This window comes from Nomascus leucogenys, chromosome 7b (genome assembly GCF_006542625.1).
Source record: "Nomascus leucogenys isolate Asia chromosome 7b, Asia_NLE_v1, whole genome shotgun sequence".
NCBI classification, from domain to species: Eukaryota; Metazoa; Chordata; class Mammalia; order Primates; family Hylobatidae; genus Nomascus; species Nomascus leucogenys.
The window spans coordinates 32,729,971-33,755,634 of NC_044387.1; the positions used below are offsets into that span (position 1 = coordinate 32,729,971).

A 1,025,664-nucleotide genomic window follows, 5' to 3' on the forward strand; every position below is an offset into this window, starting at 1 on the left:
TTTTTCTTTTAGCGGTAGCATTTACTTTAAGAGCATTAGTTTTAGCAGTGGGAATACTACCGGTGTTTTGAAATGCAACCAGAATCTTAGCTGGAAAGCAAGTTCAAAGAAATAAATGTTCAGTTCCTTGCGAAAGTCAACATTTCTCACCTTATCTTTCCTAAAATGTCTACGGAAGGAAACGGTACTCACCTAATGCAAAGATTGCAAATTGCTTTTCAGGCACATTTAACAGCGACTGTAGCTGTTCCTTATCCAGGGCAGGGAACTCTGCTGATATCACTCTGCAAAGCACTGCGTGCTTTACAGAGCGATCTCACTCCGGCTCCGCAGAATTTCAGCTCCTTGCCTCCACCTCCACCTCCACTCCAGGACACGCCTCCGGTGATATCATGTGTCAATCACTCGGGCTGCCTGAAAACCTGGAACAGGATTTCCTTAACTATCGTTTCCTCTTGCGTTTATGTGTACCGACTTGGAAATGTTGCCCTACAGACTCGTGTAATAAACATCCTCTTAAAACTTCGGGAGTGCCTCTAAAAATTCTGCAAATGCAGTTTGTCATAGAGGAATACATTCGGATTTAGTTAGCAATCTTTAGTTGTCGATCTTAATTAAAAGGATTGGTGGACTCTACTCTTAAGTTTCATTAGAAAAGAATTGTGAAGAATAAAAGAAAATGAAAAAAGTTGCATGCCAAGCCATCACTTCTGATCAACTAGAGGGAAAACGTATATTGACACAAAAAGATGATTATATAACATTACAGTTCCTATTTACAACAAAGTTCAAAATATGTGAAACCTAAAGTTCAAAAGGTGGCACTCTTTACTGCAAATGTAATGTAAGGATATGTAATAAAGGTGAAATTTTCTGCTATGGGTTTTTTAAATAATTGCTTTACCTTGGCTTGTTATATGATTTCCCAAAAAGCAAGCACATGGAGAAAAAACAAATTCTTTCAATTTTGTAATATAGTTGTATAATTTTGCAAAAAATACCAACCCGTATATTTTTTAATTAGCTAAAAGTCAATTAATTAGAATAGAAAAAATTTATCAAGAAGTTTTATAATTGTTAGTAATAGCTGATATGACTGGGAAAAAACACTTTAAGTAGGAAACTTGCTTGCTACTTTCTTACAAACTATGCGATTTTAGACATTTATTATCAAAATTGTGCCTTTTCATGCTGCAGTGAGGATAACTTTTTGTGGAATTGAAGGTTCCGTAGAAACCTTTAAAAGCCACCTAAAAACCAAAAACTTAGTGGAAAGGAAATATTTTTCCAGGTACTATATATATCAGGAGTAGCTTAAAGTCTGGTAAAACAAAGCAAACAATAACAAAACTCTAGAATCTAAATCATATATACATATAAGTATGGAAATTTTTAGTTCAAAGTACATTTTTAGTCTCCTTATTTACAATAGCAAGTGGTTCTGTTAAAACTTTATAAATATATACATACATAATACACACACGCACACACACACAAGACTTTCAAATGTCTGAGCACTTTCAAAAATTAAAGTTGTGTTTGGAATTGCCTCTAAAGAACACAGAGCATTGTTAAGAACATGAATAACAATAAGAAAGCATCACTAAAAAATAGCATAGAATAAGAATCAAGCGAAAAAGCTACATATTCACTCTTAATATTATGAATTGTATTAAAATAGGCTATTTAAAAGAATAAAATTGATTTCACTGTATTTTTTTCATAGATCTCATTAGATTTTTGGGAAGTAATGAAATTTTACTAGTGATGGATAGGTTTCTTGTGAATGTATTTGGAATAGACAAATCAAAAATAGAATATCATGTCAGAGTATCTTATTTGGTTCTTCAAAACTGACTATTACCACAACTGTGAGCTGAGCGGTCAGTTCACCAATATGATAAAACCTGGAGAGGGAGCACTGAACATTCTACCTTCATAAATTCTACAAAATATATTTGAAAGATTTCTATTGCAAATACACTCTATTTCAACCAGAAATGTATTAAAATAATTTTCATGAGATCAAGTATTTTTAAATCATAATAATAAAATCCATGAGATTTTTATGTAAAACACTATCACCATGGGTCATATTGTATTAAGAAATTAAATATGCTATACAGAGTTGATCAATAACCCTCCACGTCATTTAGCACTAAAATGCATTAATATGTTTTTCTCTAAATATTACATTACAAATAAATGTAAGTATAGCCCTATCACCTTGGATCTAAAAGACATTGAATGAAACCTGCGTCTCCTTCTGATTCCCCACAACTATAAGACTTTGTAGAAATTCTAAATTTTTAGCTTAAAATATACATTGTTTTTTACTTGGTAAGTTTAATTACATTGTAACTTGACTAAAAATGGATAACTGGAGTATGAGATTTTTCCAAAAATGAAAAACAATGCAAATATCAATGGGAAAAATCTTATAATAATTTTTAGTTTATTAAGATACGCCTAAATAAAGTGGAATGGAAAGTGAGCCCTGACTCGTCCTTAATTTTCATGTGAAAACAAGATTAGCCATTGCTTGTGTTAATTTGAGTTTTGAAAAAGAATAAAGTGAAATTAAAAAAATTCGGTAACTCCTCACAACTTCTAGTGATTAAAAAAAAAAATGGCCAGGCATGGTGGCTCACACCTGTAATCCCAACACTTTGGGAGGCTGAGGCGGGCTGATCGCCAGAGGTCAGGAGACGAGCCTGGCCAACACGGCGAAACCTGGTCTCCACTAAAAATACAAAAAATTAGCTGGGCATGGTGGTGTGTGTCTCTAATCCCAGCTACTCAGAAGGCTAAGTCAGGAGAATCGCTTGAACCCGGGAGGCAGAGGTTGCAGTGAGCTGAGATGGCGCCACTGCACTCCAGCCTGGGCAACATAGATGGACTCTGCCTCAAAAAGAAAAAAAAAAATAATAATACAGTTATAGGAAGCTTAACTTATTCATGTATCTACTTTATTTGCCAAAATAAAAATAACAATCATGTGTTCCAAGCTCTTGAAAAATAATACGTTATTAATTCTCCTAATGTTTCTGTGAAGTCATGATAAATAAATGTATTACAGTCTTTTATCTTGTTGAGAAACAAACACACAAACTAAATAATCACAGACATTGATGAGTTAGCCTATAAGCATGTAATAAATCAATGAAGACCGGTAATGGAAACTAAGTTCTCTTTACTTTCCTTTTAGGGCAATAGTCACTATATTACTATACTTCCCAAGAAAAGCTGGCAAGGATAGGCCATTTTATTTTCAGTTTCCTTTTGTAAACAATCTTTGTAGTTGACAGAAATAGACCAACCTATTCTGTAAATTTTCCATAAACATTCTCTTCATTTTCATAAGCGTAATTCTCATCCTTCTGCTTTATTTGAAATACGAATGTTCCGTATTGGTTTCAAATTCTGGAAGTGGGCAAATCAAGCAATACATTGAGTAAATTACACTGAATGATTTGTAGTTTGTGTCAGCTCTATAATTCAACTAATCATTTGTGTACTTTGTCACAGGCGATTCTATTTTTCTGCAAGTTGTCAGAAAAGAAAGAAATGTACCTGGAAGTGTCCTAAATTGGTGCGCTTTATTTCTTAAGTGCCATATTCCTTTGGAGAGAATAAAAGTGACAAGAGTTCAGATAAACTGCATCCGTACTATATATTAAAGATTTTACTAATTAAACCCACATGGTAAGATTGTATAAGGAAACATCTTTGCCCTAGTACAAAACAGTCCTCATTCTTATCTAGCTAATTGCAAAATAAATCCTGTCTTCTTTCCTCTTCCAGTGATGTCAGATGTTCCCCTCTAAGCCTTCACTTGTTCTTTATTTTCATGAGAAAAAAAGATTAGCCATCTCTTCGCCGATTTGTATTTTGAAACAAGAAGTGGAATGGCCCTTATAATGATCATCTGGTATCATCTTTGATTCTGGTCAACAAAATTTATCAACCTCTCATTCCCACAACTACCTACTGCTATCTTAATCTTCAGAGACAAGCACGTAAGAACCTACGTTAATTTAAACTTGTAACTGTCCCCCAAAGATAGCACAGTAAGAAAATAAAAGTGTGTTCTCATTAAAACAAAAACAAAACAAAAAAAGCATCTCTTAGGGCTTCCTCACTATAATCTTTATTTCCTATTGAAATAACCTACGTCAAAGGCTACAGTTTATCCTTTATTTGAAGAGAAAAAAAGTAGAATATTTATTTGATAAAACAACTATAGCCATACCCTTTAAGAATAGAGAATGACTAATATTGAAAAAAGAAGGCCGGACACGGTAGCTCACGCCTGTAATCCCAGCACTTGAGAGGCCGGGGGGGGCGGATCACCGAGGTCAGGAGCTGGAGACCAGCCGTCCCAACGTGGCAAAATCCTGTCTCTACTAAAAATACAAAAATGAGCCGGGCATGGTGGTGGGTGCCTGTAATCCCAGCTACTCTGGAGGCTGAGGCAGGAGAATTGTTTGAACCCTTGAGGCAGAGGTTGCAGTGAGCAGAGATCGCACCACTGCACTCCAGCCTAGGTGACAGAACAAGACTCCATCCATCTCAAAAAAAAAAAGAAAAAGAAAAGAAAAAAAAGAAAAAAGAAAACATACAAAACTTCCCAAAAGAGGTTTTTTAAAAATATGTTTGCTGAGCGCGGTGGCTCACGCCTGTAATCCCAGCACTTTGGGTGGCTGAGGCGGGCGGGTCACGAGGTCAGGAGATGGAGACCATCCTGGCTAACACGGTGAAACCCCGTCTCTACTAAAAAATACAAAAAAAATTAGCCGGGCGTGGTGGCGGGCGCTTGTAGTCCCAGCTACTCGGGAGGCTGAGGCAGGAGAATGGCGTGAACCCGGGAGGCGGAGCTTGCAGTGAGCCGAGATCGCGCCACTGCACTCCAGCCTGGGTGACAGAGCGAGACTCTGCCTCAAAAAAATAAAAAATAAAAAATAAAAAAAAATGTTTATACTTAGAGTTTCCCTTGATTTGTAATTTTCTTGGCACATTTCTAATAACTCCACTTATATAAACATTTCAAGTGGTCTATAATAATTGATAGGATACATGTATTGAAGACCTGAGTTCTGACGATATTATCCACAATTGCATATCACGGTCTGTAACTTTAGCTTATGTGTCATATTTAATCATAATGCCCCATGTCCAGTATTATAACTAGGAAAATAGCATGGTATTATGAAAAAGAGTACCAGATATAGGATCAGATGATATGAAGTCCCAACTTGGCCAGCTTCTAGCTAGGTAACCTTCACTTAATTTCTTTTTTTTGAGACGGAGTCTCGCTCTGTCGCCCAGGCTGGAGTGCAGTGGCGCAATCTCGGCTCACTGCAAGCTCCGCCTCCCGGGTTCACGCCATTCTCCTGCTTCAGCCTTCCGAGTAGCTGGGACTACAGGCGCCCGCCACCACGCCCGGCTAATTTTTTGTATTTTTAGTAGAGACGGGGTTTAACCTGGTCTTGATCTCCTGACCTCGTGATCCACCCACCTCGGCCTCCCAAAGTGCTGGGATTACAAGCGTGAGCCACCGCGCCCGGCCTACTTAATTTCTCTGAACCTGCTTTCTCATCAATAACCTGAAGTTAATAAAAATGCTTGATCTTCCCAAATCCTAGTGCTACTGAATGATTCATTATATATGCAAGGACTTTGTAAGCTTTAAAGTTCTGTACAAATTATTAGTTATCATTGCCTCAATCACATTGTATGATGAGGAAATGTTTAAGGCCCCCTTTTTCTAGGTCCTTCACCCCAAATAATGATTTTTATAACTGCTTTGAGGCAATTCCATTTTACTTTTGTTTTTCTGAGCCTGAGAACTCTGATTTTAATAATAGTATTGCTGTATGTGTGCATGTGTGTGCATGAGGGGGTGGGATTTTGGAGCAGCTATCTGCTAATAATTTGAGATTACACACCTGCTGAGCCCTGCTCACCTTATCATTTATCTGGAATTTTCAATCATTAATATTGTACTTCTAGTTAAGATAGAGATCATTATAAATAGTAAAAATCCCTTCTATAAAATTTGTAAACTCTTTGTGGTCATTGAGTTAAAAAAAGCAAATGTATATTTTAAAAAGTGATTGAATAACATTTATAAAAGTTGAAAATAAATAGAAAAGTAAAAAAACAGAATCCTACATATTTTCAAAAGGTATATTTGCTGCTGCCTTTTTTTATAATCTTTTAGAATGTTAGTTCTGATGCTGCATAAATACGGTAAGTTTAATAGCAATAGTTTCCATTACTTACCAATGTATTATACGAATCAATGTTCTTGTATTAACTTAAAAAATTGATAGCACAGATATATTTCATATAGCCAGTGCATTGGAACTAACACACAAAAAAACCTGTGAAGCGCCATCTATTGTTAAAAATAAGTCATTTCAAATTTCAAACAAAAAATGTACTTGAGTCTAGGAACTGGGTTTTCACAGTGATCACCCCTTTACATTATTTTCTTTTTTCTTTTGCAATACTGCCATATGGTTTAGAATGTTAGCTTTTAATAAAACTGCAAAAAAATTCATTACATACATTGGCTACTTTTTGAGGAATCTAAAGACATGAAAAGACTATCTGTCTATAGGAAGTTACAGTATTGATGGAGAAGATAAAGTAGTGGGGACATTGAGTTTTAGCTAATATATAAGAATTAATATATCGATAAAGGTGTTTGCCCACTTGAAGTAGTTACTTAGAAAAGGTACTTATTCCAATAATACTACAATTGTGCAAATCTTTATATTCATATTGTATAATTGCATGTATATTGTGTAATTGTAAATATATATTTACAATATAAGTCCTTGTAAATATTCCTTGTATTGTTAATATTATCTGGGCTTACATCACATTCTCTTGAAATATCTCAATATTGTATATCAATATTGTATATGGGATATTGTATATATGGTAAATAACCTCAATATTGGAAAATGTCTCCCTTTTCAAGATGGATTTGGATTTTTCTAACACATAAATCAATAGAAGTCATGTGTATGGAGTAAGATGAGTGTTCAGGCTGAGTTAAAGTCTGGGAAGAAAAACAAAGTATCAATTTACATTTTTACATATATTAAATAAGACAACCAGCCTCCTAGAGGAAGATATAAAAGAAAGAGGACAGTGAGTAACGGGAAATTTTAAGCAAATGAGAATAACAGGAATGTCTTCTACTTTGGCTTGTTTCCTTCACTGGCCATGTTACTTTCACAAATCTCTTTCCCTCCCGAATCCCAAATGGTCACCTGTGAAGTGGATACACTACACAGAATTAGGTTTGGAGATCAAACCTAATTCAGTTTTTTTATTCATACTCTCAATAATTTATGCATTTGTTTAATAAATATTTACTAAGCACCTACATCATGCCAAGGAGGATGAATGCATTATGAACAAGACAGACAAAGCCCCTGTCCTCGTTCCTTATGAGAGTTCACATGTAGGAGGAAGAGACAGGCAATAAACAAATTAATATTTTGTGACAGTAATGGTAAGTACTGCCATGAGAAAATGAAGCTTGGCTGGAGTGATAGGGGTTGAGAGGTGATGACTGCTTTAGCGAGGGTGGCCAAGAAGGGTCTCTCTGAGGAAGTGAGATTTGGGCAGAGCCATGATGAGGTGAGGGAGTGAGCCACTACTGGGGAAGCAGGAATCCAGCAGGAGAAATGGCCAGTGCAAAGGCCCTAGGAAATATCACGTGGAACTAGGGAGAGGAAACATGGTAAAGAGGAGGTCAGAAACAAAGGCTACAGCTATATCATTTAGAGCCTTGTAGCCCATAATAAAGACTCTGGATTTTTTTTGAAAGTCATAAGAGGTTTTGCAGCTGATGGTTATCTTCAAAATGTTTAAAGATCTGCTATTGGCCGGGCACGATGGCTCACACCTGTAATCCCAGCACTTTGGGAGGCTGAAGTGGGTGGATCACCTGAGGTCAGGAGTTCAAGACCAGCCTGACCAACATGGCAAAACCCCATCTGTAGTAAAATACAAAAATTAGCCGGGCGTGGTGGTGGGCACCTGTAATCCCAACTACTCAACTACTCGGGAGGCTGAGGAAGGAGAATCACTTGAACCCGGGAGGTGGAGGTTGCAGTGAGCCGAGATCCCACCACTGCACTCCAGCCTGGGTCACAGAGCGAGACTCCATCTCAAAAAAAAAAAAAAAAAAAAAAAAGATCTGCTATGAAAGATCTGCTATTTTTTTTTTTTTTTTTTTTTTTTGAGACGGAGTCTGGCTCTGTCGCCCAGGCTGGAGTGCAGTGGCACGATCTCGGCTCACTGCAAGCTCCACCTTCCAGGTTCACGCCATTCTCCTGCCTCAGCCTCTCCGAGTAGCTGGGACTACAGGCGCCGCCACCGCGCCCGGCTAATTTTTTGTATTTTTAGTAGAGACGGGGTTTCACCGTGGTCTCGATCTCCTGACCTCGTGATTCGCCCGCCTCGGCCTCCCAAAGTGCTGGGATTACAAGCCTGAGCCACCGCGCCCGGCCAAGATCTGCTATGTTAAATGTTAAAAGGGTGCTGTAGGGAGAATTAAGAGCAAAGAGAAATATTTATGTTAACACATAGCATAAATTATATATTGCTATAAAATATAAAGTATTAATCATTATAGGAAGAAGAACTTGAACCTTATCCTAAAATAGGATTCATAGAAGAGGAAAAGAAAAAGACAGCTTACCCTTAGCGCATGGCACAAGGAAATACTGGAAGGTGCAAATAGGTGATAGGCACATCATGACTGTGGTCAATTTACAAGACTTACATGAGTGGAAGGGAAGATTTCTTGTCAAAATTGGGTAAGTAAGCTAAGGACGAATTACAGAGGGATCTTAATGCCAATATGACGATCTGGGCTTGATCCCAAAGACAATAAAATTGATGAATCTATATTCATCAGAACAGTTAGAGGCATTGCTATCTCTTCATTCACTTCTGTTCAATTTTGAAAGAAGTAAGAGGAGAAAAAAAGCATTTTCAGAGAGAAAAGTGTGCGTAAGAGATCACTAATATTTTATAGCTATGTCTGGCCAACTCAAGGAATGGAATATTGATTATATTTTGCTGCTGTAGCCCAGAGATATCAAGCAGTATTTATGTTCCATTAAAAAGTTAATCAATTAGACCATCAAAATGATTGCTGAAAAATTCCCCAGTGAAGATAATGTATAGATACTAGGAAACCTTAATCCACGAAAAAATCTCAAATACTACACTTATAGAAAATTGAGATCAAATATTTGTAATAGCAAGTAAGGTACGGATGCTATTGTGATTTGAAAAAAACAATTAAAACTTTTCAATTCATTGTCCAGCTCTATGTGGTAAGTGAGTCATGGACTTCACTTGCTTCCAAGATCATTTGGATTCATACCCCCATCAATCTAACAACTATGTATTGGTACTAGGTGTGGTACTGTGCTAAGTATTAGGGATACAAAGATGAAAACAAATTCATGGGCTAGCTCTAGGCCGTGCCTCCACAGTTGATGGGAATAGGGATGGGCTCAGGCTCAAGATCTAAAGACAGCCAATCCATAGCCTGGGCCATAGCCTAAAGATGTCTTGGTTTCTCTCTCTCTCTCTCTCTCTCTTTTTTTGTAATTAAAAAAAAAAAAAGACTGTTAGAAAAAAAGAATGAGCTGCTCCAGTCTGGAAATTATGGAGAGAATAAGGCAGTTACTTTTTTTTTTTTTTTTGAGACGGAGTCTCGATGTCGCCCAGGCTGGAATGCAGCGGCGCGATCTCGGCTCACTGCAAGCTCCGCCCCCAGGGTTCACGCCATTCTCCTGCCTCAGCCTCCCGCGTAGCTGGGACTGCAGGAGCCCGCCACCTCACCCGGCTAATTTTTTGTATTTTTAGTAGAGACGGGGTTTCACCGTGTTAGCCAGGATGGTCTCGATCTCCTGACCTCGTGATCCGCCCACCTCGGCCTCCCAAGTGCTGGGATTACAGGCGTGAGCCACCGCCCCCGGCCAAGGCAGTTACTTTATGAAATAGAATCTTCAAAGTCATGAAGAGAAGGGCAATGCGGGACCATGAGTTAGTAAAAGTGATGACTAAACAAAAATCTTTAGGTAATAATAACCAAAATATCACATTTCTTCCTTGTTTCTTTTTTTTTTCTTTTGAGACAGTCTTGCTCTGTCACCCAAGCTGGCGTGTGGTGGCACGATCTTGGCTCACTGCAACCTCTGCCTCCCAGGTTCAAGTGATTCTCCTGCCTCAGCCTCCTGAGTAGCTGGGATTACAGGTGTGTGCCACCACCTCTGGCTAATTTTTGCATTTTTAGTAGAGACAGGGTTTCACCATGTTGGTTAGGCTGCTTTTGAACTCCTGATCTCGTGATCTGCCTGCCTTGGCCTCTAAAGTGCTGGTATTGCAGGCAGGAGCCACTGTGCCTGGCCAAATATCACATTTCATCAAATCTAAGATGTCAATTATATGATGCATTTTTCTTTTATGGACTACAATGAAAATTTTTTAAATGCTGCTAATTCACTCTTGACACAATGCTTCCTTATCACTTATAGTTTTATATTAAATACTTATTAATAGGGCTTTTTAATGCTGATTTATGCACAGATTTTATCACACATCATTCTTGTGCACACCTGAAAAGAAAAACGTAAGCAAAATAAATTTATTAGGGTCCCTAAAACTACTTCACATTCAGAGTCTGATTTTTCTGAATTACTTTTTGACTCAGTCATTAATGCTTATGTTTTTCTTTTTTCTTTTTTTTCCTTTTTGACACGGAGTCTCGCTCTGTCGCCCGGGCTGGAGTGCTGTTGCACAATCTCTGCTCACTGCAACCTCCATCTCCTGGGTTCAAGCAATTGTCCTACCTCAGTCTCGTAAGTAGCTGGGGTTACAGGCGCCTGCCACGATGCCCAGCTAATTTTTGTATTTTTAGTGGAGATGGGGTTTCACCATGTTGGCCAGGCTGATCTCGAACTCTTAACGTCAGGTGATCCGCCTGCCTCGGCCTCCCAGAGTGCTGGGATTACAGGCGTGAGCCACTGCGCCCGGCAATGCTTGTGTTTTTCTATAGAAGATAATCTTGTGGCCATCAAGAGCATTGGGCAGCATTTCTTAAAAGATGTAGCAGTTCTTAAAAGAGTGCTGCATCATTGTTTTCTGGATTTTTTCCAAAACCTATTCTGTGTTTTGATACTGGAATGTTCTTGATCTTATCAAAAAGTGTCAATAAAAGGTTTTCAGACAGCAGCCAGGACTCATAGTCCTGCCTCAAATGGTCCTTAAATAGTTTCCTGAGTCAAACATGGAGAGGCTGCAGTTGTTCAGTCATGCAGCCAGGAATAACAAGCACGTTTGCACATGGGCAGGCAATAACAACTACCTCACAACTTGACTCCTGTCTGCCAGACTGCAATTGTAAAATCCAACCCGACTTCAGAGGTATTAAAACGTGGATGAAAATGTGCATTTGGGAATTGATGGACTACAATAGCTAACATATTCTCCTTCAATAATCTTATGCTTTTCCTATCTCACCTTTGTACAGATGACACACAAAGTGATTTATTTAGTAGTTTGCCAAAGATTATATAGCCGGCATGTGGGAGAACAAGAATTTGAAATCAGGTATACAGAGTAGACGGTGAGGAAGTTATTTGGTAGAAAGAAGAGAAGTAGACAGAAAAGGATAGCTGAACTGCTCTGACAATAACAGGACATTCCATTGGAGATCTGCCCCCAACCTATTGCTTGAGGTCTCTAAAGCTCTTTGGCACTTCAGGTGGCACAGTCTTATGATAGTTTATTTTTGTTGATTCTCATGAAATTCCTATCTCTCTTTTATCATATTTGATGGCTTGACTCAGTTTCTGCTCCTTAATAAGCAATAAGCCTGATAAATATAAGCATCAAAGTCTGTCTGGGAGAATTGGGAATATTGCACAGAGAAGGGCACACTGAGCTTAGCTTTGGTGGATGGCAGACAACATTGGTGGTGGGTGGAGCTAGAAGGAGGACATTCTAAAAGCTAACTGAGTGTGCAAAGGTATAGAGGGCAGAATGGTCATGGCACATGACATGGTTTGGCTGTGTCTCCACCCAAATCTCATCTTGAATTGTAGTTCCTATAATCCCCACGTGTTGTGGGAGGGACCTGGTGGGAGGTAGTTGAATCATGGGAGCAGTTAGCCCCATGCTGTTCTCGTGATAGTCAGTGAATTCTCACGAGATCTGATTTTCTTTTCTTTTTTTTTTTTTTTGAGATGGAATCTTAATCTGTCTCCCAGACTGGAGCACAGTGGCACGATCTCAGCTCACTGCAACCTCTGCCTCCCGAGTTCAAGCAATTCTCCTGCCTCAGCCTCCTGACTAGCTGGGATTACAGGCGCCTGCCATCATGCCTAGTTAATTTTTGTATTTTTAGTAGAGATGGGGTTTCACCATGTTGGCCAGGCTGATCTTGAACTCCTGACCTTGTGATCTGCTCACCTGGGCCTCCTAAAGTGCTAGGATTACAGGCGTGAGCCACTGCGCCTGGCCCGATCTGATAGTTTTTCCCCCTTTGCTCGGCACTTCTCTTTCCAGCCACCATGTGAAGAAAGACATCTTTGCTTCCCCTTCCGCCATGATTTTAAGTTTCCTGAGGCCTATTCCCTAGCCACACTGAACTGTGAGTCAATTAAACCTCTTTCCTTTATAAATTACCCAGTCTCGGGTATGTCTTTTTTAGTAGCATGAGAACAGACTAATACAGCATATATGGAGTTCAGAGGGTAAGAAGGTAGAAGTGAAAAAGGGAAGGCTAGGTAGGAAAGCAGAGATCAGATCACATTCCATGTAAAGAAGTTGCACAGTATTCTGTAGAAGAGTGGTTTTCAAGCTTGTTTAGCAGTGACCTATTTCCCCCTGCCCTCAAAAAGTGCTATTTGAAAACCTAGACTATAAAAGAGATAAGATGGAACTGCACTGAAGGAAGCAAGGATGGGTCAGTGGGGCAACTGCACACAACACAACTTTAAATCCATCTCTAGAGCTAAAATGCATGCCTAGCTGGGCACGGTGGCTCACGCCTGTAATCCCAGCACTTTGGGAGGCTTAGGGGGGCGGATCACTTAAGGTCAGGAGTTTCAGACCAGCCTGGCCAACCTGGTGAAACCCCGTCTCTACCAATAATACAAAAATTAGCCAGGCATGGCGGCGCACGCCTGTAATCCCATCTGCTTGGGAGGCTGAGGCAGGAGAATTGCTTGAATCCAGGAGGCAGAGGTTGCAGTGAGCTGAGATCGCACCATTGCACTCCAGCCTGGGAGACAAGAGCAAGACTCTGTCTCAAAATTAATAGGTAAATAAAAGTAAAAATTAAAAGTGCATGCCCTAGGAGTAATAGGAGAAAGATCACCTTGGCAGTAGGAAAGAGGATGAAGGGGCAGAGGCGGTCATTTCTCTCAGTTGCTAGGAAGCCACAGCAGTCATCTGGGCGAGAAAACTGAGAAATAAGAAATGCCATGTGTTCGTCATGGTTAGATTGCAAGGTAAGTTTAGGTGAAAAGGGATTCCTTTTTTTTTTTTTTTTTTTTTGAGACAGAGTCTTGCTCTGTTGCCCAGGCTGGAGTGCAATGGCGCGATCACGGCTCAGTGCAAGCTCCACCTCCCGGGTTCAAGCTATTTTGCTGCCTCTGCCTCCCAAGTAGCTGGGGCTACAGACATGTGCCACCATCTCCAGCTAATTTTTGAAATTTTAGTAGAGACAGAGTTTCGCCATGTTGGCCAGGCTGGTCTCAAACTCCTAGCCTCAAGTGATCCGCCCACCTCAGCCTCCCAAAGTGCTGAGATTACAGGCATGAGTCCCGGTGCTCGTCCTGGGATTCTTATAAATATACAGTAGACAACCACACAAATATCTAAGGCTAGAAAACGAAGTACAACTAGTTATACACAAAGTGGAACTGGGAAGAAACAAAATGGCGGTAGATGTCTTTTTTCCTGTGCATGTTTTCCGATGTGTTTATATAATGAGATGACAATGGATATTTAAAACATTATTGAAATAAATGCTCAATATTCCACTGTAAGAATATATCACATTTACTTATTCTAGTCCCAAATTTTAAGAAGAAAAAGCACTCATTTCTATAGTACTGGGTCTCACCTCTGATATCAAGCCTCCCTTTCACTGTCTTGCCAGGGCCCTCCCCACGTCCTGCTTGCTAAGCCACATGTAGTAGAAACAACAATGTCTTTGGGAATGGCAAATCTCTCACATCGAAGACCACGAACCTGGAGCTTTGGTTCTTCTGATTTTTCGTGTACACCTGCTTCTTCTGCCTTGTGCATCACAGGGAACCTTCAGAGACTTTCACATGCAATCTTCTTGTGAGGCAGATCCCAAGTACCACCCACATTTCTGAAGATATCTTATTCCTATTCAGGGCTCATAACACACGTGTGTGTTAGTGGTTGAAATATTGTACTTAAGTCCCCAAATTTATCTTTGAATTGGACACTATTTTTGTGGGTCCTAATACAGAAAACAATAAGAGAGTTTTAATCAGGAAATATGAAGGTAAAAATAAAGGAGTTATTCCCCTTATTAATTAAATCTCTTCACTAGGCTGGGCGCTGTGGCTCACACCTGTAATCCCAGCACTTTGGGAGGCCGATGCAGGCGCATCACTTGAGCCCAAGAGTTCGAGACCAGCCTGGGCAGCACAGCAAGACTCTGTTTCTGCAAAAATTAGCTGCGGATGTGCGTCTACAGTCCGAACTACTCAGGAGACTAGGTGGCAGGATCGCCTGAGCCTGGGAAGGTCAAGGCTGCAGTGAGCGGTGATTACACCACTGCACTCTAGCCTGGGCAAGAGTGAGACCCTGTCTCCCATTCCATACACACAAAGCTCAAGTGTAAATATAGGTCAGTGTTGATAATCAGATGCAGAAAATTATGAGCTGCCTTAAAGCTTTTTTCTGCATGGCAATTAAATGCATAAGAAACCTGTTTTTATTTTCTGACTAAAAGGTGCACTGTATAAAGCTCCTTTTTTTTTTGCCATACTGCTTACTAGTGGTGTCTTTATGAAGATATGTCCAAAGAAATGAAATATTCAGCATCCCCTGTAATATAGAACTTTCCTTCCCCCATCTTCAATTTTCCATATTGTCACCAGGAACAAAATCTTCAAGCATTTAGAGCCATTGCATTGGCCTTGAAATGTCTTATATGATTTGTCAAGCAAGAAACATTTTCAGCCTCCAAGGGATTTATGTGATTAATAAAATTTTTCAAAGTAAAATGTTTATTAAAAATAAAGAAAAAGCAAATAACAGGGAATTTTTTTCTTTTTTTTTTTTTTTTTGAGACGGAGTCTGGCTCTGTCGCCCAGGCTGGAGTGCAGTGGCGCAATCTCAGCTCACTGCAAGCTCCACCTTTGGGGTTCACGCCATTGTCCTGCCTCAGCCTCCCGAGTAGCTGGGACTACAGACGCCTGCAACCACGCCCAGCTAATTTTTTGTATTTTTAATCAAGGTGGGGTTTCACCATGTTAGCCAGGATGGTCTCGATCTCCTGACTTTGTGATCCGCCCGCCTCGGCCTCCCAAAGTGCTGGGATTACAGGCGTGAGCCACCACGCCCAGCCCAGGGAATGTTTTTAAATGGACATGTAGCTTTACTTTTTAACATGCATTTGTACCTTATTCAAGCTTTACCTCTATTTTTATACAGAAAACCTCATTAATACAGTGTAGATTTGCCTCCTTGCTACCTTAATTTTCTTTGCCTGTGGATGTAGGTGTGTGTCTGTGCCTGTGTGCACTTGGGGATTTGAGGTTTGTGGGTGAAGGTATTTTGGTCACAATCACTTAACCAGTCTCTAAGAGATTCCAAACGTTCCCTCAGCTTCCTGTCTTCTTCTGAGCCCACTAAACTCTTCCAACCTCTGCCTATTACCCAGTTCCAAAGCTGCTTCCACATTTTCAGTATCTTTATAGCAATGCCCCACTTCTCAGTACCAATTTTCTGCTAGGCCATTCTTGCATTGCTATGAAGATATACCTGAAACTGGGTTATTTATGAATATAAAGAAAATAAGTTCGATTGGCTTATAGTTCTGCAGGCTTTACAGGCAGCAAGGTGCTGGCATCTGTTCAGCTTCTAGGGAGGCCTCAGGAAGCTTACAGTCATGACAGAAGGTGAAGGGAGAGCAGGCACATCATATGGCAAAAGCAGGAGCGAGTGGGAGAGTGGGAGGAGGGAAGTACAAGTGCCACACACTTTTAAACAACCAGATCTCATGTGAACTCAGAGCAAGAGCTCACTTATCACCAAGCACGCATGAGGGGTCTGCCCCCATGATCAAAACATTCCCACCAGACCCCAACTCCAGCACTAGGGATTATATTTCAACATGAGATTTTGGTGGGGACACATATTCAAACTCTATCAAGGGGCACAATTAATGATTGTGCTGGGGCAATGGATGTTGACTAAGACTATCCCAGGCACACTGGGATCTATGGTCATACTGTTCTGTCATCTTCTGTCACACCACACTGTCTTTCTAAGTGATCTCAGCACTCCCATGGCTTCTTTATCATAATCATAACCAAATATCTCCAGCCTGGATTTCACTTTTCAGCATCAGACCCTTATAAATAAGTGCTTATTCTGTGTAGATATTTTACAGTCACCTGTAACTCAGTAACTCCAAAAGAGAACACATGATGTCCTCTCCTCACATACACACTAAAATCTCTTCTAGTATATCCTGTCTCTGTATAAGACACTACTGTCTACTCACTTGCTCAAATCAAAAACCTTCTCCTTACTCCTTATACCCCATCAGTTACCAAGAAGACAGTTCTACTTTCTATGTCTCTCACAAGCTCTCCAGTAACACCACTGCCACAAGTCATATCAGTGCTTACCCAAACTAGTTTATATGCTGTTGTTAGTGTGATATTCCTGAAACACAAATCTGATCACTTTTTTTTTTTTACATAAAAATTCTTCAGTTGCTTCCCATTGTCTGCAGGATCCAATCCCAACTTGGTAACACGGCCTCAGATCACTGTGATCTGGCCCCTGACTCTCTCTCCAGCCACACCTCAGTTCTTTATGCTGCAGCTGCATTGGAGCTTTTTCAGTTTCCAGAGTGTGCCAAGGTTTTTCTAACCTCAGAAGCTTTGCATGATATGTCTCCCTCAATGACATGATTCTTAGATACTTTGTACTTCTTTGTAAAATTTTTCACAGTTGCAATTAATTATTTATTTAGAATAATTTGTTTAAAATCTGTCTTTCCTTCTAGACTATAAGGCTCCAGGGTGCATCTGTTATGTTCACCATTATACCACAGTCCCCAGCACAGTGCCCGAGGCTCAATCCATGTATGTTGTGTAATTAAATAAAGGATCTCTCTAATTCCTGGACTGAGTGGGGAAATTCAAATTACTTCTGTTTTCTATAATGATCAAGTCAACAAAGTAGTAACAAAAATTGTTAGTATATTTCTCTATTCAAATACATTTTTATGTCTTTTTTGGATGGGCTCACTGTCCCATCAGCAAAATAAGAGGAAGAATATCTAATACCTTCCCATTACATGTTATTTCCTCACTTGAATAAAGTTAAAAACATAAAGGTAGAAAGTGAGACAAGTCACAATCTAATTTCCAGATACTGAATTTTCACAAGCTGGAAGAATAAGATGTAACACGGTGATTTAGTAAGTCAGCTGTTTCCTTCCAGATTAGAGACAAATCACAAGAGTAAATGCTTAAGAAAATTTTCCAATCAAACATTGCTAATCCTGTTGATTTCTAACATTCAAGAAACCCAGAAAAAAAATCTAACAGTGGAGTTCTTTGTGTTTCTTCTTTAATGAGTATTTGGCAAAAAACAATGAGGTTGGGGAAAACATTTTTGAAGGCACAGAATCCAGTGTCCGTTGCTTACAAAGCAACCGTTAGGACCTGAAGTGATTGAGCACCTGTTTTCAATCTTGGGTCAAAATTTCTTTTAATCCAGGATGCAATTAAATCTCTAGTATGTGCAGAGACATCTATTTCACATATATAATTCCCTAGATGTTTAATTATAAAGTAGTTGCAATTATTTGCACAAATCAGTTCATATTATGTTATTTGACATCAGTTTACGTGTTTGGGAAGGAGGTAGATGTATGGGGCTCTGAGGTGGTGCTGGGCTGGGGGAGGACTTGTCTAATACCTAGGAGTTTGTCTCATTTCCTTCTTTTTCATCTCCCAACAAGGCTGGCTCTCTATCTTGCTTTTTCTTCTGGTACTAAGATAGGAAGTGGTAATTTTGTCAAATGTATGCATACTGTATTTGTAGTCACCCTAGCTAGGTCTGAGTTCTAAGGGAATTTCTTAAATTCTTTGTTAAAATATGAGAATTATTTTCCTTAAGCTATTAGTTATGCAGAAACAAACATTTACTTTAAAAATGAAAACTCCTTAACCCTGAGTAAGACAGGAGGAAACAGTATATTATATTCTCCATGTTACAACATCTATTTCATGTAATTTCCTCCTGTGAACTATTGTCAAGTATCTCGGGTTATTTTCAGAAGAAGAAAAACCTGAGACTGTTCTTCCTAATTTCATTTTCTCTAAACCCAAAGTGACATAAAGATATATATCCTCTATTACCACCTACATATTCAATAGTTATATCTTGGTATTCTACACTGTGGAGGCGAAGGCCCTTGGCCCCCTAACAGTTCACTAAAAATCACTGCCACAGGTTAGATTGACTAAAAAGAGAAAAGGTGTACAAATTTGTTTAACATGCATGAGAGCCTTCAGAATGAAGACCAAACTCCTCAATGCAGTACAGAAGCTTATATACCCTCCTGAGGTTACAGAAAGAATGCTGGCTCAGAGCATGGCCAAAAACAGTTGTTAGTGTTAAGACAGGTTATGGGAGGAAGAAAAGAAGAGGCTTGGTTAGTGAAGATGGCCTTGTTACGTAGATGAAGCCTCATAGGTAGCAGCCTTCAGAAAGTGTAGATGGTAAATGTTTCTTTTCAGACCTTTAAAGGTGTCAGACTCTTAGTTAATCTCTCCTACATCCAGGAAAGGCCTAGAAAAGGAAATTCTGGCTGCATTAATGGAGATTCTCTACTGATGTAAATTTCTCCCGCAAAAGATAGCTTTGCAGCACTCTTCAGCCTGCTGGCCACGTGGCAGCCATTTCAAAAGATGTCAAAGAAATGTATTTTAAGGTAAAATATTTTGATTTCACTCAACACAAAGGTATAGAATCAAACAATATAACTGTGATTGTAGTAAAACTAACAAATAATAAAACTAAGAACCGGATATATTTCTGCTTGTATTTGAAGCAGTAGCAAGAAAAAATGGAAATAGCAGCAAAAAATTCTTTTGCAAAGACAGTATCATCTGAAAGTCTCATTATACATTCTGTACACAATTATTTTATCTTAGTGAGGGATCTAAAATATCAAATGAGCAGAGTTTTTATGAATACACTTTTCTAATTCCTGGTGAAGTCCTGAAACTCCGGAAGAAATAAAACAGAATAAAACAAAAAAATTTGTGAGAGGGCAATTCATGAGCCTTGGCAACAGATTGGACATGTGATTCGAAAAAGAGAAAGGCAACATGAAAGTTTTGAGCTAATAGAAGGTAGAGACAGTGTTAACCTGAATTTTAAACAGGGCTTATTTGGCAGGAAAATTTTAAAAATTATATTTTGCACACAGTGAGTCTGAAATTATATGGCGAATCCCATGAGAATGAGGTCTTTCCAGCAAACACCAAAAATTTGGGAAAGTGGTAACGTGTGGTATTTGAGTCCTATGCATAGAGCAAATAGTTGGATAAATTAGCAGAATCCATGAAGCAGAAAACAAAAGAAGTTGAATGCAAATCTTTAGGATTAAGGGGCTGTTCATATATTCAGCAAAATACTGAGTGCCAAGTTTGCTCCAGAAATTGTGCTAGGCACTGAGGATATAAAGTAAATAAAAACTCAATCCGTACTTTCATGTACCTTACTGGTCTAATGGAGATGTTGTACAATAAACCGGAGATTATAGCACAGTGTGGAAACATTGTTAGCAGTGTGCAAAGGGTCGTAACGGAGACACCAGCATCTGCAATAAGAATCACAGAGCTAGGGGTTTGGAGGGAGGAAACGGAGCAGGCTTTCCTGATTAAGCAGAAGGGGCCAGAGAGTGACAATCTAGGAAAAACAAACATGTTCCAAGTCATGCAATTTTGAAAAAACCTTGATGGATTTCAAGAACTCTAAGTAGCCCAGTACTGCTTGTGAAAGGGATTGTGTGAGATTTACTGCCAAGAATAAAAAAACTCTTGAAGTGAAGACAAGTGCTTATTTTCAGCAGAGAAAACTAAGCTAAGGTTAGCATCTTGCACAGTGCCTGGCACCTTGTTAATGCTCGATACATATTAAAAGAGTGCATTAAAATTTGCAAAACCCTCTTACATACATCGTGTGGTATACAGAATAATGCTCCACCCCCAAAGAGGTCCATGTCCTAATCCCCAGAACCTGTGAATATGTTATGCTATATGGCAAGGGAGAATTAGAGTTGCAGATAGAATTAATGTTGCTAATCAGTTGACCATAAAATAGGGAGACCATAATATGGTCAATAGCAGGTGACCATAAAACTAGGTTTTGTAGTCGGGAGGGAGGGTGTAGTGTATTCAGAAACATCCTGGCTGGGTGCAGTGGCTCACACCTGTAATCCCAGCACTTTGGGAGGCCGAGGCAGGCGGATCATGAGGTCAGGAGTTCGAGACCAGCCTGACCAACACGGTAAAACCCCGTCTCTACTAAAAATACGTAAGTTAGACAGGCATGGTAGTACACGCCTGTAATCCCAGCTACTCAGGAGGCTGAGGCAGTAGAATCACTTGAATCCAGGAGGCGGAGGTTGCAGTGAGCTGAGATTGCATCACTGCACTCCAGCCTGGGTGACAGAGCGAGACTCCGTCTAAAAAAAAAAAAAAATCTTTAAAAATGGAATAGGGGCACAGCAAAAGAGGTCAGGATAATGCAACGTGAGAAAGATTCAACCAGCCTCTGCTGGCTTTGAAGGTAGAAGTGGCCATGAGTAAAGGAATGAGGGAAGCCTCTAGAAGCTAGAGAAAGCAAGAAAACTGATTCCCCTCTAGAACTCTCAGGAAGCAATACAGGACCCCGACACCTTGATTTTAGCCCCGTAAGATCCATTTTGGACTTCTAACCTCCATAACTGTAAAATATTAAAAGTATTAAGCCACTAAATTTGTGTTAATTTGTTACAGCAGCAATTGGAAAGTAATACAATAATCTTGTTCCATAGATAAGAAAATTAACATGAGGCCGGGCGCGGTGGCTCACGCTTGTAATCCCAGCACTTTGGGAGGCTGAGGTGAGCGGATCACGAGGTCAGGAGATCGAGACCACGGTGAAACCCTGTCTCTACTAAAAATACAAAAAAATTAGCCGGGCGTGGTGGCCGGCCCCTGTAGTCCCAGCTACTCGGAGAGGCTGAGGCAGGAGAATGGTGTGAACCCGGGAGGCGGAGCTTGCAGTGAGCCGAGATTGCGCCACTGCACTCCAGCCTCGGCGACAGAGCCAGACTCTGAGTCAAAAAAAAAAAAAAGAAAATTAACATGAAAAGAAGCATCCAAATATGAAGATCAAAAAAAAAACACACAAACCATAAATATTGTAAATAAAACAAGAGACAAGTGGGATTTATTCCAGGTTTGCAAGACTGATTTAGCATTTAAAAATCAATCAATATAATCTAGGCTAAAGAAGAAAAATCACATGATCTATCAATCGATGCAGAAAAAGCATTTGACAAAATCCAATACCCATTTATGATAAAAAGAAAAAACAAAAACAGAAGACAAAAACACTCTCATCAAGTTAGGGATGAGAAAGTTAGTAAAGAGCATCTATAACAAACCTGCAGTTTACATTGTAATTAATGGTGAAAACTGAATGCTTTCTCTCTAAGATTAGAGACAAAGCAAGAATGTCCACTCTCACTACTTTTGTTCACACAGTTCTGAAAGTTCTAACCACTACAATAAGGTAAGAAAACATAAATGAAAGCCATGTAGATTAGAAAGGAAGAACTAAACCTGTCCTTATTTGAGGTGACATGATTCCCATCTGTGATTCTTAAGGAATCTACAAATAAACTCATAGAACTAATAAGTAAGTTCATCGGAGCTGCAGGATAGGACACAAAATTAACACACAAAAATCAATTGCATTAATATATACTAACAGTAATGTGCAAAGCAAAATTTAAAACACAATACCACTTAAGATTACTCCAAAGAAAAATTAAAGGCTTGGGTATAAACTTAACAAATCATGTATAGGATCTGTATGTTGAAATTACAAAATGCTCATGAAAGACATTGAGTAAGACCTAAATAATGGAGAGACATGCCATGTTTTTGGACCTAAGGACACGACATAGTAAAGATGAAAATTCTCCCCAAATTGACCTATGGGTTTAATGTTATGCCTATCAAATTTCCAACAAGGTGTTTTGTAGATATAAGCAAACTTATTCCAAAATATATGTGAAAAGGTACAGGTCCTAGAATAGATTAAATCTTTAAAAAGAATTATAAACTAGGAGGAATCACTCTAGTTGATATAAACATCTACTATATAGCAATTATAATTAAGACAGTAAGGCATTGGCAGAGGTGTAGACACATAGACCAATGGGAAAGAATAGAGATCCCAGAAATAAACCCACATAAATATACCAAACTTGATAAAGGTGTAGAAGCAATTCAGTGGAGGAAGAGTAAGCTTTTACACAAATGATGCTGAAATGATTGGACATTCATAGGCAAAAAATTAAAAGTTAAAAACAAAAAACCTAAACTCACACCTTATCCAAAAATTAGCTGAACATGGGTCATGGACTTAAATGTAAAACATAAGACTTTTAGAAAAAAAAATGAGAAAATCTTTAGAATCTACAGCTAGGTAAAGAGTTGTTAGACTTAACACCAAAAGTATGATTCAAAAGAGGATTTATTGGTAAATTGGACCTTATCAAAATTAAAAACTTGTACTTTGTAAAAGTCCATGATAAGAGCATAAATAGGCAAGTTATAGAATAGGAGAAAGTATTTGCAAACCACATATCTAACAAAAAAAAATGAGTATCTAGAATATATAAAGAACTCTCAAATCTCAACAGTAAAATACCAAACAATCCAATTAGAAAGTGGACAAAAGACATGAACAGACATTTTACTAAGGAGGGAACACAGATGGCAAATTAGCACATGAGAAAATGTTCAGCATCATTAGCCACTAGGGAAAGGCAAATTAAAACCACAATGAGATCACTACTACGCACTTGAAGGAATAGCTAAAGTAACAAATAGTGACAACCCTAAATGCCAGCAAAGATACAAAGAAACTGGGTTATTCATATATTGCTGGTGAGAATGCCAAGTGGTACAGCCACCAGAAAACAGTTCAGCAGTTTTTCATAAAACCTAACCATGCAACTACTACATGACCCAACAATTGTATTCTTGGCCATCTATCCCAGAGAAATGAAGACTGATGTTCACACAAAAGTCTGTACAAGTGTTCAGAGAATCTTTATTTATAATAATCCAAAGCTGGAGCCAATCCAGAGGTCCTTCAACAGGCAAATGATTAAACAAACTGTGGCACATACTTAGCATGGAATACTACATGGCAATGAAAAGCAATGAACTATTGATAACACAACTACTTCAGAAAGAAAGTAGGCCAAGAGAAAAAAGGAAGGTCTTTATCAGGATAAAGAGACGTTATAGTTCATCAGTCTCATGGTTTTTACAGATAAGGACACATAATCCCTGAAAGGCTACATGAGATAGCTTTACGGATATACAGACTAGAGCCAGATTTGAAACACAGTTCTGGCATCTACTGCCTGAGTGATCTTGGCAAGTGACTCATCTCTCTGAGTCTTTGTTTATAAAATGGTGGCTTTGTTTATAAAATGAAAAGATTAATTATGCCATTCTTTTCTTCTCAGAATTAAATTAGGTATATGTGTAAATTGCCTGAAATACATATTATGTGTTCAATAAATTCTTGTTTCCCTCCTAAGCAAAAATAAAACTTTCTTACAGTTATTCAACCAGTAAGTATCAAAACTGGGATGAGATTCAGTTTCTGAATCTCAGTACAATGGTCTTTCTAGTCTTTTAAACCAGAATTTCTAAATTTTAGGTATAAAAACAAAAAGAACAGAAATTATAATACATAGAAAATGTTCAAGTGTACTACCTTGCTGATCCATGAGAGACAATCACACAGTAACTATCCCATATTCACTATGTTTATAATTTTAGGCATTATTTATCAGAATTAGAAGACTAAATTGACATATGTATTAGTGTATTGTCACACTGCTATAAAGACATACCTGAGACTGGGTAATTTATAAAGACAAGATGTTTAATTGGCTCATGGTTCTGCAGGCTGTACAGCTTCTGCTTCTGGGGAGGCCTCAGGAAACTTCCAATCGTGGCAGATGGTGAAGGGAAAGCAGGCCCAGCTTCACATGGCTGGCAGGAGAGAGAGAGCGAAGGGGAAGGTGCTACACACTTTCAAATAACCAGATCTCCTAAGAACTCACTCACTGTCACAAGAACATCAAGGGGAAGTCTGCTCCTATGATCCATTCACCTCCCACCAGGCCCCTCCTCCACCATTGAGAATTACAATTCAACATGAGATTTGGGTGGGGACACAGACCCAAAACTTATCAACATACAGGCTTTTCCTTTCCTTTCCTTTCCTTTCCTTTTCCTTTTCCTTCCCTTCCCTTCCCTTCCCTTCCCTTCCCTTCCCTTCCCTTCTCTTTCGTCTTACTCTGTTGCCCAGGCTGGAGTGCAGTGGCACAATCTTGGCTCACTGCAACCTCTGCCTCCTGGGTTCAAGCAATTCTCCTGCCTCAGCCTCTCCAGTAACTGGGACTACAGGCGTCTGTCACTATGCCCTGCTAATTTTTTGTATTTTTAGTAGATACAGGGTTTCACCGTGTTAGCCAGGATGGTCTCGATCTCCTGACCTCGTGACCTGCCCACCTCGGCCTCCCAAAGTGCTGGGATTACAGGCATGAGCCACCACGCCTGGCCTTTTTCTTTAAACTTAAACAGAAAGCCTGCCTGCCTGTCTGCCTGCCTGCCTGCCTGCCTGCCTGCCTTCCTGCTCCTTCCTTCCTTCCTTCCTTCCTTCCTTCCTTCCTTCCTTCCCTCCCTCCCTCCTTTCTTTCTCTCCTCTTCTTTCTTTCCTCTTTCTTTCTTTCTTTCTTTCTTTCTTTCTTTCTTTCTTTCTTTCTTTCTTTCTTCTTTCTTTCTTTCTTTCTTTCTTTCTCTTTTCTTTTCTTTCTCTTTCTTTTTCTTTCTTTTTCTTCTTCTTTCTTTCCTTCTCTTCTCTTTTCTTTTTCTTTTTCTTTCTTGAGACAGGGTCTCACTGTTGCCCAGGCGGGAGGGCAGTGGCATGAACATGGCTCACTGCAGCCTTGACCTCCTGGGCTCAAGCAGTCCCCCTGCCTTAGCTTCCTGAGTAGCTGAGATTACAGGCATGAGCCACTACACCTGGTCTTTTAACTTCTTAAATGTAGAGTGGGACTCTTGTGTAAGCAATAAAGTGACAGATGAAATAAACCTTTGCCCGTTGGAATGAAATAGTGTATTCTATCCATGGATAGCAAAAAGGAGATTTGTTAATGGTTTCTAATTCCTTTAGCTCATTTGATTAAAAACCAATGGGTGAATTCATATTCTTATTTCCTAACCTTAATAAACTATCTTTCACAGATCTTCATTTTGCAGTCATTTTAATACATTATTTAGTAGTGTCACATTTACAAACACCTGTTATTTCCCTTTTGCTAGAAGTTAAACATTCATTTCACTTTTGCCAAAATTTAGAACAATAAAAATATATACTTAACTAAACTTAAACTAAATTACCTAAGGCTTCATGCACAGTTTTGTTTCCATTGCTCAATAATGTGAAAGCACCTCAATTTGTCTGGCAATTACTTACTTTAATTTTTAATTTAATTTAATTTAATTAATTTATTTACTTTGAGATGGAGTCTTGCTCTGTCACCCAGGCTGGAGTGCAGTGGCATGATCTTGGCTCACTGCAACTTCCGCCTCCCAGGTTCAAGCGATTCTCCTGCCTCAGCCTCCCAAGTAGCTGAGACTACAGGTGCACATCACCATGCCTGGCTTTTTAAAAATATTTTTGGTAGAAACAGAGTTTCACCATGTTGGCCAGTCTGGTCTCAAACTCCTGAGCTCAGGTGATCCACCTGCCTTGGCCTCCCAAATTGCTAGGATTGTAGGCATAAACCACCATGCCCAACCTATTACCTCCTTTTAAATGTAGGTTTTAGTACTGGAGAAATGTGCTCATTTATCTAAATCTCCTCCAGGAAAATCACATGAAATCCATGCTTATGACAATACCCAGCATAAACTGTGTTCTCAGCAAATTTTAGCTGAGAGTCACTATTATTATTCCTAAGAAGATTTGTTAGTATTAAATTCATTTTCTCCAACATCCATAGGGCAGAGATAAGAATGTTTAAGATTCACAGACCCCACTCCCAGAGATTATGATGATGGTGGAGGCACAAGAATCTGCATTTCTATAAGCACATCCAGAATTTGGATGCAGGTAGTGCACAGTCAACTTCCTGAGACAGAGCGGCAACTCTCTTCCAGAGCTGGCGTCCACCTTCCTATGCCGTGGGGCCTGGTGTGCTCAACTGGGCATTGTCTTAATCCATTTGTGTTGCTATAAAGGAATACCTAAGACTGGGTAATTTATAAAGAAAAGAAATTTGGCTCACAGTTCTATAGGCTGTTCAGGAAGAATGGTGCCAGCATCTGCTGCTGGTGAGGCCTCAGGAAGCTTATGATCATGGTGGAAGGCAAAAGTGGAAGTCAGTGCATCACATGCCAAGAGAGAGAGTGAGAGAGGAGGAGGAGGTGCCAGGCTCTTAAAACTAGCTCTTGTTTGAACTAATAGAGTGAGAATTCACCCATCACCAAGGGGATAGCACTACCACATTCAAGGGCATCCATCCCTATGATCCAACACTGCCCACTAGGCCCCACCTCCAACCCTTGGGATCACATTTCAACATAAGATTTGGAGGGGAAAAACACCCAAACTATATCAGGCATCTTTACTACAGGACTGTCTTATTCTTAAGTTTCTAGCTGCAAAGACTCAAAATACAGCTCATTTGACGGTGCCCAGACTCCACCCGTATTTAATTTGAGTCTCATCTTACTGATTGACTACTATAGACCCTGGTGCTGATCATCTGTTTTGTATACATATGTATTTGTATTAGTCTGCTGGGGCTGCCATAACAAAATTCCACAGAATGGGTGACTTAAACAACATAAATTTTTTTTCTCACAGTTTTGGAGGCTGCAATGTCCAACATCCAGGTTCTGGCAGGGTTCAGTTTGTGGCAAGGACTCTATTCCCAACCACCTACTTGGTGCGTCCTCACATGACCTTTCCTCTCTATGTGTACATGGGCAGGGGAAGAGAGACAGAAAGAGAGCTCTTTTCCTCCTGTTATAAAGTCATTGATCCTATCAGATAATGGACCCTTCCCCATATGACTTTATTTAGCTTTAATTATCTCCTAAAGGCCCTGTCTCCAAATACAGTCATATTGGGGGTTAGGGCTTCAACATATGATTGATTCTGGGGGGATACATTTCAGTCCATGGCAGTATTTATGAACAAACCATGGGGGTGTATATCAACTTATTAAAAAGTAGACGAATATGGATATGTAAAATAGATTTCACATAATGTATACTAATATTCACAATTATTTTAAGATAATGTTTAATCTTCATATTCCATCGAGAGATCCATACCTTACAGTTAAACTTCCAGTTATAATTATTACTAAGAAATACTATATCTGGGCCATAGACTCTTATCATAGAAGAAATAAATTGCAAAACGGTATGCTATGAAGAAGATTGCCTTTTCTGGAAAAAATATTGTTAATCTGTGCTTCAATCTAGCATCACATAGCAAATTTCAAAACTTTATGTTTTTTTAGAAATTATTTTTTACATTTTTTGACTAGGTAATATTCTTATGTGTCAAAATTAAAAAGTATTAAAATATACAAAAATTCTTCATCTACCTAGTTCCTAATCCTCTCAAGAAGTAAAAAGCAACCACAGCTATTAGGTTCCTGAGTGACCTTTCAAAATTTTTAATGTTCAGACAAGAAGTTATTAATATATGCACTTTTCAATTTATTCCACCATTTTAATATAAATGGTAACATATTCTGCTTTTTTACCTTGTCTTTTTGACATAATATTATATCTTGGACATATTTTCATATCAGCAGATAAATATCTTCACTCCTGTTTACAGCTGCACAGTATACTGTATGTAGATCATAATTTATTTAACAGTCTCCTACTTATGGGCATTTAGGTTTTTTCTAATCTTTTTCTATAACAAGCAATGCTTCAATGAGTAAACTTCCTCATTGTTATATGAATGTATCTTCAGGATAAAATCCTTGAAATGGATTGGTCAGGCTTATGTTGTCATTTTGCTATCTCTATTTCCAAATGCCCATCTTTAGGCATCGTACAGTTTTTCACAGCCATTAGAACAGTTAAAGGCAGTTTATTTCCCGAAAGCCTGACCTACACAGTGTGACATCAAGTGTTTGAATGTGTGTCAATCAGATAAGTAAAAAAATGGTACTTCTGTGTGGTTTTAATTTACATTTGTCTTGTAGTAGTACAAGAACATATTTTGAGATTATATTAATGATTATGCATATGTCCTTATCTGTAAACAAATTGTTCAGCTATCAATTTGTCTATTTTATTCCATTTATCGAAACTTCATTTTGAATGTATTTATATTTGCTGTTGTTTGCTGTTTTCCAATTTATTATTTTCTACTTTTATTTTTATATCCCTTCCTTTTGCATTTCTCAGTATCTCTTCTTGTTCTTACGACAATTTATATTCACTCTTTTTTTGCTTAATGATATAAGCGTTTAAGGATAGGATGTTTCTTTTTTTTTTTTTTTTTTTTTTTTTGAGACGGAGTCTCGCTCTGTCGCCCAGGCTGGAGTGCAGTGGTGCAATCTCGGCTCACTGCAAGCTCCGCCTCCCGGGTTCACGCCATTCTCCTGCCTCAGCCTCTCCGAGTAGCTGGGACTACAGGCGCCCACCACCACGCCCGGCTAATTTTTTTGTATTTTTAGTAGAGACGGGGTTTCACCGTGGTCTCGATTTCCTGACCTCGTGATCCGCCTGCCTCGTCCTCCCAAAGTGCTGGGATTACAAGTGTGAGCCACCGCGCCCGGCCAGGATAGGATGTTTCACTCTAAAAATTGTTTTAGCAGCCGGGTGCGGTTGCTCATGCCTGTAATCCCAGCACTTTGGGAGGCTGAGGCGGGCAGATCACAAGGTCAGGAGATCGAGACTATCCTGGCTAACATGGTGAAACCCCGTCTCTACTAAAAATACAAAGAAATTAGCCGGGTGTGGTGGTGGGCGCCTATAGTCCCAGCTACTTGGGAGGCTGAGGCAGGAGAATGGTGTGAACCCAGGAGGCGGAGCTTGCAGTGAGCTGAGATGGCACCACTGCACTCCAGCCTGGGTGACAGAACAAGACACCATCTCAAAAAAAAAATTGTTTTAGCTGTATCACCTATGTTCTGATACGTAGTCTTTCTAATCTTTGTATTTTCTATATATTTTCTAATTTTCAGTTTGTATTTTCTCTTTGAGCCAAGAAGTGCACATTTTATTGCTTTGTGCTTTTAATTTCCATGTGGTAGAGGTTTTTATTGTTGTTAATAAATGAATTGTTTTCATCAAAATCAGGCAATTTTATCCATATTCTTTTTTTTAATTATTATTTTGAGATGGAGTCTCGCTCTGTTGCCCAGGCTGCAGTGCAATGGTGTGATCTTGGCTCACTGCAACCTCTGCCTCCCAGGTTCAAGCGATTCTCCTGCCTCAGCCTCCCAAGTAGCTGGGACTACAGGCACATGCCACCACCCCTGGCTAATTTTTGTATTTTTAGTACAGACGGGGTTTCACCATATCGGCCAGGCTGGTCTCAAACTCCTGACCTCATAATCCACCCGCCTCAGCCTCCCAAAGTGCTGGGATTACAGGTGTGAGCCACCACACCCAGCCATATATTCTTTAAACTTTTAGGAATTTACTGAGGTTTCCTTTGTGGGTTAGTATAAGGTTTCAGTTCAGAGCACTTAAAAAGAAAATATGCTGCTCTCTATTCTATTTTTTTTTTTTTTTTTTTTTTTTGAGATGGAGTCTCGCTTTGTTACCCAGACTGGAGTGCAGTGGCACGATCTCAGCACACTGCAAGCTCCGCCTCCCGGGTTCACGCCATTCTCCCGCCTCAGCCTCCCAAGTAGCTGGGACTACAGGCGCCTGCCACCATGCCGGGCTAATTTTTTTGTATTTTTAGTAGAGACGGGGTTTTACCGTGTTAGCCAGGATGGTCTCGATCTCCTGACCTTGTGACCCGCCCGCCTTGGCCTCCCAAAGTGCTGGGATGACAGGTGTGAGCCACCGTGCCCAGCCCAATATGTTCTCTATTCCTAGGAGGGAAAGCTTTATATATTACAGATCTATCTACTTATTCATTATATTATTTAGGTCTTCTGTACCTTTTCTCTTTGGAATTCTTGATCTCTTATGAACTGAAAGCCAACAAATCTGCTAGTAGCATACTTCCATCAACTATTTTGAATATTTTATCATTTCTGCTTTATGAAAGTTGCAGCAATGTTATTTGGTATAGTGAAGCCATGACTCTGACGGCTTTATTTTGAATTGTACTCTGTAGTATTCCTCTTTGCCTCAAATAATGGTTTTGTCTTGAATTCCTTCCCCTCTGATGATTGCACCTGTGCTTACCTTGCATTTTCCTAACATGCCTTTCCTCATCCTTTATTTTCAGCATTTTAAAATCATTTCCTTTCAGATATATCTCTTGCACATAGCATGAAATGGAATTTTGCTTTGTGGTTGTATTTTTTGTTGTTGCGTAACAAGGTAGAACTTAGAACCATATATATTTATTATCTGATGGCTTATGTAGGCCAGAAGTCAGCTGTGCCTAGGTGGGTACTGTGCTTAGCATCTCATGGGGCTGCCCTCAAGGTTGTTGGAGCTGGAGGCTTGATTGAGGAAGAACAGTCTCCAAGCTCACTTAGATTATTGGCAGAATTTGTATACTTGTGCTTATAGTACTGAAGGTTCCAGCTTTTTGTTGGCTGGAGCTGGAACCCACTCCCACTCCTAGAAGATAACGGTTCCTAGGGGTTGCCGAGTGCAGAGATCACATGGGCTTTCCTGACATGGCTGCTTAATTCATCAAACCAGTAAGAAATGTCTCTAGAGAGAGCTGGCTAGCAGGATGGAGTCTTATGTAACTTATGATTAAGAGAGTTACATCACATTATCTTTGCCATATTCTACTGGTTAGAAGCAAATCATATTCCCCTTTCCCCCAAAGTGGCAGGCACTATACAAAGGCATGTATTCAGGAGGCAAAGGTCACAGAGGGCCACCTTAGAGTTCACCAACATAGTGATCAAATCAGAATCTCTTTTTCTTTCATTTGTAAGTTTAGCCTATTTTTGTTTGGGCATTGTTCCGAAATATTCCTTTGTGTTTTTTGTTTTCATTGTGTTTTTAGACGCGTCTCTCTCTCTCTCTCTCTCTCTGTGTGTGTGTGTGTGTGTGTGTGTGTGTGATGTGTGTGTGTGTGATTTTTTTTTTTAGAGACAGGGTATCGCTATGTTGCCCAGGCTGGCCTTGAAACCTGGCTCAAGTGATCCTGCCAACTCAGTTTATAGTGTTGTTGGAAGTCTTCCATTATGTGAATTCTTTGTTTTGTGTTTTTTTTGCATGTTGTTCTTCTAGCATTTAGAAAGGTTCTTATTGTTGTTGTAGTCTTTTGATTTTTGTTATTGTTACCTCATTTACTAACCTTAGTCTTTTATTCTTTAGACAACATCTACTGGTGCCCTACTATAGGCAATGGTGAAACAAGTATATTTCCCCTTAGTTTTGCAGGCTAGTTGCTGCCTCTCAGCTGCTGCTACTCTAGAGATAGATAGGCTTCTTCTTGCACACGTGGCTTTTTGCCTATAACTATCTTTTCTGCTCTTCTGAACCAACCCAGATCCAAGGGGTCTCCTACTACAAACCCAGCTCATCATAATCACTGTACCTCCTATTGAAAACATTTGTATCAGTTTGCATAGGCTAGGTTAGATTGTGCCAACAAATGTCCCCCAAATCTTAGTGACTTATAAAAAGGTTTATTTCTCACTCATTTCACTGCCATTGAAGGTGACCTGAGGGTTGACTGTGCTGTACAATGCAGCATCTTTATTCAAATACCCCTCTCTGGGACACTGCTGGTCTTTGGCAGAGAAGAAAGAGAGGGGGTAGAATCATATGCTGGCTCTTTAAAGTTTCTGCTCAAAAGTGGTACCTGTCACTTCACTCACTTTTCACTAGACAAAGCAAGTTTCATGGTCATGCCTGAGGCGATTGGGGTGGGAAAGATCAATCTTTAGCAAGGGTATTTCTGTCCATGGAGGGGCAGAAGGGCCAGGATGACAGGTAAGAGACTAGTGGGGTGGATCAGTCAATATGTTGAGCAAATAATACAATCTATTACACAGGGGGAAAGCTTTCACCCCTCAGGATGTGCCTCTCACCTTCAGTAAGTGTATTTTTGCTGGCACTAACTTAGATCTTCCACCCTGGGCCCTCTTACCCAATAAAGTTTCTCTCTACATTTTCCCTTCTTCTTCCTACTAACAGCTGCATTTGGTGGCCTTTTACGTATTTTAGAGTCTGGAGAATATACCTGCCTCCTAGTTTCACCGAAAATGGAGCATGCTTTCTTTTTTTCCTTTTTTCTTTTTTTTTTTTTCATTCTTTTTGTTGCCTTTGGATGATTTCCAAGAGGCAATGGGGGAATGCTGATGAGTGTAGCTACATTCACACAGAAATCTCCATCTCTTCTTGAGCTGCATTTCTTTGGCATGGCAGGTTATAGTGGAATATGAAAGCCCACAAACTGTAACTTGACCAGTGGATTAAATATATGAAAACATTTAAAAATAACTAATGAGTGCTAGGCTTAATACCTGGGTGACGAAATAATCTGTACAACAAACTCCCATGACACAAGTTTACCTACATAACAAACCTGCACATGTACCCCTGAACTTAAATTTTTAAAAAAAGAAGAAAAAAAGAAAATTGTATAGTTTTATATTTGTAGAATAAAGTCAGGCCTTTCTTTTTAGGTGAGTAGGAACTGGTAACTTCGTTCCCTTACATTTTCTTGTTTGTACAGTTGAAATGTTTGCGATAGATCAATACCACGATTGTTCTGTGATTATAGCAAGACTACAAAATATCCAGGAAAAATGATTACCAGCATAAAGTCAATTACTTGTCCCTCTTTTTTTCCATTTTTTGTCTGTCCTGCTAGTCCTCCCCTCCAGTTTTGGTGAGTAACTGATGCCACTGGGTTTGCATAGTTCACCTGGGCCATCCTAACACCTGTGTGCCTTTCATAACACCATCATCTCCACTCAGCCTTGACTGCCAATCGCTCTGGGCTATGAGTCAATCTTCTGGATGTTACCTCATGTTCACTCATTCATTCAATTAACAAATATTTACCCTATGCCTAATTTCTTCTGCAACTACCTTTCTCCCACTACAACCACATATAGACAGGCATTCAAATAAAAAAATTGTAACATTGGATGGAAAGAAAAATGGCGTATTTTTATCTTCAGCTTATTTTCAAATAAAAGCTTTAGAGCCTGGTATAGACATAGATGGATTCAGATTTCTTTCTCAGTTGTAATCGCTTTGGAACTATAAACTCAAGCAATAAAAACAATCCTTAAGACATGAAAACACCCAATATTGTAATGAGTAAATAATAAATATGAATATTGTGCCACAGATCATGGCAAACAAGATGATTCTGTGCATCCGTCCTTCTTCCTGCTCCCACACCCCAGCCTGAGGACGCTTTACTTTTGCCAAATCACTTCTCACTGAGTGAAGCTGCAGGTGCCAGACTTTTTAACATATTTCAAATATCCATCCTACTCTAAAATCTCAAATTTACTAATTTGAAAAAATTATCTGTCTCAGGCAGGATTTTTGTTATGTAGGGACTGCAGAATTAATTGGTTGGTAAGCAAAATACTTTTTATAATAATTAAACAATTCTTCTGGGGTAGAGGAGGCAGGTATGATGACAAGAAACTAGAGATATCTAGTACTAACAATAAAACAAAGTGTTGCGGCTGGGCGCGGTGGCTCATGCCTGTAATCCCAGCAATTTGGGAGGCTGAGGCAGGCAGATCACCTGAGGTCAGGAGTTTGAGACAAGCCCAACCAACATGGAAAAACCCCATCTCCACTAAAAATACAAAATTAGCTGGGCATGGTGGCGTATACCTGTAATCATACTGAGGGAGGCTGAGGCAGGAGAATCACTTGAACCCGGGAGGCGGAGGTTGCAGTGAGCTGAGATCATGCCATTGCACTCCAGACTGGGCAACAAGAGCAAAACTCTGTCTCAAAACAACAACAAAAACAAACAAACAAACAAACAAAAACAAAGTGTCGCATGGGGAAAATGTCATGAGGACATCTTAGGCTGCAGGGACCAGGCAGGCAGGTGGCGAACACAGGTGAAGGGTCCCAGGTATAAGAAATACACAGCCCTCTCAGTCTACTTTCACTTCTTCTCTTTTTTCAGAGATATGGGTACTGAGATGGTTTTCTATTCTAACAAAAACAACATGAGCATTCTGATAAGTGACAGTTCTGCAGCCTCAAGGTAAGTTACCTAATCTGGAGTGATGGGGCCTATGGTGAATATGAATATGCCTTAGTCTGCCGTCTAAAGGAGGCAGCTGCCACCAGCTCCTGCTGAACACCATCTTGTGGGAATATGGGCCCAGTGTGGGCAGGAAAAAAATGTAAATTAAGGTTACTACTAAGAATATTGCACAAAAAAGCTTCTGTGGGCCCAGGCCCCTTTACAAGGATGGGGCAATTTATTGGCTCTGGCCCTTGGTGAGCAACCTGTGAAATTATCTTCCTAAAGATCACAGTAAGTACCTGGCTCTAATTCCCCACTTGCAAGCATAATGTTTACAATGGGGCAAAGGGTGGTTTTATTTGAAAGAGAAGAAAACTCGCCATCTTGGATTTTGGGGTCTCAGACAATGGCAGTCAAAAGTTGCGCTGTGCTCCAAGTGCCCCTCATGGGCCAGGGGATACTCTCTGTTTAAACAGGAGCTTCCCTAAACTTTCAGTCCTGGGCTAGAGGAACTGCTCCATCAGAGTGGATTGGGTGGTCTCCCAGGGACGAGGGGTGTCCATCATGCTCTGCCCCAGTCTCCTGCCAGCTTTCTCTGCAGCCTCCGCGTTTACTTACTTCTTAGCACCTTTTGCTCCATTCTCTCTGCTTTCAGATGTCTTTCTTGGTTTTGGCATTTTACAGGAAGTCTTGGGGGCTCCTCCTGAACAATGCCACTGGGGGAATTACATGCAAAGGTTGATCCTATTTCTTTCCCTGAGGCTTACCGAAGACTGTTTTCTTTACATGATGCTGATAAAATAGGCCATCCTTTTGAATCTATCCTCTCTGCTGTTTGCAGCCCTCTCCTTTCATGCCTTCTGGTTTCCACCACCCTGGGGAATTACATTCTTTAGCATTTCCGAGCAAAAAAAGCTGTCCTTTTGTTAGATTCTGCCTGTCACTAACCCCACACTCAGAATGCATACAAATCCATCCCAGCCCTGCTGTCCTTCTACTATGGCCTTCAATGGCCTATATGCAAAGCACGCCCTTTATTTTTCCAGAAACTCTCAGAGTACCCTAGTTCTCCTCCAAGTTAATTTCGCGTTATGTTACAAAGTGGGCAATGCCAAGTTATCAGAGACTTTGTGGCCCACAGCTCTATGGAAGCTGTACCTTATATAAAGGAATTACCTGCCTGTACCAAACTAGCTCTCTACAGCCTCAGGAAACATGGAATTTACATGTTATATTAGTGAGAGATCTCCAGAGAAACAGTACCATAGGATATTTATGTATTTATGTATTTATTTATTATGAGAGATTGGCTCCCATGATCATGGAGGCTAAGAAGTCCCATGATCTGCGATCTGTCTGCAAGATGGAGGCCCAGAAAAGCCAGTGATGTAGTTCCAGTTCAAGGGCAGAAGAAGACAGATGTCCCAGCTCAAAGAGAGAGTTGAATTTGCTCTTCCCCAACCCTTTTGTTCCATTCAGGGCTTCTTTTCTAAGTCTACTGATTCAAATGCTAATGTCTTCTGGAAATACCCTTCAAAAAATGCCCAGAAGTAATGTTTTACCAGCTATCTGGGCATCTCTTAGTCCAATCAAGTTAACACATAAAATTGACCACTGCATGCATAATACCCATTTATTTAACTAGATTAAAAACTCCACTGAGGAAAGGATGATAACATACACAGATTTTTTTATACTAGATCATTTAGCAGAATGCATGCATGATTCACAGCACTCAGTAGATTTTAGTTATACTGCTTATTGTAAAAGCAAGGGTTATCATTCTGATCATTCAAAACAGGACATGGTTGCAAAAAGTTAATGGAGTCTTTCCTAAATGAACACTTTGATTAACTAAAACCTAACAGAGTGAGATTGATATAGGTTGCAGGATGCCTAAATGTTCTTATTTCTATGTTCTGACTGATTCTGATTGTGGCTGTTTGGAGCTATACAAATTAGTAATTTGTAAAAAACAAAACCTTCAAATTTGTCTTCTGGATATCCTTCATTTGTCCTTTCTGGATAATTCTTTTTTGGATTCATACAATTTCCTTATTTTGTACAGGATGATTAAGATAACATGTGTTTGGCATTTGTTTACCATGAGTCATGTACCATGATCTTCCTGTCCAATTCAGTTTATTTTTTTTAAGTAGAAAATGTTCAGACAGCTGGAACTTTTAAGTTCTATTTTTTTCTTTCAGTCCAAGGAAACTCGCACATTGAGGCAGTTTTTTAAAGCTTCTACAAATGATGCCACAGTAAGGAAAAAGCTGATAGCTCATGCTACTTGGCCAGTGACCAGATTTGGGCTGCTCTGGGAAATTAAATATCTACATGAAGAATGGTCAACTTCATGGCAAAGATGTCTTGTGGGGTCACCTTGTTGTAAGAACTGTTGCTACCATGTCCCTTTATCAAGCCCAGGAGGTAGTGTGTGAACTCTGGATGTCTTAACAGTCAAACTAGCAGCCTACTCCACACTGTCCTGGAGGCTGTTCTTTTTTTTTTTTTTTAATTTTTTTTTTGAGACAGAGTTTCACTCTTGTTGCCCAGGCTAGAGTACAGTGGCACAATCTCGGCTCACCACAACCTCCACCTCCTGGGTTCAAGCAATTCTGCCTCAGCCTCCTGAGTAGCTAGGATTATAGGCACGTCCACCACACCTGGCTAATTTTTTGTATTTTTAGTAGAGATGGGGTTTCTCCATGTTGGTCAGGCTGGTCTCAAATTCCTGACCTCAGGTGATCCGCCCACCTCGGCCTCCCCAAATGCTGGGATTACAGGCGCGAGCCACTGCGCCCAGCCTCTGGAGGCTATTCTTAAAGAGTGGCCAGCCCTGACAGAGGTAGGTAAGGAAGTAGCTCTAAAGTCTCAATAGAAAAATAAGAATTCAGGAAGCCCCAAACCATTATAGAAATTCAAAAAGCATTGATGCATTAGAGACTCACCCCCAAAAGCCAAGTGTCTGAGAAACTGAGCATAGACACAGACAGATATAAATCATGGCCACCACTGGTGGTATTTAGAAAGGGGAAATGCTGGCAAGAGTGTGGTCAACAATATTACCCAAATGGATGGCTCACCTGCCACTGAGTAGGGAAAACAAGGAGAGTCATAACACTCATGTTTAGCCAGACACGGTGGCTCTTGCCTGTATTCCTAGCTACTTGGGAGGATGAGGAGAGAGGACTACTTGAGCCTAGGAGTTCAAGTCCAGCCTGGGCAACATAGTGAGACTCCATTTCTTAAAAAAATTATGAAAATAAAAACACTCATATTTATATATTGAGGGTTTTTTTTTATCCTATGAGTTCAAGTATTCACCAATATGGTTTCAGTCACCTTCACAATATTAAAGCTAACATCCCCTTTAGTCAACTTAAGCCATCTCTCATAGCTTGTTCTTTTTTTTTTTTTGAGACAGAGTCTCTCTGTCACCCAGGCTGGAGTGCAGTGGCGCGATCTCGGCTCACTGCAGGCTCCGCCTCCCGGGGTTCACGCCATTCTTCTGCCTCAGCCTCCCGAGTAGCTGGGACTACAGGCGCCCGCCACCTCGCCTGGCTAATTTTTTGTATTTTTAGTAGAGACGGGGTTTCACTGTGTTAGCCAGGACGGTCTCGATCTCCTGACCTTGTGATCCGCCTGCCTCGGCCTCCCAAAGTGCTGGGATTACAGGCGTGAGCCACCGCGCCCGGCCGCTTGTTCTTAATAGAATTTCATTTTCATAATGTCAGAGCTGCAGGCCTTCCACGTTTTAGCCACCTAAGGGGGGAAGGAAACTGACACTATGGGAGCATCTTACAATTCAGGCCCCCATACTAGGTACAGTTACTGTTCTGGCAGCTTAGGAGGCCGCCTAGATTTATGCAACCATGGTTTTCTGCTCATGACCAAGAGGGCCCAGCAGCAGCTGCATTCTTGGAGATTGTAGATGAAACATTTTGTTTGTGGTAGGAAGGAGGCTTGTTGCTGCCGTCTGGCAGGATCATGCTGTTGCAGTGTTCCACCTGCTTAGCAGGCTGGTCCGGCTGCAGCAGCTATTTGCAATTCCTCATGTCACTCATGACCTGCCACTACCTCAATTCACACTGCATGGACCTCCCCTTTCCTGCTCTGGGACTTCTGGTTGCCACTGAGCTGTGAGATTCTGTGATATCTCTTGGTGCCCATGCTCATCTGGCCAGCTCATCATGCTGCAGACCGCAGAGAAGCAGGTAGGGAATGCCGATGACTTCTTGTGGCTCACATTGTGGAGCCTCCTGGGTCAGCCTCTAGAAAGATTAGGTCATGAGCCCTGAAGTGTAGAGAGCAGACACCCTGTGGGCAAACTTTAACCAATGAGAGTGGTAAATAATGTGTCCTCCCTTCCACCACCCAGACAAACTGCACTGAGAGTAGGAGAGCTGCAGATGGTTGGGAAGCAGAACCGTGAGAACAAGTAGGCTTGGTTGTACCTGAGAGCGAGCTGTGGCTCTCCTGATGATGCATTCTGGCGTGTCTGTCCCCTTCCTTCCCGACCTCTCTGCCCTTTAACCCCCACACATGATTTCCTGGATTGCACTCCCCCATAAAAATGTGAGTACATAAGCCTTTGCCTTAAGCCCTGCTTCCAGTTACATACGTTATCTCAAAAAAAAATCCTCAAACAGTTCTAGGAAATAAATGGTTATTATCTTCACTTATGTGGATGATAAAAATGGAAGTAAGGTGGTAGATAACTTGGCCAAGCTATTAAAAAGCTGAATCAGAATTCACCCCGATCTGACATGACTACAGAGTTTAGAAAGCTGCAACAAGCCCCTACTAAACCCAGAGGTGATGCTTGCTTTCTTTGAGTCCAAATTCTTCCACCTGGAAAATGGAACCATAAGAAGTATACTCTGTACTCTACTTAAAAGTAGCCTTTTGCATCTATTTTTTCCCTCCATCACTACTGACATTGCTATTATCTTATGTTGCTCATATAAATTATGCTGGGCCACATAATCAAGTATCAGATGCACTGTTTCATGCAATCATTATGAAAATATGGGGAAAATATACTGTGTTGAATTACCTACAGCTTAGAATATGAAATAAGTCTATATTCAACCAAATGCATGTATTGGCCTGAAAATTAAAAAATATAAAGTACAAGACAAAGGCTTTCCATGTTACATGTGACAGAAACCTAACTCAAACCAACTTAAGCAAAAAGGAGAACTTTTTGGAAGGGTAGCTTATGGAATGAAAGGACAAGCTAGAGGAACCTGAAAAGTTAAGTCTTGGGAAAGGCCTCGAACTTTCCTTGGATGGGTCAAATACTCATTCTTGGCCATTCTCTGTGGCCAGGGTATTGAGGTTCTGTAATTGACCCAAGCTGGGCCTTGTGTTCACCTCTGTGGTCTGGGGGAAATGTTAGGTGGGATGATGTGACAGGTATATTTCTAGAACAAGTGGGGAAGGAAGTTTGTTGGACATCCACACACAAACACAACAATCCTACAACACAGAGAAACCAAACGAAACACATGAAACAATTAAGGCCTGATTAAGAGCTAAATAGATCAAAATGTATAGGCATTTGCAGGGAAAAAAAGGTAGTGTGAGGGAGAACTTTCTAGACCAAATGAAATTTCACTTATTTATTCAAATATTTATTGAATGTTGTTCAATATCAAATATGTTAAATTTGAATATTGTTCAATAATATTTATTGAATATTATTCTAGGCCCTGAAACTATAGCAGTGAACAAAATAGTAAAAACCAAAAAAACAAAAAAACAAACAAAAAAAAAAACAAAAGAAGTCCCTGCTATCGTGGAGCTTCCATTCTATGGAGAGAGACAGACAATAAACAGGATGAATAAATGAAGTACAGCATGAGGTGCAGTGGCTCATGCCTGTCATCACTATGCTTTTGGGGCCAAGGAGGATTTCTTGAGACCAGGAGTACAAGACAAGCCTGGGCAGCAAAGTAAGATCCCATCTCTACAAAAAAATGTTAAAAAGTAGCTAAGCATGATGGTGAACACCTGTAGTCCCAGCTACTCGGGAGGCTGAGGTAGGAGGATTGCTTGAGCCCAGGAGTTTGAGGCTGCAGTGAGCTACGATTGCATTACTGCACTCCAGCCTGGGAGACAGAGTGAGAACTCGTCTCTTAAAAAAATAAATAAATGTCCTGTAATCCTAGCACTTTGGGAGGCTGAGGCGGGCGGATCACCGGAGGTCGGGAGTTCGAGACCAACCTGACCAACATGGAGAAACCCTGTCTCTAGTAAAAGACAAAATTAGCCCGGCGTGGTGGCGCATGCCTGTAATCCCATCTACTCGGGAGCCTGAGGCAGGAGAATCACTTGAACCCTGGAGTGGAGGTTGTGGTGAGCCGAGATAGCACCATTGCACTCCAGCCTGGGCAATAAGAGCAAAACTCTGTCTCAAAAAAATAAAAAAATAAAAAAAAAATTGAATAAGTGAAGTACAGTATATCATATAGATAACGAGAAGTGATGAGAAGAAGAAAATGAAATTTAAGACAGTCTTTGGAGTTCTTTTTTAAGTAATGAGAAAGGAAGAAGGAAAAGCAGGAGGGGAGAGGAGAGTCTAACCTAATGTTTTTAAAAAGCAAGGACCGGCGGGAAGTATTTCATAGTAGGGGACAGGAGAGATGCAGGCCTCGGCGCTGGGAGGAGTGGGGAATAGGCTGGGGCTGGGTTTCAGGAGGATTTGAAAAGTAGACAGAGGAGTTTCGATTTGATTTGGAAAGGAACACATAGGCTTTAGAGATGCCCAAACAAGGGAGGGGCCGGTTGAAAGTGAGGTTGTAGGAAGATCATCCTAACAGCAGCAGGCAGAATGGGTTGGAGGGGATGCTAAGGGCCACAAAGAGGCGGCAGGTGGGGGAGCCAGCTGGGGCGAGGGCGGCGGGACTAGAGAAAGTGGGACCGAGCCTGACCACAGAAGGACTGGCAACGTTTGGTGGTTATGAGAGATAAAGGAGGGACATGCCAGAAAGAGCTGGAACCAGCCACGGTGTGCTGCCTCTAACCCTAATAAGCTTTGTGTCATGCAACCTCTTGAGAACTCCAGTGCATTTCAACCATAAAGTAAACAGATGCGTAGGTTCTAAGATACATTTAAAAAGAATAATTTATCTGGCAGAGGCCAGGTGTGGTGGCCCACGCCTGTAATCCAACACTTTGGGAGGCTGAGGCAGTAAGGTCAGGAGTTCGAGACCAGTCTGGCTAACGTGGTAAAACCTGTCTCTACTAAAAATGCAAAAATTAGCTGGGGATGGTGGCAGGCACCTATAATCCCAGCTACTCGGGAGGCTGAGGCAGGAGAATCGCTTGAACCTGGGAGGTGGAGGTTACAGTGAGCCAAGATTGTACCTCTGGACTCCAGCCTGGGAGACAGAGTGAGACCCCATCTCAAAATAATAATAATAATGATAGTAATAATTATTATTATTTATCTGGCAGGAATAGGAGAGTTGAGCAAGGTAACCAGTTTAGAAGATAGACAATGAGTTCACAAAATCATTATTCCTGAGCCTTGTTTTTTAAATGAGTTTATAATTTTGTAAGTGTATTTGTCACAGTATCCACTGGAATAGAATTAATCTACACTTTTAAAGATATTGAAGACATAATCTTTTTGAGTAGGAGATTGTCTTCAAAGTTTACATTTGTTAATTTTTAGAATGTTTTTCATCTTTATTATCTATTGCTGCATAAGATATTACCATGATATTAGTAACTTGAAACAACATGCAGTTTCTCACAGACTCACAGAGCTGGGTGTCAGTGTCACCAGGACTGGGGGCTCATCGGAAGATGAGGGAATCAGGGAAGGATCCACCTTCAGGATCATGTGATTGTTGGTAAGGCTCAATTTCTTGTGAGCTGTTGGCTGCCTTCAATTACTTGCCATGTGGTCCCCCCTCACATGGCTACTTGCTTCATCAAAGCCAAAAAGACAGTCTACTGGGAAGGCAAAAGGCACAGCCTTACATAGTCTAATGACAGAAGTGATATCCCAGTTCCTTTTCTGTATTCTATTCACAGAAGCAAGCCAGTTGGGCAGCCCACCCTCAAGGGAAGGGGACTAGATGAAGGTGTGAACACCTGCAGGTGCGGGTGGTTGGGGGCCACGTCAGGGGTTGCCTGGCAAGCCTTACTTGGAAACTGTCCCGCTGTGCTCCTTGTTCTCACCTATCTGCCACAGGCTCGTCTCGGGCCTTGTTATGTCTATGCCAAGGGTGCCCTCCGTCTTGATTAACCTATCTTTAGTTACCCAGGTTACGTAGGTAAGTGTGTCTTATCAAAACTGGTGGATTACCCTGGCACAGTGGCTCACAACTGTTATTCCAGCACTTTGGGAGGCTGAGGAGGGAGGATCGCTTGAGCCCAGGAGGTCGATGCTGCAGTGAGCTATAATGGCATCACTACCTTCCAGCCTGGGTGACAGCAGAGTGAGACCCTGTCTCAAAAAGCAAAAAGAAACAACAACAAACAAAAACACCTAATAGGTTTGAGATTATATTATTGAAGGTGAATATAACGCATAGGTTAGTGCTTGGGGCAGGCCAGCGTCAGGGACTCAAAGTCAAGCATGTGTCCAAGAAGAGTAAAAGGGAATAATAGAAGGGGCCATGGAACCTTTTACTGGACTCAGGGCATAGATTTCAAATCATATGTCAGTGTAAATTCTAAATTATGACTCAAAAAAAAAAAAAAGAATGAATTGAGTTGAAAGAACTCAGCTGGACCATTAGTACACACAAATATTTTTAAAATACAACTATTTCTTTAAGAAAAAACACAAGCATATCTGGACAGTCCTTACAAGTCTACAAAATATTTTTACATATATTATCTCATATTAATTCTGACAACATCTTGTGAGATTTATTGAGTACTATTTCTATGTCCATTTCAGAGATAAGGAAACTGGGTAATGTGGTGGCTAACAGCATGCCCAAAGACATGTAAGTAGCAAATAGCCAAGACTGACCTGGAGACATAGATGAGTTCTACAGTATCATACTTCTTTACTAATAAGACACAACAAACATACCTTTCTTTTTTTTTCTTGGGGTCATAGCAGATCATTTAGGAAATAAGGAGTGCAAGGGAAGATGGGAACAAGAAGGCTGATGCACGAAGCCCTACCTTGGTAATCTTAGTAGCATCAATACCTCCCTTCCACCCTAGAGAGCCAGGCCCCATGCCACAGGCGATCCTGCACTTTGGAGTGGCTTCCTGGAAATTTTCTGTCTCCTCGTGGTTCCTAAGACCTGCCAGAGTCTGCAGGGCCATTCAGAAATGGAAACCCAAACTCGGATCAGGAGGCATATGAGTCCCTTTCTTCCCTTTGGGCATTCTCTGATCCTCTACTTTGCTCTTGGGGTGGGCCAGATGGTATGAGGAGTTTGGGGACTCACATGTATGGCATCAAACTGGAGCCCTGTGGTGGGCAGGGTATTCTATTATGAAATCATCCCTGACTGATGAAGCAGAATGGTATTGACACACTGATTTGGAGCGACTCTCACTCATGTCAGACGCAGGAAGAGTTCAGGACTCTGGGCTACTGAGTATGCTTGGGCTTGGGCCATATGTGCGGACCTGAGCATTGGCTCTTGCTCATCCGTATTTCCCCTGTGGAACTGCCTTTGACCCTAAAGGCAATGGAGATGGCAGCAGGCATCCTTAACCCTATGCACTGCTGGTACCTAGGGCAATCCCCACACCCTCCCACATGTTGGGCAGCCCTCCAGGGGTGACAGCACCTATCTCATTCAAGAGCTTTCATTGCCCTTGCAAAGTAAAGCCAACAGGCCTTGCTGATAGATGTTTTCTTTTGCCTCCAATTGATGTGGTAACATTGTGCTCTTCTGGGTTGGTATTAAGCTGTGCGAGAAGAGGGACAGACATTACCTTGAGAACGGGACCTTACTCTCTGCTCATGGCACTTGACTATCCTCCCTGCTGGTGGGCATGGGTAGAAGGCAGGGGTGTAGTCAGCATTGAAAGATATCTCATTTTATAAATGCAGTGATTATGGTCTTAGAGTTCAAGAAAATCAGGGTTGGAAGATGCATCGTTCTATGTGACTGCTGTAAAATTCCTAACGGTAAATGTAACATGACCAGAAAACAAGTCATCATTTACAACTTCCCACATTTGTGGATACCATCAACAAGGCACAGTAACTTGGAGGGTGTCATTGTAAGCCGGTATGCACAGATGTCATGGTGGATGACGCAGCATCACAAGTAATAACCTCACTGGAATTAAATAAATGACATTGGAAACAAGCAAGAAGAGTTCTATTGTTTCATGATTCAGTCTGGCAGAGTCCTAGCATATTGTGAAAAATAGCAGCATTACTACCTTTTCTTGTGGGGGAAATGCGAAATTTGCCAGAAATGGGACTCTTGACCATAAAGAACAGGAAGAGATATTTCCTGGACCCGAAGAGGAAGAGACAGTGCCCAGACACTAGTAAGAATTGCCAGGTGTACTGGCTAGGAAACAAACTAGCCCTTCAGTACTTCTCTAACCATTCTTATAAATCTTTATGATTAATCACTCTATCTCATATGGCACCATGAATTTTGCAGTACATTTAAAAAAGTCAAATTATCTATATAGACAGGGACCTGGCAAAAAATGTATACCCAACTCCTGCATGTCCGAGGGGTGGCTCTGACCCCCACCCAGATTTCAGCATCTGACTCAGTAATGTGACCAACACATGCTCCTCAACTTTCTGATCTCTGTTTTAAAAACATGGTTAAAGTAGAGCCCTTCTAGATCATTATGGAAAAACAATCAGAACTTCGGTTTAGAATCAGAAAAGTCAATGAAAACTCTTCCATAGAGGTGTTAGTGGTCACCTTTGGGGAACGGGGCAGTTGTAGTACCTGGGCAAGGCTGTGAGAGCTTCTGGTCATGTTCACTTCCTGACCTGGAAGTGGTTACGTGGGTATATTCTCTTTGCGGTAACTTTTCAAGTTGTATACTTATGATCTGTGCACTTCTCTAAGTGCATGTTAGACTTCAATAAAAAGTTTACTACATAAAAATTGAAAAAATCGCCCATAGACATAATTAGACTCTGGAGCAAAGTTATTTACCAATACAAAGCCCAGTGGTCGGGAGGACCTGGGCTTACCTACGGACTAATGTGGTAGATTTCAGGATAAGATAGGCTCTTCCCTTTAGCTCCCCCATAACAAGTCACCTTGCAATTGGACTCAGCTCTGTCTCTGGGCATTTCCCCACCCTGCTTTATAAAATAGAAATTCTTGTAGAGGTTGTGTCCAGACAAGCACAATGGAGACTGACACACAGGGCTTGGAGAACTTCCCAGAGGTGGTTTAAGAGTGATTATATAACATGTTAAGTCTGTGTTCCTTTTTGAGGCATAACTGAACATTTGCCAAAATAACTAATTGCCAGCCCTTTCCCACTGACCCAAATAAAAACATGGTAAATAAATTACAGTTCTGAAGCATACTCTAAAAAACAAACAAACAAAAAACTCCCACAAACCTGGTACTCTGAGGACATCCCAGCTTTCTGTGTGGGACGCCACACGCTCACTGAAGGGCATGATACTGAATTATGTCTTTTTAAGTCATACCACCTGTTGTGGGAGCTGCGGGAAGAAAAGAAATGAATGTAGTGAAATAAAAGAAACCAAAACGGCAACAAAAGAACGACTTCCTTTTTCCCCACCGATTTTGGCCAGAGGAAGAAAACAAGTAATCGCAATAAGCTGACGTGTTTCGGGGAAGCCATGAAAGTAGGCACGTGTCCATGTGCCCAAAGGCCTAATGAGAAGCAGGCAGTAGACCTACAAGAAATTTAGTCCCCTCTTCGTTTCCTTCCCTTCCCACTTCCCTGATTTCTGTTTTTATTTTTATTTTTTTTTTAACTCTGGATTTATAGGGAAGCTCAGGGTTGGCATGGGGCAGACGCATGGGTTCTGCCAGGTGCTGTTTCTCAGGGAACACGGGAGGCTGTTGTCTGTGGGGACGGGTGGGGCTGGAGCAGGCTCTGTGATAGTCAGAGGCTCTCCCCAACCCCGGCCAGCGACCTCCCTTGGGTACCTTGAAATCAGCCACTGCGGGAGTATTTACGCCGCGGAGATGGCAGCATGACACAGCCCTGCTTTGCTGGTGGGAGTGAAGAGAGCCGCTCACTAAACATTAACTAGCACCCCACGGAGCTGGAGTCCAGGCAAAATCCAAAGCGACTGGAAGGGCAGTTTGTTAACTCATTCAGCTGCCTCCTCGCCCCACAGCTAACGAATTCTTGGGCGTCAGCCTGGACAGAAAGGGGAGGAGACAATCCTGCTGTGATGATACTTTAAGGATGATACAGGAAAATGAAAGGATACACACCATGTCATAGGAAGAATACTTGGAAGACCTGGGCTCATTTTACTGAGGCATCCGGCCACAAATGCCTATGGAGCATTCAGGCTTTCCAGAAATATTCATGGAATACTTTCTGTGTATAAAGTGGGCATTCGATGGTGAGTAAGGTGGCACAGGGTCTACCTCCTGAGTTTACATTCAGGGGAGGAGAATGTTAAAAACAATAAGCAGATATTTGTGTTTTTTTTGTTTATTTATTTATTCATTTATTTTTGAGATGGAGTTTAGCTCTTGTCGCCAGGCTGGAGTGCATGGCGCAATCTCAGTTCACTGCAACCTCCACCTCCCGGGTTCAAGCGATTCTCCTGCCTCAGCCTCTCGCGTACCTGGGACTACAGGCACGTAGCACTACACGCGGCTAATTTTTTGTGTTTTTAGTAGAGAGGGGTTTCGCCATGTTGGGCAGGCTGGTCTCGACCTCCTAACCTCAGGTGATCCGCCCACCTCGACCTCCCAAAGTGCTGGGATTACAGGAGTGAGCCACCGCGCCTGGCCAGCATATATGCTTTTAAAACAAGAGCTTAAAAATTTGGGGATGGAAATAAGAGAATGAGATAGAAAAGGCCGGAAGAGATAGGAAATGCTGTAGGAACACTTAAGGATTGTGGCCAAAAAGGCTGTGATATGAAGTCAGGGCGTCAGTTCACTTGCGGGAGGAACTTTTTGTGTGTAACTCCCCAGACCTGCCACTTGCTGCCATGTGCCTACCATGATGGGTTGTGTGGATGAACTCAGGTAGCACATGGCATTGGAGACACCCAGCCACACAGATCTAGGAGCTGCCATTCACGTCACCATCGCTGCAAATGCAGTGTGCACCCTGTGCAGGACACCTTGTGGCCCAGGATGACACAGTGGATGCTAGATAAACATTAGCTGCAATCAGTGACACTGTATGAAACTCCCCATCATGGTGGAAACTTGTACTAAGAAAAGATGGCCACTTCTCAGGGTCATTGTAGCAGACAGCAAAGGTAGAGGCTTGAATATGATGTCCTTGAAGTGGCTATCCCATGATAATTTATAATTCTTTTATTTTATCACCGTTATTACCCCTTCTACCATATTCCCTATTTCTAACTCATTCTCCCTCCTTTCTTTCCTGTTGAAACCTTTCTGCCCTTGAGCAAAGCAAAGGCAAATTCTCACGTGTTTTCCCACTTAGTTCTATGTCAACCAAGACCTGTTTGTTTCTGCCAGTAAGTTACTTCCTAGGGCCTGTGAGATAACATGGACTTTGAGTGTGGCTTTTTTGACAGAGCAATAGCACCACCTGCTACCACCTACTAGAAATGTCGTCTTGTAGAACAAAGAAATATGCACGCCCTGCTCTTCTGCAATCAGGCTCTGACAGAAGCTTTCAGGTGTGGTGCTTACAAGATCAGATTCACTCACTCACTCACTTCTCCCTCCTCAGTCACTACACTCCCAGTGAGTATTTCTTGAGCTCCCACTGGGTCCTAAGGCTGCTCTAGGTACTAAGGACACAGTAGCACCATCGTGACCAAGACATGGAGCTGAAATTTTCTAGATGGAGAAGACAGAGACTAAACAATAAAATGGCAAAATGATTTCAGGTAAGGACCAATGTTTCAACAAACAAAATAAGATGAAGAGTTTGGGTCACTGCTTTAGATAGGGTGGGTATAGAAGTTCAAGTCTGAAGAAACAGCTAGGTCTAGTGCTAGGAGAGAAACAGAATAAGACTGTGATAGTAAAGGTACCAGAGAAATGGGATGAAGCAAATGGGGGAAGCAGTTTCAATTCCATGGTGCAAATAAAATTGGTGCACACTCAGAGATGTTTTGAGAACTATTTGGTAAGCTCAGTAAATGGGCATGGTATAGAGCATCCTTGACATAAGTAACTCCATCTTAAAAAAAAAAAAAAACGGTATCTTATACTTCATATGACACTTTTTGCCAACAGGGACAAGATATTTTGCTTAACAAATAATGACTGCATCCAATCAGATAAGGACACAAACAAGCACATTCTTCCACTATCAGTCTGCACCAGAGGACTCTGTGGCCATAAAAAGAGTAAGGCTTCAGCAGCTCAATACAACTGACGCAGTCCTGCTACCAGTTGCGATAAGCACCTGGCATCTGCCTACAAAGGCTCTGCCCACATCAAAGACTCTTCCTTGCAAGACTGAGGGACTGCCCAGGCCAAGCCAGGAGATTCTTTTTGTCTTCGTTGTTCTCCCTGCAATGGTTCATTAACTCTTTTTTCTCTCCCTTTTTTCTTGATGTGAAATGTTACTTTGTGAGCTGTGGAATGTTTAACATGTATATATTGACCATGTATTCTATTACGTATGGTTTGCAGTATTGACTGACTTGTGGAGTGGCTTGAGCCTGAGTGCCCGCTATTCTGACTACCGAGTGAATGGGAAGTTCTGAGGAGAACCTCTTTCTTGGGAACTCCATTGAGCTCATGGTTTTTGTGATTGAAACAGTATCAATAAAAGTCTGACCTTGTGGCAAGATACAAATGTATGTGGACCTTGCACGGCTCATGAGAGGCATAATTCTGAAACATGGGTCAAAATTCCTGTCTTTCTGTTTCGAATTGCTCAACAGTACTAAGCATATTGTTTTAGACATAATAGGAGCTTAGCAAATGAGTATTTGTGTATTTGCTGGCTTCAATTGCCTTGAATTAGCCCAAGAAGCAGACCAGACTGGGGAAGAAAGTTATTTGTATAGAGAAGTTCTTAAATGGCAAATCTGTAAGGTGTATTATCCTTACATTCTCCCTTCTCTCTGCATGCCTCTAACCAAAGACAGACCAGTCCGGACAGCCAAGCAGGATCATAGAATAGTCAAGACGCATGGAGGGAAATAGGGTTGCCCAAATATATGGACATACTCTCTGAGAGCAATAGGGTATTTGCGATTAGCCATCTGCAGAAAGCACCCTCTTGGAGACTGGAAGCATCAAGTCTAGATGATCCAGATAATAACCAAGTGTAACCCTGACAAGTAGAGCATGAAATCAGGCCTGGAACCTGGTTTGGAACCCTTCTTTCTTCCTTCCCAATAGGAGCAGTCTTCAAAATATAGTGAAAGTGGGTCTCACTTAGGAAGACTATACAGTGCATCTTTAGGAGACAAGTATGTGTGGACCCGCCAGGGTAGTTATTATTCTATTTGGCAAGTCTATGGCTCTAGTGAACACCACTATCCAACGAAATTCCCTTGCTCAGATTTCTTGCTCATAAAACAGCCTTATGATGATGATTTCTGGCTTCCTATGCAGCTTTCCCATGAAGAGAGTGTACTGACTAGCCACTATGACCGTATGGCTGCCCATGACATGTCTATTCTTACCAGAGAGCAATCATCACATTCTAGTTTATACATCAACCTTGTGTGACATTTCCTAATGGAAATCAGTTGTTTGAATCTGATCACCTCTGAAGGCACTAATCAAATCAAGTTTTTTTTCCTATCTTTTTTTTTTTTTGAGACAAGGTTTCACTCTGTCACCCAGACAGGAATGCAGTGGCATGGTTATTGCTCACTGCAGCCTCGAATTCCTGGACTCAAGTTGATCCTCTCATCTTAGCTTCTTGAGTAGCTGGGACTATAGGTACACACCACCACGCCAGGCTAAATTTTTATTTCATTTTTATAGAGACGAGGTCTCACTATGTTGCCCAGGCTGGTCTCAGACTCCTGGACTCAAGTGACCTGCCTCCCAAAATGCTGGGATTACAGGTGTAAGCCACCGCACCCAGCCCTCAAGTTTCTTTACATGAGTGCAATTGAGGGCCACATCTCAGTATTGTTTCTTTAAAAGACCATTCTGGGATCAGCTGGCCTTATTCTACAACATTTCCAGTTTGGCTCTTTCTAATTTCACCACCTAGATTTGATTCATTATAGTAACTGTCTTTTCTCAAGTACAACAGCCAGATGGTCTCTGCATAATGGGGCTTGAGGATAATAATCCAACCTGAGTTGTAGGTGTCATCTATTTCAGAATGACAGCGTAAAAGTTTAAACATAATAGAGATTACTTACATCTCCAAGGAACTTGATTAAACAGTTCTGTTAAATTACTATGACTTCCTTGAGCCTTGAAGGTAGCTAGGATGCTTAGGACAGCAATTCCCAAAGCCTGTTCCAGGCACTACCAGTGTTATGCAACAAATGAATACAAATTATCTGGAAGTTCTTGGTGAGATGAAGTTAAACCTAGTTTAGTGTTTGCTGTTGTTGTGGTTGGTTGGTTATTTTTTAAGCACAGGGCTCCTCCCAAGCTTATTTTAACCCTGATTACTGAAATCAGTTGACTACCCAAAAATGAGATGTTACGAAGCTTGTCTTAGTCTGTGTGTGTTGCTACAAAGGAATACCTGAGGCTGGGTGATTATAATGATAAAGAAAAGAGGTTTCTTTGGTTTTCAGTTCTGCAGGCTGTACGAGAAGCAGGATGCCACCATCTGCATCTGGGGATGGGCCCAGGAAGCCTCCACTCATGGCAGAAGGGAAAGGGGAGCGCATGTGTGCAAAGACGACATGGTGAGACAGCAGAAGCGAGAGAGAGAGCAGGGAGGTGTCTGGCTCTTGTGGCAACTAATAAAGCAAGAACCCAGTCACTACCAGAGAAGACCAAGCCATTCTTGAGGGACCTGCCCCCATGACCCAAACACCTCTCATGAGACCCCATCTCTAAATTGGGGATCAGATTTCAACATAAGCTTTGGAGTGACAATATCCAAACCACAGCAAAGCTTTTTCCCCAAATAATTTGACCAGAAATCCTTTTCATTGAGAAGCATTTCTCAGAACTTAGTTCCCAAGGTAGACACTTTGTCAGACATGACTCTTTCATACTTTTCTCAAGCCTCATGACATTCGAGTCTCATCTAAGGAGAGATGCAGTCCAGCTGGGGTTCAGTGAAGACTGCCAGTCTGTCATGAAAGGGGAAACTTCACCCGAGGGAAGGAAAGAAGAGTCGTGTGGGGCTTCGTAAGTCATAAGGGAGTAGGATCAGAAATAAATCTCATGGTAGGGAGAGAAAGGCAATTGCCCCTGTTCACCGTTAGGCTCCTTGCAGAGCTGCACAGCACAGAGACACCACGCATACGGAACCCACTGGGAACTGTGCCCTGGAGCTGTGTAGCACCAGTCACCCCGCAGAATGGGCAAGAAGAGAGCTGAGAGAAACATTTGAGAAGGAAGGTTAATTTAAATTTCTAGTGAAAAACACATAAAAGACCTCTTTATCTTTTATTAATTACCAAATCAAATAATCCCTAACAGAGAGAGGGGGTACCCCCACGTCCCCCAACCCCTCTCCACCCCCCCAGGAGTTACTCTCATTGTGCCATCTGTCTGAGCTGCTTCTGTGCCTAACATGAGCTGAATGAAACAAAAAGCAGAACATTCTGTTTAAAAAGTTATTGTCCAAAATGTCATATCTCCCTTTTATTAGGAGAGTAGAGCTCATCGTGAAGTGTGTTTCAATTTCTATAAATACACAAAGAAAAACAGGACACATTTCCCACAATAAGCAACTCCAGCATTTGGCCACATCAATCAAAAGAGCAACTAAAGAGGAAAATGTAAAGGAAAACAAAGAAAACCCCTGTAACCCCAAAAGGAAGCTTCCATGTGTACAATATAAGCTGAACAACTTTTGACCTTTTTTGAAATCCGATTAGTGAAACTTTGTAGAATACTTAAAAACCAGCATATGTGCTACCGAAGTCTGTCCCACACAAATGTTTTTGTCACTTTTTTAATAAAAAAAGATAATCCCGGAGGAAAGTGCTGCTCATCAATCTGCTCCTCCTAATTTTGAAACCATTAAAGTGCAAGCCAAGTTGTTCCCAGAGCCCGGACACCCCTTTGCTTGTTTATAGATCAATAATTTAGAAACTTTCTCAGTTTCAGAGAAAAAGAATGATCTCAAGCTGAAGTTCTGCAGACCAACTTTCAGTCTAGTTAATTTTTATTTATTTGTTTGCTTGCTAGCTAGAAAGTTATAAAAGTCTTGACATGAAAACTGATGCAGCCAAAAGACACCAGCCCTGAGCTCTTGTTTCAGGTAATTCCTGCCTGGAATCGGCCTGTACCTGGTCCAGACAGCTGTACTCCTTTTACCAGGCCTGATTCCTGAATGCATGAACTGTCTTACAAAGTCCCAGGGGACATTTGCATCAGGGTGTCCTAATTACTAGCAGGGTGTGAAAATGTGCACACATGCTCACTCACTCCAAAACCAAGGAGAAAAAAATCCTACAAGAATAAAACTTAGGAGAACATAATCCGGTTCTGTCCTCCTCCTCTTAGAGGGAAATCCTCAGAGCCAGAGGTCAGTACAGTTGCCCAGACAAATAAATTTTCCCTTTACCTCTGGCTACACCAATCTTGTTTGCTTTTAATGTCGTGCATGTCCTGGTACAGCTAGGACGGGGAAAGCTCCGTGGAGACAGGTGCAGTTTCTGGTCACTCTTGCTCTAGGAAGTGCTCAGCCCACCCTGCAGGGAGGCGCAAAGACCCTCTAGGAAAATATACTCGGCCCTGCCCCATCCCGGCCCCATACTGCACTTGGAGGGAAAAAGCATCTTTTACCCAACGCAACCCAGGACAGCTGAATTTGCTTATGACAAACACGTATGTGCTCCACAGCTATTTATTGAGTACTTGGAGTGTGTGAGACTCAGTACTAAGAGTTGAGAGAACTCAGGAAAATTCAAACTATGGCTCTTATCCTAGTAAACGAGCTAGACAAATAAAACAAATACATGTAGAAATACTACATTTCCTTGATTCAGAGATGGCATTTATAGAAAGACATACTATCAGTAATAACTTTTTGGGAAAAGCTAACCGTCATCAAGTGTATGCATTGATTATGAGATGGAACCTCAGCAATTATGAGATAAAAAGTGATTTCTGAAATACTGGCACGTGAAGAGCAGGTGCAGCGGGGGAGTGGGGCCATGCGGCGATGGTGGTGATGCTCTTCTGGCAGTTGCCTGGTGCCGCTGCTCTTCACTAGGAATAGTGCTACCTGCTTCCTAAACGTGATGGCATTTAATTTGCATAACAATCCTGGTGGCGTTGATACTGTGATTCTCATTTTTACAAATGAGGAAACTGAGAGACAGGGAGCACTTTCCCAAGGTCAGAAAGCCCCCAAGTTAGGGAGCTGGCAAGCGAGCTCACGCGTGAGAAGCAAGAGCAGACAGCAGGTAGAAGACAGGCTCTGGAGTCAGAACCCTGGCCTTCCTACCTGCAAGCCATGTGGTTTTAGGCAAAGTACATAATCTCTTTGTGCTTCAGTTTTTATATCTGTAAAATAGGAACTAAGAGTAGCCCTTACCTAGTAGGGCTGTTTTAAAGTTTAAAAATGACAATGTCCTCCAAAAGCTTAACTGGGTACCCTGTACATTGAAAATGCACAGTAAATATAAGCTAGTGCTGTTTTTCTATTCTGATGCAGGAAAATGCTTAATCGGTTTTAAATACTTAATAGGCCACGTAGGTGGTAATGGTGATCAGGTTCAGAGGTTCAGATTTTACTAGGTGTCTTGTTACGCTCAAAATAAACCATGTAATAAATCCTTGCCTGTCTTCATGATACTCTCGTCACTAAGAAGGCAGAGGAAACAACAAGGGAACTGCTATTCTTGACTTTGTTCTGATGAAAAAGAACCTGATGGCTATTGTGTAACTTCCAGGAACCTAGAGAAAAACACGACTGTGTCATTCTGCATTAAACTGAGGAAAGGAACCACCAGGCTGAGGTGATCTGAATCTGGACTTTGGAAAATAGGCTTCAGAAAGTTCAGAAATACGATAAATACGCCCCCCTTGGCCAAGGATATGATTCACACGAAAGGGAAATTCTGAAAGAACAAAAGAATGTTAGATTGTACACTTAGAAATAATTCCTGTGGAAAAGAACAGATGACAGCAGCCACAGAAAAACCTTTCAGGTTGTTCAGATTTCAACAGGACACATGTAAAAGGCAGAGAATGTGCACTCAGGGAGGCCATGCCATCTGTGTTCTTGGAAGGAGGTGGGAAGGGTAGGCCAATGAGCCCTCGTTAAAGACAAGCCCTGCGTCACACTTTATAGACATCATTTCAGTTTATCCTTCACAACCTGAAAAGGTAGATGTTACGAGCTTTGTGTTTCAGAGTAAGAATTTGTACTGAGAGGCCGGGTGATTTGCTGGGAATCACACAAATCGTCGACGGTAGAGCTGGGATTGGAATCCAGAACGGTGCGGATGCGAAGTCCAAGCTCTTCTCCCTGGCTCTGTCGTCTTCCTCCTCAGAATGACCTTCATCCTAAACGTCTGGAGTAGGGGCCAGGAGTACTTTGGTGCCACATAGAGATTTCTATTCCTCTTACTTGGGTAGGTGTCCTCTTCACAGCCTATCAACTAGCTAGGATGGGTTGAGCAGACCGGGAAGGCCAAAAGTCAAGGTCTCTATGCCTGGGGGTAGAGGGCACCCCTGTCCCAGTGCTGCAGGCTCAAAGCCAGGGCCCGGCCTTGGCTCCCTCCTGGTGTGCTTGTTCTCACCACCATGGTCCCTGCCCTGACTCTAGATATGTTCACCCAGTGATTTCAGGCTATCCTGTGTCCTTTTGTTAAGAGAATGTCCTATCTAATCCTGAGCCTATACGAGGTGGCATTTTGAAGATTGTCATGGAATGACTGTATGTGACACCGAGTAAACAAGTCAATGTATCCCTCTTGATCAACGTCAGCAGACAGTGTCACACTCTAACTCTGGGAGTGACTACTCATCTTTGTGTGAAGGCCAAGAGTACCTCATACAGCAAAATAAATTCTACGTTACCAAGCCTTGCCCATCTGATAACTGTCTCTGTATTTATTTATTTTTAGAGACAGGGTTTCACTCTGTCGCTGAGGCTGGAGTGCAGTGCTGCAATCATAGCTCACTGCAGCTTTGAACTTCTGGGCTCAAACAATCCTTGCGCCTCAACCTCTTGAGTATCTAGGACTACAGACACATGCCACCATGCTGGGCATATTTTTAAACTTATTTTGTAGAGATGAGGTCTCACTATGTTGTTCAGGCTGGTCTCCAACTCCTGGCTTCAAGCGATCCTCTCACCTCGCCTCCCAAAGTGATAGGATTATAGGCGTGAGCCCCCATGCCTGGCCTGTCTCATCCTTTATTGAGAAGATATCTGTTATCTGTCTTCCTTTAAGCCTCCCTAGCAATCTCTTTTGTAATCTTTGAAAACTTCTGGTTGTTCTATTTCCTCCAGTCTAATTAAAGCAATGGTCTGGTTTCTGGCTACGACTGCTCAGAGAAGATCAGGAATTATAAAGGCCAAACTATGTACTGTTGGGATGGTTTTCTGGGCATACTCACAGAGAAAGGCAAGGTTAAACGCTGGGTATGCGAGTAAAGACAGAAACGTGTTACTTGAGATTTCCATAATTCTCTGCCGTAAATCTCAAATTAGGTATGAAACCAGAAGATAAATCTGTATAAGGAAGGGATAGATGGAGAATAATACCATTAACTCAGGTTTAAACTTAGTCCATTGGGAGGCCAAGGCAGGCGGATCACGAGGTCAGGAGTTCCAGGCGAACCTGGCCGACATGGTGAAACCCCATCTCTACTAAAAATACAAAAATTAGCCGGGCATGGTGGTGGGCACCTGTAGTCCCAGCTACTCGGGAGGCTGAGGCAGGAGAATAGCTTGAACCTGGGAGGCAGAGGTTGCGGTGAGCCGAGATCGTGCCACTGCACTCCAGCCTGGGCGACAGAGTGAGACTCTGTCTCAAAAAAAAAAAAAAAAAAAAATTCAACTTAGTCCAAAAATTCAAAAGTGAACCTCTAAAAAGAAGTCAAGGGTAGCTGCTGTAGAAGTCCAGCCAGGCAGATGGTGGCACAAGGAATTTGGAGCAGCTGGCATGGGGCCTCAGCCATGGAGACAGTTCAGTTCAAGGACGGGAAAGCCAGTTGTTGGGGAACTGGGAAAGAAGCAGGAATGAACGTCCCTTGGAAAAGAGGAAGAGACTCGGTTGTAGGAGAGAGCTAGGATACCAAGGTCAACGTGATGAAATTGATTTTAGCCACTAACCCATGTCCCATCTGTTCCTTCTACTCAAACACTGAGGCATGACTGAACTTAGAGGTGAGAGCCTCAGTTAGATGAGCCATAAAGCTTCATCAGAGCATCGCAGGTCATTACATCACAAACCGACCCCAGGTCAGGCCAACGTTTACTGTATATCATGCTCCGGGGGCAATGTTTGTGCTTTTTATTTTACCTTCATGTAAGCTATCTATTATTTTGTTTATGGTCAGTTTGTGTTTTAAATATATCAGCCTGGTTGATGGTACTTTGTCACAGCAGCCCTAGTAAACTAATAAAAACGTCAGTTTTGTTTTCAATTTGGTGGTATTAATTGGCTTAATTATGATCCTTAAATTGTCATCATTGGGTTGTGGATGTCCAGCTTATATTCAGTTATTTATTTATTTTTAGTAATATAATAAACAGCTGCGAGCCCATCTCCTAAACAAAAGTCAGTCCGGAAAATAAGTCAGAGCTAATGACATGTTCCCCCAGCAACCTCACCCCATCCTCCCCAGAAGCATCCTGGTTTTCCTTGCTTTACTGTCGATGTAGATTATTGTAGTCCTAAACTGCATGTATTTTAAAACATTTTAGCTACTTTAAACTATATGAAAGGTATCATGTGGTATATGTTTTGCGACTTTCGTTTCTATCACATTGCTAAGATTCACACATCTGCATGTGGCTGCAGTTCATTCATTATACTACTTTGCTGTTTCGAAATAAAATTGTCATGACTGCTTTTTAGAAATATACTCACCTTCTCATTCTTATCCCATTGTTTCTGCTATTTTAGTATAAAGGCCTGGCGAAGACCCTGTTTCGGGAAGGAGGAGCCTCTCTGGCCCATGTGCCGCAGGGACATTTTGGGCTCACAGCTGCAGGGGTGTTCCGGCCTCATTGTGACTCTCAGAGCTTCACCCGCAACAGCCACGAGGACTTACTTCTTAAAATGAAGCATTTCCCTTTGGTAACCAACCAAGAGGATAGAACAGTAAGGTGACTCATGTTGCTCTGATTTCAAAGGGTGAATAAAGGGAAACGTTAATATGAGTCAGAATTTACCCAATGGCTTTGAGTAAATAACCCCAAAATAGTCTTTTTCTCCTGGGGTTGCTGAATGAGAGCAGCGTGGCCATACTTTCCTAAAGGAAGCAGTGTGGCTTGGGAGGTGCAGGACAGCCCTGGCGGGCTGACAACCTGGTAGATGCAAGCCATCCACCTCCTACTTTGTGACCTTGGGCCAGTCACTAAATGCAATGGTGCAGAGAGATACCCAGTTCTAATTCTAGGGTCAGAGACTACACTGCCTGCCTTCTGTGTTCACACAGAGCCATTTCTAGCTCTTAAAGTGTCTAAGCAGGGCCTGTGTTTTTCCTCATTACAGTAAACATTTTGTGAAACAGGTATTGGTGGCTGTATAGTACCCGGGTTTGGCCATGATGTTGGATCCTCAAACCCAGGGCTGTGTGGCCAGACCCAGGCCAAAGCTCCCTCCACGGCCACCTCGCAGGCTCCGGAGAGGGACTTGCTGGGCCCAGTGGAAGGCAGCTTAGGCTCCACATCATCTCCATCTTCTGGCTTCTCTGTGAAGCACAGGTTATTGTTTGTACCCTTTGGTGCTTTTCTAAAGGCTATGTTAGGAGCATTTTCAAACGTAGAAAATGGAGAGAGCTGGAGATGCTGTGGGAGGGAAGACTGGAGAAAGAAAGTCTAACCAGTGCAAACATTAAAATCAAATGACCCTTGTGCCATAAATTAGGGGGTTGGGGAAATGGCTTATTATGCAGCTGAGGTGTTTGAAATGTAGAATTTGCTGGGTTGGCAGATTAATCCCATTTATGCTGGGGAAAGTATTCCATGACATTAAAGGATTTATCTATTTGCTAATCTGCTTCAGACTCCACAGACCTTGTTTTAATAAGGGGGTTGGGGAGAGGAAAGGGTTAGAAAGAAGGGGGTTAGGAAAAGGAAGACAGGGATTTCGCTCCCATTTCTGCTATAAGTTTTGTTAACTAAATGCCTAATAGGGACTTCAAAAACACGGTTGAATCCACTCCTTAAATGTAACATACATTACTTATACTATGGACAAAGTAGAGTTTTTTATTTCTTTTTTGTTTTTGTTTTTTGTTTAACAATGTTAATGTGATCATTCTCTGTAAATACATAAGCAAGAATATATTTCTTCTGCTTTAAACCTAGGATATAAAGAACTTTTTAGAGAGAAAAGCAAATGAAAAATGTGTGTAGGATTCTAACAAGCTTTAATCTTCATTACTAGATTTATTGGGAGCAATCACCAACAATTATTTTAATTTGGAGCGGTTCCCTTTTTTTCCCATTTTTAAAACCCCTTCCCCCAAAATGCAAACAAACATTCGCCTTTACTGTTGCCTTTTTCCTCCTGGATGGACTACACAGTGCAATAGCCAAACATCCTCTTAATCTCTTTTTCAAAGACTCTAACCTTCTTTTGCGTAAAGCAGTCATTTTGTTTTGTTCCACAGCACCTTGACAATGCCGAGAAAACATAATCCTTTACTTACAATAGAATCTCAGATTTGCTGTTCCATTACCGGGTAGCCTAAGCATTTGTATTAAAAGACGGTTCAGCCTTTTTTCAAGGAGGCATTTCCTTCCTTACCTTCCTCACAGAAAGTTCTGCTTTATTTTTAGTAATATCCTGGCTTCTGGTATTGTATTTGTGCACATAATCCCTTCACAATAATGCTTAGCACTCTGGTGGCACCTTCCCTCCACGGAACTCAAAGCCCTTTACAAACATTAATTAATTCTCACAGCACCCCCATGAGATGGGTGAGTATTCCCTTCCAATTGGTATATTATTATCCCCATTTTGTGATTTTGCCAAAATTCCTTTGCCTTCTTCCCCAGTGTTCTTTTTAATAGAATTCATCTTTAGTCCACTGGGGCTGGCCAGTTAAGACCATGGTAAAGAAACGAACTAGCAATAAAAAGGAAACAAAAAAGAAGAATGTGAACTGTGATATAGGCAACCTTGGAGATATTGTGGGTTCAGTTCTGGATCAGAGCAATAAAGCGAGCATCATCGTGATAGAGTCACATGAAGTTTTTTGGTTTGCCAGTGCACATATAAGTTACATTTATGTTATACTGTAGTCTATTAAAGCGTGCAATAGCATATGCCTAAAAAAAGTATGTCTTTTTTTTTTTTTTTTGAGACGCAGTCTTGCTCTGTTGATCAGGCTGGAGTGCAATGGCGCCATCTTGGCTCATTGCAAGCTCTGCCTCCCTGGTTCAATTCTCCTGCTTCAGCCTCCCGAGTAGCTGGGATTACAGGCATGCACCACCATGTGCAGCTAATTTTTGTATTTTCAGTAGAGATGGGGTTTTGCCATGTTGGCCAGGCTGGTCTTGAACTCGTGACCTCAGGTGATCCACCCACCTCAGCCTCCCAAAGTGCTGGGATTACAGGTGTGAGCCACCACGCCTGGCCAAAAAGTATTATGTCTTAATTAAAAAATATTTTATTGCTAAAAATTGCTAATGACCATCTGAGCCTTCAGCGAGTTGTGACCTTTTTGCTGGTGGAGGGTCTTGCCTCCATGTTCATGATGGCTGACTGATCAGAATAGTGGTTGCTGGAGGTGGGGGTGGCTGTGGCTATTTCTTAAAATAAGACAAAAATGATGTTTGCCATATAGATTGACTCTTCCTTTTGCGAAAGATTTCTCTGTAGGATGAGATACTATTGGATAACATTTTACCCACAGTAGAACTTCTTTCAAAATTGGAGACAATCCTCTCAAAACCTGCTCCTGCTTTATCAACTAAGTTTACAGAATATTCTAAATCTTCTGTTGTCATTGCAACAGTGTTTGCAGCATCTTCACCAGGAGTAGCTTCCATCTCAAGGAACTGCTTTCTTTGCCCATCCATAAGAAGCAACTCCTCATGTGTTAGAGTTTTATCCTGAGATTGTAGCAATTCAGTTCCATCTTCAGGCTCTACTTCTTATTCTAGTTGTCTCCTACTTCCACCTGATTTGCAGTTACTTCTTCCATTGAAGCCCTGAACCCCTCAAAGTCATCTAGGAGGGCTCAAATTACTTCTTCCAAACTCCTGTTAATGTTGCTATTTTGACCTTCTCCCCTGAATCATGGATGTTCTTAGTGGCATCAAAAATCACGAATCTTTTCTAGAAGGTGTTTTCAATTTACTTTGCCCAGATCCATCAGGGGAATTACTGTCTGTGGCAGCCTTACAAAATATAGTTTATAAATCATAAAACTCAAAAGTCTAAATTACTCTTTGATCCATGGTCTGCAGAATGGGTGTTTTATTAGCAGGCATAAAAACAACATTGGAGGATCTGGCAAGATGGTCGAATAGGAAGAGCTCCAATCGGCAGCTCCCAGCGAGACCAATGCAGAAGGCAGGTGATTTCTGCATTTCCAACTGAGGTACCTGGTTCATCTAATTGGGATGGGTTAGACAGTGGGTGCAGCCCATGGAGGATGAGCAGAAGCAGGGTGGGGTGTCGCCTCACCCAAGAAGTGCAAGGTGTCAGGGAACTCCCTTCCCTAGCCAAGGGAAGCCGTGAGGGATTGTGCTTTGAGGGACGCTGCTATCTGGCCCAGATACTATGCTTTTCCTATGGTTTTTGCAACCCTCAGACGAGAAGATTCCCTCAGGTGCCTATACCACCAGGGCCCTGGGTTTCAAGCACAAAACTGGGTGACCATTTGGGCAGACACTGAGCTAGCTGCAGGAGTTTTTTTTTTGTACCCCAGTGGCACCTGGAACCCCAGCGAGACAGAACCTTTCACTCTCCTGTAAAGGGGGCAGAAGCCAGGGAGCCAAGCAGTCTTGCTCAGTGGGTCCCACCTCCACGGAGCCCAGCAAGCCAAGATCCACTGGTTTGAAATTCTCGCTGCCAGCACAGCAGTCTGAAGTCAACCTGGGATGCTCGAGCTTTGTGGAGGGAGGGACGTCCACCATTACTGAGGCTTGAGTAGGCTGTTTTCCCCTCATAGTGTAAACAAAGCTGCTGGGAAGCTTGGACTAGGCAGAACCCACCGCAGCTTGGCAAAGCTGCTGTAGCCGGACTGCCTCTCTAGATTACTCTTGTCTGGGCAGGGCATCTCTGAAATAAAGGCAGCAGCCCCAGTCAGGGGTTTATAGGTAAAACTCCCATCTCCCTGGGACAGAGCACCTCGGGGAAGGGGTGGCTGTGGGTACAGCTTTAGCAGACTTAAACATTCCTGCCTGCTGGCTCTGAGGAGAGCAGTGGATCTCCCAGCACAGCACTTGAGCTCTGCTAAGGGACAGACTGCCTCCTCAAGTGGGTCGCTGATCCCCGTGCCTCCTGACTGGGAGACATCTCCCAGCAGGGGTTGACAGACACCTCATACATGAGAGCTCTGGCTGGCATCTGGTGGGTTCCCCTCTGGGACAAAGCTTCCAGAGGAAGGAACAGGCAGCAATCTTTGCTGTTCTGCAGCATCCGCTGGTGATACCCAGGCAAACGGGGTCGGGAGTGGACTTCCAGCAAATTCCAGCAGACCCGCAGAAGAGTTAGAAGACCAGCAGACTGTTAGAAGAAAAACTAACAAACAGAAAGCAATAACATCAACATTAACAAAAAGGATGCCCATGCAAAAACCCCATCCAAAGGTCATCAGCATCAAAGATCAAAGGTAGATAAATCCACAAAGATGAAAAACCAGCACAAAAATGCTGACAATTCCAAAATGCTTCTTTTCTTCCAAAGGATCACAACTCTTTGCCAGCAAGGGAGCAAACTGGAAGAATGAGTTTGACAAATTCACAGAAGGAGGCTTCAAAAGGTGGGTAATAACAAACTCCTCTGAGCTAAAGGATCATGTTCTAACTCAATGCAAGGAAACTAAGAACCTTGATAAAAGGTAAAGGAATTTCTAACTAGCATAACCAGTTTAGAGAAGAACATAAATGATCTGATGGAGCTGGAAAACACAGCACAAGAACTTCATGAAGCGTACACAAGTATCAATAGCCAAATCAATCAAACAAAAGAAAGAATATCAGAGATAGAAGATCAACTTAATGAAATAAAGTGAGAGGACAAGATTAAAGAAAAAAGAATGAAAGGGAATGAACAAAGCTTCCAAGAAATATGGGACTATGTGAAAAGACCAAACCTATGATTGGTTGTTGTACCTGAAAGTGATGGGGAGAATGGAACCAAGTTGGAAAACACTGCAGGTTATTATCCAGGAGAACTTCCCCAACCTAGCAAGACAGGCCAACATTCACATTCAGGAAATACAGAGAACACCACAAAGATACTCCTCAAGAAGAGCAACCCCAAGTCACATAATTGTCAGATTCACAAAGGTTGAAACAAAGGAAAAATGTTAAGGGCAGCCAGAGAGAAAGGCCAGGTTACCCACAAAGGGAAGCCCATCAGGCTAACAGCGAATCTCTCTGCAGAAATCTTACAAGCCAGAAGAGATTGAGGGCCCATATTCAACATTTTTAAAGAAAAGAATTTTCAACTCAGAATTTCATATCCAGCCAAACTAAGCTTCATAAGTGAAGGAGAAATAAAATCCTTTATGGACAAGCAAATGCTGAGGGATTTTGTCACCACCAGGCCTGCCTTACAAGAGCTCCTGAAGGAAGCACTAAATATGGAAAGGAAAAACCAGTGCCAGCCACTGCAAAAACATACCAAAATATAAAGACCAATGACACTATGAAGAAAATGCATCAAGTAATGTGCAAAATAACTAGCTAGCATCATGATGACAGGATCAAGTTCAAACATAACAATACTAACCTTAAATGTAAATGGGCTAAATGACTCAATTAAAAGAACAGACTGGCAAACTGGATAAAGAGTCAAGACCCATCGGTGTGTTGTATTCAGGAGACTCATCTCATGTGCAAAGACACACATAGGCTCAAAATAAAGGGACGGAGGAATATTTACCAAGCAAATGGAAATAAAAAAAAAAAAGCAGGAGTTGCAATCCTAGTCTCTGATAAAACAGACTTTAAATCAACAAAGATCAAAAAAGACAAAGAAGGGCATTACATAATGGTAAAGGGATCAATGCAACAAGAAGAGCTAACTATCCTAAATATATATGCACCCAATACGGGAGCACCCAGATTCATAAAGCAAGTTCTTAGAGACTTACAAAGAGACTTTGACTCCCACACAATAATAGTGGGAGACATTAACACCCCACTATCAATATTAGACAGATCAACAAGACAGAAAATCAACAAGGATATTCAGGACTTGAACTCAGCTTTGGACCAAGTGGACCTAATAGACATCTATAAAACTCTCCACCCCAAATCAACAGAATATACATTCTTCTCAGCACCACATCACACTTATTGTAAAACTGACCACATAATTGGAAGTAAAACACTCCTGAACAAATGCAAAAGAATGGAAATCATGACAAGTAGTCTCTCAGACCACAGTGCAATCAAAGTAGAACTCAGGATTAAGAAACTCACTCAAAACCACACAACTACATGGAAACTGAACAATCTGCTCCTGAATGACTACTGGGTAAATAAGAAAATTAAAGCAGAAATAAATATGTTTTTGAAACCAATGAGAACAAAGACACAATGTACCAGAATCTCTGGGACACAGCTAAAGCACTGTTTAGAGGGAAATTTATAGCACTAAATGCCCACATGAGAAAGCGGGAAACATCTAAAATCAACACCCTAACATCACAATTAAAAGAACTAGAGAAGCAAGAGCAAACAAATTCAAAAGCTAGCAGAAGACAAGAAATAATTAAGATTGGAGCAGAACTGAACAAGATAGAGAAACGAAAAACCCTTCAAAAAATCAATAAATCCAGGAGCTGGTGTTTTGAAAAGATTAACAAAATAGATAGACCGCTAGCCAGACTAATAAAGAAGGGAAGAAAGAAGAATCAAATGGATACAATAAAAAATGATATAGGGGATATCACCACTGATCCCACAGAAATACAAACTACCATCAGAAAATACTATAAACACCTCTACACAAATAAACTAGAAAATTTAGAATAAATGGATAAATTCTTGGACACATACATCCTCCAAAGACTAAACCAGGAAGAAGTCAAGTCCCTGAATAGACCAATAATGAGGTCTGAAATTGAGGCAGTAATTAATAGCCTACTAACCAAAAAAAGCCCAGGACCAGATGGATTCACAGCCGAATTATACTACAGGTACAAAAAGGAGCTGCTACCATTCCTTCCGAAACTATTCCAAACAATACAAAAAGGGGGACTCTGCTCTAACTCATTTTATGTGGCTAACATCATCCTGATGCCAAAACTGGGCAGAGACACAGCAACAACAAAAAATTCAGGCCAATATTCCTGATGAACATCGATGCAAAAATCCTCAATAAAATACTGGCAAACCAAATCCAGCAGCACATCAGAAAGCTTATTCACCACGATCAAGTTGGCTTCATTCCTGGGATGCAAGGCTAGTTCAACATACGCAAATCAATAAACATAATCCAGCATATAAACAGAACCAAAGACAAAAACCACATCATTATCTCAATCAATACAGAAAAGGCCCTTGATAAAACTCAACACCTCTTTATGCTAAAAACTCTCAATAAACTAGGTATTGATGGGACATATCTCAAAATAATAAGAGCTATTTATGACAAACCCACAGCCAATATCATACTGAATGGGCAAAAGCCAGAAGCATTCCCTTTGAAAACTGGCACAAGACAAGGATGCCCTCTCTCACCACTCCTATTTAACATAGTATTAGAAGTTCTGGACAGGGCAATCAGGCAAGAGAAAGAAATAAAGGGTATTCAAATAGGAAGAGAGAAAGTCAAATTGTCTCTGTTTGCAGATGACATGATTGTATATTTAGAAAACCCCATCGTCTCAGCCCCAAAACTCCTTAAGCTGATAAACAACTTCAGCAAAGTCTCAGGGTTCAAAATCAACGTGCAAAAATCACAAGCATTACTATACATCAATAATAGCCAAACAGAGAGCCAAATCATGAGTGAACTCCCATTCACAATTGCTACAAAGAGAATAAACTACCTAGGAATACAACTTACAAGGGCAACTTGAAGGACCTCTTCAAGGACAACTACAGACCACTGCTCAAGGAAAAAAGAGAGGACACAAACAAATGGAAAAACATTCCATGCTCATGGGTAGGAAGAATCAATATCGTGAGATTGGTCATACTGCCCAAAATAATTTACAGATTCAATGCTATTGCCATCAAGCTACCGTTGACTTTCTTCACAGAATTAGAAGAAAGTACTTCAAATTTCATATGGAGCCAAAAAAGAGCCTGTATAGCCATGACAATCTTAAGCAAAAAGAACAAAGCTGGAGGCATCACACTACCTGACTTCAGACTATACTACAGGACTATAGCAATGAAAAAAGCTGGTAATGGTAGCAAAATAGATATATAGACCAATGGAACAGAACAGAGGCCTCAGAAATAACACTACACAAGTACAACCATCTGATTGTTGAGAAACCTGACAAAAACAAGCAATGGGGAAAGGACTCCCTATTTAATAAGTGGTGTTGGGAAAACTGGCTAGCCATATGCAGAAAACTGAAACTGGACCCCTTTCTTATACCATATACAAAAATTAACTCAAGATGGATTAAAGACTTAAACATAAGACCTAAAACCATAAAAACCCTAGAAGAAAACCTAGGCAATACCATTCAGGACATAGGCATGGCTGAAGACTTCATGACTAAAACACCAAAAGCAATTGCAACAAAAGCCAAAATTGACAAATGGGATCTAATTAAATTAAAGAGCTTCTTCACAGCAAAAGAAACTATCATCAGAGTGAACAGGCAGCCTACAGATTGGGAGAAAATTTTTGCAGTCTATACATCTGACAAAGGGCTAATATCTGAATCTACAAAGAACTTAAACAAATTTACAAGTAAAAAACAAACAACCCCATCAAAAAGTGGGCGAAGGACATGAACAGACACTTCTCAAAAGAAGATATTTATGTAGCCAACAAACATATGAAAAAAAGTTCATCATCACTGGTCATTAGAGAAATGCAAATCAAAACCACCATCTCACACCATCTCACACCAGTTAGAATGGTGATCATTAAAAACTGAGGAAACAACAGATGCTGGAGAGAATGTGGAGAATCAGGAATGCTTTTACACTGTTGGTGGGAGTGTAAATTAGTTCAACCATTGTGGAAGACAGTGTGGCAATTCCTCAATGATCTAGAACCGGAAATACCATTTGACCCAGCAATCCCATTACTGGGTATATACCCAAAGGATTATAAATCATTATACTATAAAAACACATGCACATGCATGTTTATTGCAGCACTATTCACAATAGCAAAGACTTGGAACCAACCCAAATGCCCATTAATGATAGACTGGATAAAGAAAATGTAGCACATATACACCATGGAATACTATGCAGCCATAAAAAAGAATGAGTTCATGTCCTTTGCAGGGACATGGATGAATCTGGAAGCCATCATTCTCAACAAACTAACACAGGAACAGAAAACCAAACACTGCCTGTTCTCACTCATAAGTGGGAGTTGAACAATGAGAACACATGGACACAGGGTGGGGAATATCACACACCAGGGCCTATTTGGGGCTAGGAGTAAGGACAGGGATAACATTAGGAGAAATACCTAATGTAGATGATGGGTTGATGGATACGGCAAACCACCATGGCACATGTGTACCCATGTAACAAATCTGCACGTTCTGCAGAACTTAAAGTATAATAATAAGGCCAGGCATGGTGGCTCACACCTGTAATCCCAGCACTTTGAGAGGCCGAGGTGGGCAGATCACGAGGTCAGGAGATCGAGACCATCCTGGCCAACATGGTGAAACCCCATCTCTACGAAAAATACAAAAATTAGTAGGGTGTGGTGGCGAGTGCCTGTAATCCCAGCTACTCGGGAGGCTGAGGCAGGAGAATCACTTGTACCCAGGAGGCGGAGGTTGCAGTGAGCTGAGATCACACCACTGCACTCCAGCCTGGGCAACAGAGTGAGACTCTGTCTCGAAAAAGAAAAAAAAAGAAAAAAAGTACAATAATAATAATAATAAAACAACATTAACAACATTAATGCCCTTGTACATCTCCATCAGTGCTTTGGGTGATCAGGTACATTGTTAATGAACAGTAATATTTTAAAAGGAATCTTTTTTGCTGAGCAGTACATCTCAACAGTATACTTGAAATATTCAATAAATCATGCTGTAAATAGATGGGCTGTCATCAAGGTTTTGCTGTCCCATTTATAGAGCACTAGCAGGATAGATTTAGCATAAATCTTAAGAGCCTTAGGAGTTCTGGAATGGTAAATGAGCATTGGCTTCAACCTAAAGTAACTAGCTGCCTTAGCCCTTAACAAGAGAGTCAGCCATTCTTTGAAGCTTTGAAGCCAGGAATTGACTTCTCCTTTCTGGCTGTGTAGTTTAGTAAGGCCACTTTTATTAATTATCTTAGTTAGATCTTCTGGATAACTTGCTGTAGCTTTGACCTCACCACTTGCTGCTTCACCTTACACTTTTATGTTATGGAGATGGCTTCTTTTCCTAAACCTCAAGAACCAAGCTCTGCTAGCTTCCAATTTTTCTTCTGCAGCTTCCTCACATCGCTCTACCTTAAGAGAATTGAAGAGAGTTAGGGCCTTGCTCTGGATTAGGCTTTGGCTTAAGGGAATGTTGTGGCTGGTTTGATCTTCTATCCTGACTACTCAACTTTCTCCAAATCAGCAATACGGCTGTTTCGCTTTCTTAGCATTCATGTGTTCACTGGAGAGCAACTTTTAATTTCCTTCAAGAATGTTTCCTTTGCATTCACAAAGTGGTTAATTGTTTGGTGCCAGAGATATGAGATATAACTTTTGGCCTATGTTGGCTTTCAACGTGCCTTCCTCATGAAGCTTAATCATTTCTAATTTTTTATTTAAAGTGAGAGATGTGTGACTCTTTCTATCACTTGAACACTTGAACATTGTAGAGTTATTCATTGGCCTACTTCCAATGTTGTATGTTAGGGAACAGGGAGGCCCAATTAGAGGCAAAGAGGAGCTGGTTGGTGGAGCAGTCAGAGCACATACATTTACTGATTAAGTTCACCATATCTTACAGATGTGGTTCATGGGGCCGCAATAAAATTACAATAATAACATCAAACAGCACTGATCACAGAACAACATAACAGATATAATAAAAATGAAAAAATTTGGAATATTACTAGAATCACCAAAATGTAATACAGACACAAAGTGAGCAGATGCTATTGAAAAACAGTGCCAATAGACTTGTTCAATGCAGGGTTGCCATAACCTTCAATTTGTAAAAATTTAGTGTCTATGAAACACAGTAAGGCTAAGTGCAATAAAACAAGGTGTGCGTGTATACAGAAAGCTTGACAGCTAAGCTGGTGGTGGAGATGGGAAAGGCCCTTGTTCTCCACCTCCACTGAATCACCAGTGAAGGGGAGAAAAGAATAGGAGCGTGTGGACCTTCCCATTCACTAAAACCAGAGAAGAAACTGACAGACAATGATGGACAACTTCTGCCCAGAGAATTGGACAAATGTCCTTGATCCTACTGGACTGTTTCCAGGGCTAGTGGACTCTGCAATGATGAACTCGAACCCACCCCAAGAGGGTGAAAAGTACAAAGTACACCCAAAGCCACTGGAAAAATCCTTATGATTCTTTGGGTTAGTACAGCCCGGCTCTGTGTTAAAACATCACTGTAATATATTTTCAGGTACATCAACATTTTGTGACAAAAACCTACCCAAATCTCAAAATTTTACAGAAGTTGGGACCTTGTGATTTATGAAATGTTTAAAAATGTGTGCTAATGTTTTAACATCTGTTTGAATGATTCCTCCAACTCTTAGCTTTTACTTGCTATTTTATTGCTAAAATGAGAGCAATGTGGTGGGATAAAGTGGTGACTTGTTCAAGGTGAACCTGGGAGCCACAGGACTTGATTTCTCTCTAGACTGAACCTCAGAAGTCTTAGTTGGAGCAGCTGGAATGGCAAACCTTCCTTCTTTGACTCTCAGCCAATGGGTTGTTTTCCATTCACCCATTCAGTCTCATCAACTTTTCTGAAGAACTCCTACTGGGAAGCTAAATGGAGGAGGTGAAGCAGAGAAGGCCACAGAAATATTTTTCTGGAAATATGCAAAGAAAAAAGAATGTCATGTTTTAAGATTTGGCATAGAGGCTAAATAACTTTCCTTCACTTATAATGGAAATTGGGGATGAAATTTGGGACTGGTTTCAGGAAAACTATAAAAAATGACATGAATTTGAGATGAAATGTAAGAATTTGATCAATGACGGGAAATTCTTTGTGCCCTAATTTCCTGACCACTGACCTCGAGCAGGCTCTTAGTGCTGCCTGGCCACCTTCCTACACATTTATGGGCCATTCACTCTCTCTTCTCAAACCTCCAAAGTCTCCTCTTTCATCCCTATACTCAGCTGAGAGCTCTGCTTCCTATTTCATTGAGAAAAACAGTCCTATGTTTCTGCCAAATGCTCTCCATCTGCCCCATTACCATCTACCTTGCCTTTCCTGCTGTAACCACGGGAAATTTCTTTGTGCTCCTATCCGGGGTCAAGCCCACCTGAGGCCCTGGACCCTGTAATCTTTCCTGTCTCTGCCACTTACTAGGTCTGGATCTAGGGCTAGCATCCTTTGTCTTCATTATGCCAGGAAAGTTCTGGGGTCTCAGTCTCATTAAACATAGGCCATTGTTGAGCCCAAGTTTCAGGCAATCAACCAAGTGAACTCATGATCTTTCATGCGAATACCAAACTGACAACTGGCATCCTGGAGAGAGGAAAGAAATACTATCAGCCGAAAGAATGCCGTGAGATTAGAAATAGGAGAAGCGCCATAGATGGTAGAACTCAGTACCTTAACACTGGCTTTCTGTTTTAAACTGGATAAGTCTAAAGGTTCAACGTGTTTGGCAATGTAGGAGGCACTGTTTGAGGCTGGTGGGAAATAAAGATGTATACTTATGGTGGAATCAGCTTATATAACTTACTTCCAAGTCTGAATATTGACGAGTATATTTTTGTTTCTAATTTGTTTATGTCATGGGAGCTTTCAGAAAAGCTTTTGACCATGTACGTTTTAAAGGCAATATTTGAACAACTGATGAGTGCAGGAAACAAATTACTTTCTTTTTTATTCCATTTACTTTAAGTTCTGGGATACATGTGCAGAACGTGCAGGTTTGTTACATAAGTATACATGTGCCATGGTGGTTTGCTGCACCCATCAACCCGTCATCTAGGTTTTAAGTCCGACATACATCAAAGTACTTCCTAAAATAAAAGGGCACATATATATTAAGATCATCACCAGCAATAATTATTACAGCCATATAGTTAATGTGGCATGAAATTATTTGGCAGGCCTTTTCAGAAATCTAGAAAAGACCAAGTAAATATTTCCCCTAATTTTACTTTCAGCATAGTGTTCTTTTACTTATTTCTTTAACAAATATTTATTATGTACTGTATATCAGGTGTGATTCTGATGCCGAAATATAGCAGCAAATAAAACAGATAAAAATCCCTGGTCACATGCAGCAGTGGGGCAAAATAAGCAACAAACAAGTAAATAAGTAAATTAAAAAGTAACCTAATAGAGCCACTTGCAGCTATCCAAACTAAAACATTTAATCCAGAATCTCTGATGAATGCACCTATATCAATAAATTCAGCTGATTCCAGTGTTGCATTAAATCCACCTTGGTCTAATACCTTTAGAATCCACACCCACAAACATTCTCTCTCCCAGTGTTGGCATGTGTGGGGGAAGGGAAAGCACAGTAAGGCTGGATTTGCAAAAGTTGGATTCAGTCGTTGCTGTGGGAAGGGACTGCTACTGTCAGGGTAAAAAAGGGGAAAAAAATACCCTGGTCAGGGGATGCTTAGGAAACAAGCAGGAAAGACTCGTGCGGTCTGCAGGAAACAAAGAGGAACAAGTTCCTCCTTCCTACTCCATCCCTGAATTCTGCCTCTCCTGTTGGCACAGCCTATTAAGGCATCAGCCAGCAATGCAGAAATGGCTTGTCTAGTGTCTGCCTTAGCACCCCAAAGCAAAGTTTAGAAGCTTGGATTTGGAGATAGAAGAGAACTTAATAACTCACACACTTACTATATTAACAATTTTTGAAAAAACAAATTATGTAACTCATAGTGCAACCCCTATTTACCCTTTATTCATTATCCCATTGATATTGCTTCCTTAAAGGTCACTAATGAACCACTAGGAACTACATCCAAGGGTCTTTACTGGATTGGTTCATCCTCATGATCCTCTGTTACTGCTTCTTGAAAATGCCTTGTTTCTCAACTGACGAGGCGTCCTTTTGATGTGTCTACATTCTCTTCCTTTCCCTGTCCACTTTATGGAGACACTAGCTAAGAATCCAGCTTACTGAACTCCAGGGCTTACAAAGGGAATATGCTCCTTTAAGACTGAAATACAAAATACAAAATTTCTGGAACCATGATAATCTAAAAGCAGTTTTAAAACTTCCTGACGTTGTTTACTGTTGTTCTCAAGATAGAGAAAAAATTTATCTTGGAGGCAAAGATTCTTGGTTAAAAAAGTCAATGTAAATTTTAGTTATTAAAAAATAAAAACAAAGATCTCTTTCTACAATGAAAATGCTTGAGACAATTGAATGAAATGACTCAGCACCATAACATTATGATGTTCAGGTGGGCAGATCTGGAGGAGCTTGTTAGCAGGCAGCACCCAGGGGCCCGGGGATGTGGAGTGGCTTATCGGGTTGGGAAAGAATGTGGAATGGGGGTGAAGTTGGCAGTGGAGAGCAGGTGTTAAGCTCCTGCCAACATATACTTAACAAACTTAAAGTACTAATCAGGGAGTGAGTCCCGGAAAGTACTTGAGGAAATGAAATTGGTGGAAGGGGCTTGTGGTTGGTGGTGGGAGAAAGACTCAAAGACATAAATTGAGTATGAAAGGAAATATGACCTTATTTTGTTATAACGGTTAGGTATGGGGACATATTTACATAATCCCTCAGTTAATTATTTTGGAGTTCTGACTCTATTCCCTGGTTTGACTTCATTGACTGGTGCTCAAAGAATAACGATGAACGAAAGTGGTAGTAATGGACCTTTGTTCTAGCTTCTGATATTTATGTTATTAGCTATTGGTTTAGGAGTATTATTTTTAACATGCTAATGTTATCCTTACTTTTTTTTAAAAATGAGAAATGGATGTTAAATTCTAAGACTGACTTATTGTTTTCTACTTTGATTTATTCATATGTTAAATGATCATTTGAGTAATAACTTTTTAGGTCCTTCTTTTAGAGATTTTGATACATAGCTACTGAAAGGGGGCTTAGTACCATTTTAGTCATAACAAGAACTAAAAAACTTGCTTTTTCTTTATGCTCATCAACAATTAAAATAGCGTAACAATGACTGGGTTGAAAATCTGAATAAATTTTTGCATATGAAGTCATCTGTGCTGAAGGACGTTTTGAGAAGTAGCTGTATAAAAATCAATTTCAGGCCGAGCGTGGTGGCCCAAGCTTGTAATCCCAGCACTCTGGGAGGCCGAGACAGGTGGATCACCTGAGGTCAGGAGTTTGAGATCAGCCTGGCCAACATGGAGAAACCCTGCCTCTACTAAAAACACAAACATTAGCTGGGTGTGGTGGTGGGCGCCTGTAGTCCCAGCTACTCGAGAGGCTGAGGCAGGAGAATCACTTGAACCTGGGAGGTGGAGGTTGCAGTGAGCTGAGATCGCCCCACTGCACTCCAGCCTGGGTGACAGAGCAAGACTCTGTCTCAAAAAAAAAAAAAAAAGGCCGGGCGCAGAGGCTCACGCTTGTAATCCCAGCACTTTGGGAGGCCGAGGTGGGCGGATCATGAGGTCAGGAGATCGAGACCACGGTGAAACCCCATCTCTACTAAAAATACAAAAAATTAGCCGGGCGTGGTGGCGGGCGCCTGTAGTCCCAGCTACTTGGAGAGGCTGAGGCAGGAGAATGGCGTGAACCCGGGAGGCGGAGCTTGCAGTGAGCCGAGATTGCACCATTGCGCTCCAGCCTGGGCGACAGAGCAAGACTCCGTCTCAAAAAAAAACACCAGGGTTTTTATTAGCATAGGTAACCAAACTTTTTATTTCCTTCATAAATGTGGTTCCTTCCTAATAATTTTATTTGTGGTTTTGTTGTCTTTATTTTTGTATAAATTTAGGGACTGTAAGCGCAGTTTTGCTACATGGATTTGCCCCTGGTGTTGAAGTCTGGGCTTTTAGTACAAACATCACCCAAATAGTGTACATTGTACCAATTATGTAATTTCCCATCCCCCACCCCCTCTCACCCTCCTACACTTCCAAGTTTCCAATGTGTGTGCTTTATTTAGCTCCCACTTAGAAATGAGAACATGTAGTATTTGACTTTCTGAGTTTTCACTTAAGATAACAGCTTCCGGTTCCATCCATGTTGCTGCAAAAGATGTTTCAATCTTTTTGATAGCTGAATAGTATACCATGGTAAAATATATGCCACAATTTATTTATCCACTCATCTGTTGATGGGCACTTAGGTTGATTCCATACCTTTCCTATTGTGAATACTGCTGCTATGAACATAATGAGTGCAGGCATCTTTTTGATATAACGATTTATTTTCCTTTGAGTATATACCAGTAGTGGGAGCAGGATCAAATGGTAGTTCTTTCAGAAATCTCCATACTGTTTTCCATAGACATACTAATTTATATTCCCAGCAACAGTGTATAAGCACTCCATTTTCTCTGCAGCCTCACCAATGTCTTTTTTTTTTTTTTGTCTTTTTAATAACAGCCATTCTGACTGGGGTGAGATGATATCTCATTGTGGTTTTAATTTGGAGTTCTCTGATGATTAGTGGTGTTGAGCATTTTTTCATATGGTTGTTGATCATTTCTGTGTCTTTTTTTTTCGAAAAATGTCTATTCATGTTCTTTGCTCACTTTTTATTTATTTTTAAAAATTTTTATTTCCATAGGCTTTTGGGGAACAGGCAGTATTCGGTTACATGAGTAAGTTCTTTAGTGATTTGTGAGATTTTGGTGCACCCATTTCCTGAGCAGTATACACTGAACCCAATTTGTAGTCTTTTATCTCTCACCCGCTTCCCATCCTTTTCTCCTGAGTTCTCAAAGTCCACTGTGTGATTCTTATGTTTTTGCATCCTCATAGCTTAGCTTCCACTTATGAGTGAGAACATACAATGTTTGGTTTTCCATTCCTGAGTTACTTCACTTAGAATAATAGTCTCCAATCCCATCCAGATTGCTGTGAATGCCATTAATTCAATCCTTTTTATGGCTGAGCAGCATTCCATTGTATATATATGTGTATATATATATATATTATAATATATATACACACACACACATTCACACACACACACACACACACACCACAGTTTCTTTATCCACTTGTTGATTGATGGGCATTTTGGTTGATTCCACATTTTTGCAATTGCAAATTGTGCTGCTACATGCATGAGCAAGTATCTTTTTTGTATAATGAGTTTTCCTCTGGGTAGATACCCAGTAGAGAGATTGCTGGATCAAATGGTAATTCTACCTTTAGTTCCTTAAGAAATCTCCACACTGTTTTCCATAGTGGTTGTACTAGTTTATATTCCCATGAGTTTGCCCACTTTTAAATGGGGTTATTTTGTTGCTGTTGTTATTCTTGTAAATTCTGGATATCAGTTCCCTGTTGGATACATAGTTGGCAAATATTTTCTCCCTTTCTTCAGAATGTTTGTTCACTCTGTCCTTTTGTTCTGCAGAAGCCTTTTAGTTTACTTAAGTCCCATGTCTATCTTTGTTTTTGTTGCTTGTGCTTTTGAGGTCTTAGTCATGAATTATTTGACTAGACCAATGACCAGCAATTTTCCCTAGGTTTTCTTCTGGAATTTTTAGTTTCAGATCTTATATTTAAGTTCGTGATTCATCTTGAGCTGGTTTTCGTATATGGTGAGAGATAGGGGTCCAATTTCATTCTTCCGCATATGGCAATCCAATTTTCCTAGCAACATTTATTGAAAAGGTGGTCCTTTCTCCAGTGTATGTTTTTGTCAGCTTTGTCAAAGATTGTTGGCTTTGTCAAAGATACATGGCTTTATTTCTGAGTTCTCTGTTCTGTTCCATTGATCTGTTTTTATACCAATACTATGCTGTTTTGGTTACTATATCTTTGTAGTATAGTTTGAGGTCAGGTAATGTGATGCCTGCAGGTTTGTTCTTTTTTCTTAGAATTGCTTTGGCTATTTGGGCTCCTTTGTGGTTACATATGAATTTTAAGATGTTATAATTCTGTGAAAAATGATGTTGGTATTTTGATAGGGATTGCATTGTGTATGTAGATTGCTTTGGGCAGTATGGTCATTTTCACAATATTAATTCTTCCAATCTATGAATATGGCATTTTTCCCATCTGTTTGTATCATCTATGATTTCTTTCATCAGTGTTTTGTAGTTTTCCTTGTGGAGAATTTTCACTTTCTTGGTTAAGTATCTTCCTAGGTATTTTACTTTTTTTTTGTAGCTATTGTGAATGGGATTGTGTTCTCGATTTTCTCAGCTTGATTGTCATCGATATATCAAAATACCATAGATGGTTTTGTTATGTTTTAAAAAGCAATCTAGAAAGTGTAGTAATTTTCAATTTCTGCTGTAACATATCACAAATTAGTGGATTAAAACACAAATGTATTATCTCACAGTTCTGGAGGTCAGAAGTCTGAAATGAATCTATAAAATGGGGCTGAAATCAAGATGTTGGTAGAGCTGTTTTAGAAGCATTAGGGAAGAATCCCTTTCCTTGCCTTTTCCAGCTTCCAGAGGCCACCTGCTTTCTTTGGCTTGTGGGCCCTTTCTCTATCCTCAAATCCAGCTGTGGAGCATCTTCTCTGACCTTTGCTTAATTGACCGATTCTCTTGCCTCCATCTTTCCCTCATAACAATCCTTGTGACTACATTGGGTCTACTAGAAAAATTCAGGCTAATCTCCTATCAAGATCCTTAATGTAATCACATCTGCAAAGTTCCTTTTGCTATCTGAAGGCTACATAACAAACACATGCATAGGTTCTGAGGATTAGGACATGGACATACTTGGATAATCATTCTGTAGAACACAAAAAAGATTAATTTGTTTTGTTTTAGAGTTTGTTCTTCAAACAATGAGCTGTTGGACTGACCACTTCTACTGTTTTTTAATTTATTGATTTCAGCTTTTACATTTTTTTGAAGTTAATTTTGTATTTTTAAAATATAAGTTTTTAGTAGAATGCTTAATTCAGTTAATCTTATTCTATTAAGGAAAGTGTTCAGGTGTACAAATTATCCTCTGTGTAGAATGTTAATTGTGTCCCATAGATTGTATATAGTACTTTCATTATTATTTTCTAGATATTCTCCAATTTTGTTTTCAATTTTTTCCTTGTTCAAGGAATCACTTAAAAATTAATTTTGAGCTTTTAATTGGTTGATTTTTGTTGTAATTGTTGTTTCTACATTACTTTAGTTTTATGTCATGGTAGTTATAGAGTACATTCTGCACCATACCTACCTTAGCAAATACATTGTTATATATGTGTGCATGTACCTATAATTATATGTATCATGGGTATAAAATGATGTGCATTCTCTATTTGCAGAATTTAAACATATGTGTTATTAGTTATTATTCAGATCCACTGCATCTTGGAGATAATGTCTACACCAGGTCATAACTTTTTCTTTTTTATAGCAGCATAATGTTCCATTATATGGATGTACCATACTTTATTTAAATAGCCCTTATGGATAGATAATTGAATTGTGTCTAATATTTTAACAAAGCTGTAATGAAAAAATTTTATACATACCATTTTGTAACTGTGAAAGTATATCTGAATAATAAATGGTTTAATGTGGAATTTCTGAATCTAAGGCTACATGAGAGTATTATTTTTCTTCTTAGTCCCTTTCCTTTGCTCTGTTAATTCTCTTTAAGTCTGACTCAATTATTTTATCTTCTGAATCACATCATCCATGTTTTCTTAACTTTTTTTTGAGACTTCAAAGCCATTGTATTCTAAACTTTTTTCCTCTTTCCTCAGAAAATGTTTCTTCTTCCAAATGTACCCCAGCTTTCTTTTGGTGTTTTCTCTCAACCTTCCGCTTCACCCCAACCTTCCGCTTCACCCCACATTTTTGGCATAGTTCTCCTGCTATTTTCATTTGGGATATTTCACTTTGTGATTATTCATGGCCCCAAAATAATCTGCACTCAGTATCTTTAATTCTCCTATTTGCTTGTCGCAATTTTCATTATTGCCTATAATTATGTTGGGTGCAAGTAATATTTTAATGGCTGAGGGTGTATGATAAAATATTTGGATGTATTATTACATGTTAATTTCCTTTGCATTTAGCTATACTTCATCGATTTTTATTATATATGTTCACATTTTAATGCTTCTGGAATCAGAATGTAATACTATTAACATGCAAATCAATATTATAGTACTTTATCTTTTTTCTAGAAAAAGATGTTTTTAAATAGTGAGGCTTACAATTGATGGTGTATTGAAACCAAGTAAACAAGGTATTTCCTGTCACATTGAATGTGTTGGCAAGCACAGTACATGTAAAACTTCCTAGATTCTTTTTAAGTTGGTCCAAAATTGAAATCTGTAAGATGTGTTATATTTGTTCCCTATTTGAAGCATAGATGAATTCTATTTTTCTATTTTTTTTTTCTTTTCATATCCTTGGGTTTTGCTGTGTGTGGGTGTGACACTTAACCATCTTTCCAGAAATGTTTATCACTAACTCTTGAAAGAGGAACCATCCTTCCAGAAATGTTTATCACTAAATCTGAAAGAAGAGTCTACAAATTTCCGTATGATTTTGTAGGGCTCTCAAAACCCTGTAACATCTCTTTCTGCAAAAATTTGTTGGAGTAAGGGGTATATTTGATAAAGACATTAGGTAAAAGACCTATGTATGCACACAACTGTTATAATGAAAATCCAAGGAAGAAAGGCAAATTTGTAACATTAGAATTTCTATGTAGACCACATTTGGAAACCAGTGTTAATTTAATCCATACATAATATCAAAGGATGCTTTGGTGTGTGCTCATCTTCAAAGGAAGCATTCAGGAAAACATGACACAATAAGCCAAGACTCTAATAACCTCACATTCTGGAACTTAGTAAAAACAGACCAGTACAATACTTTTATTCTATCTTTACAGCAACTTTTTCTGTAACCTTCTGATTAGACTAAATTAAACATATGTTCAAGTTTGGTTCTATAAATTAAATCTTTTTTTTACAAATGCAAAATCTATATATTATTTTTAAAACCTGTTTTACACATTAGAAATAAGACAGAACTAAATATTTATTGAGATAAGTCAGGGTAGTTTCTTGGCCATGAAGAAATAAGTTAGAAGCCATTCTAAGTTTTGTTGTAAGAAGAAAAAATCGTACTATTCAAACTAAAATTTCCTGGAACACTGAAAAGACATGTCAATGTGAATATCCCTGACATCCGAAAGAATCTGGATCAAAGGCAAACTTTCAACCAAACAGATGCCAAAAAGTAAATTGTCTTCCTAAGACAGGAAGCTGGCCATTTTCTTTCCTTGCTGAACTTAAATTTTCCATGAACTATATACCATGTACTCAATCACACACAAACCCAAATAATAGGATCATACACTGTTTTACTTTTTTTTTTTTTAAGAGATAGGATCTTGCTACATTGACCAGGCTGGATTCAAACTCCTGAGCTCAAGCGATCCTCTCACCTCAACCCCACACCGAGTGTGCCACCATGCCCAGCTTTCATACACTCTTGTAAATACATAAACATGAGACTCTGGGATTAGAAGTAAAACCTGCATGGAGATGAAGCTGAGGTAAACTGTTATTAGTGACACCTGACCTGCTCTTTTGTGTGACTCAGATTTTTACTAGTACTTTTGTAAAAAGGGAACAAGCTTCAAATAGAAGAATTGCGTGCCTTTTCAATGGTAATATTGGGCTATGTGGAGATATAAATAATTGGCTTATGGGAGACTAAAGATATAATGTTCTAAAATCTTTAAAAATTCATAACTTCCAACTCCTTTGCAGGACTACAGTGCTATGGAAATAGATGTCTTATTCCCAGACATAATGTCTCCCATCCTGTCAGGTAATGAGAGTGTCATCAACACACTACTTTCAGCAACAAATTTCTCTTTATTTGTTTCCTAGGTCCTAAAAGCCTGATCTCTTATTTGCCTTCTTGCATTTTATTCCATTGTACCCAATACTCCTGATTTTCCAGAAACATGGGGTTGTGGACACTGTGAATTGCATTGTAAATTCATGGAATTGAGTTAAATGATATGATTGTATTGGTTTAAGGCCCATCTTTTAAAAATTATCACGAAATATTCAGGTATACAAAAAGTACAGACTATATTAAATCAGCACCTATATTCCCATCACCCACCCTAAGATATGAAACATTACTGACACAATTGAAGCAGCTCGACTTTTCTCTCCTGAGGAAATTCCTCACCAGTATTTGGTGCTTTTCTATTCATTTATTCTTCCACTATATATGCCCCCATAAACGTATATTTTGCATGCTTCAAATTTTAAATATCATATTCTTCTAAAACATTCTTTGTTCATCTGTGTTCCATCCCTATTTCATATGTAGCTCTAATTATTTTTTATTGTCACAGTATTCTGTTGTATGACTATCACATAAATCTATTATTGATGGATATTTAGATTGTTTCCAGGTTCTTACTACTTAAAAATAATGGTGCTATGAACTTTCCTATTCACTATCTCACTACATCAATGTGAGACTTGCTCTGGGATATGCACCTAGGAGAACCGTTAGATTGTAGGGTCTTCAACATTGCTAGATAGCCAGTTGCCTTCCAACGTGGTTGTACCAATTTATGCTCCCATCAGCAGATCTGAGGCCCCACTGCTTCACATCCTGTGAGATTACAAACCCTTGGTAAGCAGGGCATTAGCTTTTGGAATCCTCTGAGATGAGGATACATTCCTCTAACTAGTGCAAGTGCTAGTTAGCCCCAGGGCATTTTTAGCTTGGCTCCATGTTTTTAGGTTAATTTGTAGGTTTTGAGGTTTCATGAATTTGAAGGTAGTGTGAATTCTAATCCGAAAGCCATGGGCAGGTAAGCTCATAGTCAGAATTCTCAGAGAGGTCTCTTTTTTTTTTTTTTTTTTTTGAGACAGAGTCTTGCTCTGTCACCCAGGCTGGAGTGCAGTGGCGCAATCTCGGCTCACTGCAAGCTCTGCCTCCCAGGTTCATGCCATCCTCCGGCCTCAGCCTCCCGAGTAGCTGGGACTACAGGTGCCCACCACCATGCCCAGCTAATTTTTTGAATTTTTAGTAGAGACAGGGTTTCACCGTGTTAGCCAGGATGGTCTCGATCTCCTGACCTCGTGATCCGCCCACCTTGGCCTCCCAAAGTGCTGGGATTACAGGCATGAGCCACTGCGCCCGGCCCAGAGAGGCGTCTTTTAAAAAATGTTTCAAAAATCAAAAGCACAGGCCAAGTCAGAAAGGCTCCTTGTGGTCTTCCTGGCCAGCAGGAGATTTTTCTTTTCTTGTCTACCCTTGTGCTGAGAGTGTTGGTTATTAAAGAGCTTGAGCATTATGTGCAGAGCTCAGTTGTAACTTCATGTTATATGGGCTGAAGGCTTTGAGTGGCCATTAATGTCTAAACTTGTTGACTGAGACTGCTACCCTCCTCCCCACCACCCAGCCTCCTGCCCCAGAGTCATTTTGAGCTTCTGGTTTTTATTTTATTGGGAATGAGACTTCTTTCATTTTCTTGTTTAGGCCCTGAGGGATAAGTTTTCCTCTTATTTTCTTGTGCCCTTAGCCATATATTTAATAGGGAAGAAGGTAAGTTCCTCCCTCCTTTCATAATTTTCTACGTAAATAACAACTAAAGGGAACACAGAGCATAAAAGTTTTGAGGTTGTATTTATTTCAATATGGAAGTCTTGTTTTCCAGATCTGCAGCATCCAAGAGAACGTTCTGAACGATGGGAATGTTTTCTACTCTGTCCAGTGTGGCAGGCCCTTGCCACATGTAGCTATTGAGCATTTGGAATGTGGCTGATATGTCTGATAAGCTAATTCTTAAATATTATTTAATTTTAATTAATTAAAATGGTCAGATACAATTAGTGGTTATTGTATTTGACAACACAGTTTTAAATGGTAATATTCTTTGTCCCCTGGGTGGGTTTATGTACTGGTAAACCAGTGTTGTCTTGAAAATCTGATATTTTTGAGGATGTAAATATATTTGAGGATGAAATATTTGAGATGTGACTTCAGAATATATGTCACCACAGGGTGGGCATGGTGGCTCACACCTGTAATCTCAGCACTTTGGGAAGCTGAGGCAGGAGGGTCACCTGAGGCCAGGAGTTGGAGACCAGCCTGGGCAACACAGCAAGACCGTCTCTCTGTTTAAAAAAAAAAATTAGCCCGACATGGCGGTGTGCACCTGTTGTCCTAGCTACTCAGGAGGCTGAGTCAGGAGGATCACCTGAGCTCCAGGAGTTTGAAGGTGCAGTGAGCTATGACTGTGCCACTGCATTACAGCCTGGGTGACACAAGACCCTATCTCTAAACAAACAAACAAACAAACAAACAAACAAGGAATGTATGCCACCACAAAACTGTATAGCCCATTATTTTGATAATCAGGTATTTCTTGTCTGATTTGTCTTTCCAGGAATTTTCAAAGATCTACAGTGATCAAGTTTAAGTGCACATTCTTCCCATTGCCAGTTTCTGATCTGAAGTCAGAGAATCACTTTTTGAAAGCTTTTTCAAGAGTATTTATGAAGTAATGAAGTGTGGATAAATCCTGAGGATAAATAACAAGAAGCATAAATATACATATTTAGAATGCAACATAATATGCTTAAGATTACAATTTGGCGGCCGGGTGCGGTAGCTCACGCCTGTAATCCCAGCACTTTGGGAGGCTGAGGCGGGCGGATCACAAGGTCAGGAGATCGAGATCATCCTGGCTAACAGGGTGAAACCCCGTCTCTAATAAAAGTACAAAAAAAAAAAAAAAAATTAGCCGGGCATGGTGGTGGGCACCTGTAGTCCCAGCTACTCAGGAGGCTGAGGCAGGAGAATGGTGTAAGTAAACCCAGGAGGCAGAGCTTGCAGTGAGCCTAGATCATGCCACTGCACTCCAGCCTGGTCGACAGAGCAGCGAGACTCTGTCTCATAAAAAAAAAAAGTACAATTTGGCCTATCTTTGAACTAAAAAGTTTACTGGTACCCTGAAAATATGTATAAGTAAAAATATGTATGCTTCATATGATTTATTAATAGCATTTTATGAAAACAAAACAAAAACAAAAAACACAAAACCCCTCCAGGTATGGTGGCTCACGCCTGTAATCCCAGCACTTTGGGAGGCTCAGGTGGGTGGATCACCTGAGGCCAGCAGTTGGAGACCAGCCTGGCCAACATGGTGAAACCTTGTCTCTACTAAAAATATAAAAATTAGCTGCGTGTGGTGGTGCACACCTGTAGTCCCAGCTACTCAGGAGGTTGAGGCAGGAGAACTGCTTGAACTCAGGAGGCGGAGGTTGCAGTGAGCTGAGATCGTGCCACTGCACTCCAGCTTAGGCGACAGAGTGAGACTCTGTCTCAAAAAAAAAAAAAAAAAAAGACAAAACAACAACAACAAAAAAACCCAAGCCTACTGCTCTAGGCTTAGAGTGGGCTTACACTTTCAAAGGGCATTGTATTATACAAAATATCTCTCAAAAAATTTTTTTTGGCCATAGGTAGAGATTAAAAAGGCTAAAGCAAAAATGCATATATGAATTTTAATGATAAGATATATATGCATATTTGAAAACAAGGCCACATAAGCCTGGCTGGCACATTGGGCCATTTTACTGGCCGGCCTTCAAAAATAAAGATTACAAAAAATTTATCCACATACATTTTTTTATATCCCTGTATAAAATTGATGCCAACACGTCTGGCATTTTAGAAAGACACTCAGATTCTGGAAAAAGAAATCACTTCATGGGATGAACAGACTAGGTCGCAAATGAAAAAGCTAAACATTTGTTTTTTAAACTGCACCACAAATTTCCAGGTAAAACTGATTGAAACTTATGCTCAGAGATATTTTCACTGTACTTACATGACTTGAAAATCTGTAAGAACCAAAGCCCCTAAATTCTACTGAACATACTTCAAACATTTTGCCTAGTAAAATTTTTTTTAACACTCTCAAAAAATTTTAAAAAGAAACAAATTTTCTCTGGAAAGGATTTTCAGCATCTTGAATATATATATTTTCTCAGAGTGTATGCAGCCCACTACTCTCTTGATAATTTTCATAAAAACGTCTCAATGACTCAGGAATTCTAGGTGTCACAGTGCTTAAGGCCTGAGTGAAATGTCTTTTCATGATGAGATTGGCTTGAATGTCTTCTTCCAGAGCCAGAAGAGCTGCCTCTCTGCAGATGGCTACAATCTGAAATTTTAAAAAATAAGTAAATAAAAGGAGGTAGAAAACAATCAGTACTCTTTTAGAAACATAATATTCCAAATATTCATCTGTGGTACCTTCTATAACTAAATGCCCATTGCTAAAATTTATCTGCAAGAATTAGTCCACTCAAGTTTTCAAAAGGATAAAAGGTAATCATATACAGAGCATTCTGTTCTTTCCTTCATCCCAAAGCAACATATTAAGTACTCAGAACCAGGAGTGCCAAAAGATATCTAAGAAGTGGCATTTGCTTTTAAGGGCATTTGCCCTTAACTGTAAGCATAGGTAGCTGTGCACGCACATACTTTTAACAAGGGATGGCAAAGGATGCATGTGTCTATGTGGTGGGGGGAGGCGGGAGCCAACGGTCAAGGGAGGGCAGAGGGGGGAGATATTCTGATACAGAGTGAGGCCCTGCTCATCAACACACCGTGTCATAGCACAGAGTTTCCACATTCCTTTCAACCTTTGATGTATTACCAACATGTAAAAGCATTTCTTTATGTGTATCTCTTTAATGAGTTCTTAAATCTCAGGAATATCAGATAGGGTTGTCAACATTTACTTTGGAGAGCTGCATTAGAACAGAGAAGTGAATGCTGTTTACTCAGCCAGGAAAGCTGGAAGAATTGAAAAGAATCTGGGGAGGGGGCGGAATGGATGCAGAGGGAGGAGGGAGGAGGCAGTAGGAAAACGGAAGGGGAGGAAGGTTCAAGAATCCCGAAATGTGTTTTTAAGCTCTCTGGACTTCAGACAGCGGAAGCAGGCTGATGCCAGTGTCATTCTAAAGACACATTATGGTAGTGAAAAGAGCTTGTGGGATGAAAAGAGATATTGTGATTTTCAGGGCAACAGGGAAAACAGTGATTGATATTGACTGCACCCTTATATCGGTAAATGAAAGGGCCAGCTGAAACACATTTGTCCAGCCATTCAGCGTATTTTCTCTGTTTGTTCACTCACTGAAAAGAGTTCCTCTGCTTATGCTGGGCTAATGGCTGCCAAAGCAGTTTAGTAGCTTTTTAGGGGATTTAGCAGCATGTTTAGGGAGCTTTCAAAAACATGCATAGATTTAGATGGCTTTGTCAAATTACGACAATGTAACTATTAGTTCTGGGCTTCATTAATGAGCGCTGAAGTTAACTATAGTGGTTATGCATGTTAATGTTTTTCTGAAAAAAGAGGGTGGCTATCATCTTGTTGAAGGAAAAAACAAAACTTCAAGGGATTAGTAAAACCACTTTATCACATGTTCTGGTGCAAAAAGAGCTCTTTTGAAAACAAGAATGTGATAATTAATAAGCACAGTAAAAGCCTGTGAAATGCCTAGCATGGTAAACTGGCTATCTGATGGTTCCACTGTGTTCTAAGGGGACCTTGGAGATCTCTACAAAAGGAGGTGAAGGGACCAGGTGGGAAGAGTCCCCACCCACAACCCTCTGAGCAGCACTTCTTTCATCTGGACAAGAATTTGAAGCAATGGTTACAAGGCTAAAAAGTCTGAAGAATCACTGGAAGAGGCAAAGAGCACTACATTTCCTGCCAGGTGGCGGAGCTCTCTTTCTCTCTCCTGCATACCTCCCCCACCCCTCATAGCTGAGACTCCCTCAGAGAATATAGAGCCTGGCACATAATGGTTGGAAACATTTATTGAGCACCTACTATGTGAGTGGACAAATATTAATTACTGTACTATTTCATTTGCTATATGACTGATATCTCCCTGTTTTTGCACAGTGCAGTGATCTTGCTAATAGGGGTATATGTAAAGTCTGATGGAAACACATCCAATAGAGTGGCCAGATGAGCATGTGTACCATGGTGGCCAGGGTGGGGGTTGGAAAAAGAGCAGGGTTGAAAAAAGAGAGGTAACCAAAAGGCTGCCTGGAACCTCTCAAAGTTTCTGGGTTTTGATTCACATGACCAGATGGGTGGTTTGCCCCGCTGGCACATCCGAGGAAGGGAACCAATTGTCAGATAGGCTTTCACTCTCAACACACAGTCATCGAACTGGCAGAAGAAGAAATGGTTGTACTCCTGTAATCACTGGAACCTCAGGGAGCCTAACACAGCACGGTAAATAAATATAGGTAGTGGGAAATGTTATATCATTAGGGCCTAGAAGGCTGTCCTTAGGGTCAGTTCCCCTGGGCATTCCTCTTTGCAGATCCACTTTCTTTCCTTCACATTTGCTTCTATAGATTTTCTCTCTCTCTCTCTCTCTTTTTTTTTTTTTGAGACAGAGTCTCATTCTGTCACCAGGCTGGAGTGCAGTGGCGCAATCTTGGCTCACTGCAACCTCCGCCTCCCGGGTTCAAGCGATTATTCTGCCTCAGCCTCCTGAGTAGCTGGGACTACAGGTGCGTGCCACCACGCCCAGCTAGTTTTTTGTATTTTTAGTAGAGATGGGGTTTCACCATATTAGCCAGGGTGGTCTCGATCTCCTGACCTCATGATCCGCCCGCCTTGGCCTCTCAAAGTGCTGGGATTACAGGTGTGAGCCCCGGAGCCCGGCCTGCTTCTATAGATTTTTCTATGAACTATAAATTGTTGTTTTGTGGTAGCTTACATGGTAATGACAAAGCGGGTATCAGTGATCAGTTATGGTCAGAGAAGTAGTGACCACCTGAAATGTGGATGTTTGTAACTTGGGGCCTCTAGTATATATGTCAACATTTGGGAAAAATTTCCCTACTATATTTAGTACTCCCCTGACTCTTAATAAACAATTCCATCTAGCTTGGAGAACTACGAAACTGTGAGATACAGAAAACTTGGACAGAGTTTTGACTAGATCACTAATGGCTAGATTAGATAGTGATGACCTAGAGAACTTCTGAGAGTTAATGAAAAGAGAAACATGGGTACTCAAGGACCTCAATATGAACGTGTCTTCTGTGTAGAGGAAGGAGTGCAGCTGTCTGTATGTCCTAGGGCGGGAGAAACACTGCCTGAATTCAACATTTGCTTCAATAAACATTACTCTGTTTCTTTCTATTTATAAAGGATGCTCTGAAGAACTAGTCAATAAAGTTGTCTTCTTCTGCCACTCTTACTTTCCTATCACATTTACTTAGCAATATTCCGCCAGTAACTGAGGGAAATGTAACCAGGACACTACAGATAATTAGCCAGTCATTCTTTCATCAATCAACATCCACTGAATAGCTACTCTGTGCGATAACGATATTAAGCCAGGTGGAAGATCCAGGCATGTCTAAGATACAGCACCTGTCTTCCCCTGCTCACAAACCAGTACTGGATGCATGTAAGTTAAATGCCGTGTGTGCCATGGTATTAGAAGTACTTTCAGGGAGGCAAATGGAAAGGGCTTTAGTGTGGAGAGAAGGAATAAGTTACAGCTTTGGAAACCAAAGTGTGAAGAACAAAACTGAGACATGCATACAGGTAAGGAAAAGGAATAAAATGAGTAGAGAAGCAGCAAGGTGGGAAGAAAGAAAACACGCATTATATTGAACTAGCCTCAGTAGACAGAATGGAGAATTTTTTTTAAAAGAATAATTCTACCATCAAATATAACTAAAATTAACAATGACAGTGTTTTCAAAGTCATGTGGGCCACAATGACAGTGAAAGCTAGTCAATGCCAGTCCTCTCTAAAGCTCTAAACCAAATCCACAAGCAGCTGATGCAGAAGCAGCTGACAGAGCGCCACTCCTAAAAGTTCCTTGTATTTTTTCCTCATGAAAAGGCTTCTCAGTAGAAATTCCAAAAGCAAAAGCATTGACTGGATTATTGGTTCTTTTCTCCTACCCCGAATAAAAAGGTAGATTTGGAAACAGATGTATTCTTAGGATGTCCATGATGGCTGGTTTCTATTTGCTCTGGGAGCCACTTACTGTGGTATGAGTTCCAAGATATGATATAATACCTCCCAAGAAAAGTGCAGCTCTCCTGCTCTTCTCATGATCTATGCCAGCATTTCCCTTAAGAAATCAGTGTCTGTTCAGGAGAAGTGTTCCATGGTCAAATAAGTTTTGGGCAACACTATACAGGTTGAGTATTCCTTATCTGAAATGCTTGGGACCAGACATGTTACAGATTTTGGAATATCTGCATTCTACTTATTGGTTGAACATTTGTAATCTGAAAATTTGAAATCCAAAATGCTCCAGTGAGCATTTCCTTTGTGTGTTATGTTGGTACTCAAAAGTTTTGAATTTTGGAGCACTGTGGATTTCAGATTAGTGATACTCAACCTGTATATATTCTGTTCCCCATGGTGCACAATAGAATTTTAAAGGTTTTACAAAGGCTTCTAATGATGGTCAGTTTGATTTTCTTTAACCCAATGCAATGGTCTGAATGTTTTTCTCCAAAATTTATATGTTGAAACAATCTCCAATGCTACTAGTATTAAGAAGTGAGGTCTTTGGGAGGTGATTAGGTTGTGAGGGTTCTGTATTCACTGACAGAATTAGTACCCTTATAAAAGAAGATTGATGGAGCTGGTTGGCCCCTTCCACCATGTGAGGACACAGCTAGAAGGTATGTCTATGAGGAATAGGCCCTCATCAGACACCAAATCTGTTTGTGCCTTGATCTTGGACTTCCCAGTTTTCAGAAGTGTGAGCAATAAATCGGTATTATTTAAAAATTGCCCAGTCTAAGTTATTTTGTTATAGCAGCCAGAATGGACTATGACACTCATTGTTTCCCATAGAACTCTTCCCCTCCTATTTCCGGCAGAATATCTATAAATGGTTTAATGGTGATCTTTGGCACACAATTTGGGAGATGCCAAACAACTCAATCAGGACACATTATGGCTCTTGCTTATTAGCATAGCTTTTTACTTTTGCTCTCCCCTATTCCAAAATAGAAACAGGAAGGGGGTGGAGGACAGAAACACAAGGAATAGACAGACATATAGACATATTCCTTGTGTTTCTGAGAAGATGGGGAGAGGACCTGAGAGACAGAAGGAAGGCCAGTGTGTTTAATGGGTCAAAGGACAGCAATAGTGGTAGCAGCCAAAGCACTTACTTGTGCTCTGGTTATATAAATAGTCAAGGTATGTTTGCTGAACTGAATAGTTACTTAACTACAACTACATTTTCAAAAAGATGCACGCTATGTGCATCTTTCCCAGATTTGGCCAATCTACAGTATTTTTAGTTACTTATGTTTCATATGATCTAGATAAGCAGTCCCCAACCTTTTTAGCACCAGGGACTGGTTTTGTGGAAGACAATTTTTCCACGGACAGCGGGTAGAGGAGTGTGGGTGGTTTCAGGATGAATCCGTTCCACCTCAGATCATCAGGCATTAGACTCTCATAAGAAGTGCACAACCTGGATCCCTCACACGCACAGTTCACAATAGGGTTCCCACGCCTATGAGAACCGAATGCTGCCGCTGATCTGACAGGAGGTGGAGCTCAGGTGGTCATGCTCACTTGCCCACTGCTCACCTCCTACTGTGCGGCCTGGTTCCTGACATGCCACGGATCAGTACTGGTGCATGGCCTGGGGGTGGGAACCCCTGATCTAGATGTTGTCAGGTCTTCTTAAGTTCTTAGAATGAAGAGAAAGTAAATAACTAAAATTGTTTAATACTGTGATATATGTTCATCTCAAGCTATGTTTTCAGTTTGGAGCACTACTCTGCATTTAGTTCTTTCTGTAGAACTAATTTCTAACATAAATTAGAAATTCTAGCAAGAATACAACCATGCTTTTGTTATTTCTGAGAGATGCTTTCTTAGGTATCAAAATGTATCCCGCAGGAACAGGAGCTTCTTTGTTGTATTGTCATAGAAAAAACAACTGCACTGGAATTGAGCACGACTTCAGAAAATTTACAAACAGTGCAGTAACATATAGTCATGTGTTGCTCAACAACAGGGATACGTTCTGAGAAGTGCATTGTTAGGTGCTTTCACTGTTGTGTAGATAGACTGTCCTTACACAAATCTAGATGGTAATAGCCCATTCCATACTAGGCTATAGGGTCTATCCTATTGCTCCTACACTACACACCTGTACCACAGCGTAAGTATTTGTGTATCTAAACATAGAAAAGATACAGCAAAAATATAATAATCTTATGGGACCACCATTATGTATCTGGTCCATTGTTGACTGAAATGTCATTGTGTGGTGCATGACTGTATATTGTTTTGGAGGATTAGAATGGAATCTTTGCTAAAAAAAGAATATTATGCAAATGGCAATTTATTGTCTCACTTGATGAAACTAACCTAAGACTATGGGATTTTCCTTTCTTGTGTTAAGCTTTGGAAAAATGAGGTCTTTTCAGATAAATCTGTCAACATATCTCTCTATTTAGGAATGAATACTACAGAAACTGAGGGAAAAAAACCCTTCAATTTAAACTAGGACCTTTCTCATTACTAGCTATAAAGTTTATGGGAAAACCTAATGACATAAGTATGTGTGTGTTTGTGTGTGTGTGTGTATCTACACTGAACCCAGGGACCACCACAAAGCTCATCACTCTGCTGGCATCACATTCAAAACGCAGATGGAGCTGGGTGTAGTGGTGTGGGCCTGTAGTCATGCTACTTAGGAGGCTGAGATGGGAGGATCATCTGAACCCAGGAGTTCAAGGCCACGCTGGGCAACACTGCAAGACTCTGTCTCTAAAAAACAAAAAGCAAAAGTAGATGAAGTCTGGAACAGTTTCAGTGATGGGGGAATTCAGCTGAATTTTTCCTATGAGGCCATAAAGAACTCTGCTGAGTACATGTATAGGTGAATAGACGAGTTTGAATCACAGACTGTCTGGAATGTTAAACTAACCCGTTTAGAGAGAAAACCTGGGTCGCTCAAGCTCCTTAACTTCTTTGGCAAAAAGGATTTTGGAAGCTTTCTCCTAATCCCTTCACCATCTTGTCCTCTTCCCCCATAGGCTGCAGACTACATCATAGAAATGAATTATTAGCCAACTACCAGCAAGATTGCTTTTGCTATTAGGCTGTAAAAACAAAAACGTTTTGGCTGGCTCTATAAATCTGAGTATTTCATCTTATTCAGTTTTGACTAAAAAATTGATACCCGACCAGCCTGGTCAACATGGCGAAACCCCGTTTCTACTACAAATACAAAAAATTAGCCAGGCGTGGTGGTGCATGCCTGTAATCCCAGCTACTTGGGAGGCTGAGGCAGGAGAATCACTTGAACCTGGGAGGCAGAGGTTGTAGTCAGCCAAGATCGTGCCATTGCACTCTGGCTTGGGCAACAAGAGTGAAGCCCCATCTCAGAAAAAAAAAAAAGAAAAAAAAATTGATATCCAAGCTTTAGAATATATATGCACCTTTTTGCAAAGGTAAAAACATTATCTGTTTGTGAAAATGAGAAAATGAGACAAAAAACTAGCAGAGTGGGCCCAAGATCTCACTGTCAGAGCTAGACGAAGACATGCCTTTGTTTCAGTGGCTATGACACTAATTTATTTGGTGCCAACATGTCACAAATTTTGTTTCCATTTGTTCAGTAGTAATAATAGATCTGACGATTGAATATCTGACAAAACCATAAAACAACAAAGGCAGGATCTCACAATGTGAAGGATTTAGGCATATTTGAAATGAATTCCTAAGACGTAGGAAAAGATCTTTAACGAAAATGTTTAGAAATCCTCATAGACACCGAATAAAATAGTAATTAGTTTCAAATGTGGAGGAAAAAGTTAGCAATGAAAGCAAAGGGACATGTAAGCATAAAGTTTCATGCTATGCTAGCTCTCTGAAAAAGCAGTTCCTTTATAACAACAATATAGCAATAACTGGATTACGCAAGACAGCTCCACTTGTGAGCAGTGTAGGGAAGCAACTCTGCGGGATGAGAAGGCTCTTGACCATTGAACCTTGGGAAATCTAATTACCTCACTTTTAAATGCAAAAGGGCAAAAGAGGCAATTGTGCAGAATTCTGAATGCCATGAAGAATAAGAACAATGTCTTACTTCACTGTGGAAAAAAATGAAACCTCTTATACATTGCCTACGGTTCTTTCTCCCAATTCATGAGACAAGAAGAGTTTAAACAGGTGGCTCAGCTTAGCAAAACAGAAACAGGCGTATTGTGAAAATTAAAACCAACATGGTTTCTAAGCAAGCAGTAATAATTTTAAAAAATGACGTGATAAAGAGTAACAGTCAAGGCAAAGACTGTTTACCAAAAACTAACCAACAGGAAGGAAAAGCTGAAAACGTTGGGCCCTATTCTGGGTATTCATTCCCGCTGTGCTTTAACTCTTCCCATGTTCTTTTCAGTTTCACAGTAGTACTAGGGGCTTTTCTGGTGCGCTGACAGATTAGAAACCCAATTGTAAATTTAAGCAGTTGCTTCCATTTCCAGATAAGACCTGGGTAGTGTCAGCATGTCTTTGCTATTGGCTGTAAACAGGTTACAATAATGACAACAGGCAAACATACCCATGAGAGTGGCACGCAGGCGTGGGAAGAAGGGATGCTGCTGTAAGTGCACCTGGGGAGTAGGGGAACTAAGAACCGCTCCCTTCCAATAGGGATGCCGAAATTCTAACTTGACCTTCCCCACTACATTCTTAACTGCCTCTCAGAGATTATCGATATCCTCAAAGAAAGGTGGAAGGGTAACAAAGGTCCGAATGTGACTTAAACAACTACCTAAATTCTGCTTGGATCCTGTCATCCCCTCCCCACACTTCCGGCAGGCACAGGGAACACTTGGATCTGTGGAGAAAATGAAGCCAGCACTTTAAAATGTGTCAGAAGATGAAAAGTAACTCCTGATAGCTGAATTTATGCACCTAGTTTAACCAGCATGTGGCAGGGCTGCTTAAAAGTTCATAGGAAAACTACAAGTGCATCCTAAAGATTGTAATTTAAGAGTACACACAAGGTCATGGCTATGCAGCAATTTCTTGTGTGAGTGAGTGAACTGCACAGTTCAGGCTACGGTATCAGACGGGACCAAGCTGGGGGAGGAAGACACCCTCACGTTCTTTTTCTGCAGCTGCACACTGAATCCACGCATTGGCAGAGATGTTGTCTCTGGGCTCGGTCACGGCAGCCTGGCTGCTGCCCCTGCTGTTTTGCATGAAGCAAGCGCGCCTTCCACTGAGGCCGAAATGTGCTTCTCAGCTTTTTTGTATTTCAAGGGTACTAAATAGCTTTAAAGAATCTACCAAAAGAAATGGGCTGCAGTGCTTTAAAAAGTCTTAGGTATTTTCAAGAAAGTGGTTTTGTTAAAAGCATCTTCTGTCTGGAACACCTGTGACCTGTTGAGCTTAATTGGGCTGCAGCTGGCGATGATTGTGGTGCAGCCGCTGGAGGGCCCAGGCGCTGACATTGTGTTCCCTCTGCTCACCCGCCCCCTCGCTTTTCTTTTCACTTTCACAGCCTTGCGACCTCCTTCCTCTGTGTGTCTGAGGGATTAGGAACCCAGTAGAGAGTGATGTCCTGCTGTTTGCGAACACATGCACTGGAGGTGCTTCAACGAGGAGGCTACCTGGGAGATTATGTGCTCATGTGGATGCAGGGGGAGGGCCCTTTACCCAGGCCCATTGAGACCTGATGAAAGGTGCTTGAATGGCCAGGCATGAAAGATGTGACTGAAGGGAGCACAGCAGGCTCCTGGCTACAGAGCGGCAGATGGAAGTCAGACTATCACAGGCACAAACAGCAAGGGGTGCCCCAAACTGCCAAGAAAGCAGCTCAGAGAGTAAAATGGCATTGGAGAAGGGAATTCAGAGGTAAAGCAAGCAGCACTTATTTTTAAAATGCCACTTCACTGAAAACCATTTAAGCGGTGAGTAGAGGAGTATTTCGAGGACAGATTTCAGATTTAAGGAATTACCTAACTTTTGCTCTTGGACTAAATTCTCTTGAATCGTCTGCAAAATAGGCTTCATGATAATTAATCCATCTGGGATTATGTTAAAGTCATACAATCTAGGATGCCATACATAAGAAAATAAAAATTTCTGTAAAGACACACTCAAAGCTTAATGACATTAGAGAAGGAGAACACACTTGGTTGCTTAATTTTGCTGATTCAAAGCTGGTTTTGTTTGTTTGTTTTTGTTAAAGACAGGGTTGCTCTCTGTCACCTAGGCTGGAATGCAGTAGTTTGAACATGGGTCACTGCAGTCTTGACCTCCTGGGCTCAAGTGATCCTCCAGCCTCAGCCTCCCAAGTAGCTGAGACTACAGGTGTGTGCCACCACGCTTGGCTTTTTTATGTTTTATAGAGATGAAGTCTTACCATGTTGTCCAGGCTGGTCTCTCACTCCTGGCCTCAAGTGGTCCTCCCCAGCTGGCCTCCCAAGTGTTGGGACTATAGGCGTGAGCCACCATGCCCGGTCTTAACGTTATCTTCAGGTCTTCGAAATATATAGCTAAAGTATATATTCAGTGTATAACCTTTCATTATAAACTTGCATGGTGAAGCCTAGTTTTTCCTTTTTAAAATTGTATTTAGTTATTTGTTTTAGGAGACAGGGTCTTGCAATGTTGCCCAGGCTGGTCATGAACTCCTGGGCTGGAGCAATCCTCTTGCTTCAGCCTTCCAAATAGTTTCTGTTTTTTAAAAATTTATAAAATGGATTATTCCACAGAGCTTTGGGGCAGAAAAGATCTTGAGCTTTTATTTCATTGTTCTAGTATTTGCATCTGTAGGGATTTTAAATGTTTCTAACTTTAATTGAATAATAATAAGATAAAACAGAGTATTTTTAGTTTTAAAAATAACATACCAATTGGTATGGGAATGGAGAGAACAGGAACCACTGTGGTAGGGAAGGAGAGGGATAAGAGAGCAAACAGATGTTGGGAGCCCCTTATTCTTTCATTTATTCAAGAAATCTTTATTGATCACCTGCAAGGAAGCAGGCACTGGGGAATACAACAGTAAAAAAACAGTCTTGCTTTCATGGAACAAGGTGTGCAAAAGCACTGGCTCATCTACCTACTCTTCAAGGTTCAGTGCAAATGTTTCCATTGAGGAGGCATTCCTAGAGGTGACCTCACTGCCTCCTCATGCTTGCTTGTTTTAGGATCAGTATAGTCCCATAGGTGCCTGTACTTTCTGGCCATATTGCAATTGTCAAGATACACAGATATTTGTGTTAAATGTCTATCTCCCTTCCTAGCACAGAAATTCCATAAAGGCCCTGCAGCCTTGGTCCTGCTCTGCTTCCCAGACATACCATGTTAGCACATGGCTTGACCTACTGATCAACTCCAAAAAAAAAGGTCTCCTGCTAAGGTCATCTTTGAACAAAGATATAAACTAGTTTTTGCCTTAGAAAAAAAATACGCACACATATACACACACACAGAGGCAGCTCCTGTTGGGACAATTATAGTCAAGATAATTGTCTACTACGGACTAAAAAGGCAAAAACCTATCAGGCACAGTAAGTCATCCTATGTTGAGGTTTGTATTTGTGGGCCCTTGTGGGGCTGATGTCCAAGCTATAGCCAGAAAGCTGACAGCTCTGGAAGAGGCACCACACTTTGGGTAAAAGCACTCATGTGATGGGAGAGCTTGAGGTTGGCCCTAGGCAAAGAGGAGAGGAGGACAGGGGATGTCCTTGGGAGAAGAAAGCAAGCAAAGTTCCTGAAAAACTTCAGGACTCCTCCCCAAGTCTAGAGTGTCTCAACCTCCTTGCTGGTGCTCTGTGAGCTTGGGAGAAGGCGGCTCGGGGGAAGGTGTGGGCAAGTGTGTTAAACTGGTTTTAATATTCCCCATGTTTCCTCATCTGTCAGACTTCTTTACTGCCAGCCCTCACATCTTGCCCCACTGACACACACATAAAGCTGCCTCCTGTGAAACTCTGTAGTTTCACCTGGGTAGTCTAGTTTGGGACTCTGGTCTCTCTGAGCACTTGTGTGGCACATTTGGTGGGGGTGGGTTGTTAGAGACTTCTCTTATACCCAGACTTAATCTGTAATGCGTGTCTTTCACTACTTTCCCATTCTCCTATCTGGTGTAAGCTGGCCTGAGCTAATCAGCAGATTTGCTTGGCATCCCTAAATGATTTTACATTTAAAGAAGATGGCATGGTGTTAATGGCTATCTGTGTTAAACAGGGGGAAAAAATGACTTGACAATCTGTAGCTAGCTAAGGGGCAGGTGAAGATAGGTCCTCGTGAATAACCAATAAGTATACCATTAGCACATAACACAGAGTGAGAAGAAAATACAATTATTTATATTACACTTATTTTATGCGTGTCATACTCACTGACAGTGGTATGCTTTTTGGAAGAAAGTTCTTTTTTTTCCCATCTAGCATATAAATAAATATGGATGTAAATGAGGTGAAATCACATCATCCCAATTACATAAGATATTCTGAAAATACCCAGTATACACTCACGTATCTTCTTTATTTTTATATTTTTAAGGTGGTCTCTGCTTCCTCTGACTTGTAATACTTATGTTGTTTATAAGCCATTTATTTAGAAGCTCATATTACATTATTTTGTTTTAATTTCAAATAATAAAGCAATCTTTGTTACATGAACTAGATACTATTTCAATTGGTATTTCACTAATTTTGTGTGTTTGTTGGCCATATAGTAAAGATTCTTAACTGACAGTCTATGGATATCTAGATGGATCTAAGAATACATTGAAACTTATGAAAACATATACCCATGTATACATATTATATATTTTTCTATAGAGAAGGTTCAAAACTTTCATTATAGTCTAAAAAGGATCCAAAACCAAAAAGGGGTTAGGAATCACTGCTCTATAGTAACTATATTTCAAATCTTCTTAAATCCTCTGAATGCTTCATAATAATACCTGCTTTCCCCTTTCCAGATGACTTAGGCCAGAATACAGTTTGGCTGGAATTATCACAGTTGGGGAGTACAGAAAATACAAAATGGAGGTAATCATGCTAGAGGTGAGTGGGTTTTATTTTGTTAGATCCTCCTCTTGTACCCTAGAAAATTTCAACAGCTGCTCCTAAGTATAACTAAATGCTTGTTTAGATCTTTATCGACATGAAGAGAAACCTAAAGACCTGTGTCTTATTTTCATCTACTAAAAAAAAAAGATAGGATAATACAACTGAAAATTTAAGCATACTAGTTAAGGAATGCAAAATCCAAGTTCCCAAGATAAGATTAGACTTTACAAGTGGCATGTATTAACTACGTGTAATTTCATTTAACCTGTGAGTGAATTTAAATGCATACAGGTTTTGATGTTTGATAACAATGCTATATACTGGTTATTTAGAAACTGAAGTTGTTTCCTTATCTGCAAAATTATATGGGCTGTTGTCTTATAAGGAGTGAGGTACACTCTGAACTCTATTTCCTGCAGGTCCACTAAAAAGGAAACAAAGAAAGGGCAACTTCTGATTTTACTGATCTGAAAGCCAATACCGAGATCCAGCTGTTGCATTTTAACAACAACAAAAAATTATATATGTGATGTAACAGAAGGAAATAACACATACGTGTAAAAGCCACATAGGCCAAATTTTCATTATAGTTATTCTTTGTTCAGGCCAAGGTGGAGAATAAAGATGATTCAGGTTTTGAAAACCTTAACTAAAATACCCACGCATTTTTTTTCCTCTTCTGATCATTGTCTATTATTTAGTGTATATCAAACTTAAACATTCTTTCTTAACTATTATTACCTAAACTCCTTTGCGAGAATGCTAATAAGAGAATAAGGTTTGTGTCGAGTTCAGCAATGAGAAAAGCCGGAAAGTCTCCTAAGGAAAGATTTAAAACTATATGCTTGTTAAGCCTACACTAAAAATTATGAGAAAGGCTGTAATAAATAGCAGGCCACAGATATGCAAAGAGTTGTAGAAAAAGAAGGGCAGATGAAACTACTGTTGATCTAAGTATGATGAAACTAATGTTGTTGATCATGAATAAATCATGTTTTAAAATTTCATGTAAAAGGTGTAATTAAATTATCACTTGATAAGGTTTTTTGGTACTGGAAATGCAGCAGTTGGTATACTTGAAGAACTAATGGTGAATTTTTAAAGGATAGATTATTCATCTAGTTTTTAAAATCTGAAGACCGAAAGTTGAGTAAATTTGAGTATGTACATTTAGTAAATTTTAGGACTGTACTCATATACTTTACATCACCATTTTAACTAAGTGAACTTTCTTCAGATTTCCAACCATCAAATAAACAAAGTATCATTGGAAAGAGACCAGCAGACATTTGTAACTGAGCAGAAATTTTTCAGAGATGTGAGTCAACTGGACACAAGGGGATTATGATACAATGGAAACTATTTTGCAATCTTAGTCAATGTACTCTCTATTATGAATGGTAATACATACACATGAAAGCACCCTATAATGTTGTAAAGAGGAGATAATTGAAACAAGTGCCAAGCATTTCCTCTTTAGGCTGTACTTTTTCATTTGGAGATCTAATCACTAAACTTTAGACAAGCTACACCTTGGTAGCAAGCATTTCCATTTTAGCATGCTGGCATCTAACTGGAAATAAAACCAGACCAGTTTTGACACAGTGTATTCAACATATCTTTTGTACACATTTTAAGTTACACTGAAGAATGTGAGAGCCAGTAGATATTCTTAATTACTTCACAAGTCTGTCCTACTTCCCAACTCTCTTCTCTTTGAAATAAATATATGTGTATCTATATGCATGTGTGCACAGACACACACACACACACACACACACACACATTTGCAGATGCATATAAATTCACAAGATGTGGTGTAAGTTTAAGCATTATACTAAAATGTGATGTACATGTTGCCATCAGTAGTTCCAAGGCCTACCACTTGTGAATCTTTTAAAATTAACTGGGCTGTTATGATCCTACCACTCTGGCAGCAACCTGGCATAGCTGTGCCTTTAACAAAAGAATTCTGTAATAAAACGAGATTTTACATGCTGAAACAAAATATTTTAAAACATCTTTCTGCTGATTGGTCATTTTAATAATATTTGTGGAATCTAAAACCCCCACACACATCAACAAATGTTCCAATGGAAGATTACATTAAGTTTTGGGTTAACTTCAGAATTATTAATTTTTTATATCAATCTTTTAATGAACACTCTTGATTTGTTTTCTTTAAGAAAAATCCCAAGTCCTGAAAAGACTTTAAGGCTATGTACCTTTACGTGCTGTAATAAACATGACTGGGGTAACTTTAAGCAAAGGGGACTCATGAGTAGTTTTCACACTATCTGTGAATGTCTCTGAGCAAGGTAGACTAAATTCTGTCTCAGCTACTCCTGTTTCTCCAAATATGTGCAATCAGTTGTGACATCTGCTGTATATTAGGGCTGAACTGCTAGGGATGGAAAGCTAATTTGAATCCAAAAGGAGTAATTTATTGTAATGATATTATTGGGTCAAACTGAACTTAAAGAAAGCAGTGTGGCTGGCCTCAGCAGACCAGCTGGAAGCAGGGCCTGGGATGCCATCGGGATTCTGTCTCCATAGTTTTATGCCATCGGGATTCTGTCTCCATAGTTTTTGTCTCTGCTTCTCTCTGTACTTTGGCTTCACATGACCAGGCACAGTTGCTGTGTTTTACATCTCACAGCTTCACCCACCAGAAAGCCCTCATTTTCTCAATTCCAGTAATCAAAACCCTACAGAAAGTCTCTGATTGGCTCAGTCTAGTTGTCACTATGATGAGGACAAATTGAATTAGGTCACTTCCTATGCACCAAATCAAGTGTGTGTGTTTGTGTGTGTGTGTGTGTTTTCACACTGACAATACAGCAACTCTGTAGTTTTCTAGGGGGAGGAAGTGAAGATCCTTAGGAGGGCTGGATAGGTAATCTGAGTCAGGCCTATTGTTGGTTGGTGGAGGAAATCAGAGAGAGGATGTAAAAACTGCCCTCTATCCTTTTCTATGTATATGTAAATTTGTGGTGCTTATACACTGCTTCCTCTCTTTCTGTCTTGGCAACACAATGCCTCAAAATCTACTATTGTAAAGGTGCCATTTTGGAATTCCTGCTCAGTGGTGCATGCTTCCAAAAAAAGGTGTTCAGCATGCTACAATGGGGCTGCTGTTTCTAGTTGCCATTTTCTCTTTTTTTTTTTTTTTTGAGATGGAGTCTCACTCTGTCCCCCAGGCTGGAGTGCAGTGGCACAATCTCGGCTCACTGCAAGCTCCGCCTCTGGAGTTCGCACCATTCTCCTGCCTCAGCCTCCCGAGTAGCTGGGACTACAGGCGCCCACCACCACACCCGGCTAATTTTTTGTATTTTTAGTAGAGACAGGGTTTCACCGTTAGCCAGGATGGTCTCAATCTCCTGACCTCGTGATCTGCCGGCCTCGGCCTCCCAAAGTGCTGGGATTACAGGCGTGACCCACCACGCCAAGCCTCTAGTTGCCATTTTCTTAGACCATGCTGTTCATTAGTAGTCTAGGTAACATTTTGGGCTATATGACTGATTTCCAGGCCACAGATATCATCCAAAATAGGATAAAATTGAAAAGCCTCAAGGGCCACCAATCAACTTCTTTGAAAATGATTATGAAATTTGTAGGAACAATTAAGCCATTATTTTTGAATGATGATTCCAGTATGGATTATGGTCAAAGTTAGAAAATGCTATCTTTGTGTTAAATCTATTGGCAAAGAAAGAAGTCTAAATGAAAACCAGAAGAGAAAGCAAACAAAAACAACTTTTTTTGTGGGTGGGGGAGGGGTCATGAATGGCTAATAGATTACAAAACTCCAATCTGGAGCGGTTCAGTTTGGAAGTTTATGGAAATGTTATTTGAAGATAGTCCCTACAGTCAATCAAAATTGTACGTATAACTGGAAATGTGTGTTGACAGGGCTTAAGGAGGGGAAGAATGAGGTATACAGCATTTCAAGCCTAGAGAACTTTGACTTCATGCTATAATTCTGAGTAGCTAAAAAATGATTTGAAGTATCTTTCACAACAGCTCCACCCCACTTCGTAAACTTGCTCAATTCTTTCTCCTTAGAAAATAGGAGAAAGGGGAGACAGAGGAGATTGTGAACACTTAGGGAAAAGATAATGCTATTTGTTTTCTTCTTAATATTTTTTAACGATAGAAAATTCAAACACATACAATAGTACGGAGAACAGTATACAGTGAAATCACTCGCCTGCTACCCAGCTTTAACAATGACCAACTCATGGCCAATCTTGTTTCATCTACACTGTAATCCTGTCTCCAACACTGCACTGATTTTTTTGAGGCAAATCTCAGAATCACAATATTTAACCCATAAATATTTCAGTGTATTTCTAAAGATACACTGTAACACTTTTATGCCACATTAAAATTAGCTACGTTTCCTTAATATTATCAGTATTTAGTGTTCACATTTACCAGTCAGTATATTTCACAGATGGTTGGTTTGAATTAGGATCAGAATAGGTGTGACACATTACATTTAGTTACTATATCTCATATCTAAGGGATTTCTCTTTCTCTTTTCCCTTAAAATTTATGTTCAAGAAACAGAATTATATATCCTATCCAGTCTCCCATATTCCTTATTTTGCTTCCTGCATCCCTCTGGTGTTATTTAACATCTCCTGCCCCCTGTATTTCTTATTAACTTGTATTAAGATCTAGAGGCTTGAGGAGTTTCAGGTTTGATTTTTTTTTTTTGAACAAATACTTCATAGGTATTGCTGAGATGCACACATAATGTATGGCTGCTCTTCTTTTCATGTGTTAGTAGCCACTTATGATCGTCCAGGTCTTTTGATTCATGAAGGGCTGCAAAATGATGCTATCCTATTTCTGTTATTCCTTCTTCATTCATTAGCTGGGATATATTGATAAAGGGACACTTTCCCACCTCTCCTGCCACCTTCCCGAAAAATGTTAGCATAGTATTCATGCTTTTCTCTGCTTTATCTTTTTTTGTTTTGTTTTGCTTTTGAGACAAGATTGTGCTCAGCTGGTGAGGTGGTGTGATCCTGGCTCACTGCAGCCTTGATCTCTTGGGCTCAAGCCATCCTCCCACTTCAGCCTCCCGAATAGCTGGGACTACAGGCACGCATCACCATGCCTGGCTAATTTTGTATATTTGGTAGAGACAGGGTTTCGCCATGCTGGCAGGTTTTCACCCTGTTTGGTAGAGTGCAGGCTCTGAGTCCTAGAACTTTCTGTTTCTCAACTTTCTCAGACTCCTGGTTTCAAATGATCTGCCCACCTTGGCCTCAAAAAGTTGAGATTACAGGCGTGAGCCACGGCGTCTGGCTCTGCTTTGTCTTTTTCACTTAACAATTTATCCTAGAAACAACTTCGCAGCTATATAGAGAGCTATTTCTCATTCCTTTTATAGGAGCATAGTTTATTTAACCCAGTTTCAGGTGAAAGATATCTGAGCTGTTTTCAGTCTTTTGTTCCCTTTTTGTCTTAAGATTTATTTATGTCAGTCAAAGTCTCAAGACAGGCAAGTAGGACAAAATTCAAATTCCAGTAAAGAGGAAAGAACCTGGTAAAATTTTGCCTTTTCTGGCTTCTTTACCTGCTTCTGTTCTTCCCATTTTCCACCTTGCCCCAACCAGCCTTCCAAGGCTTATGCCTCTGCCAGCTCTAGTCACAGCTCTACCTTTCCACATCTCCAAGCGGCTTCATGCTATCGAACTGACCTGCCTTTTCTCCTAAGCTTGGCTAACGGAGCTGACTCACACTCAGTCTTCTGGTGATCACCACTGCTGCCAATACTCTGTTGTAATGGTAAAGGCGGTAGCAGTGCTAATGGGGCTGGTCATGGGACTAAGATCAGCTCAGACACAGCTTCTAAACTGTCAGAAGCAGCAATCATGGGCTTAAGGAAGTGATAATAGGAAAATTAGGATGATTGTATTTATATAGGTGCTGCAAACCAGTATGGTTCTCTTACATCAACTTTTCATGTACATGATAATGTGCTAGGACTAGCTTCTAATTCTCCTAAGATCATATACTTACATGCCATAGACATATGATGTATTATCCTTGGCCCCCGGTTTTTAGTCTTTACCTATAATCTCTCAAAGAATGAATTTACTCTCATGTCTTTTAAGTATCACTCCTATGCAAATAACTGTGAAATATTCTTCTTTAGCTCAGGTTGGGTACTTACAATCCACAGTGTTCAACGTTAGATGTGTCATCTTGATTTGAAAACTGCCTGCCCTACTAACTCAGTGTTTCAGAGTGTAGTGTTTCAGTGATACACTATACTCCCAGGCATGTTGGCTTCAACACACTGGAAATATGCCCCTTTTTCTTTGCCTCATACCATTTAATCTGACTAAGTCTCCTGGTTTTGATGTTGATTTACCTGGGATCATGTGAATACTTAGAAATTACAATCCTGTCTAGATGGGGTTAACTAATGGGTAAAGATAGGTTTAGAAGGGATTCTTTGATGGTTGTACTTTGTCCTTGGCCTCATCCTAAGTATAAACACATTAGATAAAAACTTAATGGTGAGCCTGTTCATGTGCCCAGCACATTACTTCTATAGCTGGCATCTGAGAACCATATTCAGTGAGTTCTCACTCACTGAGCCACACTAGGGCTATTTAAAACCAAAGAAATCTTACAGAGTCTATGTTGCTCCCCTGCCACCCTCCTCAGAGCTGGTGCTTGCACTTGCTTTTGGGAGACCAGAGGAAGTTCAGTTCAGCTCCACGCAACATCACTCCCCTCTGAAGCTAAGAGCAGAGCCCAAGCCACTGCACATCCTGCAGACCTGTCCACAGCCTGTGGCATCAGAGAACTTCTCCAGCTTGCTGATAAGAGACACGGGTGACCAATTCTCCTCAGAAGGAAGAACCAAAGCTATGGGTGAATAATCATAGCCCAAATGGAGTGTTAAGGGGAGAGTGCTAGAGCCTATCACAGAGTTCACTGGAAGAATCTATGATACACACACAAAATAAAGTGTGCTTTATTTTACAAGAAGCTGGCAGAGGGCAAACCCTGGGAGGCTTAGTAATCTTTGGAAAGGGTAGGTGGGAGTGCTCTCAGCATCTCTAGGGCTTGTGGCAGACTGCTGGCATTTGAACTCAGGCAGAGTGTCTCTGCACTTGTGAGCACAAGTACAGGAGTGGATTGTGATTTGGGGACTTCTTGAGGGCACTGCCTTGTTTGCACAATGTCCCTTCCCTCTTGCCCTAGGCCTGAGCTGTAGTAGCAGCTGCCATATTTGTGCACATAGGTTGTGGGACTTTGTTCTGCTCAGGATCCTTCAACCCTTGTATCGTCACATCACTGAATCCCTTGTAGACATTCCCCAGCACCAGCCTGGATTGTGGCAGCCCCCACAGGGTGGCTATACCTAGAGAAGCAGCAGTATTTACAGCAGTCTTACCCTAAGGGACTGTCACTCCTGGGGGAAGGGAAAGGGTACCATATCAAGGGAGCGCCCTGTGGGACAAAATTAATTAGAGTGCAGCCTTTGAGTCCTAGAACTTTCTGCTTATGGGAATTTTCTTTCAGCAGAGGCACAGATGCAGTGCTGGGCTAAGTGGTGGAAAGACTGTTGTTCTACCCCAGCAGTTGGGCAGCCCCAGTGCTCGTGAAGGGACCTGGAGAAGGGGACTTCTACCCTTTGCCTATCACTGCAGACGTGGCTGGGACTCCTCCACAGGAGCTTGGCTTGGGTGCACCTATGGATGGCCTTTCTGGAGCACTTTGGGGTAGGGTCACAATCCCTCTCTACATGAATGTCAGCATTTCTGCAGATCCACAGAAGTGCGTTGTCTGATCTGAATATCCAGAACATTGCGACAGGAGTGTGACAGGGAGGTAGACTGCTTTCGTGCTGGTCTGGAAGAGGAGCTGAGGTGGCTCCCTCCCTTTCTCCTGCAAAGACCTCAGTGCCTTTCAAGGAGAGCTCCCCCAGTTGCTTCTGTCAAGGCTGGGACTTCTGTCCACCACTGGGGTATTGCACATATCCATCTGCTTAAGCTGCAGCTGGTTTTTACCTGTGGGTACCTCCTACTGGCCTGAAAGCTGAACTGTTCAACTCAGTGAAAAATATTATGGGAAAAAAATTGAAAAGTACACACCACCAGAGAATGAGGTAAGCTTCATGGGACCTCTGCCATTCCAGCCCCACGAGACAGTGAACCTGTTCACACACCCAGCACACTGGTACTACAACCAGCATATGAGAAAGCCACTGCACAAAGATGTTTTATAACCAAGGAACTTGGAAAGTCTTTGCCACTGCAAGCACTCAGAGCCTAAGCTAGGTGACGATACTGCACACATTAAAGTCACATTCTCAAGGGGAATTTTTTTTAACCCAGCAGAATAAAAAATAAATTCAAAAATGGTAAGAAAAAGTAGTCTACCCAAATGATAAGGAACCAGAAAAATAATTCTGCAATATAAAAAGCACAGTTCTACAACACCCTCCAAAGATCTCACTAACCTCCCAGCAATAGATCCAAACCAAAACAAAATCTTTGAAATGCCAGATAAAAAAATTCAAAATGCTGACTATTAAGTTGCTCAATGAGATCCAAGAGAAAATTGAAAACCAACATAAAGAAATCACAATAACAATTTAGAATATGAATGGAAAGTTTTCTAAAAAGACATATTTTAAAGAAAAAACAGAACTTCTAAAAATGAAAGACATATTTTGGGAATTACAAAATACAATGCAAAGTTTTAAAAATAGACTAGATCAAGTAGAAGAAAGGATGTCAGAGCTTGAAGAGAACACTTTTGAATCAACCAAATCAGAAAAAGATAATGAAACAAGAATTAAAAGAAATGAACAAAGTCTCCAAGAAATATGAGATTATATAAAACATCCAAACCTAAGAATCATAAGTGTTCCTGAGAGAGAAGAAAAGCAAATCATTCAGAAAACCTATCTGAGGGAATAATTGAGGGAAACTTCCCTGGTCTTGTTAGAGACTTAGACATCCAAATACAAGAAGCTCGAAGAACTCCTAGGAGATTCATTGCGAAAAGGACATCAGCAAGGCATATATTCATCAGGCTATCTAATGTCAGTGTGAATGAAGGAATTCTAAGAGCAGTGAGACAAAAGCATCAGATAACTTGAAAGGAAAGATAACGGAAAACCTATCAGACTAACAGGAGATTTCTCAGCAGAAACCTTATAAGCCAGAAAAGATTGGTGTCCTATCTTTAATCTCCTCAAAAACAGAATAACTGTCAGCCCATCACTGTAGACACAGCTGGGGCTTCTCCCATGGGGAGCCAAGAATTTTCTATCCTGCAAAACTAATTTTCATAAATGAGAGAGAAACTTTCCCAGACAAGCAAATGCTGAGGGAATTTGTCACCACTTGACCAGCCCTACAAGAGATGCTAAAAGGAGTTCTAAATTTCAAAATGAAAGGTCAATATGCGCCAGTATAAAAACATTTGATAGCATAAAACTCAGAGCTTATAAAACAGTAACATAATGAAGAAAACAAAACAACTAGGTAACAATCAAAATGATCATTAGAACTGTACCTCACATATCAATATTAAGTTGAATATGGGCCTAAATAGTGGATCTAAATGCCCCACTTAAAAGATACTGACTGGTGGAATGGATAAAGAAACACAAGCCAAATATCTCCTGTCTTCAAGGGACCCACCTAACTCGTAAAGATTCTTATAGACTCAAGGTAAGGGGATGAAAAAAATATTCCATGCAAATGAAACCAAAAGCAAGCAGTAATAGCCATTCTTATATCAGATTAAACAGTTTAAATCAATAATAGTAAAAATGAAACAAAAACAAAAAAACCCAAAGAGGGTCATTATATAATGATAAAGGGATCAGTTCCACAGGAAGATATAACAATCCTAAATAAATATGCACCTAACTCCAGGGCTCCCAGATTCATAAAACAAATGCTCTTAGACCTAAGAAAAGACAGAGAGCAATATAATAATAGTGGGAGACTTCAACACTCCACCGACAGCAGTAGACAGATCATTGAGGCAGAAAGTCCATAAAACACACCTGACTTAAAACTGGACTCTAAAACAAATGGATCTAATAGATATTTATAGAATATTCTACCCCAAAAACTGAAGAATGTACAGTTCTTCTCATCAGCATGTGGAACATTTCCAAACAGACCATATAATAGGCCACAAATAAGTCTCAATACATTTTTGAAAACTGAAATCATATCAAGTATCTTCTCAGACCACAGAGGAATAAAACTAGAAACCTAGTCTAAGAAGAACTCTCAAAACTGTATAGATGTAGACATGGGAATTAAACAACCTGCTCCTGAATTATCTTCAGGTCGACAATGAAGTCAAGATAAAAAAATTTTTAAAATTTTGAAATGAATGTGATAGTGATACATTATCAAAATCTCTGGGATACAGCAAAAGCAATGCTAAGAGGAATTAAATGACTACATTAAAAAGACACGAAGATCACAAATTGACAAGCTAACATCACACCTCAAGGAACTACAGAAACAAGAACAAACCAAACTCAAACCTAGCAGAAGAAAAGAAATAGCAAAGATGAGAGCAGAACTAAATAAAATTGATAGAAATAGACAAAACAATAAAAGGAATCAATGAAATGAAACATTGGTTCTTTGAAAATATAAACGAAATTGATAGATCACTAGCTAGATTAACCAAGAAGAGGGGAGATGCAAATAAGCTCAGTCAGAAATAAAAATGGAGTCATTACAACTGATACTACAGAAATACAAAAGATCACTCGAGACTACTATGAACACCCCTATACACACAAACAAGAAAATCTAGAGGAAATGGATAAATTCCTGGAAACATACAATCTGCCAAACTTGAATCAAGAAGAAATAGAAATCTCAAACAGACCAGTAACAAGCAGTGAGACTGAATAAGTAATTTAAAAGTCTCCCAACAACAACAAAAAAGCCCAGGACCAATTCATGTCTGATAGCCAAATTCTATCAGACGTTCAAAGGATAACTGGTGCCAATTCTAGTGAAACTATTCCAAAAGATCGAGAAAGAGGAAATCCTCCCTAACTCATTCTATAATACAAAGCTAGTATTACTTTGATACCACAGCCAGGAAAGGAAACAACAACAACAACAACAACAACTACTACTACTATAAAACAATATTCCTGATAAAATTAGATGCAAAAATCCTCAATAAAATACTAGCAAAGGAAATCCAACAGCACATCAAAACATAATTCACCATAATCAAGTGGGTTTCATCCCAGGGATACAAGAATGGTTCAATATAGGCAAGTCAATGAATGTGATTCACCACATAAACAATTAAAAACAAAAACCGTATCATCCCAATAGACACAGAAAACCCATTCAATAAAACCCAGCATCCTTTTTGATAAAAAACCTTAACAAACTAGGCATAGAAGGAACATACCTGAAAATAATAAATGTCATACATGGCAAACCTACAGCCAACATCACACTGAATGGATTTACTAAATGGACTGAAAGCATTCCCCCTAAGAACTGGAACAAGATAAGGATACCCACTTTCACCATTTTTATTCAACACAGTACTGGAAGTCCTAGTAAGAGCAATCAGTTAAGAGAAGGAAATAAAGGACATCCAAATTGGAGAAGAGGAAGTCAAACTGTCTCTGTTTGCCAATGATATGATCTGATACCTAGAAAATCCTAAAGACTCCTCCAGAAGACTCCTATATTTGATAAATAAATTCAGTAAAGTCTCAGGTTACAAAATCAATGTACACAAAGTAGTAACACTCCTATATACCAATAACCGCCAAGCTGAGAATTAAATTGAGAATATAATCCCATTTACAGTAGCTGCAAACCTGCCCCCCCAACACACACACAACACCTAGTAATATACTTAACCAAAGATGTGAAAGATCTCTACAAGAACTATACCACACTGATAAAAGAAATCGTAACGACACAAACAAATGGAAAAACAATCACATAGTCATGGATTGGAAAAATCATTATTGTGAAAATGACCATACTTCCCAAGCAATCTACAGATTCAGTGCAATCCCTGTCAAAATACCACCATCATTTTTCACAGAATTAGAAAGAACAATCCTAAAATTCTGATGGAACTAAAAAGGAGCCCAAATAGTCAAAGCAATCCTAAGCAAGAAGAACAAACCTGGAGGCATCACATTATCTGATCTCAAACTATACTGTAAGGATATATTAACCAAAACAGCATGGTGTTAGTATAAAAACAGACAGATCAATGAAACAGAATAGGGAGCTCAAAAATAAAGCCACAAATCTTGATATAGTTTGGCTGTGTCCCTACTCAAATCTCATCTTGATTTTTAACTCCCACAGTTCCCTTGTGTTGTAGGAGGAACCTGGTGGGAGGTGACTGAATTATGGGGGCGGGTCTTTCCTGCACTGTTCTTGTGATAGTGAATGAGTCTCATGAGATGTGATGGTTTTAAAAACAGGAGTTTCCCTGCACAAGCTCTCTTTTTGCCTGCTGCCATCCATTTAAGATGTGACTTGCTCCTCCTTGCCTTCCACCATGATTGTGAGGCCTCCCCAGCCACGTGGAACTGTGAGTCCAATTAAACCTCTTTCTTTTGTAAATTGCCCAGTCTTGGGTATGTCTTTATCAGCAGTGTGAAAATGGACTAATACATATCTATAGCCAACAATCTTTTATGACAAAAACATACACTGGAGAAGGGACACCTTTTTCAATAAATGTTGCTGGGAAAATTGGATTGCCATACACAGGAGAATGAAATTGGACCCTCATCTCTCACTGTATACAAAAAAGAACTCAAGATGGATCAAATACTTAAATGTAAGAACTAAAACTGTAAAAATACTAAAGAAAAGCTAAGGAAGATTGCTGGACATTGGTCTAGGCAAAGAATTCATGACTAAGACCTCAAAAGCACAAGCAACAAAAGCAAAAATAGACAAATGGAACTTAATTGAACTAAAACACTTCTGCACAGCAAAAGAAATTATCAAGAGAGTGAACAGACATCCTGAAGAATGAGAGAAAATATTGTCAAACTATGCCTCTGATAGGGGACTGATATCCAGAATTTACAAAGAATTCAAACAACTCAACAGCAGCAACAAAATAACCCCATTAAAAAGTAGGCCTATTGGAGGGCAGGGAGAGAGATCATCGGATAAATAGTGAATGCATACTGGGTTTAATACTTAGGTGATGGGTTGATAGGTGTGGCAAACCACCATGGCACATGTTTACCTATGTAACCTGCACAACATGTACATGTACCCTGGAATTTAAAAAAAAAAGTGAGCAAAGGACAAAGATAGACATTTTTTCACAAAAAGACATACAAATGGCCAACAACTGTTAAAAAAAATGCTTAGCAGCACTATTCATCAGAGAACTCCAAATTAAAACCACAATGAGATATCATCTTACCCCAGTCAGAATAGCTGTTACTAAAAAGACAAAAAACAAAAACAGAAAAACAACAGATGTTGATGAGGATGCACAGAAAAGGGAATGCTTATACACTAGTGGTGAGAAGGTAAATTAGTACAACCTCTATGGAAAACAATATGGAGATATCTCAAAGAACTAAAGGTAGAATTACCATTTGATCCTTCAATGCTACTACTGGGTATCTACTTAAAGGAAAAGAAATCATTATATAAAAGAGACATCTGCATGTATATGTTTACTACAGTACAGTTCACCATCACAAGGGTATGGAATCAACCTAAGTGCCCATCAACCAATAAGTGGATGGAGAAAATGTGGTATATATACCATGGAATACTACCCAGCCAGAAAAAATAACAAAGTAATGTCTTTGACAGCAACTTGGATGGAACTGGAGGTCATTCTCCTAAGCGATGTAACTCAGGAATGGAAAACCAAATACTGCATTTCTCACATGTTTAAGTGGGAGCTAAGCTATGGGTACACAAAGGTATATGGGATGGTATAATGGACACTGGAGATTCAGAACTGGGTAGGGTGGGAGTGGGGATAAAGAATGAAAAATTACCTATTGGATACAATGTATACTATTTGGGTGATGGGTATACTAAAAGCCCAGACTTCACCACTATACAATTTATCCATTTAACCAAAAACCACTTGTACCCCTAAAGCTACAGAAATAAATACATAAATCTTAATGGCATGCTGGTTCAATGTTAGTATTTGTGAGAAACACTAAATACGTAGAAAAAAGCCTGGGAGAAAAACAGATACCAAAGGCCGGGACCAATAAGGCCTGATTAGCAAATGAAACTGATTAAATACCCTGGGCCCTGTTAGATGAGAGTGTCTGAATGTGACAGGGGTTGAAATCATACATGCCAGCAGAAACACTGAAGGGCTAGGTGTGAGAACCAGCAGGAATGAGGTCGGCCTTGAGAAACCACATCAGCCCTACAGTCCTTGAAAGGCTCTTCTATAGAAAAATTAGAACTCTCCATCTTGGGAGGCTATGGGAAGCAGAACTAGGATCAATGTTCTAGAAGAAAGGTTTTTGCTCAATAAGAGGAAGAGATATATTAACAATTAATAAGCTGGCCAACCATAAGATAGCTGTAGAGATAATATGCAAATGACCATATGAGAAGGGTACTGCAGATGTTGTTTAAGCACTGGAAAGAAAGTTTGTTCATGTGGCAAAGAACTTTCAACATGCTATCACCATTGAGTCTACCCCTTTCCTTCTACTTGTACGTACATACTCAACTTTCTTTCCTGTTTCAATAGATGAAGTATCTGTGCTGCCAAGATCAATCCTTCTATTTATGCATGGGGTTCCATTTCCTTTTACCTGAGTCAAGCTTTACCACCACCATAAAAACACGTTGTAATTTCTCACCTTACAGAGGTAATCTAGTCCCTTCCTTGTCTCCACATCTGCTTTCATTCCCATTAGCAACTCTCCTTGGAAGAGCTCTCTTCATTTTCCATTTTCTATTTCCTCTCTTCCCATTCTCATTTAAACCCATTCAAATGACACTTCTGAACACTCCCCCACTGAATTGCTCTGTCAAGGTCACTAATCCAATGGTCAATCCTCAGTTCTCAATCTATTTAATCTATTAGCAGCATGTGACACCAATCACCCACTCCCACTTTTTTTCAACTGGGCTCTAGAACCCCCTCACACTCTTCACTCCAGTGACATTGGCTTCCTGGCTGTTCTTGAATGTGAAAGAACAGTCGTGTTCGGAGCATGTGGACTTCTTGTTCCCTCTCCCTGAAATGTGCTTCCTTTGGATAATTGCAGTTCATTCACCTCAAGTCTTTACACAAATGCCACCTTCTCAGCAAGGTTTTCCGTGGCCACCCTATTAAAACCTGCAGCCCTCCCTGTAATCCCATTCTCCTTCCCTGCTTTATTTTGCTCCTCTCTTATTGCCACATATTATATTTTATTTTGTTGATGGTCTGTTGCCTCTCACAAAATAGACTTCTTTATTTTTGTTGCTAATATTAGATGCTAGTGCCTAGAACCTTATCTGGCACATAGTACGTGGTCAACAAATATAGGAAAGAATGAAAAAGAACAATGAAGGAAAGAAGGAAAATATATGAAGAGCATAAAATAAGACACTTGACTTAATGTTAACTAATTTAGGACTTTAGTCTTAACAAGTTGGTTTTTAACCAAATGTGGAGTTTATATGCCTTATAGCAGGTGTCATATTTAACTTTACATTGTATACTGCTTAGGCAGATGAAGATTTATCAAGAACTAAAAAAATACCCCCACAAACTTCAAAACCACACAATTTGTGTGCTCATGTGTTCACGTAGGTTCAGTAGAGCTGGCTTTGACTACTATTGAATTGAAGTGTGCTCTTGGCCAGCCTTCCACAAAAATGGGGCTACACTAAATAGCTAGTAGCCAAATAAAAACAGTAGAGATTAGGTAAAGATTACAACTAAGTGGAATGTTAAATAAAGCTCTCAGCTGTGATACTAGTTTATATTCCTGAGTGGTTGCAAGTAGCTCCTGAAAGTATTCAAAGTATGGACTCAATCTGCTCCTTGGCCACACCCTCCCTTTTCTGACCCCATCAGTACCCTGAGCCACTGTCCAGGGGCCTGCCGGTAGAGATGTCCTTAACTCAGGTGAAGCATGTCTGGTTCAAAGCTGTGAGAACACCACCAAATACTGAGCCCTGCAAAACTGGTGATCCATAAAGGCTTTCTGAGTGACGAATGCTTGATTTGGGGAGTCATTTTAGTGACTTTGGGGTGCTAGTACTTATTCAGAAGGACTCCATGTGAACGTATACTTTTTTTTTTTAAGGCCTTTCAACTCCTCACTGCTTTGCTACTCTCCTATTACAGAAGTTCAGATCGGAATAGCACAACCACTCCTACCCCACTTCAGCCTTCACATAGCAGAACCTAATCTACAACTCTGGCCCTCAGTACAACAAACAAAGCAGTTACAGGTTTTTATAACCAGGTCGATGTGTGATTTGTGAAAAAGTGATGTTTCCCAGAAGCAGAAAATCTGTTTTCCAGAAATAGGTTGAGAGATAGAGGATAAAGGTTTTGTAAGTAAAAACATGTAAAAAGAAAAACTTCTGGTTATTTAAGCTAAAAAACTTTGCAGTTGGCATTGATTTTACAAAATCAAAAATAAGATGGGACACAAAATCAAATGTATAAAATCAAAAGCAAATTAATGTTTGTATATTAATTTATCTTCTCTAAATATTTTACTACTGATATAATTTATGCATCAAATACAAAAGTAGTTCTTTTAAAAATAATTACTTCAGACTACCTATATCTAAATACATAAGTCATTAACTCTTGGAGAAATTAAAATTTAAAGGCTACTTAATTTCAAGTTTTAGAGTGACAAAATGTAACAACAATGATTTTTTTAGTGTGATAATGTTTGATTAAAATATGAAGAGACAGCTACAAACTTCCCAGCTCTGACTTTTAAGAACACTGTGGAGTCAGTATTTTCCTTTAGGGGAGAAGAGCTATTCTATGCAACTCAACTCACTTAGGAAAACCTATGCTTAAGTCCTTGTTCTATGCTCTTGGGGAACAGGGGAATATAAATAAAACCTCGAGGAGTCTGAAATTCTGAAATGAGAAGAAGACAATAAGTACAGTGACGTAACTGACATATGAGAAACTAAATGCTGCTGTGGAAATAATTATACTGACGATGGTGATAATAGCACTATTAGCACTACCACCTCCACCACCACTGATTTCCAAGTGTTCTCTGCCTTCACATAAGTTACCGAATCTATCCAACAATCAAATGTGGTAGGTAAAATCCTTCCCCCTACCCCCAATTTATAAATGAAGAAACTGATTTTAAAGCCTTTAGGTAAATTTGTTCAACATCACACACAGGTGAGTGGTGGATCCATATTTAAATCCATATCTGTCTCACTCTAGTACCTTTTCTCTACCCTCCATAGCTCAGATGAGGGAGGGAAAGCATCTACTGGGAGCCTGGTAACATAGAACAGTAGATGCTTTAGGAATAAGCTTTAAAAGAATGTGAAGAGATGTAGCTGGTGGTGTTGGTGGCAAGGCACTCCATGGGAGGGCACACTCCCACACTAAGGTACACACTCATGTGAAGGCACAGAGGTGGCATAGGGTGGGCTGTATTAAGGACTCAAAAGTAGTCTGACAGGACCAGGGTGGTTTTCAAACTGTGCTCTTTGCAGCCCTCTGAGTTCTCCTGAAGTGTCTCAGGTAATGAGAAAAAATGAGAAGGGAAAAAGCCTAAGAATGTAGGGAGAAAAATGGTCCAAGAAACAGAACCTGGGGGACACTTAAGCCCAGCTCCATACTAGGGAGATGGGTCTATAAAAGAGAGGAAGAAGTAGAGGAAATTGGGACAGTCCCACATAAAAACTGAAAGAGGGCTTTAGGAAGAGGGTATGAATTCTGGCAGATGGAGCAAAAAGGTCAGGAAAGCTGAGGACTTAGAGCTGGTTATTAAATTGGAGAGAAGGAAATAGTGAGGTCAGCTTAGCAGTGTGCAGAGGGAGGGAGAGCCCAGACTGCCAGGGTTTGAGAAGCGAATTAGGAGTGAGGAAGTAGAGGCAGTAGGTGTGCTAGACTTTTAAGAACTTTGGTTGTAAAAAGGAGACAGGTTGTAACCCAAGAGTAACAATGATCTAAGGAAGGTTTAAAAAGAAACACACTATCCAAAAGTGGTTGTAAAACATGAAATAGTATTTCCAGAGTTAATTTTTAATTTCCTGAGTTCACTGCTGTTAAAATCCAAACTATTTTGGCATTCACATCCTGGCATTCGTACGAACTTAATTGTGAAGACAAATGCAGTAGCAGCTCACAGAGAATCCAAAAATCCTCTGTAAAATTACTGGAAGGGTTACATTACATTTTCCTCAAACTTCTAACCCCCAACAATTGCAACTATAACATAATAGACATCTTTCCTTCAATGGGTAAAGTGGAGACAGGTGCCCCAAAATGTAGTACCCCCAAAACATAATAACACATACAATAATGATTATTAAAAACTTCAGAACTTCTCCATTGTCAAATAATTTTCCTTTGTATTCACATTTTATTTGTTTTACCTTAAGTCACCCCCTAATCATGCTGACATCTACCACTGATGATTATATTAGACCTACAAGTATTCTAAAACAAATGAAAAATACTGACTTCCATTCCTGAAAGTCCTGCTTCCAATTTTCAGGAGGAAATTAAATAATGTATAAATCAAATACTGGGCCTAAGCCCAGACAGCTGAACATCGTTTTGTCCTTTCAAGGCAAAGAGGAAGTGTCTGCTGTGGTAGGGACATGCCAAAAGAAATAAAGCTTAACCTCAGCCCCATGTGAAAGTGATTTTAGATAATCGGGGGTGTCTGCAAATAGGTTAAAAATGGGACCACATACTAACACAAAACTTTCCATGGGAGTCAAAAAATGTACCAAGATCTAACCCCCACCTTAAAAACAAAATGTTTTGGGAGAAGGGCACAGCCCTCAGACATTCTACATAAAGGCAGTAGAGGAAAGGGAAATCAGACAGGGAGGAGAGAGATGACAAAGGAAAATTAAAATGTATTTCCGCTTACGTTTACTGTAGGTAATCATAATCACCAAATTCAAAATGAGGTATGTGTGTGTGAAGAGGAAGAGAAGAAGGGAAGGAAGGAGAAAGAGATGATAGGAAGAATATGTGTGTCGGTGCAGAGGTGGGAAGATGGTGAAACAATTATTTACATCAGGGGTGCGCAAACTTATGCTGTAAAGGGCCAGACAGCAAGTGTTTTGGTCTTGTGGAGAACACAGTTCCTCCTGGAACTACTCAAATCTGCCCTTGTAGTGTGGAAGCAGCCATGGGCAATACGTAAATGAATGAGTGTGGCTGTGTTCCAATGAAACTCTACGGACATTGGAATTAGAATTTCATACATTTTTCATGTGTCATGAGGTATTATTCTTCTTTTGATTTTTCTTCAATCCCTTAAAAAGGTAAAACATTCTTAGCTTGTGGGCTTCACAAAAACAGTTTGTGGGCCATATTTGATCCTCAAACTGTAGTTTAATGATCCCTGATTTAGACAGTTAACTCTCCATTACATAGCAGGACATTCCTGTGAAATAGGCCTTGACTCAAATTTGGGATTCTGGGTAAGAAAAACTGCTGTTCTTTTTTTGCATTAGCTTAACAAGATGGTAATGGTAGAAAACATTTACTTGGAACATACAGCAGATTCTCCCTAACCCTATAAGAAAGACAAACATCTCTCTCTCTTTTTTTTTCCTACCGGGACACTTATACTAGTATGAAATCAAAGTTTATGTTGTGAAAGACTTTGAAGTCAAATGATATCTAACCATTAACATGCAGCATTATTCAGGAATTAAGAATGACTTAAAAATATTATTGCCTTTATCACAATTTAATATTTTATAAACATCATTTGCAGCACAATGCTAGTCTGAAATTATACATAAGTTTCCATCATCACCTCAATGGAAACCAGAGAGATGGTGAATATAGAAAGACTTCTTGGTGGAACATATGCTCTAGAGATCACATCCAAAACCTTTATGGAGCATCTGACCTACACTTCCAGGGACAAAATATAAAAGTGCAAGACATTTATGTTCATAGTTTTTGTGAAGCAAAATCATTTTCATACATTAAGTGTTCTGATACAGAAGAAACACTGACTTTCCCCTTCTGTGTCAAAGAAAATCTTGTAAAACATCCTGGTAGGTGTCTTCATGGGCTTGATACAAGAAACATGGTATTTTCCCCTCATCTTTCCTTTCTTTTCCCTTCCTTCTTTTCTCCCCCCACCCCCTTTCTTTCCCTTGTACTTTTTTTTTTTTTTAATTTTAAATAACAGGACTTCTTAGTTCTTTGAACAAGTGAACTACTTCTTTGGGGAACTGCCCCTCAGCTATGCCAACTCTTTGATAAGCCAGTCACAGAGCCCTGTCTCTCTGGGCACAGAGGTGGCTGTGTGACCTTGCTGATCCAGACAGGGTGTATTCTTAAGGGTAACAGTGGTCTAAGGAAGGTTTAGAAAGAAATACACTATCCAAAAATAGTTGTAAAACACGAATTGATACTCCCAGAGTTGGATTTTTATGGACCAATCACTCATGTTATACTGGATCCCAGTTAATGTATTGAGTATATTATTTGGATCATACAGCAGATTCTCCCTAACCCAGTAAGAAAGACAAACATGCTTGTTTTAGTGAACTTAGAGCATACTTTATCCACTAGAGTGAAAAAGCTGTCCTAACTATCCATGTGAAAGTGACTAAGGTTGGAGGAGAGGAAAAACTACAGGCAGTGAAAAGGCCAAGTGTGTGAAACAGGCAGTGGAGATGAGGAAAGGCTCAGTGAGTAGCCTTTTTATTTTCTCCCCTTCCATTTCCTCCCACCCTGTTTAATTTTTAAAATAGACTTAATTTTTAGGGTAGTTTGAGGTTCACAGTATAACTGGGTATAAAGTACAGAGTTCCCAGATACTCCTTGCCCTCACATACACACAGCCTGCCCACTATACTCAGTAACTCACATCAGAGTGGTACATTTGTTATGAATGATGAACCTACATTGTTACATTGTCAAGTATATAGTGAGATGTATCCACCACTGTAGTGAATACAGTAGTTGCACTGCTCTAAAAATCCTCTGTGCTCTGCCTATTCATCCCTCCCTTCCCCTAATCCCTGACAACCACTGATCTTTTTTACTGTCTCCATAGTTTTGTTTTTCCCAGAATATCATATATTTGGCATTACAGAGTATGTAGCCTTTTCGGATTGGCTACTTCCATTTAGTCATATATATTTAAGGTTCTTCCACGCATTGTCATGGCCTTATAGCTCATTTTCTTTTTAGCACTGGATAATATTCCATTGTCTGCATTTACCAAAGTTTATTCATCCATTCACCTGTTGAAGGACATCTTGGTGGTTTCTGTTTTGTTTTTAGGGTCATTCATTTGTTTAAATTTCTTTCTTCTACTTTAACATCAAAGGTAGATGGGGTCTTAATTAGTAACCCACATAATCCACAAAATAGGTATGAGAAAACTGAGGCCCAGAAGTGAAGTGACTAGCCAGTGGCACTGTTCTCTTCCCAGTGCATTTGTCTATGCCTAAACTCCAACATTTGACAACACCTCACTGGCAGCCTGTAGGTCTAAAGATCAGCTACTCTCTGGATTAGGATGTTCGTCTCAGGTTTAATACCCCAAATGTCACTTTTTTCCCCTTTATCCAGTGTTATAAAAGAACATGATTCACATTATCTTTAAGAATTTTTGCGAGCCATTTGCTTTCTAATATTAGGGACACATATTCAGGTTCCTTTTATCTTAGAAGGGAGACATATTTTCCTGTTAGCTTTGTAATTACTCCTAAAAACTGATGAAAAAACATCCGATTCCTACCCTTTTTCCCTTTATCCACAAAATAGTTCAAAAATTTGCCCACATATATTCTTGCAGTTGTATATTTAGAGCTTCAACTATATCAATTTAAATAAAAAACACAATACAGCTATAGTGGCCAAAAATGTGAATTTCCAAAATGACAGTACTTTTAACCAAGATACTAAAATAGCATTAAAAAAAGAACAAAAATGAAAACAAAAAAATGCTAATATCTGAAAATTTATGGTACCAGCTGATCTTTATTTACCAGTTTCTCATGATTATTAAGGCAAATACAATACTATGCAACAAATGCTTTTTTTGATTATTGTGGTAGACAGAATAATGCCCCACCCCCAAGATGTCCACCTTCTAATCCCTGGAACCGTGAATATGTTATGTTACATGTCAAGGGGGAATTGGGGTTACACATGGAATTAAGATTGCTAATCACCTGACCCTAAAATAGGGAGATTATCCTGGATTATCTGGATAGGTCAAATGTAATTAGAAGCGTCCTTTAAATGTGGAACAGGGAGGCATAGGTCAGAAACAGAAGGATACTTGAAGATGCTAGGCTGCTAGCTTTGAAGATGGAGGAAAAGGCCATGAACCAAGGAATGCAGGGGGCCTCAGAAAGCTGAAAAAGGCAAAGAAATGGATTGTTCTCAAGAGGCTCCATAAAGGAGTACAGCCCTGCTGACATCTTAATCTTAGTTCAATAAGACCTTTGTCAGATTTCTGGCTTCCAGAACTGTAAGATAATAAATTTGTTGTTTTAAGCTACTATGTGTATGGCAATTTGTTACAGCAGGGATAGAAAACTAATGTTTATTTATAAAGGAACCTAACTTTATTAATTAAAATGGTGGTAGTACACAGTCTATTAATTAAAAAAAAGTAGTGGTAAAATAACAACAATAGCTATTATTTACTAAGTACCCTATATATTATTTCCAATCTTCATAATGCCTATGAAAGTTAAGTATTACTATTGCCATTTTACAGAGTCTCAGACAGGTTCGCTACTCAATGTAATACAGCTGATAAATGGCAGAGCTAGGATTGGAACCCAGGTCTACTGAATGCCACTGCTTGTGCTTCTTCTACCTGAAGAACCTGCACACTAAACCTCATAAGAAAATATTTCTTAGCATTGCACATGGTATTGTCCTCTGCAATATGTATGGCTCTATCATAAATGCGAACTAACCTAATTAAAAGAAATTGGAGTTAAACACTTGTTCTTACGTAAATGTATACACATTTATTCCCAATCCCTTAGTTGTATTACTTTTATATTGTAATAAACCTTTAAAAAATATTGCTTTCTAGTAACTCATGTATTGATTGCTCAATTTGAGCTAACTGATCAGTTCTACTTATTGATGATCTACTGGTAACAGCAATGATAATTACAACTCTCATTTCTTGAACCCTTCAGTATGTGCTGACATCTACATTGGACAGTCACTTCCATTTTTCTTCAGTGAACTGAAAAATTGGATTAGTTATAATCTTTGGTTCATGATATGTACAAGCACTTTCTATGGGTGATATAATTTAATCTTCACAATGACCCTAGGAAGAAAGTACTGTTATTATAACTACTATACCTATTAGAAAACTTTCCAGAGTCACAGAGTTAGTAAATGGCAGAGATGGGATTCAAATTTAGCTTTTCCTAATTTCAGAAACTGAGTTATTTAATCTCTTTGCTATACTTCCAACTTGTATGTATATTTTATATACATTAGTTCTATAAAAGCTTTTTTTTGTTTTTTGAGATGGAGTCTCACTCTGTCATCCAGGCTGAAGTGCAGTGGCGTGATCCTGGCTCACTGCAACCTCTGCCTCCCGAGTTCAAGCGATTTTCTTGTCCCAGCCTCAGCTGGGATTACAGGTACCTGCCACCACGCCCGGCTTATTTTTGTATTTTTAGTAGAGATGGGGTTTCACCATGTTGGCCAGGCTGGTCTTGAACTCCTGACCTAAGGTGATCCACCCGCCTTGGCCTCCCAAAGTGCTGGGATTACAGGCATGAGCCACTGCACCTGGCCTAAAAGAAACCCTTCATTTTTCAAGTAGAGATAAAGCAAACTCACAGTAGGAGAAAAATTAAAACATTTCAGATTTCTTTGACATGGTCCTAAATTCTGGGGTCTATTACTGTGTCCCAGAGATATATGGTGCCATTTACATTAGAAATATACAGATTAAGGTTTAAAATTTCCCCTTAAAGGCTCAGCACATGACTCACCCTAATGTGTAAACATAACTAATTTCTGGAATGTACATACCAAAGAAAAAGCATCAGTATTGTACTTCATGCATTTATCACATGCATTATATTTATATTTTTTACATTTTCATAAATGAAAATTAAGGCAAAATACAATAAAATAGAAACCAATATAAAGAAAATTGCTAAAACCATACAATTAGATGGAAATTAAACAACCTGCTCCCAAGTGACTTTTGGGTAAATGATGAAATTAGGGCAGAAATCAAGAAATTCTTAGAAACTAATGAGAACAAAGATACAACATACCTGAATCTCTTGGACACAACTAAGGCAGTGTTGAGAGGGAAGTTGATAGCATTAAAAGCTCACATCAAAAAGTTAGCAAGATCTCAAATTAACAACCTCCTATCACAACTAGAAGAACTAGAGTATCAAGAGCAAACAAATCCCAAAGGTTGCAGAAGACAAGAAATCACCAAAACGGAAGCTGAACTGAAGGAAACTGAGATACGAAAAACCATACAAAAGGTCAATGAATCTAGAAGTAGCTTCTTTGAAAAAATTAATAAGACAGACCACTAGCTAGACTAATAAAAAGAAAGAAGATCCAAATAAACACAATTAGAAATGACAAAGAGGACATTACCACTGACCCCACAGAAATACAAAAAGCTCTCAGAGAGTACTATGAAGACCGCTATGCATACAAACTAGAAGATCTAGAATAAACTGATAAATTCCTGGACAAATACAACCTCCCAAGACTGAACCTAAGAAATTGAATCCCTGAACAGACGAATAACAAGTTCCAAAACTGAAGCAGTAATAAAAAAGCCTACCAACCAAGAAAAGCCCAGGACCAGACAGAATTCTACCAGATGTATAAAGAAGAGCTGGGAGGGGGTGGAGCCAAGACGGCCGAATAGGAACAGCTCCAGTCTACAGCTCCCAGCCTGAGCGACACAGAAGACGGGTGATTTCTGCATTTCTGCTTGAGGTACCGGTTTCATCTCACTAGGGAGTGCCAAACAGTGGGTGCAGGACAGTCCGTGAAGCGCACTGTGCGCGAGCCAAAGCAGGGCGAGGCATTGCCTCACTCGGGAAGCGCAAGGGATCAGGGAGTTCCCTTTCCTAGTCAAAGAAAGGGGTAACAGACGGCACCTGGAAAATGGGGTCAGTCCCACCCTAACACTGCGCTTTTCCAATAGGCCTGGAAAACGGCACACTAGGAGATTGTGTCCCGCACCTGGCTCAGAGGGTCCTATGCCCACGGAGTCTCGCTGATTGCTAGTACAGCAGTCTGAGATCAAACTGCAAGGCGGCAGCGAGGCTGGGGGAGGGGCGCCCACCATTGCCCAGGCTTGCTTAGGTAAACAAAGCTGCCAGGAAGCTTGAACTGGGTGGAGCCCACCACAGCTCAAGGAGGCCTGCCTGCCTCTGTAGGCTCGACCTCCAGGGGCAGGGCACAGACAAACAAAAATTCAGCAGGAACCTCTGCAGACTTAAATGTCCCTGTCTGACTGACAACTTTGAAGAGAGTAGTGGTTCTCCCAGCACGCAGCTGCAGATCTGAGAACGGACAGACTGCCTCCTAAAGTGGGTCCCTCACCCCCGAGCAGCCTAACTGGGAGGCACCCCCCAGTAGGGACAGACTGACACCTCACTCGGCCGGGTACTCCTCTGAGACAAAACTTCCAGAGGAACTATCAGACAGCTGAATTTGTGGTTTCAGGAAAATCTGCTGTTCTGCAGCCACCGCTGCTGACACCCAGCCAAACAGGGTCTGGAGTGGACCTCTAGTAAACTCCAACAGACCTACAGCTGAGGGTCCTGTCTGGTAGAAGGAAAACTAACAAACAGAAAGGACATCCACACCAAAAACCCATCTGTACGTCACCATCATCAAAGACCAAAAGTAGATAAAACCACAAAGATGGGGAAAAAACAGAGCAGAAAAACTGGAAACTCTAAAAAGCAGAGCACCTCTCCTCCTCCAAAGGAACGCAGTTCCTCACCAGCAACGGAACAAAGCTGGATGGAGGATGACTTTGACGAGTTGAGAGAAGAAGGCTTCAGACGATCAAACTACTCTGAGCTACGGGAGGAAATTCAAAACAATAGCAAAGAAGTTAAAAACTTTGAAAAAAAATTAGAAGAATGGATAACTAGAATAATCAATGGAGAGAAGGGCTTAAAGGAGCTGATGGACCTGAAAGCCAAGTTTTGAGAACTATGTGAAGACTGCAGAAGCCTCAGTAGCAGATGCGATCAACTGGAAGAAAGGGTATCGCTGATGGAAGATTAAATGAATGAAATGAAGCGAGAAGGGAAGTTTAGAGAAAAAAGAATAAAAAGAAATGAACAAAGCCTCCAAGAAATTTGGGACTACGTGAAAAGACCAAACCTATGTCTGATTGGTGTACCTGAAAATGACGGGGAGAATGGAACCAAGTTGGAAAACACTCTGCAAGATATTATCCAGGAGAACTTCCCCAATCTAGCAAGGCAGGCCAACATTCAGATTCAGGAAATACAGAGAATGCCACAAAGATACTCCTCGAGAAGAGCAACTCCAAGACACATAATTGTCAGATTCACCAAAGTTGAAATGAAGGAAAAAATGTTAAGGGCGGCCAGAGAGAAAGGTCGGGTTACCCACAAAGGGAAGCCCATCAGACTAACAGCTGATCTCTCGGCAGAAACTCTACAAGCCAGAAGAGAATGGGGGCCGATATTCAACATTCTTAAAGAAAAGAATTTTCAAGCCAGAATTTCATATCCAGCCAAACTAAGCTTCATAAGTGAAGGAGAAATAAAATACTTTACAGACAAGTAAACGCTGAGTGATTCTGTCACCACCAGGCCTGCCCTCAAAGAGGTCCTGAAGGAAGCACTAAACATGGAAAGGAACAACCAGTACCAGCCCCTGCAAAAACATGCCAAATTGTAAAGACCATCGAGGCTAGGAAGAAACTGCATCAACTAATGAGCAAAATAACCAACTAACATCATAATGACAGGATCAGATTCACACATAACAATATTAACCTTAAATGTAAATGGGCTAAATGCTCCAATTAAAAGACACAGACTGGCAAACTGGATAAGGAGTCAGGACCCATCAGTGTGCTGTATTCAGGAAACCCATCTCATGTGCAGAGACACACATAGACTCAAAATAAAGGGATGGAGGAAGATCTATCAAGCAAATGGAAAACAAAAAAAGGCAAGGGTTGCAATCCTAGTCTCTGATAAAATAGACTTTAAACCAACAAAGATCAAAAGAGACAAAGAAGGCCATTACATAATGGTAAACGGATCAATTCAACAAGAAGAGCTAACTATCCTAAATATATATGCACCCAACACAGGAGCACCCAGGTTCATAAAGCAAGTCCTTAGAGACCTACAAAGAGACTTAAGACTCCCACACAATAATAATGGGAGACTTTAACACCCCACTGTAAACATTAGACAGATCAAAGAGACAGAAAGTTAACAAGGATATCCAGGAATTGAACTCAGCTCTGCACCAAGCAGACCTAATAGACATCTACAGAACTCTCCACCCCAAATCAACAGAATATACATTCTTTTCAGCACCACACCACACCTATTCCAAAATTGAACACATTGTTGGAAGTAAAGCTCTCCTCAGCAAACGTAAAAGAACAGAAATTATAACAAACTGTCTCTCAGACCACAGTGCAATCAAACTAGAGCTCAGGATTAAGAAACTCACTCAAAACCGCTCAACTACATGGAAACTGAACAACCTGCTCCTGAATGACTACTGGGTACATAATGAAATGAAGGCAGAAATAAAGATGTTCTTTGAAACCAATGAGAACAAAGACACAACATACCAGAATCTCTGGGACACATTCAAAGCAGTGTGTAGAGGGAAATTTATAGCACTAAATGCCCACAAGAGAAAGCAGGAAAGATCCAAAATTGACACCCTAACATCACAATTAAAAGAACTAGAAAACCAAGAGCAAACACATTCAAAAGCTAGCAGAAGGCTAGAAATAACTAAAATCAGAGCAGAACTGAAGGAAATAGAGACACAAAAAACCCTTCAAAAAATTAATGAATCCAGGAGCTGGTTTTTTTGAAAAGATCAACAAAATTGATAGACTGCTAGCAAGACTAATAAAGAAGAAAAGAGAGAAGAATGAGATAGATGCAATAAAAAAATGAAAAAGGGGATATCACCACCGATCCCACAGAAATACAATCTACCATCAGAGAATACTACAAATACCTCTATGCAAATAAACTAGAAAATCTAGAAGAAATGGATAAACTACTCGACAAATACACCCTCCCAAGACTAAACCAGGAAGAATTTGAATCTCTGAATAGACCAATAACAAGTTCTGAAATTGTGGCAATAATCAATAGCTTACCAACCAAAAAGAGTCCAGGACCTAATGGATTCACAGCCGAATTCTACCAGAGGTACAAGGAGGAACTGGTACCATTCCTTCTGAAACTATTCCAATCGATAGAAAAAGAGGGAATCCTCCCTAACACATTTTATGAAGCCAGCATTGTCCTGATACCAAAGCCTGGCAGAGACATAACCAAAAAAGAGAATTTCAGACCAATATCCTTGATGAACATTGATGCAAAAATCCTCAATAAAATACTGGCAAACCGAATCCAGCAGCACATCAAAAAGCTTATACACCATGATCAAGTGGGCTTCATCCCTGGGATACAAGGCTGGTTCAACATACGCAAATCAATTAATGTAATCCAGCATATAAACAGAACCAAAGACAAAAACCACATGATTATCTCAATAGATGCAGAAAAGGCCTTTGACAAAATTCAACAACCTTCATGCTAAAAACTCTCCATAAATTAGGTATTGATAGGACGTATCTCAAAATAATAAGAGCTATCTATGACAAACCCACAGCCAATATCATACTGAATGAGCAAAAACTGGAAGCATTCCCTTTGAAAACTGGCACAAGACAGGGATGCCCTCTCTCACCACTCCTATTCAACATAGTGCTGGAAGTTCTGGCCAGAGCAATCAGGCAGGAGAAGGAAATAAAAGGTATTCAATTAGGAAAAGAGGAAGTCAAATTGTCCCTGTTTGCAGATGACATGATTGTATATCTAGAAAACCCCATTGTCTCAGCCCAAAATCTCCTTAAGCTGATTAGCAACTTCAGCAAAGTCTCAGGATACAAAATCAATGTACAAAAATCACAAGCATTCTTGTACACCAATCACAAACAGAGAGCCAAATCATGAGTGAACTCCCATTCACAATTGCTTCAAAGAGAATAAAACACCTAGGAATCCAACTTACAAGGGATGTGAAGGACCTCTTCAAGGAGAACTACAAACCACTGCTCAATGAAATAAAAGAGGATACAAACAAATGGAAGAACATTCCATGCTCATGGGTTGGAAGAATCAATATCGTGAAAATGGCCATACTGCCCAAGGTGATTTATAGATTCAATGCCATCCCAATCAAGCTACCAATGACTTTCTTCACAGAATTGGAAAAAACTACTTTAAAGTTCATATGGAACCAAAAAAGAGCCTGCATTGCCCAGTCAATCCTAAGCCAAAAGAACAAAGCTGGAGGCATCACGCTACCTGACTTCAAACTATACTACAAGGCTACAGTAACCAAAACAGCATGGTACTGGTACCACAACAGAGACATAGATCAATGGAACAGAACAGAGCCCTCAGAAATGATGCCGCATATCTACAACTATCTGATCTTTGACAAACCTGACAAAAACAAGAAATGGCGAAAGGATTCCCTATTTAATAAATGGTGCTGGGAAAACTGGCTAGCCATATGTAGAAAGCTGAAACTGGATCCCTTCCTTACACCTTATACAAAAATTAATTCAAGATGGATTAAAGACTTACATGTTAGACCTAAAACCATTAAAATCCTACAAGAAAACCTAGGCAATACCATTCAGGACATAAGCATGGGCAAGGACTTCATGTCTAAAACACCAAAAGCAATGGCAACAAAAGCCAAAATTGACAAATGGGATCTAATTAAACTAAAGAGCTTCTGCACAGCAAAAGAAACTACCATCAGAGTGAACAGGCAACCTACAGAATGGGAGAAAATTTTTGCAACCTACTCATCTGAAAGGGCTAATATCCAGAATCTACAATGAACTCAAACAAATTTACAAGAAAAAAACAAACAACCCCATCAAAAAGTGGGCAAAGGACATGAACAGACACTTCTCAAAAGAAGACATTTATGCAGCCAAAAAACACATGAAAAAGTGCTCATCATCACTGGCCATCAGAGAAATGCAAATCAAAACCACAGTGAGATACCATCTCACACCAGTTAGAATGGCCATCATTAAAAAGTCAGGAAACAACAGGTGCTGGAGAAGATGTGGAGAAATAGGAACACTTTGACACTGTTGGTGGGACTGTAAACTAGTTCAACCATTGTGGAAGTCAGTGTGGCGATTCCTCAGGGATCTAGAAATAGAAATACCATTTGACCCAGCCATCCCATTACTGGGTATATACCCAAAGGATTATAAATCATGCTGCTATAAAGACACATGCACACGTATGTTTATTGCGGCACTATTCACAATAGCAAAGACTTGGAACCAACCCAAATGTCCAACAACGATAGACTGGATTAAGAAAATGTGGCACATATACACCATGGAATACTATGCAGCCATAAAAAATTATGAGTTCATGTCCTTTGTAGGGACATGGATGAAACTGGAAAACAACATTCTCAGTAAACTATCGCAAGGACAAAAAACCAAACACCGCATGTTCTCACTCATAGGTGGGAATTGAACAATGAGAACTCATGGACATAGGAAGGGGAACATCACACTCCGGGAACTGTTGTGGGGTGGGGGGAGGGGGAAGGACAGCATTAGGAGATATACCTAATGCTAAATGACGCGTTAATGGGTGCAGCAAAACAACATGGCACATGGATACATATGTAACAAACCTGCACATTGTGCACATGTACCCTAAAACCTAAAGTATAATAATAATAATAATAATAATAATAATAATAATAAAACTGTCAATGTCACGAAAGGGGGATGCACAAGGGGGAGGCCGAGAAACTACTCTAATTAAAGGAGACTCAAGAAATAGGAAAAGTAAAAAAAAAAAAAAAAAAAAAAAAAAGAAGAGCTGGTACCATTCCTACTGAAACTATTCCCAAAAATTAGGGAGGAGGGATCCCTCTCCAACTCATTCTATGAGGCCAGCATCATTGTGATACCCAAACCTGGCAGAAACACAACAAAAAAAGAAAACTTAAGGCCAATATACTTAATGGATAGGGATACAAAAATCCTCAACAAAATACTAGCAAACCGAATCCAGTAGCACATGAAAAAGCAAATCCACCATGATCAAGTAGGCTTTATCCCTGGGATGCAAGTTTGGTTCAGCATATACAAATCAATAAATGTGATTAATCCTATAAACAGAGCTAAAAACAAAAACGTGATTATGTCAATAGATTCAGAAAACGTTTTTGATAAAATTCAACAATGCTTCATTTAAAAAACCCTCAATAAACCAGGCATAGAAGGAACAAACTTCAAAATAATAAGAGCCATCTATGACAAACCCACAACCAACATCATACTGAATAGGCAAAAGATGGAAGCATTCTCCTTGAAAAACAGCACAAGACCAGAATGCCCTCTCTCACTACTCCCACTCAGCATAGTACTGGAAGTCCTGGCCAGAGAAATCAGGCAGGAGGAAGAAATAAGATATCCAAATAGGAAGAGATGAAGTCAAACTATCCCTTTTTGCAGACAACATGATTCTATATCTAGAAAACCCCCATAGTCTCAGCCCAAAAGCTCCTGGATCTGATAACTTCAGTAAAAGTTTCAGGATACAAAATCAATGTACAAAAATCAGTAGCATTCGTGTACACCAAAAACATCCAAGCCGACAGCCAAATCAGGAATGCAATCCCACTCACAATAGCCACAAAAATAATAAAATATGCCTAAGAATACGGCTAACCAAGGAGGTGAAAGATGTCTACAAGGAGAATTATGACACTGCTGAAAGAAATCAAAGATGACACAAAAATAGAAAAACATTCCATGCTCACAGATAGGAAGAAATAAATATCGTTAAAGTGGCCATACTGCCCAAAGCAATTACAGATTCACGCTATTCCTATCAAATTACGAATGACATTCTTCACAGAATTAGAAAAAACTATTTTAAAATTCATACAAAACCAAAAAAGAGCCCAAATAGCCAACATAATCCTAAGCAAAATGAACAAAGTTGGAGGCATCATGTTGCTCAACTTCAAACTATACTACAAGACCACAGTAACCAAAACAACATGGTACTGGTATAAAAACAGAAACATAGACCAATGAACAGAATAGAGAACCCAGAAATAAGACCATATGCTTACAGCTATCTGAGTTTTGACAGTCAACAAAAACAATAGTGCAAGGACTCCCTATTCAGTAAGTGGTGCTGGGATAATTGGCTAGTCATGTACAGAAGATTGAAACTAGAACCCTTCGTTACATCATATACAAAAATCAACTCAAGATGGATTAAAGATGTAAATGTAAAACCTAAACCTATAAAATCCCTGGAAGATAACATAGGAGATACCATTCTAGACATGGGGCCTGGCAAAGATCTCATGATCAAGATGCCAAAGGCAACTGCGATGAAAACAAAAATTGACAAATGGGACTTAATTAAACTAAAGAGCTTTTGCATATCAAAGGAAACTACTGACAGAGTAAACAGATTATCTACAGAATGGGAGAAAATGCAGCTATGCATCCCACAAAGATATAATATCCAGAATCTATAAGGAACTTACATTTACAAGCAAAAAAACCTCAACGCCATTAAAAAGTGTGCAAAGAATATGAACAGACACTTTCAAAAGAAGACATACATGTGGCAACAAGCATATGGAAAAATGCTCAACATCACTAATCATTAGAGAAACGCAAGTCAAAACCACAATGAGATACCATTTCACACCAGTCAGAGTGGCCACTATTAAAAAGCAAAAAAAAACAGATTCTGATGAGGTGTCAGGAAAAAGGGAATGATTATACACTACTGATGGGAGTTTAAATGAGCTTAGCCATTGTGGAAAGTAGTATGGCAATTCCTCAAAGAATTCAAAACAGAATTATCATTTAAGCCAGCAGTCCCATTACTGGGTAGATACTCAAAGGAATATAAATCATTCTACTATAAAGACACATGTATATGTATGTTCACTGTAGCACTATTCATAATAGCAAAGACATGGAGTCAATCTAGATGCTCATTAATAGTAGACTGGGTAAAGAAAATATGGTATATATATACCATGGAATACTATGCAGCCATAAAAAACAAGATCATGTCTTTTGCAGCAGCATAGATGAAGCTGGAGGCCATTATACTAAGCAAACTAATGCAGCAGCAGAAAACCAAATACCACATGTTCTCACTTATAAGAAGGTAAACAACAAGAACACATGGACACAGAGAGGGGAACAACAGACACTGGGGCCTACTTGAGGCTGGGGGGTTGGAGGAAGGAGAGGATCAGAAAAAATACCTATCAGATACTGTGCTTATTACCTGGGTGATGAAATGATCTGTATATGAAACCCCCATGACATGCAGTTTACCTATGTAACGAACCTGCACATGTACCCCTTGAACCTAAAATAAAAGTTAAAAAAAAAAAAAGGAACACCAAGGCATACGTCAGTTAAGTCAATTACATAAGAATATAAGCTGAACTGCCATAGGACTGTCCCTCCAGGTCATTTTCCTTGCTCCAAAGAGACCAAAGTCATAATAAGACAGTGTTTAAAAGAACAAACCAAACAAGAGCAGAAGAGGCCAGGAGAACTTTATGCAAACATTGCTTGCAAACTCCTCTTCACCACCTACAGGGGTCTCATCAGTTGGTTTCTGCAGGCCCCCAAAATCATTTACCAGAAAAGTGAATGCATTGACTCAAGGAAAGAAATGGTATGTTTTACAGAGAGTAGCTGTTTGCAGTTGTTCATATTTAACTTGAACACATAAAATGAGAATGGTGGAAATTGGAGGAGGTAAAAAAGACAATCACTCGAGGGTCTGCCTGAGGGAAAAGCATTGCAGAGGAAATTAAGGTGAACATAATTCAATCAGAACACAAACTTTTCCCAGCACACTTGCATGTGAAGGTGAATATATGGGTACAACTCAAAAAACAACACCAAAGTAGCTGAATCATGTAGTGTATAAGTCATATTTTTATTCCAACTATCAAATAACTTCCTCTGGGATTCTTTTTACTGAAAATTATGACCCTCAATAAATCTGACTTTGGCCAAAACATTTTCAGATCACAGTGTTGTCAGAACTCTGGTAAGACAGACTAATGGTTCTTCATTCTGGATTCTTGCCACATGTTCCTTCATATAGGAATGACATCCTCTCATTCCCAGACAGCCTCTCAAAACATATGGGCTAATCTAGTGGGAAGTCCAATTATCATTTCAAGATTAAATCAGTGCCTAAAGCTCTTGTACCAGAGAATTGGGTAACAGGACATGATAGGTTTTTTTTTAATTATGTGCTCTTTTATATAATTAATCTGAACCTTGCCCAAACCAGCAACGATCCAAATTTGTTATCATCAAATATCAAAACTCATACCCAAGGTAAAAGTAACTAGGTCTCTTTATCTCTAGCTTGGGACTCATAAAAATTATTTGTTATTATGGTTAAGAGTCAGTGTTTTCAGACAGTCCAAAAAGAACATGTACTATTTCTTAAAAAAAAAAAAATCAGAGTTTTTAGGATGGTAGACTTTCACAAAAATGAAATTGTATGCATTCGGTCTTTCATTCATCAAACATCTATTAAGTGCAAACTGGGGGCCAGGCACAATTAGTTTTCTTTTATTAACCAATTCACTCTGAAGATTTCAAAGCTTTAACATTGAACTACAAAGCCATTATGTATAGAAAATGAAAATGGTTCTCAGATTATTGCAGGTCAAATATTAAAATAATTGAGGAAACCCTTTAAGAATACACTGAGTTATAACTAATACACTATATAGACTAATTCACTGTGAGAATGCATATAAGAATAGATTATCAAGCAGGTCAGAAAATAAGAAAAAGCTACAGTAGAAGTTTAACTTGGGCAAAAATGTGGCATGGACAAGACTTCTAACATAGACAGGTCCTAAGCTAACCATTAATTATATAAAGCCACAAGACTAAGAGATTACCTGTCACCTCAGTACAGGTTAAGTAACCCTATTCCAAAATGCTTGAAACCAGAAGTATTTGAATTTTGGATTCTGGAATATTTGCATATACATAAGTTATCTTGGGGATGGGATCCAAGTCTAAACATGAACTTCATTTGTGTTTCATCTACATCTTATACAGATAGCCTGAAAGAAATTTTATACAATAAATAATCGTGTGCATGAAACAATGTTTTACTGCAGCCCATCACATGAAGTCAGGTGTGGAATTTTCCACTTGGGGCATCATGCCCGTGCTCAAAAAGTTTTGGATTTTGGAGCATTTCGGATTTTGGATTTTCAGATTAGGGATGTTCAACTTGTATACTTAATCCTACTGACTTGTCTAGGAAACAATATTAATTTACAATTTAAAAAATCTTCCATTAGTATGTGATCATCTATATGTATACAGCTTCTCCTTTGTCTTTATGTAATATATCTATATTAATTACAATTTTATATAGTGAATCATATTTTCAATGAAATAGGGAGAAATTTAAAAATGAAAACTAATCTGTATGACATCTCCATTAAGATGATCCATAGACACCTCAAACTCAGTATGTTTACATTGATAAAGTTTGGATTTCTACATACTATTTAAAAAGAGGGATCAGACTTTCTATATATTATACTATGCATAATGTACAGTAAAACCCAGTGTTAACGTAGCTCATTATATATGCATTCAGTAATACAAAATAAAGATTAGTGGAACAGACTTTTAAGTTGAGGCTCAGCGATGACTGAGTCTAACCACCCTTTTCACCTTTCTAGCCCTCTACCTAAGAAATTGTCTATATTCACAATCATTCTTACTTCTTTCTGAATAAGAGATAAAGTCTCCTATCCTTCAGCTGAAGGCAAAACCTTTCTTTGTGTCCATGACCGCAGTCCTCTGTGATCTTCCTTCATTAGTTATCCCCTTTCTCATTTTTCTCTTGGATATTTTCACTCTCTTCTCTCTGCTGACTCTCCCTCTTCAACCTATAAACATATTCAAGTCTCTCCCATTCTATGAATATACCCTGCCCCCACCAGTATCTCTCTAGTTACCAATCTAATCTCCTCTTTTTCATTCAAAATTCTTGAAAAGGGATATCCACAATAAGTCTCAACTACTATTTTGACTTCAGTTCTCTACGATCTAGTTTTTGCCCTTACTGCTCCTTCAACGAAACTGCTCTCAGTGCTCAATGAAGTCACTAATGACCAGCATCTGCAAGTAGATGTCAATCTGAGTAGGCTACGATGCTCGTATCTCATGTGCTTTTATAAGCTTCTGCAGGTAGATATGTCCCTCCTTTGGTTGTAACTTGTCTCTAATTCCTAAAGGTCTACCTCTGCTGAAGCATTTTCCCTGAGAATCATAGAAACTGCTAAGTGGGGTTCTGAAGTGAGATGACTGTAAGCAAAGCAATCCCAAACCAATTTGTACAGCCATATAGCATCTAATGCTGGAGTCTCAAGGGGAATCATATTGGTAAACAGCAAATGAGCATGAAGGGGGAAGTTTATATATTCATGATATTGTACATAACCAAGTTTTGCAAATAACAAAAACCTGAAAATGGACTTTTGTGTATATTTAGTAAGGAGGGGTTTACTGAGCTCACGGTGGCTATTTTCATTACATACATACATACATACATACACGAAGAGAATGGATCATCTGTCAACAACTATCTTTGAAAAATGGAAAGCAAAACATTTTCTAGCAGTCAGAAGCTCAACAGGGTCACCCTGACTACTGTGGTATTATCTGAGCATCAGGACTGAGTGATGAAATTTTGCACTACTTTTGCTGATTGGTGGAAGCATTTATAAGTAGATAGGAAAGATCATTGGTGTCAATTCCTCAAAGAATCTCACTGTGTATTACAGTGTCTTATTGTTAATGTTTCGATTCTTAGCAAGTGAAATACTGATTATTCTAAACCTTTCAAAACCAGCATAAGTAAATATTACTCATGTGCTAGTGAGAAAATGAGAATTATAAACATCATTTTGGGGCATGAAAAAAAGAACATATTAGGAATAATACTCAGGGGAAAATTTTAACTGTAGGACCAGGATGGCTTTCCAGTGTAAGTTACAAATGGCAAATAAAAAACTTAAATGTATTCAAATGTATGTGCATCACAGTTCCATCACATGAACAATGGGTCTCAAGCACCCAGGTAATTTTCTGCTCTCACAAGTAAGTCAGCTAGAAACCAAAGGAGAACAAGAGGAAAACTTAACCCAGAGGAATAAGCATCCTACAAGCCACGAACCATGCATGATAAACTATATAAAATGGGGCTGGCAGGCAGAATCACTGAACAAGCCACAGCAATGGGGCTTTCCCTTAGTCTAGGGACAATATCCACATGGAACCCCTACTGCCTCACACCAAAGCTGTGCACTGCTAGCAGCTATCACCCTGCTGGCAGGAATTCACAGAAGCCTTCAATTCTTGATAATAAAATGATCCTCATTTAATTAAAACAAAATGAAAAAAATAACAACAGATTGATACTGTTTTCACAAGTGAAAAGAACCAGAAGATGGCAAAAAAGCATAGAAGAACATCCTCAAGCCATTCCAACTATTATTTTCTTACAAAGTTGGGAAGTCACAATTTATCTTTGGTAAACAGCAAATAAGCATGAAGGGGGAAGTTTACATGTTCATGATATTGTACATAACCAAGTTTTCCCTGAGAATATCTAAGTAATTCTTTGGCCTTGAACTTGGCACCTAAGTGAGAGGCTTTTCTGGAGTGCTATATTCACTCTCCAGCATTGTTCTGCCATTGTCTACAATGGCACCATCAGTAGTGAAAAGTTGGGTATCTATGATATACCTTCATGGCTTTGCTTCTTCACAGGTGTCACAAAAAATACCCTTAGAGAATGACTGAGGGATAAAAATGATGGATTGTTGTTGATTTCTAAATGTAGCTGGCCTTTCATCGTCTTTAAGATGAAAACAAATCCTTTGAGTTTGAAATGCTAACCTGTATGTACACTGGCTTTTTAGGTTGAACCTAAGAAGATAATAACATTTCCAGCTATGATTCTGAGTTTTCTTCTAATTGTACTTTGATCAAACTTTATGTCAAATAATTTGCCTGCCAAGATAGGCACTTGCTCAAGGTTTTAATTCTTAAAAGTAAGGATATAAAAGGTGAGGTTTTTAAGATGTTATATTCCTCTTTCTTTTTAAAATCTTTATTATTTTTTTTTTCTGCTTAAGTATTCCTCTTTAATTTCATGAGCTATGTTTTTTGCATTATTTCGTTGAAGAACCTGAAAGGAATAAGTAAATGGGAAAGCAACATGCACCTAAATTCCTTGATGCACAAAGCACACAAGGTTTATAGGTATTTCTTCATTATATTTCTAAGCCTTGCAAATCAATATTAAACATTAACCAATTCACAAAATGTTTGGTAAGGGAGTACCCTTCCCCACAGAGGGTATACATGTAGTAAAGGCCATAGAGTTGGCATTTTTTAAATATCCACCAATGATAAATCATTTTTCAGACTAAATAGTTATTGTCATGCTCTACTATTTTATCTTTTACATTTTCATCGTACACAGGAAGATTCAATTCTGATGTGACAGACATCCCATAATGACCACACTACATAAAAACTCAAATTCCCGTAGTATTAAGTTAGTCTGCTTTTGTCCTTTAGCCCTATCTCTTAGTTTTATTTACCAGAAAAGATTATATCCGGGAAGTTATTTAAAACTATAAATCTGGCTGGGCGTGGTGGCTCATGCCTGCAATCCCAGCACTTTGGGAGGCTGAGGTGGACAGATCACAAGGTCAGCAGATCGAGACCATCCTGGCCAACATGGTGAAACCCCATCTCTACTAAAATACAAATAATTAGCCGGGCGTGGTGGCGGGCGTCTGTAGTCCCAGCCACTCCGGAGGCTGAGGCAGAAGAATTGCTTGAACCCGGGAGGCGGAGGTTGCAGTGAGCCGAGATGGTGCCACTGCACTCCAGCCTGGTGACAGAGTGAGACTCCATCTCAACAGAATAAAACAAACTATACATCTTTCAACAGCTTCTTTTACAAAGGTGACATCAGAAAAAGAAAAGACTGCATTAAGGGGGACGAAGGATGTATTACGAGGAGCAGTTGAAATGCAGGTTCCCCCACCCAAAGTACAGTGCTATTTTGGTGCTTCATGTTTGTTTCAGCTCATACTTACAAGGGAAAAGAAACATGAGTTACTAATTTCAAACTTTAAAATGTCAGGAATGTAAAAACTAGAGGTTCCAATTTTTATTTGAAACCAAGGCAATGACTTTTCATTTAAAAGGAAACTAATATATTCAGATAGGTGCAAACTTGTCAAGATGGACTTCTAGTGTTCATTTCACAGATACACAGGTATACAACCCACTATGCAAGCCATGTCACAAGAATGTTTTGTTTCTGTGAGTTCATGAAACTAATGGGTACTCATGTTATGTTTCTGAGAAATATGAATGAAGCCATGTGTTCAGCAGTGTTTTTGCTACAGTAATAGTTTTTAAACTGCTCTGTGGAATCTCCAAGGTGCCTCACAGGATGCAGCATGCCCGGGCCGGAGGAAAAGGCATGCAGGACAGGGACCCCACCGAAGCGGGCATGCAGGACAGGGACCGCACCAGGAGATCCATTATATTGGATCTCCAATATAATGGGCTTCCCACATATGGTTTTATTTGATGGAGGGGAAAGATTCTGCTATTAAAGTGTTTCAGGAACTACACATTTGAAGTTTTAAAAATTATAGAAAACAGTAACACTGAATTCTAAAATAAAGCTTTCATGGAGAAACAGTTCTGGATTGGAATAAAGAGGTGAAAAGAATATATAATGGTTTCTTCAGGCAATATTTTGCTTTTATAATTCCCAGTGTAGGTGATTCAATTTTCACCTACTAGTCTTTCTTATTATTTATTCTCAATTGAAAAGTAGAGTCAAACAGTGACAACTTGATAAGAATGAATTTCCTTGCCAGATTTATAGAAAAGCTTAAAAATGTCTTTTCCAGGATTTCTCTTTATTGCTCTGGGAATTCTCTTCACTATTCTCATGTGCTGTCCTGGATGCCATGTTTTTTCCTTGTTTTTTGGTGGAACACATTTACTAGTAACTTCCTAAAAAGACATGAATGAAGATAAACATGTTTTAAGTCTTGCATGTCCAAAATGAATTTATTCCATCTTCACATATGATTTCATTGTTTGGCTAGATATAGAACTCTAGGTTGGAAATAATTTCCCCTCAGAAATTTCAAGAATAGCTCTCCTGTCTTATAGCTTCTGCTGTTGATAAATTTGTGGCACTCCAAATTTTTAGTCCTTTGAATGTGATGGTTTGAGGCCAGACACTTGGTAGAGGTTTTCAATCTAGAAATTTAATGTTCAAATCTTGGAAAGAAGTTTTGATAGTTTTCTCTCTTCTGATTTCTTTGTTCCTTCTGAGACCTCTATTAGTCAGATGCTACCATGTCTACAATTCTCATCTCTTTGTCTTTTTGTCTGACTTTCTGGGAGACTTTTTCAACTCGATCATCCAATTCTTCCATTTATTTTTTATTTCTACCTGAATGTTTTACATTTTCAATTAAGGAACAATTGAACCTTCTGTTTTAGAGCTTCTGGTGCTTGTTTTGTGGCCATATTATTCTTGTCTCTCTTTTCATCTGCTCCCTAATTATCTCTATTCTCCCTGTGCTTGTTTTAGACTGTCTTTTATATTTTTAGCTTTTTTCAAATATTAGTGGTCCTTAGTTTTCAATTCATATTTAGGAAAGAGGCATCGAAATACCAATTGGAAACTGTGTGTGTCTATGAATGTAAACATAAATTATATATTGACTGTCTAACATACTGGCTATTAAGAAAGAAAACATACACTCTTCATGAGTGATTAGCTTATAAGCCATGATCAGTTTAAATATAGGGATATATTTAAACATAGCTTTACAGACATATTCAGTTCAGACAGTGAGTCAACTGATTCTTCAAATACCTGTGTAAACTTATGTTTAGGCTCCTTGGAGTTCCTCAAGATGTATCACTACTGTAGTAGCAGAAATAAAGTTCAAAATTATACAGAACTTAGTTATATACTATTTTATGTCATAAAATATAGACAAGTTATTATAATGAAATCTTTTGATACTAATTTGTTTTTACCTAAGAGTGTTTGACTTACGTTCTTTTACATATTCAGGCAAGAAATTTACCCTAGGCAAAGTAAATACAATTCTTGCTTTCAAACATAAAACCACTCCTTAAGGATTCTTTCAAAGTGAATAAAAATATGCCAAAAGGCTAATTTTGCTGTCACTGAAAGATTGTCCTGTCCAAGTGCCAAAAGTAGTGTGACTTAATTTTGAAGGAAAAGGGAAAATATCTAATTTATGATGTGGAACTTCTACAATGGTAAAGTAGCAGGTTTACTATACCTAAAGTTCTTTTGCTCCTAAACAGGGAAACTTTGCTACAAATATAAAAGCAAAACCCATTTTCCAGAATTTAATAGTAAATAGGGAGTGAGCTATTATTAAAGAACATCAGAAATAATCTTTGGAAATCTGAAACACAAATAAAATAAAAAGAGAAAACCCTATGAAGCTAAATTCTTTCTACTTTTCTTTCTAGTCAGTCTCAGGCATGGTTAAATTCTGTTTTTCAGTTTCCAAAACCTAGTGGAGGGTTTCTTTAAGAACAATGTAACCACTGCATTGCAGCTCTGAATAACCATTTTATGAAGTTTAATAACATTCTAATAGAATGACTTCTTTCAGAACTCAGAATTATGGTCATTTGGGGATGAAGAATAACATGTCAATTGTGTCTTTCATACACTGAATAACAGATATGTGGTGCTACTGTCCTCAGCATTAGACTTCTCAGCCTTATTACCTAAACACTGGGGTCCAATCCTAACTTCAAAGAAAGAGCAAAATAATGAGGTATGCTTATTTCCTAAACAATTATTCTAGTGGAAACAGAAACCCTCAACTTTCTAAAGTTGAGTTACTATTTTTCTCTTTTTAATTAACAAGACATGTAAAAAAAGTTAGGAATAAGCTATAGGTAAGAAACTAGCAATTAACTAAAGAATATGCCGAAATAGGGATATTATACAGGCAGTTTATAAGAAAACATTAGCTTTACACATTTGAAAGTGTAAAACATTAGCTTTACACATTTGAAAAGTAAAAAATAGTATACATCTTTAACAAGCAAAAAATAAAAATAGGATTACAGATGTTTATAAATATAAATCAGGTGAAATAAATGCTGCATGTAAACTATGAAATATAGTTTAAAGAACACATCATTAAAACTAAAAACAAGACATATACATGAAACATTTATTATGAGTATTCATAAAATCTATGGCAACACAATGTGAAAAAATTAGGCAAGTTGTAGATTTTTTATACTAGATATCAAATTAAATTTGCTGATTATAACAAAATTTATTTACTGAGCACTTGTTATGTGCTTACCAGGATAAGCACCTTATATAAATTATGTCATCTAATCTGGACAACTATGAAGTTAAGGACCTCTCTTATCCTTATTTACATATGAATAAAAAGGTCACATAGCTAGGAAATGGAAGACTTGGCATTTGGATTCACAGCTTTCTCATTCCATAACCCAGGGTACTTAAACATAATTCAATTTCATATAGTAAAAAAAGTTCTTAAAAGGAGAAACAGTTTTTACATGTGTATCTTTTCATATATAGATCAATTAGGTTATTATTAGAAATCAGCCTTCCATCACTTCAAATAACCAAACAAAAATAACTGTCACTACCAGAATTTATGCTACAGAGTTAATAGCATGCTTTGCACATCTCTTTTTCAACATCATAAGCTCCTCTCAGGTTAACAGAACCTAACCCCCACCTCCATTTTATCACTTTTCTGAAGATGAGGAAGCACAGATTAAATGGTTTATATAAAATATTGGAGAAACAGAATGAGGAAATAGAGAGACTGAGAATTTGGAAGAGGAGAAATAAGGTGGAATGTTAAAATGCTCAAATCGGCATTATCATTGGCTTGAGTAATTCTCCACAGATACAGATTTACTCTGGATATCAGCCTTGGGGACTAGATTATCTGGTAGGTCCTGACTAATTTGTTCACTGGATATACTTCTTCCCTATAAAAAGGCTTCCATGTTTGGGTGTAAAAAGTTATATTAAGTTTGTTGCTAACCAGCCTCTCATTCAATATCCATTTCCTTTCTGACTAATACTTCTTGTAAACTCACAGCAGTTTTAAATACCTGGCATAGAGTCAGCAATACAGGTATGGCAGCACAAAGTGTTCTGGAGTATGATTAGCTTTGGTGTAAACATCCTATCTAAAATAGCCTTCAGGTAAGCTGAATGTACTTTTGTTGCCAATTTAAGCAGAAGGTGAAGTTTGGAAATACAGAGAATCTCCATACACTGTAAGTACATTGTATCTCCATATACTGAAGTTTTAAAAATTGTTAAATTAAAATGAACAATATTATAATTTTGCAAACTTCATTACTTTCCCAACAAAGAGTTTAAGGAAAAAGTTGGCTGCTGTATATTTCCATTCTATAACCCTTTTTATCCAAGTATCCCCAAAATCATAGATAGTGAACTTGACTAGCTGTTCTTAAGGAATTTGAAAAGCATAACAACCAAAGATCTCAGGGCAAAAAATCACCAGGCCTTCAACTCTCTGAGCATGTAAAATTTTCTTTTCTACTTACTGGAAAACTGTTAAAGTTTGCTAAGGAGAATTTTATTAAAATCCAAGTTCTATGCACTGTCAGAGTCATTTAAAGTCCCCATTCTTCTGGTACCATAATTAATATCTTTTGGCCACAGAAGAAAATATATAGAGGCATTGACTAAGATCCCAAGATCCCAGCTTTCTGGACAGACTGTAAGAGAAGCATAACCATACTACATATCCCTGGAGGTCCAATCCCTAAGGGATTCCTTATACAATTAATTTAATTTATGACAGGTATATAACCACACAGATTTTTAACACTTGAAAGGATTATAAAAAGACCATCTTCCTATCCCCTTATTAAAAGATGAAAGTGAGTTCTAGAAATGATAAATGATTTGGCTAAACTCATATTGTTCTAGGTTGCCATGATGGGTCTTGGCTTTTACCAAATTTCTTCAATTAGCATGTAGATCATAAAATGCTGAGGAAGGGAAAAGGGAAGTGGTACAGGACTAGCTGAAAAGTTACAGTCCTAAATATCTACTTTTAGCACATGCTGATTTTTGCTCTGAAAGATCCCTTCATAATTCACTTACAACAGAGAAGCCATATTTTAGCCACTAAACAGGTGCAGAGATTATGCCTTTGTCCTTACAGTTTATATTCAAAGTTACATAATATGGCTCAGAGGATATAATCCACCTTACTTTTAATATTCTAGCAATTTATAGCAAGTGTTGTACCTCATGGCAGGTTTAAGTCTGCACAAAAGACCTTTTATTATTATTTTCATTTTTTATTTCAATAGGTTTTTGGGGAACACATGGTGTTTGGTTACATAGCTAAGTTCTTTAGTGGTGATTTCTGAGATTTTGGTGCACTCATCACCCAAGCAGTGTACACTGTACCCATTGTGTAGTCTTTTATCCCTCACTCCCCTCACACCCTTTCCCCCGAGTCCCCAGAGTCCACTGTATCACTTACACCTTTGCATACTCATAGCTTTGCTCCCACTTATGAGTGAGAACATAAGATGTTTGGGTTTCCATTTCTGAGTTACTTCACTTAGAATAATGGTTGCCAATTCCATCCAGGTTGCTGCGAATGCCATTATTTCGTTCCTTTTTATGGCTAAGTAGTATTCCATGGTGTATATATATGCCACAATTTCTTTATCCACTTGTTGATTGATGGGCATTTGGGCTGGTTCCATATTTTTGCAATTGCGAATTGTGCTGCTATAAACATGCATGTGTAAGTACCTTTCTCATATAATGACTTATTTCCTCTGGGTAGATACCAGTGGTGGGATTGCTGGATCAAATGGTAGTTCTACTTTTAGTTCTTTAAGGAATCACTACACTGTTTTCCATAGTGATTGTACTAGTTTACATTCCCACCAGTAGTGTAACAATGTTCCCTTTTTACCACATCCACACCAACATCTATTATTTTTTGATTTTTTGATTATGGCTATTCTTACAGGAGTGAAGTGGTATTGCACTGTGGTTTTGATTTGCATTTTCCTGATCATTAGTGATGCTATTTTTTCATATGTTTGTTGGCCATTTCTGTATCTTCTACAAAAGACATCTTTAATAGTCCCAATTTATTTTTATCCAAGGGCTCATGAGGTAAATGTTAAAGTTACAGAAATTAGTTTATATATTTGAGATGTAAAATCTCCATTTGTTTATTTAGTGACAATAACTCTATATAAGGTGCTATGCTAGGCATTGTGAGGGAGATAAAGGTGGATAAGACAAAAATAAGACACCTTGTACAGATGTAAAGCTTGTATCTACAAAAGGGTGCCCAGCCAAGGGGGTCAAATAGGGGCTGAAATGTTGCTCATGCTCTGACAAGCTTTTTGCTCTAACAAAAAGCTGTCACCAAGTGGGGTGAAGGAACACCTTTTTCTAATTCGTGTAATGGTGCTTGGTAGGCTAGCTAGTGGTGGCTTTGGACACAAATGCCACAAATCTTTCAATAACACAAATCTGACCACAATAGTCATCATATTTTTCAATAGTTTTCCATTGCTGAAAGGAGAAAAGCAAGTTCAGATGATATTCAAGTTCCTTCATATTTAAGTCTGACCTGCTTTTTCTGCTTCATCCCCTACTACTTCCACATGAAGACTCTTTCTGCCAATCATATTCAACCTTTAACTGATTTTAGACCACACCATGTTCCTTCACTCATCTCTGCCTTTCCATCTGCCAACCAAAACTCAGAAAAAAATTCTTCTGGGTATCATCTATCTCATTTAATCCCAGGTAGTGTGAGTTACTCCTCCTCCTTTCTCCTATAGCATTCTGCACATCACTAGATCATGCCACGTAAATACATTATATAGAACTTCGTTGTTTATACCTTTCATTCTAAACTGCAAACATTATTCACAATACCTAGGAAATAAAATAAATTAATGGATAAAAACAAGGTTCCTAACTTTAGGTAGCTTATATTTTTTTGGAGAAGATGAAAACAAGGTAGGTAAAGACAATTACTGTAAGAGAAAAAGGTATAAAAATGGTACAGATGTTTCATATCTGCTGTTTAGTTTGCTAAGTCACTATTCACAGGAATTGACAAACTTTTATCAAATATTCAGAGATGTCAAAGGGAACTATGAAAGTTTCAAAGAACGTTGTGTTGACACAGAGGCATTAGGAGATCGTGGAGTCCTTCAAGTGGAACTGAGAGACCTGGTTTCTGGTCCCAGGTTTGTCACTTATTTGCTGTGGGATCTCAGACAAGCCAATTGCTTTTGCTTGACTTTAGTTCTTTTGCTATAGCACTGCTCTCATAAGAGTTAGGGTACTCAAATAGATAATGTATATGAAAATATGATTAAAACTAGAAAGTGCCACTTCAGCAAATGTTAAAACTGACATTTTTGGTTGGTAAAATGACTTAGAATTAACACATAAATCTACCACCCATCTAATATTAATGCCCACCGAGTGTGTGTGAGACAGCTGCTTTGCCAGACTTTAAGAAGTGCAAGAACTGATCTCTGCCCTAGAGAATTTGTGTTTGGGGAGATGAGGCAGCTGCTCATATTAAAATAACTACAGAGGCCAGACACAGTGGCTCAGGCCTGTAATCCCAACACTTTAGGAGGCTGAGATAGGAGGATTGCTTGAGGCCAGCAGTTTGAGACCAGGCTGGGCAACATGGTGAGACCCCCAATGTCTACGAATTTTTTTTTTTAAATTAGCTGGGCACAGTGGCATGCCCCTCTATTCTTAGCTACTCAGGAGGCTCAGGCCAGAGGACCACTTGAGCCCAGGAGTTCAAGGTTGCAGTAAGGTATGATCATGACACTGCACTCCAGCCTGGGCAACAGAATGAGGCCCTGTCTCTAAAAAAAATAAAATAACTACAGGAAAAAATATGGTAACAGCCAAACAAGTAAAACAAAAATAAGTGTAAAAGAGTACAAAAGAATAGGCTATTTATTGGTGGGGTGGTCATTATGGTTTAATGACAAAGTAGTTATTTCAGTAGGTCGTGTAAGGAAAGAATATAGTTGTCCCTTGGTATCCAAGGGCAACTTGTTCCAGGAGCCCCTTAGATACCAAAATCCAAGGATGCTGAAGTCCCTTATATAAAATGGCATAGTATTTGCATATAACCTGTGCACATCCTCTTGTATATGTCATCTCTAGATTACTTATGACAACTGATATAATGTAAATGCTATATAGTTGTCATGCTATATTTTCAAATTTGTACTTTTTGTTGTTGTATTGTTATTTTTTGTTTCTTTTTTCTGAATATTTTCTATTCCCAGTTGGTTGAATTTGCAGATGGCACCTGCAGATACAGGGCACTGAGTATTTTGAAATTCTGGGGCATAGATACAGAATTTTAGTATAAAGACACAAGGAAGAATAGAGAGATAGCAAAGAAGATCTCAAATAAAAATAGTAGACTACTTGGTGATAGCAGCATGTTTTCATAGGGCAGTTTCTGATTAGGCAGGAAAAGTAGGTTGCAGACAGTCCATAGCAGTAGTCCCCAACCTTTTTGGGACCAGGGACTGGTTTTGTGGAAGGCAATTTTTCCACAAATGGGGTGGGGGGATGGTTTTGGAATGAAACTGTTCTCAGGCACTAGATTCTCACAGGGAGAACACAACCTAGATCCCTTGCATGCATAGTTCACAATAGGGTTCATGCTCCTATAAGAGTCTAATGCCACTGCTGATCTAACAGGAGGCAGAGCTCAGGCAGTAATGCTCACTTGCCTGCCACTCACTCATGCTATGCGGTACTGGTACTGGTCCGTGGCCAGGAGGTTGGGAACCCCTGGTCTATAGGAGAGTGCTAAGTACTGTGGTGCTCTGCTTCACTTTGGAGACAAGTACACTGCTGCTAGCTGCCTTCTAACAATAACAAGTAGAGCACTTAAGACCAGGTCAAATGGTGCTTCCTTAGAATCCTTATTCCTATCTCACATGTGTTGTTTGACTGGTCAGATGAACAATCTATGCCAGATTCTAATACAATGACTCTGATATTTTAGTTTGGGGAATACTATCACGAGAGATTTCACGTAGGAAGAGTACAGACATTTTAAGTCGCTATAACTGCTCCTTCTGTTTTCACTGTGTGGGAGAAAAAGAGATGTCAGAAAAAACGTTAATCAGTGAAACAGAAAAGTAATTTAAGGCTCTCCTTTTAATAGCTATAATAGCTCAAGCATAGTGAATAGGACCCTTCTTGAATTAATGAGGCAAACTAGAAGGTGATTTTTTTTAATGTCAAGCTGGCATGAAGATCTTGTGCTATTATTAGACCCAGGAAGGCATAGACTACAAAACAGAATTCAGGGCATGACAGATCATTTAAAAATAAAACAAATAGACTAAGTTTACATGAAGTTAAAGCTTTTTGAAAACTCAGTGTGAAATGTATTTAACTCTAATGAATTGCTTTAAAAAGATTTTCTAGAGCCACATTCATAAGATTACAATAAAAAAACCACTATAGTAAGCAAATTTTTACATTTTAAAGAAAAGGAGGTGTTTTTTTGCTCCTGACTGCCACATCATGAGTTGTATGCCTGCTCCCAGGAAGGGCCTGTCCCAATCGGCTCTTCCCTGTCACCGCAGTGTCCCCACTTGGCTGAAGCTGGCCTCTGAAGATGTAAGGGAGGAGATTTACAAACTGGCCAAGAAGGGCCTGACTCCCTCACAAATTGGTGATACCAAGGGATTCACTGAAAGGAGGATAATATCCAAATGCAAATAAAAATTCAACCCCAATTTTACAGATATCAGTCTTTGGCCTATGTCAGCAAATTCTGATACACAGAAGAAATTACGTATCTTACTCATCACCTGTGTTCCCAAGCATAGGGCACATGGGGTAATGAGCCCAGTTATTGCTTTTTTTTGTAAATATATTTGTGACAGTTGATTTCCTGTTAGAGATAAAACTCTTCCAAAAGTAACCAGGATAATTTGATAAAAGACAAGTGAATAAATGAGGTGGAATTGCTACAAATAACTTAAAAAACAAAAATCAAAGCAAAAGAAAACAATAGTGATAACCAAAAAGACTTACTTCCTCCTGAGAGAAATTCCCATCTGCTTTTAAATGGCACATGTTTTTTCATTAACTGACAGCTACAGCCAAGAAGCCAGGACAATGAGGGCCATAGCCACAGGGACAATGAGTGGCAGGTGGCAGAGATGGCTAAAAGATGCAACCTGCTTCAGTCTCCCCTCAGAGGCTGCTCCCTAATGGCTGTATTCCCCTTCCAGCTGGTGACAGACTTCCTCTTGAGAGCCTCCTGAGGCTTACAAAAGTGCTTCAATTCTCTGTATACCCTCTCCACGGAGGAAAAATGGAGTAACTTTGAGCAGAAGGAGCTATTTCAAACACTGAGGTGGTCTAAGCCTTTATAGAACAATGCTGATTGGGCAAAATAAATAACCAAGTGAAAAGAAAATAATTTTTTAAAGTAACCTCTTCTCACCCCTGCCATTAAAAGTACCAGTGGTGGGCACAGAGGCTCACGCCTGTAATCCCAGCACTTTGGGAGGCCGAGGCGGGTGGATCACCTGAGGTCAGGAGTTCAAGACCAGCCTGGCCAATGTGGTGACACCCTGTCTCTACTAAAAATACAAAAATTAGCTGGGCGTGGTGGTGGGTGCCTGTAATCCCAGCTACTTGGGAGGCTGAGGCAGGAGAATGCTTGAACCCGGGAGGCGAGGTTTCAGTGAGCCAGGATCGTGCCACTGCACTCTAGCCTGGGAGACAAGGGTGAAACTCTGTCTCAAAAAAAAAAAAAAAAAAAAGTACCAGTATCATCTCCATCTTAATCATCCTCTACAACTTTTTCATTAAAAATAGAAAATGCTCACCACACTTCAACATTTTGTTTCTAAAAAACAATTAGAGTGCCAGGAATTTCCTCGTCTCTGGCTTTCCTGCCCAAATTCTTGTTCATATAGCTAATAGTATACAGTTAAATAAAATTAATTTTATATAATCTTGAATATAATATACTATTCTCTTGTGAGGACAATTAATTGACAGTAGTTTCATTTTTATACCCAAAGTGGCCAAAGAGACACTCCAACTCTGAGAAAATGGCTGTGTCTACAGCAGGGAGTTAGAGGGCTCCTCTTGTAACAAATGAGAACTGAAGTCTATTTTTCCTAAATCTAATTTAAAAATCTTTTTTCCCCACAGTTCGTCAAGTGCTTGTTAAACACACACCATGTAGAAGGTTCTGTGTGAAGACAGAGAAACAGAGAGAAAGGTGAAACCTTTTATCTTAAGCATTACTTAACCTGTCCTAAATCTCCCGTTTATTAACTTTAAGACTTTTAAAGAAATAATAATTTTCCTAAAACAACTGTGTGAAGTGCCTAACTATTCAGACCAAAACAAAACAAAACAAAAACCCTCAACAGGGAACAAACCTACCTTATCTAACTTAGAAACCACAGAACTACTAAGATGTAGCTGTTAGCAAAATTTCTATGAAGTTGTAATAATATACTAATTATAAATAGGACAACGGGATCCCCTCTCCAACCCAATTATGAAACACAAAAATATAATTTGAGGAAAGACAGAATTTTCTGCTACTTTTCCTGTGACGATTTTCAGAAGATCTCATATAAAAATTAATCATAAATGTGCTTACATGTTAGATCAAATAAGAAGTGCACCACATAAGAATTAGCAAGCCAGTACAATAATTGCTGGCACCAAATGAGGTTTTTTTCCTTTCAGCCAGATAGAATCTCACTGGGTTTTATTTTTGTTTTGCACTTCGATGTTACTACCATGAATTACTTCAAAGTGAGAAAGGCACATTTATATCTTGCTAACTGCTCTTCCAGTTCACCCAACTCAAGTGAGAGATTTATGGTTTCTTCCTCTTGCTGTTTCCTGCAAATTGCCATATCATTATACATGATGCCAGCCCTTGTCTCAAATCAAAAACTAAATTCTAGAAATGTTGGAGCAGTCAGTTAACCATAACTCTACGTTCATTTTAACTTTATGGATGGTCATAAAGATCATTGTTTCAGGAGTTGAAGGTGTGCGCACTTCAACTGCTTCTCAAGCTACTTTCCACATGGCTTTTTATTCCAGTGGACTTGAAAAATATAAAGGAGGAAAACCAAATACAAATGCTCCTCAACTTAGGATGGGGCTATGTCCTGGTAAACCCATCATCAGTTGAATATGTCTAAGTCGAAAATGCATATATGTTTTTGACTTATGATATCTTCGACTTGTTATTTTCAACTTAAGATGGATTTATCCAGATGTAGCTGTATTGTAAGTTGAGAAGTGTACTGAGTGTGTACCACTTTTGCACCATTGTAAAGCCCCAAAATCTTAAGTCAAACTGTCATAAGTTGGGGACTGTCTATATCTATATCTATGGTTCTTGGGGCAAAACAATGAATAGATCTGGGATTTATTTTGGCTGTTGTTATTAGCTATGACTGCATGATACACTAAGTTCAGTTCCAAATAGACTCTCGGAGTACCACTAATGATCTGTCATATGGTAATCTCTTCGGTGTTTACATAAGATGAATGAAAACAATAGCACGCAAAATAGAATGTGGAGTCCTAGCCTAATGAGTAATTCAGAATAAAAATAATCTGTAACCTCGTACTTAAAAAAATATTAATCTCCCATTACAAGTCCACATCATTGGTGTGACAGATGCTATTTCTGTGTCGAGGTACATAGTTGGTCCTTTCCCTAAGAAATGCAGCTAGAAAAGTTGCAGAATTATTTCATGGAATTTCATTTGGTAAATAAAAATAGCTTAAGTAAAGAGTTGGTAAGGAGAGAAAAAATGTTTATCTGCCATACGTAAAAGTCATTTTGATATTTTCACAGAGGTCTTGCTGTTCTTGTCAAGAGCTTATCTTCAGAGGTAAGGGCAGATGGTCCCTTTTACTGTGAGAGAATCTTTAATACAAAATTAGACTGGGATAACTTGCCAAAATGATAAAAAGATGATAATGATACAATCTGTTTGCTTTGCCCTTTATACTCATGATATCCTAATTTCATTTCTATGCTCTCCATGAGGAAACAGGAGGGAAGGTAGTAGTATCATTTCCATTTGATGGGTAAAGAAAGCAAAGTTAGAGAAGTGTGTGATTGGTTAGAAACTGCTGTATTAAGAAGCCCAATGGAAGAATCTACTTCTAGTCTAGTGTTCTTCTCACTATATTATGCTATTCCTCTGAAGACTACATTTTGAGAAATAATAGGAGCAAGTAAAAAACAATTGTGATATAATAGAAGCCACGTAAAGTGCAATTTAACTTAGTGACTATGTCATATACTGCACTTCCTGTTTCAAGATTTCTTAGTATATGGTCATTTAAAATACCTCACAGCAAGCAATTTATTTTGCTTAATGACCCCAAGTCACCGCTTTCCTCCCACTAAGGTATTTTGAAGGGAACTATCTTACCTCTGCCCCTGAGTATGCATCGGTTTGAAGGATGAGTTCATCCAGGTCAACTTCATTACTGACAGGCATGGAGTGAAACTGCAGCTTAAATATTTCCCTTCTTGTTGCTGCATCCGGTAAAGGCACATAGATGATTCTATCAATTCTTCCAGGCCGCATCAAAGCCTATAAGGAAAATGAGGCAACATGAATTAACTGGGCTCAGAACTAACATTCCACCTCAAAGATACCTAGGGAAAGATGTCTGGAATTTCATGAACAATCCACTATTATTCGTAATTGGTAAATCAAACAAGTACCAGAGATTCCATAGTCTATGTCACAGATACAAACAATGTCAAGAGTACTTTTGAAAATAGAAGGCTGGGCGCGGTGGCTCACGTCTGTAATCCCAGCACTTTGGGATGCTGAGGTGGGTGGATCAGGAGGTCACGAGTTCAAGACCAGCCTGGCCAACATGATGAAACCCTGTCTCTACTAAAAATACAAAAAAAAAATCAGCCAGGCGTGGTGATGGGTGCCTGTAATCCCAGCTACTCTGGAGGCTGAGGCAGAGAATTGCTTGAACCTGCGCGGTGGAGGTTGCAGTGAACCAAGATTGCCCCACTGCACTCCAGCCTTGGGGACAGAGCCAGACTCTGTCTCCAAAAAAAGAAAAAAAAAAAAAAAGAAAAAGAAAAAAGAAAAGCAGTACTTATGGGAGGTTTGCCCTTCTCAGCAATTATCAGGTGAATAAAAGATGACTGTTCTCTTTTCAAAAATGTGCAAATAACTTGCACTCATTATATCAAAAGGAATTTTTTTGTAACTTCCTTAAATAACTACTAAAATATGGTTTAAGGACAGGCATGGTGGCTCACGCCTATAATCCCAGCACTTTGTGTTTTTTTTTTCTTTTTGAGACAGAGTCTCACTCTGCCACCCAGGCTGGAGTGCAGTGGCACAGTCTCAGCTCACTGCAAGATTCTCCTGCCTCAGCCTCCCTAGTAGCTGGGAGTACAGGCACATGCCACCACGCCTGGCTAATTTTTGTATTTTTAGTAGAGATGGGGTTTCACCATGTTGGCCAGGTTCGTCTCGAACTCCTGACCTCAGGCATTCGATCTGCCTGCCTTGGTCTCCCAGAGCGCTGGGATTACCAGCATGAGCCACGGTGCCCAGCCAATCCCAGCACTTTGGAAGGGCAAGGAGAGCAGATTGCTTGAGTCCAGGAGTTTGAGACCAGCCTGGGCAACATGACAAAATGCCAACTCTACAAAAAAATACAAAAATTAGCTGGGCATGGTGGTGCATGCCTGTAGTCCCAGCCACTCAGGAGGCTAAGGTGAGAGGATCACTTGAGCCCAGGAGGCAGAGGTCGCAGTAAGCCAAGATAGCACTACTGCACTCCAGTCTGGGTGACAGAGTGAGACTCCATTAAAAAAAAAAAAAAAAATCTGTAGCTACATATATATATATATATCTGTATCTATATCTGGGTTAAGCTGTTAGCTGTTTCAGAGATCCCTCAAAATAGCAGAGTTCTAATAAAAGAATACTTCTAGAGCTGAATGCAGTCAAATAAGCCTTCTTAATATTTTACTAGAGGCTAATGCCTACATTATTTTACAACTAATGAATTCACTTATTCAGAAAAATTTGGTGAGCATGTATTACATACCAGACATTGCTCTTGGTAATAGGAGGAAGCACGAATAAGATGTGTACAATTGACTATGGTGATGGTTATACATATCTGTGAATATACTAAAAATCAATGAATTAAATATTTCAAATAGTGAATTTTATGGTATGTGAATTATCTCAAAGTGGTTAAAAAGAGGTATGTGTCTAAAATCTCTCTGTGTATATCTACAGAGGGAATGTGGCAACTTTTAGCAACTTCTAAAAAGAACAAAGTGGAAAAACTTACACTACTTGACTTCAAAACTTATAACGCTAAAGAAACAAGATAGTGTGATAGTATCTAGAGGATAAAGATACAGATAAATAAAATAGAAAAAGGAAGTCCATATTGATTTTAAGGCACTCAACAAGGAAATTATCTTAAGAAATGGTACTGTGAATACTAGAAATCCATATTAAAAAAATGAACATTGACCCTTACCTCACACCATACTGAAAAATAAACTTGAAATGTATGAGCTAAAACTACAAAACTTCTAGAAGTATAAAAGAAAAACATGGATAAACTGGTCTTTACAAAAATCAAAACAAAATTTCTCTTCGAAAGGTACCTTTAAGAAAACGAAAAGACAGGTCACAGACTGGGATAAAATATTCACAATATGCATTATTTGCAAAGGGCGTGTATCCAAAATATATAAAGAATCCTCATGATTCAATAATAAGAAAATAACCCAAAGTAACTGGACTAAAAATTTGAACATACTTGCTAACCATACAGCTTCCTTTGTGAGGTACGTATGTGAAAAGATACTTAACATCATTAGTTATCAGATCAATGCAAATTTAAACCACAACGAGATACCATTACATTATAAGAATGATAAAAATTAAAGACACTAACAATACCAAAGACTGATCAAGGACATGGAGCAACTAGAACTTACATACACTGTTAATGGGAATATAAAATAGAACAACCACTTTGGAAAGCTATTTGTCAGCTTCTTAAGAAGTTAAACATACCACATCATAACAACCCAGTTATTTCACTCCTAGGTAGTTAGCTAGGAAGAAAAAACCCATATCTACACAAAGACTTGTATATTGAAGCTCACAGATTTTATTTTTTTGAGACAGAGTCTCACTCTGTCACCCAGGCTAGAGTGCAGTGATGTGATCTTGGCTCACTGCAACCTCCACCTCCTGCGCTCAAGCGATACTCTCTTCTCAGCCTCCCAGGTAGCTGGGACCACAGGTATGCACCACCATGCCCAGCTATTTTTTTTTTTTTTTTTGAGGTGGAGTTTCACTCTTGTTGCCCAGGCTGGAAGTGCAGTGGTGCAGTCTCTGCTCACTGCAACCTCTGCCTCCTGGGTTGAAGCGATTCTCCTGCCTCAGCCTCCCAAGTAGCTGGGACTACAGGCGCCCACCACCATGCCTGGCAAATGTTTTGTATTTTTAGTAGAGATGGGGCTTTGCCATATTGGCCAGGCTGGTCTTGAACTCCAGACCTCAGGTGATCCGCCTGCCATGGCCTCCCAAAGTGCTGGGATTACAGGCTGGAGCCACCGCGCCCGGCCCCAGCTATTTCTTTTGTATTTTCAGTAAAGATGGGGTCTTGCCATGTTGCCCAGGCTGGTCTCAAATGCCCATGTCCAAGTGATCCACCCACCTTGGCCTCCCAAAGTGCTGAGATTACAGGTGTGAGCCACTGTGCCCAGCCCACAGTAGCTTTATTCACAATAGCTAAAATTGTAAACAACCCAAATGTCTACCAACTTATGAGTGAATAGTCAACATATATAATGGAATACTACTTAACAATAGAAAGGAAATGCTGAACACTCAACAAACAATGTGCATGAGTCTCATCATGCTGAGTCAAATAGAACAGACATAAGAGAGTACATACTGCATTTATATAAAATATTTACAAAGTCCAATCTAATCTCTAGTAGCAAAAAGCAGACTAGTGGTTGACTGCAACCTGAGGAAGAGGGAAAGATGGACTGCAAAGGGGCAAAAGCAATCTTTTGAAGGTGATGGGGAGGTTCTGCACCTTAATTGCAGAGGTGGTTTCACAGGTGTACACATGTCTAAATGAATTGACTTGTACATATAAGTTGATACAATTATTGTATGTAAACTGAAACTAAATAAAAAGGATTAATAAAGAGTAATAACTTGCAATTGTTAGACTCCCAGTATTTATAAATCAGTAAATTTAAAGAGGAATAAAGATATTTAAAAATTTTCTCTATCTGGAAAGATTATCTTCTTTGACTAAGCAGTTTGGAAAAAATCACATAAGAAGTCATGTAAGAGAAAGAATACTTATTTAACAAGCTGTGACAGATCAATTTCTATGATTTAGCCACGAATTTGGTGACATATATTGCAACCATTTCACAATCTCATAGTTAATTTGTTTTGTTTTTGTTTGTTTGTTTTGTTTTAATGTACTTCACCATGTTCATACTTAGAGTTCCAAACAGACTGTTCAAATCCATGGGGTCATATCATCATATCTCATACCAGTGCTTTATAAAATACTTGAGTGAATGTTAACAAATGTAATGGAAAAAAGGGTTTTCTTGTTAAATAAATTTGGAGAACACTGTGTAGAAACAAAATAAAAGGTTTGTATAGGTTTCTATATAAAGGAATTTTTGGAAATTATATTAACGGGTAATAAAAATATCCAGGAGAAACCTATGGTAGTATGTAAAAATTCTATTTTAAATTCCCAAACTCTAATCATGGAACATCTCAAAAACTAATATTTCTTTTCCACTTTGGAAAATGCTGTTGTATACTTTTTGTATATGTTATAATACCTAGAAGAGGGTGATTGTCTATCAAATATATATCAATCAATTCTTAACTTATGTACAAATTAGCTGGCAAAAATTCAATTAGGAAAAACCATAAAATAAATATATTTCCCTTGCTTAAAAATGGGTGTTTTAATTCTTTGCAGACAATTCTGTACACCTTAAAATGTATTTTATCAAAGAATTCAAAACTCCAATTCAATCACGGAAATCACTTCTTTCTACCCAAAACAAATACAGGACTTAGGAAATAAAGATGATTTCAGTAAATACATATTTAAAAAATTGAAAATGTTATCTAAGATAAATAACATTAATATTTATATAGCACTTAAGGATCTATGAAGCATCTTCCACACACTGTAGCTCATTTAATATTCCCCCAAATTTTGGGAATTAGATATTATTATATCCTTATTAAGACAAAGAAAATGAGGCCCAAGGTCATACAATAACTTACAGAAACTGCTGAAATCTGGGGTTTCTAAATGTTGAATCGGTCCTTTTTGATTTTACTATTTTGACACTACATGATAATCATTATCGATGAACAAACAAAATTCTCTTTCTGAAATATAACTAACAAAGTTCAACAATTCTCTCATCAAAAAAATTTTTAAGCAACTACTATATGCCAGATTGATTTACTTGCTGGGGATACAGCCGTGGAGAGCTTGGTTATTTTTTTAAAGTTGAAGTTGTCCTTTTCACCCTACTGGAATAACAAATTCTAGGCTATTTTAAAATTTCCTTTCTAATAGTTGAAAGAACACAGCAAAGGATATAGAGCATACATGTCAGCTAAGTCATTGGAACACTCAGCATACATCTGTGTGTGCTTATTTTTTTTTTTTTTAGCTGTAGCTATCCTCAGGCAGTGCAGGTTGAGTATACTTCAATGATTATAACATTGTCTGGGCCAACAGCCAGCTAGGCTTTTTCTGGCCTGATCTTGTCAGTGAAAGTTATGCTTAAAAAATAGTAGGAAAGAGCCTTCCTTCCTGTAGAACTCTGAATGAGTTAACACCCTTCCTAGAATTTCTTTAAAAATACTGTTTTGGGATATTAGGGTGGAAGAATGTATTCTGAATGATAGCATGTTCTATTATTATTAAAATCACCATATGACAACTCAATGAAAAAAGAAGCCAAGGCTTTCTAATACTCTGAACCCTATGGCTCCAAGGCCATGTTGGACACTGTGGTCTCTCCATTAAACCTTTATTAAAAAAAAAAATCATAGAACAAACTCCCTTTCTGAGAACTTATTCAAGACCTTGGGCAAGTCTCTACATCTGTAACAGCCTCAGTTTCCTCATGTGTGAAAATGAAGGTGGCTCTTTAATTACAGGTGCCTTATGTGCGTTTGACAAAAATTCACCTCAAACTATACATATGCAAAAATACCCCCAATTTTGCAAATAATTCCAGGGAGTTCACCTGAAATCTGCTTGTGTGCTCCAGACTAAAAGTTATCATATTGGATGACCTTTTAAATGGGCCTTCCAGCCCCCAGTTCTAGGATCCCCTGCCATTCTTATACAACAAAATATCCACAGCTTACACTGCATAGTCATTACTGTAAACATGTTAGTTTATTATGAAACCAATATCCTTCTTTTCTTCTGACCTTCATATCAAGGACTCAAAACATCTGGTATTTCACATGAAGGAGCCTTAACTATCAAACCTTATACCACAATTATAAGGCTGCCTTTTCTTTTTTATAAATTCTGAAATTCAACACTTATAGTTTCATGTTCTATCAAATGCTCAAATCTAATTTCATTAACATAGAAATACTTGTTCAGACAAAAGTATTAAAACAGAAATCTTGAAAAATCAGGTCCCATTGGCTCCCATTCATTTAAAATAATCAACAAGGGTGTGTATGTGTATATAGGGAGTATCTTCCTCTAGGAAAGGAAAGCAGCACTGAGCCTTTATGCTTTAATAAAAACATATCAATGAATCATGATTCATGGAGAGAATAGTTCCAGAAACCAGGGAGGGAGGTGGATCTTTGGTAACAGCTCTGAATTATCTCAAAGAAACCCTGGATTTATTCTAGGTATCTCTTTCTTCCTCTAAATCCAACTAATGCATAGACCTGGCTAACACTACTTAAATCTCTCTTAAAACTGTCACTTCTACTCATTCTTCTTTATTGTGTATTTTGTGTGTTTGTTTACTGTCTGTCTTTCCCAACAGATTGTAGACTGTACGTAATGGCAGGAATCATATTCATTTTATTCCACACTGTAAGCTCAGCTATGGCACATACAAGGCACCCAATAAATGTTTACTCAGTGAAATCAAGCCAACATAATCATTTGTCTAGAATATCATAACTGCTGTGCTAGTTGTTTTTCTGCCTGCAGTCTTATTCTTTCCTTCTTTTTCCTTGCTTTATCTACATCATAGCTAACGTGATCATTCTAACTGCAAATACCTTAACTTCCTATTTTCTAATCATTTAATTGTACATCAAAGAAAAAAGTCCAAGTTCAAGTACAGCATTTCTCACCCTGTGAGAAAAGAAAAGGAGCTGTAGATAAGATAAGAGTTACACTAAAATCATAGAACTTGAAATGCTATACTTGAACTTGGACTTGCTTAGGAGCACCTGAACACCCAGTTAGTAAAACTCACCACGCTGCTTTCTGCCTCCCTGTTTTCACACATATTTCTCCCTCTGCTCAGAGTGACATTTTATCTCTTTGTCTATCAGGGAAGCTCCACTTCTTGTTCAAGTCTCAGCTTAAAAGTCTTCTCTTTTATTGAAACTTCTATGACTCTTCCAAGTACATAAATGAATTTTAAACTTGTAATTTGACATACAAGGTTAAAAGTGAGGGCAAAAGAATCAGCTTAGCTGGAGGAAAATTCTAGCTCAATAACTTATTAGCTGTGTGTTTGGACAAATCAGCAGGTGTTTTTATATCTATATTGATATAATGTGCTTAGCTCAGTGTTTGGCATATGGCATGTATGCTTCAGTAAGTATTAAATGCTATTATAGTGATTACTGTTCTTGTATAATTATCCTCAGTACTTGATTATAGATCCTTGAATATAGGCAATGTTAGTAATCTCTGAATTCTTAATATATGGCAGATGTTAATGTTCTTTGAATAAATGGAACAATGAGCTAGGAGGTTAGAATAATAGATTGAAAAGTCAAGTCAAAATACAGATTCTTGATTTTTATTTCTAAATCTCAATATTTAAAAAGAATTGATATTTAGCAATTCTCTACTTGCCCCCTTCTCTCCCTGCTTCTTACCATAGCCTCTGAAATGCTCGATTCATAACCCTTTCCTAATAGCTAGAAGAAACATGCTTGTTGTCTGCAACAGAAACCTGATAGAGGGATCAGCTCTTACAGAGGCCCAGAACATTCCTGTATATATTAAATCTTTCCATGTGTGGGTTCACATTACTCAGCCAAGAGATGTACAAAGCTAACTTTTGAAAATGTTGCTGTGTCTTTCACTTTAGCTGCTGTCTTTTAAAGCTTGAAATTCTCAATGTTCCAGGAAGACAATTTCATAATATCTCTTATGCAATTTAGTAATTTTTAAAAGTGTAATTACACTGGGAGAAGAATGACTTTAGAGACTAATGAAATAAGCAGTAGTGTGTAAAATCCATGAGAGCCTATGCAGGGAGCACTCTGTATTATATTATTTGCTAATTAAGCTTTTGGGACATTGAAAAAGAATGTAAACTACTTCAGTCTGGGTAAGTATCTGCTGAACAGGCATCAGAGAACAAAAACAGATTTTATATCAAATTTGAATAAAAAAGTCTTAACTACCCACAAGATATTTTAAAAGTAACTAAAAAGACACCTACTAGACAAATTTTTTTTGTGCGAAGCACTGTGAGGAAAACACAGAAGCATATGACTTGGTCCTTACCTTTAAGAACATTAAAAAGTAGAGAAAGATCAACACGCAAACAACTAACTGCAGCAAGCTTTGATCAACAGGCTAAGACACTAGTAGAAAATGATAAAATACACAATAATTACCAAATTAAGTAAGAATTTAAGGATGAGGTGAGTCAAATTATACTTGATTCATGCTGATACTAAAAGCCAATCATTCAATGAGATAAAACCAGAAACATTTACCTAACCCATACATAAAACTTTTTTGGAAAAGCAGAAATAGTTATGAGAGGAATGTGTTAGAGATCAAAATCAGTCAGGCTAGGCACAGTGGCACACACACAACTGTAATCCCAGCACTTTGGGAGGCCAAGGCGGGCAGATCGCTTGAGCTCAGGCATTTGAGACCAGCCTAGGCAACATGGCGCAACCCCATCTCTACAAAACAACAACAACAACAAAAAAAACATAAAAATTAGCCGGGTGTGGTGGTACACACACCTGTAGTCCCAGCTGAGGTGGGAGGATCACTTGAGCCCAGGAGGTTGAGGCCCAGGGAGCCATCCACCACTGCACTCCAGCCTGAGTGACAGGGTGAGACCCTGTCTCAAAACAAACAAAAGATCAATTACACTTAAAATAAGCAATAGGCTCTGTTAAACAAAGGAAACCAATTTTCATAATTTTTCTCTTAGAATTTTGAGCTTAGTAAACCTTTTCACAAGAAGTATTTTGAGATCTTTTAACTTTAGAGAATAGCTAAGTGGGTAGTAATGATATATATGTTAGTAATAGTAGTGATAGACACACACACACACACACGCATGCAAGTAAGCACACACACCCTTTACATAAGTAACCCATTTGAGATGTGTATTTATGAAACCATGGGCAATATAATTTACGGGGGAAAGAAACTGTTTCCAAAAAGCCAAGGAAGGGAGATTTTTATTTGTATTTTTAAAAACAAAATCATTATCGGTACAGTAGGTGTAACCTTAAAATTAAGTTATTACAAATGGGTCAGAAAATGGAAAGAGAATTTCTAAGAGTCAAAATTAATTGATTTAAGATAAGACTTTAATTGGAAACAAAGAGCTTCACATATTCTTAAAAAAATTCCAGAAACATTTCCCTAATCCAAATGAGCTGGGCTTTAAATGGCAAGGAGGGGAAATTTACCAGATTGAGAATCTGCGAAAAGGCAGAATGAATATTATAAGCAAAGAAGAAAAGCAGTGCACAAACCATTCCTGGGAGGTGAAAAGGTTTACTGTGGTCACATGTAGGGCAGACTTTCCCAGTGGTTGTACTGGGAATGGATTAGAGGGTATGCTTAAGATATTGTTTTCTTCAGATCTCAGAAGGGCCAGAAAGCTCAGAGAAGCCAGAGACTTCAGGCAGTCAGATAGTGGTATCATCTGGTTATTATTCCATGTGTGACATGTCATGAAAAATTTTGGGAAGCACTGGTAAAGGATGCTTAGAAATATGGGGACATGAAGGTAGATTAAGAAAAAAAATCCACAGGTATAATTACATTACATATGGTATGTAATGCCAAGGACTTTGGTTCTCATCTCACAGTCCGTAGCAAATTGCAGAAGGTTTTTAATGAGGAAAAGAGCAGGCTTGATTTTCTGTTGAAGAAAGTAAATGATTCTGGCAGCAGCGTGGAAGAAGCACAGGAACGAAGTGCAACTTCCAGTTAGGCAACTAATACAATTTCGAGGCCCTAAATTAGAACATGAATAATAGCAGAGGCAGTGAACCTGAATAGGACAATTTAAGAGATATCTTTGAAGTATAACTGCACAATGTTTTCAATTTATTATTAGACACTTTCCCCTTTTGACAATGCCACTCCATTGTGCAAAGGGAGATAAAGATAAAAAAGAATTTATTTTAAATAGATTTGTAATTATTCTGCAAAGAGAACAATATCTATTAAATTAAAACCTGGATCTTAACAATGTGTCATGACTTGACTTTTCAACTGGTGGAGATGCTTTTTAAACAATAATTCAATTTGTATTATAACTATTTAAGATAATCACTTGCCCATAAAGCTGAAAAAGTTGTGGGAGTCTTTAGTGTTTAGCTAGGCTTCACAGAGCAGTTCAATCCCACAGACATTTGCTGAGTATCTATTATGTGTCAGGCATAGGATTAGGTACTAGGGTTATAAAGTTCTTTGTTCTTTAAAAAATAATTCATTTGAAACAGATTTCTGTATGTCAACATGTGAGCGTATATTTGTATTAAAACAAATAAATCAATCAGTCTTTAGGCTATCTGTCTAATGTTGGGCTTGCTCAGTTCTGTAAAAACCTGTAGCACTGTGCAAGAAAAGACTTGATGCATTTGACAGCAGGTGTTCAGGAAAAATGCATCACAGTAAATAGCAGCAATTGATGAGCACAAAATGAAGAGAACAGAAGAAAAAAAATTTAGCATGCACACACATACACATACTTAAGTTATTTTATTAGCATATTCTCTTTGTCCATTTCTATTAAAGAGTCATTTTACAAGTCAAAACAGTATGTATCCAGCACTAATCCAAATTCTTCCTCTTGTAAAAAGTGAGTCTGCTTTTTAAAAAACTATAGGGGCAAAGTGAAAACAATGCAAGCTAACATTTCCTATGTCTCTATAAAATTCACTCTTTAAAAAGGGTCTCCATAAGGTAGAATAGGAGTGAAGAGCTTACTTAGATATTTACATATTTTAAGATATTTAAAAATATATAAACCCATAGGTTCTTAATGGGGGTAAGGGGGTAGTGGCAGTGGGGAGAAATGGCCTGTCCTCTGCTCTTTTCCCAGCATCATCTCCTGTTATTTGACCCCTCCAGGCCCTTTACTTTCTACCAATACCGAACTCCTTGTACTTCCCCTAAAATTGCTATAAGCATATTCTTCACACCTCTGTAATTTATAAATAGTGATCTCTTTATCTGAACAGTCCTGTCTACTCCCAGGCCATGTACTCCAGGAAAATCCTAGTTATTCCTTCAAATCATTTCTCTACAAAGAAACTGTCTCATTTTCTTCTCTATATTACTCCTAAACATTGTTCATATTTCTTTTGCACATATCACACAACAGTTGTTTATATTTTCTAATGCCCCTGCTGAACCATAAGATATTCAAAGGACATATATTTTTTCCCAATTTAAAAGAAATCACAATGTAAGGTGATCTGCCTACAGACACCTACTAGGTATACAGAAGCATGCAGACGAGAAATATATAAGATAGCAGGTGGTACCAAAAACATGTTGCTCAGAATATGTGTTTCTGGATAACTAAGGTTTTTAACTCATTACATATAAATGATTTTTAAAAACCTAAAATGAAAGTCTTCTGATATATACTACAAAGAATGGATGATAAGGTAAATGTAAACAAACAAAGGTTTTCTTGTTGACTCAAAGTCTTCTTTTCCCTCTCATCATTCTTAAACAATATTCTGTGCTAAAGTTATTAGATGGTGAGCATACAGATGCGGTAGGACAGATTTACACAATGTGACTTGAACGGGCACCACAGGACTGATGGGTTGCACAGTGGTGACGCCGAGTGGTGATGCAGAGCTGTGGATACTGCCTGCCTGCACTTGCGGAGGTCATCACTGTTTCCACATCCTCTGAGAGGAACAGGGTGTTTCTGTCTCTCACCCCAAAGAGACGTTGTTTCTGTTTTCTATTCCTGCCACCCCTCAATTTTTTTTAAGGTACAAAATACCAAGATACAGAAGCTATTTCTTATCAATACCACCAGAGTGCAGCAGGGCTGTTTTATCCTTTTCTTCGCCTTTCGTTTTCTTTCTCTCAGGCTGGTCCCAGCCCATTTCTGAGTTCCGTCAGTCCTGCTTTGGGTGTTCAGTGCACCTTTCTTTTTCCTTGTCTCTGATACCTTGTCTGATAATATAAGACATTACAAAATAATGTCTTTTTTAAAAAAATCTTACCTATTTCATAGTTCAAAATTCTGGCTCTATTACTTATGAGTTTTGTTTATTTATTTGAGACAGGGTCTTGCTCTGTTGCCCAGGCTGGACTGCAGTAGTGCGATCATGGCTCACTACAGCCTTGACCTCCAGGGTCCAAGCGATCGTCCCACCTCAGCCTCCCGAGTAGATGGGAACACAGATGTGCGCTACCACATCTGGCTACTATTTTAATTTTATTTTTTTGGACAGAGGGGTCTCCCTATGTTGCCCAGGCTGGTCTAAACTCCAGGACTCAAGTGATTCTCCTGCTCAGATTACAGGTGTGAACCACCACACCTGGTTGTAACTGAATTTTTCTTTTTAATTATAGGGTACATGTGCACAATGTGCAGGTTTATTACATAGGTATACATGAGCCATGTTGGTTTGCTTCCCCCATTAACTCATCATTTACATTAGGTATGTCTCCTAATGCTATCCCTCCCCCAGCCCCCCACCACCTGACAGGCCCCAGTGTGTGATGTTCCCTGCCCTGCATCCAAGTGTCCTCATTGTCCAATTCCCACCTACGAGTAAGAACATGCGGTGTTTGGTTTTCTGTCCTTCTGATAGTTTGCTGAGAATGATGGTTCCCAGCTTCATCCATGCCCCAACAAAGGACAAGAACTCATCCTTTTTTATGGCTGCATAGTATTCCGTGGTGTATATGTGCCACATTTTCTTAATGTAGTCTATCATTGATGGATATTTGGGTTGGTTCCAAGTCTCCGCTATTGTGAATAGTGCCGCAATAAACATACATGTGCATGTGTCTTTATAGCAGCATGACTTATAATCCTTTGGGTATATACCCAGTAATGGGATGGCTGGGTCAACTGTTATTTCTAGTTCTAGATCCTTGAGGAATCACCACACTGTCTTCCACAATGGTTGAACTAATTTACACTCCCACCAACAGTGTAAAAGCATTCCTACTTCTCCACATCCTCTCCAGCATCTGTTGTTTCCCGACATTTTAATGATCGCCATTCTAACTGGTGTGAGTTAGTATCTCACTGTGGTTTTGATTTGCATTTCTCTGATGGCCACTGATGATGAGCATTTTTTCATGTGTCTGTTGGCTGCATAAATGTCTTCTTTTCAGAAGTGTCTATTCATACCTTTTGCCCACTTTTTGATGGGTTTTTTTTTTTTTCTTGTAAATTCGTTTAAGTTCTTTGTAGATTCTGGATATTAGCCCTTTGTCAGATGGGTAGATTGCAAAAATTTTCTCCCATTTTGTAGGTTGCCTGTTCACTCTGATGGTAGTTTCTTTCACTATGCAGAAGCTCTTTCGATTAGTTAGATCCCATTTGTCAAGTTTGGCTTTTGTTGCCATTTCTTTTGGTGTTTTAGTCATGAAGTCCTTGACCAGGCCTATGTCCTGAATGGTACTGCCTAGGTTTTCTTCTAGGGTTTTTATGGTTTTAGGTCTTACATTTAAGTCTTTAATACATCTTGAATTAATTTTTGTATAAGGTGTAAGGAAGGGATCCAGTTTCAGCTTTCTGCATATGGCTAGCCAGTTTTCCCAGCACCATTTATTAAATAGGGAATCCTTTCCCCACTTCTTGTTTTTGTCAGGTTTGTCAAAGATCAGATGGTTGTAGATGTGTGGTGTTATTTCTGAGGCCTCTGTTCTCTACATATCTGTTTTGGTACCAGTACCATACTGTTTTGGTTACTGCAGCCTGGTAGTATGAAGTCAGGTAGTAGGATGCCTCCAGCTTTGTTGTTTTTGCTTAGAATTGTCTTGGCTATGCAGACTCCTTTTTGGTTCCATATGAACTTTAGTTTTTTCCAATTCTGTGAAGAAAGTCATTGGTAGCTTGATGGAGATAGCATTGAATCTATACATTACCTTGGGTAGTATGGATATTTTCACAATACTGATTCTTCCCATCTTCCATTTGTTTGTGTCCTGTTTTATTTTGTTGAGCAGCGGTTTGTAGTTATCCTTGAAGAGGTCCTTCACATCCCTTGTAAGTTGGATTCCTAGGTATTTTATTCTCTTTGTAGCAATTGTGAATGAGAGTTCACTCATGATTTGGCTGTTTGTCTGTTACTGGTGTATAGGAATGCTTGTGATTTTTGCACACTGATTTTGTATCCTGAGACTTTGCTGAAGTTGCTTATCAGCATAAGGAGATTTTGGGCTGAGACGATGGGGTTTTCTAGATATACAATCATGTCATCTGCAGACAGGGACAATTTGACTTACTCTTTTCTTAATTGAATAACCTTTGTTTCTTTCTCTTGCCTGACTGACCAGGCTAGAACTTCTAACACTATATTGAGTAGGAGTGGTGAGAGAGGGCATCCTTGTCTTTTGCCGGTTTTCAAAGGGAATGCTTCCAGTTTTTGCCCATTCAGTATGATATTGGCTGTGGGTTTGTCATAAATAGCTCTTATTATTTTGAGATATGTTCCATCAATACCTAGTTTATTGAAAGTTTTTAGCATAAACAGCTGTTGAATTTTGTCAAAGGCCTTTTCTGCATCTATTGAGATAATCATGTGGTTTTAGTCTTTGGTTCTGTTTATGTGATGGATTACGTTTATTGATTTGCATATGTTGAAACAGCCTTGCATCCCAGGGATGAAGCTGACTTGATCGTAGTGGATAAGCTTTTGGATGTGCTGCTGGATTCAGTTTGCCAGCATTTTATTGAGGATTTTCGCATCGATGTTCATTAGGGATATTGGTCTAAAATTCTCTTTTTTTGTTGTGTCTCTGCCAGGCTTTGGTATTAGGATGATGCTGTCCTCATAAAATGAGTTAGGGAGGATTCCTTCTTGTTCTATTGATTGGAATAGTTTCAGAAGGAATGGTAACAGCTCTGCTTTGTACCTGTGGTAGAATCTGGCTGTGAATCTGTCTGGTCCTGGACTTTTTTGGTTGGTAGGCTATTAATTATTGCCTCAATTTCAGAGCCTGTTATTGGTCTATTCAGAGACTCAACTTCTTCCTGGTTTAGTCTTGGGAGGGTGTATATGCCCAGGAATTTATCCATTTCTTCTAGATTTTCTAGTTTATTTGCATAGAGGTGTTTATAGTATTCTCTGATGGTAGTTTGTATTTCTGTGGGATTGGTGGTGATTGATATCCCCTTTATCATTTTTTATTGCATCTATTTCATTCTTCTTCCTTTTCTTCTTTATTAGTCTTGCTAGCAGTCTATCAATTTTGTTGATCTTTTCAGAAAACCAGCTCCTGGATTCATTGATGTTTTGAAGGGTTTTTTTTGGTGTCTCTATCTCCTTCATTTCTGCTCTGATCTTAGTTATTTCTTGCCTTCTGCTAGCTTTTGAATTTGTTTCCTCTTGCTTCTCTAGTTCTTTTAATTGTGATGTTAGGGTGTCAATTTTAGATCTTTCCTGCTTTCTCTTGCTATAAATTTCCCTCTACATACTGCTTTAAATGTGTCCCAGAGATTCTGGTACGTTGTGTCTTTGTTCTCATTGGTTTCAAACAACATCCTTATTTTGTTATTTACTCAGTAGTCATTCAGGGGTAGGCTGTTCTGTTCAGTTTCCATCTAGTTGTGTGGTTTTGAGTGAGTTTCTTAATCCTGAGTTCTAATTTGATTGCACTGTGGTCAGAGAGACAGTTTGTTGTGATTCCTGTTTTTACATTTGCTGAAGAGTGCTTTACTTCCAATTATGTGGTCAATTTTAGAATACGTGCGATGTGGTGCCGAGAAGAATGTATATTCTGTTGATTTGGGGTGGAGAGTTCTGTAGATGTCTGTAGAGGTCTGCTGGGTGCAGAGCTGAGTTCAAGTCCTGGATATCCTTGTTAACCTTCTGTCTCGTTGATCTAATATTGACAGTGGTGTGTTAAAGTCTCCCATTATTATTGTGTGGGAGTCTAAGTCTCTTTGTAGGTCTCTAAGGTCTTGCTTTATGAATCTGGGTGTTCCTGTATAGGGTGCATATATATTTAGGATAGTTAGCTCTTCTTGTTGAATTGATCCCTTTACTATTATGTAATGGCCTTCTTTGTCTCTTTTGATCTTTGTTGGTTTAAAGTCTGTTTTATCAGAGACTAGGATTGCAACCTATGATTTTTCTTGCTTTCCATTTGCTTGGGAGATCTTCCTCCATTCCTTTATTTTGAGCCGTATGTGTCTCTGTACATGAGATGGGTCTCCTGAATACAGCACACTGATGGGTCTTGACTCTACCCAATTTGCCAGTCTGTGTCTTTTAATTGGATCATTTAGCCCATTTACATTTAAGGTTAGTATTGTTATGTGTGAATTTAATCTTGTCATTATGATGTTAGCTGGTTATTTTGCCTATTAGTTGATGCAGTTTCTTCCTAGCCTGGATGGTCTTTACAATTTGGCATGTTTTTGCAGTGGCTGGTACTGGTTGTTCCTTTCCATGTTTAGTGCTTCCTTCAGGAGCTCTTGTAAGGCAGGCCTGGTGGTGACAAAATCTCTCAGCATTTGCTTGTCTGTAAAGGATTTTATTTCTCCTTCACTTGTGAAGCTTAGTTTGGCTGGATATGAAATTCTGGGTTGAAAATTCTTTTAAGAATGTTGAATCTTGGCCCCCACTCTCTTCTGGCTTGTATGATTTCTGCCCGAGAGATCCACTCTTGGTCTGATGGGCTTCCATTAGTGGGTAACCTGGCCCTTCTCTCAGGCTACCCTTAACATTTTTTCCTTCATTTCAGCCTTGGTGAATCTGAGAATTATGTGTCTTGGGGTTGCTCTTCTTGAGGAGTATCTTTGTGGTGTTCTCTGTATTTCCTGAATTTGAATGTTGGCCTGCCTTGCTAGGTTGGGGAAGTTCTCCTGGATAATATCCTGAAGAGTGTTTTCTAACTTGGTTCCATTCTCCCCATTACTTTCAGGTACACCAATCAAATGTAGATTTGGTCTTTTCACATAGTCCCATATTTCTTGGAGGCTTTGTTCTTTTTACTCTTTTTGCTCTAAACTTCTCTTCTTGCTTCATTTCATTCATTTGATCTTCAGTCACTGATATCCTTTCTTCCACTTGATTGAATTGGCTACTGAAGTTTGTGCATGTGTCACGAAGTTCTCGTACCACAGTTTTCAGCTCCATCAGGTCATGTAAGTTCTTCTCTACACTGTTTATTCTAGTTAGCCATTTGTCTCACCTTTTTTCAAGGTTTTTAGCTTTCTCGCGATGGGTTAGAACATGCTTCTTTAGCTTGGAGAAGTTTGTTATTATTGACTTTCTGAATCCTACTTCTGTCAACTAGTCAAAGTCATTCTCCATCCAGCTTTGTTTGTTGCTGGCAAGCAGCTGCAATCCTTTGGAGGAGAAGAAGTGCTCTGGTTTTTAGAATTTTCAGCTTTTCTGCTCTGGTTTCTCCCCATCTTTGTGGTTTTATCTACTTTTGGTCTTTGATGTTGGTGACCTACAGATGGGGTTTTTGTGTGGACGTCCTTTTTGTTGATGTTGATGCTATTACTTTTGGTTTGTTAGTTTTTCTAACAGTCAGGTCCCTAAGCAGCAGGTCTGTTGGAGTTTGCTGGAGGTCCACTCCAGACCCAGTTTGCCTGAGTATCACCAGCGGAGGCTGCAGAGCAGCAAATATCACTGCCTGATCCTTCCTCTGAAAGCTTCGTTGCAGAGGGAAACCTGCCTGTATGAGGTGTCTGTTGGACCCAGTTCGGCTACATGGGGGTCAGGGACCCACTTGAGGAGGCAGTCTGTCCGTTCTCAGAGCTCAAATGCCGTGCTGGGAGAACCACTGCTGTCTTCAGAGCTGTCACACAGGGACGTTTAAGTCTGCAGAAGTTACTGCTGCCTTTTGTTCAGCTATGCCCTGCCTACAGAGGTACAGTTCATGGAGGCAGTAGGCCTTGCTGAGCTGCGGTGGGATCCACCCAGTTCGAGCTTCCTGGCTGCTTTGTTTACCTACTTAAGCTTCAGCAATGGCGGATGCCCCTCCCCCTGCCAGGCTGCAGCCTCGCAGGTCAATCTGAGACTGCTGCGCTAGCAGCAAGCAAGGCTCTGTGGGTGTTGGATCTGCCGAGCCAGGCACGGGAGAGAATCTCCTTGTGTGCTAGTTGCTAAGACCATGGGAAAAGCGCAGTATTTGGGCAGGAGTGTACCGATATTCCAGGTACCGTCTCTCATGGGTTCCCTTGGCTAGGAGAGGGAAATCCCACAACCCCTTCCACTTCCTGGGTGAAGCAATGCCCCACCCTACTTCGGTTCACTCTCTGTGGGCTGCACCCACTGTCCAACCAGTCCCAATGAGATGAACTAGGCACCTCAGTTGGAAACACAGAAATCACCCGTCTTCTGCGTCGATCATGCTGGGAGCTGCAGACCAGAGCTGTTCTTATTTGGCCATCTTGGAACAGAACTCCTTTTTTTTTTTTTTTTTGAGACAAGGTTTCACTCTGTCGCCCAGGCTGGAGTGCAGTGGCATGATCTTAGCTCACTGCAACCTCCACCTCCTAGGTTCAAGCGATTCTCATGCCTCAACCTCCCAAGTAGTTGTGATTACAGGCATGCGCCACCATATCTGGCTAATTCTTGTACTTTTAGTAGAGACACAGTTTCACCATGTTGGCCAGGCTGGTCTTGAACTCCTGGCCTCAAGTGGCGTCACTTTGATCTCCTCCCAAAGTGCTGGGATTACAGCCATTATGCCCGGCCCACAATTGAATTTTAATATGGTAGTTTTCCACCTTTACTTCAAACAACTAGAATCATCTCAGGTTTAGAACACAGTCTAACAGCACCTTTGAGGCACATGGCAGGGGCTCCACCCCCGCTCTGTAGGGTTTGGCAAACTACGATCTGTCCCACCAGCTGTTTTTATAAATGAAGTGTTAGAACATGGCCTTGTTCAGCCATTTGCATATTATCTATGGCTATTTCCATTCTAAGTCAGCAAAGTTGAGTAGCTACAAGGAATAACAGATGTGGCCTATAAAGTCTAAAATATTTACCATCTGGCCTTTTACAGAAAAACTTTCTAAATACTTTAGAGTAGTAGGTTAAATACTTTAACCTTCATTGTGCATCACAATCACTTGGTGAACTTTAAGAACCTAGGTTACCTCCAGCTCCTTGCTCCAGTGACAATCAATCAGTCTAGATCCAGGCAAATTATTTTCTTTGATTCTAACGTGCAGTTAAAGTTAAACCAATTTTCAGGGTTTCTCAAACCTCAATGTGCACAGGAATCATCTGGCTTATCTGCTCATCTAGGAGAATCTTGTTCCCCATTTACATCCCATTTGGAGGGAGAGGTCAGACCCTGGATGTTTAATAAGCTTGCTAGCTGACTCTGACAGAGAAAGTTCGTAGACTAGACTTTGAGAGATATGGCTTGTAGAAGTTAGTTTAAAAAAGCCTCATAGGTGAACGTGGACAGTCCCTTACCCTATAAATGAATCAAATCACTCTAAGTGCTCTTAAGCCTTAGCTTTCTCATCTGTAAAGTGGAACTCTATGTCTTTGCTATGAGATGCACTATTTTTGTCATTTTAATTCTGTGGCAGAATGTTAAGACAATATATCTTTGAAAAGATTCAGGTTATAACTTACATGGTGGTCTCATAAAAATTTAAATAATTAAAACATAATAAGCAAATATCACATAGCAAAGAGATAATGCAGATGCCATCATTTTAACACTATTTCAAGTGTTAAAAAACAAGACATAACTATGTAATTAAGAATTGCATCAATGACTTTTGAAGCCAAACCTAGAAAATGAAGGGTTTACAGAAAGCTTATCATAAACTACAGTGATGACACAGTGGCTCATGGGTTGGAATGTATATGTAGCTACATCCCCTTCACATCCAGAAGATCTCAGTTACCTAAAGGTTCTTGAATGGGTTTAGGAAAAACAGTATCTATGAAGCCTTGAAACTGTAGGCTAAATTTTACGTACAAAAATTTTCTATTTGTATTTTCAGGAGAGTGTATCTATCAGATTCCCCCCAAAAATACATTACCCAAAGGAGGCGGGGGCATTTACTCCTAGGTATCTATGTACTAACACATGGGTCATATCAACCCATTATGAGAACTTCTTAGAGAGAAAGAAGTTCATTTTGAGTTATTTTGAAATACTGGTAACTCTGCTTTAAAATGTATCCACTTAAGAAAGAAACTTATTGATTTTCCTTTATTTGTGGTATTTTCTAAGCAGAATAGTTAAAAAATATAATTTCCTCACTTCCATGGAGGTAACAATATTTATAACAAAAAGTTTAAAATCTATTAGAAAAGCCCAGTTGTACTGCTGTTAAACATAAGCAGAAAAGGAATTTGGTTATCCTGTGGGAATGTGGTTTTGTAGTCCCTGGGCACTGAGAACAGCAGTATTTTCTTCCATGGTGAAGTCCAAATATGAGTACTGAAAAGGAATGATTTATTTGACATCTCTCAGGCATTTGATTATTCAGTCACACCAAGTAGTTGACATAGTCAGAATAACTTGGATTCCATACTACACTTATTCTATCTTTAGCAAAGGACTACTCGTTGTGGTCTTTCCAGACTCTCTGGAGTCATGAACGTTTGATTTGCTTCTTCAATACATGTTCATCTCCATCTAGTACAGGGCAGACAACTAAGACTGATGGTGAGGTCAAGTTAACACCACCTTTGGAAGACACTGTCTCCTAGGACAGCTGTCTCCAAAGTTTTTTGATCATTCATTCATATTAGTAAAAACTATGTGAGCACTTTTCCCCCATTTTTAAATGTTTATTCAGAAAGCATACACATGCCTTCTTGTATTAATATATTTATACAACACAAAAGTGTACATTAAAAAAGAATGCTACATAAAATAGTCATGAGTATGTTTCTAATATTTTCTTCCCTCACTCTATTGGTATGTGCATGCATCTTTAGAGATCTGTCATTAGTAAGATACTTATCAAAGCCTGTGGTGCTAGAACTGCATTTCAGATAGTCAAACTCTTATTCATCTATTATAGTACTCCCATGCTATGGTTAAAGAGACAATTGATGTTATTCTACACCATGACAATGATGACAACAATAATATGTGCATGTGAAATGTACAATATGCTTGATATTGTTCAAACTCTTTTACATAAAATTCATGAATGAGTTTACATAAAACTCCTTTAATCTGCACAACAGCCCTGTAGGCGAGGTACTATTATTAGACTCACTTTATAGATAATAAAACTGAGTTAGACAGAGGTTAAGTAATTTGCCTAAAGTTACATAGCTGGTAAGTGGTGGGGAGCCAGAATTGAAATATTGCCAGTCTCGCTCTAGAGACCATAGTCAACACCAAAAGAAGTCTTAATGAATACTCAGTCAAAAGTAAAGCAGAAATTACATTGTAGACAGAAGCCAAGTTCCTTGCTTTGTCAGTTATGGGGAGAAGAATAATTTGTATCTAAAATGAAAATACTTTTTCTTCATTTGATATGAAGATAATTAGAGAATCACAGGACATTAGTCTCACAAAAAATTCTTCCATTTCTAAACTCTTGTATTTACGGAGAAGACTGAGGCCCATGGAGGTAATATTGATATTGAGTCATACATGATTGAGTGGCAGAGCTTAGAATAAGCAAACTAATAATGTTTAAAATGGTAATGTTATTGAGTTCCTACTATATTTTCAGAACTGTGATAAGTGCTTTACTATGGTAATTAGTGCAATCCTCACAGTAACACTCAAAAGGAGATATGTATTCTTATAGTTAATTTACAAAAAGGGAAATAAAAGCTTGAAAAGGTTAAGTAATTGTAAAAGGTCAGAGCGGTAGTAAGCATTAAGAATAGAATGTGAACTAAGGTTTAATTCTATACTGTCAGATTGTATAACCAAAGTATATTCCATTATTCCATACTGCTATCCCAAGACTAATTTCTAAGCAAGTTAAAATATTATTAAAGTTTTTGTAAAAATGGGAGAAAACTGTCTGAAGCCAAGACAAATACGCCTTTATCAGTGGATTATGTTAAAGTTTTCCTCTTTCTTTTGTAAGAAGTGCTAAACATCAGGAATGTAAGACATGTGCTTATTTTCCCCTCTTTTATGGTGGGAGCTTAATAAAGGAACACCTTTAGAAAAGAAAACAATTATATGTAACAAAATATAGAACCAGATTCTCCTGGCAATTAATCACCTAATGCAGACCTATAAGCTGTTTCTGACAGATCCAAAGGTTTTGCTTGAATTGTTGAGTAAGATGTGCCTGGGCTGGCTTATGAGAAGAGATTCTATGTTTAAAGCCTTGGAAAGTATTTTCACATATATTTACATATACTGAGGTATGTATGTATACATAAACACTGCAAATGGATTTCTGCATTATACACACACACACACACACACACACACACACACCCATGTATGAAAACGCAGAACTCATTTATTATTGCTCAAAAATGTAGAAAGAAATAAAAGAAGCCTTCCTTTCCAGCAACAGGGAGCTATTTATCACTTAGCAGAGATACTTCCTGTTTTTAAGCAGTTGGAAAGGCATGATTTCCAACCTAAATACTTAACTTGGCAAGTCAGTGCTATGATGATAGATGCTTTTATAACCACTTTTCTTCCACCTTAAATTTCAATATAAAAAGAGGTGATTTGTTTTTACTGTCAACTTTTTTTCTTTTAAAGGCTGGGGAGAATGGGAGAAAAAGAGAGGAAAGGGAAGGAAAATATAACCAGAACAGATGGATGACATAGCACAGCTCTGACAGATGTGGCTGTATAATCTCAAACTTTCTCTGAGGGTGGGGGATAGGAGTGACTTTGTGTGTGTGTGTGTGTGTGTGTGTGTGGGTATGTACATAATTTTTTTAAAGAAAAAAAATGGAACTCTAGCCAAATATTACAAATCTTTAAAAAAAGAGTTTGAAAACTTTAACAACAAGTCTATTACATTTTCTAACAAAGCAATTTTTAAAATCTTTTCATGTGGGTCACGCGATTAATACTGCTTTAGGCATTAAAATTAACAGGACTGTGCAAATAAAAGTTCTTAAATAGGCAGTTCTACTTTAATGATTTGAAGTCAAGGAATGGATTTTATTTTTGAATATTCAATATTACTCCTTGCTGTCGGTCAGTTTGGTGTCTTCTTTTGCTTTGTTATTGTTGTTGTAACAAGGAAGATCCCCTGTAGGAACTGCGAAGCACCTGCGGGGTTTTCATGATTTCATTGTGATGCTAAGAATTGACATTTAGCTTTAATAGTATGTTTTAAAATATTTTGCCTAACTTTACATCAGACCAGCAATTCTTCTTATCTAAGAGCAATCCCTCCCAATCCCACCTCATTCTGCCATGACATAACATTGCACTGCAATCATCCCCCATTGCAGTATCTTCAAGTTCTCTATTTGCTCTTTTCCATCAGATATCTCCTGCCTACTAAAAACCCTTGTTCAACACATCATCCTGTCTTAGCTATTGCCCAATATCTTTCTTCCACACTCATAGCTAAAGAATTGTTTAAGCTCTGTCTCTGGTTCCTCATTTGTCACACTTTTCTCAGCTGACTCAAACCTGTCCCTCTCACTTCACCAAAATGATTCTTGTTAAAATCACAAATGAATTCCAGGTTGTTAAAATTTTAAGAAATGCCTTTTCTGTCTGTATCTTGCCCTAATTTTCAGCAGGATTGGAAAAGATGAACTGCACCTTTGTTCTTAACGCACTTCACTTTTGGCTTCTGACACTCCACACTATACCTCTTATTTCTCTAGATATTTCTATTCATGCATTGTTACTTGCTGGCTCCTCTCCCTCTGGCTAAATTTAAAAGTTGAAGCGCCTCAGAGCTTATACTTAACCTTCTTCTTTTTCTTCGTCTTCACTCTTCCACACATTCTTTGACTTTAGATATCATCTATAAATACAAGCACACCTCATTTTATTGTACTATGCTTTATTGGGCTCTGCAGATATCGTATTTTTTATAATACAATGTATTATATTGTAAATTGTGGCAACCCTGCATTGAGCAAGTCTACTGCAGCCATTTTTCCAACAGCATGTGCTCACTTCTTGTCTTTGTGTCACATTTTGGTAATTTTGCAACATTTCAAACTTTTCATTATTATAATATTTGTTATGGTGACCTGTGATCACTGATCTTTGATGTTTTTACTGTAATTATTTTGCGTCACCACAAACCATGCCCATATAAGATAGTAAACTTAACTGATAAATGTTGTGTGTATTCTGATTGTTCCACCAACTGGTTGTTCCCTGCTTTTCTCCCTCTCCTTGGGCCTTCCTATGCCCTGAGATACAATAATAACGAATTAGGCCAATGAATAACCCTACAATGGCCTTTAAGTATTTAAGTGAAAGGAAGAGTCCCACATCTCTCACTTTACATAAAAAGCTAGAAGTGATGAAGCTTTGTGAGGCAGGTGCATTGAAAACTGAGAAAGGCCAAAAGCTAGGCCTCCTCTGCCAATCAGTAAGCAAATTGTGAATGCTAAGGAAAAGCTCTTGAAGGAAATTGTGCTACTCTAGTGAACACATGAATACTAAGAGAGCAAAACAGTCTTACTGATGATATGGAGAAAGTTCGAGTGATCTGGATAAAAGATCAAACCAACCACAACATTCCCTGAGCCAAAGCCTAATCCAAAGCAAGGCCCTAACTCTCTTCAATTCTGTGAAGGCTGAGAGAGGTGAAGAAGCTGCAGAAGAAAGTTTGAAGCTAGCAGAGGTTGGTTGATGAAATTCAAGAAAAGAAGCAGTCTTTATAACATAAAAGTGCATGGTCAGGCAGCAAGTGATGATACAGAAATTGCAGCAAGTTATTTAAAATATGTTGCTAAGGTAATTGAGGAAGGTGGCCACACTAAACAACAGATACTCAGTATAGCTGAAACAGCCTTATATTGGAAGAAGATGTCATCTAGGACTTTCACAGCTAGAGAGAAATCAATGTCTGGCTTCAAAACTTCAAAAGATATGCTGACTCTCTTGTTGGGGGCTAATGCAGTTGGTAAATATAAGTTGAAGCCAGTGCTCATTTACCCTTCTGAAAATCCTAGGGCCCTTACGAATGATGCTAAGTCTACTTTGCCTGTCTCTATAAATGGAACAACCAAGCCTGCAAGACAACACATTTGTTTATAGCATGATTACTGAATATTTTAAGCCCACTGTTGAAACTTACTACTCAGATAAAATGATTCCTTTCAAAATATTACTGATCATTTTCAGTGTACCTAGTCAGCCAACAACTCTGATGGAGATGCAGAAGGAGATTAGTGTTGTTTTCAAGCCTTGTTAACAGAACATCTATTCTGCAACCCATGAATTAAAGAATAATTTAGACTTCCAAGTCTTATTAAGAAATACATCTTGTAGGGCTACAGCAGTCATAGATAGTGATTCCTCTAATGAATATGGGCAAAGTAAATGGAAAACTTTCTGGAAAGGATTCACTATTCTAGACGCCATTAAGAACATTCATGATTCGGGGGAGAAGGTCAATTCATGATTCAGGGGAGAAGGTCAAAATATCAACATTAACAGGGGTGTAGAAGAAGTTGATTCCAACCCTCACAAATAACTTTGAGGGGTTTAAGACTTCAGTGGAGGGAAGTAACTGCAAATGGGGTGAAAATAGGAAGATAACTAGGATTAGAAGTGGAGCCTGAAATTATGACTGAATTGCAGCAATCTCATGAAAAAACTTGAATGAAGAATTGTTTCTTATGGATGAGCCAAGAAAGTGGTTTCTTGTGATGAAATCTACTCCTGGTGAAGCCACTGTGAACCTTACTGAAATGTCAACAAATAATTCAGGATATTACATAAACTTAGTTGATAAAGCAGTGGCAGAGAGAATTGACTCCAGTTTTAAAAGTTATATTGTGGGTAAAATGTTACCAAGCAGCATCACATGCTATGGAGAAATCTTTCCTGAAAGCAAGAGTCAATCCATGTGGCAAACTTCATTGTTATCTTATTTTAAGAAACTGCCATAGCCACTTCAACCTTCAGCAACCACCACCCTGATCAGTCAGCAGTCATCTTTATGGAGGCAAGACCCACCAGCAAAGACTATTTGTTGAAGGCTCAGATGATTGCTAGCATTTTTTTTTAGCAATAAAGTATTCTGAAATTAAGGTGCATATATTTTTTTTAGACATAATTCTTTTGCACATTTCATAGATTGAGATACTCACTTTATTGTGCTGATCTGGAACCGAACATACGATATCTCTAAAGTATGCATATAAATGATTCCCAAAATCTAGATACTGGGTCCAAATTTCTCCTCAGAGCACCAGTGTCAAATTGCCTACTTGGTATCTCTCTAACTGACACAGCATACAGGTATATCCAAATAAACATACCTAATAATTTTCTCTCAAAACTTGCAATATTTCCATTCTCAGGAAACGGCATTTCCATCATCCCAGAAACCTAAGAACTGTGCATCTTCTTTCTCCTTTCCTGCATCCAAAATTGCCAAATTTTGTATATTCCATGTAAGCAGCTTTGTACATTTCGTTCTGTTCCCACTGTTTGAACCACTTCCTCATATTTATTCTTGTGTCTTCTCTTGACACATTCCTCAAAGACTGTTCTTAGAGGTTGCTGGAATGATTAAATGATTTTTTAATGCTAACATGATTATTGCCAGCAACCCTCCACCCACATCCTTAAAAACCTTCATTTGTTTCCCACTGTCTTTAGAATAAGGGCATACTATGCTCTCTTCAACCTCTGCAATGTCTTATCAAATGTGCAGCCCTTCGAATATAATGATCTTCTGTGTCCAATCTCTTTGCTCTGGCTAACAGATTATTCACTAACAGATTATTCAGATTCTGCTTAAAAATCAATAACTCAGGGAAGCCTTTCCTAATCTCCCAGACTATGTTAGCTATTTCCCTCCAATGTCCTTCCACAGCACTTGGTACTTATTCAGAACACTTTGACTACTTATATTTTTAAAATACTTATTTTATTATATAATAATATATATATAAATATTATTAAATATATAAATGTTATATGCCCGAAATTTTGCTGGTTCTTTTAATATATCATTTAATCCTTACAACCACCCTCAGAAGTACCCAGAATTACCACATTTCTTTTCCTTAGACTATAAATAAGTTCCATAAGGATAAAGAACCATACTTGTATTGTTCATGATTCCATTCCAGTTCCAGCCTGGAATATCTAATGTACTTGAGAAATACTTGGCTGACAGCAATTTTCAAACATTCATACCACAACAAATAGCCTCCAATCAGCTTACCTATCAAATTTATCTATATGTTCTACCAGTTATGGTTTATAGTAAGAGGAGACATGGCTTATGTCAATCATATCTGGTTTCAAATCCTGAATTTTCCATTTGCAAAGTGTGTAACATTTATTAGCCAAGTCACTTGGCTTTTCTGAGCCTCATTTTCTTCACCTCTAAAATGTGTTAATTTTAGCTGCCTCTCTGGGTTGCTGTAAGGATTAAATGAGATAATGCATATTAAAATAATCAGCATAATTTCTGGTTTACAATATGTACTAAATAAATGAAAGCTATTATTATTCAGAATAACCTGACTGTGATTCATCTACTTAGCACTTGAAATATGTCATTTCCTTGTGTTCTGCTTTGCATGGTTTCTATAGGGAATAAGAATCATTACCTTATTAATCTGTATCTTATCTTTTTTTTCTCCAGCTGCTTTTAAGATTTTCCTCTTTAATAAATGGTGCTGGGACTAAACATGGAAAGGAACAACCGGTACCAGCCACTGCAAAAACATGCCAAATTGTAAAGAACATCAAGGCTAGGAAGAAACTGCATCAACTAACGAGCAAAATAACCAGCTAACATCATAATGACAGCATCAAATTCACACATAACAATATTAACCTTAAATGTAAATGGGCTAAATGCTCCAATTAAAAGACACAGACTGGCAAATTGGATAAAGAGTCAAGACCCATCAGTGTGCTGTATTCAGGAAACCCATCTCACGTGCAGAGACACACATAGGCTCAAAATAAAGGGATGGAGGAAGATCTACCAAGCAAATGGAAAACAAAAAAAGGCAGGCATTACAACCTAGTCTCTGATAAAACAGACTTTAAACCAACAAAGATCAAAAGAGACAAAGAAGGCCATTACATAATGGTAAAGGGATCAATTCAACAAGAAGAACTAACTATCCTAAATATATATGCACCCAATACAGGAGCACCCAATACAGGAGCACCCAGGTTCATAAAGCAAGTCCTTAGAGACCTACAAAGAGACTTAAGACTCCCACACAATAATAATGGGGGACTTTAACACCCCACTGTAAACATTAGACAGATCAAAGAGACAGAAAGTTAACAAGGATATCCAGGAATTGAACTCAGCTCTGCACCAAGCAGACCTAATAGACATCTACAGAACTCTCCACCCCAAATCAACAGAATATACATTCTTTTCAGCACCACACCATACCTATTCCAAAATTTACCACATAGTTGGAAGTAAAGCACTCCTCAGCAAATGTAAAAGAACAGAAATTATAACAAACTGTCTCTCAGACCACAGTGCAATCAAACTAGAACTCAGGATTAAGAAACTCACTCAAAACCGCTCAACTACATGGAAACTGAACAACCTGTTCCTGAAAGACTACTGGGTACATAATGAAATGAAGGCAGAAATAAAGATGTTCTTTGAAACCAATGAGAACAAAGACACAACATACCAGAATCTCTGGGACACATTCAAAGCAGTGTGTAGAGGGAAATTTATAGCACTAAATACCCACAAGAGAAGGCAGGGAAGATCTAAAGTTGACACCCTAACATCGCAATTAAAAGAACTAGAGAAGCAAGAGCAAACACATTAAAAAGTTAGCAGAAGGCAAGAAAGAACTAAGATCAGAGCAGAACTGAAGGAGATAGAGACACAAAAAAATCCTTCAAAAAATCAATGAATCCAGGAGCTGGTTTTCTGAAAAGATCAACAAAATTGATAGACCACTAGCAAGACTAATAAAGAAGAAAAGAGAAAAGAATCAAATAGACGCAATAAAAAATGATAAAGGGGATATCACCACCGATCCCACAGAAATACAAACTACCATCAGAGAATACTACAAACACCTCTATGCAAATAAACTAGAAAATCTAGAAGAAATGGATAAATTCCTCGACACATACACCCTCCCAAGACTAAACCAGGAAGAAGTTGAATCTCTGAATAGACCAATAACAGGCTCTGAAATTGATGCAATAATTAATAGCTTACCAATGAAAAAAAGTCCAGGACCAGATAGATTCACAGCCAAATTCTACCAGAGGTACAAGGAGGAGCTGGTACCATTCCTTCTGAAACTATTCCAATTAACAGAAAAAGAGGGAATCCTTCCTAACTCATTTTATGAGGCCAGCATCATCCTGATACCAAAGCCTGGCAGAGACACAACAAAAAAAGAGAATTTTAGACCAATATCCCTGATGAACATCGATGCAAAAATCCTCAATAAAATACTGGCAAACCGAATCCAGCAGCACATCAAAAAGCTTATCCACCATGATCAAGTGGGCTTCATCCCTGGGATGCAAGGCTGGTTCAACGTATGCAAATCAATAAATGTAATCCAGCATATAAACAGAACCAAAGACAAAAACCACATGATTATCTCAATAGATGCAGAAAAGGCCTTTGACAAAACTCAACAACCCTTCATGCTAAAAACTCTCCATAGATTAGGTATTGATGGGACATATCTCAAAATAATAAGAGCTATCTATGACAAACCCACAGCCAATATCGTACGGAATGGGCAAAAACTGGAAGCATTCCCTTTGAAAACTGGCACAAGACAGGGATGCCCTCTCTCACCACTCATATTCAACATAGTGTTGGAAGTTCTGGCCAGAGCAATTAGGCAGGAGAAGGAAATAAAGGGTATTCAATTAGGAAAAGAGGAAGTCAAATTGTCCCTGTTTGTAGATGACATGATTGTATATCTAGAAAACCCCATCATCTCAGCCCAAAATCTCCTTAAGCTGATAAGCAACTTCAGCAAAGTCTCAGGATACAAAATCAATGTACAAAAATCACAAGCATTCTTATACACCAATAAGACAAACAGAGAGCCAAATCATGAGTGAACTCCCATTCACAATTGCTTCAAAGAGAATAAAATGCCTAGAAATCCAACTTACAAGGGATGTGAAGGACCTCTTCAAGGAGAACTACAAACCACTGCTCAGTGAAATAAAAGAGGATACAAACAAATGGAAGAACATTCCATGTTCATGGGTAGGAAGAATCAATATCGTGAAAATGGCCATATTGCCCAAGGTAATTTATACATTCAGTGCCATCCCCATGAAGCTACCAATGACTTTCTTCACAGAATTGGAAAAAAAACTACTTTAAAGTTCATATGGAACCAAAAAAGAGCCCGCATCGCCAAGTCAATCCTAAGCCAAAAGAACAAAGCTGGAGGCATCAGGCTACCTGACTTCAAACTATACTACAAGGCTACAGTAACCAAAACAGCATGGTACCAGTACCAAAACAGAGATACAGACCAATGGAACAGAACAGAGCCCTCAGAAATAATGCCACATATCTACAACTATGTCATCTTTGACAAACCTGACAAAAACAAGAAATGGGGAAAGGATTCCCTATTTAATAAATAGTGCTGGGAAAACTGGCTAGCCATATGTAGAAAGCTGAAACTGGATCCCTTCCTTACACCTTGTATAAAAACTAATTCAAGATGGATTAAAGACTTAAATGTTAGACCTAAAACCATAAAAACCCTAGAAGAAAATCTAGGCGATACCATTCAGGACACAGGCATGGGCAAGGACTTCATGTCTAAAACACCAAAAGCAATGGCAACAAAAGCCAAAATTGACAAATAGGATCTAATAAACTAAAGAGCTTCTGTGCAGCAAAAGAAACTACCATCAGAGTGAACAGACAACCTACAAAATGGGAGAAAATTTTTGCAATCTACTCATCTGACAAAGGGCTAATATCCAGAATCTACAATGAAGTCAAATTTACAAGAAAAAAACAAACAACCCCATTAAAAACTGGGCCAAGGATATGAACAGACACTTCTCAAAAGAAGACATTTATGCAGCCAAAAAACACATGAAAAAATGCTCATCATCACTGGCCATCAGAGAAATGCAAATCAAAACCACAATGAGATACCATCTCACACCAGTTAGAATGGCCATCATTAAAAAGTCAGGAAACAACAGGTGCTGGAGAGGATGTGGAGAAATAGGAACACTTTGACACTGTTGGTGGGACTGTAAACTAGTTCAACCATTGTGGAAGTCAGTGTGGCGATTCCTCAAGGATCTAGAACTAGAAATACCATTTGACCCAGCCATCCCATTACTGGGTATATACCCAAAGGATTATAAATCATGCTGCTACAAAGACACATGCACACGTATGTTTATTGCAGCAGCATTCACAATAGCAAAGACTTGGAACCAACCCAAATGTTCAACAACGATAGACTGGATTAAGAAAATGTGGCACATATACACCATGGAATACTATGCAGCCATAAAAAATGATGAGTTCATGTCCTTTGTAGGGACATGGATGAAGCTGGAAACCGTCATTCTCAGCAAACTATCACAAGGACAAAAAACCAAACACCACATGTTCTCACTCATAGGTGGGAATTGAACAATGAGAACACTTGGACACAGGAAGGGGAACATCACACTCCGGGGCCTGTTGTGGGGTGGGGGGAGGGGGGAGGGATAGCATTAGGAGATATACCTAATGTAAATGATGAGTTAATGGGTACAGCACACCAACATGGCACATGTATACATATGTAACAAACCTGCACGTTGTGCACATGTACCCTAAAACTTAAAGTATAATTAAAAAAAGAAAAAAAGAAAAAGGAGAGATGACTCAAAAAAACAAATAAATAAATAAATGGTGCTGGGAAAACTGGACACCCACAAACAAAACCATGAAATTGGACCCTTATCTTACATCACATACAAAAATCAACTCAAAAAGGATTAAAGATTTAAAGATATGACTTAAAGCGGGAGCCAAGATGGCCGAATAGGAACAGCTCCGGTCTCCAGCTCCCAGCCCCAGCGACACAGAAGACGGGTGATTTCTGCATTTCTGCTTGAGGTACCGGTTTCATCTCACTAGGGAGTGCCTAACAGTGGGTGCAGGACAGTCGGTGAAGCGCACTGTGCGTGAGCCGAAGGAGGGCGAGGCATTGCCTCACTCGGGAAGCGCAAGGGGTCAGGGAGTTCCCTTTCCTAGTCAAAGAAAGGGGAAGCAGACGGCACCTGGAATATCGGGTCAGTCCCATCTTAATACTGCGCTTTTCCAACGGGCCTGGAAAACGGCACACTAGAAGATTGTGTCCCACACCTGGCTCGGAGGGTCCTATGCCCACGGAGTCTCGCTAATTGCTAGCACAGCAGTCTGAGATCAAGCTGCGAGGCGGCAGTGAGGCTGGGGGAGGGGCGCCCGCCATTGCCCAGGCTTGCTTAGGTAAACAAAGCAGCCAGGAAGCTCGAACTGGGTGGAGCCCACCACAGCTCAAGGAGGCCTGCCTGCCTCTGTAGGCTCCACCTCTGGGGGCAGGGCACAGACAAACAAAAACTCTGCAAGAACTTCCACAGACTTAAATGTCCCTGTCTGACTGACAGCTTTGAAGAGAGTAGTGGTTCTCCCAGCATGCAGCTGGAGATCTGAGAACGGTCAGACTGCCTCCTGAAGTGGGTCCCTCACCCCTGAGCAGCCTAACTGGGAGGCATCCCCCCAGTAGGGACAGACTGACACCTCATTCAACCCGGTACTTCTCTGAGACAAAACTTTCAGAGGAACTATCAGACAGCTGAATTTGTGGTCTCACGAAAATCCGCTGTTCTGCAGCCACCGCTGCTGACACCCAGCCAAACAGGGTCTGGAGTGCACCTCTAGTAAACTCCAACAGACCTGCAGCTGAGGGTCCTGTCTGGTAGAAGGAAAACTAACAAACAGAAAGGACATCCACACCAAAAACCCATCTGTACATCACCACCATCAAAGACAAAAAGTAGATAAAACCACAAAGATGGGGAAAAAACAGACCAAAAAAACTGGAAACTCTAAAAAACAGAGCACCTCTCCTCCTCCAAAGGAACGCAGTTCCTCACCAGCAACGGAACAAAGCTGGATGGAGGATGACTTTGATGAGTTGAGAGAAGAAGGCTTCAGACGATCAAACTACTCTGAGCTGCGAGAGGAAATTCAAAACAACAGGAAAGAAGTTAAAAACTTTGAAAAAAAATTAGAAGAATGGATAACTAGAATAACCAATGGAGAGAAGGGCTTCAAGGAGCTGATGGAGCTGAAAGCCAAGTTTCGAGAACTACGCGAAGATTGCAGAAGCCTCAGTAGCAGATGCGATCAACTGGAAGAAAGGGTATCGCTGATGGAAGATGAAATGAATGAAATGAAGAGAGAAGGGAAGTTTAGAGAAAAAAGGATAAAAAGAAATGAACAAAGCCTCCAAGAAATTTGGGACTATGTGAAAAGACCAAACCTACGTCTGATTGGTGTACCTGAAAATGATGCGGAGAATGGAACCAAGTTGGAAAACACTCTGCAAGATATTATCCAGGAGAACTTCCCCAATCTAGCAAGGCAGGCCAGCATTCAGATTCAGGAAATACAGAGAACGCCACAAAGATACTCCTCGAGAAGGGCAACTCCAAGACACATTATTGTCAGATTCACCAAAGTTGAAATGAAAGAAAAAATGTTAAGGGCAGCCAGAGAGAAAGGTCGGGTTACCCACAAAGGGAAGCCCATCAGACTAACAGCTGATCTCTCAGCAGAAACTCTACAAGCCAGAAGAGAGTGGGGGCCGATATTCAACATTCTTAAAGAAAAGAATTTTCAACCCAGAATCTACTATCCCGCCAAACTAAGTTTCATAAGTGAAGGAGAAATAAAACACTTTACAGACAAGCAAACGCTGAGCGATTTTGTCACCACCAGGCCTGCCCTAAAAGAGCTCCTGAAGGAAGCACTAAACATGGAAAAGAACAACCGGTACCAGCCACTGCAAAAACATGCCAAATTGTAAAGACCATCGAGACTAGGAAGAAACTATAGCAACTAACGAGCAAAATAACCAACTAACATCATAATGACAGGATCAGATTCACACATAACAATATTAACGTTAAATGTAAATGGGCTAAATGCTCCAATCAAAAGACACAGACTGGCAAACTGGATAAGGAGTCAGGACCCATCAGTGTGCTGTATTCAGGAAACCCATCTCACGTGCAGAGACACACATAGACTCAAAATAAAGGGATGGAGGAAGATCTATCAAGCAACTGGAAAACAAAAAAAGGCAGGGGTTGCAATCCTAGTCTCTGATAAAATAGACTTTAAACCAACAAAGATCAAAAGAGACAAAGAAGGCCATTACATAATGGTAAAGGGATCAATTCAACAAGAAGAGCTAACTATCCTAAATATATATGCACCCAACACAGGAGCACCCAGATTCATAAAGCAAGTCCTGAGTGACCTACAAAGGGACTTAAACTCCCACACAATAATAATGGGAGATTTTAACACCCCACTGTCAGCATTAGACAGATCAACGAGACAGAAAGTTAACAAGGATATCCAGGAATTGAACTCAGCTCTGCATAAAGTGGACCTAATAGACATCTACAGAACTCTCCACCCCAAGTCAACAGAATATACATTTTTTTCAGCACCACACCACACCTATTCCAAAATTGACCACATAGTTGGAAGTAAAGCTCTCTTCAGCAAATGTAAAAGAACAGAAATTATAACAAACTGTCTCTCAGACCACAGTGCAATCAAACTAGAACTCAGGATTAAGAAACTCACTCAAAACCGCTCAACTACATGGAAACTGAACAACCTGCTCCTGAATGACTATTGGGTACATAATGAAATGAAGGCAGAAATAAAGACGTTCTTTGAAACCAATGAGAACAAAGACACAACATACCAGAATCTCTGGGACACATTCAAAGCAGTGTGTAGAGGGAAATTTATAGCACTAAATGCCCACAAGAGAAAGCAGGAAAGATCCAAAATTGACTCCCTAACATCACAATTAAAAGAACTAGAAAAGCAAGAGCAAGCACATTCAAAAGCTAGCAGAAGGCTAGAAATAACTAAAATCAGAGCAGAACTGAAGGAAATAGAGACACAAAAAACCCTTCAAAAAATTAATGAATCCAGGAGCTGGTTTTTTGAAAAGATCAACAAAATTGATGGACCGCTAGCAAGACTAATAAAGAAGAAAAGAGAGAAGAATCAAATAGATGCAATAAAAAACGAAAAAGGGGATATCACCACCGATCCCACAGAAATACAATCTACCATCACAGAATACTACAAACACCTCTATGCAAATAAACTAGAAAATCTAGAAGAAATGGATACATTCCTCGACAAATACACCCTCCCAAGACTAAACCAGGAAGAAGTTGAATCTCTGAATAGACCAATAACAGGTTCTGAAATTGTGGCAATAATCAATAGCTTACCAACCAAAAAGAGTCCAGGACCTGATGGATTCACAGCTGAATTCTACCAGAGGTACAAGGAGGAACTGGTACCATTCCTTCTGAAACTATTCCAATCCATAGAAAAAGAGGGAATCCTCCCTAACACATTTTATGAAGCCAGCATCGTCCTGATACCAAAACCTGGCAGAGACATAACCAAAAAAGAGAATTTCAGACCAATATCCTTGATGAACATTGATGCAAAAATCCTCAATAAAATACTGGCAAACCGAATCCAGCAGCACATCAAAAAGCTTATCCACCATGATCAAGTGGGCTTCATCCCTGGGATGCAAGGCTGGTTCAACATACGCAAATCAATAAATGTAATCCAGCATATAAACAGAACCAAAGACAAAAACCACATGATTATCTCAATAGATGCAGAAAAGGCCTTTGACAAAATTCAACAACCCTTCATGCTAAAAACTCTCAATAAATTAGGTATTGATGGGACGTATCTCAAAATAATAAGAGCTATCTACGACAAACCCACAGCCAATATCATACTGAATGGGCAAAAACTGGAAGCATTCCCTCTGAAAACTGGCACAAGACAGGGATGCCCTCTCTCACCGCTCCTATTCAACATAGTGCTTGAAGTTCTGGCCAGAGCAATCAGGCAGGAGAAGGAAATAAAAGGTATTCAATTAGGAAAAGAGGAAGTCAAATTGTCCCTGTTTGCAGATGACATGATTGTATATCTAGAAAACCCCATTGTCTCAGCCCAAAATCTCCTTAAGCTGATTAGCAACTTCAGCGAAGTCTCAGGATACAAAATTAATGTACAAAAATCACAAGCATTCTTGTACACCAATAACAGACAAACAGAGAGCCAAATCATGAGTGAGCTCCCATTCACAATTGCTTCAAAGAGAATAAAATACCTAGGAATCCAACTTACAAGGGATGTGAAGGACCTCTTCAAGGAGAACTACAAACCACTGCTCAATGAAATAAAAGAGGATACAAACAAATGGAAGAACATTCCATGCTCATGGGTTGGAAGAATCAATATCGTGAAAATGGCCATACTGCCCAAGGTAATTTATAGATTCAATGCCATCCCCATCAAGCTACCAATGACTTTCTTCACAGAATTGGAAAAAACTACTTTAAAGTTCATATGGAACCAAAAAAGAGCCCGCATCGCCAAGTCAATCCTAAGCCAAAAGAACAAAGCTGGAGGCATCACGCTACCTGACTTTAAACTATACTACAAGGCTACAGTAACCAAAACAGCATGGTACTGGTACCACAACAGAGACATAGATCAATGGAACAGAACAGAGCCCTCAGAAATGATGCCGCATAGCTACAACTATCTGATCTTTGACAAACCTGACAAAAACAAGAAATGGGGAAAGGATTCCCTATTTAATAAATGGTGCTGGGAAAACTGGCTAGCCATATGTAGAAAGCTGCAACTGGATCCCTTCCTTACACCTTATACAAAAATTAATTCAAGATGGATTAAAGACTTATATGTTAGACCTAAAACCATTAAAATCCTACAAGAAAACCTAGGCAATACCATTCAGGACATAGGCGTGGGCAAGGACTTCATGTCTAAAACACCAAAAGCAATGGCAACAAAAGCCAAAATCGACAAATGGGATCTCATTAAACTAAAGAGCTTCTGCACAGCAAAAGAAACTATCATCGGAATAAACAGGCAACCTACAGAATGGGAGAAAATTTTTGCAACCTACTCATCTGACAAAGGGCTAATATCCAGAATCTACAATGAACTCAAACAAATTTACAAGAAAAAAACAAACAACCCCATCAAAAAGTGGGCAGAGGACATGAACAGACACTTCTCAAAAGAAGACATTTATGCAGCCAGAAAACACATGAAGAAATGCTCATCATCACTGGCCATCAGAGAAATGCAAATCAAAACCACAGTGAGATACCATCTCACACCAGTTAGAATGGCCATCATTAAAAAATCAGGAAACAACAGGTGCTGGAGAGGATGTGGAGAAATAGGAACACTTTTACACTGTTGGTGGGAATGTAAACTAGTTCAACCATTGTGGAAGTCAGTGTGGCGATTCCTCAGGGATCTCGAACTAGAAATACCATTTGACCCAGCCATCCCATTACTGGGTATATACCCAAAGGACTATAAATCATGCTGCTATAAAGACACATGCACACGTATGTTTATTGCGGCACTATTCACAATAGCAAAGAGTTGGAACCAACCCAAATGTCCAACAACGATAGACTGGATTAAGAAAATGTGGCACATATACACCATGGAATACTATGCAGCCATAAAAAATGATGAGTTTGTGTCCTTTGTAGGGACATGGATGAAACTGGAAAACATCATTCTCAGTAAACTATCGCAAGGACAAAAAACCAAACACCGCATGTTCTCTCTCATAGGTGGGAATTGAACAATGAGAACTCATGGACACAGGAAGGGGAACATCACACTCCGGGGACTGTTGTGGGGTGGGGGGAGGGACAGCATTAGGAGATACACCTAATGCTAAATGACGAGTTAATGGGTGCAGGAAATAAACATGGCACATGGATACATATGTAACAAACCTGCACATTGTGCACATGTACCCTAAAACCCTAAAGTATAATAAAAAATAAAAAAAATAAAAAAAAATAAAATAAAATAAAATAAAAATAAAAATAAAAAAAATTAAAGATATGACTTAAAGCTGTAAAACCCCTACAGAAAACATAGGGAAAAGCTTAATTACATTGGTCCTGGTGATAATTTCATGAATATCACAGTAAAAGCACAGAATGCAAAAATAGAAATAAACTAGTGGGGCTATATCAAACTAAAAAGTTTCTGCAAGGCAAAGGAAACAATCGACAGAGTGAAAAGGCAACCTACTGAATTGGAGAAAATATTTGCAAGCCATGTATCTAGTATCAGGGGGTTAGTCTCCAAAATATATAAGGAACCCCTACAACTCAATTTAAAAAAAAACCTAGTAACCCATGATATGGTTTGGGTCCCCACCCAAATCTCATGTTAAATCATAATCCCCAGTGTTGGAGGTGGGGCCTGGTGGGAGGTGATTGGACCATGGGGGATAATGTTCCCCTTGGTGCTGCTCTTGTGATAGTTGTGAGATTTGGTTGCTCAAAAGTATGTGGCACCTTCTGCCTCTCTCTTCCTCTTGCTCTGGCCATATGAAGATGTGCCTGCTTCCCCTTTGCCTTCTGCCATGATTGGAAGTTTCCTGAGGCCTCCCCAGCCATGCTTCCTGTATAGCTTGTGGAACCATTAACAAATTAAACCTCTTTTCTTTATAAATTACCCCATCTCAGGTATTTTTTTTATATCAGTGTGAGAGTGGACCCATACACCCCAAATTAAAAATGGGCTAAGGAGCTGAGAAGCCATTTTTCCAAAGAAAATATGCAAATGGGCAACAGGTATATGAAAAATTACTCAATGTCAGTACTCACTGAGGGAATGTAAATCAAACTTACAATGAGCCTTCACCTCAGACCTGTCAGCATGGCTATAATCAAAGAAATAAAAGGCAATAAAAGTTGGTGAGGATGTGGAAAAACTGGAATCCTTGCACACTGCTGATGAGACTGCAAAATGAAGCACCTGCTATGGAAAAGAGTAAGAACGTTCCTCAAAAAAATTAAAAATAGAATTACCATATAATCCAGTAATCCCACTTTTGGGTGTTTGTCAAGAAGAATGAAAACCAGGATCTCAAAGAGATATTAGCACCCCCATGTTCATGCAGCACTATTCACAAGAGCCAAGATGTGGAAACAACTTAAATGTCCACCTACAGATGAATGGATTAAAGAAAATGTGGTATATATATATATGATGGTATATTATTCAGTCTTTAAAAAGAAGGAAATTCTGCCATATGGGATAACATGGATGAACTTCGAAGGCATTATGCTAAGTGAAATAAACCAGTCACACAAAGACAAATACTGCATGATTCTACTTACTTGAGGTATCTAAAATAGATAAATTCACAGAATCTAAGAGCAGAAAGATGGTTACCAGGTACTGGGGAGAAGGGGAAATGAGGAGTTACTAATCAACAGGCATAATGCTTCAGTGAAGCAATGCTTCAGGTAAGTTCTACAGATCTACTGCATGACATTACACCTACAGTTGGTAATACTGTATTGTACACTGAAAAAAAATTTTTAAAGGCAGAACTCATGTTAAATGTTCTTACCATAACATAACTAAAAAGATTTTCCTCTTTATCCTTGGTTTTATACAATTTTATCATGCTACGCCTTGTGTGATTTTATGTGTATCCAACTTAGGATTTGTTGAGAAGTACATTTTTCATTAGCAGCTACATACCAGAATATTAGTGTTTAAGAACTTTTGGTGACTGAAAATGACACCTTTTAGGTCAAGAAGAAACATGTGATATATCTATCCCAGAGTTTTAAAGGAGAATTTTGATACTTAAAATAACAGACACATAAGAAAATGTTATGAGTGAGAAAGAATCATTCTTGACATAGTGTTCTAAATTATTTTACTAGCTCTCGAGAATTGAAGATAAATCATGTTCCTCTATTAGCTCAGGACAAACTGTATTTCCAACAAAAATTTATTTTTGGGTACAATTGAGGCCAGAAACACAAATAAATAAAAGCCAGAGGCCACTTCTGACCCCAGAACCTTTTAGTTCTAAAACCCATGAGATCTCTAGTCTAATTACATCATAATCCATTTAAACAGACAATGAAAAACGTAGCACTTTAGATCAGTACTGTTCAAAAGAAATACAGTGTGAGCTACAAATATAATTTTACATTTTTTTTTTTGAGATGGAGTTTTTGTTCTTGTTGCCCAGGCTGGAATGCAGTGGCACAATTTTGGCTCACTGCAACCTCCGCCTCCCGGGTTCAAGAGATTCTCCTGCCTCAGCCTCCTGAGTAGCCGGGATTACAAGCACGTGCCAGTGTGCCGGTCTAATTTTTTTGTATTTTTAGTAGAGACAGGGTTTCACCATGTTGGCCAGGCTGGTCTCGAACTCCTGACTTCAGGTGACCCGCCCACCTCGGTCTCCCACAGTGCTAGGATTACAAGTGTGAACCACTATGCCTGGTCATTTTTACATTTTTTTTAAGAAACTATATTTTAAAGGTTTTTTGAAAAGTAAAACAAATGTAATATATTCAATCCAATATTCCAGAATATCATCATTTAAAAATCAATGTTAATTGTTTAAAAATATTTTACATTATTTTTGAATAGTCTTCAAAATCTGGTGTATAAAAGACACCCCAGGCCAGGTGCAGTGGCTCACACCTGTAGTTCTAGCACTTTGGGAGGCTGAGGGAGGAAGACTGCTTGAGCCTACGAGTTTGAGACCAGCTTGGGCAACACAATGAGACCACATCTCTACAAAAATATAAAAATTAAAAAATTTCCCGAGTGTGGTGACGCATGCCTGTAGTTCCAGCTACTCAAGAGGCTGAGGTGGGAGGATTGCTTGAGCCCAGGAGGTCTAGGCTGCAGTGAGCCATGATTGTGCCACCGCACCCCAGCCTGGGTGACAGAGTGAGACCCTGTCTCAAAACAAACAAAACAACAACAAAAAACCCGCATCTCAATTTGGAAAAGCCCCACTTCAGGTGCTGGAAAAGCCACATTTCAGGTGCTCAATAGCCACATGTGGCCAGTGGCTACCAACTGGACAGGCAGCTGCAGTGCTACGGAGACATTCACTAAAGAAATTTCCCGGAGATACACACTACATAGGATACTACATAGTTGATGTGAGACACCATGTAGGTTTTTTAAAATATCCTATGTAGTTCATGTAACAAATTTATGAAGTTAGGACACCACATAAATTAACCTCATAAAAACATGTGCCAGTTTTACACAATATTATGACTACCTGAGCCTCCAAAATGATTGATTTTGTTTAATTACAAAATTGGTAAATTCATTTAAAAACCGATTAACCATTATAAGCTGAAGAAGTTTTTAGCTCATTAATAACACAAAAATCACTGCTAAAAATCACTAGCAACTAGAATATGTGACAACAGAGGTATGCTACAAGCAAAATTTTAAGTTGTTGTTAAGTTATATGCTAAATTTAATTTTAATTCCAGTTTTTTTTGAGTTGGAGTCTTGCTCTGCTGCCCAGGCTGGAGTGCAGTGGTGCAATCTCAGCTCACTGCAACCCCCGCCTCCCAGGTTCTAGCAATTCCTTTGTCTCAGCCTCCCAAGCAGCTGGGATTACAGGTGTGCACCACCACGCCCTGCTAATTTTTTTTTTCTATTTTTAGTAGAGGCAGGGTTTCACCATATTGGCCAGGCTGGTCTGGAACTCCTGATCTTGTGATCCGTCCACTTCAGCCTCCCAAAGTGCTGGGATAACAGGCATGAGCCACCCCGCCAGGCCCAGATTTTTATTAGAAGCATTACTTGTTAGAGAAAGCAAATAAATCTATAAATTACATAGACTTTTAAAATGTTACTTGTTAAGATGAATATGTAATAGAATTATATTGCTTTTGGGTCCCAAATTCTTGTCAGACTCTGTAGTATAGATTTAAGATTTTCTGCTGGGTGCGGTGGCTCACGCCTGTAATCCCAGCACTTTGGGAGGCCGAGGCAGGTGTATCACAAGGTCAAGAGATCGAGACCATCCCGGCCAACATGGTGAAACCCCGCCTCTAGTAAAAATACAAAAAATTAGCTGGGCATGGCGGCATGTGCCTGTAGTCTCAGCTACTCAGGAGGCTCAGGCAGGAGAATCGCTTGAAACAGGAAGGCGGAGGTTGCAGTGAGCCAAGATCTCACCACTGCACTCCAGCCTGGGCAACAAAAGCGAAACTCTGTCTCAAAAAAAAAAAAAAAAAAAGGATTTTCAACCCATTAGAGTTAAATAGTTCAGAGATTGAACAAATGTCTATTTACTAGAGCTTATATTCATTTGAAGAAACAGGGCCAAGGTTTTCTTTTTACAGAGGTACTACTTTGAGAAATATTTTATACACACGCACAAGTAAAATTATATTTTAACTGCCTGAAATAGATTAAATATATTTCCTTAAACTCGAGAATATAAAAATCACAAGTGTTTGTTTTTCTATGTTTATGTTTATAAATACTTAAGAGCACACATATTATTCACAGGAATTAAAATATTAAAAAAAATTATGTAAATTAATTGTTCCACATTTTGCATTGACTTAGCACACTAAGAACTAACATGGGGAATGGTGGTTATGATGGTTAGTTAATATTAGGTGTGACTGAACCGAGGGATGCCTAGATGGCTGGTAAAGAATTGTTACTGGGTGTGTCTGTGAGGGTGTTGTCAGAGGAGACTGACATTTGAGTTGGTGGACTGAGAGCAATATCCTTCAATGCAGGTGCCATCCAATGGCCGCCAGCAGCTACAACAAAACAGACAGGAGAAGGGGGATAAGCAGTTTGCTGAGTCTTCTGGCTTTCTCTTTCTACCTGTGTCAGATACTTGCTTCCTCTCCTACTACTCCTGAACATCATACTCCAGGTTATCCAGCCTTTGGACTGTGGAATTCTACTAGCAGCCTCCCGGAGCCTCTCAGGCTTTCAGCCACAGACTGATAGCTGCCCTGTCAGATTCCCTGGTTTTAAGGCTTTATGACTTGGACTGGGGCCCCTATCAGCTTCTGTCTTCCCCCAGCTTGCAGAGAGCCTATCATGGGACTTCACAATGTTATCACATGAGCCAGTGCTCCCTAATAAACTCATATATAGATCTAGATAATAAATAGCTCCTATTGGATCTGTCTCTCTAGAGAACCTTAATACAGTGGTTAATTCACTTTTGTAATAGATTTAGATATGCTAGGGTATAGGTCTGGCCAGTTAACCATTTCCTATTCTCCAGCATACACACATTTTAAAAATAGCCCCAATATTATTGCTCCTTCCAATTCCCATTCAACTTAGAGTGATTTAATCCTTTAATGCAAAAACTTTGTAAATAGCTATAGCAAAAATATTCCCAAGCTTAAGTTGAAAGCAGCAGAAAATAGAAGGTAGGCCCACTGTATGTATGTATGTATGTATGTATATGTGTTTATGTAAAACTATTTTTAAGCAAAATTATCTGCATTAACAGGCAAAATTAATTAATTTGCTAATTAACCAACCAAATAAACATTTATGAGTCTGGGACTGGACTTATCAAACATAAGCAACACCATCTCTACCATGAAGGAGTTTATAGTCAACAGAGAGGACAGATAAGTAAACAAAATAATTGCCACTCAATACGAAACCTCTTAGAGAGATTTAAAATTTTGTTCTTAAAGGCAAAATCTGTATAACTTTTCCAAACAAAACAGTCTAACAAAAACCTCTCAATACTTCAAACGATAAAAGGAGGTGAAATTTACTTCACCTTAATAAAGCAAAAGTCTCTATTTTCTTCCATCCATTGCCTACTTTTATTTTGCCTGCACATAAGCCAGTACAAATAGCAAATAATTTCTTCATTTCTCCAGTTGCATAATTTTTGTAAGATTCACTAGCGTACTTGACAACCACATTGTTAAAGAGAGCTAAAATTTCTTAGGAGAAGAAATTGTAAAGGAATCTTAAGTTAAAATTCCTAATACGCCATCCTGCTCCTGTATTCCTGCTTCTCTAATTCCTGCTTTTTGGAAAGGAAATACTTTGAACAAACTTTCTCGAATACTTACACTGCAGGCCCCTGACACACAGACTTCAAATTTTACTATCCTGGGAAGAGGCAGTCTGATATCAGCTCAGATGTAATTCTGAGTCTCAGGGAATTGATGACCTATGCAGCCACAGTGGTGAATATTATGTCATTTCCTTCTCAGTGAATAAATTAAAATGGGTTTATGGCCTAGTGTTTACTAAATGGAAAAGTAAAGAGAGGGAAAAAAAAAAACAAACCTGTAAATGCTGAGCAGTCATATGCTGCACTCCAGGATACCGTGTCTCACTCATTTTTAAACCCCTCAGAGTTCATTATATAAAAATGTGATTGCTTCTAAGAGTAGCCAGGGAAAAGCACCCATGTCTCAAGGGAAAGGATCTGGTATGGGTGGAAGGGGTACGACACAAGTCACTAACTACAGTCTCCCCACAGATACTTCAGAGTACCATTCACTTCAGCTGTGTAAGTTTTCCTTTTTTATTTTTAACCAAGAGAATTCTCCTCTGTATATACCTAAAAATAAAACTGTTGAATCAAAATGAATCAACAGAGACATTCCCTCTTTCCTGAAACTCGTTAAGTTAATGACAATAAAACTAAAGACAGTCTTAAAATAGCCACATAATTCTGGACTTTGCAAATACTCCTTTAGATCATCATGCTAACTTCTCTTCTAGGCTCTGTTAACATCTTGGTTTCCCTCCACCTTTTCTATTTAACAACACTGCTTTTGCTAAGGAAGTTGCTGATGAGAAATCTGACCCTCACACCTGTCAAAAGGCATTTACTCCAGCTGTTAATGGAGCCAACAGGGGCTCAGGATTCATAAATGAGGAGGAAGATGGGATGGGAATATGACTGACATTTACACCCCTTTACAAATGAGGAAGTGTGTAACAAGTTAAAAGTCATATTGCTAGTAAATACCAAGGCTATGTACATTTGGTTTGTTTTTAAAACAAAAATAATTTCATTGCTTTCTCTGACTATAAAAGTGGTTCATATTTATTATATACAATATTGCTATAATGTTGATTAACATTAATTAAAAAGTCAAAATTGTCTGGACATGGTGGCTCATACCTGTATCCCAGCATTTTGGGAAGCCAAGGTGGAAGGATCACTTGAAGCCAGGAGACATGAGACCGGTCTGGGCAACAAAGTGAGCCCCTCCACTTCCCCACCTCTACAAAAAACATTTGAAAAAACTGGCAAGGCAAAATGGTGTGCACCTGCAGTCCCAGCTACTCAGGAGGCTGAGGCAAAAGCCTAGTAGTCTGAAGCCACATTGAACTATACTGCACCACTGTGCTCTGGCCTGGGTGACAGAGTGAGGCTTTGTTTCTTTAAAAAAAAAAAAAAAAGTAAAAATAATAAACGTGATGGCTCTGTTGGCATTTTGGGGAACAATTTTCCAGACCATTGTAACATACATAGTTTTACGTAAATGTGTTATTTATGACTGTTTTGTAATCTACTTTTCCAGTTAATAAATGCATGAACTTTTAATGTTAATACATACAGATATATGTATCACTATTTTAATAGTTTCTCATTCTGTTATGTAGATATAGTGTATATGCAATAATCCTTAAAGCAACTCTCTAAGGCAGATTCAATCTTGGATTATTTGTCCTATTATCTAGGACAAAGTTTTAAAAATAGAATTTATAGGACAAAAGGTGAGTCCTTGAAGTTTTTGTATTATATATTAACCACCTTCCAGGAAGACTGTGCAAATTTATGTTCCACATTCACTTTTATCTACATACGTTTTAAAAAGCATAATATGGTGATGTCTGATATTGAAAAAAAGCCAGTGGAATACCTCCTAGAAACATTCAAGAAAAACCTGTCATAAGTCAAATCTCATGACATTGTGCTGCCTATATTCTTTTTTTGTCTTGAGATATAAAATTCTGGGACCTAAATGTCTATAATACTTAATTACCAATTTTAGGTTCAGTAGGTAAGGCAGGCATAAAAGGACAAGACTTTAAACATTTGTATACCCTGTCCTTTTATACTTGTCCCACTAGGAGATCATATAGTTAAAACAAAACCAAAAATCACCTAAGTTTTTAGAGAACCCATGTAGTTCACGAGTGGAGTAAAAAACAAGAGAGAAGAAGAAAGACTGTAACTAGGGCAGATTCATAGACAGAATACCTTTCGTATTAGTAAAGCCCTAAAGAGTTCCTCTGACATTAGAATGTCCTTCTCATCTTGTTACACTTTTGAAAATGCTACTGAAGAGATTCATTCAGGCAATAAATATCCCTAGAGGCTAAGAGGAAATAGGCACTAGGAATTTTTCTTTAGTTGGTGTGGAGGGAAGGTAGGAAAAATAGTAATTAACAGAAGGAGCACTTTGGGAAGAAGAGTGAACTGATAGGAAATTAAAAGTTGAGGCATTGTGGTATAAGGGGGAAAAAAGGATGGGCTATTGAAATAAATGAGTTCACTTTTGCAGGTCTGTTCTCATATACTGATGATAATGGCAAAGATATTAATTTCTGGAGCTTCAGTTTTCTTATCTGTAAAAGGAGAGGGACTGGACCATGACATCTAGGATCTCCTTTAGCTCAAACTTTCTTATTAAACTTTATTCTACAAATAAAGTCTAGAAATAATTAAAATTTCCACCATTTATCCAATAATTTCTAGCCTTTAAAAAATACAATTATTGATCCATATTACCCCAAGTCATACAATTAGCATTAGCAGGTAACTTGAGGGCCTGATTAGGGATAAAAATACTTAATGGAAAAGTGGGCAAATCTGTTACATCAATTTTGTCTTAATTGGTTCAGCTCTAGACTGGGTTTAATGCATAAAATCATTACATGTATTTGTGATAGTCAAGGTAAATGGAAGAATTAAAATTTTTTCAATTTTAATTACAAATCGAAATGGAATGTTTCTATATCAACATGATATTATTTTGAGTCTTCAAAATATATCTTAAAAAATAAGCAGTTATCATGCAGGCAAAATGAATTACAGTTGATGCACAAAAAGCATGGGGGCTAGAGATGCCAAACCCTATACACATCAAAAATTCTCCTTTAACCTGAGACTCTCCAAAAAATTTAACTACTAATAGCCTATTATTGACTGGAAGCCTTACCAATAACATAGCCTGACACATATTTTGTATTTTATATGTATTATATACTGTATTCTTATACTAAAGTAAGCTAGAGAAAAAAAGGTTAATAAAATCATAAAGAAGACAAAATATATTTACTATTCATTAAGTGGAAGCAGATCATAAAGGTCTTCATGTCTTCATCCTTATCGTCTTAAGACTGAGTAGTGTTTGTGTGTGTAGGTTTTGATAATTTTAACTTTTTATAATAGATTTGTGTATATTTCATGTTAGTAAATGATAAAAATAGACTAGTATATACATATTTTATACATTAATGACATTTCTTTTTCTTTTTTTGATATTTCTAGGCCACATGGTTTTTCCTCATTATCAAAAATCTCCAAAAATTTTTCCAATATATTTATTGAAAAAATTCCACATATAAGTGAACCTGTGCAATTCAAACCTGTGGTGTTCAAAGGGTCAACTGTATTTTAATAAGATCAATGTTAATGCCCTATTGCTAGGTTTACTCTGATATAATTATGAGATCTGTCATCTGTTTTATTTACTAAACTTTCTACTAACAGTAAAGCAACTGAGGACATTAAAAGGAGTATTTATGTTACTATTGTCCCACATGTTTCCCTGACTGCTTAATCTTACTTCTTTGAATCCCAGTGACCTTTGTTGGTATTAAAAATAAATGTATTTGATATTATAAATCATTGGTCTAGCATCAAAATGCCCAAGAATACTTATATCTATGTAATCTAAGACAACAGTAAGCCCAGTGGAATTACTCACTATTTCTACTATTTAAAGAATTTATTACATGTAAGCTATTGTATGCTAATTACCAAATTATATAAAATCTAAATAGATACAGCTTATTCCACATAGCTTCTATAAATAATTTGCCAAAATAACTGATACATTACTTTCTTATCCCAAACTAAATATGACTAAACTGAGTTAGACTGGGATACTAAAGATTTCTATGTTATTAAAATTATTTTTAAGAGAAAGAGATAGACTTACTTAAGTTTAATGTCAATTAAGCAGTAAGTACTTCTGCAAAAATAGTCTAGCCATAAAAACGGTAGTAGTATTATATGGACTTGCTGGCAAGGAAGCCTCATTTCCTATCTGGAAGGTTGGCTGTCAAGTGTTCCATGCTAGGCATCACTGAAATGGTTTAACTTTAGACAGTACCAACCCTCAACAATGGAGCAAATGCCTCCACAAGAGAAAGCCACCCCAGCTACAACTGTCTCCTAAATAGTTCTTTTTGAAATTAGAGTACAAAATGTTTTTTCCCATTATTTGTCATTCCTAGCCTTGTTAAGTCCCACACTTAATATTCACTGACTTCACCAATGGTTCATTTTTAGTAGCAGCTAATTGTACCCACCTGAACTCAGAAAGGATGTGTGCTATGCTCAGAGGTGCAGGGAATATTAGTTTTGTTGGAGTGTCCTCTTTTACTTAAATTAAAAATATATTTGTAGTTTTGGGACTAACCATATGATTTTAATCAAAAGAAGTCTAAACTTATAAGATTTTTGTTGTTAGGGCACAGAGAGGTGTGCTTGTGTGTGTTTCCATAAGCATGTATGTATAAAATTCTGGAAAAGGAAAATGAAATTCAGGAAATATTTTATTCTATACAGGATATGTACCCATTAAATATTGTTATCATGGTTTAGCTTTAGCTTGTACATGAGGATCAATCTGCATATAAGAAATGGTATCAAAACTTTGAATATTGGTAACATATTTGATAAACACCGCTACTATAGCATTCAGCTTTTTGAAAATAAAACTACCTATTTGGAAGATATATGAAGTCAAAAAGACTGATGCTGGTGACATAGCTTCAAATACTGGAAGGTCCAAGTAAAAACTCTTTTGTGGAGGTAAGGAAAGAATCTCTTGCAACTTTATAACGTGATATTTTATGATTATGCTGTTAATGGCTAAAAGTAACCATATAACAGGCTCTGTTATTTTATATGCATTGTTTCATTTAATCATGTAACAAACTAGTGAGGTATTTTAAATATCCTGATTTTTATGCAAGATAACATTAAAGTTAAAAGAAGCAAGTAACTTGACTGAGGTTAAGCACAGTGAAAGTGGAGTATGATTTGAAGCAAGCAGTCAGATCCAGAGGGCTACCTCTAACCATGCTGTAGTTCCATGCAAACGGCTCTCCAGGTCAAAGTAATTTTGCCTGAATGCAGATGATCTCTTGGAACTATCTATCTATACTTACTTTAGTTTGGGACTAAAACTGCAAGCTGTGGCTCTTTTTGAATATGACTGACAATTCATATTTAAAAAAATCAACCAGTATCGAATTTTGATCATTTTCTAGCTAAGACTGGAAGCCAACATTCCCTAGTTAGCTTTCAGTGGAATTTTGGTATGTTCTTATGGTGTTTCTTTTGCCTATTATTATCTTTTGAGGGTAGCTTAAACAAATAAACTAAAAATGCTTTAGTTCTTTGTAAACAATAAATCCTCAAAGGCATAGAACAAAAATCACGGAACAACTGAAACAGTTAAGACAAGAAAATGATGCGTGATCTGTGTAGAGGGGTGAATAGGTAGAAGGTTTCACATTCGATAGGAGGGTCTGAGTTGTATGCAGGTGATGAGAAAATAAATTGGGAGGCTATTAATCAGGACAAGAAAAAGGAAAAACTATGGACAGACCCCACAGATTGTTAAAAACAAGTAACTGGAAAATACTGTAAGGAAATGGAAACTAAGGAACCAAGGATGAGGCAAAAATAATCTATATAGCAAGAAAAAGTGTCCTTCCTGATTTCACCTATTTTTGTTATTTTATTGAGTAATACAAACTCTTGGTAAAACAACAGCAACAACAAACAGTGAGGAGCGCCTCTGCCCGGCCACCGCCCAACTGTCTGGGAAGTGAGGAGCGCCTCTGCCCGGCCACCGCCCCATCTGGGAAGTGAGGAGCGCCTCTGCCCGGCCACCGCCCCGTCTGGGAAGTGAGGAGCGCCTCTGCCCGGCCACCGCCCCGTCTGGGAAGTGAGGAGCGCCTCTGGGCAGCTGAGGAGCGCTCTGCCGGCCCCGTCTGGGAAGTGAGGAGCGCTCTGCCGGCCACCGTGTCTGGGAAGTGAGGAGCGCCTCTGCCTGGCCACCGCCCAATTGTCTGGGAAGTGAGGAGCGTCTCTGCCCGGCCGCCCAACTGTCTGGGAAGTGAGGAGCGCTCTGCCCGGCCACCGCAGTGTCTGGGAAGTGAGGAGCGTCTCTGCGTCTCTGCCCGGCCACCGCCGTGTCTGGGGAGTGAGGAGCGTCTCTGCCCGGCCACCGCCCTGTCTGGGGAGTGAGGAGCGTCTCTGCCCGGCCGCCCTGTCTGGGAAGTGAGGAGCGTCTCTGCCCGGCCTCCGCCCTGTCTGGGAAGTGAGGAGCGTCTCTGCCCGGCCGCCCTGTCTGGGAGGAGCGCTATGCCGCCCTGTCTGGGAAGCGAGGAGCGCCTCTGCCCGGCCGCTGTGCCACCTTCCAAGTGTGAAGTGACAGCCTTGTGTGTGATCTTTTCTGTCTTCCCCAAGTTTGCACTTTTGACATTAAAGTTTACTTTTTAGTTTAAAAAAAAAAAAAAAGAAAGAAAAGAAATGTGTATGTAAAAACCAAAATCTTGTTCCCACCTTCAATACATTAATTTCCCTCTGTAGAAACCATTTTCTTCCAGACGTTTTCTATGATTAGAAAGATATATCCAATCCTGTCCATTAAAAATATAGCAGAATGGGATTACACTTTCTTGCTTGTTTGTAATCTGCTGGTCACAAATATATGTCTTTGCCTGCAGTATCTTAAAGCTACCACCTAGAACCGGACAACCACAGGTTTACTCTTCTAGGTCCAGGGAGCAGGTGGACAAAGTGCTTCTAGTGATGTAAGGTAACGGGATTTTCAAGATTAATCTCCATTTCACTACTCGTTAGGACTCTAGAAGCAAAATTATGAGTTTAGGTGAAAAAATTTAAATGACTAAAGATATCTAGACATTTACCCCAAATTGTAAACAATGTAACTAAAAGTTTTAAAAGATTTCAATCATTTACTCTTAGCTGTGGCCAATTCACATATAATAGGGTGCTTTCCAGCTTGTGTGTTGTGACAGCACTATAAAATATAGGTATTTCTGATCTGCTTCACCGGGTGATATATATCCAAGGATTGAGGATCTCTATGCTCTCCAACACTGATTTCTTCCTACAGTTCTTTTCCTGTCTTACCAGCACTTTCTAAGGCCTTTTCTACCTCACCAATAAAACTGGCACTTGTCACAGAACATTCTTCTCCCCTGACCAAACATGTCATGGAAATTTTTAAAAACAGTTAACACAGGTATTCTCACCCTAGGTTTCCAGATGAGTATCAAGGGATTGGTGAACAGGTTGAAAATGCAAACAAACTTTTACATATATAAGCACTTTTATGAGAAGATGGTCTTCGGAGACTAGGAAATGAAGATAATAATAAACTATAAAAATTAAGCTCAGTTGTTGGTAAAATACATTATCTTCTGAGTACAATTATAAATAACGTATATAACATTTCAAACTTTTTGGAGACACTTTGAGAAAAATGCAATAACACTAATATGAAAGGTCCTCTTTTTTTTTTTTTTTTGAGTCAGAGTCTTACTCTGTCACTCAGGCTGGAGTGCAATGGCACAATCTCCGGCTCAATGCAACCTCTGCCTCCCGGGTTCAAGCAATTCTCCTGCCTCAGCCTCCCGAGTAGCTGGGATTACAGGCGCCCGCAACCACACCCGGCTATTTTTGTATTTTTAGTAGAGACAGGGTTTCACCATATTGGCCAGGCTGGTCTCAAACTCCTGATCTCAAGATCCTCCCACCTCGGCCTCCCAAAGTGCTGGGATTACAGGCTTGAGCCACCGCGCCCGGCCGGTCCTCTTAATCTACCTCTATTTATCTGACTCCCCAGATTTAATTTCTGTTCTACATTTCCTATATAAAACATTCTGGCTTCTACTACAGTGATATTATTCACAGAATGTCTTATATGATTTGACAGGCCAAAGTTGTATTAACCAATAGGAAAAAAAAATTAAGTTGGAAGATCAAAAAATTAGGGTTGGCAAGGATGTAGAAAAAAGGGATCCCTTTTTCTACATGGGAATGTCAACTAGTCAACTTCTATAAGCAATTACAGAAAACAGTACAGAGGGTCCTCAAAAAATAAAAATTATAACTATTATATAATCTAGCAAACCCACTGCTGGGTATATATCTAAAAGAAAAGAAAAGAAATCAGTATATCAAAGAGCTATCTGTACTCCCATGTTTATTGTAGCACTGTTCCCAATAGCCAAGATATGAAATCAACCTAAGTGTCCATCAACAAATGAACGGATAAAGAAAATGTGCAACAAAATAGAATACTATTCAGCCTAAAAAAAGAAGGAAAGTCTGTTATGTTTTGACAACATGGATGACCCTGGAGGACATCACATAAAGTGAAATAAACCAGGCACAGAAATTCAAATATCCCATGATCTCACTTATGTGTGGAGTGTAAAAAAGTTGAACTCAGAGAGAGTAAATGGTGGTTAACAGAGAGATTAGGTAGTGTTGGTCAAAGGGCACAAAATTTCAGTTAGACAGGAGCAATAAGTTCAAGAAACCTATTGTATGTCATGATGACTACAGTTAACAATATATCATGTATTTGAAAATTGCTAAGAGAGTAGATTTTAAATGTTCTCATCTTCCAAAATAAGTATGTGAGGTAAAACATATATTAAGTAGCTTGATTTAGCCATTCTAAATGTGTATATATATCAAAACATCATATACACCATAAATATATACAATTTTTACTTGTAAAAATAAAATAGAAAATTAGTCAGGGTCCTGTTAGAGACTTTGAAGACAAATCAACTTAGGGAATATTTCCCAAAGTGCTGGAAAGGTTAAGGGATGCTGAAGGAACCAAAGTCTAGGGACTGCAGGAAGCTATTACTGCTTAGCACCCAGAAGGAGTAAGCGGGAGGAGACAGTATTATCAAAACCCAAAGCTGAAGCTGTTGAAGAAGTGGCGTGGAGGCTCAAAGGACAAGAGATACAGTTATAAAGGGATACAGCCAATACTAGAATTGAGGTTCTAGGGCAGGGAGGGAGCGGGAATACATATCCTGACCTCTTTCTCCTTCCACCTTCTAAGTTCCTGTTGATAGCCAGGTGCAGGGGCACATGCTGGTAGTTCCAGCTGCTCAGGAAGCTGAGCTGGAAGATCGCATACGCCCATGAATTTAAGTCTGCAGTGAGCTATGATTGCACCACAGCACTCCAGCCTGGGTGACAGTGAAACCTGTCTCAAAAAAAAAAAAAAAAAATTATTGATGCATCCCGTTGGCTGAACTCAATGGAATGGAATCCAGGGCTACACAGTTCATAGGGCCACCTCAATCTCCTTTTCTATCCTTATACAGACTTTTTCACACACAACACTGATAAAGGCAAGAGCAGCTATGGGGAGTGGGAGGATATGAGTTGAAAAAAAATTTTTTTCCCTCTGCTCTCATACCACAGCAATCAATACAAAAGACTTTATAACCCTAAATATATGGGGGATTTCTCCCTACTACCAAGTAATCATTCATTTCTGCAGCATACACCTGATAGGTGTCCTCCAATTCAGTTCTGAAACTGTCTACCTAGAGACAGTGTCAGGACCCACAGGTTGAGAGCTCGGCTCCAGGAGACTGACACCTGACAGCAACAACCACAAGCCCCAGGTTGTTTTACCTATGTTTCTGACTGATGAGCTATAAATCAGGGTTCCCATGACCCCTGCTTGGGTTCAATTAATTTCTAGAGTGGCTCACATAACTCAGCAAAAACACTTACTTAATTTACCAGGTTATTATTAAAGATATTACAAAGGATACAGATGACTAAATCATTGGTCATCAGTGATCAACTCAATCTTTAGCCCCTCTCCCCTCCCTGGAGTTTGTGGGATGGACTTAAAGTCCCAATCCTATAATCATGCCTTGTTCTCTCCTGTGACCCCACCCTGAAGCCACTAGTCAACTCATGAGCATAGAAAAAGATATTACTTTGGAAATTCTAAGGATTTTAGGAGTTGCATGCCAGGAAAACAGAGCTGGAAGACAAAATATATATATTTTACAATATTACAGAGGAGGATAACATGCACAATGAACTACAGAAGAATGGCTATTTCTTAATGTTGTTGGATAAGAACCAATTTAGTATCCATCTGGAGACTATTCCTAACACCCTCTATTGTCTAAATATGTTACACTAAAGATTTTGGTACCTTCTATCCATAACAACATTGACAGTTAGCTTTGGAAAGTTTGACAAAACTTCTTAGATGCAGACTACAGGTTAGTTACTGTATATAGGTTAATTGCCAACAAATAAAAATTTGGTCTCATATTACTATCCAAACCAGTGGCTATACAGTCTGCTTACATGGGTCTAATTTGATTTTTATAATAGTTTTGACATAGTGGTCTGGGTTTATGGTTTATAAGCCAAGAGGTTCCATTAAATGTGTTCCTTCTTTGTGTTTTTGGTGTCATATCTAAGAACCCATGGCCAAATCCAAAGTCTTCAAGATCCCTACCCCATGATTTCCTCTAAGAATTTTATGGCAACTGTTATATTTAGGCCACTGATCCATTTGGAGTTAACTTTTATATATGGTATAAGGTAGGGGTCCAACTTCAATTTTTGTATGTGAAAATCTAGTTGTCCCAGCAGCATTAATTGAAGAATATATTATTTCCCCAATGAATGGTCTTAGTATCCTTGTGGATATTCGATTAATTCATAAATCCATGTATTCATGGATTTAGTTCCAGACTCTTAATTCTAATTCCATTGGTCTACATATAGTCTATCCTTATGCCAGTATCACACTATTTTGAATATGGTAAACTTTGTAGTAAGTTTTGAAATTGCGAAGTGAAAGTCCTTCAGCTTTGTTCTTTTTCAATATTGTTTTGGCTATTGGGGCCCCTTGCATTCCATATGGGTTTGAGAATTGGCCTTCTCATTTCTGCAAAAAATGGCACTGAAATTTGGATAGGAACTGCACTGAACCCATAGATCACTTTGGTTAGTGCCTACATCTCAACAATATTAAGTTTTTCAATCCATGAACACAGGATGTCTTTCCATTTATTTAGATTTTCTTAATTTCTTTCTGAAATGTTTTGTAGTTTTCAGTATACAAGTATCTCACCTTGGGTAAATTTACTGCTATGTATTCTATTCTTCTGGATGATAGTGTAAATGCAACAGTTTTCTTAATTTCATTTTCAGATTGTTCACTTCTGATGTACAGAAACACAACTGGGCTAGGCGTGGTGGCTCACACCTGTAATTTCAGCACTTTGGGAGGCCAGGATCACTTGAATCCAGGAGTTCAAGATCAGCCTGGGTAACATGGCAAAACCCATTTCTACCAAAACAAAACAAACTAAACCAAAAATTAGCTGCGTGTGGTGGCGTGTGCCTGTAGTCCTAGCTACCCAGAAGGCTGAAGTGGGAGGATGGCTTGCATCCAGGTGGCAGAGGTGGCAATGAGCCGTGTGATTGCGCCACTACACTCCACCCCAGGTGACAGAGCTAGACCCTGTCTCACAAAAAAAAAAAAAAAAAAAAAAAAAAAAGGAAACACAACTAACCTGAAAGTAATTTGAGTGCAACCTATGAAAAAGGATGGCCAGAATGTGACGTAACATTTGAGGAGATACCCTATCACTTTTACGTAGAACAACTGATGCAGAAGTGACCTAGTAGCTAATTTTAATTATAATTCTCTAGAATGCCTAACCCTCTACTTATGATTTTCTTCCTCATTAATTCGTTTTCCTCTCTAACATAAATTAAAAGATTCATTGCTTCCATGAGGCTGTCAGGATATGCTTGGTTCAACTACTTTACTGAAGTAGACATTCTTGTGAGTACAGTTACTCACTGAATGAAATAAAATAAGAAAGCTCAATTTTCCACTTGATTCCATGAGAGAAGCAAGAGCAGAAAGCTCTAGCAAACTTCTTGATACTTTTCATTCATTCTTTTGCAGCAAATCCTGACATCAGAAATATTTTAAAAAGGATGGGTGAGAAACAGTGAAAGGTAACTGTCAGATGAGAAAAAAAGAATTTGTAAATTATATCTCATATAATAGCATCTGGAGAAAGAGAAGAAAACTTCCTATAGGGGAAGAGGGGATAGACAGGACATTCACTAGAAAAGAAGACACTGGATCGGAAGGAAAACACACTTCAGTAGGCTTTCCTTGATGCTTTTCCAGTTTTCTAATAGCTGTTCCTGGACAGCTATTAGCTACTGTAGTAGAATTGAATTTCAACTCAGAAATGAAGGAGTTGTACAGCTTTGCAAAATTAATTTAAGGTCTTTTAACTTCCAAAGTTGTATGAGAATTAAATAAGAACATAGAGTCTGCAGCACTAATCAGGTGTTTTCTTGTTAGTTATATCCACTTCATCCAGTAAATAAACCAGGACATAAAAGTCGGGCACACTTACAGAGTCTCCATGGTTAACATTTTCTGACAGAATTCCTCTTGGTTTTAACACCCATAACTCAGGCAATATATGTCTCTAAATTCAACATTTTCCTGCTGATGTTTATATGGGAAAAATTTATACTTACATTCCTCAAATTTAACATAACATTTTAAACAAAAGAATGCACAGAGGGAAGTCTCATGTTACATTCCAAACACAACTGGTAGAAAGACCCGATAGTGTGTAGACATTTCGAAAGTCCTCTGAGTGTATCAACCTAGCAATGGTTCCTTAACAGCTAGATTTCTTAGGTCATCAGGAAACCGCTGTTTAAGCATTTTACATCCCCAAATTATAATTTATTACTTTAAAGATATTTCACTGCATTTAGTTAGCTTTTAGGAAATTGGTTGGGGATTTGGGGGAATGGGTTCCTGGTTAGCATTTTCAAGTAGGGCATCTGATTTCCTAGGATATTAAGTGTTAAGCAGGGGATGCCTGAATACTAAAAAGGTATTTTAATCAGTTGTGATTATGAAAGGCTTGCCCTGTTGAGATTATAATGGTGATAGTTGTAATGATATAACAGTTAACACTTATTGAGACATTATCTGTTAAATGCTTTATGAGTATCATCTTATACAAGCTTTACAAAGTATATACAGTTGTCTTGGTATCTGCAGAGGACTGGTTCCAATCCCCTCCCCAACCCCCACCAGGATACCGAAATCTACAGATGTTCAAGTCCTTTTTATATAAAACGGTGTAGTTATTTGCATATAACCTCTGCATAGCCTCCTTATACTTAAAATCATCTCTAGATTGCTTATAATAGCTAACACAATGTAAATGCCATGTAAATAGTTACTATACTGTATTTTCAACATTTGTGTTAACATTTAAATTTTTGATTGTTGCATTATTTTTTACTTTTTTTTTTTCTTAAAATTTTTTTTGACCCTTGATTGGTTGAATCTACGGATTTGAAACCTGTAAATTTGGGGGGCTGACTGTATTATGTATAATAACTCATAATTTTACATATAAGACAATATTGCCAGGTTCATACAGCTACTAAATTGAGGTGGGATGTAAGCTAAGTCTATCTGATTCTGAAATGTATGGTCTAATCTACACCATTAAACTATACTACTTATATACCACTGTACTCCCTGACATTCTGAAAAATTATAATTAGAACAAGACAAAATTGAGGAAACACAAATAAAAATAAAATAGCAAAAAATACAAAGCAAATATTATAAGCTAGTGAAGAGAATGCCCTGACGTATTTATTTATGATATATCTCAATGGGCACTGACTTAAAGGAAAAAAATACTCAATTTCTTGACAAATTCTTTGCCTGTCTCACTGGTAGAGAGTTGGTAAATATTTAAATACCCACTCTCCAGTGAGGAGGGGAGCACTGATTTATAGTGATTGCCAATTTCTATTGTATACATACTCCCAACATGGCTACTGACTGTTTAAAAACTAACTTGCAACATTCTTGGACTTCCAAACGTGCCTCTTACAAACTGGGAAGAGCCAGTTCAAGCACATCACTGGGTCCAACTCTAACTACATCCAAATCAGCACAAAATCTTACTTCAAACACAGCTTTAAGTAATGACTACTGTCTCACATGAATGTTTTCTTTAAAACCCCATGATATATTCATGATTGTAGCATGTGGCATCACTTATATAAGGCAAGAACTGAAATTTTATAAGGTTTCCCATAAGCAAAAGTCCCTGTTAAGAGAATTAAAAACAAGCTACAGAATGAGAGAAAATATTTGCAAACCACATATCCAGAGGACTTGTATAAACCAAATAACCAAAGGAAAATGTGCAAAAGTCATGAGCGGACATTTCACCAAAGAAGAAATATGTACGGCAAAGACGCACATAAAAAAAGTTCAACATCATTAACCATTAGAGAAATGCAAATTAAAATCACAGTGAGGTATCACTACATACCTACTAGAATATGAAATGCTGGCAGGGATGTAGAGAGACTGGATTTCTCATACATTACTGGTGGGAATATAAAGTCATATGCCACTCTGGAAGATAGTTTGGTAGTTTCTAAAATAGAACTAAACATGAACTTATCATATGCAGTAGGCAGAACAACATTACTAACCCCTAGATGTTCATATTCTAACCCCTGGAACCTGAAAATATGTTACTTTACATAGCAAGGAAAAATTAAGGTTGTAGATGAAATTCAGGTCATTGATCAGTTGACCTTAAAACAGAATTACATTATGTAACATTACACAAGAATTAAAAGTGGAAGAGGGAGGCAGAAGAAAGTTAGCAGATGAAGATGTGACTTCGAAGGAAAGGCACAGAGAGATGCAACATTGCTCCTTTGAAGATGAAGGAAGAGACTATGAGCCAAGAATAACAGGAGAAACTAGAAAAGGAAAGAATAAATTCTTCCCTAAAGCCTCCAGAAAGGAATGCAACCTTGCCAACACCTTGATTTTAGCCTGATGAGACTTATATTGGATTGTTAAGCTATACAACTATGATACATTTGTGTTGTTTGAGCTTCCAGCCTGTGGTAATTTGTTATAGCAGCAATAGGAAACTAATATATCATATGATTCAACAATTTTACTCTTTATTCTAAAGAAATGAAAACTTATGTTCACATAAAAGTTTGTACACGGATGGTCACAGCAGCTTTATTCATAATAGCCCAAAACTGGAAACAACCTAAATGTCCTTAGACAGGTAAATGGGTAAACTGTGGTACATCCACAGAGCAGTGTAACTACTCAGGAATAAAAAAGGTACAACTGGCCGGGCGCAGTGGCTCACACCTATAATCCCAGCACTTTAGGAGGCCAAGGCAGGTGCATCACCTGAGGTCAGGAGTTCGAGACCAGCCTGGCCAACACGGTGGTGTGTGCCTGTAATCCCAGCTACTCAGGAGGCTGAGGCAGGAGAATCACTTGAACCCAGGAGGCAGAGGATGCAGTGAGCCAAGACTGCGCCATTGCACTCTAGCCTGGGTGACAGAGCGAGACTCCGTCTCAAATAAATAAATAAATAAATAAATAAATAAATACAAAAATTAGCTGAGCATGGCGGAGAGCACCTATGTAATCCCAGCTACTCAGGAGGCTGGGGCAGGAGAATCACTTGAACCTGGGAGGCGGAGGTTGCAGTGAGCTGAGATCATGCCACTGCACTCCAGCCTGGGCGACAAGAGCAAGATTCTTTCTAAAAAAAAAGTACAACTATTGATACATACAGCTTTGCTAGATCTAAAGACAACATGCTTAGTGATAACAGCCAGTCTTGGAAGGTTAATACTTATTGCACGATTGTATTTATGTGACATTTTATGTATTTACTTAGAGATGGGGTCTCGCTTTGTCATCCAGGTTGGAGCGCAGCAGCACAATCACGACTCACTGGAGCCTCAAACTCCTAGGCTCAAGGGATCCTCCCACCTCAGCTTCCTGAGTAGCTAGGACTACAGATGCAAGCCATCGTGCCCAGCTGTGACATTTTTAGAATGACAAAACTGTGGAGATGGACGCAGACTAGTGGTTGCCAGAGGACACAGAAAAGAAGATGGGAGTATCCAACTATAAAGGAGTATACAAGAGAGTTTCCTTGTGGTGATCAAATATATAATGCTCTATCTCGATTGTAGTAGTGATTATATGAATCTGTAATAGGGATCAAATTGCACTGCACACACAGAAAAACATGAGAGTGCAGGTAAAAACTGATAAGAACTGAATAAGCTATGTAGTCTGATTAATAATATTGTACTAATGGCAACTTCCTGGTTTTGATATTGTTCTACAGATATAAGATATCACCATTGGGGGTGCTGGGCTATGGCTTATGGGGTTCTATGTACTATTTTTTTCAAGTTTATGAGTGTGTATCATATGTCAAAATAAAAAGTTACAAAATAGGAGGAAAGAAAAAAGTCATCTGCTGGCCATAAAATTATTAGAATAGATTTTTAAGACATAAAATCACATCTTTTTAAATTCCTGTTTTATATGTTTATATACGTTGCATAAAACCTGCATATAATAAAATAAGTAAATATGCACATATTAGTAGAATATGCTAAAAAGTACTCTTAGGTATATGCAATCAAAAAGTTCACAGATCACTGTTCTGAAGTATTATTTACTTATCTTTCTTAAACAGTGAAAAACAAAATGTGTGATATAGAATTCTGATGTAATATTATCTCCAGAATATTAACCCCAGCATAAACCATTAAGACAAGATATACTAAAAATAAATTTTAAAAGATGCTATGTAGAAATGGAGTAAAGCATTAAATTACTAGTTTATATTGCTTCTTTCCATAAAAGGCATTAGCAGTCCTATTACATTTTTCAATCAGCCACAAAAGACTTTGAACTTTCATCTAATGTACTGTTTTTGTTATTATTATTGTTTTGTATATTCTTATTCACTTTTTTTTTTTTTTTTTTTGAGACAGGGTCTCACTCTGGTTGCCCAGGCTGGAGTGCAGTGGCATCATCTTGGCCCACTGCAGCCTCGACCTCACCAGCTCAGGTGGTTCTCCCACCTCAGTCTCTCGAGTAGCTCGGATTACAGGCATATGCCACCATGCCCAGCTAAATTTTTTTGTATTTTTAGTAGAGACAAAGTTTCACTATGTTGCCCAGGCTGGTATTGAACTCCTGGATTCAAGCAATCTGCCCGCCTTGGCCTCCCAGAGTGCTGTGATTATAGGCATGAGCCACCGTGCCTGGCCTCTTCTTCATTTCTTTAAGAAACTTGTTACCCAAGATTAACTCAGCCACTAGTTTTGAAGGTTAAAAGAACACCTGAAACTAAAACTCAAACACCCAATGTTTGGTCAGGAAAGTATGTCACTCTACAAAACACATTTGAGCACTGGGAATTACTTGATAAAGATTAGCAAATTCAAGCTTAATATATTTGTAGAACGGTTTGTTTTCAATCAAATATCTCTATTCATCTAGTGATTGGTATTTTTGTTGATTTTCTGAAACAGTACAAACTTATGGGTTTGGAGTGAAACTTGGGAAACGTAGATTGTTGTTAAATATCAGCCAGTTAACACAGTTAAACCATAAAGACTCTTATGTCCATATTTTCCAACTTGTCAGGTAGTGTTCTATAGAATGAATTTAGAATAATTCATGGAAATTTATAAGTCTAAGGTGAACTTATATATAGCAAACGTTTAATTGTCTTACAAAGTATTTGAAACATTTAAATTCACTCTCTTAAATACAAGGATGTTCACACTACAGCTACACTAGTATTTCCTGATTTGGTAAAGAACATAGGCAAGGAAGGTTAAATTTCAAACATATCTTTAATGTTTTTGTTTTTTAGCTTATTTTATTAAAGGTAATTCATTGTTCTTTCCTTGTGAGTTAATAATCTTCCTCTCAGGGAACCTGGCTCTCTAAACTGTATTTTTAAAACGCTTTACTTTGAAGGTAGAGCATTTGTCACAAAAAAATATGATTCAAAATTGTGGAATGAGAAACTCATGTGAGGACATTGGATCTTTATTATTATGCTGAAACTCAAAGGCTGTGATTTATTTACTTTTTGAAGGTAACTGACACCTTGTCACAGCTACATTGCCTTGGAGAGGTTAAAAAGTTGTCCACGTTCCAGCCAGCAAAAGAGCAGCCTCTCAACTGCCAACATGCAACAAGCTTGGACAAGCACTTTATTTTTTACAGTAAAGTAACAAGCTTGCCTTCTCAGTGCAACCAAACTCAAACAATGAAAAGAGCTATTCCAAACTGAAGGTCAAGCTTGTGGTATGCATAGGAGCACTCTCCACTGAGCAACCATGGTCAAGCACAAGCTTTCTCTTCAAAGAAATGTTTTAACAGATTGCATATGCCATCAGTCCCTCAGCTACTCTCAGCTATGTCAACTTATTATCCCTAAAGATTGTTAAAAAACATGTATTAATAAGTAGCACAAATTGCTCTTTTGAACATAAAATTCACTTGGGCTCCGAAGATAACATATAAGAAGAGTAGAGAAAATAAATGCAACTTCTCTCATGATTCTGAGTACCATATGAAATAATTGCAGTAGAAAATGTATTAACATAGAAAATGAGGACTTTCCTTTTGGAATACAGTAATCAGTGCTGGTGTTTTACATATTCAGTTTATTCAGGGCTGATGTTTATTAAAGCCCTGTGAATTTAAGTTCATCTCTAAAACAATCATAATATGTGAATTGCCCTACCTCTTACCTCAAAATTTGGAACAGAGAAAAAAAGAAGGCCTTGTTCCACATTATGAATTAAGAAAAACAAAAAATATGTAAGGGCACAGAATTAAACAAAAGTAGTTCTACGTTCTGCAAAGGCATCCAAAGATATCTTTTACTTCCTTAGAACATGTTTTATAATTAAGTAAATACATATATACATATATTTGAAAAATTCAGTAAAGATGAAAACTAAATCCTGGTTTAGGTAAATATTCCACATAAAATAAAAACTACATGAAAGTAGATATTTTTATACATTCTGCCATGGGATTAACTAATCTGTATATAGCTCTGGATTTATATGAAAAGATAACAGATAAAACATGAGAACTCTTGAGTATATCGGCCAGGTGTGGTGGCTCATGCCTGTAATCCCAGCACTTTGGGAGGCTAAGGTGGGCAGACCACGAGGTCAGGAGTTAGAGACCAGCCTGGCCAACATGGCGAAACCCCGTCTCTACTAAAAATACAAAAATTAGCCAGGTGTGGTGGCACGTGCCTGTAGTCCCAGCTACTCAGGAGGCTGAGGTGGGAGAAAAGCTTGAACCTGGGAGGCAGAGGTTGCAGTTAGCCGAGACCGTGCCATTACACTCCAGCCTGGGCGACAGAGCAAGGCTCCATCTCACAAAAAAAAAAAAAAAACCTCTGAGTATATCATTGAAAAGATTCCATAATTTAGTTTCTTTCATTACTGCTAAATGTTCCTTTAATAAATCCAAAACAATGATGTTATTAATGATTCTGAAAATCAGTTTCTGTGGGTCATTAAATTTTCCAAATTTATACTGCATAAAAATCATTTTGCATAATGTAATTAACATTATTTTATAATTAAAAACAGGATTTGGATCTATTTCATACTCCTAACCAGGTTCTATGTCTATGCCTACGACTATCTATATCATCTATTTACTCACCCAGAATATCAGGAACTCACAGAGGTCAAGAAGTAGCTCTGATGTGGAGGAGTCTGCCCTTTTCCAAAGAGGTTAAGTATGAATTCTGTACACTTGGACTTAGATCCACTTCCCCAGACCACCAGGCTTCATCAATGGGCTCAAGAGACCACTCCTTCTCTACCACTCACTCACAGCATCACCAGTACTATTGTGCCTCAAGTCTGCCAGTATTAATTTTACGTTGCCCTTTAACTATGTTAAATCAGACTACCACAAGAAGCTCCAGAATTCAAGTTCATGCCTCATCTAGCTTCTAAACCTTGCAAATGTCAACACATTCCTGAGTCTGTTTCTTCCCACCACACTCTTAGTCCATTATATAACAAGTAACAGAAAATATATTTAAAAATACATTGCAGGTCAATTTTAGCAAAGGTTAATTTCAGGTCAAGGAAAGGCTATGGCAGGAAGATATTTTGGATTTTAATGGTCCTAATCATTGGGAATTTTTAGAGTTAAGTCCTAGCTTCAATTAAAGGACCCAATCCTAAGGCAGGAAGATGTTTTGGCTTTTAATGGTCCTAATTAACGGTAATTTTTAGGACTGTGTTAAGTCCTAGCTTCAATTAAGAATGCCTGTCTGAGAAGAAACAGAATTGGAGAAGCAATTCTAGGAAGAGGCTGGCAAGATCCCTTCAAACAGAGTAGTGGTCTCAGCAGGGTTCAACCAGGCAGTTAAAGAATGTAGGGGAGACAAAAACACTTTAGTAAGACAAATGCATACGAATTTGTGTGTCAGTGTGTGCACATACACATATACACACCCCTCACAATATGGAACAAGCTACACACACGATGTAGGGAGGAGGCTCTGGGCAGCTGCATGCTGGGTGACTCCAGGTGGTTTCTCTTTTTTTTTTGAGACGGAGTCTAGCTCTGTCACTCAGGCTGGAGTGCAGTGGCACAATCTTGGCTCACTGTAACCTGCGCCTCCCAGCTTCAAGTGATTCTCCTGCCTCAGCCTCTTGAGTAGCTAGGAGTACAGGCGCCCACCACCACACCCAGCTAATTTTTGTAATTTTAGTAGAGATGGGGTTTCACTGTGTTAGCCAGGCTACTCTTGAACTCCTGACCTCATGATCCGCCCACCTCAGCCTCCCAAAGTGCTGGGATTACAAGCGTGAGCCACTATGCCCGGCTGGTTTCTCTTATGCTTTTAATGCACCATCATGTTAGAGGCTTCAAAATCTGTTTCTATTAACGTTATTTAAATAGAATGTGTTGCTCAGCATTCAAAAACTCTTAATTTCTAAAGTTAACACTTTGTATTTTTTATAAGTCCTTAACATCTGCCTTCCCCTTAAAACATCCATGAAGGTAAAATATGTATGCTTATTTATTTATTTATTCATTTGTTGAGACGGAGTCTCACTCTGTCGCCCAGGCTGATGTGCAATGGCGTGATCTGAGCTCACTGCAACCTCCACCTCCCGGGTTCAAGCCATTCTCCTGCCTCAGCCTCCCGAGAAGCTGGGATTACAGGCGCCGCCACCATGCCCGGCTAATTTTTTGTATTTTTAGTAGAGATGGGGTTTCACTATGTTGGCCAGGCTGGTCTGGAACTCCTGACCTCGTTATTCGCCCGCCTTGGCCTCCCAAAGTGCTTGGATTACAGGCGTGAGCCACTGCACCTGGCCTAAGTATGTATGCTTATAAAGAGGAACTAGAGTGACACTAGAGAGCATGGTCAGTGATCCTAACAGGAAATTTGATGTTTCTCTTTTTGTAAAAAATCTTATTTGTCTTTGTAATACTTGCTACTTACAAATGCCTATGTTCTCTTAACCTGGGGATGATTTAAGAAGTAACGGAAATTCTTATTAGAGATGAATAAGGAAAAAATATAAAATTATAATAAACATTGGTAGTTATTTACATTATTTAAACAAACGTTTTCTATAATAAGAAGACTAATGTCCCCCATAAACTGTTGTATGCCTGGATTCATGGGTTGTAATATTTACGTTAAATGAATTTGGCTCCTTACCATAAACTTAGGTAGGGCAAATGTAAAGTATGTAAATCCAGTGGTTTTAGAAAACCCTTTCAAAAAGATTTATTATTGCAATGAAAACTTTGTTTGTAGTCTTGCTTAGAGTTCTAATGAAAAACAGGAGTAGGATATTTATTCTTTTAAAGCAAGTGCCACTGTTAATACTGGTAACATCTTCTTTGAACTAAAGGACATCATTCTGTATAAGATTATTAATAATCTTTTCAACTCATTTTATACAGTGTTTTAAGTTTAACAGAGAGCTTTGGATTGCCATAAAAATGGCTCCTACTAATCTATAAATAGTAAAAAGACTCATGGCAAGAATCTTATTAACACTATACATAGGCCTGAAAATGGAAATTACAGTGACATTGTTTCTAATACTATCAAAGGGTAACAAACTTGGGAAGCCTGAAAAGTTTTCTGTAATTTTACTTTACTCTTCCCTCATCCAATCTCTATACCTAGTTGTATCTGATCAACAAATGCAAATAAGCCAAGATCCTATTACAGCAGGCACCATAGGAAATTCCTCAAACATGCACCATATAAAATTGCTTAAAATTCAGAAGTAATGGTCTCATGTGGAAAAAAAAATGTTTTGTGTGTGAAATGCTCAGAAAAACTATGTTAAATCACTTAGTATTTAAATAATCCAATGAGCTTAACATGTGAAAGAGGCACTCTGAATTTATTTTTGTTTTTTGACTAACTGGCGTGATGTCTTAGTGATAAGAGAAATATGTCAAGTATTAATGCTTTTGTTTTATTAACTTGTTTAACTCCTCAAGTCACCATTTGATGTTTAAGAAACAAGGATATGGCTGGGTGCGATGGCTCACACCTATAATCCCAGCACTTTGGGAGGCCAAGGTGGGAGGATCATGAGGTCAGGAGATCAAGACCATCCTGGCTAACACGGTGAAACCCCATCTCTACTGAAAAAAAAAAAAAAAAAAAAAAAGAAAAAATTAGCTGGGCATGGTGGCGGGCGACTGTAGTCCCAGCTACTAGGGAGGCTGAGGCAGGAGAATGGCGTGAACCTGGGAGGTGGAGCTTGCAGTGAGCCGAGATTGCACCACTGCACTCCAGCCTGGGTGACAGAATGAGACTCCGTCTCAAAAAAAACAAAAACAAAAAGCAAAAAACAAGGATGGTAACGAATGAAAGAACGAGGAAATGAATGGAAGGATGAGGAAGATTTGACTTGTATTTGGCTTAATTGTATTTGGCTGCATTTTATATCAACAAAGTGTGCTGGTAGGATGGGGAATAATACAGGGAAGCTGGGGATGGTGAAATGAATTACCAGCATTTCCAGGTTGGGAAGGGGTATTGGTTTCTTTTCAGGTCAGACTGGCTGTCACCACCAATACTGACTGGAAGAGTTATTGAAGTGATGCTCTACCTGTAATCACTGAGGGACAGACAGACAGCAGAACAAGAGGGAAATCATATCCCTAATACCTCGTAGATCACTACCAAAAGAAACCTGTTATCAAGGCTTCGTTTTATTTTTTTTTTCATAGTGGATTAAGATTCTTATCTTAATAAGATATGTTGTTAAACTCGAATTTTGTATCAGTTTTATAATCTAGATTTTAAAAACATAACTGTATCACATAAATAAACTCATAATCCCTTTTTTCTACACCATTGTATTCTGAAATATCTTCTGCTGAAATTTTCCCACCTAAGACATACTACCTTTTACCTGAATGTGGCATTTTTAAATAAAAGTTTTAAATAATTTAATGTTAGAAAAAAACCCCAAATTTGAAATTAATAATACTGACCCCACGAAGTTATATGTTTGTAATACATTTTGGTATATATTTTATCAATAAATTCGCTTCAACATAATTCTGATTGCATTCTATTTATCCAGGTAAACTTGGATAGCGTGGATAGTATGGACAACAGCAAATAACTTCGAGAAAAGGGAACATTTGGGATCAAGTCTTCTCCACATAATACCAAGTGGTTTGATACATTTATTTTTGTTTTTTACTTGACTAACTGGCATGCTCTCTTAGTGATGAGAGAAATATGTCAAGTATTCATGCTTTTGTTTTATTTTATCAACTTGTTTAACGCCTCAAGTCACCATTTGATGTTTAAGAAACAAGGAGGGTAATGAATGAATGAATGAGGAAATGAATGGAAGGATGAGGAAGATATAAAGTGACTTGACTTGCATTTGGCTTATTTTCTTTATTTGCTATTTAGGAATAATAATATTATGGGGATATCCTGAAAGAAAATTGGTGAATAGGTGTAAGAAGTGTTGTTCTGATAATAAATCATTATTTTTATTACTACTTCTACACCTGCTAGTGTGTGTCTCACCCAAGTACCTAGAAACTGTTTTTGCCATTGCTATGAAACTAGGAAATTTTATTAAGGTCATGGGCAGATCATCAATTCTGAACTAAGTATTCAAAAAAACTTTATTCAGAAATCTAAATAAATAAATCTGTTAACTGAAATGTAACCAAAATTCTGATGTATTTCCTTTAAATCTTTTTGAAATTTTCAAATCCCTTAGATTTCATATAACTTCATATAATTTCATGTAACTCATTAAGACAGACTTGCTTTTCCTTACAGGGAAAATATGTTTTTTAAAAATGGCTCAACCTTAATTTAATAAGTATCCCACAGAAAAGATACTATAAAAAATATGGAGGCCTCAGTGAGTTTTTTTCTCTAGTCCAAGGTCATCCTGTGGCTCAGGATGGCTTTGAATTGGGCCCAACATGGCTTTAAACCTGGACCCAAAACAAATTAGCAAGCTTTCTTAAAACACTGAGATTTTTGCAATTTTTTTAAAAGCTCATCAGCTATCGTCAGAGTTATTTTGTTATTTATGTGTGGCCCAAGACCATTCTTCTTCCAGCATGGCCCAGGGAAACCAAAAGATTGGACCTGAAGTCTAGTCCTTATGTCCAAACTTGCTTTCTCCCTGCCAATACTACTGCTTCCTATGGCAGGTAAGTAGGGATTGAAGTCATTTCAAGTTGTTGCTTCATAAACACTTATAATTCAATAAGTACAGAGAATTAATTACTTTCTCACCCTAGGACGCAGTGGAAAGTAAACCGAGACTGATGGAAGAATTGGAAGAACACGTTCCTTATTACACAATACCTTTCCTTTCAATCAATACTCAGGGGATGTTAGTTCTAATATGTCATTAAGTCTCATTTTCTCCCCTTTTACATTTTAAAGCCCTCTTGTCTTAAAAATGTAAGGCTGTGTGTGGTCTGTTTTCAAGAATGATTTAGATGGGCTATACATGTGTTATTTTTGTCTTATATAAGTGATGACATTCTTAAACTTCTAATTTTTGAGGCATATTTTATAGATGTTAAACCCTGGTTTAAGTTGTAATGAAAATAAAATTCTGTATTTTATGTTCTTTTTCACATTTTGATTAAGAAACAAAAAGCACATTGCATATTAGATGTTAAAATACATCATCTTCGCTTTTACTCTGACCTAGTGAACTTCTCCAGTAATTGTACACCAGAGAACAGCTTTGCTGTGGGTTTCAGTCTGATTAAATACTTTAAAATGTTAAATCATTTATTTAATGGTGCTAAATAAAAATTACACTTTTGTCTATAGTGCTTTAAAAGTAAAGCTTGTTATTGTTAACATTCGGCAACTAAAAGTTTATTAGGAATAACCTGTAATAATAGTTTATCTGCAATCTTATATTCTGTGTATTACATTGAAGGTCAACGTGTCATTTGGATAAATATATAAAATCTTGTACACTAGGGAATGTTTAAAAAACAGAGGAACTTTAAGATACTGTTTTCAATATCCTAGAAACTTTTTGAGTGTACTGAAATCTGGAGCATTTTTTAAAGTTGGTAGCACTATGGATGCTAATGTGTACATGCATAAACAACAGCCTTACTGAAATCACTCAGGCAATTTAGCTTTAATTCTTAAAGTTGGGTTGTTCTCACTGGGTTAATGTGCAATGTTTATAATTCTCCTGACAAATCATGTTTCAGCAAAGTTGTACTAGAAGCTTCAGGTTTCTAAGAACTCTCAGATACACGAGGAGTTTACTAATATTCTCAGAAGAATTAAAGCCACTTGATGATTGAGCAAGCAAAACATATACAAATAAATAAACAAGAGATAACGAGTTAATGCCTAGACTTACTTCTCATTTATTCACATGAGTACCTTAGATACATGTAACAAACTTTCTTTTATAATTTGTTTAAAGTTAATGCTGAGTATGACATATTTTTAAATAAGTCAGTTTATTTACTTGATAGACCAAATCAAAGGTAGAATAAAAGCTAGATTTGGATCTGGGAAGAAAAATATACTGCCCGTGGGCAAAAATTCCTTGAAGAAGCTATTGAGGAATAGGAAGGCAGCTGACCTTTCAATACACTTATGGGCCATAGTGGGAGAGAAGCTAGATTCAAAGCCCACTAAGAGGAGAGTCCTGATAAAGGTCCTAGGGGACCACAAAAGACTGCTTACTTCAGTGAAGGAGATGTTCTTTATCTGCATTATTCAATAGAATAGTCATTCACTACAGTGGCTATGGAGCACTTAAAATATGGCTAGTGTGAAACTGAGGAACTGAATTTTAAATTCTATTTAATTATAATCAGTTGAAAATTAAACAGTTAAATGTAGCTAGTAGCCTCCATCTTTAGACAGTGCATATCTGCATGAGGAGATGTATGAGTGCGTTCACTGTACACTGAATGTCAGGTCGAAAACTCCAGATAAGGACCTAAATATAAAAGGTAAGACTTTAAAGTACTTAAAAGAAAATACGATTTTGGCAGCGTGTGGTAGCTCACACCTGTAATCCCAGCACTTTGGGAGGTCGAGGCAGGCAGATTGCTTAAGCTCAGGAGTTAGCCACCAACCTGGCCAACATGGTGAAACCCTGTCTCTACCAAAAACACAAAAATTAGCTGGGTGTGGTGGCGGGTACCTGTAGTCCCAGCTACTCAGGAAGCTGAGGCACAAGAATCGCTTGAGTCCAGGAGGTGAGCTAAGATCACACCACTGCACTCCAGCTTGGGCAACAGACCGAGACTCTGACTCAAGAAAAAAAAAAAGAAGAAAAGACTATATGATTTTGTGTGTACTGAAGGATTTCTTTAGGAAGACATAAAACCCACAAATCATAAGGAAACAGACTGATAAATCTGATGATATTAAACACTCCTACAATAAAAGGTCACATGGAACATAAACAAAGTATAAAGATAAGAAATAGGACTGGGAGAGGATATTTGTGAACATATAACTGACAAAGGATTAGTAGTCAGATTATATAAAGAACTACAAATTAGTAGGAAAATGACAACCACTCATGGAAAACAAAAAATGGAGAAGGGTATCGTTAAAGTTTTAGGGAGGCCACAAAATAACCCTATTTTCCTTATCTAAATACAATAGGTGATGGGTAGAAGAGACAGAGAAAGATGAAGACAGGGAAAGAGAATATGGATAGATGAGAGGATGAGAATACAGAAGAGAAAGAAATACGAAGATAAAAATATCAAAATACAAATTTTATTACTGGAGAATGTACCTTGTATGTACAGTCACAGGAGTTTCCTAATATTTAACCTTTTATTAGATGTGGCTAACTACTCACTCACATGAGCTAATTACAGGTTCCTTTTCTGGAGCAAAGCCCTCCCTAAGCTTATAGCATGGTAGAGTAGGCACTATGGAACCTGTGCGTCTAGGTAGTTGCCAAAAAAAAAAGAGTCCAGAGTGGGTTTAGCTGCATATGCTCAATCTCTTTACCTAAACCAGTTATGACATTCCTTCTCATAGGAATATGAGAAGCAATAGGAATATCCTTATATTTCAGAATTGGTAATATTTGACAGTAATATCTAAACACAGATTTATATTTCTTCTACATAGTATCACTTATATGAATCAAAGTATAATTTCACTTTTTAATTAACCAAATGAATTCAAACAATGTTCCTCCCCAGCTTTACATATGAGAATTACCCTGCCCAACTGCTTGTAATTGATACAGCTCTAACAGAAGTTAGCAGTCCATGAAAAGTGCTTCCTAGACAGCAAGATGAGGGCATTTCTTAGAGCAATGGGTAATGAGTGACATCACTGCAAATTTTGCTTGGAAGTAGTTTTTAAAATCTCTACACTGTTTCAGGCAATTTTCAGGTAACAAATAGATGGAGCCCCTCTGTAACACTGCAGTGAAAGAGTTGAATCCTAACTGTAAGCGCCAATTTTGATGAAACCTGAGGCAGTGTTTACCTACAAACTGGCTTAATAACATTCTTCACAATACTCACAAAACCAAATAGAGTGTTTTGTAAAAAATATGAATAAAGAAATGCCTCAATATACAGTACACTATGGAAGTCATAATTCTGATAAACCTACCCCATAGTAGCACCTGATCTCCTTCTGTCTTAGTCAATTCTTCTTTCATTCCTGTGAATACCTTTATTATTAACCTCTATCCATTAATCTATTAGAGGAAGTCCTTTCACTGGAGTAGGAAGAGAAGAAGATAGAGGTACCCTTCAGGCCTTTCTCATTCTTCTGGCTCTATTAAATATGCACAGGAAAGATGAAAATCTAACTAGAAAAGTGATATTTCAAAGTCCTCTATTCATCTCTGTGCAATCTCGCCATGACCATGAAATCAGATGAGGTTAGATACAAAAAGCACATTGCTTTATTTTTTGCCTTGATCATTAATGCTGAGATGGAAAGCTGATGAAACAAAATGTGACACATATGTTTCCGGAATTAATTCAAATGCTGGTATGAGGCCAAAAGTGTTATTACCTAACCAGAGATACAGTCACCACATCAACTGCTACCATGGTGCATACAATGTCATCAGGAACTTCTCTTTCCCATCTCTTAAACATTTAAGCCAATGCACATTTTTGAAAAGAGAATAGTCACAGTATTGTTGTAATGTTCCCAGGACCATTACTTAGGAACAGTGTATTTCCAATATTCAAATGAAGCCAGGCGTGGCGTCTCATGCCTGTAATCCCAGCACTTTGGGAGGCTGCAGTGAGAGGATCAATTGATTCCAGAAGTTCAAGACCAGCCTGGGCAACACAGGGAGACCCCGCCTCTTAAAAAAAATTAATTAGCCAGGTGTGGTGCACGCCTGTGGTTCCAGCTACTTGGGAAGCTGAGGTGGGAGGATCACCTGAACCCGGGCTGCAGTGACCCATGATCTTGCCACTGCACTCCAGCCTGGGTGACAGAGCGAGACCCTGTCTCCAAAAAAAAAAAAAAAAAAAAAAAAAGCAAATGACCTTAGCAAATGGATTAAATTTAAATTAACTCATACTAAACTAGTACAATTAATCTATGCAAAAGTGGGTGTAGGCAAATGGAAGGCATCTTTTCAGAGATTAGAAATGAAGGCTAAGGCAATATTCAAAGAGAACAGTCAAAGTTAGGGAATTGGAGTGAAACAAACAGCAGTAAACCTGTTGTTCCAGGTACAGCCACTCTGGATGGCCCATTCTTAAGATTCATGAGCAAGTGAAACATTTTACCTTGTGGTTAAAAACTTGATCTGATTAAGACCAGTGTACACTGAGGGTTAAAGGAGATTTCTGTGTTTAAACTAAGTTGGAAAAGTCAAATAAAAAAAAAAAAAGAAAAAAGGCATCCGAAGGGCTCTAGCTGAAAAAGGAGGTTTCTCTAGGAAACAATTTATGAGAAAATGAGTTATGGGGTGACTCCGGTCCCTGGGTGTACATCCCAGGTTTCCACTTGTGGTAAACTTACAACTCTGAGCAGATGATAAAGAATGAACAAAACATAAATGGAAAATCATAGGTGAAAAAGAGTTCCTATAAAAGGCAGGGAAATATCAAAGACAGAATTCCGCAGAGCAGGGTTTCTTAATCCCAGCAGCATTAACATTTTGGGCCAGTTCTTTCCTGTTTCACACATATTCCCTCATATACTTATAATGAACCTACAAGATAGATAGACAGCACTCGCACTAAGAAATTAAGGCTTTTAGGATACCAGTTTTAGATAAGAGCCAGTTAAGTAGTAGCATCAAATGTCAAGCCCGGATCCTCTAATGTCCAAATACTATATTTTTGTCCCAACACCCAGTTGCTTTTCAAAGAAATTCACTTGATAAACTTGTAAGTTTAATGACTTTGACAACTGCCTCAACATTACCCTACAATGACTAGCATATTTATAGAATTCTCAGGCCCAATAAACCAATACTATTAAGACGTCTACCTACAAAATGATGCCTTCATGATTCTATCCTTTTATGATTAACCCCATTTATAATAGATAAACCATTAAAACAATAATCATTTTTTATGATCAGCATTTTAAAACAGAAGTGATGTCAATCAAGACCTTTGGAAAAGATCAGTACATCTCAAGGAAAGAAAAAGGCTACGGGGGAAATATTGCTAACTTGGAAATAAATTTGAAACAATAATGTAGTTCCACATTAGCAAAAAACAAGTGTAGTCTAATCACTAAACTTATGTGATTGCTCTATGATTGACGAACAGTTTGTGAAGAAAAATGAGAATGAGCCTCCTTCTAGTCAAAGATTCTGGTTGTTCTTTAGGGTACACTGCAGAAATGTTATTAATATTTCAAGTTACTGTTAATATTTTATGGAAGATACACTATGTTTAAGAATACAGATATTTACAAGCAAATAATGTTTTATGACATTTAGATGTCAAAAGTAGAAAAATGGCTTATGGTTTTAATATTATAATGAAAATCACTGGGAAAAAATCACTACAATAAATAAGTTCTTTTTTTTCTGCTTTTAATATATAAAAATGATTTTTATTACGCATTCTGATTTAAGAGTTAGCCTGATTGATTATAAAATCCTGCATTAAAAGTTTTTTGTAGTACTTTGAATATACTGTTTTTTTTTTATTATTATACTTTAGGTTTTAGGGTACATGTGCACAATGTGCAGGTTTGTTACATATGTATCCATGTGCCATGTTGATTTCCTGCACCCATTAACTCGTCATTTAGCATTAGGTGTATCTCCTAATGCTGTCCCTCCCCCCTCCCCCCACCCCACAACAGTCCCCGGAGTGTGATGTTCCCCTTCCTGTGTCCATGAGTTCTCATTGTTCAATTACCACCTATGAGAGAGAACATGCGGTGTTTGGTTTTTTGTCCTTGTGATAGTTTACTGAGAATGATGGTTTCCAGTTTCATCCATGTCCCTGCAAAGGACATGAACTCATCATTTTTTATGGCTGCATAGTATTCCATGGTGTATATTTGCCACATTTTCTTAATCCAGTCTATCGTTGTTGAACATTTGGGTTGGTTCCAAGTCTTTGCTATTGTGAATAGTGCCACAATAAACATACGTGTGTGTGTGTGTGTCTTTATAGCAGCATGATTTATAGTCCTTTGGGTATATACCCAGTAATGGGATGGCTGGGTCAAATGGTATTTCTAGTTCTAGATCCCTGAGGAATTGCCACACTGACTTCCACAATGGTTGAACTAGTTTACAGTCCCACCAACAGTGTAAAAGAGGATGTGGAGAAATAGGAAGTTCTTACAGAACAAACTTTGTAGAAATGCATCTATTAAGGAGGCAATACTAAAATATGTAAATCTTTAACAAAACATAGAATTATAAAAATATATATGGACTACCTAAGATTGTGTTCCATATGTTTAATGATAAGAATAAAAATGAAAGATTAAGAATGAAAGAGCACCCTTCATTATCTTTCTTTCATTTTTACTTAAATCCAGAAATATAACATTTAAAGACAAGTTCAGTCTTTTTTTTTTTTGAGACAGGGTCTCACTCTGTCACCTAGGCTGAAGTACAATGGTGTGATCATGGCTCACTGCAGCCTCAACGTCCCCAGTGCTCAAGTGATCCTCCTGCCTCAGCCTGCAGAGTAGCTGGGACTACAAGCATGTGCCACTATACCCAGCTAATTTTTGTATTTTTTGGACAGATGGGGTTTTGCCATGTTGCCCAGGCTGGTCTCGAACTCCTTGGTTCAAGAGATCCTCCCACCTCAGCCTCCCAAAGTGCAGGGATTACAGGTGTGAGCCACAGTGCCTGTTTTCTTTTTTTTTTTTTTTTTTTTTTTTTCAAAATTTTTGGCATTATATCCTTACACAAAAACCCAGAGTATAAAGGATTAGAGAGGATCACTTTAGCTTAGATATAAAAATAACCAAATGATACAATTATTATGTCTAATCAGTAATAAATATAATTTTGATGTCAGAATTTCCAAGTTTCAAACAGAATGCCAATATTCTTAATAACTAAAGACTATATTGTCTCCATATATATTTTAATTACAAAAAAAATGATGTGCTTTTGAACAAAAACCAAAGTATATTCCTGGTTAAAAGTAGAATTCAGCAATAACAACTAATACGTTGGGTAACTCAGTGCCTTTAATACTTTCTTCTTTATAAGTGGTTTCAGCCATTCCAGAATGAACTTAGGGAACAACTACAGATTAAAGTTGATGCAAACAACTTCAATTCCATTAGATGTGACAAAGAGCTTATACATAAAGTAGCTGTGAAGAGCTATTTCAGAGAGTACCGTATAGTACACAAATGCACACCATAAAGAACAGCAGCAGAAAACAAGCTAAAGTGAGCATTGACTTCTCCCTTTAGTGGTTATTTATAATTTTGAATGACTGGATTTGCTACCTATTTTATTTACAAAACAATGGTAACAAAAGAGGCACTACAAAAATCATGGATGTAGTTTCTTTTTCCCAAGCCTTTCCCTTTGTATCTAGGCTCATCCTCTTTCCTCTTTTCTTTCCACACAAAGCAGTGTCTAGGAGCCACTGCAATGACAAACTAGTCTTTTGGGTAGCTCAGTGAGTTCTCAAGCTCCACCATGTAGTGGCATTCATTAGACCTTTGCAGGTACAAAGCTGTCCCCCTCTCCACCCCACATATCTATATTCCCACTTTGAATGGCCAATGAATAGGGTATTCTCTTTTAAATTAAAGTAACTTCTTAGAAACAACCCTCCCCGCCCCCTAGCTTTACACTGCACACCATCAGCCTCATATATATTCAGTTCTTTTATCACAAAACTGTATATACAGTTTTTATTTTTTCCTTTTATGACCCTAAAAGTCATATTTTTCAAAAATGAAACCTTAGAAAACCAGAAGTCATCATTGAAGACATTCAATAAGACATTCCAACTACATTTCAAATTTAAAATGATGTACCTTTTATAAGATTATTAGACTGTAGAAAACTAAAACTTACAAATGAGAAGAGCATTTCCTACCTTTTAAGAAAAGAAGGCATTCAGCTTCAACATGTCACCAACTTCTATTTGAACAACTTCTATACTAAACTCTAAAAGCTGTCTTAGGCAAAAACAGTGATGTCAAATTGCCTCATTCTGAAAAGGCACTGTCTTAAGAAGTAAAACTTTTACACTTAATAATTTTTATTCGAACTTTCCATTGCTGGGATTCTAATTATTCTGTAGTCATAATATTCATATTAGATGAATCAATATTACTACACTATTTTCAGTTGTAAATGAAAACAGAAACACATAAATGATCTATTTCCAAAATAATTATTATGCCAGAATTCCTAGACTAAGATATTATTATTAAAACCTATAGAATTTTTGGCATTATATCCTTATCATGAATGTGTGACTAAGCTGTTTAATCAGATTAACTACTTATGATCCAAAGCTTAGCACTTTGAATGATATACTGTTGTAATTTTGTTTAGCTTCAAAGAAAACAAATAATTACCTATGTGACACCATGATACAGTCCATAAATATTTATGTTCCGACTTGACCTAACAAAAGTCCCCTTGAAACTTAGTGGGAGATTTCTAATAATTAGAAACGTCAATCCAATGCATATTTGCTAAGTAATTTTTTAAAGCCTCCATATATTGTGGTACTTAACTGATTTTCTACATTTTGGTAACAATGGAACAGGAACATATTTTTAGTTTAGAAAATCAGAGTGTGAGAATCATAAGAACTCCTTCATGTATAAGAAAAAAAGGTATCTATCATGCCTACCCCATTTCCTAGGTAACACTAGTCTTATTTTATTAAGAGGTAAAATTATATATGTGAAGTAAGATAAAGTAGCAGGAAAGAAATGAAATTTGAAATCAGACCTGAGTTAAAACTTCACTTATTTCGGCTATTAGCTGTGTGAGTTTGGGCAAAATTACTTCAACCTACTTAGTGTAAGGTGGTACATATTTAAAATGTAGATATTCATACTTAGACTCTCACAGAGTTGCATGACAAATAAAATGATATGTAAAACAGAGTAAAGGGTAGTGTCAAAGATAAGGATCTACAGTAGCTATTGTAACAGTTATGACTTTTTTGATGTTATGAACCTTTAAATACTAGATAGATAATAAAAAAAACAGTAAAATGGGCATAACAACATCTACCTCATATGAGATAGAATAAAAATTAAATGAGATAAACAGGTACAGCACCAACTCAGTGGCTAAATAAAGGTTAACTATTACTAATATTCCTCCAATTTTTCAGATACCTGAACTTAATACTTTCAAAAGAGCCATCAACCGACTTCATTTCTGGGAAGGGGTGAGCGAGCACCAAATTGGCTTTGCTTAGGTTTCACCTACAAAACACAGGGATAGCCTTGGTGGGCAGTTAGGAGACCTGAGTTTTAAGATTGACTCTGCTACAAATGAAGCTATAATTTGCCCAAATTCATCTTATCAACATAATGCTATAATTTATGTGACTGCCCCTGGGAAATTTGATTTATCACGCTAACCAAAGAATCAACATTATTGGCAACTTACTAATGGCTTTTCACTGTTTATTTTCACTTTAGAAATGATCATGATGGACCTTACTAAAAGGAATACACTTTATATACATAACTGGCAGAAATATCATAGAACAATTCCAAAACATTGGGCAAAAGAGTTTTCTTCTTAAGTCGGACAGCACTTTAGAAAAGTATGAGGAGTGGAACATGAACCACAATCAGACATATTTTCTCAAAATATGTATAAACATAATAGTCTAAAAAATATTTTTAAAAGATCTCAGAATATGTAGAATGCCAAAATCATAATAGTGTGTATAGATACTTTTTTTTTTTTTTGTATTTTCTTTTAGTAGAAACGGGGTTTCACTGTGTTAGCCAAGATGGTCTCGATCTCCTGACCTCGTGATCCGTCTGCCTCGGCCTCCCAAAGTGCTGGGATTACAGGCGTGAGCCACCGCACCTGGCCTAGATACTTATTTTAACACAAAACAGACCAGTATCATTTGTTTTAGGTAGAGTTATTTGATATCAGATTTTCAGAGAAACCTAAATGTTTGCTAAAATCAACACGCATATCTCATATTTTTACATACACCAGCTTCCCTTTACTTAGTTATGGCTTTAGTTTAAAAAAAAAAAATCAGGTTGGGGCCAGGTATGGTGGCTCATGCCTATAATCCCAACACTTTGGGAGGCCAAGTTGAGAGGATCACTTGAGCCCAGGAGTTCAAGACCAGTCTGGGCAACATGGCAAGACCCCATCTCTACCATAAATGAATGAATGAATGAATGAATGAATGAATGAATGAATGAATAAATAAGCAAGCCGCGCATGGTGGTGAATGTAGTCCCAGCTATTCAGGAGGCTGGGGTGGGAGGATGGCTTGAGTCTGGGAGGTGGAGGCTGCAGTGAGCTGAGATCATGCTGCCACATCCCAGCCTGTGTGACAGAGCCAGACCCTATCTTAAAAAAACAAAACAAACAAACAAAAAAAACCAGGTTGGGCCTCATGTAAATCAAGCAGCCAACATAAAATAATTTTACACTCTTTCTTTTCCATTTTTCTTTTATTGTGTTAGATTAGAAATCTAAATAGTTTTTGCCAAATGAATGTGACTATCATCTTAGCCTATGTGCAACATGTACATACTACTCTAAAAAGTGTCAAGTCTTGTAAGAAAACCAGAGTGAATACTCTATACCTGCATATTTCTATTAATAAAATGCTAATAATGCAAATGTAGCATAACTAATTTGAGACTGTCATAAAATAAACTTTTATTCACGTTCTATTTTGAAGAATTCTATTTAAAATTTAAATTTAGTCTAACTTTTTTCCTAAGGAAATACCATCTGTCAGAAAATAATAATATAATCATGTACAACAATAAACAATGATTTACTGAGTGACTGTTATGTACCAAGCATTTACATGTTACATTATTTCATTTAATCTCAAAATACCTCAATGAAATGAAGCTTTACTACCTGTATTACCTTTACTTTTTTGAAGGGTGGTTAAATAAATTGCTCAAATTCATACAGGTAGTAAGTAACAGAACCAGATTTCAAACTCACATCTGTCTTACTCTAAAAACCATGGTACTGACTGGTTCTCAAACCTGGCTGAATCTTCTGAAATTATAGATTGATAGCTCTGACCCCCCTCCAAGATTCTGATTTAATAAGTCTGGTTCAAGGCCAGGAAATCCTTGGTTTTTCAAAGCTTATCTGGTGATTCTAATGTACAGCTAGATTTGGAAAGTACTGTACTAAGTTATTTCTGTTTTCTCCCCCCCTTAAACTGTGTATAATGCAAAACCAAATAAAACTGAAAAATCCATCTTAGATTTCTAGGGAGCTTCCTTCTTTGCTTCCTTCTCCCCAACAGATGAGCTACCACTAGCCAAGGCACACCTTTTATTATATGAAATTTGGTTTCAAGTGGCTTTTGTTGGAAATAACTAATTGAGGGAAGAAGGGTCAAGAAAAAAGTAAACTGGGAATTAACTATCTTTCAATTGGACAGAACCTATCCAGTCCCCAAAGAATATTTTACTTTTTATTCTTCTGTCACTGACAAAGGAGATAAAGAGAACTACTGAGGGAATGGAGCAAAGGCAAACTAAGAAGGAAAGGCAACAGTTTTATACTTTAAGAAAACAAAAAATGTAGTATTTACAGCTGAGAGGGAAATGGGAACATCTAATACTAGGCAGATAGAAGTCCTAGAATTAGTCAGCAAATTTCTGAGTGCCTACTATGTGGGAGGCACTATGTTAAGAGCTTCATTATCTATATTCCAGAGAGCATTTGATACCATTGGGTTAGTTAGAAAGGAACAATATAATTAAAACCTAGGTATAAGTTCTGGTTGGAAAAGCTACTGACTTATCTTAGATAACTAGCCACTGAGTGTCTATTTGCCAGATGCTACACTATGAAGAATTATTGGCCTTACTGGTTAGTGGTTTTTAAATTAAAATTTTTTCCCCATAATAAAATTTATAAAGGCAAATTCAGTTATGAAAACATGTAGTTTAAAAGAATGACTCCTAATGATGATTTTATGTTTTGTGCTTTATAACGGTATCTTAGTTTCACATTTCAATTAAAAAATAATTAAAGAATTTTAAGAGGTAGGCAGAGTTAGTGTCATTTCATCAATTTGATGAACAGGAAGTAGAAACTCAGAGTTTCAGAGCTTACCTATGACCAGAGTCTAGTAAGTAGCAAATCAAGGACCCAAATTCAGACTTTCTGACATTGAATTCACATGGCATATAGCTTGACCTCAGATGATACTAATCTTAGCATTAATCAAACTTAATACGACTAAATTATTTTCTGTAGTAAAGTGTGTATCTAAAATTAGAAAACAAAAGCAAATATATAGGTATTTCATAAATTCTTCACATATGAAGTGACTATTAGATTATCTTCATAAAATAGCCAGAGAAGATAAAACCAATTATACAAACCACCCCAAAGCACACAATTCATTTGTGGCAGAACTTGGTCTAGAATTAGGCCCCAAAACAGCCAGTGGGCCAAACCTATTTTCATAGAGCTTGGAATCATTGCTACATTTTTATTAATTTATTATTATTTATTATTACTATTTTCTTTGTTACAGGGTCTGACTCTGTCACCCAGGATGGAGTGCAGTGGCACAATCTCAGCCTTGATCCCATGGGTTCAGGCAATCCACCCACCTCAGCCTCCTGAGTAGCTGGGACTACAGGTGCATGTGACCATGTCCAACTAATTTTTGAATTTTTTTGTAGAAACAGGGTTTTGCCATGTTGCACAGGCTGGTCTTGAGCTCCTGGGATCAAGCAATCCGCCCACCTTGCCTCCCAAAGTACTGGGACTATCGTGTGTGAATCACCGTGCTTGACCAGCTTCTACATTTTTAAAGGGCTGTAAAAAAAATAGAGGAGGAGTGCCACGCACAGTGGCTCACGCCTGTAATCCCAGCACTTTGGGAGGCCGAGGCAGGCGGATCACGAGGTCAGGAGATCGAGACCATCCTGGCTAACACGGTGAAATTCCATCTCTACTAAAAATACAAAAGATTAGCCAGGTGCAGTGGCAGGTGCCTATAGTCCCAGCTACTTGGGAGGCTGAGGCAGGAGAATGGCATGAACCCAGGAGGTGGAGTTTGCAGTGAGCCGAGATTGTGCCACTGCACTCCCGCCTGGGCGACAGAGCGAGACTCCGTCTCAAAAAAAAAGAGGAGGAGGAGGAAGAAGAGAGTGTAGAGGGTGGTGAGAGAGGAGATTCCACAGAGATTATACGTGGCCTGCATAGCCTAAAATATTTACTACCCAGCCCTTTACAGAGAAAGTTTGCTGACCCTTGTTTTATCAAAAAAACAGATACTGAGTGAGACCTAAAAACAAAAAGAATATTACCCACACAATCTTGGTACACCAGATAATAAAAAATAATTTTAAAGTTTAGTTAAAACTTCTTTTAGTACGTGAGACTCTGTCACGTACTTACAGACATATGTAAGTAAGTAAGTAAGTAAATAAATAAATAAATAGTATGTGTGAGCTGACAATTTTAAGAACTGCAGAAAACCACACTCAGTTATCCAGGTGGGGAGGCAACCTGTCTGCTCCCATCCTACTCCTCCTTCTAGATTGCTGGCATCTGAAAGAAAAACTGCCTATGGTCCTCATCCAATTAGGTACACTAGCTTGAAAATAGTTCTTCAAAAGGTATTCATTCTTTTCAGCTTCTTACTATGCTCTATAACCCTGGACCCAAGAGTGTAGGTGATGTAGAAAACGTAAATGATATATCTAGGAATGGAAAATGGGCTGCATGTGCATGCACAATTGTGACAGTGTCCATTAGCTCTATTTCTTAAGCTCAAAAACAGATCAAGTATCTTTCAATAACCTTTTTAGTGTAAATGAGCTTTAGAATCAGGAGTGGAGAAGCCTGTGTGCATGGACTGATGGAAGCACAGAAGCATGTGGAATTAAATACCATTTGCAGCAGTATTGTTTTTCCAATATTCTTTATTGCAAAGATAATATGTCAGCATATTATGGATTTAAAAGAGGTTGCAAGCTAACATTCTTAATACATTTTTTAGGAAAATGTAAATTTGGACAATTTATAAAAAACAACCCAATTTCTAGAACACAGTTCCGTCTTAATCCTATCTACATAAAACAAACATGGAATTTCTACATATTCAGAGAGAAAACACCTAGAAATTTTCAAGAGTTCAAACCTACAAGTCTGAAAGAATAAGTTTCTGAAGAAACAATGGGAGTGATTTCTCTCAGGGAAGCAAAGGTCTTATACAATATTCAGATTTCATAACTTGTTTTCATCAGCAAAATTTCTGAGTAATTCGTTAATTAGAGGTGTTGTTCAAGAATATGAATGGAGATAAGTTTGTTTCTTAAAAAAAATTTTTAAAATAGCTCCTAATAGACAAGGAAAAAACCTGGGGATCTGTTATGGATTTACAGAAGTAGTATATAAAGAGTAACTATCCTTAAAAATTAATGTCAGCTACAGAGTGGAATAACAGACATGGGAGACTTGGAAAGATGGGAGGGATGGAGACGGGTAAGGGATGAGAAATTACCTAATGGGTTCAAGGTACAGTATTCCAGTGATGGTTACACTAAAAGCCCAGACTTTACCACTAGAGTATAGCCATGTAACAAGTGCATTTGTACCTTCTAAATCTATTTCAAAAAAACTCAGCATTTTCAAAGCTTATGGAAAGAGTCCTGTATTTCCTCCTGTATTATTAATGAAGATTCATATAAATTATAGAGATGATTAAACAATTTGATGACATAAAACTAATGTAGTGTACTTTCTCCTGGCTGACTATAAAATGACATAAATTACGCAAAATAATGTTTTAAAATATAACACCAAGACACCATTCCAGAACACAGCCAATTAAGAAAGAGAACAGTAAGACACAAGGAGGCAGTGCTTCACAAATGCATGAGCTGGTCTTCATAGTCCCCTATGCAGCCATGTGGCTCAGTGTGGTTGAAACACTGGAAAGGGTACTGGAAAGGGCAAAGCAAAGCATAATGAGGACCCCAGGAGACAGAGACCTACATACTCAAGTTGGAAGAGCTGAGCAGAAAGTTAGAAAAATCAAAATTAAGTTTTCTTCTTTCCCAAATTAAAGAATCTATGCTGTTAATATCGAAAATACTGCCTCTAAATACTTATTAAGGAAGATGAAGTGAAGACACAAGGACATTTACTATTTAAAAAGAAATCACTGATAAGAGGACTAGAGTGGAGGTAGGAAGTCTCTTTACTCCTAAAAAAATCAAGGTCTGGCCAGCACGGTGGCTCACGCCTGTAATCCCAGCACTTTGGGAGGCCAAGGTCTCCTAAATCAGAGCACGTTGGGTGGATCACAAGGTCAAGAGATTGAGATCATCCCAGCCAACACGGTGAAACCCCATCTCTACTAAAAATATAAAAATTAGCTGTGCATGGTGGTGCACACCTGTAGTCCCAGCTACTCGGGAGGCTGAGGCAGGAGAATTGCTTGAACCCGGGAGGCGGAGGCTACAGTGAGCCAAGATCGTGCCACTGCACTCCAGGCTGGTGACAGAGAAAGACTCCGTCTCAAAAAAAAAAAAAAAAAAAAAAAATCAAGCTCTTTTCTACAGTTAAAAAGTAAATGACAAAATAACATGATTACACAGACACTAAATTTAAGGTTCATGAATAAATCTTTTCCTTAAGATACATTAAACTTGGTTTCTCTGGAGTTAATATGAGGGCTTTTGTACTTCGAAAGCTTTTGGGTACATTTAAAGCTAAATCAAGTTCCCACATGAAATATTAATGCTATCATTTTACACTGGTGGGCATGTTTTATTTTAACAAGCATCAACATGCTATCATTACTACAGCTTATTCCTGTTGGGGGAAATGTAAGACATTTAGGAAAAGCTTAAAGAAGGTATTCCTCCTCCTCCCCCTCTTCCCCCTCCTCCCACAAGGCAAGAGTAGTAAATGTAGATAAGATGCTGGGCTACAGGTCCTCTCCCACTCTTTCCCTTACCACTTTTCTGCAGAAGCGTAGACTTGTTTTAAGACTTCAACTGCTGAAAATGAATTATCATAATTTTCAATCTACATAGCACACTATCACATTGCTCCATACAAGGCTCTTCTCTTATTTAATATTTCCTTTCACCCCCAGTATTTGCTATTGGCCCCTTCCCTCCGACCACACTAGAGATGAAAACCCTTGTATTTGGTACAGGGCCTTGTATACATATATTCGTCCTTGAGTAATACATACTACTGTTTTATTTATTATGTCTGTACTTAAATAATATTATGTTATAGGTCTTGCTGTAAGCCCTTTTTAAATAATCGCTACTACATTTTTAAGATCTTGTGTGTTGTTATAGTACTGAAAAAGAGAAGAGCATATTTGAGAGCTGCTCTGGTATTATATTACTAGCATGGCCTTTCTGTTATCATGAGCTGGTCTGAGACTCACTTGGTATTCTGTTGAACATGAACAATTTCACAGAACAGCAACATTAGACGAGGCCACTCTGTGACAGTAACAGATCAAGACAAAAACAAGACCGCTGCATACTCAGGTATGGACAAAATATGAACACTCTCCAAGCCACAAAATAAACATATATTCCCAGTTCCAGCTAGTAAGAGTGACTGCTTCTTTACCAATTACACCATTAGCTTTACTCTATTCTTCCCTCCTTACAGATGATTTAATTAAGATAATCAATCATGGCATTGTCTCTGCCTCCTGAAAGTAAGCAATCCAGTACAATGCCCACTTTCTTAAGCTCTCCCCCATATCATCTCATACAAGCTCAGCTCTTATAATTCCCTCCTAACATCCTCTTGCTAAGACACCCCCAGTTCTGCAAGGTGTGCATTACCCCTCCATACCAGGAGGAATAAACCCAACTTGTTCCACTCCAGGTGTGTGTTCCCAGGGATCTCTGGCTGGAGGGCATTGCCTGAACTTTTATTTTATTGCTCTGTTACAGAGTGTTCCACAGGACGCATCCGTTGCATTTTACTTGACCATTTTCATAGTGATGGACACTTAAGTTGTCCTCAACCCCACACTACCAGAAACACTTCCACAGTAAACATCCTGGGATACACCACATTATCAAGCTGAAATGTGTTTCAATAGAACATGTACACGAAATGGGACTCCTGGGTGACAAGTTATAAACATATTTACTTTAACAAAGGACTGTGACATTGCTCTTCAGACCATCTGTGTCAGCCTGCATTTCAACCAGCAGTGTGTGAATGTCCTCATTACCCCAAATCCTTACCTATATTTTGATTTACCAACTGATTTTTCAAAAACTTCTTCCCAAATAGATGGGAAATGGTATGTTGTTTCAAATAGCATTTCTTTAATTCCTCATAAGGTTGAACATCTCTCTTTATACACTCAGACATTAAGGAGTCTCTTCCATGAATTGTCTAGCAATAACTTTTGCTTTTGTATATATTGGTTTCTTCTTGATTTGAAAGTATTTTTCATACAGTCTACATATTTATCTCTTGTCTGCTTATGACACTGCAGATATCTTCTTCCAATCTGTCACTATTTTGTTAATTTTTTTATTCTTTAATCATTGAACAAAAATCTTTAGTTTTGACAATGTAAAGCAAAAAAAAATGTATCCCTGATAGTTTGTGCTTTTGCAATAGGGTTTAAGAAGTTCTTCCTCATATCAAGATTAGAAAATAGGCTGGGCATGATGGCTTGCCTGACCCCAGGAGTTCAAGACCAGCCTGGGCAAAATGGTGAAACCCCATCTCTTCAAAAATCAGACGAGCATGGTGGTGTGCAGCTGTTGTCCCAGCTACCTGAGGGGGGTGAGGTGGGAGGATTGCTTGGGCCCAGGAGGTTGAGGGTGCAGTGAGCTGTGATCGTGCCACTGCACTCCAGCCTGGATGACAAAGCAAGACTGTGTCTCGAAACAATATATATATATATTTTTTTAAAAAAAAGATCAGAAAAATATTCTCTTACATTTTCTTCTATTAGCTCTGTGGTTATACCTGTCACTTTTAAGTCCTTGTTCTCTGTGGAGTTCACATGGTATGTGATGTGAAGCAGGGGCCCAACTTTATTTTTAAAATTTTGTAAACCAGTCTTCAAGAACCTACTAAGCAACATTCCTTTTCCCCACCATGGTTCTGTTTTTGACCTGTCTCTTCTGTTTCATTAGTGTAATCATCTGGTTCTATGCCAGTTCCATACTACTTTAACAAATATGGATTAAAATGTGATTGAAAAAATCATCCCTCTTCCTGATACATTTCAAAATTGACTTAGCTATCTAAGAAACTTTTTCTACATCAGAGTCAGTTAACTGAGGCTCCCGAAAAGTCCTATTATAATTTTAACTGGAATTGGATTTGGGGAGAATTGATATCTTTATGTTGTTATGTGCCCCACCAATAAACATGTTATAGCTCTTCATTTAACCAAGTTTTCATTTACGTCCTTTAGTAAAGTTTTGTAATTTGTTCCATAAAGCTATTATAATTTTTTGTTAGGTTAATGTTTAAATGCATTATACTTTTTGTAATTGCTGTGAATTTTGAAATGTAGTCACTGCTAAATCTGGAAAAACAAAACTACTGAAAGTATATAGCTTGCTTGAAAGTATATAGCTTGAAACTATTGAAAGTATATAGCTTGCTTCTTCTAGTTCCAATAGTTTGGCCATATAGACAATGTATAACTTCCAAGCAAGGACTATTTTGTCTATTTTAGTTTCTCTTTTCAGCTCCACCATTTCTCTGTCCACCTTTATTTCACTTTTTTTTCTTATTGGACTAGTCAGATCTATGTCAAGAATATATGTTTGTCTTGCTTTGTATAAAGTTTGATTAAAGCTTTGGTATTGATATTTGTTATAGGCTTTTGTATATAACTAGTTTGTAAAGTTTCCTTCTATTCCTAATTTTCTAAACTTTTAATTATAAAGTTTATCAAATGCTTTTCAAAGCATACTTTTAGACAATTATATAATTTTTTTGCCTATTACATATTTTCACCATTAATATAGTGAATTTCTTTAATTTTTTAAATGTTAAACCATCCTTAACTTCCTTAGATAAAATACTATATTAAAAAATTACCAGCTGGGTGCAGTGGCTCAGGCCTATAATCCCAGCACTTTGGGAGGCCGAGACAGGCAGATCATGAGGTCAGGAGTTTGAGACCAGCCTGGCCAACATGGTGAAACCCTGTCTCTACTAAAAATACAAAAATTAGCTGGGCGTGGTGGTGGGCACCTGTAAGCCCAGCTACTCAGGAGGCTGAGTTCTGCAGAAGTATCATTTGAACCTGGGAGGCAAAGGTTGCAGTGAGCTAAGATTGTGCCATATTGCACTCCAGCCTGGGTGACAGGGTGAGACTCCGACTCAAAAACAAACAAACAAACAAACAAACAAAAAAACCATTGGACTCATTCATTAAATTTGATTTAGAATTCCCACACTTGTAATGATAAGTGTGGTGGACCTATGCTTTTCTCTTCTTGTGCTATTTTTTTGGAATTAAGGCTGTACAATCCTTGCAAAATTAGCCAGATAGCATCCTGGCTTTTTTTTATTTTTAAAGCATCCATATGAGACAGGAGTTACATCCCCTGAAACTCTGGTAACAATGTCCTATAAAATCTATTTGGCTTAGGAAAGTGTGTCTGTTTATTCAAGTGTTTGTGTTTAGTTTTGGGGGAGGGCTTTGATTACCATTTCAATATCTTTGACAAATATTAACCTATTTAAGTTTTCTACTTTTTTACATATTTACTTTCCATTTTCAGCCTTGTGATTGAAGGTGAGAAAATTAATTAAAGAGGTTTTGAACAACCAGTTCTTAATACAAATGAGATTCTTCAGAATCTGTACCTAGACTTCATAATGAGTCCCAAATTTTAAGCTTAGAGTGTCTCTAAGAAATGAGCTGTCTAGCAGAAAGTTCTGTTCCTTGTCTCTAGAAAAAATGATCTGTTCCTATATAGTAGCCCCAGTATTATAAACCAACAAAGCAACATCTTAATGGGAAAATCTTTAAAGCATTTATACTTCTAAAATAGGAAGTAGTGGTCTTCTGAAATAATAGACTTAAGTAACAGTGAACTAAATGAAAGAAAATTTCCTGAAGGCCCCATAAAATGGGTGAGAAATGTTTTGCCTCTGAACCTAGTTCCTGAATCATCTCATTTTGATGGTCTAAGCTAATGCTCTTTTTTGCCTATAGATTATAGGAAGATAGTGAAATTGGTTTAGGTACAGATTAAAGAGGCAACATTTCACTAAAGATGTAAAACGTTATTAGGGAAACACTTTGATGGCTAAGTTAATGCTTTCTGGATAATTAAGACTAATGAAGCCTTCAAAGCTAGGAAGCTAATTTATCATGCAAAGACTATTAAATAGACAGACAAAACTCCTTCTCATGGTCTCAACTACTACATTATTTAACTTATCTTGTGTATGCTGCCCCATAGGGCTATAACAATTTTTATAAAGTGTTAGGATGAATGCTGACACACATCTTACTTTGTTTATCATTGAAGCCAGGCCAAAAGGCACTAATTAGGGTAGTTCTGCTACACAGTGTTTATGTACTAATTACCCCACTTCCTAAACCAAATATTCCAAGAAGTATTAAGAATGTATGGCAAAAAGTCGCTGGTTGCAGCATCAAGTATGCTGCTTTACAAACAAAAAAGAACAATACACTCTGAAAGGAAAAAAATAATAGAAAAGTTCACGCATGATATATAAAGTATGGTGAACAACTATGTTTTCCTAAAGGTGTAACAAGCATTATTATATTCAATAGTATAAGTACTTAATTTTAATAAGAATGGAGACTTCTAAATTAAAAAGAAAATAAAAATTTTAGAAAAAGGAAAATTTTAAACTACATCACACACAGTCAAGGAATTCTATATATATATAAAATATCAAGGCATATTTGTGGAAAATTTATGGAAAATATTAGAAAAGCATTTATGGAAAAATACAAATTAGTATTGCAAAATCCTATTTTTAAATTCAATTTAAATATTGAGCGCTTTCTACGTGCTAGACAGTAGGGTTCCAAAGATGAACAAGACAGACATGTTTCTCACCCTCAAGAGCTTGCAGGGGAAGATGGATAATTAACTGAGCAAACAAAATACAACGTGAAAATCCTATGATGTAGGAAATAGCCCACCCATCACTTACTGTAGTCTAGAATTTCATTTTGTGTGTGTGTATAAACAAATTTTAGAAATAGGAAGAACTTTCTGATCTGTCCTTTCTCCCTGGATGTGTATGTATGTTTTTTAATACTTATCCTTCTGCCTATTCCTGTTCGCCTTCTTTCTGTTTCCTCATTTCTTGTGCTTTTACCTTATCTGCTTTTATTTCCTTAGTTGGCCATTATATAGAACAAATGTATATTTATAGTACTTTTATGCATTGCTTTAAAAAAACCCATCCTGACAAAAACAGTCATAATGTTGAAAATAATTATAACAACAGACTTACTATGTGCCAGGGTGTTCTGAGAACTTTTATAAGCATTAACTGCTTTAATTGTTACAAAAATCTACAAGGTAGGCATCAGTATTACTTCCATGTTCCAGACATGGAAACTGAAATACAAAGAGGCTAAGTAACATTCTTAGGGTCACACAGCTAGCAAAGGGCAGAGCTGGGCACACCTGCCAGTGTGGTTGAAATTCTACTGGTTTTCTTTAAAACAATAGCTAATACTTACTCACTAACTACGAGTACTGTTCTAACTGTTTGAATCATTCCACAGATATGATCTCATTTAATCCTAACAACCACCCTGTTAAATAGGTGGGTTAATAACCCCATTTTAGGGATAAGAAAATTGAGGCCGAGTAGGTTGCCCAAGTCACAAAACTAATGGTTTTTTAAAAAAATGAGAAGAAGTCCAACAAAAAGTTAAGAAAGAAACTGAATTTTGAAAAAAGAAGAAAAACCATAAGCTAAATTATCTTTATTTTTATATAAGTCCACATTCTCTAAGTCAACACTCTGGGGAAAAAAGTTGTTTGCCTCATGCTAATAAATCAGACTAAATATTAATACAATGTCATCAATCAAAAAAGAATTTCCTGGTTCTTTAATGAAAAAGGAACAAATAGCCTTTGCCTTGTCATTTTTCAGATGTGCTCAGTAATCCAGTGAATCATTTTCCTTTCATGTAACATAAACCCTACGTTAACTTTTTTTCTTTCTACCTTTAGTGTTACCACAAGAAACTCAGGTAATAGCACATTTAAAAGATATAGGATCATACTATCAGTTACAGACAGACTCTGACAACCAGGAGACAAAATGAATGCTTTTCATAGTCTCCACATTTTCTATCAAAAAGCACACATATCCCATGAGTAAACTGTTATACTTATCTCCTTCTTATATGCAGGCAATGATGATAGGGGTATAGAAAAATAAAGACACCGATAATTTATTTGTGCTACTGCATAAAAACTCCTCTAAAAAACTTTAGTTCAAAAATCTAGTTTTCTGAATGCTGAAGTAAATGTCTCCCCAGTGATGGGGTAAGTCTTCTTAGAATGCTAGAAGACTTACTAGTTCAAAAGCACATCAAAATTCAGATTAGGAAAAGGAGGTAATTAGCGCCTCCAGCTTTGTTTAGGGTTATTAGTGCCAAGAACTGTAGTCAAGGAGTACATGCAATCAGTCTTTGCACATTATAATTAGATGATGGGAATGACAGAGCTCTACTTGCAACTACTAAAAATATTACAATTGTTAGAACCTCCAAAACGAACCCTAACTCTGTTTCTACCCAGAGTTCACAGTCCACCTCAAGTTGTAACCTTATATAGCTTTTCTTGATCATTCCAGTCCAGAGTAATCTCTCCTTTCTTTGTTCCAATCATTTAGCACTAACCAGAAACTATACCAACCATACTGTCTGTTACCTTCATCTATTTTACAATTAGGCTACATATATTACAGATGTCTGCTTGTTTAAGAGGAAAAGGTTTAGGTTTTAAAATAATATAGAACAGGCCGGGCGTGGTGGCTCACACCTGTAATCCCAGCACTTTGGGAGGCAGAGGCGGACGGATCATTTGAGGTCAGCAGTTCAAGACCAGCCTGACCAATATGGTGAAACCCTGTCTCTATTAAAAATACAAAAAAATTAGCTGGGCGTGGTGGCATGCACCTGTAATCCCAGCTACTCAGGAGGCTGAGACAAGAGAATTGCTTGAACCCAGGAAGCAGAGGTTGCAGTGAGCTGAGATCATGCCACTGCACTCTAGCCTGGGCGACAGAGTGAAACTCCGTCTCAAAAAAAAAAAAAAAAGAAAACGAAAACAAATCAGACAGAACAATGCTCATAGCCAGGCTCTATCTCTTTGGGACTGTAATACCTCAGACTAATCCTTCCTAGGCTTATGGGTTACTGGATGATTAATAGTTTAAAATATAGGCATGCCATAGGTTGGTATTAATATAAATTCCCTTCCCCACTTGATACTCATTGATTAAAATCTTATAGCATGTGAACATAATTTACTAAGAATTTACTAAGCCCATATTTCTAAGTTCACGTTATTTTCATTACATATGCAATAATTGAAAGCAAAAAATGGAAAACTATTACCTTTAAAGGATCATTCAAGGAACTAAGAGATCTTCACTTGAGCCCTCACTTACTGTAATCCCAACAAGAAGCTATTACTTTGTTCTTCCCTCCAACTGCATTGAAAGTACAACCCTCTGAGAATGTTATAAGCTGACACAACAGTTTGTATCACATCACTGGCATCTAAGTAGACATTTACCAATGGAGGACAGACACTGGTTAACCAGGCTGACATCTAAGGAATGTACTTAACTGCAAGCAGGTTATTTCTCTAAAACAAATCATGTCATAAGATTCTAAACATGATAACCAGAGACTAAATTAAATCTCAATAACCTACAATTAGCTTCTAACTACTCATATAAAGAATGGATCCTGCTTATGGTAATACTGAGTTTCCCTTTTCCATAGGGAACTATAGGACATAAATTAATAATATTTATAGCTTTTAGTATATAATAAAAGAATCTTGGGCTTTCCTCTTAACAAACTTTAGACAAAAGAACTTACAAAAGGATAAAATGCTTGTATCTTAAATGACTTCTATACTAATATATCTGAAATATTCTATGCATAACTAATACCCATTTGAAGTGGCATCCAATTAATAATTTTTTATCATCATTTCCTTTTTATAAAGAAAAAAGGGGGAAATGAGGACTACTCTGTCCAGGAGAAAAGGCAAAGTAGTCCTCACTTCCCCCATTTTTACTAGGAGAAATGGCACGCTTCTTGGTTTGCAAACATAAAAAATTATATAAAAATGTATGTACTTTCATTTCTTCTTATTGAACTCAGAGTGTTGGAAATTTCACTTTAAGAGATTCTAACAAGTCTTGAGGTATTTCAGGGACTTAGATTTGCTTTACTAAAACATAAATAGGCTGGGAAAAGTAACATGTCAAGCATCTCAGTGAGGAGCTTTTGGGGTTGGGGTAAGGGCATTGACAAAGGGCACAGACAGGAGGAAGGATGACAGAATGTAGTAGGGTAACAGAAGGAAGACAGAAGCCTCAACAACTTTTAGCATTCTACCTAGAGCTGGCCCCAAACTGGCATTATCCTGGCTTATTCTTGATCTGATAAAAATCAGCTTCAGTTGCTACCACCACTGGCAGCAGGCCTGGTATTACTCTTAAGCAATTTCAACTGATCAAAACAAATAGTGATACTGGAGTTTTGAATATAAAACAATCAGTTTGGTGTGCATAGGTGTGTTATTTTTACTTTTGAAGCAACAGTTCTCAACTAGGGTCTGCTGGAATAGTCTCAAGACATTTCATATGCTTAAAATTTGTGTTTTTGTTTTGATGATGACCTAAAAAAATTAAAATGCTCAATCAGCTGAAGATCTTACAATAAAGTGCTGGTTACCTGATTTCAGCATCAAAAATTGCATTAGAGTTTCTGATGGTGTTGGAACCAAGCCACCATGGAAGGTGGCAGCATTTAATTAATGTAGTTCTTCAACTGGAATTTGTAGGTATATTCATAGAAGCTTGAGGTATTTTCTTTACAATATATTTATGCATTACTTAAGTTTAAGAAACACAGCTGTGGCCAGGCGCAGTGGCTCACGCCTGTAATCCCAGCACTTTGGGAGGCCGAGGCGGGCGGATCACGAGGTCAGGAGAGCGAGACCATCCTGGCTAACACGGTGAAACCCCATCTCTACTAAAAATACAAAAAATTAGCTGGGCATGGTGGTGGGCGCCTGTAGTCCCAGCTACTCAGGAGGCTGAGGAAGGAGAATGGCATGAAACCAGGAGGCAGAGGTTGCAGTGAGCCGAAATCACGCCACTGCACTCCAGCCTGGGAGACAGTGCGAGACTCCATCTCAAAAAAAAAAAGAAACACAGCTCTACAATTAAACCTATGGAGAAAGAAAGGCTAAGTAGGATCCAAAAAAAGCTATATATATAGATATCTACATATAAGTATATTATTATATATAGATATCTATATGTAAGTATATATCAAATATATATAATATATAAATATATAACAATATACTTATATATAATGCCCTGAAACCAATTGGTTTGAGTTATATTAATTATTAATCTTATTATGAGTTCCTATTATATTCAGTGGACTATTTCAAGCATGTATTAATTCATTTAATCCTCAGCAGTTTATGAAGCATTTCATTCTCCCCATATTGAAGGGATAATAACCTGTCCAAGGACACAGTGTAAATGAGTGGCAGAACCAATACCCAAACCCAGGGAGTTTAAATCCAGAGTGTGTGCTTTTACTAATGTAGTATATACACCTTTCTATAACAAGTTCAGGGAGCCAGGCAGATAGGATCCACACATTATAATCCAAGATTAATGATAGCTGCACTATGAGAAAGTGGAGCTAGACATAGTTAATTAAGAAGAGTAACATCCATAGCATTACATTTGACATAGTTACAGTTGATAGATTTATAGAATTCTAGAGTGCAAGGAACCGAAAATTAATCTTTTCTCCCCAACTAGGTGAGGAAAGTCTGCTGGTTCATCATGACTATTCCTTGGCAATTAAGAGCTGAGTATATAACCAACTAAATCCATAGATCCAAACAAGTTCCCTAACCATTTAGCATCCCATATCAAAAGTATAATTTAATAAGTTGCACTGGATGATTTCTAAATTTTCTTGTAGCTTCAAATTTTGATTGATACTTCAAATTTTGATTGATACTAGAGGGGCAGAACTAATAGGATAGATATATATATAAAAGGGAGTTTATTAAGTAATACTAACTCACATAATCTGAGGAGCAAAAGGAAGCCAGTTCGAGTTCCAAAGCTGAAGAACTTCCAGTCCAGTGTTTGAGGGCAGGAAGCATCCAGCACGAGAGAAAGATGTAGGCTGGGAGGCTAAGCCAGTCAAACCTTTTCACGTTTTTCTGTCTGCTTTATACCCTGGCTGTGTCTGAAGCTGATTAGATTGTGCCCACCCAGATTAAGGGTGGGTCTGCCTTTTCCAGCCCGCTGACTCAAATGTTAATCTCCTTTGTCAACACCTTAACAGACACACTCAGGGTCAATACTTTGCATCATTCAATGCCATCATGTTGACACTCAGTATTAACCATCACAGATACTATGTATTTATGAAGTAAAAAAATCAGCATCAATGCTCCATTGGACATAAGAATACAAATCCAGAAACAGAAATTAAAAATATGAAGCCAAAAATATCAGGCATAGGGGAAATTCTTATGCTATGTGAATGGAATAGTGAGCAGATATTAACAAATATTTAAGCCAGTAGTTCAAGTTTCCATTGCCAAAGTTCACAGCTTACTAAATTTGATTTTCCCCCCAATGTGAACAACTCTCAAATTTAATCTTAGAAATACATGAAAAATTTAAGACTTCCTTTGAAAAAATTCACTTTATAGTCAACTAGGGTAGAATACTTGACTTAAAAAGGCAAGTAATTGATTATATTATTTTCAGAGCGGAATATCATAAATATCAATGAGAAGTCATCTGAATTTATATGGATATAAAAAGGTCAGAAAAATAAGAAGACCATTCCAGTAACTTTTACATATGAGTAGCCATATTTTTAAAAATTCTACTTAGTTCAATATAAATTTATTAATAAATAAATCACATACAAGACCTACAGATAGCCATACAACTAAGGAGTAGCAATAGTTTTTCTAATGAAATAATTTCAATCAACATATTTACTTTCATAAATGGATACTAAGCACAATTTATTATGTTTATTATGAAATAAAATTTAACCCTGTAATTTCATAAATTATTTTTAATAACTTTATTAAGAAATAATTTACATACCACAAAATTCATGAATTATTTAAGCATAGAATTCACTAATTTTTAGGAAATTTACAAAATTGTGCAACCTCCACCATAATGTAGTATTAGAACATTTTCACTAACCCAAAAGTTGCCTCATGTCCATTTATACTTAATCCCCAAGGCATCTTCTAACTCTAGCCCAAGGCAACTACTGATCTACCTTTTTTCTCTATAATTTTCCTTAGCTGGACATTTCATATAAAGGGAATAATAATATTTTCAGTCATTTTTACACTAAAAGGAATTTTTGTAAAGCCAAAGTATTTTTTTTTTTTTTTTGCAGGTCACTCCAAATAAAATTAACCTTAAGGTGAAAATGAAAGTCTCAGCGGTCTGTTAGAGATTACAACCATCTATAACTTGAATGAAAACACTAATTTTAAGTCTTTTTAGAGACTGTAAAAAGGCCTTCGAACTTCAACAAATTCTTATTGCCATGAAATATATATTCAGAATAGCGGAATCACTAAATAAGTAGAAGTGTCATTTGTTGTTTGCTTTAGTACCATCATATCTAAATGAAAGAAAACTGGCTAGGAACCAGAATACTGGGTCTGTTTTTTTACATGAAATCATTTCCTGTCATAATCGCTCAAGTATTAAAGTAAATTAAAAATGCTGGCCGGGCGCGGTGGCTCACGCTTGTAATCCCAGCACTTTGGGAGGCCGAGGCGGGCGGATCACGAGGTCAGGAGATCGAGACCACGGTGAAACCCCGTCTCTACTAAAAATACAAAAAAATTAGCCGGGCGTGGTGGCGGGCGCCTGTAGTCCAGCTACTCGGAGAGGCTGAGGCAGGAGAGGCGTGAACCCGGGAGGTGGAGCTTGCAGTGAGCCGAGATCGCGCCACTGCACTCCAGCCTGGTGAAAGAGCAAGACTCCGTCTCAAAAAAAAAAAAAAAAAAAAAAATGCTAAGAAAATTCTCAAAGGCAAATGAACCAAAAAAAGTAATAAAGTATTGGCATAGAGACTTTAACTAGAATCTAAAAACTTAAAGCATTAAAATAAATTTAATTAGATAATTATACAATTACATTTTTTGCTAGGCATAGTGGGGGATATAAAAGCCTGGCCAACATGGTGAAACCCCATCTCTACTAAAAATACAAAAATAAAAAATTAGCCGGGTGTGGTGGCAGGAGCCTGTAATCCCAGCTACTCAGGAGGCTGAGGCAGGAGAATCACTTGAACCCGAGAGGCGGAGGTTGCAGTGAGCCGAGATTGTATTGCTGCACTCCAGCCTGGGTGACAGGGCAAGACTTTGTCTCAAAAACAAAAAATAAAATAAAATATATCCAATAATACAGTTTCCTCTCTTCAAAGACTTAAATTTCTATTGGGAAAGTAAGTTACACACGAAATAATTAGAAAATAACTCAAAGTACAAAGTAAGTGATAAAATATGGAAGAACTGGGGCTGTGAAAGCTCAAGGTAGGGAAAAATCACTATGGGTTGGAAGGATCACTAGAGGTCACAAAGAAGGCAGATCTTGGGGTGACTTGAAGTATAGCTCAGAATTTATATAAGAGCCCAAAAGGGGTGGTTTTCTCAGTAAAAAGAACACCATGGTTAAATGTGCAGAGAAAGAGTAAAGTTAAGTTACCTCAATAATAAGGAAACAAGCCTGATCAGAACACTCAATACAGACTGTGGTATTTTGATGAGAAGTTAAAAACCAGGTCTAAGTGGTAGACTTTAAACCTTACCTCTGATCACTACATCCTCTTGAAAGATGTAGGGCTTTAGAAGTATTACATAAGGTTTAGAGAGGAGTAATTACAGTAAGTGTGCCTGGACGTTAGTCACTTAAACTCTTTACTTCTGCATAAAACAAGAGATGGGTCTCTGTCCTCTCTTCATTTATTAAAACTCAGAATTTTCCTTTCAAGGGTTGCCTAATAGAGAGCAGTTAGGTGAATCAGTCCCTGGGGTTTGGATGTTCAAAAAAGGGAAGCTCTCCCTTCCCTCAGGGACTGTGGAGCCCAGCCAGGACTTCCAGTCCACATAAGTCTGTAAAATACATGTTAAGAGGTCATAAGTGGGGTACAGCCTGTTCATATATTTGGGGAAATAAAATGAAATTAACACTGAGGTTTTACCACATACCAGACTATCCTAAAAACAAAAATAATAAGCATGACCTAATTTACTACTCTGAACTTATGGAGTAGACAGGCAGTGTTGGGTTTTTTTTGTTTGTTTGTTTGTTTTTTGAGATGGAGTCTCGCTCTGTAGCCCAGGCTGGAATGCAGCCGCGCAATCTCAGCTCACTGCAACCTCTGCCTCCTGGGTCCCGGTTCAAGCAATTCTCCTGCCTCAGCCTCCTGAGTAGTTGGGATTACAGGCACGCGTCACCATGCCCAGCTAATTTTTTTGTATTTTTAGTAGAGACAGGGTTTCACCATGTTGGCCAGGCTAGTCTTGAACTCCTGACCTTGTGATCCACCCACCTTGGCCTCCCAAAGTATTGGAATTAAAGGCGTGAGCCACTGCACCCGGCCCAGGCAGTGTTTTTATTTTACAGATAATCTGAGTTCAGCTTGGTTAATCAGGTTGCTATGGATGCACAGCTAGTGAGTGACAATACTAGGCTTCAAAGCTAGGTCAGTCTGACTCCAAAGTCCACATTCTTTCCACTTTACCATCTGCATCTATGTAGCATGCTTGTTAAAACCTTTTCAGATAATAACATTAATAATTGTCATTTTAAATATCAAATATGTATGAGGTTCTTTTTATATACTACATAAACATTATTATTAATCTGTATAATAACCCTGGAGAGAGGAATTATATCCTTGTTTTATAGATGATTAAACCATGACCCAGAGGGGCCAAATAACATGCTAAAGTTAAAATAGCTAGTAAGTAGCAGAGCTGGTTTCAAATTTAGGTATGCCTGATGTCAACCCACAGCTCTTCATACTATGCCATGATGACTCCTTATAAAATAAAATTTGGTATTGGTATTCATTTTAAGAAAGAGATTTAATTATTTATACATAGGTAACCTAAACTTCCTGATATGTCTCTCTATATTTTGTATTTATCTGAGACTATGAATTCTGAAATATTAATGCAATAATATGAGTAAATTTTATAGACATAAGTTCTAAGCCATCAGTGGGCCCATTGATTCTCCTTTCTTTTCCATCTGATATTAGAGATACTAATAAAATAAATGTAGTGGACACTATTAATTTTCCCTTTTAAAAACATTTGTCACTGTCAACATTTCCTTCCAACATACTCATGTACTCTATAATATTTGACAGATGGCCCATTATAATTGGTAAAGAGAAAAGTTGCTTATCTATAAATTAGATGGTTCTGTTATATGGAGTTAACTGAATGTTTAAAAGTCCCATTTTTCCTTGCACGTATTTGAAGGTGGTATTCAAGTTCCTTAAAATTCTCCTTTATCATAAAAAATACTTTTATTCTTCTTGTGTGACACAGTTTCCAAATCATTCCATATCTTGGTCACACTCTTTTGGACACAGCCCACTTTTACAGTGTCTCTTCTTGCCCCTCTGAAGTAACAGAATAAGGACGTTGTCTCTTCTAGAGGACAGTCCTTTGAATAACTGAAGCTGCCTATCACATTCCTCCTTCCTGGTCTTTTTTCCCCAGCTGATTAATCAGGAACTCTACACTTGCAGACCCTCATCCCTCCCTCCCCCTCAAATCCTGATTATTCTCCTTTGGACTTGCCTTGGCTTGTTCATGTTTCTCTTAAAATATGATCAAATGTAAACGGACCAGCTTGCAAGTCTAATGAGACACTTTTCTTTATACGTTGCAGTTTCACTCATATACATCCTTGTCTTGTTTTTATTTAGTTTAACTTCTTGTCTTATATTTCTTTCCTAAAGAACCCTGCACCCCTGGCCTACAGTTTCTGCTTCTTCTAATCCAGTCAGAGCAGGGATTAATCTTTGTAAAATCTCATGACAGTATTTTTTTCTATTCAGAAATTACGTCTCTCTACTGCCTACTAAATTCTAAACTTTTCCATAATGTGATTTCAACTTCCTTGCCTAGCTCTATCAGCCACTGACCTCTTATTTAGAATTTTGAGCTATGCAGTTAGAAGATACCATCCTTCAAATACATTCCTTGCTTTCATGTCTGTATACCTTGCCTAGAGTATTATTTCCATATGGAATAACTACCTATTCCTCTCCTCCACCTCCTGAAATAGCATCCTTTCTTCCCCAAGACTTAGCATAATTATTATCACTTAGTCACCCCTGCTGGATGCAGTATATCCTTCCTAAATGTTCTTGAGTTTCTTTTTAGAGCACTTATTTCATGCTTCCTTGTCATCAAATTAGTTTTATGTCTTAAGCTTCCTATTAGGTTCTAATTTTGAGGCCAAAGAATATCTTATTAAGCCAATATTATATATGATAAACATAAACTTTATAGCTAGACATACATAAATCTCCATCATCTAATCAATCAAAAAACATTCAGTGACCACTGATTATGTACCAGGCACTCTGCTAAGTTTTTGGGATAAGATTCCGAAGAAACATGGCTTTTACCCTTAAGGAGTGTACAATACAATGCAAGAATTGAGATAGGAAGTCCTCCTAACCTCAGTTTCTCTTTCCACAGTTTCAGCTGCCCAAGGTCAACCTCAGTCTGAAAATCGGTGAGTATAGTACAATAAGAAATTTTGAGAGAGACAGAGAACACATTTACATAACTTTTATTATAGCATATTGTTATAATTGTTCTACTTTATTATTATTGCTGTTAATCTCTAACTGTGCCTAATTTATAAATTAAATGTCACCATAGGTATGTATGTATAAGAAAAAAACGTATATATAGCGGTTAGTATAGCCCATGGTTTCAGACATCCACTGGGGGTCTTAGAATGTATCCGCTATAGATAAGGGGATACTACTTGTATTTAAAAGAAAAAAAAGAAAAAGAAAGAGGTAACTGCCCTATGCATAGAAGCCCAAACTCCTGCTGGAGGTGGTCGGAAGGTCTGATTCTTAAAAGATGAGTAGGAATTTAGCAAGGGACAAATAGGAAGGCATTTTCTTGTTCACAGTGATAGGACAGAGGTGATAAAACACAGGCAGAGATGAGAGAATCTTGTAAGAGGGAGACATGTCAAGGATTCTACAGAATAACAGGTTATCACAGAATACCACAAAAGGAAGCCTGGTCTTTGGAAGGGGCAGTGTTTACATTGTAGTATTAGGTGATTAGCAGTTAGGGGTGAGCTGATGTAAAAATTATAATGCAAGAAGCTGGCCACAGTAATTTGTGTTGTCTGTGTTTTCAGGAAGAGGTGTGTCTTTATTTTGCCTGCAGTAAAACTGATGGCTATGGGCAGGTCTGTACTCCACCCAAAGTGAATCATTTTTTTTTTTTTTTTAAGGATGTAACCTAATTTAGCATGCTGTGTTGTGGCATTGAGTCCAAGGTTAGGGTGGGTAAAAATCTCATATAAATAACCACTGGCTTCTTTACTATTAAGTGTAAAACTTGGATTTTTCTTAGAGAAGTAGCACAACTTGGTAAAATAGAAAGAAAAAAGGCTAGTCATCACACCAATATTGTTACTCTAGGAGTCCTCAGAACAACAACAACAACAACAACAAAAAGACAAGATTTTTGGCAGACCGTAATTATTCACACCCATGTTAGATTCATATTCTAAAAACTTATTTATTTCATTGCTTTTCAGAGGCCCACTGTTGCCTAAAAAATAAAGCTGAAATGCTTTCGGCTGGCATTTAATCACTTCATTTCTCTTCTAAATTCTAGGAGAGTCTCAAGCTTTTGAATGCTGCTCTCCCACTTAAATTGTTAAGATTGACTCTGATACATTATCCTGTTCACTAACTAAATAGAACCAGGAGACTCAGGACAGTTGGCTTAGGTCTGGACACTGTCCTCACTTCCTGCACCTCTCAGTCCTAGGTCCTGCAGCCTTCCAGTTAATATCCCACTGCTTCCCAGAGGAGCCTGTAACCCAGGCTCTACCCGCTATGCACTCTCACCTCTACTCTGCTTCTTCCCCTTTAGAAAGGTCCTTACCTTTCCTAACCAACTACTTACTGTATTTCAATGACTATAGGAAACATATTTCTTCACTTTTTAACTGCAAAAATCAGAGTCAATGCATATCACAGTTTAATTGGCTGCATTTTCTTTTTTAGCAGTCTACAAAGTAATGATGCACCTTATAATCAAACGCCTCTTGACTGAAATACTTCTATGACTTCTATCTGACTTGGCTCCTATGTGTCCTAAATACTCCCCCAACTAACATTACCCAGGCTGCTTTATTAAAACTGTAATTAAGTGAGAAATATGACTTTAAGAGCAACATGTTAGCTTCCAAAAGCATCATAATATCAGATTAAAAACTTGTCAAAACTTTTACAAAAGAAAACTAAATAATAAATTATCTATAAATCCTTCAGAATTAGTTTTTCAGAACCATTTAACAGCTATAAAAGACATACTTTTAATCAGGCCTGATTTACCTGGCACTTGGAAGTAATTTGTTAGAATTATAATTCTTCATTAACAAAATGTAATGGACAGAACACTGGAATAGGAGTCAAATAAACACTCTAATCCATGTTAACCTCATCTGAAAATAAGAAGGTTAGACATAATTTCTGCAGTCTCTTTTAGCACGTATCCTCTGTGGTTTTCACTATTAATATTTTAGATTAAGATCACCTTTACTGGTGGAAAAATTGATTCTAAAATGGAGGAGATCATTGTAATTTTAGCAGCTGAATTTGAACTTTGAGTTTTAGGAATCTGCTCTTACTCTTGAACTGCAAATGATGGGACCCTTTGGTATTTGCAACCTGGCATTCTTTCCCTTTCTTGCTGACTTCCTTCCTCTGACTGCTGCAGACAGGTTGCAGCAAGTAATACTCTCTTTAGGGGAGATTTATTGTGCTCAAATGTTCTTTCTGTATTTTTTTTTCCACAGACAAGATGCAACAATAAGTATGTTTATATACTGCCTATGTACTCTGTATTTCTTGACCCGAAGTTCTTTAGGGAGCCCCTACATAATAGCTATTACCACACCTGAACTTCACTTGTCAAGATGAAGAGAGATGAAATACTGAAGTGATGTTTTATTCATCTCTACTATTGTTATACCTACATAAATTAATACATAGCTTAGTAAACTTAGATTTTCTAATGAGAGTTTATATCAAATTGCATTGATACTAAAACGATAAGTATCCTTTCCCCCATACATACAAACAAAACCTTTGCTCTGAAATTCCTGAGACTGACCTTTCAATGCAAATACATTTCACAGGCTAATTCCAAGAGGATCCCCACACTTTTAAATGTACAAAAGAAATAGAGCACAACTTGATCTGAGATTCAGGTTATTTTCTCTGCCAAAAGTAATTTGGAACAAGTCATTTTATCTTCTCAAAGCTGTAATGGTCGTATGTGTCAAATGAGGATTGGTATTGTCAGTGATTTCAATCTATTTTTTGGCTCAGCACACCAAAGACACTACTCAGTTTCATCATTCATAGAGGCTCACTACCCTAGTATGCCACAGTGAGAGGTTGGGGTGTAAAGGTGTCTGTGTGTGTGTGTGTGTGTGTGTTTATTTGAAAAAGCTGTCTGTTGTATCTGGCAAAATAGAGTGGCATATGTGTGTATGGGGAACAAGGAAGATGTCATTCCTAGCCACTCTTTACACCCACTCCCAATGCTATCGACTTAGTTCAAAGTTCCTTTTCAGTATCCAGTTTCTGTGACTCTAGGAATGAAAAGGATTCTTTTAACAATAACGTATTTCATTATTTAAGTTGAATAGGTTTTGTTCTTTTATAGAGGGGGGAAGTATTTACTTTCATTGATGATGACATAGAAAGCTATGTTTTTAGGAAATACCACATATTTTGTGATATTGAAAGTTGGAGTGAATGTGGCTAGAGATTTGTTTTACGTGAACTAATTAAGATGCTATTACTTGTCTACTGCCGTACCACCCTGAACACGCTCAATCTCGTCTGATCTTGGAAGATGCTATTAATTAATACTTTGCTATGTAAATCAAGAGTTACAATCTTTTTTTGAGACTACTTATTTTGAAAGAGATCTTTTATATAAAACAATAACCTCATCCCAAGGGAGCTAGCAGTATTTGGGAGATAAAACATGAATGCAATAATCAAATAATTCACATAGAAACCAATGTAAACCATACAAAGTGGGGGGTAGAGGTGGCCTAGTCCAGAAAAGGCTTTTAAAGCTTTATGCTTCTTATGGTATGCAACAATAAATGGGTATGGTTATAATGAATAAAAGCTTGTAGAGGCTGGGCACGGTGGCTCACACCTGTAATCCCAGCACTTCAGGAGGCCAAGGTGGGTGGATCACCTGAGGTTGGGAATTCAAGACCAGCTTGGCCAACATGGTGAAACCCTGTCTCTACTTAAAAAAAAAATACAAAAATTAGCTGGGCGTGGTGGCAGGCACCTGTAATCCCAGCTACTCGGGAGGCTGAGACAGGAGAATTGCTTGAACCTGATAGGTGGAGGTTGCAGTGAGCCAAGATTGCACCACTGCACTCCAACCTGGGCAACAGAGCAAGACTCTGTCTCAAAAAAAAAAAAAAGCTTGTAGACAGATCATTCAGTGTTGTTGCCAAATTTGCGTCTCACCCCATGGGTTAATTTTTATTTTGAGGAAGAAAGAAACCCTACCTGCAGGTTAGGATTTCTGGTAATAAGTTCACCTTCCATATGAGTCCCTCCTTTCATATGTATTTGGCATCTCTATGAACAGCAGCCTACACTTTATCCAAAAAAAAACTATCAGCATGGGATCATTAAGAACAGGAGTTGTTGTTGTTGTAATCTTCTTAACTATCTTAGAGAACATAAAGCCTTTGGAGGGCAGAAGTTTTACAAAGAGGTTGGTTTGTATCCTTTTAAAAACTGGAGATACTGGCAATTAGAAACTTAAAAATAATACTCAGACATATGTTGTAAACAATACCAGCTGTCTTGGTGATAAAAAACATGACCAAGTTGAGAGTTTCCAATCTGAGTAGGTACTGAGGCAGTTCCCAATTGCTAAAGGGATTATTTTCTAAGTTTTTATTCGTAATTTCATGTTCTGGAACCTTTTGGCACATTTTCCTGACAAGCTAATGTTTAAAAATGGTGACTAGGTATCTAGGAATTTTGTACTAAGAATTCTATTATTGACATTACTTGAAAAGCTACAGCATAGAGAATAGGCCCTTGAAAGGTTATGCACGTAATGTGAAGCCTAGACCCCATCTTTTAACGTATTTGTTTCAGTATTCTATCCCTGGTTCAAACTTTTATGTTACAACTTCAAGATTTTGCTCCATTTTTTTTTTTTTCTGTTCAAAACAGAAATGACAAGCATACTTGAAGGAACTATGATGAAGAGATAAACTTGCAAACTAAACACAGCCATGTAGCTGAGAGTCCTAACTTAAGGTCTAGCCATATCCCGGGTGTTAGTCCCTTTAAATTACATATACGAGTTTAACATTTATAATATCTGTTCCCACTCTGACTTCTACCATAAGTAAAAGCTCCCTGAGGCCTTCTCAGAGGTAGAAGCTGCCATGCTTCTCCTGTACAGCCTGCAGAACCATGAGCCATTTCAATCTCTTTTCTTATAAATTACCCAATTTTAGGCATTTCTTTACAGCAGTGCAAGAATGGACTAATACAGGTACCAAGATGAACTTCCGTTTAAAACAAAATCAAACTATGCTTTAAAACTAACAGAAAAACAACATTTTAGTTGCTCAAAAAATAAAATACAATTGTCTGGTATTCATGAGGGATTGGTTCCAGGACCTCCTGCAGATACCAAAATCTGACGATATTCAAGTCTCTTATATAAAATGGTATCTACTTGATTATGACCTACGCACATCGTCTTGTATACTTTAAATCATTTCTAGATTACTTATAATACCTAATACAATGTAAATGCTACAGATAGTTATACTATTTTTTTTAACAATTTAAGTTTTTGAAACTGCTGTATTGTTAATTTTTGTTCCCCCAACCCCAAATATTTTCAATTCACAGTTGGTTGAAACTGTAGATGCAAAAGCAAAAGATACACAGGGCCAATTGCATATACTAAAAAATGTAACTCTGTTCACTATTTTGACTAGCAAAAAGGAATGTGGAGGAAAAGAAGATAGGGAAAAAAAGACAATGAGAAGAAAGGAGAAAAAAAATTACGTAATAGGGATAGGACTGGGTGCAGTGGCTCATGCTTGTAACCCTAGCACTGGTCAAGGTGGGAGGAAGGCTTGAGCTCAAGCGTTCAAGACCAGCCTTGACAACATGGCAAAACCTTGTCTCTATAAAAATATAAAACTTAGCCAGGTCTGGTGGCGTGCGCCTGTAGTCCATGCTACTCAGGAGGCTGAAGTGAGAGAACTGCTTGAACCCAGGAGTTCGAGGCTGCACTGAGCCATGATCACACCACTGTACTCCAGCCTGGGCAAGAGTGAGACTCTGTCTAAATAAATAAACAAGCAAATAAACAGAAATAGGGATACTCAACAGGAAAGAAACATGTATTCATAGATCAAGAGAACAATAAGGAGGAGGGGCAGAGAGGGAGGGAAGAAAAGAGGGAAAGAGGGAAGCAGGCAAGGGCAGAAGTGGACAGAAAAAACGTTGGCAAGAGATTCAGATTTTCTAATGTTTGTCAAAATCATCTGTTGTATTGCTTCCTCACCTTTACTGAGGTCTCCGAAGTAACTGGCTTTGACCTTTTAAATTTCTTTAACAATACGTGTTACATTTGTTAAATATCTTATATATATGTCAGCACCAGGCACTATGCTTTTCTCTTAATATATTTTTTTCTCTAATCCATCTCATAACCTTTCTTATAAAGTTGACATCAATGATCTCATTTTGGAAATTAAGGTCCAAAGAAATTTAAGTGCTGTGGTTACACAGCTAGTAACTGACAAAGATAGGATTGGTTGAATATTCACTGTTTCAAAAATTCAACTGTTTCTATTTTTTTAGTTTTTAATCCTTAAATTCAGAGGGTTTTTACTCTTAAAATCTCACTATGGACACTTATCATACACTTTTGGTAGCCTGTATAGGGCAGTATCACCTTAGATGTGAAGTCAATTGTCTTGGGAGCAAGATGCTGTACTCTGCTATTTTAAACTGTTGACCTGTCTACAAATATTATTTTATCACTTTAAGAGCTTATATGTTTCCATTTTCCTTTCTCTTGTCATCTGTGGCAAAATCATCATGTATATACTTTGATGAATATTATAGAACTCTATAATATCGGTTTTAACATTAAACAGTATCTTTAAATAAACTGGAAAATGAGAAAAAAAAAGCTCCCTTATTTTTATTCAAATCTTCACATTGTCTAACCCTCTCCTCCATTTCTTTCAAGCTTCCATCTAGTGAATGGATTCAGGTTCCCATCTGCTTCATTTTCCTCCAGCCTCAAGAACTTGGTATCATTTCTCATGGTGTTGTTCAAGTTGGCTAACAAGAAATTCTCACAAGTTTAATTTGTCTGAGAATTTTGTCTTTCAAAAGTCTTTGAAAGACAGATGGTTTTACTACACTTTCATATGTTAAGGATACTTTTGCTCAAAAGGGAATTCTATATTAACAGTTTTTTCTTTCAGAACTTTAAAGACAGCATTCCAATGCCTCCTGGTTTGCACTGTTTCTGCCAAGAAGTTAATGACAATTTTTACTTTTTTTCCTTTGTATTTAATGTGTGGGTTTGTTTTTTCTTTTTCCATTTGACTGCTTTTAAAGTTTTCTTTTTATCACTGGTTTTCAACAGTTTCATTAGGATATGCCCTGCTGTGGTTTTATTGTGCTTATTTTGCTTGATTTTCTTTGTGCTTACTTATTTTTGGAGCTACCTTTACCTGTTGCATTGGTATTTTTTATGTTCATGTTATTACAAGTAAAAAAGGCAGTTAACCCTTATAAATATAATTTTACAGTAATAATAACAACACAGGAAACTATCATAGTATCTGTAGTGGGTTAAAGACGGGTGCAAACATGTTTACCTATGTAACAAATCTGCACATCCTGCACATGTACCCTGGAACTTAAAATAAATGTCGAAGAAAAAAAATAGGTACAAAAATTTTTCTTCTCTACCCATCAAGAGGTTGAATCTACACGAAATTTGGGCTAGCCCTGTGAGATGCTCTATCAAAACACAGGACAAGAGAATTGGCAAAGTGACATAGTATAAATTCAGAGTGGAGCCGTCAGAGATCTGCAGCTTTTCCTTTCCAGGGTTTGAAATGTTCTGTCTTGGAACTTGGCTGCCATGCTGTGAGAAGCCCGTGCTGTAGAAAGGCCATGTGAAAGAGTTCAAAGGTGCTACAGGAGAAAGTCCCAGATAAGCCAGACATATAGGTGAGCCACTGTGGACATTCTAGGCCTGTCAAGTTTCCACCTAAAAGAGGAAGCTAGGACATGACTCAATTGCCCACTGAGATAATGGGAGAATTAATAAATATCTGAGTGACAAAAGTAATCAAGAGGAAAATTCTTTGATAATCAGATACATGTGGTTGTTATTGGGAAGATATATAATTTAACATAGGCATTCAAGACACTGCATGCCACTTAAGTATTCAATAAATGTTAGCTATTATAACCGCTGTTAAAGAAATCTCAGTCTCCCAAGTTTCTCTTCTATTTATTATTTTATCCATCAGATGTCAGCTATCCCTTGCTTCCAACTTTTGGCAATTATGAATAAAGCTCCTATAAACATTGTATGCAGGTTTTTGTGTGGACATGTTTTCAACTCCTTTTGGTAAGTACCAAGGAGCACAACTGTTGGATCATGTGGTAAGGGTGTTTAGTTTTTTAAACTATCCAACTGTCTTCCAAAGTGGCTATACCATTTTATAGTCCCACCAGCAGTGAATGAAAGTTCTTGATGCTCCACATTCTTGCCAGAATTTGGTGTTGTCGGTGTTCTGGAATTTGACCATTCTAACAAGTGTGTAGTGATGTCTCGTTTTAATTTGCATTTCCCTTATGATGTATAATGTAGATTATCTTTTCATATGCTTATTTGATATGTGGATATTTTCTTTGGTGAGGTGTCTGTTAAGGTCTTTCACCCATTTTTAAATCCAGTTGTCAGATTTCTTATTGTTGAATTTCAAAAGTTCTTTCTTTGTGTATTTTGGGTAACAGTCCTTTATCAGATGTGTCTTTTGCAAATATTCTCCCCCAGCCTGTAGCTTGTCTTCTAATTATCTTATTATTGTACTTTAAGTTCTGGGATACACGTGCAGAATGTGCAGGTTTGTTACATATGTATAAATGTGCCATGGTGGTTTGCTGCACCCATCAGCCCATCATTTACATTAGGTATTTCTCCTGATGTTATCCCTAACCTTTCCCCCCCGACCCTCAGACAGGCCCCAGTGTGTTATGTTCCCCTCCCTGTGTCCATGTGTTCTCATTGTTCAACTCCCACTTATGAGTGAGAACGTGAGGTGTTTGGTTTTCTGTTCTTGTGTTAGTTTGCTGGGAATGATGGTTTCCAGTTTCAACCATGTCCCTGCAAAGGACATGAACTCATTCTTTTTTATGGCTGCATAGTATTTCATGGTATATATGTGCCACATTTTCTTTATTTCAGTCTGTCATTGATGGGCATATGGGTTGGTTCCAAGTTTTTGCTATTGTGAATAGTGCCGCAATAAACATACGTGTGCATGTGTCTTTATAGAATGATTCGTAATCGTCTGGGTATATACCCCGTAATGGAATTGCTAGGTCAAATGGTCTTTCTGGTTCTAGATCCTTGAGGAATCACCACACTGTCTTCCACAATGGTTGAACTAACTTATACTCCCACCAACAGTGTAAAAGTGTTCCTATTTCTCCACATCCTCTCCAGCATCTGTTGTTTCCAGACTTTTTAATGATCACCATTCTAACTGGTGAGAGATGGTATCTCATTGTGGTTTTGATTTGCATTTCTCTAATGACCAGTGATGATGAGCTTTTTTTCTTATGTTTGTTGGTTGCATAAATGTCTTCCTTTGAGAAGTGTCTGTTGATACCCTTCGCCCACTTTTTTGCCCACTTTTTTGATGGGAATGTTTGTTTTTTTCTTGTAAATTTAAGTTCTTTGTAGATTCTGGATATTAGACCTTTGTAAGATGGATAGACTGTAAAAATTTTCTCCCACTCTGTAGGTTGCCTGTTCACTCTGATGATGGTTCTTCTGCTGTGCAGAAGCTCTTTAGTTCAATTAGATCCCATTTGTCAATTTTGGCTTTTGGTGCCATTGCTTTTGGTGTTTTAGTCATGAAGTCTTTTCCCATGCCTATTTCCTGAATGGTAATGCCTAGGTTTTCTTCTAGGGTTTTTATGGTTTTAGGTCTTACCTTTAAGTCTTTAATCCATCTTGAGTTAATTTTTGTATAAGGTGTAAGGAAGGAGTCCAGTTTCATGTTTTCTGCATATAGCAAGCCAGTTTTTCCAACACCATTTACTAAATAGGGAATCCTTTCCTCATTGCTTGTTTTTGTCAGGTTTGTCAAAGATCAGGTGATTGCAGATGTGTGGCGTTATTTCTGAGGCCTCTGTTCTGTTCCATTGGTCTATATATCTGTTTTGGTACCAGTACCATGTTGTTTTAGTTACTGTATCCTTGCAGTATAGTTTGAAGTCAGGTAGTGTGACATCTCCAGCTTTGTTCTTTTTGCTTAGGATTCTCTTGGCTATATGGGCTCTTTTTTGGTTCCCTATGAAACTTAAAGTAGTTTCTTCTAATTCTGTGAAGAAAGTCAATGGTAGCTTGATGGGAATAGCATTGAATCTATAAATTACTTTGGGCAGTATGGCCATTTTCATGATATTGATTCTTCATATCCATGAGCACATGGGATATTTTTCCATTTGTTTGTGTCCCGTCTTATTTCCTTCAGCAGTGGTTTGTAGTTCTCCTTGAAGAGGTCCTTCACATCTCTCGTAAGTTGTATTCCTAGGTATTCTCTTTTTAGCAATTGTGAATGGGAGTTCACTGATGATTTGGCTCTCTGTTTGTTTATTATTGGTGTATAGGAATCCTTGTGATTTTTGCACATTGATTTTGTATCCTGGGACTTTGCTGAAGTTGCTTATCAGCTTAAGGAGTTTTTGGGCTGAGATGATGGGGTTTTCTAAATATACAATCATGTCATCTGCAAACAGAGACAATTTGACTTCCTCTCTTCCTATTTAAATACGCTTTATTTCTTTCTCTTGCCTGATTGCCCTGGCCAGAACTTCCAATACTATGTTGAATAGGAGTGGTGAGAGAGGGCATCCTTGTCTTGTGCCAGTTTTCACAAGGAATGCTTCCAGCTTTTGCCCATTCAGTATGATACTGGCTGTGGGTTTGTCATGAATAGCTCTTATTATTTTGAGATATGTTCCATCAATACCTAGTTTATTGAGTATTTTTAGCATAAAGGGGTGTTGAGCTTTATCGGAGGCCTTTTCTGTATCTACTGAGATAATCATGTGGTTTTTGTCATTGGCTCTGTTTATGTGATGTATTATGTTTACTGATTTGCATATGTTGAACTATAGGCGTGTGCCTGTAGTCCCAGCTACTTGGGAGGCTGACGCAGGAGAATTGCTTGAGCCTAGGAGATGGAGGTTGCAGATTATGTCATTGCACTCCAAACTGGGCAACAGAGTGAGACTCTGACTCAAAAAAAAAAAAAAAAAAAAAGCTATTTCCTAAAATAATGCTTAGGAAATTCAAAAGTTTTAAATGTTTGCTACATGATGAAAATCGCATTAGGCTTCAACACAATTGAAATGAACAGCACAGTTCCATCTAAAAAATCCAGTGGTTTTTGTGTGTGCCTATGTGAGGTGGGATTGGGTAAGCATTTTTTAAGATCATTAAGTTGTATCAGAATCTTATGAAGAAGAGAGAACATTTGCATATTCTGATGTACATGCATAATTCTCAGATGCACACCTTAGAGACCTTTTGATAATCACTGATTTAGACAAACATATTATGAAATTGAAAAGTACAAATTGAAGCAGAGAAAAAGCTTTGGTCTTCATTTTCTATTTATTATAGACAGCTAAACCCCATTTCTCATTTTATTGCCATCCCCAGACATTAATTTTTTCCTCACCATTTTTCTGTAATTTCACTTTCACAGTATCTTTCCTGTATTTCTTTTTTTCATTCCATTGGCGTATTGTAAATTTTATGAATTAGATGGTTTTATCCTGTCTCCCAGAATTTTGTCAAGTGTGCAGCAAAGACTCATCTTATCTAGTTTTATCTCCATCTCACTTTAATCACCTGATTCTTGATTTCTCCATTTCTAAGCCTGTAACTTATCTAATTTATTTACTAAGTGTAAGTGCCATCTCTGTCATAACTTGGGCAAACTGTAAAGTAACAGTGGTATAAAAAGAGTGTGTGTGTGCCAGGCGCCGTGGCTCACGCCTGTAATCCCAGCACTTTGGGAGGCCGAGGCAGGTGGATTACCTGAGGTCAGGAGTTCGAGACCAGCCTGGCCAACATGGTGAAACCCCGTCTCTACTAAAAACACAAAAATTAGCCAGGCATGGTGGCACATGCCTGTAATCCCAGCTACTCGGGAGGCTGAGGCAGGAGAATTGCTTGAGCCCAGGAGACGGAGGTTGCAGTGAGCCAAGATCATGCCACTGCACTGTAGCCTGGTTGACAGAGTGAGACTCTGTCTCAAAAAAAAAAAAAGGAAAGAAAGTGTGTGTGTGTTCTGTACTGACTTCAATTCTATCATGTTGCAAATTTTGCCAAGGTATGTACCTCCTATTCGTGATCAAAGAAACATTGTTGGCCTCCTATCCCACGTTAGAAATCTATAATAAATTAGAAAAGGCTCTGGTGGTGGTATCAGTGGGCCAGCTAACTAAATCTAGTTACAACAGTAAGCCATACTGGCAGAAAGCAGAAGCAATCAAGAGACACACCTAATGGCACATATTAAAATATAGTAAGGCAGTTGCTATAGGCTAGCTACAGACCAACTCCATTATCCACCGCTATATTTGCTTTCTGATCCTTTCACTTTTCCAGCTGATCTGCTTCCAAGTCATTTTATAACCACCCACTCTTCACCACTCCCCGGAAAAGTTTCATTGTTTAATTTTAAAAGCATTTCTCTCTCTCTCCCTCACTCCCCACTTTTCAAAAAAATGTGGAGTTCTGGTCTCAATCATTATGCACATGTAGCTCTTAGTGCTAAAAAGGAACTGTATGTATACTTAAAAAAGAAAATTGAGATTTTTGCCTTCTCACATGTATCCATGTTTAAATAGTCGTAAAGGATGTAATTTCCAGAGTATTGTAAATATTGATATTTTAAAATAAGACCTTTACATCAACTCTTTCAACATATTCAACAGATTTAAACCTACAGTGATTTAACACTACCATCTATTTAAAAGCTATCTTTGAGAAATTTTACGCTGCTCTTTTTTCTCCTTGAATTTGTACTTCTACTTTACTATCCCAATAGAATTTCCTTCTTTCTCTGATCTTGTAATAATTCTTAGAAAAATATGCACATATTTTGAAATTTTAAAAAATGTTCACTCATATGAACATAAGGTTCTAAGTACTACATTTCTTCTGAATTGAATGAGCATTACAATGATTCATGTACAATTACATAAATATATTAACGATTTTTGGAAAATATAATTAAACATAAAGATTATAGAAAGTTCGTTTCTTAATGAGACAGCTGGAATCCTCTTATTAGTCTCCCTCCCCAGTGAATTTTTATAGACATCGTAAACTATTACTTATTGCTACAATTCAATTTTTTAGATTCTATTTCAATTTCTAAAAAAAAATTTGTGGAATAAAGTACAGAGAAACCTTGTTCACACAAATAAGCGAGAAGTAATTGTTCTAATCATATTCCTCAAGTATTTGAAATCTGTCTATGTTATATATCAGGAATGATGACAGATAACTGAAAATCTTTTTAAATTGTAACTACGGAGAAAATAAGAATGAAAAAGGCAAATGGTAATTATTATGATCTTTAGACCACACTCAGTAAACTGGTGTTTCAGTGCCATCTATTCTCTCAAACATAATACCTGTATTTCCCACTGCCCACTTGTTTGATGCTTCAGAGGTAAAGAGGAGTTTGGGGAAGAGAAACTTCCACCCCCATCACAAGTGAATTCTCAAGTAGATGAGTTTTAGGCACTAAAGATCTAGAAATGGGTTTCCTTAAACTATCATTCCTATATATACCATGCACAACCAAGACATGACATCTCCTGGTTTAAAGAGATTCGTTAAATTTAAGAAATTAGTTAACTATGATCATACAGCATTTAAGTGTTAGAGTAAGATAACAGAAGAGTGAAATGGGAACACAAATACATAATATAAAATAAGATCAAGTTTATCATAAAATGTTATAGATCTTGGAGTTTCCAGTATAAAGGAAGGAAAAATTGTTTAGGATAGAAAATAACCTGGAAGTGAAAGGAGTATGGGGCATTTGTTGGGACAGATCTTTGCTCACAAAAGACTTATGAACAATGTGACATGACAACATAGGTTGCCCTAGTAGTCAGTCCCTCAGTATATGTCCCTGGCAACTGCAACCAACTCAAACCCTGTGCGCTTTGCCTTGTAATGTAATCATGAGGAAAAAAATGAGAGGTTTGGCATCCACCCCTTGTGATCTTAAAGAATAAAAATATCAGAGGCTTGGTTAAAGTGACACAATGGTTCCAATGGTGCTGCAACATGATCAGATAAAAAAGCACCTGGAAATCTGTGTTCTTTGTTTTGTTTAGTACTGAAGCTCTTTTCTCAATTTACCAGGATCTGTTCATGTTATCTCTGATGTCTATTATTAAACAGAGAGCTTAATTTTGAGTTTCATAACTAGGCATATTTTTCACTGTTAGTGTCTAAAGTTCATAAATACCTTCCCTGATGAATACAAGAACCTCAACATTTTCACCTACCCTGGTCTCTAACTAACTTCCTTACCCATCTTGTCCCCATAACTGCTGAAAGAAAATATTACCTGTAGTTTTAATTCTATGCCAACAAATTACTTGGCTATTATTTCTTTTCTTCCCCTTCTTTTCCGTTTTCCTCCCCATTGTGTAGCTATAAAACTATACCCTTTCTTGGGTTCTTTATTTCCTTTTACTAACTATATCTCACTAGTTCCTCCTGGACACACTTTTCTTGCGTGGTGCTTTTCAGAGATAGTGTTGGTACAGTAAGTTTTCTGAGATCTCGTATATGAGCAAATATCCTTACTTCTCTCTCACATTTAAATAAGTTAGTTGGATAAAATCTTAGGTTCAAAGTTAGTTTCCTATTTAGTGGACTCTTAACATCTAGTGCTGTTGAGAAATCTGTCAGTCTGATTCATGACAGCAAATCAGTCTCTTTCTGTTGGCATTTAACATGTGTTAACAGGATTCTAACCATACGGTTAATAGGAAAATTTTAGGTGGATAATGTAGAGTATTCCCATTTCACGGGTAAGGTTTGAGTCTGATAAAAATTCTAGTTCTTTGATATACATATATTTTATACATATACATGCATATGTGTTTCTAAATTTGAATTTATTCAACTCTGGTATCCTAAGAAAAAATGTAAATCTTATTTTTGTTATTATTATTCACTAATAATATAAAGTATGGTTCCCAGTCTGTGGGTTGTAGGCTCCTGGGCTTGAAGACCTATAAATACCAAGTATTATCTTAAAAAAATGAAAAAATATGTTTTGAAAACATTTTTTTTCAAATGTTAAGTGTATGCTGTTATGATTACAAAAAATAGAAAATTAAAGTGTTACACAATTCGCAGTAGTATTTTCCCATAAGGTATTTTTAAAATTACACTGAAAAAAATTTAACTGCAATTATGTGGGAATCACAAATTGTTTTGATGCCAAAACTAGTTCAACAATATAAAAAATGTTTAAAATTTCTGGAATAAATTTAAGAACTATCTTAAGAAGTACCAAATATGTCTTAAAAATGAGAAAATAGTAAGCTTTTATGACAATGAAATTAGAACACTCAAAGAATGTGTAAATTTAGAAGTCACACAAATTTAAAAGTGTAAGAGATTTGTCATAAACATAACTATTATCTTAAGTAAAATACAGGCAGTAGCATTGTGGTCAAATGTGCAGACCCCAAAACCAGACTCAGAGTACAAATTGCAGCTCTGCCACTTAGCTGTGTTACCTGGGGCAATGAAACCTCTTTGCAAGTCAGTTTTCTTATCTATATCAACAATCTCATATTGAATTTAGGAAATATCCCAAGAAAGGAGGCATGGACATAACGTTATTTTCCATATAATTGCACACTATAGGCTGAAAGTAATATAGAACAAAACAAATAATTAATGGATGCATAACACGTAGTACAGAAAAGATTAAGAGAAGTGTGGGCTAAAAGGCAACTTAATGTAGTCCTTTGTGGCAGACACCTAGCTGTCATCAAATATCCATTTTCCCTATCTTCTTGACCTAGATCATTGTAAGGGTTCTATACTAATGTACAGAAACTTCAAATGATAAAATATTAACTCAAAGTAGACTGTGAAAACTTAGATGTGAATATTGTAACTGCTAGAGCAACACACAAAACAAATAAAACAAAGAAATTTTAAAATGCCAGTAAATGAATTAAATAAAAAACATTCTAATAATTCAAAAGAAGGCAGAAAAAGGAAAACTGAAGAATGAAAAACAGAAGCAAACAATAAAGCCACAGACATAAACCCAGACATATGGAAATTTATACTAAATGGTATAAACATAACTTTAAGAAACCTGATTAAGATTGTACAGCAAACAAGATACAAATTGAATGCTATCTATATGAAAGTCAACTGTAATAAAATAATACATATATGTTAAAAGAATGTAAAATGAGACCACGTGATCACTAGCAAAAGAAAAGGATTGATTGTGTTAAAATCTGAGGAAGTTGGATGTCAGAATACAAAAATTACCAAGAAATGTAGAGGTTGCAACACATGATAAATGCTTATGCATCTAATAATAGAGCTTCAACATAGATGAAGCAAAGCTGAAGAAAATGAAAGGAGAAATAGAGAAATCCACAATTACACTTGGAGACTTCATCATTTCTCTCTCGGGAATCAAAAGAATAGACCAAATAGAAATTCTTCAAGAATATCAAATACATGAATAGCATAATCAACCAAAGTGACCTAAATCAGGGGTCATCAACCCCCGGGCTGTGGATCAGTACCAGATTGCAGCCTATTAAGAACTGGTCTGCACAGCAGGTGAGCAGCAGACAAGCAAGCAAGCACTACTGCCTGATCAGCCGCACTGTTAGAGTCTCATAGAAGCGTGAACCCTACTGTGATTGTGCATGCAAGGTATCTAGGTTGTGTACTCCTTATGAGAATCTAATGCCTGATCTGAGGTGAAATAGTTTCATCCCAAAACCAATCCCCGCCCCACATCTGTGGAAAAGTTGTCTTTCACAAAACTGGTCCCTGGTGCCAAAAAGGTTGGGGACCACTGACTAAATGACCTCTATAAAACACTGCACCCAACAACAGACTATGTTCTTTTTTTCTTTTTTTGAGACGGAGTTTCACTTTTGTTGCCCAGGCTGGAGTGTAGTGGCATGATCTCGGCTCACTGTAACCTCTGCCTCCTGGGTTCAAGTGATTCTTCTGCCTCAGTCTTCCAAGTAGCTAGGATTACAGGAATGTGCCACCACACCCAGCTAATTTTTTTTTTTTTTTTTTTTGAGATGCAATTTTGCTTTCGTTGCCCAGGCTGCAGTGCAGTGGTGCGATTTCGGCTCACTGCAAGCTCCGCCTCTTGGGTTCACGCCATTCTCCTGCCTCAGCCTCCCAAGTAGCTGGGACTACAGGCGCCTGACACCACCCTGGCTAATTTTTTTGTATCTTTTTTAGTAGAGACGGGGTTTTACCATGTTAGCCAGGATGGTCTCGATCTCCTGACCTCGTGATCCGCCCGCCTCGGCCTCCCAAAGTGCTGGGATTATAGGCGTGAGCCACTGCACCTGGCCTAATTTTGTATTTTTAGTAGAGACCAGGTTTCTCCATGTTGGTCCGGCTGGTCTCGAACTCCCGACCTCAGGTGATCTGCCTGCCTCAGCCTCCCAAAGTGCTGGGATTACAGGTGTGAGCCACCGCACCCGGCCAACAGACTACATTCTTTAAAAGAGCACACAGAACAGTCAAGAAGTTAGGACAATGTCGTGGGTGATCATAAAACAGAACCTAATAAATGTAAAGATTAAAATCATACAAAGCATGTTTTCTTACTAGAATGATTAAATTATTAGTTAAAGACACTGAGTTACTGAAAAATTTCCAAATATTTGGAAATTACAAATTTTTTACTTCCTTGATTGTTTACTTCTAATTGTTTTACTTATTTTTTCATACTATTGTAAATGAGATTGTTTTCTTAATTTTTTTCAGACAGTTTGTTGTTAGTGTAAAAAAAAATGCTACTGGTTTGTGTAGGTTGATTTTGTATCCTGCAACTTTATTGGGTTTATGAATTCTAGCAGTTTTGGGTGGAGTCCTGAGGATTTTCTATACGTAGGTGTCCCTCAGTATCTATAAGGGACTAGTTCCAGGCAACCTTGAGGATACTAAACTCCATGGATGCTGAAGTCCTTTATATAAAATGGCATAGTATTTGCATATAACCTATGCCTATCCCATATACTTTAAATGATCAGTAGATTACTTAAAATACCTAATACATGTAAATGCTATGTAAACGTTGTTATACTATATTGTTTGATGAAGAGTGACAAGAAAAAAGTCTGTAAATATTCAGCAGGCATAACTATCCATTTTTTTCTGAATATTTTCAATCCGTGGTTGGTTGAATTCAAAGATGCAGAACCCACAGATACAGAGGTGTAACTGTATAAGATCATGTAGTCAGCAAACAAAGATAATTTCACTTCATCCTTTCCTATTAGTATGCCTTTTATTTCTTTCTCTTGTCTAATTGCTCTGGCTAGAACTTTCAGAACTATGTTCAAAAGAAATGGTGAGAGTAGGTAAGCATCTTGTATTGTTCACGATATTAGAAAAAAAGCCTTTAACTCTTCAGTATTGAGTATGCTGTTAGCTGTAGACTTGCCATATATGGCCTCTACTGTGGAGGAACATTCTTTCTGTACCTAATTTGTTAAAGAGATTTTTAATCATGACAGGATGCTGAATTTTGTTAAAGGCTTTTTCTGCATCTATTGAGATGATCATGTAGTTTTTGTCCTTCACTCTGTTAATATGGTAAGTCACATTTATTGATTTGCATATGTTGAAGCAATCTACATTCCAGGAATAAATCCCACTTGATCTACTGGTAAATGATCCTTATAATGTACTACTGACTATGGTTTGCTAGTATTTTGTTGAGAATTTTTACATCAATGATCATCAGGAATACTGGCCTGTAGTTTTGTTTTGTAATGTCTTTGTCTGGCTTTGGTAAAAGGGTGATTCTGGCCTCATAAAATGAGTCTGGAGGTATTCCCTCCTCTTCAATTTTTCAGAAGAGTTTGAGAAGGATTAGTATTAGCCCTTCTTTAAATGTGTGCTAGAATTCAGCCATAAAGTCATGTGGTTCTGGGCTTTCCACTGATCACAGACTTCTACTTACTGAGTCAATCTCCTTACTTATTGTTGGTCTGTTCAGATTTCCAATCTCTTGATTCAGTTTTGTTATGTTAAATGTTTCTATCCATTTTTCCAGGTTATATGATTTGTTGACATATAATTGTTCATAGTAGTTTCTTATGATCCTTTGCAAAAAAAAAAAAATCCTAAAATTCATATGGAATCACAAAGCCCTAGAATAGTCAAAGCAATCTTGACTAAAAAGAACAAAGCTGGAAGCATCACACAAACAGATTATAAAATATATTGCAAAGCCATACCTAGCATCAAAACAGACACATCAACAAATGGAACAGGACAGAGAGACCAGAAATAAATCCACATGTCTACAGTCAATTGATTTTTGATGAAGGTGCCAAGAACATACAACGGAGAAAGGACAGTCTCTACAATCAGTGATGATGAGCAAACTGAATATCCACATACAGAATAAAAATGGACCCTTTTCTCACCCCTTACACATGAATCAAGTCAAAATGAATTGAAGACTTAAGCAGAAGACCTGAAAATAAAACTACTAGAAGAAAACCTATGAGAAAAAGCTCCACAGACAGAGATTTCTTGGATATAACCCCAAAAGCACAGGCAATGAAAGCAAAAATAAACCAATGGAACTGCATTAAACTAAAAAGCTTCTGCACAGCAAAGAAACAATAGAGTGAAGAGAAAAACCCCAGACTGGGAGAAACATATGCAAATCATACATCTAATAAAGAGCTAATATCTAAAATATACAAGGAACTCAAACTACTCAATATCAAGAAAACACATAACCCTATTAAAAACTGGAAAGAACTTCAATACACATTTCTAAAAAGACACACAAAAGTCCAACAAATACATGAAGAAGTGCTCAATATCTCTAATAATGAGAAATGCAAATTAAAACCACAATGAGATGTCACCTCACATCTGTCAGACTGGCCATCAGAAAGATGAAAGACAGCAAGTGTTGGCAAGGATGTGAAAACTAGGGAATCCTTATCCACTGTAACACTGTAAATTAGTATAGCCATTTAAGAAAACAATATAAAGTGATATTGTAAATTAGTATAGCCATTTAAGAAAACAATATCTAGGTTACTCAAAAAAGTAAAAATAGAATCACCATATGATTCAGCAATCCCACTATTGGGTATTTTAAAAGGTATCAGAATCAAAATGAAGTCACCTGTGTCAAACTCGAACAAAAAATATATATAAATAAAGCTAGGAGTTTACGAAGGGAGGTCACACACACATACATACACACATACACACACACACACGCCTATGATAGGAACTATAACAGAGACTGCATGAAGGACTCTTAGGCACATATGCCTGTAACCACAACTTTCTAAACTGCAGATTGTTACAGGAGTCACAAGGACAGCTAGCCAGATGCACAAGAACACTTGCCTGACACAGTTTCCACTAAAGAACTGGTGTCAGCTCCTGTGATCCTGTGATAAGCCCCTGTAACCAATGTTGTCATTGTTTCAAAATAAACTACTACTTTTCTCCTTTACCTTTAAAAGTATCCCCTTGCCTGAACCTCTTTGGATATGCCTGTGGTCCCCATAGGCTGCATATCCAGAACTGCAAATCCTCTACGCAGTCTCGAACAAACCCATTATCTTTGGAGAACCTCTCTGCCTGCTATTTAGGTTGGCAATGTATACACAAAGGATTGAAATCGGCTGGGTGCAGTGGCTCACGCCTGTAATCCCAGCACTTTGGTAGGCCGAGGCGGGCGGATCATGAGGTCAGGAGATCGAGACCATCCTGGCTAACACGGTGAAACCCCGTCTCTACTAAAAATACAAAAAATTAGCCAGGTATGGTAGCGGGCGCCTGTAGTCCCAGCCACTCGGGAGGCTGAGGCAGGAGAATGGCGTGAACCGGGGAGGCAGAGCTTGCAGTGAGCCGAGATCACACCGCTGCATTCCAGCCTGGGCAACAGAACGAGACTCTGTCTCAAAAAAAAAAAAAAAAAAAAAAGGATGGAAATCATTACGCGGAAGAGATGCCTTCACTTCCACGTTCACTGAAGCATTATTCACAATAGCCAAGCTATGGAAACAACCTGTGTCCATTGACAGAGAATGAATAAAGAAAATGTGATGTGTGTGTGTACACATGCAAATATATATGCACATATATACATGTGTGTACACACATCATGTTTTCTTTGTCCATTCTTCTATCAATTAACACTGGTTGTTTCCATATCTTGGCTATTGTGAATGTACATATATGTGTATACACACACACACACACACACACACACACAAATATAATTCAGCCATAAAAAAGAAGGAAATCTTGCCATTTGCGACAACATGGATGAACCCTGAAAACATCATGCTAAGTGAAATAAGCCAAACACAGAAAGACAAATACTACATGACCTCACTTATATGTGGAATCTAAAAAACAGTTGAACTCCTATTAACAGAGAATAGAATGGTTGGGACCTAAGGGATGGGAAAAGTGGGATATTAGTCAAAGGATACAAACCCTTAGCTGCAAGATGAATAAGTATTAGAGACCTAATGTAGAGCATGGTGGTGACTACAGTTAATAACAATGTATATGTGTCTGTGTATATAAACATCATGTTGTACACTCTAAAGATATGCAATTTTTGTTTGTCAATCGTACTTCAATAAAGCTGGGGGGGGGGGAAGGCCAAGAAGCACATGAAAATATAGTGAAAATCACTAATCATTAGGGAAGTACAGATCACAATCACAATGCATGTCACCTCATACCCATTAGGATACATACTATCAAAAAAGAAAAAAGAAAAGAATGAGAAATTTAAAACCTTGTTCCCACTATTGGTATGAATATAAAATGGTGCAGCTGCTGTGGAAAATAGTATGGCAGTTCCTCAAAACATTAAAAATAGAAATACTACATGATCTAGCAATTTCACTTCTGAGTATATATCCAAAAAATTGAAAGCAGATCTCAAATAGATATTCACACACCATGTTCATAATAGCACTATTCATAATAGCCAAGAGGTGGATGCAACCTAACTGTCCATCTACAGAAGAATGGATAACAAGATGTGGCATATACATACAATAAAATATTCAGCCTTAAAAAAGAAATTCTGATACATTATATAACACGAAATAATCTTGAGGACGTTATGCTAAATTAAAATAAGCCAGTTACAAAAGACACATACTGCATGATTCCACTTACATGAGGTATCCAGAACGGTCAAATTCATAGAAACAAAGTAGAAAGGGATTGAGGGGAGGAGGTAATGCAGAGTTGTTTAATAGGTACAGATTTTCTGTTTTCCATGATGAAAAAGTTTTGGAGGCTGTGCAACAATGTGAATATACTTAATACTACTAAACTGTAAACTTAGAAACTGCTAAGATAGAAAAGAAAAAGAAACAGTTAAGATGGTATCTTTTATGTTATGTGCTTTTTTACCGCAATAAAAAAAAATTTTAAAAATCCCCATAGGAGACATTATACATAAGTAAAGAGTTGATTTTAAAAAAGGAAATTGTACTTCTTCAAAGTTAAAATTTTTTGCTCTGTGAACTGCAGTGTTAATAAAAAGAAAAGACAAGCTACAGATTAAGAGAAGGTTTGTAATATGCTCGACAAAGGATTTTGATCCAGAATATGTAAAGAAAACAACCCATTGAAAGGGTAAAAACTGATCAAAAGAAAACATTTCACCAAACAAAATGTTCAAATTACAAATAAGCACATGAAGAGATGCCTGATATTTATGGTAATAAGAGCAATGCAGATTAAAACCACAATAAGGTAATACCATGTAACTAACAGAATGATTAAAACTAAAGAAAAAAAAACACTGACAATAACAAGCACTAGCAAGTATGCAGGGCACCTGGAATGCTCATATATTGTTGATGGGAATATAGTTTAGGCAATCTGGAAAGTAATAGGGCAGTTTATATAAAATTAAGCATACAGTTAATTACCCTATGATTCAGTAAACCCACTCCTAGAATCATATTAAAATAAGAATTTTTGTTCACACAAAAACCAGTCTGTGAATGTGTACTGCAACATTCTTCATAGCAAAAACTGCAAACAATCTAAAATGTCCTTTGTTGTTTATTATGTATAAACAAACTGTAGTGCATCTATATAGCGGAATAATACCCAATAATAAAAAAGGAACAAACTACTGATACAGTAACACAGATGAATCTCGAAAACATGTGAAATAAAAGAGGTTATACTCAAAGATGACATGTGCATGATTACATTTATATGACATTTGGGAAACAGGCAAAACTATAGGACAGATCAGTAGTTGCCGGGGTCAGTGGTGGAAAGAAGACATCCCACCAGTGGTGGCTACAAGAATAAATTTTTGGAGTAAATAAATTGTTTTGCATTGTGATTGTGTTGGTGGTTACCCAATTCTATGCATTTATCAAAACTGACAGAACTGAACCTGGCATCGTGTCTCATGCCTGTCATCTCAGTATTTTGGGAGGCTGAGGTGAAAGGACTGCTTGAGGCCAGGAGTTTGGGACCAGCCTCAGCAACACAGCAAGACCTCATATCTACATAAATTAAAAAATATATATATATTAGCTGGGCATTGTGGCCTGCACCTATAGTCCCTGCTATTTGGGAGACTGAGGTGGGAGGATGGTTTGAGCCAAGGAGTTTGAGGTTGCAATGAGCTATGATCGCACCACTGCTCTTCAGTCTGGGCAACAGAGTAAGACCCTATCTCAAAAATAAAACAACAACAAAAAACCTCACGTAACAGTTACCAGCTACACTGGTCAAGTTTCTTAACCATCTGTGTTTCAGTTTCTCACGTGTATGATCAAGGATGGTAATAGAATTTACTTCATAAGATTATATAATTATATATATAATTTAGAACAAAATTTAAAAACATATTGAACTGCAAATGCCTTTGAGACATGTAAGTAGATGGTTGAATCGGTCAGAGCAAAGATCTGAGCTGAATTAGGCGCTGAATCACAGCTGACAACTGAAGCCATGGATATGGATGAGAGAAGAGGGGTCCTATGCCCAGCCTTGACAAACTGCAACATTTTGTGGCTAGGCAGACCAGAATAAATATGTAAAGGAGTCAAGGAGGACGAAGAAATAGAAGAAAAATTAGGTATTACTGTGTCATGTAAAACAAAGAGGAATGTTTCAAAGAGGAAGGAGTGGACAATGACAGCTGATGGTGCTAACAGATAATCGCGGAGACTGTTAGTTTTTCTCTTTAGTAATGAAACCCCCGAGTTAAGGCCAAATTTAAATCCCAGCCCCTCAAATTAGAGAATATATTTATTTTACAGCCTCTCTTGCAGCTGAATATTACCTTGTAGCTAAGATTAGCCAATGGGATGTAAATGATAGCTGCAATTTATGGGTTATGCTCTTAAACGGCAGGAATGAGCTATTACCTTATCTCCTAATTCTTGTTGACCTGAATGAGAACCCAACTAATGTGATAGTGAGATACTTTTTACCATGTGGCCTAAGGGATGGCACAGAAGTAATCTGAGTTTCTGATACCATGAAACTACCATATTAGTTAATACTTATTTGAATTACTTAGCTCTTTTGTCTTAAAGTATTCCCTTTAAGATTTTTAATTGAAAATGCAGTAGCCTCCATATTTCAGAATTCATCAGAGTAGATTTATGAAAACGGGTCTATATGAAGGATAATGTCCCACATATTTTTAAGCAAATACTTTAACAAAGGATACAACATATGACATGCATTAACAATGTAAGAACTACAATATCAAAAAAAGCATATAATACTTTTCTAAAGTTTGAAAATTACTAACAAGCATTTTAAACCCTGTATTTGGAGACTCTTACAGATAATTCTCAATTTTGCTGGGTTTTAGAGTGAGAGCTGAAGTAGAAAATCACTGTAAGTAATAATGATGGGAGTACTAAAGGAGAAGAAGAAGAAGAACCACTTACCCAGAAATCACACACAGGTCTAGTCTGTGATGTCTGTTTTGTCAATTATTTAAGGGTTTAACCATAACCATTTATTTTTCAGTCACTGAACAGAAACATCAGTATAATTTTAAGTGAACTCTTAGCTATCATAATTAAGTATATAAAAATCCATTCGCTAGAATATTCAATGTTAACACTACACAACAGCTTTTCATATGTCTTAATGACTCACATTAAATAATAAAATTTAAAAACTCCAACTCTAACTTTAAAAAAAAATTGTGTTCTAACAATCTCCCCAAATTACTTCTTGGGTAGACGTTTCGGATGGTTGTTGGAGACGCTGCATTTTTTTAAGCCTGTAGAGAATTATCAAAAGTCTGACTCGAGTATCAGAAAAAGTTTAAACTAAGAAAACAAAAAGCAATAATTATTAAATCTGTTTTTATGTTTACCCTGAGATACTTCTACCAATAATTTCCCACAAACTACCAGGGAGATACTTCCTTCTCAGACACAATGGTTTTTTTCCCAACTAAATATATTTCTGAACTTAAATGCATGAAAAGTTAATAAACGGAAGGAATAGCAAATTCAGAGCTGTCATTTTAAAATTATATTCTTAAAGGGTTTAGGGGTATCATTTGTGGAACACAGAGATTTCCTTCTCAACAACATTCCAGGACATCACTCTTTCCTGCCTACCAGCAGACAAGATTATACTTGTCTGGTATGTCAGTATTTACACAAAGGCAGTTTTTCAGAATCTTCTCATTGTGAACACAAAACAGGAAATACAGTAATACCATCAGTATATGTTAAACACTGTTTAGTATAAACTGTATTTTTTCCTTAATGAGTACTAGCTTAACCTCCAGGAGGAGGAGGTGAAAATAAGCACATCTAAAAACACATTATCACTAGTTGTTTGCAGCCAGCCAAAATAAAGGTTAAGGAAGAAAAACTCAATAAAACTTGCCAAACTACATTTTAGTTAGTGTTATACTATAGCCTCTAATAAAAACTCATTTTTCTCAAGTTCATAGGGTAAAATAAAGGTATTCCATAAAAGTTAATATTTTTGAATAAAAATAGCCTAATTAATAACAGGCAATTTAATAGAAATACTGCTTCTGAGGCAGAAAAAATAAATTTCTATGTAAAGTGGCCATCCATCAAAAACACCAAATAATAAAGCATTTCATGATCTAAAAAAATTAATTCCTTTTATTTAAATTTATTAAAAAAAAACTGTTTACCTTCCATGGCTAAACAGTAATACAATTCTATAAGCCTACTGACTGAAGAGCTTTGAAATGTATTTACAAACTGATTATATAAAGTACAGCTTATGTCCTAAGCAGAAAAACACAGAGAAAATTTTAATTTCCCATAAGATAGGTGAATGAACTATGGTTTTACTGCCCTCTGCTGATACGAAATTTTTACAACTATAAAAACTGATATGATAAAACTGTGATATTATGATTTTAAAATAACTGTTTCTACTCAGATCCCGGTTTCATTATTGACTCCCTGTGAAAACTAAAGAGATTTAAATATTTAGCTTCTGTGACTTTTATTTATTTTTAGAGACAGAGTCTCACCCTGTCACCCAGGCTATAGAGCAGTGACAAGATCACAGATCACCATAGGCCTCAACCTCTGGGATCTAACTAGCAATCCTCCTGCCTCAACCTCCTGAGAAGCTAGGGCTACAGCTAACTTTTCAATTTTTGTAGAGACAAGGTCTCCCAAAGTTTCCCAGGCTGGTTTCAAACTCCTAGTGTTAAGTGATCCTCCTGCCCCAGGCTCCCAAAATGTTGGGATTACAGATGTGGGCCACTGCACTTGGCCATGTAGTCTTATTTTTAATTAATGGGCAAAATTCATGAAATAACTATTATCTAAGGGCTATCAAAAATATAATTTGATCTCTGTATTAGTTCCTTCTCACACTGCTAATAAAGACATACCCAAGGCTACTGGGTAGTTTATAAAGGAAAAAAGTTTAATTGACTCATAGTTTGGCATGGCTGTGGAGGCCTCAGGAAACTTACAATCATTGTGGAAAAGTAAGCAAACACATCCTTCTTCACATGGCGGCAGGAAGGAGAAGAATGAGAGCAAAAGGGGAATAGCCCCTTATAAAACCTTCATATCTCATGAGAACTCACTGACTATCATGAGAACAGCATGGAGGTAACCACCCCCATGATTCAATTACCTCCCACCAGGTCCCTCCCATGGCACGTGGGGATCATGGGAACTACAATTTGAGATGAGATTTTGGTGGGGACACAGCCAAACTGTATCAATCTCTCTGACCTCAAGATACTTACATGTTATTAGAAAGATAGGAAAAACCTGGAACAGGTGAACTATTAGAGAACATCAAGAACTAAGCTAGGTGGTACAGAAGACAAGTAAGCTACAGAAAAAATATTTGTAGAGCCAATTTAGTAAAAACTAAACAAAACCTCAAAAATAAAAACTTCATGGAAAAGGCTGTTAAGACAGGCAGTCAAGGAAAAGTAATGAGCATGGTTTTAGATGAAAGAGGAGGAGACAAAATAAGCAAAAGCCCGGAGAAAATAATGAATGTATAATAGTACGTGCATATCACATGACTACCAGAAGACATAATTGCCAAGATAAATGTTCAGTAAAACAGAAAATACTATAATGGTAAGATGCTGCATGGGGTAGGGGCAACTTTTGCAAACTGAAAAAGCCAGAATGAAGAGCTGGACTTGATGAGGCAAACAAGGAGGCCCTGTATGTTCCTTAACAGTATATCATTCCTTTAGGAAGAAACTATAAAACAGAATGAATATGAAATGGTGGAGGAAGAGACTGAAGGCAGAGAAACGAGTCAAGAGGCAATGGCAGTAATAAAGGAAATAATTCAACCAGAAGAGTAATGGTAATAGAGTAGAAAAAAGAAACTGAGATAAAATAATTGAGATTTCAAATTTTGAATTATAAAACAAAACCGGAGGCTGGACTGGATTCAGATTTTTGTTTAAATATTTGCCATATTAAGGTGATTATTAAATTTCACTGAAATAAAAGAGTACCAGACTCAGAGTCAGCAGAAGGGAAAACTGTCATGTCATCAAAGCTAACAGGGTACAGGGTTTCAAGATACAGGTACTCAGCAGGATAAAATTTATGGAATTGAAGACAGTAAGAAAGGAAACCACTAAATTTTGTTCAGTAGTCACTGGTGACTTTCAGAAGTTCACTTTTAATGTATTTGGTCTGTGAGGAGAAACTAGGGAGCTAAAATTTTTAAAATTGAGATGAGCTACAGAAACTAGATGGAACAATTAACTTCAGGCAAAAACTGTCCTTCTCTGACAGTGTAGGAAAGGAGCAGCAGATAATAATAGAGCCAAGCTATGTTTTGTTAATGATGGGGATACATAAGGAAGTTCAGGGCAAATGGTCTTAATTATCTCTGTAAATCAGTTTCCAAGCTCATCTGGAAGCCCTGAAAGAAGAATGATAAATTAATATTTGAGAACAATTTGATACTGTCTTTCTAGCTAGAAGTCAAATTTCTACTGGAGATGTCCAGTCCCAAGAGATGGCCCATCTAGCCACGACTTCTCATTTTTCTATACGTGTCTAGAAAAATCTATGTACATTTCATTAAAAATTTCAAAGCTGACCCATTGTTTCCTGTACATACAAGTATAGACTTTCCATACTTTATGTGAACACATCTGGAATAAAGCATCCAACTCAAGAGTGGGCCATTTTCATATACCCAAGGTAAAAGTGTTGGTAAGAACTCATGGAAAAGTAATACGTTTCCTGGTGATTGTTTTAGAATCACCAAAGAAAACCAGAGAAATAATAATTTCTTAATTTTATGTTACATTTTCTTTGTAAAATAATTTCTGTCAAAAGAAGTATAATACTCGAAGTTAGATTTCAATTCATTCATTCACTTATAGAGCAAATCATTTGGAATGCCTCTGACCCAAGTTAACTATTTTGTGACACTGTAATTTCAGTTTTAAAAAACTTCATAATAAAGAAATTTCCTCTTAAAATTCATATTCACCAAATAATGAAATACATGTCAGGTATGCAGTGGTCCAATAAGAACATGGTTTTTTGTTTGTTTGTTTTTTTAATACTTTAAGTTCCAGGGTACATGTGCACAATGTGCAGGTTTGTTACATATGTATCCATGTGCCATGTTGGTGTGCTGTACCCATTAACTCGTCATTTACATTAGGTATATCTCCTAATGCTATCCCTCCCCCCTCCCCCCACCCCACAACAGGCCCCAGTGTGTGATGTTCCCCTTCCTGTGTCCAAGTGTTCTCATTGTTCAATTCCCACCTTGAGTGAGAACATGTGGTGTTTGGTTTTTTGTCCTTCTGATAGTTTGCTGAGAATGATGGTTTCCGGCTTCATCCATGTCCCTACAAAGGACATGAACTCATCCTTTATTATGGCTGCATAGTATTAGATGGTGTATATGTGCCTCATTTTCTTAATCCAGTCTATCATTGATGGACATTTGGGTTGGTTCCAAGTCTTTGCTATTGTGAATAGTGCCGCAATAAACATACATGTGCATGTGTCTTCATAGCAGCATGATTTATAATCCTTTGGGTATATACCCAGTAATGGGATGGCTAGGTCAAATGGTATTTCTAGTTCTAGATCCCTGAGGAATCGCCACACTGACTTCCACAATGGTTGAACCAGTTTACAGTCCCAACAACAGTGTAAAAGTGTTCCTATTTCTCCACATCCTCTCCAGCACCTGTTGTTTCCTGACTTTTTAATGATCGCCATTCTAACTGGTGTGAGATGGTATCTCATTGTGGTTTTGACTTGCATTTCTCTGATGGTCAGTGATGATACTTTTATTGCAGAGTATACCAGGTATCTTGAGGTAAGGCCTCTTCTTCTTCATGACTACATATTCTGAATGTTACAAAAAAATTGATATGAGATGTTAACACTAATATTTCCTAGAAAAACATAAAAATCATCAAGAACTCGTATTTGTAAAATAATTAAAGTGGTAAAGTTAAAAGATTAAAGTGCTACACTGACTACATGTCTAACTTAATAAATCAAACGAACTTCTCTCTAAAGTTAAATAGGCAGGAACTTGATAACATCTTTTTCCTTTTCAAATGAAAAACATTATATGATATTATTAAATAAAATTGCAGAAAAAAAGCAGCAAGACTTATCAAGAATTTAATCCCTATTTGACTACCAGTGTTGGTTGCCTGTGGACCTCCAACCATTGTTTTATGCTCTGAATATTATCCTCTAGTCTCTTATATGAACACATTTTTATAGTAGTAGTTATATTTTATGATTTTTAAACAGCTTGTGCAATTAAATGTCAGTTTTCTACTTTCATACTAAAGTAAAATAGATTTTCTTGAGGCAACTGCCTTTTGAAAAACAATAATAAAAGTTCCTCTGACAAAAGCTTTCCCTGCAAAAATAAAAAGTTAAAAGGTCAATTTTCAGAAAAGAAAATTGATAAAATAATGGAAAACACAATTTTAATCTAAAATACAAAGCACATTTTTATCTACACTGCAAGTAGGACAAACACATGTGGATAAAGAGCAGATGTGGATTTCCAAATACTATCCACAACCTAATATGCTGTCAAAAAAAAAAAACAAAAAACAGATGACATGGCCAAAAAAAAAGTAGTTTTCTATTCCATTTATTAAAGGAGATTAGTATAAAGGCAAAAAGATAGCCCTATGAATAGAAAGAACAGTTTATCAATACACTGTCGATTTCTGGTATTTTCCTTCATTAGTTACCACTGCATCAGACATCAAAAGTAACGAACAGTCCCTGACTTACAATGATTTGACTTTGGAGCTTTCAGCTTTATGATAGTGTGAAAGTGATACACGTTCAGAAGAAACCTTACTTTGAGTACCCATACAACCATTCTGTTTTTCACTTTCAGTACAGTGCTCCATTAATTACATAATATATTCAATACTTTATTATAAAACAGGTTTTATGTTAGGCGATTTTGCCCGACTGTAGGCTAATGTAAGTGTTGAGCACATATAAGGTAAGCTATGCTAAACTATGATGTTTGGTAGGTTAGGTGTTTTAAATCCTTTTTTGACTTATGATATTTTTAACTTAAGATACCTTTAACAGGAAGGAACTCCATTGTAAGTTGAGGAGTATCTGTATATCTTGGGGGAGAACAGTTAAAACAAATATAAGTATCTCAGAACAAATCTATCTCTTTCTCATCAACATAACCTGAGCAAATACCTGATTATCTAAATATTATCCTAGATAGCAAAACGAGTAAGTTTTGAATTTACATATTGAAACTACAGGGTGATATGTGGAAATAGGTGAGGCAGCAAAACAACAAATAATCAAACAAAATCCAGCAGGGAAATGGGGAGAGTGCAATGAGGGCTGGGTCAGGGTTTCAAGACATAAGGTGATAATATCCTTGTGACAAAGCTAATTTAAAATAAAAAGTCAAATCTGCCCAGACAAAGTTTCTGAACAATCAGTCTTGAATACACTCATCTTTTTATAAGTTAAAAGGAAAAGGTTCATTATACTTCAAGAGGAAACAAAAAGGTCTATGGAATTTGACTCAAAATAGTACATTTGGCCAAGAAAGTTACAGAACAAAATACAGTCATGTGTCACTTAACAATGGGGATATGTTCTGAGAAATGCATCCTTAAGTGATTTTGTCATTGTGCAAACATCACAGAGTGTGCCTACACAAACCTAGATGGTATAGCCTACCCAGGCCATATGATACAGCCTGTTGCTTTTAGGCTACAAACCTGTACAGCATGTTACTGTATTCAACACTGTAGGCAACTGTAACACAATGGTATTTGTGTGTCTAAACATATCTAAACAAAGAGCAGGTACAGTAAAAATAATGTGTAAGAGATTAAAAAACGGTATGCCTGTATAGGGTACTTACCAGGAATGGTACTTGCAGGACTGGAAGTTGCTCTGGGTGAGTCACTGAGTAAACTCTCTTTGCTCTGGGTGAGCAAAGAGTGAATGCGAAGGCCCAGGACATTACTGTACACTACTATAGATTTTATAATAAACATGGTACAATAAGACTATACTAAACTTATTTTAAAACTTTTCTTCAAGAATTAATCTGTAACTTACTTTATAAATTTTTTAATTTTTTTTTTAACTTTTTGACTCTTGTAATAACACCTAGGTTAAAACAACATGCTATACAGCTGCACAAAAATATTTTCTTCTTTATATCCTTATCCTATAGACTTTTTCTTATTTTTAAATTTTATTTATTATTTTACTTTTTAAACGTTTTTGCTAAAAACGAAGACACAAACACATATATTAGCCTAGGTCCATAGGTCAGGATCATCAATATCACTGTCTTCCACCTCTACATCTTATTTCCCTGAAAGGTATTCAAGGGCAATAATATGCATGAAGCTGTCATCTCCTACGTTTATAAGGCCTTCTTTATGGAATATCCCCTGGAGGACCTGCCTGAGGCTGTTTTACAGTTAATTTTTTTTTATAAGCAGAGTACATGCTACAATGATAAAAGTGTATAGTATAGGTAATACATAAGCCTGTAACACAGTTGTTTATTATCAAGTATGATGTACTATACAAATGAATGTGCTATACTTTTATATGACTAATAGCACAGTAGGTTTGTTTACACCAGCATCGCCACAAGAGTAATGCACTATGCTACCACATCATAATGGTTATGACATTATGATGGCTACAGTGTCACTAAGCCATAGGAATTTTTCAGCTCCATTATAATCTTATGGGACACATTTGTACATGCAGTCTGATGTTGACCAAAACATGGTTATGCAGCACATGACTGTGTCTAGAATGTGACTGCAGTAACAACCCTCACTCACCAAAACTCAGTCTTCCCAGAAGGGCACATAGATGATGCAGCACACATAATGATATTATATTAACTAACTTTAATTAGGTAACTAATATTAACTAATTTTTAATGGTTAATTATAATGGATAAAATGATGTCACAAGTGCACTGAAGCTCTTTCTTTAGCCCTTAATTATTACTGCTTTTTCTAAGAGTTTCTCTGAGAAGTTATGTGGAAAGAAGGCAGACAATGTCAAAAAATATAATGGCAGAAATTTAAATATGAAAACTATGTTAATGATTCACCAGAGAAACTCAAACGTTATAAATTATTTCCTCAACATAGATGATTAATTTCCAATTTCCAAACACGTTCTCTTGACCAGTCCTTGCAATAATTAAGATAAAACTGAAATGGCTGGTCAGTGTTGATGATAAATTCTGTTTGGAAGATGATATGGTTTGGTTGTGTCCACACCCAAATCTCATCTTGAATTGTAATCTCCATAATTCCCACGTCACGGAAGTAATTGCATCATGGGGGCAGCTTCACCCCATGCTGTTCTCATGATAGTCAGTGAGTTCTCATTAGATCTGATGGTTTTATAAGTTTATGGTATTACCCCTGCTTGCACTCATTCTCTCTCTTCAGCCCTGTGAAGAGGTGCTTTCCGCCATGATTGTTAAGTTTCCTGAGGCCTGCTCAGCCATGCTAAACCGTAAGTCAATTAAACCTCTTTCCTTTATAAATTACCCAGCCTCGGGTATGTCTTTATTAGCAATGTGAGAACGGACTAATACAGAAGACATAAAAATTATTGGTCACTACAAGGAAATATCCCATAATTATGGCCTCAAAGCACATTACTATCTAAACTGAACCTTTATCATTATAACTGGTCTAAAGCTCTGAAAGTTGCAGCACATCTAGCCAATCAATTTTGGCAAGACATGTTATAATTTTCCAGAATAAACAAGTTTGAAAATGACAGCAAGATGAGGGAAAAAGATGGACCCACCCTGTCTCTATTTGATGTAAATTTTGTATGTCTAAGAAGAGAAAGTTAGGAGACTGGAAAGCAAAATATGTCACTTCCTAGACTCTTCAGCCATGGGAGGTTAAATATCCTGGCTGATAAGAAGGCCCTCTGCTATGCGCCCCCTCCTCCTGCTCTCGTAACCTTTGCTTTCTTGTTTTGGGTGCATAATTAGAATCAGTTCAATCTATTTCCATACTACCTCTTTTCCTTCTATTCCATTCAATGAAAATTTACTAAACCCTTAATATGTTGAGACACTGTAATAAGCAAGGTGACTCACCAGTAAACAAAACATGAGTAAAAAATACTGATTCCAAAATTCTAGTTTAACAATTACTTGACATTGAAATTATGTGATTCAAATAAATATATTATTTTTTAGAAAAAAAACCTAAATAGGAAAGATTAAATAAAGATGAGTAACTCTCAACTGTTAATTTGGTTTGGCAGAACAGCTGTAGATGAATGGGGATACTCAAGGTGCCTCAGAGTATCTTAAGTTATCACTCTACTTGATAGATGCCAAACACTAAATTAATACAATGTGGTTTAGAAAAGAGGTATTACAGAGCTCCAATGAGCAGACTATTCTTAAAAAAATTATTTGCCCTAAGACAAATGAAGTCAATGTATATTTATGTTTTATGTTAAAATAAAATCATTAAACATAAATATAAAACATTTAATGATTATTTACTTATCCTTTTAAATTAACTACTAACTACTGATACCAACCTGGAAACCCCGACACATTCAAAATTACTGGTGAAAGTAAAAAATGGTAGAATCACCATAAAAGGAAATACGATAATATCTAACAAAATTACAAATGTATTTACCCATAACACAACAATCCCACTTTTACAACAAACCAACACAAGTACAAAATGACACCTGCACAAGATTACTCTTTGTAGTACTGTTAGTAGTGGCAAAAGACTGACAATAGCCTAAGAGTCCATAAAATAAGGCATGGGTTGAATAACTATGATAGCTCTTCATCCACGCATCCTTCAAAAGGATGAGGAAAATGCCCATTTACTGATCTGCAAGAAACAGAGCTAAATCAAAAAAGCAAAGTACTGAAGGGCATACATAGTTTCCTGCATTGTATATATCTGGGAGAAATGGGTATTGAAAACATATATATATATAAAAACATATATTTATATTTGCATATATATATATTTGCATATTTTTTGTTTGTGTTAAAAAATTGGAAAAAGAAACAAGAGACTAATAAAACTAAGGTGGAAAGGTTGGGGTACAGTGGTAGAAGGAATAAGGTATTAGCATGTATATCTTTCTATACAGTTTTGATCTCTGAATTATATACATATGTTACCAATTCAAAATACCATCTTAACAAAGTATCTTTTAAAAAATGAAAGTGATTAAAATTGTATATAGAATAACATGTTTATTGCTTTGCTTCTATTTGTAAGTGAAACAATTTATTTTATACACTGCAATCTCTAAAAGATGATCTAACTTTGCAGTTTCCACCTCCATCTGAGATCCAATTTCTTGTCTGAATTTTTCTCTACATGAGTTGCGTAGCCCTGGCTGGTCCCTTAATTAAAAAAAAAAAAAAATTAAAAAAATAACCCTACGGACTTTTGGTGGTGAGAGAATACAGATCTCGTCTGTCTCCACCAAAGAGACAACTTCTTAAACATGGAAACAAAGGTAAAGTGACTTGCTATGATTTGTGACTCCAACCTGCATTTTTTTTTCTCCCTCTGCTCCTTTACAGAAAGCAGAACTTTTTCGACAACGTGCATTCAGTTAGTTAATGGACTGTGGGTAGTATGGCAGACAACATAATCATTTAAAAAATAAAATCAACTGCAAATTTTTAAGAGTGGGAATAAGATCATTTACATTTACTCTCCAATGTCTGTTTCTGTTGTAGCACAATGGATGAGTATCATTAAATATGTTTATAGGTTATATGCTTTATCTCGTATGCTAAATCCACATGATTATGGTTCCATAATGGGTACTATCAGTATGCCAGGTTCCAAAAACCTCAACCTCAATCTCTGGAAAGCAATGTAAACACATTTTGTAAATCCTTAACTTCTCTACCATCAAGTCACTAGGTGTGTTTGTGTTTACACATGTGTGGTTACATATACATCCTTCCACTGCAAATTATTGTGACTGAGCAGACAATGCTTGAAAACAGAGGTTCAAGAGCTCCTTTATGAAATGAACAAAAAAACACCTACTCCTTACACTGAAGTTCAGCAATCAAAGACTGAACAGTTCTTTTAACATTTGAGAACAGTTTAGTGTCAATACAAATTATCAAATACAAATTAACTAATGCCCATCTGACAAGTTTATAAAAACTACCTTACTTTTCAGATGTGTTAACTGAGGCTTGAACATTAAATATATTAACTATAGTCACAAATGGGAAATGAATCCAGAGCTTCAGGCTCTTGAATATTCTACCAAGATAATTGATTTTTGGATATTGTGATTACTTTATTAAATGATTTAATTCACAAATACAGATACCTACACCAACAAAGTAGAAGTTTCATTTCATGTTCATGAAAGAGTAAAAAATAATACAAATTTCTCATGTTCTTCTATAATTAAATGTTTTCCATTTCCCTGTATCACAAGATCACCATATTGTCTCCATGAACATTTTTCGAAGACTGTTTGTGTTTATGTGTTTATTGCACCTATAAATTCCAAAATCTGTGTCTAAAGCCTCTTTTATCTCTTATTAGTAATTCAAACAAACAGAACCAAACCTCCCTTTATTTATAAAGCATTGTAAACATCAATGTAGCTACTTGGAAAAACTCCCATCAAGATAAAAATCCACACTTTACAGCAGGGTTTCTCAATCTCAGCATTACCTGCGCTAACAATGTTTCGTTGTGGGTCAGAGGGGGTTTTCCTGTGCATTATAGGATGTCTGGTAACATCCCTGACCTCTACCCACTGGATGCCAGTATCATTCCTCCAGCTGTAACAACCAAAACTGACCTGGAGGGAGGTTGAGAAGAATAAAGTGTAAAATCCTCATTATTAGAAATCATTAATAAAAGAAAAATCAACTTTCTGTGTAGCTCATTCACTGCTTGAGGTAAAAGCTGGTTCCAATAATTTTTGTTTGGTTTAAAAAAATTTTTGAGGCTTTCTGTTGTTTTTGTTTATATGATTCCATCATTCCAAACTTTCATGCAGGGTCAAAATACTTATAACTTTTCTGGAAAGAGAAACATCTTCAAAATAGCCTGGCTGTGGTGGCACTTTGGAAGGTCAAGCCAGGAGAACTATGAGAGACCGGAAGTTGGAGACCAGCTTGCACAACAAAGCAAGACCCTGTCTCTACAAAAAATTTAAATATTAGCTGGGAGTGGTGGCACCCGCCTATAGTCCCAGCTACTTGGGTGGCTAAGGCAGGAGGATCGCTTGAGCCCATGAGGTCAAGGCTGCAGTGAGCCACGATTGCCCCACTGAACTCCAGCCTGGGAGATGGAACAAGACTCTGTCTTGAAAAATTTTTAAAAAAAATGTCCTCAAAATGACCCTTAGGCTGCTAGTGCATCCATTACTGTATATCTATACATCCATGTTTTTCTTCTCAACTAACAAGCACGGCAAAATATAAACCATTCAAATTGATGGCAGCAGTGGGCCATCCAAAGTAGTCACTGCTACTTTGGCAGCTGGGGCCAGCTGTGGTGGGGCACAGGTGTGGGTGCAGGTGGGGGTGCAGGCTGTGGATCCTCAGGTGGACTCCAAGGCAAACGGTACCTGGGGCCTGCTGCCCTGGAAGCCCAACCCTGGGATCCACTGAGGTGGGGCCAGGCCGAGCTACCTGCAGGTGGGGAAAGAGCACGGTCTGGCATGGAGGGGTCCCAAGGCAGAGTTGGACCCAGGGGTGCTGCAGTTGCACACAGAGTGAAGGGAGGTGGGCCTGAATGCACACTGGGGCCGTACTTCAGGGGTATGGGGTGGAAAGCGGGAGTGGCACCCGCTTCCCAGACCTGGCAAGCGACTCTGTCGCCGCACCCACCCTGCTGGCGGCTCCAAGTTCCTGCACTTCAGCTGGAGACTCGGCCCGGGCCACTGAGGCTGTATCCCCAGAATCCACCCCATGTCGGAGTGACTGTCCAGCCTGGTGCTCCCAACAACTGGGTTTGGGGCCCACAATCCGCTCCCAGAGGTGCCCCCTGGCAGGGTCTCAAGCTGCGCAAAGAGGAGCCCCAGGCTGCCAGCGAGAGCCGGGTCCACAGGGGGAACTTGTGGCAATGTCATCCTTGCCTTGGACGTCAGCCCAGCCCAGTGATGGCCTGGAGCCCTGCTCCAGGCTGCAAGGAGGCAGACAGGATAGCAGAAGCAGCTGTGAGAGCAGCAATGGCAACAGTCTCCTGTGCCCCATGTCCCCAAAGTGGACTGTGCCAGCTCCACCCTCGCACAGGTAGCGGGACCTGCTACCAGGTTCGGAACCTCCACTGCAGCCTCGACCTTGCGCTCCACCATGTCCTGAAAGCCCACAAGCACCTGGCCAAAGGTACTGCCACTGGGACTCACAGGACTAGCCCTGGGAGCGTCGGGTTTGTTTGTGCTGGGTTGGCCAGGGCCACTATGCCACCTGCACCTCACTTGCCAGCACTGTGGGAGATGCAGAGAAGGGGGCACAGTCAATGCAGCACACTATGCAGAGCCAGGGACTGGTGGGAGCTCTGCCCCTTACGAGTTGGCAGGGTGAGAGCTCCCCAGGCACAGCTGCAGCTGCCTGGGTCGTGGCTGTGGGCCTGGGTCTCCCAGTGCTCTCGAGTACCCAGGTGGGTCCCCCGTCATCAGCAGACTCAGGGGTATCTGCTCCCACTGCCTGGCCTCTTCCTGGTCCCAGCATTGTTGCGGCCCGGCTGGGTGTGTGCTGCTCCAGGCAGCACTGACATGCCAGCCTCCTGCCACCTTGGCCCTTCTGGCCTATGGATGCCAAGTGAGAGAGGGAGGCCAAGATGGGGCTGAGTGAGGCTCTGGGCTGGCCTGTGGGTGCTCCTTGGCATGGGTGCAAGCAGCCTGGGTGTGATGGGCAGCAGAGGGATGCAGACAGGTTCCTGGGTGGGAAGGGGCAGGTCCCTGGTGAGGCCCCACCTTCAGGCCAGGGCAGGCCTGAAGGCTGGGGGCCAGGCTGCCAGCCCTGCAGACCAGAGTGGGGACTTGTGGTGTCTTTACCGCAGGCCCATGGACCAATCAGCATGCACTTCCTCCCCTCTGAGGCTCATAAAATCCCTGGACTCAGCCAGAGCAGAGCAGAGAGTCAATGGAAGGACCAGCTGCAGAGAGGAGCTACCCTCGAGATGACCTGCCTACAGAAAGGAGCTACTCACTGCAGGCCTCTTTTGAGCTGTTCTAACTCAATAAAGCTCCTCTTCGTCTTGCCCACCCTCCACTTGTCTATGTACCTCATTCTTCCTAGATGCAGGACAAGAACTCAGGCAAAGGCGCCACTGGCTACAGAGGTTGCTGATCAGAAAAGCAACACCCCAAAGATCCCGTAACAAAATCAGGCCCAATCTTGGGGAAGGGCTGCAAGGATTTACATATGAAAACTGAAAATAAAATCGAAGTGATCTGTATCCCTTTAATTATTGACAATCTTATTTGATTAATCAGCACAATCACTCTTGCTAAAGGTTGATTTGGTGAGGATTTTGCAACTATTTACAGCCAGATTTTTTTTTTAATATTAACTGGATATGATGCTGCAGCATACTGAAAGTTATCACAAATGCAGGAGGAAGCTTTAATCTCTGTAGTGATTGTCTGGGTAAGTGAGCAAAGGCTCTAACTGACAGTACAGATAATACAATTCAGTTCCAGGCCAAAAAGCTGTATTTGTTTTTGTTGTTTTTCTCCTATCCTATTAGCAGCCTGTCTCCATGGATTTGTCTGGGAAAATAAACAGTAAAGCAAGCAACCCTCTCCATCCATTTAAATCATCCTCCTAGCACAGATCCCAAGTAAAGCTTTTGGAAAGATCATCTTTTTGAATGCACATGTGTATATTAAGTCAAACTCAAAACCAATGAAAATAAACACAAGAAAATGCGCACAGAAAAATAAGTATTTATACAGACCCTTAATTCCTTGAATCCAAACACATTGGAGAAAAAAAGCCAATGAAACTCATCAAATATTTATAAACATATGAAACAGGAAATATAAATATATGAATGACTCCAAACTAACCTCTATTAACTAAACTACACTAGATTAGTTATAAACCAGATTTAACTACTAATGGCCATCTTAAGTATAAGCCTTTAAAATCTAATGTTCAAATTGCCCTCCAAATCCAAGAAATAAAAGTCTTCAGATTTTATATAGATATTTACTTCATCAAAAGTAAACAGCAAACTCATTTTGGAAAAAAATCAAAATATCGAGAAAAGAAAGCACATAAGAAAAATCTAAACAGAGCTTCTGTGCCTGCGGATACTTTTGGAAGAAGGTTTTATGGTCTGGAAACAGAAAAAAAAAATGTTAATGCTAATGGGAATCAGATATAAAAAAAATTCATTATCCTGTATTTAAGTTTCTACCTTCTACACTTTGTACTTTTAGCCAACCATTCAGACAAAATGATTCCATATCACTATTCTCTCTGATGGAAGAGAAACTGATATGTGAAAGAAGGAAGCAGTTAAGTTTTACAAGACTCAAATGTGATATGTGAAAAAATACTGACTATAAAAGAAATCACATCCTTAAATCAAGAACCATTTTGGTAGCATTACTGCTTGAGATAGAGAATGCTAATGTCACAGACTCTAACATGTAACTCAAAAGAAGACTGCATCCCTCCTTGAATTTTAATCCCAAGAATCTGAGGATCACATAAAACAAACAAAAATTAACAATTTAACTCAACTATTTTTGTTTTTCTTTATCTTCTTATTTGTCTTTAGGAGGACACTATAACTTCTTTTTGACAATTATAGAAAGTAACAATACCAATATTAAGCTATCTTTTAATTTAACATTTCCAAAATCAAGGAAGAGTAGTTTCCACTCAACGGGAGACTCTAAAAGATTTTGGATTCCAGAGTTCTGAATGTATGCATTCATTCAGTCAGCCAGCCATTCATTCACTCAATAGATAATAATTTAAGGCAATTTTTAGTATTAATAGTGTTCATAAAGTTCTTCTAAGATAGTAAGTATAGCCAGGTGTGGTGGCTCACGCTTGTAATCCCAGTACTTTGGGAGGCCGAGGCAGGTGGATCACCTGAGGTCAGGAGTTCAAGACCAGCCTGGCCAACATGGTGAAACCCTGTCTTTACAAAAATACAAAAATTGGCACACACCTGTAATCCCAGCTACTCGGAAGGCTGAGGCGGAAGAATGACTTGAACCCAGAAGGCAGAGGTTGCAATGTGCAGAGATCACGCCATTGCACCCCATCCTGGGCGACAGAGCGAGTCTCTGTCTCAAAATAATAATAATAATAATAATAATAATTATTATTATTATTATTATTATACAAAACTAATACTTGTATAATATTAAAGTATGAATGAAACATCTTAACTATATTACCATAACTGATCTTTTACTCTTTCCTGGCTATCTATATTTGATCTACTATTCAAGGGAAAAAATAAATTCATGATAAGACATAGAAAGGGAGGCATCTGATGAAGTGACAAAACTTAAGTATAATACAAAACTTGAATCTCTCAATTTTTCCAAACAAGCTCTTTTTCATAGGCTACCATAAGACTTTAATATATAAACCTTATCAGAAATGCCAATACCTTCATTGCTCTGTGGTTTCTGTCTTTCATCAAAGAAAGGCTTAATGAATCATGTTCATCATTCTATTAAATGTAAAATACGAGTGGTGTCCAAAAATATATGGGTCTATGCTACTCAGAAAATATAAAACTCTATGCTAAGTCAGAATACAAGTGTTCATAGGTCTCATATGCTCAAACCAATTTGTACAATCAATTTTCACAGCTATATAAGGCCAAATACATGTTATGAAAGTGAGAAAGATAAAATGAAAAAAAATACATGTTGGCTTAAAATTAGAAGCAATGACTTTAACTTCAAAATGAAAACAGGTAGGCATTTATTACTCCATGGAATCAGCAAGCCATTTCCTTTTGTATAACATTCTTCTCAGGTTATTCAGAAGCATATTATGTTATGAAAATTTAAATTTTAAATGTCTAGAGTGTAAGTTTTCTAACACACAAAATTTTTAAATAAAGTATGGATAAAAAGTATAGTCGATGACACATCATGACAATACTGGAGAAAAATGACATGCTACAGGATAAAGAGTAAGGTATCTGGTGAGACAGAAAGTCCTGCCTTACAATACTGCCTTCATTACTTACTAGTTCCTGAATCATGGCAAGCTATTTAATCTCTTTGAGCGGTAATTTTCTCATCTTCAAAATGTAAACAGAGGTACTACTTTGCAGGGTTGTCAGGAGAGTTAAAGATTATGTACATAAAGCACAGTGTGCTGTACCTAGTATAGTGCATGTGCTCAAATAAAAGTGGTAATAATTGTTATTATCTTAGAGTAATATTTCTGGGTTTTTCTGATTTCCCTTTATGTATTCAATTTTGTATTTTATTTTTTACTTCAAATATAATACCTAACAAAATAAACTTGTAATAAAATGCATAAAAGCAAATATTAATTTTCTGTAGGTATACCTATAAAATTCAGTATATACATGATAGTTTTGCTTGGATTACATTTTTACTTCTTTGTTTTCCATGAAGAAAATCCTTGCTGCTTACGAGAACATTTGGCTTTTCTCACTGTCTGCCAGAATACAGGTTTAGGTCACGAATGTGAATGTGAAATATCAACTCATGGAAACTTGGCTGCAGAATACTGTTCTCCTTACCAATTTTGCAACTATGTAAGCAGGGCAATCAACTATCACCAAAACACAGTCATGAATATAACTGGAAGGAAGAGAACTTTTATGAGAAATTATTCTTAATTACTTAATAGTGATTAAACTCTCAGCATTACTTCCTCAAGGCCATCAGAGTAGTTAACATGAGCTTTAATCTTAGTGTTCGTTTTGCTATTCAGTAAATATATTACTGAACTACCTTCTACTAAACACATATCACCCCCAAGAAAAAACTACATGTAGCTAAAGTGAGGAGTTAAAAATAGAAAATATTAACTTTCTCAATGAAGAACAGAGAAAACGAATTAAAAGATATACAATTTAGCTCAGCAAATTATTTGCATTTTGAATTAGCAAAATATAGCCAGCAAGTGAAAAGCTGATGCTTTCTAAATTGATTAATACAGTTAATAAGAAGGCAGGTTTATTTCATACTAACTGCTACTATGTGTTCCAGGTACCTGAATATACCAGTAAATACGACAAAAATCCTTGCTCAAAATAGACAAAAATGCTTCCCTTGCATTAGAGCAATGGGAGACAGACAATAATAAATACTGTGTATAAGTAAACCATGTGGTAATAATATTCACTACGCTACACTAATAAGCACTACAGAAAAAAACAGCTGAGTAGCATAAAAGGAGGTAAGGAGAATCAGAGTGAGAAAATGGGTTGGAGCACCTACAGTGTCAGATGATTGATATAATCTTTTCCTACGAGGCTCAGTATTATTATTGCTTCAGGTAAGAGAGTTTTATCATATGAGTATTTCTTAGTTCTAATAATTACTAATAGCTTTCTATAAGCCATATTATAATTAGTAATAAAGGGCCAGATGGTATATATTTTCAGCTTGTCAGCCATACAGTCTATATAGCACTATTCAACTCTCCCACTGCAGTGCAAAAGCACTCACAACAGAAAAAAAATGAATGTGGCTGTGTTCCAATAAAACTTTATTTCTAAACACAGGCATAGAGCACAGTAGTTTTCCAATCTTGGCTTAGTTTAGCTAAATGCCTTAATTCTAATGTTAAACTTTCCTAGGAGTATAGAGATAAACTTATCATCTATTTCCTAGTGTTTAACTTCAATTCTAATTGTCTAACAAGACAAAACATAAATACAACAACCCACACACATATACCACTTCAACCTCCCTCTACCCTCCTTCATCTTCCCTCATTCTCTTTTTCCCCTCTGTCTTTACCCAAATCACTTAGTAATATAATGCAATCATCAAAGACTAAATTCCGGTTTATAAATGCAATAGCAAAAGGACATCAAAATATTAAATACACAATTCAAAGACATTAAGTCTGATACAGAATTTAAGAATAAACCTCATAAAGTTGTTAAACTCAAAATGTCAGGCCCCTACTAGCCTCTAAAAACACACACATATTTTTTAAAAAAATGCGTTAAGCCCCAAAATATAGAATTAAAGAGGCTGAACTCTTAGAAATTCCCAAAATATCCTAAACATTCATAAAAATATAATTTTGATCACCTTCTCCAAACATTAGCATTCTATTTTCTTCGACTTTCTACTTAGATAGAATATACTATACTTTTTTTAAAATCCTATGACAAATATTCTGTTTTGTACTCTAATACAAAAAAAAAAAAGTTCTGGAATCAAGATTTCCAAAAGGCACTCGTTTTACAACTGGTTTATCATTGTCTTTTCCATAACAAAACATACCTCTGACTAAGTCTGTCATCAAATATCTTGATGTAAACAGAAACAATATGTAACTTTTAGGCCATAAATTTTACTGGCATAACAAAAAGGTAAACATTATTACTTGGTATGAAACATAATTATTGATACAAGGCACTGGTCTGGTTTACCTGCACTGTCCCTTCTAGGAGACAGGGGTATAATCTAGCTTTTTTAAAGTACATTTTCATAATTTTAGTTATATTTAATTATGAAAATTAGATTAGAAACTGTCAATATACACATAACTGATTTTTGTTGCTGAATAAATTCTCTAGAAGATTTACATGTAAAATATCTAGTTAGCCAAATTTTTATTAAGAAATCAAATTCTTTAAAATCTTTCCAGCACTAAAATTCTACTTATTTCTGCCCCGAAACTTAGGAGTAATGATGGCAGCAGCGGCCCGTCTGGAGCGGCGGCTGTGAGGATGCCCACCGCACTGGGTAGGCGTGGCTAGAGCTACAAGCTCCGCCAAGCCGTCAAGGCTGCGAACAGGCTGGAGCCCTGGCCCCTACTGAGTTGGGAGGGCGGGGCTAACAGCAGCTGTCCAGCCGTGACTCTGGACCCAGGCATCCTTGTGTTCTTGGGGGCCTAGGAAGCCCTCCTGCCCCTGCAGGCTCAGAAGTGACTGCTCCTGCTCCTTGGCCACTCCCTGATTGTGGCACAGGCTTTGGGTGGAGCAAAGTTGTGGCCAAGCCTGGGTGCTGTCACAACTCAACTGGGTGTGCTTGTGCTCAGGGAGACACTGAGATGCCAGCCCCCAGCCACCTTGAACCCCTCTGGACTTTGGGCACTGGTGAGTACGGGAGGGAGGCTGAGGAGGGCTGAGGGTGGTTTGCCATAGGGCTTCAGGCACCCCTTGGCACAAACAGCCTGGGGGACATGGATGGCACATTCCTGGCGACAGGAGGCAGACAGGCTCCTGGGTGCAAAGCGGCGGGTCCCTGGTGAAACCCCACCTTCAAGACACGGACAGCCTGAAGTCTGGGGGCGGGGCTGCCAGTTCCATGTGGAGACCTCGGCCCAGAGTGAGAACTTAGGGTGCTTTCACTGGGCCTGCCCATGGCCACCCCGGACCAATCAGCATGCACTTTGCCCCTTCTGAGCCCATAAAATCCCCTGGAATCAGCCAGACTTGGAGAGACTTCAGGACTACCAGCTGCAGAAAGGAGCTACCTATGTTAGGTCTCCTGAGAGCTGTTCTGTTGTTCAATTAAGCTCCTTTCCACCTTGCTCACCCTCCAGTTGTTCACATACCTCACTGGTCCCGCACGCGGGACAAGAACTCAGGACCCACCAAATGGAGGGACTGAAAGAGCAGTAACACAAACAGGGCTGAAAAACACCCCCCACCCTGACTTGCCACATTGAGGGTGATAAGAAGGAGAAAAGAGTTGCAGCCCTTTGGGGAGCCCAGACCTAGGGGCTCCCTGAGGCAGGGCTGTGACACCCTCTTTGGGGCTCTGGTTCCTGGCTTCTCCAAGCTTCTGGGCACCACTGCGTTCCCCTCATCCAGTCACGGGTGCACACAGTGGAAGCTGTGTGCGGTATATCTGGTCCAGCCACAGCCTTGCATGGAGCCAGCACCTGTTATCAGTGCCTGGAGCTGCCCACCTCGTGCAGCAGCTTGTGTGCCTGGCTGTGCATAGTGGCCGGAACATGGGCTCACTTGCCCATACAACCCTCACCGCTCCATGCCTGGCTCGCCCTTGGCAGATGTGGGATTCAGGCCAGTAGCACCAGCAGAGTACAGCCTGCTGGGCCAAGTGGGCAGAACGAGCTCAGTGGGTGCGAGCAGTACTCAGGCAGAAGGCGCCACTGGCCATGGAGGTTTCCAGCTGGTGAAGCAACACTCCAAGTCCCCTTCTTTGCTGAGGTAGTTCTGAGCCCACTGAGGCAATAACAATGCAGGTCTGTGTAAATGGGTTGTAAAAGATAGTCAAAGATTGGTAAAAGAGCTGAGAAGCAGGAGGCCTTACCTCCAAGTGAAAAGAAACTGTTGCTGAAGTATAAAGCTGACATTTTCTTTTGTGTTCCGAATTAAACAATTTTTTTTAGTGTGGTTTGGGTATACCCTACATATTGTAAAATTCAATCTCTTTACTTTTACAGCTAGAAGGGTTCTGACAAACACAGGCATACCTGCAAGATACTGCAGGTTCAGTTCCAGACCACTACAATAAAGCTAATATTACAATAAAGCTAATATCACAATAAAGCAAGTGACAAGAATTTCTAATTTACCAATACATATATAAGCTATGTTTACAGTATATGATAGTCTACTAAGTATGCGATACCAATATGTATGGGGGAAAAATGTATATACCTTAATTTAAAAATTCTTTATTGCTAAAAATGCAAATGATTATCTAAGCCTTCAGCAAGTTATAATCTTTTTGCTGGTAGGTCTTGCCTTGATGTTGATGACAGCTAACTGATCAGGGTGGTAGTTGCTTCAGGCTGGGGTGGCTGTGGCAATTTCTAAAAAAAAAAGACAACAATAAAGTATGCCACATCGACTGACTCTTCCTTTCATGAAAGATATCTTTGTAGCATGTAATGCTATTTGATAGGGTAAACCACAGTAGAACTTCTTTTAAAGCTGGAGTCAATCCTCTCAAACCCTGCTGTTTTATCAACTAAACTTATATGATATACTAAATCCTTAGTTCCCATTTCAACAATATTCACAGCATCTTCACAGGAGTAGATTCCATCTCAAGAAATCACTTTATTTGCTCAGCCATAAGAAGTAACTCCTCATCCATTCTAATTTGATCATGAGATTGCAGCCATTCAGTCCCAACTTCACACTCCACTTCTAATTCTAGCTCTTTTGCTATATCTACCTTATCTGTAGTTACTTCCTCCACTGATGTCTTGAAGCCCTCAAAGTTATCCCTGAGGGCTGGAATCAACTTCTTCTAAACTCCTGTTAAAGTTGACATATTTTCACCTCCTCCCATAAATCATGAATGATCTTCATGGCATCTAGAATGGTGACTCCTTTCAAAGAGGTTTACTTTGCCCATATCCACTATTACAGCAGCAATAGCCTTAAGAAATGTATTTCTTATATCATAAGACTTGAAAGTCAATATTACTCCTTCATCCATAGGCTGCAGAATACATACTGTTTTAGCAGACACAAAAACATTAATTCTCCTTGTGCATTTCCATTAGAGCCTTGAGTAACCATGTGCATTGTCAATGAACAGTAACATTTCAAAACGAATCTTTTTTTTTTTCCTCAGCAGTAGGTCTCAACAGTGAGCTTCAAATATTGAGAAAACTGTGCCATAAACAGTTGTGCTGTCAACCAGGCTTTGTTGTTCCATTGGTAGAGCACAGGCAGAGTAGACTTAACATAACTGTTCAGAACCCTAGGATTTTCAGAATGGTAAATGAGCACTGGCTTCCACGTAAAGTCACCAGCTGCATTAGCCCCTAACAAGAGAGTCACCCTATCCTTTGAAGCGTGAAGCCAGGCATTAATTTCTCTTCTCTAGCTATGAAGGTCCTAGATTACCATCTTCTTCTAATATAAGGCTGTTTTTGCTACATTAAAAATCTGTTGTTTAGTTAACCGCCTTCATTAATTATCTTAGCTAGATCTTCTGTATAACTGGCTACAGTTTCTACATCAGCACTTGCTGCTTCACTTTACATTTTTATGTTATGGAGATAGCTTCTTTCCTTAAACTTCATGACCCAAGTTCTGCTAGCTGCCAACTTTTCTTCTGCAGCTTCCTGACCTTTCTCGGCCTTCACAAAATTGAAGAGCATTAGGGCTTTGCTCTGGATTAGGCTTTGGCTTAAGAGAATGCTGTAGTTGGTTTGATCTTCTATCCAGATCACTAAAACTTTCTCCATATCAGTAATAAGGCTGTTTTGTTTTCTTATCATTCATGTGTTCACTGAAGTAGCACTTTTAATTTCCTTCGAGAACTTTTCGTTAGCATTTACAACTTGGCTAAACATTTGGTGCAAGAGGCCTAGCTTTTGGCCTCTCTCAGCTTTTGACATGCCATTCTCATGAAACGTAATCATTTCTAGCATTTGATTAATGTGACAGATGTGAGACTCTACCTTTAATCTGAACATTTGGAAATCATTGTAGGGTTATTCTTTGGCCTAATTTCAATACTGTTGTATCTCAGGGAGTAGGGAGGCCCAAAGAGAGGAAGAGAGAGAGAAAAATGGCTGGCTGTTGGAGCAGTCAGAACACAAAACATTTATTTATTAGGTTTGCTGTCTTACATGGGTGTGGTTTATGGTGTACTAAAACAATTACAATAATAATGTTAAATATCACTGATCCTAGATCAAGATAACATAATAATAATGAGGAAGTTTGAAATATTACAAAAATCACCAAAATGTGAAGTGAGCATATGCTGTTGAAAAAATGGCACCAATGGACTTGCAGGGTTACCACAAATACTCAATTTATAAAAAATACACTACTTGCAAAGTGCAATAAAGCACAATATAACGAGGTATCCCTGTATATGTAGTCCCATAATCACCACTACAGCCAAGATATAGAATATCTACATCATTCCAAAAAGTTTCCCATTGCTGCTCTGTGGTGAATTTCCTCCCTCAGATCCCCGAACTGATTTCTGTCCCTGCAGTCCTCACAATGTCAGTATATTGTATAGTCCTTTATATCTGACTATTTTTACTTAGCATAATGCTTTTGAGATTTATCCATCTTTGCATATATCAATAATTTGTTCCTTTTCATGACTGAGTAGTATTTCACTGTATGGACATGTTGCAACTTATTTATTCATTCATGTAGGTAGACATTTGGGTTGTTTAGGTGTTATAAATAAAGTTGCTATAAACATTACAAACAGGTCTTTGCTGGACAATTTATTCATTTTTCTTGGGTAAATATCTAGGACTGAGATTGCTGGATACTATGTTAAATACATATTTAACTATATATAAGAAACTTGTGTATTTTAAAAAATGAAACAGATAGTATCACTTAAATTATGAATAAAGCTACTACACTGGCTGATGATACGTCATAATTTTTTTAAGAAAGAACAAACACACACCACACTTCCAAACTTGCACAATTAAACAAGGAATGCACTAGTATTCTGTAAAATACATGTCAAGTGCTCATATTTGACTAAAATTAACTAGATATCATATGTAAAACACATAGCATAGACTTAATGCATACTGCATACCTAATGACTGCTAATTCTCCACTGTTCAACTTTCCTTTTTCCCAGTGCTCTCAGCTCCCCAATCCTCAACTCACACAAACCCACACTTAAATTTGAATCATTATTTGTTAAATCAGTTATAAAAGAGGATACACTCTCTTGCTCTCTTCAACTATTATCTCTTAAAGCAAAGCCAGTTTCATTCATTTCTTTAAGCAGCTCTTTGGATAAATAAGGGGGAGCCTCTAAACGCAGTAGAGCCTGTACTCAGGAAACATTTCAGGTGAACATCACCATCTTGTGTCAAAAAAGAGTAACTGCAATATCAAAGTTACCAAATAGAAAACAGAGAAGTCAAAATGTATGAAGGTTCATTTTTTTCCAAATTTATTCTGATGCATGTATCAATCAAGTGCTACAAAGCTTAAACTCTTCATGTTTTATTAACTTAATGCATTAAAATTTCAAGCTAGATTGTGTATATCACAAAGGAACTAGGTTTTCTATTATAGGCCCCTTCAGATACTTTTTTGACACCACACACACACACACACACACACACACACACACAGAATGCCAGGAACAAAATGACACTTCATTATTGTTAATACTCTCTATGTACTTTAAAATTAGGCACCAAATTTCCCTTCTACTAATGACTTTAAAACATTCAATATATAGCTCCAGATTTAGGTTTTGGCTACACTGAACATTAGTTCCCAAATACAAGATTCTAGGAGCATTAACAATAGAAAACAAGAAGCTTTTTCAAATTTAAAAGTGATTCAACTTTGATCATACAGTTAGATATTTCTATTCTAACTCAACATTATTTTTACATTCATATTCATTAAAAAATAGTTAAAGGTATATTAAATAGAACCAAAATATTGCAGGCTAATCAGACATCTGTGAAAGAAGAAAATATGCTGCTCAACAAGTTCTCCTTTTTCAAAGAGTAATAAATTTTAAATGAAAAAGTTAAGGTGTTCTTCAACTGTCAAGTAAGGTTTTTATTATACAACAACAGCCTTAAAGGCTGATTGATTGCTTTTTCTTCTTTTTTTCTGAAAATCACATGGTTAATCACTTTTGCACACCTGGATAATATCTGCTTGCTTTATGATCTGTTTGAAGAAATAAATGTTACAATAACAAGAAAGTCTGGGAAGGTGGTACCTAAAAAGAAACAAAACAAAACAGAAAACAAAAAACAAAAACCTCAGAAACTTGTTTGGTAAATAACATCCTTTTATATAACATTGAGAATCTCTATTCTTGTCTGTGTCTCTGTGTCACAAAAGAAGATAATTGTAGAGCTTGAATGATACATCAAAGATTATCTAGTACATTTTTCACAGATACAGAAACAGATGCTCAATGTGGATAAATTATTTCAAATAATACACAGTCTGTTAACAACACAGCTAGCATCAGAAACTAAGATCTCTGCAACCATCTGTCTGCCTTAACTCTTCCATTGCTTGTTTCTGTTAGTTTTGAGCTTTTCTATCACACTCTGTATAAGCCACTCTGGCCCCTATCATATTTATCCTCTGTTACAGGTGTCAAATCTCATTTTCCTCCAGACCCATTTCCTCAGCTACACTGCTGGGATTATGAAAAAGCTCCTTTCCAATGCTGTGCACTCTCGAAAAATTCATCCAGAAATACTAAGGTTTGGGAAGGTCTGTACCCAAAGCACTATAAGCAAAAAGTTCAAAGAAGAAAAATACAAAACTCCTCATACAATAAGTCTAATATCACAAATTCATGAAACAGCAGCTATACCACACACTGGGGACTGTTGTGGGGTGGGGGGGTCGGGGAGGGATAGCATTAGGAGATATACCTAATGCTAAATGACGAGTTAATGGGCGCAGCACACCAACATGGTACATGTATACATATGTAACAAACCTGCACGTTGTGCACATGTACCCTAAAACTTAAAAGTATAATAATAATAAAATTTAAAAAAATTATGAAATGAATCTGTTGCTAGTCTGAGCACCAGACTAAACCAGAATGAAACCTGTCAAGCTCTGTCTCACTAGGGCTATGCCAGCCATGGTGAGATCAAAGGTAGCCATGGCTTTCACAGAGCACTTCCTAAGGTCCTTTTGGCATCTTTGACTCAGACTAACATCACCAGTTCTGATCTCTTCTGCTTTCTGGAAGCACAGGGTAGATGGTTCCTTACTTCCCTTTTGTTGCATGTTTTATCTTGCATTGATACTTTTTTCTCCACTTGGCCCCTGTCCAACCCGTAACTTGTTTTACAGATTTTATATATATATATGTATATATATATCTCCAAATGGAGATGTTCAAAGTACCTTTGCAGGAAAATAAAAAATATATATTGAAATAATTTATAAAAAAGAGCAAAGTATTCAGAAAATTAAGTACATATTTCAGCATTGTCTTAAAGCTAAAAGAAATTAAAATAGCTGGTTTTAAATATATATGGAGTTCAAACTAGATTAGTGTTGAACTCTTCACCTTAACGGTATATATATAATAAAACTTTGGTTATGAATTTATCTGAATTTCAATGAATGAATATAAGTCTGTTCACTCTTATCTATTTCCATCAAAGAAAGCAGAAAGCATTTCTTTACCCAGATAGTATTCTTAACAGCAGAATTTTACTTTCATCTGTTCTTCCTCCATAAATAATCTCAACCATCTAGTTTCTCTTTAGGAGTTCTCTTTGGTAACTCTTCAGAATATCCCCTAATTATCTCCATGTCAATTAAATGTTCCATGAAGTTCACCTAGATTGGGAATCTTGAACTAGATACTTTAAACAATTTTTCAAAAAGAAAGCTATATAAATTCTTCTTGGTATTTAAGATATATAGTGCCTTTGCTATCAATGAATAAAGAAATACATAGAGAACGACAGAAACAAGATCCCACAGTTGACAAGTTGGGAAGATTAATCAAATCTAATAAGATGAATTTAGTAAGAATAAATTCCTCTATTCCTATGGCCTAAAGCCTTTGTAGCCACAGCCATAGAAATAATTGGGAAATCACTTGGACTTGAAGAAAAGAATATCTGGGAATCATGTGAAAAGTAGGAGAAACTTAGAGGAGCTAATTTTGGAGGATAACTTCTATATCTGGTATATATTGTGCCTCAGTTGCTGAAACTTAATTAACTGCACAAGCCCAAGGCGTGAAAACTATTATTTAGCACACTTTGAAGAAAGACCTGGGCTTTCTACCTTTGTTGTTGTTCTTGATGACTTTATTCAATAGCAATCTCAATGTGCAGCTGACAAATAAGCTAACAAAATCCTGGAATGCATTAGTAGAAGCAAGGTATTCAGAGTAGAGGCAGTAGGAGTCTCACTAAGTTCTGTACTGATAGAACACAACCAATCATTATATATTTGTTGGTGGATGTGAAGACTTCAGAGTGAAAAGGACAAATAGAAAAGGATGAGAATGCTTTAGACGGAAAAAGAACGGCATATGAAATAATCCAAAATCTCAAGCCTGAAAAACAAAAGACTGGTTAGTGAGATAAAGTGTAAAGACAAGATACCTAACAGTTTTTAAAAAATAAAGGAACACCATATAGAAGAAGGATTAAAAACTGTTCTTTACAGATTTTGGAATAAAATCAGGTAGATGTATAGAAGGTTTAGGGAGACGAACAGCTGCTGGTTCATCAGATTAAAGAACTTCCGAATAGTCTGACACAAAAATGAAATGGTCTATTTTGTGAGTTAATAGTTCCCCATCAGTGTGGGTGAATAAGCAAAGGATGAAGAAATGATGGGTTGGGATTTTACAACAGGTGTCAATGTATCAGATGGGTCATCTAGACCATGGAGCCTTCTATGTCCTCTCCAATCTTGAAAAAAACAATTTCTTTTAGACCTTGGGTATTGACAGCAACATGTATTTTATTATGGCATTACTTTCTCTAATATTAAACATACTTCAATTCACGTTGACAACATCAAATATTATTTACTAAACAAATATATCTAAACACAGAATCTTTCAAAATTTAGAAATCTAAGCCTGAAAATCCCAATGATGCTAAATACTAAAAAGGGCATACAACTCACAACTACAAAAAGCTAATAACCAATGGAACTTTAAGATTCAGGTGCCATGAATAAATATTTACATTACTCACGTAATAAAAATTGTAGATTTATGAGTTTTAGGGAGTCAGTCAGTTGGAAAAAATAAGTATTTAGTGGAAGAAAATGTATTTAAAAAAATTAAAGATTAAGAGAGCTTTCAAGAGGGGATGGTGTACACTTGAAATAAGTTAATTCAGCCTCCCTACTATTATTTAAGTTCAGTATTACATTTTTTACTCATATATGACTTACAGTGTATCTTCAGAAAACTTATGTGTTAAACATGTTTAAACAATCTTTAAAAAAAACTCTGTGACTCATTCAACTCAAAATGAATTAAAGATGAATAAAGAGCTAAAACTGAAAAACTATTGAAAGAAGTTATAGGGAAAATGTTCCATGACACTGGCCTGGACAATAATTTTTTGAACACGACCTCAAAAGCACAGACAACAAAAGAAAAAAATAGACTAATGGGATTACATGAAGCTAAAAAGCCTCTGCACAGCAAAGGAAACATTCAACATAGTGAAGAGACAACCTATAAAATGAGAGAATATGTTTGTAAACCAAACCTGATAAGGTGTTAAAATCTAAAATACCAAAATTTATAAGGAACTCAACAGCAACAAATGACCTGATTAAAAAATGGGCAAAAGACCTGAATAGACATTTCTCAGAAGACATACAAATAGCCAACAGGTATATTTTTTAAGTGCTCAACATCACTAATCATCAGAGAAATGCCAATGAAAATCACAATGAGATACCATTTCATACCTGTTAGAATAGCTATTGTCAAAAACATGAAAGACAAGTGTTGGTGAGGATGTGGAGAAAAGAGACCCCTTGTACACTGTTGGTAGGAACGTAAATTACTTCAGATATTACAGAAAATAGTGTGGAAGTTCCTAAAAATGTTAAAATAAAACTATCTTATGATCCAGCAATTCCACTACTGAGTATATATGCAAAGGAAATGAAATCAGTATGTCCAAGAGACATCTGCACTCCATGTTCACTGCAGCATTATTCACAATATCCAAGTCATGGAATCAACGTAAGTATTCATTGAAGAATAAACGGATAAAGAAAATGTGGTATGTATACAGAAGGTAATCCTATTCACCCTTTATTAAAAGGAAATCCTGTCATTTGTGACAACATGGATCAACCTAGAGGACATTATGCTAAGTGAAATAAGCCAGACAAAGAAAGGCAAATAGTGCATGATCTCGCTTATATGTGGAGTCTTAAAAAGTCGAACTCATAAAAGCAGAAAGTAGAATGGTGGTTATCAAGGCCTGGAGGTCTAAGGGAGTTGGGGAGATATTGGTCAAAGGATACAAACCTTCAGTTAAATAGGAGGAATAAGTTCAAGAGGTCTATTGTATTGCATGGTGACTATCGTTAATAACAATACATTGTATACTTAAAAATTACTAAGAGAGTTGGTTTTAAGTGTCCTCATCACAAAAAAAAAGAAGTATGTGAAGTAATGCACATGTTAAATAGCTTGATTTAGCCATTCCACAGTGTATACACAATTATCAAAACAACATGTTGTACTCTACAGATACAATTTTTATGTCAATTAAAATAAATAATCTTTTTTAAAAAGAAAAGAAAACGTGAGGCTCATATATGAACAACAGACATTAAAGGCTACTAATCTTCTAAAAACTTACAAGGACAAATCAAGAGTCAGGAACTTTTTCTGCAAAGGTCCAGAGTATATGATTTAGGCTTTATAGGCCATAAGTCTGTACTGTAACTACTCTACTACAGTAGTGCAAAAGCAGTAACAGACAAAATATAATCAAATTAGTGTGGATGTGTTCTAATAAAGCTTTATTTATGGGGACTGAAAGTTGAATTTCATATAATTTTCATATGTCACAAAAAAACACTTTTAAAGTATTTTCCTAATCATTTAAATATGTAAACACTATTCTTAGATAATGGGATGTGCAAAACCAGTTGGTGGGTCACGTTTGGCTTAAAGGCCATAGTCTGCCAACTCTTGAGATAAAGCGTCTTTATCTTACGAACATCAAAATGAAGTAAGACCCATATATGCATACAACCTCTCACCAGTCTCTCTTCTCTGATCTCTCCCAATTCTCTATCCCCAAAGCCAAAACTTGGAAGGGGCTGCCATAGAAGATAAAGAAGAAGAACTGTCATAGATGTTAAAACACCTGGAGCTTTAAAAAACAAACAAAAGAAGAATCCAGCAACAATAACAAAAACACTTATGAGAGTCTTGTGTAAAGATGATAAAGCTGAAATTGGAAAACAACTATACAGGACGCTTTCCAGCTCTAATCTTATTATGGCTCACCAAAGACTATTCACATCATTTTGATAAACAATGTAAAAGATTAATAGGCATCCATTCCTTAAATACTTTTGGGAAAGTAAAGAATTATGATTCATTTGAACTATTAATGTCAATTAGTCCTTGCAGCTTTTTTTTTTTTTTAGTTCTGACTTAGCTAAGAAGAGTAATATTAGAAAAGCAATAGTTATAACTAGGAAAAATGAAGAATGAACAAATATTTTTGGCCTTTCTTCTGAGGGTATTTTTGGAATACTAGTCATTTGAATATTGGAAGATATGTATATTTAGCTTTTTATTTGTGGACATTTCTAAATATTGCTAATTAACTTTTCCCCATGTCATAAAACTTTCTAGAAAACTAAATTTTAAGCTGGATGCTGTGATGCACACCTATAATCTCAGCTACTTGGGAGGCTGAGGGAGGAGATTGCTGGAGTCCAAAGCTGCACTACTTTACGATCTGTGAATAGACACTGCACTTCGGCCTGGGCAACACAGCCAGACCTGCATCTCAAAACAAACAAACAACAAAACCCAACTTCAATTTGCAACAATGTAAGAAAACAAAATGTTACGTCTTATTGAGCTCATTAAGCACATTTCCTCTTCCAGAAAAACTGTAAGGACAATTAATGCCAATTTACTACCTCCGTGAGTCTAACACAACAATAGAAAATAATCCTGAAACCAAAATTATTCAAGACTTCTACATAACTTCCACAATTTTTCTCAATTGGGCAATCTTTTCCATAGATGGCTTAAAGTAAAATTTTTGAAGTCCTTTAAATTTCCTACTACAAGAAAAGTGTATAGGTTTATACTCTAGGGATGCTTATAATTTAATAGTTCTTATTAGGAGCTTGTTATATAGTAGGTATCAGTACTAAAAGTACCCAAATAAACTGAATTCAAAGATATTCACAGAATTAAAACTATTTTGAGGCATGTTTATCACCTGAGAAAGAAGACATGATCATGTTTTCCTTAACATTCAACACAAATGTATAAAATGTCATGGACTGGACACTTCTAAAGGGGCCACACAGCAGTTGTTAACAGTGAACAACAAACTCCAAAACTTTGGGCATTTAACTATTATTTGGGCATCATTAATAAATTAGTTGTTTGTTTCTAAACTCTCCTGATGCTACGGAAATCCAGACCATCAGCAATCAATCTAAAGACAATGAGCCTACTTGACATCACACAATCTCATTAATCTTCATCTGTCCTACCACATCCTGTCACTCTTACGCAAAATGAACACTAGAGGATGCAACTTCAACTTCTCTTCACTATCTAAGCAGGAGGTAGAAAAAAGCCTAGGGGACTTAGGGACATCACAAGCAATTATTTCACTCAGCCTAGTGTGCTACATCACAGCAAATGAGTCTGACACGTAAATGTGACATAGCAAGGAGTAAAATAATGCAGTTCTTGAGCTATGTGTCTCACTGTCTTTGCTGAAACACCAGAATCCCCAAGAAACTTCGGCTTTAGTCTCCCCAGAAGACATGAAACTGAAATATTGTCAAAAAGAGACACTAAATATGCACAACGCATGGGTAACATAATGATATCAATTTCACTCCTGTGACAGTCCAGGAATTCTCCTTGTTTTAACATACTAACCTAAAATCATAACATAGAGGTTGTGGGGTAAGAGGCAACAAGATTGTAAAATACGCTAGCTAATTTAAAAGGCCAAATGCCTGGATTTAATGTAGCCAAAATTACACTATATATATATTTCTTTGACCCTACAATGGTCTTTTTTTAAAATCAGTTTTAGCCTAAAAACATAAAATGTACTTTAACTCTTTGTCACCTATTTTATTCCTACTACAGTTTCTTCCAGACAATAAAGATGGTAAAAACTGTGTCTTTATTTCATAACAGGATGTTGTTGTTTTAATTGTCCTTAAAATTGTTCTGTTTCTACCAGCACATTCATGGCACGGTTTGAACATTATGTGCTAATCATACAAGTGTGGAAACAACTTTACAGTACTATTAAACAATATAAGTAATGTTCCACAGTAGTTCTTCAGAGAAAAAGTATCTGGAAAGGAAACAGACTTAAAATTTTACTGCATATTCTCTTGTATTTCACAAACTTCAGAGAACTTGACAAGGACATACACTTTTGATATAGTATATATCATCTGAGTAGTAACAAAAGTATAGTTAAAAAAAATTCACGTTCCACATGGAGTTCTACCTGAAATAGAAATGAATTAAATATTAAACTTGTTTACAATTATCACTAAATACTGAAAGCACTTTCCCCACCATAACTACTGAATATATACAGCACATTTAGGCCATGGTTCAAAATAAGAAGGAATCAGTGAATAAAAAGAGGGATATGATGAAAGTGTGGATAGAAGATATATATATATATATATATATATACACACACACATATATATATACACACACACATATATATGTATATATATTTTTGTGTGTGTGGGGGGAAGGATATAAAGAAAGTGATTTTGTATGAGGGACCTTGCATGGTGGATTCTTGTTCTAGAGTGAAGTAACTGGTTGTTTGAGAGGGAGATGGTATGGGACAGGTCACAAGGTCCAGACATGTCACAGATGGTCTATGTGGGTGATGGTGGGGTTTGTGAAAGGGAATTTGTGAGGGGAGTTTTGTGTGTGATTAAGCTGGCTGTGACTGAAGGAAAACTGTTTGTGGTAGACTTTCTTGAAAATGGTCTAGGTGTTAAGAGCCAGGTTTTCTTAAGGTATAATTTGCTAACTTACCAGAATTTTTGCTTTTTCAATTCTGTGATTTATTTCTTTTGAAAGCTTCTCAGATTTGTGTAACTCTCCTTTAGCTTTTTTGTCAGCTCCTGTGACTTGTTTCTCCTCTGGTTCTGACTGCTGTTACGGCCTGATACTAGAGTGTTTTGCCTTAGAGGTCTACAGGAACACTGTTTTCCCCCATTATAGCTTGATTCGATGCTCTTGGTTTTTCTTGATATATAACCTTATTTTTGTCTTTTAATATTTGACTCTTATATTGCTTAAAATGTTTTAAGCCACCTCCATTCCTCTCTGGCCTAAAATGTTTAATTGGCTATATGTCTTTTGACTTATAAGTTCCCTGGCCAAAGGAAATCCTACAGAAACCTAAAAAACTAATTCAGGCCATGATGGGAAATAGGGGGTTGGACACACTTCACTATGCCACCCCTGCTCTTGGAATTTAGGCCAGGTTCAAAAGGCCTTTCAAAATTACGAAAATAAAGTGTTGCCGTTTCCCACAAAGAAAAAAATAGTTCCTCTGTTTAACCAGACTTAGTCTTACTAAGAACTTAAAAAGAAAGATCCCCTGATGATCAATTACAACCCAAAATGGAAGGACCCCTATCAGATATTGTTAAGGACCTCCACTGCTGTCAAACATTAGAGAATCACTAGCTGGATACAGCTGTCCAGGATTAAACCTGTTTCTTATAAGTCCCTGCAGGTATAAGAGGAAGACACCATAACTTACAAACCTCTAGAAGACTTAAAGCTATTATTTCACAAACACACAGATAAATAATGTGATGCTGTGGGTGGGCATAGGAGCATTAAGTTTTCTCTTCCTTATAATTGTAATTTTCTTGTTTAACCTCCTAGTAAAGCTTGTATCTTCTAAAGTCAACACAAAGATGATGCTGGCACAAGGCTTCCAACTCATCTTATCTTCTGACCCAGAAAATGAAAATATCCTGCTGTTGGGCTCCTTAGATCAGGTATCCAGAGATTTTTACTCCTCCCATGCTAGGCAGAGCCTATGTTTATAAAATCAGCAGAAAGCACTTACAGAAGATAGACCTGTGCCCATCTGCAGCCCTTTTAAGATTAAGGAGGAGTTTCTAATCTGTGAGGGGGGAATGAGATAGGAGACCAACAGGACTTGTTTTCTGGTGAAAACTCTGCTGAACAAAACAGGATCTAGTCCAGAAGGGGAAAAGTGAAGAAACTGGCCAAAGCCAGCAGATGGCAACAAAAGCGATCTCTGGCTGCGCTCAATGCTCACTGGCATAAGACACTGCCACCAGAACCATGGCAGTTGACAAATGTCATGGCAACGACTCAAAAGTTACCACCCCTTTCCATGGCAGTGACCCAGAAGTTGCCCTTTCATAGAATCAATTTGTGTTAACTCACCCTTTAATTTGCATGTAAATGAAAGTGAGCGTAAGTGAATATAAATACAATTGCCAAAAGCCCATACCTTGCCAACTCTGGGTGCACTGTTTATGAGTTAGCCCTGCACCACAAGGGGCAGTACCAATCAATAAAAGATTGCTGTCTAACACCACCAGCAAGCTCTTGAATTCTTTCCTGGGGGTAGCGAAGAACCCTCCTAGGCTATGCCCCAATTCTGGGGCTGGCCTGTCTTGTATCACCCTGATAGAAACATATCTTCTCCCACTTATTCAACCAAATGCTAATCTAGGTGCTACCGTGAAGGGCTTTTGCAGGATCCTGAATCAACTGACTTCAAGGTCCAGAGATTTTTCCTCAATAAGGCTAACCTCATCAGATGAGCCCTCCAAAGGGACAGGGCTTTTCCTGGCAAAGGAAATTTGAAGTGTGACAGGGATAAAACATAATGGAGTTTTCCATTGCTGTTTCCGATGGAGGAGGGGGCTGTGTGGCAAGGAATGTGGGTAGTCTTTAGGAGCTGAGAGTGGCTCCTAGCTGACATCAAGTAAGGAAATTCAGTCTTTAGTCCTCAGCCCCAGTCACAAGTGAGCTGTGCCACAATCATGTGAGCTTAGAAACATGAGCTCCTAATGAGAATGCAGTCCAGCCAACACTGTGTTTTCAGTCTTCAGTTTAAATCTTGAGCAGACAAACTAGTCATGCTGTGCCCACGTTCTAACCTAAGAAATGTGAACTAACAAATGGGTGCGAAGCTGCTAAATTTGTGGTAATTTGTTACACAGAAAGAAAACAACAATACAAGCACTAAACAGGCCAAGTCAGACAGCTTGATTTAGAAAAATGCAGTTAGGTTTACTGTAAGCCTTACATCCTACTTCAAGAAATATATCTACTATCGAGGACACCCAACATTAAGAAGCCAAAGAAGGCTACTATCAGATTAGGCCGTAGTGACAAAAATCCTAAGACACTTTAGGGCTTATTAACCACAGGGAAACCAGGAAATAAATATTATAAAAATACAATGAATTCTTACCAGGAGAAAGATATTTCTGGATTCAGCACCCTTTATTTGTGAAACCAGAGGCAGAATTAGGTAAACTTTCAGGGCTCTTTCAGCAGTTTCTACAGTCCTTGTTAAGATACAGTCTTATACTTTGTATAGACTTCAGAGATGCCTTAACACCAACCCAGATTCTATAAATACTCAGAACTCACCTATCTTCTAATAAAATACTGCAACAGGAAGGGAATGATTTTTTAAGGTCCAAAGCTTTCCTGCATTTTACCAAAGGATCTTTATCACATAGCAAAATACCTAACCAAAGCAAGGCTTTCTTGCCACATAATAGTTACATTCAAAGGGGTCTTTTTTAAAAATCACATTTTTTAAAACTGAAAGAATGTGTATATGGACACAGGAATAAAGTAGCTCATAAAGTCATACACAAGGCAATAATGCTAACAACAACAAAAAAGAGAAACTGGTTCATGCTCTGAGAGCAAATGTTTACTCAACTTAAATCCTTATAAAATATTACATATTATAGATGAGGAACTTAAATTACTGAACTCCTTTATTAAATTGTGACCTAGGGAAAAAGTGGTAGTAATAGTTTAAAAGGACCGGTTTTGCACCTATACTACTTAATTTAATGTGACAGCCTGAGTAACTTCTTAAAAAAATAGAAGAATCCATTATTTTTATTCTAATTACTTTAAAAACAACAATTAGGACAGTACTTCTTCAAAGTTATTGTGTTGATGGTAACTGGAGTCTAACTAGTACTTGCTAAATACCTACAATGTACCTTCGTATAGATAAAAATGTTGAAAACTCTGGAAGAATAAATTAGATGAAACAAAGAATTTCAAAACTTCAATTCTCTAGAGAAATATGCCAAAAGTAAGATACAAGATGGGGTAGTAGATATTGAAGAGTTATGAAATAGTTTCATTAATACTGAATCATAAGCAATAAAAATGTAAATAAAAGCTTTCCTTTGTTCTCTTCATTTCCTTTAGTTTAAGATCCTTTGTAGGACAGCTCTCTAGGTGGTCTTGGAATGACCCAGTTCTCTCTTTCCCCTCATAGCCCTCAAGAATAACTATAGCATGTGTGGGAAATGCAACATCCTGAGACAGGGAGGGACCGGCTGGAACAGCCCAGGCTCTACTCCAGTCCTCCCCTAGAAACAGGATGTCCTCCAACACTTTAGCCCAGTGAGTCTCACATCCTCAGTGTATAAAACCCAGAACAGGGTGCTTTCCAGAGGCCCTCAGCTGCAGTGCAAGTGGGGCATATGCAGTCAAGATTCCATTCACCCAGGGCAGCTTTCCTGAATCTTGAGAGACTGGCTTGCAATGAATCCTAGGCTTCTGCTGTATCTTGCTGCCTATCTGGAAGTGGCAAACTTGCTTCGTATAACTTGTATGCAAGAATGTTCTGTCTTACCAGACTCAGACAAGATGGTAACCAGTCCACAGTGAACCTGCTTCACATTCTTCAATATCCTCTAAATGAAATACTGATTAGAAAGTAATTTGACAAAAACAAAAACCTGATAAAATCAAACGAGCCAGTTCTTGATTTTATAATATCCACAATGCCTTCTCTCTTACCTTGTCTATCCTATCTGGGCGGTTAGTAGCTGCCAAAATGGTCACATCCTTTAGCTGTTCAATCCCATCCATTTCTGTTAAGAGCTGAGCCAAAACACGATCGGCTACATTCCCAGCACCTAAAGAACTGATTTTGAAAATATAGTTTAAAAAATATCTTTACCTATCTTCAAATACTATATCTATTAATTTTTAAAGGTTCTATAGTCTATAACAAGAAAAATCATGTCTATTTTCGAATATGAAGTATGCCTTTGAGACTTTATTTACTGCATTATCATATCTCAAAACAAAATGTATTCGAATCATTTATTTTCCTCTATCATCAACCATGTTCATTTTCATTCTAAAACAAAAATATTTAAATAAATGTCAGAAATAAAAGCACTGGAAAACAAGATATAAGATTATTTAAAATAGCTCATCAAATACATACAGAATTGTTCAATGAATGTTTATATTCTACATGGTAAATATGTTGACAGAAATTAGAATAAAAAACTGAGTAAGATGCAAACCCATTCCTCACATGAAACGTAAAGTCTATGTGAAATAAAAAACTCATTACGCATCCATAACAACTGGGATATTTCTGATGTTTCTTCATAAATATTAAGAATATTTTTAAGGCCGGGCGCAGTGGCTCATGCTTGTAATCCCAGCACTTTGGGAGGCCGAGGCGGGCAGATCACGAGGTCAGGAGATCGAGACCACGGTGAAACCCCGTCTCTACTAAAAATGCAAAAAAAAAAATTAGCCGGGCGTGGTGGCGGGCGCCTGTAGTCCCAGCTACTCGGAGAGGCTGAGGCAGGAGAATGGCGTGAACCTGAGAGGCGGAGCTTGCAGTGAGCCAAGATTGCGCCACTGCACTCCAGCCTGGGTGACAGAGCGAGACTCCGTCTCCAAAAAAAAAAAAAAAAAAAAAAGAATCTTTTTAAAACACATCAGAAGGTAGGTAATCACCACAATCCCCATTTCTTAAGGCAAATAGGCAAAGAAAGCATGCCAGTTTTTTCCTTTGGTTTATGTACCAAGTCAATTACAAAGCCAGTTCTAAACAAACTATCCTTTATTTTAACTTCATGTCCTTTGACCACAAAAAAATGACTAAATATAAGTTTTTAAGAAATAAACTCGTGCCAGGCGCAGTGGCTCACACCTGTAAACCTTTGGGAGGCCGAGGCAGGTGGGTCACTTGAGGCCAGGAGTTCAAGACCAGCCGGGCCAACATGGCCAAACCCCGTCTCTACTAAAAAAAATAAAAAAATTAGTCAGGTGTGGTAGCATGCACATGTAATCCCAGCTACTCAGGAGGCCACAGCATGAGAATACCTTGAACCTGGGAGGTGGAGGTTGCAGTGGGCGGAGATCATGCCACTGCACTCCAGCCTGGGCAACGGAGTGAGATTTTGTCCCAAAAAAAAGAAAAAAAAAAAGAAGTAAACTCAACAGATCCTACTAATGAACAAAACCCTGTATCACACAATCAAAATGTGCAAAACAATTCTCATTAGCAATAGCTTGGATTTCCTCCAAGACCTATTTGGAATTGATAAATATGTAATAAACAACTGAGTGGACAATTATAGAGTAACACAGCATTGTAAGTGTATTAAACATGTAAATTCAATTAGATGCACTTGGGTGGAAGAGGACGTAAAGTAGAAGGAGACACACACCCAATAACTTTGTTAGCACCTGTGACGAAGCACATCTCAGTATAATCATCATGTAATATATTTAATAATAAGGTAATCAGCATCTCTAAATGACAGTATTGAGACCTTAACATGCATTATAAGTTAAACAATTTGACTTAGAGTATCCACAGGAGAATAGCCTCTAACTGACACTAATCAAATGCACATGAGGTTGTCATACAAATCACAATGCTAATTTATTAATTTACATGGTTTTCTCCAGTATTTAAAATATATGGGACCAAAGAGTACTTGCAAAGTCAATGAGAACTGTTTTGGGCACTAATTCTTGCAGGTAGCTACTCTGCCGGTACACAAATTTGCTTATTTGACTCTACGTAAGAATAACCATTGAACACTATAAACAAATGGATTCTATATCTGTATTAGACCGTTCTCACACTGTTATAAAGAACTACCTGAGACTGGGTAATTTATGAAGAGAACAGGTTTAAATGATTCACAGTTCCACTTAACAGCAAGCATGACCGGGAGACCTCAGGAAACTAACAATTATGGCTGAAGGAGAAGAGGAAGCAAGGACTTTCTTCACATGGCAGGAGGACAGAGAGAGAGAGCACGAAGGGGGAAGTGCCACACACGTTTAAATCATCAGATCTCATGAGAACTCACTCACTATCATGAGAACTGCAAGAAGGAAATCTGCCCCCATGATCCAATCATCTTTCACCAGGAGTCTCCTCCAACATACGGGGATTACAATTTGACATGAGAGTTGGGTGGGGACACAGAGCCATATACTATCAACACCCTTCAAAAGATTCTCTATAACTTTTCCACGTGGGAGTTTAACTGTCAAGTAGAAACACAGTTGGCAAAAGCTTTAGGAGGTCTTTCATAATTACTGCAAGCATAGTAAATATTTCAGGCTGCCAATAAATTACATTGGAGGCCTTTAATTGTATCTACTCTGCTAATCACTTGTGATTCTATACCAGAAAAAACTCAGGAAGGTAATATGGACAGGTCTCAGGAGAGTCAAGGTGGGCTGTCATAAGAAAGATGGTTTCTAAGGTAAAACCTAAAAACTTAGTGGGTTATCAGGCAAGCAAAGGGTGAAAGGAGGGAAAGAGAGAGAACACAGAATACTAAAAACTGGATAAAGCACACAATGGCTCAGCATAACAGTAAAGTGAAAACATAAAAGATAGTACAGAAAAATAAACCAAGGATGAAAACAAAGACCTTGTTATCCAAATCATGGAGTTTGGATTTTATGCTACAGTTAATGGGATGTTTCAACTAGAGACATGACCTAATCAGATTTGTGTTTTTGAGAAATACCATGGCTGCCTGCAGTGTAGAGAAGAGACAATAAAAGGACAGCATTGGTCCAATTTCTGGTCCAGAATGTTAAGAGCTTGGAAGTCTTCGCTGTGTCCTAACAGCAAGTAAAAAGCTGAACAAACTGAAAAACCAACTCTTCTTAGATCCATCATATTAGTAAGGTCACAGGGCAAATCACTGCCCCCAAAATTGGAGAGACAGCCCAGGTACAGAAAATCACAACTTTCTGGAGCGGAAACCCACAAAGAGAAACCTCCATGAGAGCCAGTGCCAGGGTAGGACAACCGGAAATGTAATTAACAACTGCTGGGGGTTCAGTGTTTGACAAGTCTGAGAGTCATACAGCAGGGTCCCTCACACATTTGTGAGTTTTATCTTCAGCAATTACACCAGCTTCTCACAGTGAAGATCTGAGAAAAATCCCCCTGTGCTTCTGGCAGGAGGAAGGAAAAATATCCATTGTGAAATACACTAGAGCATTCTCTTCTTAAAAAGGCCTGCTCCTCAAGAGAAAATATTTTTTCCCAGAGCTTATGTTATTGAGGTTTTATTAGACACCAACTGACCCAGAGGAAGAGAAATACCCAACTTCAGCCCTTTCTAGCCTTTCCCATGGGAGAATGAAAATAAAAAACTCCAGTTCCATCTAGCCATCCTGTTCCACCTAACGGGAGAAAATTGTGAAGTTCACAGTCCAAGGGTATAGACTCACTAAAAGACTGAGACCTAATCATAGGACCATGGAACACTCCTTCCCATACTCCCCCCAACACCTTACCATTATATCACTAAAGCCTCATTTACTGCAATTCATTTTATCCCATATATCATGTCTGGCTATCAAAACTATGATTAATATGTTAAGGATTCTAATGGACAAAGTAGACAACAAGTAAGAAAAGATGAGTAATGTAAGCAGAGCGATGGAAATTCTAAGCAAGAATCAAAAAGAAATGCTAGAGATCAAAAACACTGTAACAGAAATAGATATTACATCTGATGGGCTCATTAGTCAACTGGAAACAGCTGAGAAAGATCTCTGCACTTACGGATGTGTATATACAAACTTCCAAAACTGAAAAGCAAGGATAAGGAAAACTTTATAAAACAAAATACTGGACTACATCTAAAAAAAAATAATAAAACCACACAGAACAAAATATCTAAGAACTATGGTGCAAATACAAAAGGTGTAGCATGTGTAATAGCAACACCAAAAGAAGAAAGAACAGAACCAATATTTGAAGAAACATTCACTGAGAATTTCCCCAAATTAATGCCAGATACACATCCAGGAAGCCCAGTGAACACCAAGCAGAATAAATGTAAAAACAAACAAACAAAAAAACAAAAAGCTACACATAGGCAGAAAATCAAAGATTTTTCAAAAACCTTTAATAAGTCACACGTCAAGGGGTGGGGACCACCTTACTTACAGAAGAGCAAGAATTACGTTAACTTCTCCTCAGAAACCATGTGAGCAAAAAGAAAGTGAAGTGAAATATTTAAACTACTGAGAGAAAAAAACCCACAACTGTATAATTTTATATCCTGCAAAAACATCCTTCAAAAATGAAGGAGAAAATTTTTCTGAAATAAAAATAAGGAATTTGTTGCCAGTAGACCTGCCTTGCAAGAAATGTTTAAAGTTCTTCAGAATGAAGAAAACTAATATAGGTCAGAAAATTTGATCTATATAAAGAAACAGAAAGAAGAAACAAAGAAGATAAAAACTTTAATTTTTCCTACTTTTAACTGATCTAACAAAAGCTTGTTCAAAATAACAACAATGTATTTGATACCTTGTATTTGAATGACAAAAATGATACAAGGGACATAGGAAGGATAACTTAGGAATTTTTTTTATTATAAGGTACTTGCACTACCTGTGAAGTGAATAGGGCTATTTGAAAGTAGAAATGTTTTGCAAAACTTAGGATAACAACTGAAAAACAAACAAACAAAAAAACCCAAAAAACTGAACAGTCTAAGAAAAGAGATAAAATAAAATAACATAAAATGCTCAATTAAAGCCATGAAAAAGAAGAAGAAATGGGAATGAAGAACAAGGGCGACTAATAGAAAACAGAAACAAATATGGTAGATATTAATCCAACTGTATCAATAATCACTTTACACATCAACGGCCTAAATGCACCAATTAGAGAACAGAGATTGAATAAATAAAATAATAAGACCTAACTATATATTGTCTACAAGAAACCCACTTTACCAACAAAAACAAATATAGCTTAAAAATAAAAGAATGAAGAGAGACGTAGTACAATGCTAACACTAAGCCAAAGAAAGCTGGAGTAGCTATATTGATTCCAGACACAGCAGACTTCGAGCATGCAAAATTCTCAGAGACCAAAAAGGGTATTATATAATGATAAAGGGGTAAACTGTCTAAGAAGACAGAACAATCCTTAACGTGTATGCATCTAACAACAAATCAGCAAAACGTGAGGCAAAAACTAATAGAACTGTAAGGAGAAACAGATGAATACACTATTATAGCTGAAAACTTCAACATCCCTTTATTAGAAATAGACAGATCCAACAGGCAAAAAAATCAGTAAGAACATAGTTGAACTAAATCGCAATTCAACTGGATGTAACCTATATCTATATACTAATTCATACAGCAACAGCCAACACATTCTTCATAAACTCAGAATATTCACCAAGATAGACCACATTCTTGTCCATAAAACACACATGAACAAATTTAAAAGAAATCATAGAATGTCTGCTTTCAGAACAAAATAGAATTAAACTAAAAGTCAACAGCAAACAGGTAAAGAAAAAAAAAATCCAAAATACTTAAAAGACTGAAAAACACACTTGTAATACATAGGAAAAAAAAGAAACTTCAAGAAAAATTTTAAAACATTTTTAGGCCAGGTGCAGTAGCTCACGCCTGTAATCCCAGAACTTTGGGAGGCCGAGGTGGGAGGATTTCTTGAAGCCAGGAGTGCGAGACCAGCCTTGGCAACAGAGTGAAGCCCCCATCTTCATAAAAAATAAAATAAATGTAGTCGAGCATGGTGATGCATGTCTGTAGTTGTAGCTAATTGGGAGGCTGAGACAGGAGGATCACTGGAGCCAGGGAGGTTGAGGCCTTAGTGAGCTGTGATTGCACCACTGCACTGTGGTGTGGACCTCTGTCTCTCTCTCTCTCTCTCTCTCTCTATATATATATATATATATATATATATATATACTATTTATATATAGATATACTATTTATATATATATACACTATTTAGTTTTATATATATATCTATAAATATATAAAGAAATAGAACTTATCAAAGTTCTATTGTCTATAAATATACAGACAAAGAAATAGAACTTATCAAAGTTCTATTGTCTATAAATATACAGACAAAGAAAATAGAACTTATCAAAATTTGTCGATGCAGAGAAAGCAGTACTTAAAGCAAAACTTATAGTATTGAAAGTATATATTAGAGAAGAAGATCTAAAATCAATACTAAGCTTTCACCTTAAGCAACTAGAAGAGCAAACTAAAGTAAGCAGAACAAAAGAAATAATAAAAATTTGAGCAGAAATCAATGAAATCTAAAATAGGAAGTCAAAAGACAAAAAAACAATGAAACTAAAAGCTGGTCCTCTCAGAGAATCAATAAAATCAATAAGCCTGTAGCCAGGCTATCTAAGAAAAAAAGAGAAAAGACATAAATTCCTAATATCAGATATGACAGAGGACATATCACTACAGATCTTACATATATAAAAAGGATAATTTAAAAAAACTAAGACATCCTATGGCCCCAAATTTGATAACCTAGATGAAATGAATAAATTCCTTAAAAACTTCAATCTGCCAAAACCCACACAAGAATAGACGAATTGAATAGGCATGTGTCGGTTAAAGAAATTAAATAAATAATTAATAACCTTTCAAAACAGAAAGCACAAAACCCAGATCATTTCCTGGTGAATTCAACCAAACATTTAAGGAAAAAATTACACCAGTTCGCTAATCTCTTTTGAAAAATAGAAGCAGAGTGAATACTTCCTAACTCATTCTTTGAAGCCACAATTAGATGAATACCAAAACCAAATGAAGATGTCACAAAAAAAGAAAACTACAGACAAATATTGCCCATAAACACAGACGCAACAATCCTCAACAAAATCTTACCAAATCAAATCTAACAACATGTAAAAATAATTATGAGGTGGGAGGATTACATTAGCCCAGAGTTCAAGAATGCAGTAAGCTATGATTGTGCCATTACACTCCAGCTTGTGCAACAGAGTGAGACTCTGTCTCTTAAAAAAAAAAAAAAAAAAGAAAAAGGAAAAAAAAGAATAATTATGTACCATTACCAAGTGGGATTTATTCCAGGTACCCAAGGCTAGTTTAACACTTGAAAACATTACATTACAATTGATGTTACAACTGATGCAACATTACATCAATTAATTTAATCTATCTCATCAACAGACTGAAGAAAAAAAATCTCATAATCATATAAATAGATAAAGAAAATATTTGACAAAATCCAATACCCATTATTGGTAAAAACAAACAAACAAAAAAACACATCTCAGCAAACTAGGAATGGAGCGGAACTTCTCAACTTGATAAGGAACAGCTACAAAAAACCTACAGCTAACATCACACTTAATGGTGAGAAATTAGAAGCTTTCCTGCTATGATTAAGAACAAGGCAAGGATGACCCTTCTGCCCATTCCTTTTCAACATCACACTACATAAGAAAGGGAAATAAAAGGTACAGATAGGGGAGGAAGAAATAAGTGTCTTTGCAGATGATGTGATCATCTATGTAAAAAGTGTGAAATTATCAACAAAAACACTCCTGAATCTAATAAGCAATTATAGCAAGGTTGCAGGATACAAGGTTAACCTACAAAGTAACTGCATTCTTATATATCAGCAATTAAAAAGTGTTTCAAATTAAAAACACATTATCATTTATATTAGCACCACAAAAATATGAGTTATAACTCTAACAAAAGGTGTACAAACTCTATATGAGAAAAAATACAAACACTAATGAAAGAAAATTGAAGAAAATCTAAATAAATGGAGAGATATTCCACACTCATGGAAAGGAAGACTCAACACTGTTGTCAATTCTTTTCAACTTGATCCATAGATTCAATGCAATCCCAACCAAAACCCCAACAAGTTATTCCGTGAATACTGACAAACCCATTATAAAGTTTATACTGAGAGGCAAAAGATCCAAAATAGCTAATTCAATATTGAAGGAAAAGAACAAAGTTGCAGGACTGACACTATCCAAATTCAAGACTTCCTATAAAGCGACAGTAATCAGTGTGGTACTGGCAGGTAAAAAAAAAAGACAGAGAGAGACAGACACACACACAAAAACTGACCAACAGAACAGAACAGAGAGCCTAGAAATAGACCCACATAAATACGGCTGGCTAATCTTTGGCATAGTAGCAAAGGCAATACAAGGGAGCAAAGATGGTCCTTTTTAACAAATGATGCTGGAACAAGTGTACATCCACATGCAAAAAAAAAATGAATCTAGACACATCCCTTACACTTCTTCCAATAACTGACTCGGAGTGGATTACAGACCTACATGTAAAACACAAATTATAAAACACCTAGAAGACAGCATAAGAGAAAACCAAGATGACCTTGGGTATGGAAATGACTATTTAGGTACAATGGCAATGACATCATCCACAAATAAAACAACTGATAAGCTGGTCAATATTAAAACAAAAACCTTCTGCTCTGTAAAAGACAACATCAAGAAAATGAGAAGGCAAGCCACAGACTGGGAGAAAGTGTCTATGAAAGACACATCTGATAAAGACTGTTATCTAAAACATACAAAGAACTCTTAAAACTCAACAAGAAAACAAGCAGATTAAAAAATAGGCCAAAAACTGAACAAACACTTCAAAGAAAATACACAAACAACAGGCATATGAAAAGATGGTCAACATCATATATTATTAGGGAACTGCAAATGAAAACAGTAAGACACCATTACACACCCATTAGAATGGCCAAAATCAGGAAAGTTGCCAACACCAAAGCCTGATGAAGCTGTGGAGCAACAGAAACTTTCATTCAGTGGATGGGGATAAAAAATGGTACAACCACTCTTGAAGACAGTTTGGAAGTTCCAAAAATAAACTCTCAGAAAACTAAAAATACTCTTACCACAGGTTCCAGCTATTGCATTCCTGGATATTTATCAAAAGGAATAGAAAACTTATATCCATAAAAAACTTGCACACAGATGTTCCTAGAAGCTTTATTCACAGTTTTCATAACTTGGAAGCAACCAAGATGTCCTTCAGTAGGTGAATGGGTAAACTGTGGTAGGTCCAGACAATGGAATATTATTCTGTGCTAAAAAGAAATAAGCTATCAAGTTATGAGAAGGCATGGAGGAATATTAAATGCATACTACTACATGAAAGAAGCCAATCTGGAAAAGCTACATATTGCGTTACTCCAACTACAGGAACACTGCACAGGAATGTATAGGATATTCCAAAAGAGGCAAAACTACGTAGACAGTAAAAGGATCAGTTGCCAGGTGTTAGGGAGGAGGCAGAGATGAACAGGGATGGCACAAAGGATTTTTAATGCAGTGGAACTATTCTGTACGACAGTACAATGGTGGATATACGTTATTACACATTCATCCAAACCCACAGAATGTACAACACCAAGAGTTAACCCTAATGTTAATTATGGACTTTGGGTGATAATAATGTGTCATCGTAGGTTTATAGATTGTAACAAATTTATCACTCTCCCACAGGATGTTAACAGTTGGGGAGGTTGTGTGTTTCTGGAGACAGAGTATATATGAGAACTCTGTACTTTCCACTCAATGTTGGTGTGAAACTAAAACTACTCTAAAAAAAAAAAAAAAAGTCTATTTAGAAAAAATAAATTAATTTAAGAGTATTATTGATGTCAGTCAATTAGAAAAATGTTGGAGCGATCCAGGACAGACAGTTAGCTGTCTGAATTAAAATCATGGCAAAAGAGACAGAAGTGGATATATGTGAGAAATATTAAGGAAATACAATCAATAGGGCTGATAAACTAATGTCTCCATGGAGTCACTGGATGGAAAAAAATCTTAACTGTAAACTTGGTAGGTTGTCCTGTGGGACAACTGGAGATTTAGATATCTAGAGATAGAAAGAAGTATAAAATGGAAATACAAATTTTACCAGTCCTTGTCATAAAGATGGTACCTGGAGAATGGAAATAGATCACCTAGAAAAAATATATAGTGAGAAGAAAGGTAAATGCATAATGAAGAGAATGCTAAACCAGTATTTTAGGTACAGGAAGTGATAGGGGAATTTGCAAAGGAGAAGGGGTGTGCGGTAGTCAGCTGGGGCTGCCAGAACAAAATAACATAAATTGAGTGGTTTAAACAACAGAAATTATTTTCTCACATTCTGGTGGATGGAAGCCCAAGGTCAGCATGCCAGAATGGGCAAGTTCTAGCAAGAGCTCTCTTATTGGCTTGCAGGTGGCTGCCTTCTCGCTGTGTCCTGAGATGGCAGAGAGAGTGTGAGTGAGAGCACAAACTCAAGAGAGAGCGCTAGCTCTCTGCTATCTCCTGTTATAAAGGCACTAATCCCATCATGTGGGAACTACACTTATGACTTCATCTAAACCTAATTATCTCCCAAAGGCTTCATCTCTAAATACCATCACATTCGGGGTTAGGGCTTCAATATATGAATTTTACGGGTACCAGAGAAGAAGAAAGGAAAACAAGGAATATAGGGGATAGTGTACCAAGAAGGTTGGAGTTGGCCAGGTGCAGTGGCTCACGCATGTAGTCTCAGCACTTTGGGAGGCCGAGGCAGGTGGATCACAAAGTCAGGAGATCGAGATCATCCTGGCTAACACGGTGAAACCCCATCTCTACTAAAAATACAAAAAATTAGCTGGGTGTGGTGGTGGATGCCTGTAGTCCCAGCTACTCGGGAGGCTGAGGCAGGAGAATCACCTGAACCTGGGAAGCAGAGGTTGCAGTGAGCTGAGACCTTGCCACTGCATTCCAGCCTAGGCAACAAGCGTAAAACTCCATCTCAAAAAAAAAAAAAAAAAAAAAAAAAAAAAAGCTGGAGTTAACTGTATCAAATGTTTTTGAGTCAAGTAAAAAAAAAATAAAAACTGGATTTATCAATGGGAAGGTATACTCCTAGCATTAGCGAGGGTTACACATCAATAAAAAAATGTTAACCTGACTACACTACTAGATAATACAAAATTCTTCTAATTTTTGTGCCCTACCTAGAGGAGTTCATGTAACATAACTAAATAGCTCCAAAGGAATGGCGACTTTCATCAAAAGACAAAATCCTGGGCTATGCCACATCTAATTTATGCATGCTATTGCTTGCTTTGCCTTCTAACAGGAGCTACATCCAAATAATGTCAGATCCTATCCTTAGTTATATATATCCTCGCTTTTTCTCCCAATGAATTAGTAAGATGGCCAAGTGTCTTACTGGAAAGTGTGAATGTATTACTTGAGCTTACCAAGAAGTAAAAAAATAGCTAAGTAAGTTTTATCTCATGTTAGGCAAAAATCATTGTGGCATGGCAGGAGGAAGACTGGAAGAAAAATGAGGGGAATAATTTCATTAGAATGTATAACAATTCATTCAATTCAATTTATTCATTCAATAAACACTAGCTGGCAGGCACTACTTTAGGAAACAGAAATGAGAAGATTAAAGAAGACTGTCCCTATTCCCTCAAGGAGTGTTGTAGAAAGTGAACTCCTCATTCCTAACACCATTTCCCTCATAAAAACAGTAATAACAACATAACTTCTCGAATAATGCAAAACAGAAGAAAATCAGAGCACAAAGGAGGGCACTGGACACTTCAAAAAGTTCCTAGGTGAAGGTAATTCTTATGCTAAATAAAGAACTGGTCTGAGGTAGCTGTTAGAGGACTGGGGGCTTTAATGTCTCATCTCTATGTTTTTAGGCTATCCTGAAATAAAGGTTCAGAAATCTAACTGTGCTTTAGAAGCACCCATGAATCCAGGGTAATAATCAAACCCACTGAGTCAATCTCTGTGGATCCTAGGAATCCAAAGATACTTTTTGGTAGCCATCTCCATTCTAGATTGAAGTTGGGGACTGCTGAACATTACCTGACATGGCCTTGCAAGTTACAGACACTTATAAATATTTATTGATAACCTGAGTTCGGTCTTATGATGTGACCATTTATTTTAAAATTACTTCTTCTACTAAGCCTATGTAAATCCATGCTCTTTACCTCTATACAATTCTAGACAAAAGTCTCAGTTCCAAACATTGACTAGCTATTATTAATGCACAAAAATAATGTTTTTATGTGCACATTCAAAAGCAGCAAAATCAGTGTTTTGTACTACTGGGTATATGATTTCACAAACACACTAATACTACACACCTCATATGCACAGTCTTTTATTCCTTGATGTTCATTAAGGTTGAACTATGACTTCAGCAGAACAGGCTAATCTTGTGCTGTCTCTGCCTTCCAACAGTCAAAACAGATTTCTCTTGTTTGAAACTTTTTGGTGGTTTAACAAACAAATGTTCAATGTCAGATATGTTAAAGATAATGTGCTAGATTTAAAAAAGCATAAAATCAGGTGCACATAGAGAAAAAAACAGGAACAATCTAGCGGAAAAGACATGACAATTATCACTCAATGCCCATCCAAGTGCCTTAACTAGAATGTTCCCTGCTTTTAACTGAATCGTCCAACACACTTCTGTGACCCTCTCCCATGCTACTTTGCCATTAATATAATCTGTGTAAGATGTGATTTTCTCTTACAAATAATGTGTGTTTTGGGAGACAATTCTCCATGGGTCTTTCACATTTCTTCCGTCTTACGAGCAAGGCACTAACTAGGGTGATGGAAATGTTCTGGAATTAGTGGTGATGGCTGCATAATATTGTAAACATACTGAAGTACCACTGAATTGTACACTTAAAATGGTGAAGAACAAAAACAAGAAATAATGTCTCCCTCCAGAGCAAAGAGCAGGTTTGGTTAGAGCTTCAGAAGCTACACAATTCATCTACCTCCCTCAGGGGCAAAGGGTAGGCAAGCTTACTGCCCAATATAAAAGATCTGAGTTAACCAAGAGTGGGATTCCTCTACTGTAATGCAACCTACCAGATGTGCGGATAGCCATATGACCCATATGCATCACCTCTTTTGGATGCAGTGTAAAGGAGGAGCTGATACAAACATACAGATATTCTTGCTGGTTGCTGTGCTATGAATAATGAAGTCATTTGTTTCTGACCCATGAGCCTCATGGTTTCTGCCAGTATCCATGAAACTGTGGAAGGCTACTTGTTAGCCTGCAAGTAGAACAAAATCCCAGATCTTTCACAGTTCTTGACTTAGACATCATGCAGGTAACAGAGCCAGTAAGTGGTTTTAAGACAGGAAAAAAAGGGGCCAGGCACGGTGGCTCACGCCTGTAATCCCAGCACTTTGGGAGGCCGAGGCAGCGGGATCACGAGGTCAGGAGATCGAGACCATCCTGGCCAACATGGTGAAACCCCGTCTCTACTAAAAATACAAAAAATTAGCCAGGCGTGGTGGCGTATGCCTGTAGTCCCAGCTACTCAGGAGGCTGATGCAAGAGAATGGTGTGAACCCAGGAGGCGGAGCTTGCAGTGAGCTGAGATCATGCCACTGCACTCTACCCTCAGCAACAAAGCAAGTGTCTGCCTAAAAAAAAAACCAAAAAACAGAAAAAATATTTCACTTGCACACACCACACCCCCCCCCCGCCCCCCCCCCCCACCCCACACACACATAGCACAAGGCTTGAGTTTCCCCAAAATGATCTTGGGTAGAATAACAATTGCACCAAAGAGAAAACAAGTATAAATCTGTGGTACTTCTGAAACATCTAGATGGAAGTATTCTGAAGACAGATAGACCTGAGTTCAGTAGATAATAGATAGTACTCAGTTCAAAATAAGGCTAAATACAGTGTTGCAGTTATCTTTATTTCTACATTGATTTCTTTTGGGGGTCAAAAGCAAAAATTCTCCTTTAAGAGGGGAAAAAAATCCCTAACCCAAGATATAAAATGTCACTGAATATATACTGACCGGTAATCTCTTCTATGTTTACTTGTTTATCACCCCCCACCACCCAAAAAAAGGCTAAGAGACTGACTCACCCCACCTCTAAAAAAAAAATAAAAATAAAAATAAAGGCAATCTAAACGTATATAAATTTTCATCATATAATTAAAAAATAATTTTATATATTAAACCCTAGGATGAATGTTGTAAACATAAATAACTGTACACATTAACAGATAACTAAGTTAAAAGAATATCATATCTAAGCTTTATTATAAGCAGTTTTTACATGAGAACTCATCAGAAAATAAGGAAAAACTAAAACTGTATAACTGTTTTTCATTTTGAATTTGTTTTAAATCACAGGTAAGAAAAAAAAAAACTTTTCATGCAGCCTTTTTAATCCGAGACAGGGTCTCACTGTCGCCCAGACTGGAGTGCAGTGGTGCCATCATGGCTCACTGCAGCCTCAAACACTTGGGCTCAAGTGATCTTGCCTCAGCCTCCCAAGTAGCTAGAACTATAGGTTTGCGCCATCATGCCTGGCTAATTTTTTAAAATTTTTTATAGAGATGGGAGTCTCATGTTGCTCAGGCTGGTCTGGAACTCCTGGGCTCATGCAATCCTCCCACCTTGACCTCCCAAGTGCTGAGATTATAGGCATGAACCACTGTACCCAGTTCAGGGAGCTTTCTTTTTTTGTGTGTTTTTTGTTGTTGTTGTTGTTTTTAGAGATGGAGTTTCACCCTTGTTGCCGAGGCTGGAGTGCAATGGCATGATCTCGGCTCACTGCAACCTCTGCCTCCCGGGTTCAAGTGATTCTCCTGCCTCAGCCTCCCCAATAGCTTGGATTACAGGCATGTGCCACCATGCCCAGCTAATTTTGTATTTTTAGTAGAGATGGGATTTCTCCATGTTGGTCAGGCTGGTCTCGAACTCCCGACCTCAGGTGATCCACCTGCCTCAGCCTCCCTAAGTGGTAGGATTACCATGCCCAGCCAGTTCAGGGAGCTTTCTAATGCCATTTTTTAAGTGCTCACAGCTCACTGACACACTATCCCATTCTATTAATATGTACTCACCTAAAGTTAATTTAAGAATGGGTAAATCAGCACTCTGCGAGGCTGAAGCAGGTGGATCACCTGAGGTCAGGAGTTTGAGACCAGGTTCGCCAACATGATGAAACCCTGCCTCTACTAAAAAATACAAAAATTAGCCGGATATGGTGGCAGGCGCCTGTAATCCCAGCTACTCGAGAGGCTGAGGCAGGAGAATCGCTTGAACCTGGGAGGCGAAGGTTGCAGTGAGCCAAGATTGCGTAAATCATTTCACAAACAGAAACATTACCAATATCCTAATTGCTTTAGACGCTCAACTCAACACAAGGCATTAAGCTACAGTAAAAATAATGATTATAAAGTGATAAAACAGGCCGGGCGTGGTGGCTCATGCCTGTAATCCCAGCACTTTGGGAGGCCGAGGTGGGCAGATCACAAAGTCAGGAGATCGAGACCAGCCTGGCCAACATGGTGAAACCCCATCTCTACTAAAAAAATACAAAAATTAGCCGGGCATGGTGGCATGTGCCTGTAATCCCAGCTACTCAGGAGGCTGAGGCAGGAGAATTGCTTGAACCTGGGAGGCACAGGTTGCAGTGAACTGAGATGTCACCACTGCACTCCAGCCTGGGCGACAGAGCAAGACACCATCCCCACTGCCCCCAAAAAAGAGATAGAACAATTAAGAAAAGCCCAAAATACCATGCTATCAACAAAAGCATAGACATCTCTATTCATCCCATTCCTCAAAACCCTACATTCTATAAATGAAAGAAGAAATTTTTTGAAAAAGGCTTTCTAGAGTATCATTCGGCTTTAATCCCATCTCCCTTTTAATTTTCTCTTAAGAAGAGGAGATCCTAGTGACGTACAACCTGTGAAACAAGTTAAAATACAATCTGGCAAGAGATAGGGCTAATATAGTAAAAACAAAAATCCACATGAACTACAGCAAAATTTTTAAAAAGTTGAATTTCACCAGGGACTTGGAATCCATTAGAAAACTATCAAAGGGAAATCCTAAACCTAAAAACTATAATAAAAATTAAGAACTCAAAAGATAGGCTTAATGGGAGATTAGTGAAAACAGAACAGAGGATTCTTAAAATGGAAGACTGGTTACTAGAAAGCATCCAAATGAATACACAAAGTGAAAAAAAAAAAGAAAAAAAGAATGGAAACAGAATAGAGTGCAAAAGACATATGGAATCCAGTGGAAAGGCCTAAAAAATATATATATAATTGGAGTCCCCTTATGAGAAAAGGGAATAAAAGCCATATCTTAAAAAATACTACCTGAGGCTGGGCGTGGTGGCTCACACCTATAATCCGAGCACTTTGGAAGGCCAAGATGAGGTCAAGAGTTCAAGACCAGCCTGGCCAACAGCCGAAACTCCGTCTCTATTAAAAAATATGAAAATTAGCCAGGCATGGTGGCGTGTGCCTGTACCTGTAATCCCAGCTACTCAGGAGGCAGAGACAGGGTGAATTCCTTGAACCTGGGAGGTGGAGACTGCAGTGAGCCAAGTTCGCGCCACTGCACTCCAGCCTAGGCAACAGAGTGAGACTCTGCCTCAAAAAAAAAAAAAAAAAAAAACTATCTAAGAATGTCCCAAAACTATTGAAAGAAATCAAAGGGATCAAGAATGGACTCAAAACTCTGAAACGTTGAAGGCAACAAAATTACTTCTAACTAAAGATAACAGTCTGTGACCACCATTTACATTTAAGATTTATTCCAAAAGTCATCTATGCAAAATAACTTCTGCAATCAATGACTAATATTAAAACAGGTACAAACAGGGCATTTCTGAGTCCTAAATATGAATTATCCTAGAAACAGAAACTGTAGATGTTATGGTACTACTTGTTTGCATAGACACCTGTAAATGCTCACTCATTAAAAATGTCAACAATACATCTAAATGTTTTAGATTCTGTTTTGCTTTTCCTTTTCTTTAGTTGACCTGACAAATCCAACGTGAACCTCTTTCAAAATAAATTACTAAGATTAAGAAACCTATATACTTAAGAAAGAGTCAGTTTTCATTGACAAAGAAGTAGTAATAAGTAGAACCGCCTGAGAGAAAATGAGTTTGGACAGGAACAAACATATAAAAAGAGATTCTTTCTAAAAATATTCCCCCTTTCCATAGCAAAGTTTGGGAGGAGTATGAATGACATTTTCACCGCATAAATACCTTGAAGATGATAACATTATTCTAGTTCCTTGATAGTTTGTAAAAATAAAAAAAAGAGAGACAAAATTTATATTTTTAAGAATTCTAAGCATGTATACAAATACTTAAGTTATAATTCATGAAGAATAAAATTATTTTAAAAACATTTTTATCAATACTGTTTCAAAAAGTAAAAATCTATAATAAAGATACAGCTTATAAGTTATGAAAAAACTAAAATGTTTTAACATCATTTCCTTAAGCAAAAGAAGAAAGAAAAGGAGATAGACAGGAGAAGGTAACCATATTTTTTTTCAGTTAAAAAAAAAGAATAGGAATTCATGTTTTAAACATCTTAAAGAAAGCTTGACATACAGCATGGTTACGATAATTAATAATAATGTATTACATATTTGAAAATGCTAAGACAGTAGATTTTAAATGTCCTCATCACACAAAAAGTGTCAAATATGTGAGGTGACAGATATGTCAGTTAGCTTTATGTTATCATTTTATGTGTATACATATAGCAAAACATCACATTGTACACACAATTTTTGTCAATTAAAAAATGTGAACACAAACATTACATATAACTCCAAATAAAACAGGTTAATATTATGGTAATAAATTTATCTATAGAATACAATCTCTATCCCTAGGAAAGAAGTTGGTTCTTCCATAAACAAATGCATTTTGAATAAATCATTTCCAATATCATGAAACTCTTGAACTAAAGAAATCTACGTTAGACTGGACTTCTTGAAAAACAACTCTAGAGAAAAGCAAAATTATATTGTGTTGCACATACTGCATTTTTCCATAATGTTTAAAATTATGGGAAATTATGGATGTTTAAAATTCCAGCTATGTTATACAGCTGGCAATTACATTTTGACAAATATTTAAAGAGTCTAACAACATCAAGGATTTCTTAAGGTTTCTTGCTCGCTTTTTTGGGCTGTTTTAAAAATAATCTCCTCAAAAGATCTCTGATTCCCATAAACAAAATTAAACCCCCTTGTTTCTGAAAAACCATTTGTTTACAGCATTACTAAAGCTCAGTATATAATTATGTTTACACCAGGAAGTTTACCTGTGCCTCACTTCTAGCCTTGAAAATGGAGAATTCTGACTTCCCACACAGTGCTGTGAGGGGAAATTAAGTAATTATGAAGATTATCTATGTTCATTGAATACCTACTTCCCAGACACTGTATTAATAAGAGTTGACACACGTGTAAGTTGCTCTGTGTCATGCATTACAGGTATTAGTTAAGTAATCCTAATACTAGTGCTGTGAGGTAAATACTGCTGTGAGGGCCATTAAAAAACTGAGACAGAAAGGTTGAATGGCTTAAGATTCCACAACTCGCAAATAAAAGAGTTGGGATTTAAAAGCACATGTACTTGATTCCAGAGCCTATACTCATTCCATCACAAATAATTTTTAAAAATTTTGTAAGCCAAATACACCAATGTGCCAGAGTAAAGCTGAAATATCTACTACAGCCATCTTTTAATCAGTACTCTAGAAGAAAAATAAAAGTTATTTATTACAGTTGAAAGGAAGCTGTACTGAAGAAATATTTAACAATGAAGAAATAATCAACAAAACTTGAAAAATATGAAAGCAAAAACCATTTGATAAATGTCCAAAATCAATAATGGCTTGAGTAATCTAGCTTATCACCTACATGATAAACTAGATTTCAGATTATGATCAACATTCAGCAGGAACCTATTTTAGATTAATAAGATATCCTATAAATGCAGAAAGACACACAAGTTACCTTTGTCAGCTATTACAGAGATGTATAAGCTGCATGTGCTCTATGTAACTGCAGATTTGTATAAACTGTTAACATAGGGAGTGATGTAAAAGCATATATTTTTCCATTTTGCCATGATTTCCCAGTAAAAATTCCACACTAACACAGACAATATTCACTACGTTTGTATAGTTTTGATTCAAATACAGAATAAGAGAAAAAAGTGATTCTTTTTTTTCTGGAGGGGGACGGAGTTTCGCTCTTGTTGTCCAGGCTGGAGTGCAATGGCGCAATCTCAGCTCACCGCAACCTCTGCCTCCTGGGTTCAAGTGATTCTCCTGCCTCAGCCTCCCGAGTAGCTGGGATTACAGGCATGTGCCACCACGCCCGGCTAATTTTGTATTTTTAGTAGAGACGGGGTTTCTCCATGTTGGTCAGGTTGGTCTCCAACTCCCGACCTTAGGTGATCCACCCGCCTTTGGCCTCGCAAAGTGCTGGGATTACGGGCGTGAGCCACCACACCCAGCCCGAGAAACAAGTGATTCTTAAACTCACAGTTCAATTTACCACCTGACAAAAGCACTTTTTTGAAAAGAATTGTTTCCCAATCCTGAACCTGCATGCACTGATATCATGGACATAATCCAACACAAGAAATAATAAGGAAAATTAATATATGTCAATTCAAACTTATTTTCTGACAGCAAACTACCTAGAAATTTAAGCAGATTAAATGCTTTTAAACATGTGCCATTTTCCTAATATCATAGAACTAGAAATAGTAAAATAAAAAATAAAACCTATAGTAATCGTAAGAAACAACAACCCAAAGAAAACAAATAAACCTTCATTGACTAGTACTCATTGGGAAGGTTGCTTTGAATTTGGGAAAGGGCTTTGATATTTAATATGCTTGGGTTCAAACGGCAACTTTTGACCTTGTTTGTTGTCTGTGAGCCTCAGTTTTCTCAATCAAAACATGTGAAGGATCATACTTGCCTGGTGACTGAATATTTGTCTCTTCCCAAAATGCATATGTTGAAATCTAACCCCCAAAGTGATGGTATCTGAAGGTGGATCTCTAGGAGGTAATTAGGTCATGAAGGTGGAGCCCTCATTTATGGAATTAGTATCCTTGTAAGAAAGCCCCCAGACTGCTCCTTTGCCCCTTTCACTATGTAAGGACGCAGTGAAAAGATGGCATTCTATAAAGAAGGAAGCAGCCCTCACCAGATATCAAATATGACAGCACCTCGATCGTGGAGTTCACAGCTTCCAGAACTGTAACAAACTTTTGTTTCTAACCCACTCAGACTAAATTATGCTGTTATAACAGCCCAAGGGGACTAAGACACTTCCTCAAAATTAAGTAAAACATATAAAGGATCTAGCATAGCACTTAGCACAAAGAAAATGTCAATGGATAGCAGTTTGGGGCATTATAATAATAATTATAAAAATTAATTAAATATTAATTTTTAGTCATTGTAAGTGTCAGCACTATAATTGGCATAATGAAGATATCTTTTAAATCTTTTAAAGTTATAAATTAAACTAACGGGTGTATGACACACAAATATTTGCGGAAAAGAGCAAGAATGTGATATCTGGTAGAAGATTTTCAGAAGCTTCAAACAGCACAGGTCAACAGATGCATCCAGATTAACAGTCAGTTCCTTACTTAGCCTTACTTACAATATGGTTCAAAGTATCAAATTTCCTTCAATTTTGCCATGAAAACAACCAAGCGAATACTAAGATCAGAACTGCTCCTCTGAAATCCTTCATAACTATGAGCCATGCCCAGAACAGTCAGCCTTTAATACACTCCTAATAGAGATTTTGTATTACTAGGAGATTGTTAAGACATTGGTAATTAGAGTACTTTACATTTTAGTCTTCACTGTTTTAGTTGTTCAAATGTAGTAATTGCTTAGCTTCTCAAATTCCTCAAGTAGTTGTTTATTTTACATAGCTAAAATTTACAGATAAGAATATGCTTATACTTTTCGGATATTTTTATAATTAAAAAAAATTTTTTAAGTAAATCCTCCTAAAATAGACAAAATATTTTTAACAACATACTGTAAGATTCTGTGCTCAGATGCAGAAATGCTTGGCTCAGGAAATAGGCCAACAAAAAGAAAATCCGTATTTCTTTGGTTTCTTGAATCTATACCAAAAGTTCTCTTCAGCTGTTTTTTTCTACCTACCCTCTTTCCTTGTGTATTCCCAGTCAACTCAGCTTTTGTTTGGGAAGAGGGTGCCACAGGATTCTATACAGCATTTGTCCTTGATAATACAGGATCATCATTTATATTCTCTAAGTATGGTTGTAGAAACACAGGATTTGGAACCTACTGACAGGTGCTTGCTTATGCAAAAAAAGACCGTTAAATCACCCTACAATAAAATAAGTGTGACTGAATGGCCTTTTGTGCAGAGAGTAACATGGAGACCTTTCTACAAATTAATTAATATATCATGGATTGCAGCAGTCTTTTTCAAAATGTGTTCTCACTGGCCTAAAATGTATGATGCTCATCACTGCTGCTATCCTTTGTTAGCCTTTAATTACTGCTGCTAACAGCTATATTAAAAAGAATATCTATCATTTCTGCATACTTGGCACACTGACAAAGTTTTGTGAGTCAAAAACCATTAAATGTTTTTAGCACGGCTTTGCACTTCATTAATTCTTTTTGGAGTTCTTTGAGAGGTGAATTATTCCAAAGCTTACCAATGATTCTTCACCATGAAGATGATGATGCTTCTATGAACATTAATGCAGGAGATAAAATTATGTAAGAGTCTCAGTTTAAATTTTACAAGTCTCAAATTTTAAAAGAAAATTTGTTCACATATGGCACTAAGTCAAACTCTGAATAACCAGTGGAGTGATCATAATCTCTAGTTTCTCTGAGTTTCTATTCCCTTATTCAAAAAACTATCTGTGTGCATCTTTGCTAGGTGCTGTGGTGGACATCTGAGATAAGAGGATGAAGACATTTTCATTTCCTTGAAGATTTCATTCTTGTTGGCAGGTATGAATGAGGGAGCAAATTTAGATAACATATACGTAAGTCCTTTTGAATTTGAATAAAATTGTGATTCTATGCTGTTATTATGTAGCATCTATGTGGAGCTACTTAATTCATTACTCTCAATAAAATATTCATATTTAGAAATGTATTATTGACACCTCCAATCAGGTACTTCTAAATAAAAGGCAGTGAAACTCAAACTTTTCCAATTTGCTATTTGTTGTAGGATGAAACAGTGGCTGTAATTAATGCTGAAGATTAGGTGACAATAATCCTTTGCATTCCTATTACCCATACGGCCTTTGCTCTTTATTTCCACAGATCATTGAAAGCTAGCTGGAGAAAAGCATAATGAAAATGTTTTATGAACTGAGAAATATTCTTGGCTGACTTTCAAAGCTTCAGTAGGAAACAAAAACCATAAAACTGACATCCTAGGAATCAAAAACAACTCTATGAAAAAGTTTAAATACAAATGCTTAATCACTAACATAATGAAATGATTTCATAAAACTTTATTATCTGCTAGACATAGGCAACACAACAGGGGAAAATGTTCAGCTAATATATAAGCCAGACATTCCCAAAGCATTAACTCTCTTTTCCCTTCAAAAGTCAAGCCCCCTTTCCAAATTATTCCTATTCAAAAGACATATGGGACCACAGATCAAAGGGATATTATGGTATCTTAAAACTGGGGTAGGCAAACTATAGGCAGAGACCAAATCTGACCAACCAAATTGTTTTCTCATTTGATTATATATTTTCCATGCTGCTTTTGTACTATAGCAACAGAGATGAATAGCAGTAACAGAGACTACATTTATTAACTGGCCTGTTTCAGAAAAAAAATGTGCTTACCCCTATCTTTAAGAAACTTCACTCCCATTATGGTAATTATTATACTGATTCCATTTTTTAGTACTAAAAATTTTCACAGAATACGTGAATTTCCTAACTACTCCAATAAAATAAAATGCCCTACCCAAATTATATACCAGCATCTTATATATTCATTTTTAATTTTAAAATATTTTTTCCTAGTATACATTTTAAATATCATAACAAGTCCGAAATGGTAGGCATGTAAATTTGTTCATTTTCTTTTCTTTTCTTTTCTTTTTTTTTTTTTGAGATGGACTCTCGCCCTGTCACCCGGGCTGGAGTACAGTGGTGCAATCTCGGCTCACTGCAACCTACACCTCCTGGGTTCAAGTGATTCCCCTGCCTCAGCCTCTCGAGTAGCTGGGACTACAGGCACGCACCACCATGCCAAGCTAATTTTTTGTATTTTAGTAGAGACGGGGTTTCGCCATGCTGGCCAGGATGGTCTGGATCTCCTGACCTCGTGATCTGCCTGCCTCAGCCTCCCAAAGTGCTGGGATTACAGGTGTGAGTCACTGTGCCCAGCCTCATTTTCTTAAAATCTCACACACCCACAGTCAAAACTGGCTTGTAAGAAACCCCAAAAAAGAAGGCGAGCCAACATATACTGCTCTGAGTTAAAGCATTACTTATGATAATTTTCATGGTACATGTAAAATGTAAGCAAACTTTGATTTTAAAGGTGAGATAGCTACAGTAAAAAACCTATGTGTCCTACACATAACAAAGAATTCCCAGTTCCTAGTAAAATGCTGCAACAGGCCATCTCTCTAAGGAAACTCATCTCATGCCTTTGAAAAAGTATGCTATAGTACTTAGTTACAACTTATAGACAAAACACAAATAAAAAAACTCATAGAACTCTCATACCCTGCCATTTCTTCTCTTGCTTTGTTTTCCTCAGCATTTCTGTTTACTGTTTACTATTTAAAATTTACCAATGTGAAACTATGTTATATGTGAGGCAATTAAGTATAAATTGGGAAAAACTGTTTACCAGAAAAATGCCATTGATTTGAGTAACTTTCAAAATGGACATAAAAATAATAGTGGCTAAAAGCATCTAAGTTGTGACTACTAGAGTTTCTTAAAACATAAAAAAAAACTTCATAAATATTTAGATACATGAGAATTTTTACCCTGAAATAAATGTACTTTTTCTATCCTAAATCCTGATAATATATGAAATAGCAGTAGTATAGTTCAAAGAGCATTAAATCAGAAGACATGAGTTCTAGTCTTGTCTAGGCCACAAAAGAATTACGTGTCTCTTCTCTTAAATTCTAGGAGTTTCTGTTTCTTCTGAAAAATAAAAGGTTGTACTAGATGACTTCTAAGAACTTTTCCATTTATAAAGTTTTATGATTTTATGAAATTTTAAAAACCACCATAAAAATCACATTAAAAAATTTATAACCCTTCTTGAAAAGTGTCATTTAGAGAAATTACGCCTACAAAAATTTCCTTTACAGTACATAACATCATGAATTTATTGAATTTACCTCAAATCTGGAAATGCTGCTGCTGCTTAAAAGAGGGTACCTCATTTCCTGATTATTATTTTAAAACGCAGACCTCTTTTCAGAATGCTGCTTAGCCTGAGATCTTCATTTTCAATGAAAGCTGGCTTAGAACTTTTTTATTTTTTTCCCTAACCACTCTAAGTGGAAACCAATTCTGGACTATAAATGCAGAAACAGCTATAGGAGAAAGCAGTTATTAATATAGATTCTCTAGTGCCACACAGAAGATACCAGTCAGCTTTTAACTGAGCACTTAACCTTTTTCTTTTTTTAAATATATTTAATCATGTTTTTATGTTCTAGTCATAAAACAATATCCCAATACATTATATAAAGCTTTAGTGCTACAAAACAGAATAAATCATTTCCCTATCTCCTAAACAACAAAATTTTCTCCTATATCTAGGATAATTTTTTTTATATTTTAAATTTGTGAGGTCAGAATGTCTCCTGTAGCTGGTGATTTCTCAGCACCATTTTCTCAGCATATTTCTTCAGTAAGTTACATAAAATAATGATGTATCTTTTAACTGATGGCATCTTAGAGTGACAAAATGCCATACTGTGTGTCAACTGTAGAATATTTTTTCTAATTCCCAAATGTTTTATTTAATCAGTTTTCTTTCACTAGTATATAAACTCTGTCAGGGTAGATTCATTTCAATCTCAATTACTATATTTCAACCTATGTGGAAATCATTATTGTTATAAGAATATCTTGCAAAAATTACTGTAAGAAGAAACATTGAACTTTTCTAGTAGTTATTAAATGCCACGTATTATGTTAAGCACTATACATGTATTTACTTCCAAAAACCTAGAGTTTACTAGTATTAACTCCACTTTACAGATGAAGAAACTAAGGCTTAGAGAGGTTAAGGAACCTGCCCTAGGTTCTGTTCACTGTTTTATCCCCAACGCAAAGCCTATTGGAGAATGTTCAATAAATGCTTACGGAATGAATGAATGCTTTCAAAGGAGACTTACAACAGCTCAGTTAGATGAACAGAATCATTATAATGTAAGTCACAGAGAAAATGCAAGATAAACATTATAATGTAAGTCACAGAGAAAATGCAAGATAAACAAGCTTGAAAGGTTAGTTAACTACCTAGACCACGAATCCTGGGCTATGTGGTACGGTAGTTGAACAAAAAAGTGGCTCATGGTATCTGCTCTATAATCAATATATCTAAATTCAAATACCAGCTCTGTTATTAGTATTTGCATGCCCTTGAGTAGGTACTTAGGTGTCTACAGCCCTGTTTTCTCACCTGTAAAAGGAAGATGAGAATAGCACCTAAACACAATGATTAGGAGTTAATACACTAAGTGGGGTCCAAACAAAAGGAGTCACATTACTTGGAAGTTAAGTAAAAAAGATGAGCCTCTCTAGCTAATGGCCCTAAGTTTCAGGAATATATTCCTAGTTCCAAATCTGTTCTAGTCCTGCTTGAAGTTTGGCACTACCAAGCAATCACTGTCAGCTAGGAAGTATGATTCAGGATCTGAAGATCCTATGAAATGTCCTGGACAATGGAAGCTGTTATGGGAAGTCTACAGGTTAGTCAGTACTCATTTCCTCAGTCAGAGGAGACTGGGCCGACCCTACATGTCTGCACTTTTGATGACAGGATTGCTGCCTAAGACAAGGTTGACTAATAATTTAATAATTTACTGCCCAGTTTGCTCTACTCACCACATCATAACCTTGAAAAAGGTAAAAATGTAAGCTAGTCAGAAGGTAAGACAAAGTACTAGAGTCAACTGCCAATTGTATAATATCCTACTTTGCATTAATGCAGGGACCTTTCTGTGAGTTTTTCTTTACTATAAAGCAAGTAGTTTCCAGTATGTAATAAGCACTAAAGGAATGTTATATCTAATATTATTAGCCCAGTATAATTCAACTCCCCTTCCTCCCTCAATGTCTCACTCCCTATCATATTATCCATTTTCCAAAGAGCTATGTTACCCTTAACAGCATTTTTAATTTTCCCAAATGTGGTAAAACACTTTGAAAAAAGAATCATGCAGCATTTCCTCTAACTTACAATATAAAATATGACAAAAATTCTTATTCAAAGGTGCCGTAATTTAAATGAACATACAGAAGAAGAGAAGTAAATATCAGGCTTATTTATTCTTCAAGTCCCAAAGAATCTATTAAACAGGGCAAAGAAGAGATAAAATATTGGTTATAATTAGATACTTTCATAAGCATGAAATATATGATTTCTTTTGAAACACAAAGACTTCAATGGCTAATAAGCAAATAGTATATCTACGCTCTACTTACAATGTGCTGCCTGCAATCGTCTGTTTCATGGCTAATTACCATGTTTTTTCTTCTCAGTAATTTTAAGTAGTCAAAATAATTTGATTTAGCATGAGCAAGACAGTAAAGACTAGCAAATATCATAATTCTTTGCTCAATTGCTAAACATCCTGAATTTGGAAACTAAATTCTTGAAACCTTCTTCTTCTTCTTTTTTTTTTGACAGAGTCTCGCTCTGTCACCCAGGCTGGAGTGCAGTGGCGCGATCTCAGCTCACTGCAAGCTCCGCCTCCTGAGTTCAGGCCATTCTCCTGCCTTAGCCTCCCAAGTAGCTGGGACTACAGGCACCTGCCACCATGCCCGGCTAATTTTTTGTACTTTTAGTAGAGACAGGGTTTCACCATCTTAGCCAGGATGATCTTGATCTCCTGACCTCATGATCCGCCCATCTCGGCCTTCCAAAGTGCTGGGATTACAGGTGTGAGCCACCGTGCCCAGCCCAGAAACATTCTTCTTTATGCATTGTTACTTTGGGACTAATTATATGATTTGATCTGAATGTTCTCATAGAAAACAGATGATAGCTTTGGACAAATTAAATCGGTGACTGTTTACTGCCTAATGTTACATAGAAATGCCTCCTAGTTTATGAAATTTTTCTGTTTTCCTATTCCATGAGTAGTTTAACAATGCATAAAATTAGTTTAGTATCTTAGGAATTTTATACTTCTTGTATATCTATCAGTAGTTGTTTTTCAGTTTCCATTGTGTTCAATTCAAATAGCCAAAGAACAAAAAAATGAACAAAATACCTTTTGTTTTAGGTTTCAAGTAATAGCAAACTAATTAGATAAAACAATCACTTATAGGCAATACCGATCCATCATATAATCAGGAAAAAAAGACGAAGACCTGAAAACAGAAGGTCACTTTATGAGAGTTTTATGGTTACAAAAAACAAACCACATAAGATCCAGTGCAAATAGAGTACAACCAAAACTCTTTAATTGGGACCTATCAGCACTCTATTTCCTTGAATGGAACTTCATCTTTGCTTTCCGAAATGCCAACTAACTTGATAAATTATGACCAGAAATGTTTCTGTACAAAAGAAATTGCATAGAATTTATTTCTACAGTCATGTGCCACATAATGAAGTTTGGGTCAAAGGCAATCACATATATGAAGATGGTACCATAAGATCATTGGTACTGTATTTTTACTCTAACTTTTGTATGTTTATATATACAAATCTAACCATTTTGTTACCACTGCCTACAATGGTATTCGGTACAATAACATGCTGTATAAGTTGGTAGCCTAGGACCAGGCTACCTGGTATAGGTAATATAGCCTATTGCTATACCATATGGCCTATTGCTATATCTATAGCTTACATAGTAAGAGCTCAATAATTGATAGGTATGATTAAGTAATAGTAACAACATCGACTATTTTAACAGATATACTGGCCATTATTATCAGAAAAAAATGATAGTTTTTAAAAAAACCTTTATTTCATAAAAATAAAGGCTGGTAATATGATGTTTGAAAACAAAATCAAAGTACTGCAGATGATTGTTATACTACCTAGCAATAGGCCATATGGCATATAGTGTAGAAGGCTACACCATCCAGGTTTATAAGTAAGTATACTCTATGATGTTTGCACAACAATGAAATTGACTAATGACTGAATTTCTCAGTATGTAAACTACCTCCCATCATTAAGTAACACATGACGAGCCATTGAGAGAGGGAGGTACACACTAAACACATGTGTTCTCTGAAAAGTTCAATTTGATGTAGATTACCAGAGGAAATGGTATCTAGAAGCTGTAAATCATTAGCATCTCTTATGTATCTGGTAATTCCTACTGAGCTAAACACCTATGAAAGCAAGATATTTCTACAAAGTGCCTTGTCTGGTTTCTCACATCACTTTATTTCAGAGACATTTTATGAGAACTTTGCTACATATTCTACCTCCCATCTGGTTCATATTTAACAGGATATCCCTCCCACCTGTTCCTTTTTAGGGTCCAAAACCAGATGTCTCTGATGTCACATAACTGTGGAAGGTCACACTACTTCGGCAAAATTCTCTGGCTTTTCTTCTCTTGTAGTTAGGTAAACTTGAGTTTTGTAACACTCTGTGCCATCTTAAAACGTAAGTAATAAAAGGGCTTGAGTGCTTCACTTCATAAAGCAAAAAGACTGGTAAGTATGGAATACCAAATGTGAGGGGGGTGGAAAGCATGGCAGCTGGTATGGTTTGACTGTGTCTCCACCCAAGTCTCACCTTGAATTGTACTACCATGTGTCAAAGGCAGGGCCAGGTGGAGGTAATCGAATCATGGAGGTGGTTTCCCCCACACTGTTCTTGTGGTAGTGAATAAGCATCACAAGATCTAATGGTTTTATAAAGGGGAGTTGCCCTGCACAAGCTCTCTTGCCTGCCACCACATAAGACACGCCTTTGTTCCTCCTTCACCTTCCTCCATGATTGTGAGGCCTACCCAGCGATGTGGAACTATGAGTTCATTAAACCTCTTTTTCTTTATAAATTATCCAGCCTTGAGTATTTCATTTCTTCACAGTAGTATAAAAATGGACTAATCCAGTAAACTGGTAATGGTAGAGTGGGGTGCTGCTGTAAAGATACCCGAAAATGTGGAAGCAACTTTAGAACTAACATGTGAAGGTTGGTACAGTTTGGAGGGCTCAGAAGAAACAGGAAAATGTGGGAAAGTTTGGAACTTCCTAGAGACTTGGAGGGCTCAGAAGACAGGAAGATGTGGGAAAATTTGGAACTTCCTAGAGACATGTTAAGTGGCTTTGACCAAAATGCTGACAGCAATATGGAACAATAAAATCCAGGCTGAGGTGGTCTCAGATGAAAATGAGGAACCTGCTGGGAAATGGAGTAAACGTTACTCTTGCTATACAAAGAGACTGGTGGCATTTTGTCCCTGCCCTAGAGATCTGTGGAACTTTGAACATGAGAGAGATTATTTGGGATATCTGACGGAAGAAATTTCTAAGCAGCAAAGCAGTCAAGATATGACAGGGCATAAAAGTTTGGAGTTTTGCAGCCTGAAGATACAGTAGAAAAGAAAAACTCATTTCCTGGGGAGAAATTCAAGCCAGCTGCAGAAATTTGCCTAAGTAACAAGGAACCAAATGCTAATGCCAAGACAATGGGGAAAATGTCTCCAGGGAAGATCAGAGACCTTCCCTGCCGCCCCTCCCATCACAGGCCTGCAAACCTAGGAGGGAAAAATGGTTTTCTGGGCCAGGTCCAGGGCCCCCCGCTGCCACTGCTGAGTGCATCCTCAGGACTTGGTGCCCTGCATCCCAGCCACTCCAGGCATGGCTAAAAGGGGCCAAGGTACAGCTTGGGCCGTGGCTTCAGAGGGTGCAAGCCCCAAGCTTTGGCAGCTTCCACGTGGAGTTGAGCCTGCGGTTGTGCAGAAGTCAAGAATTGAGGTTTGGGAACTTCCGCCTACATTTCAGAAGACGTTGGAAATCCCTGGATGTTCAGGCAGAGGTGTGCTGCAGGGGCAGGGCCCTCATGAGAACCTCTGCTAGGGCAGTGTGGAAGGGAAATGTGGGGTTGGAGCTCCCACACAGAGTCCCCACTGGGGCACTACCTAGTGGAGCTGTGAGATGAGGGCCACCATCCTCCACACCCTAGAATGGTAGGTCTACTGACAGCTTGCACCATGTGCCTGTGGCACCGTGTTGCTGCAGATACTCAACACCAGCCCGTGAAAGCAGCCGGAGGGAGGCTGTACCCTGCAAAGCTACAGAGGCAGAGCTGCCCAAGACCATGGGAACCCCTCTCTTGCATCAGTGTGACCTGGATGTGAGACATGGATCAAAGGAGATCATTTTGAAGCTTTAAGATTTGACTGCCCTGCTGGATTTTGGACTTGCATGGGGCCTTTTGCCCTTTCATTTTGACCAATTTCTCCCATTTGGAACCGGTGTATTTATCCAATGCCTGTACCCCCATAATATCTAGGACATAACAAATTTGCTTTTGATTTTATAGGCTCATAGGTGGAAGGGACTTGACTTGTCTCAGATGAGACTTTGGTCTGTGGACTTGAGTTAATGCTGAAATGAGTTAAGACTTTGAGGGACTGCTGAGAAGGCATGAATGATTTTGAAATGTGAAGACATGAGATTTTGAGGGGCCAGGGGAAGAATGATATAGTTTGGCTGTGTCTCCAAATCTCATCTTGAATTGTAGCTCCCATAATTCCCACATGTTGTGGGAGGGACCCAGTGGGAGATAACTGAATCATGGGGGCAGTTTCCCCCATACTGTTTTCGTGGTAGTGAATCAGTCTCACGAGACCTGATTTTTTGTTTCATTTTGTTTTTTGAGATGGAGTTTTGCTCTTGTTGCCCAGGGTGGGGTGCGATGGTGCAGTCTCAGCTCACCACAACCTCCACCTCAAGCAATTCTCCTGCCTCAGCCTCCCAAGTAGCTGGAATTACAGGCACCCACCACCACGCCCAGCTAATTTCTATATTTTTAGTAGAGACAGGGTTTCACCATGTGGGCCGGGCTAGTCTCAAACTCCTGACCTCAAATGATTCGCCCACCTCGGCCTACCAAAGTGCTGGGATTACAGGCGTGAGCCACGGTGCCTGGCCCGATCTGATGGTTTTATAAGGGGTTTCTCCTTTCACTTGGCTCTCATTCTGTCTTGCCTGTCACCACCTAAGAGACGTCTTTCACCTTCCACCATGATTGTGAGGTCTCCTAGCCACATGGAACTGTGAGTCCATTAAACCTCTTTTTCTTTATAAATTACCCAGTCTCGAGTATGTCTTTATCAGCAGCATGAAAATGGACTAATATAGCAGTCTACCTCCTAATGATAGGTTCCTAATGACAATTTATACTCTCATCATATGAGGCAGCTCTAATTAAGAAGGATGATAACAGCAATGTTTCATATCACACTTACTACTGACACTTGTAAATTGTCTTCACCCTTCACTGTAATTACCACCAACAAAAATTTTATAATCAATATACACATCAAGAAGCTATGCACAAAGTACATGAATTTACAACACCCAACATGAACCACTTGTAGTACATATTAAAGGACCGCTATACATTTGTAGAGGAAAAAAACATACTTATGAACAGTTCTGATGTGTGTGTGTCTGTGTGTGTGTGTATGTGTGTGTGGGTGTGTATATATTTGTTTGAAATGACATCATAGATAATCCTCTTTACTGCCTGAGATTTTAGAGCAAAACTATTAATACTAATTTATATTCTATTTATTTTAGGAAACATTTATTTCAGAGAATTTTAAAATCTGTATAACGTATTTTATAATTTTGTTCTACTACAAGAATTATGATTAATCCAGTTTTGTTTACAGTTTTAATTATATGTTTACAATAACCCTAATTTCGATAGACAATACTAAGAAGTATGTGTTGATATAAACTATAAAAATTAACTCAAATGCCCAGATATCAGTGGTTTTTATCCAATATAGATAAAAGTACTATACAGTGATTACATGAAATAATTTAATGGGTATAAGAGGAAAAAATTACATAAACTGAAAACTATTTTAGGCCAAATGTATTAATAGATAAAAGTTGTATATGAAATGCTATTTATACCATAATTGCTATTATTATGTAACATCATATTATTATGTAATAGCAGTGCTATTAAATACTTCTTACCTGCCCCTTTCAACTGCTAAGGCATCCAGTTCATCAAAGAAAATAATGGAAGGCGCCACTGCTCTTGCTTTTCGGAAGGTCTGGTGGAAAGAGTGCCACATTAGCTAAAGATGAGCAAACACTAGAAAATTCTGTAGTTGGTTTGTTTTAAAACTATATTTAGAACCAAATCTATTAGGTACAAGTCAACAAGCCCAGTCACTTTGTATAGACCTTATAATAGATGTTCAGAACTTTATAATGGATGTAAAAGTATCCCCTTCAATAGTGCTTAAAGAGACAAGACTACCAATACATATTCATTTAGGTGTGAAGGAGGCAATTCAGTCAAGCAATCAGAAAATTTCAGTTAAAATCCCAGAAGCACTACTAGTAACTGTGTGACTTTCAGCAGTTAACTTCACTTTTGTAAGCCTCGATTTCTACATCTATAAAATGGAGATAATAAATGCCTACCTCAGAAAGTTATTTTAATAATTGAATTTGAAAAAGAACAAAGCATTTGGCACAATGCCTGAAACAGTAAGAGCTCAATAAATGATAGGTATTATTAACTATTAGTAACAGCATTAACTATTTTAACAGAAATGCTGGCTATTATTATCAGAAAAAATGATGGTTTTAAAAGGGCTGGTAATACGATCTTTAAAAACAAAACTGAAGTATTGCAGATGATCAAAACTGCATTTTTAAATAATAAAATAATATTCACCTGAAGAAAAAAAAAAATACCACTAAGATCTGACTTCGGAAATGCCAAAGTCTGTTACCTAAAACAAAAGGGAAGCCACAGAGGACAAAAGTGTGATTCTCCTTTGCTGAGTGCCACTAAAGGCACAATTTCTTACCTCTCTAACTGCTCTTTCAGATTCACCAACATATTTATTCATTAATTCAGGCCCCTGCATGAGAAGAAAACAACTGCTCAGTGTCTTTATAAATGCAATCATGTATATTTCTTCCAATGAAGTAGAAAAAATATACACAAAAGAGAAAATAAATAAACAAAATCTGCTTATTAATCCCTTTAGCATGCTTATTTTCTCTGTGTGTTATTTATGCCTTAAAAGTTACAGCCATTCTATATTCCAAAAACCACACATCAATACAAAGGAAAGGCTGTGACTACTCATAATATTTTAACAACTTATTCATCATCTGTCTGTAACTCTATCCACATTTTTACACTATATCAGATGTGGTGCTAGGCACAGAAGATGGAACAGCCATTTCCCAGGCCTAACCACTGGCTAGTTTTAAGCAGGTCTACTTACCAGATCTGAAGATGCACATTTTTTGACATTAATATTTCTAAACTTTAATATTTTTCTTATTTCTCAAGTACCTAGAATATCAACTATTGTAAGAAACACAGCAGACTTTCTTTTTTACCACATACATATCTACTCTCTTAAGATAAACAGTCACCACAAGAAGTTATGAATTAAATTGTCCAATAATGATAGATGACCTCAGCTGTGGGGATATTTCTCCGAGCATCTGGCTATTCTGACACAGTTCCTCATACATCCCAAAGAACAAGAGACATGTGTGTGTGTGTCTCTCTCTCCCTCTCTGTGTGTGCACGAGCATGCATGCACACACAAACACATACACACACCCCTTACTTTGAAGAAGATTCATATTCTATTCCATGCAGATCACGGATCCAGCCAATTCCAAGGATGTAACAAGACACTGACATAAGTATTTCCTAAACAATTTATATTAATTTTTAAAAATCTGACTGACTGAAACACATAGGCAAGCCCTAGCAGAATGTTAACTAATCCCAAACTGGTATGAGCAGTATTTGGCTTCATATAAAACACCATATTACAAGGAAAATTAGCATACAGTATGACAAGTACTATGATAGACCAATGCACAGGTACCATCAAAACACACAGAAGAAACTCCTTAGCGTCAAGAAATGTTCCTAGAGAAAGTAACATTTCAGGTGAGTCCTCAGTTGATTCATTCCACACCCTCAAAAATATGAAATACATCAAGACCCAGGAAGAAATGAAAAAGGTCTCTGATGAGCCAAAATAGATGTTACTATATGAACTTTGTTGTAGAAGAGCTCTTAAGGTCTTTACGCTGAGTTCATTGACTTTTAAATTACATACAATGAATACACTTGAACAGAACTGATATAAGAATTTACTACACGTGAAGCATAGGGTGCAGGGAGACTGTGGCAATCAATAAAGCTACTTAAAGTGGGAGACAGGGGTTCAGATTTTATCCTGTAAGCAATAGGAAGGGTTTTATGAAAGTTAAGTGGTAACAGAGATATTAATGAAAGATGATTCTGGCCACAGTATAAAAGATGGTTAGGAGGAACATTAAGAGTCCAGAAGTCGAGAGAACAGTTATAAAATGCTTAGAATAGTAAAGGGGAAAAATAATGAGGAACAAGTTTAAGGCAAAGGAGTGCAATGGAAATGAGAAGATAGCCACAAAAACAATTAAAAATATAAAATTAATGTGTTGTGGACAGCAAAATGTGAAAATGAGAGAGTGGGGTGTAAGATAAATCAAATTTGACTTAACATTACTAATTTTTTTTGAGATGGAGTCTTGCACTATCACCCAGGCTGGACTGCAGTGGTGCTCTCTTGGCTCACTGCAAGCTCCGCCTCCTAGGTTCACATCATTCTCCTGCCTCAGCCTCCCAAGTAGCTGGGACTACAGGTGCCCACCACCACGCCCGGCTAATTTTTTGTACTTTTAGTAGAGACAGCATTTCACTGTGTTAGTCAGGATGGTCTCGATCTCCTGACTTCGTCATCCGCCCACCTCGGCCACCCAAAGTAACATTACTATTTTTGATGTTCAAGATAATGACTTCATTAATTAAAAAAAGGATGCTCAATATATTCTGTGTAGCAATTTCTCTTATGTAGTTCATAGAGTGACACCACCAAGATGGCGAAATAGAAGGTAACCTGCTCATATATGCCCACAATAAAAAGAATTATCCATCCATCCACAACTGTGAAACCCTAAGACATAGGAGGGTCACTTTGAGAGGGTATACTAACACCCAAGTGGCTGATCTGCTCCACTGAGCTTGCTTTTGCATTCAAGCCCAGAAGTAGCCCTGTCCCTCAAGGGGCTTGACTATAGCCCCATTTGACCTTGAGCCTGCAACCAAAATCATCTGCCAAAGGGTTCAGAGAAAGCATGCACGCAAATGGCCTGGCAGAAAAGCTCATCAGCCCACTGATAACTGGTCTCAGTAGTGAACCTAGAAGTTGAACTGTGGAACTGCTCCAGGTCTCCCTAGCTGAGATCCCAGCTTATAGTTGCTTACACAAGAACCCAGGGGGAGATTCACACAAATCTCATGGCCCGGGACTCTGATCCTCCCTGACATGCTCACCAGCCTCTATCCCACAACATATCCTGAGGAGACCCAGTCTAAGCCCCACCCAGTGCAGTAAAGGAACTATCCTATCTGTGCTGAGACCTGCTGGGAGATGCATTCCACTCTGAGCCAACAAGACAAGCTTTCCAAATCCGTCCCTGTAGCGGAGTCCAAGGGGGGCCAGTCTTAGCTCCAGCCCCTCCTGCTGCAGTCTGGGAGCTATCCCATCTATGTACGGACCTGCTGGGAGACACATGCCCATCTGAGCCAATGTGACAAGAACACCAACCTCCATCCCACAGCAGATTCCAAGGGAGCCCAGTCTCAGTACCAGACCCCCCTGTTACAGTCAAGCACTTTTGCAGCGACCAGCTGAGTGATGCATGCTGATCTGAGCAAATAAGTCAGGGCCAGCCTCCTTCACACAGCAGATGCCAAAGCAGCCCAGTCTCAACTCTAGGCCCTCTTACTGCAGTTACCAGCCCATCCTGCCTGTGCAGAAATATGCTGAAAGGCACACTCATCTGGGCGACTGGGACAGTCTTCTGGACTCAGATCCCTGGCCAGCATTTCCACACAGCCAGAGTATCTGCCTTGGGTCTACCCCAGGTCCATCTGGGCCAGAAAGCCATATCAACCAAAGAGACCCTGTGAGATTTATGGCAAGCCTGGGCTCACAGAGTCTCTGTGATGGTAAATATTAATTGTCAACTTGATTGGACTGAAGGATGCAAAATATTGTTTCTGGTTGTGTCTGTGAGGATGTTGCTGCAAGAGATTAACACTCGGGTCAGTGGACTGGGAGACAAAGCCCCACCCTCAATGTGGGTGGGTACCATCCAATCTGCTGCCAGTGTTGCTAGAAAAAGCAGGCGGAAGAAGATGAAATAAGCTGGCTTGCTGAGTCTTCTGGCTTTCATCTGTGCTGGATGCTTCCTGCCCTTGAATATCAAACTCCAGATTCTTCACCCTTTGGACTCTTGGACCTACACCAGCGGTTTGCCATTGGCTCTCAGGCCTTCAGCCACAGACTGAAGGCTACACTGTCAGCTTCCCTACCTTAGAGGCTTTGGGACTTGAACTGAGCCACTACTGGTTTCATTGCTCCTCAGCTTATAGATGGCCAACTGTGGGACTTTAACTTGTGATCATGTGAGTCAATTCTCCTTAATAAACTCCTTTTCATATACACATAATCCTATTAGTTCCGTCCCTCTGGAGAACCCTAATACAGTCTCCTAGTGTTTAGATAGCTGAAGTGGTCACAGGCTCAGGAAACACAATACTCAGTTGGCTTAGAATCCTTGGAAGGTCTCTAAAGAAGGACAGGCACAAACAAAGGAAGACTGTGAAGACTAAAATAAATACATAATCCCTCAATGCACAGACAGCCTGCAATTTCACAAGCATCATGAAGATTCTGGGTAATATGATCTCAACAAATGGACACGAGGCGCCAGAGGCCAACCCTAAAGTGATAGAGATATGTGATCTTTCAGACTAGGAATTCAAAATACCTGTTTTATGAGAGCTCAATGAACTTCAAGAAAATAGAATCAATTCAGAAATGAATTAGGGAAATTTAACAGAGATACTGAAATCATAAACAAAATCAAACAAAAATTCTGGAGCTGGAAAATACAATGAGCAAAATGAAAAATGGAATAGAGAATATCAACAGCAGGATTGATCAAAAGGAAGAATCAGTGAGCCTGAAGCCCAACTATTTGAAAATACACAGTCAGAGGAGAAAAAAGCAAAAGGAATGAAAAGAAATGAACAGTTTATGGGAGCTATGAGACAACATCAAAAGAACAAATATTCAGGTTACTGAAATGAAAGAAAAAACTGAGAAAGAAAAAGGGGTAGAAAGCTTATTCAAAGAAAAACAAAAAACTTTCCAAAGCTTGAAAAGATATAAATATCCAGGTACATGAAGGTTAAAGGTCACCAACCAGGCTCAACCTCCCCTCTCCAAAATAAGAAACAACCCAAGACTTATAATTAAACTCACACAGATCAAAGATAAAGGATCCTGAAAGCAGCAAAAGAAAAGAAATAAATAACATATAAGGGAGATCCAATACACTTGGCAGCAGAATTTTCAGTGGGAACCTTAGGGTTGGAGGGAGTGAAATTATTCAGAGTGCTGAAAGAAAATAAAAAACTGAACAAAGAATAGTGTACCCAGCAAAACTATCTTTCAGAAATAAAGGCAAGATAAAGATTTCCCCAGGCCAAAAAAAAAAAAAAAAAAAAAAAAAGCTGAGGAAATTTATCACTACTAGACCTGTCCTATAAAAAAGGCTAATCGGAGTTCTTCAAACCAAATGAAAAGAACATTAATGTGATTGTTATACTAATATGATAGTCATGGTTCTTAAATCACTTATAGCTTTAGTAAAAAGAAAATACAAAACAATTAAAAATAATTACAAGTACAATTTGTTAAGAGGCAATATAAAAACGGCAAGTTGTAAAATAAAAAATTCAAAATGTCAGAGGAGAGGAAGTTAAGGTGTACAAATTTTTGTTTTCATTTGTTTCTTATTTATCTTGCAATCAAAGTTAAGTTGGTATCAGTTTGAAATAATTAATATAATATTTTTATAAGACTCAAGGTAATTACAAAGCTAAAAACTATAATATATACACTAAAAATAAAAAAGAACGAATTAAAACATGCTACCAGAGAAAAATCACTCAGCCGCAAAAGAAGACAGTAAGAAAGAAGGAAACGAAGAGTTACATAATACCAAAAAAAAAAAAATATCAAAATGGTCAAAGTAAGGCCTTGCCTATCAATATTAAAATTGAATGTAAATAGACTAAATTCTCTAGTTAAAAGACCAAGAGTGGCTGAATGGATTAAAAAACAAGACCCTCACACCTGTAATCCCAGCACTTTGGGAGGCTGGGACGGATCACTAGGTCAGGAGTTTGAGACCAACCTGACCAACTTGGTGAAACCCCATCTCTACTAAAAAAAAATTAGCTGGGCGTGGTGGCAGGTGCCTGTAATCCTAGTTACTCAGAAAGGTGAGGCAGGAGAATCGCTTAAAGCCAGGACGCAGAGGTTACAGTGAGCTGAGAGCGTGCCACTGCACTCCAGTCTGGGCGAAAGAGCGAGACTCCATCTCAAAAAAAAAAAAAGACACAACTATATGCTGCCTAGAAGAAACTCTCTTCACCTATAAGACCACATATAGACTAACAGTGAAGGAATGGAAAAATGATATTCCATGCAAATGGAAACCAAAAAAAAGCAAGAGTAGCTATATTTATATCAGATAAAACAGACTTTAAGTCACAACTTGTGAAAAGAGACAAAGAAAGTCATTATATAATGATTTAGGAAAGTCAAATCAGCAAGAAGACATAACAAAACTAAAAACATGCACCCAACAGTGGAGCACCCAAATACATAAAGCAAATATTAATAGCTCTCAAGAGAGAGACAGACTGCAATGACTGCAATAAAATAATTGCATGGGACCGCAATGCCCCACTTTCAGCAACAAACAGTTCAGGCAAAAAATCAACAAACATTGGAGTTAAACTATACACCAAGGGGACCTAACAGACATTTATGGAACATTTCATCTAACTGCTGCAGAATATACACATTCTTGTTATCGGCACATGGCACATTATCCAGGATAGACCATACGTTAACCACAAAATAAATCTCAACAAATTCAAAACAGTCAAAATCCTATCAAGCATCTTTTTTGACCACAACCACCACCACAACAAAAACTAGAAATCAGTAACAACTTTGGAAACTGTATAGTTTCTGTACAGTTCATATTTCTGAATGCCCAATGAGTCCACCAAAAACAAAGAAAATTTTAAAATTTCTCAAAACCAGTGAAATAAATCACAAAATACTAGAATCTACAGATACCCAAAAGCAGTACTAAGAGGGAAGTTTAAAGCCTTAAACACCTACATCAAAGAAATATGAAGACTTCAAAGAAACTAATAATGCACTTCAAAGAACTAGAAAAGCAAGAACAAACCAAACCCAAAATTAGTACAAGAAAACAAATAATAAAGAGCAAAAAAAATGAAATTCAGACTAAAAAAAATAAAAGATCAACGAATGAAAAGCTGATTTCTGAAACCATAAAATCAACAAACCTTTGGCTAGACTACCTAAAAAATAGAACACCTAAATAAATAAAATCAGAGAACAGAAAGAAAAAATTACAACTGATACTACAGAAATACAAAAGATCATTAGAGACTATTATGAACAACTATACTCCAACAAATGGGAAAATCTAAAAGAATTGAATAAATTCCTGGACACATACAACTTACCAAGACTTAACCATGAAAAAACAGAAAAGCAATAACAAGAAGATTGAAGCAATAAAAAGTCTCCCATCAAAGAAAAGCACAGGATTTGATGTCTTCTCTGCTGAATTCTACCAAACATTTAAAGAATTAACACAAACTCTGCTAATTATTAATATTTAAAAAAAAAATGAAGGGAGAATATGTTCAAATTTATTCAATGAAGGCAGCATTACCATGACAGCAAAACCAAAGACAAACAAAAAAACTATCAATATCCCCGATAAACACAGATTTTAAAACCTTCAAAAAATACTAGCAAACCAAACTCAATAATACATTAAAAAGATCATTCACCACAATCAAGTGGGATTCATCCCAGGGATGCAAAGATGAGTCAACATATGCGAATCAATAAACATTAAACACTGCATTGACAGAATCAAGGACAAAAACCATAGGATCATTTCAACAGATGCTGAAAAAACTGGGTAAAATTCAACATCCCTTCATGATAAAAACCTTCAATAAACAGGGTATTGAAGGAACATACTTCAATCTGATAAAGGCCATATATGACAAGCCCATAGCTACTATCATATGGAACAGGGAAAAATGAAAAGCCTTTACACCAAGATCTGAAACAAAGCAAGGATGCCCACTTTTACCACTTCTATTCAACATAATACTGCAAGTCTTGGCCAAAATTAGGAAAGAGAAAGAAATAAAGCGCATTTGAATTGAAAAGGAAGAAGTCAAATTATGCTTGTTTGCAGATGACATAATCTCATTTGTAGAAAAACCTAAAGACTCCACCAAAAAACTCTCAGAACTAATGAACTCACTTAGTAAATTCCCAGATACACAATCAACATACAAAAATCAGTAGCACTTCTATACACCAATAGCAATTAATCTGAAAAAGAACTCAAGAAAGCAATTCCACTTACAATAACTTCAAAACAAACAAACAAAAACCTAGGAATAACTTTTCTTTGACCGAAGAAGTCAAAGATCTCTACAAGGAAAACTATATAAAACACTGATGAAAACAACTAAAGAGGACACACATAAAAAATGAAAAGATATCCCATGCTCATGAATTAGAGTAAGTAATGTTAAAATGTCTACACTACCCAAAGCAATCTACAGATTTAACTCAATCCCTATCAAAATACCAAGGGCATTCTTTGGTAGAAATAGAAAAAGCAATCCTAAATTTCATATGGATCCACACAAGACCCTGAGTAGATAAAGCAATCCTGAGCTAAAAGAATGAAGCTGGAGGCATAAAACAAAGTGATTTTAAATTATACTACAAAGCTACAGTAATAAAACAGCATGGTACTGGCATAAAAACAGGCACACAGACCAATGAAACAAAAGAGAGAACCCAGAAATAAATCCACATTCATTATGGTCAACTCATTTTCGACAAGGGCATCAAGAACATACACTAGGGAAAGAACAGTCTCTAACAAATGATACTGGAAAAAGTAACTATCCATATGCAGAAGGATGAAACTAAATCCACATTTTTCACCACAAACAAAAATCAATTCAAAATGTATTAAAGGCTCAAATGTGGCTGGGCACATGACTCATTCCTGTAATCCCAGCAACTCAGGAAGCAGAGGTGGGAGGATCACTTGAGGCCAGAAGTTTGAGCCTGCGCAACATAGCAAGACCTCACCTCTACAATAACAATAATTTTAAAAAATAGGTGTAGTGGTGCACACCTGTATTCCTAGCTGCTCAGGAGGCTAAGAAAAGGAAGATTGCTTGAACCCTGGAGTTCAAGGCTGAAGTAAGCTAAGGTCACACCACTGCACTCCAGCCCGGGTGACAGAGTGAGACCTTGTCTCTAAAGGAAAAAAAAAAAAAAGCCACTTAAACATAAGACCTGAATCTATGAAATTACTAGAAGAAAACTTGGAGAAATCACTGAGGAAATGCTATAAAACAGTGGTCTGGGTAAGACCTCAAAAGCACAGGTAACAAAGCCAAAAAAAAGACAAATTACCTCAACAGCTTCTGCACAGCAAAGGAAACAATTAAGAAAGTGTAGAGACAATCTACATAATGAGAGAAAATATTAGCAAATTACCTATCCAGCAAAGAAATAATAACCAGAATAACAAAAGGAATTCAAACAACTCCATAGCAAATATAAATAATCCAATTTAAAAAATGGGCAAAAGAAAGATGGCCAATAAGTATATGAAAAAATGTTCAACATCACTAATCATCATGGAAATGCAAATCAAGACCACAATGATCTCTTATCTTACCCAAGTTAGAATGGTTATTATCAAAAAGACAAAAATAAGAAATGCTGGAGAAGATGCAGAGAAAGGAAATCATGTGTACACTGTAGATGTGAATGTAAATTAGTATAGCCATTTATGGAAAGCAGTATGGAGGTTCCTCAAAAAACTAAAAACAGAACTACCATATGATCTAGCAATTCCACTACTGGGTATACTACCAAAAGAAAGGAAAGCAGTCTATCAAAGAGATATCTGCACTCCTATGTCTATTGTAGCACTATTTACAACAGCCAGGGTATGGAGTCAACCTAAGTGTTCATCAATTATTATTTAGCCATTAAAAAAAATGAGATCTCGTCATCTGCAGCAACATAGATAAAATGAGAGGTCATTATGTTAAGTGCAATAAGCTAGGCACAGGAAAGACAAATACTTTATGTTCTCACTCATATGTGCTTTTTAATCAGTGTGTCTCCCTCCCTCCCTCCTCCCTCCCTCCCTCTCTCTCTCTCCTTTCCACTATGTGAGGCTATGACAAGATGGCCACCTGAAAGCCAGGCAGCAAACTCATCTGCCAGCACTTTGATCTTCGACTTCCCAGCCTCCAGAATTGTGACAAATACATTTCTGTTGTTTAAACCACCCACTCGATGCTATTTTGTTAGAGCAGCCTGAAGTAAGACAATTACCTTCACAATGCTGCTTCAAAAATATTGAAATATGATAATATGGTCACAGATGAGTAGGTTAGAAGATATGAGAATCAGGGTAGAAAAGTTAACAGCAAAAATAAGAAAGTGATAGGAAGAACATCTCAAAGTTCAGACTGACAGAATCCAGCTTCACCAAGGACACTGCCATCCATCATATTTGATTAAGATGAGGGAGATATCTAATAGCATAAACACAGGAATCCTTAAGTAATGACAGATGTAGTTTTATCTTTCTGCCTGATTTTTTTCTATTAACCCAAGATGATTAATCTTTTTGAAAAACTGTTTCAGGCCAGGTACAGTGGCTCATGCCTGTAATCCCAGCACTTTGGGAGGCTGAGGTGGGCAGATCACCTAAGGTCAGGAGTTCAAGGCCAGCCTGACCAATGTGGAGAAACCACGTCTCTACTAAAAATACAAAATTAGCTGGGAGTGGTAGCACATGCCTGTAATCCAATCTTCGGAGACTCAGGCAGGAGAATCGCTTGAACCTGGGAGGCAGAGGTTGCTGTGAGCCGAGATCATTGCACTCCAGCCTGGACAACAAGAGCGAAACTCTGTCTCAAAAAAAAAAAACAAAAACAAACAAAAAAACCCAAAAATCCTGTTTCAGAGTAATAGATTATACACAGTCTAAAAATCAATATTTGAGGCTAATTAGGAGACAGATATATGAAAAGAGTAATCATAGGCTGGGCGTGGTGGCTCACGCCTGTAATCCCAGCACTTTGGGAGGCCGAGGTGGGTGGATCATGAGGTCAGAAGATCGAGACCATGCTGGCTAATACGGTGAAACCCCGTCTTTACCAAAAATACAAAAAATAAATTAGCTGGGCATGGTGGCGAGCACCTGTAATCCCAGCTACTTGGGAAGCTGAGGCAGGAGAATGGTGTGAACCCAGGAGGTGGAGTTTGCAGTGAGCCAAGATTGTGCCACTGCACTCCAGCCTGGGTGACAAAGCAAGACTCCGTCTCAAAAAAATAATAATAAATTAAAAAAACATAAAAAAGAAGAGTAATAATAATTAAAAATATTATCTATCATTTAAGACAGATAATATTGTTACATCACTGACTGAAATCTACAAACTACAGAATACACAAATAAAGTGATTATGTATCCATAAGTAAACAAAGATTTGCTTGGTACAGTGTTTTAGATGAGTAATTATTTACAATTAGTATATCAATTATTTGTACATTGGTACTTAAACTGTAAGCAATCATGTTTCCACAATAAAATTATTGTTAAGCTTAAGATATTACAGACTTCATGATTACAATTTAATCACCAATACTTCCATTATCTCAATTTTTTAAAGAATGCAACTGCTAAACAGATTTAACTTAAAAAAAAGACAAACAATGAAACATTAATTATGCTGTGGCAAAATGTTCTTATAGTTTTAAGGATTTTGAAGAAAAAGAAACAACTTAATACCAAATCAATTTTACAAGCTTATTTTTAGATACAGGTTAGACCATGTAACAGCGACACAATGTTTACACCCACAGCCGTCACTGAGGTAAATAAACTTGAAGGCAGTTTTCCACGTATTGTGGGATCTAAAAAGACGAAATATAAAGAGCCAGAGAGTAAATATTTTGGGCTGTGTATGCCACATAAAGTCTTTATCACATATTCTTCTTGTTAATATCCCTTTAAAAATTAGAAATTCATTCTTAGCTAGGGAGCTGGACCAAAATAAACTGCAGGCCAGATTATGTCTAAAGACTGTGACCTCTGATGTAGATTAATCTCATATAATTTGAAAGAGTTTCACTTTTGTCTATAAGATCAAAAGTCATCAAAAATGTCAATGACATAATTGCTAAGGAGTGAACAATCTTCAAAATATTTTAAAAATTGATAAAAATTAAGCAAAAAAAATTAATGACACACAAAAAAAGCAATTTCAAACTATCTAGTAATGTTGAAGGCATATGTCCAATAACAATAACAACTTCTTTTAGGTACATATACCCTAGAGAAACTCTTACCAATATACAAAAGAAAATGAATGAGAATATTACTGAGCACTGTTTATAACAACAATAAAAATAAAAGCTGGAAGTGTCTTAAAAATTAATTAATATAAAAATGAGTAAATAAATTGTTGTGTGCTCATAAAATGGAGTACTAGGCTGTCAGTGTGTGAATGAAGGGCTAGTCAAAGAAATAAGTTAAGAGGTAGGGAAACCAGCAAGGGATCTGTTATACAGCCAAAATGCACTGCCTCAAACATTTATAACCAAGAATGAACGTTCTTAACGTTTTGACAAAATGTTTAAAAGTTACATTAACACTTGTAATTTTTCCTACTGATTAAGATCATTCTGCATAATTTCGCCTTGCACCATCATTTTTACAGCCCTATACTACAGCCCTATACTACAGCCCTATACTACAGCCCTATACTTGCTTTGTCCTAGAGGGCAAAGCAAGAAATGCCTGTAGCATAGGGCTGTAAAAACGATTGTAGTACAAAGCAAGAAATGCCTATTCATAACATAATATAAAGTCAAATAAACAAAACTAGTACTTTTCATTTACATGTGGTAAATTAAGTTTTACACAAAGGGGACTGTGGACAAGGAATTAAGAAAGTGAACACTAAAACAAGGATCAGGGCCCACCCAATAAAACAAGCTTTAGATAAACAGCAGAGTGTGTTTTTGTTTAGGGGTTAGGGGTGGTAAGAAATTTTTATGCAGATTTTACTCAGTTTAGAGCAACTACCTAGGCAAACTGTGGCCTGACAATAATCAGAAAGGAAATTGCTGGGGTCACTGTTTTTATTGCAATTACCATCATGCCAACTCTACATTATTGCTGTTGTTCTTACGGCAATTGTCTGCAAAAGTCAAGGATATGGCATAAAATAATAATCCAGAGAAGAGATTTCTTTATTCAGGCAATATAACTCAATGTATATATACTGCTTTTTAATTATCTGGCTTAACTGAAGGAAAGACGTTAGAGAACCTGGAAAAATGGTCATTGTTCTCTGTAGATGATGAAGCTAACCTAGGCATCAATGTTAGAAAGTACAAGATTATGGTCATTTCATGATTTTTTTCTCTGCTGAGTACAATGTCAATATCTCGGTATCAATAAAAAGATTAATATGGTTTACTAATAAATATCCAACATACAGGTAAACATTCTTGATATTTTGTTTGAAAATGTGAAAATATAGTATAAAGCCTCAACCAACTGAAGGGTCACTCAACTGCCACAGAAAGGTGGACTACAGGACCTGTGGATAAGAATGAAACAATGCTTTTTCCTCCAAAACAAAACAAAACAGAAAGAAAAAAAATTAAGACATTTGAAACTCTAACTTGAAAATCTGGCACTGTGAAGAAAATATGCATGGGAATCATTCAAGTTAAGTGTTACTAATAAGGCATAATGAAAAGACTGCAGAGTCCCTAGAAAATATGACTTTGTACAGAACTATGTGTTGATGAATCTTACCTAGATGCCCTGCAAAATGCAACCCAAGTAGCTGAACTCGTATGTTGCGCTGGTCTTGAGTTTTATGAGAAGTCAGAGCAATTTCATTACCAAGGGAGGTTATTTTAAGCTTGAAGTTTAAGTTGCCAAAAATCACTGTATTTTGGTAGAAAGAGTTTAAAAGTCTATATTCATTTTCAAAGATAAATATTACACTTTACTACTAACAGGAAACTTACGGAATCATAGGCTGCGATGCCATACTTTTTGCTGCATTTGAGGTCAAACATAGATCAATTTCTTAAAAATGGAAGACAGCAGCAATCAGCATGTATTAATTTTGTGGAATCTTTCTATATGCTTACTATGTCTTATCCCTTTTACTGCTTGCAACAGTCTTCTGAGTTGTATAGTTACTACAATTTTACAGAAAAAAATATTAAGTGCAAAGAGGTGAAGTAATTTGTCCAAAGCCACACATCTTAGCAAATGGCAGAACTGGGATACAAGTCTTTTAACTGTTACACTTGACAGTTAGAGAAACTGCCCCAAATATTTGGCCACCATTGGCACAAAAGATATGCAACAGATTAAAGTACAAGTACTGTGACCTACTCATAGAATGTTATTAGCAGAAGGGCTTTAGGAGTCACTTAGTTTAACCTACTCACCTAAAACTGAGGCAAAGTACAAAGAGGCTGAGTAATATGCCAAAAGTCCTAGAGCTAGTTAAATGGCAGAAATGATAAGAATGCAGAATAGTGGTTTCCAAACCAGTACTCTTTCTAAAAATTATGACGTCCTGTTCTCTCTAAGTCCTTAAAAGAGAAATGAAGTGTCCCGTTAAGATTTTAGATGAAAGTTAATTTGGGGCTAGACAAAGCTGGCTGCTAAAAATAATTTTTTAAATTTAAAACACAAGATTTTACACAGTACCAGCAATCCAAATTCAAATGTATTTCTGGTGAGCAGATCGAGTGGCAAAGGTGAGGTCTAATTCTTTCTTAATAAATGGTAGCATAGGCTAATTTGAAAATAAGAATTTTATTAGTACCCGTTATAAACAAGAGACCATTTATATCTAACTACAATGTTTAGGTATATATAGTATAGTCTGAGTCCCATATTTGCTCACAAGTTATGTTACTTTTAAAAATGTATGTTAGTCTTGCCACATATTTTACCTCCTAGATAACATGTGCTTTACTGATAAGAATGATCAAGAAAAACTGCCATTAATAAGTACCATTAATTGTTATTTTTAATAGCGTTATTTTTAACATTCTATGGCCAATATTTCAAGTATCCAAGTTTACAAAATAACAAAAATATCATAAACACATGTGAAAATATTTGTCCAGCTGTTCTATTAATCTAGTGAGAAGTAAACCTGACTTATCTTTTTACTGTGCTTCATTATTTTACACTATATCAGTCACAAACTCGAGCATAATATTTACACCTCATGTCCTTACAATTTTGCCCCTTTAATCACTACTGGGTTTTTTTCAGTCCTCCCAAGGGCTTTTTAAATGTGTCTGACACCTGCCTGGTGCTTTTAGCTATTACAATTCAAATTAAGTTTTTATAAGTTCTAAAGTGTCTGGGGAAGGCAAGTTAACCTAAGTGTTAACTATGGTTAAATGTTATGGAATATGCTCATAAAAACCCAAACTCACATGAGATAGAATTACATATATGTAATGTGAGTAAAGGAACTTGAAAATTAATAAAAAGTACAGTATCAGCACATACAGAAGGCCATTTTGGGAAAGCACTTCAAAGAGTTGGAAAATAGGTTTTAATTACTAGGCAAGAATGCTGTGGGCAAGTAAAAACCCTGAAATGCAAGAGGGGCTGGCAGGGAAGGGAACAGAATTCGAGCTGTTCCTCTCAAAAAGTATAATACAATCCTTCGCCAAATTTATTCATTCTATTCAGGAAAAAGAAAAATGACACATTTCTTCAGAACTTACATTGCAGGGACCACGCTGGCTACAATTAAGCAAGTTGTAAAATGTGCATTTACACATATATACATGCCCATGAAATCCCCTTCTGTTATTAATGACTACTTTTGTCACTCTCAGTCTCCTTTACTGACTTCTCTGCAAAATCTCAAACACTGGTTTCCAATTTCCACATTTTCATCTCCATTTCCATATTTTCATCTCTCGAAATAATCATCCTCTTGAGCTACAAATCCATATATACAACTGCCTTTAGGACATATTCAACGTTTTGTCCCAAAGGCATTTCAAACTCAACACTGGTATTTTCTCTCTCACCTCCAACCCGTTTCTCCTCTTCTCCCTGGAGTTAGGATATTTCCATCTGCCAGTCATTGACAGTAAAAATTTTTATCACCTTTGACTTCTTTTCTTTCTCATTTCTCACATACAATCAACAACCAAGAGCTGCAGATTCTATGTTACCTGTTTCTTCATATTAGTTGTTAAGTCAAATATCTCTCCCACTAAATAATGAGTTGATACATAATGAGGAGTCCATCTAATATATTTGTTTACTATGCACAGTGCCTGACACACAGAAGGTGTTATTTTTGCTATTCCAATTGTAAAACTTTTATAAATATTTTTAAAAGTATTACAGACATGACATTGTAATATTTATTTCATCTCTAAATTTCATTCAAAAAGGAATTGAGATGGAAAAAAAAAACTAGTCTCTCTACATCAGCTAATTTATCCATGAATAAAAATTAAACCCAACAATAAAATGTGCTTGTTTTTAAACTTCTTATCAGTCTAAAATTATTCTTCTTTTTCTAAATCTCTCTAGGTCTTCTTAGATTCCAAATGCTAAAGGTTTTGTTATAGTTCTTATTGTCATTTTCTGCTTTCAGATAAATGTTATTGATGGAATATTTTCACATCAAGACATCTTTTTTTATATATCAGCTTTATCAACTGATAAAAGCCCAACTCAAAAAAATTAACATATATATAGTCTTAACATATGATGCCACAACTTTAAGAGTATACTGTACAAATAATGACAAATTTAAGTAAATCTGATCTAACTTCTTCACAACCTTGTAAAACTGACAATGGCACAATAACTATTCCACTTGTCCCAAGAATAACAGATTCCTATTAGTTATTCCCTAACAGTCATTCAAACAGGGATAAAACTAAGTATATGTCTTTGTTTAATATTGACGTTAATAACTGCCGATTTAAGCAAATAAGGCACACAATACAACACTATTTGCTGAAGTCAACGGAATTTTTAAAGTTAAAACAAAACAGAACTCTAAAGGAAATTAAATAGAAACTTAAAAGATTTCAGACTCTAGATAAGCCCGAACAGTAATAAACCTATAGAAGGAGAATACAGAGTTAGGATCCACAAAAGGCATGAAATGACATAGTTCCTGGTGAGACTAAACTGGAAGCTGCACTCAAGGTGAAAGAAAAAATAACCAAAACACTAAGAGAAAGAGTTCTTTATAGTGTTGGGGTCTGCGTTTGGGGCCAGAACTAACACACACCTTTATAGGCTTCAACTGAGAAATGCAGTGAAACAGGCAAGTTCAGGGCAGCCCCAAACCAGGTTCCCCAGCCAAGTTCCTCTCAGGGCTTTTCCCAGTAACTTTCCACTATCATTATGGGCAGGGGGACTATGAATAGGAGAGGTCATCAAAGCCCTCACCCATGAAATCCACAATCTTCTTCATGATTCTTCTTTGCCTTACTCCATGCATCCTGTTCACTGCAGTATAGAACTCAGAGATAGCCTTTTACACTTCCATTACTTCATCTACAATATGCCCAGATCTATTATACTGACCTCAGAATTTATTTAAATATATTTTATTTTTTAGCAAAGTTTAAGATTTACAGAAGAATCGAGCAGAGAGTACAAACAGCTCCCATATGCCCACCCGTCCATGTACACTGTTTCCCTTATTATTACTATCTCATATTAGCATGGTAGATTTGTTACAATCAGTGAACCCAGACTGAGATATTATTAAACTAAAGACCATAGTTAGTTATTCAGATTTCCTTAGTTTTTCCCTAATGTCTTTTTTTTTTTTCATTCCAGCATCCTACCCAGGATATTGTAACATTACATTTAGCTATCATGTTTCCTTGGGTACTGTCTTGGTGGTGACAGTTTCTCAAACTTTCCTTGTTTTCGATAACCTTCACAGTTTTGAGGAGTACTAGAGTCAGTGATTTTGCAGAATGTCTTTTAACCTGGGTTTGCCTAAAGTTTTTCTCATGGTTGGAGAGGGGTTATGAGCACTCAGGAGGAAGACAACAGAAGTAAAGTACTAGTCTCACCACATCATCCAAGGGTATATATAGTCATTCCTCAGTATCCACAGGAACTGGTTCCAGGACCACTGTGGATACCAAAATGCACACATACTCAAGTCCCGCAGTCAGCCTGTGGAATCTGAGGACATATAGTTAGCCCTTCTTATTTGGGAGTTTCCATATACCACAAATATTGTATTCTCAATCTGTGTTTGGTTACGGAACCCACCAATAATGAAGGGCAACTGTATTGAAAAAAAAGTATTGAAAAAAATTATGTTGTTCAAAGCATCAACTGTACTGTCAACATGACTTAATCACTGAAGATGTTAACCTTGATCATCTGGCTGTGGCACGGCTTGTTAGGTTTCATCATTGTATAGTAGCTCTTCTCCCCTCTTTCCATATTAAATTCTTTGGAAAGAAGCCCACACTCAAGGAGTGGGGAGTTACGCCCCCCAAAAACTTTTTCATTTGCCTTTTTAAACATAATGCTCCCCAAAGCTTATAATGTACAAATGTTATACTTTTCTGGATGAAAAAAATGAGACTTACAGAACTTGCTTAAGGCTGCAAAACTAAAAAGTGCTAAGGTTGGGAAGTAAATCCAAGCAATGTAAATCCCAGCTTAGTGTTCTTTTCATCGTGACATACTCAATATCAAGGGCACAAATTATATACTAACAGGTAAATCTTAAGCTCCACATTGCCCCACCATCAGTCTTTTTCCAGGCACTACTATTTCATTCAACAGTTTCCTGTATCTTTGGCCGTGATTGCCCTTTCCTATTAACTTTTACTCCTAAACCAAAGCCATGTTATTTTTCTGTTTTCTTTGTCCTAGAGAAACAAAATTACTTTTCAAACCAGTTCCCAGAAACATCTTTCCACTTCTCTGAACCTACCCTACAGAAACTACTCAAACTACCTTCCCAGGTAACTTTGTGTAATTAATGAAAAAAGCCATCGGACGCTAGATTTAAAAAAAAAAAAAAAACAGAAAGGAAAATGGAAGAGCATGTAATACAGTGGTTAAGAGCTCAGACTCTCGAGTCAGAAAGTTCTGAGACTAAATTTCAGTGCCATCACCACCACTTAGACCCTGGAAACGTCACTTAACCTTCTTAAAATCATTATCCTTATTTGTAATCTTAAAACATTCTGCAATTAAAAGAGCTGTGCAGTTTTCCATGCAAAAATTTAAAAACAGAAACCTAAAGATGAATTTGGAATTTTTAAATTTCAGATTATCTTGTACGTTTGATAAGAGAATATTAATATATCTAGTTAAATGACGAATAGTAATTACAGATGCTCCTTGATTTACAATGGGGTTATGTCCTGATAAACTCATCAAAAATTGAAAATATCCTAAGTCGTAAAGCACTGAATATACCTAACCTACTGAACATCATATTTTAGATTAGCCCACCTTAAACATGCTTAGAATGCTTACACTGGCCTACAGTTGGACAAAATGATGTGGCAACACAGTACGTTCTAGAATGTTGGCTGTGTACACTCATTATCACATGGCTGACCGGGAGCTGTGGCTCACTGTTACTGTCCAGCATCATGAGGGAGTACTGTACTGCATATCACTAGCTCAGTAAAAGATTAAAATTTGGGCCGGGCGCGGTGGCTCACGCCTGTAATCCCAGCACTTTGGGGGGCCAAGGTGGGTGGATCACAAGGTTGGGAGTCCAAGACCAGCCTGGCCTACATGGTGAAACCCTGTTTCTACTAAAAATACAAAAATTAGCCGGGCGTAGTGGTGGATGCCTGTAACCCCAGATACTTGGGAGGCAGAGGCAGAGAATTGCTTGAACCCGGGAGGCAGATGTTGCAGTGAGCCAAGATCGCGCCACTGCATTCCAGCCTGGGTGACAGAGTGAGACTTCGTCTCAAAAAAAAAAGATTAAACTTCGAAGTATAATTTCCACAGAGTGCATATCACTTTCACACCATTGTAAAGTAGAAAACTTTAGTAAATTCAACCTAAATTGGGGAGCACCTGTACTCTGAATTGTGCACTACTTTGAATAAACCACAGGTTTTTCTGGAAATGAAATCTATTTTATACAATTCTTCTCTGAGACAAGTATAGAGAAAATTTCCCAAAAAGTCAAGGATATACTAAGCTCATTACATTCCTGTACTCACTAGAATGATTATTTGCTGAAAATCCCTGTCAGAGACCTAACCACATTTCTTGCAGAATTAGTGACAGTTCTTCACATAGTAAAGCAATGCAGCTATCCCAGGGCAATTATTCTACTGTAGCACAAAAGCAAGAGAGAAGCAGAGAGGAAATTTCAACTGGAAAGTATTTTACATAATTGGCCCAGATAACAAACTAAACTTACACAATATATCAAATGTCACAATCTACACAAAAACACATACATATGCTAGAGGGCATTAAGAGCCCACACAAGCCAAGGTGAAGTCTCCACCCTGAGTACAGTACATATCTTTTAATCCCTGTTCAGAAAAGATGCACAGAGGAAGCTAAAAGTTTCTTTCATAAACTTAGAGGAAGAAGTGTAAATCTATCAAAATATCTTGAAGATTAAAAGTAACTACCATTGTGAAAAGTGATAGGGAGTTTTTCCTTTCAATCTGTTTAAAATACTTGTGTTTCCTAACTAGCTAGAGAATTGTAGTGTATGTCTACTTTTTCTGATCACTTTCAAAATGTGTAATATTTGTTATTTCAAAATTTCAAACTAACTTGTAACACTTAAATCTTGTAAAAAACAAATATATAGGCTGAAACCAAACATGTAGGTTGAACAAAAGTTGCCAAGTTTTTTAAACAGGAAGTTAAAATTAAAGAGAACAGGGCCAGGTGCAGTGACTCATGCCTGTAATCCTAGCACTTTAGGAGGGTGAGGCAGGCAAATTGCCTGAGCTCAGGAGTTCAAGACCAGCCTGGGCAACATGGTGAAACCCCGTCTCTACTAAAAATACAAAAAATTAGCCGGGCGTGGTGGTGCACGCCTGTAATCCCAGCTACTCGGGAGGCTGAGGCACAAGAATCTCTTGAACCCGGGAGGTGGGGACTACGGTGAGCTGAGATCGTGCCACTGCACTCCAGCCTGGGCAATAGAACAAGATTCTGTCTCAAAAAAAAAGAGAACAGAATATGAATTCTCAACTTCTTTGGCTCCATTTTCTTAAGCTGTATGGTATTGCTACTTTAAAATTTTCCTCACAAACATTGAATAGATGAAAATACAAGGACCAATGAAAATGCTAGTAGAAGGCAAATTATTTTCATATTCCCAACTTTGTATTTAAAAAAATTTTAAACCTATAGGAGAGTTGAACAAATAGTACATGTTGAATATCCCTAAATCTAAAAATCCAAAATGCTCCAAAATTCAAAACGTTTTGAGCTCCAACACGACACTCAAAGAAGATGCCCATTTTAGCATTTTAGATTTCAAATTTTCAGATTAGGGATGCTCAACTGGGAAGTATAATGCAAATATTTCAAAATGCAAAAAAATTCAAAATCTAAACACTTCGGGTCCAAAGCATTTTGATAAGGGATATTCAATTTGAAAAATAAAAACCCATCATTCATTAAGTATATCCTCCATACAGATTCAAAAACTGAATGATATTGTCGAACTACACTAAATTCTAAACTGAATAAAAATCCACACTAAAAATAAATTAGTAACTAGGACATGTAATAATCTCTGAGTTATGAACTCAATTGATTAAGATAATTTGTTAACATCATGTGGCTTTTCTGTCTGTGACCTAAAAATCTAATGAAAAAGCTCAAATAAATGAATGTGTGCCTGGTTATTTTACACAGCAGTGTACAAAGTTAAACCTTTCAAAGAATCATTTACAATTTCCTCATAGTGAAAAAAAGACTAAAAGTGAAATTGTCTAAGGTTATGAAATGTTTATGTTCAAAAAAGATAATAAATATATTTCTAAGTAATTCTAGGATAGTCCAGAAAGCAGTCTTAGTAGTATCTAAAATTATTACCCTAGATCACAAAAAAAGTAAGATACTAGTTTGTAAGAAAGTAAGTGTGCTCTTAAGAGTTAAGTCTAAAACAACAGGTGCTGGGGAGGATGTGGAGAAATAGGAACACCTTTACACTGTTGGTGGGACTATAAACTAGTTCAACCATTGTGGAAGTCAGTGTGGTGATTCCTCAGGGATCTAGAACTAGAAATACCATTTGGCCCAGCCGTCCCATTACTGGGTATATACCCAAAGGATTATAAATCATGCTTCTATAAAGACACTTGCACACGTATGTTTAGTGCGGCACTATTCACAATAGCAAAGATCTGGAACCAACCCAAATGTCCAACAATGATAGACTGGATTAAGAAAATGTGGCACATATACACCATGGAATACTATGCAGCCATAAAAAATGATGAGTTCATGTCTTTTGTAGGGACATGGATGAAGCTGGAAATCATCATTCTCAGCAAACTATCGCAAGGACAAAAAACCAAACACCGCGTGTTCTCACTCATAGGTGGGAATTGAACAATGAGAACACACGGACACAGGAAGGGGAACATCACACACCGGGGACTGTTGTGGGGTGGGGGGAGGAGGGAGGGATAGCATTAGGAGATATACCTAATGCTAAATGACGAGTTAATGGGTGCAGCACACCAACATGGCACATGTATACATATGTAACAAACCTGCACGTTGTGCACATGTACCCTAAAACTTAAAGTATAATAATAAAAAAAAAAAAAGAGTTAACTCTAAAACTTATTTGATGAGGACTTGGCTCACAGGTTCTCAAATAAGTTTTAGATTTCCAGTAGACAAGAAAAATTCTAATACTATGAATATACAATCGTAGAATATACAAGGTAAGAACAGAAAAATGGAGATGAGAGTAAAAAGACTAGAAAATGCCAGTAAACACAGCCATCCCCATTACCACATGATAAAAGGACAAGGACCACGGAGAAATCAAGATGTCCTGGGAAATTTCAAAATCACTCAATACTTCAACTCTTAAAACCGCAACCTTTGCAGTGTGCAGCAGCTCACTCCTATAATCCCAGCACTTTGGGAGGGTAAGGCGGGAGGGCTGCTTGAGGCCAGGAGTTTGAGACCAGCCTGAGCAACACAGTGAGACCCTGTCTCTACAAAAATGTTAAAAAGTTAGCTGGTGTGAAGGCTCACACCTGTAGTCCTAGCTGCTCAGGAGGCTGAGGCAGAAGGATAGCTTGAGCCCAGGAATTTGAGGTTACAGTGAGCTATAATCACACGACTATACTTCAGCCTGGGCCATAGAGTGAGACCGTGTCTCAAAAAAACAACAAATAAAACTGAAACCTTTAAAACTGTAGTTGTGATTCCCCATAGGTGATCATGCTGTAAATGGTCTCCTCCCCCATCTTTACTCTCCAATATCTTCCAGAAAATAAAAAATATGTTGAAGATATTGACTCTTAAAGAACAAACAGCTTAATCACACCTAAGTATCATTCTATATAAATCTTAAGTAAAGCCAAAAGTTGACAAACTGCTCTGAAGTTTTATACTTTCAAATTGCCAATGATTTCAATGTTCTAAGATAGAAAATGCATTCTGGGCCGGATGCAGTGGCTCACGCCTGTAATCCCAGCACTTTGGGAGGCCGAGGCAGGCGGATCACGAGGTCAGGAGATCGAGACCACAGTGAAACCCGTCTCTACTAAAAATACAAAAAATTAACCGGGCGCCTGTAGTCGCAGCTACTTGGGAGGCTGAAGCAGGAGAATGGCGTGAACCCGGGAGGCGGAGCTTGCAGTGAGCCAAGATCACGCTACTGCACTCCAGCCTGGGCGACAGAGTGAGACTCCATCTTAAAAAAAAAAAAAAAAAAGAAAGAAAAAAGAAAATGCATTCTGTTATGCAAAAAATTCCCTGGTAATATCAAAACAGATGATCATGTGCCTTTTCTGAAATGAATTGATAGTTAATCTATTTAGGTATATATTTTTGTGATACAGTCCACAGAAATGGATTTACGGTTTTATATGTGTGGATTAAGTACCTGGATATATCATAATGTTACATAAAATTAATATCTGGTCCTAAAGTAAGTGTACAACTACTCATCATGAAAGATTATCTATCCCAGTTAATGGGGGCAAAGCAATGAACAAATAAAACCTGTGTGTGGTTCAGAATAAAAACGATGCACATATACTTCCTGACTGGAAAAGTATTTTTAAAGAATTTAGTGTACTATAATAAGTGTCTTGTTCATTTGAAAATTCTAGGTATGTAAATATTGAATTCACTGTCATGTTTATCTTTAAGTCCTGGTTAAGCAAAAGTCTATAATTAAAAATGTAGAAACAAACAAAAAAAAAGATTAGTTTCTGTTACACGTGGATATAAGAAATATCAGAATCAAGAAACTAAATAAAGCAGTCTTCTCAATGTCTACCATGATTTGCTGATTACATGCACGAATTTATTTCTTATCACTCATCTCCCTATATTATATTGCCATCCACATCAAACAAAAAAAAAGAATCACCGCTCCTTAAGATGCCTTTATTCATTCTCCTAAAGGTAGGAGTCAGAGGATGGGCATCAGGGGAGGCCGAGAGAGAGTAGCGATTAGAAAATTTAACATCCTACCTTTATAGCTAGAAAATTCAGTCCACTCTCATTGGCCAAAGCCTTTGCTATCATTGTTTTAGAGCACCCAGGTGGCCCATACAGAAGAACTCCTTTAGGTGGCTGAATACCCATTCGAATGAAAGACTCTGGATGTTTTAAGGGCCATTCCACAGCCTGTTTCAACTTCAGTTTGACATTTTCCAGTCCTCCTATATCTGACCAGGATACCTGAAAAATAGAACATTTTCCAAATGTAAGTTTTGCCAGGACAAACAGAACTAAAAAAAAAAAAAAAAAAACATATCATTAACAGAAGAAGTGCAAAAAAGAATAGAATCATTTAAGAATCAGGAAAATCCTTTAAAAAATTCCAAGAATATCAAGAAGTAAATTAGGAGTACATAAAATGTGAACTGCATATTGTAAAAATACTAAAAAAATAAAAAAATTCTGCTTGTAAGTCTCATATAAATAACTGTTTAAATGATTGAACATATCATAAAATCTAACCTTCTAGAAAGATTCAGAAGTTCGGTTTCATCTGTCTGAAAGTGGTTTGAGTCAAGTCATCCAAGGTCTCATCTATATATCTAATTTCTTATACCTCTTTTTTAGCAAAACTACTTCCAAGCATATTTTTGTACATCTTTATAGGACACACAATCATTTTTATCTGTGGCATATAAAGTATCCCCAAGGTTTTATTTTTCTCAACTAAGAAATACCCCCAGAACAAGACAGCTTTTTATATGTCTTAAGAATATACGTGTACCAGAAAACGTACACAAGAAATAGAATAATGAGACAGGAATCCATGTGTTAAAGAACCAACTTTAACAACCAGTAACCATGAACAACCACAGTTCAACAGAAAGGATACTAAGTACAATAACAAACAGAAAAGGCCTTTGGGAGTTCCCAGGAAAAAAAGATTACTTCTAGCTGGAAGACAAACCTAAAACCCAACTCTTGAAGGATAGATGAGATTTGGAAATGCGAGAACAGGGAAATGGCTAGGTACAGGCCAAAAAATGACAGAAAGCTCAGAAGGAAAGAAGTATAAAAAGGATAAGAGAAAAAATATTTGAGGGAGGGAAATAAAGAAAAGTTGAAATCATAGCATAGGGCCCTGAAGACCAGATGAAGGAATTCAAGAGAACTCTTTGTACATACTTGGAAGTCTTTGAAGGTTTTTTAATCTAGAAAGCAATATGGTCTGAAATGTCCTTCTGGAAGATTTCTCTGACAATATTCATTAGAGAAATCAATTAATCACATAAATATCAGAAAAAAAAACACACCTTGAGCTAGAGGAAACACATGCAGATACTGAAAACTCACTGGAAAGATACTTCAGAGCTATAATTGTGGGTTCTGGGAGTAGAAAAAGAAACAGGAAAAACTTAAAAGCTACACTTGGAGAGGGGTGGTGAAACAAAATGGAATCAAGGGTAATATTCAGGATTCAGACTCGGACAAATGAGTAATTAAAAGTTACATGAAAAGACATAAGGGAACATGTTTGGGAACTAAGGAATATGATGCATAAGGTGTCAACTGGGACTTGAATATAGTAGAAAAATATGGACTATGTGATGACTAATCAATCCATATGAATGGAAAGATTGGGGCCCGAGTGATGCATTCTCTATCCTTAATTTCTTTACAACTATGTATAGACCCCATGTTGTAACGAATACTCCACCATAAATATAAATCCTTAACAAAAGTATTTCTTAGAGCACGTAAGGTCTCACACATAAAGCATATTACTCATATTGCTTTATAACGTAAGTACAGTACAAATTTAAAAAACCACTTTCACACTCTTCAAAATACCATAGAAATCAACTCAATTCTATTGTACAAGTAATCCATAAAACTTAAGCTAAACCAAGCTTGGCCAACCTGCAGCCCAACACGAACTGGTAGTTTGTTAAAATATTATGAGATTTTTTTGCAATTTTTTTTAGCTCATCACCTATTGTTTATGCTAGTATTTTTTTTTCGTTCAATACGATTTTATTTAAAAGTGTGTACAATTGAAGAAGGGATCTGATCTTTTGTTAAAAGAAACCAATTTTCACAGTATATATTTGGCCACTTAAGCTTTGTAGCAAACAATAACAGAAAAGGAAGTTTCTGCTCAAATCCTCACTCCAGCACACTCAGCCAGGTGCTTGGCAAGATGACACATTTCCTGGTTTGAAGCTCACAGCCAACCCTCTCACCCAAATAGAACACCAATTCTCCTCCAGACAGACAGACAGACACACACACACACACACACACACACGAAGTCTTATTTTTACTGCTCTACACAGGGCCCTGAGAATCCTTAATTTTAAAGTTGGGAAAACGTGAAAGGATTCCTTAACTCATTGTCTGTGACAAATCCAACTACCTTGTAACTCTTAACAATTGCAAGTATAAAATACTTGAAATTTACGAGATGCTCCATTTAATGGGACAACTCAAATGCTACAAAATTAGGTCAAGTAACATGCTTTAATATTTTTAAATGTTACTTAAAACTTACTGAGACAAGACATGCAGCACATTCTTGGTATTATAAACTCCTACTGACAACTGCTGCTTGATGGTCAAAAACTTTTAAAAGCGAGAAGAAACCATACATATTGGTATACAACAATGTCTGCAGGGAATGTCATGTTTTACATTTTGTTAACTGAAATTGAACCTGACAAAAAAACCAAAGGTCTACAAAACCAACACCCATGTCATTTTAAATGATGAGGTAGATTGTTTCCTATGCAGTAAAGTGAAGATAACAAAAAAACCCATATAACTTTCAAATCCTCTTAACAAAATTTCAAGTTATAGTCACTTTCACAAACAAGACATTCATAAACTATAAGATGGAGCGGTCATATTCAGACAGGTTTTGTACTTGATGTGTTACTCGGAGATTCAATAATCAGTCTTGGATCAATCAACTCTCCCCAAAATACGGTGATCTTTCTCTCCTCCATCACAGCGAACTCCACTACGTTGGTTCCATTTTCATTGTGATAAACCAAATCAAATTTCCCAGGTTCTCTCAAGGCAGGTAAGGATGAAAGAATTTCTGGATCTACTTGCTCTATCTCTGGATTGTAGCTTAATATTTTTCCTTGCAATCAGAGACATCAGGAGAGTGTAACTGGATGTTGGTTCCAAAGATTAAATGCAATCTTTTCTCCAACTTGAGGGGTAACTGCTAACAGCGGTAACAGACTATACAGTCCTTCTACTGTTATCTCTACCAGATTCTAGAAAACAGCAGATGAATTTGTTACCACTTCATTTAATTGCTGTTGTCTCTGGTTGTCAGTGCTTCTATTTAGAACACAGGAAACAGGATGCCCTCGTCCTTGACCTCTCCCCCACATGCCCCGTCCCCTAGCTCCCTTCCAAGAAAAAAGGTTCTCTCCTCTACCCCATCCTCTTCCTAAACTGGGGAAAGACACACTGAGAGAAGGACCAGGAGCCTGTCTGCCACCATTTAAGCCAGAAGGCTTCCATCCAGCAGTACTTGCAGTCTGCGACGACAGCCCAGGGCCTGGACAACCTCTTCCTGCAAAAGGGCCTACCGTCTTTTAGAAACCCACAGCACACTCTAGGGTGCTCGATGACATCAAGCATTCGTCATCTGACTCTGAACCAGAATCTGAACTAGAAGATGACATTCCAGAGGTCTTGCCCTTGCTGGGGGTTAAGGCTAAAGCCAGGTTTTGTAGCCAGTTTGTCTGCAGTTGTACTTTTGGTAGAGGGTCTTTCCTTTGATTACTTAGTTGGTAATTTCTCTGAGGAATTTCTGGCCTCCAAAGTGACTTTGCTGGGACCATCACTGATTGATTCATGACAAGACTCAGACTCAGAGGAGGAACTGGGACTCTCGTTTGAGCAAACGCTTACACCACCTTTCCTTTTGGTTTTAACAAGGCTGTTTCTAGCAGAACCTTTTGGAGAACTACATCTCTAATTGGCCCAGTCTTTTACTGCCTGTATTTTAGGGGACTTGGGATTCCTGGCCTTTTTTTCATATTCACATTTCTCCTTTTTCTTTGGTGATTTTTTTTTTTTTTTTTGGTCTCTTCGTTATCATCACCCATTGTGCCACAGGTTGCTTTATTTTTTCTTTTTTTTTTTTGCTTACAGTCTGATCTGCGAGCGCTTTTCGTTCTAGATCCAAGACCTTCTCATTATTGTTATTGTCCTCTCGCCTCTTCCAATGCTTCTTTGAATATTTGTAATCTGGTTTAGTTTCTTCATCCTCCTCTAACTTAAATGCCCGCTTCTTTGCTTTTCTAAGTGATAAATGAGTACTGTCACCATTACTGATGACTACAGAATTCTCAGCAACTCCTCTCTCTTCTAATTTAACTCTGAGGCAGTCATTGTCTCTCATCAGGTGTGCGCTCTCGGTGGGGGTCAGGAACCCCTGCTCCAGGTAGAGGCCTCGGAGGGCCCCCAGGACCGAAGCCGAAGCACTGGCAGATGAAACTAATGAGATCTGTGACAACTCGGCATCTGTTCAAGTCAACCAGAAGCCAGGAAGGCCGTACAGTGCAGGGTAGCTGGTGGCGGGTAATCATATTGAAGCTGTAGCCTAACCGGCTCGGAGGCTGCCATCTTGCTTGGAGCCAATGTTAGTATATTTTATGTGTGGCCCGAGACGGTAATTCTTCCAATGTGGACAAGAGAAGCCAAAAGATTGGACAACTCTGAGCAAGACTGAATTTATATGACTATCAAGGCCTGTGTGGAAAAGGTAAATAATTTATTAAAATAAGCAACTCTCAAGATGTTTTTGCATGCCAACTCTCCTAATGACAATGGTGAAGAAAGAGTTAGAACTAAATACTATAGGTATAGGATACTCAGTTTCACTTCTGCATTTCATTACTAACTGGTGGAGGAAGTTCCTTCTCTCAATTTAGGAATCTCCAATCATAATAAATAAATATTCTACAGGCATTTCATTATTATAGAAGTCCCCTCTCCTGGGCTGTTTAGGACTGCTGACTATATTGAGACTTTGTGCTACTGGCATTTAACAGAAAAGATTAAAATAAATTAAACGATCTGACTTATTTTGAAGACAGGAAGAAATATAAGAAAATGCTCAAAGAGGAACATTTCTTTGTGGGATAATCTCGCTGTGAGACACACTGAGAGAGCTTTTACTTATTATGGAAGTTCTCTAAAATGTAAATGAAACACATCAATCAAGTGATTCTTATAGTCTATTAAGATCTGTGTGTTGGTAGAAGGGCTATCGTTAAAGAAGGAGTAGTGGGGTTTAAGAAGAGCAAGGAAGTAGACTTAATGGAAAGCAAAACAGAGTAACTGAAGTTCTATTTATATCTCAGATGGCAATAGTGAGCTATAAATTTAAGATTCTGGCTTCTTGGTGAAGACTGTTTGTCACGTAATTAGATATACCTTGTTGTCTTCCTAATAGGTAAGAATAAAAATCTTAAAAAGAGAAAAGGTAAAAAAAGAAAAAAAAGTAGCTCAAAGAGAAGAGTCCATTTCAAAAATCATTAAAATTATTTTTTTAAAAAAAGCTCAAATAACTAGCTTGAGAAAGGTACTGTTACAAGTATGGAATATGAGAGGAAATGGATGATACAAAAAAGAAATGCAAAATCAAACTGTGGGGGTAAAAAGCTCAACTCTCTACTAATCAAAGGCAAAACATCCAAATTAAAATAGTGAAAAGCTGTTTTCAGCTGATAAAATTAGCAAAGAGTAAAATATGGACTTCTCAAGGCCAGTGACAGACAATGAGTCAACACTGTCACACACTGGTGGAAGAAAAAAATCATAATGTTTATTAAATGTACTTGGCAATGTATTTTAGAAGTTCATACACTTTTACCTAGTAATATTACTTCCGAGACTATCCCCCCAAAACAGTTCAGGAAATACAAAAAGATTTCTTCTTCAAAGATTCATGGCACAAAACTCTGTATGACAGAAAATAACCTAGAAACAACCTCAATGTTAAACATAAAACAACTATTAAATGAATTATAGAATACCTAAAGAATGGACAATCATATAGAAATTAAATAAATTTTAGAAGATATTTTATATTTTCTGAAAACTTATGTAATAAAAAGGCAGAATATAAAGATTAAGAAAATGTGGCAGATATACACCATGGAATACTATGCAGCCATAAAAAATGATGAGTTCATGTCCTTTGTAGGGACATGGATGAAACTGGAAAACATCATTCTCAGTAAACTATCACAAGGACAAAAAACCAAACACTGCATGTTCTCACTCATAGGTGGGAATTGAACAATGAGAACTCATGGACACAGGAAGGGGAACATCACACTCCGGGGACTGTTGTGGGGTTGGGGGAGGGGGGAGGGACAGCATTAGGAGATATACCTAATGCTAAATGACGAGTTAATGGGTGCAGGAAATCAACATGGCACATGGATACATATGTAACAAACCTGCACATTGTGCACATGTACCCTAAAACCTAAAGTATAATAAAAAAAAAGATTTTAATACATTATAATCCCAATTAAAACACATACACACAGGTCAGGAGTTCAAGACCAGCCTGGCCAACGTGGTGAAACCCCATCTCTACTAAAAATACAAAAATTAGCCAGGCATAGTGGCAGGCACCTGGAAACTCAGCTACTCGGGAGGCTGAGGCAGGGGAATCACTTGAACCAGGAGGCGGAGGTTACAGTGAGCGGAGATCGCGCCATTGAACTCCAGCCTGAATGCCAAGAGTGAAAGTCTGGCTAAAAAAAAAAAAAAAAAATACATATATATGCATTTTCAAAAATTGTTATTTTTAAAGCAGTAGGAATACAGGCAATTTCTATATTATCCATAATAATTTTTGGTATTATGAAAATTTTCTACAGTGAAACTGCATTACTTTTATCATTTGACATACATACTCTTGTGTGTGTCTGTGTGCATGTGTGTGTGTGTGTGTATATGTATATATAAAAGCATGAGGACAAGGAAGCAGACTAAGATCCTAGGAGCTGTGGTCAAGAAAAAAAGAAAAGCATGATGCAGATGGGGAGTTAAGAGGTTCAGCCAAAAACAAAAACAAAACAGAACAAAAAAAGCCTTGATGGGTGCCCAACGTTGTCAGGGAACTACCCATTCATCTAGTAGAACTAGGTGACAAAGTTAGAGAAATCACTTATTCACAAATCTAGGAAATTTTCTTAACCTAAGTTTCCTTTATTATTACAACTGTAATTCGTTTATTCTTTCCAACTATTGTACTGTGGTTAAAATTTACAAATGAAATAAATTCATTCGATTTTAAGAAATGTCTTCTATGTGCAGGATTTGTCCTAGAGACTGTAGGGGCACAAAGATGAGTGTGATAATGTCCAAAAAATCTGAAACCTAGAAAGAGAAATAAGAAAAGTATCCTAAAAGAGATAGTCTCTAAATATATAAAATATCTGTCTTTACACAAATTAATACAAAAACTACTGAAAAACAGCTTTACAATTCTCAAATAAGAGAGTGAAGACAACTGCATACATGTAAGATGTCTAGTTTTTAGAACATAAAAATAGCAGCAATTCCCACCTTGTTGATTATGAGAATAGCAGATATAAGAAGTATAGCCTACAAGAAATTATAAAGAAGGATGTAAGAATTATCTGTATCCCAATACCTAAAAGTAGCCATTGTTAATATTTTGGGGTAGGACCTTCTAGCCTCTCCAAATGCAAACACGTGTGTGCATCAGTATGGTTTAACATATTCACAATTTTACATTCTGATTCTTTTTAACTTCATACTTTTTTGATATAGTAAATATCTTCTAAAATTTAGAACTTGGTAAAAAAAATGGTCTTGGGTTCAAATCTCAGACCCACTACTTACTATGTGACTTTGGGTAATTTACTTCAACTCTCTAAACTTTTTCCTCTTCTATAATATGGGGATAATAAACCCTAAGGTCTCAGGATCATTGCGAGAATTAAACAGGAGAGTATACATTAAATTAATTGTACTTTGCCTGGCATGTGGTAAATATTTAATAAATACTAGATACTTTATTTAAATGTCTGAGAGATGATTATAAAGTTTATATTCTGGAGGACTACTGAAAAAGATAAGCCATTACATTTTTAATTTCATAAGCCATATTTAATTATCTTCACTTTTTTTTTGTTCTGATCACTTTAAACTAAAGGCAAACCAATTTTGCATTTTGATTTTAGTACCTCAAAGCCAAATAAATGATTATTCTTTCTATGGCTATGATAATAATTCACAAATAAATATGAATCAGCTTAAAAAGCCTGGCCAACATGGCGAAATCCCGTCTCTACTAAAAATACAAAAAAAAAAAAAAACATTAGCTGGGCGTGGTGGTGCATGCCAGTAATCCCAGCTACTCAAGAGGCTGAGGCAGGAGAATCGCTTGAACCTGGGAGGCGGAGGTTGCAGTGAGCCAAGAGCATGCCACTACACTCCAGTCTGGGTGACACAGTGAGACTGTCTCAAAAAATAAAGCTTATTATTACACAGAAGAGTTCTAAAGCATAAGAAGTCATGGGAAAAGTTAGTCTGTAGAGAAGGATAAACACTACCATGAAATCATAAAATCCTAGAACTAGAAGAGGAATTCAAAAGCTAGCTGTTGAACTATCCTACCTTCAGAAAGTATATCATCTTTCAACACCTCTCATCTTTCAACAAATACTACTTTACGCTTAAAATTGTTAATTCTAGAACCTTCTTTTCAATAACTTACAATATATCATAACTACCGTAAAATTATTCCTACAATCTAGTCTAAATTATTTTTACAATATAACTTAAATCATTCCTGATATTTGCATCCGATCTTATTTTGCCCTAATAAAAACAGTGAACAGCTGCTCACATATGGCTTTATAACTTTTTGAATTAAAGTTAGAAGCGCAAGAACAGCTGTCAAACAAGCACAGAGCAGTGAGATAAATTTCCCAAGGAACATGTCCCTGACAAACATCCTATAGTTAGTTCTTCCTAGCCAAACACTCCAAAACAAAATAAAACAACAACAACAACAAAAATTCAAACTGTACACCCATAGAAGCCAAGGAACTTGACGATCAGGTTAAAAACAAATAGAAAAAAAAAACTTTTATGGACAAATTCCAAGGGAGCAAAATAAAAATTAATGAACTGAGCTACAGACATTAGAAGAATTACTATGAGAGAGGAATTCCGTAGCTCCAGGGGGACTGACAATGTTTTTATACATCTATGAGTCAAGATCCTCTTGCTTGCTGGGTGCCAAGTTTTTTACCACCAGGGACAAAAATTCTTTTCAAAGTATTATTTTAGAGAAAATGCCATGACATTCTGTTTTTTCGTGCTAACAACTCCCAATGTAAGGACAAGAAGTCAGGCAGTGGCAATTGGGCTGGCACCTGTTCCAAATTCTTTGTGGGGTCATACACTAACTTTTCAACAATGTTCAAAAGACACATATTTTGTTTAGAAATCATAAATGTACCAAATTACTAAAGATACTACATATTGCAGGAAAAAAAAAGCTGAGAAAACCAACCTCCAAGGTCAAGAAGAATTATAAATTTCCAAACGCTTCTTTAATAGAGATAAAGCAAGATTAGGAAGCAGTAACTGTTAAAATGTGTTCTTAGATCTAAATGAAAATAAGTAAAAGCCATTAGCTTTATATAGTGAAAAGCGAAAAAAAAAATTTTTCCCATGCTGTAAAGACACATTCTATGAAGATTGTGTTTTTTTTTTTTTTTTTAAAAAGAAGTCAAAGTTCCAGTTTCACTATGGTGCCATAAGGCAACTACAGACTCTCCCGTTGATTAAAAAGAAGAATGTCAGACAAAATACAAAAATCACTCGAGGACTCTGAAAAGCAATGCAAAGCAGACAGATTGTGCTGACAAGTAAAAATGTGAAGAAGTGCTATGCACAGGGTGAGTGGGAGGGGCTGAGTATTCAAAGAGGTCTTTGCTTCTCTTTCCTCCCAGCCTTTCCCCTCTTTCTGTTTTATTTCCATTTTCCATAAGCAAGCTTAGGTTGAAAACATCTAACAATTTCACGGGTGGCAGTACAGAAAGCTAAAAAACTAGATTAGAAAGAACATAAGAAACTATACACCAAAACTGGGCCACTAACTGCTCTTGATTTGTTGGGATTTGTTGCTCTTTAGTAAATGACATTGAGAACCTCACTAAACATATAATAGCTAAGAGGGCCAGATGTTCATAGACGTCATATTTAATAAGTAAAGACATTAAGATGGGAATTATTCAAGTTTAAAAAATATAGGTATCTGAAAAAAACATGAAAAATATTATCAACTTAAAGGTAATTTTTTCAAACTGTACAGATTTCAATAATCAGTTTAATGGTTATATTAAAATCTTAGCTCAATTTCTAAAATATCATTACATTACAATCACACTTAGCACTGTCCTCAGATCTGGCTATGCATGAAGTCAAACCTTATAAATATAATAAATTATCCAAGTAACTTCCCTTAGATTACAAAAATGTATGTCTCAATTAGCCTTAAAAATGGTTAACCAGTTACAGAATGAGCTTTTTAAAAACTACCTACTTTTGTCAGATGAACAAGTATAAGAAAAAAAACCTCATAAAAAATGGAAACTTAAAAAAGTAACAAAAATTAAGACTCAGATATGACAACAGCATAAAACTCGCCTACAAAATTCTTCATACCTCATTAAAATATTTTGCTTTTTCTAATTTACCAAATTCCTTGAATAACTTCCCTATAACCACCAGCAAATGCTTTGAATATTTAAGAAAACTGCTTAGTAACTCCTGCGATTCTTACCATGGCATAGCAGAACTGGGAAAGATAAAGGAATATGGATAATATAGAAACTAAAAACAAGGAAACTAAAAACAGAGGGAAGACAGAGGGGATTCTACTGATTGACCCCCAAGCCCAGGAGCTAAGTATATGTTTAACAAGTTTCTTAAGTGAATTTTAAGTCAATCATATGGAATACTACATAACCAAATGCTCCAAAACTAGAAGAAATCATTTTTAATAGTAAAAATGTTTAAATGAGTTTCGATTACTTTTCTTGATAATTTGAGGCATGACTAATTAATAACCAAACGAACTATTTTTCGTATATGTGTGTATGACTAGGACCTTCTTAACATAGTACCTTCTATATTACATATGTTTGGTGCTTGGTAAAGAAATAAATTAATAGGCAGACACGTATTTCTCTTGTATTATCTTACAAGTAAAACAAAAGAAGGGGTAAAAGTGGCAGAGGGACAAGCTGGTAGGAGGTTAAGATAGGCAATATAGAAAAAAGTTGGAGATTTGCTGCACCTACCAACCCATCATCTAGGTTTTAAGCCCTACATGCATTAGGTATTTGTCCTAATGCTCTCCCTTCCCTTGCCCCCCAACCCCTGACAGGCCCCGGTGTGTGATGTTCCCCTCCCTGTGTCCATGTGTTCTCATTGTTTAACTCCCACTTATGAGTGAGAACATGCAGTGTTTGGTTTTCTGTTCCTGTGTTAGTTTGCTGAGAACCTGCACATTCTGCACACATATTCTGGAACTTTAAGTAAAATAAAAATAAAAATAAAGAAAAAAGTTGGAGAGTTAGTATTAAACCCACAGATGTGGTCAGGTGAAAAGGGTTACCAACTGTCAGGCCTCTGAGCCCAAGCTAAGCCATCATATCCCCTGTGACCTACAGGTATACATCCCGATGGCCTGAAGTAACTGAAGAATCACAAAAGAAGTGAAAATGGCCTGTTCCTGCCTTAACTGATGACATTACCTTGTGAAATTCCTTCTCCTGGCTCATCCTGGCTCAAAAGCTGCCCCACTGAGCACCTTGTGATCCCCACCCCTGCCAGCCAGAGAACAACCCCCTTTGACTGTAATTTTCCTTTACCTACCCAAATCCTATAAAACGGCCCCACCCCTATCTCCCTTCGCTGACTCTCTTTTCGGATTCAGCCCGCCTGCACCCAGGTGAAATAAACAGCCTTGTTGCTCACACAAAGCCTGTTTGGTGGTCTCTTCACATGGACGTGAGTAAAATTTGGTGCCGTGACTCAGATTGGGGGACCTCCCTTGGGAATCAATCCCCTATTCTCCTGCTCTTTGCTCATGAGAAAGATCCACCTACGACCTCTGGTTCTCAGACTAACCAGCCCAAGGAACATCTCACCAATTTTAAATCCGGTAAGCTGCCTCTTTACTCTCTTCTGCAACCTCTCTCACTAACCCTCAATCTCTTTCTCCTTTCAATCTTGGTGCCACACTTCAGTCTCTCCCTTCTCTTAATTTCAGTTCCTTTCCTTTTCTGGTAAAGACAGAGGAGACGTGTTTTATCCATGGACCCAAAACTCGGGTGCTGGTCATGGACTCGGGAAGGCAGTCTTCCCTTGGTGTTCAATCACTGCAGGGACGCCTGCCTGATTATTCACCCACATTTCATTGGTGTCTGATCACCGTGGGGACACCTGCCTTCGTCATTCACCCACATTCCCTTAGTGGCAAGTTAACTGCAGGGACACCTGCTTTGGCTGCTCACCCACCCCTTCTCTCCGTGTCTCTCCCCACCCCTTCTCCACTTTCCTGGGGGGCAAGCACCCCCCACCCCTTCTCTCCATGTCTCTACCCCTTTTCCACTTTCCTGGGGGGCAAGCACTTCCCACCCTTTCTCCACTTTCCTGGGGGACAAGCACCCCTCACCCCTTCTCTCCCTGTCTCTACCCACCCCTTTTCCATTTTCCTGGGGGAAAGCACCCCCCACCCCTTCTCTCCGTGTCTCTACCCTTTCTTTTCTCTCCACTACCCAGGGGGGCAAGCACTCCCCACCCCTTCACTCTGTCTCTACCCTCTCTTTTCTCTGGACTTGCCTCCTTCACTATAGGCAACCTTCCATCCTCCATTCCTCCTTCTTCTCCCTTAGCCTGTGTTCTCAAGACCTTAAAACCTCTTCAACTCACACCTGACCTAAAATCTAAGCATCTTATTTTCTTCTGCAACACCGCTTGACCCCTATACAAACTCGACAGTGGTTCCAAATAGCCAGAATACGGAACTTTCAATTTTTTCCATCCTACAAGATCTAGATAATTCTTGTCGTAAAACGGGCAAATGGTCTGAGGTGCCTGACGTCCAGGCATTCTTTTACACATCGGTCCCCCCCAGTCTCTGTTTGGTGGTCCCTTCACAGGGACATGAGTGAAACCAATATGTAAAAGTGTACAAAGTCTATACATACATGCCTTGCATTACATTTCCTAGCCCTCATCTGTCCAAATAGTTGGGTCATAAGTTCAAACCATTTTCTCTGATCTCCTTTGATGGTTAGCTGATAATAGTTTTTATATACATGGAAATAAAAAGCCTCCTCTGCCAAGACTGGCTGAAGGGATGCTCCAAATGTTTATTAAATGGGAGGCAAAGAGAGAAGATATCTCTGGATCAGAAAGCTCAGCAAACTCATATAAGCAAACTTTAAAAGCAGTTCAGATTCTGTGTCCTGAGGTATAGACTAGAAAGTAAGCTCCCCCATGGGGAATAATAATCAATGCTGGCCAGAGAACAAAGATGCTGGGGAAAGAGGACTGTTACTGATGTTTTGGTTTGAAGGCAAAAGGTAGGAGGACAAACCTCTGATAAAGAGCAAAGAAGGTATTAGAAAACAATCCTTAAAACACAGTCTTAATGGGCAATATTTAGAAAAGAAAAAAAAATTTAAAACTTACATCAAAGTTTGTCCCTGAATGTTGAATGTGCTACATGTAATAGCTGGGGGTATGAGTTTACTGGTACAGAACCAACTAGGGAATTCGGCCCAAAGTATGTCACAAGAAAATTCTGGAAGAAGAACTTGCCTTGAGAAATTGGACATGTATCTCAGGCAAAGAGCGAGTTCAATGAGATAGGTCAAGCAAGTCTCAGAAGTAGGCAAGCCTATGTGGTTAGATCGCTGAGCAAAAACTGACTGTCTTAGGGTAGAAATTACCTAATTGTGCCATTTTTGTAACTTAGGGTAAGTGTGGGGCCCATGTGTTACAAGTGTGTATTTATGGTTAACAAGAGTCAGGCTGCTATAAGTAGAGCTGGTAAAGGTTTTAATATCTAATGTCCATTTTCTCAATTATTTATGTATTCACTCATTGACTCAGATATATTCGTATTACTGCATGGCTGTTTTGAATGCTTGGCCTGGCTCTAAGAATACAAAAATGAACAAAACTGACATGGTCTCTACATTGTGGAGCTTACAGGCTGGAAAAAAAATACATTAAACAATACACTAATACTTAAATTAAGGACTAGACAAAAAATTATACGGAATACTACAAGAGCCCATGACAGGCCTTGAGGGTCCTCTAAGTCAAGTATAGCTTCCTAAAAGATATGACATTTAAGCAACAATATGAAGAATGAGTAGGAGTTAGGTAATTAAAGAGAATGAATGAGTTTGTACCATTTGGAGTCCCTAATACTAAATTTTAATTTGGCTTGTAGAAGGAAGAGAGGCATATGAGAATAATGGAAAAGTTATGCTGAAGGACCAGATTGGCGTTTTACTCCAGATTCTCATCTAGTAAAAGAGACCAATTTTAGCTTCCCTAATCTGCAACTTGACCAATTATTGTTCTCCCTTCTGGCTTCCTTTTCCTGTTGTCTCCAGGAAGATATGAAGTTGTGCACAGCGATCTTGACACCACTGTAAAGAAGGCTGCATATTAATTAAAAGTTATCAGATAAGAAAAGCCATTGAGAACAAATTCAGCATATAAGCACCATATTGGCCTAAAATCTGATTAAGTATTTCTGAAGGGCTAGGAGATTTTTAAATTAGATAATTAAAGGTTCAAAATATATATTATGCCTTAGTTAGACTGTGATGAAAATTGGAACTTCATGTCTGGTTTTCCTCCCAAAACCGGCAATCCCAGTCAAACCATAAGAAAACATCAACCAAACTCAAATTGAGAAGCATTCTACAAAAGACCTGACCAGTATACCTTAAAATCATCAAGGCCATTAAAAATAAGAAAAGAAATTGTCACAGCCCAGAGAAACCTAGAAACATGATGACCACATGTAATGTTAAAATCTACAAGGGATCCTCAAACAAAGGACATGACAGGAAAAACTAATTCAATCCAAATAAAGTATGGAGTTAGTAAACTAGAGATGTATGTACTGGCGCATATAAAAACAAGTATCAGGCATAATATCCCAGTATGTATATACCTTGGGCCATGCTGTACCAATCTGACCAGATAAGTTTATACTGACAGTGTGATTTATGGTGAATGCTTGTTTTTGCCCTGGGAAGTACTGGAATCTGGATAGCTGAGGTCAGTCACGCCAGCACTGTAGTATACCAACGTGACTAACCTCCAGTAAAATTCTGGACACTAAGGTTCAAGTGAACTTCTCTGTTTGTTAGTGACTTCATACCTGTTGTCACACATAGTTGCTGGAAGAATTAAGTGTGTTCCCATGTGACTCCACTGGAAAAGGACATCTAGAAGCGTGTATCTGGTTTCTTCTGGACGTTACCCATGCACCTTTTCCCTTTGCCTATTTTTATCTGTATCCTTTCACTGTTAACTATCGTAACCATGAGTGTAACAGCTTCTGAGTCCAGTGAGTCCTTCTAGTGAATCATCAAGCCTGAGAGTGGTCTTGGGGATCCCAATGAAGACAGATGCACAGACAGATAGGTAATAAAATTACAAACAAATTAATAGTTCTCCAGAACTCACACCTCCCCCCACTCTCCATCTACATTCAACCCAGGACATTAAAGAAAACTTTATTCCAAACCTTTAAACTTATCCTTAAATTTATTTCAGGCCTATGATGGAGTTCTCAAACATCTGCTGCTAGTTTTCAGATTAAGTTTAATCAATCTATCCTACTTTTCCCATTTTAGCATCATATCCCATTTTACTTTAGAGCATTCTTCTTTCTATAGGATCAAAACGAGAAGAAATTTCATTCTTAATAAGCTTTTTTTATTTCTAAAAATGTATACTTAAAACTGCAAAGCAGTTCTCTAAAGAGTACAAGAAATTCAGATAGCAATTTTAACACGGGACATGTGAATATGTCTTATGCTGTGGCATGGCTGTAAATCATTAAATATGGGACTTTCAAAAATGGACAAATAGGGACCTTTGTTTCTGATCATACAGTAAAACAGATAACATTTACCTTTCTGTCTTGCTATAGTTTGGATATGGTTTGTTTGGTCCTGCCAAATCTCACTGAAATTTGATCCCCAATGTTGGAGGGTAGGGCCTAGGTGAGAGCTGTCTGGATTGTGGGAGCAGATCCCTCATGAATGGCTTGGTGCCATTCTCCAGAAGTGAGTAAGTTTTCACTCTTAGTTCCCATAAGAACTGGTGACTGAAAAGAGCCTGGCATCTCTCTCTTGCTGCTCATCTTGCCATGTGATCTCTACATGCAAGCTCCCCTTCACCTTCTACACAAGTGTGTAATTTGAGTGTCCAGTGAGAGAGAAAAGAGCAAACACTAAATATTTGAAGAAATTTTTTTTTTCAAATTTGATTAACACTGTAAGCTCAAATATACAAGAAGATGAATAACTGAAAGCACAAGAAACATGAAGAAAACTACCAAGGCACATGATAACCAAATTGCTTAAAACCAATGATAAACTGTTAAAAGCAATGAGGTGTGGGGGGACATATTATACAGACAAGACAAAGAAAATGAAGAAAGCACATTTCTTTTCAAAAAAAGTACAAGACAGAAGACAGTGGAGCAAAACCATTAAAGAACACAAGGAGGGAGGAATGTCAACCCAGAATTCTTTATTCAGTTAAAATATCTTTCTAAAACAAAAACAAAATACTTTTGCAGATATATAAAAAAAAAAAAACTGAAGAAGTTCATGACCAGGACACTTGCACTATAGGAAATGTTAAAGTAAGCGCTTCAAGAGGAAGGAACATGATATGAGATAGAAACTTGAATCTACACAAAAGACTAAAGAGAATTGGAAATGGTGACTACATTGAGTACATATAAAGATCACTTTTCCTTAATATTTAAACTCTTCAAAAGAAAATACTCTGTTTAGTGCAAAACTGATGACAATATGCTTTGAAGTTTACAATATATGTAAAAGAAAATGTATGACAACAATAGCACAAAGGCCAGGAGGGAAACAATATAAATATATTGTTCTAAGGTTCTTATACTGTACACATGGTATAATAACACTTAAAGGTAGACTGTGATAATTTAAAGATGTCCCAAGGGAAATTCTAAAATATACTGAACTAAATGGAAATGAAAATACACTATACCAAATACGTGTGATACAGCTAAAGCAGTGCTTAATGAATGTTTAAGGCTTTGAATGCCTATATTAGAAAAGAAGATCTAAAATCAGTAACCACACATCCCACCTTAAGAAACTAGAGGAAGAAGAAGAAATATAGCATAAAGCAAACAGAAGGAAAGAAATAACAAAGATTAGAGTAGAAACAAATAAAATAGAAAACAGAAAACCAATAAAACAAGGCTGGACGCAGTGGCTCACACCTGTAATTCCAGCACTTTGGAAGGCTGAGGTGGGCAGATCACTTGAGGCCAGGAATTCGAGACCAGACTAGCCAACATGGCGAAAACCCTTCTCTACTAAAAACACAAAAATTAGCCAGGCGTGATGGTGCACGCCTGTAATCCCAGCTACTCAAGCAGCTGAGGCATGAAAATGGCCTGAACCCAGGAGGCAGAGGTCGCAGTGAGCGTGATCATGCCATTGCACTCCAGCCTGGGCAACAGAGTGAGACTCTGTCTCAAAAAATAAAAAAAGAAGAAGGAGGGGGTGGAGCCAAGATGGCCGAATAGGAACAGCTCTGGTCTACAGCTCCCAGCGTGAGTGACGCAGAAGTCGGGTGATTTCTGCATTTCCATCTGATGTACTCGGTTCATCTCACTAGGGAGTGCCAGACAGTAGGCGCAGGACAGTGGGTGCAGCGCACTGTGCACAAGCCTAATAGCAGATCTCTCAGCAGAAACTCTACAAGCCAGAAGAGAGTGGGGGCCGATATTCAACATTCTTAGAGAAAAGAATTTTCAACCCAGAATTTCATATCCAGGCAAACTAAGCTTCAAAAGTGAAGGAGAAATAAAATACTTTACAGACAAGCAAATGCTGAGAGATTTTGTCACCACCAGGCCTGCCCTCAAAGAGCTCCTGAAGGAAGCACTAAACATGGAAAGGAACAACCAGTACCAGCCCCTGCAAAAACATGCCAAATTGTAAAGACCATCGAGGCTAGGAAGAAACTGCATCAACTAACGAGCAAAATAACCAACTAACATCATAATGACGGGATCAGATTCACACATAACAGTATTAACTTTAAATGTAAATGGACTAAATGCTCCAATTAAAAGACACAGACTGGCAAATTGGATAAAGAGTCAAGACCCATCAGTGTGCTGTATTCAGGAAACCCATCTCACGTGCAGAGACACACATAGGCTGAAAATAAAAGGAAGGAGGAAGATCTACCAAGCAAATGGAAAACAAAAAAAGGCAGAGGTTGCAATCCTAGTCTCTGATAAAATAGACTTTAAACCAACAAAGATCAAAAGAGACAAAGAAGGCCATTACATAATGGTAAAGGGATCAATTCAACAAGAAGAGCTAACTATCCTAAATATATATGCACCCAATCCAGGAGCACCCAGATTCATAAAGCAAGTCCTGAGTGACCTACAAAGAGACTTAGACTCCCACACAATAATAATGGGAGACTTTAACACCCCACTGTCAACAATAGACAGATCAACGAGACAGAAAGTTAACAACGATACCCAGGAATTGAACTCAGCTCTGCACCAAGCGGACGTAATAGACATCTACAGAACTCTCCACCCCAAATCAACAGAATATACATTTTTTTCAGCACCACACCACACCTATTCCAAAATTCACCACATAGTTGGAAGCTCTCCTCAACAAATGTAAAAGAACAGAAATTATAACAAACAGTCTCTCAGACAACAGTGCAATCAAACTAGAACTCAGGATTAAGAAACTCACTCAAAACCGCTCAACTACATGGAAACTGAACAACCTGCTCCTGAGTGACTACTGGGTACATAATGAAATGAAGGCAGAAATAAAGGTGTTCTTTGAAACCAACGAGAACAAAGATACAACATACCAGAATCTCTGGGACACATTCAAAGCAGTGTGTAGAGGGAAATTTATAGCACTAAATGCCCACAAGAGAAAGCAGGAAAGATCCAAAATTGACACCCTAACATCACAATTAAAAGAACTAGAAAAGCAAGAGCAAACACATTCAAAAGCTAGCAGAAGGCAAGAAATAACTAAAATCAGAGCAGAACTGAAGGAAACAGAGACACAAAAAACCCTTCAAAAAATTGATGAATCCAGAAGCTGGTTTTTTAAAAAGATCAACAAAATTGATAGACCGCTAGCAAGACTAATAAAGAAGAAAAGAGAGAAGAATCAAATAGATGTAATAAAAAATGATAAACGGGATATCACCACCGATCCCACAGAAATACAAACTACCATCAGAGAATACTACAAACACCTCTACGCAAATAAACTAGAAAATCTACAAGAAATGGATAAATTCCTCGACAAATATACCCTCCCAAGACTAAATCAGGAAGAAGCTGAATTTCTGAATAGACCAATAACAGGCTCTGAAATTGTGGCAATAATCAATAGCTTACCAACCAAAAAGAGTCCAGGACCTGATGGATTCACATCCGAATTCTACCAGAGGTACAAGGAGGAACTGGTACCATTCCTTCTGAAACTATTCCAATCAATAGAAAAAGAGGAAATCCTCCCTAACTCATTTTATGAGGCCAGCATCATCCTGATACCAAAGCTGGGCAGAGACACAACCAAAAAAGAGAATTTTAGGCCAATATCCTTGATGAACATTGATGCAAAAATCCTCAATAAAATACTGGCAAACCGAATCCAGCAGCACATCAAAAAGCTTATCCACTATGATCAAGTGGGCTTCATCCCTGGGATGCAAGGCTGGTTCAACATACGAAAATCAATCAATGTAATCCAGCATATAAACAGAACCAAAGACAAAAACCACATGATTATCTCAATGGATGCAGAAAAGGCCTCTGACAAAATTCAACAACCCTTCATGCTAAAAACTTTCAATAAATTAGGTATTGATGGGACATATCTCAAAATAATAAGAGCTATCTATGACAAACCTACAGCCAATATCATACTGAACGGGCAAAAACTGGAAGCATTCCCTTTGAAAACTGGCACAAGACAGGGATGCCCTCTCTCACCACTCCTATTCAACATAGTGTTGGAAGTTCTGGCCAGGGCAATTAGGCAGGAGAAGGAAATAAAGGGTATTCAATTAGGAAAAGAGGAAGTCAAATTGTCCCTGTTTGCAGATGACATGATTGTCTATCTAGAAAACCCCACTGTCTGAGCCCAAAATCTCCTTAAGCTGATAAGCAACTTCAGCAAAGTCTCAGGATACAAAATCAATGTACAAAAATCACAAGCATTCTTATACACCAATAACAGACAAACAGAGAGCCAAATCATGAGTGAACTCCCATTCACAATTGCTTCAAAGAGAATAAAATACCTAGGAATCCAACCTACAAGGAACATGAAGGACCTCTTCAAGAAGAACCACAAACCACTGCTCAATGAAATAAAAGAGGATACAAACAAATGGAAGAACATTCCATGCTCATGGGTAGGAAGAATCAATATCGTGAAAATGGCCATACTGCCCAAGGTAATTTATAGATTCAATGCCATCGCCATCAAGCTACCAATGACTTTCTTCACAGAATTGGAAAAAACTACTTTAAAGTTCATACAGAACCAAAAAAGAGTCCGCATCGCCAAGTCAAGCCTAAGCCAAAAGAACAAAGCTGGAGGCATCATGCTACCTGACTTCAAACTATACTACAAGGCTACAGTAACCAAAACAGCATGGTACTGGTACCAAAACAGAGATATAGATCAATGGAACAGAACAGAGCCCTCAGAAATAACGCTGCATATCTACAACTATCTGATCTTTGACAAACCTGACAAAAACAAGAAATGGGGAAAGGATTCCCTATTTAATAAATGGTGCTGGGAAAACTGGCTAGCCATATGTAGAAAGCTGAAACTGGATCCCTTCCTTACACCTTGTATAAAAATTAATTCAAGATGGATTAAAGACTTACATGTTAGACCTAAAACCATAAAAACCCTAGCACAAAACCTAGGCATTACCATTCAGGACATAGGCATGGGCAAGGACTTCATGTCTAAAACACCAAAAGCAATGGCAACAAAAGCCAAAATTGACGAATGGGATCTAATTAAACTAAAGAGCTTCTGCACAGCAAAAGAAACCACCATCAGAGTGAACAGGCAACCTACAAAATGGGAGAAAATTTTCGCAACCTACTCTTCTGACAAAGGGCTAATATCCAGAATCTACAAAGAACTCAAACAAATTTACAAGAAAAAAACAAACAACCCCATCAAAAAGTGGGCGAAGGACATGAACAGACACTTCTCAAAAGAAGACATTTATGCAGCCAAAAAACACATGAAAAAATGCTCATCATCACTGGCCATCAGAGAAATGCAAATCAAAACCACAATGAGATACCATCTCACACCAGTTAGAATGGCCATCATTAAAAAGTCAGGAAACAACAGGTGCTGGAGAGGATGTGGAGAAATAGGAACACTTTTACACTGTTGGTGGGACTGTAAACTAGTTCAACCATTGTGGAAGTCAGTGTGGCAATTCCTCAGGGATCTAGAACTAGAAATACCATTTGACCCAGCCATCCCATTACTGGGTATATACCCAAAAGACTATAAATCATGCTGCTATAAAGACACATGCACATGTATGTTTATTGTGGCACTATTCACAATAGCAAAGATTTGGAACCAACCCAAATGTCCAACAACGATAGACTGGATTAAGAAAATGTGGCACATATGCACCATGGAATACTATGCAGCCATAAAAAATGATGAGTTCATGTCCTTTGTAGGGACATGGATGAAACTGGAAATCATCATTCTCAGTAAACTATCGCAAGGACAAAAAACCAAACACCACATGTCCTCACTCATAGGTGGGAATTGAACAATGAGAACACATGGACACAGGAAGGGGAACATCACACTCCGGGGACTGTTGTCGGGTGGGGGGAGGTGGGAGGGATAGCATTAGGAGATACACCTAATGCTAAATGACGAGTTAATGGGTGCAGCACACCAACATGGCACATGGATACATATGTAACAAACCTGCACATTGTGCACATGTACCCTAAAACTTAGAGTACAATAATAAAAAAAAAAAGAAGAAGAAGGAAAAGAAAGAAAACCAATTTGAAAAGATCAATACAATTGATAGACCTCTAGCCAGGGAAAAGAGAAAGTAAACACGCATTACCAATATCAAAAATGAAAGACTGGACATAGCACTGATCCAGCAGACATTAAAAATATAAAGAAATACTATGAACGACTCTTTGGCCATAAATTTAACAACTTAGGTGAAACAGAATTCCTGAAAAAATACAAACTACCAAAACTCACTTGAGAAAAAAAAACAGACAATCTGAGTAGTCCTAGATTTAGTAAAAATATTAAAATTTACATAAGCCTTCCAAATAATGAAAACTCCAGACCCAGATGATTTCAGTGGAGAACATATAAGGGAAAAATAATACTAATTCTGCACCATCTCTTCCAACAAATAAAAACTAAAGAGAATACTTCCCAACTCATTTCACCGTGCCAACATTATCCTGATATCAAAAGCAGACAAAAACATTCTAAGAAAACTACAGAATATTCATCATGAACATATATGCAAAAATCCTCAACAAAATATTAGCAGACAGTATTCAGGAATGTGTAAAAGGAATACTATATTCAAGTGGAGTTCATTCCAGGACTACAAGACTGATTCAAACATTCAAAATCAATTAACATAGTTCATATTGACAGACTAAGAAACACTAGATTATCTCAACAGATAACATAGAAAACATTCAAAATACTTTAAGATCCATTCATAATTATAAAAAAAAAAGAAAAAAAAACACCTCTCAGCAAGTTAGAAATATAATGGAACTTTCTTAACCCAATAAAGGACATTTTAATTAAAAGCTAACATCATACTTAATGATGAATGGGGATCAGGAGTTACTGTTTAATGAGTATGGAGTTCCAGTTTGAAAAGAAGAAAAAGTTCGGGAGATGGATCCAGTGATGGTTGCAAAACAACATGAATGTACTTAAAGATGCCACGCTGTACACTTAAAAATGGCACATTTTATGTTACGTATATTTTACCACAGTAAAAGTAAACAAACTTTCCCCATATACAGTTCTCAAAACTTCAAGTTATAGCTAAAGTTTCTAGAAGACTATGGTTACACACAGAAATAGGGTTAACCCTGTCTAGGGGGATAAAAATGAATCAAAGATCTAAATGTAAGAGTTAAAATTATAAAACTCTTAGAAGAAAAAACAGAGTAAACCTTAAAGCCCTTGGATTTGACAACAGTTTTTCAAATGTGACACCAAAGGTACATTCAACAACAATAAAAAGATACTGGACTTAATCGAAATTTTTTTTTAAACTTTTGTGCTTCAAAGGACCCTATCAAGAAAGTGAAAGAGACAACTAACTGAATGGAAAAATATATGTGCAAATAACATATCTGATAAAGGAATCATATCTAGAATACATAAAGAACTCTCACAACTCAATAATACAAAGACAAATCACCCAATTAAAAATGGGAAAGGATCTGACTAGACATTTCCCTAAAGCAGATACAATACAAATGGTCAAAAAGCAAATGAAAAGATGCTGAACATCATTAGTCATTTAGAAAATGAAAGTCAAAACCACAATGAGATAATACTTTACACCCACTAGGATAGCTATAATCAAAAAGATAGATAATAACAAGTGTTAGCAAAGAAGTGGAAAAAATGGGAACTCTCTATATACTACTGGTAAGAATGTAAAATGGTGCAGGCGCTTTGGAAAATATCTAGAAGCTCCTCAAAAGGTTAAACATAAAGTTACCATTGACTCAGCAATTCCACTTCCAGATATGTACCTTAAAGAATTAAAAGCAAGTATTCAAACAAAAACTTGTACATGAATGTTCACAGCAGGATTATCATAATAGCCAAAAAGTAGAAACAACCCAATTGTCCATCAACTGATGAACTGATAAATCAAATGGGCTATATCAACACAATGGAATATGATCTGGCAGTTAAAAAAAAATTAAATACTGATACATGCTGCAACATGTATGAACCTGGAAAACCTATGCTAAGTAAAATAGTCCAGTCACAAAGAGCCACATATTTTATGATTCCATTTATATAAAATGAACAGAAAAGGCAAATCAAAGTGATTATCTAAGTGAGATGGGCAGGTTGGGAGGTGATAAGTACAGGGCACAGGGTTTCTTTTTAGGATGGTGAAAATCTTTAAAAATTGACTGTGGAGATGGTTACTTGATTCCATGGATATACTAAAGACCATGGAATTGTACCCTTTAAATGAGTAAATTGTTTGGTATGTGAATTACATCTAAATAAAGCTGCTATCCAACAAAAACATATGGTGTGATGGCTAATTTTAGGTGTCAACTTGATTGAATAAAGGGGTATCTAATAGCTAGTAAAGCATTATTTCTGGGTGTATCTGTGAGGATGATTCCAAAGGAGAATGGTGTGAGTCAATGGACTCATTAGGGAAGATCAGCCCTCAATGTGGGCAGGCACCATCCAATCAGCTAAGAGTCCAGACAGAATAAAAAGGCAGTAAAAAGGCAAAATTTGCTCTTTTTCCTGGAACTAGAATACCCTTCTTTACCTGCTCTTGGATAGTGGGACTCTACGTTCTCTAGCTTTTGGACTCTGGGACTTACACCAGCAGCCCCCTGGGTTCTCAGGCCTTCAGTCTCACTGAGAATTACACCACTGGCTTCCTTGATTATGAGACCCTGGGACTTGGACTGAGTCGCACTACCTTCTACAGGCTTCCCTACGTCTCCAGCTTGCAGGCAGCCTATGAGGGACTTCTCAGCCTCCATAATTGTGTAAGCCAATTCCCCTAATAAATCTCCTTTCCTATCTATCTATCTATCTATCTATCTATCTATCCATCCATCCATCTACCTACCTATCTACCTAGCTACCTCTTTACCTACCTACCCATCCATCCTTCCACCCATCTATCCATCCATCCATCCCATTGGTTGTTTCTCTTGAGAATCTTGACTAATACATATGGAAAGGCAAAAGAACTATTTCTGAAAAAATAGCAACTACCATAAACTGCTTCACAAAATATCCACTCAGCCATTCAACTAAAATTAAGTTAGTTGTTATTATTTGCCAAGCACTAGGGATACAAATGTACACAAGACACAATTATGTCCTCAAAGCATATATGTGTATTTGGAGTCCATGTGTATGGAAGGCATGAGGTATACACATTACAGCATCTTTGGTAACTGAGAGGTCATAAAATAACTTTTCAGGCAGATGGGAGGACAGCATGTGCAAAAATATGAAGTGGTTCAACAAGACTAGAGCATAAAGTGAGATGCAAGTGGAAAAGGAGGCTAAAGAGCACAGATTTCATCCTAGAGATGATCAATAGGCAGTTAGGCTGATAGATTTTAAGCTATATTAGTAATTTCTTTTGGAAAGATCACACTATGAAGTAATGGGACCAATGAACTAAACAGCGAGATAAATGAGTATACAATTACTTCATATCTGTATACAGTAAAGTGATGAAGTGTGGTACCACAAAAGAACCACATTAACCCTACTAGTGGGTACTAGTCTTTATGTGAATTATTATCTCCTTTACTCTGTCTGAAAATATGTAACTGTAGCAAACACTCATGAAGTATTTACAGAGCACTGATCAAATGTACAAAGAAGCATAGCATATGCCTCTATCACAACTTCAACATTATTTCTAAATACAGAACAAGATAACCCTCAGAAATTTCAAATTAAATTTTCCATTTAGAGTCTGAGAGGAAGGCTATTTGATTTCACCAAAAGTTAATCAGGATCAGAGCTAAGGATAGAAATTGATGATCCTTCCAGTAACTTTTGCTATCTCTCCCATTTTTCCTCCTTTATAAAAGCCCAAGAAAAGTAAGGTATAAAAAGAAAAGTGAAATGAAAGAGTTAACCTTCTGAAATATGTAAGGAGATTAAAACTACAATCTTGATTTTGGCACTATTTCCTGGTAAAAAGTAATCTACTTTCCCAAATGTGCTTTCCTGTTCAATTGCTATTACTTAAAACTATAAAAATGCACAAGAGAAGTTGGCAAGAAAGACTGGGATCTTGGGAGTGATAGAAGACACTTTTCTGTCTAGACAACAAGAAGCAAATCAAAAGAAACCAAATTTAAAAGCCCTGCCAAGAACCAATATGGAATTAATAGCATTTCCACAGGTTATACTATTTATTCCAAAAAAAGCAATCTTTTATTTAATAAAGCATCATAGAAACTCTCAATCTTTGAGCCTGTAAAAAAATAAAATATAAAATGCAGTACAGTATTTAAAGAATAAAAACTAAAATGAATTTCTTCTAATTATCCTAAGGGGATATGAAGAATGAAATATAATTATAGTCAATTAAACTACTTCACTCAAACCTTTGCACCAGAAATGTACTGCTAATGAGCTCATCCTATGAAACTCAACTGACTGTCACATTCTGATGTTCTAGGCTCATCTGAAAAGGTGCCAGGTGAAAATATAGTAGTAAATTTTAAATATGTAATTAGTGAAAGAGACAGTTTTTTGATTATTCATATAATTAAGAAAACTGCTACATTTTAAAATGGGAGTAAATAAGAAATGTTTATTTAACTAATGATATGTGGTATACACTCAATTTGATAGCCAACGACCTCTAAGTTTAACCTGGATCAGAGCTTACTAAGGAGTTTGGGGTTATACACTTAGTCCTGAGGCTCTGGCTGCAGTTCACTTTACAAAACTGGGTTCACAAGAAAATGGAGTACTACCTCTCTAATGGTTTATACATTAGCGCGTTGTGAACCAAATGTCCAAATTCTGAAAACTAGAATCCAAAGGCAAGATCAAAAAGTATAAAGATGAATTACTTCCAAATAATAAGGAACGACCTAAAACGCTACATAAAATGAAACAGAGAAAGCATGGAGGTGAGGGGAGGCAGGTTTAGATGCACAAAAGAATTAAACTTGATGATACTCAATTTGTATATATTTGGTTAAGAATGCCATTTATCACTGAAAATTGTTATGGTATACATGGAGAAACTTATCACAATGATAATATATGAATACAAATACTAAAAGCACTATTTTTTTGTTTACCTTACTAAAATAAGAATTTTTAATAGTAGATAAAAGCAGCAAAATGTTTCTGCAGAAAACATAAAGGACTTCTTTATATCTTTCCAGAGTAGATGACACAGTACTATTATCGGCATTTTTATTCTAAAAATGTTAAATTCACTGAACATGGATTAAAAATCACAAAAGAAATCGGCTGCTTTATAAAATATGAAAAATCTAAAGGTGCTTCATGAGGGTAATAATAGACTTTATTGTACTTTGGTAAAGAAGAAAGATGAGAAATTCATTTTCACATATATCTGAAATTTATCATTTAATATGGGGTTTATTCATGAAAATTACAGTTATTCATTCATTCACTCAACAAATATTGACTGGGTATCTACTATGTGCTATTCATATGCTAAGTACTAAGGATATAAATAAAAGGTAAGAACGTGCTGCCATGTACTGTAAAATCCATTAAAAGTAATGGCCCAGCTATACCCTTTTATCTAAAAATTTAACACTTTTATAGGAAGGAGAAGATATATAATTAATAATTATTTTTCATTTTCTTTTTAAAATTTGTATTTATCTAAAGATTATTCAATATCAATTTCTGATAATAAAGATCTTTCCAAAAGTTAAAAAAATAAACTCTAGTGAAAAGTAAAAAGAAAATAACCAAAGTGAAAATTGAGTTCCTGCTTAAGGTTTTTATAATTTAAAATTTTTATCATATATCATAAATTAGAATAACCTTTCTGAAAACAAAAACTTGATATTTGTCACAAGCTTTAAAAATCATACATTTTAGTCTTATAATTTTATTTCTAAAAATCATAAATGCAAAGATTTACATACAAATAACTTTATAACAATGGTATGGAAAAATAGACAAAAGCCTAAATATTTGAGAGTGAAGAAGGATCAACCAATTACAGTTTATCCATATAAAAGTCTTTTGTGTAGTCATTTAAAAAGTTCTGCCAACAAATTTTAAAGTAAAATGTTTACTACATAATTTTAAGTGAAAAAAGCAGAATATAAAACTACATATATCTTAAGATTAACTACATTAAAATATACAAAGAAGGCTAGGCACTGTGGCTCACACCTGTAATCCCAGTACTCCGGGAGACTGAGGAGAGTAGATCACCTGAGGTCAGGAGTTTGAGACCAGCCTGGCCAACATGGTACAACCTCATCTCTACTAAAAAAAAAAAATTCAAAAATCAGCCGGGCACAGTGGCACGTGCCTGTACTCTAACCTACTTGGGAGGCTGAGGCAGGAGAATCACTTGAACCTGGTAGGTGAAGGCTGCAGTGAGCTGAGATCATGCTGCTGCACTCCAGCATAGGCGAAAGAGTGAGACTCCATCTCTAATATACATATACATACACACACACACACACACACACACACACAAATCTTATAGGAACTATAACAAAATGTTAACAGCTGTTATCTCTGGATAAGAAAATTGGAATTTCACAATGAATATTAGCATATTCCTAGATTGTAAGGATTCATGCCGTAAAGAAAACACATTTGACCTTAATGTCACTGTAATCACCATTCAGAAGCCCAAAAGAAGGAAACATTACATTTAAGTAAGTGGCTAACACTTGTGGTCTCCTAAAATTAGTAATGTATTAACATTTATATTTTCACTGGCAATATTTCCATCCTAGCACCTCTCTTGCAAACTTAAATATAACTAGGCAAGTGTGATTTGGAAATTTTAACTTTATGCACTAAAATCTTTTCTGAAAACATGCTAAATGCCCATTATACTATTTTTTAAATGTTGATAATTAACTAGCCATTTAAAACAGGTTTTCTATACCAAAGTAAGTATTAACCATCTGCAGAAATAATCTGGAGAAATTTTTGTAGATGTAATTGCCAGAAATCAGGAAACTGAATTTTTAGGAATCCAATTACAGAAATGTTGACTTCTCAGGAAAATTTTTATTATCTGAAGCAAGCATAAAATGCAGTATAAGAAAGTACTTTCACCAGTGTTAATCACTCCAGAGCTCATGAGTAACGTCACAGTACACCATGGCCTTAGGCCAAATAATAAAGTGCCAAATGGAAAATGGCACAAGTCCATGGATTGTAAATACCGTATTAAAGGAAAATAAAGGAAAAAAAATCTTTCATTAGAGCAATTAAATATGCAGTTGTAGTACCAGTTCCTATGATGAATAAATCAGTTTAGCAATTCCAAGAGTGGATGCTGTTTAAACACATTCTCCATTGGCAGTAATATTAAGTTTAAAATGTTACTGTATGTTCTTTAGTTCCAAATTGTTTTAAACTAGAAAGTGTTTTTGATTCATGTAGTTTGGAACTATCACCTGAAATTCTGACATGTGGCATTTGATGACTGGGCATCTACCTGACCCATGATTTTATGCAACAGTATGCAATAAAATACAGATAAATATTGCAGATAAAAAAAAAACTCATAATAATCAACCAAGGTTTTATAACATCGATTCTAGAGAAAGTTTCTACTAACCCAACATCAATCATCCATTATTACATAATTCCATTTGTCAAATTACTTACATTAAATGAGCATGTTCTGCTATAGAAATTTTTGGAAATTAAGTTAAAATTCAATAGTAAATTTGAAAATGTCTCAAAAAGAATTCAAAACCACACTAAGCAACCTAAACTAGCAATAAGTCCTTAGAGAATGTTCCTACCCATAGAGCACTGTTTCTCAGCCTAAATTTATAAAACAACTGTATTATATAAAAAGTTAACAGGTATATGCATCCTTTAGCTTTTGATAATTAATTACCCCAAAAATTAGCGACTTAAAACAACAGACATATATTATTTCTGACAGTTCTGAGAGTTAACTGGGTGATTCTTCTGGTGTGGACAAACTTCAATTGGGATAGGATGGTCCAGCACGATGTCACATGTCTGGTAATTGGCAGGACAGCTGGGTAGAAGGATTTTCAGCTAAGAGGGCTCATTCTGTTCCACAGGGTCTCTCATCCTCCAGGAAGCTAGTAAATATTTCTTAATATAGATAAGGCAGGATTTAAAAGAGCAGCAAGGGAAGGCAAGCCTCAAGCACTTTCAAGCCTGTGTGCATCATGATTGCTGATATCACACTGGCCAAAGAAAGTAACAGAGCCAGGCACAGACTTAAAGCCAGCAAAAACTGATTCCATTTCTTTTGTCATAGGAGTACAAAACTGCAACACAAAAGGGCAAACACACAGTGACGGAAAGAACTTGTGGTCATTTATTGCAATCACATTGCAAAATACAAAACGTCGCTGCTCCCCAAGCCATGGCAACTAAGTTTCCATAAGAAATTGTTTTGATCACTTCATAACGATAAATATTAGCATATTAAAAGACTCTGAGGAGTCCAGCAGAAAAGAAACTATTGGTTTTATTTATACCAACGATCCCAAAACTTATATGACCACAAAACCCATTGTTCGAGGAATACAGTCACTTTTAAAAGGGAAAACAGGTCCAGCATGGTGGCTTGCACCAGCAATTTTAGCACTTTAGGAGGCTGATGCGGGAGGATCACTTGAAGCCACGAGTTCCAGACCAGTCTGGGCAACAAAGCAAGACCTCATCTCTACAAAAAATAAAAAATTTAGTAAGGTGCAATGGCATGTGCCTGCTATTCCAACTGCTCAGAAGGCTGAGTCAGGAGGATCGTTTGTGCAGAGAAATTTGATGCTACAGTGAAGTGAGCTAGGACTGCATCATTGCACTCCAGCCTGGGTGACAGAGAGAGCTCCCCTCTCTTTAAAAAAAAAAAAAAAAGCTGAAAACAAATCCTTATCATTCCACATAGTCTACTTCATTTATCTAATATCATTTTAGTTTCCTTTGTTTTGTTTTTTGTTTTATTTTTAGCGAACAATTTAAAAATATTAGTTAATGACCAAGAGAACTATGGATACTGAAATGCCCATACACAATGAGGTAAAGGATACAACTAGGCCAGACTCTCTAACAAGGCTCTAAATTTTCAAATAATTGTAATGGTAGAGCTTTTGCAAGAAAGAGTACAACTGTGATGAAACTGATGATGGAAAGATGGCAGAACAGGAGTTTCTACTGCTCTTTCCTCACAGAAATATCAGCTTGAACAACTGCCCACACTTGAAAATACCTTCACAACAGCTAAAGAATCCAAGTGAGAGATTAGAGTACCTGGGTGGAGAACAAAAATAAGGAAACAGGCCAGGCACAGTAGCTCACATCTGTAATCCCAGCAGTTTGGGATGCCCTGGTGAGAAGACTGCTTGAGCCTAGGAATTCAAGACTACCCTGGGCAACATAGGGAAACCCCATGTCTACAAAATATAAAGTAAAACAAAAAATTAGCTGGGTGTGGTGGCATACACCTGTAGTCCTAGCTATTCAGGTGACTGAGGTGGGAGGATCAACTAAACTCAGGAGACTGAAGCTGCAGTGAGCCGTGATCGCACCACTGCACTCTAGCCTGGGCAACAAAGACAGATTTCATCTCAAAAAAATAATAAATAAATAAGAAAACATGCATTGAAGAAACTGGGAAGTAAAGTTTCTCATTAAATGCTTCATCCCACCCCCAACCTCTGGCAGCACAATGTGGAGAGAAATACTGTTCACATGGAAGAAGGATGACATAAGCATCCAACTCTCCCACAGATTCCAGTACTTGCCCTATCCCAGACCAAGGTCAGCCCCCACAGCCCAGGATGGATCCCTGCAGACTTAGGTTCTAGGCCTACTCAAGAGCCAGGCTTGGACCTGCAGCCCCAAACTCCAAACTAGCCACTGTAGACCCAGGCTGGTCTCAGGCTCTAGACCCACCACTATGGTCCTGAATTCAAGGCCCACCTCAGTGCCAGGTGGCATCCATTAATTCAGCCTTCAGGATCACCCCCATAGACACAGGCTCCAGGTCAGCCCCAGTGGACAGAGGCTCCAGAGCTATCCCTGTGGCCTCAAGCTCCAGCCCCATCCCAGCACTAAGACTGCCCTCCTTGGACCTAGACACCAAGATCATCTACCTGCTGACCCAGACAACAAACCAAGATACCCAAGGACTCCAGCAACAAGACAACCTACCCAGAACTACTAGACAAGCTGACTAGTGAAGGGCTTTCCCTACAGAAACCAATCTGTAAACACAAGAAATATTGTTTACTTTTTCACATGCACAGACAATAACACAAGCCCACAAAAATCACTAATAATTAGAGAAACAGGATGCCAAAGGAACAAAATTAAGCACCAGTAGCAGACACTAAACGACTGATGATACATAAACTGCCAGATAAGTATAAAAATAATCATCTTAGCTTCAAGAGAACTCAAATAACATGAATCCAGGAAAACAATGCATGAACAAAATGAAGAATTCAATGAGTGAATTAAATATTCAATAGAAAACTTCAACAGCAGACAATACAACAGAAGAATCAGCAAACTCAAACACAGATCTTCTGAAATTATCTTGCCACAAAAACAAAAAGAAAAGAGAATGAAGAGTGAAAAAAGCCTAAGAGGGACTTAGAATGCAACATTAAGCGAACCAGCGTACACATTACAACAGACCCAGAAGAAGCAGAGAAAGAGGCAGAAAATTTACTTAAAGAAATAATGGGCTGGGCACGGTGGCTCAGGCCTGTAACCCCAGCACTTTGGGAGGCCAAGGCGGGTGGATCACGAGGTCAGAAAATCAAGACCATCCTGGCCACATATGAAACTCAGTCTCTACTAAAAATACAGAAATTAGCTGGGCGTGGTGGCGTGTGCCTGTAATCCCAGCTACTTGGGAGGCTGAGGCAGGAGAATCCCTTGAACCAGGGAGTCAGAGGTTGCAGTGAGCCAAGATCACACTACTACACTCCAGCCTGGCGACAGAGTGAGATTCCGTCTCAAAAAAAAGAAAAAGAATGACAGAAAATTTCCCAAATCTGGAGAGCGAAATGAACATAATTTCTTTTAGTGTATTTGGAGTTCTTTAGGCTTTATGGATTCAAATCTCAATAAATTTAAGAAAATTGAAATTATATCAAGCACTCTCTCAGACCACCATGGGACAAAATTGGAAATCAACTCCAAAAGGAACCTTCAGAACCATGCAAATACATGAAAATTAAATAACCTGCTCCTGAATGAGCATTGGGTCAAAAACAAAATCAAGATGAAAATTAAAAAATTCTTCGAACTGAATGACAATAATGATACAGCCTATCAAAACCTCTGGGATACAGCAAAGGCAGTGCTAAAAGGAAACTTCATAGCCCAAAGCACCTACATCAAAAGGTCTGAAAGAGCACAAACTGACATTCTAAGGTCACACCTCAAGGAATTAGAGAAACAAGAACAAACCGAACCCCAAACCAAGCAGAAGAAAGGAAATTACCAAGATCAGAGCAGAACTAAATAAAATTGAAAAAAAAAATACAAAAGATAAAGGAAACAAAAAGCTGGTTCTTTGAAAAGATAAAATAGACAATTAGTAAGATTAACCAAGAAGAGAGAAAATCTAAATAACCTCACTAAGAAACAAAACAGGAGATATTACAACTGACACCACTGAAATACAAAAGATCATTCAAGGCTACTATGAACACCTGTATGCACATAAATTAGAAAACCTAGAAGAGATGAATAAATTCCTGGAAAAATACAACTCTCCTAGCTTAAATCAGGAAGAATTAGATACCCTGAACAGACCAATAACAAGCAGCAAGATTGAAATGGTAATTTAAAAATTACCAGCCAAGCATGGTGGCTCACACCTGTAATCCCAGCACATTCAGAGGCCGAGGCGGGTGGATCACTTGAGGTCAGGAGTTAGAGACCAGCCTGACCAACATGGAGAAACCCCGTCTCTACTAAAAGTACAAAATTAGCCAGGCATGATGGCACATGCTTGTAATCCCACCCAGCTACTTGGGAGGCTGAGGGTGGAGAATCGCTTGAATCCGGGAGGCAGAGGTTGCGATAAGCCGAGATTGCACCATTGCACTCCAGTCTGGGCAACAAGAGCAAAACGACTCTGTCTCAAAAAAAAAAAAAAAAAAATTACCAACAAAAAAAAAGTCCAAAACTAGACGGATTCACAGCGGAATTCTACCAGACATTCAAAGAAGAACTGGTACCAATCCTTCAATCCTTTTGACACTATTGCACAAGACAGAAAGAAGGAACCCTCCCTAATTCATTTTATGAAGCCAGGATCACCCTACTACCAAAACCAGAAAAGGACATAACCAAAAAAGAAAACTACAGACCAATATCCTTGATGAACACTGATGCTAAAATCCTTACTTAACAAAATGCTAGCTAACTGAATCCAACAACATACTAAAAAGATAATCCACCATGATCAAGTGTGTTTCATACCAGGGATGCAGGGATGGTTTAACATATGCAAGTCAATAAATGTGATATACCACATAAACAGAATTAAAAACACAATCACACGATCATCTCAACAGATGCAGAAAAAGTACTCAACAAAATCCAGCATCCCTTTATGATTAAAACTGTCAGCAAAATTGGTATACATGGGACATACCTTAATGTAATAAAAGCCATCTATGACAAACCCACAGCCAATGTAATACTGAATGGGGGAAAAGTTGAAAGCATTCCTCTGAGAACTGGAACAAGACAAGGATGCTCACTCTCACCACTCCTCTTCATTACAGTATTGGAAGTCCTAGCCAGAGCAATCAGACAATAGAAAGAAATGAAAGGCATCAAAATCAGTAAAGAGGAAGTAAAACTGTCACTGCTGACAATATGATCGTTTACCTTGAAAACCCTAAGGACTCCTCCTTAGGAGTAAAGCTCCTAGAACTATTGAAAGAATTCAGCAAAGTTTCCAGATACAAGATTAATGTATACAAATCAGTAGCTTTCTGTACACCAACAGCGACCAAGAAGAGTATCAAATCAATAACGCAACGCTTTTACAATAGCTGCAAAAGAAATAAAATACTTAGGAATACACCTAACCAAGGAGTCGAAAGACCTCTACAAGGAAAACTACAAAACACCACTGAAAGAAATAGACGACCCAAATGGAAACACATCCCTAGTGTGATTTTTGAGGGGTGTTGAAGAGCCTTGTTTTGGCATATTACCAGGGTTGGTTTTCTGGTTCTTTCTCATTGGGTAGGCTCTGTCAGAAGAAGGTCTAGGGCTGAAGGCTGTTGTTCGAATCCTCTTGTCCCACGGGATATTCCGTTGACGTAGTACTCTCCCCACTTTTCCTATGGATGTATCTTACTGTGAGCCTAACTGCAGTGATTGTTGTCTGTCTTGTAGGTCTAGCCACAAGACAGTCTACAGCGAGTCTACCCAGCTCTGGATTGGTACTGGGGGTTGTCTGTACAGAGTCCTGTGATGTGAACCATCTATGGGGCTCTCAAATACACATTCTTTTCAAGTGCACATGACACATTCTGAAGGATAGATCATATCTTAGACCACAAAACAAGTCTAAAAACTTTAAGACTAAAATCATATCACGTATCTTTTCTGTCCACAATCATACAAACCAGAAATGAATAACAGGAAAAAAAAATTGGAAAATCCACAAATATCTGGAAATTAAACAACATACTCCTGAACAACCAATGGGTCAAAGAAGAAATCAAAAGAAAAATAAAAAAAGTCTTAAGACAAATGAAAATAGAAACACAACATACCAAAACTTTGATACAGCAAAAGTAGTTCTATGAGGAAAGTTTATAGCAATAAATACCTATATTAAGAAAAAAGAAATATCTCAAATGAACAACCTAATTTTACACAACAAAGAAATAGAAAAAGAACAAATTAAGTCCAGAGTTAGCAGAAGGAAGGAAATACTAAAGATCAGAGCAGAAATAAATGAAATGGAGACTAGAAATTAATTTAAAAGATCAATATAAGAAATAATATTAAAAGATCAGTTGTTTTTTCAAAAGATAAGCAAAATTGACAAACCTTTCACTAGACTACTATGAAAAAAAGAAAGAAGATTAAAGTAAATAAAATCAGAAATGAAACAGGAGACACTACAATTGATACCACAAAAATACAATCATAAGAGACTAATATGAACAATTACATGGCAAAAATTTGGCCAACCAAGAAGAAATAAATAAATTCCTAGAAACATACAACCTACCAAAAATGAATCATAAAGAAAATCTGAACAGGCCAATAATGAGTGAGGGGAATAAACCAAAAATAAAAAAGCTCCCTAACAAAGAAAACTCCAAGACCCGAGAAGTTACGCTTCTCAAGCATTAGCATCACTTCTTTAAATTCTTAGTAGAATTCACCAAACTTCCAATAAACTGAAGAGGAAGGAACACTTCCAAACTCACTTTATGAGGCCAGCATTAATGTGATACAAGAATGCTGTAAGAATAGAAAATTACAGGCCAATATCCTTGGTGAACATAGATGGAAATATTCTCAACAAAATATTTGCAAACCAAATTCAATAGCACATATAAAAGGATCATACACCATGATCCAATGAGATTCATCCCTAGGACGCAAGGTTGCTGGTTCGACATATGCAAATCAATAAACATGATATGCCACCTTAAAAGGACGAAGAATAAAAATCACATAATCATATCAATAGATGCAGAAAAAGCATTTGATAAAATTCAACATCGTTTCATGATAAAAACTCTCAATACATTAGAAAGAATGCACCTCAACATCATAATGCTATATATATGACAAGCTCACAGCTAACTTCATACCCAACAATGAAAAGCTAAAAACTTTTCCTCTAAGATGAAGAGTAAGACAAAATGCTCACTCTTGCCACTTCTATTTAATATAGTACTGAAAGTCATAGCCAGGGAAATTAGGCAAGAAAAAGAAATAAAAGGCATCTGAATTGAAAAAGAAGAAAAAAATTGTCTGTTTGCAGATGACATAATCTTATATAAAGGAAACCCTAAATATTCCACCAAAAAAAAAAAAGATTAAAACCAATCAATGAATTCAGTAAATTGGCAGGATACAAAATTGACAACAACAAAAGTCAGTAGCATTTCTATACTCTAACAACTATCCAAAAAATTAAAAAAAGAAAATCCCATATACAATAGTATTTTTTAAATATACAGAAAAAACCAAGACAGTGAAAGACCTGTATACTGAAAACTATAAAATACTGATGAAATAAATAGAAGACACAAATACATAGAATAATGTCTAATGTTCATGAATTTAAAAAATTAACACTATTAAAATATTCATACTACCCAAAATTGTCTACAGATTTAATGTAACCACTACCAAAATTCCAATGGCATTTTTCTCTAAAATATGAAAAACAACCCTAAAATTCATAAGGAAACATAAAAGTCACCACATAGTCAAAGTAATCTCAAGCAAAAAAAAAAAAAAAAAAGCTGTTAGGCATCACACTATCTGATTTCAAAATACACCACAAAGCTACGATAATCAAGACAGCAATATACTGGCATAAAAACAGACATATAAGTAAATGAAACAGAATAGAGAGCCCAGAAATAAATCCACGCATGTACAGTCAATTGATCTACAAAGGTACCGAAGAACACGCAATGATGAAAGCACAATCTATTTAAAAAATGGTGTCAGGAAAACTGTATATCCACATGATATCCACATGATATCCACATGATAAACTGTATGTCCACATATGAAACTGGCCAGTCTTCTCACACCACATACAAAAAATCAGTTCAAAATGGACTAAATATTTAAACATAATACCTAGAACTGTAAAACTACTAGAAGAAAACATAAGGAAAAGCCTTATGGCACGGGTCAGGGCAATGAATTTTTGGATACACTCCAAAAGCAGAGGCAAGAAAAGCAAAAATTGACAAACAGGACTGCATCAAACTAGAAAGTTCTGCACAGCAAAGGCAACAGAGTAAACAGACAACCTATGGAATGGGATAAAATATGTGTGAACCATATATGAGGTAAGGGGTTACTATCCAAAATACTAACAGGAAGGGGAACATCACACTCCGGGGACTGTTGTGGGGTGGGGGAGGGGGGAGGGACAGCATTAGGAGATACACCTAATGCTAAATGACGAGTTAATGGGTGCAGGAAATCAACATGGCACATGGATACATATGTAACAAACCTGCACATTGTGCACATGTACCCTAAAACCCTAAAGTATAATTAAAAAAAAAAAAAAAAAAAAAAAAGAAAAGTGAAGTAATTTGCCCAAGACAGCACAGCTAATAAGCAGTGAAGCAGAGGTTTTAATTCAGCCAACTCTGTCTGACTCCAGTACTTATACTACAATAAATACTTTATTTATGTTGAAAAAAATAAAATAAGGAAGCAGCTTCCCTCTCTACCTATCCAGAGGTAGATCTGGAGTTATCTCTTTTTAGCTGGGTACCTTGAGGAACCTGCCTTTTCTAAGGCTTAGTTTTTTCATTCATAGAATGAAGGCAATTCATTTATCCAATAAAGATGTCCTAAGCCCCAAAAAAAAAAAAAAAAAAAAAAAAAAAAGAAACTCAAACACTCAAAAGCAAAAAAACAAAAAAAACAACCTGATTAAAAATGGGCAAAGGATTTGAGTAACATTTGTTAAAAGAAGACATACAAATGGCTAACTGGTATATGAAAATATGTTCAACACCACTAATCATTAGGGTAATGCTTATCAAAACTATAATGAGATATCACCTCACAACTGTTAGGAAGGCCATTACCAAAAAGATGAAAGATAAGTGTTGCCAAGGATATGGAGAAAAAGAAACGCTTGTACACTGTTGGTGGGAATGTAAAGTGGTACAGACATTATGGAAAACGGTATGGTGGTTCCTCAAAATATTAAGTTACCAAAATATTCAGCAATCCTGCTACTGGGTAATTATCGAAAGGAAATGAAGTATCTCAAAGCGATATCTGCACTCTCATGTTCACTACAGCATTATTCACAACATCCAAGATAGGGAATCAATCTAAGTGTCCCTCAACAGATGAACAGAGAAAGAAAATGTGGTATAATGGTATAAAGAAATGTGGCATAATGGAATATTATTTGGCCTTATAAAAAGAAGAAAATACTGTCACTTATAATAACATGGATGAATCTGGGGAACATTATGCCTACTGAAATAAGTTAAGGTACACAGAAAGACAAATGATCTTACTCATATGTGAAAAAAGCTAATTCCAAAAGGTTGTATACAGTATGATTCCATTTATATAAAGGTTCTGAAATAAAAATTCAGAAATGAGGGGAGGAATGAGGTGGGTGTGATTATAAAAGACAACATGAGGGATCTTTGTGGTGATGGAACTACTCAGTATCTGTGATGAATACACAAACCTTTTCATGAGATAAAATTGTATAAAACTAAATAAACACATACACACAAGTAAAACTGAAAAAATCTGAGTAAGATCAATGGATTGTATCAATAGGGGTATCCTGGTTGTAGTATTGTAATATAGTTTTTTGGGTGTTTCGTTTTTTTGTTTTTGAGACAGGGTCTCACTCTGTCACCCAGGCTGAAGTGCAGTGGCACAACCATGGCTCAGTGCAGCCTCAACATTCCCCAGGGCTCAGATGATCCTCCCACCTCAGCTGTAGCTGGGACTACAGGTGTGCACCACCACACTCAACTAATTTTCGTACTTTTTGTAGAGATGGGGTTTTACCATGTTGCCCAGGCTGGTCTCAAACTCCTGGGCCCAAGTGATCCGCCCACCTCGGCCTCCCAAAGTGCTGGGATTACAGCCATGAGCCACTGTACCCAGCCTGTACTACAGTTTTGCAAGATGTTGCCATTGGAGGAAACTGGGTATAGGATACACAGAATCTCCCTATATTACTTCGTATAACTGCACTGAATTTACAGCTATCTCAATAAAACTTTCAATTAAGAAAAATTTTTTTTAAACTTTAGCCTAGGAAGTCAGTCTCCCTGGACTCTAAATTTTTTTCAGAGTTTAATTCAAACAGTGTAGCTAGTGTGGGACATAAATGACTTACATTTGGGACATCAATTGCTATTTCCCTCATGGCACTGGGTCTGATGTCATTCATTGCCTGCAAGAAATCATTCAGAGTAATCTTCACCAGTCCAGCCACCTTGACATCGGGGAGATTAGGCTGTTTTTTCAGGATTCTCCGCAAGGCACAGAGACCTACAAAGAGAGGAAAGTAACACAAGATTTGTCTTTTCCTTCATAAATACAGACTGAATTGATGGCTCCGGTGGCCCATCTGGAGTGGCCACCGTGAAGACACTGGCTGCAGTGGGGGAGGCATGGCCAGGGCTGCGTACTCCATGAAGCCAGTGGGAGCTGGGAACAGGTAGGAGCCCTGCTCTTTTCCAAGTTGGTGGGGCATGAGCCCCACTCACCCAGGCACAGCTGCAGCCGCCCAGCCATGGCTGTGGACCCAGGTATCCCTCCACTCTTGAGAACCCAGGAAGCACCCCCTGCCCCAACAGGCTCCAAAGTGCCTGCTTCTACTGCCTGGCCTCTCCCCAGTCCCAGAAAAACTTTTTGCCTGCTCTGATTTCAGACCAAAGTTAAGGCTGAGCCAAGCCACTCTCATGACCCACCTAGGTGTTCATGTGCTCAAGGTGGCACTGACACGCCAGCTCCCTTCCACCTTGGTCCCCTCCAGACTTTGGGTGCCAGTGAGTATGGGAGGGAGGCTGAGGGTGGTTCGGCGCAGTCCTGCAAGCGCCCCTCAGCATGAACAGCCCGGGCACCATGGACAACATGATTGATGGCAGCAGGAGGCAGAGAGGCTCCTGGGCAGAAAGGAGTGAGTCCCTGGTGAAGCCCCACCTTTAAGCCAGGGACAGCCTGAAGCATGGAGGGCAGGCTGTCAGAGCTGTGTAGAGTCTGCAGCCGAGAGCAACAACTTATGGTGCTTTTTCTGGGCCTACCCATGGCCGCCCATGGACCAATCAGCATGCACTTCCTCCCTTCTGAAGCCCATAAAAACCCGACTCAGCCAGACTCACTGGGACGTCAGGACTACCAGCTGTGAGAAGGAGCTACCCACTCTGGGTCTCCTCGCCACTAAGAGCAGGACATTTGCTGGGACACCCTGCCTATGGAAAGGAGCCACCCACTCCGGGTCTCCTTTCCGCTGAGAACTAGACACTCGTTGGGGCAACCTGCTTGCAGAAAGGAGCCACCCACTCCAGGTCTCCTCTCTGCTGAGAGCTGGACACTCATCAGGCTGACCAGCTTGAGGATAGGAGCTACTCACTCTGGGTCTCCTCTCCGCTGAGAACTGGACACTTGCTGGGATGCCACGTAGGAGCTACCCATTCCAGTCTCCTCTTCACTGAGAGCTGGACATGCATTGGGACAACCTGCCTACAGAAAGAAGCTACCCACTCTGGGTCTCCTCTCCACTGAGAGCAGGACACTCGTTCGGATGACCCACCTGCAGAAAGGAGCCACCCACTCCAGGTGTCCTCTCTGCCGAAAGCTAGACATTTGTGAGGACGGCCTGCCTGTGGACAGGAGCTACCCCCTCCAGGTATCCTCTCTGCTGAGAGCTGGACACTCGTCAGGACGACCTGATGGCAGAAGGACCTACCCACTTCAGGTCTCCTGAGAGCTGTTCTGTTGCTCAATGAAGCTCCTCTCTGCCTTGCTCACCCTCCAGCTGTCCACATACCACATTCTTCCTAAAGGCTGGACAAGAACTCAACACCTACCAAATGGCAGGACTGAAAGAGCTGTAACACAAACAGGACTGAAACATGCCCACTGGTCACCACATTTTGGGCAACAAGAAGAGGAGCTGTGGCTCTTTGGGGAGCCCAGACGCAAGGGCTGTGATCAGAGCTGTGATACCAGAGCTGTGACATTCCTTTGGGGCTCTGCTGTTTCCAACATCTCCAAGCTTCCAGGTACCACCACGTTACCTGGTGCCCACAGTGGAAAACACTTGTGGTATGCCTGGTCCAGCCACATCCTCACACAGAGCCGGCACCTGTGCCTGCACCTGGAGCTGTCCACTCCACTGCAGCCAGCATGCCTGGCTGTGTGCAGTGGCCAGACCTTGGGCTCACTCACACCCGCTTCACTGCTCTGCGCCTGGCTCACCCTTGGCAGGTGTAGGATCCAGGTCGATAGCACAAGCCAAGTACAGCCTGCTGGACCAAGTGGGCAGAACAAGCCCAGTGGGCCCGAGGATAACTCAGGCAGAGGTGCCACCGGCCACAGAGGCTTCTGGCTGGAAAAGTGACATCCTAAGGATCCTGTGACAGAATTATCACCAATAAAAATAATAGAAAACCCAAACCCCATGCAAGATTACAGCATTTAAAACATTTTGTCCTTGTAGGGGAGGGGATGAGAGGTGGGAAGGGAGGTGGAAGAATGTGAAGGATAAATGTAAAAATCTAAGCACTTAGTTTTGGCAATGAAAATATGACAAATATTTAATATGAGAAAGCATTATTTACAAATACAAAATAGAATTTACAAAACAACATCCATAAAAAAAGCCATAATGATTTATCGAAATAATTTGTTTGGGGAACTTCTTTTAAAAGAGCAAAATATTAAAATTAAAACATGCTTTTGCCCCTGCCCTTTTGGTAAATACATTCAAACTAGAATTACAAAGTTTTAAGGTATTGGGGAAACACATGCAGGGAAACATTCAGGTGGCAGTTGGAAATGTGATTTTGGAATACAAGAGCAAAGCAAACTTCAGAGTGATGTGCATACACGTAAGATTTGATATTATAGCAATGCAGAGATCTATAGGGGAGGCTAGTGAGGGGGTCAGGGATGGAGGAATAAGTGTAGAAGGCTCAATCTTAGGAAAGCCCATCAATTGAATAGCATAGAAAGAAACGATGTTTTAAAAAGGAGAGAAAAAATAGGATGACGTAGAATAAAAGGTACTAAAGCAGCCAGGAAGATAGTCAACAAAGTCAAATTTAGAGAGATCCAAAATAAATTCAAAGATATCATGCTGACTTGAGAAGTTAGATACTAAGTTCTTTGTCTTTGCTATTTGCTTGAAATTTAAACATTGACAAGAGTGAATGTCCTCTCCATCAGGCTGTGCAATTTACAGCCCTTTGATCTGTGATAACCTTTAGTCTAGAAGACAGTAAGTCACTATATGCTCTTTGTGTTAAGAGTGTTTAATAAAATTCCACTTTGAAGGAGTTTAATCTCAGAGATCTCTCAGAAATCCAGTCTGAATATCTAAAGTTATCCTGGAACACCAGCTAGCTCCCATGATTTTTTAACCTTTCTTGTTCAAAACACTATACCTCAATACATTTTTACTAAATTAAAATGATACCACTCCATCATTTTGTTTTCACTTATTTGAACTTTTATATATAAACAGAAGCATTAATAAAAAGAAAGAAGACACAAAACTCCACAAAACAGAGGGTTGGGTATCTTTCTCTACCAAGAAAAAGCAGTGAATAGTACAAACATACTCCAAAAATAGATCCCCTGCTTCCTGAAGACAGCAAGTCACTTATTTAGGACATCTTACAAATACCCACTTGCTTTTTCTGCCTTCCAAAATGCTGAAAGATGGTTCTTCACATCTCTTGCACTTCTGCTTGACAGTAAAATCACTGACTGCCTCTGTTCAAGACTATCTTTTAAAGGATGTTGGTATGCAGGAAAAGAAAGTGTCTCTCTCCAAAGCAAAGGATAGACATGTTTACTGTCCATTATAAAAGATTCAGGTTCTACAATTCAAGGCTCCCCTACTGTGATGCAAGCCTATACAGGCTCAGGTGTCAGGCTCTGTATCACTCAGTGAAAACTGAGGCTCGGGAACTGGTGCGAATGCTGCTACTCTAGCTAATTATATTGCTGCCACATTCTGTCCTTTGACTCTTCTGCAGCCACTCACAAAATTTGTTAGAATAGAGTAAAAGTAGAGTAAAATCTCAGACCCTTTACAATTCTTGACATGTTTATGTTTGCTATGCTTTGAATGTTTTTGTCTCCTCCAAAACTTATGTTAAAACTTAATCCCTAATGACACACTGATGGGAGGTGAGGCCTAATGAGAGGTGTCTCCACCCTCATGAATGGATTAATACAGCTATAAAAAGGGCTTGCCCTTTTTCTTACCCTTCTGCTATGTGAGGACACAACATTCCTCTCCTTTAGAGAATAGGGCATTCAAGGCACCGTCCTGGATGCAAAGAGACTGAGCCCAAACCTGCCAGCACCTTGATCTTGGACTTTCCAGCCTCCAGAACTGTGAGAAATGAATTTCTGTTCTTTGTAAATTACCAAGTGTGTGGTATTTTGTTATAGCAGCACAAACTGGACTAAGACGATAAATTGGGTTGGTTTACTACTTGACATCCTCATTAGTTAAATGGAGCAGAAGCATTAAAAAATATTCAGTGATAAAGACAGTCCCTGACTTAGGATTCAACTTAAGACTTTTCAACTTTATGGCCAGGTGTGGTGGCTCATGCCTGTAATCCCACCACTTTGGGAGGCCGAGGCAGGCAGATCACCTGAGGTCGAGAGTTCGAGACCAGCCTGACCAACATGGAGAAACCATGTCTCTACTAAAAATACAAAATTAGCTGGGTGTGGTGGTGCATGCCTGTAATCCTAGCTACTTGGGAGGCTGAGGCAGGAGAATCGCTTGAACCCAGGAGGCAGAGGTTGCGGTGAGCCAAGATCGCACCATTGCACTCCAGCCTGGGCAACAAGGGGAAAACTCCGTCTCAAAAAAAAAAAAGAGTTTCCCCTTTACAATGGTACAAAAGCAATATGAATTCAGTAATTTTCTTGCAACGCTGGGCAGCTGCAGCAAGCTACAGTTCCAAGTCAGCCACACACATACTTTGACTCACAAGTTTTTTCAGGACATATCCCCGTCATAAGTTGAGGAGTATCTATGCAGTGCTATGTTGTATCAAACAGTACCTTGTAGCCTGGGACAATTTAAGCTGTTCCTAAAATATCTAACATAAATGGATGTAATCAAAATACTTCAATGCCAGATAGTATCTGGCAATACTTGCCAATATTTCTAATTTGGACCAGATACATCACCCTACTGAGACAGAAAAACTGAAACAGGAAAAATGGTCTAGTAATTTTCCTGCCACATTTTTTTATATCATGCAAACATAAAATCTGACAATAAATGATACATTATTTTCATTTAAGGAAGGGGTCTAGAAAACGCAGGCAATATGTGGTTTTTAAAAGTATATTTAATATTATAATATAAACATGTTTATAAAATAACAAAATATCTATTATGTCTAATACAAACTACAGAATTTAAGCTGGATAAAATCTCCACTCCTCTGAACATAGAAAGAAAATAGTAATTCACAGGAGGAAAACAAAGGCAAGAGAAACATGGAATTTTTCAAAAGTTAAAAAATAGTGAAGTACAAGCTGGGCACGGTGGCTCACACCTGTAATCCCAACACTTTGGGAGGCTGAGACGGGTGGATAGCTTGCATCCAGGAGTCCAAGACTAGCCTAGGCAACATTGTGTGACCTCATCTCTAAAAAAAATTAAAAAATTAGCCAGGCTTCGTGGCTTGTGCCTGTAGTCCTAGCTACATGCAATGACTGTTTGAGCCCAGGAAGTCAAGACTGCAGTGAGCCATCATCATGCTACTGCACTCAGCCACTAAACTTGGGTGACAGGTGAGACCCTGTCTCCAAAAAAGTAAAGTACAAAGACTGATCCTGTAATAAACATAGTACAACTTAATGTACCCAAATAATAAGTAAACATATGTTGCAATGTTTGCAATGCATACTAGCCCCTAATAAGCCAAGGAGACAAACATAGGATACTCACTAAAGGCCAAGTCAAAATGTTTAAAAAGACAATGGGAAGAGGATGAAATAATAAAAATACTTGCTTATTCCAAAAGAATGAAAAAAAAAAAAAAAAAGCAGAAAAAAAAAAAAACAAGCAGAAAAAAAATACTAGTGGGGCAAATAAGGAAGTAGATTAAACCTAAGTATTTTAAAATATTACCCTAAATACAAATGTATTAAGTACTTGAATTTAAACAATGACAACAGCAGATGGATTAAAAAAATAAAACCCCAATTTACCCTGCATACAAGTGATGTATCCAAAATATAAGAATACAGAAAGGTTGAAAGTAAAAGAATAAAAGGAATACTATGCAAATATACACAGAATGAAATATACATGGAAGGATAACAGCACACCTATGTCTACTATCAAATAGGCATTAAGTAAGAGGCATCACCAGACACTCAGGGTAATAAAAGGATCAATTCACCAAAAATATACAAAATTCTACATTAATACATGCCTGATAACAAAATTCAAAATATAGAAAACAAAAGTAAACAGAACTAAATGGAGAAACAGACCTTGCTTGCAGATTTTAATATACTTCCCTTATTAGACAAAATTTTTTAAAAGAATATATGGAACATATCAGAAGATATGAAAAACAAAATTAACTCACTTATCCTAATTGGTATATATTAAAAAACGACACCAAAATAATAAAATAACTCTGTTTTCCAGCATACCAAAACTGACCCTATGCTAGGACACAAAGCAACTCTCCATGTAACTCAAGGACTGAAATCATAAAGTGTAGTTCTCTGACCTCAGGAGAATGAGTAACAAAATCAGTAACAAAAAAATGCTAAGAAATACACAAATATTTGAAAATCAGTTAATTCATTTCTAAATAACTCATGGTTCAAAGAAAATCACAATGAAAACTGAATTTTTTCAACTGAATAATAATATAAAAATCACATGAAAATCTGTAGGATGCTGCTACTGCAGTACTGAAGCGGACACTGGTAGGCTTAATGTAGATAGAAAAAAAAAAAAGACTTGACAGTCAGTGAGGCATTCATCTTAAGAAATTAGAAAAAGAAGAAGAAATTTAACCAAAAAGAAAAAAGAAGGAGGGAAATAATGAAGAAAACAAATGCACAATTAAAAAAAGTAATCAGTAAAGCCAAAGGTTGGTTGTCTGAAAATGTGAGAGAAGAGACACATTTCCAATACTAGGAATGAAAAAGCAGACATCATTACAAAACCTACAGTCATTAAAAAGATAAGAGGATAGTAGGAATAACTTTATGCCAAATAATTTGAAATGTAGATAAAATGAACAAGTTTCTAGAGGAAAAAAATTTACCAAAACTAATATACAAACAAAAAAACTATACAATTTGAATATTTCAATAGGTATTAAAGAAATTAAATCTATAATTAAAACCTTTCCCACAGAGAAAATTCTAAGCACAGATGGCTTCACTGATAAATGTCACCAAATACTTAAGGACGAATATGACATTAATTTTTAAAAAATTGTTCCAGAGAAAAAATAATTCCCAACTTGATTCACAAGGGTGGCATAATCTTGCTCCTCAAATCTTAAAGGGACATTACAAGAAAAAAAAATTACAGGTCAATCTCTCTCATGAACATAGGTGCAAATATCCAAGAAAAAAAAATTACAGGTCAATCTCTCTCATGAACATAAGTGCAACAAATATCTTTTTTTTTTTTTTTTTTTTTGAGACAGAGTCTCGCTCTGTCGCCCAGGCTGGAGTGCAGTGGCGCAATCTCGACTCACTGCAAGCTCCGCCTCCTGGGTTCCCGCCATTCTCCTGCCTCAGCTCTCTGAGTAGCTGGGACTACAGGTGCCCGCCACCACGCCCGGCTAATTTTTTGTATTTTTAGTAGAGACGGTGTTTCATCGTGGTCTCGATCTCCTGACCTCGTGATCCGCCCGCCTCGGCCTCCCAGAGTGCTGGGATTACAAGCGTGAGCCACCGCACCCGGCCAGGTGCAAATATCTTAAACAAAACATCAGCCAAAAGATCAATACATTAAAAAGAATTACAAAATTGTGACAAGTTGGCTCTATTACAGGAATGTCAGATTCATGTAACATTTAAAAATCAATCAACATCATTCTTCCCATTAATAGAATAAAGAGATCATATGACTATCTCAATAAATGTAGAAATGTGATAAAATATCATTAATTATATTTTTTAAAAAGCTAGGAATAGATACAAACCTCCTTATCACGCATACAGCAAAAAAAATTCTTAATATTAAGTAAAAGTTGGTAACCTTTCTACTAAATCAAGAATGAGATAAGGATTACTATTGTTACCACTTCTGTTAAATACTGACAGAGGTCCTATGTAGTACAGTAAGTCAAGGAAAAGAAAGAATAGGTGTAGAGTTGAACAAAATAAAATTTAAAACTCATTATTTGAAATGTATACATAGAAAACTATAACACAACTGATAGATAAAAAAACTCAAAAGAAGTTACATACACACTACTAAAATTTTGTTTTTTGTGGTTTTTTTGAGACAGGGTCTCACTCTGTCACCCAGTCTGGAGTGTAGTGGTGCAATCTCAGCTCATTATAGCCTCAACCTCCCACACTCAAGCAATCCTCCCACCTCAGCCTCACAAGTAGCTGGGACTACAGGTGCATACCACCACGTTCAGCTGTTCTGTAAATTTTCTGTAGAGATGGTGTCCCACTATCTTGCCCAGGCTGGTCTCAAACTCCTGGGTTTAAGGGATCCTCCCAGCCTGGGCCTCCCAATGTGCTGGAGTTATAGGTGTAAGCCACTGCGCCTGGCCCACACTATTAAAACTAATAAGTGCATTTGGCAAGGTAGGTAGACACAGTCAATACAAAAAAATTTACTTTTTCTATTGGGAGGCCAAAGCGAGTGGATCACTTGAGGTCAGGAGTTCATGACCAGCCTTGCCAACATAGTGAAACCCTGTCTCTACTAAGCTACTCGGGAGGCTGAGGCACAAGAATTGCTTGAACCCGGGAGACAGAGGTTGCAGTGAGCTGAGATAGTGCCACTGCACTCCAGCCTGGGTGACAAAGCAAGACTCTGTCTCGAAAAAAAAAATTTTTTTACTTTTTCTAGATACAGCCATGCACTGCTTAATGACAGGGATACGTTCTGAGAGATGTGTCTTTATGCGATTTTGTCGTTGTGCAAACATTATAGAGTATACTTATACAAATCTAGATGGTATGGCCTACTATACATCTAGGCTATATGGTATAGCCTATTGCTCCTAGGCTACAAACCTGTAGAGCAAGTTACTATACTCAATACTGTAGGTAACCGTAACACAATGGTAAGTATTTGTATATCTAAACATAGAAAAAGAAAAGGTACAGTAAAAACACAGAATAAAAGATTTAAAAAGATCATGCCACTGCACTTCAGCCTGGGTGACAAAGCAAGATTCCGTCTCAAAAAAAAAAAAAAAAAAATTTTTTTTACTTTTTCTAGATACAGCCATGCGTTGCTTAATGACAGGGATATGTTCTGAGAGATGTGTCTTTATGTGATTTTATCATTGTGCAAACATCAAAGAGTATACTTATGAAAATCTAGATGGTATGGCCTACTATACAGCAAGGCTACAAACCTGTAAGGCATGTTACTATACTCAATACCATAGGTAATGTAACACAATGGTATTTGTGTATATAAACATAGAAAAAGAAAAGGTACAGTAAAAATACAGTATAAAAGATTAAAAAATGTTATACCTGTGTAGGGCACTTACCATGAATGAGGCTTATAGGACTGGAAGTTGCTCTGGGTAAGTCAGTGAGTATGTGCTGAGCAAATGTGAAGGCCCAAGACATTACTATACTCTACTGTAAACACTATCCACTTAAGCTACACCAAATTTAAAAATAATAATACTAATTACACTACTACTTTACAATGGTTATGATGTCACTGGATGATAGGAATTTTTCAACTCCATTATAATCTTACAGGGCCACTGTAGTATATACCATCCATCCTTGACTAAAACATTGTTAGGCAGTCCGTGACTATACTAACATAAAATAATTACAAGTGAAATTTTACAAAATGCCATTCATAAGTGCATTCAAAAAACCAAAGTACCTAAGAATAAATCTAATGAACAGTATGCAAGACTTTTCTTTTTTTTTTTTTTTTTTTTGAGACGGAGTCTCCCTCTGTCGCCCAGGCTGGAGTGCAGTGGCGCAATCTCGGCTCACTGCAAGCTCCGCCTCCCGGGTTCCCGCCATTCTCCTGCCTCAGCCTCTCCCAGTAGCTGGGACTACAGGCGCCCACCACCACGCCCGGCTAATTTTTTTGTATTTTTAGTAGAGACGGGGTTTCACCATGGTCTCGATCTCCTGACCTCGTGATCCGCCCGCCTCGACCTCCCAAAGTGCTGGGATTACAAGCGTGAGCCACCGCGCCCGGCCTAGACTTTTCACATAAAACTACAAACTACCTGGAGGGAAATTAAAGAAAATCTAAAATAAAATGAAGGAATCTAAGAAGTTCATGGATTACAAGGTATTAACTTCCCAAATCTCTCCAAATTGATTGAAAGACTTAATAATTCCAATCAAAATGCAAGCCAGTTTACTGGGTGGGGAGAAGGAAGAACCTGACACACCGATTTTAAAACTTCTATGGGAATGCAAAGGGCCAACAATAGTCAAGAAAATTTTGATGACCATTTTCTAAAAAAAAATATCACTTACCCTCCAGAAATTATGACTTTTTATAAGGCTGAAGGTATTAAAGAATTTCAGTATTGTGGACAAGGATAAAAGACCATTGAGGCAGAGCAGAGAATCCAAAATGAACACAAACCCTTGATTTATGTACAACAAAGGTAACACAGAAGCAAGGTAGAAATGGATGGTCATTTCAATAACTGGTATAACAGATCTATATGAAAAAAAGTGAAGCAATTAAAGATAGCAACATGAAAGGAAAAACAATAAAAGCATCAAGAAGATAAGAGAAAATATACCTAACAGTAGATTTGACCAAGATTTCTTAAGCTAGCTACAAAAATCACCAGCCACGAAGGAAAAGACTGATGAACTGCATCCTTTATATCAATATATATTATAACAAATATATAATTACAAACTTTCTGTTCCTCAAAAGATACTACAGAGAATAAAAATGCAAGCCACAGAGTAGAAGATATTTAAAATACATATATCTAACAAAGGTCTCACAACTAAGCTATATTAATAACTTCCACAAATCAATATATTTTTAAAAAGTAACCCTACATAAAAACTGAATAGATACTTGACAGGAACATCACAAAGAAAGACATCTAAATGGTCAATTCAAATATAAAAAGGTACTCAGTCTCAGTCATCAGGGAACTAAAACCACAATGAAATACTGCTATAAACTCCATGTCAGCACCCATGAGAAGAAATTGTAATTTTCACACACAACAGGTAGAAAGGTAAATTGGTAAAATCGCTACAAAAAAGTTTTGGCAGTATTTAGTAACAAGAATCCTATAACCCAGTAATTCCACTCTTAGACAAATAATAGAAATGCATACATTTGTGCACTAAAAGGCATGTGCAAGAATGTTCATGGCATTACTCATAATACTTAAACAATCGAATTTAGCAATGAAAATGAACTCCTGCTATACAGAATAAAATGATGAAGCTCCCAAACCATAAAACAAGTGAAAGAAGAGAGGACAAAACAGGCACAACTGATCTATGGCATTCGAAGCCAGGAGAGTGGTTGCCTTTTGGGTTGAGGTGAGCATGTAGTGGCTGGGAAAGGGTCTGAGAGAGGTACCAGGAAGCTAGCAATGCTCTGCATCTTGATCTGAGTGGTGGTTACACAAGTGTGTTCACTTTGGAAAATGCATGGATCTTTTAGCTTATGCTCTCTTATGTATACATGTAATACATCGAGAATGAAGTTTATTTTTAAAAAGTATGTAAAAAGTGTGGTGAAAGTAAAAAAAACTATAAATAAAGCAACAACACAGAAGCTGGTTTAAATAACATTGAGGGATGGTAGTTTTAGAAATTATAAACTGCAGTTTAAAATGAAATATCATTGTATCAGTATTAGCTCATCAATTATAACAAAGGTACCACACTAACACAAGACAGTAATAATGGGAGAAGCTAGAAAAAAGGGAAGTTATATGGAAATTGTCTGTACTTTCTGCTTTATTCTTCTGTAAACCTAAAACTGCTCTAAAAAAAGTCTATTAATTTAAAAAAATTTTAATAAAATGAAAAAACTCAGTTCTAAGTATCCATATATATATACAATGAAGTTTATTCCTTAATATTTTATTACTAAAACAGGAAAATATTTTTATTTAGAGTACTTTCTAATCAGAATAATTAAAACCATGATGATCTAGGAAAATAAATCCATAAAAAAGGTTCTGGGGCTGAATGCAGTGACTCACACCTATAATCCCAGCACTTCAGGAGGCCAAGGTGGGAGGATCACTTGAGGCCAGGAGTTTAAGACCAGTCTCGGCAATACTGCAAGACCCTATCTCTTTAAAAAAATAATAAAAAGTTTTGGGAATTTTCTATACAGAAATCCTGATCAGGCTCAGAATCATTGCAGGACATATTTATAAGCTGACTAGTGTGCAAAATATACTAGAATACAAAATATAGATTATATGATTTACAGTATTCACAGAGAGTTTTGATTTGCCAGAATATTTTATACAAATGAATATGTTTGGTATGAAAGGCAGGGTGACTAAAGAAGAAAAACAAAACTTGAGGAGAGATAACAGCATTTTTTACATGCCATTACTTTTTTTTTTAAGAGACAAGGTCTTGCTCTATTACCCAGGCTGGAGTGCAGTGGCACAATCATAGCTGACTGTAGCCTCAACTCCTAGACTCAAGCAATCCTCCCACTTCAGCCTCCCAAGTAACTAGGACTACAGACACACACCACCACTGGCTCATTTTATTTCTCTTAGAGACAGAGCCTTGCTACATTGCCCAGGCTGGTCTCAAACTCCTGGCCTCAAGTTATTCTCCTGGCCTCGTCTCCCAAAGTGCTAGGATTACAGGTGTGAGCTTAGTGCACCAAACTGGTTTTGAAAATATTTTTTCAAAATAGTTCTCAGTAACGGAACCACTGTTCTTGTATTTCTTGCCAATTCAGTTACAATTCATGTTAAAGGAAAGCAATTATTAAAGTACTATTATATCATAAAGCCACTGAGAAGATATATTCACTGACAACAGGAGTTACTCTTCCATGGGCACTCTTTTCAATATTAACTCATCTATTCACTCAAAATATTCAACAAGAACCTCCTAGACATAATTACTTCATAAAACAAATGTACTGAGCTCTTACATATGAGGGTACACAAGAAGGCAAATCAATCTCTCACAGCTAACAGTCTAATAGGGGAGACACATCATAATGCGTAGTTATTATAAACTATGCCAAGTACTGTGACATGGAAAGAACAAAGTGGCACAAAAACACATGTCAGGAACATCGAACTCAGTTTCAGGAAGGATTAGTTTACCTAACGACTCTCACAGAAATCATTTAGTACATTCCTTTATTTCACAAATGAAAAACTGAAACATATATCTAAGTTCAAGTAGTTAGCCCTGAAAAGTGAATTGATGTTAAATGAGATAAAATGGGAATTGGGGCCAAAGAGGCAGCCGACTACTCCAAGCAGGGGGAACAGCATATAAATAGAGACAAGAATGAGCATAGCACGTTAGAGATTAGGAGGCCCTATAGAATAATAAAAGATAAAATCCCAAGTCTCCAGAGTTCAGTCTTTATGGAAGAACATGTTTAAATAAACCTAAATCCAACTCTATTAATTCGTTTGTAGGTATGTCAGGATATAAAGTATGGTGGATTGTTAGAAAGGAGGAAAGACCAATAGGTAAGTTTACTGATTCGCAAAAGCTATAAAAACATAAGAGATCCTAGAGACCCCTGCCACAGGCCTTCAGATTCTTTCCCATTCTGAAGTATTGATTCTGGACTCTATATAAACGTATCATATTTTACACAACAAATGCTATTCTTGAAAATAACATGTAAGTTGAAAAACAGAATTTGTATGAATTAAATGTTAAATATATTATCAAGAGCTTACAGAAATTAAAGATCCTCAGAGCTGTAATACTAATGCAACCAATTCTCCATGGCTCTAGGTCTACCACTAGCTCAGGCACAACTTTAAATAAGACTTAGCGCTTTTGGCCATCAGTTACCTCATTTACTAAATGAAAAGATTAAAATACATTTTGTCTAATTATTCAAATTTAAATAACTTAAAATTCTATGATGCTAAGTTTAAATTATTGGCCATCACCATTTCTAATAAGGCCATACTGGAATCTATAGTGAAAGATTAAATTTTTAAAAATACATATATTTTTAGAAACCTGAAGACAATTAACTGGAAGAACAAATGGACACACGTACATCAAGGAATATGGTTGAAAGTAAGCCATCAACATTTCCTCTTCTCACTAACTTTGGAGTTAATTTTTTTTAAATGTAAGCAAATACAGAAGCAATACTGCTGTTAAGAAACACAATTTTGAAATAAAAAAGAAGTGTGGCTAATTCAACAAAAAAAGTATCATTTTCTTTTCATTATTTTATTTTCCAATGCTCTTAACATTTTTAAGACTGGAAAACAAGATACCTTGAAGGGAAGAAAAGGCAAAATGCTTTAGGGAGCCAAATGTCAACACACTGTTTCCAATGTATGACTTGTATATGACTTGCTCCACCTCAAGCTCTACATCAGTATTTCAATATAACCAATTCTGGACAAGAGCAATTATTCTAAACCCATGCTCTTCAAAACCATCTGCTCCAGATGCAATCAACAAACATGAACTTGTCCCATGTTTATAAAATCCTACAATTTTATACTCAGTGCTTGCTAAGTTATACGTTATTTTTGAGATCACAGTTAAGCTCCTTCATTAGAAACTAACAATAAAATTAAACTGATCAGAGAAGTTAACAATCCCTTTTAGAATTACTACCTGCCTACAGAAACTTAATTACATGAAAAGGTAACATAAAACTTGGACATCTGGATCTCATATTTAAATTCTAAAAGTTGAACATAAAATTTGCTAATAATATACTCACATATATGAAAACAAAGCAAGTATAACAAAAATCTAAGTCTCCTTTTTTTTAATGTACTTTCCTCAAAATATCAGAACTCTAGAAAATTTATTTGGAGTCTTTATTCTCCCTCAACTCTGTATTAAGTATAGACAAGGTGCTAAGTATCACCTGCTGTACCACTAGGAAAGTTTCATTTCTCACTGACCATTAGTAAATAAATTTTTAAAAAATCAAATAGAATATCCTTAAAGGTTATTGTAGTTCTCACCTTTTTTATATTACAAGTGACTGCTGTAACTTAAACTGACCAAACGAGCCAGGTCTATTCCAAACCCTCTATCACTTTCAAAAGTTACTTTTAAAAGTAATGGCACTGTGGAAGGCACATTTGTCTCCAGATCTGAATCTTGAGCCAAGGCTTATTTCTCACTAACTGCTTGAGTTTAGATGTATCACATAGTCTCTCCTCATCTGTGAAATAAGGGAATGTACTAAATTATCTCTGAAAGAGTAGTCTATTATTCTATTCTATTCTAGCTGCAGTTTTTACAATTACTTTTTTTTTTTTTTTGAGACTAAGTCTTGCCCTGTTGCCCAGGCTGAAGTGCAGTGCCATGATCTTGGCTGACTGCAACCTCCTCCTCCTGGGTTCAAGCAATTCTTGTGCCTCAGCCTCCCAAGCAGCTGGGACTACAGGCATGCGCCACCACACCCGGCTAATTTTTGCATTTTTAGTAGAGACAGGGTTTCACCATGTTGGCCACACTGGTCTCGAACTCCTGACCTCAAGTGGTCCACCCACCTTGGCCTCCCAAAGTGCTGGGATTACAGGTGTGAGCCACCATGCCCAGCCGCAATTACTTTTGCACCAACCTATAGTTCTAAAACATCAAGATTAATTCACTTCACCAGTCCTAGGTTTCAAACTGCCCTAAATACAGCTTCCATTTTCAAATTTTTCATATTTCATTATTTACCTACCTGGCTTAACAATCTTACTAAAATACTGAGTTGTTTTTTGTTTTTTGTTTTTTTTTTTTAAAGGTGATTAGAGTACAATTTGTATGCCAAGAGAGGCTGAAGATTCACAGCTGGGTGGACTAAGTCAGGGCCCAGGTAAGAGGAGAGTAACCAGGAAAATAATAAAGAAATATAGTTAGATTTGGTTTTTACTGGAGACAGGGAGGGATGACAAGGAGGGAGGACTAACTATATTTATCCCTCTTTTATGGAAAGCATAAAAACTCTAAATATTAATAATAATACACCAACAAAACTAAAAAAGAAATTGACAATCACTATATCTGCTTCTTCAACTCTCAATCAATCACCCTTCAATTTATTGCAATCCAGAAGCTAGGCACAAGACACCACTACAACTTCTCCCTTCCAGGCTCCCATGACCTCCCAAGTAGGGAACTAAGCACTTTATGTAACTGTAGTCTCTACTGTGATCAACACTGTTGATCGTAGTCCCACTATTTATTACCTGTGTGATCTTGGGAAAGTTCCTTAATCTGACATAAGTTTCCTCAACTACAAAATAAAGAGAACCTCAGAGATTTGCTGTGTGGAAGAAATGTGTTAGTACATACAAGGTGCTTCAAACAGTGGTTGACATAATCCAAGTAGTCAATGAGTGTGAACCAATACCACATTATTTCCTCACTGAATGCCTACCTCATTTCATCTGAGTCACCACTTCTTTGGGTTCTCTTCCCATCTCTCTAGCCACTCCTCAGTTGCCTATACCAAATATTTTTTAACAACCCAACCTTTGAAGGATGGTATTTCCCAAGACCTTTCTACTGTATTAGCATTCTGAAAGCGCCCTGATCATTCACATAACACCCAACACACTGTATTGTACTTATCTTATATACTGTTCCATTTCCCTGTGAGTCTTGAGTTTCATAAGGAGAGAGCCCAAGTCTATCTTATTCACTGAGGTAGCCCCACCATCTAGTGCAGTACCTGGCTCAATGAATGAAGGTACTCTATTCACCTTCTGTTGGTGATTTCATTCTTTCCACAGCTTCACCATGTTAACTACTAACAACTCCCAAGTCCATATCTCTAACCTAGACCTGTCCTCATCTTCAAAACCTGCAATTCAAAGTCTTCCAAGTTAGACAATGTAAAAAATAAAGATAGATGAGAGGTGAAAAAGAAAGAGTAGGCAGGAAGAAGGTATTTCAATAGTCCAGACAAGAGGTGATGATGGTGTGAACTGTGGTATAGCAGTGAAAGTAATTAATTTTTTTAAGAGGTCAAATTCTGAATAAGTATGAAAACAGAGCTGACAGGATGAGATAAAAAAAGAGTAAGAGAAAAAAGAATCAAGAATAACTCTTAGAAATAACTTTTATTTAGATAGCCTGGTTTTATTTTTGTGGTTGTTTTAATTAGAAAGAAAACATTTCCTCAAGTTTTATATTTTTATAGCCTTGGCAAAACAACCCAGAAAATTTTCTACTAGCAAAGTAAATAGTATATGTCATTTAGAGCTTAAACAGAATCAAAACTACCGCCTCTTTTTCTGAAACAAACCATTCAGTTCCAGTCATCTCAAATGAGTAGCAAAAGTAATACTAAAATACCCACTTCACTGATAAAAATAATTCCATCTCTATATGATACCCATAATATTTACGCAGTAGGGCAAATCCCAATATCACAAATATAATATTCTATAACTACATTTCTGAATTATAAAACAGAGGAGAAAATTCATTGCCTTATGAAATATGCTGCAAAATTACTGCTTATTTATCTAGCTACAATAATACGTCCCTTATAAAATATGCATTAATTAGAGCAGGGGTCCCCAACCAACGGGCCATGGGCCAGTACCAGCCTATTAGGAACTGGGCTTCACAGCAGGAGGTGGGCAGCAGGCAAGCAAGCATTACTGCCTGAGCTCTGCCTCTTGTCAGATCAGCGGTAGCATTAATTCTCCTAGGAGTGTGAACCCCACTGTGAATTGTACATGTGAGGGAACTAGGTTGCCTGCTCCTTATGTGAATCTAATGCCTGATGATCTGAGGTGGAACAGTTTCATCCGGATACCATCCCCACCCTCTCACCCCAGGTCCATGGAAAAACTGTCTTCCACAAAACCGGTCCCTGGTGCCAAAAAGGTTGGGGACCACTGAACTGGACTGATTATCATGACATATACATCAATTTAACTTGTATTCCTGCTACTGTTGCTCTATTACACACCTACAGTGAACTCACATCTGGGATGACCCAAAGTTCAGCAAGAAAATCTGTCAGCCAGGTGCAGTGGTTCATGCTTGTAATCCCAGCACTTTGGGAGGCTGAGGGGGGCAGATCACTTGAGGTCAGGAATTCAGGACCAGCCTGGCCAACATGGTGGAACCCCGTCTCTATTAAAAATACAAAAATTAGCCAGGCGTTGTAGTGCGTGCCTGTAATCCCAGCTACTCGGGAGTCTGAGGAAGGAGAATCATTTGAACACAGGAGGCGGACGTTGCAGTGAGCCGAGACTGCGCCACTGCACTCCAGCCTGGGCAAAAAGAGTAAGACTCCGTCTCAAAAAGAAAGAAAATCTGTCAAGGAGGCTACCCGAAAACAAGCCATATCTCTAGTCTGCGTATTCTTATTGACGGGCAAGATTTTTACTGATTCAGATTCAGTGAAAATCAATACTTTAGCAAAGCAAAGGATTCTGCCAGATTTCCCTGTCTCTTATACTAGGATAACCAAGAACACTTCATATCAGAAAAATTGCCAAAATCCAAATAAGCTTCTACCAGAGAAATGCATAAATAAACATAAAATACAATTTTTAGAAAATGTTTAAATATCAGTTTTCCAGAGGCTAAAGAAGAAAAGGAGAAATGAAGGGACACTTATCAAGGGCCCATATAAACCATCACCACTGCTGCCAGGCTATATTACTAAACCTCATAAGAACTCTTAAGACCATATAGTGTTATCCCTACTTAGCTGGTGAGGATATAAAACCCAAGAGGTTGAATAGCTTGCTCAATGTTTATCAGCTGATAAAGTATAATGATAGCATTTGAATGTAGAGCTCACCATAAGCTTTGCAATAAATCCCATTATTTCCTTGGACTTTATTTTAAAATATTAAATTTCTACAGTATCAATATTTTAATTCTAACTTAGAAAACAACATTGACAGAATTGAAAAAATAGTAAAAAATATTAGAAACAGAACCTTTCATAAGAGTTGGACTATTATATACATAGCAGATGCTCCATAAATCCCTGTTAAAGTAAGCTAGTTGGGGGTGGAGGGACAAATGAGCTAAAAATATCTCAGAACACTGGACAAGAGATAACATTTTCCATCTCAGAAAAAGTTACAATTATTAGATTCATTATTGCTACTAGACAGATTTAAGTGCTATAATAACAAAATATTTAAATATGAGTTTTAATTCTTCCTCTTCTGTTATGCTACCTTATCAAGGCCTGAGAATTTGGTAAGAACATGTTGAAATGATGTGTGATTAACAAGGATGCTAAAGACAATTCTTAGAGACACAAAGCAAATACTTCCTTTCACCATAAACAAAATGACTAAGTCCACTTCTTGAAGAAATCAAGATCTATTTATATTCACTCTCCTGAAATGGCACAGGCAGCCTTAGAAGGATAAGTTTATAATAAATCCCTATATTTGGAAAACACTGTTATAAGCATCTTCTAACATTCAACAGAGTTTATAAAAACTTATGTCACTGCTACATAATTAACATTTCATGTTTTCCCAAAAAATGCAGTATGCTTATCTATGTTGTTAATTTAAAACATTATAAATTTTGAGGGAATTAATAAAAGGCTATGCAACTAATTAATTAGAAAGGCAGCCTAATCCCAGCAGGAATACAAACACAGACATTAAATGTCAGGATGTGTTAGAGTCTAGCTTGTAAACAACTTGTCCATTTGAGATAAAACATTTCAAAATGCAGCTGCTCTTTGCTTTAAAAAGGTGAACTACAAAACATTAGATCTTTGGACAAGTCACGACATATCAAACCACACTCTAGCTCAAAAATTAATTATAAAGAAAATATAACTTTTGAAAATTAGCTTCACACCCAATCACAAACATCAAACGTTATATCTGCTCAGATAATGAGAGATCTAAGGGTTGAAAGCAACAGTACCTACTGTAGTGCTTCCAATTCTCATATTCATTATGGGAACAAAGTTAAAAGATACGGAAAATACTTAGTAACCTGGAATAAAAGATTAGAGATGTTGAGAGTAAGCACACTGCAAAAGATGCATTATCACTCTCACAAGGTATGGATTATAAACTTTCTATCCTCTGAAAAGGCATGTACAATCTACATAAATACTACAGAGGTTTTGTATTCTTATCCTACAAACAATAACCTTTAGATTACAGAAACAATCAGGAAGCATAGCTCACTATGTTCTAAGAAATTCTGAATCACTTGAATTCATGCCATTACTAGACATACGTGCACAACTTTTGTTAAAAAGTACAGAGCTTCCTTCACTATGTGGCAGTCCAGAAGAGGGAAAATCATCAGAGAGACAACATATAAAAAGCACAAACACGCAGGTCCACAATCTTAACTAGGAAATACACATGTCTGTACTCTTACTTGTATTCTGAATTGTTAATTAACTGTTTTACTTGTGACTTTTTTTTCAGAATTATTTGCCACTTTTAAAGTTTTATTCAGAACCATTACATATAACTGAAAAACAAACTTAGACATTCATTTTCTCTTCAGTGGCAAAGTTAAATGATAGTTTGGAAGAGCACATTACTATCACAAAAAACTTCTGGGAGGAAACTCAACACTATTAGAGATGGTCAAAGAATTTCATTCCCTAAATTTAATCCAGTTATTTAAATCAGTTACAGAGAATCTCCAAAAACTGGGTAGTTGGTTGCCCTAGATCAGTGATTCTCAAAGTACAGTTCTTGGACCAGCAGCAATGACATACCTGCAAGCTTGTTAAAAATGCAAATTTGGGGCCCCACTTGGGCCTTCTGGACCTACAGGAATCATCAGGATAGACCCCAGAACTGTGTTTTCACGAGCTGTACAAATGATTCTTACATAGGTTGGAGAACCACTTGCCTAAATCAGCGAACCAAATGTCCAATCACAGGCAAGGGCAAGACTGGCTGCTTCAAAATCACTTGGAAAACATTATAGATCCTGCCTCCAGCTTCCTAACTCCCTTAAACACTTACTTATGAGTGGGAATGTGAGTGTGAGTGTGAGTGTGAGCATGAGTGAGTGAATGTGTAGTTTCCCAGGTGAGCCTGATGCATAATGAGGTTTAGGAACTAATGCCCTATAGGTCAATAGCTCTCAAAGTGCGGCCCCCAGATCAGCCGCATTAGCACCAGCATTAGCATCACCTGGGAACTTGTTAGCATTCTCAGGTACCAGCTCAGACCTACTGAATCAGAAACTCTTGGCGGGGGGAGGAGGGATTCAGTAACCTGCTTTAGTACATTCTACAGGTGATTCTCATAATGTTTAAGACTCGTTGCTCTAAGTGATTGGTCCTGAATTAAAAACACGTGAAACAAACCTGAATTCCGTGGGGAAGAATAAATAATAGAAAGAGACAGATTTAACCTATATACCCAGAAATACATCTCCTGGAGATGGAGTCTCTTAGTGTCAAACTCACGAATCTGGTCAAGATGCCTTAACTACCGATATATGCCAGTGGCCATTTACAAGCACTCCATTTAAACATAGCACAACTGGTGAACAATGAAAACACCTCCTGAAAAGCACTTGTTTTAAACAAATGTAGTTAAAGGCCGTATCAGAGCCAAAGCTCGGAAATCTGTCAGTGGGAAGGCAAAAATGGAATAAAACCAGTTATTTAAAGCAGCCTCACTGTCCTACATTTTTGAAGATTACACAGAACGTATAACTTGCTCATTGCTACTTATAAAGGCAGCAATAACCACTTAAGAGTTCTTTCCTCAGCACAAAGCAGAGATTTCTGAAGGCAACAAAGGGTGGAAAAAAAGAGATAATTCCCAAGGTGTTTAGAAACACAACTAAGCTCAACTCCAGAATTAATAAACACTATTCATCTTTATCAAGGGTGTATAGGGTAATAATTATGTCTCCTAGATTTCTTACATATTTCTCAAATTATTCTTCAACTAATCAAATACTTATTGAGCACCTATAATATACCAGAAGTCATTAATATTGCCTCCAAATATTAAGCTATTACCATGACTCTTTAAAAAAACAATTATTCTAACTTTCTGGGTAATTCTAAGATCAGTGTAATGATTGTGACTGCTTGCACCTGCCAAGCACCTGCCCAAGAAAACTTACCATGTTTAACAACAACAACAACAAAAAAAAAAACAGATGTGAGTTCAAACTTGTGTAGGCAGTTATTTCAAAGGACTGAGGGCAACTCAAATTATTCCCTAATAACTGCTGTAACCTGAGGTGGAATGCAACACCAAACGTCCAATTCTTTTTATTTAAAGCTGAGAGTAGTTCAAATCTACCACGCAGAATGAATGTTTTTCCCTATGCTCAATGCACACATCATAGTATATAGGAATGCTGCTGTTATGTTCGATAAGTGGGATACACTTATGCCTATTCTACAGCACTTGGAATACAGTCCTACCACTTCAAATGCTTATAGTTTCCCAATTGTTTCAGCTTTCTAAGTCACACTACTAATCAAACTGGTAATTTACTCTGTCTTTAGTCAGAAATTATAAAACTGTTCCAATGAGAAAATGCAGTGCACTTCACAACCAACATTAGTCTGCTTTATAGCAGAATCTAAGAACACCATGGGAAAACCCTAACTACCTAAGTGTAAGTCATTCATACAGACACAAAAGAGAAGACCACTGAAAAAGCTGATGAGGCCTGAAGAGGCTTAGGGCTTTTTCTTTGCTTGCTTTCTCCCTTTCCTTTTACTAATTCTTCCTATCTTCTTTTTCTTCCATTTTCTTCTTGTTCTCCCTTATGTCCAGGGAATGTCATAATGCATTATGACACTAAAATATCATCTATTCCAATCTCTTCAATTTACAAATGGAGAAAACTGAGGCTCAGATAAGGCATAGAACCTAAGATCACAAGCCTGATTTTAAAAGCAAGTCTGTCCAACTCTCAAAACCTATTCTACGCTATACCACCCTGCCTCATTAGAAAATTTTCTTGCAAAAATTCCAGCATACTGTTTTCAAATTTTATTCTGCTATATAAAGTTAAGAAAATGACACTACATAATACAACATACACTAGTATTTGGGACAGTATACACAAAACCAAATGTTTTTTCCCTACTGGATTCTGTAATTACAACACTAATCTTTTTAAAAACTACTCCTCATAGGCAGAGCTTGCAGTGAGCCAAGATCACGCCACTGCACTCCAGCCTGGGTGACAGAGCAAGACTCCGTCTCAAAATAAATAAATAAATAAAAATAAAATAAAAAACTACTCCTCATAATCTGATTCATTGCTAGATTAGGGGAAAATAGATCAGTGCAATACCTGCATATTTTCGACTTTATCAACTGATCCTCTCCTTAGTATCACAGGCTAAAATTAAATTATAAAGTCTTATACCCCTCTAAACAAAATCCACCTTTTGTTAGTTTTAATTAAAAGCATGGAGTTGAAGTAAGATGACCTTGGCTTTAAATCCCAGCTCTGCTGAATACTCGCTCTGAGGCCTTTCTTGAGTCTGTCTGATACTTCTATCACAGGGTTGGTAGGAGGATTCATATGTTTTCCTTTTCTCACTTTCTCACTGCAGAACTCCTACTTTAAGCTTCTTAGATGTCATTTTTTCTACTTAACCTCAGTATTTCCTTTCCTCACAGAAGTCACTACATTTTTACATTTTTTATGAGTAGTTTATCATTATATTTGTAGTTGTTTACAAATCTCTTTCCTTCATCAGACAGTGTGTTTCTGGACAGCAAGAATTCCAGAGCCTTCTAGAGTGCATAAAATGTATTAGAAAGTCAAAAAGTCTCTAGTAAGGCATGCTGAACATGGCAAGTCCTACAGAGCAACACCTACACAGCAATCCAGACTCTTCATTACCACCTTATGCAATGAAAGAAGCAAAGCTATCTACTGATATTTCTGCTTTTTATCCCTAGGTAATCCATTTCTACGACCAGGCCCACTAATCCCTGTGAAGCTAGAAGCAGGTTCACAGAAACTAGACAGAGTGGGACCCAGTCCTAGAGCATAATGTACCAAAAGAATGTTTGTATTTGCCTTGATAGTCTACATAACCTGCAGTCTCTCCCAACTGTGATTCCTATAACCTAGAAATTGTGGTAATGATCAAATAAAATGAAAGAAACATGATTTTCTCCACCAAGAATAAGATATTCAAAGATTCCTAAATATCTCTTCCAAGTTTTCTTTTCCTAACTGTTTTTCCTTCTTGAGCCTCTTTCCCTACATATATCAGTCCAGATAAAAGGTCAAAAATACTAAAGGCAGGGTCTTCAACGCCTACTAAATTAGACAACTATGAGTCAATGATTTGGAGGTAAAAGTTACTGCATTTGTATTTCTGAACTAAAGCTCTAAAATAACTGCTATGGTTTGAATGTCCCTTCCAAAACTCGTGTTGAAATTTAATTGACATTGTTATGGTATTAAGAGGTAGGACCACTCGGAGGCGATTAGGCCATGAGACCATAACGACATTAATCCTCAGGAATGGATTAATGCCATTATGGTGGGAGTGGGTGTATGGCAAATGCACCTGAGAGCAATAACTTAAGAAAGGAGGGTTGCCACGTGGAGGCTGCTGCGGGGAGGGTGCCAAATAAAAGTGCTATATAAGCTGCATGCTTTTTGCAAGCAGTTGAGGTTCTCCTGTCTAGTCCACCACCACTGGACTGTCCCTGTATGTTAGTTCTCCCTAATAAAACCCTATGTCTCGTTTGCTAGCTCCAGGTCTCTTTTGCCTCTTGAACCTGGTGCCATCCTTACAGAAGTTAACAGGGACCCAGTACCACCACTGGTGAACCCAGCAGGAAGGTGGAGAAAAATCTCATGAGCACCGAGACCATAAGATCAGGAAAGGGGAAATCCAAGGGGGGAATCCCGGGCTGACCATCACATTTATGTGGGGCCCAAAAGCCACTATCCTTGATGGATGGGGCCCAATGTATGAGTACGGAATACCCCAAAAACACCAAAGGGTCTGGAAGAGCTGTTGCAGGGGGTAGATCTAACTAAGCAAAAGTTAGATGCCTGAGCTGTGGCAGCCACAACTGGCTGGCCATTCTTGACTGTGCTCCCAGCAGCCACTGAGGCTGAGCTCCCAGCACAGGCCAGGGGTTGTCTGTTATAGGAAGAACTATGAGTAGAAAGAGATGCCAGACTAGCTCAACCTAAAACATCAGAGACCCTCCTGTCCTACCTGCAGAAACAGGATGACAAAATGGAAATCCTAGCTTGTCAGGTAGCCTGTTTGAAGGGTCGCCAGCTCCCATGCCAAGTTAGGACTATATGACTAAATCTTCCTAAGTCTGGGGACCCAGTGGAGAGCTCTAGTGAGGAGCAGAGTGAGGACTGGAATAAGCCCATAGAGGTCCTGTCCTCTCTACCAAGATAAAGTCAGACCAATGGTGCCTGCAGGGAGTAGACCCACAAAACTTGTCTCTGCCTGAAAGACGGCAGCACACCACAATGCAGCACTACACCACTGTGGAACTAGTGGAGCTGGGCAGAAGCTGGGTTCAGGAAGAAAGAAAGACAGTTGATTGAGAGGTGGCTTCTCTGTCTATGGGACATGAGGATGGAGGGTGCTATACTCTCCAGACTCAAGATGAGTGGAATGGCATCCATCGCATGCCACCCAGCCCTGAGGCAGCACCTCTATGGTGCCAACAATGAGGATCAGGCCATGCCCCTCCTTAGCTGGGTGGTTATGGGCTGCAACGAAGCATGGCCAGATGAGGGCAGTATCCCCACATCTCCTTTGTGATGGCAGACTATGGAGGAATTGCAGGACATCATCTGGGAATTAAGGATGAAACATGCTATCTATGCTGAACATCACCAAGGTCCAACAAAGAGCTTTTCACTGCCAACATGAAAGACACCATCTTAGTCTGCACTCAACCAATGGTATGGTGTGCTAGTGTCTATCCAGAGCCCCCTAGTAGGACAGCCAGTGTCTCAGGCGGCCCAAGTAGCCACCAACTTAGGAGAAATGGAGAAACTGCGTAGGCAAAGGGTACGTGCTGCTGGGATGAAAGACAAGGGCGCCAAAGGAAAGGAGACGGCCAAGGGGCCCATCAGGGTGACTGACCAACAAACGTGGCACAATCTGGTAGTGGCAGGAACAGCTACTATGAAAATAGATAAACAGCCTACTACTATTCTGGTCAGACTGTGGCAGAAGCTCACACCAGAAGAGTGCTTCACTAAGGAGCCTCAGGTTCAGCCCGCCACCCTTCCTGCACAGGGATGGCAAGTGTCAACCCCGTTAGACTGGATGAAAGCCAAGGCCCCGGAACCCTGATAAGAGTAATGGTGGCCGGGGTACCTGGGGACCAGAGGCCACATGTAGAACTCACTATATATTGGTCGCCTAAGAATAAACACATGCCCTAGTGGATACTAGAGCCAAATGCACTTTCATATATGGTGACATTCGTTGGTTCCAAGGGGCTAAAATAGCAATAGATGGTTATGGAGGGGGATCAGACAGGTTGAACTGTCTGAGTATTACAAGTTGGGAGACTGCCACCAAAACCCTATTTAGTATGTATAGCTCCCATCTTGGAATACATCTTGGGAATGGATATCTTATCAGACTTGACCCTCCAAACAACTGCTGGGGAGATCTGACTGAGAGTGGTGAGGACATGTGATCAAGGGGAATGCGAAATGGACACCAGTACAGTTGCCAACCCCACACAGCAAGTAGTAGCACTGAAGCAATACTGCCTGCTGGGGGGCCACAATGAAACCACAGGGATTGTTAAGGAGTTAGCCCAAGGAGGCATTATAAGGCCAGCGCACAGCCCACACAACAGCCATGTATGGCCCATGTGGAAGCCCGATGGGACATGGACAATGGCAGTAGATTACTGGGAATTAAATAAGGCAGTCCCCCCAGTGTATGCACCTGTTCCCAATATCACCTCTCTTCTAAAGAGGGCGGGAGAGGCACTGGACACATACCAATACCACTCTGTTATTGATTTAACTAATGCCTTCTTCAGCATCCCCACTGCCCCAGAGAGTCAAGACCAATTTGCATTCACCTGGGAAGAACAACAGACCTTTACCATCTTGCCCCAGGGATATTTACATAGCCATGGAGGTCCTGGAAGGGGTACACGTTTTCCATTACACTGATATCGTGCTAACTTCTGAGTCCTTTTCCAGCTTTCAAAGTGTGCCCTCACACCTTGCTGTCTCATCTGGCAAACAGAGGATGAGCTATAAACACAGACAAAAATCCAGAGTCCAGGCTTATCAGCCAAATACTTGAGTCTGCCATTGTGGATAGGGTGCGGGCCTACTCGCATCGTGTGACACCAAAGCAGCTATAAATCTTCTTAGGATTTCTAGGGTATGGGCATCATTTTATTCCCCATTTGGCCCAACTCCTTAGACCCCTATACTGTTTAGTCAAGAAGGGGGCCCACTGAGACTAATCCACAAAGGAGGATGAGGTCTTTGAACCAGCTGAAGTCACAGTGAAATAAATACAAGCCTTGGGATTTCAGGTGCAGAGACAGCCTTGTGAACTAGATGTAGCCAGTTACCCTGAGGGGTTTGGGTGAGGCCTGTGGCAAAGGCAGAGACATACATATGCGCCTTTAGGATTCTGGTCCCAGCTATAGAAAAAGGGTGCAGTTAGATATAGTGTGATGGAACAACAACTCTGTGCTATACATTATGCCTTACAACAAGTAGAGGACATTACAAAGGGGGTGCTGATGCTAGTACGCAGCCAGTACCCCAAAGCAGGTTGGCTAAAGGGTATCTTCCAGAAACTGAAGTCTGGGAATGCCCAGACACAGACTGTGGCCAAATGGCATGCACACCTGCAACAAAGGAGCACATTAATAGCTCCCTTGAGCTCAGAGCTCCATTCAGTGCTTGGCCCTATCATCTATGTAACAACTGTCACATAGTCTTTAAGGGAGGCTGCTGAGCCTCCGTAGATGCTCTCCTTCATACAGGATAGACAGGGCCCAATGTCTGACCGCCCAACGTCTGACCAGGCATGGTACACAAACAGCTTGTCACAAGGCAATCCTTGCACTTGAACAGGCATGGCCATCCAGCCATCCACCGACAGGATCTGGATTGATGATACAGGCCAAGGACATAGCAGCCAATGAGCTGAGCTGCAAGCTGCCAGGATGGTCCTCCTCTATAAGCCAGATCCAGCAGTCCTGTGTACCCACAGGTGGGCTGTCTGAAGTTAACAGGCATCCGGCATGACATTCCTTAAGGAAAATTGTGATTCTCCAGCACACACTTCTCCCTGATTTCCACAGCACAATATATCAATAAATATTGTCTTCATCAGTACTGCCACCAATGCATTTGATTACATGTGTGCGTGTGTACATGTGTGTGTACTTTGGAAAAGTCTGATAGGATACAGTCATCCCTTAATATCTATGGGGTATTGGTTCCAGGACCCCTAAGATACCAAAATCTAAGGACAGCTCAAGCCTCTTATATAAAATGGCATAGTACTTGCATATAGCCTATGTACATCCTCCCATATAATTTAAATAATCTCTAGATTACTTTTACCTAATCCAATGTAAAGGGACTCACCATGTGGCTACTACAATGGGAAGCACAGGACTAGACAGTAGCAGGTCACCTCCTTTGGTGTACTGACATGTAGAAGGACATTCCCCATTGCATCCAGGAGATGCATAAAATGATCTACCATGTGGATCCCCACACTGCATCTACACCAACCTGGAAATCAACAGGCAGACAAATTAACCCGCATTCGTCTCCTCAAGGGAGTCCCCACAGACAATGTGGTCAACTGGTTACAAAAGAAGACAGGACATAGGGGACAACTTACCCTTTGGGCCATGGCAAAGAATTGGAGCCTGCCACTATGATACAAAGACACTGTACACATCTGTCAGCAATGTCTTACCTGTGCACAGGAACACCCCAGGCCCTTGCCACCTGATACCAGAAAGATCACCCAGGGCCAGAGTCCAGCACAATGGTGGCAAGTAGACTACGTAGGATCTTTGCCCCTATTGGATGGCTGCCACTATGCCTTAACTTGTGCAGAAACCTGCACAGGGCTACTGTGAGCATAACCCAGCAAGCATGCCACCATAAAAGGACCAGAACAGATGTGTGCAGCCTACAGCATCTCCATCAATATTAACAATGGGCCGGACACAGTAGCTCACGCCTGTAATCCCACCACTTTGGGAGGCCGAGGCAGGTGGATCACCTGAGGTCAGGAGTTTGAGACCAGTCTGCTCAACATGGTGAAACCCGTCTCTACTAAAAATACAAAAAATTAGCCAGGTGTGGTGGTACACACCTGTAATCCCAGCTACTTAGGAGGCTGAGGCAGGAGAATTGCTTGAACTCAGGAGGCGGAGGTTGCAGTGAGCTGAGATCGCGCCATTGCGCTCCAGTCTGGGCAACAAGAGCGAAACTCCATCTCAAAAAGAAAAAAAAAATTAACAATGACTAGGGCTCGTACTTTACTAGATATAAAGTACAGGAATAGGCAGAGGCCCTGTATATCCACTGGCATTTCCACCTGCCGTACAACCCTACAGCAGTGGGGCTGACTGAGCAAATGAATGGACTGTTGAAACAACTCCTATAGGAGTTGGCTCTTTGGACACGCTGCTTACCAGCAGCTGTGCACAACCTGAATGAACATGCACATTCTCAACATTCCATCATGTATACTCTTCTAATACAAGGATGTGATACCACCATCAGGATCCAGGTAGCCAGGGTAAGGGACACCACACCTTTGCCCCCAACCTGGGACACAAAGTAATCTGCTATGGCCCACAGGACCAACCTACTGGGGAGCACATCATTACGTGGTTCTGGGAAATGGCAAACCAGCCGGATGGTTCAGTTTTTCTGCTCCATGGGGGAGGGGCCTAGAACAGGATATATATGACACACCTATTTTATACCATACTCTCCATTGTAATTCTAAAATAATGAATCCTAGTCCTCCCTTGTGCAAGGGGATGAACATCCTCTCATGAAACATTATACCTCCACTGTCTTCCTCTGGCCTCCTGCAACACATTACAGAGGGGAGCCAGTCCATTTGGCATTGTAAACCAGGCATCAGGCTGCTGCCAGGGGTGGTGCTCTCTCAGAATGACACAACTCCCCGTGTCTTGTTAAATGGCCAGGACTTGTCCTTTCTTGTACCCACTAAACAACTCACCTTTTGCCCATAGATGGTGTGCTGCAAACCTCTTCACTGACTGGGTGCAGATGGTTATCTCTCTCCAGAAGAAAACAGACTGCTGGGTCTGCGGAGAGCTCCCCCTCTCCTCCACTGTGGGCCTGCCATGCCACACCAAGGCAGCTAACATGAGTACCTGGGGCCACTTCGATACTTGGTATAGTGACCTTCACCTATTCCCCTTCAGCGACAACAGCACCTCATGCAGCAAGTTTCCCACCACCAACGACATGAGATGGCATATTTTCTGCCTGGTAAAGGAGCAAGTTAATGTCACTCCCCACTGTAGGTAGGCTGTACAGGATGATGGGCTAGAGTGGATGACAGCAGTGCAGATAGAGATAGTGTGTCATGCACCCTTCTTTGTAAAATCGCATGGCCCTGGACATCTTAACTGCCCCCACAAGGGCGGAACCTATGGATTAATTAAAACCTGTTGTGTATGTATTCCTGATGACTCTCACGATGTAACCCAGGCCATGCAGGCCTTAAATACCCATATTTCCACTACAGAATCTAAGTCTTAAAACCCTATAACCACGTGTTTTAATCAACTCCCAAGCCCTTGAAAAACTTTCTATACAGTATGATTGTTATTATATTTGTTATTCTTTTTTGTTATTGTAGTTTATATTGCTACTGCAGCATCTGGCTGCAATGCTCCTCCACATACCTGGTCCCAGGGATATCATGACAGAAAGGCATAAGAATGTGAGGGCCACACAAGGGTATGCTGGTGCGGAGTATATCGCAGATGCACCTGAGAGCAATAACTTAAGAAAGGAGGTTGCCATGTGGAAGTTGCTCGGGGGGCGGGGGGGATGCTAAGTGAAAATGCTATACAAGCTGCATGCTTTTTGCAAGTGATTGCAGTTCTCCTGTCCAGCCCACCACCACTGGACCACCCTGTAAGTAAGTTCCGCCAAATAAGCCCTAAGTTTCATTTATTGGCTCTGGGTCCCTTCTTTGGCCTCTCAAACTTGGTACCATCCCTACTGAAGTTAATAGGGGTCCAGCATGACACTCAATTTTAAGGAAAATTGTGATTCTCCAGTTTACGCTTCTCCCTGATTTCCACAGCACAGCACAATATATCAATAAATATTGTCATCATCAATACTGCCACCAATGGATCTGATTACATGTCCATGCGTGTGTGCGTGTGTGCGTGTGTGTGTGTGTGTGTGTATACTTTGGAGAAGTCTAGGAGGATACAGTCATCCCTTAGTATCTATGGAGTATTGGTTCCAGGACCCCTAAGATACCAAAATCTAAGGACTGCTCAAGCCCGTTAATGGCATAGTATTTGCATATAGACTACACACATCCTCCCATATAATTTAAATAATCTCTAGATTACTTTTACCTGATCCCATGTAAATGCTATGTAAATATAGTTGACCCCTGAACAACTTGGGGGTTGGGGACACCAATCCCTGTGCAGTCAAAAAACTATGCATAACTTCTGATTCCCCCAAAAACTAACTACTAATAGCCTATTGTTGACCTGAAGCCTTGCCAATAACATAAACAGCTGATTAACCATATTTTTTATATGTATTATATGCTGTATTCTTACAATAAAGTAAACTAAAGAAAAAGAGAGCTGGCCGGGCACGGTGGCTCACGCTTGTAATCCCAGCACTTTGGGAGGTCGAGGCGGGCGGATCACGAGGTCAGGAGATCGAGACCACGATGAAACCCCGTCTCTACTAAAAATACAAAAAAAAAAAAAAAAAATTAGCCGGGCGTGGTGGCTGGCGCCTGTAGTCGCAGCTACTCGGAGAGGCTGAGGCAGGAGAATGGCGTGACCCCAGGAGGCAGAGCTTGCAGTGAGCCGAGATTGCGCCACTGCACTCCAGCCTGGGCGACAGAGCGAGACTCCGTCTCAAAAAAAAAAGAAAAAGCAAGCTTTTTCAAATTGTTGCAAATCTCCAAAAAATTTTCCAATATATTTATCGAAAAATATTCATATATAAGTGGACCCATGCAGTTCAAGCTCTCATAGTTCAAAGGTCAACCATACTTGTGATACTATATTTTTTTAATTTTTATTATTTTTTACCGTTTTAACTTTTTTTTCCTGAATATTTTCAGACCACAGTTGGTTGACTCCTCATATCCTTGATACTGAACCCAAGGATATGGAGGGCTGACTATATACACTATAATGGTGGTTATCTTTAGAGGTAGGATTGAGTGATTTTATTTCTTTTTTATAGTCTTCTGAATCATCTAGGTTTTTCCAATAAAAATTTTTTCAAATAAAAATTACACATTTTCTAATTAGAAACAAAGCTACTTCCATTAAGAAATCAGTAAAATATAAATAATTTGTATGTAAGTAAACTGGAGATAAGTGCATGAATAGAGACTCACCATAGCAAACTACACTCACCTGCTTCATTACACAAGACTTTCAAGTCTGCTCCAACGTATCCATGAGCATTACTTGCCAGCTGCAGCAGCTCAGCCTCAGTGAGCAAATGGGGTACCCTTCGAAGCAGTTTCTGGAGAATATCTAGCCGGTCCTGAGCATTGGGAACTCCAATCTCAATCTCTTTATCAAATCGCCCAGGTCTTCGGAGAGCAGCATCCAAGGCATGAGGGCGATTTGTGGCCCCAAGAACCAATACTTGTCCTTCACTTACTTCCTAACAAAATAAAATGAAAATAAATTTATTTTTCTGAAAGTTAGAAAAAAAAAAGTGGGAGGTGCACACTGGCTGTACAGACAAGGATGAATCATCTAACTGTCCAGGCTACTAAGTCCTATTTCTTACGCTTTCATTACCTATCAATTACTTTTATTAATAGATTTTTATTACACGTTTATTACTTTTATTATACATTTTTCAATGTTCAGCCTAAATGCTTCCTCCTGTAGAAAGTTTTCCAATACTTACCTCTCCATCTACTATGACATCTCTTACTTCTCACATCTTAACTGTATCATTCTCATAAAAAAAAACATATATAATACGTACCATATAATTGTTTTAATTGTGTTAAACAGTCCTTTTCCCCTACTTGAAAGTCAGGATTATGACACATATAATACTCAAATAGAACAAGATTCTATTAGACAGTTATCTAAAAAGTCTTCACTTATAGACCAGTTTTTTTATATGGATACATTTTTAAATTCCTGAAAATACAGACAACAATATAACCAATATCCAAGTATCAGCCACCTTTGAATATATAGGTATTTTTACTCTCTGAAAATGAAATTATGAAAACCAAATAATAAAGAACTATGATCATGATCAGCCACCTGTAGAAATTATCCAATATTCTATTCAGATGACCCAGAGACAAGCATAACTGGAATGCAATTTATGTTAGAAAAAAAAATTTAAAAAAAGCTCAAACCTAATCAATTATACTGAATGTGCCAACAGACAATGCATGGACTACAGCGAATCTATGAATTATAAGTTTAAAAGTACAAAAACAGACCCTTAAATATATTCAGACTAAAACATCAGTATCACATGTTTTCATTCCTTGCCCAAAGGCAAGAATACTAATCCACAACAGGCTTATCCCAGTGGCAGAGAGAGACAGCAAATTGAAATAATTAAGATTCTCCAACACTAAGCCTTTCATCTGATTTCCTACTTACCAAGAACCCTTGTAATTTTAAGACAGCTCTCTATATTTGCCATCAAGGTGAAAATATGGTCATCCATAAATACAAACATTTGGTCTGCTTAACAGTCACATCTCTTACTGTAAATGGACAAACTAGCATACTATTTTATACATCATTCTCTTGTAAGTGTTATTATCATGGGACAGTCTGTCCTCACAACTCTATCATCTCCAGCCTACGAATAACACTGAATTCTTCAACTTTATAGCCTGAGAATCAACCTGGGACATGAAAATGACTCCTAGGTACTGTTCCAGGACTAAGAACCAGTTAGGAAGCCTCCGCCAGGTGACAACCTTTCTCTTACAGACTCTTAAAATTATTAACAAGTTAGTATATAAGTGACTTAACGCCAAACCTTTATATTATTTTCACATATTTACTTTCTGCCACTAGACAGTAAAAAACAAAAAGTTCTAAATGAGCAGTTTTTTAATGTGCAAAAGACTTGATACTACATAATTTCTAAAATTTATTGTGGTTCTAACATATTATGATTCTAAAAACTTTACTTATTCATAATCCTGCATAAAAAGTGTATTTTTCTAATTAATGGATGTCAGGAGTCTTAGAAAATTTTTGTTCATGCCTATTCTCTTATTAGTCCTATGAATGTTCCTTCCATAATTAGCATATAGTTTTTATTAATAAAAGAACATATCCCGGCCGGGCGCGGTGGCTCACGCCTGTAATCCCAGCACTTTGGGAGGCCAAGGCGGGTGGATCACCTGAGGTCAGGAGCTCAAGACCAGCCTCAACATGGAGAAATCCCGTCTCTACTAAAAATACAAAATTAGCCGGGCGTGGTGGTACATGCCTGTAATCCCAGCTACTCCAGAGGCTGAGGCAGGAGAATTGCTTGAACCTGGGAGGCAGAGGTTGAGGTGAGCCGAGATTGCACCACTGCACTTTAGCCTGGGCAACAAGAGTGAAACTCCATCCCCCCCAAAAAAAAAAAAAAAGAGAACATATCCCCTATCAGAGAATCTGGTAATATGAATAAGTTCTTTTTTTTTTTTTTTTTTTTTTTGAGACGGAGTCTCGCTCTGTCGCCCAGGCTGGAGTGCAGTGGCGCAATCTCGGCTCACTGCAAGCTCCGCCTCCCGGGTTCACGCCATTCTCCTGCCTCAGCCTCTCCGAGTAGCTGGGACTACAGGCGCCCGCCACCACGCCCGGCTAATTTTTTTGTATTTTTAGTAGAGACGGGGTTTCACCGTGGTCTCGATCTCCTGACCTCGTGATCCGCCCGCCTCGGCCTCCCAAAGTGCTGGGATTACAAGCGTGAGCCACCGCGCCTGGCCGAATAAGTTCTTTTTAAATGTTGTACAAAACATTTTCCATTATTCTCACTTTCTTTCATTTCCCTAGTACAAAGCCTGAGAGTCCATTTTTACACGGGTAGTAAGACTTATTCATGACATTTCTTAATAAAAACCCCTAAGGCCAGACGGAGCAGCTCACGCCTGTAATCCCAGCACTTTGGAAGGCCAAGGCGGGTAGATGACAAGGTCAGGAGTTCGAGACCAGCCTGGCCAACATGGTGAAACCCCGTCTCTACTAAAAAGATTAAAAAAAAAATTAGCCGGGTGTGATGGTGCATGCCTGTAGTCCCAGCTACTCAGGAGGCTGAGGCAGGAGAATCGCTTGAACCCGGAAGGCGGAGGTTGCAGTTAGCTGAGACTGCGCCACTGCACTCCAGCCTGGATGACAGGGCAAGACTCCATCTCAAAAACAATAATAATAAATAATAATAAAATAAAATCCCCTAAAATTTAACTGCTAAATCTTCCTTACTGATCTTTGCTTCAAGTTTTAAAGCTAATAGCATTTATCACAAAATAAATCCATCATGGTATAGTATTTTATATGCTAGAAAAAACCTTCCAGGTTATGATGTTGTCCTAACAGTTACTAAGTAATCTACTAAAGCAAATTATTTTACAGATCTTTTCCCTAGTTGCTATGGCTAATATTTTTCCTTTATCCTAAAATATCCAAAGACTCTGACTCTGACACATTCAATAGTTTTTACCACTACACATAAGTATTAAGAATTAACCCTACGCAGAATCAATATTAGTGCTATACTTACTGAACCAATGCCATCCATCAGTGTTAAGAGTGAAGCCACAACTCTTTTTTCCACTTCATTCTGGGCCCCCTCTCTTTTTGGACAAAGTGCATCCACCTCATCAATAAAAATAATTGATGGGTGTCTAAAAACAAACAAGTAAAATGAAATCTCTCATCAATATTTGATTTTAAGTTTCACTTAGTTTTAATTTTTTTAATTGAAATGCAACATATCAAATTTAGAATTTACTTAATATTATAAAGATATTATAATGTTAAGCTAAAAAACCTTAGATTCATTCTAGCCCAAAATACTAATTCACTAACTTCATATTCTATTCTATCTGCCCTCCATTAAAAGGCTGGGTAATTGAGTAGAGTATGCTGCTTAAGAGATAAGAGTCTCTTAAGAACTCTCCCCATTAATGCCCATTAAGTTGTTATGACTGGATCAATTCAGAAGCTGAGGCCAGAGATACTATCCCTTGGAACAGGTTTGAAACCAAAGGACATAAACTAGAAATGCCTTGTTATTTTTAAACCATTAAAATAAAAACTTGCAAGATGATCAATTCTCCCATAAACAGATGTGAATTCTCTCACAGAAGGAAATCTCAACTGCCATGAACACAACAACAAAAGCATACTAAACAATAAGGTGTACCATTAGTTTTCAAATTTTCAGTACAATACTAGGACTACAAACTGCTTATTTCATCTACTATCATTGGGGGAAAAAAAACTTCAGAAATGGCGGGTTTTCTGATTCAAGAGCAGTAGTTATGATATTAAACACCAAGACAGCCAGCATTTTGGGAGGCTGAGGCAGGAGAATGGCTTGAGCCTGGGAGTTCAAGACCAGCCTGGCCAACATAGCAAGACCCTGTTGCTAGAAAAAAAATACAAAAATTAGCTGGGCATGGTGGTGCTCACCTATATTTCCAGCTACTTGGGAGGCTACAGGGGGAGGATCACTTGAGCTCAGGAATTTAGGTTTCAATGTTACACTGTAATAAGTATTAGGATATTGGTCTATAACTTGGTCAAACGTAACATCACTCATAATATGGCTATGTCTCTACCACTGTTTTGATTTTGCTTGTTTGTTTTTGAGACGGGGTGTGTGTTGCCCAGGCTGGAGTGCAGCGGTGAAATTATGGCTCACTACAGCTTGATCTCCCAGCTCAGTGATCCTCCTGCCTCAGTTTCCTTAGTAGGTAGGACTACAGGCATGTGCTACCATGCCCAGCTAATTATTTTTATTTTTATTTTTCAAGACAAAGTCTCGCTCTTGTCCCCCATGCTGTAGTACGATGGCACGATCTCGGCTGACTGCAACCTCCACCTCCTGGGTTCAAGAAATTCTCTTGCCTCAGCCTCCCGAGTAGCTGGGATTACAAGCACTTGCCATCATACCCGGCTAATTTTTGTATTTTTAGTAGAGACGGGGTTTCACCATGTTGGCCAGGCTGGTCTCAAACTCCTGACCTCAGGTGATCTGCCTGCCTCGGTCTCCCAAAGTGTTGGGATTACAGGCGTAAGCCACCACACTCAGCCAATTATTTTTATTTTTAAACAGACAGGGTCCCACTATGTTGCCCAGGGTGGTCTCAAACTCCTGGGCTCAAGCAATCCTCCTGCCTTGGCCTCCCAAAGTGATGGTATTACAGGCATGAGCCACCACATCCAGCCAGAGTCATTATTTAATGGGCAAAAGATTTATCCTTTGAAGCAAAGTATAACATAACATAAAGTTCTAGTATAAAGAGCTACAATAATACAGTCTACTAGAAAAACTAAACATATTAGAAACACCTAAGCACCTAAAGAAAGTCACGGATTTCTACGCTCATACAAGGTCACATGACTTATCAAACGCTATGTCTTAATTCTTCTACTTTATGTAATTTAATAACATTTATCAAACTTTTAAAGATTAGATAGAATTTCATTAGATCTATAATCTACTTCTACTACTATCACTATTATTTTTGTACTACTGTTTATGCTTTGTATAAGGTGCTAGTGTCTCACTTTGACTAATACAGCCTTGATTATTAATTCCAAAACATTTAAAAATAAAGAGTACCGTAGAGTGGCTTCAGCAAATATCTGACGTAACTTTGCTTCAGTCTCACCATAGAATCTGTAACAAATAAAATACATTTAAAGACCATTTCTTATTGTTTTTAAAGCTTTGTCTATAAAAGCTAATCTAAATTTTCAGTATTTCTATAATACTTAAAATTACTTTCAAAAATAATTTTCCAAACAATTTTTATTAAGAAGCAAAATATTTCAATGTACAAAATATCAGACAGAATACTACACAATCATTTTTAAAAACCACAGTTAGAAATATATTTAATAGTAAGTTTACTCTATTAAATCATGTACTTACTTGCTTATAATGTCAGGACCATTAATTACAGAAACATAGGCTCCAACTTCATTAGCAACAGCCCTGGCGATCATTGTTTTTCCAGTACCTGGAGGACCATAAAGTAACACTCCTCTAGGGGCAGGAATTCCTGGAAGAAAAAGTAGAAAACACTAGATTCACCATTACTAGGTTTCTTATAAATGTCGTCATACAAGTTCAAACATGAGTTATAAAATTTAACTTTACCTTGCATCACAAAAAGAGTCAAGAGTTTTTTCTCCCCCTCCAGAAAGATGTACTAACTAGCCCAAACACTGATCCCCAGCAATGACTTTCTCTCTCTGTAGACCACAGAACAGAGGAAGCATGTTGGTTAAAAAAAAAAAAAAAAACTGGACACCCACATTGTTGCAACGCCCCATCCCACACAACACAGATCAATGATCAAAAAACGAAGTGCAGACAACACAGGTAGACAAGCCACCAATCCCAGTTTTTTTCCAACTAACCATCTTGAAGAGTACATATGTTTGCTAGTATAAAAGGTACTAAGTATTAGCAAAATGCCAATCTAAGGGTTCATTTTACACATACATATATATACATACATGTATGTATATGTAAGATTTATGAGAAAGGAAAAAGCAGAGAGATCAGACACACCAAATATATGCAAAGGATCTTGGCAACAATAATGCAGCGGAAGCCCTGAGTTTCCTGAGTCAAGCCAGTCCCTTAATTACCTGCTTCAGTGCAAAGAGATGGGTACACAGTTACATTTCCTAAGAAGTTTTATCTAATGTATTTGAATGGTTTATTCCTTCAGTCATTACAGATGACCCAGCATGACAAGATACTTATTCTAGATCCAATACAGGTAATTGTGGAAATATGCTATTAGAAGAGACAAGGCTGTCACTAATTCACATTACAACCTAAAAATACCAAAGCATAGAAAATGGCCCATTTAACTGGCATCTCCCAAAGCAACTGAAATCTTCTACCATACTTACTACTCAGAAAATAAAAACAGGAAAAGAGGATGAGCAATCATTAGATAAGTGTCAACTGTCTTTTAATTTGAATTTAACATTTTTGGGTGCAATAAACTGAAGATATCATACCATAACTCTTGAAAAGCTCAGGCTGTTTGAGGGGCAATTCAATTATTTCTCTAATTGCTTTCAGCTGGCTACTTAAGCCTCCTATCATGTCATAAGTTACTTTGAACTGGTTGTCTTGCTCTTTTGAATTTTTATCAATCTCTGTAAAATTGACTCTTGTTGTTGAAGAAATAAAATAAAAAGTATCAGTATTGCACTTTGCTCCTATGCTGAACTTTAGCAGTCTCTCTTCTTCAGTAAGTTGCTCATTTCCTTCTCTGGCAGATTCAAAATTACATTTAAGACCTGTGACTTCCTCTAGCATAAGTCCACTGCCATCTCCAGGGCTCTGTGTAACATCCAACAAAACATCACTGGCTTTATTTGTAATTCTGTCATCAATTGGTTTACAAGGAGTACTTCTTGATGTTGGGATCTGGGTCTCCTCCAGATCTAACTGGCTTAGCTGTAAGGATAACTCCAGGCTACTGGTTTCCATGCTGGACTGTTCAAAGGCCATTCTTTGGGCATCAGTGTCAGAGTCACTCTGAGGCCCTCCCAATATCATGCCATCTGCCCCTTTCACTCGCAATACTTGTAGCTTATATGGTCGTCCATAGAATGTACAATACAGAAGGTTGCCTGGTAAAACAATCTTGCCATCTAGAAAACAGTTTATTAAATATACATGTTAGCATAATTTCTTTTTACCAGTTTAGTGTTTAAATAGCAATATATTTCATCTACTAACTACCTAAAAAGACTAAATCAAAGACAGAGTATTAATAAAATAATTGTCATAAAAAATTGAGGACCTAATATTCCCCTATAATATAGCACCATCTGGAGACAGAAGGAAAAGATGATTGTCTGAAATCCTCCACACTCAGTAGATCTCAGATTCTATCAATCACATCAACAAATAGCCAGGCATTCCATATTCAATAATAAACTAAATGAAAATGGCCCACCCAAACCAACACTCCAAGATAGCATCTGTCACTGGAAAGGGCAAGAATGCAAGGGTTAAAAGTCTCAATTCTACCACTGACTCTTTCCACAGACAAGTCACATATTCTTTCCACTGCTCAACTGCCAATTAACCACGAAAAGTAGCACATCCCTATCTTAAAAGTATATTCATTCATTGAGGGGAATATTCTCAAAGCTATTTTGAAGAAGACTACTATGCATATATAAGCCCTCAAAGACACTTTATTTGCTGATGCCTTGCAGCTTAAAACTTAAGAAAACAATTTAAAATATTTGCCTCACCTAGTTTTCTCAGGATACAACCAGTCAGTTCTTCTTCATTAATTTCCATATCTTTGTCACTGTAAAAGGATGAGAAGGGGACAGAAATCAGCTTTAGGTACACCAGAAACTAAACTGTGGTGTAAAATTACATGTATATAGTTATAATATAGACTTAATCAAAAGAATAATCCACCTGCAACCTTAAAATAAATAATGTATACAATTTTGAAATGATGGACATTTTTCAGAAACATATAGCCATGAAAATATCATTTGGAATCTGGTGCCTTAGTGGCCTAAATCAATGTTCTTCAAAACACAAGGGTAATGAAATCATTTCAGTCAGCCTCATTCAGCACTTTGTTAATAGAATCAGAAATGCAGGGTACACTGAATATAGAAAGGGTAAATACTGCTTTGTAAAACATTAACTTCTAACACATATGTACACATACGCACGCATATAAGCACTATATCTATGGATGTGTATATACAAAGAATCTGATGAAAAATCCATTTTTTATTGTCATAGTCAAAAACTTTTTTTAAAATGCTGACCTAAACTAATAATTCCCTTTATAAAGTTGCCTAGCTTGGAGAAAGACTCTAATTAATAACTTACTTCATTCTCTCAGTATAACTTACAAATTATTTCTTCAAGAAAATTAAGTCCTATATAGCATGTTACTTGAAGAGGCAGAAGTAGGAAAAAGAGGAGTAATGGTTACAATGAAGGTTTTTTTCTGGAGAAAAGGCATGACCAAGGAAAAATGAGATCCCCTCCTTCCTAATGATAACTGTCTCCCCAGAGAGTTGCTTAAGTGCAGGAAGTGAACACACCTAAAAATCATACATTTATACAGAAATCTGCTCTTGGAGAGTTCTTAGAACATGAGCATTTTTCCTCCTCCTCTATGCATAAGCAGCCCATATCAGGAGGGGAGACAAACAGCTGTCTAGTTCTGTCAGTGACCAGTGGAGGGGGACAGTTTAGCTCAAGGGGAAGTGTAAGTGATTGGAAGCTGAGCACGGTGGCTCATGCCTGTAATCTCAGCACTTTGGGAGGCTGAGTTGGGTGGACCACTTGAGCTCAGGAGTTCAACACCAGCCTGGGCAACAAGGCAAAAATTCATCTCTACAAAAAATACAAAAGAAAATTAGCCGGATGTGGTGGCATGTGCCTGTGTGCCCATCTGGTCAAAAAAACCTTGTTCTCCACTTTTTTTTTTTTTTTTTTAGATAAGGTCTCGCTCTGTCACCCAGCTGGAGTGCGGTGGTGTGATCGCAGCTCACTGCAACCTCTACCTCACAGGCTCAAGTGATCCTCCCACCTCAGCCTCCGGAGTAGCTGGGAACACAGGCGCTCACCACCACGCCCAGCTAATTTTTATACATACATATTTTTTATAGAGACGGTGTTTCACTGTGTTTCCCAGGCTGGTCTCGAACTCCTAAGTTCAGACAATCCACCCACCTCAGCCTCCCAAAGTGCTGGGATTACAGGAGTGAGACACGGCATCTGGCTTCCAATCACTTTTATCAGTAATAATATAGTCAACCCTCAATACCTGTGGACGCTGTATTTGCAAATTTACCAACTCCCAAAAATTTATGTGTACCCCAAAATCAATACTCACAGAGCATTTGTGGTCATTAGTGACATGGAAGAGCAGCAAAAATTTGGGTCACCCAACACCCATGTTACCATATAGGATAAGGTGACACTCTGCCTTGTTTCAGCTCTCATTCAGAGATGACCAGAGAATGGAAGTGATAGGGGACACAGCAGTATAGTGAAGAAGCTCCAGGCCTGGGGTCAGTTGGAGGGAGTGTGAATCCCAACACTAGCATCTATAGCGGGGCAGCCTCAGGCAAGTCCCTTAACACTTCTAACACTTCTAAATCTCCTCTTCTCTTTTGTAAAATAAAGAAAATAAAATCTACCAGAAAGAATTACTTTGGAGTTTTAAGATTATAATCTATGTAAAATGTGTGTATGTATATATATTATATACATATATATATACACTACACATATTGTGTGTGTGTGTTGCATGTATGTATATACACACACATTTGTATTTTCCTCTAGGAGAAATGGTTCAGTATTTGCTAATGGTGTTCAAGGCAACTTTAATACAACACAGCTAACCACAAATAATGAGAATCAACTATATATTCATATAAAAGAGAGAGCAAGAAAGAAACAGAATGAGGGGGTAATTTCATGAATCAAATATATGTATAAACTAATGAGAAAATTGCACGTATCTCCTTAAATGCTTACATTTACTTTTGTTTATGGAACTCTAAACCAAGTTATACTTAAATTGCTTTCGTTAAACTCAGAATAGAAGGTATTTAAGAAAAGTAAAAATATCAAACCAATTGTGCTTTTAAAAAAATAATAGTTGCACATAAAATAATTTCCACTAGAAGGAGCTCTAACATTACTATTAATAATAAAATCTTTCAGTTGCAACGGAAGGATTTAAGCAGACTAAAATGACTGATTTTCCCAACTGGAAGTTAACTTTCTTGTCTATACTCTGCTGCCACATTTAAAACATAAGATATTTTAAAACCTGAGCTTTCATTTAAAACATATCCAGTCCTCTATAATAAGCAATCATTACTTACCTAAGACTGCTGTGTGCTCAAGAGGTCTGACTAGTTTGTAAGTCATCATAAATGCTAATTCCAGTCAATGAATTACTGCTACCTGTAGCACTGTTTTAAGACATAGTCTGAGGAATAATCCAGTTTAATCTCAACAGTACTATTAACTACCTCATAAAATATTAGGCAAGTTCTCCTCATTGAGCTATTTCATCTGTTTAAAAAGGAAAGGGTAAATGTGTGTGTGTGTATACATACATGCAATATATACAAAGCTTCTGTATACAGCTGGTACTCAACATATTGTCTCCTGTCCCTTCTGCTTTTTATTGTTCATTAAACTGTTACTATAAGCTCTGAAAACATTTTCCTGTTATAAAGGAAAAAATATGCCAAAACTCAAGTCTAAAATCTACAATAGTAGCAAAAGAGAAGAAAACATATTAAGATCAAGCTGATGACTAGAAAATGGTTTGTAGTTCTTACATATACTGTAAACACATCCCCCAAACTATTACTAAGGTGACATTAAAGTATAAAAAGATGCTTTTTGTAAGTGACTTTTGATAAGACTCGTATATGCAAACCGAGTCGAAATCCTATTAGATATAGAATATCCAGGGGGATGGATGATATACCTTAACTATCTTGATAGGTAGATTCAAACAATTAGCCTGTGGTGAGGGATTATTTTAAAATCTGATAGTAATGACCATTTGTTTTACTAAATTGAATAATCAACAAGTTAAAATATACAATCAGGTTCTTTGCTTGCATAGTCTTAATTAAAACTTGTTTCTGTTTGACTCACAGTAATCTACTCTTTTCTTTAAAACTGTAAGATAAGAAGCCCTGATTACACTGCAAGTCAAGGTGAAAAACACTGCTAAATATTCATCAATGAAAATTACTCTCACCTAAAATGTCAGGGCACACTCTAATCATGGAAATAAAAGTCCTTAGTCTATAAATTATATAGCACTCATTTAGCTTGGGTTGTCTAATATAACACAAGTGGCCATGGCCACTAGCTACGCAGCACATGTAGCTATCAAATGCTTAAAATGGGGCTAGTCCAAACTGTGATGCTCTATAAGTATAACATACACATTGATTTTGAAGACTTAGCTTGAAAAAAAGGATGTAAAATATTGGTAACTTTTTTTTTTTTTTTGAGACACAGTCTCACTCTGTCACCCAGGCTGGAGTGCAGTGGCGTGATCCCAGCTCACTGCAACCTCCGCCTCCCAGGCTCAAGCAATCCTCCTGTCTCAGCCTCTCAAATAGCTGGACTACAGGTACACACCACTATGCCCAGAAATTTTATTTTTTGTATTTTTTGTAGAGACAGGGTTTCGCCATGTTGCTCAGGTTCATCTTGAACTCCTGAGCTCAAGTAATCCACTCACCTCGGCCTCCCAAAGTGCTGGGATTAAGTGCTGAGATTACAGGCATAAGCCACCACACCCAGCCCTTATTGCTAATTTTTTATAATTACATGTTAAAATACATTTTTATATATAGGTTAAATAAAACATACTATTGTAATTCATTGTACCTGTTTCTCTCTACTTTTTAAAATGTTACAAGGAAAAGCAAAATTACATATGTGGTTTACATTTGTGACTCTCATATTTCTACTGGGCAGCTTTGATCCAGATAGTTACCAAAGAAAAGAGCCAAACCTCAGTGCCACATCCATTTCCTCAGCCTGTAGCACAGCACCCACAAGAGGCTGGGCCTGGATGGCATCACCAGGCCTCACACCCACATTTTTCTGTGCCATTTCACTCAAGCCAACCTTGCCTCCAGGAAATCCTGCCATAGGCCAGGCTGTATAGACCTGCCAGACAGAAGAAATAAAAATGTTAGAAAATAAATATTCATAGAATACCATCAATTTATAAGGTAGAATGCTAAGCACAGTCAAGCACTTAGATATGCAAAATAGTCTTTACCCAAAAAGAGTTACAATCTCATACCAATTGCAATAAGATAAATTGCATTTTTTAAAAAATGTAAATACTACATGGGCTCATGAAAAATAAGCTTTTTAATAAATATTACATCTTTTTCTAAAGATCAAGAATGATCCCACAGTGAAGACGGTAGAAGATATGAAAGATACATGAAAAAAGATAAAGGCATTAACAGGTGATAATGAGAAAATGACAAAAATATTAAGGCAAGATAACTTGTAAAGTAATCCAGGCTGGAAATTAAACTACATCCAGGAAATAGTGAGAGACACAGAACAAGAGCTTTGTCAGAACCTGGGTCTTACCAGATTTAAACGTTAAGAGGGAGGAGCGAAAATTTCTAGCTTGAGCTCACACATTTATAGTCCTCTCTTCTACAAGACACAGTAAAGGAACTTTAAAGTATAAGCCAGAAAAATGAAAAGAATAGGAGGGGTGCCATCAGCAGACAAAAAATTTCGAAGTATTTCCAGAGGATCCCCAGCAGATCAGAGAAGCATCAGAGGAAGCCACGAAAGATAAGGGGCTGGTAGGAGAGAAGAAAGCCAAGCTGCCAAAAATGATCCAGGAAAGATTCTAGGCTTAGAATCTCAGGTATGAAAAATGACAACAAGGAGAAACAGCTGAAACCAGGGAGAACAGTAAAATATTTATATACAGAACAGGTGAACTTCTTACCCCAAAATAATATTTTTATAAAGAAATATAACTGACAGGGAGAAATACTGTCACTACCGCCAGAGGAAACACTTCTCTCTACATAACATTTTAGGGGCTACTATGCCCAGCAGAGTCATAGACAGCAAAGGAACAGAGAGTAATATACATGTTAATGTCTTTTAAAATACAGTTTTTCATTTATTCCTGCTTGTGTTGAAAATTAAAATCAGAAACATCTCAAACACAGGTTGAGTATCCCTTATCCAAAATGCTTGGGACCAGGAGTGTTTTGAATTTTCGATTTTGGAATATTTGCCTTATATTTACTGGCTAAGCATCCCAAATCTGAAATCCAAAATGTTCCAATGAGCATTTCCTTTGACCACCATGGCACTCAAAAGCATTTCAGAGTTTAGATTTTTGGATTTGCAATGTTCAGTCTGTATTTCTAAACTAAGGAATTGAAAAAGACTCTTACCTCTTGCTTTCCGTTCAAACTAGTAAGCAACACTGGTCGACCTATACATATATTTGCAGACTTCATAGTGTTGAGTCCAAGATGAATAAGGGAATTCTGGAATGTTTTAGGAATTTTGTCATCTACTATGAAGGAAAAGAAAATTATTTTGTACTACTTCGTAACAGAAGTTAAAACATTGCTTTCTTTTGCAATAAATAAAAATACTCTAACCATATAACCACATGAATGTACTTACCATACCCTGGAGAAACTAGTGTTCCAACTTTTGTTATAACAAACAGATTTAAAACCAAATGCTTTTGAGGGTCTACTGGCAACATATTATTAACTAAAAAGATGATGTTTTATGGGGTATTGGTTTCTTTTTCTCTGAGTCTCTAGTTTCATTAAGAACTGAACATAATTGCAAAAGAGAGTCTCTGAGCTTTAAGTTCAAAGTTGAGTCAGCTACTAGTATTCAAAGGATTGAATTGGGAACTGGCACATCTATCTGGCTCTAGAGGATTAAGTTATGCTTCTACTTCTGCCCCACGTTATGGTCACCAGATCTTTTTCTTCTGTATTACCAAGAATACGTAAAGATAGTAACACAAGTCATCTTCCTTATACAAACACACTGACTGAAATCACCACTAGTGATTTCAACTTTTGGCTGAAAAGGGCGACCCAGAATTCAGTCCAGTTAACACCACCTCTGAAAATGATGTGCTGACATCTCCACTCCTTCCCATCCACCCCACCCCCACCAAGCTCCATATTTAGTTAGGTGTCCCTCCTCTAATTCCCCCAGCCAGTTAATAGCATTTATCATAGTAAATTAATAGCATTTATCAACTGTGTGCTGCCAGTTAATAGCATTTATCATAATATTCATTTGTTTTAGTCTTTCTCCTTATTGTATACTGCTTTGAAGCAGGAATTGGGTCCTATTTCTCTCTGTATCTCCAATGCTTACAGTGCGTTAAATACAGCAGTTGCACAATAAATGGCCATAAAATGAATAAATGTAGTAAATAAGTATACAATGATTTTCTTTTCATCAGAAACACTTAGGGAATTTAAAAATGTCACAACTTCATTATAAAATTTATTGTAAACATATATACCATAATCACAGAGCTCTACCTAAGTTTTCCTTAATAATCAGAAAACAGATATTTTGTAATAAAAAAGAAATTAAATCAAGGAAAGCAAAACCATAAGGTACAAATATGATTTACATTATTCTGTCACTACAAAATAACTCCCCAACACATTTCTTTTCCTTCTTATATAAGGTGCAAATCTAGAAAAACAAAGCATCTCACAGAGCTAAGATGAACAGCACTGAGTATAAAACGAAATTAACACATACTGCATAAAACGAGAAGCTGGACAGAAATTCAACCTTCCAATGAGCATTAGTTCTCTTACATTGTTTGCTGGTCATTAACAGTAAAGCATACTGCTGTTAGATGATCTCATAATACTCAGTTCCTGCCTCTTTCTTCCTAAACCTCAATGAACCACCTTTCCCTCTTGACAATTACCACGCAAGTGTTCTCAGTCCTTCCCAAGACTTTAGTTTTCTTCTTCTCCTTCCACCCTATCCAGCACATTCTCCATGCCCCAGGATTTATTCTCCACCTTGTCTTTCAATGGTAATCATGTTCAAATTCCCAGGCACCGGTCTCAGTTTCCAAAACGTCACCACTGTGTTCTCTGCTTACACTACATAGGTCTACTCAAGTTGTCCACACAGTTCTCTTCTCACCTCACTCCTCCAATACTTTAAAAATATGTCAACATCTAATTTCCCCATTAACTACTTTCACATTTATTGAGCACCTTAAGTATCAGATTAACTAACAAAATAGTAAAGATAATTTCAAACAACCATCCACCCTTCATTTATTCATTCAGCAAATATGTACTACATGCCTACTATATGGAAGATACTATGCTAGGCACTTTTGTTCACAAGTCCCTAGTCTCACAGAGTTTATAGCCTTGTAGGATGAAGTGAGTTATTAAACAATCAGTGAATAGCTGTAAAATTATAAACTAAGATTAATACAATGAAAAAATGACTTAGAGTGCCAGGAGAGCCTATAATGTGGGATCTGACCTAATTTCGAATAAGAGAATGTTTCTCAAAGGAAGTGATGTTAATATCATGTCTGAAAGAAGAGTAGGAACTAAGTAAATGAGGAGAAGAAAAAGATAATTCTCAGCAAAAAGGACAGCACGTACAAAGTTCCTGGGCAGAAGGGGGTATGGCGCATCCTCAGGAGAGTATAGGCAGAGTGGTGGAGACATAGAAAAGCCATGTAAAGAAGGTCAAGACCACCCAGGACAATAGTGCAATAGGCTGCATCAAGATGCTGGTCATTACTGACAGCAATGGGAGCCCAGAAAGGGATGAAAAGCAATGTCATGACAAGATCTTCATCTTACAAGATCATTCTGGCTGCAGAATGGAAAAGGAATAAGGGGCAAAATTGGAAGCTGGAAAATCAGTTACAAAGCTGTTGAAGCAGTCCAGGTGAGAGATGATGGTGTCTGAAATTAAGGTAGAAACAGTAGGAATGGCATGCAGAAGAGGAATATGTAGAATATTTAGGTAATAAACATGATTTAGTGGTGGACTAGGTATGTGAGATATTGGCGGGAGAGTCATGGATGACTCTTAGGTTTCTGAATTTTGCAATGGGAAAAACTGAACAGAGTTGAAGTTTATTTTGTTGGAGTAAATAACGGGCTCATGAAGTTAGTCCTGAAGTATCTTTGAGATACTCATGAGAAGAGTTACTGTACAGCGCTATTCAAAATATGACCCACAACGATTTGTTACTGCTTCATGACAAGTACAAAACAGGAGAATAAGTGTTTAGAAGCTTTTATTGAAATTTACAGAGTAATTTCACATCTGTTTAATAAAAATTTTTCCTTATTTTTCTAGAAAATCATTTTTACTGTATTTTACAAAAGTGCCGATCTGTGACCTATTGTAAATTTTAAAGTCTTCACCACAGACAGCTTGAGAAGTACTTGGCTAAAAGACAAATATATCAAGGCGCAAAAACAAAAGATTTACAAATATAAATCTGACACCGAAGAGACTATAGATGGGAAACTCTGGGCACTGGATGAAATTGCCAAGGAGAGAGGATTTATTGAGAGGAAAAAAAAGGTTTTGGACTAAGAATTGACGAACTTCAACATTTAATGGTCAAGGGAAGAGGACGAGCCTGCAAAGGAAAATGATGAAACATCAACAAAGATGAAGAAAACCAGGCAAGTTTGACAACACATAAGAAGTTCAGTGTTTCAAGAAGGAGGAAATGGTCAACAATACCAAAAGTTGCTGTGGTCAAGTAAGGTTTATCAACACGGAGATGCTCGGAGACCACACCAGGAACAGTTTCCATGGAATGATGGGGTGGAAGTTAAAGAGGAATAGGCTCGGGAGAGTATGTAAGTGGTGAGGCGGCAGAGACCACTCCATTTAAGAAGTTTGGCAATGGACAGAGAGATGGTTGCAGGAAGAAAATGTGGAGCTTTTGTTCTGATTTAAGATGGAAGAGAAATGAGCATGTTTAGATGTCAATGGGAAGGATCTAGATCAAAAACAAGTTGAACCTTCAGGACAGAACAAGTTGTCCTCCGATAGGTAAGGAAGAGTGAAAATACCATGTGAACTCTAAATCGTCTTTAAGGTCTGATTAGACATAAAAATTTTTGCCACTAGTTTAGTCTGGTCCATTGTTCAAAGCTATTACACATCAAATATAAATTTTCAACTTATAATTCAATTTATAATACTTTTAAGTATAAATCCGTTCTCCCAAATCAAGGGAGCTGTCATCTAGGACAATGGCTTTTAAGTCAAACACATCTGGACTCAAATATCGGCTCTGCCACTTAGTACCTCTGTAGCCTGAATGGAATCACGTTAACTTTCCTCCCTCTATAAAACGGTCATTACTATACCCATCGGTCACGGCTTCTGTAGAAATTAGATGAGCTATATATACTGCTAACACTAGTGTGCAGTTACTAGCAGTTATTAAATATCATAACCAGTGTAGTACTGGAAGAAAATGCTATCATCACTCCTAAAGGCAGAGTGATCCACATTTTTACTGGTTATTTAGTTTTTTAGGATAAGTATCCCATCTTCGCTAGTTATGAACAATTTTGCCATTAAATGTGTCGTTAATGTTAAATGAGACAAAGCATTTCAAGTGCAACTTAAAAATTCAAAATAATTTACAAAACAGAAACCTTGGACAAGGATAAACCATTTCAGCCTAACTTTTCCAGTGCAGGCGCAGCTACGTTTACATGCTTCTTACACACACAAGTCTTACACGCTTCTGTGCCGCTCTCAGACCCGTGCCACGCCCAACTTTCAAAAGTCTCTGCACTCCAAGTCAGTATCACTGAGTCGCCCTCCCCTCAGGTTGCGCCCCCTCGGCCTCTAGTCTCCCTCCTGGAATTCTTTACCTTTTTCTAATAAGTTGGTCACCGTCAGAGTCCCGGCGGCTGCCGCGAAGTCTGATCCAGCAGAAGGAGCCCGTGCCCCCACACAAGAGGAAGCAGCAGAGGGCAAGGGCGAACCATTTTCCGCGCTTTGGTTCAACCGCTTTCTGTTCTTCTTGGAAGACATGATCACAAGGTAACCTATCCGAAGCGGTAGAAAAGCGGACTCAATGTGAGCGCTCCAACTGAGAGAAAAACTTCCGGGGCAGAAGTCAGCGAGGTCCCGCCCCTGCGCCGTAATCCCCTGAGTGGAGCGCAGCAGCGGACAGCGTGGTGGGAGGGACTGAGCGTTTTCAAAACCAGCAGTCTTTGGAACAGCTGTAACAGCGTCTGCGAAAGAAGATAGGTTCCGGGAACGGAACTGCCACTTAGATTGTAAATTCCTGAAAAACAGGACGTTTTTGCATCTCCTCCCGTCTTCCCCATCCCTAAACAACGTCTGTTGAATTAAACTATCAAATAAAATAAGTAGGTGGCGGTGGAGGAGGAGGTTTTCCCCGCTTAACTGGAGCGGGGCAAATTGCTGAGAAGGGCTGATGGACCACTTTGCGGTCTCCTTGGCATAGCTGTGCGGAGTGGTAACCCCAGCTCAACTCTGAGGGAATTGATGGCACTCTTCTAAAATGTACGGCCGCGATCTCCGCTCTGGAGCGCGGAGGGGTCATTTGGGCAACGGGCCAATTAGGCGGCGTGAAGATGCGGCTGCTACGGAGCTGGGGCCGCTGGCGCGCGGTGCTTGCCCGGACCTACGGCCCCGGGCCTTCGGCGGGTTACCGCGGGGCCTCGGGCGCACAGGGTTACGTGCGGAATCCCCCCGTTGGAGCGTGCGATCTGCAGGGCGAACTGGACAGATTCGGGGGCATCTCGGTGCGCCTGGCGCGGCTCGACGCGCTAGACCGCCTGGACGCTGCCGCCTTCCAGAAGGGCTTGCAGGGCAAGTGCGCCTGGAACCAAGGGCTCTCGGGGCTCCAGAGCTTTTCTAATGAAATAACCGCAGCCCCCACTCCCGAGTCGCTCTGTGCACCAGTATCGAGCCCAGAGGGAAAGGGAGAAGGCACGCGTGACCTGTATCTGTTTTCTGGAGCATTCGTGCTTAGACCCTTTGCTGGGAGGTCTCCAAGGCGGTTGGGTGAAATGGTGAAGATCCCGGACTTTGGGATCTGCAACCCTGGTTGCCGGTCCACTTTCTAGTGTGCGACATTCGGAAATTGCCGTAAACCACCATTTCCTCTTCCATAGACCCCGGTAATAGGAACTCCTGGAATTACTGAGAATTAATTTGGATAATGCATATAAAGTGCACAGCACAGTGACTGCCACGTATTTAAAGCTCAGCAGATGTTTGTTAATATTGTTACATGTTTACTATCCTTTACCGAGCCTTGGTTCTGTCGGACAGTTTTCCCAAGGAAAAAAACTCTTACATTCTAATACGGGTGGTGGACTGAGTGGACCAAAGAGGCTTTTTTTTTTTTTTTTAATTTTTGTGGTCCATAGTAGGTGTGTATGTTTATGGGGTATATGAGCTATTTTGATAGAGCTATATAATGTGTAATAATTACATCAGGGTAAATGAGATATTTATCACCACAAGCATTCAACCACAATCCAGTTACTCTTTTAGCTATTTTTAAATGTACAAGTTTTTTTTGTTTTTGTTTTTGTTTTTGTTGAGACAGGGTATCATTCTGTCTCCCAGGCTAGAGTGCAGTGGTGGGATCACGGTTCACTGCAGCCTCCAACCCCTGAGCTCAAGCCATCCTCCCACCTCAGCCTCCTGGGTAGCTAGGACTATGGGCGTGCATCTGGCTTTTTTCTATTTTTTCTAGAAACGGTGTCTCACTGTGTTGCCTAGGCTGGTCTCAGTCTCCTGGGCTCAACTCATTCTCCCGCCTTGGCCCCTTAAAGTGCAGGGATTACAGGCAGGAGCCACTGCACCAGCCTGAATCTTTATTGAATATAGTCACCCTGTTGGGCTATCAAATACTAAACCAGAGAGGTTCAGAGTGTCACATTTGTATACAAATTGGGTCAACAGCTGTCCCAGCAAGAACTGGAGTTTTTTGGAATAACTCTTCTTTTATGATTAACCAGGGAGGGTGGTGAGTGGTTTCAGTCTTCAATAAGAAAACTTTCTACTGGCTTTGAACCTTGAGCCTAGTGATAAGAAAGCTTGGATGGAGGAGCCTTCACTTTGGAAGAAGTCAAGAAGTCCTTGATTTAGTGGTGCAGCAGTTTTTCAAACAGCCTCCGAGGGTTTTATAATCTAATTGAAGGCATAGCATGCAAATTCAACTATGGAAAGATCTCTCACACCGGAAACTCAAAATAATCTTTATCCTATTGTGCAGTATGGCAAGAAGTATATCTGTAAATATAATTGAGCTAGTTATTTCAATGTTTACTCATCCTCATTCCCAGACTGCTTACCTCTTCACATTATTTTCTCTCCTACTTGGTAGTAATTGCTGACAAGCCCACTTAGACTGCAACAATGTCACTAATAGGAGAATCAATCGTTTTATCTTCCAGTGTGTGGGTAGACACAGGTGTTGCACACGCTGATACTTATCAATGACCAAACAGGTGATCAAAGCACTACCCCAATCAGCATGGCAAAGCAGAAAGCTGTTCGATTTGGAGGTGCACATTCTGGGTTTAAGTACCAGGTTCTGCCATGTGCTTAGCCAGGCATTAGGCAAATTGCCACTGAAAATATTTGCTTCTTAGCTTGCTTTTTGTGAATAACGCCAGCTCTACTGGATAGATGCGTTGATCAAAGATGAAACTAATTTGTAAACTTAAGTACCAAATACTTGTTACATTTTTTCAATAAAACAAATTTTGTTGCACTTAATGGTAGATGTTTTAGGATCTTTACAAATAGTAATTCATCCTCCTAACAACCCTTTGAGGTAGATAGCATTATTATTCCCATTTTAAAGATGACAGTAGTGAGGCACAGAGAGAAAAAGTTACTTGCCCTGGCTCTACACCTGTCTTGCTGCACTATGCTACCTTGAAGAACTCCTGCTGGTTCTGTTGTTATAATTGAACAAAACTAACTGAATGGTAGTGCCTATAAAGAGAGACTATTTACACATGAAGTCTGCTATTCTTAGTCTTTATGGACTAAGAAGTCCATATTCTTAGTGGAATAAGAAGTCAACTATTCATATTCTTTTCGAACATGAACTATTGATGTTTTGTTACCAACAACTAAAGTTAGCAGGATAAACAGGCAATATGTTGTTAGCTTCACACATAATATATCTGCATCAGTAATGAAATAGCACTGGTTCTGGTCCCTGCTATGCCACTCACCAGCTATGTGACTTTAGGCAAGTCAGTCATTTCGTTAGTACAAATTGAGCCCCAGTGCATAGTGTAGGGTTACCCTGGAGGATTGCAAATGCATAGAATATTAAATAGGATTGGAAAAAATAGCTAATGGAAGAGATATCATTAGGTCATATGTAATAAGTTCTAATAAATTGTACAGACATAGTAGTCTTTAAATTCATATAATGGTGAGCTCATGAGCAGTGGTTAGGAAAGACTGGTCAAAGACATGGAATATGAGCTGGACTTTGAAGGATAGATATTAGCAATAGGAATGGGAGATGGGGGAAGAAAAAGCAATAAAGCTTATTAGGAAAAAGAAGAAAGCAATTTAAAAATGATTCTAAGGTTTCAAGCATTGATGCCAGAAATAAATAAGCTTATAAATGAAGCTAGTTTGGGGTGTAAGATTCAGTTTTGGCCAGGCACAGTGGCTCACGCCTGTAATCCCAGCACTTTGTGAGGCCAAGAGGGGCGGATCACGAGGTCAAGAGATCAAGACCATCTTGGCCAATATGGTGAAACCCCGTCTCTACTAAAAATAAAAAATTAGCTGGGCGTGGGGGTACGCACCTGTAATTCCAGCTACTTGGGAGGCTGAGACAGGAGAATCACTTGAACCCAGGAAACAGAGGTTGCAGTGAGCCGAGATTGCACCATTGCACACCAGCCTGGCGACAGAGCAAGACTCCGTCTCAAAAAAAAAAAAGATTCAGTTTTGAATACACTGAAGTTTGTGAAGTTTGAAGTGGTAACCTTCAGGACAGGAAATGTCTGGGAGCAACTGGAGAACAGAAAGTTTAGTGTTCAGTGAAGTCAGGACTGGGCAGCCATCCTCATGTAGGTGTCAGCTGAAGCAGTGAGAGTGGATTCTCCAAGACAAAGAGTGTAGATATAAAACAGCAAGCAAATAGCATTGCTTTTAGAAAGTAGCCTTTTAATTTGATTGGAAGGATTGCCTGGGAAGGAGCACATGTGAAATTTATGGAGTGATAGAAATGTTCTATAATGTTAAAGTGTTATGGGTATATGCGTGTGTCAAATTGCATGAGATGTACACTTAAGATTTGTACATTTCACTTTATGTACTTTACCTCAATTTTTAAAAGATGTCATCAGACAAAGAGAGCAAGGTGAGAAGGACCTGATCCCATAACTCCACTGCATGCTAATTCAAATCAGGAAGTCTTTATTAAAGGCCCCATGTGCCTGTCACTGTGCTAGGCACACCAACTTTCAAAGAGGTAGAGAACATTGTCCTTAAAAGAGAGGAGCTTACTGCAGAGCTAGGGAAAAGAGAAGGGAAAGTTAATTAACTATTAGATATATAATCAACCCCCAAAGACAGACACACACACACACTCATGCGTGCATGCATGCACACACATACGTGCACACACACACGCTTTGTAGGGTTATTATTAAGATTGAGATGATGGATGAAGAAAGTGATCCGAAAAGCTTTTCTAAAAACTCTAAAACTGAAGTATTTATTTCTTCACCCATAAACTTAAGGTAGTAATACCTTTCATGGTTGTGCACTTAATGAGATAATATATATAAAGTGCTTGGAACTTAGTAAGTTTCAAATAGATATTAGCATCTTTTTCCCCGGCTCAATCTTAAGTAATAAAGTAAGAGAATTTCAAGGAGGCAAAGATAGAAAACTTATAATTATGTTCACCATGATATTATCTATAATAAAGAAAAATTAGAATTTTATTCCTATATGCTAGTAAAATGTGAAGTTTGATTTCTTGATATTTTTTATTTTCAAAATTTCTAGAACGAGCATACATTATTTAAAAACAAAGTTTAACTACCTTGAAATTTATACATTAAAAACATTATAACAGAACTCCTAAAGGAAGAAAAAAATGGAAGTCCATAATTGTCATTAAGATTAAACCTAAGGATGTTAAAAGGAACAGCATTAAAATAGTATTTGATTTGGTTTAAATCCTTTTATTTGTCCACTCTAAAACTACAGAACATCTGTTATGTGCCAAGCATTGTCTTTGGTGGTATGGATATAAAGGTCAGCAGTGTAATGACTTTATTCTGAAGGAATTCAGTCTGATGGAAAAATCATATAAACAAGGTGGTTATTATAAAACATGGTACTTCCAGTGCCAGCGATGTGAACAAGACATTTGGGGACCTCTCTTGCTTAAATATGGCTTCCTGGAGGAGGTGAAACCCTGAGGTGAGTTTTAATTTATTCCACTCGTCTCTTTGGAAATTATTTAGACTTTTTTCTTCTGCATTTAGCTGCAGTACAGCAATGGCGATCAGAAGGTAGAACAGCTGTATGGCTGCACATTCCCATCCTCCAAAGCCGATTTATTGCCCCTGCTGCTTCCCTGGGCTTCTGCTTTCACCATGCAGAATCGGATTCATCAACGTTGACTCTGTGGCTGGGAGAAGGGCCCAGCAGATTACCAGGATATGCTTCACATCAAGTAGGAGTTGCAGGTCAGTTTCAGACTCATGACAAGCAGAATTAACTTTTTAGACGTTCACCCAATTTCTTGCTTGTTATAGCTAAGCAAATAGTTTATTCATGTGGAATAAGTTATTTGATTAAATGATTACAGTTGTTCCACCTTATCTGCACAGGATATGTCCCAAGACCCCCAGTGGGCACCTGTAACCGCAGAGAGTACCAAACCCTATATATATATATATATATATATATATATAAACACACCATGTTTTTTCCTATCACACATATTTATGATAAAGTTTAATTTATAAGTTAGGCACAGTAAGAGATTAACAATAACTAATAATCAGAACAGTTATAAAAGTATACTGTAATAAAAGTTATGTGAATGTGGTCTCTCAAAATATTGTTTTGTATTCACCCTTCTTGGGATGATATGAAATGATAAAATGCCTGCACAATGAGGTGAAGTGAGGTGAATGACAGGCATTATGACCTAAATGGAAAATTCCAGAAAAAACTCTTAAGTTTTAAATTGCATGCTGTTCTGAGTAGTGTGATGAAATCTCTCACCATCCTGCTCACGGACCCACCCAGGCCGTGAATCATCCCCATGTCCAGTGTATCCACGATCCATAGGCTACCTATCCATTAGTTACGTAGTAGCCTTCCCTGTTATCAGATCAGCTGTCCCAGTATCACAGTACTTGGATTCAAATAACCCTTATTTTCCTTATTAATGGCCCCAAACCACAAGAGTAGTGATGTAACACTTTGAGACCATGGTTGACCTTGTATAACTGAAACCACAGAAAGCAAAACTGGATAAGAGGGACTACAGTATCTATTACATAGTGCTTTTAAGTAGGACTATTACATAGTGCTTTTAAATAGATGAAGTTTGCCCCAGTCAGCAAACAGAAGCACAGAGAACAAGTTTAGTGTTTAGTTTACCAAAGGATATGCTTGAATATATTTTACACATATAATTAAACTTCATTACTCAAATAGTAGCACTGAATTGGGATCAGGGAATAAATTTATTGTGGAGTAAAACATGTTAGCACTAATTATGTAAATTTGTAAAGTAAATGATAACTTTTATGTTGAATTTCAGGTAAAGCAAACCAATTTTTCAATGATTTGAACATTACTTCTTAATAATATTTACATTATTGTGCCAAGCAGTTGTTTAAAATAGTGTAGTTTAAGTGTCGAGTAGAATTTTGAAGTGGCTGATTAGCTTCAGAGATGTAGGAAAGTTGAGAGAAGACTCCCCTCAGAGTAAGACACAGATTCTCAAATTATAGATTGCATCAAAATCACCTGGAATCTTAAAACAGATTGCTGGGCCCTATCCCCAGAGTTTCTGATTCAGTAGGTCTGGGGTGGGACCTGAAACTTCAGATGATTTTCCTGGCTGTTTCTGTTTTTGCTGCTGCTGCTGCTGCTGCTGCTGCGGCTGCTGGTCTCAGTACTACCCTTTAAGGACCAGAGTTAAGAAAATTCTTAGATTCCCAGAAAAACTATAATGGTAAGGAATCCTTATGATCTTAATAAATGAAAGCAATGAAACATATTAGTTATTTAATTAATAATTTTGTCTTTGTATAATTTACAAGAGTTTTTAAGGTAGTTTGCTTTTCAAGGCTTTTCTAAAGGCTTTTCAAGGAGTTGTTCAAGAATGCCTAATGATGTCTTCTCTGTCCCTGTCTTACTTCCCTGTAGCAAGTAAGAAACTCAGAAACTCTCCGTTCAGCTCTGTTTCAAAAGATTCTACTCAATAGTTTAGTGACAGCCTCACACTTCAATGGAAAGTTATACAAATAATTATCATTCACAGGCACAGACTCTTAAGAGCTCCCAGTTATTACTACAGAATTGGTAATATATGCAAAACGAGTATCCTATGAAGGACATTTTGATAACTAAGTACTATATTGTATTTTGTGCATTATAGTTTAGAGTGTCAGAGCAGTTCACAGAGTAAGAGATACAGAACTTGTCTAATCTTCAACACTAACTAGGATTTGAAGCCGCTGTTGGAGGTGTGGACAAGGTAATGTAAGAAGTTGTTCTAGAAAGGTGCGGAGTTGTTTTTTGTTTTGCTTTTTTTTTTTTTTTTTTTTGAGGCAGTCTCACTTTGTCACCCAGGCTGGAATGCAGTGTCATGATCTGGGCTCATTCTGACCTCCACCTCTTTAGCTCAAGTGATCCTCCTGCCTTAGCCTCCCAAGTAGCTGGGACTACAGGCATGTGCCACCATGCCAGGCTAATTGTTGTATTTTTTGTAGAGATAGGGTTTCGCCATGTTACCCAGGCTGGGGTGCAGAGTTTTTAGGTGGAAAGAAAAATAATTGGTATTTGTTATAAACTACCGAAGGCAGATGTGGCTGGAATAGCATGAGCCATTGCTTTCTTTTGCTTTTCAAACTTAGCAAGCTTGTGTCTGACTCAGAGCCTTGACATGTACTGGCTCCTCTTCCTGCAGCATGCTTCTCCAGAACTTCCTTTATCTAGTTCTTTATAGCCAAAGTTTCTGCTCAGGTGTCTCCTTCTCAGAAAAGCTCCTGACCTTCCTGTCTAGAAGTGACTTCTCCCTGCACACTAGTGCCATCACTCCTTGTCCCTTTATCCAGCTCTATTTTTCTTTAGAGCATTTATCACAGTCTGAAATTCTATTATATCATGTATATGTAGTTAATTATATTGTATCACTTAATCTCCCCCACAGTAATATAAACCCATAAAGGCAGATATTTTATCTATCTTGGTCACCACGATATCCTCAAGCTAAAGACAGCGACTGGCATAAAGTAGATACTCAATATTTTGTTAATGAATGGGATGGAAATGTGAGTCTTCTAAGAGAGCAGTTTCAGTATTGCGGAGGGGCAGCATTGCACAGTGAGAAGAGTGTGCCTGCCTAGAATCCAGACAGACTGGCTATCAGTCCCAGTTGTACCATTCATATGAAGCCAGACACTCATATGACTCACAGGATTATTGTGACTTATACCTGAGCTATTGTACATTGAAGCACAGTGCCTAATCATAATAATAATTTTATGCTGTGACCAGCAGGGGTCGCTCAAATTGTGCTTTAGTGGTGCTGGTTTTGTCTGTGATACTGTGCTCATGTTTACAGCGAATTCATTAGGGAGAAGTTCAATTTGAGTAACCACAAATTATTAAAATTTAAGAGTAAGTTTCCTTGGCATTTCTTTGGCATTCTACCTCTTGTAAAGTCCGTTAAATTATAGCTTACATTTTCTAATAGAAGCCAACGTTAATGTTAATTATATCTCACTTGGTGATTTTCCTTCCTGTTTTAAAATACTCAAGTGTGGTGTTTTCATTTCAATTGCATTTCAATTACTTTTCCCCATATTACACATATTTATTCCTTCTCTATATTCTGTCTCTATATAGCATTTATCACCTTCTAATATTCTATATAATTTATTTTTTGTTTGTTTTGGCACCTCCCCACACACATACCAGAATGTGAGCCCTGTAAGGATAGGGAGTTTCATTTGTGTTGTTCACCACTATATCTGTAGCACCTAGAAAAGTGCCTGGCACATAGTAGGAGCTTAATTAATATGCATAGGATCTATATCCATTATATATAGGAACTCAGTTAATATTGAAAGCATGGACAAATATGTAGAAAGTATCTTTTAAAAAATGTCATCCCACATTATTTAATCATAGCATCTAAAGGATCATAATAAAAATCACTAACATGTCATTTGTATTTTTGACCCAAGATTGCCCGAAGGGAAATATTTTTAAAAAGAAAGAGAGAATATGCAATGTGTATGATGAATGAATAATAAAAAAAAAAATGAACTAGAACTTAAAACATACATAAAACAAAGAACTCTTCCAAAGCAGTATATTAGTAGATTATAAAGTTGTATATATACATAATAAGAAAATTTAATTGGCTTCAGAAAGGTCTTGAAATGAATATTGAGATATTTGAGATTTGGCTCATCAGGGGGCACAGCCTGTGTTGTATGCATAGTGATTCAAGGAATAAAAATGAGAAGTCAATTCATTTATTCAATAAATATTGTAAGCACATCTGTTGTCTGAATGTTTGTTCCCCCTAAAATTCATATGTTGAAACCTAATCCCTAGTGTGATGGTATTAAGAGGTGGGACCTTTGGGAGGTGACTAGATCATGAGGGCAGAGCTCCCATGAATGGGATTAGTGTCCCTTATGAAAAAGGCCCACAGGAGCTTATTTGCCCCTTTCACTATTTGAGGACAGGGCTAGAAGGCACTGTCTGTAAAGAATGAGCCCTTATCAGACACTGAATCTGCCAGCACCTTGATCTTGGACTTCCTAGCTTCTAGAACTGTGAGAAATAGTTTCTTGTTTATAAACTACCCAGTCTATGGTTATTTTGTTATGGCAGCCCAACTGGACTAAGACAAACACTTAGTGTCTTCATGGATGAGGTGGTACAGGTTGACCATCCCCAATCTACAAATCAAAGATCCAAAATGCTGCAAAATCCAAAAGTGTTTGAGCACTGGCATGATGCCACTAGTGGAAAATTCCATATCTGACCTCATGTGACAAGTCACAGTCAAAATGCAGTCAAAACTTTGTTTTTATGCACAATATTGTTTAAAATATTGTATAAAATTGCCTTTAGGCTATGAGTATAAGGTATATATGAAACATAAATGAATTTTATGTTTAAACTTGGGCACTATCCCCAAGATACCTCATTATGTATATGAAAATATTCCAAAATCCAGAAAGATCTAACACTTCTGCTCTCAAACATTTTAGATAAGGAATACTCAACCTGTATTTGAACCAGGGCTTCAAGTGTGGGTAGAATTTTGATCACCACAGATAGAGAGTGTGGGAGGAGATTAAGGTGAATGAAATTAATATTTCTCAATTATCTTTTCTTTTTCCCCCAATAGGAGCTGTATTTGATGAAAATACTAGAAAAATACTGGTTGTACAAGATCGAAATAAAGTAAGCTGCTTCTGTTTTATAAATTGCTTCCTAAATGTTTATTTATTTCTAGAGAAGAATAAAATATAGAAATTTTAATATGCCTAAGGGGTTATAGAAAGATATTTTAAAAATCATTTCTAAGCAGTTATGGATCACCTTAGATATTTATTTAAACCAAAGTACTTATACAGACCTTGAAAATTTCCAGGTAACACTCAGTGTTACTATCTATTACTTTATGGCTAAAGGAAAATTATAAATGACTGTATTTAACTGGGAAGACAAGTCTGTTTTAATATATTATCAAGATACTCTTCCATTCATTCAGCATTCAATGAGTTTCTACACTGTGCCAGGTGCTGAGAATATAAAAAGCAGTAAGACAATATACCGTATGCCCTACAGCTTACTATTTATTTGGAAAGACAGTCATACAATAGATGATAGCAATTAACTTTGCCTGAAGAAGTCCCCAAAGACTTCTCAAAGGAGGTGAAATTTAAACTAGGTCTTGAAGAATGAGTAGGAGCTTTCCAGGTGCAGAAGAAAAAAGATAAAAAAAAAACTGGTAAAATTAGAATTGCTTGTACAAAGGCACAGAGCTCAGAAAGGGACTGACGTAGTTTAGAAATAATGGTAAAAAGTTCATTGTGGCCCAGAGTATGGAGAGTGGTAAGATATTTGACTTGAGAGCTAGATTGGAAACAATGTGAAGAGGATTGGGTACCAAGATAAAGAGTCTAGGTGACTAGAAGCAACAAATATTTCCCAGAGAAGTACCGTGATTAGGGATCAGATGTTTTCATGCTCAGGAGTCAGAAGTAAAAGTGAAAGAGAATAATGATTTTGATACTTTCTGAGACTTCAGCAAATATTAGTGGACAGAGTCAAACACTTTTCCCCACCACATATGTTCTTAAAGTTTAAATTGATGTTTGTAATGATAGCTGAAAGCAGTATCACACATTTCTTGGAAATGCTATCTAAAACTATTCTCATGGCTCCAAGTAACTTTGAAGTTTTCATTAAGGCAGGATCTCTGATTCAAATTAAGCTTTTTGTCCTCAAAAGAAATTTATAGAACACCTAAAGTAGTATTGTACCTAGCCCTCAATAAGTTTTATATTTGAGTTGGGACATATATATGTAATGGTTATGACTGGAGAGTAGGAGGCATGATTGAGTGGTAAAAGTAGGGCCTAGTTATGAGAACCAGGCAGATGAGTTTAGACTTGACGTGGAAACAGTAACTATTAAAAGATTTTGATTGTGATGACAAAATGATGAAGATGATATATGGACAAGATTAATAACAATATGCAAATTAGCCTGACCACAGTATGCCCAATGAGAGGGAGCTAATATAAACAAAATGGACTTGGGAGCCAGATTGACCAGAGTTCCAATCCCTTTGCCACTTCTACTTTGTTAAGTTGGCTTCAACCCAAAGTGGATATTATAACTCTCTCCAATATAGCAGACAGAAGATATGCCCAAATATTATTAACAAATACTGTATGTACAAGTAACAAATTGATTAATTTCTTTTGTTATGTTTAAAAAACTATACCTTGGTATGTAGCAGTTACTTCTAAAGAGATACCATAAAAGGGTTTTACTGTCTTCTAAGTATATCCCTTTAATTATCTCTCTTTTCATTTAAAGAAGAAGTGGATCACCAGAATTTATTTAATCTTTCCTGGGCTCATGTGAATGATGTTAATGAGACAAAACTGGATCAGCAGACCCGGGTCCCTAGGATTTGGCCATGCCATTAACTGTCTTTCTGACTCTGGGGACCTAAGTTTCCCCATTTATAAAATTTAGGAGTTAGACTCAATGGTCAAACAAAATATTATAATACTGTAATCCTACGTATCTTCCATGTACATAGCATAAATACTTATACAATATATAGATAAAATGTGGCCTAAGCCACTTTGGTATTGTGGAAAGAAAAGGGTAAACCATGAAGGTTTTTTAAATAGCACACTGGGTTTCAGAAGTGATTTTGTCAAATAAAATTTCATCATGGACTTTAACAGAGGGTGAAAGACAGTCAGATAACATGATTGTTCCACTCCAAGCAGTCCTTCAGAGTTGGTTAATCTACCAAATAAGAATCTATCCGTGTTATTATTCATGTAATAAAACAAACTCGGGTCTGATAATATAAAAACTGCGTTGCAATCTGGAAAAAAAGGAGCTTTCCTGGCAGATATAGCTGAATTGTCTTACTCCAAACCTAGACAGCTTTATGTTTTTTGAGTAGGTTTTTTGTTTCCTTATAAAACTTGCAAAGACAAGTGACTTAACAGGTTCAGCTTACAGAAATCAAACTCCCAGAGCAATCTGTACTTGAAATATGTAATTGAAAAGGAAAGAATCGAGTTGGGCTATATTTTTAAAACAGGGTAATAGTGAAAACTATGTTTAATAAATTTGCCTGAATTCCAGGTAAACCACTAAAACTTTTATGGTTCTCTGTTAATCATGGTTGTACTTAATGCTTCTCTAGTTTTATTCATCTTAGTTTCAAATAAGTGAAAGTGTTTTCTGAAATGTTTCTTAGTGTTTTTCAAAATAGTCAGAAAATAAAGGGAGATCCAGACCTAATGACAAAACAAATAAATAAGTGTCATCCCATTGTAGGGGAAAACTCAATCCACAGTGGCACTGTTTTCGTCATTCTTTGGAATAACTCAGTTCATCCTGTAATGTTTACTTATAAAGATTCAAGTGAAGAGTTTTCCCTTTTTCCACTCTGAGTTTCTTTTGTATGGCCTTTACAGTCATTTGAAGGTCATACCTTTAGGCTTGGTGACTTTTGAGTAATTAACCCTAGATAGCTTCATGAATGGTTTATTTGGTGGCTCTTAAAACCTGTAGTCATATCTAAAGAGAATTGAAAACCTTAATAAAATGGTAGTACCAGCCTGTAGTGCACAGAAGTCTCTGTTCTGGCCTTTAGCCTCCTAAAAAGTCATAGCCAAACATTTGCTAATACTTATTCCTCTGTTATAGCACACATTCCTGATCCTAGTTTATGAGGTTTTTGGAGTAAAAAAAAATTTTAATTCTATCATGTTTTGCTCTGTCAGTAGAAAGAAAACCAGATAATCAAATAATTTGTGATGACATAAAATACTTGCATGAAATAATTTCCATGAAATGTTTCTCATTTAATAATCATACTTATTATTATCTCCATTATTTTAGGACCGAGATTTAGAGAGGTTACAATAACTTATTCAACATTACGCAACTAGTAATAGGCAGAATCAGAAGCCTATAGGGTAATCTTTTCACGAAACCTAAACTAAAAAAACAACATAGGCACGAATGGTGGTGCGCACCTGTAGTCCCAGCTACTTGGAAAGCTGTGGTGGAAGGATTATTTGAGCCTGGAAGGTCAAGGCTGCAATGAGCCATGATCAAGCCACTGCACCCCAGCCTGGGTGACAGAGTAAGACCCTGTCTCAAGAAAAAAAAAAAAAAGCTGGGATGGCGGGGAGATGATTAATTTAAGGAGATATAGAGTAATTATCAGTTCTTCTCAAAACCTAGGATGATGATCTATTTTTACAGTTTTTAGAAGACCCAAATAAAGACTGTAGACTATAAGTAAGAAAGAAGAAGTTTTTATTAAAAATCCTTTTGTTTTTTGCTCACTGAGATGGCTGAACTTTTCAGAGAACACGTGATTCAGCAGTTGGTCCTTTAAAAGTTAACAAACTTTAATTGTTTTTCTTTACTCAGAGTTGTTTGGATTTTGCGTAAGATTAATTCAGGGTAATAAGAGATTAATTTATAAATCAGAATGCCATTTTATTAATTCTGTTAATGGAAAAGTCAGACTCTGTAAAACATTTTTAAAAGGTTTATTTTGAACCAATGAATGACGTTGGTCTGGGAAATGCATCTCAAGAGGTCCTGCGAACGTGTGCCAGTGGGCAATTTAATTACAGTTTTGTTTAATAAGTTTGAGGGAGGTAGGAGTTACAAGCAGAGACATAAATCAATACATGGATGGTATACATTGATTTCGCCTGAAAAGGCAGGATGTTTTGAAGAGGCAGGATGTTTAAAGAGGGGGCTTACAGGCTATAGGTAGATTCACAGATTCTCTAATTTACAATTGATTAAGAAAGTGAAACTTTGTCTAAAAATTTAGAGTCAGCAGAAAGAATGTTTTAAGTTAAAATAAAGAAGTCTGTTAGCCAATATTACACTGGGTCAGAGTGACCTGCAGGGTTGTGTGACTTAACCCCTGTCTGTCATGGCTTTAGATCCTGTTTATAATTTGGTATCTTACTGTTACAAAGAGTCCATTTTGTTATCTTATGTTAACATAATAATGGTCAGTTGTGACTAAACTCCAAAATGGAAGGGGTATAATGAGGTGTGTCCAACCTCCCTACCCATCATGGCTGGGGATTTAGTTTACAAGGTTTTTTTGGGGTCCCCTTGGTCAAGAGGGGGTCCATTCAGTTGGTAGGGGTTTAGGATTTTATTTTTAGTTTACAATTCACAGTAGGAGGAAAGGATCCAGGCTTTTTGTTAGTAGAAATAAATTGGAGAGATATTCCCAAATATGATATATGCTGCTTCCAAAATGTAAAAAAGTATTGCTCCAAGTGCTGTGAGTGGGGATAGTTGCAAGGTGCACCGAATCACTCATACCTTAGAGATCTACAGACTACTGTTACCAGAAGGGGGTCCTGATCCAGACCCCAAGAGAGGGTTCTTGGATCTCACACAAGAAAGAATTCGGGTGAATCCATAAAGTGAAAGCAAGTTTATTAAGAAAGTAAAGGGGCTGGGCACAGTGGCTCACGCCTGTAATCCCTGCACTTTGGGAGGCCAAGGAGGGCAGATCACGAGGTCAGGAGATCGAGACCATCCTGGCTAACCCGTGAAACCCCATCTCTACTAAATATACAAAAAATTATCCGGGCGTGGTGGCGGGCGCCTATAGTTCCCGCCACTCGGGAAGCTGAGGTAGGAGAATGGCGTGAACCCGGGAGGTGGAGGTTGCAGTGAGCCGAGATCACGCCACTGCACTCCAGCCTGGGTGACTGAGCGAGACTCCATCTCAAAAAAAAAAAAAAAAAAAAGTCAAAGAATAGGCCAGGTGCGGTGGCTGGCGCCTGTAATCTCAGCACTTTGGGAGGCTGAGGTGGGTGGGTCACTTGAGGCCAGGAGTTTGAGACCAGCCTGGCTAACATGGTGAAAACCCATCTCTACTTTAAAAAAAACACAAAAATTAGCAGGGCATGGTGGCACATGCCTGTAATCCCAGCTACTCGGGAGGCTGAGGCAGGAGAATCGCTAGAACCCAGGAGGCGGAGTTTGCCGAAACCTGAGATCATGTCACTGCCCTCCAGCCAGAGCCACAGAGTGAGACTCGTCTCAAAAAAAAAAAAAAAAAAAAGAAAAGAAAAAGAAAGTAAAGGAATAAACAATGGCTACTCCATATGCAGAGCAGTGGCTTGGGCTTCTCCACTAAGGATACTTAGAGTTGTTTCTTGATTATATGCTAAACAAGCGTTGGCTTATTCATGAGTTTTCCAGGAAAGGGGCAGGCAATTCCCGGAACTGAGGGTTCCTCCCCTTTTTAGACCAAATAGGGTAACTTCCTGATATTACCATGGCATTTGTCAACTGTCATGGTGGGAGTGTCTTTTAGCATGCTAATGCACTGTAATTAGCATGTAATGAGCAGTAAGGATGACCAGAGGTCACTTTCATCCCCATCTTGGTTTTGGTGGGTTTTGGCTGGCTTCTTTACTGCAACCTGTTTTATCAGCAAGGTCGTTATGACCTGTATCTTGTGCGACCTCCTATCTCATCCTGTGACTTAGAATGCCTAACCTCCTGGTAATGCAGCCCAGCAGGTCTCAGCCTTATTTTACCCAGCCTCTTTACAAGATGAGGTCACTCTGATTTAAACACCTCTGACAACTATACTTCTAAACACTTAATAGGGGCATCTCCTATCCTCTAGCACCCAGATGTCTTACTAGGACATCTAGAATACGTGACACTTCCTACTTTCCAGGTCCAGTCAGCATGCTGGCATCAATAGAGTTGGGCAGTGATAAGCCCTGGCATATAGTAACATAGCAGCTACTAAGATTCTTATATATGGAAAGGAATGAGGTACAGATGGAAACAGAAGTATTGAGTTGTTTGGTAGCCATGGCACTTTAACAGTACAGGGGATAATAATAATTATATAGGTTTGGAGATGGCTAGCTTTTGTTAACTAGTTTAGATACCTTGGCAAAATAAAAATGACAAGTTCAAGTCAGCCTGTCAATTCAAGGCACAATATGAAAACCCCAAGACCTCCATGGCACCATTTAAAGGGACCCCTATATTCTCCAGCCACAAAGGCAATATTGAAAATCAGGGCCGGGCACGGTGGCTCACGCTTGTAATCCCAGCACTTTGGGGGGCCGAGGCGGGCGGATCACGAGGTCAGGAGATCGAGACCACGGTGAAACCCTGTCTCTACTAAAAATACCAAAAATTAGCCGGGCGTGGTGGTGGGCGCCTGTAGTCCCAGCTACTCGGAGAGGCTGAGGCAGGAGAATGGCGTGAACCCGGGAGGCGGAGCTTGCAGTGAGCCGAGATCGCGCCACTGCACTCCAGCCTGGGCGGCAGAGCGAGACTCCCTCTCAAAAAAAAAGGAAAATCAGGCCTTGGCCGGGCGCGGTGGCTCACGCCTGTAATCCCAGCACTTTGGGAGGCCTAGGCGGGCGGATCACGAGGTCAGGAGATCGAGACCATCCTGGCTAACACGGTGGAACCCCGTCTCTACTAAAAATACAAAAAAATTAGCTGGGCGTGATGGCGGGCGCCTGTAGTCCCAGCTATGCGGGAGGTTGAGGCAGGAGAATGGCGTGAACCCGGGAGGCGGAGCTTGCAGTGAGCCGAGATCGCGCCACTGCACTCCCGCCTGGGCAACAGAGCGAGACTCTGTCTCAAAAAAAAAAAAAAAAAGAAAGAAAATCAGGCCTAGATCCAACTGTAAGAGAATATCAGAGCTGCAAAGGAGACTGAATAGAGTTTGACAAGTGTCCTATGTCAAAGCCAATCCCCTAACAGGAAAAGAGTGGGGATCCTGCGACCCTGAGTGAATGGACATAAGAATTTTGAATTTCAAATTCTCTTGAACCCTCTGAGCCAGTAGAAGCAGCACCCTTCTTCTGGCTACAGAAAACACCCTCCCCTTGCCTGAGGGCTCTGCAAAAGATAAAGTATTTAATAATATGAGGACTTAAAATCAGAAATAGTCTGAAATATTCAGGATGGCAACCAGAACTGATGACCTCTTAGGAGTCATCAGTGCACAAGGAATCAGATGCAGAAGAAATCCTTGTGCATCTTTACTGACTAGCCTGCAGTCTTAGCCTCCAAATATTTGTTAAAGGATTTGGAGAAACTGTGGAAGCCAGGAAACCATTTGTCATAGGTGTGTTAGGCACTGAGTGACTTATCAGAGAATACCTGAATTAGAGATGACCTCTTGAAGTCCTAGTTCTGTCTGTGACTCATGGGTGGAAATATGTGAATAGCACTCCTAAAATTTCCTATGTAGAAAAGACCACTTTTATGTTGGCAGAGGTAAACTATAATAGCACATAGAGGGGTAAACAAATAATGGGACTGTCTCTGTGTAACATGTATACACACAGGCATACATATGAATGATCATCCTCATTTGCATTCAAATAACAAAAGATCCAAATGTAAAAAGAACCTACTGAGTAAAATATGCTATGATCTAAAAGCCTGGAAGATGCAACTTTAATGTTATAGTGTGACAAAACTACTGAGAAAATCAACTTAATGTAAGAAATTAAGAGACTTGATTTTATTAATAATACCATTTAGCATGTAGTGAATGTTTAACCTGTGCTTCACACTATCATATTAAGAGGTGAAGCCCCTGGACTTCTCAGGTCGAGTGAAGACTTGGAGAACTTTTCTGTCTAGCTGGAAGATTGTAAACGCACCAATCAGCACTCTGTAAAATGGACCAAATCACTGCTCTGCAAAATGGACCAATCAGCAGGACGTGGGCGGGGACAAATAAGGGAATAAAAGCTGGCCCCTTCAGCCAGTAGCGGCAACCCACTGGGATCTCCTTCCAGGCTGTGGAAGCTTTGTTATTTTGCTCTTCATAATAAATCTTGCTGCTGCACACTCATTGGGTCTGTGCCACCTTTAAGAGCTATTAACACTCACCGCGAAGGTCCGCAGCTTCATTCGTGAAGTTAGTGAAACCAAGAGCCCACTGAAAGGAACCAACTCCAGACACACTATGTGCTGTATATTAATTACCTACTTTAATCATCATAGCAACCTGTCCTAATTTCACAGACTGGGAAAGTCAACCAAAAAGGTTAAGTCATAAAGTAGTTGAGGAAGAGGCGAGGCACGGTGGCTCACGCCTGTAATCCCAGCACTTTGGGAGGCCGAGGCAGGCAGATCATGAGGTCAAGAGTTCAAGACCAGGCTGCCCAACATGGTAAAACCATGTCTCTACAAAAATACAAAAATTAGCCGGGTATAGTGGTATGCGCCTGTAATCCAAGCTACTTGGAAGGCTGAGGCAGGAGAATCGCTTGTACCTGGGAGAGAGAGGTTGCAATGAGCCAAGATCACGCCATTGCACTCCAGCCTAGCCGACAGAGCAAGACTCTGTCTAAAAAAAAAAAAAAGTAGGTGGGGAAGAAAACTTTTCCTCTACCAACTTAGAACTGGGTGGAGGGGATGGTGCTACAAATTAATTGACAACAAATAGATCAACAGAAGAAAAGTTTAAGAGTACTCTGTAAGGAATGGCTTGGCTAGGGGTAAGGGTTTATATACTGTATATTATATCATCTGAATAAAAGAGGATAGAGGGGTATAGGGCTTCTAGTGAAAACATGCAGGCATAGTAGCTTCTGACAAAGTTTTGTTATGTAATTTCTCATCTAGGTGCTAATGGTCAGTCTCCTTCCTGGCTGAAAGCTTCCCCAACCCCCTCAATCCCCCACTCCTACTAAGGGGATTAATGGCAGCTTCATTCTCAGAAAGCTTTGCCTTTAGTCAGATAAAGGAAGCTCAGAAATGCTTTCTTTCTGCATCTGCTGTATCTTAAATATCTTCAGTTTAGAGTCATCATTATGCCATTCTGGTGGGTTGTGGGTCCCTTCATGTGGGACCATGAACAGTTAAAACGCAAACCTCGTGCTGTTCAGCTGGTGCTGGTTTATCTGGACCCATATCTCTGAGAATGAGGCATCAGCTTGCTGGTGTCTCTTGGGAAAGGGATGCAAAATGAAGCTTCTCTTACAAGTATTAGGAAAACTTCAAACTGGATTCTGCTGATACTATGGGAAGGAACTGCTGCTGCTAGAGTGAAGCAGCCTTGAAGCTGTGATACTCACAGGAACCACGAGCACACAGAAAGCCCACAGTAAGGAGCTAGTCCCTTCCTCCTCCAGCCTTGCAGTCTAATGGTGGAGCATAAAAGGAAGTCAGCTGGCAAAGCAGAAACTGGTTAGCAGAATCCCAGCTCCAGCATCACTAAGCAGGTACAGAAGCGTAGATTTGGAGCTGAGAGACAATAACAGCATCAACTTATTAAAAATGCAAATTCTCAGGCCCCACCCCAGATCTGTGGAATCTGAAGCTCTAGAGGATAAAGCCCAGCAATTGTGTTTACAAGCCCTCCAGGTGATTCTGATGTAAAGTTTGAGAACCACTGAACTAGCACATTGAGCTTCCTGGCTCTGCTGATTTTCAAACCTGCTATAATTGGTCCTTTAAGACCAAGAAAGTGATGCTTTTCAGAATCTAGTCACGTTCCCCCTACACTTTTAGGCAGTTGGTACTGGTAGAAACTGAAGAAGTTCAAATTATATAAGACAGTTTATTTGTGGATTAAGTAGGAATGATACTCCTAAGTAGGGTTTTGATTTTTTTAAGTTATAAACAGAGCTACATCTAAGAGAGCAACAACATATGAAAATTAAGAATTAACATATAGTTCAATGTTGTAATAAAAATAAAAGGAGTAATTTAATTTCTGTAAATATTTGGTATTAGGTGATATTTCAATATAACTGATAGCTATTAACGATATGTAATTTATATTTAATGTTTAATAAATTATATGTAGATTATATATACTTATTTACTTATTATAAATAACTAATGGGCATTCTTTTCAGATATCCAAGCCAGTTTCTCTCCTTTCTTTATGTACCCCACTCTCCCCAGGCATTAATATCAAGTGTTTTTTGCAGAGGAAAATTTAACCCTCAACATGAGCATATGCACAAATTCAAACACATATCTAAGTTGACACTTACATGTCCTTTCTCTTTCCCTACACACATATTCCAGCCCTTCATCCCTACCCCAATATTTTAAGTAATAAAAGACCTAACAGTGACTTGACCCTATAAACTGGGTGTTCAAGAGTTAAGGGTAGTGACCCTTTAATTCATTCACTGAATATTACTGAGTTCTTATACATACTCTGCTGTATACACTGTTTTAAGCACTAGGCACACATCAGTGAACAAAGTAAAGTTTCTACATAGGGAGCTTACATTAAAATGCATAAGATACAAATAATAAAATGAATGAATATTATATAAGGTGGAGATGTGTTATTAAGAAAAATACATGGTGCACTAAGCACTAGGTATCCATAAGTGAACAGATGTATAGTTTCCACATATGGAGTTAAGAAAAACAAAGTTTCTACATATGGAGCTTACATTCAAATGTGTAAGATACAAATAATAAAATGAATAAATGTTATGTAAGGTGGAGATAAGCGTTATTAAGAAAAACATATGGTGCCAAGATAAAAAGAATGACTGGGTTTGCCATGTACATTAACTTCGGTATGCCCAACACCTAACAAGCAATAAATTTCTATTGAATCAATGAACAAACTTATGAGACACTCTGTGGTAACTTCTATCTCATTGGTAACAGTGATAATATTGTATCTAGTGAGATTTATCTAAATACAGTAGGTCTGAATTATAAAAGGCGATAGGATTATTAAAGACTAGAACAATGAAAAATAAAAGATAACCAAATTTCTGGCATCTGACCAAGTTGGAGTAAAGACAGAACAAGAGAGTCACATATATATGAGAACCAAAGCAAAAAGGCTAGCAGGTCTGTGCCCTTGCTCTGGGTTCTTGAGATATGGCTGAAAGAAATTAGTAGTCTTTTAAGGGTTGTGTTTATACAAACTTCTGGTTAGGATTTCAGTAGCCATGCCTAGGGAAGGTCTTAAAATGAACCCTCTGCTTAGGAAAGCAGATGTCTGTGGAACGGGGAAAATAGAAAAAGAATCAGAAAATGAATCATTCCTTTCACCCATTCTAGAAACCCTAAAATAAACTTGAGTTTGTCTTCAGTATAAGTTTTCAAAGAAATAGTGGTTTTAAACTTGAACATGCTTTAACAGAGAAAGTATCTTACATTCTGTTAATATCTCTAAAAAATGCATCAGAAAATTTACCCTTTCTTAGTAGCCAAATGATTATTTCTTGGGCTAGCAATTTCTAACAGTGGGGAAGGAAGGATTGCAGAGTGATAAATGAGACCACCCTTACATCATCCACACTGTCTTCTGTTTTCCATTTACTGCTACACACACACAAAGAACATCAGACTTGCAATTGCCAAATGTATAGGAAAATTGTCATACCATTCACCATTCCAAAATATGATGGAACTACTCTAAATATGGTCTAAAATCACATATTTTTATAAGTTAAAAGGATACTATACCTTTTGTAGTATGTGAAAATCAGATATGCTTAAAGGAACTAGACCTCACCAACTCAAAGCAGGGAGGGGTCATATATGTGAATGTTGAGTAGCACCCAACAAAGCAGTTAAGCACAAGAGCATTTTCGAATATTTCTTTCACAAGAGAGTGGAAAGTTCCTTTTTTAAGGTTAGGAAAAAAAAGGATCATGGAATTTTACACTTGAGGCATAGAGATATCATCTTCTTTTATAGGAAGGGAGAACAAAGATGAAAAACATAATCTCATAGTCTACATTTTCAAAACTGATCCTCAGTAAATTTTTTGCCATAAAACAATATACTGGAAAGAAAGAATAATAAAAGATCACTAGCTAAGAAATAAATTCCATGCCAATCAGAACATTCTAGATGGGGAACTCACAAGCAACAGATACAAAGACATTTGGCACTGAACTGTAGACCAAATTTGTGAGCCCTGGAAAAGTGTAAGTCTAAGACACAGAATCTAATTGGATTTACATAGAATATTCCAATTAGGTCCAAGGAAGAGATTAAAAGGTATATGAAAAAGCAGTGGACAGTCACTAAGAATTAGTGAGAAAATATCAAATCGACTTTTACAATTTCTTAAAAGATGGTTAGAACCAGCCTGCCTGGATTGTAACACTGAGTTTATCACATACTAGGTGTGTGACCCCAGTCAAGTGTTTTTATGCCCTCAGTTTCATCACCTCTAAAATGGGAACAAATTATAGCCTCTCATGGGAGTATTGTGAAGTTTAAATGTGCATAATTCTTATACAAATATTTAGCATAGCATAGCATAGGAGATTGTTCAGGGTGGTGGGAAAAATTGTAGAAAGATGCAGACCTTCTTGGAAGGCTGGAAGGTTTACAAAAGCTTTGGAAAAGGATTTCTGAAGGAAAAAAAGGAAGTTTAAATGTGCATAATTCTTATACAAATATTTAGCATAGTGTAGGAGATTGGTCAGGGTGGTGGGAAAAATTATAGAAAGATGCAAACCTTCTTGGAAGGCTGGAAGGTTTACAAAAGCTTCGGAAAAGGATTTGGCTGAAGGCAGCCAGATTCTCTTATCTGGTGCCTGAAAGCTTAGTTTAGGTAACATGGGGATGTAAAGAAACTGATCTAGGTAAATTAACCGTTGGCACACAGGACTACTCTCTCTGGGGTAATGGTGGCGAGGGCGGGGCCGGGGGGGGGGGCATGACCATGTTAATTACCCACAACTGTGTTGACTCAAGGCCTTTCTCATTCAATCTGTACTGAATAAATGCCCGCAGCACTGGCTTGTCAGGGCCGTGGCTACTGCAACTCTTTCTATGAGTGGCCCAGTCCCCAGCCCGCTCTTTCATTGGATATCTGTGATCTGTGCCTGAGTGCATTTTCTCATCCATCATTCAGTCAGAGTCTGTGGGTCAGACCTGGCATAGCATCTGGGGTCTCACTCTGTTGCCCAGGCTGGAGTGTGGTGGCACAATAACTCACTGCAGCCTTGAACTCCGAGGCTCAAGTGATCTTCCTGTCTCAGTCTCCCAAAGTGCTGGGATTACAGATGTGAGGCACTGTGCCCAGCATTAGTATTTTAATGTTGTTGTTATATTGCTAAACACAGCTAATGGGAATTGTTTGATATAAAGAAAAAAAGTGGGAAGACATGCTTATCTCACTACTGATCATATCTAGGACATTAACTAGATTTTTCACAAACCACATAGCTTAGGCCTGTCTACTACTCAGGCTCAAGCTTTTTTAGGTGAGAAGTAAGCATTTTAAAAACCTAAGTCGCACCATAAAATGTCACAAAATACTTACCAGCATAAACATATACCTAATATTTCCATATAAAAGGTTTAATTTATGAAATAGTCAAAATCAAATTTGTGTGAGCTGTTTTCAATCCTTATGTCTAGCGTTTTCCCCCTTCTAATAAGTTCATCTCCAGATTTAATTAACAATCAATCTCTAATCATTTGTGGTCAAAGATTTTTAAAGTTGACTTTTATTGTTTTTAGGAAACATTTGTCTGCTCCATTATAACTTTTCTTTTGTTAGAAACAGAACTTACAGGCTGGTTATGGTAGCTCATGCCTGTAACCCCAGCACTTTGGGAAGCCCAGGTGGGAGGATTGCCTGACCCTCAGGAGTTCAAGACCAGCCTGGGCAACAGGGTGAAACCTCATCTCTAAAAAAAAAAAAAAAAATTAGGTGTGGTAGTGTACACCTGTAGTCCCAACTACTCAGGAGGCTGAGGTGGGAGGATCACCTGAGCCCAGGCAGGTCAAGACTGCAGTGAGCTCTGATGGTGCCACTGCACTCCAGGCTGGCCAGCAGAATGAGACCCTGTCTCAAAAAGTAAATGGAATTTACGGTGGTAAAGTTCAACATCTTGTCAGACAAAGACTGCATAGTTTCTGGAGAAATAAACCTTCTGGGAATATTTCCAAATGGAATCTAGAAGACAGTGCATTGATATAGAGGTATATTTACAGATATATTTCTACATTAATAAAGCATAATATCCTTTATAAATTAATGTCAAGCCTAGTCCAGACACTGAAAGCCTGAATTCTGTACCCACATAATCAACAGTCTATGGAAACTCTGGGAACCATGCCACTGGTCTCCAACCTAGCATAGTTGAGAAATGACACATTCTTTTAAGAAGCATTCATCCAGGAAATGAGTGGGTCACAAAGCAAACCAGTAAAAGGTCCATAACTTACTTTATGAATGAAGAGTATAGGGTACTAGCCAAAGGTACAGCTCCCTTATGAGTATGTTATAATTTCTCATTCTTTAGCTTTTATCATGTGATGGATAGATATAACAGAACTCTAACAGGAAAAAAAGTAATCATGTCAGCCATAAGAATATTGTCCATGTCATCTCATAATTGTTTTTAATCCATTTTTCTATATTTATCCTTATTCCAAGATCAGATCTTTCCACCTGCCCCTCCCCAACAAAAAAAAAGAAAAAAGAATTCATAGACAAGAAGACACAAAGAAATGGGAGACAAGAAAACACAAACTAATCAATTTTATTCATACTACTCATGAAAAGCAATTACACTTTTACATAAAATCATTAACACATACAATAGAAATAAGAGTAATACATCTGATTAGAAATACAATATAGGAAATAGATTTTAAAATAGCATATTTTAGTGATGAAATTTATACTGTATTTTCTACTTATTTATAGCAGCATCTGTAAGATTCTTCTATCTGTTCATAGTTAACTAGCAGCAAAATATTTTAAATTACAGAAATTCAGTAGATGTTTCCCTCCAATGTTTCATTCGTACAGAATGTATCATGTTAACCAAACAAAACCACTTATATTTCCTGAAGAGAAAAGGTGGGAAAAGATTTCATCAGTTACTAGCTCCCCCAAAAAAAGGAGAAACGAGGGAGAAAGGATGGAAGCTAGAAAAATTTTGCATGCAATTACTAAAAAATATATTCTCAACCACTTTGACCAATTATAGGTGGATTTTGTGAAATCTACATATGTGTGTGTTAGTGAAAGTTATGTTAACTTTATTTTCTGACTTTATACTGCAGTTGAAAAATATGTGGAAGTTTCCTGGAGGCCTGTCAGAGCCTGAAGAAGATATTGGTGTGTATCTCCCATATTTTTAATTGGCTTGAAAATGTTGAGGAAATTAATGTGTTTACTTTCTTGCTTTATAGCTAAGAATAAAAATTTAAATTTTCCAATTTGTTCAGACTGAGTCTGAACATTTCAGAAATTACCTCAGAGCTGATATAATTAGCAGCATAATTTCTAATATTACAGTTTATTCCATTAGTAGAAATAATATCATTAGGAACATACCACCTATTCTGTTTATGACTGCTTCTGGATTAATCTGTCTGAAAAGGAGAAGCTTTGGATATACATCAGTAAAGTTTAGCATTAAAGGTTATTTTGGATACGACTAATATTGTTGTTGGAATTAAACTATGAGAAAACAAATTCCTGACCATTCCATCACAGAGGATGAATAGTAGCCCTTAAATGAACTTTGAAATAAATATAATAAAGTCAGTTATAAAGCAGTGATGATATAATTCTTTGCTTTATGAAAACTGTATCTACTATTTATTTTTAATCGTCAGGAAGTCAAAACATAGTAAAATGTCATATAAGAAAGTCTCAACTGAGAAATAATCCCCTAACACAACTTACTGAGCTCAGTATTTAAGACAAGGAAATACAAAATAAGCTAAGAATTATTTATATCACTGATTTACAGGAAATCGAAGAATAGAAACCAAATTTTCCTACCTATTCCTTAAACTATTAGATCAAATTCAATGTGTATCATAACAAATCAATGTATTTGTTTGATACCAATATTATTTCTCCACGACCTTTTTCTTAATATGCATGTCCCCTATTCTATTTAGCCAACAATGATACTAAGGCAATTTTCTAAATTGTCTTTAAATATTTTATTTAAAAATGTCTATGTACTTAAAGCTTGATTTTTTAAAACTTTTACACAAATCAAAATACCGTACATACATTATATAGCCAACTCCTAACAATCCATCAGAAAATGGATTGCATTAAGATATATCTCTAGCCAATCTTGGTTTCAGGTACTTATTGACCTTTTACTTAGTTTATGCTTACTCTTCTGTCGATATAAAAGTTGATTTTGTAGTGGTGCGAATGCTGAAAGAGAAGGCCATTTGTTCTATAGCCTAATTCTCTCACACTATCCACTGGTGCCACGTGAGAGCAGAGCATGTGAGCTAATTAAGCTTATGTTTTGCATCTTTACCCAATCTATATTGGGCAAAAAGCAGTCTGCAGGTTTGCAAGGCTTCCTCTCCCCTGCATCTTGCCTTTTCAAATGGATTTATTTTTTTCATGTGAACTCTTATGGGTCCTCTGAATTTCAGCTGTACTTATCTGTAGATGTAATTGAGGAAACACATATTTCCAAGCCAAATACGTATAATTTCAGGCCTAAGTATACTCCAGAATCCTTCTTAAAGTCCAGATAATTAAAACTTCACTACCTTTTTTTCTTAAAAAAAAAAAAAGTTTGTGGTTGTCACAACAACTCACCTATCCAGAGATCATATATGCCTCAGTCATGTGGAATTAAGAAGAAAAAACTGCAGTTGGCATTAGCCATACTTCCTAAGCTTAGTATAAATTAAAGCTTTGCCTTAAAATTAATAAAACCCTGAAAGCAGCTAGAAATGAAAACTGACAGTAGAGGTCTGAAAGACTATGTCTATATGAAGGCATTTCTAACTCAACATAAAACAAAAGATATTCTTAATGATGAAGCTGAATCATCTAAGAATTACTGAAATTATTTAAACTCTGTATTTAGAAAAACATGCAATGTACTTTAGGAATACTGCCATCACAAACAGTTAAACATTTATATTGGCTCAAACAGTAAACTCTAGTTAACTGGGAAACACATTTGTTTGAACTCCTTCATTCTTTCATAATACTAGGTAAATGAAGAATTGTTATCCATAGTGTTTTTTAAAAATCAAGAGGGTCATATAGAAAATAGAATGCAATCCTCAAGGCTTTTGTATAAAATAATACCGTAAGAGTATAAAGGTATCCACAAGATTAAAATTGACAAACTGCCTTCCTAAAAAATCTTATTACCACTGGCAGGAAGAGTATCTCCTACATTAGCCAGAGAACTATAAAGCAGCTGAGCCTTATCAGAGATCATCAGTGCACTAGAGTCAGAGGGAAACACCGGGAAAACCCACATTCTGCAGATTATTTCCCATTATATTTTATTTCAATCTAATTCTATTATTAAATATAACAAAATAGAAATAACAAATATAAACTCCATTTCATTATTGTCCTGTAACTAAACAAAACAATACAACATATTTAAACATATCTCTTCATCAGCAAAAATAAAAACAAAACCTCTTAGTTTTTCCTATGTTCTTCAAACCTATAAAACAGCAAATGCTATCTCAGTTTAGCTTACAGTATATTAAAATAATAAAAAATACAACAGAATAAAGCACACTATCTTGATTAAAAATTTCAATTCATCTTGAAATCCTTGGGGAAGAAATATCCATCTTGAGGAGGAAGGTTCTCCCACATACTCTGGAGACAAAAGCACTTATTTGCCCATTCAATTTTCAGTCAGTTAGTGATTCAAGTTAAACTGATCAAAACTACTCAGGCAGTGCTGATTTTCAGTCAGCTGCTATGGTGACTGCTGAGCAGGGCAGATTTGCTCACTACCCCATCCGGTGCTTCCATGAAATAGAAACAGCATAGATCATGAGCTACATGCTGAACTTTTGATTAGTGGTACTAAGAGCTAAATAGGATCCCCATAATTTATTTTCAAACATAAAGAATAAAAATGGACATTTAAACAAGTTAGGAGATGTTATATCAAAGTTAAGACTAGTGCTACTATCTTTAATAATAAATTTAATAACAAACATGTATTTCCCCATAATTATTTTTCAAAGCATAATGAATAAAAATAGACATTTAAACATGTTAGGGGATCTTTTATACAATTTAAGACTAGTGCTACCATCTTGAATAATAAATTTAATAACAAATGTATTGCATGTCAGAGTAAAAATTACTTTTCTTATTAAGGAAAATTTCTCTCTTTTTTTGAGACAAAGTCTCACTCTGTTGCCTAGGCTGGAGTGCAGTGGCACGATTATGGCTCACTGCAACCTCGACCTCTCAGCTTCAAGTGATCAACCCTCCCACCTCAGCCTCCCAAGTACCTGAGACCACATGTGCACGCCACCATGCCTGGCTAATTTTTGTGTTTTTTTGTAGAGACGGGGTTTCACCAGGTTGGTCTTAAACTCCTGGGCTCAAGCGATCCTCCTGCTTTGGCCTCCCAAAGTGCAGGGAATATAGGCATGAGCCACTGCACCCGGCCTAGATTTTTCTTTTATGCTTTCAGTTATTTCTAACCATGTTTAACCTATGGGCAAATCTCAATTGTAAGGGAAGTCAGCATGTAATTGAAAAATGGCAGATACATGCCTTATGTTTTAAAACATTATACTCTTTCTATGCATCTTTCCATAGCTATTAGAGGGAAAAAACGAGCATATCCAGGGGATTGGTAAGACAGTCTATGGTAAGACAGTCTACAGTCAGAGCACATGGGAATTGAGACATGTTTCTGTGACTTCCTCTTCTTTGCATATTTTTCACCAGTAGGATTACTGCAAGGGCAAATATCATTTACTATTTGACAAACAAGAAAAATGGAGGCAAAACAAGTATTGGAACAAAAATCCTTATCTGTGACAATTGTGAAGCTTTCCAGCAAAGTGGTAGAGGAAGGCAGCTTTTTAAAGGGCTTCTCCTAAATACCTTGGGAGACAATGACAGGGCATCACAAAATTAGAGAAAGCCCAGTTAGAGGGACCATCTGGATGTGTAGAAAAAGCGGCCACAAAAATATGTTAATGGTAATAAAAATCCTGCCACACAAATTTGCATTTAATTGAAAAAGCAACCTTATAAAATGTGAAAACCTTTGTTGAATTATAAAATTATTTATATTCCAAGTTTCTTGAAAACTGATTAAACACCTCCAGCATTTCGGTGTTGAAGAAATGAATCTTAAGTTCTTTGGAATCTTATCTCAAGAAACAAAGGAACTGCAGCCATGCAAAATGTTTTAACTTTTCAATCTATATTTTTACCTTTTGGGAAACAGAGCAGCAAGAAGTTAAAAAGAGCTGACCCCAAAAATGTACAGGTAAATAAGCCTCCAAGTAGCAGCCAAAGAAATATTCAGCATTTCAAAAGCTGCTTGAATTTACAGTGGTAAGAAAATATTTTGGGATTTCTTAATATCCACAAGACAAATAATTTGTATTGAAAACTTTACTTTGTTAGGGTAATGTTTTGAGCCTTTACATAATGCTACTTTAACTGAAAATCTTTGATGATACAGTTTCTAAAAGTGTAATTATTATTGATTTGTACATCTCTTTTTTTATGTAGGAGACACAGCGGTTCGAGAAGTTTTTGAAGAGACTGGTATAAAATCAGAATTCAGGTCCCTCCTGAGTATTCGGCAACAGCACACAAATCCTGGAGCTTTTGGGAAGTCAGATATGTATATCATCTGCCGTCTAAAGCCATATTCATTCACCATAAATTTTTGCCAGCATGAATGCTTAAGATGTGAGTGGATGGATCTCAATGACCTGGCGAAGACTGAAAATACAACTCCCATCACCAGCAGAGTTGCTAGGCTGTTGCTGTATGGGTACAGAGAAGGGTTTGACAAAATTGACCTGACTGTGGAAGAACTTCCAGCAGTTCACACAGGCCTGTTTTATAAACTCTATCACAAGGAACTGCCAGAGAATTATAAAACTATGAAAGGAATTGATTAAGTTCACATTTATATGTTTAGAAACCTGTAGACTAATGAATGACATAAGAAATAGTGGATATTTTGGATTGATTAAATATCTGACTGTAATTTTCTAATGTATATGATTTCCATGAAGAAATTTTGTTTCTAAACGTGCACATTTTAAAAGCCTCTTTTCGAATAAAGCAAATGCGTGAAAAAGATCATTGCTCTAGGTAAGCTTCACTGGGTAACAGCAGATGCAATATAAAAGGGGGAATATACATTTTTCAACAACTTTTGTTAGTTTACTGGGACAATGGTTACATATTTTACTACTGGATAAAAAGTTGTTTGACCAATTATCCAAACTGAGCTATACACATTTATTTTCTTTTACTCTCATTAACAAATTTCTAAAATATACTTCTTCTTTCATGTGAAATGAGATTAGATGTGGCCATTAAAATCAGCTCTTAGCAGACATTGGAAGAAAAAGTATAGCTTTCTGCCCAGGTCCTGTTTTGGATCCAAGTTTATACTGCCCAGTTCGTTTCAGTGCCACATACCAACTGGTGTATTTCCTTGACCGGTAAGTATTGTAGTTATTAGATTCCAATCGTTCAAAAAAGAAACACTCATCCGTAACACATTTCTGAAAAATAAAGGAAGAATTACTTGTTGTTATTATTATTACACTTTTCATATTAAATATTTATGATAGTATAATGCCTATTCTGCTCAACCAGCAGCAGTGGTGTTGGGTTCAGCAGGGCAATCAAACTAACAAGATTCAATGGGCCAAAATGTGACACAGACTAGTTCTGAAGAAGGATGCAGGCCAGGAACACAGCATGTCAGCAGGACAGCATCAAGTATGTCTCTTCAGTAGGAGGTCAGAGACAATTCTCCAGCTCCAAAACTGACAGGTCAGGTGTTAAACACAAGGAGGGACATACCCAGTAAGAAGAAATATGCTACGGGAAGCCCAAAGCTATAGCTTCCAGCAGTATTTATGATCCATCCACACTCCTCCCAGTCCCAAGGCAGGTTACCAATCAGGGATCATTTTTACTTTTATCAGAAGCAGTAGTAGAAGGCCAACCCATTGTAATCTTTTCATACAGAAGAAGGTTTATTAATACTTTACTCACAAGAAGAATTAATTCCCCAAATTTTAACAAAAAGTTTTAAGTGGCTAATGTTGTTTTAAGGCATAATAATGAATAGTTTATTGTACAGAAAATACCTATTGGTATGTAATGCCAAAAATAATATTGGAACATTATATTACATATGATTAACAATCTCCAAACACTGTTAGACAATGAGGAATAAGTAAGTATCATACTGATTTCTGGCAGTCTCTTTCAGGAGGGAGGGACTTTGTCTTTTAATTTCAATTCAACTATTTATCAGAAAAAAAAAGGAAAGCTGGCTTTCAAAAAGACCTGGAAATAATACTCCAAGTAACGGAATTTAATAGCTACCACATTATTTAAGATAAATGTTCAAAAAGCAACTTCACAGGGTAGCACTGAAGATACTTACTGACCTCAAAGGTGAAAAATCAATTTATTCACTTCAAAAGAAAAAAAGGAAAAATCATTTTTATATTATAAATATGTGTATATATATCAATCGAATGATAAACATATAGAAAACACACATGTAAATTTTATCTAAACACAAATATAAGATGCATACAGAGGTATATAAATATATGGTTTTGTATTAATACCACATTCCAGTTTATTTCTTTATACTCATATCTAGGAAACTTCAGGTTTGGAAAAACCCACATTAAAAAGACTTGAACCTTTCCCCAGATTCCTTGGTTCTAAGATAAGGCAAACAATGGCACAAACTGTGACAAAAACATAAATTAATTGCCAAAACAAGGAAAAGAGCTGGCATAATAACAGAAATGTAAAGTAAAGCCTGGGAAAGAACTAAAAGTGACTAATGTGTCTCAGCCATCTAAAGTAAGGGTGTGGTATTGGATCCTGTAATCTTCTAGAGATAAGAATTTTACTGGATATTTACTTGATTTTAATATTTTGACCACTGTTAAATGGATTTTTAAAAACTGAAATACAAACTTAACTAATTTGCTTATTATGTAATACATTACTCATAAAGAAACTCAATTCTTCATGATGCAAATAAATCACAGCCTTACAGAGAAGCACACATTGACAGGACCCACCTATATGAAACACAGGACTGTCTTGTGCTGTTCATAAAGATTCAAATGTGATAAGAGTGAAACACCTAAACCTAGAGTAATATAGACCAATATATTCCAAATCCAATACTTTTACTCTACCTCTAGTGAAATTTAGTACCCCTCTCGTGTGAACTGAAGTTAACCTGTTACTTTATTCTGTCATCTTCATTGCCACTGATAAAAAAAAAATCTTCCCTTTTCCCTATTCCAGGTTTATGATCAAGAATAGAAGCAGAAGGGAAATAAAGAGTGAAAGGAAAATTCATAGTAATCATAAAGACAACATGAAAAGTCACCATGGAACTTCATAGACTAATTCCCCAGAGGTAAACTTAAACAACAGCATTTAGTCATATGTTCATTTGTTGGTGTTCTATCAGCTTCCCGGATGCCCCACCTTGCTAGCTGGCACTCCCTACAATGCTTGGCATACTGGAATACTAACTATGCCAATAACATTTGCCTTTTCAGCCAGTTCCTAATATTTCAGAGAAAAGAAACAGTACCAGGGACTAAGTGGATACATGATAGAACCCATAGCTTATTAATTAATTAATTTATTTATTTATTACAGAAGTTATTTCTACTTTCGAAAAAAACAGTGAAGGGAAGGAAACTTACATCTGTGCTGAATGTTCAGCAATGTAAATTTACTAAACAACTGTTTTACTCTTGAAAACAAACTGCATTTTTTTAAAAAAATGAGTAGTAGGGCCAAAATTTAGTGGTCAAGAAAAGTAGAGGTTTAACAGAGCAACGTATATACAATTTTCAATTGTCTCTATTCTAAGTTTCCAAGTCATCTTCAGTGACTGTGATCTCAGTGTGCCTATTAAAAACTGATGCAATATAATTTTATTAATCTTTATAAACATATTTAAAGAACTGTTTTCCTATTATCAGTGTTTGCTCACCATTTCAAACTTCGGATAAAAAGGGGTCTTCAGAGGAATGCCACCACAAAGAAAGTGGCTTCTAAGGGCTTATGACAACTTGTACCTTGTTTCCAAGGCCTTATTTTATATAGGCCTAAGAGCTGAGAAATCCCTTAATGCATGATTATTGACTGCTTTTATGCATATACTTTAAAAGTCACAACAATATTTTAACATTATTATACTCATTAACAAATGAGGAATTTAAAACTCAGTGCTTTTGGTAACATTTCAGATTCTGGATACCTTTTGCCCTTACATCTACTTGATACCTTTATATCAAATTAAGTTTTCCTTTATGTGTTGCTTTTTTAAAATTGAAGAATAATTTAGAGGTACAGGAAGCATAGAGTTCAAATAATACACTTATTCATTCAATCTATATATTTTTTTCTTCTAGGCATCTAAGACACATCAATGAACAAAACTGAATAAGATCCCTGCCTTTATGCCACTCAAATTCTAGCTGGGAGAGACACACAATAAGCAATAAGCATAAGTGAATAAATTATATTCTATGTTAGAATATAAGAAAACTGAGAAAAAAGTAAAGCTGAACAGGGTAAGAGGGACTAGGAATGGTGAGGGTTAGAAGCTAGGTGCAATATTAAATAGCATGGTCACAGTAGGCTCCATTGAGAAAGTGACATTTCAGCAAATACTTGAAGGAGATGAAGGCATTAACCATCCAGATATCAGAGAAGAGCATTCCCATCAGAGGAAAAGCCAGTGCAAAAGCCCTACAACAGGGTCATATCCAGAGTGTTTGAGGGGTAGCAAGTAGGCCAATGTGGGAAGAGTAGCAGGAAATGAGATCAGAGAGGTAATGGGATGGGAGAGGGGGCAGATCTCATAGTTTTGTAGGCTACTGTAAATATTTGGCTCTTATTCTAAGAAAATGGAGAGCCACTGGAGTCTTTTCAGCAGAAAAATAACATGATCTGACATCTTTTTCTAGGATTATTCTGGCTGCCAAGACTATAGAGGGCCAAAAGCAGACTGAGAGAGACCAGTTAAAGGGTTATTCAGTAATACAGGCAGAGAGAATGAAGATTCAGATCACGGAGGCAGCAGTAGAAATGGTAAGGAGGTGTCTGCTTTTGTACATATTTTGAAGGTAGACTTAATAGGGTTTCCTGATGGATTGGTTGCATGGTATGAGAAAAACAGGGGAATTAAGAATGGCACTGAAGTTTCTGTTTTGGAGTGATAAACTTGCCATCAACTGTGGTGGGGAGGGCTATGAGTATGAACAGATTTATAGGAAAAGGTTAATAATTCAGTTTTGTACGTGTTGAGTTTGGGAGGAATATCAGACATCCAAATGGAGACAGTGAGTATTTACTGAGCACCTACTATGCAACAGACACATCATTTAACTTTTTTCCTTCTTTTTGCTAATGCTAATAACCACAGAACTAGAAATTAAAAAGTACTAATTTATTTGGAATACCAGAAAGTGTGTTATATACAATAATGCCAGTAAACAAGTATTCTCAGGTCTAAAAGGTATAAACCTAAAAAAGAAATGTAGATGTATACACATGATAGTGACATAAATTTGTCATGGTTAGTGATGGGGCAACACCTCAAGGTTCCCCTGGAGGCTGTCCACATAAACCAGCTTAGTTTATGGTTCTATAAGAGGGGCCCAATAACCATTTATTGATATTGATAATGATGCTAATGATGTTAAAGATAGTGCTGGCAGTTTGACCCCTTGTAGGGAGTATTCGAATAGAGCAGACTCTAATGTAGCATGAAAAAGCATAGTCAACACTTTTAAAAGTTTGGTTTTTGTCTGGATAGTTAATTTACTTTGGAATTTCAAAAAGAAAATAAGGTTATGTGAGATATTTCTACATAATGAAAAAACTGATCCCAGGAGATTGTGGGAGCCATGTTTCTCACTGTTGGGGGTGGCAGGTTACACACAAGCAAGTGGAGGGGACTGCTAAAATATTCATGTGTTATTTATGGATTAAGGTTGGAGATATCAGTATGAATGAACTCATATTTAGGTGTTTTTGTTTTGTTTTGTTTTGAGACAGTCTCCCGCTGTCACCCAGGCTGGAGTGCAGTGGTGCGATCTCGGCTCACTGCAACCTCTGCCTCCCAGGTTGAAGCGATTCTCCTGCCTCAGCCTCCTGAGTAGCTGGGATTGCAGGTGTGCACCACCATGCCTGGCTAATTTTTGTATTTTTAGTAGAGACGGGGTTTCACCATGTTGGTCAGGCTGGTCTCGAACTCCTGACATCATGGTCCACCCGCCTCAGCCTCCCAAAGTGCTGGGATTACAGATGTGAGCCACCATGCTCTGCCTCATATTAAGATTGATACAGATGGCCAAATATAGAAATATTTATAAATACATGTTTATACCCAGGCTAGTATGTACCACCATTTCTTGCTCTGTCAGCTGAGAGGGCTTAGAAGCAAAGATACTTCTGTAGCAATAAGCACACCCAGCATTGCAGTTTGTGGTTTCTAATACCATTCTCTAATAAAAGAAACCAATGCTCTTTGGAGAAATGGCTCATTCTAGGGTGGAGCAGGGAATATACAAAATGAGCCTGGAGCATCTTGTAGGCCAAAAAGTAATGAAGTACTTAAAATAAATGCATTGATGGGAGTATGTCAAAGAGGAGAGCACAGGAGCCAACTGAAAGAGCTCCCAATGGCCAAAGCTGGAACTATTTTAGCAACAAAATAAATAATGTAGTATTGGATTGTAACTCAAAGTATAAAATAAATATCTGTGAATACATATTGATATAAATGATTGAATAAATAAATAAATGGAGGAAAATGAACAAATTTCCCATGCAAAAGAATGACAATTTATGTAAATACTACCCCTCAAGGAGGTGGAGCATAACCATCATCTCCATCTCTTAAGTGTGGACTATGCATGGTGACTTCCTTCCAAACAGTATAGTATGGAAAGGAAGTGAAAGAGTAACTTTACAGTGGACACAAATACTATCTCAGCCAGGTGAGCAAGGATTATATCATGAGTTATCAATCATGAAGATAACATATACCATTATATGCCACAAAAATGGTACTTTACTTCTATAGTCTTCCTCTCAAACACTGAAATCCCTATCTAGCCATGAAAAAAACATCAGGCCAGGTGCAATGGCTCACACTTGTCATCCCAGCACTTTGGGAGGCCAAGGCAGGAGGATTCTTGAGCCCAGGAGTTCGAGACCAATTTGGGCAATATAGCAAGACCTCATCTCTACTAAAAATAAAAATAAATTAGTAGAGTATGGTGGCATGCACCTGTAGTCCCAGCTACTTGGGAGGCCAAGGTGGGAGGATCGCTTGAGCCCAAGAATTCAAGGTCGTGGTGATATATGATCACACCACTGCCCTCCAGCCTGGGAGACAGAGCAAGACCCTGTCTCAAAAAAAAAAAAAAAAAAAGAAAAAGAAAAAAAAATCAAGCAAGTTGAAGGAGATTCTAAAAAATACCTCAACAGTACTCCTCAAACTATCAAAGTAATCAAAAATAAGGAAAGTCTAGGAAACTGTCACAGTCTGGAGGAAACTAAGGAGACATGATAACTAAATATGGTATTCTGGAACAGAAAAAGAATATTAGGAAAATCTAAGGAAACATGAATAAAGTATGGACTTTAGCTAATAATAACATATCAGTATGGGTTCATTAGTTGTGACAGGTGCACCAAACTAATGTAGGATGTTAATAAAAGTGAAACTCAGTGTGGAGTATATAGACACTCTCTGTGTCATCTTTATAACTTTTCTGTAAGTCTAAAACCATTGTAAAACTAAAATATATTTTTTAAAAAACTGACTCTAGGGCTACAAGTACCATCACAAAAAAGAATTTCTCAAGTCACTAGATACAGCAACTCTAGCTATAATGTGAAAAATAAAAGCACCTCATGCATTCCTGTGCTCTACTATGCCCAAATACAGATGATTCATATATACATATCACTTTATTTCACCAGACTATCAACAGCATGTTTGTTGATTGAAGATTTTCATCTATTCTGTCTACTGCGGTATCAGTGCTTGGCACATAGTAAGTCATCAATAAACATTTGCTAAATTAATGAACAAATGGAACTTTTTCAGATAGCTTACAATAAAAATATAATTCAATGACATTACAAAATCCAAATAAGAACTAGAGAACTAGGACTGGGGAAAATCCAGACTAGGAACTAAAATACAGAATATGGTTTAACTTTATGAACTATTTACTCCCTAAGGAAAATAGACCAGATGACCCTTTCCAAGAGTTGACTATCCAAACTTGACATCTGTGAGGATCTCTCAAGGGCCAAGAAACCTAGCTTCCAATATCGCCTTGATCCCTAACTAACTTGTATTTTCAATCCAGTCCTTTAACTTCTCTGGGCATCACTTTCCTCCTCTGTAAAATAAGAAGATTGGATTAGATGGTCTTTAGAATCTCTCCTAATCTCTAATAGCCTTAGTACACAATAAGGAAAGAAAGAAGCACATGAGCAAGTTCTCCTCACATCCCCCCAGCACCTCCTCTCACCCCTACTCTCCCTTCCTTATGCATTGGACTCACAGTTCTAGTCTACTCCTAATTTTAGATTTGAACCTTATGACCATTTCCCCATGCTCTGTTTACTGGGTTGTTTATTCTTTTACAGTACATTGATTTTTCAGTTTTGGCTTTTGAGGGAGCTTGCTCAATAGGAATCCAAAAGTGCTTTTGCTTATACCACTTCTGAGAATTAAAAACAGACATGATGTAAGTATCAATGTTGAGTATTTCAGAAAAAAAAAGAAACATCCAAATAGTGAAAAGTTAAAATTAAATTTGATCTTTTTATTTTTTATTTTTTTGAGATGGAGTCTCACTGTGTCGCCTAGGCTGGAGTGCAGTGGGGTGATCTTGATTCACTGCAATGTCCACCTCCCGGGTCCACACGATTCTCCTGCCTCAGCCTCCCAAGTTGCTGTGATTACAAATGTGCATCACCATGCCCCGCTAATTTTTGTACTTTTAGTAGAGATGGGGTTTCGCCATGTTGGCCAGGCTGGTCTCAAACTCCTGACCTCAAGTGATCCACCTGCCTCGGCCTCCCAAAGTGCTGGGATTATAGGCATGAGCCATTGTGCCAGGCCTAAATTTGATCTTAAACCTGTAATATCTATAGGTTGCATAACAGTTTTAAGATTGAGTTATAAAAGAACAGTAATTCTCATTATGCAATAACCTTTGTATTTTGTCTAGTATTTTATCTCTTAAAAAGGATATATATTCCTCTTCAATTACTGTATTTTTCTCACAAATTTCATCAGTATAGATTGTCAGTCTGGATAATTGGGCTCTCAAATATCTATTTTCCCTACTTTATTATAGATTTCATGTCATTGTGAAGGCCCCTCAATTAAGAGTTATTCTATAGGTAAAATGTATTTTACTTTTACAGAAATTACATGTATATCCTCAGAGAATATACATTTTTTCATATTTCACTATTGTGGATCAATGCAAATGACATTCTAATACTTCTGAGATATTAATATTTTGTTCAGGGTATATCATGATCTATAGCATTATATACAAAACAGTGTGCAACTTTCTGGCAGATGAAGATCAGTCAAGTTTTTTCATACCAATGCTAACATTGAGGTTGTTTGGTGATTTAAACTTAAAACTACAATTAACTTCACTTTATGCAATTTTCTTAAAAATCTGTAATTTTGTGAACACTTAAATCATCATTTCTAATATTTGTTCTGGACTTCTGTTGCTCATAGCAACAAAATTTATCCTGCTATGGAATGGAGTAAGAAGTCTGTTGTGCATTAAAGAACTATTTAACTTCAGCTTCCAAATACAGGCTTTGGCAATTAAATATAGTTACTTTTTGAATTTTCCTATTTCCTAGCTTCAAAAGGAAAGGAAAGACCCTTAAGAAATGTTTTCAAACGACACAAAATTGGTAACCTGAAAACACGCATACCATTAATATGTGAGGTGTTGGGGAAAAAAACGGTATACAAATTAGTCTTTTTTCATACTCTAATTGGTAATCAACCTAACATAACTCTTAAAAACCAAAATGTTTTATGTATCCACAGTACTCTTCTTTCTGGGAGGAAACTAGAATGCTTTAGAAATCATTGCAGGAATCACAGAGTAAAATGGAGACGAACCCAGGGATGTGTCATAACACAGTAGTCTGAAAAAGGGCCAGGTAGTAGAGTGGGAAGGACTATGTCTCTGGCAAGTGCAAGTTCATAAATCCCAGTTTCTTCAAGTTACGAGGCACATCTGCATCCCCAGATGATGGCTACTGGTCAGAACCCTGAACTCATACCAAAAGCTGCTATTGTTGACAGTTTAATGTCTATGGATCTGACTCAGAGAGAAATGTGCCACTTACTGAATCACCAAGACCATATCTTTGGTTTTGAGGTGGGGCATGCGTACTTTTTCATTTGAAGATTGACACAGCCCACCAAGAACAATTTGAAAGAGACAGGATTGCTGCTGAAAAGGCATGACACCAAGCCACACAAATTGGATGGTAAGACTAGAGATTAACTTGTGAACTTGGCAGGAACAGGTCGTATGACGAGAGCTGAAACATACAACTGGATCTTGGCCATGCCATTCCTCAAAGGAGACTAAGAAATCCTGAATTTTTAATGTATGCTTAATAGCCATGGCTTTGTCTCTACAGAGTGTTTGTGATACATTTCTAAGCATTGCTAAATTAATTCTTACTGCACCAACTTGGTGGAAATCTGTTCCATCAGAAAGAGTTAATACATCCAAAGAGATAGAAACACATTTAAGACTAACTTTCACAAGTTCCTGCTTAGCTAAGAATGAAACTAGAAAACTTTATTTTGAGTATTTTACATTTCTGATGGTACAGAATCAACCGTTTAGGAAGCTTAATACCTATTTGCCAAGAGAAAAAGTCAGAATTCTCTTTTCAGGTCTACTTTCTTTTAACTTGTCTCATCTTTTTATGTACCCTAGTAGTTTCAGAGATACACTTGAAGACATAGCAGTTTCTGTTTTCATCACTTTTAACAACAATGGGTCTTTTTATCATTGTGAATGAATCAATATTCAGCCAGTGCTCCTGAGGAGATGAAAAACTCCACCAGCAATTATCTTACAGAGTTACCATGATTACTAGGTTATATGGTTTGGCTGTGCCCCCACCCAAATCTCATCTTGAATTCCCATGTGTTGTGGGAGGGACCCAGTGGGAGGTAACTGAACCATGGAGACAAGTCTTTCTTGTGCTGTTCTTATGATAGTGAATAAGTCTCATGAGATCTTATGGTTTTATAAAGAAGAGTCCCCCTGCACAAGCTCTCTCTTTTTGCCTGCTGCCATCTATTTAAGATGTGACTTGCTCTTCCTTGCCTTCCGCCATGATTGTGAGGCTTCCCCAGCCATGTGGAACTATAAGTCCGATTAAACCTCTTCTTTTGTAAATTGCCCAGTCTTGGGTATGTCTTTTATCAGCAGCATGAAAATGGACTAATACAGTAAATTGGTACTAGGAATGGGGTGCTGCTGAAAGATACCCAAAAACGTGGAAGCAACTTTGGAACTGGTTAACAGGCAAAGGTTGGAATAGGTTGGAGAGCTCAGAAGATGACAGGAAAATGTGGGAAAGTTTGGAACTCCCTAGAGATTTGTTGAATGCCTTTGACCAAAATGCTGATGATATGGATAATGAAATCCAGGCAGAGGTGGTCTCAGATGGAGATGAGGAACTTGTTGGGAACTGAGCAAAGGTGACTCTTGTTATGTTTTAGCAAAGAGACTGGTGGCATTTTGCCCCTGCCCTAGAGATTTGTGGAACTTTGAACTTGAGAGATATGATTTAGGGTATCTGGCGGAAGAAATGTTTAAGTAGCAAAGCATTCAAAATGTGATTTGGGTGCTGTTAAAGGCATTCAATTTTATAAGGGAAGGAAGGCATAAAAGTTTGGAAAATTTGCAGCCTGACCATGCGATAGAAAAGAAAATCCCATTATCTGAGGAAAAATTCAAGTGGGCTGCAGAAATTTGTGTAAGTAACGGGGAGCCGATATTAATCACCAAGACAATGAGGAAAATGTCTCTGGGGAATGTCAGAGACCTTTGCGGCAATCCTTCCCATCACAGGCCCAGAGGTTTACGAGGAAAAAATGGTTTCATGAGCTGGGCCCAGGGTCCCTCTGCTATGTACAGTCTAGGGACTTGGTGCCTTGCTTCCCAGCTGCTCCAGCTGTGACTAAAAGGGGCCAAGGTACAGCTCAGGCTGTTGCTTCAGAGGGTGCAAGCACCAAGCCTTGGCAGCTTCCACATGGTGTTGAGCCTGAGGGTGCACAGAAGTCAAGAATTGAGGTTTAGGAACCTCCGCTAGATTTCAGATGTATGGAAATGCCTGGATGCCCGGGCAGAAGTTTGCGCAGGGGTGGGACCCTCATGGAGAACCTCTGCTAGGGCAGTGCAGAAAGGAAATGTGGGGTCAGAGCCCCCACACAGAGTCCCTATTACAGCACCACCTAGTGGAGGTGTGAGAAAAGGGCCACCATCCTCCAGACCCCAGAATGGTAGATCTACTGAGAGCTTGCACCATGCACCTAGAAAAGCCACAGACACTCAATGCCAGCCTGTGAAGGCAGCTGAGAGGGAGGCTGTACCCTGCAAAGCCACAGAGGCAGAGCTGCTCAATATGATGGGAACCCAGCTCTTGCATCAGCATGACCTGGATGAGAGACATGGAGTCAAAGGAGATCATTTTGGAGCTTTAAGATTTGACTGCTGGGCCAGGTGCGGTGGCTTATGCCTGTAATCCCAGCACTTTGGGAGGCCGAGGCGGGCAGATCACGAGGTTGGGAGATCAAGACCATCCTGGCTAATACGGTGAAACCCCGCCTCTACTAAAAAAATGCAAAAAATTAGCCGGGCGTGGTGACAGGTGCCTATAGTCCCAGCTACTCGGCAGGCTGAGGCAGGAGAATGGTGTGAACCCAGGAGGCAGAGCTTGCAGTGAGCCGAGATCGCGCCACTGCACTCCAGCCTGGGCGACAGAGCGAGACTCCGTCTCAAAAAAAAAAGAAAAAGATTTGACTGCCTCACTGGATTTCAGACTTGCATAGGGCCTGTAGCCCCTTCATTTGGGCCAATTTCTCCCATTTGCGATGGCTGTATTAACCCAGTGCCTGCACCCACATTGTATCTGGGAAGTAACTAACTTGCTTTTGATTTTACAGGCTCATAGGCAGAAGGGACTTGCCTTGTCTCAGATGAGATGTTGGACTGTGGACTTTTGAGTTAATGCTGAAATGAGTTATGACTTTGGGAGACTGTTGGGAAGGCATGATTGGTTTTGAAATGTGAGGACATGAGATTTTGGAGGGGTCAGGGGTGGAATGATATGGTTTGGCTGTGTCCCCACCTAAATTTCATCTTGAATTTCCATGTGTTATGGGAAGGACCCAGTGGGAGGTAATTGAATCATGGGGACAAGTCTTTCCCATGCTGTTCTTGTGATAGTTAAGTCTCACAAGATCTGATCGTTTTATAAACAGGACTTCCCCTGCACAAGCTTTCTCTGCCTACTGCCATCCATTTAAGATGTGACTTGCTCTTCCTTGCCTTCCGCCATGATTGTGAGGCTTCCCCAGTCATGTGGAACTGTAAGTCCAATTAAACCTCTTTCTTTTGTAAATTGCCCAGTCTCTGGTATGTCTTTATCAGCGGCATGAAAATGGACTAATGCACTAGGTTACTGCATCTTCTAATCTCAACAACGCCACAGGGTAACAACTAATCTCAAGGCATTCACTGACCCAGATTATGACAGACATATAAAAGGCTGGAGCTTTAAAACCATTTTATTAGTGCTGTCCATGGTTAGTTATAACAGGACAAATGTTGTATGCAACTCTTTTTTTTTCCTCTACCACCCTCACTGTCTGACAGTAGCCAAACCAACTCTACTGCAGAAGCATAGTGATTTGTCACATCCTAAAGTGAAAGGGGTAGGAGGGTTGGAAACTCATCTTCCTCTCACTAATAAAATGTCAGTCATCCAAAATTACTTATTGGTTCACTGTCATGGGAGATATTTAAAATGCTACTTTGGTAGATTCCCAAACTATTACATCACCTCTTGAGTTGACAATAGATTGGCAGAATAAAAGGCAAGTACAGAGTAGAAGAAGTGAAAGTCCCAAGTAGTTAATGTTTTGAGCTGTATTCTTTACCTAGGAAACCGCATACATTCCCCCTGATTTAACTACCACCTATATGCTGATCATACCCAAATCTATCTAACAATCGATGTAGACCGTTCCTCTAAGCTCCAGATTTATAATTTCAACTACTCACTGAACATCTTTACCTGAATTTCCCTTAGGCAGCTTAAACTAAAGAGGTCTAAATTTGAACTTACTACCTTTTCCCAAACCTTGCTCTTTTCTTCCTTCCCCTTTCTCATCTACCTTCTCACCGAAACCAGCAACCTAAAAGCTACCTTTGACTTTTCTTTCATCTTCAATCCTAAATCTAATCAATCACAAGTGCTAGCATTTTCCTCACTCCTCTCTGACCTACTGTTATTGCCAGGATCAGAACATCACTTGCTTGGACTATTACAATGGCCTTTTTTTTTTTTTTTTTTTTTTTGAGACGGAGTCTTGCTCTGTCACCCAGGCTGGAGTGCAGTGGCACGATCTCAGCTCACTGCAAGCTCCGCCTCCCGGGTTCACGCCATTCTCCTGCCTCAGCCTCTCCGAGTAGCTGGGACTACAGGCGCCCGCCACCACGCCCAGTTAATTTTTTGTATTTTTAGTAGAGACGGGGTTTCACCATGGTCTCAATCTCCTGACCTCGTGATCCGCCCACCTCGGCCTCCCAAAGTGCTGGGATTACAAGCGTGAGCCACCGCGCCCGGCTACGGTGGCCTTCTAACTGATCTCTCTCCACCAGTCTTGGCCCCCTCAAGTCCATTCTCTACACTTCTGCCAGGATGATCTTTCTCAAATTTAAATCTAATTAGATCTCTTCTTAAAACTCTCCATGGCTCTCCATTGCTTATAGTCAGCATGGTGTATAAAGCCCTTCAGCAGATTCAGCAGACAGTCTATCTACCTCCCCAGCCTTCTCTCTCTTCCCTTCCACCTCGTTACTCCATTGCACTATACATTCCAGCATTAGTTAATTACTTGTAATTCTTCAGATACATCAAGTAGATTTATGCATCCACAGCTTTTCATGTCCTATGTCCTAGAGTTATCTATACCTTCATCTCAATTTCTTCTGCCCCATAACTGCCTGCTGAACTCCTTCCTTTACAACGTCTAAAATTCTACTTATAGGTCATCTCCCCCAATTCTAGAAAAATGTAATCACCTCATTTTCTATATTGCTTCCTATATCATAATACTTCTTATCCTTTCCTATATTACTATGCATGTATGCAAAATATACAAGTAGCATATCAAAACCCTTATACATTATTATAAATACTTATTTACACTTCTGCCTCCCCTGGATTGTCACTCATTAAGGGCAGAGACAATTTGATATTCAATTTTATAAGCCCGATGCCTACCATAGCATCTGGTGCACTTACACTTAATAAGTATTGGCTATTCTTAAAGAGAATTCTAAAATTTATTCAACTACCTCCCCCCAAAATTGAGAGCCACTACACTCAAACTTGTGATTTATCCTGCAAAAATCACATAAACTGGTAATATCAACATAAGTATATCTTTGTCATATAGTCAGTCTGAAATTGGGATAGTTTAGATACCTTTTTCTCTGTAAGCCTTGTTTTGGTGCTTTTAGAAATCCAAAGGTCTTCATTCAGAAGAAATTTCAAAAACTATTTGTACAGTTCAAAATACCACAATTTCTTAGTACTATTAGATCCTTTCTGTGGGGAGGTTATATAGAGATGTCATAACTGGCCAGTGGCATTGGTATAAGAGCTGTGAAACACACACACACACAAACATTTACATACATGTCCTATCTACTCCCTCAAGGAGACAGGAATGAGATCTATGTCTTTTATATTTATTTTCCTGCACCATTCTTTATACATCATATGTTCAACAGATATGCAATCCCGTTTCTAATAATAATGGTGAAGTTGACAGGGAGCCTGTACTAGTGGAAAGAATACTAGCCAGGAACTAGGACCCCTGATGAGCTGTGATAAAATGTAAAAAAGAAAAGTTCCTCTCCACAGCTGGGCACGGTGGCTCACGCCTATAATCCCAGCACTTTGGGAAGCCAAGGCAGCGGATCACCTGAGGTCAGGAGTTCAGGACCAGCCCGGCCAACATGGCGAAACCCTGTCTCCACTAAAAAATACAAAAAAATTAGCCAGGCATGGTGGTGCCTTCCTGTAATCCCAGCTACTCGGGAGGCTGAGGCAGGAGAATTGCTTGAACCCAGAAGGCAGAGGGTACAGTGACCCGAGATTGCGCCACTGCACTCCAGTCTGCGCAGTGGAGTGAGACTCCATCTCAAAAAAAAAAAGAAAAAAGAAAAGTCCCTCTCCTGACAGATATATAAATGAGAAGTAATATGAGGAAGAAGTAACAATTTTCAGGATCTATTACGTGTCAGATGCTGATTTGGGCACTTGATGTGTAGTATCTAATTAAATTCTCATAAAATCCCAATGAGATAGGATCATTGTTTCTATTTTACAGGTAAAGGAACTAGCTCAGAATCATTTGTCCAAGAACACAGAGCTCATAAGTGGCAGAGTCGGCATCTGTACCAGGCAGAAAGCTTACATTCTCAACTAGTGTTCTACACTGCATGTGTTTTGTATGTCACATTCTAAAGAAGAAACTTAAAAACCAATAATCAAAATTGTATACATCTATTCCCAATGATCTTCAAACAACTGCATAATAGAAGGAAAATTTTTTAAAATTATAGTTTAATAGTTTTGCAGAGTAAAAGCAGTGATTTAGAGGTCAGGAATGCCTCCAGCCCAATCCAGTCTCTACTTTATATGAGCTGTGTTTTCTTACTTTACTTACTCCCTCAGCACGTCAGTTTTTGCAACTGTGAAATAAAGAAAATACTCCCTATTTTACAGGGTGACTATGGTGATCATACATGTAAAACCCTTTATAAAGATTTGATAAACAACAATGCTGGTAAATTAACAGCAATAAAAGCCAACAAAAAACATGTGAAAACAAAGTATGCTTACAGAAGCCAGTAATCTTCCATCTTCCTTCATAGCAAGGTAACGGTTAGCACACACTCCTTTGATAGACACAACTCCTCTCTCTTCTGCTTGAAGTTGTAGTTTGACTATAACGGGAAAAAAAATTATCTTTGTAGCACCACAGAGGAAAGAGCCTTCTTCACAATATTTATGCAATATAAAGACAAAACACACCTAAGCAACAACTAATCCACTTTGGAGGATTGGTGAGTTTGGGGGTATGGGTGAGTGACAGGGAGCAGATGTCAACTAAACTGTATGAGAGAGGATGAGATGCAGAACTACTAGGGCACCAGTGCCTTGTGAGTCCCTTGTCGCTCCTGTGTCACAGGGTGAGCAGAGAAGGTGTCACAGGGTGAGCAGAGAAGGGGGACACATGGAGAATTGTTTCCTTTGTTGGGCAGTTAGCTTTCAATTGCCTCTGTTAACTATTTACATTTTTTAAAGTGAACATATTTTAAGGGTACATAAAAGTGTAGAATTCCCATGCTACTGCCAATGTTGAAACTATTTAAAAGTTATTTGCCAATTCTTCACAAGTAAAACACAATCTAGTTATTCACTGTTATAATTTGAGCTGTATTTCCTTGACTTTTTTCTTTTTTCTTTTTTTTTTCTTTTTTTTTTTTTTTGCGACAGAGTCTCGCTCTGTCACCCAGGCTGGAGTGCAGTGGCACGATCACGGCTCACTGCAACCTCTGCCTCCCAGGTTCACGCCATTCTCCTGCTTCAGCCTCCCGAGTAGCTGGGACTACAGACGCCCACCACCATGCCCAGCTAATTTTTTGTATTTTTAGTAGAGATGGGGTTTCACCATGTTAGCCAGATGGTCTCAATCTCCTGACCTCGTGATCCGCCCGCCTTGGCCTCCCAAAGTGCTGGGATTACAGGCATGAGCCACCGCGCCCGGCCCTATTTCCTTGACTTCTACATATCTTATTTCTAGCTTCCTCTTCAATGAACTATAGATGCATTTAGCTTTCTATATGGGATTTTGATGTCTATTTTTTTGTGTGCAAATATCTATCTAGTGGAAACATAGAATGCTTATACTTAATTTGCTTCTACAGCAAATGATTTTCATAAAATAAGTGTGATGAAAGATTTTTATAAAATAAGATCCTGAGAAAGATGACTTGTCACACCACATTATCAATATTAAGCAGATTACAGAAAAACAAAAAATAATTACTTATGATGATAATGCAATATGGACAAATAATTACCTAATTAATTGAAATAAAAATGAAGTAAAGATTATTTTGTTATTCAGAGGCAGCATTCTCCTGCCTAGAACAATATTTCCCCAAATGTATTTTGGCTAACAGATATTACATAAAAAAAGGTTCTGGCATCAAATAATTTAGGAAAATCTTAGTTAAACCAAGTTAACTCTTTATTACCAAACTTCTCAGAACTCTGCTTATCATAAGATAAGGAAGATAAATGTTTGTCCAACCTATTTTCATAGGTCATCCTACATCCCATGGATATGTTTAGGATATTCTTGAGAGCAACGGAAAAAAATGCAATTTTAGAAATCAGCATATTATCATTTGAATAACATTAGAAATATAAAATAAATATAATTTCCAGGTGTTTATAGATAGCTAGGGAAACGGCATCAAAAAGCAACTTTTGAAAGTTTCTGAAATAATTAACTTTGTTAGATATCATTATGGCATAGTAATTTATGTTTTAAAAATTTTCCTATCAAGACAGCAACAGACATGCAAAATGAAACATAATATCTGGGATTAGCTTTAAAATAAGCTAATATATTATTTTAAATAATAGATAACTAAATTTTTAATAAAGTGGATAGGATAAATAAGATTGACTTGTGTTAACAGTCATTAGAAGCACAGGATTTCATTATTCTAATCTCACTACTTTTATGAATGTTTAAGAATTTACAATTTAAAAAAAGACAATCTTAGAATTTTGTTGAACACTTCATGTCTGACTGTGTGTCAGTCACCCCTGGATTCCAGAAAGCATTGCATCATTTAAGCCTGCAGTTACCCAAGTGAAATTCTTCCACAAAATCTTAAAAGATAATACGAAGTAAAAGGAATGTAATGAAGACATGAAACCCAAACAAAGAAGGGTATGAAGTATTTTTTACAATATTATTGGAAAATGCAGAAAATAAGCTTTGTTTTTAATCAACATAATCAAACTTAATGAGTATGAGCAAATTATTGTATACAGCTCTAAAATGATTCAGATAAGCCATTTTAATGAAGAATGCATTTGCATCTCACTTTAACTCATAAGGGTGTACAAATGCCCATGAGGCAAGGCTGCATAATCAATCGCTATACTTTCTTTCTGTCCCTTATCAATAAACTCTAGCCCAGCTCTAGTCCACCATCTTATAAATGTGTATTACTAGTCATAAGGGTGATTAGGGATATTGGTGTATGGCCAGATCAGTAGCAGTAACTCAATACCCAAAGTAAACATAATTCATTTACTCATTAACCTTTCGTAGACCGCAACTATTCCCACACTCAGGGACTGTTGTCATTCATTAAACCACTAAGCAATAAGCATTAAATGTAAGATCCTTGAAAAGTGTTTCCATTGGCATATAATTTTTAAATTACAAGTTTTAAAAATAACCAGAGTCTACAACAAGAAGTTGAAGAAGTCACAAAATCATAGATTTTCTATAAAAACTATCTGAGCTGAGATGCATAAAAAACCTAAATAAACTAAATTCAATATACAGATGATCTCTTCCCAAAAAAGAGATGCATAGCTGCTTCATCTCCTAAATATATTCGATATACAGATGATCTCTTCCCAAAAAAGAGATGCATAGCTTCTTCATCTCTGATAGAAGGAGGAATAAACTTGCCAAAAATGGGACCATGAAGAAACCAGCTGAATTTTTAAGAAACTTTTATTAGCTGCTGATGTGAGGAATTAGAATTCTGAAGAGCCCTGATCAAAGAGCAACTCCATATCCACCTGCCAGTTCTTTCCCATAGAGCTTCCACCCAGTGCACAAGTACCACACACCAAAGGCTAGGAACAGAGCAGAAGGGCTAAGAGATCCTCTTCAAGTACCCCGGGCCTTTGCAGAGTGTAAGGCAGCAGTCCACTGAAGGCTGGGAGCAGGTCAAAGGGCTGAAAGTGATCCTTCTGAGAAGCACTGAGCCTTCACCAAATGCAAAGTCAATGACCAGCAGGATAAAGAGAGATCTTCCAAGAAGTGGAAAGCCAGGAGTAGAGTTCAAGAGCAAGGTTAACTCCCCACCAACCCAAACATTTGGCAGCTGAGTTATAAAGGCAAAATGAAATATTTTAAAGCTACTCAATTAAACCAAGAAGGCAGAAAGGGAAAGACAGAAGGTAAAGGACAGATGGGATAATTAGAAAAATAGCAAAATGTGTGGATTTGATTCTGTCGTCATGCTGCTATTTGGTTATTTTGCACACTAGCTGATGCAGTTTCTTCATAGTGTCATTGTTCTTTATATTTTGGTGTGTTTTTTGCAGTGACTGGTACCGGTTTTTCCTTTCCACACTGAATGCTCCTTTCAGGAGCTCTTGTAAGGCAGGCCTGGTGGTGACAAAATCCCTCAGCATCTGCTTGTCTGGAAAGGATTTTATTTCTCCTTCGCTTTTGAAAGTTAGTGTGGCTGGATATGAAATTCTGGGTTGAAAATTTTTTTCTGTAACAATGTTGAATATTGACCCCCAATCTCTTCTGGCTTATAGAGTTTCTGCTGAGAGGTCTGCTGTTAGTCTGATGGGCTTCCCTTTGTAGGTGACCTGGCCTTTCTCTCTGGCTGCCCTTAACAATTTTTCCTTCATTTCAACCTTGGAGAATCTGATGATTATGTGTCTTGAGGTTGATCTTCTTGTGGAGTATCTTGGTGGTGTTCTCTGTATTTCCTGAATTTGCATGTTGGCCTGCCTGTCTTGCTAGGTTGGGCAAGTTCTCCTGGATAATATCCTGAAGTGTGTTTTCCAGCTTGCTTCTGTTCTCCCTGTCTCCTTCTGGTACTCCAATCAATAGTAGGTTCGGTCTTTTTATGAAGTCCCATATTTCTTGGAGGCTTTTTTCATTCCTTCACATTCTTTCTTCTCCAGTCTTGTCTGCATGCCTCATTTCAGCAAGGTGGTCTTCAAATTCTGATATCCTTTCTTCTATTTGGTTGATTTGGGTGTTGATACTTCTGTATGCTTCACGAAGTTCTCATGCTGTGTTTTTCAGCTCCATCAGATCATTTATGTTCCTCTCTAAACTTGTTATTCTAGTTAGCAATTCCTCTAACCTTTCATAAAGGTTCTTAGCATCTTTGCATTGGTTTAGAACATGCTCCTTTTAGCTCAGTGTAGTTTTTTGTTACCCATCTTCTGAAGCCTGCTTCCATCAATTCGTCCATCTGATCCTCCGTACAGTTCTGCACCCTTGATGGACAGACGTTGCGATCATTTGGAGGAGAAGAGGCACTTTAGCCTTTTGGGTTTTCATTATTTTTTCGTTGATTCTTTCTCATCTTTGTGAGTTTGTCTATTTTCAGTCTTTGAGGCTGCTGACCTTTGAATGGGGTTTTTGTTGGGGCTTTTTTGTTGTGGTTGATGCTGTTGCTGTTGCTTTCTGTTAGTTTTTTTTTTTTTTTCTTTCAATGGTCAGGTCCCTCTTCTGAGGGCTTCTGCAGTTTGCTGGGGGTTTGCTTCAGGCCCTGTTCTATCTGATTTGCTCCTGCACCTGGAGATGTCACTCAAGAAGGATGGAGAACAGCAAAGATGGGTGCCTGCTTCTTCTGTGGCCTCTGACCTCGAGGAGCACCAACCTGATGCGAGTAGGATCGCTCCTGTATAGGGTGTCTGACAACCCCTGTTGGAGGGTCTCACCCAGTTGGGTGGCACGGGTAATAGGACCAGTTTAATGAAGCACTTTCTCTCTTGGTGGAGGGGCTGTGCCTCTTAGAGACCTACAAAGAGACTTAGACTCCTATGAAATACTAGTGGGAGCCTTTAACACCCCACTGTCGGTATTAGATCAATGAGACAGAAAATTAACAAGGATATTCAGGACTTGAACTCAGCTCTGGATCAAGTGGACCTAGTAGATGTCTATAGAACTCTCTACCCCAAATCATTAGAATATACATTCTTCTCAGTACCACATGGCACTTATTCTAAAACCGACCACATATTTGGAAGTAAAACACTCCTCAGCAAATGCAAAAGAACTGAAATCATAACAAACAGTCTCTCAAAACACAGTGCAATCAAATTAGAACTCAGGATTATGAAACTCACTCAAAACCGCACAATTACATGGAAATTGAACAACCTGCTCCTGAATGACTCCTAGGTAAATAATGAAATTACGGCAGAAATGAAGAAGTTATTTGAAAACAACAAGAACAAAGAGACAATGTACCAGAATCTCTGAGATACAGCTAAAGCAGTATTAAGAGGGAAATTTATAGCACTAAATGCTCACATCAGAAAGCTTGAAAGATCTCAAATCAACACCCTAACGTCACAATTAAAAGAGCTAAAGAGGGAAGAACAAACTAATCCAAAAGCTAGCAGAAAACAAGAAATAACTAAGATCATAGAAGAACTGAAGGAGATAGAGACACGAAAAACCCTACAAAATATCAATGAAACCAGGAGCTGGTTTTTTTGAAAAGATTAACAAATTAGACCACTAGGTAGACTAATAAAGAAGAAAAGAGGGAGAATCAAGTAGACACAATACAAAATGATAAAGGGGAGATCACCACTGACCCCACAGAAATAGAAACTATCATCAGAGAATACAATAAACACTTCTGCACAAATAAACTAGAAAATCTGGAAGAAACTGATAAATTCCTGGACACATACACCCTCCCAAGGCTAAACCAGGAAGAAGAATCCCTAAATAGACCAATAACAAGCTCTGAAATTGAGGCAGTAATTAATAGCCTACCAACCAAAAAAAGCCCAGGACCAGACAGATTCACAGCTGAATTCTACCAGAAATACAAAGAAGAGCTGGTATCATTCCTTCTGAAACTATTCCAAACAATTGAAAAGGAGGGACTCCTCCCTAATTCATTTTATGAGGCCAGCATCATCCTGATACCAAACCAAGAAGAGACAGAACAAAGAAAACTTCAGGCCAACATCCCTGATGAACACTGATGTGAAAATCCTCAATAAAATACTGGCAAACAGAATTCAGCAACACATGAAAAAACTTATCTGCCACGATCAAGTTTACTTCATCCCTGGGATGCAAGGCTGTTTCAACATACACAAATCAATAAATGTAATCCATCACATAAACAGAACCAAAGACAAAAACCACATGATTATCTCAATAGATGCAGAAAAGGCCTTTGATAAAATCCAACACCCCTTCATGCTAAAAACTCTCAATAAACTAGGTGTTGATGGAACATATCTCAAAATAATAAGAGCTGTTTGTGACAAACCCACAGCCAATATATTGAATGGGCAAAAGCTGGAAGCATTCCCTTTGAAAACCGGCATGAGGCAAGGATGCCCTCTCTCACCACTCCTACTCAACATAGTATTGGAAATTCTGGCCAAGGAAATCAGGCAAGAGAAAGAAATAAAGAGTATTCAAATAGGAAGAGAGGAAGTCAAATTGTCTCTGTTTGCAGATGACATGATTGTATATTTAGAAAACCCCATCTTCTCTGCCCAAAAACTCCTTAAACTGACAAGCAACTTCAGCAAAGTCTCGGGATACAAAATCAATGTGGAAAAATCACAAGCATTCCTTTACACCAACAATAGACAAGCAGACAGCCAAATCATGAATGAACTCCCATTCACAATCGTTACAAAGAGAATAAAATACCTAGGAATACAGCTAGTAAGGGACGTGAAGGACCTCTTCAAGGAGAACTACAAATCACTGCTCAAGGAAGTAAGAGAGAATGCAAACAAATGGAAAAATATTCCATCCTCAAGGATAGGAAGAATCACTATCGTGAAAATGGACATACTGCCCAAAGTAATTTATAGATTCAATGCTATTCCCATCAAACTACCATTGACATTCTTTACAGAATTAGAAAAAACTATTTTAAATTGCATATGGAATGAAAGAAGACCCCGTATAGCCAAGACAATCCTAAGCAAAAAGAAGAAAGCTGGAGACATCATGCTACCTGACTTCAAACTATACTACAAGCCTGCAGTAACCAAAACAACATGGTACTGGTACCAAAACAGATATATAGACCAATGGAGCAGAGCAGAGACCTCAACAAAAGCAATTGCAACAAAAGCCAAAATTGACAAATGGGATCTAATTAAACTAAAGAGCTTCTGCACAGCAAAAGAAACTATCAGCAGAGTGAATAGGCAATCTACAGAATGGGAGAAAATTTCTGCAATCTACCCATCTAACAAAGGTCTAATATCTGGAATTTATAAGGAACTTAAACAAATTTACAAGAAAAAAACAACCTCATCAAAAAGCAGGCAAAGGATATGAACAGACACTTCTCAAAAGACAACATTTACATGGCCAACAAACATAAGAAAAAAAGCTCAACATCACTGATCATCAGAGAAATGCAAATCAAAACCACAATGAGATACCATCTCACACCAGTCAGAATGACGGTTATTAAAAAGTCAGGAAACAACAGATGCTGGCAAGGCTGTGGAGAAATAGAAACACTTTTACACCGTTGGTGGGAATGTAAATCAGTTCAACCATTGTTGAAGACAGTGTGGCAATTCAAGGATCTAGAACCAGAAATACCATTTGGCCCAGCAATCCCATTACTGGGTATATACCCAAAGGAATATAAATCATTCTACTATAAAGACACATGCACATGTGTGTTTATTGCAGCACCATTCACAATAGCAAAGACATGGAACCAACCCAAATGCCCATCAATGATAGACTGGATCAAGAAAATGTGGTACACATACACCATGGAATATTATGCAGCCATAAAAAGGAATGAGATCATATCCTTTGCAGGGACATGGATGAAGCTGGAAGCCATCATCCTCAGCAAACTAACACAGGAACAGAAAACCAAACACCGCATGTTCTCACTCATAAGTGGGAGTTGAACAATAAGAACACATGGACAGAGTGGGGAACAACACACACCAGGGCCTGTTGTGGGGTGGGGAGTGAAAGGAGGGAACTTAGAGGATGGGTCAGTGAGTGCAGCAAACCAGCATAGCACACGTATACCTATGTAACAAACGTGCACGTTCTGCACATGTATCCCATTTTTTAGAAGAAATTTAAAAAAAAGAAAAACAGCAAAATGGCAGATTTAAACTAACCATATCAATAATAACACTGAATATAAATGTCCAACACACCACTAAAAGGAAACAATTGTCAACAAGATGAAAAAACAAAACCTAACTATGTTGTTTACAAGAAAAGCACCTTAACTTACTAGGCAAGTTAACAGTGAAACTGTGGAAAAAATGGGTAAAATGTAGACCTTCAGTATAAGAAAGCTGATCTGGCTACATTAATATCTGACAATATAGCTTTGAAGGCAAGTAGTATAACCAGAGATAAACAGGGTCACCATAATCATCTTAAATTTTAGCAGCTAATAATAGAACTCTAAAATATCTGAAGCAAAAACTGACAAGAGAATAAATCATTACGAATATGGAAGGTGTCAACAGCATTACCAATTGTGATTTAAATGATACTGTTTTTTAGGTCAGGTAAGTTTCATTTACCTAAGACTTCATCCTCCTAATATAGTCATTTGAAAACTGTTCCAAAAAATTAACTGTGGCTGAGCACAGTGGCTCACACCTGTAATTCCAGCACTTTGGGAGGCCTTGGCAGGCAGATCACTTGAGCCCAGGGTTTGAGACCAGCATGGGCAACAAAGTGAAATCCTGTCTCTAAAAAATTAAAAATATATATATTTTTAACAGAAAAAAATTAACTGCCAGCTTAGGAAGCCATCTATGGCAATTTGCCTACTGGTCTTGAATTGTTCAAATCAATTAACTCCATCTGAGAAATTCCTTTTCCAAAGACACCATAATAGTAAGTAATATCGAAGGCACTTATTCTGAACTGTTGGTACCCGTGGTTCCTTTGTTTGTTTTACCTATTATAGCCTTATTGAGGTATAATTCACATGACATGCAATTCACCCATTTAAAACATGCATACAATTCAATGTGCTTTACTATAATCACAGCATTCTGCAACCATCACAATCAATTATAGAACATTTTAGTCACTCTACATTCTTTAGCAGTCACTTTCCATGTCCCTAGTACCACTCATTCCAACCCTGGGCAACCTGTCTCTATAGATTTGTCTATTCTGGAAATTTCATATAAACAAAATGTGACTGCCTCTTTCACTCAGAATAATGTTTTCAAGGTTTATGCATGTTGTAGCATGCATCAGTACTTCATTACTTTTTATTGCCAAATAATAGTCCATTGTATAGATAGACTTTGATTCATCCATTGAGCAGCTGATGGGTATTTGGACTGTTTTTACTTTTTGGCTACATAAATAACGTTGCTATGAACATTCATATACAAGATTTTGTGTAGACATATGTTTTCTTTTTTGGGGAGTATATACCTAGGAGTCAAATTACTGGGTCATATGGTAACTCTATGTTTAATCATTTGTGGAACTGTCAGACTGTTTTCCAATGCAACTTTACATTCTCATCACAATATATGAGAGTTCCAATTATTCCACATCCAGGCCAACACTTGTTATGGTCTGTTTTTGTTTCTGAATTATAGGCATCCTAGTTGAGTGTGAAGTAATATCTCACTGTGATTTTGATTTGCATTTCTTGGATGGGTTATGATGTTGAGCATCTTTTCATGTGCTTATTGGCTATTTGGTTACCTTCTTTGAAGAAATGTCTACTTAGATCTTTGATTCATTTTTAGATTGTCTTTTTATTATTGAGTTGAAAGAGTTCATTATATGTTCTAGATACAAATCCCTTTCAGACATATGATGTGAGAATATTTTCTCCCATCCTGTGGGGTATCTTTTCACTTTCTTTTTTTTTTGAGACGGAGTCTCGCTCTTTCGCCCAGTCTGGAGTGCAGCAGCACTATCTTGACTCACTGCAAGCTCCAACTCCCGGGTTCACGCCATTCTCCTGCCTCAGCCTCCTGAGTAGCTGGGACTACAGGTGCCCACCACCACGCCTGGCTAATTTTTTGTATTTTTAGTAGAGACGGGGTTTCACCGTGTTGGCCAGGATGGTCTTGATCTCCTGACCTTGTGATCCGCCTGCCTCGGCCTCCCAAAGTGCTGGGATTACAGGCGTGAGCCACCGCGCCTGGCCTCTTTTCACTTTCTTGATGTTGTCCTTTGAAGCATAAACACTTTAAATTTTCATGAAGTCCAATTTATCAATGTTCTTCTTTTGTTGCTTGTACTTTTGGTGTCATATCTAAAAAATCACTGCCTAATCTAGGGTCATGAAGATTTACACCTATGCTTTCCTCTAAGTTTTAGTTTTACCCCTTCTATTTAGGTTTTAATACATTTTGAGTTAATTTTTGTATGTGGCATGTTGGCACAACTTCATTCTTTAACATGCAGATATGCCCAAAATGACACTTAAAGATCACTACACCTAACAGCTGCAGAATCTACATTCTTTTCAAGGGCACATAGAACATTCCCAAGAATAAATTATATGCTTGACCATAAAACAAGCCTAAATACATTTGAAATGACTGAAATCATATGACGTATTAAAGTAGAAATCTGTTAGCAATATGATATCTGGAAAATCCCCAAATATTTGGAAATTAAGCAGTGCATTTCCAAATAAAACACAGAGAAGGCCGGGCGTGGTGGTTCATGCCTGTCATCTCAGTACTTTGGGAGATGGGTGGATTGCTTGAGGTCAGGAGTTCGAGGCCAGCCTGGCCAACATGGCAAAACCCCACTCTACAAAAAATACAAAAAAAATTAGCCAGACATGGTGGCATGCACCTGTAATCCCAGCTACCTAGAAGGCTGAGTCACAAGAATTGCTTGGGCCTGGGAGGCGGAGGTTGCAGTCAGCCGAGATAGCATGAATTCACCCCAGCCTGGACAACAGAGCAAGACCCTGTCTCAACAACAATAAAACAAACAAACAAACAAAAACAGAGAAAATAAATCACAAAGAAATTTAGAAAATATTTCTAGTTGTATGATAATGAAAATTCAGCATGTTTAAAGGGAAAGTTACAGCTTTAAATATTTGTATTAGAAAAACATAAAAATCTAAGCTTCTACATTATGATCTAGAAAAATAAGAGCAAATTAAACCCAAAGTAATAGCACAGGGAATATTTAGCATGTAAAAATTGTACATTTGAATATGTACAGATTAGTAGAAAACAATCCCGAAGAGTTACCAATTATTTGGGGATAATGAGATAAAAATGATATTTTACTTCCACATGCATTTTGATATTTAAATGTTTTTCTCAATTGTGCATGTGACTTTTATAATAAGCACGTAACAATGTTTGCATTGTTAAAACTTTAAAACAATCTAGAATAAAATACCAACTGTGTGTCATATTAAACACGACTGAAAATAAGCACATTCATGAGTTCGAGGAGGGAGACAGAATTTCTCAATTAAAAAGGGAGTTAACATTGTTACATCCAATGTGTAACAATGTTAGCATTGTTAAAACTTTAAAACAATCTAGAATAAAATACCAACTGTGCATTATATTAAACATGACTGAAAATACGCACATTCATGAGTTCAAGGCGAAAGAGAGAATTTCTCAATTATAAAGGGAGTTTGGAGACATATCACCCAAAAGGGATACGTGAACCTTGTTCAACTTCTGATGGAGAATAAACCAACTGTAAAGAAAATATGAGACCATCAGGAAAATTTTAACACTAACTGGATATTTTATGCCTTCAGGCATAAAATGTATACAAAGCACCTACTAATATGAGAGGGAGCTCTTATATTTTTGCTTCCTCCACTCACAGCAATTTTATACCATACCTGTCTGTCCCCCACCAACTGATGGTGAGCTTTTTGAGGGTAGGGAACTATACCTTATCCATTTCTGTATCCCTAGCAGTGGCACACCGCCCGACACACAACAGAATCGAGTGAATGTTTGTTGGATCAAAGTACCTCAGGGAAAAGAATGACAGGTAAGATGGTGAATGAGATATTGTGAAAAAATGTCCCAGTATTAAGTCCCTCACAATGCTAAAGCATGAAAAAAATGGAAGGTTTACAGAGGCCAAAATTAGAAAAAAGAAAAGCAGAGATTCAGAAAGAAAATAAAAAGATGTAGTGTAATTTTTTTTTAATGTATCAATTGGCTAGGCTGCGGTCCCCAGTAATTCAGTGAAACACTAATCTATGTGTTGCTGTGAAGGTACTTTGTAAATGTGATTAAAGTCCATAATCAATTGACTTCGAGTAAAGAAGATTATTCTTGAAAATGTTGCAGGCCTGTTTCAACAATTGACTTCGAGTAAAGAAGATTATTCTTGAAAATGTTGCAGGCCTGTTTCAATCAGTTGAAAGGCTTTATGAGCAGAGCTGAAGCTTCCCAGCAGAAATTCTGCCTGTGAACAGCCACTTCAGCCTATGCCAGAGAATTCTAGCCTGCCAGTTCTGCCAGCCTGCCTATGGATCTCGGACTTGCCTCACCAGCCTCCACTATGGTGTAAGCCAACTCCTTCCAACACATCTCTAAACATATATATTTTTAGAAAAAGAAAGAATTGTAGCCATGTGATTGGTGTCATACTGGAGTTTTATACAGGTGCTAGGAGACTACAGAATAGGACATATCTATTATTAAATGAAAAGGCTGGGAATATTTCTAGGAGGGGTGAGTTTTGAGCTAAGTTTTGGAGTATAGATAGAAGATAACCACATGAACAAGGTATTGGCAAGGGAGAGACAACAGAGAATGATATTCTGGGTAGAATGTCTTTCCAGGACTGAGGCATGAAACAGCCATGCCTGTTCTAAACACTTAAGTCCTACACACCTAGAGCAATCAAGAAAACCCAGGCTGAGAAACTCTATAGATCAAACAATCCAATTTCTTTAGCAAGTAATTGCAAGGGACAAAAAAGGATGGAAGGAAGACATGACATGAAAACAGCTAAAAATTCATATATTTTCAAAGGCCAAACTGAAGTAGACTATGTTAGAATACCTATTTCTATGATAAAAGCTATTAAGAAAAATAAAGAAGTGACTGAAATAAGTCTACACTTTCATTGGGGAAGACAGGCTGTGATAGAGACAGGGCATAGAAGGCTTCTGAGGTGGCTGGCAAAGTTCTGTTTTTTGACCTGAGCAACAGTTATAAGAATGTTCACATAGGAATAATTCCCTAAAGTACAAACTTTTAAATGTGACTTTCTGTTTGTATTTTACATTTTTATAATTTTTTTAAAAGGCTGTGCTAAAAGACCTTTCTAAATTGGACTTTAGATACTGACTTAACCCAGCTCATTTTACCAAGCTGGAGATGACTTCATAGAGTCAGTTGTTGGATGCATGGAAGTCAACAATTTTAATAAACATAGACTTCTGGTAGCTTTCTAATGTTGATATTAAATCCACTAAGACCTAAACTTAGACAAATAAATAGTATGTTATCCAAGCTTTAAATTCAATTTTTTAAAATGTTGCAACGTCAAAGCAAAAGCTCTAAACTACAAAATTGAAGCATCTCATCAAAAAGCAAAATCTTAGTGGTCACTTAGCCTTATCATTATACAATTACAACTTAAATCACATCTACAATATCCATGACAAACAACTGTCCAACTTTGACTTGAAAATCTTCAGCAAAGGAGAATTGACACAATCTTTCTAAAATGATTTAGATATGTCAGCAACGGAATAGAAACTCTGATCACCATAAGTAAATCACTCAAATGTTCAAAGTGTTCAGATCATTGGCACTCAACACATTAGTTAAACAGTAGGACCAAAGAGCCAAATTATTATTTCAACATTATCACCATTGCTTAAAATATTTTGGAACTCCTATTTTGGAATATCTTCCACAATCCACATCATTTTCTTTTGTATATGCCCCAGGATGATAAATCTTAGAATCATACAATACCAATTTATGAGCAGTGTAAAGGATCATCCAGTACACCTTCCCTATTTAGAAATAAGGAAGCTGATATTTAGAGAGATTTGTCCCTGGTCAAAGAATATGGTTTTTGGAAACAGACAAGTCAGTGTTTCCACAAATGGTGAATACATTAACTCATTAACTCAATTAACGTTTATGGGTAACAGCTATGTGCCAGGTACTGTGCTAAGCAATAGGAAGCCCAAAGGAAAATATAACATTGGTCTTTAGCCTTAAAGAACATACAGCATAGTTGAGGGGATGAGGACTGGTACACGGATAATTAAAGCTCAATACTGTAAGTGCCATGAGAAAAATATACACAGACTACTTTGAGAGCACTCAGAGAGTACATCTAACCCAGCCTGAATACAGAGGTTTCCTGGAAGCAGTGACAAATGATTGGAGACTGAAAGAATTAGCAAGAGTTAGTTAGGAAAAGAAAGAATGGGAACAAAAAGAAAGCATCTTATATAACTTCCAAAGGAGAAAGGGAGAGAAAGCCTAGCACATCCAAGGAACTTCCAGCAGTTAGGTAGCACGGAGTGTATGGGTATGCATGTGTGTGTTGTGGAAAGGGGTATGGGGGACTAAATGAGGCTGGAGAGACCAGAGGCTCTGAATACTATGTTAAGGAGTTTGGTAGTGTGTAATAGCATGAAAGAATGAGAGCTTTTAATGAAACAATGGGGACAAAGGACAGAATCCAAGGAAGCACCAACTGTGGGAGTGGACAGAAGGTAATAAATATGGGAGACATGAAGCAAGCAGGATTTACAGGGGCTATGAGGAGAAGGAAGGGAGGGAGGTAAAAAGAGGGCAAAAAGGAAGGAGAGAAGAAGAAGGGAGGAAAGAATAAAGCAAAGAGTTCAGAAATAGGTCCCAGGTTTTTCTGTCTTGGATAACTTGGAGGTTGTTGGAGCAGCAGAAAGGGAAAGTTGGCAAGAGAAGACAATGATATATGTTCCCTTCAGACATGGTGAAATTGCAATGCCTGTGGAAAATTCAGACAGAGATGTCCAGAAAGCAGTCAGCTATATGAATCCAGAGTTCAAAAAAGGAATCTATTAGAAATAAAGAGGTAATAATCAGAGCTAACAGTGGCTGCCTTGGGAGTGCAGGCTGTGCCTAATCCCTATGGGGAGATGTAAAGTGGCTGGGATCTTCTCAAAAGTGTGTAGCCAGCGCAGATTAAAGGGCAAAGGGCATAATCCAAGGAAGCACCAACATTTATGGGAAAAGTATAGGATGTAGAGCAAGAAGAGCCTGGATGGATTGGTCAGTACGAGCTAGTGCAGGAAGATACGTATATGCACACCTAATACCTACACACACACACACACAATACTTGGAAACTGAGGTGTCTAACAGTTATTATTTGCAGATAGTACCATTTTCTCCATTAAAAATCAAGGGACTAAGTGCACCATGATATTCTGGATTGGATCTCGGAACAGAAAAAGGACATTAGTGGAAAAAGCAGCGAAATCCAAATAAATCTATACTTTAGAACCAGCATTGTAACCAGTATCAATTTCTTAGTTTTGACAAAGGTGCCACAGTTATGTAAGAAGTAAGGCCGGGTGCGATGGCTCACCCCTGTAGTCCTAGCACTCTGGGAGGCCAAGGTGGGTGGATTGCTTGAAGCCAAGAATTTGAGACCAGCCTGGCCAACATGGCAAGACCCTGTCTCTACAAAAAGTACAAAAAAATAGCCAGGCTTGGTGGCACATGCCTGTAATCCCAGCTACTTGGGAGGCTGAGGCATGAGAATCACTGGAGCTTGGGAAGTGGAGGTTGCAGTGAACCACGATTGGGCCACTGCTCTTCAGCCTAGGCAACAGAGCAAGATCTTGTCTCAAAAAAAAAAAAAAAAAAAAAGGTTAACTTTAGGGAAACCTAGGTGAAGGGTATAGAGGAACTTTGTAAAGTCTTTGTAAATCTCCTGTAGATCTAAAATTATTCCAAAATAAAAAGTTTTTTTAAAGTTAGGAGAACATACAGATGAACTATTGAAAATAATTCAGCAACTTGCTTGATACAAGAATATATAAAAATTCGGTTTCTTTACACCTACAACAAATTATTAGAACTGTTAGTTAATTATGTAACAAACCTGCACATTGTGCACATGTACCCTAAAACCTAAAGTATAATAATAAAAATAAAAAAAGAACTGTTAGTTATTAAAAAAAAAATTTACGATGATAACAAATAGTATCTAGGGCTTTTATGGAGAAAATTGTAAAACTTTATTGAAAATCATTTTTCAATAAAGGGGACTATCCAAGACTTAAAAGGGGAGCTACGCATGTTTACAGATGGGAAAACTCGATATAGGTAAGATGTCATTTCCACCCCAACCAAATAGTTTACAAATTTAATGAAACCCCACAAGAGTGGTCAGAAGTAGGAAACCAGGAGTTAGAAACCAAATGCAGATAGGATCTCAAGTGGGACCTTCAAGAAGACCTTCAGTATCAAATGGTATGAAAAATGACAGGTAATATAAAACTGGAAAGTATTCACTAGATTAACCTCCGTAAGAATTTGGGAACACTAAATGCGAACAACTCCTTCAAGAAGTCTGTGAAGTAAATCACAGATGTTAAACTGTAGTACTCAGAATAAATAACATGGTGTCAAATGCATGAATTTTGGAGTCAGACCTGGATTCAAAATCAGCCTTCATCTCCAAGTAACTGAGGTTACCTTCTCACCTGTACGATGGGAAATAGTTGCTATAGATCTTTTGTGTGTGTGTGTGTGTGTGTGTGTGTGTATACATATGTACACACCCATATATAAACTTTTAGTATATAGCACTCAAATATGTTGGCTTCACACTCTACCTGCTTTGTTTTGAGATTCAGGAAATTATATGTTTTTAGGAATCCTCGTATTTTATCAAAGATGAGAATATCTAGAAGAGGGCAAATATGAATGTGGCTGAGGCATCTTTTTAAAGTATATTATTTATGCTTATATAATGTCTTACCATAGTGAGCCCAGTTCTTTACCTACAGAATAAATAAATTTTTAGTTTTATTTCCCAAGAGAAATACTGCAAAAAAGACTTAAGACTTTATATAATTTCTCAATCTATTATCCTATTCATTCATTCAATGATTGATATTGGTGTCCCTTATGTGTCAGGAAACTATTCTAGGATCTAGAAATACAACAGTGACAAAGACCTACAAAGTCTCTACCCTCATGGGGCTTAGTGGCAATTGCATAATTTTTCATCAGTTGGGCCAGCATTAATATTATTTCTCATTTAAGTAATTTGAAACCCAAGCAAACTGAAACTCTCAATTTAGCGTACTAAGGTAATCAGAAAGCAGTTGTCTAATACTACACTTCAAAGCTCACTATATTCATCTATAGAGAACAAGTACTCACATAACCTGACACCTTCAGTTCAGAACATAATGCTCACATTTTAACTTCTGGCTGATTCAAAAAACCTTTTTTATTTAAAATTGGTTGATAGAGTGTGTTCGCTTTCCAATAGAATTATGTTTTGGTGTCCAAAAACTGAGCCAGGTTTAGTAGTCTCCTTGGATCTAAAATTCACCAGTAATTGAAAACTAAATTCCAAGGTATAACCACTGCTTTTTTTTCTTCCATCAGCCATCATCCAATCCAATGCTGAAGACCAGGCACTGAAAACCCTTTAATGCATAGATAACTGACAAAGGAGGCTAGGTAACAAAAGGAACTAATTTGGCCAGGCACGGTGGCTCACGCCTGTAACCCTAGTACTTTGGGAGGCCAAGGCAGGCGGATTGCCTGAGCTCAGGAGTTCAAGACCAGCCTGGGCAACACGATGAAACCCCATCTCTATTAAAATACAAAAAATTAGCCAGGCATGGTGGCATGCACCTGTAGTCCCAGCTACTCAGGAGGCTGAGGCAGGAGAATCACCTGAACCCAGGAGGCGGAAGTTGCAGTGAGCCGAGACCAGACCACTGCATTCCAGCCTGGGCAACAGATCAAGACTCTGTCTCCAAAAATAAAACAAAGCAAAAGAAAAAAAAAGGAACTCATTTGCTGAAAATGAAAAACTTTACATCTTCATACATGTATATTGGAGTACCCATGGTAATAATCAGATAAATTACAAAGATCATATACAAATATGACTAACACATTTCACACTGCCCTCTCAGTAAACTTTCTTTTTTTACTATTTTATTTTGCATATCATCCCAGAAGCCCAAAACCACACATTCCGTTCTCTTCACAATTCAACTGGCTAATTAAAGCTTATAAATAAGAACATTAGACACCCAGATAGTTCATTAACATTCTTAGCAACTCCTCAGCTAGCAAACAAGGTTAAAATTGGGCATAACATGAAAGAAAGAAAAATGAAAGAAAGAAAGGAAGGGAGCTAGCTTAGAAATCTGTGCATTCCTTCATTACTACCCAATCAGGACATGGCTTTATGAGTCCATTAAATCTTTCTGTGTATCAACTCTTATAGCCATAAAGTAAAAATGGTTTTTATTATGAAACTTAAGATTGTAGATGAATACAAAATAATTAAAACAATTTAATTAAAAATAAGTGCAACATACAATGTCTGAAATACTAAATCTCTTGCCAAAATTTTACTTCTAAGCCATACCATTTAACTTATGCAATTTAAAAAATTTAAAAATGTACAGCTGATTTATGCCAAAGGCAGGCTGTTACAAACAATTTCAATCCATACAAACTTACAATTTCCTCCAATATCTTATGTACTGGCTTTATTACCTCATGTTCTAAAAGAGATATGTTTGGGCTGGCTGAGCTACCAATACAAGCAACTGTAACACAATGCCCAAATAGCTGTAAATATCAGGTGACTCCTGATTCTTTCTAACAGCACAGCTGCTTGTTTAAGAATGCCAATGGCTTTTATTTCTATAGTGACACCATCAGATAATTAAGTCAGATTGATGGTAAGAAAAGGAAAAGGTAAGAACTATTTAGCATCTTGTGGCATTCCAGAAGCTCCAGGTGCAATACAGGGGCAAAGAACCGCACAGCAGCAAAGATAAGCTTCAGAGATAGAGAGAAAAGGGGAGTTCAAAGTCCCAGTACTCATCAGTAAATAGTCACAAGCTGACAGGTAGAGAGGACACCTTCCCTCATCTGTTCCATAGATATTAGGGATTACAGACATTATCTGACTATCTGAGCATCACAGAAATGCTAGAAATGCTCTGCCACCGAGGACACTTCTTGGTCTGGTTTGTGGAGGTATTGTAATTCAGGTGGGAAAATTCCATCCACTTTTGGCTGGGGCATTTTCTGGTAAGAATAGTTACAGTACTAACACCTCAGTAATCTGGATTTCAGGACCCCACACTGACTCCTGGCACAGCAACACCAGGCAACACTGACGACATGCATCTATAAATACCTGTCTTCCACCTACAAAACGCATCAACCCTATATGTGTTAAATGGTCTTTTCTTCCCAGGGGCCAGCTGTTGGAGAAATGTTTCTAAAAATAAGTTGCCCACAAAATTATAGAAATGGAGAACAGATGGGTAGTTTCCCAAGGTGGGGTTGAGGGAGTGAGTGCACCTATAAAAGGGCAACCTGAATCACCGTGACGATGGAAATGCTCTGTATCTTGAATGAATCAATGTCAATATCTGGGTTATGATACTGTACTACTGTTTCACAAGATGTTACAATGGGGGAAAATTGGGTAAAGAGTACAAGGAATCTGCCTGTATTATCTTTTTACAACTGCATGTGGGCCAGGCGCGGTGGCTCACGCTTGTAATCCCAGCACTTTGGGAGGCCGAGGCGGGTGGATCACGAGGTCAGGAGATCGAGACCACAGTGAAACCCCGTCTCTACTAAAAATACAAAAAATTAGCCGGGCGTGGTGGCGGGCGCCTGTAGTCCCAGCTACTCGGAGAGGCTGAGGCAGGAGAATGGCGTGAACCCGGGAGGCGGAGCCTGCAGTGAGCCGAGATCGTGCCACTGCACTCCAGCCTGGACGACAGAGCGAGACTCCGTCTCAAAAAAAAAAAAAAAAAAAAAAACAACTGCATGTGAATGAATCTATAATTTCTCAAAATTTTAAAATTTAAAATTTAATTTAGAAAATACCAGCCAACTAGTTCAAAGTCTCTACTTCTAGCTTAATGATTAATATTTTAAATCTGTGCTTTAAGATCTAGAAATTACTTGAGAGAAAGAAGCTAAGCAATATAAATAAGATTCCCTTAAATATTACTTTTAGTGTAACTTCCATTTCCATGTTAGAACAGAAAATGGAAGAAATTGAGAACCCAAGGGCAGAAGAGCCCGCAGACCAAATAGCCTCCACTATATTTAGATTTTTTCATTTTACAATTCATTGTTGACTGAGTACCTGAACTAGGTCCCATTCAGGTACAAGGGATAAAGCACTGAAAGGAACCAGACACTGTCTCTGCTCTTGTGGATTTTACATTCTAGTGCAGTCTCTTAAAGCCAAATGAATATTGTGTCTTGAACACAATATAACACAATATAAAAATCTGATGAGAGGTTTCAATTAATACTAAATTTCAATGATTTTATTCTAATAATTATATTAGAGAAAATATGTAAAATATTTTGAAGAGGAATCACTATTTGAAAATTATTTTTTCTGATGGCTTATTCTACTTATCAAATTATCCATTATTCAGAGACACATATGGTCTGTGGGCTATTCTGCCACCATGAGCTCTCAATTTCTTCCAATCCCTATTCTTCATAGTCTCTGAGTAATTTCACTAGAAGGTGAGGGTACAGGGACAGAAGAAAAGAAGGCTGAAGCTCAAATATCACTTTTGCTACCTGTTGGTTGCAATTTTAGTAATTAGAAGGGGGGAGAGGATTATTTAAAGACAAAAATTGTGCCTCAGATAGCTGAAAATCTACAGATTTTTCTAATTTCCATTAGTAAGGGAATGTTAAGAACTTCTCTGGTGACCCCAGAACATTTGGTCACCTGACATTTCTTTGTATTTCCTGCAATGCTTACTGAATAAACAGGAAGCTCATCAGCTCCTAGGGCACCATCTGCACTACTTATGAGAAAATGTCTTCTAGCAGAGGCCTTCCAAAGCTGGAGGTGGAAGTGCCATGGTTTAGACAACCTGCTCTGTTGTCTGAGGAGGCAGCAGCAGACAGGCCTTTGAGGAAGTCAGTATCTTCATATGGAACAAGTTGTTGAAAGTCAGACCTTCAGTCAGGGTTGGCAATACTTTCACAAAACAACTGAGAAATACTTTAACAAAACTGCTGATATTTTGAAATGTTAGTTCTTCAATATAAATCAATTCTTGAAAATTCCTCTCAGTACGCTGAAATCATAAGCAGCTTAGAAAGAGATTAAACAAAAATATAAGCTGCCTCAAGCAAGTATTTCTGCAACTAATCCAACATACTCAAGAGATGGAACACCTCTTGACTATAGCCTTTTCTTGGCAAATTCTTCCTTTTCGAAATGCTTCTTGGACGATTTGAGAGAGCTTGAGGTTTCTCCTCAAAGTTAAGTAAGTGCCCCATGGAGATAATGCAACCAGCTTGTTGGCCATGTTACCTCCCCTAGGGGTGAATGCCAATTAGCCGGGCTGTTTGTGTTCCTGGCACCTCTTTCTGGATTGAAGAGTTCACATTCATCCACAAAAATCACACAATTCAGGCAGCTCCAGAACAGAAAACAGAGCAGCATGTGTGTGCCCGGAGAAGGAGGAGCTTTGGGGGAAAGGCAAGTAGGGGCACAGGGTGGGGAAGGGAAGCTGCCCAGAGTGTTCCAGTTATTTAATACACTCTCCCACACAGTCATTCTATTTGACTGTAAAATCATTAGGAAAACACCTTTCAAAGCAGGCTTAAGACAAGAGAGTTTTATTTGACTCCCATGAAAATAGCCCCGGCAGCACGTCTCTCAATCAATGACGAGCATTACTGCAGCCTCCACTTTGGAAAACCACGCTTCCAGCCAAGAGCTCAAGGCCCATCTCCAAAACTTCTGAGGAGGCCCCTGCAAGGAAAATTCTTCCCCGCATCCCCTGCATGACATATGCTGGGTGGACTTAATAGGAAGTTGGAAATGGCTCCTTTGCCTGAAAGTCTTCAGTAAGGAAACAGGACTTCTTCTTCGGCTGTGCTGAGTATTTAAAGGAATAAAACAGGATCACAGTAAAAGAAGATCATGGCTCCACCCTCAAGAATGCAGCTGCCTCTAAGTAGAAGTTAATAATTAGGCAGACTCCAGAGCTGAATTCTTTAACATATGCTATTTGAAATTGTTGTTAAAAGCCTGTGAGGTGCGGGAGACTCTTCTCCAAAAATGTTTACCATTTCCTTACACAATCTTGATTGCCAGGGTCGAATACTATCACTGGTTTCACAAAAACACTGTGTTTTTGGAAAGGAAATGCACAGCCATCAAAAGAGTATCAGTGAATAACTGAATATGCTCATTAGAATTCTGTAGGCGAATGCCTTTCTATGTTTACTACTTTAAAATATTGTATGCTTATGTGAAAAAGCAGCTTTTTTTTAATGTCCTTTTAAAAAATCTTCTCACATCCAAAAGGCTTGCAGATCTAAAAAAGAAAATATATAATGGCTTTTCCCCATGTTCCTAGTGTATCTTCTATGTTCTATCTACGGAAGAAACAGGTACTCTCATTGTGCAGTATAACCAGCTAAGCCTTCATCCATCCCAGCTCCTCTCTAGATGTAGCAAATACAGCACATGTACTGATGCTTTACAAATGTCTATTTTTAATAGTGAAGATAATTAACAAAACTGCATTCTGCATCTCTCTCCATTAATATACAAGAACGTTCATTCTTTCATTTAACTCCTATCAATATTGTCCATTTTAGTTTATAAAAGATAAGGAATTAGGTAAGTTTTGCTTATATTCTTCATCCAACAAGCATTTATGAAGCACTCATTGTGTATCAAGCACAGCATTAGTATATACACCCTCACACCATTCCAGTAACAACTACAAAAACAGACCACGTGGGTATGGATGCGTAACCCAAGTGCGGCAGGAGTAGTGTGGTGAACAAAAGACAGTTCAAGATGTTTAAATATTGAGGAATTCCGTGAAGGGGATCTAATTTCTAACTCCCTGAAATATTTCCTGATTCCCCTTTTCCCTCCTTCCTAATTCTCAAAAGTACAAATAGCAACAACAAAACCCCTTCCTCCTTACATCTTGTCTCAGGGTTTTTACTCTACCTCAACATTGTCTCCTCTGTTCCCCTCTGTGTGCTAAGATATTTATAATATACATGAACTTAAAACTCTCTTATTAAATAACTTCCCTCATCACACTGATTCTGGAGGGTGGATGGCATACAATAGTAAAAAATAGTTTTTATTTTTATTTCACTTTATTTTATTTTATTTTTGAGACAGGATCTCACTCTGTCATGCAGGCTGGAGTGCAGTAGCATGATCACGGCTCACTGCAGCCTCGACTTCCCTGGCTCCAGCAATCCTCCTACCTCAGCCTCCCAAGTAGCTGGGACCACAGGCACGCACCACCACACCTGGCTAATTTTTGTATTTTTGGTAGAGATGGCATTTTGCCATGTTGCCCAGGCTGGTCTCCAACACCTGAGCTCAAGCAATCCACCTACTTCTGCCTCCCAAAGTACTGGGATTACATGAATGAGCCACTGTGCTCAGCCGGAAAATAGTTACATAAATGGTGCAGAGCAAGATAAATGAGGGCCTCAGAAAAGGGCCCTATAACAGAAAGGTTAGGTTTAATGCAATCTGGACTATAAACATACTGTAGGTTATTGAAAAGAAATGCATCAGGCTAAAAGTGGTGTTTAAAGAATTAATAACTGGAAAGGTTATTACAGCTGTTCACATGTAAGATAATAAAGATGTGGACTTTGATGGTGGCCATGAGGATGGAAGGCAAAGGATGAAATGCCAGGGTTGCATGAAGTTTGAACTTTGGTAAAAAATGAGCAGTGGAAAAAAATGTTGTGTTTAGGGGGTTTCAACTTGGAAATATGAAAAACTGACACAGAAAATAATTAAGGGAAAGTCGATAAAATGAGGATAGTCAGTTTATGATCTAGCACCAGTTCCATGCTCATAAAAGCGAGGAATTAATTGTTTATTTGATGGCAAATGAAGTTAGATAGGTTCAGGCTAAGAATGACATTCAAATGAATGTTTCTGGATAACAGGAATTCTGAAACTGAATATGACAGACTTATTTTGGTGGCGCCAAGGTACCACACCACCTGATATTTATATCTTCTGTAGCTCTTCCCAAACTAAATCTAGTCCTAGACATGTTGACTGATGTGACATTGGCAATTTTGATTTAGCAAACAGGATGCAAACAGCGGCTTACACAATGGAGCTGCTCTCTTGGAACCCTTTCCTCTTAAGTTCCAGCCACTGAAAAAGCCCAAGCTAACCTCAGAGAGACAGCACCTGGAGAAAGATATCCTTAGGATTCCAGTTATCCCTGCTAAGGTGTTGGACATGTAAGTAAAGCCATTTCAGATATTCTTGTCCCCATGACCACTTGACTGCAGCTGCATGACACATTCTAAACTATACCAGGGGAACTATGCAGTTGCACCCAGGCCAACTGACAGAATCATAAAAAATAAAATCACTATTTTAGACCATATGGTTTTGAGATTTCAGCAATAGACAACTGAAGCAGTGGAGGACAGATGAGATATAAGATTTGAGAGATTTCGGAATAATAAATAACATTAAAATAGTTACTTATTATTTGACAGTACTATCCTAAACACACTGCCTGTATTATCATGTTAATAATCACAACAATACCAACATAGTAGCTATTATCAGCTAGTATCTCTATATAATAGATGAGGAAACCAGTATTTAAATAAATTAAGTAACTTACCCAAGATCATAGAATTAGTAAGACACAGCTGAGACATAAACCCAAGTCTACCCATTACCTGCACATATGTGAAAGATGAAACTGTGAGAATGAGCTCACCAGAGAAATGAGGAGAAAGAAAGAAAGGGCTGAGGCTAGGGCTAGGGCCAGGAAGAAAAGCCACATGATTGCACTTTTGCATTTTCTCTACTTTTTTTTTTTTTTTTTTTTTTTTTGAGACGGAGTCTTGCTCTGTCACCCAGGCTGGAGTGCAGTGGCGCAATCTCGGCTCACTGCAAGCTCCGCCTCCCGGGTTCACGCCATTCTCCTGCCTCAGTCTCTCCGAGTAGCTGGGACTACAGGCGCCCGCCACCACGCCCAGCTAATTTTTTATATTTTTTTGTAGAGACGGGGTTTCACCGTGGTCTCGATCTCCTGACCTCGTGATTCGCCCGCCTCGGCCTCCCAAAGTGCTGGGATTACAAGCGTGAGCCACCGCGCCCGGCCTGGCCATACCTATTTCTAATGATATTATCAGCCTTTCCCAAAAACTGAACCTCCAGCAGAATTTGAGTCAAAAATCCTTAAAATTTGGCCCTGAGAAATCATCTAGTCTGGACTTCTCTGCTAAAGGTAAGAAATCTGGGTCACAGGTTGGTAAATTGTTTTGCCTTAAAGTTACCCAGCAATCTAGGGTCAAGATCAGCAGTCCTAATCCTCTTCTTTTGCTGAATGCTGAACCACACTGCCCCTTTGAAGCATGCCACTCTGTTATCTCTTCATTTGCCATCCATCAAGACATAGCTGGTTGAAATAATACTAAAATTGTGCTTTGATCCAAGCAATTGGTTGGATGCAAGGATGGGGGAGCGGGGGAAGTAGGGGAATGGATGAAAATACCAAGAAGTCTTCTCTCCCCAAGGAAAGTCTTCTTATACTATGTCTTCTTATTTCTTACACTAAAAAGACATAGTTAATTGCTATAGTGTATACATTTCTTAAGCGTCATAAAAGCAAGTACACAGGTAGTAAAGGAAATAGTTTCTGGCTCCAGTACTTACACTTCCATCCCAAAAAAGAAGCCTAAAATCACAACTATTGAATGTGTTTCCTTCCCCTGTGCCACAAAAAACTGGTCATGTTGGTTTTTTTGCTCCCTTCTTCTTGTGAGATTTGGAACCACTCTCTGAAGAGAGTGCCAAGAGTCCCATACAACTAGCTACTTGGGAGTTTTGAATATGAATGTCTGTTTCAACCTAAATCTTCTCTTGCTTGTTCTCACTTTATTTTGTTTTTGTTTTTTTCCCTTTCTTCCTTTCCCTCTTCTACTTTCTACTTCCCTTATCCTGTCTGCTCCCATGACTTAATTTTTTTCTTTCTGCTTCCTACAAAACACATATGAGGCTATGTAAGAGAAGAAAAAAATCAGGCATCTGTAAAGTCATCCACCATCGCTCAGTGTTATTTCTGGAAGAATAAGGAAAAGTTTAAGGCACAGAAATTCATTCTGTTTAAGATGCTCTGAATCAAAATCTCTTATCTCAGGCAGAGAAAGGAGTCTGGCCCTCCCAAGTACATTGTTCCAAGACCAGAAACAAATATATAACATTTTGCTCAACTCACAACTTTTACTGTATCTTTTTTTTTCTTTTTTTTGAGACAGAGTCTTACTTTGTTGCCCAGGATGGAGTGCAGTGGTGCAATCTTGGCTCACTTCAACCTCCACCTCCCAGGTTCAAGCAATTTTTGTGCCTCAGTCTCCCAAGTAGCTGAGATTACAGGCATGTGCCACTGCATCCAGCTAATTTTTGTATTTTTAGTAGAGATGAGGTTTTGCCATGTTGCCCAGGCAACTCCTAAGCTCAAGCAATCCACCCGCCTTGGCCTCCCAAATTGCTGGGATTACAGGCATGAGCCACCGCACCCAGCTGGCTTCTCCATTCTTGAACATACATTGTCGAACATACACAATGTTCAACATACACAATGTTCTGGAAATGATACATTCATCCAAACTGGTGTTATTAGCAATATGAGGTCTCCAGCCTCAAGTGGGCCCTCAGCAAGTGTTAGCCACTTGGGCATATCCCTGGTTAATTTCCTTTCCTATTCTCTACACCATGCTCTAAGGCTACCCAGCCAGCAGTCACACCTCTCTCAGAGACAGCATTCCCTCCTACTTCAAAGAAATTACTGAATATCACAGACATGAAGTCCCTCAATGTTCCTATACCTTAAAATGTATCTACCCACACTGTGCTAGCCAAGCTAAGCTCACCATTTAGTAGAACATTTGTTTGTTTGTTTTTTTATTATTATACTTTAAGTTCTTGGATACATGTGCAGAATGTGCAGGTTTGTTTCATAGGCATACAAGTGCCATGGTGGTTTGCTGCACCCATCAACCCATCATCTACATTAGGTATTTCTCCTAATGCTATCCCTCCCCTAGCCCCCCATCCCCTGACAGGCCATGGTGTGTGATGTTCCCTTCCCTGTGTCCATGTGTTCTCATTGTTCAACTCCCGCTCATGGATGAGAACATGCGGTGTTTGCTTTTCTGTTCTTGTGTTAGTTTGCTGAGAATGATGGTTTCCAGCTTCATCCATGTCCCTGCAAAGGACATGAACTCATCCTTTTTGTGGCTGCATAGTATTCCATGGTGTGTATATGCCACATTTTCTTTATCCAGTCTATCATTGATGGGCACTTTTGTTGGGAACATTTGTCTTTTTCTATAGCAACTAAGCCACCAAAGACATTTTATTGTTTTGCTACAAAATTTTGTGCCATTTTGCCATAAAACTGGCATGTTAAAATGTCTGTGTATTTGGTAGGATTCTGACATGGTGTTTTAGCTTCAAAGTGGAGAAGCACCTTGCCCCTAAGGACACAAGGATAGACCAAGAGACCCAGTCCGGAAGAGCCAGTTGTCCAGGAAGCAAGTAAGGGAGATCCACAGTACAAAGAACACTCTCTGCTCCTGATCCAGCACCTAATCCCACTCTCACAAATCCCAGCTCTGTCCTGGCAGTGCCAGTGATGTATTCTAAAAAGTAGCCAAGGCATCTGGTATCCACCTTCCTTTCCTTCAGTGTCATCTTGGACCTCTCATGAGGCTCGAAGAACCTAAAGCACAAGTGCCTCTACTGACAGTGATACTCCTGCTTCTAATCAATGGCAATTTTCCTCCACATGAAAAGGGAATAATGCTCTGACAGAAGCAGCAGACATTTGCAACCACAGATCAGAACATGACTTTAAAAGAAACTACCACCAGTGCTACCTAATCAGCCTGCAGCCTCAACTCCCCTCTGTGGCCCATATCCTCAGAAACAGGCTCTGAGGCCCAGGTCAACTCAAGGGACAAGGGAAGAGTAGGGGGTGCTTTGGAGCAGATGGCAGATGACAGACAACAGGCCCAGCAGCAATTGTTTACTGCTGTGACCACAAGTCTCCAGAATACAGGCAACAGCAACCCACAACATCTCCACATGTCACAATCACTGTGACCTAGTTGGGAATGCTCCCTTTTTGTTTAATATAATCATGGCCTTTCCTCTGGAATAAGATTATTATTCCTATTTTCAGAAATCCTGAAGAAGAAAAACTAACCCACACACCTCAAGGGAAAGACAAGAGAAACCAGAAGAAAGAACCTGGACTCCATGTGCCCCTGGAAGGCACTAGCCATGGAAGAAGGAGACTCCTTAGGGCCTCAGTGTTCAGCTGAGGATCAAAGCAAAACTGAACCTCTCAGTGTCAACAGGAAGCCAGTCTAGTACCTCTGTTAGGAAGTCTCTGACCCGTGTCCTTGGGGCATCATAGTGAGTAAACTGGTCTTATCCAAGCCAGGGCTTATTCACCACCCTCTTTGGACACTCAGGCCAGCCTAGGGTTTATGTCAACAAATGCCTTGTGATGGTTAATTTTATATGTCAGCTTGGCTGGGCCATAGTGCCCAGCTAATTGGTCAAACATTATTCTGGATGATTCTGTAAGGGTGTTTTAGAATGAAATTTACATTTGAATCAGTGGACTTTGAGTAGAGTAGATTACCCTCCATATTGTGGGTGGCCCACATCAAATCAGTTGAAGGCCTGAATAGAACAAAAGTCTGCTTTCCTCCAGCAAGAAGGAATTCAGCCAGCAGACAGCCTTTGGTCTTGAACCACAACATTAGCTTTGCCCTGGGTCTCCAGACTGCTGGCCTGGACTTGGACTTGCCAGCCTCTGTAATCACATGAGCCAATTCCTTAAAATAAATCCCTCTAGGTAGGTAGGTAGGTAGATAGATAGATAGAGAGAGAGAGAGATAGAGTGATCTCCTATTCATTCAGTTTCTCTGGAGAACCCAGACTGAAACAAGCCTCCTAAAAATCGAGTTGCTAGGTCATCAGGTCATCAGTCGCAGCCCCTGGCAGCCTACTCCACATAGCAAGGTCATCCTCTGTGATGAGACTCCAAAGCCAGGTTGACTTGCAGTGAATACTGCTGCTCATAGACCAAACCCAGTCCACGGGGTCAGTCTAAGATACACCTCTAGCACTCCCACCCCACAGACTCCTCGCTTCCATTAAGCTTAATCTAGTCCTCTGTGTTCTGATCCAGGCCTTTCCTGTCTCTCCCAAGTCATTGTTCCGTGAGTATAAGAGGACATTCCCAAAGAATACGGTTATAATTCTCTCACCTTAGAAAAGTAAATACATTATGGAGAATATATTTGATTTTAGATTTTTGGTGTGCTTTGCCTTAGAATAGACAGTGAATTCTAGATAATGTGCTGCTTTCAAATACTAATTAAGTATCATTTCCCACAGGAAAGTAAAGCAGTTGTGCTGATAATGATCGAGGCCTTGCTTCTCTGTGTGGGACTTGAAAAGAAATAAGCCAAGGGGCAGATGAATGAGTGAGGAGTGCGCTCCTCGTAATGGGCGGGCACAGACAGGCCTAACCATGCCCGCCTCCCAGAAGTGCTCCACAGCCCACTCATGCATCCATCATGTGAGTGACGGCAAAAGACCCCAGTCCACAAGTGTCTCCTGAAACAGGAACTTCTTCTGGCTGCTATCCTATCTCTTTCTTTCCCTTCACATTCATGCACCTCAGAGAAAAGTATTCATCTGCATCCACTTCCTCACTTCCCATTCATTCTTCTCAAAAAATTTTGCATAAGTAATACATAGATACATTCTTTTAAAAAATTCACAAATACATAGGTAAAGAAGTGACCATTCCCCTTGATCTCGTCTCTTCTAATCCCACTCCTTTCTCTAAAGCTATAAGCACTTGTTAGCAGTTAGGTATATATCCTTTTCAGATCTCAGTCTTCCTATTTACTACACAAGTATACATCTTGTGTTGGTGTGTGTGCATTTTCATAAATGGACTAATATTTTCAGCATTATTCAATAGTTTCCTTGTTTCACTTAATAAAATGGAGACCCTTCCATTATAGTGCATATACAGGCATACCTTGTTTTACTGTGATTTGCATTATTGCTCTTCACAGATACTATGATTTTTAAAAATTAAAGTTTCATGGAAATCCTGCATTGAGCAAGTCTATCAGTGACCTTTTTCAAATAGCATGTGTTCATTTCACGTCTGTCTCACATTTGGGTAATTGTCACAATATTTCAAACTTTTTCATTATTATTACATGTATTATGGTGATCTGTGATCAGTAATCTTTGATGTTACCACTGTAATTGTTTTGAGGGACCACAAACTACACCCATAAAAGACAGCAAACTTAATAAACGTGTGTGTTCTGACTGCTCCACTGACCAATGTTCCCCTGTCTCTGCCACTCTTAGGGCCTCCCATTCCCTAAGATACAACAATATTAAAGTTAGGCCAATTAATTAGTAAACCTACAATGGCCTCCCAGTGTTCAAGTGAAAGGAAGAGTCTCATTGTCTTTCACTTTAAATCAAAAACTAGAGCCGGGCGCGGTGGCTCACGCCTGTAATCCCAGCACTTTGGGAGGCCAAGGCGGGTGGATCACAAGGTCAGGAGATCGAGACCATCCTGGCTAACACGGTGAAATCCCGTCTCTACTAAAAATACAAAAAATTAGCCGGGCGAGGTGGCGGGCGCCTGTAGTCCCAGCTACGCGGAGGCTGAGGCAGGAGAATGGCGTGAACCCCGGGGGGCGGAGCCTGCAGTGAGCCGAGATCGCGCCACTGCGCCACTGCACTCCAGCCTGGGTGAAAGAGCGACACTCCTTCTCAAAAAAAAAAAAAAAAAAAAAATCTAGAAATGATTAAGCCTAGTGGAGAAGGCATGTTGAAAGCCAAGATAGGTCAAAAGCTACGCCTCTTGCCACAAACAGCCAAGCTGTGAATGCAAAAGAAGAATTCTTGAAGAAAATGAAAAGTTCTACTCCGGTGAACACAAGAATGATAAGAAAACAAAACAGCCTTATTGCTGATACGGAGAAAGTTTGAGTGGTCTGGATAGAAGATCCAAACAGGCACAACATTCCCTTATGCCAAAGCCAAATACAGGAAAAGGCCCTAACTCTCTTCAGTTCTATGAAGGCTGAGAGAGGTAAGGAAGCTGCAGAAGAAAAGTTGGAGGCTAGCAGAGCTTGGTTCATGAGGTTTAACAAAACAAGCCATGTCCATAACATAAACATGCAAGGTAAAGCAGCAAGTGCTGATGTAGAAGCTACAGCAAGTTATCTAGAAGATCTAGCTAAGATCACTGATGAAGGTAGCTACACTAACAAATTTTCAATGTGGACAAAACAGCCTTTTCTTGGAAGAAGATGCCATCTAGGATTTTCACTGCTAGAGAGGAGAAGTCAATGCATGTCTTCAAAGCTTCAAAGGACAGGCTGACTCTCTTGTTAGAGGCTAATGCAGCTGGTGACTTTAAGTGGAAGCCAATGCTCATTTACCATTCTGAAAATCCTAGGGCCTTAACAATTATGCTAAATCTACTCTGCCTGTGCTCTATCAGTGGAATAACAAAGCCTGGATGACAGCACATCTGTTTACATCACGGTTTACTGAATATTTTAAACTCACTTTTGAGACTACTGCTCAAAAAAACCATCCCTTTCAAAAGAATACTGTTCGCTAGCAACATAGCTAGTCACTCCAGAACTTTGATGGAGATGTACAAGGTTAACATTTTCATGCCTGCTAATGCAACATCCATTCTGAACCCCATGGCTCAAGAAGTAATTTCTACTTCAAGTCTTAAGATTTAAGAAATATATTTTGTAAGGGTATAGCTGCCATAGATAGTAATTCCTCCAATGGATCTGGGTAAAGTAAACTGAAAACCTTCTGGAGGCTGGGCATGGTAACTTATGCCTGTAATTCCAAAATGTTGGGATGCCAAGGCAGAAGGATGGCTTGAGCCCAGGAGTTCAAGGCCAGACTGGGTAACATAGTGAGACCCTGTCTCTACAAAAATTTTTTTAAATAGCTGGGTGTGGTGGTGCATACCTGTAGTCTCAGCTATTCAGGAGGCTGAGGTGGGAGGAACACTTGATTCCAGGAGATCAAGGCTGCAGGGAGCCATGACTGGACCACCGTACACCAGCCTGGGTGACAGAGTAGGTCCCAGTCAAAAAAAAAAAAAAGGAAGGAAGGAAGGAAAGAAAGAGAAAGAAGAAAGAAAGAAAGAAAAAAAAGAAAGAAAGAAAGAAGGAAGAAAGAAAGAAAAAGAAAGAAAGAAAGAAAGAGAAGAAAGAAAGAAAGAAAGAAAAAGAAAGAAAGAAAGAAAGAAAGAAAGAAAGAAAGAAAGAAAGAAAGAAAGAAAGAAAGAAAGAAGAGGGAAAACCTTCTGGAAATAACTGACAATTCTAGATGCCATCAAGAGTATTTGTGATTCATGGGAGGAAGTCAAAGCATTAACACTACTAAGAGTTTGGAAGAAGTTGATTCCAACCCTCATGATGACTTTGAGGGGGTTCAAAACTTCAGTGGAAGAAGTAACTGCAGATGGTACAAAAATAGAAAGAGAACTAGAATTAGAAGTGAAGCCTGAAGATAAGACTGACTAGCTACAATCTGATGATAAAACAAAGAGATGAGGAGTTGCTTCTTAGGGAAGAACAAAGAAAGTGATTTCTTGAGATAGAATCTACTGCTGGTGAAGATGCTATATGTATTGTTGAAATGGCCACAAAGGATTTAGAATATTACATAAACTTAGTTAATAAAGCAGCAGGAGGGTGTGAAGAGTTTGCCTCTAATTTTAAAAAATGTTCTACTGTAGGTAAAATGCTATCAAATAGCATCTCATGCTATAGAGAAATCTTTTGTGATAGGATAAGTCAACTGATGCTGCAAATTTCACTGTTGTCGTATTTTAAGAAATTGCTGCAACAACCCTAACCTTCAACAACCACCACTCTCATCAGTCAGCAGCCATCCACTGAGGCAAGATCCTACACTAGCAAAACAATTATGACTCACTAAAGGCTCAGATGATCGTTAGCATTTTTTAAAAATACAGTATTTTTTCACTAAGTTTTTACATTGGTTTTTTAATATTTATAATGCTACTGTACACTTAACCGATTACAGTACAGTATAAACATAGCTTTCATATGCGTTAGGAAACCAAAAAGTTTATGTGGCTCACTTTATTGTGATATTCACTTTATTGCAGTGGTCTAGAACCAAACCCACAATATCTTCTTTGAAGATATGCCCATACATCACTTACTATGTTCAGGAAAATGGTCTGAGAGAGATTTACATTTCTCAGTTGGATAACTGAAATCATTTCCTAACTGTACTCCCTGCCGCCAGCTTCACACCCTCCAATCTATTACACACACCCGCCAGAGTGATCTCATCAGAGCCCAAATTTAATCCTCTTATTCTCTGATTAAAACCCTCCATTGACTCCCCACCACTTCTAGGATAAAGACCAATTGTTCAGTATGGCTTGCAAGGCCCATCATAATCCAGTCCCTGCCTAGCTAGCAGGCCTTACTTCTTGCCATTCCAAACTTCTTTTGGTTCCCAAAACATGCCAAACCTGGCCCTGCCTACTTGGCCTTCCTGCCCTTCCCCGCCCTGTCTGCCTGGCAAACACCTACTTGATTCCAAACATTCTGTTCAGTGTCACTCCTGTTTGAAGCCTTTTATGACTTCCCCATTAGAACTTACTGCTATCCTTGCTATGATCTCACTGTCCCATGGGAAACACCACAAGCAAAGCAGGCATAACATTTTATTGCCCTTATTGATTTATATCTCTTTCTTGTCGTGCCAAACAAAACACATTTTAAGGGACAAGGGCCTTGACTTTTTAATCTCCAGCACCCAATGCTCTGTATAATATAGTGGTGCTTTGTGGTTAAAAATAACAAATTAATCAATATATTATTTTTATTGAGGTATAATGTGTTTGATCCCAAGTAATATTTAAGGTGAGTTACAAAGATATTGACAATATACCAAAACAAAAAACTTTAAAAATGGCTTTTTAATAAGGCAAATACAAATGAAGGGTTTAAAACTGGTGAAGCCAGGAGTGAGATTATTATACTTGCTAGAAGCAGGCCATATATTTGGCTTTCTAGTAGCCAGCAGCAATAAGAAATTTCCCAGAGACCGTAAGATAAAAATAAACTGGCTGCTAAGGAAAAGCATAACTAGACCCGACATAGTTACCAAAGAGAAATTTCTCCTAAGGACCTCAGAATGGACACTATGTAATGAGATCAACAGCAGCCCTCAACATTTCTTTAATGTTTCTGTTAATTATACACAGAGACGAGCTTCATAGAGATGTTTCTCATAAAATCACTCACCATAAACTAAAGGTTCACCCCAACACACAATTCAGTAAATGCATTTTCACTGTCATGTGGTTCAAATTGGTTCTCTCCCAGATGTCAGATTAACTAAAAGACATATTTTAGTGTTTCTAGTGATACTGTCCTTAACATTTTGGACCACAGATAACCTTTGAGAATCTGACAAAATGCTATGTACCCTCTCCTCAGAAAAACAACCTGATACCTAGCATTTTGCATCTATTTTTAAGGGAAACCTAAAGCAAATCCATGAACCTCCACGTTAAAACTCTCAATCTGGAGGAAAGATGCACTCCATATATCATTGAGGCAGGCTTCCATAAATAGTATTTCCCCCAGCAGGTCTTTAGAAAGGTTCTGCTGTCTGTCCTACCTAGAGAGCAGAACTGTGTGCTTTAACTGTCAACCATCATGGGCATTAGGCTTCTTCTAGGAAAAGAGATGAATCCAACAGGAACATTCATCCACTTCTGGAATGATACCCATGGGCAGGGCCAATATTCTCCAGAATTCTTTAACATAAAAGCTCTATAGTTCTACATCATTAAGCATAGCCAAAAATAATTTAAGTGAGGAAAATAGGTATAACCGAATATCCAAACTGTTAATTTTTTAAAATTTCATTAAAACAGAGAATATCTAACTTTGAATAATGTAACTTCCTGCAGTATCTTCCAAGAAAAATTAGTTGAGTTGCAAAATATATATGGAAATAACTAAGTGAATTTTCCTGCTATGCGGGAATCAGTTACTTTGCTGTTAAAAGTTGGGTGAAGGGTCTAGCAAAAAACATAACTTTGGTTTAGAATAATCATCTAAAGCATGACATTTTACTAGTAATTGGAAAACAGGATCAGCTGTCTATTAAAATAATTTTAGATTATGATAATACATCTATATCACCTTTTTTTTTCTTTTAGAGGAAAAGCATAATTCCAGTTTATTAAAAGTGATATTAAATCATTAATAAATACATTTTTAAATAAGAGATCAGCCTGGAAATAACAATTCCTGTCCAAAGGCTGGAGGAATATCCGTAAAAACCATAGACAATAGTGTACAGTTTCTGACATCAAGTGTCAGGAAATTAGTATTAAATGTAATAGTGTGGAATAGCAGAAATACCATGACTGAGGAGTGTCCACATGTCCACTCCTCATGAAAAATATGGCCTAAGCCAGGGGTCAGCACATTTTCTGTGGTAAAAGGCCAGAGAGTAAATATTTTACACCTTGAGGGGTATCTGCCATTGTAGTGTGAAAGTGGCCACAGACAATGTTTAAACAAATGAGGGTGGCCGTGTGTCAATAAAACTTATTTATAAATAACAAGCTGTTGGACCCTGGCCTAAGAATCCTAAATATGAAAAACTCTAGACTCTCTTGAAGAAAATGCACATCTTTTACAGAAGGTTGCTATGAGAAATTCAGTCAAATAGTCCATGGAAATTAACACACAAAGGCTATGTATATATTACTACTCTCCCATTGTAGCACCCTAGTTACTATTTACTCTGTTATCTTCTTTTTCAGTATTCTCAAGCCTCTTGGAATTTTTTTCAGAGATCTGTATCAAGCTTACTACTTACCTAGAGTTTCCAAAAACACCCTGTATCCCACTTTTTTATATCCATGACAACCACACATCTGCTGGTAACTTTCCTATGTTTTCTGATTTTTACAGACTTGCAACATCTGTAAGCTCTGGGGGCAATGTGCGTACCAGGGGATTGAACTCTATCAAGTCCACGATGTTTTTCTCTTTTTTTAAATACAATTTTCATTTTTTTTTTTCCAGAGGATAGTTTTTCTTCAGACCTTAAGGACTCAGCTCCTTACCTGGGCTTTAGTGGAGGTCGTGGGGCAGCACCCACAGGTCTAAATCAGGATCGGGGTATTTGGTTCATGCAGGCTTCACAAGATCGATTCCTGACTACCTTGCTGTGAATGGCACAACTGACACAGTAATGTAGCTTCACATACAACTTGAGAAGCACGGAGGTGTCAAAGACACTCGCTTTGGAAACGTACCTGATAGCTGCAGCCTCTACTATGTTTCGAATGACAAACTTCTTAATAGCCTTGTACTTGGCCATGCTTCGGGCACAGTTCCTGCCACAAATAGGCTGCCCATGGCTATGGCCTTTTTTGGCATGACCATTATTCCTTCTTTTCTTTTGTGTTTTGGAAGCAAGGGCCCAGGAGAGCCTAAAATGTTTTTCTGAGGAGTAACATGATCAGAGTTCCTCTTCAGGAAAAAACAATGTCCAACTGCTGAACAACTAGACAGAGTAATTAACTCACTCTGGCAAAGAATAACATCCTTTATTATGCACTACTATGGGCTGAATTGTGTTCCCCGAACTCATGTTGAAACTCTAATCTCAGTATCTCTGCATGTGGTCGTGTTTGCAGATGGGCCTCTAAAGATGTGATTATGTTAAAATGAAACCGTTAGGGTGAGCCCCCATCCAATCTGACTGAGGTCTTTATAAGAAGAGGAAACCTGGACATACAAAGAGACAACAGAGACGCAAGCACAGTGGAAAGATCTTGTGAAGAGGCAGCTAGAGAGTGGCCATCGACAAGCCAAGGAGAGGGGCCTCGGAAGAAACTAAACCTGCCAACACCTGATCTTGGACTTCCGGTCTCCAGAACTATAAGAAGATAAATTTCTATTGTTCAAGCCACCCAGACTGTGGTATGTTTGTTATGGCAGCCTTAGCAAACTAACACAGATGAGATCAGTTAGACAGCAGTTGCAGTAGTCAGGGTTAGAACCAGACGAGCTGCAGCAAGATTGTAGAGACCAGCACAGGTGTGAATGTGCTGCAGAACTGAAATGGACAGGGCCTGAGAAGAGAAGTGAGGAGTGGGGAAAACGACATAGTAGAAATTCACTCCAACACCTGGGCCTGGTTGGCAAGGAAGATGGTGATACCATTTGAAAATACAGGAGAGTCAAAAAAGGTAAGAGGAGTTTAATTTTTAGACACTTTTCTGGACGTGTCTTGCTACATGCTTTCTTGATATCTCTTTATCTATCTTGGTCTTTATTCCCTCACATAGTAGACATTAATCAGAAAATTGTTGATTAATGGACAATCTCACTGAATGAAGAAAATTAAACCCAAGCCCATCTGCTTTTGTTGTTGTTGTTGTTGTTTTAAAATCTTACACCACATGTCCTTAAATACTGAAAAGATACCCTCAATTTTTTTTGAAAGAGCCTAACTATACTTTGAAAACATCCTTTTAGTTATCTTTATGACAGTGGTCCCATAAGACTATAATGTCATATTTTTACTGTACCTTTTCAATGTTTAGATATGCTTAAATACACAAATACCACTGTGTTACATGATCATGTGTCACTTAACTATGGGGATACATTCTGAGAAATGCATCCTTAGGTAATTTCATCATTGTGTGAACATCATAGAGTGTACTTACACAATCCTAGATGATGGTATAGCTTATTGCTCCCAGGCTGCAAACCTGTACAGCACATTACTATACTGAATACTGTAGGCAACTGTAACATGGTGCTAAGTATTTGTGTTACCTAAACATAGAAAAGGTACAGTTGGCCGGGCGCGGTGGCTCACGCTTGTAATCCCAGCACTTTGGGAGGCCGAAGCGGGCGGATCACGAGGTCAGGAGATCGAGACCACGGTGAAACCCCGTCTCTACTAAAAAAATACAAAAAATTAGCCGGGCGTGGTGGCGGGCGCCTGTAGTCCCAGCTACTCGGAGAGGCTGAGGCAGGAGAATGGCGTGAACCTGGGAGGCGAAGCTTGCAGTGAGCCAAGATTGCGCCACTGCACTCCAGCCTGGGCGACAGAGCGAGACTCCATCTCAAAAAAAAAAAAAAAAAAAAAAGAAAAGGTACAGTTAAAATACAGTACTATAATTGTATGGGACCACCATCATACATGAGGTCTGCAATTAACCGAAGCATCATGATGCAGTGCATGGCTGTATGGTATTCATTCTTAATTACATCCTACTCTATTTTTGTATATGCCACTCAAAAATCTTAAGAAGCCCTTAAATACTAAAGAAGAATTATCTCATACCAAATCATGACAGAAGTCTTTCCTAAACAAAGGAGAGTGGAATAGACAAAGGGGCAGAGGAATAGATGGCATAGACTTCAACTTTGCTGGACATGGCAAAGCCTCTGAAAGAGTTTAAATTATTTGCTTAAGTCATTATTTCTGTTCAAATTTCTGCTAGTTTGTCCACGTGGAATTCTGGCCATGAACTTGTATTCTAAACACTAAGAAGTCTAGAATGCACAATCACCAGTTGTTATGGACAAAGAGATCATGTTTTGAAAAGCCAATAGGAAAAAAACTATTTTCTTACTTGTAAAATGAAGATAATAATATCTGCTTCATAAGTTTGTATTTAAGATTAAACAGATATTACTTGTAAAGCTGGCATAGAGCATGTTCTCAAAAATTTCATTCACTCATTCATTCAATAAGTACTTGGTAAATACCAAGGTCCTAGGAACATAGTACAGTGGTAAAGGCCAAACACCTGACACTTCCTCTACCACAGAGCAGAGGGACTCTGCCTAGTCACCATGGCAGTCTCCCTCGTTGTCTGGACAGAGCTGGACAAATCCCATGAATACTTCAGGGCTTTCATACCACCCTCCAAAAAATAATCTATGCTTTACTTTTCTCACCCTTTAACAGCTGAGGGTGTCTCTGTCATTCGTTATTTTTCAATCCAACACCTTCTGTCTATGTCTTCTTTATACATTAGTACCCTCCACTAAAACGGTTAACAAAATTATCTTCCCAATCTCACTTGAATTATACTTCCATTATTGAGTTTAGAGTAATGTAGATACATATAAATATGTAAGGAAAACTAACACTTAGAAACACATTCAAAATAGAATATTTCTCTTTTCACTTAGCTTTTTTTAAATAAATGCTTTACCCCAAAGAAGATAAGGAAATAATGTTAATAAGTCTTACATTTAAAGGTAAAATATGACTTGGAGAAAAGCTTAGATGAAAAGTTAACAGAAGAGGACCCACAATGCAAAATGCAAGACGATACCAACCCAGAATCAGAATTTCCAAAATCAAAGGGACCTTTTTCTCTTGAGTCCCCATCCAATTCAAGTAGTCATCCAGCCAGTGAGTAAATGACACCTCTCCCCAACACACAAACACACACACCCCATCTCCAAATGAGCCAACACTAGAAATAGCTATAAGAAGAAAGGTCAAATGACATTTGGTAGAATAAAAAAAAAAATCTAGGCAAGAAAAGTAACATAATTAATAGAAAAAGTAAGAATACATAAAGAAGACATGCAGCAAGTATTGGATTAAAAGATATATAGCAGGCAGTAGAAGATTATTTGCATTTCGAATTCAAAAGCAAAGTGTTTATCAAGTGATGTGTTTCCAAAAGTAATTTTTTAAATGGAAGCATTATTTGACCGTTTTAATCTCTTCCATTTCCTATTTATGTAAGGCCACTTAAAAACTTATGAATTGTTTTCTATTTACAAAATGATTCAGCTTAGAAAGGAGTAGAATGAGACTGGTCATTCAGTAATTTCTCCCACCCACCCTTGTAGACATCACATCACAAAGACTGTGACTCACTTTGTCATACAATTTCTATCCTCTTAAGAGTTTTTCAGATTGTTGTGATGAATACTGGCTCATAAATCTGAATAAATTTTCAGATGAAACTATCCAGGCCATTTCATCACAGCCCAAAATATTAACAATAGTACCAGACGGTCCCCAATCCTAACTTTTACAATGATTCACTGGCTTTAGACCTGAGTAAGAGAGAGACACACTGACGTAAGGACTGAAGTGTCTGAATCAGGTATGAATTCCCAGGTCTGCATTCCTTAATTAGAGAACTATAACCAGTTCTGGAACTGAGCATTAATGTTGGCTAGAAATATTAATATGTTACTTAACAGTTGAAAAGAAAAGTTTCCAAAATAAAATGTGATCCAACAAATGACTATGCTTTACCTTTATTGCTTCCCTTGAATAGTGTTAAAAGTGTTTGCAGAAAAGAACTACAGTGCTGCTGTATTCAACTTACCATTTTATATGCCTCATACTATAGTATTTATACTTATTTGAAGTTGTTGCCCATTCAACAAATATAGAGTGAACCTTTTCATGGGACTCAGGTTGGTCACTCATTCAGCAATGAAGCCAAAAGGACCCTGGGATGAGTAAATTCAGCCTCAGACCCTCAGAATAGAAAAGAGTAAAGAACCACTGGGTAATGTGGTCTGGATTTTTTAAAAATAAAAATTTCTTGCCTGCTAGGAATTTCCAGTAAAACTGGGAGACATGAAATTAAAATACAACAAGCTATTAGAGAGAATTTTTAGATAGTACACAGAAAAGGAAAGATGGATACAGGATGATGTGAAAGAAATAAGGCCCAAGGCATGACTGGAACTGGGATAAGGTACGAGGACAGACAGGACATTACAGCTTAAGGAAAACTGCCTGGTTAAAGGCTAAGATGACAATGAAGACAGGAGACGTGAAGGGAAGGTCAGAAAGGAAGTTAAGAGACTTGGCTAATTTATTGAGTACATCTTCAACTTAACGAACATTCTTTGAGTGGTCACTGTGTGTGAGGATAGATGCAGCAAATGGGATCCAGTGCTTGCCTACAAAGAGTTCACAGTCCCAGTGCAGAAGCCAGATGCATAAACCACTAACTATTACAGAAAGCATGAAGTTCTGTGTTCAGACTATGTACCAAGTATATGGGAAAACAGTAAAAACCATTAATTCTCCCTGGGAAGGTAGAGGAAAGTTTCACAAAGAAGTCTGTTGGGCTGGATCTTAAAGGATTTTTCCAGAGAAAGGTGAGGATGGGAGGAGTTGTGAGAGAGAAATTGATAAGAAAAAGAAGGATTTTTCAAAAACAAGAGTCACATGAAGAAAGGCCAATCATTGTGACAGTAATCGTTATGACACATTACAGAGACTATAATTAAAGCACAGAGCACTGCAGCATCAGGAGGGTATGGATGGTAAACAGTAAGAAATAAGGTAGGTCATGTTTAAGAAGGAAAGCCAGGTAGGTCTGGTTAGTGCTTAAAATTGTAGGAGAGTAGAGGTCATTAAATCAAGAGGCAGGGCAAGGAAATCACTATGGCTGGGAAACATTTTAGAGAGATATAAGAGATTTTAGAGAGATGAAAGAAGTAGAGAAAGGCATCAGAGACAATTCCATGGTGTCTAGCTTTGGAGACAAGAATAATAATTCACTACAAGCAGAAATTCAGGAGGAAAGGGTGCTAGTTTGAGAAAATTGTGTTAAGTTCTGTTTTATGTATGTTAAGTTGAAGCTATGGCAATGTGTCTGTCCTCCAAGCAGTGGGAAATTGAGATGGGGAATCAAGACAGAGACAGAGACAATACATGATCTGCTGAAAGAATACAAGTACACAGAAAGAAGAGTGGAAGGCTAAAAACAGAACCTTGGGGAATACAAATGCAAAAAAACAGAAGAAAGTGGAAAAAAAGACAGTTGGATTGGCGAAAGTATAACCGCCTGAGGAGTTCTTCCAGCCCGCTGCACAAGGAAAGACTACAGCATTGCAGTAAAGAAAGAGTTTAACAAACATAAGGCCGGCAAAGCCACATGGGAGATGGAGTTAGTACTCAAACCAGTCTCATCCACAGCTCATGGGATAGGAGTTTTTCAACAGCAGTTTGGGGGAAAGGGTGAGGATTGCTATGCAATGGGTGCTTACTGATAATTCGTTGGGCTGAAGATGAAATCATAGGGGGTCAAAGTTGTCCTCTTTAGCGGAACCATTCCTAGGTGGGGCCACAGGAGTGGTTCAGCAGGTCCAGCTGGAGCCATGGGTGTCAGACATGCAAAAAATCTGAAAAGATATCTCAAAAGGCCAATCTACAATAGTGGTGTTATCTGCAGGAATGGCTGGCAATCTATTAATATGTCTACACCTTAGCACAACTCAGATTCCTGTCCTCCCCCCAAGCCTGAGGGCCTTTCATCAGCTTTATAAAGGCGGTTGAGTTTTGGGGAAGTCCTATTATCCTTTAAACTATCTCCCAAAGTTATCTGGGCCTAAGCCCAGAAATGATTAAGGCAGCCTGAAAGCTAAAGGCAAGAGGAGGGGAGTGGGCTAGATCATATCTCTGGCAGTGTCATAATTTTCTCAGATATAACTTTTGCAAAGGCAGTTTCAAAAGGAGAACCAGGTTGACGTGATGTAATAGAAGCCAAGGAATTATCAAGAGGTCAGAGGCAGACAATACTGCCACATGTCAGAGTGGCATGAAAAACTGGAAAAGGCCACATGATTAAACTGCAAGACTACTGGTGCTCTCATAAGAATGATTTAAGTGGAATACCAAGGGCAGAATCTAGAATTTAAAAGAGTTCAAAAAAAGAAAAGGAGATGATGTAGAAGAAAGTACTGATTCCAAGATATTATTCACAAAAGAAAATAAGAATGAAAAACAATGCACAGCATACCTGACAAAGTTTTATATCGCATAGTGAGACACGACAGCCAAGTATAAAGGGGTCCCTGGAGAACCTCCAACTGGCCTGCACACTGGGAGAATGGGGTGGAGCCACGGAAGTTCATGCCCTTTGCAGGGAGGAGACTGGCCTCTCCCGTTTGGGGTGGTAACCTGGGAATCAATCTGTGAGATGGGGGCCTGTTAATACGAACCCCTATTGCTTTGCTGTGTTGTTTTTCCTTTTTCCTTTCTGACCAATAAATTCCATAACCCCTTACCCTCCAAAGTGTCTGCGAGCCTAATCTTTCCTGGGCGTGTGACAAGAACCAGGATTATCTTACAAAAATAGTACATGATAAAAACCTTAAATACTTTTAAGGAAATCAGAATTCCCAATAAAAGTTCTAAACAATTTTTCCTGAAAAATGATTCATCTTTCTCTAGATTATTCTAAGAAAAACTAATAGCCAGTCTCCAAAATTCCCAAATGTTTCCCAAATATAACTTTGCTATATATAATTATCTTCATTTGAAGATTGACCAAGTATCTAAAGATACATGTCAAGACACCAAGAAAACTGTAAACTTTGACCAAGCTTTATACAGCATATGGCTCATGAGTAGTTATTTCACAGCAAGTTCCACAGAGAATGTTTTCCTCATCAGCTGACATTTAGTGAGCACTGAGTAAAAGGTACTGAGTTTTTTATGATGTTTATTTATATAAAGAAGTCATGGTTCCTACCTTAAGGTGCCAGCATCTTAAGGTGCCTAAATTATGAACAGAGAATAATCTGTTCCCAGAATGCAGCCAGATCATTACTACTGTGTACAAATTTCTTTTAAAAAAATACTTTTTTCTTGGCTAATTTGAGTTATCATTTAATTACAAGTTTTCATTATAAATTAATGTATAACTTAATTATAAATTAAACCAGGATCATTCCTTTCAATTGTTCAATTATATCTGGAACATATACTTAATATTCACATAGCTTCTCTTCAATTTTTAAATCTCCAAAATACCTTGAAAATCTGTGAACTTTTCATTTCAGAATTTTATTGGATAATTGATCTTAGAGGTTAAAGTGTGGAAGTCAATAGCTCTTTAAAAATACAAATACACACATACACACACACACACACACACACATCCATTACAGATTTCTTTAAATGAATAAGTATTAAAGATACACTGGTCAAGTCAAAAGTCACCTTGTGCAGGAAGAGTGACAGAAGACAGCTGGATGAGACATAAATTAAACACTGAATATTGGCTGTCTGTTGCCTCCAGGCCTTTCCAATTTCTTCAAACTAAAAATATTCTGAAGGGGTTTAGAATGAGACTGGTCTGGCTTCTAAGAACCACAGTCTATGGCTCAAAGGGCGAGTTCCCCTGGAAGTTACCACTTTTCTTTTCCTCCTCTCCTAAATTCCTGTGTTTATACATAACTTAGCTTTAAAAGGCCTCGTTGGCTGTCATTATAATAATAAGGGAGAAAAGAGAAAGCAAGAGCTAACCGAACAGTGGATACAACAAGCAAACACTTAAAATCACAGTGCCACAAGTGCATTTTCTAATGATCCAGCTAAAACTCTACACTGATAATCATTATTCCAAATTATTATGCAAACAATCAAGCATTAACTATTTATTGAGCACTGACAATATACAAATTAAGTAGTAGACCAGATCCTAATTTCAGAGCACAGAAAAGGACAAACTCAAAAATGAAACAGAACAAAATACATTTGTTTGGACAGAATATCCTGATGAAGTTAAGATTTGTGCCCCAGGCTGGGCCCGGTGGCTCACGCCTGTAATCACAGCACTTTGGGAGGCCGAGGCAGGCAGATCACCTGAGGTCAGGAGTTCGAGACCAGCCTGGAAAACATGGTGAAACCCCATCTCTACTAAAAATGCAAAAATTAGCTGGGTGCGGTGGCAGGTGCCTGTAATCCTAGCTGAAGCAGAAGAATTGCTTGAACCCAGGAAGCAGAGGCTGCAGTGAGCTGAGATCATGCCACTGTTCTCCAGCCTAGGTGACAGAGTAAGACTCTGTCTCAAAAAGAAAAAAAGAAAAAGAAAAAGATTTGTGCCCCAAAGATACAGATTTGCCTTCCTCCATTTCATAGACTTTTATCCCATGCCAGCCTTTTTACAGACGTGTGCTACGGGACAAAGGGGCCCAAGCAGGGTATTTGGAAAATCAACAAACACTAGAATTGGAAAAACAAGCAACGACTACAGCACATGTGTAATTACCAGCTTGTACAGGCATCTCGTGGTTTTAAAATTGTAGTACCAATAATGTGAGACCTTATATTGTCTTTTCAACATCACTGATGATGAGTTCTCAGAATCAGTGTGTAGACGAAGAAAGTCAATTTTATGCTTATGATATTTAAAGAAGGGTTCTTGTTTTGTTCATTACATCTGTAACATTTTATTTTCTAATTAAACTTTAAAATCATGTCCTTCCACATAAAATGGCATCATAAATCAAAATGAGAATACTTAGAACCCAATTGTTACACCATTGTCAAAGTCTAATTACATAACGGTCATTTTATAAACAAATGAAACCCCTCAGGGCATGTCATGAGGGGATATTGCCTTTTCTAGGCTGAAGTCACTTGGCATCAAACTCATCTTAAAAGGCTCCTAAGGTGTGGTAATATCTATGACTCATGAATTGTCCTTTCATTGCTGTACTGATTACATGATTTCCAAGATTAAATGAGCTATTAGATTCTGACTTCATTTGTTTACTGCACCCAATATTTATTACAGTAAATATCAAGTTCATTAAGTAAAATTATTGCTATCCACTTGCCAGATATTACCAAAGAGAGGTGGGGGGAGAGAATCTAGTACATGTATTATTAAATCAATGGTTCCATTTACCCCAAAGGCAGTAGTGAAGAGAAGGAAAGGTGGTTTTATCCAAAACCCCAGGAAATCAACCTGAGGCACCTGTAAACTAGTAAGAACTCCTCAAAGGGGCTAGCAGCTCACTACCCTGAAATGGAGGAAACCTAACCAAAGTGGGGTCCAGCAGGGCACACTCTATGGTGGAATGGAAGAGCACACTGAGGCTGAGGGATGGCAGGAAGAGAAGGCAAGGGGCCAGGTGGTAAGAAGCTCATTCAGGATAACAAAAGAGGAAACCCACAAGTGAACTTGAGTAATTGGTGACTTTTCTGAGCTTCAGTATCCTCTTCTGTAAAAAGAGATGGGTAAACCAGAAGGTCTGAAGCCTCCCTTTGATTTCACAAGTCCATGTTTTTATGCTTGGGGTTGCATGGAACACATGCAGTAGCAAAGAGCCCAGGGGTCAGGCCCACCTACAAGCCACCCCTGCTCCACACTGGAGTGGGCAGGTCCCTCTGCCTTTCCAAGTCTCAGCGTCCTCTGGAGCCTGGAAGCAAAGAAGTGTGGCAGACAGGCAGTCACCTCCTGGGAGAAACCCAAGAGTAGATCCAGTACTTCTAACTACCCTCATTTTTTTTTTTTTTTTCTAAATAAGAGCACCTGGAATAAATTGAATACTAAGTGTACATAAGCAGCATACATTTCACTTACTATACTCTACCACATGTTGTACGTGCTGCTTGGGATAAAGTGTTCTCTCTTCTGAATGTTTTTACACAGCTTGCTACTTTAGAGTATATACTTAATATTATCCATTCCCACCGCATTGAAAGAGGCCTGCCAAAAGTTAAAGGATGCCAAAAGGAAGGCAGGAGTGCAGCGCACATGCTGGAGAAGGAGAAACTCTCCAACCACTTTTAACATCTTGTGTTTATCAAGACTCTCATGTCAAATGAAGATTATTCCAGGACTATGAGAAAAACTCCAGAAAATGGGCCCTTTTGAGTGCAAATTCAGGAGAATGCCCAGGTGTGAAGCACAGTTGACCTTCAGCAACACTGAAAAATTGGAAGCATTTGTGTTGTGTCATCTTCTCCTTACCTCTTCTTTTAGAAAATTTTCCTCTCTTTCCTACCTCACAGCTCCCCACTCTGTCTCCTCTTCCCCTGCACCTCTCCAGGACCCCATCATTTATATCACAGTCTTCAAAGCATCCCTCCCCAAACTCCAGTCCTTCTGGCCAGCTTTTGGGGAAGAAATTGCACTCACAATTTAATCCATACTAAATGTTAAAATCTGATAATAGTTGAACTTGGCCTTTCAAAAGTTACCTGCAGTTTAGAAAACATGTAGGCACAAAGTGTCATGCCAAAGGAAAAAAAATTCCAGTGAAAGATGTTCAGACTGTTTTGGACAAAACAGTCTGAGGAATGAGACCACGGATTTTTCAACTTTTCAAACAGGTCTAGAAATCTGAGCCATAATGTAGTAGGAAACTGTGGCTACTATTAACTCTTCTCCATGTTTCCTGGTCAGTTTTATTTGTTTTGGGGGATCTCCTTGTGGTTTGCTCAACTATCAGTAAACATTCAATATGTGAGAAAATAATATACTGTACTTAACTTTATGTCCAGGTTGGGCTACATAGAAATAGATGAAATTTGTGATTTTTAGATTTGTATTCTTGTCAGTCTATTGCCTGGTACAGGTATCCTTAAAACAAAAAAAAGAGTAGTCTTTTTGGGGACTTGGGAAGAAAGAGTGGGAAGTTGGGGAGGGACAGGACTACAAATTGGATTCAGTGTATACTGCTTGGGTGATGGGTGCACCAAAATTTCACAAATCACCACTAAAGAACTTACTCATGTAACCAACTACCACCTCGTCCCTAAAACCCTATAGAAATAAAAAATTTAAAAAAAATTCGTAGTCTCCACAAGTCTGGATGAGTTATTCTATATTTCTCTTTTAATATCTTGTCCTTAGCTAGTTATAAAGTTAGCAGAGTTCTCAACCTGAGCACTAGTGACATTTGGGGTCAAAAATGTTTTTGTTGAGGGTATTATAATGTGCATTGCAGGATGTTTAGCAGCATCCCTGGCCTCTACCTGCCAGATGCCAGTAGCACCCTTCCAGGTTACGGCAAACAAAAATGTCTCCAGGCATTGTCAAATGTCCCCTGGGAGGCAAAATTATTCCCATTTGAGAACCACAGAGTTAAAGTAAGATTACAAAAATGAAAACCCAACTCATAGTTAGGAAGAAAAAGTTAACAGTTGTTTTTACAACGGTGGTAATGTGGTATGCAATTCAAAATTATGTCCACCCACTAACCTCTATATAGTTTGATTCTAAGGCGAATCGGGTATCAAAATCTTCAAAGAAAAAATGATTCAGCAACTAATAGAGTCTGAAAAAAAAGAGTATTAGGGGAAATCCCAAATATTAACTTAATTTAAAGGGAAATTTTTCTGTTTTCTGGTCATAATACATGCTTTTTAATAAACAGTTTGTGATACTAGAAAAGAACAAAACCAATTGGGACACACAGCACTTTGCCCTTGTCAGCTGAGGTGGCGTAGCAGACAACCGCAGAACAAATGTCAATCACAAAGATAATTTTTTGAAATAGATACTCAAGCTACCAGAATAGAGAAATAGTACTAACCCATGTAATAGGTTACAAGCATCTTTTCAGTTTTACGGGATTAAGTGATTGATAAAATTTTTAAATTATGGCAAGCCTGAAAAAAATTAAAGACTTGCCTCTCTTGCAGGTTGCTATTTTGGAAGCAATAAAGACTCAGCTCATATAAAAGTGTATTTCCCATTCTTCTGCCAATTCATGTTTGGTTGTAGAATTTTCTTCTCTTCCACCTCCCCTCCACCTCCCCTCATGACATCCCATTAGCATCCCAAGACAAAGGCAGAACTACAGGGGAGTGGCGCTGGGACCCCTGTGGGTCTTTTCTCAGGCAATGACACAATCAGATTCTCCACCTGGAATCCATAAAGGAAGGAACGCCGTAACACACAGGTTTTAAAACGCATGTTTACGTACACTCACAGGAGGACAGGTTACAATATATTCTAGTCCTGTTTCACTTCAAATTCCATCAGTGTTGTAAATCGGCTCATCTTATGCCCCTTTCTTTCTCTTTCCTCTAGACCAGTGGCTCTCAAAGTATGATGTGATCAGCATCCCCGGGGGAACATGTTAGAAATGCAAATCTTCAGCCCCCACCCCAGACTTAGGGAATCTCCTAAAGTCCAAGCACTCCTTATTTAGGCCAGTGTTCTTTCTAGAACCACAAACACTGTTTCTTACAGAAAGCAAAACTGCAATTTTCATTTCATCCTCAAACCTGTTGCAAGGTAGTAATGTATTAGCCCCACGTGAGGGATGAGGAAACCGGCTCTGGGGTTAAGCGTCGGCTCAAGGTCTCAAAGCTAGTCACTGCAGGTGGAAGATTAAAGTGTTTGCACTTCTTTTCACTAGTGAAACAAAGCTATGGCACTTTATTAACAACATCTGGATTTTTTGCTGGTTGGCTGGTTGGTTTTTGTTTTTGCTCTTTCAGCTTTCGTCAATTCGGAAAAATATAAAACAGAGTGGGTGACAGTAGTGTGCCATATGCCTCGGGTCGTCCCGAGTCGGAATTTAAGGGCAGGACTCTGGAAAGGTGTTTTTCCAGTAAAGACCGTTTCGTTCTGCTGCGGTCCGTCCTGTCTTTGTCCCCGGGACAGCACGCAGCAGACAGAAGCGGCCAGAGCTGCATGGTGGGGCCGCGGGCATCTCCAACGCGACAGGTTGTCTGCGGGAAGAGAGACCGTTCGCGAGGCCCCGGCGCGCCGCGGCTCCGGGCCGGGGGTACTGGTTTATAGGGCAAATTGGCACACCCCAAAGCCAGGGGGACGCCCGGGCCTACGCCGCAGCCCGGGAAGGAGGTGGTGAGTGGTGAACCCGAAACCGCCGAGGGCCGCGCGGCCAGAAACCACACGGACCGCTAGGGTCGCAGTGAAGATCCGGGAGGAGGGTGCAGGCTGGAGGGGAGAGAGCGGGCGAGAACCCAGGAAATGGAAATGGGGCGGGGACAGCGGGCCGGCACTCACTGTGAGGGTCGCTCTTCTCCCGGACCCCGTCAACTCGACCGTCGGGGTGGATGCGCAGGAAGAAACCCCCGTTTTTGCAGTACAGCCGCTTGGGGTCCTTGAAGTGGCCGGGCGGGAAGGCGCCGCTGCCGCCATCCTCCGGCAAGGCGGGCAGCGTGGTGATGCTCCCGGCTGCCATGGTCCCTGCGGGGCCCGGCCGGGGACCCCGAGCAGCTGGGGCCGCGCGGGGAGCCGCCGTCCCCCGGCCCCGGCCCCGGCCTCCAACCCGCTCCGGGGCACGGCCCCGGCCCCGGCCCCCCAGCCTCCCGCCCGGCAGCGCGCGGCCGCGCTCGCGGTCCCCCAGCCTCGAGCCGCTCGGCAGCTCTTCTGTCCGCCGGCCCCTGGTGCGCGGCTAGCCGGCGGCTCGGGAGCTGGGGTTCAGGGATGGTTGTCTCCGCGGACGCCGCCTGGGGAGAGCCGCCTCCCAAGCTGCAGCGCCCGGGATCCCGTTGCAACCGCGGGCACCGCGTCCGCTAATCTGGCACCCGCCGGGCCGCGGCGTCACATCTTCTACATCTCCACCCCCGACACCCACCAGCCTCCCGCGCCCCCAGCTCTCCTCCCTCCTGCGCGCCGCCCCCTACTCGCTCGGGTTTTCTGGGGCCGGCCTCTGAGTCCGGCAGTTCGGCCACAACACGCAAGCGCGCGACATCAGTCCGGGGGGAGCCCGGCCTCAGTCGGGGGCGGGGGAGAGGCGAGTGGCGGGGGGCGCGCGTCGGAGGCCGCGGCAGGGCTTTGGCAGTCCCGGGACTCCACCGCCCCTTATCCCCCAGAAGTCACCCCCGCCCAACCCCCACACCACCCAAACCATGTTTAGGCTTTCTCCACACTGCGGGGCTTTTGCTGCGCAACCAGCCATGACTCAACTTTTAAAAGTTTAAACTCAACTTTCTCCCCCATTTTTTTCCCCGCTAGCGTTTCAAAACGCAGAAGCCGTTTCCACCCCAAAGTAGAGAAGTTGGAATCCAAGGAAGAGTCTGTGTCAGAGCAGGCTTTGAAAATCTCGAAATCACCAAAAGACGAGGGGTACACATGGGGCATAAACTTTAAAATTAAAGGACAGAGGCTGAAGTCGTCTACCAAGAAAACAAGTGAAGGAGGCCAGAGAAGGGGAGCAGATTGGGTTGCTAAAAGGAAAAGGTTTCCTTTACTGACCTAACTTGAATTAGACGACGCAGAAAGATGAGGATGGGGATAAGGATAAATGCTTATCGCGATTGAAGCGCATTAATGTCTTCACTCGGAGCTGGCATTTGCCCTAGCTAAATTGTTATTCATTTCTTGGAGAGAGAGTTATTTTCTGTAAATCCCAAATGTAAAATTGAAGTTAATTGCATTTTGGTAATTTTCAGTAGGATATAGCAGGTGTCACAGATGATTAGCAAAATATCTATTCAGAAAACTTGCATGTATTGAGTACCTACTGTGAGCAACACATAATGTTGAGTGTGTGGGAGATGCCAAATCTGACGGAAGGGTCTCACACACTGAGGGAGATAAGATGGGTAGTATGAGTAACACAAATACCAGTAGAAAGTAGGCCATAGAAGAGTAAGACTAAGTGCTGTGACATTTCAGACATGGGGTAACTCAGCGTGAGGAGGCAGGAGATTTGGGGAAGCTTCTAGAAGGAGTTGCAAGTATGGACGTGCCTCCTTGTAGAAACACTAGGTTTCAACAGGCCATGCATAAGTGCATTTGTTCTTAAGTCTCCAAGAGGGCTTTAACTCCAGATGCATTTCTAGAATGTTACATACAGGAGAGTGAGTAAATTCTTTGAAGCTTTAAAACCAGGCATACTGGTTTTTTTTTATTTTTATGTTTTATTTTTATTTTTAGACAGAGTTTCGCTCGTGTTCCCCGGACTGGAGATCAATGGCGCAATCTGGGCTCACTGCAACCTCCACCTCCCGCGTTCAAGTGAGTCTCCTACTTTAGCCTCTCGAATAGCTGGGATTACAGGCATGCGCCAACACCATGCAGGGCTAATTTTTTGTATTTTTAGTAGAGACGGGGTTCCTCCATGTTGGTCGGGCTGGTCTCAAACTCACAACCTCAGGTGATCTGCCCCCCTCAGCCTCCCAAAGTGCTGGGATTACACGCATGAGCCACCGCGCCGGGCCCAAAACCAGGCATATTCTTCTTTCTTCTTGCAGTTGGTATATGTTCTATAGAGGAGCAAAAAAATATTTTCCCCATTCATTACTAGATTTATGGCTGAAGCCCATGTAACAAAAGACACATTAACAAGAGGAAAACATACTAACTTATTTATGTAAGTTTTACACAAAACAGGAGCCTTCAGAAGTTAAGACCCAAAGTTAACAGGGAAACCTGTGTATTTTTAAGGCTAGGATTGATAAAGAAGTGGAAGTCATGGAGAAGTATGATTGGACAAATCTGTGATCTAGTGGTAATAAACTGAGGGGACTTACTTAGCAAGGCCTGTTTGCTCAGATTATTCTACCTGTCCCTGTGTCTTCAGAGATAAGGATGTCCGTTTCCTCCAGGTATAGGGAAGGCACCTCTGGAGTGAAGGTCTCATGGCCTGCCTCAGAAGAGAAGATCTGGGGAAAGTGAAAGTAACCCTCTTGCTTCTGCTCTTTTCTCAAGTGCCAAGATACCATTATTTTTGGGTAGCATGTCCTGAACCCCATCAGTTCTCTAACATCTCTCTCCAAAATGGATTCGTTTCATCTTCATTGAAAATCCATCTGTTGAGACAAAATCGCTCCCTCCAGATGATCTCTGTAGGTGCTACCGTGGTTGCCGAGTAGTCCCTAGAATGATTGAACTCTCACTTGAACTCTGTGTCACAGAAACCTGAGGATTCCAGGAGCACGGGGATAAAATCTAAGTCATGATATTTTTTAACAATGGCATCCAGAAACTTGGGGAGCAGCTACACGCAGTAAAATAATTTGCATTCCCTACAATTCAAACAAATAATCTAATTTTCAAATAGGAAAAGATTTGAACAGACACTTCTCCAAAGAAAATATACAAATAGCCAATAAGCACATGACAAGGGGCTCAACATCATTAGACATTAGAGAAATACAAATCAAAACAACAATGAGATACTACTTTACACCCACTAGGATAGCTATAATTAAGAAATAACAAGGCCGGGCGCGGTGGCTCACGCTTGTAATCCCAGCACTTTGGGAGGCCGAGGCGGGCGGATCACGAGGTCAGGAGATCGAGACCACGGTGAAACCCCGTCTCTACTAAAAATACAAAAAATTAGCCAGGCATGGTGGCGGGCGCCTGTAGTCCCAGCTACTCGGAGAGGCTGAGGCAGAAGAATGGCGTGAACCCGGGAGGCGGAGGTTGCAGTGAGCCGAGATCGTGCCACTGCACTCCAGCCTGGGGGACAGAGCAAGACTCCGTCTCAAAAAAAAAAAAAAAGAAATAACAACAAAAAATAACAAGCGTTGAAGATATGGTAAAAGTGGAACCCTCAAACATTGCTGGTGCAAAGGTAAAATGATGTAGTCAATATAAAAGCAGTCTGACAGTTAACTCTAAAATTAAACAGAGTCACCAGACAACCCAGCAATTCTACTCCTAGGTATGTAGCCAAGAGAATTGGAAACGTATATTCACATGAAAACATGTACGTAACTGTTCATAGCAGCTTTATTCATAATAACCAAAATGTGGAAACAAGCCAAATGTCCATCAAATGATGAATGGATAAATCAAATGTGGTATATCCATAAAATGAAATGTTATTTGGCAATAAACAGAAATGAATTACTGATACGTGCTACAACGTGGATGAAGCTTGAAAACATTATGCTCAGTGGAAAAAGACAGAAAAGGCCACGTGTTATATGATTCCATTTATATGAGATGCCTAGGATAGGCAAATCCATAGAAATAGAAAGCAGCTTAGTGGTTGCCAGGGCTGAAGGAGAGGGAAATGGGCAGTGACTGCTAATGAGTATGGGATTTCCTTTGGGACCTATAAAAGAGTTCCGGAATTAGATAGTGGTGATGGTTATTACACAACTTTGGGAATATACTGAAAACCATTGAATTGTACACTTTAAAATGGTGAATTTCATGATGCATGAATTGTATCTTCAAAAAAAGAGAAAGAAAAATAATAGATGTCAAAATGAAAATGAGTTTTTTTCTCCCATAAAGTCGGGAGGAAAAAGATATTATCCAGTGCTATTAAGGATGAGGTGAACCAAAGACCTTATGGACAGTCAGAGGGAGGCTAAATTATACAGCATTTTGGGAAAACTATTTAAAAGAGTACATCACATTTTTAATTTTTGATTTTTTTTTTTCTTTTTTGAGACAGGATCTCGCTCTGTCAACCCAAGCTGGAGTGCATTGGCAGAATCGTGGGTCACTGTAACCTCGACCTCCTGGGCTCAGATGGTCCTCTTACCTCAGCCTCCCAGGTTTGCTGGGACTACAGGCGCATGCCACCATGCCTGGCTAGTCTTTTGTATATTTTATAGAGACAGGTTTCACCATGTTGCCCAGGTTGGTCTCAAACTCCTGGGGTCATGCGATCTGCCAGTCTCAGCATGCCAAAGTGCTGGGATTACAGGCATGTGTCACCATGACTGGCCCAATTTTTGAAATTTAAATACCATTTGAGCCAACAGTTTTGGTGCAAGAAATTTATTCTCAAGAAACGATTATAGATGTACACAAGATTTATTAACCTGGATGTTCATTATATCCTTGATTATAATGAGGAAAAATAAGGGATAATCTAGGTGATTAATGTGAATAAATTATATTATATTCATTCAAAGTAGTACGTTCCATGTAGCCAAATAAACAGTTTTGTGGGAGAATGTATAATAACATGAAAAAAGTGCTTGCAATATTGTATATTGTTAATTGAAAGAAGTAGGTTACAAAACTGTATAATAGTATCTCATTTATTTAATATGCTTTCATACACATAATAGAATGAGAAACACTAAAGTATTTGTAGTGATATTTTGGAAGGTAGAATTTTTTATGCAAACAACTAATTACTCTCATATAAACTTATCATCTAAAATTGTATCTTGTTTATTTGTTTTTGTATTTATTATCAGTTTCCTTCCCCTAATATAATACAAGAAAACTTAGAGCAGAGATCTTTCTGACCTGTACATTGCTGTATCCCAAGGACCTAATGGCACTAAGTGGGGCCTCAATAAGTTGATTTGCTTGTTTGTTTCTTTTTTGACAAATGAAGGAATGCATTATTTTCATCACAAAAAGCTGTTTTTGAAAGCTAAGTTCATCATCTACATTATGGAGGGGCAGGTATCAGTGTAGTCAATGTCTGTGGAAGTCTTTCTTTTAACCATTTCATAATGAAAATCACATTAAACCCATTTCCTTATGAAAATCTCACAAAAAATGCACAAATTACTGTTTTCTAAAACCTAGTACATCAAAAATAATCTTATTAGTTCTCCAGATCATCATCATACTATCAGGTATGAAATAATAGAGTAAACCACTGTATTTTATCTTCACAAGAGGTAGTAAAGATTACTGTCTACCTTTTGTGCTCAGATGACAGATTCTAATGTCACCTAATTGTCTGTGCTTTAGCACAGAAAATTACTTAGGTGACTTGTGTCCTTGACTTTTAAAAACAAATAAACAATAACAAACATACAAAACTTCCAGAAATATCCAATGGTTTTTGTTGCATTTGGCTATTTTATTTTTAAATATTGTATTGTCACTCTAATAGATCACCAAGCTTCAATTATTCATTGTTCTCAGAAGGTGAGTGGCCTCCTGCTCTGTGTATTACCACTGGAGCTCCATCTCCTGTCAGATCAGCAGTGGTATTAAATACTCACAGGAGGCTGGGCACAGTGGCTCACACTTGTAATCCCAGCACTTTGGAAGGCCAAGGGGGGGCGAATCACCTGAGGTCAGGAGTTCGAGACCAGCCTGGCCAACATGGTGAAACCCTGTCTCTACTAAAAATACAAAAATTAGCCAGGCATGGTGGCACACTCCTGTAATCCCAGCTACTCTGGAAGTTAAGACAGGAGAATCTCTTGAACTCGGGAGGTAGAATGGCCCGAGACCGTGCCACTGCATTCTAGCCTGGGCAACAGAGTAAGACTCCATCTCAAAAAAAAAAATACTCATTAGGAGCATTAACCCTATTGTCAACTGCACATGTGAGGGATATAGCTTACGCACTCCCTATGGGAATCTAATGCCTGATGATCTGAAGTGGAGCTGAGGCAGAGATACTGGTGCTGGGGAGTGGCTGCAAATACAGATTAACATTGGCAGAGAGATTTGGCTGCACAGAGATCATAATAAATCAATTGCATGCAGACTCATACCAAAACCCTATCAGTGAGTGGCAAGGGACAAGCTGCATCTGGTGGCAGGCTTTAGGTCAGACTCTGAAACTTATTTTAGTCCACGCATGGCCTTCCCATTATTTTATTTACCACTTTCGTCCTCGCCTCTTTCCTGCACTGCATACTTGTCTCAGGCACAGTTTTGGTAAACCCACAGGCTAACCCTAGCCAAAATGAGTAAAAAACAAACGTCACTGGAAAGCTTCTTTGAAAAGGGGGAAAGACCGAGTGATGTGACAGCAGAAGGCTCTAAGACTGCCAACAGAAAGAAAGCTGCATTTAAAAGAAAATACCGAGTCTTACTTAAATTGCAAGCTCATTGCAACAGGGTATTCACATTCTCTGAGCCCACTTTGTATAATATGTGGTGACTGGCTATCCAACGAAGCCACGTAACCTTAAAAACTGCTTCATGACAAGGAGACCAAGCACTAAAAGGCAAGTCTTTGGAGTTTTTTTTTTTTTAAAAGAAAACAATGTGAAGGCTGAGGCGGGTGGATCACCTGAGGTCAGGCGTTCAAGACCAGCCTGGCCAACATGGAGAAACCCCGTCTCTACTAAAAATACAAAAATTAGTTGGGCATTGTGACAGGCACCTGTAATCTCAGCTACTTAGGAGGCTGAGGCAGGAGAATTTCTTGAACCCAGGAGGCAGAGGTTCCAGTGAGCTCAGATGACGCCACTGCACTCCAGCCTGGGCAACAGAGCAAGACTCCATCAAAAAAAAAAAAAAAGGAAAAAACAAGAAAACAATATGAACATGAACAGAAGCAATTTTCGAAGGCCACCACTTCATCAAATGTGTCTCCACTGAGAGCATCATTAGTGGCTAACTGCATTGCTAAAGCTAAGAAGCCCTTTCCTATTGGTAAAGAGTTGACCCTGCCTGCTCTAAGGACATTTGCTGCGAACTTTTAGGAGAGGCTGCAGTTCAAAAGGCGGCACATGTTCTCCTTTTGGCTGCACCATAACTAGACAAAATGATAAAATAGCAGACAATATTGCGTCACAATTTTAGAGAGGATTAATGAGTCACTGTGGTACACAATCCAGGTTGATGAATCCAGAGATGTTGACAACAGGCAACAATGCCATGTTTCTCAGGAGGATGTGCACGAAGATATGTTGTATGCACTTTTGTTGCCAACCAACACCATGGCTGCAGAACTATTCAAGTCTTTGAATGATTACACATCGGGAAAACTGCATTGGTCATTTTGTGCCAGCATATGTATGGACGGAGTGGCTGCCATGACTGAACAGCTTTCCGATTTCACTACTTGGGTCAAAGGTGTCACTCTGAATGTGAGTGTGTCACATTCAGAAGACACTGTGTCATCCATACAGAAATGCTGGCTAGTCAAAAACTGTCACCTGAACTTAACATTTTGCAGGATGTGATTAAAATTATCAACCACATTAAAGTACATACCCTTAACTCACATCTGTTCACACAGCTCTGTGAGGAGATGGACACAGAGCACACAAGTCTTCTCTTATACACAGAAGTGAGATGGCTTTCTAAAAGTAGATCACTGGCCAGAGTTTTTGAGTTACAAGAGCCACTCCAGGCATTTAGAAAAAAGTCACCTGTGGCAGCACATTTTAGTGCCACAGAATGGGTCACAAAACTTGATTACTTTTGTGACATATTCAGCCTGCTTAATCAATCTGTCACTCCAAGGCAGAACAACAACTGTTCAAGTTGTAAGATAAAGTGGCTGCATTCAAAGCCAAACTAGGGCTGGGCACAGTGGCTCACGCCTGTGATCCCAGCACTTTGGGAGACTGAGGCTGGAAGATGTCTTGAGGTCGGGAGTTGGAGACCAGCCTGAGCAACATGGTGAAAACCCGTCTATACTAAAAATAAAAAATTAGCCGGGCATGGTGGTATGCACCTGTAGTCCCATCTATTCGGGAGGCTGAGGCAAGAGAATTGCTTGAACTCAGGAGGGTGAGATTGCAGTGAGCCGAGATTAAGCCACTGCACTCCAGCCTGGGTGACAGAGTGAAACTACGTCTCAAAAAAAAAAAAAAAAGCCAAACTGGAATTATGTGGGCAACGAGTGAACATTGGGACTTCTGACATGTTTCAGACATTAGCAGAGATTTGGAAAGAGACTGAGCCAGGGCCTTCTTTCTCCCAGCTGGTGCATGATCACCTATCTCAGATTTCAAAAGACTTTGAGCATTACTTCCCAATCACAAAAGACCCCCGGACTGGGAAGGAAAGGATCCGCCACCCATTTGTGGATAAGCCAAGGGAATCGACTTTGTCCATGCTGGAAGAGAATCAGCTGCTGGAGATGGCAAATGACTGTGGCCTTAAAAGTATGTTTGATCTGACTTCAAATCTCCATACGTTCTGGACTAAAGTCACCGCAAAATATCCTGAGGTTGTCACAAAAGCAACGAAAAGCCTGCTTCCATTTCCAGCATGTGAAATAGAGTTTTCTGCAGTGACAGCAATCAAAATGAGATTACAGAGTAGACTGGACATAAACAATACATTTCAGTTGTCACTCTCTCCCATCATCCCTAAATGGGACCATCTAGTTGCATGAAAACAAGACCAGGGTTCCCACTGGTTCTATGTTATGGTGAGTTGTATAATTATTTTATTATATATTACAATGCAATAATAATAGAAATAAACTGCACAATAAATGTAATGCACTTGAATCATCCTGAAAATATCCCCCACCCCACCCCCTGCCCCCTGCCATCCATGGAAAAATTGTCTTCCACAAAACCAGTCCCCTGTGTCAAAAAGGTTGGGGACTGCTATGCTGGGCGCGGTGGCTCACGCTTGTAATCCCAGCACTTTGGGAGGCCGAGGCAGGCGGATCACGAGGTCAGGAGATCGAGACCACGATGAAACCCCATCTCTACTAAAAAATACAAAAAATTAGCCGGGCGTGGTGGCGGGCGCCTGTAGTCCCAGCTACTCGGAGAGGCTGAGGCAGGAGAATGGCGTGAACCCGGGAGGCAGAGCTTGCAGTGAGCCGAGATTGCGCCACTGCACTCCAGCCTGGGTGACAGAGCGAGACTCCGTCTCAAAAAAAAAAAAAAAAAAAAAAAGGTTGGGGACTGCTGATCTATGTGACTATAATAATCAAGTGACTGGTCTCAGCTCATAGACTGATTTTGCCTTCCCAAGATCAAACTCTAAGTTCAGAAAAGTGAGAAAAATGAAAACTTCTTGATGTCTTTTACTCTTAAATCATCTTTGCAGCTTCCTAGAGGGCCATTAGGTAACCACAAACACTTGGGTTTTGTAACTTTCTTTTTTTTTTTGAGATGGAGTCTCACTCTGTTGTCCAGGCTGGAATACAGTGGCATGATCTCAGCTCACTGCAACCTCTGCCTCCCAGGTTCAAATGATCCTTCTGCCTCAGCCCCCCAGTAGCTGGCATTACAGGCATGTGCCACCATGCCTGACTAATTTTTGTATTTTTAGTAGAGACAGTGTTTCTCCATGTTGGCCAGGCTGGTCTTGAGCTCCTGACCTCAGGTGATCCACCCACCTCAGCCTCCCAAAGTGCTGGGATTACAGGCGTGAGCCACCGTGCCGGGCCCAGGTTTTTTAACCTTTTAATGAGAAGGATGCTAGAAGTAATTATGCTTATTCTTATGTTCTATTTTTTTTTTTAATTAGCCCAACAGTTTTCTAAGAGCTGCATTGGAGGAGCTATTGAATCAAAGGAGCTCAGTGTTTCCTACATTAATTTCATTCAAATAAATTTTTATTTATAATAAACATGTTACAAAGATGGCCCTTTCCAGGAAGGCCCTGTTATTCTTTATCTTCTGTGTAATGTACTCAGATTACAGAGATTCTGATCTCATTGTTCATTTGTTCTTATTTAGATATTAATTAAAAGGGGCATCCTGACTCTGAATTCAAGGCTTTTTTTTTTTAATATGCCAATACTAGGAGGAAAAAACTTACCATTTTAAAGCAACCTTGCAAGAAGCAAGAATTTGAATTTACCTTTGGGGCAGACTGCTCCTTGGTTGTGGAAAGCAAGTCCTCACCATCAGTGTTGCCCTGCTCTAAACAAAGTAAAACACAAAGGACAAACTGGGAATATACACAGTGTCTTTGACATCAAAGCTAATCTAAATACAAAAAGAGACCTTAACTGTCAATGAGAAAAGATCCATGGTCGAAGGTATATAAACAGGTAGTTTGTAGAAAAAGAAATGTAAGTGGATTTTTAAAATGTGAGTAAAATAAGTACAAATTAAACCTAGAATGAGATCTATTCTTCTTCTACTCAGATGGGCCCAGTTAAAAAGTTTAATAATTATAGCAGTAGTATAAAGTAACAGTTACTCTCACTGTTGGTGGGAGGTCTAATCGGCAATAATTTTCAATATTTGAGATAAGTATACCTTTAGATCCAGGATTTTCCTTTCTGGAAATTTATTCTACAGACATAGTCATACATGTGCCCAAAGATGTATGTACATATGTGCTTCAACTTTGCTGTGGTTGCAAAAGACTGAAAATAAGCAATATAAATGGTTATCAATAGGGGCTAGTAAAAAGAAATGATAGTAGAGACATTCATTTAATAAATTATTGAAAGCCTATCATTGCCAGATATAACTCTATAATGAACTTTGTTGTTTTTTAATAAATAAAGTAGACCTATATGTTATGGCTATGAAATGATCTCTAAGATATGTTGAAAAAGTAGAAAACAAGCAAAAAAAGTAAGATATACTGCAGCGTCCATAATATACTTCTATGTTTTGAAGGAAGACATACATACATACAGTATATATGCTTGCACAGACATAGATAGTATTTCAGGAATGTCTGCCTCTAGGGAGAACTGGGGACTGGAGTCTACAGTCAAAGGAAGACTTCTCATTGTACTGTTTTTTGTTTCTTTTTGTTTTTTTTGTGTGTGTTTTGGAGACAGAGTCTTGCTCTGTCACCCAGGCTGGAGTGCAGTGGCAAGATCTCGGCTCACTGCAACCTCCGCCCCCCCAAGTTCAAGTGATTCTCTTGCCTCAGCCTCCTGAGCAGCTGGAATTACAGGCACACACCACCACACCCGGCTAATTTTTGTATTTTTAGTAGAGATGGGTTTCACCATGTTGACTAGGCTGGTCTTGAACTCCTGACCTCAAGTGATCCACCCACCTCAGCTTCCCAAACTGCTAGGATTATAGGCGTGAGCCACCGTGCCCAGTCTCATTGTACTGTTTTGTACTCCTTGATTTTTTTCACCATATGCATGCATTTTTTTCTCTACTTAAATAGGTTATTTTAAAATATACATAGTGAGAAAAATACAATAATTTGATATGAAATTTGTCAAGAAAAAAGAGAAAATGCTTTTTTTTTTTTTTTCTCTTCAGGGGATGGTGTCTAGAGATACTCAGAATGGTCCAGCTTTTGACCTAACATTGTGGGCTTCCCCACAATACAGCCTCTAACACAACTATGCAGTCCCAAAACCCTGGTAATATAATTGTCTACTTTTACACCAACAAGGTTGAAAAAGCACCAAAATCTGTATGTGGTGTGTGCCTAGGCTGACTTCATTGAGTTGGTGCTGTGAGACATAAAGTTCTTATGAGATTGTCTAAAACGAAAACACATCAGCAGGGCCTACTGTTGTTGCACATGTGCTAAGTGTGTCTGTGACTGGATCAAGCCTTTTTTCCTCCGAGGAGCAGAAGAGTGAAAGTGTTGAAGGCATGAGCACAGATTCAGAGGGTTACATTTAAACATGAAGCTTTTTTGAGTACTAAATAATATTTTTTAAAAAAGAAAAGAAAAAAATAAGTAAATGCAGAAGGTCCAGAAAGTAAAGATGCCATGTATCATCTCTGGCCATGTCCTGTAGGAGTCCAGGGGACATCTCTGTGGTGACATCTGCACTCCTATCTTATCCTTCCCACTGGAAAAATGGCTACACTCGTATATTAAGAGAAGACCTTGGGAAGAATCCCTTCATCTACTTTTTGCCTTGCTCCTCCAAGTTGGGCTATCAGGTATTTTAGATTTCAGTTCCACTATTAGAGGTGAAACCGAAATACATATGGTACTAGAGCCTACTGAACATGAAAACTTGAGGGCCTAGAAGTTGGCCTCTTCATGGTATATAGGAGATAGCATAGGTTGATTTAATGCAATTCCCCAAATATTCACAAGTGCACATTGAGAACTCTCCAGTGAGAAGATGTCCCTGGACTTTCTTATGCGGTTAGTCCTAAAATTGGTTTCTTCTTCTTCTTCTTTTTTTTTTTTTGCTTGAGACGGAGTCTTGCTCTGTTGCCCAGGCTGGAGTGCAGTGGCGCAATCTCGGCTCACTGCAAGCTCCGCCTCCCGGGTTCACGCCATTCTCCTGCTTCAGCCTCTCCGAGTAGCTGGGACTACAGGCGCCCACCATTACGCCCGGCTAATTTTTTTTTGTATTTTTAGTAGAGACGGGGTTTCACCGTGGTCTCGATCTCCTGACCTCGTGATCCGCCCGCCTTGGCCTCCCAAAATGCTGGGATTACAAGCGGAGCCACCGTGCCCGGCTGGTTTCTTCTTTTAAATGGATTATTTCTTTTCTTTTTTTCTTCTTTTTTTTTTTTTTTTTTTTTTTTGAGACAGTGTCTCACTCACGTCGCCCAGACTGGAGTGTAGTGACACCATCTTGGCTCCTGCAACCTCTACTACTCACCTCAGGGCTTAGGTGATCCTCCCACCTCAGCCTTCTGAGTAGCTAGGACTGCAGGTGTGGGCCACCATGCCCAGCAAATTTTTAAAATTTTTTTGTAGAGATGGTTTTCACCATGTTGCCCAAGTTGATCTCAAACTCCTTGGCTCAAGCCATCAGCCCATCTGGGCCTCTCAAACTTGCTGGGGTTACAGGTGTGAGCCACCATGCTGGCTGTATTTTTTTTAAGATATAGAAATAGTTTTTAATATGAGCTTAAGGCTATTTTTCTTTTGAACACTTTTGTTGACAACTTGAATTAGATCCGTTTTTAATCTTTTTTGTTATTAGCTTTTAATTAGTTAAGAAATATATGAATTCAATATCTTTGTAAAACAAAAAAGTATTACAGATAATAGTGAGAGTATCCTTTAGACTCCACCCCCAACCACTGTCACTTCTCCTCAGATGCAACCACTTTTCTCAGTTTGGTGTGTATCATTTCAGACTTTCTTTGTGCATTTACATACATATATGCACCCACAGAGAAGAAACTATTGTTTTGTGTGGGTGTCCATGCTTGTATATATAAATGGTATAATAGCGTTCTTATCTTTCAGCAGCTTGCATTTTCGCTCAATATATGTAAGTTTTTCCGTGTTAGTTAAGTCTGGATCTACCTTGCTCATTTTAACTGCAGCAGAGTATTCCAGAGTATTGTATATCTGTGCTACATAATGCAGCATGGATGTACATGCAGGTTGCATACAAGTCATTGCTATTATAAACAGTGATGCAGTGGCTATCTTTGCACTTGCCCCTGTGTGCATATATTTGAGTTATTCTCCAGAGGCACTACTCACTAATGAATTCACTGGGTCCTTGCATGTTCCATTTTAAGAGACACTGTCAAATTCACCTCCAAAATAGCTGTACTGAGTTACAGTTCCACCAACAGTGCTCACATCTTTGTAGAGGTGTCATTCTTGCCAAAATCTTAATGTCATAAATCTGAGAATGCTAATTAGTAGAATAAATGACAAAATTAAAATGTAAGAGCTTTTCTACAAGTTAAAAGGTTAAGACAAAATTTGTGATGTAGATATAAATAAAGTTCTACATCTAAGTTAAAAAAAATCAGTTTGTGCAATCCCAGCACTTTGGGAGGCCGAGGCGGGCGGATCACGAGGTCAGGAGATCGAGACCACGGTGAAACCCCGTCTCTACTAAAAATACAAAAAAATTAGCCGGGCGTAGTGGCGGGCGCCTGTAGTCCCAGCTACGCGGAGAAGCTGAGGCAGGAGAATGGCGTGAACCTGGGAGGCGGAGCTTGCAGTGAGCCGAGATCGCGCCACTGCACTCCAGCCTGGGCTACAGAGCGAGACTCCGTCTCAAAAAAAAAAAAAAAATCAGTTTGGCAAGTATGGTATGGCAGAAACTGGCTTGGTAAAAAGTCATATATGGTCGGGAGCGGTGGCTCACGTCTGTAATCCCAGCACTTTGGGAGTCCGAGGCCGGCGGATCAAGAGGTCAGGAGATCGAGCGAGACCATCCCAGCTAACACGGTGAAACCCCGTCTCTACTAAAAAATACAAAAAATTAGCCGGGCGCGGTGGAGGGCGCCTGTAGTCCCAGCTACTCGGGAGGCTGAGGCAGGAGAATGGCGTGAACCTGGGAGGCGGAGCTTGCAGTGAGCCGAGATCGCGCCACTGCACTCCAGCCTGGGCGACAAAGCGAGACTCCGTCTCAAAAAAAAAAAAAAAAAAAAAAGTCATATAAAAGTGATCACATGGTTAATAGAGGCCAAAAGGGTAAAGCTACTACCTAAAAAGCTAACGTAACTGGGTTTCCTTAATAGACGTTTAGTGACCAGATGATATGACGCTGTAATTCCTCCAAACAGATCACATTTGGAACATCTACATCTTAAGGGCACATTGAAAAGATAGGTGGTTTTCAAAAGAGGGCAACATTGGCTACCATATTCATGTTTTGTGATAATTGTGCAGATTCCCATGTATCATCAAGTGCTTTTTTTTCAAAGACTGAATAAGAAGAGTACATTACAGCACAGCCAGGTGCAGTGGCTCACGCCTGTAATCCCAGCACTTTGGGAGGCTGAGGTGGGCAGATCATTAGAGGTTAGGAGTTCGAGACCAGCCTGGCTAACATGGTGAAACCCCGTCTCTACTAAAATACAAAAATTTTCCGGGCGTGGTGGCAGATGCACGTAATCTCAGCTACACGGGAGGCTGAGGCAGGAAAATCGCTTGAACCCAGGAGGCGATGGTTGCAATAAGCCGAGATTGCGCCACTGCATTCCAGCCTGGGAAACAGAGCGAGACTCCCTCTCAAAAATAAAAATAAAAATAAAAAAGTGCATTACAGCAAAAAGTCATAGAAATGTTTCAGAGCTCCAGATACAGAATCTACTTATTATGGACCCTTCCTTTATTAACCTTTCTAGATACAGGAGAATTGGTCACCACAGGGTTCTTCCATCTCTGCAGCACTGAGTACCAGATTCAGAATATCATTAAATTCAACCCACCAGAAGTGGCTGATTATAGTCAATGTTGGTTTGTGTTCAAAAGAGAGGACTAATTTTCTTTTCTTTCATCACTGAGGAAGCATTAGCTTTGTCTGCAGTCCAAGTTTACTATACCCTTAGCCAAAACTATGACTTTGTTTGTGACTCTCCAGCCAATGACCTCAAGCCTGACCTACAGCAATCACTCCCAGGAAGGAAAAGGTCATTTGAACACCTCAGCCCCTAGTCATTAGGGGAATATGAAATTTCATCTCAACTTAGTGTTCTTAAGGTTAAGGTCTTCTCATGAAAGTAACACAGAAGGAATGAGTAGTGATTTTTTAAAAAGCGGGAATGGGATTTGGCTAGACTTGAAAATATCAAACGTTTTCACAATATCCATTCTATGATAACAAAATACATTTCATTAACTCTCTAAAACAATAAGCTGTCTGAAAAGCTAATGTTTTGACCAGTAGTTTACTAATAAAGTAATGAAGTTACAATAAAGATTACATTTAGAACACGTTGGAATTCAAATAGGCTGAGCTAAAGTTAATGTTTTCACTATCTATGTAAAAAACAAAACAAATGAGAAAAAACACTTCAATTACTACAAAGACAACCTTTTTTTTTTTTTTTTTTGAGATGGAGTCTCGCTCTGTCACCCAGGCTGGAGTGCAATGGCGTGATCTCGGCTCACTGCAACCTCCGCCTCCCGGGTTCAAGCAATTCTCCTGCCTCAGCCTCCTGAGTAGCTGGAATTACAGGCATGCGCCACCACGCCTGGCTAATTTTTGTATTTTTAGTAGAAACGGGATTTTGCCATGTGGGTCAGGTCGGTCTTGAATTCCTGACCTGGTGATCCGCCTTCCAAAGTGCTGGGATTACAGGCATGAGCCACTGTGCCCAGACCAACTATGTTTAAACTCTTATACATATACATGATCAGCAAAGAATTCTAATTTCTAGTTTTTATTTATTTATTTATTTTAGAACATATGGAAATCTCTCTACTTCGCATGTCTATTTTTTAAAAATTTGGGATGACTTGCCTATTAAAAGACATAAGAAAGAGAGTTTTAAAATTAAAATGAGCAGCATAAAGCACTTATAGGACAAAATTAATTGTACCAGGAGCCAGATCTTTACCTTAATTGGTCACTAAAGTTAGCTCTAATATTCCTGGCAGACAAGGAAATAAGGAAAATAAGACATGTTCTAAAATTTGTACTGTTTGATAAAAACTCACTGGAAAATAAACTCTTTCCTAGCATCAATTCTCTTATAAACTTGTTGAATGGCTCCTCACAAAAGAAGTAGTAACATAAGGGCATATGTCTTGGACTGTAAATTTGCAAAAGATTAAGAAAATATTATTCACGTCATCTTAATAAAAGCCAAAGATTCAACATTCAATCATAACTTTTTAACAGCATTTCTTCAGGGGATTAAAGTAATGAATTTCGAGAACATTGCATTCTGTTGATCTAATTAAGACAAGGACAGATTATAGGTAATGTAGAAGAGTAGTTGATTATATGTCCCTTAGATTATCTCTCTCAAACATTAGTCACCTTGTGTCCAATTATATACTTGTTATTTTTATGCCTATAAGAATGTTCATGAAGATAAACACAAAGAAGAAAATATTGCTATATTAATCCCCAGCCAAAAATTATCATTAGAACATTTTGCTGACATATTCTTCATAGATAGATGAATAGATAGATATAGATAGCTTTTTATGAAACTCTATCATATTGAATACACTATTTTATCACCTTATTTTCTATTTATCAATATATTATGAACATTTCTATTGTTTTTCTATAGCTTTATTCTTAATGCCATCATATTATTTCATTACATGGATATACCATAGCTTGTTTCATACACTGTCTGTGGACATGTAAGTAATTCTAAATTTTTTTCATTCTATCTTACTGCATAATTTTGATTCCTTTCTTAGGATTAATTCCTTGCTTTTGTTTTTTTTTTTTTTGAGACAGAGTCTCACTCTGTCACCCAGGCTGGAGTGCAGTGGCACGATCTCAGCTCACTGCAACCTCTGCCTCCCAGGTTCAAGCAATTCTCTCACCTCAGCCTCCCAAGTACCTGGGATTACAAGCACCCACCATCATGCCTGGCTAATTTTGGTATTCTTGTGGAGATGGGGTTTCACCATGTTGGCCAGGCTGATCTTGAACTCCTGACCTCAGGTGATCCTCCCACCTCGGCCTCCCAAAGTGCTGCATGAGCCACCACACCCGATCTAATTCCTTGTCTCTATGTCCCTTTGATTTTCCTTTCACAGGCCTCATTGTACTTGTAATTATTTATGTAATGTCTAGTCATTTGATAGAATGTAATCCCCAGTCTTTGACATAGATGTTCTATAAATACTTTTGATTAAACAAATGAATGTTTTTAAACTTTGGGGTACATTTTATCAAGCAGTCTGAAGAAGGTGTGTTGACTTAAACCTTCCCCAAAATCATCATGAGAGTCTCTTTCTCCACATTCTCTTCACCATTAGGCATTATCTTAAAACAATCTTCAGACAACTTGATGTGCAAAAAGTGGTAATTCATTATTGGCTTAATTTGAATTTTAAAATTACTATAGAATTCAAAAATTACTTAGAGCTTTTTTTCCTTGGACATTTATATTTCTTGTTTTGTGAATTGTTAGGTTTAAGTCTGCCAAATGCTAGGAAATAGTCATTTCAATGTTATCCGAAAAGTGCCTAAAACACCAATGTTCAAAGCAATACTCCCTGGTTTAAGTTTCCATAGAGACAGGAAACAACTTTAGCCTATAAAATTTAAAATTTTGACTTGCAGTCTTAAAGGGAAAGATTGTCATTTTGCACAGAGATGGACCACTGTGGTTTCCATGAGCTGGATTGCTGGAGAATAGATAAGAAATCTCAGTCAGGTACTCTTACCTTCTAATCATTCTTTTCTGCTCATCACATTCGTCATGTAACATGTATCTTTTTTTTTTTTTTTTTTTTTTTGAGATGGAGCCTCGCTCTGTTGCCCAGGCTGGAGAGCAGTGGTGCGATCTCGGCTCACTGTAACCTCCGCCTCCCGGGTTCAAGCAATTCCCCTGCCTCAGTCTCCCAAGTAGCTGGGACTACAGGCGCCCGCCACCATGCCTGGCTAATTTTTGTATTTTTAGTAGAGACAGGGTTTCACCATTTTGGTCAGGCTGGTCTCAAACTGCTGACCTCGTGATCCGCATGCCTTGGCCTCCCAAAGTGCTGGGATTACAGGTGTGAGCCACCGCGCCCGGCCTTGTCGTGTAACATGTATCTTTAAAGGAACAAAGGAGAACATATATATTGACCATTTTCTTGTGAATTATTTAAAGCGCTTATTTTAATTTCTTTTGTTTTAATGTGTTTTTTTCCTTCAGAGTTTTCTGTTTTCCCCCATTTCCTGATCCACTTAGAATAAATCCTAATGTGCCCTCATTATCCACCTCACTGATACTAAATAGTACTCACGACATCAGTGTGTAGGCTGCAAATGGCTGCAAAAAGTACCTAACTCTTGAGGAGTTAGTCATGCAATTTGTGTGGTCCTGTCTTCACTTAAAATCACCAAATGAAAAAAAAAAAAAAACCACAAAAAAACAGACTACACTCATACAGAGCAAAGTCGTATAGATTTCTTTATTTTGTGCAGTTGCTGAGGAGTATCATTTCCCTTGAAAATCTACAATCTAATTCACACCTATAAATCATAGATTATGGCTTCTGATGGGTGGGGCCTCAGTGTCTAAGATCAGTTCATTCTGCTGTTTCCGGAAGTTGTTCTTACATAATGATAAAACACTCCAAGAGTAAATGCAAACTGACACTCCAAGATGGCTTCCTAGAGGTGTACTTTCAATCTCACTGTTCACATAAAATGAAAAAGGTAGATAATAGCAATTGCCCAACTCCTTTTACAAACTAGGAACAGTTCATGATGCTGAAACAAAACTCTTTTTTTAAGAGTCAGGGAAAGAAGGACGGCTGTGTGTTCAAGGAATTGACACTACATAGTTAAGACACATTCACAGGATATGACAATAAGATCTGTTACTGCCCCTTGGTTCTCTCAGGAAATTCTACCATATTGTCTTAGTCCATTAACTCTTTCATATCATCTCTAATTTCCTTAAACTTCCAATAACCTCCACTCTTAGTTCACCTCGCTTTACTTCTTATTTCTTTTCTTTTCTTTCTTTTTTTTTTTTTTTTTTTTTGAGACAGAGCCTCACTCTGTCCCCCTGGGCTGAAGTGCAGTGGTGCCATCTCAGCTCACTGCAACCTCTGCCTCCCAAGTTCAAGCGATTCTCCTGCCTCAGCCTCACAAGTAGCTGGGATTACAGGTGTCTGTCACTACGCCCAGCTAATTTTTGTATTTTTAGTAGAGATGGGTCTTCACCATGTTGGCCCGGTTGATCTCGAACTTCTGACCTCATAATTCACCCGCCTCAGCCTCCCAAAGTGCTGGGATTACAGGCGTGAACCACTGCACCCGGTCCCCTGCTTCTTATTTCACTGACATAATGGAATCAATCAAAAGAGAATTTCCTCAACTTTCCACCATCAAATAGCTAACCCACTGCATCTGTTTCTATACATTCGCCCTGGCCCTGGACCTGCCCTCTGTTACTGCAGATTGAGACCTCCTGTCCCTACCAAGGCCTAAATCCACTTAAGCGTTGGGTACACATTTTCTCTCCTTTACTGAAGGACTTTGCTGAGCAACTCTGCTTTCTTTATCATCAGTTCTTTCCTTCTAATAGCTCATTCTCATCAGCATCAAAATACATACCTATTTTTCCCATTTTCAACAAAGCTCCTCCCTCCCCTGACCTCACACCCCTCCTCCAGATACTACCCCATTTTCTGCATCTCTGTACAGCAAAATTCCCCAAGAGTTGTCTAATAGCTGCCTATTCTTCTTCCACCCATTTGTTTAGCTTTTTTAGGCCTTTGGTTTCATTTACTGCATAAGCAATTTTATAACAACAGAAGTAATGAACACAAAAAAGACATCACCCACATTCCACTAGCCTAAGACATCAGTTATTCTTGTTTTGTTTTTTTTTTTGTTTGTTTTGTTTTTTGAGACGGAGTCTCGCTCTGTCACCCAGGCTGGAGTGCAGTGGCGCAATCTCGGCTCACTGCAAGCTCCGCCTCCCGGGTTCACGCCATTCTCCTGCCTCAGCCTCTCCGAGTAGCTGGGACTACAGGCGCCCGCCACCACGCCCGGCTAATTTTTTGTATTTTTTAGTAGAGACGGGGTTTCACTGTGTTAGCCAGGATGGCCTCGATCTCCTGACCTCGTGATCCGCCCGCCTCGGGCTCCCAAAGTGCTGGGATTACAAGCGTGAGCCATCGCGCCCGGCCAGCTTCTAATTGTCATAATTAAATTCATGTATTTCTATGGATACATCACAAATTAAATAACAACTTTGACTTCTTACCATGCTAGATTACTAGTTCTATGTTTCTCCACTCCTTCCACTGAAAAAACCTTTAGAACATTTAGCTAGTCATGTCTCCCTATTGCCCAAATCTCAAGTTTGGATAAGATAATGATAGGATTTCAATCCCTGACTATTAGCAAGTTTTCCCTCACAAAATGTCTCTGCTCTTTCAAAATTCTTAACATAGTATGATTTCCAGTTAACTATCATCCATTTAGTTTTTTTTTTTTTTTGGAGACAGAGTCTTGCTTTGTCACCCAGCCTGAAGTGCAGTGGTGCAATCTTGGCTCACTGCAAACTCCGCCTCCTGGTTCAAGTGATTCTCCCACCTCAGCCTCCTAAGTGGCTGGGATTACAGGTGTGCACCACCATGCCCTGCTAGTTTTTGTATTTTTAGCAGAGATGGGTTTCACCATTTCACTATGTTGGCCAGACTGGTCTTGAACGTCCAACCTCAGATGATCTGCCCACCTTGGCCTCCCAAAGTGCTGGGATTACAGGCGTGAGCCACCATGCCCGGCACATTTAGATTTAATTGTAAATATTATGAGTCATTATTCAGCAATGTTTCTTGAATTTCTTATCTTTCCTATCATAAAATTTAATTTTCACTTGGTTAGAGAACTTTCTCACAGAGATATATGGGTAGAATATTTTTAGAGCCCTTGTAATATGCAAAAACTTTTTTAGTTTGATCTCACATGTGATAACTTTCGTGATATAGGGATATTGCCAATATACCATGTATTATAAATGTAAATGCAAATTATCTGGTTCAACCAAGGTTGTAGATAACAAGTCTGTTACTAGTCCAGTTATTTTTCCTTTGTAAATTACCATTAAAAGTTGTCTGTTCTTTGCATAGAAGCATATATGATTTTCCACTATGATGCCAATTGCTTTTTTTTTAGTTCCATCATTCCTTCCCTGTTTATTAGTTGGCATATTACACTGTAAGGAAAAGCTTTCTTTCTCCTTTAGTTATTAATAGTATAAATTCATAGTATGGATTCATGGATTAATAGATGATTATTTTATTCAAGAGGCAATATCTGTTTCTGTCATTCTTTTTTAAATTAAAAAAATTTTTTTTTTGTTTCTGTTTCTTTTTTAGAATTTTTAAATTTTTAAAATTTTTTTGAGACAGAGTCTCACTCTGTCACCCAGGCTGGAGTGCTGTGGCATGATCTCGGCTCACTGCAACCTCTACTTTGCGGGTCCAAGCAATTCTCATGCCTCAGACTCCCAAGTAGCTGGGTGTTTCTGTCATTCTGTATCGATGGTCAAATTGTCCCAGATTTGGCTAGTAGAGACTCATTCAGGATGGCTTTTATGTTCTTTTGACATATTCCCATCATCCTTTGAATACTCCTTTACTTTCTAACACACACACAGATGTTCTACACTTATCTTGTACTTTTCTTACCCATCTGTGAAATCAGGTATTTCTTCAAAGAGCTCTGGTGTTTTGTTTGTTTCTTTTCTTTTCTTTTCTTTTTTTTTTTTTTTTTTTTTTTTGAGACGGTGTCTCCGTCTCCCTCTGTCGCCAGGCTGGAGTGCAGTGGCACAATATCGGCTCACTGCAACCTCCGCCTCCCAGGCTCAAGCGATTCTCCTGTCTCAGTCTCTGAAGTAGCTGGGACTATAGGTGTGAACCTCCAAGGTTCAAGCGATTCTCCTGCCTCAGCCTCCCAAGTAGCTGGGATTATAGGTGCCCACCATCACGCCCAGCTTACTTTTGTATTTTAGTAGAGACGGCGTTTCACCATGTTGGCCAGGATGGTCTCGATCTCTTGACCTTGTGATTCGCTTACCTTGGCCTCCCAAAGTGCTGGGATTACAAGCGTGAGCCACCACACACAGCTGCCTTTTTTTTTTTTTTTTAATTGCAGAGAATGTTGTTTAAAAACTGAGATCTGGGCCAGGTGTGGTGGCTCACACCTGTAATCCCAGCACTTTGGAAGGCCAAGGAGGGTGGATCATGAGGTCATGAGTTTGAAACCAGCCTGGCCAACATGGTGAAACCCCATCTCTACTAAAATACAAAAGTAAGTTGGGCATGGTGGCGGGAACCTATAATCCCAGCTACTTGGGAGGCTGAGGCAGGAGAATTGCTTGAGCCTGGGAGGCAGAGGTTGCAGTGAGCCGAGATTGCGCCACTGCACTCCAGCCTGGGCAACAGGGCAAGACTCCGTCTCAAAAAAAAACAAAAAACAAAAAAAAAACCCTGAGATCTGGACACTAGGTATGCTCAATGTTATTGCAATGGCATTGCTGTCAGGCCTGCCCAATGGAGAGAGCTAGAAAATACATAATATATGTCTACATATATGTATGTATACACACATATTATAGAAAAAACAAAACCACTGATTAAAATATTCCTATTTTAGTCTTACACGCCACTGAGTTTATTCCACTTTTCTCCTTTTCCGTATTTGTAACTCCTTTTTCTAAAAATGAGAAACTTTGTTCCCATTACTTAAAAATATTTGTTTATTGGATCAATCCCCAATGTGACCAATCTCCTCTCACCACCACCGCTCTCCTCATTTGGCCTCCAGCATCGCATCATAGGTGGCTGCCCCCTGCCTGGATGCTTTCCTTATCTTGCGTGGGTGCACATGCCATCACAGTACTGCCTGCCCTACCCAATGCAGATGCCGTTCTCATTCCTCCTGGGCTCCACCATCTGGTGCTGGGCCACTAACCTACTCCCCAGGACCAAATTATTTAGGCAAGAAATAAAGAGGGTAGGCAATGAGGAAAAAAATTATCTATCTCTTTATATCCATATGTATATGTTTATGTATAGCTATATTTATACGTATATATTCCAAAACTCTCATCACATTTGATGCCCTTTCTTAGTTTATCATTTTTCTTATTACCAAAGTAAGACGTACAAGCAATGCAATACTGACAAGCAAAAAGAAGAACATAAACAGTACTACTAATCAGGGCCAGCTTCACAAGTGTGTGACTTGTACAGCTGCACAAGGACCTATGCTCAGAAGGTTTATGCTCTGCTGTCATCCTGAAATTCTTCATAATTTTTGAACAAGGATCCCTGCATTTTCAATTTGCTTCTATGTTCCTTTCTAGGAAAGTATACATATGTTTATGATTTTATCTTATTTTATTTTTATAGAGACACAGTCTTGCTCTGTCACCCAGCCTTGAGTGCAGTGGCGGGATCATGGCTCACTGCAACCTCGAACTCTTGGGCTCAAGTGATCCACTCACCTCAACCTCTTGAGTAGCTAGGATTACAGGTGTGTGCCACCATGCCCAGCTAATTTTTTAATTTTTTGTAGAGATGGACGGGGTCTTGTTATGTTGCTGGGGCTTGTCTTGAACTCCTGGGCTCAAGGGATCCTTCTGCCTTGGCCTCTCAAAGTGTTGTGATTACAGGTGTGAGCCACTGTGACTGTCCTGTTTGTGTATTTTAAAATAAAATCATATGGTGCATATTTTGTTACCTGCTTTGTTCAGCTGAAAGTTTTGTTTCATATATCAATATGGTATATCTTCAGCATCATTATACAAATGTATCTTTAATTAATTTAACTAAATTACTTCTTATTGGATATGTAATTTCTAGCTTTTTGACATTACATGAGTGAGGGATTTGGGTATCAGGTAGATTTGGTTTAAATTTCTTCCTTCATCACTTACTAATTATATCATCTTAAAATAAATTCAACTCTCTGAGTCTCAACTTCCTCATCTATAAAATGGAGAAAATAATAGAGCCTCATAGCTATTTTTTAAAAGCATTAAATGAAATACTGCATACAGAGCACTTAGTTCTTTGTACATAGTAAGTGTTTAGTTAAATTTTCTTCAGTTTCCTCAGTTGTAAAATGGGAATACTCATAATATCTATCTCAGGGGTTCTTGTGAGAATTAAATGAGTTACTATATGTGAAGTACATATAATAAGCACTCAGCAAATGTTAATACGATTACAACTATAAACCAATTCAGAGCTTATTGACTGATAATGAACTATCAGTTAAAAGGCCAAAAAGTTTTTAAAAAAGCAAACTCTAAACATTTATTTATAAACGGCCAAAAGTGCTACCAAAAAAAATTTTTTTTTGGAAACGTTTCTTTGACCCAAAAATCTGGAATCAAGCGAGATCATGTGGCCAAGCCTCAGTTCACTCTGGTGAGTTTCCGGAACACACTGGATAGTTGTACCTCTTATTTAAATTACTAAGCCCTTTTCAGTCATGCCACTAATTCTTTTTTTTTTTTAACCAGAATAATATTCCCTCTTCATCTGTGTTTCCTAGAATGAAGAAAAATAGTATTTTCCTTTTACCAGTTCCCTATTACTCCTTTTATTTAGTTGTCCGATATATTTGGAAATAAATTCTTATGTTTTTAAAATTCTTCTCTAGCAGTAGGCATTTAGGATATTTGTTGGTGTATCTGAACCTAGACCAACATTTTCATTGCTGCATATTTTGAATATCTTGAATAAATTTTAAATGGTTTCTTTCCATCCTATTCTCTTCTCCGGGAGCCAGATCCTACAAGTCCTGACATGCCCTCTGCAGGGAGGCCGTGGATGGGGGAAGTGATCTAGGGATTACCCTAACAAGACTGAAACTGAAACCTCTAAAAACTCATCTTGATTTCTTTCCACATTTATTTTCCATTTGCCTTTCTGGCACCCTTCCTTCTCTTTACTGAACTTCTCATCCTCCAAGTGTCCCCAAGATAGGGCCTACACTTTGCCACGCCCTCTTGACTGTGACAGGGGTGTGTATTCTCTTCTGAAAACCTCCTTGTTCCAGAAGCTCCAGTCAGAGGCATCCGTTGCCTCAGGGAGGATTAGAATTATTAAATCAGGAATGCAAAAAGAAAGAAATAATTATTGTTCAGCCTTTGTGTTTTAAGAATAGACTTTTGAAACCCACAGCTGAGACAACAGTTTGTGAAGGAAAAACAAAAATCAAGGCTGTTGAGAAAGAAAAGGTTTTTTTAGTTTCAAGTAGGAAAATCACCAGGCATGAAGTTTAACCTGAACAATACACTGTAAAGAAGGTAGATGAAGAAGCATTGCCCAAGCAGAGGGAGGAAAGCAGCTCAGGGGAAGTGGCTGGCGTGGGAATCTGAGGGCACATAAGGGGCACATTCGTTTCCTTATGGGGTTGAAACTCTGGAAGGTACCAGAAGAGAATCTCCCAATAAGTTTTCAGAATTCCAAAATTGAGGGAGCCTCATGTCCCAAGATGTAGTTCAGGAATGGTTGTAAGTCTCAAAAGAAGACCCACACACGGCCTAATGTAACCTCATACACCCTGTTCACCCAGCAAGTGATAGGAGATTAGTCAATGCTTTCCAGGCTCCAAGAGAGGAGAAAGAGAGAGTGACAGAGACAGAGAAAGAGAGGCATAGAGAACCTATGGGGATCTCAAGGCTGGGATGTGGAGGTGCTACCGCGTTGGCTACATTTGTGGATCAGATGAATTGTCAGGTATGTCTCAGTTGATGATGGCCAGCTGAGGACTAAATGGGTCAGCACATCTGTGCAGCATTTATCCCTTTATCTGCTGATAAATGGATACTGTTGAATGACATAGTAGTGACACAGCGATGGAAGACCAAATATTCAGAACACTGGCCCAATGCCTGGACATCTTGAAAGCTCCTTCTAGTAGACACTATTTGTCTCACCCATTTCCTTTATTTGACCAGCACACCCATCCCCAGCTGTTGTAAGTGTTGGCTGATAATAGCTGACAGGGCTACTCTTCTGCAGAAAATTGCCCTCAGCTGGGAGCTGCCCAAAACTAGCTGGGAGGTTACATCACTCCAACCTTTGCTGGGAGTCAATGACTAGGACTGATCTGGAGCACAAAAACCTGGCCACCTGACACAGGCAGGCTCAACTTTGCGGTTCCATTCACATTCCTGGGTTCCTTTGCAAGCTGAGGCTAGATTTCAGTTGAAATTTCATGCGCTTAACTTCTTCCCCTGAGGAATCCCACTGCCTCCATTTGTTAACAGCTTTGTTCTGAGAGCACTCCTTCAATCAGTCACTTGCATAAGAATCTCTGCCTCAGGCTTGGCTTCTAGAGAATCTCACCTAACACATTCCCTCCAACACCAGGTACTATTTTGGGAGAATGAGGAGTTGGGGAAAGTTCTTGAATGACTGGCCATGTTTAAATCTGAAATAAGTAAGATACACACTGAAATGATTGTATGTATGTAGAACCAACTTGATTATGTTTTGAGACATCAGGTGAAAGATAAAGACTAAGTTTAGCAGATGCAGTGGTTCATGCCTGTTAAGTCCAGCTACTTGGGAGGCTGAGGAGGCTGAGACAAAGTAGGAGGATTGCTTGAGCCCAGCCAGGGGTTTGAGGCTGTAGTGAGTTCTGATCACACCACTGCCTTCTAGCCTGCGGGGCACAGAGTAAGACTCCATTTCTAAAAAAAAAAAGACAAAAAAATTTTAAATGCTGCATTTCTTCATCAGAAATTATTGCCTATAAAGGATTGGATCCACTCTACATAGAAAGCCCTTTTTCTCCAGATCAACTGCAACTTCTTCACAACATTCATTTTGTTGGCATTGTTTCTAGGGTCAAATCAAAATACAGGGACGAGGAGAGCTGGCCAAAAAAACCCACAAGACAAAACAGTATATTCCTGACCAAAAGAGGAAGAACTATGTGTTAAAAGAAAAACTTTAGAAAAATTAAATTTAACCGAGTTTAATTGAGCAAAAAACAATTCTCAAACCAGGCAGTCCCCAGAAACCATAATGGTTTCAGAGAGACACTGACATTGCTGTATGGTCAGAGAGAATTTATGAACAGAAAAACAAAAGTGATGTACACAAAATGGAAGTGAGATACAGAAACAGCTGTATTTGTTACAGCTCAACATTTACCTTATGAACATGCTTTGAACATGGCTTAAACAGTTGGCCACCTTTGATTAGCTACACTTGGTGATTGGTACAAGAGTAGGTTGCAGTCTATTTACACATCCAGTTAGATTACCATTCACTACATGCTGAGAAAACTGTTAGGCTGAATTTGAAATATATTCAGGAGACAGCTTTAAGCTAAACTTAATTTAATAATTCCCTCCTTTTGGTCAACCACTCAATAGGTTGTGGTGTCCTCATGATCATCCATTTCTTTGAGGTTTTGTTATTCCAGTTGAAGAGATAGCATTTGACATTCTGCAGATGGCTGCATGAAAACATTTGAAACTTTTGAGAGAATACAACGCACCAGAGAAACTACTGTTATGATTATCAGGAGGATAATACCAAGAGTTTGGAGTACGCTCCTTAGCCAGGGTCCTCATGAGCCAAACCAAGTAAAACCAAATATATCAAAGAAAGAGCCAGATACAAAGTCTACTTGTTTCAACCAAGCAGCCTGTTTATTAATCCCCTACAACTGAATGTCTATAATACCCAATGTAGTTATGCATTTACAAGTAGTGTCAGCAATTGCGCAGATTCTTCCCTCTCTGCTTAGCCCATCAGTAATCTAGAGCAGTTTTATTATCTACCGCAACATTATCAAGAGAATTTAAAGCCTGTTGTGCAACTATAGCCTTTGCAGTAGAATCTATTATAGCCTATTACGAGGGCTAAATTTCTAATTATTGTTTCATTTACTCTGAACCAAGGAAAAAAGAGACCTAACAACTGATGCCTATCCAGAAGAGATAGGCCTCCAGCAATGTTCTCTTTAACTTAAGATGTAGACTAAGAGGAGTGGACCAATGTTCTGACTGATTATAGAACAACAAAGGTACCATTAAAAATTCTCACTCACATTGGTGCTTCATCTTCCATCCATCAAGGCATAAGGGTGCCCATATATAAGGCTGGTTGCAAAATCCTCTACAAATAAAATATACCCTGTGAGTGCACACAAGACCCCTTTTCCAGCTCCATTATTCACAGAGGCATAAGCAGAAAAAAAATTAGGAGGCCGGGCGCGGTGGCTCACGCTTGTAATCCCAGCACTTTCGGAGGCCGAGGCGGGCAGATCACGAGGTCAGGAGATCGAGACCACGATGAAACCCCATCTCTACTAAAAAAATACAAAAAAATTAGCCGGGCGTGGTGGCGGGCGCCTGTAGTCCCAGCTACTCGGAGAGGCTGAGGCAGGAGAATGGCGTGAACCCGGGAGGCGGAGCTTGCAGTGAGCCGAGATCGCGCCACTGCACTCCAGCCTGGGTGACAGAGCGAGACTCTGTCTCAAAAAAAAAAAAAAAAAAGAATTAGGAGAGGTAAGTGTCTCATGATAGCAGAGAAGTCTGATTTGAGATCCTGGGAAAGCAGTCCACATCTAGGATGCCATCTGCTTCTGGGGAGAAACTTGCCTGGTTAGCTTTTCCTTAAGGTTTCCAATGGGGGTATAGTTCCATGAGTCTGGAGGTGCCCTTCTGAGTTGTGAGATTAAGGACCGAAGGTTTGAGCTCTCAAAGTTTTGCTGCAGTGTGAGTGGCAAGGGCAGTCTTTCTCTGGTGTTGTTTCCACAAGATCCAATCTATGGGTTCTAGATTGTGAAAGGTTTGATTGTCCTCAGTCAGTGGATCATAGAAAGCTTCCTTTACCTAGAGGAAATACACTTTGTCATAATGCATTAAATCCTTGTAGTATTTAGTCAGATCAGAGTTTAGGGGCAGAAGATACACAAGGTTCTATTGTTAGGAGCATAGGCCCTCCAGTCACTATTTCATAAGGGGCCAACATATGTTTTTTCACGGAAGTGGATCTGATCATCATCAATCTGCAATTCCTTTGACCAAGGCAATCAAGTTGATTTAGTTTAGCTTTTCCTAATATTATTGTATCTGTAATATCTTATTTAGCTGTTTTGCAACTTGTCCAGTGAAACAAGTACCTTTGTCACTGGAGATTTCTCCAGGATTGCCCTACAAGGGAAACACATTTCCTAATGGTATATCATGAGCATCAGCCTTCTTGCATGGGAAAGCTTCTACACAACCAGAAAACGTGCACTGAAAATAACAATTGAATGAAATACCTCTATAAATGTTCAAATGGTCTATCAGGCAGCAGGAATGTACCTGAAGTTTTGATTGTCTTCCCAGGATTATAGGTTCAACAAACCAAACATTGGTCATAAACCATTTTAGCAATTTAGAGCAGTCACCACACCAATATATGTTTTCATATAATTTGATAATTTTTTCTCTGCTGTGATGAGTCACAGGGTGTAGAGCTTTTAATAAGAGAAGCCTTCAGAACTGGAGAAAGACTAGGTGGCTCTCTGGGCTTTTCTTGAGTCCATGCTTAACACTGGATTTATATCCTCTTAAATATCAATTTTGTTTTTCCAAATCCTGTGTGTAGCACTGTTTATTAGATGGGTTATTACAGGTAATTTGACTTGGACAATGGAGTTCATTCAACTTGCATATCTAAAGAATTTTAGTACTGGCTGATTTAGCATGAAAATCTGACAGAGTATTTCCTTTGTATTCAATTAATTCTTGTCTCGCTTGGGTTAGCAGTTTTATAAATTAGTCCAGCTCTTCATTAGGGTTCTGGGAATTCTTGTCTCATTCATATTATATTATCTAAAAATTATCAGAAGCCTATATTCAAGGATGCTTGTCAGTGTTTTTTCCATCCTTTCCATGAACCTCCTTGAAGATACAACACTGTAGGAATGTATTTGTTTGTTAAGAGCTTTCAGAAATTGCATCAGAATTGAGCAATTAACTGCAGAAATGACTTTAAACGGTTATAAAGACACAATTGAAAAGGAAGTTTGGTTATTTCCATGGCCTAGAATAGCAACATAATCATAACTATGAATGATAACATACCAAGACATATCAGAGTTTTAGGAATCTCATATAATTTGGAACATATATTAAGAACATATACATAAAAATATAACTCGAAGAAGGTTAAACACCATTACTTATTTTACAATGCTTTCCATGCAATTTAACATATCAAATAAGCCAATTTATTATCTTTTTTCTAAATGTTGCAGGGGACTTCTAATATCCCAGAGTTAGTTTGAGGCCAAACAGATTCAACTTTGAATTTGTGATTTGATTTTGGGAAGACTGCCAAATATGTCAAAGGTTTACAATACCTAATCAAAATAAGACCACAAGTGAGTTTAAAATAACAGTCATTCATCTAGCCGAAGTGGTAATTAAAAGGTTTTGAAATGCAAAAACATTTATTTTTTGATAGAGAGGAGATAGTTTTCCAAATAATCAAAATACCTAATAAAGTCAGCATGAGATAAAATCTGTCTCTCCTCTTTCCTCTTTTTTTGTAGTTTACTCAAAAGGTGAAAAAAAGTATTTTAATGTCTCTTATTAATGGTATACAAAATTCTTGTTCCAATGAGAAAACCAAATTTTACTTTTGTATATGCGTATTAGCAATACTAAAGCTAATTTTAATAAAACTTTATAAATAAGTCTATCCAATCTCAGTCAGCTTTTGACTTCACAAGATTTCCATAAGCCTTTTATATCTTAAACAATTTTTTTCTATTGTATTTCTCTTCCGAACTTTATCTACTAGTTTTATCTTTATCTTTTTTTTTACTCACTCAATTTGAAACAACTTTTAAGTAACTTCTAAATTAGGCAAAATTACTTTTTTTCAATAAATGCACATTTTTAACCCTTTACAACTTTCCTCATCAAAGACATATCTTGCTTTTCTTTATACACCCTGTATACAGAATTATTTCTTACGTCCATTAGTTTTTTTTTTTTTTTTTTTTTTTTTTTTTTTTTTTTTTTTTTTGGCAGAGTTTCACTCTTGTTACCCAAGCTGGAGTGCAATGGCACAATCTTGGCTCACTGCAACCCCTGCCTCCCAGGTTCAAGTGATTCTCCTGCCTCAATCTCCTCAGTAGCTGGGATTACAGGTGCGTGTCACCATGCCCAGCTAATTTTTGTATTTTTGCTAGAGACGGGGTTTCACCATATTGGCCAGGCTGGTCTCAAACTCCTGACTTCAGGTGATCCACCCACCTTGGCCTCCCAAAGTGTGGGGATTACAGGAGTGAGCCACTGTGCCTGGCTGTCCAGTAGTTTTAATTACATATATTAACTACAGTTTCACCTCTTACTATCCCTAATTTCTAGTGAAAATCCTAATTTTGAACTGTTTCATATCAGTATTTGTAGACGAAAAACATTTTGTAATTTTTTAGAAATATACTTTCGCCGGGCGCGGTGGCTCACGCTTATAATCCCAGCACTTTGGGAGGCCGAGGCGGGTGGATCACGAGGTCAGGAGATCGAGGCCACGGTGAAACCCCGTCTCTACTAAAAATACAAAAAATTAGCTGGGCGTGGTGGCGGGCGCCTGCAGTCCCAGCTACTCGGAGAGGCTGAGGCAGGAGAAGGGCGTGAACCCGGGAGGCAGAGCTTGCAGTGAGCCGAGATTGCGCCACTGCACTCCAGCCTGGGCTACAGAGCGAGACTCCGTCTCAAAAAAAAAAAAAAGAAATATACTTTCTTTTTTGTTTATTAATAGATCTAAACACATTTAACTTTTCTATATCATACTAAAATAATATGCCAAACTATGTAAATTAAACTTATTTTTAATAATTAATGTTTCAGCATTTTAACTTACTCATAAATGACTGAGGCATTTTATAATTATATGTTACTAAATTTAATATAACATGACTTTAAGATTTTAAACTACTGAAAATAATTTTGAAACTATGATACAGCTGTATTCCCTAGTCATCCTAGATCTCAAGTAGCCATGTGTCACCCAGGATGGCTATGAGGGGCAGGCTCTGTCTGGATTTACATACCAGGTATAGAGCTCAGGACAGAGGACAGTGCTATAAAGATGATGCCTGGAGGATCCAACTCCTCCAAGAATGGATAGGAGGAAAAGCTGACCCAGGGAGGAAGGGGCCATATTGGGTTTGACTGTGCCTTGCAGCTGGTGGTGTAGGTGCTGAAGACGTGTTCCCAGGCCTTACCATAGCCATCTATCCAGACTCTAGACTCCACAGCCTCATGACCAAAATATGAGTTCACAGAAAAATCAAGCAAGTATCAAGAATATTAAAGCAGCAACAGTTTCATGATCTTAAAACGTGCATTACAGGCTGGGCACAGTGGCTCACACTTGTAATCCCAGCACTTTGGGAGGCCGAGGTGGGAGGATCACCTGAGGTCGGGAGTTTGAGACCAGCCTGACTAACATGGAGAAACCCCATCTCTACTAAAAATACAAAAAATTAGCCCAGCATGGTGGCGCGTGCCTGTAATCCCAGCTACTTGGGAGGCTGAGGCAGATGAATTGCTTGAACCTGGGAGGCAGAGGTTGCAGTAAGTTAAGACTGTGCCATTGCACTACAGCCTGGGCAACAAGAGTGAAACTCCATCTCAAAAAAAAAAAAAAGAAAAATGCATTACAGATAGCATAAACCTGTGCGATCTGTACACCCAGGCAAACATTTCTGAGTTATAGTTAGCTGACAATTTTGAAGCCATTCCTATTTTGTTTTACTAACAATTTAAAAACTAGCTTTATTTACCAAATATTATTCCATATGCATATATGCATAACACATATAGACATATAGACATACATAGAGGCAGATTTTTTTTTTGAGACGGAACTCCTGACCTCAGGTGATCCACCTGCCTTGGCCTCTCAAATTGCTGGGATTACAGACATGAGCCACCACACAAAGCCAGAGGCAGATCTTATAGCTTTCATAAAGAATTTTCATTTGCTGGCTTTTAAATTATTTTCCCCAAATTTACACTATCAACCTTCCAATTACCTGTATCTTTGCCCTAAGCCACTGTTAGCTAAGCAACTCTAAATTTACCCTTCCAAAAGGATTATTCTTTGGTGAAGCAAAGTAGAAATTTCTATCTCCAAAGCACAGAGCTGAGACTTCAGGCCTAAATATTGTACCATCATTTGCCAAAACAAGAAAGAAAGATGTAAAGGCCCAGTTAAGACAAGCCTACTAGGAAAAGCACCTTAAACAAAGGTAAGACTTGTTATGGAAATTTACATCATTGGTAAGAGTTTCTAGTGACACAGTTCTTTCTTTTTTCTGAGCGCACAGAAGCAGACAACCTTACAAATGTAAATTTCCTTTATAGATGATTCGCTCTGAAAAAGAACCCTACTTTACCTGAGGGCTTACCTTGATAAACTCTACCCAGTATAGCTTTCTTTTAGCCTTTAGGGCAGGATAGTAACTAAGCCAAAAGGTTAGCAGATTTAATCAACTAGTCACTTAAGCTTTTTATATGCCTCTTATAAAGTCTTTTTAAAAAGCAACAAAAATTGAGAACTTTTGCCGGGCGCGGTGGCTCACGCTGGTAATCCCAGCACTTTGGGAGGCCGAGGCGGGCGGATCACGAGGTCAGGAGATCGAGACCACTGTGAAACCTCGTCTCTACTAAAAATACAAAAAATTAGCCGGGCGTGGTGGCGGGCGCCTGTAGTCCCAGCTACTCGGAGAGGCTGAGGCAGGAGAATGGCGTGAACCCGGGAGACGGAGCTTGCAGTGAGCTGAGATTGCGCCACTGCGCTCCAGCCTGGGTGACAGAGCAAGACTCCGTCTCAAAAAAAAAAAAAAAAAAAAAAAAATTGAGACCTTTTTACAGGCTTTTACATACCATCACTGGTTGAAACTAATTCAGAGCCTTTTTTTTTTTTTTTTTTTTTTTTTAGATGGAGTCTTGCTCTATCTCCACACTGGAGTGCAGTGGCATGATCTCGGCTCACTGCAACCTCCACTCGCGGGTTCAAGCGATTCCCCTGCCTCAACCTCCCGAGTAGCTGGGACTACAGGCACGCACCACCTTGCCCAGCTAATTTTTTGTATTTTAGTAAAGATGGGGTTTCCCCACGTTGGCTAGGATGATCTGGATCTCCTGACATCATGATCTGCCTGCCTTGTCCTCTCAAAGTGCTGGGATTATAGGCATGCGTCACCATGCTCAGCCTTAAAGGCACTTCTTAAAGTGCAGTGTTGTCATTTGGAATGTTCCACTATAATTTTAAATTACCTTTAGTAAGATTTTGCTATTGCTATAAGTGTTACTGCTTCCATGGTCTAACATTTATACATGTACAGGTAAATGTAGCCAGAGGGTGGAGTAGTCAGTTATTCAGAAATTAAAGACCCTAATTTTACATTGAATCTTGGCTGTGGCTCTTAGAGTCCATTGATCAACTAAGCCAATAATTTTTCTTTACCTAAGTGCAAAAGAAAAAGAAACAAAGAATATGAAAATTCCTGCAGATTTCCAAAAGTCAAAGTCTGCATCCCTGCAGTATTGCCACTTACTGCCAGTTTCTGTCTGACCCAGCTGGATAGCAAAGGCTTCTAACTGAATCCAGTCCAGTTAATTATCAGGTCAGATCCAATCCTGGACCTAGTCCACAGTTTCTGTTGCAACTTCCAAACCCAGTTCAGATTTAAAAAAAAAAAATTGCTCAGACAAACACAGATAGCTGAAAACACAAATCCATGAAACTTCAGAATCTGAGTGAGAACTTAACCCATGATCCCTAGTTACTCTGAGAGAGCAATGGTCACGATAAGCCTGGGTACCTTGCTTTGGTCACTCAGTGCTCCTGGGGGCTGCTGGAAGCTCTACTTCATGTTCCACTGTTTTTTTTAGGGTGGTTCTATGGATCTATTTATTCATTTATTTTTATTTCAATAGGTTTTTCGGGAACAGGTAACGTTTGGTTACATGGCTTACTTCTTTAACGGTTATTTCTGAGATTTTGGTGCACCTGTCACCCAAGCGGTGTACACTCTACATAATGTGTAGTCTTTTATCCCTTACCCCCTCCCATCCTTTTTCCCTGAGGCAGGAAAACAGGGTCTGGAGGTAGGGAACATAAGGCCAATTTGCACTTCAGCTATGACAGGAAATATCTTCTCCATAGGCCGTAGGCCAAGTAAATAACTTCGTAACTTTACTTCATCCTCTTTATTTACATAGGGCATACCCCATGTAACCAGTGGAATCCTCTATAGGGTATTTAAACTCTCCAAATTTCTGTAATGGGGCCTTTGAGCCACTATGCTTGAGCCTGCTCCCACACTGAGGAGTGTACTTTCATTTTCAATAAATCCTTCATTCCTTCCTTGCTTTGCTTGTGCATTTTGTCCAGTACTTTGTTCAAGACACCAAGAACCTGAGACACCCTCCACAGCATCCCAGCTACTCGGAGAGGCTGAGGCAGGAGAATGGCGTGAACCTGGGAGATGGGGCTTGCAGTGAGCCGAGATTGCGCCACTGCGCTCCAGCCTGGGTGACAGAGCGAGACTCCGTCTCAAAAAAAAAAAGAAGTTTAGAACTCGTATCTAACACGCCAACCTCCTTTTTTTTTTTTAAATTTCATTTTTACTGTGGCGTTTCTTGCAGGAGTAAGGTGATATTGCATTGTGATTTTGATTTGCATTTCCCTGATCATTAGTGATGTTGAGCATATTTTTATATGTTTGTTGGCCATTTGCATACCTTCTTTTGAGAATTGTCTATTCATGTCCTTAGCCCATGTTTTGATGGGATTAATTTTTTTTCCTTGCTGATTTGTTTGAGTTTCTTGTAGGTTCTGCATATTAGTCCTTTGTTGATGCATAGTTTGTGGAGATTTTTCTCTCACTCTGTGGGTTGTCTGTTTACTCTGATCATTATTTCTTTTGCTGTGCAGGAGCTTTTTAGTTTAATTAAGCCCTATCTGTTTATCTTTATTATTGTTGCATTTGCTTTTGGGTTCTTGGTCATGAAGTCTTTGCCTAAGCCAATGTCTAGAAGAGTTTTTCCGATGTTTTCTTCTAGAATTTTTATGGTTTCAGGTCTTAAGCCTTTGATCCACCTTGAGTTGATTTTTGTATAAGGTGAGAGATGAGGATCCAGTTTCATTCTTCTACCTGTGGTTTGCCAATTATTCCAACACCATTTGTTGAATAGGGTGTACTTTCCCCACTTTATGTTTCTGTTTGCTTTGTTGAAGATCCGTTGGCTTAAATACTTGGCTTTATTTCTGGGTTCTCTATTCTGTTCCATTGGTCTATGTGCCTATTTATAAACTAGGACCATGCTGTTTTGGTGACTATAGCCTTATAGCATAGCTTGAAATTGGGGAATGTGATGCCTTCAGATTTGTTCTTTTTGCTTAGTCTTGCTGTGGCTATGCGGACACTTCTTTGGTTCCATGTGTATTTTAAGATTGCTTTTTCTTGTTCTGTGAAGAATGATGGTGGTATTTTGATGGAGATTGCAATTTGTAGATTGCTTTGGGCAGTATGGTCATTGTCACAATATTGATTCTACTTACCCATGAGCATGGGATGTGTTTCCATTTGTTTGTGTGGTCTATGAGTTCTTTCAGTAGTGTTTTGTAGTTTTCCTTGTATAGGTCTTTCACCTCCTTGGTTAGGTATATTCTTAAGTGGTTTTTTTTTTTTTTCTTATCTATTGTAAAAAGTTGAGTTCTTTTTTTAGTTTTTTTTTTTTGTTTTTTTTGTTGTTTTAAGATGAGTTTCACTCTTGTTGCTTAGGCTGGAGTGCAATGGCGCAATCTCGGCTCACTGCAACCTCCGCCTCCTGGGTTTCAGTGATTCTCCTGACTCAGCCTCCTGAGTAGCTGGGATTATATAATGTTGCCCACTACAATGTCCAGCTAATTTTTTGTATTTTTCGTAAAGATGGGGTTTCACCATGTTGGCCAGGCTGGTCTCAAACTCCTGACCTCAAGTGATCCACCTGCCTTGGCCTCCCAAAGTGCTGGGATTACAGGCATGAGCCACTGCACCTGGCAGAGGTTGAGTTCTTGATTTCTCAGCTTGACTGCTATTGGTGTATAGCAATGCTACTGATTTGTATACATTGATTTTTTATCCATTGATTTTGTATCCTGAAACTTCAATAAATTCATTTATCAGTTCTAGGAGGGGTCCCAGTTTTGATGCCATCTGTTAAAAGAAAAAACTAAACAAAAAGAAAAATATTTTAGACAAATTAAATTTAACAGAGTTTAATTCAACAAAGAACAATTTGTGAATTTGGCAGCCCCCCACATCAGAATATGTTCAGAGAGACTCCAGTGTTGCCATGTGATTGGAGAGGATTTACAGACAGAAAAAATGTGACCTACAGAAAAACAACTGGATTGGTTACAGCTTGGCATTTGCCTTATTTGAAATCGGTTTGAACAGTTGGCTGCCTTTGATTTGCAGAAACTTGGTAATGGTACAAGAATAGGTTGCAGTATCTTTACACATCCAGTTAGGTTATAGTTCATTACTTGCAGAGAAACCTTTAGGGTGAATATAAAATATGAAAGGAGGCACCTTTAGGCTAAACTTAATTTAACATGGCACTTAAGAAATTACTTCAGCTGATCTCTAGGAGCAGGAATTTAAAGGACTGGGTGTAGAGGAGGAAGGAGGAAATTCACCAAGTGAAGCCAGATTCTGAGTTCATATCTCTGGTTGGCTCTAAAAAGGAGATTTTAAACTCTTCTTTTTAGCTGATCATCACACTGGCTTCAGTTGCTGAAGGGAGGTCCCATTCAGAGAGTTCCCAAAGCTCTCGTGGTTCTCAGAGAGGTCCAGGATGAAGTGCATAGGGCTTTTTAGCATGCTCAGGCTTGCATGGTGGCCAGATTGGTTTGGTAACATGTTTACTTTAATTGTAGGTAGTAGCGCTCATGTTTATCTTCTCCAGACTGAAGCTTGTGAAGATCAGCTCCAACGTCTCACACAATTTTAAATGCCCCCAACAAAGCTTAGTACAAGAGTCTATTCACAGTGAACTGCATAATTGCTGTTTCTTTTTTGCATGAGACAGATTCAATTAACAGCACTGTCACATAGCTCCAGAAGGTTGCTGTGAAGTTGGGCCTCTTAGCTAGGATAGAGGAAGGCTCATTTTACTTTTCTCGTTAGCTTATTAACTCCAAAGAAATTATCAGAATTTTACATGGCCTAAACCACAGAGGCTGGCCTGAGGAGGAAGTTTCAATGGGGTGAAAAGGAGATGATAGCAGCAAAACCTGGCAGGCACACAGCAAGGCGAGGGCCCTGGGTACTGAGAGGAAAGCACAGGCAGCACTAGCTGCCTCTGTGTCACTAGCTTGGCATCCTTGGCTCTGGATCCCTGGTGGAGCTAGAGTCATTAGGATGACAATAGCTCCTATTAGTATGGACAGGAATTTTAGGAATTTTGGCAACGGCAGCAGTGGGGAATGCGCATTTGACTTTTTATGAAATCTCTGTACTGAAGAACTGACCAATACAGAGTGTAAACTGGCCAGCAAGCTCTAGGACAGCGCTTTGATAAACATTTTAGTCCTTTGAGTTACAAATTTTTCTAAGGTGTGTTACATATTTTCTGCCCTTTTCTTTTCTCCTTTCCTTTTCCTTTCCCTTTCCTTTTTTTTTTTGAGACGGAGTCTCGCTCTTTCACCCAGGCTGGAGTACAGTGGCGTGATCTCGGCTCCGGGTTCACGCCATTCTCCTGGCTCAGCCTCTCCGAGTAGCTGGGACTACAGGCGCCCGCCACCACGCCTGGCTAATTTTTTTGTATTTTTAGTAGAGACGAGGTTTCACCGTGGTCTCGATCTCCTGACCTCGTGATCCGCCCGCCTCGGCCTCCCAAAGTGCTGGGATTACAAGCGTGAGCCACCGCGCCCGGCCTTCCCTTTCCTTTTTGAAACGGAGTCTCACCCTGTTGCCCAGGCTGAAGTGCAATGGCGTGATCTTGGCTCACTGCAACCTCCGCTTCCCGGGTTCAAATGGTTCTCCTGCCTCAGCTTCCTGAGTAGCTGGGATTACAGGCACCCGCCACCATGCCTGGCTAATTTTTGTATTTTTGTGTGTATGTATGTATGCATGTATGTATGTATGTATGTATGGGTGTATTTTGAGAGAGTTTCGCTCTTGTTGGCCAGGCTGGAGTGCAATGGCACGATCTCTGCTCACTGCAACCTCTGCCTCCTGGGTTCAAGCGATTCTCCTGCGTCAGCCTCCCAAGTAGCTGGGATTACAGACATGTGCCACCACTCCTGGCTAATTTTTGTATTTTTAGTAGAGACGGGGTTTCTCCATGTTGGTCAGGCTGGTCTCAAACTCCCAACCTCAGGTGATCTGCCTGTCTTGGCCTCCCAAAGTGCTGGGATTACAGGTGTGAGCCACCACGCCTGGCCCAGACTTTAGCTTTTCATTTTACATGTTTAATACACAAACTGTGTGCTTGCTGTAGTACCTCTTCTAAGCAGAACCCCCTAGGAATGAGACACAAACCACAGACCATACTCCCTGTGTCTGTAACCATCTGACAATTTGTTCTTGTTTTCTTTACCTTCTTTTACACATACCCTGTTTCTCAAAAGAGGTTTTTGTTTGCAAACACTAAGAAAATAAATAATTTATCATGGCCACTGATTTCTTTCCGGTAAAATGGTATTTGCAACACATCAAATTGCCCTAAAGTATAAATTGAGATTTCTACGGAATGCATGCCATTTTATGGAATTTTACTTCCATGGCAGTTTTAATGACCGCAACAAGAACAACAAAAGAAACTCATAATCATTAAAACTGAGGAGAAAAACTACTTTTTAGAAAATGGCATCTTTAGATTCTGTTTTCTGATCTTTTTTAGCACATCAGCCTCGATTGAGGGTAAAAATTTGCAATGTTGAGTACTTTTGTTAGTTTTACTGAAAGCCAAAATCAAAAATGTTCATTTTCAACCTAACAACTTCAACATAGCAGTTTATAATACTGACATAGTTTTGGTTATTAAGAAAATAGTAAAGGAATAAAAGAGAAAAATGAAAACAAAAGGAAAAAATCCACATATTACAATGTGGCCTTGGTAATACTGTTTGTCATATATTTGTATGATTCTTTGTATGTTTATTTTATTTTATTTTTTTGAGACGTAGTCTCGCTCTGTCGCCCAGGCTAGGGTGCAGTGGCGCAATCTTGGCTCACTGCAAGCTCCGCCTCCCGGGTTCACGCCATTCTCCTGCCTCAGCCTCTCCGAGTAGCTGGGACTACAGGCGCCCGCCACCACGCCCGGCTAATTTTTTGTATTTTTAGTAGAGACGGGGTTTCACCGTGGTCTCGATCTCCTGACCTCGTGATCCACCCGCCTCGGCCTCCCAAAGTGCTGGGATTACAAGCGTGAGCCACTGCGCCCGGCCCGATTCTTTGCATGTTTAAAAGTGCTTTCATATACAGTGTCTTTTTGATCTTTACAACAATCCTATCTACTGGAGAGCTTCAAACATGGAACCCAGAAGAAATAACTTGTTTAATTTTGTAACAGGGCAAGAAAAAAATCTAGCTGGGAAGGGATAGCTAATGAAATGTTCATTTAGTGACAGTATTTGTTGTTGTTTTGTTTTGTTTTGTTGACTTGGGAAAGGATATACTACAAACCTTAAGCTGGACTAGATCAGCTTGGCTAGGAACTTGTAATGGAAGGCTCATGATTTGCTCTAAAAGCGGGAACTGACATTGGTAAATGGTGCAATGATAGTCTCGTGGAAATGCTGTTTGCTTTCCAACACTTAAAATTGCTTTTAAATCCCATGTTCCCCTAAACTGTTTATATTACAACTTCATCGAAGTCAAGAATCTTCTGAGCTTGGACAGTGTCCTTCTTTTTCTCTTTTTTAACTTCACTTTTCTTTTTCTTCTAAATGTGTTAGGAACCTTCTTGCCATATTTGCTATAGATGAGAAGGAAAATGTATTTTTCTCCTTTTTTTTTTCCTGATAATGGATATGAGTACTAGTTTTCTTTTTGTTCTTTCTGTGTAGATATTATTGTGTCATAACAAAATACTATTACATAGTAATTATTAGGGAAGGTACAAAATATTAATTTGTGGTTTTGAGAAAAAAAGACCAAAACACAGAAGTTTCAGGATTGTCACTACTATTTTAAATCAGAAAACCCTTCTGGCTCCGCACATCAGAAACACTGTGAAGAGGGAGCAGCCAGCACCTGTTTGAAATTAGAAGGATGGAAAATGATGACAGTTTATTCTTTATTATTTTCTTACATGTTTATTTTCAAAAAATCCCAGAAAAACAGAACAGAGAATTGAAGTTATAAGGAAAGAGAAGCTGAATACAGGCATACCTAGTTTTATTGTGCTCTGCATTATTGTAATTTACAAGTATTGTGTTTTTTACAAGTTGAAGATCTGTGGCAACCCTGCAGTGAGGAAGTCTACTGGTGCCATTTGCCCAACAGCATGAGCTCACTTCATGTCTCTGTGTCACATTTTGGTAATTCTCATATTTCAAAGTTTTTCATTATTATTATTTCTGTTATGGTGATCTGTGATCAATGATCTTTGTTGTTATTATCGTAACTGTTTTGAGGACACCATGAACCATGTCCATATAAGATGGAGAACTTAATTGATAGATGTGTGTGTTCCGATGGCTCTACCAACCAATCATTCCCCCATATCTTTCCTTTCCTTGGGCCTTTCTATTCCTTGAGACACAACAATATTGAAGTTAGGCCAATTAGTAACCCTCCAATGGCCTCTCAGTGCTTAAGTGAAAGGAAGAGTTTCATGTCTCTCATTTTAAATAAAAAGCTAGATATAATTCAGCCTAAAGAGAAAGGCATGTCAAAAGCCAAGATAGCCCAAAAGCTATGCCTCTTGTGATAAGCAGTTAGCCAAGCTGTGAATGCAAAAAAAGAATTCTTGAAGGAAATGAAAAGTGCTACTCCAGTGAACACAAGAATGATAAGAAAGCAAAACAGCCTTGTTGCTGATACAGAGAAAGTTTGAGTAGCCTGGAGAGATCAAACATTCCCTTAGGCCAAGCCTAACTGAGAGCAACACCTTAACTCTCTTCAGTGCTATGAAGGCTGAGTGAGGTGAGGAAGCTGCAGAAAAATAATTGGAAGCTAGCAGAGCTTGGCTCATGAGGTTTAACAAAACAAGCCACCTGTATACAATAAACGTGCAAGGTGAGGCAGCAAGTGCTGATACAGAAGCTGCAGCAAGTTATCCAGATCTAGCTAAGATAATTGATGAAGGTAGCTACACTAAGAAAAGATTTTTAATGTAGATAAAACAGCCTTCTCTTGGAAGAAGATGCCAACCAGGATTTTCATAGCTAAACAGGAGAAGTCAATACCTGACTTTGAAGCTTCAAAGGACAGGCTGACTCTCTTGTTAGGGATTAATGCAGCTGGTGAATTTAAGTGAAAGCCAAAGCTCATTTACTATTCTGAAAATCCTAGGGCCCTAAGAATTATGCTAAATTTACTCTGCTTGTGCTCTATCATTGGAGCAATAAAGCTTGGATGAAGCACATCTGTTTACAGCATAGTTTACTGGATATTTTAAGTCCACTTTTGAGACCACTGCTCAGAAAATAAGATTCATTTTAAAAATTGCTGCTTAACTTAACAATGCACCTGGTCACCCAAAAGCTCTGATGAATATATAGAAGATTTATGCATTCATGTCTGTTAACACAACATCCATTCTGCAGGCCCATGGATCAATAATTAATTTCAACTTTCAATTCTTATGATTTAAGAAGTACATTTCATAAGGCTATAGCTGCCATAGATAGTGATTCCTCAGATGGAGGTGGGCAAAGTAAATTGGAAACTTTCTGGAAATAATTCATGATTTTAGATACCATCAAGAATATCTGTTATTTGGCTGGGCGCCGTGGCTCACGCCTGTAATCCCAGCACTTTGGGAGGCCAAGGTGTGCGGATCACGAGGTCAGCAGTTTGAGACCAGCCTGACCAAAATGGTGAAACCCTGTCTCTACCAAAAATACAAAAATAAGCCAGGCGTGGTGGCGGGCGCCTGTAGTCCCAGCTACTTGGGAGACTGAGGCAGGGGAATTGCTTGAACCCAGGAGGCGGAGGTTGCAGTGAGCCGAGATTGCTCCACTGCACTCCGGCCTGGGTGACAGAGCCAGACTCCATCTCAAAAAAAAAAAAAAGAATATCTGTCGTTCATGGGAGGAAGACAAAATATCAGCATTACTAAGAGTTTGGAAGAAGTTGATTCCATCCCTCATGATGACTTTGAGGGGTTCAAGACTTCAGAGGAGGAAGTAACTGCAAATGTGATGCAAATAAAAAGAGAACTAGAATTAGAAGTGGGGTCTGAATATGTGACTGAATTGCTGCAATCCCATGATAAAACTTGAACAGGTGAGGAGCTGCTTCTTATAAATGAGCAAAGAAAGTGTTTTTTTGAGATAGAATCTACTGGTGAAGATGCTGTGAACATTGATGAAATGACCACAAAGGATTTAAAATATATTACATAAACTTAGCTAGTAAAGTAGCAGGACAGTTTGAGAAGATCGCCTTCAATTTTAAAAGAAGTTTTTCTGTAGGTAAAACGCTGTTAAACAGAGAAATCTTTTGTGAAGAGTCAACTGATGCTGCAAGTTCACGATTGTCTTATTTTCAGAAATTGCAACAGCCACCCCAGCCTTCAGCAATCATTCACGCTGATCAGTCAACAGCTATCAACATCAAGGCAAGACTCTCTACTAGCAAAACAGTTATGACTTGCTGAAGTCTCAAATTAGCATTTTTAGCAGTATTTTTAAAGTATGTACATTTCTTTAAACATAATGGTATTGCACATTTAATAGGCTACAGTATAGTGTAAACATAACTTTTTTATGAACTAGGAAACCAAAAAGTTCATGTAACTCACTTCATTGCAATATTCATTTTATTACAGAGATCTGGGACTGAATCGGCAATATCTCCAAGGCATTCCTGTTGTGTTTTTGGGAAATTTGATGGTGTAACATGTCATTTAAAAATTTCGGCATCCTAGTACTATATTTTGAATGAAATCATCTTAATGAACTATTAAAACTGCCACTTCTTTCCCAATAGATATCAACAATTGCATCCATTTGTCATCAGTTTGGATTCCTTTTGTGTGCGTGTATGTCTGTGAATGCATTAGAATGTTTTCCTTTGAGTAAGACATTGGAGCAAGCTATCTAACTCATTTGTGCGGAAACTTTTAATGAATGCATTGTTTAGATATATTGTGTCCCATTAATCATTTAATCAGGCTTCTATTGTATTTTGCAAATCTCCAAACAGAAAATCCTGTGTGTGATGCCTTTCTTTGGTCTGTGTCTCCTTGCAGTATTATACTTCAAAAGTACTTCCTAGTAGTTAGATGGCTAAATCAGAACCAAGTTCCGGAATTAAAAGAATACATTAAGGCCGGGCGCGGTGGCTCACGCTTGTAATCCCAGCACTTTGGGAGGCCGAGGCGGGCGGATCACGAGGTCAGGAGATCGAGACCACGGTGAAACCCCGTCTCTACTAAAAAATACAAAAAATTAGCCGGGCGTGGTGGCGGGCGCCTGTAGTCCCAGCTACTCGGAGAGGCTGAGGCAGGAGAATGGCGTGAACCCGGGAGGCAGAGCTTGCAGTGAGCCGAGGTTGCGCCACTGCACTCCAGCCTGGACGACAGAGCGAGACTCCGTTTCAAAAAAAAAAAAAAAAAAAAGAATACATTAAAAGCCAGTAATCCTAGCACTTTGGGAGTCCAAGTTAGGCAGATCATCTGAGGACAGGAGTTAGAGACTAGCCCGGCCAACATGGCGAAACCCCGTCTCTACTAAAAATAAAAAAATCAGCCCGGTGTGGTGGTGCACACCTCTAATCCCAGTTACTCGGGAAGCTGAGGCAGAAGAATTGCTTGAACTTGGGAGGCAGAGACTGCAGTGAGCCGAGATCACACCACTGCACTCCAGCCTGAGTAACAGAGCAAGACTCTGTCTCAGAAAATAAAATATAAAATAAAATAAAATGAAATAAAATGATGGAATACAGGATTAAATCATTAAGCTAAAATACTAAGGAAACTAGGCCAACCAGGGACTAATTTTTCTGTCCCAGGGCCTATATGAATTTCTAAACTTTTGATAACACAAAGAGACCAACCTGGAAATAAAGGATCTACTGGAGAAAGTAGAAGAAAAACCTTTCACTTTTATACCTATGTTATGTAGAAGACTCACACCATTAACTATACTAAATTATAAGCTGTAGAATACTGCATTGTTTCAACATGTCTGGGCATGTTTGGGAGACTGGATTTGTGCCAGGACAAGCTCCTGATAATCCAATGGCAGGGGAGGGAGGAATTGTCAATAAAACTATAGAACTTTAAGTTCAGGCTGGAATCTCTGCTACACACACATACGTAGAAGCTGCTATCATACCAACATTTATTACATCTTGTCATATTCTGACTGTATGCACACAGGTAGATGTTATTATATCTAAGTAAATGTGACCAGAACTAGTAACAGGGGGAGTTTGTTGATTCTACTATCATCTTAATTGTTAATGTGATGTAGGCTCTTGACAGAGATTCAGGTTCTTGAGAGGGAAAGATACCCTGAAGATTTTTAAATGTGCTTGTTTGTACTGCTGTTAAATGTTGTTGTTAAATGTTGTATTTAAGCTTTATTGTCTTACTAAATGATACCCCATTCTCATAAAAGAGTAAATGCCACTGGCATTATAAGTCCTAAGATACAAGAAACACAGCCATTCAAACAATGCCCTGGTGAAAAGCTTAAATTTAAAACAGACCTCATTTATCAGTGTCTCTCATCATTATCAGGGTAAATATCCAATGTGTGTATGTGTAGTGAATTCTTATAATTTCACGTTGCCTCAGAATCCATTTTGAATAGACATTGAACTTTCTCATATCAGAAGCGGGGCTCAGTCTCCCTTGACACAATTTCCAGTTCCCTACCTCCTCCCAGTTCCTCAGAGTGGTGGCTGATCCAGGCATCTGCTTTATACAACTGCCTCCTGGTGACCACCTCCCTATGGGAGGTAGATACAGTGCAATCTACTTGGCTGCCCCCACAGACTCCCACACTCTGCATGGCCTGCGCAGATATGCTGCAGCAACCACCTCTTCCACCTCTCAGTCACAGTGTGACTCCATGAACTTGTACCTACTTGCTCTAAACCCACCTGTTAGAATTCTTGACAAGTCCCTTGCTCTCGTGATCTCTCTCTCTCTTTCTCTCTTTCTCCCTCCCTCCCTCTCTGGCTCCCCACCTGCTGGTTGAGCATGCGTGTCCCAGATGCCCCACCTCCTTCCTAAGGGCCCTCTTCTCTCTGGGATCTGTAAGTGATACACTGCTTTTGTCATGTCATGTATCTTGTTGGCACTGCTTCCCCTGTGTCTCATCTGACCAACACATCCTGAACTTGGCCCACCCCCTGGTCAGGGCTCTTCCAGAGAGTGGCTATCTTGGTAGGAATGAATGACACGGGTCAGACAAGAGCCACTGGGTCATCTGTCAATGTGAGAGGGACACCTGGTCATGGTTGGACACTTAGACATTAGTCTGTCCACCAGGTAGACATACTCTGTGAAAGGCACACTGTAAACACCCACAACCACCTTCCCTGAGGCCCCATCAGGAAACAGGAAAGGCTCAAGGTTATAACCACTCTCCAGCGAGAAATCTCAAGACCAAATTAGAGGAAAAAAACAACTGTGTGTGTGTATGTGTGTGTAATAGTACATTCTATTATATATGTATTTTTATATAATAGTATAGCATACTAGTATATGAATTACATGATAATATTGTAAGAATTGTATCATAGTATAGGAATTATGAGTAGAAAAAGGTTATTTAAAACTTTGCTTTCAATCTAGAACATCTCTGAAATTTGAGGGTATTGAAGTGTAATTGCTATCACAAGGCCCACCTCCATAAATTTGCTATGTTGCTGGTATTATTTAACTGGAATGAGAATGTTATAAAACAATCGATGGAGATCAGGACACACTACCCCAAAATATGGCACCTTGGCATTTGAGAGAACAGCAGAGGCAGGAAACTTACTCTAGTCTTTCCCACACTCCTGCTCCCATAAAGCAGGCCATAACACTAGGTTGACTTTCCCCTATAATAGGTCACAAGACCTTCCTGTGAAAGGTACGAACTCTATAATTGGAGGAAAGAAACGTCCTTATCTCTGAAGATGCAGGCAAACAGGTCTTGCTGTTTCCCCCAGTTTATTACTGTTAGGTCATATTCCCCTTTGTCCAATCATCCTGTGCAACTCTGCAGTTTTCATCAAACCTAAACATAAAAAATACACGGCTTCCCTATTTCTTTGGGTTTTCATTTCCTTACAAAGGCTCCCGTGTCATGTGAAACATATTAAATAAATTAGTATGCTTATTTCTTATTAATCTTTCTTTTGTTACAGGGGTCTCAGGCATGAACCTGAGATGAGAGAGAAAAGATATCTTTTCTCCCTACACAGTAACCCTAGCAGAGAGGACCATATTGTCCAGGTTAGAGCTTTGATGCTGACATGGTAGAAGAGTTGCCGCAGTGTAAATATATATTTTTCTGTATGGGTACCTTTATCTTCACAAAAATGGAATCATAGTATATGTATTTTGGTGATACCAATTAGTGGTAGGTTGAATCTATGTTATGTGTCCTCCATACCTCTTAGGACAGATTGTATTATTATTACATAATGATCTACCACATTCTTGTTAGTGGCCTCATATGACAGTATATGAATTGTCCTAATTTATTCCAGTGGTTTCTAGTTAATGGACATCTATGTTACTTTCCATCTTTATCATAAACGATGTTACAATGAGTAATCACATACATCATTTCACACACGAATGGCCTATAAGACAAAATCTTCCTACTGGCATTTATCATTTTTACAGATATTGCCAAATTCTTTCCCATAAAAATGTCATGGTATTATTTTTGTCTTTTGTAAAAAAATCTACATTTTTCGATAATTTAATGTGTAATTAAATTATCTACATTTTAGTATCTAATTTTAATTATCTACATGTAGTTTAACTATCTTTTTTCCTCTAATCTCTTGATTCAGATATAAAATATTTGCTGATTCCTATGAATATGCACATAATTCATTTTTTTTTTTTTTTTTTTTTGAGACGGAGTCTCACTCTGTCACCCACCTGGAGTGCAGTGGCGCGATCTCGGCTCACTGCAAGCTCTGCCTCCCGGGTTCACGCCATTCTCCTGCCTCAGCCTCTCTGAGTAGCTGGGACTACAGGCGCCCCCCACCACGCCCGGCTAATTTTTTTGTATTTTTAGTAGAGACGGGGTTTCACAGTGGTCTCGATCTCCTGACCTCGTGATCTGCCCGCCTCGGCCTCCCAAAGTGCTGGGATTACAAGCGTGAGCCACCGCGCCCGGCCGAATATGCACATAATTCAAAGGTATATTCTGTTAAGTAACTAATAGGCAGACACCCTGTATTATTGTTTGAGGATAGAACCATAAGCTTTAACAGTCAGCCAAGGGATTTGTGTTTTATTAGGAAAGCATAAGAAGCCTAAACCAGGGTATGTGCCTCTTTGTGCAAGCAGGTCTAGGGAGTGTCTGCAGACAGTTTGGCCAATATTCTTTAAACACCCTGGTGGTAGAATGCATTATTGGCTGAAATTCTTCATCTCTTTTTGTAACTTAGAGCTTGCCCTGTGATTTGCTAGGTAGTTCCTCTCACTAAAGGTGAAGTTGGCCATTCTATTGTCTTGAGTGGAAGTGACAGTGTGCCAGTTCTGAACCTCGACCTTAAGAGAAGCTGCATACTTTTGCATCCTTTCACCACTAGAAGAGCTATTGAGGGTACTTGCTGCCCCTTTAATCTGAGCCTCAGAATAAATACACATTGAATAGAGCTGTTCCAACCTATCTATAGACTTGCAGAATGAAGCAGAGTCAACCAGGTGCCACAGATCAAGGCTGAACTGCCCTACCCATGAGCAAAAAATTCTTTTGTTAATTAGCACTGAGCTTTTGGTGATTATTTGTTATATAGCAATAGCTGACTGTTGTAAGTGTGCAAGATCAGTTTTCATCATATGGATAAATAGAAAATGGACATTCCCAAGTTTTACCCTATACACTATGGCAATGATAATTTTAGCTTGTAAAGTTTTAAAAGCAAGTCTATCAAGCACCCATTTTGATCATAAAAATATATTAAGTACTTAATAGAATGTCTATTGTTGAACAATGAAATTCTTGGTGAAGGCTTGAATAAAACAATAGTAGCAACTATTGGCAAAGGTAAGCCAGGCATTACAGCAGGCACATTACATTCATGTTCTCATTTAACTCTCACCAGTTATGCAAGGTAGATGGTAATAAAAATGCCAACTTCTGTCAGTGAATGTTGGCCAACTGAGAGAGTTAATTTGCAAATTCCCTTTTCAGTTACGAAATCTTTACCTGGTCTTCTCCATTCTATTATTAACCAAAGAGGCTTGGAATGAAATTGGCATAACTCTTTGAGGTTTGGAAAGCACACTTGTCAGGTCACATTGTCTAGGGAAATAAGACTTAGTGCCTCCACTTCCTCTTGCAAAAACTTTCTGGGCTTATGACAACTTTTGTAGTTTCCTTTTTTTTTTTTTGAGACGGAGTCTTGCTCTGTCACCCAGGCTGGAGTGCAGTGGCACGATCTCGGCTTACTGCAAGCTCCGCCTCCCGGGGTTCATGCCATTCTCCTGCCTCAGCCTCTCCCAGTAGCTGGGACTACAGGCATCCGCCACCACCCGGCTAATTTTTTTGTATTTTTAGTAGAGACGGGGTTTCACCGTGGTCTCGATCTCCTGACCTCGTGATCTGCCCACCTCGGCCTCCCAAAGTGCTGGGATTACAAGCGTGAGCCACCATGCCCGGCCAGTTTCCTTTATTTTTTAATTCTTGTGACCTCTTAGTGTTACAGTGATTTAGAACTGAACAGTGATTTAGACTAGAACTGAAGATATTCAGTCTATTGGCATTCTTTTTTTTTTTTTTTTTTTTTCTTTTTTTTTTTTTCTGAGAAGGAGTCTCGCTCTTTCACCCAGGCTGGAGTGCAGTGGCACGATCTCGGCTCACTGCAGGCTCCGCCCCCCGGGGTTCATGCCATTCTCCTGCCTCAGCCTCCCGCGTAGCTGGGACTACAGGCACCCGCCACCTCGCCCGGCTGATTTTTTTTTTTTTTTTGTATTTTTAGTAGAGACAGGGTTTCACCGTGTTAGCCAGGATGGTCTCGATCTCCTGACCTTGTGATCCGCCCGCCTCGGCCTCCCAAAGTACTGGGATTACAGGCGTGAGCCACCGCGCCCGGCTATTGGCATTCTTACTTACCTGAATGAAGAGCTTCAATGAACCTATTCATTTCAAGTAGTCAATTTTTCCTCTTTTGCATTTTTGAAAAACATGGAAAAACACTCTTCTGTAAATCATTCTATCAAGAGAGGGAGTTTATTTCTCATACTTTGATTCTGGGCTTTGTCATATGCATTAACTAAAAGAAAATGTGGTAGAAGTAAAGTTGTGTGACTTCCAAACTAGACCTTAAAAGGTCTTAGGGTTTCTGCCTTTGTTCTCTGGGAATGCTGCCCTGAGACTGACATTGTAAGGCAGCCAGTTTACCTTTCTGAAGATAAGAGGCTACGTGGAGGAGAACCAACATGCCCCAACTGATAGTCATCACCAACGGTCAAATGTGTGCCGGAGGCCATCTTGGACCTCCAAGCAGTATGCCAAGGCAAAAACAGGAGAGGAGCACCCAGACAACTCACAGAATCGTGGGAAATAGGAAATGGTTGTTGTTTTAAGCCACTACGTTTTGGGGTGATTGATTACACAACAGTATATTACTCATACTTTTTCTTATTTCTCATAGCATAGTAAAAGGCATTACGTAATTTGGGAAAATGTAGTTAACTAAAGAGAGCAGGCAGGGAGTTCTATGCAGATGGATCATACGGCTTTACTTTACAAACAGGAAAGGCGAAAAGTGAAGAAAGTCTTATTGCAGATAGGAAGATGTGAGGGATTCTGCAGGTCAGGTAGGTGGCCAATGAGTTGTAGGGGGACAGCTCTGCCATAGTGCCCTAGTGGCTTTGCACCTTAGAAAGATCCACATAGCCATGTGGGAAAGGTCTGAATTACAGTCTGACCTACGCCTTGGGGAATCTTCCCTATGGCCTTACTGGAGCATGAGAGCATGGAGGCTTGCAATGAGCTGCTACAAGGACATTTCTCATTCACTTCCCTGGCTACCAGGGAAACTGACATTGAGAGTTTCTTGTTGCCTCCCAAGTTCAGATGAGGTGTGAGGCTTTCTGCCTCACCCCTTTTTGACAGAGTTGCTGGCTATAGAACTGCTTAGTTACAATCTAGAATTTCCTCCTTGGCAACAGAGTGTACCACAACTCATTTTGCTACCATCCTGCCCTTTTGTTTCAGTGTCATTCCTGCTGGTGTGTGGAACAAGGACCAAGGACCAAGGAAAACTGGTGCCTTTGCTACTTTTTCTTTGCTGTCCATGGAAGCAATAAACAGTCTAAAACTAAAATGGGCTTACAGTGTCTTTACTGGCCAAATGTCTGAGGACTTGGACTTGGCCTTAGCCTTGCCTGCTGTGTGGTTGACACAAGTTAGTAATGAAATAAAAAAAACCTTGTCATTAAGAATTTTAAAAAGAAAAACCATAATTCTATAGTTAAGATGGGAAGAAGATTCAAGTATTTTCTAACATCGGAATAAGTAGATTACATTTTCCCTTCTTTTTTTTTTTTTTTTTTTGAGACGGAGTCTCGCTCTGTCGCCCAGGCTGGAGTGCAGTGGCGCAATCTCGGCTCACTGCAAGCTCCGCCTCCCAGGTTCACGCCATTCTCCTGCCTCAGCCTCTCCGAGTAGCTGGGACTACAGGCGCCCGCCACCACGCCTGGCTAATTTTTTTGTATTTTTAGTAGAGACGGAGTTTCACCGTGGTCTCGATCTCCTGACCTCGTGATCCGCCCGCCTCGGCCTTCCAAAGTGCTGGGATTACAAGCGTGAGCCACCGCGCCCGGCTTTCCCTTCTTTAATCTTCTTTAAACTATAGAGAATATTACATGATAGCTATAGCAGAGAAAATAGAAATAATAACTGCAAAATTAAATAGAAATTATTGTATATGTTTTATCAATTTAGGTTTTTTTTTTTTTTTTTTAAAACGGAATTTCGCTCTGTCGCCCAGCCTGCAGTGCAGTGGTGTGATCTTGGCTCATTGGAACCTCCACCTCCCGGGTTCAAGTGACTCTCCTGCCTCAGCCTCACGAGTAGCTGGGACTACAGGTGCCCGCCACCATGTCCAGCTAATTTTTGTATTTTTAGTAGAGATGGGGTTTCATCATATTGGCCAGGCTGGTCTTGAATTCCTGACCTTGTGATCCACCCACCTTGGCCTCCCACAGTGCTGGGATTACAGGCGTGAGCCACCACGCCTGGCTTATCAATTTAGTTTTAAGTGACTTTCTTATTGATTTGTATAAGTTCTTTATACAGTAAAGACACTTTCTTGTCATATTTGTTGAAAATGTATTTTTCCGGTTTGTTTAATTTGGGGGCTTTCAGATATTCACATTTCCACAGTTTTATATAGCCAAATACATGAATCTTTTCATTCAACATTTTCTTCATCTTTATAATTTTAGAAAGCTCTCACTACTCCAGGGTCTTAATAAATCCTTTTTTATCTTATGACTTAAAAAATATTTAGTTCTTTAATTCTCCTGGAATTCATTTTGGTAGATAGTGCAAGTTCAACCTATTACCTTTTTTTTTTTCTCTAATGAGCTAATGAACTTTCCTAACACCATCTGTCTCTTAAAACTTAACTTTTCTGTTGAACTTTTAAAAGTTCTTAAAATTTCTTTTCAGATTTACATGTAGTATAATTTACCTTTTCGTTGTGTAGTTCTATAAGAAATATGTTTTCTCTATAAAAAACCTGATTCTCAGAAGTACACAAATGTACCTTGATATTAATATCTTTAGGGAAGTGCATGGAATTTACAGAAACTTCTAGTGAAAATTCCTATTCCAAGAAGGTTTATAAATCTTAATCAATTTTCTTTTTTTCATTCTCTCCATCACCCATGAATGAGACAGAATACTTAAAAGGTGAAAAATTGGACATCAGAGGGAATAAGAAGAAAAGCAAGGGATCTGAATTATAAATAAGTTAAATAGAGGCTGGTAATCAAAAAGTACTTATGAACACATCCTTTGTTCAAAACCAGAATTTCGTCCACTCTGGTCAGATAGAGCACTACTTTTGCTCCAAGTAAAAAGCAAACTAAATGAGCCCATTTTTATTAAGAGAATATTTGAGCGAGTAGAATGTGAACAGTGAAAGTCTGGCCTAACTGGTATCTACCTTATGCAGAAATCATTTGCTGGTTTTTTTGTGTTTTTTTTTTGACAATTAAAGATTTTTAGATTTGTGGAGGCCAATATGGGAATGGGATCGTCAACCATGAATACAAACATAACAATTCAACTGACATTCAGAGTGACCATGAGCCAGGCGCTATGACATGCCCAAGTGTCTCCCTGACTCCAGAGAATACCTTTGAAGAATTACTCTCACCTTCACTGTCATAGGCATTTCCACTGTCTCAGCTCACAGTATTGTAATATGTATCTTTTTTTTTTTTTTTTTTGAGATGGAGTCTCACTCTGTCACCCAGGCTGGAGTGCAGTGGCACGATCTTGGCTCACTGCAACCTCCACCTCCTGGGTTCAAGTGATTCTCCTGCCTCAGCGTCCTGAGTAGCTGGGACTACAGGTGTGTGTCACCACGCCCAGCTAATTTTTTGTATTTTTAGTAGAGATGGGGTTTCACCGTGTTAGCCAGGATGGTCTCAATTTCCTGACCTCATGATCTGCCTGCCTTGGCCTCCCAAGGTGCTGGGATTACAGGCGTGAGCCACCACACCCGGCTCCAACATGTATCTTAATGTTCATTATTTATCCAATATGCTTTTTTTGGCTGTTATTCTGTGTTAAGTGCTAGAATCACAAAGATGAGGGAGGGAGGGAGCATGTACACAGATAAACAAGTGTTGGCATAGTCATATGCAGATTATGCTGTGGAACAGGTTAAAGAAGCAACATTTCTCCCTTGGAGAAAGGGTAGGAAGCCAGGCCAGGTGACGCCTGTCTTTGATTCCAGCTACTCCAGAAGCTGAGATGGGAGGATCGCTTGAGCCCAGGAGTTTCAAACCAGCCTGGGCGACATAGTGAGAACCTATCTTAAAAAAAAAAATGTGTTTAATTAAAAGAAAAAACACAGAAAGAAGGTCCAGCATATGCAAAGGCATGGAAGTCAGGGTCCATTAGGGCCACTGCAAGTCTGTGTGGTGCTGGGCATCCAAGATAGAAAGGAAGACCGAGGGAAGCAGCCCTGAGAGGCTGGCAAGGGCCAGACTGCCTTCCCCAGGTGCAGGGGTTTGAATTTCATTCTAGAAGCACTGGGAAGCCTCAGGTTTTAAGCAGAGAATTGGATTAAAGTAGAGAAAACTGGATTTCTTTAGATCTTCTAACGCTAAATCCAATATTCTTTCTGTGATAATTGGGGTTCCCTCTTTACCCCGTCCTCCTTACTCATTTCTTTTTTTTTTTTTTTTTTTTGAGATGGAGTCTCGCTCTGTCACCCAGGCTGGAGTGCAGTGGCGCGATCTCAGCTCACTGCAAGCTCCGCCTCCCGGGTTCACGCCATTCTCCTGCCTCAGCCTCTCCAAGCAACTGGGACTACAGGCGCCCACCACTTCGCCCGGCTAATTTTTTGTATTTTTAGTAGAGACGGGGTTTCACTGTGGTCTCGATCTCCTGACCTCGTGATCCACCCGCCTCTGCCTCCCAGTTACTCATCTCTTGAAGCCATTTCTAGACTTCTATTTAATTCATAGCACAAATGTTTAATTCCTTTCAAAAAAAGTTCCGTGGAATCTTTATGGTTCCAGAAGCTTTAGCCTCATTTCTCCCAGTATAATTTTTAAAGAGTCATTTCAAGCATTTTTTGTCCAAGCCCAGAATCAGGGAAAAATTAGAGCACTGAATTCTTAGATAACTCATGAAAACTAAGGTTTACTTAGCCCTCTGGCTTTAATCTCTCATAGCCTGATATGAGGCCATGTGTATCTTGTCACCTTTATTCATAAGTTCGCATCTTCTTTTACTGTCACAAAGAAGAACCAGTCTCTGGACTTTCATGAACCATGCATGAGAGCTTGCAACCATAGCCATCGAGGTAATTGGCTTTTGAAAAATTATGCCTCTATGCCATTTTTTTTTCATGCATTGAAGATGAGAACAATACACTCAAGGAGAATAAAATAGGAAAAGGGCTTACATTTTGAAAGCAAGTGAAAGTTGACCATTATTTATTGTTGCCATAAATGGCCTTATATTTATACTATCATTGTAAAATGGGTTGCTATGGTCTGAATATATCCTTCCAAAATTTTAAGTTGAAACTTAATCGCCAATGTGATAGTATTAAGAGCTCGGGCCTTTAAGGGCTAATTAAGTCAGGAGGACAGAGCCCTCATGAATGGGATTAGCAGCCTTATAAAAGAGCTGGAAGATATTAGCTAGGCCCCTTTCCCCCTCTCCCCTGCTTTTTCCCTTCTGGTATGTGAGGACACAGCAACAAGGTGCCATCTTGGAGGTAAAAATCTGTCACCAGATACCAAATCTGTTGGTACCTTGATCTTGGACTTCCTAGCCTCCAGAACTCTGAGAAAATAAATTTCTGTTGTTTATAATTACTCGGTCTAAGATATTATAACATTTAGTCCACTTGAGCCAGTGTGGTGGCTCATGCCTGTAATCCCAGCACTTTGGGAGGCCGAGGCAGGTGGATCATTTGAGGTCAAGAGTTCAAGACTAGCCTGGCCAACATGGTGAAACCCCAAATCTACTAAAAATACAAAAAAATTAGCGGGGCGTGGTGGTGCATGCCTGTAGTTCCAGCTACTCAGGAGGCTGAAGCAGGGGAATCGCTTGAGCCCGGGAGATGGAGGTTGCAGTGAGCTAAGATCTTGCCATGGCACTCCAGCCTAGGCGACAGAGCGAGACTCCGTCTCAAGAAAAACCCAACAAAACAAAAGAACAACAAAAACATTTACTCCATTTGCAACACAAATGGACTAAGACATAGATCATTAAAGAAATTTACATCTTCCTAGAAATTTAAGAAGAAAATAGGTAATCATTTGCTAATATGGCCTAGACTAATGGGCCCAACATTTCTGTTCATAGCTACCAAAACAGAGTGTGAAAGAACCCAGGTCCATAAACACTTCTGACCCCAATTGCAAGTTCAGGTGGTCCCCAAGACCACTTTCAAGTTCAATAATTCACTAGGACTCACAGAACTCATTCAAAGCTGTTGTTATACTCACAGTTATGGTTTATTACAATGAAAGGCTACAGATTAAAATCAGCCAAAGGAAGGAGTGCATAGGGCAGGGTTTCCAACTGTCCTCTCCCTGTGGAGTCATGGACAGCATTAACTACTGCTGGGAATGATGTGTGACAATACACACGAGTATTGCTAAACAGGGAAGCTTACTCAAGCCTTGATGTCCAGTTTCTAGTGGGGCCTGGTCATGCCTTTATTCTCCAGTCCCACCAAATGTCACGCTGATATTGCATGGCCCCAAGCTCCTACCATACCATACATCACATTGTTAGACTATCCAGTGTGGCCCAATGTCCCCAGGTAAACAAAGATACTCTTATCAGGCAGGACACTCCAAGGGCTCAGAGATCACCTCCTGGGAGCTGAGGGCAAAGACCAGGCCTCTCTTTGGATGAGGTTAAATCTTGCTTTTACAAATTTATAAATTATACACAAGTACTATATACAAGTATAGAATGCACATTAAGCAACACGTAAAGTTGAATTTATTAATGGGACATATACAATGTTAAATAAAAATGCAGTTTTGATATTTCTCCCTGTGCTCCCATGCATCTTTTTGTGCCCTCTGTGGAGTGGGTGCACACCACTTCAGATGCTACTAGTCATTACTATGTTTGAGCCTAAAGCTAGAGAAAATGAGTTTAATACCTTTTCCACATTTATAGCCTTGGTAATTTTACAAAAATAAACTTTTTATGATTTACAATGGTGTTTATTCAAAAATGAAGTTTGTCAGCAATATTGAATCATATTAACCAAATTGCTGCAAAAAAAGTAGAAAGTGTATTAGATCTACAACAAGAAAGCCTAGGCTTCCTCCCACCGTGTCATGAAGAGCACTTCTGTGCCTCAGTTATCTCATCAGTAAAATGGGAGCAATAAACATAATGCTTAATATAGGTCAGCTGTTGTTATCATCCAATGTGTATCTTTAAAAAGAAATCAAGCTTGATAATGTGGAAAAATTGATCTTTTCTTGGAGTAGACTTGGAAAATTCAGTAAAGGGGGGGTAAAAGAAATTAATATATTAAACACTACCCCCAACAAAGAAAGGTGAACCACCTTGAGAAAGTTCTTAAATTTGTGCTAATATAATAATGTATTGAACGGTGCAGAAATAGTTAACTTGAACAGCTAGTACTAAAAAGGAGGTAATGATTTACCAAACAGTTTTAAAGAAAATAAACATGAGGAAAGCTAAACTGGCTCACTGTGCCCATGTTAAAAATATTGTTAACATTTTAAAAAATATTGCTTAGAGGCCAGGCGCGGTGGCTCATACCTGTAATCCCAGCACTTTGGGAGGCCAAGGCAGGTGGATCACTTGAGGCCAGGAGTTTGAGACTGGCCTGACCAACATGGGTCAAACCCCATCTCTGCCAAAAATACAAAAATTAGCCAGGCGTAGTCATGGTGGGGCACACTTATAATCTCAACTACTCCAGACGGAGGCTGAGGCACAAAAATGGCTTGAACTCAGGAGGCGGAGGTTGCAGTGAGCAGAGATCACGCCACTGCACTCCAGCCTGGGCAACAGAGCAAGAAAGAGCTTATCTTTTCAAAAAAGACAAAAAAAGTATGTATATATATATACGTACATGTATATATATATATATACGTACGTATATATGTATATATACGTACGTATATATGTATACGTATATATACATATATATGTACGTATATATGTATATATACATATATGTATATATATGCACACACACATATACACATACACACACAGATATATACATACACACATATCTCAGAAAAAAGATGTAAGTTAAGCACAATAAAGTGACAAAGAATTGTGAAATAAAAATCACTTTATTAGTAGTTAACTATGTGAATTTCTCTGGGTCTCAGTTTCCTCATCTGTAAAATGAGATGATTCAAGGAGAAAATCTATAAAATTCATTCTAGCGAGAAAAATTATCTGTGCTATTACAGGGATTTGATCCTCAATAAGGGGATACATATATACTCGGTAGCTGGTAAATAAGATGCACTTTTTCTGTAATTTTACTTTCCTTAAGTGAAAACAAATAGCATCATTAATAAAAAGCTGACATAAGATTTGTCAATCAATGAAGAAACAATTGGAAAAATCGAGAACTAGAAAAAAAATTAGTCATTTTCTCTGAATCTGGCTAATATTATGAGTACTTATAATATGGTGATAGCCTTGGAGAAATTAGAACAATTAAGAACAAAGCAAATTTAAAACTGCTGTTTGGTTTCTTTATAAAAGAAATAAAACCTTAGATGTAAGAATACAAAGGCATAGTCTTGGAATGGGATAAGTAATGGAATAAGAAGGAGCTCTGGAAATTCACAAAAAGATTTCAAAGGAAATGGATTGCATGCAAAAGAGAGATTATGAAATCAGTGGCAATGCTAAATGACTCAATCCTAAAGATGTAATCCTGGAACCAGAGGAGTCAATGTTGAACAATGTTGAACCATACTGTCTTAGCTTACAAACATATGGCAAATGAAGTGGACATTTTCTAGAGCCTCACAATATCATAGTCATTTCTGGAAATGAAAAGTCTTAGAAACCTGAGTGAAACTAGTGAAATATAAAAAGAGGCAATGAAGTGATAAAACCCCAGAGCATATAAAGAAAGTGAGAAAGAACTAAATTCATAGAGCCTGGAAAAGCAGTAAGTAAAGAAAGAGGGAAAGAAGAGTCTAGGGCTGTCAGCATATTGACAGCAATTAAGAAAAACGTGTTGGCAATAAGAGAAAGACAGAAAAAATTAAATTGAGTTTAGGGAAATTCAGCTTGACGAATGGCATACTAGATTACAATAGTTTGCTGTAACTAAAAATATATGCATTACCTAAGTCTTCTTGGCAAGTATCTTCCTGGTAGGAGGAATCAAGGATCTCCGAGTTTTTGTTTTGTCTTATTTTTTATTTCCAGAATAAGAAGTAGATATAATTTAAATGTAGACTGGATTAGATCTCAAATAGTATCTGACCAATTACCACAAGATACTGTCCCAAAACAGAACTGATTTTATAGCAAGGCTATTTTTCAGAGAACTCTGAAGACAGAGATTCCATAGCCTTCTTTGGTAAACTGTTCCAATATTAAATGACCTCTACTGTCAAAAATTATCTTCATGTCTTAGGAGACTTGCTTTGATTATAGGTTAAGATAGAAATCTAAGTCAGTTTTTCCTGCATTCTCAGGAATGCGGGAAAATCGAGGAGCTTGAATATTTTTTAACCTTCTCTCGATGACTCAGAGTCTTCCCAAAGCACAAATCATAAATATACAGCTCAAAAATGAATGCTCGGAAAGCAAGTTTGCCCGTGTAACTAACACCCAGGATAAGGAATAGGAACGCTGTCAGCATCCCAGAGCCTTCCTTGTTCTCCTGGCCGTTCACGACTTCTTCCCTCTTCCCCAAAGATAACCACTAAACTGAATTCTAACACTTTGGTTATGACATGCTTGTTTTTGAAATTTGCAAACATGGTCATACAGCGTGCTTACTATTTTTAATAACATTTTAAAATTAAGATTACATATACTTTATATAACATAAAATTCACTACTTTAAAATGTATGTTTCGGCCAGGCACAGTGGCTCACGCCTGTAATCCCAGCACTTTGGGAGGCTGAGGTGGATGAATCACTTGAGGTCAGGAGTTCGAGACCAGCCTGGCCAACATGGTGAAACCCTGTCTCTACTAAAAATACAAAAATTAGCTGGGCATGATGGTGCACACCTGTAATCCCAGCTACTTGGGAGGTTGAGGCAGGAGAATTGCTTGAACCTGGGAGGCGGTGTACAAGTCTTAAGACTGCTGTTTGTTTTCTTTATCTCGGTGATCAGTGGCCGAGATCGTGCCACTGTACTCCAGCCTGGGCGACAGGGCGAGACTCAGTGTCAAAACAAAAAACAAAAAACAACAGCAAAAAAAAACTAAAGTACATGTCAGTGGATTTTAGTAAATTTACTATGTTGTGCAAACATCACCACTATCTAATTCCAGATATTTATAGGGTTTCTCTGATCCCCAAATGAAACCCTGAATCTATTACCAGTTAGTATGTTCTCTTTTGTGTCTCACTTCTTTTGCTCAACCTTATGCTCGTGAGATCCATATGGTGTGTTCAGTAGCCAATGTGTTTTAAATAAAGCCTCAGGAGCGAAGTACAGATTTTTCTGATTAATTTTGGTTCCAAACAGAAGACTAGTGGTTTTTTACCCTGGCTACACCCTAGTACCAATCAGAGAGAGTTAAAACACACTGGTGTGTAGGCCCCATTCAGTAAAAGAAATGAAAATCTGGGGTATGAAAGGGGTAGGCTGGACATTAGTAGATCTCCAGGTGATTCTATTGTGTAGCTGGGGTTAAGAATTACTACAAAAAACTTAACTGATGGGAAGGCTCTAATTAAAAAGACCACTTTTAGGTCTGGAAATCTGCATTTTGACAAGTGGTCCATGTAATTCTTACAAGGCAGTTTTAGAAATACTACAGGAAGCCAATGATTATTTGTAGGAAAATAAATGACTTCAACAGAAGTTTCTATTGCTTTCAAACAAGAAAACACTAATGTTAGTTTAAAACATTTTGAATCCGTTAACAAGAAACTATTTTAATACATGATTTAATTAAGTGGTGAGGGACAAATGTATTACATCTGTTTCACTTTTAATTTGATGTTTAGCCCAAAGTGGAAACCTATCGGGAAGTGGCCTTTTCCACCTCCTGCACAGAGGTTAACACAGGAAACAGGTCTACTTTTTTTAGACATCAAACCAGGGCTCAACATTGTCAACAGGCTGGGAACTTCCCAATTTGCTTTCATTCGTAGTAGACAGTGTACAAAGACTCTTCTTCACTTCACCAGATAAACATATTGGGAAATTTTAAAAATACAACTGCCAGGAAAAATGGCAAAATAAATGGAAAAGGAAAAAAATTCAGAAAAGGAAAAGAAACCTCAAAATAGTCTGAAATAGATTTCATTAAATATTATAGTATAAAAGTAACAATTTGACCTAATGATAGGTAAGAAGGTTTTGTTAGAGGCTAGAATTGGCAGTCTGCTCTTGGGATGTATTCCCATCATTTGTTCCTTTTGGAAATAACATATATATGCCTGGGGTGAGGATGGTTCTTTCCTGTATAGAGTACTTTCTATATTCTCAGCTCTTTTGCTTTACTGAAGGATATCTTCTGTTACTGACGTGTTCTTTTTTTTTTTTTTTTGAGACGGAGTCTCACTCTGTCGCCCAGGCTGGAGTGCAGTGGCGCGATCTCGGCTCACTGCAAGCTCCGCCTCCCGGGTTCACGCCATTCTCCTGCCTCAGCCTCTCCGAGTAGCTGGGACTACAGGTGCCCGCCACCACGCCCGGCTAATTTTTTTTTTTTTTGTATTTTTAGTAGAGACGGGGTTTCACCGTGGTCTCGATCTCCTGACCTTGTGATCCACCCGCCTCGGCCTCCCAAAGTGCTGGGATTACAAGCGTGAGCCACCACACCCGGCCCACTGACGTGTTCTTTTGAACCATTACATGATTATAGGTATGACCCAGTAATTTTTTGCCTTATTAGCTTACTACTCACAGAAAACTAGGTTCAATTATTTAGTACATTAATTTCAATACATTAGGTACTGTTAGTCTGAACACACTAATGTGTTTTTAAAATAAATTTATAATTTTATTAGAATAGCTTTAGACTTCTGGAAAAATTGTGAAAATAGTCCAGAGAATTCCAATATACCCATGTACTTGGTTGCTTTGTGCAGCTCTAACAGAATACCAAACACTAAGTAATTTATAAAGAACAGAAATTTATTCTTCCACAGCTATGGAGGCTGAGAAGTCCAAGATCAAGGTGTTGGCATCTGATGAGGGCTTTCTTGCTGTGTCCTCACATGAAGGAAGGCAGAAGGGCCAAAAAAGGGACAAACTCTTTGTCCTCATACGGCAGAAGAGAAGAGAGAACCCACTCCTGAAAGCCCTTTTTATAGCAGTATTAATCCATTCATGAGGGCTTTGCCCACATGACCCAAACACTTCCCATTAGAACCTACCTCCCAACCCCATTGCATTGGAGAATACAGTTCCAATACATGAATTTTAGGGGGCACATTTAGACCATAGCACCCCACATCTATTTTCCCTTATTAACATCTTACATTAGTATAGTATACTTGTCACAATTAATGAACTAATATTGATACATAATTATTAACTGAAGTCTATACTTTATTCTGATTTTCTTAGTTATCACTTAATATTCCTTTTCTGTTCCACAATCCCATCCAGGGCACCATATATATTACCTTTAGTCCTTCTATCTCCTTGTGCTTCTCTTGGCTGTGACCATTTCTCAGAATTTCCTTGTTTTTGATGGCACTGACTATTTTAAGCAGTATTGGCCAGGTATTTTTGAGAATGCCGTACACGAATAAACTTTTAAAGATATCTAATATAGTCCTATATTCATTCAATTAGTGCACAGGAAAAATGTGACTTAAATCTAGTATGGGCCAGGCACGGTGGCTCACACCTGTAATCCCAGCAGTTTGGGAGGCTGAGGCGGGTGGATCACCTAAGGTCAGGAGTTTGAGACCAGCCTGGACAACATGGTGAAACCCCCATCTCTACTAAAAATACAAAAAGTAGCCAGCTGTGGCGGCAGGCACCTGTAATCCCAGCTACTTGGGAGGCTGAGGCAGGAGAATCGCTTGAACCCGGGAGGGGGAGGTTGCAGTGAGCCTAGATCATGCCATTGCACTCTAGCTTGGGGGACAAGAGCGAGACTTTGTCTCAAAATAACTAACTAATTAACTAACTATCTAAATAAATAAATAAATTCTAGTATGTAGGAAACTTTGGTTAAGTTAATTCTAGAAGGAGAAAAATCTTTTGGAAATGGTTTAGACTATTAAAATCAAGTCAAATAGGCTGAACAATTGGTCTTAGTTTTCATAGAGATATAATACTAGATAGAATAATTATGACTAGTAGTTGGAATTGTCATTTCAAAAACTTGAAACAACTTTCCAAATTGAACAGAAATTGAAAGTATTTATATTCTTATGAGTTGTAATCTTTGTTGTTTTTAAATAGTAATAAAGTTAATATTATCTTGGGTTCTGTTTTAATTTATCACTGTTTATAAACATTTTTATGTGTTGAAGTAAAATACATATTTGACATTAAAAATACTATACAGTACTCATTTCATCATATTAATATATCTTATTTGTCTAAATGTCCCCCATTGTGGATTATTTGGGTTGCTTTCATTTTTTAATAATATGCCTATAAACATTTTTGTGTAAGAATTATTTTTTTATTTTATTTTTTTTTTTGAGACGGAGTCTCGCTCTGTCGCCCAGGCTGGAGTGCAGTGGCGCGATCTCGGCTCACTGCAAGCTCCGCCTCCCGGGTTCACGCCATTCTCCTGCCTCAGCCTCTTTGAGTAGCTGGGACTACAGGCGCCCGCCACCACGCCAGGGTAATTTTTTTTTTTTTTGTATTTTTTAATAGAGACGGGGTTTCACCGTGGTCTCGATCTCCTGACCTCGTGATCCAACCGCCTCGGCCTCCCAAATTGCTGGGATTGCAAGCGTGAGCCACCACGCCCGGCCTGTATAAGAATTATAAACATTTTTGTATAAGAACAATTTAAAATTGAACCAATTTTAATTTTTTCCAGCAAGGTATATAAATGCATGCTTTTCTACATGCCCACTAACACTGAGTTTTATCTTTTGTATATTTTCTACTGTAACTAGGATGTAATGCTGCTGTAAAGTGCTTTGCCTATACTGCTCCTATAGAGCAAAGTTGTGCATTTTCCCACAATTTCTTGTGTAAATTGTTTTTCTTTATTTGTTATTAAATGGAATTTAAATGCCAACCTTATAGATAAAATTAGACACCTAGTATGCCTGTTAATTAGGAAGGCTGTGCTTTTTTGGAAAATGGCAGTTTGTGGTGGAGGGTGAGTATAAGAACAGCCCCTCCTGAGACTAGGGATTATTTTAATTAAGGAAAAGGAAAGGAGAAGAGAAGAAAAGAAGGTATAAAAGCAAAAAAGGAGGGTGTAATGAGGAAACAGTAAAAGGTCACCACTCCACATTTCGAAAGTTGTCACCTCTATAACTTACTAACATTTTAAATAATGTAAAAGCCCAAGAAGTGCTTGATACAAAAGGTGGATTGGTTATAGTCACTAAGATTAGGGAAATAAAGGGTGATGAAGGCAAAAAAAAGTGGCAATAAAACACTGACGACAAAGAGAAGTAAAAAGGTGTGGGGTGTGTGTGAGAGAGAGAGAGAGAGAGAGAATGAGGCACAATAAAATTTTGAGGAGGGTAGTTACTGGATATAAGGTTTGGGTCAGGTATAACCTGGGATCAGGGAGATCCCAGCTGAAACATATTTATATATAAAATAGTGACCTTTTTATGGTGTGTCACATTTAGTTCTTCCTGTCATTTGATGGTGTTTTTATTCTTGTAATATGGAAATATGTATTTTGCATTTAATAAACTATTTTTTAAATAGCCACTCATTTATCTCCCCATCCACAAAAGGGATCAATATGTTATTCTGGTTTCTTTGAGTATTACATTGTATAGTCTGGTTTCTGGTAGATTCATATTTTACATTCTACTTTTGAACCCACTGTAATTTACTGATACGGCTCTAGTGACAAGAGATCTAAGTTAATTTGTTTCCATATAATTGAAAAAGTTATTTCATTCTCTATTGTACTACTTCTAGTTTGTAATAAAATAAGTCATTATAATGGCTTGAATCAATAACTGACCAATTTTTGAAACCCCCATTTTTTTTTTTTTGAGATAGTCTTCTTCTGTTGCCCAGACTGGAATGCAGTGGCACAAACACAGCTCACTGCAGCCTCGCCTTCCTGGGCTTAAGCGACCCGCTTGCCTCAGTCTCCTGAGTAGTTGGGACTACAAGCGTGCATTACCACACCTGGCTAATTTTTAAATTTTTGTAAGATGGAGTCTGTCTACATTGCCCAGGCTGGTCTCAAACTCTTGGGCTCAAGTGATACTCCCACCTTGGCCTCCCAAAGAGCCGTGATTACTGGTGGCAGCCACTGTGCCCCACCCCATGTTATAAACATGGTATAATAAATTTTTGGCAATAAATTTTATTTACTTAAAATTACATAAATTTTATGTTATGTGTATTTTACCACATAATTACATAAATTTTATGTTGTTACATAAATTTATTATAACATGTATGATATTAAACACTTTTAAGTGTGTAGTTCAGTAGCATTACATACATCCACGCTGTTGGGCCCATAATAAAATTATAAAGCCTGGCCTTACCATTATAATCTTTTAAGGAGCAATTATTTGTCATATTTCTCCCTTTCAAATGGGTTTCACTATCACTCAAAATCTGTCAGGGATATAATTTAGCAATAGGAATCATAGAATTTAGAGTAAAAAAGTATAACAGGCGTGACCTTGTTCAACTTTGTCATTTACATGTGACATAACAGGCCAAGAGAAAATGAATCACTTTCCCAAGTCACCTTTAGTTAATAGCAGAGCCGGGACTCTGACCCTGGCCTTTGCCGACTAGCTCCAAACATACAGTAATAAAAAAGAAACTGCCCAAAGAGTTCCTGTTACTTTTAATCCCTTACTTACAGATTTATGCTACTCTACACTACAATAATCTTTTATTTTGTGGATTTTAAAGCGGCAGGTCACAATTTTCAAAGGGCGTAGGAGTAGAAGTTTGCCACCTACAGGTCAAAAGAAAGAAGACATCTTTAGATTTTCAGAGCTTCAGAGCAGTTTTAAAGAAGTGAGGTGAAAGTGTGTTTTAAAACACTTTTGAAAGTAGCTGTCAATATAACACAAGAAGACTTTTATAAAAAGAGATAGTGGCGTAATTCTCAGCACTTGTAGTGCAACAAGTTTCTACTATATTATTTTTTTCAGTAATATATGGCACTATGGTGGCAGAAAAAAATTATAGAATGTGGAACAGTATGAATCCATAATTAGAAAGAAATGAAAATGTTTCTCAGCAACTGAGAACTAATTTCTCTTTTTCTGCTGGCATTTCTTCCTCCCTGCTAAGAAAAATCTGGATGGGCAATGAAAACTCTGTAATGATGCTGGGACAAGTGTATAACCATTTAGAAAAAGTTCATTTAGAGTCTTAACTCATAACCTCTGCCTACTAAAACGAATTCCAGTTAGATGAAATATTTCAATGTGAAAGGTAAGACAACAAAAGTACTAAAAAGTCTATACAGAAGATTGTAACAAAATCTTGGAATTGGGAAGACTTTCTAAATATAACACCAAAGGAAGAAAATAGACATTTTACATGTCTTTTTTTTTTTGAGACGGAGTCTCGCTCTTTCACCAGGCTGGAGTGCAGTGGCATGATCTCGGCTCACTGCAACCTCCAGGTCCCTGGGTTCAAGCGATTCTCCTGCCTCAGCCTTCTGAGTAGCTGGGACTACAGGTGCGGGCCACCACGCCCAGCTAATTTTTGTATTTTTAGTAGAGACGGGGTTTCACCATGTTGGCCAGGATGGTCTCCATCTCTTGACTTTGTGATCTGCCTGCCTCGGCCTCCCACAGTGCTGGGATTACAGGCGTGAGCCACTACGTCTGGCCCAAATCTTTTTTTTTAGATAAAGAAAAGTCACTGTTTTGTCTCCCTTACTAATAATAAAAAAAAAGTTTAATTAAAATTAAATAGCATTTTTACTCAAATTGGTCCAAAAAAATCTTAATGATAATATTCAGTGTTGACAAGGGTTGGGGAAAAGACACTTTCATTTGCAGAGCCTTCTGGAGAACAATTTGGCAAAAATATATCGGAAAGGGCACAGTTCACCTAACTGTAAATGGTGGTGCTGGCTTCTAGCCTAGACTTTTTCCTTCACGTTTTGGGACTCTTTACACAAATCTACTGTTTGCCCAGTTTTGTTCCCAGGGGTCTCAGGGAGCATCTAACTTGGAAATAAGAATAATGAATTATACATGAATCTCAGGAAAATGTTTTTTTCCCCCATGGGTGAACATTGAAAACTCAAAGAAGATTATCAAATAATTCTTTCATAAACAAGGTAATTTGTGGTTTTTAAAATTGAAATCTGTGAGAAGCTGGAATTTTCATCATTTCCTTAATGGACATACTATTTAAATATTAATTCATGTGGGAGGATTGCTTGAGGCTGAAAGTTCAAGTCTGCAGTGAGGTGACTATGCCACTGTACTCTAGCCTGGGGCAACAGAGTAAGACTGTGTCTCTACAATAACACAAATAAAAATAAAATATTAATTCACGCCTCTCAAAAAATACATATATATCAGAAAAGCTTCAAAATGCCTAGCTACCTATTGACCCGTTATCCATTTCTAAGAATTTATCCAGAAGAAATAATCACAAATAATAGGAAAGATTCCATTAGAATCTATTTATGATACCCTTGTCCGTAATAGCTCCCAAGCTGGAATTGACCTAAATGTCTGATAGGATATTGGTTGAATAAATTATAGCAGGTTATTGTGCTGGAATAATACGATACCATTGAAATTATTTTACTAAACTCGAATAATATTAGGGGAATTTCTTGATATATTAATTGACAGAAGTAGATTACATGGCCACATGTTTAGTATGACCCCACTTTGGATTGTAAAAAACACATCTACATCTACACACATAGAAGCAGCCTTAGAAAGCCATACCCCCAAATATTAATAATGGTGACTTTGATGTGTGGGGAAAATAACAGAATAAGAAGTTCCTCTAAAAATGTTCTTGAAAATAATGGAAAGAATTAAAGGATGAATGTATTCCAAAATCCCAGAATGGCAGTGTGAATACGTGAAGAGGAAAAAGCAATCCATAGTTAAAGACAAAAAAAAAAAAAAAAAAATGAGACCTGACTCAGTATGTAAAGTCACAGGTGCGCTTCCTCAACCTTGGCAAAATAAACTTTCTAAATTAACTGAGACCTGTCTCAGATTTTCAGGGTTCACAGTTTGCAGCCTCCATAGGGCAAGTCTGAAATATGATTGATTAAAAAAGCAGTGTGTATTTAATTATCTTAATTTCTGAATAAAGAATATACGACAGACATAGTGGGCGAACATCTCCTGAAGAGCATGTCCAACTAGTAGCTCTGTCAGAGGAGTCACTTGGCTTCAATTTCAGCCTCGAAAAACAATATTCCTAGCTTCCCAGAGAGACTTTCTTACATGGGAGAACATTCTTGGCTCAGTTCATATGAGTATTCTGATCTTTTGGGTAGTTACGTCATAAATATAAATATGAAATTAGCATCTTCTCTGAGTCTGGTTAACATGAGTTAGTTCTCATGATGATTATCTTCTGCTATTCAGATAAAGCTATGATCACAGGAAGCTTGCCAGGGGACGCCAGTGTCTAAGCACTGCCAGCCTGTGGGACCCTTGACTTCTTTGACCCACCATTCCCTTTCCCTCACTAAATTGAGCCTTTTGGAGTAGAACAATGGCATGAACTCGTGAGCCAAGAACTGCACCTAAGCTTCATGGCTTTGAAATCCAGAGGGTGCTCTAATATTTGAATGGTCCATCTTTTACATAGGAAAGTACTTCTTTGAAAGGTTGGACATTTAAGTAATCATTTTAAACAATAAATGGTATAATGCAGATCTCTGTTATGGAATTTTAGGAGAGTTTGTGACAGAGGAAATTCCTCTACTGTGTTCCTGGGATTGAAATTTACCTCCATTACTGTATTTTATGTGGAGTCTATTTATTCCTATATTTCTTGTAATTTAGTCCGAAGTGTTTCTTGGCAACATTCCCCCACAATTCTTTTCTGAGTTGTGTGAGTTCCCATTTTATAACCTGTTATTTGCCATCTAATTTCTGATATCTTCTAATATCTTCTGACATCTTCTAATATCTGATATTTCTAATGTGCTATTCTTTCAAAAACTTCAATCTAGATGATTTAACTCATTTACAAATATTAATTGTCATCAGCTGTGTGGCTGCATTTTTTTTCTGATGAGTTTCTGTTGCGTTTTCATTGTCTGTTAGAATATTATTTGGTCTGTGCGCCATGGTTTGAATGTTTTTGTCCTCTCCTAAAACTCGTGTGTTGAAATTTTAATCCACAGTGCAACAGTGTTGGGAGGTGTTAATTAATGCTGTCATAAAACAACCTTGCTGGAGTGGGTTTGCTATCTCTTGCTCTTCCACCATGTGAAGAAGATGAAGTAAGAAGGCCTGTAGAAGATGCTGACGCCTTGATCTTGGACTTCCCTGCTGATGGAAATGTGAGATAATAAATTTCTGTTCTTTATAATTACCCAGTCTGTGGTATTCTGTTATTGCAGCACAAAAGGACCAAGATAGTCTGTTTTAATCTTTTTTCTTTTTCTTTCTTTTTAACTTTTGTGGGTACATAGTAGGTATATATATTTGTGGGGTACATGAAATGTTTTGATGCAGGCATGTAATGTGAAATAATCACATCATGGAGAATGGGGTATCTATTCCCTCAAGCATTTATCCTCTGTGTTACAAACAATCCAATTACACTTTTAGTTATTTTAATATGTACAATTATTACTGAATAGTCACCCTGTTGTGTAACCAAATAATATGTCTTATTCATTCTTTCTATTTTTTTGTATCCATTAACCACTGCCACCTCCCTACTACCCTTACCAGCCTCTGGTAACAATTCGACTCTCTATGTCCATGAGTTCAATTTTTTTTTATTTTTAGATCTCACAAATAAGTGACAACATGTGATGTTTATCCTTCTGTGCCTGGCTTATTTCAGTGAATGTAATGATCTTCGGTTCCATCTATGTTGTTGCAAGTGACAGGGTCTCATTATTTTTTACGGCCAAATCCATTTTGATTTGATTTTTGCATACAGCAAGAGATAGGGGTCTAGTTTCATTCTTCCGCATATGGGTATCCAGTTTTCCTAGCACCATTTATTAAAGAGACTGTCTTTTTTCCAGAGTATGTTCTTGGCAACTTTCTTGAAAATGAGTTCACTGTGTGTGGATTTGTTTCTGGGTTCCCTATTCTGTTCCCTTGGTCTATGTGTCTGTTTTTATGCCAATACCAGTCAGGTAAATGTGATTCGTCCAGTTTTTTTTTTTTTTTTTTTTTGCTTAGGACAGCTTTGCCTATTTTGGGTCTTTTGTGGTGCCATATAAATGTTAGGATTTTTTTTTCTATTTCTGTGAGGAATTTCATTGGTATTTTCATAGGGATTACATTGAATCTGTATATTGCTTTGGATAGTATGGAGTATGAACATTTTAACAGTATTGATTCTTTCAATCCATGAACATGGAATATTTTTCCATTTTTTGGTGTCCTCTTCAATTTCATTAATCAGTTTTACAGTTTTAATTATAGAGATATTTCACTTTGGTTGATTCCTAGATATTTAATTTTATTTGTGGCTTTATAAATGAGATTGCTTTTCAATTTCTTTTTCAGATTGCCCACTGTTGGCATATAGATATGCTACTGGTTTTTGTGTGCTGATTTTGTATCCTGCAACTTTACCGAATTTGTTTATCAGTTCTAATCGTTTTTTGGTGGAGTCTTTAGATTTTTCCAAATATAAGATCATCTCATCTGCAAACAAGGATAATTTGACTTCTTTCATTCCAATTTAGATGCCCTTTATATCTTTCTCTTTTCTTATTGCTCTAGCTAGGACTTCCAGTATGTTCCTGTATGTTGAATAACAATGATAAAAGTGGGCATCCTTGTGTTAATCTTTTTTCTTATACCAAGTTCATTTGACATTAAATGGTTTTTCTTTTTTTCCCCATGTTCAAATTACAAGGATTTTTGTATATTCCATCGAAAAGAAGACTCCTGTGAAGGAGGTGGAGATGGACCACGGTCAATTTCTCAGCTTCATGGCTCCAGGGCTCTCGCCTATTGTTAATAAAGGACTGAAAATACAGCCTTTCTATGTAGCCTATCTCCGCTTGTCAAAGTCAAGTCTGGTTGGCAAGATTTTCTAGCTCTAGTTCTGTATTTTCTAGAGGTCAGTGAACTTTGTCTTCAAGATTACATTTATTTTCAGTGATTTTACTACCCTGGATTATTCCACTGGGTCTACCACCAACCCCAGTCTAATACAAAATGACGTTTTACCATTCCCAATCTAAATCATCCTTCTCCCTATTATAAATGATCCTGCTCCGCTCTATTTTACTACTTTCCAGCACTCTTCCCCTCAAGCGTGTGGATCAGTCCTCCTGGAAGGACACATGTGCTGAATATTTCTGGTATTCTTCAGGGTTTAAATCACCACAGGACATTCAATTCTCCTGCATCCACACATGCAGATGCAGATGGGCTTTTGGTTGTTTTTGGTGGTGGTTGTTTTGCATTCATCCAGAATGTGTGGCCCATGAGTTAGTTCTCAAAACTGCTTACCCATATTTCCATTCAGGTAGAGTCCTCTCTTTTTGGAAGCACTTGTTAGTAATTTCGGAAACTGTAGCTCATAATAGCCTGTTGGTAACCCCTTCACTCTTGCTGCTTCCCACCCTCCTTTCTGATGATTCTGTATCTCTAGAATATCTCTAGAATTGTAGGAATTCTACTATTTAAATTTCTTAAAGATTATTTTTGAAGAGCTAGTTAATACCTGGTCCAAGAGGACTTATTTATCTTTGAGAAGACAGGCTTCTCTTGGGTGAAAAAATGTAGATGTAGAATACCAGCAAGCATTTTTGTAGTCATATTATAAAGGCAGTTCAGTCTCACAAAGAGGTCAACACTGCTCTGGTCTTGTGGGAAATGTGTAACTGCTTATAGATAAGGTTTCCTCGAAAACCCACTTACTTATATGAACCAAATTTAGTCCAGGGACTGCCCTCAGTTTGCAAGGACAGAATAGTTCCTGGAATAATTAAAACTTGAAGGTATTTCTTGTTTTTATAAGAATTTTTAAAATGGCTAATAAACTCCATGATAGTATAAAGTTTTTTAGGATGTAGAAAGAAAACAAATTAATAAAATCTCTATTAGGGTGAGACTTCTAATTTCAAAGGAAAATATTAATGCATGAACTTAATAAATATTTAGCACTACTAATACCTGCAAGTACCAACTTCATAAAAATTCCATTATATAAACTGAATTGAACATCTATGTCAATTAATATTAGTAACACTCATAATATGTATAATATTTTAACAAAAATAAGTTTTAATGTTATACAGAGGGAAGATAAAAGTATCAGTATCTACCTAGGTAAAATCATATATTTTGTTGTTAAAAATAGTTTAACACTCAACATTGCTATTATTCCAACTTAGAACAAAGCCTATATATATAACTGAGATGATTGCCTGTGCAAGGTTTTCATGTGGTCACATTTAAGACAACAACCAAAGCAAAAAAATTCATTATTTAGCACAATACAAAATGAGATTATTTTACCATTCCCAAGCATGAAGATAATCAAGGTACATTTCTAACACATTTAAATTAGCCCTATAAATAAACCAGGCATTCTCTTTTCTTCTTGTTTTGTTGTTACCTTACAGAAAAAAAGTTTCATATCATAGTTAATGCTTAGGGACACAGACTTCAGAGCCAAAAAAATTTTGGTTCAAATTCCAGTGCTACCTCCTACTAGCTGTGAGATATTGAGCTAGTTTCTTAACTATACTAAGCCAATTTCCTCATCTATAACATGGAGAAAATGGATGTTGCAAAGATCAAGATAATATATGTATTATGGGTGTAATTGTGTCCCCGTAAATTAATATATTGAAGCCCTAACTCATAGTATCTCAGAATGTGACTGTATTTGGAGATAGGGCCCTTAAAGAGGTAATTAAAATGAGGCCATTGGTGTGGGCCCTAATCCAGTCTGACTGGGGTCCTTATAAGAGGAAATTTGGACACAAAAATAGACGCCAGGGAGGTGCACACACAGAGGGAAGACTGTGAGGACACAAGAAGGTGGCCATCTACAAGCCAAGGAGTGAGGCCTCAGAAGAAACAAATCCTGTCCACACCGTAATTTCAGTCTTCTATTCATCATAACTTTGAGAAAATAAATTTCTGCACCCAGTGTGTGGTACTTTGTTAAAGCAGTCCTAGCTAATTAATACAGCATGTAAAGGATTTAAAACAGTTTCTGGAAAATGGTAGATAATCAGTAACTGTTACTACTATTTTAATTACTTTCCCAGGGCTCTTCTAATATTCAATTCCAAAAATTACACATGAAACTTAATCTTTAAATATTCAATTTATGGCTAAGTAGCAAAAGACAAAGAATTTGTTGGGAGAGGCAGTCCACTATGGGCTCTGAGCATCCCTGCACATTCTTGCTGGGTATTGCCCTTTCTTTTTCTAGGCCATTTGTAAGGGTTGTGTTTGCAGGGAGAAATCTTAAGGAATGATGTAATATCTTCCTCCTGATGAAAAATAGGCTTGCTTGTGCTTACTGTAACAGTGGTGACTCATCCAAGCTTGGTGTTCCTCTCCTGTAACACAACCCACTGTGTGTGCAGACATTCATTCTGGGCTCTTTGTGTCATACAATAATATTTGGGAAACACATGGGACTGACACAAATCAACATGAAGCTCTGGATACTATAAAGTCCTATGTCTCTGACCCATGAGTCTCATGTCTTCTGCCAGCATCCCATGAAATTTTAACAGGCTAATTTGTTAGCATGTGTCTTAGTTCATTTTGTGCAGCTATAATAGAAAACTACAGACTGGGTATTTTATAGAAAACAGAAATTTATCTCCCACAGTTCTGGAGCCTGGGAAGTCCAAGATCAAGGGTTTTGATGAGGGTCCAGTCTTTGCTTCCAAGATGGTGCCTTGGACGCTGCATCTTCCAGAGAGGGAGAACACTGTATCTTCACATGGCAGAAGGTAGAAAGACAAAAACGGACAAACACTGAATCCCCACATGGCAGAAGAGCGTGAACCCACTCCTGGAAGCTCTTTTAATAACGGCATTAATCTATTCATAAGGGTGGAGCCTTCATGACCCAAACACCTCCCATTAAGCCCCACCTCTCAATCCTGTTGTATTGGGGATTAAAAAATTCCCCACACATAAATTTTGGGGGGACACATTCAGACCAAAACATCTTGTAAATAGGGTAAAATCTCAGACATTGCACAGTTCTTGACAATGTTGGCTAACAGAGCCATGGCTTTCTGATGTTAAAATAATTAATTGGGAGGCCAATAGACTGAGGTAGCTCTAGTACCCTGAGTTGCTACATAAACAAACTGAACCCCAAATCAGGGTGAAAGGCCCTAGCCTAGGAAAATGAAACTCAAGCATAACCTATCAGAAACTGCCAACTAAGCTCTAACTAGGGACTTTAGAAATTGCCAGTAAACCTCTCACTAGGGAATTACTATTCATTAAATGGAAGTGGTTCATCATAAAGGTCATCATCCTCATCATCTTCATATTGAGTAGGCTGAAGAGAAGAAGGAAGACGGGCTGGTCTTGTTGTCTCAGGCATGGCAGAAGCAGAAAAAAATTAATGTATAAGTGAACCCATGCAGCTCAAACCTATGTTGTATAATGAAATTTTGGTCAACTATGGACCACATATGGTGATCCCATCGACTGTAATACCATATTTTTACTGTACCTCTTCGGTGTTTAGATATGTTTTGACACACAAATACTTACCACTGTGTTACCGTTGCCTATGTTATTCTGTACAGTAACATGCTGTGCAGGTTTGTAGCCTAGGATCAATGGGCTCATATAGCCTAGTTATGTAGTAGGCTGTACCATCTTGGTTTGTGTAAGTACACTTTCTGATGTTTACACAACAGTTAAATCGCCTCATGATGCATTTCTCAGAATGTATCCCCTCCGTTAAGCAACACAGGCCTGTACTTTCAGTTTTGATTGACTGCCCAACTCAGCAACAAACTTGTATTTTTAATCTAGTCAAAGTTTTATTTTCTTATTGCTGATACCATTTGTTTCAGCTTTGTGGACTCCTTGACTCATCAGCCACAGCCAAATTTCCTGTTTTCTAGGGCTCTGGAGAATGCTGCTTCATTGTCATGTCAATGTCTTCTGCCTCCCACCCTGAAGTGAAGACACCATTTGGGTGTCTTGTTTTAATCCTGCCTCACACTGTTTAGCCTCTGAACATTCATTAACAGATAAGAGGGAAGCCTACTCCCCTCTTCTTTTCCCACTACTTGGATGAAAGCATTCACTACTGAATTCCAGAGTCTTCTCATATCTCCTAATCTAGCCATTGAGGCCTTCCTGTTTTCCAGTATTAAAACTTCGGTACATTAACATTTTAGAGTTTATTTGAGCAGGCAGTGATTTGTGAATGGAACAACTGCAGACTGCAGGCAGTTTGGGGCTGCAATGAAGGGATGCAAGGGTAAAACTTTTATAATGTGTTCATGGAGGCAAGACAAAGAAAATATTTGATTGGTTAAGGTGGAGCAGTAGCTTTAAATTCCCTAGTGAGAGGTTTACTGGCAATTTCTAAGTGTATTTTCTCTTCCTTGTGATTTTGATAACATTTTCTTTTTTTCTAGCTTACTTTATTGTAAGAATACAGAATGTAATACATGCACAAAATATGTGTTATTGGTAAGGCTTATGGTCAACAGTTAAGCTATTAGTAAAGTTTTGGGGGAGTCAAAAGTTCTATGCAGGCTGGGCATGGTGGCACACACCTGTAATCTCAGCACTTTGGGAAGCCAAGGCAGGCAGATTGCCTGAGCTCAGTTTGAGACTACCCTGGGCAACATGGTGAAACCCTGTCTCTACTAAAATTCAAAAAATTAGCCGGGTGTGGCAGCAGGTGCCTGTAGTCCCAGCTACTTGGGAGGCTGAGGCAGGAGAATTGCTTGAACCCAGAAGGTGAGATTGCAGTAAGCCAAGATCACGCCACTGCCCTCCAGCCTGGGCAACAGAGGGACTCTGTCTCCAAAAAAACCAAAAATGTTATATGCAGAATTTTGATTGCGCAGGGGGTTGTCATCCCTGTCCCCTGTTGTTCAAAGGTCAACTGTAGATGATGTTCCAGTGGTTGAAATCAGAAGCCACTTCCAACAGCTTTGACTGTGGTGTTTTCATACCTCTACCAGTAGGAATGGCTGGTAAACCCAGACAAAATTTAGGGCGCTGTTTGACCAGTCGTTTTTTGAGACTGGAGAGATTTATAGCACTCAATTGCTTTAGCAATGAAACAAATAAATGCTGTCTCTTTGGCCTCACCAGCAAAAAGGAGGCTCAACACCTTACTAAGACTCTACCAGTGTAGGAGGCAGTACATGATGCCATCACTGGTGGCTCCCAGATGTGAACATGTAGAAACACAGGGACCAGCACAATCTTGTTTAATTCTGACTGAACTTACACTTCTCTAAATTTGTCAGAGTGGCCTTGGATTATACCATGTACAGCAACTGAGGCTGCAACTACTCAGTGACACTACTTATATGACTGAAATCCATATATGATGATTTAAATCAGATTTGACAATAATTCTGAACTAGAGTAACCTGGACCCTTTGGGGTTATGTACTTGCATGTGGGGAAAATAAGCCATAGAAGGGCTCTCCATAGGGAACAGGGTTTGTTTTTTGGCCCAGCTATTGCACCCATAATTATTGGCAATAACACCACATTATCAGCACGTCAGTCAAAGCTCCCTTTATTGGGTCATAAAGTTTAATAAATTGTCCTTCACTGCATTCTGGCTGCCTAATAAAAAGCCCTATTGGTCCTCCCTTGGAACTTACAGTTGACTGAGTCAAGACCTTGGGGGACAGGACTGAGGTTAATACTGCAGGTTGGCTTCATCCTGCTGCTGTGTCTGATAATAGCTTTCATTAATTGCTATATGAGACCAAATGAACAAATTTGGTACTGATTAAACAACCCGACTGTCAGGTTAATCAGAGTAGCTGATGGAGTGGCATACTCAGGTGAAAATTCAAGTTTGGCCAAGAACATGCGGCTGAGGAGCAGACTGTTGGAAGAGACCATCCACTATGGGCTCTCAGTGTCCCTGCATACTTACTGGGTATGCCAAGAATGCAAGGACTTTGTCTTTACCTAGTCCATGTCCTAGGCTTGTGTTTACACTAAGCTATCTTGAAGTATGGGGTAATAACTCCCTTTGGACAAAGACCAGGATGTTTTTTGCTTACTATAAAAGCAGTTAATAACCCAAGCTTACAACATAACCCACCGTGTGCAGGCTTTCGTCATGGGCCCTTTGTGTTCCTCCTGTGGGAACCAGAAAAATGAGGAACTGAATAAAACCAACATGAAGCTCTGGCTACAGCGTTTGCTGTGAATGATAAAAGTCCTTTGTTTCTGACCCAGGTGTCTTGTGCATTCTGTAGCATCCCATGAAACAGTAACAGGCTAACTTGTTAGCTTATAAGTAGGGTAAAATCTCAGACCATGCACAATTATTGACAGACATCAACTATTTTCTTCTTGGCAATAGCTGGCATTTTAGGCACCATGACTTGGCTATCAATACATTTATTATTAGCATGACATATTATGAAAAATTATTTTCCAAAGACTTAGCCAGTAACACTACAAAAATAGAAAGCCCGTTAATTCCTGTGAATTTATCTGTGTGTGTCCATGTCCAGTAATTATTTCACTGTCTGTCTGAAGTACTAACAGTACTAAATCCAGTGCTCGGCGCCACGCCTCAATCTTTGGTGTAACAACATCATAAACTCTTGGAATCTGCTCCAGTTTATTTGAAATGTCTGAATTAAAAATTCTACTATTTAGTTTACTATATTCATTTAAGATGTAAGATGAAGGAGAGGCAGAGTCTGTGGCATTTTGCAGATGATGTTGAATGTATGTGCTGGCTTCAAATTCTGATGAGTAATTGGCAGTGTTATATAGGAGAGTTGAAAGGTATTTCTGCCATCCATTTGCCAGGAATTTAAGCACAGTTGGTCTGTATATTGCCAGAGATGAAGCCAGCCAAGAGGAAGTATTATGCAGCCACCCTGAGCAGGCATGGTTTTCTTTTTTCAGAGATTGCTCTGCAAGAATTTGAAGACAGCTAAGACACAAAAATTCAACTGCACCACCTCCAAGGAAGACCTTTTCCTCTTTTAGAGCATAATACAAACGATAGGCACATGTCCAGAACCTATCTTCTTTGGTTTGCATCTGTGCAGTAACCGGGTTAGTGAGCACGGCTGTAACCAAATTAATTCCTTCTGTTTTTAATAAGATTGCAATTCTGTTGTTCCTATCTACAACATCCAAAGGACTGCTTCTCCAGAAGGTCACACAGACCCCATTGCCCACACAATCTTCATTCACTTGTGTAATGTAGGCCACCTGTAAGGCTCCTGCAGCCTCTGCAAAAGCCTGCATCACACTGCCATTCACTGAGCCAATTACCAACCGCTTACTGTTTATACATTTTTCAATTAAGCGTTCGGACACATTTCCTTGTACCAGGACAAGGTTCACCTTGAACTGGATTAATACCTGTAATACGTGATTTGCCCACAGTTCTTCTGAGCTGTCTTCTTGAAGCTCCATGCTATCTAATACTGTTTTAATATTTGCAGACTTATTAAATCCCAGGTGGCGATAATTCTCTGTGAGGTCACCCTCAATGAGAACTATTCGGACAGGCTGATTCTGCAATTCCTTGATCACAGGATTATTAGATACTGACACAACAGTGATATATCCTGGACAAACACAAGAAGAAGTTTCAGGTAAGCCTGGTAGACAGCAAGTGAAAATTCTTGAAATGTCAAACATAAATGGTTTTGTACAGTTGTCTTGTTGCACACAAGCATTCTGATACTGCAGCTGTACTGCTTCTTCTACTAACTTCATGCTGCTGTGATCTCCATGACTCAAGCCTACTGCCAACTCTACCAAATCATTACATCTGTAAGTTTTGAGAGTAGCTGTAACATGTTCTTGAAATCCATCTGGTTTGCTTATCCCTGCAGTATTATCTGTCTTATTAAAATGCCTACTGTGGATTAGTATTGACTGTCTGCAGCAGGTATCTGCAAGCAGGCTGTTTTTCAGAGTTCGTGATGTGTTCTTATCTGCTTCAACCTTAGTCTGAGGTTTAAATAATTCAGATGATTTAAGAGGTCTCCCAGAAAGATTGGAAATGGTCAGTGTTTGAGAGGCAACATCTTTGAGACCATGCTCTTCCTCTATCAAATCACTATCTGAAGGGACCTGTAGAAAAGGACACAAACATACACTAAATGTTTCAAGTTGAGAAAATGTTTTTGTGCTGTCCATACAGTCAAATATATTGTGAACAGGTACTTGAAGAGAAACTACCTCTTTACTACAAAAGTTTAAGCCTTCTGACATTACTGACACTATTATGGAAATGGGGACACCAAGATGAAGACATTCTTGAACTGCACTGCTCCAAGCACCAACAAGAAACAAAAGAGTACTGGTTCCAGTTCTATATGTGTTATTTTGTGCTTGAACTGCTTCATTGAGAAGTTGTCCCACTGCACTGGTTAAATCCAAACTTTCAAGAAGCCTTACTGTTGAACTGATTAATACACTTTCATGACATTCTTCATCTATAATAAATTTGGATGATTTTAGCGGGCCCAGGAAAGTTCTTCCTGTTTCCGCGAATGATGAAAGTTGTTGAAGTCCCATGTGTCTTCTTTTGTTTACGACTCTGCAAGCCATCACCATGTATCATGATCTGCAAACAAAATAAAAACTTGGAACTTTATTCAGTATAATTCACAGTTATAATTTCTATATAGAAATAAAAACAAGATATGCTCCCTGCTTTTGAGGTACATATAATTTCCATTAAAAGTGGTCAGTGCAATGATACAGTATTATTATTCTATTAATGATAAAGGTATGGGGGAATGGAAGAGAAGCACTCCATCCAACAGAGGAAATGAAGCATGAGGGCCATAGGCAATGTTTCCAGAAGAAAGCAATTCTTGGAATGAGTCTTGAAAAATAACTGGAAAGAGTTACAAATTGAAGGAGGTAGTAGTAAATGTACACATATGTGAAAAAAACATAGTGTATTAAGGGAAATAGAAGTAGCCTGGTTTTATGAGAATATAAAAAATATAGTGGAGCGGCTGGGCACAGTGGCTCATGCCTACAATCCCAGCACTTTGGGAGGCCGAGGCGGGTGGATCACGAGGTCAGGGGTTTGAGACCAGCCTGGCCAATATGGCGAAACCTCGTCTCTACTAAAAATACAAAAATTGGCCGGGTGTGGTGGCATGCACCTGTAGTCCCAGCAACTTTGGGGGCTGAGGCAGAAGAATCACCTGAACCCAGGAGGCAGAGGTTGCAGTGAGCCAAGATGGCGCCACTGCACTCCAGCCTGGGCAACAGAGCAAGACTCAGTCTCAGAAAAAAAAAAAACAACAAAAAACAAAACCAAAAAAACAAAACCATGTAGTGGAGAACAGTAGCAGATGAAGCTCTAGAAGAGGAAATGAGCTGGTTTACGAAGGGCATTATGTACCATAGCAAGTAACTTAAACTTGATCCTGTAATGGGAACCACTAAAATGTTTTTAATAAAAAAGATCAAGAAACAACTTGATGTAGTGTTTGAAAACATGTACTCTAAACCTAGAAGTCTGGGTGTGAACTTAATCCTACTGCTTCACTAGCTATATAGCTTTCAGCAAGTTATGTACTTTATCCCTTAATTTCCACATCTAAAAAACAGGGATAATAATAGAAGCTATTTCATAGAGTCATTATAAGGAGTGAATATAGTACTTAGAACAATGTCTGTCACCATGTTTTATGAGTTCTTATTTTAATAACAATAATAATTGTAATGTTTTGGATATATTACCACTCTGATAACACTGTAGAGGACTGACTAGACAAGTACTAGACTGGAGGTAGAGAGGCCAATTAAGAATCTTCCGTAGTTATCTAGGTGAGAAATGTGGAAGAGGGCTGGAGGGAAGGGGATGGATTTGGTTACTGAATAGATTATAAAGAAAAAAAATGCTATTTAAAGGGAGGTTCAAGAGCAATTGCACTTCGTCTGCATATTTCAGAATTCACATACAAAGTGAACAGAAAGTTACAAGAAAGACTTTAGCCCAATAAAAAGAACTCTCAACAAGGTACTCCTTAATTGAAAAGCTGCCTATTAATAAAATTACTTGCCTTGTGAGGTGTGAGCTCCCTGTTACTTAAAAGTGCTGGAGCTAAGGAGCTAAGATTATAGATGATAATCTATAGTAAAATTTTCTTTTCTAACTCTAAAACTTGATGATTCTTGGGGTAATATATTTCTTTTAAATGTCAAATATTAAAGAGCAAACAACTCTTAGATTTTTGCTTTTCCTCTAGTACTGGCCACATCACTGGTAATTTTGTTTCTGTAATACCTAAATTCATCCTTGAAGCTGAAGAGTAGCATAGTTCAAGATCTATCTTAACAGCAGGCCATAGCACGACACAGGTTGAGCAACACAAATCTGAAATCCCAAATCCAAAATGCTCCAAAATCTGAAACTTTTTGAGCACTGACATGACACTCAAAGGAAATGTTCACTGGGGCATTTCAGATTTCAGATTTTTGGATTTGGAATACTCAACTGGTGTGATGGTTAATATTGTCAACTTGATTGGACTGAAGGATGCAAAGTATTGTTTCTGGGTGTGTCTGTGAGGGTGTTGCCAGAGGAGATTAACATTGAGTCAGTGGACTGGGAGAGGAAGACCCACCCTCAATATGGGTGGGCACCATCCAATCTGCTGCCAGCGTGGCTAGAAAATGCGGGTGGAAAAAGATGGAATACGCTGGCTTGCTGAGTCTTCCAGTCTTCATCTTTCTCCCGTGCTAGATGCTTCCTGCCTTTGAACATCAGACTCCAGGCTACACCAGGTTACTCCTGGACTTACACCAGTGGTTTGCCAGAAGGCCTTTGGCCACATATTGAAGGCTGCACTGTCAGCTTCCCTACTTTTGAGGCTTTGGGACTCAGATTGAGCCACTACTGGCTTTCTTGCTCCTCAGGTTGCAGACAGCCTATCATGGGACTTCACGTTGTAATTATGTGAGTTAATTATCCTTAATAAACTCCCTTTAATATACACATATATCCTGTTAGTTCTGTCCCTCTGGAGAACCCTGACTAATATAACTGGTAAATAAATAATGCAAATATTCCAAAATCCGAAAAAATTAAAAATCTGAAACACTTCTGGTCCCACTCATTTCAGATAAGGGATATTCAACCTGTATTCCTCAAGAGTAGCTTCCAACAGGCTTTTAAGGACTAAGGAAGAAAACTAGTACTGCCTAGGACAACGAATAACGAATTGTGTGAACTAAGTTTCAAATCCTCTTTTGTGAAATTTTCAATTCTGTAGAATAAAAATTCATAATATACTCAGGCATATCCCTACACAGCATCAAAATGGAGCATCAGGCCAGGCACAGTGGCTCACACCTGTAATCCCAGCACATTGGGAGGCCAAGGCAGGCAGATCACTTGAGGTCAGGAGTTCAAGACCAGCCTGGCCAACATGGCGAAACCCCATCTCTACTAAAAATACAAAAATTAGCTGGGTGTGGTGGTGCATGCCTGTAATCCCAGCTACTCAGGAGGCTGAGACATGAGAATTGCTTGAACCTGGGAGGCGGAGGTTGCAGTGAGCTGAGTGAGGTTGCCCACTGCACTCCAGTCTAGGAGACAGAGCAAGACTCCATCTCCAAAACAAAACAAAAAACAAAATGCAGCATCAAAATATACTTTAGGACTCTAACTTCAACAATCCTGAGACCCATTATGTCTTCCAGCTAACTGATCTTATCATGTTTGGTTGCCCTTCCTTCACCTCCAACCCTCATATTATCAATTCCCTATTTACCTGGTTTAAATTCCATTTGTTAATTATTACAATCACTCCATTGCACATATAACAAGCCCTCAAATTCCTTGCCCCTCTTTCTTTTCATCTTACTCACCTTGCAAAGCTACTAATCTTGATGAAATTCAACCTTGTCTACTCCATGCTTGCCCTGGTGCAGGTGAAAATAAACAGAAAAACACAACCATGCTCATTAGCAGCATTTTAAGTTCATGGACCTCAAATCTCAAGTGCCCCTTAATAGTGCCTAGCAACCTATTTCCCTAGTCCATGTATCTTAAAAATTTTTTTATAAGGTTGCTTTCTGTGTTCTATTTAAGAAAGTTTTACCTACTCCTAAGCAGAACATTTATTCTTCTATATTTCTTCTAAAAGCTTTATGGTTGTAGTCTTTAACTGAAAGGTAACCATATTTAAACTGTACAATTCAGTGGCATCTAGTACACTCACAATGTTATACAACTACTACCTCTATTTACCTCCAAAACATTTTGATCTCCTTTCTGTCTCTATGGATTTACCTGTCCTGGATATTTATAGAAATGGAATCATATAATATGTGACATTTGTGTCTTTCATTCAGCATGTTTTTGAGGTTCATCCACATTGTATTAGTACTTCCTTCATTTTTATGGCTGTATTTATGTATCACATTTTGCTTATCTGTTCACCCACTGATGGACATTTGAATTGTTTCCACTTTTCAGCTATTGTGAAGAGTGCTTCTATGAACATCTGTATATAAATATGTGCTTGAGTGCCCGTTTCCAATTCTTTTGGTTATATACCTAGGAGTGGAATTGCTGGGTCATGTGGTAATTCTTTAACTTTTTTTTTTTAAGAAATATTTCATTATATTTTACTCTTTCAGCCATGAGTATTCCAAGGAAATGCAAGCTCGTGAAAATTAGAAATAATACCAAATGTGGATAAGACCAGCTTTAGAGGTTGCATGGAATCAGCTGAACATGATTGTCTGGAGTCATTTTTGGCTTTCTCAGTTTGCCAAGACAGATGTACCATTTGATCATGTAACAATTTCTGTGGTAACTTTCCAGGCTGAAGACAGTTGTCATAGAACGGTGATGCCCAAACAACTGAAAGGTTTATAGTACGCAAAGCAAAACACTCAACATTACTGGATGATACAGACTATTTATTATGAAACTAATTAGTAAACCAGAGTATATCCCATTATATATTATAGCACTACAAACATTCCTAGTCATTCCTTCATTTCATTCATTCATTCATTCATTCATGCATTCAATGAATATTTCTTAAGCACCTACAGTGTACCAGGAGGCATTGTGTTAATTGCCAGGATTACAAAGACAAAGATTATACATACTGGGCCCTCAAGGAACTCCCAATCTAATTGTGCAGAGAGATATGAAAATGAAGCATAAAAATCCATCGTGAAGAGTGCTGGGAACAAAAGTCTGTTCAAAGCAAGACACAACCATGGATTTATTCCACCACAGGTTCAATGGGAAAGGTATGTGGCATTTCTCCTTCTCTTCAAATAATGAATGCTTGACATAGCTTTCGTCACTGTCTTTCAGTTCCAGTGTTACAAGGGAGATTCCCAGTATTAAAAGTCACAGCGAACTCAGAAATGATGAGCATTCTTTTTATTTTTATTTTTTAGACAGGGTCTCGCTCTGTCACCTAGACTGGAGTGCAGTGGCATGGCTCACTGCAGCCTCGACCTCCTGGGCTTAGGTGATTCTCCCACCTCAGCCTCCCAAGTAACTGGGACTACAAGCACATGCCACCGCACCCGGCTAATTTTTGTATTTTTTTTTTTTGTAGAGATGGGATTTCGCCATGCTGCCCAGTCTGGTCTTGAAGTCCCAGGCTCAAGCGATCCTCCTGCCTAGGCCTCCCAAAGTGCTGGGATTACAGGTGTGAGCCACCACACCCAGCCAGCATTCTTAATGTCTGCTTACAAAGACATTTCTCTGTCAAAGTCTTCATTCACTTAAAGAAAACCACTTATGATGCATCTTAAAAAAAGCATGCTCACATTTGCCTTTTATTGCCAGATTTCTCTACTTGGCCTTAAAGGGAGCAGGGGCATGGGACGTGTTCTAATAATATATGCTAAACACGTAGGGGAGAGACAGCTTGTCATTGCAGAGGTGCCTGACTGCCACTGAGCTTCACCCTTATACTCACCCAACAAATAGTTAATGAGGAGCTACCCCTAACTCCCCACATCCCCATGCCCTCTGAAGCTGTCTACATGGGCTGCTCTGTCCTTGGCATGTGCCCTTGAGGGCTGATCCCACTTGGCCACACAAAGGTTTATGCTCTAGGGTCTTTGAAAGAAAGAATTCCTGCTCTTCAACTTTCAAGCCCAAGCCTTAACATTTCAAGGGCTGCTTCTTCCTCCGAAATAAGTTGCTTTTCACTGGTCATTCAAGATTTGGGTGAAAAGGTGGAGTCTATAGTTCTTTGTTGCTTAATGCAAAAGGCCTGACTCACATTTCCTATAGTGTTGTGGGACATCCAGCCACAGGCATGAAAAGGAGGAGCAAATATCTTTAACTTTTGAATGAACTGTCTGTTTTCCATAACAGCTGAACATTCCCACCAACAATGTATGAGGGTTTTGATTTCTCCACATCCTCACTGCATCAGCTTCCTAGGGCTGCCATACCAAATTACCACAAACAACTGAGTAGCTTAAAACAATACTTATTTATTCTTTCACAGTTCTGGAGTCTAGAAGCCCAAAATCAAAATGCTAGCAGGGCCATGCTCCTTCTGAAGGTCAAGGGAAGAATCCTTCCTTGCTTCCTCCAGCTTCCACCTCCTGGTGGTCCTTGGCTTCTAACTGCGTAACTCTAACCTCTGCCTCTGTTTCATATGGCCTTCTTATAACCCAGTGATACCAGTCATTGGATTTAGGGCCCACCTTAATCCAGTATGACCTCACTTTAGCTAATTACATGTACAAAGAACCTATTTTCAAATAAGATCACATTTTGAGATGCTAGAAGGACATGAATTGGGGGGAATATTCAGTCCAGTATACTCAACAATACTTTCCATTTTTGCTTTTGTAATATTTTGTAATATTATCGATATCCTAGTGAATGTGAAGTGGTATTTCATTGTTTTTGACTTGCATTTTCTTCATATTGAGCACCTTTTCATGTGCATTGGCCATTTGTGTATCTTTTTTGGAGAAATGTCTATTCAAGTCTTTTGACCATTTAAAAATAGAGCACTTAGTCTTTTTTTGGTAAGCTGTAAGAGTTACTTATACATTCTGGACACTAGATCCTAGATCCTTATCAAACTATGAAAACTATGATTTGCAAACATTTTCTCTCATTCTGTAAGTTAGTTTCCACTTTTTGGGTTATGTATTTTGATGACCAAATGTTTTTTGGTTGGAAATTAGAAATCTAGGCCAGGCGCAGTGGCTCACGCCTGTAATCCCAGCACTTTGGGAGGCCGAGGCGGACAGATCATGAGGTCAGGAGATCGAGACCATTCCTGGCTAACACGGTGAAACTCCGTCTCTGCTAAAAATACAAAAAAATTAGCCAGGCATGGTGACAGGCGCCTGTAGTCCCAGCTACTCAGGAGGCCGAGGCAGGAGAATGGCGTGAACCCGGGAGGTGGAGCTTGCAGTGAGCCGAGATCACGCACTCCAGCCTGGGCGACAGAGCGAGACTCTGTCTCAAAAAAAAAAAAAAGAAAAAGAAATAGAAATTAGAAATCTAATTTACCTATTTTTTTGTTGTTGTTTGATGAAATCTAATTTACCTATTTTTTTGTTTGCTCATATTCTTTGTGTCATATCTAAAAATCCATTGCTAAATCCAAGGTTATGAAGATTTATCCTAATGTTTTATTCAAAGAGTTTTATAATTTCATCTCTTATATTTAGTTTGTTGACCCATTTTGAGTTAGTTTACATATAAAGTGTAAGGTAGGAGTCCAATTTTATTCTTTTGCATGTGGATATCCAATTGCTGCAGTACCATTTGCTGAAGAGACAATTCTTTTCCCCATGGAGTGGCCTTAGCATCTTTGTGAAAAATCAATTAGCTGTAGATGTCTATGGATTTCTGGACTCTCAATTCAATTCCACTGATCTATACATTCATCCTTATGCCAGTACCACAAGTTTTAAGTACTATAGCTTTGTAGTAAGTTTTGAAATCAGGAAGTATGAGATGCTAAATTTGTTCTTCCCTTTGTTTTAGCTTTTATATTTATGTTCATAAGTCATCTGAAACTAACTTTTGTAAATGGTGTGAGGTAGGGGTTCTTCTTTCCTCATGGATATCCAGTTGCTCCAGAATAATTTGTTGAAAGGACAAGCTTAAAAAGATTGACTTTTGGGTTTTGTTTTTCATTTCAAACATGTTATGAAAGCTTACTAAGTATGAGGCATTTTACAAGTATTATGTAATGCAGTATTCACAACAACATGAGGGAGGTACTATAATCTATTTTAGTGATGTGGAAAATGAAGCAGAATAGTTACATAACATATACAAAATTTCACAGCTAATTTGTAAAAGGCTATGGACTAAAGCCCAGGTTTGTCTAATGTCAAAGCCTATGCTATTAACTACTATATAATTCTGCCTTTTAGGTGCCCCTTTCCCAGCATGATAGTAATTCACCCTCTCTTCTTTAGAATCTTTTACTGCGTTTCCCTCTTCCAAACCTTTCTGCCTTCCTCTAAACCTTATTCATACTCTTAACTTGTACATGTATCAGAGTCTCTGCTTATGATCTCCTTTCCATACTATGCTTAAATCACAAGATATTACTATGAGTAGAAAAGTCAGAGAGAACTTAGAGCAAATGGAAACAGTCATGGGCTATTTCAAATTTAATCTGTATTTAATTTATGTGAAAAAGTTTCCTAGATACAAAAGACATGAAATTATTTAAACAAAACTAATGTATAAGCAAAAAGTCACATGAAACTGATATCAAAATCAATATTCAAGATAAATCTGCTTTGGCATTTGAAAAAGCTATTCCAAGTTTTAGTAATTTTTAAAAAAAGTCTTAGCATTCCCAACTCTAGAAGAGCTCCTAAATTATTATTTTGAACAGGTTACAGTTGGCTATAATTAACATAAAATAAAAACTCAAAACAAAAATGCCCTACCGTCTAAGAGATTGGGTATAAAAAGGCAAAACAGCAAAGGGGATAACAAAGTGGATAATTTCAAAGATGATAAGTACTTCTGGCAACTCTTCTTGGCATTACACAGACACAATCTGATTCTTGTCCTGCTATGCATGTCCTGTTATGCACCAATGTTTTCCACAAACAGTTCTCTGTTTTCACTACTTGCCAGCTTAATGTTTCTTTCACTTTCTAAGTGTGTAATGGAAGAGGAGAGTCAGACAACTTAACTGGAATTTTGACATCAGAAGTTTTTTTTTCCAAAGATTATGTCCATTTTGGTCTAAGGTACTCAGTTTAGAATAATAAGACATGCAATGCTTTCAGGAGCTGCATTTTGAAAAATAACAATATTTTCTTGATGGGCATGATTAGCCTTTCATCATCTAAATCAACTGTTTGCTCATCTCCAGTCTATTCCCAATACAGAAGTCTAATCATGTCACTCTACTGTTTAAAAACCTCTAACTCAGAAAATAAAGCTTTATGCCTTTGACACAGGAGTCCCTTTTAAAAATGAACTCATATCCTTTCACTCCTAGGCTCAAAATCTTGCAAGGCCTACCCATTTCACTTGGAGTCAAGGTCAAAGTCCTTACAATGCCCTAACTATCTGCAGTCCTTTCTTTACCCTTCTGACTTTATCACTTACTATTTTATCCCTTGGCCACTTTGTTCTGGCCTCCTTTTTGTAATGCTTTGCATGTTCCCTATCTTAATGTTTCTGTTGTAGTTGTTCCCTCTTTCTGGAATGCTCTCCCCTACGAAATCTATTGCTGAATCACCTTCAAATATTTTCTCAAATTTTCTGCTTTTTCATGAGGCCTACCCTGAGCACTCTATAGAATACCACAAATCCTCTTTTCCCTCTGTACTCTGGATTTCTTCCATCTGTTATACTTTCTTTTTTCCATAACACTTATTCCCTTATAAAATAGGATATAGTTTATTTATTTTTTTATAGACTATATCTCTCTCTTAGAATGTAATTTCCAGGAAGGCAATTTTAGTCAATGAGGTATATATCCCAAGTACCTACAATATTGCCTGACACACAGCAAGTACTCTATAAATATTTGGTAAGTGAATTTTTTTCACCATATTTGTTTCCCCAAATTTAAGTACAAAATTGAAGCAAGAGAAAACAGATGGCACTTTTAGTATTTCTCCAACATGAATACAAGTTTTAACCATCCTTGGAGTTGACTTGATTCCTATTTGGCACCGCCTTAGTTGAGGCCCTTTAATTGCTTCTAATGAGAGTTCCTCCTTCATATGGTGGTCAGAATTAGCACTGAAAAAGCACAAACCTAAACAGATTACTCCACTGTCAAAAAACATCTATTTATCTTAAAAAAGAAAGTCTTTACTCCTTGGCTTGATATATGTGCCTTATAATCTAACCTCAACCTAATTTATGGCTCTTCTCCCACCTTTCCTTATAAACCTCATGATCTTGTCACACTGGAACATATCATTTATTTTCACTAAGCTATACTGATTTGAATATTCTATATTTTCTTCATCTCCATGGATGCTATAGATCTTTCATGACCCAACGCAAATGGCTCATTTCCTATCAGGCCTTCTCTAATGCCCTGGGGTAGAGTTGTCCCTCCTTTCTATGCTCCCAAGGCACTTTCTATACCCCTGTACCAAAGCAGATGAAAAATACCCTGTATTAAAACATTGTATTATGTTTGTGTCTCACTTCCCCACTAATCTGTAGATTCCTTAGTTATTCATCTTTTATATTCTACTATTATTTCTTTCGAACGCACCCAGTAGTTGGCATAGTGCATGACATATAGAAAACATTAAATACACTTGGGAGATTTAAGATTGCCTATGTGTTTAATGTTTTCCTGGATAATGATGATGATTAATGTTCTAAAGTGCAGTTAGATTCGTTAATACCTAGTTTTCAAAACTAATTACATCCTATTCAAGATCTGGGAATTGGAATCCGAGCCTACAATTAAAAAAACATTTTAACTAGCAGTAAATATTCCAAATATAAAAGCCTAAATCATAGGGATATAAAAATAGGTTAATATACTACTCAGCCATTTAATTGTTATTAGATCAAACATGATCCAAGAGATCCTCGAAATTAGGATTGGGTTGAGTATATACTTGGTCACTATTCATTTCTGGGTCTAAGAAATCCCTTTAATATTAGTATCAAAAATGAAGTATATGGCCGGGTGCAGTGGCTCACGCCTGTAATCCCAGCACTTTGAGAGGCTGAGGCGAGCGGATCATGGGGTCAGGAGATGGAGACCATCCTGGCTAATACGGTGAAACTCCACCTCTACTAAAAACACAAAAAAATTAGCCGGGCGCGGTGGCGGGCGCCTGTAGTCCCAGCTATTCGGGAGGCTGAGGCAGGAGAATGGCGAGAACCCGGGAGGTGGAGCTTGCAGTGAACCGGAATCGCGCCACTGCACTCCAGCCTGGGCGACAGAGCGGGACTCCGTCTCAAAAAAAAAAAAAAAGTATGTGACCTTGAAACTGATCAAGAGCAACTTTCCAAGTGAAATAAATGACATGAAAAATCATATAGTAAAGTGATAACATTTTACTTAACTCAAAAATTATCTTGAATTTGTGCCATTTTAATTTTCACTGGGTAACTTTACACGGAAAAATCACCTGCAATATGAGGATAAACTTACCTATTTTCCAGAAACCTAATGAGATTTTTATCAATGATTACAATACTTGCGTGTCTGTCTGGGATATAATATGAACAAGACAGGCTGATGGTTTTGGAAAATGTGCCATGTTTCTACTTAACAAAGCATGAAAAGTGATTTGACAGAGTGCTTCAAGAATGCACTTTGCACTTGTTTTCCTCTCCTGCCTTCAGGAAGATAAGTGAGACAAAAAAAAAGACTAGTTAGTATTCTTCCTGAATCCATTTTTGAAGAATCCAGTATAATTTTTAGAAAATATTTCCTCTAGAGAAGACATTGTAGGAGGCATAAAAGGGGTCCGCATGTGTGAGCAATTAAAGGTTAGAAGTTTTAAGATTCTCTCATTTCTTCATTCCTACCAGGAAGTCAGTGGTCCACCCTACCTCAGTCTTTCTCCCCTGTTCTTTAAGCTGATTCCTGGTCAAATTCAGAACGGGCAGAAGCAGTAAGTCTGGCCCTCTGGACAAGAGATTGAGTTGGTTTACAAAAGTTTCACGAGTATCCAAGTCTAGGCCATCACTGAATCAACTGGATAATCAGACTACCTGTGTCTGACTCTGAAGTGCAGATCCAGTTGATATCGTTGACAATTGGCCAAATCTTAGGACTGGGCCAAGGAAATGGCTGTGTGTGTGTGTCTATGTGTGTGTGTGTGTGTGTGTATATGTGTGTTGGGGTTGGGGGGCGGGGTCCGATAGTAATTATGGGTGGGGCCAAAGTCCTACCTCGTAAACAAATGCTACACGAAACACATGTAAAAACGTTTATCTATGTATGCAGTGAAGCTTTAAATACATCCCAAGACCCATGCTTATCCCCATACCCACGTCCCTCCAACGACACTGTTGCCCCATGCCACTGCTATACAGAATTCTGGTGTCTACCATGCCAGCATTCCTGCCTAAAACAGGAGGAGGTAAATGGCTGAAGGCCCAGCTGCAGGCACTGTAGAAAATGAGGAAAGTCTAGCGGCAAAAAGAAAGGGCAGTCCCCTCTTCCTCTAGTACTCCTAGCCACATGCTGGACCAATTCACCCCAGGCCCTCCAGGCCCTAGATTCTCATTCTTTCCCTGGCCCGAAGAGGACAGAAAAATCAAACATACGGGCTCCCACGTCTTCAGGAAAGACTTAGCTTAGCAGTCAGCGGAAGCACCTCACTACTAACCTCGCTCCTTTCTCCTCTCCTACGGGGGGCTGGAGTTCCCGGCTTCCCACCGGCCAGACGCGATTCTGGCTGAGACGGCAACACCAAAAACGCCAGGGATAGGGCGCCCGATTCCCCGTCCGCAGTTTGCGCATGTGCGAAGAGGGGCTTCTGGAGTAGCCGGGGGCTTAGTTGCTAAGAAATACAGCGGGGGAGACAGAAGTTCCGCTTAACGCCCGGCTGCGAAAGGCGGGGACGTCACGCTATTGGTAGAGAGTAGAGAGAAAGGGCTGGTTTAAAGGCCTTTTTTTCTGTCCATTGGATGAACTGGATGTCAATCATTCAGGCTGGGTGGGCGGGGCTGACAGAGGTCGGTGAGAGCGGCCTTAGCAACCGCCTGTGAGCTGCGAAGACTTGGGTTGGGCGGGGCTGCGGGAGGTGACGCGGGAGGTCCCGGCTGAGAGCGCCGGCTGCCGGCTGGGGACATTGTGAGTGTGAAGCTGTAACCTTCTGCTGGGGCCGGGGCTGAAGTATTTTCGCCAGAGCAAGGAAGGCTGCCCCTGGCAGCAACTGCACTCCTTCCTTACTCCTGTTGAGGTTCATTTTATGGTAGGAAATAGGTACTTTAATATAGTTTATCATCAATTATTCTGGTTCTGCTAACTATTCCAGTTATATAATTTATCTTTCACCCGTATGTGTGTGTATTACAGGCATCTAACTACCATACAAGTTCAGACCAATGGAAGAAAAGAGCAGCAAAAATTGAACTGAATGAATCCCAAAAGCAAGAAATTAAAGACGCCTTTAATTTATTTGATATTGATGGGTCTGGAACCACTGATGTAAAAGAAGTTTCTGAAATTATTTCTAATTCTAAATCATTTTAAAAACCATATTATTTGTGGCAATCTTTAAGGCTTTCTTTAAAAGTAGTCTTCTGAAAGCTTGATATAAAGTCTCTTCAGTGCATATGCCTGCCCTGCATTAACAAAACGATATCTTGTTAAGCATTTTAATTGTGCTTTATAAATGAGTAGGCAAAAGCCCAGGGTGTAACAGTGATGTACATGATGGCACAGCAGGACTGAAACACAGGCCTGCTGACCTAATTTTCTATGTTTATGCTCAGTCCATAATAGAGAAGAGAGAAGCTCTTAATAGGGAGTTAAAAAGCTTAGAAAGAAATCATGGCATATTATAATTCCTTTTCTTCCTATTTCAGATTGCAATGTGGGCCTTAAGATTTGAACCAAAGAAAGAAGAAATTTAAAAAATGGTAGCTGAAGTTGATAAAGAAGGAATTGGCACCATTAGTTTTGAAGATTTTTTTTGCCATTATGAGTATAAAATGATATAGTTGTGATTTTATTTTTCAAAGAAATACTAGCAATAACCTGCTATATTTTAGGGCTGGAGCAATCAGAAGTTTTATAGAGAAGTAATTAGAACGAGGTTTTTAAGGATGGGAGATAGGAAGAGCAAGATTAAATATGTTTTCAGGGTAGTAATGAGAAGACTATGATATGGAGAAGACGTTTTTGTCAGGAAATAATGAGGCTATATTGCAGGATAGAGAGAATGGGGCCAGAATTTGGAAGCCTTTAATTCAGGCAACATATATTGAATGCCTATTTTTGCCAGGCACTATTCTAAGGAGCATTGAAAGAGACAACCTTCCTGTTTGAAGCTTACGTTTTTGGTAATGGATCTGAATTACGAGGTTTAATAACAGATGCATTTTGGACTACCCTGTGCCTCCTCCACCTCAGCAAGCTCTACATTTAAGCACCTTGAGGGCAGATGTGAGTACATAATTGTTAAAAGACCAATAAATAAAATCAGAACTCAGCTACTTGGCACATTGCTGCTTTAGACCCCAAAGATCTAATAAGTCCAGCTTGATAAGATAAATAAATGAAAGACTAGATAGTTGCTTCTTTTTTAAAACAGTAAAAAAGATGAAAAAGAAGAAATATTGAAGGCTTTCAAATTATTTGATGATGATGATACTGGAAGTATAACACTAACCAGTATCAAGAGGTTTGCTAAGAAACTAGGGGAAAATTTAACATGATGAACTTCAGGTAGATTTTGCTTATTTTTATAATTATAATTTATATGTAATTATAACTTATGTGATAATTTAGGATTATAATTCTAACTTTAGTTGTATTTATGCATTTAAAATAAAATTTGGTTTTGATCTCATTTTAAATGTATTTCATATATTTACATTTTATCGTTTTAAATGTATTTCATATACATTTTAAATGTATTTCATATATTTACATTTTGTTTTACAGGAAATGCTTGATGAAGCTGATCATGATGGAGATGGAGAAATAAATGAGGAAGATTTTTTGAGAGTGATGAAAAAGATTACTCTTTATTAATAGCATTGTTTTGGTCCTTGTGGAAAATTAACAAATTTGTATTTATACAGTTTTATAATTTAATATCTGAATGTATTCATTTTCAGTTTTTAGTTTATATGTACACATTGGCTTCTTGATGTCTAATCCATGTAAGAAGTTACACATTTCTACCAATATGATGTTAAATCTACAACATCAAGAAACAAAACATAATGACTTCTTTGAACCATTAATCCAAGAACAGTATTCTAGCTATTTTGAGAACCCTAGGTCACAAAGACTTAGAATTTTTAAGTTTGATGAAGTTGGCTTCACATCCAAATGAATTTGGCAAACAAACCTTATATTTTCCTTTTGTGCAACCCAAAAAAACCTGATGAACATTTGCTTTTTAGTCAGTTACTCAAATACATAAAGTATTAAATAGAACTGTCTGAAAACATTATTTGCTAATTTTCTTCTTTTAGTTATAAAGAAAATTCAAAATAGCACTTACATCACCCATATTTCCCTGTAAGTTTGACCCTATAGTGAGCACTTAATACCTCTGTGCTAGGACAGGTGGTGTAGAGTTTTATTTTTTTTTTAATTTTATTTATATATGTTTTGAGACAAAGTCTCCCTCTGTCACCCAGGCTGGAGTGCAGTGGTGCGATCTCGGCTCAATGCAACCTCCGCCTCCTGGGCTCAAGAGATTCTTCTGCCTCAGCCTCCTGAGTAGCTGGGACTACAGGCACCCGCCACCATGCCTGGCTAATTTCTTGCATTTTTAGTAGAGACGGGGTTTCACTGTGTTAGCCATGATGGTCTCGATTTCCTGACCTCGTGATCTGCCTACCTCGGCCTCCCAAACTGCTGGGATTACAGGGGTGAGACAGCGCACCTGGCTGAGATTTTATGTGTTGTCTCAGTAAACATATTACAAGTTGGAAGCTGATTGTATTAGCTCCATTTTACATACAAGAAAACTAAAGTTCAGAGAAGTTTTAAAAATTCCCCAATTGCCCATTGATAATAAATAAAACATGGATTCCAAATCTTAAGTTCTTATTCTTCATTATGCTGCTTCCCTATGGGTAAAACTTTCAAGATAACTGTGGATTTTCTAACCCATTTTCAATTCTGTGACTCTTGTGATTTCTTCCTTGTGAAAGAGCCAAACTATTGGGAAATGGAATCTCATACATACAGTCTTTTAACTCCTACTCAGTTGTTTGAGAGTGGACCTTGGGCCTGGAACACTTCTTTTGAAGAGACTAGGAGTCCACAGAGCCTGTGCTGAACTTACCACCCCGTATAGTAATATCTTCCTTTGTTTCAGAGTCAATATGTAGTCCTTTGCCCTGCTTAAGCGTGTGTATCATATGGCATCTGACCAATCCCACTGCTCTGTCTCCTGTGCGGGAGGGGATGGGGGCCCTTCAGCACAAGAGGAGTGTTTGCAGGCCACCTGCCCTGTGTCAGCTGCCAAGAGGGACCCTCTGGTCATGGGAGACTGAAGTCCGCTAGGGAAGCTGATCTTGCTCTGTCTCTTCTGTATGTGAGTAATGTGTGTTCCACCCAGTGTTTGACTGCATTGTTTTCCTTGGCGACTTTGAAACAAGATGCAGTGGACAGAAGTGCTCAGACTTCTGCTCCCGACAAATAGGCAACAGATGTCACTTGCTCCACACAAACACTTTCTGATAACCAAGTTGTCTTTGGAGCAAGAAAGGTTCATAGAAAATGTAACTGTAGTGACACTACCTGGTTCATTTTTAGCACAACTGAAATGAAAACTGAAGGTTTTAATTTTGTCTTGTCAACACAAGAGGCTTTATTTGATTGAAACTAGAATTGTATGTGCTCATGAGCATTCTCAAGTGTTTTCACAGTGTCTTTGATTTCTAATTATGTAACATTTCTTCTAGACCAGGGAGAAACTTGCCTATTAAATGTGCTTCATATGTGAAAATGTTAGCCTTCAGGGAGGGACAGCATTAGGAGATATACCTAATGCTAAATGACAAGTTAACGGGTGCAGCAAAACAACATGGCACATGGATACATATGTAACAAACCTGCACATTGTGCACATGTACCCTAAAACCTAAAGTATAATAATTAAAAAAAAGAAAACCATATGGCAACAACAACAACAAAAAAACAAAAAAAAGAAAATGTTAGCCTTCAAATGGTTAAAAGTATACAAGAACAAGTTCAAAAAGTTCTGAATAAAAGTCTCCTTCCTATCCAAGCCCCAGTTCTTCCTAAAGACAAGGATTTTTGCCACTTTTTCATGAATCATTACAGAGAATGCATATTCATGTGCACATGTATACAGAATAGTTTTTAAATGATAGCATATTATACACATTGTGTATATATTTGAGAAATAGTTACATAACTTGAGAAATGGTTACATAACAATACAAATAAAATAGCTGTATAATATTCCATTCTAATGGAATGGAATGGCCATATAATTCATTATATCAATTATTATATTTGACAGTCTTCTAATGGTAGACATTTTAGTTTCCAACGTTTTGCTCAAATTAATATCCTTATACCTATGTTTAATGTGGGAATACCTGTAGAATTAATTGTTACAAATGAAGCGATTGGGTTAAAATCAATATGCATTTTTATTTAAATGTTTTTATTTTTAATAGATATTGCCTTCTAAAAAGATTTTTGCCAAATTACATTTCCAAAAATACTATATGGAAATGCCCAAAGTATTATCAAACTTTTTTGATTTCTGTCAGTCTGGCAAGTTGCAAATCATACATTTTTCATGCTCATTTCTCTTATGAGAGGCATTGAGTGTTTTTTCACATGTTTAGACTCTTATTTGTCTATTCCTTTTTGTGTATTGTCTAACAATGTCCTTTGCCTATTTTTCCATTGGATTTTAAAATTTATTGGTTTGTGGCTGGGCACAGTGGCTCACACCTGTAATCGCAGCACTTTGGGAGGCTGAGGCAGGCAGATCAGAGTTCAAGACCAGCCTGGCCAACATGGTGAAACCCCGTCTCTACTAAAAATCCAAAAAATAGCTGGGCGTGGTAGCAGGCACCTGTAATCCCAGCTACTCGGGAGGCTGAAGCAGGAGAATCTTTGAACCCCGGAGGCGGAGGTGACAGTGAGCAGAGATCGCACCATTGCACTCCAGCCTGGGCAACAGAGAGAGACTCTGTCTCAAAAAAAAAAAAAAAAAAAATTGGCCAGGGGCGGTGGCTCACGCCTGTAATCCGAGCACTTTGGGAGCTGAGGCAGGCGGATTACGAGGTCAGGAGATCGAGACCATCCTGGCTAACACGGTGAAACCCTGTCTCTACTAAAAATAAAAAAAATTAGCCAGACATGGTGGTGGGCGCCTGTAGTCCCAGCTACTCAGGAGGCTGAGGCAGGAGAATGGTGTGAACCCAGGAGGCGGAGCTTGCAGTGAGCCGAGATCGCGCCACTGCACTCCAGCCTGGGCAACAGAGCGAGACTCCATCTCAAAAAAATAATAATAATAAATAAATAAATTACTGGTTTGTAAGAGCATTTTATATACAAAAGAGATTAATCTTTGTCTGTCATATATGTTGCATACATTGTACCATTTGTTATTTGCCGTTTGATTTGCATTGTGTTTCAGCCTTTACATTTTTTTCTTTAAAAAAAATTTTTTTTTATTTCCATAGGTTTTGGGGGAACAGGTGGTATTTGGTTACATGAGTAAGTTCTTTAGTGAGATTTTGGGGCACCCATCACCTGAGCAGTATCACTGAACCCAATTTGTAGTTTTTTGTTTCTCACCCCCTCCCACACTTTTCCCTGAGTCCCCAAAGTCCATTGTATCATTCTTATTCCTTTGCATCCTCATAGCTTAGCTCTCACTTATGAGTGAGAACATGTGATGTTTGGTTTTCTATTCCTGAGTTGCTTCACTTAGAATAATAGTCTCCAGTTCCATCCAGGTTGCTGCAAATGCCATTAACTCATTCCTTTTTATGGCTAAGTAGTATTCCATATTATATATATATGTCAATTTCCTTATCTACTTGTTGATTGATGGGCATTTGGGCTGGTTCCATGTTTTTGCAATGGCAAATTGTGCTGCTATAAACATGGATGTGCAAGTATCTTTTGCTATAAACATGGATGTGCAAGTATCTTTTTTGTATGATGACTTCTTTTCCTCTGGGAAAAGTAGTGGGATTGCTGGATCAAATGGTATTTCTACTTTTAGTTCTTTAAGGAATCTCCACAGTTTTTTCCACAGTGGCTGTGTTAGTTTACCTTCCCACCAGCAGTGTAGAAGTGGTCCCTCTTCACCGCATCCACACCAACATCTATTATTTTTTGGTTTTTTGATTATGGTCATTGTTGCAGGAGTAAAGTGGTATCGCATTGTGGTTTTTTATTTGCATTTCCCTGATCATTAGCGATGTTGAGCATTTTTCATATGTTTGTTGGCCATTTGTATATCTTCTTTTGAAAATTGTCTATTCATGTCCTTAGCCCACTTTTTGATGGCATCGTTTTTTTTCTTGCTAATTTGTTTGAATTCCTTGTAGGTTCTGGATATTGGTCCTTTGTTGGATGCATAGATTGTGAAGATTTTCTCCCACTCTGTCGGTTGTCTGTTTACTCTGCTGACTGTTCCTTTTGCTGTGCAGAAGCTCTTTAGTTTAATTAAGTCCCACCTATTTACCTTTTGTTTTTGTTGCATTTGCTTTTGGGTTCTTGGGCATGAAGTCTTTGCCTAAGCCATTGTCTAGAAGGGTATTTCTGATGTCGTCTTTTAGAATTTTTATTTTTATTTTTATTTATTTTTTATTTTTATTTATTTATTTATTTTTTTGAGACGGAGTCTCACTCTGTCACCCAGGCTGGAGTGCAGTGGCGCAATCTTGGCTCACTGCAAACTCCGCCTCCCGGGTTCACGCCATTCTCCCGCCTCAGCCTCTCCGAGTAGCTGGGACTACAGGTGCCCGCCACCACGCCTGGCTAATTTTTTTGTATTTTTAGTGGAGACGGGGTTTCACCGTGGTCTCGATCTCCTGACCTTGTGATCCGCCCGCCTCAGCCTCCCAAAGTGCTGGGATTACAAGCATGAGCCACTGCGCCCGGCCTAGAATTTTTATACTTGCAGGTTTTAGATTTGTGTCCTTGGCCTATCTTTATTTTATTTTATTCATTTTTTTTTTTTTTGCTCTGTCACCCAGGCTGGAGTGCAGTGGCTTGATCCCGGCTTACTGCAACCTCTGCCTCCCAGGTTTAAGCAATCCTCCTACCTCAGCCTCCTGCGTAGCTGGGACTACAGGAGCATGCCACCACACCCAGCTAATTTTTTGTATTTTTAGTAGAGACGGGGTTTCACCATATTAGCCAGGATTGTCTCAATCTCTTGACCTCATGATCCTCTCACCTTGGCCTCCCAAAGTGCTGAGATTACAGGAATGAGCCAGATGGCCTTGAGTTGATTTTTATATAAGGTGAGAGATGAGGACCTAGTTTCATTCTCTTACATGTGGCTTGCCAATTATCCCAGCACCATTTGTTGATTAGGGTGTCCTTTCCCCACTTCATGTTTTTGTTTGATTCGTCGAAGATCAGTTGGCTGTAAGTATTTGGGTTTATTTCTGGGTTCTCTATTATGTTCCATTGGTCTATGTGCCTATTTTTATACCAGTACCATGCTGTTGTGGTGACTATGGGCTTATAGTATAGTTTGAAATCCGGTAATGTGATGCCTCCAGATTTGTTCTTTTTTGCTTAGTCTTGCTTTGGTTATGCGGGCTCTTTTTTGGTTCCATATGAATATTAGGATTGTTTTTTCTAGTTGTGTGAAGAATGATGGTGGTATTTTGATGGCAATTACATTGAATATGTAGATTGCTTTTGGCAGTATGATCATTTTCACAATATTGATTCTACCCAAGCCTCTACATTTTAAGTTTACTTCATGAGATGATTTCTACAGATGTTTGTGCTATGTAACAGTAAAATGGCAATGCTTTGTCTTTTAACAGTATTTAGTCTCATAATGGCCATATGACTCTTACCAGACTGTGGCCTAATTCTAAGAGTAAAAAAAGAAAGGAGACTTTTTAAAAAAAAAAAAATCATGGCATTGAATTTTCCATTTGAAACATAATCATCTTCACTTTTTAGTTGAGATGATCTGGATTTAAGCCCATACTGGAGTAAGGGAAAGTTTTGTAAGTTTTAGATCTATTTGTTTAAATGGATCCCTCTGTGTTTTAGGGATAACTTCTTGTATACCCAATTAAAATGCCTCAAATCCTAAGAATGGCCCTGGGAATATTACTAGAACACAAAAATCAAAGACCAGGGCAGAACTCTTGAGCTATTCTGGAACATATTCAGGCCTTTGTGATTGCATTGCAGAAACTGACCCTTTTATGGTAGATAAGTTGAAATTTGACAGAGTGCTTACATCTCAAAATGCTTCCCTACTCAAAATACTGTTGAAATTTATAAACTTTATTTTTTAAAAAAGGGAAAATTATAACTATTTTGTGGTTTCACAGTCAGGTAAAGGCAGATAAGGTAAGAGTCTGAGACTGTATCTTATATGTCAGATAAGAAGGGTTGGAGAATTTTAGCCAAAGATCACAGAATTTACTTGCTTTAATTCCAAAACAAATTCAAGCATGTCTAGTTCTCTATGTTTCTCCTCCTCTTTTCAGAGCAAGATCAAATTCATCAATATATGGACAATTTAAGAGGCTTTCACTCCAACAATTCCTGAGGAACCAAATTCTGCCAACAACAATGTGAACGAGCTTTGAAACTGATCTTTTTCCAGTTGACCTTTGAGATAGTACAACTCTAGTTGACACTTTGATTACAACAGGTGAGAGACCCTGAAGCAGAGGAACAAGTGAAGCCACCCCTGGATTTCTGATTTACAGAAACTGTGCAATAACAATTATTTTAAGCTACTGAGTTATGGGACAGTTATGCAGCAATAGATTACTGATATAGTCCTCCATGTTGAGACTTGTGTGTTAACTTCTCCCCTATTGAATGGCTAGATATACAAGGAACCAACTAAGAGTTCTATCAAATATTAAATAAATATGAGATTAAATAGACTTATTACATGATGGCATATTTAAAATAGCAATATCATTTATTAGGGTGATGCTCTTTTATAACTATTTGCTTGTCACACATGCATCTGAAACTCAGTGAGTTTGCTGCCTCTTTCTGTAGCTTAGATATCATGGGGACTGTAGTTCACCAATGAGAGGACTATTAAGAACTTTTTTAAAAGTCCCATTTTGCAGTTCCTGCCACCCTGAACCTGCCACTCAAATAGTTTCTTCCTCTAAGCTGTTGTTTAGTATAGATGTCCTGGAGTCTGATTTATATTTTAGTTGCAATAAGCAGATTGTTGGCAATGAAATTAACCACGTGCCAGGTTTCAGGTAGTATCAGAAGTGGGGAAAATTTATGGTTTGTGCTGACGGAACTTTTGCAACTGCAAAAGACAGACTGATAACGAACACATCAAAGCGGCCACAACACCCAATTTCAGTTCTTGCTTTCGTTCCAGAATGGATGAAAATTCATATTGGATGGATCACAGTCAAGTCTGAGAATAAGCAGAAAACTGGGGATATAAGGAAATGGAGCAAAAGCTAAATGATTCTTTAATTATTTAAGAAATTGAATCTGAAAATAAACACTTTTCCACAAAGAAAACTCTAGCCCCAAATAATTTCATTGGTGTCTATTACTATTTAAGGAAAAGCATTTTTAATTCTTCCAGAGAATAGAAAAAGAGATAACGCTTCCAAACTTGGTTTGTGAGGTAGGCAACAACTTGTTACCAGAACCTACAAGGATAGTTCATTATTTCTACAAGGATAGAACCTACAAGGATAGTTCAAACCTAATTTGGTTTGTTCCAGGAAAACCAAATTGTTTAGCATTTGAAATCTGATTAATGGAATATATCATATTTTCCGAATTAAAAAATCATGTAATAATTTTAATAGGAGAGAAAACCCACACTTGATAAAATTTGACCTCCATTTATGATTAAAACTCAGGGCAAACAAAAAACAAGAGAGAATTTCTGTGAACAGCATAAGGGTGTCTTGAAAACCTATAAACATCAATTAAACTGTAAAACATGGAAAACTTTCTAAGATGAGGAATAAGAACAGAAGGTCCTTTATTCAACATTGTACTGAAGTTCTAGCCAGTACAATAAGGTAAGAAAAGGAAAAATATACACAAAAACTGGAAAAGAAGATATAAAATTTTATTTGCAGGTGACATGATGATACATACAATAGAAAATCCAAAGGAATTTATATAGATTGCTGAAGGTAAGGTTGTGATGCAAATACAAACATAGACACAATTGTATTTTTATGTATCAGGTACAAATAATAAAGAGACCATAACATTGTTAAAAATATAAAAGTTTTAGAACTAAATCTAATGAAGATACACAGGTCTTCTACATAAAAAATCTATTAAAAAGTATTGAGAGAAACTAAAGAAGACATAAATAAATGGAGAGCTATTATTATGTTCATGGGTTGGAAGTCTCAATGTTATAAAGACATTAGTTGTCTGCTTATTGATCTACAGATATTGTGCAATCAAAATCCTAGCTTGTGTTTTTGTGTAGAACTTGACAAGTTGATTCTAAATTTTACATGGAAATCCAAGGGGACAATGCACAACCAAAGGACAGGTAAGAGGACTAGCTTGCCTGAATAACAAGACTAAATATAGATCCACAGTTAGCAAAATAGTGTGGTGTGGACTAGTGGACCAGTGGAATAGGATAGACTAGTGGACCAGTGGAATAGAATAGAAAGTCCTGAAACACACTCATACTTATATGACTTGATTTAAGACAAACATGGCTCTCTAGAGAAGAGGGACATTTTCATAATAATGGTTCCAAGTCAATAGTATATCCATAAAGTATAAAAGAAAATTTGACCCCCAGTCTCACACCATACATAAAAATCAATTCTAGAGGATTGTGGATTTAGATATGAAAGGTTAAAAATATAAAGCTTCCAGGAGAAAATGTAGGAAAATACAATCATTTTTATAATGATTTGTAACTGAATTGCATTGTTGTCAGAGAATTTGATCTAAAAACAATTCTTCGAAATTTGTTGAAACTGTTTTTAAAGCATGTCCACAGGTTATTTGACATTCCTCTCATCAACAGGTAGAGTCTTAATTTCCCTCCCCTTGAATATGGATGTCTTCAGTGACTTGCATTTAACCAATAAAATGTGGTAAAGGTAACACTATATGAATTCTGAGGATAGGTTAGAAAAGGAGATATAGCTTCTGCCTGGCTCTCTAGCCTGGCACCCAACCTTGGAACCTAGCCACCATCCCAAGTCAGGGAGCTATATAGAAAGACCACATTTTGGTGTTCTGGACGTAGTGCCATGGAGGTTCTAGCCAAGAGCTAGCATGAACTACCAAACAGACAAGTTAGCAAGCCTTTGAGCCATCCTAGCTAATGCTGAGTCGGACATAATAGACTATCTGCCCCCACTAAACCCTGCCTAAATTGTAGATTCATGAACGAAATAAATGCTGTGATTGTTTTAGACCAGTAAGTTTTGTGGTGGCTATTTAAACAATAGACTATTACATGCATCTTAGAGTTATTACGGTTTACCTTTAGTTACTACTTTTAACAATTCCCTAAAAATGGAATAATTTTACAACAGATTAGCTCTGTTTATCTCCCTCATCTACTGTGCTATTGTCATGTATTTTACTTCTAAATATATTCAAATCCCTACAAGGTATAATTATTATTTTTTGTCTTTTATAAACTGGTGCTCTTCATTCTTTTATGCTGGCTTGTGGTTCCATCTGGGATAATTTTCATCAGCCTAAATAACTCTTTGGTATTGTGGTGAAGATCTGCTGGTGATAAATTCTCTCAGCTTTTGTCTGAAAAGGTCTTACTTTTTGCCTCCTTTTTTGAGTAATAGTTTTGCTGTGTATAGACTTCTAAGTGGCAAGGTAAGAAGTTCTTGTTTCTTTTAGCATTTTAATTCCGTTTCATTATATTCCAATTTCCATTATGTCTGTTGAAAAGTAAGCTAATATTAGGTTGGTGCAAAAATAATGGCAAAAATTACTTTTGCACCAACCTAATAACTTTATTGTTGCTTCTTTGAAAATAACATGTGGCTTTTTTAAAAATTCTGAGTGATTTTAAGACTTGTCTTATTTCTCTTATTAGCAACTTAACTATGATGTAACCAGGTGTGGTTTTCTTCATAATTTTATTCTACATGAGATTCACAGAGTGTCTTGATTCTGTGCTTTCATGTCTTTTAGCAACTTTGGAACATTTTTAGAGGCAGTATTTCTTCAAATGTTGTTTCCAAATCATCATATCCTCTCTATTTCTAGCATTCCAATTATAAGTGTTAGACTTGTATAACTGTTTTTCATGTATCTCTCATACTCTTTTCTGTATTTTCCATCCTTTTGCCTTTCTGTGCTTCAAGCTAAGTAAGTTTACTGACTTGCTTTCCAGTTTACTGGAAGTTCTCTGTTCTGCTGCATCTAATAGATTCCAGGTCTTTGTTGAAATTATCAATATTTTCCTCTGGTTTTTGTTTGTTTGTTTGTTTTCTTTTCTTTTGAGACAGAGTCTCGCTCTGTTGCCCAGGCTGGAGTGCAGTGGTGTGATCTTGGCTCACTGAAACCTCTGCCACCTGGGTTCAAGCCATTTTTGTGCCTCAGCATCCTGAGCAGCTGGGATTACGGATGTGCACCAGCATGCCTGGCTAATTTTTGTATTTTTAGTAGAGATGGGGTTTTGCCATGTTGGCCAGGCTGGTCTCGAACTCCTGGCCTCAAGTGATCTGCCCGCCTCAGCCTCCCAAAGTGCTGGGATTTCAGGCATCCTCTGTTTTATTGAACACATTAATGATCTTTATTTTCAACCCCATGTCTGATTACTTCAATGTTTTCATTATCTTTAGGTCTATTATTATTGTACTTTTAAAAGTGTAGCTTTTAGTTATTTGGTCTTGTGTTTTAGCCAGATATGAGTGAAAAATTGTAGAGCCTATAAATACTGTTACTTTTCTCCAAAGAAGATTAAGTTTTCTTCCAGCAGGTGGGTAAGATATAAGAGGATCATTTTGATTCTTTGGAGGAATGAGGAATGGTTTTAGTCATTATTAAGGCTTTCCTCTTTCAGATTTGTCCTTACTCATAGGGTATAATACTTCTGCATCTCAATTGAAAGCCCAGGATATCTTTACTGACATACCCTTCCCCAAGACCCCTTCATCTTACCTGGGCTCAAACTCAAATTTCGATCTTTGCAGCATTGCACAGCTGTCTGATTAAACTTTTGCTCAGCTCTGTGTTCTCTCAGATCCTGTTTTCTGCTAGGTTTTTCCATAGTCTTGTGTCCGGAATTGGTTCCTTCCAGTGGGTTCGTGGTCTTGCTGACTTCAGGAGTGACGCCGCAGACCTTCTCAGTGAGTGTTACAGCTCTTAAAGGTGGTGCGTCCGGAGTTGTTTGTTCCTCCTGGTGGGTTCGTGGTCTCGCTGACTTCAGGAATGAAGCCACAGACCCTCACGGTGAGTGTTACAACTCAAAGGTACTGTGGACCCAAAGACTGAGCAGCAGCAAGATTTATTGTGAAAAGCGAAAGAACAAAGCTTCTACACTGTTGAAGGGGACCCGAGTGGGTTGCAGCTGCTGGCTCAGGTGGCCAGCTTTTATTCCCTTATTTGGCCCCACCCACGTCCTGCTGATTGGTCCATTTTACAGAGTGCTGATTAGTCCATTTTACAAAGTGCTGATTGGTCCATTTTACAGAGTGCTGATTGGTGTATTTACAATCCTTTAGCTATACAAAGAGTGCTGATTGGTGTGTTTTTACAGAGTGCTGATTGGTGCATTTACAAACCTTTAGCTAGACACAGAGAGCTGATTGGTGTGTTTACAATTTTTTAGCTAGACAGAAAAGTTCTCCAAGTCCCCACCTGACCCAGAAGCCCAGCCAGCTTCACCTCTCAGTCTTGGGCATATGAAACTAAAGAGAGGCCAGGCGCAGTGGCTCACGCCTGTAATCCCAGCACTTTGGGAGGCCGAGGTGGGTGGATCACAAGGTCAGGAGATTGAGACCATCCTGGCTAACATGGTGAAACCCTGTCTCTACGAAAAATATAAAAAATTAGCCAGGCATGGTGGCGGGCACCTGTAGTCCCAGCTACTTGGGAGGCTGAGGCAGGAGAATGGCATGAACCCAGGAGGCGGAGCTTGCAGTGAGCCGAGATCACGCCACTGCACTCCAGCCTGGGTGACAGAGCAAGACTCCCTCTCAAAACAAACAAACAAACAAGAAACCAAAGAGAGAGTCAGGAACCTAAAAGAGCAGTGGGGTGGGGTTTGGGTGACCTTTTTCATTTAATTTCATTTAATTTAATTTCGTTTCATTTCATTTCACATCGAATCCCTGTTCTCTATAATTTTTTCCTCTGAAGTCTTAGCCCAGTTTGGCAGCCCCAGATTCCAATCTGTTTCTCTTCAATCCGTTAAAATTTCAGCTTGGATCTATTCCCCTATTTTATGAATTTGGAAATGCCGTCAGGGAAAAAGTCCTGTTGAGAGTAGAGTTCACTGCCTGTGCTTCTCCTCTCATGTATTGTAGCCTGCCCTTTCCAACCCTGCAGGAATTGGGTGATTTCCAGTTTCTTCACACAGTTGTTTTATATATTAGTTTTTATACTTGTTTGCAGCAGGAAGTTAGTTCATCATATCCTGAACTAGAAATGTTAATATTATTTTTAGGAAAATAAATCTGACTGATGACAATAGATGAATTGGGAGAGACTGCTGGCTACAAGGCTAGTTAGGAGGTGATTGCAATCATTTAAACAAGGAATGGGGGGGTTTGGCTAATGAACAGTTTGCCTTTGGTTTTGAAAAGAAAGGTTGGATTAAAATCTTTCATTCCTGGTGTCTTATTTTTATTTACTCTGATGAAGTAGTAATATCAAGTAACAGTTATTGAGTGCTTACTATGTTTTATGCACTGTTCTACCTCCTCTACGTGGATTTTCTTACTTAAGCCAAATGCCTGTTGGATGCTATTATCATCATTCTGATTTTACGGTGAGAAAACTGAGATGCATAGGATTTAAACGACTAGCTCAACATCACATGGGCAGTAAATGGCTCTTCTGGACTTTGAAAGCAGGCCTGCTGGCTCCACACTCTATGCTTTTAACCACGATCCTCTACTACCTCTCCTTATGCCCTGGAATAGGAGTTATCTTTTAAATGGGAGAGGCTGATAGCTCACATTCTCGGGGAGAAAAGCAGAAAAATGGCTCAGTGTGATGGCTCATGCCTGTAATCCCAGCGCTTTGGGAGTCCAAGGTGGGAGGATTGCTTGAAGCCAGGAGTTCAAGACCAGTCTGAGCAACATAGTGAGACCCCCATCTCTGCAAAAATTAAGAAACTAGCTGGGCATGGTGGTGCACAGCTGTGGTCCCAGCTACTCAGGGGGCTGAGGTGGGAGGATTGCCTGAGCCCAGGTGGTCGCGGTTACAGTGAGCCATGATCACGCCACTGCACTCCAGCCTGGGCAACAAAGTGAGACTTTGTCTCCAAGGAAAAAGAAAGGAAAGCAGAAAAGTGAATTAAATGGTTATTTTTTGTGGTTGTTTGGGAAAGTGAGTGAAGTAATTCTTAAGGAAAAGTGATAAATCCAGAGAAGTGAAATTAAAGATAAACATAAGCTAAGCACTTAAAAAAAATGAAAGAATAGATTTAAATCCCTGTAAATTCAGTAGTAAAGAGTTGCGATGTGGCCAAGAGTAAGAAGTCAAGACAAACAGATACTTGGAAGATCAGAGACTGATTTTCTATAGTGATAAAGTTATTATTTGGTGTCTTATATGTGGATATTTCCCCTCATAGTTTTTTCTTGTTTTCTTGGTGATGGCTCAACTTAACTTAATTTCTTTTAAAGCAAGTTTAACTATTTGTTAAATGAATGAAAGAGGGAGTACCATTCTAACCTTGACGAGTTATAATCTCATCCTCATTAAGAGCTCATTCACTTTGGCTTACCCACTGGAATAGGGGTTGGTCCCATACAACGGAGCATGGAGGCCACTCCACTAGAGGGCGTTGAGGTCTTGTCTGTTCGGTGAGTGAGGGTGTGGTTTGATTTATGCTTGTTTTGATAGTTTGACATAAATTAGTGAAGGGTTTAAAGAAAGATTAAAGATTTAATTTATCTAGCATAATTTAGGGGAAAATGTAAAGAAATTATATATTCTTCAACTTATTTTCTTGGTAACCACTTATGTTAATGAAAAGTCAGGAGTTTCACCTAAAACCAAATCTGACACTATTTGAAATGTAGCCATTGAATTATCAGGGAAATATATATATATATAATTTGAAGATATCTTTTAAAACTATTTTTTTCTAATCCAATTTTGAAGATGTCTGTTGTTTTCCTCAGACGATATGAAATAGTAACTTGATTGTTTTGTATAAAAGTGACTTAAAAAGAGACTCACTAAACTCTAGTAAATGGTTACTTCTGAGGGAAGAGAATGTGATTCTGGGGAAGGTGAAAATGTTTGCTTTTTATTCACTATACTTCTGTGTGATATGAATTTTTATGAATGTAGATTTCATAATTTAAATATAAAAGAAGTACAAAATTCAATTGTATTTAAAAATGAGGTTAGGAAGCTAATTATAAAAATGGATTTGAAGAATAAATCCAAGGGATTTGAACTATAATCTGCCTAAATATGAAAAAATACAGAATCTGTGACATCAATGAGCATTCTATAATACAACATAGAAAAGGAAGTGAGGGTGTTGTTACACTGTATACTTCAGCATCTCTTGGGGTTTCTAACGTATAGCCACATACAGCCTCTGAGAAAGTCTTCAAAAGTGAAACTTACGGAATTTGGTCTAACCCCAATTATACCAGTTTATTTGACATTGAAACACTTTTTTTCTTCACACTTAACAAAAGAGTTAATAACAGTTGTATAAAAGTCAGTTTGGGAAAAACTGACATAAACAAAAGAACAAACTGTATATAAAAAATTTGACCCAAGTCAAAGTAAATTATGTCCTGGGATAAGATTCTTTATATTAATTTTAAGCTGATGGAAAAAATAGGTGCACTGTATTATATTTTTTCTTTCTGTGTTTTTATTGGAAATATGTAGGTTTCTTTTACTTCTCTTGGAAGTATATCATGGATAAATAAAAAATGAAACAATATAAAATGATGTGAAAATCTATAAATGCAAGTAGTGATTCCAGGATATCACTTACCAAGCACCCTTGAACTGCTGTGCCCCGAGGAGTGTTTCGCGGTGGAAGATAAGAAATCACACACGTTCGTGTTTTCACTGCTAGCTCAAATGAAAAGGCACTCTTCCTGCCAAAGACCAGAGTTAAAACACTCCTTCAACCTACCTGGTAGGGGAATATCAAACAGGCACCTGGTCAGAGAACCACAAAGCATGCTGAAAGTAAAGAACATCCTTAGAAATACTACTTGTCAAAGCAGGATTTTAAGTGAATTTTGGACAATCAGATAAGCAGGAGGCTGAGCTTTTTTTTTTTTTTTTCAAATAGAGATAAGGACTCTGATGGTGAAAATGATGGATGAGAGTAGTTTAGGACATACTAGAGAATCCATAAAGCCTGGATAATGAAAAAAGACAGCAATCTAATTTGAGCAAGTGTAAAGACCATTTTCTTATCTATGCTGGCTAAGCATGTAGTTTGTGTGTGTGTGTGTGTAAATATTATCTAGTATCATGCCTCCAACTGTGTAGTATGAAATTATGCACACATAAATTGTGTATTTAGCCATTATTCCTCAGAATAATTTGTCATTCTCCTTCAAGTCTTTATTTATTTTTCACGAACTATAGGTTAAAGAATCTCATTGGGTATCTGGTGGTGGGTGGCCCTAACTAATTAAAATAGCCAAAATTCTGTTTCCTCAACTATGTAAAACGTGATAGACATGTATTGTCATGATAAGCATGCATTAAATAATGCTTATTTTTGTTTATACAAGTATGTTTCCAAAAAAATTATAAACTATTGTTTTATGTTTTAAATTTTACATGATAGCATGTATAAGCATTCTTTTACAGCTTGATTTATTTCTTGACACTATATTTTTGAGATTTATTTATATGAATACCTGTTATTGGAGTTCATTCATTTCAACTGTTGTATGGAATTCTGTTATATAAATGGTTTCTTTACAGGAAGTTAGATTGTTTATACATACATATGTGTGTGTGTGTGTGTATATACATTTATATATATATATATATATTTTTGGTAGAGACGGGGTTTCACCATGTTGGCCAGGCTAGTCTTGAACTCCTGACCTCAAGTGATCCGCCCGTCTCGGCCTCCCAAAGTGCTGGTATTATAGGCACGAGCCACAGCACCTGGCCAGTTTCTGTAATTTTATTATTAGGAACAATGGTATGATGAATACGTATTTTGTATTTTGTCTTCTTGGACACACATAAAAGCTTTTCTAGGATAGCCACTGTCTTGGCCTGCTCAGGCTGCAAAATACCATGCAAATACAAATACAAAATACCGTAGACTGAGTAGATTAAACAAGCAAAACTTATTTTCTCACAGTTCTGGAGGACGGAAGTCTGAGATCAAGGTACCGAGAATAACAGCGTTCTGGTGAGGCTCCTTTTGCTGCCTTGTAGGTGGCCACCCGCTGTGTCTTCATGTGGCAGAAAGAGAGATAATGAGATCTCTTTCTTTTTCTCTTCTTAGAAAGACATAGTGCTATTGAATTAGGGCCTCATCCTTATTACTACATTTAACCTTAGATATCTCCTAAAGACCCTGTGTAACATATATTGACGGTTAAGGCTTTAACATGTGAATTTGAGAGGACACAATTCAGTCCATAGCAGCTACTTGGAAGTGAAATTGTTGGGTTGTGTGGAAAGTGCATCTTCAACTTTTCTAGGTATTTCCAAATTACTCCCCAAAGTAGTTGTAAAATTTACATACCCACCAGCAATTGTATACAATTGTATACAATTGTATACATAAGATATTTTTACCTGGAAGAACTTAAAAATCCCAAATGAAAAAGGGTATAATCTTTTTAAATTGCAATTTCTCCTTCCCATTGCACTAATATCTGGCAGGTCTTCCAAGCAGTTGTCTAAATATTGGCTTCTGCCAATCAAATCTCATCTTTTACAGCCATGACACCACAAGGAGTGATCTGTTCTCTAATCCCAGTATGAAAAACACTGATCTTACTCAATCCAATAGACTCTCACTAGAGGTCAATAACATAGGATAGAGTTGAGTTGGGGCATAATCCCAAAAGATACAATCCCTATTGCCTTAATTCCAAATGTTGAAATCTTGAAAGATCAAAATACCAAATATATAATTTTGAAGAAAAACTTATTTATTTAGAGATAGAGTCTTGCTTGTTGTCCAGGCTGGAGTGCAATGGCTATTCATAGGCACGATCATAGCATATTGCAGCCTTGAACTCCTGGGCTCAAGTAATATCCTGCTTCAGCATCCCAAGTAGCTGGGTGGGACTACAGGCATGTGCCACCAAACCCAGGTAGAAAAAATAATTTAAAAAAATTTAAAAATACATTTATTTACATTTTAAAGGGAATTTATTTGAAAAACATATAAAAACATGACAGAACACATCATAGGCCACTTTACACCATAAAATAGGCAATAATAACACACACATTTTTGCAAGCATAAGAAGTCAAGTATTCTAATGATAGCCACATATATATAGCAGTTATGAGCAGACAAACCATATTCATTAATAAATAAGTCAAAAAGTGAAATGTATAAGCACATATCACTATGGTTGGTAACTGCGTGCACCCAGCTTTATAAATGCAGTCATCTGAAATACTATGATGGACAACCTGCATGTTTCAATGAGACCCATCAAAAACCACAGTGAGTCACCACCACAAATGCAGTTGCCCAAGTAGCTGACATCTTGGGATATTTTATCTTTCATAAATTCAGATGTACAGAAAGGACATCTCTTCTTTATTAAGGAAGTTTTGATATTTTCATACACACACACAATGCTTACACACAAAGTCAACGTTCCGATAACACACTTTCATAGAGTCAAATTTGCAAAAAATGCATAAAACAAATTAGAACTCTACAGAAGTCTTTACACAACTTATACCTCCAGTATTGGAAATGAAGCAAAGATGAAATACGTAGCATAGGATATTGGCACTATATGTGAAAGGGCAGAAGTCTTATATGATTGAATAATTTGGCAGGGGAGATTTCTGTATTTTTCATTTGCATTTTCACTTCTTCTATGATTTTTGAAACACCCACTGCACTTGTACTTGAAGAGTGACTGGGGTCTACAAATTTTGTAAGTATGTGCAGTCCATTTGAAAGTCTGGTTATTGCTCAGCCATTGCAATTAAGTGATTTTCTGCTTTCAAAATGCCAATAGTAATTAGCTTTTAAAGTTTTATCTTTCACTGTTAAGAGGCCTCATACACTTAGATCATCATAGCCTTTTGCGAGGGAACAATTTCACAGATCTCTCCCGTTATGCTGCAAGTAATACAGTAAGGAAGAGTGACATTTGGCTTCCTTAATACCAAATCCATTTTAGTCAAGGTTCTCCAGAGAGATAGAACCAATAGGATATGTGTATAGATAGAGGAAGGAGCTTTATCAGTAGGATGGGCTCACACAATTATGGAGGCTGAGAAGTTCCACAACAGGCCATCTGCAAGCTGGAGACTTGGCTCAGTCCAAGTCTGAAGTTCACAGAACCAGGAAAGCTGACGTTGTAACCCAGTTCATGGCTGGAAGCCTAGGAGACTGCTGGTGAAAGTCCTGAGTCCAAAGACTGGTGAACCTGGAGTTCTGGTGTCCAAGGCAGCAGAAGGTCTACCCCAGCTCTCAGAGAAAGACCAATTTGCCTTATGTGTTTCTTCTCTCTCCTGGCCTCCAGCTGATTGGATGGTGTCCTTCAACATTGACAGCAGATCCCCCACACCTAGTTAATCCACTTAGACTCACACAATAATCTCCTCTGAAAAAACCCTTACAGACACATCCAAAATAATGCTTTACCAGGTTTGTAGGCAGTACACAAGTCCACCCTTTGTCACCCATATGCATCTCCTTAAACCACATTTAATTTCCAAATAAAGAGAGCAAGGTAATAGTTTTGACTAACCTGATACAACTAACATGATGCAACTATCCAGCATGCAATGAAAACACACTAATCCTGTCCCAGAATTCAGCATTCAGGATTTTAATCTTTCGTAGTTGTGATTTTGGGGATTTTGGATGTTAGGGATTTTGATTTTTTGGGATTTCAACATTCAGAATTAGGATATTTGGGACTGCATCTTTCAAGATTATAATTGGCACTGGATAGAACTACTCAGTGGATTCAAACTGGCAGCTGGAATTCTTTCCCAGAAAAGCCAGGTCCCATTTGCTGGGACCAAATGACACAAATAAAGTTTCAAGTCTATTGCAGTGGAGCCCATCAAGCTCCAAATTGTCTGTGATTCCAGTTGTGGAAAACTTGTGTGTTCTTTGACATCCACAGTGACTTCCTTTTTTTTTTTTTTTTCCAATCAGGATGTTTAGTTTTCCTTAAAAATGGTTTAAACGGCATCAGATGCCCTCTCTTTCACTCACTCTGCCACCCTCTCTCCTCTAGGTTAGCATTTTGTGTTCTCATTTCTACAGCACTTTCTCATTTCTACAGCACCTTATTTTCCTTCTGCTAATGTGATTCCTCCTCATGCCTACACAGAGAAGCTTTATTTGCCCCCGAGGTGCTTGTATGTGAATTGAGAAGAATCTGTTTAGAGAAAGAGATGGTTTCGTATGTTTCAATCATGTAGACAGTCTATGAATCAAAAGGGATTTTTCAGACTGAGTTAAACAATCTATTTTTCTTCCTGTATGTGTCACCATTTTTCTGGAAACTCTTACTTATCAGGTACAACTTTCCTTCAGGAGGTTGTCTGACAGCTCAATCATGTTCTATGCTGGATCCCACAGTGAAGCCAGAAAGCTGAAAGTGTTTACAGCTCTCATTTCTGTGGCAACTGTCTGAAGGACCAAATACGAGATATTGATTCACTGTAGGACCTAGCAGAAGAAGGAACTGAGTGGTGAGGAAAACCCCTTTTAGTCAGAAATTTTTCATTAGGAGGTCAAGACCTTTAAAAAATTAATGGAAAAGTACTGAACAATACCTTTACGTATTAAAAAAAAAAACGCACAAATGCTGTACTGTTCTTGACTAGGGAATTTTACATTTGTGTGTCATAACGAATCCATTTCCCCTTCACTGTCCCCTGCTCCGTCTTCTTTCCATAACTGTCAGTCTATCCATGCCTTTTTCTTTCCACTGTAACACGATACCTCTCTAACCCAGCAGAACTGGAAAAATACTTAACAGCTAAAATGTGCAACTGGATATGAATAATTCCTTACAGTTATGGGGCTTTCTGAGCAATGGACCAGTAAATACTGCCCAAGTTGTGCTATGCAGATTCCCTGCATTATCTTGGGAAAAGAAAGTTTCCTGAATAGGAGTCAACACGGGAAGTTGAATGGCTTTCCAGTTTCTCCTGTCTTACATCTTTATTATTAATTTCAAAGACTGAATTTTTAGAGCATTTCTTTCATAGTCAAATACAATTGTAAAACACATTGGAAGGTCAAATAAGATTTTTTTGGATAATCTACCATCACCTTTGGCATGAAAAATCAAGAAGTCACTAAAATGTCCCCTACTCTCGGGGTAGAGGTAAGATGCGTCTATGCTGCAGTTAGGCAATATACATAATATCCATGAAAAGACTTAGGTTTAAGGTTGTTGCAGCCTTCGGAGGAAAACTGGTAAAAACTTGAGCACTTTTATATATCAAGCTGTTTGGCTTTTTTCAGCCACATCTCAATTTCTATTTCCTAGCAGCTGTGCTATGTAAAAAGGATCTGAGAGTTTGGAAAAGAATGTATTGCCAGGCACAGTACCTCATGCCTGCAATCCCAGCACTTTGGGAGGCTGAGAGGGGCAGATCAATTGAGGTTAGGAGTTCGAGACCAGCCTGGCCAATGTGGTGAAATCCCGTCTCTACTAAAAATACAAAAAATTAGCCAGGTGTGGTGGCACACGCTTGTAATACCGGCTACTCGGGAGGCTGAGGCAGGAGAATAGCTTGAACCCAGGAAGTGGAGGTTGCAGTGAGCCAAGGTCACGCCACTGCAACACAGCCTAGGCAACAGAGCAAGACTCTGTCTCAAAAAAAAAAAAAGAATATATATATATATATATGCACAAATATAATTGCAAAAATCCATTATTTTTATAGCTAGCAATTAAATTGAGACACTATTTTTATTATGATCATTATTAAGACATTTCTTTCAAAGTCACTGAGTAACCTATTAGAATCCATGTCATCATCAACTTCTTTATTAGGGGATCAGAGTGAGACACAGAATTAAGGTAGTTATCCAGCAAGAGTGAAACCCCTAATTTGCATTATTGCAACATAGTTGTCCTGCAGCCTATGTTTTTAGCTCCCATTTATCTTTTCTTAGTGTTCATTTATCAAGTTTCTTTATTTCTCACAACTTCCCATAATTTTTTAGAAACACTGAGTAAACTCTGCCATTATAAGTCCTGAAGGGAATTTCCTACATAAATGGACGAAAAGCACAAAACCCTGTAAGTAGTTAGGCAAAATTCTTCCTCAAAATTATGTCAATCAAGATGTTAACATAAAGATCTACCTTTCTTTAGCACTCAAACACTAAAAAGGAATTGTATGTTTGTAATATCATCCCTGTGTTACATTTTTGTAATTATATAAGTATATTAGTATATATATATATACACACACACATATGTCTACACAGACACTCATAAAACAAATCATTTGTATCTTCAGTTTCTTGGTGTTGTTTTGCTTTCTTAGGCACATGCTTTTTTCATCCTTGTAACCTCAAAGGACGAAGTATTTTACATGCTTTATCATTGTTCATTAATACTGTTGATAGTTATAACAATGAGCCTTAGTTCAATATTAAAATATTTATTAATTGACAGCTTTTTGAGTTGCTGTATGATTTTAAAAAATTATTATTAATATCATTTTTAATGGACAAATTATAATTTTATACATGTATGGGGCACAATGTGATGTTTTGTTATACAGTTTGTATAGAATGTGGCAATGATTAAATCAAGCTAATTAACATATCCATCACCTTGATTACCTATCAGTTTTTATGATGAGGCATTTGAAATTTACTGTTAGTGACAGTTTTTTTATATTTATAATACTACATCCCAAATTTTATAAGACATTTAAAAAAATTTACTATGATTTATAAATTACTACTATTGTTATGACTTTTGCTATGATTTCTAAAAGAAATATACCACATATGTCAGGTGAAAGTTGAGCAGTGCTAGGGCCAGGGTGTTATCCCCATCTCCTCCAAAGCTTAAGAGGCTGGGCATCTCGAAAGTGTGTATGCTGGTGTCCAGGGACTCTAGGTAATTTTGGCCTGTACCTGGAACCCTCCTTCCTGGCCTCCTAACAGCTAGTGGCTCTCTCATAGGAGAACTCATGAAGTGGCCAAAAGTGATGATCAGGCTCAGACACATCCCCATTTCTGTAATTCAAAGAAAGGGGTGTCTTGCTGAGGCAGGTGGATCACTTGAGCCCAGGAGTTCCAGACAGCTTGGGCAACATGGTGAAGTGCTGTCTCTACTAAAAATAGAAAAATTAACCAGGTATGGTGGCCTGTGCCTGTGGTCCCAGCTACTCGGGAGGCTGATGTGGGAGGATCACTTGAGCCAGAGAGGTCAAGCTTCAGTAAGCCTTGATTGCCCTGCTGTACTCCAGCCTGGGCAAAAGAGCAGGACCTTGTAAACAAAAAAAAAAGGAAAGAAAAAAAGAGAGAAAGAGAGAAAGAAAGAAAGAGAGAAAGAAAGAAAGAAGAAAGGAAGGAAGGAGGGAAGGAAGAAAGAAAGAAAGAGAAAAAGAAAGGGAAGGAAGGAAGGAAGGGAGGGAAAGGAGTGTCTTGATGTGTTTTAAAGAGAATGTAACTGTGGCAGGGGCAGGGATGTATCTGGCCTTTGGGTACGTGGAGCTAGGATCAAATTCTGCCAGTGTTTTCCCCTTTCCTCTCTTGCCCCTGATGCTCTTAGAACATTTATGCTCTCCCACAGCAGAGCAGGGGAGCTTCTTCCACACAGGAGAAGTTGGCCTTCTACTGCACCAGAGCCTCCCATCTCTACCTACCTCAAAGAAAAGCCAGCACCTGTGCAACTGGCCTGGCTAGGGGTGGAGGCTTCCATTGGCCCAGAGTGAGTGGCGGTTAGCCCTGAGCCACTCAACAACGTGTAAGAGCATGCATTTCTGAGAGAATATTAAAAGTGGTTTTGGTAGTAGATATGCAAATTGATTCACGTGGTGGTCTCAATTTGTAAGCCCATGGTTCAAGCCACTATTATCTGAAGGTAAAGCCTTAAGAAGTATTTGAACTATATGTAAGATGTGATATATAGATCTATATTCATTTTTAAGTACCAGTTATATTAAAGGAAGGCTGGAAAATCTCAAAGTTTTAAAAATTTTATTAAATTTTTATAGTTAAAATACATGGTTATCAATAATGTCTTTTGCTGGCTATAAAATTTGTGGGGAAACCAGTTAAATGATAATTTACATGATCTCTTTTAGGATGTGAGACATAGACTGTGGAGGGAAATTGCTTTCAGAATTAATTGAAAAAGAAAATTCTAGTGATAAACAGGGAGACTATATGTCTATATTGAATAGTTTGGTTTTTAAAACTATGAGACAAGCCACATGAGGATTGCTTGAGCCCATGAGTTCGAGGACAGCTTGGACAACACAGCAAGGCCCCATCTCTCTCTCTCTACAAAAAAAAAAAAAAAAAAGAGAGAGATAAAATGAATACAGTTATAAAGTTTTAACTGAGGAAAAAAGTTACTTAAAATTGATGTTACTGAACAACCTCAGAATTATCTTAGAAAGGTAATGTTGAGAGTTTATATCAGAATAAATTTATATCCCAAGATTAGAGAAAAGTTTAATCTCTGAGCTCTGAACTGAATAAGTTAATACGCGTTTATGGAATTTTCAAAGAAATGGAACATGCACATGGTTTCTACTGCCTCTCTTAGTTTCTTCAAAATCAACTTTTCTTCTAACAAAACATAAGTCATTGCAAAATGAGAGTCTTACCTTGAAGACATGAAGGGAGGTTGCATTCAAAGTGTATCCAGTCTTCCACAGTTGGAACATAGGAAAAGTTTTTCCCAAAGAAATGATGAACAGAAGAGGAATGAGTCTTAGGAATTTTTTTTTCTTTTCTGAGATGGAGTCCTGCCACGTTACTCAGGCTGGTCTTGCACTCCCGGGCTCAAGGAGTCCTCTTGCCTCAGCCTCCCAAGAAGAGTCTTAGGAATTCTAAATGCTGGTTACCCCGATCCCTCTAGCATTCAGACTGATGTTGCATCCAGCAAAAGATCACCAGCCAAATGAGAGACATTAAGCATTGATTTATTAAAAATCTGCACAACTCCCTGAATAAAGGATTTTCAGTATTTTGGGATGGAGAATTTGTCTTAGGCCTGAGACTACAGTGGAATTTTCTTTACAAATATAAATCATGGGAACCATAGGCTCAGGTATGTCTGGGAAGGAAGGAGAGGGAGGGAGGGTGGAAGAGCGAGAGAAAGAGACAGAGAGAGACAGAGAGAGAGAGAGATTGCAGAGCAGACTCCAAGTCCATGAAGACAAACGTTGTGTGGGAGGACACAGACCTGAAAGATAGTGGCAGGTCCTCATAGCCTTTCAATACAGCGATTCTGCCCACTTAGGAAAGGAGGCCCAATAAAATTTGATCAACTAGCCCTCCTCTTCCTCTGAAAAGAGCAAACAAGGAAGAGAGAGCATAAAGGGAGAAGGAAATCCAAGCAATGAGGAAGAAGTCATCTCCCAACTGACTACTGATATCAGTCAGTTATATTTTGGGGTTAAATGGGTTTTTGTTATTTGCCTGGAAACATTATAATATTATTTCTATGGGAAAGAGTGTTCTGAGTTCTAAATAAATGACTCATAAATGAAGTTTTGGACTGCAACATATCAAGACAATTGAGCTTATTTTTCACATTAACTGTACATGCACCTCATGTACTATGATGATATGTAGGACAGGGCTTTGTCAGCAATGACTGGATGGTCCTCTCAGAGTTCTACAGAATGAGAGTGTAGATACATTTTCTTCTTAGGCTATGCCAGGAAACACATTTCAGCAAATAATACAAACTAGGATTAATTTAATCTCTTGCTAATTTAGCAAATGCAGTCCAAGGGGAAATTATTTTAGAAATAATAGCATTTTTTTCTGGTTTAACTTCTCCCACTTATTCACTGAACTAGATAAATGATTTTATCAGTTAGCTTTAAAAATTTTTTGTTTTGTTTTTGGTAGAGGTAGGGTTTTGCTGTGTTGTCAAGGCTGGTCTGAAACTCCCAGGCTCAAATAATCCTCCCACCTTGGCGTCCCAAAGTGCTAGGATTATACGCATGAGCCACCACACCTGGCCTCAATTAGCTTTTGGTATCTTATAAGCCCTACCCCAAAATTCAATGGCTTAAAATAAAAGCTATTTATATGACTCATGTGTCTGAGGACTGACTGATTGAGGCTGAGCTATCTGGGCAGCACCCTTTCAAGTTATGTATCCAGGTAGTCTTGGCTGCTCACAATGATTTGGGCTCAGGTTGGCTTCCAATGTGCTCATTCTTGTGCCTAGGTAGAGGGGACAGAATGTTCGGGGAAGTTCTTCTTATGGTAACAGCAGATGTTCAAGAGGGCATGAAGCAAATTCAAGGCATCTTAAGGCCTAAGCTCATCATGGTACTTTGTCATTTCCACTTCCTTCAGTTGCCCAAACCAAGTCATATGGCTGAACCCAAAGTTAAGGTGTGAAGAAATATATTCTGCTTCGTTAGTGGGAAGAACTGCAAGGTTCATTGAAATGGCTGTGGACACAGGAAGGGGCTGACTTGATGGGAAATTTCCTGGCTGGCTTGGAATTGAAGTCAATGATGCAATCTACCACAATGATTATGAGCCCAGTGGACTCAAATTAGTTCTTCTTGGAGAGTCAGGTGTCCATGTTTGGAGATAAGGGCAAAGAAACAGGGCAAGCTCTTTGTAACTGAACCCAGTTTTGTCTGATCAAAAGCCAAACATGAGAGAGAAGAATTAGTGGCAGAAAAAGCAGGCTTATTCATAAAGCCAGCGAAACGGAGAAAATGGTGAACTAGCTTAGAACTTAACTTCTAAAGTACCATCTTACATATTCCTGGCTGGCAAGAGGGTTTTTATGGGAGGCGAATATGAGGAAGAAAAGGTGGTTTGGATCAAGAGGTGATGTTGATTGCAGGCATCTGGGCGCCAGCTAGGGTCCAAGGAAGTTGGGATCTTCTTTGTCCTTGGTCAGGTCACAGTGCTTCTGTAAGTTTTTAACAAAACATAGCCAATTGTTTATATACTTTTCCTTTAATCCCAGAGTTAGTTTTTAAAACTGCATGATTGTCGTTTTTGCATTTTATCTCAGTGCTTTAAAATTATCCTAGTTTGCGTGTAAGAATGGGGAAGCCCCTTAAAAATGGAGTTAGTTGTGTTAGTTCTTTTGCTGTTTTACTGTTACCTTTTGAGTGGCATGCCTTGCAAAGTCACAGTGCTTAACCCTGCCATTTAAAGATTCAAGACCTGGCCAGGCATGGTGACTCACATCTGTAATCCCAGCACTTTGGTATGCTGAGGAAGGAGCATCACTTAAGCCCAAAAGTTAATGACCAGCCTGGGCAACACAGTGAGACACCGTCTCTACAAAAACAATTAAGAATTTTCTGGGTGTGGTGATGGAAGCCTGTGGTCCCAGCTGTTCGAGAGGCTGAGGCAGGAAAAGGGCTTCAGCCCAGGAGTTTGAGGTTGCAATGAGCTATCATTGCACGCCACTCTCCAACCTGGGCAACACAGTATGACTCTGTCTCAATAAATACATGAATAAATTAATTAATACATGCATAAATAAATAAATAAATTAAAAAATAAAAGACTCAAGATTTTCCTGAATTTGAATTTTAAAAGTTTGATCCACTAGTCCTGCAGTGGTTGCTGCATCCCTCTTTCTTCATCTCAGAGCTGTGGCAAATAGAGCTGGCTAGGAACTTTCCCATTAAGTCAGGTTAATGGGTAGTGGATGCCCAACAGAGGCAGAAGCACCGAGGGAGGTACTATGGGAAGCATGTGCACCTTCTCACCAGCTTTGAAAAATTCCAATTAATTGGGGAAGTCTATTTTTAATTTTAATTTTTTAAGAGATGGGATCTCACTCTGTTGCCCAGGCTGGAGTGCAGTGGCACCATCATAGCTCACTCTAACGTCAAACTTCCGGGATCAAGTGATCCTCCTGCCCCAGCCTCCTGAGAAGCTGGGACTACAGCTATTCACCACTACCCTTGGCTGGGGAAGTCTTAAGAAGGGCCATGAAGTGCTGGCGTTATGCCTCTGGCTCCCTACCTAATCAGGATTACGAGAGAGAGAGAGAGAGAGAGAGAGAAAGAGAGATTGCAGAGCAATCGAAGTCCATGAAGGCAAATGTTGTGTGGGAGGACACAGACCTGAAAGATAGTGGCAGGTCCTCACAGCCTTTCAATACAGCGATTCTGCCCGCTTAGGAAAGGAGACCCAACAAACTTTAACCAACCAGCCCCTCCTCTTCCTCTGGAAAGAGCAAACAAGGAAGAGAGAGGGAGCTGGCGATATGCCTCTGGCTCCCTACCTAATCATGATTACAAGAGGAGAGAATGATAAGTAACTGGTTTGGTGACTATGCTTGCTTTTATTGGGATGGTATAAATATACAAGTTTTATACTTTACTATAACAATTGTGGAACAAAATTTTTACGAATTTTTAGCCCATTTTGGTTATTAAAACATTCTAATTCTCCTATATAATATTCAGTCCTATTCTCAAACTCATTGAAAGTTTGTCTTCTCCTTCCTCTAATTCAGGGTAGTTCTGCCTGAAAAGATCTGTTCTGTATCCATTTTTCTCCTCCTCTTTTCCTAATTTCAAGAGGGGTATGAGGGAGGAAGGGCAGACTTACAGACCTCTTCTTGGTTGGCCATGATGCATTTCTATTCAATGCAGTCAACATCCTGATGAGGAGGTGCTAACATCCTTTGCAAATGAAGGAGTTATTTGGGTGAAGATTCCTTAGGCACTGGCTCTCCTTTGCCAGCCTTGGCCTTCTAGTCCAGGCAGGCCCAGTTGATGGCATTTAGCCTGCAATGCATGTGCCTCTTAGCCAGCATCCTTTTTTCTAATATACACATAGCCTACCCTGCAGACATTGTCCAAGACTAGCCCTAATTCTCATTTTTCAGCAAAGTGTTAGGTCAGCAGGCACATATAGGATCCATCTTCTAACAGAGACTGACAAATTAAGAACAGAGTGGTCCTTGGACCTCACCATGCTCTCTCTCTCCAGATCTCTTTGCTACTATTCCAGTTACATGGGGGTTAAGCAACATGTCTACTCTTGAAGCAAATCCCCACTATGATGATAAAAATGCTGGTCTCCAGCCTGGATAACAGAGCAAGACTGCATCTCTACTAAAAAATTTGAACAACTTAGCTGGTGGCATGTGCCTGTATTTCCAGCTACTGTGGGTGCTGAGGCAGGAGGATCGCCTGAGCCCAGAAGTTCAAGGCTGCAGTGAGCTGTTATTATGCAACTGCACTCTAGCCTGGGTGACAGAGCAAGACCCTGTCTTGAAAAAAAATGTTGTTTCCTCTTCTTGTAGGCACCTGGATCTTTAGAAGAAATTCTGGTTGTTGTTTTTTTTCTCCCTTTCCATGAGCTTTGGGGAGAGGAAAGCTATACCTCTTTTCCTTTCAGTTCTTTCAGCGGACAGGAAGCAGAAATGGGAGAAGCTTGGAATTAGTGGCAGGAGCAATCATGCTGCTTGAAGCCCCAGGAGAATGTGATAGGCTCCAGCTTCTGGCAGATCTCTGATTTTAAAATGTGGAGGTACTCACTGGCTTTTTTACTTTAGTTTGAGGTCCTAGTTGCAGTTCAGGAACAACAGGAAAGGTCTTATGATGTGTCCTATCAGCTTTGGAACCAGGCTTATCTTGGTTCAAAACTGGGCCCTGCTACTTACTATTGAGTCTCATTTTCTTCATCTATAAAGTGGTGTCACTAGTGCCTACTTCTCAGGGTTATTTCAATGATAGAATAAATGAATAACTGTCACTTGACTTCCACGTTAGAGGTATTCATCACTATTAATGAAAAATCACTATCTCCTCTCACCACCTCACCCTCCACGTCCACCTCCTGCTCCTCGCTTGCCCCACAATAATGCATGTCTAGATCTATGTAGATAGACATAAATGTGTACATGTGCATGCATAAAACCTAGGTCTTTGACATTTTTCTCCTTGAATCCGTAAGTTATGTTATAGGTGCAATAAAAATATATTTGGAATGTAAATCTTCAACATTCAGTCTCAATGCTCCCAAATTCTTCTATGATTCATCAAGTCATAATTATCGGGTATGGACTCGCTATTTCCTGCAGCACACTGTGTAGGTGTTATTATTACCAGAAATCCTCCATAATGCTACCCAGTCATTTCAGCCTCTGTTTCTACAGAAATGACTAGGATGAAAGAAAAGGAAGATTAAAACAAAGAAATGTGATTGTTTTCATGTTTTACCATCAAGAATATCCTTTTAGTTAAAATGAGATTATTTAAATGAGAATAAACAAATTTAAATAAAAAAGTTTTGATGTTGATTTCTAAACTGAGTAGGGTTTTACCTGACAAAATCTACAAAGCAGAATATTTATCCTCAAAATATATCAGCCACACAACATCACTACTCACGTTTTTATACCTTTAACTATGGTAGGTTTTCTAAAAGCTTAGTAAATCAAGAGCTTTTTAGGTTACATGGGCTCTATGTTTAGAGAAAGGAAGAAGTAGTTCAATCATTCAACAAACATTTATTAAGCATCAAATTACATAACTTATAAGCTTCTGACCCTCTTTTCCATTGCTTTAAAGTTTAGAGCTTAGAGTCTAATAGAGGAGAAATAAACAACAACAAAATCACACTTCCATCTCCTTCTATCCTCCTTCATTACCTAACACGGGCTCCACCAGCTCCAACACCAATTTTGACACCCTCAACTGTGAAGCAGTTTTACTGCGCACCGGTTACCAACTTGTCTGAGCCCAGTGAGGCAGAGCACCCACACACGCAACGAGTTATGTGAAGAGGGTTTATTACTCACCAATAGGCAGCAAAGGACAACAGAATCCTGATTCACTGTGAGCTGTTCCCTCAAGGCCTAAGAAAGCTGGCCAGGATGGACGGAACATGGACTGTGCTGCCCCACTTGCAATGCAGGAAAGGGACCCTGAAAGGCAGCCTGCCCCAGGTGATATACTTCAGGGTCACATGACACACTGGGCTGAAGGGTGGAGGACATCCTGCTCTGGCCGTGGGAAGGCCTGGAACAGAGCCCAGGCTGTTCCGGCCAGCTCCTCCCTTATCTCAGGATGGTGCATTCCCAGCACATTCTGCAGTTATTATTGAGAACTGCAAGTGAAAAAGGGAGAGAACTGGGCCAGTCCAAGGCTGCCTAGAGAACTGTCCTGCACCAACACTACTATGACCACCTCGATTATCCCAAAGCAGTCTCAGGAAACTCTGCTATATTTGCCCTGCAGATCAAAGCGTATAAGAATTAGAGAAATCTTGATTAACTGCATCCTAAATTTTACCATCTGCAAAGTCTACATAATATTTTCCTGGTTTGTCATATTAACCAAGTTACCAAGTGTCTTCCATAGGTAGCAGTAGGTAAATAAATACACCTGGAATGCTTGCTCTCAGGCTCTGCTTCCATTGACACTTGTGTGGGCACACACACAGATCCTAAAAGTAACTGGAAATTAAGTAGGATCTTGGTCTTGGTTTGATTTTATTTTTACAGAGAGAAAGCATAAGGATGCACTCATAGTTATGGCTGATTTCAACTAGTACAAATGACTACAATAGTTCTAACATAACAACAAAAGATTCCACAAGCCTTTATGCACACACAAAGATAATGGGCAAGGAATCGGGGTCAGCATGTTGGAACTGAAAGGGTCTCAAAAATCACTACTCCAAATCTCTCATTTTACTAATAAGGAAATTTAATCCTCTATATCAGGAAAAATTGTGAAAGAATGGAAAAACAAAAGATCACTGGACATCCTTTCTAGCACACCCTTTCAGGTCATCTGGTTCTACAGGGGGTCGGAGACTTTAGTCTCTTAACAATTTTATAACTCAGTAATGAAAATGATTTTTCCTCAAAGAAAAGCAAAGGAATATTTTCATATAGAATAAAACTGGCTATGGCTCTGTGGATATTGACAGTTTTCTATCTGTTTGCAAATTCATTTCAGCATTCCCAATAGCCAATTAATGTGTACCTTTGAGCTGGTTGTATCTTCTTACTGGTTTCTTCATTAATGAGTTAAATAATATATTTGATATGTGCTTTTTTTCTTCTTTTTTTTTTTCGTTTGAGACAGAGTCTCGCTCTGTAGCCAGGCTGGAGTGCAGTGGCGCTGTCTCGGCTCACTGCAACCTCCACCTCCCGGCTCAAGCGATTCTCTTGCCTCAGCTGCCTGAGTAGCTGGGATTACAGGTGTGCACCACCACACCCAGCTAATTTTTGTATTTTTAGTAGAGACGGGGTTTCACCATGTTGGTCAGGCTGGTCTCGAACTCCTCACCTTGTGATCTGCCTGCTTCAGCCTCTCAAAGTGCTGGGATTACAGGCATGAGATATGTGCTTATTTTATATTTGCATGAGAGTCATGGCTTTACTTTTTAAAAAAATCCTTTAACATCTACCTGCAACATCTGATTGGAATACTAAATGAAGGCTATCAATTATTTTTAGCAATGATCAAACTAGGTATTAGACATTTACTATTTCTAAGCGCTTTACATGTATTTTCTTATTTTAGTCTCATAACCACGCCACGAAGTATATATTATTAGTCTTAATTTTATAGATTGGGAGATTGAGGCTTGGGTGAAATAAGTGGTTTGACCACAGCTGGAAGTGATAGAGCCAGAATTTGAACCTAGATTGGTCAGATGCCAAAGCCACTACTCCTAACTATGAGGCCACAGGAAATTCCTGCTTTGCTTTGGGCCTCATTTTGTCTATCTATAAAATGGATTTTTAACATCTGTTTACCTCCAGAATACAATAAAGAGATTGTCCTTTGTTATGGACTCAGTTGAGTCCCTCCAAAATTTATATGTTGAAGTCCTAACCCACAGAACTCGAGAATGTGACTGTACGTGGAGATAAGGTCTTTAAAGAAGTAATTCAGGGCCGGGCTTGGTGGCTCACACCTGTAATCCCAGCACTTTGGGAGGTCGAGGCAAGCAGATCACGAGGTTAGGAGTTCGAGACTAGCCTGGCCAACATGGTGAAACCCTGTCTCCACTAAAAATACAAAAATTAGCCAGGTATGGTAGCGCACACCTGTAATCCTAGCTACTCAGGAGGCTGAGGCAGGAGAATTGCTTGAACCTGGAAGGTGAAGGTTGCTGTGAGCTGAGATTGTGCCACTGCACTCCAGCCTGGGCAACAGAGAGACTCTGTCTCAGAAAAAAAAAAAAAAAAAAAAAAGCAATTCAGTTAAAATGAGGTCATAAGAGTGGGCCCTAATCTAACACGATGGGTGTTCTTATAAGAGGAAAAAAATTAAGAAACAGTCACATACAAAGAGAAGACCATTTGAAGACACAGTAAGAAGGCAGCCATCTGCAAGCCAGGAAAAATGCCTTAAATAGAACCAAACTTGCTGACACCTTATCTCCAACTTCCAGCCTCTAGAATTGTGAGAAAATAAAATTCTGTTGTTTAAGCCTCCCAGTCCATGACACTTCATTGTAGCAGCCCCAGAAAACTAATACATCCTGAATGTGCTTTAATCACTAAGAATATAGGGTAGAAGGCCAGGGTGGTGGATGGGGACATACTCCCTTGGCTTAAAGACTTGGCAACCACGTAACAATTTTGTGTGAAGAAGCAGGTGCATCTTCTTCTGGGACAAGGCTTAGTGAGGGAAGAATGGGCTGGATTTGGGCTTCTAGCCCCTCTCACCCCCTTGGCTGGCCTCGATGTAGAGCAGTAAATGCACAGCTGTGCTCAGAGGCCCTGGTGCCACCAAGATATGAAGATGGTTCCTTAGTAAGACACAAACTCCACTGGAATTAAAGGCCAGTCATTCCCTTCCCTCCTTCTTTCTGCCCAGCTCCTCCAGCTGCCTACCAAAATCACATTACTATACCCTCAACCTGAGTTGCCTGAGAATTAAATAAGGGATATCCTGGCTGAGGGGGCTGGAGGGCATGAGTGAGGACTGTGAGTGGGCAAATGCTAAAGGACTTCATGAGATAACTGTAAGTTTGTTGTAAGAGTGAATAAAATCACAAGAGATTTAATTCTCCCCAGTGCAAGAAAGAGAAAGAAGTGCCCCTTCCAATCTCTTTTCCTAGAGCATTTACTTAAAAATCTTGTTTTTTGTTTCTTTTCAATTTTATTTTTTGTGGGTATGCAGTAGGTGTATATATTTATGGGGTACATGAGATGTTTTGATGCAGGCATGCTATGTGTAATAATCACATCAGGTAGAAAGCAGTCTCCATCTCCTCAAGTATTAATCCTTTGTGTTACAAGCAATCCAATTATACTCTTTTAGTTATTTTTTAAATGTATAATTAAATTATTATTGATTACAATCACCCTGTTGTGTTATCAAATACTAGGTCTTATTCATTTTTTTAATACTCATTAACCAACTCCCCCTCCCCCCACTATCCTTCCCAGCCTCTGGTATTCACCCTTCTGCTTTCTATTACTTAAGAACACTTGTAATTGTGAATTCTTTCTTTGTCCCCATTGAGATGTATGTAAATCTTTTTAAAAGCTAAATAAGCCTCTTGCCAATTTTACAACCCAAGAATGTTTCCGCCAAGCACCTGGAAGCCATCTCTTTGAAATGTACTATCCAGAATGACAGAAAGATAGAGCTCCTACATCCCAGGTTCTGTGGGAAAATCAGAGCCTAACTCCACCAGATGCCTTGCTCCAAATTGCAAAACTATCTACTGTCATAAAGTTTTAAGAAGTTTGTTTTTCCTTTGTATAAAGCCAATTTAGCTCACACAGATGGTCACCCCAAATACCAGGTGAATTTAAGATGAATTATGTGTGACAAATAATAGGTGTTGTTTAGTCTTCTTACTTGAAGGCTAGTGATCATTTATCTTGAAAACATGTACGTAATGGGTTGTTTCTGCCTGGCTATATAAAAGGGTGAGATTTGTTTCTGTTTTTGCAATCTCTTAGTGGATTGCCTGTGATACACATCACATTTTGGTTTAATGATTATTCAATAGTAAAACTGTTTTCTTTCTTTTCTGTTTTTATGGGGAACTTTTCTTTGTTGCCAGAAGATTTTGTTTTTAATTTATATTTCCCCAATTTTATCCTCAAACTCATTTACATTGTGTTATTTGGCATGTTCTCTGTTACAAGAAACAAAAGTCCCTACTTAACTAGTTTACACAATAAGGGAAATACATGCTCTTATACAGAAAGAATTCAGAGATAGGGCGTCTTCAAGGCTGGTTAATTTAATACTTCAACAACATTATCAGGGACCCAAGTTCATCTTTCTATCATCATTAACGTGTTGGCTTGTTCTTGAGATAGTATTCCTTATTGTCATAAGATAGTTATGTCATGTCCAAATTTAACAATGTCAGGAAGAAGATATCTTGCTGCCCTTTTAATCAGAAAGGTAACTGTATTAGTCCATTTTTACACTGCTATAAAGAACTACTTAAAACTGGGTAATCTATAAGGAAAAGAGGTTTAATTGACTTACAGTTCTTCATGGCTGGGGAGACTTCAGGAAACTTACATTCATGGTGGAAGTCAAAGGGGAAGCAAGACATATCTCACATGACGGCGGGAGAGAGAGAAGACAGAGAAAGAGAGCAAAGGTGGAAGTGCCACACATTTTCAAACATCCAGATCTTGCAAGAACTCACTATCACGAGAACAGCGAGGGAGAAGTCCACCCATAATTCAGTCACCTCCCACCAGGCCTCTCCTCCAACACGTGGGGATTACAATTCGAGATGAGATTTGGGTGGGGACATAGAGCCAAACTATAACAGTAACCTTTCCCAGAATTTCTCCAGCAGACTACCATTTTGTTTAACTGGCCAGAACTCGGTCACCAAAAACAATCATTGACAAGGGAAACGAAAGTACTGTGACAAGATTTAATTAATCAGTGACTACTTAAGTCTCGTTGGGGAGAAGGAAACAGCCTCCCACCCCTATCCAAATGAAAGTTCTGTCAGCAAGGACTAGAGTAGGCAGTCAAAAAACTCTGTTACATATTGCACCAGTAATTTATATTAAAGGGGCAGGTTACTGAATCTGATTTAAAAAGCAACATTTTATTAAGACATCAAGTGATTTGTAAAAAGAGACATTTAAGCAGTACACTTAACCAGACATTTCTTGAGGTTTTTGCTGGGAAAGCATCTTCCAAAGCATCACTTTGCTCAGACTTACTAATAGCTAATTACTGATGACACTACTGCAAACAATCATATGACCTTTACTCACAGAAGGGCATTATGATATAAAATACCAGAAATTTGTTCTCCCTGGAATATTTCAATGTATCAGAGAGATCATCATTTCTTGGATTTTAGGTAGAGCAATGTCAATTAATGAAATCAATAAAAGATGAGCTAGTAGAAAGACTTTAGAAACACCTGCAACATTTTAATACAACATTTTGACATCTAAATGAACAAGAGAGAAATGAAAAATGCTACCTTCCATGATAAGTATATTTGGTTATTGCACTAGTGCTGTTTCTATTTACCATGTCCTTTCCTCCCTACCTGCCCCTACCATATAAAATAAGATATGCACAATTCATCGTACACATACCCAGAAACAAGAATCTTTCTTTCATGACTATTTTCTCTGTTCTTTTTTCCTCCCAATTGTAAATATCATGGAACTACTTCTTTACCCACTGGAAAAGAAATTCTGTGAAATTGGACTTACCATAATGAAGATACTTTCCATGAACAATAGCTGTTACTCGACTTTATTGACTGCCTTAGTCAATTACAATGGCCTGTAACATTTTTTTTCCTTCTGGTTCCTCTAATCATTTTTTTTTTCTTCTCTAGGGAAGGTCTTGCCACAAAATGCCAGGTCTCACTGAAGTATCAACAACCTTTTTCTCAAGAATAATAACAGTGGCACTACACTAAACACACAAAGCTTGATGAAGAAACCCTTTTGGCAACTTTCATTGTTATTCCTCTGGCAAGAATGTGCCTTTGCTCTGAGGTTACCACTTTTGCAGTTCTAGAAACTTTTGCTGGATGCATATGACTATAGGGTCATATATAAGCCTAGAAATGCTGATGCTTTGAGTCATTGGACACTAAAGATCCCAGATTACATTGCACTGGCTCCATTAAAATGCTTTTAAAACCTTCATGATCTGCTTCATCAGGTTGATAGAAATGAACAACAAATTGCACAAATACTAGATGGATCACATAAATGATGTAGATGATGAATCTGAGTCACTTAGAACTCCAGTGTAAATTTTTTACCCCAAAATATATTTTTATGGCTCCAGCCATATTGGCTGCTATCTCTGTTGATTTCTGCCACATGAGTCTTTGCCCATGCTATCCCCTCCTTCTGTAATATTTTTCCTTGTATGTTTACATATTTACTCCCTATTTTCTGATCTCAGCTCAGCTGCTATTTCCTTATGGAAGCCTTCCCAGACTTTTCATATAAGGTCAAAACCCTCTAGTATATGCTCATAGTTCACCATTTACTTTTGCTTTATATACTTACCATAGAGACAATTATATATTCGTTTGTGCAAATTCAATTATTCCTTATTCAACTAATGTGTGTCTATTGCATAAAGATAATACCTAGCAGTGTTTAGAATATAAGGGACATTTAATGAATATTTTCTAAATAAAAGAAAAAATTAACTTGCTTTCATGTTTTAGGTAATTATAGTGTTAGCTTAGTCATATTCCATCCAAAATTTCAGGGAATTATCTCCACGAAAATGTTGTCTGTAAGCTATGAGATTGATTCTGAAATTGAAGAGATGACACTTGAGCAAAGCCCGGGTGACAGCTTTTAAGTTGATATTTGGCATAATTTGCAAAGGTATTTCTTCTCCATGGAGAGTAAGTGAGAATTCTTGGGTAATAATTCAGAGTTACTTAATAGGATTATTATGAAAAGATATGTGCTTTAGGGATGTCTCTAGGCTCAAATTGCTGCAATTTGACACAGAACTGTCTGAATAAAGCTTTATCTTAGCTCATGTGACTAAAGCAAAGAGTCAATGAAAGGAAAAAGTGAGATTTTTCTGCAGAGAGACATTAGTAGATATTAGCTGCTTTCAAATTCTTGGGTGTTGAGTTTTGAGTTCAACATAAAAGCAAGTGAGATTCTTTGTATCATATCTTTTGTGGAAATCTGAGACCCAAACCTTTGCTCACACTCTAGCAGCCTATTTTAAAAAGAGCCACTCTTTTGTAGGAAAACAATTACTTACTTGTGGATAAAGATGCCAGAAGTTGCAGTGACCAGCCAAGGTGAAAACCTCCATGTGGCCCAAAGTTTAGAGTCTCTTGTCTAGGCTGTAGGAGTTAAAAGCCATCTCTGTGACTGTAAAACCTAGCTGTATTGCCCAATACAGGCTGAAGACCACAAAGTTAAGAAGTCTGCTGTTCCCCTGAATGTTTGTGTCCCCCCAAAATTCATATATTGAAGCCCTAACTCCCAGTGTGATGTGGTCTGGAGGTGGAACCTTTGGGAAGTAATTAGGTTGAGATGAGGTCATGAGGGTGGGACCCCCATGATGGGATGAGTGTCCCTGTACAAAGAAGAAGAGACACCTGAGAGCTCCTAACACCTCTCTCTCTCCCTCTTTGCCATGTGAGGACATACTGAGAAGGTAGCCATGTGCAAGCCAGAAAGAGGGCCCTTACCAGCAACAAAATCTACCAGCTCCTTGATGTTGGACTTCTCAGCCTCCAGAACTGTGAGAAATAAACGTTTGTTATTTAAGTCACCTAGTCTATGATATTTTGTTATAGCAGCCAAAGCTGACTACAACACCCCCATAGACTTGACTTAATGTATTAATTTCTTAGGGTGACCTTAGCAAAGTATCACAAACTGGGTGGCTTAAAACAATGAAAACCTATTGTCTCACAGTTGTGGAGGTAGAAGGCTAAAATCAAGGTGTCAGCAGGACCGTGCTCCTTCCAAAACCTGTAAAAAAATCCCTCCTTGCTTCTTCCTAACTTCTGATGGTTTGTTTGCTGGCAATCTTTGGCATTCCTTAACTTGCAATGACACAACTTTGATTTCTGCTTTCATTGCTCCCTCTGTCTCTGTCTTCATGGCCATTTTCTCATAAGGACATCAGTCACATTGGATTAAGGCTCCACCCTACGCATGACTTCATCTTAACGAATTTTATCTGCAACAACCCTGTCTTCAAATAAGGTCGTATTCTGAGGTACTGGAGATTAGGATATCAACACAGTGTTTCTTTGCCAGGGTGTGGGAGGCACAATTCACAACCCCTAACACCTAGTATGACCTACAGAAACTTAAAGTTACTCTCCCTGGCCCTGCCAAATGCTTTTATCTCCAGGTGTTAAGATGAACTCCAGTATTCTACTCGTAGTTTGTTTTTCAAATAATAAAGAAAAAAAATTCTCCCTATACAAGTTCTGAAGTAATAAAAAACAGATATAAAGGAGTTTGTTGGCACCTGAAGGTAAAATGAAGCTTTCTTTTTAAACTGATAAAATCTTGGCTGGAAGACATGGTTTCTACCTATGTTCAGGGGGCTTCCTAATACTGAAGCCCAAATTCAATTTACCCACCCAGTGACAGGCAACCACACCACACATACGTCACTGATTAATAAGGATGCTCTGAAGTTCCATCGTGGCTTTGCATTTTATCAAGGGGCTCACTGACAGATCCCACTTTCAGGTTATTTCTTACATCCTGGAACTTACGGGTAATCAGAGATCATGTGATATCATCATGAGGTAACCATCAGAGCTAATCAGTGTAACAGTAACAATAATACAAATAAGAGATGTGAACAGGAGGTGCCATTTGGATTTACCCTGATTTGAATAAATATCTGAATATTCAGTTTCAAATTATGGGCAAGTAGTCTATATTGAACTTGTGTGAAAACTTCTAAACAAATTCTGAAAAGATGAAGGTGGAAAAGATGGTGGTAGAGGTGGCATAGCTTTTAGATCTTCTCGAATTCCCACATTTAAAAAGACAGTAAAATTAAAAAACCAATGGACAACATTTACAACACAACCAAGTGACAAGGTACCTACTGAGCCCCAAAATATAAACCACTAAGAGCCATAAGACGTGTGCATTGTCAGCATGTATGCAGGGAAAAGCAGGAGGAAGCCACAGGAACAAGTGACAGCCTCACAAGGGAAGACCCCAACATGGTCAGCAGGTATGGGGTCAGCAGGTATGGGCCCATGTGAGAGCAGCAGCAAGAACAGGGTTGGGTTTGCCCTCAATTAGCATGAGAGACAAGGGACCTGTGGTGAGCCTGGCTGCACCAGCTTCCCACCTTCCTGACCGGGCCCCACACTCAGGCAAAACAGTGGGAGCCGAATCAAAACGGACCAGGAAAGAACAAGAGATGAAGAAAAAAGAAGGTCCAGATGAAAGTGAGGCAGGCAAATAGAGTAAGAAAAATTCAGAAAAAGAAATCACTTTATTTTGTGTTATTTTTCTATACAGGAGTAATCGGAGTTGTTTGGACAAAATCTCCTAAGAATCAGGAAGATGAAATTCACATGAGTAACTGAAAGTGTCATGGCCAAATCCTATGTAAAGATATTATGTGTTTTCAATAAAAAGTCCTATTTGGGAATTTTTTACATCTTATAAGGATGCATTAAATTCTCATTATTGACACCTTAAAATTTCATGAGGAGATAAAAATTCAAAATCTTGATAACTTACTTTCAATTCTGTCATGCAAAATGGAATACATTGTTAGAAGCAAATTAAGTATTTAAAACATATCTTAATTTTACTAATAGAATTTCAAAACTATGACTACATAATTAAAATTATTATAATAATGTTACAGATTATTTTATTTTTCAAATTGATTCTTGATTCCTAGAAGTTTTTAATGGCAACATTCGGTTTTGACCTTGGCCTCAGCCAAATATTGACTTTAATTTCCAGCCCTTTAGCACTTGGAAAAATATATATATCAGTGCATCAGTAGTGATGCACTGTAAGATTATGGTCTGGGGGAGGAAGAGAGAACTTGGATTTTCAGTGGGCTGCCTCCTGTCAAACAGAGAGTGAGAGAAAGGGGTTGGGCTGCGCACCCTTATTCTCTTTCTGATCACCAATCAGATTAAGTCTGTATCCATTATCTACTGCTGTTTAAAAACCACCTGAAAACTTAGTGGTTTCAAACAACCACCAGTCTCTCTGTTCACACTGTCGGCAGTTTTCACTGGGCCCATTTGGGAGGCCATTCTGCTGGTCTTGTCTGGGGCACACATGTAGCTGCAGTCATCTGCAGCTCACCTGGGGCTGGAGGGTAGAATGTAGGTAGAAACCCACATCTGGCTATTGGTTTTGGCTGTTGGCTGGGCCCTTTCTCATGCAGCCTCTCATCATTAAGAAGTCTAGTCTGCTCTTCCTTACGTAGAAGCAGCACACAAGGTTGAGAGCAGAAGCTGCAAGGCCACTGGAGGCTGACATGTTCTGAAGCTACAGCCCATCACTTGCACACATACTGTGGGTGAAAGCAAGTCACAGCAGCAGCCAGATGGAAAGGGTGGAGAAATTAATTTCACCTCTTGATGGGAAGAGTGCCAAATCCACATTGTAAAGGTCCTGAGGAGGGAGGAATTATTGTGTGACCGCCTTTGCAAACAATCTTCCACAAAGTCCATCTTCCTCTAATGGACAGATGAGTAAAGGGGTAGCATGTGAGGGGAAGGGTACTCTCTCCACATGGAAGGACACAGGAGTAAGGGAGAGGTGTCTGTTTTTCCCACTCACCCAAGAAACTGATAATACTGATAGAGGATTCTTATGAAACAAATAAAACCCCACTCCTTCTATGACACTCCAAGACCAGAAGGAAAAACAAAACAAAACAAAACAAAGCAACCTTACCCACAAATAGCAATTATAGACATTGGCAGAAAGTGACATTAATAACAGTACTCTCTTCCTATATCTTCAAACTTTTAAACACATAATCGATATATTGAGTAGTGATTTTTGAATTCAAAAATCTATATATATATTCACACACACATTTGCAACACATATATGTGTGTGTGCATGCATGCATATATATATATACACACACACATACATACTTTACACATACATATTTTAAACCCTGGCATAACTCAAGAAAGTTCAAACACATTTTTCTCTTGATTTAAAAAGAAAGTGAAAGAATATACTGGACAGTGAGATGAGATTTTTCATACAACAAAGTTCATTGTTAAATATCAGCATAATTAAAGAAAGTTTCGAACTAAGTTTTTCTCCTTAGGGCTTTACAATTGGAACGGAGTCTTCTCTATTTTCAGATAGTTAAATGATGGCATCATACCAAGGGAGGGAGGAGATGGAGATTTCTAACCACGATTCATTTTGCCTCTTGAGGCCACAGGGCTTCTTGCTAATAAGAAAGGCTGCTAATCCATCACAACCCTGTGGATTTGGGTGTTGATAAGTAAAAGGAGAAAACGACACCAGGGTCATAGGCGACGGCTAATGAGACAGGAGAATCATGGCCAGTGAAGGAGACAGCTTCAACGAGCAGCAGCCTGTGAGTGTGCATTTCCAAGGAATCCAAACAACTCTGTGGCAGCCAGGAAGTTTGCTCACAACAGCTCCAACCATTCCCTTGGAGAAAGCCCAGCACTCACAGAGCAAAACTGGACCCAGGTGTGGAAATGAGTCTGTCATGAATAGCCAGGCTTCAGTACACGCACTCTTTGGAGCCATGGCTTGGGTATCGTGCAATCTGGTCACAACTGGGAAAGGAGCTGGTGCCGTCTCTTTGTATATGTTTTTATCTTCTTTCTCTGAATCAAGGAAACTGCAAAGTGGAAACACAGAAACAAAGAGAGGAAATGGAAAAGCCAGACTGGCACACCATTCTCGCCCTCTCTCTGTGGATTCTCCCTGCAGTGAGCTCCAGCTCAACCAGGACGGAGCTAGAGAGAAGGAGAGATGCCCAAAAAGAGCTTCTGCTATTTGGGGATTGTTTATATGCTGAAATGTCCCAGAAAGATTATCCCCACCTACAGTTTCTGTTACTTTTCACTTACGGTAATAATGGGCAATGAATCTCCCTCCCTTCCTCCCTCCCTCCCTTTCTCTCTTCCCTCCCTCCCTCCTTCCCTCCTTCCCTCTCTTTTTCTTTCTTTTTAGATTTCTCATCACTGTTCACTGTGAAACTTGGTAAGATACAGAACCATGTCCATGACTGAACGTTGTGAAAACTGACCAGACAAACTGGGTCATTCTTCTGACACCTAACTAACCCAGAGTCCAGAAGCCAGTGGGGAAAGGCACTCAGGGCACATAAAATTGCTCCAAGAATGTCATTCTCTGTAACCCTGGCTGCTGAAACTGCCTTCTGTAATCATCTGAAACCAGTTTGATCTAATGGCTAACGAAACAACGTACTGTGATTCTAAGAATAGTTTTACCCACCACTTTCATCACTCACCACTCAGAGCAAGCCAGCTCCCCAGAACCTTACTGGTGCCAATCAATTTTCTGGAAAAACAATAAACACCACTTCTCCTTTTCATAAAACTTCCAACCTCCTCTTTGTTCTTCAAACATACCAAAGACCACCTGGTCTGTGGGGTCTGTGTGTATGCCCTGAATTGCAATGCTTGAATTTTGAAATGTTAAATTTAGATCTTCATCTCTACATATTTTATTTGACTTACAATGTGACAGACATCCACACAGCTCAGGGACTAAAAATAAAACTCTTCTTCTCTGCTATTCACCACTTCACATTTGACATCAAATGTGTGTGTCTTTCTCTTACATTAAGCAATTTTCCAACTCTTGAGACACCAAATGAGTATCCTTCAATTCAATTATGATGCTACCCACCTAGAGCTAGGGCAGGCCCCAAAGGTTAAGGGCTTAGTCCCACAAGACTGCCTCCTATTTCAGAAACGAGTTGAAAGTCCCAGGTTGTGACCTATGTTTCTGACCAATTGGCTATAAATTAGGGTGTCCCATGACCCCTCCTTAGGTCTGATAATTTGTAAGAACACCTCACAGAATTCAGATAGAGTGCTGCTTTATTTACTATTACCGATTTATTACAAAGGATATTCTAAAGGATACAAATAAACAGCCAGACAAAGAGAAGCATGGGGCAAAGTATGGGAGAGTGGCAGTAAGCTTCCAGGCTCTCTCTGGGCATGCTACCCTCCCAGCACCTCTTGTATTCACCAAGCCAGGAGTCCTCCAAACTCCATTGATTAGGGTTTTGTGGAGGTTCCAATATGTAGGCATGATTGATTAAACCATAGGCCATTGGTGGTTGAATTCAATCTCCATTCCTTCTCCCTCCCCCTAGAGGTGGGGTAGCAGGTATAGGGGCAGAAATTTCTAATCTTCTAATCACATTGTTGGTTGCTCTGGCAGTCAGCCCTCATCCTGAAGATATCTAGGGGCTTTCAGCCACCAGTCGTATCATTAATATAAACAAAAAGACACTCTTACCACTCTACAGATTCTAAGGGTTTTAGAAGTTCTGGTTTCAGAAACCTGAGACTAAGACCAAAAATACCAAAAGATACTCCCATCACTCCATCACTTAGTAAGTTATGAGAATTTAGAAGCTCTGTGCCAGGAACCAGGGGCAGAGACCAAATACATATTTCTTATTATGCTATAGGAACATTCATAAAAGCCATTTTAACCATGAAAGATGTAGGACACGCGACTCAGAATATCTTCTTAAGGATGTGAAGAGTTCTGAATTTTGCATGTCTTTTATTCTGTGTATGCTAATGTGCATATGTAAGTCCATGCACACACACATACATACATACACACATACACACACACATATGAATATTCAAAAGTATTTCTGAGTCTTGGAGAATCATAGCAAGACTGGGTCCTCAGAAAAGTCAGTATTTTGTTTTTATTTTCCGTTTTTTGTGGGTACATAGGTATTTATTTATTTATTTTGAGACACAGTTTCACACTTGTTGCTTAGGCTGGAGTGTAACGGTGCGATCTCGGCTCACTGCAACCTCTGCCTCCCGGGTTCAAGAGATTCTCCTGCCTCATCCTCCTGAGTAGCTGGGATTACAGGCACGTGCCACCATGCCCAGTGAATTTTGTATTTTTAGTAGAGATGCTGTTTCTCCATGTTGGTCAGGCTGGTCTTGAACTCTTGACCTCAGGTGATTTGCCTGCCTTGGCCTCCTAAAGTGCTGGGATTACAGGCATGAGCCACTGTCCCTGGCTGGTATTTATATTTATTGGGTACATGAGATATTTTGGTACAGGCATGTAATTTATAATAATCACATCATGGAAAATTGGGTATTCATCTCCTCAAGTATTAATCCTTTGTGTTACAAATAATCCAATTATGCTCTTTTAGTTATTTTAAAATGTACAATTAAATTATGATTGACTATAGTTCCTGTGTCGTGCTATCGAATACTACCTCTTATTTATTTTATTTTATTTTTTTGAGATGGAGTCTCGCTCTATCGCCCAGGCTAGAGTGCAATGGCATGATCTCGGCTCACTGCAACTTCTGCTTCCCAGGTTCAAGCGATTCTCCTGCCTCAGCCTCCTGAGTAGCTGGGATTACAGGCACGTGCCACCATGCCCAGCTAATTATTTTGCATTTTTAATACAGACACAGTTTCACCATGTTGGCCAGGCCAGTCTCGAACTCCTGAGCTCAAGTGATCCAACCATCTCAGCCTCCCAAATTGCTGGGAGTACAGCCGTGAGCTACCATGTCCAGCCTTATTTATTCTTTCTAACTATTTTTTGGTACACATTAGCCATCCCCACTTTTCCCCACCCACCCACCCACTGCCTTTTCTCTGGTAACCATCCTTCTCTATCTCCATGAGTTCAATTGTTTTGAGAAAAATCAGTATTTTCATATATTACATTTTATTTCTGAAATCATCCTCATAAAATTAATAAAACTAAATTACTAGGCTTTTAACAAAAGCATAAGATTTGAGTAGAAGCATAGCAGCTTGCCCTATAGCCTGCTTCCTTATAGCTGTTTACTGCTTAGAAATCACCTAGCCCCTGTTACAAGGTCCTAACTTCTGTAGATAACATCTTTAACATTAAGGAACCTCAGATTTCCATTTTGAGATATTTTCCAGATCCGGCATTCCAATGGGTTCACTGACACCAGCCAATCTGAAGACTCCCTCTGAGGAACTGACCCAGTGCAAGAATGCAGCTTCTATATCCTTATGATTTCATTCCCCACACCCTAACCAATCAGTGACTTCCAGCTCCTCAGCCCCTTACTCATCAAAATTCCCTTAAAACCCCAGCCCAAAACTTCTCAGGGAAGCAGATTTGAGATTACCGCCCACCTCCTAATTTGGCTGTCATATGATCATTAAACTCTCTGCTGCAGCTCTCCTTATTATGGTGTATTGGTTTGTTATCACGTAATGGCAACGGAAACTGGTGGTCCTATAAAATTTATTTACTGAAAACAATCTGGTATTTTTTTCTGCTTTTTAAGTAGCTGCAGCATAGTGGAAAACTTTGCTTTTTACTTACAATGTGACCTTTAGCCAATGACAGATTTTAGTAATTGCTTTTGACTTACTAAATAATTCTCTTCTGGGCTAAAGTTTATGTAGTACATCTGTATCTAAAATAATACCAGAGAAAAAAATGGCCTCCATATAAGAAGCTGGGGGAAGGTCAAAACTTCACTGGCCACAGAGGAGATCCCCACTTGACTAGATCATCCTTGTACAAGAACAGATGCTCAGAGGAGCTGAAAATTGGCCAGTCTGGTAAATAGTAAAGCATCAGGGTGATAAAGTAGTGTTTTCTGGGGGTTTATGTGTTCACTGTATGGGGTTATTTTCTAGTAATATTTTATTATGGAAAGATACAATACAAATTCACCAAAATCCTTACCCTCTTATGTTAGGCACAGTATTATACACTCTTGAGTCTGGCATGAGTATCTTTAATCTTTGCCCCACTCCGTGATCAACAGACACATCTATCCTAATTTTTCTTTAATAATAACAGTAATAGTAAATGTGCCTGCTTTATTCCTCTCAAGTAGGTTCTATTCTTATCCTCCTTTAAGGCAGAGAAACCCAAGGCAAAGAGAGGCCAACTAACTTGCCCAAGCCAAACACTGGTAGGGGGTTGTATTAGTCTATTCTCACACTGCTATGAAGACATATCTGAGATTGGGTAATTTATAAAGAAAATAAGTTTAATCAGCTCATGGTTCTGTGGGTTGTACAAGTTTCTGCTTCTGGGGAGGCCTCAGGAAACTTACAATCATGGCAAAAGGCAAAGGGGAAGCAGGCACATCTTCACATGGCTGGCAGGAGAGACAGAGATAGAGAATAGGGAGGTGCTACACACTTTTAAACAACCAGATCTTGTGAGAACTCTCTCACAAGAATAGCAAGGGGGAAGTCTGCCCCCATGATTCAATCACCTCCCCAAAAAGTGAAAAATAACTCCAAAATCTAGAAAGGAGAATGAAACCAATCAGCCTGTGTGGCTGGGACTGGCTAGGAACTGGAAGGTGAGTCCCCAATACAAGAAAGAGTGAGTGAGTATGTTTCTTTGGTTCACTTTCCCACTGGAGAAATGTATAATTTAGGCCATGGGAGAGCACAATGACCCTCTCAACCCCTTAATCGAATATAGAGAGCACCTGGTAGACTGTGAGAAGGAACAGTTTCAGGGAGGGAACACACTTTTGGCCCCGTTCCCTTCCTGAGATCTAAGTGGTGACAGCAAGAACCTATTGTCGATTGTATTAGTCCATTCTCACACTGCTATAAAGACATACCTGAGACTGGGTAACTTATGGAGAGTAGAGGTTCAATTCACTCACAGTTCCACAGGCTGTACAGAAGGCATGGCGGGGGAGGCCTCAGAAAACTTACAGTCATGGTAGAAGGTAAAGAGGAAGCAGGCACAAGCTTCAGATGGCAGAGAAGGAGAGAGAGAGAGAGAGCTAAGGAGGAAGTGCTACACACTTTTAAACCATCAGATCTCATAAGAACTCACTGACTATCATGAGAACAGCAAGGGAGAAATTTGCCCCCATGATCCAATCACCTCTCACCAGGTCCCTCACTCAACATTTGGAATTACAATTCAGCATGAGATTTAGGTGGGGAAATAGAGCCAAACCATATCATTCTGCCCCAGTGTCAGGGATGTGTGTACCAGAGCAACTTCATCTTGAATAGAGGCTGGGTAAAATGAGGCTAAGACATACTGGGCAACATTCCCAGGTGGTTAAGGCATTCTAAGTCACAGGATGAAATAGGAGGTCAGCCCAAGATACAGGTCATAGAGACCTTGCTGACAAAACAGGTTGCAGTAAAGAAGCCAGCTAAAACCCACCAAAACCAAGATGGCAACAAGAGTGACCTCTGATCATCCTCAGTGCTATACTCCCACCAGCACCATGACAGTTTACAAATGCCATGGCAATGTCAGGAAGTTACCCTATATGGTCTAAAAAGGGAAGACATGAATGATCCACCCCTCTTTTAGCATATCATCCAGAAATAACTATAAAAATGGGCAACCAGTAGCCCTTGGGGTTGCTCTGCCTATGGAGTAGCCATTCTTTTATTCCTTCACTTTCTTAATAAACTTGCTTTTACCTTACTCTATGGATTCACCCTGAATTTTTTCTTGTGCAAGATTCAAGAACCCTCTCTTGGGGTCTTGATCTGGACCCCTTTTTGGTAACACCAGCCCCTCCCAAATTTCATTTCCTTTTCACATTTCAAAACAAAATCATGCCTTACAAACAGTCCCCCAAAGTCTTAAGTCATTCCAGTATTAACCCAAAAATCCAAGTCCAAAGTCTCGTCTGAGACAAGCCAAGTCCCTTCTGTCTATGAGCCTGTAAAATCAAAAACAAGTTAGTTACTTCCAAGATACAATGGATGTACAAGCATTGGGTAAATGTTCCCATTCCAAAGGGCAGAAATTGGCCAAAACAAAGAGGCTACAGGCCCCATGCAAGTCTGAAACCTAGCAGGGCAGTCATTAAATACTAAAGCTCCAAAATTATCTCCTTTGATTCCATGTCTCATATCCAGGCAACACTGATACAAGAGGTGGGCTCTCAAGATGTTGGGAAACTCCATCCCTGTGGCTCTGCAGGGGTACAACCCCCATGGCTACTTTCACAGACTGGTGTTCAGTGCCTGTGGCTTTTCCATTGTGGGGTGTGGAGAATGGTGGCCCTCTTCTCACAGCTCCAGTAGGCAGTGCCCCAGTGAGGACTCTGTGTGGGGGCTGCAACCCCACATTTCCCCTCCTCACTGCCCTAGTAGAGGTTCTCCATAAGAGTTCTGCTCTTGCAGCAGACTTCTGCCTGAACATCCAGGTGTTTCCATACATCCTCTGAAATCTAGGCAGAGACTTCCAAACATTAATTCTTGCCCTCTGTGCACCTGTGAGCTTACCACCATGTGGAAGCCTTGGTGGCTTTCAGCTTGGTGGCTTGCACCCTATGGAACAGCAGCATGAGCTGTACGTTGGCCCCTTTTAGCCACAGCTGGAGTGTCTGGGACACAAGATGCCATGTCCTGAGGCTGTGCAGAGCAGTGGGGCCCTGGATCTCGCTCACAAAACCATTTTTCCCTCCTAGGCCTCTGGGCCTGTGATGGGAGGGGCTGCTGAGAAGGTTTCTGAAATGACTTTGAGGCATTTTCCCCATTGTCTTGAGTATTAACATTCGGCTCCTCTTTACTTTTGCAAATTTCTGCAGCTGGCTTGAATTCCTTCACGGAATATATGTTTTTCTTTTCTACCACATGGTCAGGCTGCAAATTTTTCAAACTTTTATGCTCTGCTTCCCTTTTAAATATAAGTTCCAGTCTCAGATAATCTCTTTGTGCATGCATATGAGCCTATGCTGTTAGCAGAAGCCAGGTCACATCTTGAATGCTTTGCTGCTTAGAAATTTCTTCTGTCAGATTACCCTAAATCATCTCTCTCAAGTTCAAAGTTCCACAGATCCCTAGAGCAGGGGTACAATGCAGCCAGTCCCTTTGCTAAAGCATAGCAAGAGTGACCTTTACTCCAGTTCCCAATAAGTTCCTCATCTCCATCTGAGACTTCTTCAGCCTGGACTTCATTGTCCATTTCACTATCAGCATTTTGGTTACAATCATTCAACAAGTCTCTAGGAAGTTCCAAACTCTGTCATATTTCTGTCTTCTTCTGAACCCTCCAAACTGTTCCAACCTCTGCCCATTACCCAGTTCCAATGTTGCTTCCACATTTTCAGGTATCTTTATAACAATGCTCTACTTCTCTGGTACAAATTTTCTTTATTAATCCATTCTCACACTGCTATAAAGACATACCTGACACTGAGTATAAAGAAAAAAGGTTTAATTGGCTATGGTTCTGTGGGCTGTACAGGCTTCTGCTTCTGGGAAGGCCTCAGGAAACTTACAATCATGGAGGAAGGTGAAGGGGAAGTAAGCAGATCTTCACATGGCCAGCAGAAGAGAGATTGAGAGGGAAGGGGAAGGTGCTATACACTTCATACAACCAGACCTTGTAAGAACTCTATCACAAGAACAGCAAGGGGGATGTCCTTCCTCATGATTCAGTCACCTCCCACCATGCACCTCCTCCAACACTGGGAATTACAATTCAACATGAGATTTGGGTGGAGACACAGAGCCAAACCATATTGGTAGTAATGCCAGGATTTAAAGCTATTAGTCAGCCTTCAGCACCTGAATTCTTGCTGACAATGTCTTGCTGTCTTCATACCTTGATTTCAAATCAAATTATGGAAGGAATTCTATTTAAGTCATCCTCCAAGTGAACATATTTTTAGTTCTACTGTATTGAAATTTTCATGTTATAAGGCAGATTAATTTTTTTTTTAAGAGATGAGGTCTCATGCTATTGTCCAGGCTGATCTCCAACACCTGGCCTCAAACAATCTTTCCTCGACCTTCCAAAGTGCTGGGATTACAGATATACACCACTGCACATGGCCTAAAATGTTTAATAAATAGAAACAAATTATACCTTAATTGTCTTAAATATGTCATTTCCTTGCTTGAAAATCTTTAGTGGCTTCTCAAGAGATTAATAGAACAAATCGGTTAAAATAAAGAATCATAGAAATGCTGTGTAAACACCCTAATATTTTATATTTGATGTGAAACATGGGCAGCCACATGTGCTAGGAGCCAGGGCCCAGTCTTGAGCATGAGTCCTCTGGTGGAGTTCAAAGGTGCCTCCTTATCTAACCACACTCAGATTTCATCATCTTATGATCTGTGGTTTCAACTGCTTTAAAGTGGAATAAACCTTTAAAGATAACTGTAAAGCAATCTAAGCCCAGAATGCTTCTGGGGTTTTATTTTTATTTATTATTATTATTTTAAAATATATTGGCAATGGGTCTTGCTATGTTGTCCAGGCTGGTGTTGAACTCCTGGGCTCAAGCAATTGGGCTCAAGAAATTCTCCTGTCTTGGCTTCCCAAGTGCTAGTATTACAGGCATGAGCCACTACACCAGGCCTTTTTATGGAGTTTTAGTTATTTTCTCCAATTAAAAAAATAACTTTCTTATTCACAGTTAATTTGACATCAATTATTTTAGGTAATCACTTTTATCAGTTATCTCCAAAGCATTGTACTTAAGTGTCACAGAAAATCTTTTTCGATCATTTCCTCTACATTCATAACTTATCAAGTTACATAGCATTAAATTACATTACGTAATTCCAGTTACAAATACAGAAAGCACAACAGGCTTAGGAGCAAAGGCAATGGATTCTTGGTAAGCCTTGAATTCAGATAATGGGATCAGAAATGCCAGCAGCTGTGGAGAAAGGCTGACCAATCTCCCAAGCTCAGGCACAGGAGGCATCAGTGAACAAGTTCTACAGACAGAATGAGAAGCATTGATTATCTAAGGAGCGAACTGATTGGGCATCCATTAAAACAGCTTCTGCTGTACAGATTCCTCTGTCTGGCATTCACAGTCCTCAATTACGACCTAAACTTTCCTTTCTAGCCCCCATCTCCTACTATTCCCCTACATGTGTCTCATGAACCATCAATGAAGCCCTTATGAACTCCTTCCCTGCCAGAAGCATCCATACTTCCCTGTGTCACAAGATACCTTGTTCAAAACCCTCCCTTCTGGGTTCAAGGTATCCCTGCCCAAAACTTCACTGTGTTACAATAACCCCTGAAGACACCAAAGAGTTTCTTGGGAAGAGACAAAGAATTCTTGGATAAAGATTCTGGATGGCTTGTTTGCACTGTTAGGTTAGTTCTGCATATTGATTTCCATAAGAATACACACAATGTCATTTGTAACTTTAAGGCGAGCTGAGAGTATAGAGCTGTCCACTCTATCTATCTAGGGGATTTTTAGACTCTCTTCTCCTTTCTGCATGGTAAGCCACAACTTATTAATTTGAAAATTCTATTCTGTATTTCTATAACATCATCAAACTCTTTGTGCTCTGAAACTCTCAGGGCTAGCTTGCTTTCTGCTCATTTGTCTATACTATCTTTCCACCTGGAATATCCTCACTAGCATACGTTCCTGTTAAAAACCTATCAATTCTTCAGCTCTCTCCAGAGACAACAACCAACCAATGAGATAGTATATAAAACATAAACCTACATATATACCACTCACTTTCCCAAAGGATCCCCAAAGAACTTAAGAAATTAAAAATAAGCATAAAACGGGAAAAAAATGAAAGAAAAACAAAGTTGCTGGGGAATACATATGTTTGAGTATTGGTGTCCATCTCTTATCTCAGCAGAGTAATTAATTTGGTTTCTGGTTTTTCCTAATTTAAAAGGCAAAAAGATTATATATTCTTTTATCTGATAAAAGAAATTAAGCTCGCGTACCTTCAAACTAATTTATTCCTGATACAAATTTCAAGCCATATCTAATTACATGTTATCACCTATAGTAAATGGGCACAGAAGAGAAGCCTCAGGGGACTTCATTTTGCTGAGATAAATTCTTAGGGCGCTTATTAGAAATCTCTGGATATCTCTTTGGATTATATCCAGGCTCTTTCATTTCATCTATCATTTCCTGAGGACTTTCTGATAGATTATCTCATGCCAGCACTATTGGCATTTCGGAGACTGGGAGGCATAATGGAAAGTGAATGCACACCAAGTAGCAGATTCTCTGCTCCACCACTTAACAGATGGCTGACTTTGTCAGAATATTTCCCTAATTTTTCATTTCCTTATCTATAAAATAGGTACAATAATTGGTAAAATATAAGTGAAAAGTATCTACTGGAGTGCTTGACACATATTAGGTGGCAATAAATGGTAACATTATCACTAGTTTTCTGGAAAACAAAACCAAACAAAAACAAAGAAACGGTCAAAAAATCAAAAAACCCTAGAACATCAACAGCGAAAGCTCTCTTCTGTGGCTTCTTTTCCTCTCATTTAAAAATGCACAGTTCTCCTTAGTTCTGCAGAAACCTTTGTTTGAGTGTAGTATACCTTCAATCTACTAATTTATTTCCTACTTGCCTTTTAATGCTATTTCCTTACCACTTGCCATCTCATTCACACTTCAAAATTTGGCTTTCCTGAAACTTCGTTTTCATTCTATTGAAGCTTCAAGATTCCAGTGACTTCCTTAGTGTTACTCTGCAACATTTGGCAATTTTAAGAGATCTTGAGTTTTTCCCATTCCTTGATTCCACACTATTTTATTGTCTTCCTACTTCTCTTTACTTCTCTCTTCTTCAGTCAATTTCTCCTATCTCTACTGGGTCACAATGGTGGTTATTGTCCAAGGAGTTATTCTTTTTTTTTCTTCAAATTTTTATTTTTAGTTCTGGGATACAAGTGCAAGATGTGCAGGTTTGCTCCATAGGTAAATGTGTGCCATGGTGATTTGCTGTACCTATCAATCCATCACCTAGGTATTAAGCCCAGCATGTATTAGTATTTTTTCCTAATACTCTCCCTCTCTCCATCCCACCCCCTGACAGGCCCAAGTGTGTGTTTTTCCCCTCCCTCTGTCCATTTGTTCTCATTATTCAACTCCCACTTATAATTGAGAATATGCGGTGTTTGGTTTTCTGTTCCTGCATTAGTTTGCTAAGGATAACGGCTTCCAGCTTCATCCATGTTCCTGCAAAGAACATAATCTCATTTCTTTTTACAGCTACACAGTATTCCGTGGTGAACATGTACCACATTTTCTTTATCCATTCTATTGTTGACGGGCGTTTGGGTTGATTCCATGTCTTTGCTATTGTGAATAGTGCTGCAATGAATGTATGCATGCATGTATCTTTGTAATAGAATGATTTATATTCATTTGGGTATATACCCAGTAATGGAATTGCTGGGTCAAATGGTATTTCTGGTTCTAGATTTTTGAGGAATTGCCACACTGACTTCCTCAATGGTTGAACTAATTTACATTCCCACCAACAGTGTAAAAGCATTCCTATTTCTCCACAACCTTGCCAGCATCTGTTGTTTCTTGATTTTTTAATAATCGCCATTCTGACCAGTGTGAGATGATATCTCATTGTGATTTTAATTTGCATTTCTCTAATGATCAGTGATGTTGAGCTTTTTTTCTTATGTTTGTTGGCTGCCTGAATGTCTTTTTGTTGAGAAATATCTGTTCATGTCCTTTGCCCACTTTATAATGAGGCTGTTTGTTTTTTTTCTTGTAAATTTGTTTGAGTTTCTTGTAGATTCTGGATATTAGATCTTTGTCAGATGAATAGATTGCAGAAATTTTCCCCCACTCTGTAGACTGCGTGTTAGTTCTGATGGTAGTTTCTTTAGTTGTGCAGAAGCTCTTTAGTTTAATTAGATCTCATCTGTCAATTTTTGTTTTTGTTGCCGTTGCTTTTGGCAATTTCATCATGAAATCTTTGCCCATGTCTATGTCCTGAATGATAGTGCTTAGATTTTCTTCTAGGGTTATTACAGTTTGGGGTTTTACATTTAAGTGTTTAATCCTTCTTGAGTTAATTTTTGTATAAGGTGTGAGGAAGGGGTCCAGTCTCAATTTTCTGCATATGGCAAGCCAGTTCCAAGGAGTTATTCTTAGACTTCTGCCTTTCATCCACACTCTCATTAAATAATTTTATCAACAAATATCTTTATGTAGATGACTACCAAATCTATGTCTTCAGACCACATTATTCCCAGATTCCAGCTGCAAAACTACTTGTCTTCCATTTGAATATCTAAAAGGCATCTTAGACTCAACATCCTGAAGCGTATCATTTTCCCCAAATAAAATCTCCCTGTGAAAGTTTCAAACCTTTGAATCTTGTTTCCTGCTTATCTCCCCACAAAGACCTGTCAATTCTTCCTTTCTTATATAACTCAATATGCATCAATTTCCTCTACAATCACTACTTCTATCACTCATTCTTGCATTCTTGAATTATTATAATTTTCTAAACTCCAGTTTTCCCCCATCTCAAACTACCACCAAGTTATTATTCTTAAATAAATCCTCTCATCAAGCTCATCAAATTATTGCTCAACCCAAAAACATACATGATTTCCTAAGAATAGAAAACCTACCTTAGTTTGGCATTCCAGGGTTAGAGTTTTAAAATTGGATTTAATTTGACCTTTCAGACTTACCTAAAACTAATTCTTACCATTAATATTTATTAAAATAGCCTACTCATAATTCCTGAAAGCTTATGATATTTTTAGACATTAGTGTCCACTCCTTGCCCTCTCCTACTTCTTAAAAAACAAAACCAAAATCAATTCCATGATTTCTTTATGGCATATCAACTTTTATCTCAATATCAATCCATTTGTTTGTCAAAGTTCATGTTCAACTCCAGGAATAGAACATGCGACCCAAGCTTGGCCAATCAATGCATCAAATTTTTCTGGCCACAATGATTATTTCTGGAATGGACATATGATCCATGTTTGTTCAATTAAAATTAATCTAGGACTTGTGATGATGTTCCTGAGACAAGTGTCAGACTAGGATCAAATAGTCTGCAGTAACAAATATGAAAGCTCAACGGCTTAACCAAATACGTTTTTTGCTCATGTCACAGTCTGATGGGCTACAGGATCCCCTTTGGGGCTTTCCTCTAAATGTTGACACAGTGATCCAGCACCCTGCACACTGCCATCTTAAACAAGGGGTGGAAAAGAGGGGTGAGTATATGGTGGCACGTGGCCAGGTTTTATTTATGTCCATCAGGCAAAACCCAGTCACATGGCTTCAATCTAGTTCCAAGAGAGGTGGGAAATACTGTTTTTCTATGTGCCTAGGAAGAGGAGAGGAAAATGAAATAAGATTTGATAAACACATATGATTGTTTCAGTTACATGATGAGGGTGGGGTGGGGTAGTATAGAAAAAAGTAAAGTTGTAGAGTCACTTAAAGACATGAAAATATCTGGATTAATATTTTATTTCAATAACATCCAATATATGGCTTTTTTTCCCCCAGAAATGTACAGTAGACTCAGAAAGAATCACAAGCACGTCTGTGTCCACTCAAAGTATCCAGTGGTTCAATTCCTAGTGAAATGGAACAAGGACCCCTTTCTGGGGCCAGCTGGCCCTCCTTCCTAAGCATGGAAATTAAAAAAAATAAAAACTTTGAATCCCTTCAAAATAAATTCCAGGCACCTAGCTAGTTCTGCAACCAGCAATTAGAAAAGTGAATAAGTAACTTGGGAAGCAAGAAGGCAATCACAGCGTAAACAATAGTCATCTAACAGTAAGTTAGAGCCACAAGATGTTTGGTTTCCTGTAAAAACTAAAGATAACATCTTTACATATGTCCTTGAGTTGCTTTTCAGAAACCAGGACCACCACCAGATGGAAAATGGAAAATACCAACCACTGTAATATAGACCTCAGACAGACTGAGACCAGAAAATGGAAAAAGAATTCCAGAAATTCCTTAGCCCCTAACTCACTTTGGAATCCCCCTCACACCTGCTTTATAAACACTTACTTGTAAGTCACTGGGGAGCTTAGGTCTCAAGCACTGGCCACCCATTCTCCTTGTTTGGAGCCCTACAATAAACACCTTGCCTTCTCTCGCTACAAATCCCCGTGTCAGTGTTTGGTTTTGCTGTGTGCTGTGCGAGCAGTCCCAGGTTCAGTTTGATAACACTAGGGATGTAACAACTCTCCAAGATGAAATTCTGGTCCATTTCCTTATTTTTCCTTTCATGCACACTCAGCAACCTGCCTTATTGTGGACTGTCTAAAAAAGGGAGAAGTCGAAGAGAGTAGAGAGGAAAAAGGGGAGAATGAAAAAGAGCAGGGAATAAGAAGAGATGGGGACATATGGGGGGGAGAGGGGAGAGAAGGGAGGAAGAGGTCATAGTGGTAAGACCTATGACATTTGTGTTTTGAGGTTTTAGATAAACTATTTAAAATTCAAACAGCATTTCCTTAATTCTGCACTTCTTGCAAATAGACTGTGGCCTCACACACATAGAGAAGCATAGTTGGTGCTGCTAACAGTAACAGACCCCCAACCTTTGCGAAATGATTTGCATGATTCCAAGACACAGCCCTGCTGGAAACATACTCTCTTCTCCTTGGCTTCTTTCACTATATCCTACCCTCTTCAGTATCTGCAATTGCCTGCCATGGTGTCCTTCTTTTTGGTTTTCGTCCTTGGGAAAAGTAATCCGTATCTGGGGTAATATTTTTTGAAATATTTTTTCTTCGCATTCTCTTGTACAGACTGCCCACCCACCCCATTTTTCTAGAGGCATTTATTGCCTAACAGAGGGTTAGTACTGTTCTAGCAGGAATGCAAAGAAAACAGAAGCACTAATGAGACAGTCAAGTAAAAAGGGCTTCCCGGAGAATCTCCAACCATCCTGTGTACTTGGAGGATGGGTGGGGCCTTGGGAAGTTCGTGCTGTTTGCAGCAGGGAGGAGCCTGTTCTCTCCTGTTCCTGCGTGGGAATCTGGGATTCAGTGTGTGACATGCGGGCCTGTTAACAGGAACCCCTGTTGCTTTGCTGAGAGTCTTTTTTTTGCCCAATAAATTGTTTTTCTCACTCTCCTTTGTGTTCATGAGCCTAATGTTTCCTGGTCATGTGACAAGAAACTGGTTTTTAGCTGAACTGAGGAAAAAGTCATACAATACTAATATTCAGTTTATCATATCTAATAGGGATTTATGTGGAAGACAATAGTTGCTGAAGCCAGGCTTTGCTGAAGGAGATAGAATTTTCTAAATTCACTTAGTTCCCGATGGAAATTCTTCTGGGGGCAGAGAAAATACCTTCCACTCGTGCCTTATAGGTCATGAGACTTACTGCCCTAGGGATGTGGCAGGCCAGGTCTCACTAATGCAGGCCTCCATAACAACTGTTTCATTACTGAGTGGTTAAGTTAAATGTTAAAAGCTAAAAAAAGCCAATGCCCTTATACAAAGGCTGGAATGTGACAAAAGCCCACCAAGAGTTTTGCCTAGGCCCTTCCTGGGCCTTAAAGCATGACAAAATAACGAAGGAATCATTAACGGGACCAATTTGGGATTAAATAAGTTTTATTGTGGGTCTGAAGAAACTCCTTGGGCCTCCACAAACAAGTTTATTGGGGGTCTGTAGGAACTCTCCAAACCTCCGTGATTTAGCAGGAGACAAGATAAGGGTAATCACCCCAGCAACTGGACCCATTTAGATCAAGTAAACTTACTGAGGCTCCAGAGGAAGGTCTTCAGGACTCAGACCTTAGTTACAGACTAAGTTAATCACGTATGTCTTCAGATGAATGCGCACTTACACACAGACATATAGCTTAGAAGGTATGTATGTAAGCTCTGGAAAACTTCGTAATTTTGAGTTGGTCTGGCGATAATTTCCAGGCCTTCTCCCTGCAGCCGGTTACAGAAATAAAAACTCTCTTTCTTTCCAGTTCATTGGCATCTTGTTATTGGGCCATGAGAAACAGCAGCCCCACCCTCAGTTTGGTCCAGGAACAGAGATAGAGAAAGATGCTTACTCACACTTTAAACAACTTCCTGTCTATTATGTGCTGGGCATTGTTCTAAGTGTTAGGAATACAGCAAGTGAACAAAAGAGGCAAACATTCTTTGTTTAGGAACATGCATGCAGTGCTGTGTTGGTAAAGGTTTAAAACTGGCCCTATGGAGAAAAGGGCCGTGCTGTGCGGTACTTGCTAATTTTATGTTGTAAATATTCCCACCATGGCTGATTTCAAGTTACCAACATGATCTCACCAAACGGAGTTCAGAAGGGACGCATACACTTGGTTCTCTTGAACTAGTATGAGCTGGTTATAGTACACAGATGCCTATATAAGTGATAGAACTGTGCGTGTGTGTGTGTGAGAGACAGAGAAAGAGAGAGAGAGAAAAATAGTGTAAAATTCAGGATAATAATTACTTCTAAAGGAGAGGTGGAGGGGCAGGATGACGGCAAGCACAGAGATAGGTATAAGTTACTGGTAATGTTTTAGTTTCTGGACTGGGTGGTGATTTCATGATGCTTATTGTATTATCTAATTAATAAATGAACAACTGAAAATAAAAGAGGGACATGCATGAAACCAATGAAAGTAATACATTATTAATGAAAAATTCAGATTAATCCAATTCTGTGTGACTGAGAACCAGGTAAGAAAGTGAGATATATCATACAGAATGTCAAAAAGCTCAAAGTATCTCTTTAACTAGAGAAATGGTGGGAAGGAGAAGATCCAGAAGCTGTCAGTAGAGATGGTCACAGGGCAGATACACAGGTTCTTGCACTCCCACTTAAAAGCCTAAACTAGGCCGGGCACAGTGGCTCACACCTGTAATCCCAGCACTTTCGGAGGCTGAGGTGGGCAGATCATGAGGTCACAAGTTCGAGACCAGCCTGGCCAATATGGTGAAACCCTGTCTCTACTAAAAATACAAAAAATAGCCAGGTGTAGTGGTGTGCACATGTAATCCCAGGTACTCGGGAGGCTGAGGCAGAAGAATCACTTGAACCTGTGAGGCAGAGGTTGCAGTGAGCCGGAGGTTGCAGTGAACCGAGATCATGCTGTGTCCGGAATTGGTGGGTTCTTGGTCTCACTGACTTCAAGAATGAAGCTGAGGACCCTTGCAGTGAGTGTTACAGTTCTTAAAGGTGGCATGTCCGGAGTTTGTTCCTTCTGATGTTCGGATGTGTTCGGAGTTTCTTCCTTCTGGTGGGTTTGTTGTCTCGCTGGCTTCAGGAATGAAGCTGCAGACCTTTGCGGTTAGTGTTACAGCTCATAAAGGCAGCGTGGACCCAAAGAGTGAGCAGCAGCAAGATTTATTGCAAAGAGCGAAAGAACAAATCTTCCGCACTGTGGAAGTGCACCCCAGCGGGTTGCCACCGTTGGCTCGTGCAGCCTGCTTTCATTCCCTTATCTGGCCCCACCCACATCCTGCTGATTGGTCCATTTTACAGAGAGCTGATTGGTCTGTTTCACAGAGAGCTGATTGGTCCATTTTGACAGGGGGCTGATTGGTGTGTTTACAACCCCTGAGCTAGACACAAAAGTTCTCCAAGTTGCCACTAGATTAGCTAGACACAGAGCACTGATTGGTGCATTTACAAACCTTGAGCTAGACACAGAGTGCTGATTGGTGCATTTACAAACCTTGAGCAAGACACTGGGTGCTGATTGGTGCATTTACAAACCTTGAACTAGATACAGAGTGCTGATTGGTGTATTTACAATCCCTTAGCTAGACATGAAGATTCTCCAAGTCCCCACCAGACCCAGGAGCCCAGCTGGCTTCACCCAGTGGATCTGCCTGCCAGTCCCTCGCTGCCATGCACTCACACGCTTCAGCCCTTGGGCGGTGGATGGGACCAAGAGCTGTGGAATAGGGGGGCGCTCGTCGGGGAGGCTCCTATGAGCAGGAGCCCACCGCCAGGGGAGGCTAAGGCATGGCAGGCTACAGGTCCCGAGCCCTGCCCCACAGGGAGGCAGCTGAGGCCCAGCGAGAATTTGAGTGCAACGCCGGCAGGCTGGCACTGCTGGGGGACCTGGTGCACCCTCTGCAGCTGCTGGCCTGGGTGCTAAGCCCCTCACTGCCTGGGCCAGTGGCACTGGCCAGCAGCTCTGAGTGCGGGGCCACCAAGCCCATGCCCACCCAGAACTCACACTGGCACGCAAGCACCCTGGGCAGCCCTAGTTCCTGCCCGCGCCTCTCCCTCCACACCTAAGGGAGCTGGCTCCAGTCTTGGCCAGCCCAGAAAGGTGCTCCCACAGTGCAGCAGAGGGCCGAAGGGCTCCTCAAGCACGGCCAGAGTGGGCGTGGGGCCCGGGAGGTGCCCAGAGCAAGCAAGGGCTGCAAGGGCTGCGAGGGCTGCCAGCACGCTGTAACCTCTCAATGTCACTGCACTCCAGATGGCAACAGAGGCTCTGTCTCAAAAAAAAAAAAAAAAAAAGCCTAACCTGGTAGCTGCTTTTGAAGCATCAGTACACATGACCCACTTTCTCAGGCGACCCAAAGAGGAGCTGCACCAATCACAGATTGATGGGGATTCAGTGTGGAGTGTGGGGACAGTGGAGACAGGGTTCAGTGGTGCAGGCAGTGCCCACAGGTCACTGTGGAATTCGGGGGACTGAATGTTTCTTATGTGCCCCAGTGAGAAAATACGAAGGTGCCAAAAGCACTGGTGGACTGGTTTGTCTTGCCCTGGCCAAGACTGTGCCACTGAAGTAAAGTGGTTGGACTCACAGGCTTCAGCAAGGGGAATTTATCAAGGGGAATTTATATCTGTTTTTAGGTGGGAGGGGGTAGAATAAGACAGGTATCTTGTCTTTATAATTCTCTGTCCTGTTTTTAAGCAAACAGAGGGAAGACAGAGCTTTCCTGCATCTGCTTCTTAATTGCTTTAGTGTAAAAAAAATTATGTTAAAGAGGCATATTTTGAGGTGGCGTAATCTGGTTTCCTTCAGAGTCAAGGAAGAGAACAAGTCTTGTGCCACTAACTTTTTTTTTTTTTTACACAATTTTTTTTTTTTGATTGCTCGAAGACTGAAAGCTTCTTGAAAAGACAGGCCACAGTTTACCCATGTTTGTATTCCTAACACCTAGCATTGTGGCCAGTCCAGAGCAGGAGCTTCGAAATCCTTGTGGAATTGAACTGAATGATCTTCTCTCAATCCTACTTTCTCCCCTTGCCTGTAGCATGCGACCTGCCTCCTAACTTCAGAGAGAAAATCAGACCTGGGACAACATACACACGCCTCCACTCTCCTCCTCTCGCACTCCAGGAGCGGGTTTCCCAAAGTTCTTTCCTTGGCCTTCTGCTCATTCCTTCTCATTCCACCCCTCTCCCCATCATGTCTCCTGTCTCATGGCAACACTGCTGTGACAAGTTTCATCTCTGTGGGGCTCTGGAGACCCTTCAAAACGTGGCTTTAGGCTGCCTGTTCAGCCTCATTGCTTGCTGTTCTCCACTCTGGCCAGGCTGCTTTCCCACAAAGTGGCTGCTTTCTTCACCACTCCTGTGCCTGGATGCCTTTTCCTCTTCTGACTCCATCCTTTACATCCCATTCTTCATGGCACCAGCACAATGTGAGTCTTGATGGTGAAAGATTTAGATGACAGCAAACATATGTTTTCAAAATCTTACATCTTTTAAATCCTAATTTTTCAGGCATTTAGGGACAAAGAGCTAAGAAAAAGAAAATATCAATCTCCTCTTTCTTCTATGTCCTCTGCATCTTTCTCTTAATTTCTGCTCTCCTCCCTTCAAAACACAGACACACACAGACACACAGGCACACACACAGACACACAGGCACACACACACAAACATGCACGCACACACTCAGAGTGGTAACTTTCATGGGTGGAATCCCTGGTGCGAACGAGATTATTTAGGATCAGGGGAGTTAGGACCCACAAACTTCTCACCTTTCCCCAGCTCTGACTCAATTGCAGTTGGGCTGTTCTTACATCTGTAAGAATAAGACAAGGTAGGGAATAGAGTAAGGGATGAGCCAATATTAGAAGTTTAAAGAAAGGAATTAGAGAACTGGAATTGTTTTAAAATGCTGGGAAAACGACTCCCATAATCCCAGAGATTTATGCCGTTGTTCATAGTGACTAGCAGGGAAGGAATCGTCAAATCTTTGGAGCTTGAAGAAAATAATTTTCCCACCTATGCTAGCAAAGAAAATTGCTATTGATTTGTAACACTACAGTTAGAGTTGAGGCAATAATTTCCCTTCTAAATTCTCATAAATGTAGCAAACCAGATTTTAGTTTGTGAAAACCATAAAAATTCCTGACTAAGCCAGAGACAGAAAAAGAGTGTGTCCGGTAGAGTTTATTATGCGACCAGGTTGAAAATGGGACATTTCGAAAATTGAAAATTATTCTGACCAGGTTGAAAATGGGACATAGGGTAATGGTTGATTTCATGTGTCAACTTGGTCAGGCTGCATTACCCAGATATTTGATACATTATTCTAGATGTTTCTGTATTATAAAAAAGTGTTTTCTAGATGACATTTACATTTAAATTGGTATATTTTGAGTGAAGTAGATTGCCCTCAATAATGTGGATGTGCCTCATTTAATCAGTTAAAGGCTTTAAGAAGCCTGGTTTCTGAATTCCGTGGGCAGTCGGCCTTCTGACTTAAACTGCAGCAGTGACTGTTCTCTAGGTCTCCAGCCTGATGGCCTCCTTGCAGATTTTGAACTTGCCAGCCCTGCAATCATGTGTGGGTTAATTCCTTAAAATCTCTCTTTCTCAATAGAGACATAGACAGATGAAGATCAATTCATCTATCTGTCTATGTATGTATGTATGTATGTATGTATCTATCTATCATCTATCATCTATCTATCTATCTATCATCTATCTATCTATCTATCATCTATCTATCTATCATCTATCATCTCCTGTTGTTTCTGTTTCTCTGGAGAAACTTAACTAATTCATTGTTCTACATAAGCTTGGAAACTTCCCTGAAGAGTGAATTCATAACATCTCAACACTGACTTTACTTCCATTCTACCTTTAGAAGCAGATCATTCTAATATCTTTATCTCCCTTGGAAAAAAATTATAAGCATTGTCTGTGGACAAGGAGAAAGGGCAAATGAAGCCAATATAAAATTCATTTTGATCGATATTAATTTTGTAGCACAATATGTGATTTTTTTGTATGAACTAATTTTAATTACCCTCCCCCCATGCAAAAAAAGAAAAGGGAGGAGGAGGTAGAGAAGAAAGAAGGGGAAGAGAAGGAGCAGTAGAAGAAGAAGAAGGTGAAATAAACAATAGTTCTTTAAAAGATATGTAAAACAAAAAGTGGCATCCGTCCAGGATGAATCAATAGGTTGGCCAACCCCTTTTCTAGTAAAATGATATTCAGCTGTAAGAAAAGCAACCACAAAGGGTTTTTTTTTTTTATCTTTACTCTCTCTCTTTTTTTTATAATTTATGATTCGTACACAGTCTATTTCAAAGTCTCATTTAAACTTTCTGTAGTGAATCATCCCCATTGCAGTTTCTTAGGAATGCTAGTGAATCACTCTTTTAAAATGTTTTAAGTACTTAATGTTCCTTAGTATTTAACATTCAATAAATTTGCTGTTACTATTTATGAATGCTTGTAAATATTTTTATAAGATAAACATTTTCCAGAGAACTGAGTATTTAAATGAGATAAGAAAGGATACTGTCTGATTTCTGAAATTCCTGGAAATATATTGAGTGGACAAGATCAGGAAACAGAATAGTATGGTATAAAAAGCCCCCAAATTGAAGTCTAGGTTCTAGTGCTGGCTGTAATTACCTGGGTCATCTTAGGCAAAGCTATTTGATATCTTTGAACCTCAGTCATCATCTTATCTATAATATTAGAATTTTATTATGGGCATGAGAGATTATTTTATGTTAGAGGGCTTGCTGCAGAGAGGGATTCATCTGCCTTGGTGTGATTTAGTAGAATCAATAGTGTAACACGTAGCAAAAATGCATAGTGGGAGGAGGTGAGAGAGTCAAGAGGACATTGCAAGGGTCTTGCCCAGGAGCTCTGGGCTAAAAAGAACTAGGTGACCCCTCTGGGTTGACAGGAAGGTCTAAAATTGGGTCAACAGAGTTTTTCTTCCAACCTAGGCTTGAAGGAAGGGCCTAGAAAGCATAGCCATAGGGCATGGCTGAGCAGGATGAGAACTCACCACACAGCCTGGGTGTCAAGTGTCTTTTCTAATGGCAGAAGGCGTTAAGAGATCCCTGCAGGTGGGGGCGCCTCTGGCCTGCAGAACCAGAATATCCAGGAAACTTGCTTCTAAGGAAATTCCAGCTCTTTCAGGAAGATTGCCTTGAAAGGGATGGTTCTTGCTATCAAGGAGTGCATGTGTGGATAAAAATACATACCTCTCTGAATTGTCTGAAGGATAATGTACCTAAAGGACTTGGCACAGTGCTTGGTATGTAGCAGGCCTTCACTAAATGACAACTGTCATTGTGTTTACTGTTAATATTATAATTTTCAAATGGAAGAAGGAGGTGTGGGAAATGAAAGCCCACAGGAAAGGAAGACTCTGAATTATTTCTGAGTTACTCTAGAAAGTACTTAAAAACACGTGGTATTCTCTGGATGAGCAGAACATAATCATAAACTGATGTAGCTCAGATAATTCATCTGAATTATCATGACAGAGGTGGGCCAGGGAAGCCTAGAGATATGAGGCTTCTAGAGCTGCCTGGAGGGGGCTAATGCTACCCCACAGGCCCATGCCACTGGATGTGGGAGGCCTGAGTAAGTCATGGGTGCTCTTGTAAATGAGTAGGTGATTATGTTAAAGCATCAAATCAGCATACATGTATTCATTAATTTGTGTTAAGCAGAAATACTAGGAAGAGGAACCAATAAGTCCCTCCACAGCCCAGGCACTGAGCTTATTTTATACTTGTAACAGTCTTAGGTGTATCCTTCCTCCCATTTTTTATTTGTACAGACAGCTTAAGTGACTTTTCCTAGCTGGGTCTGAAACTGGGATGGAAACCCAGGGCAATCAGTCCTCCAAATCCCTGTATTTTCCCCCACACGGTATTTTGATTGTGTAAGCTCCTTTCTGTGCTTTCTCTTTCTTGACAGTATTATTTCCTAAGCATTCCTCTATATGCAAGTAATTACTATTTGACATGGTACTTTGCAATAAAACTGTCCTCTTGTGAGCACTGACCTACATTTTTTGAAATGTTTTCCTCATGGTGTTTGTTAACGGTTGCTGAGTAGCCTGCTATTTCTCAGGGTGCTGGTGAATTCGGTGATGGCACATAGCTAAGCAATTGGCATGTTTCATGACTGCAAACCACCTGTGCTACCAAATAGGAGAAACAAAGCGAAGTCAAGTGTACAATATGGTACAAATATCAAATGCCAAGATTCAAAATTTCTTGTTTTACTGGATGATGGATACTTTTCTAAAACATATGCTTCTTCCTTCACTGTTTTATTTACAGATGGATCAGAACTCATACACCACTAACATTAAACATATTTCCTGTTCACTATATTGGACTAAGTTTTTTCTGCTTTTAAACAACGTATCTAAACTTAATATAACATTAAAATATTTACTGTAGTATTGATAATTTCTCCAACTTGATGTACTCTAAAAATGCAACTAAGGAGAAAAAATTAGGTTATAGTTAAATTAGTAAGGTTTATATTCTTTTTAAAAATGAATAAGCTAGTTAAATTTGGATCTTCATATTACTATTTTTCATTAATTCTCATTTCAATGTTACAAGAATTAGTGCTAATTCTCGTAATATTAATTACACAAAGAATCAGAACTAATTCTTGTAACATTAAAATCCTTAAAGGCATTCTGTCACGTCAAATATATTCATCTTTAATTAGAAATATTTCCAGTTAACTAAAATTAGGTCATGCCAAACTTTCTAAAATACTATGCTCAAAATTTTGGTTGACTTTTGACATCCCCAAAGCATCTATATACAAAATGAAGAATAATCCTTATCAAAAATTTCAGTTTTTATTCAGAAAACACTCCCACATTTACTGTAGTTCCCAGTGCCCTCTACATGTTCACAAAATAATTACTTTTTGAGAAAAATGTTCGAGGAATGTATGAGTTGTTTTCCAGGCAATCACCCACTCCTTTCTCTGATGGTTAGGAGTTTTAGCATTTCACAAGTAAAAACATCACTTTTTGTTATTGATATAAAACCTGGATTTTGAACAATAAGTCCTAAAGCAGCAGAGTGTCGTGGTAAAGAGTGAGATGCTAGAAACTGTTCTGCTGCCTTTCCTTTCAGTGACTTCCCACTGCTTTTGTTCACTGATGTTGTATATACTATAGGGTCCGCCTTCACAACTTTCCACTTGCGTGGAATTCCATCTGTTTAATCAAACTGAAACAAAAGGTAGTGTCAATGTCCTTATATCTTAAAAGATTTCCTTCCTGATATATTATCTTGGTAACCCATTGCATCATTCAGAAGAATAAATACCCCAGCTCAGCACACAGGAAATGTAACAAGAAAAGGAAATAGACGATATTAAGATACGTACATGTGTATATCAAACACACACATACATATGTATGTGACACACACATACACATACAATAAGTGGAGAGAAAGTGTATAAATGGCAAATTCAAATTTTTAATGAAATAAATAAGTAAAAAAGTTCTTATGAATAAATTAAGTTCAAAGTAAATAACTGTGTAGCTTGTAAGTTTTTCTTCACAAAAGATGCAAAATCAAGTGAACTCCCTTCCATCTTAGTGACAACTGGGCAGAGTCCAAACTCCTTAGCACAATACACAATGCCATTTACAACCTGACCCTGTCCAGCCTTTTTAGATTTGTCTCTGTCACTTTGTCTTCATTCTGTATTTCAGCCAAACTCAACTATATTCCCTTTCTCCTGAATCGCTCACGCATTTTCAAGCCTCTCTGCATTTGCCTGTGCTGCTCTGTCTGCTCAAAATTCCTGCCTGGCAAACTCCTACCCGTTCTTCAATGTCACTTCTTCTTTCCTTTGCATAGTCACTGTCACAGTACTCTGTGCATGTTTTTGCTATAATAGTCAATGGACTGGATTGCATTTTTAAAAAAATTTCCATGTCCCTATCCACTATTAACAGTGAATATCTCAATGACTAGGACTATATCATATTCATCTCATCTCCCCAGGACAGGACAGGACTTACTGAGGAGAGACTCAATAAGTGTTGGTTCAATCAATAAATTAAACAAGAGGATTCCAGAGAGTCAATAAAGGAGAGTGAAAAAGTAGAGTGGGAGGTGGCTCAGCCTTTAGGCAAAGAGACAATGAAGTCACCATATTTGTATGAAATTCCCTAGCACGATACTTCGTTGTCCCAGCAGAGGTCTTCGCTCATCAGCTAAGAATAGGGGGAAGGTCTGGCAGCTCGGGCATCACGCAGGAGAGGAGCGTTCCTCCACAAGGAGACTCAGGTTACAGTAGCACTTCTGGAGGCTTCCTACCCTCCCCTCTCCTACCTTAGCCTGTACTAGTGTCCTCTCACTTCCTTCCAAAAATAGTCTAGGGAAGAGGACCAGGACCTAGATGATTTCATCAAGTTGGGTTCTGAGCACACTCCAACAAGCTAGGTTACAGATCTACATGTAGGAATTTATAGTTTGCAAAGCACTGTCACATAGTCACATATATCGCCTCATTTAATCTTATTTCGGGCTAACTTATCTCAGGTCATCAGATGTAGAAGAAATCTTAACTTAAATAGTCTAAGGCAAGCCACTCCAATAAACCCAGCCTATTTGCATGTTAAAACTCACTTTGGAGTGTGAAGAGAGATGATGGTGTCCTTGTTATAACCAAATATTAATAAAATGTTTTGTTGTTTTAAAAGTAATAGACAGTGCAAAAAATTAAACTATGTAAAAGGCTACAAAATAATATACAAATGCAATCTTCCCTATTCTAACCTCAAGAACCCCATTCTTACCCTGCCAAGGTAACCACCATGAAAACTTTCTTCTATATGTTTTCAGAAGTTTGTATGCATACATATACATACATATGGGTTGCATAAAAATATCACAAGTATTTAGAAGTGTAAATGTATGTGCCTTATGTAAATATACATTTATGTATAAATTATGATCATTAACATATAAAATATGTAACAAAATCATACCTATATATGTGTGTATATATATACAATAATTCTATATAAAATCCTATCTATGTGGTGTATGTGTGTATGTGCAACCATGAACCTAGCACTGTACTGGATATTGAGGGGAATGGTTGCTGGTGGAGGCTGGTGATTGTGTAAAAGGAAGAGATAGTTCTGCACAGATGGTAGCATCATTTCTGATTATATGCCAAAGTTAATGAACTGGATCAGGTACCAGTTTTTTTGTGGGTAAAGCATATAGCTAGCTCTTCACACAGTGCCAACTTACTTGCTGGGCCCAGGCTGATTTGGTCAGAGAACCTTCTTCCCTAGGAAGCTTGGTCTGTGGTTCCCCTCATCTAGTGACATGTAGGAGTTGCTTTGCTGTTACAGCAACAGCCTATAACTGTTTGACTTCCAAGACTGACCTGCTGGTTCCTTTGAAAACAAACCCATTGGAGTGACCAGTGAAGTCATCTATGGTGGTAATTGACTGTTTATTGTCTCCACTTGGCCTCCCTGCCAGTGACTAGAGGGAAAACACAATGTTTCAATCATCTTTGTTGCCCCAACACAGACTCCACACTTCAATGTGCATTTGTTGAACAGATCTAAAGGTGCAGTTGGCACTTAACACAGTATCTCACCTGCAGAGTCTCCACTTTGGAGAGGTAGATGCCCTTTCTTTATGATACATTATCAAAGGCATCCTCTCTTCTAGACACCGTGTGGAAGTACATCATTGATCTTTAATGCTTCTGGTTTCCTCTTTTACTCTTAAACTGCTTTTGAACTGTCAAACTGAAGCAAGCCATTTGGTGATTTCTATGCTTGGCATCTGGGGTTATTTGGGGTGTGGATGAAGGCAATTGCTTTATATTCTGAAACACTCATGCAGAGCCTGAGTAATCTTTGCTTTTCTGGGGAAGGAATAGCCTACAGTCTCTTAGGAAGTATGCAGCGCAAAAAGAGAATAAAGCAATGGCAAAACAACAACAGCAACAACAAAATGGAAAAAAAGATAAAAGACTAAGAACTTAAACTCTACAAATTTATGCACACACATTCTTTAATGAATTAGTTGCTAGACTTGAAAGCAGTTCAGCTAGACTGGAATACATCAAAAGTCTTAGTTCTGTCATGGAGTCTCCAGGGAGGACTGCTAACTCCAGCCTCAGCCTCCTCACTTGTGGCACGGGTTCACTGGGAAAGAGGAATTAACTCAAGACACAGTAGTTGGCGCTGACTCTCTGATGAAGTTCCAGGTGGGAGAGTTAGTATACTTGTGTATATAGAGAGAGCAGAAGTTACAGGGATATGGATTTTGACTCCATTTAAGGAAGAACTCTCAAATACAAAGCTTTCCTAAGGTGGAATGGCCACTTTGTAAGGTGATAAATTATTTGATACTGAAAATATTTGAAATGTCCTGGATATAAGAATGTATTAAGTGGCTTCCAAGTTCCTTGACATCTTTTACAAATATGATTCTGTGTCTCGTTGATCGCTAAGGCAGCATTGTACTATATAACTTTCTGCAGTGATGGAAATGTTCCGTATCTGTGAGGTCCAAAATGGTAGTCACTGACTATCTGTGCTTATTGAGCACTTGTATGACTGAGGAACTGATTTTTAAATTTAATTTAATTCTAATTAATTTAAATAGCTACACGTGGCTAGTGGCTACCGTATTAGACAGTGCTGCTCTAAAATCTCTACCAGCTCTGTAGTTTGAACTTTTTAAGCTGTCATCATTATCATTTTATAATCAAATACTGTGTCCCGGACACTGTGTATAAAATTGCCCTATTTAGGATATGGTCCTGCTTTAGAAAAAAATTACCTTCCTGAGAGAAAAGTAGAACCCATATAAAAACATTGAATTGGAATAAGGAATAAGGATACACAGCAAATAAACTATTGCCAAACTAGAAAGTGCCCATGTCCAAACACTCTATTGCAGAGCCACAAAACACAGGTGTTGCTAAGAAGCATAAAGATATGAAGACCAGCTCCTGTCCTTCGCTGTCTTTGGGGTGGGAGGGAAGTAGCTTTAGGCTCAAGGCTCCCACCGATGTGTTATTGTGCTGGATGCAGGATTCTTCCCTCAGTACCTGCTCAATGGTCTGCTGGGGTTTTCCTATACATTAAGAGCAATAGAGGCTGGGCACGGTGGTTCACTGTGCCAAAGCTTTGTATTTGAGAGTTCTTCCTTAAATGGAGTCAAAATCCATATCCCTGTAACTTATGCTCTCTCTATATACACAAATGTACTAACTCTCCCACCTGGAACTTCATCAGAGAGTCAGCGCCAACTACTGTGTCTTGAGTTAATCCCAGCACTTTGGGAGGCCAAGGTGGGCAGATCACGAGGTCAGGAGATCGAGACCATCCTGGCTGACGTGGTGAAAGCCTGTCTCTACTAAAAATACAAAAATTAGCCAGGTGTGGTGGCAGGCGCCTGTAGTCCCAGCTACTCAGGAGGCTGAGGCAGGAGAATGGTGTGAACCCAGAAGGTGGAGCTTGCAGTGAGCCAAGATCGTGCCACTGTACTCCAGCCTGGGCAACAGAGCGAGACTCTGTCAAAAAAAAAAAAAAAAAGAGTAATAGAGATGTAGAACAATGTGATAAAGTGACTTCAAGCTTCATGTTACTTCACCAGAAAGAAGAAGGTCTTTGAGTTGGATTTTATCATTTTAGATGAGGAAGAAGCCCTGAAATCTAATCCTCATATTTTACAGAGAAGAAAACTGACACTTGAAACCCAGAAAAGACTTGTGCCTTGTACAGTCACGTGATTATTTAATAGTAGACTATTTCATTTGTGTAAATTAACAATGTAGTAAATAATAGTTATTCTTCTAAAATGTAATCTTTTTCTTAAAAAAAAAAATGGCGCCTCCCCAGAGCTTCTCGGAGTTGAAGGAGGGTCAAGCACATCATCTAACAGCATTTCGCTGGGGTGTTTCATAGCTCTCCTGTTTCTTAAGGGGGTGACACAAACATTTGAGGACTGGACTGAACTTCTGCTTGTGTTTATTTCAGCTAAGACATGGTCTCCGCAGACCTGGTCCCAAGAACAACTGTCATGTGCTCAAGGTCTGCTCTGGGACCGTATTCTCTCCAAACAAGGCTCTTTATAGCAGTTGCCAAGAAGAAATTATTTCTTCTTATAATTCATTGAACATCCTTGTAAGTCACCTAGAGAATGGCAAAATCTAAACAAACAAGTTCTGTTTTCAGTTTGTCTTCCTGAAAACCAAACTTCACCCACATGAAACTAGCTAGCATGCCTCAAATACTGAAAGCTTCTAGGTACTTTCTGAGTTTGCTCTGACTCATGTCTTACCTACATATTTATTCTTAATTAAAAAGAATCAAATAAAAGACAGAAGAGAAATTGGGTGCTCTTTCAACAAATTATTTGATTCTTCGCATACCTTCATTTTTTCTTCATTACCATGTGAACCTCTTTCTTTTTCCTTGGAATGAATAGAGAATTCAGATAACTAACATATTTGGAAGATTTTTTAATGGAACATTTAGATTTTAGAAGTTCAGCAATTTAAGGAAAGCCACTCCATATCAAGTGCTATGATCTAATCAGATTTCTTTTCATAATGACTAGTAGATTTTCACGATGTCAGTTGCCCATCTAAAACCCATAATTGGTTTCCAAATGGGACTCTTCTGGATTAAACATGACCTCTTAAGCCTGGCAATCTATCGTTAACTTTTTCTTTCCCTCTACCTATCAAACATCTTCAATTCACTCTTCATCCCCACCCCAACACATTCCCTTTTTCAGCCAGGTTTTTCTCCTTACTATGCTCCCTCCTCCACATTTTTCTTTTTCTTTTTTTTTTTGGTCGGGGGACGGAGTCTCACTCTGTCGTCCAGGCTGGAGTGCAGTGGCACGATCTTGGCTCACTGCAACCTCCGCCTCCCAGGTTCAAGTGATTCTCCTCTTTCAGCCTCCCGAGTAGCTGGGATTACAGACACCTGCCACCACACCCGACTAACTTTTAAAATAATTTTAGTAGAGACAGGGTTTCACCATGTTGGCAAGGCTGGTCATGAACTCCTAGTCTCAAGTAATCTGCCCGCCTTGGCCTCCCAAAGTGCTGGGATTATAGGCATGAGCCACCATGCCCGGCCACTCCCAACATTTTTTTTGTGTACAGGCCTCTCCTACCTTCCTTGCATAACATTCCATACCTCATTCCCACCGTTCAGGACCATCATCTCTTCCAAGAACTGGCTTAAAGCTCTTTCGCCTTTAGAAATATTTCCCATCTAAGCCCATCCAAGACTCGTGTTCTGTGACTTGTCTATTCTGAGAATCACTGAATGTTTGTTTGTCTTGATTTTGCATTACTTCTACGCAAAAAGCTTTAGAGCTGGGGAGTTGGGGTTAGGCGGAGGCTACACAGATACCCTGCCATTCTCCAGATGAGGAAACTGGGTTTCAGATTGAGTGATTTGTCCAAGATCACAGGATTAGAAGCCACATCTCCAAGACCAGGCTATTTTCACCTCATCATATTGCCTCTTAGTTTTATATGTGTCATGCTAAAAACTTGGAAGACTAGAAATAGTATTACATAGTATACAAATAAAAGTGCCCAACTGCATTAGAGTGCTGCTTATGTTTCTATTACTAAAAATTGTGGCTACTACCATTTGTGATCACTTACTGTGAAGGAGGAGCTGAGCTAATTACTTTACATGTATTTGTTAATTGGCATGCTGTGTCTGAGACTGCCGGACCATGTTCCCCAGCCTTCCCAGCAGTGAGATGCAACCATGACACCGAGTTCTGGCTAATGGAATGGGTGTAGAACTGGTGTATGCAGCTCCAGGCTTGGCTCATAAAAACCTCCTTCATGCCCTCTCCTCCTGCTCTGTTGGATGGATGTTGGGCTCCAGGGTGACCTTGGAAGCCCGAGTTGAAGATGGTGGAGTCATTAAGATAAAATGAGCTTGGTCTCAAATCAACACTTGTTGGAGAGCTGTCTGGTGATCAGTAGGACCCCTTTGAACTGTGATGTGAGCAAGAAATAAACTACTCCTGTGAGGCCACTGAGATTTTGGCTAGCATTTACCTGAATACTAATTTTTAAACTTAATTCTTACAGCATCCCTATGAAATAGATATTATCCCCATTTTACACATGGAAAACCGAGAATGAAAGTGGCTACAATTCTTGCATGAGGCATAGCCAAGATGTGAATGCAGGGCTGTCTGACTCCACATGCCTCCCCCTCCCTCTCTATCTCTCTCTTTCTATCTTGAACACAGAAGATCCTGTGGCGAACTTCATCAAGGACTTTCACAAATAAGAACCATTTTATGCCCTTATGCAGAAATGCATCAACTCTGTCCACCACCAACAGAGGGCAGTAGTGGCTGCCTGTAAACCAGCACTTCGAATTTATGAGCAAATGGACTTAAGAATATTATGAAATAAAACATAACCTGTGTGTGCACAGAGAGTTTCCAAACGTTTTGCTGCCTTTTCTCTGGTGAGAGACAATTTTACCTTTTTGAGAATTATCATTGCCAAGTTATTTAAACGCCCAGGGCTTGTATAGTCTAGAATCATGAAGAAATGGTCTAGAATGAGACCATTTGAAAAAATGAGGAAATTGGTTTAGAATCATTTAATAACTGATATGTTCCCTTCAGACTCTGACATTTCATTGTGCACATGTGAGAAAATATAAAACACTGGACCCACAAAGAACTGGTAAGCTTACAGTTCACACTGGGCTGCCTCTCTCTCCCCAGGGGAGCCAGGGTAGGTAGGACAGGACCCCTGAAGTTATGTTCTGTGATTACTCTTGACAACAGGTAAACCAGACTACACTAATGCCAAAGTTAGGCTGTCCGTATTTATTTATTTTGCTTCTCTATATTTTAATACTTTTCCTTCAATGAACACATGTAATTGTAAAATTAAAACAATATTGTGAAAAAGAAATCACACACGGACACTCAAAAACCAAGCAAGCAATGTGAAGGTCCTGTTATAAAGAATGACACAGTAGAGCAGAAAGGTTGATGAATGGGCTTTGGGTCATGACAGTCCTGGGTTCAAAGTCCAACACTCCTGCTTACTTACAGCGTGGCCTTAGGTAAGTTTCACACCCTTGCTAAGACTCAGTTCTGCCATCCATTAAAAAGGGAGGGGGTAATGCATCAAAACCGTCGGGCTTTGTGAGGAAACCCACATGAGCTGGAGGGTCTGGGATGGGATGTTGGGGATGGTGAGGGTAATGTACACTGGATTACATTTAAATGGTTTCCATTGACAATAAAATCATAAAGAGCAATTATATACCAATTATGTTCTCTCACTTAACATATTAACCGAAGTTGTTTTTTCATGTGTATGCAATTTGAATTCCCCGGATCATCATATGTTCCTCAAAACAGAACTCATATCTTCTTTTTATTCTCCAGCATGCCTGGTTTGTGGGCACGGGAAGAGTGTATGTCAGTCAATGCTTCTGCTTGAGTAGGGGGATTATAATACACCCTGGCTTTACCTGCAATCATTCAGCTTCAGATTGTTACAGAGCAGTTTTATAGCATCACAGATGGATGTAAAGAAGAGGAAAAGAAGGTCTACTGGGATGCCCACCACGCTGTGAATACTATAGGACTGTCTTGAACAATATGTAGCTACTCACTACATGTGACTATTTAAATTTAAATTTATTAAAAGTAATAAAATTAAAAACACAGTTCCTCATACCAACCACATTTCAAGTACTCAATAGCCACAGATGGTGATTGGCTACCCTGTGAAACTGCCCAGATATTGAATATTTCCCTTATTGCCAAGTTCTAGTGGATAGTGCTGCTCTAGAACTCCACAGAAAGTTCCTGAAAACTGGAGAAAGAGAATTTCCAGAGGCAGGGCCTTCTTTCTTCCTCAATATCACCTTATTTAAAAAATTTTTTTTTGTTTTTTTTAAGATGGAGTCTCGATCTGTCACCGAGCCTGGAGTGCAGTGGTGTGATCTTGGCTCATTGCAGCCTCAGCCTCCTGGGTTCAAGCCATTCTCCTGCCTCAGCCTCCTGAATAGCTGGGATTACAGGTTCCTGCCACCATGCCCAGCTAATTTTCATATTTTTAGTGGAGACAGGGTTTCGCCGTGTTGGCCAGGCTTGTCTTGAACTCCTGGCCTCAAGTGATCCATCCACCCTGGCCTCACAAAGTGCTGGGATTACAGGCGTGAGCTACCGCACCCAGCCTAAAAAACTATTAAATGCAAACTATGTACCATATTAATGGCTATCACTTATTAAGCATTTAGTATGTGCAAGGCATAGTGCTAAAAACATTGTACACATTATCCAGTTCTCACACTCTGAAAGGCAGGCATTATTAACTATTATAACAGTTATTACTACTGATAAATAATAATTGTAACAAATATTATAATTACTAAGTTAATTAATATTAACTTGCTTTTTAGAAATGAGAAAACATAGGCTTAGAGAGGTTATATCACTCGCCTGAGATCTCACAGCCTTCAAATGACAGAGCTGTGATTCAAACTCAGCATTTATCTAGCTCAACTGTCTCTGTACTAACCATGACCCACTACTGCCTTTCCCCTTACCATACCTCTCAAAGGCACAGTTTAAGGGTTGTGGTGATTTGCAGGTGTATGAATCAGTCCCTACCTTCAAAGCTTCTCAATCTAGTGTAGGAAATAAATGGGTAGAAATACACATAACGATTTACATGTAATCCCGTGTACATTACCCTCATCATCCCCAACATCCCATCCCAGACCCTACGGCTCATGTGGGTTTCCTCAAAAAGCCCAGTGGTTTTGATGCATTACACCCTTCCTTTTTAATGGATGGCAGAACTGAGTCTTAGCAAGGATGTGAAACTTACCTAAGGCCACACTATAAGTAAGCAGGAGAGTTGGGCTTTGAACCCAGGACTGTCATGACCCAAAGCCCATTCATCAACCTTTCTGCTCTACTGTGTCATTCTTTTTTTTTTTTTTTGAGACGGAGTCTCTCTCTGTCGCCCAGGCTGGAGTGCAGTGGCGCAATCTCGGCTCACTGCAATCTCCGCCTCCCAGGTTCACGCCATTCTCCTGCCTCAGCCTCTCCGAGTAGCTGGGACTACAGGCGCCCACCACCATGCCTGGCTAATTTTTTGTATTTTATTTTTAGTAGAGACGGGGTTTCACCATGGTCTCGATCTCCTGACCTCGGGATCCGCCCGCCTCAGCCTCCCAAAGTGCTGGGATTACAAGCGTGAGCCACCGCGCCCGGCCTACTGTGTCATTCTTTATAACAGGACCTTCACATTGCTTGCTTGGTTTTTGAGTGTCCATGTGTGTGCTTTCTTTTTCTCAATATTGTTTTAATTTTACAATTACATGTGTTCATTGAAGGAAAAGCTTTAAAATATAGAAAAGCAAAATAAATACATATAACTAAATATAATTACAAAACAAGCTCTGTTAAAGAAGAATGATGTTAAAGAAAGCTAGGTCATAAAAGACATCACCTACTCTTGGATTGCTCACTCTGTGGGAAGCCAGCCGCCATGTTGTGAGGCCATTCAAGAAGCTCTACAGGGAGGTCCATGTGGAGATGAACCTGTGAGACATAATAAGTGCTTATTATTATTTTTAGTTACTAAATTTTGGGGTAATTTACTATGCAGTAATACATAGTTAATAGGAGAGGCATTAGATTACTTTGTGATCTCAAGCTTGGGTGATGATGGAGCTGATTATCTATTTTTTTTTCTTTTCAAAACATAATCCATAATAACAAGCCACTTTGTGATCCAATTTCATATGAACTTCCATTCAAGGAACAACTATCTGGGAACTGAAAAGTAGATGAACGCTATTTAAGCTTTTTTTTTTTTTTTTTTTTTTTGAGATGGAGTCTTGCTCTGTGGCCCAGGCTGGAGTGCAGTGGCGCGACCTTGGCTCACTGCAACCTCTGCCTGCCGGGCTCACACCATTCTCCTGCCTCAGCCTCCCGAGTAGCTGGGACTACAGGCGCCCGCCACCATGCCTGGCTGATTTTTTTGAATTTTTAGTAGAGTCGGGGTTTCACCGTGTTAGCCAGGATGGTCTCCATCTCCTGACCTCATGATCCGCCCACCTCAGCCTCCCAAAGTGCTGGGATTACAGGCGTGAGCCACCGCGCCCGGCCTATTTAAGCTTTTATAACAATCTTTCCTAAAAGTGACATGGGGGGAACTACCTTCAAAATTCTTAGATAAATGTCTTTCAAATCTTCTTTGCCATCTTATCCTATAGCCTTGATACCAAATTAGCGCCCAACTCAATCTCCAAGATCTTTCAGAAAACTATACCATAAACTCAAGTCAGGTAGGCTTTTGTTACCGTCTTCTTTAAACATATGTAAATACGTAGTAATGTTTGTCTTTTCAGCTTTCATATCTTCTCATTATAGTCAGCCCTTGTATCTATTGAGTTCTCCATCCATGGATTCAACCAACCTCAATTTGAAAATATTCGGGGAAAATAATGGATGGTTACATCTTTACTGAACATGTACAGCCTTTTTTCTTGCCATTATTCTCTAAACAATACAGTATAACAACTATTTACATAACATTTACATTGTATTAGGTATAAGTAATCTAGAGATGATTTCAAGTATACAGGAGGATGTGTGTAGGTTATATGCAATACTACCCAATTTATATGAGACTCAAGCCCTTGTGGATTTTAGTATCCAAGGAGGTCCTGAAACCAATTTCCCTTGGACCACTGAGGGACAAATGTATTTATATTATATTATAATATATTTAGTCCCAGAAACCATCCATGCTTTGAAGCATTGCCAGTCAATGCTCCTTGAGTAAGGGAATGGTTGTTTTTTGTTTTGGATGGGGAGGAAGGGAGAAGGAAGAGAAAATGAGAGTGTCTATGTTACAACTGCAAATAAGCAAACAAAAATTTCCTGCAGTTTATTTTTCATCTATATGCTCGCCAAAGAAACCAGTTCCAGGAGGCAGCCTGGTTCAGGCCAGTCCATTTACTCTCTGTGTGACACTGAGGATGCTGGATGTCATTTCTGTATCTCAGTTTCTTCATTTGCAAAATTATAATATCTTCTTGCTGGTTTGTGGGAACATAAATGAATTGAAGCATGTAAAGCACCTTACACAGACCCTACCATGTTGTATTCATTCAGCAGCTACTAAAGTCTAACAGCATTTAAATTATTGAAAATTCAGTGTCCTTAAATATTATCCACAAGGGATGACTGATTTCAGATGACAGTATTTGAGCATCCCTTCTGAAAAATACTTTGATTCTTTTGATGTTTTGATAGATAGAAAGCTGCTTCTATTATTGTTCAGGCAATACAGTGACTGTCATCACATCCAAGATGGATGTGATGTGAATAACATCCATCACCTCTGGACACAAAAGCAGTAAGCACTTAAAATCTGATTTATATCATGACATATGTATGAGAAGTAACTTCTATGACTGTCTTTTAAAAATCTTTTTGTACTTTTGTTTCTGGTTCTGAATGTATCATAATAAAGGCCATTATGCTATAATTGATTAACTTCACTATCTAGTGTAAACGTTCAATTCAACTCCATCCCTATTTATTGAGCCCTTATTACGTGCCAAACACAGTTCTAGGTATTTTGGTTGCATCAGTATACAAAAAGTCAAAGATACCTGCCCCCAAGCACTTACATTCTAGTGGGAGGATACAGAAAATAAATAATAAATGTAGTATGTAATATATTACATAGGATGTTAGATGGTGATAATTGCAATGGAAAAAAGAAAAAGTAGAGTAAGGGGGCGACCGAAATTCCACACTAATTAATGTCTCTCTGGGCCTGATAAATTTTGCATACCTTACATAGCTCAGACTGTTCTAGGCTATTTTTCTTTTCTGAGTTGATTCTCAGATAACAATCAGCTGACCAAACAACTTTCTGGTACTCTAGGAACAAAGTTATAATATATTATCTTGCATATTTAGAAAATGTTTATGCACTATAGGGCCATTCCCATCCAATTAGAAAAAATTACCTTTAAACACATGCAATGATTTTGAGTTATTTATGCCTCAAATCTTTGTGTTAAAATAAATGATTAGACCAAATGCAATGTTGCTCTTTGAGCACATCTCTCAGATGCCCCCTTTCCTCTCCACTGCAGAAGTATGTAACTGTGGTAGACAGTATAATTGATGAGCAGTAGGAGAAAACTAAAGGAGGCCATCATGATACGCCTTGAAAATGGATCTTGGAAATAAACTCTATATTTCAAACTGGGTTAACCATTTCTTCTTAGAAATTCTCCCTTTCAAAAGAAGAGTATAAGGACAATGGGTGGGAACTACCTTCCACTGCAGCCCCTTCCCCCAAAAGAATAAAGTTTAGTCTCCTTAAGGGCACACAGTCACCTGGCAATACATCCTGTAAATCTTTTGTATCTATTAGGATTGTTGGGGCTGCATATGATAGACATATAGAAATAAAAGTAAAAATATCAAACAAATATACAAATGGATTATAAATAAAGTTATATTAATATAGATCTAGGATAAATATTTTTGGCCATTATTCCTACAAGGACAGTGGTGGTCAGATATATCCAAAGTCAAATTCTTTTAGGGATGAATCTCTTTCTACACAGCTAGGTTAACAGGGCAGATGAGTCTGCGACGTAGCAATGAAGCCTTAATTGTAGCAAGCTCCGGGTTGGGAATGAGAGCTTCCCTAGATCTCTGAGTTCTTTAGGTTAATCCGACTGTCGCTTTCATTCTTTTGAGAGCCATAAGGGGAGTCCTTCCAAGAGCTTTAGGTACGTGTCTCTAGCTATCTTTTGGGCACTCTTCATATACATCTTCTCGGTTCATCTTCCAAGTCAGAGCCTAGAAGTCTTCCAACATCTCCTTCCCTCACTCCCTGTATTGGTCAGAGTACCATCAGGGAAGCAGAGCCACTATGGACATAATGAACTAAGGATTTTATACAACTATGGGGAGGAACTAGGGAAATGAAGGCCTGAAAATGATCAAAGAAAAGCCACTAACCAGCTGCTGCAGTGGAACTATGAAGAAGGCTGGTGTTGAAGTCTATGAAAGGTTTTTGGGTCTTTGTGGCAACTGTCTCTGTGAATCCCAGTGAACCATCTGGTGGTGGGCCTGGGGTCACTCTTGGCCAGCAGGGCTGGAAGTCAGGAAGGAAAGCTGGATGTACTTGGGAAAAAGTGAGGAAAAACTAGAATCATGAAGGTAAACTGGAACCTACAAGGAAAAACTGGAACTCATGTTTGTCTCTCACTGCATCTCACCTGATGATGAACAGGAAAAGCTGGTATCACTAGTCTGAGAGCTGTCCGTATGGAGAAGCTGAAGGAGGAGGTGGGTGGGGGCTAGACCAGCTGTGAGCCAGCCCAGCCCAAGTGAGCCAGCAGATCAGTGATAAAATAAAGGCTACTGTTTCATTTCCACCTTCCAGATTACACCAAAATGTGTGGCCACTCCTAACCCAGAGCCATACAGAGAAGGAAATCCTGGGAAATGTAATTCCAGTTTAACTAAGTTGATAGAGTAAAAAACCAACATACTCTTTACGTATCAATCAATTTTAATTTGTACAGATTTCTAACTATATCCACCCCTTCCTTTCTTTCTCTGTTATCACTGCTCCAATTCAGATTCTTGGCCTCTTTTTCCTGGTCTATCAGCATAGCAGAGACATAAGACATTTCACAAGTTTCAAGTCCTGGTTGTAGGCACTTCAGAAAGCCATCTGCTATGCCAAGGTATTGCCCATCTTGCTCTTTTGGGCACCCAGAAATCTCTGGGACATGGTTGAGGTTGTTTGGCTTTATCACTATTGGCCAATATTGCTGGCATCAGTCTTGTCCGCTGCTGACATACACTTATTGGTACTGCATGTATGTCCTCATTAGTACTTGAGAAGGTATATGGGCCAGAAAGGAGAGGGGAAGCAGATAAGGGTAATAGCTAACACTTATTGTGCTCTTATCTCTTACCCTCACAACAATATCTCAGTTAATATCTTCATTTTATAAAAATTTTACAGCAGCTAAGTGAACCATCCAGTTAAACTATCAAACAGATAAACTTAGACCTAGGAGTGTTTGTTCCCAAAGCAGATGTTCTATATATTGTACTAAAAGAGCCTGGAACAGCGTAGAACCCTGGGCTGCCCTTCCTTTTGGGTTTTCACAACCAACAGCTGGATAGTTTATCTCTCTAGGTTTGGGCTCTTGTCAGGCTGGGCTGGTGATTCACTTGCAGTAGTTCTGGAGTTAGTGCCCAACACAAATGCCTCCTTGAGCCAGGCGGATACCATAAATGAGTGAAAAGACAGGGAGCTGGGATGGATGAGAAGTGGTGAGGACTGTGGCAAACTGGGGAGATGTGCTCCACCTAAGACGCACAGCAGTTAATCAACTCTGGCCAATGATTTTCTGGCTGGAATGAGGACCCAGCGTTACATAAAAGAAGTTGTGATATCTCTTGACTTTAAATATTGACTCAGTACCTTTGTTAAAGATAATGTGGTCCTAACAGTATTTTAAGCTGTTTTATGGGCTAACCAGAACACTGATTAGAGGCACTCAAAGCTGCTCATTTGAAAAATTCCACTCCGGAGAGAATTTTCCTGACTTCCATGGCTTTCTGCATATCATTGCAGGCTCCTCCAAAAGTTGATCCAAATACTACTGGGATGGAGAGGGCCACAGGTCAACCCAGTTCTGTGGTTGGTTGGGCTGTTTTTAGATGCTAAGAAGCCTGCAGACCTGCAGGCCACTGCTGATGAGAATCAGATAAGAGCTTAAAACCAAGGCATCTGTACAGAAATTGACCTGTTAGAACTGCCCAGGGAAAAACTGACGGTGAGAACGCACGTCAGTGGATGACATGTGGAAGTGTGAGTTGAGTGTGCATATGAGATCAGTGTGTAGATGAGTAGAAAGAGAAAAGGGAGGAGAATGACAGCCAATAGTAAATTTTTTTAAAAAGGGGGAAAGAAAGGAGAGAGAAAAGAGAAGGCACTTTCACTGAGTGCATTCGCAGACATGTTCTATCTGCTAATGGTTATTTTCCCTCAGTATATGCAGGGGCAATTAGGTGTTAATACTCATTAGGCCAGAAATGGGCAACTGTATTACTAAGGCAACTAAATTCAGGATTTATTTTCTGGTCCCTGTTTTCTCCAGAATCTTTCTTTCCTAACAAGTTATAAATTGTCCCCTATTGTCTTTGCGCTAACTGCTTAGAAATGTCCTGGGCTTGGTTTGGGCATCTCAGAAACCTGACTGAATAAGAAAAGGGTGGCTAAATAAATGTAAAGACTGTAATTAGGACCAAGTTCTGTGGTGAAGGAACCAGGACCAGCATTTTACTAAGTAAGCAAGTAAATTTATGAAACTGCATTCACTGGTGGTCTAGCCTTGCCATGGAAGTGAAGGAACAAGAAAGTGGACACAGTAGGCAAACTGAATGGCACCGTATCACCACCTCAGAAGGGGCTCTGCCTTCAGGGCTCCTCAACTTCAGTAACCCCATTCTTAACCGACCTTGTCCCTATAGGAAGCCTGAAGAGGTTGAATGCATATTCTGAAACTTCTTTTTTCCACTTTGTGAGAAAAAAATTATACAATTTGGGGTAATGCTCATATGGTGGATATGCAGTTTTCACATCATAAAAACACAGGTGCTAACTGAGCCTGGTGTGTGCAACACTCCTACGCAGAAACCAGCAGTGACAGAGAACCCCAGAGTCAGTTACACCAGCATAGTTTGCATTTTTAGAGGGTGGGACGGGATGACAGAAAGGATCTGAGATGCACAGAGCAGTGGTTTAACCCCATGGATTCTGCTGCATGGAGGCTTCAAAACCCAAGTGTTATGGAAAAGATACCACCACGTTTTACTGAATTTGGTATGTCCCAGATTTCAACAAACTTCCCATTCCCAAGTCCCACTGCCATCCCCAATTAAGAAAGATTTTTAAAAACCAAGTAAAGTTACATTATCTCATTTAAAAAAATAAGGGGCTTTGTCTTCATCTTCTTGGGTCAGGAATATTTTCAAAGATACGATGAAAAGTATGGACCACACTCTAAGTATGGACCACACTCTATAACAATGCATAGGCCCACAAAGACAAACCTTTCCAAACTTTTCCCTAGGACTTTGGTTTTCAACTTGCCAGCTCATTAGAATCACCTGGAGAACTTTAAAAATTACACACACCTGGACTCCATTCCCGAACAACTAAATCAGTATAGCTCACAGTAGGGCTTGGGCACAGTATAATGTTTAAAAAACCTCTTCAGGTGGTGTTAATGTATAGTTAAGGCTGAGAATAAGTGCCTGTAATTGAACACAATAGGAAAAAAATGCCAGGAACGGTGCCTCACGCCTGTAATCCCAGCACTTTGGGAGACTGAGGAGGGTGGGTCACTTGAGACCAGGAGTTCGAGACCAGCCTGGGCAACACAGCAAACCCTGTCTCTACTAAAAATACAAAAATGAGCCGAGTGTGGTGGCATGTGCCTGTGATCCCAGCTATTTGGGAGGCTGAGGCACAAGGATTGCTTGAACCTGGGAGATGGAGGTTGCAGTGAGCCAAGATCGCTCCACTGCACTCCAGCATGAGCAACAGAGTGAGACTGTCTCAAAAAAAGAAAAGAAAAAAGTTTAGAAGAAAAGAAAACCCAGAAGGAATGTACCCCTAAAATACCTCATTGGAAGGAGGTACTATAGAAGTTACTAGAAATAAAGAGAAAAGAAGACAACTCGGCAAACGGCTTGCCCTTCATTGCTAATTCCAGTCTATTGTTGCTCCCTTCACCTTAAAAATACAACACCTGCTTGGAGTTGCGTGCCATAAGCCCCACATGCCCAGCCATGTCTCCTTGTTTCAGTCTTCTACACTCCCCCACCATCAGAGTCCTTTTCCCTCAGTCCTTAAAATTTTAGCTCCTAACTGTCATTCCCTTCACCATTACTCCTGACAATCCTTGGTGATTTAAATGTTCACATAATCCTTCTGGTATTCTGGCCTGTCAGTGCCTTGACTTCATCCATTTCAAAGATCTTGTCTACACCATTCTCTGCCACCCACTTTCACAGTCATATTCCACCAGATCTTGTCATTATAAATTATTTAAATCCCTTTATAACCTCAGTTCCAAGCATCCAACCCGCCGACCACCACATCTTATTGTTCCAGCTTACTTTCTCTAGTGGCCCACCTCCAAAAATCCCCCTTTTCACCACTTACAACTTATTGATCCTACTAGCTATGGATTGTCCCTTACTCCATCCTCATGTCATCACTTCTCTCCTTATCTATCATTGTCTTTGCTTGACAAAAGTACAGCCCTGTTTAAATCCATATCTACACCTACTCTGTGCTCCTATGCATACAAATGCACTTGGCTGGAGAAAAATATGCATCCATACATCACCATCAGCCTCAAATGGGCCCTAGGGCTGCCTGTTAATCTCACTAAATTCTCTTGTCCATTTACTTTCTCCAACTCCCATATTATTTTGTATCTTATCCTCTTCTCCAGTACTTCCTTCCCCATCCCTACTTTCTTTTTTTTTTTTTTTTTTTTTTTTTGAGACGGAGTCTCGCTCTGTCGCCCAGGCTGGAGTGCAGTGGCGCAATCTCGGCTCACTGCAAGCTCCTCCTCTCGGGTTCACGCCATTCTCCTGCCTCAGCCTCTCCGAGTAGCTGGGACTACAGGCGCCCGCCACCACGCCCGGCTAATTTTTTGTATTTTTAGAGACGGGGTTTCACCGTGGTCTCGATCTCCTGACCTTGTGATCCGCCCGCCTCGGCCTCCCAAAGTGCTGGGATTACAAGCGTGAGCCACCGCGCCTGGCCCCCATCCCCACTTTCAGCTAATGACCTAGCTTCCATTTTCTCTGAGAAAAGAGAAGCAACCAGAAGAGAACTTGTTCATGCCCCCACCGTCATATCATCTCACCTAGCTGTATCTGTGTCCATATATTCAGCCTTTCCTCCTGTTACACTGGAGGAACACTTTGTGCTCCTAAGGGCAAGCCTTCCAGCTGCACAACTAGGTCCCATCTTCACTTCATCACTCAAAGTCATCACTGCAGAAATTCTCCGCCCATTCCTCTGTTATCTTCAGTTTTCCCAATTCTAATGGTCATTTCCATTAGCATAAAAACAGGCTATTCCTTTTCCCATCTGAAAAATAGTTTTGACTCCTTGACATTTTCTATTATTTAATTTCTCTGCTCCTGTTTACGGCAAGTCTTTGAAATAATTATTTCTTCCTGCTGTCTCTTCTTTCCTTCCATTCTCTCTTAAACCCAATTTTAACTGAATTGTTGTCCTAATTCACTGAAATAGACATTTTCAAGTTCACTAATGACTTGCACATTGCTATATCCCTGCCAACTAGCAGACTACATCTTACTTCATCTCTCAGTATTTCACTGGATCAATCACTCTTTCTTCACCTGGCTTCCACTCTTGGTTTTCCTCCCTTGTCAGTGTATGTTTCTTGCCAGTTACCTTTGCTGATTGCTCCTCATCACCCCAAACTTTAAACTTTGAAGTGTTTAAACTTTGAGGCTTAGTTTTCATACCTCCTCTTTTCACAATCCACACTAGCTTCCTCAGTGATCTCAACCAGCTTCTCTGCTTTGAACATGCACTTTGAGCATGCTGATTGCTCCCAGATTTATGTCTCTACCCAGAACTCTCTCCCAAACTCCAGACTTGAACATCTAACTGCTTTCTCTGCATCCATATTCCCCATCCTCCTCTGCTTTTTTTCCTCCTAGGAAATCATCTGTGTCTGATATATTTCATTTTTTATGTTATTATCTGTTCATTATCTGTCTCTACCCACAAGACTATAAGCTCCATAAGGGCTGGGATTCTTGGTCCATTTGCCTGGCACAAGGTGTGTATTCAATGAATATTGTTTGAATGAGTGAATGATGTAAAACTCTAGACTCTGAAAATAAATGGGAGAAAATAAATGGGAGATCTTGCATGCTAGATCACTAACAAAGACCAATTTAAAGGCATCTTATAGAATCTCCCCATTTGCCTGAGGGGTGGCAGCTGAAAATCAGCTGTTGAGGCCCAGTGACTGGACAAAAGCCTGGCCAGAGGGAGCTTGCTCTGTTTTAGCAGCGTCCCTTGGGAGGGCTACTCCTTATCTCTGCTGGCGATGTGCCTGTGGCAAGTAGGACCAGAGTTCCCAGAATGGATCCTGGAGGACTTGTCCCAGTGATGCTCCATGAGGAGGAGCCTTCATCGTCACATTCGCACTCTTGGATAGTCATAGCTGAAATAGCGTATTAGACAGTAAGAAAAGCCCTGCAATATAGGAGCCTGCTTTCATTCTTTTCCCATACACATTCAGTTGTAGAGAACTTTTATTCATAACTCCTTACTACTTACTTGAAAAACACTTGTAGAAACTCCAGCTTAGAATAGAATGAAGCAACATTCTAGGCAAGCATGTAAAGCTGCACCTGTAGGGATATCCTTCCTCAACATGCACACAACCAACCCACTTCAGCTACCTTTGTGAGAAAGTACTCGGATTTCAGTAGCGAAGGAAAGAAATAAGGAAAAAAGAAACAAGGAAAAAGAGACCTGGGAGATGGAGTAGACCAAACCTGAATATAGTGGGCACTGGAGCACTGATCAAAAGAGAAACACGTGTCAGGCTGCATTGTTAGAAAAGTGACTTAGAAAAGCTGAAGTTTTTTTGTGTATTTGTTTGTTTTGTAATTAAGAGAGTTGTAACAGATATTGGCTATCACCTGGGGTCATTGTAGTTGGTGCAATGAGACAGGTGGGGGCAAATCACATCATTTGGTGCTTTCAGTTCATAAGCAATCTCTTGTTACAGTGATTATTAAGGATAAACTTAGGAGACAGGAATCTTAATTAGACATGTCCATTCTGAAAGTTTGTGGAACGAGGAAAGGACTCTGCTACTATCTTTGCCTTTGGTGAGGAAGGAGGAGTTTATTAACTGAATACACATATATGAAACCCTCAAGTTTTTTTTCCACACTTGTGCTGGAAGCCTCCTCTTGTTCCTCCACACTCCACCTCTTGAGTCATTTCCTAGTCACCTGTCATTATATTGTGGGGAGAGGAGGAAGTGGCGGTGGGGGGAGGGGGCAAACAAAATGTGGGGCCTGAGAACTATCCCAACTTACCACACCTGGGACAGCACTGTCACCACATTTAAGAGCAGATGTAGCAAAGTGTGATGTCTAGAGAAAAAGTAGGGAAAAAATGATAGCATTATTGGAAACTAGGTCCTATAAAAGAATGTTAAGCCCATTTGGTGAAATATTTAGAGAACAGACCACATGGTGTCTTCAAATAAACAAGTGGAGGTTTATTTAAGGGTGTGAGCAATTGTGTTGCTGTGGCAGAGGGTGGAGATGTAAAGTTAATTAGGAAGTATATTTACTAATCTTGAGAATGTTTTTGCAGCTCCTACAGCTAAAGTCCAAATGAGAATTCTAATAGACAACCACCTTGGAAGACTTGTGGGTCATAATAACCGTGGGTTTGCAAACCAGCTGGAGCCAGCTCTTTGATTGGTGCCCTCTGCCCCGCCCCTTCTTAGTTGGATGTTGCAGCCAATTGTGTGTAAACGGGAGCTCATCTTCCACATTGTCTTAAGTGGCATTCTCTACCAGGTGATTTAACTGCACAATTCATTGCTTGATTCATTCTTATACCAGCAGAAATTCACATTTTTATCAGCCTTAGAAGAACTTTGCTCGTTGATTTCCAAAAGTACAAATTAAAAGGTCATGAAGAGAATTTGATCAAGATTTCACTTCATCTTTAACATTCCTTAAATGCCTGCTTGTTTGCTTGCTTTCTGTTCTGCATCTAAAGCATTCACAGAGCCCATAGGCTCTTTTGGGGCAACATGTGGCTCTCCCAGACTGAAATTTCCATAAAGCACTGTACGGGGCACAGAGAGGTTGTTTAGCTGCTCTGGCAGTTGGCAATTAACATCTTTGTGAGATCACCTCAACTGAGTTGTGCAGAAAAGGCAAAAATAAAACAGAACTCTTCAGACATTATTTTATCATTTAATTAGAAACTAACACCTGTTCCTGGGTTTTGTACTGCTTTTGAACATAGAAGTTACATCTTCTATGACTAAAACAAGACATTCGAGTATATATCTATATTTACAAACCATAATAGTGTCTAAATTTTGAAACAATGAAACTACTAGATGAAATTATAAGCTAGAAATCTTTAAAATAATATTTACTGTGTAGTATTACATGGTGTATATGTACCACATTTTCTTTATCCAATCCACTGAATATGGGCACCTAGGTTGAGTCCACGTCTTTGCTATTGTGAATAGTGCTGCAATGAACATACACGTACATGTGTCTTATGGTGGAACGATCCATATTCCTTTGGGTATATAACAAGTATGAGATTGCTGGGTCAAATGGTAGTTCTGTTTTTAGTTCTCTGAGAAATATCCAAACTGTTTCCCACAGTGGCTGAACTAATTTACATTGCCTTTTATCCATAGCCTTGCCAACATCTATTATTTTTGGACTTTTTATTATTAGCCATTTGACTGGTGTGAGATAGTATCTCACTGTGGTTTTGATTTGCATTTCTCTTATGATTACAAGTGGGAGCTAAACATTGGGTACATATGGACATAAACATGGGAAGCACTGGAGACTACTAGAGAGGGAAGAGAGCAAGGGCTGAAAACCTACCTATTGGGTATTATGCTTACTACCTAGGTAGTGATCATTCTTACCTCAAAACACAGTGTCATGCAATATGCTTATGTAAAAAACCTGCATGTGTATACCCTGAATCTAAACCAAAAGTTGAAATTATTTTTAAAAAATGACATAATCATCATCATGTGTGCTGGATTGCAATAATGGCCCCAATATTCGTGCCTCCCTCTATGCTTACCCTTTGGTGCTAGCCCTCCGTGCTGACTCTGGGTTTGGCCATGTGGTTTGCTTTGGCTAATGAGACACCAGCAAAGGCTTGGAAAGGGATTTGCTTGTTTCCACTTTCTTTCTTGGATCCCCATCAGAGTATGACCAGGCTAGCCTGCTGGAGGGATATGAGAGCCATGTTGAGAAGAACTGAGTTGTCTCAGCCAAGGCCAATCTGCCTTTGATCCCAGATAAATGAGCAAGCCCAGCCAAGATCAGTTAAGCCTGCCCCAGATGAGCCGAGCTATGAAGCCATCCCACAGACTCATAAGAAATGATAAATGGTGGTTGCTTTTAACCACTAAAGTTTTGGTGTTGTTGGTTACACAACTATAGCTAGCTGATACACGGTCTTCTTAGGTGCATTAGGATTTTCTCTGCTTGAGGGAGTATTTTTTAAGAATCTCTAGAGGCCATTTTGGGGAGCATGTTGTAGTCTTAGTATAAATAACAATCATTTGTTTCAGGCAAAACTGTCTGCCACTGGACTTTCTTCTAGAAAGGCAGCAAACATCTGCAGGGTATTACAGTAGTGTTAGGAAAAAGAGGAAGTAGCCTTGTCAAGGCTTACAAAATGAATGCTCTTATTTACTATAGACAAGTGATTGGAGGGTGTTGTAATTGGGTGAATGGCAACTGCAGACAGAATGTGGGGTGGTGACATGAGTGATGCTAGAACTCTTAGGTAGAAGATAGGGATTGGCTGCCCCTGGTTTTCTGGAGATACAGGATCACACTGACTACATAATAATGATGGTGATGATAGCTAACGATTATTGAGCACTCACTTCCAGTCATACTACATGCTTTACATGCATTCTGTCATTTCTCATAATAACTCTATGAACTGGGTATTAGGTAATATCATTAGCTCCATTTTACAAATAATGAAACTGAGGCTTGGACAGCTTCTTCAAGGTCAAATTGTGCTTAAGTCATAGGGCCAGGACCAAATTCAGGCAGTCTGACTCTTTGGAGTCATGCTCTCGACCTCTCTACTATTGTAACTAAATACTTATTTTTTCAGAAAAAGAGAAAAAGGAATTTAGTATAACTCCCTCATTTGGTAGATGGAAAATTGAGAGCCAGAAATGTTTGGTGTAGAGATTCTTTGACTAACAAGGTTTAAAGGAATTCTCCCCTCTTGGTCCAAACCACCAAAAGCTGAACAAAACTCACACTGATTTTTGTGAGGCTTCACCTAAGACCAGTTTGTACATACAGGTATGCCTTTTGTGTATTGCAAAATGGTGCCCAGGTGAGGGTTGGGTGGGGTCTGAAATCTACAGTGCACCCCCCTCACCAAGCCCTGTGTCCTGGCATAGATCTTCCTCCTCACAGAGGAAGAGGTACTTTTGAAGATAATTTTTTTGCACAGAAAAGGAGCTGTTTTGTTTTTTGCATTTCCACAAAAGCACCACATGTGCTAGGAAGTCCCTGCCAAAACACTTGCAAATTGTGCCCAATAAAACACAGCTAAAGAGGTCCCAATTTTTCACACACAAAAAAAATATGAGAAGTGTGACTAGTTGGTGCTCAGTAAATACTTGTAGAATGAGTGAATTTTAAATGAGCAAAGATGCCCTCGTTATACACAGACACACAGGGACCAAAGCACATGGGACACACAAATTCATAGCCAGAACCCAAATCCATGGCACCAACTCATCCACGAGAAACAACTGATTTCCTGTGCACACTTATCTAATTTGTGCACACTTAAAAAAATAAAAAAAGTATGTACACTGTTCCATAAGACATCACCTCATTTCTATAATTTCTATATTAACATACATATTATATTTCTTACTTCTATTTTCTATTTCATGAAATTCAAACTACAAGAAACTTTAGAGCTGCATTATTCCCCATCTGAACTTACTCCCCAGTGACGCTTTTTCTCTTCTAGAACAAATAAAACCGATTGCCCTTGCCAAGCTTGGTGGCTTGCAATTGCCTATTTTAATACTTCACAAGAAACCTAGGCAAGCCAATTGCTTCCTCCATTCTCACATCCTTCCCCATTGTGGCCCACACCTCTGCTGACTGCAGTGATCTGAACTGAGTACTGACAAAGGCCACTCTTCTCTCTCTGCCTCTAATAACCCGGTATAACAATTGTGGTGAGTAATTTCCTTACCACTTCTGTTGTTAACAAATGCTAATAATACTGCACGGTACAGATCAAGCCCAGCTACTGAAAAAGAAACTACACGAATTATTTTTTTAAGTTATCATCAAAAGAAATGCTTTTCTGCAGGAAATTTTTTTAACTGCTCAAGGCGTTTGCCTAGCCCTGCTTAACTGACCGCTTCTTTGTTAATTAACAAGTGCATCTGCTTCACGAATGAAAACGGTTCATCTTATCTAAAGTACACTTGCAGGCTTTTTTGGGTGGATGTAACTATAGGGAAGTCATTGTCATAATTTTCTAGAACCAGGCTCACCTATTTTCATGATGCCTGGGTTAATAGGCTGTGGGTGGTCTCCCATTCTGATGCCCACTAAATCTTATTCTATCTGCAAGAATCAGGATTGAGCTGGTGATTGGTTTCCTGCTATATCTAATTACATTTCTTGTACATGCCAATAATCAATTAATTAATTAATCCAATCAATTGTTTATGCATCAAATGTTTAGTAAGGACCTTTCCATGCCAAGCATTGTGCCAGGCCATGGAAAGACAGCAGTGATCAAGACTCAGATGAGATCCTTGCATTACACTGTGACAGAAGGCAGTTATCTGAGGTTCTCCTCCCTAAAATAAAGTGAAAAAAATAACCAAATAATGTAACCCAATATTTTCAAGATGAATTCTAGTGCAAAGCCTAACAAAGGAGTGCCAATGGCATGTTATATAGCTGAGCTCTTGTTCCATAATAATGTCTCCAATTAATTTTCTCCAATAGATGAATTCAAAAGTAACTAATGTCAAGATACCATCTCATGCCAGTTAGAATGGCGATCATTAAAAGGTCATGAAACAATAGATGCTGGAGAGGATGTAGAGAAATAGGAAAGCTTTTACACTGTTGGTGGGAGTGTAAATTAGTTCAACCATTGGGGAAGACAGTGTGGCAATTCCTCAAGGATCTAGAACCAGAAATATCATTTGACCCAGCAATCTCATTACTGAGTATATACCCAAAGGACTATAAATCATTCTACTCTAAAGACACATGCATATGTATGTTTATTGTGGCACTGTTCACAATAGCAAAGACTTGGAACCAACCCAAATGCCCATCAATGGTAGACTGGATAAAGAAAATGTGGCACATATACACCATGGAATACTATGTAGCCATAAAAAAGGATGAGTTTGTGTCCTTTGCAGGGACATGGATGAAGCTGGAAACCATCATTCTCAGCAAACTAACACAAGAATAGAAAACCAAACACCACATGTACTCATTCGTAAGTGGGAATTGAACAATGAGAACACATGGACACAGGGAGGGGAACATCATACACCAGGGCCTGTCATGGGGTGGGGGATGGGGGAGGGATAGCATTAGGAGAAATATCTAATGTAGTTGATGGTTTGATGGGTGCAGCAAACCACCATGGCAGGTGTATACCTTTGTAACAAACCTGCACATTCTGCACATTTACCCCAGAACTTAAAGTGCAATAAAAATAAAATAAAATAACAAAAAAGTAACTAATGTCATGACTTCCATATCTTACTAGTGTTTTACACTAATATGTGTTTTACAAGCCTTTCTCCAAATTCATATAAGTCTAGGTTATTTTTACTGAACCTTCAGTCATAGTATGACACTAAGTGTTTGCTCATGATTTTAATTACTATGGAGATCTCAAAGACAAAAATCATTTTATGAGCAAAGGCTACCCTTCTACCTCTTGCTCATCGTATAAAAATCATGACATTCACACGGGTCACCAGCAGTAAATGGCCTACAGAAATTATGGAAGGAAAACTCCATGTAACTGAAAAATCATTTCAAATGCATATTGGTCTCATGATTTTTGTCATCTTCACACATAAAGGCCAGCATGCTTTCGTTTTCTCAAGCATGTGTGTAATTATGGTTTGGCTCGTGTCTTCGCAGAGTAGTGACCTGATAGCATCTAGAGAAATACCAAACACACATATGCTCAATAAATATTTTCTGATGATGTAATGCTTCCTATTTATTGTTTTAATGGCAAGTCATTTTATCCTTCCGATTGGCACATTTTTATGGTAAATGCTGAATAATGAATTTAAGAATCCTCAACTTAGAGTTTAAAAAATTCCTTGAAAGCAATTTTGTCACCTTACCTCCTAATTTTCAGAATGCTATTTAATCTGCCAGTGACTAAGCTTGTAGGAAAAACCTTTTTTGTTGTTAGGTAAAGGAAAATGTGGGTGGAGAGAATGAGGTCTGGTTTGTATCCACCTCATAATTTGGACTGTCCAAGATAGAGGAAAAAGGAAATCTCAGCCCTCCCCAGGTAGGGATATGAGGTTGATTAGAATTCCATTTTTGGGGAAGTCCGTTACCAAAGTTATGTAAATTCTCAAGTAACAAATTGACTCAGCATGTTCCTAAGCCGCAGACCTCTTAGGTGATGTATGCTAAATACACGTCATTTGCCTATTTGCTCTCACTAAGTGACAGGGAAACCATGTATTTTCCCCACCTCATACACACACAAAGCGGAAGTACACTAAGCTCCCCTGTTGGTCTTGTTCTTATTCACCTTTCTTGCAATTAAGACATTCTGCACCTGACCTTAGCAATTAATTTAAATTATCTTCACCGCTACTCTCCACTATGATATTCCAGTGAGCTTAAACAATTATAGATACTCTTCTTCTGCCAAAAATGCTTTTCTTATCTTTTGTGTAGCTAGGAAAATTATTTCACGTTATAAATCTATTTAGAAATCGGCTGGGATTGTCAAAGTTCTAACCACCACATTCCCCAAAGCTTACTTTCTATCATCAGCGATAGCAGCCACTACTATCACATTTTTTTAAAAAGTGTGATCCACAAGAAAGCTTTTTCTCAATTTCTGAAAAAAGGCAGGGAACTAACATATAATGAGTTCATCCCTGCTATTTGCAAGAAAGTTTTAATGGACTTACATATATCATTTAAAGTCAAAATTTCTTGCTTTTTCTTTAAAGACTGATAGTTTTTCCTGTGAATAAAGGAGTTAGTCAGAGAGAGCAGAATTTATAGAAAACATACAAATATGTGAGTCTTAGGCTTCCCATTGCCAACAAGGTGCTCTTCATTTCATACAATGCCAGTGATTTTCTGCCACCCTCACCACAGTTCCCGTATTAATCACGTCCATTCCTAACACTAACAGAAATCATCCTGGGCCACTGTAACACCTTGCCAGTAGCAATCTTCATGTCTTAGCAGTAGCTATCCCATCACCATTTATAGGTGTGACCTTGGACAGGTTTCCTCATCTCTCTGTGTCTCCAGTTTCTCGTCTCTAAAGTGGATGACAATAGTAGCTACCTCACAAATGTGAGGCTTAGGTTTATGGTACTTCATTGAATCTACATTGCCATTGACTGTAAGAGGCAGCTGGTTTTAGAGATATCAATTTATGAATATAATGTCCATGAATAGATGACATATAGTAATAGCTAAAAAATATCTAAGTACGAAATTAAGAATAGTGCCTGGCACAATAGGATGTGTCCAATAGATGCCAACTGAGATTATCTATTAGCAACCCATGGGCAACAGGGTAAAAGTGGGCTTGTCAAGCCTCCTGTGGGCCACGATATGGATTCTTCATCTGAGGAAGAACACCTGGAGCACATCCTTGTTGAATTTGCCTGGGCAGGTCATGACACTCTTCTGGGCCTCTGTAAATAGGGGGCTAGATTAGTCACCTTTAATTTTTTTTTTCCTAGCAGGTAAACATATTTTTCCAAATGAAATCTTACATAGGACCCAAAGTGTAAAACAGATAAAAGGATTTGTTCTGGTTGAAGCAGGGCTGGAGGAGCACAAAGCTCTGCCTATCATCTTTCCTCCCCTTTACCTGCAGGGAAACCCCACCAAGGGTCCTTTCAGGGCAGTCATCTCACCTTGTTGTCATAGTAAGATCATGAGTTTCCCAACACTCCTACAGGTGTTTGTTAATTACTCCAAACTTTGTCATATTTCACCTTATTGGGCTGAATCATTTAGTACTTAATATGTGCATTGCACAGACACACTTTCTATTATACTTTTCTTGCTTTCCTCCACTTTGGTCTCCAAACTCCTTCCAATATGTCTAACATAACTGAGACCATATTTTCATCTCAGTCAGGTCACCTCATGACCCTTCCCAGATTTAGTGTAATGCTCGCAGAAGACACAACATGAAGGGTATTGAGCTTTTATTCCATATAAAGCTTTCTGCTCTCAAGGACTTTTTATTCTAATGTCTTCTTCTTGAAACCCTCCTCGAGCTCCATCTCAGGAAGCCTCCACCCAATAACAGATTCAATTTAACTTTTTTTTTTTTTTGAGACAGAGTTTTGCTCTTGTTGCCCAGCCTGAAGTACAATGGCATGATCTCGGCTCACCACAACCTCCACCTTCTGGGTTCAAGCAATTCTCCCGCCTCAGCCTCCTGAGTAGCTGGGATTACAGGCATGTGCCACCGCATCCGGCTAATTTTTTGTATTTTTAGTAGAGATGGGGTTTCTCCATGTTGGTCAGGCTGGTCTCGAACTCCCGACCTCAGGTGATCCACCCACCTCAGCCTCCCAAAGTGCCGGAATTACAGGCGTGAGCCACCACGCCTGGCCCAATCTAACTATTTTTGTGTATCAATTATGAGCTTATGGGAAACAACTTTCTTTTCCTGGATTCTTCACATATAGCTTAGCAGATAAATGAAAATAGAATTACTCTATTCAGTATCCCACACAAATTGTATAAAGTGCTTCTTCTCTGATGGTGCCTGCTGGATTTGTGTATATGTGAATAACTCAGGCTTAGTATGATTTATGCGCAGTGTACAATAGGAGCTAACTGAAGGCAGTTTCCACAGAAGCCCATGGTTGTGGCAACTCAGAGAGCTTTGACACAGAGAACAATTGACAACAGGTAAGAGAATGTTTTCTAAAATAAAACTGCTCTTTAGGGATTCAGAAAGTAAGCAGGATATTCCCAAATCATCTTTCTCCTAGATACTAAGCAAATATTGTCTCTTTATAAAAGTTTTCCTTCACTTATATTTCCATAAATTAGAAGAAGTCAAACAGTGTTATTTGCTTTTCTGCACAGGATCATTGATTCAAAGGAGGAAAAAAAAAACCCAAAGATCAAATACCAAGAGTCATTTAAAAGAGCCTCTTTCTAGTCCTTAGAGAGGACTAGAATTCAATTTGTTTTATTTTAAACAACTATTTAGAGGCTAGAAAGCTTTATTTAATAAAACAATTGCAATCAAAATAGGTTTTAGTTTCATGGTATGCAGATTTGAATACGAAACAAAGTGGAAGAAAAAAGTGAAGGAAAGAGAAGAAGAGAAGAAATCTGGGAGGAATGAGCAACAAAAGAGGAAGGAGGAATAAAGAGACCCAGAGAGGAAGCAGGAGGGAGACGAAGGGAGAGGGAGGCAGACAAGCAGAGCTTTGCCAGGTCTGCGGCTCCCTTGGGTGATGGCTGCTAGCAGTCATCATTCTTAACGATTACTGCTGACCTTCCTCAGCCTCTGTAATCTTGATATTTCTAATGCCTACATGTAAACATTTCTAAATGCTGACCTGAACACCAGCGCCATTAAAAATAATTCTCTGAACACAGTAGCAATGACCAGAGCAGTGGTTCTGAGAGCTGGATAAGTCAAGTCAAGGGCCAGAGAGTCCCTCATCCCTGTCATGTCATTAAAGCTTCTGGTCGATGCAGATACTGACGACAGAACAGTTTTGACTAAACACATTAATCTGACCTGTGATGACTTAACTGCCGATATCCGAAATTATTGAACCATCTATCTCTTAATTTCATGAAAATTTACTTTTAGTTGATTCTTGTTACAAGCATGTTTCTTTTGTATTCCTGGTTTTCCTTCTTCTTTTGCACTGATTTCCCCCTTGGTGTGTATTTTAAAGTTCTGAGAGCTAAACGGAGCAAAAGGTGAGTGTTTCGATGTTCTCATAACAATGAAAAGGCTTGAAAAACATAGAAAATGAACAACAATTAAGTAAATGTAAATAACTAAGTCATATTTTTGCCCTTTCTTGTTGTCAAGATAACTGATTTCCTGACTGATTTTGTCTACGCTATTCAAGACCCAAATGACTGCAGAAGTTTATTAATTTCTTTCTTTCTTCTTTTATGGATATAAAACACTGGAAAATTATTATTAGGTCTTACACTGCACCAGGCTGTCACTAGTTAAAGTCAATGAAAGAGAAGCAATTGGATATTCTGGCCCAGATGGGGAGCTGATTATTTTATTTAATTAACCAAGAAAAGATATACATTTAAATTCTAGATATTATCAACAATAATTTTGCAAACCGACTCTCTCCTTACCCCAAACCCATGTCAGGAACGTCTTCATTAAGGTCCAGTCCCTTTATGGAATCTCATGAACCAACTGCACAGGCTGTTCTGTTTAATCCAACATCAGCAATGGAGGCAGTTCCCTGCTGTAGAGAGAAGTCGTCAGGCTCTGGAGGTAGTTCCTCCAATCACTTCAATGTCTTACTTATCTTCTTTGTGCTTCGGTAGTAAAGAGGCACACTCATAATACCTATTTCTCATGGTTGTTGCTTCAAATGAGATTGTCTATAAACCACTTAGACACAAAAGTATTTGCTAGAATAATCATTGATATTATCTGTTTGATTGGCCCAAAGTCTTTTTTCAGAAAGAGCCATCCCATTTCCACTTATTAGCAGCAACAGAGTCTATCAGATATAACTATTTCTCAGTTTAAAGGGAGACTTCAGGGTAGTCTTGGAGCCAATTTGGCAAATCTCACAGAGTCTGTGTTTTCCTGGTCTGCACTTTGTTAATTAGTCATTCACGTTTTTAGAACTACCAGGTACCCTGTACATGGAGAAACCATATTTAAGGAATTGAAGTAAAATAAAATATTCAGCACTGAAACTGTAGTGAGCACATTGACTTTTGATGGCTCAGATGCCATTTCAGGATTCTGTGGTCCCTTGTCCTCCCCACTCCCAAATGTGGTATATGACTGGATCTCTCTCTATATAAGAAGTATATATTATATCCAATCTTTTTTCTAAAATATTGATGTTCACAGGGCTCATGAATTCATTGATGCACAGGAAGGACATTGCCTATAAACTGACTAAATCACTTCCAACCATAAATGTATTATTATATTTCAAAAAAGTATGTAGCTAATCTTGTGACAAATGAAATGCAAATTCATTTAAAACGCTCCTGAATTAACCATGACTCCTTGGTGTTAGAATTCTTCAACCAAAAGGAACACTAAATTAATTACTGCCATTTATTGTTTTGTTAGCTGAGACAGCCTTTCTATTAAACTAGGGTCCATGACATAAAACATAAGATTCTCAGACACAATAACATGAAAGCTCAAAACCTCAGTAGGGCAAAAGATATCACAGAGAAAATAATTTCTACATGTTTAACATATCTTTAATAGAAAAAGAGCCTTTATAAGTAAATAAGAAACAAATGAATAAATGGGCAAATAATATGAATCAGACTATTTGTGGAAAAATAAACATACTGATGAAAATATACCAGATCTAGCTATTGATCAAAGAAAGACAAACCCATGAGAGGATACTATTTTTGTCCCAATATGTTGGTAGATATTTAAAATATTCATAACATAAAGTATTAATGAGAGTTGGAGAGGAAAAGAAACTCTATGTTGTTGGGAGTATAAACTGGTATGGCATGTCAGAGGGAAATTTGGCAGTTTCTATAAAATTTTTCAAAGTATCTTTCCACTCAGGAAGTGAAATTCAAGACATGTATTTTAAAATACAACATTAGAAGAATATATTTCACATATGCTTAGAGATCGATATGTCTAAGGATGTTCATTGCAGCATTGTTTGCAGTGGATAGAAACTGGAAACAATCTAAATGTTTATCAGTAGGGTTATGAATGGATAAATTGTGGTACTGCCATATAATGACAGAGATATCCCTGTGTGTGAATCCTGTATGGACTGCTGTCCCTGACGTAGGTTGAGTGAAAAAAAAAGTTATAGACTACATATGGTGAGATTAAGTTTTTATGTAAAAATACCAGTTTTCTATATCTATATGTCTGTGCTATTTATTTTTATGTTTCTATCTCCATATATAATTCTATTTCCTTAAGTGTCTATATGTCCCTATCTATTCCTTTATTGTTCTATGTATATAGGAAAAGAGTCTAGAGTGATACACAGTAATCTTTCTGTGAGGTCCTATGGCTGCCCCCTGGGAAAGCATGGGGAGGAGGCTCCCATTCAGGTGATAAATGAAGGTTCCGCAGATCTCTTGGGAAAAGGACACAGGACACAGTGAAGGCTAATAAATGGACTACTTTATTTTTATGGTTGTGTGTTGGTGGCTGCAGGGCCAAGACAAAGGGTGCTATAGCCACCTGTCACCCTAGGGAAGGAAACAGGGATGGGCCTTGAGTCCAGGGAGAAGAGGATTTCTCTGATCATATTAGACAGGGGGCTGGAGAGGCTGGTGGAACTTGTCTCACCTTGTGGTATGGAGTTGGAGTGGACTCAGGTTGAAGAGTGCAGATGTTCCAGTTCTTTCTCTCCATGCTCTAGGCTTAGGGGTCAAGGAATGAAGGACATCTGATCTCTAGCCTCACTGCTGAGTATCCCATGTTGGAGCCAAGATCTGAGGAGAGGGACCATGTGGCTGCTGCTGGAACTCCTCCAGACCCAGCATTTCAGAAGCACGACTGTGCTTCCGAACAATGACTTTGTGTGAATGTTAGCAAAGAGACCTGTCCTCAATGAACCCAGTCTTAGAGTACCACAGAGTGACACACCTGAGTCTACTAGCAGAATAGAGGCCCCCATTCCCCACAGAAAAGGTGCTGCGGATAAGCAGCATCAGTGAGTGACCCTCTGCTGCGACACACTGACCACCAGACTGTGGGGCTGCCAGTGATACCAAAGAGGCCACATCAAGAGCTAGAGAACACGGGGCCCGAGAAGGCTCTTGTTTTTCTCTCGTAAGACAACAATGACCAGGATTGACCCTTTGGTCTCCATGAGTCCCTGACCTCCTTAGAATGCACAGTAGTGATCTAGAGTCATGAAATTTGAATATTGGAAGGAACTGTTCTTGTTATGTACATAATGGGTTATATATACACACTCTTACTTTTACATATATTCTAGAAAAGAAACCAAGTCAGTGATATCAATACATGCAGTGAGTTCAAAAGAATGAGAGAAGAGAGAATAGGAGTGTTTAAACTTCCTTAAGGAAGATTTTACAGAAGGGACTTTAGCAAATCCTTGATGATCTTCCTCGTTTGAATTTTCTTCCTCAAGTCAAATAAGTGAGAATATTTTCAGCTGTTACCTGAACATCGTTGGAAAGTACAAACATTGTCTTGAATTATTTTAGTGACGTTTTTCTTCTAGTTTGACAGACATCTATATAAAGCCCAGAGACAAGCCACCTGTCTGAATACCTTTAGTATGTATAATAGTAGTGGTACACATGATAACATCACTCTAAACACTGGAGGCCTCTCTTCCCACAGTTTGCCATGCAGAACATCTAATTCTATCCATGAGGGGCCAAAGCCAGTGAAAGCAGAAAAGGAGTATTCACCATGCAGGGATCACAGAAAGAACTATGAGGACCGGGCCAGGGAGTTGGGGACAAATAGTGTTCAGCCCAGTTTTAGACCTGGCACAGCTTTCCCATGCAAAACCATTCCTCTTCAGACTTCTACCCCTTTAGTTCCCTGGCCTCATTTCTGCCCTGGCCAGCTGTTCTATAAACACAGTCCTTAAAGAAAATTCTTAATATATGTCCATGAATCCCCTTGGGTACATGACTAAAGTTTCATACTTTCACGGTGATGACCTTGGCTATATTCCTGGAAAGTCCACATCTAGTAAAACTCATCACTCTACTCCAAGGTACCAAATAGACATGGAAGCTAAGTAAAAGTGGTTTGTTTGCTATTCAAGTGTAGCTTCCAGCCAAGTTGCTGACTCTCAGCCACTCCGGTATAGACATTCTGGAGCTGCCACACTCATGCCTCATGGTGCTCACATGCTGAAGAAACAGGGTTTGCATCACCCTTCACCGAAGTCTCTGGAGGCTGGAAGATAAACAGCAGTTCCATGACATTTCCATTGAGAATTTGATGAAATTTAAGGTTTTCTTTTGCTCACAATATAAATACAAAATTTTGCAAATAATTTCAGGAGGTCAGGGGATCTCTGAAACACATGTATGGAACCCGGGAAATCCACAGATGCCAAGCTAAGCCCTCAGGTGCTAACAGGAAAGGATCAAGGAAGAAATGGACACTGGGGTTTTTTAATAACTTAGATGGGCCATGTGTAGAAATGACAAATTGATTTTCATTGTCTCTCCCTTCCTCTTCCCTTTCTCTTCCCTTCCCTTTTATTCCCCGCCTTAAGAATAAATTCTATATTCTAGTCTTGTTTTCTGCCTGGATATAAGTAGTCGCTGTTGGGGCTTAAGTGTGACATTTTGAGACAAAATACCGTGAGTTCTGCTATAATGTGACCCATGTGTTTCTAAAAATCACTGCACTATACAAAATCATAGAATCAAAAATCACATGCTTACAGGAAAATGAGATTAGGAGCACAGCATTCAAAAACTTCATCGGTGACACTGAAAAAGAAGATAGCAACCTAATTTAAAAAGATAGCTGTTTTAGGCAGTTAAATGGTTAAGAAATACATAAATAATAGAATAAACACATTGTTTCACCTAGAAAAGGACTTGAAGTTTGTTCATGGAGGTGGGTGTTGGAAGGGTTACAGTTTGTGAGTTATTGAGACATGGCGAAGGAGAGTTCTCTGGGATGGAAAATTGTGACACCAGATGTAGACGGGTGTGGCTCATTACACATGCAGTGAACTGAGGATGCTGGTGGCTGTCAGAGGTGTGAGGACATCTTATGTATTCCTACATGGCTCAGTTCAGCTGGATGCAGTTTTCTGCATTCACCTAGCATTTCTTGCAGATGAAATGAAACATAAAGAAACACAAAGTTCTTGTTATATTCAAATTGTTCCTTGATATATTAACTCCATTGGAATAAATTATCATTTTCAAGATGAGCCTTATAGCAGGACTGATTGTATCTAGATTATAAAAATAATTATAATTTAAAGAGTAAGCAGCCCTTACAACCCCAATGAAATGATACTGTAAAGGTAGCAATAACGTTAATATTTCTGAGCAGTGACTAATTTACTTTGCCCTAGTGACTCAAATACTTTTGGGCCTCCTTGCTCCCACCCTAAGGTTCATCTCCACATAGTGATAAATTAAAATGAAATGCAAATTGGGATCCATAACTTTAAACGATGCTGTGAATCCTAAGTGAAGTTTTCTCAGGGCTAGGGAGGAGTTGTCACAATACACACAAGACTTCCTGGAACATCCTCATTATACATTTTTATCCCTGAGGGCCCATACCATGTGGCAGCTACACTAATTTTACTTCCCTCTCTTGTCTACACTTCCTTATACCCTCTACCTGCACCTCCCAAATGCCCAACAAAATTCCAACCTTCGCTGGATCTTTTCTTATCACTCTTTCCTCTCTTTCCCTCTTTTCCTGCCCTTTTCCCTGAGATTAAAAATTCCATACCTATGTATGTTACATTTCTATTGCTGCTGTAACAAATTACAGCAAACACTTCAAGGAGATGCGTATCTGTTCAGGTAAGAACAAGAAAGCATAAATTTATTATCTTACATTTCGGAAGGTCAGAAGTAATAACTCAAAATGAGCTCTATGGGACTAAAGTCAAGGTGTTTTTGGCAGGGCTGCATTCTTTCTGAAGGCTCCAGGGAAGAATTTCTTACTTTTCCCAGACTCTAGAAGCCATCTGTATACCTTGGCTTCTGGCCCTGCATCACTCCAGCCTCTACTTCTGAAACAACAGCTCCTTCTTTTACTTCGACTCTCCTGCCTTCCTCTTATAAAGGCTCCTGTGATTGCACTGGGCCCACAGGATAATCTAGGATAATCTTCCCATGTAAAAAATCTTTAATTTATTCACATCTGCGAAGTCCCCTTTGTCACGTAAGGTAACATTTTCACAGGTTCCAGGGATTAGGGCATGGATGTCTTTGGGGCATTGGTAAGTCTATCACACCAGAGATGATATCCAAAAATGCTTAACAACTGATGTGCCACTTAAGGCAGAAATTCTGACTTTCAGAAAGCCCTCTGGCCATAGTGCTGGAGCAAGACTCTGAGACCCCTGATGTACTGGTGGATGGATTATAGAGAGGGCTAGGATGTCTCAGGGAGGGGACTGGGGTGTCTAACATAGTGGTGAGGCACTCCAGGGCCAGGAGCAATGGTTCTCTCTAGGCAGTACAAAAGATATTTCACTTTTTTTTTTTTTTTTTTTAAACCACCAGTACAACCACACAAGTATATTTTGGCTGAACACTGATCTGTCCATTCTCTTCCTTCTCTGATCAGTTTAGCCTCCCTAGGCTTCTTTAAGTTCTCCCCTTCACCCTCGTCCACGATCAGCATGCAAACCTCCTGGGATGTTATGTGCTGTACTTAGCCCTTTTACTTGGAATGTCTCATTTAAGCCTTATCACAACCCTATGATTAGATTCTGTACTTGCCTTCCTTTTGCAATTACACACACAGGATCATATGTGCTATTAATTGTTAGGACCTGGATTTGAACTCAAGCTTTAGAAATTGACCTCCTAACCACCATGGTTAGTGTCTTCAAGGAGATGCACATCTGTTTAGGTGGATAAGGAGCGCATGTACAAAGACCATACAGGCAATGTGGAGGCACCAAGTGGCAACCATTAGTCAACACGCATTCATAAGTTTGCACAGAATCTTGTCATATAGAATTTAACTATTACAGGGAGGAATTCTTGATCATGTTGTATGAACTCTTATCTACTGTGTAAGGCCAAACCTGTATACTCTTGAATAGATATTCCATAATAAAAAGATTACAGTCAACTTCAGAGCAAATCAAGTCAAAACTCCAATTTATGTTGGCTACATAACAGTCTAGAATAAAGTATGGTATTCTAAAGTATGTAATGAAATGAATGAATGAATGAATGAATAAAATCTATAGTCAAGAGTTTCACTTACAAGGCCTACGTTCTTATACGGTACATGACTCTTTCGCTAGAATATTATATTCAACTTTCTCAAATGGGTTAAAAGAGTCTCAGGGACAAGAGAAGCAGAAGAAAGGAGGATGATAAAACCATCTCTGGGCTTTGGATCTTTAATTAACCTCTACCCGGTCACAGATGCAGTTAGAAATGTGTTGCTCACACCCAGAGGAAATAGTATCTAACAGAAATAAGTAACACTACGCTAAGAGAAAACAAATCATTTATGGGTATATTTTATTTTGCTGTTTGGAAATATTTTTTGGTTTGGACAAGAATGAGCATTAGCAAGTTTGACTCATTTAATTGACGCATTATATAGAAGAGATGGACATTAGATAATTTTTAAAATGATAGTAGAGTGAGATCTTGATTGGGAAGGATAGATTTTCTATCAAGTCCCTTAGAATCATTTGTGATATTAATAAATCAGATTGTTAAATAACATGACAGAAGCCAAAATAAATGCTTACTAAAGATGCTTTGGTGAACAGTTGGAAGCAAATTCTATTTTAAACCCTTGAAACTTGGTAAGAACCTAAAATATTCTTGCTAATTTGGAAAATACCTCTTTATTTAAAATTTCCTAAAAGGTAGCCTCTCCTCCTACTTTTATGATGGAATACTAGATGATTTTAGTCAAAAGACATAGTTATTACCATAAGAAAAAGTCCTGCATGAAAGCACATGTTGCCATCTTACTCATTATCAAAGTCCCCTTATGACTGTCAGAGAGAACAGGTAAGATGCCAGGGGAGGCCGAGAAAAAGAGATCAAAGTGTTTTTGTTTACTTTTTTGAAGTCTTGTAGTACCTACTGTTTATTATACATACTTCTTGATTCATGCTGAAAATTGGAATTCACCCATTCTCTCTTTTTCCTGTCAAAGATGCAGATGGGGCACATTTCGTTGACTCCATCAATCCCTGCCCCCACACATTAGCACATGCACACGTATACCTAGCCAGTGGAAAAGAAAAAAGAGTTACTCACATTCATCCATTTTACAAAGATTTCCAGGCTGCAATGGGAGGGCTTTACCTCTCCCTGAAGGATGAATAAATAGGTAGCTTAACTGACAACCTGTTCTCAGTCAAGCTGAAGTGAAAACGAGACCAAGGTCTAGCTCTACTGTTGGTACTTATGAGATCCAGTCCTGGCAACATGGAGAGGATTGTCATCTGTCTGATGGTCATCTTCTTGGGGACACTGGTCCACAAATCAAGCTCCCAAGGTCAAGATCGCCACTTGATTAGAATGCGTCAACTTATAGATATCATTGATCAGCTGAAAAATTATGTGAATGACTTGGTAAGACTATACTTGTCACAACAAAATCTAAATCATACTTTTCAGTTAATATAAAAGGAGGGTTTGGCTTATAAAAATAACTCAGAACAAACTTTCTTTTGCTCTAGGTCCCTGAATTTCTGCCAGCTCCAGAAGATGTAGAGGTAAGACCAGTTGAATTTATTTCTGAAAATACACTGGACATAAGTTTTTAAATCCAATAAGAAAGACATTAGCATGATTATATAGGAGAATACTGAATTTTAATGAACTTAGCGGTCTAATAATTGATGAAATATTTATTTATATTTTGGTTAAATTCATTGATTTACCAAAAACCAACTAAAAAAATGCTATACTATATTCCTCATAAACTATGTTTATCTTCAAGAATCTCTAAGAGTACTCCTAAGTAGTATTGCTGAGACAGAATAACAAAACTAGAAATGAAATCTATACTCTGATCAGTTTCTGAACAATGCACAGCTAGTTACTCTTTAAGAGCCCTTGGGCATGAAAGCTTTTGAGCCCTCTTTGTTATCCTACCTAAGAAACATAGATACATACAATAGGAAGCAGAATTAACCTTTTAATAACAAACTTAAAAAAGAAAGAAAGAAAGAATTAGATTACAGGGACAGCATGGAGAAATGGTGGTGTGGAAATCAAAGCTGTCCTTTAGAATATAATTCACATATACCTTGGCCTCAGTGAGTCTTGTCTTTGGCCTTCCGTGAGGTCTTTTGAAAGAACCATTTTCAACAATTCATCCCGTCTCTTAAGCCATTTAAATCCATTAGAGTTCCAGGAAGAAGAGGCCTGGCATGTAGTTCAAGAGTGCTGTCCGCTGATCTTTTTCTCCAGTAACTTCTACGATCTGATCTTCTGGTCTGGTACCCTGAGAGTATAAATGCAATTGGGGAAATGTTTTCATTGTCACAGACCTTTAATTGCATAAATTAGAATAACTAAAAGTGCTACCAGTAATTAGGACACTACAAAGGGGGAGACTCAAGAAGATACATTGCAAAGAAAACAATTATCGTAAATGACTATGTGTAAAAGTTTAGAAAGTGAATGAGTCACAACTATTGCTTTTCTCTAAAATTCACTCTCTAGCTCTGAACCCAAACACTCTCATTTACTAGGTCCTTTTCTAATAAGCAGCATCTAAAATGAAAGTAGCACATTCAGCTTATTGGAAAGACTTTTCCAATAACTGAAAATACTTCTTAATCAATGTGCCTAATTATCAAAACATACATTTCTAGCATCTCATGCACCTTGTTTAACTGTTATGGTTAGAGTTCTTTCCAGAATTTCCTGGCTGTAGTCTGTAACTTGCAAAATAAGAAATAGGAAAGAGATTCCACCTTCTAACCTGAGCTGGTCCAATGGGTACTTCCGTTAGATGTGTTATTAATGAAAGATATTTTTTATCTTACATCATAATGAGAGGATTTTGTCTCAGTGATACTGTATCTATCTGATAATCTGATCAAGCAATGCTGGCTATGATATAAGTGAGTAATAGTGTAACTTGGATCTTTGAGCTATACTAGTAGGCAAACTCAGGAAGAAAGAAATCGTTCAAGGTCACATTAGCATTATATATCAAGCTAGCTTCAAAGTAGGGTCGGTAAGAGATTTTAGAAGATTTAAAAGTTTAATGAAAATAAAACCATCTAATGTTGCATGCATATGGTAATTATCTAAGATCTCTAATTGGCCTAGCCAGGCATCTTTCTTTTTATCTTTTTCTTTCTGTCTAATCATATAACCAGTGGTTCTCAACTGGTGTTGATTTTTGTACCCCAGAAAACATTTGGCATTGGCTGGAAAAATTTCTGGTTGTCACACTTGGAGGTAAAAATGAGGGTGCTACTGGCATCTAGTAGGTAGAAGCCAGGTACTAAACATTCTAGAATGCACAAGACAGCACTGACAACAAAGAATTATCTAGCCCCAACTGTCAGTATATCACCGTGGAGAAACCCTAATATAAACCTAGTTTGTGTGTAGGACAAAGGTCATCTTTCTTTTTTTTTTTTTTTTTTTTGAGATGCAGTCTCGCTCTGTTGCCAGGCTGGAGTGCAGTGGCACGATCTCGGCTCACTGCAACCTCCGCCTCCCAGGTTCAAACGATTCTCCTGCCTCAGCCTCCCGAGTAGCTGGGACTACAGGCACATGCCACCACACCCAGCTAATTTTTGTATTTTTTAGTAGAGATGGGGTTTCACCATGTTGGCCAGGATGGTCTCAATCTCTTGACCTTGTGATCCACCTGCGTTGGCCCCCCAAAGTGCTGGGATGACAGGCATGAGCCACCGCGCCCGGCCAGGACAAAGGTAGTCTTGCCCAATTAGCAAGACTTTTTAGTGTGAATGGCCAGGGCTTTCTCTGCAAAAGGAAAAAAATGTAAAAATAGGCCTCAGCTGGGTGATGTGGCTCCTGCCTGTAATCCCAATGCCTGTAAACCCTTTGGGAAGCCAAGGTTGGAAGATTGCTTGAGGTCAAGAGTTTGAGAACAACCTGGGCAAAACAGTGAGACATCCTGTTTCTACAAAAGAAAAAAAAAAAGCCCTAAGGCGGTAAAAAATTTCAAAAATATAATTGCAAAACAACAAAGCCAAGTGTGACTCCTGGCAAAAGCAGCACTTGTTCTTTGGCTGAAGAGGAATGGTTTGTTAATTCTTGCTTTTGACTTCACTACCGCTCCTTCTAGTCTGCAAAACTAATGTAGGAGCAGAAAACTCCTCATGTTCTCATATGTTAAAGCATGAGGGAAACAAAGCCTTGCCTTTGGAGTCTGTTGTCACCAAGGCATAGCAAAGGAAAGCAACGTTCATGCTTCCAGACGGTGCTAAATATGGACTTGGGCATCCTGTAGACTCCTGACTGATAGGGCACCTGAGGCTGCCTAAATCAAGGTTAATCTTTTCACTCTCCTTCTCAATACATCCTTAAGGCAGTTTAGTGGTGACAGCCCTCCACTTCTTTTCCTCTTTTGAGGCTACCTTTGATGTGCATATAAAGCCAATTCCGGCAGTTATTTATCCTGGACCACATATTGCCAGACACAGCTCTGCTGCCTGCAGAACAAAAGAAAACAAAACCCCATTGTCTGTTAACACAGGTAAACAAGGAAGGGTGGGAGAGGAAGCACAGCCCCATCAATATGGGCGTCATTGTCCAGGTGCCATTCAAAGACTTTCAGAAAAGATTTTCAGTTGTTTTTACAACTGAAATTGTAGTTTTACAATTTCAATGCTTTGAGTACTGGTACTGACCATTCCTGGCAATATTATCTCAAGGGAGTTCATTTGGCTGGCAGGGCCCCTCTACTTCTTTGGAACCTAATTTTCTTTCAGCATACACATGTAAATGTTAACTCAGCAAAATGAGCCTCTGTGAGAAATGCTGGTTTTTCAGATCATCACGGATGAAGCAGTCAGTATTTTCAGTTTCAGCTGGAAAATTTACCTCTTTAAATATGAATATTATTTTTTCCAGTAAGTTAAGCCGGTTGTGGTCAAAAAGAAGAGAAAAGAAAAAACTTCAACAAACATGAACATGTGGTTTTCAAGGAAAAAAAGTGCTATATTGAACATTTATAAATAGTTTCTATTAAATAAGCATTTTGGCAAACATATGGAAAGGACACCACCTTGCCCTTATGAGAGGCAATCTGCCTTGATATAAGGAAACCAGATAAGCTGCTTGTCGGCTTGTGGCTATATATGCAAAGCAAATCTGGTAGGTTTGTGTCTTAGAGATGCATGTTATTAATCAACATTCATATTGGGTAAGCATATGGGTTGGAAAATGCAAAGCAGGCCAGATGCTGTGTTCAGCTGATTGTCCATAAGAAGATTCAGGTAATATTGTTATGTATAGGCCGCCTTTGTAGGGACTGGGAGGGATTGAGGCTTCTGGTTATAAGCTAGTAGCTTCCATATGCATTTGTGAAATGAAAATATAGCAACTTCAGGGGGAAAATAGCATCACATACACACGTTTGCTGAAAGAAAAAAGTAAGTTGGATACAAGTAACCTGGATATAAGCTTTTGGATCAGCATTAAAATTTTTCAACAAGTCAGTATATATTTGGTTCTTCCAGTAAATTCCATTTCCTTTCCAGTTTGATTGCTAAGCTTTTGGCTTGTTAGTCATTAGTTATTTTTCCAAACCAAGAGATAAATGTTTGATGCTTATTTTGTCCACTCCTCCATTCTCTGAGACCCTATTCTTACCTTCTAAGAAATGACCTTCCCTCTCATTGGTTGGGCAAGCCTCAAACTGTTCCTTAACTGCTTGATTCAGGCAGAATCCTACCCTAACTGAGCTGGGAGTATGAAAAGGGTTTTAGAAAAGTCATGTGTGATCTATGGCAAGTATATTGAATCTTAGATGTAAAATATGCTATCAGAGGGAGGTACCCACCTCCTTTCTCCAAAGGAGGGGCTTTAATTCATTTTCTTCATCTGTTAACTTCACAAATATACGTTGATCATTAACTGGCAAGACACTATGCCTGGCGCTGTACAGAATAAAATGCTGCTTAAGACATGTCATGATAGATACATTATAGAAACCACAAACAAATGAAAAATATTCTTCATCAGACTATAACATAATTTACCCAAAGCTGCCACTAGTCACAGTGTAAGTTTTAGAGCCTCATAATTCAGCAAATGTGTTCCTAAACCGAACTCTCCCTTATAAAACACAAAGGTCTTGTCCACCACCTAGACATCAGAATGGTCCTCTGTATAGCATCAGGAATAAAGCATTGTGAAGAAGTGAGGCTCCTTTCTTTCTTATCTGCGAGGCAGGGGATTGTCCCTTTTTCCCATCCGAAAGATTAAGTAGGAGGTGAAATCATACCTCACTCATCTGTTGAAACGATGTAATGCACGACATTGCAGAAGAGATAGAAATAGAGGATTGGGAAAGCTATCTTTTACTTTCTGAATAATGTTTGTTAACATATATACAAATTGTTTATCTTTCAGACAAACTGTGAATGGTCAGCTTTTTCCTGTTTTCAGAAGGCCCAACTAAAGTCAGCAAATACAGGAAACAATGAAAGGATAATCAATGTATCAATTAAAAAGCTGAAGAGGAAACTACCTTCCACAAATGCAGGGAGAAGACAGAAACACAGACTAGTAAGATTGGCATTTGTCATCTCTCTTATTTGTACTTATAAACTATATATCTTGCATTACATAAACACACACGCACACCTGTAGCCAGAGCTGCTGGTGTCTTCCTTACCTATAGTTATGCCTTATTATACATGCTGCATTTTTTTTTTAAGATGGAGTCTTGCTCTGTCACCCAGGCTGGGGTGCAGTGGCATGATCTCTGCTCACCGCAAGATCCACCTCCTGGTTTCACGCCATTCTCCTCCCACCTCAGCCTCCTGAGTAGCTGGGACTACAGGTGCCCGCCACCATGCCCGGCTAATTTTGTTTTTGTATTTTTAGTAGAGACAGGGTTTCACCATGTTAGCCAGGATGGTCTCTATCTCCTGACCCCATGATCCGCCCACCTTGGCCTCCAAAGTGTGGGGATTACAGGCGTGAGCCACTGTGCCCAGCCTATACATGGTGCATTTTAAGAAGTAGGGTCACTCTTTTAAGCCCACAGACTTGAAAGTATTCAAAAACCCAATTATAATTTCCTAGTAGTCCTTGGTAGCTGGAATATGTTAATATAGCTTCTCAAGGTGAGGAAGTCATTAGGCAGAGAATCCACCTGTGATTTTGGAGTTAAGGACTATTTCCTCTCATATGGTCACAGATAACTTGCATTCTTATTAACAGGAGCTAGATCCTAGCTTTCTAACAAGAAAAGAGCCTACAAGAGACTAGAGCAAATCTTAAACTTTGCCTCCTCTCTTAAATCATATTACTATCCTGTACATTAGCAGAGTCAGTATTGAATTGAAATAGGCAGGCCTCATTACTTGGCAGGGGAATTTTAACAGTCCCTAGCTTTTAGGAGCCCTGAGATCCTCTTGTATATGCCAACTCATGAGCAATGCAGATACTCAAGAACATGAGTAATTCAAAGATTAAAGCCAGTGGGAAAATACATAAAATAAATTACTCTCAAAAAAAATTTTTTTTCTTGAGACGGAGTCTCAGTCTGTCGCCCATGCTGGAGTGCAGTGGCAAGGTCTTGGCTCACTGCAGCTTCCGCCTCCCGGTTCAAGCGATTCTCCTGCCTCAGCCTCCCAAGTAGCTGGAACTACAGGCACACACCATCATGCCTGGCTTATTTTTCTATTTTTAGTAGTGCTGGGGTTTCGCCATGTTGGTCAGGCTGGTCTCGAACTCCTGACCTCAGGTGATCTGCCCGCCTCGGCCTCCCAAAGTGCTGGGATTACAGGTGTTAGCCATCGCACCCAGCCTCAAATTTTTTAAATTAGTTCTTTCGCCTCCAAAAAAATTCCACATGTGATTCAAATGAAATCTTAATTATATTATCAAAATTATTCTTATTTCCTTTGATTGCTTGGCCTGGTGACCATGTGAAAAATATCCCTCTAAATCTTTCCTCAGAAAGAAAGGAGCGGAACATATTTTTGAAACTCATGAAGTGGTAGCTTTGGAGCCAAACTTAGAACTCTCCAGTTAAGCATGTTCATCTTATAGATGAGGAAAGTGAGATCTACAAAGGAGTTAAGTCACTAGCCCCAAGTTCCATACACAGTGTCAGAATGAGAAATAGAACATATAACTACTACCTTTTAGTGAAATGCTCTCACTACAACATCACACTGGCATTGAGATGCTAACTACCAAGCAATGGCTTGGTGTTTGGTATCTAAATAGGAATAAAGACAAAGAGCATAAACTAAGAAAGTTTTTTAAAAATGTAAGTGAGCAATCCATATATGAAAAACTGTTCAATCTCCTTAGTAATCACATAAATGCGAGTTAAGGAAATCCTGTTTTTTCCAATTAAACATTTTAAACAATACCCTATAATAATAAGAATGCTCCAAGTGAAAAGAGTTTGTAAAACCCTTTATAATGTATATCAAAGCCTTAAAATTTTTTATCCCTTTAATTTAGTAATTCTACTTCTAGGAATATATCAAATAAGCAAAGATATATATGAAAAATTATTTACAGAGATGTTCTTTGGAGTAATGTAGACAAAAGTAAAAAGTTAGATACGGCTGGGTGTGGTGGCTCATGCCGGTATTCCCAGTACTTTGGGAGGCTGAGGCAGGCGGATCACCTGAGATCAGGAGTTTGAGGCCAGCCTGGCCAACATGGTGAAACCCCGTCTCTACTAAAAATACAAAAATTAGCCAGGCATGGTCGTGCGTGCCTGTAATCCCAGCTACTTGGGAGGCTAAAGCAGGATAATTGCTTGAATTGGTGGAAGTTGCAGTGAGTGGAGATCGCGCCACTGCACTCCAGCGTGACAGAGCAAGACTGTCTCAAAAAAAAAAAAAAAAAAAAAAAAAAGAGTTAGATGCAACCTTTGGGTCCAAAAATAGTAATAGTATGTTGGAATACAGAACAACCACTACATGTCATATTTTTGAAGACTATTTAACACTTAGGAAATCCTGTGATATGTTAAGTGTGAAAAAAAAAAAAAGCAAATCATCAACTGGTATAAATAATGTAAATGCACAATAATAATTAAAAATACCCAAAACACAGAGAGAATATACATTAAAACATTGCAGTGGGATTCCTATCTCTGGGAATGGGATTACAAGGACTTTTTCCATTGTTACTTTCCAAACAGTTTTATGTACTTCTCGAATGTTTTTCAGTGAACATAATTTATGTTTTTAATGAAAAAAAGTTTAAGAAACATTTTATTATGAAAAAAATTTTAAAGAAGACTGTTACTTTTTCATTGATTTCTAGACATGCCCTTCATGTGATTCTTATGAGAAAAAACCACCCAAAGAATTCCTAGAAAGATTCAAATCACTTCTCCAAAAGGTATCTACCTTAAGTTTCATTTGATTTTCTGCTTCATCTTTACCTATCCAGATTTGCTTCTTAGTTACTCATGGTATACTATTTCCACAGATGATTCATCAGCATCTGTCCTCTAGAACACACGGAAGTGAAGATTCCTGAGGATCTAACTTGCAGCTGGACACTATGTTACATACTCTAATATAATAGTGAAACTCATTTCTTTGTATTCCAAGTGGAGGAGTACAATATATTAGCGATGGGAAAAAAAAACTCATAAGTGTGCAAAGTCAGGATTATTTCCCCATAATCACTATACAATAGTCTGATTTCCTATGTTATTGATTTCTATGACTTCTGAAGTTTTTACTTTATCTCATTGCCCAACTTTGACATTTCTTGGTTGAAGGAGAAGGTTAACATTTTTAACCAAAAATATAGTTTTGACATCTATTGGTTTTATACTAACCTTGAGCTTGATTACCACCAGAATGAGGTCTATTATGGTCATAACTTAAAACATATATACCTTCATTCCAGCTGAAAATATAGAAGCATAGAAGCAAAATATATAAAAGCAAAATGAAAAGTTGACATCTTTATTCTTTTAAGGAAATGAAAACTGGTGTTTAAAAACTTATATCTGAATAGTTTTTTAAATCTCAGAATGTCTAACATATAAATATGTAATTTATTTATGCACTGGGGGATACTAGATGGCTATAAAAGCCTTATTTCTTTATTGGGGTTTATAAAAATATTTAAATACTATAGATATGAATGTATTTATGGAATAGACTTTTAGTCAGTGGCAATAGAGTATTAAGAAGTGGATTTAATATTACCTTCCTCCAGCCCCCAGTCCCCTTATAAGCTAACATTTTAAGCTTGTGGAAATGGCAATTTAAACCTATACAGGGACATATGCCAGGTTGTCTTCTGGAACCAAACATAGTTTAAAAAGTATTGTAGCTCTCTTCTCAAACTGTTATAATGATCATATTATGAGCGAGCTAATAACTCCAAGTATTTGTCTCCTTCTTTCTTCCTTCGTTTCTGTTCTTCCTTCTTTTTAAAATGAAACTTCTGCTTTGACAAAATTTCAAAACATGTTTAACATTTTGGACATTTATAGTTACTATACTTTGGATAAGACAAATTCAATCACCTATATAATTTAAAAATCTGGAGGCAAATCAAGAGGCCAGGACTCCTGTCCAAGTTGAAAACAGACTTTCGCATAAGCATTCCAATCTTTCAAACTTGGGTAGTAAAAACAAGCAACCTACTCTACCTGCCATTTCATATCAACTCCAGCACAGCTTGTTTAAACATGAAGTTAAAAACTCTAGAAAAATTAAATGTTCGCTAGAATGGTATAAGCTATTTGAGAATCTCTTATTGTTAAAATAGTTGTGAGTATGCAAGAGGATGTGGGATGAGAAATGCTTTATGCTCTGAGAAGAAAAATTATGTGCTTAAAACAAATACAGACTTAACTTACAGTTCTAAAAGATATACTGAGAATTATTTAATCAAATCTCAATGAAATGTTTTATCATCAGCAAGTAGACTCAGAAAAAAGAAAAAAAAGTTTTATCATCAGAAACAAGGTACTCTGTTTTAACGTTTTAGAATATGTATTACAAAGGAATTATGCGCCTGATGATGATAATATATATCTAAAATGTGCATCAGTTTCAAATACGCCAGCCCGGGTTGTTGTGACAAAATGTGGAAGCAGGCACAAAGACAGTGAGAAAGACGGAATCTGTATTTCTTGCTTCTGAATTTATAGCTACTAACTTCTTGGATATTGTATTTTATATTTAAAATAATGTATTTCTTTTGGCATGTTTATTGTTAAAAATTTCTGTTCCAATTATTTTGATCAGGGTCTGTATCTTAAAAGTAAAAATAATTTAGTGAGGTTTGGCTAAGAGCCTTCATTAAACAGAGTTTAAACACCCAGATAAACTCTGCTGTTTAACCAGAGTTAAACCCACCAGCACTCCAGGAAAGGCAATGCATTGGAATAAACAAGATGAAGCAGTAAGACTTGAACATCTCCATCTTCACTGCTCTATATTCAAGATGGCCAGTTCTTAAAAGGAATATAAAGATAACCCATAAATATAAGTGTTCATCTATGGGCAGTAATACAGGAGATGTGAAATTTTGTTGACTATGAAATAGTGGTCATTGTTTAAACTCTTTGGGTTTCCATTTCTTTATCTGTAGAATGAGAGTGCTGGACTCAATCTCTAATGTCTATTCTTTCTTTTTTAAAGCTTTAAATGTCTGTGAGTCTCTAAAGTTCTGGGTATTCTTACAGAAACATCTGATCATACTTCTGAGTAAAACTTTCTACTGAGTCTGATGTTCAGTTGCTCAATATTATTTCAATCACATTTGTAGCAACACTTACTGCAGGAACAAGGGACATATTCCAAGAAAAAAAAGGAAGGAAGGAAGGGAGAAAAGGAAACATTACTGTAGGTCATGAGAGTTCAGGGAAAATTAATCACGATCTTTATTATTTTTGTTCAAAGTGTCTTCTTGGGACACTTCTATAAAACTGTAGCATTATTATTCTATATTATTGCTCTGTTGTATTTACATTTGCATCTGAGAATTTAGCTAATATGAACTATGTAGTTTATAACTTAATAATTATTTATTATATATTTGATTTTAAATGTTCATGTTTATGGCTTCTTATTTAAGATCTGATCATATTAAATACTACCCGCTCAGTACAACCGTCTTTTGTGATTCCCTGGAAACCCTTAATTCAATAGTCCTGACTGAAAATAAAAGATTATCCTTAGTCTCTGGGAGCATATAGTTTTTACATGTACATGGTAAAGATGATCTTGTCTTCTCACCTGTTCTCACTGAAATGGATCCTATCTCTGCCTCAAGAATATCACCTCCTTTGCAGCCCTCCCAAATTCAAAACTCCACATTCAGGAGGAGTTAGAGATATTCTTCCCAATGCCCACTGCCACCACTGCACCTACACTCTTGCACAAAATTCTCTCCTGCATTCAAGTTTATCCTATCTAGCTTTTCTGTCCTCTTCTTACTAATGGTGGCCATTTCCTGGCCACTCCTCCATGTTCATTGGGGACCGAGGATGTTCTTTCTCTCAAATCCAACGTCTGCCATCATCTGGGTGACTTCAGTGCCCACGGGGAAAATTCCACCAGCACTGCAGCATCTCAGAACCTTAGCCTCCTCAGTTCTGAGCACCTGCATCTTTTTACCCCATCCTGTGGTCCACTGCCATGACTATGTCCCAGACTTTATCAGCTGGGACCCCTTTCTCTCAGAAATCTATGTAAAGATTTATATATGTAAATATAAAACCATCAGCTGCTAGTTTTTTAGCTCTCAAACTGCCCTACTTCTACTGTGTCTGTCCTAAGACTCTGAAGCTAGGCCTTAACCCCTCCCCATTCTCTCAATTTATTAGTTTTACTCCCTCCCTCACAGAACCAGCATCCCTGATTGATCCCTTGAACGACAGGCCAAAGAGCACACACCATCCCCTGCCCTCCTCATTCTTCTTGAGTAGCTGCCTGCAAACATTCTAGCTGGCTATCTTATCCTCGGTGCCCTAATCCAGCTTCAGACATTGGCTCCAGCCCCTCGCCTTTGGAGAGATCCTTTCAAACTCCACTTCCTGGCATTCTGGAGTCAGTTTCCCACTTCACATTCAGCTCTGAATATTTACCTGCTTTCAACATCTGCCACAGCTTTGGATAAGAGACCCCTCCATCTACTCCGGTCCCCAGTCAGCCTGGGCATAGCCTCACCTGTGTGCAGGAAAGGAATTTTCATATTCACAGTCAAGCTCATTGAAAGAATAGTCTATACATGTGTCTCTCACTCTCACCTCCTATCTACTAATCAAACCACTATAATCTGATTTGTACCCATCTCACACATTGTCATTGTATCATTGGAATTGCTCTGTCTCTGGTCAACAATGACCTCCTAATAACCAATTCACAATGTATCTAAGTCCTTAGCTTACTTGATCTTATCATGGTTTTTGCTACTCTCAACAACCCCCTCCCTTTTCCTTATGACTTTGGAGGCCCCTTTTTGTCTGGCTGAGGTCTTACTCTCTGACCATACATACTCAGTGTCAGTTGTTGATTTGCCTTCCTGTGTCCTCTCCTTAGAAGTTGATGTTCCTGAGGATTCTGTTTCTGGCCATCTTTTCACTTTAAGCCTTCCTCCTCGTTAGTCAAATGCGCTCCTGTTCTTTTAAATACCCTTTCTATGCTGTTGACTCCTAAATCTATAGCTAAAGGCTAGACTTCTCTGCTAATTCCCAGGGCCATATACCCAACTGCTCCCTGGAGATGTCCTCTTTATCTCCTAGGCTCTTCATCTCAACATGCTAAAATTGATCTCTTCACTTTCTCCCACTTCCATGACCTTCTCCTTTTCAAGAGTTCCCTAAACTTAATTGAGGGGACTACATCCTCCTAGCCTCCCAGACTCTGCCTTCTCCTTTACTCACTATAACCATGAACACTAACTGGGCGTTGCTATTTCTATCTTTTAAATTCATTATTTCTTTTCTACTACCTCTGCCATCACCTTAATTCAGGCTCTCAGCTCTTGTTGCAATAGTTAAAATATCTTCCAACTGGATTTCTAGCATCTCATCTACTCTCTCCAATCCACCTCCACATGGCCCCTGGAGTGATATTTGATAAAGTGTAAGCATGATCACAACTTTCCCTTATTTAAAATCTTTCACTAGCTCTCCTCTAGAACAAAGCCTAAGCCTGAAGCAGGGCATGTAAGTCCTTTTTTCTTATGCTGCACTCAGCTCCCAGCTTCTCTTCACCTTGGACTTCACATTCCAGCCAATCCAATCTGCTTCTAGTTCCCTACACACCATGTTGTTTCATTCCTCTGTAACTTCACACTGGCAGTAACCTCTCCCTAGAATATTATTCCTCCATCCCCTTGTAATGCTTAGAAAACACTCAGGTTTGACCCAGCAATCCCATTACCAGGTATACACCCAAAGGAATAGAAATTATTCTACTACAAAGACACATGCACACATATGTTTACTGCAGCGCTATTTACAATAGCAAAGTCATGGAACCAACCCATATGCCCATCAGTGATAGACTGGATAGAGAAAATGTGGTGCATATACACCATGGAATACTATGCAGCCATAAAAAGAAATGAGATTATGTCCTTTGCAGGGACATAGATGAAGCTGGAAGCCATCATCCTCAGCAAACTAACACAGGAGCAGAAAACCAAACACCACATGTTCTCAATTACAAGCGGGAGTTGAATATGGAGAACACATGGACACAGGAAGGGGAACAGCACACACCAGCATCTGTTGGTGGGTGGGGGGTAAAGGGAGGGAACTTAGAGGATGGGTCAATAGGTGCAGCAAACCACCATGGCACACATATACCTATGTAACAAAACTGCACGTTCTGCACATGTATCCCGGAGCTTAAAGTAAAATTTAAAAAAAGAAAGAAAAAATATACACATAACCTGAAAAAGAAAAGAAAATACTCAGGTGTCCAACAGTATTCAACTTAGTCATCATTCTTCTCAAAGGATTTCCATTGCCATCTTACTGTATTTCTGTGACAATGTTGACCCCTTCCCACTTTCAGAACTTGAGTATACTTTGATTATTAGACTTAATATAGCATATGCAGATTGATTTATTTATATGTCAGCTTCTCTTTCCAGAGAAATGGAAAGAGAAATTACTGTATATGAGGCAAGCACAGTGCCTCATACACAGTAAATAACATATAGTAGAAAACAAATGTTGGCAAAATTAAATTGAACTAAACACAAAACACATGATTTATTCATTGATGTCTTTCTTGACATCTCCCTCTTACATGCTGAATCTAATTCTCACCAAAGCCAGTCAGTTCTGTTTTCAAAATGTCTCTAAAATCCTCTCTCACCACCTCCAGCTTCTACTTTGTCGGTGCCACCATAATCCTTCACTCAGATGACTGTAATATCATCTGTATTAGTCTGTTCTCACATTGCTTTAAAGAAATGCCTGAGGCTGGGTAATTTGTAAGAAAAGAGGTTTAATTGGCTCATGGCTCCACAGGCCATACAAGCATGGCTGCATCTGCTTCTGGGGAGGCTTCAGGGAGCTTTTACTCGTGGTGGAAGGCAAAGCCAAAGGAGGCATCTTCACACGGCTGGAGCAGGAGGAGGGGGCAGGGGGAGTATACAGTACCAAGCGGGGGATGATGCTAAATCATTCATGAGAACTCTGCCCCTGTGATCCAGTCACCTCCCACCAGGCCCCACCCCCAACTGGGGATTACAATGCAACATGAGATTTGGTGCGGACACAGATCCAAACCAGGTCACCTTCCCAAATAGTTTTCCTGCTTTTGTCCTTGCCCCTCGCCAAAATCTATCTGCAACAAAACAACTTGAATGGTCCCTTTAAAAACCAATCAGAGTATGCCACCTCTCAGCTCAAAATCTTCCAATACTTCCCATATAATTCAGAGTAAAACCTGAGTCCTACAAGGGTTACTTGGTCGCATCTCTTCCACCTCCAGCCTCTCTAACCTTGTTTTCACTCTTTTTACTCGACTCCAGCCACATTGGCATTCTTCCTGTTCTCCAGCATTACAGGAACACTCTCGCCTAAGGCATTTGCACTTTTTATTTCCTCTGTTTGGATGCTCTCCTGCCAAATGTCCATGTGGCCTATTCCCTCACCTCCTTTATGACTTTACTCAAATGTCATTTTCTCCACCAGGTCTTGCCTCACTACCACCTTACTTTAAATTGCCCAAACACCTCTGCTTTATTTTTCTTCATAGCACTTACCACCCTGGACACATATATTTTAAGGATTTGTGTGTTTATAGTCTCTGTCTTCCACTAGAATATAAGTTCCATGTGGACAGGAATTTTTGTCTTTTTTTATTCACTGCTGTATATCTGGCTATTAGACCAATGTCCTCAACATTGAAAAAACTCATTAAATATTTGCAGAAAGAATTGGTGGGTTCTGCAATGAAGGTCTCCCACAGGGTTTTCATTCCTAACACACAGTTTGCCTTCTATTTATTATGCAATTTGTGTGCTATTGATTTTTTCCCTTATAAGTTCTTCCTATTCTCTATCTTGTATCTTCTGCAAATATTCCCCCATTCTCTTATCAGATGTAACCACACCTCTTCTTTATTTTTGAAACTGGCCTTCAGCAGTATGAAACTTGAAAGATAAAAATGGAAACGTTCTTCCACCTATCATTAAAATTTTAACAAAAATATTTTCCTATAGAAAACTTCTGGGTTTATATTGTCTAGAATTCTTCTGGCAAATAAAATATCTTGATGTTTTCCAATCATACAACGAACACCCTTCCATATTATATCTCCTCTCCCTTTACAAAAATAGAAAATTCGAAGCATCTATACATTCATTTATGAGTCTCTAAAGGAGTTCGTCTCTACCTTCTCTCAAAATGAAATATTGTGGAACAATCATATAATGGAATTGAACACATCAATAAGTTGAGAGAGAGTATAAACGGGTGCTTCTGGGGTACTAGTAATGTTGTATTTCTTGACCTAGAAGATGGTATTTGTTGAGTTGTATACTTATGATTAATACCATTTTTTTCTCTATGTATGTTATATTTCAATAAAAAATTGAAAATAAATGATGGAAAAGTGTTTTTTAAAAAGTTCTATCTGATAAATGACACACAGCAGAAGTTGGAGAAGGCTATGGAGAGGGAAAACAATTGGCTAGGTGATAACTGGGAAGAGAGTGAGGTAAAAACCCAGCAGTTGCCACAGGATTCTAAGTTGTGGTACTTCAGTCAACAAGAATAACTTTAAGATTTTTTTTTCTTTTTTTTCTTTTCTTTTCTTTTTTTTTATTATTATACTTTAGGTTTTAGGGTACATGTGCACAATGTGCAGGTTTGTTACACATGTATCCATGTGCCATGTTGGTTTGCTGCACCCATTAACTCGTCATTTAGCATTAGGTATATCTCCTAATAAACTAGCGTTGATCATGTCACCATCTTCCTGGTGAGAGATGGCCGAGAAGTGGTCAGTTTGGGGAGGAAAGGGTTTTTTGTGTGTGTTTCTGTGTGTGTATATGTATATGTGTTTTTTCCCCTATAATCTTTTTTTTTTTTTTTTTTTTTTCTTGAGACATGGTCTTGCTCCATCACCTAGGCTGGAGTACAGTGATGTGATCTCAGCTCACTGCAACCTACAACTCCCGTGTTCAAGTGATTCTCCTGCCTCAGTCTCCCAAGAAGCTGGGACTACAGATGAGTGCCACCATGTGGAGCTAATTTTTGTATTTTTAGTAGAGACAGGGTTTCACCATGTTGCCCAGCCCGGTCTTGAACTGCTGGGCTCAACTGATCTGCCCACCTCAGCCTCCCAAAGTGCTGGGATTACAGGCGTGAGCCACTACATCTGGCTCCTTATAATCTTAATTCAAGCAATTTCCCCAAAAATGTTTTACAAAAAAAAAAAAAAATAATCTGAGAGAGAGAACAGTAAGTGTCCTATGTCAAGTTCCTCACACATCATAGGTAAGTAGATGATGAGTCAAGGATTCAGGTGCCTATGATTTACTAAGGAGACGCTCCCAGATAAATCAGTAATTGAGTGAGAAAAGCAGGATAGGGAAGGGGAAAGCCAAGCCAGGGCATGATTTTAGGTGACTCCCCAGATTCAGCCTGATCCTGTGGGATCCTCAGAGCATAAATTCCTAGATCGCACCACTGCACTCCAGCCTGGGTGACAGACGGAGACTTCGTCTCAAAAAAAAAAAAACAACTTCTGTTCTTTTACATTTGCTGAGGAGAGCTTTACTTCCAACTATGTGGTCAATTTTGGAATAGGTGTGGTGTGGTGCTGAAAAAAATGTATATTCTGTTGACTTGGGGTGGAGAGTTCTGTAGATGTCTATTAGGTCCACTTTATGTAGAGCTGAGTTCAATTCCTGGATATCCTTGTTAACTTTCTGTCTCGTTGATCTGTCTAATGCTGACAGTGGGGTGTTAAAATCTCCCATTATTATTGTGTGGGAGTTTAAGTCACTTTGTAGGTCACTCAGGACTTGCTTTATGAATCTGGGTGCTCCTGTGTTGGGTGCATATATATTTAGGATAGTTAGCTCTTCTTGTTGAATTGATCCCTTTACCATTATGTAATGGCCTTCTTTGTCTCTTTTGATCTTTGTTGGTTTAAAGTCTATTTTATCAGAGACTAGGATTGCAACCCCTGCCTTTTTTTGTTTTCCAGTTGCTTGATAGATCTTCCTCCATCCCTTTATTTTGAGTCTATGTGTGTCTCTGCACGTGAGATGGGTTTCCTGAATACAGCACACTGATGGGTCCTGACTCCTTATCCAGTTTGCCAGTCTGTGTCTTTTGATTGGAGCATTTAGCCCATTTACATTTAACGTTAATATTGTTATGTGTGAATCTGATCCTGTCATTATGATGTTAGTTGGTTATTTTGCTCGTTAGTTGCTATAGTTTCTTCCTAGTCTCGATGGTCTTTACAATTTGGCATGTTTTTGCAGTGGCTGTCTCTCAGACCACAGTGCAATCAAACTAGAACTCAGGATTAAAAAACTCACTCAAAACCGCTCTACTACATGGAAACTGAACAACCTGCTCCTGAATGACTATTGGGTACATAATGAAATGAAGGCAGAAATAAAGATGTTCTTTGAAACCAACGAGAACAAAGACACAACATACCAGAATCTCTGGGACACATTCAAAGCAGTGTGTAGAGGGAAATTTATAGCACTAAATGCCCACAAGAGAAAGCAGGAAAGATCCAAAATTGACTCCCTAACATCACAATTAAAAGAACTAGAAAAGCAAGAGCAAACACATTCAAAAGCTAGCAGAAGGCTAGAAATAACTAAAATCAGAGCAGAACTGAAGGAAATAGAGACACAAAAAACCCTTCAAAAAATTAATGAATCCAGGAGCTGGTTTTTTGAAAAGATCAACAAAATTGATGGACCGCTAGCAAGACTAATAAAGAAGAAAAGAGAGAAGAATCAAATAGATGCAATAAAAAACGAAAAAGGGGATATCACCACCGATCCCACAGAAATACAATCTACCATCAGAGAATACTACAAACACCTCTATGCAAATAAACTAGAAAATCTAGAAGAAATGGATAAATTCCTCGACAAATACACCCTCCCAAGACTAAACCAGGAAGAAGTTGAATCTCTGAATAGACCAATAACAGGTTCTGAAATTGAGGCAATAATCAATAGCTTACCAACCAAAAAGAGTCCAGGACCTGATGGATTCACAGCTGAATTCTACCAGAGGTACAAGGAGGAACTGGTACCATTCCTTCTGAAACTATTCCAATCGATAGAAAAAGAGGGAATCCTCCCTAACACATTTTATGAAGCCAGCATCATCCTGATACCAAAACCTGGCAGAGACATAACCAAAAAAGAGAATTTCAGACCAATATCCTTGATGAACATTGATGCAAAAATCCTCAATAAAATACTGGCAAACCGAATCCAGCAACACATCAAAAAGCTTATCCACCATGATCAAGTGGGCTTCATCCCTGGGATGCAAGGCTGGTTCAACATACGCAAATCAATAAATGTAATCCAGCATATAAACAGAACCAAAGACAAAAACCACATGATTATCTCAATAGATGCAGAAAAGGCCTTTGACAAAATTCAACAACCCTTCATGCTAAAAACTCTCAATAAATTAGGTATTGATGGGACGTATCTCAAAATAATAAGAGCTATCTACGACAAACCCACAGCCAATATCATACTGAATGGGCAAAAACTGGAAGCATTCCCTCTGAAAACTGGCACAAGACAGGGATGCCCTCTCTCACCGCTCCTATTCAACATAGTGCTGGAAGTTCTGGCCAGAGCAATCAGGCAGGAGAAGGAAATAAAAGGTATTCAATTAGGAAAAGAGGAAGTCAAATTGTCCCTGTTTGCAGATGACATGATTGTATATCTAGAAAACCCCATTGTCTCAGCCCAAAATCTCCTTAAGCTGATTAGCAACTTCAGCGAAGTCTCAGGATACAAAATTAATGTACAAAAATCACAAGCATTCTTGTACACCAATAACAGACAAACAGAGAGCCAAATCATGAGTGAACTCCCATTCACAATTGCTTCAAAGAGAATAAAATACCTAGGAATCCAACTTACAAGGGATGTGAAGGACCTCTTCAAGGAGAACTACAAACCACTGCTCAATGAAATAAAAGAGGATACAAACAAATGGAAGAACATTCCATGCTCATGGGTTGGAAGAATCAATATCGTGAAAATGGCCATATTGCCCAAGGTAATTTATAGATTCAATGCCATCCCCATCAAGCTACCAATGACTTTCTTCACAGAATTGGAAAAAACTACTTTAAAGTTCATATGGAACCAAAAAAGAGCCCGCATCGCCAAGTCAATCCTAAGCCAAAAGAACAAAGCTGGAGGCATCACGCTACCTGACTTTAAACTATACTACAAGGCTACAGTAACCAAAACAGCATGGTACTGGTACCACAACAGAGACATAGATCAATGGAACAGAACAGAGCCCTCAGAAATGATGCCACATAGCTACAACTATCTGATCTTTGACAAACCTGACAAAAACAAGAAATGGGGAAAGGATTCCCTATTTAATAAATGGTGCTGGGAAAACTGGCTAGCCATATGTAGAAAGCTGCAACTGGATCCCTTCCTTACACCTTATACAAAAATTAATTCAAGATGGATTAAAGACTTATATGTTAGACCTAAAACCATTAAAATCCTACAAGAAAACCTAGGCGATACCATTCAGGACATAGGCGTGGGCAAGGACTTCATGTCTAAAACACCAAAAGCAATGGCAACAAAAGCCAAAATCGACAAATGGGATCTCATTAAACTACAGAGCTTCTGCACAGCAAAAGAAACTATCATCAGAATGAACAGGCAACCTACAGAATGGGAGAAAATTTTTGCAACCTACTCATCTGACAAAGGGCTAATATCCAGAATCTACAATGAACTCAAACAAATTTACAAGAAAAAAACAAACAACCCCATCAAAAAGTGGGCAGAGGACATGAACAGACACTTCTCAAAAGAAGACATTTATGCAGCCAAAAAACACATGAAGAAATGCTCATCATCACTGGCCATCAGAGAAATGCAAATCAAAACCACAGTGAGATACCATCTCACACCAGTTAGAATGGCCATCATTAAAAAATCGGGAAACAACAGGTGCTGGAGAGGATGTGGAGAAATAGGAACACTTTTACACTGTTGGTGGGACTGTAAACTAGTTCACCCATTGTGGAAGTCAGTGTGGCGATTCCTCAGGGATCTCGAACTAGAAATACCATTTGACCCAGCCATCCCATTACTGGGTATATACCCAAAGGACTATAAATCATGCTGCTATAAAGACACATGCACACGTATGTTTATTGCGGCACTATTCACAATAGCAAAGAGTTGGAACCAACCCAAATGTCCAACAACGATAGACTGGATTAAGAAAATGTGGCATATATATACCATGGAATACTATGCAGCCATAAAAAATGATGAGTTCGTGTCCTTTGTAGGGACATGGATGAAACTGGAGAACATCATTCTCAGTAAACTATCGCAAGGACGAAAAACCAAACACCGCATGTTCTCTCTCATAGGTGGGAATTGAACAATGAGAACTCATGGACACAGGAAGGGGAACATCACAATCCGGGGACTGTTGTGGGGTGGGGGGAGGGGGGAGGGACAGTATTGGGAGATACACCTATTGCTAAATGACGAGTTAATGGGTGCAGGAAATCAACATGGCACATGGATACATATGTAACAAACCTGCACATTGTGCACATGTACCCTAAAACCCTAAAGTATAATAATAAAAAAAATAAAAAAATAAAAAAATAAATAAATAAAAAAAAAAAAAAACAAAAAAAACAAAAAAAAACAAAAAAAAAACAAATTGCCCTGCGGAGTTGTCAGCTGTGCTTGGAGACAAAGGGGCTGGGCTTTTTGTCCTCCCACACTAGCCACTCACCTCTACCAAGCTTCAGAATTCTGAAGAGGCTGCTCCAGTGCATACCAATTGCATAATAAAGAGAGGGCAATCCTCTGAGTGTCCCAAACACAAGCTGGTATCAAAGCATGCAGAAGATTGGGGAATGACCATACAGAGCTGATAAAAAGAATCCAAGGAGAGCTGGGCAGGTGGAGTGCATTTTTTTCCTTTAAAAAGTTTATTTTTAAAATAAGAGGGCTTAAGGCAAAGATAAATTATATTGTCATAACAGAGGGAGTTTCAGAAAAGTTAGGATATATTTGTTCATGTAAAATTATGTATAATTACATATATTTATTATATATATTTTATATAGATTATTTCTTTTTTTGGTCACAATTTGTCTTTAAGCCCATTTAACCTAAAGGAGTCCAGTTTACGGAGATGAATATACTTGCAGCACGAAGAGTCAGTGCTCAAGTGAGAGAACATGACACTACTGATGTGTACCCTACATCCTACATACCAAGAAGACCTGCTACTTCCTCCTGACCAACCAACCCCTACCCCAGGGCAGCCATCACTTCCATGCCACAAACTGAATAAATTCTCCCAGATAGGGATATTTATATTAATGCAGGATTTTTGCTCCTTAGCTCAGCTAGGTCTGGCTTCTTTTCTCACAACCAGGAAAAATTAGGTGCGCCGAACCAAGAGAGTGAGCAGAGTAGAACTTATTAAGCAAAAGGAAAGCTCTCAGCAAAGAGAGGGGTCCTGAAAGCCGGTTGCCTCCTTCACAGTTAAATATCCCAGCTTAAGGCATGAATTCCTGAGGTGCTACCCCGTCCTTTCAATGCGCATGCGGGCCCTTAGACTGAGCCGCTCCATATTGATTTGTTTCCCTTACTGCACTTGTGTTAAGGAATGGAATTTTCCAATGCAGGCATGCTTAGGCAAGCTCCCTTATCTGTGCAAAACATCTGGTATAAACACTTGTAGGACAGGTCACAGATTCTAGGGGACCCTTCCCTTACTGTCTGCCTAAAGCAAGCTGGCTAACTTCTTTCAATATTATTGGAACATAGGGCAGTTGACAGTTTCTAAGCTTCTAGTAAGCCTCTCCCTTTCTTGTTTGACCCAGTGAGAACCAAACATTCCTTGGAGGATCCCTTTGGGAGAAACTCCACTGCGAATAGAATTAAAATATTTACACCTGTTAATTAATAAATCCATCCTGAAGGGAGAAGAGAGATTGGAGCTGCTCACACTGAAGAAGGTAGACAAGGAAAGGGTGCGGCCAAGATGGAAATAGAATCATTGACAAAATGGCGTGTGGGAAAGTGCTTCACATTGCTTACCCAAAACTTTTCCAATATATTGAGTCCCCAGTGAGGAGAGACCTAAGCGGCATTATAGTTTGAAGTAGAAGTGTCATGATACAACTTTTGTTCTAAAGTTATTACTGATGGATCAAAACCTGTTAAATGACTTGAGTTGTGACTATGAGCAATATATGTACGGTGTGTCACAGGGAACATTTCTTATTTGTCTCTCTTATTGTCACTTTTTCATTTCCCAACAGAAGCTTTCACTATGCCCTTTTAAAAAGATACCTTTTAAAGAAGAGGACATGCTGCCACCTATTGAAACAACGCAAATGCAGACACCCAGTTCTAAGAACATCAGGACCTTGTCACCCCGTACCCGGCGAAAAGCAAACAATATAAATTCTAAAAAAAATTCTCCACCTTTTCTATCCTGGACTTTACAAAGATTTCCACTACCTAAATCAGTTCTAAAAGGAGCCTCAGGGCCAGGAAAATCATTTCTTCTTGGACCCACAGAACTTAAGTGTGAAGAAGAACAGGACTGTTTGAAACATGCTGTGATATACCTTTCGGGATGGACCTGCTCACACAGAAACAGCAGAGAAGGGAGCTCGCAGGATGCTGAAACTGGCAGAATGCTGGTCACTGGCTCTTGGTAACGTGACCTTAATCTAGTCAGGGTTCTCTTTAGTTCTTTATCCGGGAAATTGTTATGCTTTATCCTTCATTTGCGAAGAAGCCAGAAACATGCTGCAGATTTCCTCATCTGTGAAATAGCTGTAATAATTCAGCCTTTCTAAGATCATAGAATGTTCACAAAGATAAAATGGAATAAGGTATGGGAAAATGTCTTATAAAGTGTTTACACATTCAACAATGTAGAAGCTTGTTTTCAGACTTATTTTGCCTGTAGTGACAATAGCTTGTGCTGAATTCTCACCTCATCCCACTTAGGGAATTTCTTTCACGACAAATAGCCCATGTGAGAACCTCCTTTCTACAAACTTGGCCTCATTGAATTGTATTTTAATACACAGTTTCTTAATAAATGAAGAAGTTATTTTAAAAAATGTTCCTAGTGTTTGCCACAGAAGAAAAATTTGAGGTTGCAGCATTTTAATTAAACACATAAATTAAATCTTCTTTTACAGCTGCCTTTGATCATACTTCCTTCTTCCAAAAGTTTATCATTATTTTCTGCATAATATAGGTTTCCTCAATATAGTCTCAATGTTTTAACTATTTCTGCATTATTTAGTGTCTTTTATCTCTTGATTCTGCTCACTTCTAGTCTAGCCTCTGTTGCTTCTACATTTAATGTTGTAACTTCTTTTTCTCTGTTGAAAAGCAACAAAAAACCAAAACCCTTTGTTTTTGTCTGCCTAACATCTGTCCTCCTTCTTCCATTATCAGAACCCCTCTTTTTCTTTGCAAATCCCTCATTGCTCAACTGTCAGTCTATGTGGTCAACTGGGGTTGGTCTCACTCCATCCCCAGCTCCCGGTGTGAGTACGTAACACAAGCTAGAGCAATGGGAAGACTTTCTGTGCCATTTCTTGTACTTATTTAGAGAGAGATATTATTTTCTTACTGGGGTTGCTAAGCTGATGAGATTTGGGCTAGAGTACCAGTGGCCATCTTTATCATTCTTTGGGGAATGCTTTCTGAGTCCAGACAAAAGCCGAGTAAGAGAAAGGGAGATAGATTGTGCCTGAAGGTTCACCACTAACCTATTTATGTGAGCCAAAAAAAATCCCCTTTTATATTTAAGCCAGTTTCAATTGTATTTCTGTCACTTACAATTGAAGAGTGCTGAATTCATAGACTCCTCAATTCCATACTTTAAATTATCTTTCACACAACTTTTATAAAAGAATGATGGTATTCAGATCCTCACCAAACCCCTAGTTAAATGAAATTAAGGTGTAACCCCCCTCTAGGAGTATCCTCTCTGGCTAACCAACTGTAGAAAACAAGAATGTAGAATCCCCTTCCCACTCTTTGTAAAATGAGCCCGGTCAGTTTATGAAGCCTACCAGTCAACTTAGAGCATTAGGTCTTAGCAGTAGTAGGCTGGCCTCTTGCAGGTTACAGAGCCAGATATAGAGTCCACTCCCTGAATACATGCTTTGTAGTAAGGCTACATTACCACGAAAATGGCAGAAAAGCCCCTAATCATGTAGAAGAGTTACACTGAGTAAAACATTCTGAGATCCCACAGTGGTTTGTACTGTTTATGTTCCTTTGATGATCAGAAAACATCATTTTGTCAAGCACGGATTGGTACCATATTAAAACATACAGAATTTGGTGTAATGTCCTCTATTTTTTCTGGTCTGGAATCTACTGCAGAAAATAGATCTTGCTGGAAAGGATTTAGAGTCTAGTGGGGGAGACTTACAATTAAAATTCATAATTACAGCACAGTGTGGCACACTCTGTGATAGGTGAATGTTCACTACTATGGATACCTAGGTGTGGTGGTGGATGCCTGTAGTCCCAGGTACTCAGGAGGCTAAGACTGGAGGATTGCTTGAGCCCAGCAGTTCAAGTTCAGCATGGGCAACATAGTGAGACCCATCTCTAAAAGACATACTATGGGAAAGCTCTGATTCTGGTAACGGTCAAGTAGTTTAGACCAACTATCCCACAAATAACAACAATAAGCCTCAAATAAAATATGAAAAGCCACTATTTGTAATTCACCCACCAAGAACAGTGAAAAGTAGGCAAAAAGTGAAGAGAGTTTGATTACTGAAAGAAGAAAATCATAATGAGTGAGAGCTACATTTACATGACTTTTGCCTTGGGGGCTCTCTCCAATCCATGAGATGTAGGGAAACCAGAACTCAAGCAGAAGCCTTCAGTGTATTGATTTGCAGGATCAGAGAACACAGTTTGGGGTGGCAGAGTAGCTGGGAATTGAGGGAGAAAGTTGGAGTAGGGAGCCTCTAAACCTGCCCATAAACTGCCTCAAATCCTTGAACAGTCCCTGAACTGTGCATGGACAAGAGAGACTTCAGGAGCCCAATGGACAGCACTATCTGAAAGGCTCAGCAGAGATTTCAGCTGGTATTCACTTCAGTGTAGATAGAGTTGGCATATAGTTCCCATCAAGTCAGAGAGACTTGGTAAACACCTTGGGCTTTCCACTGAAACCCCACAGAGGCTAGTCCTTAGCAGTCAAGACATAGGAATTAATCCTAAGACTAAAAGCAAAACAAAAACAAACATATCCTAACAAAAATGTGAAATCATGCCTCCACAAATTCAAGTGACGAGCCAGTAATTTAAATGCCTACTACAACAAATAGCATCATCTCTAGAGAAAGATAACAGATTGCAATCTCTATAATGTATCATGCATAATATCAGTATACAAAAAATAATAGGCACACAAAGAAATAGGAAAATATGAGTATAGAAAGCACTTAAGAGAAACATACCCCAGGATAATCCAAAGACTGGTATTGGCAGACAATAACTTTAAAGCAAGTATTATAAATGTGCTCAAGGGCTTAAAGGAAAAATGGTTATAGTGAGTGAATAGATGAGAGTCTTAGGAAACACAGAAATTATAAAAGCAGTGGTAATTATAAAACCAAGGAGTATAATATCAGAAGTAAAAAAATCACTGGATGGACTTAATTGGTTGAATATAGCAGAATAAAGGGTCAGCGGACTTGTACACATATATTTGAACATTCCCATTTGAAGAACACAGAGAATTAAAGTTGAAGAGTGGTTAGAACCTTCGGGACACAGAATAATATCAACTGGTCTAAAATGTGAAATTGGAGTCCCAGAGGGAAAGAAGGGAGATAATGAAGCAGAAAAAATCTATAAAAATGGTGGCCAAAAAATTTCCAAATTGGGTAAAAAACATTAATGTGTGGACCTAAGCACCTTAGAGGATCTCAAGCAGTATAAATGCAAAGAAGATGATGCCTTCCATAGTTAAGCTGGTAAAACCAATGGGAAAGTGAAAAAAATTTAAAGCATCCAGAAGAGAAAAAAAGATGCATTATTTATGGGAAAAAGATGATGAGAATGATATCTGACTTCTCATCAGAAACAAAGACAGAAGAAAATGAAAAAACTGATAAAACAAATTTGAGGAGATATTAATAAAACATTTAAAAAGATGACAATGAAAAAACATCCTTAGCATGCCTTAAAGAAACTAAACCCCAAATTCTATATTCAATAAAAATATCCTTCAAAAATTCGGCAAAATACATGTATTTTCAAAAAAAGTTTTAAAAGTGAATAGATTTCCTACAAAAACTATTAAGGGAAGTTCTTCAAACTAGAGGAAATAATAGCAGATAGAAATTTGTCTATGGCCATATCACCCTGAACATGCCCAATGGCATCGGATCTCAGAAGAAATTCAGATATACAGGAAAAAATAAAGGAAAATAGAAATAGTTGATATATGGGTAAATATTAAATGATATCATTTTTCTTCTCTAAATTTCCTTCAAAGACAAGTAACTGTTTAATGCCAAAAATTAAAGTTATAACATCTTCTTGTAGAGATTATAAAAAATCTATAATTACAGTACACAAGATGGAGTAGTGTTAAATTAAATTACATTGTTTAGGATTCTTAAATTTAACATGAAGTGGTACAAATTAACTCTACACAGACTATGATGAATTAAAAATTTATATCATAATCCTAGTAGTAGCTCAAAAGGATTAAAAAAGGAATACCAGGCTGGGCATGGTGGCTCACGCCTGTAATCCCAGCACTATGGGAGGCCGAGGCGGGTGGACCACTTGAGGTCAGGAGTTCGAGACCAGTTTGGCCAGCATGGTGAAACCCCATCTCTACTAAAAGTACAAAAATTAGCTGGGCATGGTTGCGGGTGCCTGCAATCCCAGCTACTCGGGAGGCCGAGGCAAGAGAATCTCTTGAACCCAGGAGGTGGAGGTTGCAGTGAGATGAGATCGTGCCACTGCACTCCAGCCCGGGGCGACAGAGCAAAACTCTGTCTCAAAATAAAAAAGGAGGGAATACTTAAATATGAGGGAAATTAAAATATAATAATAAAGATATTTAATTAACCCAAAGAAGGCAGGAAAGAAGAAACACAAGAATAAAAAGCAGATGGGATAAAGAGAAAACACACAGGAAAATGATAGACTTCAATCCAACCATATAACTAATAATATTAAATGAAAATGAACTAAACACTATTAAAAAGCAGAAACAGACTTTGTAAAAATACAAAACACAGCTATATGTTTTCTACAAGAGACACACTTTAAATATAAAATCATAGGTAGGTTTAAAGGAACAGAAAAAGATACGTGATAAAAACGTTAAGTATTAGAATGTGTGTTCTAATGTTAATATCAGATAAAATACACTTCAAAGCAAGAAGTAGTACCAGTGAAAGAGATGAACATTGAACATTTCATAATGATAAATGAATCATTTCATCAGGAATACATTACAATTATAAGTGTGTATGCATCTAACACAGAGCTTCAAAATACATGAAGCAAATACTGAAAAAACTAAAGGAACAAATAACCAAATCCACAGTTATAATTGACAATTTTTAACACACCTCCCTCAGTAATTTGTAGACCAACTAGACAAAAAAAAAAAAAATCACGAGTATACAGAATATTTGAATATCACTGTTGATACGGTTCAGATATTTGTCCCCTCCAAATCTCATGTTGAAATATGGTTCCAATGTAGGAGGTGGGGCCTGGTGGAGATGACTGGCTCATGGAAGCAGATCCCTCATGAATGGTTTAGCATCATCCCCTTAGTGATAAATGAATTCTTGCTCAGTTAGTTCACATGATATCTGGTTATTTAAAAACGTGTTGCACCTCTCCCCTTGCTCTCTTGCTTCCTCTCTCACCATGTGACATGCTTACTCCCACTTCGCCTTCTGCCATGCTTGTAAGCTTCCTGAGGCCCTCACCAGAAGCAAATGCCAGCACTGTACAGCCTGTAGAAATGTAAGTCAATTAAACCTCTTTTCTTTATAAATGACCCAGCCTCAGGTATTTCTTTATAGTGACACAGGAATGGACTAATACAACTATCAAACAACTCGCTCTAACTACTATTTATGGAACACTAACAACAACTTCAATGTAAACATTCCTTATAATTGCACATAGAACATTCAAGAATATGACCAGCAAGACAGGTCATATTCTCAGCCGTAAAATAAAACTCAATAAATTTCAAAATCTCAAAGTATGTGTTTTATTACCACAATGAAATTAAATTAGAAATCATTAATAATAAGATAGCTAGATAAGTCCTAAGTATTTGGAAATTAAGAAATAGATTTCTAAATAACTCATGAGTCAAAGAAGAAATCGCAAAAGATACTAGAAAATATTTTGAATTAGTAATAATACAAACACAACATATCAAAATTGTGGGATGCAGCTAATTAATTTTTTTTTTTTTTCAACAAAGTCTTGCTCTGTTGCCCAGGCTGGAGTGCAGTGGCATGATCTTGGCTCACTGCAACCTCTGCCTCTCAGGCTGAAGCTATTCTTCTGCCTCAGCCTCCCGAGTAGATGGGACTACAGGCGCGTGAGCCACCATGCCCGGCTTTTTTTTTTTCTTAGTAGTGACGGGGTTTCACCATATTGGCCAGGCTGGTCTCGGACTCCTGATCTCGTGATCCGCCTGCCACGGCCTCCCAAAGTGCGGGGATTACCAGCTTGAGCCACCGCACCCGTCCTGTAAAGGGACTTTTTAGCATTAAATACTTTAATACAAAAAAAGGTCTAAAATCACTGGGATTCCATCTTAAGAAGCTAAAAAAGGAAGAGCAAAATAAACTTGAAGGAAGTAGAATGAAGAAAATAAGGAAAAGAGCAGAAATCTATGAAATAGAAAACAAACAAAAAAATTAAGAAAAGCCAAAAATATGTTCTTTGAAAAGATTAATAAAATCAACAAATCCAGACTGGCACAGTGGCTCATGCCTGTAATCCCAGCATTTTGGGAGGCCAAAGAGGGCGGATCAGTTGAGGCCAGGAGTTCAAGACCAGACTGACCAACATAGCGAAACCCCGCCTCTACTAAAAATTCAAAAACTTAGCTGGATGTGGTGGCGTGTGCCTGTAATCCCAGCTACTCAGGAGGCTGAGGCACAGGAATCTCTTGAACCTGGGAGGGAGGTTGCAGTGAGCCAAGATCGTGCCACTGAACTCCAGCCTGGGTGACAGAGAGAGACTCTGTCTCAAAAAATAAAATAAAGGACAAATCCCAAGCAAGACTGACAAATAAAAAATGAAGTTTAGATAACCAATTATAAAATTAATTTTATAATTTTTAAAATAATTTAAAAAATTTGTTTACATTTTAAGAAGTAGATAAAATGGACAAATTCTTTGAAAGATAAATTTACTAAAACTGATACAAGAAAAAAATAGAATATATGAAGAGCTCTATATCTATTAAAGAAATAGAGTTCATAATAATAATAAAAACAGTCTCACAGGAACACTGTCAGCCCAGGGCTTCCCTAGTGAATTATATTGATTGTTTTTTAAAGAAATGATATCAAGTTTACAAAAACTCTTCTAGAAAACAAAGGATGAGGGAATACTTCCATATTTATTTTATGAGGTCAGCAGAATACCGATACCAAAACTTAAGTACATCTTTTGAGAAAAGAAAATCAGAGACCAATATCCTTCATAAACATAGAAGCAAAAAATACTTTTCAATTGATAAGTTTTCTCCAGCAATACATAAAATTGTATTAATCATGACTATGATTCATGCAAAGAATGCAAAGATTGTTTAAAATTCAAAATCAATTAATTCACTATATAAATAGAATAAAGGAGAAAAAACAAATTATTATTTTAATAAATGCAAAAGAAGTTTTGAAAATATTTAGCACCTCTTCATCATTTAAAAAGAAAACAAAGCTCTGCAAACTAAGGAGAAAACTTCCTCATTCTGATAAAGGAAAATTTTAAAAAACCTACTGCTAACACTAAACTTAATGGTGAGATATTAAACTCTTCTCTTAAGATCAAGAGCAAAGCATAGATGTGTAAAAAATGCTAGCAGTGTTCATAACAGCTTTATTCATAATAGCCAAAAAGTAAAAGCAGTTCAAATGCCCATCAATAGGGTAGTGAATGTTTAACCAAACTGTAATATGTTCATGCAAGGGAATTCTACTCAGCAATTTTAAAAAAGAGAATGAACTACTGTAACATACTACATGGATGAATTGCAATAACACTATATTAAGCAAAAGAAAACAGACACAAAAGAGTGTGATTCCATGATTCCATTTATATGAAGTTGAAGAACAGGCAAAACTAATCCGTGGTGGTAGAAATTAGGAGGGTGGGGTGGGTGTTTATGAATGGTGGGGGTGAGGATCGACTGGGAAGGAGCACAAACATTTTTCTATATTTTTATTGAGGTAGTGGTTACATGGGTGTGTATACATTAAAACTCCTTGAATTAATACTTAAGATTTGTGCATTTCATTGTATACAAATTTTCCTCAATAAATAAAAGCTACTATTGGAGACTAGAGAGTAAAGAAGGCTTCCTAGAGGAGGTGGATGTTTGAAGAACAAGCAGGAGTTGACTAGGTGAAGGACAGAGGAAGGGGATTTGAAGTAGAGAGTGTGACATGTGGAGAGGGACAGACCTGTGAAATAGCACAGTGCCTTCAGAGTGAGGGGCAGGGAGAGGAAGAAGCTAGAGAAGAAAGCAGTGGTCAAATTGGAAAGGGCTCATGGATTAAGTAGTTTGAAGTTTATCCTGAAAGCTAGAGGAAGCCATTGAGGCATTATATTTTGGCAAAACCAAATTGAGGGCAGAGTCAGGGTATGGGTGTGAAGGTACATGGTCCAGGATCAGGGAAGTCAGGCTCTAAAGTGGTACTGAAGAAGTGGTGAGGGTCTCAGCCAAGGTGGAGAGATGAGCCTATCAGGAAGGAGAAATATTTAAGAGATAGCAAGGAACAAGAATCTACAAGATTAATGCAGGACTGAATGCTGGGATGGATGAGAGGGAGATGATGAAGCTGACAGAGGGGATCTAGGTCCTAAAAAATCTCTTTCCTCTCATTTTTCCATTAGCCCATCATTAGCTTCTGAGAGTTGAGGTTACACAGGGTATCAGGGTAGGAGTTGTGAGTAAAAACTTGATGACAATTTGGTTTCTTAAGTTATCTGTAACTTCAACTAAAAGGAAAGACTTAGAAAGCAAAATATGTTTTACCTTGAAAATATCAAAGTTTTTACTAATGTGAAAGAAAAACTTTACTGTGATATTGAAAAAAAGTGTAATTCACACACAGAAAAAACCTCAATAGCTGAAACACCCAAACACCCCCACCCCCGCAACATTCACTGAATACTTACTGTGTGCCAGGCACTATCTTAGGCATATTTTATGTATTATCTTACTGAATCCTAGCACTATCTTTTGGAGGTTCATATAATTATCATACCATTTTTCAAAGCAGAAACTGAAATTGCCCAAGATCACACAGTTTGTAAGTAGGGGAGGCAGGATTCAAAGATGGATTGATGTCTGCCTTTGATAATCTCTTTAAGGATGTGAGCTCTAAGGTTACAACAGATAATTTTTATTTGCCAATCTCACAGTCCTCAGTTATTTGAAATAAAAAGTGGAGAGATTGTTGAAGAAAAGCTGCTAGTACTGGGAAGAGACCAGGAGAATTGTCTTGAATTAAGACATATTCCTAAGGAGTTGAACCTCAGAATGTCAGAGATAATGAAAATCCATCTGTTACAGGCTGAATTGTGTTCCCCACCCCCAAATTTATATGTTAAAGACCTAACCCTTAGTACCTCAGACTGTGACTATATTTGGAGATAGGGCCTGTAAAGAGGTGATTAAGATAAAATAGGTGATAAGTTAAAAATTAGGGTGGACTTAATCCAATCTGACTGGTGTCCTTATAAGAAGGAGAAATTTGGATGGACGTAGAAAAGTCAGGCTCTAAAGTGGTACCAAATGCTCACTGTGAAGACACACTGAGAAGAAGCAATCTGGAAGTCAAGGAAAAAAGCTTCATAAGAAACTAAACCTGCTGTCTTAGTCTGTTTTCTCTTGTTCATAACAGAAAACCTGAAACTGCGCAAATTATAAAGAAGAGAAATACATTTCTTACAGCTATGGAGGCTGAGAAGTTCAAGAACAAAGGACTGCATCTGGTAAAAGCCTCTTCCTGGTAGGGACTTTCTCCAGTGTCCTGAGGCAGCACAGGGCATCACATGGCAAAGGAGCTGAGTGTGCTAGATTAGGTCTCTCTTCCTTTTCTTATAAAGCCAAAAGTCCCATTCCATGATAATTTATTAATTCATTACTCCAAGAATGAATTAATCCATTCATGAGATCAAAGTCCTCATGACCCAATCACCTCTTAAAGGCCCCACCTCTTAATCTTGTAATACTGCCACACCAGGGACTAAGTTTCAACATGAGTTTTGGAGGTTACAAACATTCAAGCAATAACACCTGCTGACACCTCGATTTTGGATTTCCATCCTCTGGAACTGTGAGAAAATAAATTTATTTTGGTTAAGCCACCCACCCTGTGGCATTTTATAGCAGCTCTAGCAAACTAATAATACTTTATCCATCTGCCATAGTTTGGATATTGTTTGTCCCCACCAAAACTCTTACTGAAATTTGATTCCCAATGTAACAGTAATGGGAGGTGGGGCCTAGTGGGAGGTGTTTGGGTCTTGGAGGTAGGTCCCTCATGAATGATGTAGTGCCATTCTTGTGGTAGTGAATTCTCACTCTGGCAAGACTAAATTAGTTCCTTCCAGAGGGGGTTATAAAGCCAGGACACCTCTCTTCTTTGCACATGTCCACTTCCCCTTTGATCTTCTCCACCATTTAATGATACAGCATGAAAACCCTTTCCAGAGCCCAGGGTCATACCCTTGAACTTCTTAGCCTGCAGAACTATGGCATAAATGAGCCTCTTTATAAATTACATAGTCTCAGGTATTCTGTTATAGCAACACAAAACAGACAAAGACAGAAAATTGGTACCGAGGAATGGGTGTGGCTATAAAGATAGGTGGCTTTGGAACTGGATAATGGGCAGAGGTTGAAAGAGTATGGAAGAGCAGGCTAGAAAGTCTGTATTGTCATGAACAGAGCATTGAGGGTGATTGTGGTGGAGGCTTAGAAGACAAAAAGACGTGAAAAAGTTTGGAACTTCTTAAAGGCTGGCTGAGTGGTCATGACCAAAATAATGATAGAAACATGGACAGTAAAGGACATTCTGACAAGGTCTCAAACGGAAGTGAGGAGAAACGTATTGGGAACTGGAGCAAAGGTCACCAATGTTACACCAGGGAAAAGAACTTGGCTGCATTGTGTCCATGCCTAGGGCCTTGTGGAAGGCTGAACTTAAGTCAGTGAACTAGGATATCTGGTGGAAGAAATTTCTAGGCAGCAAAGCACTCAAGAAGCTGTGTGGTTACTTTTAACAGCTTATGCTCAGTTATGGCAGCAAAGAAATGACCTAAAGACAGAATTTAAAATTAAAAGAGAAGCAGAGTATTAAAAACTTGGAGAATTCACAGCCTGGCTATATGACAGGAATAAAAAAGGAATTTTCAGGAGAGGAATCCAAGGGTGTGACTCAGCTACAGCTTGCTATAGAGATGTGCATTGACAAAAGGGAGCCAGGTGCTAATAATCAAAACAATGGGAAAAAGGTCTCAAAGGCATTTCAAAGATCTTTGAAGACACCCTTCCCATCATGGTTCCAAAGGCCTGAAAGGAAAGAATGGTTTTGGGGGACAGTCCCCAGGGTACCACACCCCTACACTATCTCAGGACACTGCTCCCCACATCTTGGTTGCTTGAGCTAGAGTAGTCATGTCTCAAATGGCCCCACACATGGCTCAGGCTGTAGCTCTGGAGGGCTGAAGCAGTAAGCCTTTATGGCTTCCATGTGGTGCTAAGTCTGCAGACTCACAGAATGCAAGAGCTATGGAAGTGTGGCTTTCTCCACCTACATTTCAAAGGCTGAATGGAAAAGCTTGTGGGCCCAGGGAGAGATTTGTTGAAAGAGTGGAGCCACCACAGAGTGCGACTGCTAGGGAAATGCTGAGCAGAAATGTGAGGTCAGAGTTGCTGCAGAGTCCCCACCACAGCAATGCCTAGTGAAGCCATACAGGTGGGGCTACAGCCAGGACCCCACAGTGGTGGAGCCACTGGCTGTGTTCAGCCATAGCCTGGAAAAGCCACATACATTTAACTCCAGCCTGTTAGAGCAGCCATGTAGGCTACAACCAGCAAACCATGGGAGTCCACCCCTTGCACCATTGAGTCCAGGATGAGAAACATGGAATCTAAGAGTTTATTCTGGAGCTTTAAGATTTAATGACCTCCTTTCTGGGTTTTGGACTTGTGTGGGGCTTGTCATTTATTTCTTTTGACTAATTTCTCCCTTTTGGAATGGGAATGTTTACCCAATGCCTATACAACCATTTTATTTTGGAAGTAAATACAGTTGACCCCCTGAACAATGTGTGCATTCAGGTGCTGACCCCTTGCAGAGTCAAAAATCTACATATAACTTTTGTCTCCCCCAAAACTTAACTATAATAGCCTACTGTTGACCAGAAGCCTTGCCAATAACATGAACAGTGAATGAACACATATTTTATATATGTATTATATACTGTATTCTCATAATAAAGTAGGCTAGAGAAAAGCAAATGTTATTCAGAAAATAATAAAGAATATATTTACTCTTTATATTCTTTATAACAAATTATATTATATATTTATTACTAATAGAATAAAAAATACATTTACTCTTTATCAAGTGAAAGTGGATCATCATAAAGGTTTTCATACTCATAAAGGTCTTTATCCTTCATTCTTATAAAGGTCAATATCCTTCATTTTGAGTAGGCTGAGGAAGAGGAGGAAGAGAAGCGTTTGGCCTTGCTGTCTTAGGGGTGGCAGAAGCAGAAAAAAATTCATGTATAAGTGGACCCGTGAAGTTCCAACCAATGTTGTACAATAATGATTAACTGTAACTTATTTTTTTATTTTACAGGCTTATAGCCTAAAGGAGCTTGCCTGGAGTCTTAGATGACAATGTGTCTGTGTTGGGAGGTGGGGCCTAATGGGAGGTGTTTGGGTCATGGAGGTAAATCCCTCATGAAAGGCTTGGTGCTGTTCTCATGGTAGTGAGTTCTCACTCTGGCAAGACTGAACTAGTTCCCATAATAGTGGTTTGTTATTAAGCCAACGATTCCCCTTGGGTTTTGTGTCTTCTTTGCACATGTCTATTTCTCCATTGACCTTCTCCACCATGTTATGTCCCAGCATGAAAGACCTCACCAGAAGCCAGGGCCATGCCCTTGAACTTTCCAGTCTGTATAATCCTGAGCTAAATAAACCTCTCTCTCTTTTTTTAATACATTACCCAGTTTCAGTTATTCTGTATAGCAACACTAAATGGACTAAGACACCATCCATCCATCTATCCATTCCCTTATTCTGCTACATTATATGCTAAGCTTGAGAGATAAATAAAGCACTAAACAAGAAATATTCCTTCATCTTCTAAAAAGAAAAAAATGGGGTAAAGAACAATTACAGCATATGGGGACAAGTGCTCTGATAGCTTTTTCTTCAGTTTAGGGTATTAGACAGGGGTCTTTGGGGGAAGTGACATTTAAATTTCAAGGTAAAGAACTTGTAGGAATTACTAGGTCTAGAAAAGGGTTTCTCAACCTTGGCACTATTGACATTTGGACCAGATAAGTATTTGTTGTAAGGGCTTACTTTTGCATTATAGGATGTTTAATAGTATCTCTGGCCTCTACTTAGATGTCAGTCACATCCCCTTTCCTCAAAGTTGTGACAACCAAAAATGTCTCTGGATATTGCCAAATGTCTCCTGAGGGGTAAACTTGGAGAGTGGTGCAGGCTTCTAGGCAGAGAACATGGCATGGAATTAGGCCAAAGACAGCATGGCCCCTCAGGAACTTGCAAACTTTCTCATGTTATAAATAGAGATGATAAGGCTGAGAAAGGCTAAGTGACTTATGCAAGACTGTGGCAGATCAGTGTGACCAGAAGCAAGTGCAACAGTGGATACAGAGGAAGTGAATGCAAATCCAAGAAGAAATCTTTAATATGAGGCTTGTTTATGTGTGTGTATGCTTGTGTATATATGTGATTTTAAAGAAAAGTAATATCAAACTCTTGCCTACTGTAGTATCTGAGACTGTGGGTCACCAATGTGATTAGGGTTTATTTCCTAGTTCCTATAGAAGCAAAAGTGGGACTAACTGCTGGACTAAACTTGTAACAATAGGGAATGTGGTGTCAGTTTATATTTTTCAGAGTTTAAAATTTATGCCTTGGTGACTAATAGTTATCTAGTTACTGTGCGTGTGTGTGTGTGTGTGTGTGCATGCACGGGAGAAACAGACGCCTAACCCAAGACATCTTAGCTAGCATTGCCATGTCTTCCTGTAGGGGACCTGGCCTGCAGACCTCGCCTGACTGGTAGGACAGTATGCTGTGGCTGGAGGTGCTGTTAAGAAAGTATTTGGACATCTAGAAACTGGGTTATGGTCAGTGTAAACATTACAGCTCACTGGCAAAGTTGTTTGTTTAGAATTATAGCTAAGTGTAAGCAACAGTGAAATAATTCAACAAAAAATGAATTAGTTCACAATTTAAGGCAAATTTTGGCTGGTGCCAAGGGATACTGGGCATTTCTTACTGAAGCATGTAGCTCACATAGGGCATTTACAGTGGCAACATGAAAAGAATCCTCTCTTTTTGCTATGGAGAGCAAGACAGGGCATACACCAGCCTTAGAATCAGTCATGGGTTTTGGAGCTGCTTTTGGGGATCTGACTGAAAAATACCTCCTCTAAGAAGCCTTGTGTCCTTGGACCCTGTGCTGCCTTGGCCACCTCTTCAGTCTTCATGAGGATGTCTGGCCTGAACTAGGAGGCACTCGATAAATTTCACAAGAATGAGGTGGTTCATATGTGGCCAAGGAGCACCCTGCCTTTCTTTGTATTCTCTCCCCACTCCACCACCTTATTCCTCCCATCAGTGTCCCACCTGCCATCACCACACAGGGGTGAATGGTTCACTATGTGTGGTTGGAGTAGGGGAGGAACCTTCCCCCCAAACCTTCCTAACAGGTACCCCCCACTCCTTCCACCAGTCCCTGAGGTATCTTTAGGGAATCTCAGAAGGTTCACAAAACACAATTTGAAAATCCCTGCTCTAGTCCAACAACCAGGCTACAGACATGGAAACACCAAGCCAAAGGGCCTAAGTAACCTGCCTTGACAACATTACCTCTTAATTGGCATTGCCAGAACCAGAATCTGCATTCCTTCCTCAACTAGACCAGGGTGCTTTGACCTACTCATCTCAGTGATTAATGGAACACCCCTCCCACTGCCTACTCTAAACACCCATGGATGGTTGCTGACTGGACAGAGATGGCAAGGGTCAAATATTCCTGACCCATAAACAAATGGTAAGAAAATGTTGGTTGAAGACTTAATATTAGTGAAATCAGTTCAATATTGTTACCCCTCCCATTGGTCATTATGGGACAAAACACTACCTACAAGACCAGCTTTGATTCAGCTCTTCAGGTTAAAATAATAGGGCTGGTTATTGGGTCACGTACTATACTCTGCTCACTAAGCAGTGAGGAGTTGCAAATCAGATCCACCCAAACACTGCTCTTTCCAGACTCCACATAAAATCTACAACCTCTAGGTCGACACTGTTTTGAAGAGGATCAGAATATGCTGCACTAAAATATGCCAATTACGCATAAAAATTATCTTGAGCTGAAGACATTTGGGATTCAACAGATGCAGAAAGAAGGCTTCCCAGAGCTTCCCTTACCTGAGTAAAAGCAGAAACTCCTGAGAAATAAGGACTGCCATAAATCTCTTCTCCCAGAAAAGTACCATGACCTTGAAGAAAACAGAATGTCAGCACTGAGGTGGACCTGCACAAACAAATCTTGCTAAGATAGCTTCATCTTCCATTAGTTTCCCCTGCATATTTACCTACCCACAGGTTGCAGTGCTTGGAAGTCCCAAGCCCTTTTCTTTTCTTGTCACATATCTTGCAATGTATTGTTCTTTGTTTAAAATGCCATATAAGTTCCCAGACCTGCTTCTTTGGGTCTTCACTTCTTTTCTAAAAAAGGTCCCCTTGTTATGTAAAAATTAACATAAAATAAAATATGTGTGCCTTTTCTCTTGTCAATCTGTCTTTTAGCAGTCTAATTTGCAGAGTTCTGGGCAGTGAGCCTAAGAGGGTAGAGGAAAAGGTGTTTTCCTCCCCCACAGTTTGTTTATTTGTTTCCTCAACTATTTTGTTCACTATGTTCATTGTTCATCTATGTTAATGTTCACTGATTGTTAATATTTTGTCACATTTGTTTTATCCATCTATTCTTCATCCACCTGAAATGGGAGAGTTCCCTGATTTCCCTCATAGGACGTGTGACAGGGGTGTGGCTTGCCTGTTCGCTGCTCAAACCCCTGACAGGATGGAGGAGCATGCAGACAGGCAGGTGCAGGAGCTGGGGTGAGTGCTTTGGGCTCTGGTACCACAGTAGTGTCTAGAGATGAGTGCCTGTGGCCCCAGTGTTACAATGCTGTTCTAGCCTTGCTGTCCACAGAGGGCTTAAGTGTTAACCAGCTCAATGCACCTCTGCTTTTTCTCAAGGGCAGAGGGCCACTGTGACAGCTTTTTGTATTCTGAGTTCTTGTCCAGTATCTTGGAAGAATCGGGTCACACATAGGCTTGAAGGATGAATGTGGGGTTTTATTGAGTGGTGGAGGTGGCTCTCAGCACAATGGATGGGGAGCTGGAAGGGGAGATGGAGTGGGAAGATTATCTTCCCCTGGAGTTTGGCTGTCCAGTGGCTGAACTTCTCTCCAACCGCCCCCAGTCAAACTCCTCTTGGTGTTCAGACATTCTCTTCTCTCTTTCTCTGCCACATCATTCTGCCATTTGCTTGTCTCCTTATCTCCTCATCTGCTCTTCTCCTTCTGGAACTTGGGGTTTATATAGGTACGGGGTACAGGATAGGGGGTGTGGTGAGCCGAAAGGCAACTTTTTGGGCATGAAAACAGAAATGGCTGTTCCCACTTAGGGCCATGGATCTTCAGGCTTGAGGGTGGAGCCTTTGCCAGGGAAGCACCCCCTCCTATCTGGTATTTCCCTATCGCTTGTCCATAACACATCCATCCATCCACTCCATGCATCCATGCTCCATCCATCCATCTAGTTGTTTCTTTGTTTTACAGAATCAAAGTTAGTTGATCTACAAGTTAGTTGTAGATATCATGATACTTAATCCCTAAATACTTTAGCAAGAATCTCTTAGGGACAAAGGTCTTTTCCTATATAACCATGATTATTACACTTAGAAATTTAACACTGAAATAATATGTACTATTATTTGACATCTTGGTACTCAAAGTGTGGTCCCAGAGTCAACAGCAACTAACACCACCACTAAGAAATAAGGTTGAGGGAGGGGTGGCAATCTGTGTTTCCACAAACCCTCCAAGTGAATCTGATGCATGCTAAAGTTTTAGAGCCACAGTTCTAAAGTAAAAGAGACTTGACAATTAAATGTAATGTGAGATACTTGACTAGATTAAGACTTGCGGAGGGTGTAGGGCAGGGAACAGCAAAGAGGGATATTGCTGAGACTATTGGGACAATTTGAATAATAATTGTATATTAGAGCAGAGCTTCTCAGATTTGAGTGTGTATACAAATCACCTCGGATCTTGTTAAAATGTAGATTCTAACTCTATAGTTCTGTGGTGGGGTTTGAGATTATGCTTTTCCAATAAGCTCCTAGGTGATACCCATGCTGCTAGTCCAGGGCCTACATTTTGAGAACTAATCTAGAACCATTCCCCAAGTTTTTATTGTTGTTGTTTTTCATTGCATTGACATTTTTGAAGAGCCTAAGCCAGCTGTTTTGCAAAATACTTCTCAATTTGAATGTGCCCAATTGTTTCCTCACCATTAGGTTCAGATTAAACATTTTTGGCAGGAATACAATATAGGTGATGGTAGGCCCTTCTCAGTATAGCACATGAGGAGGCACATGATTTTATTACTTTTCCATGCAACTTTCAGCCCATCCTCCTCCACACATCTCAACTTCCCCCTCAAGCAGGGGTGGTGTCAAAGGCAGGCCAAAGGGACCTGATCTGCACTGACATTCTTTTAGGTGCTGTAGACAGCAGCAACCATGAAGAACGAATTGCAAACTTGAATGTCTCTTGAGACAACTTTCCTTGATCTATCTTCCTAACTCAAACCTCAGTGACAGAAAACAGTAACAGCCGTGTTTGTAAAAGTGGTTCCCATGCTAAAGATGAATCACCGGTTTGCCTCAGAAATGAAAGGAAGACTGATTCAGACTAGCTCTGTTGCCAAAAATACACAATGGAGGATGTTACACCAAAAAACAGAAAGCAAGCTGAAGCCAAAAGAGAAACAGCAAGGGTATTATGATAAAACTACAAAAGTCCTTTTGAAGATAAATATAGGTAACAGGGTTTGAACCGTTTCTGGAAAATGGTAACCAGTTTTGTGAGCACCCTAATGGAATCTCAAAATAGAATGAGAATCTTTCGGCCTAACTACATTTTACACAGAGAGAACCTGTGGAATGCAATGATTGAAGACCAAAATTAAAAATACACAATTTTCTTGATGAATGGGGCATAAATTAAAGCTGAATAATCTGAAAACATGTACTACTTGACACTTTAAAGGGGAATTAAGAAATAGAGGGAGAGCAATCCTGGAGACTGATTAAGACAGACTTGTAAAACTCAGAGTCAGTAGAGTTGCATCACTCTCATTCCGTCCTTGGAACATAATTATTTTTGAGAAGGACAATATAAGAACTGTAATAAACTCTGCCTGCCTAAGCTGGTCAGCCTGCCCTGCAGGCACGTTGTGATTTCTGCTGAAGGCAGGGGTATGGCCCCCAGCATATGATGTTGCTCTGTGTACTGGGCGGCAGCTTGTGCAGAAAAGCCTGCCATACTCAGATGCCTGGGAAGTCAGTTTTCCCCAAAGCCTGGGACACTCTGGATCCCACTTTCACGGTCTGAGACTCTAAATATGCTGAAGTTTCCAGACACAGGTGTAGCTGGAACATTCAGTTAGTCAACCACAGAAACTGAATGCATAATGAAAGGAGAGGTTTTGCCTATGATCCTGACCTTATCTTTTAGGTCTGATATAATTAAGGGCTGTAATAGGGAGAAAGTTTAAAAGCAAGAAAAGGAGGAGTATGGTCAGGTGCATTAGATTCAGGGGACTTTATAAAAGTTGCCAAAGGGCTGGGCACCATGGTTCATGTCTGTAATCCTAGCATTTTGGGAGGCCAAGGTGGGCGGATCACCTTACGTCAGGAGTTCAAGACCAGCCTGACAAACATGGTGAAACCTTGTCTCTACTAAAAATACAAAAATTAGCTGGGTGTGGTGGCACGTGCCTGTAATCGCAGCTACCTGGGAGGCTGAGGCAGGAGAATCACTGGAACCTGGGAGGTGGAGGTTGCAGTGGGCAGAGATTGCACCACTGCACTCCAGCCTGGGCAACAGAGGGACACTCTGTCTCAAAAAAAAAAAAAAATGTTGCCAAAGAACAAGAGTTGACGTCCCCTCTCCAGTTCCATCTCCCCAGGACCTCTCCGGCATTCTGCACCTCAGTAATTCTCCACCACTTTGTGCCTCAAGCTGGCCACACATCCTTGTTTCCAGGCCTTGGTCCCTGCTTTTCCCACGTTTGCTGGGTTCACTTTAGATTAGACAACATCTTCCCTGGAAAGCCCCCCTTGGCCCCACCCTCGCCAGTGCTGCCAGCACAACACTCTGCCCGTATGGTATTGGCGTATCTATTTCTTTCACTAGACTATAAGCTCCCTGAAGGCAGAAACCCTATCTTGTTCTATTTTGAAATTTCAGCATCTGGCCCAGTACCTGGTGCATGGTATTAACAATAATGATGGGGGTGATGTGCTTATTACATGCCAGGCTCTGCTTTAAGTACTTTACGTTGATTAACTCATTTAATGTTCACAGCAACATTATGAGGTAGGTACTGTTATCAGTCCCATTTTGTAGGAAAAGAAGGCACAAAGTTTTTAAGCAACTTGTCCATTTTATCTACTAAGCAGTAGAGCCACAATTTGAACCCAGCTAATTGGGTTCTATGGATCATACTTTTAAACTATAAACTATATTGCTCTTAACAAATTCTAGACAAAAGGATGGATGAATGCAGATGATATATGTAAGGATGGATAGACGGATGGAAGAATATATGAGTCACTAGCCAGTTAAAGAAAGCCAGGTTATGACAGGCATATGCCCACTGTAGGACTCTTCTAAGGAAGACTCAGTTAAGTGCAAATTTTAATGCATAGATTATTTCACACTGAAGCAAGCATCTATATTGGTAAACACAAAAAAGCAGACAGTAAGGAACCCAGGGAAATAGCATAGGTTTTGGAATCAGAGGGCTAGATTTGAGTCATGACTGCCAATTTCTAGCTGTGCAATTTGCGACCAGTTACTTTGTCTAGTGATACTTGCCTCATGGGTGGAGGATATAAAAGGATCCAGCAGAGTGCCTAGAAATTAAGAACCTCCTAATAAACTTTAGTTCCTTCCCTGCTCAAGAGAAATGATTACATCACCTGGGTCTGATTTCTCTTAGGTAGAAAAGTGCTGAGAACAGGACTGGAGGCAGGTCGTCTCTGGATTCCCTGCTCTTTTCATGAGACTGGGCTTAGGTTTTTGAAAAGAGGGGCAGTCTTACAGCTTTGCTAGTGCTATCAATTCTGTAGATTCTAGACTTGGTAGACAACTCACATTCCAACTTGAAAAAATTTGCTGAATATACAAATGTGATCTCCTTTAGGGTAGAGTGTTTAATATTTGTATTTTAATGCTTTTTTCAGATAATAAAAGTAAACAGGCTGGCTGTGGTGGCTCACGCCTGTAATCCCAGCACTTTGGGAGGCTGAGGTGGGAGGATCACGAGGTCGGGAGATCGAGACCATCCTGGCTAACACGGTGAAATCCCATCTCAACTAAAAATACAAAAAATTAGCCGGGTGTGGTGGTGGGCGCCTGTAGTCCCAGCTACTCGGGAGGCTGAGGCAGGAGAATGGCGTGAACCCGGGAGGTGGAGCTTGCAGTGAGCCGAGATTGCGCCACTGCACTCCAGCCTGGGTGACAGAGTGAGACTCTGTCTACAAAAAAAAGTAATCAAAGATCATTGCAAAAAATTAAAGAACTAAGTATAAAAATGAAAGGCTAGTTCATGTTTACAATCTTGGAGGATTTTTAAAATGTATTTCTATGTATATAAGCATGTATACATTTTAAAAAACAAATAGGATTAAGCTGTATATAGCATGCTGTCGTTGTTTTTACTTAGTTATATATTGTGGATAACCATCCTAACATAGGTATACATTATCAACTGCACAGCATTCCATAGAAAGGATGGACCATAAACTATTTAACAATACTGTAAACAACATTTAAATGAAACCGTTATTATGAACAATACTTCAATGAAAATATTTGTATACACATCCTTGAGCCCCTTTTCTATTATTTCCTTTGATTAAATTCCTGAAATAGGAATTGCCAAGATAAAGACAGGCATTTTTATTTTGATACATATTGTCAAACTCCCCTAGCAAGGTAGTATTTTAACATCAACTGGATAGGAAAGTGACCCCACACCCTCCTAACACTGAGTATAGTCATGTTTTTAAACTTTGACAAACAGAGAAAAAAAAAAAAAGGTTTCTCCTTTTAACTTAAATTTACTTCTTTCTCTTTCACTTCCTTTCTCTCTCCTTCCTTCCTTCCTTCCTTCCTTCCTTCCTTCCTTCCTTCCTTCCTCTCTTTCTTCTTTTTCTCTTTGTTACAGGGTCTTGCTCTATCACCCAGGCTGGAGTGCAGTGGTGTGATCATGGCAGCCTCGACCTCAAGTGATCCTTCCACCACAGCCTCCTGAGTAGTTGTTACTACAGGCATGCACCACCATCCGTTAATTCTATTTTTTTTTTTTTTTTTTAAGAGACGGGGTCTTGCTATGTTCCCCAGGCTGGTCTTGAACTCCTGGGCACAAGCAATCCTCCTGCCTTAGCCCCCAAAGTGCTGAGATTACAGGCATGACCCACCATGCCTGGCCGTAAATTTATTTAATTGCTAGTGAATTACATGCATTTAAACATTTATTGGTCATTTGAAATTTTCTTTTGTGAATTTCTACTTCATGCTCTTAGCACATTCTCCTATCTATTATCAGTTTGTAGGAGGATGTATTCATTTTGCATGTCTGATGGCTGGTGTAGAACCTAGCACATAGCAGCCATTCAACAAATATTTGTTGACTCTCCACTCACTGGCTGCAAAGGTATGTTTAGCTGCACAGGACACAGGGGTTTCTAAGTTTGAATGCTGACTCTGCGAAGAACTTACTGTCTAACTTTGAGAAATTCATCTTGGAATTTAAGAATGCTGACCACAGCCACAGATCCCCAGTAGGCCTGACGCCATGCATTCCCTGACCATAATACTTTAAAGACAATAGATGCTATACTATAAAAATTGCTGAAGAATAGCCCAGGAAGAAGAGTGAGGATTATCCACCTGGTATACTGAAAAGCACCACATGGCTGGCCTGTCTTCAAACCTTCCTCTTTCTTCATCTGCCAGAAGACCAACATTCATCTTCCAGCAGCCTTTATACTTTATAAGCCCTCATGTGCATGCTATGTAGGAACCTGTGAGATGTCACTGGCAATCATTTGGACCATCATCCCATAGATAGCAGATGCTGTAGGGAATGATCTCAGGGCATTTTATTTGTCTATGGTTATACATTGCCAACACTTTAGAAAAAGTTTTTCACATTCAGCCCTCACAGTAACCTGTGAGAAAGTGCAAAAAAAAAAAAAAAGGTACACATTCAAAAATGTTTCCAGACTTCAGTAATGTCAAGATGCAAGAAAAAATATATATTATATATAAATATATAATATATATTTAGTGTATATATACACTATATAAATATATAGTAATAACCACATTTTACAAGAAAAATGGAAAGAGATGGAATGCCTTAGCCAAAGAATCAAGATGTGAATGTGCATTTCCTTGGTTCAGTGCTCTTTATATGATAGGTTTGCTAAAGCAAAGAGGGTAAAAAAGAGCTTAAAGCTTGAGATCAAGTCTGCCAAAGGGGAGGAGGGCCTGGCAGGGAAGAGGAGGGGAGCTGAGAGGTTGGGCCACAAGCCGGCAGAACCTTGCCCAGTTTGTGATTTTTGCCTTTGGCCACCTTGTTTCTGACCATAGATTCCAAACATTCCAAGCTGTGAGAACTATCTGTCTTACCTTTTATTTTCCTTTATCATTCTATTTTCCTTACTGGCACCTTGTCCCATCTTCAGATGTCTGTTATTTTCCCCATTTCTACAAGACACATCCACCAGAATGTTCACATTCTGAGACAGAAAAGACTCTTGGCTCAAATCAATGAATTTCCAATGGTATAATTTAGGAGCCATGATAGACTGTGGGAGAGACATTTTTGTCTAGACATTCAAAGTTATATGTGTCTATATATAAATTTAAAGTTATAACTAAAAACTATTTGTGACCTTGGTACTATATTTAACAAATATGACAGTCTGTTTTTGCGATGGTGATTTGGTAGCTTGTTTAATGGCACCACTGCATCAGGTGAGGCTGAAATACTTTGTTTCTTAGAAGGCTTTGCACATGCCCATTTTTACTTTTGAAATCTTGTTGCCATCAGCTTCTGTCCCCAAACAGCCAAGTTAAGCTGGTTGAGTCAGACCACAGTAGGTTAAGATTTTAGGCTTGCTTGAGGGAGCTCTGCCTCCCCCTCTCTGGGGGCTTTATGGCAGTTGGAGCATCAGCCAGCGGTTGACAGTAACACAAATATCTACGAAGCATCTGTAGCAGCATGGAGTCACCCATATGTTAAGGGAGAACTCAACAAAAACGTGATTTTCACTGTTGTAAAATCTGCCCCGATTGACTGCCTAACTTCCTCCCCTTCATCCCGTTTTAAGAGAAATGAGGCTTTTTGTCTGATAAAGTTCTTTCTTTGCCCACATGAAAGAAGTGTGTATGTCTCTGTGGAGCAATTAATTGCAAACTTGTTGAAGAACAGTTGCCTGTGGAGACAACCACAGCTTCGGTTTTCAGGCCACCAGCCCCTATGGCTGTCTTTCTTCCTACCATCTGTTTAAGCAGGAGCAGTAGTTTGTGAGAACTCCAACTTCAAGCATGTCATTTCCGAAACCACAACAAGTCTCTTAAGCTTCCTGAACAAAGTGCTCAGAGTGGAAAGCCCTGAAGTTCTCTTGGGCCTCCTAAAACCACAAAGCTAACTACTGAGCAAAGCCCCAGAGCATCTGAGCACAAAGTGCCTTCCTTGGAGCTCATCATAGAACATGAAAAAGTTATTGAGAGTATGATTAAGGAGGGGTGGGCAGTGTCTGCCCTCTCCGTTTAGATTAATAACACCATCTAGATAGTCTGCACCAGTGATGGTTTACAACCTTTACACGCACAAGGACCTACTTGTAATATACAATTTTAAAATAATGGCATTATTAGTAGACTCTAATTAAGAAAATCTGTAATAACTAGAAGCTAATGTGAATTTAGTAGTTCTTTTACATAAATTTATATTTTACTAGTTATAATAATCTTCATATTAAGTATTTTTGAAAAATATTGGTACATTTATTTGCACAAAACATTTTTTCACTACTGAAACAATCCCTCTAGAATCGAGATTCATGGACACTTTGCAGTAACTCCATGGCCCACTAGAGGTCTCACCAGAGGTTAGGGGAACTAACTAGGTGTAGTAACAGGTCTGCAAGCTCTCATGGAAGAGAATCAACTATACATTTGGATACCTTTCAATGCAATATTTATTTATGGATCTAAAATTTCTGGAATTCCTCTTGTCATATAATGCCAAGAACTGTGTATCTCTGAAGATCAGTTACGTTTTCTTGCTCCAGGCAATGGAAACTACATAATTCCCTGCATTTCCAGTTTGCGTTAGCCATAATTTAGAACTAAATGCAATGCTTAGTTGTGGTAATCACCTTGTGCCAAAGTCCCTGTACTGTTTCTGCTCCTTCCTCAAGATTGTTTCTAGTTTGCTTTCTTTATTTTTCTAATGTCCCTTGGACTGTGATATTCATTGTAGCTCTCCTTGTCTCATTGAAAACAGATGGACATAAATTATAAACAAACACCCTCTTTAAAAGGCCCTCTTCTGTCTGTGAGTCCCCAGGGTAGCTGAAAAGGGTAGAATGCCCTGCATTTCTGGGCCACTGAGCTATTCTGCCAACATCTCCTCTGCTAAATGCATACTATGGACCATGTCATCCAATTTCCTAGGCTACATTTCTCTGAGATGATGGGGAGTGCAGGGTAGGTACAGTGGTGGCTGAGCAATGTGACTCAGTATCACAACGCCCACCCTACACAAGCCTGCAAAACAAAGCAAAGCAAAACCTCATCAATTCTAAGAAATGTAAGAGACCTAACCAATGTCCATGGGCAGCAAAAGCTGCAGGTGCTAGGGGCTCTCCCCAACATTCTCATGCCAAACTCTCCTGATTACTGCTCCAGGAAACAAAAACTTTCCTTCTTTTCTATTTTATTTTTTAATCTGACCTGTTGCCCCTTTCTTGTTTCAGCCTGTCTCCTTCACTCTCAATCTACCTCATTTCTCCAAAGGACTAATGCCATTTTACCACTGGGGGGCAATGCAGATAAAGAAATGACGAATTAACAGGCTTGATGCTCTAGGCCACAAAGTTTTAGTTGTAAAATTATTCTGTATATTGTGCTTTAAAAACTTGTTTTTCTCCATGATGTTTTTTCTCTCTACTTTTAAACTCACATTATGGTGATGTGCACATTTATACATCTAAATTCATATCAATGTTTTTATGAATAGTTTGTCTTCGATTCTCTCAGGCCTCTTTAAAACATGTCTCTTAGGACATAGTGCTGTGACATGTACATCAAAATAGAAGCCCAGAGGTCATTACATTGAACTAGGGCCTCTTCAGGGTACCAGCCACAAAGTTTGGATGATGAGATATTTTTTAGAATTAGCCCTTTCAGACAGTGTTGTGAGAGGACTACAGAATAAGGGGTTCTCTGAACTTTAAAGGAAGCCACTCTCCTGTTGGTAAAAATTACATACTTACAAATATCCAGTCTATTGAGTAATTTCCCTCTTTAGTATAAAGACCCTTGGGAACTGATCAGCATATTGTGAATTTGGTTAATGTGAGTCAGACCCTCTAAACTGGCCCACCTGAGCTTGCTATGCCAGACTCCAGGTGCTGAGTGAAGCATGGTGACCTTACCAGGCTCTGCCTGAGGGCTAGTTGCTTTGCTCCATTATCACTAGGTGCCTACTCATAAATGTGGACATAGTATTTGCTTCACTTTCATTTTAAGAAGGAAAAGGATGTTAATGAGCAATAAGAAATTATCTGAAGGTATAAAACTTATTGGTAATAGTGGGTACATAAACAAATAAAGAATATTGTAACACTGCAATTGTGGTGTATAAACCACTCATATCTTGAGTAGAAACACTAAAAGATGAACCTATCAAAAATAACTACAACAGCTTTTAAGACATAGTATAATAAAATATAAAATGAAACAATCAAAAGTTTAAAGGGAGGATTAAGTAAGTGTAGAGTTTGTATTAGCTTTTATCTTTGCTTCTTTGTTTTTGCAATCAAGCTTATGTTGCCATCAGTTTAAAATCATGGGTTATGGCTGGGCTCAGTGGCTCATGCCTGTAATCCCAGAAATTTAGGAGGCTGAGGTGGGTGGATTGTTTGGGACCAGGAGTTCAGGAGCAACCTGGGTGACATGAAGAAGCCCCATCTCTACAAAAAATACAAAAATGAGCCAGGCATGATGGCATGTGCCTATAGCTGCAGCTACTTTGGAGGCTGAGGTGGGAGGATCACTTGAGCCTAGGAAGCACAGATTGTGGTAAGCCAAGATCACCCCACTGCTCTCCAGCCTGGGCAATGGAGCAAGACCCTGTCTCAAATAAATAAATAGATTAATTAAGTTAAATAATGAGTTATAAGATGTTATTTGCAAGGCTCATGGTAACTTCAAATAACTACAACAAATACACAAAAAATAAAAAGCAAGAAATTAAAACATACTACCAGAGAAAATTACTTTCACAAAAAGGAAGACAGAAAGGAAGAAAGGGAGAAAGGATGGAAGGAAAAGAAGACCATAAAACAACCAGAAAACAAATAAAATGGCAAAGGTAAGTCCTTACTTATCAATAATAATATTAAATGTAAATAGACTAAACTCTCCAGTCAAAAGACATAGAGTGGTTGAATGGAAAAAAATAAGACATAACTATTTGCTGCCTATAAGAAACACACTTCACCTGGGGGCAGTTCCAAGACGGATGAATAGGAACAGCTCCATCTACAGCTCCCAGCATGTGTGACACAGAAGATGGGTGATTTCTGCATTTCCAACTGAGGTACCGGGTTCATCTCACTGGGGATTGTCAGACAGTGGGTACAGCACAGTAGGTGCAGTGCACTGAGCTTGAGCCGAAGCAGGGCGAGGCATCGCCTCACCTGGGAAGTGCAAGGGGTCAGGGAATTCCCTTTCCTAGCCAAGGGAAGGGGGGACAAATGGCACCTGGAAAATCGGGTGATTCCCACCCTAATACTGCTCTTTTCTGATGGTCCTAGCAAACGGCACACCAGGAGATTACATCCCACGCCTGGCTTGGACGGTCCAACACCCACGGAGCCTCGCTGATTGCTAGCACAGCAGTCTGAGATCAAACTGCAACATGGCAACGAGGCTGGGGCAAGGGTGCCCGCCATTGCTGAGGCATGAGTAGGTAAACAAAGCGGCTGGGAAGCTCGAACTCGGTGGAGCCCACTGCAGCTCAAGGAGGCCTGCCTGCCTCTGTAGACTCCACCTCTGGGGGCAGGGCATAGCCAAACAAAAGGCAGCAGAAACCTCTGCAGACTTAAATGTCCCTGTCTGAAAGCTTTGAAGAGAGTAGTGGTTCTTCCAGCATGGAGCTTGAGATCTGAGAACAGACAGACTGACTCCTCAAGTGGGTCCCTGAGCCCCGAGTAGCCAAACTGGGAGGAACCCCCCAGTAGGGGCAGACTGACATCTCACACGGCCGGGTACCCCTCTGAGACGAAACTTCCAGAGGAGAGGAACGATCAGGCAGCATTTGCTGTTCACCAATATTTGCTGTTCTGCAGCTGCTACTACTGATATCCAGGCAAACAGGGTCTGGAGTGGACCTCCAGCAAACTCCAACAGACCTGCAGCTGACGGTCCTGACTGTTAGAAGGAAAACTAACAAACAGAAAGGACATCCACACCAAAATCCCATCTTTATGTCACCATCACCAAAGACCAAAGGTAGCTAAAACCACAAAGATGGGGAAAAAACAGAGCAGAAAAACTGAAAATTCTAAAAATCAGAGCACCTCTCTTCCTCCTAAGGAACGCAGCTCCTCACCAGCAATGGAACAAAGCTGGATGGAGAATGACTTTGGTGAGTTGATAGAAGAAGGCTTCAGATGATCAAACTACTCTGAGTGAAAGAAGGAAGTTCGAACCCAATGCAAAGAAGTTAAAAATCTTGAAAAAAGATCAGACAAATGGCTAACTGAAATAACCAATGCAGAGAAGTCCTTAAAGGACCTGATGGAGGTGAAAACCATGGCACGAGAACTACGTGACAAATGCACAAGCTTCAGTAGCCGATTCGATCAACTGGAAGAAAGGGTATCAGTGATTCAAGATTAAATGAATGAAATGAAGCAAGAAGAGAAGTTTAGAGAAAAAAGAATAAAAAGAAACGAACAAAGCCTCCAAGAAATATGGGACTATCTGAAAAGACCAAATCTACGTCTGATTGCTGTACCTGAAAGTGATGGGGAGAATGGAACCAAGTTGGAAAACACTCTGCAGGATATTATCCAGGAGAACTTCCCCAATCTAGCAAGGCAGGCCAACATTCAAATTCAGGAAATACAGAGAACACCACAAATATACTCCCTGAGGAGCAACTCCAAGACACATAAGTGTTACATTCACCAAAGTTGAAATGAAGGAAAACATGTTAAGAGCAGCCAGAGAGAAAGGTCGGGTTACCCACAAAGGGAAGCCCATCAGACTAACAGCTGATCTCTTGGCAGAAACTCTACAAGCCAGAAGAGAGTGGGGACCAATATTTAACATTCTTAAAGAAAAGAATTTTCAACCCAGAATTTCATATCCAGCCAAACTAAGCTTCATAAGTGAAGGAGAAATAAAATCCTTTACAGACAAGCAAATGTTGAGGGATTTTGTCACCACCAGGCCTGCCCTAAAAGAGCTCCTGAAGGAAGCACTAAACATGGAAAGGAATAACTGATACCAGCCACTGCAAAAACATGCCAAATTGTAAAGACCATCAAGTCTAGGAAGAAACTGCATCAACTAACAAGCAAAATAACCAGCTAACATCATAATGACAGGATCAAATTCACACATAACAATATTAACCTTAAATGTAAATGGGCTAAATGCTCCAATTAAAAGACACAGACTGGCAAATTGGATAAAGAGTCAAGACCCATCAGTGTGCTGTATTCAGGAAACCCATCTCACATGCAGAGACACACATAGGCTCAAAATAAAGGGATGGAGGAAGATCTACCAAGCAAATGGAAAACAAAGAAACGAAGGGGTTGCAATCTTAGTCTCTGATAAAACAGACTTTAAACCAACAAAGATCAAAAGAGACAAAGAAGGCCATTACATAATGGTAAAGGGATCAATTCAACAAGAAGAGCTAACTATCCTAAATATATATGCACCCAATACAGGAGCACCCAGATTCATAAAGCAAGTCCTTAGAGACCTACAAAGAGACTTAGACTCCCACACAATAATAATGGGAGACTTTAACACCCCACTGTCAACATTAGACAGATCAAAGAGACAGAAAGTTAACAAGGATATCCAGGAATTGAACTCAGCTCTGCATCAAGTGGACCTAATAGACATCTACAGAACTCTCCACCCCAAATCAACAGAATATACATTCTTCTCAGCATCACACTGCACTTACTCCAAAATTGACGACATAGTTGGAAGTAAAGCACTCCTCAGCAAATGTAAAAGAACAGAAATTATAACAAACTGTCTCTCAGACCACAGTGCAATCAAACTAGAACTCAGGATTAAGAAACTCACTCAAAACTGCTCAACTACATGGAAACTGAACAACCTGCTCCAGAATGACTACTGGGTACATAACGAAATGAAGGCGGAAATAAAGATGTTCTTTGAAACCAATGAGAACAAACACATAACATACCAGAATCTCGGGGACACATTTAAAGCAGTGTGTAGAGGGAAATTTATAGCACTAAATGCCCACAAGAGAAAGTAGGAAAGATCTAAAATTGACACCCTAACATCACAATTAAAAGAACTAGAGAAGCAAGAGCAAACACATTCAAAAGCTAGCAGAAGGCAAGAAAGAACTAAGATCAGAGCAGAACTGAAGGAGATAGAGACACAAAAAACTCTTCAAAAAATCAATGAATCCAGGAGCTGGTTTTTTGAAAAGATCAACAAAATTGATAGACTGCTAGCAAGACTAATAAAGAAGAAAAGACAGAAGAATCAAATAGATGCAATAAAAAATGGTAAACAGGATATCACCACCGATCCCACAGAAATACAAACTACCATCAGAGAATACTACAAACACCTCTACGCAAATAAACTAGAAAATCTAGAAGAAACGGATAAATTCCTCGACACATACACTCTCTGAAGACTAAACCAGGAAGAAGTTGAATCTCTGAATAGACCAATAACAGGCTCTGAAATTGAGGCAATAATTAGTAGCTTACCAACCAAAAACAGTCCAGGACCAGACAGATTCACAGCCGAATTCTACCAGAGGTACAAGGAGGAACTGGTACCATTCCTTCTGAAACTATTCCAATCAATAGAAAAAGAGGGAATCCTCCCTAACTCATTTTATAAGGCCAGCATCATCCTGATACCAAAGCCGGGCAGAGACACAACGAAAAAAGAGAATTTTAGACCAATATCCCTGATGAACATCAATGCAAAAATCCTCAATAAAATACTGGCAAACCGAATCCAGCAGCACATCAAAAAGCTTATCCACCATGATCAAGTGGGCTTCATCCCTGGGATGCAAGGCTGGTTCAACATACGAAAATCAATAAATGTAACCCAGCATATAAACAGAACCAACGACAAAAGCCACATGATTATCTCAATAGATGCAAAAAAGGCCTTTGACAAAATTCAACAACCCTTCATGCTAAAAACTTTCAATAAATTAGGTATTGATGGGACGTATCTCAAAATATTAAGAGCTGTCTATGACAAACCCACAGCCAATATCATACTGAATGGGCAAAAACTGGAAGCATTCCCTCTGAAAACTGGCACAAGACAGGGATGCCCTCTTTCACCACTCCTATTCAACATAGTGTTGGAAGTTCTGGCCAGGGCAATCAGGCAGGAGAAAGAAATAAAGGGTATTCAATTAGGAAAAGAGGAAGTCAAATTGTCCCTGTTTGAAGATGACATGATTGTATATCTAGAAAACCCCATCGTCTCAGCCCAAAATCTCCTTAAGCTGATAAGCAACTTCAGCAAAGTCTCAGGATACAAAATCAATGTACAAAAATCACAAGCATTCTTATACACCAATAACAGACAAACTGAGAGCCAAATCATGATTGAACTCCCATTCACAATTGCATCAAAGAGAATATAATACCTAGGAATCCAACTTACAAGGGATGTGAAGGACCTTTTAAAGGAGAACTACACACCACTGCTCAATGAAATAAGAGGATACAAACAAATGGAAGAACATTCCATGTTCGTGGATAGGAAGAATCAATATCGTGAAAATGGCCATACTGCCCAAGGTAATTTATAGATTCAATGCCGTCCCCATCAAGCTTCCAATGACTTTCCTCACAAAATTGGAAAAAACTACTTCAAAGTTCATATGGAACCAAAAAACAGGCCGCATTGCCAAGTCAATCCTAAGCCACAAGAACAAAGCTGGAGGCATCTTGCTACCTGATTTCAAACTATACTACAAGGCTACAGTAACCAATACAGCATGGTACTGGTACCAAAACAGATAAAGACCAATGGAACAGAACAGAGCCCTCAGAAATAATACCACACATCTACAACTATCTGATGTTTGACAAACCTGACAAAAACAAGAAATGGGGAAAGGATTCCCTATTTAATAAATGGTGCTGGGAAAACTGGCTAGCCATATGTAGAAAGCTGAAACTGGATCCCTTCCTTACACCTTATACAAAAATTAATTCAAGATGGATTAAAGACTTACATGTTAGACGTAAAACCATAAAAACCCTAAAAGAAAACCTAGGCAATACCATTCAGGACATAGGCATGGGCAAGGACTTCATGTCTAAAACACCAAAAGCAATGGCAACAAAAGCCAAAATTGACAAATGAGATCCAATTAAACTAAAGAGCTTCTGCACAGCAAAAGAAACTACCATCAGAGTGAACAGACAACCTACAGAATGGGAGAAAATTTTTGCAATCTACCCATCTGACAAAGGGCTAATATCCAGAATCTACAAAGAACTCAAATTTACAAGATAGAAACAAACAACCCCATCAACAAGTGGGTGAAGGATATGAACAGACACTTCTCAAAAGAAGACATTTATGCAGCCAAAAGACACATGAAAAAATGCTCATCATCACTGGCCATCAGAGAAATGCAAATCAAAATCACAATGAGATACTATCTCACACCAGTTAGAATGGCCATCATTAAAAAGTCAGGAAACAACAGGTGCTGCAGAGGATGTGAAGAAACAGGAGCAGTTTTACACTGTTGGTGGGACTGTAAACTAGTTCAACCATTGTGGAAGACAGTGTGGCGATTCCTCAGGAATCTAGGACTAGAAATACCATTTGACCCAGCCATCCCATTACTGGGTATATATCCAAAGGATTATAAATCATGCTGCTATAAAGATACAGCACATGTATGTTTATTGCGGCACTATTCACAATAGCAAAGACCTGGAACCAACCCAAATGTCCAACAATGATAGACTGGATTAAGAAAACGTGGCACATATACACCATGGAATACTATGCAGCCGTAAAAAATGATGAGTTCATGTCCTTTGTAGGGACATGGATGAAGCTGGAAACCATCATTCTCAGCAAACTATCGCAAGGACAAAAAACCAAACACTGCATGTTCTCATTCATAGGTGGGAATTGAACAATTAGAACACCTGGACACAGGAAGGGGGACATCACACACCGGGGCCTATTGTAGGGTGGGGGGAGTGGGGAGGGATAGCATTAGGAGATATACCTAATGTATATGACGAGTTAATGGGTGCAGCACACCAACATGGCACATGTATACATATGTAACAAACCTGCACGTTGTGCACATGTACCCTAGAACTTAAAGTATAATAATAATAAAAAAAAAAGAAACACACTTCACCTATTAAAACACACACAGAGTGAAATAAAGGGATTGAAAAAGACATTTCATGCAAATGGTAACCCAAAAAAAGCAGGAGTAGCTATATTTATATCAGATAAATATAGATTTCAAGATAAAATCTATAAAAGGCGACAAAAAGGTCATTATGTAATGATAAAGGGATTAATTCAGCAATAAGATATTAACAATTCAAAGTATATATGCACTCAACACCGGATACATATATAAATATATATCTAAAGCAAATATTATTAGAGCTAATATTATTAGATATATAAAGCAAATATTATTAGAACAAAAGAGAGAGATAGACCCCAATAATATAATCACTGGAGACTTCAACACGCCACTTGCAGCATTGGACAGATCATCCAGACAGAAAATCAACAAAGAAACATCAGACTTAATCTGCACTATAGATCAAACAGATTTAATAGATATTTACAGAACGTTTCATCCAATGGCTCAGAATACACATTATTCTCCTCAGCACATGAATCATTCTGAAAGGTAGGCCATATATTAGGGCACAAAACAAGTCTTTAAAAATTCAAAAAAATTGAAATCACATTAAATATCTCCTCTGACTACAATGGAATAAAACTAGAAATGAAGAGGAACTTTGGAAACTATACAAACATATGGAAATTAATCAATATGCTCCTGATGGACCAGTGGGTCAATGAAGAAATTAAGAAAGAAATTGAAAAAATTCTTTAACAAATGAAAATAGAAAAACAATATACCAAAACCTATGAGATGCAGCAAAAGCAGTACTAAGAGGAAAGTTTAAAGCAATAAGTGCCTAAATAAAAAAAGTAGAGAAACTTCAAATAAACAATCTAAGGATGCTTCTTAATGAACTAGAAAAGCAAGAGCAAACCAAACCCAAAATTAGTAGAAGAAAAGAAGCAATAAAGAGCAGATCAGAAATAAATAATATTGAAATAAAAAACAACACAAAAGATAAATGAAATGAAAAGTTAGTTTTTTTGAAAAGACAAGCAAAACCAAAAGAGCTTTAGCCAGAATAAGAAAAAAAGAAAAGATCCAAATAAATAAAATCAGAGATAAAAAAGGAGACATTACAACTGATACTGCAGAAAGTAAAAGGATCATGAGAGAGTACTAGGAACGACCATATAACAATAAACTGTAAAACCTAGAAGAAATGGATAAATTTCTAGAAATATAAAACATACGAACATTGAACCATGAGAAATCTAAAACTTGAACAGACCAATAACAAGTAATGAGACTGAAGCCATAATAAAAGTCTCCTAGCGAAGAAAAGATCAAAACCCAATTGCTTCACTGCTGAATTTTATCAAACGGTTAGAGAGGAACTAATACGAATCCTACTCAAACGATTTCAAAAAATAGAAGAGAGGAGGATTCTTCCAAACTCATTCTATTAGGCCAGTATTACCCTGATACCAAAACCAAAGACACATCTAAAAAAAGAAAACTACAAACCAATATTGCCTGTAAAAAATACTAGTAAACCAAATTCGACAACTCATTAAAAAGATTATTCAACATGACCAAGTAGGATTTATTCCAGGGATGCAAGAACTGTTCAACATATGCAAATCAATCAATGTGATACATTCTATCAACAGAATGAATGAAAAAACCATACGATCGTTTTAATTGATGCTGAAAGAGCATTTGATAAAATTAAACATCCCTTCATGATAAAACTCTCAACAAATTAAATATAGAAGGAATGTACCCCAATAAAATAAAAGCCATATATGACAGACCCACAGCTAGTATCATACTGAATGGGGAAAACCTGAAAGCTTTTCTTCGAAAATCTGGAACAAGAGAAGGATGCCCATTTTCACGACTGTTATTCAACATAGTACTGGAAGTCTTAGCTAGAGCAATCAGACAAGAGAAAGAAATACACAGCATCAAAATTTGAAAAGAAGAAGTCAAATTATCCTTGTTTGCAGATAACATCATCTTATATTTAGAAAAACCTAAATACTCAACCAAAAAACTGTTAGAACTGATAAATTCAGTAATGTTACAGGATACAAAATCAACATATAAAAATCAGTAGCATTTCTATATATAATCAGTGAACAATCTGAAAAAGAAATCAAGAATGTAACCCCATTTTCAATAGCTACACATAAAATACCTAGGAATTAACCAAAGCAATAAAATGTGTCTGATGAAAACCATAAATCATTGATGTAAGAAATTGAAGAGGACACAAATAAATGGAAAAATATTCCATATGTATGGATTAGAAGAATTAATATTGTTAAAATGTCCACATTTTCCACAGCAATCTACAAATTTAATGCAATCCCTATCAAAATATTAATAACATTCTTCATAGAAATAGAAAAAACAATCCTAAAATTTATATGGAAACACAAAAGACCCAGAATAGCCAAAGCCATTGTATTAGTCCATTTTCATACTGTTATGAAGAAATACTCAAGACTGGGTAATTTATAAAGAAAAAGAGGTTTAATGAACTCACAGTCCCACTTGGCTGGGAGGCCCATAATCATGGTGGAAGGCAAAGGAGAAGCAAAGGCATGTCTTATATGGCAGTAGGCAAGACAGCATGTTCAAGGGAACTGACTTTTATAAAACCATCAAATCTCATGAGACTTATTCACTATCATGAGAACAGCACTGAAAAAACCTGACCCCATGATTCAATTACCTCCCACCAGGTCCCTCCCACGACACATGGGGATTACGGGTACTACAGTTCAAGATGAGATTTGGGTGGGGACACAGCCAAATCATATCAGCCATCCTGAGCAAAAAGAACAAAACTGGAGGAATCACATTTCCTGACTCCAAATTATACTACAGAGCTGTAGTAACCAAAACAGCATGGTATTGCTATGAAAACAGACACATAGACCAATGGAACAGAATTGTGAACTCAAAAATAAATCTACGGTGAACTCATTTTTGACAAAGGTGCCAAAAACATACATGGGGGAAAGGACAGTCTCTTCAATAAATGGTGCTGGGAAAACTGGGTACCCATATGCAGAAGAATGAAGCTAGACCCCTATCTCTTGCCATATGGAAAAATAAAATAAAATAAAAATGAATTAAAGACTTAAATATAAAACCTCAAACTATGAAACTGCTAAAAGAAAATATTGGGAGAACTCTCTAGAACATTGGTTTGGGCAAAAATTTCTTGAGTAATACCCCAAAAGCCCAGGCAACTAAAGCAAAAAATGGACAAATGGGATCACATCAAGTTAAAAAGATGCTGCACAGTATATGAAACAACCAACAAACTGGAGACAACCCACAGAATGGGAGAAAATATTTGCAAGCTACCCACCTGAAAAGCGATTAATAACCAGAATATAAAAGGAGCTCAAACAACTCTATAGGAAAAGAAATCTAATAACATTTTTAAAAATTTGGCAAATGATCTGAATAGACATTTCTCAAAAGAAGACACACAAATGGCAAACAGGTATATGAAAATGTGCTCAACACCATTGATCATCAGAAAAATGCAAATCAAAACTACAATCAGATACCATCTCACTCCACTTAAATGGCTCATATCCAAAAGACAGGCAATAAGGAATGTTGGCAAGGATGTGGAGAAAAGGAAACTCTCATACACTGTTGGTGAGAATGTAAATTAGTATAGCCACTATGGAGACCAGTATGGAGGTTTCTCAAAAAACTGAAAATAGAGCTACTGTGTAATCCAGTCATCCCACCACTAGATGTATACCCAAAAGCAAAGCAATCAATATCTGTAACAGATATCTGTACTCTCATGTTTATTGCAGCACTATTCACAATAGTCAAGATTTGGAAGCAACCAAAATTCCATCAACAGATGACTAGATAAAGAAAACGTGGTACATATACACAATGGATTATTATACAACCATAGAAGAGAATGGGATACTGTCATTTGCAACAACATGAATGGAACTGGAGGACATTATGTTAAGTGAAATAAGCCAGGCACAGAAAGACAAACTTCACATCTTCTCATTTATTTGTGGGAGCTAAAAATTAAAACAACTGAACTCATGGAGATAGAGAGTAGACTGATGGTTACCTGAGGCTGGGGAGGGTACTGGGGGGAGGGAGAAAGAGGAGATAGTTAGTGAGCACAAAAATATAGTTAGATAGAGTGAATAAGATCTAGTATTTGACAGCACAACAGGGTGACTATAGTAAACAAAAATTTACTGTGTGTTTCAAAATAACTAAGAGTGTAATTAGAATGTTTGTAACCCAAAGAAATGATCAATGCTTGAGGCAATGGATACCCCATTTACCCTGATGTGATTATTACACAATGTATGCCTGTATCAAAATATCTCATGTACCCTATATATAATATATTTACCCTGACTTTGTATCCATAAAATTAAAAATAATTTAAAAAATATGAGCACCAGAGGTTTACTAGGCACTTTCTAGAAAACAGAAATAAAATCTTTAGATCAGAAGAAAACACCAGTTACCACAAAGAAATTTGGCCTTTTTTCCTTAGAAAGGGATCTGAATTGACCAAAAGACTTAGGATTTCACCAAGGTATGGGGTTTCCAGAAAAGTTTTGTTTGGAAAATATTTGAAAAAGAAAATAAGAATGATTTGGTATTCAATATGGCAAGATTTTTCAGGTATCTTTTATTGGTATACAAAGATTCATTAAGAACAGAAAGCAAGGACCTGTTAGGTAACGTAGACCAGAGCAAAGCAAACAGGTTAGGATAGAATAAGAAGCGAAGGAGAATTCATAGAGGGGAGTGTACTGAATATGGGCATTTTACCAAGCTCTTAACTTGGGTTTGTATAAGCCGTTATGGGGTAGGTATTATTATTCTTGCATGAAGAAGGAAACTGAGCCAGGGAAGGTAAATAATTTTCCCAAAGATCCTCAGTGGAAGAGGTAGGGTTCTAATTCAGCCCATGCTTTTAAACTGCTCCCATGGACTCCTGACTCTAGGGGCTGCATTTTTAACCATGATGCTGTCCTCTCCTGAAGGGTCTGTGAATCTAGAACAGTTAAGGAAAAGCAGAACAGAGGCTCAATAGAGGCAGTCCTGGGTCTAGCTTCACAGCATTCCTGTCGCACTGACAGATAAGTATGATTTATTTGAGTCTCTTTGGTAATAAATATCTGGGCCTATTTTTTTTAATTCCAGGACCGTGTGCTTAGGGTGCGCTTAGGGTTTCTTCAGCCCAGCCACATTACTTCTTAAGTGAATCTGACTTCAATGTAAAGAAACTATTCATTCAGTAGGTGTATTGAGTTTTGCCACCAAAACTTGGGAATTAGAAAATCTATCAACAGTTTAATGGCAAGTGCATCCTTGGGAACTAAGATGAATAAAACTCACCTTCATTAGTTCAGTCAAAACTATGTAAGTAAAACTGCATACATTATGGAAGAATGCAAGCATGCTATTTAGCGATACTGAAACGTTTGTTGAAATAATTCATGTTAGAAACGATCATTATGATTCAGTTATTTTTGATACCAATTCTGAATCACTACGATCATTTAGAACATGATTTTTATTAACAAAGAATAACAGCAATGTAGAGAGGTTAAGAAGACAAAATTAAAGTAGCTTTAGGTCATAGAAAGTAGTATAATAATGGCCATACATTTAACTGTGTAAAATTTCAGTTTAACTACAATAGTGTGAAGCTAGTGTAACATTAAATGACCCAGAATTATTGTCATGAACATGGACAATTGGAGCACATGGAATGGTCTGTCCTGATTCTGTGCCATACACTTATATTTCTGTATCTGATTCATAAATTCTTTTTCTCTTGTTGCTGACAGTTTGCAGCAATGTAATGGTTTCCAGCAGTTACTGCCTGTGATAGACACGTTGTGTGAAGGCTGCCTAGCTCCCTGTGATCCCTTTAACTACTCCCTGATACACAGGAGTAGGATTCTAGAAGCCAAGTTTGTTTATAATGACCCCATTCCTGGGAATGGTTAATTGCATAAAGGGTGGGTAGCTGACTGTTGTTAGGCTAATTCAGGTTCCTTCCCAGGTAATGTGGAATCTGGAACCAGAATGACTGTTAAATTCTCTGTGTGTCTGTAATTGTAACATGTGAACTTGGGAAATATGAGAAGCTGTCTTCTGCCCATCACATGGTTTGGACACTTTCTCTCTAATAAAAAAAGAAAAGGTAGGCTTAACAAGAAGGAGAAATAAGAGGCAGTGAAAAAGTGCCAAGGATTGCCAATGGACTCATTCCCAGTTCCATTCCTTCTTGTGGCCCAGAACATTCCTATCCTTGGGATCCATAAGGTATCTCCACAGCCTGATAATAAATTTTTCTTTTCTTCCTTAAGTTCACTTCCTCCTTCCTAATAGCTCTCTAAATTTCCAGTCACATATTTTTAGTAGAATTGGCTGCAAATCTCAGTTCTAGGATAGGCCCAGGCTGAAGCCAGTTAGCCTAAGACACCACATTGTCCTGACCATGGTGATTGGTGCAGCAGTGGACATATGACTTAATTTGGGCTGATTGAGCTATTAAGAGAATTTCATGGGAGCTTATGAGAAAACAGTTTCCCTTTTCATGCTTGAGAGTTAGCAAAAAAGACATCTGGTGGGCATAAATGAGGAGGTATTTGTACTGGGTGTTGCTGACAGACACATTACAGCTATGCGGGAGACAGATTTGAGATAAAGCCAGAACCCTGCAGAAACACACATGCACACACGCACACACACACAAACTGGGTTCTTGGCCAAGCTTTGCCTTTACCCATGTATGATATGACACTTACATGGATGATACATTTTATTTTAAATCTGCTATGAGCACTATATTAAAAAGGCAGAATAATTAGAACATGAGGAGAGATTCAAGGAAATCTTCTATTAAGTAAAGTACACAGGTGCCCATGCAGGCATGTGTGTTTAAGTACTATTTTTACCTGCTCCAAGGTCTTTTGGAGTTTATTTCCTGATTCTTGGATTTCTCAATAAGCAAGACTACCAAATAAAGGAATTCAGGATAAGTCTTAGCATATTTTAGTAATGAAGGAGACCTTGGAAAGATGAAATAATTTTGTATATAATCCATTTTATATATAATCCATGAAAGTTATTGCATGTCTTCAGACATAAGTGTAGCAGGTTGTGAAATGGAATTTGCTGATTGAGAGAATCTCCTACACTTCATTTCTTTGTTATGTATAAGATTGTTATCCAGTTTTGGATTTTAAGTGATTGCAAAGTCTCCCTTAATAAAATTCTATTCTAGTCAGTATCTTCATTTTTGGAGATGAACACTGTCAATAAGATGGATATAAATTTTCCATCTTAGAATAAAGACACTGAAAACTAAACAAAAAAATCCAGTATGATCATATGGTTTAGAATCCATTAGAAAGCTCTACAATTAACTTATTTAGATATGTGTAAATTATATTTTTCACACTTGGAATATTTTTGTAGCCTCTTTGCTACTATCTATTCTATGACATAGTCATTATTGTCAAACTTAAACATGAAACACAATTTATGAAGTTTTGTGGCTTGGTTGAAAGAAAATTAAGAGATATTTTATAAAGTCTTTTAAAATAATAAAAATTACAAGCTCTGGGTCTTTTTAAACATCAAATAAATGATGCATAATCTATTATGATAACAGATTTATTTTTCTATCACAAGTGTAATGTGCATAGAAGGAAATATAATTATTCTCTCTTTGCTTCTGCACAGCAAAAGAAACTACCATCAGAGTGAACAGGCAACCTACAGAATGGGAGAAAAATTTTGCAACCTGCCCGTCTGACAAAGAGCTAATATCCAGAATCTACAAAGAACTCAAACAAATTTACAAGAAAAAAACAAAAAATCCCATCAAAAAGTGGGCAAAGGATATGAACAGACACTTCTCGAAAGAAGACACCTATGCAGCCAACAGACATATGAAAAGATGGTCATCATCACTGGTCATCAGAGAAATGCAAATCAAAACCACAACGAGATGCCATCTCATGCCAGTTAGAATGGCAATCATTAAAAAGTCAGGAAACAACAGATGCTGGAGAGGATGTGCAGAAAGAGGAATGCTTTTACAATGTTGACGGGAGTATAAATTGGTTCAACCACTGTGGAAGACAGTGTGGCGATTCCTCAAGGATCTAGAATTAGAATTACCATTTTACCCAGCAATCCCATTACTGGTTATGTACCCAAAGGATTATAAATCATGCTACTATAAAGGCATGCACATGTATGTTTATTGTGGCACCATTCACAATAGCAAAGACTTGGAACCAACCCAAATGTCCATCAATGATAGACTGGATTAAGAAAATGTGCCTGGCTAATACAGTGAAACCCCATTTCTACTAAAAATACAAAAAAATTAGCCAGGTGTGGTGGCAGGCGCCTGTAGTCCCAGCTACTCGGGAGGCTGAGGCAGGAGAACAGTGTGAACCCAGGAGACAGAGGTTGCAGTGAGCTGAGATCACGCCACTGCACTCCAGCCTGGGTGACAGAGTGAGACTCTGTCTTAAAACAAGAAGAAAATGTGGCACATACCCACCATGGAATACTATGCAGCCATAAAAAACAATGAGTTCATGTCCTTTGCAGGGACATGGATGAAGCTGGAAACCATCATTCTCAGCAAACTATCACAAGGACAGAAAACCAAACACCGCATGTTCTCACTCATAGGTGAGAATTCAACAATGAGATCACTTGGACACAGGGTGGGGAACATCACACACTGGGGCCTGTCGGGGGGTGAGGGGCTGGGGGAGGGATAGCATTGGGAGAAATACTTAATGTAAATGATGAGTCGATGGGTGCAGTAAACCAACATGGCATATGTATACCTATGTATCAAATCTGCACATTGTGCACATGTACCCTAGAACTTAAAGTATAATAAAAAAAGGAAAAAAAATTATTCTCTCTTCAATATTTAATACTGTTGATCCACTCCCATTTTTCTTCCCCATTGGTTCCCTGATATACACTGTCTTACCTTTCTGATTATGTCTTCTTTGTCTTTTTCCTTAGTATCTTTTTTTTGACTTTGTGTTTGTATTAATTATATTATGTTCAGCTAAAAGTAACCAAGACCCAACTACAGTGGTTTATACACACCATGATTTACTCTCTGCAGTAAAAGAAATCTGGTTACAGAATGCCCAGAGTTGCTATATAACAGCCCCACAAAGTCAACAGAATTCAAGTACTTCTACTTTGGTCCGTCCACCAAATATGGCTTCCTCAAGTCTACCCCATGGCCAATGTGATGCTAGAGTCAGCTATCACCTCTGCATTCCAAGCAACAGGAAGGAGAAATGGAGAAATAGGGCTTACACTTTCCATACAACACTTCTGCCTACAAATAATTGGCTAGAACTTAGTCATGTGGCCAACAACTGCATGGAAGGCTGAGAAATGTGGTCTTTCATTTCAGGAGGTGATAGGCTCAGCTAAAAGCATTCTGTAGGCTGGGATCAGTGGCTCACGCCTGTAATCCCAGCCCTTTGGGAGGCCAAGGCGGGCAGATCACTTGAAGTCAGGAGTTCGAGACCAGCCTGGCCAACATGGGGAAACCCCGTCTCTACTAAAAACACAAAAATTAGCCACCAGGGGTGGTGGCAGGAGTCTGTAATCCCAGCTACCCAGGAGGCTGAGGCAGGAGAATCGCTTGAACCCAGGAGGCAGAGGTTGCCATGAGCCAAGATCGCGTCATTGCACTCCAGCCTGGGAGACAGAGTAAGACTCTGTCTCAAAAAAAAGTTAGCTTTTTGTTACTAAAGAAGATGGGGGAAATGGCTATTGGGTAGGTACCTAGCAGTCTCTGCAAACCTTCTTTCATCTGACAGTATATTTATTATACATTGGTAATCTGAACTAATCCCATCATTCCATGCAGAGCCCCTCAAATCTCTTTCAGCTTCTGTTTCCCTTCAGCCTTCCCTTTCCAATTTACAAATTCCTGGTAGAGTTTTCCATCCAGATCTTTCTCAAGATAGATTAGAAACTCAAATTCAACAATCTAAACTAAATTTATGATCATCTTTCTAAATCCCCAAACCAATTTTCACATAGTTCTCTGAAGCTTAAAGCCTACAGGCACACAACCAATACCACATGAAGCAGCTTTCCGATCCCTCTGTGTTTACTGCCTTCAGACAACACAGCTTACTATGACCTATATCATGCTTCACATCACAATTTGCTTCTGATTTTATGTGATTATGTAATTCACATTATAATTTTCATAAAAAAATCATTTTTCCAATTATTTTTGGTAATTTTTCTGCATTTGGCAAAGCCTCTCCAATATGCAGGACTAGCTTCATTATATGCCTCACCATTATGAAAGTAAAATAAGCATTACTGCTTGAAAGGATGCAAAACAAAGACTGGAAATGTGATTTTGCAACTAGTTCTGAGTTTCCACCAATTCGTCTTCTCAGTCAAAACTGTTCTAAGTAGATCATCTGGTATGTGCCACACGGTCTTGTGGGTAGAGCAAGGGTCTACTGGGAGTGCTATTTACAAAGTTCATCAATACCTGTTAGAAGCCATCCACTGGCTCAGATAACTTATGTTCAGATAGGAGCAAAGAGTTCTTTTTACGAGAACTTGCTGTGCAAATAAGCCAAGAAATAGCAGCATCTTCTATATGGCAAGTAGAAATGAAGAGAACAATAAATACATCGTATAGGAGAAAAAGAAACCTCAATGTATTTGAGGAGGTGAAAGGAGAAAGAAAAAGGGAAAGTGAAGAAACCTACTTTTGGTTGTCAGAAAAAGCTCATATGATACAGTCTCTAGAAGGTAATGTTGACGCCCAACTTTGATGGCTGTTAAGGAGACACGGGTTGAGGTGAGTAAAATAATACACTGCAGGTCCTTTATCCACCTGTCTACCAAAATTGACACCTCTGAAGTCACTAATGCTGAAGGTCCTTGTCTTCATCCTTCCCACCTGGCCTCTCCATACCATCAGGCACTATAAATTGCATTGTCTCTGTAAGCCTCCTCTCTTGTTTTTTTTTTGTTTTTTTTTTTTTTTTTTTTTTTTTTTGAGACGGAGTCTCCCTCTGTCGCTCGGGCTGGAGTGCAGTGGCGCAATCTCGGCTCACTGCAAGCTCCGCCTCCCGGGTTCACGCCATTCTCCTGCCTCAGCCTCTCCGAGTAGCTGGGACTACAGGCGCCCGCCACCACGCCCGGCTAATTTTTTTGTATTTTTAGTAGAGACGGGGTTTCACCGTGGTCTCGATCTCCTGACCTCGTGATCCGCCCGCCTTGGCCTCCCAAAGTGCTGGGATTACAAGCGTGAGCCACGCCGCCTGGCCTTTTTTTTTTTTTTTTTTTTTTTTGAGATGGAGTCTGTCTCTGTCGCCCAGGCTGGAGTGCAGTGGCGCGATCTCGGCTCAATGCAAACTCCGCTTCCCGGGTTCATGCCATTCTCCTGCCTCAGCCTCCCCAGCAGCTGGGACTACAGGCGCATGCTGCCACACCTGGCTAATTTTCTGTATTTTTAGTAGAGACGGGGTTTCGCTGTGTTAGCCAGGATGGTCTGGATCTCCTGACCTTGTGATCCGCCCACCTTGGCCTCCCAAAGTGCTGGGATTACAGGTGTGAGCCACGGCGTCCGGCCTCCTCTCTTGGTTTTTAAGAATTGAAGCCACATGTGGGGGCATAGGACTGTAGTTCCAGCTACTCAGGAGGCTGAGATGGGAGGAATGCTTGAGGCCAGGAGTTCAAGTTCAGTCTGGGCCACATAGTAAGACCCCTGTATTTTTTTAAAAAAGGAATTGAGGAACACTTCTATCTGATTCTTCTGCCTCTCTGTTCAGTCCTCCTCAGACTCATTGCTGGTTCCTGTTTCTTAATCCATTTATTAGTCCTGCTGTTTCCTTGAATTTTTCCTTCATTTGCTTTTCTTCTCCTTTTTTTTCTGCTGATCTAATTTATTTTTTTAGCTTTAATTTTATGTATAAATGACTTCCAAATCTACATTCCAGTCCTGATTTCTTTCCTTATCTCTAGACCTATGTATCTGTCTACTAGCTATATCCACCTTCATAACTTCCAGGCATTCTGAACTCAACATATTTTCTTTTCAAACCTGCTATTGTCCTTTCATTGTCTGTTTTGGTTAATGATATCCTATCCACCCACCTGCCCAGGCTGGAAAACTTGGAGTCATCCTAGATTCTTGTATCTTTTTTGTTCCCATCTCACATTTCATCAGTCACCAAGATAGGTGGATTCTTACAGCACATACCACAGAGATCCTTGTTGACTTGACCTTCCCCATGCCCCACCTCCACTACATGAGCAATTTGAAAGCAGAAACTGTGTCTATTCAATTATGAATCCTTAGTTCATACCATTGAGCCTGGTACTTGGTACACTAGTGGCTTTGCAAATGTTTCTGTATTGTTGCTGATTCTCCTGAACACATATAATTTACAAGCATTGCTCAATGCTTGGGTCCAATAAGGCAGAGGTCCCCAACCCTCAGGCCAGGGACTGGTATTAGTCCGTGGCCTGTTAGGAACCCTGCTGCACAGCAGGAGGTGAGCGGCGGTCCAAGGAGCATTATGACCTGAGCTCCACCTCCCATCAGATCAGCGGCAGCATTAGATTCTTATAGGAGTGTAAACCTCATTGTGAACTGCACATGCAAGGGATCTAGGTTGCATGCTCCTTATGAGAATCCAGTGACTGATGATCTGTCACAGTCTCACAGTCGGGACTATCTAGTTGCAGGAAAATAAGCTCAGGGCTCCCACTGATTATATATTTTGATGAATTATATAATTATTTCATTATATATTACAATGTAATAATAATAGAAATAAAGTGCACAATAAATGTAATATGCTGGAATCATCCCCAAACCATCCCCCAACCCCCGGTCTGTGGAATAACTGTCTTCCACAAAACTGGTTCCTGGTGCCAAAAAAGGTTGGGGACTGCTGAAATAAGGGTGAAGAACATCCTTTGATATATTTGTTTCTCCTAGTAGAAAAGCACATGATACATTTACATTTTTCTAGTGGATTATAGTTCTCACTATAATTTCTATAGAGAAATCAAGATTTTCAATTTCTATACTGAAATCAAGCCCACTTTCCCTTCAAAAGGAAGTACATAAAGGAAAGGATCCTATGAAAATGCCAAAAGGTAAAAATTGTCAAGGAGTTTCAATGAAGAGTGATTTGCCTTAGTTTGGGTCCCCTTCAAAGCGAGCCTGAGATAAGAACATGGGAGCAGGTCTCTCCATATTTGGGTGGTGCTCCCAGGAAGCAGAAGTGAGGGAGAAGGGAGAGTTAGAGAAGAAAAAACAAAAACAAAAACCAAAAACAGGAAAGAAGGGTTTACTGGTTTACTGAGCTGGTTTCTACTGTGAACAACTGGGACCCAATCCCAAGGAGTCCCTCCAAGGAAGTAATGCAGAATGCCCCAGCAGATTGTTCAACTGCAGAAGAGGCATTTATCTACTGACTCCATTCTACCCCTGGAGGAAGGTTATCTCCAGGAAAATAAACCTTTCTGCACTCCCGGGCTGCTCATATATATGGGCCAATGAATTCTGCTGATTTTGATAAAAACCACAGGACAGCAAAGAGGAAAGGCTTATGATGGATGCCTGATGCATGCATAGCACTGTTCACCATGGCTGCAGTTGAAATCAAAGGTAAACTGAGAGAAAAACACATCTGTTCTAAGAATGAAATGTGATAAAACTAGAGAAACAGGCTTTCTGGGTATCTGAACAGATGGGGGTGGGTGCAAGATGAAGACCTGAATGAGTTTAATGACTATTTCCACTAGAAACATCCTTGGGTGTTCGCTTGCTTTTTTTTTTATTTTTAAAAAATGGGGTGGGCTGGGAAGGCAGCAAGTGGTGAGGAGTGTGTCAGAGCCAGAGATAGACACCTGTATGCTGGCTCCCCCACACCCCAGTTCAACTCCCTACTGACTCTCTCCATTTGAGAGGATGCAAAAGCTAAATAGTTTATTTCCCAGTCTTCTTTGCCAGAATACCTAGAATTACCAAGTGATATCGTTCTGGCAACAAAGCACTAGAGAATGGCCAGGTGTGGTGGCTCATGCCTGTAATCCCAGCACCTTGGGAGACTGAGGCGCTTTGGGAGACTTGAGGTCAGGTGTTTGAGACCAGCCTGGCCAACATGATGAAACCTTGTCTCTACTAAAAATACAAAAATTAGCTGGGTGTGGTGGTGCATGCCTGTAATCCCAACTACTCGGGCGGCTGAGGCAAGAGAATCGCTTGAACCTGGAAGGCACAGGTTGCAGTGAGCCGAGATCGCACCATTGCACTCCCGCCTGGGTGACAGAATGAGACTCTGTCTCAAAAACAAAAGCATTAGAGAAAATCTGTTGACACTAACCTCTTTCTCCCTGCTCCTCTTCTACAGTCTTAGACGAACATGGATGTGATGTTCAGAGCTGTAGTGTCCATCTTATAAACATAAAGTGACAAGGAAGAAAGTCCAAACTGATATATAGGCAACGCAAATCCCAATAGGGCTGGGTCCTGTTAAGCCGTGGCCAGTCCAGTCTGTGCAGGAGGCCTCTGGCTATTGCTTCACCTAAACATTTCCTTTATGAAAAGGTGACCAGCTCAAGGAAAATGCTCAAGTCTAGCTCCAATCCAATTATCATAGTAGAATCCTATCAATCAGTGACATCTTATTTTTTACCTGCCTTGAATTTGAACCATTCATCATTCTGTCTCCACCTGTGAATATGGTCTCTATTGCTGTCTCACTGTCCCAGTATTTACCTTCTTTCAGGCTTTTAATCTTCAGTGGTGTCCTTACTCAGTAGCACTCAGCCCCCCTTGCCTTGTTAGCCTGTTCTAGCCTGCCCCACGCTGTTCTCAGCTGCTCTCACCTGCCCTACCATGTCCTACTCAGACAGCAGAGAGAACATAATGGGGAAAGAAAGGACTGGAGAGCATGAGAATACCCAGTTCCATTTCCCCCCATCTCTAGTTCAATCAGAATGAAGTTTTCATCAGCTTCCCAGAGCTAGCATTATATTTATGAACTGTTCCATCCTCAGAGGAACAGGAAGGACTCTGGAACAAAGTTTCTTTTCAACTACAGTGCTATGCAGAAGAAGCAAAAATTTGTAGAAAGCAGAATGGGAGAATTTTGCTAGGCTCTTTCTTCTGATATCACCCCAACCTTTTTATATGCCATCCATACAAATTAAATTAATAATTAAATAATTAAATTCTAAGACTAAAATTTTTTAAAAACCAACACAGTTTTTGTTTTCCTTTAGTAAAAACACCAGAAGTCACAAGCCAAACACCAATAACTTGCTTGCCTGTCATCCCTTGAGCCAGTTCTAAATCAATCATCCCTTCTCTAGTATGTACTTATCTCCATGAAGCAGTAACAAGTTCTTGCAGGGCAAGGGCAACGGGCTTCTATTTCTTTTGTAACCCACAAGGAACCTAGTACAATGTGGTTCACATAGTAGGAGCTCAAGAAGGCTTTAATGAGTGCATGGCACGATCATTTTCTTTGCTCTCATCCAAACACCATCCAAAGTGATTTATGCTACTTGTTAAATGGCAGTCTTCTTAGATGGGGATGGAAAATTCCTGCCCTCTTTGATGGTTCATGGGCCAACATGAAATTAGATGGTAGGTGGGTGTTTAGTTACTGTAGGTAGACAACTTTTTTTTCTGAAGACATTGCCTTTTACAGTAATTAGCAATCCCGGTGTTTTTGGATGGGAGGCTGAATGAGTCATGGAGGCCTTCAGGTCACAACTGAAGCAGGTTTTAAAACCACATGGGAAAGACATCTTACCTGAGGAAATCAAAGTGTATAACCATCTATCATGACATCATTATTTATCTGTTCTTGTATTCATTCAACACATAATCGAGTACCTACTGGACTGGGTGCTAAGCCACATATGCTAGATACTGGGATAGAGTATGAATGGATGAAATAGACAGGCTGCCTTTCTAGCCTATCCTCTAGTAGTAGATACAGACAAGTAAACAGGAAATTTCAATAGAGTACAATTATAATACACTTAATAGACAATTATATACAGGATAGTCAACAAATCCTGAATCCTTATATTTAAAAAATGAGGGGGATGAGATTACAAGTAGACTATCACACAGTAATCAGAAGAGCTTTGGCAAGAAGAACTGTGTTTTTCCTGATACTCCAACTTGTAACAATAAAAATGGCACAATTCTTCATACTTGCAGAGCATATGACAAGTTCTAAACTTCTGAAACATATATTATCTCATTTAATCCCCATAACAAGCTTTTTGAAAAACATCTTATTATAACCCTTCACAGATGAGGAAACTATGGCTTAGGGAAGCTAAGTTACTCTGATGGACTGCTTTCACATCTTAATGACAACAAATAGCACATAGTGCTGTGTTCATTATGAGCATATCTGTACTGAATGCTATTTGATAATTATCAGTTTTCTAATTTAAACTCTTTTGTATTCATAAATATTGTAAATAAGATTTCTTTTTATATGTGCAGGTGTGTAATTTACCAAAGATAAAAGCACCTTATGAGAAATAGTTTGGGCACTGTGACTAAAAGACACCCAGAACTACTTAGAAATTTCAAGTCTCACTTTCTTTTATCTTGGAATTCTTTTTAAGTTTCTCAATTTTAAAATGTTCCACTCTCTCCTACATGGGAAAAAAAAGTAAAACCTGTCTTTCTATTTTAAGTCTGTAAAAACATGTTCAACGATCCTTTACACTGCAGTCAATATTCTCAGGCCCCACAATTGGCAAACAACAGCTGCATCAACCCACATTTCACTACCCAGGGAGAGATTAAATAACTATTTATATTAGACCTTATTGTGGGGATTAAATAACTAGTTTTATAAGACCCAACTGATCTTCAAAACACCACATTTTGTAATCATAGTGATATCAAATATATACATCCTATAGATTTAGTTGTCCTTCAAAGCAAAAAGGTTTGTGAAAATCAGTAAATTCTGCTTGTAGTACTATAACAATATTTACACATGCTGGTTATAATTTGGATGCTTTCTTATTACTTGTCAAGGCCTAACACATTATTAAAATAAATTTAGGGTTGTTTTAAAAACTAATGATTAGGAAAATATATTGACAACTATAAAAGTATTTCAATTATTTTAAATGGTTTCAATCATCATTGTAAATGCAAAGAACACTTTAAAACAAAACTTAATCTTTAAAAAATACACAATTATAATACAAAATATATTCACTGTGAGAAATCACACACTTTTGAGATAATAGGAGAGACTCGTTTATCTGTGGGTTTCACACAATCTTTTCTGGGGACTTTTATTTCTCTATTTCTTTGTTCTTTCCATCTGAAGTAAGCAAATATCTTATTTCTGAGGTCTAAGAATGATGTTAGGACATTTGCCTGGTTTTCTAAAGGGAGAACATGTTCTAATTTTTCCAGAGCTTTTCTTACCTGTCATGCCACAATAGTCACACCATATTAGCAGAGGTGGATTTACCGTGAAGAAAAGGAGGTTAAACCTCAGGGCTCCTCACATAAACTGTTTCCTTCCAAGGCACTAGGAAGTCACTTATCAATGTATTCACATGGTCCTATGTTTCTCTCCCTTCCCACTTACCCTCCATCACATTTCCCTTGGGCTGAGGGGCACTGGAGTGGCATGAACATCTGGGGAGATTTTGCTGAGGCATACCTTCCCAATGGGGTGATAACACACCCAACAGGGGCAAAACATCCTACTCTTTTATTTATTTATAAAGCACAGATACATACAATACATAAACAAATATGCAATATATCTGCACTAAACGTTTCATGGGGGAACTGTTAGGAAAAAAGAAGTCTAAGAATGTTCCTTGGAGAAGGGTGATGATGAAAAATAAGTTGAGAAACACTGGGCTAAGGGGGAAATTAAGTTGGAAATATTAATACATTTAGTTTAGGTTTGGTGGCATGTACGTATGTGGCTTGCATTCCCTTTCATTTATATTTAAGCTATTGTAGGAATGGCCTCCAGAAATGCTCCTATTGCCCTCTGTGAAAACTTATCTATGTTATGACATGACATGACAGAGCTAGAGGTTATATGAATATTTCCTGCCATGCCCAGCCCCAGAAGATATAGGTAGCAGTGAGGTGAAAAGGGGCTTGAAATGTAAAAAGTTAGAAGCTACTCTGTGAAAAATTCTTCTCATCATCAGACATGTAAATGTATAAATAAAGGATTCAGTATTTCTCAAAATTGTAGACTCGGGGTACATGGGCAGGTTTGTTACACGGGTAGACTGCATAATTCTGGGGTTTGGGTTTCTAGTGAACCCATCACCCAAATAGTGAACACTGTATGCAATAAGTCGCCTTTAACCCTCTCCCCCTTTTGCAGTCCTCAGTGTCTATTATTCCATCTTTATTTCCATGTATACCCATTGTTTAGTGTCCACTTATAAGTGAGAACATGTGAGATTTGATTTTCTGTTTCTGAGTTACTTTACTTAGGATAATGTATCCATGTTGCAGCAAAGAACATGATTTCATTCTTTTTATGGTTATACAGTATTCCATGTTGTATATTTACCACGTTTCCTTTATCCAGTCCACCACTGAGGGACACTTAGGTTGATTCCATATCTTTGCTATTGTTAATAGTGCTGAGATAAACATGTAGGTGCAGGGGTCTTTTTGATAAAATGATTTCTTTTCCTTTTTGTAGATACCCAGTAGTGTGATTGCTGGGTTGAACAGTAGTTCTATTTTTAGTTCTTTGAGAAATCTCCATTGTGTTTCCATAAGGGTTGAACTAATTTACATTCCCACCAACAGTGTATAAGCATTCCCTTTTTACCATATCCTTGCCAACCTCTATTAGTTTTTGACTTTTTAATAATCGCCATTCTGACTGGTGTGAGATAGTATTTCATTGTGGTTTTGATTTGTATTTCTCTGATGGTTAGTGATGAATTTTTTTTATATGTTGACTTACACTAAGTCATAAAATAAAAGTTTTGCTTGTCACAATAATGCAACACATACAATTATAAATGCACATAGACTTTTATGGGGACTACACAAATAAAGTTCAGCAGAATTCCTGTATTTGTGGAACTCAGCCTATAGTATAGTATAATCAGTAAGCATCCCTGTGTAAATACAGCAAGTTTCATGTCATACATTTGAGTGTTAATAATAAAAAATAAAGTTCTATCAACTATGTTAAAAAAGTCTGAGTTATGTTTTCATTTTCTCAATAGAGCAAAACTTTCAAAACCCAAAGGTGGTTGTCATTGGGTACTGCTTTTACCTCTATTACTTTCCTTTTGAATCTAAATCTCTTACAGCCAGTGGAGAATCGATGGGGATCGTGTCACTGGAAACTTGTACAGGGCAATGTCTTCCTTGAGTGTGGTATCTTTGCCTCCCACGCCTAGGAAGTACAAGATGGACTGTCCCTGCCCAACTACGAACAAGCAACTTGGGTGATTTCTTCTTTTCTTTCAAAGTTGCCCTTTTAGCTAATGTTAAAACAGCCATGATTAGGATCACGAATTCTGGAGCTTGACTCTCAGCTCTGCCACTTATTAGCCATGCAAATTTACTTAATCTCTCAGCACTTCAGTTTTTTCACTTGTAAAATGGGGATAATAATAATATCTACACCAAAGACTGCATTGAGAATCCACAAAATTACATTTTGAATGAAAATTGTTTACAGTTCTAATCATTTGTACATAGTCATACATATATTCAGAACAAGGATAATATGTAGGTACCAATGCAGTGTTGTTCTGGTGTTAAGTCCTCACCAATAAAACACTTGCCGCAAGTGGCTGGGTAGTGCCTGCCCAGGTGCCGTGCAGACCCTCCTCCTCTTTTTTCATGCTAGGTTTGTATTGCCTTCTGTTTCACTTCTGTATTCCTTGGTGTATCAGATCCTAGGGCTTCTGTAACAAAGCACTAAAAACTGGGAGGTGGCTTAAAGCAATAGAAATTTATTATCTCACATTTCTAAAGACTAGAAGTCCAGAATCCAGATGTCGGCAGGGCCATGCTCACTCTGAAACCTGCAAAGGAATACAACATTGCCTCTTCCTTGGTTTTGGTAGTTTGCTGTCATTCTTTGGCATTCCTTGTTTTGCAGCTACATACTCCAGTCTTTGCCTTCACCATCATGTGTGTTCTTCCTGTGTGTCTCTGTCTTCACAGGGCTGTCTTCTCATAAAGACACTAGTCATATTGGATTAGGGACCAACCTTACTCCAGTATGATCTCACCTTAACTAGTTACATCAGCAACAATGGTATTTCCAAATAAGGTCACATTCTAAAGTACTGGGGCTCAGACACATTGCATGCAATCCATACCACTTGGGATTCCACATCCTGTGCTTATCTCCACTGAGCCACATAAGCCTGGCCACTTCCTTGTGCCAAGTTATCTTGCCCTATCTTGTTTGCCTTGAAAACCATTCTAGAATATTAAAATCATACAGGATGTATGTGGATTTAGGTTGTAACAATGGATGGGCTTAAGATATATTGTTTGGTGTGCATAATTGATGAAAACTCTAGCATTTGTAAGACGAATTACTCTAGCAGATGTAAGACACAGAGGTGTTTAGTTGTAGTGCTTCCCTGGGTAAGATAAAGTTATCAGTAAATGTGAGCTCTTGCTGCTAATCAGTGAGTCTTGGTAGGAAAGAGATCCATAATTTTAAAAACATACCACTACCATTTGTTGAACAGTTACTGTCAAACACTACTCTAAGCACTTGAAATAGTTATTCTTACACACACACACACACACACGGAAGACACTATTATTACTCAATATAAAAGTTACTTAAGTGCTAGAGATTAAATAAATTACTCAAGATCACAAAGCTAATAAGTGGCGAAGTTGAAATTAGAACTAGGCAGGTCGATTTCAGAGCCTGTGCCCTTAACCATGACACATCCTGCCTCTAAATAAACAATATACTATTTTGTGAAAACTAAACAATTCACCAGATGACCCGTAGATAGCTGATGGACTGAAGCTCACAATGAAACAAAGAGAAATAGTCTCAAGAACATCTGTGGCATCAGTGGCTACATTGCAAACATGGATTAAAGTCTACTTCCTCTGAGGCATCTTGGGAGAGAAAGGCCAGTAAGCTGAAGGACCCAAAGATAAGAAAGAGGGACTGGAAAAAAAACAAGTTCTCAACCAGTGGCTCTCAAACATGCCTATGTATTAGAAACACCTGGAGAACTTTTCCAAAAATACCATGCCTGGACTCCACTCTCAGAGTTACTAATTCAATTAATCTGAGATGACCCCAGCCATTGGCATTTTTTCAAAAGCCCCTGATTTTATTCTAAAGAGCAGATAGTTTGAGACATTGCTCTGGACACACTACAGGCTTCTACCATTGCTATTTCATACCTTTCCTGTCCTGAAGTTGAACCTGAAACCCAACTCTACTCCTCTGGTTCTCCCTCCTCAACCCAAATTCAACAAATCCAAGGTCAGGGCCTTGGGGAAGGTCAGCCACCTTTTGGAGGAGGCTTTACAACAATATTAATCCCATCCACCAGGGAGGGGACCCCACAGTGGGTGACTCCTACTCTGAGACCAAAAGATAAGAACAAGAGAGGGGGAAAAAATTCCTTCCTTGCCGCCCTCCCTCCAAATTGATTTCACTTTACAAAGCTGGAATTCACAGTGCTTCACTTAGTTTTTCCTCCAAAGGTAGACCTGAGAAGAAAAGATAATGTGCTACTGCAGAGCTGGGACTTCCCATGAGCCCGGTACTCAGCATAGGTTCACAGAGTGAGAGAGGAAACCAGGTTTCAAATTTGGGGCTGTCTAGTGTTTCCAGGGAAAAGTCATTGATTCAGTTGTCATCCCTTTTATTGACTTTTTTCAAAGAGCCTCTTTTCCTTTAAATGTCACCCACATAATCAATGTACCTGAGCAATGAGTGTGCAACAGAGATCTCAGTGAGGGCTGGCATGGCAGAACTGCTAAAGTAGAACCCGGTGATAGGGGGACAGTATTATCAAATCAGCCAAAAGTAGCTAGGACCAAGGACAATACCTTGTAAGTTTTGTCCTAGGTGGTCTCATAGACTTTGATTCCCAATGGCCCAAGGCTGTGAAAATGATTCCACCACGAGGACAGGTCTATCTGAGATTTAAGCTCTGCCTTAAAAGCTCAGTGAATTCTCACCTTAAAAGTCATGTTCTGGGAGATCTGACTTTACAACCAAAATTCTGTGTTAGAATTTACCCAGCAATGTGGAGATATAGCTGTCCTAAAGGGGAAATCACTAAAGGATGTTGGCTGAGGGACAGGAACAGAAGTGAGTCCTTCCCAAGAAGAAAAAAGGAGGTAGAAAATCTTGACTGAGGAGAAGACAGGGTTTTACTTAGTCACTTAACACATTCCCTTTCAGAAGTGCAATGGAGAAGAGTGGTTTCTTCTTTTTAGAACACCAAGAAAGAAACAATAGAGAAAAAAGAAAAATCCCCATTTCAGGGAAACTAAAGTCTATAGCAAAATAAAGACCAAAGATATATTGATTCCTGGGGTAGCTTTTTCAATTCTGGAATGGTTTTCAATTAAGTATAAAGATTCAAGGTGAAAAAAAAAAAGAAATCTATGTAAACCCAATGAACACAGGGCAAGATTAAATAATGATTAATGACAGCTAAGAATTTGCAAAGTACCTAGTTGTTTCTGTCTTTATTTAATCATCTTTCTGTATTTTTAACAATATGACTTATATAGATGTATATTTTTGCTCTTCATTGTTTATTTACATTTTTAAAAATTTAATGAGAAAGTATGTATTTTTATTTCCATGAATTATGCCTACAGCAAGCCTAACTCTGTTGAAGGTTACCAACTGCATTATTAATATTCTGTCCTCTGGGGCCTTGTCACCACACACAGGCACCTCTTCTCCCACTGAAGATCCTCAGGTTTGAGGAGATTCACAGGCAAGGCAAAAAGTGGAGATTACCAGGTAGAAATTATATGATAGGGTCAGGGAAGACATCAGTTCCTCACCCTCTCTTCTTTACCTATGCCTTCTTGGCAAACTCCAGTTAGCTGTATTCTTCAATCTATTCTTGCTGTGTCTGTGTTTAACCATAGAATAAAGTTACAAACCTGGGCTGAATGAAGCCACAACAAAACCAAGTTACATAACCCAGTTTGGCCCTTCCTGCTACTTGACAATGCTCTCTATTTTTATTTTTTAAATTAAATTAAATCTTTTTTTTTTTTTTTTTTTTTTTTTTTGCGGCCAGTCTTGCTCTGTTGCCCAGGCTGGAGTGCAGTGGTATAACCATAGCTCACTGCAGCCTTAAACTCCTAGGCTCAAGCCATCCTCCCGTCTCAGCCTCCCTAGTAGCTAGGACTATAGACATGCACCACTACACCCAGCTGATTTTTAATTTGCTTTCTCTTTAATGGTTGCCCCATTACAGGTCTAAGGACACTTATTCTAAATGTTTCCTCAATCAAGCCCCCAAATCACTGCTGAATATTCACTGAATAGTTTCCCATACAATTTAACATAAACCAAGGCCACTCAATATAAATCGCTTATATTTTCTTTTTTCAAGTTACATTTTCTCAGTATTTCTCACCACCCAAACTCATCTTTCGTTTAATGTCCGTTTCCTAAGCCCTCTGCAAAGTTGATCCCACCACATTTCACTTCAGGAACATCATTTTCTCAAACAAATTCTCTAAGTCTTGACTCTTTAATCATTCCTTCTAGACATTCTCTTCAAATCAATAATATTCTGTAGCACCTCTCAGTCTTAAAAAAAGAACATTTGTAATAACACTACTTTTACCTGTGTTAAAGTGTATGTATGTCTTACATCCTTATTAAAGACTCCTTAAGAGCAGGAAATAAAATGTAAACATCTTTCTATTTCCCCCGAAGTCTACCATTGAGCCTTATATACACAGTATGTGCTCAGTGAAGGTATACTGAATGAATGAATGAATATTTTAAATCTCGTTAAGTTATTTTTGGGCTTATTCCTGGTCTTTGAAATGAAATTCATAGGAGTGCTCTGAACTTGCTTCATTGAAGACTCATTTAGGGTTTGGAATGTGTGAAGGATTCCCTGGACTCAATACGTGGGACATCCTCTCAGATATTTACTTTCTCAGTAACTACCTAACAGGCATGTATCAGGCTACATCAGAAATTTCCAAATTACTATGTCCTCATTTTTTATTGCAGGGTTTCAACTTGCCCTAAAAATCTTTCACAGTTAATTGTATCAGTGCAAAGGGTGTACTTCACATGTGTCTGTCTTGGCTCTATCACACATTTCTACAGTCTAGAGGGCCACTGGAAGGAGCATCACTACAGCCTCTCATAAAAACATAAAGGTCTATGCCAAGGGTGCTTCTCTTTCTCTGGTGCTCCCAAAGCTGATGATCCTCAGGACACCACAGCCATACTGGGCTTGAGAAGGGGATCAGGCTTCTCTATAACTTGGTACCCATTTTGTCACTCAGCCTATCCAAAAAACAGTTCCTTTTGACCCCAGGCTTCTCTTCTCTCTCAGTCCAAAGGGTAACAGAGATCAAGGGCCATCTCTACTTCATTATCTAGGTTTGAACCTAGTTCCAGGAACCAGATTCAAGGGAACAGATCTTCTACCATCACTCCATTTGCCACAATTTCTTTCTCCTGCTGTGGCCCAGACCCTAGAACACTTCTCTCTCCTGTCTTCAAAATTCTCTTGCTTTTAAGTGGATGCAAAAACAACTGCTGAGGGTGGGGAGGGTGTGAGACAAAAGCAGAGAGTGTTATCCGTGTTAGCAGGGCCCAAGACCTGGGTCAGTCAGTCCAATGCCATGTTATAATTCAAACACTGAAAGACACAATCTATTCCTCAGGCAGTAAATCATGTCACAAGACATTCTAGGATTCTTGTTTTGGAGAATTCTGTACCATTTGCCAACAGTCAAAACTCAACTTTCACTGAAATTCTCATGTATGCTGGGGAAATCTAATAGATTGTTTCCAACCAATTCTTCTATTTGTATGAAAAAGATTGGATTTTCACAGGCTCATGGAACACCACCTTGGGGACTCTCTTGCCTGCCAAGGTCTTTACTATTCAATCTGCCAGGCCTCCTATTTAGACATTTAGGCATTTAGATAACACCAGCTGGTCTCCAAGAACTTCCCCAAAGTGATCTCAAACCAAAGGCAGACTTTGGAAGACAACATCAAAGAGTTTATTAGAAGGCCTGGCATAGTGGCTCATACCTGAAATTCTAGTACTTTGGGAGGCTAAGGCAGGAGGATTGCTTAATGCCAGGAATTTGAGACCCACCTGGGCAACATAGTGAGACTCCATCATTACAAAAAATTAAAAACTTAGTCAGGCATGGTGGCATGTGCCTGTAGTTGCACCTACTTTGGGAGGCCAGGAGTTAGAGGCTGCAGTGAGCTATGATCATGCCACTACACGCCAGCCTGGGCAACAGAGAGAAACTCTATCTTTGAAAAAAGAAAAAAAAGTTTGTCAGGACAACTTTTGGATAGTGCAGCTGATCTAACTAGGATCTCATAACCATGATCTCTAACATGTTTAGAGGTTTTTAGAGGTTTTGAATTTACAAAACAAATAGAAATCCTTGACTATATCCGGCTGTTTCCTATAGAGTTTTTTAAGTCAGTTAAGCATGTTTTTTCCACCATCCCCATCCATACCCTGTCTGAGAAGTTCTTAAAGGATGAGAAAGAGGGAATGAAGGTAAAAAGCAGATAAGAGAAATGCAGGGAAATAAGAGGTTACAGTGTAAGTGTGAGAGAGAAAGAGAAAGTGAGAAAAGCCTAAAAGACAATCTGTCTTAAATTCATAGAGAGGAAATACTGCTAGAAGTGCTGATTCAAGCACTTTGGGACTACTTTAAAACCGAATGCCTTGTTCCAAAGATAGGTCTCTGAGGAAGCCAGGTTTACTCTCATCCCTTGTTGCCAGAGTTGACATTCAGGGAAGGAAAACAGCCTTGTATGTTTTCCCCCAAATGACTCTACAACTAGACTTAAATTCTTCCGTTAAGTGGGCCTCTTTAAATACAGCCCTGAATCTAGGAGTTGTAACTGAAAATATGTGTTAGTAATCAAGAATCCTTTTCTTGATAAGCTCTCAAGATGGTTAGTTAGCTCCTAAGAGGAATTTCTCTTTGCTGGGTCCTCACCTTCTTTTAAGGCAATTAAGAGCACTTACACAAAACAGGACTATGAGACCATTTTTACCTGGCTGTGGTCCAAAAAGAGGTTTACTGGGCATTTCTTTATGAAAGAAAGTTGCTAAGCTGTAGTAAACACCCACAGATCTCTGAGGCCAAGAATGAATCAGAAAGTTAAAAATAGTTATAAAACTTGATCATTTCCTTTTCTGTGTAATCTATGCAAGGGGTGAATAGGTTAGTACATTTCAGAGAGTTAAAAACAGGACAGGCTGTAGAGCTTTTGAGAACTCTTTCCTGTAGAAAAGTCAATGTTAGCCTTGGACCTCAACTTTATCAACCCTGGTAAGGTTCATCATGATGCAGATTAGCAGGTGACAGGACAGGGTTTTCTAGTTACGAGATAGTGTACGCTTGTGAAGCAGGAAATGTTCCCTGACCCCTTCATGGGGCGGGAAGTGGAGTGCAGGTGCTGGAGCTAGCCAGCTGCTTCAGTGCTGGCAGGGGCAAACTCCACTCACTGGACCCCATTGCACTCAACCCCTTGTGGGAGGGAGAATGCAGGTGATTGGGTTCAGGAGCTGGGGTGAGTGCTTTTGGGTGCTGGCAGGAGCAAAACTCCATGTGGGCCCCACAGAAGCATCTATGGTGGAGTACTCATGACCCCTGAAGCCCCAGAAGAAGTGTTACAGTCAGTGCTCTTTTAGCTTTACCATCCATGGATGGCTTAAGTGTTAACAGCTCAGTGGAGGGTTAGTGTGACAGCCTTTTGCATCTGCACCCATGATACCCAAGCTCATGTTCAACATCCAGGAAAAATCAGGTGGCATGAACGAATTGAAGGGTGGTGGTTGTGGAAGAATTTATTGCTGATGAAAGTGGCTCTCAGTGAGAAGGGGAGCTGGACAGGGGATACAGCGGGAAGGTGATCTTCCCCAGGGATGGCAGGACTCCTCTCCAAAGCCATGCCATCAAGCTGTCCCTCTGAAGTCAAGCTGCTTCTTTCCAACATCAAACCGTAGTCCCTGACAGCTTGCTCCTTCTCCCCTTTTCTTCCTCACCTCCCTCTGCTAGCGGCTTCTCCTATTCTCTTCCTCTCCTCCCTCTGCTGGGGTTTTTATGGACACAGGATTAGGGGTGGGGTGGGCTATGGGTGGTTTTGGAAAAGACAACGTTCGAGTGGGAAAACAGGGATGCAAAGTTCTAACTTTAGACAGTGGTTCCAGGCTTGAGGGTGGGGCCTTTGCCGGGGACCCACCCTCTTCTGCCCAGAATTTCCCTGCCTCCTGTCCCTATCAGTTGTAAAGCCAGAAAACCCTTAATGAGAGTTCTAGCCAGAGTAAGACACTCAAGAATCACACCCCTCTCCATCTTGTGACTGATTGGCTTTTTCTGATCAGGGTCCTAGAGAGAGCTACATGGGTACTTGCCCTCTCCAAAGTATGCTAACACCATTGTCGATGTGTACCTAAGATTGTACACATCAATGAGAAATTTTTTTAAAATTACACACCTAGTTGGAAGCATAGTATGGTTCCACTGTTTTGCTAAGATTTGAGGCCTTCAGGGTACCTGTTTATTTCCAAGATTAGTGCAGTGTGATCAGCCCACCCCAAGTGCAAAGGCACTGAATCCATGTATGTACATGCAGTAGGCAAATGTATCTGAGAGTGGCATCATCAATTGTCCATGACTTAGTTCTGCCTGTAGCAATTCAGGAGTGAAAGGCAACCCTTGCTGCTTCCTTCCCAGAATGAGACTTTCACTGAGACTTCATCTGCTTGCTGGAAACTGACAGGCCTAAAATAACCTTAGTTTCTTTCTGGAAGCCAGATCTGGTGCTGGAAATATAAAAGTTTGCTCTTACTCCAGAGAAGAGTGATTTATCATGGGGGTCACAATCTGCTGCATCAGTCTGTGACATGTTGCAAAACTGGTATGAGATTTCTTTCTTTGATCGAATCAACTATGTTTGTGAACTCTAATTTGTCAACATTTCTCTTGAACATATGGGTTTCAGACACCAATCCTGCCCTATAATTCTGTATAGAATATCACTCCAGTCCCCTGAGGACTTACTCTTTTTCTTTATTGATTCAGCCTCAAGACTGCAATTGTTCAACTGTAAGGTAAAATGAGGTGTTTCCCTGTTTGTTATTACCTTCAGCTTAATTCACCATCACTCCCATGTCTGCAGCTTGTTTGGGTATTCCCTGGGTGTTTTTTTTTGGTCAGGGTTATTTATTTATTTATTTATTTATTTATTTATTTATTTTATGGTGCAGAATATATCTACAGTGTCAAAATGTAGTCTGCTTTGCAAATTTTATTAGTCAGAATATTAGGGATTTAAAACTGAAGGGTTTATAAATCAGACAATTTTTCACTTTTCTGTTACAGCAACTTAGACAATGCCCATTATGTGACACTTCCCTCTACCATAATCAGAAAGACAGGAAACCACAAATTACCTCATTTTGCCTGATAATTCTGGGCTCTGACTCACTTAGAAGGTGTGATTAGAATCACAGAATTTAAATCTTGAAGGGAATAGAGAGGTCATCTCACTGACTTATCATGGGAATCACCTGAGGTGATTTGTAAAAATATAAGTTTTTTTTGTTGTTGTTGCTTTGTAAAAAGACAAGATTCCTTCTCTCTTCTCCCCACCCCTGGAGATACTGATTTTCTAGGTCTGACTTGGAGTTCCAGAATCTGTACTTTTAGAAGGTTCCTAGGTGATTCAGAGCATTAGCTCGGTCTGTTATCCACTATACAGTTCTCTCCCCCTTCAAATGAAGGAATATCTACTTTCACATTCTTGATTTGTGAATATCCAGCTTTTGTAGGAACAGTGTAAGAAATGTGGCCTTCCCGGTAGAGTCATGCTTATCACTTCACAAATTGACTGCATAGTACTACACATTCATTATTTACTTTTTGCTCAAGCATGTGTTGAATGCTATGCTGAGTCCTAGTACTAGTAATAGGAACTATTTGTGAAGGACTCGCAATGGACAAGCACTGTACAAAACATTTTACAAACAAGATATTTAATCTGCACAACAGTCCTCCTGTGAGGTAGGTTTGTATAGATGTACCCATTTTAAGAAGACATTTAGGAGAGAGAGAATTTAAACCAACATCTTCTGAAGTCTCTATTGCTCATATGTTTTCCAGTATACCATGTGTCTCATCCAGTTACACAATAATTACATAGATAGGTAGATACAATAACACTATGCTTTTTTTAATTAAGAGAAACTAGTTTCTCTTAGTTTCAGGAAATATGCTTATTTTTTTCTGACCATCTTAATTATGCAAATAATACTTATAGTCAATAACTATTGATGACTTATAATCTCCCAAGTACTCCCAGGTACCATAAATACCATTTTATGCTATTTACCTGTATTAATTCATTTCTTTCTTTTTTTTTTTTTGAGATGGAGTCTCGCTCTGTCACCCAGGCTGGAGTGCCGTGGCGTGATCTCGGCTCACTGCAAGCTCCGCCTCCCGGGTTCACGCCATTCTCCTGCCTCAGACTCCCGAGTAGCTGGGACTACAGGCACCCACAATCATGCCTGGCTAATTTTTTTTTGTATTTTTAGTAGAGACGGGGTTTCATTGTGTTAGCCAGGATGGTCTCGATCTCCTGGCCTCATGATCCGCCCACCTCAGCCTCCCAAAGTGCTGGGATTACAGGCGTGAGCCACCGTGCCCGGCTTAATTCATTTCTTAAACAAATCATACGAAGTAGGTATTATTATTCTTCCCAATTTGTAGATGAAAAAGATTAACACTTAAAGGGCCAAATAACCTGCCCAATATCTCGGGCAGTAAGTGGGCAAGCTGGGATTTAAACCTAAGGAGTCTGGCTCTAAAGCCTTTGCTGTCACTCACTATACTCTATTGTCTCTCAAGCATAGACAGCAGTTATCATGGGTTAGAATATAAAAAGGCATTATTATTTTTTGATGATGATGATGACTTACTCCATCAGTGCTATCATTTCCTAAGACCCCTGTCACTGGAGAGGAGATAGATTATGTTTGTTTGTTTGAATTTTCCACATTTTATTTATATCAAATTCAGAATTTATTATAATTTTACTTTCCTGGCTTAAAAGGAAGTTAACTTATCTATAATATATTTAAAATATTCTCAGTTTATCTCATTTCAAAATGAGAGTATTGCCAAATGCCTGCATGGCTTTTTTATAATTAGCAATTATCTTAAGTAATTTTTCATGTATTTCAGCTCACTGAAACATCTCTGCAAGACTCCACTGTGACTAGTATTGAATCCGGTCTACTCTCTCATTTTTTTTTTTTTTTGTAACGGATCAGGTTTTTAAAGAGCTCAAAGCCTTTGGGACAAATCCAGACCAGGATATACGGAAAGGAATTAAGACCTTTGAAATGAAATTATTTTGAGAAAGGTAAAGTCTAGGATGGCTCTCTGGGGTCAAGGAAAGATTCACAAGGATGGTCATGAGTGAGGGTTGCTGTGAGCATAGTCTTGGGACTAGTGCCAGAGTACCTTTGGGCTCTTACACCAGAGACAAAAGAGGGTTTGGGGAATCAGATAACACAAAAAATTAGCTAGTCAAGTCAGACTCACCTAAATCCAAACCTTTACCCAATATTGAGCTTTTACAACAATTTCAAGATACAGGCAATCAAGAGACTCAAATGAAGCAAAGAGGGATCTGAGACATTGAGGGTGGTTCCTTGGGTCCTATCTTTTCATGTCAAACATTTACTCTCTGGCCCAGAATAATAAATGAGGATCTTCTAGTGACATTTAAAGGTTTTTTTTTTTCTCACGCAGAAGGAGGAGCATTTGAGTCATACAATATCTCCATTTTATATCTCAAAGAATGTCATTTTCCAGGGAGCTGTGCTTTATGTTGCCATATATCATAGATTTATTTATGCTAAGTCAATGGTATTCAACAGATGAAATCTCTTCCAGCTAATAAACATCATTAATCTATTTACTTAGAGGTCCAATTGATAAGAAAATTAGATTGGGTCACTTGCCCTCTTTTCTTTCTCTCAGAGGTTGGCCCTTGGTAAAGGAAATTAATGGGTCACAGGCCAGATGCTTTACTTTCTTTGTCCATTGTAAATTGTGGCTCAGCAAGAGAAGACAGTGTGACAGAGCTGGCCCTGGACCAGCATGAGCATCCCTGAACAGTGGACAAGCACATTCCTTCAAACTGGGTCACACTATGCTTGAATAGAAACCCAGTGGGATGAACAGATCCCCACTGGACTGAGTAAATCTCTGAAAAATAAAAGCTGTTACCTTATTTGTATTCTACATTGAATAAACTGTTTATATATTTCCATGTGTAAATAAATAAATTTACACCTACGAATAGTATTGGCCATTCATAACAAGTCCATAGACTAGTGCAGTGATTCTCAAGCTGGGGTGATACCACTCTACCCAGTAATATTTGGAGATGGGTGGTGGGCCTTTTTTGGTTGTCACAGTAACTAGGGGGCACTGCTAGCATTTAGTGGGATGGAGCCAGGAACACTGCACAATAAATTGTCTCACTCAAAATGCCAGTATGTACTCTGTTGAGAAACTTTGCTCATGAGAGACCCACAGGTATGCCATCATAGTCTGCATGACAGAAGTGTGCCAAGTTCTACCTATGCCACATTGTGGTATGCTGAATTCATCCCAAAACAGTGGTAGGGAGGAATTAAGAGTAGTTCCGTATATACACAAATCTTTAAAATGAGTCTGATTTTCACTTCTTCATGTGTTAGATAATTGCAGTACTGACAATCCCTATGAGAGATATGCTGTTTATTTATATCCACAAGAGGCTTTATGATTTAAAATTCCCACTGTTTTATAGATTTCTTTAAAATAGGATAGGGAACACTCATTTTGTTTCATAGAATGAGGTGTTGCCTGCTTGTAGAACTGTAAATAAAGCCAGTTAAGGTCTTTAAAAATAAATAAATACAAAATAACATAATATGGATTCTTACTTGTTGAGTATGGTTTAAACATTATACTCCTGGAAAACACGGAGTAGATACATTGATCTCTTAACTCCCTGCTAGCCCTTCAATTATGTAAGATTATAATTAGCCCTGAGAGATCCTCCACTGCAAAACTTTCTATTTCCTGTCAAATTCAAAAATGTTTCCAGTGCATTCATGGATCGAACAGGCTCTATCTGATCATGGTGGCTCACTTTTCCCATGAGTTCAATAGGTTATATTTTTAGCATTTTTCTGAAGCCAGAAAAGGAGGCACCCAAAAATCCCAACAACCCCAAGCTGCTAATTTTCAGAAGGCAGTTTTTGGCCACAAGTGGTGGAATACTTTTCAAGTGAAGTAAAACGTAGCTTGAGTTAAATGTATTGTCTATTTCTTCTTCATTCAGATTAAAAACATTTTTGAATGTCTAGATAAACTAAAAATACTTCTTAACTCAAAGAATAATTGGTATTTAACTTGAATCTTTGAATATAATTCTAAAAAATAAAAGATAAAGTCATTTGTGTAAAGTCAAAGCAAAACTGAAGATAATGAAAATTTATGACATATTCTAATGATTTTGCTTTTTGAGTATTCTTTAATATATAAATGATTTTTTGATTCAGTAAACATTTCCTTAAGGCCTATAGTGTGCAAAAAATCATGCTAGCTACTAGGTAAACTGAGATGAATAAAATAAGGGCTCTGCTCTTGACAAGTTGCAAGTATATTTCTTCTTTTATATTATTGGGTTAAAATGAATCATGTTCTACCAATTTGTCTTTTTTTTTTTGACTTAGAAAAATGGCAGTTTCATATGGTTCAACTTAATAGTTACTATATTGTGTTGCACTGGTTTAGCATCAGAATGATAAGCAGGCATTCCTGATGCGAAGAGGCGGAGAGGAAGATGATAAGAAGGCATCCTTGTGGCTATGCTACTGAGATTAGGTTGGATCCCAAGGCCTACGAGAATCATTTCTACAGTGTTCAGGAGAAAGGGTAAGGGTGAAAAAACACTATTAATCTGTACTATTGGTGGTAGTTTAGGAGATGAATGCAAGAAAGGAGATGTTGGAGATCATGGGATTACTTGTAAGTCTATTCCATTAATTTAGGTGAGAAATGATGAGAACTTGAATCAAATCTATTCTACAAATACAGAGAAAATATTTGTGAAAATAATGAAATGGCCATGATGGTTAATTTTATGTGTCAACTTGACTGTGCCTCAGGGTGCCCAGACATTTGGTCAAATATTATTCTAGGTGTGTCTGTGAGGGTATTTCTGAAAGAGATTAGCATTTGAATTGGTAGACAGAGTAAAGTAGATTGGCTCCCTAGTATAGGTGGGCTTCATTCAATCAGTCGAAGACCTGAATAGAACAAAAAGCCTGAATAAGAGAGAGCTCCTCCTATCTGATTGTTTGAGCCAGACATTGGTCTTTTTCAGCTTTTGAACTTGGGCTGAAATAGTGCTGCTTTTGGTGTCTTGAATTGGAACTCATACATCAGCTCTCCTGCGTCTCCAGCTTACCAACTGCAGATCTTGGGACTCTTCATCCTTCATGGCCTTCATGGGACCCAATTCCTTTTAATAAATTTTTGTCTCTCTCTCTCTCTCTGTAATACATTTACACACATGCAGATCCTATTGGTTCTATTTCTTTAGAGAATTCTGACAAATACAGGTTTTGGTACTGAGAGTGGTTCTAGAGGAAAAGAATTTTAAGAATGAGTATTCTGAATTGGTTCTGGGGATTCAAGAATTTGTTCTATTGTCTGCTTAGATTTAAAGATGCTAATCACTCTATTTCTAGTAGTAAAGAGAACATTGATAGTCCATGGTGTGATCTAGCAGTAGAGATATGCAAAATATCACCATTGGATACTCCCAATTAATCACTTATAAGAAGCAAGAATCTGACTGTGTATATGATATTTTCAAATATTTTTGGCAAACTAATGAATATAATGAAATTGTCTGATCACTCTTGTTATTTCAGGACAAAGTGTAGAAAGAAAAGTATGAGCTCAGGGATTTGAATTCCAAGTCAAGCACTACACAAATAACCTGAAAGCCTCTATGCCCTCAAGCAGACCCTTATTTCCTATAACTACAGTGCTGAGATTGCTGAAAATCAAATGTGGAATCTCATCCTGTGACTAGCAGAACTGCAATGCAAGTTGAACTTCCAGCCTCACAGGGTGACTATTGTTAAAGTAAGTGCATTGATTGGGAAAAAACTGGATCCTGAAAGTTGAAATGGGTATGTGTGGGAGACCTTTATGAAGCTGGGTATTCCGAGCTCCTAAATTCTGGTAAATATTTTTGCCAGTTACAATAGCACAGCCTCTCCACCCTAAGCAGGAGCAGCCTCTATATTCCTGTCTGAGGGGATTAGCCTTGCATTGTCTGAGGAAACTATGATGGCACTCCCTGAAACAGTTGCTAAGACAATGCTGAGTCTCCTCAAGATCCACCTCACGATTCCTCTTTGCGTCTAGATCTATAACTAGACTCAAGTTCCAGCAGGCCCCCAAAGATGCAGAAAGTATGACCCATAAGGAAGTACATTACACTTCAAAAGAGCTACTTGGTTTTCTAACTTATACAGATACAAATCTAAGAACATGTGTGGGAGCGGATATTAAGAGTATGAGATAATGGTTGAAGGAACATAAAGTTTGGTTGAGCTGAATTTATTGATACAGGCTCAATAAGATGAGATTTTGCATGACCTCTGTTTGCAGAGCAGGAAGTTGCAGCTCAGGAAGTTAGAAAGGGCTCTAATAATTTGGTTGGTTGGCTGAAACACAGACTGGTAGGTGGTCCACAGTTGAGCAAGTTGGAAATTCTGGACCTGACTTGGTTTATTGTAGAGGAAGGGATTCAAAGGCTTAGGGAGATTGAATTGCTGGAGTGGATTTGTCATTTAAGACCTATTTGCTTCCACTGGGAGAGTATCATACCTTTCACCACAACTACTAGAAGTAAATTTATGAGGGCAGATTTGGCATCCTTAAGAGATCTGTGATTGCTCTTCTCTGTAGGCCAGACCTCACAGTGGGAACTGCAGTCACTGAACTGGAAAACCTAAATGCAACGGGACTAATCAGATCCTGGGGTGTCAGGCGCCAAGTGGGAGCACTCAACCATTAACGTGGGAATGATTTCCATAATGGACAGCAGAGCCAAAGCAGCAGTCAGAACAGTCTGACTTATGTAGACCTATGACATTGGCTAGTTGGTCAGGGTGTTCTTAGAAGTGAAATAGAATGCCTACTAAATTGTTACTTGATCTATATAAGTACAACAGAAAACTTCTAGGTCAAGTGAACAAAAGCCTAACTTGAATTATAAAAATGGAGAGTCATAGTCCCTCAATCATTTCCCAGACCTGAGCCCCTTTTTTGTTGTTGTTGAGACAGTCTCGCTGTGTCACCCAGACTGCAGTGCAGTGGTGCAATCTCTGCTCACTGCAACTTCTGCCCCCTGGATTCAAGCGATTCTCAAACCTCAGTCTCCTAAGTAGCTGGGATTACAGGTATGCACCACTGCCCAGCTAATTTTTGCATTTTTAGTAGAGACAGGGTTTCACTATGTTGGCCAGGCTGGTCTTGAACTCCTGGCCTCAAGTGATCCACCCACCCTGACTCCCAAAGTGCTGGGAATACAGACGTGAGCCACTGGGTCCAGCTATCAGTGGAGTTTTAGTTCAGGTCTGTCTCACAGTGGACTCAGTGGGTTTCCAAACCCATCCTGTGGTTATTTCCCCAGTTCTGGAATGCATAATTGTAACAGATATACTAAGAAGCTTGCAGAGCCCCGCATTGGTTCCCTGACCTGTGAAGCGAGGGTTATTATGATGGGAAAGGCCATGTGGAAGCCACAGAACTGCCCCTACCTAATATATGTATATATTTATATATATCCCAAAAGCGACACTGCATTTCTGGAGGGAATCACAGAGATTAGTTTTTGCCACTATCAAAGACTTGAAAGATACAGGGGTGGTGATTCCAACATCCCCATTCAACTTGCCTATTTGGCCTGTGCAGAAGACAGATGAATCTTGAAGAATGAAAGTGGATTATTGTAAGCTTAACCATGTGGTAACTCCAATTTCAGTTGCTATACAGGATGTGGTTTTATTGCTTGAGCAAATTAATACATTCCCTGATACACAGTAGGCAGCTCTCAATCTGGCAAATGCCATTTTCTCTAGCCTGTCAATAAGGCCCACAAAAAGCCATTTTCTTTCAGCTGACAAGACCAACCTTCACCATACGAGCTCAGGGATATATCAACTGTCAAGCACTATATCATGATTTAGCTTATAAGATCTTGATCACCTTTCACTTTGGCAAGATATCACACTGATCTATTACACTGACTACATTATGTGAATGGGTCCTTGTGAGCAAAAAGTTGCAACTACTCTAGATTTATTGGTGCGACATTTGCATGTCAGAGGGTGGAAAATAAATCCAACAAAAATCCAGGGGCCTTCTACCTCAGTTAAATTTCAAGGGATCTAGTGATGTGGGGCATAACAAGATATTATTTCTAAGGTGAAAGGTAACTTGCTGCATCTGGCCCCTCCTACAAGCCAAAAAGAGACACAACACCTGGTGGGCCTCTTTGGATTTTGGAGATAACATATTCCTCATTTGGGTGTGTTATTCTGGTCCATTTACTAAGTGAACAAGAAAGCTGATTAGTTTTGAATAGGGGCTGGAACAAGAGAAGGCTCTGCAACAGGTCCAGGCTGCTACGCAATCTTCTCTGCCACTTGGGCCACCAGATTCCATGATGTTTCAAGTGGCAGCAGCAGATAGGGATGCTGGTTTGGAGCCTTTGGCACGCTCCCATTAGTGAATTGTAGCACAGACCTTTAGGATTTTGTAGCAAAGCCCTGCTATCATCTTCAGAGAACTACTCCCTTTTTTGAGAAATGGTTTTTGGCTTACTACAGGGCCTTAGTAGAGACTGAACACTTAACCATATGCTATCAAGTTCAAGTTACCATGTGACCTGAGCTTCCCATCAGGAACTTGGTACTATTTGACTCACCAAGCCATAAAGTTGGGCGTGCATAGCAGCATTCTATTATCAAATGAAAGTGGCATATACCTGAGTGGGTCCAAGCAGTTCCTGAAGGCACGGCAAGTTACATGAAGAAGTGGCCCAAACGCCCATGGTCCCTGTTCCTGCTACACTGCCTTCTATCAACCAACCTGCACCTATGGCCTCATGGGGAATACCCTATGATCAGCTGACAGAGAATGAGAAGACTAGTGCTTGGTTTACAGAGGGTTCTGCACCATATGCAGGCAACACCCAAAAGTAGACAGCTGCAGCACTACAGCCCATTTCTGGGACACCCTGAAGGACAGCGATGAAAGGAAATCCTCCAAGTAAGCAGAAGTTGCAGTGAGCAGATATTGCACCACTGCACTGCAGCCCGGGTGACACAGCAAGACTGTCTCAACAACAACAAAAAAGAGGATCAGGTCTGGGAAATGATTGAGGGACCACAACTCTCTATTTCATAGTTCAGGTTAAGCTTTTGTTCACTTGACTTAGAAGTTTTCTATTGTACTTATATAGATTAAGTAACAATTTAGTAGGCATTCAATTTCACTAGTCTTCTCATTCTCTGTCAACTGATCATAGGGTCCCATGAGGCCATGGGTGCAGGTTGGATGATAGAAGGCAGTGTAGCAGGAACAGGGACCATGGGTATTTGGGCCACTTCTTCATGTAACTTGCTGTGCCTTCAGGAACTGCTTGGACCCACTCAGGTATACACCACTTTCATTTGATAATAGGATGCTGCTATGCATGCCCGACTTTATGGCTTGGTGAGTCAAATAGTACCAAGTTCATGATGGAAAGTCAGGTCACATGGTAACTAGAACTTGAGAGCGTATGGTTAAGTGTTCAGTCTCTACTAAGGTCTAGTAGTAAGCCAAAAGCCATTTCTCAAAAAAGGGAGTTCTCTGCAACTAGTTGTTGACTGTGCTTACATGGCCAGACATATAACTATAGACTGACACACGGACTGTGGCTAATGGTTCAGCTGAATGGTCAGGGACTGGAAAGGAAAATGATTGAAAAATTAGTGACAAGGAAATTTGGGAAAGAGGTTTGTGGATAGACCTCTCCAAATGGACAAAAAAACGTGAAGATTTTTGTGTCCCATGTGAATGCTTACCAAAGAATGATCTCAGCAGAGGAGTATTTTAAGAATCAAGTAGATATGATTTTTTGTGTGTGTGGATACCAGTCAGCCTCATTTCCCAGTCACCCCTGTCTTCAACCAATAGGCTCATGAACAAAGTGCTCATGGTGGCAGGGATGAAGGTTATGTATGAGCTCAACAACATAGACTTCCACTCACCATGTCTAACCTGGTTGTAACTACTTCTGAATGGTCAATCTGTCAGCAGCAGAGACCAACAATGAGTTCCCAATTTGGTACCATTCCCTGGGGTGATCAGCCACCTACATGGTGGAAGGTTGATTACACTGGACCACTTCCATCATGAAAGGGGAAGTATTTTGATCTTACTGAAATAGACAACAACTATGGCTATGGACTTTCCTCCCCTGCATAAATTGCTTCTGTCAGAACTACCATTTGTGGAATTAGAGGATGCTTTATTCACTGTCATGTTATTCCACACGGCATTACCTCTGATCAAGGAACTCATTTCACAGCAAAGGAAGTTGGCAATGAGCTCATGCTTATGGAATTAATTGGTCTTACCATGTTCTTACCATCCCGAAGCAGCTGGCTTGATAGAGCATTGTAATGACCATTTGAAATCTCAGTTACAGCATTAGCTATGTGGCAATACCTTGCAGGGTTGGATCACGGTCATCCAGGGGGTTATATATGTTCAGAACTATTGTCCAATATTTGGTGCCACTTCTCCCATAGCCAGGATTTACAGGTTCAGGAATCAAAGTGTGGAAATGGGAATGGCTATTACCCCTACTGCTCCATTAGCAAAAACTTTTCTTTCTTGATCCTGTGACCTTATATGCTGCTGCCCTAGAGGTTTTAGTTTCAAGGGAGAAATGCTTCTATCAGGAGGCACAACAATGATATGGTTATCTTTTCTTCTTCCAGTTCAATCTTCCATTGAATTGGAAGTTAAAACTGCTGCTTGGCCACTTTAGGTTCCTTTGAATCAACAGGCAAAGAGGAGAGTTACTGTACTGACTGGGGTGATTAATCCTTACCACCAGGGGAAAAACTGAACTTATACTTCACAGTGAAGATAAGGAAGAGTATTTCTGGAACACAGGAGATCCTTTAGGGTATCTCTTAGTATTATCATACCCTATGATTAAGGTCAGTGGAAAACTACAACAACCCAATCCAAAAAGGACTAATATATGGCCCAGACCCTTCAGGAATTAAAGATGTGTGTTGCTCCACCAGGTAAAGAACCATGACCAGCTGAAGTGCCTGCTGAAGGCAGAGGGTATACAGAATGAATAGTAAAAGAAGTGGTAATAAATACCAGGTATGACCATATGACCAGTTACAAAAATGAGCACTATAGTTCTCATGAGTATTTCCTCCTTATTTTGTTATGAATATGTGTGTGCGTGTGTATATGTATAATCTTAGTTTTCTTTCTTTTCTGATTTCCTTATTATGTAACATAAGATATATTAACTTTATATCATAGTATTTAAGCATCGTTAATTTTATATCTTAGTATTCAAGTTATGGGATATCAAGGAGAAAAGTAACCATCACTCAAGCACTCTACCTATTCTTCTGGGGAAGGGGTTGGTGCACCTTCAGTTGTACATGGGATGGCTGTATCATGTTGGTTGGAATTACGACCTTGCTATTGTCTTTATTTGGAGATTAAGGATGGTTTAAGGAAATGCATATGGGCACCAAGATGATGAGGTATAGACTTGTGACAGTTAATTTATATGTCAACTTGACAGAGTGCCCAGATGTTTGGTCAAACATCATTTTTGGTGTGTCTGGAAGATGTTTCTGGATGAGATTAACATTTGAATTGTAGACTGAGTAAAGCAGATTGGCTTCCCTAACGTGGGTGGGCCTCACTTAATCAACTGAATATTTGAATAGAACAAAAAGCCTGATTAAGAGGGAACTCCAACTGCCTGACTGTTGGACCTGGACATTTGGTCTTCAGACTTAGACTGAGACATCAGCACTTCTTGGGTTTCAAGCCTGCCAGCTTTTGAACTAGCACATACATCATTGGCTTTCCTGGTTTTCAGACCTTCAAAGTTAGACTGGAACTACACATAGGCTCTCCTGGGTCTCCAGCTTGCTGACTACAGATCCTGGGACTTAGCCTTCATAAGGGGTGGACCAATTCCTTATAAAGTATACACACATATAAAATATATGTGTATATATATTATAAATGTAACTTTATAATATATGTATATATAAAAATATACCTATATATAATATATAGATATATAAAATATATGTACTATATATATTCATAGATAATATATATATGAAGGGTATGTTTGGGTGTGTTATTCTGGTACATTAACTAAGTGGCCCAGAAAGCTGATAGTTTTGAGTGGGGTCCAGAACAAGAGAAGGCTCTGTAACAGGTCCAGGCTGCTATGCAGGAATATGCTGCTTCCAAAATCCAAAGAGGCCCACTAGGTGTTGTGCCTCTTTTTTGGTAGTAGAAGGTAATATGCTTTGAATTTGTGTCACCACCCAAATCTCATGTCAAATTGTAATCCCCAGTGTTGGAAGAGGGGCCTGGTAGGAGGTGACTGGATGATGGGGGCTAATTTCCCCTTGCTGTTCTCATCATAACAAGTGAGTTCTTGTGAGATATTGTTGTTTGAAGGTATATAGAACTTCCCCCTTCACTCTCTTCCTCCTGCTCCAACCATATAGGATGTACTTACTTTACCTTTGCCTTCCACCATAATTGTAAGTTTCCTGAGGCTTCCCCAGCCATGCTTCCCGTTCAGCCTGCAGAACTGTAAGCCAATTAAACCTCTTTTCTTTATAAATTACCCAGTCTCAGGTAGTTCTTTAATAAGAATGGACTAGTACAGGAGGGGCCAGATACAGCAACTTATCCTTCACTTTCAAAACTTATCCTTCACTCCTTTTGCTTTTCTAGTGGTTTTTTGAGTTGGGAAGTAGGGTGAAGGTGGGCACCACCATAGTTCTCCTCCAAAAGTGGGGGTAAATATGAATAACTTCCTGTCATTTATTTGAGGAAGGTAAAGTTTTATAGAATTGTTTTGGAGCCACTTAATGGCTATTCTTCATATATATATTATATGAACAGAATGTAATTCCATTCTATTACAATGAAAATGCCACTGTAATAGGGTTCCTCAGAGTTTTCAGAGAAATAAAACCAATAGGATGATGATATATACATTTTATAATATACATTATATTAAACATATGTATAACATAATATAGTATAATACAATATACTATATTATAATTATATATTACATATTATATATACATATATGTATATATTATATATTATAAATATATAATATATAATATATAAAATATATAATATATAATATATAAAATATATAATATATAATATATAAAATATATAATATATAATATATAAAATATATAATATATTTATATATAATATAAATAATATAATATAATATATAATATATATTATATATAAAATAAAATAAATATAATATAATATATAATATATATTATATATAAAATATATATAAAATATACAATATATAATATATAAAATATATTATATAATATATAATATATAATATATTATATATTATATACATTATATAATATATAATATATAATATATTATATATTATATACATTATATAATATATAATATATGTTATATATAAAATATATAATAATAAATATTATATATAAAATATATAATATATATAATATATTATATATAAAATATATAATATATAATATATATTATATATAAAATATATATAATATATATATTTATAATATATATAATATAAATATATATAATATATATGTTTATATAATATATATTATATATATTATAAAATGTATGTGTGTATATATATATAAATATCTATCAATCTTTTTCTTTTGAGACAAAGTTTCACTCTGGTTGCCCAGGCTGGAGTGCAATGGCACAATCTCAGCTCACTGCAACCTCCACCTCCAAGGTTCAAGTGATTCTTCTGCCTCAGCCTCCCGAGTAGCTGGGATTACAGGTGGCCACCACCACACCCAGCTAATTTTTGTCTTTTTAGTAGAGATGGAATTTTACCATGTTGGCCAGGCTGGTCTCAAACTCCTGACCTCAGGTGATCCACCCACCTCAGCCTCCCAAAGTGCAGGGATTATAGGCAAGAGCTACTGTGCCCAGCCTTCTATCTATATACTTTATCCTATTGGTTTTGTTTCTCTGAATACTCTGAAGAATCCTATTACAATGACATTTGCATTCAACTGATGAAATTAATGAGCAAAGAATTTGAGATGTTTTAAGATAAATATTTTTTAGACTTCTATTTAGAAGGATAGTCTTTCTGAGATGTAAATCTGGTAACTTTCCCTGGTTGTTATAATAGATGTACTATACACTTTAGAAACATGAAGTTATCCAATCTGCCAAGTTGTGCAGCTTCTGCAGCCTCCAGGAAAAATAAATTACATACGCAATCACAAAATCCAGTCAGAAATGAAGCTCTCTGTATGTCTAATCTCTAACTGAAGTCTTGATAAGTTCCTTTGAAACCTGAATTGGTCAGATTGGTAACTAACAGGACTAAAAAAGTTTCAGGTCAATATTTAAATAATTTACAGGAAGGTATTATATTTCATGCCAAAAATTCATTCATTTATTCAATGATTCCTTATTGAAAAACTCAGATTTGGGTAAGTAGTGTCTGCTGTCATTGAACACACAACAGAAATTTGATAGGGGAGAAAGACTGTCAAACAATCACACACACACACACACACACACACACATATAAAGTAAAAATATTTCTATAACAACTTTGAGGGAGATGTATATGCTACATAAAATTCAATAAACATTTTTAAGATGATAAGGTCATTCCTTTAATGTAAAATTTGATCTAGTATTGTAAAATTTAAAATCAAGAATTTTTCTTTAAATTGCTCTCCTTTTGCTTTTCTAGTACCTTTTTGAGTTGGGAAGTAGGGTGAAGGTGGGTACCACCATAGTTCTCCTCCAAAAGTTGGGGGGAAATATGAATAACCTCCTGTCATTTATTTGAGGGAAGTAAAGTTTTATAGAATTGTTTTGGAGCCACTTAATTCTATTCTATTCTATTATAAATTTTGCCCAGAATCTCCAGTGTGGCACAGATGAAAATAACAGTCATTGGAAGGTGGGTGGCAGATGACAGAATAGAAGGCTCCATTGATCATACCCTCAACAAGGACACCAATGTAACAACTTAAAGCATCTTCATAAGAACAAAAAATCAGGTGAGAACTCACAGTACCTGGTTTTAACTTTATAACAATGAAAGTGGTAGTGAAGAGGTTAAAAAAAAAAGTATTGAATCACCAACGCCACACTTCCCCCACCCTCCAGCAGCAGTGATGTGGTACAAAGGGCATTTCTGAGCACTGGGGGAGGGAGAGCTCAGCAATTGTGAGGCAATGAACTCAGTGCTGTCCTGTTATAGTAGAAAGGAAAACTGGACCAAATTCAGCAGATGCCTGCCCACAGGGAAAGCATTTTAACCAGCCTTAGCCAATGAGGAATCACCAATCCCAGCGATCAGAACTTGAGTTCCCACAAGCCTCACTACCATGGGATAAAGTGCTCTGGGATTCCAAATAAACTTGAAAACATGTCTAGACCCCAAGGACTGAAACTTTTAGGTGAGTCCTAGTGCTTAACTGGGCCCAGAACCAGTAGACCGGGGTGGGGGTGGGGTGTGAAATACTGAGACATCAGCTGGGTGGCTAAGGGAGTGCTGGCATCACTCCTTTTCTAACCCAGGCTGCACAGCTCACAGCTCCAAAAGACACTCCTTCCTTCCACATGAGGAAAGGAGAGAGGAGTGGAGAGGACTTTGTTTTGCATATTGCATACCAGCTTAGCCATAATAGGATAGGGAACTGGTCAGAGTCAAGAGCCCTCTGTTCCAGGCCCTAGCTCCAAGATGACATTACTATATGCACCCTGGGCCAGAAGTAAACAAAGAACCAGCTGCCTTGAAGGTACGGACTAGGTCCTGCCAGCATTCATCACCTACTAACTGAAAAGCCCTTGGTCCCTGAATAACCAACAGTGATACCCAGGTATTACACTGGGGGCCGTGGTGAGTCTGAGACTTGCTGGCTTTTGGTGAGACTCAGCCCATTACCACCTATGATGGCTATGGGGCAAAACTGTTTCTGCTTGAGAAAAGCAGAAGGAAAAAGAAAGGGGACTTTGTCTTGCACCTTAGGTACCAACACTGCCACAGTGGGGTAGAACACCAAGCAGTCTCTTGAGGTCCCCGATCCAGGACTTGACTCTTGGATGGCATTTCTGGACCTACCCTGGGACAGAGGGGATCCCACTGCCCTGAAGGGTGAGTGCCAAGCCAGACAGCATTCACCACAAGTTGACATAAGAGACCTTGGGCCTTAAGGGAACATTGGTGGTAGTCTAGCAGTACTCCTTATGGCTGGGGTGGTGGTGGCTATGGGGTGAGACTCTGCATGTTTGGGAGAGAGTAAGGGAAGAGAATGAGAGTCTCTGCCTGGTAATCCAGAAAATTCTCTCAGAGCTTATCCAAGACCATCAAGGCCTTACCTCTATTAGTCTGCAAGAATCACAGATTTACTAAGCTTGAGGTGACCTCTAACACAGAAACAGCTTAGATTACAACACTCAAGTCCATTCAAATATCTGGAAAGCCTTCTCAAGAAGGATGGCTACAAATAAACCCAGACACCAAAAATGAAGACTACAATAATACCTAACTCTTCAATGCCCAGACACCAAAGAACATTTACTAGCATCAACACCTTCCAGCAAAGCATGACCTCACCAAATGAACTAAGTCATTATAAGGAATAATCCTGGAGAAACAGAGATATGTAACCTTTCAGACAGAGAATTCAAAATAGCTGTGTTTAGGGGGTTCAAAGAAATTCAAGATAACACAGAGAAGGAATTCAGAATTCTATCAGATAAATTTAACAGAAAGATTGGAATAATTAAAAAGAATCAAGCAGAAATTTTGGAGCTGAGAAATGCAATGGGATACTGAAGAATGCATCAGAGTCCTTTAACAGCAGAATAGATCAAGCAGAAGAAGGAATTAGTGAGCATGAAGACAGGCTATTTGAAAATACATAGTCGGAGGAGACAAAGGAAAAAAGAAAAAAAAATGAAGTGCACCTGCAGGATTTAGAAAATAGCCCCAAAGGAGCAAGTTATTGCCCATAAAGAGGAGGCAGAGAAAGTGGTAGAAAGGTTATTCAAATAGATAATATCAGAGAACTTCCCAAACCTAAAGAAATATATTAATATCCAAGTACAAGAAGGTTACAGAACACCAAGCAGATTTAACCCAAAGAAGACTACTCAAGGCATTTAATAATAAAACTCACAAAGGTCAAGGATAAAAAAAGGATCCTAAAGTGGCAAGAGAAAAGAAACAAATAATGTACAATGGAGCTCCGATATGTCTGCCAGCAGACTTTTCAATCGATACCTTATAGGCCAGGAGAGAGTGGCATGACATATTTAAAGTGCTGAAGAAAAAATCTTTTACCCTGGAATAGTATATCTGGAGAAAATATGTTTCAAACATGAAGGGGAAATAAAGACTTTCCCAGACAAACAAAAGCTGAGGGATTTCATCAACACTAGACCTGTCCAACAAGAAATGTTAAAGGGAGTACTTCAATCAGACAGAAAAGGACAGTAATGAGCAATAAGTTGTCACATGACTGTACAAAACTTACTAGTAATAGTGAGTACACAGAAAAACACAAAACATTATAACACTGTAACTGGTGTGTAAACTACTCTTATCCTAAGTAAAAAGACTAAACGATGAACCAATTAAAAATAATAACTACAACAACTTTTCAAGATACAGTACAATAAGAGATAAATAGAAACAACAAAAAGTTAAAAAGTGGGGGGATTAAGGCAAGTTTTTATTAGTTTTCTTTTTGTTTATTTATGCAAATAGTGTTAAGTTGCTATCAGGTTAAAATAATGGATTATAAAGTAGTATTTACAAGCCTCATGGTAACCTCAAACCAAAAAACATACAATGAATACACAAAAACAGCAAGAAACTAAATCATATCACCAGAGAAAATCATCTTCACTAGCGGAAGACAGGAATGAAAGAAAGAAGACAACAAAACAACCAGAAAATAAATAACAAAATGTCAGGAGTAAGTAATTACTTACTAATAATAATACTGAATGTAAATGGACCAAACTCTCCAATCAAAACACATAGACTCCTGAATGGATGAAAAAACAAGACTCATTGGTCTGTTGCACAAGAACTGTATTTTACCTATAGAGACACACATAGGCTGAAAATAAAAGGATGGAAAAAGATGTTCCATGCCAATGGAAACCAAAAAAGAGCATGAGTTGCTATACTTGTATCAGACAGAATAGATTTCAAGACAAAAACTACAAAAGAAAAAGAAAGCCACTACATAATGATAAAGGGATCAATTTCAGCAAGAGAATATGACAATTTTAAATATATATGCACACAACATGGGAGCACCCAGATATATAAAAGAAATATTATGAGAGCTGAAGAGAGAGATGGATGTCAATACAATAATAGCTGGAGACTTCAACACCCCACTGTCAGCATTGGGCAGATCTTCCAGACAGAAAATCAACAAAGAAACATCAGACTTAATCTATAATGTAGACCAAATGAATTGAATAGATATTTGCAGAACATTTCATCTAAGAGCTACAGAATAAACATTCTTTTTCTCAACACAAGGATCATTCTCAAGGATAGACCATATGTTGGATCTCAAAACAAGTCTTAAAACATTTTTAAAAACCTGAAATAATATCAAGCATCTTCTCTGACCACAATGGAATAAAACTAGAAATTAATAATGAGAGGAATTTTGGAAACTATACAAATACATAGAAATTAAACAATATGCTCCTGAATGACCAGTGGATCAATGAAACAAGAAGGAAATTGTCACGAGGACAGGAGATTGAGACCATCCTGGACAACATAGTGAAACCCCATCTCTACTAAAAATACAAAAATTAGCCGGGCATGGTGGTGCATGCCTGTAATCCCAGCTACTTGGGAGGCGGAGGCAGGAGAATCCCTTGAACCAGGGAGTTGGAGGTTGCAGTGGGCCAAGATCGCGCCACAGCACTCTAGCCTGGAGACACAGTGAGATTCCATCCCAAGAAAAAAAAAAGGAAATTGAAAAATTTCTTGAAATCAATCATAAATGGAAACACAATATACCAAAACCTATGGGATACAGCAAAAGCAGTACTAAGAGGGAAATTTATAGCTATAAGCGATGACATCAAAAAAGATGAAAAACTTCAATAAACAATCTAATGATGCTTTTTTTTTTTTTTTTGAGACAGAGTCTCGCTCTGTCACCCAGGCTAGAGTGCGGTCGCGCAATCTTGGCTCACTGCAAGCTCCGCCTCCTGGGTTCATGCCATTCTCCTGTCTCAGCCTCCAAAGTAGCTGGAACTACAGGCGCCCGCCACCACGCCTGGCTAGTTTTTTGTGTTTTTAGTAGAGATGGGGTTTCACTGTGTTAGCCAGGATGGTCTCGATCTCCTGACCTCGTGATCCGCCTGTCTCAGCCTCCCAAAGTGCTGGGATTACAGGTATGAGCCACCGTGCCTGGCCTGATGCTTCTTAAAGAACTGGAAAAGCTAGAGCAAACCAAGCCCAAAATTAGTAGAAGAAAAGCAATAACAAAGATCAGAGCAGAAATAAATAATATTGAAATGAAAAAAGGATCAATGAAACAAAATGTTGTTTTTTTGAAAAGTTAAACAAATTGACAAACCTTTAACCAGCCTAACTAAGAAAAGAAGAGAGAAGATCCAAATAAATAAAATCAGAAATGAAAAAGGAGACATTACAACTGATAATGCTGAATTTAAAAGGATCATTAGTGGCTACTGAGCAACTATATGCCAATAAATTAGAAAATTTAGAAGAAATGGACAAATTCCTAGTTACATAAAACCTACCAAGATTGAACCAGGAAGAAATCTAAGACCTAAACAGATCAGTAAGAATTAATGAGGCAAGGGGTGGTGGTTCATGCCTGTAATCCTAGCACTTTGGGAAGCCAAGGAGGGCAGATTGCTTGAGCTCAGGAGTTTGAGACCAGCCTGGGTAACATGGTGAAACCTCGTCTCTACAAAAAAATACAAAAAATTAGCTGGGCATGGTGGCACATGCCTGTAGTCTCAGCTACTTGGGGGGCTGAGGCAGCAGGATAGTTTGAACCTGGGAGGTCAAGGCTGCAGTGAGCCAAGATTGCACCACTGCACTCCACCTTGGGTGAAAAACTGAGACCCTGTATAAAAAAAAAAAAAAAAAAAAAAAAAGGAGTAATGAGATTGAAGCCATAATAAAATGTCTTCCAGGAAAGAAAAGCCCAGGACCTGGACCTGATGGCTTCACTGCTGAATTCTACCAAACATTTAAAGAAGAACTAATGCCAATTCTACTCAAACTGTTCTGAAAAGTAGGGGGGAAAGGAATACCTCCAAACTCATTCTATGATGCTGGTATTATCCTTACGCCAAAACCAGACAAAGACACATCAAAAAAGGAAAACCACAGGCCAATATCTCTGATGAATATTGATGCAAAAAATCCTCAACAAAATACTACAAACAAAATTCAACAATACATTAGAAAGATCATTCATCATGACAAAGTGAGATTTATCCCTGGGATACAAGAATGGCTCAACATACACCAATCAATCAATGTGATACATCATATCAACAGAATGAAGGATAAAAACCACATGATCATTTTAATTGATGCTGAAAAGAATTTGATAAAATTCAACACCCCTTCATGACAAAACCCTCAAAAAACTGGGTATAGAATGAACATACCTGAACATAATATAAGCCATATATGACAGAACCACAGCTAGTATCATACTGAATGGGGAAATGTTGAAAGCCTTTCCATTAAGATCTGGAACACAACAAGGGTGCTCACTGTCACCACTGTTATTCAATGTATTAATAGTACTAGAATTCCTAGCTAGAGCAATCAGAAAGGTATAAAGGGCATCCAAATTGGAAAGGAAGAAGTCAAATTATCCTGATTTACTCATGATATGATCTTATATTTGGAAAAAGCTAAAGACTCCACAAGAAAACTATTAGAACTGATAAACAGATTCAGTAAAATTGCAGGATACAAATCAACAAACAAAAATCAGTAGCATTGGCCGGGTGCAGTGGCTCACACCTGTAATCCCAGCACTTTGGGAGGCCGAGGCAGGTGGATCACGAGGTCAGGAGATTGAGACCATCCTGGCTAACATGGTGAAACCCCGTCTCTACTAAAAATACAAAAAAAATTAGCCGGGCGTGGTGACAGGCGCCTGCAGTCCCAGCTACTTGGGAGGCTGAGGTAGGAGAATGGCATGAACCCAGGAGGCAGGGCTTGCAGTGAGCCGAGATCGCACCACTGCACTCCAACCTGAGCGACAGAGCAAGACTCCCTCTCAAAAAAAAAAAAAAAAAAAAAAAAAATCAGTAGCATTTCTATATGCCAACTGTGAACAATGTGAAAAAGAAATAAAATAGTAATACCATTTACAGTAGCAACACATAAAATTAAATACCTAGGAATTAACCAAAGAGTTGAAAGATGTCTATAATTAAAACTATAAAACATTGATGAAAGAAATTGAAGAGGACACAAAAAAATGGAAACAATTCCATGTTTATGTTTGAAAAAATCAATAGTATTAAAATGTGCATACCACCCAAAGCAATCTACAGATTCAATGCAATCCCCACCAAAATACCAATGACATTCTTCACAGAAATAGAAAAACAATTAAAAAATTTATATGGAACTGCAAAAGACCTAGAATAGCCAAAGCTATCCTAAGTAAAAAGAATAAAACTGGAGAAATCATATTACCTGACTTCAAATTATACTGCAGAGCTGTAGTAACCAAGACACCATGGTACTGGCATAAAAACAGACACACAGACCAATGGAACAGAGTAGAGATCCCAGAAATAAATCCACACACCTACAGTGAATTCATTTTTGACAAAGGTTCCAAGAACATACACTGGGGAAAAGATGGTCTCTTCAATAAATGATGCTAGGAAGACTGGATATCCATATGCAAAAGAATGAACCTAGACCTCTGTCTTAGTCCATTTTCATGCTGCTAATAAGGACATACCTGAGACTGGGCAATTTACAAAATAAAGAGGTTTAAAGAACTTACAGTTCCTCATGGCTGTGGAGGCCTCACAATCATAATGGAACGCAAAGAGGAGCAAGTTACATCTTACATGGATGGTGGCAGGCAAAGAGAGAGAGCTTGTGCAGGGAAACTCCACCTTATGAAGCCATCAGATCTCGTGAGATTTATTCACTATCACGAGAACAGCACGAGAAATCCTGCCCCCATGATTCAATTACCTCCCACAGGGTTTCTCCCACAACATGTGGGAATTCAAGATGAGATTTCGGTGGGGACACAGCCAAACCATATCAAATCTCTTGCCGTATACAAAAATCAAATAAAAATGTACTAAAGACTTAAATCTAAGACCTTAAACTATGAAACTACTAAAAGAAAACATTGGGGCAACTCTCCAGGACATTGGACTGGGCAAAGACTTATTGAGCAATAACCCACAAGCACAGGCAACCAAAGCAAACATGGACAAATGTAATCACATTAAGTTACAAAACTTCTGCACAGTATATAAAACAACCAATAAAGTGAAGAGACAATCCACAGAATGCGAGAAAATATTTGCAAACTACCCCTATGATAAGAGATTAATAACTAGAATACATAAGGAACTAAACTCTCCAGGAAAGAAGTCCAATAATCCAATGAAAAGATGGGCAAAAGATTTGAATAGACATGTCTTAAAAGAAGACATACAAATGGCAAACAGGCATAGGAAGAAGTGCTCAACACCACTGATCATCAGAGAAATGCAAATCAAAACTACAATCATCTCATCCTAGTTAAAATGGCTTATATCCAAAAGACAGGAAATAACAAATGCTGGCATAGATGTGGAGAACAGAGAACTCTTGTACACTGTTGGTGGGAACGTAAATTAGCACGGCCATTATGGAGAAAAGTTTGGAGGTTCCTCAAAAAACTAAAAATTGAGCTACCATATAATCCAGCCATCCTACTGCTGGGTATACATCCCACAGAAAGGAAATTTGGTATATGGAAGAGATTTGCTCTCCTATGTTTGTTGTAGCACTGTTTACAATAGCTAAAATTTGGAAGCAATCTAAGTGTCCATCAACAGATGAATAGAAAGGAAAATGTGGTACATACATACAATGGTGTACTATTTAGGCATAAAAGAGAATGTGATTCAGTTATTTGTGACAACATCAATGGAACTGAAGATCATTATGTTAAGTGAAATAAGCCAGGCACAGAAAGATAGACATCACATGTTCTCACTTATTTGTGGGATCTAAAAATCAAATCAATTGAAGTCATGGACATAGTAGAAATATGGTTACCAGAGGCTCAGAAGGATAGTGGGGAGTTGAGGCGGAGGTGGGGATGGTTAATGGATAAAAAAAAAAAAATAGAGTAAGACCTACTATTTGATAGCACAATAGGGTGACCATAGTCAATAATAACTGAGTTGCATATTTTAAAATAACTTAAAGAATATAATTGGATTGTTTGTAACACAAAGGATAAATGCTTGAAGGGATGAATACCCCATTTTCCATGATATGCTAATTTCACATTGCATGCCTGTATCAAAATATCTCAAGTACCCTGTAAATATATACAACTGCAATGTACTCACAAAAATAAAAAAATAGCTCCCATATTTTAAATCAGTGAAAAAGGAATGGATTTATTCAATAAAATGATTGCAGAAAATTGGGGAAAAAGGGTTTTAGTCAAGTAAAATTATTCTAAAAGTAACAATAAAAGTGTAAGCGACCTAGGATCTTTCCTCTTACACAGGACTGGTGGAGTGTAATTTATACCTCTCTCCAAACTTAAATCTTTCATTTTTTTGAGGACTTAAGAAAAAAAAGTTAGAGACCTAATTTTCATTAAAAGCTCATTGCCCAAATCTCCCTCCTTCCCACAATAATTTTTCTCATTTCCTCTAATGTCAACCTTTAAATCACTTAGTCATCAGAAAACAACATTCATATGGCCCTTAAAGTTATCAGAACACTAGTTCCTCAAATTATCAGTAATTTCTTAGCTTATTTTTGAAGAACTGTACCATTTTTTTTATTATTAAAGCCCAAGTAGTATGAGGCCCAGCTTAGTGGACCATCCTCAGAGATGCAAATATATCCACTAGTCTTCCTCTTGAAAACTGTTTCTTCAATGGCTAGTAAGTAGAAGGAAGAATGAAAATAAAGATAAGAACAGAAATCAACAAAATATAAAAAATATAAACTATAGATAAATGAAATCAAAAGTTGATTCTTTGAAAAATCAATAAAATTAATAAACCTCTAGCTTACAATGATCAAGACAAAAAATAAAGAAAATCTAAATTACCAAGTCAGGGATGAAAAAGGAGATACCAACACAGATCTTACAGATATTAAAAGGGTAATCAGGAAATGTTACAAACAATTTTATGCCAAAAAATTTGACAATCAATCAGATAAAATGGACAAACTCTTTAAAAGACACAAATCACTAAAAGGTTTGCAAGATAAAACAGGGAACTGAATAATTCTATATCTAGTAATGAAATTCAATTCATAATTATCAGCCTTTTCATAAAGAAAATTCCAGGCTCAATTTCTTCACTGGAGAATTATATTAAACAATGAATAAAATATCTTTCAGAAAATTGAGGAAGAGGGAATACTTCCAAACTCATTTTATAAGGCCAAATGTGACATGTTTTTGAGAAAATATATGCTATGCTCCTGTTTATTGGTAATATACAAAAGCCTGCTCACTGAGTTTTCTCACATGCTACTTGGAATCGAATTTATCTGAACATCACCCCATTCTCTATGGCAGAATTCTGAGAATTTTTTTTCACTGAGATACACATGCCAGATGATGTACCTGTTCATCATATACTCTCATGGGCTTTCCTAAGGTATGTGCAACTCCTGGTGCTCTCATTGTAACCTGCTCTTTCTCTCCCTCACCCTCCTGATCAAGGGGATGTCTATTGAGAGAATCATACAGAGATAACCATCTTTTAAGAAACATACAGATCATTTTTAGTGATTATTAGTGTTGTTTGAGCAAAGTACAGTATTTAAGTACTTAGGCTCTGGCGTTCTTAAACAATCCAGTTTATGTCACTTCCTAATTATAAGTTTGTACAAATATCTTCACCTCTCCTGCTTCATTTTATAAAATATAGATGATAACGATATCCACCAAATTTGGTTGTGTGAAAATTAAATGAATTTACCTTTTGTACCGTCAGTGAAAATCACTGAGATAAAACAGTGTCTAAGCATGTACTAAACATTCAAAAAATGGTAGCTAGTAGCAATAGCTAATTACTTATGACTACTATTATTTAAAAACTATTATTAACTAATGACTTCATTTATCTGTATTCTACCGGTATTCAATTCAATTCAACACTATGAATAAAAACCATTACTCAGAAAGATAGAAACTATGTATTTTGAATTTGCTGCAATTCTATTTTCTTTGCAAAAGCCGAAAATCTAAGTCATGTGTATAGTTCGAGTATTATCCTCATCAAGGTCTATTCCATTTTTACAAGTTAGATCTTTATTTTGATTTTTATCAAGAGCTGTAGGATTCTGAGTTCTTATTTTAAGGTTAATCTGAAGTTTTTGACTGGTTTTACTTTCAAAAGGCAGGGTAAGTTAAAAATTGGAAAATATCAGAACTTGTGTCTCAGAACTATTGATAGGGATGAGTTTAGGTGGTGGTAGGTGGGAGAGCTCCAGAATGAGGTAAGACAGTGTGGGTGTAAACAACAAGTTCTCTAAGTGGGTGTCTGTCTTTTTCATGTACTTGTTTTCTTCCCTAGCATGGGTTCTCAGTTATGCAGGTGTTTAGCAACAACACCCATTTTGTGCATATAATCACATATCTACCTTCTTTTCTTAGCAGCAGCTTCATTCTTCAGGCCTCCTGGGCTAGAAATCCTAGTCTGGCCTTTCTTTCATCTCCTTTAGCATTCCATTTCCCACTATATTCTCTAGTTGTGTGTTCTAGTTTACGCTGGACCCCACTATGTGCATAAACGGCTTTTATTGGTTTCGAAAATTTATTGAAGTTACCTGTTTATAAATCTATCTCCCCAACAGACATTCGAGTAAGTTCTCCAGGGTGGCACTGTCTTCATCTTTCTACCCCCAGTTCTAAGCACAGCACCTAGCACAGCACGCTTTCAGTGTGTAGTAAGACACTCCTGCTCTTCGGCCTTCTCTCACAGGCTTCTCACACTTCCCTGTCTGTGGACCTGGGGACCGCAGAGAGCCCAAGAGAGCTGACAGGCCTCCCGAGCAGAGCCTACAGCCATTCAGCACAAGAATGTCATTTCTCTGAAGTATAAAGTTTTATCATATTTGATACAAAATAATATCTTCAATTACTTATAAGAAAGTTACCATTTCCCATAATTTTCAAGTACAATTTATGCTCTGTGAACATTTTGGTGTGTGAATATGAGGGGAGTGTACATCTCAGTTTGAGAAGCACAGCTCCATTTCGTGCAGTGTGTATCTGTTAGGTGACTGTCTTACACATGTATTAATTATGCTTTTCTTTGCTTAATAATCTACAAAACTTCCATGCATCCCCTGCATCAAGCTCAAACTCCCCAGTCGAGTTTGTATGTGCTTGCTGCCTCATTTCTTCCTGCCCCAGGGGAAACATACCACTCCAACTAATCTGTCTGCTCACTGTCTCTCATACCATGCTCAATTTTATCTCCAGAACTTTGTACTAATTCTCTAAAATGCCACATTGTCTTTATTGTGTTTTTCTTAATATTTTGAAGACCAACTCATAGAACTCTTCTGTTAACAAAAGTTTCACACCAACTTAAGAGTTTTTCACTTTCTCTAAAATCTCCTGTTAAAACAATTCATTACAATTTCTCATTGTTTCAAGAATTTCCTTTACCTTTTTAGCTACTTTTAAAGTAAGGAACATGTATCTCCCACATGGGGCAGGGTAGACACTAGACAAATCAAAGAGTATTAGCAATCTTCCAGACTTCTTGGGTCACTTGATCCAACCTTGTATAGTAATACACTCATTGATTTACCAAACATAAATTGAGTATTTATGATTTATAAGTCACTATGTATAACATTATTCACACTAATATATATAGTATATAAAATATATATTATATATAATACATATATTTTTGAGACAAGGTCTTACTCTGTCACCCAGGCTGGAGCGCAGTGTTGCAATCACTGCTCACTGCAGCCTCAACCTCCTGGTCTCCATCCATCCTCCCACCTCAGCCTCCTAAGTAACTGGGACTACAGGCGTACACCACCACAACCAGCTAATTTTTGTATTTTTTGTAGAGACAAGATTTTGCCATGTTGCCCAGGCTGGGCTCAAACTCCTGTGCTCAAGCCATCTGTCTACCTCAGCCTCCGAAAGTGCTGGGATTACAGGTGTAAGCTCTTGCGCCCAGCCCACACTAATATTTTTGAAAACATTATTAACCTTGTCTGAACATTTGTCATGACAAAAGCTTAGTTCCTCACAAGGAGGCTTGTTTTATATTTGGACAACTATGAAAGTTCTCTTTTATGATGATATGAATAAGTTTTTCTGACCTTAGTTCTCCTTCTGGAACAATTCTGAATACATTTAAATCTCTTCTATATAACAGCACTTTGATATCCATCTTACTTCATTTCTTCATAATTTTATCCTCAGCTGACATTAAAATCCTCATCTTCTGTTCCTCCTCTGTGGGATCCCCCTGGAAACTCCATAATTTCTAGACATTCCTTCATCTTAATTGTTTCCTCTGAACACACTTGAATTTGTGACAGTCCCTTTGTAACCAAACACAGATCACTGAAATATTACCGGTGAAAGTATATGTTGATTAATCAGAGCATTTTAACATTTTAGCCTAGAGACCAGTGTCTCAAATGATATACAGGCATGTTTTAATTTTTTATATCACCAAGCCAAAATCAAGCTTGTTGACAACAATCAAATCTCAAACTATTCCTTTATTATAAATAAATGAATAACAAAATTCAAAACAGTTCCCCTTTGGAACACATGGAAATTAGTATGTAGTAGAATTTCTGTTTGTATTGGTGGCTAGTGGCCATTCATATTCCAGATTTAGAACAGCTGGCATTGTCTGTTTTAAAAACATGAATGAAAAGAGTGAACTCACAACAATCACAGAGTCTGTGCTCTGCTGTTCCTTGGCGTAGAACAATGGGTCCCAGTCTCATCCTGGGTTCACATTATTAAACACTAGATTTGGTTTAGCCCTAGATAGTAGCACTGAAGGCAACATTAGATTTGTGAGTTGGTATACCAGGAAAATGGATTTCCTTTTGTCATATGAAAGAACCTGCCCATAATTGCCTTTTGATGAGGTAAACATCAGGACAAATTATCTGTCAGAATTCCTGTCTTCTCCACTTTTTACCTGACACATTTAGCTAATGTACAAGTATCAGGATAATTAGTTGACTAGCTTTTAGGGACTTGTGAAATAAAAGCTGCATTTATCAGCTCTCAGGAAGGAAAGTAGCACAGTATCCTAGAAGCTGATGCTTTAAAATGTGCTTGAATAATAAAAATCCAAAGAGGAATGTTAAGACATTTTAGTCCTATTGCTGACAGAGATTAACTTTGTTGTCCTGGACAAGATTCTTGATTATTCTATGACTTCATTTACCTAAATGTTAAATAGTTACAAAAATCAATTATTCTCTCTCCCTCAGTTGCTTGATAGCAAATTAAAATCTGAAAAATCCCCAAAACTGAAAAGGAAAAGTGAGAGAAAGTACCTAATAGTCAAAAAAGGAAGAAGGGAATTACTGAAGCACCTGACACCATGAAGCCATCATGACTCAATGAGCAGAGAAAATCAATGAGTCAAAAATGAACCATTTTTCACCTGAATAGACTTTCTCTGCTCTGCAAGCTTTATTGTCTCATCAATTTTGACTCCTATGGAAGGTTGTTGGACATATCACATGGTGAGGGTAAATACACTATGACCCCATCCTCATCTTGCCCATTGATCTGCATCCCAAGGTAGCTTCAAAAGAGGATAAGGGCTTGGCATTTATCCTTTGAAATGTGGTCACTGGATTGATTTTATAAAAATTGCTTTACTTCTAACCTAAAGAAGATCCCAAAGTGGCAGCCCTGTTAGTGTAATGGGGGACATATTTCTCTTCTTGAGCAAGTTTTTGTATCTCAATGTTCTCACTGTAAAATGAGAATAACAATAGCACCTAACTTATTACAATTGTAATGCTTAAGAGATAAGCCTAAATGAAATGATAAACATCTCTTAAAACCATGTCTTATGTTAATGACATATTTTGGTAACGTTAGTGACAATAAATGATACCTATTATTAGTTTTAAATGATCATAGTCTCAACTTCAACTTGCATGTGAATGTTCATAGTTTCTAATTACCGATCAGCCCTTGTTACCAAACATTGCACTGTCGCAGGCCCTGTGCCTCTCCCTCCAAAATCTGCTCAAAGTTGTAACCCTCTATTAAGTTCAATGTGGCTGCCCCAGCATACCTCCCACAATTCTGCCCTGACCATGCCCCTCTCTCTGTTCCAGCCTCGCAGCACTATTCACACTCCCTCTCTCACTCTCCCTGTCATCTGCAGTGGCACACAATGACACATGCAATACCATGCCTATGCGTTTTTTCATCCTGTTTTCCAAGCCTGAAATGCCATTTACTTGGCACTAACCAAATCCTACCCATTCATCATGGCCTTCAATTCCTAAAGAAAAGCACCTTTAGAACTTTATCTTCTTGAGCTCAAACACATCTTGTCTATGCCAATTAGGTACTTAATTACAGCATCTTTATTTTCTTTTGTTCTTTGAATGAAAATTTAATTTTTTCAACCAAACTGGAGACTTCCTAAGTGTAAAGACTATGTTTATTGGTTCTGGGATTCTTCTAGGTCCCATTGAATCCATTAGTAAATCACAGACAAACTGGGAATTTGACTTGAATAGAATCTCCACTTGAGTCAGTTCTTTCTGAAACAACCCTAGAACATGCCACAAAGATGGCTGTGATGGGCGTGGGGGGTCACGCCTGTAATCCCAGCACTTTGGGTGGCTGAGGAGGGCAGATCACCTGAGGTCAGGAGTTCAGGACCAGCCTGGCCAACATGGTGAAACCCTGTCTCTATGAAAATACAAAAATTAGCCAGGTATGGTGGCGGGCAGGTGCCTGTAATCCCAGCTACTCAGGAGGCTGAGGCAGGAGAATCGCTTGAACCCAGGAGGCAAAGGTTGCAGTGAGCTGAGATCGTGCCACTGCACTCCAGCCTGGGTGAGAGAGACTCTGTCTCAAAAAAAAAAAAAAAAAAAAAGATGGCTGGGAGTGGTAGATATCACATTTATAATTCCCTAAAACTCCTCATAATAGCTACACTTAATGATTTATTTCATTGGCTAGACCCCCATACAAGCCCAAAACACAATTAATGTTCCTCCAACTTATTATTACCTCCATTTTGCAGATGGGAAAACAGAGAGAGGTTAAGTAATTTTCCTCAAGAGATAAAGCTAAAACATTATTATCTTCAAAAGGGTCGCTGTACACTTTTTCCTGCATTTAATTATGCACTATATGTACTCCTTTTATCCATCAGTAATATAATAGAAACAATATGGCCTGTTTAATTTTTTAATAGAAACAGTATAGTCTTGTTTAATTTCTTTCTTTCTTTTTTTTTCTTTTTTGAGATGGAGTCTCGCTCTGTTGCCCAGGCTGGAGTGCAGTGGCGCGATCTCGGCTCACTGCAAGCTCCACCTCCCAGGTTCACACCATTCTCCTGCCTCAGCCTCCCGAGTAGCTGGGACTACAGGTGCCCGCCACCACGCCTGGCTAATTTTTTGGATTTTTAGTAGAGATGGGGTTTCACCGTGTTAGCCAGGATGGTCTCCATCTCCTGACCTCGTGATCCGCCTGCCTCGGCCTCCTAAGTCTTGTTTAATTTCTTATGTGGAATCTTTGTAACTAGAAGTCACAAACCAGCAGCCCATGGCTAAATCTGGCTATTACACTTATTTTATTTGGCTTATTCTTTAAAATTATATTTAAAAAGCAGACATTTCCAAACAGAAGATTTCATATGAAAACCTGGATTTCTAGCTTTTATGAAATGATGCAAGTTAGATCAAATATGTAAATATGAATAAAAGCCATTCAAGTACCAGAAGAAAGCCATGAGTTGCTATTTGCATACTCTTGGGAGATAAAATATCTTTCTAATATATGAAGTCCAAAATCTGTAAAAAACTTTTTACATAAAAATTTAAAAATATAAATAGCAAAAGAGACAGAAAAAGAGAGCGAGAAGAAGGAAAGGGAGGAGGAGAAAGAAGAGGAGGAAGCCTAAAGACAAATTAGAAAAAAAAATTTATAGTATATATAGTAGACAAATGCTCAACTATCCCTAATGTACAAGAAAACTCAGTAAAATCCATAAGAAAATGATTAAATTCCCAATAGAAAAAGTAGACTTAAGAATTCGTAGACAAAAAACACAAGTTCCAAATAAACATATAAACTGACATTTTAACTCCCTAACAATGAAAAAAATTCATAGGCAGCAAAGCAAGACCCTGTCTCTACAAAAAAATCTAAAATTTAGCTGGGCATGGTAGAGTCCCCCTATAGTCTCAGCTACTCAGAAGGCTGAGGCAGGAGGATGGCTTGAGCCCAGGAGTTTGAGGCTGTAGCAAGCCGTGATCACACCACTGCACTCTAACTTAGGCAGTAGAGTGAGACCCTGTCTCGAAAAAAAAAAGAAGAAAAAAATTCAAATCAAAATAACAAGATACAATTTTTGCCCATCTTATCAGCAACTGTTAAAAACATCAATAACATTCAGTGTTGGGAAAGGTGTAGGAGAACAGACGCTCTTATACATGATGGTGGAAATATAAAATGGTACAACCTTTTTGTAGGGCATTTGACAATAGCCACTTATAATTTTTAACATGCCTTTTAAAAAAAATCTGATGATTCCACTTCCAGGGATTTGGTTTACACATTGCAAAAATGTGTGCATAAAAGCATTTATTGTAGAATATTTGTAATAATTAAAGCTTAAAAACAAATTTAAATGTTCAAGACAATAGAAATACTTAATAAATTATGGTATAGCCATATGAGATACTAAGGAGTCATTCAAAAAAGTATATAGCATATTATTAGATGAGATGTATGTCTGTATTTTATAATCCCATTTTAAAATAATTATATATTAATATGTGGGAAAAATCTAGAATACACATAAACCATTAACAGCAATCTTCTCTGATTGGACTCTTTTATATATGCGTATACATATATAAGCTTTACTTACATACATACATTGCCTTGCTTGAATTTTTAACTAGGATATATTTCTATCTGTCCTACAAATAAAATGACCCAATCATATAGACACTTTATGATTCCTTTAGTATCTGCTTCCTCCTTACCGCTTCTAGGGAGCTATTCCAGGAGACTGTATTCTGGACCATCTAGAGCACAGATTCTATTACTTTCTCCATTTTGCCCTCCATCCAAGGACCCCATTCACTTACATAGTTAAAATCAAGCAGACAGGTGGGGAAGAAGGTGTCTCTAGTCTTATATACTCAACCTTCACTTAGTCTTCTTGGGCAAATTGCTTAATGGTTTTTCTGTTTGTTTGTTTATAAAATGGCCATAGTAATATCTAATTATGAGGGTGGCCATAAGGATTAAATGAGAATATAAATGCCTGGCATATGGTAAGTACCTGCTAAGTGTTAGTTGCTATTATCATCACTATTGCTATTAACTGTGCCTCCTAGGGTCAGGACTGTGCCTATGCTATTTACTATTTTATTGAGTTGAGTTTTATATGTAAATGGGTGCCTGAAAAATATGTCTTGGTAGTTATGGCCACATACCCCCGAATGATTCGTGTTAGAATGACCAGTGAGTATTATAATATTTTTCAGTTTGGAGACTCTGCTTTTATAGGCTGACTCTAAGAAATCTTGATCAGGTTCACTCAGTTGAAGAGTTTATACAATGAAATGCTACAATTGCCCAGGACTGAATTAGCAATGCTCTGGAAATGAAGGACTGAAACACAGAAATGCAAAAGTTCATCTCTCTGCAGACAGGGCAGGGTAGAGAAGTAGAGAGGAAGAAACCATGTTTGCATAATCCCCAACCCAATCTTCCTTTCAGTTTACTCATTGAGATTTCACTACAGATAAAAAGTAGGCCTGTATTTACTGACTAACCAAAAAGAAATTTTTTTCTTTCATCTTTTCAGGTTTGAAATCTTAGAAAGTTTTTGTAGTTTGATAATTCTTGTCACAAGAACCTCTAAGAAAGATACAAACAACCCCAACTTAGTAAGCCTCTTAAGAATTTGATTTAAAAAAAATCTCTTCATGATTGTGTGTATGAGATGATTCTTTGCCTGACTAAAAAGACGTGTTACCAGGAAAAAAGATTGTTTTTGAGTATGGGCAGGGGATTCCTGATATGATCAAATTGTTACACTGTTTTCTTGGGTTTGTCATTTAAGAAGGAATTTCATTTCCTTCACAGTGAATTTCATTGCCTTTGTTGATTGCTTTCAATCTTAATGCCATTAAAAATTGAGCTTTTTAAAAAAATATAATTTCTGAATATGGAAAAACAAATTGCTTGCTCGTTCTCATTTTCGGTGATGGAAGGTATGACTGCAATTACTGTGATGCGCACACCTCCCTTACTTTCAGTTTTTCCCTTGTTAAGATATGGAAAGTAAGAAAGAGGATAATTTGAATAAAGGTGGGAAGACCAAGTCTTGGGCAAATTTCTCCATTGCTTTTGCTTATATTTTCAACTTGATGTGAATAAAAACTCCAGTCTTTTAAGGTAATATTAATGCCAGGATTGTAGCATGTCTTTCCATTATATCAACTCTGTAATCACCCTTCTTCTTTCCCTGTTTGGAAGGGAAAATACGTACCAATGTTTGCGACGATGCTGTGTAACTGGTTAAAGTTTTCCAGTTTTTTCAGGGGTTTTAACTTTTTAAAAATTCCACATCATTATGATCCTGTCAAAAACTGAGAATTTTGAATGCTCTAGAAATGCTCCAGGGCAAAAATTCACATTTGATTTGAAGGCAACTTTTTTTGTTTGTTTGTGTATCTCAATATTATTACAAATACTACACAGCACCAAAAATAATGTTTGTTTCTTAATTCATAACATATAGTGAGACCATACAGTTCACTATCCACATTTCATAGGTGAAAAAACAGAGTTTGAAATAGCTCAAAAAGATGAGCCCGGAGGCATGGATTCATGTTGCCTGAGTGAATACTTTGGCTTCTGATTCCCAGTGCTCTGGCTGATGCCCCTCCACTAACAAGGAGGGTGCTGAAGGCAGGAAAAAGCTGGGCATTTACCAAAGGCCTGGCTGGAAAAAGAGTATCTCTGTGTGGCTAGAAAATCCAGCCCAGAACAGATGGTCAGTCCAAGTGGGCTGGGAAAATAGGGAGAGGTCTGAAGATGAACTCAGATCAAAGAACCAAGAATCACAGGGCAAGAACTGGTGAATGACACCCCAGACGAAGAGGAGATGATCTGGGTTAATTCTAAAGATCTGAGTGGATGGGTTTGGTTTATTAACGAGACCAGGGGAGGGCACACAACTATGTTAACTCCTAAAACTCAGAATTATGTAATATTTTAGAAATTAAAGATAAAAATATGAATCTACCACCTCCTTTGAGCCCTAAATTGTAGTAGACAATAATCTTAAAACTACAAAAGGTGAGTGAGCCCTTTCTTTGTTCCCATGTAACCCATATAGTTGGCTTTATCAGTTTACGGGCTCAAAAGCAGTCATAGTGCTCCTAGTTTAGCAGTTAATTGTTTTAGCCTCACCTTCAAGTTTTCAGCAAGTCCAATGACTCAATCTTGAGCCTCTTCCACTTCCCAAGTCCCTAGCCCATATGAATTGCCGAGAAAGTCAGGTGACTACTCAGATTCAAAGAACTCTGTCTTGATTCCAAGCACCAGGTAGCCGAGACTCTTGTTTTGGTTGTTGCCATTGGTCCCTCACAGGTCAGCGGACATTGTCTCCTGCTGGGCTGATGCTCTAGCTTTCCAGACCCTGCCCAGGCCATGGTATTGCCACTTGGGGCTTTAAGGAGTACTATAATCTGAATGCATTCCCCACAATTCATGTGTTGGACACTTAATCTCCAATGCAACAGTGTTGGGAGGTGGAGACTTTTAGGGGGTATTTAGGTCATGAGGGCTCTACCCTTGGGAATAGATTAATACCATTATAAAAGGGCTTGACAGAGAGTTTGTTCCTTTTTGCCCTTCTGCCTTAGGCCATGTGAGGACACAACATTCCTTCCTTCTGGAGGATGCAGCATTCAAAGAGCCACCTTGGAAGCAGAGACTGGGCATTCTCCAGATCCTGAACCTGCTGGTTCTCTAATCTTGGACTCTCAGCCTCCAGTCCTGTGAGAAATACCCTTATGTTCTTTTAAAATTACTGAGTCTCAGGCATTCTGCTATAGCAGCACAAAATAGACTAAGACAAGGAGAGAGGTGGCTGGTTCACATGTTCACAGACATTCCAAAGGCTGAGCTCAAGGTCAGAGGGGCTCACTGAGAAGGCTGTTCACCTTAGCCACATGGTACAGATCTCCTCCTTGCCCCATGAACCTATGAGAGGATGTTCCTCATCTCTTATAATGTGCTCCTCTCTGGGTCCAGTTATTCCTTCAAACTGCAAGAAAATCTCAGCCAGAATCATCCCAATGCACCAGAAAGGGTCTAATGACACCAAATTTAAAAAGGCTCTCCCAGGAGGCATTTATGCAAACTTACCTACCTTCTCAAGCAACCAGCTATATACATCAGGAGTTGTTGGGGGAGTCTCATGGTCATGTCACATTAAGATTCTATTCACCCATCTGCTGGGGTAATGGGTGCCTATGGACCTTTTGTTTGCATAACTGTGGAGTTCATGCGAATGGCTATTTTGAAAAACACAGTCCCTTGTGCCCACCTATGTCAGGGAAGTGTTGGCTGCTTCATGTGCTGCCTAAAGTTCTTACATCTCTATCCCATTAAGCATTTTGTTATAACTAGAACACCAAATCTAAATTCATATAGAGCCGAGTGGATTTGGCCTTATGATACATTCATCTTGGAATTCAGGTATGTCTGAGCCTGTCTTGAAGGCCAACAGGGTGGCCTGAAATGGGCTTATTTGCCTAAAGGACTGAAGAGCCTTCTAGGAAGAAAGACCTTATCCAAATATACACAATTCCATATCCTCAAGTTTGGTTCAAGAACAAAAGATGAGACTATGTGTGGGGGCTCATGCCCATAATCCCAACACTGAGGCAGGAGGGAGGATTGTTTGAAGCCCAGAGTTGGAGATCAGCTGAGGCAATGTAATGAGATTGTCTTAGAAAAAAATAAATAAAAATAAACAAATAAAAACAAAAAACAAACAAAAAACAACAAAAAACAAAACAAAGGATAAAAGTGGAAGGTCAAGGGAGGGAGTAGACCAAAGGGTTCGCCACTCAGAATGTCCTTCAGTCCAACCTCCCTGGATTTAATTCTAGGGCAGCAGGCAGGAGGGGCTACAATAAAGTGTGAATAAAAACTAAGAGAGTTGTTTTACCCAACTTGGTAGACCTTAAGAAACCTAAGGCAATGCTTTCCAGAAAAAAATGGGAGAGGAGAGTTTTGTCTGACATCGAGTGCTTTGGTGGAAGCAACAGGGCCTTGACAATATCCACAGCTTCAGGGCATCACCACAGTGAGCCAAAGAGAACAGAAATGGAAAGTACTAAGAAGAAGCAGAGAGTGAATTAGCAAGCACACATGACCTCTTGCCTGGCCTGTGAGAATTAACTGGGAGGAATTTCTGCAAAGCAGGTAGGAGCACAAGAGAAATACTGTTTTCTGTGACTGTTACTGGGACTCTACTTGTGTACCCCAGTCTGGGCTGGGGACACAAAGCCTAAAATATAGTTGAAGTTGAAATGTTTGTTCTTTGGAACCCCACCAGGCCTTCTGTATTCTATTTGTTTTCTATAGATAAATATGTTTCAAAGACTATTTGACAGGAATTCTCAGAAATGATAGCAGCTGCTTGGGTGCTGCAGGGAGGAGAAATTAATCTGGAAAGTGGGCATATATTGTTGGGTAAGAATCAAACATTAGGAACTGAATGATGATGATTGCTTTGTCTCATCTATGGTAATCTGTATTAATGCCTGAGGCTCAAGGTTCTAGCAGGTGCTATTCCCAAAGTTTTCTATCATGTGGAAATGTCAACCTTTGAGAACATTTGCTTGCAAATTTCTCTGAAAAGAGTCTGTACATCAAATACTGAGCTTACATGTTTTCATTGGCTATAATTTAAACCAAAGGACATTTCTCTTTGTGATGATTTTGACCAGCATTATATTTTACTTTTTAAAGGGCTGTTTTTCATTTTCATTTTTGCCTCTTTATTGAATAAACTTTTAGAAGATTCTATTCTTATTTCTTTTTTATCTTTCTGTTATAAGTGAAGAATAGGAAGAAGAAATAGAAGAGTATCAGATATAAAGACAACCATGGTCCCCGAAGGGAAGGCTGAAACTTTTTATCTCTCAAAAAAGAAAATAGTCATTATTGTTGTTATTACAGAAGTAGCAATATTACTTATGTCAAAAATTCAGAGAAATATAAAAAGATATAAAGGAAAAGTAAAAATTATTTCCAAATCATACCATTTAGAAGAAAATCACTATTAATGTTTTAGGAAACAGCTGACTTGTGTCTCCATATAAATACATACATACAGAGAGACAGAGAGAGAGAAATAACCTTTCTAAGTCCCTCAAGCAAAGCCTGGTACTTGAACCGGTGCCTAAATGTTGTCACCTTGGGCAGATAGAGAGATAAGCAAACCTGTGTTTCAAAATTACCCATAACGCAGCAGCTCCACAGATCAAATTAACCACACAGGACAGCCCTAAAGATTGCTCATGAAAATTGCTAGAACCACATTGTTATCTTGTTTCCAGAACAATTCAGAACATCCGTGAGGAAACTCATAAACTATAAAGCATTGTCTCTGACGTACATAGTCATCTGATAGGGGCCACAGTTCCTGAGTGGCTCAAAATACCACAGAAGTGGGTTGGGAGCCTTTCTACCCAGGGAGAGTCTTTTAACTCATTTTCCTGCCTGATACTGGAGAAAGTCTAAGTAGTTTTAGTTTACCTCTACATTTGGAGGTAGGCATCCTTGAAAAACTCCAACAAAACTTTTGGAATCAGTTGCTGGCTCAAGGTTTTACCAGATCTCTCTGCCCCAAAGTTTTCTACCATGTGAAAATGTCAACCTTTAGAAATATCTGCTCATAAGTCAGGATAAACGGACTTATTTTTCATCAAAGCAGGAATTTAAAAACAAAACAACATGAAACAAAATAAAACAAAAACTTGTAGTAATGAAGAAGAGGATTAGGGCTGGTATTATTCCCCTAAAGACTTTCAGGATAGGAGTGTCATTCCATCTTAGTGGCAACATAGAAACAGTTGGACTTTGGTGGTAACATGATTCTGAATCAAATCTCATTTAGGGCCATATAACTATATTCTATACAATATTTTGGACAAACTAATACTAAAGAAGCATTCGTTATTTAATTAAAACTCAATTTTAACTAGCCATCCTATATTTTAAAGTGCTAAATCTGGCAACCCAGTGCTCACTTATCATGTGATCTTGCACAACGCACTTTATTTTCCAGAACTGCCAGCTCTACATATGTAAGATGTGGGATAATAACTCTTATATTATTGAGAAGAACCTAGCATTTGTTCAGTAGATATTTACTGAGCACCTAGTGTGGAAGGGGCTCTGGCCAGGGAAACAGCAGCACCTGTTCTCCTGAAGATTACATTAAACAGTTAATCATACAATGGGTTACTTACTTTAAATTGTACCACCACAATTTAAGGTAAGTAACCCATTGTGTGATTAACTGAACAGTATAGAATAGTATAGGGTGCTCTGAGATGGAAACCCTGTATCTATCTGGTTAGAGAAGCTTTCTTTGTTGGATAGGTTAATTGGCTCGATTGTGGTAATCATTTTAGAGTGTGTACATATATCAAATTACCATATTGTATGCCATAAATGTATACAATTTTTATTTGTCAATTATACCTCAATACATTTGGAGAAAAAAAGAGAAACCTTCTTTGAAGAAATGACACCTGAACTTAAATGCATATATCCAAATGTATGCACTTGGGGTATGTGAAACTCAACATGTCCAAAACTGAATTTGTACCCTTTCTTCCAAGGCCGCCTTTTGTCCAATGTTCTTAAACTTCAGTTAAAGGGGCACCACTCATCCATTGCCCATGCCAGAATCCTGGGAGTCATTCCGAACTCACCGGACAATCACTGTCTATAGCAGTTCTTTTATCAAGTTTTGCCAGTTTATCTTCCCAGTATTCCTCAAATATGTTCCCTGTTCTCCATCTCTCTTGCCACTTTCCTATCTCTTTTATGGCTATTTTGATAGCTTCCCAACCAGTTAATATGCTGCTAGTTCTGCTCCCTTTAAGCCTAGGTTTTTGTACTTGAATTAGAGGTTATTCTCTTTCTCAACTTAAAACAAAAACGTTTCAGCGACTTCCATTTACCAAAAGCCCAAACTTTCATAAACTGGTTCCTACATATCCTACACTGTTTTTCCTCCACATTTATATTCTAGTAACACTGAACTACTTGTTTCCCACACATGCCATCATGTTTCATGTATCTGTGCCTTTATTTGAGCTGTAACCTCTGCTTGGTATTCTCCTCCCTCCTTAATCAACTCTTACAGCCCTTCAAGACACTATTAGCATCTCCTCCTGGTAGTCTTCTCAGGGTTGAGCCAAGTGCTGGCAATAGACAGACCACACCAGATGCCTGCCAGATGCACTGACCCACTTGGGAAAGCCTCAGAGTTTTTGCCACCACACTCAGAGAGGACTATTAGCCTGAGTTGCCATATGTATTAACAGAGGACCACCACCATGGTTACACTTGATTGCATCAGGGAGATTCAAATATAGCCAACAATAGACTATCCCTTATGCATGAGGCCTATCATATGCGCGGCTCTACTTAATCTACCAGTGTGCTCAGCAGGGGTAAGTATGGCCCAATCTAGGCTGAGCCAACTCTCTTGGGGAGTTTGAAGGTAGAACACTCAGCATTGGTATCAGCAGCTAAGAGTGTGGACAGAAGCCAAGAGACACAAACAGGAGGCAGATAACAAAAGCCACAGTAGAGTTGAAGCCATGAGTTAACAAAAGCTATAAGGAAATTAGGGCCAATTATTGTTAGCAGCAAAAGTAATGAAAGCACCAACAAGATGCAGCTGAGCCCTCACAATGGTGGAGCAGTCTAGTAGGGAGCAGCCAATACCTGCTACTTAGAGAGAAAAAAAATAAAATTAGCAGCCACTGCAGCAGCAGTATATCCTGAATGTGCTTGCTGTGCCTGTTCTTCTGGATGTCTGACTGAGTAATGGCAGTTGCTTCCGGAATGAAACACTGGTTCTCTTGAACCAGTCTTCAAGAGACTGCTGTGTCTGAGTACTCCAGATTTGCCATATGTTCTTATAAGAATCCCTTTTCTCCTTAGGTAACTGACACATGTTATTGCAACTTGTAAGAACTCAAATAATGCAGTGCCTTTCTGCCAGTTTTCCCCACACTCTGAACAGCCTGTGAAAACCTGTATATTATCTCACCATGAGAATACTGTTAGCAGTGTTAGTCCCAGATGCAAAACATTACTTGAGAGGGAGTCACTACAAGATGATACAAGGGTCATTTCACCAGTAAAACGTAACTATTTTAAACATATTAAACACATAAAATAAAACCACTCTCATACTCTTCTGGCATATTTCAAATAAGTACAGGTCTTTTAGAGAGAAATTTTGACAATATATGTCAGCAATAACTAGATACCTACTATTGGTTGAATTGTGTCCCCTTAAAAAGATATGTTGGAATCCTAACCCCTGATATCTGTGAAAGTGATGTTATTTGGAAATAGGATTTTGCAGATATAATTGGTTCAGATAAGGTCATACAGGATTAGAGTGATCCCTAAATCCAGTGACTGATGTCCTTATGTAAAGGTGCATAAAATAGAACATTATGTGAAGACACAGACAAAGACTGGAGTGATGCATCTACAAGCCAAGGAACACCAAGGATTTTTGGTAACCACCAGAAGCTAGGAGAGAGGCACAGATCAAACTCCTCCTCAGAGCCCCCAGAAGGAACCAACTCTACCAAAACCTTGATTTCAGACTTCTAGCCTCCAGAACCGTGAGAGAATAAATTTCTGTTATTTTAAGCCACTCAGTGTGTAGTAATTTGTTATGGCAGTTCTAGGAAACTTATACATCTCAGCCCTCAAACTAAAAGAAACCCTTTTTGGGGAGCAAACAAAGAGTTTAAAAATAGAGAAATGTTTATATGATGATCATGTCCATCCTGGTGTTATTTGTAAGAAGAAAAAAACTGGAAATAACAAAAAGTATAATATGAGATAGCTAAATAAATTATGCTCATGAAGACTATATATCACGAAAAATGTTTACGATGTAATGCTTTGTAAAAACAATTTAATAACAATTTTATGTAAGGTATGATTACGGTATGTAAAGTATGCCAACTTAAAAAACTAGAATGAGATTGTAAATGTTAATAATCGTTAGGTCAGGTCAAGGTCTTAAAGGGAAGTTTTCTTCTCTCATTTTCAAAATGTTAGAAATGTACTCATATTTCTTAATTTTAAAAAAGAAATATTTTAAAATGGTCAAATGCATTACTATTATCAAAACACTAATACAGTTAACATACATATGGAATTCAGAAAGAATGTATTACTCATTCATATTTCTATTGAATAATAAATTTATATTTATTATCCAAACTTCATTATCCCTATTTAAAATTTGACATTAATGGACTTTATTTTTAAACCTTATGCTGAATTCTTTCACTTAACATACTACCCATTGCTTCTTCTAGGATTTATAAGACAAATGAAGAGTTGTAGAAGATCTCTGTTCCATTGACGACACTACCCTTCAGAGACAGGAAAGTTTATCTCTCTTTGTGAAATATAGGTTCCAAAAGAACATGTCTATGTTGGTCATCATTGTTTCCCAGCCCCTAACCAAGTGCCTGGCACATAGGAAGTGCTCAATAAACATTTGTGAACTGGAAGAATAAATAGATAATGCAATAAATGACCTTTAGATAATAAAAAGCTGCATATCTCTCAGTTCACTGCAGTAGTTGTTCTTAAGTTAGGTTTTCTGGTTTCATAGGTCTCTTCTTCCTTCCTTTACACTTTATGGCTAGACTCCGGTCTTTTTCCTTTTCTCATAATGGTCTGCACTCTTATTTTAGTAGTTTATTTTATTGTAAGTTGCCTCATATGGTTTTATAAATTAAAAAGAATGTAAAATAAATAGAATTTAAAAATAATTAATTTTAAGTACTAAATTGTAAGCTGTATGTTCTAAGTATTAAGCTATATAAAACTCTTAATTTTTAATAAAACATACCATAATGAACCTAAAATCTCTTTATTATTATTTTTGTTTCTTCTTCTTCTTTTTTTTATTTTTTTGAAACGAAGTCTCACTCTGTCACCCAAGCTAGAGTGCAGTGGTGCTATCTTGGCTCACTGTAACCTCTGCCTCTTGGGTTCAAGCAATTCTCCTGCCTCAGTCTCCTGAGTAGCTGGGATTACAGGTGCCTGCCACCACGCCTGGCTAATTTTTGTATTTTAAGTAGAGATGGGGTTTCACCATGTTGTCCAGGCTAGTCTCGAACCCCTGGCCTCAAGGGATCCACCCACCTCAGCCTCCCAAAGTGCTAGGATTATAGGCATGAGCCACCATACTCAGCCTAAAATCTCTTTAGAATAGAGAACTGGACTTAAAGTTTTTCATATGATTTATAGCATATAGCATAGGGCACTGCATATTTCATGTGTGTTATTAAAAGTCTTAATTTTAATCTAGCATCTATATGAAGGTACTATAAATAATGTTAAAACTTGTTCACTGACATTTTAGGCAAGGTAATTTTTTAAAAAAACTTGTTCAGAATGAGAACACATGGACACAGAAAGGGGAACAACACAAACTGGGTCTTGTTGGGGGATAATGGGAGGGAGAGCATCAGGATAAATAGCTAATGCGTGTGGTGCTTAATACCTAGGTGATGGATTGAGAGGTGCAGCAAACCACCACGACACACGTTTACCTATGTAACAAACCTGCACATGTATCCTGAAACATAAAATAAAATAAAATAGTTTAGAACAAAAGGGTTATTATCAAGAGAATGATGAAATAAACTACGTATGATACATTCATTCAATAAAATGTTCCCAAAGCATTATTAAGAGTGTTTCAAAAAATATTTATTTGCCTGAGAAAATAGCCATGATACAATGTAGGGTGAAAAAAGCAGAATACAAAATCATGTGTATGGTTATTATCCCAATTAAGTAAAGGGTGTAAACATAAATAAAGAGACAGTGAAGAAATAGAAATGCATCAAATTGTTAGGAGTAATTGTTGCTGGGCATATGAGACTGTAGATGGTTTTTTTCTTCATTGTATTTTTTTTCTGTTTTCCAAAATCTCTACAATGAACATGCAGTACACTCTAATTGGGAGAAAAAAAGAAAAATATATGACCTTAAAAACAAAGGCTCTATACTCTTTATTACTGGATACATGGAATTCAGAGGTCCATTTGTGTGAAGGAATCTGGGTCAGGCTCTTTCTGGAAACAGTGAAATAAGCTAAATGACTTGCAAAGTTTCCTTCCCTTTTCCCCTTGTAGCACCCTAAGAATCATTCCTGAGCAGCTGATAGTTTATTCAGGGAATTAGAGATGTATTTTAAAACCAAGAACACTCTAGTGATGTCAGCAAGATAGCTGACTAGATATGCCTAACTCGTTTCCCCACTGACCTCCACAAAAAAAGGACCGATGCAGCAAATAACACAATTTGACTAGAGTGTTTAAAGGAGAATATAGCAAGAAAGTGATGGAAACCCGGTGAAGCACTGACACTCATGGTGGCAGAACAGAGAGGGAAGTTAAGCACCCTACCTCTGTGACCTCATCTCCTTGGCTGGGCATAGCTCAGAACTAGGAGAGACTTCTCACTGTGGGGAAAAGGTAGGCAGATCTCTAGCAGCTCTAATAGTGTACTGTTGCAAACATCTGCAGTCCTTGCTACAGGTGAGTGTCGTGGCTCCCTGAGCCCAGTTTAGGGTGCTTCATACAAACTCTAAACCCAGTTTAGAGTGTCTCCCAGGGACCATATGGCTGAATTGTTCCAGAGAATAAGCACATATTGTGCCCCCACTACTTCCTGTGACCCAAGTTGCTCTTGTGACCTATGACACCATCTTGAGGCCAGAGCCACTACTAGAGTATGCCCTGCTCCAGGGACCAATAGAGAGTGTATCTCCTCATCCCTGAGGACTTATTGTTATTCAACCATGCTCAAACAAGTGGCAGCAATGCCTTGACCCCAACTACTCAGAACCTAGACCCAGGGGGATAGTTGCTATCCTGGTGACAAAGTTTATGCAGCATCCTATAACCCAAGGTGGTCCTGTACAGCAGGGAGGTCTCCTCTGTGACCACTCCTGTGAACAAAGCCACTGCACTTTGTGACCCCTCAAGGCCTGAGAAATAGCCCACTCGGTGGCACTGTACCCAGCAACTCTGCCCCCATGATGGGTGGAGTCACTGTCTGCCTTATGCACATCCTCCCAGGGCTGAAGACTACCACCCCTAATGGCACCAGGCCCAGCAAAGCCATGCCACCACCTCCATAAATGCCCAAATCCCAGACCACGGAGGCACATGCAGAAACTGCTAACATTGATTATAGCTAAAGAAATTACATGAAGACTACACTACTGTACCTACCTAAACCAATGTTAAACATGCTACCCAACTGGCATCTAGGACCCATCTACAGGAATATCTTTCCCTGTGAAGGCTACTTGATAAAGCTGGAAGAGGAGAATATTCCACCAGCTGTGTAGATATATATACAGGGATACAAGAAACATGAAGAGGCAAGGAAATATGAAACCTCAAAAAGAACAAAGTAATTCTCAAGTAAGAGACCCCCAAAGAGAAGAAAATCTGTGAAATGCCTGAAAAGAAATTTAAAACTATGATCTCCAGGAAACTCAGTAAGATATAAGAGAATACAGAAAGATGATTCAACAAAATCTGGAAAACAATTCACGATCTGAAGGAAGAATTAAGCGAAGAGATAGACATAATAGTAGGAAAAAAAAGAAACAGAAATCTTGAAGCTGAAGAATACAATGAATAAAATAAAAATACAATCAAGAGCTTCAACAACAGACTAGAGGCAGGCCTTTGAAATAACTGTTTCTTTTGAAAAAAAAAAAAAAAAAGAAAAAGAATAAAGAAAGCCTACAGAACTTACGGGACACCATTAAGTGAACAAATATTCAAATTATGGGATTTTTTAAGAAGGGAAATACATGGGAAAATGGATAGAAAAACCTATTTAATGAAATAATAAGTGAAAACTTCCCAAGTCTTGAAAAAGATATGGACATCCAAATCCAGGAAGCTCAAAGTCCACAAATATAGTCAACCCAAAAAGTGCTGTCTAAGGCATATTATGGTCAAACTGTCGAAAGTCAAAGAGAATTCTAAAGATAGCAAGAAAAAAGCATCAAGTCACATATAAGGTCAAGTTATATATAAGGGAATGTCCATTAGACTATCATCAGATTTCTCAGCAGAAGCCTTGAAGGCTAGGAGAGAGTAAGATGATATATTCAAAGTGCCAAAAGAAAAGAAAACCCATGTCAACCAAGAATACCATGCCCAACAAAGCTATCCTTCAGAAAAGAAATGGAAATAAAGTTCCCAGACAAGCACAAGCCGGAGGAATTCATCACCACTAGACCAGCCTTACAAGAAATGTTCATGGGAGTGCTACAACTGGATGTGAAAGGATGAAAACACACAAAAGTATAAAAGTCATTGATAGACAAACTCAAAATCAAATTCAGTACTTACAGTAGAGTAAATTCACTATCAAACTCAGAATACCCCAATAATGTAATGGTGGCATATAATCTTTTAAATCTCTAACATAAAGGTTAAAAGTCAAAATGATCAATGATAATTATAGCTACAATTAGAACACATTAATGTAAAGAACACATTAAAATTAAGGCCACAAAATTGTAGATTGTGTGGGGAGGGTAAAATAAAAAGTATTTGTATATGACCAAAGTTAAGTTGTTATCAGCTTAAAATAGTCTGTAATAAACACAAGATGTTTGTTGTTGTTAAGACAGGGTCTTACTCTTTCACCCAGGTTGGAGTTCAGTGGCATGAACATGGCTTACTGCAGTCTCAAACTCCTGGGCTCTATCAATTCTCCTGCCCCAGCCTCCCAAGTAGCTAGGACCAAAAATACACACCACTATGTCCAACAAAATTTGTTTTTACTTTTTGTAAAGTTGGGGTCTTGCCATGTTGCCTAGGCTGGTCTCAAACTCCTGGGTCCAAGCAATCCTCCTACCTCAGCCTCCAACAGTGCTAGGATTACAGGTGTGAGCCACTGTGCTCAGCCTAAATACAAGATTTTTAATGTAAGCCCCACAGTAACCAGAAAAAAAAACCCAGCAGATACACAAGTGAGAAAAAGGAATTAATCAAACCTTATTACTATAGAAAACCTCCAAACCACAAAGATATACAATAAGGGAAGAAGAAACAAAAGCTATACAAAACAACCAGAAAGCTATTAACAAAATGGCAGGAGTAAGTCTTCACTTATCCATAGTAAACTTAAATGTAAATGAACTAAATTCCCCAATTAAAAAGTATATAATGGCTGAATGGATAATAACAAAAAGCAGACCCAAGGCTGGTTCAATATACACAAATCAATAAATGTAATTCATCACATAGACAGAACTAAAGCCAAAACCACATGTTTATCTCAATAGATGCAGAAAAGGCTTTTGATAAAATTCAACATCTCTTCATGTTAAAAACTCTCAATAAACTAGGTATTGAAGAAACATATTTCAAAATAATAAACCCACAACAAATATCATACTAAATGGGGAAACAAACCCACAGCAAATATCATACTAAATGATTTATAACAAACCCACAGCAAATATCATACTAAATGGGGAAAAGCTGGAAGAATTCCCCTTGAAAACTGGCACAAGACAAGGATGCCCTCTCTCACCACTCTTATTCAATATAATACTGGAAGTCCTGGCCAGAGCAAACAGTCAAAAGAAAGAAATAAAGGCATCCAAATAGGAAGAGAAGAAGTCAAACTATCCCTATTTGCAGACACAGGAATCTATATCTAGAAAAGCATAGTCTTGGCCCAAAAACTCCTTAAGCTGATAAAGAACATCAGCAAAGTTTCAGGATACGAAATCAACATACAAAAATCACTAGCAACATACAAAAATCATGAAAATCAACAGCCAAGACAAGAGCCAAATCAGAAACACAATCTCACTCACAATTGCCACAGAAAGAATAAATACCTAGGAATATGCTAACCACGAAGGTGAAAGATCTCTAAAATGAGAATTACAAAATACTGCTCAAAGAAATCAGAGGACATAAACAAATGGAAAAACATTCTATGCTCATGGATAGAAAGAATTAATCATTAAAATGGCCATACTGACCAAAGCGATTTACAGATTCCATGATATTCCTATCAAACTACAAATGACATTCTTCACAGAACTAGAAAAAACTACTTTAAAGTTTGCATGAAACCAATACACAATCTGAATAGACAGGGAAATCCTAAGCAAAAAGAACAAAGCAGGAGGCATCGCCCTACCCAACTTCAAACTCTACTACAGGGCTATGGTAACCAAAACAGCATGGTACTGGTATAAAAACAGAGACATAGACCAATGAAACAGAATAGAGAGTGCAGAAATAAGGCCATGCACCTACAACAATGTGATCTTCAACAAAGCTGGCAAAAGCAAGCAATGGGGAAATGACTCCCTATTCAATAAATGATATGGGATAACTGGCTAGCCATATGCAGAAGATTGAAAATGACCCTTCCTTACATGATATACAAAAATCAACTCAAGAGGGATTAAAGACTTAAATGTAAAACCCCAAACTATGAAAACCCCGGAAGACAACCTAGGCAATACCATTCTGGACATAGAAATGGCAAAGATTTCACTACTAAGATGCTAAAAACAATTGCAACAAAAGCAAAAATTGACAAAAGAGATTGAATTAAATTTAAGAGCTTCTGCACAGCACAAAGAAACTATCAACAGAGTAAACAGACAGCCTATGGAATGGGAGAAAAATTTTGCAAACAATGCATCTGACAAAGGTCTAATATCCAGCATTTATAAAGAACTTAAACAAATTTACAAGAAAAAAAACAACCCCATTAAAAAGTGGGCAAATGACATGGACACTTTTCAAAAGAAAACATACATGTGGAAAACAAACATATGAAAAAAGCTCAATATTACTGGTTAGAGAAATGCCAATCAAACCCACCATGAGATACCATCTCACACCAGTTAGAATGGATATTACTAAAAAGTAAAAAAATAACAGATGCTGCTGAGGTTGCAGCAAAAAGGAAACACTTAATACACTGTTGGTGGGAGGGTAAATTAGTTCAACCATTGTGGAAAGCAGTGTGATGATTCCTCAAATAGCTAAAGACAGAAATACCATTCAACCCAGCAATCCCATTATAGGGAGGATCCAAGATCCTGTATAAAAATGGAACCTTAAATTTTGGGGATCTGTTTTTGCCTTTCAGCTGTGTCTGCTTATAGGGCCCTAATCCTGGCCCTGTTCCTTGAAGGGCTCCACCCTGAAGCCAGGAATCCAGTTAAGAAACTGGCAAACAAAAAAATCTCACAACTACTGAATCTTCTTCTTTCTGTGTATTTTTATGTGTTGTGTGTGATGTTTAGAAAAGCGCTCTGTTTAACTGGCTTAAGAAATAATAAGTGCTTAAATCAAACGTTTTGTCAGAAAAATGGAAACTTTAATGCCTTTTAGTTTACGTGACTTTAGTAATCCCTGGGAAATAAAGATGGTTTTAAAGATTATTAGTAAAATAAAAATGTCTATAAAATTTAAACATTTGAAAATATTTAGACATTTGACAAATTTAGACATTTAAAGTAAGTCAGAGATTAGATTTGCTAAATGCTTTAATGTCATAAACTGCTTCTTTGACTTTGAGGTAAGGCCTGGGGACATGTGGAGTTAGCCATGCTCCCTAGCTATGCTGGAAAGAGTCAAGCTTTATCTGCACTTCTCTCTGGTGTTCTAGGCTCCACACCTGGTACATAAATAAAATTACTTACTTGCCAGATTTTTACCAAAAATATAAGTTGCCTAAAACTTGAAGTATAATAATAATAAAAAAAATAAGGGAAAAAAGTAACATTGTAACATGTAATTAAGACTACTGGGGAAACAGTTTTACATGTCAGGTGTGTAAGGAAAATAGAATGTGTTTTTGGTAAAAGATTATAAAAAGGCATGGGAATTTGGGTTTTGTCTAGTTTTGAGGATTAAACGATTGGATTGTTTTAAGTTAGATAGAATATAGCTAAAGGTTTGAGCAAGTTGTGAAAGGTTTCTGAAAGATTAATCTTATAAAAGAAATTCTATGTGTAAACATACTGGCTAAAGAGGTATTATTTAGTTTTATTAAATTATTAGTATTCGTATTATTTAGTTTTATTAAATTGAACATTTCAGCTAAATGAATAACCTGTGATTATATTTTGTGATATCCAGTGTTTTAAACCTTTAATAATTGTAAAACCTTCTAAGATCAAATTCTAAGTTAAAAAAAGAAAAAAATTAGGTCCTCTTAAGTACAAAAAGGACACATGTGGCTTATCTGATGTATTAAAATCATGAAGGGAGCACTGTCAAATATAAAATGTTATTTAATTTTCTTTGGGTTATAGTTAAATACGTATTCATGTGTGTTATGAAATTATATAACATTCCTATAATTTTGATATGTCTCAATATGTGTTATCAGCAAAAACTATAATTGTTATGCTAATTTGTTGTGTGTCACAGAGATGCCAGACTTTCTTGTTGACTGCATCTTTAACTATGGCTGTCCTGAGACTTCTGTCATCCATGGACAATTGTCTTGTTTTGATCCTTTTCAGAATGCAATTTATAATCAGATATAGGACTCTGATGGGTACTCTTGAATGCACGTCTCTGATAATCTTAGAAATTGTGCTACTGGAATAGAGGAAAAAAACAAACTTCTAGGACTCTCAAGGAGAATTGATGTGTTAAATATTAATAATTCTTTTGCTTCTCAGAGTCAAGAAAACTTTTTTCTTTTTAGCTATTTAAAACTTTCGGCAATTGAATAAATTTTACTCTTGGGAGGAAAATTTGGAGCATATTGCTTTCTCTCTATGTGATTTCTCCCTAATATAAAAACTATTTGTGAGTATTCTCAACTTATGGCAGTATAGTTATTTGCATGAGTACAATAAGAATCTGTTTTCTTTTGTAACAAGGCACAATTGGAGAAACTGGTTATTTTACCAAGTTTTTGACTGGAATGGCATACTTTCTTTAAAGATCAAGGTTGACTTATAGAGCCAATAAATGCCCCTTGGGAAAGCTGGCCTCATACTTTGTCTACACATTCCCTGTTCAGGGTTCCTGACTGGTGGTAAGTAAAGAATGTCACTTTCTGACAGGCCCAGGAACCCCAAGTTATCTCGGGTTCCTTAAGAGGAGGGAAATGCACCCAACTCATACTGGTATTTGCAGGCAAAGAAAATCCGTGGCTCAGTTTCAAGGCTTTAAAAAGTACAATTTGAGATTCCTTACAGAAGAAAGTTTCAGCAAAGCCAATTTTAAAAAAGAGCCTATATGGCATAAAACTATTCCTACTGCACTTTATGCAAATAATCAGCTCAAACATAATAAAACTATAACTTATTTTACAAGTAAATTTGTCCTATAATGATGTATCTTTAATAAAAATGGGCACTGAAGGGAGAAAACTATGTTTCAAAAACTATGGTACAACTGTTGTTAGCTATTCTTGAGTTTTTATTATTTTCTACAATTTGAACTAAATCTTAAATTCTTTGTGGGCTACAAGTCCCCAAACTAATGCTTTCAAATCTTTATTTTTAAAACTAGGAATTGCACTCCTTATCCTAGGACTCATTATTTACCTGATAGTACACTGCTTGCTTAAATGCTGTACTAAAACTACAGGTGAGAATACTAATGCCTTTATCATGCAAGCCTTGGAACCCCAGCCCAGCCCACACTGAGTATGCTAAGACATCTGGGAAAGCAGTTCCACTCTTCTCACCTTGGGGTCATCTCCTATTCCCACTATGGCCTCTGCCAGGAAGAAAAAGCCAGAGCAGTGGTCAGCCTTTTCCCATCTTCATAGACCACATTGTAAGAATAAGGTGTTATAAAACTCAAAGGGAGGGACTGAAACCACCACTGCAAAATCATAACTAAGGCAATGAAAGATCTGACCTAACCAACTCCATCTTGCTTCTAACCTCCAAGCTGTCCTTGTTCACTCCTGGGTATAGCCAGAATTAACTTTGGGAGAAACTTAGTTTAGTTTATAGTTTGAAACAAAAATGTTAACAGCCCTTTCCCAAAACAAATTCCCGTCTTTCCTGGGGACTAGACTGCATTTGTAGGACTAACAAATTAGCCACAAGATTAGAAATTATGGTTTAGGAGTCATGCAGCTGGAAGCTACAAGATTCTGACCCTCCCCAAATTGCTCCTGAGGCACTATTGTAAAACCTAAGATCAGTGCTTGAGATATTTTGCAGAGTCTGCACTTGATGGACTAGCTGGCACCATCCAGATCGATAAACTGGCTCATCTGATCCTGTGGCCCCCACCCAGGAACTGACTCAATGCAAGAGGACAACTTCAACTTCCTATGATTTCATCTCAACCCAACCAATTAGCATTCCCGATCCACTGCCCCCCCCTACCCAACACACCAAATTATCTTTAAAAAACTCCAATTCCTGAATGCTTGGGGAGACTGATTTGAGTAATAATATAACTGGTCTCCCGCACAGCTAGCTCTGTGTGAATTACTTTTTCTGTATTGCAATTCCCCTGTCTTGTTAAATCAGCTCTGTCTAGGAAGTGGGCAAGGTGAACTTGCTGGGTGGTTACAAGAGGAGTAGGGATGAGTAGAAGCAAATGGAGGGACCAAGAGCATAATTTAAAAAAAATGGTTTCAGTCAACTGAAAAAAATTCTCCAAACAAAATCAAAAAAGAGTAAAAGCATAAAAGCCTTTTATATATATTTTCTCTCTCTCTCTCTCTCTCTCTCTCTCTCACACACACACACAATTTGTATATATTTATATAAATATCCTTTTAGGTTTCTTATTATCATATTTTAGCTGGTTCAGACAGCTCTTATTTCTGGCTTTTGAAGTTGTTTACCAAAGGTATTCTCCCAAGTGAAAACAATAAGCCTTAACCAAGATTATGACTTAAGCAAGGATGTACAAGGCATCTCTAAAGAGGTTCAAAGTGGTCCTCACAAGATCTAGAACCACCCCAAAGGTAGCTCAAATAAAGGAAAGTTTCACTAGCAACAAATACAGTACAACTTACATTTCTGTCCAGCCATATTCTCCAGACTTTCAGTTTCCTAGCTGTCTACACACAAAGGCCCCAAATCCCAGTGTGCTGCCACAGACAGGAAACAAGAAATCAAAATCTGTCCATGGATGGGAAGAGGACCAATAAGTTGCAAAGTCATACAAATATCAAACCAAAATGGACTGATTCCTGAGGACAGGAAAGATCACCTGGTGACCATTAAGAGGCCATCTGGAGACAAAACTCATCTGAGGAATTTAGAAGTAATTAGACTTCCCTATTATCTAAAGCCAGCATCTGGTTCCAGGCCTCTTTCCAAAACATTTATAAGTAACTAGAATTTCTATAAATCTCCAGAATGCATGCAAGCCAGAACTCATTGTGCAACCCTTGCTGACATCAAGGCACCAAAATGTCTACAAATGTAATAATTTATTATGACCTACGTGGCTAGTATGGTCCAAGTTTCCCTTAAGCTCCCACTTTAACGTTCACAAATGCACCTAAGGAAAATCCATCCGGTGCAGTCAGTCCTTTCTTGCTGAGGCTTCCTCCCGCACTCTTCTGCAACATTCTTTCTAATAAAACTTTTCTTTTTAAACCTATATTGTTTGTTGTCTGTAAATTCTTTTTACCAACCCATAAGTCAACCACTTTCCAATGCCAGGACTCCGACATCTTGCCCAGCAATTTGCTGATCAGGAATTTTAACTATTAGAATACAAAATGGAGCAACCTTCATTGTTAATCCTGTGTGGAATCCAAAACTGGCAGTTATGAATGTATGAGAAATCTTAACTATTTTAAGTCAGATTTTTGCTCTGTAATTTAGTCAACAGAATTTTTCAGGCTACTCATAACATTAGTATATGTCATTTAAAAATTTTTGATATTCCCATTGTGCTTAGACATGTAAGCCACTGGAGTCCCTTATGGCTGCTAATCAGAGACTGTCCTCTTAGAACTAAGGTTCTCTATAATTGCACTTACCTTATACAGGTATAAAAGTAGGCCCAAGGAGAAAGCTCACAAATGAGATGACTATATAAGAGGTTTTCCTTTGACTATTATTTGCTCAGCAGGACAGAAACAATAGTCACTCACTTAGCTATTTGATTTTAAAAAGAGCTCTCTCAGTTCTTATCCACAAAACTAGCAATACAGATTAATATATAAAGTAGAAAGTTATGGAATGGACTCTATGTCACATTAAATGGTAATCGTAATTGTGAAATTCAAACCTTATCTGTCCCAGTATAAATATACATTTCACTTTCTGTTCTTATGATTCAGGGAGTTTATACTTTAAATATAATTGAAATTATTTTTAATTTCCTAAAAAACAAATTCCAGATTGGGACTATAAGACTGGATTCATGGATTAGGGAAATAACAGTTATTAATTTAAGGCTGAATTGACATTACTGAGAAACACCTATTTTTAAATTGATTACTCAAGTTACATAAGTCTGCAGTTACACACAAGAATGACAGCTACAGAGATACATTTTATTTATGAATTTCCCATTTCTGTGGAATAGTCTATTTCTGGGTTGAAATGCTATCTCCATTTCTTCAAAATAGGTAAAGAAATCTTTTATTATCCACTTTTATCTGAGTGTCTTGTAGCATTTTAGCAAGAAAATCACTGTATTAAAAATCTTTTACATTTCTCCAAATATTCATCCCCCTAACCATTCCCCTGGATTTTAATGTTGCTTGACCATATAAATTGGGCTTAAAATTAGTATCCAAGTCATAAATAAGTCAGTAACTAGAAACAGTAAGAAAAGCCTTAAATTTATTAAAGTAAGTAGAAAATGGTTATTTTCCCACCATCTCAAATTTTACTTTACTATTCAATCCAAATTATTCAACCTAATATTTCTTCTATTTTTCCAGATAGACAACACGAGGGCTGGGTATTGGTGGGGAACTGACATTAGTGAGCTTGGGAGCAAACTCAATTCCCCCTACCTAAGGGTTCCTCCTCAGAGAGATTCACTTTCTAAGAAAAATAAACCGTCTTCCCAATTTTAAATCAGTATGAGATCTAATTAGAAAAAAAAAAAAAGATAAAACCACAAACTCATGGCACACCAGAGAGATTTAGACACCTGAGAAATAAAAATAAAATTCCAAGTCCCCCAGCTGACTGAATGCCCCCCCTTCACCAAGGGGACCCCAGAGAAACCTTAAAAACTAAATTTCTAACCATGACAGGATGGGAGGTCAGACACATCTCATTATACCTCCTTCCTTGCTCACCACCATTAGCCTTTCTTCCCTGTGGGTTAAACAGAAACCAGCCCTTTGAAAAGACTCCACTGACATTTACGCAGCCAAAAAACACATGAAAAAATGCTCTTCATCACTGGCCATCAGAGAAATGCAAATCAAAACCACAATGAGATACCATCTCACACTGGTTAGAATGGCCATCATTAAAAAGTCAGGAAACAACAGGTGCTGGAGAGGATGTGGAGAAATAGGAACACTTTGACACCGTTGGTGGGACTGTAAACTAGTTCAACCATTGTGGAAGTCAGTGTGGCGATTCCTCAGGGATCTAGAACTAGAAATACCATTAGACCCAGCCATCCCATTACTGGGTATATACCCAAAGGACTATAAATCATGCTGCTATAAAGACACATGCACACGTATGTTTATTGCAGCACTATTCACAATAGCAAAGACTTGGAATCAACACAAATGTCCAACAACGATAGACTGGATTAAGAAAATGTGGCACATATACACCATGGAATACTATGCAGCCATAAAAAAATGATGAGTTCATGTCCTTTGTAGGGACATGGATGAAACTGGAAACCATCATTCTCAGTAAACTATCGCAAGGACAAAAAACCAAACACCGCATGTTCTCACTCACAGGTGGTAATTGAACAATGAGAACACATGGACACAGGAAGGGGAACATCACACTCTGGGGACTGTTGTGGGGTGGGGGGAGGGGGGAGGGACAGCATTAGGAGATATACCTAATGCTAAATGACGAGTTAATGGGTGCAGCACACCAACATGGCACATGGATACATATGTAACAAACCTGCACGTTGTGCACATGTACCCTAAAACTTAAAGTATAAAAAAAAAAAAAAAAGAATCCACTGTTGATATCAACCAACTGCCTGACACTGCCCCCTTCCTTTTTTTGGTTTTGGCACAATAGCAAACCAGCATTCCTTCCTGATAAGAGACTACTGACCAGAGTGGTTCTGGCCTGTCTATAGAGGATGCCCAGGGAGGGCTTTCATGTCCTTTGCTTCACCTTTTGATGTCAAAGGACTGAAAACTCCACCTTTGAATCATGCTAGTGCCGTCATGAAGGGGCATGAAGCTCAATTGCACATATCCATATTTCTTGTTCCATAAATATACATAACTCCTCCTACAGCTTATTAAATATCTATATTCAGCTACCGTGCTCAGCATAAATTCCTCAACATTCTTCAGTTGACATGACTGGTGATGAGGGTGGGATCCACAGAGAATCCTGGATTCCCCTAATGTGATCAAAGTCAATGCACCAAGGTCTACAGCTCAGCTGTCTCCCTGACGGTGCTGGGAGGAAGCTTGGTAAGTTCCCCTAGATCTAAGATTTCTCCCCTTTAGGTGAAGATTTTGGAGACTATTTCTCTCCACCCTAACCCTTTATTTCTTCCTAGTTCCTTTCCAGTCCTTGTCCTAGTTCCCTCCATCTGGATCATGGAGCGGATCTTCCCTGTAAGCTCTAGGTTTTGGTGCATGGGTGGGGTTCCCAAATCAGTTAGACTCAGCTGATCTGTAAGGTCTTATAAGGACGTTCACGCTAAGGGCACCCAAAGAAATTCTTTTATAATGTGATTTGACACTTTTAGATCTGCTTTACCAGAAGTACTAATGGGAATTCTTCAATCTTAAATGAAAAGATGCTAACTAACAATATGAAAACATACAGAAGTATAAAAACTCACTGTAAAGTTAGAATAGAGTCAAACTTAGAATACTCTAATGCTGTAATGGTGCTGTGTAAATACTTTTTAACGCTATTATAAAAGTTAAAATATAGCTACAATAATTTCTTAATGGATACATAAAATTAAAAGATGTAAACTGTGATGTCAGTTACATAAGATGTTGGCAGAGAAGAAGTTAAAGTGTAGTTTTTGTTTGTGGTCAAAGTTAAGTGGTTATTGGCTTAAAATAGACTGTTATAAAGTGTTTTATATAATCACAAACCTCACAGTAATCCCAAATAAAAAAAACCTGTAGTAAATACACAAAAGATAAAGTGAAAGGAATCAAAGCATACCACTATAAAAAAAATCACGAAATCACAAAGGATAACAGGAAGAGTAAAAGAAGGGAATAAAGGAACTATAAAACAGTCAGAAAACTACCAATAAATGGCAGTAGAAAGTCCTTACCAACATACAATTACTTTAAATGCAAATGGATTAAATTCACCAATCAAAAGACATATAGTGGCTACACAGATTAAAAAAAACAAAACAAAACAAGATCCAACTATACCCTGCCTGTAAGAGACTCATTTTAGATTTACAGACACATATAGGCTGAGAGTAAAAAGATGAAAAAAGATATTCCATGCAAATGGTAGCCAAAAGGGAACAAAGGTAGCTGTACTTACATTACACAAAATAAACTTTTTATTTTTTTTGTTATTTTTTTTTGAGATGGAGTCTCACTCTGTCACCTAGGCTGGAGTGCAATGGTACAATCTCAGCTCACTGCAATCTCTGCCTCCTGGGTTCAAGTGATTCTCCTGCCTTAGCCTCCTGAGTAGCTGGGATTACAGGTGCCCGCCACCAGGCTCAGCTAATTTTTGTATTTTTAGTAGAGACAGGGTTTCACCATGTTGGTCAGGCTGGTCTTGAACTCCTGACTCCAGGTGATCCACCCACCTCAGCCTCCCAAAATGCTGGGATTACAGGTGTGAGCCACCATGCCCAGCCCAAAATAGACTTTTTAAGTAAAAAGAGGTTATAAGAGACAGGAAAAGGTCATTATATAATGATAAGTGTGTCAATTCATCAACAGCTTATAGTAATTGTATATATATATATATATATATATATATGCACCTAACATAATCAGAGCACCTAAATATATATTAAAAAAATTGACAGGACGGGAGAAACAGACAGCAATAAAATAACAGTAAGAGACTTCAGTACCCACTTTCAATAATCAATAGGTCATCCAGATAATAAAATAAATAGGTAACATTAGACTGGAACAATACTATAGCCCAAATCGACCTAACAGACGTATACAGAACATTGCAGCAGCATGCAGTCTTCTCAAGCACACATGAAATATTCTCTAGGAAGCATCACTCGTTAGGTCATAAAACAAGTCTTAACAAATTAAGAAGATTGAAATCATCCCAAGTTTCTTTTCCAACCACAATGGAATGAAAGTAGAAATCTATAACAAAGGGAAAATGGTAAAACTCACAAATACATACTAATAAAACAATACACTTTTGAGCAACCATTGGGTCAATGAAGAAATCAAAGGGAAATTATAAAAGCAAAAATCAGTAAGTGGTGTTCCATCAAGCTAAAAAGTTTCTGCACAGCAAAGGAAACAACAGAATTAAAAGGCAATTCATGGAATGGGAGAAATATTTCCGAACCATATATTTAAGAAGGAGTAAGTTTCTAAAATTTATAAGAAATTCATACAACTCAATAGCAAACACACAAATAGCCCAATTAAAAAATGGGCAAAGGATCTGAACAGACATTTCTCCAAAGAAGACATACAAATGGCCAACAGGTATATGAAAAGGTGTTCAACGTCACTAACCATCAGAGAAATGCAAACCAAAATCACAAGGAGCTATCACCTCACACCTGTTAGAATGGCTATTATCAAAAAGACAAAAGATAACAAGTGTTGGTGAGGTTGTGGAGACAGTAGAACATTTGTACACTGTTGGTGGGAATGTAAATTGGTACAGCCATTTTGGAAGACAGTATGGATGTTCTTCAAAAAATTAAAACTAGAACTACCATATAATCTAGTGATCCTACTTCTGGGTATATATAGAAAGGAAATGAAATCAAGATCTCAAAGAGATATCTGCACTTCATGTTCATTTTAGTATTATTCACAATAGCCAAGATAAATATCCATCTTTGAATGAACGGTTAAAGAAAATGTGATTGGCGACCAGGCGCAGTGGCTCATGCCTGTAATCCCAGCACTTTGGGAGGCCGAGGCAGGCAGATCACCTGAGGTCAGGAGTTCGAGACCAGCCTGGCCAACATGGAGAAAATGTGATTGGTGCACACACACACGCACAATGGAATACTATTCAGCCTTTAAAAAGAAAATCCTGCTATTTGTGACAAGTGTGAACCTGGAGGACATTATGCTGAGCGAAATTAGCCAGACACAGATATACAAATACTGTATTATCTCACTTAAATATGGAATCTAAAATAATTAAACTCATAGAAACATCATATAGAACGGTGGTTGCCAGGGGCTGGGGAGAAGGGGAAATGGGGAGATATTGGTCAAAAGATCTAAGTTTCACTTATGCAAGATGCATAAGTTCTGGAGATCTAGTGTACAGCATGATGACTGTAGTTAACAATACTAAGAGGGTAACAATTGCTAAGAGTTAACAATTGCTAAGAGGGTAGATGTTAGATATTGTCACGGCAACACCCCACCAACACACAGACACGAAATCATAATTATGTGAGATGATGGATATGCTCATTATAGGCATACCTGAAAGATATTAGGATTAGGCTCCAGATGAGCACAACAAAGTAAATATTTCAATAAAGTGAGTCACATGAATTCTTTTTGGTTTCCAGTGCATAAAAGTTATGTTTATACTGTAACTGACAACTGACAGTTGGTGTGGCTGTGGCAATTTCTTTAAATAAGAAAATAATAATGTTTGCCACATTGACTCTTCCTTTCATAAAATAGTTCTCCGTAGCATGTGACACTGTTTGATAGCATTTTATCCACGTAGAATGTCTCCTCGAACCCCAGTTTCATTAACTAAGTTTATTATTTTAAATCCTTGTCATTTCGACAATGTTTACATTGTTTCTTCACCCAGAATAAATTCCACCTCAACAAACCACTTTCTTTGCTCCTCCATAGGAAGTAACTCCTTGTCCATTCAAATTTTCTCATGAGATTGCAACAATTCAGTCCCATCTTCAGGCTCCACTTTTATTTACTTATTTATTTTTATTTATTTATATGAGATGGAGTCTCACTCTATCACCTAGGCTGGAGTGCAGTGGTGCCATCTCAGCTCACTGCAACCTCCACTTCCTGGGTTTGAGCGATTCTCCTGCTTCAGCCTCCCAAGTAGCTGGGATAACAGGCGCCTACCACTTTTATTCTAGTTATCCTGCTATTTCTATCCCATCTCTCTATTCAAGACTACAGTGGAGAAAGCAGTTACTTCCTCTATTGTAGACTCGAATCCCTCAAAGTCATCCATGAGAGTTGGGACCAACTTCTTCCAAAATCCTAGTAATGTTGATATTTTGACCTCCTCTCATGAATCAAAATGTTCTTAATGACATCTAGAATGGTGAATCTTTTCCAGAAGGTTTTCAACTTACTTTGCCAAGATCCACTGGAGGAATCACTGTTTATGGCAGCTATAGCCTTACAAAATGTCTTTCTTAAATTATAAGACTTGAGAGTCGAAATTCCTCCTTGATCCATGGGCTGCAGAACAAATGTTGTGTTAGTAGGCATAAAAAACAAAAACCATTAATCCCTCAATCAGGGTTCTTGAATGACTAGATGCACTGTCAAAGAGCAGTAGTATTTTGAAAGAAGTCTTTCTTCTGAGTAGTAGGTCTCAACAGTGGGCTTAACATATTCAATAAGCCATGCTATAAAAAGATGTGCTGTCATCCAAGCTGTGTTGTTCCATTGATAGAGCACAGTAGATTTAAGGGCCCTAGCATTTTCAGAATGGTAAATGAGCACTGGCTTCCATTTAAAGTCACCAGGTGCATTAGGTCCTAACGAGAGAGTCAGCCTGTCCTTTGAAGCTTTGAAGCTAGGCACTGACTTCTCTTCTCTAGCTATGAAAGTCCTAGATGGCATCTACTTCCATAGAAGGTTGTTTTGTCTATGTTGAAAATCTGTTTAGTGTAACTACTTTCATCAACTAACCTAGCTAGATCTCTGGATAACTTGCTGCAGCTTCTATATCAGCATTTGCTGCTTCAACTTGCACTTTTATGTCATGGAGACAGCTTCTTTCCTTAAACCTCATGAACCAATATCTCCTAGCTTCTAACTTTTCTTCTGCAACTTCCTCACCTCTCAGCCTTCATAGCATTGAACAGAGTTAAGTCCTTGCTCTGACTTAGGCACTGGCTTAAGGAAATGTTGTGGCTGGTTTGATCTTCTATTCAGACCACTCAGACATTCTCCATATCAACAATAAGGCTGTTTTGCTCTCTTATTATTCGTGTGTTCATTGGATTAGCATTTTTAATTTCCTTTAAGAACTTTTCCTTTGCATTTACAACTTGGCTGTCTGGCACAAGAGGCCTAGCTTTCAGCCTACCTTGGTTTTCAACATGACTTCCTCACTAAGTTTAATCATTTCTAGTTTTTTATTTAAAGCGAGAGCCATGTGACTCCTCCTTTCACTTGAACACTTAGAGCCCTTTGTAGGTTGGTCCAATTACTTGTTGGTCCAATTTCAATATTGTGTTTTGGGAATAGGAAGGCCTGGGGAAAGGGAGAGAGACAGGCGAATGGCCAGTCAGGGGAAGAGTCAGAATACACACAACATATATCAATAAATTTGTGGTCTTGTATTATGATGGTTTCTGGGGCTCAAAAATAATTACAACAGTAACATCAAAGATCACAATCACAGAGTACCATAACAGAATAATAACAATGAAAAAGTTTGAAAAATTGTGAGAATTAACAAAGTGTGACACAGAGGCATAAAATGAGCACATGCCATTAGCAAAATGCTGCTGATAGATTTGCTCCACACAGAAATGCCACAAACCTTTCATTTGTTAAAAGACAGAACAACAACAAAAAAGCAATGCCTGTGTAGTGCAATAAGTCAAAACTCCATAAAATGAGGTATGCCTGTAGTTTGATTTTGGCAATTATTTCACAATGTACACATATATGAAAACATCAAGTTGTATACCTTGAATACAATTTTTATTTATTTTTTATTGTACTTCCATAAAGCTGAGGGAAAAACAATCTCTTTGGTTCAACGGTCAGACTGATATCATAGGTTTCACAGAGTAGACCAAAAGTAAAGACTTCTTAGTTGTAAAAGTACATTCAATACATGATTTTGTTAAATCTTTATAACAGTACTATGAGGAACAGAGGAAGGACAGGTATTCTTTGACCCACTTAACAGAAGCTAAATAAGACTTATAAATACGCAGCATCATGCCTAAGGTCACAAAGCAGGTTAGACTTCTCCCTAGGTTTAGGATTGCAAACTCAAATGCCTACAAAGCTAGATTCATGGTGTATTAGTCTGTTCTCACATTGCTAATAAAGACATACCTGAGACTGGGTAATTTATAAAGAAAAAGAAGTTTAATGGACTCACAGTTCCACATGCCTGGGGAGACCTCACAATTATGGCAGAAGGCAGGGGGTGCCAAAGGAACATCTTACATGGCAGCAGGCAAGACAATGTGTGCAGGGGAACTGCCCTTTATAAAACCATCAGATCTCGTGAGACTTACACACTATCACCAGAATAGCACAGGAAAAACCCACCCCCATGATTCAATTACTTCCCACTGGGTCCCTCCCATGACACATGGAGATTATCGGAGCCACAGTTTAAGATATTTGGGTGGGGACACAGCCAAACTATATCACATGATATAATGAGAAAAGTGGCCAGTTGGAAGAGCACTGGTAACCGCAGCATGAGGGCATTTAAGGAGGGAAGTAGTTTCCAGCTTCAGCGAATGACTACCAGTGCTGCCATGTCTTCAGAGGTGTTTTTTTTTCCCTATCTTTAGAGGTTCAAACACAAGCTCCAATCCAGACTTTTAAGTTAAATGTTCCAATTTTAAAATGTTGCCTTAATTAAAATACAAAACAAACAAACACTATGAGGGCTAAGTACATTTAAGTCACAATCTGCATCCTCTATCAATTTTTAAATGTTGGCTTAAAATACGAAACAAACACTATGAGGGCTAAATACATTTAAATCACAATCTGCATCTTCTGACCTAGGGGTTTCTGCTTTTCATAAAGTGTTCTGCTGCTTAGTACACCAGTCAAGGGTTGGAGTAATCAAACATTTGGCTACAAAAACAGGTGTACTTCTTACCTAAAGTTAGGTCTGGTTGTTTGTAAGCATCATATACCATATTTTAGCTTCCAGATTTTCTTGAACTATTCCCCTATTTCTGTAGTATTTATTAATATACTTATTTATCTTAAAATATTTTTCAAATATTTAAATATACTGATGTATTAAAATATGTCATTTAATAATCAAAGAAAATGTATTACCACTTCTTTGATGTTTGGGACTTAAGTAGGTGACAATAATCAGTAAAGAGAACAATGATTGAATGCCATATAGTATATTTTACTATTTAACAATAGAGACAATTTTAAGTTTTAACTTGTTCATTTCATTCTCTTTATACTTGTTTTACATACACTGGTTATATACCCAATTCTTAGAGATAAATTTAGTTTCATTCTGGGACATTATTTATTTCAGTATGGCCACAAACCAAAATCATACTGCATCTGTTTCAACCACAATTGTGAAGCTAGGAAATTTTTTTTAAGCAGCTTTAAGATATAATTTACATACCATAGTATACAATTCAGTGGTTTCTATATATTCACAGAGTTGTACAACCATCACCACTATCTAATTTTAGAACATTTTCATCGTCCGAAAAAGAAACCTCATACTCATTAGCAGTCACTCCCCATTTTCCCTTCCCCGCAGCCCCTGGAAACCACAAATCTGCTTTCTGTCACTATGTGTATGTTTATTCAGGACATTTCATATAAATGGAATCATACAATATTTGATCTGTTGTGATTGCTTCTTTCACTTAGCATAATATTTTCAAGGTTCACCCATGTTGTAGAATGTAACAGTATTTCAATTTTTATTGTTAAATAAGATTCCATTGTATGGATATACCACATTTAATTTATCCAATATCAGTTGTTGGGCACTTAGGTTGCTTCCACTTTTTGATTTTTATGAATAATGCTGCTATGAATATTTGTGTACAAGTCTTTGTGTGGAGATATGTTTTCATTTTTCTTGGGTATATAACCATGAGTGGAATTGCTGGGTCACATGGTAATTCTATGTTTAATATTTTGAGGAATTGCCAGTGTTTCCAAAGCAGCTATACTATTTTACATTTCTACCAGCAATGCATGATGGTACTTGTTTTTTCATATTTTTATCAACATTTGTTATTGTCCTTTTAAAAATTTATTATTATTTTAGTTATTCTAATGGCTGTGAAGAGGCATCTCATTGTGGTTTTGGTTTGGTTTTCCCTAACTATTAACGATGTTGAGCATGTTTTCATGTGCTTTTTGGTCATATGTGCATCTCTTTTGGAGAAATGTCTATTCAAATTGTTTGGTCATTTTTAAATTGGGCTATTTGTATTTTTACTGTTAAGTTGTGAGAATTATTTGTATATTCTGAATACAAACCTCATATAAAATACATGATTTGCAAATATTTTCTCCCATTCTGGGATTGTCTTTCTTCATGGTGTCCTTTGAAGCATAAAAATTTTGATGAGCTCCAATTTATTTTTGTCAGTTTTGCTTTTGCTGACATATCTAAGTAGCCATTGCCTCATTCAAGGTCAAGAATATTTACTCATATGTTTTCTTGTAAAAGTTTCATTAGGTTGGTGCAAAAGTAACTGCAGTTTTTTCCATTACTTTTGCACCAACCTAATATAATTTTAGCTCTTAAACTTAGGTCTGTGATTCATTTTGAGTTAATGTTTGTATATGGTATAAAGTAAGGGTCCAACCTCATACTTTTGCATGTAGATATCCAGTTATCCCAAGCACCATCTATTGAAAAGAGTTTTCTTCTCCCATTGAATTGTCTTGGCACCCTTGTTAAAAACCAATTGGCCATAAATGTATCTTACACTTGGAAATTAACTCCTTATCCATCCCTTTATAGTCATTGTCTTATATTGGAGCATTGCATATATGTCTGTTTTTCTTACTTAAATATAAAATTGTGTAGGCTAACTATAGCTACACATTTTGTATCTCCCATAGACCATAATCATATTTAATGAGGTTCCTTATTTTGCATTTACCATACAAATAGAACTTTCTAAAAATTATGGCACAATATACTCGGAGTACTGTTAGTTGCATATGAGAAACCCAAAATAACAGTGGCTTAAATAAGATATGCTTGTTTCTCTCACATAAAATAATTCGAAACTAGACAATCGGAGTTGATTTGGCAGCTCACCGAATTTATCTTATCCTAGCTCTCAGGCCCTACCATCCCTAGAGCAGTCCCCTGTCCTCAAGGTACTGAAAAGCCACTAGAGCTCTAGCCATTAAATCTGCAGGGCCACACCTCACTGCCAAGTGAAACTAGAGAATATGGTCTTTATTGGGGAACAGCAGTATGTCCAGCTAAAAATCAGGATTCTTATTATAAGTAGAAAGGAGGGATAGATATTAAGAGGAAAAACAGCATTCTCTACAACAGGAATAAGGGGGTAACTTTAAAAAAAAATCTCTTTGGGACTAAAGAAAGGTATTTAGGAAGTTCCAAAGTAATTCAGTGTCTCATAGCTGCCCCTGTACCAATGGACGTAGATAAGCCTGGGATGAATGCAGAGCTTGTTCTTTCTTTTTTTCGATTAATTGGTTGTTCTCTATTCTAGAGTGCAGGGACTGTTGGCAGGAAAGCATTGTATTACCTCAGCTCTTACAAGTTGTAAGCTGTACTCCCAAGTTATCCTCATTGAGAAATGATGTCAAATAATCCAAGTATAGTCTACCCTATTAGTCTAAACTATAGGAAACAGAAGATCCAACCCTATAAGGGACAGAAGGTCTGCACGGGTTAGTCTGCCAACAAACTTGGGCTAAGAGGTGAAATGAACTCTATAGGAATCCTAATATCACCCAGTGAGAAGTCCAGAGTTGTTTGTCCAATACTGTGGTACTAGCCTGATACAGGTCAAGGATAGAGAAGAGAATTAAGAATGAAGTGCATATTCACACATTTAAAAATATTATATGAGGCAAACGACTCTAAAATTAGCCACCTATGTAACAACTTCTAGAAGCTCTACCAGTAAAAAATGCACAGTTACCATGAGGCGATGGAAAGCTTTCCCTCTCTTCCCAGTAATGAGAACTACAGATGCATCTCATTTGCAGAGGCTGGCCCCTCCCCTTATATCCATGGGTTACATGAGTAGGTCCTGTAGATGTGCTGATTTGCTTGACTTCCTCCTATTCTCTAGCATTATTGTTTTCTATAGCAAATCGTTCACCCTTGATCTGCAGAAGTGTGAAATGAAATATGTTAACGATGGTTATCTCTAGCTGGTTAGATTACAGTTGATCTCTGTTTTTCGATTTTTTTTAGATTGTGTGTATCACCCAAATTTTCTATAATGAATATGTATTATTTTCTAACTAGACAATGTTATAAATTTTAAAATGTAAAAAAATCAGATCAGAATCTTTAAAATATGTATACTATTTAGGAACGATGAACAATGGACTCTCTGTCAATGGTATACCCAAAGCCACTATAGGAGAAAAGAACAAACTGTTGACAGATAACTTAGAAATAAGATAGGAAACACACTTAGATGTAGATAAGCTTAAATGACTGTAAATAACTTTATTTTCACAAAATTTTAATAAAAGCATTTATCTTGGCAGAGGAGAAAGCTAGTATTTATCTGTAAGTTGGAAGGCTTAATTCTTAATGTATGAAGAAAAAAGTTCTGGCCATATGAAACACATGTTTCTTTCCTTAACTATTTTGTGGTAAATTAAAAGATTTGAAATGAGATAAACAGATGTGAAAGTGCTTTATAAACTTGAAGCACTTTGAAAATCCATTACTGTTACTGTCAGAAGACTACCATATTCTACCTCTAGTAACTGCTGTGTGACTTGTCATATTTACACAAAAAGTAAATTTCCAAAAGTTTTGAAGATTCTCCCCTTCTCATCACATTTAAGTAGTAAGGTATCTCTTGGCTGCCAATGCAGACAATTGCCTAGTGTGATATTTCCATGTTAGCCTAAGAAACACTGCACTCTGAAAAGCACAGTGCAGCTTTAATCCACAGTGGATACAATCATTGCCTAACTTTAGATATGGGAGAAATGTTGGAAAACATCAAGTGTGCTGGTGTTTTTAAAAGACTCCAGAAAGAGATTCAAAAACGTGAGCAAAGCTCAGCATTTGTAGCTCCTGTGTGAATTCAGCTGCTCCAAGTTCTTAGAAATCCTAAGGCTGGGGGGTGGAGCCAAGATGGCTGAATAGGAACAGCTCCAGTCTACAGCTCCCAGCGTGAGCGATGCAGAAGATGGATGATTTCTGCATTTCCAACTGAGGTACCGTGTTCATCTCACTGGGGAGTGTTGGACAGTGGGTATAGGACAGTGGGTGCAGTGCACCAAGCCTGAGCCAAAGCAGGGTGAGGCATTGCCTCTCCCGGGAAGCGAAAGGGGTCAGGGAATTCCCTTTCCTAGTCAAAGAAAGGGGTGACAGACGGCACCTGGAAAATCATGTCACTCCCACCCTAATACTGCGCTTTTCCAACGGTCTTAGCAAACGGCACACCAGGAGATTATATCCTGTGCCTGGCTTGGAGGGTCCTATGCCCACGGAGCCTTGATCATCGCTAGCACAGCAGTCTGAGATCAAACTGCAAGGCTGCAGCAAGGTTGGGGGAGGGGTGCCCACCATTGCCGAGGCTTGAGTAGGTAAACAAAGCAGCTGGGAAGCTCGAACTGGGTGGAGCCCACTGCAGCTCAAGGAGGCCTGCCTGCCTCTGTAGACTCCACCTCTGGGGGCAGGGCATAGCCAAACAAAAGGCAGCAGAAACCTCTGCAGACTTAAATGTCTCTGTCTGACAGCTTGGAAGAGAGCAGTGTTTCTCCCAGCACGCAGCTGGAGATCTGAGAACGGACAGACTGCCTCCTCAAGTGGGTCCCTGACCCCTGAGTAACCTAACTGGGAGGCACCCCCAGTAGGGGCAGACTGACACCTCACATGGCTGGGTACTCCTCTGAGAAAAAACTTCCAGAGGAACGATCAGGTAGCAACATTTGCTGTTCACCAATATCCGCTGTTCTGCAGCCTCCGCTGCTAATATCCAGGCAAACAGGGTCTGGAGTGGACCTCCAGCAAACTCCAACAGACCTGCAGCTGAGGGTCCTGACTGTTAGAAGGAAAACTAACAAACAGAAAGGACATCCACACCAAAACCCTATCTGTATGTCACCATCATCAAAGACCAAAGGTAGATAAAACCACAAAGATGGGGAAAAAACGGAGCAGAAAAACTGGTAACTCCAAAAATTAGAGCGCCTCTCCTCCTTCAAAGGAACGCAGCTCCTCACCAGCAACGGAACAAAGCTGGATGGAGAATGACTTTGATGAGTTGAGAGAAGAAGGCTTCAGACAATCAAACTACTCCGAGCTAAAGGAGGAAGTTCGAACCCATGGCAAAGAAGTTAAAAACCTTGAAAAAAAATTAGATGAATGGCTAACTGGAATAACCAATGCAGAGAAGTCCTTAAAGGACCTGATGGAGCTGAAAACCATGGCATGAGAACTACGTAACGAATGCACAAGCCTCAGTACCTGATTCGATCAACTGGAAGAAAGGGTATCAGTGACGGAAGATCAAATGAATGAAATGAAGCAAGAAGAGAAGTTTAGAGAAAAAAGAATAAAAAGAAATGAACAAAGCCTCCAAGAAATTTGAAAAGACCATGGGACTATGTGATAAGACCAAATCTACGTCTGATTGGTGTACCTGAAAGTGACGGGGAGAATGGAACCAAGTTGGAAAACACTGCAGGATATTATCCAGGAGAACTTCCCCAATCCAGCAAGGCAGGCCAACATTCAAATTCAGGAAATACAGAGAATGCCACAAAGATATTCCTTGAGAAGAGCAACTCCAAGACACATAATTGTCAGATACACCAAAGTTGAAATGAAGGAAAAAATGTTAAGGGCAGCCAGAGAGAAAGGTCAGGTTACCCACAAAGGGAAGCCCATCAGACTAACAGTGGATCTCTTGGCAGAAACTCTACAAGCCAGAAAAGAGTGGGGGCCAATATTCAACATTCTTAAAGGAAAGAATTTTCAACGCAGAATTTCATATCCAGCCAAACTAAGCTTCATAAGTGAAGGAGAAATAAAATACTTTACAGACAAGCAAATGCTGAGAGAATTTGTCACCACCAGGCCTGCCCTAAAAGAGCTCCTGAAGGAAGCACTAAACATGGAAAGGAACAACTGGTACCAGCCACTGCAAAAACATGCCAAATTGTAAAGACCATCAAGGCCAGGAAGAAACTGCATCAACTAACAAGCAAAATAACCAGGTAACATCATAATGACAGGATCAAATTCACACATAACAATATTAACCTTAAATGTAAATGGGCTAAATGCTCCAGTTAAAAGACACAGACTGGCATATTGGATAAAGAGTCAAGACCCATCAGTGTGCTGTATTCAGGAAACCCATCTCACGTGCAGCGACATACATAGGCTCAAAATAAAGGGATGGAGGAAGATCTATCAAGCAAATGGAAAACAAAAAAAGGCAGGGGTTGCAATCCTGGTCTCTGATAAAATAGACTTTAAACCAACAAAGATCAAAAGAGACAAAGAAGGCCATTACATAATGGTAAAGGGATCAATTCAACAAGAAGAGCTAACTATCCTAAATATATATGCACCCAATACAGGAGCACCTAGATTCATAAAGCAAGTCCTGAGTGAACTACAAAGAGACTTAGACTCCCACACAATAATAATAGACTTTAACACCCCACTGGCAACATTAGACAGATCAACGAGACAGAAAGTTAACAAGGATGCCCAGGAATTGAACTGAGCTCTGCACCAAGCGGACATAATAGACATCTACAGAACTCTCCACCCCAAATCAACAGAATATATATTCTTTTCAGCACCACACCACACCTATTCCAAAATTCACCACATAGTTGGAAGTAAAGCACTCCTCAGCAAATGTAAAAGAACAGAAATTATAACAAACTGTCTCTCAGACCACAGTGCAATCAAACTAGAATTCAGGATTAAGAAACTCAAAACCGCTCAACTACATGGAAACTGAACAACCTGCTCCAGAATGACTACTGGGTACGTAACGAAATGAAGGCAGAAATAAAGATGTTCTTTGAAACCAACGAGAACAAAGACACAACATACCAGAAACTCTGGGACACATTCAAAGCACTGTGTAGAGGGAAATTTATAGCACTAAATGCCCACAAGAGAAAGCAGGAAAGATCTAAAATTGACACCCTAACATCACAATTAAAAGAACTAGAGAAACAAGAGCAAACACATTCAAAAGCTAGCAGAAGGCAAGAAAGAACTAAGATCAGAGCAGAACTGAAGGAGATAGGGACACAAAAAACCCTTCAAAAAATCAATGAGTCCAGGAGCTGGTTTTTTGAAAAGATCAACACAATTGATAGACTGCTAGCAAGACTAATAAAGAAGAAAAGAGAGAAGAATCAAATAGATGCAATAAAAAATGATGAAGAGGATATTACCACTGATCCCACAGAAATACAAACTAACAATCAGAGAATACTATAAACACCTCTATGCAAATAAACTAGAATATCTAGAAGAAATGGATAAATTCCTCGACACATACACCCTCCCAAGACTAAACCAGGAAGAAGTTGAATAGACCAATAACATGCTTTGAAATTGAGGCAATAATTAATAGCTTACGAACCAAAAAAAGTCTAGGACCAGATGGATTCACAGCCAAATTCTACCAGAGGTACAAGGAGGAACTGGTACCATTCCTTCTGAAACTATTCCAATCAATAGAAAAAGAGGAAATCCTCCCTAACTCATTTTATGAGGCCAGCATCATCCTGATACCAAAGCCGGGCAGAGACACAACCAAAAAAGAGAATTTCAGACCAATATCCCTGATGAATATCAATGTAAAAATCCTCAATAAAATACTGGCAAACTGAATCCAGTAGCACATCAAAAAGCTTATCCACCATGATCAAGTCGGCTTCATCTTTGGGATGCAAGGCTGGTTCAACATACGCAAGTCAATAAACATAATCCAGCATATAAACAGAACCAGCGAGAAAACCCACATAATTATCTCAATAGATGCATAAAAAGCCTTGGACAAAATTCAACAACCCTTCATGCTAAAAACTCTCAATAAATTAGGTATTGATGGGACGTATCTCAAAATGATAAGAGCTATCTATGACAAACCCACAGCCAATATCATACTGAATGGACAAAAACTGGAAGCATTCCCTTTGAAAACCAGCACAAGACAGGGATGCCCTCTCTCACCACTCCTATTCAACATAGTGTTGGAAATTCTGGCCAGGGCAATCAGGCAGGAGAAGGAAATAAAGCCTATTCAATTAGGAAAAGAGGAAGTCAAATTGTACCTGTCTGCAGATGACATGATTGTATATGCAGAAACCCCATCATCTCATCCCAAAATCTCCTTAAGCTGATAAGCAACGTCAGCAAAGTCTCAGGATACAAAATCAGTGTGCAAAAATCACAAGCATTCTTATACACCAATAACAGACAAACAGAGAGCCAAATCATGAGTGGACTCCTATTCACAATTGTTTCAAAGAGAATAAAATACCTAGGAATCCAACTTACAAGGGATGTGAAGGACCTCTTCAAGGAGAACTACAAACCACTGCTCAATGAAATAAAAGAGGATACAAACAAATGGAAGAACATTCCATGCTCATGGGTTGGAAGAATCAGTATCATGAAAATGGCCATACTGCCCAAGGTAATTTATAGATTCAATGCCATACCCATCAAGCTACCAATGACTTTCTTCACAGAATTGGAAAAAACTACTTTAAACTTCATATGGAACCAAAAAAGAGCCCCCATTGCCAGGACAATCCTAAGCCAAAAGAACAAAGCTGGAGGCATCACACTACCTGACTTCAAACTATACTACAAGGCTACAGTAACCAAAACAGCATGGTACTGGTACCAAAACATACATAGACCAATGGAACAGAACAGAGCCCTCAGAAATAATACCGCATATCTACAACCATCTGATCTTTGACAAACCTGACAAAAACAAGAAATGGGGAAAGGATTCCCTATTTAATAAATGGTGCTGGGAAAACTGGCTAGCCATATGTAGAAAGCTGAAACTGGATCTCTTCCTTACACCTTATACAAAAATTAATTCAAGATGGATTAAAGACTTACATGTTAGACCTAAAACCATAAAAACCCTAGAAGAAAACCTAGGCAATACCATTCAGGACATAGGCATGGGCAAGGACTTCATGTCTAAAACACCAAAAGCAATGGCGACAAAAGCCAAAATTGAGAAATGGGATCTAATTAAACTAAAGAGGTTCTGCACAGCAAAAGAAACTACCATGAGAGTGAACAGGCAACCTACAGAACGGGAGAAAATTTTTGCAATATACTCATCTGACAAAGGGCTAATATCCAGAATCTACAAAGAACTCCAACAAATTTACAAGAAAAAAAACAAACAACCCCATCAAAAAGTAGGCGAAGGATATGAACAGACACTTCTCAAAAGAAGACATTTATGCAGCCAAAAAACACATGAAAAAATGCTCATCATCACTGGCCATCAGAGAAATGCAAATCAAAACCACAGTGGGATACCATCTCACACCAGTTAGAATGGTGCTCATTAAAACAACAGGTGCTGGAGAGGATGTGGAGAAATAGGAACACTTTTACACTGTTGGTGGGACTGTAAACTAGTTCAACCATTGTGGAAGTCGGTGTGGCGATTCCTCAGGGATCTAGAACTAGAAATACCATTTGACCCAGCCATCCCATTACTGGGTATATACCCAAAGGACTATAAATCATGCTGCTATAAAGACACATGCACACGTATGTTTATTGCGGCACTATTCACAATAGCAAAGACTTGGAACCAACCCAAATGTCCAACAATGATAGACTGGATTAAGAAAATGTGGCACATATACACCATGGAATACTATGCAGCTATGAAAAAGGATGAGTTCATATCCTTTGTAGGGACATGGATGAAGCTGGAAACCATCATTCCCAGCAAACTATCGCAAGGACAAAAAACCAAACACCGCATGTTCTCACTCATAGGTGGTAATTGAACAATGAGAACACATGGACACAGGAAGGGGTACATCACATACTGGGGCCTATTGTGTGGTGGTTGGAGTGGGGAGGGATAGCATTAGGAGATATACCTAATGTTACATGATGAGTTAATGGGTGCAGCACACCAATATGGCACATGTATACATATGTAACAAACCCACACGTTGTGCACACGTACCCTAAAACTTAAAGTATAATAAAAATAAATAAATAAATAAATAAAGTAAAAAAAAAAAAACCTAGGGCTACTCAAATTGTTGTTTAGGTGAAGATGGATGATGCCTTCCTTGAATCATCAGGTACCACTGACAGAGGGACGTGAGATGGAACAGTTGGCACAATCTCATTCGTCCTACTCTATGTAGCCTAATGGGTCCAGGATTTATCATCACTATTTTATACTGGAAAAAAGATGAGATTATGAGGGGTCAGGGAGGCTTTGAGTTTTTGCTCTAACTTCACCACTAATTAAGAATGTGATCTTGGGTAAGCCACTTTAACCTCTGTAAATGTCAAATTTCTTATCAGTAAAATGTGAGTATACAAGACAATAAATTTGAAAATACTTTGAAAAATTGAAAGTACCATGGAAATAATTCTTCAATCCCAAAAGGTTATGAACATTATTAAAATTTGCCACATGGAAGAGCACATACCACAGAGACATAACTGTGATCATAAACAGATTTACAAAAGTGGTATTTCATTATGGAGGGCCATAGGGCTGATAAAGACAAATGCATCGCCAAGCTATGCCCGAGCTCATTCAGATTTTTACAGGAAACACAGAGCTTCTAGCTGAATTATCTCTGGATGGTGCGGAAATTGTCCAACACGTTCCTAATTTCAAAGAAACAGAACTGAATCTTGAAAACCCAAGAGGCCTTTAGAGAAACTGACAAGAGATGAATTAATATAGGTATCAAGCTACAGACCAAATTAAAGTTTTACAAAACTGTGAAAGAGGGTCAGAAAGAAGAAATTTATGGGAAGCAGAGTCCTTGAAAGTCAGCTTTGATGGACTGACAATACGTGCAACACAGTGAGCAACCTCTTAGGTAGGCAGCTTCAGGGACGGGGGCTGCCCTTTGGAAAGGACTTGGGCCACTCTTGAGTCTAAGAGGCTAAGTCACAAACAATGCTAAGCAACTAAAAATAGCTTCTTGTTTAATAGTAAAATTCTGCATAGTAAAAGGAGAAGCAGGGGGTATGACACACGTGGTAGTTAGCAGTCTACTACTGACTTCATTGCCACTACAACCAGAAAAGCCAGCTGATGTGTCAGACGTGAGAAAGCGAAAGTATGTCACAGCGAATGTAGCTTTTCCCCACGTATTTCAAGAAAGAAATGAAAAAGCCAACTTCTATAATGGTGCCTAATGTGCATTAATAGAGATAAACTAGGGGTCTAAGAACTCAGTTTTCTACAGGGTCCCAGAAATATAGCCATATATTGCCCCATTCTCTAATGGAAATAGCCAGAGAAATAGAAATATCAAGACTGGAGAACATCAAATACCTCACTGGAAAAGCCCCCACATAGGAAAATGTGTGGGCCTGAATTCTTCCATTCTGGAAGGGTAAAGGCCTGAGTGATGATGCTGGGATTAGACACTGAAACTCTTTAGAGAAGCCAAACAAGTATAATAAAGCTGTACTTTATTATATTAAATAAATGACACACAGACTACCAAATAGCCTGCCCCTTATAACGGCGTTAATGTGATTTTCATCTGAAATGTATAGAGATATTTTGCATTTTTTGTAATAAAAAGTTTATGAGATTTGGCCCTAATCTAATCTTTTCTTCATTTTTTTTCTACTTGAGGGACTATAATCTTTATTTTTAAATTTGTTTTATATTCTCCGAACATTACCTAATGCATAGAAAACTCTTATTGAACCATTTTTCTCTGTTCTTTGTAAAATATTACAATTGACTGTTCCTTAACTGCTTTAATCATTCCTGCCTATGCACCCTCCTCAAAATCCAGTTTAAATTAATTGTTCCTTACTCAAAACTCCTTATGTCCACCTCCCTTGGGGCAGCAATCATCTATCACCCAGGACTACACTTGTGTATGTACATATCTTCCCTATTACAAATCAGGTTCTTTGAGAAAATACAAATGGTAAGAGACTGGATTTTTGGAGTCAGAACATTCTCTTTTCAAATCCTTGTTCTGCCCCTTACTGGCAATAAGGGCTGAGTGATCCAGAGCAAATTACTTAACTTCTCTGAGCCTCAGTTTTCTAATCGGCAAAATAGGAGCCAGCACTTCACAAGTTTGTAAGACTTAAATTAGACTAAGTGCCTGCCTGTACACTGTTCTCTTTTCTCTCTTTCTATATACCTGAAGGCATTATAGGTGCTAGATGTCTGTTTAAAGATCAGACAATATTGTCTTAAAAACACAAACAAAAACACAGACAATATCATCTTTAAAAAAAAAAAAAAGGCCAGGTAAGAAATAAATAAGGCTGTAGAATGGAAGCTTTACAAGGACTCTTTCTGAGAGAGAATCTCAAGTGGCTCCAGGTTAAATTAGAAGTATATACCCGTACAATTGTTCAGCCAGTTTGTGCACTGTACTGAGGATGAATGAACACCTATCCTAAATATCCTAGTCTACTGACTAAAAAAAGAGATCATATTTCATAACGATTATTGTTACATTCATAGTGTCCCAGGTGATTTAGAGGATACATAAAAATCCATTAAAGAGGTAAAGACATAAAAATGAGAAACATGGACTGGTTTACACATAACACATACAAAGTCTATTATAAAACTAGCATCAGTATCCCTGAATGCAAACCTTTTTCTGAGTATTTAACAATCGCACCCTTTAAAAAATGTACAATAGACATTAAGAGACTTAAACAGATACATAAACATTTTAAAATTAAAACAGCGTAAAACAGTACCTCAAGCTCAATAAGCATTTTATGTATTCTAATCTTAGTATTTCTCTAGCTGACATGTAAGAAGCAATCTTATTGTATGCAATTAGCTCATTGTGTGGATAAAAAGGTAAAACCATTCTGAAACAGGAAACCAATATACTTCCTGTTTAATCAACAAATCTAAACATTTATTCTTTTCATCTATTTACTCTTGCTCTTGTCCACCACAATATGCTACTCACATGTTCAGTGTAGTTTTATGACAAAGAGAAAATTTTCATGAGTTACTTTTGTATCCCCGCCCCCTTAAAGAAAGGAGGAAAAACTGTTTCATACAGAAGGCGTTAATTGCATGAATTAGCGCTATCACCTAAGTGTGGGCTAACGTAACCAAGAGGGATTTCACCTACATCCATTCAGTCAGTGTTTGGGGGTTTAAAGAAATTCCAAAGAGTCATCAGAAGAGGAAAAATTAAGGTAATGTTTTTTCAGACAGGTAAAGTCTTTGAAAATATGTGTAATATGTAAAACATTTTGACACCCCCATAATATTTTTCCAGAATTAACAGTATAAATTGCATCTCTTGTTCAAGAGTTCCCTATCACTCTCTTTAATCACTACTCACAGTAACCTCAACTCCTGCCACAATGTACAGGATGCAACTCCTGTCTTGCATTGCACTAAGTCTTGCACTTGTCACAAATGGTGCACCTACTTCAAGTTCTACAAAGAAAACACAGCTACAACTGGAGCATTTACTGCTGGATTTACAGATGATTTTGAATGGAATTAATGTAAGTATATTTCCTTTCTTACTAAAATTATTACATTTACTAATCTAGCTGGAGATCATTTCTTAATAACAATGCATTATACTTTCTTAGAATTACAAGAATCCCAAACTCACCAGGATGCTCACATTTAAGTTTTACATGCCCAAGAAGGTAAGTACAATATTTTATGTTCAATTTCTGTTTTAATAAAATTCAAAGTAATGTGAAAATTTGCACAGATGGGATTAATAGCAGCTCATCTGAGGTAAGGAGTAACTTTAATTTCTGTTTTTTTGAAAACCCAGGTTTGATAATGAAGCCTCTATTAAAATAGTTTTACCTATTTTTTTATATATATTTGTGTGTCGGTGGGGGTGGGAAGAAAACACAAAAATAATATTCTCACTTTATCGATAAGACAATTCTAAACAAAAATGTTGATTTATGGTTTCATTTAAAAATGTAAAACTCTAAAATATTTGATTATGTCATTTTAGTATGTAAAATACCAAAATCTATTTCCAAGGTGCCCACTTTTAAAAATCTTTTCTTGTTTTAGGAAAGGTTCCTAAGTGAGAGGCAGCATAATACTAATAGCACAGACTCTGGGGCCAGATATCTGAAGTGAAATCTCAGCTCTGCCATGTCCTAGCTTTCATGATCTTTGGCAAATTACCTACTCTCTTTGTGATTCAGTTTCATGTCTACTTAAATGAATAACTGTATATACTTAATATAGTTTTGTGAGAATTAGTAAGTAAATGTAAAGCACTCAAAACCGTGTCTGGCATAAGGTAAATACCATACAAGCATTAGCTATTATTAGTAGTATTAAAGATAAAATTCTCACTGAGAAATACAAAGTAAAATTTTGGAGTTTATCTTTTTACCAATAGAACTTGAGATTTATAATGCTATATGACTTATTTTCCAAGATTAAAAGCTTCATTAGGTTGTTTTTGGAATCAGATAGAGCATAACCATAATCATCCAAGCTCCTAGGCTACATTAGGTGTGTAAAGCTACCTAATAGCTATGCCAGTTAAGAGAGAATGAACAAAATTTGGTGCCAGAAAGGGCTTGTGCCAGGGTGAATCCAAGCCCAGAAAATAATAGGATTTAAGGGGACACAGATGCAATCCCATTGACTCAAATTCTATTAATTCAAGAGAAATCTGCTTCAAACTACTCTTCTGAAAGATGTAAAGGAGACAGCTTACAGATGTTACTCTAGTTTAATCAGAGCCACATAATGCAACTCCAGGAACATAAAGATACTAGATGCTGTTTTCTGAAGAAAATTTCTCCACATTGTTCATGCCAAAAACTTAAACCCGAATTTGTAGAATTTGTAGTGGCGAATTGAAAGCGCAATAGATGGACATATCAGGGGATCGGTATTGTCTTGACCTGCCTTTCCCACTAAAGATTGTTAGAAAGATGAGATTATGTGCATAATTTAGGGGGTGGTAGAATTCACTGCAATCTAACAGTTTGAAACCAAAAGTAATGATAAACTCTATTCATTTGTTCGTTTAACCCTCATTGCACATTTACAAAAGATTTTAGAAACTAATAAAAACATTTGATTCCAAGGATGCTATGTTAATACTATAATGAGAAAGAACTGAAATCTAATTCTGGCCCTACCTACTTATGTGGTCAAATTCTGAGATTTAGTGTGCTTATTTATAAAATGGAGATGATACTTCACTGCCCACTTCGAAAGATGACTGTGAGAAGTAAATGGGCCTATTTTGGAGAAAATTCTTTTAAATTGTAATATACCATAGAAATATGAAATATTATATATAATATAGAATCAAGAGGCCTGTCCAAAAGTCCTTCTAAAGTATTATAATCTTTTATTTCACTGGGACAAACATTTTTAAAATGCATCTTAATGTAGTGATTGTACAAAAGTAAAAATTTAAGACATACTTAAAAATGTGTCTTGCTCCAGACTATATTGACAGCCACTACTACATGACTATTGTTAGCTAGTGTAAAATGTCAGGATTGTGATAGATGGCATCCAAAAGTTCCTTCTGTTTCTTAACATTCTGTGATTCTTAACTCTTAGACTATCAAATATTATAATCATAGAATGTGATTTTTATACTTCTACATTCTAACTCATCTGGTTCTAATGATTTTCTATGCAGACTGGAAAAGTAATCAGCCTACATCTGTAATTCGCATTTAGATGCAGAAATGCTAACATTTTGCAAAGCCAAATTAAACTAAAACCAGTGAGTCAACTATCACTTAACGCTAGTCCTAGGTACTTGAGCCCTAGTTTTTCCAGTTTTATAATGTAAACTCTACTGGTCCATCTGTACAGTAATACTGAGAACAGAGAGAATGGTAAAAACTACATACTGCTACTCCAAATAAAATAAATTGGAAATTAATTTCTGATTCTGACCTCTATGTAAACTGAGCTGACGATAATTATTATTCTAGGCCACAGAATTGAAACATCTTCAGTGTCTAGAAGAAGAACTCAAACCTCTGGAGGAAGTGCTAAATTTAGCTCAAAGCAAAAACTTTCACTTAAGACCCAGGGACTTAATCAGCAATATCAACGTAATAGTTCAGGAACTAAAGGTAAGGCATTACTTTATTTGCTCTCCTGGAAATATAAAAAAAAAAAAAAAAAGGGGGGAGGGGGAAAAGTACCACATTTTAAAGTGACATAACATTTTTCGTATTTGTAAAGTACCCATGCATGTAATTAGCCTACATTTTAAGTACACTGTGAACATGAATCATTTCTAATGTTAGATGATAAACTAACTGGGGAGTATAAGCTACAGAGTTTGCACCTACCATCTACTAATGGACAAGCCTCATCCCAAACTCCATCACCTTTCACATTAACACAAAACTGGGAGTGAGAGAAGGTACTGAGTTGAGTTTCACAGAAAGCAGGCGGATTTTATTATATATTTTTCAATTCCTTCAGATCATTTACTGGAATAGCCAATACTGATTACCTGAAAGGCTTTTCAAATGGTGTTTCCTTATCATTTGATGGAAGGACTACCCATAAGAGATTTGTCTTAAAAAAAAAAACAAAACTGGAGCCATTAAAATGGCCAGTGGACTAAAGAAACAACAGTCTTTTTAGAGGCAATCCCCGCTTTCAGAATCTTAAGTATTTTTAAATGCACGGGAAGCATAAAATATGCAAGGGACTCAGGTGATGTAAAAAAGATTCACTTCTGTCTTTTTATATCCCATCTGCTAAGGTATAAAATTCATGAGTTAATAGGTATCCTAAATAAGCAGCATAAGTATAGTAGTAGAAAGACATTTCTAAAAGTAACTCCAGTTGTGTGCAAATGAATCACTTATCAGTGGACTGTTTCAGTTGAATTAAAAAAATACATTGAGATCAATGTCATCTAGACATGGACAGATTCAGTTCCTTATCTATGGAAAGAGTTTTACTCTAAAATAATTAACATCAGAAAACTCATTCTTAACTCTTGATACCAATTTAAGACAAAACCATGCAAAAATCTGAAAACTGTGTTTCAAAAGTCACTTTTTAAAATAAAAAAATCCCAACACATTACAATTATTTAAACAATTATGCTTAAGAGGGTACAGAACAATATAAGTTTTTTTAAAGAGAATACTTATTTAAAGGGAACACTCTATCTCACTTGCTTTTGTTCCCAGGGTAGGAATCACTTCAAATTTGAAAAGCTCTCTTTTAAATCTCACTATATATCAAAATATTTCCTCCTTAGCTTATCAACTAGAGGAAGCGTTTAAATAGCTCCTTTCAGCAGAGGAGCCTAATTTCTAAAAAGCCAGTCCACAGAACAAAATTTCTAATGTTTAAACTTTTAAAAGTTGGCAAATTCACCTGCATTGATACTATGATGGGGTAGGGATAGGTATAAGTATTTATGAAGATGTTCTTCACACAAATTTCTCCCAAACAGAAGCATGTCCTAGCTTACTCTAGTCTAGTTCTGTTCTGCTTTGGGGAAAATATAAGGAGATTCACTTAAGTAGAAAAGTAGGAGACTCTAATCAAGATTTAGAAAAGAAGAAAGTATAATGTGCATATCAATTCATACATTTAACTTACACAAATATAGGTACATACTCAGAGGAAAAGTGATCAAGTTTATTTCACATCCAGCATTTAATATTTGTCTAGATCTGTTTTTATTTAAATGTTTATTTGCATCCAATTCAGGGAAAAAATTTTTGTGTTCATTGACTGAATTAACAAATGAGGAAAATCTCAGCTTCTATGTTACTATCATTTGGTATCATAACAAAATATGTAATTTTGGCATTTATTTTATCATTTCAAGAAAATGTGAATAATTAATATGTTTGGTAAGCTTGAAAATAAAGGCAACAGGCCTATACGGCTTCAATTGGGAATAACTGTATATAAGGTAAACTACTCTGTACTTTAAAAAATTAACATTTTTCTTTTATAGGGATCTGAAACAACATTCATGTGTGAATATGCTGATGAGACAGCAACCATTGTAGAATTTCTGAACAGATGGATTACCTTTTGTCAAAGCATCATCTCAACACTGACTTGATAATTAAGTGCTTCCCACTTAAAACATATCAGGCCTTCTATTTATTTAAATATTTAAATTTTATATTTATTGTTGAATGTATGGTTTGCTACCTATTCTATTATTCTTAATCTTAAGACTATAAATATGGATCTTTTATGATTCTTTTTGTAAGCCCTAGGGGCTCTAAAATGGTTTCACTTAAATTATTTATCCCAAAATATTTATTATAATGTTGAATGTTAAATATAGTATCTATGTAGACTGGTTAGTAAAACTATTTAATAAATCTGATAAATATAAACAAGCCTGGATATTTGTTATTTTGGAAACAGCACAGAGTAAGCATTTAAGTGTTTCTTAGTTACTTGTGTGAACTGTAGCATGGCTAAGATGCTTACAAAAGTCACTCTTCCTCTGAAGAAGTATGTAGAACAGAGATGTAGACTTCTCAAAAGCCCTTGCTTTGTCCTTTCAAGGGCTGATCAGACTCTTAGTTCTGGTCTGAGAATATCTCTTAGCAGATTATATTTTCCTTCTTCTGAAAATGCCAAACACAAACATTCTTGAAACTCTTCATAGATTTGGTGTGGCTATGAATTCCCCAATATCTTACACCTTGCCCAGTGCCATGAGGAGGCTCACCTGTATGGCCTATATCAAAGGTCTTCCCTGCCCTTTGGCTTTCCATTGGGTCCTGCCACTGGGGAGTGCTGGTAGGAACTCTGAGGAACATAAGAGATTCCCTTGACTCCTTCCTTGTGGAGTAGACCCAGGATGGCTGTGTCTCTCAACCAAAGAACCCAGATTACCTCAAGGTGGCACTCTGGCTACTTTTTCCTTCTGGGTGATTCTGGTAATCTTCCCTTCCACTTCTCTCTTTAAGCCTAGGGAGGGTGGTACTTTTGCTGTTAGCAACTCCAGGGTACGTGTACCATCCCTTGCAGTTTCCCTGTACTCTGACCATAGCTTTTTAAATAGTCCTTTTATTAAGTCCTCCTTTTAATTGAGTATGTCATCTACTTCCTGCTGGGAGTCAGATACAGTAATTGTATCAGAAATAGCCCCAGAAAATAGACCCTCAAAATAGGATTCTGGGACTGGGTTGTTCATATATTCAAGGAATGCAAAGATAATAGGACATGGGAAATCTATGGGATGTAGTAGCATCGCAATTACTGAACTTATTATCAATGGTAGAATGGGATGAAATGCAGACAGATGGCAAGATGTTATGAGGTCAAATGGCTGTGGCACTTAGTTGCTACAGAAACAATAGTTATAAAAATTATGATTATTACCTAGATTCTTTTGATGATGATGACCCCAGAGAACAAAGGAAAAAAAAAGTTATCAACATACAATTAAAAACATACATGGGCAAACAGAATGCCTCTTCAGCAGCTTTGAAGGAGTTGTTCCTCTCTTCAAAATTGCCAAGAAGTAGAAGTAAATGGGACCCTTCTCATTAAATACCTCACTTGGAAGATTTTTTTTCACATCTCATCCATTAAATCTTATTTAGGTCAGTTTTAAGGTCTTAGTGCTCAATGAGGCATTCTTCTACCAGGTGCCTTGACTTCTACCAGAAAACTGATGAAATGGCTGAGATTCACCTTTTGGCATTTAGGGGTTCTTCATACAGCTGAACCAACAAGCACGTAAAGGACCACCGAACTGAGCAGGGTGACTGATTTTGATGAAAAGGGAGAAACTCAGTGCCTTCTATAGAACTGGGCAATGACTACACAATAGGTAACACTATATTTGGAACTCAGGAAATTCAGTGGGGCATCTCATAGCTTTCTATCCTTAGTAGTACTGGTCAATGGAAAACTGTAACAATCCTTAAAATTCAAGAACATCAAAGACTCAGATTTCACAGAAGTGAGATATGGAGTATACCACCAGGTAAATAATGCCACCCAACCAAAGTAATGACAGAGGGTAAAAGGGAACATGCAAAGGGTAGTGGAAGAATGAAGCTGTACTAACCAACTTTCATGACTAGCTATTGAGGCAGAGAAGAGACTTGAGCAGTTTTGTTTTTCTCCATTTTTATACTTTACTATGTCAAGTTGGACTTGACGTCGTCTCTTATTCTTTATGTGAAGAACACTGGTGATACCTAACATTTTAGATTTCAGGAAAAGTATTGCTGAATTGACATTACCCTATAATGATACAATAACTGATGGGATTTCATGTGTCTCCTGTGCTAGGAACACAAACCTTCTTCCCAAAGGAAGGAAGAGAGCACATGCAGAGGAATGAAGGTGTGAACTGTGTATCTTCTACTTTTCCCTCAAAAACAACTCTATATCCTTTTCCATCCTGATCTTCATCCTGCTAAGTCAAATTGTATGGAATACATTAATATATTTTCTTGCCTTCTGGTTTCTAGCTGAGTTTGACCACATGGGATTCCTGATAAGAGGTGAATGTGAGATCACCATGGGATAGCTGTATCATTTGACCAAAGATGAAACTCCTCTCAAAGTTGCCTTTTATGACCTATCTTTCAAGGTTCTAGTACCTACTCCTCTATACTTCTCTTCAGGCCTAGGTGCAGTAGCTGTTTCCCTGTGTGATGAAAGCAACCAATACAGGCAGGTCTTGCAGGTTTCAGTCCCCAAGAGAAGGAATGCGCACAACAGACATTATTGCTTTTTCCTGAGGGCATTTTCCAAATTGTGACATAAGAAAATGGAACCCAAGAATGAAGGAATGAAGTGGCAGTCCTATGAGGAGTTAAGAGGCAGGAGTAGTTGAGGGTTGTCAAAGTAGATGGAATTTAAGCGACAAAACCCCATAGAGGAGTGACCTGCAGGGAAGGAACCCGTGTATCTACATACAAATTCCCCTCAGTTCACTGGCTGATCCATCAGCTGCTTATGGAATATAAGACACTTCCCAACCACTAAAAGAAATGGCAGAAAACAGCAGGTAGGAGGCAAATAAGCTGTATGGTGCTGAGAAGACACAGGTTGGAGCCAAAGCCCTGCCATGGAGAAAGGGTCTAGTAAACATGTCAGGATTTAAGAAAAAAAAAAAAAAGCCAAGGCGCTAGGTGAACATGTCTTGGAATAAGGATAAATCTGAAATATACCAGTGCTAACAAAGCCTAAAAACAAGCTTCAATAAGATCAAATGAATATTCTAGATTCTATTTGTCTTCTGAAGACAGCTTAATTTAGATAAAAATAACATCATCCAGAGACTCTACACTATTTCAGACACATGCAGCATCAGTTTAAAAATTATGAAACCTGCTGGCTAACATGGTGAAACCTTGTCACTACCAAAAATACAAAAAAAAAAATTAGCTGGGTGTGGTGGCGGGCACCTGTAGTCCCAGCTACTCGGGAGGCTGAGGCAGGAGAATGGTGTGAACCTGGTAGGTGGAGCTTGCAGTGAGCCGAGATCATGCCACTGCACTCCAGCCTGGGTAACAGAGCAAGACTCTGTCTCAAAAAAAAAAAAAAAAAAAAAGAAAAAAATGAGACCTGCTAACACACACACACACACACACACACACACACACACACCTCTCTCTCTCTCTCTCTCTCTCTCTCTCTCTCTCAAAATTAAGGTGGGCGGCACGGGGAAACAATAAACATCTCCAATATAGGATTCAAGTGTAGTTATAAGATACAGACTTTAACTGATATGATATGTTTAAGAAAATAAAGCATCATATCTACACAATGGATGAAAAGATAAATTTTTGCCGAAAATTGAATTTTTAAAAATTAAAGGAACATTCCAGAACTAAAAAATACCATGTGTGAAATCAAGAAATCACTAGGTGTGCTTAACGGCATACTGGATGTAGCAAAAAACTGTATTAGTGATCTGTAGATAAGACAATAAAAAATATCCAAACAGAAAAAAAGATATATATATATAAAAGAACATAGTAACACATAGGTAATTAGAGTCATTAATAAAAGAAAAAACAAGAGGAGAGGAAAGAAGGAATGGTGAAAGATGTAATGGCTGATAATTTTCATAACCAAATGAAAAGACATCTACCTACATAATAAAGGTCCATAAAACCAAAGCAGAATAAATACAAAACAACAACAGCAAAACACACTCACAGACAACCCTCAGATCCATACCTAGGCAAATCACAATTAAACTGCTGAAAAGTAAAGACAAAAGGCAGCCAACTGAAAAAAGGCACTGCCTTCACAAAGCAACAATATATTTGTCAGCAAATATTTCAGCAAAATCTAAGAAAGTTGGGAAAACAATGGAATGACATACTTTATTAAAAAAAAAAACTTGGCAAACTAGAATTCTGCACCATAATTCTTTAGAAAAGGTAAAACAGACACTTCAGCCAACAAAAGCTGAGACAGCTGAGCATAAGCAGACTGGAACCATAAGAAGTACTGTTGAAATAATTAAACGATTTTAGGCTGAAGAAAAAAATCCAAATGAAGCACAGGAGTGCAAAAATGAAACAAAAGAGTACCATATAGTATAGATAGAAAGTTACTAGTTAAGGAGGCAATAGGTCTTGGGGCATTTTAACATATGCACAAGTAAAATATTTGAACAAATAAATAAGGGCAAAAGATGATAAATGGCATTAAAATGTTACAGGATCCTTGCATTACTTGGGAAGTCTTAAACTAATGAATTTAAGATAGATTGCAATAAGTCAAAGCTGCATGTTATAATCTAAGGTAACTTCTAAAAGAATAATACATGTCGAGTATCCCTTATCTGAAATCTTGGGACCAGAGGTGTTTTAAATTTTGGATTATTTTGGATTTTTGAATATTTGCATTATATTTACTACTTAAGCATCCCTAAACTGAAATCCAAAATGCTCAGATGAGTATTTCCTTTGAGCATGATCTTTGAGCTTCATGTCAGTGCTCAAAATGTTTTGGATTTTGCAGCATTTTGGATTTTGAATTTTTGGATTAGGGATGTTCAACCTGTATAAATGAAATGCAATAAAGAAGAAAATCTATTATAATACTAATAATCCTAAAATAAGGAGAAAGAATGAAGAGAGGCAGGCAAAAAAAGAAAAACACCCACAATGAGACAAACACAAAACAAATAGCAAGAAGGCAGACTTAAACCAAACTCTATGTCATTGTCATTAAATACAGATGAACTACAAACTCCAATTAAAAAAAAAAGATTGTAAGATGAAATAAAAATCAAACCCAATTATACACTGTTTACAAAAAACATGTTTTAAATAAAAGGACAAAAGATTAAAAGAAAAAGGAAAAGGGAATATAATGTGCAAACACTAACGAAAAACCGGAGGTAGGCAGATTAACAACACGATGAAAAAAACAGACTTTAAAGCAAGAATTATATAACTAGAGATAAAGAGAAATTTCATTCAACAATACATACCAATTCCAAATTTAATTTGTTTTACTATTAAACTAAGTTTTACAAAATTCTAAATTTACAGTTAAATTAAATTCTAAATTAAATTTAGAATTGGTATGTATTGCTGAATATATAGCTTCAAAATATACAGACCAAGACTTCTGCCTTGATAGAGCAGTCTGAAGTCGACCTGGGATGCTTGAGCTTGGTGGAGGGAGGGACGTCCACCATTACTAAGTCTTGAGTAGGCGGTTTTCCCCTCACAGTGTAAACAAAGCCACCGGGAAGTTCCACCCGGGCAGAGCCCTCCACATCTCAGCAAAGCCACTGTAGACAGATTGCCTCTCTAGATTCCTCCACTTTGGGCAGGGCATCTCTGATAAAAAGGCAGCAGCCCAAGTTAGGGGCTTATAGATAAAACTCCCATCATCCTGGGAAAGAGCATCTAGGGGAAGGGGCAGCCATGGGCGCAGCTTCAGCAGACTTAAATGTCCCTGCCTGCTGGCTCTGTGCAGCGGATCTCCCAGCACAGCGCTCGAGCTCTAAGGGTCAGACTGCCTCCTCAAGTGGGCCCCTGACCCCCATGTCTCCTGACTAGAAGACACCTCCCAGCAGGGGCTAGAAGACACCTCCCAGCAGGGGCCAACAGACACCTCATATGGGAGAGCTCCAGCTGGCATCTGGTGGGTGCCCCTCTGGGAAAAAGCTTCCAGAGGAAGGAACAGGCAGCAATCTTTGCCGTTCTGCAGCCTCCACTGGTGATACCCAGGCAAACGGTCTGGAGTGGACCTTTGGCAAACTCCAGCGGACCTGCAACAGAGGGGCCTGACTGTTAGAAGGAGATCTAACAAAGAGAAAGGGACAGCATCAACATTAACAAAAAGGACGTCCGCTCAGAAACCCCATCTGAAGGTCACCAACATCAAAGACCAAAGTTAGATAAATCCACAAAGATGGGGAGAAACCAGTGCAAAAAGGCTGACAATTCCAAAAACCAGAACGCCTCTTCTCCAAAAAATTCACAACTTTTTGCCAGCAAGGGAACAAAACTGGACGGAGAATGAGTTTGATGAATTGAGAGAAGTAGGCTTCAGAAGATGGGTAATAACAAACTCCTCCAAGCTAAAGGAGCATATTCCAACCCAATGCAAGGAAGCTAAGAACCTTGAAAAAAGGTTAGAGGAATTTCTAACTAGAATAACCAGTTTAGAGAAGAACATACGACCAGATGGAGCAGAAAAACACAGCATGAGAACTTCGTGAAGCATACACAAGTATTAATAGCCGAATCAGTCAAGCGGAAGAAAGGATATCAGAGATTAAGATCAACTTAATGAAATAAAGTGTGAAGACAGATTAGAGGGAAAAAAAAGGAATGAACAAAGCCTCTAAGAAATATGGGACTGTGTGAAAAGATAAAACCTACGTTTTATTGGTGTACCTGAAAGTGACGGGGAGAATGAAACCAAGTTGGAAAACACTCTGCAGGATATTATCCAGGAGAACTTTCCCAACCTAGCAAGACAGGACAACATTCAAATTCAGGAAATACAAAGAACACCACAAAGATACTCCTTGAGAAGAGCAACCCCAAGACACATAATCGTCAGATTCACCAAGGTTGAAATGAAGGAAAAAATGTTAAGGGCAGCCAGAGAGAAAGATCGGGAAGCCCATCAGACTAACAGTGGATCTCTTGGCAGAAAACCTACAAGCCAGAAGAGAGTGGGGGCCAATATTCAACATTCTTAAAGAATTTTCAACCCAGAATTTCATATCCAGCCAAACTAAGCTTCATAAGGGAAGGACAAATAAAATCCTTTACAGACAAGCAAATGCTGAGAGATTTTGTCACCACCAGGCTTGCCTTAAAAGACCTCCTGAAAGAAGCACTAAACATAGAAAGGAACAACAGCTACCAGCCACTGCAAAAACATACCAAATTGTAATATCGACACTATGAAGAAACTGCATCAACTAACAGGCAAAATAACCAGCTAGCATCATAATGACAGGATCAAATTCACATGTAACAATATTAACCTTAAATGTAAATGGGCTAAATGCTCCAATTAAAAGACAGAGATTGACAAATTGGAGAGAGTCAAGACCCACTGGTGTGCTGTATTCAAGAGACCAATCTCACATGCAAAGACACACATAGGCTTAAAATAAAGGGATGGAGAAATATTTACCAAGTAAATGGAAAGCAAAAAAAAAAAAGCAGAGGTTGCAATCCTAGTCTCTGATAAAACAGACTTGAAACCAACAAGGATCAAAAGAGACAAAGAATGACATTACATAATGGTAAAGGGATCAATGCAACAAGAAGAGCTAACATCCTAAATATATATGCACCCAATACAGAGCACCCAGATTCATAAAGCAAGTTCTTAGAGACCTACAAAGACACTTAGACTCCCATACAAAAATAGTGGGAGCCTTTAACACCCCACTGTCAATATTAGACAGATCAACAAGACAGAAAATTAACAAGGATATTCAGGGCTTGAACCCACCTGTGGACCAAGTGGACCTAACAGACATCTATAGAACTCTCCACCCCAAATCAACAGAATATACATTCTTCTCAGCACCACATTGCACTTATTCTAAAATTGACCACGTAATTGGAAGTAAAACACTCCTGAGCAAATGCAAAAGAATGGAAATCATAGCAAACAGTCTCTCAGACCACAGTGCAACCAAATTAGAAGTCAGGATTAAGAAACTCACTCAAAAACTCACAACTACATGGAAACTGAACAACCAGCTCCTGAAGGACTACTGGGTAAATAACAAAATTAAGGCAGAAATAAGTAAGTTCTTTGAAACCAATGAGAACAAAAACACGACATAGCAGAATCTCTGGGACACATTTAAAGCAGTGTGTAGAGGGGAATTTACAGCACTAAATGCCGACAAGAGAAGGTAGGAAAGATATTAAATCGACACCCTAACATTACAATTAAAAGAGCTAGAGAAGCATGAGCAAACAAATACAAAAGCTAGCAGAAGACAAGAAATAACTAAGATCAGAGCAGAACTGAAGGAGATAGTGACACAAAAAACCCTTCAAAAAAATCAATGAATCCAGGAGCTTGTTTTTTGAAAAGATCAACAAAATTGATAGACCACTAGCCAGACTAATAAAGAAGAAAAGAGAGAATCAAATGGACACAATAAAAAATGATAAAGGGAATATCACCACTGATCCCAGAGAAATACAAACTACCATCAGAGAATACTATAAACACCTCTACACAAATAAACTAGAAAATCTAGAAGAAATGGATAAATTCCTCCACACATACACCCTCCCAAGTCTAAACCAGGAAGAATTCGAATCCCTGAATAGACCAATAACAAGTTCTGAAATTTAGGCAATAATATCCTATGAACCAAAAAAAGTCTAGGACCAGATGAATTCACAGCCAAACTACCAGAGGTACAAAGAGGAGCTGGAACCATTCCTTCTGAAACTATTCCAAACAGAAAAAGAGGAAGTCATCCCTCACTCATTTTATAAGGCCAGCATCATCCTGATACCAAAACCTGGCAGAAACACAAGAAAAAAAGAAAATTTCAGGCCAATACCCCTGATGAACATTGATGCAAAAATCCTCAATAAAATACTGGCAAACCAAATCCAACAGCACATCAAAAAGCTTATCTACCACGATCAAGTCAGCTTCATCCCTGGGACGCAAGGCTGGTTCAACATAAGCAAATCAATAAACATAATCCATCACATAAACAGAACCAATGACAAAAACCACATGATTATCTCAAAAGATGCAGAAAAGGCCTCTGACAAAATTCAACACCCCTTCATGCTAAAAACTCTCAATAAACTAGGTATTGATGGACCGTATCTCAAAATATGCTACTTATGACAAACCCACAGCCAATATCATATGAAATGAACAAAAATTCCCTTTAAAAACTGCCACAAGACAAGGATGCCCTCCCTCACCACTCCAATTCAACATAGTATTGGAAGTTCTGGCCAGGACAATAATGCAAGAGAAAGAAATAAAGGTTATTCAAATAGGAAGAGAGGAAGTCAAATTGTCCCTGTTTGCAGATGACATGATTGTATATTTAGAAAACCCTATTATGTCAGCCCAAAATCTCCTTAACCTGATAAGCAATTTCAGCAAAGTCTCAGGATACAAAAATCAATATGCAAAAATCACAAGCATTCCTATACACCAATAATAGACAAACAGCCAAATCATGAGTGAACTCACATTCACAATTGCTACAAAGAGAATAAAATACCTAGGAATCCAACTTACAAGGGATGTGAAGGACCTCTTCAAGGAGAACTACAAACCACTGCTCAAAGAAAGAAAAAGAGGACACAAACAAATGGAAAAACATTCCATGCTCTGTTCTCACTCATAAGTGGAAGTTGAACAATGAGAACTCAGGGAGGGGAACATCACACACCAGGGCCTGTTGTGGGGTGGGGGGCTAGGGGAGTGACAGCATTAGGAGAAATACCTAATGTAGATGATAGGTTGATGGGTGCAGCAAACCGCCATGGCACACATATACCTATGTAACAAACCTGCACGTTCTGCACATGTATCCCAGAACTTAAAAGTATAAAAAAAAATAAAAAGAAAAACACACAAACATTCCATGCTCATGGATAGGAAGAATCAGTATCGTGAAAATGGCCATACTGCCCAAGGTAATTTATAGATTCAATGCTATCCCCATCAAGCTACCACTGACTTTCCTCACAGAATTAGAAAAAACTACTTTAAATTTCATATGGAACAAAAAAAGAGCCCGCATAGCCAAGACAATCCTAAGCAAAAAGAACAAAGCTGGAGGCATCACACTACCTGACTTCAAACTATACTACAACGCTACAGTAACCAAAACAGCATGGTACTGGTACCAAAACAGATATATAGACCAATGGAACAAAACAGAGGCCTCAGAAATAATACTACACATCTACAGCCACCTGATCTTTGACAAACCTGACAAAAACAAGAAATGGGGAAAGGATTCCCTATTTAATAAATGGTGTTGGGAAAACTGGCTAGCCATATGCAGAAACCTGAAACTGGACCCCTTCCTTACACCTTATACAAAAATTAACTCAAGATGGATTAAAGACTTAAGACCTAAAACCATAAAAACCCTAGAAGAAAATCTAGGTGATACCATTCAGGACATAGGCATGGGCAAGGACTTCATGACTAAATCACCGAAAGCAATGGCAACAAAAGCCAAAATTGACAAATGGGATCTGATTAAACTAAAGAGCTTCTGCACAGCAAAAAAACCTATCAGCAGAGTGAATAGGCAACCTACAGAACGGGAGAAAATTTTTGCAATCTATCCATCTGACAAAGGGCTAATATCCAGAATCTACAAAGAACTTAAACAAATTTACAAGAAAAAACAACCCCACCAAAAAGTGGGCAAAGGATATGAACAGACACTTCTGAAAAGAAGACATTTATGCAGTCAACAAACATTTCAAAGAAAGCTCATCATTAATTGTCATTAGAGAAATGTAATCTAATGGTCATTAGAGAAATATAAATCAAAACCACAATGAGATATCATCTCACTACAGTTAGAATGGTGATTTTTAAAAAGGAAACAACAGACGCTGGAGAGGATGTGGAGAAATAGGAACGCTTTTACATGGTTGGTGAGAGTGTAAATTAGTTCAACCATTGTGGAAGACAGTGTGGCAATTCCTCAAGGATCTAGAATGAGAAATATCATTTGACCTAGCAATCCCATTACTGGGCATATATCCAAAGGATTATAAATCATTCTACTATAAAGACACATGCACAGGTATGTTTATTGCGGCACTGTTCACAATAGCAAAGACTTGGAACCAACCCAAATGCCCATCAATGATAGACTGGATAAAGAAAATGTGGCACATATATACCATGGAATACTATGCAGCCATAAAAAAGGATGAGTTCATGTCCTTTGCAGGGACATGGATGAAACTAGAAACCATCATTCTCAGTAAACTAACACAAGAACAGAAAACCAAACACTGCATGTTCTCACTCGTAAGTGGGAGTTGAAGAATGAGAACACATGGACACAGGGAGGTAAACATCATGCACCAGGGCCCATTGGGGGGTGGGAGGCTAGGGGAGGGATAGCATTAGGAGAAATACCTAATGTAGATGACAGGTTGATGGGTGCAGCAAACCACCATGGCACGTGTATACCTAACAAACCTGCACGTTCTGCACATGTACCCCAGAACTTAAAGTATAATAAAAAAAGAACAAAAATATGACAAAGATGAAGGAATTAGTTATTACAAACATGTTCAAGATTTAAAGCAAAATCTGAACACAATGAGGGGACAAATAGTGAATCCAACAGAAAAAAGGAAACCATAAAAATTGAAAGTATAAAAAATCTATAAAAATTAACCAATGTTCCAGAACAGAAGTTCTAGCAGTGAAAATTACATGAAATGAAAAATTAACTATATGGGCATAATAGGAGTTTAGACACTGAAGAAATAAAGACTGACTACTAGCAATCTTACACAATTTCAGAGGACAGAAAAAGAGTGGATGCTTCAAAAATCATTCTATTAGGTCAGCATAACTTTGACACCAAACTAACATTACAAAAAAAGAACAAGTATATAGGCCAACATCTCTCATAAACATAATGCAAAACTTTTAGTATTAAAATATTAGTAAATTAAAAATTTGCTATCTGTAAAAGATAATATATGTGACCAAACTGGAATTTATCCAGGAATGCAAGATTATATGTTTTTTAAAAAATGTCACTCACTATATTAACAACAACAAAACAATGATATAGCCTACATGAATCAACTCAATTGGTGCATAAAATTCACTTAAGAAAATACAAATTACTGAGGGGCCAAGGCAGATGGATCACGAGGTCAGGAGTTCGAGACCAGCCTGGCCAACATGTTGACACCCTGTCTCTACTAAAAATACAAAAATTAGCTATGTGTGGTGGCACGCCTGTAGTCCCAGCTGCTCGGGAGGCTGAGGCAGGAGAACTGCTTGAACCTGGGAGGCGGAGGTTGCAGTGAGCCGAGATTGCACCACTGTACTCCAGCCTGGGTGACACAGCGAGACTCTAACTCCAAAAAAAAAAAAACCAGAAAGAAAGAAAGGAAAGAGAAGAAAATGAAAATCAGTGGCACCGAGAAAAACAGAATTTTCTTAATCTGACAAAAGGTATCTACAAAAAAATGAAACCAAACACCATAACTAATATAATGATAAAATATGGAACATTTTCCCCTAGTTTGGGAGTGAGACTAAGATAAGAAGGTCCATCATCATTTCTATTCAATGGTGTAGTGTAGGTTTTATTGACTATAATAAGAAAAAAAAAAGAGATTGGAAAGGAAGAAGTAAAATAATTATCACTAGTCATAGATGACATTATTGTATAAACTGGATATCCAAAAGAATCTGTAACTACAAATTATTAGAATGAGTGAATTTAGTTAAGATTAACAGTTACCAAGGTTAATATACATAAAAGTCCATTTATTTTTACATGCCATCATCAAATATACTTAAAAACAGTACCATTTGTAATAGCATAAAAAAATCAAATAACTGAGAATATAATGAAATATATGCCTCTACAAAACATTACTGAAATTAAGACCTAAATAAATGGTTATATCATGTTCCTGATTTGTAATTTTCACTTTTCTTAATTCTCTCTTATCTATAGAGTGAATGCAATCTTACTCAAAATTTCAGATTTTATATGGGTGTGAGTGGTAGAGGGGAGACCATGAAACCAACAAAGTGAATCTTACATTTTTATGGCAATACAAAGACTCTAAAATAGCCAAGATATACTTGAAGAAAAACAAACTGGAACGCTCATATTACCAAATATCAAGACATTATAAAGCTATATAGTAATTAAGACAGTGTAGTATTGGTATAAAGACTTGACACTGTAAAAAAGACCTATATATATAAGGTTACATCAGATGTACAACTCCAATCCAGAGGAAAAATGATGGTGTTTTCAATAAATGCCACTATGTCAACTGGCCATATTTTTAAAAGTTCTTGAACATTATGTCAAAAAATGAAAACTAACAGGTGTTGGTGAGCATGTGGAAAATTAGAATCTTTGTGCATCGCTTGTAGGAATGCAAAATGGTGCAGTCACTGTGGAAATCAGTTTGGCAGCTCCTCAAAAAGTTAAACAAAATTACCATATGATTCAGCGATTCTACTCCTAGGTATATTGCCAAAAGAAATGAGAGACTTAAAGAGATACTTGCACACTCATGTTCATAGCAGCAAGATTGCCAATAGCCAAGGGGTAGAAACAACCCAAATGTCCAACAGATGAACTTTTTTTTTTTTTTTTTTGAGACAGGGTCTTGCTCTGTCGCCCAGGCTGGAGTGCAGTGGCGCAATCTCGGCTCACTGCAAGCTCTGCCTCCTGAGTTCACGCCATTCTCCTGCCTCAGCCTCCTGAGTAGCTGGGACTACAGGCGCCCGCCACCACGCCCGGCTAATTTTTTGTATTTTTTAGTAGAGACGGGGTTTCACCATGTTAGCCAGGATGGTCTCGATCTCCTGACCTCATGATCCGCCCGCCTTGGCCTCCCCAAAGTGCTGGGATTACAGGCGTGAGCCACCGCGCCCGGCCCAGATGAACTTTTAAACAACAAAAGTGCAGTGTATCGATACAATAAAATATTATTCAGCTTTAAAAGAGGATGAACATTCTGACACATGCTACAAACATGGATGAAACTTGAAAACATCATCCTAGGTAAAATAAGCCAGACACACAAAAGGACAAATATTATATTATTCCACTTAAGTGAGTTATGCAGAACAAGCAAATCCATAAAACATTCAATAGACTGGAATGTCCAAGAGGCCTGGGGAAATAAGGAATGGGGACTTACTTTCAATGGATACAAAGTTTCTTTTTGGGATGATGAAAAACTTCTGGAAATGGAGAACACAGTGCAGTACAACATTGTGAATTTACTTAATAGTACAGAATTGTATAAAAAATGGCTAAAATAGTAAATTTTATGTCACGTATATTTTACCACAATATAAAATGCATGAATGTTCATTGTAGCTGTATTTATAATAGAATAAACTGAAAACAACTCAAATGTCCCTACATGGGTGAAAGGATAAACAAACTGTGGTAATGTATATAATAGAATACTATTCAGTAATGAAAAAGGGCAACTATGATACATACAACTTGGAATGAGCTCCAGATTATTATCCTGAGTTAAAAAAAGCCAGTTTCCAAAGGTTATATGATTTATATAATATGGAATCTCAGCAACAAAAATATATTGAGAGAACAGATCAGTGGTTGCCAGAGGTTAGGGGACAGAATTTGACTATAAAGGAGCAGCATGACAGAGTTATTCTGTGGTGATGAAACAATTCTGTACTTTGTGGTGGTAATTTTTCAAATCTACATATAGGAAAATATTTCATAAAACTATACACACAAAAAAGGAATGAATGCAAAAACTGCTGAAACCTGAGTAGGGTCTGTGGTCTTGTTAGTTATATTGTGTTATGTCAATTTATTGGTTTTGATAATATAATTATGTAGCACCATTGAAGGAAGCTGGGTGCTGGGTACACAGGACCTCTCTGCAACTTCTTATGAGCCTCTATTTCAGAATAAAACATTTTTTAAAATTCTCAGAGAAAAACAATTCCTTTATTTAAAAAAGCACACATTAAAATTGGTATCATATACATTCTTAATATTCCAGGAAGTTTTTGGATTTGCAAAATACAAGTCGGCTGGGTGCAGTGGCTCATGCCTGTAATCCCAGCACTTTGGGAGGCCGAGGTGGGTGGATCGCCTGAGGTCAGGAGTTCAAGACCAGTCTAGCCAAGATGGCAAAACCCCGTCGCTACTAAAAATACAAAAATTAGGCATGATGATGGGCACCTGTAATCCCAGCTACTCGGGAGGCTGAGGCAGGGAGAATCACTTGAACCTGGGAGGCAGAGGTTGCAGTGAGCCAAGATCATGCCATTACACTCCAGTCTGGGTGACAGAGTGAGACTCTGTCTCAAAAAATAAACAAAAACAACAACAAAAAAAGGAAGAAATATATAAGTCATCTAGTGCAGTTATACAGATGAGTACTCATTAAAAATTTGGCAGTAAATAATCAAAGAAGACAACTCGTTTGTAACAGAATATATCTAAAGAACCCTACCAGTAAATTTAGATGTTTCTAGACATGAAAAATAGCTGTTTTTGTTTTTGTTTTGAGACAGGGTCTCACTCTGTCACCCAGGCTGGAATACAGTGGCCAGATCATAGTTCACTGCAGCCTTGACCTCCTGGGCTCAAGTGATCCTCTCTCCTCAGCCAACTGAGTAGCTGAGACTACAAGCATGCACCACCAAGTCCAGGTAATTAAAAAATATTTTTTGGTAGAGATGTGGTCACACCGTGTTGCCTAAGTTAGTCTCGAACTCTTGAGCTCAAGGGATTCTTCCACCTTGGCCTCTCAAAATGCTAGGATTACAGGCGTGAGCCACCATACCTGGCTTGTACTTTCACTCTTGAGGAAAATAAAAAGTTTTAAAGTTTTCAATAAGTAAATGTTAACTAACTTTTATAGGAAAGTCATTGCCTAGGAGGCAATAAATAAGTAAATAAATTTACAATTTTGTTAACAGTGCTAAGACATGCAAAAATGAATGTGACAAGAGAGTATAGCATAGCATGACATAGTATATGAGAGTTCAGAGGCAGAAGAGACATTTAAGAGCAGAAGATTTCAAAGACAATTTCATGGAGAAATTCTATTTTAGCTTCCCTAGAAAGGACGGAATTTGGATAAAGATGAAGTGGAAATGTTTGGTCTTGCTAAGCTAAGGGGAGAACATAAGTAAAGAGAATACAGCAAGAAATACATGATATATTCAAGAAACAATTATTTAAATTGGTTGAAGAACATAGTATTGTTAAAGAAGTGGGAAGTAGTAAATAAACTGCTTGCGTACGGTCCAAAAAAAATCATAGAATTTCCTATTGTGCAGAACACTGCAGATGCCATCTAATTTTTTCAGTTCTCAAATTCTAGTAAACTTTGACAGTTTCAGGGCTAAAATATTCAAAGTTTGACTTGAAGTACTACCAAACTGTACTCTAAAATATCTTTCTATTAATGAAACAATTCAACAGTTGATGAAAAAAACTTACAACGCATTAACATTTTGAACAAGTACCCAAAGATATAGCTTAAAAATTTATAAAGCCATCTGTCCAAACAAGTTACATATTAGAATGTTTCTACAATAATGAATTCCCTTTACATTACAGTCAAAGTGTAAAGCAAGACTCTGACAAGTATATTAACGCATGTAGAAAAATTAGAACTTAATTCTCAGGAAATCATTCATTTAAAAATTTTAAATGGCAACACCAACCTATGAGTAGTGCACCTTTTCATTTCTACTATCCTTTAACAAATGAAAATTACAGTTTCCATGAAAACAGAAAGTAATCCAGACTTAGAACACCATAGAGAAAGGCAACTCAGGCTCAGAAGAAATTTTAACACTAGAAACATGTATATTATTTCCAGGAACTAATAATGTTTTGGTAACCAGGATGCTCCTTAACAGTGTAACTGTTAAGCTAAATAAAACTAAATATTTCTGACATCTATTGTAACACAAGAAGTAACAGAATAGTAAGTTGTACTTTAACTTAATTTATAGGATGCTGTGAGTATCAAAAGGTTCTGAAAAGGAAATTTGCATGCTTCCTGTTTTACTTAACAATATTCTTTCTTCTTTCTCACATCAAAGAACAATTACCTTTATCTAGGAACCATCAATTTCAGCTCATTCTCAAAGACAAAGTTGCATTTGGAAGTCACAGTGTTCTTTCATTACTGTTTTAAAGCTTGAAGATGGTCACATTAAGGTTGACTGATGGGGATCATCAATATTTTCAAAGTATTTGTACATATCTTATGTGCATATTATACTCGTTATTTTTCACAAGTTCCATCTAATGCCCCTTGGAATAATTCTGTCATATCACTTCACCTCATGTGCAAAATAAGATACAACATGGGTTTGAACTGAGCTGGTCCACTTAACACACACATTTTTCCAACTAAATACGAATGAAAAACACAGTATTTTGGGGATGCAAAACCTACCTATAGAGAGAGCCAACTTATGTGGGTTCCACAGGCTGACTTCAGGATTTGAGATTATGTGGATTCTGGTATATGCAGAAGTGGGAGGGTGTGCTGGAACCAAACAATACCGCTGTTATACTGGGGGATGACTGCATGTATATATCTAAAAATACCTTCTGCTTAAAATATTGTTTCTAAAACAGATATAACTAAATGTCTGTTCTGTCTTTTATAGACACTACCTCAGTGCATGATCAAGACAATCATATTTGTCATTTAAAAGTTTAGAGCAGTACTTTCTAACCATACTTACGCATGCCATGGCACAGATAAGAAAATGGCATTGCATAGTGGAGTAATTAACAGGCTGCCTGAGGCCAGAGTTAACTGTCCAGGGCTCTAGCTGTCTCAGGGCCCATACACACCTCTCAAAGGCTAAAAAACCCATTATCAATCTCCATTCATAAGCCATCATTCATGCCTATTTTAACTATTGTACTATTTCTGCTAATAATTGAGTTCAACTGGGGATAAGGTGGAGGGGAGCATGACAAAATACAGGCCAGGGTTAAATTTCTATGAACTCACACTGAAAATACCCTGAACATAATCTGCCCATTACTCAATGAAACTGCTTTACTTCCACTGAATTCTTCTCTTTACTCTTATTTCCCTCATTTTGGCTTCAGCCATTTCAGTAATATATTAATATCACCCTAGATTCTCTATAACCACAGATGACCCAATTACAGCTGGGTCAATTCTCTGACCTGGCTAACATCCACTATGACCCAAAACAAGTTGTAAAAATCACATTAGGTGGCTCCACCATAAATTCATGCATGTACATTAAATCTCCATAATTTTTTTTTTTTTTTTAGACTGAGTTTCGCTCTTGTTGCCCAAGCTGGAGTGCAATGATGCAATCTCGGCTCACTGCAACCTCCGCCTCCCAGGTTCAAGTGCTTCTCCTGCCTCAGCCTCCCGAGTAGCTGGGATTACAGGTGCGTGCCACCACACCTGGCTAATTTTTGGCATTTTTAGTAGAAACGGGGTTTCACCATGTTAGCCAGGCTAGTCTTGAACTCCTGACCTCAGGTGATCTGCCCGCCTTGGCCTCCCAAAGTGCTGGGATTACAGGCATGAGCCACCTTGCCTGGCAGAAATCTCCGTAATCTTTAAACATTTAAAACATCCTAACCATATTATTCTTGTCACCAAACTGCTAGGAAGAATAGAATGCAGACATTGCCTACAACTTCTCATCTTCCATTCATTCCTTAATGATGGCCAATCTCAATTCTGATACTACTTTTTATTATTATTCTGCAGGGTGGTATTTTTCAAAGTGTGGACAAAGTACCACCTGTATCAAATCACCTGTAATAACTTGTCAAAATGCAGATTTGGGTACTTTCCCCTGATTTGCTCAGACTATCTTGGAGTGGTGCTTCTCCTGAGCAACCAGGTTTGGGAACTGCTGTTTTAGACACCAGTGAACTCATGGTTGCCAAATCCAAAGTTATTTTCGTAGTTGTCATTTTCCTTGACCCCTCTGCAGCACTTGAGAATGCTTATTTTATTCTCTTTGTGCTATCCTCACTCTCCACTTACCTGTCAAAGAACTCCATGTTTCCTTATTTTTCCAAATCCAATATATGGGTGTTCCTTGAGGTTCTAGCCCTAATCCTCTTTGTATACGCCCTGAAGAGGCAAACATCTTTTCTCACAACTTCAATAATTACCGTTAATTATCTGCATAATATTTGCAAACGACTGATTTCCCAACCTTTTACCAAAGGTCCAAAACTTCCTTAAGGTGTCTGTTACCATATTTCTTATTGCTATCTATCTCCAATTAACCATCTTATTACCATCTTAAAAATGTCAGAACTTCAAATCTTTTCAGCCAAATCATATTCCATTCTTGACTTCTCTACTTGTAGCAATGGTACCTCCAGTCACCCAGCTCAAAGTCATGGAGTCACCTTTGTCTAGTCCATCTCCTTTATTTCATATATTCTGTTTTCATTGCCTAGCATCCCATCATTACTTGAATTTATCTTCTTTATAAATGGTAACAACCCTAGTTTGGGTCATCATTATGTATTACGTAGGCTATTATCATGGCCTCCTAAATTTCCAGTCTTCTCTAATCTTGAACACAGTTCATCTCTAATCTTTATTATTTCCAAATACAATGCATTTTCTCTCCCATTTCAGCCTACCAAATTTTACCCATTCTTCAATGCTTGCCTTAGATCACCTTAGAGCTAAAAGGGGGCTTAAACTTAGATACAAGCAATTTAGTGGTTTCTGAACAATTTTAAAAGTGGAAGTTTAGAAGTCTGAATTTAGAAGTTTGGTTTTCTTCAAGCAAACTATCTTGCAGACCTTCAATACATAACATAAGAGAGATGAAAAGCACTGCTGTTTTTGATGAAGGGCAGCCTGGAGCCCTTCCCACAATGCCTTTATCCCTGAACAAAGAATGAAAATCATTAGTCTAAACTTCATCCTTGCAAAGATAAAGAACTGAAGAGAGATTAAATGATTTACAGTAGTCTCAGCCATAAAAGCAAATGTTGGGCTTCACGTCCATTTCCTGACCTTTCTACTAAATGACTGCCTTCTACTCCATGCCATCTCCTTTATCCTTTATGAAGTCTCTCTTGATATCCCTTATCTAGACAAAATCCTTCCTTTCTCTAAACCAAAACACCACATATAATTGAATGCATATAGTATATAGAGACAGCGACTACATGTTGAATAAATGAGTGGTACTTAGTAGATTTTGTCTATAAAGCAGTTGGGCATTTTTATCTTCCCCTTAAAACCGCAAATTTCTTGAGGAACTAAATTGTCTTTTACTGGTCCTCATGACAGTGCTTAACTCTGGGCTTTTTACTAATGAGGCAGAACTTTCAGACACAAATAAAAGTACTCAGTGCTTTCCCACATTTTATAAGTGTCAGCTAAAAGCAAAATACTTATGAATGGAAAAGCCAAGAGAAGGTGAAAGATCTTGTATTTTCAAAGGCAAATTTACTATCAAGGAGAAGTGAAATAATAGAAGGCTGAACATTTGCTAAAAGAAACAGCCCTGCAAAGAAAATAAAAATATTTAAGAGGGAAATAGCAGTTGCAGAAATAAGCAATAAATACTATGCAACTAATTGAAATGGAATTTATTAATATGGTGTTTATTTTAATCCACATGAAACTGCCCATATTTTGATCCTTTTTAATCCACCAATAAGGCAACTTCACATGATTCAACCTAGTATCAGTAGAGTTTAGATTACTGAAAGATGTCTTTCCAGCATGACTTCACTGCTCATTAACTAAATTCTACCATACTTTCAGAACAGACAAAAAACCAAAACAATTTATATAAACCTCATCTGTGATTATAATAGTTGATGTGGGGTAGGTGTGAGATTTATAAGTTTAGTAAAGATCTAAAGTAAGGGGGACAAACTCTGAGAACCAATCATGTTTAATATATCTGTGATTGTAAACCAAGGAATAGGATGTAGAAGCTAAGTATAGGACAAACAATTTCACTAAAGATACTTATCCTAACTCAAAAGTAAGTAAACTTTCCCTTTTTTCTTTCTAATCACTGTATAAACACATACGGATATAAAGCTTAAGCAGTCTTTTACTGACTTCTAAATTAGAAATCCCTGTTAATCTAAATTATAAATAATTAAATCACATTTGGTACAGATATATCTTGTAGAACAGTTGAAAATGGGCAATCTTATTTAATGCACATATGATAATCCTCTATTAATAGAATAACTACTTTATCAAACTATTCCTTAACATGGTTAATATTTTTCTACATTTATATGTGCAGTTTGCATTCATGAACTCCTTTAACATGAGAGCTGATGTTTTAGGTATTGTTTCTTTACTAACACCTAGCATGGTGACTGGCAAATATTAGGCAGTCAAATGTTTGTTGAATTCATCAATGAGTACAAATCATTATTTTCATTCATTTAATTTTTAAAAAACTGAGTGAGATGCCAGGATACAATGTTGAATATGGTAGCCATATGGACAGCTTTAAAGCAAAAACTTAAAAGGAAATCTCTATTAAACTACAAAAAGGAAAATGGCTTTACAATATCTGTCAAAATAAATACAAAATGGCTACATATTCAAACAGGTAAGTCCTTTTCTGAGAAAATGAAAAAGTAAAAAGCTCTAATGTTTCAATGTAATTTGGCAGGAATATTTAGAAATTTTCAGCAATCACTGCACATTGCTGTTAAGACTCTGATTCTGAAAGTTGAAAACCACCAATATTTTAAAAACAGTTTTACTAGTCAAAACACACCAAACAATACAAGATTTTTAATGTGATAATGGATTGCCTATTTCACATGTTAAATTGCTCTATGCAGGGAGATTTCACAATCCAGGGTCCATAGCCATGTTGTTGTAAGTAGGATTTCAACTTACATTTAGCTTCTTGATAGGAGGCAGACATACACTAGAGAAGAAAGAAAAAATGAATTATAGAAAACAAGCAGCATTTGATTTCTGAAAAGTAGCCCCAATACTGTTTCTTTAGCTTGAAATTTTAAAAAGTTAATGAAAGTCTTTTTTAATTCCTATATTTTAATATTTTTGAAGCTAAAAAATTTCCTTCCCAACACTCCTAAAGAGCAATTATTCTCTCTTTTTTTTTTTTTCCGAAGAGCCAAGGTCTTGTTCTGTCATGCAGGCTGGAGTATGGTGGCACGATCACTGAATTCCTGGGCTCAAGCCATCTTCCAGCCTCAGCCTCCTGAGCAGCTAGGACTACAGGCATGCACCATCATGCCCTGCTATTTTTTATTTTATTTTTTGTAGAGACAAGGTCTTGCATGTTGCCCAGGCTGGTCTTGAACTCCTGGCCTCAAGCGGTCCTCCCACCTTGGCCTCCGAAAGCTCTGGTAGTATAGGCATGAGTCACCACACCTGGCCAGTTTTTTTTCTTCTTCTTTTTTTTTAACATTTTAAATTAAAAGATTAATCATACTAATTGCAGAAAATTTGAAAAACAGACAAAATATAAAGAAGGAAATAAAAATTATTGGTAATCATAAAACTTCCTGGTGGCAGATAAAACTAATGGTGGTAGATAGCCACCATTAATATTTTGGCGAATTTTCTTTTTTTATAAATGAAAATATAAATGAACTTTTAACAAGCTGGTTTTATTGAGAGACAATTTACATACCATGAAATTCATCCATTGTTAAGTGTACTGTTTGGTGTTTTTTAATGAATTCATAGAGGCATGTAAATATCAGCATAGTTCAGTTGTGAAACAAATCCCTCACCTCTAGAAAGTTCCACTATACTCACCTGCAGTCCTGGTGCCAGTACCAGTCCTAAACCCAGACAACCATGAATCTACTTGCTGTCTCTAGAGTTTTGCTTTTTCTAAAAAATTCATATAAATTAACTAACACAATAAGGATCCTGTTGTGTCAGGCTTCTTTCAGTTCATTTAGGTTGTTTCATGTATCAGTAGCTTGTTTCTTTTTATTGCTGATTAATATTCCATTGTAGGGGTACGACACATTTTATGTATTCACCAGCTGATTAACATTTGAATTGCTTCTAGTTTTTGGCTTTTCTGAATAATGCTATTATAAACATGCATGTAAATACCAGTGGAATTGCTAATTACACATTTACCATCTTAAGAAAATGTCAAACTATTTTCCAAAGTGGCATTTTCTCATAGTCTATAGTTTGTATTTTCATTTTCTTAATGATGAATTTTGAAAAGCAAGTATTTTATTTTGGAGTCAAATGATCAATTTCTTTTTGGGTTATACTTTTGGTATCATATCTAAGAAATCTTTCCCTAATAATGTAAATATTTTCTAATTTATATTTAATAATGTAAATATTTTCTCATATTTTATTTGAAAGTTTTATAGTTTTAGCTCTTACAGTTAGATCTAAAGTCCACTTTCAGTTAATTTTTGTGTATGACTGACATAAAGATCTAAGTTAATTTTTTGTTTTACCCACACATATTCCACCATTTTAGCACTATTTGTTGAAAAAATGATTCTCCCACAGAATTGGCACTTTTGTACAAAAGCAATTGATCATATGTGTATAGGTTTCTGTTCCATTGATCTATATTTCCATTATTATATCAATACATTGTCTTAATTACTATAGCCTTATTGTAAGTTTTGAAAGTAGGTTAAGTTTTCCAACTTTCTTGTTTTTCAAAATTCTTTTGGCTCTTAAATGGCCTTTGGATTGAGCTGAGCGCGGTGGCTTCCACCTGTAATCCCGGCAGTTTGGTGAGTGGAGCACTTGAGGTCAGAAGTTCAAGACCAGCCTGGCCAATATGGTGAAACCCCATCTCTACTAAAAATACAAAAAATTAGCTGAGCATGGTAGCGGGTGCCTGTAATGCCAGCTACTTGGGAGGTTGAGGCAGGAGAATCACTTGAATCCAGAAGGCAGAGGTTGCAGTGAGCTGAGATCATGCCATCACACTCCAGCCTGGGTGACAGAGCAAGACTCCGCCTCAAAAAAAAAAAAAAAAAAAGTCCTTTGGATTTCCATATCAATTTCACAATCAGCTTGTCAATTTCTACACAAAACCCTGCTGGAACTTTAATTTTGCATTGAAAGTATAAATTAATTTGGAGAGAAGTGACATCCTAACAATACTGTTTTCCAATGCATTATGATGGTACATCTCTCCATTTACTTAGGTCTCCTTCAATTTCTCTCATCTATGTTTCATCATTTCCAGTGTACAGGTCTTGCATTTCTTTTGTTAAATTTATTCCTCTGTGTTTACACACGAACACACACACACACACACATAAATGTACACGTTTGGTGCTATTGTGGATGAAGCTGTTTTCTCAATTTTTTGAGCATTCATTCCTAGTATATAAACAATTTATTTTTCTATATTGCTCTCATATCTTGTGACCTTGCTAAAGTCACATATGATCCAGTTGTTTGTTTTTGGTAGTTGCCAAAGAATATTTTACCTACAAGATGATACAATTTAGGAATAAAAAAATTTCTTCATCCTTTACAGTATAGGTACCTTTTAATCTCTTTTTCTTGCCTTGCTGCACTGGCTAGGACCTAGAGAACAGTGTTGAATACAAGTGCTGAGAGCACACATTCTCTCCTTCTTCCCCAATCTTGAGTAGGGAAAGGAGTTATTCAGTCTTTTCGCCATTAAGCAGAATGTCAATGGTAGGCTCTTCATTGATGCCCTTTATGAAGGTGAGGAAGTTCACTTCTATCCCTTGTTTGTTCAGTGCTTTTATTGTGAATGGGTGCTGGACTTTGTCAAATGCATTTTGTACGTCTTTTGAGATAATTATACAAATTTTAAACTTGAATTTATTCATATGGTGTGTTACATAAAATAATTTTCTGATCTCAAATCAACCTTGCATTCCTGATATAAACCTTCTTGGTTGTGGAGTATAATCCTTTTTGAATGTTGCTGGATTTGGTTTGTCAATATCTTGCTAAGGATTTTCACATTTATTTTCATAAGAGAGATTGGTTTGTAGTTTTCATTTCTTGTAATGTTTTCTTGCCCACTTTTGGTACCAGGGTAACACTGGACTTGTAAAATGAGTAGAGAAGTGTTTTCTCCTCCATTTTCTGAAAGAGCTTTTGTAGGATTTGTATCATAGTTTGCTTATATGTTTGACAGAATTCACCAGTGAAGTCATATATGTGTCTGAGATTTTCTTTAGGAAAATAATTAATTAGTAATTCAATTTCTTAAGTTCGATTTGGATATTCTATTTTTGAGTCAGTTTTTATGATTTGTGTCTTTCTAGGAATACGTCCATTTCATCTAACGTGTCTGCTGACAAACAGTTGTTCATAATCCCTTATAATAATTTTAAGCTTCTTAAGGTCTGTAGTGATGACCATTTTTTTTAAATTCCAGATTTTGATAATTTGTTATCTGTTATTTTTTTCTTGGTTAATCTAGCTAAAGGATTACCAAGTTTAACTTTTTAATGAACCAAATTTAGATTTTCTCCTACTATTTTTTTCTATTTTCAATTTCACTGATTTCTATTCTGATTCATTACATTTCATTATTTCCTTCCTTCTACTTACTTTAATTCTGACTTGCTCTTCTTTTTCTGGCTTCTTGAACTGGAAGCTCAAATAACTGATTTTAAAGATTCTTTTCTAATATAAGCATTTAAAGCTACACATTTCTAAGTACTTATGTATATAGTCATTCTTTGGTATCCATGGGGAATTGGTTCCAGGACCCCCTAGAAATACCAAAATCTGCAGATGCTCAAGTCCCTTATATAAAATGGCATGGTATTTGCATACAACCTAGGTACACTCTCTCATATACTTTAAATCATCCCTAGATTATTTATAATACCTAATACAACATAAATTCAATGTAAATAGTTGTTATACTGTATTTTATTTGTATTATTTTTATTTTTGTATTTTTTTTTACTTTTCCTTTTCTCCCCCCAAGTATTTTCGATCCATAGTTGGTTGAATCTGAGGATGCATAACTTATGGATACAAATGGCCACCTGTATTCCATAAATTTTAATATATCACATTTCACTTTCATTTAGTTCAAGATATTTCTTAGTTTTCCTAATAATTTCTTCCTTGAACCATGAGTTATTCAGAGGCAAGTTAACTTCCAAATATATAGCAATTTCTCGTATTTCATTCTCTTCTTGATTTCTAATTTAATTCCACAGTGGTTAGAATATACTTGGCATGATTTTAATCCTTTTAAGATTACTGAGACTTGCTTTATGACCTATGCTGAAGAATGCTCCATGTGGGCTTGAAAAGAACATACATTCTGCTGTTGTGTAGAGTGTTTTCTACAGGTCAGTGAGTTTTGATTGGTTGGTAGTGTTCAAGTATCCTGTATTTTTACTGATTTTCTGTGGAGTTGTTCTATCAATTACTGACAAAGGAGAATTAAAACCAACTACAGTTGCTGAGTTGTCTATTTTACTTTACAATTCTGTCAGATTTTGCTTGTGTATTTTATGGCTTTGTTGTTACACCCACATACACATATCTTTCTGATATATTGACCTTTTTACCACTGTAAGATGTTGCTCTTTGTCTCTAGCAATATTTCTCCTCTTCATGTATATTTAATATTAATATAAACATTCCAACTGTCTTGTTATCATTTACGATAGGTCTTTTTTCATCCTTATAACTTGCGATTTATTTGAGATAGAATTTAAAATGTGTCTGTTGCAGACAGCATATATTTTGAATCAGGCTTTTTTTAACCCAATCTGACAATCTGTCATTTGACTGGAGCAGTTAGTCTACTTTATTGTAATTATTGGTATGGTGAATTTATATCTGCCTTTTTACTATTTATTTCTCACATCTTATGTCTTTTTACAATTTCTCTGCTTTTTCCTTACTGTCCTATAGTTTAAGAAAAATGTTTTACTGAACTATTTTAATCCTTCTGTTGGTATTTTATCAATAGTTTTTCATTTATTTTCTTCATGGTTACATTAGGAATTACAATATATCTCTTTACCTTATATATTGGATTTCAGATTCATACTGGCTTATGGTAAAACAGCAACTTTATTTCAATATAGAGTGATTTCTTACCAAATCCTTTGTTATATTGTCATATATACTGCATCTAAGTTATAAATTCAACAACACAGTGTTGTTTTAAACAACTTTTTAAAAAGAAATAAGAGCAAATATATAGACATGCACGTACACATACTCATAGGTCTCATGTTTATCCACATAATTATCATTTTCAGTATTTATTATTCCTTCCTGTGGATTTGCTATCATCTGGTATAATTTTTTCCAAGCCTCAAGTACTTTCTTTGGAATTCCATTTAGGGAAGTACTGCTAACAACACATTTTCTTAATGTTAGTTTAACCTGTGAATGTTCTTATTTTGCTTTTATTTCTGAAGGATTATTTTCCTGGATATAGAATCCTTGGTTGCCAGGAATTTTCCTTCAGCACCTTGAACCTGCCATTATACTGCCCTTTGGGCCTCCACTGTCTCTTTTATAACAGCTTTGTTAAGATATAATTCACAAGTCACAAAATTTACCCTTTAAAGTGTACAATTCAGCTTTCAGTATATTCAATAATTTGTGCAGCCATCACCATTAATTTTAGATATTCTCCATTATCCTAGAAAGAACTTTGTATCTATTAGCAGTCACTCCTAATTCTTCCCCCTCTAGTGCCTGATAACCACTATTTTCTGTCTCTATGCATTTGCCTGTAATAGACATTTCATATAAATCAAACCATATGATATGGGGCCTATGCATTCTTTCACTTGACATAATATCTTATTGTATCTGGGCTCTCAATTATATTCCATTGTCTATATGCCAGTACCACACTGTCTTGATTACTGTAGTTTTATAGAAAGTTTTGAAATTAAGAACTATGTATTTTGCAACTTTTTTTCTTTTTCAAAATTTTTTGGCTATTTTGGGATGGCCTCCACTGTTGCTAATAAGAAATCAACACATTAAGCCTTTGTAAAACTTCTACCATCTTCTGATCAACTTGTATGTGGAAGAGAATGTACTGAATGTTACAGTCAGCTCTCAAGTATCCCTTGGCTTGTATCTTTGATGGGCTCTCTTGGGTATTCCCTGCACATGAGTGTAGTTTTTCAGTCAGCCAGGAAAATATGAAGAATTTACCTCAGCCCTTTCAGGGCTCTCTCATTTTCCAAATCTCCTTGTTAACTTGCTAGTTGGCCTTCCACTTGCCTCCAACCAGGATGGCAATCTTGGGCCAGCAAAGTTACTGGTTTTCCCCATTCATTTCTTACCAAGTTTGGCATTTAAGCCAACAAAACTGCAAACTTTCATTCCCCTGTCCCAAATCGAGTAAACCTCCTCTGAAAGCAAAGCTTCTGCTTTTGGTGGTAGCCTCATTGGGTCAAAAAACTACAGTTCTTGGCATTGAAACCAGCAGAGAGGAAGAAAATGAGAATGAGAAAAGCCCTGGGTAAGGCCATGTACTCCTGTAATTCTTGCTCAAAGTAATAGCAGTTTTTCTTCTTCTTCTTCTTTTTTTTTTTTTTTTTTTTTTAAAGAGAGATAGGGTCTTGCTCTGTCCCCCAGGCTGAAGTGCAGTTGTGTGATTATAGCTCACAGCAGCCTTGAACTCCTGGGCTCAAGCGATCCTCCCACCTCAGCCTCCCAAGTAGCCAGGACTAGAGCTGTGGGCCACCACATCTGGCTAATAAGAAGAGTTTGTGAGGAATACACACTTTTTAATGTTTTTTCTGCCTTTTGTCAATGTTCAGAGTTATGAAAGGTTGTTTTTGACAATTTTGTCTGGTTTTCTACTTGTTTTTATAGTGATTTACAACTTCTTTATGCCACAAAACCAGAAATAGTCTAGAAAAGCTTTTATACTTAAAAATATGTGATTATGTACACATACACCTGTAATTAATGTAACGGCTTTACAGGCTGTAATTATACAGGTTGAGCATTAAGTTGGTAAAATTGGTAAAATTAAAAGACTTTCATATAATGCTATATCATTATTGGCATTAGGATAGCAAAACAATTTACATTTAATATTTACTAATGGTAACATGGAAGTATGTTCATGTCAGCCAGGCACGGTGGCTCAAGCCTGTAATCCCAGAACTCTGGGAGGCCGAAGCTGGTGGATCACCTGATGTGAGGAGTTCGAGACCAGCCTGGCCAACATGGCAAACCCCCGTCTCTACTGAAAGTACAAAAATTAGCCGGGCATGGTGGTGTGCACCTATAATCTCAGCTACTCAGGAGGCTGAGGCAGGAGAATTGCTTGAACCCAGGAGGCAGAAGTTGCAGTGAGCCGAGCTCGTGCCATTGCACTCTAGCCTGGACAACAGAGTGAGACTCCATCTCAAAAAAAAAAAGGATGTTCATGTCATATCACATAGGAAGAAAAAGTGGATTAAAACATACCATACCCAATATGGTCTTATTTTTAAACAGACACATACACAAATCCACATATATGAGAAGGAACTGAAATAACATGCTCACATTAAAAGACTGAGTATTAACTTTGAATAGTAAGTGGAATTACAAGTATTAATAATATTTTTTCTGTATTTTTAAAACTTTTTCAAATTTTTGACTTAAACTTACATTATGTTTATGTAAAATATATTTTGGAAGAGAGAAAAAGGCTATGTACCTTACCTACTAAATCAGGTTCAAATCAGATGCTGAAATTAAAGTTTGTTTCACAACTTTAAAATAGAAAAATTCATATATCTTAAATAATGTATTCTTTTAGAATACTTAACATTCTATAGTTAGTACAATTAATACCATACACAGAATAAATTTTATTAACATTTTGTTTCTCTGGTATGACATAGCGGGTTTTTGAGTGCTATGTAACTTACACTGTCAAAATAAGTATATACCATACTAAAATGGCTACTTTAAATGGCAATACTTATTTACATATCTAATATCTGACATGTTCATTTAAAAATCAATTTTACCATTACCTGGTAATATCTTATATTCAGGAAGTATTCAACAAACTTTTGCTAAGGAGAATCATTTTAAAATGACCACATTAATGTCTTAAATTTTATTCCTATGATAACTTTATTCCTTTAAGGACTTACCTTGGCTGCATGATATGTACCAGCTTCAAGTAATTCTTTTTTAGCTTCTTTGGCAAGCAGGTTAAACCGACTTAACATTGCAGCCTTACAAAGCCGACTTGCCATTGACATACCACTTTTAAATGGGGAACTAAGCAGAGAGAAACAAAATTTTTAAAATTTATTTTTCAGTAATTTATGTTGGCAATTGTATGGATTAAAATCAACATGGATCTACAAAATATTTCTTGATTATTTGCAATATACATAGTGTTTTTTTTACATAAGAGGCATTCTTAATATTTACTTTCTGAAGTAAATTTCTTAAATTACATTTTAAATTATTTAGTATTGCATCAAAAATTACTGCAGAAGATTGACCTTGGAACATTTCTATTGTATGAAGCAAAATTAATCTATGATGATACAAATTAAACAGTGGTTGTATGAGGGATTCACTGGAAGTGGGTATGGAAATACTTGCTGCATTTTGACTAGAGTGATGGTTACATAGGCATACAAATATATCAAAATTAATGAAATTGTATAATCTATTTTGTGTTTCACTGCAAGAAGTTTTGGCTCAGTAAAAGCGTAACATATACACATAACCTATTTCACAACCCTTTGTGTATGTGTATATTATGTGCATGTAGATGTGTAATTTGGGTTTCTAATGAAAGTGGGTCCCTAGATCATGAACCTTTTTGCTACTGTAACTTTTCCCCTTTATTGTATCTTCTCATTAGTTGTTCTTAGGATAGATAACAAAAACAGTCAAAATCCTTCATTCCTCCTAGTTTCCAGTTATTTGCAATGTGACTTTTCAGATCTTCACATTAATAGTCATGGCTGATTTTCCCTTCCCTTGAATTTTACTAGGCTTGTGATTTGTTTTAGCAAACAGAATAGACAGTGTGATAATTCTGAATCTAGGCCTGGAGATACCTTGTGTTCTTATTTTCTTGGCACTGGTGCCTCTCCCATGTGACCCTGCTAGGACTAGCCTATTAGAGGGTAAGTGAATACAGGCTAAGATCAGCTCACCTGACCTTTAGTTGACCAACAGTTGACCCCAGATGTGTGGGAAAGCCCAAGAAAATCCAGAAAAACCATTCAGCTGACTCAAGTACTTCCAAGTAGTAATAATAAATAGTTGTTTTAAACAACGAAGTTTTGAGGTAGTTTATACATAGCAATAGTTAACATACACTCATGTGTACAAAATCTATTGATTTCTACATATTAATTTTCCACCATGACATTTTTGTTGCAGTGGTTTTGATAATTTTCTTGATTTTTGGATATAAATACCATCTTCAAAGAGTGATAATTGTAACTCCTTCTTTCCAATATTTTCTCTCTCCCATTTCCCTTGTCTAAATGTATTTATGCCTCCAGTAAAATGTTGAGTAACGGCAATAACAGTAAATAATGTCTTGCTCTGAATGTTAGTGGGAATGCCTCTGACATTTTATCAATCATGATATTTTTTGACTAATAAAGATATACTTTATCCTGTAAAAAAAACTACCTAGCTATTCCTTTTTATTATCTTAATCTAGAATAGTTGTAGAGCTAAATTATTTATACACCTTCTTAGAATTTATAGAGATAAACATATGGTATTTTCCCTAGATTAATTAATATGACACATTAGTAAGAGTTTCTAGTCTGGTATTATTTCTATTACGTTACTATCTTAGTATTCCTAGAAAAAATGCCAGTTGGTGTTACTGTATAAAATATATTATTGTAATGTGCTGTTAAATTCTGCTCCCCGACCTTTTATATAGCAATTTTTCTTGGATATAGATGTTTGGTCTGTAATTTTGTGTGGTGGAGAGGAGGAGTAGCAATTTTTTTTGTAAACTTTTTAAGTTCAGGGGTACTTTGTATAGACAAATGTGTGTCATGGGGGTTTGTTGTACAGACTATTTCATCACCCAGGTATTAAGCCTAGTATGCATTAGTTATTTTTCCTGATCGTCTCCCTCCTCTCACTCTCCACCATCTGAAGGGCCTCACTGTGTGTTGTTCCCCTCTATGTGTCCATGTGTTCTCATCATTTAGCTCCTACTTACAAGACAGAACGTGTGGGATTTGGTTTTCTGTTCCTGTGTTCATTTGCTAAGGATAGTGGCCTCTAGCTCCATCCATGGCCCTGCAGAGGACATGATCTCATTCTTTTTTATGTCTGCATAGTATTCCATGATGTACATGTACCACATTTTCTTTATCCAGTCCATCATTGATGGACATTTGGAATGATTCCGTGTCTTCGCTATTGTGAGCCGTGCTGCAATGAGCATATGTGTGCAACTGTCTTTATAACAGAACGATTTATATTCCTTTGGGTATATACCCAGTAATGGGACTGTTGGGTCAAATGGTATTTCCACCCTCAGGTCTTTGAAGAATTGCCACACTGTCTTCCACAACGGTTGAACTAATTGACACTTCCACCAATAGTGTACATGTGTTCCTTTCTCTCCACAACCTCACCAGCATCTGTTTTTTGACTTTTTGATAATAGCCATTCTGATTGGTGTGAGACAGTATCTCATTGTGGCTTTGATTAGCAATTTTAAAAAATCAGATTTAAGTATCAATCATATACTTGTTTCATAAAAGTATTTGGATGCTTTCCATCTTTTTGGATAGCACTGGAATTATCTGCTTTTTAAAGGTTTAGAAAAAAACCCTCTGGACTACCTCAGAATGGTACTTTGAGGAACAGTTAAGGTGCCTTCTTGGTAACTTTCTCATGAAAATAACGTTTATTGGTGGCTCATGCCTGTAATCCCAGCACTTTGGGAGGCCAAGGCAGGCGGATCATGAGGTCAGGAGATAGAGGCCATCCTGGCTAACGTGGTGAAACCCCCTCTCTACTAAAAATACAAAAATTAGCCGGGTGCGGTGGCGGGCGCCTGTAGTCTCAGCTACTTGGGAGGCTGAGGCAGGAGAATGGCGTGAACCTGGGAGATGGAGCTTGCAGTAAGCCGAGATCGCGCCACTGCACTCCAGCCTGGGTGACAGAGCGAGACTCCGTCTCAAAAAAAAAAAAAAAAAAGAAAATAACGTTTATATTTTTCCTCCTTCTATATATAAGTTTTGCAAATAATGTTTTCCTAGAAATTTATCCATTTCATTCACGTTTTAAATTATATTTGTGTAGTTACCTAAAATAGCTTATGATCCTCTTAATTTTCTCTATTTGTAATTGCATCCTTATCTATTATTTTATATGAGATTGGTGATTTTTCTTATCAGCATTTTATAAGTAATTCTGACCTTTTTTGTTTTTTAAAGCTCTTTTCTTTATATTTCTAATTTATTTCTATCATTTATTGTTATATGCATTTAAGGCTCTGACTTTTCTATTCAGCTTTGTTTAACCTGTATAACCGACAAGTTCTGATATGTGATATTTTCAATATCCCTATTTTCTAAATATTCTGCAGTTTCAGTTTATATTTCCCCTTTGAACTAGGAGTCAGAATTTTTCCAGTAAAAGCAGTTCCTAGTATTCTGGTTTGTTATTCAGTTTTATCTCATCATAATCAGAGAATATGTCTACATTGCTTCTACTTTTTGGAATTTGTTATTTTCTTTGTCGTTTAACACATGGTCAGCTTTTTGTTAGTGTCCTATAGTTTCTTGAGGACTAGGTACATTTTATATTTTTATGATGCAGAGTTTAAAGTAATGAAATCTACCTTATTGCTATTTAAAATGGCTATATCTTTGTTTACTGTTTTGTCCACCTGATCTACCATGAACTGAAAGAGGTGAATTGTTGTCTCTACTAGTAGTGTGTTTCTAGTTTTCCTTTCCTCTTGTCATCTATAATTTCTGCTTTGTGAATGTGGCTATGTCACTTTCTGCATAAACATTCTTAACTGTTCTGTCTTCCATATTAATTATACTGTTTATATTGCTAAGGTTTTTTTTTGGTCTTATTGTAATGCTTTGAGACTGAATTATACCTTGTCTAATATTTAGACTACATATTCTGGCTTTTTTTTTTTTTTTTTTTAAAGATGGAGTCTCGCTTTGTTGCTCAGGCTGGAGTGCAATGGTGCAATCTCAGCTCACTGCAACCTCTGCCTCCTGGTTTCAAGTGATTCTCCCTGTCTCAGCATCCCAAGTAGCTGGGATTACAGGCACCTGCCACCATGCCCAGCTAATCTTTTGTATTTTTAGTAGAGATGGGGTTTGGCCATATTGGTCAGGCTGGTCTCAAACTCCTGACCTCAGATGATCTGCCTGCCTCGGCCTCCCAAAGTCTTGGGGTTATAGGCATGAGCCACTGCACCCGACCTCTGCTTTCTTTTTATTTGTAATTACTTGGCAAGTATTTGGCCGTAAAAAATGTTAAGCTCACACACTTAATTTCATCTTTGTTATGCCATTATTTTATGTTTTTAGTAAATAATTTTTTGATGTCTTTCATAGAAGACCTGTTTGTATGTTTAGTTGAGTCTGTTTTTAATAGTAAAGCACTTGTTTATGCTGGCCTAAGTCATTTGATAATAGTATAATTCATCCAAGTTAAAATATCAGTGTTATGCTTAACTGAGTTCATACTAAGAAACGTTTATGGGTTTGTCTTTTTTTTTTTCTTTTTTCTTCCTTTTTGAGATAGGGTCTCACTCTGTTGCCCAGGCTGGAGTGCAGTGATGCAGTCATAGCTCACTGCAGCCTCAAACTCCTAGGTTCAAGTGATCCTCCTGTCTCTGCCTCCCACACAGCTGGAACTCCAGGTATGCACTCCCACTCCTGGTTAATACTTTTTATTTTTTATACAAAAGACTGGGTCTCTCACTATGTTTCCCAGATTGGTCTTGAACTCTTGGCTTCAAGCCATGCTCCTGCCTCAGCCTCCCAAACTGCTAGGATTACAGGTATGAGCCTCCTTGACTGCTAAGAAACATTTGTATGTGGTCTTCATTTAAATTTGTCCTTCACAAAGAAAGCAATTTTAAGCATTTAAATTTTTAACATTATTCACTGCCTCATTACAAATGTATGTTCACACTAAAAGAACAGTTTTACTTTTACTTAATAATCAATGGCAGAGACATTATGAAGAAATGTCTAGAAGGCACAGAGCATCATAGTTAAGAACAAGGGCTTTGAAAATAAAATGTCTGGGTTAGAATCCAAGCTGTATCATTAACTACTTGGGTAACCTTAGGCAAGATATTTAACCTAGCTTGAGTCTCAGAAACTGTAAAAAATAAATAAATAAATAAAATCACTCAACCTACAGGGTTATTATAAGAAGACAGTATAACACAGTACCATAGTTCTTACACATAAGGGAACATAAGTAATATTTGGAAGAGCATATAAAAATATAATTCCTGAGCCCCAGATCCAAAGTCAGATTCAGTAGAAGAAATTGAATTTCTAAAAAAATTTACATGATTCTAATACTAATGGTATGAAATTACAGTTGGAGAAATGTAGGTTATGGAGCCAGATTCCTTGGGTTTGAATGGTGACTCTGCCATTTAGTATGTAATTTCAGTAAGCTATATAACTTCTCCACGTCTGTCTTCTCATCAGAAAAAAAATTTAAAATTTAAAAATTTTTAAAATTAGTACAATGCCTGCAACATAGTCACACTCGACTAATGATAATAAATATTGTTCCGAGTTCAATAAATGGTATCCAAAAGAGTTAGAATAAAAACTGAAATAAAATGTCTTCTTTTGCTTAAGTAATATATGGTTTAAAGAAATTAGTAATTTTAACCTTTCAGTGATCTTCCCACTCAGGCCATCCACAATCTCCAAAGAAACATCTCCTTGTGCCCAATTCAGACTCAGAAATTTATATTCCAAGTTCATTTGAAGTGGATAAGCAGAAGGTACTAAACTAATATGAGGTCTGTTGACTAAGTAAAACATTGGAAGTTTTGAAGTGAGTGCATCATCAACACGTTGCTTTATAGCGATTTCTAAGCCTCTGGTATCACTGCAATTCCCATCACCTAGAAAGCAAAAACAAAACACTGAAGTTCAATATTAAAAGACCATTCCAAAATAAAATAAATGAAATGATTGGAAATCGTCTAAAGCCCATTTCTCTATCCTTTATCTTTCAACCTTCCCTTTCCTAGTTCTACTCTCTTAGCATCTACTCCATATTCTTAATCAGAACCAGAACAAGGTAATAACATATTTTCCATTTTAAAAAAGACTGACACAGAAAAGAATGAAAAGTCCCTCTACTGAATATTAGCAAAGAGTCACAGCTTTTCAGAAACTGGTACTTTAGTAACTGACTCAGAAAGAAATCTGGTACATCCAGATTTGTCGACTGCATTGTATGCTGATTTCTTGCAAGCGCAGTTGACAAATCTGGATGAGAAATAATTGGTGAAAGTGAGTTACTTTCAAACATCTAAGGGCCACAAATTATAACTTTTCCAATACCACGATGCTTCAATTTCACAATGCAAAATAATTTAAAGAATGACCATTTCTGGTTAAAACTGTGCCAATACCAAAAGCTTTGAATTCTCAGTTATAAATATTGAAGGAGAGATCTCAAAAAGATGCAATGTTAACACTAAAAAACAGTGAGCTGCATCAAACTTAAAACAGAAGTTAGGAAGCAGTCACTCTTATTTAAAAAACAGTAATTCTAAAGCATATCTCTTTCTTCCTCAGAAGGTCAGAAGTTCTTGCAACAACAGAATCTTTGTAAACCACTGGACATATTTCACAAATAAAGTTTTGTGTCCTTATCATTAAAATTGTTGAGATAGTTACTAGGGCTGCATTATGACTATCTGGGCACTAGAAAATGATGTAAAAAGGACATGTACTGCTTTTGGTATCCTTTTTCTAAACACTTCCTTAAGTGTTTATCAAGAGTGACAAATGATCAAGACAAAACAAGAGTGACAAAAGAAAGCTAATCAAATAAAAATATACTTGGGCACAGAATAAAAGTTGGAAAAAATAAGGTGTGAGGAACAGTTAATGTATCTACAATGAACAGTAGATAATAAGGATTTTAAAAAAGCCTAATATATTTATTACATTCTGCAATGAAATAATGACAGTGGTTGTACCAAAAAAAAAAAAAAAAAAAAAAAAAAAGACATTTGGAAAAACGAAGGAAAAAAAAACCTGTAAGTCAAATTCCTGATGAAATGCTTTAAACATCAAATTGTTTACGTAGATGCTTTAAAGGGAAGTATAAAACCTAATATAATAGAAAAAAAGTTTATAAATATTTTATTACAAATTTTACTTTTTCCCTTCATATATGTGTGCATTAATAATTTACTATATCTGATGTATGATTTTAATACATCTTGAGGCTCAAACTTGTTCCTAGAAAATAAATATCTAAAGTTATACCATATAACTGAAAAATTATGATTTGATTCACTCAAAAGGATCTGAAATAACACGAAACTCCAAGGTTAAAGTCAAAGGTTAAATCTAATCAAACACTACAGAAGACCTGACAATAATTCATATATATAATCTATCATAAGCAGCAGCGTGAAAAGTTATGAAAACTGGGTTTGAATTCAGGCTCTACCACTAAGCAAACTGACGGACTTTAGGCAAGCATTTTACTAACATTCTGAATGTGATCTGAAAAAGAAAAGAAAAAAGGAAAGGACTGAATAACAAACTCCCTAATGTTATCAGCTGCTTCTTTTTTATTTCTTTTTTAAAATTATTTTATTTCATTATTATTATACTTTAAGTTTTAGGGTACATGTGCACAATGTGCAGGTTTGTTACATATGTATACAAGCGCCATGTTGGTTTGCTGCACCCATTAACTCGTCATTTAGAATTAGGTATATCTCCTAATGCTGTCCCTCCCTCATCCCCCCATCCCACAACAGTCCCCAGAGTGTGATGTTCCCCTTCCTGTGTCCATGTGTTCTCTTGTTCAATTCCCACCTATGAGTGAGAACATCCGGTGTTTAGTTTTTTGTCCTTGCCACAGTTTACTGAGAATGATGATTTCCAGTTTCATCCATGTCCCTACAAAGGACATGAACTCATCATTTTTTATGGCTGCATAGTATTCCATGGTGTATATGTGCCACATTTTCTTTTTTTTTTTTTTTTTTTTTTTTTTTTTTTTTTTTACCACTTCATATCCATTAGGATGGCTACGGTTTTTTTTTTAATTTTTATTTATTTTATTTTATTTTTTTATTGTACTTTAGGGTTTTAGGGTACATGTGCACAATGTGCAGGTTTGTTACATATGTATCCATGTGCCATGTTGATTTCCTGCACCCATTAACTCGTCATTTAGCATTAGGTGTATCTCCTAATGCTGTCCCTCCCCCCTCCCCCCACCCCACAACAGTCCCCGGAGTGTGATGTTCCCCTTCCTGTGTCCATGAGTTCTCATTGTTCAATTCCCAACTATGAGAGAGAACATGCGGTGTTTGGTTTTTTGTCCTTGCGATAGTTTACTGAGAATGATGTTTTCCAGTTTCATCCATGTCCCTACAAAGGACACGAACTCATCATTTTTTATGGCTGCATAGTATTCCATGGTGTATATGTGCCACATTTTCTTAATCCAGTCTATCGTTGTTGGACATTTGGGTTGGTTCCAACTCTTTGCTATTGTGAATAGTGCCGCAATAAACATACGTGTGCATGTGTCTTTATAGCAGCATGATTTATAGTCCTTTGGGTATATACCCAGTAATGGGATGGCTGGGTCAAATGGTATTTCTAGTTCGAGATCCCTGAGGAATCGCCACACTGACTTCCACAATGGTTGAACTAGTTTACATTCCCACCAACAGTGTAAAAGTGTTCCTATTTCTCCACATCCTCTCCAGCACCTGTTGTTTCCTGATTTTTTAATGATGGCCATTCTAACTGGTGTGAGATGATATCTCACTGTGGTTTTGATTTGCATTTCTCTGATGGCCAGTGATGATGAGCATTTCTTCATGTGTTTTCTGGCTGCATAAATGTCTTCTTTTGAGAAGTGTCTGTTCATGTCCTTCACCCACTTTTTGATGGGGTTGTTTGTTTTTTTCTTGTAAATTTGTTTGAGTTCATTGTAGATTCTGGATATTAGCCCTTTGTCAGATGAGTAGGTTGCAAAAATTTTCTCCCATTCTGTAGGTTGCCTGTTATTCTGATGATAGTTTCTTTTGCTGTGCAGAAGCTCTTTAGTTTAATGAGATCCCATTTGTCGATTTTGGCTTTTGTTGCCATTGCTTTTGGTGTTTTAGACATGAAGTCCTTGCCCACGCCTATGTCCTGAATGGTATTGCCTAGGTTTTCTTGTAGGATTTTAATGGTTTTAGGTCTAACATATAAGCCTTTAATCCATCTTGAATTAATTTTTGTATAAGGTGTAAGGAAGGGATCGAGTTTCAGCTTTCTACATATGGCTAGCCAGTTTTCCCAGCACCATTTATTAAATAGGGAATCCTTTCCCCATTTCTTGTTTTTGTCAGGTTTGTCAAAGAACAGATAGTTGTAGCTATGCGGCATCATTTCTGAGGGCTCTGTTCTGTTCCATTGATCTATGTCTCTGTTGTGGTACCAGTACCATGCTGTTTTGGTTACTGTAGCCTTGTAGTATAGTTTGAAGTCAGGTAGCGTGATGCCTCCAGCTTTGTTCTTTTGGCTTAGGATTGACTCGGCGATGCGGGCTCTTTTTTGGTTCCATATGAACTTTAAAGTAGTTTTTTCCAATTCTGTGAAGAAAGTCATTGGTAGCTTGATGGGGATGGCATTGAATCTATAAATTACCTTGGGCAGTATGGCCATTTTCACGATATTGATTCTTCCAACCCATGAGCATGGAATGTTCTTCCATTTGTTTGTATCCTCTTTTATTTCATTGAGCAGTGGTTTGTAGTTCTCCTTGAAGAGGTCCTTCACATCCCTTGTAAGTTGGATTCCTAGGTATTTAATTCTCTTTGAAGCAATTGTGAATGGGAGTTCACTCATGATTTGGCTCTCTGTTTGTCTGTTATTGGTGTACAAGAATGCTTGTGATTTTTGTACATTAATTTTGTATCCTGAGACTTCGCTGAAGTTGCTAATCAGCTTAAGGAGATTTTGGGCTGAGACAATGGGGTTTTCTAGATATACAATCATGTCATCTGCAAACAGGGACAATTTGACTTCCTCTTTTCCTAATTGAATACCTTTTATTTCCTTCTCCTGCCTGATTGCTCTGGCCAGAACTTCCAGCACTATGTTGAATAGGAGCGGTGAGAGAGGGCATCCCTGTCTTGTGCCAGTTTTCAGAGGGAATGCTTCCAGTTTTTGCCCATTCAGTATGATATTGGCTGTGGGTTTGTCGTAGATAGCTCTTATTATTTTGAGATATGTCCCATCAATACCTAATTTATTGAGAGTTTTTAGCATGAAGGGTTGTTGAATTTTGTCAAAGGCCTTTTCTGCATCTATTGAGATAATCATGTGGTTTTTGTCTTTGGTTCTGTTTATATGCTGGATTACATTTATTGATTTGCGTATGTTGAACCAGCCTTGCATCCCAGGGATGAAGCCCACTTGATCATGGTGGATAAGCTGTTTGATGTGCTGCTGGATTCGGTTTGCCAGTATTTTATTGAGGATTTTTGCATCAATGTTCATCAAGGATATTGGTCTGAAATTCTCTTTTTTGGTTATGTCTCTGCCAGGTTTTGGTATCAGGACGATGCTGGCTTCATAAAATGTGTTAGGGAGGATTCCCTCTTTTTCTATCGATTGGAATAGTTTCAGAAGGAATGGTACCAGTTCCTCCTTGTACCTCTGGTAGAATTCAGCTGTGAATCCATCAGGTCCTGGACTCTTTTTGGTTGGTAAGCTATTGATTATTGCCACAATTTCAGAGCCTGTTATTGGTCTATTCAGAGATTCAACTTCTTCCTGGTTTAGTCTTGGGAGGGTGTATTTGTCGAGGAATTTATCCATTTCTTCTAGATTTTCTAGTTTATTTGCATAGAGGTGTTTGTAGTATTCTCTGATGGTAGATTGTATTTCTGTGGGATCGGTGGTGATATCCCCTTTTTCGTTTTTTATTGCATCTATTTGATTCTTCTCTCTTTTCTTCTTTATTAGTCTTGCTAGCGGTCCATCAATTTTGTTGATCTTTTCAAAAAACCAGCTCCTGGATTCATTAATTTTTTGAAGGGTTTTTTGTGTCTCTATTTCCTTCAGTTCTGCTCTGCTTTTAGTTATTTCTAGCCTTCTGCTAGCTTTTGAATATGTTTGCTCTTGCTTTTCTAGTTCTTTTAATTGTGATGTTAGGGTGTCAATTTGGGATCTTTCCTGCTTTCTCTTGTGGGCATTTAGTGCTATAAATTTCCCTCTACACACTGCTTTGAATGTGTCCCAGAGATTCTGGTATGTTGTGTCTTTGTTCTCGTTGGTTTCAAAGAACATCTTTATTTCTGCCACATTTTCTTAATCCAGTCTATTGTTGTTGGACATCTGTGTTGGTTCCAAGTCTTTGCTATTGTGAATAGTGCTGCAATAAACATACGTGTGCACATGTCTTTATAGCAGCATGATTTATAGTCCTTTGGGTATATACCCAGTAATGGGATGGCTGGGTCAAATGGTATTTCTAGTTCTAGATCCCTGAGGAATCGCCACACTGACTTCCACAATGGTTGAACTAGTTTACAGTCCCACCAACAGTGTCAAAGTGTTCCTATTTCTCCACATCCTCTCCAGCACCTGTTGTTTCCTGACTTTTTAATGATGGCCATTCTAACTGGTGTTGAGATGGTATCGCATTGTGGTTTTGATTTACATTTCTCTGATGGCCAGTGATGATGAGCATTTTTTCATGTGTCTTTTGGCTACATAAATGTCTTCTTTTGAGAAGTGTCTGTTCATGTCCTTCACCCACTTTTTGATGGGGTTGTTTGTTTTTATCTTGTAAATTTGTTTGAGTTCATTGTAGATTCTGGATATTAGCCCTTTGTCAGATGAGTAGGTTGCAAAAATTTTCTCCCATTGTGTAGGCTGCCTGTTCACTCTGATGGTAGTTTCTTTTGCTGTGCAGAAGCTCTTTAGTTTAATTAGATCCCATTTGTCAATTTTGGCTTCTGTTGCCATTGCTTTTGGTGTTTTAGACAAGAAGTCCTTGCCCATGCCTATGTCCTGAATGGTAATGCCTAGGTTTTCTTCTAGGGTTTTTATGGTTTTAGGTCTAACATTTAAGTCTTTAATCCATCTGGAAATAATTTTTGTATAAGGTGTAAGGAAGGGATCCAGTTTCAGCTTTCTACATATGGCTAGCCAGTTTTCCCAGCACCATTTATTAAACAGGGAATCCTTTCCCCATTGCTTGTTTTTGTCAGGTTTGTTAAAGATCAGATAGTTGTAGATACGCGGCATTATTTCTGAGGGCTCTGTTCTGTTCCATTGATCTACATCTCTGTTTTGGTACCTGTACCATGCTGTTTTGATTACTGTAGCCTTGTAGTATAGTTTGAAGTCAGGTAGCGTGATGCCTCCAGCTTTGTTCTTTTGGCTTAGGATTGACTTGTGATGCGGGCTCTTTTTGGGTTCCATATGAACTTCAAAGTAGTTTTTTCCAATTCTGTGAAGAAAGTCATTGGTACCTTGATGGGGATGGCATTGAATCTATAAATTACCTTGGGCAGTATGGCCATTTTCACGATATTGATTCTTCCAACCCATGAGCATGGAATGTTCTTCCATTTGTTTGTATCCTCTTTTATTTCATTGAGCAGTGGTTTGTAGTTCTCCTTGAAGAGGTCCTTCACATCCCTTGTAAGTTGGATTCCTAGGTATTTTATTCTCTTTGAAGCAATTGTGAATGGGATTTCACTCATGATTTGGTTCTCTGTCTGTTATTGGTGTATAAGAATGCTTGTGATTTTTGTACATTGATTTTGTATCCTGAGACTTTGCTGAAGTTGCTTATCAGCTTAAGGAGATTTTGGGCTGAGACAATGGGGTTTTCTAGATATACAATCATGTCATCTGCAAACAGGGACAATTTGACTTTCTCTTTTCCTAATTGAATACACTTTATTTCCTTCTCCTGCCTGATTGCCCTGGTCAGAACTTCCAGCACTATGTTGAATAGGAGTGGTGAGAGAGGGCATCCCTGTCTTGTGCCAGTTTTCAAAGGGAATGCTTCCAGTTTTTGCCCATTCAGTATGGTATTGGCTGTGGGTTTGTCATAGATAGCTCTTATTATTTTGAGATACGTCCCATCAATACCTAATTTATTGAGAGTTTTTAGCATGAAGGTTGTTGAATTTTGTCAAAGGCCTTTTCCGCATCTATTGAGATAATCATGTGGTTTTTGTCTTTGCTTCTGTTTATATGCTGGATTACATTTATTGATTTGCGTATGTTGAACCAGCCTTGCATCCCAGGGATGAAACCCACTTGATCATGGTGTATAAGCTTTTTAATGTGCTGCTGGATTCGGTTTGCCAGTATTTTACTGATGATTTTTGCATCAATGTTCATCAAGGATATTGGTCTAAAATTCTCTTTTTTGGTTGTGTCTCTGCCTGGCTTTGGTATCAGGACAATGCTGGCCTCATAAAATGAGTTAGGGAGGATTCCCTCTTTTTCTATTGATTGGAATAGTTTCAGAAGGAATGGTAGCAGTTCCTCCTTGTACCTCTGGTAGAATTTGGCTGTGAATCCATCTGGTCCTGGACTCTTTTTGGTTGGAAGGCTATTGATTATTGCCACAATTTCAGAACCTGTTATTGGTCTATTCAGAGATTCAACTTCATCCTGGTTTAGTCTTGGGAGGGTGTATGTATCGAGGAATTTATCCATTTCTTCTAGATTTTCTAGTTTATTTGCGTAGAGGTGTTTGTAGAATTCTCTGATCGTAGTTTGTATTTCTGTGGGATTGGTGGTGATATCCCCTTTATCATTTTTTATTGCGTCTATTTGATTCTTCTCTCTTTTATTATTTATTAGTCTTGCCAGCGGTCTATCAATTTTGTTGATCTTTTCAAAAAACCAGCTCCTGGATTCATTAATTTTTTGAAGGGTTTTTTGTATCTCTATTTCCTTCAGTTCTGCTCTGATTTTAGTTATTTCTTGCCTTCTGCTAGCTTTTGAATGTGTTTGCTCTTGCTTTTCTAGTTCTTTTAATCGTGATGTTAGGGTGTCAATTTGGGATCTTTCCTGCTTTCTCTTGTGGGCATTTAGTGCTATAAATTTCCCTCTACACACTGCTTTGAATGTGTCCCAGAGATTCTGGTATGTTGTGTCTTTGTTCTCGTTGGTTTCAAAGAACATCTTTATTTCTGCCTTCATTTTGTTATGTACCCAGTAGTCATTCTGGAGCAGGTTGTTCAGTTTCCATGTAGTTGAGCGGTTTTGAGTGAGTTTCTTAATCCTGAGTTCTAGTTTGATTGCACTGTGGTCTGAGAGACAGTTTGTTTTAATTTCTGTTCTTTTACATTTGCTGAGGAGAGCTTTACTTCCAACTATGTGGTGAATTTTGGAATAGGTGTGGTGTGGTGCTGAAAAAAATGTGTATTCTGTTGATTTGGGGTGGAGAGTTCTGTAGATGTCTATTAGGTCCGCTTGGTGCAGAGCTCAGTTCAATTCCTGGGCATCCTTGTTAACTTTCTGTCTCGTTGATCTGTCTAATGTTGACAGTGGGGTGTTAAAGTCTATTATTATTGTGTGGGAGTCTAAGTCTCTTTGTAGTTCACTCAGGACTTGCTTTATGAATCTGGGTGCTCCTGGATTGGGTGCATATATATTTAGGATAGTTAGCTCTTCTTATTGAATTTATCCCTTTACCATTATGTAATGGCCTTGTCTCTTTTGATCTTTGTTGGTTTAAAGTCTGTTTTATCAAAGACCAGGATTGCAACCCCTGCCTTAATTTGTTTTCCATTTGCTTGGTAGATCTTCCTCCATCCCTTTATTTTGAGCCTATGTGTGTCTCTGCATGTGAGATGGGTTTCCTGAATGCAGCACACTGATGGGTCCTGACTCTTTATCCAATTTGCCAGTCTGTGTCTTTTAATTGGAGCATTTAGTCCATTTACATTTAAAGTTAATATTGTTATGTGAGAATTCGATCCTGTCAATATGATGTTAGCTGGTTATTTTGCTCATTAGTCGATGCAGCTTCTTCATAGCCTTGATGATCTTTACAATTTGGCAAGATTTTGCAGTGGCTGGTACCGGTTGTTCCTTTGCATGTTTAGTGCTTCCTTCAGGAGCTCTTTTAGGGCAGGCCTGGTGGTGACAAACTCTCTCAGCATTTGCTTGTCTGTAAAGTATTTTATTTCTCCTTCACTTATGAAGCTTAGTTTGGCTGGATATGAAATTCTGGGTTGAAAATTCTTTTCTTTAAGAATGTTGAATATCGGCCCCCACTCTCTTCTGGCTTGTAGAGTTTCTGCCGAGTGATCCGCTGTTAGTCTCATGGGCTTCCTTTTGTGGGTAACCCGACATTTCTCTCTGGCTGCCCTTAACATTTTTTCCTTCATTTCAACTTTGGTGAATCTGACAATTATGTGCCTTGGAGTTGCTCTTCTGGAGGAGTATCTTTGTGGCATTCTCTGTATTTCCTGAATCTGAATGTTGGCCTGCCTTGCTGGATTCGGGAAGTTCTCCTGGAAAATATCCTGCAGAGTGTTTTCCAACTTGGTTCCATTCTCCCCATCACATTCAGGTACACCAATAAGACGTAGATTTGGTCTTTTCACATAGTCCCGTATTTCTTGGAGGCTTTGTTAGTTTCTTTTTATTCTTTTTTCTCTAAACTTCCCTTCTCGCTTCATTTCATTCATTTCATCTTCCATCAGTGACACCCTTTCTTCCAGTTGATCGCATCAGCTCCTGAGGCTTCTGCATTCTTCACGTAGTTCTTGAGCCTTGGCTTTCAGCTCCATCAGCTCCTTTAAGCACTTCTCTGTATTGGTTATTCTAGTTATACTTTCATCTAAATTTTTTTCAAAGTTTTTAACTTCTTTGCCTTTGGTTTGAATTTCCTCCTGTAGCTCGGAGTAGTTTGATCGTCTGAAGCCTTCTTCTCTCAAGTCGTCAAAGTCATTCTCTGTCCAGCTTTGTTCCGTTGCTGGTGAGGAACTGCGTTCCTTTGGAGGAGGAGAGGTGCTCTGCTTTTTAGAATTTCCAGTTTTTCTGCTCTGTTTTTTCCCCATCTTTGTGGTTTTATCTACTTTTGGTCTTTGATGATGGTGATGTACAGATGGGTTTTTGGTGTGGATGTCCTTTCTGTTTGTTAGTTTTCCTTCTAACAGACAGGATCCTCAGCTGCAGGTCTGCTGGAGTTTGCTAGAGGTCCACTCCAGACCCTATTTGGCTGGGTCTCAGCAGCGGAGGCTGCAGAACAGCGGATTTTCATGAAGCACACATGCTGCTGCCTGAGCGTTCCTCTGGAAGTTTTGTCTCAGAGGAGTAACCGGCCATGTGAGGTGTCAGTCCGCCCCTACTTGGGGGTGCCTTCCAGTTAGGCTGCTCGAGGGTCAGGGGTCAGGGACCCACTTTAGGAGGCAGTCTGCCCATTCTCAGATCTCCAGCTGTGTGCTGGGAGAATCACTACTCTCTTCAAAGCTGTCAGACAGGGACATTTAAGTCTGCAGAGGTTACTGCTGTGTTTTTGTTTGTCTGTGCCCTGCCCCCAGAGGTGGAGCCTACAAAGGCAGGCAGGCCTCTTTGAGCTGTGGTGGGCTCCACCCAGTTTGAGCTTCCAGGCTGCTTTGTTTACCTAAGCAAGCCTGGGCAATGGCGGGCACCCCTCCCCCAGCCTTGCTGCCACCTTGCAGTTTGATCTCAGACTGCTGCGCTAGCAATGAGCGAGGCTCTGTGGGCATAGGACCCTCCGAGCCAGGTGCGGGATATAATCTCCTGGTGTGCCATTTTTTAAGCCCGTCGGAAAAGCGCAGTATTAGGGTGGGAGGTACCCGAATTTCCAGGAGCCATCTGTCACCCCGTCTTTGACTAGGAAAGGGAACTCCCTGACCCCTTGCACTTCCCGAGTGAGGCAATGCCTTGCCCTGCTTTGACTCGTGCACGGTGCACTGCACCTGCTGTCCTGCGTCCACTGTCTGGCACTCCCTAGTGAGATGTACCCGGTACCTCAGATGGAAATGCAGAAATCACCCATCTTCTGCATTGCTCATGCTGGGAGCTGTAGACCGGAGCTGTTCATATTTGGCTATCTTGGCTCCCTCAAACCACAGTGTAACTTTCCTATCAGCGGCTTCTTAAAAGTCCATGAACTATATTTACAGTGGATTTCTTCACTAGGAAGGATTCTCTACACTTCAATTGTACAAATCAAATCAGTATATGAAAAGGACCTCTGGATGGAAATAACTTCTGGACAAACATTTTTCAAGTACTTAGGCAGAAAAACTTATTGTAATGGCGTTACCAAATTTGCAAGATATATTGTAAAAAGCTTGAGAATGAATATAAATCTAGCTATTTTTTAATAGTCAAGAAAGAGAATTTTTTTTCCAGATTGCTCTGGATAATTTTCTATTTAAATATAGTAAATGCCCTTTTAATGCAAGCCTAGATCCCATGTTTTAAATTTAAAAATTCCACCACCATAAAATGATGAAACGAGTATCTATCAAACATCCACAGCATAAAATTTGTTTCTGCAAACTTTTTGAAAAGTAAAATAACGCTTTAAAATAATGTTGGGGTACAGAAAACAATGCCTCAAACTACGAAACTTCAGCATGCTGAGTGCTTTCAAAATTGAAAGGCTGGGCACCCCCCAGTAGGGACAGACTGACACCTCACTCGGCTGGGTACTCCTCTGAGACAAAACTTCCAGAGGAACTATCAGACAGCTGAATTTGTGGTCTCACGAAAATCCGCTGTTCTGCAACCACCGCTGCTGACACCTAGCCAAACAGGGTCTGGAGTGGACCTCTAGTAAACTCCAACAGACGTACAGCTGAGGGTCCTGTCTGTTAGAAGGAAAACTAACAAACAGAAAGGACATCCACACCAAAAACCCATCTGTGCATCACCATCATCAAAGACCAAAAGTAGATAAAACCACAAAGATGGGGAAAAAACAGAGCAGAAAAACTGGAAACTCTAAAACGCAGAGCACCTCTCCTCCTCCAAAGGAACGCAGTTCCTCACCAGCAATGGAACAAAGCTGGATGGAGGATGACTTTGACGAGCTGAGAGAAGAAGGCTTCAGATGATCAAACTACTCCGAGCTACAGGAGGAAACTCAAAACAATAGCAAAGAAGTTAAAAACTTTGAAAAAAAATTAGATGAATGGATAACTAGAATAACCAATGGAGAGAAGGGCTTAAAGGAGCTGATGGAGCTGAAAGCCAAGTATTGAGAACTACGCGAAGACTGCAGAAGCCTCGGTAGCAGATGCGATCAACTGGAAGAAAGGGTATCACTGATGGAAGATGAAATGAACGAAATGAAGCGAGAAGGGAAGTTCAGAGAAAAAAAGAATAAAAAGAAATGAACAAAGCCTCCAAGAAATTTGGGACTATGTGAAAAGACGAAACGTACGTCTGATTGGTGTACCTGAAAATGACGGGGAGAATGGAACCAAGTTGGAAAACACTCTGCAAGATATTATCCAGGAGAACTTCCCCAATCTAGCAAGGCCAGCCAACATTCAGATTCAGGAAATACAGAGAATGCCACAAAGATACTCCTCAAGAAGAGCAACTCCAAGACACATAATTGTCAGATTCACCAAAGTTGAAATGAAGGAAAAAATGTTAAGGGCAGCCAGAGAGAAAGGTCAGGTTACCCACAAAGGGAAGCCCATCAGACTAACAGCTGATCTCTCGGCAGAAACTCTACAAGCCAGAAGAGAGTGGGGGCCGATATTCAACATTCTTAAAGAAAAGAATTTTCAACCCAGAATTTCATATCCAGCCAAACTAAGCTTCATAAGTGAAGGAGAAATAAAATACTTTACAGACAAGCAAACGCTGAGTGATTTTGTCACCACCAGGCCTGCCCTAAAAGAGCTCCTGAAGGAAGCACTAAACATGGAAAGGAACAACTGGTACCAGCCCCTGCAAAAACATGCCAAATTGTAAAGACCATCGAGGCTAGGAAGAAACTGCATCAACTAACGAGCAAAATAACCTACTAACATCATAATGACAGGATCAGATTCACACATAACAATATTAACTTTAAATGTAAATGGGCTAAATGCTCCAATTAAAAGACATGGACTGGCAAACTGGATAAGGAGTCAGGACCCATCAGTGTGCTGTATTCAGGAAACCCATCTCACGTGCAGAGACACACACAGACTCAAAATAAAGGGATGGAGGAAGATCTATCAAGCAAATGGAAAACAAAAAAAGGCAGGGGTTGCAATCCTAGTCTCTGATAAAATAGACTTTAAACCAACAAAGATCAAAACAGACAAAGAAGGCCATTACATAATGGTAAAGGGATCAATTCAACAAGAAGAGCTAACTATCCTAAATATATATGCACCCAACACAGGAGCACCCAGATTCATAAAGCAAGTCCTGAGTGACCTACAAAGGGACTTAAACTCCCACACAATAATAATGAGAGACTTTAACACCCCACTGTCAACATTAGACAGATCAACGAGACAGAAAGTTAACAAGGATATCCAGGAATTGAACTCAGCTCTGCACAAAGTGGACCTAATAGACATCTACAGAACTCTCCACCCCAAATCAACAGAATACACATTTTTTTCAGCACCACACCACACCTATTCCAAAATTCACCACATAGTTGGAAGTAAAGCTCTCCTCAGCAAATGTAAAAGATCAGAAATTAAAACAAACTGTCTCTCAGACCACAGTGCAATCAAACTAGAACTCAGGATTAAGAAACTCACTCAAAACCGCTCAACTACATGGAAACTGAACAACCTGCTCCAGAATGACTACTGGGTACATAACAAAATGAAGGCAGAAATAAAGATGTTCTTTGAAACCAACGAGAACAAAGACACAACATACCAGAATCTCTGGGACACATTCAAAGCAGTGTGTAGAGGGAAATTTATAGCACTAAATGCCCACAAGAGAAAGCAGGAAAGATCCAAAATTGACACCCTAACATCACAATTAAAAGCACTAGAAAAGCGAGAGCAAACATATTCAAAAGCTAGCAGAAGGCTAGAAATAACTAAAATCAGAGCAGAACTGAAGGAAATAGAGACACAAAAAACCCTTCAAAAAATTAATGAATCCAGGAGCTGGTTTTTTGAAAAGATCAACAAAATTGATAGACTGCTAAGAGAGAAGAATCAAATAGATGCAATAAAAAATGAAAAAAGGGATATCACCACCGATCCCAAAGAAATACAATCTACCATCAGAGAATACTACAAACACCTCTATGCAAATAAACTAGAAAATCTAGAAGAAATGGATAAATTCCTCGACAAATACACCCTCCCAAGACTAAACCAGGATGAAGTTGAGTCTCTGAATAGACCAATAACAGGCTCTGAAATTGTGGCAATAATCAATAGCCTACCAACCAAAAAGAGTCCAGGACCAGATGGATTCACAGACGAATTCTACCAGAGGTACAAGGAGGAACTGGTACCATTCCTTCTGAAACTATTCCAATCGATAGAAAAAGAGGGAATCCTCCCTAACACATTTTATGAAGCCAGCATTGTCCTGATACCAAAGCCTGGCAGAGACATAACCAAAAAAGAGAATTTCAGACCAATATCCTTGATGAACATTGATGCAAAAATCCTCAGTAAAATACTGGCAAACCAAATCCAGCAGCACATCAAAAAGCTTATACACCATCATCAAGTGGGCTTCATCCCTGGGATGCAAGGCTGGTTCAACATATGCAAATCAATAAATGTAATCCAGCATATAAACAGAACCAAAGACAAAAACCACATGATTATCTCAACAGATGCAGAAAACGCCTTTGACAAAACTCAACAACCCTTCGTGCTAAAAACTCTCAATAAATTAGGTATTGATGGGATGTATATCAAAATAATAAGAGCTATCTATGACAAACCCACAGCCAATATCATACTGAATGGGCAAAAACTGGAAGCATTCCCTTTGAAAACTGGCACAAGACAGGGATGCCCTCTCTCACCACTCCTATTCAACATAGTGCTGGAAGTTCTGGCCAGAGCAATCAGGCAGGAGAAGGAAATAAAGGGTATTCAATTAGGAAAAGAGGAAGTCAAATTGTCCCTGTTTGCAGATGACATGATTGTATATCTAGAAAACCCCATCGTCTCAGCCCAAAATCTCCTTAAGCTGATTAGCAACTTCAGCAAAGTCTCAGGATACAAAATCAATGTACAAAAATCACAAGCATTCTTGTACACCAATCACAGACAAACAGAGAGCCAAATCATGAGTGAACTCCCATTCACAATTGCTTCAAAGAGAATAAAATACCTAGGAATCCAAGTTACAAGGGATGTGAAGGACCTCTTCAAGGAGAACTACAAACCACTGCTCAGTGAAATAAAAGAGGATACAAACAAATGGAAGAACATTCCATGCTCATGGGTTGGAAGAATCAATATCGTGAAAATGGCCATACTGCCCAAGGTAATTTATAGATTCAATGCCATCCCCATCAAGCTACCAATGACTTTCTTCACAGAATTGGAAAAAACTACTTTGAAGTTCATATGGAACCAAAAAAGAGCCCACATCGCCAAGTCAATCCTAAGCCAAAAGAACAAAGCTGGAGGCATCACGCTACCTGACTTCAAACTATACTACAAGGCTACAGTAACCAAAACAACATGGTACTGGTACCACAACAGAGATATAGATTAATGGAACAGAACAGAGCCCTCAGAGATGATGCCACATATCGACAACTATCTAATCTTTGACAAACCTGACAAAAACAAGAAATGGGAAAGGATTCCCTATTTAATAAATGGTGCTGGGAAAACTGGCTAGCCATATGTAGAAAGCTGAAACTGGATCCCTTCCTTACACCTTATACAAAAATTAATTCAAGATGGATTAAAGACTTATATGTTAGACCTAAAACCATTAAAATCCTACAAGAAAACCTAGGCAATACCATTCAGGACATAGGCGTGGGCAAGGACTTCATGTCTAAAACACCAAAAGCAATGGCAACAAAAGCCAAAATTGATAAATGGGATCTCATTAAACTAAAGAGCTTCTGCACAGCAAAAGAAACTACCATCAGAGTGAACAGGCAACCTACAAAATGGGAGAAAATTTTTGCAACCTACTCATCTGACAAAGGGCTAATATCCAGAATCTACAATGAACTCAAACAAATTTACAAGAAAAAAACAAACAACCCCATCAAAAAGTGGGCAAAGGACATGAAGAGACACTTCTCAAAAGAAGACATTTATGCAGCCAGAAAACACATGAAAAAATGCCCATCATCACTGGCCATCAGAGAAATGCAAATCAAAACCACAGTGAGATACCATCTCACACCAGTTAGAATGGCCATCATTAAAAAGTCAGGAAACAACAGGTGCTGGATAGGATGTGGAGAAATAGGAACACTTTGACACTGTTGGTGGGACTGTAAACTAGTTCAACCATTGTGGAAGTTGGTGTGGCGATTCCTCAGGGATCTAGAACTAGAAATACCATTTGACCCAGCCATCCCATTACTGGGTATATACCCAAAGGACTATAAATCATGCTGCTATAAAGACACATGCACACGTATGTTTATTGCGGTACTATTCACAATAGCAAAGAGTTGGAACCAACCCAAATGTCCAACAACGATAGACTGGATTAAGAAAATGTGGCACATATACACCATGGAATACTATGCAGCCATTAAAAATGATGAGTTCATGTCCTTTGTAGGGACATGGATGAAACTGGAAACCATCATTCTCAGTAAACTATCGCAAGGACAAAAAACCAAACACCACATGTTCTCACTCATAGGTGGGAATTGAACAATGAGAACTCATGGACACAGGAAGGGGAACATCACACTCTGGGGACTGTTGTGGGGTGGGGGGAGGGGGGAGGGACAGCAGTAGGAGATATACCTAATGCTAAATGACAAGTTAATGGGTGCAGCAAAACAACATGGCACATGGATACATATGTAACAAACCTGCACATTGTGCACATGTACCCTAAAACCTAAAGTATAATAATAAAAACTAAAAAATAAAAAAAAAAAGAAAAAGAAAATTGAAAGGCCTCAGAAATAAGCTTCACAACCAAGGTTTTTCTCTGATCCCTCCCTCATTTCCCTGTGTCTCTGATCTTTCCCAAAGCACCAGAAGGAGCTGTCTCTGGAATTTCCTTATCCAGCTGGATGGTCACTACAACTTACGGCATCTTTATCCCACAATCTCTGCCTCCAACCTTCGGATTTATTCATTCTCCCTGATAATTTATCATGAAACCAACAGCTCTACAAAACAGCAGATCTGTGTTTTGACCTTAAATAAAGTTTCAGGTATGCAAAAACTAATTTTATACTGATAAGTAAAATACAGAGAATTTGCTTAGTGAGAGAGAGGCCCTGGAGGTTCTGAAATCCCACTCACCAACAAGTATACTGCTGATGTAAACTGGCTGTATAAAATGACTCAGCAATGCTCCCTGTACACCAAGCACTTCCCATCTGGTCAATTTGTCACTTGAGGACATACTGCTTATTCTATTAACACCATCTTTAGGACAGTAAACAGTCAGATAAATTTTGCCTTCAACAGCCACGTGGAGACAGAGTTCTTCATTGGCTTCAAATGCAGATATAGAATGTGGATTAAGACGTCTAGAGGAAGAAAAGAAAGTTTCTTCCTTTAGAAAACAAAGGTGACAGAACAAAATCTACCTGTACCTAACAGCTGTTCTCTAACATGTTTAACTTCCCAGTGTACATTTAATTCCAGTAACAGAAACAGATGCAAGAAAGCAAGGTAGGAATGGAGTGCCTTTATTCTACAATAGTACTATAAAACAGAAATTAACCACATCTACAGCTTCCAATAGAGCTATTTTTCATATTACCACCACTTTATGTCCCTTAAAATCCAAAGAAACACTAATTTTTATCCCTATCATAGTTTGTGAATTAGTTCCTTCCTCTGTATGAAAATTTTTTAAAACTACAAAATGAAAGAAAGGAAAACTATTTTTCTTTGTCATCTTCAATAAAAATGCAAAATTATTTTTCTTTAAGGTTCTTTCTAGAGAACTGTGACCTTAATTTCAAAGGTGTTCCTAGAGGGATTTTTATTAAAATATTACCCATGGTAATATTTTAGTCACTTAAAGTGACTTTTACTATCTTCTTTGTTCTTGTTTGTACTGTTTAAATGTTATGCTACCTGATGATATTCATTCATCAAAGCAGTAATATTTTGGCCATAGGTTAAAGTTTTTCTTAACTCTCGTATTTGTATGTGAGTAGTGCATAAATCCATACTTCCTAAAGTTTATGAGGTCTTAAAAATAGAAAGGAGTAGAAGATTTTTTTAAAACATAGCATAGCAAAAAAAGTGGTGAAGTACATGGAACTTTTACGCACAGGTTGAGTGTTGCTTATCTAAAATGCTTGGAAATAGAAGTGTTTCAGATTTTGTTTTTTTCACACTGGAATATTTACTTTATACATACCAGTTGAACACAAATCCAAAAATCTGAAATATGAAATGCTCCAGTGAGAATTTCCTTTGAGCGTCATGTCAGTGCTCAAAAAGTTTCCGATTTTGGAGCATTTTGAATCTCCGACTTTTGGATTTGGGAAGCTCAACCTGTAGAAGTAATAGATTAGATTGAGGGGAAGGGAAAAGGATTTGGGGTCTCCTGCAGGCCACAAATAACAACTCAAAGCTGAAGAGAAAATATGGGTAATTGGAATTTATATGTTCTATTTGCTGTAGAAAGTCAGAATGTATGGCATGGCCATCCTACTTGCTTTTAAAAACAACTTCTCTAATACTTACAACTGTGACTTAATCTGGGCTGATCCTTTAGGCAACTGGTTCATGTAAAGGCAAATGTTGATATTCTGTTTAAGAGTGAGTAGATTAGAAGTTGGTTCTGTACAAAATATTGATTTTTCCATCATAGCAGGATTTTTGCTGTAGAAGAGCAGAAGTTGTCTATAAAAGTACCTAAAATAAATGTTATAATTTTGTCAAGTAATAAACTTTATAAAAGATGTATCTTAATGAGCGTCATGTCCACATGTGTCACAAGCAATGTCCTGCATGTCAAAAGTTTTGACACAGGTAAGAACTCCTAAATTAATCTTAGATTTAATGAAAAATTAAGTTTCTTGACAGTTCTCAACTGGAGCCCAGTCTGCCCTGTAACCTGACTTAAAACACCGTTCTTTCTCTATTACATTAGAGTCTCTATCACATTAGAGTCTCCCAACTATCATCTTCTCCAAAAGACTCATTTCTCTACTGATTGCTCCCTTCTTCGTCAGACAGTTCTGCTCCCAGCCTCCCAGATGAACTGCCAACTTTTTGCCTTACTTCTATTTCCCCTTCCCTATCCAAACAAACTACTACAAAAATGACAAAAACTGTGGTCCCTGCTCCTTAATGGTTTTAAAGAAAAAATACAAGAGCATAGGAACAATACAATGAACACAAGAAGTTGTATTAAGAAATGAAGCAGATATAGTTACCAATAATTTATTGTATGTTTCAAAATAACTAAATGAGTGGAAATGGAATGCTCCCAACACAAAGAAATGAAAAATGATTGAGGAGAGGGATATCCCAATTACCCTGACTTGATCATTACACATTTAATGGTTGTATCAAAATATCACATTTACCTTATAAATATGCACAACTATTATATATTCACAATAATTAAAAATTTTAAAATTCAAATTGTTTTTTTAAAGGGAAGCAGATCTCCTGAAAGACTACAACAACTAATCAAATCAAGGACAAATACTATTTTGCTTATTTAATAAACCATGACTTTAAGATATACTCCCTTGAATCCCATAATCAAAAATATATAGTAAAAACTAAGCAGCAGTATGTAAAAATGCCAAGCACAGGAATAAGCAACACAAAAGAGGTAGTTTTTAAAGAGGTCAAATAATTCCATAAGCACCGAGAGGGGTGGAGGGCAATGAGATGCATTATCCTCATAGTCTTGCTGAGTAACGTTTAAGATTATAGGATTCCTCATTATTAGAGATACAAATTTATATTTTTTCAGGTATATGTAACTAAATTTATTTTAAAATACTCTAGTGAAGAAAACACCAACACAAAAAGTGAGAATGCAGAGATTTAACAAGGACAGTAGAATGCTAATAACCTTTGAAGCTGAATGAGAATTTGTTATCCTATTCTCACTTGAGTGTCTTTGAAAACATCCATAAGAGGCCAGGCACGGTGGCTCACCCCTGTAATCCCAGCATTTTGGGAGGCCAAGGGGGGCAGATCACAAGGTCAGGAGGTCAAGACCAGCCTGGCCAACACAGTGAAACCCCATCTCTACTAAAAATACAAAAAAATAGCCGGACATGGTGGCAGGTGCCTATAATCCCAGCTACTCGAGAGGCTGAGGCAGGAGAATGGCTTGAACCTGGGAGGGAGAGGTTGCAGTGAGCGGAGATCTCGCCATTGCACTCCAGCTTGGGCAACAGTGTGAGACTCCGTCTCAGAAACAAACAAACAAACAAAAAAAAAACACAAAAAAAGCCCAAAACATCCATAAGAAAAAGTTAAATAAAAAGTCATTTTAATGGTTTAAAGAACCAAAATGAATAAGATCTAGTATTTGATGGCACAACAGGATGACAATAGTCAATAATTTAATTGTACATTTTAAAATAACTAAACAACTATAATTGAAATCTTTGTAACACAAGATAAATGCTTGAGGTGATACATACTCCATTTACCCTGAAGTGATTATTATGTACTGTATGCCTGTGTCAAAATAGCTTATGCACACTATAAACATATACACTATGTACCCACAAAAGTTAAAAATAAGAAATTATAAAATTTAAAAAAGAATTCCTAATTTAGTAGGAATAAAGAGGAATTAAAAACAAAACAAAAAATAACCAAAAGCTGGTGGATATTATAAGCAGCACTCATTTCCCATTTTACATGTTTTCATATGAAGTGACATGCAAATTCCTTTCTTTCCCACTTGCTATTCATTCCTCTTGTAAAGAACAGAGTGACTGAGTCTGGAAAAAGAAACTAGGCATGCTCACCTAAGCCCTTTTCTCCCTCTCTCTTCAAGATATGTCAGCCTCAAGAATCCCTTATCTATATATTCTGCTTTATGGTAAACTTTGTGTAATCCTCATGAATAAAAACCTGTTGGTTTCTGGTGCTATCCTTGGATAAGTATGGCTAATTCAGGGGTGATATAAGACCAAGCCTACTTAGTGCAGATCAAAAGCTATACTTTCCAGTAACCTTAGTCATAAAAAAGTGTTATCTTTATCTTTCAAAAAAATATATTGTAGGAATTTTTTTTTTTGAGACAAGGTGTTAGTCTATTGCCCATGCTAGAGTGCAGTGGAGCAGTCTTGGTTCACTGCAACCTCGATCTTCTGGGCTCAAGCAATCCTCCCACCTCATTCTCCAAAGTAGCTGGGACTACAGTTGCGTGCCACCATACCTGGCTAATTTTATTTTTTTGTAGAAACTAGGTCCCACAATGTTGCCCAGGCTGGTCTCAAACTCTTGTACTCCAGCAATCCTCCCACCTCAGCTTCCCAAAGTGTTGGGATTACAGGTGAGAGCTACTATGCCCAGCTGATTGCAGGATTCTTAAAACTGAGTTTGGCTGGGTGCGGTGGCTCACTCCTATAATCCCAGCACTTTGGGAGGCCAAGGCAAGTGGCTCACCTGAGATCAGGAGTTCAAGACCAGCCTGACCAACATGGTGAAACCTTGTCTCTACTAAAATACAAAAAATTAGCCGGGCGTGTTGGTGCATGCCTGTAATCCCAGCTATTTGGGAGGCTGAGACAGCAGAATCGCTTGGACCTGGAAGCCGGAGGTTGCAGTAAGCCGAGATTGTGCCACTGTATTCCAGCCTGGGCAACAAAAGTGAAACTCCATTTCAAAACAAAACAAAACAACAAAAACTGAGTTCACAGGTCTTAATAATAGAAGCCACTAAAATCCACAGGGTAGACATTGGCGTTACTATGATAAATGTTCCAAAGGTGACATGGAATTAATCCAATGACTTAGATAAGAAAATGTGACACCCTTGGCTCTATGATCAATAAAATTCCATTTGTAAATGAAGACATTTATATGAAGTTACTTTGGGCTGAGGGCATTCATATTTAATAACATTAAAATATGTTTTGTCTTACCTAAGAAGAGACCTTCTTGCTGTAACAACAGCATGAGTGTCATGCAATACTCTTCCATTTGGCTTAATGTCCTGGCTGTAATTGTATTCACCTGTGCCTATAGCTACAACCTCATGTTGTCCAGCTGAAAGAAAAAGGTAGAGAGTAGCAGGTTAATTTAACCTCTCTCTTCCCTACATTCAACACTTACCTCTATCTCACCATTTTTAATTTAGTAGAATATATGAACTGAAAAGATGAAAAAATAATTCCACAATTTAAAATGAGAGTCTTAGAGTCTTCTAAGAAGCAAAATTAAAAAGTAGTGTCTCAATCAAAAGGGCAGATGTTTTATAATACTTCATCTAAATCTTTACCAAGATCAACGGAATTACCAAATGTCCTTGGCTTTCAAATATGGCTATTCTTCTACATCTAGATGTATTTGATCTTCTAAGACACTTCATTTGCCATTCTGCTTCTGTCTTAAATTATCTATATTTAATGCCTCTAATTTTTCTTAATCCACTCAAACCCTATAAACAAAATTAGTTTCTTTCTCTGTTCTACTGGAGCTGCTTTCTTAGAAACAAAAAAGAAACACAAACCCTTATGCTTTTTCCAGTAGCTTTCCTCCATTCACATTTTGCTGTGGCCCGCTTGAAATCTCCTGGAAATTCTATGCTCCAAAAATACACAATTGGAAGTCTTTTTTCCTCTCACATTCTAATTCTTTCCATTGCCCAGTGACTAGATCACTCTTTTTTCCCCCATATTCCCCTTTGAATATCCTCCTCATTCTTTCTATCTCTTACGTCAGGAAATCCTGAGTTTTCGTTTTTCAAACAAAGTTCAGTTCTACATTTACAACCGCCTAATGGATTTTTACTACTAGGCTGGTGCAAAAGTAATTGCAGTTCTTAATCATTTTTTTTTTTTTTTGGCACCAACCTAATAACTCAGCAACAATTGCTGAGGTGTTACCAAGTACCAGGCACTAAAGTGGATGTTAGGAATAAAATGTTGAGCAAGACATACCTTCATAGGGCTTATAGCAGAAGACACAGAAAAAAGATTAAACAAACCCCAAAGTGTGATAAGTGCTTTGAAGGAAACAATTATGGGGCTTACGTGAAGATAATGAGAGAAAAGCTTACCTCATGCAGAATCCCTCCCTAACGAGCTGAAATTTAAGCTTCAGCACCAGTGAGACAAAGGGTATTCTAGCCAAAAGAAAGAACACATGCACACCGCCTTGGGCAAAGACAGAAGACTATTTCTCTCCTGGGCAAAGAGAGAAGTATAGCTAATCCAGTAAGTGGGGTGAAGGGAATGGTGTAAGATGAAGTTGGAGAAAGAGGTGTTATATAGTATACTATGCTGAGAAGTTTATGGATTTTTACCAAAGAGCTATGGGGAAGCTACCGAAGTAAAAACCATCTTGGGTTACATTTCCCTCCTACAAAGCAAACAAAATAATCGACAAAATAAAAAGACAACTTACGGAACAGATGAAAATATTTGCAAACCATATCTCCAATAAAGGGTTAATACTCAAAGTATATATGTAACTCCCACAACTCAATAGTAAAAAGCAACTAACTTGATTTAAAAATGGAAACAGAACCTGAAAAGACATTTTCTTTTATAGAAGACACACAAACAGGTATATGACAAGGTGCTCAACATCACTAATCACCAGAGAAATGCAAGTCAAAATCACAATGAGATATCCTCACTCCTGTTAGGATGTCTATTATCAAAAAGTCAAAATGTAAGTTTTCGTGAGGATGTAGATAAAAACCCCTATATGTTGTTGGCAGAAATGTAAATTTTTATAGGCATTGTGGAAAACTATGGAGATTCCGCAACAAAATAAAACTATAACTTGCCATATAATCCAGCAATCCCACTTCTGTGGATATATCCAAAGGAAGTGAAATTAATATCCGAAGAGGTATCTATACTCCCACGTTCACTGTAGCATTATTCACAATAGCCAAGATACAGAAACAACCTAATATGTCCCAATAAACAGATAAAGAAACTATGACATATATAAATGGAATATTTTTCAGCCCCCCCAAAAAGAAGAAAATTCTGCCATTTTCAACAATATGAATGAACCTGGAAGACATTATGTTAAGTGAAGTAAGCCAGACACAGAAAGACAAACACTGCATAATCTCACTCATATGTGGAATCTAAAAAGGTTGAACTTATAAAAACAGAGTAGAATGGTGGTTACTAGCGGTTAGAAAGAAGGGGAAATGGAGACACATTGATCAAAGGGTACAAACTTGGAGTTGTAAAACTAATAACTTCTGGAGACCTAATGTAGAGCATGGAGACTACAGTTAATAATAATGTATTGTATATTTGAAATTTGTTGTCAATATTGTGGGTGGTAGGGTGGACAGCAGGTAGACCAGGAAGGTATTGTGGTAGAAAAAACAAGGAGTGGTAAACTGTGTTAAATGTTTCTGGCAAGTCAAGTAAATAGGTAACAAAATCCACTGGATTGTGCAACATGCAGGCAGTGGGTACCTTGGCAAGGCTAATTTCCAAGAAGTAGTGGAGAAAAAGAAAAAACTAAGTTGAAGTAAACAGTAGACACAGTGGCTGTCAGGAGCTTCTTGATGAAGTCTGGCTACAAAGTCAAATAAATAATGACAGGGTTAAGTAAAAAGGTGTCATGGGTTTAAAGGAGGGTTTCTTTGTTTTATTTTTAGGATGGAAATTTTGGAAGCCAGGCTTTCCAGAATACTGAAGAGATGAAAGCAAAGATATATTATTCATGGACACCTGGGCACAGACTCTGCTTTCATTCCTAGGATACGGATGTCACGCTATGAATGCTGAATCTGACTCAATAACCAGGTCTGTAAACCTTCCCTTAAATAGAATTATATAGTGTCAGCATAAGTTCTGGAATGGTGATAATAAGCTCTGAGTTGTAAAGGGTAATACTGTAGCAAAGAACTCAGCTTCTTTCTCAGCTCTGTAACTCAACTTGCAATGCTTCAGGGAGATACTTCTTTGTTATTGCCGGAAAAAGAAGAGTTAACTGAAAGAAAGAATTTATCAAGATGTGAGAAGGAATGGAATCAGAATTTAAGTAGAAGAATTAGCCTATATGAGGAGTGATGCTTCCTCTACTGTCACAGTAGAGAAGATGCATACAAGTGCAGGAAAGTATATAGATTTGGTGGCAGGGGAGGGAAGGACATTTAGATTTGACAGCTTCTTATAGACCCAATTAAAAATGATAAGGTGATTTTTGATTGGGGAAAATGGCAGATAGGACACAGGACTAGCATGCAGCTTCCACTTGGATGAACAGAATAGAGTGTGGAGACTCACATCATGAACTTTTACTCCAAGAACCACTGCAGGAACATACCAGGAAAACGAAAGGAATTCACAGACCCTTTGAAAGAAGTAGCTTGCCATTGCAAACTCTGTGAGAAGGCTGAAAAACTGAGTTCCCAAAGTGTGAGGTGGGGAAAAGTCTACCTCTGAACACACATCCCTACTGGGGAACCTAAAAATCTAGATCACAGGAGAAGGACTGAACTTTCCCTAGAGATGAAATAAATTTAGGAAGCCAAGCAAAATAGAAGACAAACAGTGGGAAGAGCCCTGTAGGAAATCCCAGTCCCCAGCCCATGGAAGTCATCCCTGGCTTTATCTCAAGGGGTCCTTGGGTAAGGCAGCCAGTGGGACTGGGAAGGGGCTACAGGTTAAAGGAAGCTTCTAGCTGAAGTCTGTCATAATTTTGACCGAGCACAAATTTTCCTGAGCAGAATCCATGGGGGTGAATGGGAAGTGCAGATAGAAGCGATAGAAGCGCAGAAGCCACACCCTATGACAGGCTCCAGGCCTGAAAGCCCTGCTTCCTTTCTCAGTGGGGAGGATTATACCCTCCTCATGCAAGATCTCAGCACTGCCTGCTGCAGCCTGAATATAAACTGGCTCTGTTGGTGGGGCACTGCAGGAGTGAGACTGGCCTTGTTGGCTGTGTGGGGGCTGGGTGAGGCCTGTCAGTGCTGGCTTTCCCCAACTTCCCTGGTGACATGTATGACAGGGCAGAGGCAGCCATAATCCCCCTAAAACATAACTCCATTGGACTGAGAAGCATCCTGCCATCCCCCACAGTGGCCACAGCACAAGAAGAGTCTGAGCTCAGACCCACCTAACTCTGCTTCTGCCTGATGGTTTTTCTCTACCTACGCTGGTAGCCGAAGACAAAAGGCACTCTTGGGAGCTCTACAGCCCCATCCACTGCCAGAGAAACCTGAATACTTATCCTGGCTAAGGTAGGGCAAGCTTATATCCCCCCATTCTCCTACGGCAGCTGGTGCCCTATTGAAAGTGCCACCTCCTGGCTGGAGGCCAATCAACTCAAGCCATTACAGCAACTCATAACAGAACCACCCTGCTCCAAAGAAGGAGAAAACAACAGCTAATTTCACCACCTGCAACATCCTGGCTAACCAGAGGTCCTGAGTCTGTCCATGTGACAACTTCACTGCTAGCATAACCAGCATTTGAGAAAACCAGCACACTAAACAAAACTATAACCAAGGATTCCCCAGAGTCCACTTCACTACCCTGCCATCTCTACCAGAGCAGGTTCTGGTATTCATGGCTGGGAGACCTGAAGATGGATCACATCACAGGACTCTTTGCAGACATTCTCCAGCACCAGCCTGTAGCCCGGTAACCCTGCTGGATGGCTACACCCGGAAGGGCAATAATAATCACTGCAGTCTGGCTCTCAGGAAAATCCATCCTTAGGGGAAGGGGGAGAGCACCACACCAAGGGCTCACCCCATGGAGAAAAAGAATGTGAAGAGCAGACCTTGAGTTCCAGATATTTCCACTGAAACAGTCTCCCCAAATGAGAAGGAACCAGAAAAGTAAATCTGGTAATATCACAAAACAAGATTCTATAACACCCCCAAAAGATCACACTAGCTCTCCAGCAATGCATCCAAACCAAGAATAAATCTCTGAACTGCCAGATAAAGAATTCAGAAGATTATTAAGCTCCTCAAGGAGGTACCAGAAAAGGTGAAAACCAAATTAAAGAAATTAAAAACATATATAGGGTATGGATGAAAAAGTCTCCAGAGAAAAAGCTATCATAACGAAAATAAAATCACAACTTCTGGAAAAGACATACTTAGAGAAATACAAAATGCACTGGAAAGTTTCAGCAATAGACTAGAACAAGTAGAAGAAATAACTTCAGAGCTCAAAGACAAGGCTTTTAATTAATCCAATCTGACAAAGACAAAGAAAATAGAATATAAAAAAATGAACAAAGCCTCCAAGAAATTTGGGATTATGTTAAATGACTAAACATAACTATGGTGTTCTTGAGGAAGAAGAGAAATCTAAAAGTTTGGAAAACGTATTTGAGGGAAAAATTTAGGAAAACTTCACTGGCCTTGCTAGAGATGTAGACATCCAAATATAAGCAGCTCAAAGAACACCTGGGAAATTCATCACAAAAAGATCATCACCCAGGCACAAAGTCATCAGGCTATCTAAAGTCAAGATGAAGGAAAGAATCTTAAGAGTGTGAGAAAAAAGCATCAGGTAACCTATAAAGGAAAACCTATCAGATTAACAGTAGATTTCTCAGCAGAAACCCTACAAGTCAGAAGGGATTGGGGTCTTACCTTTAGACTCCTTAAACAATAATTATCAGCCAAGAATATTGTATCCAGCAAAACTGAGCTTCATGAATGAAGGAAAGATAAAGTCTTTTTCAGACAAACAAATGCTAAGAGAATTCACCACTGTGAAGCCAGTATTAAATAAATGCTAAAAGGACTTATGAATCTTGAAACAAAACGTCAGAATACACCAAAATAGAAGCTCATAAAAGCATAAATTTCACAGGGCCTATAAAACAATAACACAATTAAAAAAAACACCGAAGGTATTCAGGCAACAACTAGTATGATGAATAGAACAGTACCCCATATCTCAAGACTAACGTTGTATGTAAATGGCCTAAATGCTCCACTTAAAAGATATGGAATTGCAGAATGGATAAGAACTCACCAACCAAATTTCTGCTGTATTCAAGAGACTTGCCTAACACATAAGGACTCACATAAGGTAAAGAGGTGGAAAAAGATACTCCATGCAAATGGAAACCAAAAGCAAGCAGGAGTAGCTATTCTTATATCAGATAAAACAAACTTTAAAGCAGCAGCAGTTTAAAAAGACACAGAGGGACATCATATAATGATAAAAGGATTAGTCCAACAGGAAAATATCATAATCCTAAATATATACGCACTTAACACTGGAGCTCACAAATTTATAAAATAACTACTACCACCTAAGAAAAAAGATAAGACAGCAATACAGTAATAGTGGGGGACTTTAATACTCCACTAACAACACTATACAGGTCATCAAGAGAGAAAGTCAACAAAGAAACAATGGACTTAAACTATACCCTACAACAAATGAACTTAGCAGATATTTACAGAACATTCTACCCAACAACTGCAGAATATACATTTTATTCATTAGCACATGGAATATTCTACCAGATAGACCATATGACAGGTTACAAAACAAGTCTCAGTAAATTTAAGAAAACTGAAATTATATCAAGTACTCTCTCAGACTACAGTGGAATAAATTTGAAAATTAACTCCAAAAGGAATGCTCAAAGCTATAGAAGTATATGGAAATTAAATAATGTGCTCTTGAATGATCTTTGTATCAACAATGAAATCAAGATGGAAATTAAAAAATTATTTGAACTGAACAATAATTGTGACACAATCTATCAAAACCTCTGGGATACAGCAAAAGTGGTGCTAAGAGGGAAGTTCATAGCATTAAATGCCTGTATCAAAAGTCTGAAAGGGCACAAACAGACTAATCTAAAGTGACACCTCAAGGAACTAGAGAAGCAAGAACAAACCAAACCCAAACACAGCAGAAGAAAAGATATAATAAAGATCAGAGCAGAAATAAACAAAATTGAAACAAAAAATACCAAAAACAAAAGATAAATGAAATGAAAAGCTGGTTCTTTGAAAAGACAAACAAAATTGATAGACCAGTAGTGAGATTAACCAAGAAAAGAAAAGACAAGATTCAAATAAGCTCAACTAGAAACAAGACAGGAGATAAGTGATGACACAGAAATACAAAAGATCATTCAAGGTTACTATGAATACTTTCACATGCACAAACTAGAAAATCTAGAAGAGATGGATAAATTCCTGGAAACAGACAACCCTCCTAGATTAAGCCAGGAAGAAATAGAAACTCGGAACAAACCAATAACAAGCAGTGAGAGTGAAACCATAATTTAAAAAATGTCAACAAAAAAGTTCGCAACCAGACAGATTCACAGCTGAATTCTATCAGACATTCAAAGAAGAATTGGTACCAATCTTACTGAAACTATTCCAAAAGATGGAGAAAGAGGGAATGCTCCCTAAAACATTCTATGAAGCCAGTATCACCCTAATACCAAAACCAGCGAAAGACATTAAATAAAAAGAAAACTAAAGACCAATATCCCTGATGAACATAGATGCAAAAATCTTCAACAAAAATACTAGCTGAATCCAAGAGCATAAAAAGATAATACACCATGATCAAGTGGGTTTCATACCAGGGATGAAGGGATGGTTTAACATATGCAAGGTGATAAATGTGATACAACACATAAACAGAATTAAAAACAAAAATTATGTGATCATCTCAATAGATACAGAAAAAACATTTGACAAAATCCAGCATCACCTTAAGATTAAAACCCTCAGCAAAACTGGCATAGGAGGGACATACCTTAAGGTAATAAAAGCCATCTGTGATTAACACACAGCCAATATTATACTGAACAGGGAAATGTTCAAAGTATTCCCCCTGAGAAAGAACTGGAACAAGACAAGGATGCCTGCTCTCAACGTTTCTATTCAACACAGTACTGGAAGTCCTAGCCAGAGCAACCTGACAAAAGACAGAAATAAAGAACGTCCAAATCAGTAAAGAGGGAGTCAAACTGTCACTGTTCACTGATGATATGATAGTATACCTAGAAAACCCTAGATTCATCCAAAAACCTCCCAGATCTAATAAATGAATTCAGCAAAGTTCTAGGATACAAAATCAATGTACAAAAATCAGTATCTCTGCTATACACAACAGTGACCAAGCTGAGAATAAAATCAAGAACTAAACCCCCTTTACAACAGCTAAAAAAAAAAAAAAAAATCAGGAATATACCTAACCAAGGAGATGAAAGATCTCCACAAGGGAAACTACAATACACTGCTGAAAGAAATCACAGATGACAGAAACAAATGGAAACACCTCCCATGCTCAAGGATGGGTAGAATCAGTATTGTGAAAATCACCATACTGCCAAAAGCAATCTACAGATTCAATGCAATTCCCATAGAAATACCATCACTGTTCTTCACAGAACTAGAAAAAAATCCTAAAATTCACATAGAACCAAAAAACAACCTGCATAGCCTAAGTAAGACTAATCAAAAAGAACAAATCTGGAGGCATCACATTACCAGACTTCAAACTATATACTACAAGGCTATAGTTACCAAAACAACATGGTATTGGTATTGGTATACAACTAGGCACGCAGAATAATGGAACAGAATGGAGAACCCAGAAATAAAACAAAATACTTACAGTCAACTGGCCTTCGACACAGCAAACAAATACATAAAGTGGGGAAAGGACATCCTATTCAACAAATGATGCTGGGATAACTGGCAAGCCACATGTAGAACAATAAAACTGGGTCTCTCATCTCTCATCTTATACAAAAATCAACTCAAGATGGATCAGCCACTGCACTCCAGCCTGGGCGACAGAGCGAGACTCCGTCTCAAAAAAAAAAAAAAACAAAGATGGATCAAAGACTTAAATCTAAGACATTAAGCCACAAAAATTCTAGAAGATAACACTGGAAAAACTCTTCTACATTTTGGCTTAGGCAAAGAGTTCATGACCAAGAACCCCAAAAGCAAATGCAACAAAAACAAAGATAAATAGATGAGGCTTAAACTAAAACATTTCTGCACAGCAAAAGAAATAATCAGCAGAGTAATCAGACAACCCACAGAGTGGGAGAAAATCTTTGCAAACTATGCATCTGACAAAGGACTAATATCCAGAGTCTACAAGGAACTCAAATCAGCAAGAAAAAAACAAATAATCCCATCAAAAAAATGGGCTAAGGACATGAATAGACAATTCTCAAAAGAAGATATAACATGGCCAAAAATATATGAAAAAATGCTCAACATCACTAATTATTAGGGAAATGCAAATCAAAACCACAATGCAATACCACCTTACTCCTGCAAGACTGGCTATAATTTAAAAATTAAAATAATAATGGATGTTGACGTGCATGTGGTGTAAAGGGAATACTTTTACAATGCTGGTGGGAATGTAAACTAGTACAATTTCTATGGAAAACAGTATGGAGACTCTTTAAAGAACTAAAGGTAGAATTATCATTTGATCCAGCAATCCTACTACTGGGTATCTACCCAGAGGAAAAAAAAGTCATTATATGAAAAAGACACTTGCACACACGTTTAGAGCAGCACAATTTGCAACTGCAAAAATATGGAACCAGCCCAAATGCCCATCGATCATGAGTGGATAAAGAAATTGTGGCGCGCACACACACACACACACACACACACACACACCCTTGGAATACTACTCAGCCTGGATTGAGTTGGAGACCATTATTCTAAGGGAAGTAACGAGGAATGGAAAATCAAACATTGTATGTTCTCACTTACAAGTGGGAGCTAAGCCAGGAAGACACGAAAGCATAAGAATGATATAATGGACTCTGGGGCGCTGGGGGAAGGGTAGTAGGGGGGATGAGGGATAAAAGGCTACACATTGGGTACAGCATAGACTGCTTGGGTCATGGGTACACCAAAATCTCAGAAATCGCCACTAAAGAACTTATCCCTGTAACCAAACACCACCTGTTCCCCCAAAACTACTGAAACTTTTTTAAAACTGATGAGGCCAAGTTTCTAATAATACATCTTAAATATGTACTGATTGTGTGAGTTACTCCAGGAATGTTCATCTGATTGCACTCAGGCTTTTCCTGCTTATATTCGTACTCATATTATCTAAAAGTACATTTATTATTCTTATCCATGCTCTTCTTCAATCAGCTTCACACTAGCTTCTAGATTCCCTATGGATGAGGAAACATGATTATCCTATGTCAACTTTAAATGTTGGTATTACTTTTTATTCATGTCACTTCATCTAACACTTATTGTCACTTTCACCTTATCAAATAAATTTTTTTAAAAGATGTATTTTTCCCTTCCCATTTATGTCCATCTCAACTCTAATGTAGGCACTCCATCACAACCACATAAATTGTGATTCCATAATTCAGGTTCAACCCCTGCAATCTTTTAAAAAATTATTTGTCAATTATTATTTAAATATTCATTTATCTTAATCATTACAAATGAAATTAGGCTTTTACTAAATGCCAAGTACTAATATTGACATTATTATATCTAATCCTAACAACTCCATGAAGTTGGGTTGTTATTGTTTCTATTATCTCTACTTTTAAGAAATGAGAAAAAATTAAAGCATAGAGATGTTAAGTATATAATTTGCCCAAAGTAATTTAAATAGCAGAACTGAGTCTGATTAATGCTCCCAACAATTACAGCCCACGGTCTATCACTGTTTGAAATTACAGATTTAACTGATCTTATTAAATTTAACTTTTGACCTGTTTTTAAACCACTCCATAATCTGGCACTATTTTATCAATCTAACTGCATTTTGTATTACTCCTGTATACAGGCTAATCTGTACTAGCAACAAATTTACTCATTGTCCTGTAGTTTTCTCACTGCTGCTTCCCTCATTCCTTTCTCTCTGCAAAAATGTCTTCCTTTCTTCTATTTATCCAAATTTTATCAACCCTTAAAGTTACAGCTTAAGTCATGCCTGTTCCAAAAGATTTTAAACCCTATCTTTTCTTCCCTATCTATGAATTCTCACACACTTTTTGCATCATGGAAAACAAGTTTTAACTTTTATCATCTTAGACTTTCAACTAGTATATATATCTACTCTGCCTACTTAGATCCTAACAACTCCTTAAGAATAGGAATCAAATCTCAAACTGTTTCTATGTAATTTATAATATCTAATTCAGAGATGAATGTAAGACTCAAATGGTTTCAATTAATGATGAACTCAGAACATTAAAGTGTTAACAAAAGATAAAAACATAGAATCACAACATTATACATCCACAAGAATAAGATTCCATATTTCAATCTTTTCTTACTTGAAAATCAAGAAAAGATGCTATTCTTAATGTTACTGAGGACTAGATTTCAGAAGGGTAGTGATGCCAGCAGGGCTAAGGTTTAAAATGTAAAGACTTTCACTATTTTGCAGTTCTATGTTGGGTCCTGGTCAGTGTGCTTTATCTCTACCTTGGAGAAGCTTTGTGTTTAATGACCCACACTTACTAGAAAAAGTCACTTCAAATCAATGCAACACCACTGTGTACAGTGGCAAAGATAGTTAACTAAAATATTACTATTAGATTATTACAATATTAGTTTTTCCCAAATATGTGGACTTACCTCTTTCAATTATAAAAGCAGCCAATGAACTGCTATATTTCAGGTATTCTGAGCGATTAGAAATTAGTTGATCAAATGTTTCTTTAACGATCTGTGAAATCTTTGCATATTGAATATGTCTCCCTTCTAGAAAAAAATCAAAACATAAATTTCAAGAACATAGTGCTCCTCCTAGAGCTGTCTTATTATTCTTATTATAACCTTACAATCAAATTATTTAATAATATATAGACATCTGTAAGCAAATTCATAATTTAGGTCATGACTGAGATTTCAAAATTTTCAATTCTAAAAGAATATGAGTTATTGAGCTTTTTGGATAACTTATAAAAGGATGTGTCAGTATTGCATACTAGCAGACTACTGATTTATATCTGTAGAGTCTGTCTGATGATATATTCAAGTCATACAGGACACAAGACAATTCTTTGTTATACAGGACTGTGCCACACTTTGCAAGATGACCAGCACCCCACTGAATGCCCTAATCATTGTAACAATCAAAATACATTCTCTTATTATTTGTCCCATTGAGAACTGCTACAAACCACTAAGCATTTAGATTCTTGATATAGTTCCATGTTCTCACTAAAAAAGACAGAAATTTTGAAAGAGGAGGAAGATAGTTCTAAGTAACCTAGGATTACCATAGAACAGTTTATAACCAAGAATATACATCAAAAATTATCTATGGATCTTTTTTTTTTTTTTTTTTGAGATGGAGCCTTGCTCTGTCACCCAGACCAAAGTGCAGTGGCATGATCTCGGCCTCCCGGGTTCGAAGAATCAAGCGATTCTTCTGCCTCAGCCTCCCGAGTAGTTGGGACTACAAGCATGCACCACCACGCCCGGCTAATTTTTGTATTTTTGGTAGAGACAGGGTTTCACCATATTGGCCAGGCTGGTCTTGAACTCTTGACCTCATGATCCACCTGCCTTGGCCTCACAAAGTGCTGGGATTATAGGCGTGAGCTACTGCGCCTGGCCTCATTATTTTTAATGAGGATATGGTCCAGTTAGAAACATATAGCAAAGTAGGCTGGGCGCGGTGGCTTATGCCTGTAATCCCAGTACTTTGGGAGGCAGATCGCTTGAGGTCAGGAGTTTGGGACCAGTCTGGTCTACATGGTGAAACCCTGTCTCTACTAAAAATGCAAAAATTAGCCAGGTGTGGTGGTGGGTGCCTGTAATCCCAGCTACTTGGGAGCCTGAGGCAGGAGAATCGCTTGAACCTGGGAGGCAGAGGTTGCAGTGAGCTGAGATTGTGCCACTGCACTCCAGCCTGGGTGACAAGAGCAAAACTCCATCTCAAATAAATAAATAAATACACACACACATATATATATAGCAAACCACACAGGCTGGGAAATAGTGACTACCTCTGTAACTGGCCCAACAGTTTGTGGGTCTCAAATCTTTCTTCTTCAAAAGTTATAACATCCAAAACTTCTTTTTACCCATAAATTTAAAGAATTTTCTTTCCCTTTTATGACAGATATGTCTCCTGACCTGAGCCTACCAAACCTGGTATTTTTAAAAACTACATATTCTTTCTCACAGATTATCACCTGTTTTCCTGAAGTAATAGCAATCTATATTATTTGCCATCCTTGACTTAGGATTCTATCCCCTTATTCATTAAAAATGTCCACAGAAGCTGAAAGGAAAGACAAAAACCTCTTCCCATATTAAGAGATCACTGCTGTAGGCCGGGCGCGGTGGCTCACGCTTGTAATCCCAGCACTTTGGGAGGCCGAGGCGGGTGGATCACGAGGTCAGGAGATCAAGACCACGGTGAAACCCCGTCTCTACTAAAAAAAAAAAATACAAAAAATTAGCCGGGCGTGGTGGCGGGCGCCTGTAGTCCCAGCTACTCGGAGAGGCTGAGGCAGGAGAATGGCGTGAACCCGGGAGGCGGAGCTTGCAGTGAGCTGAGATCGCGCCACTGCACTCCAACCTGGGTGACAGAGCGAGACTCCGTCTCAAAAAAAAAAAAAAAAAAAAAAAAAAAAAAAAAAGAGATCACTGCTGTAGGACTGATCCCTCATTGCCCTCTCTTCATCAATTCTTACAACTGTTAGGCCACACACTATATCTAACTATTGGTGGATTTTGTCTTTTGAATGGGCCTATTTTCCCTGGTCTGGTCCTTTTACTTCACACAAGCACACAAATGTGCAGGGCCTTTTTCCTGTCTTAGAAAGACAATGGATGCTGAATAGGCATAGAACTTTTCAAATCCTAACCTGCAGGCCTGGAAAACGGAAAATAAAGGTTCCTTTTCTTTTTCCTCTTACAAATACTCTAAACGTTAAAGTCTGAAGTGTGCCCACTCGGTAGTAAAAGTAAAAATTAAGAATAATTGTCTAACATGCACACGTATGTTTATTGCGGCACTATTCACAATAGCAAAGATTTGGAACCAACCCAAATGTCCAACAACAATAGACTTGATTAAGAAAATGTGGCACATATACACCATGGAATACTATGCAGCCATAAAAAAGGATGAGTTCATGTCCTTTGTAGGGACATGGATGAAACTGGAAATCATCATTCTCAGCAAACTATCGCAGGGACAAAAAACCAAACACCGCTTGTTCTCACTCATAGGTGGGAATTGAACAGTGAGAACACATGGACACAGGAAGGGGAACATCACACTCCGGGGACAGTTGTGGGGTGGGGGGAGGGGGGAGGGATAGCATTAGGAGATATACCTAATGCTAAATGATGAGTTAATGGGTGCAGTACACCAACATGGCACATGTATACATATGTAACAAACCTGCACATTGTGCACATGTACCTTAAACTTGAAGTATAATAATAATAAAATAAAATAAAATAATGAAATTAGAAAAAAAAGAATAATTGTCTAGCTTTCAGGAGATTCATAATCTAAAAGGCAAAGTATATAATAACTACCATACAATGTGAAATGTGATTGTTAAAATAATATTAGTTACTATTTAGTGAGCATCTATGGTGTGCTAGGCACTGATGTAAGAATTTTATATTTATGAATTCATTTAATCCTCATGATAACCCTATTAGATAATTACTGTAATGACTATCTTATAGATGAGTAAAAATGGTACACAGAGAAGTAACTGGTCCTAGGTCACACAACTAGTAACTTCAACTGAAGTTGCAGCTTTCTCGGGCTTGAGTGACAAATAATGGTCATTAAAACAAAATAAACAAATTATTTGAAATGAATGTGTCAAATGACCTCCAAGTACCAGAAAGCCATTGGTTTTCGTTCATGACAAAGCCCACCAAAGCAAAGAATTCTAAAAAAGATGTATGAAATTGATAAAACATCTCCTTATAGGAAAAAAAAAATCTTTTCTTCAATCTGTCCTCTCCATTCCTTATTTCTTTCATTCTCCTTTTTGTAGAAGTGTGAAAGGTTTGCATGATAAAGTGTTAATGTACATTTTCATACCTATGCTTATTTTAATAATGTTGTTACTATTTTTAATTGGGCTACTCTTCTAAAGAAGAACATTACAAAAAACTTTCCTACCATAATGTACTTTTGAAACATATGCTGGTTCAGGTAAAACAACAGGTTCTGCAGGGAAAGGAGGAGGACCTGTAAACAAAACAAAAACATAAGGAAACATGAAACTTCAACATTCCAAAGAGCTGGTATTTCTCTTTTATTCTGTAATAAAACAGCAATCCAAAAATTATTTTTTTCTGTATTTTTGCCAACTCTGGGCCATCAAATACTCATTAGCTCAGTCCTGATAAATGTCTTTCCTATTTTGAAATTGTTCATGCAAACAAATTTCTGAGTTTCCTAATCTTACAGTACAATATTGCTTGCTTTATAATAGATGCAACATCATGAAAAGCTGCTGAAATGAAATCCTATTTTAGATACATATAAAAACTTTCTATTTATAATACTGTGAAAAACATTTTAAATTAATGTTCTATTAAAAATTAATGAGTAAAATATATCATTTTATAAATAACACTATTTTACCAGGCCATTTTTCTAAGGCAATGCTACATTCGCAGTTCTCAATTTAGTCTCACTCTTTACAACTGCTTTCCAATTTGGTCTCCAAAGTTAGGGAGTACAGAAAAAAGTTTAAAAACCACTAAACCTGGGGGACCAAAAAAAAAAAAAATCAAGAAAATTTAAGGAAGAGGCTGCAGAAGCTAAGGTACCAATTAAAGTAGTCAGTTTCCCTTAAGAATCATTCATAAAGACAAAGAAAGCAAACAGAATTGCTTCTCTGGAATTAATTTTGAGGAAGACAGAAATGAACAAAGAGTGACAATGTCACCTTAGAGCTCACATCAGTAAAAGAAAAATACTAAGTATGGTTTAGATACATAGACTCTGGACTTTTAATTTTTTTATCTGATAAGAAATTCCAGTTTTATTTATTTAGAGCACTACATCCCCCATATACCATATAGTAACAATTTATAAAGAATAAATTTTTTTTTCAAAAACTTTCAACTTTTTAGATACAGGAGGTACATGTGTAGGTTTGTTAAACGGGAATACTGCATGATGCTGAGGTTTAGAGTATGGATTCCATCACCTGATAGTAAGCATAGTATCCAAAGGTAGTTTTTCTTTTACCCCCACCTCCCTCCACCCTTTAGTAGTTCACAGTGTCTATTGTTCCAATATTTATGGCTATATATGCTTAATGCGTAGCTCCTAATATTAACAACAAGTGAGAACTTGAGGTATTTGGTTTCACATTCCTGCGTTTATTTGCTTAGGATTATGGCCTCCAGCTCCATCCATGTTGCTGCAAAGGACATGACTTTATTTTTTTAATGGCTGCATAGTAGTCCACAGTTGTGTATGTACCACACTTTCTTTATCCAATCTACCACTGATGGGCACCTGGGTTGATTTGATGTCTTTGCTGTTGTGAATAGCGCAGAGATGAACATAAGATTGCACGTGTCTTTTTGAGAGAATAATTTATTTTCTTTTGGTTATAAACCCAGTAACAGAGTTGTTGACATTCTGGATTTTAGATAAGCAGAACTTTAAAACTCAGAGACAGATAGATTTAATTCCAAGGAATGAAAATTAAAGATATTAAATCCTGTTTATTAGGCATAAATAATTTCAATAAACAAAGAAAGAAAGACTGTACAAGATGTTTTGCATTTTAAAACACCAAGTACAAGGCCAGGCATGTTGGCTCACGCTTGTAATCCCAGCACTTTGGGAGGCTGAGTTGGGCAGATCACTTAAGGCCGGGAGTTTGAGACCAGCCTATGCAACATGGCGAAACCCTATCTTTACTAAAAACACAAAGACCAGCTGGGCATAGTGGCGCACACCTGTAATCCCAGTTACTCAGGAGGCTGAGGCATAAGAATCACTTGAACCTGGAAGACAAAGGTTGCAGTGAGCTAAGACTGCACCATTGCCCTCCAGTATGGGTGACAGAGAGACTCTGTCTCAAAACAAAAAACAAAAAACAAACAACAAACAACCAAACAAAAAAGACAAGTCCCAAGACTTGTCCCCACAGCCCAACACACCAGCTGTGGCAGTCTGTGGCCAGAGGGCCTCTTCAAGCTTAAACCTGACCCATCCTTCCTCATTGGGTGCGGCTTTCCTGGAGGATCTCCAATAACTCCAGCTAGAGGCTCAGGGACAGAATTTGGATCTCCCTGGGCCTGAGCCCCTAAGTGGGAGGGGTGGCTGTAGTCTCTGCGGACCAGCAGACTTAGCCTCTCTTCCTGGTAGTTCTGAGGAATCTGGGCAGTGCAGAGGAGTGGGTTTCTCCACAGCAAAGCACACCCTCTCCAACAAAGGCCAAAGTGCTTTGTTAAGCGGGTCCTCCTCCCTGTGCCACCCAACTGGGTGAGACATTCCAACAGGGGTTGTCAGACACCTTATACAGGAGTGATCCTACCGGCATCAGGTTGGTGCCCCTCAGAGGCCCCAGAGAGAGAAGCAGGCACCCATCTTTGCTGTTCTCCAGCCTCCCTGAGTGACATCTCCAGGCACGGGAGAGAATCAGATAAACAGGGCCTGAAGTGAACTCCCAGCAGACTGCAGCAGCCTTACAGAAGAGGGACCTGACTACTGAAAGAAAAACAAACAAGCAGAAAGCAACAATAGCATCAACAAGAACAAAAAGGCTCCCCACAAAAACCCTATCCAAGGGTCAGTAGGCTCAAAGACTGAAACTAGACAACCTCACGAAGATGATAAAGAATCAATGAAAAAATACTGAAAACCCAAAAGGCCAGAGTGCCTCTTCTACAAATGATCACAATGTCTCTCCATCAAGGGCACATAACTGAACAGAGGATCACATGGACAAATTGACACAAGTAGGATTCAGAAGATGGGTAATAAAAAACTATGCTGAGCTAAAAGAGCATGTTCTAACCCAATGCAAAGAAGCAAGGTAAGAACCTTGACAAAAGGATAGAGGAATTGCTAACTAGAATAACCAGTGTAGAGAGGAACATAAACTACCTGACGGAGCTGAAAAACACAGCATGAGAACTTTGTGAAGCATATACAAGCATCAACAGCTGAATGGACTAAGCAGAAAAAAGGATATCAGAATTTGAAGACCACCTTACTGAAATAAGACATGCAAACAAGAATAGACAAAATGAAAATGAATGAACAAAGACTCTAATAAATATGGGACTTCATAAAAAGACCAAACCTATGATTGACTGCAGTACCAGAAGGAGACAGGGAAAACGGAAACAAGCTGGAAAACACACTTCAGGATGTTATCCAGGAGAACTTCCACAACCTAGCAAGACAGGACAACATGCAAATTCAGGAAACACAGAGAACATCATTAAGATACTCCACAAGAAGATCAACCCCAAGACACATAATCATCAGATTCTCCAAGGCTGAAATGAAGGAAAAACTGTTAAGGGCAGCCAGAGAGAAAGGCCAGGTCACCTACAAAGGGAAACTCATCAGACTAACAGGGGACCTCTCAGCAGAAGCTCTACAAACCAGAAGAGATTGGGGGCCAACATTCAACATTCTTAAAGGAAAGAATTATCAACCCAGAATTTCACATCCAGCCAAATTAAGCTTCATAAGTGAAGAATAAATAAAATCCTTTCCAGAGCAGCAAATGCTGAGGGATTTCATTACCACCAGATGTGCCCTGCAAGAACTCCTGAAAGAAGCACTAAATATGGAAATGAAAAACCGGAAACAGCCACTGCAAAAACACACCAAAATATAAAGACCAATGACACTATGGATAAACTAGTGCATCAACTAGTGTGCAAAATAACCAAATAGCATCATGATGACAGGATCAAATTCACACATAACAACACTAACCTTAAATGTCAATGGGCTAAATGCCCCAATTAAAGCACACAGACTGGCACACTGGGTAAGGAGTCAAGACCCATTGCTGTGATGTATTCAGGAGATCCATCTTATGTGCAAAGACACACACAGGCTCAAAATAAAGGGATGGAGGAAAATCTACCAAGTAAATGGAAAGCGAAAAAAGCAGAGGTTGCAATCCTAGTCTCTGACAAGACAGACTTTAAACCAACAAAGATCAAAAAAGACAAAGGAGGGCATTACCTAATGGTAAAGGGAACAATTCAACAAGAAGAGCTAACTATTCTAAATATATATGCACCCAATACAGGAGCACCCAGATTCATAAAACAAGTTCTTAGAAACCTACAAAGAGACTTAAAGTCCCACACAATAATAGTGGGAGACTTTAACACCACACTGCCAGTATTAGACAGATCAATGAGACAGATAATTAACAAGCATATTGAGGATTTGAACTCAGCTCTGGATCAAGTGGACCTGGCAGACATCTACAGAATTCTCTACCCCAAGTCAACAGAATATACATTCTTCTCAGTGCCACATGGCACTTAATTCTAAAATGGACCACGTAATTGGAAGTAAAACACTCCTCAGCAAATGCAAAAGAACTGAAATCCTGACAAACAGTCTCTCAGACTACAGTGCAATAAAATTAGAACTCAGGATTAAGAAACTCACTCAAAACCACGCAATTTATTGGAAATTGAACAACTGTTCCTGAATGACTCCTAGGTAAATAATGAAATTAAGGCAGAAATCAAGTAGTTTTTGAAACCAATGAGAACAAAGAGACAATGTGCCAGAATCTCTGGGACACAGCTAAAGTAGTGTTAAGAGGGAAATTTATAGCACTAAATGCCCACATCAGAAAGCTAGAAAGATCTGATATTGACACCCGAACATCAATTAAAAGAGCTTCAGAGGTAAGAGTAAACTAATCCAAAAGCTAGCAGAAGAGAAGAAATAACTAAGATCAGAGCAGAACTGAAGGAAACAGAGACATGAATAACCCTCCAAAAAAATCGAATCCAGGAACTGTTTTTTTTTAAACAAATTAACAAAATAGACTGCTAGCTAGACTAATAAAGAAGAGAGAAGAATCAAATAGACACAATTAAAAAATGATAAAGGGGTTATCACCACTGACCCCACAGAAATACAAACTATCATCAGAGAATGCTACAAACACCTCTACGCAAATAAACTAGAAAATCTGGAAGAAATAGATAAATTCCCGGATGCATACAACCTCCCAAGACTAAATGAGGAAGAAGTCAAATCCCTGAATAGACCAATAACAAGCTCTGAAATTGAGGCAGCAATTAATAGCCTACCAACCAAAAAAAGTCCAGGACCAAATGGATTCACAGCTGAATTCTACCAGAAATACAAAGAGGAGCTGGTACCATTCCTTCTGAAACTATTCCAAACAATTGAAAAGGAAGGACTCCTCCCTAACTCATTTTATGAAGCCAGCATCATCCTGATACTAAAACCAGGAAAAGACACAACAAAAAAGGAAAACTTCAGGCCAATATACCTGATGAACATCAATGGAAAAATCCACAATGAAATACTGGCAAATGAAATCCAGCAGCACATCAAAAAACTTATTCACCACAATCAAATCGGCTTCATCCCTGGAATGCAAGGCTGGTTCAACATACACAAATCAATATATGTAATCCATCATATACACAGAACCAAAGACAAAAACCACACGACTATTTTAATATATGCAGAAAAGGCCTTTGATAAAATTCAACATCCTTTCATGTTAAAAACTCTCAGCCGGGCACGGTGGCTCACGCCAGTAATCCCAGCACTTTGGGAGGCCAACGGGCAGATCACGAGGTCAGGAGATCAAGACCATCCTGGCTAACACAGTGAAACCCTGTTTCTACTAAAAATCCAAAAAATTAGCTGGGCGTGGTGGCGGGCGCCTGTAGTCCCAGCTACTCGGGAGACTGAGGAAGGAGAATGGCATGAACCTGGGAGGCAGAGCTTGCAGTGAGCCGAGATCATGCCACTGCACTCCAGCCTGGGCAACAAAGCGAGACTCCGTCTCAAAAAACAAACAAACAAACAAAAACCTCTCAATATATAAGGTATTGATGGACCATGTCTCAAAATAATAAGAGCTATTTATGACAAACCAAAGCCAATATAACATTGAATGGGCAAAGGCTGGAAGCATTCCCTTTGAAAACTGGCACAAGACAAGGATGCCCTCTCTCACCAATCCTATTCAACATAGTTGTGGAAGTTCTCGTCAGGGCAATCAGGGAAGAGAAAGAAATAAAAAGTATTCAAATAGGAAGAGAGGAAGTCAAGTTGTCTCTGTAGACGACATGATTTTGTATTTAGAAAACCCCATCTTTTCAGCTCCAAAACTTCCTGAATTGATAAGCAACTTCAGCAAAGTCTCAGGATACAAAATCAATATGCAAAAATCACAAGCGTTCCTTTACACCAACAGTAGGCAAGCAGAGAGCCAAAGCATGAAAACTCCCATTCACAATCACTACAAAGAGAATAAAATACCTAGGAATACAGCTAACAAGGAATGTGAAGGACCTCTTCAAGAAGAACTACAAACCACTGCTCAGGGAAATAAGAGGGGACACAAACGAATGGAAAAACATTCCATCCTCATGGATAGAAGAATCTAATTTATAGATTCAATGCTACTTTCACAACTACCATTGACATTCTTCACAGAATTAGAAAAAACTATTTTAAATTTCATATGAAATCAAAGAAGACCCCACATAGCTAAGACAATCCTAAGCTAAATGAACAAAGCTGGAGGCATCATGCTACCTGACTTCAAACTATACTACAAGACTACAGTAACCAAAACAGCATGGTACTGGTACCAAAATGGACATGTAGACCATTGGAGCAGAATAGATACCTCAGAAATAACTCCACACCTCTACAATCATCTGATCTTCGACAAACTGAATAAAAACAAGCAATAGGGAAAGGATCTCCTATTCAGTAAATGGTGCTGGGAAAACTGGCTGGCCATATGCAGAAAATGGAAACTGTACCCCTTCCTTACACCTTACACAAAAATTAACTCAAGATGGATTAAAGACTTAAATGTAAAACCCAAAACCATAAAAACCCTAGAAGAAAACCTAGGCAATACCATTCAGGACACAGGCATGGGCAAAGACTTCATGATAAAAACGCTAAAAGCGATTGCAACAAAAGCCAAAATTGACAAATGGGATCTAATTAAACTGAAGAGCTTCTGCACAGCAAAAGAAACTATGATCAAACAGGCAACCTACAAAATGGGAGAAAATTTTTGCAATCTACACATCTGACAAAGGTCTAATATCCAGAATTTACAAGGAACTTAAACATATTTACAAGAAAAAAACAATCCCATCAAAAAGTGGGCAACAGATATGAACAGACACTTCTCAAAAGAAGACATTTATGCGGCCGACAAACATATGAAAAAAGCAAGCTCAACATCACTGATCATCAGAGAAATGCAAATCAAAACCACAATGAGATACCATCTCATGCCAGTCAGAATGGCTATTACTAAAAAGTCAGGAAACAATAGATGCTGGTGAGGCTGTGGAGAAATAGGAATGCTTTTATACTGTTGGTGGGAATGTAAATTAGTTTAACCATTGTGGAGGACAGCATGGTGATTCTTCAAGGATCTAGAACCAGAAATACCATTTGACCCAGCAATACCATTACTGGATATATACCCAAAGGAATATAAATCATTCTACTATAAAGACACACGCACACGTATGTTTGCTGCAGCACTATTTACCATAGCAAAGACATGGAACCAACCTAAATGGCCACCAATGATAGAATGGATGAAGAAAATGTGGTACATATACACCATGGAATACTATACAGCCATAAAAAGGAATGAGATCATGTCCTTTGAAGGGACATGGATGAAGCCAGAAACCATCATCCTCAGCAAACACAGGAATAGAAAACCAAATACTGAAGTTCTCACTCATAAGTGGGAGCTGAACATTGAGAACACCTGGACACAGAGAGGGGAACAACACACACCAGGGCCTTTTAGGGGGTGGGAGTTGAGGGAGGGAACATAGGACAGGTTAACAGGTAAAGCAAACCACCATGGCACATGTATACCTATGTAACAAACTGGCATGTTCTGCACATGTATCTTTTTTTTTTTTTTTTTTTTTTTTTAGAAAAAACAACAACAAAAAAAACCACATCAGGCCAGGTGCAGTGGCTCATGCCTATAATCCCAGCACTTTGGGAGGCCGAGGTGGGAGGATCATTTGAGGTCAGGAGTTCAAGACCAGCCTGGCCAACATGGTGAAACCCCATCTCTACTAAAAATACAAAAATTAGCCTGGTGTGGTGGCAGGCACCTATAATCCCAGCTACTAGGGAGGCTGAGGAATGACAATCACTTGAACCCAGGAGGTGGAGGTTGCAGTGAGCAGAGATCGCACCACTGCACTCCAGCCTGGGTGACAGAGTGAGACTCTGTCTCAAACAAAACAAAACAAAAAACACTATATAAAAAAACCATGTGCAAAATATTAAAGAAGATATACATGAAAAATAATTTTAAAACAGTGATGAGCTCAAAATTTTGAAAAAAACTAAAGTTTTTTTTTTTTTTTTTTTTTTTTTTTTTTTTTTTGAGACGGAGTCTCGCTCTGTCGCCCAGGCTGGAGTGCAGTGGCGCAATCTCGGCTCACTGCAAGCTCCGCCTCCCGGGTTCACGCCATTCTCCTGCCTCAGCCTCTCCGAGTAGCTGGGACTACAGGCGCCCACCACCACGCCCGGCTAAGTTTTTGTATTTTTAGTAGAGACGGGGTTTCACCGTGGTCTCGGTCTCCTGACCTCGTGATCCGCCCGCCTCGGCCTCCCAAAGTGCTGGGATTACAGGCGTGAGCCACCGCGCCCGGCTGAAAAAAACTAAAGTTTTAAAAGTTTTATGTTGTGAATAAGAAGGAGAAGACTAGAAAAATTGTTAATAGAGAAAAGGAAAGAAATGAATACTGAGCTCTTATCTTCTATATCCTTTCATAAGATAAATAGATGTTTAAACTCAGCTGTCTACAGTAGAAAAAATAAAGAAGAAACTCTAGCTCACTATAGGGAAAAAGATGACATTATTTTTTCAGGCTCTAGCCCAAGACAGAATATATTGTTAAAGAGCTTTTAGTTGTAATTAAGGCACTATTGGCACTTTTTGGAGAAAACAATAATGAATATAGAAGTGCCAACAGCAGAGATGGGTAAATGCTGCCTTAGTTTTCAAAGTAGTGGCAGTAGACATGGTTAAATGCTATCTTAATTTTTACAAAGGAGGGAAAAAAATAAATGTTTAGAAACTAAAGTTTGCAGACCACTGGGCAAAACATTTGCTAGCCCTACATAAACATTTTGAAAGCTATTAGGGAAAAGGCAGGAGAAACTAATCATCAATGTATTTTTCTCACAATTCAACTGGATGCTTAGGAAATTCTATAGGTATGTTTTAACTTGAGTTCAACAAAGTATTTAAAATACTTTGTAATTTGATTGTGTATTCTTCAGTAGGCACTGGTTAAGGACTTCGCATGCATTGTTTATCTAATCCTAATGACAACCATAGAAGGTATAACTATCACTGTCTCCCCTCTCCAAATAAAACAGGTTTAGAGGGCAAACAACTTGTCAGCATAGGGTCAATATTCCAACCTGAACAATCTAATTCTGGAGTTTACACACTTAACCTGTTTGCTATACTACCTTAGGCCATTTTCTCAAGTAATTCTACCATTTACTGAATTTAACACAAACTTCACAAACGCTGCATTTAAAACCTCTAAGTATTAAATGTACAGTATTACATTCATAATAAGAATCTAACAAATTACAAAGGAAACTATATTTTAGGACTTAATCTGTCAATTAACAATCTGACAAGTTACCGGACAGTTTAGCAACATGATTAGACCTTTCAGTGCTGAAATATGCAAGAGCATTTTAACTACTGTTAAATACATCAGTGGACAGCAACTGAAATAAATTATTCAAATCCTGCAACTTCTATCTTGTAGCTGCCAAGTAACTCTCATTAACATAAATCTTTCAGGTGATTCCTTTTGAAAAATGATACCTTTTATAAATACTTTATAATCAAGAGTATTTACCTGATGTTTCTAAAATTCGTGGTTCAGGTTCATCCAGCTGTAGAAGTTCATCAAGAGCTAATTTTGCTGCATTGGATCTAGACTCCTTTTTATTTTGTCCCAGTCCAGTCTTGTACTGAATACCATCCACCACAGCACAAAAGGCAAAATATGGTCCCATAACATTACCTTGAAACAGAACTCAGAATGAATGCTACAATAGTTTTTATTATATTCTTGCAAACAATGTCTGTACGCAGGAAAACATTCCAGTCCAAAAATTCTCAAAAACTACCCCATAAACACCAACTTTACAAGCCTTTTTGTAGGACCAATAGGAGTTAAAACTAAAACTGAATGGGCATCTGAACTAACTCTGAGGATTCAAGCAGCTTAGACCAGCTCCAGATTCAGTGTGAGCAATAGGGCCAGTAGTAGAGTACTGATCACACGTGGAGTAACAGTGAGTGTCTAGTATAATGCCTGGCAATGGTAAACACTCCACTATCTGTCAAACGGCCAATGAGAGATAAAATGTGGAGATTTCACGTAACATCTCACATCTTTAAAACTTAAATGCAAACGTCTTTAAAACTTTAATACAAAGAAAGCTGAATTTCCCCCATTCCTTGGATTGCCCTAATACATTTTTAAGCTCCAGAATGTAAGAGATCCCTTTGAAGAAACCTGTGTACTATCAGGGCGTTATAAGCAACTCAACCCATTACAGCTGTGAAGGTTGGGGAGTGGGAGAGGAGGTGGGGAGTGGGAGAGGAGGTGGGGAGAGGGAGAGAGAGGAAGAGAAAACCAAAACATAATGATAAACTAAAGAATTAAACTGAATGTCCAGTCATCACAATTTATTTACCTAGCTTTTATATTTGGATAAAAAATGAAATAGAATTGTCTTGTCTCCTGTATTTACAGGTCAAAGATTCTTCTGTTTGAAGTTTTGCTTGTTAGTATTTAGACTTTAGGAGGCCTTTACGAATCTGACTCCCCACTCTTTGGTTACATATGGCTACATACAATGCTGCCACACATAAACCCCACTGTCTTATTTCCTCACATACTCAAAATTATATTACATTAACTCTTTAATATGTACATCAAGGTTTTACAAGCAACTCCTGACTGCTTCTGGGTAAACTGCTTTCCCCATAACATCTCAGACTTCAGTTTCCCAAGTTCCTTTCTTCATGATCACCTGGGTTCCAATCCAGGTTTACTAAATCAGAGAGCATTTTGTATAATTAACAAGTGGCCCAGATGATTCTTATGTATATTACACATCTTGGCTGGGTGCACTGGCTCACACTCACAATCCCATCACTTTGGGAGGCTGAGGTTGGAGGATCTCTTGATGCCAGGAGTTCAAGGTCAGCCTAGGCAATATAGTGAGACTCCTTCTCTACAGGACATTTTGAAAATTAGTCAGGCCTGGTGGTGGATGCCTGCAGCAGTCTTAGCTATTTGGGAGGCTGGGGTGGGAGGATCACCACTGCACTCCAGCCTGGATAACAGAGTGAGAGCCTCTATATAAAGAAGAAAAAGATATTTTACCTAAAATTTATTAGTAAGTCTTCTGTGTCAGAATGCGGAGCCTTTAAGCTTTAGTTTGTTTATAACTCGGGTTCTCAAACTTTAGTGTAATCTAAATCACACATAGAGCTATTAAAAAATTGACACTGTGGTTTCACTACCAAACACAGTGGATTATTGAACTATACTTTGAGCATAAAATGTACACCATTAACAACCAACACGTCATGTTTTTTAGTAGTTTTTGCTCAGAGCAGTGAAGATTTGTCCTGATGATTTATTTTTCCTTACAATGACCAACAGTTTACATTTTCCAAGAGCAGTCTGAGATTACTGGAGGAAAGCTAACTAGTTACACAGAAATTAAGTCCACGTTTTACATTACCACCACCATCTATGTTAAGATACTATTTCTGTCACCTGTTAGTTTACTGGTATTCCACCCAAAACAATAGACTGAAACTTGATGTCACTGTGACTATCTTTACTAAAATCTTGACATGTTAAAGTTATTTAGCAAAGATGTTAGCTTTGAGATCCATATTGGCAAGTTAGCACCAGGAAAATTAAAGAAAAAACCTAACTACTCATGTGTGTGTACAAACACACACACATGTACATATACACAAAGTTTTTAAAATTTAAAATTTTAAGCTGTCAATGCCTCTTAAGAGCACTTATCCTTCCACTTTCCTAAAATCTTCCTAATCATTGGCTATAACGTGAAGAGATCAGAAACTACTTTCTGCATTTTCCTTATCTGTACTCCTGTAGCCTTTCACAGGCAGAGCATGGTTACAGATTATTCTGGTTGGGGAGTTTAAGGGCGAAATTGAGAAAACTGTAACAGACTAGTCTGCAGACAAAGTACCAATCATATAATCTAATGCTTGAGTTTCAGAAGGCAAATTTGACCTTAACTTTTCTTAGTCATCATCCTCACAGAATCCTTTTCATAAAATAATCATAGTCCAAATATTTAACATCTTTACAAAAGCATGTTTATGATACAAGAAGTAATGACACCCCAAAATAGTCCATGAGACTAATTTCCATTCAGCTAGCAACACATAAGAAAATCACAATTCAATGATTATAAAACTTTGGTATATGTGAGTTATTTGTAGAGGCTACAAAGGCTAAAGTGTGAACATAAACATTTAAGTATTCTTGTGAAAACATACAATCAGTTACCTAACTCCAATATTAGATGAAAGAACTAAATTTAGCACCGTTATTTTGCTATACTTTCGGTTTTGTTTTTGAGACAAATACAATTTTACACTTGCCTGTTGTCACAGTTTCCTTAAGGTCAAGCTGAACTCGCTGCATTTGTGCAAACTGGTGCAAGGCTGACACAGGATTTATCTCTCCACGTTTGTATTTCATTATAAATTCCTTAGGTATTTTTTTTGGAGGAAGGACAGGATTTGAAATAGATGAAAGACTCTTGGAAAGCAACGGTTCTGGAAAATTACCTAAAAACAAATGTTACACTTGTCAATTTGGTTTAAAAAAACAAAACAAATAAACAAAAATGAGCAAAAGCAACAACTCCTCCCCCAAATGGAAGGTTGTCCCAGATACACTTCATCATATGTTTTTCTTAAGTTTCTACTAAACAATTTTGGCACACAGGACAAGCACATGTTATTGCATCTATCGAGTACTAAGACTATTTTGCAAAAAGGTAATATCGACATGTCATTATTAAGTGATATCAAGGGTCATGGAATTTTAGTGATGTCAGGGTCTTCAGAAACCAAGCAATTTTTACAGATAATGTCACTAAGGCCTAGAATACAGAAAGACACAGATCTGGGACTAAAACGTAGCTCTGGCTCCCATCCACTCATTTTCTCACTGGATTCCATCGAATTTTAAAGTATGTTTGCCCCTGCTTTATACTTAACACTACGCTAAGTGCTATGTGGAATACAGACCAGTGTAAGTCCAGTATCTTCCCTTGCGCCTCACTTCAGAAAGGCAAGCCACACTTGAAGTGGGGGGTGAACAGTCAAGGTGCTAACAGATGCTTAAACGAGCGGCACAGGTAAAGAGCTCTACAGGCCTCCTCCAAGTGTTGAGTCAGATGCCAGCTCCAGGTACACGGCCACGGGTAAATGTCTATACAACCACGAAATCTTTAAACCAGAGGCTCGACAGAACTTACCGGCCATCCTAGAATTTTAAAGAACTGACTCATTGTTATAAATGAAAAAAGTCGTACCCGTTACTTGTGTAACCTTGGATGCCATCTTGGACAGGCTGTAACTTTCTGAGGAACATCCTGTGGGTGTAGTTATCGTCTTTGTCGCTGGTTGAACTGGCAGGTTCTTTTTCAGCATCTGGGCAAAGCTAGGGACCTGCGAACTCTGAAACCAATGATTGTTGCTAGCCATTTTCTCACCTAGAGGTCACGATAAAATTCGCAGAAAACAAGACAAAACGCTATGTAAACTGAAAATATTTACTCCAAACCTCCCCCCAACCCCGTTATTTCCATAAATGGCCTTGGCACATATTCAGATGACTAGAGTCAAATCCCTCTTGAACTGATCTCACGACTGCTTTTTGAGTTTTCATAGACACGGACCTCTTCTCTCCTGAATCCCTTCCCTAAACCTCTGCTACAAAGGAGGAAAGAAGGAACAGAGAGAGGTCCCTGTAAAAGACCTTAAAACTACTCAGGAGTTAGGGAAGATATTAGCAAGGTCAGGAAAAAAGAAAAAAAGAAAAAAAAAATCAGCTCGTCAGCGGCCTCCTGAGTCCTGGCCCAACCCCTACCCACCAAAGTTGTCCTTCCTTCCCTCTATGTGGGAAGATGGGCAGCTGCTGCTGCGCCTCAGGCCGGGGGCTCGCAGGCGGCCGCCGCCGCCGTTGCTCCCACCTCCCAGCCTCAACCTCTCGCTTCAGGCCGCTCTGCGCGAGGTTCACAAGCTCAGGGCCGCATCTTTCCAAAGAGGCCTCGCGGTGTCCCTGCAGGACCCGGGCTTGCGCCCCCGCGCCCTGCTTCGTCCAATCACTAACCGTCTCGGAGGCCGGCGCTTTTGCGCCCGCGCTTGCGCCAGCGTCGTGACGCCGCGCTCCGCGTCCTGCGTCACCTAGGGAAGAGACGCCGACCATCGCACGCGTTCGAGGCCTGGGTGACGTCGACTCTGTTCTCCGAACACAAGGACCGGGTCCAACTGGCGGCCTTCCCCTTCTGGAGAAGCCAGGTAAAATCGCGCAGTTCAGCCTCCCCCCTTACTGTCCCGTGCCCCCCTGCAGCCCTGACAGAGCAGTGTAGGGATGATTATTTATACTGCAGTTGTCTATACCTGGGGCCTCCTTCCCCAGAGCGGTTGAAGGCTGCGCAAGGGGTACCTGCGTGAGGGTTGTTTCAAGAAAATCCCTCATTTCATCCCCAATCGCAATCTGAGAAGGTGCCCTTGGGGAAGGCTTGGCCTCCACGGTGGCCTTCCTGTTTACAGAAAAACTACCTCACACGTCCTGAAGTTTGGCCAGTGAGCGAACAATCATGAAAACAGATGGAGTCTTTGAGAGCAAATGGCTCTGCTATCCGGATGATAAATCCAGTGTGGATGTTTTCAATTCTTTGCTCTCCTAAACGTTGAAGGAGGCCCTACTCGAGGTGTTAGGTGATAGTTCGTGGAAAATAAGAATACTAAGTCACCCAACAAATTTCAGCATGTAAACAAAAAGTAATCCAAAGGATGGAGTAACTTTGTTATAACAAAATTTCAGTGTCCATCTACCTTTTTATAGGGATAAGTTTTCTCAGTGATTAAGTCAGATGTAAATCTTTTTTTTTTTAAAAAAGAAGGAAGCCAGGCATGGTGGTGGGCACCGGTAGTCCCAGATACTGGAGAGGCTGAGGCAGGAGGACCAATTGAGCCCAGGAGATCAAGTCCAGACTGGGCAACATTAGTGAGACTGCCATCTCTTAAAAAAAAAAAAAGGAAAAGAACAAATAGACGTAATATGCATCTGGAAGTGGATGGGCTTATTGGAAGAAAAAGTCCCATCCCCCTTGTTAAGCAGTGCATTTTCAGTAAAAATATTTTTCTTTAGTGGTTATTAAAATGTGTGTTCATTATGTTGCTTTGATCAAGTGCCCATTAGTGATCTCAATGATAACTCAATCTACAATTTTTAATTAACATTTAGAGACTTCTGGTTACAGGAAATTAAAAAATTCAAATGTCAAGAAGTAAAAGGATGATAATACAACTTCTAAGTACATTAGGATCAAATTTGAGGCGAGACATGGAATGGAAATAAAAGCTCGAGTGAAAGGAATGAGGTACAAATTTCCCTACTGCATACACAAATATATAAATTATGTTTTATTTTGAAGTAATTTTAGATTTACAGAGGAATTGTAAAGATAGTACAGTGTTTCCATGCCTTCCATCCACCTTCCCCTAATATTATCTTACATAACTGTCAACTAAAGTCAAAGAAATCAGGCTTTTAAAGAATTAAAGTTAGTTTTATTCAGTCTTAGGATTGCAACCCAGGAGAGTCTTTCAGAGGGTTTCTATTTCACTGCGCCAAAGCCGTGTTTCAGCCCATAGCTTATATATCAGGTGATGTGGATGTTCAGCATGTGCCTAGAAGTTACAGTAGAGGAACATCTCATCAAAGTTTGGGTGGGAGAGGAGTACGTTGGTCATAGATTGCAGAGGCATAATAATTATTCCTGTCAGACATTATCTCATGTACAGGAAAAGACAAAGGCTAGGATCATTGAACTTCTTTTCTAGAAATGCAGTGATTCAGGCAAGAGACATGGGAACCCATTCTCTATCCTGCTTATCATCTTCAGGGTATTCCTTCTGGCTGCACTCAGTCACTGAGTCAGGGAGTTGTGAAGTTACACTCACGAACAGAGTGAGCAAACATGGCTTCGTCACAGCAAGAGTGGACTCTGGCTGGCCAGAGGCAGATGTTTGCTACTTTGTCTCATGTAACTGTGGCACATTGATGGAAACTGATAAATTAACATTAGTACAACACTACTGACTATACAACACACTTTATTTGGATTTCACCAGTTTTTCAACCAATGTCCATTTTCTGTTCCAGGATTCAGGCTGCCATGTTGCATTTAGTGGTCATATCTCCTAAGTATCCCATGGTCTGTGATAGTTTTTCAGCCCTTCTTTATTTTTCATGACCTAGATAATTTTGAAGAGAGCTGGTCAGGTGTTTTGTAGAATGGCCTCAATTTGGGTCTGTCAGGTGTTTTCTCATGACTACAGAGTTACGGTATTTCGGAAGAATACTACATAGATGAAGTTCACTTCTCAGGGCGTAACATAATGAGTATAGCTGGTGATGTTAACTTTGCTGACCTGGTTAAGGTTGTGTCTGTCAGTTTTCTCCACTGTACAATTTCTGTTTTTCCTTTTCTATTCTCTGTTAGAAGGTTCACCTCTTAGAGAGAGGAGTATCACAGAATTTGCAGACATATGTTCAAACCATGTATTAATAAATATTTGGGGGAGGAATACTTTAAGGTTATGTATATGCACTGTTTCACCCTAGAGTTTCACCCACTAAGTTTAGCATTCATCTTTGTAGTCTTACCCAAAGCAGTTATTACTATGGTGTTCTAATGGTTCTTTTCAATTTACCTCATTCTTTCTACATTAATTATTTGGAATTATGTAAGAAAGGCTTGCCCTTTCCTTTATATTTATTCAGTTATTTGATTATATCAGTATGGAGGCATGGGTATTTATTCTGTCATTTGAGTATAATCCAATACTATCTTTTTGTTTAATTTCATTTTAATTTTTTTTTTGAGACAAGGTCTTGCTTTGTCACCCAGGCTGGAGTGCAGTAGTGAGATCATGGCTCACTGCAGCCTCCATCTCCTGGGCTCAGGTGATCCTTTCACCTCAGCCTCCTGAGTAGCTGGGACTATGGGCATGTGTGACCACACCCAGCTAATTTTTGTATTTTATTTTATTTTATTTTGTTTAGTTTAGTTTACTTTAGTTTATAGTTTAGTTTAGTTCAGTTTAGTTTTTTTTAGAGACAGGGTTTTGCTGTATCACCCAGGCTCGTCTCAAACTCCTGGACTCAAGCAGTCCATATGCCTGGGCCCCCCCAAAGTGCTGGGATTACAGGCATGAGCCACCGGGGTTGGCACTACCATTATTGATTTTGTTGTTCAAATTATTCCAGTTTTGGACATTGGGAACTCTTTCAGGTTGGCTCTTGTATCCTCTTGACATGTCCTCATCTTTTTTTTTTTAAGGTATTTTCCCTGCCCTATATCTAACAAAAAGCTGTGGTTACTTTTACAGGAGAATGGTATTTAGAAACTAAGCTCTGAGCATTAGGAGTGCTTATTGCTGCTGGGGTGTCATAGCTTCTATGCCTGCACAGAGGACAGACAGAGCTAGGAAATATATTTGTATGTACTAACTCCTGTATACAGACACGTCTATATTTATATATAAAAACAAATTTATACTTACACCTTTGACTGTAATCTGACACCCCAGCAGTCATTCCTGCTTCCCTTTATTTGTGATTTCTTTCTCTGACAATGAGAAATCTGGCAATATCTAAAATGTATTTTATTTTTCAGTGTATAGTAGATGCATATTGGTTAACTTGTACCTTTGTGAGAAACAAATTTACCATCAAGAAGAGTTTAGCATTTATTTATTTCATTTTCATTTCTTTAACCTTATTGACCAGGATATTTCTTTGATTTTTTTTCTTTAATCTTACATTATCTAGTCAAAACAGTTTCCCAAAGTTAGTTAGGTTGGTTATTTGTTTTTAGTTCTATGGGTTTTGACAAATATCTGGTCATGTATCCACCACTACAGTACTGTGTACAGAACAATTTCATCACCCCCAGATTTCCCTTGTGTGGTCATTTTGTAGTTAACCCTTCTTCTCTCTCCTAACTCCTGGAAACCATTGATCTGTTTTCTGTTCCTATAGTTTTTCCTTTTCCATAATGCCGTATAAATTGCATCATAAAATATGTAACATTTTGGATCTGGCTTCTTTCACTTAGAAAAACACATTTAAGATTCATCCACGTTGTTGGGTGAATCAATAGCTTCTTCTATTTATTGCAGAATAATATTCCATTGTACCACTGTTTATATGTTCATCTGTTGAAAGATATCTTGGTTGTTTCCAGTTTGAGGAAATTATGAATACAGCTGCTATAAACATTTGTGTACATAAATTTTCAGTTCATTTGGGCAAATACCTAGGAATGGGATTGCTGGGTCATATGGTAAGTGTATGTTTAACTTTATAAGAAACTTCTGAACTTTTCCAAAGTGATTGTATCGTTTTTGCATTCTCACATGGGTCTGCGCAGAATTAGGTGTTCTTCACTGTTCAGCCAGTGCCATGGGGGAAAGCTTTCTCTGGTTTCATCTTTGTCTACCCTGTGAGCACCCATGTCCTTTATGTCTCCCAGGGAGTAAAAACTTTAATCTGCAAAGGGAAGGGCAACAGCTGAACATCTGGCCCAAGTGTTCTGATGCCTATCTCTCTCCAGATTTCAAGTTAGTTTTTTGTACAGTGACCCTTGTTTACTGATGGGTTCAAGAAAAATTGTTACAGTTTGTCCAGCTTTTAAAATTGTTCTAAGGGTGAGCACAGTGCTTTTACCATCTCTCTACCTTTTCAGGTTGTTTGTATGTCTTTAAATGAGTGATGGTGGCCTTCACATCTCTAGGATACTTAGATTCAACTGGATACATTAAAATGAATGATAAATTAAGATGTATTTAAGTGTCAATACTTCCAGTATGCCAGAAA

At 38.5% G+C, this 1,025,664-nt stretch overlaps 7 protein-coding genes, 1 long non-coding RNA gene and 1 pseudogene across 15 annotated transcripts; 4 read left to right on the top strand and 5 right to left on the bottom strand.

The window, feature by feature from the left end:
* Window positions 1–84,387: 84,387 nt before the first annotated feature.
* SPATA5 (spermatogenesis associated 5) lies at window positions 84,388–466,147 on the bottom strand. 2 transcript variants are annotated; one of them, XM_030815733.1, is made up of 16 exons: window positions 465,918–466,147; window positions 461,427–461,548; window positions 459,995–460,152; window positions 455,709–455,767; window positions 454,455–455,096; window positions 453,349–453,478; window positions 453,037–453,093; window positions 450,967–451,090; window positions 447,615–447,870; window positions 414,761–414,915; window positions 374,264–374,473; window positions 350,059–350,112; window positions 349,211–349,290; window positions 316,583–316,709; window positions 151,372–151,536; window positions 84,388–85,223 (listed from the first exon to the last, which is right to left on the bottom strand). In XM_030815733.1, exons 1-16 carry the CDS (start codon window positions 466,078–466,080, stop codon window positions 85,047–85,049), a joined length of 2,679 nt encoding a protein of 892 aa, XP_030671593.1. In that variant the 5' UTR covers window positions 466,081–466,147; the 3' UTR covers window positions 84,388–85,046. The 2 variants fall into 2 exon arrangements, with proteins under 2 accessions (XP_030671593.1, XP_030671592.1); XM_030815732.1 differs by having other exon boundaries at window positions 461,427–461,551; window positions 465,918–466,143.
* Window positions 377,038–378,880, bottom strand: LOC105739995 (annotated as a pseudogene).
* Window positions 466,148–466,649: 502 nt separating the features above from the next.
* On the top strand, window positions 466,650–497,155 carry NUDT6 (nudix hydrolase 6). 3 transcript variants are annotated; one of them, XM_003271355.3, is made up of 5 exons: window positions 466,650–466,887; window positions 471,567–471,770; window positions 476,696–476,751; window positions 492,127–492,181; window positions 496,574–497,155. In XM_003271355.3, exons 1-5 carry the CDS (start codon window positions 466,650–466,652, stop codon window positions 496,969–496,971), a joined length of 951 nt encoding a protein of 316 aa, XP_003271403.1. In that variant the 3' UTR covers window positions 496,972–497,155. The 3 variants fall into 3 exon arrangements, with proteins under 3 accessions (XP_003271403.1, XP_030671596.1, XP_030671597.1); XM_030815736.1 differs by lacking the exon at window positions 466,650–466,887 and adding an exon at window positions 467,153–467,198; XM_030815737.1 differs by lacking the exons at window positions 466,650–466,887; window positions 476,696–476,751 and having other exon boundaries at window positions 469,985–471,770.
* FGF2 (fibroblast growth factor 2) lies at window positions 491,567–564,324 on the bottom strand. Of its 2 annotated transcripts, XM_030815735.1 has the most exons (4): window positions 563,680–564,318; window positions 513,326–513,429; window positions 497,501–497,586; window positions 491,567–494,832 (listed from the first exon to the last, which is right to left on the bottom strand). In XM_030815735.1, exons 1-4 carry the CDS (start codon window positions 563,855–563,857, stop codon window positions 494,784–494,786), a joined length of 417 nt encoding a protein of 138 aa, XP_030671595.1. In that variant the 5' UTR covers window positions 563,858–564,318; the 3' UTR covers window positions 491,567–494,783. The 2 variants fall into 2 exon arrangements, with proteins under 2 accessions (XP_030671595.1, XP_030671594.1); XM_030815734.1 differs by having other exon boundaries at window positions 491,568–497,586; window positions 563,680–564,324.
* A 77,535-nt stretch (window positions 564,325–641,859) lies between these two features.
* BBS12 (Bardet-Biedl syndrome 12) lies at window positions 641,860–657,306 on the bottom strand. The gene is made up of 2 exons (XM_003271352.3): window positions 657,127–657,306; window positions 641,860–644,920 (listed from the first exon to the last, which is right to left on the bottom strand). The coding sequence occupies exon 2, from the start codon at window positions 644,908–644,910 to the stop codon at window positions 642,778–642,780; it is 2,133 nt and encodes a 710-aa protein (XP_003271400.2). The 5' UTR covers window positions 644,911–644,920; window positions 657,127–657,306; the 3' UTR covers window positions 641,860–642,777.
* Window positions 657,307–657,550: 244 nt separating this feature from the next.
* LOC115835890 lies at window positions 657,551–660,111 on the top strand. Of its 2 annotated transcripts, none has more exons than XR_004030850.1 (3): window positions 657,551–657,593; window positions 658,331–658,910; window positions 659,412–660,111. It is a non-coding gene; the product is annotated as an uncharacterized LOC115835890 (long non-coding RNA). The 2 variants fall into 2 exon arrangements; XR_004030851.1 differs by lacking the exon at window positions 657,551–657,593 and having other exon boundaries at window positions 657,991–658,384; window positions 658,750–658,910.
* A 105,757-nt stretch (window positions 660,112–765,868) lies between these two features.
* On the top strand, window positions 765,869–776,791 carry IL21 (interleukin 21). Its single transcript, XM_003271351.4, has 5 exons — window positions 765,869–766,091; window positions 766,199–766,234; window positions 771,087–771,242; window positions 773,976–774,053; window positions 774,144–776,791. Exons 1-5 carry the CDS (start codon window positions 765,924–765,926, stop codon window positions 774,192–774,194), a joined length of 489 nt encoding a protein of 162 aa, XP_003271399.1. The 5' UTR covers window positions 765,869–765,923; the 3' UTR covers window positions 774,195–776,791.
* A 150,798-nt stretch (window positions 776,792–927,589) lies between these two features.
* Window positions 927,590–932,875, top strand: IL2 (interleukin 2). The gene is made up of 4 exons (XM_003271349.2): window positions 927,590–928,030; window positions 928,121–928,180; window positions 930,476–930,619; window positions 932,482–932,875. Exons 1-4 carry the CDS (start codon window positions 927,884–927,886, stop codon window positions 932,590–932,592), a joined length of 462 nt encoding a protein of 153 aa, XP_003271397.1. The 5' UTR covers window positions 927,590–927,883; the 3' UTR covers window positions 932,593–932,875.
* Window positions 932,876–954,486: 21,611 nt separating this feature from the next.
* Window positions 954,487–1,021,326, bottom strand: ADAD1 (adenosine deaminase domain containing 1). Of its 3 annotated transcripts, XM_003271346.4 has the most exons (13): window positions 1,021,222–1,021,326; window positions 1,020,886–1,020,959; window positions 1,020,086–1,020,265; window positions 1,019,145–1,019,333; window positions 1,016,335–1,016,502; window positions 1,006,343–1,006,411; window positions 1,002,811–1,002,936; window positions 991,154–991,277; window positions 987,771–987,941; window positions 986,367–986,596; window positions 968,579–968,816; window positions 962,836–962,965; window positions 954,495–954,653 (listed from the first exon to the last, which is right to left on the bottom strand). In XM_003271346.4, exons 3-13 carry the CDS (start codon window positions 1,020,255–1,020,257, stop codon window positions 954,540–954,542), a joined length of 1,731 nt encoding a protein of 576 aa, XP_003271394.1. In that variant the 5' UTR covers window positions 1,020,258–1,020,265; window positions 1,020,886–1,020,959; window positions 1,021,222–1,021,326; the 3' UTR covers window positions 954,495–954,539. The 3 variants fall into 3 exon arrangements, with proteins under 3 accessions (XP_003271396.1, XP_003271394.1, XP_003271395.1); XM_003271348.3 differs by lacking the exon at window positions 1,021,222–1,021,326 and having other exon boundaries at window positions 954,487–954,653; window positions 987,771–987,908; window positions 1,020,746–1,020,891; XM_003271347.4 differs by lacking the exons at window positions 1,020,886–1,020,959; window positions 1,021,222–1,021,326 and adding an exon at window positions 1,020,647–1,020,813 and having other exon boundaries at window positions 1,020,086–1,020,230.
* Between the last annotated feature and the right edge of the window lie 4,338 nt (window positions 1,021,327–1,025,664).

Bases quoted from the DNA above. Each gene is read 5' to 3' on its own strand.
- FGF2 (XM_030815734.1), bottom strand. From the start codon at position 563,857: ATGGCAGCCGGGAGCATCACCACGCTGCCCGCCTTGCCGGAGGATGGC. The intron at 513,430-563,679 runs GTGAGTGCCGGC...TTCCCGTTATAG, and splicing joins GGAGAAGAGCGACCCTCACA to TCAAACTACAACTTCAAGCA. The intron at 497,587-513,325 runs GTAAGCATACTT...TTTATTTTTCAG, and splicing joins ATGGAAGATTACTGGCTTCT to AAATGTGTTACGGATGAGTG.
- BBS12 (XM_003271352.3), bottom strand. From the start codon at position 644,910: ATGGTGATGGCTTGCAGAGTCGTAAACAAAAGAAGACACATGGGACTT.
- NUDT6 (XM_003271355.3), top strand. From the start codon at position 466,650: ATGCGGCTGCTACGGAGCTGGGGCCGCTGGCGCGCGGTGCTTGCCCGG. The intron at 471,771-476,695 runs GTCAGTTTCAGA...TTCCCCCAATAG, and splicing joins ACATCAAGTAGGAGTTGCAG to GAGCTGTATTTGATGAAAAT. The intron at 476,752-492,126 runs GTAAGCTGCTTC...TTTATACTGCAG, and splicing joins TTGTACAAGATCGAAATAAA to TTGAAAAATATGTGGAAGTT.
- IL2 (XM_003271349.2), top strand. From the start codon at position 927,884: ATGTACAGGATGCAACTCCTGTCTTGCATTGCACTAAGTCTTGCACTT. The intron at 928,181-930,475 runs GTAAGTACAATA...TTATTATTCTAG, and splicing joins AGTTTTACATGCCCAAGAAG to GCCACAGAATTGAAACATCT. The intron at 930,620-932,481 runs GTAAGGCATTAC...TTTCTTTTATAG, and splicing joins TAATAGTTCAGGAACTAAAG to GGATCTGAAACAACATTCAT.
- IL21 (XM_003271351.4), top strand. From the start codon at position 765,924: ATGAGATCCAGTCCTGGCAACATGGAGAGGATTGTCATCTGTCTGATG. The intron at 766,092-766,198 runs GTAAGACTATAC...CTTTTGCTCTAG, and splicing joins AAAATTATGTGAATGACTTG to GTCCCTGAATTTCTGCCAGC. The intron at 771,243-773,975 runs GTAAGATTGGCA...ATTGATTTCTAG, and splicing joins GAAGACAGAAACACAGACTA to ACATGCCCTTCATGTGATTC.
- SPATA5 (XM_030815732.1), bottom strand. From the start codon at position 466,080: ATGTCTTCCAAGAAGAACAGAAAGCGGTTGAACCAAAGCGCGGAAAAT. The intron at 453,479-454,454 runs GTATGATATCTT...TTTTTCTTCCAG, and splicing joins TGAGCTTTTCAAGAGTTATG to GAATTCCTGCCCCTAGAGGA. The intron at 316,710-349,210 runs GTAAGAAGTATT...TTTCAAAATCAG, and splicing joins TTAGCAGTTGAAAGGGGCAG to TTCTTTAGGTGCTGGGAATG.
- ADAD1 (XM_003271346.4), bottom strand. From the start codon at position 1,020,257: ATGGCTAGCAACAATCATTGGTTTCAGAGTTCGCAGGTCCCTAGCTTT. The intron at 1,002,937-1,006,342 runs GTAGGAAAGTTT...ATTTTTTTCTAG, and splicing joins TGTTTCAAAAGTACATTATG to AAGGGAGACATATTCAATAT. The intron at 986,597-987,770 runs GTAAGTATTAGA...TTCTTCCTCTAG, and splicing joins GCCCAGATTAAGTCACAGTT to ACGTCTTAATCCACATTCTA.